This window comes from Mesoplodon mirus (assembly GCF_964341445.2).
Source record: "Mesoplodon mirus genome assembly, chromosome: 3".
In the NCBI taxonomy this organism is placed as follows: Eukaryota; Metazoa; Chordata; class Mammalia; order Artiodactyla; family Ziphiidae; genus Mesoplodon; species Mesoplodon mirus.
The window spans coordinates 134013050-135166482 of record NC_138978.1 but is presented as its reverse complement, the minus strand read 5'-3'; the positions used below and the strand labels follow the sequence as shown (position 1 = coordinate 135166482).

Sequence of the window (1153433 nt, the reverse complement as noted above, 5' to 3'; positions counted from 1 at the left end):
CTAATGTGCGCATTGGGTGTACTTGCTTTTTCTTTCCAAAAAAAAATTTCACTAACTTAAGGACATATACAACATATGGCACCTTAGAATTAAGGAAATATGGGAGAATGATTTTGATTACCTCCTCATGCTACATGAAAATTCATTACTTCAAACTTTCTTGAACAATTTTTTAAAAGATGCCAGTTATCTAACTCATACAAACACCCATATACATATGTACATCTTTCTTGTTGGGGAACAGACTTATATTAGTGTAAATAAGTGGTCATTAAAGTTAATGGGTTCATTTTATATAGTTATAATTTAAGATATAGTAGAAATTGGTTTGAACATGATATATACCTTTTTAAAATATATTAGAGACTTATAGAACCACCTCACAGTGACTGTATTTGTCCATTATGAGGTTTAGAATATACTTTACTACTTAAATGAGTTGAGTATGATATTTTATCATTATACCTTTGCTTTTATCATATATTGTGGATGTAGAGTCTTTGGTCAGAAACACCCTCTATATTATAAAAACATCATTATAGAAAAATGCAGTATTCTTTTAATATATAATTTAACATGAAACTAGGACAGATTTTCAGCAGAAGAAGGGAGCTGCATATATTTGGCTTTTACTGGCAGGCCTGTTTCTGCCCAGTAATTACCCAGTCTTTACATACATGTTACAGTTCAGTGCTTTTAAGGAAATCCAGCTTTCTTTGCTCTCTGATCTTTTCTTCTCACAAAATACTTAGCAAACACATAGCTATTAGCTCCATAGGAAGTGGTTGTATATATCAGGTATTTTTCACAAGCCCACTTAACCAAGGTACCAAGTAATTTGACTAGAATCCAAACCAAATCAGTTGAAGAGCTAAGTGTGCAAAAAATCCTGTAACACACTAGATTCCAATGAGCCACAGTTTTATTAACACTGCATCACTTAGCAAACTCAGATGGGGTCTTTGGGTCTTTATGTTGAGTTTCTTTAATTGGCAAATGCTTAAGAGCACACTTTATTGATTGATTGATTGATTTATTAAAGAATCATCTTTTTTTAAAATTTATTTATTTTGGGCTGTGTTGGGTCTTCATTGCTGCACGTGGACTTTCTCTAGTTGCGGGGAGTGGGGGCTACTGTTCGTTGTGGCGCGCGGGCTTCTCATTGCGGTGCCTTCTCTTGTTGCAGAGCACAGGCTCTAGGCACGTGGGCTTCAGTAGTTGTGGCACACGGGCTCAGTAGTTGTGGTGCATGGGCTTAGTTGCTCCACGGCATGTGGGATCCTCCCGGACCAGGGCTCGAACCTGTGTCCCCCGCATTGACAGGTGGATTCTTTTTTTTTTTTTTTTTTTTTGCTATACGCGGGCCTCTCACTGCTGTGGCCTCTCCCGTTGTGGAGCACAGGCTCCGGACACGCAGGCTCAGCAGCCATGGCTCACAGGCCCAGCCGCTCCCCGGCATGTGGGATCTTCCCGGACCGGGGCACGAACCCGTGTCCCCTGCATCGGCAGGCGGACTCTCAACCACTGTGCCACCAGGGAAGCCCCGACAGGTGGATTCTTAACCACTGCGCCACCAGGGAAGTCCCTAAGAGCCCACTTTAAATGCAGTTACACAATGACATCATGATAAGAAATGCTATAGGAATATAGGCATAGAAAAAATAATTATCATCACTCACATATGCCCTGAGCATTTTCTGCTGAAGAGAGAATCTGAACTCCATAATGAGGGTACTAATACATTACATGCTTCTGATAGTAAGTTCTTATCACTTGAGAAATATCATCAAACATTATATCTCTGCAGCTTAATCCTTCTTAACCTGAAATATACCTTTAGAAATAATATTTTAACAGTTTGAGAAAATTCAGCTATTACATAGCTATTTATCTAAATATTTACGTGAGATAATTATGAAGGCATTCTATTAATAATTTTGTGAAGACATTGTAATAACAATTTAGTCTTAGAATTTTAGAAAAAAAATAAACCAATAAAAAGGTACTTCTTCTGGTTCAAACTGTACAAATGAAAATTCTGAAGCTAAGTAAATTGGGCAAAGTATGTTGCTGTTTCATAAGTTAATGAAAGTAAATTTATTTATTAAATTTTTATTTATTTATAGTTTCATGGGTTTATAACACATAAGGTTCATGTGTATATTATATTTTGACATTTATATAAACTACAGTGTGCTCACCACCAAAAGGTTAGCTGTCAACTGTCATCATATTGTTGACCCCCTTTACCCATCTTGCCCTCCCTCCACCCCCTTCTCCTCTGCTAACCACTACTCTGTTCTCTGTATCTATTTGTTTCAGTTTGGTTTCTTCATTCATTTTGTTTTGCTTGTTTTTATATGCCACATATGAGTTAAATCATATGGTATTGGTCTTTCTCCATCTGGTTTATTTCACTTAACATAATACCCACAAGGTCCATCCATGTTGTCCCAAGTGCCAAGATTTCATCTTTTTATGGCTATTATTCCATTGTAAGTGTGTGTGTATCTTCTTTATCCATTCATCCATCAGTGAACACTTAGGTTGTCTCCACATCTTGTCTATTCTAAATAATGCTGTGATGAACACAGGGGTGCATATATCTTTTCAGATTAGTGTTTTTGTATTCCTTGGATAAACACCCACAAGTGGAATAGCTACATCATATGATAGTTCTAGTCTTAACTTTTTGAGGAATCTCCATGTGATTTACCATAGTGGCTGCACTAATTTACATTCCCACCAAAAGTGCACAAGGGTTCCCTTTTCTTCACTTCCTCTCCAGCACTTATTTCTTGTCTTTTTGATAATAGCCATTCTAATGGGTGTGAAGTGATATCTCCCTGTGGTTTTGATTTACATTTCCCTGATAATTAGTGATGTTGAACATTTTTCACATGCTTGTTGGCCATCTATATACCTTCTTTGGAAAAATATCTATTCAGTTTCTCTGCTCATTTTTTAATTGGATTGTTAGCTTTTTTGTTGTTGAGTTGCTTGAATTCTTTATCTATTTTGGATGTTAGATACATGATTTGCAAATATCTACTCCCATTTGGTAGGTTTTCATTTTGTTGACGTTTCCTTTGTTGTACAGAAGCTTTTTAGTTTGATAATAGTCCCATTTGTTTAGTTACGCTTTTGTCTCCTTGCCTGAGGAGGCATATGCAGAAAGATATTGCTAAAACCAAAGTCAAAGCGAATACTGCCTATGTTTTCTTCTAGGAGTTTTATTGTTTCAGATCTTACATTGGAGTCTCTAATCCATTTTGAGTTGATATCTATGTATGGTATAAGATAGTGGTCTAGTCTCATTCTTTTGCGTGTGGCTATCCAGAAAAACTAAATTTAGATGCTCTCCATCCTTTCATCAAATTGTCAACCCATTCAGATTAATCTGCAAAACTGCATCAAGAGGTTTGAAGGTAGAGAACTTTTTACTGTCTAGCTGATTTTTAAGAGTGATTAGGGCAGAGTTATAAATCAAATTACTGCAAAAAACGTTCTGGCTAGTCCATGTCAGTCACTTTCCTAAATTTCAAGGTTATTGACTGCTCAACTTATCTTATGACTTTAAATTTGAAAGCCTCAAATTAGCAACAAGTTCTCATAGGATTCAAAGCAGTAGGGGTTTTACAGAATGATTCTGTTAAATTAATCTTTTCCTCATTTGAAACATAGATGATTAAGATACATATTAATTTATTCAGAAAAGTCATACATTTTTTCAATGGAAAAAATCTTCCCTTCTGTGCTCCCTAGGGCTATTTGTGTGCAAAATTTAACAAATATTGGTTCAACTCTTTTTTTTTTTTCTGATTCAAAACTTCAGCACGAGTGATGATTAGTTGGATGGCTAACGAGACAGTAATCTCCTCAAACATCTTTTAACCCACTTGTACATTCTACATGAAGCAGCAGCTCAGTAACTGTTGAATGAACGAGTGGACAGATCCCACTTACCCAGAAGACTGAATTCTTCTTTAAGAATCTGAGGTTTAATTTTGTGGTCAAATGTTTAGAAATGGAAATAGAACTCAAAGTTCCACTTGACTTATAACGTGACTTCTGTCCTCAGCAGATGGTTAAAAAGGTTAGTTCTACCAGTGGCTTCAGAAAACATACAGAAGGTGTTAGCAGAACCATGATATTTACGGTATATATTTGATTGTTTCAAGAACTGAGTGAACAGGTATTACTTGTAAGGGCAATCAGGTGCCAGTTTCAATGATCAGGCCTGAAGTGCAGGGGTTCCACACTCAGCCCTGCTGCTTGTTAATTCTGGCTTCACTCATTATGCTTCCTGATGCTGCCGCACAGCTCCTTATTTTGAGGTAACAGGTGATCTGACTATGCTTTTTTGTTTGTTTGTTTTTCTAACGTTACACAGAAAGCTAGAGTCAAAAATTTGTGTGTAGTCTGAGAATGATACTTTGGATATATTGCTATTTATGATAAGCCCAGATTTACATGTTTACCTCGAACTGGAAAAAAATTGCTAACTAGAATTTCCCCCGTAAAAGTAATTACTGACAATGTCTTCCTCCTGAACCACATGGACCTATATCAAGGCTGCTTATCTGTGCAAGATACCAAAGTTGTTACCACAGGACTATGCTATCAGAAGCAGATTTTCTGCCAGTGGGCTGGGCCAGCTTTTGCAAACTACAGGAAACCTGGGTTCCTAAAATAACCTAAGGGACACTCCTGATCTAAACTCAAACAGAATGGGGTTAATACATAAATCCTTGCAGGAAGTTTGGACACTGAAAAGATCTGTCACTGAGGATGGCGATTCAGCTTAACAAATGAGGCAATGAGACTGATGGAATACGCCCTTTCCAAAGAAGTTACAATGATTTCCGTTGATACTATCAGTATTTCCACAGTCCTCTGTTTCCAGGAGGTTATATATAGTATCACAGAAGAACCCTGAGAACAGATAATCAAGCCTTTATAAAGAATCAGAGAAATATATTAAATGCCTCTTAACAAGGAGAATTGAACTTTTTTACTAACAATAACCATTATTATCATTATAGAATTATTATATTGTTCTTAATATTTTATTATTAAATAAATATTATCTGCAGGGAAGGCAGATTGGCATCACATAAGTGTTACGTCACTGAAAACTAATCAATATACACACAAAATAAGGTGCTAAGGCTACACTAGGGAGTCTCACTTCTGATCTCAAGGTTATGCCAGTTTATCCCAATTTCTCAACAAAACTCTTTATCAAACTTATTGTATCTTATCCCGCACTATATCGGAACTGTTTTAAAAGGGATCTTGTTAGTCATTTTCCTTAAAAAAAAAAAAAAGAGAAATCCAAGTCATGCCTTTTCTATGAAATCTTTGGAGGTTGCTATGACAATGTTATTTGTAGCTCAGCCCACAATTCATATTCTTCAGCTTTTACCCAAAGTAACCTGGTTCTGCTTGCTAGGTATCATCTTCTAAGACTCCAAGAGATATTGCCAAAGCTTTCTCCAGAGACTAGGATTGGAAAAATGACGGCATTATTAAATGCTGAACTTTACAAAAATCATTTCTATTTTGAGCACCCTAACATAGTTATCTTCATTTTGCATAATCCTTTTTTTTTAAACAAGGATGTACATTTTTACATGGTTGCAATTACAGCAAACACAGGGTTTTGTGTTATTCCTTCACCATTTCCAATAACGAAAGCATTTTTCATATATTACAATTGGGGGATTATTTTAATGTTAAAGAATACATGATATTTAATGGATACAATCTATATTTAATTTAATCAGATTCCTATTACTAGCTATTTGTCTTCATTTTTTCCTTATTACAGATAGATTCACAAATAATATTATTATGAATATTTTTTTCCTCTACAGAATTGTTTCTTTGAATGAGACAGGGGTTATGGTTTGTTTGGCTTGTATCGACAGTATTTATAAAAGTGTAAATCTGAATGTGTTTAGGTGAGGCAAGTACAGTAACCTGTATTCCCATTGCCTTCCCCCAGGCCAACATTGTACATTTAGATTACCTGCTTGACCCTGAAAGCATTTGAATTTTTGACTCCTGGATTACTGGGTCAAAGGCGTAAGTATCTTTATGACTTTCAATAACAATGATCATTTAACTCTTCTAAACCAGTTTTACATGTATTTCAATGTCACCAACTTTCATTTATTTGAGTACTTTCCAAACGTTAGGTGCCGTATAGGCATTGGGGACACAATGAGCAAGTAAGACAAAGAACAGGGAGTTACAATGCAGTCTGAATTAATAGAACTTAGAATAGGGTACTAAGGGAACCCATAAGAGAAGCAGAAACAAGTCTTCTCCAAATCGGGTCATTACATGGGGAAGTGGTAGCAAGTAGAAGAACGGAGGAAGGAGAGAAGTCCAGGCAAAGAGAGCACCACATGCAATGGCCTGGAAAACATAAAGCAAGCATATTTTAAGTATTATGAGAATGGAGAGGGTGAGGTTAGTGTTGAAAGACATGAATATATATGAAAAAGCATATATATATGATTTTATAATGTAGTCATCATTAGGTATCATTTAATAATTTTTTTGTCAAATTTACTAACTATATAAGCATGTTATACATGTAAAGTAGATTTAGTATGCATCGCATCTAAGAAAATCCAATTCCTGACATAATCAGCAGAATGAAAAGTGACACAGAGATTAGAAAACTCCCCAGCACTTGAGAGAAGAGAGGTTTGTGCAGTTTGATGGCAGCACAGGCCCATGTGTAGGAGAAGGGGAGGTGATGGAGCAGCAGGGATAGGTTAGAACAGTTGGAGTGCCTGGAGGGCCAGGCCAAGGAGTTCACTTTGTATTAACTCAATGGTCAATGAAATTACATAGCCATTTTAGAGGAAACAAAATTATAATTAAAACTGTAGAGGAAACACTCATTCCTTTCACTAAAGCAAAATGCAGAACATCCTGGTGTCAGCACTGGAAAACAATCTCCAGGTAATTGAAGCAGGAAAACCACATCCATTTAGGGGTTCTCTCATTTTCATTATGACTGCTACCACCATAGCAGCCTCTAGGCTTCCATTCTAACACTTTTGTCCAGGTATGGAGCAATCAAAAACATCTTGCTTTGTTTCACTTTAGTACAAATGATATAGAAAAGACATCAAAAGAATTTATTAAGTGATAAGAGAGAATAACTGGGAAACAAAGCATGTGTATGAAATATATAAACAGTCTAGTTTACAAAGAACTACTTTATTCTTTATAGAACATTGTTAGCCCATAGTCCATGTTATTCTACATTGGACACCCAGTATCTGTTAACCCTATGAAATAATATGTAAGACATTATGTGCACTTATATAGTCTTTGTATACAGGATGTGATGGAAGAGGACCTCTACCAATAGATAGAAAAGAAGTTCTTGTAATTGTGTGTTATGCAAGCCCAAAGCGGATGGGGTAATTTGCCAGAAATAATACTATAAGGGATATAAGTAATTTGGTCCAAGTACTCCACTCTCTGGGTTGCATTATTCAAGAGTAAATTTTAGAATGTCTGGAAGCAGAGGTCTTACCCAGTGTTCGAGACATATGAGGTCTCTGAGAATTTCTCTGAAATCACACTGAACATCTTGTGTACATGTATGTGTGTGTGTATATCTCCTGGGAAGTCTTTAAAAGGCTCATAAGCTCTTTTATGGCACTTCTTCAATTCACTTCTGTGCTGGACCTCCCCATTTATGAAAGCAGAAGTTTCAGCCTCTGAGACTTTGGGCACAAGTCAGCAGGTGGTGACAGCTTTCTCTTCCAACACTGCATCTTTTAAGCATTCTTAAGAAAGCAAGCAGCCATCAGTTATGAACATCATTCAGGTGACGTTCTGTATGTATGAACTGTATTTGAGATTAAAAGACGGGGAAGAGATGGGAAGTGAGTAGACATGAGACTATTATAGGGCTCAGGAGAAAAGTGGCAGAATCTAATTACGATGGGATGAGTGGGAATACAGAAATGAGGATGGGCAGAGGATGCACATCTTGGTATTTGGTATATACCGCAGGGTTTTTTTCACCAAGTTGTCATTCTGTGTTTGGAAAACAAAACTGGGGGGAAAATGAAATCAAAGAGTAAGTCAGTGCTTGGCATATAATAGGAATGTAATAAATTTTGGAAAGACTCACACTACCATGGTGAAACTTTTAGTACTAAACATATATTTAGTATTAAACATATATTCATTTGCAGAACAGACAGAAGTTGGACTTTTATATTACTAATGCTTACAATACTTCAACTTCTGGTCATCTTATACAAGTTCATTAGACCACTGATCGTTGTTGCAATGGAGTTCTGAAAGTTTAATTTTGAGATGTGAATGAGAAATGAGGTCATGGCATAGATGAAGACAGGCAATGAAACTATAAAATTGGTAAGCTTGGTCTATGAGAACCTATATGAGCAAAGAATCTGAAAAAGAATAGATATATGGATATGTATAACTGAATCACTTTGCTGTACACCTAAAACTAACACACTGTAAATCAACTATACTTCAATAAAATTAATTTTTTTAAAAATTAATTAGTTAAAATTAAAAAACATTAAGCTTGGTGAAGTGTAGTTGACCTCATTCAGGAAAGTAGAAGTAGGCACTGGTTCTGGAGGATACAGGAGTGGTTTGAATAGAGAGAGGGCCAACTTTACTTCCTAACAGTAAGTTAAAATTAGGGGAATACAGAGATTATAGAATAATAATCAGAAAGTGGCCTAAATGTAAGAAGCAGGCTGGCTCTTCTTATACTAGAGAAAGAGAAAGCTACATTTGTGGTGGAGATGGTAGGGGAATCATTTGAAACAATCCAGATTTCAATTGAAGTGAAGAGGTCAGAAAATATTAAGGATAAATAAAGCTTAGTTTATTCATTAGGAACATGGAAATTAGGAACATGGAAGTTAGAGTTAGTAAAAACCAGTCTCAAAATGATAATTCTCTAATTTGATAATTCTGAACTAATCAGAAAAAAATATGAACTATAGTGCACATTAAGTCAATGTTGAGGAAAATGATGTATTTATTTGAGTACAATTCAGTTGTTATTTTACAATGCTTTAACAAAAGTACACACTAAATACATAGAATTTATATATACTATAGTATAAGTATACTTTTTAGCATAGAAAATTACAAAATTATCTAATCACTTAAAAGAAAATAGCATTATCCTTCTCACAAAGTTCTGAAATTAAAGAAAAAAATTATGAAGATATAAACTATTCACTGAAGTTTCTGAAATAATCAGAAAGCTTGAATCAAAGAGAGATTGCATTTAAGGAGGATGTGTTATTGTTTAATTCAATGGTTAAAGAAACAGAAAAATTAAATGGGAACACTTTTCTGTGAAACTTTCCCCTCGGGCAGCTGTTATAAATAAGGGAGCTAGTATGGACCCTCCATTTCCCTTGAACAGGTGTTAACTTCTTCCTGTTTAGAGGGTTTCACTTCATGGTTAAGAGCATGGCCTCTGGGCTCAAATCTTTTGTGCCTGAATCCTAGACATGTCACTTGTTAAGTGTGCAACTTTTGGCAAGTTTCTTACTTTCTCTAAGCCTCAATATTTAACTGTGTAATGTGGATAATATTTGTGAGGGTTAAATGCCACTGACAAACAGTAACTGGTATACATTTAAGCGCTCAATAAATTTGTCTGTCAGGAGGAGTTTGGACATAGAGGGAGATGGTAGATAGATTCAGAAGGGAAATGTGAGAATTCGTTTAGAGTGAACAGTTTCGAGGAAGATGACAACTGAAAGGGGGGGTCCTCCTTCCCATTCAGCTGCTAGAAAAAGAGGTGTGTTTAACAGAACAGAGAAAACAGGCTGAAAACTGGTGGCCCTGTGGGCATTGGAGGAGGGGAAGCATGTTAGAAGTGTTTCACACACAGACCGAAGAAGCTAAATACTACACATCCAACAGAGCTGCGGATATCTATTTCAGTATGTCTGTGGGTCTATCTGTACAATGTTTCTCTTGAAAAGTCAGCAAGTGCTGTGAAGATAGAGCTCCAATCCTCTCTGACACTTGTTTAGGGGAGGGGCGGCAGCAGAGAAATCTCAGGGTGGAAGACAACCTACAAATACCTGCAGGGACATACATGACTACTTTCCACTTTCCTCCTGGTATCAGAAGGCAAACACGCTAGCACCTCTGTCTTGGACTTCCCAGCCTCCAGAACTGGGAGCAATAATTGCTGTTGTTATAATCTACCCAGTTGGTGGTATTTTGTTATAGCAACATGATTGGAGTAAGATAGCATCTTTCCACCCTAGAGGAATAATTCCGAGACTAATTACCTAGTAAAAGTTGTGCATTACCTCAACATACACCAAGTGATGCTGGATGAGGTAAAATCCAGAAACAAGGTTGCTGAAGAGTTCTGTCATGATCGACTCTCACATACTATCACATACCTCAGAGATACTACATATTTACTTGTGTTAGGAGCTTCACATGGCAGTGGTTTTCTTCATGGCAGTGTGAACACCAGCATCACTGCTACTTGCTACTCCTAAAGGAGCTCGAATGCCTCACTCCTCTTCCTTGGGAGCTATTCCAGTTTTCACTTGGCTGATCTTCAAGCTACTTATCATAAGTGTCCATTCTCTTGATTTTCAGGAACACTCATTACTATTATATCCCTCAGGGCAATTTTAGAAGTTTAAAGCAATGAAGAGTAGCTTCTTACGATAAGAAAAAAGAATAAGGTGGGTTGTTGTTCATTTATTGATCATTTATGAGTAGCTGTCATATGCCAGGCATTGGGGCATCGTGCTTTTGACGTCAGAAGCAGTCCCTGCTTTCAAGTGGTCTCTGGTAAAGCTGGGAGGAGTTTCAACTGGACAGAATCGTATAACATAATGAGTAGATAAGTGCCAGGACAGGGTGCCAGGGTGGGAAGGAGGACACAGAGAAAGAATGAGTTCATCATGAAATATTTTTGAAGAACAGGACACCTGATTTGTGTTTTGAAGGAAATGTAGAAGTGTGAAAGACAACAAAAAAGTTTCAGAAGTGAACATTCTAGGCAGAGGCTACAGCAAGATTTAAAAAGCAAGAGGGCACAAACCACAGAGCTGATCTCCCTGTGCTACGTGGCTGCTTCCCACTAGCTATCTATTTCACATTTGGTAGTGAGTGTATATATGTCCTGTGACCACCTAGAGGCGTGGGATAGGGAGGGTGGGAGGGAGACGCAAGAGGGACGAGATATGGGCATATATGTACATGTATAGCTGATTCACTTTGTTATAAAGCAGAAACTAACACACCATTGTAAAGCAATTATACTCCAATAAAGATGTTAAAAAATAAAATTAAATTTTAAAAAAGACACGAGGGCATACAGAGCAATGGTGGTCCTAAAGAACTGCCAATAGGTACGTATGACTGGAGTGTAAGATCATTTGAGCAAGTAATGCAAAGGATACCAAAATGTGCAGTGGATAATCTAAGGTAAGCATATATCACCTTTCTTTTTTTCGCCCTAGAAATATTTACTGAGTGACTCTTATGTGCCAATGATTGTTGTAGGTTCTGCAGTGAAAAAATCATGACTCTACCTGCACGGAATTTGCATTCTACCTAGGGAAGAGACCGAAAATAAACCAATACCAAAATATTGATATATTGTTTGGCAGACGGGAACAAACATATGGAGAAAACTATATCAGAGATGGAATGGAGCATGTGTAGGTTAATGTGTGCACCTGCATGGGGATGCACAACAGCTGTTTTTTATAGGATGATCAAGGTCTCACTGATGTGGTGACATTTGACCAGAGACTTGAAGGTAGTCATATCCTATCTATTATCATAACCTCTAGTATCATATTCTATTTATATGTGTATGGATTACTTTTCTAGAACATTTCCAGAGGATGAAATCGTAAATGCAAGGGCCTTTGGATGGGAGAACGTTGAGTGTTGAAAGTACAAACTAAGAGGCTGGTGTTCCTGGTGTGGAAAGAGTGAGAAGAGCAGTGGATAAACTGGAGAGCTGGTGGTGGCGAAGGGGGTGCAGAAAAGATAGGGCTTTTTAGAGTCTCTTTAAGTACTTGTTCCCTTGTGGCTCCCCACCTCTTAGACGGAATCAAGGAACTGTCTAGCCCCAGGCAGTGGAGAATAGGCATTTGATAGTTTTTGCTGAAGAGTTAAGCTTAAAAGCCTAAAATCTTTATGGACAGAGAGAAATTGTGCTAAATTTCTTCTTCACTACATCAGAGTAATAGATGGATAAATCCAAAGAATTTTCCACAAAGGGAAAGCACCATCAGGATTTGCGTATTTTTTGTTTTGTCTTGTTTTTTAACAAGAGGGAAGGGAAATTACCGTTACTATCTTTAATCTAGAAAGACTGGGGTAAAGAGAGGTTAAATGGCTCGTTCACTGCAAACCTGGGCTTAAGAGGACAGTCAAGAGTGTTCAACATGATGCCCTCGGGCAATCACTTACTCAGAGGAGGGCCAATTACTTTTTAAATTAAATTAAATTAATTTATTTATTTATACAGCAAGTTCTTATTAGTTATCTATTTTATACATATTAGTGTATACATGTCAATCCCAATCTCCCAATTCATCCCACCACCACCACCCTTGCCCCGCTTTCCCCCCGTGGTGTCCATACGTTTCTTCTCTACATCTACGTCTCTATTTCTGCCTTGCAAACCGGTTCATCTGTACCATTTTTCTAGATTCTACATATGTGTGTTAATATACGATATTTGTTTTTCTCTTTCTGACTTACTTCACTCTGTATGACAGTCTCTAGGTCCATCCACGTCTCTACAAATGACCCAAGTTCATTCCATTTTATGTACGTACTACGTCTTTTTTATCCATTTGTCTGTCAATGGGCATTTAGGTTGCTTCCATGACCTGGCTATTGTAAATAGTGCTGCAATGAACATTGGGGTGCATGTGTCTTTTTGAATTTACCTTGGCCACCTCCCCTGGCTTTCTGACTGCCTGTGGGAAAAGCCTCTCTGGAATCTCTTTTGAGGTTATTGGGGGAATCCTAGGACAAACACACTGCTTGCTTTTGCAGGAGGACTTGCCCCATACCCTACCCAGCTAGGTGTCTCACAACCTAGCTGGACTAAAAAAGCTTCAAGAAAAACGGGACAGACTGACATTTGCATTTCTACTTCCACCTAGTCTTATGCACGTGGAGCAAAATATGTAGGTATAGCCCTCTTTCTCACACCCCAACAGATTCTGCTGTCCTCGAAACCCATCTGGTAGCTGCAGTGACTACAACGAAGGGAGTTATCGGAAACCATGTTGGTACTGGGTTTAAAGGGTTTTTCATGCCATGCATTTTGGGGAAGGACACAGATAATAGTCCAAACATGGTATAAGGCAATGTCCTTTCTGGGTCCTTGAAAAATCAGTCACGGAACAGAGGTGGTGGACAGGAGCTGACAAGAGCTGGCTTGTTAATGAGCACAGCATCCCCGGGGTGGGGGGTGGGGGAATCAATGAAATGATTGACAAGAGAAGATGGTAAATGAAGGGAGAAGTGGGGACAAGTGCTGCTCAACCCAAGCTGAACTCCAGGAGGTAAGTTTCTCCTCTAATTTGAGATTCTTTCTAAAGGTTCAGTATTGAAGTGGGTGTTTGACGTTGAAATGTGCAGACCCATTCTAATAACTGGAAAGGGAGAAGACTGAGGAAGGCAAAAGGAGAGGGAAGATTTCCGATTACTTCTCTAGGCTGCTGACAAGAACCTGCTGCTCGCAAACCAGAAATTAACCAAGCGAAGGTTGAAGGTAGCAACGTAAAAGTGAAACTCAAATTATTTTCCATTCTGAATCCTCTTCAATATCGAAGCGAGTGTGGCACAGCAATGGTTGATTATCTTAAGATTACAGAGGCTGACCGCCTTCTTTGTTTGCCCAGTAACACCGCTCCTCCAATCATCTCAAGCACTTGGCTGATTAATATTTCAATTCCAGTTGCTGCTCCTTTTCCCATTGCAGAAGGCGGCAGGGATATTCCCCTTCTTCCCTCTGTATTACAAACCCCATTACTAACCAAGCAGAAAGCACCGCGCAGTGTGGCCGAGGCTAATAATAGCCGGGCTGCTTACCTTCTCCGGAGGGATCGAATCAGCGCATGTCCCCGCGCCGGCTGCCCCGGGGCCGCAGTGCCGCCGCGCCGGGTCTGTGCTTGGTCAGTTCGGCCGGCCCCCACCCCACCTGCCAGCTGCAGCAGCTGCTCCCGCCGCTCCCGCCGCCGAGCTCCGGCCGCAGGAAGTCATCCCCCGCGCCGGGCCGGATCGCCACATTCCGCGCCAGCCGCGGGGGGAGAGGGGCCTCTCCCTGCTGCGGGGACCGGCTCCTGGAAACTGCGCTCAAAGATCGCTACCCTTCCCGGTTGTAGGGTTATTTTCTAGGAATGCTTTTACAGAAGAAGCGTCGCCGGCTGGTGGACCGAGAGAGAAGAGCCAGAGTGACTTTCTCTGCAGAGCGCCTTACCTCTGAGCGCTCCCCTGTCACTCCCGCGGCATGGACAGCTCCATTCCGCTGTGTGGGTTTTCCACCCTCTTCATCTTCCTTGTCTGTATTGTTCATTTCGCTGAATTTGAGAGTGGGATTAGCTTTGAAGATATCATTCAAACACTCCGAAAATATTTTAAATTGGCGACTAGTTTTTCTAAGCCCCTGTAGCAAGCTCCACTTTCCCTCAACACACACACACACACACACACACACACACAGTTACTCGCACGTACACACCCAGCCAAACCACTCACAATTAGGAAAGCTGGGACCTCTCGCCCTCTTGCCTACGTAATGGAACAGGAAACTCCCAAAGGAGTGGGGAAGTAGGACCGGCTAGCGAAAGCACTCGAGGAAAGAGAGAGGGGTCGCCCCAAGATTTTGTTGCTGTTCAGTAGTGTCCTTAGTGGACAGATGTTCCCCCTCTAACCCCCTGGCCCCGCCCCAAGTGGAATGGCTGGTCTGGTGACCGCTGTAACATTTGGAAACAAAGAAGCTGAAGCCACATTAACAGATGACTGCATCTCTTTCTTTCCCGAAGGATTTATCAGAATTGGCTTTAGGAATAATATTAGCATATACGTATATAATAAACCCTTTCCTTCTCTCTTTAAATTGGCACCAGCTATTAACAGGTTTCTCTCTCTCTCTCATTTTCCTCCCTCCCTCCTTCCCTCCCTCCCTCTCCTAAGCTGACCAGATCATCAGTTTCCGGACTTAAGGGGGAAAAAAGGCCAAGGATGTGCTCTCTTTACAGCTGAACCAGGGCTTATTTTCCCGGTGTTCAGCCATTCCCAAGTAGAGAGGCTTTTTGACACTAGGGTTCTCTGTGAGTGAACTTCTCACATTCAGCTTGCTTTTGGAATTGCCCATCACTAGGTCCAGGCCAGTTTTATCCTTGGATTTGTCCAGCAACCTAAACAGTATAATTGCACAAGGCCAAGGCAGTACTTTTAATCTAGGAAGAGTTCCCAACTCTCTGTTTAGCAGTTCCCAAATTAGGAGGTAGTGTAGCAAACAGTTTCAACAAGGCTCAGTAAGAATTCTTGACCCTAGAATGCGGGCTTTTTAAAAGCTGGAACAACCTAATTCATCTCTCTGAGTTTCACTTTCATAAAATTAGACCTCACCAAAGAGCAGGGGATTCTTAATATGTATCAAAGTGTATGTGGAATCTGGATGGGAATATTACATCTTTAATTTCACTAACCTCTAGCTGCAATTTAGTATTTAGCATGTCCTTTAAATCTAAATGCAGACAACAAACCACAATAATATTAGGAGTACCTGTGACTATATCCCCAGCAGATACCACAGACAATTTCCTAAGGCAGTTTTTATAGTTATCTCAAAGTATCACTAGTCTGCTGTTACAATCAAATCATCATTACCTTTTTTGTTTTATCTAATAGACTATATCTATTTTAGAATGGTTTTAGATATACAGAAAAATTAAGGGGATAATACAGAGTTCTTATATATCTCATTCCCACTTTCCTCGATTATTGACACCGTACACTAGTGTGGTACCTTTTTTACAATTACCGAGCCAATATTAATACAATAATATTAACCAGAGTCTGTACTTTATTCAGATTTCCTTGGCTTTTGCCTAGTGTCCTTAATTCCATTTCAGGTTTCCATCCAGGACACCACATTACATTTAGTTATCAAGCCCCCTTAGGCTCCTCTGGGCTGTGGTAGTTTCTCAGGCTTTTCTTGTTTTTGATAACCTTGACAGTTTCTTTTTTAAATGTATTTATTTAATTTATTTATTTTTGACTGTGTTGGGTGTTCGTTGCTGCGCGTGGGCTTTCTCTAGTTGCGGAAAACGGGGGCTACTCTTGGTTGCGGTGCGCAGGCCTCTCATTTCAGTGGCCTCTCTCGTTGTGGAGCACGGGCTGTAGGCGCGTGGGCCTCCGTAGTTGCAGCACATGGGCTCAGTAGTTGTGGTTCACGGTCTCTAGAGCGCAGGCTCAGTACTTGTGGCGCACGGGTTTAGTTGCTCCCTGGCATGTGGGATCTGCCCAGGCCAGGGCTCGAACCCGTGTCCCCTGCATTGGCAGGCGGACTCTCAACCACTGCGCCACCAGGGAAGCCCCAACCTTGACGGTTGTGAGGAGCAGTGATCAAGTGTTTTGTAGCATACCTCACTAATGTAAACTGTCCAATGCTTTTCTCATGGTAAGACTGGGATTATGGTTTATTGGGAGGACAACCAGATAAAGTGCCTTTTTTATAACATCTTATCAAGGGTACATGCTATCAACGTGATTTGCCTGTTGATGTTGACCTTGATAACCTGGCTGAGGTCGTGTCTCAGATTTCTCCACTGTAAAGTTACTCCTCCACCCCTTCCACACTACACTTGTTGGAAGGAAGTCACTATGTGAAGCACAAACCCAAAGAGTGGAGAGTTATGATCCACCTCCTTGAGGACAGAGTATGTACATAAAGTATTTGGAATTCTTCCACACAGATTTGTCTATTTTCCCCTAAACATTAATTTATTCAATTATTGATATTTATTTATATCAGTATAGACTCATGGATATCTATTTTATCCTTTGGGTTATAATCCAATACTACTTTATTTTGTTGTTTGAATTGTTCCAGCTTTGGCCATTGGGAGCGTTTGCTTCTGGCGCCTGTGCTCCTTTGACATACTCCCTTTGGGGTGTGTGAGTTTGTGTGTGTCTGTGTATCTGTGTTTAGCATGCATGTTTGTGTGTGTGTTTAACACTTCCTGACTTTCTGGTACCACAAGATGCTCCAGGCTCATTTTGTGTATGTCCTGCCCCAGTCCTAGAATCAGTCATTTCTCTGAGGAGCCCTGATTCCTTTTATTGGAGAGTAGTAATAGAAACCAAGATCTGGGCTCTAGATGTGCTGTTGCTAATGGGCTATTATTTGATTAGGCTCTCTTGACTGAGAGAACAAAGAAATATATATGTATACTAACCCATGTATATACACATATCAGTAAATATTTCTATATATAACTATCTATATCTATATTGAGCTGAGTGTATACTGATGTCTGCAACTATAATGCATTAACGCTGAGATTAGTTTAGCCTTCTCCTCTTGTTTATCTGTAAATTCATACTTCAATATTGAGAAATGTGGCTACCACCATCCACCATCTATTTATTTAATTGTTCAATTTCAGTACACATGTATCAGAGTTGTGAACCCATCTCCCCAACATCACTATTTTTAAGTATAGTAGTTAATAGAGTCTCTGTTGTATCTTGTTATTTAATGAGTTTAAATACCCATTCGTTTCTATATCACAAATTTGGTTTTTAAAATATTCTAATGACTGCACTTAAAACATAGTAACTAGTTTCTTTTGAGATTCTATGTATTATATTTTATGAATTTAAAAGTGTTATTTTAAGACTCTTTAAATGGGCCACTCCATATTGTCAAAGGGATCCACAGTAAAAAGAAGGTTAGGACCCCAACCTCACAAAGATTATTGTCAGTTTATAATGAGATGATGTGAAATTGTCTGGTGCAAATGTTGGGAGCTCATGCTTGATAAGTGTTAGCTTTGTCCACTTGGGCAGGCTTCTTTCTCCTTTAAAGTTCTAAATACCTTGGAAGAGAGAACATGCTAAACCTTATGGTTAATAATTTATAATGTAGTGGAAGGATTTGCTAGGTATCAGGGTTGGAGGTAAAGGTCCATATAAGGTTGACGGAGGATGAGTGATTCCACTGCAGAAGTTTGTACTTGATATAAATTAATATAAGTGCAAGCAATGTATTTTAAGTTCATTCTAGAGGAGTAGTTCAGAATAGCTTCACAGAGGAGAAGACCTGAGCTATCTTGGGAGATGTTTAAACAGATGAGGAGTGGAGCCGGAGTTGGGAAGGCAAAGGCAGTGTAGCCTTAGAATGCAAATGTTCACAGACATGATCTTGTGGCTTATTCACCATCCTTACCAACCTAATAAGGACACCTGCTGGTAGCTGCATCATCATCATCATCACCATCAACATCATCACCATCATGTTAATAAAGAATGGATATATTTGCCAGGTAGTCAAACAAGCTCTTTGCACGTAGCACCTAGATGTTTTCTACGATCCACCTTATGAGTTCAATCATTGTAATTATTCTCATTTTTCACATACAAAAATGAAGACTTAGAGAGATTAAGTAATTTGTTCAAATCTTGGTGTGTGCCCTCTCAACTCCATGCTCTTTACCTCTGTGCTTAACAGGCTAGGATGATTTGCCCATATTAAGGGCTCAAATATTGGTTGACAAGTATAATAATCTCATAAAAGGAAAAGTGAAGTAATCTACTTTGATGTTTATGATGCAGTTTGGTGAATGCACTTAAGTGCCAATAGATGAATAATAAAAGTTAGAAACACACAAAAATAGAGAAGAAAAATTCATATGTGTATGTCTGCTGGGAACAAAAAATCCTCCTGAATGTCTAACTTCTTAGTAAATATCAGGATATCACATACACATCATTAGGCAGCATCAATGGAGGATCCTCTGTACCCTGCAAGAGGGCACTGTTATAGATGCACAGAAAGAAAATTCATATTTCCTGTACATTATAAATAAGGACATACTATGATCACTCTTCAAGAATGAAGTAATTTGAGTTTTTAAATTTTCCTTATCAATTGGTGTATATGAATCATGTTAGGTGAAGAATTATTGGTTGATTGGACATTTTATGTTTTAATTCTTTACAGAAAACAGTAAACAAATCCTTTTAGGCTTAAAATATCACATTCAGCAAATGAGTTATTATACTGAAGAAAGTGATGAATTCAGTAAAGTGTCTGGAATCTAAAATAAGAAGTAATTGAAGGAACTGGGAATAGATGACATGAAGCAAGACCAGGAGAGAAGTAGGTGGTCGCTCTAAACGATTTTAGGAGTTGTCCTATGAAAAAGGGTTTAGACTGTCCCACACTGAAGATTTTAGACCAAGTAGACAGGTTTAGGTTGATAAAAGGATGAATATTTTGACAAGTAGAACCTTTCAACTATAAAATGGACCGACTGCATTTTAAACTCAAGAACTCCCTGTTACTGAAGCGCTTTAACAGAGGTTGAAGTTAAGCAGTTGGAAAAGTGAGAGCCTTTACAGTGAGAAAATTCTATGATTCTATGGTTTTCAACTCATAAATTTGTGTAGTTCATCCATTTTACTCATTGTATACACTTAAGTATATTGTTCCTTGAAATGGCCATTCAAAGTTGTTTCCTGTGCCACACACTATGAATGTTAGGGTTGGTCCTGTGTAAATCTTACCCCCATTGAATTAGTATTAACCCTAAACAAGCAGCTTTCTTCCATAAGGAAACAAAAAAAGAGGTTCAGAAATGTCCAAACTAAGTTTTTATAAAACTGTGTTATCAAATCTAATTTATCAAAAAACTTCAAACAGGGGCTTCCCTGGTGGCGCAGTGGTTGCGAGTCCACCTGCTGATGCAGGGGACACGGGTTCGTGCCCCAGTCCGGGAAGATCCCACATGCCGTGGAGCGGCTGGGCCCGTGAGCCACGGCCGCTGAGCCTGCGCCTCCGGAGCCTGTGCTCCACAACGGGAGAGGCCACAATGGTGAGAGGCCCGCGTACCGCAAAAAAATAAAAATAAAAGGAAGATGCAGACCTGTATGCTTCAGGATTTTCTCACCAAAGCCCCACACAATTTCTTTACTATTCCAGCCAAGTATGGCCTAGCCCTACCCTCATCCCTGTTTTTCTTGGTTTAGTAATAAAGAAAGAGATGGGAATAAAGAAGAGATATCAGGTAGAAAGATATAAAATAGTGGGGAAAATAATATAAGTGAAGTCAAGTACCACCATCATTTACTAGAAGTGAACTTTCAGCACCAGCATTAATATTTTTTCCTGTTATATCTGTAAATGATAATAACTAATATGTACATAACAATTTTCAATTTAAACAAATCTCATTTTTATAACTAACTACTTCGCAACAAGTAACATGCTAAGGCAACATCAATAGATGAAAAACGGTAGTCCCTGGCCCCAAGGAATGTTGCCCAGGAGAACACAGATATATGTAAACAACACAATCACAATACAGTGTAGCGAGTGCAACAATCAGGCATGCAGAAGTGCAAGAGTAGCAAAAAGGAGCATGTGATCACAACACTAAAAAGAAGACTGCACAAAAGACATAATATGTAAACTGAGGTTTGAAAAATGAAGTGGGTTTCCCAGGTGCCCCATAGGGAGAAAGGAATTCTTGGAGGAGGGAAAAGCATAAATGAAGACAGTGAATTGTTCATATAATCCAGAAGTGAAGTAGGCAATGGCAGGAGAAATGATTGGACACAGGCGTCATGAATACGTGCATGTCTGCATTTTAGCAAGTCCATTCTAAAGGAAACTTTGAGGATCAACTCGGGGGTGGGGGGCCGCGGGGGGGACAGAACTAGTCATTGCTGCCAGAAACACAGGAACCACTTTCTACCAACCCACCAAAATAACGACTTCAAAGGCAACATGGTATCACAGAAAAGGTTTGTTTGTTTGTTTGTTTGTTTTTAGTTCATTAGGTCTCACTTAAAATTCTGATTCCACAATGCACTTGCTTTGGGATCTTGAACAACACTCATAACCTCTGCAAGTTTCAGTGTAGTAAGTTTATGTGATTACCTTCATCTGTAATATCCCTGTGTTGCAATCTTAATGGAAACTCAAGTTCAGGTCAAAGACAAGTTTCTCTGTGACCTCTCCTCTGAATTGATTCAAAAGCCATCTCGCCCGTCCTCATTTGGCTTCTCTTATGGAATCTCATAAAAACTTCTATGACCTCTTTCGGGTTTTTTTGTTGTTGTTGTTGTCTGTTTGTTTGTTTTTTAATTTAAGTATAGTTGATTTACAATGTTGTGTTACTTTCAGGTGTACAGCACAGTGATTCCTTTTTCACATTCTTTTCCCTTATAAGTTATTACAAAATATTGAGTAGAGTTCCCTGTGCCAATAAGGAGATCCTTGTTGTATCTATTCTATGCCTTATTTGAATGACCGTAGCACTCATTGTCTGTATCATTTTTATGTCTCTGGTTGCTTTGTGACTGAAAATGAAAAATTTCTATTTGTTCATTCCCTGGCCCTTCCTTAAAAATGTGTTCATTTATGTATTTCATATTTATTGACTACATCTTAGACACCGTGTTAACTGCTGGTTCTAGATGTTAGTAAAATATAGACCTTCCTGCTCAAAAGGTCACAGTATTTGTGGGAAAATGAAAAAATGAACAACCTATATCTCAAAGAGCTTTGTACTTCCCAAAGAGAACACACCTAGTAGGTACAATAAATACATGTATCATACATAAATGTATAAATAGTTAATGGGATTAAAAACTAGAGATAACTGCTTTTCGATTCTGAGGAAATGATAATTATATTTCACCAGGAGCTCAATACCACTCTGAGAATGAGGGCTTAACCCCCGTCCTGACTCACTGCATCGCTTTTCTGTATAAAAATACACAAGTCTGTATATGCGCTCTAGAAAAAGGCTTATCTGGCATGAATTTCAGAGAGCAAGAAGAAAACTTCAAGAAGTTCAGAGAAGCATCCAGCAGCTCAGATGATTGGCACTAATACAACTTGCTTGACAGGAAAATTGAGCTGTAAATCTCACAAAATTAGATGATCTTTGAAGAATTTCAAAGCCTCCTGCTATTAATTGGAAATCCTAGAAGAACCGCTTCTTTTAAAGCATACTGATAATATGCTTTACAGCTTAATATTCAGAAGCCTATGTTTTGGCTAAGTGAGCTTCAGGAAAGAAGGAAACTTGTGGTTCAGTTCCATCTACTCTGCAACCTCTGGTCAAGACATCTACTTCTGTGCTCAGCCATCTTATCATCTGTCAAATGGAGGCAACTCTAAGAAAACATAGTTACAGAGATGTGGCACAGTTTCATGTGTCATTGTCTTCATTTGTTTCAGAAAACCAGTAACATCTAAGCTACTACTGCAAAGAGTGCAATGTGGGCCTCCCTGGTGGCGCAGTGGTTGAGAGTCCGCCTGCCGATGCAGGGGATACGGGTTCGTGCCCCGGTCTGGGAGGATCCCATATGCCGCGGAGCGGCTGGGCCCGTGAGCCATGGCCGCTGGGCCTGCGCATCCGGAGCCTGTGCTCCGCAACGGGAGAGGCCACAACAGTGAGAGGCCCGCATACCGCAAAAAAAAGAAAAAAAAAAAAAAAAAAAAAAAAGAGTGCAATGTTACTTGGGGTCACCTACTGCAGCTCTGTCAAAGTAAAGAAAAGGAAAGGGGCCTAGAATAACTATAATTTTCCCAAGAGGACACTATTATTTTATGGTAACTCTGGGACAAGAACCCTGATCTCTTTGATGCCATTCCATTGTTCTTTCGTTGGGTTCTGAACAACCCAGAGAAAGAAAGAGAAATGAAACTCCTATGTGCTGTGTCACTGGTACAGGACGTGGCAAGATTGGAATTGGAGCACTACATATTAACAGGTATTTGGGGAATTCTTCAAACTAATTAAGATATATACTAGGTCCATAAAAAACAGTATGTTTTCTGAAGATGATTCTGTGGCATGAACAGAACTGGTAACTGAAGGTGTCTGTGTGCTGCAGTTCCAAACAGCATGGATGAATGCTTGTTTTCTGGCACCTTGAAGACTCCATCCCAACATACACATTAAAATAAAGTTAACATTTCAACTGGGTCATATTTAATTATGCATGCCCTTGTAAGTCAGCAAAATATTCCATATATCATTTAAGTTGTCACTCACTTTCTTTTTTTTTTTGCAGTACACGGGCCTCTCACTGTTGTGGCCTCTCCCGTTGCGGAGCAGAGGCTCTGGACGCGCAGGCTCAGCGGCCATGGCTCACGGGCCCAGCCACTCCGCGGCATGTGGGATCTTCCCGGTCCGGGGCACGAATCTGTGTCCCCTGCATCGGCAGGCGGACTCTCAACCACTGCGCCACCAGGGAAGCCCCATATCTGATTTTTGTATTAGGACTCTTCTAATTTTTTATATATATTGGAAAATAACTGATGTCTTTCTAAGGTGTATATCTTTGATTATGTTTTCTATTTTCATAAAGCTTCTTGTATTCTCTACTCAAAACAGGAGTAAATAATGGCTGCATATAACTAATCCTAATCAGCCATTTTGTCCAGATTTTTAGATGTGTTGGTATAAAGCTACCATAGTATTCTTTTGTAATTAAAAAAAAATTCTCTCTGTTTTATAGCTAGTCCCATCTCTATCATATTTGCCAAATATGGCTTATTTTATTGGTGTTTGTAAAGAGCAAGCTTTTGGTTTTCTTTGTCACGTTTACTGCTTTTCTTCTCTATTTTTGACTTTTCTCTTGAGTAATTTTGTCCTTCCACTCTTTGGCATTTACCTTGTTCTTTTTCTATGTCTACTGTCCATTTCCTGTAGCTTCAAGAGCCATTTTCCACAACTCAACGAGCTCTGCCGGCTGTGTCATGGCCACTTCATCATATGCCATTAAAACTTAATCTCATACACTGGGTGAAGACTCGGCAGTCTTATTTTGCTTTCAAAATTGTTCTATAGCCTTGGATCCTTCTTCTTCTCCTAAATTAGCACTATCATCAGGGAAAATTCTAGTGGGCTTAGAATTCTAGGCTTCCTTTCCTGCAGTTTCATAATCAAAGAAAAAACATTTCCACCGTTTTTTTGATGTTGATCGAAAATTTAGCAACACTTCTTTGCACTGTATTCAAATCCCCAAATATAAGCAAGCCTTCATGCACACAGGCTCACTGAAATGTCATAACTTTAAACTATGTATGACCTTGAACAATGACCTTTCCAAATACTCCATACTCTTTCTAGGTGTTCAGACTTTTTCATTCCTACAACATCTTTTACATATGGTCGATTTGTGTCATAAGTTCTTCCTCACTCCCACTTCTGAGTATATATCCAAAGGAAATATCATCATAATTTGAAGAGATATCTGTACTCCCATGTTTATTGTAGCATTATGCACAAGAGCCAAGGTATGGAAACCACCTAAGTGTCCATAGTAGATTAATGGAGAAAGGAAATATGGTATATATATAGAATAGAATATTATTCAACCTTAAAAAAGAAGAAAATCCTATCATTTAAGTCAACATGGATAAAACTGGAGGCCACTATGCTAAGTGAAATAAGACAAAGACAAATAGTGCATGATGTCACTTATATGTGGACTCTAAAAAAATAATGAAATAAATCAACTCTTCCCTCCCTGGACATTTTCCTCAGCAGAATCTAGCAGCCTCTACTATGCGTCTTATCTCTTTTCTTTTTATTGTTTGTACCAGATCACAACCCCAGGGAACCTATGTATTTACTGATGTATATCTACATTACAGTTTACCATTGTTCTTTTCCTTTGTAATTCATTCCTTCCACTTCTGGCCTCAGAACCTCATTTTTACTTTGGAGAAGTCCTTGTGATTCAGGTAGGCTGTGTGTCTCCTTCCTAGGCTGTGTGACTTGGGGCTGGCTAGACACAGTGTTTCACATATACTCTATATGTCTTAAGTACTTATTTCTCTGTTTTCCATCATTTTCCCTCCAAATTTTTGTGTAGTTATTTTTTAATTGACATTTGTATTCCTTTCTTTTGTTTGACTAAGGTACTGTTCAACCAATCTTCTGAGTGCTTAATTTCAACTTTTTTAATTCTAGAAGTTTCTTTTGGTGGCATTTCACAGATAATTTTTGCTTAAATTGTACATGTTGCCCTTCTTTTAATACATTAATCATAATTTTAAATAATAGTTTCATTGAGATATAATTTACTTTCCATATTATTTAAAGTGTACAATTTCATGTGTTATGCATCTACCACCACAATCAATTTTAGAACTTTCATCCACCCACCAAAAGAAAAAGAATCTATTATAGGTCACTCACTCCCCCATTTCTCCAAACCCTAGGCAGCCACTAATATACTTTGTCTCTACAGATTTGTCTAGACTGGACATTGCATACAAATGGAATCATACAATTACTTAGCATGTTTTCAAGCTTCATCCGTGTTGTAGCATGCATCAGTACTTGATGTCTTTTTATGGCTGAATAATATTCCATGGTGTGGATATTACTATGTTTCATTTATCCATTCACAGTAAATGGCCATTTGGTTATTTCCACTTTGGGGCTCTTATGAATAATGCTGCTGTGGTTGGATTTACGTGCAAGTTATGTATGCAGGTCTAGATTTGTTTTTTAAATTAACAGACTATTTCGGAGCAGTTTCTGGTTTACAGAAAAATTAAGCAGAAAGGACAGAGTTCTCGTACCTCCTTAGCTCTCTACCCTGTTTCCCCTATTATTAACATCTTACATTAGCGTAAGATGTTTGTTATAGTTAATGAACCCATATTGATACATTATTACTAACTAATGTCCATGGTTTACATTAGACTTCACTCTTTGTTTTGTACATTATATGATTTTTGATAAATGTGCAATAACCTGTATCCACCATTACAGAACCATACACAGGAAGTCTCTTTGCCTTTAAAATTCTGCGCTTCACCCATCCTTTTCTCCCTCCCCGCAACCTCTGGCAACCATTGATCTTTTGACTGTCTCCACACTTTGGCCTTTTCCTAAATTTCATATAGCTGCAATCATATAATATGCATGTAGCCTTTGCAGATTGGCTTTTTTTTCACTTAGCAATATGCATTTAAGCTTCTTCCATGTCTTTTCATGGCTTCATAGCATTTTCTCTTTATTGCTCAATGCTATTCCTTTGTACCGATATACCATAGTTTGTTTATCCATTCACCTATTGAAAAACATCTTGGTTGATGTCAAGTTTTGGCAATTATGAAAGAAACTGTTATAAACATCCATGTGCAGGTTTTTATGAGGACATAACTTTTCAGTTCCTATGGGTAAATACCAAAGAGCATGATTACTAGATCACTGTATGGTAAAAGTATGTTTAGTTTTGTAAGAAACTGCCAAGTACCCTGCTAGCAGCAAATGAGAATTTCAGTTGTTCTGCATCATCAACAACTTTGGTATTTCATTATTTGGATTTTAGCTATTTGAATAGGTGTGTAGTGGTATCTCGTTATTCTAATTTAAAATTCCCTGATGACATGGAATGTGTAGCATCTTTTCATATGCTTATTTGCCATGTGTCTATTTTCTTTGTTTAATCATAGTTGTTTTCTTTTGTTTTTTACCCAATGCCTACTCACTCTTGTCCTCCTGTGTCTATTTATATTGTCTTTTTTCTTTCTTTCTTTCTTTCTTTTTTGAGCTTTTGATCATTTAGTCTTTTTCCTGGTATGTCCAATTATTTTTTCTATTAAAATTGGGCTTAACTTATTTTAGGAAACTATAAAGATACCTCCACATTCTGGATGTTGTTATTGTTCTCTTGAAAAGATTTCCTTTTGCCCATGGCAGACAGTTACTATAGGGACTGGAAACCTTAGTCCATTCTCAGTTTGAGCTCATTCAAAGCCTTTTTTTCCGTCTGTGTGAAGGGTGCTCTATTTCTGTCTTGTCCTTCCTCTACGGGTGTTGCCCTTTGGGATTAACCGTGTGAAAGTTTGGATTCTCCCTATTCCCAACTACCCTTGTATTTGTTAGGCTTTAAATGTAATGGTTCCCGCAGCCCTGTGAGACTAAGGATACGTGTAGCTTGTCATTCCATTAGTTGTTGCCTTTAGCTTGAGCTCTTGCCGTTTGGCTTCTGTGGTTACAGTCTTTTGAACTCCTTGGCTTTTCAGCTCCTAGGCTGTAACATTTGAATCAGCAAATGCCCCAAGGAGAAAAGCTGCACCAAATGTCAAGCTTGCATCTGTGTTTCCCTTCTCTCCAGAACTTGGCCCACATGTCTTGGTGTCTCTCTAACATTCGGATGCTGGCGAACAGATGTTTTCTTACTGTATCCAGGTTTTCTAAAATTTCTTTAGACCTCACCTGATCTTATGTTATTATTGAAGTATCATCTCAATTAGCCCTAGGAAGAAAGTTTACAATTTTATGTTTTTTTAAATTTTCTATATTACCTCAGTTTCTGTAGAGACCTTTTACCTGATAGTTCAGTCTAGTTCCTGTGTTACCAGTAAGATGGAGATAGGTGGAGGCTAAGAATATTGGGGGGAAAATCACTGATGAATGATATGGCTCGTTCTTTTGTTTTTCCTCTCCTTATTTACTCTGGCAGCCTACATTTGCCCTTCTTGATTTGACCCAGTTGCCCAGATAAGCAACCCACTCTGGCAAAGACATGACTTTACTCTCATAAATGTCTGCATGTTAGGATAAGTTAGATGATGAACACCATGCCAAAGTTCTTTCTGTGACCAGTCAGAATGGCCATCATCAAAAAATCTACAAACACTAAATGCTGGAGAGGGTGTGGAGAAAAGGGAACCCTCTTGCACTGTTGGTGGGAATGTACATTGATACAGCCACTATGGAGTACAGTATGGAGGTTCCCTAAAAAACTAAAAATAGAACTACCGTACGACCCAGCAATCCCACTACTGGGCATATACCCTAATAAAACCATAATTCGAAAAGAGACATGTACCACCATGTTCATTGTGGCAGTATTTACAATTGCCAGGACATGGAAACAACCTAAGTGTCCATCGACAGATGAATGATAAAGAAGATGTGGCACATATATACAGTAGAATATTACTCAGCCATAAAAAGAAATGAAATTGAGTTATTTGCAGTGAGGTGGATGGACCTAGAGACTGTCATACAGAGTGAAGTAAGTCAGAAAGAGAAAAACAAATACCGTATGCTAACACAGATATATGGAATCTGAAAAAAAAAATTCTTCTGAAGAACCTAGGGGCAGGACAGGAATAAAGACGCAGACGTAGAGAATGGACTTGAGGACACGGGGAGGGGGAAGGGTAAGGTGGGATGAAGTGACAGAGTGGCTTGGACATATATACACTCCCAAATGTAAAACACAAACTAGTGGGAGGCAGCCACATAGCACAGGGAGATCAGCTCGGTGCTTTGTGACCACCTAGAGGGGTGGGGTAGGGAGGGTGGGAGGGAGACACAAGAGGGAGGAGATATGGGGATATAGGTATATGTATAGCTGATTCACTTTGTTATAAAGCAGAAACTAACACAGCATTGTAAAGCAATTCTACTCCAATAAAGATGTTAAAAAAACAAAAAGTTAGAGAGTAAAAAAATTCAAAAGAATTGGCCACACTCCTCCAATAGATTCTCTAACATTTAGCAGAACAGAATTCACACTGAATCTGGTTTATGAGTAAAAGACAAGTCAACTTTAAAGTGGATCAGAGATGGCAACATTTCTTTTCCATGTGGCTGCTTTGGAGCCATATTTCTGCTGACCACTCAAAACCTTCCTCTTGCGTATTCTGTGATATATTAGAACCAGGAATAAGGGGTGTTAGTGCTGGAAGGGTCAGACAGTGGTCTGCGATTTAATTCACATATCCTTTCTGCACCAGACTCTTTAAGATCATTGAGTTATCCTAAGAATTTTGAAGCTGTAGAATTCACGACAGTACATTACAATATGCCAATATTACTATTCTCCTGCTCTGACATTCTCCACTGATGGACAGATGAAGGAGAAGGAAGGGCAGTCAGCAGTAACTGAGAGTAAATGAAACTGGAATATTATAATTCAGTATCATTTGAGTGACTGAATTGGCTGGCAGAGTGTTCTCCAGTTAAGGGTGAGGGAAGATTAATTCTGCACATGACACCACTACTGTATTTATACAAGTCTACTGGGACAGTTGTTTGCCTTGATTTGTTTTCTTCATTCATTTCAGTCAGACAGTTGTGTTGACTGATTTTCCTTTTTGATGTATGAAATGACTGTTTGACTGAATTTACCATTTACTTTACACTAGTGCACTGGAAAAATGATACATTCGTCAAATTGGATTGGCAGGTATGAAAATGTTTACCCCAGAACTAGACAGAAATATAATATTGCCTTCTACAGAAATGTAAGTCATATGCCCTGGATTTTGGGGAAATGTTCCAACTTTAACTATTTTGCCAAATTTCAAAAATGTAGGGTAACTGATCCCATAGTAAAAATAAGAAGATCTGTGAGGTCCAGGTAAAAATAGTTTGGTGTGACACTGACAATCACATAACACAAAAGAAAAAAGTATTATGAGATAAATTTTAGTGATTTTCATACTTATTAAGAGGTGTTTCTATGTTAAACTTTTGAGTCTTATTCTAGAAGTTCTGTAGGAACAAACACTTCAAATATATTCATAGAAAACCCTCTTTATTTATAATTCCATTCTTCCAATATTTATAGTTACTATGACAAGCCATTTCTCCACATCCCATCCCATGATTCTCTGCTCCTATTGAACATTTGGAAATTGGTGGCATGAGCAGGAAAGTGAAGCAGTTTTTGAGAGTACTGAATAATGCTGATTTTATAAAGACTGCTTTCTTCCATTGTTGACAAACTTATTATGGTACCGATGGTTGGATACTACTCTTAGAGATGAAAAAGGTCTTAAGGAATCTTCCATATTCCATTCACCAATCTGTGTTCTTGTTCAAAGCAAAATTAATTCCTTTCAAAATTAACATATTAGCTTAATAATAATTTTTCATCTTAAAATAATCTATCTGTGAGAATGGGAATTTTTGGTGGGAAAAAGTGACAGAAGATGGGACGAAAAGAGAGTTCATAGAAAGACAAAACAGCATTTTTTAAATGGTGGGTACGAACTTCTGTTTCCAACTATATCAGTTTACCTTAGGAAAACATACTAGAAAGGCCAGATAAATCATAAGCAACATTGGACTGTGAGCGTTAGAAAGCTACTGAGGTAGCCATGACCTAGAAAAGTAAAATAGAGAAAGAAACTCACTGAAGTGAGAACAATATTCTGCACATGCTTTTCTAGCCCAGTCATTTAGAAACTACTGATGAAGAGCAAAAGGCTGAGAAACCAAATGTGGCTCCTAAGAGGTAGAAAAGCCAGTAGATCTTAGGACAATGTCATAGGACTAAGGAAACCAGAATTGGAATTGAGAAATAACAAGGCAGCTAGAATTTTAAGGATCAAAATCACAGAGAGAGTAAAGATTCAGAGAGCGGAGCTGGATTCAGCAACAGTGTTCCCTTGCAGTATTTTCCATGTATAATAGGTAGACAAGGCAAGATGCTAAGAAGTCAAACAAAAGCTAACTGAAGTCAAAGCAAAGACTTAGTTGGTTCATAATGCTGAAGAGACAAAATTGGGGTTCAGAACCTATGAAAGATTTGTGGCCCAATGGTAAACTAATGATATGAATTAGGACATTGAAATCTCTACGTGTGTGTGTGTGTCTGTGTTTGTGTGTGTGTGTGTGTTAGGAAGTTTGAGGCAACGTCTACATTGAACCTTATAAAGAAGGAAAATGAGTATGAAGTTGGTCCAGTGACTGAGGTGATCTTCCCCTCTGCTCCCTACCTAAGAATAGGAAATTCTCTCCTCAAGAAAATACAGTTGACCCTTGAACAATGTAGGGGTTAGAGACACTGACTCCCTGTGCAGTCAAAAATCCACATATAACTTTATGGTCGGCCCTTCTTATCTGTGGTTCTGAATCTGAGGATTCAACCAACCACACATCATGTAGTACTGTATTACTTATTGAAAAAAAATCCATGTATAAGTGCATCTGTGCAGTTCAAACCCAGGTTGTTCAAAGGGCAACTGTAATGTCATTCAGATTCTCTACAACTTGTCATATCCCAAGTCTGGTATTCGCTGAAGAGCCACCAAGACTACCAAGAAAAGGAGAATTAGAATAAAAAACAAAACAGAATCAGAATCATAGATGACCTAAACATTAAAGTTCATACATATTTTGGTAAATATTATCAAGTTCAAGAAAATAGATGACAAGGTGGAGAACTTAACTTGACGACAAGAAACTATAAACTGATTGAAGTTGAACTGATAGAATTAAAAACTATACGAAATTTAAAACTCGGTACTGGATTGGACACAGGTAAAGAGAGGTAAGTGAACTGGAAGATAGAGTAGTAACAATATTAAGACTAAGGCATGGGAAACGAAAAGAATAAAAAGTAGACAAAAGCGCATTTGAGACACATGGGCCACAGTAAATATTTTTTATCATATGTGTAAACTGGAGTCCAAGGAAAAAAGGAGAGAGAGATTGGGATGAAAACAATATTTCAGAAATATTAACAGCTGAGAGTTCTCTAAAACTAAAAGGAATATATGGAGCCATAAATTCAATAAGCATTAAAAAATGCAACAAGAACAAATCCAAAGAAAACCACACCTGAGATCACCACAGTACAACTCATGAATAGCAAAGAAAAACATGACATCTTAAAAGCTGCCCGACGAAAAAGAGAGATTACTTTCAAAGGAACAATAGGATTAAGATTACAGCTTTCTTCTCAACGAAACTGGATACTAGAAAATAATGGAATAACATTTTTAAGTGCTAAAGAAAAGAACTGCCCATTGGGAATTCTAGAGGCAGAGAAAATGTTGTTTGGAAGGAAAGATGAAATAAGGAAATTTTCAGACAAACAAAATTTAGAAAATATGTTCTCATCAGAACTGACTGAATTAAATTATACAGGGAGACCCGCAGGCTGAAGGAAGATTATCATAGACGAAAATAAGGACTTTATAAAGAATTATGTATAACAGAAGGAATAAATAAGTGGATAAACCTAAATAAAATCTAACAGCACAAAAAAGTAATAATAAAATATATCAAAAATTAAAATGCATTAAAACAAATGGAAGAGAAAAAGTAGTAAAAGATATTTAAGATCTCAGCATTGCTTGAGAAGCAGTAAAAGAGCTAATAAGTCATGGTACATGTGTAACTGCTACTTATGTAAAAATAACAAGCTAATACAAGGGAAAATGGAATTTGAAGAAATCTAAAAGGAAGAAAGAAGAGCAAAAGGAACATAACAAGGTGGGACAGATAGTAAACGAGGAGTAAACGGTCTACAAGAAAATACCTTAACTGTAAATACTCAAATTAAAGGACAAGGATTATTAAAACAAAAAACGTAATTCTATGCCACCTACAAGAGACAAGAGTCAGATTGAAAATTAAAGGATTCAAAAATTATGTCCTAACAACAATAAGTAAAATTGAAGAAGATTTTTTAATGTTAACATAAATTTGAAAGCAAAAAGTATCACTGGCGATAAGGCAGGATAATAAAACCCACTGTTACTTTACAAGGAGTATATTATAAATCTAAACTTCAATGCAATAGATGAAGGGAAATTCCAAAAAACTAAGTAGAAATAGAAAAATCTAAATTACCTAGATCAGTAACATAGAACCACAACAACAAATCAGCAGATTAGAGAAGATCTGAATACCAACATTAAAAACTTTGGCCTAAATTTACATAAAACACTGCAACAACAATGATGGAATATATATATTATGCAGAAAATTTTAGGTGCACATGGCACATTTATAAAATTGACTATATTCCAGTTATAAAACAAGACTCCGAATAAGCAAGAAATTTAAAAATATATAACCAATATTTTACCAAATAGTTGGATATTAAAAACATACTTCTGATCATTATGTAGGTCAAAGATAAAATCACAATGGGAATTAGAATTTTATTAATTGAATGATAATGAAAATATGCCATAACCAAACCTGTGGGTTGCAAATAAAGCTGTGGTCACAGAGAAGTTTATGTATTCAAATTATATTTTCTAAATGTAAAAGGGAAAGGAATAAAGCAACTAGAAGATAACCTATCACCCTGAGGTAGGCAGCTCCTGAACTGTACCTGGTGGGGAAGGCAGGGCAGAACTTCAGGAGGCCAGCTGAGAGCACGGTGAACGCCACGTCAGGAGCAGTCTCCAAGAAAGAGCATTTAATGTACAAAGGGATGACTGAAATATTTTTAAGAGCTAGCACCCTGACTCCTCTTAAGGATGACTTAACTTTGCTGGGGAAAAAACAAGAAGTGCTCGATGTAGAAGGTGAATAGCTTTACAATTCCCAGGAGAATCTTGGTACCAGGACCACACAATGAAGAACTTGGAGTCCCCGTGGATAATCCAGCAGAGAGAAAAGGAGAAACAGAGATGCGAGAGAAAATAAAGGGAACTCTTGGTGCAGTTTGGTGCTGCTGCAGGCCCAAGTCCAGGTATGTGCTCTCTAGCTCCCCATCTTAAATAAAAGCCACCATGTTCCTCAGTCTTTCAGGTACTTAGAATTTCTCTTTAGAACCTGAAAATGGGGTCAGGTTCCCTGTCTGCATTGCTACAGTCCAAAATAGAGGCAGGATGGTTGAAATAGTTCTCTATCTGGCAGAGGAGGCCTTGAAGCTGTGAGCCACTCACTGCACACCAGCAGGACATGAAGGATTCTTGAGCAGACCTGAAGCTACTGGGAGGCCTTTCGGGAGTTAAATCCCATAGTAAATACTGTACCTTCACTGGCCCCTTCTCCCTCTCTGTCCAGTCTTCCTCCACTCCCATGGGGGCCCAAAGGGGTTAAATGAGCACTCTTTGACTTGTACTTGGTGGTCCCAGAACTTGACTTGGGCTTGGAGACTTCCATGAAAAGTCTGCCTTCCACCTACTGGCTTGGGTTTCTTGGTCTCTCTGCTCCAGGCTAATCCCTTCAACCTGCTTTTTCCATTTCTGCCAATAAGCCCCCTCCCCAGACCTTCCTAATGCTCTTCTGGGGCGGGAGGAGACTTACTGAGGGCAATGTTTATTTCTAGAGGGAGAGGTGACCACATGACCTCACAGTGGTCATCCCCTTGATTACTCAGTTTCTGTCTAGATTAGTCGTGGGTGTCTGTGCACCCCAGCCGCACCCCCAGGAGGCTTTAGATCACTGTCCTTATCTCAGCCCTGAGCCTCTCTCTATCCTCCTTCCCTCTCTCTCCTTACCCATCTTTACCCACAGACTCGCAGACTTTCTGGACCTCTGAGGATGACAAGCACTTCACAGAACCTCTGCTACAGAGCCAAACATACTGGAATGACTCTTTACAAAGCTATTGAAACAACAGAAAAAGAATACATGAGGATTGTTTCTCCTGAGGGTTCAATTACCTAGGGGGCCTTTAGTAAACTTTGATTGATAAATCTAACCTTTCCTTCCTTGGCAATAGTTGATCACACTGTGAGGAAAACAAGTTAGAGAAAGGAAAAATAATATTTGGATTTCAAGGAAATAATAAAGATGCAGGGACTATCTTTGACTTTTGCAAGCTGAGAAGAGGTTTACATTTTGATTATTTGATGGCAGGAATCCCTTTTAAAACAGGGCCAGTCTGCATGATGCATTGACAAATCAACCTTTTCAAATAGAGCCATAACCCCCACAAGATTTCCTGATTTCTCTGGGGTCAGATAAACCATCACATTTCACAGTGGTGCCCTGTATATGAAAGTGATAAACATAATCTGGAAGCACGGCAGTGGCTAAAAATATGGAGCTGGAAGGCATTCGTTGAAATGATTTTTTGCTTTTAATTCATTGCATAAAATGCTAATGTCCAAATTCAGGCAGGTAGATCTTACTAACCATCAAGAGCTTCAACCCTGCTAACAGCTAAGTGTGCACTTTTAAACCCTACTTTGACTGCTCCAGAAACTTACTGGGTTTCTTTAATGCCTCTGTTACTATTTCCTTTGTGTCATTTTGCTTTTCTTTAAAAACATAGTTGTGTGACCTTGGGGAAGATATATCATTTCCTTGAGACTTGGTTGCCTTCTCTGTGAATATCTGGGTATAATTTTAGTATTGCTCAATAGAATTTTTGGTGATAATGAAAATATTCTATATCTGTACTATGCAAAGCAGTATTCAATAGCTACATGGAGCTAATAAACATCTTTGAAATATGGCAAATGCAACTGAGGAACTGAATTTTTAACCTTATTTTAAAATTTGTTTCCATATAAATAATGCCACGTGGCTAGCATCTGTTGACAGTACAGATCTACATAATATTTTAAGAACACTCTCCACTCAAAAACTCTGCCATTCATTAAGTCAACCTAAATAATTTTGCCCTCTGACAAACAGAAAATAATTTATGCTTCCCTTGAAATTATCTGTCAAGACCTTTATCAGTTAGGGGACATTATATTCTTAAAATTGACTTTGCTTTATGAAACTTTAATAATGTTGGAGTTCTCTGCCCTTGGTACCACCTTTGTGATGATGGGAAATACTGTGGATGATCAAGGACTATTTCAAGAGATCATGGAGAGAAACTGTCTGGATTCAATTTCATTATGAGGATGTCAAAATGTTAAACTACTTAAAATAAAACCCATACTGTTTTTATGCTAAGTTATATTCTACATGTAGCTGGAAAAATGTTAAAAATATTTTTAAAGAACTACACATCTGGGCTTCCCTGGTGGTGCAGTGGTTGAGAGTCTGCCTGCCGATGCAGGGGACACTGGTTCGTGCCCCGATCCGGGAAGATCCCACATGCCGTGGAGTGGCTGGACCCATGAGCCATGGCCCTGGGCCTGCGTGTCCGAGCCTGTGCTCCGCAACGGGAGAGGCCACAACAGTGAGAGGCCTGCGTACCACAAAAAAAAAAAAAAAATTAGAAGTATCTGAAATAAGCCTAAATTCAGAGTTAATCAGATTGGCCTGCTTTCTCAGGGGGACTGGAATTCACTGCTCTTTCCCCTCAACTCCCTGATGTCAGTGGCACTTTCCACAGATGAGGTGGCCTTCTCTGCCTACTGCGGAAGCTCAGTTCCCCCAGGCCCACTCCCTGTCTGAATCCCACCCTCGAGGCCAGGTGCCACCCTTCCCAGAACATTCGTGGTCTCATTTCAGTTTTTGACCTGCTCAGGTTGAGTCCCTGTAGACTCTTTCTCAGCTTGAAACCTGATCTTCAACCCCTTTCCCTGACCTCGATGGTTACCTTCCTACTTTAGGTCTCAGGTGCTTTAGCTATAAAATGATATAGTTGCCCTTAATTCTAAAGTCTTCTTTCTAAAGCTCTACAATGTGGTGGCTCCTTGAAAATGTTTCTCTTTGCTGGTTTTAATTTTGTAGAGAATTAAAACCACAGCTACTCTAAAAGACAGTATGTTACATTGGATAAGGAAAGTGTGTTTTTGTAGTTAGATTAACAGGGATGGAAGACGACTTAGTATGTTTTAAGATACTCATGATCCATTCTCGTGAGAGTCAGGGGAAGAAGAGGAAGGGAGTTAATAAAATACCAAACCATTGTGACAAATTAAGTTAACAAAGATGTAGCTGATTAGTTACTACTTGAATAAGCCACACATATCCAATTCAAGTTTTCCTTTATTTTTCTAAGGAGGGATCCCAGTGAACTGAGTCCCATGTTCAGGAACTCCACGTTCAATGGCTTAGTCTTTAAAAACTGTTATGTTGCTGGAAGAAGAAATATTTCCCATCAAGTCCTAATTGATGTTTAGCTATCATGCACATTTGAAATAAATTTATTACTTTGTCTGATCTCAGTGTAATAGATTCCAAAGGGGCAAAGAGCACACGAAAATTTATGGAGTCTCCATCTTCTACACTAAAGTGTGCAATAAATTACATAATATTGGGCCGTGAAATTCACAAGCCATAGAAACCACACCATTAGCAATGTATACAGTGGTAAACAGCAGGTAATGATAATCATATAAAACAAAATAGACTGTGTGTGTTGGCACTGCTGCCAATAAAGCAATCATTAAATGCATTCATATGCATCTACGCTAGGTAAGCTCTTTGAGGGCAATTGCTATGAATTCTACATACCTGTCAGGATATTATATAGAGCCCAGTTTCTATGGCCTTTATTCAGAGAGGCTGAGAAACGGTTACTGTGGGTAAATTCAGACCTTTTCTCAATATAGAATTTGGTCAACATGCATTCTGAACAGCAAAATTTCACACTGCTTTCAATTTTCCTACAGTACTTGCCACCTCAACAAATGCAGGATTAAGTATAATGGATTATAAGAAGTTAGAAAGGAAAGATGGAAGAAAAGAAGGAAGGTAGAAAAAAGTTGCGTATGGAGTACATCAACATTTACGTAAAGAGTGGACCTAAAACTAACCTGAGGTTACCCTAAACTATTAGCGTATGATATAGAAGCGTAAGTGAAAAAAAAAAAAAAAACCAGCAAGGAAAACTCAAAGATTCTTTGTTTTTTCACTTTACTGCATATACACGTCCATCTTAATCTATATGCTTATATCCAATAAGAGCATTGTTTTGCAAGGCTATTTGGGTTCTATCAGCATGTAAAGGTCGGACAACTCAACTTTAGCAGAGTTAGCCTTCAGGTGAATAATTGCTTCTTTCAGGTTGTGAGCATTTCAATTTTCCAGAAATGTTCCCCAAAAAATGAAAACTAAAAGAGTCCTAGGACAGCGTCCTTTAGAAGTTTTATAGTATCAAGGTTTTTGGAGGAAGAGTATCCTTGTCGATTATCAACACAATGATTCCAAGCAGGTCAATTTATGCTGAGAATATTATATAACAGACCCCACTTCACCTCCATTATACTGACAATGATCTTCCTTACTTCAACCTTGTGCTTCTTAGTAAAGTTGAAAATACTGAGCCAAGAACAGACAGTGACAATGCCAGAGACTCGGATGTACCTATAAGGTGCCTTCAGACAACATCAGCCACCCAGGCTAAAGTCCTGGTTTAAAACATCCCAACATGAATGAATCTCAAAAACCATATGCTGAGCAAGTGAAGCCAGATCAAAAGGGCACCTACTGTATTATTCAACTTACGTGAAATTCTAAACTGGGCAAAATTCATCTCTAAAGATAAAAATCAGATCCGTGGTTGCCTTGGGGTGGGAGATGGGGATACTTTTGCAAAAGCCTAGGAGGAAACTTTCTAGGGTTTTAGAATTGTTATCGATCTCATGGGGGTGGTAGTTATACAAATGTGTACATTAATTAAAAGTCATTGAACCGTTGACTAAAAATGTCTGCATCTTATTGTGTGTAAATGATACCTTAATAAAGTTGATTACAAAATGAACCAAAAACAAAACAAAGAAGAAGAAAAACCTCTCAAGACCTCAAAGGAAATACACTGTTTCTTCCAGGGTACCAGATTGGAAATGAGGCACTGGTCTGTTCTACCCTCAGATTATCCCGAGGATTATCTAGTCTATTTTAAAGCACTAGAGTCCCCTATCAGAAAAACTCACCCCATGTTTAATTACTTTGATTTCTTCTCTGCCTCTTCTCTCACACGGTAAAGTCATTTACGGAAGAAAAACCAGCTTTTTCCAACTTTGCATCATCACATATTCTTTCCAAAGCTACTATTTATGAAACAAAATTTGGCTACACTTTGTAAAAATCTAGTTTTTTGAGCCTGACAAATCTTAACAGTTAACCTATTGCCTCCTTTGGAATTTGGAAAAAAAATTATTTTGAAAATGAATAGCTGAGATTTGACATTTTTGTTTTTTGTGATTTTCTCTTCCCCTAAGAGAGAAGTGAGTAGGAATGAGAAACACATACATAAAGAAAAAACAAGTTATCTTGCTGCCTTTGCATGGTTATAATTTATAGGAGGCCCTTTTCAACAATAATCTATTATCAGAATCAATAAAAATAATCTCCATGAAGGCCAGGCCAGGATATTTGTCTCTTTTTCAGCAGATTGCAATACAAACCACATTCATGGATATGCTTCTTCATGATCTTTGTAATACTGTAACAGCTGACCATTTCCTCATGCCTCTTCACCTTAACTTAAACCTGGTTTTTCATTAATGACCTCACATTTCCTTCTCTATCACTTGGTTGTCGGCCTCTTTTCCAACTCCAACTCCAACTCGCATTTCACTCTGGAACCAAAGGAAGACTCACACCTTCCTGCTTTTTAGTGGTACCTCAAGGTCATTACCATATTGTGATCACCCTGAAGAACAGCCAGACAATTGTTATTGCAGAGCCATCTGACAGTTTGTAGCTCTAAAAATTAACTAATGACCGCATTTGTCAAAAATACCCTAGTTTAAGATTTTGGTAATATAGCAACAATAATTCCGAAGTCATTTATGATGATCAGTGTGGGAAGCACCTTCCTTTGGGAAGATCCTTTGCCATACAATACACTTACCCTGTCAGGTAATAAGGAAGCACGGCCGTGGAAATTAAACTTTTGTGGAAAGAAATACTTGGCTTCGAGAAGGCTTGAAGTTCATACATTTTTCTTGAATTAGATTCCCCATTAATTACATTATCCACAGAGAGGTAATTATCAGAATTATGTAAGCAATTAAGGAGATGCTACTCCACATTCTTTCAGCTTGTTGACCTTTCTCACTTTATTTCATGTGGCTATCTGAAACATCAGTGATTTACATGTCTTTCTTTTTTTAAAACAGATTTCTGTGTGTGTGTGTGTGTGTCCCCATGATGAAAACATCATTAAAATAAAATATCATGAATAGCCTCTTAAGAAGCAGAGTCTACTTAAAGTCCTGGAAAATGTGAAAGCACTAATATTCATGGACAACTCTACACTCTGAACGCTACTCCAAATTTTATTGATCTCTATTTTGTCTAGGAGTTTTTCAAATTTTCTACCATGATCATTTGTTAGTTTTATAATTACATAATAAAGGCATTACATCATACAATCTTTTGTTATCCATTGCAGTTTTAAAACTATTCCTTTCCTTGTCCTCAGCAGATATGTCATAGATTATTAGTACACAAGCAAAGACTTTCAACATAACAGTACTTTATAGTGAGAAGAACTATACTGAGCTATATCTATCCTAAGACAATGCACTAGGAAAGCACTAGGAATTCTTAAGCACTAGGAATACAGAGACAATCAAGGGGCAAGTTCCTTGCCTTCGAGTATACATAATCATTATAGCAAATGCTTAAATAGCACTTAGTATATAACTCACCACAGCAGTCTTATTATACTCCTTTTAAATAGGTGAGCAGAGGAAGCCACAGGGAAGTCATAGGGTAAAGCCAGAATTTGAACCTAGGTAGACTAGTACACTGTCCACGGCTTTAACTACTATGATAAAAAAAAAATATATATATATATATATATATATATATATATATATATATATATAACTCCAAGTATTCTGAAGTTACAAAACACTTATCTACCAAAACTCAAAAAGGAGCACACAAAATTGCATAGAAAATAAACATGTAAAAGGTCATAAATAAACCACAATATAACCTGCTCCACATAATATACTGACTGCAGTGTCCTGGGCCTCTCCCATCCTTAGGTAGCTGGAAATTACAACAAAATAATACTTTTCACTTTTGGAAGCCACACTATCTCTCATACCAACCAACCAATTACTTCCTTAGAGAGAATAGGAAATTAACCTGAATATCAGAAAAAAATATATATATATAGCATTACTGATGTAGAATCTTTATTTAAAGACAATAACTTCAATAGCAGAGGGAACTTTACCATCGCAGGCTTCAGATAACCTCTATATTTCTCAGATTTTATGCTAAATCATAAAATGCCATATTGTGTCTGAAGCTATTTTTTCAATAGTCCATTTTCTTAAATGGACTAGCAAAGCAGTAAATACTGAGGAACATTTTGGCTCCCAAATCCTAAAGCCATTCTGATTATGCCTGGGTCATCATGGGGACATCATTGGAACTACCAGAGGACTGGCAGAAATACCAGTGGTCTGGCCAGCTTATAAATTAGAAATTATACAGAATCCAAGTTTATTTTTTTGTTAAGTAGTTCCTATGAGGTTTTTGGGATGTCAATGTAAAGTCCTTTGATGTGTAATCTTTATCCATTAGATAGGGAACAATGCCAATCCCCATCATAAATACGTTCCCAATCTGACACTGAAAATCCACTGTAGGGCATAGGACCTGCAAATAGGATATGAATCACACACATCCATCCACTCATTCAGACAATCCACAAATATTCATTTTTAAGTCTACTATATGCCAATAATGTACCAGGCTCTAAGATGCTAAACCATGCTAAATGCTGAAACAGACATACTCAGTTCTGGCCCTCCTGGAACTTATGACCTACAGAAGTGCCTTCATTGTAAATGGTCAGGACTCAGCCAATGCTATTATCATCAGCAGGTGACCAAATGATAGAGCTTGCTTTCTAAACAAGCTCCACACTCTTTGCTTTCAACATTTTTGCTTTCCTTCAAGCCACATAATCCAGTGGTCAGTTTCTCCCAGTTAGTGAGGTTTGGGGAAAATGTACCCAGTGAACAATTCCTTGTGGCCTCACTCTTTCCTCACACTCTCCTCTGTGCTCTTGAGCTAAAGAGACCTGGATTCAAGTCACTTGCTCTAACCTTATTATTTTAAAATAGGGCTGCTCCTGCTTTGAGGATTTCCACGGGATCAACACAGTAGCAAAGCAGCACTGAATCAGAAGCAGGTACATTTCAAAATGACAGCTCTAAAAATATCCACTCTCCTTTTGTTCTCCTCCTATCCCTTTGCTCTGAACACCTCTGCTCTGAGGCTTTGCCTTTACCCTTCTCTGATTACTGCTCCAAAAGGGTTTCCAAGAACCGGGAGTATTTATGGTTTCACTTGCTCCCAAGTCCTTGGTGGAAAAGGATGCTTGCTTTCTGATTCTTACTAATTCCACACTCACATTGTTAACACAAAAATCATCACTTAAAAAAATTTCCTCAGCTTCATATTTCGTCTGGGCCAACACTGAAAGAATATTTTCAAAGAAACAATATCCTCTCTCCTTTGCTCTTCTGAGTTTCACGTTTTTACCTCCAGTCTCATTTTCAACCCTTATTATGGGATGCATCACCAAAATAGAAGAAAGTTCTTTCTGCTTTCCCTGTACCAGCCAATTATTCTACTTTGTTCTGTCTCTAACGAACAGAATGCGAAATCAACACAAAGCCTGATTATGCGACCTCTTCCAAGGGAAAGGTCTGAGAGTTGTCTATTTACTAATGAAGCTCAGTGTGTATTAAGGGTTGACTGAAGCAATCATCAGGAATTTTCATCCCTTAAATTAGTGTTTTCCACCAGAGGCACATCGTTCATTTCAGATAATATAACTTTTAAGTTCAGGATACAACTGGACAAAAGAAAAGAAAAAAAAGTAACCAACACAACATTTGCAGTAATAACACAGTAACAGCTATCATCCTTCCCTGAGGAATTCAGCCTACTTTATGGACACAATTTAGTACAAACTCATAAGAAAGCTAACAAAGCCCAAAACCACTTCACAAGAGTGTAGAGAGGTAAAGGTCAAAACTTATTACTGCCAGGCCCCGCAGACAATGGCACCTACCGGAAAGAGCACAGGACGGGAAAACCTGGAAGCCTGTGTTCCAGTTTCGGTTATTCCTGTAAGCATTGGTATGATCGGAGTGAACTCAGCCTGCCCTGCTTTTTCCGTTTATAAAAACCTACATCATCCTCTCATTAGAATGAAATGCCGCATCTGAAAAGTTGCAGATCTCTTTAGGAAAGAAACAAAACTCATGTTTCTAACCAAAATGGAATAATTCAGTCAATGGAGACATAATAAAAATCTGCCATAAAGCAACTGTTTACTTGAAATCTATCTTTTGTGGTGTATTTATATGGGTAAGGAGTGTAAGGATATCATAAGTAGAGTTACCAATTCTTCCAGAAATCAAGGTCATTGAGTTCAGATTCCAACTTTGACCTTGACCCAGGCTTACAGAGATGTAACATGTGCCAATACCTCATATCCACCATACATGGGAGAAACAAGGTATGCAGACAGATCTTCTTCTAAGTACCCCATATGTAGTGGTTTTAATACAGGGTCTCAGATTCGTTGCCATTCTTCACATCCAGACGTGGGCATTTCCCCTTGAATTTGGGCAGGCTTTCCATGGCTTCAAACAGTAGAGCAGGGGTCAGTAAATTATGGCTGGTGGGCCAAATCTAGGCCTCTACCGGCTTTTATAAATGAAGCTTGATTGGAACACAGCCATGTTCCTTAGTATATGTATTGTTTGTGTCTGTTTTCACATCACAGCAGCGGAGCTAAGTAGTTGCAAAAGAGACTGTATGGCGTGTAAAGCCTAAAATATTGACCGTCTGACACTTTATGGAAAAAGGTCTCCAACGCCTGCAATAGTATAAAGTGATGCTATGTAACATCTAAGACTAGGTCATCAAAGGTCATGCAGCTTTTGCATGATTCTCCTGGAATGCTTCAACCCTGAACGCTCATTCTTGGGATACTCTATCTTGAATCCTAACTACCACGTTATGAGAAGTCCAAGCCACATGGGCAGCCATCTATAGGCACTCCAGGCAACAGTCCTTGTTGGGCCCAGTCTTCAAGTCATCCCATCTCAAGGGCCAGACATGTGAATTAAAATTATCTAGATGATTGCAGCCCCAGCCATTTGAATCCTCATGAGCTGAGGTTTCAGACATCAGTCACAGAGTAGAGACAAGCCATCTCCTCTGCGTACTGTTTGAATTGCTGACCCACAGAATCTGGGCACATATTAAAATTTTTGTTTATTTCACCACTAAGTTTGGACTTCTTTATTATGCAGCAATAGATAACTACAGCACTGTGTCTGTACACAGGAGATCTACGTTTCACAGAGCACATACTTTTATTTATTTATTTATTTTTTTGCTTTAAAACAAATTTAATCAGTTATACATATACATATGTTCCCATATCCCCTCCCTTTTGCGTCTCCCTCCCTCCCTCCCTATCCCACCCCTCCAGGCGGTCACAAAGCACCGAGCTGATCTCCCTGGAGCACATACTTTTAGATGTGAATGTTGACTGCTCAATTTCTAAGAAGAACGTATACACACATATAGGTACAAAACATTTATGTATATGTAAATATTAGACCTATATAAACTAATCTATATTATCCATAAAATGAGGGGCGCTTGATAATGGCTAACATTTCTTTTCAGTATTTATTGTGTTCCAAGAACTGATAAATTCTTGCATTGTATGAATTTTCTCTTTTAACCCTCATAGCAACTCGCTGAGAGAAGTAATGTTATCTCTATATTATAGATGAGAAAACTGAGGCAAAAACAGATAACATGCTCAAGAGTACTCAACAAGTAAATTTTAGAGTCAAGATTGGAACCCAAGTTCTCAAGGTTTAGATCCCTTACTCTTAGTCACCAAGCTATATACTGAGTAAGGAGATGAAAGCTGAAGCCATTACCTCATGCTCAAGAAGTTAGACAGAAACTTAGCAGGCATGGTTGAAAGAAAACAGGACTTGGAGTCGTAAGTCCAGAGCCTGAGTTATGAAATGAATTCTCCTCTCATCTAGATATAGGTTTGTTTTTAGAAAATGAAAAAGATCACTGCATATTTTGATGGTTAATTTCTGTACTTAATGATTACAAAAGAATGGAATTTTACCAGGGAGCTATTTTGCAATGACATAACTTATTGATTCAAAATCAAACCTTTATTATAAATTCTCGATTCAAAAGCAAATCTTTATTAAGTCTCCGTTGCATCAGAAGTCTTTCCCATTCTTCATTTCTTTTAAAACCCTTTCCTGTCTACTCTTGGCCAAAGCTTGAAGCCTAATTTAACATTTGGAAATAAAATAATGAAATAGTCATAACACAGCAATGCCAACGCCTACTGAAATGGAAGCTCTAAATAATTTTTCAGATAATTTAGGAAATTAAAAATATTTACATCATAGATGCAAAGAGAGAAGTTACTTGTGTAATAAAATAAATGGTGAGACAAAAAGTTTCTGGTCATGTAGATTTGTTTAAATATGAACACTAATTTGAGCTCTATCCCGGTGCTAAAACCCAGTGACAGGTTGCATACAGTTTCTAAAGGGATAGTTCAGTGCATTGGGTCAAATTCATGCCATAAAATGTGGTATTATTAGTAGTACTAGAAGACAGAGTGTGACTGTCTTCTTTGGGACATAGATAAAGACCCCAAGTTAGACAATATCAAGCACAAGTTATGTAGAATAAGATATTATCCCAGTCCTTGGAACATGTCATCCAGGATTGAACAAGAGGTAGATTTATTATGAAGTACATGAAGCCAGAGACAGTAAGCAATGAGTGGTAGTTGGTTAAAATAGACAGGTTTTAGAAGTAGAGGCAGGGATGTAGAAAACAAACTTAGGGTTACCAGGGGATTGTGGTGGGGAGGCTAAATTGGGAGATTGGGGCTGAAATATACACACTGCTATACATAAAATAGATAACTAATAAGAACCTGCTCTTCTTATTAGCACAGGGAACTCCACTCAATACTCTGTAACGGGCTATTTGGAAGTGACTCTAAAAAAAAATAAAAGTGGATATATGTATATGTATAACGGATTCACTTTGCTGTACACATGAAATTAACACAACACTGTAAATCAACTATATTCCAATAAATTTTTTTTTTAAAATAGGTTTTAAGAACCATAGTCAGGGAGCAGTGTGGATTGGAAAGACCTGGCAAGAAATATTTCTGCATCTTCAGACAATGTTCCCCAAGCTGGCTATTGCAAGGGTGAGCATTTAAGAGATCTTTGACCTAAGGAGGACAGGAGATTAACAATCAACCCCAATGTGCATGAATTATTCTCCTCTGTGTTATCAGAAATCAGATGGCATCCTAGAGCAAGGGTCAGCAGATCTTTTTTGTAAAGGGTCAGATAGTAAATATTTTGGATTTTGTGTACCATAGCTCTCCGTTGCAACTGCCTATCTGCTGCTGTAGCACAGAAACAGCCATGCACCATACGTTAATGAATGGGTGTGGCTGTGTTCAAGCAAAATGTTATGTACAAAACCAGGAGTCAAGCGAGATCTGATCAGTGGGCCAGAGTTTGCGGACCCCAGTTCTGGGTCAGTGTTCACAGCTGAATGAGTCATGAGGCCTTAAGTTCCAGTTCTCATTGTACTACTTTCTACCTGGGTGAACTTGGGTTCATCCTTTTATTTATATGGGCCACTATATTAGTCAAGCTTCTCCAGAAAAACAGAACCAACAGCATGTGTATACAATGTGCCCATATATATTGATAGATGTAGATCTAGATATCAATATTGATACCTAGATCTATATCCATATCTATATAAAGATAGAGAAAGAGAGAGAGAGATTTTAAACAATTGGTTCACACAATAATAGAGGCTTGGTCAATTCAAAATCTGCAGGTTAGGCTGTCTAGAGACTCTAGGAAGAGTTGCAGTTCAATTTCTGTAAGTCTTCTGGCAGAATTCCTTTTTGCGACAGGGAGGTCAGTCTTTGTTTTATTAAGAGCTTCAACTGATTGGATGAGGCGCACCCATACTATGGAGGATAATCTGCTGTACTCAAAGTCCAACACCAATTTAAATATGAATTTCATCCAAAAACACCATCACAGAGACTACCCTGGTGGCGCAGTGGTTAAGAATCCGCCTGCAAATGCAGGGGACACAGGTTTGAGCCCTGGGCTGGGAAGATCCCATGTGCCGTGGAGCAAATAAGCCCGTGCACCACAGCTACTGAGCCCGTGCACCTAGAGCCCATGCTCTGCAACAAGAGAAGCCACCGCAATGAGAAGCCTGCACACCACAACAAAGAGTAGCCCTCGCTTGCTGCAAGTAGAGAAAGCCCACGTGTGACAACGAAGACCCAACGCAGCCAAAAATATCAATCAATCAATCAATCAATAAATACAAATTGTAAAAAACACGAAAACACCATCACAGTAATATCCAGAATAATATCTGACCAAATAACCGGGCATGGTGGCCCAGACAAATTGACATAGAAAATTAACCACCTAAGACATAGTTTTGTGATCTTTTACTGAGAAATTTGACTTATCTGAACTATTTTGATAACTAGAAGATACCTTCTAGAGGTAACACCCTCAGGCTTTTACATGGTAGGCAGTAGAGGGAAAGAGCCCATTTGTCCAGTCAGATGACACCTAAAGGATAAAATTCTGTCTTCTCTTTCCAACCCACAAGGATGAATGCCAAAAATACATCACTTATATCTGCTTTAGCTAACATAGGATAGGCCTGGAACAGACCTATGCTCCCAGTAAGCCTCATGAAATGCTATTTCATTAAGGGGAGACTTTACTTGCTAAGATTAGAAGCAAAAGAGAGTGGTGGATGAAACACTGCCCAAGGATATAAGTTCATGCAAGGAAGCAGGAGAGAGAATGGGTATCCGAAGATGTGCACTCTAAGCCAACACTAATTCTAAAGCATCAGGTTATAATTCAGGGAGCACAACTGCTGGGGTTTTTTTCCCCCTCTTTTTTTCCCCCAAAGAGGGACAAATCAAGCATACTGACAAAGGAAGAGCATTAGTCACCACAGATAAATTCCTTTTTAGAGGTGATCTCGCAAATAATTTGGCTCAGTGTAGACTATGATTTGGTTCCAAAAACCATAAGCTAGAGCATTTCATTCCAGGTCCCTCCTCAAATATCCATGATAGGTAGAAATTTGGCATCAGTAGTTCTTGAAATCTCCCCAGGTGATTATAATATGCAACCAGGGCTGAGAATCTGGAGATGTAGAGAGAATTTAAATTCAACTTTAGTTAAACAGTAAAACAAGCTCTGACTCTACTGGCTGGAGCTAGAAAAGGGATATGCATTTACTGGGATGAGAAGATAAAGAAAACCAGGGAGTAAATCAAATGCTTTACACCTGTGCTTAGCTAATTGTTACTCAGATAATTCAGACAATCTTACAGCACCTGAACCCTGAAATTCCTTAGTTCTGTTTAAAAAAAAAAGGAACTCTTCAAGTAACTGAACTCTGAGAATCATGTAAATCATAAAGAAAAAGAAGAAATCTTATTTTTTGAATTAGTTGATTTCATATATACTGTTTCACTTTCATGATATTAACTAGTTAGCTTTCTTTCCATTTTATGTTTGAGGAAAGTAAGGCTTTAAAAATCTCAGTAATTTTCTCAAGGTCACTTGTTAAGGGTGTGGTAGGCAGCATAATGGCTCCTAAAAATGCCCTCACCCTAATCCCTAGAACCTATTAATATGTTACCTTACATGGTGAAGAGGACTTTGCAGATATGACTGAAGTTATAGACCTTGAGATAGAAAGATTATCCTGGATTACCTCATGGAACAAATCTAATTGCATGAGTCCTTAAAAGTAGAAAACCATTCCCAACTGTAGAAAGAGAAAGAGAGACATGTCCTAATAGAAGCAGAATCAGAGAGATTCAACATTTGGGGTTTTGTAGGTGGAGAAAGGGGACTCTGAGTCAAGGACTACAAGTGACCGCTGGAAGCGGATAAAGTCCAGGGAACAGAAACACCCCTAAGAGCCTCCAGAAAAGAATGTAGCTCTGCCAACACTTTCTTTTTCTTTTTTAACCATCTATATTGGAGTATAACTGATTTACAATGGTGTGTTAGTTTCTGCTTCATAACAAAGTGAATCAGCTATACGTATACATATATCCCCATATCTCCTCCCTCTTGCATCTCCCTACCACCCTCCATTCCCGATCGCACCCCTGTAGGTGGACACAAAGCACAGAGCTGATCTCCCTGTGCTTTGCGGCTGCTTCCCACTAGCTATCTATTTTACATTTGGTAGTGTATATATGTCCATGACACTCTCTCACTTCATCCCAGATTACCCTTCCCCCTCCCTGTGTCCACAAGTCCACTCTCTATGGCTGCGTCTTTATTCCTGCCCTGCCCCCTAGGTTCTTCATAACCATTTTTTCTTTTTTTTAAGATTCCATATATATGTGTTAGCATACGGTATTTGTTTTTCTCTTTCTGACTTACTTCACTCTGTATAACAGTCTCTAGGTCAATCCACCTCACTACAAATAACTCAATTTCATTTCTTTTTATGGCTAAGTAATATTCCATTGTATATATGTGCCACATCTTTACCCATTCATCTGTCGATCCTGCCAACACTTTTACTTTACTCAATTGAGACCAGTGTCAGACTTGTAAGGTAATCAATTGACATTGTTTTGAGTCACTATATTTGTGGTAATTGGTATGAAAGCAATAAAAAACTATTACAGGGGTCCTACAGGAGCCAGGCTATATATTTATACTTAAGTATTTCTGAAATGAATTTAACCTTGTGATTGACAGCAGCAGCAGCTTCCAAGGGATCCCACCACACACCTGAGGCAAATGCAGCCTAATACAAAGCAGTGACAGCAGCAGGTCACTGCCCCACACTTGGGGTAGAGGGGGACTCGATCTACTGTAGCAGCAGCATAGCCTGAATGGGAACCCATCCTCCTGTGGCACTAGTCCCATCAACATTAGTCTAATCTGCTAGCACCTGCTGCGCCAACAGGCCCAACATATACAAACCCTCCAACTCAGCAGCATTAAGTGAGCCAGACTCAGTGTTTCCTGAAACTCATATCCAATGGCACTGGAAAGCCCAGATATCACCTAATGTTATGAAAACATAAAAAAAAAAAACAATAACAGAAGACTGGGAACTTCAGAAAGAAAAGGGGAACAATGGAATGGGTGAAAACAAATGGGGTATATATAAGAGACTATCATTAGCCTCATGAGTTTCTTAAATACTATCTGATGGTCAAAGCAAATATTATGACACCATCTGATGTGGTTCTCAATGTAGAGAAAGGAAATACTACAGAAAATCATACTTTAAAACTGGGGAATAGTAAGAGACTAAATGGAAGTAAAATTTTGAAACTTCACTTGAAGTAATAAAACACTGATTCCAGTAGGCTATGGTAAGTTACATATGCATACTGTGATGCCAAAAGCAACCACTAAGAAAACTATACAAACAGTATACACAAATGATTATAAATAAAGTAAATTAAAATGGACTTATTAAAAAATGTTTAAGTAACCCACCAGGCAAAATAAGAGAAACACAGGATTGAGAAACTAAGGTAAAAGACAAAACAAAAAATAAAATGGTAGACCTAATCTTTAACATAGCAATAATTACATTAACTGTACATGATCTAAATAACCAAGTCAAAGACAGAGATTGGAAGAGTAGATTAAAAATTCACAAGCATGATCCAACTATATACTGTCTATAAGAAGTTTACTTTAAACATCATGATATAGGTAGTTCAAAGTAAAAGGAAGATAATGATATATCATGTGAACGTTAATCAGAAAAAGTAGGAATGGCTATATTAATATCAGATAAAGTAGACTTCAGAGCAAAGGAAATTATTAGGGGCAAAGAGTGTCATTACATAAAGATAACAGGAATAATCCACCTAGATGACCTAATGATACTAAATGTGTGTGCACCAAACAACAGAACTTCAAAATACATGAAGCAAACACTGAAAAAAGTAGTAAAAGGAGAAAATTTTAAATCCACAATTATTATTTGAGACTTCAGCACAGCAATTTATAGAACTACCAGAGAGAAAAATCAGCAAGAATATGGAAGAAATGAAAACATCATCAATCAATAGGATATAACTGACATTTAAAGAACACACTCAGTAACAGCAGAATACATATTCAAGTGTCCATGGAATATTCACTCATATACTATATACTGGGCAATAAAAAGAACCTTAGCAGATTTAAATCGTAATGTGCCTAAGTGTTGGATGCTAAGACTCAGAGGTTTTCTTATTTCTTTCATTTATATATTCATAAAAAAATTAGCAGATTTAAAAGAATTAAAATCATAGAGTATGTTCTCTAGCCATAATGGAATCAGACTAGAAATCAATAACAGAAAGACAACAGGAAAATCTTCAATCACGTGAAAACTAAACATCACAATTCCAAATAACTCATGGGTAAAAAAGACAGCACCAAGGAAATATTTTTTAATGCATAGAATAAAAGAAAATGGAGATATAACAGATCAAAGTTTGCAGAATGAAGTGAAAGCAATGCTGAAAGGGAAGTTTATAGCACTAAATTGGGAAAGAAAGTATTTCAAAGCAATAATCTAATTTTCTATATTACAACAGTAAAAAAGGAAGAGGAAAAAACACTAAACAAGCAGAAAGAAGGAAATAATAAAGATGAAATAGAAATCCATGAAACTGAAAACAGGAAAATAGGGGGGAAAAATCAATGAAACAAAAGACTGGTTCTTGGAAATAAACAATCTAATCAATAAAGATCTAGCAAGACTGATAAAGATAAAAAGATGGATGGCACAAATCACAGATATCAGAAATGCAACCAGGGATACCATGACATATCCTGCAGGTTAATAAGGGACAAGTTATTATGAACAAGTCTACATTATAAATTCAAAAATGTAGATGAAATGGGCCAATGCTTCTACACTCAAAACTACCAAAACTCAGCCAAGATGAAATAGATAATCTCAATTTTCCTGTAACCATTAGAAACACTGATTTTTCATTTAAAAACTCCCAAAAGGAATATTCAGGCTTAGATGTTTCACTTTTACCCAAGACATAAAGAACTAACACCAATTTTACATGATTTGATAAGAAATAGAAGTAGAAGGAACAGTTCCTAATTAAATTTATGAAGCCAGTATTACCTTGATACCAAAACCGGACAGGGATAGGATAGAAAGAAGAAAACTACAGACCAATATTTTTTATGAAATTGGCTGTAAAAATCCTCTGCCAAATATTAGCAAATTAAATCCAGAAATATATAAAAAGAATAATATACCATGACCAAGTGGCATTTATTCTAGTTATGCGAAGTTGGTTAAATATTTGAAAATCAAACAATGTTATCCACCATATCCAATAGATTAAAGGGAAAAGTCATGTGATCCTATTCAATAAGGCAGAGAAAGCACTTGACAAAATCCAATCCCATTCATGATTGTAAAAAAAGAAGAAAAAAGAACTCCAAGCAAACTAGGAATAGAAAAGGAACATACTGAAACTCATAAAGATGATCTACAAACAACCTATACCGAGATTATATTTAACTGTGAAAGACTGAATGCTTTCTCTGTAAGATCAGAAACAAGGCATGGATATCTGCTCTCACCACTTTTATTAAATATATTACTGGAGGTTCTAGTAAGAAAATAAGCAAAAAATAAATAAATACATAAATTTAAATGTTAAAGTTTTAAAAAGTTCATTTAAAAGATAAAAGGACTATTCCTACTATGTTGAATAGGAAGGAATATATCCTACTGAATGTTGAAGAGTAATATATCCTATTATATTGCCTAAGGAAAAGTAAAACTGTCTGTGTCTGAAGAGGAGATGATAATCTAAATGGAGAAAATACCAAGGAATCCACAAAAAGCTTGAGAAATAATATTAGTTTGTAAATGTTTTAGAGTACAAGATCAACACAGTTTTATCACATTATATATTAATAACAAATGTGTAGAAGCTTAAATTAAAATATGTGATGCCATTTACAACTGACCTAAATAAATACTTAAATACAAGCCCAATAAGACATTTATAGGACCTCTATACTGAAAATTACAAAATGCTGATGAAGAAAAATTTTAAAGTCCCAAACAAGTAGGGAGACATACCTTGTTCATGGATTAGAAAACACAACATAATAAAGATGTCAATTCTCCCCAAGTTAAGAGGCTTAACACAATTACTCTTAAAATGCCCTCAAGGTTTTTGCGGATATAGACAAGATTTTTCTAAGATTTGTATGGTAAAAAGAGGCTGAAGAATAGCTAAAACAATTTGTAAAGGAAGATTAAAATGGGAGGAATTAATCCACCCAATTTCAAGACTTTGCAGTAATTTTGGAGGGTAGATACATAGATCAATGGAATGGAATAGAGAACCCAGAAATAGACTGACATAAATACATTTAACCTGTTTTTGACAGCAGTGCAAAAACTATCAAGGAAGAGTAGACATTTCAAAACATGGTACTGAAACAGTTGGACATCCCTCGACAAAAACAAACAAAAAATGAACCTTAACCTAAACCTCCACACCTTACACAAAAATTAAATCAAAGTGGATCATAATCTTAAATGTAAAAGCAGGACATTTTTAGAAAAAGAAATAGGAGAAAATCTTTGGCATCTAGAACTAGGTGAATAATTCTTAGACTTGACACCGAAAGTATGATCAATAAAAGCAAAAACTGATAAATTGGATCTCATCAAAATGAGTTAAAAATGCTTCATAGAAGATCCTTTTAAGTGGATGAAAACTCAAATTACACAGTGGGAAAACATATTGGAAAATCCCATATGAGACAGATGACTTGTATCTATAATATACAAAGAACTCTCCAAACAACTTAAAAAAATCCAACTAGAAAATAGGCAGAAGACAGGAACAGACATTTCATGGAAGAGAATATACACATGGCAAAGAAGCACATGAAAAGATGCTCAACATCATTAGCATTAGGGAAATGCAAATTAAGACCATAATGAGATATCAGAGAATAACTAAAATTATAGTGACAACATCAAATGCTGGCGACTACGTAGAAAAGTTATATCACGTCACTGGTGGAAAACTAAAATGGTTTAGCCACTCTGAGAAACAGCTTGACAGTCTCTTTTAATCCTAAAAGTAGATTCACCCTACAACGCAGTACTTGTACTCTTGAGCATTTATCCAAAAGAAACAAAAACTTAATTAAGTTCCCACAGAAACTTACACATAAATGTTCAGAGCAGTTTTATTTATAATAGCCCAAAACTGGCAACTACCCAAATGTCTTTCAATGGATGAATGTTGAAACAAATTGTGATAAAATCTTATGATAGAATACTACGGAGCAACGAAAAGGAACAAATTATTAATATATGCAAAAATTAAAATGAACTTCAAGGGAATGATGCTGAAGAAAAAAATTTTAAAAGCCAATCTCCGAAGATTAAGTAATTCATGATTATGTTTACATATTATTCTTAAAATAACAAAACTGTGGAGATGGAGAACAGATTAGAAGTTGCCAAGGGTTAGAGATGGGGGTAGAAGGTACAGTGGGGAAACTTTGTGAGGTTTTTGTGGTCCCAGTACAAATAATACAGCACTCTTGGTTTTAATCCCTAAAGATGTTTAAAAACAATTCCTAATAAGAATTGTCCAGATATTTAGCAATGGCAGCAGATTACAGGTATAGCTCCCCAACATGACAACTTCAAAAGAGATTGTACTAATTCAATGCATATGTTAATTTTTAAAAGGCCAGTCACAGTACTTAAATGGTATATATCTTAACGATATTATTCTAAGTATCTAGCTATACCAGATGGACTAGCAGGATTTTCTGTACATTCAATCTTATTTAAGACAGTAAATCTTATAATAAGAGAGTTAAAAAAAGAAAAAGAAAAAACAACAAACCTCAACTACAGTTGGATATTCTCATAGGAAGATGAGGTGAAAATATGTAGCAGTGGTTCAAAAGCTTAAGCAGTGGCACCTAAATTTGGCTGCATATTAGAATCATCTGAAGCACTTTTTAAAAACCCTCACACTGACTGTTGGTCATCCTAGACCAATAAAATAACTTTAAATTTCCTCAGACGATGCCAGTGTCTAGCCAGAACTGAGAACCAGCAGACTAAGCAGAAGGGGATGTTTCTACAAAGATTTCTTAACAATAAGTCCTTTCACCCAATCAGATTTACCTTCCCACAAAGGGGTAAAGAAGGCTAGATGTTGTCCATACTTGCTTCGCTTTAATTAGCACTTGTGACTTGCCCAAATCCTAGATCATGTTTCCCCTAAATTTCATGTTATTCCCTAAGTTTTTCAAATCCAGGGCTAAGGGGTTTGCCAGGATGAGATTTTAAGTGTTCACACAGGGGAAGTCCCTGGCAAACCAGGACAGCGGTCACTCTGCATTGAATTGTAAAGCATCCTAAATAACCCTGCCACTGCTCCCAGATACTAGTCTGTGCCAACCAGTGGAGAAAAGGCATTCTCCATTACTACCACGGCAAATGCTGCTGTACTTGCCTTGGCTACTCCCTATCTTTTCCAGGCGTCACTCCCCTTCACCTGCTGGTGGACGCTTTGTCCAGCTGACAATGCAGATATTTTCAAACTTTAAGGTGAATAAAAATCATATGGAGGGCCTGTTATAACAGAGATCACTGAGCCCCACTAGAGTTGCTGATTCCATAGGGCTGGGATAGGGCCCTAAAACTTGAATATCTGACACATTATCAGGGGACGCTGGTAAAGCTGGTCAGGTTGTTACCGAATGCAGGTTCGTGTGTCTGAAGCACAGTGAGGCCAAACAAACCTAAAGGTTGGAGTCTGGAGAAGAGAAAGGTTTATTGCAGGATCGAGCAAGGAGAGGGATGGTCCGTGTTCCAAAACCCCTGAAATCTCCAAAGGATTTCAGCAAAGCATTTTTAAAGGCCAGGTGAGGGAGGGACATCCCAGGGCATGTGATCAGCTCGTGCACAATCCTCTGACTGGCTGATGTTGAGGCCACAAGGCAGGTAACATTATCCATCCTTAGGTGCCAGAAGGTCTGGGGGCTACATGCTCATGATCATCAAAGAGTTCATTTCTTCCATTGGGTGGTGGTTTTTAGCATCTGAAAACTCAAGAAATATGCCTGAGATACTATTATTTGAGTACTTCAGAGAGAAACTACAATAGAGGATATGGGGGATGGGTCTGTCCTAGGAAGGCCCCATAGGGTACTGCTTGGTTACAAGGTGACCATACTTTGAGAACCACTGCTCTAGTGGCTTGGAATGTTAAGAAAGTAATGGAAGAATCCCTTCCCAGATCTAGATTCTAGTATCACCAGCTATTTTGGTGGGAGGAAGGGTAAGTTTTGTCCTTGCTTGGACTTCTTGTTCATTTATATCAAAGCCTATTTGAGGCAGTACGTTCGGCAGTCCTGCAGATCTGTCTTTTGCTTCAACAGTGTTTGGAATGAACAGACCCAGGGACGTTCCTTGCTCCAGCCCCCGACCACCCTCCAACCTTTCTTCCTTTCGCAACCTTTGGAATCAGACACTCAGCTATCCTCAGCCTCCAGGACAGGCCAACAGCAGTTTTTGAGCTTAGCTCCTTATCACTGATCAACCACGAGTTCCCAGGTTCGTCAGAATTATTCCACCGAGGTGGAAGCCGCCGCCCACCGCCTGTTCAACATGCATCTGTGGACACTTACCTCTCTCTGAGCATCTATTTCGACAGCAACAATGGGACTCTGGACAGTATGGGCCACATTTTTCGCCAACTGGCTGAGGAGAAGTGTGAGGGCGCCCAGCGCCTCTTGAAAATGCAAGACCAGTGCTGCGGCCGCGCCCTCTTCCAGGATGCGCGGAAGCCTTCTCAGGATGAGTGGGGTAAAACCCAGGATGCTGTGGAAGCCGCCATTCTTAGGGAGAAGAATCTGAACCAGGCACTATCGGATCTGTGCGCCCTGGGTCCTGCCCGTGCAGACTCCGAGCTCTGTGACTTCTTGGAGAGCCGCTTCCTGGAGGAGCAGGTGAAACTCATCCAGAAGATGGGCGACCACCTGACCAATCTCCGCAGGCTGGCTGGTCCGCAGGCTGTGCTGGGCGAGTATCTCTTAGAAAGGCTCACCCTCGAGCCAAACAGGAGTCTCTGAAGTCCAGCCGCATCTGAGGAGACCCTCTGGCGTCAGAGCTTCTGCCTGAAGCCCCGCTCTGCAGCCACTAGGCAGCTTTGTAACCGCCCTGGAGCCCTCTCCCAAGCCTTGGACCAAATGGAAACAGTAACGCTTTTTGCAGAAGGAAAAAAAAAGCCTATTTGAAATACAAACAGAATAAAGCGAAAAAAAGAAATATATACATATATTCACGTTCTTTTAACATATGAATTGCCCCACTTTATCTGTGTGAAATAAGTTTGTTCCCATTATTGGGCTGGTTCTCAAGCTTTGCTGCTCGTTTGAATTACCTAAAGAGCTTGGAAGAAAAACATTGGTGTCTGGGTCCCAGCCCCAGAGATTTTGATTCAGTAGGTCTAGGGAGGAGCCTGGGCACGGGGAGGTCTCAGAGTTCCCCAGGTGATTCTAATGTGCAGCAACTTTGTGAACCACCTCTTGGCTTCAATGCAGCTAGTCATCAGATATTAAATCTAAGACACATGGACTACTAGTGTGTGAGCTCTGTCGCTAGGTGTATTCCATTTTCTTCCTCCTGGAAGATTCGTGCCAGGGAAAATGATTGATAGTTGTGTTACTTCTCTGAAATGGATGGAAATTTCCAATTAGCGTGAACAGGGGAGGGTGAATGGGTGAATGCAATAAGGTGTATCATTTACGTATTGCCCTATGTGTATGGCTAGAAGCTTTTGCAACTGAGGTCTGCCCTACTTTTCATGCTGATGGCAATGCTTGTCCTCCTAATGCAGCTGTAAACTTTATAAGCCCATAGGTAGACAGCATCACAAAATATTTACCCCTCCCCACTGGCCCACTCTCAAGCTTCACTCCCCTTCCCCAATACACAAATGTACATCAATGCGCTTGAGACCAATATCAACATACTGACCTTCAATTCTTCTACTTTGCAGCTTCCCTCTTATCAGGAGATGTCAGCATTTAGTGCAAGGACAAATGCTTGCCTCTTGAGGAGTAATGTAGACAAAGCCTCCAAGAGACAAATAGCCCTCAGGGAGGGGGAAAAAGTCTTTCAAAAAGGTTGATGTGGGCCTCCCTGGTGGCGCAGTGGTTGAGAGTCCGCCTGCCGATGCAGGGGATACGGGTTCGTGCCCCGGTCTGGGAGGATCCCATATGCCGCGGAGCGGCTGGGCCCGTGAGCCATGGCCGCTGGGCCTGCGCATCCGGAGCCTGTGCTCCGCAACGGGAGAGGCCACAACAGTGAGAGGCCCGCATACCGCAAAAAAAAAAAAAAAAAAAAGGTTGATGCCCAGAGGAGGCATTTTCAGTCATCTCAGCTTAGAGGTCAAATATCCAAAATTAAAAAGGTTAAAAAAAAGAAGAAGAAAGCAAGGAAGAAAAGAAGGAAACAATTTTCTTATCTCATAGTAATAAGGCAGTTTTCCTTAAAAAAAAAGACTTAAGCCTTAAATTCTCTTTCCTAATCAAAATGTGCTTTTCCATCTTTAGACTATTCCTCTTATATCCTGTATTATTAATGATGTTTAATTCTTGAAATAGCACATGGCTGAAAACAGAAGCTAACCTCTTGTTCACTATGAATTAAATCTTCTTTTCCTAGGACCCGTCTACAATGTACAATTTGGGGTTGGCCAACATAATTATTTTCTCTGAAATACGTTACAGCATTTTGCCTTTTCAATATATACTTATACAATACATTGTTAACACAACATATTTAATATAGTCAATATAGTAAATACAACTATAACACACATGATATGATGCCACTTTGGTGATTTTCTTCATCCATGTAATTCTGAAATTTGACAGTATAGTTTTCATATTCTAATGAGCTGAGTATTACCTTTGCAAGGATAGAAAAATAAAATAAATTCATAATATTCTTGTGTGGTTTGCCCCTGGGGTGGATTACCCTAATGGGGGGATATTTGAGCCTTTCCCCAAGTCATTAAAAATCCTCCAGCGAGCAGCCCCTTGTCCTCTCCAGGGAGTGGGGGGAAAGGATCTTTAATCATAATAATCCTGGGGGGAGAAATCTCGGAAATAAGACATCTGCTTCTGTGCCTTGTTGTTTTGCAGAATAGCAATGATTGCCTTAGCAGCTTCTATTGCCATATGTATACAATAAGTAAATGAACAGAAAATTGAATGAACGCATAAAAGAAGGATAAACCCACCCAGCTTAACAAACCCACTCTCTCACCTGCTGTGCCCCGAAACATGAAAGAAAGAATCACGGGATCATAAGGATTAATAAAATAACAGTCTCTGTTAACAATATTGACAGGAGGTATAAGGATAATTTGTCTGATGTGGGACCAACAGCTTAACTAACTGCTTAATTCTTTTTTTAAGGGCAATTCATTCATTTATTGTTTAAAGATTGCAAGACAACATCTGAATTTTTGTAGCACAATTTAAATGTTTTACTTTTTTGATAAAGCAGAGTATAATAGCAAAAACAATTAGTTTCCAGTAATATCTATATCTCTATTCAGAATTAAGTCTTCCACAGACATGTAACCTGGAAACAAAAGCCTGTTACAATAAGCAAAGCTTCAACGGAGTGGCTACTTTTCGGGCCAGGGAAAGGTTCATCCCTATAGGAGGATGATGTGCTATGTAAAATGGCTGCAAGGTCACAGCCTTGAGGGCGTTGGAAGTCTAGTATCCTATTCCACATTAAGTAGTTCGGGGAACTTCAAACGTCCGTTCATCTGCAACCAAGCTGGCAACCTTTAACTGCTATTTCAAGCAGGTAAGAAATAAATGAAAAGAAATCCCTACATTGATGTTCCTTGATTTACACTGTTAAATGGTTCATTAACATGTAATTCTGGCTAAGAATTACATTTGAGACTCCTTGCCCAGATTTTGGTTAACAGTACAAATCTTTCAGAAATTCATGTTTTTATTAATCAATAATTTGTCAGCTAGGATAGGTTCAGGCATCAGCTGCAACTTCAAAATAGGTGCACTGCCTCAGCGCTTTGGAAAGACATAATCTAAAACATTACTAGCAGACAAAATATCTGTTACTAGACAGCATGTGTGCAGGACAGCAAGACAGAAACATATTCATATGTGCCGCGGACCAGCCTCAGAAAGAGGATTTCACCACCCAGGGTCAGAAGGGACGGGGTAAGGAACTGAAGTAGCACCGACGAATGGGGTCAGAAGGACCAAGACAACTGATGGTTGCAAGGCAAGTTTTATTATGCTACAGTTGCAGATTATATAGACTAGAAAAGGGAAGGTTGCCAGACGGTGGTTTACATTATCTAATGACTGTCTCGGCTCAAGGTTAACTTCCCTGGGAGAAAACCCATAAACCCAGAATCATCCAAAATAACCTGCACGTGCAGGGTGGAGACAGATTGGCTTGTCTCATTTTCCATTCTTTCTGATTTCTGGGCCCTGGTGATTTATCTCCCATGGAATGGAACAAGGAGGGGAACAAGTAGGGACAGTCCCTTCGAGCAGCGGCGGCATGCCTGGCATGTCCGTAGCCTGCTCTCAAGGCTGACTGCTTCCCACAGGTCCCCCTTTTTTATTTTTTAATTTTTGCTGCAAAATAATTCCATGAACCTTAGTGCCGAGAGTAGTATACTGTTGCATGAGGATACGAAACAGACATGAGAAGATTATTATCAATAATAGGCAAATTATGGCCAGGGTAATAAATCCTGACAACCCTCTAGTAATCCACGACTAAGGGTTTAACCACTTTAAATGATCCAGTAAAGTTTGAATTACATCTTCTGGTGAAATATCATCAAGATGTGCATTTTGTATATCCTGAATATCAGCATTTAATTTCTTAAGATCAAGACTAATATTATTATCTGACCAAACACTCAGCAGATGCATTTTTACTTTTTCCCATTCCCAAATACAGTCATTGTACTTGTAAGGAATAACACAAATCCACGTATACTTTGCATGACAAGCTAAACGCATCCTCAATTTTAATGCTGCCATCTGATCTCCAATCCTCAAAATTGCGTTTTTAAATTCATCTAACTTGTTATTAATCTGTAAATCTATGTGACTTTGTAAAGATTAAGCAAGACTGGTATTTTGAGATAATTGATTAGCAAAGTGAGCATGATTAATACTCTGTGAAAGAGCAAGACGGGCAGTAGCCGCGGTAGCAGACAGAGCAGCCAAGGCAAGTAAACTTACTATTAGCCACCGAATAAAGCGTCTCCTTCTCTGCAAGGCTTTGGAGAGTTCCACCCATGCCTGTACTCCCGTATCTTCATACCAAGGTTCTCTCAGATGTACAGGCACCATAACATATATGGGTTGCCTTAGTATAAGCACAGATTGTGTTCCTGCAGAAGGGAACATACAACTGCTAAAAATACAATGAACACAGCTAATATTATATCCTCCTTTGGAAGAATTACCAATGTTAATAGAACCAATCAAAAGTGTATATGGAGGAGCAACACAAGTTATAACAGGTGTATTGGAATAAGTTAGAGCTAGTTTCCATATATCCCAGTTCTTTTGAAATGTGATAAACCTATCTATGATGGGAATAGAAGAGAGAAGAATTGACCCCTTGGTATGATCTGTAGTACACCATATTTGGTTATTATTCCAAGATGCATTGCAACATTCAAAATTGGATCCAGCAAAGTTAATGGTCATAAAAGGAGGAAATTGAGGTTTTGATTTTCTGTTAAGAATAGTAACCTTATGTCCAACTATAAGTATCCCTTGTCCTCCAAGTAAATGCTTCACACAGAAATAATTTCCTGAATCTTCACCTGGAACCTTGGCTATAGTAATAGCGGAATCCCGAAGTGGTGAGGCATATGAGATTCGACCTCTAATATTAATAGCTTGCCCATTTTTATACCAAATGATGGTATCCTTAAGATCCTCTCGTCGGCTGGTAGCCGGGCCTGTAAGAGTCATGTTGGTTCCTGTAAAATGAAGGTTCATGAAAGCAAAACAGTGTAATAAATGAGTGATAACATGTTTAGTAGCTTCTCGGGTCTGTGCTGGAGCACAGAGGAAACCAGAATAAGTATCAATAGTGACATGAACAAATTGTAATTTCCCAAAAGACGGGATATGAGTAACATCCATTTGCCATAAATGACTAGGTGATAATCCACGAGGATTAACACCATAATGTGGAACAGGAAGGTGAGGTAAGCACTGTGGGCATTGCTTAACAATTTGTCGGGCGGCTTCACGAGTAAGGGAAAATTCTTTGCGTAACGTAGCCGCCGACTGATGGTGTAAAGCATGCGATTGCTGTGCTGCTTGTGAAGCAGTTTGATCATAACTTACCATGATATGAGGGTGTCCAGGACATGGACCATGAGTATCAACAGTATGAAGATAATGAATGCAATACCTTAGCCATTCTTGACAGCATGACGAACGGAAAGGAGGAGGACGGTAAATTGGGATATGTCCTGCTTTAGGGAAAAGAGATTGAGGAGGAAGAGGAACTTTAACTTTATTTTTGGGAGGCAAACGCACAGGATAAAGATCACGTGTAGATCGAGTTAAAACATCTGCAGTCGCATTAAGTTTAGACAATGGACCAGTCAAGTTAGAATGAGCACGGATATGCAGAGCTGCAACACGACCATCGTGGGAACGAATAAGCTGTTGAAGCAAACGAAAAGAGGATGATAATTCAGGGTCATTAGTATGTCCTCTGGTCGCAGTCTCCAGAAGAAATAATAAGCTGATAAGATAGTTACTATCAGAAAACAAATTAAAAGATATAGAAGGCAAATGTTTAAAAGCCATAATGACAGCATACAGTTCAACACGTTGAGCTGAAGTCAAGGAAGTTTGTTTAATGAGTTTGGTTCCGTCGTCAATGATTACAGTAGCCACTCCTGAAGAAGAACCGTCTGTAAAAACCAAAGGTACATGAGGAATAGGCTGTTGCCTAATTATAGAAGGAAAGATATAACAGTTAAGTTTGTCGAATTGGATCAATTTATCAGCAGGGTAATGGCATTCCAAGGTACCTGAAAATCCTGCAAGAGCAAGACCCCATTCATTACTATGTTGAAAAAGCCAATTTTGTTGACTAACTGAATAAGGGATAATAATTTGAGAAGGTTCTATACCCAGAAGTTGTAAGCATCTAGTTCTACCTTGCATTATTAGCTTACTACTAAGTTCAAAATAAGGGTTAATAACCTTAGAGGATGTAGTTTTCATATGAATCCATTCAATAATTCCAACAGTTTGCCATAAGATGGCAGTAGGCACATGAGGTGTTGGACAAGCAATTAAATAAATTGGCAGGTGAGTATGCATTCGAGTTAATTGTGCAGAGCTGATAGCTCTATTAACTATTTGTAAAGCTTGAAGTGCTTCTGGAGTCATAGAACGTGAAGTAGAAGGATCTGAGTCACCTTTAAGAATATCAAACAAAGGCTCTAATTGAGCAGTAGTAAGTTTTAAGGAAGGCCTTGGCCAATTAATATCTCCAAGTAATTTTTGAAAATCCTTTAATGTTTTTAAATTATCAACTCGAATTTGCAGTTTTTGAGGCCTAATGGTAGTGTTATCAATATATTTTCCCAAATAGAAAAATGGAGATTGTCTTTGAATTTTTTCTGAGGCAATGACCAAGCCAAATGATTGTAAGGATTGTTGTAAAAATTGAAAAGCAGTTTCTAATAAAGAAATATTATCTGTGGCTAAAAGTATATCATCCATATAATGTATGAGATATAACGTTGGAAACCTTTTTCTCACAGGAGTTAAGGCCTGAGCCACATAGTTTTGGCATAATGTAGGACTATTTGCCATGCCCTGAGGCAATACTTTCCATTGAAATCTCCTCATGGGTTCCTTAAAATTTAAGGAAGGCAAGCTAAAAGCAAAATGTTTTCTATCTTCAGGAAACAAAGGAATAGTGAAAAAAACAATCTTTTAAATCTATAACTAAAAGATGATAATTGTGTGGTATGGCTGTTGGAGAGGGTAGGCCTGCTTGAGGAGCTCCCATTATTAGCATAGTTTTATTAACAGCTCTTAGATCCGGTAATAACCTATATTTTCCAGATTTTTTCTTGGTAATAAAAATAGGAGTATTCCAAGGACTATTGGAAATTTCTAAATGCCCTAATTGTTCCAGTACTAATTGTTCTGCAGCTTCTAATTTCTCCTTTGTGAGGGGCCATTGGTCCACCCATACAGGGTCATCACTCAGCCAAGTAATTGGATCAGCAGTGAGTGGAGGAGAATCCAAGGCCCCTGAGAAAAACACAAACCTTGTCTATCATTTTTTATTTTCACATCAATAGGATAGACAGTTCCTTGTTGATTTGTCCCCAGTCCTTTTGTGGGAAGAAATCCTTGATCCAACATCATATTAGAGACTTGAGAATTTGGACTATAAAGTAATACTCCCATTTCTTTTAATATATCTCGGCCCCAGAGGTTTAAAGGCAGCCTAGGCAAAACATAAGGCTGGAAGTATCCTGAATGGCCCTCACTATCTTGCCATAATAATAACTGACTACTTTGCATAGGAGAAGAACTCTGTCCTATTCCTTGAAGTTCTGTAATAGTAGGACTAACGGGCCAATGTTTATGCCAGTGAATCTGTGTCATAACAGAGACATCAGCTCCAGTGTCTAACAAACCTGAAAAAACCTTTCCATTAATGGTTCATTTCCTTTCTGGACGTTCTTTCCCTACCTTCTGAATCCAGTAGGCAGCATTAGATGATCCAAAAGCCTTTGTGTCTCTCTTTTGATGTTGTAAAATTTGTCCATGAGGTACAAAGGGCAAAAGTAGCAATTGTGCAATTTTATCCCCAGGAGAAATCATTATTATATTTTTAATAGTTTGTGCCATGATTTTTATTTCTCCTTCGAGGTCACAATCTATGACTCCTGGCATAATAGTTAAACCCTTCATGGTGACACTACTTCTTCCCAATAATAGTCCCATCAAACCCTTGGGTAAAGGTCCATAGATGCCCGTAGAGAAGGCCTGAGGACCCATTTCAGGAGTTAATACATATCGGGCGGAGGTACTGTGGTCCAGTCCTGCGCTTCCTGCTGTTTCTCTGGAGAGCAAAGATATTGTGTGTTTTTGTTTTTGGTTAATGTCTGATTGATAGTTTGAGGAGGATACACAGACATTGCCCCTATTATCTGTTGGGGCTGGGGAAGGCCCCGGGAGGAGTTTCCCGACAGTGGTGTTCCATCCTTGTGGGCCACTGAGCGACAATCTCGTGCCCAACGTTTTCCCCTATTGCATTTAGGGCATAAACCAGGGATTTTCTGACCATCTGGAGGGTTTTGAGTAGGGAAGGAAGGACCAGGGTTACAGTGAAAAGATCTACATTCTCCAGCAAAATGACCTGCCTTTCCGCATTTAAAACTAGTCTTTGTTCTCTTTGGATTGTTTTTAAACCCCACTTTAGTTAATGCTGCAGCCATAGCAGCACCCTGTATATAAGCAGGCCCAATGTCTGCACAAAGGCGAATATAATCCTCTAATGTTCCCCGTTTTCTCCAAGGTCGAATCGCAGCCTGACATGCATTATTAGCATTTTCAAAAGCAAGTTGCTTAACTACAATTGTACCAGTGAGTCCATCCACAATGAGCCTCCCCACCGGCTGTAACAATCTATCTACAAAATCAGCATATGGTTCATCAGGTCCCTGTCTAATTTTTGAAAGATCCTCAGTTTTGTGTGTAGAAGATAACTTCCTCCAGGCTTGTAATGCCAAATGATTTATTTGAGGATAAGCAACAAAGGGATAAGTTAATCGATCTTGTAAAGAAATATATGGTCCTTCCCCAATCAGCAGATGATAATCAACTGGAATATCATGGGTAGCATTCTTTTCTGCTTGTTCAGCAGCCCGTTCATAAAAATCAAACTTCCATATTAAATAATCTCCACCATTTAAACAAGCTCGTGCAATAGACTGCCAATCAGCAGGGGGAAGAGCTTCTCCTGTAATAGTGTCAACCATAGCAGTAGTAAAAGGAGCAGTGGGCCCATATTGAGCACAAGCAGATTTTAAATCTTTCAAAACTTTAAAAGGAAGAGCCTGATGCTCCCTAATAGCCTGTTGAGGATTATTAGGATCAGGCCTTTCCGTGACAGGACAACAGAAAATAGGATCTTCTCCTTGTTTTATTGTTGCTTGTACAGCACGTTGCAAGGGACTGAGCATTTTTACAGATGGAGAATTTTGAGGAAGACAGTCCTTACTAATCTGCAGCTTTTCCACTGACTTATCTATTATAGCCATTAGAAAATCATCCTCAGGATATTTCTCTCTTTTATGTTTAAAAGCCTCATCTGTTAAGTCAACATATTCCTCTTCATCTGAAATATTTAAATTAATTAGCTCTTTCGGTTTAGGAAGTGGCGACACAGTAGCTGATAATACAGGCTTTTCTTCTGTCAGAGGCTTATGTTTTTCTGACTTTACATTCAAATCAACACTATCATGAGAAGAACCTAAACATATTTTTATCAGATTCCACAAACTAAATGTAACAACGGCAGTATGAGTAGGCCCTCGAGACTCATAATAAGTTTTTAAATCTTCTCCAACTTTCTGCCAGATTTCTATGTCACAGAGCCACCATCAGGAAACCAGGGAGATACATCATGGATATGCTGCAAAAATTCAGTCAATTGTGAGGTAGAAACTTTATTACCCTGAGCTTGAAACATCAAAAGTAAAACCGGAGCAAATAATTCACGCTCCTTTGAGCCCTTTTGCCCCATCTTATTTTACTTCTGACTGTTGCCTTATGCCTCTATTAGTTTCACTTTTACTCGTGTCCACACATATTTTGCATAAGGGTTCTCTTACCTGCACTTTCTTTTTCTTTTCATTGGCTTCACGCTTCAGGTCCCTGTTCGGGCGCCACTTGCCGCGGACCAGCCTCAGAAAGAGGATTTCACCACCCAGGGTCAGAAGGGACGGGGTAAGGAACTGAAGTAGCACCGACGAATGGGGTCAGAAGGACCAAGACAACTGATGGTTGCAAGGCAAGTTTTATTATGCTACAGTTGCAGATTATATAGACTAGAAAAGGGAAGGTTGCCAGACGGTGGTTTACATTATCTAATGACTGTCTCGGCTCAAGGTTAACTTCCCTGGGAGAAAACCCATAAACCCAGAATCATCCAAAATAACCTGCACGTGCAGGGTGAAGACAGATTTGCTTGTCTCATTTTACATTCTTTCTGATTTCTGGGCCCTGGTGATTTATCTCCCGTGGAATGGAACAAGGAGGGGAACAAGTAGGGACAGTCCCTTCGAGCAGCGGCGGCATGCCTGGCATGTCCGTAGCCTGCTCTCAAGGCTGACTGCTTCCCACACATATGTTGGCTTGTTTAAGCCTCAAGCCCTCGATCCTTTGTTGAAATACAATAATTTCATTCCTATGGTTTTCAATACCAAAAACTCAACCTCCAGGAGGGCTAAAGTCTAATTTGTACTCCAAACCAAGTAGCAGTGCAGTTCGCTACTACTGAGGCTGAATCCATAAAGACTTCAAGACCACGACCAGAAGACAAGTTATTATATATAATACCCTAGAAGGCCTGAAACATAATTATCATATACATAGCTGGTCCTTCAGAGCTTTTCACCTATAACATGTTTTTTGATGAAAGTTATTTAATGTACTGGAGATAACTGTGACTTACTGATCAAATATTTGAATACTTATACTTACCTGGGATTTCATTTCTGCTGAAAGAAAAAGGAAGAACAGGACTCACCTAAAAAAAAACAATCTTTAGAAATGAAAGTAAAAATCTTATCACACACTCTCACTTTTGGAAGCAGCATAGAGGGGCAGTCAACGGTAAAACACTGGTGAAATAGGTCAAAACTCTAGGCCAAAAATCCATTATTATTATCGTCAGTGACAGTACCACAACTCTGCCCTTCATAATTAATAAGCACTCCTAAGAATCTTCATTTGGCACCAGATGATGTGTTGAAGAGAAACACTCTGGGAGGTTGTGAATCACACTTGGTATTTTGTTAGCCAAGTTACAGGAGAATTTTTTAAGTGGGGGGAAGGGAAGAAGGAAACGGACCAGAAAAAGAATTGAAGCCATCATCTACAGACCAACAAAGCACTGAGAGTTCCAAACGTTACGTCAGACACTAAAGTGACTGATAGAGGCTCAAGTGGTTTATAAAACCTATAAAAAGACTACACCAGCAAAGTCCCCATTTATCGGTAGAGTTCAGAAACTAAAACAAGGAATATTTTAGCTTAAAACCTTATCTCAAGAGAATCATATACACTTCACATGAATAAAAATACCTGAAACCAAACATTTTTAAAAGCTCCAATACCCAAAATATAAAGAAAAAAATTAATTCAGAAGACTCAATCAATCCGTGATAATCACAAAACGGCTGGGCAATCTCTATCTCCCTTCCACACTAACCATCCATCCCCTGGAAGACCAAGGGAGATCAGACCTTCCAGACTTACCTTCCAGACCCTCCAGACACCTGGCTGCTGCAAAATTCGATGGAGACTCCTTGTGGAACAGCAGTTTCGCATCTCTTGGGTCTCTCCCTATCGTGATCATGCAGGAAGCAAGTCTGGCTGTGCTATTTCTTATCATTGTCTGTCACCCATCTGCACCATGATATGGAAAAAGTAGTTCCCTTTCCCCCAGAAGGTTGAGGCTCAGCTACAGGGGTAATTCTCCTGGGCACACAGGCATTATTTAGGCCGACTCAGTGACTTCAACAGGCTTAATCATGTGATCAGGTTTGTTGCCAGCTGCATAATGCTCCCACATGTGTAGATAGAGCCGCTCTAGTTCCATTGTGTATTGTTTGGTGTTGAACAGAGGGCTAGATGTTCTCTGCTTCCAGACTTTGCCACGAATTTTCTTCAGGTATTCGAGATCAGTTCCCAGTTTCACAGCTATCTCTTCATATTCTTGCCTATTTTTAGCAATCAGCTCAAGACAGCCTAAACAAGTGAGCTGGGAACCTGCAACTCGGGAAGCAAGAGTCTCTCCTGGCATAGTCACCATGGGGGTCCCTGCCCAAAGGACATCCATCCCTGTGGTGTGGCCATTACAGAGTGGAGTGTCCAAGCAGACATCAGCCAGCTGGCCTCTCCGAACATGTTCCTCTTTAGAAGCAACAGGTGAAAAAATGATACGGTTCAGGGGAAGGCCCACATTTTGTGTGTACTGTTGAATATTAGCTTCTCCTGCTGCTGGAAAACGCAACAGCCACAGTACACTATTGGGAACACGCTTCAGAATATTTGCCCACATCTGCAAAGTAGATGGGTCAATTTTGTATAACTGATTAAAGTTACAGTACACAATGGCATCTTCCGGTAACCCGTACTGAGAACGTGTGGTTGCAATAATGGTACGGGGAACCTCCTCTCCAGTGGCAGCCTTATTGTTGATCAGGGTAGTTGCCAGTCCATTGCTAATACTGAATCCATTCATTGTAATCTGAATTTGTCCTCTGTTAATCATTTCAATAACTGCTTCTGCAACAGTATTCATAGGAATGACAGGCATATTAAGAGCTGTATTACTGCTGTCTGCGTTGTCTTCTCCATCAGGACATTTCATCTTGACTATTTGCACATCTGATAGACTATCAAGAAATGCTTGGAGGTCGATGCCATTCAGCACAATCCGATTGTCATAAAGGTGCCCATTGGACTTAAAATCGATGACGGCTTTTTCCTTCAGGTGAGGGAACATATTAGCATGATCACCAATAAAGAATGTATGGGGCATATAAGCCAGTTTCTCAGAATACTGCTCAGCAACTTCAGCAGGTGACGTTTCCTGATCAGTGATGATATAATCCATGAAAAGCACGCCACTAGTCCCAGGGTACCCCAGCCACATTGCCTGAATAGGAGCTGGCCTGAGAGCAAAGAGTTCATTTCGAGCACCCCTGCTATAACCATTCATATTTACAAGGATGTGTATACCATCTTGATGGATGTGATCAGCTGCTTTCCCATTGCATGGAATCTGAGAAAGATCAGTGAAATGATTGGCTTCTGCCATCACCTTCGCTCGGAAGTTTGTGCCATCATGTGGGCTCAGGGCATAACAGAATATCTCAAATTTATCAGGATTGTGCATGCCTGGAATAGACTGCATAAGGTGAGAAGTAGGATGATTCCCAAAGTCAGAACTCACGTATCCTACACGCAGTCGACCATCACTGAGCTTCAAGTCTTTTGGATGTTCATACGGTGGTTTATGAAGGACACTTATATTAGCCAAGCAGAGGTTCCCATGTCTCTCAGCAATAGCCTTTCTGAAGCCATGAGGAAGAGTATAGAGCATACTATGATGAGGCTGCACAGAAGGCAACCTATTCTTCTCCAACTGGTCAGCCACAATGCTGACCAACTTCTTCATTCGCTCATCATAGTCTGTCCAATCACAGACAACCTGCAGGCAATGAGCCAAATTACAATAAGCGTCAGGAAAATCAGGTTGAAGCTTCAGAACAGTGCGATAAGAAGCAATTGCTTCGGAATATTCCCTGAATCCTGGTGAATGGAAGCCAGATTGCTGTGGGCATCCGCAAATGCAGGGTTGATCTGAACGGCACGAGTATAACACTGCAAGCCTCCCTGAACATCCTGCATCTCCCATAGAGTGTTTCCCATATTACAGTACGCATCAGCAAAGGTAGGACTGATTCGAATAGCCTCCTTATAATGCATCAGAGCTTCGTGCAGTTTTCCCTGCTCCTTCAATACACTTGCTAAATTTGAATGGGCATCAGCAAAGTCTGGGCAGAGCTCTAATGCTTTACGATACAAGCGAACTGCCTCTTCACTGTTTCCCTGTTCTCCTTTGATATTGGCTAGGTTATTCAGAGAGTCTGCATGGGTGGGACACAGCCGGAGAGCTGTATGATAACAATCTTCTGCTTCAGCAACACTGCCCTTCTCTTTGAGAGCGTTGGCTAGGTTGCAGTAAGCATCAGGGAAATGTGGTTGCAATTCAATAGCTCGCCTGTAGGTGTCTATTGCCAGATCCATCAGGCCTTGCTCGTAGTATACACAAGCCAGGTTGCCATGTACCACTGCATGATTTGGACTCAAGCTTAGGGCACGAAGGTAAGCTGCCACAGCTCTGTCAAAAATCCGTGCCTCATTGAAGACATTTCCTAAATTGATATAAGCATCCAGAAAATTGGGGTCAAGGGTGACAGCCTTTTCAAAGTGATGAATTGCAAGCCAAATCTCCCCTTGTGCATTGAAAACACAGCCAAGATTACTCCAAGCTACTGCAAAGTTCAGTTGCATCTCAATTGCTTTCAAATAACATGCCTTGGCTTCTTCTAAGCCACCCAGGGCTTTGAGCAGGTTCCCCCAGGTCACTGCAAACACAGTACAAAGAAGGATTGTACTGAAGAGCAGAGATGTAAGCTTGTACTGCCCCTTCCATGTCGCCTGCTGCTACCAAAGTGGCTGCCAGGTTAATATAACCATCGATGAAATCTGGTTTGAGATGCAATGCATGCCGGTAATGCTTAGTTGCTTCCTGCAACTGCCCTCTTTCCTTGTACACATTCCCCAAATTCGAATAGGCTTCTGCCAGAAGAGGGTTCTGTTTAATTGTCAGAGTACTAAAGTGGGCAGATCTGTCCAGCCTTTGACACTGGAAGTGTATAGATGAAAGTAATAAAAGTACACCAGTATTGCCTGGCTCTTGTCTCCAGAGCTGCATGCAGTGTCTCTCAGATGTCTCAAAATCTCCTGCCTGATATTCTCGATGTGCCAGCTCAGCTAACCCTTGGAAGGAAAGCATACGTTTCGTTGGTTCTGTGCTGTCGGCCACGTTGCCCACAGAAGACGCCATCTGGAGCTTCTGGAGAGAGTGAAAAAAGGGAGTAATGGAGTCCCGCTGCCGCCACTACTGGCAAGAATGTTTCTAGTGGTAGCAAACACGAGCGCAGCAGCCGTACCACTGCTTTGGCACGCTTAAGCAGCGGCAACAGTTACAGGCACCGAACCTTAGGAACTATGGTTGGCCATCTACCTCTCATGCTCTTGAAATCTTAATTCTTAACCCTGCCCTCTTCCACCAGTTTTCTCCTAATCAGGGAATAAAAATTACCTATCCATTTGTCTTAGAAGAAATCAAAAGTCAGTAGGCCAAACACTTTTTAAAATATTGTTTTCTGTCCAGTTGGAAATGAAATACATGATTGACTTTTCTTCATCATTCATATAGTCAACGTGGAAAACATTAGGGTCGTGAATTTCAATACAGTAAGATGAGAAAATTTTAAATTGGCCTTTCCAAACCACTAATAAGTAACCGATGTTGTATAGAATGCTAAAATCTTAGAGACTGAGTTTGATATTTTAAAAGTTCTGCAAACATTAGCTAATTTCTCCTCATCAAATTTCTCATGCCTCAAACCTGAGTATTACTTTTTAAAAGATAAATTTATTTATTTTTATTTATTTATTTTTATCTTGGCTGCGTTGGGTCTTCAGTGCTGCGTGCAGGCTTTCTCTAGTTGCGGCGAGCGGGGGCTACTCTTTGTTGCAGTGCCCGGGCTTCTCATCACAGTAGCTACTATTGTTGTTCCACAACTCTATGGGTTCCTTTTGAGGTCCTACGAAGAACCCTAGAAATTAGTTCATGTAATTATAGGTTTTTGCAAAATTGTCAAAAGTGAGATATTTTAATTTCCATCAGGTAAGTCCAGCGTCTATTTCTTTGTCAATTTTCCTTCTATCATATTCTGCTATGTTGGATCATATTGGATTGGTCACAGGCTTTTTTGAAATCTGGCTAAGGAGATGTTTTTTTTTTTTTTTTTTTTTTTTTCTTTTTGCGGTATGCGGGCCTCTCACTGTTGTGGCCTCTCCCGTTGCGGAGCACAGGCTCCGGATGCGCAGGCCCAGCGGCCATGGCTCACGGGCCCAGCCGCTCCACGGCATATGGGATCCTCCCAGACCGGGGCACGAACCCGTATCCCCTGCATCGGCAGGCGGACTCTCAACCACTGCGCCACCAGGGAGGCCCAGGAGATGTTTTAAGTGAGACTATTATGTGATTTTCAGACACCACCATATGTAATTGACTATATAATATCCCATTCCAGGAATAACTTCCAGTACTCTTACTGACTACTCTACTGACTTAACTAGCACAAGACACAGAAGCATAAGGACAAAAACCACCTTACAATATAGCCATGTCTTGCACTTCACAGCTCTCAAAGCATGTGCGTGTGAAGAAGAAAAAAGAACTGAAAAGTATAAAACCAGAAGTTATTCTGTGGAAAATTATTTCAATCATCAGGCATGTGAAAGATAAGTCAAAGATTCAGTTTTCTTCAATGCTTAGTCAAAACGGAAATTTCCTTCTGTCAAGAATATACTCCAGGGCTTCCCTGGTGGTGCAGTGGTTGAGTCTGCCTGCCGATGCAGGGGACACGGGTTCGTGCCCCAGTCTGGGAAGATCCCAAATGCCACGTAGCGGCTAGGCCCGTGAGCCATGGCCACTGAGCCTGCATGTCCGGAGCCTTTGCCCCACAACGGGGAGAGGCCACAACAGTGAGAGGCCAGCATACCGCAAAAAAAAAAAAAAAAAAACCCAATATACTAGAGGGGCTTCCCTGATGGCACAGTGGTTAGGAAGCCACCTGCCAATGCAGGGGACACGGGTTCGAGCCCTGGTCCGGGAAGATCCCACATGGTGCAGAGCAACTAAGACCGTGTGCCACGACTATGGAGCCTTCGCTCTAGAGCCTGTGAGCCACAACGACTGAGCCTGCGAGCCACAACTACTGAAGCTTGTGTGCCTAGAGCCTGTGCTTTGCAACAAGAGAAGCCACCGCAATAAGAAGCCTGCACACCACCACAAAGAGTATCCCCCGGTCGCTGCAACTAGAGAAAGCCTGTGCACAGCAACGAAGACACAACACACTCAAAAATAAATAAATAAAGAAATAAAAGAATATACCCCATCAATAATGTGTGTAATGGAATGGTGTCAATGAGTATTTTATCAGAATTCCTGTAATGCACAAACCTATAGCAGTACTGAAATCAGTAATGCATTTATAATAGTAAATATTTATGAGGAAGTAATCCATAGAGGTTTTCTCAAAGTTAACAATGAACATTAATGCGACATTATCAATAATAAATTGTGACGCTGAAATAAACTTTTCTAAACTATTAATAACTAAAAGCAAACTCTAATCAACCATGTGAAAAGAAATCTATGTCTATAAACTACAAAGTTTATTTCTTAAAATTTTATTTCTAAAACACATAAACTGTCATATGAGGAGGCAGTTAAAGAATATATAGCTACAAGAGTGGGGAAAAAGTTTTATAGAGACACATCTGGCAGTAGTTAATTTTCAAATGTCATTTTTCTAGATTTTGTGACACCTATAGTATTGATATTTGAAAGCATTTAAAAAATTGTAATTTGAAGATTAGCTACTTCCAGGTAGAGTAAAATATTTTGAAGCAAAACAACATTTCCACTGAGAAAAATTTAAAAAGCCAAATAAAATAGTCAGCATTCAATCAAAAAGTTCTAGACATACCAAGAGATAGAATCATATGACTAAAATTCTAAGAAAAGAACAGATAATACACAAATATTTATATAAGATGTTGTGTATATTTATCAGGAAAAGTCTTTATCAAGAAAAGACTTTAAAATCATCAGAATTAATATTACATTTTATTTATTTGTATATTTTATTTATATATAGATATTTATATATTTATATAAAGAACTTAAAGATAAAGCCCTAGTTAAGGCAGTGACAAAAGCAGTAGCAGTGGCAGTGAAAAGAAATGGTTATATTCAAGGATATTTTGTCAGTAAAAGTCCAAGATCAAATGTCTGACTGCATACATGGGATGGATAGACGGAGTGGGAAAAATCAAAGTTAACTATAGAGGTTCTAGTGAAGATGGGGTTGCCATCACCCAACCCAAGGGGTTGCGATCATCCCCAAGGTCTAGGAGACTGAAAGGGAAGGTCATGGTCGAGGAAAAGTTAATTGCTGGGAAAATAACACTCCCAGTCTCTCCATCTCCTTATACTAGTTTTTTTTTTTAAACATCTTTATTGGAGTATAATTGCTTTACAATGGTGTGTTAGTTTCCACTTTAAAACAAAGTAAATCAGTTATACATATACATATGTCCCCATATCTCTTCCCTCTTGCATCTCCCTCCCTCCCACCCTCCCTATCTCACCCCTCTAGGTGGTCGCAAAGCACAGAGCTGATCTTCCTGGGCTATGTGGCTGCTTCCCACTAGCTATCTATTCCTTATACCAGTTTTGTTTTTCTGCTCATATACGTAGCAGCATTTCATTCAAGGGGAAAGTCATTGATCTGACTGGTCAAATTAAACACCATAGTTCAAGGCACATTTACAGTGGTTAGTTCCTCCACAATTTAGAAAGTAACGTTCACAGTTTCCCTCTTCCTACACTGTGGAACACATTGGCCATTCCTCCAAAGTTTCCACTCCATAGAGTGGACCAGAGATGACGTCAGCCCAGAACTGAGAGCTTGGCATGAGATGGTGTCAACCCCACCTAGAGCTCTGGCATAAGTTATGACCCAACCCAGCTCTACAGAGAGTTCTGCATGGAATCTTGTCTCAGCCATAATAATGTGATTCTGTTTTTCATTTGGTTTTCTTCTTTGCTTAACTTTCCCTGGCCACTCTGACAAACAAAATTTCAGGCAATCCTGGGCCACTCACTAACTTTATTCCATCTAATGTTATCCAGATTCCCAAGAAAATGACTAACTATAAAGGGGGAAATTTGGAACATGGTGAGTTTTAGGTGCCTGAAATATACAGGTAACTGAATCCAGTTAAGTAGCAAATTATTTGGATCTCAAATATGCCAGTAGAAGAGCAGACTAAGCTCAATTTAATGTACTCTTACTGGAGACACATGTAAATTCTGGGTCAGTTTTGAAAATGTTAAAAGCACATAGCTGAGATTAAAAGAAAGAAAGGAACACCTGCATGTTTCAGAAAGTAACAGAGAAATTAAATCCAGAGAAATAAGAGCAGACTGATGTGTATGGGTTCCGTTCCTTAGTATAGGCCTTATGTACATAGGGGCTGGAGCTAGAAATCTAACATTACCTTGAGGCCAGGAATTTAGACTCAGGATGGAACAATATGGAGAAGTTAGTACAGATATCCTACAGAACTTTCATGAGGAACTGCTTAGTCCATTAAGAGGGCCAAGGGAGGTGGTGAGGAAGATTGATATTTCTTGAAATCCTTCAGGTACAGAAAACATCAACACCTCTGAAAAGTAGGCCTGTCCTTCCCAGAGTTGTGATGGCCAGGTTGTCACTAACTTGTAAGGCCCTGTATGAATCAGAAACTGCAAGGAGAGTAATTCAAAGAAAACCAGATGCAGGATGGGTGTGGCAATAAATCCTAGGACCCTATCAGAAACAAAATTAAAACCACTCTAGAGGGAAATTTTAACAAACCAGGGCAGAGAGTATCCTAACCAGAACAAAATAATAATTCTGAGGAAGTTACTTTACTTATTTAAGTAAGATTCAATGCATTTCCATGGCCAGGCCCTTTTGAAGAATTCTAAAACATATACAAACAATTCATTTACATCTTATATATCCCACCACCCAGAGCAAAATTCACTTAAGAACTGTACTGGTGGAAATTGGGCAGCACTATGGAGAAAATAATATGTGTTTACCATCAAAAAACATGAAGGTAAGAAAGATAATGTCTAATTTTTTAATTATCCTGTGGTTTCTTGAAATCTTTTGGAAACCCAAACTAGAGAAACCTAGGAGGAAATGAAGATTTAAATATTTAGAGATTTATCAACTCATCTATAAAAGCTTTATTAATCTCTTCTTTTAATAACATTCCTGAGAGGTATAAATGTGTCCAGTGATAGGGTTGAATAAGCCTGAGAGAATTTCAATTGTTTACTATTCTTGGTCAGCTCTTAAGACCTTTCAGGAGCATTTTGATTTTCATGGCCTCATCCAACAAAAGCAGGATATTTTACAGAAAGTCCTGGTCCACTTTTCGGCTTGCTTTTGTGTTTATGTTTTTGGTTTTTTCACATCGGGCGGTACATTAGGCTACCTATTGCATACTCCCTCATTCATGCATGCATTCATTCAAACAATATTGACTGAGTTGAGACATTTAATTAACACTCAATAAATGATGTTTAGATGAATGAATGCGCTTTCTATCAAAGTAAGTGTAAGTACAGAGAAAAATTACAGAATGTATGATCCCAGCCCCACAAAAGCTTATAACTGTGTTGAGGATATAACATATGCTGATGAAATAACTAATATATCATATTGGACAGTGTCTAAGTTCAAAAATGAGTTTTTATAAATAATCAGAGCCTAAGGAAGACAAAGAAGGGACAGTTCATTATGGGTTGAATCTATCAATAAATGTACATTTCAGATGAGGTTTGAGATTGACCTCAAAGAAGAGGACTTAGATATATGAACAGAGAACAAAAAAGGCATAGTGATAGCATGTGCATAGACAGTGTGGCCAATATTTATGTTCTTCATTAAAGATAGTCAGAGATAACCCAAATGTAACTGTTTCCATGGGTCCATTCTCAGTATCCAAAGAAAACGGCAAATCCTATCTTAGTAAAACTAATGAAAAACACAGTCTTTAACAAAGAGATTGTGAAGGAAAGGGGGAGAGAAAGGCTTGCATCCCACACCACACAACAAAACTTATTGAATTATTTGTTTAATTTTCTCCCTCTGAAAATTTCCTCTCCCTCTCTCTGTACGCGTCTCTTCTCCCACATCTGGCCACACTCTACCAGCCATCTTTCCAGATCTTTCCAGAACTCTCCATCCTAGTTTCATTAGGCCACAATTTAAACATCTCACAGGTCTCCAGGATGCATCCCCATCACTTATTCCACAAAGACAAACAAAGGACACTTCTCAGGATCACGTTTCTTTGAAGGAAGAGGTCATGAGGAGTGATTATAAATAATATAAGGTGGAGAGCAGTGACTTAAAATACCATTTTTCACCTTAGAATGTGAATACAGGGAACTTTGGGAAACTAGAAAATCTAGAAAGGATTCACTGATAATTATTTATGTTCAATGAATAAAATAAAATGTAATAATATGCCTAAACTCTGACAGATTCACTTTTTCAAAAGTTGCTTTCACACACTTTCACTATTGGGATGTTTGATAAACACACCTTTCCTTCTTTACTTTCTTCTTTCTTTGCAGATACTGGCACCAAACTTTCAAACAATAACAACCTTCCCATAAGTCCCTTGCCAGGCAAGATTAAGGTATAACAATCCAAACAAAGTTTTGAAGAAGATAACTGGTTGAAAGCACAGGAAAAGAGCTGGGTTTCTCTTATTCAACAGTCACATAATGAGTAATGTGCGAATTGGTTTCAAAAGTCTCTCTGCATGAGGGGCTAAGGTTAAGATTAGAACTTCTGAGGCCAGAAGAGCAAAATGACTACAACAATCCACATATTTTCAAGAGCTGCCCTTTGGATGTGAGGCATTGGTTTTTCCCACTATTTTTTCAGCAACCCAACTGGTGTCTTTATTAAACGACATAAGGGAATACAGTGTGGCCAAGAAGGCTTAGATTTCCTTAGCCCCAAGTCAGATATTCTCCAGTGACTGTCCACTCAAATGAAAAAGAGAGATTTACAAGAGGAAACTGGATACAACTGAGTGTACTTTAATTTTACCTGAATTATTTGTTTTGTTTTCAATTCTCCGCTGAAGTGCCTACATTAATATATTTTTAAGAACATTTCCTTAAGTTGAAGTATTCATTCAGTATATTCATTTACTATAATTTAGAAAAGCCAAATGATTTAGGCAAATTCATTTCTATATTGCCACAACAGTGTATTGTATTGTATTAATGACACCTAGCAGTTCTTTACGCAGATACTAACTCAATTAGAAGGCAGAACAAGGATACCTACCCATTCAGGGAAGGAAAGGTCACTTAGCCTCTGTAGCTCTCTTAGGTCTCTTATCATCACAGTAACAAACTGAAGACTGAAAACCATATGATCAACTCAATAGGTGAAGAAAAAGCTTTTGAAAAAAATTCAATATCCATTCATGGTAAAAACTCTCCAGAAAGTGGGCATAGAGGGAACATACCTCAACATAATAAAGGCCATATACGACAAGCTCATAGCTAACATACTCAATGGTGAAAAGCTGAAAGCATTTCCCCTGAGATCAGGAACAAGACAAGGATGCCCACTCTCACCACTTTTATTGAAGGTGCTTTTGGAAGTCCTAGCCACAGCAATCAGACAAGAAAAGTCAATAAATAAAAGGACTCCAAAATGGAAAGGAAAAAGTAAAACTGTCACTGTTTGCAGATGGCTTGATACATAGAAAATCTGAAAGACACCATCAAAAAATTATTAGAGCTCAAAAATGAACTTGGTAAATTTGCAGGATGCAAAATTTATATCTAGAAATCTACTGTATTTCTATACACTAACAGTGAACTATCAGAAAGAGAAATTAAGGAAACAATCCCATTTACAATCGCGTAAAAAAGAATAAAATACAGAAGAATAAATCTGCCTAAGGAGGTAAAAGACCTGTACCCAGGGAACTATATGACACTGATACAAGAAATTAAAGATGACACAAACAGCTGGAAAGATATACCATGGTCACGGATTGGAAGAATTAATATTGTTAAAGTGATCATCATACCCAAGGAAATCGACGGATTCAATGCAGTCTGTATCAACATATCAAGGGCATTTTCCACAGACCTAGAACAAATAATTTTAAAGTTTGTATGGAAACACAAAAGATCCTGAATAGTTAAAACAGTCTTGAGAAAGAAGAACACAACTGGAGGAATCATGCTCCCTGGCTTCAGACTGTGCTACAAACCTACAGTAATCAAAACAGTATGGTACTGGCACAAAAACATCGATCACTGGAACAGAATAGAGAGCCCAGAAAGAAACCCATGCACTTATGGTCAATGAATCTATGACAAAGGAGGCCAGAATATGCAGTGGAGAAGTGTCTGGGCTTCCTTAGGGATGGTTTCATCAATTAATTTGTTTTCTTAAATGGACCATACTTTTCCATGTCTTTGTATACCTTGTGATTTTTTTGGTTGAAAATTTGTCTTTCAAATATTATAATGTGGTATCTAGGGAAATCAGATTCTCCCACTTTCCCAGGGTTTCCTGGGCTTTTGATTGTTGGAGGTTGTAGTAGTCTGTTTGTTTAGGGACCTTTCCAAACTATTTTTGCAATGACTGTTTTCCTTATCGTATGTACGCACTGAAGTCTCTGTTCCTTTAGTTCATGTTTAGCTAATGTTTTGACAGAGATTTCCTTGAATTCCTGCACCTAAAACAAACAAAAATAAATACACACAAGCACATCCACATGCACACCCAAAACCACACACCTCTGCCCATTGTGCAGATTGCTGGATCACTCCTTCAACATTTAGCTGACCTGCATTGAGTTCAGGGCTCAGCCCATGGTAAAAGCTTAGAGACTCCTCTGGTGTTTTCAGAACATGCATCTTATCTCGAGTATGCATGTGGCTTTCCTAATTTCTCTGGACACATGTGTACTTTTTGTAGGTTCTAATTTCCCAAAGAATCTCCCCCAACTTTGTCTCCTGCATCTTCTGTGGTCTATTGTATTTCAATGCACAGTCTTCTGCCCCAGCCATCTGTGCTTTGTTAGTTCACCTTGCACTTTTTTTGAGCATTGACCACTGCTTTTCCAGACTGTGTTCCAAGTTAGCTAAGACAGAGATAAGCATCTTGTGTCAGTCCTTCAGGTAGCTCCCAGACAGGTTAGAACAGATACACATAATAATCTGAGAGTACGGTCTCTTCTGCTCCCTCCTGAAGCAGGATTGAGGGTCCCATACTAGGAATGGTCTGCTGTTACATTAAGATTATCACTGCATTAAGACTCCACCACTTTAAGACCATCACTACACTAACAGTGGATGGGGCAAGGGCAAGTAAAAATGCCACAAAGCTTTCCTGCCATTTTCAAATTGCCTCTTCCCTGGTTCACTATGTGTTTGGTTGCTATAAATCTTTGGCTGATTTCAGGACTAAGAGAAACTCAAAGAACCCCACAGCAAAAACCAGTATAATCAAATTCTCAGAAGCCAAACGACACAGAAAGAATCTTTTCTCCCAAAGGAGAAAGAAAAAAGAAATTTGTTACAAAGCAGGGATCCTCAAAAAGATTAGAGCTAATTTCCTATATGAAACCACGGAAGCAAGAGGCCAGACATATTTAAAGTGCTGAAAGAAAAAAAATTGTCCACCAAGAATTCTATATTTGGCCAAACTGGTTTCAAAACGTAGGGAGAAATTAACGCATTCCCAGATGAACAAAGGCTGAGGGCATTTATTTTACAACTTCCTACCACTGCCCTATGAGAAATGCTAAATTGAACCTTCAGGTTGAAATGAAAGGACACTAGACAGCATCTCGAAGCTGTAGAAAGAAATAGAAATCTCCAGTAAAGATAAATACATGGGCAAATACTAAAGCCAGTATTGTGTTATTGGCTTGTAGCTCTACTTTTTATTTCTTACATGATTGAAAAAACAAATGTATAAAATAATCAAAAATCCATGTTATTGGGCTCACAAAGTAAAAAGGTGTAATTTGTGACAATAATAATGTAAAGAGGAGGAACGGAACTGTAGAGGAACAGAGTTTCTGTGTGCTACTGAAGTTGGTTTCAATTGAAATTATATTGTTTTAACTTTAGAATGGTAAATGTCATCTTCTTGATAACCACAAAGAAAATATCAATAGACCATATGCAAAAAGAAATGAAAAGGGAATCAAGAGTTCACCACAAGAAAATCGGATAAGCACAGAAGTCAGTAATGGAGTAAATGAGGGGCAAAAAATGCATAAGACATACAGAAAACAAGCAGGAAATAGACAGAATTAAGTTCTTCCTCATCAGTAATTTTTGAAAAAGTGGATTAAGCTCTCCAATAAAAAGATAAACATTGGCAGAATGGACTTTAAAAACAACCATAATCCAAGTATATGCTGTCCGCAAAAAACTCACTTGATTTCAAAAGACACAAGTTGCTTGAAAGTTAAAGCATAGAATAAAATATCCCATGCAAATAGTAACAAAAAAGAAGGAAAGAGAGACAGAAAAAGAAAGGAAGGAAGGAAGGAAGGAAGATAGATCTGGGATGGCTATGTTACTATCACACAAAATAAACTTTAAATCAAAAACTATCACAAGAGGAAAAGGAGGCCACTATATGTTGATAACAAGTTCAATCTATCAAGAAGATAGAACACCTATAAACATATATGTACCAAACAACCCCCAAATATGTGAAGCAAACATTGACAGAATTGAAGGAAGAAATAGATAGTTCTAAAATAATAGTTGGAGATCAATACCTTGCTTTCAATAGTGGAAAACATATCTAGACAGAAGATCAGTAGAGAGGTAGGGGGACTGAATAACACATTTAACCAACTAAACCTAACAGCCGTATATAGATCACTCCACTCAACAACAGCAGGATACACATTTTTCTCAAGTACACATGGAACACTCTCTGGGAAAGACCATATGTTAGGCCACAATACAAGTACCAATACATTTTTAAGAAATTGAAATCATACAAAGTATCCTCTTTAGCCACAGTGAAATGAAGGTAGAAATCAATAACAGAATCATTGATAGCCATTTCCCATCATGCCTGCCACACATGATATAAAGCAATGAAGGGAAAAACATAATTTCCCACTTAGAAAAGTGGGAAAGAGGATATACCATTGACACAGAGTGTGTGCTGTTTCCCATTGTCAGGGATAGAAAGAAATTAGCATCATTTATTCATTAGTGTGTTAATTTCTTGGTCAATCATTGGGCAGCCAGTGTTTCTGCCTGATGGGAAGATTTCCTATACTCAGTGTTGAGTGGAGCCAACCTTGAAAGGGACATTTTAAAGGATTATACTGTGATGGGCTTCGCAGTACCCTTCCTCCTATGCCAGTATTTAGGCTGGGGTATTTCCATGTAGTGTGTACAGTCGTAGGCCCCAGTTCACCAGAATTTAGTTTGACTCGTTCTGTTAATACATTCCCTCAGTACTTTGTCTTTTGTATCCTTTTGCATTTACTTCATTCTTTATTATCACTGCGAAACAACTTTGTTTCCTGTTCAGATGCCAAAAAGTGGATATCAATACGTCCTGAGGGCCTCCCTGGTGGCGCAAGTGGTTGAGAGTCCGCCTGCCGATGCGGGGGATACGGGTTCGTGCCCCGGTCTGGGAGGATCCCATATGCTGCGGAGCGGCTGGGCCCGTGAGCCATGGCCGCTGGGCCTGCGCATCCGGAGCCTGTGCTCCGCAACGGGGGAGGCCACAACAGTGAGAGGCCCGCATACCGCAAAAAGAAAAAAAAAAAAAAAAAAAAAAAAAAAACGTCCTGAATTTTACACATCACAGATCAGTTTTGGATATCAGGGACAGAGACAACAGCTATTTCCAATGACTTTGAGACATACTTTGAACATGTGATTAACATGTTGAGTGTTGAAGTGTGTGTCGAGCTCATTATACGTGCTCTAAAAGGTTTCAAACTGCAAATAGTTAAAAATCTCTATCTTTGAATAGTTTTCCTGTGCTGTCCCTTTGTGTCAGACTGTTAATGTGCAGTCTGGCACCTTCAAATAATGTGGCTTCGTAACCAATTATTTACATGTTGTTTTATCCACAGAATCTTTTTTAAAAAAAATAAATTTATTTATTATTTATTTTTGGCCGTGTTGGGTCTTTGTTGCTGCACACAGGCTGTCTCTAGTTGGGGCGAGCGGGGGCTACTCTTCGTTGTGGTGTGTGGGCTCTTCATTGCTGTGGCTTCTCTTGTTGCGGAGCACGGGCTCTAGGCGCTGGGGCTTCAGTAGTTATGGCACACGGGCTTCAGTAGTTGTGGCTCATGGGCCCAAGAGCACAGGCTCAGTAGTTGTGGCACACGGGCTTATTTGCTCCGCGGCATGTGGGATCTTCCCGGACCAGGGCTCGAACCCATGTCCCCTGCACTGGCAGGCGGATTCCCAACCACTGTGCCACCAGGGAAGTCCCCACACAGAGAATCTTAAGGTCAAAACATACAACTCGATTAACTACACTTCCTCCTGTTCACATTTCCCTCATCTTTTCTTCATCTTCTGTCTATGTTTGCTTGGCCCTTATATTAAGTGCTTTTGCCATTATATTTGATTGTATGTATTCCAGTGAGTTACCACAATGCTTTATGAGACACGCTAGGATATAAATGCATTTAAGTAATATATATATATATATATATATATATATATATATACACACACACACACACACACACACACACATATATGTAGTTTGCTTGAGTGCAGTGTTTTTTTTGTTTTCTGTACTGAATTCATTAGCATGGGTCGGTATAATATTTAGCATAGGTCGATATGTAATTTGTAAACTAATAAAGTCTTAAAAGTGAGGAAATAAGTCTTTCAAATTTAATTATTTATTTTAAAGAGCAGAATAGCATACATAAACAGGTGCCTAATAAAAACTTGTATTCTAATTTGGAACTCTCATGAACACCTATTTTTTTGTTCTTCTAATGGTATGATCGTAGGCCAGTTGATTATTTTTATTTTTAGGGCTTTAACTTTAGAATAATGAAATATTCATAAATTTTAAAAAGTATTTTTCTTTATTTGATGGGGGTGGGATACTGGAGAAATGAAAGGTCAAACACCTATTGAGGAATCCATACTTGTCTATATGGTGTGTACTTTTATTTCAATAACTGATTTAAAATTCCTAAAAGGATGCTATAATAAGTTATTATGCCATTTTCCAGACTGAACTAAGTGAATTTCAGGGAGGTATGAAACTTGCCTAAGGCTATCCAGCTGCCAAGTGGTAGAAGTGAGAATTAAATCCAGGTATACCTATCGCCAAAGTTTCTGCTCATCTCTTTACATCATCCACTTTGAATAGCCAATGCTTTTCTGCTTACAAATATGACTGAGGTTTCCAGACAGTCAACATTGCTTTTTAATCAGATAGAAAAATTACTGTTGCTTCTCTAAAGACATATTCCTTTTCCATTAAGTGACTTTAGTTGTTCAGATAATACTTCCAGACAGTAGTCATCATACAGTTGGAGACTAAGAACAGAACTCAGGGATGTGTCTAGCACTCAGTAAAGACCAACTGGGCTCACTGATGGTACTTACGGTCATTTCCTCTAGACTAACATAATCTTATTAATAAGACCGTAATAATTCACAGTACTGCCCTTGCCTGATTGTTTGTTCTTCTCCCTCTATCACTCTCTCTTTCCCCATATGATTATTATTTTTGACAATTTTTGGTGAATTAAATTCAGGGATTAGTATTCAGGAGCACTAGTCACAAAAGCAGAGAATCTTAGCTCACACCAAAGGAAGAAAATAGAGAAAAAGTATAAATTATATGAATACACACTTATCACACATGTACCAACTATATGTTGCACTTCTCCAAAATCTATTCAGTATCTGCACATTTATTGTATCTTAGCAGTAAGACAAGAAGTGAGTGTAACGCTCTGTTTACAAGATACAGAAAACAGACCCAAATATGGAAATTACTAGCAATGAGAATGGGGAAGAAAGACTACAACAAGGAATGTAGATGATATTTTTGTTTCTTAGCTATGATGCCAAATATTGAACTTTCAACTTGAGACAAGGAGGCCATAAAAAGTTGTATTAGTTTCCGAGAGCTGCCATGACAAAGTCCCAGAGACTGAGGAGGTTAAACAACAGAAATTTACTCACTCACGGGTGTAGAGGCTAGAAATCTGAGATAAGGTGTCAACAGGATTGATTTCTTCTGAGGTATCTCTTCTTGGTTTGTAGATGCCATGTTTTCCTTTGGTCTTCACATGGTCTTCTCTCTGTGCATGTCTGTGTCCTAATATGTTCTTTTTATAAGGACACCAGTCATATTGAATTAGAGCCCACCCATTTGACCTCATTTGACCTCAGTTACCTATTTAAGGGCCTTATCTCCAAATACAGTCAGATTACGAGGTATTGGGGGTTAAGACTTCCACATATTAACTTGAGCAGGACACAGTTCAGGTGATAATAGAAGATAAGAGTCATTTAAGCAAGTAAGTAACTATTGTTTACAGTGAGTTGCTTAAGGATATGTATTTACTCAAGAAAAACAAGAAGAAATTACATAACACTATGTTATACAAAGATATTAAATTAATCATCATAACATCCTGTGAGATGGGCATTAAATTAGACTAAGCAAGAGTAAGCAACTTATCCAGAATTGTATAGTTGGTACTTTCCAGAATTTAAACCAGGTATTTTCCCAGTTCCATTCTACGTTATATATTCATTTCACTATTTGAAATGAATTTTGAGTCTTCATTTTGCTTAGTTCCTGAAGTTATATGGGGATAGAATGGAGTTGGATATTTTCAGTGACATTCACACATGGGGAAGGAAATTGAGTCCAGAAGCTTCAGCAATGTTTCCATGGAGAACGTTAACAACAGAACCAGAAACACCGTTATCCTTTTGGTTTAGTGATCTTTCCTATAGCACTACAAGAATCAATTTTAAGAAGCCCAATGTTTTCCAAACTTTCACCAATGGGCTCTGTAGGGTCCTTTAACAATATCTAAGAGACTAACTAGTTTCACATTCCAAGCCACTTAAGACAAGGAGTTCTGATTGTTCTCTGTGAGGAAATCAAGTGACAATCATAGCTGGTAATTTAGGATAGTTTCTTCAGGGCCCAGGCAAAACCCAATACACAAGTGATAACCATTGTTAAGTGCATCTTTGACAAGGACTCATCAAGTATCAAAGAGGTCTATAAATTGGGAGAAATTATGATCAAAGACAAACATAGACCACAGATATTTAATTAATGCCCAATTATTTATGAGTTTAACTTTGGTTAACCTCATTTTCCTTCTTCTAGACAATTTCCAATTCATCTCCACAAAGAGACCAGAATACTTACCTTCCAAAACAAGATTTATTGTGTTCCTTTAATTCAAAGCATACAGTGACTTCTACATTCACTCTACCAAGTTTTGCTAGGAGAGAAAAGGAGACATTATATTTTGTCTTGAATTACATATGCCACCATACTTGACTTAGCTCATCCTACTGGAAGCACTTTGACGGCAGATTCTACAGTCTTGTCTGACATCCTCTACGGAATCAAGCCAAGGGAATCACACATAGTTACAGCTGGAAAAACGTTTGTTCTGGGTTGATACTTTTAGCCTTTACCACCAAGACTTTATCACCAAGATCTATCTTGACAGTCTCTAAACAGGAGACCTTCTTGCCTTCCGTTTTCATATTGACAAGGAAGGTAAAGGGAAGAACTGAGAAGTACCCAAAGTCAGCTAGCAGCCAGCACAGATAAATCATCTGTGGAGATATTGTTTCTTTCAAAAGATATAAACATAAGAGGAAGTCCTAGTGTTTGAAACAATTGTGCATAATAAAAAATTCCATGAAAACCTAGAAATCCAGATGCAGATCAGTAACATATTGGCTAAATAAGCTGTTATGTTCATGCAATGGACAAGTGTACAGACATTAAGAAGAACGAGATACTCTTTTCTATGAGATTCTCTTTTCACTGAACTCATCAGTGCTGCAAAAACAATGTTACATAATACTTTTTCTTTAACATTATATCAGGCATCCTCATCTTGTCCTGCATTTATTGCCAGTGTTACTAAAGTTTATCATTTACCTCTTTCTCTTGTAGACAAATAATTTCTTCTTATTTTGGAAGCATTCATCAATCCCTATTTTACTCTTTCTTTTAAATTACAAATGAATATTGAATTTTATAAACTATCTTTTGCGGGATATTTCAAGTGATTGTATAGTATTGCTCTCCTTGGACCTTGTTATATGGTAAATTATATTTTGTTATTTTATATATGCTATTTATTATATATCGTATTATGTTTACTAATTACATTTATTATATTATAATTACATTATAACTAAGGTAGCATTTTGTTTTAGATAGGCAAACAACCAGTGGAATAGGAAGCATCTTAAAATTAGATGCAAGAGCATAAAGGAATTGAGTTTAAAATAAAATTCACATTTTGGATCAGTAGCAAAAATTATTCAACAAAAGTGGGAAAATATGGCTGTCATTACTAAATTCTAGATACAGCAAGTAGTTAAAAGTTAAAAAATAATGAAACTGTAAAAGTATCAGAAACCTGGGAGACATGAAATAAAGTATTCATGAGGAATACCTTTCTCAGATACAAAGAAAAAAGGATACATTTAATTATATAAGAAATAAGGACCCGGAGGAAGATGGCGGAAGAGTAAGACGTGGAGATCACCTTCCTCCCCACAGATACATCAGAAATTCATCTACACGTGGAACAACTCCTACAGAACACCTACTGAACGCTGACAGAAGACCTCAGACCCCCCAAAAGGCAAGAAACTCCCCACATACCTGGGTAGGGCAAAAGAAAAAAAGAATAAACAGAGACAATAGGATAGGGACAGGACCTGCACCAGTGGGAGGGAGCCGTGAAGGAGGAAAGGTTTCCACACACTACAAGCCCCTTCGCGGGCGGAGACTGCAGGTGGCGGAGGGGGAAAGCTTCGGAGTAGCGGAGGAGAGCACAGCAACAGGGTTGTGGAGGGCAAAGCGGAGAGATTCCGGCACAGAGGACCGGTGCCCTCAGGCACACACCAGCCCGAGAGGCTTGTCTGCTCGGCCGCCGTGGCGGGCGGGGCTGGGAGCTGAGGCTCGGGTATCGGCTTTCAGTCGGAGCGCAGGGAGAGGACTGGGGCTGGCGGCAGGGAGAGAGCCTGAAGCGGTTAGTGCACCACCGCTAGCCCGGAGGGAGTCCGGGGAAAGGGTCTGGAGCTGCTGAAGAGGCAAGAGACTTTTTTCCCTTTTGTTTCATGGTGCGCGAGGAGAGGGCATTGAGAGGGCTGCTTGGGGAAGCGCCGGAGACAGGCGCGAGCCGCGGGTAAGGCGCGGACCTCGGAGACGGGCGTGGGCCGCCGCCGCCGCACCCGCCGCCGCCGCCCACCGCCGCCGCCCGCCGCCGCCGCGGGGCCTGTGTGCGAGCGCGGGTCACTGTCCGCCCCGCCTTCCGGGAGGCCTGTGCACCCCGCCACTGCCGGGGTCCCGAGACCCGGGGACGGATTTCCCGGGAAAGCGCACGGAGCACCACGGGCTGCTGCAACGTCACGCCGGCCTCTGCCGCCGCAGGCCCGCCCCACACTGCGCGCCCCTCCCTCCCCTCTGCCTGAGTGAGCCAGAGCCCCCGAATCAGCGGCTCCTTTAAACCCGTCCTGTCTGAGCGAAGAACGGACGCCCTCCGGCGACCTACGCGCAGAGGCGGGGCCAGGTCCAAGGCTGAGACCCGGGAGCTGTGAGAGCAGAGACAGGGAAATCTCTCTGTGCAGCCTCAGAGGCAGCGGATTAAAGCTCCACGGTCCATTTGATGTGCCCTGCGTCTGTGAAGTGCATGAATGGACAGCGAATCATGCCAAATTGAGGAAGTGGACTTTGAGGACAAGATTTAAGACTTTCCCCCCTTTTCCTCTTTTGACAACGAATTATTCCAAATTAAGGAGGTGGACTTAGAGAGCAAGATTTCAGACTTCTCGCCCTTTTCCTCTTTTTACAACGAATTATCCCAAATTGAGGAGGTGGACTTGGAAAACAAGATTTTTGATTTTTCCCCCTGCTCTCTTTTTGTGAATGTGTATGTGTAATCTTCTGTGTAAGATTCTCTCTGTATAGCTTTGCTTCCACCATATGTCCCAGGGTTCTATCGGTCCGTTTTTTTTTTTCAATAATTACTTTCTAATTTTAATAACGCTACTATATTTCATACTTTATTCTATTTTACTTTACCTGCTCTTTCTTTTTTTCCTACCTTCCCTTCCTCCCTCCCTCCCTCCGCTCCTCCTTTCCTTCTTTCTTTTTCTTTCTCCCTCCCTCCCTCCCACGCTTCTTCTTTCCACTTTCTTTTTCTTTCCTTCCTCCCTCCCTCCCTCCTGTCTTTCTTTCTTTCTTTCCTTCCTCCCTCCCTCCCTCCCTTCTTCCATTCACTCTTCCTTTTGCTTTCATTCCTCCCTCCCTCCTTTCTTTCCTTCTTTCTTTCCATCCTTCCTCCCTCCCTCCCTCCTTTCTTTCTTTCTTCCATCCTTCCTTCCTTTCTTCCCTTCTTCCTTTCTTTCCCTCTCTCTTTCTTTCTTCTACTAATTCTTTCTTTCTACTTTTTCTCCCTGTTATTCTGAGCCGGGTGGATGAAGGGCTCTTGGTGCTGCAGCCAGGAGCCAGTGCTGTGCCTCTGAAGTGGGAGAGCCAACTTCAGGACACGGGTCCACAAGAGACCTCCCAGCTCCACATAATATCAAGCAGCGAAAATCTCCCAGAGATCTCCATCCCAACACCAGCACCCAGCTTCAGTCAACGACCAGCAAGCTACAGTGCTGGTCACCCTATGCCAAGCAACTAGCATGGCAGGAACACAACCCCACCCATTAGCAGAGAGGCTACCTAAAAACATAATAAGGCCATAGGCACCCCAAAACACACCACCAGACGTGGACCTGTCCACCAGAAAGACAAGATCGAGCCTCAACCACCAGAACACAGGCATTAGTCCCCCCCACAACCTACTGAAACAACCTTAGCCACTGGGATCAGATACCAAAAACAACGGGAACTACGAATCTGCAGCCTACAAAAAGGAGACCCCAAACACAGTAACATAAGCAAAATGAGAAGACAGAAAAACACACAGCAGGTGAAGGAGAAAGATAAAAACCTACCAGACCTAACAAATGAAGAGGTAATAGGCAGTCTACCTGAAAAAGAATTCAGAATAATGATAGTAAAGCTGATCCAAGATTCTATTTCCAAGATCCATAATCTTGGAAATAGAATAGACAAAATGCAAGAAACAGTTAACAAGGACCTAGAAGAACTAAAGATGAATCAAGCATCGATTAAAAACACAATAAATGAAATGAAAAATACTCTAGATGGGATCAATAGCAGAATAACTGAGGCAGAAGAACGGATAAGTGAGGTGGAAGATAAAATAGTGGAAATAACTGATGCAGAGCAAAATAAAGAAAAAAGAATGAAAAGAACAGAGGACAGTCTCAGAGACCTCTGGGACAACATTAAACGCACCAACATTCGAATTATAGGGGTTCCAGAAGAAGAAGAGAAAAAGAAAGGGACTGAGAAAATATTTGAAGAGATTATAGTTGAAAACTTCCCCAATATGGGAAAGGAAATAGTTAATCAAGTCCAGGAGGCACAGAGAGTCCCATACAGAATAAATCCAAGGAGAAATACACCAAGACACATATTAATCAAACTGTCAAAAATTAAACACAAAGAAATCATATTAAAAGCAGCAAGGCAAAAACAACAAATAACACACAAGGGAATCCCCATCAGGATAACAGCTGATCTCTCAGCAGAAACTCTACAAGCCAGAAGGGAGTGGCAGGACATAATTAAAGTGATGAAGGAGAGAAACCTGCAACCAAGATTACTCTACCCAGCAAGGATCTCATTCAGATTTGATGGAGAAATTAAAACCTTTACAGACAAGCAAAAGCTGAGAGAGTTCAGCACCACCAAACCAGCTCTACAACAAATGCTAAAGGAACTTCTCTAGGCAAGAAGCACAACAGAAGGAATATACCTACAATAACAACCCAAAGCAATTAAGGAAATGGGAATAGGAACATACATATCAATAATTACCTTAAATGTAAATGGACTAAATGCTCCCACCAAAAGACACAGAGTGGCTGAATGGATACAAAAACAAGACCCATATATATGCTGTCTACAAGAGACCCACTTCAGACCTAGAGACACATACAGATTGAAAGTAAGGGGATGGAAAAAGATATTCCATGCAAATGGAAATCAAAAGAAAGCTGGAGTAGCAATTCTCATATCAGACAAAATAGACTTTAAAATAAAGACTATTAGAAGAGACAAAGAAGGACACTACATAACGATAAAGGGATCGATCCAAGAAGAAGATATAACAATTGTAAATATTTATGCACCCAACATAGGAGCACCTCAATACATAAGGCAAATACTAACAGCCATAAAAGGGGAAATCGACAGTAACACACTCATAGTAGGGGACTTTAACACCCCACTTTCACCAATGGACAGATCATCCAAAATGAAAATAAATAAGGAAACACAAGCTTTAAATGATACATTAAACAAGATGGACTTAGTTGATATTTATAGGACATTCCATCCAAAAACAACAGAATACACATTTTTCTCAAGTGCTCATGGAACATTCTCCAGGATAGATCATATCTTGGGTCACAAATCAAGCCTTGGTAAATTTAGGAAAATTGAAATTGTATCAAGTATCTTTTCCGACCACAATGCTATGAGACTAGACATCAATTACAGGAAAAGATCTGTAAAAAATACAAACACATGGAGGCTAAACAATACACTACTCAATAACGAAGTGATCACTGAAGAAATCAAAGAGGAAATTAAAAAATACCTAGAAACAAATGACAATGGAGACACGACGACCCAAAACCTATGGGACGCAGCAAAAGCAGTTCTAAGGGGGAAGTTTATAGCAATACAATCCCACCTTAAGAAACAGGAAACATCTCGAGTAAACAACCTGACCCTGCACCTAAAGCAATTAGAGAAAGAAGAACAAAAAACCCCCAAAGCTAGCAGAAGGAAAGAAATCATAAAGATCAGATCAGAAATAAATGAAAAAGAAATGAAGGAAACGATAGCAAAGATCAACCAAACTAAAAGCTGGTTCTTTGAGAAGATAAACAAAATTGACAAACCATTAGCCAGACTCATCAAGAAAAGAAGGGAGAAGACTCAAATCAATAGAATTAGAAATGAAAAAGGAGAAGTAACAACTGACACTGCAGAAATACAAAAGATCATGAGAGATTACTATAAGCAACTCTATGCCAATAAAATGGACAACCTGGAAGAAATGGACAAATTCTTAGAAATGCACAACCTGCCAAGACTGACTCAGGAAGAAATAGAAAATATGAATAGACCAATCACAAGCACTGAAATTGAAACTGTGATTAAAAATCTTCCATCAAACAAAAGCCCAGGACCAGATGGCTTCACAGGCGAATTCTATCAAACATTTAGAGAAGAGCTAACACCTATCCTTCTCAAACTCTTCCAAACAATATCAGAGGAAGGAACACTCCCAAACTCATTCTACGAGGCCACCATCACCTTGATACCAAAACCAGGCAAGGATGTCATAAAGAAAGAAAACTACAGGCCAATATCACTGATGAACATAGATGCAAAAATCCTCAATAAAATACTAGCAAACAGAATCCAACAGCATATTAAAAGGATCATACACCATGATCAAGTGGGGTTTATTCCAGGAATGCAAGGATTCTTCAATATACGCAAATCAATCAATGTGATACACCATATTAACAAGTTGAAGGAGAAAAACCATATGATCATCTCAATAGATGCAGAGAAAGCTTTCGACAAAATTCAACACCCATTTATGATAAAAACCCTGCAGAAAGTAGGCATAGAGGGATCTTTCCTCAACATAATAAAGGCCATATATGACAAACCCACAGCCAACATTGTCCTCAATGGTGAAAAACTGAAACCATTTCCACTAAGATCAGGAACAAGACAAGGTTGCCCACTCTCACCACTCTTATTCAACATAGTTTTGGAAGTTTTAGCCACAGCAATCAGAGAAGAAAAGGAAATAAAAGGAATCCAAATCGGAAAAGAAGAAGTAAAGCTCTCACTGTTTGCAGATGACATGATACTGTACATAGAGAATCCTAAAGATGCTACCGAAAAACTACTAGAGCTAATCAATGAATTTGGTAAAGTAGCAGGATACAAAATTAATGTACAGAAATCTCTGGCATTCCTGTACACTAATGATGAAAAATCTGAAAATGAAATCAAGAAAACACTCCCATTTACCATTGCAACAAAAAGAATAAAATATCTAGAAATAAACCTACCTAAGGAGACAAAAGACCTGTATGCAGAAAATTATAAGACACTGATGAAAGAAATTAAAGAAGATACAAATAGATGGAGAGATATACCATGCTCCTGGATTGGAAGAATCAATATTGTGAAAATGACTGTACTACCCAAAGCAATCTACAGATTCAATGCAATCCCTATCAAACTACCACTGGCATTTTTCACAGAACTAGAACAAAAAATTTCAAAATTTGTTTGGAAAAACAAAAGACCCCAAATAGCCAAAGCAATCTTGAGAACGAAAAACGGAGCTGGAGGAATCAGGCTCCCTGACTTCAGACTATACTACAAAGCTACAGTAATTAAGACAGTGTGGTACTGGCATAAAAACAGAAAGATAGATCAGTGGATCAGGATAGAAAGCCCAGAGATAAACCCATGCACATATGGCCAACTTATCTTTGATAAAGGAGGCAGGAATGTACAGTGGAGAAAGGACAGCCTCTTCAATAAGTGGTGCTGGGAAAACTGGACAAGGACATGTAAAAGTCTGAGATTAGATCATTCCCTAACACCATACACAAAAATAAGCTCAAAATGGATTAAAGACTTAAATGTAAGGCCAGAAACTATCAAACTCTTAGAGGAAAACATAGGTAGAACACTCTATGACATAAATCACAGCAAGATCCTTTTGGACCCACCTCCTAGAGAAATGGAAATAAAAACAAAGATAAACAAATGGGACCTAATGAAACTTCAAAGCTTTTGCACAGCAAAGGAAACCATAAACAAGACCAAAAGACAACCCTCAGAATGGGAGAAAATATTTGCAAATGAAGCAACTGACAAAGGATTAATCTCCAAAATTTATAAACAGCTCATGCAGCTCAATAGCAAAAAAACAAACAACCCAATCCAAAAATGGGCAGAAGACTTAAATAGGCATTTCTCCAAAGAAGATATACAGACTGCCAACAAACACATGAAAGAATGCTCAACATCATTAATCATCAGAGAAATGCAAATCAAAACTACAATGAGATATCATCTCACACCAGTCAGAATGGCCATCATCAAGAAATCTAGAAACAATAAATGCTGGAGAGGGTGTGGAGAAAAGGGAACCCTCTTGCACTGCTGGTGGGAATGTGAATTGGTACAGCCACTATGGAGAACAGTATGGAGGTTCCTTAAAAAACTAAAAATAGAACTACCATATGACCCAGCAATCCCACTACTAGGCATATACCCTGAGAAAACCATAATTCAAAAAGAGACATGTACCAAAATGTTCATTGCAGCTCTATTCACAATAGCCCGGAGCTGGAAACAACCTAAGTGTCCATCATCGGATGAATGGATAAAGAAGATGTGGCACATATATACAATGGAATATTACTCAGCCATAAAAAGAAACGAAACTGAGCTATTTGTAATGAGGTGGCTAGACCTAGAGTCTGTCATACAGAGTGAAGTAAGTCAGAAAGAGAAAGACAAATACCGTATGCTAACACACATATACGGAATTAAAAAAAAAAATGGCATGAAGAACCTAGGGGTAAAACGGGAATAAAGACACAGACCTACTTGAGAATGGACTTGAGGATATGGGGAGGGGGAAGGGTAAGCTGTGACAAAGCGAAAGAGAGGCATGGACATATATACACTACCAAACGTGGGGTAGATAGATGGTGGGAAGCGGCCGCATGGCACGGGGAGATCAGCTCGGTGCTTTGTGACCGCCTGGAGGGGTGGGATGGGGAGGGTGGGAGGGAGGGAGATGCATGAGGGAAGGGATGTGGGAACAGATGTATGTGAATGACTGATTCACTTTGTTATAAAGCAGAAACTAATAAAAAATTAAAAAAAAAAAAAAAAAAGAAAAGCAGATAAGTCAAGATTGACAAATGTATAGGCTCTTCATCTTACTGTGTGTGTGTGTTTTTTGTTTCCTTTTAGTTACTTGTCAAGGTGTAAAGAACTCTATCACTCTTAAGACAGTAAACTTCACGGGGTATAATCTGACATGGCAGGGAGCAGATTACATGGCCAAGATCTTAAAGGTGATTTTATGTTTAAACTTTCATAAAAACATATGTGATTGAAACACATTCATACATTGACACAGATGGCAGTTAATTTTTGTCTTTTGATATCTGTGAGTGCATCTTTCATTTTGTTGAAAGAATAAGACCAGTTTTCAGTTTGGGATTCTACCATTTAGTAAAGATAGTCCACTTAATTTTAGAAATAAGAGATTTAATATATAATACATAATACTTCTGTGTATTTTTAGTTACTGAAAACATTGATTTTGATGCTGTGAAGAAACTCTGCCATTATAGTCTTCAATATTTAAATGAATCAAGTGTCTATTAGCTACTGTAGTTTGTAAACTAATAAAAATCACTACATCGGCAACTTGTAAATACAGTTTTTAAACTAATGCCTTAACCACTTTACAGTGGTTATAATTACTGTATTTAGGCCTAAATTATTTAATAATTTGACATGAAGCCTTTTTAGTAGTTCGATGGTGCAGACCAGGGATAGATAAACTATGGTTGCTGGGCCAGATCAAGCCCGTTGCCTGATTTTGTAAAGAAAGTTTTTTCGGAACATAGTGGCACCATTGTTTACATGGTAGCTATGGCTACTTTCAGCCTACGCCAGTGGGATTGAGTAGTTGCAACAGAAACTGTATAGCTCACAGAGCTGGAAATGTTTAAATTTAGATTTTGGAAATTGAAAAATTCTTTGAGCCTATACAGGGCAAGTCCATTGACCCCTGGGGTAGAGAACAGTCAAGAACTTTGGTGCCGAAGCCAAATGGCCTAGGTTCAAATTCCCTTTCTCCCTTTTCATAGCTAGTGACCATGGACAAATCACTTAACATCTATGCCTCATTGTGAGGTTTAAATGAACTCATTTGTATAAATAGTGCTTGGCACATACTAAGCACTGTGTAAGTGGTTGCTGTTATTTCTGCTTGGAGCTTTTATAAGCTATTGTTAATGGGAAAATGACACTAATGATTTTCCTTTTAGAGTGTCAAAGGCACTTTGAGTCTTTTATGTTTTCAAAAATGTAACAAGACTTTTTTCATTTAAAGTCAGTGTTCCCTCTTACCAAAATTGATTTTATGAATATAAAGAATTGAATGTCTTTAAGACAAGACTTGTGGTTAAATGTCAAACCGTTATCTTCCCAAGGCACATCAAACTGGCTGTGCATAGTCCAGGCCTCTAAAGTTTGTGTGCATACCCTAGGTAGCATGTGAGATCCATTTTGTAAATATAGTTTTAAAAATAATGCCTGGGACTTCCCTGGCGGTCCAGCAGTTAACACTCTGTGCCCCCAATGCAGGGGGCCTGGGTTCGATCCCTGCTCAAGGAACTAGATCCCACATGCAATAACTAAAAGATCAGGCAGGCCAAAACTAAAGACCCGGCACAGCCAAACAAACAAACAAATAAATAAATAATTTTAAAAAATAAATAAAATAATGCCTTAGAAGTTAGGAAAAGAAAATATTAGAACCTATTTAGCTTTGTATCATTTAAAAATATCTATGTATCTTATAATGTACATAAATTATATGTATAGAACTTTGTGTATATAATTTGTGAAAAAATAAGATGCGTATTAAAAAGTTTTTTTAGCGGTTGCCCAGTCAGGTGTTTGGAGGCCATTGGAGGACAGAAAGATGAAATTTAGAGCCTCAGCAATGATAGAATTTAGAACCAATTCCCTGACTTAGAAGATAAGGAAATAATTCTTAGACTGTAATTGAGTTGTCCAACTTTACATAAGTGTTCATAAACAGGTCATCCAGTGGCTGGAATCTAATCACTGACCGACTAGAATGTGGGTCACTGGACTCGTAAAGCAGAACTGACTATTTAATTTCTCAGCTTGGCTCTCCTGGCATATATGCTTGATATGTGTGTGTGTAAATCTCTGACATAATAAGCCATACTCAGTAGGCACACCCTGTTTCCTTATTGAAACATCCTAATTTCGGCCCGTTAAATCTTTGCAGTATCAGACTATCAGAAGGCATGAAGCAACCTGGGCTGAGAGTCTTCGTTCCAGGAGACCTGATCTTGACTGTATGGCTGGTTTGAGGCGCATCACTCTGAACTGCAACAAGCTCATTGGTGACCTGGGTGCTCGTGCTTTTGCAGAATCTCTTAGTGAGGATTTATGGCTTGGAGGTAAATTCTAAAATGGAAAATATTGAATTTTTAATATAATATATGCTTAGCTTTTGGCATGATACTGTTGTGATAGGATTTTTTAAGGCCTCATTTTTCTGATCGTTTTTATGTTGCTTTTAAACTTTCTCTAAGAGTTACATATATACTTTACAGAAAATACAGAGTAACAAGAGAACAATTACCTATACATTTAATACCCAGACATAATCACTGTTCATTTTGGTGTATATATTCTCAGTCTTTTTATTGTTTTCTATAAATATATTTGTACACTTAGGGATTACAAAAATAGAATTGTAGTATACTTGCTATTTCATATTCCTGCTTTTTTCACTTAATGAGGTATCATGTAGTATTCCATCCTATTGATGTCCCATAGTTTAATCAATTATTTGCAATTAGATTTAGACAGTTTGCTTTTCCCTGTCACAAACAATGTGAATACATTGTATATACATCTCTGTGTCCATCAGGATTACTTCTGTAGAATAAGGTACTACAAGTGGAATGACTAAGTGGAACATATTTTTAAGACTTTTGATACACATTGCCAAATTACCACCCAGAAAGGCTATGCCAATTTGTAGTCCACCCCAAGAGTGGATGTGAAGCCTGCCTCTCACAAACACTGGCTGGTAGCACTTTTAAAAAACTGTAAGACTACAAAAATGAGTACCTCTCCCTTTTTTATGCAAGTGGGATTACTCCAAATTTTATAACTTTTTTCAGTTAATTCAGTATGACCATTTTAGCAAGTCAGTAAATTTGCATCTACTGCATCATTTTTTTTTCTTTTTTTTTGCAGTACACGGGTGTCTCACTGTTGTGGCCTCTCCCGTTGCAGAGCACAGGCTTCAGACGCGCAGGCTCAGCGGCCATGGCTCACGGGCCCAGCCGCTCTGTGGCACGTGGGATCTTCCCGGACCGGGGCACGAACCCGTGTCCCCTGCATCAGCAGGCGGACTCTCAACCATTGTGCCACCAGGGAAGCCTTACTGCATCATTTTTTTGGTGACCCTTCAGTGTTCCATTATATGAATATGCCACAGTACACATAGCTTATCCAATCTTGTATAAAAGGTATGTCCAGTTTTTCAGTTACAAATAGTACTCTGATATATATCCTTACCTATATCTCTGACTATTTCTTTTGGTTAAATTCGTAGAAAGAGAGTTGTTGGATCAAAAGAGTATAGACATTTTAAAGACTTTTCTTACACAATCTTGGCTTAATCTGATAGGAGAATAACCACATTTTGTTTTATTTTGTATTCGTTTGATTTACTGGTGAGGTTTACTGGCTGTTTGTATTAATTTGGCTAGTTGGTTAATTACACCATGTGTCCATTCTTCTGTAGTGAGAGTTTGTAAGGGTTGTATCATATCCTGTCAGACCCATACGTCTGACTTGCTATTTCTGTATGTCATGGGGTGTTGAAAGACTCCAGTTATTTTAATGTGATGGTCCACTCAACACTTCAGTAAATGACTCATGATAGTTTCCTTTCATGTAATATTTTTTAATACCTGTGCTTTTGCGATGACCCCTTTTGTTTAAATGAGTAGGTTGTTCAGCCCCAGAACTACTAGAATTCATGATCATTTGTTCTGGTTTTTGTCTGACCTTTTACTGTGAGAGTTCTTGACCATCATAATTTCATGATAGGTTTTTAGTATGTATTCTCTATTCACACATTGTTTGAATTTGTTATTATTTGTATCCTAGAAAACGGTACTTTTCTAAAGTTGTACTTCCCTTATGGTTTTAGCAGATAATTTTCTAATTAAAGTGATTTATACCTGTAAATTTTTCTTATCTCTACTGTGAATAGAGGTGAACCTAGATACTAAGCCTGCTTCCACCAAGAACATTATTTCCTTCTTGTGCAACCTCTGAATTCTTGAAAGGAGCACTTTATTCATTTGTCAGTTTCACAAGTAATTTTTTTAATACCTTCTGTGTGCCAGATGTGGATGTAGGCACTACGGATAAAGCAGTGAACCAGACAGACAAAAGTCTTGCCCTCATGGAGCTTACATTCTAGTGAAGGAGTTCAGCTAGAAATTAGTAAACAGATAAGTAATATAATTTTAGAGAGTAGGAAGTGCAAAAATACCTTAATGTAAGGAGAGTGAGTGGGGGCAGGTAGGACTCCATTGGACAGATATGTTAAGGGACAGCTTCACTGGAGAAGTGGCATTTGAATGGAGACCTGAATGAAGAGAGCGGCAAGCCATAGAAGAGCTGGTGTAAGCACATTCCAGGACAAGGGGGCAATGAGTATGTGGGCATGTAGATGGGTGACGTATTTAAGGAAAAGCAAGGAGGCCAGTCTGGGCAGAGTACTGAGTGAAGAAGAGTGTGGTATGATATGAGGTCAAGGAGCTAGCCAGGGGTCTGCTCTTGTAAAGTCTTGAAGGCCAGAGTAAAGATGTGGATTATTCTAAATGAGTAGAGGGTTTGAACTGGAAAAAGGCATGATCTAATTCATATCTGAATAAGGTGACCTGGTATAGAGAAGGGACTTGGGAGGATAAAGAAGAGGAATGGGGAGACCAGTTAGGAGACTATCACAGTGCTCCAAATAAGAGATGTTTATGGCCTAGGTTAGGTTGGAAGTTTGCAGCAAGTGAAAAGTGGTTGAATTCAGGTTGTGTTTTGAGGGTGTAGCTATCAAGACCTGCAGATAGATTAGATGTGAGGTATGAAGGAAATAGTAACAAGGAGACAAGTCGTTGATGAGTATGTGTGCAACTGGGTGGTATCACTTAGAAAAAGGGGGCTGATGGGAGGAGCAGCTTTTGAGAGAATATCAGGACTTTGGTTTGTTATCTTAGATGCCCTGGTTTGATATCTTAGATGCCTTTAGGTATCTAAGTGTCTGGACGGTGCTCAGACTGTACTTTGTATCCAAAGGTATCCAAAGCCACTTTAGATGCAAAATGTTTAAAGTTGACCTTTGCTGCTGCCAAAATAGTAGCCACTGGGGGCAGTCTGCAAGATGGCATCTTAGGTTTCTGAGGAAGAAATTAGAATACACAAAGGGGGAAATAAGTGTATAATTACATAATGTAGATTTCATATTTAAATTTATGGGAAAAGCAATAATTAGTTGGCTTTTGGTTTTAAATGGAAATAGCCACTCATTGGAAAATAATTACTCTAATTTCAATTCATTTTATCTTAGATCATTCTGTGATGAAAACAGTTACCAGAAAAGTTCTCCAGATGGAAGGAGTGCCAAGTCAGAGGTATATAACATGTTTCAGTTCTCTCGGAAGAATTTCTCTTTAATGGCTTGTTTTTCTTTCTTTCTTAAAAGAAAATTATCAAGGTACTTTCTGCCATCTTAAAACTAAGTTTTTAGTCAAATCAAATGGCTTTTCTGTTTTTGAAAATGTTGTGTGATGATTTAATTTAGGTTCCCAGATAGGCAGATTGAAAACCTTTTAACTTTTTATTTTCTGGAACATATAATCGTTAGTCACAAATAGTCTTTTTTTATTTTTGGTGATAAGAATGAATAGCAGGAGCACCATTTGTGAAACCAAATCTAATATGAAACTGTTTCTTGTGAGTAAATTTGAATTTTGAAACAGCAAAACAATAAGGTTTAATATAAAGCAAAATAAATTTTTATGTTTATGATCTGCCAATTTCCCAGAAAGAGTTTTGTGGTGAGTTTAGTTATATACCAGATACATTAAAATCACCAATGGACAACAGATCTTTTATTCAGGTGCCCTCTGAAAGTTTTAAAAATTTGTTGATTTCATATCACTGAACGGTCCACTTTAAAATGGTTAAAATGATAAATTTTCTGTTTTGTGTAGTTTACCACAATTTTTAAAAAATGTGTTGTTTGAAGATTTTTGGGTTTTATAAAGGTATTGTATTAGCATAAAAATGAAAAATGTAAAAGACCACCTCTAATCCCATTATCCTATCAAGCAATATTTACATTTTTATTTTCTCTTCCTGCTGTCTATAAACATAATTCCACATAGCTTCAATATAATTTTCAATATCTTTTCGCATTAAATTTAAATTCTATGATTCCTAGTTATACTTTTTAACAGTGTATTCACAAGGTTTCATTGAGTTGGTCAATTTTTTAAATTGGTGAAAAATTGGAAATAACCTAAAATAAACTATTGTAAACATCTTCATAAATACAGCTTTTTTTAACTTAAAGATGTATGTTTTTGATTCTCTATTAATCAACTTGCTTGGACAATAGTGTATTAAATAAGTTGTTAAGAGTGTTTATGAAGTCAAAAAAAGCTTATGATTGTCTGCCAATTGTTATTTCAAGAGAGTGGTATTTTAGTAATCAAATAGTACATACAAAGAAGTTAAGATTTGTGATATCACACTAATTAGATACTATTATTAAAAATTTATATCATATGTAAAGCATTCTTAAAATAGCTAAGTTGACTTTTGCTATGATATTAGAAATGGAAATATATATAAATAAAACATGTATATGTAAAACATATTAGGAATTCTGTAAAATTAGTACAGAATAATAGGGCATCATGGAATGAGAAGAAAACAGTTAAACATTTTTTTTTATTTAGCATGATTAAACAAAATGGAAATTTAACTGAAGTATACAAGCTCATTGAGCTATTTCAAGAGTAATTTTATTTCTTGGGCTTTTTTTGGTATTTGCCTCAGTTATTTGGAGACATAGAGGTAAGCCAAATCAGTATCTGGGTATATACCTAGATCCAGGTGAGTATAGGGGTGAAATAATGGTGTGAATTGTGTCACATTTATATTGTAATTATGTATGCCTAAAAAGAGATGGGAACTTTTATTAGAAATTTTTTTTATCTCCTCACAAGAAAAGTGTAATTTAAAAAAATTTTAATGCAAATGTATTTGCATTAGTTTCTGAAAGTAAAGGAAGGGTATACACATACAAACCACATGCATACAAACATTTTTTTGACGGTAATTAAGTTAGAAAACACAATGAAATAGCACAAAATGAACTGAGCTCCTATATATATATATATATATATATACATATATATATATATATATATATATATTTTTTTTTTTGCGATACATGGGCCTCTCACTGCTGTGGCCTCTCCCGTTGCAGAGCACAGGCTCTGGACACACAGGCTCAGCGGCCATGGTTCAGGGGCCCAGCCACTCCGCGGCACGTGGGATCCTCCCGGACCGGGGCATGAACCCGCGTCCCCTGCATCGGCAGGCGGACTCTCAACCACTGTGCCACCAGAGAAGCCCGAGCTCCTATATTTTTTTAAGAGGCATGTAAATCACACAAGATCGTGTGGTGATTATCAGTAAGCTACACTCTATGAAATATTTGTCCTATATTACCGCATACACCCCATTTTACCCTGCATCCTAATGCTGCTAAAATATAGTAGAAAGCAGCAGCATAGCACACGGAGATCAACTTGGTGCTTTGCGATGACCTAGAGGGGTGGGATAGGGAGGGTGGGAGGGAGGCTCAAGAGGGAGGGGATATGGGGACATGTGTATGCATATGGCTGATTTGCTTTGTTGTGTAACAGAAACTAACACAGAATTGTGAAGCTATTATACTCCAATCAAGATCTATTAAAATAAATAAATAAAATAACATAAAATATAGTAGCTTTGAAAGATAAATATAACCATTTTAACCTATGATGTTTGTTTTCAGTAAATTCAAATTAAATATTTAAATGTGAATTTTAATATATGGCTTGTTCTAAGTAAAATATGAACACGTAGTTCTAGTTTTTCAAACCAAATGTTTCATATAAAGATACTTGCCTCTGTACTACTGAAATATAGGATAAGTCTCCACATTTCACTCTTTTATCCAGTGGGTTTCATTTGCTCTTTGGGTGTTTTCTATATGAAATCAAAGGAGCAGTGAAGGTTGACAGGCTTATAGGAGGGTAACATTGACTCACCTACCCCCCAGCAACTTGCAGCCTTATAACTTGTATTGGTTTTACATAGAAACATTCATCTTAAATTTAAATTTTGTTCTACTTCTGAAGATTCTGTCTGGCAGAAGTCATGGATGTATCTGTGTTTCTGTGTTCTTGAGATTCAGAAATGCCAAAGGTGTTATAAGATTCAGTAAACATGAGTGTTTCTGCATGATACATAAAATGTATCATACATTGGGACTTTAAAAAAATTATTTTTTCGTTTCTGCACATCTCAATACTTTTGTTTTAGTTAAAATAACTTGTTACTGTAGAGAACTTATATTTTTTAAAAATGCTGGCTTATGTAAAACCTTTGTATAAAACGATCCTCTTTTTAATGGCCTTGGCATCATTGTCAAGTGCCTGTTTGATTCCTTTCAATGTGTACACGTGTGACAGTTGCTCTGGAGACCTTTGGTGCATCTTGACTCATTCTTTTCATGTTTTGCCAAACATAGGCTTGGCCGCAAAGCAATCTGTACGTAATGGAAGGAAACACTCTGCTGGTAAAGAATGTTATGGTCCTGAACCTCTACCACCTGGTGTGTCTGGTTTCCAGCCCTGGCGTACTGCAGAACGTGCAACAGGTAATGTGTTGGCATTCCCTGTCTTTTTCAGTCATTTAGAGTTCTTTATTTGGAACTTCTCTTATGTGGGTGGTCTCTGGTGCTTTGTATACAGGAAAAAAGGTAACTCACACATGGCTTCTGCCTAATGAGCCCTCTAAGGAAGAAAAATAAAAAGTAATTGGGAGTTTCAAGTTGTTTCTCAAGTGTCACAGGAGAGGTAACCCCGTGGGAGTCTTGAGGAGACTAAAATTATCACCAGTTGTGCATGTGAGAAAAGTTTCATTAAAGGCAGGTGTAGTTGAGTGAAGCCCTACAGCACAGAAGTAGGAATTTGGATTTGTACGAATGGGAAAAAAGCCATATTAGGCATGGGAAATAGTTTAATGCAGAATGGATGAAAAATATGCATTAGACTTATTCTAAATCAACTGGCTTATTAACTCAGTAAATCAGATTTAGTGAGTCAAACTAGCTTTACCTGATTTCTTATCCAGGGGATGGGTGTTCATAGTAATTTTTGTCACAGAACAGTAAATAAAATGGTTGAACTATAGCTTTAGGCTTGCTAAGTGAAATAGATTGCTCTAGATGATCTTCAGGTGACTTACTTGGTAGTATTCACGAAATTGGGGATTAACAATTGCTTAAGAAAACAAAGAGAATTGATTTTAAATAGTACTTGAAGTAGTTACTGTGTAAAATATCTGTTCAGTTGCTCATGTTAAATGGATGTTTATAATCCCCATTGGACAACTGACTAATTTTTTGCAAATGGTAATGTGAATTGCTGTTGCATGAACTATAGTGTTGAATCCCCAGTCTTTTTTTTTTTTTTTTTGCGGTATGCGGGCCTCTCACTGTTGTGGCCTCTCCCGTTGCGGAGCACAGGCTCCGGATGCGCAGGCCCAGCGGCCATGGCTCACGGGCCCAGCCGCTCCGCGGCATATGGGATCCTCCCAGACCGGGGCACGAACCCGTATCCCCTGCATCGGCAGGCGGACTCTCAACCACTGCGCCACCAGGGAGGCCCGAATCCCCAGTCTTTGCACTTGAGTTTAACAGCTCTGTGGTTTCCTATCTTCTTCTTGAGACACTTAATCGCAGGTCCATCCTAGTCACACAGGGTGGTAAATTAGAGAACGATTAATATCACCATTTAAAGAAGTGAGACTGAAATCTCAACCGCCCTGAACATAGGAACTAAAGGGGCCTCTCAGCAGTTCAGAGAGTTATTACCAAGCCAGTCGGCTGAATTCTGTTCTGTTTTCTCCGTATCAGAGCACTCCAGGTCCTGGTTTTGAGCTTGTTTATTTTTATACACAATTCTGTATGGATACTATCCATAATACTAAATAGTTGTATTAACTGGGTTTAACTGGTGATGTATTTACATGAAGATCTAACTTCGTTTTGTTGATATCTTTTTAGGGGCTTTCCATTCATCAAAGCTCATGATGTAGGTAATCAGTTGCTGGTGTGTAGCTATCATATTTATGATATATAGGGCTTGAATTGGGAAAGGTGGATGGTCATTCTTCTTGCTTTTTAAACGGACAGAGCCTTACAAGAAGCATTTCCCTCTCTGAAATAAGTAAGTCCATGTAAAACATGTTTGGTCGCTCTCCCAATGCAACTGTGTAGTTGTGTGGATTTGGCGCACAACGGGCAGCCTTGTGGTTATGTCTGTAAACAAGGAAGCCTGTTTTTCAGTCCGCAAATCAGCTGTTACCCAGTGAAACGAACTTGACTGCCATTTCTGACCCCTCACATGGAGCTGTCATACTCAAGAATGTTCATATGTTTTCAAGAAACGTTATTTGCGGGCTATATGTACAAATTCCCGATCTGAAAGCCAAAATAAAGCAACATCTCCCAAACTTCTGCTCTCTCACCAAGGTCACATACATTCCCTTGCTTATGGCCTCATGGCAAGCTAATACTGTCAGTATCAGATTCTCCTTCCCAGTGGTTCTGGGAGACTGCATAGTTGCTCTGTGAAAGGCACCACTGCTGAGGTTGAGAGAAGAGCATCTTGGGTGTCAGTCCTGCCCTTGCATCCCCAGAGAGACGGGTGTGCACCTCGTTCTCCTGTTAGCGTTTTCCTATGCTGCAGGGTTTGCTGCTTGTTGTCAAAATGATGTCCTAGTGACTTGTCTTCTGCGTGGTTCTATAATCCCAGCACAGTTCTTTATGATCTGTAGACTTTTATGGGGTTGTGGCCAGGACAGTTTTTAAATGTTTGGAAATGTCCTATTGAAGAACATTGCAGTGGCAGTGAAGCTTGATGGGAGAATTGTATTACTGTTACCCTAGTTTTGGCTTAAGGGTGGTGAGAAGATGAAAGCTTTGATGGGTCAGTTTTAGTTGTGTATGTGTATGTGATTTATTTTTTAAAATTCTAATGTCTATTATTCACAGCTTAGATATGTTGACATTCTGATTATTCATCAGTCCCTTTACTGATGTATTTTCTATGAAAAACTACATTTTCTTCCACACTGTTTTTGTGTGATGGGGAAGAATAGATTTTTCATTTGCAGTATAAAGTTGATCTGAGAAAAAATGTTTACCTTGGATCTTCACTTGGCTTCTGTGAAAGAAACTTAATAAAATAATATGGGCAATTCCCATTACTAATCCTAACCATGTACAACAGAGGTCTGTAGAGTAACATAGCAAAAATAAGTTCCTGTAATTTTACTTAGTCATTGCCTGTTTTAGACTAAGGAGCAGTGAGAGACATTTATAAATAACGATACCTCAGATCACTTTTGTTAAATGTCCTCTAATATTTGGATATTTGGATCTGGCTTGTGTTATCTTTTTTACAATCTTGTCTTCTTGCTTTGCACTTTAGTGTAACAACTCTATGATTTCTTATCTTCTTCCTCAGACACTCAGGTCCATCAGAGTTTCCTGTGACTGTGACAGTAGAGAGTCCTTCCTCGTCAGAAATCGAAGAGGTCGATGATTCCTCAGAAAGTGTTCAGGAAGAGCCAGAGAAAATCCGTTTGAAACAAGAAGCATTCCAGGTACAAAGTTATCACTTTAAAGCTATAGCAAAGATTATTTTTCAAATGGAAGCCTGATTGCAACACTGCACAGCTTGTGTGAGGGTTCTATTTTCTCCTCCCATCTGCATTGTATCCCCTTGAATGGTTCCTTAAGCTTAGACCAAGGTGAATGGTGGACATTTGAAATCTAAGAAATAAAAATCAAAACATGTCATTAGTAATATATTTTCCTTTCCTTAGAACCTTAGTATATTAGATTTAGGGAGAACCTTAGTGGTCATAAGATAAGGAAATTGAGTTCTGAATGAATATAGTCAGCTGATTCAGTGCTCTTGTTTTACGGATGAGAAAATTGACAGTTCTAGTTGAACTCTCTTTTTATAAGAGGAAAATATGGCCTCATTTTAAATAAAAGTAAAGTTGAAAAAAGTTTTGATGTTGATATTCTCCTTTCCTAAAATCAAAAATATCAGGAAGCTACATTATATTACCAAATAAACCTGACCTCTAATGTCACTCCATACTTTTGTTTGTATGGACAGAAAAGAAAAATTGATTTTCATAAGAAATTTTTGCACCTCAAAAATAATATAATTATTTTATTTCAACTTTAATGCACAGCTGAGCATTTCTAGTAAATAAAGGAACACCATTTGGGGGGGACCTTGTCTTTGTGCTACAAAGTCCATGTTTAATTTTTAAAAATTATTTAATATGATTTTCTTTTCATATGAAATATGAAACTTGACAGGTTTCAGAACTAATTATCCCATTATTGTAGGACTATGGGAAGTACTCTTTGATTTTCAAAAGAGAAAGTTAGATTTTTATTTTTTTAATGAAAATTAATGATAATATAGAGAAATTTTAAGAAAAGAACTTAGAAACTTATGAAATGTTAGAGTAGGAGAAATCTATAAGTCATGTAGTGTTACCCCCTTTTGTTTTATAAATGAGCACCTACAATTTGTACCACGTAAGTGGTTTATCAGTAAATGGCAGAGTATGACAAGACCCTAGAGCATCTAACCCGCATTCCTTGTCATTTTAGATGTGGTGTATTCATTTCCTTCACGAGTAGACCAGGAGATTGTATTTCTAAAAGCAATGATAGACACTGGGGAAGACCAAGAAGTTTAAACACTGGGACCACAGAATAGCAGATTCAGAATGCATGAGATCCCTTTTAGCTCTTCTCCATTTTGACAAGACACTACAGTGATGGTATCAAAGTGTTTAAGTATATAAGCCCACAACAATCAAGAGACTTCAACATAGTTTTTTTTTTTTTTCACCTTCCCAACTTTATTAAAGAAAATGCAGTGATGGTAAATATCTCTAGAACATAGTCAATTTTCTGGAATTCTTCCCTTGAAGACATGACATTTCCAAACACATGCCAAAGCGTACATGGTTCCCAACTGTACTAAGTAGGTGAGAAGCTGAAATCCTAAAATGTTCACCTTCCAACTTTCCCCAGTCTGTGGTCTGTCTTTGGATTGGCAATAATCGCCTGAACAGCTACTGTGGCTTCATTAATCTTTGTCTGTAGCTCTCTGAGCTCCTCTATTTGCAGCAGTCGCAGAATTTGAGCAGCTTCATTAAGAACTGCATGTGTTTCATGAGAAACACTCCTGTGTCAAAACCAAGAATATGCTTGTCTAAAGCAACAGGCAAGCCCTCTTTCGTTTGATTTGCTTTAGCAACTGCATCCTGTGTCAGGCGCTCCTGGACCAAAATGCGAATTGCCTTAAGCATTACCAGGTAATCATCATGACGCTGAATCTGAAGAAGGTTAGCCAAAGCCATTACACCACCTTAAAATCAGGATTATTTACATCCAAATTGATCAAGGGCTCTGCATTTTTACCTGCATTGTCAGCGTTTATTATATTATCAGGTACCAAGTCCTTGTAGTTTTCAGCATTATCTCCATATTCAAGTCTAACAGCTAAACCAAGAAGCCAGTCGATTGCTTCTGGTCGATCTTGAATCTTGAAAGGACAGTTAACATCTCTGAGATACTTTTCAAAGAACTTGGGCCAGTCACTGCTGTGGATGTTTCTTAAATTACCTCTGTCTTCAATCTTGTAGTGTCTGATTTTCTGGTCTTCGAGCCAAACAATAAAGTTTCTAAATTCTGTTTCATCTTTACAGTTGAAGCCGGCAGGGTTGTGGTAGTCGAGGGCCGTCAGCTTGCGTCGGAACATGGTGCCCGCTGCTCGCTCCGGTCCACCGGGCTGGGGCCGGGAGAGGAGAGGCGAGCTTCAACATAGTTTTGAAAGACGGAAGACAGGTGGAAGAGTATGAAACTGAAGCAGTAGAAAAGGGGAAAAGCATCACCTAGAATATGCACAGGGACCACCTGCAACTGAGGTGGATTCTGACCCCACCTGCAGAAGTAGCCCCATGCTCAGGTGTGCATGTAGGAGAGAGGGTGGAGTTAGTTAAAAGTGTGACTGAGATTGGGGAGCTCATTGAAGGGTTGTGTTTGGAGGAGTGGACTCCCAGCCCCGCCCTCACACTCCTGAAATGAGATGATTTCATTTTGAAAACAGTGAAACTGGCAAGAACTGGGGCAGCTAGTTTGAGTTTTTACACCCTAGAAAATTGTGTTTTGGGGGGATCCTATTACACTTACTCCCTGCTTTATCCTGCATAAGAAACCAATAAATCGTTGACTTCAGGGAGCTTTCTGCACTCATTCTTAAATAGAAAATAACTCTCATTTTCCTGTTAGTTGAGTAAGGCTTACAACATGAGAGAGGGGGAAAAAGAGTGAAAACATATCCTAGTAGGACCAGGGACAATTTAGGGAACAAAATAATTTAAGAAAAAACCCTAATTAATATCCTGAGAGAGGTTTAAAAAGGGCTAGCAACTATAAAATAAGACTAGGGTGTTAATGAAAAAGAGAATGGTCTGAAAGCAAGAGAGTTCTCCTAGAAATGAAAATATGGTTGCTGAAATAAATTCAGTAGGAATTTAAAAAATTTCTCAGTATATAACAAAGAAAGACACAATGGAAAATGTGATAGAAATATGTTAGAGGGGCTTCACCTGGAAGATCCAACATGTTACGATTAGAAACTCCAGACCCAGAAAAAAAATGGAGGGAAGCTGTCAAAGGGCAACAAAATTCCCCACAGCTGAAAGTAGACATCAGGCCTCAGATTGAAAATAGTTATGCAAGATGAGCAAGAATAGACTCATACCTAGGCACCCTTCATTGTGAAACTTTAAAATACTGAAAAAATAAATTCAAATAGAATATAACACTGAGAGGATACATCCATTCCAGAGAGAAAAATACTGGTCACCTAAAAAAACAAAGTTAAAATCTGACTTTATCATACTTGTCATCAGCACCATGGATCCTGGAAGGCATTAGAAAGATGCCTCCAAAGTTTTTCAGGCACATAATTTTCACCCTAGGGGTTTGTATCCAGCCAAACTATGAGTCATAAGTGGAGGCTGAAGAAGATATTTTGTACACAAAGAAATTTGAAAAATTGACCTCCTGTGCTACACCTTAAGCTATTTATAGAAATAATCCAGCAAAATGAGGCAATAAACCAAGAAGGAAGGTAATAGGGGATTCAGTGTAGATTGCAGCTAGTCTAGAGTGGAGAGGCTTCTATTGATTGTGTGATTGAGAGCTTAGAAACACCTTGAGGCGTATTGTACTTACTAGGTATCAGCCGTGGTTGGAAGGGAGGAGGGAGAGGAAGAGGAGAAGGAACTTGAACTCCAGAGGAGAAAAGGCTATACGGACATAAACCTGAAGCCAACTAAACTATGGTTGATTTTTAACCTACTATTGGTGAGGAAGGGAAGAATCCACTTTAACTTGCCACCACTCAAGATGTCCCCCTTTTCAGTGACACACAGGGGTAATGACCACCTATCTAATTGGTTGTCCAAACCAGAACTTGTGCAAACTCCTTACACTTCAATAGTGTAAGGAGGCGCTCTAATGCTGTAACACCAGGACAACAGGTATGAACTGGAACAGCCCAAGGCGACTTGGGGTATGTGGTCACCCTGCACAAGGGCAGTGACACTGGCCCAGTATGGAACGAGGTGTAGTCTATACACAGAGACACAGTACATCTGCAGTGGGCAATATTAATTTAATTGTAATAATGCAGTACTGTCTTGGGTTGCAGCTTTTATTGTCAACTTGCATGTAATCACAAATAAGTAAACTATACTTGCTATGTATTAGTATTAACTTGATATGTACTGAAATGTATTGTGTACTAGTATGTACTTAGTATATATTAGGCTGTAAATGTTTTTGCATATATTAACTCATTGAATCTTCTGAATAGCCTTAGGAGGTTGGTGCTAATATCATTCCCACTTTTGAGAACAGGAAGCTAAGACAGGGAAGGAGCTTGCCCAGGCTGTACCTAATTTAAGGTTGGATCGAGGCTTTGAGTTTAGGCTCTCTGCCTGTTCTCTTAAACCTTACTCCATACTGACTCTCAAATAACAGAAGACTTAACTGCACATAGAATAGAATATAAATTTCAAATTTGACAACATAAGAGCTAGGTTTGGAAAGTAGACAGGAGGTAGAAAAAAGGGAAGATGGTATGAATGTCCTCATTTTACAAAGCGTGACGTTGAGAGAGTTTCTAGTTGATCAACAATGTGGGTTTTCAAGTATATCACTACAAGTCAAAGAGATCATGAGCAATGGAATAACTCATGATGACATAACTTTACTGAGCAGTGTGGACATAGGAAAGAGTGTAGAGGAACTAAACCCTTACTTGTTAGTAAGTCAGAAAGTGAACAGATAATGCCTCCAATTTAGTGAGAAAATAGTCATGTGAGAGTATTACTTGGAAATGGAGAAGAATTCAAAATGACAATAGTTGGACCTCCCTGGTGGTGCGGTGGTTAAGAAACTGCCTGCCAAGGCAGGGGACATGGGTTCGAGCCCTGGTCTGGGAAGATCCCACATGCCGCAGAGCAGCAAAGCCCGTGCGCCACAACTATGGAGCCTGCACTCTAGAGCCTGCGAACCACAACTACTGAGCCCACGTGCCACAACTACTGAAGCCTGTGCGCCTAGATCCTGTGCTCCATAACAAGAGAAGCCACTGCAATGAAGAGTAGCCCCCACTCGCCGCAACTAGAGAAAGCCTGTACACAGCAACGAAGACCCAACACATCCAAAAATAAATAAATAATAATAATAAAATAATAAAAAGTAACAATAGTTGATGTAAAACTCATAAGAAAGGAAATCCAAACAGCCAGTAAACACAGAAAAGTGTACGACTTCATTAAGTAATAAGAGAAAAGTGAGTCAAAACCAAGGAAACTACATGTTAATCAGATTGACAAATACATAAAGTCTGGTAGTATCAGGTATTGTAGACCTGAAGTACTATGGGAATCCTCTACCCTGTTTATACTGGAGTGTAAATCAACACAACTACTTTGGAAAGCATTTAGCACTCTCCATCAACTGAAGGTATATAAATAGCCTGTGAGCCAGCAGCCCTCACCCCTGCCCTGTGTAAATGCACCAGAATAACGGGTACAGCAGGATTCCTGTCCATGATTTGCATTAGCACAAACTGAAAACAAACCAAATGTCCATTAAGAGTCAAAAATAAGTTATGTGTATTTGTACAGTGGGAAAACTGTCCAGGAATAAAATTGAATGAACTAGAGCTACAGGCAGCAATGTGGATGAATTTTTTAAACCAATGTTGAGAGAAAGAAGATAGAAAAGACTTCATATACTATGATCCTCTACATAAAGTTAGATGTTGACACAACTAAAAACTCTTTTGTTAGGGATGCATGCAGGTTAAAGGAAATGATTGTCAAGAAGTGAGGATGGTGTTTAACCAGGAAAAGGGAAGGAGCTTGTGATGAGAAAAGGATATGGGGGGGCTTTTGCGATGCTGACAAGTATCAATACTTTCAGATTCAAGTAGTGGTTACGTAAGCTCTTTTTATTTGTCACATTGACAGTTCTGTGAACTTCTCAGTACACATATCATATTTTACAATTAAAAACCTGCGTAAAGAATCGGTCGCTTCTTGAGTGCTGGATGTGGGAGTGGGATGAGACCATTTCATTTTAAGCCCTTCACTACTGTTTGCATTCGCATGTTCATTCATTCAGCATTAATTGCACATGTTCTATGTACCAAGCACTCTTCTAATTTTAGCTCATGTAATCCTCACAAGAGCTCTGTGATATGGGATCTTATCTCCATTTTATAGATGAGGAAGTTGAGGCCTAGAGTTATAGAACTTGTCCAAGGTTATATACCTAGTGGGTAGTACCAGGCCCATTTGCCTCAGAGAATCTGAATTTTTACAATATAATCTAAAAGAGAAATTTAATGACTAATTATAAGCAAAAAAAATTGCACATTAAAGAAGATGACAAGTTTTCATCTATCCAGTTAGAGAAAAACACAGAATCTGTCTTTGACACACGTACATCTTGTATTGGCAGGGATTTTCCTTATTAAGCAATTATTTATTGACGGTCTACGTTGTGCTAGGCACAGGTGCTGGGGATAAACACTTAATAAAATACACCCCCTATCTTCCAATAACTTGCACGCTAAGTGAGGAAGGACCAACAGTTATAGTAGAGGTTATATACCAAGTGATACATCGCTGATGGCAGTTTAAAATCTCAGAAATCTTTTGGAAAGAAGTCTGGAGATTGGTACCTCAGAGCCTTAAAAATGTTCATTTGCTTTGATCTCAAACTCATTTTTATGGATTTATTATAAGAACGTTATTCTCAATATGGAAAAAAGCCTTCATGCATAAAAATGGTTATTTTGTCTGATAATGTTGAAAAGTTGGAAAGAATTTAAATGTGTGAAATGGTTAACCAGTAAACCCACTCAGTGGAATATTTTGTAGCCCACACAAAAAAATCAAGGTTATGAATCCCCTGATTATATGAGAAATGATTGATTTCAATGTTAAATGGAGAAAAGTTGAACATAAAATTTGATATCCAATATGATGGGAGCTTTGTCCCAGAAAAATCACCCTAGCCAGTGTACAGAAGGGAGGAAGGAGAGCAGATGACAGGAAGGAAAATTATTCCAAAGCCTTATCATTAGTCTTGTTTAAGTAATAGAATATCAAGCAATTTTACTTTCTAACTTTTTTGGTTCCATATTTCCATGTAAGGGACATGGATTCTGAATACTTTGTAGGAGGAGGGTACACTTTTTCACAAAAATTTAACACTGTGTTCTAATTCCCTCCATTAGAGGGAGAAACTGTTGCATGTAATTGCACTTTGATGTGCTATTTAGAACCAGTCAGCAATTTTAGTCTACTTTCCTCTGACCGTGGTGAGGGTTTTTTGTTTGTTTGCTTATTTGTTTAGAATTTCTTTGAAATCAGTTTTAGAAGATTGATGAAACCATTATAGTAAAAGTAGAGGAATTTTGCAATTTTTTCCCCTTTTTCCCCATTGAAAACTTGACTGGCTTTAGTAATGGAACATTAAAGAATTTGAAGTTCTTAGACTCTCAATTTTTTAAACATGTTCTGAATATAAAAATATATGTTCATTGAGCAAATGTTTGAAAACAATGAACAAGTTCTTGAAGGAAATAAAAGCCACCTCTGCATGTACACACACCTAATCTGCTCTTTTGTCTTAAATATTTATCAGAAATATTTTGCCATGTCACTAAATACTCTTCTACATCAGAGAATTTGATTAAGCTTATGCATCATCTCCCAGGAAAAACGCACAGATATATTTTGAATGTAGAACTCCTGAAGCCCATTCATTAACTCTGGTTGAGACCTCTTGTCATTCTTTTCTTAGTGGCTTCATAGCACATTCCTTCAGACGGTGAGCTGTTTTTATTTAAACCAGTCCCAATTTGGAGGCTCTTAGCTTTCTTCTAGGGTTTGGTTATAAACAATCTTATGACATCATGTTGGTAGATATATCTTTGCCCACATCTTTGATTTTCTTAGGGTAAACTCCTGATGTAGGATTGTTGTTAGGTACCAAGAGCTACTCTCCAGAAAGTGATACCAGTTGCTCTCCCAATGATGGCATATAATAGAGTTCCTCATTCTTTAAGTGATTGTTCAAAGCAGTTAAAAGGTATAAATATACCGTACTGCTTTCATAAGTATAGGAATTCTGATTGTTTATCGCTGCATAAGAAACCACCCCGAAACAGTGGCCTAAAACAATCACAGTCATTTATTTTGTTCACAAACCTGGAGGTTGAGTAGGATATTGATTCTTTTACTACACTCTTACTGACTGAGAACAATACCTATTTGACTAGCTCACAGTTCTGCAGGTCAAAAGTCCAGGCACAGCGTGACTGGGTTCCTGCTCAGATACACACGGGAACATGTGAGTTCCCTCCTGAGAGTGTTAAAGCACATGAAATTTAAGTGTAAGACATTGAGCCCCAAACGTTGGATGTTCACCATAGTTTGTGTGGGTCACAGAGCGGAAATCAAGATGTCAGACTGGCTGTGTTAGCATCCAGAGGGTCTGGGAAAGAATGCCTCCAGGCTTCTTCGGCTTGTTGGCATAATTCAGATTCTGCAGTTACAGGACAGAGGTCCCCACTTCCTTGCTGGCTGTCAGTCGGGGGACAGTCTCACCTCCTAGAGGCCTCTCACTTGCCTTCCCTGGCACAGCATTGGACTTCTTCAGAGCCGGCAATGGAGAGTCTCCCTCTTGTCCCTTTTGTTCTTCAATTCAGGAAGAGTTCAGGTCCTTTTCATGGGGTGCCTGAGTAGGTCCCATCCACCTAGAATAATCTCCCTATCTTAAAAAAAATCAACTGATTTTGAACCTTAATTCCGTCTGCAAAATCCCTTCACTGCAGCACCTAGATTTAGAGTTTGGATAACTGGAAGGTTTGTGTACGTCAGTAAGTAGGAGTCTTAGGGGCTTTGTTAGAATTCTGCCTATTGCAAGCAGTGTCCCCACTTCAAGGACCAAAGTGTCTTAGTTCCTAAAAATCCTAAGAGAGTTTATCAGTGTTCATTTTATTTTATTGGCCTTGGTGGATGGGAAGACTACCACCTCCGTGAGCAGGAATGGCAGCCAGCTTCGTGGTTCTGGTACTTAGTGGTGTGACCTTGGCTGTGCTGCTCTACGTACTCTACTTCTCTGCCTCTGTTTCCCTCATCTGTAAAATAACGTGGAGTTAGTGATTGTTCTTTCCTCGTATGTTTTTTTAAAATAAATTTATTTTATTTATCTATTTTTGGCTGCACTGGGTGTTTGATACAGCTCACGGGCTTTCTCTACTTGCGTCGAGCGGGGGCTACTCTTCGTAGTGGTGTGCGGGCTTCTCATTGCGGTGGTTTCTCTTGTTGCGGAGCACGGGCTCTAGGCGCACAGGCTTCAGTAGTTCTGGCACGCGGGCTCAGTAGTTGTGACTTGGGGGCTCTAGAGCATAGGCTCAGTAGTCGTGGCGCACGGGCTTAGTTGCTCCGAGGCACTTGGGATCTCTCTGGACCAAGGCTCTTAGGTAATGTGCATGAAAGCAGAGCATAATCTAAAAAGGTCTATCTAAATATACTTTATCAGAGGTTGAGCGTAGGGAGGAATTTTTCAAAGTGCATCCACTGGACTGGCGGACACTCATTCAATAAATGGTGAGCACCTGCTTATATAAGGCAAAAGGGGCATCATGAACACAACAGCCTTTCTGAGAAATACTGGAGTTGAGCTTATAGGGGGTTTTAAGTGCATAGGTGATGAGCTGAAGGGAAGAGTGCATGGGAGTGAATATTTTGAAGGAGCCAAAGAAAATATTGGTGATCGTACATTTAATAAATTGGGTTGGTTATGATTTAGGCCTTTTGTATTTCTTTTTTTTTTTTTTTTTTTTTGGTGGTACGCGGGCCTCTCACTTTTGTGGCCTCTCCCGTTGCAGAGCACAGGCTCCAGACGCGCAGATCCCGCGGCCATGGCTCACGGGCCCATCCACTCCGCGGCATGTGGGATCCTCCGGGACCGGGGCGCGGACCCGTGTCCCCCTGCATCGGCAGGTGGACTCTCAAGCACTGCGCTACCAAGGAAGCCTGATTTAGGACTTTTTAACGTAAACATTAGATATTTTGCTCACTAAAGTTAATTGTTAACATTCAGCAGAGTTGTAATATGTTTTGTTCCAATCAGATTCTATAATTCACTTTCTAATTTAAGGGAAACTTAAAGCAGGTAATTTTCTAATGTGGAATGAGGCTCCATTATGAATTGAGCCAGTTAGAAATGTGATCTTTTGTGAAAGATCATTAATAAAATGATAACTTTGGTTTATTTATATACCACCTAAGCGTTATATAGGAAACTTTGTTGGGTGCCTGGGGGTTTTGGTTATTATGTGATATGGTCTCTGTCTTTACTGGTGGAGAGTTAGGTTAATTACAGATTAATTACATTTTGAGTGTTTTAGCTTTGTTCCTTGAAGCTAGACAAGACTACTTTTGACGACAATGAGAAAAAATCATGTCAGACATTTTCAGTCTTCTTTTATAGCTGGAACGTGAAAATGCCCAGTTAAGAAATACAACTTTCTCTTTGTCTGAAGCCCTTCATGCCCACTCATTGACAAGCATGATCCTGGATGATGAAGGGGTTTGGAGCAGCACTGAGAATTCTTTTCAGAAGTTTCATGCTTTCCTGGTTTTCCTTAAAGATGCTGGGTTAGTTCATTTCTCTTCATGGCATTCTTCTCTTTGTGACTCTAATGGTAGTTTGCTGAGGAACTGGAGCAATTTTCACCACTTACGTGGCCATATTTAGCCAAATTTAGTGTAATTATAGGTAATATAGTTGACGTTTTAAAATGAGGAATTAAATTTTTTAAGAAATGCAAATAGGGGAGCCTGCTTTGGTAGAGTGGGGAGCCCATTATAAAAGAGTAACCTGTAGACAGAGTAATTAGTATGTACAGTTTTTTGTAAAGACTAAATTGAAGGCAGTTTTTCATTGAAAATATTCGGGAATGGATAAGAATTTTCCTCTCTTTCACTTATTTTGCTTGTTTGATAAGTTTGAATTAAAGTTATTTTTGTCTTAGACATAAAAATTATTATTAATCTGCAGGGAAGATATAGGTCAGTGGTTCTCAACCACGAGCAATTTTGCTGAAAGAGGGAAGTGGAGATTGATAGTTGATGGAGTGGTGTTTTGTTAGTGAATGAGCTGGTGTTGGGAAGGGAGGAACAAACACATTCTTGGAAACTGGAGGAAAGGTGGTAAAGAAGTGTGGGAATGGAGGTGTGACAGGCAGTGAATGGGGTGCATGGTACATGTTGAAGCTGCTAGTGAGACAGTGGGATGTCTCCTAGAGGATGAATCTGGAAAGGGCTGAGAAGTTGGGGGAGAGAGAGGCTTGTAGTCTGGAGTAGGATGTTGGCTTTTAAGATTTTAGAAGTATTTTATGATTGTAGCTCTGGGGAAATCTTAATTGCTCTTCTGTGATTATAATAACCTTTGTCTTTTCTCCTTTCCTCCTCTGGTCCAGGCTTGGTCAGCTGGCTACAATGGCTGGTATAGATCAGTCAGATTTTCATTTACTAGGTCGTCCCCAGATGAATTCTACTGTTAGTAGTCCACCTAAAGAAGAAAAGAAGGCACTTGAAGAAGAGAAATCAGAATCAAAGCAGAGTGCCCCAGGACCAATGCAAAATCTCCAAGTAAGTGGAGAGGGCAGCACTTAATGATTCTAAGAGTGATTAGCAAAAAGGAAATGACCAAGTCACAGAGAAAATAATAATGGTCAGTCTCTAATAGTTCACATGCTCGTGAGCTAGAAGACTCTGGAGTCCTCTCCAAATCTGAGATTAGTAAATGTGGGCCCATTTCATGATACTGTATTGTTGTACATAAGAAAACTGGAAGTTCTTTAGAAAATGTATGAGTTACAGCAAACTCTCCTTAATGAAGGAAGAAAACATTACAGAAAATATTCCAAATTTTAAATTGTATAAATGTCTGTTCTATTCATATTTTATCTAGGTTTCTATTTGTATGCAGTTAGCTTACAATGAAGGAACACTAATGAAGGTACACGTACTGATACAATTTTTAAAATAAGTAATCTTGACATTGCTGATATATAAGATCTTATACTGACTCACCTGGTCATGGGAATGGGAGGGGAAACCTGTGAGCTTTTCCTCCAGCCTCACTTGGTGCCCCCTTTGCCCAGCTCAGCCAATCTCAGACTGGTCTTGTGAACTGACAGCTTGAGAACACAGTCTGGTCACAAACTATATACTGTTTACTTGTGCCTGGAGGATAGCAAAGAAATTAATTTTCTTACAGAGTAGGGTTTCATTTAAGTGAGGGAAAGGAAATGGGTAATAACTACCCCAATCAGCAAAGTCTGAAAATGTAGCGGACATAGCCTTGGATATAGCTAGGTTAAGCTGAGAATCACTTGGCAAGATATAATTAGGAAAAAACTGGCTCTGAAATCTTCTGAATAATCAATTGACTGTGTTAATAATAAAATCACAGAGTAACATTGAAGTTTTGAACTCTACTTTTTAATGGTTGGCTTTGTTCATCACTGAATTTTTGTCTTGTCTTTTGTCTTTCCCTCCAGTTTCAGAAAATTACAGGTGATGCTGGGATTCCTTTGCCTGTCGACTCCTTCCATGTCCCAGTCTCTACTCAGGAGGCCTTAGAAACTTCCAAAGACAACCTGGGGGTCATAGTCCCAGAGCAGCGGCAGGAGTCTTTTGAAGATTTCAATGCTAGAACGTGTTCTTCTTCAGCAGACAACTGGAAGTCAAAGAAAAGAAGAGGAATTACCTAGAAATAGCAGGTCTTCTTCAGAGAAAATGACCAAAGCATAATATACCAAAAACGACTCTGCTAATAAAGAACCTGGGAAGGACCTGCATTCCTGCTCTGACTCACCTGTAGAGCAGAAAAGCAAAGGAATTGGGCAAAATAATTCTTTGCTTACTGAACCAATTAGAAGTGAGTCTTTGAAAAAACACATTTCTATTAAGAAATTTCTGTACAATAGTGACTGTTTCATCAAAGACAACTAAAAGTAAACTCAGTCTACTAGAACATTGTGAAAGTGAGACTCTTGGATCTGATTGTGAATTTCCAGAAAGCATCCATATTCCATCACGCCTAACATAGGTCTAAATCTTTTAAAATCTTTTAAAATTATGTTTTTGCCTTCAAATTTTAATAAATTACTTATGTTTTTATTATAGCATATGGTGTTTTAAAATACTTGACTGGAAGCCATTAGAGAAAGATTTATCTATACTTTTTTATTATAATGAAAGTTTTGGTGTATTTTTCCTTGTGACAGTTTGCACCATTCATTCAGCTAGTGTTTACTGAGGGCTTCATATGTACAGTACTTTTCTGGGTGCTATTGCTTTCAGCAGTGAACAAAATAAAGCCTTTACTCTCCTGGAACTAACACTCTGTGGTGGGAGAATACGTAAACAACAAAACAGGGTAAGGGGTAAAAAGAGGTGGGAATAATAAATGGAATCGTTTTACCATTTGGTTAACTGTCAAACTATTATAAATCGTATGGCCAGAAGCCATTGACATATTTTAATTCACAATAACCAGAGAGCATCAAACATTTACCAAAACACTTAACCGTGTTTATGGATTACAGCAACACTATGAGGTAGAGAAATGTTACCATCCCAATTTTATAGATGAGGAGTCTGAGGAGACATTATGTGAGTTGCCCAGAATTACACAGCTGTAACCAAGTGGGAAGCTGGGATGTGACCAGAACCCATGCTCTTTTTTTTTTAATGTATGGAGTTTATTATGTTTCATTTGTTTCTGATTTATGTGATTTTTTAAAAGATTTTTTTTGATGTCGACTACTTTTAAAGTCTTTATGGAATTTGTTACAGTATTGCTTCTGTTTTATGTTTTGGATTTTTGGCTGCAAGGCATGTGGGATCTTAGCTCCCCGACCAGGAATCGAACCCTCACCCCCTCCATTGGAAGGCGAAGTCATAACCACTGGACCACCAGGGAAGTCCCCCTTATGTGATGATTTTTATGGCAGTTTTTTTAAATTGTATTTTTTATTGACATATAGTAGAATTACAGTGTTGTGTTAATTACTGCTGCACAGGAAAGTGACACAGTTATACATTTATATACATTCTTTTTCATATTCTTTTCCATTATGGTTTATCACAGGATATTGAATATAGTTCCCTGTTCTATACAGTAGGACCTTTTGATGTTTTTTTTAATACATCCACTTTTTTTTTCATAAATGTATTTATTTATTTTATTTTTGGCTGCGTTGGGTCTTCGTTGCTACACACGGGCCTTCTGTAGTTGCGGTGAGTGGGGGCTACTCTTATTTGTGGTGTGCAGGCTTCTCATTGGTGGCTTCTCGTTGCAGAGCACGGGCTCTAGGTGCATGGACTTCAGTAGTGGTGGCTCACAGGCTTCAGTAGTTGTGACTCACAGGCTGTAGAGCGCAGGCTCAGTAGTTGTGGCACACGGGCTTAGCTGTTCCGCGGCATGTGGGATCTTCCTGGACCAGGGCTCGAACCCGTGTCCCCTGAGTTGGCAGGCATATTCTTATTCACTGCACCACCAGGGAAGTCCCATGTGGGACCTTTTTGTTTATCCATCCTGTATATATACCACTTTGCATCTGCTAATCCTAAACTCCCAATCCTACCCCCTCCCACCCCCTTCCCCTTGGCAACCACCAGTCTATTCTCTATTTCCTTGATTGTGTTTCAGTTTCACAGATAGGCAGAACCCAGGCTCTTAATCACTTTGTTATTCTGTTTCCTTGTTGTTAAGAGAAGAAGGGTTTAAGGAAGGCACCGAGAGAGAAGCCAGTGAGCACTGGAAGTGCAAAACAGTGGGGCTGTCAGCACACCTGTCTCCTTCCCCCATCTGAGCAGAATTTTTAAACAGCAGAGTATGTAAGAGTATGTGCTGACACATCTCTGGATTAAATTATGTCTCCCTGGTAAAATATGCACAGATAAGTCTTTAGTTCAGTCAGACTGAAAGGTGAGATCAGAGAAAAGCTAGAGTGTCAGATTTCTTCTAAAAGGTCCTGCCTGATTGTTACTAAGAGGACTACTAGAGTACTAGTTAGTTCAGTAGTCATGGATTGAGTGTTAAGAGGAGTGAAACAATGAGCAAGATGTAGTGTTGGCCCTTTAGCAGTGGAGTGAGAGGGGAAGACGCACAGCAGATGGCTCATCCTGCACGTGACATGCTATGACGGGCATATTCAGGGCGTTTAGTCATTGTTTGTGGAAGAAGAGAGGGAGCTGTGAGGCAAAGAAAAGTCATCGAAAGAGGCAATCCCTAACTTAAAGGACTCGTGAGAAACTGGTGAGTCAGCCGGTGAAAGGCAAGGATACTCAAGGTAGAGTGGACAGCGGAAGTCCAGAGCCGTGAGTGTGCGAGGGTTGTGTTACGGAGCCACAGGCACAGGCTCTGGAGGATCAGTGCAGTGTCCCCAGGCAGCGGCAAGTGCCCCTAAAGGAGGCAGCGAGGAGGAGGAGAGCGGGTCTTAACCATCCATGTGTGTGGAGCTGGTTTCCTCAGAAAATAGCTAAGAATGGAAAGGAAAAGTTCAGGTGGCATTTTAGACCACTGACATCAGTATGGATGAGGAATCTGAAGAAGCCTGGAGATAATTATGCCCCACTCTTCTGAGGAGCAGTGTTTTTTATTTTCGAGTGGGACTTTCACGCTGCCACCTCCTCTCCTGTCCCTACTGAAAGGTTTATAGGTCGGCAGAAGGGAGAACCTGGCTTAAGTAAAGTTGAGGAGGTTTCTTTACTGTACAGCTTCTCGGGGCTGCTGTAGGCTAATGTTCATTCTGGATCGTCACAGCAGGCATATGGTACACAGCCATCCGCAAATCTATTTGTCTGTAGAGTCCTCTTTTAGTAGAAGTGTCTACCAGCTGGTTCCACCAAACAGCAATTTGGTAACTTCTAGACCAGGTAATAGAAAGGGGTCTGAAATAAGGTATAGATGAAGGGAGGAAATAAGTTCTAATTTTATTTAGGAAATTACAAGCAAGACTTGATCTTGGGAAGTAAGGGAGAAGTAGGAGGCGGAGGCTGAACCCCCATCCGTGTGACTAAGGTTGGGTGGTGGTATCATTGAGTTTGGACGTAGGGGATAAATAACTGAATTGGGGAAAAGACTTTAGTTCTGGACATGTAGAATTTGAAAGCACCTGTAGAATTCAGGAGACAAACAGGTAGGTAACTCGACATGCATGTGAAGACATGGAAAGATAAAAATTTGAATGTCACCAGCACTTCGCAGCCATTACAATCATGAAAATGGATGAAATTTCAGAGAATTGTGAGTACTGACAACGTTTAAGTAATAAGCAGAGAAAGAATTCTGGGAAGGAGAGAGGTGATAGAGTTTCAAGGAGGAGGAAGTAGATGACAGCATCATACTTCAGAGAATGTGAGTGTCCATTGGATTTGGGCAGTTAGGTTCCCCGTGACTTTAAAGCAGTTCAGTGAAGTGGTGGACAAGAAAGCCAGACTGCAATAAATTGAGGGCATAGGGCTGCCTGTGGGGGACAGGCGGGCCTAGTGAAGACAGTGGGAATAGGCTGCTCTGAAGGAGTTTGGATGAAAAGAGAAAATAATTAGCAAAAAAGAATTGTTTAGAATGAGAAGGACTTCTATTTTTTATGTTGAAATGGAGGAACTGATAAAGGAGATCCTGAAGATGTAGACAATAATTTAGAGAATTGGGGAAACGTGGACATATGAATAAGAAAAAAACCTTGCACAGTACATAAAAATCACTTGTATCCTTCAAGTTGGATGGATACTGGTAAGTTTGGGAGGAAATAAAGGTAAGAAGAGATAGAGGTAAATGAGTTTACACTGATAGCCCCAGTTTTCTTTGACCCAGATTTTTCAGACACATACATACACATACATAATTATAGTTTTAAAATTCTTTCGTAGTTACATGTTTTATTAATCACGTCTGAGAAAAGTCATTGATTTTCATTCTCTACAGCATTATCTTGTAAGGACAAGATACAGTGACAACTTCCAAGCTTTTTGCCTATCAGAGCTGAAACAAAGTATCTCCATAATTGAATGTTCACTTCTTATTTGTAATAAGTTTATCCTTAGGAGGATACTTCATAGTGTTTGATCACAGATGAGTTTGGGCATTGCTATCACTCAATAATGCTAAGCATCTGTCAGGTTCTCTCCTACGCTATATATTAATTTTTTCTCCATTAAGCAAATATTTATTGGCGGCCTGTGGGAATAAGATACACCTAGGTCCTCTTTCCTTGGTTTATTCACAAAAGCCTCTGAAACTAAATTTCCAAGTCAGGCCATAGTAAGGCCTGGCATAATACGTCTTCATCGTTAACAGTTTTTTTTGTGTTTGTGGTTTTCTTTTCTTTCTTTCTTTTTTTTTTTGAATCAAGGATAAGATAACTCAGTAGTTGTCCATTGATTAATAAGTCAAAGAAGACATTGATGGAGCATGGTATTTTGAATATCCTTTCCACAGAATAGGTAATGGGCCATCCTGAAACTCTGGTGAGATGCTTATCATTTTCAGATTTTGCAGTGGCGGAGAAAACCCTATTACACCTTGAATTATCACTAGAAACATGAATTCAGCCAAACAAAAACAGTGCCTCTGCCTACTGAGGTTGTCAATTTCCATCTTAACAAAAGTGAACATTTCTCCTTTAGATTAAAGTCAAGAAAATCCCCTCTGTCCAGGATGTGATAATGGGGTGCCAGAAAGAGGAAAACTGAAGGTATTCCCTCTTTACACCTGAACAGTGAATTCATTCTGATATCAAATATTTGTTATGATTCTGCTATGACCAGGTGCTTTATTGTGTTTAGAGATCAAGTTACTGTTCATTCTTGGTAAGTAAGAAAAATCCATGTTTTAGGACTCTGAATAGTAACTATATATTTTATATATATATATATTAAAATAAATATATATATATTATATATTATATATATTCCACCTATTCAACAAAATTGTAATTTTCATCATCTCTTACAAACGATTAACTGTATTTACTCTTTGGAAAGGGCTTATAGGGAATTCAAGTCTCCATATACTTTTTTATATAAGACCATGGAAACCAAATTCTCAACTGGGAGCAAACTTAGGTTTTGCTATGAAGGTTTATGCTTGCCTGGCCTTAGAGTGGTAGGCCAGGAACTCAAGGTGGAGTTTTTTTCCTCTAAGTTACTTTCATTGATGCCACCCTGAAAAAATTTGGAGGGAGTATTTTTTGAAATAGCTTTATCTCAGTAACCCTTTAAAAATGCTTCAGGGTATCGGGAACATAACTGTCAAAATGTTCAAGCAACTCTTGTTGATTTAAGTATAATTGATCAGGAGCAATACAGGAAAGAGCTGGGTACAAAAGACAAAAGGCGCGAGGCTATTTCATGTTTTTGGCTTATTGTACAGGACAGAGAAAGTCTCATACACTCACGCAGCCTAGGTGCCCTACTGTTCTCTCCTTTTAGTAGAAATAAAAGAGAGCTAGTTTCTCAATAGCATCATTCTATCCTTAAGTGGGTACACAGTGATATTCTAATGGTCTCTGGAGCAGAGAATAATTCCATGGCAGCTCTGACCTCCAGTCACCGGGTTCTCTGTAACTTAGTCTTTCATGGCCAAGGACTATAATCATTATTTCGATTTATATCTAGCATCTCAAAATTGAAAGTATTCCATGGACAACAAAACAGGAAGTGATTTCATGAAGTGTTGTAGTATGTATGAAATAATAAAGTATAAAAATACAAATCGTCAGTAAAGCTTTTTCTTTCCAGAGAAGTATATTCAGAAATTAATGTAAGCATCTAAGCTGCGCATGTGTGTTTTTTCACCCATGATCGTGTGTGTGTGTGTGTGTGTGTGTGCATTCCACTGCTACAGGAGACGTGCAAAATAGTATCAGATTTGCTACTATATGAAGTACTGGTTTCTCCCAAGAACTGTGTGCTCGCAGGGTTCGTTCAGGAAGCTGAGTGCCCTACCACCACATCGCAGTCGTATCTCATCACCTTCGGCGGGAATAACTTACACTTTAACCTTACATGCAGGCGTATTAAATTAGTATTACTCATCAGAACTTGCTTATTAATAAAACAAGCTGAATTAGCCACTGCAGAATCATATTTGGAAATTCAATGACAATTTTACATTTTTAATAAAGGCTCAGAAATATTATTGCAGAGCAGGTGGTACAGAAAACTGTGGTCAAATTTGACATTCATTAATCATTGAAGTGTGGAACGTGACAGGTGAAAATTGATATTGATTTCTTTCCTCTAATATTTGGAAGAGTTCTAACAGGTAAATAAAATGAGACAACAAGACATAGCAAGTCTCACTGATTTCTCTGATCACCTCCTCCCCACATATCACTCCTTCGCCTGCCATGTTTTGAATAATTCAATGCCCATAGTCTTTCCACTTCAGTGCATTATAAAACACACTCAAGCTGGGTTTCAATCATATTAGACTGAAAGCTGAACTTTTTATGGAGAATTATTTAAAACAAAATGAGACTTGAGCCCAACAGCCTTTGAAACCAAACAATCCTGGGAGTTCAGTAAGGAAACATCAACACTGTGGAGAACTTTTGGATTCAGAAAATTCAGTAATCCTATTTGATGTATGTTAACCGTATCAAATTAACAACCTTCTGCTTGATTTCAGCACTGACTTGAGAGCTGAATTACTACTGGTCTTGTATTTTAACTAGTTATGAAAGCACTGAGAGAGTTGTTCTTGGGTTGAGCTTGACCTGCCCCTGGGAATGCTCTCTGTACTATGCATCTTGAAAAGTTTATTCAAGTGCATTTCTCTGCCTTCCTTCTTCTCATATGCACCCCTTGGGAAAACGAAAGATGCTCAAATATAGATGTGAACTCTGCAGACGCTCTGTTTGACAATGGTGTCCTTCAGCTTCCCAATAAAAAATTATATTGCTGACCACCCATTTGACTGAAAAGTGACTCATTTTACTGACAGATATCTGGCTTGAGATGCCAAAAGAAATAGGTCATTTCAAATTTCCTTTTTAATTTTGTCATAGCTTTGTGTTGCCACACTACTTGTTCAAAAGTTAGATCATGAAGGTTCCTTCCTATGACCTCCAAATAATTAATCAAAATATTCTTCAATAGGCTATATAAAAAGCAAGCAGAATATTCCAATTATCAATCTTTCTCTTGAGTCATATAGTTCTTGTAATTTCAAGGAAGAGAAACTCAAATGTAAAGAGTTACAATAGTCAAACCTATCAGCACTGTTATCTAACCATTCAGCAATTTTCTCTGCCAAGTCACTCTGAACCTTAGACTACAGAGAATGTGTTTTTAATTAATTTTTAAGGTTCTCCTCTTTTGAGTTAAAAAATGATCACAATTTTTATAAGTAAAATTAAAGAAAAAACACAAAATAGAACATCTGAGATATTTCCATTAGGCATTATATATATATAAACATATATATATATATATATACATAATTTTAATATATATACATATATAAAGGCACTGGAATAAATCTCCATCTTCTGTGTCAGTCGGACATAGGTCCCTTTTCTTAGGAATAGGGAACTCCTTTCACAATGGAAGTTGGGAAATTGGCTCGACCATCCTTCTTAAATATAATTCCATGAAGCCGCTGTTTAAGGTCGTCTGGATCTTGGTTCCTTCTAGCAATCTACTACTCCAACAGTGTGTAGTTCATCAAATTCAGGTCTTTCTGAAGCCAGGCTAGAAATACAAAGTGAGGTGGACGACTAAGGTAACTGACCAAAAAGGAGGAGGAAGAGGAGCAAAACAATTTCCCAATTTCATTTTTTTCCCATATTCTTTGTGCTTGACAAGGGAAAAAATATTCGGGTCTGAGTTCCTCTCATTCTTAGCCATTGTTGTTTCAAAGTCTGAGAGAAAAAAAAAAAGGTAAAAATGAAAATATGGAGTCCAGAATTCCGTTAGCTCTCTTGCATGCAATAACACAACTTAAAAGTCCTTCCAAAATGAAGGGATAAACTTCTAAAAATATAGCCCAATCTTTTCAAACTAAACAATAAAAAGTAAAAATACATTTTAGAAATCCAACAAACACACTAACCACAGTCAAAGCAAAGGAAGGCTTATGGCTTACCAAATGACAGTGGCTGTCTACAAGAGAGAGAAAGAGAATACTCCAAAATTCTATCTGACCTAGCAGAGCTCAGCACAGCTACTATTCTTCTTTCCTAAAATCAAGGCATAAAGAAATTGAATAAAACTTGCCAAAATGTCACCCGGTACCTCCAAAAGCAGATTAAAGAAGGAAGTGTCCAGAAATCAGGATGAAGAAAACTACTTAGAGAAGCCTCTTCTCCTATCAGTGGGCCAACAGGGTTTATTTGGGTAATAAAATGATAATAGACATTTTTGTCATCTTCTTTTCATAATTTATACATTTAAATTCCAGTTAACATTTAAAAAATATCCAATCAGAATGACAGGCATTTCCAGAAGTATCAGTTTTTTTAATCCTCACCCTTTTACAAATGTGAAAACTGAGGCTCAGTATAGCTGTCAAGGAATTTTGCTAAATCATTGAAGCTGTAAATTTGGGACTTAAGTCTAAATCAGTTTCTCATTTTATCTTGGCTACCTTCTTAAAATTCTGTTTAGGGACATAGGGAGGGGGAAGGGTAATCTGGGATGAAGTGAGAGAGTGGCATAGACATATATACACTACCAAGTGTAAAATAGCTAGCTAGTGGGAAGCAGCCAAATGGCACAGGGAGATCAGCTCGGGGCTTTGTGACCACCTAGACGGGTGGGATAGGGAGGGTGCGAGGGAGACACAAAAAGGAGGGGATATGGGGATGTATATATACGTATAGTTGATGCACTGTTATACAGCAGAAACTAACACAACATTGTAAAGCAATTATACTGTAATAAAGATGTTAAAAATATATATAAGAAAGCTATACTATACAATAGATACAGTGATAATATATCTGAGAGGTGGAATTATGGCTGCTTTTAAATCTATTTTTGGATTATTTGATTACATGATTTCTCTATAAAGAACATGAATCCCTTGTATAATAAAACTTACTCAAAACCAAAAAAAAAACAAAAACCAATTCTGTTTAGGAAGAGAGGATAGAATGAAGGTTTGAGCATAGAAATCATCTAGAAATCACTGAAGATACTGGGCCTGTAGTGCAGTTTCATTTGTAGTGGATTTCGCTTACATTCTTATATTTAGTTTTATTTCTATACAACTATCAAAGAAGGAGAAAGAAGTTGGGTAATATTTGCATTTGCAACTAATCAAAGCAGAATTGCTTTTAGCTTTAACAAAAAGATCGTTCTGTGATCTCAGATTAACATCTTTATTCTTAAATGGAGCATAAATAACATTTATTGGCTAAGATTATTTGCAGTAAACAAGACTGTTCACTGTTTACCACCTAGCAGATGACTATTTGTAAGTCTCACTGAGTATGCTAAAACCTTATACTGAGCTCTCATTTTACCAGAGTGAATTTAAATTAACTGCAGCTGCCAGAATTAATGAAACCGGGTAAATGATGCAAAGATATTCCACAGGGTATTCTGTTTTAATTAAGAGATAGAAAATGTGAGTCATTAGAGGTTTTTAAAAATGTTGCATTCTATTACTTTCTCGTATTTTAAATCTAGGAATATAGATGAAAACTAAAACATGTTAGCCACCTTAGTTCAGTTTTTAATGTATATCAGCTCTGAATTTATATTGAGTGAATAGTTAAGAGTCTGAATGAAGAACATAATCTGGAGGCATTCAGGTACAAGTCATAAATTTTATTAGAAATTGAGTATCTGTTAATTAGCAGGCAGCTATATAACTTAACTATAAAGCCACTACAATTCAAACATTGTAGCATTACTACATGAATGAACACGTATACAAATTAAACAGAAAAGAATATCAACAAATATTTCCAAGTATGTCTGGGAAGTTTGATTGTGATAAAGTCAAGTTATAATCTTTAAAATTCATGCCTAGAAAACTACACACCCATTGAAAACTAAAGTCTGTACCTCACACTACATACCACAATAAATTACACCATTTGCACATGTAAAAAGCTTGCAAGTTGCCACTTTACCCTAACAAGATGTGTCTTTTTCAAATGTTTTCTCCCACTCTGTGGCTTGTCTTTTCATTATCTTGATAGTGATTTTCACAGAGCAGACATTTTCTATTTTAATGAAGTCTAGCTTATCAATTCTTTCTTTCATGGATTGTGCCTTTGGTGTTATATTTTAAAAGTCATTGCCATACCCAAGGTCATCTAGGTTTTCTCCTCTGTTATCTTCTGGGAGTTTTACAGTTTTGTGTTTTACATTTAGGTCTGTGGTTCATTTTGAGTTGATTTTTATGAAAGATATAAAGTCTGTGTCTAGATTACTTTTTTTTTTTTACTATGGACATCCAGCTGTTTCAGCACTATTTGATGAAAAGACTATCTTTTCTCCATTGTATTGTCTTTGTTCTCTTGCCAAATATCAGTTGATTTTATTTATGTGGGTCTATTTTGGGGCTCTTTATTCTGTTCCATTGATCTATTTCTTCTTTCACCAATACCACCCTGTCTTGATTACTGCACTTTCGTAATAAGTCTTCAAGCTGGGCAGTGTCATTCCTTCAACTGTGTCCTTCAATGAGGTAATAGCTATTCTGGGTCTCTTGCCTCTTCATATGGACTTTAGAATCAGTTTGCCAATATCCATAAAATAACTTGCTGAGATTTTGATTGGGATCACACTGAATTTCTATAGATTAAGTTGGAAAGAACTGACATTTTGATAATACTGAGTCTTCCTATTCATGAACATGCAATATCTCTCCATTTATTTAGTTATTCTTTGACTTCATTCATCATGGTTTTGTAGTTTTCCTCCTATAGATGTTGTACATATTTTATTAGATTTATACTGAAGTATTACACTTTTGGCAATGCTAATGTAAATAGTGTGTGCTTTTTTTTAACCTATTCCACTTGTTCATTATTGGTATATAGGAAAGCAATTGCCTTTTGTATATTAACCTTGGATCCTGCAACCTTGCTATAATCACTTATTAGTTACAGGAGTTTTGGGTCAACTCTTTAAGATTTTCTACATAGATGATCATGTCATCTGTGAACAAAGACAGCTTTATGTCTCCCTTCTCAATATGTACACCTTTTATTTCCTTTTCTTGCCTTATTGCATTAGCAAGGACTTGCAGCACAATATTGAAAAGTGATAATAAAGGAGGACATTCTTGCCTTCTGCTTAATCTTAGTGGGAAAACACTGAGTTTATCTCAAGTAAGTATGATGTTAGCTATTGTTTTTTTTTTGTAGATCATATTTATCAAGTTAAGAAAGTCCCTCTCTATTCCTAGTTTACTGAGAGTTTTTCTCATGAGCGCACGCTGGATTTTGTCAAATGCTTCTTCCGCATGTATTTATATGTTTTTTTTCCCTTTTTTTGTCTTGGTTGGATTCTATTAATTAATTTTCAAATGTTGAACCAGCCTTACATACCTGACATAAATCCCGTTTGGTCATGGTATATAATTGTTTTTTTACTTTTTTGGCTTCAATTTGCTAACATTTTGTTGAGAATCTCTGACACAATTTTTATCACACTTCTACTATAAAAGGTTTGGGATTCTAACGAATTTAAGCTATTAGTTGGTCTTCTCAAATTGTGCTTTTTATTCAAAGATACACAATAGCAGAACCCTGAGGGAATGGATGGTGAATGGTAAGGCCTGAATTTACACTTCTTTTATTCTTTATACCCCGTCTCTCAACAAATATTTATGGTTGATGTTTATTTTTTTGGAAATTAGACATAACTCACTCCATTCATTCAACAGATTCTACAGCAGAAGGGAGGCTTCTAAGGAGGTAGGGTGTATTAGTGGGGCTGCAGGTTATTACAGGGAATCCAAGCAAGGCCTCATAATGGAGACAGTGATATTTGAGAAAAGACCTAAAAAAGTGAGTGGATGAGTACTGTAGATAATAAAGACAACAGCAATTCAGGTAAAGGGAACAGCAAGTGAAAATGTCTTCCTACTATACTTGTTGAACATCAAGGACTAAAGAGTATAAGGTGTTTGGAAAAGAGTGAGCAAGGAGTAGAGGTGGAGGAGATGAGATTAAATATATAATGTGGAGGGTAATCATGTAGCAACTTTCCAGCATTTAAAGAACTTCAGCTTCAACTATGATGAAGGGTAAGACACTGAAGTCACATAATTCTTCTGATTTAGATTCTCAAATATTCTCCGGCCACTGTGTTAAGGACACCTTTCAGAGGGATAATAATTAAGATGACAGACAACGAAATCTTAATCCTGAGTCGTAATAGTGGGAAAATTGAGAAGCTGTCAAATTCTTGTTCAATCTCAAAGATAGGGCTGACACATTTTGCTTCTGTGTTGGATGTGAAAGGAGAGAGAAAGAAAAACGTCAAAGATGAATCACATTTTGTAACTGAGCACCAGGAAGAATGGAGCTGCGCTTTTCAGTTTTGGAAAGTCTACAGGAAAAGCATGAGTGACTATGTGTGTATTTGATTGCAAGGTATATTAAATTTGGGATGTCTATTAAATGACAAAACAGAGATATTCTGTTAGTAACCAGTCTTGTTAGGTGGACTCAGTCCGTAAAGGACAACCTATCTAATCTGCTTAATTTGAAGACCCATGAAGGATTTTGGGGCATTAGTGTGAAGAGGGCTTCCTTTTGCGTTTGTGTGTATGTGTGTTATTTGCTTTGACACTGTGGTTAGGCTAAATTAGCACTATTCTGTGCTTTCATCTTTGGCAACTTTTTTCTAACCAAGAAGCTTTTTTATTGGGTTGAGGGCAAATGAGTATTTGCATGATTTTTTCTTTCCTGATTCTTTAACTATTTTCCTAGTTTGGACAGCCACACTTTGGTGAGTATTTGTTAATTTCACCCTTCAATGTGGACACACTTGAAGCGAAGTGAACTCCCACTACACTGATGGTAGACTCCACCTGAGCATGCTCAAGAGAGCACAGAAGGTTGTCCATGGGGAGGGTACTATCAGACGCTGATTGACAGTATCTGTGTTGTAGAGCAACTTAAGGGCAAACACATACGGTTCTTACCCTTTGCTGCTGCTGCTAATAGGCAATGGCAGGCTCTGGATCACAATGTTTGAACCCAGCAGGAATAGTTTTGCACTCTATGTGGCATGACTAGGATAAGGGGTATATGTATCTTATCTAGCTTGTATCTTCTTTTCTATGCTACACAAATACAAGGCTGTCACTTTCTGAGACAATAAACTTTCTCTGACTGTGACAGATTCAAAGCAGATGCCAAGTTAGAAACATTTCTGAGTTAGGTGATTTGGGTTCCTTGACCAGGTTTAAAAAAAAAAAAAAACTGTTTTTTTCTTGGTTTCACATTTAAACAATGTATGTTAGTCTAAACTATATGACCAAAAAATAGAACTACTAAAATTACAGGCTCTTATCATTACTATTTTGATATAATAAATAATAGAAGGATATTGTTTTACCAATAATTACCAGCATTTAGTAATGACAAGCCAAACATTAAGCCTTTAGGAAACTTGTGAACTCCTTCATTTCTTACAATAATTCTGTCAGATTGGTACCAGTATTTATCACCATTGATGAAGAAACTCAGTTTCAGAGGAAGACACTGAGGCACAGAGAGGTTAAATGTAAGTTGTCTATAATTGCCCTAGCTGCTATGCTAGTCTGCTTCATCAACCACGATCACCACTATCACATTTCTTTAATTGGACTTTAGATTCAGATAAACATTTTTTCCTGGTTGCAAGGAAATCATTTTACAAGCCCAGATTGCAATGCTTGAAATGCAAGTCTGAGCCCAAATCTGAGAACCTAAACCATGTGATCATTAAAAATACTGAGTATCAATTCTGAGCCTTATGAGTTTGCATTTAAAGTAACAGGTCCTATTATGAATAAGTGTACAAATGGCATTCTAGGAGGGAATATATCCAACAGGTGTTTTCAATTCCTTTAGTGGCAGTGAAAACGTATGAAGGCATTGCCTGCAATACTAAATGAGCTGATTTGCTTTTGGTGGGTGAACACTGAACTTTGTTTACAAAACTTAACCTGAAAGCATTTTCTAAGTATCCCGCTATTACTCTACTCAAACTTAGCCTTGTTATCTTCTTTAACAAACAAGAATGGTAAGACACAGTCTCAATTAGTGTAGTATGGATAAATCATTTTAGGTGTTGGGTAAACTTGTACCTTAACGAGTGTCTTCAGTTTGGGGAAGATATGAATTCAGAATTGCCATTCTCTAAGCACATAATTGCCATATAAACTAATTCCAGCAAGACAAAGCTATAGTTCGGTAGATCCTTTCATAAAATGATGCAGCCACTCAGGAATACTTTATAACCTAAAATGACTGGACAGTCAGTAACCAATGAATCATCCTAATGCTGATTCATCTGAGAGGTCCTTTATTCCAATGATTTTTGCTGCTATCCTTTTTTCCTTTTGGGATTAAGAACTATGCATAAAGTCTTACTTACTCTAAGGTTCACCTTGTACCTCTCCTGTCATACAACTCATCATTTTCCCCATCATATGCCACCAAATGACAAAAAAAAATCTGAGTACTCTGCGGTCATGGCACAGGTATTTCTAAAGAGATGAACACCTGTTCAAAAATCACTAATCCGAGAATAAATATATGGGGAAATGAACTGGGGACGTGTCTGGAATCAACTGAAACTGTGAGAGACCAGCAGGGCAGATATGTGTGTCTGTATGTGCCTTAAAGAATAATGTTCTCTATGAGAAAAAATGCTTTATTGCCCCAAACCTTAATCCAATTAATATCTGGGAATATATTTCAAGACCTCTTGTATATATGTGTATGTACATAATGTTAGCATTGTATATTAGTTGGGTTATGTTCTCCCTTCTTTTCATGGGAATATATTGCCTTTAAAGTTTAACGTTTCTTGTCGATTTTGTACATGGATGAAGGTTCACGCAGTAAGATAAGTTCAAGGGTTTCTTTCTCCAATACCATTGATATGAATTCCTATTACTTAATTTCTTTTTGATAGATTTGCAGATGACAGTCCAAGATAGTTCTGTCAATGGAAATCACAGGACTACCAAATATGGAAAAGACTTTGGAACACTTACAGTGTGTTTTCATGGTCTGCATCAGAATTCTACAGAAGGCTTTTGGCTGAATTGGCAGTGAAATGAGAATGGAAAGTTAGTGTATCAGTTACTTTTCAGTGTGGTATTTTTTTCTTTTCTACTATTCTATTATGCATTAGAAATCACGTAAAAATCAGAAGAGAAATTGTTAAGAAAAAATATAATCTGTCATGTTAAAGATATTCGGCACTTACCTAGACTCACAGGTACCACAAGAGAACATGAAAGCTGGGTTGTGAGAGCTAACCTTGTTCCATTTCCCTCACTGTCTTGATGAAAAGCTTTGAGGCTCAAAGAAGGAAGCGACCCTGCCAGGTGCATACCATGAATCAGTGATGAAAGGGAGACTCCTTGGCTTCTGTAGAGCCATGCCTCTGTGCACAAGGTATTAAAGAAGCATTAATTAAATGCCCCTATACCTAACAACGTGGAGCTTAATCATAGGGTTTGGGCTTCTTGTCTCTTCTTTTCTTTTGCTTTCTCTTTTACGTCCTTGGGGGCCTTAGGTTTTAGTTGCTCTCTTGAACTGGATTTACAAGATATTTATTTTCACTAGCCCTTATATTTTTGGATTGTAGGCTGAATTTTTAAGAAGTTGGGGAAGGATATTGAATTGCCAAAAGTTAACAGATTATTGGCAAAGATATAAAAATAATTATAATGCCAATTTCCCTGGGTATTCCCTGTGTACTTTAGGGGTATAAATAGTATTTGTAAAGTGATTTCAAAATGTGCAAATATTACCTGTGGGACATAACCTACTGGTTAAGAGCACTAACTCTGAAATTAATTTGCCTGGATCTTTTTTTCCCCAGCTTTACCACTTATTAGTGGTGGGACTTCAGGAGTGTTTCTTCTTTGTGTTTCACTTCCTCTTTGAAAAACAAGGGGTTAATAACCTCACCCATTTTACAGAGCTGTGGCATGGAGTTAATACGTGTAGAGTGTTTAGGAATCCATGCCACTCTTAAGTCTTTTAAAGTCAACCTTACTATTGTTGTTATTACTATTATTATTTCGATAGCTGTCCTTGAAAAAGTTTGCCAGCAGTACTCACTTGCTTTTCTTTTTGTTGTATATTCTCTACATCCCACTTAAGCGTTCTACCAAACCCTAATAGTCTCTTTTCATATATTTTACACCTCTTTACTTGTTTGTCACAGCAAAAGTAAAAGGAGTGTGGCTCTCCTTGATCAAACAAACCAGAACTTTGGTTTTCTCCCATTCATACACATTGGTGAACAGATGTGAAAAAGCGACTCCATGGGGCTTTCAGTCTGGAGCCAAACATCCAGGATCTGTATAACTTGACAGTATTATGCACACATATTGGTCCCTTAGGGCCCAAAAGAATCTCAACTAAGCCCATCATTATTTCAGGAATATGAAGAATGCTTTTTGTGAAGTAGTTGAACATAACAGAAAGAAAAGAAAAGGCAGAGGTGTTTCGTATCACAAATTTTTGAGAAATGCTCAGAGCTCTAAGATGTAGCTGACAATTCCCCCATCAGCTAATACTTTCAAAGTTACCATAAATTTCACAATAAATACATTTTTTCAGCAATGGCAATAATGCGATGACTATACTGCTCAATTCCTCACAGTGTCAACATTAAATACATTAAAAGGGTAAGTTAAAATATCTGTCTGATTGCTTCTGACATAACCCTGAGATCTCTTTTATTTCTGTACTCCATCAATTATAATGTGGAACATTAAGACAAATTATTTCTAAACATCAACAAGCAATGTAGCAATAAGTGGCAGACAATCAAGGGGAATTTTGCCATAGCATGGTATTTATTTTGGTACAAGCAGGAATGCAAATCCAAAGGATGTAATTTAGAGGAAACTCTGTCCTGTCTATTCTCTAGGAACTAGAACAAGGAGACGCAGAGAAGATGATTGTGGGTAAATCAAACCGTTTTCTCCCAATTATAGCTGAATAATAGCGAGCAAACTCCCATGGAAGGTTTTGATCTGCTTGAAGAAAGCTATGAGGTTGCCCTGGTTAGGGTCTTACATATACAGTTATTCAAGCTCAGACTTGATCATCTGTCAGGGATGCTACAGTAGGGAGAGTTTTGCTGTAGCTGTGAGACTCAGCAACATCACTTCCAACTCTAAAACCTACAGTTTTAATTTAATCACCAACACCAGCCATCATTAAGCACGACCTCAAAGAACTCCAAATCTGTTCATCTACTCACATATTCTTTACACAGTCAACAGACCTCAAGTGATTACTACATGCCAGACACAGTTCTAAGACACAGAATAAGGGATAAGAAAGGTAACAACCTCTGTCACTGTGGGGCTTGTGTTCTTTGGAAAGAAGTTCATCTAAATACAAAGAGACACCAAAGATAATATTTGTTTTTATTATTATTCTGTGAAAGAAGTAAGGTAATCTGATAAATTGGGACTGAGTTAGGTTCGTAGGACAATCAAGGAAAAAGTATCTTTAAGAGATGAGTGCCAGGGCCTCCCTGGTGGCGCAGTGGTTGAGAGTCCGCCTGCCGATGCAGGGGATACGGGTTCGTGCCCCGGTCTGGGAGGATCCCATATGCCGCGGAGCGGCTGGGCCCGTGAGCCATGGCCGCTGGGCCTGCGCATCCGGAGCCTGTGCTCCGCAACGGGAGAGGCCACAACAGTGAGAGGCCCGCATACCGCAAAAAGAAAAAAAAAAAAAAAAAAAAAAAAAAAAGAGATGAGTGCCAAAGAATAGAAAGGAATCATTTATGGACAATTTTTCTGTAAATAATATTTCCAAGACATGGGAACAGCAAATACAAAGGCCCTGAGGCAAGATAAAGCTTAACTACAATCAAGGAATAAAAAAGAAGCTAAAAGGTTAGGTCAGGAGATAACCACACAAATTTACACCAGCTGGTCCCTAACTTCAAGTCTACGTGGATATATTCTTGAGGTGAGTTAGACATATATATCATCCAAAAAACAAAAACAAGTTGACTCCAAAATTACCCTGGAAATTCTGAGTGAGCGTCTTTACAAAGGCACAACCATATTAAAGATCACAGCCATCATTCTTCAAACTCCACTCTGGCCGTCACTTGCAGGCATTTAACAGAGGTGGTTTAATATCCTCTCTAAAATATTGGGCAGGAAGAACAAACATCCTGGCATGTCTGCACCGTGCACCTCATGTCTCACTATTGAGAAGTAGCTGGAACTCACCCTGCTGATGGCTTTGCTCTTTTTTAACCTTTTATTAAGAGTCCCATCTCTTTTAAGAACTGGGATATATTTTTTGAGGGAAATAAACTATAGGAAAATTCAACTGACAGAGATCATACAGTAGTTGACTTTTCTGTTCTTTGCTACATTTATTTGTTGAGACAAACGTCTGTTCTTAGCCTTTTTTTAATGGCTCTGTTAAATAGAATGGACACACAGTACACTGCACATACTTAAAGACCACAATTTAAGTTCTGAAATATGCATATACCCATGGAACTGCCAACACAAATCAAGAAAAGAAACATATCCATCACTTGCAAGTGTTTTTATGCCTCATTCATAAAGCCCCTTTTTTTTCCCTCACATTCCACCCCTCCACATCCTGAAGTGACGACTGATATGGTGTCTATCGTTATAGATGTGTTTGAGTTTTTCTAGAAATTTATATAAAGGGATTCACACAGTGAGGACTCTTTTATCTGGCTTCTTTCACACAATGTAATTATTTTGAGAGTAATTCATATTTTTGTGGGTATCAATAGTTTATCACTTTGCTTTGCTGAGTAGTGTTTCACTGTATGAGTATACCACAGTATGTTTATTCATTCGCCTGTTGATGGGTGCTCGAGGTTGTTACAATTCTGTCTATTAAAAATAAAGATGCTATGATGATCCATGTACAAGTCTTTGTACGAACATATGCTTTCATTTTTCTTGCATAAATATCTAGGTGCAGAAATACTGGATCATACGGTAGGTGTATGTTCAACTTATAAAGAAACAGCCAAACTGTTGACTGAAGTGACTGTGCAATTTTCCTTCCCACTAGCAGTGTAAAAGACTTCCAGTTCCTACACTGCCTCACCAATACTTGGTGTGGTTGGACTTTTCTAATTTTAGCCATTCAGTAGGTGTGTAGTGGTATCTCCTGGGGCTTTCATGTTCATTTAGCTAATAATTGATTACACTGAGCAACTTCCTGTGCTTATTTGCATCTGTACACCTCCTTGGCAGGATCTCTTTTTAAATATTTTTGCCCATATTGTTAATTTTTAACAATTTTTCTAATTACTGAGTTTTGAGAGTTCTATACGTGTTAGAGACACAAGTCTTTTCAGGTATATAATTTGTAAATACTTTCTTTCAACCTGTGGCTTTTCTTTTATTAATAATGGCTTCCAAAGATGAAACCCAATTTATCACTTTTTTTCTTTTATGGATCTTGTTTGTGGTGTCATCTCTAGGAAATCTTTGCTTAACCCAAGGTCAAAAAGATTTTGTCCAAGTTTTAGAGATTTATGTTTTGAACTACATTTAGTTAATTCTTTATATGGTGTGAAGTAGGGATCAAAGGTCATACTTTTGCATATGTCTATCTATGCACAATATCCGTGTGCTATATGCTTCCAGCACCATTTGTCAAGAAGACTATCCTTTCTCCTCAAAATTGGCTTTGCAGCTCTGTTGTAAAATCAATTGTTCTAATATGTGTGGATATGCTTCTGGGATCTACATTCTATTTGATTGACGTATTATATCTGACTCTTGATTATAATATATTCTTGCACAGATGTCTTTTCACTTGCTCATGTAAATAGTCTCCCAGTAATATAGACTTACCATTTTACTGGACATACCTAGGTATACCTGAAATGCATTTGATAAATCGATGGAACTTGCACTCAAACTAGGGTTACTTTCCAAAAACTCTTAAAATGTTGAGGTGTAATAACTATGTACTCTACAGCCTTCCTGCCTCAACCAAGTGTATGTTAACACATCCCCACAAGCTATTTTGCATGTGTATGGGGCTGTAGAGTCTGGGGGGTATGAGAGTGGTATGTGCTCTCTATCCGAAAAGATCATCATAGGACGCAAAGGAAACATTAAGGAAATAGATAGGAATAGTCAAATGCCAAATGTTAAAATATTTCTCATGCGTTTTTAATATTTACGTTGAGATAAATAAGCAAATTATTATAAAATAAAATACAAAAATTTAGAGAATATTTCAAAATGCTCTTTTTTGCTAGATGCACTCTGGAGGCCGTCGCAGACCCTCAGGTCCCACGTGAGGAGACAGCCCACTAGAAACACAGCAGGCGGCCCTCCTCCCAGATCTCACCCGGGTCAGCCTCCCCGGCACCCAGCCTCCTCTGCACAGCACGGGGCAGGCTCACAGAGGGAGGAGCGGCCCAAACCCAAAGGCCACACCAAACCCCACGGAAGAAGAGTAAAGCAAGGTGATGAGGGGAGAGGGGAGGGTTCCCTCAGGAAGCTGGCCACTCAGGATTTCCAGCCTCTTCCACAGGAAGCCAGCTCACGAAGCACCAAAACCCATCCTGGGTCACACTCAGAGGACTTGACCCCGTGACCCCACAGCCCCCCTTCCCAAGCCTCCTGGATGCTGATGATGCTGACGCGGATCAGCACGGAGGAATGGGGGAGCGCATAGCTGGGGGGCTGCTGGGAAGTCAGGACTGGCCCACCCCGAGGCCCCGCCCCAGCAGGCGCCACACTCACAGGATGGTCTCGATGATTTCGTGAGCAGCATCGTGGGGTTTGTCCTGAAAGACAACGGGACAGGGTTCAGAGCCGTCCCTCCCCGCTCCGGTGATGCAGGCGACCAGAGGAGGCAGGTGCTGCAGCTCCCGGGACTCCCGGCCTCATTTCCCCACCCACGGGTCCTACCAGAGAGCTCCACCCGCAGCGCTGGGGCCATGTCCTGCCACGGGGGACACGCTGGCTCCGGGAGCGCCTGTTCCTGCAGCGCCCTGCCGCCCAGCGGGCTGCGGGGAAGGGACCGGGACGGACTCAAAGCCCCTGACCCTCCTTCCCCAGGACTTCCCCCGGGCACTCGGGCAGCCTGGAAGCCACAGGCCTGCCTCTGAGTCCCTGAACGGCCTCAGGCCTCGGTCCCCATCTGTAAAATGGGGAAACACCACTACTGCAACCCGGAGCGGGAGAGCAGCGGTCCTCCCTCCCGGCCACAGCGGCGCTCTCCTGGCCTCACTGCGCCCGGCGGGCTGGCCTCGCCGCTTTCCCCAAGGAGCAAGTCGGGAGTCGCTCTGGCCTTTCGCCGGGGTCTTGGCGGCCAAGACCCTGCAGAAACCAAATGAGGACGACGCATCGTGTGGACGGTCTGTAACTCTAGACCGCACCTCCGCCCCGCCGGTGAAGGTTCCTACAGCGGTGAGGAGGGGCCTCGAAGAGGATGCACAGCGAGAGGAGGGGCCGCGAAGAGCACGGGCTGAAGCCCGAGGTGAGATGGTCAGGCCCAGAGCTGCCAGCTCTGGCCCGGGACGGCGACTGCCCTTCTCAGCCCAGGCCACCATTTCCACGCTTCACAGTGGAGGACGGCAATGTGGGCAGAGCCCCTACGGGCCAGGGCACCGATGCCCGGAAGGTCCCAGGACAGGGCCCCCCACGGCGCAGCGGTCCTAACAGATCAAACAACTCCGGAAACACCCTTTGTGTCCTAAGCCTCATCTTTGCAACAGCAGCCCTACTGAGCTATAATTCACACAGAATGGGCTCCCGCTTCAAGTATACAGTTCAGTGGGTTTTAATGCATTCAGAGCTGGGCAACCATCCCCTCTATGTAGTTCCAGAACATCCCATCACCCCATTAGCAGACGTGCCCCAATCCCCTCCCCAGCCCCTGACAACACTAATACACTCTCTGTTTCTGTGGATTTACCCGTTCTGGACATTTGTAAATAGAATTACGATAGGTGACCTTTTGCCCAGAATCTTATTTTTTAAGGCAAAGGAAAAAAAAATCTTCTATCGTTAATAATATCCTCCAACTTACCAAGGATGGAGCAGTAAATATCCATTGAACTCATATTACATAGACAAGGCCGGGGGTGGGAGATGGAGCACGTGCAGTCCAGCACAGGACAGCCCTGCAGACCAGTGGTTCCCGACATGGGGGAACCGACCCGCAGCATCAGTGCCACTGCTGACCCAGAAACCCTGGGGAAGAACCACTGATGGGAACAATCGGCCCCAAGGCCTCCTGGAAAACGGCAGAAAACAGTGAGGACAGCTGGGTTTGGAAAACGGTCTGGCAGCTCCTCAAAGTTTAAACAGTTAGCAAATGACCCAGCAATTCCTCTCCTGGGTGTCTGCCCCAGAGAAATGAGAATATTCGTCCACACAAAACCCTGAACATTGGGCTTCCCTGGTGGCGCAGTGGTTAAGAATCCACCTACCAAGGCAGGGGACACAGGTTCGAGCCCTGGTCCGGGAAGATCCTACAGGCCACGGAGCAATGAAGCCCATGCGCCACAACTACAGAGGCCGCGTGCTGCAACTACTGAAGCCCACATGCCTAGACCCTGTGCTCCGCAACAAGAGAAGCCACTGCAATGAGAAGCCCGTGCACTGCAACAAAGACTAGACCCCACTCACCACAACTAGAGAAAACCCGCGCGTAGCAACGAAGACCCAATGCAGCCAAAAAAAAAACCACACCAAAAACCCAAACATTAATGTTCACAGAGGCGTGATTCATAACCGCCAAAAGGTGGAAACCACCCAAATGTCCATCAACAGGTGAACTAATGAACAAATGCGTCCCTCCACACACTGAAATGTTATCCATCCACGAAAAAGAGTGAAGCACTGACTCTCGCTACAACGTGGATAGACCATGAGAACACGGTGCTCAGTGAGAGAAGCCAGACGGAGAAGGACCCACAGGGTGTGATTCCATTGATGGGAAACGTCCAGAACAGGCAAGTGCACAGAGACAGAGAGTGGGTTCCTGGTTGTCAGGGGCTCGGGAGGGGGATGGGAGGGATGCTAATGGGGATGGGGTTTCCTCTCGGGATGATGGAATGTTCTAAAATTGGTAGTAGTGACGACTGCACTCAATGAATACAAAGCATGGAATGGCACACTTTAGGTGGATGTTGTGAAAAGTGTGGGAATTACACCTCAAAACAGCTATCAACAACAACAACAAGACCAAGAGGGACTTCCCTGGTGGCCCAGTGGTCAGGACTCTGCGCTTTCACTGCCGAGGGCCCGGGTTCAATCCCTGGTTGGGGAACTAAGATCCCACGAGCTGCACGGTGCGGCGAAAACAAACAAAAAAACCACAACAAAATCTATAGGAGGAAATGAGAGGTATTGTTAAAAGCACCTCCACCTCAGTAGGAAAACACTGAGCATCTAAGACACTCACGTGGCCGACGGACTCTGTTGCTGGTCCACAACATTCAGTGAGTCCAGACAGACAGTCCTGGCAGCCCTGAATTCCCTGGGCTCCTGTACCCACTGAAAGCAGAGAAGACGCCACGCTGTCCCGCAGGGTCTGCTCAGAGAAAAACGCACACAGCACAGTGTACAAGGTGCTGAGGTAGTCACAGGATGAGGAGGAGGGTCTAGAACTTTCCACCAACGCTCTCCCGCGTCACACTCCTCCTGAGGGGAGCCGGCCCCCGTGCAATGTGGAGCCTCAGCAGGCCTTTGGGCCCCATGTGCAGAGGAGCCACAGGAGGGGTCTCCTGGAAGCCAGGCATCCCGCCCGGTCCGGCCTTCGGATGGGGCAGCCCTGGCTGAAGCCCCTACTGCAGCCTCCTGAGGGACCCTTGGCCGGAATCCCCTGGCCCGCCTGCTCTGAATCCCTGCCCTCAGAAACCATGGGAGGTCATCAGTGTGCGTCTTCTCAAGCTGCTAAATTCACATCTGCGTTTAGGCCCATACGCTACCCTGCGAGCGCGGCCCGTAAGAACAAGTCTTAGAGCCACGGGAGGACGTGACAGTACCCAGGAGAGTCTCATTCCGGTCACCACTGCGGAGTTACAAAACAGCGTGCGCGCTGTGAAAGGACCCCGTGAGCACGCGCGTGTGCCCGTGCCGGCTGGGACTGTGCTCCCTCCCTCGGCCCCCTCAGGAGGCTGGAGGTGCCCCAGAGACGCTCCTCCTGCGTTTTCTGTGTTCTTAATAGGCTCGCATCTGGGGCCTTACTGACTGGGGAAAGACTGCCCCTCCCAGGGCTAGCCAATTCCTAGAGACAGATTGGTGGTTGCCAGAGGAGGGGGGAGATGGAGGTCAAATGGGTGAAGGGAGTCAAAAGGTATAAACTCCCAGGTATAAAATAAATAAGTTATGAAATATACAGCATGGCAACTATAGTTTATCATTATATTGTATTGCATATTTGAAAACTGCTGAGAGAGTAAATTTTTAAAGTTCTTATCACAAATAATTTGTAACTATGTATAGTGATGAATGATAAGTAGACTTGTGGTAATCATTTCACAGTATGTATAAATATCAAATCATTATATTGTATACCTGAAACTAATAAAATGTTTATCAATTATACCTCATTTTTAAAAAAAAGAAAGAAAGAAATTTGCTAAGGTTGGAAGTTAAATAAAACTGCATATGTATAGCTTTACAGACATAATATGCCTAAATGAGCTAACATGAATTCTGTGAGATGAATATTTTTCTTGTCACAAAGGTAGGAAGTCTATAATCGCATAGAAATGGGGTGATTTAACCATGCCCTTATGTTTAAGATTGACATAATATTGCCTACCTCTTCAGTATCACAGCATTGCTAGACAGATCCAGTGATTAAAAGAACATGGAAAATGTTTCCTGTGGTTCATATCAAATTGCATTGTGATTCAGTATCAAATTTTTCTTCAGATTTTATTCATTTATTTACTCATTCATTTACTAATTCTTAAAATACAGCAATACTTACTAAAGGATGACCAGCTTCCAGGCTGAAGTGTTAGATGCTGAAATTTTAGCATTGAACAAGTCATGGCATCTTATAATTGGATTGGAAAGTTCTACACTGAGTGAGTTATTGTAAGAATGGTGTGTATTACTAAGAAAATAGGGCATTAAGGAAGCATAAAGCAGGTGGTCCTAACTTAACTAAGAGGGTTCAGAAACCCTGAACCCTCTTTTTTGGATAAACTTTAAGGTACTCTGTTATGTTAGTAACACAATGTTTAAAATTCTTTTTTACCTCTAATCCTTGTTTTGAACTGGCTTTCATTGGTTTTCATATTCCTACCCAATTATTCTATCCTACTAGCTTTTCTTTCATGAATCCAATTTTCACTGGCTTCATTCCATTTCCCTTAGACATAATTTCTCCTCTCACAGAGCCAGGTTTCTTTGCTGTCTTTCATTATGCCATATACATTTCTCTCCTACCTTTCTTTTGCCATAAATATTTTGTTTTTTTCATGAATTTTCCCAGGATTCTGATTTTTCTCTATTTACTTCTTTCATTATTTTCTGGGTTTTCATGTCTCCCTTTGTATCTCCTTCATACTAACTTGTTTGTTTGCTTTTACATTTTGAGCACATATAAATATTTTCCTATTTTCTACCTCTGCCCTATGCGTTATTTTATATATTCAAATAAACTGAGAGCAGTTCCACAGGAAGAGAAAACACCAAGTCTGCCATCATTTGAGCCTACTTAGAAAGCATTGAGCTTTGGTAACCAGTGATTTCTAAGTCATTTTCACATTGAACAATTTATGTTTCAATATTATATGTATTTATTCATCTATATATGTATGCATAAATAATAAACACTTTCAAACACCTATTATGTAGTAGGAAATTTATAGATTTTCTCTTATCCTTTCTCTCTGTTAATACTCACAACAGGATCTGAGGTACATAATCATTCCCCTCACAAGAATTAGAGCACAGAGGGATTAAAGAAAGTTCCCAAGAACAGCAATCTCTTAAGCGGCAAAGCCTTTATGTCCACGTATCTTTTTACCTCTGTTCCTGTTCCTTATATTGTTATTGGCATCAGGTAATATATGAGGAAAAGCTTTATATAAGTTTTAAAAATGCTAAATAAATATTAGCAATAACTTCCTGAAGGAAAATTAATTCTTATTTGACTTATAATTGATGTTATGAATGTAAAGCATGTGTGTGTGGGAGACGAACAAGCATGCAGAAGGCTGAGGGTCCCCTCTAAGCCTACATATGCCTGTATCTCCTCACTGTTCATCAAAGGGAACATGAAGAAGAAAGACAACAGTAACTTTGAGTGTAACTCATCCTTTTGTTGCTCTTTCTGAACATCTCTGTAGATGGGGGCCTCAGGCATAATGAGGCAGAAGTCATGTGTTTAGTGCACATGCGTTTTGTATCTTTTAGATACTGCACCCTCTAGTTCTGGACTAAGGTCTTTCTTCAATATACTTTTTGGCTCCCTATCCCTTAGAGTGGACATACTATCTTCGCACATGAATTTTATTTGCTGTTCCTCCTCTTCTACTACTTAAATCAACTGTACTTTCCCCCTGGAATATCTTCTAAGACTGACACACCTCCAATTCTTATCTTAGTTTGGTTCCAGGAAGTTGCCATGACAGCAAGAAATGTGGTAGAAAATAGGTGGATATTGAAGATTTTTGAGAGTATTAAGTCATAAATCACATCATCACAATCATAGTTAATTCTTTTGAGGCAGCTAATTTGTATCGGTTACCTATATTATCTTGTATCCTTCCTATACAAATGAAATATGGGTATTATTAAACAGCTGATGAATGAGAAAACTGAGTTTAAATATCACGCCCAAGTCAACCTGGTCCATGGTAGAACTGAGATTCAAACTGCTCAGGATGCAATCCATGAGTAAGATCGGTCCCCTTGTCTCCATCCAAGTGGCTCAGTCCTTCCCCATCACACCCACCAATCCCTTCTCCTTTGTTCCATCAGAAGTCCAAGACTCAGGTCATATATCATTACTTGGACGCCCCACCTGTCCACACACATGTGTAATTTCCCTAATCTGACCATATCTTTCATACTTTCTAGTCTCCCAAAGTTTTCCTTGGTGCCTTATGAAACTCCCCAATATCCTCAAACTCTTCTACAAAATTTCCGTTCACTTTCTTGTACTAACCAAAACTTATTGTCCCCTGAGACAGGGTAAGCAGACTTAGGATTGTCTAGTTTGAATGATAACAGTTGGCTCTAGAGGGTAGAACTGTCCCATGATGTCTGGTACCTGGCCCTACCGTGACTAGAGCCGGGGACTAGTGGCCTGGAGTATAAGAGCCAGAGTGAGGGGTGGGGGAGCAGCCCCACTGGACGTGTTGGTTTGCATAGGAAAGACACATCTCTGGGCAAGTTATTCTCTATCTCTAAGAATTGGCTAGCCCTGGGAGGGGCAGTCTTTCCCCAGTCAGTAAAGCCCCAGATGTTAGCCTATTAAGAACACAGAAAATAAGAAAATATAGTTAATGCAACGCTCCCAAATATTTCAGGGTCTGGAGGTGCACTAGGCTTTCCTTACTTCTCATTACTGTTTCTAAACCATTTCTCCTTCATTCCTCAAAGCCTCCAGATGCTTTGAAACACAGGTGATCAGAAGTTTCCATCCATTACTCCTCTTAGTGTTATCATTTGTCAACCTCTTGGTTACTTGCCCTCAGTATTTGTGAGTTTCAAGATGTGACTATCTTTCTTTCCACTGCTACTATTTCTCTCATAATTCTTGTTGTCTTTAAAGTCTAAAGAGATTTATCTTTTACCCTGGTTTTTCTGTCCATATCCTCCTTTGCTCCAATAATCGTTTCTCTCACTCCACCCTAGCCACCCACTCACATTGTCACACCCTAGATGTGGTTATCATCTTGTAACATGGCCCTGTGACTTTCTACCTACGTGACTTGAACAAGTTAATGTTTTATTCTGCAGTTTCTTCTGCAAAATGGGCATATCTGTGATTCTTAACTCAGAAAACTGTTGTACAGTTTGAATGAGTTCATGACTATAAACCTCCTAGTATTTTGCCTGGCACAGTGTTAGTAAGCAATAACAGTTACTATTATTATTATTGTTACCACTTGTAATATCCCCACTTTAAATATCTCATATGTGAACATCACTTTCCACTCATTCTATAACAAAACTTCACCCACATTGAGTTCTTCAGTTCATTCACTCTACCATTTCCCACTGTTTATCACTCTGCACATGTCCTTCTTCCCCTCCTTACCAAGCTTAGCTTCCATGATCAGTTCAAAAACCACTTCCTCACAGACCTCATTTTTTCTGCTCATCCTCTTTCCCACAGTCACACTTGCATGGAATTTCCTAACTTCTACTTACTCCTGTTTCAGAGCAACTGAAACAGTCTGAGAAAAGTCACACACTCAGGTTAGCTGGATCCATTGCAAATTTAAGACCACAAACATGAAACAAGCACTCAGCAAAGTCATACAATCCTTCCATGCTGCCCTAGTCACTTCTCTTTTCTGTTAACACTAATTTATATTTCCAACAACAGTGCACAAGAGTTCCCTTTCTCCACAACCTTGCTAATACCTGTTATTTCTTTTCTTTTTGGTGCTGACCATTCTGACAGATGTGAGGTGATATCTCATTGTGGTTTTGATTTGCATTTCCCTGATGATTAGTGATGTTGAGCATTTTTTCATGTAGCTATTGGGCATCTGTGTGTCCTCTTTGGAAAAATGTCTATTCAAATCCTCTGCCAATTTTTTAATTGGATTATTTGATTTTTTGCTATAGAGCTGTGGGAGTTCCTTAAATATTTTGGATATTAACCCCTTATCAGATATATGATTTTTTTTCAGATATACGATTTGCAAATATTTTTTTTTCCATTCAGTAGGTTGCTTTTTCATTTGGTTGATGCTTTTCTTTGCTGTGAGGAAGCTTTTTAGTTTGATGTATTCCCACTCTAAGCAAATTTCTTATCAGCTTCTCATAATTGATTTATCACTTTCTAAATTTAGTTTGAGGTCAGGTCTGGTATGTTACCTTCCAAGCAGTGCACTAAATAAGAGAAGGCTGAACTTTCAGAAATCATGAAGAATCCTGAGGAACTTTCACATTGATACAAAGGGCCAAGTTGTAAGAGACTCAAATTTATCAACTGAAGTTTCTTTGAACAAGAATGGAGAAAAAAACATTGAAGGGATCAATAAGAGCTATTGTTACTACCCAAACTAGGCAGCCAATTTTATTGGCTATATATCTTGGCAGATGCTAGAATTTTCAGTCATAAAAATCTGCGTATCTGGTAGAAATTATCTAATGGCTCCCTCACTGCCTGTAATAAAATTCTTAGCACAGTTTACAGATCTTTTCCAGTCTCTCTAGAACCCACATTACCATTCTCATAATCAGCCAATCCCTTCAAAGTATACTGGATGCTGATCATGCCAGATCAACATAACATTCATTTATCCATTCTGGATCTTTGCAAGAGCTCTTCATTCTTCCTAGAAGTTTCTTCTTGTGACACTCTGTTTTTATTAGTTTGCTCAGTCTTCCATACAGAATATCACAGACCAAGTGGCTTTAAAACAGACATTTATTTTCTCACAATTCTGGAGGTTAGAAGCCCAAGATCGAGGTACTGTCAGGGTTGGTTTCTAGTGAGATCTCTCTTCTCAGCTTGCAGAAGGAATCTTCTCTATACCTATACCTCTATGTCTTCACATGGTTTTTCCTCTATGCATGTGCAAAGAGAGGTCTCTAGTATCTCTTCCTCTTACTTTCAAATTAGGTTCCTACCCTTTGATCTCATTTAATCTTAATTACCTCCCTAAAGAGCCTGTTTTTCATACAGTCACACTGAAGGTTAAGGCTTCAGCATGTGAATTGGCTGGTGGTCCGGGGTTGGGTGGAGGCAGGGAACAACACAATTCAGTTCATAATTCTGTATTCTAGAGAAACTCTTACTCATTCTTTAAGATGCACAGTGAATATTTAGGTGCTGAGAAAATAATAATTCTAGGACTATTGGATAGGGGAAATTTTTAATTGGTTTATAAAACATGTGACATATTGTCAAGGAGAAGAGAAGGTATTTTAGAGGAATAATCAATAGAGCAATGAGACAAGAATCAGTAAGTACCATGAAGAAAAAAGAAAAAGTTTATAGCAGAGGAGTAACAACAGAGCGAATGCTCAACTAAAGAGGTATTTTAGCTTAGTCTCCAGACTTCTTAACAAACAGACAAAATGAAAAAGACTAAACCCACCAGGGAAAGACATACCTTAAATATGGATCTTTCTTGGCTCTCTGAACTTTCTTAGTAAATTCTTGAGTAACTCAACAGTACCAAAGCCAGTGGACTTTCAGTGAAAAAGTCTTGCCCTTATTCCCTGGAAAGTTAATTACAACTTTCTAACATGGAGATAATGACTAGTAATACTGAATCACCAAGCACATACATATCTCTGGGTTTAAATTAAAAGATGCTAGATTATTCCTTAGAAATGCATAACAACTTCTGAGAACAGATGAGTGATGCCTTCACACACTCCTTGCTGCTCCCTGGCCAATTGCCATCCCCTTAGTGGATTCAGGAGTCAGTCCTGTGACTGTGTTGAAAGTTTTGGCAAAAGCTTGACTGAGAAAGATTAACATTAGGCATGGACTGCTAGTTGTCATATACTGAGCAACAGATCCCCTATTTATAAGGCTAAAATGAGTTAGGTTCACAAGATTAGAAAATTCTCTGAGTGAACAAGTAAAGCAATGTCCAGAAGAAAGATGGTATCTAGGAGAAAGTGTTTCTTCCTTTTTGGAAGTTTTTCTATCCTTAGGACAAACATACAAGAAAAGCTTCACTTGATGGTGTCTTGAATAAAACAAACAAAACCCAAAAATAACTTTAAAAGGCAAAATTTCCATTCCATTTTTCCATACAGGTTTTTACTAAAAATATTGATCATGGAGGCACCAGCCTTGGTTTTCTAAACTTCAGAATCTAAAATAAACAACTATCTGTCTCCTCTCTGTCTCTCTTTTTATCTTTCTTACTGAAGAAAGTTAAATAGTACATTTTTCCCACTAAACCAGAAGCAATAGAACACAGAAACTTACTGATAAAAAAATGAATTACTGGATACAAAAATAACAATAAGAGTCCTACAGTTTAGCCAACCAATCAAATGTCTTGCATGATTAAAATACAGCCATGACCAAATCCTATACTTAAAAGAAATAATATTTAGATGTTATTAGAATTTCCATTCTGTAAAGAAATTCCAGTGAACTAGCTGTTCCTAAGAAATAGCAACTGAATCTTTTCTCTACAGCTATGATTACATATCTGTGTAGGGTCAGGCTTTCATCATTTCATGCCTAAAATATTGCCTTTTTATTCCATTCTGGAGCCTTGCCTCCAACCATTCTTCACTTTCATTCTTAATCAGATAAATCAACACTGAACAATGGCTACTTACTTTGAATTGCATCAAATCAAATGCACTCCTGTGCATTATACTCACTCCTATGCTATTGGACACCTTCACCCCTCTTGCCAGTCCCTATACCATGTTCTTCCACATATCCAGGACACACCCACATGCACACTCTTGCTCATGCCTTTCCTTGAACCACCAATGCTGTAAGGTGTAGCCCTGCATTGTCTCTTCCCAGAGCCTTTTCTAAGAAACAGATCTGGTTCTGATGGCTCCTTTCCCTTACTTATTTTGCATTTGTTATTTATCATTTTCTCTTATAATTTACTCAATGTCAATACGTTTTTCTGTGTTCTGGTAATTTTCTCTGTTCCGGTCATTTACATGTTTGTCATCCTAGTTGGGTTTTAAGAACCCTGTTGATTTCAAAATAGTTTTTTTTCTCCAGTTCTAAGTATATAATATACACTCTAAATGTCAATTTGTTGATTGAATCTCATTCAGCTGAGATCTATAAAAGCCCTTATTTTTCCACTATTCTCAAATTTCTCTGAGCAATAGCAAATAAAAATAGACTGTGGACAAAACAAGTCACCTGCCATATCAGTAAACAAAGGATGTTGTGACCATCAAGCCATCAACCACTGCAGCCACCCCCAGTGGTGCACCCTGAGTGGATTTGGGATGGAGAAAAACAAAATACTGGTCCTAGATAGTTAAGGTGCATATCAAAGGAGTGATTTCATTAAGCCCAGACTCTTGCATCTTCCTACATATAGAAAAGTGCTAAATGCATTAACCTGAGATGTCTGGTTTTTCTTTAATTAGCAGTAATCTTTTGATGTTCAACTATCTGAGTTAGAGGGTTATTTTTTGCAAAAACTCTTATATGTGCTGGCTCCTCCCTTACCTCTTCAGAACAGTCCCCCAGAGCTATCTTAGAGGCTGTCTCCTGGGCTTAAGTCCACAGTAAGTCCACCAAATAAAACATAATTCTCAACTTTTAGGGTGTACATATTGTTTTCAGTTGATAAGACTAATCTAATTTTTTAACCTCTCTTTCCCTATAATTTTCTAAAACATCTTTAATAAGACAATTCAGCTGGAAAGAGAACATAAAATGCACAATAGAAATATTGAGGAGATGAACTGTATGTTCAGGATAATTCTGGGTTAAATTAATTCATGAATGCAGAGATATAGCAACAGATCTTAGTCTTTAGAACACTTTCCATGTTGTAATCTTTTGAAGTAGAAATCCCACCTCCAACAGCTCTGTGGTAGTTTCCATAATTACACACCCTCACTTCACCTTTTCTCTCTGTTTCATTCCTCCATTTGCTTTCCATCTGCACCCCTCTATTATGATTGCTGATCTGTAGACATCTGCTGCACATGACACTCTTCTGTTGCTTGTTCAGGAACTCCACCTCCAGCATTCTCTAATCTCTCAGGGCTTCTAAGGAATTACAGAAATGCCTCCTCACACAGAGAGGAGGCACAAGGGCATTTGAAGGATTATTCTCACTGTAGGATTGAAAGAAAGTCAACCATGGTGCCAACCACCAGTGTGCTAAGCAACTCTACATAGTCAACTGTGATAATTTGGATAAAGGAGAACTTACTGGATCTAGATTTTCCAATTTATCTCTGGATAACTTGGATGACATCAGAATATTGTGTCAACATCAATTTGACTTTGGCTGGAATCACAGCATTATCTTGTTTACAGAGATATTTTAATCCAATAGCGAATCTCACTGCCTTTCTTCAAATCACATCAATTCTCCTATTAATTTGCAGTCTATACTATTTAATTTATGTACAAATACCATCTTGAAGTCACCATGATTTCCCACCTTCACCACTAGGTTCTTAATTCTTCTGGAAAACTGAAGGAAGAGAGAACATCTTCTCGGAGAACAATCTTCTCTCACATGCTCTCCTTGGTCCTCCAAAAACCTACACTATAGGACCTATGTACAAGCCGCTGTTTAACCAACTTTTATTCCAAGCTTGCTTTAGCACTTCCTTTCATCTTCCAAACAGCTTCTGAATCCAAACCTCTGGGAAATTTTCAGGCTAAATAAAAATATATAATACTTGCTCTCATGTAATTTATTACAGACTGAATGTTTGGGTCCCCCCCCCCCCAGATTCAAATGTTGAAATTCAATCCCCAATATGAAAGTATTTGGAAGTGGGGCCTTTGGGAAGTGATTAAGTCATGAGGGAGGAGCCCTCATTAGTGGAATTGTGCCATATAGAGTCCAGAAAACTCCCTTGCCCCTTCTGCCATGTGAGGACACAGTGAAAAGACAGCTGCCTGTGAACCAAGGAACAAATCCTCACCAGACACTGAATCTGCCAGCACCTTGATCTTTGAACTTCCTGCCTCCAGACCTGTGAGAAATAACTTTCTGGTGTTCACAAGCTACCTAGTCTGTGGTATCCTGCTATAGCAGCCAAAACACAAGACACAATTTCATTCTGTCTCAATATGTTTTAGCCTTTCTTCTTTTTTCTTTCCATAAAATCTTTTGTTTAGATATAATTTAAGTGTAGGATTTTTTATTTTGCTTGGTGATCTGTTCATAGAGATCATAGTGGTCTCATCTGTTTCCATATCAGTGCCTTGTCTTAAGTTACCGTATCTCCATAGCTGGAAGAGATGATATAACATATCTTGGAAAACTAAGTGCCAGGCACTGTGCTAGGTGCTCTTCCATGCATTATTACCTTAGTTTCCACTGAATGGGATTATATTCATTTTTCTTTACACTGTGCCATATCCAGTAAATCATGGATAGATTTGTACTCAATCATCCTGTGGAGTAGAAAGAGGATGATGTGGTTGGGATGATGAAACATTTTATTAAAGCAGAACTACTAACAACAGCGGCCAAAACACAGCAAGAGATGATATATCTTCTTTGGAAATATCATGCCTCCTAGAAAGGAGAAAGCATCTTCCTAGAGGGGGAAAAAATTCTTTTAAGTCACTTAAAGCTGTGAATGTCTTCAAGGCACATCATTCTCTTGTGACACAGAAAGGCTGACAGAAGTGCTGAGCCCTCACATTTTTCTGTACTCCTCACTGCCTTGAGTAAAAGACTGAAAGGAGAATGAAAAGGGCAATTGGCCTCAACTCCACAGGGGTCAGTACCCTCAGGGCCCTCTGTCTCTGTGTTTCAAGGTTAACAGAGAAATAGTTTCCCCCCAAATCCTTCTAAGCAGAGTTATTTACAGCTTTTTCACCTTCAACATGTTTTCTTCCCCTTTGCTTCTGCCTCCTCCCCCGCTACCCTATTCACTCCTCATTCTAAAGTTGGTTTAGGGTTGGAGTCAAAACAACCCCAAACACAGCAGGCAGTCTCCAAGACTGTCTATTTCCAAGGGGAAGCTGTCAGAAGCAAGGCTGCCTCTGTGTAGATACCAGTGCATGCAGGGAAGTGACATATTTCAGAGCTGGAGAGGAAACAGTGCTGGTTCCTCTGTGTTGGATGATGAGATTCCACAGCCCGGTAAACAACAGAGAGCCAGGTGGAGCTGCACTCTGCTGCTTGGAGATGGTACTTTGCACATTTTGGTTGGACTTTTGTTCTTCCCTTCTGTAGTTACCAAAGCCAGGGATTAACGGTGAGATCCAGGAATTAGGAATTTGAAGGTGCTCTGTGGTCTCTAAGGAAACTAGTGCCAATTCAAGTAAGGCCATTATGTGATACTGAGACTATTAGGCACTTGTAACTGAGCTAGCTTTTGGGGGGAGAAAAGACAAAAGAAGCAAGTGATGTGAACTCTAACTTTAAGGGGTGCTGTGCAGATTAGAGATAGTATATTTACATTTCATGCTATATAGCAGGCTCTCAGTAAAAGAGAGCTTTGAGAATCTGAAAAGCATGTGTGTGTGGGTGTGTGTGTGTGAACTAGGCTTATTCACTCTCTAGATATGGGTGGAAATATTACCACATGCCTTAAAAAATATATACATAGAAAAAGGAATAAAAAGATAAAAAAATAAGTTTCCTTTCCAAAGCATGGGCTGTGTGATCATATGTAACCTTTAAAAAAAAAACAAAACCTTATTCCAGATAATCCAGTGGGTAGTGTGAATGAAAAATGTTGCCTGTCATATCAGTAAACAAAGGATGTTGCAGCCATCAAGCCACTACAGCTGCCCCCAGTGGTGAGCCCTGAGGGGACTCAGGATGGAGACAAATGGGCTGTCCCTTGCTAAATCCTCAGCCAATGCAACCACCCCCAAGGGGGAATACTGAGGGTGAAACCAAGCAGGCCCCTGTGGAGCTACTGGCCTTTAAAGCCTTTCTGTGCCCCCCATTTCTTGTTTGTATGAAATAGGCTTCATTCAGCCTCCATGACAGGCCCTGAGTTCCAAAGTGCAGGCTCAAAGTGTTGCTAATCAGGGAAGGGAGGGGATGTGGAGACAAGGGAGGAGCAGTCAAGAAACAATAGTGCAGTTTTAGGGCAAGGTCCTTGGTACCTCCTCAAGGGATATACATAACAATATCCTTGAACTCTTTAGTTCTGCAGAACTAAACCCCCCACCAAATGGAGGATGTTAACTACTTGATGAAGCATTTTTATTTCTAGAGAGAAGGTCACAGTTCCATACCACCTGAAGCCAGATGATCTCTGGATTGAAGGAATTCAGGCCCTGTACACACCCTGATCCTTATTAGCGACCCTGACCCTTGACTATAAGACTCCTCACAAATCCCCCTGGGTTGGGACACACAGTTTTCAGGGATGGGACACAGAGTTTTCATGGCATTAGCCAGCTGTGGCTCCCTTTGCCTGGCAAAGTAATAAGGCTACTCCTTTCTAATTTACCCAAAACTCTGTCTCTGAGATTCAGTTTGGTGCTGGTGCACAGAGGTTGTGTTTCAGCACCAAGGGGACTCAGGATGGGAAAGAACGGGATGCAGGGCCTAGATAGCTAAGGTGCATATCGAAAGAATGATTTCAATGAACCCAACCTCTTGCATATTCCCACACATAGAAAAGCAGTAAATTTATTAACTTGAGATATCTGGTTTTCTTTAATTAACAGTAATCTTTCGATGTTCTGACTACCTGGTCTTTGTTGCAAAAACTCCTATATATCCTGGCTCTGAGAGGCTGCTTCCTGTGCTTGATGTCCTCAGAAAGTCCGCCAAATAAAATATAATTCTCAACTTTTAGGTTTAGCATTTTTTTTCAGTTAACAGTAGATAACAGGCAAGTTGGGGAGGAGACATGATAGAAATGCTTGCAGCCAACTGGAATAGTCAGTATCCTCAGTTTGGGAATTAAACAGAACTGGCTTCTTGACTGTCAAGTGAAAAAAAAAAAAGCACAACCTAAAAGTTGAAATTTAATTAAAGAAAACCAGACATCTCAAGTTAATGAATTTAGCTCTTTTCTATGTACGTGAAGATACAAAATTCTGGGCTCACTGAAATCATTCCTTTGATATGCACCTATGCTATCTAGGGCCAGTATCCTGAGTCTCCTCAGGATGCACCTTTTGGGGTGGCTGCAGTGGCTGACTGCTTGATGGCCGGTATCCTGTTTCCATCCTGAGTTCACTGAGGGCTCACCATGGCCGGCGGGGGTGCGGGGGTGGGGGGGTGGGGGGGCGGGGCGGGGGTTGTAATGGCTGATGGCTTTATGGCAGCAACATCCTTTACTGATATAGCAGGTAGCATTCTTAGTCCACAAGTCCCAACACTTCTTTGAGGCTCAGATTGCTCATCTGTGAAAGAAGAAATAACAGTACCTCAGAGTGCTGTGTTGAGAATTTAAATGAAAGAAAGGCTGCCAGGGTAGTGATGCTGTGATTGCTCTGGCAGTGAAACAGCTCAGGGGTGAAAAAAAGTTGAGAAAAGACCAGTAGAAGACGCAATAAATAGAAAAATGAAGAGATCTGTGTTCAAGAGCTCAATAGGACACCAGCTCATTGGGTGGTTTGTACAATTGACTTCTCTCTGGGGTCAGTTTCCCCTTCTAAAATGATAGAATTAGCCCACATGTTAGTATCCTTTTCAGCTCCAATGTTCTGAGATTCTTCAAGTTGATGTCACATTTCCTGGAATTTTCCTCTCCAGCCAAGTGTAGATGGAGGTACTGGGGAAAATAATTTGAAAGCTTCAAATTTTCACTGAATGAATAAAATTTCACTGAATCTAATGAGAATTTTGCTCTGTTTTCCTGAGGGGAAGAAAAATCTAGAAACTTTCCTAATCTCACATTCTGCTGTGTGGCCAGGCATGTATTATTATTATTACTGTTATTATTATTATTATTATTAGTAGTAGTAGTATTTCCTTTCTCTACGTGTTATTAAATTGATGGCAAGTTCAACTTGGCATTTCAAAAAAAAGTTTTATAAATGCAGACTGCTTTGGAATGTAAAATTTTTATGCAAGTAGAAAACATTAAAATATTTCAAAGCGTAGAGCACTTCAGTCACCAGGAGAGAAAGGAGCTTATTTTTAGATGCTCAATTCGTTGCTTACTTAATAAATATTTAATAGTTATGAGGCAGATTCTTTAACCTCTTACTTTCTGTATAACAGGAGGGAGGTAAGTACCAACTCTGAAACAGTCTTCCTGAGATCCAGGGGGTAAAGGAAGATAGAATTAGCTTTTCCACCACCTACTTGTGAGGTAGTTTCCACTTCATGGCTCCAAGACAAAACTAATTATGGACTGTAGTGGATGAGGCCCCTAAACTCCAACCATGGTAACTACATAAAGTCTTCTTTTCTTCTTTCCCATCAACTCTATGGAATAGCTTATTGATTTATGTTACCAAACTAACCCTCAAAAATGTAGCAATTTGCTTTCCATAGATAAGTAAAGAAAGAGTTTAGAAACCTAAAAAAAAATTTTTCCCCCTTCAGTTGTGTAGGAGGAATACAGCAAAAACTGTTGAGAGAAAACACCCCATCTTTGCCATATTTGGCAGGTTCCCTCTGCTGGGACTGCTGTCCCCTCCTCCCAAATGGCTCCCAAAGAGAGAGGCCAGCCCTCCACACCAGAATGCTGCAGCAATTGCAGCCCAGCCACAATAGGAGGGTGCACACAGCCCACATAGGGAACATTCCTGGATCACCTGGCTTTGGCAACCAGAGTGGACCATGCTACTGGGCCCCACAGGACACCTTCTACATAAAGTCACTCCTTCAAGGCCAGAAGATGTAGTTGATCTACTTAATACACAGAAACAGAGAGTTAGGCAAAATGGGGAGACAAAGGAATACATTCCAAATGAAAGAACAAGACAAAACCTCAGAAAAAGAACTAAATGAAATGGAGACAGGCAAGGTTCCATATGAAGAGTTCAAATTAATGGTCATAAAGATACTCACCAAAGTCAGGAGAAAAATGGAGGAGCACAATAACATTTTCAACAAGGAGATAGAAAATATAAAAGACAATCAATCAGAGCCAAAGAATACAATAACTGAAATGAAAAATACACTAGAGGGAACCAAGAGTAGATTTGATGATGCAGAAGGACTGATCAACAATCTGAAAGAAAGGCTAGTGTAAATCACCCAATCAGAATAACAAAAAAGAAGCAAACAAACAAACAAATTAGGATAGTTTAAGGGACTTCTGAGACAGTATCAGGTATACTAACATTCACATTATAGAGGTCCCAGAAGGAGGAGAAAGAGACAGAAAACCTATTTGAAGATAATGGCTGAAAGCTAACCTGATAAAGGAAACAGACATCCAAGTCAGAAGCACAGAAAGTCCCAAAGAAGATGAACACAAAGAGACATTATAATTAAAATGTCAAAATTTAAAGATAAAGAGAGAATTGTAAAAGCAACAAGAGAAAAGCAACTAGTTACATATAAAGGAGCTCCCATGAGACTGTCAGCTGACCTTTCAGCAGAAATTTTATGGGCCAGAAGAGAGTGGCATGATGTGTTCAAAATGCTAAAAGAAAAAAAATTACAACCAAGAATACTCTAACCAGTAGGTTAGAATTCTTTTAGAATTAAAGGAGAAAGCAAGGTTTTTCATTCAGAATTAAAGGAGAGATAAAGAGTTTTCCAGACAAGAAAAGTAAGGGGTTTATCACCACTAAACCAACCCACCAGAAATGTTAAAGGGACTTCTTCAAAGAAAAGAAAATGCCATAACTAGAAATACAAAAATCCTGAAATTAAATCTCACTGGTAAAGGTAAACATACAGTAAAGGTAGTGGATCATCACCTACAAACCTAGTATGAAGGTTAAAAGAAGTAGTAAAATTGTTTATACCTACAATAATTAAGGAATGCACAAAAAAAGATGCAAAATATCATGTCAAAAACATAAAAATGGAGGCAGTTTGCTTAAGTTTAAGTTTATGATGCAGAAGAACTGATCAACAATCTGAAAGAAAGGCTAGTGTAAATCACCCAATCAGAATTACAAAAGAGAAACAAACAGACAAAAAAACTTAAGTAACCATCAAGTTAAAATAGACATAGTTTGTTATGTAGGAATTTCATGCCCACAAACCAAAAAAAATCTTTAAAAAGGAATACAAACTTAATAATAAAGTCACCAGAAAACAAGGGAAGAGAGCAAGAGAAGGACAAAGGAACACAGAAGAAAACCAGAAAACAATCAATAAAATGGCAATTAAGTACATACCTATCAATAATTACTTTAAATGTAAATGTAAATAACTGCAAGGATGTGGAGAAAAGGGAACCCCTGTGCACTGTTGGTGGAAATATAAATTGGTATAACCATTGTAGAAAATAGAATGGAGGTTCCTCAAATAATTAAAAATAGAACTGCCATATGACCTAGCAATTCCACTACTGGCTATCTATTCAAAGAAAATGAAAACACTAATTCAAAAAGATATAAGAACCACAATGTACATTGCAACATTATCAACAATAACCAAGATATGGAAGCAACCTAAGCGTTCATCAATAGAGGAATGGATAAAGAAAATGTGATACACACACACACAATGGAATATTACTCAGCCATAAAAAAGATTGAAATCTTACTATTTGAAACAGTGTGGTTCAGCCTAGAGTGTATTATGCTAAGTGAAATAGGTCAGAGAGAGAAAGACAAATCCTGTATATTATCACTTATATGTGGGATCTAAAAAACAAAACAGACAAACAAATATAACAAAACAGAAACAGAGAAGAAATGGTCTCCAGAGGGGAGGAGGGTGAGGGGTTGGGCAAAATAGGTGAAGGGCATTAAAAAGTACAAACTTCTAGTTATAAAATAAAAAAGACCCAGGATGTAATTTACAGCATAAGGAATATAGTCAATGATACTGTTACAATTTCATATGGTGATAGATATTTACTAGACTTATTGCGGAGGTCATACTATAATGTATTTAAATGTCAAATCACGGTGTCATATACTTGAAACTAACATAACATTGTAGATCAACTATACTTCAATTTTTAAGAAAGTAATCAAACAGTAAAAGAAAATTGAGGGAAAACAGGAAATTTCTTTTGCTTCTGAGACACTCCCAATACATTACATTGGCATTACTGATGTGTGTGTGTGTGTGTGTGTGTGTGTGTGTGTTTACTTGAAGGGCTCTTGAGAGGAATTTTTCTTAAACTCTGAAAATTGGGTTTGGCTTTCAGTTAAGTTCAGGTATAATGTATCTTGGAGAAACCAGTAATCAGGGACTCATGTTCTCATGTAATGTGAACAGATTATTTTAAAATAGTGTTTATAAATATATTTACTGCTTAAAATAATACATGTTCATTCTAGAGATTTTGGATAAAATATAAAAGAAAAAGACACTGAGTAATCACAACATCTTGAAACACATTGTTTGGATGGACTTCTGCCATAAAATATACATATATTTCAGATTGTAGTTAAATAATAGTTAAATAGAATATGTGTACTTAATATTTCTTTCTTTCCTTTTTTCTTTCTTTCTTTCTCTCTCTTCCTTTTTTCCTTTTTTTCTTCCTTCCTTTCTTCTTCTCTGATAGTTCATCAGTAATTTACACAATTAATTATTGAATAATACATAATTTTTCTGCTGATTAGAAATGTCACCTTGGTCATTTAACACAATATTAAATATACATAGATTTGTTTCTGAACTAACTGTGCCATTCCTTTAATTTCTGCCTATATTTGAATCAAATATTGAATATTGTTTTCATAATTATGGCTTTATTATGTCTTTAAATACATACCAATCTTCCATTTTTTAAGTTGTCTTCATTATCTTCAGGAATTTTATTGTTCTAGGGTTTGGGGAAAATTAACTTTAAAAAGACAGTCAGAATATTATAGTACTAGTTGTATTAATTTATAGATTGATTAGGGAAGAACCAACATATTTCCAATATTAATTCATCCCATCTAGTACATAGCATGTCTCTTAATTTATTAAAGTCATCTTTCAATCCCTTAGTATTGCTTTGTGTTATTTCTAAAAGTTTCATATATTTTTATTAAATTTATTCATAAGAATTTTGTATGTCTTGTTATTATTATGAATTGCCTCACCTTCTCTTATACTTCCTATTTTCTTATTGTAGCAGATTTTTTAAAAGACACTGAGATTTTTGTATACTTTTTGTAATTAGTCAGGTTTCCAAACTCTCTATTATTTGTTATAATGGTATTTCAGCTGATTTTTCTTGTTTACATTTCATTTCCTTCTATATATGAATATTTTCATTTTTTCTCATTGTATTATAGACTGCTTTCAGAAAAATGTTAAAGCATAGTAGCAAAAATTATTATATTCTTCCTTATGTTTTTAGATCACCTCCATTGTTTTTTTACATTTAATAAGAGATTACCTATTATTTGATACAGGTAGGCTTATCTTGTTAAGAAAATATTCTTCTGTTCATGGTTTATGAAGAGATATTGTTAAATTATAAAATGATATTAAATTTTATCGAAGAATGTTTGCCATCCTTCAAAGTGAGCATGAGGTTTGTCTGTTTGACTTATTGATGTAATGAAAATTAGTAATATATTTATATTGAACTATCATTGCATCTTTATTAAATTATACTTGCATTATTCTTTTATTATAGTATTTAATTCAGATGTTTGCATCTATGTTTATAAATAATGTATAATTCTTAAAATTGGAATAAAATTAAAATGTCTTTTTCTTCTACTATATTAGATGCAAGAAAAGCAGGTTGCAAAATTATATATATATATATAGTATGACCTTATTTTCATTTTCAGTACCCTGATACATGCATATATTTACATACATATGGAAAGATGCATATTAAACCACTAGTTTTGCTTATGTGAGTGGTAAGAGAGAAGAATTAGAAAGAAAGGGGAGTCTCTTAGGTGTACTCTATATACTTCTATATTGCTTGATTTGAATATATAATATTTGAACCACATATGTAATAAATAAGTATAATATATTTAAGAAGGATAAAATTATATAAAATACTCATGACAACTTCATTTTTGCCCCCTGATCAGTTATATTCTGCCACTTTTCACCAAGGAAACATTAGAAATAGAACATCTTTTCCATTAATCCAAATATCTGAGATATGTGGTATTATCACCACTTTACAGGTGAAAAAAAATGAATTGTGTACTCTAGTGGTTGTCTCATTTTCATACAGGGTTTTCCCATTCCAAATCCACTTTCTGCCACCCCACATCACCTAGACATTCTTGCTGTGTTTCTCTCCTTCATGCATAAGTAAGATTTTTCCAACTTTCTATGTCCTCCTATTCTATAATATATATCTCTATACAGTTGTCAAGTGGTTTTCAATCAAACAATTATACCAAGCACTACTTTATGGATAGAAGACAGAAAATTAGTCATTTTGCCTTCAGAACACATATAGAGGATATCTACTCAAATAATAATAACTAAATTATAAAGTTTTTTTATTCCTCCTTCTTTACCTATCCCGGTTCTCTGATTCAGGAGGGGTAACTCTCAAATATGAAGGATTTACGTTCTTAACCCTTTACCCCCTGCTCACTCTCTCCCCTGCCCAACAACTCCCAAACCTTTCAGTGTGGCCCTCTTTAATTGTTATAACCTCACAACAGCCCTCATTTTTTCTCCAGAGTATGGCCTTACATCTGTAGGTCACTTTGATTACTTCTACATCTGGAATTAGTCTCGTACTTGTGTTAACCATGACCATGTGCGGAATTACCCAGCCGGATTTAGGGGATACTCAGTCAGAAAAACCATCCCTACTAAGAACAACATCTGGAGAGAATTAAGAGAAGGTATTTTCCATTGAGAATCTTTTGGAAGTATATTTAACGTGTAGAGACAGACAGTAGCACACAGGCATAAGTGGATGCTGCTCTTTTTCTCCTGAGGGCTAAGGAAGGGCCCTACCTCTTCAGAAGACTCCCAAATTAATTATGCACCATAAATGCAAATGCATGGCAACTTCCCCAGATGAACAAGGGATTTTCCCATAATGTCTTTTCTTAGAACCAGGCATTATCTCCAATAGAAATGTCTCCGTTGACCTTTCTGTTACCACGTATATGAACAAACAAAGATTTTATGAAAAGGAGAGGGGAAGTGGGCCACATTTTCCTGAGTTGTATTGTTGAACATCTCCAACTCTTTTTCTAAAGCTTTGGGGTTGGCAAAAGCCAAAATTGACTTTGCCAAGCATTTCCCCCGTAATTTTTAAATCCATGTGCATTAAGGGAAATTTAATCGTAGGTTTCTAATTCATTTACATTTAACTCATCAAAATACTGTTTTGTAGGAGTTATTTGGTTCTTAGTAGGGCTTAGGAGCCCTCTTAGCAGCACACAAATATTCACTCACACAAGCGTGGGATCACAAGAGTACCTACACACATCCTTGGTTCCTTAGAATCGAGTCATTGTCTCTCCCTAAACCCACATCCAAATAAATGGCTTTGTCTTGGTAAATCATGGGCATTTAATTGTGTTTTTGGCTACAGAAAGATTTACTTTAGACTCTGCTGAGTATATATGGAATAAATCATTTTAGGTGTTTATTATGGCTCTGGATGAGTAGCTCCTTTAAGGAGCTGATATTAGGCAATCTTAGGCTTCCCTCTGTTCCTTTAGTACAATATATAATAAAAAGTGCATAATTTTTCAAAAGTGGATTACAATGACTTGGGAGGAGATCAATGATGATGATGAAGATTTAGGGAAATGTGGACATGAGTACCTCTATGGAGACTGGGGTTGAGGAAAGCCAGGTAACATACATGAAGTTACAGAATTTGAGGAAGCTCTGCTAACATTTCTTTTTTTATCTTCCCAATGCTGGAGCAGGAAGAAGTTATTTACTTGAAGCCCCAGATCATGGTAAATACTTCAGAAAAATTCCCGATATTAGAAGCTGGAAACTATTAGAATGTATTCTTAAGAGAAGTTGTGAAATATGTGAGGCCACCTAACAATATGTGTCAAAGCAGTAGGACAAATTCCAGGACATCTGAAGGCATATGAAATCCTCATCTGATACATGTTTTTAATAAGCCTATTCTCCTATGTGGCAGATGGGGATTTGAAGTGGTAGTTAAGGAGGCAAAAGAGGGCTCAGCTGGTTTGCTACAGGGAGAATGATTTCCATTTCTTTTCCCAAGGCAACCATTAGAGATTTGGTGAGCTCAATTGTCATGTTTTGCAAATCTACACTGGAAGAAACAGGCTATTTGATAAAACATGTCTCTGACAAAGTGATCTGTCTTTCCTATTGTTAAAGTGACATCATTTGTTTTCCCTCACTTCTTCACAACTAATGTTTTTCTCTTCTCGGGGAGACATCTATTGTTTAATTGTATTTTCCCAGTTTGACAACAGGTAGTCTTTCTTCCTGAAGCTCCCATTTTGCTATGGACAATTTTGTCAGACTATAATAGATTTTACCTTTTTGAATGTTGAAATTTTCCTAAGTATTTATTTCCAAATGAAATTACGCTGGTTTAATTTTGCTTAATATTAAATACTATTTATAGTTTCATTCCAAAACTTTGAAATAAAGTGTCACATAATGGGTTTTATAAAAAGAATATGTTTAATAGCCAATTCAATTAACTATCAAATCTGTTTCAGGGATAAAAAGAATCTGGTAATGGCTTGATTTCATCAAACCACTTTGTATATTTTTATCTTCTGAAAAAGAAATCCTATTTCCTGAAGTTTAAGCTCTTCAAGGATTTTTTCCTCACTTAATTGAAACCACAATTTTCAAGGGAAATGGAATTGAAGGAAGATGATATTTTCTCACTCAGTAAAAACTTCTGTCATGTGAACGATAAATTCTCCATTGACATAATTCTACCTTTTGTTTTTTTTGAGTGTGAAAATTTTAAACTATAGCACTCCAGAAACTCTACTCTTCTTAAAGCAATTACAGTAAAAAATTTAAAACACTCAAACATTTTTCTGATCTCCCACTTTCACTCTTCTCCAAACCTGGGCAGTATTTTCCCTATTCTTGTATACCTTATCTCTTCAAGCCATGTGGCTAGGCATCCTGAAACTGCAATGCCTTCCTCTCTTTTTCACCTGCAGGTCTCTGCTGAGCCCAGGAAACATGGTTCAAAAGGTCACACAAGGGGTTCTTTTCTCACATTTCAGAACAGTTCACTTGTTCTCTGATCTTTTTTTTTTTAACATCTTTATTGGAGTATAATTGCTTTACAATGGTGTGTTAGTTTCTGCTTTATAACAAAGTGAATCAGTTATACATATACATATGTTCCCATATCTCTTCCCTCTTGCATCTCCCTCCCTCCCACCCTCCCTATCTCACCCCATTAGGTGGTCACAAAGCACCGAGCTGATCTCCCTGTGCTATGCGGCTGCTTCCCACTAGCTATCTATTTTATATTTGGTAGTGTATATATGTCCATGTCACTCTCTCACTTCGTCACAGCTTACACTTCCCCCTCCCCATATCCTCAAGTCCATTCTCTAGTAGGTCTGGGGTAAGATGGGAATAAAGACACAGACCTACTGTTCTCTGTTCTTTTTTTTTTATTATTAGTTTCTGCTTTATAACAAAGTGAATCAGTCATACATATACATCTGTTCCCCCATCCCTTCCCTCTTGCGTCTCCCTCCCTCTCACCCTCCCTATCCCACCCCTCCAGGGTGTCACAAAGCACTGAGCTGATCTCCCTGTGCTATGTGGCTGCTTCCCACTATCTATCTACCTTACGTTTGGTACTGTATATATGTCCATGCCACTCTCTCACTTTGTCACAGCTTACACTTCCCCCTCCCCATATCCTTAAGTCCATTCTCTAGTAGGTCTGGGGTAAGATGGGAATAAAGACACAGACCTACTGTTCTCTGTTCTTAAACCATTATAATATCAGCTACATTTCACTGAGTGCTCAGCATATGCCAGCACCTTATGTCACTGACCAGGTTAATGCTCACTCCCTAATGGGCAAAAACTACATGTTTGTTGAATAAATTAAAAATAGAATAGTTTGTGTCTAGATTTGTTTACCTATAAAATATTAGAGTTAGATATCAATATAAAGGTGATAACAATGAAGTTTAGAGATATTTTTACAAAGTGGGAAAATTCAGTCAAGGCCTTGACAGGTTGATATAACTTCACACATCTACAGTATAAGTTCTATAAACATAGTTGTTTCATTGAAGAATTTATTCATATTTTTTCATGGCTCAGTCATTCATTCAGTAAATATTAGTTGAGTACCTACTAAGTGCCAGGCATGGTTTTAGGTCTGTATCTTAAGGATACAGTAGAGAACTGAGCAGAAAAATTGAGGAGATCATGTAGAAATGAAATGAGAGAGATGAGGTTAAGTCCAAGTTCAGTGTAAGTTTATTCACTAATTTTCATGTTTTCAATGATATATTTACTTTCCTTACCAAAGCATATAAAGCTCTTAGATTAAGATTCAAAGTACCTCAATTCTACATATTTTAAATATTAGATAGCAAAAATAGGAAATTGAAAGAACTTAGAATTTATAAAAGGAATCATGAAGAATGAAACATGAAATAAAAAACAAGTGTTAAGGCCCTTTGTAGAAGAGAGGGAAAACTAGGTAAGAGAGGGAGGAACAGCAGCATATTGGCAGCAAAGATACAGATGATTTCATTTATAGTGTACTATCATAGTAATTTTTAAAAAATTGACTACACCACAGGGGAATATTTTACTTTATCTTAATTTTCTTCAAAGTAAGTCTTTTTAACATCTAGTCAGGGCACAGACCATGGACAGAGGCACATACTTCAAGAATAAAGGTATATTCCTGCTACTTTGAAGGAATGAAAGCCACTTTTAAAAAACACCAAGGAAGACAATACACTTAGAGAAATATATATTTTTTATTTCTACTTCCTCTCTTTAAAAATTGTTATTAGAGTGAAAATCTTCAGGCTTTGGGTTTTAATTCCTGCCACACCAATAATAGGAAGTTAAATGGTAATTAGAATTGAAAGGACCTTCTCAGTTGTAGCTCTTCTGAGTGAGAGCATGAATACATAAAGTTTGCAGAGGTGATATGTCAAAGTAATTTATTTTTAATGGGCACCTAATGGGATTCTAACTATAATCCTACTTCACCTACTTCAGGGATAAAATTAAGCTGCATCTAATTATATATTCAAAATAAATGTATCTAAGCTCCTATCCTGTTATCCTGAGAATGCCTTTCTTCCTCTTAAGAGCCCCACCTTGCCATGATCGTCAGAACAAAAGCCTTATGGATAATTCTCAGTCCAGAAAGATCAGTCCTAGATGTTACCCACTTTATCAGAGCAACGGTGGTGTTTTTTATTGTTGTAGCTGTTGCTGTCACACAGTCTTGCTGTTGAAAACATCTCTGGCAGTCTGGTGGAGTCATTGTCCCCTGGGTGAGCCTATATGTGACCTAACTGCAATGCCATCAAAATTTAGCAACCCAAAGATACAAAGGACTGAATAAGCTGGAAGCAGTGGACCTGGACCTTCACTGTTGGGTCAGCTCTAATTTCTCAGCATGTAAATGATCAAGAAGCCCCTTCCTGTTTTTTTTTTTTATTGAAAAATTAAAAAAAATTTATTGAATGAAAGATTCTTTGTATTCTATTACTGCTTCAGAATTTTGAAAAGCTTCACATAGAGGAGAAGACCTTAAAGATGGCAGAAGAGTAAGACGTGGCGATTCCTTCCTCCCCACACATACATCAGAAATACATCTACATGTGGAACAACTCCTACAGAACACCTACTGACCGCTGGCAGAAGACCTCAGACTTCCCAAAAGAGTGAAGAACAGATGCCCTCAGGCAACTTACTGTCAGAGGTGGGGTCAAATCCAAAGCTGAACCCCAGGAGCTGTGCTAACAAAGAAGAGAAAGGGAAATCTCTCCCAGCAGCATCAGGAGCAGCAGATTAAATCTCCACAATCAACTTGATGTACCCTGCATCTGTGGAATACCTGAATAGACAACGAATCATCCCCAAATTGAAGTGGTGGACTTTGGGAGCAACCATATATATATATTTTTAGTTTTTCTTGATTTGAGAGTATGTATCTGTATACTGCTTTGTGTGATATTGTCTGTACAGCTTTCCTTTTACTATTTGTCTTAGGGTTCTGCCTGTTCTTTTTTTTTTAAGTATATTTTAGTGCTTGTTATCATTGGTGGATTTGTTTTTTGGTTTGGTTCTCTCTTCTTTTATTTAATTACCTTTTTAAAATTACTTTTTAATTTTAATAATTTTTGAATTTTTTATTTTAATAACTTTATTTTATTTTATTTTTTCTTTCTTTCTTTCTTCTTTTCTCCCTTTCCTTCTGAGCCATGTGGTTGACAGGCTCTTGGTGCTCCAGCCGGGTGTCAGGCCTGTGCCTCCGAGGTGGGAGAGGCGAGTTCAGGACATTGGTCCACAAAAGACCTCCTGGCTCCACATAATATCAAATGGTGAAAGCTCTCCCAGAGATCTCTATCTCAATGTTAAGATGCAGCGCAACTCAACGACCATCAAGCTACAGTGCACGACACCCTATGCCAAAGAACTAACAAGACAGGAACACAACCCCACCCATTAGCAGAGAGGTTGCCTAAAATCATAATAAAGTCACAGACACCCCAAAGCACACCACCGGATGTGGTCCTGCCCACCAGAAAGACAAGATCCAGCCTCATCCACAGAACACAAGCACTAGTCCCATCCACCAGGAAGCCTACACAACCCACTGAAACAAACTTAGCCACTAGGGGCAGACAGCAAAAACAATGGAAACTATGAACCTGCAGCCTGCCAAAAGGAGACCCCAAACACAGTAAGTTAAGCAAAATGAGAAGACAGAGAAACACCCAGCAGATAAAGGAGCAAGGTAAAAACCCAACAGACCAAACAAATGAAGAGGAAATAGGCAGTCTACCTGAAAAAGAATTCAGAGTAATGACACTAAAGATGATATAAATCTTGGAAATAGAATGGAGAAAATACAGGAAAAGTTTAACAAGGACCTAGAAGAACTAAAGAACAAGCAAACAATGATGAACACAATAAATGAAATTAAAAATTCTCTAGAAGGAATCAATAGCAGAATAACTGAGGTAGAACAATGGATAAGTGACCTGGAAGGTAAAATAGTGGAAATAATGACTGCAGAGCAGAATAAAGAAAAAAGAATGAAAAGAATTGAGGACAGTCCAGAGACCTCTGGAACAACATTAAATGCACCAACATTGGAATTATAGGGCTCCCAGAAGAAGAAAAGAAAAAGAAAGAGCCTGAGAAAATATTTGAAGAGATTATAGTCAAAAACTTCCCTAATATTGGAAAGGAAATAATTAATCAAGACCAGGAAGCACAGAGAGTCCCATACAGGATAAATCTGAGGAGAAACACACCAAGACACATATTAATCAAACTATCAAAAATTAAACACAAAGAAAAAATATTAAAAGCAGCAAGGGAAAATTAAACACAAAGAAAAAATATTAAAAGCAGCAAGGGAAAAACAACAAAAAACATACAGGGGAATCCCCATAAGGTTAACAGCTGATCTTTCAGTAGAAGCTCTGCAAGCCAGAAGGGAGTGGCAGGACATATTGAAAGTGGTGAAAGGGAAAAACCTGCAACCAAGATTACTATACCCAGCAAGGTTCTCATTCAGATTCGACAGAGAAATTAAAACCTTTAAAGAGAAGCAAAAGTTAAGAGAATTCAGCACCACCAAACCAGCTTTACAACAAATGCTAAAGGAACTTCTCTAGGCAGGAAACACAAGGGAAGGAAAAGATCTACAATAACAAAGCCAAAACAATTAAGAAAATGGTAATAGGAACATACATATTGACAATTACCTTAAATGTAAATGATTAAATTTTCCAATGAAAAGACATAGACTGGCTGAATGGATACAAAAACAAGACCTATATATATGCTGTCTACAAGAGACTCACTTCAGACCTAGGGACACATACAGACTGAAAGTGAGGGGATGGAAAAAAATATTCCATGCAAATGGAAATCAAAAGAAAACTGGAGTAGCAATCCTCATATCAGAAAAAATAGACTTCAAAACAAAGATATTACAAGAGACAAAGAAGGACACTACATAATGATCAAGAGATCAATCCAAGAAGAAGATATAACAATTATAACTATTTATACACCCAACATAGGAGCACCTCAATACATAAGGCAAACGCTAACAGCAATAAAAAGGGAAATCGACAGTAACACGACCATAGTAGGGGACTTTAAGAACCCACTTTCACCATGAACAGATCATCCAAAATGAAAATAAAAAAGGAAACACAAGCTTTAAATGATACATTAAACAACATGGACTTAATTGATATTTATAGGACATTCCATGCAAAAACAACAGAATACAGTTTCTTATCATGTGCTCATGGAACATTCTTCAGGATAGATTATATCTTAGGTCACAAATCAAGCCTTGGTAAATTTAAGAAAATTGAAATCATATCAAGTATCTTTTCTGACCACACCTATATGAGACTAGATAACAAATACAGGAAAAAAATCTGTAAAAAATACAAACACATGGAGGCTAAATAATACACTATTAAATAACCAAGAGATCACTGTAGAAATCAAAGAGGAAATCAAAAAATACCTAGAAACAAATGACAATGAAAGCAGGACAACCAAAAACATATGGGATGCAGCAAAATTAATTCTAAGAGGGAAATTTACAACAATAGAATCCCACCTCAAGAAACAAGAAACATCTCAAATAAACAACCTAACCTTACACCTAAAGCAATTAGAGAAAGAAGAACAAAAAAAAAACCCCCAAAGTTAGCAAAAGGAAAGAAGTCATAAAGATCAGATCAGAAATAAAGGAAAAAGAAATGAAGGAAATGATAGCAAAGATCAATAAAACTAAAGTCTGGTTCTTTGAGAAACTAAACAAAATTGATAAACCATTAGCCAGAATCATCAAGAAAAAAAGGAACACTCGGGCTTCCCTGGTGGCACGGTGGTTGGGGGTCCGCCTGCCGATGCAGGGGACACGGGTTCATGCCCCAGTCTGGGAGGATCCCACGTGCCATGGAGTGGCTGGGCCCGTGAGCCATGGCTGCTGGGCCTGCGCATCTGGAGCCTGTGCTCCACAACGGGAGAAGCCATGGTGGTGAGAGGCCCGCGTATCACAAAAAAAAAAAAAAAAAAAAAGGAACACTCAAATCAATAGAATTAGAAATGAAAAAGGAGAAGTAACAACTGACACTGCAGAAATGCAAAGGATCATGAGAGATTACTACAAGCAACTATATGCCCATAAAATGGACAACCTGGAAGAAATGGACAAATTCCCAGAAAAGCACAACCTTCCATGACTGAACAAGGAAGAAATAGAAAATGCACACAGACCAATCAGAGGCACTGAAATTGAAACTCTGATTAAAAATCTTCCAACAAACAAAAGCCCAGGACCAGATGGCTTCACAGGAAAATTCTATCAAACATTTAGAGAAGAGCTAACACCTATCTTTCTAAACTCTTCCAAAATATAGCAGAGGGAAGAATACACCCAAACTCATTCCACGAGGCCACCATTACCCTGATACCCAAACCAGACAAAGATGTCATAAAAAAAAAGAAAACTACAGGCCAATATCACTGATGAACATGGATGCAATTATTCTCAACAAAATACTAGCAAACAATCCAACAGCACATTAAAAGGTTCATATAACATGATCAAGTGGGGTTTATCCCAGAAATGCAAGGATTCTTCAATATATGCAAATTAACCAATGTGATAAACCATATTAACAAATTAAAGGAGAAAAATCATATGATAATGTCAATAGATGCAGAAGACGCTTTCAACAAAATTCAACACCCATTTATGATAAAAACCCTCCAGAAAATAGGCATAGAGGGAATGTACCTCAACATAATAAAGGCAATTTATGACAAACCCACAGCCAAGCTCGTTCTCGATGGTGAAAAACTGAAATCATTTCCACTAAGATCAGGAACAAGACAAGGTTGCCCCCTCTCACCAGTATTATTCAACATAGTTTTGGAAGTTTTAGCCACAGCAGTCAGAGAAGAAAAAAATAATAAATGGAATTCAAATCAGAAAAGAAGAAGTAAATCTGTCACTGTTTGCAGATGACATGATACTGTACATACAGAATCCTAAAGATGCTACCAGGAAACTACTAGAGCTAATCAATGAATTTAGTAAAGTAACAGGATACAAAATTAATGCACAGAAGTCTCTTGCATTCCTATACACTAATGATGAAAAATCTTAAAGAGAAATTAAGGAAACACTCCCATTTACCATTGTAACAAAAAGAATAAAATACCTAGGGATAAACCTACTTAAGGAGACAAAAGACCTGTATAAAGAAAATTATAAGACACTGATGAAAGAAATTAAAGATGATACAAATAGATGGAATGATATACCATGTTCTTGGGTTGGAAGAATCAACACTGTGAAAACGGCTATACTACCCAAAGCAATCTACAGATTCAATGCAATCCCTATCAAACTACCAATAGCATTTCTCACAGAACTAGAACAAAAAATTTCCCAATTTGTATGGAAACACAAAAGACCCAGAATAGCCAAAGCAATCTTGAGAAAGAAAAACGGAACTGGAGGAATCAGACTCCTGGACTTCAGACTATACTACAAAGCTACAGTAATCAAGACAGTATGGTACTGGCACAAAAACAGAAATATATGTCAATGGAAAAGGATAGAAAGCCCAGAGATAAAGTCATGTACATATAGTCACCTTATTTTTGATAAAGGAGGCAAGAATATACAATGGAGAAAAGACAGCCTCTTCAATAAGTGGTGCTGGGAAAACTGGACAGCTACATGTAAAAGAATGAAATTAGAACACTCCCTAACACCATACACAAAAATAAACTCAAAATGGATTAAAGACCTAAATATAAGGCCAGACACTATAAAAGTCTTAGAGGAAAACATAGGCAGAACACTCTATGACATAAATCACAGCCAGATCCTTTCTGACCCACCTCCTAGAGAAATGGAAATAAAAACATAAATAAACAAATGCTACCTAATGAAACTTAAAAGCTTTTGCACAGCAAAGGAAACCATAAACAAGACGAAAAGAAAACCCTCAGAATAGGAGAAAATATTTGCAAATGAAGCAACTGACCAAGGATTAATCTCCAAAATTTATAAGCAGCTTATGCAGCTCAATATCAAAAAGACAAATAAAGTAATCCAAAAATGGGCAGAAGACCTAAATAGACATTTCTCCAAAGAAGATATACAGATTGCCCACAAACACATGGAAGAATGCTCAACATCACTAATCATTAGAGATATGCAAATCAAAACTACACAGAGGTATCATCTTACACTAGTCAGAATGGCCATCACCAAAAAGTCTACAAACAATAAATGCTGGAGAGGGTGTGGAGAAAAGGGAACACTCTTGTACTGTTGTTGGGAATGTAAATTGATACAGCCACTATGGAGAACAGTAAGGAGGTTCCTTAAAAAACCAAAAATAGAACTACCACATGACCCAGAAGTTCCACTACTGGGCATATACCTTGAGAAAACCATAATTCAAAAAGAGTCATGTACCACAATGTTCATTGCAGCTCTATTTACAATAGCCAGGACATGGAAGCAACCTAAGTATCCATCGACAGATGAATGAATAAAGAAGACGTGGCATATATATACAATGAAATATTACTCAGCCATAAAAATAAATGAAACTGAGTTATTTGTAGTGAGGTGGATGGACCTAGAGTCTGTCCTACAGAGTGAAGTAAGTCAGAAAGAGAAAGACAAATACCGTATGCCAACACATATATATGGAATCTTAAAAAAAACAAAAAAGTTATGAAGAACCTAGGGACAGAGTGGCAGGACAGGAATAAAGATGCAGATGTAGAGAATGGACTTAGGGACAGGGGGAAGGGGAAGGGGAAGTTGGGACAAAGTGAAAGAGTGGCATGGACTTATATATACGACCAAATGTAAAATAGATAGCTAGTGGGAAGCAGCCGCATAGCACAGGGAGATCAGCTCAGTGCTTTGTGACCACCTAGAGTGGTGGAATATGGAGGGTGGGAGGGAGATGCAAGAGAGAGGAGATATGGGGATATATGTCTATGTATAGCTGATTCACTTTGTTATAAAGCAGAAACTAACACACCATTGTAAAGCAATTATACTTCAATAAAGATGTTAAAAGAAAAGTTTCACACAGATAATTTCATATAATCCCATAATAACCCCTTTTCATCCTCTACCCCTATATTCCCCCTCCCCCTTCCCTCTCCCCACTTGTAACCACTATTTTTTTCTCTGTATCTGTGAGTCTGCTTCATTTTTGTTGTATTCACTAGTTTGTTGGCAACAGGCTGGCTTTGACACCCATGGTTTCAGATCACACACCTCTTTGAACATACAGGCTTCACAGTCACCCACAAGGAACCACCCCAAGTCAGGTAGTTGACCAGAGCCCAGAGTCAGCCTCTTTCATGAAGAAACATCCTGGTTTGAGATGAGAGAAAATTTCTCCTTCTCCTGATCCCAGGCCTGCCAGTTTCCTGCCTTGACGTTTCTTTCCACAGCAAGCAGCCCACCATTAAACAACAAATAACTTGTGAGCAGTGGCAGTGCCACAGCTTAATGAGTCTGGGCATCCACCTCCAGCCCCTTTCTGCACATCACCACCTACGCCTCCCTTGTTACACACTTATGAACATGTTCTAAGTTATTTGCTCAGTGTCTTTTTGAATCACGTTGCCCCTAGAAGCCTCACTCTAGCTCATTTAGAGTAGGGTTTTCTGACTCAGACAAGGGCTCTATGCCATGGTTAGGGTTCTTAGATGTCATGGGGATTCAGAGGAGTTCTTCTAGAACTTATGAGCTGCAAACTGAATAATGTCATAAGTCTTTTAGAATGACTAAAAAATCAGCCTGCAAAGCAATTTAAGGCCCAACCATACTTACTGACTGGGCCTTGTAATTTTTTAATTTAAATCTTCGGGGTTCACTGAGCTTCCTGAGTGCTGGGCTTAGGTCAGAAAAATACCTAAAGTACCGTCCTATTTGGCAATCGTATTGCATGGCAAGAAGCCACCCAAGGCTTGTAAAAGGTTGAAGCGTTTGTGATACTCAAAGGCCAAGCAATCATGTCATGTTGAAAGTTGCTCTCTGCTCAGAAAACTGGAGATGTGGAGTGAGTAAGGATTTCTTTGCTTGTCTTTTCTCTTCTAACATAGTCTCCAGCTGCAAATTATGACACCCTAAAGGAAAACACATGTGGTGATTATTTCGCTATATATTTACATCAAAGCATCATGTTGTACAACTAAAACTAATCCACTGTTATACGTCATTCATATCTCACAAAAAATAAAACTGGGGAAAAAGGTTCAAATCTTAAAAATAATTCACACACATATGCTAATTGATTAATAAATAAAATTTAAAACTCTATTAAGGCAGAGGTTTATTTTTTTCTTTTACTTGTCTTCAATTTATGGATAATAATAATAGTTTATTATTATTTATTTTAACAATATTAATTAACAGTATTATTTATATTTAGTAATAGTATGATATTATTACCCCATAATTACCCCTTAATCTTCTCTGACTGTTATGATGTGCTGGGCTATTATAGCCTAGCTGGAAATCCTAGAGATAAATCCTAGACAAAGGATTTATCTCTACTAACTTTTATTATAAGAATTTGGGCAACTCAGTAAGTCACTGAACCTCTCAATTTCATCAGCCATAAGTATCATATTACTTTTCAAGGTTTCTGGGAAGATGGTGATGTTTGCAGCAGTTTGTATAAGACTTGCCATATGGTATCATGTAAAATATTATTTTTATCAATAAACACATACTATCCCATGCACATTTTCCTTTCTCTGTCCCTCTTTTCCTTGTGAAGTGATTGCCTGGACTCATATCTCTGAGTCCATAGTCACTTAAGTTGTCTGATCATAGAAAGGTATAACAAATATCGAGTAACCTTCATAATTTTCCATTCCTTACCTTTTAACTTTATTGCACTGACTCCATCAGTCAGGCTTACAATATCTGTACGACAGTTCCATCACAATTCACTTGAACAGAGCTGGCTCCTTTAGCTAGCTTAGAAATATCAATTGACCACTAGATGTCAGACTTGCTCAGAAACTACATTTATTTCTTCACCTTTTTACGAAGTTTTCAGTGACTTTGACAACCGTTTCATGAAGGTCACATTTCCATCAAGGATCAATTTTATTTGAGTTTGCGAGTTTATGTTTCATGCCAGTATAATTTGTTTTCTTCAAAGATAAAACTTAAGAACAGATTCTTCTATCTTTGCACCCCACGTGATGGAGTGGCTGACACACACTTGTCCATGGACCCAAGTTACACTGAGGAATAAAGACAACTGCAAAGCCCTAAATAAATCAAATGGCGATGAAAGACCAGACTCAGAGAGCGGTCTGATGACAGTGACAGTTAGAAGCTACATCTAAAAGAAAATATCTATTATGATATGAAAGAGAAAGGTCATCAAAAAAAGTCATCAAAAGACATCAAGCCTTTTGGAATAAAATGTCTCTTCTTTTTCTTTAATTGCACTGGGATCATGAACCAGAGCAGTGGGCATGTGAGTTTGCAATCATGGAGGGGCTGTTTAAAGAACTGGCTCACAGGATAGCCTACATAAGTGCTTAGCGACTTTAGTGCTTAGTTCAAAAAGTCATCTAAATATTGTCTGAACATAACAATAGACATAAGCTATAACAAGACTGAGGAAAGAGAAAAAGGAGAATGAACTATAGAGGAGAGACCTCTGTGGCAAGAATAAATGTACCAAGGCACACAGAACATTATTTTTTATAAATTAAGTTCCTAGGGTCTAAAAGAGTGTATAGCAAGAAAAAAAATAAATTTGATGTGAAATTTATTCATGTTACTTCATTTTTTCCCCTACATAGTTTTATAATCTGTGAATTAAAAATATATCTTACTTTTATTTTTGGACAGTCATACCCAAATTAATAGTCCAGAGCTAACCATTATGCTATGAAACCCCTCATAGTACATTTCAAAGCATCTATAACGTTGTCTCTTAAAAGGCAATATTATTCTGATGATTCTATCTTCATATTTGACCCTTGTTCTCAAAACTCCAGAAAGTAATCCTAGGAAACACTTTTCTTGTGTTCTGATGAAAGAATCTTAAAAAGTATCTATTTCAATTACCTACATTTTCAGAAGAAAGAAATACATACTTGTAGGTAATTAACTGCTCAAGATCCTATGTCTAGTCAGGGCAAGATAATTTTGGGGGTCCCTTTATGTCTTATGAACAATTTGATCAGAGAAGACAAGCATTCTTCAATGTTTTGCAAAGCAGGCAGGAGAGGGAGACTTTCCTGGTATGATATAGCACAATATATCTTAATCACAATGGCCAAGGGGACATCCTCAGAATTTGAAAACAGTTGGCAGACTTAATTCCCCAAGACCATGCTCTCACTCAAAGGTTAGTTCCTTCACTGGTGACAAAGGAGGCTCTTAACTTTATACCTTCTCAAAGTCACTCAAGCAAAAGTTTGTAGGTTAGTGGAATAAACACAGGGCTTGGGATAGATGGCTTGGGTTAAAATCCTACCTGGCTTGTCAATTAGCCTTGAGCTAATTCTCTGAGTGTCAGGCAAGTCAATTGTTAAGGTCAAAACTGCCCATTTAACCTCCTATTATAATGGTCAGAATGAAAGGTAGTTTCCTGAGAATCTGGAAGGGAAAAATAGACCTGAACACAACTCATGCAGTATAAAACGTGGCAACACAGATAATTTGGGGAATCACGTTCTGTTTTTTCAAGGACAGTCTAGTCTCACATTCCAGGTAACAAAATGTATTAAATGAGTAACTTTATGTAAAGTATTATTACACCTCTGTAAGATTTCTTTTGTATGTAGATTAATTTTTATTTATACAAACCTCATTTCCTAAGGGATTTGAAATGGCTTATAGGAGCAAGTCACTAGTAAAATAAAATTAACTGTATTAGTCAGCATGTATTTGCATATAAACACATTTATATGCTGGAGAAATTTCTGGATTATGTTTTAATTGTAAAAATATACTCATTATATGTCTAAGAGTAGAAGAACAAAAATGTGCTTTAGTGTTCTGAGGAGGAAATGATTATTTCAGTGAAGGAAATCAAGAAGGGCTCCATGGAGCCAGCAGAGCTGGACCTGCACTAAATGATGTAAATGGGTGAGGATTTCAGGGAGCCTGGAGGCGTCCTCATAAACACCTGTGGGCCACTTCCCACCACCACCCGCCCCCGCCAGATGGCTCCCTATGGAGAAGGTCTGGGAGATGCCCTATGTGGATACCATGGTGATTCTTGCTTGTCCTACTTAGATTCTTCCTTGGGGGAGCAGCAATATTAGTATTCCTACATGGCATCTTCATAATGTCAGTGATATAAATGCAGTTATATAAATCCCTCTGCTCTCCTGCCCTTCCCGCCTTTTCCTCCTCTCCCCTTTCCACTTCTCTTTCCCTCTCCTCCCCTGCTCTTTCCTTTCCTTTTCTCATTTCCTTTTCAGTTTTCAATTTTTTCTTTTCCTTCTTTTCCCCCCATACCTACCTCCCCCACACTTTGAGGTTTGATTTGTTAATGACCAATGAAAACAGCAAATACCAGGGAAAGTATAAATGGATCAAAAGTCCTCAAACTAATTATCCATTACTTGAACTAATTACCCTAATGATATATTGAAACTAAAAGTGGGTTCAACTCAGCCACTCATATCCTCTTCCCCAAATCTCTATAAAAGGCTTGTGGAAGATCTGTTTTGCCCATTGGTGGATAAAAATATCATCTCTGATGAGCTTCAAACTGATGCCAAAATGCAAGTTCTCTCCTTGTTTCTTGTTGGAATAAAGTTACACAGATTTTTATTTTTTTGTGCACTAAGTACTGTTACTGAAAATCCACTAGATTTAGATAATCATATTGGTAGAGTTGAGAGTTTTGTTTATATTTACCTCTTGGCAATCCTACAAACCTCTGCTTCACTATGCACCATTTCCTATGAGATCCTGCAATATTCAGGACAAAGATATGGTTTATCAGTGTCCCAGTCACTTTTGGCTTTTTGTTATTCTTTTATTAATTTCATAATTATTAATTTAGTTAATTTCATCATTACTAATTTAGTTTGGAATATGCTCTTCATTAACCCTATGCATAATAATGCACATTTAGATCTACATGATTTCTGACCCTAATTGTCTAATAAATAAACTTTAAACTGGTATACATTGCAGCTCAAAGAGACACTAACCATGATATACCCAAATACTAGGTTGTTGATACAGCTAGTATTTTTAATTCCATTCCCCTACCCATTTACTTAAACAATGACATTTCAATGCTTATAGGCTTCTTATGAATTTGAGTTATATAAATAAATTTCAATATTCTGTCAAAGTAACTATAGTCAAATTACTGTATGTTTATTTATTGATTTGCCATCTGTGATGGTTAATTTTAGGTGTCAATTTGATTGGACCATGGAGTGCCCAGATATTTGGTTAAACATTATTTGGGGTGTTTCTGAAAGGATGTTTTTGGATGAGATTAACATTTTAATTGGTAGACTAAATAAATCAGATGACCACTCCCTAATGTGGCCTCAACCAATCTATTGAAGGCCTGAATAGAACAAAAAGTCTGACCCTTCCCCAAGTAAGAGAATTCTTTCCTAACTGAATACCAGCCACCAGCACACCATTTTTCCCTGTCTTCAAACTTGAACTGAAACATCAACTGAAACATCTGTTCTTCTTGAGTCTTGAGCCTGCTGGCCTTTACACTGGAACTAAACCATCACCTCTCTGGGTCTCCAGCTTGCTGATGTATGCTGTAGGTCTTGGGATTAGCCACTACCCTCCACCAATTCCTTATAATCTCTCTCTCTCTCTCTTCCCATATATACATATATATATATACATATATATATATACATATATATATATATATATATGTACTTATAAGATGATAGATAGATAGATAGATAGATAGATCTCCTATTGGTTCTATTTCTCTGGAGAACTAATACACCATCCAACATTTAGTTTTCCTTCTTAACAGCATCCCAGTCTCCCTCCTTGGGAATTATTTCCCTCACAATGCATACACATTACATACACAGTGTTTCACAGTGGGACTTTATGTGCCTGCAATTCTATTAACAAGAATAAGCTGGATACCTTATTCACTAGACAATAATAAAGATAAAAATTGACAAGATTATAAAGATAATATTGACAAGATTAATAATCATGCCTACAAAGCCCTTACTCTGTGCCAGATCCTGCTCTGATTGTATTATGCATATAAACTCTTTTAATCACACAGCAACTCTTATTTCCATTTCACAGACAATGAAAGTGAGGTACAGAAAGTGAGATGGGTACTGGTGGAAACTGGATTTGAGCCATAGACATTCTGACTCCAGAGACTATGAAGAGCCAGATAAAAGGTTTGGATTTTTATTCAGAAGGCAACTAAAAGCCAGCAAGAGGTTTTTCTTAGTAAAGTCATATAGTCAGATCAGGTGTTTCTTGAAGTCTCCCACCCACACTTATTCAGCTATGTCAATCAGAGGAGATGACCCAGAAGCAGTATGGGGGGCCCAGCTGGGGAAGAGTTGGGGAAGCCTTGACTGATTGGTACAAGAGCTTCAACTGGGCCACTCACTCCAGGGGATTTAGCGTTTCCAAAAAACGCTAATCCAAGCCTATTACCCCAAAGAAGTATTTCTTCTCAGTAGCCCCCAAATTGTCACCCAGAAATCTTGTGACTTCCACTCAAGCAACTGGAAATTTTCCACCAGGATCATGACTCAGAGGGGCAGAGAATTGGAACATGGTTAGAGTTCTCTCTTTGTTCTGTGGGCCCAAGCTGCATGGCCAAGGTTCCCACTTCCAGGTATCTTCATTTCCAAGCCTGATGCTCCAGCTTCCCACCAGCTTGTGTAAGTCCCAACAGGCCTCCAGAATCTCCTTTTTTAGCTAGTTAACTAAACTGGGTTTCTGTTGCTTGCAAATGAAAAATCTGAACTGATGTTCTAAGTTACTTGAAATTTTAGGACCTTGTTTAAATATAACAATAAATGTAAGTTCATATTATTTCATGCACATTACTAAGTGATTCATATATATATATATATATATATATATATATATATATATATATATATTGCTGTGTTTTCTCTGTTTTAGACAGAAAATTACTCTGAATATCAACCTCGATTTCAGCTAGCATAATGGGGGAGGTGTTCCCTCCCAATACTCCCCAATATTCCAAAATTCCTATCTACTGAAATGAACAGAAATTAAATTTTATTGTCAAAGTATATTTAAATTGTGTTTCCTCCATCATTTTAGAAAGTAAAACTCTCAAAAGTCTGTATCATCTTATGAAGAGATATATCATTAACACGGGTAAGTAATGATAATAATATAACTACCAATTCCTTACAGCATTTTAATAAAATGTGTCCTGATATTCTAACGCTAGTATAGTGTAAAAGGGACAGAAAGAATGTCCATATTCTAACTTTTCAATATTCCATAATGGGCTGTATTTTAACATTCAAGTGGATGAGATTAAGATGTACTTTTTTTTTTTTTTTTTTGCGGTACGCGGGCCTCTCACTGCTGTGGCCTCTCCCGTTGCGGAGCACAGGCTCCAGACGCGCAGGCTCAGCGGCCATGGCTCACAGGCCCAGCGCTCCACGGCACCCAGGACCCTCCTGGACCAGGGCAAGAACCCGCGTCCCCCGCATCGGCAGGCGGACCCCCAACCACTGTGCCACCAGGGAAGCCCCTGAGTTTTTAAAACATTAAATAGTTGTACATATTATTTAAGAGCTTACTTGTTTATTCAACCATATTTTTGAGAGCTATCTATATTGATAAATGCAAATATAATTCATTCTCATAACAACTAAATAATAATCCATGATATTTCATTTCACTTCATTTAATTCCCCTATTGCATCATGTGGATACTTTCTTTTACTTTTCTATAATTAAGTGGGTGCAGTACTTACCTTTGTATCTATCTCCTTGTCCATATATATTTATTTAACCCAGAGACCTGAAAGTAGAATTGTGGAGAAATTGGGTATGTACATTTTCATATTTAATAGATGCATCAAATTGCCTTCCAGAATGGTTGTAATTATTTTTACTCCCATCAGTGATGTGTCTGAGAACTTGTTTTTCATACAGTCATCAATATGCAATACTGTTAGATCCTAAAATTTTGGCCTATCTGATAGATGAAAAATAATGTCATTATTTTAATTTACACTTTCCTAATAATGGGTGATTTTTACCATCTTTTCGTATGTTTGTTGGCTGTTTGGATTCCACAGATTGTCTATTGATGCATTTTGCACACATTTTCTGTTGTCTTCTTAAATTTTGGAGTTCTCTTGGTTACATAGCTTTAAAAATAATTCTTGGTTTTATGTGTTCTTCTACTTACATGTTGTTTGTCTTATCCTTGTAAATGTTATTTCTCATTAAGAAGAAGTTTAAAATTCTGATTATAGCCACATTTGTTAGTGTTTTTCTGTTCTATGTGTGGTATTGGGATAATTTAATTAATATCTTTCTAACCTAAGGTCATAAAGTTAGTCTTCTTTTTGACTCAAATAGTTCAGTTTTAAAAATATTTATGTTTCTGATCCATCTGGACTTTATTTTGTATTTCACAATTTTATTATTTACATAGAGCTATGTAATTGTTTCAGCAAGATGTGTTAAATAGTCCAAATTCTCCCCCACTGATTCATGATGCCTCCCCATCATACAATTATTCTGTGTATGCTTCTAAGGGGGCTCTTTTCTATTGCATTTATCTATAGATTTATTCCTGGGCCAATTTCACTATTCTAAAATTACTATAACTTTATAGAATTCTTGCTAAATTGTAGATTAAGTGGCCTTACCTTGTTCATTTTATTTTTTGCCTCATTTATTCTTGCTCATTTATGCTTCTGTATAAATGTATAATTAATTTAAAAAGTTCCACAAATAGTTCTATTTATATTTGATTGAGACTGCACTGAATTTCTAAATTATTTGAAAAAATCGATATGTGTGTAATATTATTGAAAATTCTCATTCTCCATTTTTTAGATGTTTTATGTTCTTCAACAAAATGTATTATTTTCTTTATGAGGTTCATCCACTTTGTTAAAATTATTCTTAACTGCTTTTTATTTAAAAATTATTTTGAATGGAGTATTTCACCTCATTTTTTCTTATTAGTCATTACTCTTATTTAGAATATGCTGTGTTTCACATGTGGATCCTTCCATCAGCAATGTATCTAACGTACATATGAGAAACTTGCTGAAATCTATTATGATAATTTGTTCATCGACATTTTTGAATGTTCTTATGCTTACGATCTTATGCTAACCCTATATTGTATTTCTACTTTCTTTTTCCTCTGAGGATAATCTACCTTCTTGTGAACTTAGTTATGCATTTAAAATAATTTTTTAAAATGTTGTCCAGTATTTTTAGGTGCTCCATTATAGGAGAGTTTGGTATTATAATACCTACCTGAATGCTCTAAATTATATTCTAGAAATTTATCCACTTCATCCAGATGTTAGAGTAAAGTTACTCAGGGTTTTCCCATATTTTTCTAAAAGTGAAATAAAACATTTATCTCTATTTGAAACAATTATCTTTAAACTTTTTCTTTTTATTTTTGAAGCAACTTCAAACTGTTGCAAATAAGTACAAAAAATTTTCCCCCCACAAGAATAATTTGATAGTAAGGTACTGACATAAGGCCCCATCACCCCCAAATCCTTATTTATTTATTTTTTATTGGAGTTAATAGTTTCTGCTGTACAACGAAGTGAATCAGCTATATGTATACCTATATCCCCTCCCTCTTGGACCTCCCTTCCATGCCCTGCCCCCATCCCATGCATCTAGGTCATCACAGAGCACCAAGCTGAGCTTCCTGTGCTTTATAACCTGTTCCCTCTAGCTATCTGTTTTATGAGTGGTAGTGTATATATGTCAGTCTTAATCTTCCAATTCGTCCGACCCTCCCCTTCCCCCACTGTGTCCACACGTCCATTGTCTACATCTACGTCTCTATTCCTGCCCTGCAAATAGGTTCATCTGTATCATTTTTCTAGATTCCACATATATGCATTAATATACGATATTTGTTTTTCTCTTTCTGGCTTACTTCACTCAGTGTGACAGACTCTAGGTCCACACCCACATCTCTACAAATGACCCAATTTCATTCTTTTTATGACTGAGTAATATTCCATTGTATATATGTACCACATCTTCTTTATCCATTCATCCAATGATGGACACTTAGGTTGTTTCCATGTTCTGGCTATTGTAAAAAGTGCTGCAATGAACATTGGGGGTACATGTGTCCTTTTGAATTATGCTTGTCTCAGGGTATATGCCCAGCAGTGGGATTCCTAAGTCATATGGTAGTTCTATTTTTAGTTTTTCAAGGAACCTCCATACTGTTCTCCACAGTGGCTGTAGCAATTTACATTCCCACCAACAGTGCAAGAGGGTTTCCTTTTCTCCACACCCTCGCCAGCATTTATTGTTTGCAGATTTTTTGATGATGGCCATCAGTGCAAGGTGATAGCTCACTGTAGTTTTGATTTGCATTTCTCTAATAATTAGTGATGTTGAGTGTCTTTTCATGGGCCTCTTGACCATCTGTATGTCTTCTTTGGTGAAATGTCTATTTAGGTCTTCTGCCCATTTTTTAATTGGGTTGTTTGTTTTTTTGATATTGAGCTCCATGAGCTGTTAGCATATTTTGGAGATTAATACTTTGTTGCTTCTTTTGCAAATATTTTCTCCCATTCTGAGGGTTGTATTTTCATCTTGTTTATGGTTTCCTTTGCTGTGTAAAAGCTTTTAAGTTTCATTACATGCCATTTGTTTATTTTTGTTTTTATTCTTATTACTCTAGGAAGTGGGTCAAAAAAGGTCTTGCTGTGATTTATGTTGAAAAGTGTTCTGCCCATGTTTTTCTCTAAAAGCTTTATAGTGTCTGGCCTTACATTTAGGTCTTTAATCCATTTTGACTGTATTTTTATTTATGGTGTCAGGGGGTGTTCTAATTGCATTCTTTTACATGTAGCTGTACAGTTTTCCCAGCACCACATATTGAAGAGGCTGTCTTTGCTCCACTGTGTGTTCTTGCCTCCTTGTCATAAATTAGGTGACCATATGTGCATGGGTTTATCTCTGGGCTTTCTATCCTCTACCATTTATCTATATTGCTGTTTTTGTGCCAGTACCACACTGTTTTGATTACTGTAGCTTTGTAATATAGTTTGAAGTCAGGGAGCCTGATTCCACCAGCTCTATTTTTCTTTCTCACGATTTCTTTGGCTATTCAGGGCCTTTAGTGTTTCCATACAAATTGTAAAATTTTTTGTTCTAATTCTGTGAAGAATGTCACTGGTAATTTGATAGGGATTGCATTGAATCTGTAGATTGCTTTGGGTAGTAGAGTCATTTTCACAATATTGATTCTTCCAGTCCAAGAACATGGGATATCTTTCCATCTGTTTTTGTCATCTTTGATTTCTTTCATCAGTATCTTATAGTTTTCTGGGTTCAGGTCTTCTGCCTCCTTGTGTAGGTTTATTTCTAGGTATTTTATTCTTTTTGATGGGATGATAAGTGGGATTGTTTCCTTAATTTCTCTTTCTGATCTTTTTTTGTTAATGAATAGGAATGCAAGAGATTTCTGTGTGTTATTTTGTATCTTGCAACTTTTCCAAATTAATTGATGAGCTCTAGTAGTTTCTGGTAACATCTTTAGGATTTTCTTTTTATAGCATCATGTCATCTACAAACACTGACAGTTTTATAACTTCTTTTCCAATTTGGATTCCATTTATTTCTTTTCTTCGCTGATTGCCTTGGCTAGGACTTCCAAACCATGTTAAATAAAACTGGTGAGAGTGGACATCCTTGTTTTGTTCCTGATCTTAGAGGAAATGCTTTCAGTTTTTCACCACTGAGAATGATGTTAGCTGTGGGTTTGTCATATATGGCCTTTATTATGTTGAAGTATGTTTCCTCTATGCTCACTTTCTGAAGAATTTTTATCATAAATTGGTGTTGAATTTTGTCAAAAGCTTTTTCTGCATCTATTGGGATGATAATATGGTTTTTATTCCTTAATTCTTTTGTTAATATGGTGTATCACATTGATTGATTTGCGTATATTGAAGAATCCTGGGACTTCCCTAGTGGTGCAGTTGTTAAGTATCCACCTGCTAATGCACAGGACACAGGTTCGAGCCCTGGTTCAGGAAGATCCCACATGCTGTGAAGCAACTACCTCATGTGCCACAACTACTGAGCCTGTACTCTAGAGCCTGTGAGCCACAACTACTGAGCCTGCATGCCACAACTACTGAAGCCTGTGCACCTAGAGCCCATGCTCCACAACAAGAGAAGCCACTACAGTGAGAAGCCTGCGCACTGCAATGAAGAGTAACTCCCTTTTGCCTCAACTAGAGAAAGCCCGTGCACAGCAACAAAGGCCCAACGCAGCCATAAATAAATAAATAAATAAATAAATAAATAAATAAACTTAAAATAAAGAATCCTTGCATAAATCTCACTTCATCATGGTGTGTGATCCTTTTAACGTGTTATTGGATTCTGTTTGCTAGCATTTTGTTGAGGATTTTTGCTTGTATGTTCTTCAGTGATATTGGTCTGTAATTTTCTTTTCTGGTGATATATTTGTCTGGTTTCCATATCAGGGTGATGGTGGCCTTGTAGAACGAATTTGGGAGAGTTCCTCCCTCTGCAATTTTTTGGGAAGAGTTTGAGAAGGATAATTATTAGCTCTTTTCTAAATGTTTGATAGACATTTTGGAGATTAATACTTTGTTGCTTCTTTTGCAAATATTTTCTCCCATTCTGAGGGTTGTATTTTCATCTTGTTTATGGTTTCCTTTGCTGTGTAAAAGCTTTTAAGTTCCATTAGGTGCCATTTGTTTATTTTTGTTTTTATTCTTATTACTCTAGGAAGTGGGTCAAAAAAGGTTTGATAGAATTCACCTGTGAAGCCATCTGGTCCTGGACTTTTGTTTGTTGGAAGATTTTTAATTACAATTTCAATTTCAGTATTTATAATTGGTCTGTTTATTTTTTCTAATTCTTCTTGGTTCAGTCTTGGAAAGTTGTAACTTTCCAAGAATTTGTCCCTTTCTTTCAGGTTGTCCATTTTGTTGGCATATAGTTGTTTGTAGTCGTCACTTATGATCCTATGTATTTCTGTGGAGTCAGTTGTAATTTCTCCATTTTTATTCCTAATTTTAGTGATTTGAATTCTCTGCCTTTTTTTCTTCATGAGTCTCTCTAAAGGTTTATCAGTTTTGTTTATCTTCTCAGAGAACCAGTTTTTAGTTGTATTGATGTTTGCTACTGTTGTTTTCATTTCTATTTCATTTATTTTTGCTCTGATATTTATGATTTCTTTCCTTCTACTAAATTTGGGTTCTGTTTGTTCTTCTCTGTCTAGTTGCTTTACATGTAAGGTTAGATTGTTTATCTGAGATTTTTCTTGTTTCTTGAGGTGAGATTGAATTGCTATAAACTTCCCTCGTGGAACTACTGTTGCTGCATCCCATAGGTTTTGTGTCATTGTGTTTTCATTGTCATTTGTTTCTATGTATTTCTTTTTCCTCTTTGATATCTTCAGTGATCTCTTGTTTATTTAGTAGCACACTGTTTAGATTCCATGTATTTGTGTTTTTTACAGTTTTTTTCCTGTAATTGGTTTCTAATCTCATAACATTGTGGTGAGAAAAGATGCTTGATATGATTTCAATTTTATTTAATTTTCTGAGGCTTGATTTGCGACCCAAGATGTGATCTGTCCTGGAGAATGTTCCGTGTGCACTTGAGAAGGAAGTGTATTCTGCCACTTTCAGGTGGAATGTCCTATAAATATCAATTAAATACATCTGGTCTATTGTGTCATTTAAAGATTGTGTTTCCTTATTTATTTTCTGTTTGGATGATCTGTCCATTGGTGTAAGTGTGGTGTTAAAGTCCCTCACTATTATGGTGTTACTATCAATTTCCCCTTTTATGGTTGTTAGCATTTGTCTTATGTATTGAGGTGCTCCTATGTTAGATGCATAAATATTTATAATTGTTATATCTTCTTCTTGGATTGATCCCTTGATTATTATGTAGTGTCCTTCTTTGTCTCTTGTAACAGTCTTTATTTTAAAGTCTCTTTTATCTGATACAAGTATTGCTACTTCAGCTTTCTTTTGATATTCGCATGGAATATCTTTTTCCATCCCTTCACTTTCAGGTCTGAAGTGGATCTCTTGTAAGTGGGTCTCTTGTAGACAGCACATATATGGGTCTTGTTTTTGTATCCATTCAGCCAGTCTGTGTCATTTGGTTGGAATATTTAATCCATTTACATTCAAGTTAATTATCAATATGTATGTTCCTATTACCATTTTCTTAATTGTTTTGGGTTTGTTTTTGTGTGTCTTTTTCTTCTGTGTGTTTCCTGCCTAGAGAATTCCTTTAGCATTTGTTGTAAAGTTGGTTTGGTGGTACTGAATTCTGTTAGCTTTTGCTTGTCTTTAAAGCTTTTGATTTCTCTGTTGAATATGAATGAGATCCTTGCTGGGTGGAGTAATCTCGGTTGTAGTTTTTTCCCTTTTGTCACTTTAAGTATGTCCTGCCAGAGGAATCAGCTTCCCTTGTATGTTATTTTTTGTTTTTCCCTGCTGCTTTTATTTTTTTTCTCTGAATTTAATTTTTGTTAGTTTGATTAATATGTGTCTTGGTGTGTTTCTCCTAGGGTTTATCCTGTATGGGACTTTCTGTGCTTCCTGGGCTTGGGTGGCTGTTTCCTTTCCCATGTTAGGGAAGTTTTGACTCTAATCTCTTTGAATATTTTCTCATACCCTTTCTTTTTCTCATCTTCTTCTGGGACCCCTATAATTCGAATGTTGGTGCATTTTGTGTTGTCCCAGATGTCTCTGAAATTGTCTACAATTCTTTTCATTCTTCTTTCTTTATTCTGCTCCTTGACAGCTATTTCCACCATTCTGTCTTCTAGCTCACTTATTCATTCTTCTGCCTCAGTTATTCTGTTATTGATTCCTTCTAGTGTATTTTTCATTTCAGTTATTGTGTAGTTCATCTCTGTTTGTTTGTTCTTTACTTCTTCTAGATCTTTGTTAAACATTTCTTGTAATTTTGAAATCCATGTTTCCATTCTATTTCCAAGATTTTGTATCATCTTTACTATCATTACTCTGAGTTCCTTTTTAGGTAGGTTGCCTATTTCCTCTTCATTTATTTGGTCTTGTAGGGCTTTACCCCATATCCCTTCCCTCTTGTGCCTCCCTTCCACACTCTCTATCATACCCCTTTAGGTGGTCACAAAGCACCAAGCTGATTTCCCTGTGCTATGCAGCTGCTTCCCACTAGCTATCTATTTTACATTTAGTAGTGTATATATGTCAGTGTTATTCTCTCACCTCATCCCAGCTTACCCTTTCCCCTCCCTGTATCCTCAAGTCCATTCTCTACGTCTGCGTCTTTATTCTTGTCCTGCCCTTACTTCATCAGAACCATATTTTTTTAGATTCCATATATATGTGTTAGCATACGGTTGTGTTCCTATCTTCCTGTTTGGCCTGAGGCTTCTAGCACTGGCGTTTGTAGGCTATTAGGTAGAGCTGGTTCTTGGTGCCGAGATGAGCACCTCTGGGACACCTCACACTGATGAATATTCCCTGGGGTCTGAGGTTCTCTGTTAGTCCAGTGGTTTGGTCTTGGATCTCCCATCAAAGGAACTCAGGCCTGACCTCTGGTTCATGAACCAAAATCCCACAAGCTGCATGGGGTGGCAAAAAAAAAAAGAAAGAAAGAAAGAAAAAAAAAGGAGCAGGACAATAAGAAAGAGTAAAAAGTAAAATAAGATTAGAAAACTAACAGATATATTAGAAAAAATAAAATATATAAGTGAAACTATGAGTGTAAGGTATAACAGAACCACAATAGCAAAAAATAGGAAAAAAAAAAAGCTGGAAAAGGCCTTGGCTGTGGGAGGCAGGGCTTAGGAAGGGACATGGTTTAGGTGGGGTCCAGGACCTAGGCTTAGGACCCATGAAGCTGGAAAGGGCCCACTGTGGGGGTCGGACAGAGTGGAGCTTAGGCTCAGTGCAGCTGGTGCGGCCCAGGAGTGCCTGTGGCCTTAGAGGGTGGAGGACAAGGCCTGGGACCCCAGAAGGCTCCCCAGGGCCTGAGTTGTCAGGGGAAATATTAAGTGTGTTCCCCCTGAGCCCCTGATCCTGGAGGGTCCTTCCCTGTTCACCTCTCCTCTTCTTCCCCCTCACCAGGACCCTAGGACCCATATGGACAGAGGGGGCCCCAGAAAGCAGGGGACAAGGCCTGGAAGCCCAGCAGGCTTCCTGGGGCTTGAGCAGGTGGGAAACTAGCCACATCTCCCCTGATACACTGATCCCAGAGTCTCCTCCCCCCACTGTCTGTCTCTCCTACTCTTCTCCCCTCCTCCTCCCCTCCTACGCCCTTAGGATCTATGCAGCCAGAGGGGGCCTTGGAGGGCAGAAGACCAGGCCTGGGAGCCCAGCAGGCTCCCTGTGGCCCAGGTGGACAGGGGAAATGGTAGGCACATTCCCCCTGATCCTCCAATCCCAGAGGGCCCCTCACCATCCACTTCTCCTCTTCTCCCCCTCATCCCTCCCTTCTACGGCCCTAGGACCCACACGACCAGAGGAGGCCATGGAAGGTGGAGGACCTGGTCTGGAAGTCCAGCAGGCTTCTCAGGGCTCAAGTGGGTGGGGGAAATGCCAGCTGCACTTTCCCTGATCTTCCAGTCCTGGAAGGTCACCCTGTCCGCCTCTCCTCCTCTTCCTCTCTCCTTCCTATGCCCTTAGGACCCATGCAGCCATAGGGGCCCTCAGAGGGCAGAGGACCAGCCCTGGGAGCCCAGCAGATGCTCCATGGCCGAGTGGGCAGGGGAAACACTAGGCACGTTCCCCCCTGATCCTCTGATCCTGGAGGACCCTTCCCCATCCACCTCTCCTCTTCTCGCCCCCCTTCCCTCCTAAGCCCCTAGGACCAGTCTGGTCAAAGGGGGCCTTGGAAGGCCGAGGATCCAGCCTGGATCCCCAGCAGGCTCCCCAGGGCCGAGTGGGGAGGGGAAATGCTAGGCGTGTTCCCCCTTGATCCTCTAAGCCCCTGAGGGTCCCTCCAGGTGTGGAAACCCCTCCCCTCTCCCAGCCACCCCTTAGGGGCACTGGTCCTGTCTGGCCTCCACTTCTCTTCCCCGCTCACTCCCCCCCATGTCCTACCTGGTTGCTCGGGGATTCCTCCTGTCTCCTTGGGTGTCGAGGTCCCCGAGCAGCATCTGGTAGGTACCCTAGTCATGGGGAGACATGAACTCCGTGTCCTCCCACTCCACCATCTTGACACCCTCCAAATCCTTAGTGTGTATTTCCTACAAACAAGAACATTCTTCTATATATCAACAATCCAACTATCAACATTAGGAAATTATCACTGACTTATTACTGCAGTTTATTTGACAAAGCCAGTTCAAGCCTTGGCAATTGCCCATAAAAATGCTTTATAGCAAAAGGATCCAGTCCAGAGACATGCACTGCATTTAGTTGCTATGTTGCTTTAGTCTTCTTCCATTTGGAATACTTTCTAAGTCCCATCTTGACTTATTGTTTTTTTTTTTTTTTTTTGCTGTACGCGGACCTCTCACTGTTGTGACCTCTCCCGTTGTGGAGCACAGGCTCCGGACGCGCAGGCTCAGCGGCCATGGCTCATGGGCCCATCCGCTCCACGGCATGTGGGATCTTCCCAGACCGGGGCACAAACCCATGTCCCCTGCATCGGCAGGCGGACTCTCAACCACTGTGCCACCAGGGAAGCCCCCACCTTGACTTTTTTTTTGATGTTGACAGTTTTGAACATTATGTCAGTAATTTGCAGAATGTTCCTCAATTTGAGTTTGATGTTTCCACATGATTAAAGTTGTGCATCTTTGGCAGGAATATCACTGAAATGATGCTTATTCTTCTCATTGCATCCTTGAAAGTGGGTGCTTAATTTGGATTTGTCCCATTACTGGGACTTGATTAACGTGGTGCCTTCCAGGCTTCTCCCTTGTAAAGTTACTCATTCCTCTTTTGTAATTGATATGATTTATGGGGAGCTACTCTGAAACTATGTAAATACCCCATCCTAATCAAATATTCAGTTCATTCATTCATTCATTCATTCATTTGTATTAATAATTTAGATTCAGTGATTACTATTTTATTCACTAGATTATTATTTAATCATTAGATAATCTGTTAATTTCATTACTTACTTTGATACTCAAACTGGCCAGTGAGAGCTCCTTCAAGTTGACTTCTATGTCCTTTAGACATTTCCCCATCAGTCTCTGTGTACTTCCTTAGTTTCGGGTGTTTTATCCAGACATTTTATCCTCATATATTGCTATCCCTGCCCCAGTCCTGGAATTTTCTGTTTTCTCCAAGAAGCTACGGTTCCTTTTGCCCAGAAGCATCACTTAGAAGCTGTGATCTGGGAGCTTGGATTGTTTCTAGTCATTGAGATGCAGCTGCTCCTAGGCCCTCTCAGTGGACATAGGGGATTTGTTTGACCTATGTGTATGTATGTACACATTACATCTATTTATTTGACCTATGTGTATGTATGTATGTACACATTATATCTGTATCCATTGCTATATAATGAAAACAAGTTCACAGTGGCATCTCTAATGCTAATCAAACATCTTAGGATTCTTTCTAGTTGTTTCCCTTTTCATATTTCTAAACCCCTTCTCCAACAGTTATAAAGCTGGCTGCCATTATTCCTCTCTTGACTGCCATTGCCTTTTTCCTCCTTACCTCCTCTCCCATACTTGGTACTGTGTAAGAATGCCTTCTTTACCTCTTTTGGGCTCCAACATTGCACCTACCTCTCCCCATTCCAATTGAATGCCCTATTCATCCTCCTTGGGCTGAGTCACTCCCTGCATGGTAGCCCTCTTCTATCCTTTTGGGCTCTGACATGCTGTACCAGTCCACTCACCATGTGGATCATAATATGCTTAAGCCTCTGGATTCTGTGCTGAGCCTTCCTTCTAGATAGACACATTCTCAACTTTTTCTGGCTCTGACATCTTGTGCTGGCCTCCTGTGAACATCCTCCTTACCCTGCTCAGGTTCCAATGCCCTGCTCTTGGCTGCTGCTGCTGCCCTCTCTATGCAAGGATTCCTTCCTCAGCATATGGCAGATCTAACATCCCATGCTGCTGAGCCAACTACCCTCTACCCCACAGGTGGATGCCCTCTGGCGTCCTGTGGACCCCACTCTGGATGTCCCCCTATATAGAGGTCCTCTTCCCTCTTCTTAATCTCCAAAAACCTATACCCTCAGGCCTGGGGATGCCCCCCTCACTTTGCTTGGTTTCTGGTATCCTGGTTTTCCCTGGGCTGTTGCTTTGTGTGCTTTCCTTATGAATGCTCTCTTCACGCTGCCCAGTCTTTCATAGGCCATATTAGGTTGCCTTCCCTGTGAGGACCACCTCATCTCCCTGCTTGGTCTCTGTCTCCTTATGTTGAGCCTCTATGACTCTCCCCAAGCACCCACATTGCATAGCCACTCACCTTGCTAAGCCCCGCCTAATGATGTGTGCTTTGAATAGTTGGAGAAGGAAAGGAAAAAAAAGAGGGAGAAGATGCTAATTTGAATATTATTAATTTTGCTACATCTTTTATTTTCATGGTTAATCTGGAGATCTTATCATTTTATTTGTTTTTTTAGAATAACAGCTTTAGTTTCTTGATCAGATAGATCTATTTTCCAAGTATTATTTAGATTTCCTTTTTAATTCAAGAATATTGTAGTTTGCTTTTCATATTCTACTTGTATTAAAGAAAGTTTACCTGTTTATCAGTTTATTGTTGATTTCTATTTTTATTGTATCAGCAAATAATACAAATAATTTATTGAGCCTATTTCAATAATTTATTGAGCCTATTTTGCACATAATATCTGGTCAGTATTTCTAAATGTTTTGAGAGTGTTGGAAAACAAAGTCAGTACCCTCTCTGTTGTGTGTGTTTGCCTGTGTGTGCAAATGAATGTTTGTTAGTTATATTACTCAAATATTCTATGTCTTTAATAACTGTTACACTTAGTTTTTGCAAGCAGTATTTTAGTTTCCCACTATGATTATGTATTTGTCCAATTTGGCAGTTTTGTTTAAATTTTGAGGCTGTATTATTAGGTGAATGTAGGTTTATGATTGTTTTAAATTCTTTATGGATTATTGATTATTTATCCATATGAATGTACCTCTTGATCTCAGTTAATGCTTTTCACATTGAATTGTTTTTTTGGATAGATACATATTCTCAAAATTTTTATGTTCCATTTTTGGGGTTAGTATTTCTTTCACTGACACATAATTGACTTATAATATATTAGTTTCGGATGTACAACATAGTGATTTGATATTTTTATACATTAGTTATCACCACAAAAAGTCTAGTAATCATACAAAGTTATTAAAATATTATTGACTATATTCCCTATGCTACACATTACATCCCCATGACATATATTTTACAATTGGAAGTTTGCAACTCTTAATGCCCTTCACCTATTTTAACCATCCCTCCTTGGAGGGGACCATACTCCTCCCCTCTGGTGAACACTAGTTTGTTCTCTGTATCTATTGGTCTGTTTCTGTTTTGTTTGTTCATTTGTTTTGTTTTTTAGATTTCACACATATAAGTGAAATCACATGGTATTTGTCTTTCTCTGACTTACTGCACTTAGTATAATATCCTTTAGATCTATCTATGTTGTCACGGATGGCAATATTTAATTCTTTGTATGGCTGAGTAATATTCCATTATAAATATATACCACATCTTCTCTATCCATTCATATATTGATAGATAGGTTGCTTCCATTTCTTGGCTATTTTAAATAATGCTGCAATAAACATTGGGGTGCATATATCTTTTCAAATTAGTGTTTTTATTTTCTTCAGGTAAATACCCAGAGTGGAACTGCTGGATCATATAGTAGTTCTATTATTAATTTTTTGAGGAAACTCCATACTATTTTTCATAGTGGCTGTAACAATTCCCACAGCAGTGCACTGGGGTTCCCTTTTCTCTACATCCTTGTCAACACTTGATATTTGTTATCTTTTTGATATAGCCTGACAGATGTGAGGTGATATCTCACTGTGGTTTTAATTTGCATTTCCCTGGTAATTAGAGATGTTGAGCATCTTTTCATGTGCCTGTTGGCTATCTCTATGTCTTCTTTGGAAAAATGTCTATTCAGGTTCTCTATTTTTAAAAGATCAGGTTTTTTTGTTTTTGTTTTGTTTTTGCTTTTTTCGAGACAGTTGTGTGAGCTGTTTAAATGTTTTGGATATTAACCCATTATTTGTTGTACCATTTGCAAATAGTTTCTGTATATATCTATTAATTCTATCTGATCTAACATGTTGTTTAAGGCCAATATTTCCTTATTGACTTTCTGTCTGGATGATCTGTCCCTTGATGTAAGTGGGTGTTAGTCCCCTCTTATTATTATATTGCTGTCAATTTCTCCCTTTATATCTGTTTATATTTGCTTTATATATTTATGTGCTTCTATTGTTGGGTGCTAAATATTTATGAATGTTATGTCTTCTTCTTGCATTATGTAATGGCCAACTTTTTCTTTTGTTAGAGTTTTTATTTTAAAGTCTATTTTGTCTAATATACACATTGCTATCCCTGCTTTCTCTTTCCATTTGCATATAATATCTTTTTTCCATCCCTTTACTTTCAGTCTGTGTGTCTTTAGATATGTCTTTTTATTGAAGCATTTAGTCCATTTACATTTAGACCAAATATTAATAAGTATGTACTTACTGCAATTTTGTTACTTGTTTTCTGGTTTTTTTTTTTTTGTAGTTCTTTTCTGTTCCTTTCTTCTTTTCTTGATCTCTTCTCTTGTGTTTTGATGATTTTCTTTAGTGCCATGCTTGAGTCCTTTCTTTTTTTTTCCTGTATGTAATGTAGGTTTTTGGTTTGTGATTACCATAAGGTTCATATATATTGTCCTATATGTATAGTGGCTTATTTTAAGCTGATAGTTGCTTAGGTTCCAGCACATTTTAAAAGCACTACATTTTTAATCCCTTACTGACTACATTTTATGTTTTTGATGTCATATTTTACATTTAAAAATTTTGTGTATCCCTTAACTACTTTTTGTAGTTATAGTTATTTTTGCCTTTTAGCCTTCATACTAGCCTTTAAAGTGGCTTATCGACTGCCTTTACCAATGAGACTTTTCTTTTTTATATTTTCTTATCTCTAGTCATGGCCTTTTCTTTTCTCCTTAAAGAAGACACTTTAATGTTTATTATAAGGCTGGTTTAGTGGTGATGAAGTCCTTTAGCTTTTGCTTGTCTGAGAAACTATCTCTCCTTCAATTCTGAGTGATAACCTTACTGAGTAGAGTATTCTTGGGTGTAAGTTTTTTTATTTTTCGTACTTTAAATATATCATGCCACTCTCTTCTGGCTGAAAAGTTTCTGCTGAAAAATTAGCTGATAGTCTTATGGAGGTTTCCTTGTATGTGACTGTTTTTCTCTTGCTTCCTTTAAGATTTTCTCTTTATCTTTCACTTTTTCCATTTTAATTATGACATGTCTTCCTGTGGCTCTCTTTGGGTTCATCTTGTGTGGGGCTCTCTGTGTTTCCTGGACCTAGATATGTTTTCTTTTCCAGATTGGGGAATTTTTCAGCTATTATTTCTTCAAATATTTTTTTCTGCCCCCTTTTATCTCTCTTCTCCTTCTGGGACTGCTATAATGCAAATGTTAGTATGTTTAATGTTGTCCTAAAGATTCCTTAAACTGTTTTCATTTTTTAAATTTGTTTTTCTTTTTGCTGTTCTGATTTCATGATTTCCACTATTCTGTCCTCCAGATCACTGGTTTTCTGCTGTATCATCTAATCCACTGTTTATTCCCTCTAGTATATTTTTCATTTTAGTTCTTGTGTTCTTCAGCTCTGATTGTTCTTTCTCATATTTTCTCTTTGTTGACGTTCTCACTCTCACTGTGATTCTCCATTCTTCTCCTGAGTTCAGTGAGCATCTTCATGACCATTACTTTTCACTCGTTATGTGGTAAATTGCTTATTTTGTTTCATTAGGTTTTTTTCTTTTTTTTTCCCCTGGGGTTTTATCTTGTTCTTTTGTTTGGAACATATTCCTCTGATCTCCTGTGTAGACTTCATGTACTGAGTGGCTTTGGCAGGCCATCTGCAGCTGAAGTGGGCATGGGCCGGGGGGTGGAGGCACTGGGGCATGCCATGCAGGAGCTGCCTTGGCGGACAACTGGAGCAGGCATGGGCCAGGGGGTGTCCTGGGGCATGCTGCACCAAGACCACTTAGGTGGGACAGCTGGAGCTGGAGTGCATACAGTCAGGGGAACCTGAGATGCAGTGCACCAGCACTGCCTTGGGGGGATGGCTTGAGATAGTGTGGACTGGGGTCTGGGGCACACTGAGCTGTCCTTGGCAGGCTGACTTAGAGCCCTGGATCATGTTCCCACTTGTGATATCAAGGTGAAAAGGGAATACAAAAAATCACGCTGTCTTGCACCTCTGACCTTGGAGAGAGTTTCAGCAGTGTCCTTCCCGTTTGGCAGAAGTTCTAGGGTTGGTAAATGAATTTCCTTCACATATAGTCTAGGTGCCCTTTAAACCAGTGTTTTTCCATTGTGCCCCAGGGCAAGCAAGTCTATGCACCTGCCCTTCAGTGATATGCTTCCCTACTGCATGTCACAGTGTTGGGGGTGGGGTTCCTATCAATACCGTGTTAGGAGGTTTGAAATGGAAGTAAACTTGTTCAGGCTTCAGAGGCAACATTAGGCCTCTAACTGATTAGTGACCTTGTCTGGACTACGTGCCTGCTTGTGAGCTGCCGCCAGCAAGTCTGGAGGCACTTAAGATAAAGAAGGGGGACTTCCCTGGTGGCACAGTGGTTGGGAATCTGCCTGCCAATGCAGGAGACACAGGTTCAATCCCTGGTTTGGGAATATCCCACATGCCTCAGAGCAACTGATCCCATGTGCCACAACTACTGAGTGCCACAATTCCTGAAGCCCGCATGCCTAGAGCCCGTGCTCTGCAACAAGAGAAGCGACCACAATGAAAAGCATGCACTCTGCAATGAAGAGTAGCCCCCACTCTCCAAAACTAGAGAAAGCCTGCACAGCAATTAAGACCCAAAGCAGCCAAAAAAAAAAAAAAAAAAAAAGATGGGAGTGGATCATGGAATTTCTTGAGCCTCGGGGACCTGGCAAGTTCCTGGGGGTCTAGAACTTCTTATAATACACAAAATGAGATAAACAGCATTGCTAGAGAAACCCAGAGCTGCACATTTGCACGCAAACTGATGATATCACTTTGCAGCCTGGTATTATAAGCGGGACTCCTCTAAACTGCAATTTGAAGTCTCACCTGCAGAGTGGACACACTGCCTGGGACTTTTCCCAACTGGGACTCCAGATTACTGTTCTTGGGACTTCCCAGCTCTGTTGGAGTCTGGGTGTAGGTGTTGGCCCAATTTGGTGGTGTACATGCTTTTACTTTTCTTTCACTTTTCATTTCTATTTCTTTATTTTTAATGATTTTCTATTAAAATTAAGTTGAAATTGTCATTTATGTGATGAGTGGTGTCTTTTTGTTAACGAATCCTTCGAACCTAAAACGAAAGTAAAACTTTTGGCAAAACATACTGTCTCCATTTCTCTTACCCATCTCTATGGGTACCCTCCTCCTACAAACGTCTTTATCATTTTTGTTGTACAGATGCTGTTCAATTAGCTGTCAGTTCTTCTTCAGGAGGAATTTCTTTACATGCAGATGTTGATATGTTGCAACCATGCGAAAAGGTGAGTTCAGAATCTTCCCACACTGCCACCTTGGATTAGAACTTTGGGTAGTATTGTTTTAGGTGTCTCTTATAAACTAGGTCCAGATACACTTTTAGTCTAATCTGAAAATTTCTAAGAGATGATTTTAAATAATCTCCTGCATTTTAATTACTAATACATTTGAATGTATTTCTTCCACGTTATTTTGTGTTTGCCATTTAATATGCTCTTACTTCCCTTCCCCTTTCATATTTCCAACTATATAGATCTAGTTTTATTTTTCATCATTTGCCTATCATATATTTTAAAAGTGGTATTTTTCATTTCAATGTTCATATTGTATATTGTATAAGTACATAGTTAAAATTTTAAATGTATTTTTTTCTAGCGAAATATAAAGCTATTCTGTACTTCATTTCTCAAAAATAAGACAAAGTTAAAATATTTTGTTTCCTTCTACTCCCTTCTACGTTTCAACTTCCAAGTTTACTTCTTGATAGAGAATGGTCTCTATCAAGAGAAAAAAAGAAGTTTGAAGAATATATGCAAAAAAGAAGAATGGGAAGTAAAGAAATTATTAAAAAATTAGTTAACTAAATGTGTATTTTCTATAAAATAATAATAACAAAACTGAATATTTTAGTTACTAAATACCCACTTCCCTGTGTTATCCCAGGAGACCTCTGGAAATTTAGAGTGTGAGAGAGGGAGAAGTTTTTATTCTTGTACTTTGGGGCCAAAGATTACTTTGAATACCCTGAACTGGGCAAGATAGGTAATTTAATCTCTGCTACATTATAATAACCATCAACCACCTCTAGCTCATACTGGCTAGGTTCCCGCAAAAGTTTCTTTTCTATACACAGGTGAGGTCATTGATGCTCTCTGAAAAGTCCCATTTCTATATTGCAGAGCTATAATTTCCAGAATCCACTTGTTTAAGACATAGTCTCCTTGACATCAATTTCAGTTTTTGGTCACCCATTTGGTCTTAATTCTTCATTGACTTTATCTGGTTGGTTCTCAACCCACCATCACACCTGACTGTTCTCTATACCTTTCCTTTGGTCTCTGGTATCCTGATTCAGCAGTTGGCTTTGGTCTCCTGTCCAGCTAGGAGCAATAGTCACAGGGAATAGTAAAACCATGGAATATTTCAATGTGCTCTTTCAAGTATGTATCTAAGAACACAAAAATCATATGTGAGATGATCAGTGCATGTGGCTGGACTAAATCCATGCTAGTAGCCAAGAGTTGCCTTTCCCCATAGACCAAAATTATTAATAAACCATCGTATATCTACAAAGAGAAGTGAGAACTTTACTCTTAAGTAGCAAGATCAACTCACATACTTGCAATAATGAAGAGGGAAGGTTTCTACCTTCATTTATTTTCCTGGCATCTGACAGGAGACGGCTTAGTTAAGGTTGCTGACTACTTTTCTATTACTCTGATTCAAGTAGAAATTCCTTTGGAGAGCCACCAAAAACATTACTGTAACATACACGGCAAAGGAAAGAAGTCGATGCAATTTAGAGGCTATATTACATAGTTTTGCAGTGTAAGTGTAGGAACTCTGGGTCACTGCTTTGGTGAATAACTTTTTAAATTGCTTTAAGGTAGAAAAAGACTTCTTAGAAACATTTTATTCATTAGAAACTAGAGAGATTTTTATTCTATGCCTTATAGATAAAACTGTCCCTAGGTGGGGTGGGAGACAGTTGTCCCATGTTTATTTGAGTTAGGTGCAAGGAATTCCATAACTTTTCCAAGTACTTTTCCTGAAATACCACTGTTTTGTATCCTGAGTCTTGTCTAAACCATATTAAAATGAGTCACTAGGCCACTTAAAACTTTTATGTACTTGAACCTAGAAATTGACTCACAATTTTACTGGGAGCTCCTGACTTAGGGATACTTGCCTGAGGGTTTCACTCCTTTGCCCTCTATTGTCATTCATACGTCTTTCATTTCTGTATAAATCCAATTCTATGATTTGGAATTAGTAAGAATGGTTTTTGAAAAATAGTCTCCAAAATGATCAATCATATTTGTGCAAGGCTTATTGTTTATGCATCATGTTCTTCTAAAAGGGTTATTGTTTTCTTTCAAACAATGTTTCCTTTAGATAGGGCTTCAATTTAGCTTCAGTGCTCAAAGCTGTCCTGGCTTAAGTGTTTTTAAGGGAGAACATCTATAAACATAGGTTTATTTGCATTTTATGTATGGTTCTTAAAAAGCCATATGGGCATATAATTAAATCTTTCTTAAATTATTCACAGTGTTCAGATTATAGCCTATATATAAGTCTCTTCCATCTTGCAGCAGTTTATAAAGTAGCCAACAAACTCCACTATTGATTTTGCATCAACATTGGTAAACTTTTTTGGAATTTAAATTACTCACAGTAATTAATAGCCATTAATAATGCGATCTCTTTTTCTTTTTTAAATAACCAGATTCTGCAATCCTTTGGTGGATGCAAAAGCAAACAGATTAGGCCTGTCTCTTGGCTGGGTGACCTTCTGTGTCACTGATCCATCCCTTAAAGGCAGTCAGGTTTCTTACCTGGGGTCCTTGGATGAATTTCAGAGGGTATTCTATGAATGTCTTAAAATTCAGTGCAAATATTTCCTATGTGAGAGTGTGTATGGATTTTCACTTAACTTTTACCAAAAGAATTTGTGTGGTATAGTGGATCAGCGTAGTACAGTGGGCTCTAGAGTCCATCTTCTGGATTTGTTTCCCAACCCATCATTAGGCTGTGTGACTCTGAACAAGTTACTTAACCTTTCTCTGCTTCAATATTCTCAAAATTGCAGAAATAATCTTATAGGCCTGCTGTGTGGATTAAATGTGAGGATTTTATGGGCATGTGAAGCTCATAATACAGTGGTAGGTACTTAGTAAGCACTCACTAAATGTTAGTAATTACCATCATGTTCTCAAAGGAATTTGTAACCACCAGAGTTAAGAGCCACCGATCTAGGCATTTTAGAATTATACTTAAAGAAAAGAATCTGTTCCTGAGTTGAAAAGTCACACTAAAACATAATTCTAATAAAATATGCATTTGTAAAACATAGAGATGCATATTCATAATTAGAAAGACCTCATAAATAGCTCTGAAAATGTGGAAGGCCAATTTGTGTTGTTTTCCAGGGGAGTAAAAGCATCTACCTGATCCTGGGTGAACTCCCAGATGAATCACTTTCAGTCTGCTCCTGGCTGCGGCACCATCCAAGCTTGTCTTGAAACCCTGAAATAAACTTCCAGGGTGAGAGCTTACATTGTGACTGCATTTGTTGATGCCTTCACAGCGTTTTCATTTTCAATTAGCACAGAAGTCAAAAGTTACAAAAGCAACGAGATTATGCATCTTTTAATGAAAGATAAAACAACAATATAAACATTCACAAATTTACAGAGAAGGGATCAACTTTAATACATTTGGAGTAAAAGGTGTTTCATTTAAATATGGTATAAAAATAAATGCGAGAAACATTAACCAAGAATATACAGACAACAGACAAAGACATAAGCTTGTTTCTGACTGTGATATATTGGTGAAATGAAATTTTCTGTTCTAATTTATTTAATAAATGTGAAGCTGTATGTATACTTATTGATATATGCTTTTTTTCCTTTTACAATTCTTCCAGTTTGTGACTGAATTTTTAGTGAACTGTGTGTCTAGAAGAAGCTTTAAGATAGAGAGAAGGGGGGGGGAGATTTACTTCACTTGAATCGTTAAAAAAGGAAAAGACACAGATCCAGCTTAGTACAAGGAGGAAGTTAGCAGACATTTTGAAATGGAGGCATCGAGATGGTAGAGTCCCTTGGAGATGGCAGTGCCTTAATGTACACAAAGAAAGAACAATTCAGGTCCTTTGCTCATGCAACATCTTGGTCTAATGTCCTCTGCTGCAGGTAACAACAAAGAACTACAAAGTATATTCAATGACTCCAGTTCACTTTCATGCTACAAGATGATCCTTTTAATAGGACTGAACGAGGCTTGTTAACCTCTTTGACGTGAGAGATTTCCCCTGAGAAAAAAATATAAACAAGAAAAAAAAAACAATATGATCACTGAAAACCTGCTTATGAGTAGCATCTATTTGTTGCAGCTGATTTTGTGCAAGGGTCAAAATGGAACCCTTTCGGTGCATCTTAGTTCAAACTTCATGACTAAGTTCCCTCCCTCCCTCCACCAACACATCAAACAAAATGATCCTCCCTTCTTCCATCCTCCCACCCCTCCCACCCACTTCCTCCCCACTGCAAACAGACTGATGGGTTCACAGCACAAATCAGCAAATCATAAAACATGTCCAAAATGTTCCACTGAGGCTTAGCGATGATGCAACACCTAGGTTTGCAACTGGTTATAAACATGTTACAACAAACCTTAGGAAGCTTCTCTGCAATGTGAATGCATTCTTGTTCCACTGCTGAAATTAGTGTTGCATTTATAAATATCTAGGTATGCAGAGGGTATGATTTAATTAAATAAAATGATTTTTGAGGGGGAGATTGCTCAAGATTGAGTCTATCCCCTATCCTATATTGTAATGGAAAAACAAACAACCAGTGCCAATTATACATCTAAAGTTAAAAGTTTATTTGTTCTGTACTTCAAACGGTAGACACTTTCCTTTTCCACTTGATTTCTTCCAACCCCAATCCCAGAAAAATCCCATATATTCTGATTCTACATTTTATGTTAATACCTAATATACATATTCATTTTTTGAAAACCTTGATAACCAAAACTGTCCCTGTAAATTACAAATACTCTAGAGAGGTAAGAAATTTTAAATTTCTGATCAGAATAGCAGATCATTAATTGGTTATTTCTGTTTTATCCCTCATTGTATGTTCTAGTATAAAAATAGATGGAATTTGTACTTCTCAGAGGATAAAATAATAATGGAAAATCAAAAGATTTTTTAAGAAATATAATACTTAGTAATAACTTAGTCATAGCAATAGTCTTGATTTACCACCTAATGTGGCTCAGAGTTTGATAAATGGGTGGTGTGGTTTGGGGAGAGAAATCATCATTCATGATCATATTTTGGGAAAAGAATGATATATTTAAGAAATTATTAATAATTCCAAAATCAAACTTTCTTTACATACTGTACAGTAACTGACAAGGCCTTTTTGTATACTTGAACAGCAGTGATGAAAGCGAAGCATCATTCTCTTTTAATTGGAGAAAGGGTTCAAAACTTAGTTTTTAGCAACTGATAGTAAAAGATCCAAAGTTTAGCAAAGATCTTTCCCACTTAGCTATGCTCTAATCACTCTATGGGAAGAAAAATATGAAAGAAAACACAGATTTTTAACAGGATACCCTACTTTACATTGGCCTTATAAACAAAATATGCTTTGTTTCTTCTTGCCACCACTTCTGTGCCTGTTTCCTCATTCATACAATGGGGATAATAGTAGTACCTATTTTTAAGGCTTGTTGTGAAGAATAATACAAGTAAATTACTTAAAACTGTTCTCAGAACATTCTGTGTACTCAGTTTTTGTTACCTATTACCTTATTATATTATTACTATTATTATTATTATTATTCTTTCTCATTAGGACACTGAGACCCAAAGTCACAATTCTGACTCTGAGAAGAGCAGAAAATTTCTCATGAATTGGAAGCTGACATTATACTACTTTTAACACTCCATACCTGAGCAATAGGTTAATCAAATAATGTTGGAATAGAAAAACTACTTTTCTATACTTGAAGACTATATTATTTCATATATTTACTACTGTTTTATGTTATTAACATGTGTGCATATATATTCATTCTGAGGCTAACGTATTTTTAAAAAGCGCTTACTGTTTCTAATGCCATTTGTGAGATGGAGAGAACCATATACTGGTTGAAGCATAAGAGTGAATTCTTATACAGTTGAGGAGGAGGATAAAGATGTTAATATAAAACTATTTATTTTAAAACTACAGATTAATGTAATTTGTTTCAAACTATTGGAAAGATGAATAGCATAGTTATATTGAAATAGGAAACCATTTGCAACTCAGAGTCATTTTTCATTTGGATGGGTGGAAACTATGTCATCTTTGTAAATGTAACAAATAGTAACATTGTTCTCTTTCTACTTTTTTCCCCCAAATATCCTTGAAGCTATTAGTATTTGCCCTGGTATAGGCTTCATTAAAAGGGGGGGAGGTAAAAGCTTAGCTTGGTAAGCTGTTGTCCCAGGAGATAATTTAAAAACACTCATTCATGGAATGAGGCCTAAACCTCAGGTTTGTGACAATAGGAAAACAGATGAACAGAAATGGGAGAACACATGTATACATCTTAACATAGCCACACAATGAAACACTTGTGAGATATGGACTCACCAAATATGTAATAAGGGTATTTGTTTTGTGTATTGAGACAATTAAAAGGCAAATTTGGGTGTAACTAATAGTAAAAAGAACTTAAGTGCCCCACTCAGGGGTCGAAGTAAATAGCATGGACACCCAAGTGAGTCATCTAGATTTGAAGACCTAGATTACTTGGATCTATCTGTAAGCCCTGTGCAAATCTTGCCTTTTTCACATACTGGAAAGAAAAATACCTAGGTGCTCTCTAGTGCACAAAGAAATACCAGTTGCTCACTCTACTGGAAAATCTTAAAAAGAACACTAATCCTTTCTTGTGGGTAGGAAAGAATATACTTGCACATCAGATATTTTGTAACAATCCTTTTCAGTGTGTTTCCTTGGAGGCTGTATGAAATCACCTTAAAAGATAATCTTGCTAATTATCTTTTCATAACTTTTCTAAGTTGAAGAATCTGGGAAATTTTCTGGTTTGTTTTTTTTTTTTGGAAATTTTCATAGTTAAGTTCTAAAATCTTAATTCTAGAAACTAAAAGGGCTAAAAATCCCTTACCAATAACAGTTTTTACCAAATTGCTTACAACTGAATTCCATATGAATAATAATTATTTTTAACCAAATGACTACATTTGTGTTATATGATTTATACTCTTTCTTATTAGATTCTAAAGGAAAAGAATTTGAAAAAGAATAGATACATGTAATGTATGACTGAATCACTTTGCTGTACACCTGAGACTAACAGAACATTGTTAATCATCTATACTCCAATATAAAATAAAAATTAAAAAATAAAGGAAATAGATTATATTGTAAATGGAAATCCATAGAGAAAGACAAAGACAGAAACTCAAAACAAAACAGAATAAAAACTCAAGATCCTATGAGATTTTGTAATATCTAGTTAATGGACAGTATGCTACCAAAAGAAGCACATGATCAATTTCAGGACAAAATTAACCTGACTTTAACTGGCACTTAAGTGAAGACAGAGCCTCTGGCTAATCTACAATACAGCTACCACATAAACAAAGGTTTTCTAGTGTCTCAATAAAATTTCATCTCCACCAAACTAATTCCTTCCTATCTTAAATGTTGCATAGAGATTTTGTTATAATTAGGAAAATAAAACTCCCCCAAACAAAACTACCTATTGCTGGTTCTTCGCCTTCTCAAGTTAACTATCAAAAGTTATGAATTTCACCTGATTTTTTAACATCTTTCTTGGTCTTAAAGTGATAACATAAAGTTGACAAAGAGCTGTGAGCCAGTAGAAATGGACATAAAGGTCAGGCTCTTAGCTCCAGTCTGAGAACCTTGAGATAGAGGCAAATTTCCACACTCCTTTCCTTTAGACATTAATCCATAAAGAAAGTAGAGAGAAGCTATATTTGCTTGAGTGACCAACAATTTGTTCTATTACTGTCATAAAAACATACAGCAGTCTTTCTGAGTCTACAGGACACTAAACAAACCAACAATAAATGAAGGGATGGATTTTTAGAAGATAGACATGGAAGAGCTTAAAGAGAAGAATAGGAAATTATCAGCATCTTTTGGATTAAAAAAATGTTAACATCTTAACTCTTATAATTCCTACTTGTGTGTTTCTTATCATTGCCTCCTAGTCTTTCCCATATGTTGCTGTAGACTTAGAAGTATATTCTATAATGCCATGTAGGCTCCAGAGGCCACAGTGAGAGTCTGGGACCAAGAGAGGGAAAATCTTGTCATTGACTTTCTACTGGTGTATATGACCCAGTTGTCTAACCTGTGCTCAGCCCCACAGCTGTGTAATAAAAAGAGCTGACTCTTTGGCGGTAATGAGATGCTGTTGGACTACAGATAGGACATGTATGCTCTTAAAACAGGTTGAACTAAAGGATGTTATCTGTTTACTCTTTTACTCTCATACTGAAAATTGCCCTGGTTTCACTTAAAAAATATAAATGTCTTTGCCTGGGTTTCAAAATCCTTCATAACCTGGTTTCCCTGGCCTTTCAAACTACCTACTGTCACTCCACAGAATGGTTCTTTGGCTGGCTTTTGCACCTGTTACTCTCTCAGCTCAGGTTCTACTCACTCTTCAGTTGAACTTCTTACTCAGGTTTTGGCTGAAGTCTTCTAATTGCCCCTTAAGTTCTTCTGCAGTTTCCCTCTCTGGACTCTTTGCCAGTACTTGTACATTTTTTGTACATGCTATTTTGTACAATTCTCTAAGTTACCTGGCTTGGTGAAGCAATTGATACCTGTTAAACAATATTAATATTATAGAAGTCCCCAAATATGTGCTTGCTTTGCATGAGCTGAGTTCCTTGGCTGGAAATCACATTTTAAGAATAAGCTTCTAGAAACCAGGGTAATGAGATTCAAATGTATTGGGACAAGTAACTTTTATCTTGGGGGAGGAGAGGCAAGGTAGGATGAGAAATGGGAGCACTTGGTCACACCCTATTAAATAATTAACTGATGGAATTTGGGTCTTTTCAACTCTTATTTTGCCCTGGTTGTTCATATCAATGAAACTAACCGGGAATGTGTTTAGAAGGAATTGAACTAGGCTAGGGGTTTAGAAAGACCTTCCCTGCTTTAAATGAAACCAAGCCTCCTAGGTTAATCTGCAGGTGAGTTTACTGAATCACCGTGAATAATTTTAGCAAAACTGAAAAGTGTGAGTTTCTAGACAATTAAAGAAAGCTCAATTATTGAGATTTAAGAAAGAAAGGAAAAAAGAAAGAAAAAGAAAGGAAGGAAAGGAGGAAGAAAGAAAGGAAGGGGATTCTGTAGCTAGTTTGGAGGCTGGTATACTTAATGTTGAATGCTGGAAAAAATTCTGTTATTATGTACTTAAAAGAGATGGTTTATGAATACATTTATATGTAAGCACTTATTACTAGCTCCCTGTGTGGTTTGAGATAGAAAAAGTAAAGCCAAATACTTTCATTTCCTTAGTTAAGAATATTTTCCTGAAATAGAAAGTGTATATCCATTAGAGAAAATGAGGAAAACATAGAAAAATATAAAGAGAAATAAACTTTACCCAAAATACAGTTATTTACATGCTAATATATCATTTTACTTTTTATACAAAAATGTTATTTTATTTTTTTACAAAACTGATATTATACTGTGCATAGTATTATGGCTTATTATGAGCAACATGCTTATTAAAATTATCCTATTTTGATCAATTACCCATGTAACATATATTTCTTCTAAAACAATGTTTTGTTGAAATTCATGACATTAGTGGGAAAGGAAATCAATTTAGAAAGATGCTACCAACATTAAGAAAAAAATTGCATATCATAGAATAAATAAAAATATATCAGGGTGCGTTGCACATAATAAGGGAATGTATTGTTTCTGAAATGTTATTTTAGTCCTACACACATATAAATGGACACAAGTACAGTTTATATATACATACACACACAAACACTCACAAACATATATGTATTACTATGTCATATGTGGGTGGCAAAAAAGATGAAAGTCAATGCTCTGAAATCTAATTTTTAATAGCTGCATCAGGTTGATATACCTTGATGCATTTAAGGAATTCACTATTGTTGTATATACAGATTGTGTCATTTTTGGCAGATACATGATGCAATGAATATTCTTGTTTGTGTGTAAACATCAGAGTTTTGTTAGAATTAAATTATTAGAAGTTGAATTACTGATTGAAAGCGAGAGAAGATTTTTGAAGGGTTTGACATGTTCTGTAAAGTTCTATTCGAGAAAGTGATTAGCAATTCATATTCCTATTAACAATGTATGAAATCACCAATTTTCTTATCCTAGATATGATTATTTTAAAAACTAACTTATTTGAAGGAAAAATTGTTTTTTTGCTTTTTGAATTAAACTTGGTTATTATATAGATTTTCTTTTTGATTTCTTATGTATTTATTGACTATTTGTATTTCCTCTGTTAAAACTGTTCAAGACCTTTGCTCATTTTTCTAATGACGTACTGCTCTTCTGATTATTTTTTTGCTAAGAACTCCCCAGATAAACCATATTAGATCTTTCTCATGTACACGCTCATTTACTCATTTTTAAAAAGAGTTTACCAGACTTGAGGACAGGAAGTTGCTTTAAACAAAGGTTCTTGGACTAAGTAAGGCATTTAGCAGTCTTTCATGGTATCTCTGTGGATGACACAGAAAAAGGTGAGGTTCATAACTAAATAAACAACTACCTTCAAGGTGTGCTAATTTTTGGAGTAGTGGAACTCTGTCTTCCTCTCTGTACTTTATGGCATTTTAATCAATAATTTACATGATTAAACTGATGGAATTCTGCTAAAACGAATGTATGATGTCAATTTGCTAATCTTAGTTAAAAGACAGGGTAACAAAGAGATACTTACATAAAAAATTATGTAAGGCTATAACTTACAAGATAAAACTTAACGGAAAGAAGGATAAAGAACCAAACTTACATGAAAATTAATAAACAAACAATAAACCAATCTAGCAGCAAAGGAGAGGATTGGGGAGACATAATCTGAGCTCACAAGAAAAGAAATTCTAGATTAAAAAAAATATTTAAGCCCTAAATGACCCTACAATTTGATATGGCTGCTGTGACTGGGAGCTGGGATGGGGAAGCTGATACAATGCTCGGACTGGATTGTAAAATTTATATATGTTCTTTCTTTCCTGTTGGGCAGCTGATATTTCCAATCTATGCTGGTTCTGTTACTTCTCAAGTATTGTGTTCAGTTATCAGTTTTGGAGGACTACTGATTAACTGGGGTGGATATAGGAGGTGAGCAATTAAGGTGGTGAAAGAACATGAGATTATTGAATGAGAAAACATTAGAAGCCCACTTTCCCAATGCAAGGCTCACTCAGATTTAATTTGATGGCAATTTTAAGGCAAGTTTATTAAGTCTTGTTAAGTGTTCAGCTTAGTTTTCATAGAAATATCTTTTTCTTTTCACACTCAAATTTCAGCAGCTTATATGACATTTAAATAAATTATGTAATTACTATAAGTTCAATTATGGTAAACAGCTATGGGAACAAACACAATTGACTCATCCATGTAATTCAAATGCTGCTTGCAAAAATGTGTGAGCACAACTGGAGAGTAGCCTCTCAGATGTGACACTAGGTGTTCCCTTGGCACCTATCAGTGGGGAGAGTGGAGGGAATCTGTTAGGCTAGGGCAGTGGTTTTCAAAGTGTGGTCTCCAAACTGGTAGTATCAGTATCATTTGAGAATTATTAAAAAATTAAAATTCTTGGACCTTACCAGAAAACTACTTAATTAGCCTTTCTGAGAGGTGAGGTCTAGCTATCTGTGTTATGAGAAGTTCTCCAAATGATTCTGCTGCAGCTAAAGTGAGGAAGTGAGAACCACTGACCTTTGGTAAGAAGTCCGGCTGCTACCTAGATCATGGTTCTTAAACTGAATTCTGAAGCATTTGTAAACAGTGAGAGAGAGAGAGAGATTCTAACCCAGTTTATCTGGGATAAGGTCAAGGAATCTGCATTTTCCAAGCCCCTAGTTATTTTGAGATATGGGATATGGATAGTTGAACCATACAGAAAAATGGTGAACTAGATTTTAACTAATGGAAATAAAAACAAAACTTGAGAGGAGATATAATTACACCTTCAAGTAATTCAACAGATGTCTAGATCTACTGGAATGTTTGTATTATTCTGCCTAGCTCCAGGAGACAGAACTAGGATCAATACTCCGAAGTTAAAAAAAGGAGATTATTCTGAAAACAAGGAATGAAATTCTAAAAAATGGAATTGACTACCCCTGCGTTCTAAAGGTACCACATCTCTGGAACTTATAGGCCAGCAAATGCTGGATGCATACTTGTCTCTGAGTCTACAGAGGAGATTCATGCATCGCTGGGGATTGGACCTGGGGAAACTGATGCCTCTAAATCCCTTTTCAATTTTGAGACTCCAAAAATTCATCATTTTCAATGTCTCCCAAAACTCCTTTGAAGACATTTAGAATTAGAAAAGATAAAGACTTCCCAATAGTCCTTTCTGGTGTTGGAAGTATGTTCCTCCTAGATATTAATATGTATATTTCAAGTGAACAATTTTGATAATGGGTGCTTGCTATCCCTGTTTACATCAGCCATGTCTATTGAGTAATTTTTCTATTGCTTATGAAATAGAAAGAAAAATCTTTAACACCAAAATAAGTAAATTGGAATGAATTGATGAACCAAAAAAATGACGGCTGATCTTTTATTCTCCAGAAATAATAGCCAGTGCAATTTAGAAATGGTGTTTTAAACTTCCAATAATGACCACAAGCTTATTTTAATAATGGTAACTTCTGGACGTTGGAAAACAACAGTGACAAAAACAGCAATCAAAATGTGATGCACAATGCAGAGGATATGGGATTTTGCCCAATCTGGGCTTGCTTTATGGTACCTGCCAAACACTTAAGAAAACACAGCAGGGTGTTTGTTTATAAACAAAATATATCTGAGTCTATAAACATGTATGCAATTTAGATAAAGATGCCTATTGTCTAGCTATTTTAAATCACCCATTTTAGAGTTATTGCCTCCAAGTACTAGCATAAATTATGGAAAAGTAAAATTCACACCCATGGCTGGTCATAAATATAAAAGTGGCTTTCTTTTCTGAAAAGTGTTTCATAAAGGAATGCTAATGAACACATACAATGGGACATGTGGCTTTAGAATGGATAACAGCAAATGAGATGGCTTGATGATGATATGGGGCTGCTTAGTAAGTGACTTCATATCTAGATATAATTAAACATATGAATGTATTTTTAGTGGAAATTAAATTTAGACATAATCCCAATCTTTATCAATTTAAGTTCCATTTATATTTTTCCTAGCTATGTAAAACACATTTATAAAAAGAATATGCAAACGTATTGTCCTCAGGCTATTGATGAAATTCTATTTAAATGTATGTAATTCTATTAAATTCTATTTAACCCAGGGAGGTCATTGAGATCAATACTGAGACTGATAGTTGACTGTCTTCAAGTACTTGACAAATATTGTTATGTACACAAGCATACACAAATATTCCCCATCATCTTGCTTTACTCAGCTACAATTTTTTGTAATAGTTGAGTAAAACTTCCATTTCATAAACTGTCAAATAAAATAGAAGTGATAATGTAAAATAATTTATTAACTATTATATAACTCTTTCAATTCCTAATTGAGACAGTCTGAAGTTTATTTTTCTACTATCAACTCTTCCAGTAAACTTAGCTCAAAAATACTGTAGCCTATATGTAAATATACTGGTGCTAAAAGTTGTACTCTTCCTCCTTTACTTCTTCTGTCTCATTGCCCAAGTTCTTGGCATTATCATCAAATATGAATTAATATAGTAGCTACTGATCCTATCATATCCTCTTATCTCTAGGTTCTCTTAACTTGCCTTCCAACTTCATCTTCTGCATATATAAAATGGCCCAGGGCTTCCCTGGTGGCACAGTGGTTGAGAGTCCGCCTGCTGATGCAGGGGACATGGGTTCGTGCCCCGGTCCAGGAGGATCCCACATGCCATGGAGCGGCTGGGCCTGTGAGCTATGGCCGCTGAGCCTGTGCGTCTGGAGCCTGTGCTCTGCGGGAGAGGCCACAGCAGTGAGAGGCCCACGTACCGCAAAAATAAAATAAAATAAAATAAAATGGCCCATTGTTTGGATCCAGATTATGAGCTATCTTTTTGATTACCTTATTCTGTACTATATTTCTCTAACTGGAAATCTCCATGGCAGTCTTGCCTGGAACACAACTCAATTTGTTAAGTCCTTAGACCCTCTTTCTGGTTCTACCTTTGTTCTCTCTCTCCTTCAGGGCTGCTTATCCCAACTATTTAGTAAGCAGATCTCTTGCTTAAGCTTATCTCTTCTTCCTGCCTACTCTGTGTTGCTTTAAGGAAAACTTTCATGATTTACATGAAATAAGCTAATGGGAAGCTGGTAGGAAACTAGTTCTATTCATTGAACAGTTACCTTTCATGAGAAGAATGAACCGACTAAGGTATACATTAGTGACTATTATTTCTTATTTTTAACTATTATTATTACTTATATTTGTCATTACTACTATTATTAACTTATTATTATTACCTACTAGCTTCCTATTATTTTTTATTATTTATGTATTCTTAACTAGGGAGAAGGAGCCTGACCCACAATAGGAGCTCAATACGTATTTTTTGTTGTTGTTGGATAAAAGAATCCAATAATGCTTGGACACATGGGTACTACTAGGTTATAAAATTGTTAAATAGAGCCCCCAGGGTGGTCTCCAATTATGCAGGTAGCTGGGGCCTCATGATCACTGACTTCAACCCAAGGCCTTTGGTACATCAGAGCAGTGCTTTGGGAAATACTACTGAAACTTCTGCCTCTGGCATATATAGAAGCGAAGGGGGAAGTTTACTACTGGGGGTTGTCTACTCAGCAGCCTCAAAACATTCCTTAGGAACCTCCAGAGTTGTACTGGATGCTCTTTGACCAGAAAACACTATACAATTTATAGTTTGTAGAACTTGAGTGGCAACTTAAGAACTAATGATGCCACTAGGGGAAAATAAAGATATATTGGCCAAACTAAACAGCCTACATAGTTTGATACATTTCACACCAATCAATGTACATCATGCTGCAGGGAACCTAAAACTGCTTTCTCAGGCAAGTTATCACCACAAAGCAGTTTCAATAAAAGAAGATGGATAGCCATATATGCCAACTACAAAATGATAAATGAGATGAGTTTCAGGTCCACTAGAGAAGAAAGAGGAGAATGTAGTTCATTCTTGACCAGACTCACTTTATGTGTTTAATATCTATGGTAGGGAAACCCAATGCCAAGTTTATAAATTATATTTACTTAGGGTGCTCTAGGAGTTTTCTAACATAGTTTTCTATATGAATATACTTATAACCTCAAGCAATAACTATAGCACTCAATCAGAAAAGAATATGCACAAAGCTCTCCTTTGAGTAAATTCACAGGTGCACAAATATAAAATCAAAACCTTCCCTCTCACAGTTTCTAAAGTGCTTTTATATCATGACGGATGTTTATGTGAAGCAGATGATCTGCTTCATTATGAGGGATGTTTATGTGAATCGAGGATCTCATTAACTCCATGGAGGTCTAACTATAGTGCAACTTCATTAGTATAAATACAATCTAGAGAATGCCCTTTCTGACTTCATTGTGGTAGAAATTGATATCAAGGGAAGTGAAAGTAAGAACAGGATGTCTTTCTAACCACAAAGGAGTAGCACATAACCTGTGTAGGGGAGCAAGATTTGCCACCCCAAAATGTCTCTTTGGCATGTGGATTATTTCAAACTGAAAATAACCAAGGCCCAAAACACTCAGGAAGAAATTTTGACCTTCCCTCTGACTGCCTAAAGAATATAGATAGAGAACCTGTTCCAGGAAGGGAGCAATCACCATAGATAACTATAATATGAACTAGGCAAGGAGATAGGGAGAAACCTGGGAAAGTCTGTTAAAATTCCTCTATGTGTCCCATTGTTTCTGCATGTCCTACCAAACATTTGCTTTCCCATCTCCATGTCAGTTGCCTTCTTCTCCTTGGAGGTGCCAAACCACTACCCCCAACATCCTCTTTTGTCTTTAGCTGAAGATAGTATTTAAGTTAAAAGTTTCAGACATTTTGATGAGTTAGTTTTCCTGGGTCTCTCCCATGTATACATATTATTAAACTTTTGATTTTTCTCTTATTAATCTGTCTCATGTCAATTTAATTCTTAGACCAGCCAGACGAACCTAGAAGTGTAGAAGAAAATTTCTTCTTCCCTGACACCTGTCATATAGTCAAAACTCAATATATGTTGAATGAATGAATAATCTAGGAACTAGTGACATAATATATAAAAACAATGATAAAAATGTAGCATATGAGTGGAACATAGATCACCAGGTCAGTCAATTTTCTATATTGGTATTATTCATGGTGAACAAACCCAGTGACAAGTTTATAAATTTTATTTTTAGGGGCTCTAGGATCCTTTTCCAACACTACACTAATGTGCCCATATAGCAAAGTCTAGAGCACTCAACCAGGAATGCCATGTTTCAATCCTAAGGAGAACCAATGTCCAGCTCAACTGCACAGTTGAGGGGTCTGCATGAGTAGATTTGACATGGCATTGCACTCTTGTAGTATTGCTCCATAGCTGGTGTGAGGCTGTATTTCCAAAACCTGGAATCCGTATTAGTCATGGGGTTATACTGGGTGGAGAGGGCAGTCTCGGTGTACAATCACAGTGATTGCTAGGGAAGTTTCACGCTAGATTTCACATTTAATAAAACCAAGTTAAAAATCATTTGACCAGGGACTAGAAATAATCCATAGTGTTTTTGACAGCATCTTGAAAAAAAGTGTAAGGCTCCCAGAAAACACTATAATTCTTCAGAGATTGAGGACTAATTGATAAGGAAGACCGTTATTAATGTGTAACACAAGTGGTTTTGGAAATCAAGAATATGACCTCTGATTTCTGTCTTCTGTGATAAGTTATTTTTCCCTCTAGTGTATCTTTTGTATTAGGACAAAAGTAAAGATAAGAGAGAGAAAAATAAATAGACATCTCTTCTTTCATAATTTTGCATTCCATTTAACCAAGCAACTCAATTTTTTATGAGTATGAGAAAAAAATCAATATTTAACTTGAAGAATGTTTACCACACTTTGAGCTATAATGACAACGAATAAAGAAAGAAATAAATAAGGAACAACATAAATGTCCACCAATAGAGGAATGGAAAAATGCATTATAGGTATATCCATTCAGAAGAATTTCAAGCAGTCAATAAATATAATCGTGTAGAAGAATATGAAATGAACTGGAAGATATTTCTGATGTAATTTAAGTAAATAAAGCATGTTTCAAAAGCATAATTAAAGTATTTCTTGTTTATTTATTTATTTATTTATTTTGCACAAGTACTGATTAGAGCTATTTCTGGCTAGAGAAATTGTAGATGAAGAAATTAAGGTTCAGCAGTTTAACAGATTTCTAAAAATTCATACAGCAAGAAAAGTGTAAGACTGGGCTTTAAACCTAATATTAACGTCAGGCTTCCAGGTCTGGGCTTTTTTTTAAACCACATTTTGCTGCTTGTATAAAATCTGCATAAGGTGTATTAACTAGGAACTCCATGATGGGCTTAGAAAAAGAATTTACCTAGATTTAAACAAAAAGAACATTCTAAAAGAACTAAGCATATTGTATCTTTCTCACTTTTAACACTCCAAACAAGTTATAGGATTTATATTTACATTTGTTCTTATCAATACGTATACTAATGATTTATAGAGTTAAATACAGATTTGATTGCAAAAAATCAACTGATTTCAGAGCCAACTCAGTCCTTTTGTCAAAATTCTCTCACACAGTTTCCAAAACTTCTGGTAATTTGTTTCAGTCTTGAGAGGGTACCTTACAAGCCCAACGCACTAGCATCAGTGCACTGGAGGAGAGGGGGTGGGAGAGCAAAGTGGTCATTATATCTTGTATGTTGATTCTTTTAAGGCTCTGCAGTAAATTGTCTTCATTGAGATAGGGTAAAGTTTTTCTCCAAAAGAGGTTAGATTAGGTGAGTTCCTGGAAGTTCAACATTAACATTCTCTAGTTCTCATTTCTACTTCTGTAGCCCAAAGGCAAATTAAGGAGAAGAGGTAATAGGTAATACAGTTGGCTTTTGGCACTTGATTTGTGAATTTTGATTGAAGGTGTAGATGATCAATCCTCCTACTTTGTTTCTACCCATATTTCCTATCTGTTCTCCCTTAAGGTTTATATAGCAGACAGATGCCTTGACAATTTAATGGTTGGAAAGAAAACAACCGTTACATGAACTTTGTCAAAAGAGAATGAAATCAACTTAATAAGAATAACATTTAAAGGCATGAGAGGACACAGCAACCCTTGAAAGACCTGAAGAAAATTCTCTGATGGCAAGGAAAATAATAAAAAGGTAAATGATAAGAAATGAGATTTCCTGGACAACAAGCCAAGGTGAAGGTATTATACAAATGTGAGATATTTTTATCCCTCCAGTGTTGGGTATAATGAGAAGAAAATGAGTAGTCTGTAAAGTAATGAATTTAAAGTCAGAAAACATTGCTTCTAGGCCTGGCTCTAACACTCAACAATTGATTAATATTGGTGAAATGACTTCACCTCACTAGTCCTCAGTTTGCTTATCTGTGAAATGATGGTAACACCTACCTGACCACCTCCCAAGATAGTGGTGTTTGTAAAGAACAACAACAAAAATACAAACAAAAAGTAATGAGTGTCCTTGGAACACTGTAAAATGCTATGCAGCTGTTAGCTGTTTACTATAATTATTCTCTAAAGTGCCTGCAAGAATTTATTAACCTCAGTAAACAATGGGATTTCCAATGGTATTAGGAAGAGCTGTCAAGCAAAACGTTTCTGACTCTTGTGTGAAAGAAAACAGTGATGCCATTTTTATAATCCAGGTTATAAAAATAGTTATGCTGAAATGTAAATAAACTTCTACAAATAAACACTAACGGAAATGGACTCAGACTCCAGAGGAGGTTATCATCAAGTGGAAAGATTTATCTGTCTTCTACCGTTGGAAGAGCAAGGTGATCAGTGTAGAAAGAAAGAATTTGGGAACAAAATAAATTTGGGGTTAGCGCTAGCTCCTTAACTAACTGTATGATTCTGGGAATATTAAGTAACTCCTCTGAACTTTCAGCGTTCTCACCTGTAAAATGGGTAAAATAATGAGTATTATATTATCTAACTTGTAGGTTCAGATTAAATTAAATTAGATAATATAAAGTGTCTAGTACAGAGCCTGGCACATGGAAGGCACTCAGTGAATGTGAGTTATTATCATTATCTCACTTTTCCTAGTTCATTTTACAGTCTACACACTTATTTACCTGTAATTCCCCAAATCCATTTCTTCCTTGGATAGTCTATGTTGTAGCCTCCCCGTATTTACCATAGCAACCTGCACATAGAACTCTTTTAAAATGTTTATTTAAACTGTGTCTTTCCTCCATTATGTCTATCTGATAATAAAATCACTCATTCTTTATCTTGTGTTAAAATCATTTTATTGATCCTATAAAGGTATTCCATAAAATGTATTATGTTAAGTACTTAGGATGGCTAACACAACTTCTGACCCTAAAAGTAATCATATTATGGAGGAACACTGAACCAAGGGGAAATAAAAAAATAAATGAAAATAGAAAGTTAAAGGGAACTTTAAATAGAAATTAACCATCATAAGACTTAATGATATACAGTATAATATTCTAAATTTTTGTATATAAATAATTTTCAGGATAGAAATTTATTTCTCATAACTAATTAAATAAATGTTATCATTCATAATCTATTGAGGAAATCAGAGAGTCTTTCTAATTTTCTTACTCCATTTCTTTAGAGTACTACCAAAACAAATATTCAATAAAAATATTACTTTTTATTTTCCTGGATGGAAAAGGATTAACCCTGAATAATTGTGTCTGAGGGTTATCTGAAATTTATCAGTATGTTGTGTCTATATATGTGTTATGGTATGAATGTTACTCAACTTCTCTTTCTTCAGTAATCCCAGCCTTTTTTCCCCCTTCTTCTTAAAAGGATGGTTGCCTTTCATGGCCTAATGAAATCCTATTTATCCAGTTAAATGTAACTTCTTCTGGGAATTCTCACATTACCCATGGATCCTCCCTATCCACCTTAATACAAATTGAAATAGTTTATCTTTCTCTTGTACAACATAACATTTTGTGTATATCATTATGTACCTTAGCAGTTAAGGTCTTTTTCCTAAGACATAGCAATGTCTGCAGTATAGTTGGCACTTGGCGTATAAATTTTGGTTGAAGGTGTAAATGATTAATTCTCTCTTTCTTTATTTCCTACTGATCCTTTCTTAAAGTTTGCAATGAGTTACAATGTGGTACTACTTTAAGAATTGGGGAAGTTGGTGAGATTTGGGGATGGTGTTGGAGGAAAGACAGCCATTTTGCTTCCCCTTTCCATATTCCTTAATTTGCATTATATGTTTTTAATTATATTACAGAAATTTCCAATCCAATCTCAAAAACAATATTCTGTCAGCATTATGTTAGAAAAGAATGAATTTGAAACAATTCTTAAACAATACACAGAACACTGTGCAACATCCTGTGGCGACTTCCTCCAGCAAAATCTTGAGGCATTTCTTTAGCATTGTCTTTATCTTCCCATGGTGACTTATGAGGCATGCTTAAGAAAATTTTATATTAAAGGTTAGAGATTCCAAAAGATCCAGCCAAAATTTTGGGAGGTTTATAGTGTGATTAATTCCTGGAGTCCTTCATTCTCCAGCCCTTTAATTTGTGCAATCACATTGAGTGTTCAAAGTATACACTGCTTTTTAAAATCTTTCAAACACTCTGGACACAGCCACAACTAGGAATTCATAAAAAGCACTGATTAACATTCCCCACCGAAAGGATCCTTGAAGGAAACTAAAAACAAAAAACATATTTTTGCTGAATCCAATTTGCTTACATTTCAACACACATAACTCCACTTAACTGGCCATCACAGCAAAAGCCACAACACACACCCACAGCAGCAGCAGCATGGAGCTGACCACACAACTCAACAGACAATGCAGACAAACTTGAGTATAAACCAAGATTTTTCTACCTCTTTTCATAACAGGTTAGTGCTGGCCCTCAGTGTTGGTGTACAGTTTTTATGGCATGGGAAAATAGGGATGTTTCTGCCCTATAAAAATAAATGTGTTGAAGGCTTTAGTTTGAGCTTACATAATGTTAGAAAGTTCCAAAGGCACTGGCACAATATCAAAAAAAAGAAAAAAAAAAGAATCCCACAAACAAATATATCACTTAAGCACAAGGAAAGATGCTAAGAAAACACTGGTAGGGAAACTACTCGTTTCCTGGATGATTTATGCAATAGTTTTCAATACCTTCCTGAAAAATAAAGAATAAGAAAGGCATGCTAGTGGGTCTTTAGTGGGGCATATATTGTCGCCGACCCCCATTCATACTGAGTCTGGCTTTAAACTGTTCAATAAGTCATTTTCTCCCTGCAAAAGTAGAAAGAACAGAACCCTCATTGTTCTTAATCTTTTAAGCCTTAGGAAGAGCTAAGGGAAAGAGTATAGAAATGCATGCACTATCTTTAATAAAGAAAGAGATACATAGAATAGAAATTAAAATATAAAGAACAGTTTCTTCATTTTATGTATCATAATACACATTTCTTTCCAAGCCTTAGTTTGATACATATAGATTTTCACGTGTGATATCTTATCTACTCCAGAAAGTGCTGGGACAGAAAGATAAGTAGGAAGCAGGAAATTCTGAATTTGAATAAAGGCAATAAATACCTTTGCTGTTACATCAAAGGATGCAAGGTGGAAGATGGGGCTTGAAACTGGGAATGTTTCCCAATTGGACTTAATGATTTGTAATTCCTTAAAAATTAAAACTTACCACATTCTGTGCAAAGTTTTCAAAAGATGTTCTGCGATCCATTGAATATTCCGACTTACATGTGTGGGGTTGGGTGGGGCAAAGGAACAAAGAAAGAGAGAGAAGAAAGAAAGAAAGAAAGAAAGAAAGAAAGAAAGAAAGAAAGAAAGAAAGAAGAAAGGAAGGAAGGAAGGAAGAAAGGAAGGAAGAAAGAAAGGAAGAAAGGAAGGAAGAAAGGAAGGAAGGAAAAGAGAGAGAGAGAAAGGAAGAAAGAAAAGAAAGAATGAAAGAAATAGAGGAAGGAAGGAAGGAAGGAAGAAAAAGGAAGAAAGGAAGGAAGGAAGGAAAAGAGAGAGAGAAAGGAAGAAAGAAAAAAATGAAAGAAATAGAGGAAGGAAGGAAGAAAGAAAGAAAGAAAGAAAAAAGAAAAGAACAAAAGAAAGAAAGAAAGGAAAAGTCAGAAAGAAAAACAGCAGAAAAAGACAGGATGATGAAATGATGCAACACCAAATTCATGTTCTAAATCATAGGGATCAGGAAGACAGGAGAGTTGCCACAGAAGGTCTCTTGTCACAGGACCTGGGCTCTGTTTGTATTAGTGCTTTTACTTTTAACACCAAAACTCTTCTTGTGCAAACAAAATAGTGTGATTTCAAGCAAAATCAAATTACACTAAAATGAAGTAGGTATGTTAAGGTTTTATGCCAACATTTTCAAAGCCTAAATGTTTGAAAATCTAGTGGCTTAACTTCAGAATTTCCTCATAATTTTCTACTGGTATTAAATTTCTGTTGATAACATCATTAATTCTGTAGAGCATTGTTGTCCAGTAGAACTTTCTGAAAGCATGGAAATTTCATTCTATACTAACTAATATTTCAGAAGTCTTTAGCTGTGGCCACTGAGCACTAGAAATTTGAGTAGAATTTTATGTAACCTTAACTAATTTAAATTTAAATTTAAACAGCTCCATGTGGCTAGTGGTTGCTGTACTGGACAGTGCAACTACAGAGTATCTATTTCCCATTGCAAAGTCAGTGGACTTTGAAAAATACCATTAACTTAAATGATGATCATGAATTACACAAAATTATAATTTCATCTCAGAATTTCAAAAAGGTACGGACTATTTTAACATTACAAAATAATGAATGATGTTGACGTTTACATCCAGATTTTCCATTCCCTGTTATACTGGTTATATAAGGTGTTATTTACAGTGAGACTTTGATTATAAACATTAATTGAATAATGTAGCCTATTGCAGCTCTTCGAAAATGTGCTTGGCTATCATCTTAGGTATGAAACCTCATTGTAGGAATACTAAATGACTCAGAATAAATGCCAGATGAAAATATGTGGAAGCAAACATTACTGCATTTTGGCAACTATCATTGAAAACAATGAGTTATGGAACGTATGGCCTGAAACATACATTCTAGCTTACTGGACAAGGAAAACTCTCTTTAAATTTTTGATCTGATGACATTGTTCTTTTCCTTTCTTTATTGTAATTTTTTACTTCCTTAAGCTGGCATACAGAAGACTAACATGAAACATGAAAACGGTGTCTAAACAACTTTGTAAAGCATGAACATCTGCAGAAACAAACAAACAAAGAAGAAAATAAGCAGTCAACAAACAGAAACCCATAAAACTTAAATGGCCCTTAAAAAATGCAAAGGTTTGGGGGAGGGTCTTGGAGTATATTCACTTACCATTTATCCAATACTGTGGGCCCAGCAGAGGTAACTACTCCAAATAACTACAACTGAGAACTAGGTCAAAAAAGTTCACAAATAACCAATACCTTTTTCTTTGCCTGTAGAAGCTCTTGATAGGCACTGGATCTTATAAAACGTGGGTATGAATCACTTTTCATCAGTTTGTAAATGTGCTCCTAAAAAGAAATAATGGTTGAGGTGCTTCCTTATTATTTCTCAGGAAAAATCAAGTACTGTGATAAGAATACAATATTTGGTTCAAAAACAAATCTGGAAGCAGCTAAAAATAATAATGATAATGCTGATGAGAATACCTTATGTGCTTATAGAACATTTAGACTTTCAAATTTATTATTTTATTCAAGGATCAATGTTTAAACCGGTTTGGGAGCTATGGAGGAGGTAAACCATATCCAGTCCTTAAAAAAAAAATGGAATTTAGTTAGCTGATTGTCATGAAGTAATTTCAAATCAAGTTGTTGATTTACATAGATCATTTAAGAATATAAATAAATCTACTGTCTCTTAAGATTACTCCAGGCCAAAAGAGAATGATGTGAAGTCAAGATTCAATAATCATTCTAGAAACGTTTGGCATTTATATGTAGTTGGAGGGTGCAGACTTCCCAAATGAATCATCTCTTTGGTGAAAACTGTCATCTACATCCACTTTAGGCCAGAGCACAAGTCCAAAAATAAATTTTGTGATATTTAATTGCTAAACCTCTCAATTTGTCTGCATGTTTTGACTTACTCAGAGATAGTTTTGGTAAATATTTGATAATCCTAATCAGTCTGCAGTGTTCTGTTTTGATGATGAATATTGGTAGACAAAGAAGAAAAAAATGTATCCATCCAATTCAGTGTTGGCCCAATCTAGGGAGATTCTGCTTTGGCTTATTGCACTCTAGGGGAGCATAAATGCTTCTTGTTCATTCCAGTCTGTTAGACATAGAGTTTTGAACCATTTGAGCATAGCCAGAAAGTCCCAGTCTCTTCTTGTTTGGAGAAAATATATATTTTAAGAAATGACTCAGTTTCCCTTGTCTTAAATACACCAGCGATAATTTGTAGTTACTGTGAATCCACTTAAAGATGTTCTGGATTAAGTCTCAATATCTAGTCTAAGGTTCATCTCCAAAAGTATGGTACATTTGGAACTGTATCAGAATTTGTTGTTGGAAAAGTGAGGCAATGTCTTATTTAGAAGTCAATCATTTTGGGATTCAGATGTTATCTTGCTCAAGATCTACCACTTACAAAATGTAAATTTTGACCACCTTATTCATTTCTCTGAGTCTAAATTTTCTAATCTATAAAATAGAGTTATTGTCAGGATTAAAGGAATGATAAATGTTTAGCAAAGTATAAGGGTATGCATAGTAAGTGCTCAAATATGCTTGAGTATATGCCAGGTACACTTCTAAGTGCTTGTCTATATTAGTTAATTATATCCTCACAAAACCTCAACAAGGTTCGTAACCATTTTTATATCTATTTTAAATATGAAGAAACTGAAGCATGAAAAGTGAATTACTTGCAATAGGTCACAGAGCAAAGCTCAGACTAAAACCCAGGCAATTTGGCTCCATAGTCTGCTTTCTTATTACATTGCACCTCTTCTTAAACAGCAGCAGGAAATTCTATTATTATATTTTTGAATATATGGTTTAAAAGTCTACAAAAAACTGGAATTAAATATCTGAGGTTGATTGAAAAAAGAAGCCTACGGTCAGGTAGTAGTGTTTTCTATAGAAAATCATGCCTTTTCCTTTTATTGAAGACCCAATAAGCAAGAATATTCTTCAATGACACAGATAACAAAGAAATGTTCTTTTTAATATTAAGATTTGGGGAAGGTAATTTCAAATATTTTACACGCTGTTGGCTCCAGAAAAATGCTTGAAAGTTTATCTTGAACTGCAAGAAAGAAAAACCAGCAGAGAAACAAGCAACAGAGCCAGAATTTTCATCCTGCTCTCTCTCATGTGTCTCCATAGAATGTAATTATTTCCACATAGAAGACCATGGCAGAGCCAGGGTGAATGAATGGGTTTTTGGTTGGCTTTTTCAACTTGTGTTAGTTTTCTGCACAGTGGCTCATTTCCTTTTAAACCAAAGCCAAGGATAAATATATTTTCTACCAAGAGTAAAAATAAGAAAGGAAATTTGTGTACCTTATTCTTCATCTTCTATATTTTGTTTTAGTAATGTAGTTATTTTAAAAACAAGATATTTCTAGAGCTAACATTCTTCTCTAAAAGAGGTTTTAAGAAATTATGAAGCATGCATGTTCTGGTTTAAAAGCCAATTTCAACACATCATTAGGAAATAATATCCTCTCATTTCATGTTTATTTTTCCTATTGAGCACAATATATTTTTAGAAAAAGTAGAAATTCAAACTGCTTCTAAGGAGGCAATTACACCCAGTTTGAGAAAAAAAAGAAAAAACACATAAAAATTTGCCTTAGGATGTTAATATTAATATCAATTTACTTTTTTCTTCTTTTTGTAGACTAAAAAATTAACTTGGAAAAATAATAAATGTCTAAATTTACTATTTCATTTTATCATCAGAGACAAAAGTGGTTTGAGTTTTACATAACTTCATGCTAATTTAGTTTAGTTCTGACTATCCATAATAATAAATTATTGAGGAATGTCAGAATCTTAGAATCTCCTCATTGGAAGACAAGTTAAAGAGTTCAAATACATGTTACTGAGGTGACAAAGTAGAAAATAAAGTAAGTTTTCAAATATTTAAAATATTTCCCTTCAAGAAATTTTCATGTAAAAACATTCAAATTTACAAAAATTTCCAGGCTTTAAAAACTCATTTTAAAGCATTTCTGTTCTCTTATAGATCAATTGGTTATTTTACATACAGTTACCTAAATTGAAAATATTAGATATAGCCACCAATTACAATGAAAATAAAACAAAAGTATCCCAACTTTCAACTTCTCAGGAGAACATTTGTGACTCAATGTGAGGCCCATCCATGTACCAACCTGAGCATCTTCGAAGGTGTATCGCCCGGGCTCCTTCACATTCTGTGTGGTTTTGTCATAGCTCTTAGAATCCAAGTTAATAGCACTGGGGGCTCCTGGAGCCAGAAATTCTTGCCATATTTCCTGAACTCGAGAGGGAACTTCTCTAATAGGCCTTTTCTTCAAGTCCTCCACTGCTAGCCAGAATCTATGCAAAATGTGACACCAAGCATTTACTCCAATGCCTCATAATCTGAAAATTCTTAAAATATTGACCTATCATACAATTCACAATGAAGCATAATAATGAACTCATTTTCTCTGAGGTTTTCCAGAAACAGGCCTTTACTGATTTTTTTTTAATTAGTTGTATTCAAAGATATAACATTTGGGGAAGGGAAATCTTGAAAACTATCTCTTTTAGATGTTCTCTGTTAAAAACAGATCTGCCAGGGTCCTGATTCTATACAACCTTAAATTTTACTGAAACAAAGGAGCACTGCTAAAGAACCATTTATTAGAAAGGAACAGGAGTTTGAAGGGCATTAAGGTGAGTGACTCAGATCATCTGATTGTGGGGGGATAAAGTATGCCACATACTCTATCTTTTGGATCTTTTGTCCATTTGAGCAATGAGGGTTAGTATGGAGAGGATTTTCTGCTTTACCAGGTAAGGGAATTACAGTGAAGCTTTACTGGAATTAAAAGAGGCCTGGACACAGATTAGAAAATGCCCTAGCTGGAGAAATCAGGGCAAGTAACTAATTTTAGGTGATTTAATTCAGGGAGTTATGAAATGACAGAAGCATCAAGCTTTCACATGTAATTGTTCAAAAGGCTTAAATTTGCAGAGGCATTATAAAAATTCAGAAGTTCTGGAAAAAATAATACTGACTCACTGCTAAATATAAAAATATATTTTAAATGCTTCTGTATAGAATATAGTATATTCTGAAAGGAAAGAACACCAGAACATGTTTTGCTTGATAAAAGCAAATAACAAAGTCTAATAAGAAGTCACATTTTATTAATGGGTTTCATTTTTTAAAATTTTGCTCTATATTATTTCTTTTTGGTTAGACCTAGAAATGATGACAAAATGAATATGTATATAACACATCATATAGTGTTTTTAAATTTAAAAAAGATACTTGAAAAAGGAAGTACTAGATCTATGTTATCCTCAACAGGGGCCAGATGTGATCATGAAATGGAAAAGATGACCACAGAGGTGAAGGTCACTACAGGCTACAGAGTCTTAAGAAATGTAGAAGGGGATAAGCAGTACCTTCATAACTATTACGTTTTAACTTGTGGATTAATGAAAGTTCAAAAATAAGTAATAAAGTAGTTGAGCTACAATTAGAATATCAAATATTACTCAACCTAGTAATTTTCCAGTTTCTAGATACTATTTTCCTGTAGATAGATAACAGTAGATAATCCAACATGAACAATGCTTTAAACATGAAACTACCATGGGTTGCTTTCAGAAGGGAAAGGTCAAGACCATTTCCTTTTAAAATACAGATTCTGCCATTCTGAGGGTTTTCTTTTCATCTTGTTTATGGTTTCCTTTGCTGTGCAAAACCTTTTAAGTTTCATTAGGTCCCATTTGTTTATTTTTGTTTTTATTTCCATTTCTCTAGGAGGTTGGTCAAAAAGGATCTTGCTGTGATTTATGTCATAGAGTGTTCTGCCTATGTTTTCCTCTAAGAGTTTGATAGTGTCTGGCCTTACATTTAGGTCTTTAATCCATTTTGAGCTTATTTTTGTGTATGGTGTTAGGGAGTGTTCTAACCTCATACTTTTACGTGTACCTGTCCAGTTTTCCCAGCACCACTTATTGAAGAAGCTGTCCTTTCTCCACTGTACTTTCCTGCCTCCTTTATCAAAGATAAGGTGACCATATGTGCGTGGGTTTAACTCTAGGCTTTCTATCCTGTTCCATTGACCTATCTTTCTGTTTTTGTGCCAGTACCATACTGTCTTGATTAATGTAGCTTTGTAGTATAGTCTGAGGTCAGGGAACCTGATTCCTCCAGCTCTATTTTTCGTTCTCAAGATTGTTCTGGCTATTCAGGGTCTTTTGTGTTTCCATACAAATTGTGAAATTTTTTATTCTAGTTCTGTGAAAAATGCCAGTGGTAGTTTGATAAGGATTGCATTGAATCTGTAGATTGCTTTGGGTAGTAGAGTCATTTTCACAATGTTGATTCTTCCAATCCAAGAACATGGAATGAAGCAACTGACAAAGGATTAATCTCCAAAATTTACAAGCAGCTCATGCAGCTCAATAACAAAAAAACAAACAACCCAATCCAAAAATGGGCAGAAGACCTAAATGGACATTTCTCCAAAGAAGATATACAGATTGCTGACAAACACATGAAAGAATGCTCAACATTATTAATCATTAGAGAAATGCAAATCAAAACTACAATGAGATATCATCTCACACCAGTCAGAATGGCCATTATTAAAAAATCTAGAAACAATAAATGCTGGAGAGGCTGTGGAGAAAAGGGAACCCTCTTGCACTGCTGGTGGGAATGTGAATTGGTACAGCCACTATGGAGAACAGTATGGCGATTCCTTAAAAAACTAAAAATAGAAATACCATATGACCCAGTAATCCCACTACTGGGCATATACCCTGAAAAAACCATAATTCAAAAAGAGTCATGTACCAAAATGTTCATTGCAGCTCTATTTACAATAGCCAGGAGATGGAAACAACCTAAGTGTCCATCATTGGATGAATGGATAAAGAAGATGTGGCACATATATACAATGGAATATTACTCAGCCATAAAAAGAAACGAAATTGAGTTGTTTGTAGTGAGGTGGATGGACCTAGAATCTGTCATACAGAGTGAAGTAAGTTGGAAAGAGAAAGACAAATACTGTATGCTAACACATATATATGGAATCTAAGAAAAAAAAAATGTCATGAAGAACCTAAGGGTAAGACAGGAATAAAGACACAGACCTACTAGAGAATGGACTTGAGGATATGGGGAGGGGGAAGGGTAAGCTGTGACAAAGTGAGAGAGTGGCATGGACATATATACACTACCAAATGTAAAATAGATAGCTAGTGGGAAGCAGCCGCAAAGCACAGGGAGATCAGCTCGGTGCTTTGTGACCACCTAGAGGGGTGGGATAGGGAGGATGGGAGGAAGGGAGATGCAAGAGGGAAGAGATATGGGAGCATATGTATATGTATAACTGATTCACTTTGTTATAAAGCAGAAACTAACACACCATTGTAAAGCAATTATTCTCCAATAAAGATGTAAAAAAAATACAGATTCTGAAACTGTGCAATCTAATAGAAATGCTAGGTGTAATCTGAGGGAGCATAAGTGTTATAATTCATGCTCATTCAGGTTCATTTCAGCACTCTTTGAACACATAGATAAAAAGAATGTCTTTGTCCTTGAACTATCAAAGATACACCATTCAAATGCCCACAATACAAGGAAGCACATGAGAGATTTTCAAGAAATAGCACAAACCAGACAGTCTAGAAATGCAGAGCAGGAAGGAGCCCCTCTGCTGGGGCAAGTACTGGGTTGGAAAAGGGAGTTCTAAGAAGGCTGTACAGATGCAGTGACGTCTTAAATAGACTTGAAATTACGGATGAAATATCAAAGTGTTGAGGAGGTATTACTAACAGCATCTACACGGATAAGTAAGTGCAGGCACTATTCTAAGTGATTTAGCTATATTAATTCATGCAATCCCTACAACTTTATAGAGTATGTGTTAATATTTCCCCCACTTTAGAGAAAACTGAAGATATGAAGGATAAGTCACTTATTTAAGTTACCCACTGTGAGTACCACAGCTATGGTTTGCCCCCAGACCTGCAGCAGATGACATGCTCAAAACCACTCTCTTGAATGCCTCCTTAAAAGTATCACTGCCTTTCTTATCCTCAGCATAGTCATTGTAATAATTTAGTAGAATGTAAAGGGCACTGGCTATTTATTATAGCCCCTTATTATATGGTAGCTGGACTATGAGGAATTATCTTAATGTCTTTGAGCCTTGATTTTGTCATCAGTAAAATGGAATGTTAATGCCTATCTCACTGGGTTTCCATTAGATTAAATGAGATAAATTATGTAAAGGGCACTTTTGAAGTGCTTGACATATTTTTGGGCACTCATATAACATTCATATTATTACATTTACTTAGTACTTACTCTGCTTTACCTGAAAAAGGAATGAGCATAAATACACCAAGGGAGAGCAGAAGTTATATTTGAGGAATAAGTACTTATCAATAAGCAGCTTTTCTTGACTATTGTTTCTGTCTCAGTACTAGAAGAAAATGCTCATATGAGTGCCACACTTTCCTAAATAGCAGATGCTAAATAAGATGCATTGAGACTTATTTAGGTGTAATTAGCCCTGCTGGCTAATTTGACTCCTTTGTCTCCCTCGGTCTGTGACACCAGATACCTAGGCAGAAGCAGGGGGTTCAGGTTGGGGGCGCAGTGGACAGTAGCTTGGTTTTGGATTATAGAAAGCCTAGGATGCCAATTATTAGTAATCTGATTCTGAAAGATGCTTAACTTCTTCCAGTCATATTTTGCTTGCCTGTAGAATGGGGCAAGAATATTTACATTTCATTTTTGAAGTTATGATTAGATGAATGGTAATCAGAAATAATAAATACAAAATACAGCATGGCATACTTATAAAAGTAGTGAATATAAAGCATATTTTGGCATATAGAAGGTATTCAAGAATTATATCTATATTTATCAATCCTTAGTATGGAAACATATAACAAGCTTATGGTATATACTCAAGAAATATATATGTGACTCTATATGAAATATATAATATTTCATTTTTAATTTTACTTTGTTTTTATTTCAACATAACATGCAGTAAAAAAACAATTAACAGGATTTATTAGCATTTACAATGCTTACAAAGAAAAAGGCTCTAAAAGCAATTTAGTTCAGATTTAAGAAATTGCTCTAATTAAACACTTATCATAAATCTATTTCCAAATGATCAGTTTAGCCCAAAATTTAAGATAACATTTGGTAGATATTTATGTCTGCTGTCTATTTGCAATATTTTTATATAACCTCTGATTCTTGGGATATCCAGCCCCTCTTTTCCTAACACAGCAGGAAAAGATATATACATGTGACCATTTAAATTAAAGGAAGAAATGGAGTAAGGGAGATCCTAGACTGCAAAAATATATGCAAGCATTTACCTTTTCCAGAACTAAACGTTTCTTCCAAAAAATATTAAATATCCAAGCCCTATAGAACTAGGGCCGGGACTGCTTCAAATTAACTATTCTGTATTTTTAAAATATAGGACAGAAAGCCTTTTGGATGATATTTATACATTTTCACACAATGAAATATGTAATATTTCTTATATGTAATTACTTATCAGGCAATCTAGTATGGCATAGAATTACTGAGATAAGAAATAGTTAAGGCACGGATTAAGAAAACAGCAGTGATTCAATTTCATTCATGAAACAGAGTTTGCACACGCTATTCCTTTTGCCCCAAACTTCTTCCCTCTTCCTTTTTTGCCTGGTTATCTCCTTGTCATCCAAGCCTAGAAGCTGTTTCCCTTAGGATGCCTTTACTGATCTCCACCTCTGGGTTTGCCATTCCTCTGTATTTCTCAGATCTAATACCCATGATTTTGTGTTGTGATCTGTTTTCTGCTCTGTATTCACCACTAAGCTGTACTTTTAATAAGAGCAGGAAGGATGTTTATTTGATTAGGTGATACTGGTGGGGCACTGCTTATTTATTTCATCATGAAACCCATGATGTCAGCATTTTTTCAAAAACTTAGAGAATTAGAGGAAACTCCACCTCCCCATCCACTAAAAGGTTAAAAATAGACTTTATCTCTGCTTTATTTTTATGCATTCTTGTACTCAATAATTCATAATGTGACCTCAGGATAGAAAATGTTAATTATTAGGTCCAATAAAAATCCTTAGCAACTGCAGACCTTGTGAAAGCCAACAAGTGTTCTCATAAACTTGAAAGAGAATAGGAAGCTGCATCCCAACAATCCATGACAGGCATGCACATATAATTAAATTCCTCCAGACTCTGTATGTGGTCAACTTGCTTAATCCATGGGACATCTGTCAAAATATTATGTATTTCTAAATGGTTTGGTATTGGTATCTGTTAAATCTCCTGAAAAGAATGTGACATTTCTGGAGCTGCTTAGTTCCAGTGAAAATAAATGAATGCTGATGTCTTTCTGTAAATGAATTTCACAGGACTGCATAAGTCATGGGAAAGTAAATTAGGGTGTTAAGTTTCAAAAGAATAATGAATGAAAGAGCTTGTAGAAAAACCAATTTATGTAGTGGAAAGTTATCACTCACTTCAGTGATCTTAGAGCCATTAATATCTATTCCAATGTCTCACATTTAAAAATTCAATTTCCAGGTGCCTCAAGTCAGAAAAGTTTCAAAAATATGTAAGGATGCTGTTTACAACAGATGGGAAGGATGCGTACCCCTCCAGCAGGGCTCAGTGAGGTGCTGCTCTCAACTGCCCTGAGGCTGTATTTAAGTGTACAAAGTAAATGTACTCCATAGTTTTGTTTCAAGTTTTATAGAAGCACTCAATCTCTTTTTCTAGATCTTACTTGAGATGCAATATACAAAGAAAACCAATATTGATAAATAGGTGATATTTTAATTAAACTGCATAAATATTATCAATGATCCCACACTTTGCCAAATACTAGTCTAAGTGTTACACTTCTTTATGCAGGCCCTTTCAAATGCATCAGATTTACATAGTTAAAAGATCAGGAGACAGTGTAAAATAAACCTTTATGAGGAAGTGATAATGTTGGACAAAGTGTCTTGCCTTCATTACCTATTCTTCTTCCATTAGGAGGCAGAAAGTCAATGGGCCCATATCATCATCATGATGTTGGTGGGATAGTAACTGGTCTATCAAGTGCAAAATAACCAGACTCATCACAGGTAGGTCTCTCTTGCATATAGTATAAGATTCAAACAACATGGTTTACCTTAAGTTTTCTGAGCTGAATTCTGACTCTAGAAATTTAAGGAACTGTTCTCTCCCAACTGGATCTTTCAGTGCTTCATCCATGCCAAAACCCCATCGTTTTACCCTCTGCTGGCTTGGTTCTTTGCTATAGAAGATAAAACAAATCCAAATATATTTCTTTCATTACAAATTCTATATTCTGCTATTATATTTCCCCTCAAAATCATATATGATTTTAATTTCCCATCTTTAACATATTTTTCAGAAAAAAAATCTCTGATTCATGGATCTGCATGAAATTATCATGAGATGAAAGTTAGGCATTAATAATAAAATCTAACATTTATTAAGCATTAGATGCAAAGAGATGGATTCTCTCTCTTAGCTTTTTTTCAGCAACTTTATGAGACAGATCCTATTATAATTCTTATTTTAGAAATGAAGAAATCGAGGCAGAAAGAGGGTTATAACTTGTCAATGTTGAACAGGTAATATTCCACACATTCTGACCCCAGAGCTCAATTTCTTAACCACTACACAATGAAGTCTCATGGTGGCAAGTTGTATTGGAGGAAAATACATTGAGACTCAAAAGACTTAAATCCTGGTTTATGACTCTGCTGTTGATTAAATGTGTGAGCTAGTCCTGGTTGAGTCACAACATTTTGGGGTTCCAACTTTCACATGTATAAAATCTAGAACTTAACGGATGAAGAGATCTGTACTTGTCAAGCATTTAAGAACCACTGGATGGAAGAGAAGGTCCATAAATGCAATCTAGAGGAGTGCTGCAGAATACTAAATCCTCACTCTGTGAAGGGGTATGCAATGATCTTTTTATGACTCCATCAAGATTGATGATATAATTCTTCCCTTATATAGCTGATGAAAGAAACCAGGGAGTCTTAAACTGTGCTTTGGTTTTCTTAAGAAGTCAGTCTCTTGTCAGTTTCTCTTAGAGTGTTTATGGTAAATTCATTTTGTTTTAAAATTGAATTTATAAAGGCATACTTGTATTGGGCTTAAGTAACTATGGGTGTAGCCTTCATTTTACTTGAATAGATGGGCTTTTGTGGCTATGCAGATTTTCAAGGAAGCTAAAAACAATGAGCTAAATTTTAAGAACTAAAGACCCTAACTCTGACTAGTTTTCCTTGAAACGCTTGCACCTCTAATTTTTTGTGCCATTCTTTCTGGAAATGCAAATCTAATATAAATGCAAATATCTAACATTCAAAAACCATTACCTTGAACAAGAGCTTTATATCATGGCTAATGTAGACACAGAGTAAAATTACTTTTACAATTAGTCAGCCATAAGATTCTTCCTATTTCACTCAAACCCTGAAATAAGTGAAATATTTGGAAGGAAGAGAAAATGTCAATTACCTTGCTTCAAGTTCCCAGAAGGTAGTATCATCAGACAACCATGGGTTAGAAGGGTCAGGTGGCACAAGAAATGGGTCATATTCTACATACTGTTCCGTGTAACTTAGCAGACTCGAGAGAAAGAAACATTTTCATTTTCCTTAGTTTTCTGGCTGAGGTTTTATCTGATCTTTGTAAGGGACACAATATAAAAACATCTGGCCAAGGAATCCTTGCTTGCTTATAGAATGAAATCCAATAGCAGTTTTCATGTTTCAATAACTTTAATGCATCAACTTATTGTGCTTCTTGGAAGACAAATATGGCTAAGGATTCCATCTCTCCCCATGCCTAAGCAATATGAATTAATATCCCAACATTAAAATGAGACAAAATGGAAGAGGTCACTGTATAAAAGGAAGTGCTAACGGTCAGTTCCAATCCTTGGTCAACTAGCCCACCCACAGCACAACAGAGAAGTTTAGCTCAACTTGGAGAAGGGGTTAAACGGAAATTTTTTGTCAAAAGTATTTACAGGAATTAGGTAAAGGGGGAATCACTGACTACAAGTTTTTGGAAAAAAAAAATCTGTATCTAAAAAAAACTAAAGGGAAAAAGGAGAGGAAAAAAGTTGGAGAGGTAAGATTTGGCAATGCCCCAAAGTGAAGAACATGAATGCCTTAAAAACAGATTTAAATGAAAAATAGGAAAATATATAAAATCTGAGTTTAATTCAAATTCTGAAGTCATAAAATAACTGAGTAGTGTGAATGTTAAGATGAATTTACAGAGAGCTTCTAAGTTGCCAAAAGGTAACTTAATAAATTGAAAGTTTCATTTCTCCTAGCAGGAGTGAAAAGATTCAACTCCTTGGAATTATCTTCTGTATTTGATTCTGGTTGCACAAAGACTGGACCTCTAGAGACCTAAGATAATAATGATTATTCTGTCATTTGAAGTACAACAAAAGAGCTCTTTGAAAGTTTTCCATGTTCAAAAAGGAAAAGGAAAATAATATTTCTTACAGGGTTCCAATTATTTATAACAATTCTCCTCCCACCAGTTCTCTTACCATATTGAGCACATTTAATTGTCATATGAAAATTTTTTTATTTATATGGGTGTCTTGCAATACTTACCTATCAGCAACTTTTGACATTTTTAACCGATGTCTATCTAACTGTATTTGCCAATACTTTATCTGAAAAAAGAGATAAAGAAGTAGCTACATTCTCACAATTTTCAACTCTAAATTCTGATAGACTGAGCAATTCTAAACAAGAATATGTTCTCAACCAGTAAAATGTCAAGGTCTGTAGAAAAAATCAAACATGAGGGCTTTAAAAGAGTTAACAAAAAATTAAACTCTGTTTGAATGTAAACATAACCAGTATTGCTTTAGAACAGCAGAAAATTTGAACATTCTGCCTGCTTTAACAAAATGTAACTTTATTTTTAAAATGTTGTAGAAATTTTAGCATTTATCCAAATCAGAATCATTTCTCCCTCAAACATTAAATTCAGAAAATAAATGTCTTTGTTATTCGTTACTATAATTTCAAAATAAACCCTACTTCCTAATACTAACCCAACAAAAGCATCAGTGATATTTGTTTTAAGAATAATTTTATCAACATTTCAGGACAAATTCTCACATGGACATAATAACACGTGGAAAATTTAAAACTCTCTGAATTACTTTTCCTTCATGGTGACTATAAATATAGTAGAAAAAGTATGTATTACACAACTGATAAACCATGTTACAATAAAATATTAGGGGAAAATAAGCAAAAGGAGAAAAAGTCCCATGACTTAACTAACCCAGGGATTTAAGTATGATTTGATATGAGACCCTTGGTGTTCGCTTTTAAATATTACTTGGAGCCAACGCTATTGATCAATGTATGAAACAAGAAACAATACATACCATGACTGTTTGTCAGGGCTAATGAGGGAAAACTTCAAGAGGCTTATAGATATCAGTACTGCAGAAACAAGATTAAGCACTCTTTTGTGAAGATCATGTCACATGACTGGGGGTGGAAAACACATGACCTAATGTCACCAACCTCTTGTCTTCTCATTCTTTAAGACAGAGTTCTAGAGTATAAAATAACTCTTAATAATGGAGACACCTATAAATCATTGTGTGTAATTTTAAAAAATTGGTTAGAGGAAAAAGGATTTGGGGAATTAAAGAGTGAAGAGTTTTGAAAACTATCTCCATATACTGATAAATTTTCAAGTGACTACATATCTTAAAATCACCTTTTCACTACAAATCTATATGAAACAGTCAATCCTAAAAATCAGTTTTTAAAATACCTACTATTAACATCAACATCTGGTCTTCATGCCTGCTACTCTGTAACCCATGTACCCTGTAAACCATTATTATATGTTGACTCACCTGTTGTTGTAACTCATCTTCTGTTGGAGGTTTAGTTTCTGGTGTGGGTGTGTGGGTAGGACTGTGACTTCTAATATCATTTTGAAGACCATAGACAGACTATATCAAAATAAAAACAAAATATGTTAGGACAAAATACCATTTATAGTCACAGACTTTCTAAAAGGTAGTTTTGTGTTATATATCCTGTAAGGTAACTCAAAGCTTTGCTGCATACTGGATTAAGTTTCTTATCAAAATTCAAAAGGCACTGCTATCATAAATGCTATCACAAATATGGATGTAAAATAGAAGCACAGCTTTTTGAAAAAAATACGTAGTTAGATTAACTGACAGAATAATTGATTATATGAAAAAAACTAGCTTAGTGTGATAAAGTGTGGGAGTGGGCTGAGAGTACTAAGTTGGGGAATGACAACATAACACAACATCTAATACATATTGATTTCAGAATAAAGTAGAGGTGGATATAGAATAGAATAAAAATGTAATAAGCCAAAAAAGCGTAAAAATAATCTGAGTTGTTTTACATAGGAAAGGAATGGAGTACTAAGGAGAGAAACTAAGTTAAGAATTCCATTGCTGATTTGGTCTCTGATGGTATGATAAAGACACTCTAGAGTGCTCCTACTTTCCCATCTCAGAACTGGGTTATTTACCCTACAATACTGGCCTTGTCATTTGGTTCCATTGGGTGCCATTTTCAAACATCAATGACTCCTAAGGTTTTGCACATCTTTGAAATCCTTAATGTCCCAGTGCTTCTTTACTATTTTGTCAAAATGTCAAACCTGCTATTTAGGAATGCTCTATTTTGAGAAAGACCCATAGTATATATAAATAAAGATCTGGGGACTTAAAGGGACAAAAATTCATTCCCAACTGAAGGTGAGACATCTCACATGTCAACTCAAGGAAGAGGCCAAATTAATTTTTGTTTAAATTCAAAGTATTATTACTTTAAAATAAAGAACTTAATGTAGCTACTGAGCACTTTTTCTTTGGACATGAGGATGAAGGATGAGGATGAGGACATGATAAAGTTTCATGAGCCCCACAGAATTAAAGTTACCAAACAGTGGAAAGAAACTATTGAAATCAGCAGAGGGTAGATGCTTAACCAAGCCAATTTTCAGGCCCATCACCAACCTTACCAGTAACTCTAAATTCAAATGTGCTTTGTTAACTGACCTGTTTTCACTTGGACTCCACCTCTTCTTAATGTTAACCTTTTGGCTCTATACCTGGGCCCTTTTTCCTTGTGACTCCCTGTTATTTTGCTCTTAGCCCATCTTTAACATATTTGACTTGGTTTTCAGACTATCTTTGGTAGGTCCTTCAATCTTCCCTCTTTTGCCATAGCCCCAGTCTCTTGAAACTCAATTCTTGTTACTGGGCATACATTTCAACCCAAGGAGTAGCACATATGCTGTGAATTAATTATTAACAGGACTGAACTAAATGGATTGGACTGTTTCTTTTTCTTTCCTTTTGGCATTTATTCAACGTTTATTGAACACCTACTATATGTTGGATATAATGCTAAGCATTAGGGATATAGACATAAACAAAAATAGGTATGCTTCCTCTTTCATTGGAACTCACAACCTAAAGGTTACACAAGAATCACACAAATAAACATGATTAAAACTGTGATAAGTATCATGAAAGAAAAGAATGACAAAAGCATAGTGTCTAGAACAAAAGGAGACTTAATTTCCACTGAAGAAACAGAAAAGCCCTGCATGAACTACTACTACTTGCTTTTGAGACTGATTAAATAACATAACCCTCTGAACTCTGAAATAACGGCTGAGGTGGCTATTTAAAAATTAGGCAAGTGGGGCTTCCCTGGTGGCGCAGTGGTTGAGAGTCCACCTGCCGATGCAGGGGACGCGGGTTCGTGCTCCTGTCCGGGAAGATCCCACATGCCTCAGAGCGGATGGGCCCGTGAGCCATGGCTGCTGGGCCTGTGCGTCCAGAGCCTGTGCTCCGCAACGGGAGAGGCCACAGCAGTGAGAGGCCCGCGTACCACAAAAAAACAAACAAACAAAAAAAATTAGGCAAGTGAAAGATCACTAATAATGAAACAATCGTACTTTCCAATGTCTGCTATTTTTTCAGTTGTCTCCCGCTAATTTTTGATAAAGAAAATAAAAAAGATTCTAAGGTGCGAACTTTCCATTCTTGTTTACATTGTTTTAATTACTTAAAGTTCTTTGATAAGAATCTCTAGTTCATGTAAAAAAATGCTTTTAAGACAAGATAGCTGACAGTTCTAACAAAGTTTTTTGGTTAAGATTTAAAATAATTTAAAAGATTTCTAGAAAATTTCTAGAAAATTTTCTAGAAAAAACCCACAATTTATGGTGTCATAGAAGTAAAATGATCCTTAAATTATCTTCTAGTTCTACATTTCTATGATTATTTCAATATGCATGCATTTCATATCATCTTCATGAAGTTCTATATAAGACCCAAGCCATTGGGCAGTGTTGTTTCAAGTAGTCTACCAGCAGCCTGGCCACTGGCTCTGAGGTTACTGGGAAGTTTCCTTTTTAGTATTACATGTACGTAAACATCATGAATTCTCCCTTTCATGATTCAGTGACCCGTGATAGCTGGACCCAGATAGCTTCATTTTCTGGGGACCAGTGATAGCTTTTAACTTTGATTCTTGGCTAGAGTGAAAATAGCCACGAATAATGCAATTTTATGTTCAGGGCTTAATTTATGGGTAAATATTGATCCTATTTTGGCTGACAGGTTATGAGGATCATTTGCAATGTAAAAGGATTTGCATTTTTTAGAAAAATGAAATGTATTAGAAATCTTGGCACAGGGTGGGTAAGGCTAGAGAGAAAGATAAATAAAAATTTCTCAGTGTCTTAATATTTGCAGATGGGGGAAAATCAAATTAACTAATTGGGATCCAGTTTGAATTTTAATAGCAAAGATAATTACTAAACCAAGATGCTTTGACTTGATTAACACAGCTTTTTTTCCCCAGGGTGCCTGGATCAGCACTTTCCATATGTAGTATCATCCAAATGAATCCTGAATACGTTATTCATTAAAGGAAACAGATTTGACTTTCTACTTAAATCTGTTCATATGTGATTTTACTTTACATTTCAGAAGAGATCTAAGAAAATTCTCTCCTACTTTTTTTTTTTTTTTTTGGTCAAGGGGAGGGGACTTTAAAATAAGAATTAAAGAATGCAGGAAGCTTTTATGCCTTTCTATGTGGAGTGGAATTTCTGGGATTTTTCTAACTGGTGATGAGGGAGGGAATATTTCTCTTTCCTTTGGATTCTCAGCTCAACTGGAGAATGATGGTGACCATGTCTGATGTCATGTGGAGGAAGCCAGTGCAGATGGAGGGCAGAGAAAGGAGACTAGAGAAGAATGAGAGAGAGCTCTGCCTGTGTCTGAGTCCCTGTGTCCAGTAATATCCAGGGCTAACTCTGCCCTGGTCTAATCCCAAGGTTTTAGACTATTCCACTCCTTTATCTATTTTGAGCAGAGTTTCTCTTGCCTGCAAGTTTATTGTACTTCTTACTTAAAACACTTTTGTGCTGTTCTAAGATATGAATAATTTATCCCATTTTATAACACATTAAAATTTAAATTTCCACATTTTGCATATGGAAGTAAAGAAATACCAATATTTTCATGTACAAACAGCTATAAACACTGCAAACTAATGCTTCCCAAATTTTCAAAAAGAATGATGCAATGTGTTGCACTGGTAAGATATCATCACTGAGTATAGTGCTAAAGGGAGAGTGTAAACAATTACTTTATTAATCTTTAAGTTCTATCTCATCAATCCATATACTTTTTCTTCTGAATCAGAGCATAGCTGCTCACTTGGTGTCTGTTGGAGGAAACTTGACACAAAGTAATGTACTCTGAACTCTTCAAAATTCAGAAAGTGGAGAGAAGTGGCTTAATATACTTTGGGAGAGCTAATAGATTTTTGAATTTGGTTCCACAAAGCTCGCCCCGGTACACTCAGGCCATGCTGTGAGCAGAGGATGAGAGGAACTGAGTAGGGCTGATCATAAGAGAGAGGGGTCAATAGGCTTGTTTTGGTCTGGCTTTGCCTCTTTTTCTCAGAGATATGCTAGGGGCAAAAGCTTTTGAGCACCTCATCTGAATGGATTTTATGGCACTTTTCCTGTGGCTTCTTTATCCTAACATCAAGATAAACTGTCTTACAAGAAAGGAAAGGTACTTGGACCGTATTGGGGCCTTTGAACATAATGGTATGTTTCTAGGGATGGAAGAAGAAGACATTAAGAAATAAAACTACAAAAAAAATGTTTAGTACCTGCTGCTGGGACACATATCCTGGAAACGGCTGCTTAAGTAAAAAGCTATGGAAGAGAAGGTCTTGAAGTTGTGGGATGCTTTGATCTAGTGGCACTGACCTTCGGAGTGATTGCTATAGGCCAGACATTCTTACGTGCATCAACCATTTTTTATGGAATAAATAAAAATGTCTTCTACATGTATATGTTACTTTAAAAAAATGTAGATACTTCTGCTATGTGTTTTCAAGCAGTTAAGTTAAATGTCATTGAATTCAGAATAGCACTTTGTTTTTGTTATATACTTCCTCACATAAGAGATCCTGAACCTATAACTGCTACTCTATAGTTGTGTCACTATAAATTAAATTCTGATGTTAAAACATGGTCCTCATACGATATCTATAATTAAACATCTTTATGATGATGTCTTTTTTTCTTTATATTTTTCTTTAACAAGGCCCTTCTCTCATGAGTACCACTTTTTCTCAGATAATCTCTACCTACTTTTGCTCATTTCCTGGGCTCTGAAAGAGATACATTTTTCTGTTAATGGCTCTTCTCTCAGCATCCTTTTCCTTTCACAGCCACCCCCCCCCCCACTTTGGGACCTTGGTACACTTTAGAATCAGGATGGAGGCTATTTCCTGGGGACAGAGGAACTGACAGAAGTACAGGGCTTGAACTTCCAGATTTTCTTCCAGTCAAGCAACAAGGAAGAGCAGGGAAGATACTAGAAGTTACTCATGAAATGGAATAAAAATTTTTTTTGTGTGTTTGACATCCTCTAAACAGTCCAACACATTACCAAGATCAGCACAACAAACGTCAATTTTACCTTTCGTGTTTTGTGTGGATTTCTCATTCTGGATGACTTCTTAATGTCCACTTCAGTGGTATTTACGCATCCAGGCTAGAAATGGAAAACAGAAAGACAAAGGAATCTTTGGGTGTAAAGTTTTTGATCAGTGCACTCACTCTCCAGAACCTGAGCAAATGCTGTGATGACACAAGTCCCTGGCCGCCCTTTTCAAGTGGCCACAGCCACTTCTCTCAGCAGTAGCCAGTGATGAAATGCTTTGCACTCTTTTACTCCTCAAGTTTAAAAGGCTTCAGATACCATTCTAGAATAACTCCCAGAGAAACAGGAAAAAGAAATACAAGAGATTTGCATGTGAAAGTGGGTGTTAGTATTATTAGTAGCTGCTAACCCAACAGATTTAAAGCAAGGGTGTCCAGAGACTAAATGGGGTGATACCCCCAGCTGATACCTGCATTCAACTTCACTGAGAGTGTACCCTCTCTGATGATGAAGACACTGATGGTTGCTTGCTTCTCCTAAGTTAGAAATCCAATGGCATTCAGTTGAACCAGCTCATATCCCAGAGTAATTTTTCTACAATGATTCATGAAATCCAGTGACTTGGAATATTTGTTTTCTATAGACAGAATGTGCAATGGAGTTAATGGTTAAAATGAGGAAGATGAAGAAAGCAACTGGGAATCAATATACCATGCTTCTCAGGAATTCCTGACTTTCTTTTTTGTTTCCCACAGGCAGGTGAACCCCTTTAAAACAGAGTGGATTGGAGGAAAAGGGTGGACAGCCTGCTCCTTGTTTTTTTGACAATCACAGAAGTGTCACTTTGCCAGATTTATCATTCTGTTGCAAAGAAACAAAGAGCTGTAAAGCTTCTTCTTTATTTGGAGAAGAAGAGAGGAAGAGGGAGGGAGGAAGAAAAGAGAAAGAGAGAGAAAAAGGAAGAGGGAAGAGGAGAAAGGAAGAGGAATAGAAAGAGAGAGGAGGTAGGGGAGAGAAAATATGAATCAAGAAACGGAAGTAAGGAGACTTAAAAATACTTGGGATCTTAAATCTAGAAAGGTCCTCAGATATCACTTATCCTTTAGAAGTGATTGGAAGTTAGCAGTTACATGGTTGTGTTTCCTTTACTTTCAAGTTTAGATACTGGATGTAGGGATCTCTGGTACTAGTAAAATTTATTACATTGCACATCTCTGCTCAATTTCTCTATTTTTTCCCCCACAGACTGAAAGATCATTAAAACATCAGTTATCCTTGAAAGTGACTCCAGAGAAATATGAACGTGGAAAAAATCCTTTTGAAGAGTTGGGATGGGGTGGAGGGAAAGGCAAAAGGCAGCACTGATGTGATTAGGGAAATAAGTTCTCCACAAGCACTGGTAAGCAATAGGGATTAGCTCTTTGTATAATAAGGACATAGGACATTTTCCTTAAAGAACTCTCCCCTGATAGTACAACTATTGTGACAAAACTCCACCATAATGTGTAAGGGATAAAGAAGTAAATGAAGAAATCATTTTTTTCTTTGTAGGTTATATGTGAAATATATAGACTATAATACACTGCCCTATAAACATTAAATAAACTATAAATTTGGTTTGCATATCTATTTAAAACTAGAAATAGCTGGTTTAGCACCGTGGTCTGCTTGGCAGTGTAGGAGGAAGGAAGAGCACCCTCCTGGGTGAGACTTATTACTAACTGACACTGAGAAATTCACTTAAACTTTATCAGGATGAGGCTGATCAATATATGATATTCTGATTTAATTTTCTGTGGCTGGTCTAGGCATAAGTATGTTTTAGCCTCCCCACCAACTGCTCCCCACCCAGTGATTTTAATATGCAGTCAGGAGTCATAACCACTGATCTAGAAGTAACAAAGATAATGTTTTAAAACATGAACAATGTGTGTTCATTTCCTATGCAATTTCCATTTCCTTGCAGCCTTCCACTCCTAAGCTCATTAGGGAAGTGTGGGCAGTGAAATTCTTTAAGCTCTCATCGATATATCAAGAGCCAAGCATGGCAAGATAGATCATAGAGATTTTCTTCTATACATTAAGGAGTGGGATAAATGAGGATATGATATACAGGAGAAGGAAGGCATGTCCCTCTGTGACCAGGGGAAAAAGAGAAATAAAGGGAAGAGGCAGCACTCAACAGGTGTCCTCATTTTCCTCCTCTAGAGAAGAAACCCCAGGGGGAAAGAAAAGAGTGATAGAAATCGTCAGACAATTATGAGGGAGCTTGTAATGTGTGGGTGGTATAGCTAGTCCCATTTATATACCTAGAAGAATCACCACATATCATCACAGCCAACATGAATCTTTATAATTGGAGTTGGCAAGAGAGATGAGCCTGAAATAGTGTTTCCTGAGGCTTGCATACAGCAGGCAAGAGACCCAGAGTTTGTTGCATGCCTCAGTACTAAAGGAGGCAGATGTTCTGACAAGATTAACAGATGGATGGGAGCCTAAGGTTGAGACCAAGGCTGAGGTGTGCAGGGGTTTTACACTGGGAGCAAATGTCTGGAACACAAACTCCAGCAGTGAGTGCCCAGAGATGAGATGGTACCCCCATGATAGCAGTCCTAGGAATAGACTCCACTGACCTGGCTAAAGCAGATATCAGAAAGAAGCCAGAAGATCATATAAAAATAAAACATTTGTACCCCAAAGTGCTATCAAAAACAACCTCGCATAGCAGCAGGGAGAGGTGGAAAAAAAATTAAAAGTGTGATCACTTATCCAAAAGTTTCCTAGCAGATGATTTAAATGATTGTATCATGCAGAGCACACACGTTGAAAACTATCTTTCAAATGGGTTTCTGAGAAAAATTGGCCAATTATAAAAAATACAGAAAATATATTTTCTTTATGCACATGAGGAGTCTGAACTAATAGAACTTGAAAACTCCTTCTGTTATAAGCTAGAATTCTAAATCAATCATACTTTATACCAAGTCATAACAAATGGGTATTGACAAATGGCCCCAGAAATTGTGTCAACTACTGAAGGCATGAAAAAGAAAGATATTTTTCCCTTGCATAAGAATGTATCTGACTGCAGTCTCAAAAAGAATTAGAATTTTCATTTTCAGAGTTAAAAGAGTACGGCCTTTCAAATTTAGTTAATGATACCAAGCGTAAGGTGGATGGCTGGTAGGGGGTGGCCGCGTGGCACAGGGAGATCAGCTCGGTGCTTTGTGACCACCTGGAGGGGTGGGATGGGGAGGGTGGGAGGGAGGGAGATGCAGGAGGGAAGAGATATGGGAACATGTGTATATGTATAACTGATTCACTTTGTTATGGAGCAGAGGCTAACACACTGTTGTGGAGCAATTATACTCCAGTGGAGATGTAAAAAAAAAAAAAAAATTAGTTAATGAGCCATTAGCAGACATCTAAAATTCTATTTGAACCAATTCTTAACACCATTAATCAGCAAATTAATAAGAAGGCATTGATCCTAAAAGTAAACATTATTAGAAGACTGAACCCTGAGGTAATGTCCCATAACTCTGCTCCCATTCCAGGCTAATGAAATATGCCAGTCCAGGGCTTCCCTGGTGGCGCAGTGGTTGAGAGTCTGCCTGCCGATGCAGGGGACACGGGTTCGTGCCCCGGTCTGGGAAGATCCCACATGCCACGGAGCAGCTGGGCCTGTGGGCCATGGCCACTGAGCCTGCGCGTCCGGAGCCTGTGCTCCGCAACGGGAGAGGCCACAACAGTGAGAGGCCCGTGTACCACAAAAAAAAAAAGAAATATGCCAGTTCAAAATTTTTTGCTACTGGCAAAATGGTTAAAATAATAAACTGGACCTGGGATGCATGTCTCAGTGACCTTCCAGCTTCCTTTCATTTCTAAAGAGCCTCTTAGGACAGCTAATGCTTAGACAGATCTCTGGTACCTAAGTTAAATAGGGGATCCTTGAATATTAAAAAAGCTTAGATGCCCACAGTCGTCTAGTGTATTTCTGAATAATTAAGGTCATGACCTAGTGTTGATACTTGCAAAATAACTGCTTTCAGAAATCAGGCACTGTGGTGAATGAAATACAGCAATACATTTTTGGGGGGAATTTTAAAATAATTTTAAGAAAATTTATTTCTGTATCTAATTGTCAGATCTCGTGAAAAATGGTAAGATATAAAAATGAAGGTATGTGGCTTCCCTGGTGGCGCAGTGGTTGGGAGTCCACCTGCCGATGCAGGGGACACGGGTTTGTGCCCTGGTGCAGGAGGATCCCACATGCCGCGGAGCGGCTGGGTCCGTGAGCCATGGCCGCTGAGCCTGCGCGTCCGGAGCCTGTGCTCTGCAACGGGAGAGGCCACAACAGTGAGAGGCCCGCGTACCGCAATAAATAAATAAATAAATAAATAAATAAATAAATAAATAAATATGAAGGTATGACCATACCTCAGTATTCTGTTAATATAATAAGAATGCCAGACTGATGTATCATTGCAATGTAGGAGCATAAGGACTGGATAGAAGTTGGCAGAGGGCATTACACAACAACAGAACATTTCAGACGTCCATTCTTATGTATATTCTGTTTGTCCTCACCAATATGGCAGATAAATATTTTTTAAAATTTTGCTTTTAAGCAATTTTAATCCCAATAAGACCTTGTTGGCCTTGGTATTTTAAAAAGGCAGTTATCTTTTTGAAGCATACATAATATATACCACTAGCTGCCAGCAGATCCACTTGAAATGTTATGCATAAATTGTTTTTCTGAACTACAAAACATATCTTCCCAATAAGATATAAATAACATTACCATTATCAAGTAGGCACTCAGTAAAAATGTTCAAATATGTACTATTTTACATATATAATATTAAGTACACAGTATTGTTGGATTTAAGGAATAATAAAGTTGTATTTACATTGGCCTAGAAAAGAAGCATACATTATTTCTAGTAATTCAAGGATGAATTTATTTTAAACAGAACTAAGCTGTGCTGTAACATTACTATAATATTATTTATTAAAAGTAGAATTTAATGTCTTGGAATCCAATCCTGAAGGGGCAAAATGATCATAATATTGAGAAATATTACTGCCATAGCATTCATTTAAGTGTCTTAATGAGTTGCAAAACAGAAGCTGGGATTCTTGCTTTCATTATTGATATTTTATTTAAAAGCATCTAAAAATCATTTATTTCCTCTCGACATAATGCATTTTTATTAGTTGTAGTGGAAGGCACACTTGTTTTCAGGATAACTTAGGATATCTTAAGGATCCTTGGTGAAGAGCAGCACTATTAATAGTAATGGAGAACAACTCTCTTTAAATTCAATCAACTGTAGCTGATGTGTAACTGGGCAAAACAACGTCCTAAGTGGAGATTTAAGAATGAGGTGACATATAGAGCTGACAGTAAGGGATACACATATTCCTGGAAATTTAAAAATCAGACATGACTCTGGGAAAATTAAAATTTTGAATATATTTAATTATTGGTTCATATACAATTAAATTATTGAAAATGATTTGTCCTTCTGTAACACTGTACCAGTTTTAAAAATTCAATTTGCAATGTATTGTACCTCAATTAAAATTATCCCTTACTCTCATACAAAATAATTCTAGATTTTTTAAGTGTTCAACCTCAGGATATTTTTTAAAGAGCTAATTCAAGCTTTTTTTTTTTCTGTTTTGGGCACTTGCCAATTGATTTAGCCTCTGATTCTTTCAGCCTTGCTGACCCACCCATTTACTAAATGCTAAACACAAACTGAAAGAAGTTGTTTGTGGCAATTACCCTGGAATTCCTTCCATTCATGTTCCTCTATAATATTTACTCATTTGATTCCTACTCAATCTTATTTGTTGGCTATAGATTCTTAATTAAGTAATCCTAATTCAATGTATTTTATGAATGAATTCCACATGTCAAGAGGCATGGGGGAGTCTGCTGTAGCAGAGGGGAGGGAAATGTACCATGACACTTTGGAGTCGTGGAAAGTGGTTAAGTTAGGTAGAAATTATAGACCATGATAAAATCTTTGGTTTAGTTCTAAACACAAGTGGAAGTCATTGGAGGGTCTTAAACATGAAAGTGCCTTGGTATGCTTTAGATTTTTAAAAGCTTACTCAAGCTTTATGTCTTTCAAAAAAATGGACCTAAATGTAAAATGCTAAACTATAAAACTCCTAGAAGATAACATAGAAGAAAATCTAGGTTATGTTTGGTTTGGTGATGACTTTATAAATATAACAGCAAAGGCACAATCCATGAAATAAATAATAGATCAATTTAACTTCAATAAAATTAAAAATTTCTGGGGGTGCAGTTAAGATGGCAGAGTAGGAGTATGTGGAGTTTGCATCTCCTCACAACTAGGGCACCTACCAGGTACTGGTTGGGGACCTTGGACACCTAAGGGGACAAGAGGAACCCCCAAGTGACCAGGTAGGACATGAGGGAGAGCAAGGGGGAAGGAGAAGTGGAGGTGGAATGGGACTGGTACCCTGAGGGGTGGCTGGGGAAGGGGAGGCGTTCCCACACTCAGAGGGGCCCACTCACCATGAGGGAATCAACAGGGATGGAGAGAAAACCTTGGGGGATCAGAGGATTGGAAGGGAATGTGGCCAGTGTTTCCCCTGCCCAATTGTGCCCCATGGAGCCTGCTTGGGTACTGGGCCTGATCCTCCACACTCTGAGGCCCCCCTGGCTGAGCAAGCCTAAAATCTACCACCCAACACCCCCAGGGCATTTTTGGGGTCCTGAGCCTAGGCCTGCCGCCCCCCAGACTAAGCCCCTCCCTGCCCCAGCCCCACCCCCAGGGTACTTTCCAACTGTGAGTGTCCTGAGCCTAGGCCTCTCTCTTGCCTAAGCCCCACCCCCCACAGCCAAGGCCTTTTCTGGCTTCTTTTTTTCTATTGTGGCTCTGTTTTACCTTGTTGTTGTTTCATTTATATATTTTTTCTAATATATTTTTTACTTTATTAATTTTATTTTTTATTCTTTGTTACTGTTATACTCCTTTTTTTTTTGGCTGTGCCACGTGGCTTGTGGGATCATGGTTCACAAGCTGGGTGTCAAGCCGGAGCTCCTGTGGTGGGAGCACCAAGTCCAAACCACTGGACTAACAAAGAACCTCAGACCCCAGGGAATATTAATCAAAGTGAGGTCACTTGGAAATCATCATCTCAGCACCAAGACCAGTCTCTACCCAACTGCCAGTAAACTCCAGTGCTGGAAGCCTCAGGCCAAACAACCAATAAGACAGGAACACAGCCCCGCCCATCAAAGAAAATGAAATGACAAAAACATATGTTACAGGTGAAAGAGCAAGGTAAAAACCCAAAAGACCAAATAAATGAAGAGGAAATAGACAAGCTACCTGAAAAAGAATTCAGAGTAATGATAGTAAAGATGATCCAAAATCTCGGAAATAGAATGAAGGTACAGATCGAGAAAATATAAGAAATGTTGACAAAGATCTAGAAGAACTAAATAACAAACAAACAGAGATGAACAACACAATAACTGAGATGAAAAGTACACTAGAAGGAATCAATATTAGAATAACTGAGGCAGAAGAACGAATAAGTGAGCCAGAAGATACATTGGTGAAATAACTGCTGAGGAACAGAATAAAGAAAAAAGAAGGAAAAGAATTGAGGACAGTCTCAGAGACATGTGGGACAACATTAAACATCAACATTCAAATTATAGGGGTCCCAGAAGAAGAAGAGAAAGAGAAAGAGCATGAAAAAATATTTGAAGAAGTCATAGTTCAAAAATTCCCTAACTTGGGAAAGGAAATAGCCACCCAAGTCCAAGAAGTGCAGAGAGTCCCATACAGGATAAACCCAAGGAGAACCACACCAAGACACATAGTAATCAAACTAACAAAAATGAAATTCAAAGAAAAAAATATTAAAAGCAGCAAGGGAAAAGCAACAAATAACAAACAAGGGAAATCCCCATAAGGTTATCAGCCGATCTTTCAGCAGAAACTCTGCAGGCCAGAAGGGAGTAGCAGGGTATATTTAAAGTGTTGAAAGGGAAAAACCTACAACAAAAATTACTCTATCCAGCAAGGATCTCATTCATATACAACAGAAAGATCAAAAGCTTCACAGAGAAACAAAAGCTAAGAGAATTCAGCACCAAGAAACCAGCTTTACAGCAAATGCTAAAGGAACTTCTCTAGGCAGGAAACACTAGAGAAGGAAAAGACCTACAATAACAAACCCAAAACAATTAAGAAAATGGTAATAGGAACATACATATTGATAATTACCCTGAATGTAAATGGAGTAAATGCTCCAACCAAAAGACAGAGACTAGCTGAATGGATACAAAAACAAGGCCCATATATATGCTGTCTACAAGAGACCCACTTCAGACCTAGGGACACATAAGAGTGAAAGCAAAGTGATGGAAAAAGATATTTCATGAAAATGGAAATCAAAAGAAAGCTGGAGTAGCAATACTCATATCAGATAAAGTACACTTTAAAATCAAATCTGTTACAAGAGATAAGGAAGGGCACTATGTAATCATCAAGGAATCAATCCCAGAAGAAGTTATAACAGTTGTAAATATTTATGCACCCAAAATAGGAGCACCTCAATACATAAGGCAAATGCTAACAACCATAAAAGGGGAAATCAACAGTAACACAATAATAGTGGGGGACTTTAATACCACAATTACACCAATGGACAGATCATCTAGATGGTAAATAAATAAGGAAACACAAGCTTTAAATGACACAATAGGGACTTCCCTCATGGCACGGTGGTTAAGAATCCACTGGTTTGAGCCCTGGTCTGGGAAAACCCCACATGCCACGGAGCAACTAAGCTTGTGTGCCACAACTACTGAGCCTCTGCTCTAGGGCTCATGAGCCACAACTACTGAGACCATGTGCCACAACTACTGAAGTATGTGTGCCTAGAGCCCGTGCTCTGCAACAAGAGAAGCCACCTAGAGCCTGTGTACCGCAACGAAGAGTAGCCCCAACTTGCCGCAACTAGAGAAAGCCCGCACACCGCAATGAAGCCAAAAAATAAAAAAATAAATAATTAAGTTTATTAAAACAAATAAATGATGCAATAAACCAGACAGATTTAATTGATAGTCATAGGACATATCACCAGAAGGAGGAAGAATACACTTTCTTCTCACATGCATACAGAACATTCTCCAGGACAGATCACATCTTGGGGCACAAATCAAGCCTCAGAAAATTTAAGAAATTTGAAATTATATCAAGCATTTTTTCTGACCACATGCTATGGAATTAGAAATCAATTACAGGAAAAAAATTGTAAAAAACTCAAACACATGGAGGTTAAACAGTGCACTGGTAAATAACCAAGAGATCACTGAAGAAATCAAAGAGGAAATTAAAAAATACATAGAAACAAATGATAATAAAAATATTGTGACCCAAAACCTATGGGATGCAGCAAGAGCAGGTCTAAGAGGGAAGTTAACAGCAATACAATATCACTTCAAGAAACAAGAAAAATCTCAAATAAACAATCTAACCTTACATGTAAAGCAACTAGAGAAAGAAGAAAGAAAACACAAAGTTAGTAAAACGAAAGAAACAATAAAGATCAAAGCAGAAATAAATGAGATAGAAACGAGGAAGACAATAGCAAAGATCAATAAAACTAAAAGTTGGTTCGTTGAGAAGAAAAACAAAATTGATAAACCTTTAGCCAGACTCATCAAGAAAAAAAAGGGAGAGGACTCAAATCAATAAAATTAGAAATGAAAAATGAGAAATTACAACTGACTTCACAGAAATACAAAGGATCAAAAGAGACTACTACAACAACTATATGCCAATAAAATGGACAACCTGGTAGAAATGGACAAATTCTTGGAAAGGTACAACATTCCAAGACTGAACCAGGAGAATTAGAAATATAAACAGATCAATTATAAGTAATGAAATTGAAACTGTAATTAAAAATCTTCCAACAAACAAAAGTCCAGGACCAGATGGCTTCCTAGGTGAATTCTATCAAATATTTAGAGAAGAGCTAATACCTATACTTCTCAAACTCTTCCAAAAACTTGCAGATGGAGGAATACTCCCAAATTCATTCTATGAGGCCACCATCACCCTGATATGAAAACCAAAGATATCACACACAAAAATTACAGACCAATATCCCTGATGGACATAGAAGCAAATATCCTCAACAAAATACTAGCAAACTGAATCCAACAACACATTAAAAGGACTATACAACATGATCAAGTGGGATTTTTGTCCCAGGAATGCAAGGATTCTTCAATATATGCAAATCAATCAATGTGATACACCATATTAACAAACTAAAGAATAAAAACCATATGATCATCTAAATAGATGCAGAAAAAGCTTTTGACAAAATTCAACACCAATTTATGAGAATAACTCTCCAGAAAGTGGGCATAGAGGGAACCTACCTCAACATAATAAAGTCTGTAAAGGACAAACCCACAGCAAAAATCATTCTCAATGGTGAAAAACTGAAAGCACTTCCTCTAAGATCAGGAACAAGACAAGGATGTCCACTCTCACCACTCTTATGCAACGTAGTTTTGGAAGTGCTAGTCATAGCAATCAGAGAAGAAACAGAAATAAAAGGAATCCAAATTGGAAAAGAAGTAAAACTGTCACTATTTGCAGATGACATGATACTATACATAGAAAATACTACAGATGCCACCAGAAAAATACTAGCGCTAATCAATGAATTTGGAAAGTTGCAGGATACAAAATTAATGCAGAGAAATCTCTTGCATTCCCATTCACGAACAACAAAAGATCAGAAACAGAAATTAAGGAAACAGTCCCATTTCCTATTGCAACAATAACAACAAAAAGATGTAGGAATAAACCTACCTAATGGAGAAAAGACAGCCTCTTCAACAAATGGTACTAGAAGAACTGGACAGCTACATGTAAAAGAATGAAATTAGAACACTTCCTAACACCATACACAAAAATAAACTGAAAATGGATTAAAGACATAAATGTAAGGCCAGACATTATAAAACTCTTAGAGGAAAACAGGCAGAATGCTCTTTGCCATAAACCACAGCAAGATCTTTCTTGACCCACTTCCTAGAGTAATGAGAATAAAAACAAAAATAATCAAATGGGACCTAATTAAACTTAAAAGCTTTTTCACAGCAAAAGAAACCATAAACAAGATGAAAAGACAACCCTCAGAATGGGAGAAAATATATGCAAATGAATCAACGGAGAAAGGATTAATCTCCAAAATATACAAACAGCTCATGCAGCTCAATATCAAAAAAACAAACAACTCAATCAAAAAAATGGGCAGAAGACTTAAATAGACATTTCTCCAAAGAAGACATACAGATGGCCCCAAAACACATGAAAAGATGCTCAACATCACTAATTATTAGAGAAATACAAATCAAAACTACAATGAGGTATCACCTTACACAGGTCAGAATGGCCATCATCACAAAATGTGCAAATAATAAATGCTGGAGAGGGTGTGGAGAAAAGGGAACCCTCTTGCACTGTTGGTGGGAACTTAGATTGATACAGCCACTATGGAGAACAGTATGGATGTTCCTTAAAGAACTAAAAGTAGAACTACCATGTGACCCAGAAATCTCACTACCTACAGAAAAGCATAATTCAAAAATACACATGCACCCCAGTGTTCATTGCAGCAATATTTACAATAGCCAGGACACGGAAACAACCTAAATGTCCATCATCAGAGGAATGGATAAAGATGTGGTACATATATACAATGGAATATTAGTCAGCCATAAAAGGGAACGAAATTGGGTTATTTGTAGAGACGTGGATGGACCTAGAGACTGTCATACAGAGTGAAGTAAGTCAGAAAGAGAAAAACAAGTATCATATATTAATGTATATATGTGGAATCTGAAAAAAATTGGTATAGACGACCTTAGTTACAAAGGAGAAATAGAGACACAGATGTAGAGAACAAACATGTGGATACCAAGGAGGGGGGTGGCATGAATTGGGAGATTGGGACTGATATATATACACTATTGATACTATGTATAAAATAGATAACTAATGAGAACCTACTGTATAGCACAGGGAACTCTACTCAGTGCTCTGTGGTGACCTAAATGGGAAGGAAATCCAAAAAATAGGGTATATATGTATATGTATATCTGATTCACTTTGTTGTACAGTAGAAACTAACACAATATTGTAAAGCAACTATACTCCAATAAAAATTTTAAAAACAAGATGTCCTTCAGTAGCTGAATGTGGTACAGGTATGCAATGGAATATTTTTTAGCACTAAAAAGAAATGAGCTATTAAACATAAAAAGACATGAAGAAACTGATATGCATCTTACTTAGTGAAAGAAGCAATCTGAAAAGTCTACATATTGTATGATTCCAACTATGTGACATTCTGGAAAAGGCATAACTAAGGAGAGAGTAAAAAAATCAGTGGTTGCCAGGGGTTGGGGAGAGGGAGGGAAGAATTGGTGGAGCACAGAGGATTTTGGGGAGGAGTGAAACTACTCTGTATCATACTATAATGGTGGATACATGTCATTATACATTTATTCAAACCCATAAAATGTACAATACCAAGAGTGAACCCTAGTGTAAACTATGGATTCTGGGTGACAATGATATTTCAATGTAGGTTCATCAGTTATAACAAATGTACCACTCTGATGATGTTGATAATGGGGGTGGCTGTGTGTGGGAGGAGCAGGGGGGATATGGGAACTATCTATACTTTCGGCTCAATTTTGCTGTGGACCTAGAACTGCTCTAAGAAATAAAGTTTATTTTAAAAAAAACTCACTCAGGAGTCGTGATTACTTTGGGAATGGTTTATTGGGATGAGGTCAGGGCAAAAGTGGAAGCAAGCAGTTACAGGGTTATTGCAATAATTTAGGTAAGAGATCATGGTGATGGCATCTGCACATCTGCATTAAAACTTGCTGATGGGTTGGGTCAGGAATCTAAGGGGAAGAGAATAGTCAGTGATGACTCCTAGATTTTGGCAACTGGGAAGAGAAAGCCTGGGAGAGATGAGGAAGCCTGGGAGAGAAATAAATGTAAGTGAAAACAGGAATCAAGCATGACTCCGGGATTGTATTTACAGACAATTTTAATATTTACTGAATTCTCCAATTGGAATGCAGCTCTTTGTGCAGTCCCAATCAAGATTCATGACTCAGATCATTTCCAGCATAAATGTTTGTACAATAATCTGTCTCTGGTCCACCCTTTTGGGTCTTTGCCTTTTTGCATCATCATTGGCAATATGAGCACATCATTGAATGTGCAAGGTTATTATCTACTGGTCAATTACCAAGAGGGTGGTAGAGCAGCCTCCTATTACTCAGAGCCTCTGCTGTACTTCCCTAAATTATTCTTCACATTCTCCTAATCTGCTTTGGTTGAAATCAGACCACTTCCATTTAACATCTGTGAACTGTCTGTTCATCCTTCAGTGATATTTCTTTTTTATACACTAGCTGTTGTGGTGTAGGCACAGACTGTCACAGTTCTCAATAAGCTACCAAGAGGAGTCTGACAAGTAAGTTTGCTTTTGTGATCACTGGCATGGCTCATGTTTCAGGTTCAGTTTTAAAATACTGAAAATATTCCCAGCTAGAATCATTTAGGAATAAAAAAAAATATCACAGAGTAGAGGCTGAGTTGTTATACTTACCTTGAATAAAATATGAGCTCCTTGAAGAGACAAAGGCCTGAGGCAGATGTGCATGGACCCTTCTGTTCTGTTGCACTTGGCCTGCCATGTACACAAGTGACAGATCTCCAGCACTTTCTATGATTTTTTCCTTACAAAAATCTACTTGCAATTTGGGGACATGCAAAGATCTTCAAATGGGAGACTAAAAAGACCCCTCTTGGATTTAAAACACAAGCTCCAACTTGCCATAAACTGAGGAGTTCTGGATCGGCTTCTAGGGCACTTCTGTAACCATCAGTGAAGTGGCATTTTGGTTCACATTGTGTTGTTGTTTCTCTGGGATCTCATTCAAGAAGGGTGAGCAGCAACACAGAATTTTAGAATCCCTGGTCCTTAGGCTTAATATCATCAAATGAGTTAAAAAGTTTGACTTTAACTCTTAAGGTGCTTATTGAATGTAAGAATGAAGAAATGAAACCTAGGCTAGCTCTCTGATGGCAACAACAAATTTCGACACCATAAAAATTGAGAGCCCAAAAGGAGGGAAATGAATCAACTACTGAATTAGTGAAAACAATTTTTAATTTTGTAAATATTACTATTGCTAGTACTGGTGATGTAATGGTGTTATGTAGGGGGTGAAGAAGAACCAAACAAAATTTTGTTAGTATAAATAACACACAGTAAGTTCAAAAGGCTTACAATAATTGTTACAATAGATAACAATGAGGCAACTAGAAAATGACAAGTTAAGTTCATAGAAATCTTCATATACTGGAATATATGATGAATTACATACATTGAATGTAATAGTGCCTTGAATTACAAAAGTGGCCTTGAATTCAATAGCCTTGAATCCCAAAGGATATGAGAGTCTCCTAAGTCATATGTTCCACATGGAGAGGTGTACCTCCCTTTACAGACAAGGCACACAGAGAAAGGCTGCATGTAACAGAAATCTCAGTTAGCAAGACCTCTGTAGAAAGGAAGATAGATTTCAGAAACACATTTTATTGCATTAAACTTGATTTCCAAAAGTAGAAAAAGATAAGTACTTTATTTGGTTTTGTCAGAAAAGAGGGTTTCAAATAAAGTTATTTTCCAGATTACATACTTATCACTAAATACCAAAACTTTATTTTATTTTCACCTTTAGGACAAATTTTTTAAAAATAATTCCCATACGTCCCCTGAATTCTTACATAATTGCATTCAAAGCAATGCAAAATTTCTTGTTGATTCAAGGTCATTAGTGTGAACAAGACTTATTTTGCTGTCCTTAAGACAACAATGCCTATGAGGTGAGGTGGCCCTAATTCTCAATGTCTTTTGAGATTTTATGTCATTTTATGCCATTTCAGAGTGCCTCTGCCTTCTCCCTGTCAGTCATCACTTTTGTTGCTCTCAGTATCCTTGCCTCCAGCAACACCCCATCACTTAATTTGTTACTTGGGGTCTGACAGGGGTCAGGAAATCCGACAAATACTACTTTAACATAATGCCTCACATTTTAGCAAATGAACCTATCAAAGCACATGAGTTAAAGTGTGGGAGTTTTAACAAGTCTTTAAAAAAGTTAAGACTTTTAGAGTTTAATTTTTGGCTGTGTTTTGGATAGAGTTTGATTTTTGGATATGTGAGGTAGCAAGTATAACAACTGTGGCAAATGAAATGTTGATGAATTCTCATGATACCTTTTGGAAAACTTAGGACATAAATATGATACACACTGATTAAGTGGATTAGAGTAGATGACATCAAACATTTGCTTGGAGTTCTAAGACAGGGGATGACAGGAAGAACAGGAGCTGGAAATTCATTCTGTGCTCTGAGAGGTGGGAAGAAAAACAAACTGAAGTGGGTGACTGGCCAGCATTTTAAGGAAGCAGCTCCGCCAAATCCTGAAAGTGGATAATAAGGCACTCTGTTCTACACCCAGCCTTTTGTGGGAAAAGCTTTCCAGACACAGTATTAACCTTAGTTAAGTTTCCTGAAAAGGGAAAACAATGTCCAAACCAGAACTCTTAATTTCTCTGACCTCCAGCCTACTCTTTTTTAGTTCTCCTTTTAGTAGATGCCACCACCATTGATGCATCAGGATATTCAAGCCATGACCTAGGAGTCATCACTGACTCCTCTCTTTTCCTTACTTCCCACAGGTGATTCATCAAATTGTGAACTTTACCTCCAAACACATCTTGAATCTATCTGCTTCTCTCCATCTTCACTGTTCTCACCCTGGTCCAAGATGCCATTATCTCCCATCTGGACTATTGCAGAAGCCTTCTGATTTGTCTTCATCATTCCCTTCCAACTTTCTTCACTCTGTCCTCAAGCTATTCTCTGTACAGTAGCCAGAGTGACCTTTTGAAACTAATGCCATATCATCACTCTCCTCTTCTAAGCTCTTATCATCATACTTAGGATCCATGGTAAATTCTGTGCCATGTTCCTTGAGGTGCTATATAAACAGCCTCAGTTTACCTTTCCAACCCCACTTGGTACCTCTTTGTCTTTGCTAACTTCACTCCAATCTCACTGCCCTTCTTTCTGTTCTTCATATTTACCAGGTTCTTTCCTCTGTACTAGATGCTCCCTCCCCTTGCCATTTGGGTCTCAGAGAGGCCTTACTTGACTACTTGAATTAAAGTCCCCCCTCCAATCCCTTCCAATCGTGTCACCTTTTAAAATTTTTATCATAATACTTACCTCCACCTGGAACACTCTTGTATATTACATTTGTTTGTTAACTCTGTCTTTCTCCATGGAAAAGTAAGCTCCTCAAATATAGGGACTTTGCCTGTCTTAATATCTGTCATTAGAGACTGAAATTTCCTAATAACTGGTAGGTGTTCAATGAATGGTTAGTGAATGAGTAAATGAATGAAAGAAAGAAATAATAGATTTTATATAATAGTGCCTTCTGAACACTACTCATGTTAAAAGTACAAAATGGGTTTTATTTAATGTTTTTTGGTGCGTGTGAATGAGTGTGTGTGTATGCACTTAAGAACACTGGTATCTAGACTTCGGATCAATATGGCTAGTAGGAGGATATGGAACTCACCTCCCACCACAAACACATCAAAATTATGTCTACATGTGGAACAATTCTTACTGAAAATGAACGTGAAACTGGCAGAAAGACTACTATACAACCAAGGCTGTAAGAAAGATCCACATGCAATTGGGTAGGAAGGGAAGAGAAATTATCAAGTAGGGACCTGTGCCCCAGGAGGGGACTCAGAGGAAAAGGAAGAATACAAGGGTGGATATCCACCCTGGGGAGTGAGCATTTTGAGTCACATATTGGGCATCCCAGTCCTGGGGTCTGACATAAGGAAGATGAGCCCCCTTGGCTGGTTGGAGGGCCACTGGGACTAACAAGAGGGTTGCGGGAAGCCTGGACTCTGCTCGTGAGTAGCACTTGCTTGCTTGCTTACAAGGGTAGATTAAGGACTGCTCCAGCGGCTGCCCAGTTTCCCACCACTACACTGGCCTGTTCTCCAGCCTGAACCGAGCGAACACTCAGCCCAGCTTAATTCACCAAGCAGCTCCACTCTGGAATGAGAGTAACCATGCCCAGGGACAGAGCTCAATCTTGGGATGCAGAGACTACTCGGACCTGGAGTGGTGCCTGAGTGTGGTAGGGGTGGCCATTCATGGTGCTTACTTAGGCAGGTCATCAGGAGCAGCCCCAGTCTCTGATGGCAGCAGGACTGCCACAGCCTGCACCCTGAAACACGTACCCACAAAGGTCCCACATACGCTGTAGTGCAGCACCACAATAGGGCAGGGCTGGAGGAGGCTGGGGTAGTGGCCAGATGTGAAAGACAAAGGAGACTTAGAAATAGCAAAGGCTGCCATCACTGCCAATTGCACAGATGGCATATTAAACCTCTTTCTGTGAGCAACCTACTGAAACCTGTGCCTCATCCTGAGCTGAAAGCCCATAGGGGCCCCTTGTGATCCAGAACTGCTCTACTCTGGGGCAAGGTTGCAGGTGCTGGGAGAAGAGAGAGCACACACTTAAAGGGAATACAGCTAGCTTGGATCTGACACCCAGGACTTCTGCTCCATCAGCTTGGGAACTGACCCTGACCCTGATAGGGCAGTGATGGCCACTGAGAAAAGGAGAAGCTCTGCCTCACACCTAGCTCAGGCCCTACCCCCTTCATCTCCAGGCCCACCTCCTACCAAGGTGATAGCTGCCAGCACGTAGCAGAGAAGAACAAACCTGACTCCATATTAGATCTATTCCTTTAGCTCTAACGTTTGTGCTCTGTTGCTTGTGCTTATTCATGCTGCCTCTTCACCTTTCTCTTGTCATTCAGTAAAAGGATGTTGCATATAGCCTGAAATATACACAAAAGCTCTGCTTCCCAGGCTTGACCATTAAAGCCAGAACACTTTTCATTCATATAGAGATTAAAACTTTGCAAAATAGAAAATAACATTTGTCTTATTGGAGGTTTACAGGGACATTATGACCAGGCCTACGTGGACAGCTGCAAGGACAAAAGATTATCTCATCCCCTTTGGAGTCTGGTTGTCACCAAGAAGTCTGCAACAACCAGCCAAACTCCCTCCTCTTTTAGTATAAAAGAAGCCTGAATTCTAACTCCAGTAAGATGGTTCTTTGGGAGACTAGTCTGCCATCTTTTCAGTCTGCTGGCTTTCCAAATAAAGTCACTATTCCTTGCCCCAACAACTCATCTCTCAATTTATTGGCCTGTCACACAATGAGTGGTATGAGCTTGGACTTGGTAACAAGTACGCCCTGAGAAAGAGGTGACTTCTGTTTATATCAAATCCAGCTCTTGCACCAAAGGCAGTAGGCACATGCAGACTGTAGAGGGATGCTCCCACATAAGGACACCACTTCAAGACCATAATAGGTAATGGTTTCTCCTAAATTTATAGAGACAGAGAAGTTAAACAAAATGAAAAGACAGAGGAACTGATCTCAATTGAAAGAGCAAGGGAAAAGTCCTGAAAAAAATAATGAAACAGAAACAAACAATTTGCCAGATAAAGAATTCAAAGTATTAGTCATAAGAAATCTAACTGAATTAGGGAAAAGCATAGATGGACACAGTGAGGATTTTTAATAAGGAACTATAAAATATAAAAAAACACCCAATCAGAAATGAAGAGTTCAATAACTGAAATGAAAACACGCTAGAAGGAATGAATAGCAGACTGGTTGATACAGAAGAATGCACAAGTGATCTGGAAGACAGAATAATGGAAATCACACAATCAGAACAGCAAAATGAAAAACAAATAAAAAACAATGAGGACAGTTTAAGAAAGCTCTGCGGTAACATCAACAGTACCAACATTTGCATTATAGGGGTCACAGAAGGAGAAAAGAGAGAAAAGGGTCAAAACGTATTTGATGAAATCATGGCTGAAAACTTCCCAGACCTGAAGAAGGAAACAGATATTCAATAACAGGAAGCAAAGAGGGTCCCAAGCAAGATGAACACAAATAGACCCACGCCAAGATATATAATTAAAATGGTAAAAGTTAAACAGAGAATTCTGAAAGAAGCAAGAGAAAAACAAAGAGTCATTTAAAAAGGAACTGAGCTGAGATCCCAATTCTGAAAGCTGAAAGCTGAAAGCCATAAGGCTATCAGCTGATTTTTCAGCAGAAACTTTGTGGGCTAGAAGGGAGTGGCATGATATTCAAAGTGCTGAAAGGGAGAAACCTGTGATCTAGGATACTCTACCCAGCAAGGTTTAGAATCAAAGGAGAGATAAATAACTTCTCAGACAAGTAAAAACTGAAAGAGTTCATCAATACTAAACCTACCTTAAAATAACTTTTAAAAGATCTTCTCTAGGTGAAAAAGAAAAGGCTATACTAAGGACTCAGAAGTTACTACTGTATAAAAAGCAGTATTAATATTCTGTCATGTTTATTATGATATCCTTTGTTTGCATCATATCTTGTATGCTATTCTGTTGCACTTTGTTCTCAACATTGTTTCTGACCCTATTAATATAGTTATGAATTGTTCACTCTTTATTAAAAAAAAAAGAAAAGGCTTTAATAGGGAAGTATATATAGGAAAGGAAAAACCCTACTAGGAATAAATAGTAAGGGCTGAGGTTCAACCAGCTAAATAAGCCATTATGAAGATAAAAAGACAAAAAATTGTCTGGTCAAATATAACTGCAATAAAAAGGGAAGGGATAAACATGAAAATGTAAAATATGATATCAAAAACACAAAGTATGGGGGGTGTAAAAAGGTAGATCTTTTAGAATAAGTTTGAACTTAAATGACTACCAGTTTAAAACAAGTATCGATACATATAGTTATAGGTCAACAAATATGAAACCTGTGTTAACCACAAATCAAATCTACAAAAAAACTAGAAAGAAAGGAACATAACCATACTACTAAGGGGAAAAGGCAGGGCAGGATAAATTGGGAGATTGGGATTGACACATACACATTACTATATATAAAATAGATAACTAATAAGAACCTATTGAATAGCACAGGGAACTGTATTCAATACTCTGTAATGACCTATATGGGAAAATATATATTCCCACTCCTGGGCATATATCTGGAGAAAACCATAGTTTGAAAGGATACATGCATCCCAGTGTTCATTGCAGCATTATTTACAATAGCCACGACATGGAAGCAACCTAAATGTCCATCAAAAGAGGAATGGATAAAGAATATGTGATACATATATACAGTGGAATATTACTCAGCCATAAAAAAGAATGAAATAATGTCATTTGTAGCAACATGGATGGACCTAGGGATTATCATAGTAAGTGAAGTAAGTCAGAGAGAGAAAGACAAATATCATATGATATCACTTACATGTGGAATCTAAAAAAAAAATGATACCAATGAACTTATTTACAAAACAGAAAGAAACTCACAGACATAGAAAACAAACTTATGGTTTCCAAAGGGAAAAGGTGGGGAGGGATAAATTGGCAGTTTGGGATTAACATATACACACTACTATATATAAAATAGCTAATCAACAAGGACCTACTGTATAGCACAGGGAACTCTACTGTAATAACCTATATGGGAAAAGAATCTGAAAAATAATGGATATATATATATACATATATATATATATATATATACACACACACACACACATATATATATATATTCAGTTATATATATATATATAACTGAATCACTTTGCTGTACACCTGAAGCTAACAACATTGTAAATGAACTATACTCCAATATAAAATAAAAATTAAATCAAAAACATAAAGAAAAACATAAAACCCCCAAAATAATTGAAATCAGAAACTCAAAGAGATATTAACAATCTTATGTTCACTGTAGCAATGTTCATAATTGCCAAAGTGTGGAAACAACCTAAGTATCCATTGGCAAAAGAATACATAATAAATACATAAATAAATTGTTGTGTCCATTGACAGAAGAAGAGATAAATAAAGCATGGTATACTCATACAATGGGATATTATTCAGCTTAAAAAAAGAAGGGAATCCTGCAACATGTGACAACACAGATGAACCCTGAGAACACTATGCTATGTGAAGTAAACCTGTCACAGGAAGACAAATACTACATGATTCCACTTTTATGAGGTATCTAAAAATTGTCCAATTCACAGAATCAAAAGGTTGTTTCCAGGAGCTGGGGGGAAGGAGAAATAGGGAGTTGCTAATCAATGAACATAACACTTGAGTTAAGGAAGATGAATAAGCTCTAGAAAGCTGCTGTACAACATTATACCTGTGGTCAACAATAATGTATTGTACACTTAAAATTTTTTATGAGGCTAGATCTCAGGTTAAGGTTTTTTTACTACAATAAAAAATACATAAAATGTGAGTTGTAGACCTAGAGTAAAAGAGCTAAATTTCCAAAAGACTCATTGTGGTATCATTGTTCCCCATTGCTCTTTATTAAGAAATTAAACATTAAGACCCCCAATGAAAAGAATCATTCATTGTAGAATGTAGAAAATCTTTGAATAAGTCACTTATTTAAAGGGTTATGCCACTTTAAAAAATGATACTAATATATAAAAAGAACAAAACAACACAACTACAAAAGAGTTAAGATCATGGGGTATATAGTCTCAAAAGAGTTAAGCAGCCTCTCCAAGTCTTGGAGTCTCCACCTACACAGAGACGGCAATAGTAACAGCACCAAATTCAATGCTGCATGAAATAGTGTGGAATGGGTTCATCATGGCTCCTGACACAGAGCTCAGGAAGCACATTAGCTGTTATTATTATTAGCAGTATATCTTGACATAAAGAAAACAATCATATAGCAAAGAATTGAGTCTTTCTCCCATGCTTTCAGAGAGTTTATTAGGATCTGAGAAAACTGCTAATTAAAAACAAACCAGTTGAACTCTACTGAAAAGCAACAAACAAACTTTAGCAAGTTAAAGGCCAGATATCATATTTAATAAATAGATGAGTAAGTACTATTGGAGGACTTATTATATGGTGGGGATGGAGACAAGGGTGTAGAACTACGTTCAGTTCAAATTTCTTCAGATACATCAAGTCAGGCACCAGATTAATACCTTTGAATTTCATTTCCTTAATGGTAGTTTCAATTTTTCATTTCTCAAGGGCTAACTGCTACATTTGAAAATATGCAATGATAAATGTCTTTATGTTGGAGTTTCTGATAATGAAATTTAATTCGTTTTGAAAATCCAGTTTTTGACTGTGAGGAAACATATACAATTGTAAAAAGGGAAAACAGCAGAGTAGGGGAGAAATTTTCTAGGACTTTCTGGGTGTTAAAGAGGATTTACTCTTTTTCTTATGAATTTAGATTGTTTAAAATTTTAATTTAATTATTTTTCTCAAGAAAAAGTTCATTTGAAACAGATACTTGCTGTCAGTTTAGGAGAACACAGCCTTTCTTTTCTTTTTTTTCAGTACAATTTGTGTATCTGGGGAAAAGTAAATGAAAAGAACAAAACAGAGCCTAAATAATAAGTTCTCTCTCTGACATCAGAACTCATACTGGCCCTGTCAGGATATTGGCAGATTGAGCCCATTTGTTTGCCCAGTCATCCCCTTACAGACTCTGTACATTTGTGTGTGTGTATGTGTGTGTGTCTGTATGCACATTTTAACTTTCATATGATTTTAAACCTACTGAAAGAACTTCAAGAATGGTTCAAAGGACTATATCAACTCTTTTTTTATATTCTTCAGTTGTTAACATTTTGCCTGATTTATTCTCTTTCTCTCTATATACTTACAAGATTACTTATTGACCCTTTCCCACTGGCAAACTGAATTTTATTTCAGCTATAGTAGGAATAGTCCAAGAGGCTGGCTTCCCAGTAGCTCATTGGAGCTAGAGGTTGTCCTTCCCTCCTGACACTTGACAAGGATACATACTATCAGTACTTGAGATCAATACTATACTCTTCCCACCTCTTTGAGAGTTGGCTGTTGGTCCTCAGGGCTTTGCTCTAAGCATCACTCCAACAATTATCCACATTCTCACCATTTCAGAGGACATAGGTCAGAAATCTAGGCACAATATTTTGAAAAGTTGTCAACCCCCTGGCTATAGAAGGACTGACTTAATAATAGGGAAAGCAGTTTTTATTCTACACTTGGCTCATGTAAAAAGCATCAGATATTACATAATGATAGGACACTGTATCTCCAAGTCTATTTAAGGATGGAAAGAGCAAACAGAGGATAAAAGATATAACCAGGGAGCAAAAAAGAATAATTTCATTCATAGAGGCTCATGATAGCCACATTGTCAAAATATTTTTCAATCCAAAGATACAGGTTAGGGTAAGAGAGAGAAACACTATTATTTTTTTCATAGCACAAAGGAAAGAGTTAAATTTGGATTTTCTAAAACAGTTAAAAGAATCAGTAACAAGATCACAGACTACTGATAGAGAAGGCAGCATCAGGAACATGGGCTGATTTGAGGATTAAGGACAGAAAATTGCATCATTCTTAATGACTTTGACATAATTTGCTTCTCATGGACACCACAAAACTGACAATGCCAGAAGTTGCAATAGGATTATCACTGATACCTTTCAAGGGAGATATTAGGAAATATATTAAAGTTCTGCTACTGTTTAAGTATCAAATGAACACATTAAATTATGCATGTAAATTATATGTGGTACAAAATTAAAAGTCATCTCCTTTACAATCTATAGAATACTACACCTGCTGATTCCAGCCCAGAATCAGACCTGGGGGTTTCTAGGTTTTATACCTGTTGTACTTATAAGGCACATTCCATGTTGTGGCTTTTTCCCCAGCAGCCTAGTATGGCTGATAATATTTAGCTTCCTCTCAGAGATGCTGTGACAATGGACATATACTACCCTATGCCTTCCTCAGAGAGCGAGCAGACATGCAAGACACATTAGACCACCAAACAAATGAAAAGCTCAATTAATAATTTCCTTAATATAAAATAAAAACTAGTTAATGTGCACAAAGATGACCCCCATGCAATAAAATATCCTGATATACACTATGAATTGACAAAGAAAGATTACATACTATTTAATAGTGATTACATGGAGTTTTGGAGCAAATGCCCATCTTTTAGTCATAAGTAAAGATTGAGACTTAGCTTTATGATCATCAACAAAACTCCTCAGAGTTTTGCTTCCCTTGTTTGTAAATTAAGGACAATAATTACCCATCCTACAAGGTCCCTGTAAAGTATGAGTGACATAATGAATGCAAAAAGCTTTTGTAACCAGATACTTCCATAAAGGTACTAATCAATATTCTTATCATCATCAACATAAATCCACATGTATTATTATACTCATGTCCATGTGGTACACATTAAACATGTATTTCAGTTGAAAAACGTACATCTGAACAGAGGAACAGCTTGAACAGCTAAGTACCTTTAGTGCATGGCCAATGCCAGAAATCATTGAGGTTTGTGATAGCTGACAAAGTTCTGTTGACTTGGACCTGACCATCGATGCCTTGATTGGCTCAAATAGAGCCCTGTGACAGAAAAAAACCTGTGTGCCTTTTAAACTATGCCAGTGAGTGTCATTCAAAAGATGTGTGCAGGGAAGAGAGAGAGCAGGTATTACTATTATTATTTTTTTTTTTTTTTGCTGTACGCGGGCCTCTCACTGCTGTGGCCTCTCCCGTTGCGGAGCACAGGCTCCGGACACACAGGCTCCGCGGCCATGGCTCGCGGGCCCAGCCGCTCCGCGGCACGTGGGATCTTCCGGGATCGGGGCACGAACCCGTGTCCCCTGCATCGGCAGGCGGACTCTCAACCACTGCGCCACCAGGGAAGCCCGAGAGCAGGTATTATTAATTCACTGGTGAATCCAAAATATATCTATGATACAACATTAGGTTGCTATATGCCTGGCAGTGGCTGAATATAGTTAGGGGCAAGCAGACTATATGTGTTAGGACTCTATCTTCTTGTAGGGGATGATTACCACCTCATGCCTGTCACTCGACTTTCAAAGCTTGCTTTGCTCAATACTGTGAGAGAGATTATAGCTCTGCTTAGAAAATATGGAAATTAAAGTTGAGAACATATACATACCTTGCCTAAAGGTTAATATGGGTAGCAAGAGGCATTCTTTAGTTTAGGAATTACTCTTTCATGTTCTTCCTCTGGCGGTTTGGCAAGGAAATCACTTTGCTCAACTGGGAGAAGTGTGTAGGGTTAGCCCTTCTCCATTGATCCAGGGCTCTGTTGTCTCCACCTCTTGCTAGAGGTTACTGTAAGATAGCTCCATCAGCATCTGCATGGGTCACTCATGTCAAGGACAGGGATGTTGTTCATGTTAGGGTCTGACCTAGTTTTCTATTTTCCTCCCAGTTTTGTTCCTTTCCGTTGCCCAAATTCTACTGTGATACTCACCCTCCAAGATGGTTCCTAATGACCTCCTCCTCCTGGTATCTACACCCTGTATAGTCCCCATGTTGTACCAGAGTTAGTCTGTGTGAACAAATAGACCATTGTGCAAGTGATGGTATGATACTTCTGAGATTAGTTCAGATGAAGTTTCTGACTTTGGGTTCTTTCTATCTTGGGGTGTCATGGGGAAGCCATGTCTTGAGTATCCTTATGTAGAGGTCTATGTTATCAGGAACTGAAGCACCTCCTCCCACCCACCATTTGAGTGAAGCAGATTCTCCAGTCCCTTCAGATGACTGAAGCCCAGGCCAACAACTTGACTGCAATCTCATGAGAGACCTTAAGCCAGAACTACCCAGGAAAACAACTCCCAGATTCCTGACCCTCAGAACAAACAAAAAAACCAAACAATTTGTTTTTTTATGCTGTGAAGTTTGGGGGCAATCTTTTATGTGACAATAGATACTAATACATTTACTCAAGCTTCAAACCTTAATTCCAGCTTTCCTGATCCCCAAAAGTCTTCCCTGATTATACCAGGTCAAAGGTATAATGCCAACTATTCTACACTCATTTACTCCTGCATTTTTTGTCCCCCTTTAAAAGCATGGTTGCTAAAAAAACTTCAACCACCAATTATTAAACAATGACTATGTGCCAGGTACATAAAAGTAATTTACATACATTATTTCAGTGTGTTCTCACTGGACCTATGAGGTAGGTATTATAATCCACATTTAACAAATGAGGAGCCTGAGACTTGAAGACATTTAGTAAAATCACACACTTAGGCAGTAAGCTGGTATTTGAGCTACGTCTTTTTTAGCTGCTGTTACTCTTTTGATGCACTACATCGAACTTTGCGGCTGCATTAGCTTCCCCCTAGTCCTTAGCATTTGAGAGAGGGGAAAATATAAATGAAGAGAAGCCACAGTGTGTAGAGCTTATGCATGGTTGGAGGATTGGAAACAGAAGTGAGCAAAATGTTTCTTTCTGTCAAGCTTTGTGTAATCCATCATTTGGGCTCATGATAAAATGCTGCTTTACCCTACCTTGCATCATAGATATCTACATTAGAGAAATTACATAATTCTGTATTAGGCTTTCCTGAAACATGGAAATATTAATGCCAAAATTAATACCATTGTGATACTTTACAGTAAATATTTCATTACAGAAATAAAAAATAAAACTAATACTAGCCAATTTTACTTTTGAATGTCCATGAAAAAGTCCTAAATAGATAAAACCAAAAAAATTCAGTATCACATTAAGAAAATTCACATGTTATTAATAGATATAAGGAGAAAAAAGAATCTGCCAGCCAATGCAGGGGACACGGGTTTGAGCCCTGGCCTGGGAAGATCCCACATGCCACAGAGCACTTAAGCCCATGCACCACAACTACTGATCCAGCGCCCTAGAGCCCAGAGGCCACAGCTACTGAGCCCATGTGCCACAACTACTGAAGCCCACATGCCTAGAGCCTGTGCTCTGCAGCAAAAGAAGCCACTGCAATGAGAAGCCCACGCACCGCAACAAAGAGTAGACCCCACTCACCACAAATAGAGAAAAGCTGACGCTCAGCAATGAAGACCCAACACAGCCAAAAATTTAAAAAAATAAATAAATTTATAAAAAAACAAAAACAACAACACTACACCAGCAGTCTTCTTTCAAGGGTGTTACAAGGTCAAAATTATTATCATAAAAATACTATGACATTATGTGTCTTTCTCACTGTCATTCTCTCAAGAGTGTACAGTAGAGTGTCCCAGAGATTATATGACATGTGACATAGCAATGGATTGACTGAAGAAGCAGACATGAGAATACAGCTGTCTTCTATTTAGCTAAAGATGAAAATGATTTGCAAAAGTTTAAAATAGTGCCACTCTTCTCACTAATTTTCCTTTGGTATTTAAAATATGCCAATTTTTTTTCATTAAAATTGTGCTAATAATTTATTATGCAATTGGCTTCTTGTTTTTTAAATGAGTCAACAAATACATATTTTAAAAATTCCTCAGTTTAATTTTTAATGTAGTACATACTAATAGATAAAAATCATATAAACAAATCTCTTTGGGATACACAATAGTTTTTAGGAGTGAAAAGGAGTAATAAGACAAAAATGTTTAAAAATCTCACCTATATACGATACCAGTTAATGCACACTTTCTTAATTATATACATAGTTTTTTTTTTTAAAAGAACAATAGAAAAGAAAACCTCATTTATAACAACAACAAAAAGATTTAAAAAAATAAAAAGAACGTTTTGGTGATATCAGCATCATGGTGGCATGAAATGTTCCCTTTGTCTCTCCCCTTAAATCTACCACCAGCAAAACATGCATAGCACAACAAATGTTCCTCTTCCCAACATATCAAGACACCAGAGAGCTCATACATCTGTACATCAAAAGGTGGGTAGACTGGAACACATAGAGGAGGCAGAACATGAGGAACAGCAGAAGAGGTGCTGATGCAGGACCCCTGACCAAAGAGGCTGACCTGCAACTCCAGAGAACCTAATAGTAGCAGGGGAGGTGGTGCACAGCTTCCTGTACAACCTAGCCACAGCTGTACAGGTAATCAAGAAGCAGCAGCAGGAGGGCCTGAGACCCCATCCCTCTAGCAGTGGAGGTGCCTGTGACTCTGACCCCCACCCTCCCTGCAGCAGCAGAGCTGACAACCCAGGCGACACTGGACATGGTGGAGGTGCCTGCCATTCGAGAACCCCAGGAAGCAACGCCAGTGACAGTAGCAACAACAGCAGCAGCAAGGTGCCAGTGACCCTGAAGGCACAAGCAGTGACAACAAGGCCACCAGAGAACATGTCTGGCAGAGACTGTATAGGGTGGAAAGTGCCTACTCCATAACCAGAGGCAGTTCAGGCAACAGAAACTTAAACCTTGTGCTATAGTGCCACCTACTGAAAAACCAAAGAAAGGCCTCCAATTACTGATCTGTTAAGTTAAAATCAAGTTAAAAAAAAAAACTTTACCTAAAGAAGAAAGGTTTCACTAGCTCAAATATGCTAACAGAGGAACAACTCATTGAACACCATGAAGAACCATGGTAACACAATATCATAAAAAGAAAATGACAATTCTCCAGAAACCAAACTTAAAGTAACTGATAGAGAATTCAACTAGCTGTCATGCTCCGTGCTCTCACTGCCGAGAGCCCAGGTTCAGTCCCTGGTCAGGAACTAAGATCCTACAAGCTGCACAGTGTGGCCAAAAAAAATAGCTGTCATGAAGAAACTCAGTGAGCTACAAGAACACTCAGAAAGGCACTGCAATGTGGTCATGAATAAAATTAATGAACTGAAGCAACACTTTACCAAAGAGATTGAAACCCTAAAAAAGAACCAAACAGAAATTCTGTAGCTGAAGAACTCAATAAATGAGATAAAAATGCATTAGAAAGCACTGGAAACAGAACAAACCATATGTAAGAGAGAATTAGTAAGGTCTAAGAAAGAAATCTACAAAAGATACAGGTAGAAAAGAAGAGAGAGCTACGATCTAAAAAAAAAATGAAGAAATTCTATGAGAGCTATCCGATTCCATTAGGAAGGGCAACATAAGGATAATGGGTACCTCAGAAGGAGAAGGGAGGAGTAGGGAATGGAGAGTTTATTTAAAGAAATAATAGCTGAGAACTTCCCAAATGTGGGAAAGGAACTGGATATACTAATCCATAAAGCTAAGAGAATACCTAAGAGAATACCTAACTACCTCACCACAAAAAGACTTTCTCCAATACTAAATTGCCAAGTCAATGACAAAAAAGAATTTTAAAGGCAACCAGGGAAAAAGGACAGTAACCTACAAAGGAACCCTGATTAGGTTATTAGGTTTCTGCAGATTTATCAGCAGAAATTCTACAGGCCAGGAGACAGTGAAATAACATACTCAAAATATTGAAAGATTAGGGCTCCCCTGGTGGCGCAGTGGTTGGGAGTCCACCTGCCGATGCAGGGGACACGGGTTTGTGCCCTGGTCTGGGAAGATCCCACATGCCGTGGAGTGGCTGGGCCCGTAAGCCATGGCCGCTGAGCCTGCACTTCCGGAGCCTGTGCTCCACAACGGGAGAGGTCACAACAGTGAGAGGTCCACATACAGCAAAAAATAAAAAAATAAAAAAATAAATTAAAAAAAAATGAAAGATTAAAAGCTGTCAGCCAAAAATCTGGCAAATTTACCCTTCAGATATGAAGTAAAACTAAAGGCTTTCCCAGATAAACAAAAGCTGAGGGAGTTCACTACCACTAGACCTGGCTTACAAGAAATGCTGAAAACAACTGCAGTCTACCTGAAATGAAAGGTAAAAGTACACAAAACATTGAGTAAGGTGAAAAATAAAATCAGAAAATTGCAACTCTATATAGGAATAGGCTGTTAAACAGTTAATTAAAGCATAAATGTTAAAGGGGAAAAAAGCAGTAAAAATAACTATAGCTACTTCAATTTGGTAATGAACTTACAACATAAAAAGGGATATTTTGAGACAACAAAAACATAAAAGAGGAAGATGAAAAGAATGGAACCCATATAGGCAAAAGAAGGTAAGATGTTATCAGCAGAGAAAGGGCTATTTTATTTATGAGATGCTTTATACAAACATCATGACAACCACAAAACATAAATCCAGAGCAGAAACATGACACATAAAAAAAGAGGAAACTGAGAAAAATATCATAGAAAACTACCAAACCAAAATGACAGATAGAAACACAAGGAAAAAGAAATAATGGAGATATAGAGCAACCATAAAACAAAAGCTAAAATAGCAGTACTAAATCCTCCTATATCAATAATCACCCAAAATGTAAACAGATTGAATTTACCAATCAAAAAATAGAGTGGCTGGAAGGATTAAAAAATAAGACTCAACTATATGCTGCCTCCAGGAGACTCACCTCAGCTCTAAAGGCAAATATAGGCTCAAAGTGAAGGATGGACAATAAGACAAGCAAATGGCAGCCAAAAGAAAGTGGGTGTAGCCATACTCATATCAGACAAAATAGGCTTCAAGTCAGAAAAGGTAACAAGAGACAAAACTGAATGGTATATAATAATAAAGGAGACAATTAATCAAGAAGACATAATAGTTATTAATATATATGAACCTATCAAAAGAGCACCAAAATATATAAAGCAATTATTAACAGACCGCAAGGGGGAAACTGACAGCAACACAATAATATTAGGGGACTTTAAAACCTCACTTACACCAGTGGATAGGTCATCCAGACAGAAAGTCAACAAAGAAACAGCAGCTTTAAATGGAACATTAGATCAAAAGATTTATACAGAGGATTCCATCCAAGTGCAGCAGAATACACATTCTTCTCAAGTGCACATGGATATTCTCAAGGATAGACCATATGTTGGGACATAAAACAAATCTCGATAAATTTAAGAAGACTGAAATCCTATCAAGCCTCTTTTCTGACCACAGTGGTATGAAACTAGAAATCAACCAAAAGAAGAAAGCTGGGAAAGTCACAAATATGTGGAGACAAAACAATATACTACTGAATAACTATTTGGGTCAAAGAAGAAATCAAAAAAGAAAGTAAAAAAATATGTGAAGACAAATGAAAATGAAAATACAACATAGCAATATGTATGTGATGCAGCAAAAGCAATACTAAGAGGGAAGTGTATAGCAATACATGCCAACCTCAAGAAAAAAGAAAAATCTCAAATAAACAATCTTATTTTATATCTAAAGAAGCTATAAAAAGAAGAATAAATGAAGTCCAAATGAAGCCTCAGTAGGATGAAGGAAATAAAAAAAAGAATTGGAGTGGAAATAAATTAAGAAGAGATTAAAAAGACAATAGAAAAAGATAAATGAAACTAAGCTGGTTCTTTGAAAAAATAAACTGACCAACTTTTAGTTAGACTCACTAAAAAATAAAAAAGAGAGAGAGAGAAAGTTCAGATGAATAAAATCAGAAATGAAAGAGGAGGGACTTCCCTGGTGCACAGTGGTTAAGAATCCACCTGCCAATGCAGGGGACATGGGTTTGATCCCTGGTCCGAGAAGATACCATGGATCTACTAATAAGCCTGCATGCCACAGTTGCTGAGCCTGCATTCTAGAGCCATGCACCACAACTACTGAGCCCACATGACACAACTACTGAAGACCACGCACCTGGAGCCTGTGCTCTGCAACAAGAAGCCCGCGTACCACAATGAAGAGTAGCTCCCACTTGCCACAACTTGAGAAAGCCCACACACAGCAATGAAGACCCAACACAGCCCCCCAAAATAAATAAATAAATAAAAGAAATGAAAGAGGAGAATTAATAGATACCAAATAAATACACAGGATTATAAGAAAATATTAGAGTGGCCAAAAAGTTCGTTCAGGTAAGATGTTACGAAAAAACCCAAATGAACTTTTTGGCCAACACAATACTATGGACAGCTATATGCCAATAAATTAGACAACCTAGAAGAAATAGAAACTTTTAGCCTCATACAACCTTCCAAGACTGAATCATGAGGAAAGAGAAAATCTGAGTAAACTGATCACTAGTAAGGAGATTGAATCAGTAATCAAAGATATTCCAAGAAACAAAAGCCCAGGACCAGATGGCTTCACAGGTGAATTCTAGCAAATATTCAAAGATTTAATACTTATCCTTCTAAAATTCTTCCAGAAAAACGGAAGAGGAAGGAATACTTCATAACGTTTTACGAGGCCAACATTACCCTGATACCAAACCCAGGCAAAGGACAACAAAAAGAAAGAAAATTACAGGACAATATGTCTGATGAACACAGTTGCAAAAGTCCTCAATATATTACCAAAGAAACACAACAGTAAATTAAAAGGATCACACACCATGATCAAGTGGGATTCATCCCAGCAATGAAAGAATGAATCAATATCTGCAAATCAATCAATGTTAAATACCACGTTAACAAAATGAAAGATAAAAATCATTTGATCATCTCAATAGATGTAGAAAAAGCATTTGACAACCATTTATGATAAAAAACCCTGAATAAAATGGGGGTAGAAGGAACTTTCCTAAACATAATAAAGACCATATATGATGAACCCATAGCTAACTTTATACTCAGTGGTGAAAAACTGAAACTATCCCTCTAAGATCAGGAACAAGACAAGGATGCCCACTCTTACCACTCTTATTCAACACAGTAATAGAAGTCCTAGCCAGAGCACTTAGGCACAAAAATAAATAAATAAATAGATGATAGATAGATAGATAGATAGATAGATAGATAGCATCCAAATTGGAAAGGAAGAAGTAAACTTTCACTATTTGTGGATGACATGATTTTAGATACAGAAAACCCTAGAGAATCTACCACAAACCTAATAGAAACAATAAACAAGTATTTCTGGGTACAAAATCAATATACAAAGTCTGCTGCACTTCTATACACTAACAACTAACAAGCAGAAAGAGAAACTAAGAAAACAATCTTATTCACAGTAGCAGCAAAAAGAACAAAATACCTAGGAATAAATTTAATCAAGGAGACCTCTACACTGAAAACTAAAAGACCATTGCTGAAAGAAATTTAAGACACAAAGAAATGGAAAAATATTCCATGCTTATGGGTTAGAAGAATTAGCGTTGTTAAAATGCCCATATTACCTAAAGCAATCTACAGATTCAATGTAAATGCTATCAAAATCCCAATGACAATTCTTCACAGAAAAAGAACCAAAAAATTCTTAAAATTTACATGGAATTACAAAAACTTCCCAATAGCCAGAGCAATCCTGAGTAAAGCTATAGGTATCACACACCTTGATTTCAAATTATATTACAAAGCCATAGTAATCAAAACAGCATGGTACTGGCAGAAAAATGGACACACAAATCAATGAGACAGAATCAAGAACACAGAAATAAACCCACATATATATGAACAGTTAATTCATAACAAAGGAGCAAAGAACATACAATGGAGAAAGGCCAGTCTCTTTAATAATGGTGTTGGGAAAACTGGACAGCCACAGGCAAGAGAATGAAAGTAGACTATTCTCTTACACTATGCACAAAAATCAATTGAAAATTGATGAAATACTTGAAAGTAGGACATGAAAGTATAAAACTCCTGGAAGAAAACATTTGACTTAGAAACTTTTCTACATATGTCCCCTCAGGCAAGGTAAACAATAGCAAAAATAAAAAATGAAACTACATCAAATTAAAAAGTTTCTGTACAGCAAAGTAAACCATCAACCAAACAAGAAGACAACCTACCAAGTGGGAGATGATATTTGCAAATTATATATCCAATAAGAAGTTAATATTCAAAATATACAAAGAGCTCATACAATTCAACATCAAAAAACCCCAAAAAACCTAACAACTTGATTAAAAAATGGACAGAGGATTTGAATAGACATTTTTTCCAAAGAAGACATACAGATGGACAACAGGTTCATGAAAGGATATTCAACATCACTCATTATTAGGGAAATGCAAATCAAAACCACAATAGGATATCACCTCACACCCATTAGAATATTTATTATAGAGAAGGCAAAAAATAACAAGTGTTGAAGAGCATGTGGAGAAAATAAAACCCTCATACATTATTGGTGGGAATGTAAATTGGTGCAGCCACTATGGAAACCATCGTGGAGATTCCTCAAAAAATTCAGAATAGAACTGCTATATGGTCTAGCTATTCTACCTCTGTGTATTTATCCAAAGAATATGAAAACAGTAATTCGAAAAGAAATTCGCCCCCCAGTGCTTATTGCAGCATTATTTAAAATAGCTAAGATATGGAAAGAAGCCAAGTACCCATGAATGAATGAATGAAGAAGCCATAGAAAAGATTAAAAATCTTGCCGTTAGAGACAACATGGATTGATCTTGAAAGTATTATGCTAAGTGAAATAAGTCCAACAGAGAAAGACAAATACCATACAACTTCACTCATGTAGCATCTAAAACACAAAACAACAACAACAACAAAAAAACAAAATAAATGAACAAACCAAACCAATTAAAAACAAACATGTAGCTACAGTGAACAGAATAGCAGGTATTAGAGGGGAAGGGGCGGGGGGACGGCAAAATGTTGAAATATAATGTTGTACACATGAAACTTATATAATGTTACATCAATAAAACATTTAAAATTAAAAACAAAATAAAAAGAAAGAAACCTAACAAGAAATGTGTAAAAGGCCGCATGAGGAAAATTAAAGATGTTCCTGAAAGACACAAAAGTAAATATGTCAAATGGATAGGATAACTTAACTTCATAAAGAAGTCAATTCTCCCAAGTTTTACATAAATTTAGCAAATCCAATTAAAACGTCAAGAAGTTTTTTGTTTTTCTGATGTTAGACAATTGGTTCCAAAATTCAAATGGAAAAATAACTAGGAAAAACCTAAAATGAAGAGCACTGAGTGAGAAGCACAATCGGGGTAGGGGAGATGAGACTTACTAGATATTAAAACATACTAAAATCAAAACATCCTGGTGTAGAAGGTGAGATCTCCAACCTGGATGGTGCCTTTGCCCCATTTTTAAAATCTGTGTTATCTCATCATCCATTTCCTTGCTGTGCTGGGACTCTCTAGTATCCAAAGATAATACTCCTTATTTTCTCTCTTCTCCTTCACTCTAGATTTTGTCAGTATAATTGTACTCGGTGGTGTGAGGTTTCTAGACAGGCATGTCTCTTTAAAAGATTTAATCTACTTTGCCTTTAATAAAGATTGTTTCATTGAAAAAGTTATACCTTTCCTTTTCCTTGGTTTATTATAAGCCCTAACTCACCCTAATTGCTTTCCTTCAGGAGCTGTCATGTTAGCCTCAGGGCTTGGCTTTGAGCTCATGTTTTTTTTTTTTTTTTGCGGTATGCGGGCCTCTCACCGTTGTGGTCTCTCCCGTTGCAGAGGACATGGCTCAGAGGCCTAGCTGCTCTGCGGCATGTGGGATCTTCCCGGACCGGGACACGAACCCATGTCCCCCGCATCGGCAGGCAGACTCCCAACCACTGCGCCATCAGGGAAGCCCAGGGCCTGGCTTTGAGAGGCAGCCGAGTTAGGGGAAGAAGCACTGGAATGTAATTCAGAAGACCAAGGTTCATTCCTGGCTCCTCCTAAAGGAGAACATGTCCCAGGGGAAAACAAAAGAAAACTCAGTATCTGAACTTCAGTTGCCTTATCTATGAAATGGGGCTAAAAATTAATGCCAACCTAAAGGAGTGAAGGATAGTAGGACAGGCCACCCCAAAATACGTTGCTTTGGCATATTGATTATTTTGAGCTATAGCATTTAAAGCAGCTTTCTCTCAACTCGCCTTATTTGTCTAAAGACAGATCCTCCAAAAGAAATTCAATTGCCATTAATCCTCTCCCTGGGATTCAACTGAGGAAGATTGATTCTTATGAGAGAAGAGACTAGAAGTCAACACCACACCCAGACAAACTCTGTCATACCTCCCCCATCTGTTCTTCTAAGGGACCAGTCATCTTTCCTAAAAACCATTGATTCTTCTTTCACAGGCCTACATCCCTCTCCTCTTTCCCTATTAAGATGGTATTTAATCCTGAATTCTAAGCCACCTCTATGTAACTCATGGGAGCTGCACATTTTCCCTGGGTATCTTCCATGTATATATGAGGTACACATGTTAATAGATTTCTGATTGTTTTTTTCTTCTTGTTAATCTGTCTTTTAATAGAGGGTTCAGCTACGAACTCAGAGAGTAGAGAGAAAATCATTCTTCCTCCCCTACAAGAGTAATATAAGGATTAAAAAGAAAATTTATAAGCAATCGTATTACATGCCAATACTAGCTTTGTAGAGGGGCCCTTTGTCAGGTGTAGTGATGAAGAGCATGAGCCCTGGAGCAAGATCACCTGTTCAATACTGGCTCCCCACTTACCACTTGTGGGACTTTGTGCAACTTAAGTGTTTTGTGCCTGAGAGTCCTCATTGGCAAAGAGAAAATAACAATGCTTCCTGTGGTTGTTGTGAAGGCTGGGTGAACAAATTTATATCAAGTACTGAGAACAGTGCCTGACACCCAGTGAATGCTCTCTGGGTGCTGTTATTATCTATAGCCATCTTCTTTCCCAACATTGGGAAGACTGAGGTATTGGTTTTCCCAGTGCTGCCTGTGCATGTGTGTGGGTGACGGGGGCACTGCCTAAGTATGCAGGACCTCACTCTCCTTCCTCACAGTCAAAGGAAGCTAAAGAACCAACCAAGACAAAAAAGGGTATCATCAATGTAAACATCACCTTCTCCTGTCTCTAAGGCACACAAAAAATCATTCGGTCTTAGGGATCTCTGGGGGCTTTTGTTGCTTTCAGTGGCACTTTTCAGGAACTTGAGATTTGATGAAGGAAAAAAGACCAATTTTAGGTTACCTAGATTATAAGTAGTTACCCTTGTAAGTGTGGTTAAATATCAAACATTAGTGAAGTTTGCTGAGAGTAACCTCACAATCACATAAATTTTTTTATCATGATTTTAGGTATTTTAAAAAGAAGAGATAAAATGTAAGACATCATATGAATAAATAAGATAATATAACAACTTGTATGTTTTAAGAGGTTCTAGACCAGGATTTCTCAGAAAAATGATACTAAATATATTTTCTCTGGAGAAAATATTGTCTGCCTTGGAGAATTTATCTGTATCCAATTTGCCATCACTTCTCTTAATGTAGCAAATAAAAAATAGTCTCATCAGAAATTACCATGGTGGAATAGAGACATTTTTAGAGGATTGTTTTCCTCAGGATAGCCAAACATGAAATAATTATAACAAAAACTGTATTATTTTATGATGAAAACACTCTCTCAAACACAAGATGCAACTTCTTGGTCCACATTATACTAAAATTATCAACATCCCCACTATCTAAGTTAATGCAGCCAATGATGGGAATTATTTGAAAATTTAACACCACTCCTCACAGCCAGAAAAACAGTATGTTTGCAAAAATCAATTCCATTTTTAAACTGATAGGAAAAGGGAGCAGTCTCTTAATGTACATCAAATTTCAAAGCACTTTATCTATTTTAGAAATGGAAAATATGTGACAATCCATGTTCATTATGGAGCATATTAAAAAATTCAATCATATTCTCTGTGGGAATGCATCTAACCTTCTTTCTGGAGTTACTTCAGAGAAACATCACATCTCTGTCTTTGAGGTTAAACAGAATAGAGACAGTTTAGATGACTGCTTTCACATGGGTGAAAATCACACCCTGGTCTTAACTAAATTCCAAATCATTGGCTAAAAGAATATCAGATACTAATTTCACATGCAAAATAACAGACTTTGGTCATGGGAGAAATGTGCAATCAATGATCAATCACTGTTGATAATACAACAAGAATTTAAACCTCAAGCTCTTTTCCCCTCTCTTGCTCCTTTATTCTTAGTGAGCTTACTATCATATATAATCTGATATATGTCAAATTTAAAATCTGAATTGATGAAAGAACATTATATTCTGTCTCTTTTCATTACGTTTGTTGGAATGTGACGCTTTCCAATTTCAGTCTGAAGTCCTTTCATCAATAACTCTCCCATTGCACCTTCTCCTAATGAGGAGCACTGAATCTTAGGCATGGAGGCCCAAGCAGTGACCCAGGAGGGGTGACCCTTATGCCACAACCCTGGACTATTCAAAAGACAGAGACCTCTCTGCTCTGTGATGTCATCATGGGACAATTAAACAGATGGGAACGTTCTTCATTCCGACAAAATCTTCCTCCTTTATCCAAATCACAGTAAGACAATGCCACACCTTTTTCTGATAACAGCTGCTCAAACACTTGAAAACAGATGAGTAATAGCATCTAGCTTCTCTGTCCTAAGCTAAAGTTCTCAGATCCTCTCACTTATTCTCATACATCTTATCACCGCGCCTTATCCCTTATCCTCATTTTTCTGCTCACCCTGCTCAAAAGATAGCCAGTATTTCTACACATTATGCTTGAGAATGCAGTGTCTGGGATGGAATACCATACTCCAGGTGTGTTTTGGCCATTTCAGAGCATGGCAGAAACATGCCTTCCTTTCACCTGGATGATAAGGGTCAGTTAACAGGGTCTAAGAATATTTTATCTTTTATAATTTTTCAGAGTATAAATGTGACACACTCCCTGTAGAAATTAAAATTACCTAAGATATCAAATATCCCAGAATAACTACAATCAATATTTGGAATATTCTTTCTCTACCTGTTTCTCTAGGTGTCTATTTTTTAACAAAATTGGGATCATATTACATATAATTTTATATACAGAGAATTTCATTTCATATTTCAGCATAGGCTTTTTCCACATCTTTATTGTGAACAGTTATATATCTTACCTTGTGGGCACATCTTATTTAACCATCCCTTCTTGTTAAATATTTATTATAACATAAGTGTAATATTTATAGTTTAGATTTTTATCTATCCTTGTATGTTTAACCACTCCACTTTCTCTGCATGACTTCAGATAACTTGTGCAAAATATTTTAACTTTGTATTCATATTGTTGAATTATTTTCAGAAGGTACCACCAATGCACCCATCTACCACAACTTTAGGAGCACTTATCTCCCTACTACTTTTGCCAGGATTACATATGATTTATTTTAAAATTTTTAAATGAAATGTATTGAAGACAAGTGGCACCTCTTTGTTTTAATTTGCATTTTTATGACTAGAAATGTTAAACTTAAAAAAAAATTTTTAATGGCCAGTTATATATTTTCTATTGTAAATTGTCAGGTTAAGCCTGAATTGTATAGTTATTTTATACATGGCTAATACTGATAGTTTTCAAAGATTGTCTATTTTCCTTTTAATTATATTTTTAAACATAAAAACTAATTTTTAACTGAAATGTATTTGACACTGATCTTCATGATTTCTTCTGCTGTCTTTAGGCATGAAAAACTTCCCCTATCCTAACATTAGCTAAATGTAAACCTCTATTTTTGCTCTTTCTTCTGTTTGTGGTTTTTTTTTTTTTTTTTTGGCTGCGTTGGGTCTTCATTGCTGCACACGGGCTTTCTCCCTAGTTGCGGTGAGCAGGGGCTACTCTTCATTGTGGTGCATGGGCTTCTCATTGCGGTGGCTTCTCTTGTGGTGGAGCATGGGCTCTAGGCATGTGGGCTTCAGTAGTTGCAGCACAAGGGCTTAGTAGTTGTGGCACGTGGGCTCTAGAGCACAGGCTCAGTAGTTGTGGCACACGGGCTTAGGTGCACAGCGGTATGTGGGATCTTCCTGGACCAGGGATCGTACCGGCATCTCCTGCAGTGGCAGGCAGATTCTCAACCACTGTGCCACCAAGGAAGTACCTAAACCTCTATTTTTGAATAGGATATTTCCTTTTTTTCTATAGATTTCTTACTTTTCTTCTTTGCCCTTTCTAAAAAAGAATTGCTTTTAAATCAATTTTCAATGTGTTTTAATGTGGAGAATAGGGCAAGAAATTGTTTTTTCCTCAGAATAACTTCTTTTGAGAGCATTTGTTGACTAATCTATCTCATCCTCACTAATGTGTGATGTTTTCTACCAAAAGCTTTTATTATATACCAAGAACATAAATATATCTCTATTCATTTCAGAGCTATCTATTCTACCACTATCATGAGGTTTTATTTATTGCATACTTAATAAAACTAAATGATTTCCATTGTTTACCACCAGTCTTTTGGATCATGACTTTTACATATTTTACTTATTTATTGGATTTACCTTTCGTCAGCTGGAGGAAGTTCTCAAGTAAGATTCTTTTTTTCCCTAATAAAGTGATTTGGGTAATAGAGTAATAGTTTAATTTATACCTGAGAGTTTCTATATTTCCACTATACATGGAAGACAAGTTGCCTAAGTACAGTCTCTACTCCCTTAAATTATATACATGCTGTTTCATTGTCTTGTGGCATAGACTAAATTTTGATTGCATGTAGCTAAGCTTTTTTTTCCTGCCTGGATAATACACATGATATACGTTTTTGTGTATTTATAGAATATAGCTATAGTTTACTTTTTTTTTTTTTTTTTGTGGTACATGGGCCTATCACTGTTGTGGCCTCTCCCATTGCAGAGCACAGGCTCAGCAGCCATGGCTCACGGGCCTAGCCACTCCGCGGCATGTGGGATCTTCCCAGACCGGGGCATGAACCTGTGTCCCCTGCATCGGCAGGCAGACTCTCAACCACTGCGCCACCAGGGAAGCCCTAGTTTACTTTTTTAATTTGCAGAATTAATGAAAGCAAAATTTTAACTTGATTTAAATAGATAGATATGCTCTCAGTAACTTCCAAATGTAGTAGGATTTTGAAAGCGGAAGTTTCAGCTAAGTCACATTTTATGCAAGTGATAGAAAATTCAAATAGAAGGCCAAGAAGCAGACAATCCTTAACCCTCTCACTGATCTGTGAAAATCCTTCTGCCAGCATCATAGTTGATGGTAGAACAGTAAATAAACCCTTTACTCCTGAGAATAAGAATAAGGCAAGCTTGTCTGTTCTCACCAGTTCTATCAACATTGGACTGGAGGTACTAAGTAGTGCAATAGATGCTTCTTAAATCCCTTGCTGACTCTTGGGTTGAGTGGGCAGAATCAGGAGTCAGAGATGAGGAGGGAACTATAGGAGAGAAGTCTTCTGTAAGCTTTGCTTCCTCTCTGTCCAAGCCAGGAGAGAAGGGCTTTTAATGACGTGTCTCCTTCACTGTGAGGGACACAGTTAATTGGTGATGGCACCATATCAAGACAAGGAATGCAAGTGGCTGATGAATGAGCCTGTAGCAGCAAAATAGAGAGCGAAGTTTGGGAAGTGAATTACTCCTAGGGCTCGCTGGGTCAACGAATATAGGCTTCTAGAGGGCCAGTTGTAATCCAGATGAGAGTTAGCTGGCATGGGCCTTCTCAGGTTCCTTTCCAAGAGGGCTTCCTGGAGGGGTGAAGCGACAGCAAAGAAAAGCAATAGATATTACTGGATCCCTAGGGGATGAGGAAAAATTATGTAACTAGCCAAACCAGAGATCCATTCTCCCTAATCAAAGACAGCTTCAAGGGAGAAATTCCCAGAGATAGGAATGTGGTCAGCCAAGGGCCTACAAAAGCACCCACAAGAGAATGGTGGCTTCGTGCTTCTGCCCAACCCAGGGAGCACCAAAGCTCAATTATCATAGCAGGTAAGAAGACTGCTGGTCCCAACTTCTCCAGCCCCTTCCATTCTCTGGACATATCAGAAACCATGGTTAGTGAGATGGGAACAAGGAATAAATATGCTAGATGGGAAAAGACAGAAGAAACCAACAACTGCTCACTTTTCCATGTGTGGAACCTTGGAAAAAAGAAGCCTCACTCTTAAATTAGGTATGCAGTTTGATTATGCCTTGCAACTGCATATTTAATCAATACTATGTTTGGGGGTATACTGTACTTATAGAGTGCTTCACAAGAGAGTGACCAAAGAAATCATGGGCCTATAGAGGTTTGTGACCAGGTCTGTGGGAAGAACTAGCATCATAGAGTGAATTTAAAGCAGAAAATGGGAGCCTAAAATAAAGTTACTTTATAATCACTGGCATATACCATTTTCATTCAGCATATTTAGGTCACCCCTGCCCCCTATATTTGACAGCCTTTCATATATAAGAAAAAGATTCCTGTTCCCTTAAGTCTTTTTTTCTAGGGATAATCATAACTAATTACTCCAGTTATTCCTGTACTCCAGTACTTTCCAGGCCACTGTATTCATAGCTCTATTATAAATCTCATCATAGTATCTACATGATAATTGTCCATCTAAGTCTCCATTCATTCATCCCCAGGCTAGAGTTCCTCAATCAAAGTGACAGTGTTTTATTCATCTTTGTGTTTTTAGCTTTTAGTGCAGCACACTTCTATAAATGTTAATTAAAAGATATACTAAATTAATGAGTCAATAAAGAAACATATATTTTTTCAATGAAAATCAAAGAAATTTAATGTTTTTATTTTATTACATTTTTTCTTGCTAAACTACTCTCCTATTACTAGTATATTTAGAAAAATGTGTTCCACAGGGGCAATGAAATCTTACGGTGTACTTGTTTGTTTAAGGTGCACACTTAATGTATGGTCATGTCTCAAAATAACATGTGAGGTGTACCTATTACAGTAGTACATCTAATCCTTGAGAAACAGAATTTTGAATTTTTCTCAGTCTCTGAAATAGTATTTTGAATGTATTTATTCCCATCCAGGAGAAACCATTGGCAGAACTTCCCAACACAATAGTATTGGGAGAAAAATATGTCTCATATGCAGCATTAGCTTGGTCCTTCAAAGAGATTTTTAAAAAAATGTCTGCAAGCCATTTTTGGGGACTCTGCTTTTTACCATTCTGTGTCAATAATGTATCTACCACAAAAAGGAAAACAAAAACAAGCACACTGAATAAAACAGAAGACCAATAAGTAGGCTTCATTATATTCTATTTCAAGGTCATGACTATAGAGTGTACAAAGACACACAATGAAAGGACCTGCAAATTTTCTGCAAGGATGGACCTGGTTGATATTATGCAAATAAAATTTATTTTTATCTGCTGATACCATATGACACTGGTGTGTCCTTGTGGTCAGAGATTTTGTTGGGCTCATTACTCTTCCTGTGATATGCTCTCTGTTTCACTTTTTAAAAAATCTAAGCTTTTTTAAAAAATAGACTTCTTTGAGCAGTTTTAAGTTTACAGAAAAATTGGACAGGAAGTACAGAGAATTGTCCCACCTCTAGTTTCCCCTATTAGTAACATCTTACATCAGTGTAGCACAGTTGTTATAATTGATGAGCCAATATTGATACATTATTATTAACTAAAGTACATAGTTAACATTAGGGTTCACTTTTTGTGTTGTAAATTCTATGAGCTTTGACATATGTATAGTGATATGTATCTACCATTACAGTATCCTATAGAATAGTTTCACTGCCCCTAAAATGTCCTATGCTCTACCTTGCCTCTCTCTCAAAATCTAAAAACCACTGATATTTTTCCTGTCTCTATAATTTTGCCTTTTCTAGGATGTCATAGATTGGAATTGTATAGCCTTTTCAGATTGGCTTCTTTAGCTTTGCACTATGAATTTAAAGTTCTTCCATGTCTTTTTGTGGCTTGATAGCTCATTTCTTTTTATTGCTGAAAAATATTTAACTGTATAAATGTAGCACAGTTTCCTATTGAAGAACATCTTGGTTGCTTCTAAGTCTTGACAATTATGAATGAAGCTTCTATAAGCAAAATGTGCAGGTTTGTGTATAGACAATAGTTTTCAACTCATTTGGGTAAATACCATGGTGTATGAATGCTGTATCACATGGTAAGAGTATGTTTAGTTTTGTAGGAAACTGCTAAACTGTCTTCCGAAGTGGCTATACCAGTTTGCATTCCCACCAGCAATGAATGAGAGTTCCTATTTTTTTTTTTTTACGGTACGTGGGCCTCTCACTGTTGTGGCCTTTTCCGTTGTGGAGCACAGGCTCCGGACGTGCAGGCTCAGCGGCCATGGCTCATGGGCCCAGCCGCTCTGCAGCATGTGGGATCTTCCCGGACCGGGGCACGAACCCACGTCCCCTGCATCGGCAGGCGGACTCTCAACCACTGTACCACGAGGGAAGCCCGAGAGTTCCTTTTGCTCCACATTCTCACAAGCATTTGGTATTGTTTGTGTTTTGGATTTTGACTGTTCTAATAGGCGGGCTGTGGTATCTTCATTGTTTTACTTTGAAATGTCCTAATGATATATGATGTTGAACATCTTTTCATATACTTATTTGTCATCTGTATATCTTCTTTGGTGAGATGTCTATTCAGATCTTTTGTCCATTCTTTTTTTTTTTTTTTTTGTGGTACGTGGGCCTCTCACTGTTGTGGCCTCTCCCGTTGCGGAGCACAGGCTCCAGATGCACAGGCTCAGCAGCCATGGCTCACGGGCCTAGCCACTCCGCGGCATGTGGGATCTTCCCGGACTGGGGCACGAACCCGCGTCCCCTGCATTGGCAGGCGGACTCTCAACCACTGTGCCACCAGGGAAGCACCTTTTGTCCATTCTTAATTGGTTGTTTCTCATTGTTGAGCTTTAAGAATTCCTTGTGTATTCTGGATACTAGTCCATTTTCAGTTATGTGTTTGTTTTGATATTATGCTCCCAGTCTGTGATTTGCCTTCTCATTTTCCTAACAGTGTCTTTCACAGAGCCAAAAGTTTTAATTTTAATAAACTGACATCACTTTTTTTCTTTCATGCCTTTGGTGTTGAATCTAAAAACATATCACCAAACCAAAGGTCATCTAGATTTTCTCCTATGTTATTTTCTAAGAATTTTGAGTTTAACATTTTACATTTAGGTGAATGATCCATTTTGAGGTAATATTTTTAAAAGGTGTAAGGTCTGTGTCTAGGTTCATTTTCTTCCCATTTTTTTGAATGTGGATCTTCAGTTGTTCCAGCACTATTTGTTGGGAAGACTATCCTTTCTCCATTGAGTTGTTTTGCTCCTTTGTCAAATATAAGTTGACTATATTTGTGTGGGTCTATTTCTGGGCTCTCTATTCAACTGATGTATTTGCCTATTTTCTTAACAGTACTATACTGTTTTGATTACAGTAGCTTTTATAGTAAGTCTTGAAGTCAGATAGTATTAGTCCTCTTACTTTGTTGTTCTCTTCAGTATTGTGTTATTCTGAGCATTTGTCCTTTCCATAAACTTTAGAATTAGTTTGTCAATATCCATAAAATAATTTGCTGGGATTTTGATTTGGATTGTGTTAAATCTATAGATCTAATATTGAAGAACTAACATCTTGACAATATTAAGTCTTCCTATCTCTATTCACGGAATATCCCTCCATTTATCTTGATTTTTTTAAATTTCTTTCAGCAAATATTGAAATTCTTTCAGTATTTTCCCCCATATAAATCTTGTGCATATTTTGTTAGACTTATATCTATATCTAACAGCATTTAACATTTTGTTAAATGTTAATGAAATGGTATTGTGTTTTTAAATTCAAATTCCAATTGTTCATTGCTAATATATAAGAAATCAGTTGACTTTTGTGTATTAACCTTATATCCTGCAACTTTATTATTATTACTTATTAATTCTAGGAGTTTTGTTGCTGTGGTTGTTGATTCCTTGGGATTTTCTACATAGACCATCATGTCATCTGTGAACAAAGACAGTTTTATTTCTTCCTTCCCAATCTATGTATGTTCAGTTTCCTTTTCTTGTCATTATATTAGCTAGGACCTTCAGTAAGATGTTGAATAGGAGTGGTGAGAGGGAACATCTTGCCTTGCTCCTGAACTCAGAGGGAAATCATCTAGTATTTCACCATTAAGTATGATGTTAGCTGTAGGGTTTTGGTAAATGTGTTTTATCAAGTTGAGGAAGTTCCCCTCTATTCCTAGTTTGCTGAAAATTTTTATCTTTGAATGGGTGTTGGATTTTGTCAAATTGATATGAGCATATGATTTTTAGCCTGTTGCCTATAGAATGTTGAACTAGCCTTGTATACCTGGAATAAATCTCACTTGGTTGTGGCATATACTTCTTTTCATACATTGTTGGATGTGATATACTCATACTTCACTTAAAATTTTTGCACCTATGTTCATGAGAGAAATTGTTTGCCTTTCTTGCAATGACTTTGTTAGGTCTGAGTATTAAGGTAATGCTGAATTCCTAGATTGAGTTAGGAAGTAGCCCCTCTGCTATTTTCAGGAAAAATTGTAAAGAATTGGTATAATTTCTACTGTAAATGTTTGCTAGAGTTCATCAGTGAACTAATCTGGGCTGTTGCTTTCTATTTTGGAAGGTTATTTCTTATAGATTCAATTTCTTTAGTTGAATAGACTTATTTTTAATAATAGATACAGGCTTATTCATTTATACATGTAGGCATATTTATATTAACTGTTTTCTTGGTGAGTTTTAGTAGATTGTGCCTTTCAAAAAGTTTGTCCATTTCATGTATGTTTTCATATTTGTGGGCATAGAGTTGTTTACAATACTCCTTTCTTATTTTAATGTCCATGGGATCAGTAGTAATGGTCCCTCTTTTATTTCTGATATTAGTAATTTGTATCTGCTCTCTGACTAGAGGCTCATCAACTTTACTGATTTTTTCCAACAACCAGCTCTCTATCAGATTGTATTTCTCTATCAGTTTTCTGTTTTCAATTTCATTAATTTCTGCTCCAATTCTTATTTCTTTTCTTCTGCTTAATTGGATTTAATTTGCTGTTGTTTATCTAGTTTTCTAACGTAAAAGTTTAGATGATTGATTTTAGATTTTTCTAACATATGCATCAATGCATATATGTATAAGTTTCCAAGCACAGCTTTCACTGCATCCACAAATTTAGATAACATGTATTTTTATTTAGTTTGAAATATTTTAAAATTATTCTTGAAACTTCTTTTTGACCCATATGTTATTTAGAAGTGTGTTGCTTAACTCTAAGTATTTTGTGGTTTTCCATCTATGTTTCTGTTATTGATATCTAGTTTAATTCCACTGTGGTCTGGGAATACTTCATATAATTTCTATTAAAAACCTTTTAAATTTAGTGTTTTGTGGCCCAGAATGTGGTCTCTCTTAGTGTGTTCCATGGGAATTTGAGGAGAAGGTGTATTCTGCTGTTATTGGATGAAGTATTTTATGATATCAATTAAATCTAGTTGATTGATGGTGCTCTTCAGTTCAATTATGTCCTTACTGATTTTCTGCCTGCTAGATTGGTCAACTGCTGACAGAGGTGTGTTGAAGACTACAACTGTAATGGTGTATTCATCAATGTCTCCTTGCAGTTCTTATCAGTTTTTGTCTCATATTTTGATGTTCTGTTGTGCACACACATTACATCATAATTTGACACATTATGTCTTCACGAATGATTGATCTCTTTATCATTACATAATGTTGCTCCTCATCTCTGATAATTCTCCTCACTCTAGAGCTGGCTTCATCTGAAATTAATATAGCTACTCCACCTATCTTTTGACTAGTGTTAGCATCCCTTTACTTTCTCCATTGCTTTACTTTACTTTTAGTCTGTACTTCTGTCTTTATATTTAAGGTGAGTCTCTTAATATATAATTAGGTCTTTTTTATTCACTCTGACAATCTCTGCCTTTTAACTGGTATATTTAGGCCACTGCTGTTTAAAGTGATAGTTTTTATAGCTGGATTAATATCTACCATATTTTTTATTGTTTTCTATTGATATTTGTCACCATTGCTCAGTTTCTTTTTCTTTTCTTTAATTTTCTGCCCTCTATGTTTTTGATTGAGAATTTTTACAATTCCATTTTTTTCCTCCTCTCTTAACATATCAATTCTACTTCATTTTAAACTTTTCTAAGTAGTTGCCCTTGGGTTTGCAATATACATTTACATCTAATCCAACTACTCTTTCAAATCACACAATACTACTCCATTCAAGTACCTTATAATAGATTATTCCCAATTCCTTCTCCCTTCTGTACCTTATAACGCTGCTGTCATTCATTCCACTTACCCTTAATCTATAATCATAGAATACACTGTTGCTATTATCATTTGAACCATTTTTAATTAAGAATAAAAAATAGTTCTGAGTTTCTGACTTATTTCTTTCTTTCTGAAGACATTCTTTCTGCATTTCTTACAAGATAAGTCTCCTGATGACAAATTCCCTCATTTTTTGTTTGTCTGAGAAAGCCTTCATTTCTCCTGCACTTATAGAGGATAATTTTGCTGGATATAGAATTCTAAGTTTCTTTTTTTTTCTTTCAACACAAAATATTTCACTCTTCTCTCTTGCTTGCATAATTTCTAGAGAAGTCTGATGCAATTGTTAATCTTGCTCCTCTGGCTTCTTTCAAGATTTTCACTTTGTCTTCACTTTCTGCAGTTTGAATGTGATATGCTTAGGTTTAGATTTTTTGATATTTACTCTGGTTGGTACTCTCTGAGCTTCCAGTTCTCAGTTTGGTATTAATTTTTGGAAACTATTGGTCATCACTGCTTCAGATATTTCTTCTCTTCCTTTCTCTTTCTGGTATTCCTATTACATGTATGTTACACCTTTAGTAATTATTTTACAGCTCTTGGATATTCTATCTTTTTCACTGTCTTTTTCCTCCTTGCACTTGAGTTCTGGAAATTTCTATTGACGTTCCTTCAAGCTCACTGATCATCTGCTTGTCCGTGTCCAGTCTATTGATGAGCGCATCAAAGGCATTCTTCATTAATGTTATGGTATTTTTTTATTCTAACATTTCCTTTTGATTCTTAGAGTTTCTGTGCTTATGCTTATAGTGTACCTCTATTCTTTATTCTTTTATGCTTTTCACTTCCTCCATTAGCACATTCATCATACTTACTTGTTTCAAGTTCTTGGTTTGATAATTTCAGCATTTCTGCCATATCTGAGTCTGATTCTGATGTTTAATGTGTCTCTGAGCTGTTTTTATTTTCTTTTACTGTATGTGCAATTTTTTATTGAAATCAAGACATGACCTACTGGGTAAAAGAAACTGAGATAAATAGGTGTTTATTGTGTGGTTTTATGTATATCTGGCTAGGGGTAAGCTGTAATTATTGTTTTCTTTTGCTGTATCAGAGGCTAAACTTTCATCTGGTTTCCTTGTTTTTGTCTTCCCAGTTGTCTTTGGGTTTCCCTGAGGCTTCTTAAATAAGGCCTGAGATGTGCAGTTCTTTCCTTTGCAATTCTCTGTTGTTATTTAGGCTCTGTTAATGTTGTGGTAAGGTGTAGGGGGAGGGGAAGCATCCTATAGTCCTGTGATTAGGTCTCAATCTTTTAGTGAGCCTGTGCCCCAGGGCTATGACCTTTACAAATTCCTCTCAGATTTTTTCCCCCTCATTTTGGTAAGACCAGGATTGAAGTTGGGTATTTCCCTTCCCTCATGTTGTGGCTCTGGTACAACCCTGATCAGTTTCTCTTAAAGGCAGGTCTTGTTAAGAAGAAGAGAATATCCTGAGTGTATTTCAAAATAGTTTCTCTTCCCCTTCCCCTGAGAGATGTACAAAGGGATTTTTCTTCAAACTTCATTGTGAGAATCTGGTAGAGTTCATGGAGGTAAAACTCACAAAAATGTGTGTTGTCCCCTTAAGACTCAGCTCAAGTCTGTCTAGTCTGAACTTCCAGCAATTTGTCGCTTACAGTTTAGGATTTCTTACCCCAGCATTGGTTCCTCAGAGGTTTCTGCTCTTGGGCTTCTGTTCTGGTAAGTTGTATTTGCCTGTCTGTCTCTCCAGTTTTGGGGACTAACAGTATTTTGCCCAGTGACCTCATTCTGAGATGAATCTAAGAAAAATTGTTGATTTTCACTTTATTCAGCTTTTTTTCTTATTGTGAGAACAGGAGTGACAACTTCCAAGTTCTTTATATGCTAGACTGGAAGTCCTGATTCACTTTTTAAAACTATTATTAATTTTTCTTGCTGTATATCTAAACATTCATTAAATTTTAATTTTAAAACAGATTAGCAAAAGAAAATCAACAGAATTTCAACACTCATAAATAACTATTGTTGATATTTGTGTATATATCTTTTCAGTCTTTTTTCTACACATGTCTGCCTGTCCCTCTATCTTTCTATCATCTATCTATCTATCTATCATCTATCTATCTATCTGTCATCTATCTATCTACCCATCTATCATCTATCTATCTATCCAGTTACCTACCTATCTACTTACTTATGTCTCTCTCAACAAACAAAGAATTAAAATGGGCCTTTGGACCTAAGATGGTAAGATTGTATGCAAATATATGGTTATGATATTACCTTTTAAAAATTCTTTGCAAACTTAATAGGTAAAAATATAAATGTTTTCCATTACATTTTTTACTTCTTTGACATTTTCTCATTGATGTATGAGTTCTATATATAACAAAATATTACTCTTTTATTATATATAATACCATATGATACACTATCATTCACCTTGTTTTTCTATTTTATTTTGAGGTCTGCTTTGCTTTTGAACCTAAATTAAAGAGATTGAGTTGATGGTTTTGTGTGATAAACAAAAGTCTGGAGTAACTTAAGTTGAATCATGAACATAACAAGTTAGTGAAAATAATAAATTGAATATCAAAATTATGGATAAAATAATGGAGTAGTAACACTGTGGACGTTAATTTAACATCAGTATATAATGAAATCCTCTACTCTCACATAATAGAATACTAATACAGTAATGAGAATAAACAAACTACAACTACATGCAATAATATGAAAGAATCTCAAAAGAAGAGGTTGAATATAAAAAGAGTGATATTAATAATTCCATTTATATACAGATTAAAAGTAGGCAAATTTATCTATGGTATGAGAAGTTACCATTGACCTAGGGAGTAGTGACTGGAATGGTCACTAGTGATCAAATCCTGGTGATTTGGCTGTGTTCATTTCATGAAAATTCATTGTGCACTTATGCTTTGTGTAGTTTTCTGTATGTATGTTATACTTTAAAAAATTATTGTTGAGCAGGACTTCCCTGGTGGTGCAGTGGTTAAGAATTCACCTGCCAATGCAGGGGACACGGGTGTGATCCCTGGTCCAGGAAGATCCCATATACTGCTGAGTAACTAAGCCCATGTGCCACAACTACTGAAGCCTGTGTGCCACAACTACTGAAGCCCGTGTGCTGCAACTATTGAAGCCCACGTGCCTAGAGTCTGTGCTCCGCAACAACAGAAGCCACTGCAATGAAAAGCCCATGCACTACAATGAAGAGTAGTCCCCGCTCACCACAACTAGAGAGAAAAAGCCCGTGCACAGCAAAAAAGACCCAAAATAAAATCTAAAAATTAAAAAAAAATTATTTTTGAGATATAATTGACATATAACATTATTTTCATTTCAGATGTACAATATAATGATTCAATACTTGTATATATTGTAAAATGATCACCACAATAAGTCTAGATAACATCCATCACGACACAGTTATAAATTTTTTTTCTTGTGATGCATATTTTTTAAATTGACTGTCTTAGCAACTTTCCAATATACACTTCGGTATTATTAACTATAGTCAACATTCTGTACATTACATCCCCAGGACTTACTTCTTTTATAACTGGAAGTCTGTACCTTTTCACCCCCTTCACACTATTTCTCCCACCCTCCCAACCCCCTGGCTCTGGCAACCACAAATCAGTTTGTATGAGTTTGTTTGTTTCTGTATCTATGAGTTTGTTTTTCAGATTCTACATATAAGTGAACTCATATGGTATTTGTCATACTCTGTCTAACTTATTTCACTTAGCATTATGTCCTCAAGTTCCACCTACGTTGTCACAGATGGCAATATTTCATTCGTTTTATAGCTGAATAATATTCCATTATATATGTGTATATGTATGTACAAATATATACACAAACACATACATACATACATACAGGCACACCTCATTTTATCCACTTTTCTTTATTGTGCTTTGCAGATATTGCATCATTTTACAAATTGAAGGGATTTGTGGCAACCCAAGTAAGTCAGTCAGCTCCATTCTTCCAGCAGCATTTGCTCCCTCTGTGTCTCTGAGTCACAGTTTGGTAATTCTCACAATATTTCAAACTTTTTTGTTATTATTATATTTGTTATGGTGATCTGTGATCTTTGATGTTATTACTATGACTTGCTGAAGGTTCTGATGATGGTTAGCATTTTTTAGCAACAAAGTATTTTAAAATTAAGGCATTGTTTTTTAGATGTAATGCTACTGAACACTTAATAGACTACAGTATCATGTAAACACAACTTTTATATATACCACCAAAATTTTGTAGGTGTTCAGGAACTGAACCTACAATATTGCTGAGGTATGCCTGTGTCCCACGTTTTTTTAATTCACTCATCCATCAATGGACACTTAGGTCACATCTATGTCTTGGCTATTGTAAATAATGCTGCATTGAACATGAGGGTGCATATATCTTTTGAAGTTCGTGTTTTTATTTACTTTGGATAAATACCCAGAAGTGGAATTCTATTTTTAATTTTTTGAGAAACCTCCATACTGTTTCCATAGTGGTTGTACCAATTTACATTCCCACCAAGAATTCCCAGTGCACAAGAATTACTTTTGCTTCACATCCTCACCAACAGTTGTTACTTCTTCTCTTTTTAGAACAGCCATTATAACCGGTGTGAGGTGCTATTTCATTGTGATTTTGGTTTGCATTTCTAGTATGTATGTTATACCTCAATAAAAATTTTAAAAAGACCTGTACCTTGACCAAATACCAGGTTCCCTCCAACCCCCAATAAAAATGTGTCAAGGTGGTGCCTGTCATAGTGTATCTGCAAGAATATTTATAATTGTGGTCTTGTGCTTTATAGTTTGTGGTATAAATAATGTACCCCCACAGTACTGTCTCAAAGTACCGTCTCAGTGATCCCACCAGGTCACTGTGGATTTCCAAGGTGAGAGGAAAGGTGATTCATTCTATATTGACTCCACCTTGCAGTGCACACATCTGAATGTGCCCAGAATTAAATTGGCCTAAATTCCCTACACTACATCTCTTTAGATCAACTCTCAGTCAGTGTTAACTCAATGGTGGGAAACCTTTCACAATGAATACGTATAAAAAATCACCATACTGTACAATTTAAATATCTTACAATTTAGTTTGTCAATTACACCTCAATAAAGCTAAAAAAAATGTAACAGACAAACAAAACAAAAACAAAGTCTGTGCAAAGGATATAAACTGGCTCCATAGTAGGGCTGTGTGGAACAAGTTTGGTTGCTTTTCACCCCTCAGACCCAGAGCACCAGCACCATTCTATTTTGAAAGGCCAGTTCACTGGACTTCTTTTTTTTGCTCCATGATCATTGTATTTTAAGAATCTCATTGCTCCTCTCTATTATTGGGCTTCAGAATCACTCTGATATAACTCAGTAGGTTACAAAAACTTTGAATCTTATGGAACTCCTTAAACTTCTTATGCAAATCTATAACCTCTTCTTCAGACACTTTTAAACTCCAAATTTTAATGTATTCTTGTGTGCGTGTGCACACACACACAACACACACACACACACACTTCACCAGACTGCTCCAAACTAATTTATTCAAAGAAAAAAGATTTACAGAAATGTATTTAAAATTTCAGACAAACTCCTGCTCTTCAAAAGACCATGATCTGATATTATTAAAACAAGTACTAGGAAGTTAGTATCAATGAAACCCTTCAGCAGTGTGACAAACAGAATTTTTACTTCAATTTAACTAGTTGCTCAAATTCAATTAATATAGACTAAGAATCCATTAGCCCTTGAAGAGTCTTCATAAAAGTATCAAAACACTAAATACACAAGTTAACCCAAATCCCAAATTATCTTTGACATTTGCTACAATTTGGGGTATTTCCCCTACTATCATCTTGAGTAGTTAGTGTGTGGCAATTCTGTCTTGAGTCCTTGATAACTGAAGAGTCCTTTTCAGTGTTATGACCTTAATTTTTTTTTTCTGGAGTAAACACGGACATGCTTAAAGAAGCTAAATTTATTTCATAAAGGTATTAAATGCAATAAAATGAGTATACTGTGTTAAGTGACGTCATTTAAAAAAACTAAATCACACTGCATATATTTTCTACATCTCTAAGTTCATGTAATATAATATTTTACATTAAATTTAAGTATACTTTAAAGATTCTGAGCTTGTTTTTGAGATTTCCTCTTCCCTACTACACTTCTGGCTAATAGTTTCCAACCTATTTTAACTAAATAAATGGCAGCATCAAGCCACAGATCAAATCAAAGCAAACCAAACAAAATGCAATGTAGCACATCACCTTTACTTGAATTAGTAAAAGCTTTATAAGGATTAATTGCTCTCTGCTACATTTTTTGGAAAGGTTTAACAGTAGGGTTATGCAAGAAGAAATAAAATGAAAAAAAATTCAACAAATAGTACTGATAGGATAACTTCATTTCTGTTTTTTGAAAATAAAGATACTTTATATAGTAATAAAGCTAAAGCAGTCCAGGAAAATATAAATTGTGTTATGAATCTATTAAATCTGAGTAGAGATTTTTATTCTAATGAGAATATTAATTTCTACACTTTAAAAACTTGTAGTAGTGTGTTCACATTTTCGTAATAAGAGTTTTTCAAAACCAAAATAAAAATAAGGACACTTTTTGGAGGTATGGTTATCTTAGAAAGCTCTTCTTATCATTGCTTAGTTAACACTACAGCCAATGAATAGAGATATAGCTTATGCATTTTGCTGGGGAAATAGCCATTAAAAGCTCTTATAGCGTCTTGCTGCTAATGTCCCTGCCAGCATCATCTCTGTATTAACTCTCACTAAGGACCTAGAACTCTAAAAACCAGATACGAGGCAGGACCTGTGTGTCTGACATGGCCTCCAGACAAGTGTCATCACTTCACATGCACCTGGGGCCACTGCAAAAAATTTTTTTTCTTTTTAAATGGGATACAGAGTTGTAATGTAAAAAATAAATAGTTGAAGGTAGGGTTGGATTAGGTGCATTCCATTCTCAGAGGCATACAGATAACCCAAAGCTCTATTTTTTTCCCTCTAGAAAATAAACAATAACCAAGTATTGCATAACATGTTCATTTTAAGTGATATAAAGCCCCTCATAAGCATCCACGAATTGAATAAGGGACATGGAACTAATGGCTTCAGGGTGGTTTCTGCCTCCAGGTGCTCCTTGGGATGACTTTCTAATTGAAAGCTTAATGAGGGGTACAGCAGGGGACCCCTTGGAGAGCACTCATATGTGCTCCTTGCTCTGTGGAGACACAGAGGTCTGGAGCCTGACTTACACTGGTTAGAGCAAAAAACAACTGTGAACATGTTCTGCTTCCAACAGGGCACATAGAAGGCAAGGGACTGGCTGGGTAATTCTGGGGGGATGGAGCAGGGAAGTGTGTTGAGGTGAGATCAATCGACATGCTGGGAGAACATGAGTTTTTGCTGTAGAATGGATGCCCACGTCCATTCTAGGGGAGCCGGCATGGAGTGAGTCCTCTTGGGTTGCCAGGAGGATATAGGCCATCAAAGTTAAACTAGGCTAGAGATGGACCACCAGATGTCCAGGGGCATAAAGTGGAGAAACATGAGAACATAATGTATTAACCAGTTTCTAGAGATGGCTTAAAACAAACAAACAAGCAAGGAAAAATCCTACTTCATATCCTTGCAATACTTATGCATGTGGCCTCACAATGCATAATGTAGATCATAAGCCATGCAAAACTGCTTTGTTGCAGTCTTCTTTCTTTCAAGTGTATGAAAGTATCAAGCACCTCAAAAGCAAAGAATGAGCAAGCAAGTAATGTCATGTTAGAAAAATGTATAGTTTTAAAAAATATTATACTATTGAACTTTAGTCATCTTACACAAAAATTCTTAAATAATTCACCAAGTCTTTGGGACAAGTGATGGAGTTACTGCATTCTGCATTCTTCCTTTACTTTCCAAAGGCTGAGATTATGAAGTTAGACAACGTTGGTGCGCTTGCTTACCACGGGTCTGTGTACGTCCCAGAATGCTCTCTCCTGACTATCAAGGATCTTTCTTTCAATCTTGTCTCTCTTCTTGTCCACTCTGTTAATATCATAACAATGAATAATAAGTAGTGTTAATTGTAGTGCCTCTCTGGACAGAAGGCCACAACTTGGACAAATCTTCCAAAAGACTCACAAGGACTCACTTTGCTTGTGCTTCTGCTTGCATAAAAATGAACTCCCACTTCCGAGCAAATGCCCTCTGCAGCCTGGCCAAGCTCTCCTGAAAAATATACCATGGTGAAGACATTCTGGTGCTCAGCTTTACTACTCCCTTCTATTTTATCTACCATATGTACTTACCAAAAAAACAAATCAGAATTTCTAAAGGAGTAAGTGTACTTGGAATGATAAGTCATGCTCACTGAATGCAGCTAATACTCATATTAACAGTCACAGAGGACACAGGAAAACCTATTACAAATATTAATATTGGAGAACATAACTAAAAATAAAAAATACTAAACTCACCTTATATAAAAAAGTGCTCAAGACTAATCCATTGGATTTTCCTGTGTTCAGTTTACTAAGGATCAGTAAAGCAATACTCTCTACTACTGATTCAATCAGTCTATCCAGTTCCTGAGAAAAGTGTAAACCCTCAGCCCCCTACTACCCACTTGTAGACAGTGCTTCAAATTTAGTAAATCAGAACATAGCAAACATCTGAACAAACTACATGAGATTAATTTAACCTGCTGATGGTGACCAACATAAAGGTTTTGCAAAAACCATTTTCCCAGTGTAAATGCTCTATAATTCTCTAAGTTTGGATATCTTCATTATATACAGCATATATATACATATATATAAGTTTTTACATTTAAGTCAATTTTAGCAAATAAGATATGCTTCCTCCTTCTTCTCTGAGTTTGTGTATTTAGAATTTCACCATGCTCAGTGTGAATGATGAGAGGAAGTAAGCAAGTAAGGGATATGTTAAATCATTATGCTGCCCTTCCCTGGAAATCTGATCCCTAAGATCCATGAATGTAGAAAGTTAAGAGTGCCCAGAAATGACTGTAGGCCTTATTCTTGCTCATTTTATACCTTTCTTTGTCAGGAAGTCCTTGGTACTTACAGCTTCATAGTCGGCTAGCTCCAGCCTTGCTTTGTTTTGCATTGTTCTTTTGCAGAGGTAAACCGCTGTAAGGGAAAAAAAATCAATCATCTCTCACCTGCTTATTTATATTGAGACACTAAAAATAAAAATAGAGCATATAAGCCAAGACATGTTGGTCTTTGTCATTTTTCCCCAAGTTGTAATTTTCTCTTTTTATCTTTTTTTTGGACAAAATAAATAATCTGTAACATCATTACTGAAATTCAAACATAGCGGTAATATAAACAGGTGTTATAAGAAAATAGATATGTTTAGAAACTTGGTAACCATTTCCTTTATTTCATTAAATAGTTGTCACAATTTTAGTTTCCTCAAAATATAAGGGGAAAAAATAAAGCCTTTTCAATAAAAGATCAAATGAATGTTAAAATCTGGATATACAAATAACATGATTTTTTAAAAAAGAATTGCATGAAGAGGGAATCACTATTTGCATATTCAATTATTTCCGTATTCTACTGTCAACTGAAATAATTTATTAATGTAAACTGAAGGCTTCTTAGCATCTTCTTTGCTGCATTCCACAAGGATCAATCATCAATCAGTCATTTTGTCACTAGGAGATAGGAGAGTATAACATCTGACCTAACTATAATCCAATAACCTTTTAATTCAATTTTCCTTGAGGATTCTGTTTTCTCCATTACCAGGCAAAGTCCTTCTGGGAAGAAGATTTACAGGAAAAATGACAGACAGAAAGAGGACGTTGACAGCAGCTTTGCCATCAAACAGTCAAATTTCTTCAGTGATTTCAGGAATATTAGTGACTCTCATGTTAATATCAAGACACTCAGAAGGGAGGAGATAAGATGTCGAAGTAGAAGGACTGGAGCTCTCTCACAAAATACCAAAATCACAACTATCTGCAGAACAACCACTGACAATAAGGACTGTAACCTACAAAAGAAGATATTCTACATCCAAAGACAAACAGGAAGCCATGATGAGAAGGGGCGTTTTCACAATATAATCAAATCTCATACCCACCAGGTGGGCAACCCACAAACTGGAAAACAATTATATCTCAGAAGTTCTCCCACAGTAGTGAGACTTCTGAGCCAGACATCAGGCTCTCCAGTCTGAGGGTCTGGCATCAGGAGGAGGAACCATGAGAGAATTGGGCTTTGAAGGCCAGGGGACTTGAGTGAAGGAGCTCCACAGGACTGGGGGAAACAGACACGCCACTCTTGAAGGGTGCACACAAGGTTTCATGTACCCTGGCATCCAGGACAAAGCAGTGACTCCACAGGAGCCTGGGCCAGATCTACCTGCGAGTCTTAGAGGGTCTCCTGGGGAGGCATGGGTGGGCTGTGGTACATGGTGAGGACAAGGACACTGGTAGCAGAGGGCCAGGGAATATTCATCAGTGTGAGCTCTCAAGGAGGCTGCCATTTTGGCACTGAGACCCAACCCCACCCAACAGCCTGCTGACTCCAGTACTGGGACGCCTCAGGCCAAACAACCAACAAGGTGAGAACACAGCCCCATCCATCAGCAGACAGGCTGCCAAAAGTCGTCCTGAGCTCACAGCCTCCTCTTAACACACCTGTTGACATGGCCCTGCCCACAAGAGGGACAACACCCAGCTCCCCCCACCAGTGGGCAGGCCCCAGTCTCTCCTACCAGGAAGCCTGCACAAGTCCCTGGAAGAACCTAACCACCAGGGGGCAAACACCAGGAGCAAGAGGAAGTATAATCCTGCAGCCTGCAGAAGAGAGACCACAAACAGAAAGTTAGGCAAAATGAGATGGCAGAGAAATATGTTCCAGATGAAGGAACAAGATAAAACCCCAGAAGAACAACTAGGTGAAGTGTAGATAGGCAATCTACCTGAAAAAGAATTTGGAGTAATGATCATAAAGATGACCCAAGATCTCAGAAAAAGAATGAAGGCACAGACCAGGAAGATAAAACAAATGTTTAAAAAAGAGGTAGATAATTCAAAGAACAAAAAACAGAGATGAACAATAAAATAACTGAAATGAAAAATATACTAGAAGGAATAATTAGCAGAATAAATGAGGCATAAGAACAGACATGTGAGCTGGAAGACAGATTGGGGGAAATCACTGCCATGGAACAGAATAAAGAAAAAAGATTGAAAATGAATGAAGACTGTCACAGAGAGCTCTGGGACAACATTAAATGTACCAACATTCGCATTATAGGGGTCTCAGAAGGAGAAGAGAGAGAGTAAAGGACCTGGGGAAATATTTGAACAGATATTAGAAGAAAACTTCCTTAACATGGAAAAGGAAACACTCACTCAAGTCCAGGAAGCACAGAGAGTCCCATACAGGATAAAACCAAGGAGCAATATGCAGAGACACATATTAACCAAACTAACAAAAATTAAAGGCAAAGAGAAAATACTAAAAGCAACAAGGGAAAAGCAATAAATAACATGCAAGGGAATCCCAATAAGGCTATCAGCTGATTTTTCAGCAGAAACTCTGCAGGCCAGAAGGGAGTGACATGATATATTTAAATGATGAAAGGAAAAAAACTATAACTAAGAATACTCTACCCAGCAAGGCTCTCATTCAGACTTGAGGAGAAATGTAAAGTTTTACTGACAAGCAAAAGTTAAGAGAATTCAGCACCACCAAACCAGCTTTACAACAAATGCTAAAGGAATTTCTCTAGGCAGAAAAGAAGAGGCAACAACTAGAAAGAAAGAAACAAACAAAATTACGAATGGGAAAGTTCACCAGTAAAGGCAAACATACAGTAAAGGTTGGAAATCATCCACATGCAAATATGATATTAAAACCAGCAATCATGAGGAGAACACAAATCCAGGATGTTGGATATGCATTTGAAGAGACCAGCAATTTGAAAAAATCATATATATATATATATATACACACATATATACATATATATGTGTATATATATATGAATATATATATATATATATATATATATATATATATATATATATATATATAGCTAAATAAAAACCACATGGGAACCTCACTCAAAAATCTACAATAGATACACACACACAAAAGAAAAAACATAATAAAACACAACACTAAAGATACTCATCAAATCACAAGAGAAGAGAATAAAATAGGAAGGGAAGAAAAAAGACCTACCTAAAGAAATCAAAAACAATTAACAAAATACCAATAAGAACATACATATTGATAATTACCTTAAATGTAAATGGATAAAATACTACTACAAAGAAAGGCATAGACTGGCTGAATGGATACAAAAACAAGACCTGCATATATGCCATGTAAAAGTGACCCATTTCAGATCTAGGGACACATATAGACTGAAAGTGAAGGGGTGGAAAAAGATATTCTATGCAAATGGAATTAAAAAAACAAAGCTGGAGTAGTAATACTCATATCAGACAAAATAGATGTAAAAATAAAGACTGTTACAAGAGGCAAAGAAGGACACTACATAATGATCAAGGGATGAATCCAAGAAGATGACAAAACAATTGCAAATTTATGTTCACCCAACATAGGAGGATCTCAATATATAAGGCAAATGCTAACAGTATTAAAGGAAAAATCAACAGTAAAAGAATAATAGTGGGGGACTTTAACACCTCACTTACATCAATGGAGAGAACACTCAGACAGAAAATCAATAAGGAAACACAATAAGGCCTTAAATGACACATTAGACTAGATGGCCTTAATTGATATTTATAAAACATTCCATCCCAAAGCAGCAGAATACACATTCTTCTCAAGTACACATGGAACATTCTCTAAGATAGAACACATGCTGGACCACAAAGCAAGCCTTTATAAATTTAAGAAAATTGAAATCATATCAAATATCTTTTCTGACCACATTGCTATGACATTAGAAATCAACCACAAGAAAAAAAACACAAACACGTGGAGGTGAAATATTATGTCACTAAACAATCAATGGATCACTGAAGAAATCAAAGAGAAAATTAAAAAATACTTAAAGACAAATGACAAGGAAAACATGACAATCCAAAACCTATGGGGTGCAGCAAAAGCAGTTCTAAAAGGGAAGTTTATAGCAATACAGTCTTACCTCAGGAAACAAGGGAAATCTTAAATAAACAACTTAAACCTACACCTAAATCAACTAGAGAAAGAAGAACAAACAAAACCCAAAGTTAGTAGAAGAAAGAAAACATAAAGATGGGAGCAGAAATAAATTAAATACAGACTAAGAAAACAATAGAAAACATCTATGAAACTAAAAGATGGTTCTTTGAAAAGATAAACAAAACTGATAAACCTTTAGCCAGACTCATCAAGAAAAAAAGGGAGAGGACTGAAATCAATAACATTAGAAATGAAAAAGGCGAAGTTACAACAGACACCACAGAAATACAAAGAACTATAAGACACTACTACAAGCAACTATACACCAATAAAATGGACAGCCTAAAAGAAAAGGACAATTTTGTAGAAGGTACAATCTCCCAAGACTGAATCAGGAAGAAATGGAAAATATGAATAGACCAATCACAAGCACTGAAATTGAAACTGTGAATCACAACAAACAAAAGGCCAGGAACAAATGGCTTCACAGGCAAATTTTATCAAACATTTAGAGAAGGGTTAACATCTATCCTTCTGAAACTATTCCAAAAAATTGCAGAGGAAGGAAAACACCCAAACTCATTCTATGAGGCCACCATCACCCTGATACCAACACCAGACAAAGATATCACAAAAAAAAGAAAACTACAGGCCAATATCACTGATGAACATATACACAAAAATCCTCAACAAAATACTAGCCATCTGAATCCAACAATACCTTATAAGGACCATAAACCATGATCAAATAGGATTTATTTCAGATGTGCAAGGATATTTTAATATCCACAAATCAATCAGTGTGATACAGCACATTAATAATTTGAAGAACAAACATCATATGATCATCTCAATAGATGCAGAAAAAGCTTTTGACAAAATTCAACACCAATTTATGATAAAAACTCTCCAGAAAGTGGGCACAGAGGGAACATACCTCAGCATAATAAAGGCAATATATGACAAACTTACAGGTAACATCATATTCAATGGTGAAAAGCTGAAAGCATTTCCTCTAAGATCAGGAACAAGACAAGGATTTCCTCTCTCACCACTTTTAGTCAACATAGTTTTGGAAGTCCTAGCCATGGCAATCAGAGAAGAAAAAGAAATGAAAGGAATCCAAGTTGGAAAAGAATAAGGAAAATTGTCACTGTTTGCAGGTGACATGATACTATACATAGAAAATTCTAAAGATGCTACCAGAAAACTGCTAGAGATAATCAATGAATTCAGTAAAGTTGCAGGATACAAAATTAATACACAGAAATCTGTTCCACTTTTATACAACAACAACAAAAGATCAGAAAGAGAAATTAAAGAAACAATCGCATTTACCATTTCATGAAAAATAATCAAATACTTAGGAATAAACTTACCTAAGAAGACAAAATACCTGTACTCCCCAAACTATGAGATGCTGATGAAAGAAACTGAAGATGACACAAACAGATGTAAATATATACCATGTTCTTGAATTGGAAGAATCAGTATTGTCAAAATGACTGTACTACACAAGGTAATTTACAGATTCAATCAATCCCTGTCAAATTACCAACGGCATTTTCCACAGAACTAGAACAAAAAAATCATAAAATTTGTATGGCAACACAAAAGACCCTGAATAGCCAAAGCAATCTTGAGAAAGAAAAACGGAGCTGGAGGAATCAAGCTCCTTGACTTCTGACTATACTGCAAAGCTAGAGCAATCAAAACAGTATGGTACTCGCACTAAAACAGAAATATAGATCAATGAAACAGGATAGCAAGCCCAGAAATAAACCCATGCACCTATGGTCAATTAATCTATGACAAAGGAGGAAAGAACATACAATGGAGAAAAGACAGTCTCTTCAATAAGTGGTGCTGGGAAAACTAGACAGCTACATGTAAAAAGAGAAATTAGAAATTTCTTTAACACCATTCAAAAAACAAACTCAAAATGGATTAAAGACCTAAATGTAAGACTGAATACTATAAAACAATTAGAGGAAAACATAGGTAGAACACTCTGACATAAATCACAGAAATATCTTTTTCGAGCCATCTCCTAGAATAATGGCAATAAAACCAAAAATAAACAAATGATCATCTCAATAGATGCAGAAAATTATTTTGACAAAATTCAACACCCATTTATGATAAAAACTCTCAAGAAAGTGGGCATAGAGGGAACGTGCCTCAACAAAATAAAGGCCATATATGACAAACCGACAGGTAACGTCATACTCAATGGTGAAAAACTGAAAGCATTTCCTCTAAGATCAGGAACAAGACAAAGATTTCCACACTTTTATTCAACATAGTTTTGGAAGTCTGAGCCACAGCAATCAGAGAAGAAAAAGAAATAAGAGGAATCCAAGACACCAATCCATTAGAGATCTAAATAGAATACTGAATACTATAAAACTCCTAGAGGAAGTAATAGGTAGGACAATTTTTGACATAAATCGCAGCAATATCTTTTTGGATCCACCTCTTAGAGTAATGAAAATAAAAACAAAAATAAACAAAGGGGACCTAATAATCTTACAAGCTTTTGCACAGCAAAGGAAACCATAAACAAAACAAAAAGACAACCCAGAGGATGGGAAACAATATTTGCAAATGAAGTGATGGACAATGGGTTAATCTCCAAAATATACAAACAGCTTATGCAACTCAATATCAAAAAAACAAAGAACACAATCAAAAAATGGGCAGAAGATCTAAACAGACATTTCTCCAAAGAAGACATATAGATGGCCAAAAAACACATGAAAAAATGCTCAACATCACTAATTATTAGAGAAGTGCAAATCAAAACTATAACAAGGTATCACCTCACACTATTCAGAATAGCCATCATCAAAAAATCTACAAACAGTAAATGCTGGAGATGGTGTAGAGTAAAGGGAGCCCTCTTGCACTGTTGGTGGGAATGTAAATTGATACAGCCACTATGTAGAACAGTGTGGAGGTTCCTTAAAAAAACTAAAAATAGAACTACCATATGATCCAGCAATCCCACTACTGGGCATATACCCTGAGAAAACCATAATTCAAAAAGAGTCATGTACCACATTGTTCATTGCAGCTCTATTTACAATAGCCCGGAGATGGAAACAACCTAAGTGTCCATCATCGGATGAATGGATAAAGAAGATGTGGCACACATATACAATGGAATATTACTCAGCCATAAAAAGAAATGAAATTGAGCTATTTGTAATGAGGTGGATAGACCTAGAATCTGTCATACAGAGTGAAGTAAGTCAGAAAGAGAAAGACAAATACCATATGCTAACACATATATATGGAATTTAAGAAAAAAAATGTCATGAAGAACCTAGGGGTAAAACAGGAATAAAGACACAGACCTACTAAAGAATGGACTTGAGGATATGGGGAGGGGGAAGGGTAAGCTGTGACAAAGCAAGAGAGAGGCATGGACATATATACACTACCAAATGTAAAATCGATAGCTAGTGGGATGCAGCCACATAGCACAGGGAGATCAGTTCGGTGCTTTGTGACCACCTAGAGGGGTGGGATAGGGAGGGTGGGAGGGAGGGAGACGCAAGAGGGAAGAGCTATGGAAACATATGTATATGTATAACTGATTCACTTTGTTACAAAGCAGAAACTAACACACCATTGTAAAGCAATTATACTCCAATAAAGATGTAAAAAAAAAGAGATTATCATACTAAGTGAAATAAGTCATACAGAGGAAGACAAATATCACGATACCACTTATATGTGGAATCAAAAAAAATGATACAAATGAATTATTTACAAAACAAACTCACAGACTTTGAAAACAAACTTATGGTTACCAGGGGGAAAGGTGGTGGGGAGGGATAAATTAGGAGTTTGGGATTAACATATACACACTACTATATATAAAATAGATAATCAACAAGGGCCTACTGTATAGCCAGGGAACTCTATTCAATATTCTGTAATAACTTATATGGGAAAAGAATCTGAAAAAGAATGGATATTTGTATGTGTATAACTGAATCACTTTGCTGTACACCTGAAACTAAGGCAATATTGTAAATCAACTGTACTCCAATATACAATAAAAGTTAAATTAAAATAAACAAAATATGACCAACCAAAAACAAAAAAGTTATTCAGAGCCCTCTGGAAAATCTCATTTCCATAATATTTTTGTAATTTTCCATAACATATGGTATTTGAGCCTCATAAAATTCAAGATAAACTCTATCAATTCTAGATGCCAAATAAATCCATTGGATAAAGAGTGTCAAATATCACTTTTTGTAAGGCTAGCCCTGGGGGATCTCTTATAAATACAACTTTTGCACTAATCTGTGCCACCTTCAGTTTTTGATAATGAAATCCAGCTATATCAGTGAGGAAATAACTTATGCAAAAAATCTGAGGCCACTGAAAACACTGATGCTATTTATTGAATTTCTGGCCTCTAAGATTTCCTGTATGAAAGTCATGGCAAAGGAGAGACCAACCTTGGGATGATGCTAATATTACTACAAACACTAAAAACCTAGGATAGATTTTAGAGCACATCTTTCTATAATCTACTATGGTAATTTTATTTGTCTATTAATATTACTAATTTTCATATGTAGATTTACAAAATTACTGATTTTTAAAATTATTAATTTTCAAAATGTACAAAATTGAAAAACAAAATTGATATGATGTAATTTCCTAATTGGATATAATTTACACTCTCTCCTGAAGAAACTCTTAATGTACAGGCCATTGTGATTTTAACAAAATATCTAAAATGTTTTCAGCAGTTGGTGAAAGAGATTGTAATGTATGTACAACATTCCTGAGGGTATCTCTTCATGAGAGAAAGATTGAATTTTCTTAAATACCTAATTAAATAATTTCAGATTTCCTATGGAATCACTTTGAATCAAATTTCAAGCCCCATCAGTCAGCTCTCCTCTATATATATGCAGAAGGCTGAATCAGCCTCTACTTGTTTTATTGATTGTAGTCATCTAAACTTTGTTCTTTTCAAAATATGACCCCTGTTGGAAAACATATTTTTAACCTCATTAGGTAAACTAACGAATAAAGCAGGAGCAGAGTGATATTTTTAAGATGAATGTTCACTAAGAATTTACACATCCTTTATTATAGGTAAATGCAATTTTCTTTAATTGTCTAGGAAACAAAATGAAGGTATGGACAGGCACTGCCAGTTATAGAGTAGATGTTTCATATGTATTTGTTGAATGAGTGAATGAATGAATAAATGAATGTGCAGGATATTTTCAGAAGGAGCTATTGAGAAGTTGAATTAATTCAAGTAATTTCTACTAGACTCTTTGGTAAAGAGAAAGAAGAGAAAAGATGAAGGCTGTATTAGTAGAGTAGGGAACACTCTGAAATTCTGTTGAAAATAGACCAAATATGGTCGTGACTGGAATGGCCCAAACCACACCAATCTAGTCTAGACACAGTACAGCATGTTGACAGGAACAGATGATACTTTTATTCTTTATCAGCAGAGAGTATCAGCATTGGGCTGATATGGATGAGGAAGGAGGATCAAGCAGATGAAAAAGAGTTTCAAATTAATTCAATTTATCAAAGATTGAAAAAATGGGAGTACTTGGGCATAGTCAAAACTATGGCTCAGTTCAATTCTTTTTGTACTGACCTCTAATTATTTAGGCACTAAAAGTGCCCTATGATGTTATGTAAGGACCTAGGCCCTGGTACAACATATGAATACTTTTTAATATAATGCTTGAATTTTTCTCTGTACTGCCAAATTATTGAAAATACAATGAAAAAACCCATTTCTGCAGTTCTATTTAAGATGTTTCCCATTATCAAGGGTTTAACTTCAATTTAAAATGCAAATATATCTCTTTGCAGTAGTTTTCTGGGAGACTATAATGAGATAATTTTGAGGATTTAAAGGGTCAACAAACAAGTAGTTTAATAGGAAGCTCTGCCACTAAGTGGAAGAAAGTTTGAGAAGTGTTACTCTGGCTAAAATAGTTGTGTAGTAAAGGCATAGAATTTGGCTTAAATACAACTTAGAATTTAGATGGAAAAGTCGAAGTTTCTGGATCACATGTCTAATTGAATAGAAAGTAAAATCTGGCATTAGTTTTTCCATTTAATTTCATAAAGCTCTAAATGTAGAGTAGCCTGTTGAGCAAACACTGATACTCATGACAAAAGGGTACAGAAGTGTATCACAGAGGTCAATGAGAAAATCACTGAGATCCTAATATCTAAATATGGACAGGACATAAATATAATTCATAAAGACTAGAAATACAATTGCCAAGTAAATATTGGAAAAATATCCAACTTTCAACCAAAGTAATAAAAATGTAACACATTGTGTCATAATGCAACTCTTTTTTATCTTTTAAAGTCTACTTTGTGGTATAATAATAAAAATTCAGGCAAGTTTCACAGTCTTGTTTGTCACTCTTGGGTAATTCAAAAAGTCTCAGTTTATTAATAAGAATGTGCATCCAAGTAATAGTCGAAACTCCAAGCTTGGTTTAAGGTCTTGAAGGCTTCCCCTTTCCCCCAGCTTCTGTGAAATAAGTGTGAGTGCCTTCTTTCTCCACCTTGTTATTCTGTGTCTGCCTCAGAGCGGAAAGGAGAGTGCTGACATTCTTACCCTACTGGTACCACTGTGATGATCTAGTGTTGCCATTCTCTGGACTTGGCAGAGGTTTAAAGTTTACTGTATTTCTCAGGTACTTTTGTGGATGCTTTGGAGGACCTCTCCCCTGCGAGATCTCCTGTGGGGATCTCTCACCTGCAGCACACTTTTGCTGGGGCTGGCAAATGCCATAGCCCTTGATTTGTACCTTTAGCTTCTCTTTGCAATGCCGTTTGCCCCTCCAGCCTGCCTTCTAAGACAGGACTACCTCTCACACATGGCTTAGAAACATTCATGCACTCTTTGCCCTGAAAGTAGGCCACAGAACATAGCCACCTCCTTTTCAATGCCCCATCCATAGCTAGATGGCCTGTCTCTTGCCCTTTGTAATTCTGAGGCCTGGAAGTTCATGGTCCAGTGTGTCTCCCGGGGTAGGTGACTGCTGTCAAGCACTCTCAGAAGCCCATTGAACTCTCTGTCACTGGGCCTGAAGTGGAGGCACTCCCCACCCACTCCTCCCACTTGGGCTGGTGGGGGCAATGAATCCCAGCACCTAACAGCCACGAAATGAGCCTCAAGCCAATGTCTTAGCCTTAAATAACCTCAGTGTGAGCTGATGGCAACTACTGTGGTACTCTGTGTGTCAGTGTTGCACGGTGCGTTCACGTCTGTTCTTGATCTACTTCACACTTAAGCTGGATTTCCCTTTTAACATCCTGTTACAAAAATCACTCTACACATCGAAACAAAGACAGATACAGAGTGAGAATAAACTATTCTGGCAACAGAAGAGTGAAATAGCACTGTTGGTCAGCATGTAAACAGGGAAAATCTGCTTGGAAAGGTTTTTTTTTTTGCGGTACGCGGGCCTCTCACTGTTGCGGCCTCTCCCGTTGCGGAGCACAGGCTCCAGACGCGCAGGCTCAGCGGCCATGGTTCACGGGCCTAGCCGCTCCGCGGCATGTGGGATCTTCCCGGAGCGGAGCACAAACCCGTGTCCTCTGCATCGGCAAGCGGACTCTCAACCACTGCGCCACCAGGGAAGCCCTTGGAAAGGGTTTTGACAATGAGTAATAAAGCCTTAAAACATTCATGGCCATTGTTCCAGTACTTGCTCTTCTGAGACTATAACCCAAGGAAATAACACAAGAGGCACAGAGACTTAAGCATCCATGCTGTGGATACAGGAACGACAATGGGGAATAGGCAAAGAAAGCACACATATTTGTTCCATGAGATATTATATTGCCTTTCAAAGTGTGTGCAAATTGTTTTACCTCAAAGTTGAAGTAGTTTAAAATTTAAAATCCTTAATCCCTCATTGTAAAAGTTCAGAAAATGTAGAAAAAATATAAATATTAAAGTAAAAAATCATTGTCAAATATAATCTCACTGCCACTATTTTGGTGTATATTCTGGGTTTTCTTCTACATACATCCACTAATATACACATGAATATGTATATTTATATAAAAATCTATCTGCATATATTTATTTACAATGTACTCAAACTGTACTACAAATGCTGTCTTAGGAACTTTTTTCTTTAATATTATATTGTGGCTAAATTTTCATATCAATAAGTGTTGCTCTTTATATTAAAAAAATTATTTCACAACAGTCCTGTGTTGAGATGTACTATAATTTTTTTTAAAGATTTTTTTGATGTGGACCATTTTTAAAGTCTTTATTGAATTTGTTACAATAATGCTTCTGTTTTATGTTTTGGTTTTTTGGCCTTGAGGCATGTGGGATCTTAGCTCCCCAACCAGGGATCGAACCTGCACCCCCTGCATTGAAAGGCGAAGTCTTAACCACTGGACCACCAGGGAAGTCCCAAGATGTACTGTAATTTATTTAAATGATCCCTTATTGCTGGGCACTTGGGTTATATCCATAGTTTTGCTATTATATACTAATATTTCTGCATGTATGTATACATGCATGTGTTTTGCTTTTTAGAAATTGTTTATTTCCTGAAAGTGTTATTGCTGATTAGGGACTATGCACCTTTCAAGCATTTTGATCCTTAAAAACATATTCTGTAAAGTTTAGACATGAGTGTGACTCATACCCTCTCTAACTCTGGAGAGTCTATTTTCAGCAAAGCAATCAGAATTATTCTGTTAAAATAAATCAGACTGCCACTGTGTTGAAACTCTCCATTTTTCCAACTGCTTCCCATCTCATCTCACTCTAAAAGCCAAAGTCCTTGCTTCTCTATTAAGTTGTCCTCTGACCTCCTTTCCTGCTGCTCTCTAGCTGTGCTTGAGCTGCATAACAGACATTCCGCTTCTGACCTTTGCTCCTTTCCCTATTTCTGGAAAGCTTGGGCTCTGCCCTCAGGGCTGAACTGGTATTCTCTCAGCAACATCTCCCCTCCCCCCCCCTTACTAGCCCCTTTCCCATTGCCTTCCTCCGCTCAACATTTTACCTCCTAATATACAATTTATGTATTCATTTATGTAGTTTGCTTATTAGCTTATTAGCTTAACTTTCCCCCCTACTGCCCTCACTAGAATGTCAGCTCCAAGAGGACAGAGATTTTTGCTTGTTTTGTTTTCCCAAGTATCCCCCTGCCTACAATAGTACTTGGAAAATAGTAGATGTTCAAAACAGATTTGTTGAGCGAAAACATCAATGAATGTTTACTGACTATTTGAGTACTTTTTCTTTTTGTGAGTTAGCTATTCATGACTTTGCTAGTTTTTCTATTGGAGGATTTGAATGTTTATTTATTAGACCTATGACCCATATATATATATATATATATATATATATATATATATATATATATATATATATATATATTCCCCCCTGCCCCAGGCTTTTGGAGAGAAGTTTAATAAAAACTATAATAAAAACTTCAATAAAAACTTCTTTTGGAGAGAAGTTTAATAATGATACAGACATATGGCATCTGTAGTACACGTTCAGAAACCTGCTTTTTTTTTTTTTTAACTCAGCATAACATCATTGAGATCTACTCAGGCTGTTTTCTATAGATATAGCTTGTTTCTCTTGACTGCTGTAGTCTATCCTATGACTGTAGCACATATTATTTAGCCATATCCGTATATTTAAATATTTAGATGTTTTCTAGTTTTTTTCTTTCTTTCTTTTTTCTAAAGCTATTACAGGGGACTTCCCTGGTGGTCCAGTGGTTAAGACTTTGCCTTCCAATGCAGCAGGTGAGGGTTCAATTCCCTGGTTGGGGATCTAAGATCCTACATGCCTCACGGCCAAAAAACCAAAACATAAAACAGAAGCATTATAGTAACAAATTCAACACAGACTTTAAAATTGGTCCACGTCATAAAAAAATCTTAAAAAAAATAAAGCTATTATAAATAATTATCCAGTGAATTATTATAGCATATACTCCTGGAATTGGTAACAGGGGTTTGAGGGACGGGCACATTTTGAATTTTATAAGACACTGCCAAATTTCTACTCATTATATCTTTTCAGCAATATGCTAATATCCTCTCCTAAATGCCAGACTTGAATTTTTGCCATCCTGGCTTGAAAGAGGTATGTTAAGTGCAACACTTTCATCATGTTTCTCTATGTGTTTTCTTATATGTCCAACAGCTTTCATATCATAGATTTTAATATAAAAATTTTTATGGATTGTTTTCTTCACTGATTTGGCTCCATTTAATACTTTGTACCTTAAACTATTTTTCATTTCGTGTATATTGCAACCCCTAATTTCATTTTACACTGTTATTTTCACCATTTATGCTAACTGAAAGTGTCAGTTTGTTTCACTTGTGTTCCTTGTAGAAAGATATTGTTGGATTTTATTCATGACCTAACATAAAGATACTTGTTCTTTTAATAGACAAATATTTATATTCATTTGTGTAAGTTAATGTGTGTTATTCCTTTTCTTATGTCATCATCTCCCTCTCTCTCTCTCTCTGACTGAAATTCTGTTTTCTGCCTTTTGTTACATGGAGTGTTCTCTAACTCCTACTTTAATAATTTAGAAGTAATAAAACTTGTTACTGTTCCTTTAGTGGCACTCATATATTTAAATAAATGCTTAAATACATATTTCTTGAAAGTTAACCTCAGAAATTAAACACTGTCTAATGCTTACCTTCATAAATGATAAATAAATTAACCTATCTTCACTTCCTCCTATATTCCTAATTCTTTTAGTGACCAGAATTTATCATATGCTCTGTTATAGTTTTTTAAAATTACTTACAGTATTCACATTCCATTTGTAAACTATTTTTAATCACAGTTATTGAATCCTGGAGGCCAGGAAGAGAAAGCTGTTGTCTTGGATAATTGAAGAAAGGAAGTTTTGTTTTTGCACAACTTTTTAAAAATCTAAATTTGATGGGATGTGTATTTACCCAGGAAAGGAGAGATATCACCTGTTACGGTGACCCTTCTTATTTCTGGTTTCTTTTGGTGTTTGCTCACTCATTTTGGAGTGAAGCCACTGATGAAGGTGAGCTGGAAAAGATGTTGATAATCCTGGGTTCTCTGTGGTAGCTGTTGGCCAGCAGCAACTACCCTTCAAGGTACTTCATTGTTCTTCTCTCAGTCTCTCCCCTCTACTCTTTAGCTTGCTTCCCAAATGTCTGAGAGAACCTGAGATGCTTTATGAAATCTAGGTCAGGGACAAAACATCAGGCAATGCTGTCTTTTCCAATGCTGTGTTTAAGCCTAAGAAACCTTGATCCAAGATGGAGCAAGTCTTTCTCTGCCATCCAAGACTTACACCCCTAGCTCTCATGTATAGATACTGGAAATCATTAATGGGTTGGTCAGAATTTCATCCAATTTCATTCTGTAAAGCTGCCCTAAGTTCTTGAGAAAAGAAATGATATCACCATCTTCCTGTCTTGACTAAATTCTATTGATTCCAGAAAAGAGATACATCTTTCAAGTGAGTGATGTGTGGCATCATTCTCTAATTTTCACTGTTCTAATGATACATTCTAGTCTAGATTTGCTTCATTCAGGGGTGAGGGGGAGCAATATGGGAAAATTTCTGGGAAGTATGCTGTGTCAGTTAGTTCTTCTTACACCTACCCAAAGTTACAAATATATTTTGTAATTATATCTGTGCTGAATGGACATATATTTAAAACCTCAATAATTTTTGGACCTTTAAAAAACAAACTGAAATTAATCTTAATTTCACTCTGAAAAAAGAGATAATTACCTTCTTTAAAAACATAATTTCCAAAATAATTCCTTGGAAGTACTTTAAATTTGATGTTAATACAGTACTATAAAATCTAAGAATCATTTTACTATTTAGTCATTAGGAATGCACTTAGAGGAATGAAAAGGTAAGAAATAACAGTAATTAAGGTAATTTTATTTTTTTAAATTTATGACTCTACAGCAACTCAAACATTAACAGCAAGATAAATTAAATCTTAAAAGAAAACTAACTAGGAGAATATATTATACAAATTATTTTTAAATTATTTAATTTTCTGACTATGTTAATAATGAAGACTATGTTATTATAAGATAGAAGTATGAATTCATTACTGTATGGGATCAAATGCCTTTATCAGAGAAGATTTATCAAGATAAAAACCCAGAAGAAAAACTAAGCGAAGTGAAGATAGGCAGTCTACTCGAGAAAGAGTTCAGAATAATGATCGTAAACATGATAAAAAAAACTCAGGAAAATAATGTATGCACAGAGCGAGAAGTTAGAAGTTTTTAACAAAGAGTTAGAAAATTTAAAGAACAACCAAACAGAGATGAAGAATACACTAGAAGGAATCAATAGTAGACTAAATGATTCAGAAGAAGGGATCAGTGAGCTGGAAGACAGGGTAATGGAAATCACCGCTGCTACAGAAAAAAGAAAAAATAATTAAAAGAAATGAGGACAGTTTAAGAGATCTCTGGGACAACATCAGTTGCACGAATACTCACATTATAGGGGTCCTAGAAGGAGATGAGAGACAGAAAGGGACCTAGAAAATATTTGAAGAATAATAGCTGAAAACCTCCCTAACTTGGGAAATGAGACAGTCACCCAAGTCCAGGAAGCCCAGAGAGTCCCATGCAGGATTACCCAAAGAGGAACACACCAAAAGACACTGTAATCAAAATGACAAAAATTAAAGATAGAGAATATTAAAAGCAGCAAGGGGAAAGCAGCAAATAACATAAAAAGTAACTCCCATAAGGCTGTCAGGTGATTTTCAGCAGAAACTCTGCAGGCCAGAAGGGAGTGGCATGATATATTTAAAGTGATTAAAGGGAAAAACTTACAACCAAAATACTCTACTCAACATGGTTCTCATTCAGATTTGATGGAAAAATCAAAAGCTTTACAAACAAGCAGAAGCTAAAATAATTCAGCAAAACCAACTTTACAGCAATCTTAAAGGAACTTCTCTAGGCAAAAAATAAAAGGCCAGAACTAGAAACAAACAAAAAAAATATGGCATGAAAAAGCTCACTGGTAAAGGCAAACATAGATTAAAGGAATGAAATCATCCACAAACAAAGCTAGTAGGGAGGTTAAAAGACAAAAGTAATGAAATCATCCACCTCAGCAATAAGCAGTTAAGGGGTACACAAAACAATTAAATATAAAATATGCTATCAAAAACTAATTGTGGGGGGCTTCCCTGGTGGTGCAGTGGTTGAGAGTCCACCTGCCAATGCAGGGGACATGGGTTCATGCCCCAGTCCAGAAGGATCCCACATGCCACGGAGTGGCTAGGCCCGTGAGCCATGGCCACTGAGCCTGCGTGTCCGGAGCCTGTGCTCCACAATGGGAAAGGCCACAACAGTGAGAGGCCCACATACCGCAAAAACAAACAAACAAACAAACAAAAACTAATTGTGGGGGAGAAGCAATCAAGGTGGTGGAAGAGTAGGATGTGAAGTTCACTTCCTCCCACAAATACATCAAAAATGCATCCACAGGTGGAACGATTCTCATATAGTATCTGAACTCTGGTGGAAGAACTCAGACTTCTGAAAAGGCAAGAAAATCTCCATGTAACTGGGTAGGACAAAAGAAAAAAGAAAAAAAAAAGAAAGTGAGAAAGGAATCTGGACAGGACCTGTGCCCCTGGGAGGAAGCAACCTGGGAAGTCCCCTCACTAGCAGGGAAATCAGTCAGGACAGAAGGGGGAGCTTCATAGCCTTGGAGGAGATTGCAGTAACCGGTTTCCAGCAGGTAGAACAGAGAGAAACCTGAACAGATGGTCAGTGCCACTGCCCTGCACTCCACAGACTGAGATGAGTGTCTGCTGGTGTGGGCATGGGCTGGGTGCTGAAGCTGGGCTTTGGAGGTCAAACCCAGGGAGAAGACTGGTATGGGATTAGTGGAAACAGACTGAAGGGGCTGGAGTCTGGTGCAACTGCCACTGAGGGTGTATGCAGGGGAAGCCCAGCCCACCTTAGAGACCAGGTGCCATTGTTTGGGGGGTGCATGAGGGCACTGGGGAGACCCGCCATTGCAGGCTTTTCCCTTGCATGCACTCTCAGGTGGCAGGACACCACCTACACGAGGTACAGGAGTGATCACTAGCCACTGCTGAAACACCCCCTCAGGCTACAGCAGTGGTTGCAAGCCAGCACTGCCACCCTTATGGAATCCAGGAGCAGTTGCGAGCTCCCACCGCCACCCCATCACCCCCCGCCCTGGGCTTAAGGAACAGTCACAAGCCCCACCCCCCACCACACCCCTGGGCTTCAGGATCAGTCAGAAGCCATCACCACTGCCCTTTAGGGCTCCAGGAATGGTAGTGAGCCACCTCTGCTCCCATCGTGTGCTCCAGGGGTGCACATGAGCTGCCACCACTGCTGAGAATCCCAGGACTGGGCTTCAGCCACTCCATTTGCACAACCCCTAACAAGGGGATAATGGCCAGCATACAGTGAGGAAAGAGGTGACAGGCATCCATTCTAAAAACATCCCTTGCACCAAAAATATTAAACCCTCACCAAGCTACACAGGGATGCTCCCACATCTAAATAGCCCTCCAAGACAACAGTAGATAATTGTTTCTCCTAAACTCACAGAATAAGAGAAATATAAGTAAAATGAAGAAGCAGAGGAACCACTCCCAATTAAAAGACCAAGAGAATTATCCTGAAAGGAAAAACAATGAAATAGACCTCTTCAATCTAATAGACACCAATTTCAAAAAGGAGACAATGAAAATACTGAAGGAATTAAGAAAGGCTATTGACAGAAATGCAGAGTAATATAAAACTGAATTAGAAACTATAAAGAGGAACCAAGAAAAATTAGAAAACTCATTTGCTGAGATGAAAGCTGAGCAATGAATAGCAGAATGAATAATGCAGAAGAGTGAATAAGTTATCTGGAAGATAGAATAATGGAAATCACCCAATCAGGACAGCAGACAGAAAGCCAAATGAAAAAATTGAAAGCAATATAAGAGACTATGGGATAATATAAAGCATGCCAATCTATGCATAACAGGGAGTCGAGAAGGGGAAGAAAGAGAAAAGGGGATCAAAAACGTATTTGAAGAAACTATGGCTGAAAATTTCCCAAACCTAAAGAAGTAAAAAGATATCCAGGTACAGGAAGCACAGAGAGTCCCAAACAAGATAAACCCAACAGACCTATACCAAGATGTTTTATAATAAAAATGGCAAAATTTAAAGGTAAAGAGAGGATTCTAAAGGCAGCAAGAGATAAACAAAGAGTAAATAATAAGGGAACCCCCATAAGGCTATCATCTAGTTTCTCTACAGAAATGTTCCAGCCAGAAGGGGTGGTGAGATATATTCAAAGTCCTGAAAGGGAAAAATCTGCAACCTAGGATATTCTACCCAGCAAGATCATCATTTAGAATAGAGGGAGAGGTAAAGAATACCTCAGACAAGCAAAAACTAAAAGAATACAGCAATACTAAACCTATCCTAAAGGAAATATTGAAAGGTCTTCTCTAAATAGAAAAGAGGTAAGAATCTATAGAAAAGAGAAAATCACAATTGGAAAGGAAGTCACCTAAATAAGCCAGTATGCACATTAAATTTTTTTTGTGTGTGATAACCACAATGAAGAGCAAAAGGATGAACATGAAGGTGTAAAAGAGGACATAAAAATCATAAAATGTGGGGAACCAGAGTAAGAAAATGTAGATTTTTTTTTCATTTCCTAGAATGTGTTTGAGCTTATATGACTACCAGTCTAAGGCAAGTAGATATAGGAAGGGGTTAACATACTTGTAAAACAGGGTAACTACAGATCAAAAATATGCAATAGTTTCACCAAAAATAAAAAAAGAGAACATAAGGATAATACAAAAGAAAATCTTCAAACCACAGAAGGAAAAACAGAAAGAAAAAGAAAGGGACAAAGAAGGAATATAAAATCAAGAGGAAAACAAGGTTTAAAATGGCAATAAATACATACCTATCAATAATTACCTTAAATGTCAATGGGCTAAATGCACCAGTCAAAAGACAGAGTGGTAGATTGGATAGAAAAACAAGAGCCTACAATATGCTGCCTACAAGAGACCTACTTTAGGGCAAAGGACACACATAGATTAGAAGTGAGGGGATGGAAAAAGATGTTTCATACAAATGGAAATGATAGGAAAACAGGGGTTGAAATACTCCTATCAGGCAAAACAGACTTTAGAACAAAGGCCATAAAGAAAGATAAAGGACACTATACGATGGTAAAAGTATCAATACAAGAAGAGGGTTTCACACTCATCAACATATAAGCACCCAATATACAACACCCAAATACATAAAACAAATACTAACAGACATAAAGGGAGAAATTGACAGAAAAACAATAATAGTAGGAGACTTTAACACCCCACTCACAACAATGGACAGATCATACAAATAGAAAATCAATAAGGCAACTGATTTTAAATGATACAGTAGACCAGTTGGATTTAATAGATATCTAAAGGACACTCCATCCAAAAACAGCAAAATACACATTATTTTCAAATGAACAAGGAAGACTCTCCAGGATAGATCACATGTTAGGTCACAAAACAAGTCTCAACACATTTAAGAGATAGGCATTATATCAAGCATTTTTATCCAATCACAACAGTATGAAACTAGAAATTAATTACAGGAAAAAAATGGGAAAAGCAGAAAGATGTGGACACTAAACAACATTCTACTAAAAAACCAAATGGGTCAACAATGAAATCAAAGAGGAAATTTAAAAATACCTTAAGACGAATGACAATAAAAACACAACTATACAAAATCTGTGGGATACAGTGAAAGCTGTTCTCAGAGGGAAGTTCATAGCAATACAGATTTCCTCAAAAAAACAAGAAAAACCTTAAATAAACAACCTAACCTATCACCAAAAAGAATTAGGGAAAGAAGAATAAGCAAAACTTAAAGTCAGCAGAAGCAAGGAAATAATAAAGATCAGAGAGGAATTAATAAAAGAGAAATTAAAAAACAATAAAAAAGATCAATAAAACCAAGAGCTTGTTCTTTGAAAGGGTAAAGAAGATTGACAAACCTCTGGTTAGGCTTACCAAAAAGAAAAGAGAGAGAACCCAAATAAATGAAATAAGAAATGAAAAAGGAGTTGTAACAACTGATACCACAGAAATCCAAAAAAAAAAAAACCAAAAAAAAAAAATAAACAAGGGAATACTATGAAAAATTATATGCCAACAAGTTCAACAACCTTGAAGGAATGGACAAGTTTTTAGAAACACACAGCCCACCAAAATGAATCAAGAAGAAATAGATAATTTGAACAAACTGATCACTAAAAGTGAAATAGAATCTGTAATTTAAAAACTCCCTACGAACAAAAGTCTAGGACCACATGGCTTCACAGGCAAAACATATAAAGAAGAACTTATACTGATCCTTCTCAAGCTCTTCCAAAAAATTGAATAGGAGGCAACACTCCCAAATACATTCTATTAAGCCAATGTCACTGATGAACATAGACACAAAAATCTTTAACATAATAACCAAAAATATATTAAAAGGATCATACACCATGATCAAGTGGGATCTGTCCCAGGGATACAAAGATTTTTCAACATCTACAAATCAACCAGTGTGATACACCACATTACCAATCGAAAAATAAAAACCATATGATCATCTTAACAGATGCATAAATCTTTTGAAAAAATTCAACACATATTTATGATAAAACTCTCCAAACTGTGGGCTTAGAGGAAACCTACATCAACATAATAAAGGCTATATATGACAAACCTACAGCTAACATCATACTCAATGGTGAAAAGCTGAAAGCATTTCCTCTAAGATCAGGAAGAAGACAAGGAGGCCCACTCTTGTCACTTTTATTCAACATAGTTTTGGAGGTGTTAGCCACAGCAATCAGACAAGAAAAAGAAATAAAAGGAATCCAAATTGGATAGGAAGAACTAAGACTGTCACTGTTCGCAGATTACATGATACTATACAGAGAAAATCCTAAAGATGTCACCAAAAAATACTAGAGCTCATCAATGCATTTGGCAAAGTTTCAGGGTACAAGATTAATATGCAGAAATCTGTTGCATTTCTATACACTAACATATCAGAAAGAGAAATTAGGGAAACAATCCCATTTACCATTGCATAAAAAAGAATAAAATACCAAGGTTAAACCTACCTAAGGAGGCAAAAGACCTGTACTCAGAAAACTTTAAGATCTGATGAAAGAAATTGAAGATGACATAAACTGATTGAAAGATATACCATGTTCTTGGATTAGAAGAATCAATATTGAAAAAATGACTAAACTACCCAAGGCAAGCTACAGAATCAATGCAATCCCTATTAAATTACCCATGACATTTTTTCACAGAACTAAACAAATAATCCAAAAATTTAAATGGAACCATGAAAGACCCAGAATTGCCAAAGCAATCCTGAGGAAAAAGAACAAAGCTGGAGGCATAACCCTCCCTGCCTTCACACTAAACTAAAAAGCTACAGTCATCAAAACAGTATTGTACTGGCACAAAAACAGAAATATAGATGAATGGAACATGATAGAAAACCTAGAAATAAACCCACGCACCTATGGTCAATTTATCTATGACAAAGGAGGCAAGAATATACAATGGCAAATAGTTTCTTCAATAAGTGCTGCTGGGAAAACTGGAAAGTCCCATGTAAAAGAATGAAATTAGAACATTCTCTAATATCACACACAAAAATAAACTCAAAATGGATCAAAGACCTAAATGGAAGACCGGATACTATAAAAACCCTAGAGGAAAACATAGGCAGGACACTCTTTGACGTAAATTGCAATATCTTTTTGGATCCATCTCCTAGAATAATAGAAATAAAAATGAATGAATGGGACCTAATTAAACTTAAAAACTTTTGCATAGCAAAGGAACCATCAACAAAACTAAAAGAAAACCCACAGAATGGGAGAAAACATTTGCAAACGAAGCGACTGACAAGGGATTAATCTCCAAAGTATACAAACAGCTCATGCAGCTCAATATCAAAAACACAAACAACCCAATTAAAAAATGGGTGGAAGCCCTAAACAGACATTTTTCCAAAGAAGACATACAGATGGCCAAGAGGCACATGAAAAGAAGCTCAACATCACTCATTATTAGAGAAATGCAAATCAAAACTACAATGAGATATCACCTCTCACCAGTCAGAATGGCCATCATCAAAAAGTCCACAAGCAATAAATGCTGGAGAGGGTGTGAGGAAAAGGGAAACCTCCTACACTGTTGGTGGGGATGTAAACTGGTACGGCCACTGTGGAGAACAATATGGAGGTTCCTCAAAAAAACTGAAAATAGAGTTACCATATGATCCTGCAGTCCCACTCCTGGGCTTATATCTGGAGAAAACCATAATTCGAAAGGACACATGCACCCCAATGTTCTTTGTAGCACTATTTACAGTAGCTAGGACATGGAAGCAACCTAAATGTCCATTGTCAGGTGAGTGTATAAAAAAGATGTGGTATATATATATATATATATATATATATATATACACACACACAATGGAATGTTAGCCATTAAAAGAATGAAATAATGTCAATAATATCAATATCAGCATGGATTAGAGATTACCATACTAAGTGAAGTAAGTCAGACAGAGAAAGACAAATATCATATGGTATCACTTATATGTGGAATCTAAAACAATGATGCAAATGAACTTATTTACAGAACAGAAACAGACTCACCGACATAGAAAATAACTTATGGTTACCAAAGGGGAAAGGAGAGGGTAGATAAATTAGGGATTTGAGATTAAAAGATACACACTACCATACGTAAAATAGGTAAACAACAAGGACCTATTGTATAGCACATGTAACTATATTCAATATCTTGTAATAACCTATAATGGAAAAGAATGTGAAAAAGAATATATATCTATATATATTTGAATCACTTTGCCATACACATGAAACACTGTAAATCAACTATACTTCTATTTAAAATAGGGAGATCTGCTATGGTAATTGAACAATTGAACTTTTAAAATCTTCAAATACTTACCTTGAAGGTCTAGTTTTAAGGAGACAGAATTCCTTTAGGACATCTCTGGAATAAAAGCCAAGAACTATAAATATGAAAATAATTAAAGCTGTGGACTTCTGTCTCCTCCTTAAGGAAAAGGAAATGTCATCTAATCATGCTTCCATGGCATTTACATGTATCATCTTATCCAGACCCTTAAATCAACTGTCTCAGAAAGGAGGTACTGATGGTAATAGTGAAACCCAAAGAGCCTAAGTCCACTCCCAGGGCCATAAAAATTATAAGTAGGTGAGTCAGAGTGTTCTTGGGCCATCTGACACTTAGGAACCAGACAATATGCTCTGGTTACTCATATTGTGACACAGATTTCAGTAGGGAAGTCGTCTATGTCTATGTTAACTACAGTGGCCTAAGGCATAGAAATGCTAGATGGAGACCAGGATCTCTAAGCAAATTTCTATAAAGTTCACCCAAGGCTGTGCCAGTCACTTTGGAAAGAGGCTGTGGAACTATTCACTTTGATAACTTCTCATGTAACTGTGCCCTAGACAGGCTGCCAGGTATATCATTAAAAGTCCTTTCAGGGTACTGTACCGCCTTTGGGCAGGATTTAACCTTCAAAAAGCACTCAGCAATTGCTAAGTCATGTCCCAGTGATTCCATTTTGTGAAGTCACTCTTGACACATTTTAACTCCAAGGCATTTCATTTGGTGGTTTGAATTGAATAGTCAGTCAGAAGAATTCTAGTTCCTTCCTATAAATTAAGCGGAGATATTGTTTTTCCCCAGCTGGTAAACTATAGCTAAAACAGAAATATGTTTAAGATGGCTTTGCAGTTCTTGCCCTCTGCCTCTCCCTCCAGGAAATCAGCCTGATGAATAGTACAAGAACTTGACAAATAGCACGGTAATCTGGGAGTACAGCGTGTTATCACTGTTACTTTTATTATAATAGCTGGGAGCTGGCCAACACTTTACAAAGAAACCAGGAAGCAACAGTAGGAGACTGGGCAGCCTTAGGATAATATTTCTAGGCTTGCAGAGAAACTTAACAAGAACCTGACACCTCAAACTTAGCATGAAAGCATAGCCCAGGTCAGTCACAGAAAACTTATCTTGCCAAAATTTGTTCCATAACAATGATAGAAATGCAAAGGCATAGCACATTTGGTATATGTCCTTAATAGCCTGAGAAAAGTAGCAACTATTCAATAAGTTATTGAAAGTCTTTATTGAATGCTCTGTTAAGTAAGAATTCAGCAGTCTTCTACTCATCTAACTTTTAGTGTGTGCTAAACTTGGCCAATAACTTGTGACATTGGCTTGGCAAATCCTGTCACTCTCTGGAACTCAGATGCCTCCTCTTTAGCTGAGATGGTCGAATTGGATGATCTCAGGTTCCCTGCAGCTCTGAAATTCCATTACTGGGGAAAGTCATGGTTTAACCCTGACATTGACATTCTGAGGCAAGGAAGAGTTGTAGCGCATGCAATTGCTATGCCAACAGAAAATTCAGAACCTAGCCAGGTGCTCAAGTTTACTCTCTTGCTTCACTTTCTCCATGGTTCCCATGAGGACCTATTTCTAGTGTGATTTAAAACAACCTAAATCTCCCTTCTATTAAGAGAATGTAGAAACAAAATATTAAGTCCCCCTACCCTCTCCTTGCTCAAGGAAAATATGAAATCAGATATGCAAATTTCCCTTTAAGCAGGTTTTAATTAAAGAAAACAAATTTTGGGGGGGAAATCACTTGGACTTAGAAGTAGTCTTATTTCAGCTTTATGCCACAAAAATTTCTGTTACCTAACTGGAGAGTCATAGGATATAGAATATTTACCATTCAGGGTGTGAAGGTTCTATCTCTAACTTCCTAGGCTGAGAAAATTTCAAGGACCAAAAACTGAGTGAACAGTAGTCTGCATGCCCCCAGCCACTCTATATTAAAACAATGAAAAAATAATGCCTCTTTTGTTGATATGTGTATTCACTAAGACTTCTTTTCAGCTTTAATTGCTAGACTTGAGATAACTGAGTCTTCATGAAATAGTATTGCTAATTTGTAAAATGCATTGCCTATTAGTATTTACTTAAATTATAAATGATCTCACCAATGATCTTTGTTATTTTTAAATTTTCCCTTCCATTCTTTGATCTTCAAAAAAGTCTCCATAAGGAGTGTGAATTTGTTGTTTTTTTTTTTCTCATGGTTACCATGATTAACTATTTTTCTTTAGTAAAACTTTAAATGAAATAATGTGCTTCCTGTAATTATTAAACCTAAGCAAAATGGGAAGTTTTGCTTGTACACTGATACTGTCAAAGCCAGTTACTCCCTTTTTATTCCAACCCCACCAGGTAAAAACTCCACCTAAGCCAGAATATTTCTATCCTGATCCAGGTCCCAAATAACCACAGTTACAATTTTTAATACATGAAATTGTAATTACAAAATTGTAATTACAAAATTGTAATTACAATAACCAAATAACCAGTTAATAACAACAACTACAATTTTCTAAGTACTTCCACTGTATTGTCACTTGAAGAAAGGCACCTGATTAAGTGATTCAATTAATTCACAACAAAGCTAGAAGGCGTACTTGGTATATCCAAGGAACTGGTACTGGGAGAGCTTGTTAATCCAAACAAATCCCCAAATCCATGATTCTCAAAACTAGGCCCACAGCCCACTGCTCTAAGGCTCTTTCTGAAGGGCTGTGAAATGACCCAATGCTGTAAGTGTTTCCTTCAGTCTGCATCAGGATATGACAAGCAAAAAGGTTACACTAAAATTTGAAATTCATAAACTAAAATTAGCCCATTAATAGAATTTACTGTGGTCTCTAATTCAGATTTTCCTGGGAAGTCTTACTGTCACATGACACTTGGCAATGTCACAAAGTTTTGAACACATTATCCATGGATCATTGGGATTCCAGTCATTTTTGAAGAGGATATTATAGCATCTGCAGTGTTGTTCTGAGTTGGTCATGATTTTCAGTGACTTTAAATTGAAAATTAATGTTTATTTTATATTATCACCACTATTTAGATTGTTATAAATTACTTAGTTAATCCCACAGTGTGTCATGATGTATATTTACATCAATGGCATTCCAAGACAATAGGTTTCCAATAATTTCACAAAAACATGCATACATTACAGTTCACATATGAGTTATCCATATTCCTTTGTCTGAAACAAACATATCTATTCCACAGTTTTTCCTATACAGTGTCACTTTATTGTTATTGAGGGTTTTTTTCCTACCTAAAACTTACTTAGGGTAAGATAATGGAGCCATAGAGTCTTTTACCCTACTAAAATGTGCCATAATCAGTTTGAAATTCAGTTCTAAATGATAGCACGGATGGATGGGAAATTATTATTCCAAAGGGTATTGCCTGTTAAGAATCAGCACACTAGAGAGAGGAAGAAGTGCTAGATTCTGGGCTGAATTAGGAATCCTCTGCTCTTTCTTACTGTATCCTGGGCAAACATCTGTAGAAGATGCATTGTTCATCCTACTTTTTCTAATCTCTATCCCTTCATTAAAACATCCCTTTATTTTCCAAATAAATCCAACTTTCTTCCATATTGAATGACATACCACTAACCCTGCATCATCATTTCCATCTACTGAGCAAGCTTGCTTTTTCCGTTTTTTTCTCTCTCATTCATTCATTCATCCATCCACCCATCCATCCTTTTCTATCTTCTCACTTCATTGCCAAATATTTGGGAAAACAGTCGGAGCTTCTCAGCTTATTACTGCCTTTGTTTCCTAACTTCCCATCCCTTCACAAATCTGATCTCCACATCTCTTACTCATTCTCTTTTGCTGGTTCCTCTTCTGGTAATTTGTCTGTAAATGTTGATATAATCTAGGTTTCAACCTGGGTCCTCTATTTGACTCACTGTGCAGGTCCTTCCTGAATTATCTTGTGCATAACAATGTCTTTAACTATCATATCATTGCATAGGCAGCTGCATATTGGCCACATGTAGCTAAACACCCAGCTAGCTATAAGTCTTATAAATGCCACCATGGTATGGCGTAACTGAGAAACACCCACGCCCAGTGGATCATGAAAGAAAGGCAAGTACAGTAGAATGGGAATAGCATAAAACTCAGTCAGAAGTCCTGAGTTCCAATCCTGGCTCTGTCGTTTTTAGCAGTAGGGTAGATTCTTTACCTCTCTAGTTCTTTGTTTTTTCTTGGTTTTGTTTTTTTGTTTGTTTTGTTTTGTTTTTTTCATCTGTAGAGTATGGCTAATAATACTCTGAAGACTTCCTGAGAGGGATTAAAGCAAATAATGTATGTAAAGTTATGATATAAGTTGTTAAGTGTTATTCAAATTTCTGATATACCATTATTTAAAATGTAGTTGAACAACAGTTCCCTCTGGGATAATCACCCATTGGGGTCCTGACTGCTGTGCCATTCAGTGGTGCTGGGAGCTGCTGCCAGGAGGGGAGGGTGTGGGGTATGCACCCAGCATTGTAGCTCCCAGACACAGGCTGGACAGTGCCCTGGGGTCCCTGACAGGTACCAGTGCACTACAATAAATGCAGCTCACGAAAAAAAAAAATGTAGTTGAACAAACAGGAATGATCATTCAAAATGAGAGAAAATGTAGAGACACCAGAAATACAAATATCAAGTTAATCAGACTTGGTAAACTAAATAAATAATGATTGCCCGTTTTTCAAACTATAGTGTACATCTGGAAGAGCTAATTAATAATGCTAATTCTCAGGTTGAAGTCTCAGATTCAATTGGTCATGAAAGAGACCAGGAATCTGCATTTTAAAATCATCACAGCTGATGCAGACAAATCAGGGCCACACTTCAAGAAACAGTGAGGACTTCCCTGGTGGCGCAGTGGTTGAGAGTCCACCTGCCGATGCAGGGGACACGGGTTCATGCCCCGGTCCGGAAAGATACCACATGCCGCGGAGCAGCTAGGCCCGTGAGCCATGGTCGCTGAGCCTGCGCGTCTGGAGCCCGTGCTCCACAACGGGAGAGGCTACAAGAGTGAGAGGACCATGTACCGCAAAAAAAAAAAAAAAAAGAAAAGAAAAGAAAAGAAAAAAGAAACAGTGAAATATAAAGCACTTGAGAGATAGCAGGTCCTAAAAATTCCATTCTCGTGACTTGCAAAGACACAGAATTAGTTCCTTGTTGGGAATTATGTTGCTGATTTTGCTTATTTAAAATTGTAATGTATTTCAATCCTTCCAAAATTGGTCTTTCCATACAAAAAAAATCATCCCTCATCCACCTGCAATACACATACACAAACATGAACACAATATATTTACATATGTATATCATACATAGCAGTTAATGGAAGATTTTCCCTGCTTAATATATGAATAAATAATAATGTAAAGATACAAAATAACAATGCTGACATTAGGCAGTTAAGAATTGAATACATTTTGCTATAAAATATCAAATATGTCAAATATGTTTCTCTTTTTTCATATCATTATTGGTAGCTGACAGGAAGAAAAGACTCATAAGGAAATGTAAGGATGGAGCCAAACCAGAAACCAATAAGTAGCACAACTCATGAGGTATGAATCTTCTCAATAGGCTTGTTTCACCACTTGGAGAGATAAGTGACATGATACTTCCAAGCTGGTGGCTTGGTTAACTGCAGTTATTTTCAGTACAACAGACAGCATTTCTAGAGATTGAGCTTATAAACTAGGCTGGTATTTCAAAAATATTAATATAGCCTTAATTTTATTTTGTAGATTCTATGTTTAGGACTTATTTTAATTTTCCATCTGGATAACTATATGTGTATTTTATGTAGGCATGATGCAAGTATACATTTGTAAACAAAAAGAACAAAGAGTGTCATTCATTATCCCCTTACACAAAGGGTTAAGTGGCAACCCACTGCAGTTGCCCACAGACAGTGTGCCCTGAGGGTAATTCAAGATGGAAAAATAGGATGAAGCATTCTGTGCTTTGAACATACAGGCTCCTAGATGGTTAAGATGCATGTCTAAGGAAGAATTTCAATGACCCCAGATTCTTGCATCTTCCTATACATAGAAAAGCACTAAAATAATTAACTTGAGATATCTGCTTTTTGGGATTAGCAGTAATCATTTTATGCTTGACTACATGCATTTCCCAGCCAGAAATTCATATATATATATTGGCTCCTCCCCTACCTCAGAGTAGTTTCTCAGAGCTATCTGAGAGGCTGTCTCCTGGGCTCTAGTCCTCAGTAAGGTCCATGGATAAAACTGAAACTCATTGCTCTTACATTGTGTGTTTTTTATTTCAGTCGACACACACAATACATTTAAATGTTTGTGCAGGATAGAAAGCCCAGAGATAAACCCATGAACATATGGTCACCTTATATTTGATAAAGGAGGCAAGAATATACAATGGAGAAAAGACAGCCTCTTCAATAAGTGGTGCTGGGAAAACTGGACAGCTATGTGTAAAAGAATGAAATTAGAACACTTCCTAACACCATACACAAAAATAAACTCAAAATGGATTAAAGACCTAAATGTAAGACCAGACACTATAAAACTCTTAGAGGAAAACATAGGCAGAACACTCTGACATAAAACACAGCAAGATCCTTTTTGATCCACCTCCTAGAGATATGGAAATAAAAACAAACAAATGGGACCTAATGAAACTTCAAAGCTTTTGCACAGCAAAGGAAACAATAAACAATACAAAAAAACAACCTTCAGAATGGGAGAAAATATTTGCAAAAGAAGCAACTGATAAAGGATTAATCTCCAAAATATACAAGCAGCTCATGCAGCTCAATATCAAAAAACAAAAAACCCAATCCAAAAATTAGCAGAAGATCTAAATAGACATTTCTCCAAAGAAGATATACAGATTGCCAGCAAACACATGAAAGGATGCTCAACATCACTAATCATTAGAGAAATGTAAGTCAAAACTACAATGAGTTTTGTAGTTTTGAGTTTTACTCAAGTTTTATTCAAGTTTCCTTAATTAAATTTTTAAAAATTTTCTTATATTATCCCTCATACCTGTCAGAATGGCGATCATCAAAAAATCTACAAACAATAAATGCTGGAGAGGGTGTGGAGAAAACAGAACCCTCTTGCACTGTTGGTGGGAGTGTAAATTGATACAGCCACTATGGAGAACAGTAAGGAGGTTCCTTAAAAAACTAAAAATAGAACTACCATACGACCCAAAACCTAAAAAAAAAAAAAAAAATCTTTCTGATGAACCCAGGGGCGGGACAGGAATAAAGATGCAGGCATAGAGAATGGACTTGAGGACACCAGGAGGGGGAAGGGTAAGCTGCGACGAAGTGAGAGAGTAGCATTGACATGTATACACACCCATATGTAAAATAGATAGCTAGTGGGAAGCAGCTGTATCGCATGGGGAGATCAGCTCTGTGCTTTGTGACCACCTAGAGGGGTGGGATAGGGAGAGTGGGAGGGCAACGCAAGAGGGAGGGGATATGGGGATATATGTATATGTATAGCTGATTCACTTTGCTATACAGCAGAAACTAACGCAACATTGTAAAGCAATTATACTCCAATGAAGATGTTAAAAAAAAAGTTCAAATTTAGAGAGGGATGTAACAAGTCATAACTAAATCACTGTAATATTTTATTTTCTAACTCACTAAAATTTGTATCATCCTTAACTAAAAATTCTAAGTTTATGTGTAAAGTCCATGGAATGATGTTAGCAAACTCTCAAACCAAAGGGCATTATTAATATGTATTTACAAATGGCATTTGAAGAAAGGACTGCTTCAATCAATCACACATAACTATGGATACTGGAACTATTTAACTATTAGAGATGATCTATTTATCTTAAATAATTAAATAAATTTGTGTGCAATATTCATATACATATGTAAAAGCATATAATATTTGGGAAAAAGAGTAAATAAGGTGTCTTAATCTTTGCATAAGTCAGGTAAAAACCAAACCATTTAATGGTTTATTCCTTTTGTAAGCAGCTCTTGCAGAAAACTGCCCTCAGGAGGAAGCCTCTTTTCTTGTCACTTTAGGAAAGTTATATTGTAATTAACTTTTATACCAGGCACCCCCATGCTCTACTCATCTCTGGCACAAGCACACCTTTCAAATCTTTTTTTTTTTAAATTGGAATATAGTTGATTAACAGTGTGTTAGTTTCTGCTGTATGGCAAAGTGAGTCAGTTATACATACACATATATCCACTCTTTTTTTAGATTCTATTCCCATATAGGTCATTACAGAGTATTGAACGTAGTTCCCTGTGCTACTCAGTAGGTACTTATTAGTTATCTATTCTATATATAGTAGTGTGTATATATCAACAACAATCTCCCAATTTATCCCTCCCTCCCCTTTCCCCCTGGTAACAACTTTCTTTCCTACATCTGTGACTAAATTTCTATTTTATAAATAGGTTCATTTGTACCATTTCTTTAGATACCACATACAAGTGATACCATATGACATTTGTCTTTTTCTGTCTGACTTACTTCACTTAGTATGATCATCTCTAGGTCCATCCATCCATGTTGCTGTGAATGACATTATTTCCTTCATTTTAATGGCTGAATAATATTCCATTGTATATATGTATCACATATTCTTTATCCATTCCTCTTTTGATGGCCATTTAGGTTGCTTCCTTGTCCTGGCTGTTGGAAATAGTACTGCAATGAACATTGGGGTGCATGTATCCTTTCAAATATGTTTTTCTCCAGATATATGCCCAGAAGTGGGATTGCAGGGTCATATGGCAGCTCTATTTTTAGTTTTTTAAGGAATCTCCATACTGTTCTTCATAGTGGCTTTACCAATTTACATTCCCACCAACAGTATAGGAGAGTTCCCTTTTCTCCATGCCCTCTCCAGCATTTATTGCTTGTAGATTTTTTGATGATGGCCATTCTGAGCAGTGTGAGGTGATTTCTCTAATAATTAGTGATGTTGAGCATCTTTTCATGTGCCTCTTGGTCATCTGTATGTCTTCTTTGGAGAATGTCTATTTAGATTTTCTGCCCATTTTTTGATTGGGTTGTTTGTGTTTTTTTTTTTTTATATTGAGCTGCATGAGCTATGTGTATATTTTGGAGATTAATCCCTTGTTGGTTGCTTTGTTTGCAAATATTTTCTCCCATTCTATGGGTTTTCTTTTCATTTTGTTGCTGGTTTCCTTTGCTGTGCAAAAATTTTTAAGATTAATTAGGTCTCATTTGTTTATTTATTTTTTTTATTTCAGAGGTGGATCAAAAAGGTTCTTGATGTGATCTATGTCAGAGAGCCTATTTTTTCCTCTAAGAGTTTTATAGCATCCGATGTTACATTTAGGTCTTTAATCCATTTTGAGTTTATTTTTGTTTATGGGGTTAGGGAGTGTTCTAATTTCAGTCTTTTACATGTAGCTGTCCAGTTTCCCCAGCACTACTTATTGAAGAGACTGTGTTTTCTCCATTGTACATTCTTGCCTCCTTTGTCATAGATTAGGTGACCATAAGTGTGTGGGTTTATCTCTGCATTTTCTATCTTGTTCCATTGATCTATATGTCTGTTTTGTGCCAGTACCATACTGTTTTGATGACTGTAGCTTTGTGGTATAGATGGAAGTCAGGGATCCTGACTCCTCCAAGTCCTTTTTTCTTTTTCAAGATTGCCTTGGCTATTTGGTGTCTTCTGTGTTTCCATACAAGTTGTAAATTCTTTCGTTCTAATTCTGTGAAAAATGCTATTGGTAATTCAATAGAGATTGCATTGAATCTGTATATTACTTTGGGTAGTATAGTCATTTTGACAATATTGATTCCCCCAAAGAACATGGTATATCTCTCCATCTGTTTATGTCATTTTTGATTTCTTTCATCAGTACGTTATAGTTTTCTGACTATAGGTCTTTTGCTTCCTTAGTTAGGTTTATTCCTAGGTAATTAATTAATTAATTAATTAATTAATTAATTTGATGTGATGGTAAATGGGATTGTTTCTTTAATTTCTCTTTCTGATCTTTTGTTGTTAGTGTATAGAAGTGAAACATATTTCTGTGTATTAATTTTGTATCCTGCAACTTTAATCACAAAATACCTTGCCTAACTTGTCAGTTCCGTAGATCAAAGAAGTCGAAGTGAAGAATACATAATTAACAGATGACCATATCTCTTCCCTGCTTCCCTTTCAGTAATCTCCTGATCTAACTCTGTGACCAAACTGTGTGAAAAGATAACATCTAGAGGAAGATCATGAGGAGTCCACAAGCCTGCACACAGTGAGGGACTGAAATGATTCTGACCCCCATCTCAATAATTACCTGAGATTACTTCTCTGTTTGCCTTTAAGAGTGTTTATGGCTGAGCAGAATTTTTGGAGGTGGTTTTTGGGGAGTGCTGAGTCCAACATCTCCCCAGATTGCTGGCACTCTCATTAAAGGCACCTTTCCTTTCTACTGACATTTGTGAGTATGTAATTGATTTTGTAAGCAGTGAGCAGCAGGACCCAATTCATTCAATAACATTTTTATCAGTACGTTTTGTGTCTTGAAATGACAAAAGCTTGGGACATTTTATAAAGGAGAACAATTTGTGCCAATATTTGTATTTTTAAGATGTCATAAATGCTTTAGCTGTAAAATTAAAAATGAATAGTCTTAGAAAATAAATTAGTTCTGTTTATTGAGTAAATGCATTTTGTTTTTAAGACATAATTTGTTGTTGTTTTTGCTAAAACTAGTTCATGGTGAATATTTAGTTTATAAAATAGATTATATTACCAATACTACCTTTTATAACTACAGTAATAAAATATTAAATATAGATTTTCATTTTTATTAAAAGAGATGTATGGGAGTCCATCATTTCCACAAATTAGATTACTGCAAAGTGGCTGGATCAGTAAAGATTTTCATTTTGTTCATTTTGTGGTTTAAACTTTTAATTATTCCAGATAATCTGTAATTTTGGATCATGATGGGACATTTCTGGTAAGATGTGACTTTTTATTTTTCTTTCTGAATCCACCTCTGATTTTGATCCAGGGCACATCAAATTAGAAATGACCACTGATCATGATAGCTTTTGGGAAAAAATGTTGGAACATAACATGTAAATTTTTTTCTTTACAGGTTTATAGTAGAACATATATAAAACTTAAGAACATGAAAGGCTTACTAGAATTCTGCTTAAACACACTTTTATCTTGTTTCTCTGCCCTTATATCATTTTCCAATCGAGGGTGCCAGGTTTCTCTCCCTTTCCATTCTAGGGCAGCTCCAAAGCTGCCTACAGGGAAATCAAGAGGAAAACAACAACCTCAAAAGACACTAATGGTTGCTTTTCAGATACTCTCCAAAGCCCAGTGGGAAGGGAGAACACATAGAGCAGAAAGAAGCAACTTTATGTTTTCCATTTCTCTTAGGTGTTGGCTCAGAAACCATCCCAGGATTAAATACTGAAGAAAAAAAAATGAAAGAAAAGCAGATACAAAGTAAACAAAAACAACAAGCTTGGTCATGATCTGTTCATTTTTCCCCCTATAAAAATATGCTCTCTGACTGTTGGTCCATCCTATAAGTAGCTTGGAAATTGTTACTGCTGAACAAAATAAAAACCAACAATTCTTCCAGAACTGTGAGAAAAAAAATTTTTTGTTGTTGTTTAAGCCACGTAGTCAGTGGCATTTTGTTATGGTAGCCCCAGGAAACCAATAGACATTAAAACCACAGATCCAGGAAACTCATATAACACCAAGCATGATTAATACCAAAAACACTATACCTATATATATCATATTCTAAATGCAGAAAACCAAAGACAAAGAGAAAACCTTGGACAAAGCTGGGGTGGGAGTAGGAGAGAACACCTTACATATAGAGGAGAAAGGCTAATAATTACATCAAATTTTCATTTAAAACTCTAGAGCAATCTTAAAAATGTAAAAAGAAGTATAATTGATATACTTAGACATGAGAGAAAATTGAATCATAAAATGCTCAATTAAAATCAGGGAAGGCAGAAAAAGGGTGGAAGAAAAAAGATAAAAATAAAGGAAGACAAAGAAAAAGGGAAATGAATAGAAAACAGTTACAAATATGATATATATTAATCCAACAATAATAATAATCACTTCTTGTGGGAATGGTCTAAATATAATAATTAAAAGACAAAGACTGTCAGAGTGTACTAAAAACTGGATCTAATTATGTGCTGTCTATAAGAAACCCACTTTAAATATAAAGACACAGATTATAAATAAAGGGGAGGAAAGACATGTCATGTTAACACTAATAAAGAGAAAACAAGAGTAGCTAAATTAATTTCAGACAAAGTAGACTGCAGAAAAAAATTATTAGGAATAAATAGGGGCATTACATGATAAAGGAGTTAATTCTCATGAAGACATAAAAATCCTTAATGTTTATGCTCTTAACAACAGAACATCAAAATACTGGAGGCAAAAAGTGAGAGACTTAAGGAAAAATAGACAAATAACTATTATAATTGAAGAATTCAACACACATCTATCTGTAATTGACAGATCCACTGGGCAGAAAAATCGGTGAAGACATAGTTGAACAGAATAGCACCATCAATCAACTGGATCTAGTTGACATTTATAAAATACTTCATCCAACAAAAGCTGAATATGCAACCTTCTCAAGTTCCCAGGTAATGCACCAAAGTGGACCACATTCTAGGCCATAAAACACACTTTAACAAATTATTAAAAATAGAAATCATACAAAGCATACTCTCAGACATCAATGGAATTAAGCCAGAAATTATAACAGAAACACAGTTAGAAAGCCCTCAAATGCCTGTTATTAAACAGCACACGTGTAAATAACATATAGTCAAAGAAATCCCAAGAGAAATTGAAAATATTTTTGACTAAATGGCAATAAAAATACAACTTAACCAAAATCTGTGATGCAGTGAAAGCTGTGCTTAGAGGGAAACTTATAGCATTGAATACATATATTAGAAAAGAATAAAGATCTAAAATCAATTACCTAAGCTTCCAGCATAGAAAACAAAAAAAAGAAAAAGAAAATATTAAATCCAAGGTAAGCTGAAGAAAAGAAATACTAAAATTTTAGAGCAGAAATCAATGAACTAAAAAAAAAAAAAAAAAAAGAAGTCATGAACTTGAAAACAGGAAACCAATAAAGTAATTCAACAAAACCAAAAGCTGGTTCTTTGAAGAGATCAATATTAATAAACCTCTAGCCAAACTAAAAGAAACAAGAGAAAACACAAATTACTGACATAAGAAATAAAAGAAGGGCTCTCACTACTGATTCCATTGATTTAAAAAAGATAATAAAGGGATATTATAAACAACTCTAGCTCACAGGTTTGATAAACAGATAAACCTAGATAAAACAGGCCAATTTTTTGAAAGACACAATCTACCAATACTGACACAAGGAGAAAAAGATATGAACAGGCTTACATCAAATAAAGAAATTTAATCAGTAATTGATAACCTACCAAAACAGAAAGCACAAAGCTAATGTGGTTTCACTGGTGAATTCTACCAAACATTAAAATGGAAGAAATAATACCAATTCTCCACAATTGCTCCCAGAAAATAGAAGAAGGAATACTTCCTAACTTACTCTATGCGGCCAGTATTATCCTAATACCAAAACCTAAAAAGGCATTACAAGAATGGAAAACCACATATCAATGTTCTCATGAACATAAATGCAAAGATCTCCAATGGGGGGGGGAGGGATAAATTAGGAATTGAGGATTAACAGGTGCACACTACTATATATAAAACAGGTAAACAACAAGTGTTACTGTATAGTACTGGGAACCACATTCAATATCTTGTAAAAACGTAATATGGAAAAGAATCTGAAAAAGAATATATGTGTATATATATATATATATATATATATACATGTGTATGTAATTGAATCACTTTGCTGTACACATGAAAACACTGTAAATCATCTATACTTCAATTTTAAAAAGATCCCCAATAAAATATTAGCAAATCACATCCAACAATGTATAAAAAGAATTATACACCATAGCCAAGTGAGATTTATTCTTGTTATGAAAGACTGGCTGACTAAAAGTCAATTAAGGTAACCCATCATATCAACAGAATAAAGAAGAAAAACCATATGATCATGTCAATAAATGCAAAGAAAGTATTTGAGGAAATATAGTACTGATTATAAACAAACAAAAACAAATAAGTAAATAAAACTCTCAAAAAACTAGGATTGGAGAGGAAACTCCCTCAACTTGATAAAGAACATCTACAAAAAACCTAGAGCTAACATGATAATAAATGGTTAGAAACTAGATGCATTACTGTTAAGGTGAGGAACAAAGCAAGGATGTCCCCTTGCACCACTCCTATTCAACATCTTACAAGACATTCTAGCTAATGCCATAAGACAAGAAAAAAGGAATTAAAGGTATATAGTTTGGAAAGGAAAATAGAAAATTGTCTTTGCTCACAGATGACAGATATTTGTCTGTATAGAAAATCCAAAGAAACAACTAAAAAACTCTTAGAACTAAAAAGTGATTATAGCATGTTAATGTTATAAAATTTGCTTTTCTATAAATCAGTAATGAGTAATTGGAATTTGAAATTAAAAATATGATGCCATTTACATTAGCACACAACTGTAAAGTGTACTAAATAAAAAGAAAAAGTACTTGGGTATAAATTTAACAAAATGAGTACTAGATCTTTATTAAAAGTCCAAATTCTGATGAAAAATACCAAAGAAGAAATAAATGGAAAGATAATCCATGTACATGGATAGGAAGACTCAATATTGTCAAGATATCAGTTATTTCTAATTTGATCTGCAATCCCAAATTCCAGCAGGTTATTTTTCAGGTATTGAAAAACTGATCCTACAGTTTTTGGAAAGCAAAATACCTAGAATATATAACATAATATTGAAGGAGAAGTACAAATTTAGAGGACTGACATTATCCAATTTCAAGACACAGTATAAATCTATAGTAATCAGGAAAGTGCTGTATTAGAGAAAGGATAGATCAATGGAAATAGATCAATGGAACAGAATAGCAGTAGCCCCACATAAATATAGTCAACCAATATTTGACAAAGGATCAAAGGCAATTCAATGGAGAAAGGATAGTGCTTTCAACAAATGGTGCTGGAACAAATGGACATACAAGATGTTCTTCAACTTTATTCAAAGACTCAGAAGGAACTAAAGTGAATAAAGCTAATCTGAAAAGGCTCCATTCTGTGTGATTCCAACTAATAACATTCTGAAAAAGGGAAAGCTAAGGAGATAGTAAAAATAGCAGTGGTTGACAGGGGTTCAGGAGGAGAGAGGGAGAGATGAACAGGTAGAACGCTGGGAAATTTTAGGGCAATGGTAGATACATGTCATTATACATTTGTCAAAACCCACAGAATGCACAATACAAAGAGTGAACTCTCATGTAAACTATGGACTTTAGTTAATAATAATGTTTCAACATTGGATCATCAATTGTAGCAAATTTAGTACACTAATGTGACATATTAATAATAGGAAAGAGTGTGGGTGGTACTGAGGTGGTTTAGGGGAATTCTCCTACTTTCTGTTCAATTTTTTGTATACTTAAATCTGTTCCAAAAATAGAAATTTAAAAAATTCTTCTCTAAAACATGGTTTTAGGAGCCACTAACACCTACTTCAAAAATAGACATAACAGGGACAGAGTCATCAAAAGTGAACAGCAAAAGTTTTAGGTGTTCTATGTAGGACTATTACATAGAAATGTAGAGGCTCTATTAAAGGTCTTATGAAACAAACAACGTAAAACTTAAGTGCCAAAGAGAATGAAGTAGGAACCATACTACACCACACAATTTTATTAACAGGATGAATATTTTGGAAAGCGTTTCAGTGTCTTAGGTCAAGAAACAAACTAATTTTTAGAAAAGTGAAGTTCTTCTATTTTCCCCCAAATCTTGAATTCTTAGTTTTTCAATATTATATATTATGGAATTATTAATATACAAAGATTTAAGGCATTGGTATTTTGTCAACTAAGATTTAAGACACAGACATGAAGTTATATATGCTATTAACTTGATTTTGCTCATGCAGTTATTTTAAAGTTCATTGATTTATTGTGTATTCAATCTCTCTAATTAATCATAAATTCCTTGTCATCCATCCCCAAAATGCAGTATTTGGTTATAGCAATCTTTATACCAATGTTAACTAACCAACTTAAAATCTGTCCCTGAAGGAAAAAATTACTATTTATCTCAAAGCTGCTGTGATTATTTTATGTCAGCATACAATTGCTATGATTGGCCAACCAGAACTCTAATATTATTTCAGCATGGTTTTCACAGGTGGAACTTAGTGATGTCTAGTTCTTAGGGTCAGTAAGTGGAGTCTCTCTCCCTAGGCCTGAAAGACCTCACAACATCCTGGAGAAAATACAGGCCTTTGGTTGAATGTTTTCTGAGGCACAACCATCATCCTACAAGATAATGCAAGTTCTGGACAATTTGCATTGTTAAAAGGTCCTTATGTTGAGAACACTTCTGACTTTCTGCAATTGTCATATGTTGGTCTCAGTTGGCCCTAGGATGAGATGAGTATGGCACTTGCCTAGGGGGCGAAAGTCAAGGGAGTGCCAAAAAACTCACTAATCAAGAAAAATAATACTTTAATGTAATATATGAAAAAATAAAACCGCAAAAAAATCTACAATTAACAAAATATAAAATTATTCAATAAAGATATGCTCCAACAGGGCTAGGATTTGGGTGAAGTGAGTGACGTGAGTCATACAAGTATAGGGTCAGCTCCTGTCTTTATTGGAAATTTTGATTTCTTGGGGTTCAAGTTCTATATGAACATTGGAGATTTAACCCTCAAAAGGAGCCAGACGAAAGACATTAGTCAATATGTGATCATCTGTAGGAACTTCAATGTGTGTGCTTAGAGATATCAGTGAACTTCCTGTCTCTTGCTTCTGTTTTAGTTTGCTACCACCACTACTGTCTCTACTTCTTATCACAGTTCTCTTAAACTTCCTCATGTCTTGGCCTCCAGCCCTTATTGCAATCCTTTTATACTAGATGATTCTTATGCAAATACACCTGAGAAGTCCATTCCCGACTCCATTTTAATTGGCTTGGATTGGAATATTTTTTTGTACTTGGGTGAAAAAATACCAGAAATCTCACACAACTTTATTTTCAAAGTACTGTGTTTTTTCATAGCCCTTTAGTCCATATTGCCTTGTCTTAGTCATTAAACATGATCAACATATTCTATTTTTCTACAAAACCAAGGTAACCATGGAAAAGTGTTTCTCCACATAAACTGACCTAAGAGGTTTATGTTCTGCAGAGGCTTCCTAGTAAGTTTGAATTGGTGATGGAAATAGACATTAGATACTAACAGAATATAAGAAACCATTCTTTAAACCTGCTTTAAGCAATAAACTCCTGTCTGCCCCAAGCTGTCTCAGAATAAACAGCCTAAGTAATCACTATTATTTCTATTGGGCCTCACATCCAACTACATCACAGTATCAACATCCTCTTTATAAGCAAGTGTTCACACTTTATAAATGTTCTTTATGTAAATGGTGGTAGAAAATTCGAAGTTGGATAATTTGAATTGCTTCTATACTTGTACCTAAAAAGAAAAATCATAGAAAACAAAGCATCATTGCCTGTAGGAGTGGAACAGTGTCTGAGATCATTATCATTTCACTTCCTTTCATTTTTTCTATAACTTTTTATTGAATATATTTATTCTTCACTTGTATATAATCCAAGCAAATGAGACATAAACAGGTATATGTTTATTCAGGGGGGGAAACAAATAGAATAGTAAAGACTATGCTTATTTTTAGTTAAAAATTGCAGGCTCTCCAGGTTTCAGAAGAAAGTTTAGAAGATGATTCCCTTTGAAATGGACACCAATAATAGCTAATGTTAAACTGAATGACATTAATAATTTTGAGATGACTGACTTTGAGGGATGTTCTGTAAATGATTTTCTGTGTAAGCCATGCCATTTTCTTGGCCTTACCACAGAAACATTAATCTACTGTGAAGTGTTGAAATATGAACTGCAACTGGGAACACTAACATATTTATGTAAAACACAAAATATGGACTGAGAGAACATTAAGAATAAGAATTTGCTTTTCTGTAAGGAACAGAGGCAGTTTATCTGTCAGACAATAATGACGACGACCGAAAACAATTTTGATTTATTAAGTATGAGAGGAGCAAGCTAATCTGAAAAGCGAATCCAGTTTTTTTTAGGCATATTAATTTGGGTTATTTCAACAATTTTAGAAAGTCAATATTATTATTTCTCCTTGAAAAGTGAGCAGACTGAGGCTCAGAGATGTTACATGCTTGCCCAAAGTCACACAGTTAGCATGTGGTACATCACTGTGGCAGTATCTGTGGTCAGGTCTGTCTGCCTCCAACACCTGGGTTTTTCTCCATGAGCTCCTTCTCAGGTGTCCAGGTATTTTCTCCACTAGAACTTCATACTCTTTGGTGAAATAATTCCCAGGTATCATCCCAGGTTGGACAAAATACATCACAAAGTTCTCCAACTCAGATCCACAAATCGGCAGGGTTTTTTTTTTTTTTTTTTTTTTTTTTTTTTAATTAACTTCTTTCTCCAAGTGCATCAGTTTTGAAGAATGTGTACCCTGGATGAAAAAAAATCAACATTCCCACTACTGGAAAGGAATCATCTATTCTCTCTATTAATGGTTCAGTATTCTGGTTTTCAGATTGTCTTCCATAAATTATGTTAGTTTGAATCTTTGGTTGGCACCTGACCACCCTTGGATGAACTATGAAATTCAACTTTCTGAAATGACAAAAATGAGGGATGACTCCATGGGCTTTCCTATGGTTTTCTTACAAAACGTCTCTCCAGGAGCTGACAAAAGCCAGATTGCTGTGAAGTTTCTGTCTTTGAACATGCTGGCACTCTGCCTCAAATGCCTTCTCTGCCTTGTTTCCTGAAAAGTCTCCCCTCCTTTAAAATCCAACTAAGATGCCCTCAGTTCTTTTGTGAAATCACTCTGGAAACCCTCAAAGTCACTCTCTTATTCTTTTAAACTTCCATATATTTTACACATACCACTATTATATTCACTCAGCACTTCATAGCAACTCCTTCTGTATAATTCCCTTTTCTCGTCTAGCCTATGAGTTACTCAACAGTGTAGATAAAGTCAGAGTCTCCTTGTTATCCGAGCACCTATTATAACACTTTGCATTGGAACAAATCCTCAATGAATACTTGTAGAAATGACATTTAAAAACCATACATACAATATTATTTTTGAAAACTGTAGCCTTCAGGAAGATGTAAGAAGACGAGCACTTATAAGGGGCCTATTTCCTTGAAGAGCTTAACTAAAATCATGGTTGTTGAACTGAGTTCATTCTAAGTTGACTGAAGTTGATTCACTATGAGTAAATTTCCTATTGTATCTTTTCTTTTGCTTGCATTTGGTCTTTCATGTTTAACAAAACCTTCTGCTTATAGAATCATAGGATGCCTCAAATAATAGTGAGAAAAATGGAGTCTGGGAAAGGCAAGGGATTTACCACAAATCATAGCTAAATAGGAGAGGTGAACTAAAACTCTGGCTCTCTGAGACCCATTGTTAGTCTTTCTAGTAGACTAAGGTGGTACAGAAAAATAGTAATAATAACCATTTTAAGCTTGTTTATAGGTCTTTCATCTATTCAGAAGAAAGTAATTTTTTAATAGTCACAGGGGGCACTATAACATGGAATAAGCTGCCACCACGTTTGGTGACTTTCCAAAGAAGGCCATTCATAAATTCAATGTTAGAAATATTAGTCCCATACTGAAAACTGTGGTTTTCTTTTCTCAGTGACAAATAATAAAATGCAAGCATGGGTTCATCCATACACACTAGTTGTCAATAATAAAATGAGGAGATATTGCACTGACCATAGTCTGTGTTTTCTGGCTCCCAACAATTTGATGGCCAAAAATAGGGTGTCTGTGGAATGAAAAGAAGTGGAACTTAGGTTAGACACATAAAGAATTAGTGGGGTTCCTTGTTTATGAGCTGTGTTTATCTTCAGCAATTAAATAGAATAATTTGCTAACAATGTATGTTTTATTATCCAGAAAAAGTACTCAGAGAGGTATTGTAAGGTTTTTCTTTTACATTTATTTTGCTAAGCAATTGTTCAGCTTCCAAATAGGTGCAGCACCAGCAGATATTTAAAACAGTGTACATTTGCTACAATTGTATGTCATCTGACAAAAAGGTAAAAGGACTGATTGCATTATTCAAATAAAAAGTGTTAATACACAAAGACTGAAAGCAAAGTATTATATTCAGGAAGACTCATGATGAGATATGTTTAAATTTAGCAAATTGTTTTTTATGATTTATGTATTTCATCATTGCCCTCAGTAGATCCAAAAGCTCAACCGTCAAAATCTTTCCTTAAGATTTGGCAATCATTTGCTTGGTTCTATTAATTATAAAATGCAGCTCTCAACATTATCTAGCTAGATTAAAACAACTTTTCCCCCTCACTTTAAAAAATATTTCTTGATAGAGACACTTATTACTCTAAATTTTTAAACTGCACAAGTCAGAGATGATTTTTTTTAAACTAATATCTTAGTTGATTGCTTAACAACATACAGATACATGATTCTGTGAAATTCTGGAAACTGATTGATGAAAGTACAAAGAAAATGTCTGATCAAGAAAACCCAATTATTATCATCAGCATGTTATATTTTCTGATAGGGCTTTTCTAGCCCTGATGGCTGGACATGCTTGGCTCTAGACCCCGAGGATACTCCATCACCACCAGTCTACTCTTTCAAACTGTTTCCTTGGATGATGATGGCTCTGGGATTCAATGGAACAGTGACTACAGACATCAGCCTTGTGGGCTTAATTATATTTATTAGTTAATTATATTAACAATCTGTGTGTAACAAGCATATTTAGGGTAATCTCTGATTACCTGTTTGATAATTCTGCCTTCTAGAGAGGGATTCTCAAGGAGGGGAAAATGGTAATTGGGAGAACTGTTTGAATCTCTGGGAGAGAGCCCTTCCAAACTGTTTAGGACTCCCAGGGGATTTGATTTATCCTCTATGCTTTCTTGGGAATTGCTCCAGTATTATAAAGAAGGCTACTAATATTAATTTTGTATATATATGAACAAAGTGACAGAATACATTTAGAGGGTAAAAAAGTTGAAGCACTAGATAAAGGGGGATATCAAGGCTTTATACAGCACCCCCTCCTTGGCAAATGAATCCACTTAACCTAGTCTGAGAGTAAAACTGGGTCACTACTCTAGGAGAACCATAGAGAAACAAAGTAGTTAAAAATTCCTTTCATGTGGGCTGCTAGCTTTTGAGATTTCTCATAGAATGCATTATTCCCTTTGGGTTGCTTCTTTATTTTGGGAGGGGTGTGTGTGTGTGTGTGTGTGTGTGTGTGTGTGTGTACGTGCACACATGTGTATGCATATCTATTTATCTAACTCTAAAAATATATACTCTAGACAGACTGGTCAGACACATACATTTTTTCTCAAAACCACAAGGAATGTTTTCAATAGCATTCTTATAATTTTTCTTTATTTTTCTATCATTTACTTTAGTGAAAATTTCCTGACTGTAAAAATAAATGAATGAAGCTATTTTATCCTGTGATATTATGTGGAAAATGTACAAAACCAACACTCTTCACTAATATTGCAAGATTTTTTTTCTAGGAAAAATATTTTGACTTATAGTAAAAGAAAATTTAAAACACAAACCCTTATAGTTGGAATTTAAAAATTTACTTCCGGGCCTCCCTGGTGGTGCAGTGGTTGAGAGTCCGCCTGCCGATGCAGGGGATACGCGTTCGTGCCCCGGTCTGGGAGGATCCCATATGCCGCGGAGCGGCTGGGCCCGTGAGCCATGGCCGCTGAGCCTGCGCATCCGGAGCCTGTGCTCCGCAACGGGAGAGGCCACAACAGTGAGAGGCCCGCGTACGGGAAAAAAAAAAAAAAAAAAAAAATTTACTTCCACAGTCAAACTAGGCTTTAGGACATTCTAATGTATGAGTTTCTTTGCTTTTCAGAGTTTGCTTCTTTAGCCGTGATAAAACAGATCCAAAACTGTCTAGCCATCGCTCGGTAATCTTTGGCACCTATACTAATGTGATGAAAGTCATGAAAGTGACCTGGATAATCATGTCAGAACTCAATTTCAGTTAGCTAAGGAGGATAAATTAGACAATTGCAAGTTTACAGTAAATACAAAAATCATATGATTGAAAAATTGAGACACATTTACTGCAGCATACCAGTGAAATTAAAGTAAGAGTTCTGTTTGCCTCAAACTCATGCCCCAAAGCTTCTTCATATTCCTAATGATGGTTAGAATCTCAATCATTCAGTGGAGCAATTGTAAACACAATATTGCAAGTTTCCTATTTTAACCCATGATTTTTAAAATCCTTCCATGGAGTTGAATTTCAATTCAATGTAATAAAGAACTTAATGCTGCTTGGAACCAACACAAAAATGGAAGTAAACACCTTGAACAATAATGTATTTTCTGTTATTAGAGCTGTTAAAATATAAACTAATTAATGCCTTGGTAGACACTGTAGCAGGAATTAAATTATCCCTGAATTTTCTGGGGTTTCTTTTGTTTGTTTTTAAAACCTTGGGTTTTAGATTGTATGGTTATTAGATTTATAAATATGTCATGTTTCTATCCTATTTTGAATGTGGATGTGTCATTAAAATATTTAACATTTAATATTTAACATTAATTCATGTAATTTAAAAGATTATCTATCATCTATCATCCATTTAGGGATATTGAACTTGATAATCTTCTGCCTATACCTAGTAGTGATGTAATTAGTTTATCATTTGCACTCATTCCCTTGCTTTGTTGTAAAGTTCTTTAAAAACAGTCTCTCCTTTTCTGCAGAATGCAGGGTGATCCATTCCCAGCTTTGCTCATCTTTGATTCATGAGCATGACAATAAAACCTTGTCTGCCTACTAACTTCAGTCTGGGAATGACAAAAGCAGAGTTAAAGGTTGTAAATTATACTAATTCAAGACATCACAACTAATTTTAGGCCATGTCTCAGCTAGTTTGTTTTGAGGGAAATGTTTGAATTAGATAATTGTCAACAGATAGACTATATTCAGTGCTTCCCTTATAAATATATTATTTTATACACAGATGATTTTACTTGTAATATTGATAGCGAAGATGGATAAAAGTTGGTATTTTTGTTAAAAAAATACATTTCATTTAGAATTTGTAAGAATTTTTTAGGCCTAACATTTACTTAGAGTCTGCATATGAAAAACTTGTATAAGAAAATAAAATTTTACGGAAAATGTAATACTGCAATAGCAAAGTAACTCCTTTTAAAGAATCAAAAAGTGTTAGTAACACATACATAATTTGTTTGCTAATCACTAATAATTTCTATTTATTAAAATGCTAACTTTAGGACCACAAGTTACTCTAACTTAATAATAAGCTGTTTTAAGCTACCATTACTTTAAATTTAACTCTATAAAGGATAAAGCTTCATTATTTTAAAGCCTTTTAAAATTAAGTGATTCAACTAATTTAAATTGCTTGAATACTTAGGTCAGTATCACAGTTTCAGGAGATTGCTTTATTTACTAGCTATTCAGTGCAGAAAGTCCTATGATTATTTGCCTTCGATAGATGTGCCCTAAGGAAGTGGCAGTGAGAGTTTTCTAGGAGGACAATGATCTTTGAGAACAATTTTTTTAAAACATATTCCCTCTGTTTTCAATTGCAAAGTCCAAGCAAGTCCTTAGGCATCTAAGTCACTTTATTTAGATATAGAACATCTAATCATTCAGAGCTAGTGAGAAGAATGCTCCAATGTCTAAAAGTTGGACGATGGGGAGAATCCTCTGAAAATACCTAGAGCTAGAGTTTGAACTCTGGCATTTTATGTGCCTTAATTTTTTGGGCTGGAATCTTCCAGTCAGTTACTAATGAACCATAATGTCTAATGAAATGTAGCATACACTTCAGGTAAACCACTGTAAACTCAAGTGTCAACTGAATGCTCAATAACTGAAATTAGAGTCCACAATCATTTCCTGAAAGATTATTCTTTATAGGTATCTCATTTGAAAATGACCTAGAATGACTCTTGTCAGTTTATAAGTTATCTAAGGTGGCTTCCTGTCTCAGATGAGTATATGCACGCAAAGCATCATGCATGTCAGTCTTCATAGACTTGTAGGTCTCAGACATGCAGAGGATATGTATTTATTAGCTAAATTCTATCCTGGAGTTTCAAGCGTTCCCATGACTATTTGCTTGGACTGTAGATGGCTCTGGATCACGCAGGGTCCAGAGTGTAACAAAGTTAGTTAATCTCTCAGCTTCCTTCCTAGCAAATAAATGTTACTTACAGATGAACTCTCTCATCTTCCTGAATTCCATTGTCACTCTGAATTTTTCTCAAACATTTTATATAAAATATAATTTAGATCATCACACAATTTAGCTTTCACAAATCATTAGATTCTAACTAGCTTAAGTCAAAGTAAAATAAGTCATAATTTTCAAAATTTTTGTAAAAACAATGAAAATGCAGGCTTGTTTTTACTGTTAAAGAATATTTTTATTAAACTTACTTGGAACCGGTAAAAGGTGCCATCATCCTTGAGTGTGAGGACATGATCCGAGATTGGAAAGAAGTAGCCATGGGCAGCCATTAGTGTTCCCAAATGGAGTGCCTCCACTGTTTCATGAAAATAAACAAACAAAAAAACACATATAAAAGCTCTCTTTAAAACTGTTGACTTATAGCCATGTAGAATTTTATCTTGTTCCATTTGAACACATTCTTGCATTGGAATTCTCAGCATCCTGAAAAACTTGTTTTTGTACTTCTTCTTTCAGCTCTTTCACATAAGGTACTAAGATGGCTCTGCTTCTTGATAGTGACTGTGCAATGACCAACAGTGCATGACGACCAGCCCATGAGAACATAAAGTTATGGAACATTGAAACTGAAGGTTTTTCTGAAATCACAGAATCTGGTTCCTTCATTTTATAGATGGGACATATTTTGCTATATGTTAATAATCTTCAACAAACAATTCTATTTGGCATTTATATAGCACTTTAAACTTTAAAAAGTGTTCTTGCTTGCATCACCCCCTGCCCTGTAATATGAATATCCAATACTATCAGCAATTTTTCTAATGATATGGATCATTACTAGAGGCAATGTTAACAGGCAATGTTAAGGCATCTAGAAAAATTTATGCTGCACTAAGTGAGCCTGCAGTCTGTGGTTGGCCAGACTGTTCTAGCTTTTACTACTCTGTATACAGTATTCTATATATGGACTATGTAGAGGTTTATATGACAATGAAAACATTATATTTTCCCAGTAGTCTGGGAAATAGTTAGAACATAATACTGTAATTTATGCAGTAAATTACTCTCCACACTCCCATGCCTATATTGGCTGATAATAAGATAATTGTTAAATTTTACCTGTGATGGGGTACTACAGTGTCCTTTTAAATTATTATCTAGCATCTTGCAAATATTTTAATTGGTAACTTCTTCTACCTCCGGCCTCCACTCCACTGGTCTTGTCAATAATAAAGAACAACTGCTAATCATCCTCTTTGTCATGTGTCCAGAGACTGTTATTAAGCGTCCCAGTCATCTTGTTCACACTCCCAATCAAGTCTCTCCCTGCATAGAATGTTCTTTTTCTGCAAAGGAGGATTTTTTTTCATCACTTACGCATCCTTTTAGTTCAAAGTCAAGATCTCCTTAAAGTCTAAGCTGCTTATAAGTATATACCCACATATTCTGTGATTCTTATTAAAGCTCAGGAGGTAGTGTGATATTGTGGGAAGAACAAAACCTTTGGAGATACTCACTAGCTTTCGTTACTTAAATTCTCTGTAACTCTCCTATCCATTAATAAAGGTAATAAACCCACCTTGCAGAGCTGGTATGAAAATCAAATAAGAATATATGTAAAGAAGAAGATGGAATAGTACCCTGTGCATAGTAGATACTCAACAGATGGTAGCTATTGTGCTTCTTCATTTACACACTGAATGATTTTTACTTTTCTTTAAAGTATTTTCAGGAGATCCACTTCCATAAATTTGCCTTCAACTAGGCTGAGTGGGGGAGCTGGCAGTCCTAAATAGCATCAGCCAGTTATGTCTTCTTTATGTGGATTATTTATAAAATTAAAATGGCAAGAGGATCTGTGAAGAATGCTGGCCTATAATAATGAGCAGGTGCTTACAGCCTTGGTCATGTTCAGAATCCCTGGGTGTTCCTGTCTGGTAGCACTGGGCAGAGCAATGTATTACATCTGTTTGGGGATTTCAAAGTCAGGTGGCCCACCTAGCTTGTTACAACCATCTTTATTCATTTTATTCCAGAAGTCTGTGGCCTAGGAAAATATTATTAGCACTACTTTCCAGAAAGGTAAATTGAATTATGGCACATGAGGAAATTTTCAGTGTATAGATACAAGAAAGGAGAACAGATGCCCAGAAAGATTAATAGTAAAGAGTTTCTAAACTCTAAGCACAGGGAAGAGTGTGACTAAAATAAAACAAAGAAACATCAAAAAACAGGTGCTAATGTGTTGATGAGGATTAGAAAAACATAGTGTAAGTAAATATAGGGAAGCTGCAGAAAAGAAAATCAGCAGCAAATGAACATAAGCAAGTTCTTACTTTTCTGTATTCAATAGATACTAATTATATGATAAATCATACATTTCTAGAGGGCAAGATGAATGTCTGCAGGTTTTCTTCACATAACACTACCATAATTAGGTCTGCATAAATGCTTGCTGAAGAGAATAATAGTGAATTAGCAAGTAATCTCGACCTCTTTTTTTTTGAGGTACAATACTCCGTTTTTGTTTGCTTTAATGATATATATTTTCATTTTGCAACCCTCCAAGAGATTCTCATGCTCCATAATTTTATTAATAAGGAAAATTGGTTTTGATATGTTTTTTAAATGGCTTGAATTCAATAGATGTACATTTGTGGCGGTATCAATAAGATCAAAATTTAGTTTCTGCATGGCCCACACATAGTTCTATGTAGAGGTCAAATCAAACTATTTAACTTAATATATAAGAGGACTCAACTTCTAACAAACCTTATAAAATGATTTCAAGGTCATTGGTCAAACAGTAACCTAGAGAGATTGAGATTAGACAAGTTACATGCTCTATCACAGGACCTCCAGAGAACATGACCAAGACAGGATGAATGGTTAGATGAAAATCAGGGCATCGGGATGAATTTTCTGTCTCATTTAAGGCTATAAACTTGACATGTAGCATAGCAGTAGCAAAAGTAGCTATTGAATCAGTATTTCCTGAATGAGTGAATAAGTAAATTTATGAATAAATTACATATGGAATATGAAAAACATATACTGCACAAAAAAACTAGTTATCTTGTGTTGTGATGATGAGCAGCTTAAGATCTGCCAAGATAATTTAGATGTTCATAATATCTTTTCAAAATACTTTTAAAGCTTTTGAGGTGGGACTGTTCTAAGTGTTTTATATGGGAAAAGATAATAGTGATATAAATGGCATAAACGCCACTAAGAGATTTTAGGGTGGGCTTGGGATAGTTTTCTCAAGGTTGAATTGTTTATTGTGAGTAATAAGCACGGAGCTACATTTCCCCATGATCCAGCTGCCCCTGAATCTCAGCATAGCCTTAATCTAATAAGAAGCTGGAGGACCACTGGCAGTCTTGGAACCAAGTGTTGAAAGAATCTAATGGGTAGTCTATCAAGATCACCCTCCCAATAATGGCACACCAGATAGCCCCACAACATTATGCTTCTTAGCAAAATAATTACGAATGAATCGTCTTGCACATGTGTTATCCATGTCACCCACACAACTGGATAAAGTTCAACAATAAACTTACCATTAAGATTCCAGTTTATTTTTCATTTGGATGTTCAAGCCATGAACAAACCGAGAAGTAAAAATGCATCTCTAAATAATTGTTACTATGTGAACAGAGTAGTGTAGCTTTGTTAAGCCTGATGTACTGATCACATTACTCCACCTCAAACCCTTAAACAACAGAATTATCAAAATCCTTTAAAAGTAAAAGGAATTCTGCATGGCGTAATTTGCTTTTGAATCACAACTACTTCAGAAAGTTAATAGGATAAAAAGCATACTATAAAAGAGACTTGTGTGTTCAGTTCTATATTTCCATATGTAGAAATATATATTTCTATATTCAGTTCTGTATTTATAACATATTTTCAGAACTCAGTAATATCTTCTTTATCCAGGGATCCCACAGCGGGTAATCTCAGCACCTCCTAAATATACCCTATAATTTCACAGTGATGGAACAATGCCTCTGAGTGAAGAAATAATAATAAAAAATTTCACTAAATCTTATATTTTTATTCCTGTCATGCATTTTTACTTTTATTTTATGTGTATATATTAGCAAGTGTGATTGTTTCATTATCAACACAGCATATGTGATGTAGTAAATATGATTAGTGTTACGGGGAGAAGTATGTTAGAAGGAAATCCACTCAAAATAGAAAAAAAAATGACAGCGGATGATATGATATCAAGGGAAGAAAAACTAAAAAGTAGACAGAGGTAAGTTATTAAATAGTAAAATAACAGACATTTATCATGATGATTCTGAGTCATAAAGGAAAGATTTTGTTAAACTTGTTATTCTCTAAGAAGACAGGGAAGTGGTCATTAGAGAAATATTTCAAAATATTATACTTTTTTTTAGAATAGGCATTTGCAAGGTAAGATTAATCATGTAGAAAAATCACATACACAGAAGATTTCTTTTTTTCCAACAAGGCCAAATAAAAGTGACCTATTACTACAGTTAGGGATTTCTGAGGTAGGTCTATCTTCTCAATAGTAAGAGTTAGTGAAAGAATTAAGTATTGGGGCTTCCCTCCCCTTTTTTTAAAATCATTTCCACATAGAAAAATGAAGTGCCACTTGCCTTTTAGCAATCAAAAATCAGGATTTAGAAGTGTACAATATGGTAAAATAGATTAGATAAGATAAAATAGATTCTATTTGGGAGAAATAAAAACAGAAGCATAATTTATACCAACTTTGAAGCTTACACTAGGTAATTAATGCAAGCAAATAATATTTCCAAACAAAGGAGCACAGTGTGGGGTGAAGCAGCTAGGATGTACAAGCCAGCCACTTGGGTTCAAACTCTGACTCCCTCATGTGCTAGCTGTATGAATGGGGCAGAAGGCTCACATTCTCTGGGCCTCAGTGTCCTCATCTGTAAAACAAAGATAATAAAATGCTGATGTTAAAAGTCTGTTGTGAGGAACAATTGAGATAAATGTGCAGTGCACTTAAAATAAGGCCAGCCACATAGAAGTGCTCCAAAAATGTGAGTTATTATCAGTTAGTTGATATTATGAAAGGACATGTTCAGTAGCACTTAGTCTAGTGCAAAAGCCAGTGGGGAAACTAGTAGCTGGTATTGATCTAGGCTTCCAGATCACGTTAAACACTTCTAACTGAACACTATTTAAAGTCTTCCAGGTGATCAAACTGGGATCTTTAGTGTATAGATGATGAATCTGCTCTGGAATACACTTACACTTATTCCTAGGCAGCAAAGAACACTACCCAAATCCCAAAGATTTGGTATCATAGTTATAGGAAAAGATTTCCAAAGGTAACATATTCTGCAAACCAGGTTTACAATCTGAAAGATGAAAATGCAACAGATCAGTGAGAACTCCCACAATTCAGGAGCTGGGGGCAGGGAGGAATGATATGAGGACACACCAAGAATGGCAATGCTGAAAAACAACAGTGACAGAGGAAGCACAGGAACAACAGTCAGAATGGAGAGGATTTCTTAAGGAAGCATAATATTTTCCCAGGACTCAAAAAAATTAACTCATTAAAAAATTGGTATTGAAAGTAACAGGATCAAACATCAATGGCCCTTATCACTCACATAGGGTAGAAAAGTCTAGTTGCCTAGTATCAGTAAGTATGACACCTTAAGTGATTATTTCAATATGAAGAATAATGTTGAAATTTTTAAAAAGAGAGAGAAAGACCTATGTGATATTGGTGTGGAGAATTGGTTTAAGATCTATGTTATCTGGTAACTATAGGATATCAGCATGTTCATTTCACTGATATAGTATATCCTTCTGTATAACTGGTAGTTCCATCATTGTGTAAAATGAGCTGCACTTCAACAAGATTCTATTTTATTTATATGTGTGATTAGGTGCTAGAATAGTATTCAGATGAGAGAAAACTCACAATGAGTTTATTCAAGAATAGTGTAAGCAATCTACAACAATCACAAGAGCCAAGGCAATAATAAATGACAGTGGAAAGCAACATTCCCTCTAAAATTCAGTATATATTCTGCAAAGTTTCCACCAGTTAGTCTGGCTGAATGAGTTGGAAGGAAAGTAAGACACTGAGCTAACTTTAATAGACAGGGACTACTATATATAAAAAAAATAACCAGAAAGGACCTACTGTATAGCACAGAAAACTATACTCAATACTTTGTGATAACCTATAAGGGAAAAGAATCTGAAAAAGTATATATATAAAATGGAATCACCTTGATGTACACCTGAAACTAATAAAACATTGTAAATCCACTATAGTTCAATTTTTTAAAGACAGGGAGCTTCTGTAGCTTATGTTGCTTCAAATCAAAGACAGCACATGCTACTTAACAAGAATGCATGCATATCATGGAAAAACATGCTCAACTGTAAGTCATGGGATTTGAATTCCAATCATAGTCTAGTTTCTGTGACTGCGTATCTTAAGTTATCTCATTTCTCTGGACCTTAAAGTAGGCATCTGGAAACGCAGGGGTGGATCACTAAACTGTTTCCAACTCTGATTCTATGACATGGTGTGCAATCAACACTCATGCTGGAAGTTGTGGCAGAGATGCTGCCACATTTATTTTGCCTCTTTGTATCAAATGGAAATAGATATATTTCTTTCTCCTTCAGATACTCTTGCCATTGTGCCTGCACCAAAAATACAAACAATAAATTTAAATGTACAATATGAAATACAATAGCAGATTTGAATTTCAGTTGCTAAAAACTCAATCCTATGGTAAATTGAGTGATGTGTGCACAGAGCAAATGTAACACTTATTCCAAATAGATAAAAACTCGATTGATGTAAGTCCTATCTATATATTTTCAAAAGCTAGTTGTAAAAATGCACACAAATACCCAGTAATTCATGCCATGTGACAAAATGTCCTAAATGCATTTGGTTTGAAAATCAAATGTCACTCCTAAAGAATAAGCCACATAGTGGGATTGCTAGGTCGTATGGTAGTTCTATTTTTAGTTTTTTAAGGAACCTCCATACTGTTCTCCATAGTGGCTATATCAATTTACATTCCCACCAACCCTGAGAAAACCATAATTCAAAAAGATTCATGTACCACAATGTTCGTTGCAGCTCTATTTACAATAGCCAGGACACAGAAGCAACCTAAGTGTCCATCAACAGATGAATGGATAAAGAAGATGTGGCACATATATACAATGGAATATTACTCAGCCATAAAAAGAAACGAAATTGAGTTATTTGTAATGCGGTAGATGGACCTCGAGTCTGTCATACAGAGTGAAGTAAGTCAGAAAGAGAAAGACAAATACTGTATGCCAACATATCTATATGGAAACTTAAAAAAAAAAAAGGTCTGAAGAACCTAAGGGCAGGAAAGGAATAAAGATGCAGACGCAGAGAATGGACCTGAGGACATGGGGAGGGGGAAGGGGAAGCTGGGACAAAGTGAGAGAGTGGAATGAACATACATATACTACCAAATGTAAAATCGGTAGCTAGTGGGAAGCAGCTGCACAGCACAGGGAGTTCAGCTTGGTGCTTTGTATCCACCTAAAGGGGTGGGATAGGGAGGGTGGGAGGGAGATGCAAGAGGGAGGAGATATGGGGATATATGTATATGTATAGCCAATTCACTTTGTTATCAAGCAGAAACTAACACACACACACACAAAAAGAATAAGCCACATAGTCTTCTGATATTACCCTCTCATGGTACTACTTTTTTAAAAAATCACTATTCCTTAACGATATTTAAACCATAATGAAGTATAAAGCTAATTTCAAAGCTATACCCTTGGATCATGGAAATAGTCAGTTATTATGAAATTTCTAAGCAAAACAAGATAAAATTTCCTTTTGTCTCTATTTTGCAGAAATCATTGCTTCAACTGGGGGTGTAGTGTGGGATATCAGCACTGATGTCAGCAACTGTTTAAATAATCGTTACAACATTCAAAGCAAAAAAATTCCAGTTTGTGTAAGTACATGTATTTATCAGTTTTCTTTTCTTCTCTCTGTGTTTATATACTGGTTTATGTGTGTGTTGGAAACAAGTTAACCTGCAAACAAGTGACGTCTAGAATTCTAATACACAATATATCCCATGGATCTAATCAATAGAGATACTCTTTTGCAAAGAAAAAGTTTGGAGCCTAGAGGAAGTAAATTTATTAAAATGAGATGTATTAAAATAATTTTTCTTTTTGATGTTTTAAAATCAGCACAAACTTCCATCAACAATTTTCATTTTAAATATTGAAACTATGATTATTGCATAACACTAACAATAAGGCAGGTTCAGAAACATAAAGAAGAAATATGGATGAGCTAGTAAAAGGATTAACACCGCTCCACAAAATTATTTTCTATTTCTGCACAATAAGCCAGAATTTATAAACACCAGATATTTTTAAAGGATTGAAATTAATCAGCCTCTAAAAAGTATATGGTTTCATAAGATTATTCTAATAAAATATATAGAGTAGAAGACTCTATTGACAGAATTCAAGTCAAGAAATTCTAGAAGAGTGGCCAAGATGGTAGGAGTAGGAGGACCCTGAGGCTCATGTCCTCCCATGGACACACCCAAGTTACAACTATTTACAGACAAACTATTGATGAGAAAAAATGGGAAGGCTAGCAGTAAATATCTTCTACAACTAAAGATATAAAGAAGGAACAACAACAGATGGGTAGGAGGGTGAGACCCAGTATAGTCAAGACCCACACCCCTGGGTGGGCTACTCACAAATGGCATGATAATTACAGTTGCAGAGGTTCTCCCCAAGGAGCTAGTGGTCTGAGTCCCACATTGGGCTCCCCAGTGCAGGGGTTCTGCACCGGGAAGACAAGCCCCTAGAGTCTTTGGCTGTGAAGGCCAGTGGGGCTTACTTTTGGGAGAGCCAGAGGACTGTGGGAAATAGGGAATCACTCTTAAAGGGTGCACACAAAATCTCACATGCTCTAGACCCAGGGCAGAAGCAGTAATTTGACAGGAGCCTGGGGCGGACCCACCTGCTGATCTTGGAGAGCCTCCCGGAGAGGAAGGAGGCAACTAGAGCTCACCCTGGGGACACAGACAATGGTGGCAGCCATTGTGGGGAACTTGTTCTATCACATGGACACTGGTGCTGGTAAGCCCCATTTTAGAATCTTCCCTCTAGCTAATTAGTACCAGCCCCAACCCCTCCCACCAGCTTGTCTGCACCAGAACTGGGACAACTCAGTCCAAGCAACTATCTAGGCAGTGACACAGCCCCACCAAACAAGCAGGCTTGCTTCCTTAAGACCTCCTAAGTCCACAACTGCCCAGCAACGTTGACCAGAGGTCCCAGGACCAGGCCCCTCACACCAATGCACTAGCACTAGCCCCAGGACCCCCAGGGCCCTGCAGCCAGAGACCTTGGGACCTGGCTCTGTCCACCAGTGGGCAGACACTAGTCCTAGGACCACCATCACCCACAGTGATCACCCACCAGACCCAGGACCCCTGGGGCTCAGCCCCACCAACTAGTGGGCCAAAAAACTCCAGGACCTCAGCGTCCTACAGTCCAAGACCCCAGGACCCAGCTTCACCCATTAGTGGGCTAGCACTATCCCAAGGACCTGATTTTACCTACCAGTGGGAGGGCATCAGCCTTGAGAATCCTTGGGTCCTGGCTGTGCTCAAAAGCAGGCCAAGACCAGTTCCAAGACATCTTGGAACCCCAGCCATATTGGGATCCAGACCTTCTTACCAATGGGCCAACACCAGCTTTGGGACACACTGAATGCCACAGCCAGCTGTATCAGGAACTGGCCCCACCCTCAAGCAGATCAGCACTAGATCCAGGACCCCCAGCCATGCAACTATCAACTCTAGAACCTGGTTCCACCTACCAGTTGGCCAACACTAGCCCTGGTACAAAACTGGGGCCCCAGAGCCAGCAGCCTTGTGACCTGGCCCCTCCAACCAGTGGCTGGCAGCCTGTGCACAAGGCAGGCCCTGGCAACCAACTAGACCAGTGCCAGCCATGCTCACCAGACAGCCCACAGTAGTCAGCCCATTACAACAGAAGGACCCATGCAGCCCAAATAGGAGGCACCCTTAGAGCATATAGAGCTGGTGATAAGAGAGGAGTGCATTGCTGGGATGCACAGGATGTCTCCTACAAAATGTGACTTCTCTGAGGTTGGGAAATGTAACCAACCTACCAAATACACAAAAACAATAAATTAGGCAAAATGAGGTGACAGAGGAATATGTTCCAAATGAAGGAACAAGATAAAGCCCCAGAAGAACTAAGTGAAGTGGAAATAGGCAATCTACCAGATAAAAAGTTCAAGGTAGTGATTGTAAAGACTTTCAAAGAACTTGAGAAAAGATTAAATGAATAGAGTGAGAAATCGAAATTTTTTAACAGAGTTAGAAAATATGAAGAAGAACCAGAGATGAAGAATACAATAACTGCAATGCAAAATACACTAGAAGGAATCAACAGTAGATAGATAATAGGGAGGAACAGATCAGCAAGCTGGAAGACAGATATTCAAGCTGAACAGAAAAAAGAAAAAAAAGTAGAAATGAGGTCAGTTTAAAAGACCTCTGAGACAACATCCAGCATACTGACATTCTCATTATAGGGCTCTCAAGGGGGAGAAGAGAGAGAGAAAGGAGCAGAGAACAGATTTAAAGTCATAATAGCTGAAAACTTCCCTAACCTGTAAAAGGAAACAGACATCCATGTCCAGAAGCACAGAGACTCCCAAACAGGATCAAACCAAAGAGGACCACACTAAGGCACATTGTAATTAAAATGGCAAAAATTAAAGATAAAGAGAGAATAATTAAGAGTAGCAAGGGAAAAGCAACAAGTTACATACAAGGGAACTCCCACAAGGGGAACTCCTGCAAGGCTATCAGCTGAATTTTTAGCAAAAATTTTGCAGGCCAGAAGGGAATGGCACCCCCAACATCAAAACAATGAACATAATGTCAATAAAAACATACATATCAATAATTACTTTAAATGTAAGTGGACTAAATGCTGCAATCAAAAGACATAGAGTGGCTGAATGAGTACATGTGCATATATATGCTACCTACAAGCAAACTCACTTCAGATCTAAACTCACTTCAGATACACACAGTCAGAAAGTGAAGGGATGGAAAAAGTTACCCCATGCAAATGCATATCAAAAGAAAGCTAGGGTAGCAATACTTATTTCAGACAAAATAGTCTTTAAAACAACGACTGTAACAAGAGACAAAGAAGGATGTTACATAATGATCAAGGGAGTGATCCAAGAAGAAGATGTAACAATTGGAAATATATATGTACCCAACATAGGAGAACCTAAATACATAAAACAAATATTAACAGACACAAAAGGAGAAATTAACAGGAACACAATAAAATTAGGGGACTTTAACACCCCATGCACATCAATGGACAGATAATCCAGACAGAAAATCAATAAGGTCTAAAATGACACATTAGAATAAAAGGACTTAATAGATCTATATAGAACATTCCATCCAAAAGCAGCAGAATACACACTCTTTTCAAGTGCACATGGAACATTCTCCAAGATAGATAACATGCTAGGCCATCAAACAAGTCTCAGTAAATTTAAGAAAATTGAAATCATATCAAGCATCTTTTGCGACCATAACACTATGAGTAGAAGTCAGCTATAAGAGAAAAAACTGCAAAAAACACAAACATGGATGCTAAAAAATATACTATTTAACAACCAATGGATCACTGAAGAAATCAAAGAAGAAATAAGAAAAATACCTGGAGATAAATGAAATAAAAAACACAATGATCCAAAATCTATGGAACACAGCAAAAGCAGTTATAAGAGGGAAGTGTGGGGCTTCCCTGGTGGCGCAGTGGTTGAGAGTCTGCCTGCCGATGCAGGGGACACGGGTTCATGCCCCGGTCCGGGAAGATCCCACATGCCACGGAGTGGCTAGGCCCATGAGCCATGGCCACTGAGACTGTGTGTCCAGAGCCTGTGCTCTGCAACGGGAGAGGCCACAACAGTGAGAGGCTCGTGTACTGCAAAAAAAAAAAAAAAAGAGGGAAGTGTATAGTAATACAAGCCTACCTCATGAAACAAGAAAAATCTCAAACAACCTAACCTTACACCTAAAGAACTAGAAAAAAAACAAACAAAAAACCCCCTACATTAGTAGAAGGAAATAAATCATAAAGATCAGAGAAGAAATAAATGAAATAGAGACCACAACAATAGAAAAGATGAATGATTCTTTGAAAGATAAACAAAATTGATAAACCTTTAGCAGACTCATCAAGAAAAAAAGAGGGCTCGAATCAATAAAGTCAGAAATGGTGAAAAAGAAGTTACACTCAACACCACAAAAATACAAAACATCCTCAAAATGTAAAATCTCCCAAGACTTATCAGGAAGAAACAGAACATATGAACAGACTAATTACCAGTAATGAAATTAATCAGGAAAACAAAACAAAACAAAACGAACAAATAAAAACTTCCCCAAAACAAAAGTTCTGGACCAGACAGCTTTACAGGTGAACTCTACCAAACATGTAAAGAGTTAACCCCTATCCTTTTCAAACTATTTCCAAAAATTTCAGAGGCAGGAATGCTTCAAAACTCATCCTACAAGGCAAGCATAATCCTGATACCAAAACCAGACAAAGACGTCACAATGGAATAAAAGAACAATCTTAACAAAACATAAACAGAGTTACAGATACAGAGAACAAACAGGTGATTGCCAGAGGGCAGAGAAGGAGAGAAATAGGTGAGGGAGATTTTTCCATCTGTGTTCATCAATGATATTGGCCAGTAATTTTCAGTATTTGATACCTGTCTTTCTCCCATTCATCACATCCAGCCTATGAGAACATTCTGATGATTCTACCTGATGAGCTCAGAATCTACCTATTTAATACCCACTTCTGCCATCACCACTTCAGTCCAATCTGGTATCATCTTTTGACTGAGTCACTGAAACAACATTTCAGTGAGTTTCTATTCATGCCCTGCTCTTTTCCACAGTGATTATTTATAAATGTAAATCAGGTCATGACACTCTTCCTAAAATCCTCCAATAATTTTTCATATTTCTCAGGATAGAGTTCAAAGTGCTTGCTTTGGCCTTAAAAAAATCCTGCATGATCTAGCCACTAGTTACTTCTCTGTCTTCCTCCCTTTCACATATCCTGCTCTAGCACACAGAGCTCCTCACTCTTCCTCAAACTTACCACACACATTCATGCCTTGAGGCTTTGCAATTGCTGCTCTCTCTGCCTGAGATGCTCAGCACTCTTCCTCCAGAGAGCTGAACATCCTCCTTTCTTCCCCCAGTTGATGTCTGGTGAAATCCACCACATCAGGGTACTATAACCTGACTACACAGAATAACATAGGATTTACTCACTACACACCATTTTACTTTGATTTAATTATATGCATATCACTCATTACCACTTACAATTTTACATGTTTATCTATTTGTTATTTAGTATTAATCTTTTCCAATAAACATTTAAGTTCTATGTGAGTTGGAACTTTTTTTTTTGGTTTGTTTATTTTTTTGGCCTGCTCTCTTATTAGTGCCTTAACTTTCCAGAATATTACAAACAACTAAAAGGTATACTAGCAAAAACAGATAAATGAATCCTACATTATTTCATAGAACAAATTCTTAGAAATAAGTAATGAAGTCAAAAGTTACACATATTTTTAAAGTGTTTCTGTATACTACAAAATTAATTTCCAGAAATGCATACAATTTAAATTCTCACCAGGAGGTTGTAAATGTGTTGGTATCCCTGCAAACTTGTGAACCACTTGGCATTACTATTTATTTCCTCATTCTTCATTTGATGGAATAAAAGGTGTCTTGCTTTAATTTGCATTAATTTGAGTTGTGCTGCATTATACTGAATTTTAGATAAAATGAATAGTCTTATTATATAGAGCATGAGTGAAAAAAAAAAGACATCCACCAGTTTCCAATGAAAGCTTTGAGAAAGCCTGGTGTAGACTAGGCATTGAAGGATATTAGACTCATGGTGAAGAGAAAGGTCCTTTAATTTATCTCCAATTTGCCTAAATGTGCTCTCCCTTCTAATTCTTTTCACTATTCATTCTGCATTTGTTTCCTAGGCTTATCTTATATAATTAATTAATAAAATTATATCTCCTTCTTATTTCCTTTAAACTTTTTCTCCATTATTGATTCATACCAGGTTTTAGCAATTTATGAGTCTTCATTTCTTTGCCCATCTATACGTCCATATATCCATCCTGTTATCCATACAATTATTCACTGTATGCTTAGTTTCATCCCATGGATACAAAAGTCAATATGATGTTGTCTCTAGGTCCATCCTCAAGAGACTCACAATGCAGTGGAATACGCTGTGCTTAAAAATTCAAACAATGACTTCTAGTTTCAGCTGAGACAAGCAAAGCACTTAGAAGTTGTTACTCTCATCCTTACAACAAGGAAAAGCTGGACAAGCTGAAAATCAACTAATTTTTTTGGACCAATCAAAGAACTGAAGTTGAAGGACAAACCTCCACCCCAAAGTCTGCAGAGACAGACTCATCCAGGGACACAGCCAAGATTTACTTACTTTGAGGAGAGTTGTTAGATCCATTAGCTAGTAAAACACTAAAATAACAATTCTGACAAAGACCTTGGGGCTAAGTATGGACTAGCAGAAGAGTGAGAAACAGCAGGGACTTGTCCTGGGGAGGCACCACACTTTCATGGGCTATAATTCTAGGATCCCACTAGATCCCCATAATGAAGACCCAAGAAAGACCCCTCATGGCTTTCAAAGGAGGAGAGAAAGAATAGTCATTGTGAAATATGCTCAGAGCTTTCTCCACAACACAGAACTATACTGCAGGGGAAAAGACTTTTCCAGATCTATTCTCACTGGAGAAAGGGCATTTCTTCCATGCCAGGCCTCCCTAGACTTCCTATCTCACCTAGGCAAGAGGAAAGAAAACATAGCTGATAGGAAAGTATTTCAAGACAATGGTTTAGGAAAGCTACAGCCAGGGAATAAAGGTAGTTGTAAAGAGATGAAAGATGTATACAACTGGAGAATATTTGTGAAGGTCACAGCTCCAAGACACAGGCATATTAACACACTGGGATTTAGTTGGATATTATAGAATTCCCCCACTCCTCAATACCTAACCGTAATACCTGAAGGATCCAGTATAATATCAGGACATTACACCTCAAAGCTGTAATAAACAGATGTTCTCTGAAGTGGAGCGCTTAGAGAAGCCCAAAGTCAAGCGCAGGGACAAAAATGAAAGCATTAGAGGAATTTGAAGCCTCTGTCATTGATCACTATAGCAAACATTAAACACAGCCCAACTACTTGCCAGATTACTAAAAATCAGAACATTAAAGGCCTTAGTTCCTATTACAAGGAAGAGGATGCCCAGCTTTCAATGAAATTACAAGGCGTGCAAAACACAAGACAAATACAGTGTAAAGAAACAAAACAATCATCAGAACCAAATCAGATATGACATAGAAGTTGAAATTATCAGAGAGGAAATTAAAAATAACTATGATTATTCTGGTAAGGGCTCTTAATGGAAAAAGTGGAAAACATGCAAAAATAGATGGGTAATGTAAACAGAGAGATTCTAAGAAAGAGTCAAAAGGAAATGCTAGAAATCAAAAACATTGTAACAGAAATGAAAAATGTCTTACTGGACTCATTAGTAGACTTCACAAGACTGAGGAAAGAATCAGTGAGCTCGGAGATAGAAATCCACCAAACTGAAATTCAGAGAAAAAATAATAATAAAAAAGAACAAAACAGAGTATTCAAGAATTGTGAGACAATATAAAAAGGTTTAGTATGTGTATATGTATGTTTAGTATGTGTATATGTGTTTAGTATGTCTATATAGAATACCAGGAGAAAAGAATTCAGCAGAAGAAATATTGAAATAATAATGGCAAGGAACTTCGCAAAATTAATGGCAGACACCAGATCTAAACCCAGGAAGCTCAGAGAACACCAAAAAGAATAAATACCAAATAATCTAAACCTCTGTGGGTAAATTAGGCATATTTATTAAATTTAGGAGGCCAGTTGGGAGCTAGAAGGCATTAATAAAACTAAGGGTGCATGTTTGTAAAAAAGTGAGGTGATGGGAATTTGCCTATTGTACAGGGACAAGATGCTCTCCTTCCTTAATAGCTGTTAACTACACACCAGATTGAGTAGAAAGGTCCCAGAAGAGTAAGTAGTTCAGTAGTCGTGTGATCCAACCCGCAATATCATCTTATCTCCTGATACTTGTTGGTATAAATGTGTCATTCCAGAAACGCTGTTCTACTGATTCACTCTCCTGAACTGTATGAAAAGAAATGTCTACAACTGCTACTTTTCTAAGCTGGAAGCAAGTGGAGAGACCTTGAATCATGTTTAAAAAAGAATTCCTGCTGGGTTTCAGGATACTTTCTCATAGCTTTATATTTTTTGAAAAATTCTCAGAAAAATAATCAAAGTATAACCTAAAGCAGCTATTTCACTTAATACAATATTATTTGAGGCCTAAAGATAAACTTCCAAACTATGTTGCCTTTTAATGATTTTTATGAGACTCTCATTATGTCATTGCTATGCCTTTGCTTGGGTTTTCAGAGTGCTGCAATATTTCAACACGTAAATCATGTTTTATTTCTAACAGGAGCTATTATTTGCTCATAAAACTCATTTTCCATGCAATAAAAACAACTTCCTTAGGCTGTTTCAGAAAACTTAGAATACTTTCCTGCAGTTGGATAACATTTATCCTTGCCTTTACTTAGAGAAAAATAGATTATATGAAACCTATGGATTGATAACCCCAGGATGTTTCATTTTCTGTTCTATAACTAAACCCTTTCTGTGTGATGTAGGGTAATGGGAACCTAGGGCTTTTCACTTCGAGATAAACCTCTATCTAGAGCTTGAGCCATAAATATGAAAATGCTCTCTATATAATGTTAAGTGAAATATGAAAGATAAAAAAGTCTATTTTTTATGTTAATATTCTCTCTGTTAAAAATATTCAATTAAATAATATTTAAATGCCCAATAGGTGTGTCAGGCATAGTAAAGATGCTAGATATGAAGCAAAGAACAAAACAAAGTCCTTCTACTTACAAAGTTCCCAGTCAAGTGAATATCTGCCCCAGACTTTGGAAAATGTCCTGAAATCAGACCATCATGTGACAACGGAAGGACAACCCAGGCCTGCGAACAGGGGTGGTGTTATGTCAACAAGCCCTTGGAAGAAGTCAATCCAAAAACATATCCTTAGAAAAGGTCAGTACTCAGATGTCCTCAGAAAAGTCCAATCCTAGAGTCATCTATGAGAATTTAGAAACTGTGGCTAAGAGTAGGATGAAGGCAAATTTCATCTTTTTTCATTGGCTAGGAATTAATTTAGCCCAGATGCTGGGCCTGAATATGCCTGGAAGATTGTCAGTGTTGGGGATGTTGGCCACTGTCACTAGACATGAGGAGGGCAAGAGGGAATCCCCTTCTAAAGGACTCAAAGACAGATCTGGACTGTTAAGGGGTAATAGTTACACTTCCTGATGTATTTTCCTTCTACTCTCCATAAGGCTCAAACAAATATGTGTAGAGTCAGAGTCTGGGAGATGAAAGTAGAAGTCTGGGAAGAAGCACAGGCTTCATAGCTTCCAGGAAGGAATGGTGCCTGTAGCTGGGGTCAAGCGATGGTGGCAGGGGGTCATCGTGCTGGGACACAGCAAACTTATATGGGCAATTGAAGCTGTGGCAAGGATGTGGGCATCACAAACAGATGAGGGCAAAGGGACATGAGATACTGGTTCCTGAGTGACCCAGGAAAACTCCCAGATGTGGGGAGGGAAAGACAGTGAGTGAGACAAATTCCAATAAAAAAGCTCAGGCCTTCAAAGAAGACTAAAAATATGTGCCAGAATTTTAGTGGCTGACTGCTTTTTATGAGAACGTTTTATTCTCCTCTTTATATATTTCCACATTTCCCAAATTACATATGGTGGACTTATATTGCTTTTTTTTTTTTTTTTTTTTTTTTTTTTTTTGCAGTAGGCGGGCCTTTCACTGCTGTGGCCTCTCCCGTCGTGGAGCACAGGCTCTGGACGCGCAGGCTCAGCGGCCACGGCTCACGGACCCAGCCCCTCCGCAGCACGTGGAATCCTCCCGGACCGGGGCACGAACCCGTGTCCCCTGTATCGGCAGGCGGTCTCTCAACCACTGCGCCACCAGGGAAGCCCTATATTGCTTTTTAATAATCCAAAATGTTTTAAGAAAAATGTGCGCATTATAAGGTACTACGTGTGACATCTGACATCTATCCCCCCAAAAGATATGTTGAACCACCTATCAAGCAGGAGGCGCACTTCAGGAAATACCCAAGGAAAACCTGGCAGATCATTAAATGAAGGCCAAGGCTTCACTGGTGAAACAGTCAGAAGAAGATTAAAGAAGTGGTATGTTTATCATTGCTTACACAGCAGCTCCCAATTACCCAAACCACAGATATTTTAATGGATGAAACTCAGCAAAGGAAGAACCAAATGTCAGGTTTGCTGAAACAGACAAGTAACCCTCCAGAGTCTGAAAATCTGACACTCCCTTTTGGCCATTCAAAAGGATCAAAGTGCTAGTGAGACCTGGAAGATCCCCTTCCAAAAATTTAGATTAAATCAAAAGAGCCATTATTTATAGAAAAATGACACAAACCATATTCTGAGTGTGTGTCTCAGGTGAAATGTAGTTAACCAGAATTCTATAGTATGTACTCTAATGGGCCTCTGTGCCCAGGTATTAGGAAGGAGGAATTCTGGATAATTCAAGAGGTCCAATCACTTAAATTTTAATATTAACTGCAAAAATTAAGAAAGCATTTTAGTTTTATTAGACCCACGACTTTCTCATTTACATGGGAATTTTCAAAATTTAAAAATTATATTATATGTTACATTGAATTTCTCAGACTCATTATTTTAAAAAGCATAATCTTTTTACTGTGAAAGCAGTAATCTTTATGTATGGTTTGTGACCAAGTGATAGTGAACAGACCGGTATATTTATGCCATAGTAGGATCGTATTTAGGTTACAAAGCTTCTATCAGCACTCATCATGTTTTCTGTACTACTGTAGCTAGCATTTCCTAGCATTCTTAGTTGTAATAAAAGGAAAATCTTCACAATTATGACATAGGAATAGAGCAAGTAGTATTGCCCTCAACTCAAAATACAGAGGGGGAAAAAAACCTAACTCATTCTTCAGCTAGGAGATAAAAAATATTGTTATATTTAATAAAAGATAAAGGGGCCTGACTTTTTAGATAGCTTTTACACAACTGTCTATGGCTCCTTCTGGATAACAGATATAATCACTTACATTTCCCTTATTTTTCTGAGTAGCCTACCTTGATGAATAGATATATTTTCAACATCTTATGCTCTAGGCCTTATTAGCTTTACCGATCCTTTCTACTTTTCTTTCCTTCTTTCTATTTTTTTTTCTATTTTTCCTTAATTTTTCCTACTTTCCTCCTTTCCTTTTTTTTTTAAAATGGTTGTACATGCCCTATTTCTTCTTCAAAACAAAAATATTCAACTTGGCTTATAAAAGGAACATGTGTACATAAAAAGGTTAATAATAAAGAAAGTGAAGACCTAAAAAGAAGAAGACAGAAAATAGGCCAACCGGCTCCTAGAAGAATTTAGACAACACCACAGGACAATTTGGTCTGTGGCGTAATCTTTCTTTTTGGTTTTTCTAGTGGATAAGATAGAGATATCAAGCTCTGCTGAGGTAGAAAACGTTCCTAAGTGGAATTAATAACCTAGTTAAAAGTACACCGAATGATGCTATCATTATGCCTGTTCAAGTTTTACAAACAAAAAGACTGCAATTCTAATTACATTCCCAGATACTTTTAGTATATTCCTTAATAAATAGTTGGCAACTATAAATAAAATACAGAAAATTATCCACTCAGGTAAACTTGAGAGAGGTTACAAAACTCTAGGACTGACATTTATAGATGCGTGTGCTAGCCAGTACAAATCAAAAGAGGGAACTAGCATAGCCAGAGGGTACCTGCTGAATCTCTAACAAATGCATTGTTTTGACATCATGTCTGACATAGCAGGTGTGAATCCCAGCTCCACATCTCAGGTCTGTTCTGAGTCTTAGGAACCTCATCTGTAAAGTGAAATTGATATTCCTTGTCTGGACCTGAAAGAGTTCATTTTTTGATATCAAATGTATCTGGATTTGAATACTGGTTCTCTCTTAGTAGTTTCACGATCTGAGACTTCGTTTTCTGGTCTACCACCTACTTTATGAAGTTTTTCTCTCTTTATTCTTTAAGATTGAATAACATACAGTTGACCCTTGAACAGTTCCAACCCTCTACACAGTTGAAAATCTGAGTATAATTCTACAGTCAGTCCCTTCCATATCCAGGGTTCTGCATCTTCAGATTCAAAAACTTCAGATTGTGTAGCACTGTAGTATTTACAATTGAAAAATATCTGCAAATAAGTGGACCTGTGCAGTTCAAACCTGTGTTTTTCAATGGTCAACTGTATACCAAGTTTTCAACAGGTGCTTGGCATATAGTTGGTGTTCAATACATGTGAACTTTTTTGTCTCCTTTCTATTTATAATGATTTAAATAGGAAGAAAACATACAGTATGGTACCTGGGGGACACCCAATTCATTAATGCTAATGTATTATAATTTTTTTCTACTGTTATTGCAATATAGTAACCAAGGTGGGAGATGAAGACAGCCAGAAACCCAAACCAGAAAAAGCATCTATCAGCAGGAAAAATGGCCTGCCTGTGGCTAAAACCATGGCAGACAAGCTGGGAGTAATAGCCTCCATTCTGGCAATCAAAACCTTGATTTATGGACTTTATGAAGATTTTTCAGTACATTCTGGGTTTTGAGTTTTAATTACATACGGCAACTGCATTATTATATTAATAAAATGACAATAGCACTCACTTTTTCCATTATGAAATACGGTATTTAAATGCAAATGCAAAACATAAATAAATAAATAGAAAAATGGAAGAGAGGAGGTGAAGGAAGTGTGGCTAGGATATAAGTTAAATGAAAGAGTTGATCCCAATAGGCTAGATATGACTGGGCTTTACTTGTTGGTATGGATTACTTTGATTGGAAGATATCATAGAGTAAACATTTGCAGACTTTTTTACTTTCTGCTTTGCTAGAATATTCCCAAGGGGCAAAGGCCACCAAAAGACAGGCTCCTGATTATATTCCATATAAAGATACCGTGATTTGTATTTTAAAGAACTGGGGTACCAATAGAATATGTGCAAAAAGGAATTACTGCTCTCTTCTCAGGAGAAGCTAATGAGTCACTAAAATTAATACATAAAGGAAACTATGGCTCTTGCTCATCTCACATGAAAATAATTAGAACAACATATAGTATTCCCTATATAAATATGAATAACTATGAAGCTCTGGCTGCAGTAGCAGGGACATGGGTTGGGAGCAGGTACTCAAAGATATGAGGAATTTATTAATGTTTTCTTTAAGCATTATTTAAAACAGAAAATGCACATTTGCAAGATGTATGCTTGGGTAATATCTATCATTCTGAACAAGGTCAAAGTAATCAATCTTGTTAGAGGAGTGTGTGATGGCTCCAATCTATGATTTCTTGCATATTATCATCAGAACTTAAAATTATGCCATAGAAAGAAAGAATATTTTCCTATAATGGTTCATTAGCATTGAAACAATAAATAATAAAGGGGTCACTTTTATCTATTTCACATTGACATGATAACTTGTAGACTGGACAATAAAATATGTATTTTTTTTTTTTTTTTTTTTTTTTGTGGTACGTGGGCCTCTCACTGTTGTGGCCTTTCCCGTTGCAGAGCACAGGCTCTGGACGTGCAGGCTCAGCGGCCATGGCTCATGGGCCCAGCCACTCCGCGGCATGTGGGATCTTCCCGGACCGGGGCACGAACCCGCGTCCCCTGTATCGGCAGGCAGACTCTCAACCACTGCGCCACCAGGGAAGCCCTAAAATATGTATTTTTATAGGTTCAGAGTGTTTTAAATGCTTCTTTCTTCCCACTACCGAAGTAAGACTATTGTTTGAAACAAGAGCATGCAGAAAAAAATCTCTTTTTAGTTTTCCTATAATACATATGAGTTGAAATATATAGGAAATAGCTCTAACAAAGGGTAGGGCCAGGATGCAATAGGTAAGTACAACACCAAATCCGAGAAAATCAATTTCTTTATTCCAACAAACATTATATAATGAAACATCTGGTCAGGTGGATCTAGGCACGTCTCATGGTTGCCAACAATTTAAGGAAAAGTAGAATCTAGGTCTGAAATAATTGTTCAAAAAGGAGCATACACACAGGGTAGAGATTGGGAGACACGTTTCTATGTATTTAAACAGGTTTTTGTCATAATTCCCTCTCAGTTGATTCTCCAATTGCAAAATAACTATGTCTGCATGGCTACTTCTTGATATTTTTGTGGTATTCAAATGAAATGATCTATTTAAAAACTATATGGAAAAAGCATGGAATGCTTTGCAAGTAAACATTATCAAGGATAACAGAGATACTATATACTTTCTCAATTCTGATACATTCTGATTTCACTGGCAAGCTAACCAAATCCATAGAATACTAAGGCCATTTGTAACAGAGTTTTATTATATTTAACATAATTTATATCACTTTCTCTAGAGAACTTGTGGCAGGATTTAGAGGCAGATGACAGACTCTGTATAATGGTGAACATAATAGGTTGATTCAATTAATTCAGTGACAAGATATTCAATCCAGTTTGATAATATGTAAGCAAAACATCTGGTTGAATCTCAATTTTGTCTGAATCTCAATTTTCACAGGTTTTTTTTTTTTACAACAGATGATACTTCTAAAGGAAGAAATTTTGCAACTATTAAAAATTAAGTTTTTATCCTGGATAAATCTATATTTATCCTTAATCTTATTCTTCTGTCTGCTAAACCATTTCTTTTATATTGGGTTTGGTTTAGATGAAGAAAAGTTCATTTGAAATTTCTTCCTCCTCACTTCTCATCTATTTAGGAGATCACAAACTAAATCAGTAGTTACCATAAACTTGATATCACTTCAGTGGATTCCCATTAGTAAAAAAAATTCAAGTGATAATTGGGAACTGATTGATCTTGGCACTTCAGTCAATGACTGGAGGGGTTATATGTTCTCTGCCATTATGTTCTCTAGATTTGAACGAAGCGACAAGACCAACATGTAAAATAAAAAATAAAAGCTAATAAAATTAAGCAACAAATTGAGTGCTCTCAAATGTAAATATGCTCAGAAAATATTCATTGTAAAGGAAAGCCAATGGGAGCTGAATGATGATGAGAAGGAATAGGTTGCATTTGAAGCCTAGTATAAAAATTGCATATGTTTTTAAAGAATTCAATTTAGTTAAATGTGCTTGCAAATGTTCAGAGTTTAAAAGAATCTGGCCTTTTTAAAAATAAAATCAGGATTTTGGCACACTTGCATGTTGACTTATTTGAGCTTCACAAAACATTGTAATAAAAGCATCTTACTGAAGAAAAGAAAAAAAAAGAGAGAAATTAAGTAACTTGCCCAATGCTCCATAGACAGTAAGTACAGATAACAGATTCAAGCTCAAGCATGTCTGCAAAGCCCATTACCCATCTTCATTTCCAGGATGCCTCTCAAGGAATACTGGGATCTCAAGAAGCATGGGCTGACAAAGAGAAGGAGAAAGGTAGAGCAAGCAGGTTGCCACTCAGGGAACACAGAAATATTTAATGTTCTTTGATATCCACAGGTCAGAGTGATATTCATGTCAAATCCTAGCTACTCATTAGTCTGAGGTACTACTCACCTTGGTCACTATCACTTCAAGAGTTTGGTAAGAGTGACCCTTCTAGGGAGAAGCAGCAAGGATCACAAATGAGCAGGGTGATATCAAGAAGTTATTGATGTCTGTCAATCATTTTGTGAAGGACGCAAACTTCACCAAAGCTTTGTCTTTGATAAATTCACTCAAATCACATCTATAATTAGTATGATATGATATTGGACATAAAGCATATTTACTAAGAAAAAATGAACAGGTTCTGGAGGACGAATTTTGCAACTCCAAGTCAAAAGCTAGTAGGACATAACATAGGAGGGCAGACCTGAAAGGCAGAAGAAATACAGATGTGGACAATTTTTGTAGTAATTGCCCCAGTTTGCTTGCACGTTTCTGCATCCATGTTTTTGAATGTACCTTCCTACACTGGCTCTGTTCTTGGCCATGGCACTTGCTTGGCGAATGAAGCAATAGAAAATGTGACAGTAAAAGAAGCCTGTTGTATCTGGAACCCAGAAAACACCATGGTAAAAAGCCAGTGCTAGCAGGTTGAAGGATGAGAGAATGAGATGCACCTGGCTGACAGCCTATCAAGTACCAAATATGCCAAAAATCCTAGATCATCCATCCACCAGGTAGCTACAGTCCATCAGAAAGTCCAGCAGGAATCAACCAAGTAAACTCTGGCCCAGCCAATCCACAGGATCATGAGCTAAATAAAATAGCTGTTTGTTCTAAGTCACTAAATTTTGGGGTAGTTTGATACACAGCAAAAGCTAATTGATATGATAGAATACTATTTCAAACAATGGAGAAAAGAACAACCACAAGGTTAATACCTTTATGCAAGAGCAGAGACCACCTGTTTCTTTTCCTAAATAGAGACCTGGTGACCCAGAAGGATCATACTGCAAGGACTGTATGGTTTGTCCAGGCAGAGAGGACCTCAGACAACTCAAAGAACCCCATACTTCAGAATAGTAAGAGAGCAGCAGAATTATTCTCATGCAGCTGGCAGTAAAACAGAAATATGCCACAGGGCCTTAGGAAGCACAACACACTTTCCCAGTTTGAGGCAGGATCACTCTTTGTGATATCCCGAACTAAGCCTGATAAAGCAAATATTGTCAAAGAAAGGAAGAGACCTTGTCAATGAGAATAAGAAACAACATTCAAGCAACTGAGTGAATCACCAACTGAAGACATTGGTAGTGTACAATATGTTTTCCAATGGATGCCAGAGAGAAAAGATGTTCACCAAGGGCTACATTCTTCCTCTCACACTCCTACCCTATCAATTTCTCTTTCTATGAAATCAAAGTACCATTTCATTTAGTCTATCAGCTAAGCTCTAACTCTAAGGCTAATGCAATTTATTCTGTGCTTTGCATTTGCATATATATTCTATGTTCTAAGAAATAGAGTTGAAAAGTATTAATAAAATCATTAACTTCCAGCACCATGGCAACATAAGCAAAGTTTATAACTATCAACTCAGCAGAAAAAATTACACAAATAGAAACCTGCATTAGCATTAAAAATTAGGGAAGGGTGGCAAAACATACACCCCCAAAGTCTAAGAATATAATATATACTGCATCAGATTGCAACACCTCCTAAGAAAGCACCACAGCACTGAGAAGACTTTGGAAGATCACTAATAAAACCCCAAAATCTGCATGGGAAGGGCAGAACACAGAAGAGAACAGAGCACACTATTTTGGATCCTGTTCATTCAAGTAGATCAACAGCACCCAAAATCAGCCGAAGTGGGGCTATAACAACGGTAAAATTTTTGGACTGCTTTTCTCTACCACAGTAGAGAACAAATACCACAGAAATCTGGAAAGGCCACAGCTTGCAGGCAGCTGGGCAATTGACAAAGCAGAATATAGGGAGAGAATGTAACCCAGTGAAATGGGTTCATCACACTCAGAGACAGTTATAATATCATGATGAAGTCCTGATATAAGGGTTTCCACAGTTCCAGCTGTGGAACTTCACCACATGACTCAGTCTATCAAAAGAAAGCTAATCTATTAAGGCAAATAAATATTACCAGCACTGAAGCTCCAGCTGAAAAAAAGGGAAACTATGGCACTGAGTTTTCTAAGGACAATCCATCCACCCTATCAATAACTGTCAGTCCTATGTAGAATATTTTATATTTGAGGAGAATAAATGGGAAAACAATACAAAAAACAAACCCACAAACATTTCTAAGACATAAAATGACAAGAAGTAAAATTATGACAGTATTTTCTATGTGCAATTATAATGTAAAAAGTGAATGGCACTGATGTAATATAAGAAGAGATAAAAGATAACTAATAAGACAGCACACTGTGATTAGAAGGGAACTTGCAAAAGGGCAGGTAAAAATAAATAAAGAACTGGAGAAAATAAGAAAAATAATAAAAATTTGAAGTACCATAATATATTTATTTTCTATTAGCAGCAATAACAGCTGAATTGCCAGTGAAGAAAATTAAAAGAAATCGTGTAATGTACAAAATAAGTTTATCTAGATGGAGAAGAAAGGTGAAAAGCTAGGAAAATAATGAAAAAAATTGCAGTATGGAATGGAGTGAAATACACCAGTAAATGTTTCAAAAGAATAAACCAGAACAAATAAACAGGAAAATAATTAGATATAACAATAACAATGAATATAAAACTAACTATAATTGTTAACATGTTCTGAGCAACTAGATGCAGTATTAACTGCTTAATTTATTTATATGTGTATATTTCAATTCTCAGAAAAGCACAAAATAGTCACATTTTAAAAATAAAAATATGAAGTTTAATAACAGAAAAGGAAAAAACAATTTTCTTCATCTTTAGAAAACCTAAATCAACTTAAATGATTCAGCACATAATATAAATACACCAAAAAAAAAAAAGTATAAACAACTAGGAACTGTGTACCTATGTTTTGAATTTCAAAGAGAGGTAAGACATTATGGTAAGGATACTGGCAGGGGAAAAACAGCATATTGAATGCATAACAGCAATGAATTAATATCTACAGTGTTTTAAAAATGAAAGTTTATCTCATGTACTCTATATCTAGCCATGTTGTCAGCATACACACAGGCAACAAAAGTTACTGACACATATGCAAGGGCTCAGGTACTCAACCGCAACCACATATAATCCTGAAAAACTGCTGGAAGAAGTATTCTAGTTTTAAAATAAATTACAAATACAAAAATATTAATAAAAGTAAAATTTAGTAATGTAGTGATATATACAATTAGCATATATAAATTAATAATTTTCATATGTACAAACAATAATCAGTTAGTAAATATAATGGAAGAGAGAACCCACATAAAATAGTTACACAAAATAAAATAACTAGGAATATGCCTAATAAGAAACATTCAGAGAAATGTGGGTTCAAGATGGCAGTATTGAAGACACTGAACTCACATCCTCCCATGGACACAACAAAGCTACAACTACATATGAAATAATTCTTTTGGAAAAGGACCTGAAAACTGAATGAACAGCACCTCCTCAACAAAGGGAAAAGGAGAGCTTCAAGACAGGAAGAAAAGGCAGAGATACTGGCTTGTCAAGGAAAAACCCACACCTCAGCCACAGCAATCCACAATTAGGAGGGATCACAAAGGTATAGAATTTCTCCCTGAGGAGAAAGGGATTCAAATTACACATCAGGCACTCTAACCCTTTGATCCTGAACAGAAGAGACACCCCCCCCCAAATGCTTAGCTTTGAAAACCAATGGGGAATATGCCCAGGAAAACTACGTAACTGCAGAGGGCATAAAACCTGTTCTTAAACATCTTATGTACAGACTCATTCAACCCAAAACCAGCACAAAAAGAACAGAACAAAAAGGATACAGGGAGACTGGCCAAGATAGCAGACTAGAAAGACCCTGAGCTCACTCCTCTCATGAGCACAACAAAATCACAACTATCTGCAGAACAACCATCAATGAAGAACACTGGAACTTACCAGAAAAGATCTTCTACAACTAAGACATAAAGAAGGAACCACAGTGATATAGATAGGAGGGATGGACTCATGATATAATTAAATCCCATATTCCCCAGGGAGGGGGGAGACCCACAAACTGTAGAATAATTATATTGCTGAGGCTCTCCCACAGGAGTGAGAGTACTAAACCTCACATGAGACTCCCTAGCCTGGGGTTCCAGAGCCAAGAAGAAGAGACCACACAGTATTTGGCTCTGAAGGCCAGCAGGGCTTAATTACAGAGCCCCACATGACTAGGGGAAATAGAGTCTTCACTCTGAAAAGGGAGCACACAAAATCCTACCCACACTGGGACCAAGGGCAAAAGCAGTAATTTGGTAGGAGCCTGGGCCAGACTTACCTTCTGGACTCGGAGAGTCTCTTGGAGAGGTGGGGAATCTTGGGAACAAAGACACTAGTGGCAGGCATATTGAGAAACATCCAAGTATGTGAACACTGTTGGATCATTAGCACCAAGACCTGGCCCCACCCAAACCCTGTAGGCTCCAATGCTGGGATGCCTCAGGCCAAACAACTAACCTGGTACGGACCCATCAGCAGACAGGCTGCCTAAAGACTTCCTGAGCCCAGAGTCACCTCTAGACATGCGCCTAGACACAGCCCTGCCCACCAGAGGGCCAAGACCCACCTCCACACAACAGTGAGTAGGCACCAGCCCTGCCCTCCAGGAAGCTTGCACTAGCCTCTAGACCAGCCTCACTCACTAGGAGGCAGATGCCAGAACCAGGAAAACCATGATCCCACAGCCTGTGGAATAAGACTGCCAACAGCAAGCCAGACCCTACACTGTGGTCAGCTGGGCCCTGGCCCTGCCCACTATTAGGCCAACACAATTTTCAGGACACCTTGAACCACATAACATAACTGTGTCAGGAACTAGCCTTCCTTCACCAACAATCTAAAATGAGCTCTGGGATCCATGGGCCATGCAGCCAGGCTCCAAGAAACAACTTTGCCTGCCAGTAGTCCTGCACTAACCCCAGGATCTGGCTTCACATGCCAGTGTGTGGGCAATAGCCCCTGCATGACTTAGGCTCCACCCACCAGTGAGCCAGCACTAGCCCTGGGGTGCCTTAGGGTTCTGCAACCAGCTGCTTCATGACAAGACCTCATTAAACAGCAGCCAGCAACATCCACACAAGGCAGGACCTTCCAACCAACTGGACTAGGGGCCAGTAAAGCCTACCAGACCACCCATATAAGTCAGCCCACCACAACAGAAGAACCCATGCAGCACTCTTTGGGGGAAGCCCTAGAGCATACAGCTGGGGTGACAAGAGGGAAGTGCACTGCTGGGACACATAGGACATCTCCTAGAGAAGGCCACTTCTCCAGGGTTGAGAAACAGAAATAACCTAAAATACATAAAAATACAAATAGGGACTTAGACAAAATGAGGCAGCAGAGGAATATGTTCCAGACAAAGGAACAAGATAAAACCCGAGAAGAACTAAGTGAAGTGAAGATAGGCAATCTATCTGAGAAAGAGTTGAGAGTCATGATTGTAAAGATGAGCAAAAAACTAGGGAGGAGAATGGATGCACAGAGCAAGGAGTCAGAATTTTTAACAAAGAGTTATAAAATTTAAAGAATAGCCAAACGGAGATGAAGAATACAATAACTGAAATGAAAAATATGCTAGAAGGAATCAATAGTAGACTAAATGATAAAAAAGCACAGATCAGTAACCTGGAAGACAGAGTAGTTGAAATCACTGCCATTGAACAGAAAAAAAGAAGTAAGAATGAAAACAAGGACAGTTTAAGAGACCTCTGGGACAACATCAAGCACACTTATATTCACCTTATAGGGGTCTCAGAGGGAGAAGTGAGAAAGGGCACTAGAAAACATTTGAAGAGATAATAGCTGAAAACCTGCCCAACATGGGAAAGGAAACAGTCACCCAAGTACAGGAAGTGAAGAGAGTCCTATATAGAATTCATCCAAAAAGGAACACACAGACACATTGTAATCAAAATGACAAAAATTAAAGATAAAGAGAGAATATTAAAGGTAACAAGAGAAAAGCAACAAATAACATAATAGGGAACTCACATAAAGCTATGTGCTGAGTTTTCAACAGAAACTCTGCAGGCCAGGAGGGAGTGGCATGATATATTTAACGTGGTGAAAGGAAAAAACCTATAACCAAGAATACTCTACCAAGCAAGGCTCTCATTCAGATTTGAAAGAGAAATCAAAGCATTACAAACAAGCAGAAGCTAAAAGAATTCAGCACCACCAAACTGACATTACAACAAATGTTAAAGAAACTTCTCTAGGTGAAAAAGAAAAGGCCACAACTAGAAACAATAAAATTATGAAATGAAAGAGCTCACTGACAAAGGCAAACATACAGGAAAAGTAATAAATCATCCACAAACAAAACTAGTAGGGAAGTTAACAGATGAAAGTAGTAAAATCATCTGTAACCACAATAAGCAGTTAAGGGATACAGAAAACAGTTAGAGGTAAAATATGATATCAAAAACAGAAATCGTGAGGGGAAGAGAGTACAAATGCAGGCTTTAAAAAATGCATTTGAAATTAAGAGATCAGCAACTTAAAACAATAATTCATATATATATAATATAATATATGTATATTTATACACATGCACACACACACACACACATATATATATAGATATATATATATATATATATATATAGAGAGAGAGAGAGAGAGAAAGAGAGTGAGAGAGAGAGAGAGAGAGAGAGAGAGAGACTGTTATACAAAAACCTCACAGGAACTGCAAACCAAAAAATCTATAACAGATATATACACAAAAAAGAATGAATCCAAACATAACACTAAGATAATCATCACATCAAAAGAGAAGAAAAAAAAGGGGGCGGGAATACCAATAATTACTATAAACATAAATGAAATAAATGTTCCAACCAAAAGACATAGAGTGGTTGAATGAATAAAAAAAGATGCATATATATGCTGCCTCCAAGAGACTTACTTCAGAACTAGAGATACATACAGACTGAAAGTGAGGATATGGAAAAAGGTATCCCACGCAAATGGAAATGAAAAGAAAACCAGAGTAGCAATACTTATTTTGAATAAAATAGACTTTAAAATAAAGACTGTTACAAGAGACAAAGAAGGACACTATATAATGATCAAGTGATCAGTGCAAGAAGGAGATATAAAAATTGTAAATATATATGCACCCAACATGGAAGCATCTCAATACATAAGGCAAAAACTAACAGACACAAAAGGATAAATCAATGATAAAGCTTATTGTTTTAGGGGACTTTAACACCCCACTTACAGCAATGGACTGGAAATCCAGGTGGAAAATCACTAAGGAAATACAGGCTGTAAATGACACATTAGACCAAATGAACTTAATTGATATATAGAGAGATTTCCACCCAAAAGCAGAGAATACACATTATTTTCAAGTGCACATGGAACATTCTCTAGAGTAGATTAAATGCTAGGCCACAAAACAAGCCTTGGAAAATCTAAGAAAATTGAAATTACATCAATCATACTTTCTGATCAAAATGCTATGAGACTAAAAATCAACCACAAGGAAAAAAGGCAGAAAACACAAAGGTGTGGAGGCTAAACAATGTGCTACTAACCAACCAAGGAATCACTGGAAAAATCAAAGAGGAAATCAAAAAATACCTAGAGACAAATGGAAATGAAAACACGATGATCCAAAACCTATGGGACACAGCAAAGGCAGTTCCAAGAGGGAATTTTAGATCAATACAGTCTTACATCAGGTAACAAGAAAAATCTCAAACAACTTAACCTTATACCTAAAGCAAGCAGAGAAAGGAGAACAAACAAAACCCAAAGTTAGTAGAAGGAAAGAAATAAAGATCAGAGCAGAAATAAATGAAATAGAGATGAAGAAAACAATAGAAAAGATCAATGAAACTAAAAGCTGGTTCTTTAACAAGATAAACAAAATTGATAATCCTTTAGCCAGACTCACAAGAAAAAATAGAACAGGGCACACATCAATAAAATCGGAAATAAAAAAGAAGTTACAAGTGACACCACAGAAATACAAAGGATCATGAGACTACTATGAGCAACTATATGCCAATAAAATGGACAACCAAGAAGAAATGCACAAATTCTTAAAAAGGAACAATCTCTCAAGACTGAACCAGGAAGAAATAGAAAATATTAACTGATGAATTACAAGTACTAAAATTGAATCAGTAATTTAAAAATTGTCAAGAAACAAAAGTCCAGGACCAGATGGCTTCACAGGTGAATTCTACAAAACATTTAAAGAAGAGTTAACACCTATCCTTATGAAAGTATTCCAAAAAATTGCAGAGGAGAGAACACTTCCAAACTCATTCTATGAAGCCACCATAAACTTGATAGCAAGACCAGACAAAGATATTGCAAAAAAAAAGGAAAATTACAGGCCGATATCACTGACGAACATAGATACAAAAATCCTCAACAAAATACTAGCAAACTCAATCCAACAATACATTAAAATGGTCATACAACATGATCAAGTGGGATTTATACCAAAGATGTAAGGATTTTTCAATATCTGCAAATCAGTCAATGAGATATATCACATTAACAAATTGAAGAATAAAAACAGTATGATCATCTCTATAGCTACAGGAAAACCTTCTGACAAAATTCAACAGCATCTATGATAAAAACTCTCCAGAAAGTGGGCATAGAAGGAATGCATCTCAACATAATAAAGGCCGCATATGACAACCCACACCTAACATCATACTCAGTGGTGAAAATCTGAAAGCATTTCTTCTAAGATCAGGTACAAGACAAGGATGCCTGCTTCCACCACTTTTACTCAACATAATTTTGGAAGTCCTAGCCACAGCAAGCAGACAAGAAAAAGAAATAAAAGGAATCCAAATTTGAAAGGAAGAAGTTAAATTGTCACTGTTTGCAGATGACATGATTCTATACATTGAAAAGACTAAAGATGCCACCAAAACTACTAGAGTTCATCAATGAATTCAATAAAGTTGCAGGATACAAAATCAATATACAGAAATCTCCTCCATTTCTATACACCAACAATGAAATATGAGAAAGAGAAATTAGGGAAGCAATCCCATTTATCATCACATCCAAAAGAATAAAATACATAGGAATAAATGAATAAACCTACCTAAGGAGGAAAAAGACTTGTACTCTGAAAACTAGAAGATGCTGATGAAAGAAACTGAAGACAACACAAACAGGTGGAATGATATATGGTGGTATCCTTGGAGTGGGAGAATCGATATTGTTAAAATGACCATACTACCCAAGGCAATCTACAAATTCAAGACAATCCTTATCAAGTTACCAATGGGATTTTTCACAGAACTAGAAAAACAATTTTAAAATTTGTATGGAAACACAAAAGACTCCAGATAGCCAAAAATCTTGAGAAAGCAGAACGGAAATGGAGGAATCACATTCCCTGACTTCAGAATCTACTATAAAGCGATAGTATGGTACTGACACAAAAACAGACACACAGATCAATGGAACAGGATAGAAAGCCCAGAAATAAACACATGCAGCTATGGTCAATTAATCTATGAAAAATGAGGCAAGAACAAACAATGGAAAAAAGTCTCTTGAATAAGTGGTGCTGGGAAAACTGGGAAGCTAGATGTAAAAGAATGAAATTAGAACATTATCTAACACCATATACAAAAATAAACTAAAAATGGATTAAAGACCTAAATGTAAGTTTGGATACTATAAAATTCCTGGAAGAAAACACAGAACACTCTTTGACATAAAGCAGCAATATTTTTTTGATCCATCTCCTCGAGTAATGGAAATAAAAGCAAAAATAAACAAAAGGAATCTAATTAAACTTAAAAGCTTTTGCACAGCAAAGAAACCATACACAAAATGAAAAGACAACCTATGGAATGGGAGAAAATATCTGTAAATGATGCAACTGGCAAGGGATTAATTTCCAAAATATACAAATAGCTCATATAGCTCAATATTAAAAAATAGAACAATCCAATCAAAAAATGGGCAGAAGAACTAAATAGATATTTCTCCAAAGAAGACATACAGATGGCCAGCAGGCACATGTAAAGATGCTCAACATCTCTAGTTATTAGAGAAATGCAAATGAAAACTACAATGATGATCAAACTACAATGATCAAAACTACCTCACATCAGTCACAATGGCCAACATCAAAAATCTACAAACAAATGCTAGAGGGGGGTTGGAGATAAGGGAATCCTCCTACACTCTTTGGGGGAATGTAAACTGGTGCATCTACTATGGAGGACAGTATGGATGTTCCTTAAAATAACTAAAAATAGAGTTACCATATGATCCAGCAATCCAACTACTGGGGATATATCCGGAAAAGATGAAAACTCTAATTTGAAAAGATACAAGCAATGGGAGAGACCACAACAGTGAGAGGCCCGCGTACCACAAAAAAAAAAAAAAAAAAAAAAAGATACAAGCACTCTAATGTTCATAGAAGTACTATTTACAACAGCCAAGACATGGAGCAACCTAAGTGTCCATTGACAGATAAATAAATGGATAAAGAAGAGGTGGTATTTATACAATGGAATATTAGTCATAAAAATGAATAAAATAATGTCATTTGCAGTAACATGGATGGAACTAGAGATTATCCCAATAAGTCAGAAGAGAAAGACAAATATCATAGGATATCACTTATACATGGAATCTAAAAAAATGATACAAATGAACTTATTTACAAAACAGAAAAAGACTCACAGACATAGAAAATAAACTTATGGTTACCAAAGGTGAAAGGCAGGGGAAGGAAGGGATAAATTAGGTGTTTGAGATTAACAGATGCACACTACTATATATAAAATTGATAAACAACAAGGACCTACTGTATAGCACAGGGAACTATATTTGATATCTTGTAATAATGTGTAATGAAAATGAATCTGCAGAAGAATATATGTATATGTATATATATATATAACTGAATCACTTTGCTGTATACCTGAAAATAACTCAACACTGTAAATCAACTATACTTCAATTAAAAAAAAAAGTACATGGATCATAGGTCACATGGATCATACCCACTTCCTAACCTTGAAGCATCTGCCAGAGAGACAGGAACCAGGTGGAATACCCCCCCTGGAAATGAATCACTGATTTGAGCCATTTATGTGATAGCAGGTTACCTTGCTAACACTGGCACTAGAGGGTGCCATTTTGGAATTGTCCATCTGTTAGCATCAGTGGGCATGCCTCACTAAAAGCCCTGCTGGATTAGCAATAGCCCCATCTACTAGTGCCCTTTGGCAGCTGCTCCCAGCAGCTAACCTGGGATCCAGACTCATCCACCAGTGCCACACAGCAGCCAGGATTCCACCACAACAGTAGGGTGCATGCAGCACACATAGGGGAGACCCCTTGAACTCCTGGATCTAGTGGCCAGACAGAATTGTGCTTCTGAGTCCCAGGAAACATCACCTAAATAAGGCCATTTCTTCAAGACTGGGAGAGATAGCTGATATACCTATTAATAGAAACAAACAAGGAGAACTAGGCAAAATAAGGAGATAGAGGAGTATGTCCCAATAGAAAGAGCAAGATAAAACTTCAGAAAAAGAATTAAATGAAATGGAGATAAGCAATCTACCTGATAAAGACCTGAAAATAATGGTCATAAAGATGCTCACTGAACTTGGGAGCAGAATGAATAAACACAGTGAGAAGATCAACAAAGAGACAGAAAATATTAAAAAGTACCAAATAGAAGTTATGACATAACTAAAAATACACTAGATGGTTTCAACAGCAGACTGCATGATGTAGAAGAACGATTTGGTGAGCTGAAAGACAAAACAATGGAACTAACACAGACAAGAGTAGAAAAATGAAAAAAGAATTTTAAAAAGTGAAGAAATCTTAATAGAACTTTGGAACAACATCAAATGAAATGCATTATATATTCCTAGAATGAGAAGAGAGAAAGAGCCAGCAAAATTATTTGAAGAAACAGTAGCTGAAAACTTCCTTAATCTGGGAAAAGTAACAGACATCCAGGTCCAGGAAGCCCAGAGAGTTCCAAATAAGATGAACTCAAAGAGACACACATCAAGACACATTATAATTAAAATTGTAAAATTTAAGGATAAAAAGAGTATCCTAAAAGCAGCAAGAGAATAACAACTTGTTACATATGAAAAGAAACCACATAAGGCTATCACAGATTTTTCAGCAGAAACTACAGGCCAGAAGGGGGTAGATGACATATTCAGAGTGCTTCAGGGAAAATACTTGCAACCAAGAATATCATGCAGAATTGAAAGAGAGATCAAGATTTTCCCAGATAGACTAAAGCAGAAGGAGTTCATCACCACTAAACCATCCCTACAAGAAATATTATAAAGACGTATTTAAGGTGAAAAGAAAAGGCACTAATTAATAATAAGAAACATATGAAAGTAAAAATTTCACCAGTAAAGATAAATATATACTACAGGAAGTTGATCAAACATTATAAAGCAAGCATAGTGATTAAAAGACAAGTAAAAATAACTAAAATTATAATAATTAATTAAAGGATGCATAAAATAAATAATGTAAAATGTGTTATCACGAGTAAAACGTTTGCCCAGAGTAGGGGGGTGGAGGAGTAAAAAGATAAACGTTTGGAATGTGTTCACATTTAAGTTGCTACCAACTTAAAACAGTCTACCATTTAAACAGGCTGTCATGTGTGAACCTCATAATAACCATAAGAAAAAGACTTGTAGTAAATACAAAAGAAAATGAGAAAAAGAATCTCAATATAATACTAAAGAAAATCAACAAAACACAAGGGAAGAGATAAAGAGGAAAAGGGAAGAACTGAGAGTAACTATAAGAACAGCCAGTAAACAATAAACAAAATGGCAAAATACATGATTATCACTACTTACTTTACATGTAAATGGACTAAATTCAATAATCAAAAGACACAGACTAGCTGAATGGATTAAAATGCAAGACCCATCTTGTTGCCTACAAGAGACTCCTTCAGAAGAAAGGACACACATAGACTTACAGTGAAGGGATGGTAAAAGATATTCCATGCATATGGAAATGAAAAGAAAGCAAGAGTAGCTATACTCATATCAGACAAAACAGACTTTAAACAAAGACTATAATAAAAGACAAAGAAGAACATTACATAAGGATAAAGAGGTCAATTCAGCAAGAAGATATAACCTTTATAAACGTATATGAACCCAACAGAGGAGCACCAAGATATATAAAGCAAATATTAATGGACTTAAGTTGAAAAATTGAAAGCAATACAACAATAGTAGGGGACTTTAACACACTACTTAAATCAATGCATAGATCATCTAGACAAAATAAGGAAACAGTGGACGTAAATGACACATTTACATCATATACTTAAGAGATATATACATTTGGATACATATGTTTCATCTCAAAGCAGCAGAATACATATTCTTCTCAAGTGCATATGGAACAATATCCAGGATAGATCACATGTTAGCTTGCAAAGCAAGTCTCAAGTAATGCAAGAAGATTGAAATTATGTCAAGTATTTTCTTTTACCATAATTGTATGAAACTAGAAAACAATCACAAGGAAATAAAGAGAAAAAACTCAAAAAATGGAGATTAAATAAAATCTATAATTAAATAAAATTGATACCAAAGTATCAATGGATAATCAAAGAAATCAAAAGAAGAAAAAAATACCTAAAGATAAATGAGAACATAACTATGACATAGCAAAGTCTATGGGATGCAGAAGGTCAGTTCAAAGAGAGAATTTCATAGCAATACACTCCTACCTCATAACAATAATATCTCAAATAAACAATCTGACTTTACACCTAAAGGAACTATAAAAAGAACAAAGGTAAAATTAGTAGAATACATGAAATAATAAAGATCAGAGTGGAAATAAATGAAGTAGAGATTAAAAAAACATAGAAAATACCAATGAAACAAGGAGATGTTTTCTTTAAAAGATAAAATCAACAAAGTAGCTAGACTAACCAAGAAAGAAAGAGGACTCAAACAAGTAAAATCAGAGATTAAAAAGGAGAATTTAAAACTGATACCACAGAAAAATAAAGAATCATAAGGACTGCTACAAACAAGTATTTGCAAACAAATTGGACAGTCTAGAAGAAATGGATAAATTTTTAGAAATATACAATCTTCTAAGACTGAATCAGGAAGAAATAGAAAATCTTAATAGACTGATTACTAGTAGGGAAATCAAAACAGTAATTTAAAAATCTCCCAACAAACAAAAGCCCACGACCAGTAGATTTTACTGGTGAATTCTACAAAACATTCAAAAATTTAATATTGATCCTTCTTAAATTCTTCCAAAGAACTGAAGAGAAAGGAAACCCTCCAAACACATTTCATAAAGCTGGCATTACCCTGATACCAAAATCAGACAAGGGCATTACAAGAAAGAAAGTTACAATCCAAAATCCTTGGTGAAAATAGAAAATCATATGATTGATCATCCTGATAGTTGCAGAAAAGCATTTGACAAAATTCAACATCAATTTATGCAAAAATGCTCAAGTAAGGGGGTATTCAGGGAATGTACCTCAACATAATAAAGGTCATATATGACAAACCCACAATTAACATCATACTGAACAGAGAAAAGCTGAAAACTTTCCCTCTGAGATCAGGAACAAGACAAGGATGTCTACTCTTGCCACTTTTATTCAACATTGTATTGAAGTCCTAGCCACAGCAGTTAGGCAAGAAAAATAAATAAAAGGCATCCAAATTGGACAGGAAGAAGTAAAACTCTCACTGTTTTCAGTTTACATGATACTATATATAGAAAATCCTAAGACTACACCAAAAAACTATTAGAACTAATAAATGAATTCTGTAAAGTTTCAGGATAAAGAATTAATATACAGAAATCTGTTGTGTTTCTATACACTACTAACAAACTATCAGAAAGATAAATGAAGAAAACAATCCCATTTTCAATTGCATGAAAAAGATTAAAATACATAGGAATACATTTAACCAAGGAAGTGAAATACCTGTACACTGAGAACCATAAGACACTGAGGAAAGAAACTGAAGACACAAATAAATGGAAAGATATTCCATGCTCATGAATTGGAAGAATTAATATTGTTAAAATACCCCTAATAGCAAAAGCAATCTACAGATTCAATGAAATCCCTATCAAAATTCCAAAGACATATTTTGTAGAACTAGAACAAATAATTCTAAAATTTGTATGGAACCACAAATGATCCCAAATAGTAAAAACAAGCTTGAGAACAATGAACAAAACCTGAGGTATCAAGCGTCCTGATTTCAAACTATACTACAAAGCTATATTAATCAAAACAGGGGCTTCCCTGGTGGCACAGTGGTTGAGAGTCCGCCTGCCGATGCAGGGGACACGGGTTCGTGCCCCGGTCTGGGAAGATCCCACATGCCGTGGAGCGGCTGGGCCCGTGAGCCATGGCCGCTGAGCCTGCGCGTCCGGAGCCTGTGCTCCATGGCAGGAGAGGCCACAACAGTGAGAGGCCAGTGTACTGCAAAACAAAAACAAAAACAAAAACAAAAACAGTATGGTATTGACACAAAAACAGACACAGATCAATGGAACAGAATTGACAGTCCATAAATAAACCCACAAATATATGGTCAATTAATTTACTACCAAGGAGCCAAAAACATAAAAGAAAGAAATGACATTATCTTAGTGTCATGAAATGTCATAAATGGTGTTGGAGAAACTAGACAGCCACATGTGAAAGAGCAAAACTAGATCACTATCTTATACCATACATAAAAACTAATTCAAAATGGATTAAAGACTTGAGTGTAAGACCAGAAATCATAAAATTCCTAGAAGAAAACATAGGTGGTGAACTCACTGACATAGATCTCAGTGATGTTTTGGTGGATCTGACCCCAAAGGCAAGGGACACAAAAGCAAAAATAAACAAATGGGACTAGATCAAACTAAAAATCTTTTGCACAGTGAAGGAAACCATCATCAAAATGAAAAGGCAACCTACTAAATGGGAGAAGATATTTGCAAATCATATATCTGGTAAGTGTTAATATTCAAAATATATAAAGAATTCAATTAAAAACTCTGATTAAAAATGGGCAGATGATCTGAATAGTCATTTTTCCAAGAAGACATACAGATGTCCACAACAGGTACTTGAAAAAGATGCTCAACATCACCAATCATCAGGGAAATGTAAATCAAAAACACAATGAGATATCACCTCACACCGGTCAGAATGGCTATTAGCAAAAAGATAATAAACAACAAATGTTGGCAAGGTTGTGGAGAAAAGGAAACCATTGTATACTGTTGGTGTTAACTGATGCAGACACTATGAAAAACATTATGGAAGTTCCTCAAAAAATTAAAAATAGAACTACCATATGATTCAGCAATTCCCCTTGTGGGAATTTATCAAAAGGAAACAAAAACACTAACTCAGAAAGATATTTGCATCCCAATGTTCATTGCAGCATCATTTACAATAGCCAGGATATGGAAGCAACCTAACTGTCCATCGTTGAATGAATGTAAAAGGAAAATTTGGTATGTATATGTAAATATATACTGGTGTTGGATTATGCAACCCCCTTCCCTCAGAAGTCCCTGAAGATCATGCAACCCTCTCCCCATCTCTAAATGGATCACCAGAACCTGCTCCCATACCAAAGCATTAGCCTTTTCTTCCTACTTGCCACAAAATTCTCTTTCAACAAATTATTGATCTAGAACTTCAAATAATCCCTAGAGTTCTTCAAACAACCACTTGACCACCAAATAAGCACAACATAGAAGACTGGCATGGGTTTCTCTTTTATTTTTAAATATTTTCAGATAATTTATGAAGTTAAATTAGACCTAGCTTTATAATAACTACATATCTCTTCATGAGCAGTTCTAAAATGGTATGATTAAATTAATCATGCAACCACCAAAGTAGATGTCAGCTACATTCCTGATCAGATTTAACTAGAATCATCTCCCAGATTGATTCATTTTCTGTGTGCAAAATCTGTTATATCTTCAGAACAATCATCAGTGCTTCTTAAAATCCAGCACAGAATTTTTCACTCCATACCAACCAACCAAAAACTAATTTTTCAGCCTGTCATAAATATGACTAAAAAACATGAATGTTCTTTCCCAGATATAATTGATTTTATCTTTTTATATACCTTCTAATGAAGCTTTACAACTTCCTTAAACTGTTGAACAAGCAAATAAAATCAGTTTTTCATATACATTATAGCTAAAATGATATTTCTTGTATAAATTATAAACAATGAATGTTTCTTACCAGCATATTATACCTGTATATTTTCCCTGCTTCTCAGACTATTACTGAAGTACACTTTCAGTCTTAATTTGCAAAAGAACTACTCTTTTGTATCTACTTCACCTTTTGAGAAATGATATTCTTTGAAAATCAGTAGTTCCCTGGTTTTCTGTGACTGTGCCAGTGTTTTCTTAGCACTGGAGTCTTTTGTCTGGTGCTACAGTTTATAAAGTCAGGAATGGCACTGAGCTGAGGCTGAAAGGTAAAACTGTCAAGACCGTGGCTTCTTTTCCCAAGAATTATCTCCTTTTTTCACCTAGTAATAATTTGATGCTGGCAGTAACTGCTTCATCTTTACTTACTTGTTTTATTCCTGTTTAACTTGATAGAATAAGTATTTTAAAAGATCATATACCAAGTGATCAGGGGATGTACATAGACATTTTGTACAGAATTAGAAGTATATTTTCTGGTGGCACGGCCTTATAAAGTTAGCTCAAAATGAGTAAAAATAAAAACTTTGCATCTCCATGTACTATTATTTCTAAACCATTCTAAGGTGGTAATCACCAGAAGCAGGAGTAAATTTTTTTTTTATCAATTTTTTTAAATTGAAGGAATAGTGTCTCTTAGTGTATTGCCATCTTTCTCTATTATGTCATTCTGTCACTGTAATCCCAATTTTTATGTTATTTACTTTTTTTTTTCAGCATCTTCTCTAAACAAAATAATCTCATTTTTATTTCAGTGATGTGAAATATTTACCACACATGAGGGCTCTTACACGATATTTTTTTTAAGTCATTAATTAAATTCCTCACAATTCAGAGTATGTTCTAGGCAATGAAGAAGTGCACTGGTAGAAACTGTTCTCAAATTGTGGACATTGGTTTTGCATTGCAGAATACACAAAATGTCCACCACAGTAAATGAGTCCATGGCTGCAATAAGGGTATTAAAAACATAACGTAGGCATGATAAAAAATTGGAATTACAAATAACATTGTTTTCAAACCTCACGCAAAAATGGAGTTAAGGAAAAATTATAAATTAATGAGATTTAGTTCTATGTGTTTTCAGAAGAGAAATTTCATTATTTCATAATCACTTGCTATAAATTATATGTATAATTATTTATGGACATGTGTACTGCTCATCCATTCTAGCAGTCACTAATCACCTGAATCAAATGTTATAAAATAGGACATTATATATTGAAAAAATTTTAAAGTAAACTAAATAAAATTTAGTTAAATATACATTGACTACCGTAAAATCTGTATAAATGGGAAAAACATAGTTGAAATGTAATTATAATTTTTCAGGTTTGCTTGCTTGTCATGTTAGCCCTGAGAAAACATATTTCTTAAAACCACAAAGAAAATACTTTTATCGATGGGAAAATTATTTATTTACCTGGATCTTCTATGGTTAAGTTCTTTATTAACCATTGAACAATGTCTGACCCTGAAAAAAGAGAAAAAGAAAAACACACATATATATATATATATATATACGAACATCTATTTATATATGTTAACCTTAAGAACTCAACATTTAGCACTCATAAGAGTAGGAATGTTTCTAATTGTTTTAATAACAGATTAAAGATCAGCCACATATGAAGTATTGAAAACAGAGCGTGAATACATTGTTTTTCTTCAGTGAGCCAAGGTGCAAACTTGTTAATTATTAAATATGAAATGTTTAAACATAATGATTTAATATACTAGTAGTGGATAAAGTGATTCGTTGATTTATTCATTTAATGAATGTTTATTGAGTGCCCACTATGTTTCCAGCACAATTCTTAGCATGGCATAACCAATACTTTATAAGATGATACCTGTCTCATTTCTGGTTTTCCCCATCCAGTCCCTGTAACTACTCTCAAGCCAACCCAAATTGGTTGTCAGTTTTTGGCAACAAATTTGTGTTATTATAGTACTGTGTCTTTATAATACTATTTTCTTTGACTGAAAGGTCTTTCCACTATTTTCAAGACACTCAAGATTCATTTACACAACAGAACTTCCCTTGACCATCACCTTTGGCAATGTGTGTGGTGAGCCATAGGCTGGTCAAAAGAAAAGCAGGGCAGCCAACATTTCTACTGGGTTGTGATCCAAGATTGAAAGGATAAGGCCCTGAACTAGTTCAGTGTACAAGTGAATTAGAACAAAATTAGACTTGTTCTAGGACCTTGTGACTAGGTCTGGGGTTGGCAAGTGGAAAAATAAAGAGGACTCAAAGTTTACAGTCCAGGAGCATTAGGAATGAATGGAATGGTGAAAATATGAGCAGAAATGGGAGATTCAGGAAGAGGAGCTGATTTACCTGAGATGTTCATTTCTGTTTAATTTGGCTTTCAGCGTAATTCATTTCTACATAAAACTGCAAATGTAAATAGTTACATATACTTAGTAAGCTGTATCAGGGCTGCATGAATGAAATTTTGTATGAACTGAGATTCCATTCCTACCTCTCTTGGAGACTGGGTACAGTTGTAGCCTACCCACCTGAGACCTGGCAAACGAGTGATATTAACAATGGCCAAATAATTCTAGTTGCTTAAAGCAGAATAGTTCAAAATTAATTTCAAAATAAACTTGATCATCAAGCTTGACAATAATGTCCTAAAACTTATGAAAAGTTACACCCAACATCAATTTCAATATGCATGCATTTTAAAAATATTAACTTCAAGTATTGAATCTAACTTGTATTCTTTTATAACTGTTCCTTTACAACTGCCGTTGATTTAAATGCATTTGAGAGGATGGATTCACCTAGATCCTAAAGGAAGCTCTGAGGGAAGGAAGGAGGGGACACCATTCATAAGAACACAGATGTTGGAGAATGTTGTGCTTAACTTATTACTTACAGCCTAAGTTATCTTGAGGCATGGTCTTCCCTTTTATAAAAGGGGAAACTCAGTTTTTCAAATGTGTATGTAGTGTTACTTGACCAATGTAGAATTCCAGGTACCTAAATCTTATTAGCTATCTCCAGGCACCCTGCTCGTTTTTCACATTTGAGCATCTATTTGGGGAAAACATATGAGCAGCCACTGGAAAATTTCCACTCTTTTGAAGAGAGGCAAATATTGGTTCCAGGACTATAATTTTTTCTTAATGTGAAAAGTGATTTTAAAATACCTTCAGAAAGTGTTTTTTTTTTAATTTTCTTCTCTCTCCCTCTCTCTTTCTCCCTCTCCCCCCACGCTTTCCCGAACAGAAAGAAATACAAAGCAGTCTAATTTGAAATTACATTTAATTCAGGAAAAAAGAAACTTATTTTCCTGGCCTAGTTTTTGCTATTTCTGTCACAGTTGTGGTCTCAGTTCACTGGAAAAGAGCCAATGTGATTGCCTGTCAGTATCATTATAGTGGTTTTATTTTTGTGTGATCACCCAATATATGTATGGTTTTAACACATTATGAATTATTACTTTATTGTCAAATGTACATCCAGTTCACCATACTCATATATTATGCATCTATGACAGCAAGACCTTAACTCCCAGTTGAGAGAGGCAGAGACAGAGAAAGGGAGAAAAAAAAATTCCAGCATCTCATGGAACCAAAAGATTGAAAGAGAAATGTTATCATAGTCATGTTGAGAATTGATTCAAATGACTTTATGGCCAGGAGGGGTGTAGGAAGGAATTGCCCCTTTCTCCCAATTGCTCAGCTTTATGTTTAATAAATAAGTGGGCAGATCTGCTAAAATTTTCGTGTACAAATGTATATATCCAGAACACTTCAGAGTTCCATTTATCTTTTTTTTAACATCTTTATTGGGGTATAATTGCTTTACAATGGTAGATAGTTTCTGCTTTATAACAAAGTGAAACAGTTATATATATACATATATCCCCATATCTCTTCTCTCTTGCATCTCCCTCCCTCCCACCCTCCCTATCCCACCCCTCTAGGTGGTCACAAAGCACCGAGCTGATCTCCTTGTGCTATGTGGCTGCTTCCCACTAGCTATCTATTTTACATTTGGTAGTATATATATGTTCATGTCACTCTCTCATTTTGTCCCAGCTTACCCTTCCCCCTTTCCATATCCTCAAGTCCATTCTCTAGTAAGTCTGTGTCTTTATTCCCGTCTTGCCCCTAGGTTCTTCATGACCATTATTTTTTCTTAGATTCCATATATATGTGTTAGCATATGGTATTTGTTTTTCTCTTTCTGACTTACTTCACTCTGTATGACAGACTCTAAGTCCATCCACCTCACTACAAATAACTCAATTTCATTTCTTTTTATGGCTGAGTAATATTCCATTGTATATATGCGCCACATCTTCTTTATCCATTCATCTGTTGATGGTCACTTAGGTTGCTTCCATGTCCTGGCTATTGTAAATAGAGCTGCAATGAACAATGTGGTATATGACTCTTTGAATTATGGTTTACTCAGGGTATATGCCCAGTAGTGGGATTGCTGGGTCATGTGGTAGTTCTATTTTTAGTATTTTAAGGAATCTCCATACTGTTCTCCATAGTGGCTGTATCAACTTACATTCCCACCAACAGTGCAAGAGGGTTCCCTTTTCTCCACACCCTCTCCAGCATTTCTTGTTTCTAGATTTTTTGATGATGGCCATTCTGACTGGTGTGATATGATATCTCATTGTAGTTTTGATTTGCATTTCTCTAATGATTATGATGTTGAGAATTCTTTCATGTGTTTGTTGGCAATCTGTATATCTTCTTTGGAGAAATGTCTATTTAGGTCTTCTGCCCATTTTTGGATTGGGTTGTTTTGTTTTTTTGATATTTAGCTGCATGAGCTGCTTGTAAATTTTGGAGATTAATCCTTTGTCAGTTGCTTCATTTGCAAATATTTTTTCCCATTCTGAGGGTTTTCTTTTCATCTTGTTTATGGTTTCCTTTACTGTGCAAAAGCTTTTAAGTTTCATTAGGTCCCATTTGCTTATTTTTGTTTTTATTTCCATTTCTCTAGGAGGTGGGTCAAAAAGGAACTTGCTGTGATTTATGTCATGTAGTTTTCTGCTTATGTTTTCCTCTAAGAGTTTAACAGTGTCTGGCTTTACATTTAAGTCTTTAAGCAATTTTGAGTTTATTTTTGTGTATGGTGTTAGGGTGTGTTCTAATTTCATTTATCTTTATACTGAGGACGTCAGAGTAACAAGCAGGATATTTTGTTTGGCTTTGGTTTTTTCTTTAAAAAAATGTGGAACTAGTTAAGAGATGCAACAGTATCTTATATCCTAAGACAGGGATCCCCAACCCCTGGGCCACAGACCGATACCGGTCCATGGCCTGTTAGGACCAGGGCCACACAGCAGGAAGTGAGCAGCAGGCGAGCAAAGCTTCATCTTTATTTACAGCTGCTTCCCATCACTCGTGTTACTGCTTGAGCTCCGCCTCCTGTCAGATCAGTGGTGGCATTAGATTCTCATAGGAGCGTGAACCCTACTGTGAACTGCATGCCAGGGATCTAGGTTGTGCTCTCCTTATGAGAATCTAATGCCTGATGATCTGAGGTAGACCTGAAGCGGTGGTGCTAGCACTGGAGAGTGGCTGCAAATACAGATTATCATTAGCAGAGAGGTTTGACTGCACAGAGACCATAATAAATCAGTTGCTTGCAGACTCATGTCAAAACCCTATCTGTGGGACTTCCCCGGTGCTGCAGTGGTTAAGAATCTGCCTGCCAATGCAGGGGACACGTGTTTGAACCCTGGTCTGGGAAGATCCCACATGCCACGGAGCAAATAAGCCCATGCACCACAACTACTGACCTGCGCTCTAGAGTCCATGAGCCACAACTACTGAAGCCTGCACGCCTACAGCCCATGCTCCACGACAAGATAAGCCTCCACAATGAGAAGCCCGTGCACCACAATGAAGAGTAGCCCCTGCTCACCGCAACTAGAGAAAGCCTGCGCACAGCAACGAAGACCCAACAAAGCCAAAACAACAACAACAACAACAACAACAAAAACCCTATCAGTGAGTGGCAAGTGACAATTAAGCTGCATCTGGTAGCAGGCATTATAGTGGCAAGTGACTTGTCAATTGTACAGCTGCATATGGTGGCAGGGTATAAGTCAGAATCCGACACTTACTTTAGTCTGTGCGTGGCCCTCCCATTATTTTATTTACCACTTCTCTTTGCCTCTCTTTCCCTCACTGTGCACTTGTCTCAGTCACAGTTTTGGTAAGCCCACAAGCTAACCCTAGCCAAAAAGAGTAAAAAACAAACGTCGTTAGAGAGCTTCTTTGGAAAGGGGAAAGACCCAATGGTGAAAGAGTAGAAGACTCTAAGACTGCCAACAAAAAGAAAGCTGCATTTAAAAGAAAATACCAAGAGTCCTACTTAAATTACAGGTTCACTGCAACAGGTGATTCACATTCTCCAAGCCCACTTTGTTTAATATGTGGCAACTGGCTATCCAACAAAGCCATGAAACCTTGAAAACAGCTTCGCCACATGGAGACCAAGCACCCTGCATTAAAAGACAAGGCTTTGGAATTTTTCAAAAGAAAAAAACGTGAACAGGAAGAACAGAAGTAACTACTGAAGGCCACCACTTCATCTAATGTGTCTGCACTGAGAGCATCATTCTTAGTGGCTAACCGCATTGCTAAAGCTAAGAAGCCCTTTACTATTGGTGAAGAGTTGATCCTGCCTGCTGCTAAGGACATTTGTCATGAACTTTTAGGAGAGGTTGCAGTTCAAAAGGTGGCACATGTTCCTCTTTCAGCTAGCACCATAACTGAATTGATGAAACAGCAGAGAATATTGAGGCACAATTTTTAGAGAGGATTAATGAGTCACCATGGTATGCAATCTAAGTTGACGAGTCTACCAATGTTGACAACAAGGCAACAATGCTTGCTTTTGTGTGATATATTTTCCGGGAGGATGTGCATGAGGATGTTATATGCACTTTTGTTGCCAACTAACACCACAGGTGTAGAACTATTCAAGTCTTTGAATGGTTACATATCAGGAAAACTGAATTGGTCATTTTGTGTCGGTATATGCACACACGGAGCGGCTGCCATGACTGAATGGCTTTTTGGTTTCACTACTCGGGTCAAAGAGGTTGTTTCTGAATGTGAGTCTATGCACTGTGTCATCCATAGAGAAATGCTGGCTAGTCAAAAAATGTCACCTGAATTTACCAACATTTCGCAGGATGTGATTACAATTATCAACCACATTAAGGTACATGCCCTTAACTCACGTCTGTTTGTGCAGCTCTGTGAGGAGATAGATGCAGAGCAACACATCTTCTCTTACACACAGAAGTGAGACGGCTTTTTAAAGGAAGATCACTGGCCAGAGTTTTTGAGTTACAAGAGCTACTCCAGAGATTTCTTTAGAAAAACAGTCACCACTGGCAGCACATTTCAGTGACACAGAATGGGTCACAAAACTCGCTTACTTGTGTGACATATTCAACCTGCTCAACAAACTCAATATGTCACTTCAGGGGAGAACAACAACTGTGTTCAAGTCAACAGATAAAGTGGCTGCATTCAATCCAAACTGGAATTATGGGGGTGACAAGTGAATATTGGGATTTTTGACGTGTTTCAAATATTAGCAAATATTTTGAAAGAGACTGAGCCAGGGCCTTCTTTCTCCCAGCTGGTGCATGATCATCTATCTCAGCTCTCAGAAGAGTTTGAGCATTACTTCCTAACCACAAAAGACCCCCGAACTGGGAAGGAATGGATCCACAACCCATTTGTGAATAAACCAAGTGAATCAACTTTGTCTGTGCTAGAAGAGGATCAACTGCTTGAGATCACAAATGACGGTGGCCTTAAAAGTATCTTTGAGACAACTTCAAATCTCCATATGTTCTGGATTAAAGTCAAGGCAGAATATCCTGAAATTGCCACAAAAGCACTGAAAAGCCTGCTTCCATTCCCAACACCCTATCTCTGTGAAGCAGGGTTTTCTGCAGCGACAGCGACCAAAAAGAGATTGGGGAGTAGACTGAACATAAGCAACACACTTTGGCTGTCACTGTCTCCCATCACCCCCAGGTGGGACTATCTAGTTGCAGGAAAACAAGCTCAGGGCTCCCACTGATTCTGCATTATGGTGAGTTGTATAATTATTTCATTATATGTTACAATGTAATAATAATAGAAATAAAGTGCACAATAAATGTAATGCTCTTGAAATCATCCCGAAACCATCCCCCCGCACTCTGGTCCATGGAAAAATTATCTTCCCTGAAACAGGTCCCTGGTGCCAGAAAGGTTGGGGACCACAGCCCTAAGAGGGAAATTTGTCTCTGTGATTGCATCTTCTGGAAAGTTTAGCCCTGATCAGTGCCCATACCCTTGTCTTGAAATCTTAGAGGCATCTAACACTTTTAGAGTTACAAAATTATGTGTTCTCTCTACTTAGCAGGAGCAGTGGAAGCTTCATTATTGTATAATCCCATAATCTATGATTTGCAATGAAAACAAGCAAGACAAACAAGCAAAAATGTTCCTTACGTACTGCTCATGGTTCTCCACATGCCATATTGCTTCTTATTTCCATGACTCTGCTCACGCTATTCTGTCTCTGCCTCTTTTTCCTTTGGTTAATCTCAACTGACCTCATAAAGTTCAGTTCATATATTAACTACTCCAGGAAGCCTACTCTGCTCATCCTTATCTCACCTTGCCAGGTAAAGTCTTTCTCTGCTAAGACCTATTAATATCCTCATCATTCATTACACTTGTCAATGGTTTTATCATCTTCTGTTAATTTTTGTCTGTCTTTCCCACTGCATCATGAGTTCCTTGGAGGTAAGGGTGTGTGTTATTCATCTTTGGATCTCAAGCACCCAGACCAGTGCCTGGCATATAGAAGGTGATGAGTAAATGTTAAAAGACTAGATGAACAAACAGCAAGATTCCCCTCCTCATATGCTACTCTAAGAGAATTTACAAAACGACGGCATTGGTCATACAAAGAACATTTGACTGGCCTGTAATTTTCAGCTACCGTAATCACCCTTCACAGTGATAATTTTCCCTTTTCAAGGCTATCAATTCACCACTCCATCCATAATTAAAGCAAAGGAATCAAAGACATTTAGACATCAATATTATTTCCTCACCCATGCCATGGACCTGAGTAGTAAAGGGGCTTCCCCAAGTCTGCTCTGATGCCGAGTGACAAGGCTTGGACTATGCTCTGTGCAGAGCCTACTATACTTCCTTGAAGGCCATAGACCCTCTACAAGTTAGAGCACATCCTCACCTACAAGTGACAACTATAGCTATCCACACTCTGAACCTGAAACTGAGGTTCACCAAAAGAAAAATATTGTGAAATTTTTGCAAATATGATATATAAGGACTTCGTAAGCAACCAAAATGTTATGATTTTGATTTGTATCTTTAACAAAAAACCTTTTTGAAATTTCTGTTAGAGCTTTTAATGAAGACCTTTAGCTCTTAATCACAATGGAAGGGTTCCAAATATTTCTGAGGCAAAGACATTGACCTCTGTAATATTTCTCTTTCAGGAAAATGAGTAGTAGGTTCTTTGCACTGCCTAAATACTTTGCTGAACCCTCAGAACCATATAGACATGGTCCTGGCCATATGAATGTATTTTATTTAATGAATACCATAAATAGTCCATGTTTTTTATGGCTTAAGTATTCCCAAGATCTCTCACTAAATATAACATCCTGTATATCTGGAAAATATTTTTCCAACATTATTCTTGGTTCCTTGAAATAGGAACAATAAATGTTTATCATCATAATCATTAAGTAGTATATAATGCACATTTATTGAGTTTCTATGAAAATCTTGCTGTCGACCTATAGTTTTAGGGACAAATAGGAAAGAATGTGGAGTGAAGCAGATTTACTCTTCTATGAGTCCCTTGAGGGAAGAAATGATGTCTTACTAATCACATTTCCCTCATTCTCTTCAAAGTGCACTAACACAGATCACTGTTAAACATTTACTGTAGGTATAGCTTCAATGTTTATAGACATGTACTTTATGCATAAAGGACCCCAAACCCTGAAAAATCAGCCCTAACAGTCATTCCCATCCAATATTTAATGACACCCCTGTGTATCGCTGTCATAATTTTTAAAATTCTTGGTGCAAAAAAAAATTTAATTCAGTTTAATTTTTACTGCAGTATTTCTTTAAGATTTAAAAAAAATAAAGGTTTTTTTTGTAAGCTGACATATTAGCCATTTGTAAAGCTGAAAGAATGAACTGAATCTTTCCTTAATCTTTAGAATAAGTAATTGCTAATATCTAAAAACAACGTTTTGTTTCTGATGATTACTTGTGTTCCTGTTTGCTGACGTATACTGTCCCATCTTAAATGCAACTGCACAACCATCGTCAGGTCTGAGGATCCAATAGGGCATCCAAAGTCTAAATCCTGTAATAGATTATTTCTAACACTTTGTTACTGAGACACCCTTTGGCTTCCCTAGGGTGTGTGTTCTCTCTCGCTTAAGAGTAATAAATTCAGGGGTTTCCCTGGTGGCGCAGTGGTTGGGAGTCCGCCTGCCGATGCAGGGGACACGGGTTTGTGCCCCGGTCTGGGAAGATCCCACATGCCGCGAAGCAGCTGGGCCCATGAACCATGGCCACTGAGCCTGTGCATCCGGAGCCTGTGCTCCGCAATGGAAGAGGCCACAACAGTGAGAGGCCTGCATACTGCCAAAAAAAAAAAAAAAAAGAGTAATACATTCAACTTGTTCAATCATAGGTGTGTTCCTGGTGGTCTTTGGCTGGAGGGCACTGATTCTTTTTTTTAAATTGACATATAACATTATATTAGTTTCAGGTGTACAACATAATGATTCAGTATTTGTATATACCATGAAACGATCACCACAATAAGTCCAATTAACAACCATCACCTCATATAGCTGCAAAGTTGTTGTTTTTTTTTTCCTGTGGCAAGGACCTTTACAATCTACTCTCTTAGCAACATTTAATTATACAATACAGTATTATTAACTATATTCAATATATTGTACAGTACATCCCCTGGACTGAGTTCTTTTATAACTGAAGTCTGTACCTTTCACCGCCTTCACACCATTTCTCCCACCCTCCCAAACCCCGCCTCTGGCAACCACCAATTTTTTCTCTGAATCTATGAGTTCAGGTTTTCGTTGCTGTTGTTTTAGATTCCACTTGTAAGTGACATTATCTGGCGTTTGTCTTTTTCTGTCTGACTTATTTCCCTTAGCAGAATACCCTCAAGGTCCATCCATGTTGTTGCAAATGGGAAGATTTCCTTCATTTTTATGGTTGGATAATATCTCATACCACATTTTCTCTATCCATTCATCCATCTATGGACACTTAGGTTGTTTCCATACCTTGGCTATTTTAAATAATGCTGCAGTGAACTTGAGGGTGCAGATATCTTTTCAAGTAAGTGTTTTTGTTTCCTTCAGATAAATACCCATAAGTGGAATCGCTGGATCATATGGTACTTCTATTCTCAGTTTTTTGAAGAGTCTCCATTGACACTTTCTTGCTAATATCTAAGATTAATATATCAATAACAATAAAATTTGAGTTCTTTCATTAGGACACTTATGATTACAAAGAACAATCTTTGAGGGAAGTATAAAAAATAAACAAATAAATTAAGGAATTTGCTAAAAGGTATCCTGGACCAAAGGGAAAGGATACATTTGGGCCTCAAGGAAAAAATGGAAACAGGACTCTGATGATATGAGAGTTCCTTGTGGTTCCTCTCTGGACGTATTTCTCTCTAAAAAGCAGTCTCTGCTGTTTCTCATCCACAAAGTGGGTCATAAGGGCTCATACTTCCTGGGTTTACATCTCCTTCACTGAAGGCAGCAGGTAGTTTGAGGCTAAAATTTTGTAGTCACAATTCCTAATTTCTGATGGAGGGCCTTAGTTTGGGGAAGGTACTCATTCCTATATCAGTCAACTGTGGCAAGAAGGGTGGGATCATAAACACAGCTGTACTGGTGGGAGGCATAGATGGAAAGAGTTTCCAGAAAGAATGATTACTTGGCAGACAAACCAACAGGTTAAACCACAGCTTCCTCGAGTTCTTTAGCTTTTATATTTCTGTCAGAAAAAAAAGCAGAAAAGAGAGAGGAGGTGGAACTCAAAATCATGTCAAATTGTGAATGAAATGAGCGTGCTATTCTGCTTTGTTATAAATATAAATGTTTTGTTCTATGAAATTATTATATTCCTGAAAGACTGTGAATACATTTTTGTGTGTGTGAATAAAGCCACACTTCATGTGTAGTAAAAGAGCTATGCAAAAGAACCTCATGGTGTATACGCAATTGGGTGTTTTTATATGAGTGTGTATCTTTTTAAGGAAAGAATTTATTTTCTAAAATGAATAACATCCAATTGAGTATTGTTATGCCTGGATTTTTATATATCAGCTTTATTTAGAAAAGGTTATCCAGTTTTCATAAAATTAAAGTTCTGGCCACAGATTGAAACTGGGTCAAAGTTATAATGTAAAAGCATGTCTTACAATCTTCCATAGCTAATAACATCCCTGAAATCCAGAGTGATAATTAAAACAGATATTATTCCTTTTGCTAAACCTGAAACACATTTTAAGTCTTGGTCTACAACACTTTAAAGAAAAGAGGACATTTAAATGCATTTGTAGATGTGATGGCAAAAGCAAATTATGTGGTTGATTACATTTTCTTTCCAGGTTCTTACTCAGAGTGCTATGGTCCTGAACCAAAAGTAGAATCACAGAAAATACTGGCCTTTGTAAACATAACCTGAATCTGCAAATTAAAGAGACAGGAGGGACCTTCAAGATGGCAGAGGAGTAAGACGTGGAAATCACCTTCTTCCCCACAAATACATCAAAAATACACCTACATGTGGAACAACTCCTACAGAACACCTACTGAAAGCTGGTGGAAGACCAAAAAGGCAAGAAACTCCCCACATACCTGGGTAGGACAAAAGAAAAAAAGAAAAAAACAGAAATAAAAGAATAGGACAGGACCTGCACCTCTGGGAGGGAGCTGTGAAGGAGGAAAAGTTTCCACACACTAGGAAGCCCCTTACCTGGTGGAGACTGGGGTTGGGCGCGGGGGAAGCTTCAGAGCCATGGAGGAGAGTGCAGCACCAGGGGTGCAGAGGGCAAAGTGGAGAGATTCCCACACAGAGGATGGCTGCCGACCAGCACTCACCAGCCTGAGAGGCTTGTCTGCTCACCCGCTGGGCTGTGTGGGTGCTGGGAGCTGAGACTTGGGCTTCAGAGGCCAGATTCCAGGGAGAGGACTGGGGTTGGCTGCGTGAACACAGCCTGAAGGGGGCTAATGAGCCACAGCTAGCCAGGAGGGAGTCCGGGAAATGGTCTGGACCTGTCTAAGATGTAAGAGACTATTGTTTTGGGGTGCACGAGGAGAGGGGATTCAGAGCACCACCTAAACGAGCTCCAGAGATGGGTGCAAGCCGTGGCTATCACTGTGGACTCCAGAGATGGGCATGAAATGCTAAGGCTGCTGTTGCAGCCACCAAGAAGCCTGTGTGCAAGCACAGGTCACCATCTATACCTCCCCACCTGGGAGCCTGTGCGGCCCACCACTGTCAGGGTCCTGTGATCCAGGGACAACTTCCACAGGAGAACACACAGCACGCCTCAGCTGCTGCAACATCATGCCAGCCTCTGCCGCTGCAGGCTCGACCTACATTCTGTACCCCTCCCTCCCCCTGGCCTGAGTGAGCCAGAGACCCCTAATCAGCTGATACTTTAACCCTGTCCTGTCTGGGCAGGGAACAGATGGCCTCTGGTGACCTACATGCAGAGGCGGGGACAAATCCAAAGCTGAACCCCAGGAGCTGTGTGAACAAAGAAGAGAAAGGGAAATTTCTCCCAGCAGCCTCAGGAGCAGTGGATTAAAGCTCCACAATCAACTTGATGTACCCTGCATCTGTGGAATACCTGAATAGACAACGAATCATCCTGAAATTGAGGCAGTGGAGGCTGGAACCAACTGTAGACTTGGAGTTTGCTTTCTGCATCTAATTTGTTTCTGGTTTTATTTTTACCTTAGTTTAGTATTTAGAGCTTATGATCATTGGTAGATTTGTTTATTGATTTGGTGGCTCTCTTCCTTTTTTTTTCTTATATATATATATATATATATATACTTTTTCCTTTTTCTCTTTTTGTGAGTGTGTATGTGTATGCTTCTTTGTGTGATTTTCTCTGCATAGATTTGTTTTTACCATTTGTCCTAGGGTTCTGTGTGTCCTTTTTTTTCTTTTTAGTATAGTTTTTAGCCCTTGTTATCATTGGTGGATTTGTTTTATGGTTTGGTTGCTCTCTTCTTTCTTGCTTGCTTTTTGTTTTTATTACTTTCTTATTTTAATAATTTTAAAAAGTTTTTTAGTTTAATAAATTTAGTTAATTAATTAATTTTTCTTTTTTCTTTCTTTTTTTTTCCCTCCCTTTTCTTCTGAGCAGTGTAGCTGACAGGGTCTTGGTGGTACAACCGGGTGTCAGGCCTAAGCTTCTGAGGTAGGAGAGCCAAGTTCAGGACACTGGTCCACCAGAGACCTCCTGGCTCAACATAATATCAAATAGCAAAAGCTCTCTCAGAGATCTCCATCTCAACGCAAACACACAGCTCCACTCAACAACCAGCAAGCTACACTGCTGGACACCCTATGCCAAACAACTGGCAAAACAGGAACACAACCGCACCCATAAGCAGAGAGACTGCCTAAAATCATAGAAAGTTCACAGACACCCCCAAACACACCACCGGACATGGTCCTGCCCACCAAAAAGACAAGATCATCCACCAGAACACAGGCACCACTCCCCTCCACAAGGAAGCCTCCACAACCCACTGAACCAACCTTACCCACTGGGGGCAAACACCAAAAGCAATGGGAACTACAAACCTGCAGCCAGTGAAAAGGAGACCCCAAATACAGTAAGTTAAGCAAAATGGGAAGACAGAGAAATACACAGCAGATGAAGGAGCAAGGTAAAACCCACCAGACCAAAGAAATGAAGAGGAAATAGGCAGTATGCCTGAAAAAGAATTCAGAGTAATGATAGTAAAGATGATACAAAATCATGGAAATAGAATGGGGAAGATACAAGAAACATTTAACAAGGACCTAGAAGAACTAAAGAGCAAACAAACAATGATGAACAACACAGTAAATGAAATTAAAAATTCTCCAGAAGGAATCAATAGCAGAATAACTGAGGCAGAAGAAAGGATGATTGACATGGAAGATAAAATAGTGGAAATAACTACCACAGAGCAGAATAAAGAAAAAATAATGAAAAGAATTGAGGACAGTCTCAGAGACCTCTTGGACAACATTAAACGTACCAACATTTGAATTATATGGGTCCCAGCAGAAGAAGAGAAAAAGAAAGGGGCTGAGAAAATATTTGAAGAGATTATAGTTGAAAACTTCCCTGATATGGGAAAGGAAATAGTTAATCAAGTCCAGGAAGCACAGAGATTCCCATACAGGATAAACCCAAGGAGAAACATGCCAAGACACATATTAATCAAACTATAAAAATTAAATACAAACAAACAATATTAAAAGCAGCAAGGGAAAAGCAACAAATAACATACAAGGGAATCCTCATAAGGTTAACAGCTGAACTTTCAGCAGAAACACTGCAAGCCAGAAGGGAGGGGCAGGACATATTTAAAGTTATGAAAGAGAAAAACCTACAACCAAGATTATACCCAGCAAGGATCTCATTCAGATTCGACCAGAAAAATATGTCACTAAGAAAGAAATCTACAGGCCAATATCACTGATGAACATAATGCAAAAATCCTCAACAACATACTAGCAAAGAGAATCCAACAGCACATTAAAAGGATCATACAACATGATCAAGTGGGGTTTATCCCAGGAATGCAAGGTTTCTTCAATATATGCAAATCAATCAATGTGATAAACCATATTAACAAATGGAAGGAGAAAAACCATATGATCATCTAAATAGATGCAGAAAACGCTTTTGACAAAAGTTAACACCCATTTATGATAAAAACCCTCCAGAAAGAGGCATAAAGGGAGCTTAACATAATAAAGGCTATATATGACAAACCCATAGCCAATATTGTTCTCAAAGGTGAAAACATGAAACCATTTCCACTAAGATCAGGAACAAGACAAGGTTGCTCACTCTCACCACTATTATTCAACTTAGTTTTTGAAGTTTTAGCCACAGCAATCAGAGAGGAAAAAGAAATAAAAGGAATCCAAATCAGAAAGAATAAGTAAAACTGTCACTGTTTGCAGATGACATGATAGTATACATAGAGAATCCTAAGATGCTACCACAAAACTACTAGAGGTAATCAATGAATTTGATACAGTAGTAGGATACAAAATTAATGCCCAGAAATCTCTTGCATTCCTATACACTAATGATGAAAAAATCTGAAAGAGAAATTAAAGAAACACTCCCATTTACTACTACAAAAAAAGAATAAAATACCTAGGAATAAACCTACCTAGGGAGACAAAAGACCTATGTGCAGAAAACTATAAGACACTGATGAAGGGAATTAAAGGTGATACAAACAGGTGGGGAGATACACCATGTTCTTGGATTGGAAGAATCAACATAGTGAAAATGACTATATTACCCAAAGCAATCTACATATTCAAGACAATCCCTATCAAACTACCACTGGCATTTTCCACAGAACTAGAACAAAAAATTTCACAATTTGTATGGAAACGCAAGACACCCCAAATAGCAAAAGCAATCTTGAGAAAGAAAATGGAGCTTGAAGAATCAGGCTCCCTGACTTCAGAGTATACTACAAACTACAGTAAAAAAAGACAGGATGGTACTGGCACAAAAACAGAAATACAGATCAATGGACAGGATAGAAAGCCCAGAGATAAACCCACAAACATATGGTCACATTTTCTTTGATAAAGGAGGCAAGAATATATAATGGAGAAAAGACAGTCTCTTCCACAGTGATGCTGGGAAAACTGGACAGCTACATGTAAAAGAATGAAATTAGAACACTTCCTAACACCATACACAAAAATAAACTCAAACTGGATTAAAGACCTAAATGTAAGGCCAGACACGATAAAACTCTTAAAGGAAAACATAGGCAGAACACTCTATGACATAAATCACAGCAAGATCCTTTTTGACTCACCTCTTAAGAGAAATGGAAGTAAAAACAAAAATAAACAAATGGGACCTAATGAAACTTAAAAGCTTTTGCACAGCAAAGGAAACCATAAACAAGATGAAAAGATAACCCTCAGAATGGGAGAATATATTTGCAAAAGAAGCAACTGATATAGGATTAATCTCCAAAATATACAAGCAACTCATGCAGCTCAATATCAAAAAAACAAACAACCCAATCCAAAAATGGGCAGAAGACCTAAATAGACATTTCTCCAAAGAAGATATACAGATTGCCAACAAACACATGAAAGGATGCTCAACATCACTAATCATTAGAGAACTGCAAATCAAAACTACAATGAGGTATCACCTCCCACTGGTCAGGCTGGCCATCATCAAAAAATCTACAAACAAAAAATGTTGGAGAGGGTGTGGAGATAAGGGAACCCTCTTGCAGTGTTGGTGGGAATATAAATTGATACAGGCACTATGGAGAACAGTATGGAGGTTCTTTAAAAAACTAAAAATAGAACTATCATATGACCCACGAATTCCACTACTGGGCATATACCCTGAGAAAACCATAATGCAGAAAGAGTCGTGTACCACATTGTTCATTGCAGCTCTATTCACAATAGCCAGGATATGGAAGCAACCTAAGTGTCCATCAACAGATTAATGGATAAAGAAGATGTGGTACATATATACAACTGAATATTGCTCGGCCATAAAAAGAAACAAAATTGAGTTATTTGTAGTGAGGTGGATGGACATAGATACTGTCATATAGAGTGAAGTAAGTCAGAAAGAGAAAAACAAATACCATATGCTAACACATATATATGATATCTACCAAAAAAAAAAAAGCTTCTGAAGAACCTAGGGGCAGGACAACAATAAAGATACAGACATGGAGAATGGACTTGAGGACATGGGGAGGCGAAGGGTAAACTAGGATGAAGTGAGAGAGTGGCATGGACGTATATACACTACTAAATGTAAAATTGATAGCTAGTGGGAAGCAGCCACATAGCACAGGGAGGTCAGCTTGGTGCTTTGTGACAACCTAGCGGGGTGGGGTAGGGAGGGTCAGAGGGTGACACAAGAGGGAGGAGATATGGGTATATATGTATATATATAGCTGATTCATTTTGTTATAAAGCAGAAACTAACACATGAGTGTAAATCAATTATACTCCAATAAAGATGTTAAGAAAGAAAGAAAGAAAGAAAGAAAGAAAGAAAGAAAGAAAGAAAGAAAGAAAGAAAGAAAGAAAAGTATCCAACAACTCAAATAAGACTTCAAAGAATGTCAATTTTTCAAGGGGACTATTATAAAAAGTCAATCTATATAAATTCCAATAATATAGAACTTAATAATATGAATGGAAAATTGGTTTTATACCTATAGTAGCTGTTTATAATGTTCACATGGAAAATTAGACATGCAAAATACCCAGAATATTTTTTTTAATTTTAATAATATATTTCAAAAATATTATCATTTAACTTGTAATCAATATAAAACTGAGATTGTACATTCTTTTTTATTGAAGTATAGTTGATTTATGCTATTGTGTTAGGTCCAGGTGTATAGCATAGTGACTCAGTATTTTTGTATATTTTATTCCACTCTAGGTTATTATAAGATAATGGGTATAATTTCCTGTGCTATACAGTATATCCTTGTTGCTTAGGTATTTTATATATAGCAACTTGTATCTGTTAATCCCATAACCCTAATTTGTCCCTTCCAACTCCCTTCTCCCCTTTGGTAACCACAAGTTTTATTTTCTATTATCTGTGGATTCTAAAAAATAATACAAACGATTGTAGATGCATTTTTTGTTGTTGTTTATTGTTTTTCTGGTTTCATTTTCATTGATTTGTGTCTTATCTTTTTTTGTATGTTTATTTTTTATTTTTTACTTTTCTTATTAGTCATCCATTTTATACACATCAGTATATACATGTCAATCACAATCTTCCAATTCATCCCACCACCATAAAACCCACCCCCTGCCACTTCCTCCCCCTTGGTGTCCATACGTTTTTTCTCTACTTCTGTGTCTCAATTCCTGCTCTGAAAACCAGTTCATCTGTACCATTTTCTAGGTTCCACATATATGCGTTAATATACGATATTTCTTTTTCTCTTTCTGACTAACTTCATTCTGTAATATAGTCTCTAGATGCATCCACGTCTCTACAAATGACCCAGTTTCATTCTTTTTTATGGCTGAGTAATATTCCATTGTATATATATGTACCACATCTTCTTTACCCATTTGACTGTCAATGGGCATTTAGGTTGCTTCCATGACCTGGCTATTGTAAATAGTGCTGCAATGAACATTGGGGTGCATATGTCTTCTGAACTATGGATTTCTCTGGGTATATGCCCAGGAGTGGGATTGCTGGGTCATATGGTAATTCTATTTTTAGGTTTTTAAGGAACCTCCATACTGTTCTCAATAGTGGCTGTATCAATTTACATTCCCACCAACAGTGCAAGAGGGTTACCTTTTCTCCTCACCCTCTCCAGCATTTGTGGTTTGTAGATTTTCTGATGATGCCCATTCTAACTGCTGTGAGGTGATACCTCACTGTAGTTTTGATTTGCATTTCCCTAATAATTAGCGATACTGAGCAGCTTTCATGTACTTCTTGGCCATCTGTATGGCTTCTTGGCCATCTGCATATCTTCTTTGGAAAAATGTCTATTTAGGTCTTCTGCCCATTTTTGGATTGGGTTGTTTGTTTCTTTAATATTGAGCTGCATGAGCTGTTTATATATTTTGGATATTAATCCTTTGTCCGTTGATTCGTTTGCAAATATTTTCTCCCATTCTGAGGGTTGTCTTTTCGTATTGTTTATGGTTTCCTTTGTTGTGCAAAAGCTTTTAAGTTTCATTAGGTCCCATTTGTTTATTTTTATTTTTATTTCCATTACTCTAGGAGGTGGATCAAAAAATACCTTGCTGTGATTTATGTCAAAGAGTGTTCTTCCTATGTTTTCCTCTAAGAGTTTTATAGTGTCCGGTCTTACATTTAGGTCTCTAATCCATTTTGAGTTTATTTTTGTGTATGGTGTTAGGGAGTGTTCTAATTTCATTCTTTTACATGTAGCTGTCCAGGTTTCTCACAACCACTTACTGAAGAGACTGCCTTTCATCCATTTTTATCCTTGCCTCCTTTGTCATAGATTAGTTGATCATAGGTGCGTGGGTTTATCTCTGGGCTTTCTATCTTGTTCCATTGGTCTATATTTCTGTTTTTGTGTCAGTACCATATTGTCTTGATTACAGTAGCTTTATACTATATTCTGAAGTTAGGGAGTCTGATTCCTCCAGCTCCCGTTTTTTTTTTCCCTCAAGACTGATTTGGCTATTCGGAGTCTTTTGTGTCTCCATACAAATTTTAAGATATTTTTTTCTAGTTCTGTAAAAAATGCCATTGGTAATTTGATAGGGATTGCATTGAATCTGTAGATTGCTTTGGGTAGTATTGTCATTTTCACAATATTGATTTTTTGAATCGAAGAACATGGTATATCTCTCCATCTGTTGGTATCATCTTTAATCTCTTTCATTGGTGTGTTATAGTTTTCTGCACGCAGGTCTTTGTCTCCCTAGGTAAGTTTATTCTTAGGTATTTTATTCTTTTTGTTGCAATGGTAAATGGGAGTGTTTCCTTAATTTCTGTTTCAGATTTTTGATCATTAGTGTATAGGAAGGCAAGAGATTTCCGTGCATTAATTTTGTACCCTGCAACTTTAGCAAATTCATTGATTAGTTCTAGTAGTTTTCTGGTGGCATCTTTAGGATTCTCTATGTATAATATCATGTCATCTGCAAACAGTGACAGCTTTACTTTTTCTTTTCCAGCTTGGATTCCTTTTATTTCTTTTTCTTCTGTGACTGCCATGGCTGGGACTTCCAAAACTATGTTGAATAATAGTGGTGACAGTAGATATCCTTGTCTTGTTCCTGGTCTTAGAGAAAATGCTTTCAGTTTTACAGCACTGAGAATGATGTTTGCTGTGGGTTTGTCGTATATGGCCTTTATTATGTTGAAGTAGGTTCCCTCTATGCCGACTTTCTGGAGAGTTTTTATCATAAATCGGTGTTGAATTTTGTCAAAAGCTTTTTCTGCATCTATTGAGATGAACATATGGTTTTTATTCTTCAAGTTGTTAATATGGTGTATCACATTGACTGATTTGTGTATATTGAAGGATCATTGCATCTCTGGGATAAATCCCTCTTGATCATGGTGAATGATCCTTTTAATGTGTTGCTGGGTTCTGTTTGCTAGTATTTTGTTGAGGATTTTTGCATCTTTATTCATCAGTGATTTGGTCTGTAATTTTCTTTTTTTTGTAGTATCCTTGTCTGGTTTTGGCATCAGGGTGATTGTGGCCTCATAGAATGAGTTTGGGAGTTTTCCTTCATCTGCAATTTTTTCAAAGAGTTTGAGAAGGACTGGTTTTCTAAATGCTTGATAGAATTCACCTGTGAAGCTATCGGTTCCTGGACTTTTGTTTGTTGGAAGGTTTTTAATCACAGTTTCAATTTCATTACTTGTAATTGGTTTGTTCATATTTTCTGCTTCTTCCTGGTTCAGTCTTAGAAGGTTATGCCTTTCTAAGAATTTGTCCATTTCTTCCAGGTTGTCCATTTTATTGGCATAGAGTTGCTTGTAGTAGTCTCTTAGGATGCTTTGTATTTCTGAGGTGTCTATTGTAACTTCTCTTTTTCATTTCTAATTTTCTTTTCTTTTCTTTTCTTTTCTTTTACGTGGGCCTCTCACTGCTGTGGCCTCTCCCGTTGAGGAGCATAGGCTCTGGATGCACAGGCTCAGCAGCCATGGCTCACGGGCCCAGTCGCTCCACAGCATGTGGGATCCTCCCGGACCGGGACACGAACCTGTGTCCCCTGCATTGGTAGGCGGACTCTCAACCACTGCACCACCAGGGAAGCCCTCTAATTTTCTTGATTTGAGTCCTCTCACTCTTTTTCTTGATGAGTCTGGCTAATGGTTTATCAATTTTTTTAATCTTCTCAAAGAACCAGCTTTTAGTTTTATTGATCTTTGCTATTGTTTTCTTTGTTTCTATTTCATTTATTTCTGCTCTGATCTTTATGGCTTCTTTCCTTCTGCTAACTTTGGGTTTTGTTTGTTCTTCTTTCTCTAGTTCCTTTAGGTGTAAGGTTAGATTGTTTGTTAGAGATTTTTCTTGTTTCTTGAGGTAGGCCTGTATAGCTATAAACTTCCCTCTTGTAACTGCTTTTGCTGAATCCCATAGGTTTTGAATTGTCATGTTTTCATTGTCATTTGTCTCTAGGTAGTTTTTGATTTCCTCTTTGATTTCTTCAGTGATCTCTTGCTTATTTAGTAACGTATTGTTTATCCTCCGTGTGTTTGGGTTTTTTACGTGTTTTTCCCTGTAATTCATTTCTAATCTCATAGCATTGTGGTTAGAAAAGGTGCTTGATATGATTTCAATTTTCTTAAATTTACTCAGGCTTGATTTGTGACCCAAGATGTGATCTATCCTGCAGAATGTTCCGTGCGCACTTGAGAAGAAAGTGTAATCTGCTGTTTTTGGATGGAATATCCTATAAATATCAATTAAATCTATCTGGTGTATTGTGTCATTTAAAGCTTGTGTTTCCTTATTAATTTTCTCTTTGGATAATCTGTGCATTTGTGTAAGTGAGGTGTTAAAGTCCCCCACTATTACTGTGCTGTCAATTTCCTGTTTTAGAGCTGTTAGCTGTTGCCTTATGTATTGAGGCGCTCCTGTGTTGGCTGCATATATATTTATAATTGTTATATTTTCTCCTTGGATTGATCCCTTGATCATTATGTAGTGTCCTTCCTTGTCTCTTGTAACATTCTTTATTTTAAAGTCTATTTTACCTGATATGAGTATTGTTACTCCAGCTTTCTTTTGATTTCCATTTGCATGGAATATCTTTTTCCATCCCCTCACTTTCAGTCTGTATGTGTCCCTCTGTCTGAAGTGGATTTCTTGTAGACAGCATATATATGGGTCTTTTTTTTTTTTTTGTATTCATTCAGCAAGCCTGTGTCTTTTGGTTGGAGCATTTAATACATTCATGTTTAAGGTAATTATCGATATGTATGTTCCTATTACCATTTTCTTAATTGTTTTGGATTTTTTTGGTAAGTCCTTTTCTTCTCTTGTGTTTCCCACTTAAAGAAGGTCCTTTAGCATTTATTGTAGAGCTGGTTTGGTGGTGCTGAAGTCTTAGTTTTTGGTTGTCTAAAGTTTTTGATTTCTCCATGGAATCTGAATGAGATCCTTGCAGGGTAGAGTAATCTTGGTTGTATGTTCTTCCCTTTCATCACTTTAAGTATATCATGCCGCTCCCTTCTGGTTTGTAGAATTTCTGCTGAGAAATCAGCTGTTAACATTATGGGAGTTCCCTTGTATATTATTTGTTGTTTTATCCTTGCTGCTTTCAATAATTTTTCTTTGTCTTTAATTTTTGTTAATTTGATTACTATGTGTCTCGGCCTGCTTCTCCTTGGGTTTATCCTGTATGGGACTCTCTGTGCTTCCTGGACTTGGGTGGCCATTTCCTTGCCAATGTTAGGGAAGTTTTTGACTATATCTCTTCAAATGTTTTCTCTGGTCCTTTCTCTCTCTCTTCTCCTTCTGGGACCCCTATAATGCGAATGTTGTTGCATTTAATGTTGTCCTAGAGGTTTCTTAGGCTGTCTTCATTTCTTTTCATTCTTTTTTCTTTATTCTGTTCCACGGCAGTGAATTCCACCATTCTGTCTTCCAAGTCACTTATCTGTACTTCTGCCTCGGTTATTCTGCTATTATTTCCTTCTAGTGTAGTTTTCATTTCAGTTATGGTCTTGTTTATGTCTGTTTGTTTGTTCTTTAATTCTTCTAGATCTTTGTTAAACATTTCTTGCATCTTCTTGATCTTTGCCTCCATTCCTTTTCTGAGGTCCTGGATCATCTTCACTATGGTTATTCTGAATTCTTTTTCTGGAAGATTGCCTATCTCCACTTCATTTAGTTGTTTTTCTGGGGTTTTATCTTGTTCCTTCATCTGGTACACAGCCCTCTGCTTTTTCGTCTTGTCTATCTTTCTGTGAATGTGGGTTTTGTTCCACAGGCTGCAGGATTGTAGTCATTCTTGCTTCTGCTGTCTGCCCTCTGGTGGATGAGGCTATCTAAGAGGCTTTTGTAAGTTACCTGATGGGAGGGAATGGTGGTGGGTAGAGCTGGCTGGTGCTCTGTTGTGCAGAGCTCTGTAAAACTTTAATCCACTTGTCTGTTGATGGGTGGGGTTGGGCTCCCTCCCTGTTGGTTGTTTGGCCAGAGGCGACCCAACACTGGAGCCACCCCGGGCTCTTTGTTGGGGCTAATGGACTCTGGGATGGCTCATGCCAAGGAGTACTTCCCAGAACTTCTGCTGCCAGTGTCCTTGTCCCTTGGTGAGCCACAGCTGCCCCCGCCTCTGCAGGAGACCCTCCAACACTAGCAGGTAGGTCTAGTTCAGTCTCCTATGGGGTCACTGCTCCTTCCCCTGGGTCCCAATGTGCACACTACTTTGTGTGTGTCCTCCATGAATGAAGTCTCTGTTTCCCCCAGTCCTGCTGAAGTCCTGCAATCAAATCCTGCCAGCTTTCAAAGTTTGATTCTCTAGGAATTCCTCCTCCCATTGCCAGACCCCCAGTTTGGGAAGCCTGACGTGGGGCTCAGAACTTTCACTCCAGTGGGTGGACTTCTGTGGTATAAGTGTTCTCCAGTTTGTGAGTCACCCACCCAGCAGTTATGGTATTTGATTTTATTGTGATAGCACCCCTCCTACTGTCTCATTGCAGCTTCTCCTTTGTTTTTACATGTGGGGTATCTTTTTTGGTGAGTTCCAGTGTCTTCCTGTTGATGATTGTTCAGCATTTTGTTGTGATTCTGGTGTTCTTGAAAGAGGAAGTGAGAGCATGTCCTTCTACTCCACCATCTTGGGCTAATCTCCTGGAAGTACAAGGAGGCAGGCATCTGAAGGCACTGCTTCATCCTACAGGCAAGATGGCCCAACACAGCTGCCAGTGCCCATGGTCATGTGGGGTAGAGCTCAGCAGGCTCTGTGGTTAGACCTGTTTGTCAGCATCTTGAAGTGGACTGAGCTGAATCATGCACCGAGGCCGAAAATCCCAGGATATTTTTGAAAGAGTAGAGAAATGAGAGGTAATACTACCATATATGAAGTGTATTATGACAATATAATCATTCAAAATGTATATTAAAATGTAAAAATAAAGGTGACATCCTACCTCACCTTCTACACTAAAATAAATTACCTAAATGTAAACAAACAAAAAAAAAGAAAAAAGAAAGAGACAAAAGCCCAAATATTCATAGCAATTACTACTAATGTGCACTGAAGATAGAGTAAAAATATTTTTCCATACCTTCTAGTGAAGCACAGTGAAAATAAGTTAGATTTATGGGGTAGAGCTCCCTAGTTGTTTTTTAAGCAGATATTTAATGAAGACCACGGGAATTTTTATGGATTTTTAAAGTTTGCTGTGTAAATTCCATAAACCATAAGAAGATCTCTTTAGACACAAAGCAAGGATTTTGTGTCTTTTCAAAGTCTAAGAATCTTTAAAGATAGGCTGCAAAAACAAGAAGGCAGTAAAAATGACTATAATGAAGGGATAAAAGGAAATTGAGATGACCCTAAGGATTGTTTCTTACCCTCTCCCAGAGCTCAAGATGATTACTGACCAATCAGAGCAGCTTTTTCCAAATCGTGTTCTGAGAAAACCATCATGTCTCTTGTTTGGGATGGTGAGAGCAAGTGTGGGAAATGCTGCTTGATTTATCAGTTAGAAGAGTTTCAAAATCTCCAATCATAATAATGGAGTTATCTATTTCTATTTTCAGTTCTGTCCATTTTTGGTTTGTGCATTTTGATGCTCTCTTTTTAGGTATATATGCATTTAAGTTTGTTATGTCTTCTTAGAGAATTAAACTCTCTATTTACTATCTTTCTTTATTTCTTATGTGTTTCCTTGTAAGGAAGTCTGTTTTGTGTGAAATTTATATACCTACTCCAGCTTTCCATTGATTAAAGTTTGCATAATGTATCTTTTTCTACCCTTTTACTATATACCTGCCTATATCAGTATGTTTCAAGTTAGTTTCTGGTAGAGAGTATGTAGTTGGGTCATGCTTTTTTGTCCACTGTGACAACTTTTGTCTTTTAATTGGTGTGTTATCAAGTTTACATTTAATGTAACTATTGATATGTTAAGGCTTAAGCATGCCATTTATTTTTTGTTTTCTGGTTTTTCTACATGTTTTTCTTTTCTCCATGTTCTTTTTTTCTGCCATGCTATGGATGGTACTAACATTTTTTAATAATTTCATTTTGAGAGATAGAGAGAAAAAGTGGAAGTGAGAGAACTTTTGTGTGTTGGGAAAGAAGGTATAGATTTATTTGTCCTTTCCAAAAATGATTTAATACTCACAGAAACCCATAGATAGGGATTTTCATCCTCATTGAACAAATGAGAAAACTTAAGATCTGAGAAATTGTTAATTGATGGAAATTATACAAATAGAATATAATGGAACTAAGATTGAACCCATTTCTAACAAACTCGAACTTAATTCTTGTAAGTTTAACCAAAGTATTGAATTTCAGAGAAAGTTATGTCAGTGATGAATTCTAAAGAAAGAATTAAGCCTGTTTCATGAAGAGGTGAACATTGGAGAAAGAATATTTTAGACACAAGGTGAGTAATCAAAATAACAGCTATCATTTACAGCATTTATTATGTGTTAGATATTTAATGCAAAAGTATATAACTATTAAATTAACAGAACTTATATGGTTCTCATAACAATCTAATGAAGTAGGTGATATTACATTCATCTTAGAGAAGACAAGATGGAGCTCAGGAAAGTTTTGAGTAACCTACAAAATGTCTGACATGTCAGAGCCTGGTTTGAAACTAAGTCCAAAGCATCACTAAAGTCTCTGTTCTTTCCAAAGTCTTAGAATCACTAGTGCAGCTGGATCTGAGTTGGGGGGGTGGGGAAGGAAAGTGGTGGGATTGAGCCTGGTGAGTTGAACAGACACAGGTCACAAAAAGCTATGTAAGCCAAAAGCTGTGTACCCCTTATTCTTAGTTGACAAGAAGCCTTTGAAAGATATTAAATGAGGGAATGACATGATCATATTGGAGCTTTAAGGTCATTCTGAGTAAGGGGTAAATTGCAGAGACTCACTTAAATTGAAAAGCAGAGAGACCAGTTAGTGAAAAAAAAAATTTCATTTTGAGTTATCTAAGTGTTTTTGAGGGTATCACTTTGTATATCATTTCATAGTTGATGCCAAAATTACAGTGTATATATATGTAACATCACAACTTACTGGTGTTACCATTTTACCAGTTTGAGTAAAGGATAGAAACCTTATTTTCCTTTATGTCCCTTTAATCTCCAGTTTGTTATATTTATTAAGTAATTATTCTATCTACATTTAGAAGCATATCAGACTTTGTTATGTTTTTTCTTCAACAATGAAACAATTTAGGAAATTAAAGAGTAGAAGGAAAACCTATTGCATTTACCTACTTACTTGTTTACCATGTTTTTCTTTCTTTTTTTCTGTTGTTTCAAGTTTCCTTCCTTTATTGTTTCCTTTTAGTTTAGAAAATTTCCTTTAGCCATTCTGTTAGAGTAGGTCAGCTAGTGACAAATTCTCTTAGTTTTCATTCATCTGAGAATGTTTTATTTTCACTTTATTCCTCAAGGAAATGCTTGCTGAGTATAGGATTCTGTGTTGACAATTCTTTTCTTACAGCATTTGAAAAATGTCATGCCATTTTTTTGGTCTTTTTTCTGATGAGAAATCTGTTCTCATTTGAAATATTTTTCTATTATAGTTAAAGTGTCATTTTTTCCTTGACAGCTTTCAAAAATTCTTTTTGCTGTCTGTAGTTTAATTATGATATGTCTTAGTGTGGATTTCATTGATTTTTATGTATCTTATTTTAGACTAAGTTTGTGTCTTGTCCTATGTTTGGGAAATTTTCAGCCTATTTCTTTGAGTGTTTTTTTAATCCTCACCCTTTTTCCTCTTCTTTCAGGACTCTGATGACATAAATGTTAGATCTTTTGTTATAGTCTCACAAGTCCCAGAGGCTGTGTTCGTTTTTGTCAGTCTACTGTCTATCTGCTGTCCAGATTAGGTAATTTCTATTGTTCTACCTTCCATTTTACTGATTCTTTCCTCTGTTTCATCCATTCTTTAGTCAAGCCCATCCACTGAGCTTTTTCATTTGGTTATTGTATTTTTCAGTTTTAAAATTTCTACTTGGTGGTTCTTCATATCTTACACTTCTTTGGTGATAATTTCTATTTGTTTTCTGAGTCTTTCCAGTGTTTTGTTTTAAAAATGTTCAAGATTATTCATTGAAAAATTTTTATCATAGCTGTTTCAAAATCTTTGTAAGATAATCTAACATCTCTGTCATCTCAGTGTTGGCATTACTGATTGTTTTTCATTAAGCTTGAGATATTTCTGGCTCTAGGTATAATAAGTGATTTTTAATTGAAATCTGAACCTTTTTATACTATGTTATGAGACTCTGGGTTTTATTTAAACCTTCTGTTGGCTTTCTCTGACACTGCTTCTTCAAGGGAAGAGGTGTTGTTTCATTACTGCCAGGTGGAGGTAGAAATATGACACTGTAATGGGGGTGGCCTTGTTGCCACTGGGTGATGGTCAAAGTCCTGGCCCTCCACTAGGTTTCTTCTGATACCACTCCAGTGGGGAGATGTAAGATGCCTTGTTACTACCAGGTGGGTGTGGCTAACCAGTGACATCAGGGCTGGAAGAAGGGACCTCTTTACTGGCCAGTGGGGATGAAATTCCTGGTTCCCTGCTTGGTCTTCTCTGATACCACTCCAGTGTCAGTATGAGATTACTTCATTATACATGGATAGAAATCTAGGCTTCCCACCTGGCCTTTGATGGTGTGGTTGGGATGGGGGCTATAGCTTTTTCTGTGGTGTTTGGCTGGAGTGCAGCAATTATTATATAAAAGTTATCTACTTGCTAGGCTGTCTTTTCCTAATCCTTTGGTTTGAGAGCATGAGCTTAATTGGGATTGTTCTCTTTTTTTGTCTACACCCATTAACATTTCTGGGTTGTTGGCCTTTTTTGCTTCAAGTCTGGGATATATGAAGCAAATCTATAACTGCCAGGGAACTCATAACTATGCCATTCTTTGGTTTCTCAGGTCTTGTAGCTTCACTTGTTCTATCTACCTTTCAGAGTCCTACATTTTTTTCATATATAGTGACAAGAGTTTTAAGTTGTATTTACCAGGAAGAATAAGTAGAAATAAATGTAGTCCATCTTCCTGAAAGTAAACACTTCAACATCTATTTTTAATAGATACATGTGTTGAATGGTTACATTATGAATGGAACTTTCCTAAAATGCAGGCACTTTTAATTTTACCATTCTCACCAAAGCATTCTCTTGAGGAAAAAAACCAACTGCCAAACCTTAGCTCACCATAGTTTTACTATATAGCATTCTTTATTATAGTGTTCATCTAAATTTAAGCAATAATATTAAAGCACTTTACCCCATGAAATAGTTATAAAAATAAGAATTTTTCATTATCCTTATTTTTGAACATAATATTTTGTATTTGAATTATAGGAAAATAAGCACTCCTCAACCTATCTCCTGTTTTATTATAGTTCACTTTCTCATTTCACAACTTGTGATGTAGGCTAGTAAGTTGTGATACAGGCTAGATATAAATTTTTTTAAAGACATATAATAATATAACTTAATTTTTTTGCAAGTTCATGTATTTCAATGAAAAATCTGTTCATAGATATATTAATTATACTCATCTTGAAGATCCTTTTTAACTTAGAATTTCTATTATGAGCCCTCAGATGGTCAGAGTGTTATTGGTTTTCTGCTTCATTTTCTTGACATAAAATCATATTATGAAGCAAAACAAAGGAAAGGGAAGTTATACCTAATTGGCAAATGTATCCTTGTCTACTCTTCCTATTTCAGCTTTTCACTGATACTCACTTTACCAACTTTGTCATAACAAATTTTCTACAATTCATTTAATAGATTTACTCATGATTCATTCCTTTAGAAGACTGTCTTTCACCTTTCTAAATAGGTCCATTCATCTCTTCTCTTGCAGTTTAAAATTTGGCTGCATATTATTCAAATACTGCTACTTAATTTATACGTAACATGTCTACAGTCCAATTGCTTATTTCTGTTAAAAAATAATAGTTCTCTCTCAAAGTCTCAGTATGATGTAAAGAGAAAATACATTTTAAGCATCTTGCACAGTCCAGCCATGACGGCCACTCCATAAATGGTAGTTTCTGAAAGACTGTAGTGCCTACAGTGAGCTAGGTCCTGTTCTAGGAATAGGGAAAATAGCAGTGAACAACATTCCTGGCTCTTATACTGTGAAGAGGATAGACAGAAAATAAGCAAATAAACATGTAAATATGTCAGGTGGTGATAACTGCAGTGGAAAAAAATAAGAGTAATGAGGCAAGAAGCCTGGAGTTGGGGGTGGGTGGCATGTTACTATCTTTTATAGAGTGGTCAGTGAAGACATCTCTGGTAAAGTAAGGTTTTAGCATAGATTTGAAGGAACTAATGGGATAAATTATGTAGATATCTGGGGCAAAATATTCCAGGCAGAGAAAACTAATTCCAAGGCCCAAAGGTAGAATCTTGCTTGGCATATAAGAGAAGAAGCAAGGAGGTAAGTAGAGCTGAACAGAGTCAGTAAAGTTAAAAGCAAGAAGATATGAAGACAAAGAGGTCATGGGTTAATTTCTAGAAACATTAAATCTTCTAAGACTGAATGACAGAGAAATAAACAATCTGAACAGACTAATCAGTAGTAGTAAAATTTAATTAGTAATCAAAAAAATCCCAGCAAACAAAAGTCCGGGACTTGGGAATTCTACCAAACATATAAAGAAGTGTTAATACCCATCCTTCTCAAGCTATTCCAGAAAATTGAAGAGGAGGGACTACTCCCAAATGCACTCTACAAGGCCACCATTACCCTGATACCAAAACCAGACAAAGACCCTACACAAAAAGAAAATTTCAGGCCAACATATCTGATGAATATACATGCAAAAATCCTCAACAAAATATTAGCATATCAAATACAACAATATATAAAAAGGATCATACACCATGATCAAGTGGTTTTTTTCCAGGGATGTAAGGATAGTCTAATATCCACTAATCAATCCATGTGATATAACACATTAACAAAATAAGGGTAAAAATCACATAATAATCTCAATAAACATAGAAAGATCATTTGACAAAATTTAACATCCATTCATAATAAAAACTCTCATCAAAATTGGTATAGAGGGAACATATCTCAACATTATAAAGGCCATTTATGACAAACCCACAAGTAATATCATACTCAACAGTGAAAAGCTGAAAGCTTTTCCTCTAAAATCAGGAACAGGACAAGGATGTCCGCTCTCACCACTTCTATTTAACATAGTTTTGGAAGTCTTGGTCACAACACTCAGACAAGAAAAGGAAATAAAAGGCATCCATATTGGAAAGGAAGAAATAAAACTGTCAGTATTTGCAGATGAAATGATACTATACATAGAAAACCCTAGAGTCTCCACCAAAAGACTATTAGAACTAATAAATGAATTCAGTAAAGTTGCAGGATACAAAATTAATATACTGAAATCTTGCTTTTCTGTACACTAATAATGAACTATCAGAAAGAGAAAGCAAGAAAACAGTCCGATTTAAAATCACATCAAAAAGAGTTAAATACCTAGGAATAAACTTAACCAAGGAGGTTAAAGACCAATACACTGAAAACTATAATACATAGATAAAGGAAATTGAAAATGACACAAAGAAATGGAAACATACTCTGTGTTCATGGGTTGGAGAATTAATATTGTTAAAATGTCCATATTACCAAAGCAAAGTACAGATTTAATGCAATACTTATCAAAATACCCATGACATTTTTCACAGAACTAGAACAAATAATCCTAAAATTTATATGAAACTAAATAAGGTCCTGAATAGCTAAAGCAATCTTGAGAAAAATGAACAAAATGGAGATAACATGGCACAGTACTACAAAGCTACAGTAATCGAAACTGGCACAAAAACAGACATGTAGAGCACTGGAACAGAATACAGAGCCCAGAAACAAACCCAGCAACACACTTATAGTCAAACAATCTACAGCAAAGGAGGCAAGAAATTACAATGGGTAAAAAACAGTTTCTTCAATAAACGGTGCTAGAAAAACTGAACATAACAGGTGAAAGAATGAGTTAGAATATTCTTCTCATACCATATACACAAATAAGCTCAAAATGAATTAAATACCTAAATATAAGGGCTGAAACCATAAAACTCCTAGAAGAAAATATAGACAGAACTCTCTTTGACATAAATTGCAGCAATATATTTTTATGGATCTGTCTTCTAAGGCAAAAGAAACAAAAGCAAAAATAAACAAATGGGACCTGTTTGAACTTAAAAGGTTTTTTCACAGCAAAGGAAACCGTCAATAAAACAAAAAGACAACTTATTAAATGGGAGAAAATATTTCCAAATGATATGTCCAATAAGGGGTTAATATCCAAAATACATAGAAAGCTCATAGAACTCAAAAAAGCAAACAACCTGATTTAAAAATTGGCAGAAGACCTGATGAGATTTTTTTCCAAAGAAGATATACAGATGGCCAACAGGCACATGAAAAGATGCAACATCACTAATCATCAGAGAAATGAAAATCAAAACCACAGTGAGATATCCCCTCACACCTGATAGAATGGCTATCATCAAAAAGAGCACAAATAAATGTTGGACAGGATGTGGAGAAAAGGGAGCCCTAGTATGCTGTAGATGGGAATGTATATTGGTGCAGCCACTTTGGAAAACGGTACGGAGGTTCTCTGAAAACTAAAAATAGAACTACAAATATGATCCAGTGATTCCACTCCTTGGTATACATCTGACGAAAACAAAAACCCTAATTCAAAAAGATACATGCACCCCAATGGTCATAGCAGCATTATTTATAATAACCAAGAAAGATATGGAACCAACATAAACGTCCATCAACAGAGGAGTGGACAAAGAAGATATGGTATATACATACATATACAATGGAATACTACTCAGCCATAAAAAGAATAAAGTCTTGCCATTTGCATCAACATGGATGGACCTGGAGGGTATTATGCTTAGTGAAATAAGTCAGACAAAGACAAGTACTCTATGTTTTCACATACTGAATCTAAAAAACTGAAAGAAGTAAATGAACATAACAAAACAGAAACAGACTTACAGATATAGAAAACAAACTAGTGGTTACCAGTGAGGAGGGGCAAGATAGGCATAGAGGATTAAGAGGTACAACTTACTAGGTATAGAATAAATAAGCTGCAAGGATATATTGTACAGTATGGGGAACATAGCCAACATTTTATAATAGTTTTAAATGGAGTATAATCTGTAAAACTATTGAGTCACTATTGTACACCTGAAACTAATATATTATAAATCACTATACTTCAATAAAAAATAAAATAAAATAAAATCTCTAGACATCCCCTCCCCCCCAAAAAAAAGAGTGCATGGGTGCAGATCACCTAGAGGGTTGAAAGCCATTTAAGGACTTTGGAATTTACTCTGAATGAGTTGAGAAGAGGCAGTATTTGCGTACTCAATCTGACTGTGTCAAAGGTAGACTATAGGTGCCACGGGTGGTATAAAATATAAAATAATAATAATATGATGATGAAATAGACTTTTTAGAAAAAAATTGGAATTTCTAGCTCTTTAGATCACTTCTCCCCTGACTCCTCTTTTTTTCCCCAAACTACTCTCCTCTCTGGTTGATCATAAGCTTTCTTATTAAGCCCATTGTGTTTACAGCAGAAAACGAATTGAAAAAAAATGTTAATGATACAAGCTAACCTTTGGTGCGAATTTAGGGTGCTCAAAATCACTAGGAGATGGAGTATAGGAAGTAGAGTTCTAAGGGAAGGAATAAAAGTGTAAATCTCTGTCTTCTGTTGACAGTGGTACTTTTCCTCTTTACATGGCTTTACCTGTGTGAACCATGCCTGAGGTGGGGACCCAGGCCCAGGTCCTCTGTGTGAAGAGCATGATCTCTTTGTCCTTGAGAGAGCAAAGCAGGTGATAGTATGTGGCCTGGGAAATGAAGAGCTTTCAGCTAGAGAATAAAAGGAAGTCAGACCAGTTGACCACCATAACAGATTGTGTAGTGATAGATGCCAAATCCTAGGGAGTAATAAAGTGTTCCCCTTCCTTGCCATAAGTACCCCAAGGAGACCTGCTTCTGCAGCAGATGGTGGTATATGATTCACAGATTTGGAACCTGATATAAAATGCTTCCTTGAAACCAGCACTAGAAGTTGCCATCACATAAATATTGATATTTGATAAGTATTTCTTAAATGAATGATTAACAGAATGCTTCTCCTAAGCAAAGACCTACACAATTAAGAGTATTCTAATTTACTTTTATGTATGGTATATTGATCATTCAAATGTTTGGGTATTGGAGGTTGAGTTATGCAATTATCTGCTACTGGATATGAAGTCCTAGCTCTACCCCTCAAACCCAGTTTCTTCCCTTTCAAAATGAAGAAACTCTACTGAAAGTGTCCTTGCTCTTTTTATTAAGGCTCTCTTTATCTCTCACTTGCATTTTCTTTTTCTATATGTTAATACTTTCAATTAGCAGGTGTGCTTTAAGAAACAGGTTACTGGCTCACTGATTATAATAGTAAAGATAAAATGCAGAATGTGGAATTTTCTCTGTTGAATGGTCTAATCCCAATGATTCTTATCCCTTATTCCTCTTTATAATCACTTTGGGATAATTTTAAACTATGAATGCCTAGGCGCAACCCACAACAAATCTGATTCAATATGTCAGGAGAAGGTCTGTGCATAGGCATTGTGAAAACACTTCCCAAGTGAATTTAATGTGTTATCAAGTTTGAAAATGAATGTTCTAACACAAGCATATTTGCTAACTTTGATTAAATGGCCTCATAGAAGCTTTTATTTTTACTAATAAGGAGACAAAGACAGCCTTACCTCAAAAAACTCATCTAGATATTTCAATAAAAAATGGTAGTGTTTTCCATCAAATAACACAAGTGATCATAATTCAGGCTCCTACTTTGCTCTTTCTCTTTTTGGGAACTATTTCACTAATTATGTCCACATGTTGTTAAAATCACTTTTAGAAAATTTATTTTGTTTTGTAACGGAAAAAAAGAAAAATTATTGAAATTTTAATTTCAATTATATTTTATATTTTAATATGTTAGAAGGCAGACATTTTATTTATAAAATAATTATACTGAATGAAAAAAGAAAATAAGAGTTCATATTGTATGATTCTATTTACATAAAATTATATGAAACGCAAATTACTCTAGATTGACAAAAACCAGAGCAGTGGTGACTGGGTCTGGGGTAGGTAGGGCTGGGGAGATAAGGAGGGTAGATTTCAGAGGGGAACAAGGAAACTTTTGGGGGTGATGGAAATGTTTACTATCTTGATTGTGGTGATGGTTTTAGGAAGGTATTCATATGTCAGATTTCATCAAATTTTATACTCTAAAACTATCCAGGTTACTATAATTATATCTCAACACATATAAAGCTCAATAAAACTGGAAAGAAAGAAAGGAAGAAAGAAAGAAAGAAAAGAAAGAAAGAGAAAGAAAGAAGAGAAAGAAAGGGGCAAGGAAGGAAGGAAGAAAGGAAAGAAGGAAGGAGGGAGGGAAGGAAGGAAGGAAGGAAGGAGAGGGAGGGAGGGAGGAAGAAAAGGAGGGAAGGGAGGGAGAAATTTTAAACGGCCCTACTCATGTCTTTAATGTGATTCAAGTGGTAAGATGAAAATATTTTCTTTTTTTTACCATCAAATGGTCCAGAACTCTGCTGTCCAGTATGTTATCCCCTAGCCACATGTAGCTATTAAAATTAAATTAAATTAAAAATTCAGCAAACAACACATTAAAAGGATCATACACCATGATCAAGTGGGGTTTATCCCTGGAATGCAAGGATTCTTCAATATATGCAAGTCAATCAATGTGATTCACCACATTAATAAACTGAAGAATAAAAACCATATGATTCTCTCAACAGATGCAGAAAAAGCTTCTGACAAAATTCAACACTCATTAATGATAAAAGCTCTCCAGAAAGTGGGCATAAAGAGAACCTACCTCAACATAATAAAGGCTATATACGATTAACCCACAACTAACAATTTTCTCAATGGTGAAAAACACTTCCTCTAAGATCAGGTAAAAGAAAAAGATGTCCAATCTCACCACTTTTATTCAACATAGTTTTGGAAGTCCTAGCCATGGCAATCAGAGAAGAAGAAGAAATAAAGGAAATCCAAGTTGGAAAAGAAGAAGTAAAACTATCATTGTTTGGAGATGACATGATAATATACATAGAAAATCCTAAAGATGCTACCAGAAAACTACTAGAGTTTATCAATGAATTTGGCAAGGTTACAGGATACAAAATTAATACACAGAAACCTCTTGCATCCCTATTCACTAACAATGAAAGGTTAGAAAGAGAAATAAAGGAAACAATAACATTTATGAACATTCAAAAAGAATAAAACACCTAGGCATAAATCTACCTAAGGAGACAAAAGACCTGTACTCAGAAAACTACATAAGGTGCTGATGAAAGAAATCAAAGATGACACAAACAGATGGAGAGATACCCCATGTTCTTGGATTGGAAGAATCAATACTGTCAAAATGACTACACTACCCAAAGCAATCTACAAATTCAATGCAATAACAATCAAATTACCAATGGCGTTTTTCACAGAACTAGAACAAAAATTTTTACAATTTGTATGGAAACACAAAGGACCCTGAATAGCCAAAGCAATCTAGAGAAAGAAATATGGAGCTGGAAAATTCAGCGTCCCCAACTTCATACTAAATGACAAAGCTACAGTAATCAAAACAATTTAGTACTGGCACAAAAACAGAAATATAGATCAATGGAACAGGAGAGAAAGCCCAGAGATAAACCCACACACCTATGTTCACCTAATCTATGACAAAGGAGGCAAAAATATACAGTGGAGAAAACACAGGCCCTTCAATAACTGATGCTGGGAAAACTGGACAGCTTCATGTAAATGAATGAAATAAGAACATTCTTTTAACACCATACACAAAAATAAACTCAAAACTGGATTAAAGACCTAAAGGTAAGACTATAAAACTCTTAGAGGAATACATAGGCTAAATACTCTGACAGAAATCACAGCAAGATCTTATTTGATCCACCTCCTAGAGTAATGAAAATAAAAATAAAAATAAACAAATGGGACCTAATTAAACTTAAAAGCTTTTGCACAGCAAAGGAAACCATATACAAAATGAAAAGACAACCCTCAGAATGGGAGAAAATATTTGTAAAAGATGCGACTGACAAGGGATTAATCTCTAAAATATATAAACAGCTCATGAAATTCAATATCAAAAAGAAACAAACAACCATTCAAAAATGGGCTGAAGATCTAAATAGACTTTTCTCCAAATAAGACATACAGATGGCCAAAAAGCACATGAAAGAGGGAGACCTTCAAGATGCCGGAAGAGTAAGATGTGGAGATCACCTTCCTCCCCACAAATACATCAAAAATACATCTACATGTGGAACAACTCCTACAGAACACATACTAAATGCTAGCAGAAGACCTCAGACTTCCCAAAAGGCAAGAAACTCCCCACGTACCTGGGTAGGACAAAAGAAAAAAGAAAAAACAGAGACAAAAGAATAGGGACAGGACCTGCACCAGGGGGAGGGAGCTGTGAAGGAGGAAAAGTTTCCACACACTAGGAAGCCCCTTCACTGGCAGAGACAGGGGTGGGGTGGGGGAAGCTTTGGAGCCATGGAGGAAAGAGCAGCAACGTGTGCAGAGGACAAAGTGGAGAGATTCCCGCACAGAGGATAGGTGCCAACCAGCACTCACCAGCCCGAGAGGTTTGTCTTCTCACCCTCCGGGGTGGGTCGGGGATGGGAGCTGAGGCTCAGATCCCAGGGAGAGGATGGGGGTTGGCTGAGTGAACGCGGCCTGAAGGGGGCTAGTGTGCCACAGCTAGCCAGGAGGGAGTCCAGGAAAAAGTATGGAACTGCCGAAGAGACAAGAGACTTTTTCTTGCCTCTTTGTTTCGCAGTGCATGAGGAGAGGGGATTAAGAGCACCACCTAAATGAGCTCCAGAGACAGGTGTCAGTTGCAGCTATCTGTGTGGACCCGAGAGATGGGCATGAGACGCTAAGGCTGCTGCCGCCGCCAACAAGAAGCCTGTGTGCAAGCACAGGTCACTCTCCACACCTCTCTTCCCAGGAGCCTGTGCAGCCTGCCACTGCCAGGGTCCCAAGATCCAGGAACAACTTCCCTGGGAGAACACACGGCGCGCCTCAGGGTGTTGCAATGTCATGTTGGCCTCTGCTGCCGCAGGCTTGCCCCATATTCCATACCTCAACCTCCCCCGAGCCTGAGTGAGCCAGAGCCACCTAATCAGCTGCTCCTTTAACCCCGTCCTGTCTGAGTGAAAAATATATGTCCTCAGGCGACATACATGCAAAGGCGGGGCCAAATTCAAAGCTGAACCCCAGGAGCTGTGCGAACAAAGAAGAGAAAGAGAAATCTCTCCCAGCAACATCAGAAGCAGGGGATTAAATCTCCACAATTAACTTGATGTACTCTGCATCTGTGGAATACCTGAATAGAAAACGAATCATCCAAAATTGAGGCAGTGGACTTTGGGTGCAACAGTATATATATATTTTTCCTTTTCCTCTTTTTGTGAGTGTGTATGTGTATGCTTCTGTGAGTATTTTTGCCTGTATAGCTTTGCTTTTACCATTTGCCCTACGGTTCTGTCTCCCCGTTTTTTTGTTTGTTTGTTTGTTTTTATTTTAGTATAGTTTTTAGCACTTATCATTGGTGGATTTGTTTTTTGGTTTGGTTGCTCTCTTCTTTCTTTCTTTGTTTCTTTTTTTAATTACTTTTCAATTTTTTTTTACTTGTAATAATTATTTCTTATTTTTTATTTTAATAACTATTTTATTTTATTATTATTATTTTTCTTTCTTCTTTTTTTTTCTCCCTTTTATTCTGAGCCGTGTGGATAACAGGATCTTGGTGCTTTGGCCGGGTGTCAGGCCTGTGCCTCTGAGGTGGGAGAGCCGAGTTCAGGACATTGGTACACGAGAGACCTCCCAGTTCTGCGTAATATCAAATGGCAAAAATCTCCCAGAGATCTCCAACTCAACACCTGGACCCAGCTCCACTCAACGACCAGCAAAATCCAGTGCTAGACACCCTATGCCAAACAACTAGCAAGACAGGAACACAACCTTACCCACTAGAGGAAAGGCTGCCTAAAATCATAATAAGATCACAGATACCCCAAAAGACACCACTGGATGTGGACCTGCCCACCAGCAAGACAAGATCCAGCCTCATCCACCAGAACACAGGCACTAGTCCCCTCCACTAGGAAACCTAAACAACTCACTGAACAAACATTAGACACTAAGTGCAGACACCAAAAACAATGGGAACTATGAACATGCAGTCTGCAAAAAAGGAGACCCCAAACACAGTAAGTTAAGCAAAACGAGAAGAGAGAGAAATACACAGCAGATGAAGGAGCAAGGTAAAAACCCACCAGATGAAACAAATGAAAAGGAAATAGGCAGTCTACCTGAAAAAAAATTCAGAGTAATGATAGTAAAGATGATATAAAATATTGGAAATAGAATGGAGAACATACAAGAAACATTTAACAAGGACCTAGAAGAACTAAAGAGCAAACAAACAGTGATGAAGAACACAATTAATGAAATTAAAAATTCTCTACAAGGAATCAATAGCAGAATAACTGAGGCAGAAGAATGGATAAGTGACCTGGAAGATAAAGTAGTGGAAATAACTACCACAGAGCAGAATAAAGAAAAAATAATGAAAAGAATTGAGGACAGTCTCAGAGACCACTTGGACAACATTAAACACACCAATATTTGAATTATATGGGTCCCAGAAAAAGAGAAAGAGAAAGGGACTGAGAAAATATTTGAAGAGATTATAGTTGAAAACTTCCCTAATATGGGAAAGGAAATAGTTAATCAAGTCCAGGAAGCACAGAGAGTCCCATACAGGAGAAACCCAAGGAGAAACACATCAAGACACATATTAATCAAACTATCAAAACTTAAATACAAAGAAACAATATTAAAAGGAGCAAGGGAAAAACAACAAATAATATACAAGGGAATCCCCATAAGGTTAGCAGCTGACTTTTCAGCAGAAACTCTGTAAGCCAGAAGGGTGTGGCAGGACATATTTAAAGTTATGAAAGGGAAGAACCTACAACCAAGATTACTCTACCCAGCAAGGATTTCATTCAGATTTGATGGCGAAATTAAAACCTTTACAAAAAAACAAAACCTAAGAGAATTTGACACCACCAAACAAGCTTTACAACAAATGCTAAAGGAACTTCTCTAGGCAGGAAACACAAGAGACGGAAAAGACCTACAAAAATAAACCCCAAACAATTAAGAAAATGGTAATAGGAACATACATATCAATAATTACCTTAAATGTAAATGGATTAAATGCTCCAACCAGAAGACACAGACTGGCTGAATGGATACAAAAACAAGACCCGTACATACGTTGTCTACAAGAGACCCACTTCAGACCTAGGGACACATACAGACTGAAAGTGAGGGGATGGAAAAAAAAATATTCCATGCAAATACAACTAAAAAGAAAGCTGGAGTAGCAATTCTCATAACAGCAAAATAGTTTTTAAAATAAAGACTATTACAAGAGACAAAGAAGGACACCACATAATAATTAAGGGATCAATCCAAGAAGAATATATAAAAATGGTAAATATTTATGCAGACAACAGAGGAGTACCTCAATACATAAGACAAATGCTAACAGCCATAAAAGGGGAAATGGACAGTAAGTAACACAATCATAGTAGGGGACTTTAGCACCCCACTTTCACCAATGGACAGATCATCCATCCAAAATGAAAATAAATAAGGAAAGACAAGCTTTAAATGATACATTAAACAAGATGGACTAAATAGATATTTATAGCACAATCCATTGAAAAACAAAAGAATACACTTTCTTCTCAAGTGCTCATGGAACAGTCTCCACAATAGATAATATCTTGGGTCACAAAACAAGCCTTGGTAAATTTCAGAAAATTGTAATTGTATCAAGTGTCTTTTCTGACAACAATGCTATGAGACTAGATATCAATTACAGGAAAAATGTGTAAAAAATACTAACACATGGAGGCTAAACAATACACTACTTCATAACCAGGCAATCGCTGAAGAAATCAAAAAGGAAATCAAAAAATACCTAGAATCAAATGACAATGAAAACATGATGATAGAAAACCTATAGGATGCAGCAAAACCAGTTCTAAGAGGGAAGTTTATAGCAATACAATCCTACATTAAGAAATAAGAAACAACTCAAATAAACAACCTAACCTTACACCTAAAGCAATTGCATAAAGAAGGACAAAAATACCCCAAAGTTAGCAGAAGGAAAGAAATCATAAAGATTGGATCAGAAATAAATGAAGAAGAAATGAAGGAAACAATACCAAAGATCAATAAATCTAAAAGCTGGTTCTTTGAGAAGATAAAATTGATAAACCATTGGCCAGACTCATCAAGAAAAAGAGAGAGAGGACTCAAATCAATAGAATTAGAAATGAAAAGAGAGAAATAACAACTGACACTGCAGAAATACAAAGGCTCATGAGAGATTACTACAAGAAATTATATGCCAATAAAATGGATAACCTGGAAGAAATGGACAAATTCTTAGAAAAGCACAACCTTCAGCGACTGAACCAGAAAGAAACAGAAAATATAAACAGACCAATCACAAGCACTGAAATTGAAACTGTGATTAAAAATCTTCCAACAAACAAAAGCCCAGGATCAGATGGCTTCACAGGTGAATTGTATCAAAAATTTAGAGAAGAACACCTATCCTTCTCAAACTCTTCCAAAATATACCAGAGGGAGGAACACTCCCAAACTCATTCTACAAGGCCACCATCACCCTGATACCAAAACCAGACAAAGATATCACAAAGAAAGAAAACTACAGGCCACTATCACTGATGAACAAAGATGCAAAAAGCCTCAACAAAATACTAGCAAACAGAATCCAACAGCACATTAAAAGCATCATACAACATGATCAAGTGGGGTTTCTCCCAGGAATACAAGGATTCTTCAATATATGGAAATCAATCACTGTGATAAACCATATTAACAACTGAAGAATAAAAATCATATGACCATCCAATAGATACAGAAAAATCTTTTGACAAAATTCAACACCCATTTATGATAAAAACTCTCCTGAAAGTGGCATAGAGGGAACTTTCCTCAACATAATAAAGGCCATATATGACAAACCCACAGCCAACATTGTTTTCAGTGATGAAAAGCTGAAATCATTTCCACTAAGATCAAGAACAAGACAAGGTTGCTCACTCTCATCACTATTATTCTACATTGTATTCAAAGTTTTAGCCACAGCAATCAGAGAAGAAAGAAAAAAGGAATCCAAATTGGAAAAGAAGAAGTAAAGCTGTCACTGTTTGCAGATGACATGACACTATACATAGAGAATCCTAAAGATGCTACCAGAAAACTACTAGAGCTAATCAATGAATTTGGTAAAGTTGCAGGATACAAAATTAATGCACAGAAATCTCTTGTGTCCGTATACACTTAGGATGAAAAATGTGAAAGAGAAATTAAGGAAACACTCCCATTTATCATTGCAACAAAAGAGAATTAAATACCTGGGAATAAACCTACCTAAGGAGTCAAAAGACCTGTATGCAGAAAATTATAAGACACTGATGAAAGAAATTAAAGATGATACAAACAGATGGAGAGATATAACATGTTCTTGGATTGGAAGAATCAACATTGTGAAAATGACTATATTACCCAAAGCAATCTACAGATTCAATGCAATCCCTATCAAACTACCACTGGCATTTTTCACAGAACTAGAACAAAAAATTTCACAATTTGAATGGAGACACAAAAGACCCTGAAGAGCCAAAGCAATCTTGAGAAAGAAAACGGGGCTGGAGGAATCAGGCTCTCTGACTTCAGACTCTACTACAAAGCTACAGTAATCAAGACAGTATGGTACTGGCACAAAATCAGAAATATAGATCAATGGAACAGGATAGAAAGCCCAGAGATAAACCCATGCACATATGGTCACCTTATTTTTGATAAAGGAGGCAAGACTATATAATGGAGAAAAGACAGCCTCTTCAATATTTAGTGCTGGGAAAACTGGACAGCTACATGCAAAAGAATGAAATTAGAACACTCCCTAACACCATACACAAAAGTAAACTCAAAATGGATTAGAGACCTAAATGTAAGACCGGGCACTGTAAAAACCCTTAGAGTAAAATATAGGAAGAACACTCTTTGACATAAATCACAGCAAGATCCTTTTTGACCCACCTCCTAGACAAATGGGACCTAATGAAGGTTAAAAGCTTTTACACAACAAAGGAAACCATAAACAAGACAACAAGACAACCCTCAGAATGGGAGAAAATATTTGCAAATGAAGCAACTGACAAAGGATTAATCTCCAAAATGTACAAGCAGCTCATGCAGCTCAATATCAAAAAAACAAAAAAACCCAATCTAAAAATGGGCAGAAGACCTAAATAGACATTCCTCCAAAGAAGATATACAGATTGCCAACAGACACATGAAAGGATGCTCAACATCACTAATTATGAGAGAAATGCAAATCAAAACTACAATGAGATACCATCTCACACCACTCGGAATGGCCATCATCAAAAAATCTACAAACAATAAATGCTGGAGAGGGTGTAGAGAAAAGGGAACACTCTTGCACTGTTAGTGGGAACTGAGATTGATACAGCTACTATGGAGAACAGTATGGAGGTTCCTTAAAAAACTAAAAATAGAACTACCATACGACCCAGCCATCCCACTACTGGGCGTACACCCTGAGAAAACCATAATTCAAAAATAGTCATGTACCACAATGTTGACTGCAGCTCTATTTACAATAGCCAGGACCTGGAAACAACCTAAGTTTCCATTAACAGATGAATGGATAAAGAAGATGTGGCACATATATACAATGGAATATTACTCAGCCATAAAAGGAAACAAAATTGAGTTATTTGTAGTGAGGTGGATGGACCCAGAGTCTGTCATACAGAGTGAAGTAAGTCAGAAAGAGAAAAACAAATACTGTATGCTAACACATATATATGGAATCTAAAAAAAATAAAAATGGTTATGAAGAACATAGGGGCATGATGGGAATAAAGACACAGACCTACTACAGAATGGACTTGAGGACATGGGGAGAGGGGAGGGGAGGCTGGGACAAAGTAAGAGAGTGGCATGGACACATATACACTACCAAATATAAAATACATAGCTAGTGGGAAGCAGCCACATAGCAGAGGGAGATCAGCTTGGTGCTTTGTGACCACCTAGAGGGGTGGGATAGGGAGGGTGGGAGGGAGAGAGATGCAAGAGGGAAGATACATGGGGATAGATGTATATGTATAACTGATTCACTTTGTTATAAAGCAGAAACTGACACACCATTGTAAGGCAATTATACTCCAATAAAGATGTTAAAAAAAAAGCACTTGAAAGAGGCTCCACAATGCTAATTATTACAGAAATGCAAATCAAAACTACAGTGAGGTATCACTTCATATCAGTCAGAATGGCCATCATCAAAAAGTTGACAAACAGTAAATCCTGGAGAGGGTGTGGAGAAAAGGGAACCCTCCTACACTGTTGGTGGGAATGTAAATTGGGAGAACACTTATGGAGAACAGTATGGAGGTTCCTTAAAAAAGTAAAAATAGAACTACCATATAATCCAGCAATTCCACTCCTGGGCATATATTTGGACAAAACCATAATTCAAAAAGGTACATGCACTCCAATATTCATTGCAGCAGTACTTGCAATAGCCAAAACATGTAAGCAAGCTAAATGTGCATCAACAGAGGAGTGGATAAAGAAGATGTGGTACATATATACAGTGGAATATTACTCAACCATAAAAAAGAATGAAATAATGCCATTTGCAGCAACTTGGATAGACCTAGAGATTGTAATACTGAGGAAAGTAAGTCAGAGAAAGACAAATATCATGTTATCCCTTATATATGGAATCTAAAAAAAATTGGTACAAATGAGCTTATTTACAAAACAGAAATAGAGTCACAGATGTAGCAAACAAACCAATGATTACCATGGGGAAAAATGGGGGAGAGATAAATTGGGAGATTGGGATTGCCATATACACACTACCATATATGAAATAGATAACTAATACAGACCTATTTGATAACACAGGGAGATCTACTCAATATTCTGTAATGGCCTATATGGGAAAATAATCTAAAAAAAGAGTGGATATGTGTATATGTATAACTGATTCACTTTACTCTATACCTGAAACTAATACAACATTGTAAATCAACTATATTCCAATAAAAATTTAAAAAAAAATTCAGTTCCTCCCAGTCACACTAGCCACACTTCAAGTGATTAATACCCTCATTTGGCTAGTGGCTACTGTATTGGAACTGAAGATACAGAACATTTACATCATTGCAGTAAAGTCTAATGGACAGCACTTGTCCACATACTACAGTATTACAAGAACAATTTTCTGAATATGTATGTGTTTTCACAGGCTAATCTTTACTTTTTCAAAATGAAATTAACATGTGAAAGTAAATAGCACAGGACCTAACACAATATAGACATACAGCAACAACAAAAATGTGTTAGTATCTCTTCCACTCAAGTTGGAAGGAACATTTCCATGAAGTAAGAGTAAGAAGAAAATCAAGGGAATTTAAAAAAAGTGCTCCAAACTGAAAACAAGAGACAGAAGTTCAAATTAGCTTAGAGCAGAAGAAGAAAATTAGATAATTTTAAAGGTAGATGAGTAAGGATAAAAGCTTTCTAAACAAGATACAAAAGAAAGAAGCTAAAAACATTAATAAATGACTGACATGAAGTTTTAAAATTAAAAAATTCTATACAAAAAAAGGAAAGGCATATAAACAAAGTTTAAAAAAGAGAACTGTTGTGAAGTTTTTGTAATGAATTTGGAAAAGGAAGTATTTCTTCTATTTCTTCTCAGCACTCATCATCTTGATGTTACATTTTATATTTATTAACACTAGATTTTATGGGTATTTGTTTTCATCCCCCATGAAGACAAGCATGTGATCTGCCATGTTCATGACTGTATCTTCAATGCCTCAAGTGGTTTGGGTATATGATAAGAATTCAATAAACGGTTGACAACAATTAGAGACCAGTAACCCAACTGCAAAGCAGGCAGATACATGAATAAGACATTCATTAAATATTAAATGGAAATAGGCCATATTAAATAATAAAACAATATATACATAAAATTTATACTCAATACATTGGCAAAATGAAAAAAAAATGTTTCATAATACACCATTTTGAGGAAAGGATAGGGAACCAGAAGTTTTATACACTAGTTAGAGTTCAGTCCCTCTGCAGGATAATTTTGTAAAATTTACTAAATTATAGCTATCACCTTAATAGCTCAGAAAATCTGCTATTTAAAAAATGTGCCCTATTACTATACAAGGGCATAAAGATATAAATACACATAAAGATGTTCACACACAAATATACTCATTTCAGCATTGTTTTCAATTACCCCCACCCCCCCAAATAAAGTGTCTCTACAACCTGATATTCTGGTGTTTTGAGCGAGTCCACTTTCCTGAGTGTCAACCTCACTCTTAAAAAAGAACTTTAGTGACGAGGATAACAGAATCCCATAAAGTGTTTTAACAAGGGATTCTGAGTTTGCATCAAAACATAATCACTACAAAAACCCAATTCTAATTCATGAAGGTGTTCTCCCTCCTAGTCCTGCACCTGTCTCCATCAAAGCATCACAAGAATCCACACACCTGGTCATTAAGCCAAATTCACTTAGCACTCTCTTGGGAACTGAAAGAAAACACAAGGGAAGCATGACTTCTACCTAGAGGAACTTACTGCCTAGTCAGGGAAGGTAGTTGCATAAAGAGGAAAAAGTTGGACCCTTCTGACCCTGTGCCCTTACTCCAATACCAAGACTGAAAATCCTGAAGAATCTGCACAACCCATAGACATCCATTAGGAACTTAGTCTCCTACCTCAGCCTTTCTCACTGGTACTCAGTAATTTATTTCCCACCCATTCACAACACAGTCATGAATACATGTTGTGTAATTATGGGGACATTGGCACACTGGAGAGGAAAGGTAAAAAGAGTACGATGCTCTTTCTCAAAGAACTCACTGAATGGCAGCTGAAGCAAGGAAGCAGATGTGGTAAGTTCTAGGACAGACCTAAGAACAGTCCACTATGGGAGCAAGTACACAGGGTCCCTAACATAGAGTGAGAGAAGGAAGGAGACGGGACATCAGGAACTGGCATTCATAGTTAGCTTCCTCTCCTGTTCTTTACAGTGACTGTTCCAATCTTCCACTACTGGCTCAAATTTTTCAACTGCTATGAGGTTGCTAAAATTAATGTAAAACAGAGAAGCTTAAGTTAACTAAAACTTATGGCCCTACTTTACTGAGGTACAATTTATATACACCAAAACGCACATATTTCAAGTATAAAATTTGCTAAGTCCTGACAGATGTCTGTACTACTTCAATTAAGATACAGAACATTTTCATCATCATAGTAATTGAAATTCCCTCATGATCACTTTTGGACAAGATAACCCCTTCCCCAGAGAAAACTAGGATTCTCATTTCTATCACGATGTTTTAGTTTTGCCTGTCCCAGAACTTTATAAAACAAAATTTTACAATATGTACTTACTTGTGCCTGGCTTCTTTTGCTCAACATACTGTTTTGATAATCATTCATATTATTGCATGTATCAGTGTTCCTTCTAACTGCTGAGTTCTTTTCATTGTATGAATATACTATAGTTTGTTTATAGACCTTTGGGTTGTTTCTAGTTTATGGTCATTATAAATAAAGCTGCTATGAATATTCCTGTCATTTCTTATTATGGACTTATGTTTTCATTTTTTTATGTAAATACTTTCCATCTGCTTTTGACAAACAGAATGTAGTATTTCTGAACCTTAAAAGTTAGAAGGTGGGGATAAAAAAAAGACAGTGGTATCAGTGGGTCAATAAATCTCAACCTAATATTCAAATGAACCCCCTTGCCTCTCACTTCAATTTAAAAATGGAGGTTAACAAAGATTAACTCCATCAACTTACTACATCCACATGTATAAATTTGTTTGTCTTTATATCTCCTCCTTATTTTCCCCAGTTTCTGAAGAAGAGGGTTCTATTTTCCTGTCCAGAGCAAATCCCTTTTAATCTCATTTTATTCCATCTCCTCAAGGGCTTAACTGTACTTTACCCTCAAGTTTTTTTTTAATATTAAGGAAAAAAATGAAGCTTCATAGACAACAGTATGGCACTCAGACTCTAGCAAGTGAGAAAATACTGTACATATAATCCCAAATTAAATATATAACTAGAGTGGCAAATATTGTGACCAAAACTAAAGGGAACAATGAAAGATTAAGACAAACGATCCTGGTTTAGTTTGGAAGCTTGAGAGCTTTCTCTAAACACTTGGATGGAAAAGATTGAACCTATGTATGAGAGAGAATTATAGAAAAGGAAGGTCCTAGAAGAGATAAGATAGAATTAAAATCAAAGTACAGGACAAAGTACATGCAGGATATGAATCAAAACCCTTTTTCTGAGATGGAAAGAAAGATGGGACTAGAAATTGAAAGTACTCTCAAAGTATGGAAACTGGTATGTTTATATCTCAAATTTTCCTATGAATCAGGAGCATGGCAATCTTTTGAGTCATTTGTGGTTATTATTTAAGAATTTGAAGGAAGGAGTGAGGAATTGTAAGTGCTGCTATGAGAAGTGGGAGAGGCTGCTGACAAAGGTTTGACAAGAGGCCCAAAGGGTCCAGGTGAGGTTGGGAAGCATGGTGTTCTGGGCAGAGAGGCTTCCACCAGCAGTGCTCAGCTGTACAGGTACAAGCTCACAGAGGAAGCAGGGGGTTTTCAAGGTGTGTCTAGCACAAAGATAGGCCCTGGAGGACATTCAATGATCTAGGGGGGTTAGAAAAATTATTGAAAGAGTTAGAAAATATTCGAGAGTCTTAAAGTGACAATAAAGTTTAAAAACCTATCTTTTCTCCTGCCCCACATCAAACACAAGGATATGTGGTGCATGTTCAACCACTGCTATTCATGGCTGCAAAGAAAGCAGTGTCTTTCAGGAAAGACCAAGTTTCTATTAAGGTCAGGAGTCTAAAATAATCTCTATAAACAGACCTATAAGGGAGTTTCTATATATAAGTAAGACTTAGTAACTGAAAGAAAACTCTTTAGTTTTTCTCCTCTTGAATGACAGAGATGCCAGAAAGACCAGCATTTCTCAAATATTAATATGCATATGAATCACATTGTTTAAATCTTGTTAAAATGCAGACTGTGATTCAGTAAAACTGGATTGGGGCCTGATAGTCTCCATTTCTAACAAGCTCCCAGGTGATGTTGCTGCTGCCGGCCCTGGGGAGTGTAAATCAATTCTGAGTGACTTAGTGTTGGAGAATATAGGAAAAGAAGTTGCCAGACCTCAGAGAAAGAGCAAAAGAAACACAGAAGGACCCTTGGGTCTCTATGGTGAAGAAGTCTACACTGATCTGAATTCCAAGACTACTCAATAGCTTTGGAGGTTATAGTTCCAATAGGAGGTGCCATTCACATATTTCCCCAGTCACTGAGTTGAGAACTGGCAGCATCATTTGGCATCCTGGGGACAGACTGACATCTAACGGTATATCCAGAGATGGAAGTGAATACCTCTGTCACCTTTATCATTGAATAGCGACGTTGGAAAGCATACTGTAAACCGTTGAAAGGAGAGCCAGCAATGAGGTACAAACTGTAAAGCAGAAGGATTAAGTCAGGTGAAAGTGTAACACTGTAGAGTTAAGTGAATGTTATAGGCTGAGTTGTGTCCCCCAAATTCCTATCTTGAATTCCCAACTCCCAGTATCCTAGAATGTGACTATATTTGGACACAGAGTATTTTAAAATGTAATTAAGGTTAAATAAGGTTAAATTAGACTGGGCCCTAATCCAATATGACAGGTGTACTTATAAGAAGAGAAAACTAGGACATAGATACACAGAGGGAAGACCATATGAAGATATGGAGAAGACGGCTATCTATAAGCTAAGGAGAGAGGCCTCATCTGAAACCAACCTTGCTGTTACCTTGATCTCAGACGCACATCTCCAGAACAGTGAGACAATAAATTTCTATTGTTTAAACCAGCCAGTCTGTGATACTTTGTTATGGCAGCCCTAGCCAAGTAGTAGATTAAATGAGATGGCATTTGGGTAGTGCCTAGAATAAAAAGATAAGAGACTTGGTATGACTATCTGGGTTTGAGTATCTGAAGGGCACTTTTCTCTAAAGTGATTACCCTGTTGGTGCTGTGAATGAATATCTAATGATGTTAATAGCTCAAAGTCTGGGTGCTTGTTGTAAAGCCAAAGAAATTGGATCCCTCTATGGATTAACATTAGAAACAGAATATACATAGATGTAAACACTTAAGGTGAAACATTTGGCAGCATGTGCTTTCCTGTTCCTAACCAAACACATCAGGGGAAAGTCCCAAAAGGATTAAGAATCGTGCTCTGTAATGATCTCTCACTGGCAGGTTCAACACCCGGAAAGGAACAACTGCTGATCATTTGTAATATGCCAAGAATGAAACTGCATTTTTGGATATTTTATTCTGCTTTCCAACCTAGCAGAGAAGGCCAAGAGGAAGAAATTAAATTAAAACTCATAGATCGAAAGCTTAACTTCTCTTCTAGAAATGCATTTACACATTACTTAACATTCATAACTAATTTTGTGGTTCTGTGACTTTCAAGTTAACATCTTTCATGGCCAATGTTCCAATTTCTTGCAGATCCTATCAACGGGTCTCATCTGAGAATATCAGCATCTAGGATGGCATAATGGGGAGAATATGCTGACTGGCTCCTGTGCAAGAGGTGATGAACTCCATCAGATGTTTGATCCTCTCATCAGAAATGCTGCACACAGACTGTTTTGGTATGTAACAAGAACTATATGTATTTTATTTTAACTAAAACTAAATATATAACTCTGGTGATATAAAAGGAAATTTTATTTTGTCTCAAGCAGAGAAAAGCCTATAAAAGAGGTCTGGGGGAGTATGCTCCCTGGGAGTGCTAATCCTTTTGCATTAGTCTAAGAAACATACAAAGATTTTGTTTTTTCATTTATATGTTTTGAGTTCTTTTAATGCAACATTCAGAAGAAAGTACTGGTTGACTGCCAAAGAAGGACAGAACCTATCAGTCTATAATAATCCAGATAGGTTTGGTGATCCAAAGGCAGAATGATACATGTGCCACTTCCTTCCTAGCCCCATGGAGGGGCCAGCCTCATTGAAAGGCTGACAGCCAAGTGGAGAAGACTCAGGAGAGAAACAGTGGAATCTGGCCCTGTTTGCTCAAGAAGGACCTGTGAGAGGTAGAAGAGATCCAAAAATTCCTGAGGCCCTTGAGTGCTGGGCATGGAAGCCAGATGAGAATTAAGAAATATGTTGCCTACTGAGGTTCTCTACAGTGTGGAATGAGGGACCTGTAGATAAGGGTAGCCAGTTATAGACAACAGTGATGATGGTCGTGGTGGGGAAGGGAGTCTCTAACATTGACAAGAACAGACCATGGGCTGCACCAATGCTGGAAAATTGAACATTGGATACAGCCAGGCCAGAGGGCAAGACTCAAAGACATTAGTACAGCAAGACACCTCAGTGAAGGTCAGTGAGAGCCCAAGGAGCAAATAAGGACGAAGCCAGCAAGTGGTTCAAGGCTCCTCTTGCAAAACACGAGGTCATATTAACCTACCCCTCTGCACTGGAATGCTGGCCAAGAAAAGGAACGGAGAAGGTAAGGGGACTTGGGAAGAAACTTTACCTAAATGACAGGAAGTCACTGGGAAGTGACAGGATAAACAGAAAGTGATTCGGTTGTATGTAATAGGAAAAATTAAGCCATATTTCAAGAAATTGGAAATGAATGAATAGAAATAGGGCTCATGAGGAAGTTCAGGTCAGTTACTGAGAAATAAAAAGATGTATATATATGTATGTATATGTATGTGCCTATTGATGTCGTGTTGTGGTGGTTAATTTTAAAAAGCTGAACTAGGGGTTTGAAAGGGAAATTCCTTTCCATTTCATAGCTCAGAAGGCTTGACTATTGCTTTCTCCCTGATGGTGAGACATCCAGCTCAATAAATGTGCATCTTTCCACTCATGCAGAGCAAAAGGAAATGAACCTAGTCAATGGCTTTAAGAACTATACCTTAAAATGGAAAATAGAGATGTTACCTGGTGCTACAGTGCATAATTAAAGTGTCTCTACCATATCATATTAGTGAAAGACATAGCGCAGGAGAGGACAAAGAGAGGTGATGCCACTCTTGAGAGTCAGCATATTAATGGGAACTTTCAGCCTAATAATGTAAATGAACCTTGTTAAATCCTACTCTCAGTAAAATTCCAGGGAATGAGAGCTACAAAGATAACGCCCTTCTCAGGGAACATCACTAGCATTAGGACGGTAACTTGAGAAATGATGGCGATGGTCTATTCTAGATGAAAGACTTAAAAACACTATTTCTAAAAAGGTCTTAGCTGTCAAATATGAGATTCACATCACCAAGCCTACATCTCCTTGCTTCCTTTTTTTGTGAAATGAGATCTCTTTTTTCCCCACAATCTTCCATTTTCTACATTTATTGAGATTTTTGTTTCAAAATGCAAAAACTAGATGGCATGACAGTACCTAACATAGAAAATCAAAATTATTTCACTCTGTGCATACCCTCTATTTACATCCACCCCTCAGTATAAAATTTGAATCTATCCAATAATCAGATAGCATTGTCTAGATAGTATTTATATATATATTTATGATATTAGCCTTTTATGCAATCTTACATAAAGATAAATTTTTAAACATTAATGGGTCACACAGCACTTTAATTTTAAATCCACTGGACAGATGCACTCTATATTACTTGTCTACAGGTATCTTCAGAATTAAACTTTTACAGGCTCTCTCCAGTTGTTTTTGGCTATAGCCCAAAGGATATCATAGGACTGTTAAGATAGCAGAAATTACTGGGCCAACCATGTAACTGTATCATCATTTCCTAAACATGGAGACTGCTCAACTCATTTGTTTATTCATTAATATTCTTTGAGTATTTATCATATTCCAGGAAGCACCATGATACTATGATGCCTAAAATCATATGAAGGAAGCAAAACATTCCCACAAATAACTACAGTATGGAAGTTTCCATATGAGTGATAGAAATAACTGAAAATCTTGGAAATAAATAAGTCATTCCAGGCTCTAGTGAGTAGAAAAGGCATTTCAGCCGGCACGTTGAAGAATACAATGAAGAGCGGGGAAGTCTTCACCAGACTGAAAGATGAGATCCTCACGTGGAGATAAACAAGCTCCACAGCTTATACAAAAAGCAGGAATTTTAATGGAAACAACATTGCAGTCTAGTTCAGATGGGACATAGGTAAATACAGTAAGATATAACTAAAAGAGTCGCCAGATTTCAGAAGACCCCTTCAGTCTTCTGCATGCTTATGAGCACTGAAGCATGAATTGAAAAATTCTCTGATGTTCATAACTCATGATTAAGATACCTCTAAATTTAAAGAACCACAGTTTCAAAAAGCTTTGCATTTTTCATCTCCAGGCTCTCAGAGAAAGTGCAAGATCTTCTAAATCAATCTCTTGGGAACTGAGGAAAAGTCATGACTTTTAATGTTACATTTTCATTTTATCTAAAATTTTAAGTTTCATTATGTTCATCTGCCCCATACTTTCTAGGCTCATTGTTCTGCTACAGCTTAGAAGACAAAATATGATGCAAAAACCATCCAATAAAACTTCTCATTTTCAGAGTTAGGATTTTCACCACTTTTTCTTGGTTGCTAATGAAGTAAACTATATTCGATTAGCTTAATGTTAACTCGAACAATTAAAAAAATCCAATGTACAAGACTTTAACAAATTGACCATTATGGCTTGATTTCATAGAGATATTTCAAACCAAAGCACATGCTTTGAGATGAATGCGCTTCCCAGAAGGTTATTATGGCCTTGTAAGTTATAGATTAATTGATTAATCTTATACTGATTGACAGTACTAAGTAAAGTCAACCTCTATTCTTTTCATGTTAGTGTCTTCAAATTTTTGGTAGATTACCATCACCATCAACTGAATTTATTTCAATTAATTTAATTAAATAAATGGCAATTACATATTTGGGATAATTTCACTTAGATCTTTCATCCTTTTAAAAACAAGCATTTTCTTTCTTTCCAATCTGTTATAAGTATCAAGTCAGATCAGAATAAGACATTGACGTGTCCTGGTTCTCCATGTTTTACTTGTCTCTTCAAGTTAAAAAATAACCGAGTTCTGTGGCTTGTACTATACTAATTTCCATATAAACAAATTCACAAATTTTAAAACCCAGTATGTAATTTTGTCAAGCTGTTTGTTCAGTCCATAACTGGGTCTGAATTTATTCTTTAATTTAGAAGGTCACTAGAAAAATGTTCATCTAAAAATGATTAAACTGGAATTTGGCAGACCTACCTCATAAGACTATAGCAGAAATCACTTACAAGGTACAAGGCAGGACAGGATAACATGGTGCATAGAAAATGATGAAAAGTTGGAGCCTATATCATACCAAAGGTTTAAACTCCTTAGCAAAAATTTTACATGAAAACTCATAACAACATGAAAACAAATACAGATAAGGAAATGAGGTCCAGAAAGTTTAAGTGACTTTGTAATACATATCAATTTAGGGAGAGGATTGGGACTAGAATCTCCTTTTTCCGTCTATGTAGCATTTATCTGAGTCTTTATATTCAAAGTGGGCTTTTTATACACAGCATACTGTTGGGTATTTTTTTTTTAATCCAATCTGACGATCTCTGTCTTTACCTGGTACTTTTATACTATTCACATTTAAAGTGATTATTTATATATTTGGATTAAAATCTACCATCTTTGTACCTGTTTTCTACCCACTGCATGTGTTCTTTTTTCTTTTCACCTCTTTTACTGCTTTCTCTTACTGAGTATTTTATATCATTCTATTTTATCTCCCTTTTTTATGCTTATTTTTAAATTAAAACATTTCTATTTAAATAATCTAAAAACTGTTTAAAAGTTGTCCTGGGATAAACACTATATATCTTAAAATAAATTAAACCCACTTTCAAATAACACTACGCTACTTCATCAGAAGTGCAGGTACCTTATAACAGAGAATTCCTAATTCCTCTCATCCCTGATGACATTGCTATCATTTAGATCATTTATCCATGTGCTCTAATTCCCTAATGTTATTATTATTATTGCTTTAAAAAGTTGTATTTTAGATCAGTTAAGAATAAGAAAATAAAAGATTTTGTTTTACCTTCATTTATTTCTTCTCTGATGCTCCCTCTTTCATTGTCTACATGAAAGTTTCTGACTCATATCATTCTACTTCTGCCTGAAGAATTTCTTGCAGGGAAAGTCTGCTGGTGGTGAGCTCTTTCAGTTTTTATTTGTCTGAGAAAGGCATTATTTCTATGTCACCTTTCAAGAACAAGTTAGTTAACACAGAATTCTAGGAAGGCAGATTTTCTTTCAATATTACAAGGAGTTCACTCCTTTCTCTTCCTGATTGCATAGTTTCCGATGAGAAGTATGCTCTGATCCTTGTGCATTTTCCTACAGATGATTTTTATCCTTGTCTGTCTTCTGTCAAGATTTTCTCTTTGTCTTTAGTTTTCTACAGTTTGAGTATAATATGTTAGGTTTTGTTCATTTTCCTTTAAAAAAATCCTACTTCACCTTCTTTTATATTTTCTATATTTTCCTATTAGGGTCCTTTACATTTTAATTACTGCTATGCTAAATTCTCTGTCTGATGATTCCAGTATCTGTGTTATGTCTTAGTCTGGTTCTGATGATTACTTTGTCTGTCCTGATGATTACTGCATTTTTTTCTTGCCTTTTTGTATGCCTTGTAATTTTTGTTGAAATTTTTTGTTGAAAGCTAGAAATGTATCAGGTAATAGAAACTAAGGTAAATTACGCTTTAATGTGAGAATTTCTATTAATATATCTAGGAGTCCAGCTGTGTTTAATGTTAGTTGCAGCTATAGGATCAGAGGCTTCCAATTCCTCTAGGGTTCATTTTGTTTGTTTGTTTTTGCTTTTGTTTCTGTCTTCTCTCTTGATTTGAGGGTTACTCTTGGTACTAGTTTCAAGAAGATCTGTGCCTTACTGGTCTTCAAACTGTAATACAGTGTTATTATACTGGAGGCTTATTGGTGTGGTGGTAGGGAATAGCAGATAGGAACATTCTATAATTTTCTGATTACTTCTCAGTCATTTAGTGGGGCTGTGGCCTTCATGTGTGTTTCTGTCCCACCCTCAAGGGATATAGATTTGTGGGTTTTTTCCCACTTTCCGTGCTCCCTTCTCTGGGTGTTTCTATTTCCTTGTAGGGCTGCCCCTTGATGACCATGGTTTTTCTTTTTTCCTCAGGGTAGATAGTGCTGGAGTGGGGCAGAATTCCCTTATCCTAGCTATGATAAAGTTCCAGAATTGCCTCTGAAAAATTCCTTTTCCCTGGAGAGAACACCTTTGTTGCAGAAAAGAGACTGGGACAGTTACCCTTCCATTCCCCCTGCCAAGGCTCTAAGGAGATCTTTCTCAGAACCTAACCCTGAGAACCTGGTGTGCTTTCTGAAGGGAAAGCCCACAATGTATGAGGGCCTTACTATGACTACGAGTCTCTCACTCTCATGCTACTCTGCCCTCAGTCTCCAGTAATTCATCATTGTTACTATTTAAGAGTTCCTACTAATTGACAATAGCTAGCATCTTCTGTTCTCCATAAGCAATTCTGCCCACCCCTTCCTGCTCTCATGTGGTATGTCCCTGGATGAATCTATCTCTATAGGTTTCAGAGTGGCAGGTAGACCTATCACCTCAGTTCTCTGATGGGTCTAAGAAAGGTCATTGATTTTCAGTTTGTCCAGGCTTTTCTTATTGTAAGGATGGGAGTGATGAATCGCAAGCTCTTTGTATATTGGAGGTGAAAGTGGAAGTCACATTTCTTATTATCTGTAAGAATCTTACCAAATTACTAAATCTATTTTTGAGGATTTTTTTATCTGGTGCTCTGTCAATGCTGATTCCATCTCTCATATGCCAAGTGACAAGTCTCACTCAATTAAAAGGAATGAATACTTGATTTGTTCACTTGATATAGAGTTATATAAACATGGCATATTTTTATAGTTAGGTGGGTTTTATTTTATAATAGTTCATCTACTAGTTGTCTCACAAGCTGTATCTAAACAAAACAAAATAATCCAGTGAATTGCTCATTCCATGGACGTGGCCTCTCTAGTCAAGAAAATATGCTTGTATACTTTCCTAGAGCTGCCATCGAAATTACCACAATCCTGGTGGCTTAAGTAAACAGGAATTTATTCTTATAGTTCTGGAAGCCATAAGCACAAAACCAGGGTGTTGGTATGGCCATGCTCCCTCTGAAGGGCCTTGGGAAAAATCCTTCTTTGCTTCTTACTGCTTCTGGTGGCTCCAGGCATTCCTTGTAGTGGCATCACTCCAGTCTCTGCCTCCATCTTCACTTGGCCTTCTCCTCTATTTCTTCTCCTTTCTTGTCTCTTATGAGGATACTCATCATTGGATTTATGGCCCACCTAGATAAACCAGGGTGACCTAACCTCAAGATCTTTAACTTCAGCACATCTGCAAAGGCCTTTCTTTTTTCCAAATAAGTTGACATTCACAGGTTCTGGAAGTTAGGGTGTGGACATATTTTTGAGGGGTCACCATTCAACCCACTAAAATGCATTAGCTAAACTGGCCATTGCACTGAAACAATCCATCAGATTGGTCAAAGGATCAATCTTAAATTTTTGTGTAAATTTCTATATTTCCCTAGAAAAACATAGTGGAATATTTTTATTTCCTTGTCCAATATAATAGATTCCACGATACAATCATCGGGGCTAAATACTCAAGGAAACATGATCAACCATATCAAATTATAGTTTTTTCCCCAAAGCGGATCACAATATTTTATGTTCAAAAGCAATTTTGGATCATTCCTTTGAATAGAGAAGAAGCAAATAATATGGTTCTTATATTGTAAATGGGAAATTTAGACAGAAGGGTAATTCAGTTAATGTTTACAGTTTAATTAGAAATGCTGACAGAAAGACTTGCAGTGTTGTTAGACCTCCTTATTAGTACTGTGAAATAGCTGCATTGCCTCATCTTATTTTCTTTCTCAAATTTCAATCTGAGCTCCAGAACCAAAGAAGTTCTATTTTGCATGCATCAGTAGCAATAAACAATTTACACTTATCTATCCTCCTCTGTAACACTACAGCAGCTGCTTGGAAGTCCTCATTCTACTGTGATAAGCAGGTTTGCTATTTTATTTCTCATTGGTTCAGTGCACATGCCAGGGGTGAGGCACAGAGCTGAGTAAATAGGAGAGCAAAGACACAATAACATTCAATTTCTAAATAAACAAAAAAGGTTATTTCAAAATACAGCGTACTATCTTAATTTTCAAGGTCTGCAATTTGTTTTCAAAATGTTTAAATATACTCTTGGATATAATGCTTTAGCCTCACTTCTGAGCATATACATATCATTTGGACAGCAAACATACCTCTGACTGGTGCAGAGCAATGCGAAATTGCACAGCTTACTGGCAGGATGGATTTCAAGACCACTTACCCAATTTCAAAATAAGAACTAGGTATTAGCTGACTCAGTGATGTGTGGACAGTTTTAGATTCTCTGTCTGTAAATTTTAAAATTATACAGAGAAAAAAGGAGATGGAAGGTAGATTATTAACTGGGATTGAATGTCTTTTTCTTTACTGTTAAAAATCTATGTGGAAACATTCCTAATGGATATGATAATATTTCAGTTTTGTGTCTTAGAAAAATCTAATTAGTTTCCATTATCAAATAATCATTAACCGCTTGGTGTCCCACCTCCATCACCCTAGTTTATTTTTCGATACACAAGGATATGCTCTGTTCAACCTGAGAAAAATAGTGGGAAAGGATAAGCAACTGCACACCTGACATTCCTAAGGTAGGGACGGGTCACAGTCAGTGATGATAAATGTGGCCAGTTACCTCTTGGGTTCTCTCTGAACACTGCGTGTTACACTGTGCTGTTTAAGACAGCAGTTTTTGATTCAGAACAGGGACCTAAGAGAACTATATTAGCTATCATTTATTGAGAACTGACTATATGCAAGGCTTGTAATACTCAACCTCATTAATCCTCACAATAGCCCTACTAGATACATGTTTTCAACCACATACAATATATGGTAAAAGTGAGGTTTAAAAGGTTAAGTAACTTGCCCATGCCCTCATTAAGTAGGAATTTATGGGCAGGTCTGTTTGACTCCAAATCCTATTCTCTAAACCATGGATGTTCTACCTATCGTGAATAATAACTAATACTCTTTGAGCATTTATGGCATTGTTTTTACTACTTTACATTTTACTCATATGGTTTTCCTTAGTTAATGATTGTAACAACATAAAAGGATGTAGGTGATGACCAAGATGGCCATAACATTCTCCTCAGCTTGAATAAACTGTAGACAGGCTTTTTCCCGACACTTGGCCCCTGACCTCCCTTTTCTTAAAGCATTTACTTTAGAAAATTTGTAATTGAAATTCCTTTTCTGCTCCTCTGAGGTGCATTTTTAAAACACCTCTTGCCTGTTTTACAACCTAGGACTCTTTTTCAAGGAGCTGGGAGCCATCTCCTTGAAATGAAATCATCATGAAGGATAGCACCCCTAAATCCCAGTATCTATAGGAGGAGAGGAGCCTAACCTCAGTGGGTACCTTGCTACAAGTTGTAAAATTACCTCCTGTCACAAAGATATGGGAAAGATTACTTTCTCTTTGAGTAAGCCCAACTGGAAAACACAGATGGCCTATGATCTCCCCACTCACGTCTCAAAAAAATCTCCCACCCTTTGTTTCAGTGAAGTTGAGTTCAGATTGCTTTCTGGTTTCTCTCCCCTACTGCAATAGACTTGAAAAATGTCTTCCTTGCCTGTTTGAGTTTGTCCAGTGCAATTTTTGCTTTGACAATGCTTTCTATCTCCATTTTAAATATAAGAATACTAATGTACAAACATGAAGTGATTTACCCAAGGCTACACTACTGGTGGACAGGACTAGAACCCTGGGTTTCTCGTTTTAGAGGCCATGTCTGAATCATTATACTACAAAGGGAAATAGAATATTCACAGGGCTATGGGGAAGTTTGTGAACACCGGCACCTGTACATAATAGATGCTCAAAAGCTGAAAGCTGTGCTTATAGAGGGGAAGAAGGAAAATATGGCTCAAGTCAAGCAAATCTGGTTCGGATCCAGGAAGTACCTCTTAGCAACCTTGCAGACTTGGGTGAGCACAGTAATAGTTTCAGAGTTTTGTGCTTATTCTGATGCCTTATGGCTGAATACAACAGTGCTCTCATTGCTTAAACTGGTTTTACTGCCACTCTTGACCATCCAGTGGGAAGCACAAACACCACTGAGGAATGATGGGCTAGGGTGTCTGTGACATTTTTCAGTGATATCTCACTATATTACTACTAAGGTCAAGAAAGAAATGCAAATTGACCATTTTAAAGACAATCTAATCAAATCTCAGTGTCAATCTAATCAAATCTCAATGTCATTTGATAGAATGAACAATGCCACATGGAAGCCTAAATTATGAAGTGCAAGGTCAAATTTGGTCAAGAAACTAACACATGTACACAGAGAGCAAAATAAATTGTGGAGAGAGATGTGTATTTATTATTCTCAAAGAGGGCAGGGAGTAATCAAGATGGTGGAGGAGTAGGACGTGGAGCCCACCTCCTCCCACAAATACATCAAAAATACATCTACAAGTAGAACGATTCATAAAGAACATCTACTAAATGCTGGCAGAAGACCTCAGATTTCTGAAAGGGCAAGAAAACCTCCACGTAGCTGGGTAGGACAAAAGAAAAATGAAAAAAAAAAAAGAGAGAGAGAGAGAGAGGAAAGAATCAGGATGGGACTTGTGCCCCAGGGAGGGAGCTGTGAATGAGGAAATATTCCTGCACCAGCAGGGCAATCAGCCTGGACAGAGGGGGAGCATTGGAGCCTCGGAGGAGAGTGCAGCACCTGGTTTGCAGTAGGCAAGTGGAAGGTGATGTGAACAGACAGTCAGTACTGACGTCATGTGCTCCCTAGCCTGAGACATTTATCCACTGGTGTGGGCAGCAGCTGGATGCCAGCTTTGGAGGTCAGACCAAGGGAAAGGACCAGGGTTGGCTGTGTGGAGACAGCCTGAAGAGGCTGGAGTATAGCAACTGAGGGTATACTTGGAAGAAGCCTGGGCCTGCCAGACGGGCAAGGTGCCATCATTGGTGGGGGCGGGGTGCACGAGGAGAGGAGTGGAGTCGCCATTAAAGGTTTTTTACCTGTGCATGCTCACAGGCAATAGGACACCACCTACATGAGTTCTGGGGGTGGGTGTGAGCCGTTGTCACCATAATGGGCTCCAGAGGTGGACATGGGCCACTGCCACCATTAACAGATCATGAGCAAGTGCCAATAACTGCCCCTGCTATCGTGGGACTGTGCAGGCTGCTGCTGTCAGTACGAGACCCAGGAGCAGGTGCCAATCACTGCCTCCGCTGTCCTGGGGATATGCGAGCCACCATTGCCACTGTGAGATGCACGAGTGGGCACTGATTGCTGCTCTCACTGTCCCGGGAGTGCACACAGACTGCCGCACCTGCACACTCCATATCAAGGAGATAACAGGCAACACACACTAAGAAAAGAGGCTGGAAACATCCAAACTAAAAACATCCCCTCAATTCCAGACAAGATGGCAGAGTAGAAAGACTTGAGCTCTCCTCCTGTCGTGAAAACACCAAAATCACAATTATCTGCAGAACGATCATCAATGAAGAAGACTGGAACCCACCAGAAAAGATATTCTACATCCAAAGACAAAGAAGAAGCCACAACAAGATGGGAGGAGGGGCGTTTTTGCGATATAATGAATTCCAATACATGCAAACTTAAAAATAATTATGTCACAGAGGTTCTCCCACAGGAGTGAGAGTTCTGAGCTCCATGTTAGTCTCCCCATCCTGAGGGTCTGGCATCAAGAAGAGAAGCCAACAGAGCATTTGGCTATGAAGACCAGCTGGGCTAGAGTGCAGGAACTCCAGAGGACTGGGAGAAACAGAGACTTCACTCTTGGAGGGCACAAACAAGGTTTCACATTCACTGGAACCAAACACAAAGCAGTGACTCCATAGGAGCCTGTGCTAGACCTACTGGTGGGTTTGGAGGGTCTCCTAGGGAGATGGGGATCAGCGGTGGCTCACTGTGGGGGCAAGGGCACTGGTGGCAGAGGCTCCAGGAAATATTGACCAGTGTGAGCTCTCCTTGAGGTTGCCCTTGGCATTGAGATGTGGCCAGACCCAACAGCCTGCAGGCTCTAGTGCTGGGACGCCTCAGACCAAACAACAGGCAAGGTGGGAACACAGCTCCACCCATGCACGAACAGGCTGCCTAAAATTGTACTGAGCTCACAGCCACCACTAAACACACCCCTTGACACAGCCCTGTCCACCAGAGGGAAAAGACCTAGCTCCATCCACAAGTGGGCAGGCACCAGTCTCTCCCACAAGGAAGCCTACATAAGTCCCTGTACCAACCTCACCCACCGGGGCAAGACACCAGAAGCAAGAGGAACTATGACCCAGCAGCCTGCAGAAAGTAGACCACAAACAAGACAAATGAGATGGTGAAGAAATATGTTCAGGACGAACAAACAAGATAAAAACCCAGAAAAACAACTAAGTGGAGTGGAGATAGGCAATCTTCCTGAAAAAGAATTCAGAATAATGACAGTAAAGATGATCCAAGATCTTGGGAAAAGGATGGAGGCACAGATCCAGAAGACACAAAAAAAGTTTAACAAGGAGCTAGAAGAACTAAAGAACAGAGATGAACAAAACAATAACTGCAAGGGAAGAAATCAATAGCAGAATGAGGCAGAAGAACGAATAAGTGAGCAGGAAGACAGAGTGATGTAAATCACTGCTGTGAAACAGATAAAGAAAAAAGCATGAAGGAAATAAGGATGGTCTCAGAGACTTCTGGGAGAACATCAAATGCATCAAAATTCTCATTATACGGGTCCCAGAAGGAGAAGGGAGAGAGAAAGGGACTGAGAAAATATTTGAAGAGATTATAGTCAAAAACATCCCTAATGGGAAAGGAAACACTCACTCAAGTCCAGGAAGCAAAGAGAATGCTATATAGGACAAACACAAGGAGGAATACACTGAGACACATATTAATCAAACTGACAAAAATTAAAGGGAAAAAGAGAAAATATTAAAAGCAACAAAGGAAAAGCAACAAATAACATACAAGTGAATCTCTATAAGGATGTCAGCTGATTTTTCAGCACAAACTCTGCAGGCCAGAAGGGAGTGGCATGATATACTTAAAGTGATGAAAGGTGTCTCACAAGATAGCAGAGGAATAGGAGGATGTGGAGTTATATCTCTCTAAAAACACATCAAGAATACCCTTAAAGGGCTTCCCTGGTGGCGCAGTGGTTGAGAGTCTGCCTGCCGATGCAGGGGACACAGGTTCATGCCCCGGTCCAGGAAGATCCCACATGCTGCAGAGTGGCTGGGGGCCCGTGAGCCATGGCTGCTGAGCCTGCACGTCTGGAGCCTGTGCTCCACAACAGGAGTGGCCACAACAGTGAGAGGCCCCCATACCGCAAAAAAAAAAAAGAAAAAAAAAGAATACCCTTAAAAATGGAACAATTCTCACAGAGCACCTGCTGAACTATCAGAGGACCCTGAACACCTAAAAGGACAAAAAGATCCCCACATAACTGGGTAGAATGAAACAAAGAAAGGGAAAAGAAAGAGGAGAGGAAGCAAGATGGGACCCGTGACCCTAGGCGGCGAGCTGAAGGTGAGAAGAAGTTCCTGCATCTGGGGAAACCCCTCACCACAGTGAGATCAGGTGGGACAGAAGGGGAGATTCAGAGGCTCAGAGGAGAGTGCAGCAACCAGTCTGTGGCATGCAGGACAGAGTGAGAACTCCAAATATGGTTTGTGCCATGGCCCTGTAGGCACCATCCTGAGACACAGTGCACACAGGGACTGGGTGCTGGAATATGGAACTTGGAGAGCAGACCCAGGGAGGACACTACTGTTGGCTGAGAGGAGACAGCCTGAGGGGACAGGAGTGAGGAGGTCCACAACCAGGAATGCTTGTGGAGGAAGCCCAGACCACCACAGAAGCAAAGTGCCATTTTGAGTGACAAGCAAATGGCAGGGCTGCCATTGCAGCATCTCTCCTCACCTACCATTCCCTGCCTCCATGGGCACTAGGGAGGGCTTCTGCCAGAGCTGGTTCATGCACCCATGGCAATCGCTTCCTCCACCCCCTCCCTGTCTGGGTGGTATGCTTGCCCTGATCAATTATTTCCTCAGCACCCTCCAGCCTGGGCCACCTGCTTTCCCTGATCGTCACCTTGGCTCCCGCCCACCTCATGGGCTCGTGTGCTCCAGCAGCCTCAGGAGCAGACATGCAGAGGTGGGGCGTTGCATGTGAGAGGAACACATGTAGAGGTGGGGCTGAAACTACAGCTGAGCCCCAGGGGCCATGTGACTAAGGAAGAAGAGCTGAAATCTCTCCTCGTGGCTTCATGAACAGTGGAGTTACACCTCTGTTGGTGGTTTCCTAAGTTCAGCACCTGCAGAACATCCAAACGGACAATAAGTGCTCCTGCAGCTGAGACAGGTCTGGCTTTAGGAGCTGTGGGCTTTCTGGGCACATACATGTGGGGGTTGGGCCAGGTCAGAGTCTGAGCTGCCTCCATAATTCTCACAGCAGGTCCAAGTACACGATTACTGCAGTCCTGGGACCTGAACTCAGTGGATCTGCACCAGTGGCCTGGTGAAAACAATGCCTGAGGGACATCAGGGCTAACTGCCAGCATACCCATGATTAAGGTGGGACTGAGATCAGTGCAACCAACAGTGTAGTTTGTGATCCAGCACAATGGGCGAAAGGGGATACAACAGAACACATTCACAGGTGAACAGCTAGAGGGGAGGAAGAGTGGTTTCTCCCAGTAGAAGTGCTCCAATACTGCCTCCCTCACAACTCAGATCAGAAACACAGCTAAGAAACAGATCTGGGGCCTCTACTCCAACAACTATGGAGCAGATCCCACCTCTGATAGGGAAGTGACAAGCACAGATCAAAGGGGAGGCCCCACTCAATATCTAGGGCAGGCTCTGGTCACCACAACACCAGTCAAACCCACTATCAAGGGGAGAACAGCCAGCATACACTGAAGAAAGAGGTGGCAGTCATTCATAGTATAAACAGTCCTTGCACCAAAAAAAAAAAAAAAAAAAAAATTAAAACCACTCAGGCTACAAAGGGATGTTCTCACATTAAAAAAAAGCCCTCCAAGAAATTCTGAGGGTCTGACGTTGAGAGGAAGAACACCAGAACACTTAGCCTTGAAGGCAAGTGGAGCTTAAGTGCAGGAGCTCCACAAGGCTGGGGGAAACAGAGACTCCACTCTTGGAGGTAGCATACAATGTCTCTCATGCACAAAACAAAAGGGGCAGACACAAGAAGCAATAGAATCTATGATCCTGCAGACTACAGAAAGGAAAACACAAACACAGTAAGGTAGACAAATGAGATGACAAAGAAATATGTTGCAGACAAAGGAGAAAGATAAAAGCCTACAAGATCAAGTAAATGAAGAGGAGATAGGCAATCTACCTGAAAAAGAATTCAGAGCAATCACAGGAAAGATGATCCAAGATCCCAGAAAAAGAATGGAGGCGTGGATCAAGAAGATACAAGAAATGTTTAACAAAGACCTAGAAGAACTAAAGGACAAACAAACAGATGAACAATATAACTAAAATGAAAAATACACTAGAAGGAAGCAATATCAGAATAACTGAGGCAGGAGAATGGATAAGTGAGCTGGAAGACAGAATGGTGGAAATCACTGCCATGGAACAGAATAAACAACAAAGAATTAAAAAAAATGAGGACAATCTTAAAGACCTCTGGGACAACATTAAATGCACGAACATTTGAAGTATAGGGGTCCCAGAAAAAGAAGAGGAAGAGAAAGGGCCTGAGAAAATATTTGAAGAGATCATAATTGAAAACTTCCCTAACATGGGAAAGGAAATAGTCACCCAAGTCCAAGAAGTGAAGAATCTCATACAGGATAAACCCAAGGAGGAAAACACTGAGATACATATTAATCAAACTAAAAAAATTAAATACAAAAAAATAATAAAAGCAACAAGGAAAAAGCAACAAATAACATACAAAGGAATCCCCATAAGGTTATCAGCTGATTTTTTCGGCAGAAACTCTGAAGGCCAGAAGGGAGTGGCATGATATATTTTAAGTGATGAAAGGAAAAAATTACAACCAAGAATACTCTACCTGGCAAGGCTCTCATCAGATTCAATGGAGAAATAAAACGCTTTACAGACAAACAAAAGCTAAGACAATTCAGCACCAACAAACCAGCTTTACAACAAATACTAAAGAAACTTATCTAGGCAGGGGAAAAAAGGAGGTCACCACGAGAAACAAGAAAATCACAAATGGAAAAGCTTGGTGGTAAAGGCAGACAGTACAATCAGGAACTCATCAATACACAAATATGATATCAAAACCAGCAACCATGAGAAGAAAAGAGTACAAATGCAGGAAATGGGAATTGCATTTGAAATTAAGAGACCAGCAACTTAAAAAAAACATTATATATATACACACACACAGACACACACACACACACACTGCTATATCAAAACTTCATGAGAAATACAAACCAAAAAACTACAACAGATGTACACAAAAAAGAAAAAGCTTCCTAGACAGAACACTAAAGATGGTCATCAAACCACAAGAGAAGAGAACAAAAGAGGAAGGAAAGAAAAAAGACCTACAAAAACAAACCCAAAATAATTAAGAAAATGTCAATAGGAACACACATATGGTAATTATATTAAACATAAATGAATTAAATGCTTCAACTAAAAGACTAAGACTGTCTGAATGGATACAAAAATAAGACCCATATATATGCTGCCTACAAGGACCAACTTCAGACCTAGGGACACATACAGACTGAAAGTGAGGGGATGGAAAAAGATACTATATGGAAATGAAAGTCAAAAGAAAGAAGGAGTAGTAATACTCATATCAGACAAAATAGACTTTAAAATAAAGACTGTCACAAAAGACATGGAAGGACACTACATAATGATCAAGGGATCAATCCAAGAAGAAGATATAACATATGTAAATATATATGCACCCAACACAGGAGCACCTCAATATATAAGGCAAATGATATCAGCCATAAAAGGGGAAATCAACAGTAACACAATAATAGTGGGGGACTTTAATACCCTACTTACACCAATGGACAGATCATCCAGACAGAAAATTAATAAGGAAACACAAGCCTTAAATGACACATTAGACCAGATAGACTTTATTGATATTTATAGGACATTCCATCCAAAAGCAGCAGAATACACTTTCTTCTCAAGTGCACACGGAACATTCTCTAGGATAGATCACATCTGGGGTCACAAATCAAGCCTCAGAAAATTTGAGAAAATTGAAATTGTATCAAGCATCTGTTCCAACCACAATGCTATGAAATTAGAAATCAATTACAGGAAAAAGAATGTAAAAACCACAGACATATGGAGGCTAAACAGTGTACTGCTAAATAACCAAGAGATCACTAAAGAAACCAAAGGGGAAATAAAATAATACATAGAAACAAATGACAATGAAAACATGATGACCCAAAATCTGTGAGATGCAGCAATAGCAGTTCCAAGAGGGAAGTTTATAGCAATTTGATCTCACCTCAAGAAACAAGAAAAATCTCAAATAAAAAATCTAACCTTACACCTAAAACAATGAAAAAATAAAGTTAGTAAAAAAGTTAGTAAAAGTTAGTAAAATGAAAATCATAAGGATCAGAGCAGAAATAAATGAAACTGAAATGAAGAAAACAATAGCAACGATCAATAAAACTAAAGTTTGTTCTTTGAGAAGATAAACAAAATTCATAAACCCTTAGCCAGACTCATCAAGAAAAAAAGGGAGAGGACTCAAATCAATAAAATTAGAAATGAAAAAGAAGTTACAATTCAAAACATAGAAATTCAGGGGATCATAAGAGACTACTACAAGCAACTATATGTCAACAAAATGGACAACCTAGAAGAAGTGGACAAATTTTTAGAGAGGTACAACCTTCCAAGACTGAACCAGGAAGAAATAGAAAATATGAACAGACCAATTACAAGTACTGAAATTGAAACTGTGATGAAAAATCTTCCAATAAACAGAAGTCCAGGACTAGATGGCTGCACAGGCGATTTCTATCAAACATTTAGAACAGCTAGCGCATATCCTTCTCAAACTCTCCCAAACAACTGCAGAAGGAGGAACACTCCCAAAAGTGTTCTATGAGGGCACCATCACCCTGATACCAAAACCAGACAAAGATATCACAGAAAAAGAAAATTATAGGCCAATATCACTGATGAACTAGACACAAAAATCCTCAACAAAATACTAGCAAACTGAATCCAACAACACATTAAAAGGATCATACACTATGATCAAGTGGGATTTATCCCAGGGCTGCAGGGATTTTTCAATATCCGCAAATCAATCAGTGTGATACACCACATCAACAAACCAAAGAATGAAAACCATATGATTATCTCAATAGATGCAGAAAAAGCTTTTGACAAAATTCAGCAGCCATTTATGATAAAAACTCTCCAGAAAGTGGGCATAGAGGGAACATACTTCAATATAATAAAGGCCATAGATGACAAACCCACAGCTAACATCATTCTCAAAGGTGAAAAACTGAAAGCATTTCCTCTAAGATCAGGAACAAGACAAGGATGTTTACTCTCACCACTTTTATTGAACAAAGTTTTGGAAGTCCTAGCCATGGCAATCAGAGAAGAAAAAGAAATAAACGGAATCCAAACTGGTAAAGAAGAAATAAAGCTGTCACTGTTTGCAGATGACATGATACTATACATAGAAAATGCTACCAGAAACTACTAGAGCTCATCAATGAATTTGGTAAAGTTGCAGCATACAAAAATAACACCCAGAAATCTCTTGAGTTCCTATTCACTAACAATGGAACATCAGAAAGAACAATTAAGGAAACAATCCCATTTATCATCACATCAAAATGAATAAAATACCTAGTAATAAACCTACCCAAGGAAGCAAAAGACCTGAAGCCAGAAAACTATAAGATACTGATGAAACAAATCAAAGATGACACAAACAGATGGAGAGATATCACATGTTCTTGGGTTGGAAGAGTTAGTATTTTCAAATTGACAATACTACCCAAAGCAATCTACAAATTGAATGCAATTCCTATTAAATTACCAGTGCCATTTTTCACAGAATTAGAACAAAATATTTTACAATTTGTATGGAAACACCAAGGACCCTGAATAGTCAAAGCAATCTTGAGAAAGAAAAACAGAGCTGGAGGAATAAGGCTCCCTGACTTCAGACTATACTACAAAACTACAGTCATCAAAACACTATGGTACTGGCACAAAAACAGAAATATAGATCAATGGAACAGGATAGAAAGTCCAGAGGTAATCCCACACATCTGTGGTCACCTAATCTATGACAAAGGAGGAAAGAATATACAATGGAGAAAACACAGTTTCTTCAGTAAGTGGTGCTCGGAAAACTGGATAGTTACATGTAAAAAAAAATTGAATTAGATCACTCTCTAACACCATACAAAAAAATAAATTCATAATGGATTAAAGACCTAAATGTAAGACTGCACACTATAAAACTCTGAGAGGAAAACATAGGCTGGACACTCTTTTACATAAATCACAGCAAGATCTTTTTTGATCCACCTCCCAGAGTAATGAAAATAAAAACAAAAATAAACAAATGGATCCAATTAAACTTAAAAGCTTTTGCACAGCAAAGGAAACAATAAGCAAAACAAAAAGACAACCCTCAGAATAGGAGAAAATATTTGCAAATGAAACAACCAACAAGGGATTAATCTCCAAAATATACAAATAGCTCATGCGGCTCACTATCAAAAAACAAACAACCCAATCAAAAAATGGGCAGAAGATCTAAATAGACATTTCTCCAATGAAGACATACAGATGGCCAACAGGCACATGAAAAGATGATCAACATCACTATTTATTAGAGAAATTTAAATCAAAACTACAATGAGGTATCACCTCACACCAGTCAGAATGGCCATCATCAAAAAATCTAGAAACAATAAATCCTGGTGCGGGTGTGGAGAAAATGGAACCCTCCCACACTGTTGATGGGAATGTAAATAAGTACAGCCACTATGGAGAACAGTATGGAGGTTCTTTAAAAAAAACTAAGAATAAAGTTACAATATGATCCAGCATTCCCAATCCTTGTCATATATCTGGAGAAAACCATACATCTAAAAGATACGTGCACCCCAACGTTCATTGCAGCAGTATTTACAATAGCCTCAACATGGAAGCAACCTAAATGTCTATCAACAGAGGAATGGATAAAGAAGATGTGGTACATATATGCAATGGAATATTAGCCAGAAAAAAAGAATGAAATAATGCCATTTGCAGCAACATGGATGGACCTAGAGATTGTCACATTGAGTGAAGTAAGTCAGACACCAAAAGACAAATATGACATCACTTATATGTGGAATCTAAAAAACGGTATAAGTAAACTTATTTACAAAACAGAAATAGAGTCACAGATGTAGCAAACAAACTTATGGTTACAGGGGGCAAAGCGGAGGGGGGATAAATTGGGAGATTGGGATTGACATATACACACTACTATATATAAAATAGATAAATAATAAGGACCTATTTTATAGCACATGGAACTCTACTCAATACTCTGTAATTGCCTCTATGGGAAAAAATGAGTGGATATTTGTATATGTATAAATGATTCACTTTATTCTACAGCTGAAACTAACACAACATTATAAATCAACTATATTCCAATAAAAATTTTTTTAAATTAAAAGAAAATAAAGTGATTAAAGGGAAAATCCTACAAAAAAAGAGAATACTTAGTGAGGCTCCCATTTAAATTCTACAGCAAAATCGAAAGATTTACAGAAAAGCAAAAGCTAAGGGAATTCATCACCACCAAATCAGCTTATAACAAATCCTAAAGGAACTTCTCTGGGTGGAAAAGAAAAGGACACAATTAGAAACATGAAAATTATGGATGGGAATGCTCACCAGTAAAGGCAAACATACAGTAAAGGTAGGAAATCATTCACACAGAAATATATCAAAACCAGCAATCATGAGAAGAGAAGTGAACATCACTTATATGTGGAATCTCAAACAGTGATGCGGGGATATATTAGGACTTTGGGATTAACCTATACACACTATTATATATAAAATAGATATTCAACAAGGCCCTACTGTATATCACAGGGAACTCTACTCAGTATTCTGTAATATCCTATATGGGAGAAGAATATGAAAAAGAATGGATATATGTATATGTATGACTGAATCACTTTGTTGTATACCTGCAAGTAATACAAAATTGTAACTCAACTATACTCCAATATAAAATAAAATTGCAATTAAAAAAACCCTTGCAGTTCACTAATTTGAAAAGATTATGTGTTAATTAGGTGGGTAATTTAGGCCAGCTTTCTATTGTGCTCATATTAAAAAAGGAAATGTGATGCTGTCATCCCTATATCAAGAATAGAGTAGGTCAAAGCAACTGCTGATTGCAAATTAAAATGTTACTTTCTACCCATGTTACTTTTTGATAAATTCCTATTGAGAGCTACTGATGAGTTTAGAAAATTTGAAGGGCTGCAATAGCTTTCATTCTATTGAGTGCCCAGGAATCAGCCTCAGGGGGCAACTTGTTTCAGGCTCTATTGTGAGGAAGTCTAAAGTATTCTTGGGAAGAGTGAATGCCATCTCTTGGTATGAGAGAAAAAATATTTCAACCCATGAAATGCAAAGTATTTGAAGGCAAGTGATGTACTCGCAAATGCACACAAATAGTTGAGGATATGGGCTTTCAAGGAAAGTTAAAATACACAATATTTGAAGAAAACAGGTCAGTGGTTAATAGGTAGTAGTGCTACTATGCTTTATTGAACACTTACAAAGTACCTATGACGGATTCAAAGCCCTTCTATGTATTAGGCATTTTAATCCTCAAAACAACCCTTTAGATGCTATCCTTATCCAGGTTCACAGCTAATAAAAGTAAAACAGAGAAGTTCAGATATTTTCCCAAGGTTACACAGCTAGTAAGCTGAGGTTCAAACCCTCAGTCCAATACCAGGTTCATGCTCTTAACCACTTAGAGTGCCCAAGGCTCTTGAGGCTGTGGCAGGGAGATTTTCATATTCTTCATTGCTGAAAATCACTAAAACCAAACTTCTGCGAGGGAGTATTGTCTTTTTCCTTTATCTGTGCCTGGAGAACCAGAGAGATGAAGCATGTATAAAAAAGGGAAATTATAATAAAAAAGCTTTTCTTTGAATGGAGGCTACTACACTTCATAATAAGAACACAACTATCACAGGGATCATTTTCAATGAATTCAGTTACCTGATGGAGCTACTAAAATACAGAACCCAGGGCTTCCCTGGTGGTGCAGTGGTTGGGAGTCCGCCTGCTGATGCAGGGGACACGGGTCCGTGCCCCGGTCTGGGAAGATCCCACATGCCACGGAGTGACTGGGCCCGTGAGCCATGGCCACTGAGCCTGCGCGTCCGGAGCCTGTGCTCCACAGTGGGAGAGGCCACAACAGTGAGAGGCCCGCGTACAGCAAAAAAAAAAAAAAAAAAAAAAAAAAAAAAAATACAGAACCCAAATGCCCAGATGTCTACTAGATAATTAACAAAATCAATACTATAATCAATAGCACACTACCTTCTAGAAGTGAGGGCATGCTAGCATGAAAACTGAATCACAATGGGATGATAAATTCCTCTGGTGAAATACAGTCTAAATTCTTTATGCTCTTTATTCAGTACATAGTATAAATGGCATATGGCGATGTAGGCATATATTCTAAATGTAGCAGTACTGGACAGATACTGTCAAGTTGTCTCTTTAATATATTTTTAAACTTCTTTGTAGTACATAAAAATTGGTAAACATAATTAAATGAGCAATCATTTGGTTAGTATCTGCTTCCACCACCTGGATGTTAAGCTCTGGATGGGCAGTAGCCACCTTCCTAACAGTGAATCAGATAGGCAAGGTCACGGGCTGGCTATACTTACATTGTAGTGAAGGAGACAGACAATTGTAGTATGGCATAAATGAAATTATTTCAGATACAAAGCACTGTGAAGAAAATAAAAAAGATCATGTGAATGAGAGGCACTACTAAATGACAGGGACACGTTAACAATCTTCCCTTTGACCAAGAAAACACCTTATTGAATTGAAAGTGTCTACATTAAGTTGTCTTCTAGGAGGGAGTTTGGAACTCATACTCAGTTTGTAGAAATAAGTACAATTATAGTGTGTGCATATCCAAAGCTTTAATGTTTTAATGTTATACTTGTTATACAGCTACAGATGATGTGCAGTTAGAGAATAGAAAAAGCTAGCATGGTACACAGACCATGCCATTGGACTCACTTCTGTATTAGATTTTTGAGCCAGGAATAGAGACTGAGGATGAGACAGAGGAGAGCCCAGAGAGCATAGCACCACAAAAGCCAACTAAAGGAAGTGTTCCAGCTAAGAGATGCTGCTTAAGAGTCAAGTAAGATGAAAGCAAAGAAGGTGGAGACCAGTGAGAACGTACAGAGGCATTGTTAGTTCTGTTGAGGGTATAGATACATTTGGATAGGTAAAAAGGGAGAGAACAAGTAAAGAGACAGAAATCAGACATGAAGAAGTCAAAAACAATATTCAACAATTTTATCTTTGAGGGGCTTACCATCTGGGTAGTGAGGACAAATTCATAACAAGCTTCGAAGGATACAAGACTTGATCTATATTTTAAAGAAACTAGGAATTAGATGCATGGAGAGAGGGAGAAAGGACGTTCTAGGCACGGGTTTGACCAATGTCAGTAGGTAGGAGAAATCAGTTGCTCTGTTGGGCTGCAACATTATCCTCAGGATAATGGAGGGTAAAATTGAAGAGGTAGAAGTCAAGAGGATAAGAAGAGTTTTGGAGATGGCTAAGTAGGGTTGTAGGGTGAGTTTTTTTTGGGTTTTGTTGTTTTTTGTGTTTTTTTTTGTGTTTTTTTTTTGTGTGTGTGTGGTACACAGGCCTCTCACTGTTGTGGCCTCTCCTGTTGTGGAGCACAGGCTCCGGACACACAGGCTCAGCGGCCGTGGGTCATGGGCCCAGCTGCTCCACAGCATGTGGGGTCTTCCCGGACTGGGGCACAAACCCATGTCCCCTGCATTGGCAGGCGGACTCTCAACAACTGCGCCACCAGGGAAGCCTGTAGGGTGAGGTTTTTGAAGTGAAAAAAAAAGGAAATTAGAGGAAGATGTTCTATCAGGTGGCACAAATCCAACAATTTTTTCCACTGACAAAATTACTAAGAAAAAAAGAGTAACAGTCCAGTAAAATAGACAGCACCCAATATTTTTTTAGCTTCAGGCGCAGACATGAATACTTAAAGTGCTTTTTTATGAAATTAAAAAATGCATGTAATTATGTTCATCCATTCTAAACATAACCCCTCCCCAAATCTACCTTTTTAATAATTTTTTTTTTATAAAAAGGCTGACATGGTGCTTGGAATTGTGGTTTAAAATGATTTGAGTGTCAAGTCAAATATTTTGTAAATGAGCTTCTGCCCATCTGCTATAGAGCCTGTTGTTGCCACTTGACCAGAATATTCCAAGTGTAGTGGCATGTGAAAATTAAGAAATTTAATATTTTAAGCCTTTAAGATGAATGTTACAATATCTGAACAAGAATAAACTTCATGATTATTCAATTACCTTGCATCTGAGGGTCTTATTTGCCATCAGTTTTCCAGCATACTGATCTATTTACTGCTGAATAGAATAATTCCCCCTAAAGGGGATAACATACTCTTACTGACAGCTTGTCTCTAAATTGTTTGATTTCACAGTATTGATAGACAATTGTATTATACAGATATGGTTGCCTGTGTGCATCAATTATGATGTAGACAGCAGCTGCCCAAAATACTGTATTAGCCTAAACGTATTTCATTTCTCTTTGTTGGTGTTCACCTTCTTTTTTTTTTTTTTTTTTTTTTTTTTGCGGTACACGGGCCTCTCACTGTTGTGGCCTCTCCCATTGCAGAGCACAGGCTCCAGACGCGCAGGCTCAGTGGCCATGGCTCACGGGCCCAGCCGCTCCGCAGCATGTGGGATCTCCCCGGACTGGGGCATGAACCCATGTCCCCTGCATCGGCAGGCGGACTCTCAACCACTGCACAACCAGGGAAGTCCTCACCTTCTTAAATATAGTTGGTTGTGGCAATCTGTGAAATGAAGAGGCACAAATATCAGACACCTCCATTCTACTGATGATGGTTCTACAGCTTTCTTCTGATGGCTTCCTTGAATGATGCGCATCACAACATACAGCTTCCATGTTTGTCCAAGAGCCTTTGATTAAGCTCTTACACTGAGCATAAAAATTACTCTTCTTAGATTGCCACTTTCTCACTAATGTTTGGCAATTTATTTAAAGGAATAGCCAGGTGTAGTTTCCCTCCTACTCCATCCAGGCAAAGACAAAACTGGATTGACTGGGAGGCTTAAAGGTGGTTTCCTTTTTTCTTTTACATCAGCCATGATCTGTTGAGACAACAGGTGCATCTGATACTGACTGAAAGATTTGAGTTTATTTTCTCCCCCAGAGCATTGGAATAAATTTAACTTGGTCTGTTTTTACCACAATTTACGTAATTTTCTAAAAAAATATAAACATACACACACACACACACACACCCCTCAGTAGATGGCTCCACCTCCCATCCAGCTGTGCAAATCCAAACCTAGAGTCTCCCTGATCTTTCTTTTCCTCAGCCCCCATCATCAGCAAATCCTATCGGCTCTGTCAGCAAAAGAATTTCAAAACCTGACTCTTTCTCATCTCCACTGTCACTACCCTAGTGTAAGCAACCATCATCTTTTCCCTGGACTATGCCACGGGATTTTTATTGGGTCTCCTAGTTTCCATTCCTCCTCCTAAAGCCAGTTTCCACATAACAGCCAGAGTAATATTCAAAACATGCTCCTCTTTAGAAAATCCTCTCCACATAGTACCAAAGATGGAAGCTGACAGTCCAAGGTTGTGATCAGGGCATGGGGAGGGCTCAGTTGGGCCAGCCCAAGTCACACCTGCACCTTTGACAGGGAACACACTGGGTCCACTCACACCACCCCCAAACAAACCACACTGAGTGAAAACTTCGTTATTGAAAAGTGGAGGTTCTGATATTAAAAAAAGGGGGGGAAGGAATGCTCCACAGACAAAAACAATTAAATTGTATTACATACTTATGGTGAAATTCTCATTGGTTCAAAATGGAATGAGAGAAAAAAATGAAATGAGAAAAATAAAAATGATATATTGAAATTTTTATGAAGCTAAATGTATTTAATTTTTAAAAGTTTACTTTTTACTGCACTTTCTAAATTTTGGGGTGATAAAATACCCTTCCTTTTAATAAATTATAGTGATAACAAATTACATTTTTTCTTTTTATGTCTTTACTTGGCAAAATAAGGCTAGCAACTCTATGACAGCCCCCTAAACCTTTAGGAATGTTTAATTTAGAGCATACATTTCCAAAGTACATTCTAAACTGAAATTGAAGTTGCCTGCAAAAAAAAAAAAAAAAAGATGGAGGAAGTTTACTGTCAAATATGCTCAGAAGTGCTGGGTTAAGAAATATTTTTTAAAAAGTATCCTTATTGGGGCTTCCCTGGTGGCGCAGTGGTTGAGAGTCCGCCTACCAATGCAGGGGACGCGGGTTCATGCCCCGGTCTGGGAGGATCCCACATGCTGCGGAGCAGCTGGGCCCGTGAGCCATGGCCGCTGAGCCTGCGCGTCTGGAGCCTGTGCTCTGTAGCAGGAGAGGTCACAACAGTGAGAGGCCCACGTACCACAAAAAAACAACAAACAAACAAACAAAAAAGTATCCTTATTATATTTCAGAACCTTAAAAATGTTAATGAACATTGCATAGCTCCACAAAGAAGTTATAGTATATAGCACATCTCACAATTATTTGATCAAGTACTTCTCTCATAAAGAATCATCTTGAGAGACTTATCCTGGGAACTGCTAGTCTAGAAACTCATGAAACACTTCACCATATATGTGATGTTGGCTGGTAAATACAAATGCATCATTACACTTTTCACAGAAAGAGGAAACCAAGGGACTGAAGATGTAAATTCAAACATTGTGTCATGTCATTCTTGACTACAATCTCTTTATTTATTTATTTTTAAACTTTATTTATTTATTTATTTATTTTTGCAGTATGCGGGCCTCTCACTGTAGTGGCCTCTCCCGTTGCACAGCACAGGCTCCAGATGCGCAGGCTCAGCAGCCATGGCCCACAGGCCCAGCCACTCCGTGGCATGTGGGATCTTCCTGGACCGGGGCACGAACCCGTGTCCCCTGCATCGGCAGGTGGACTCTCAACCACTGCGCCACCAGGGAAGCCCCAATCTCATTATTTTTAAAATATTATTCTTTTAGCTTGGTCTGCATGTCTATGAAAAATAATCCCCATTCACATACTTATACTTTCCCAAATGACTTTCCCAAATGAAATGTCAAGCCATTGTATGACTTGAAATGCATCTTTAGACCTTTACTAAAGTTGTATTACTGTTGCCAGAATAACTATCAAATACCACCAGGCATGGGATGACAGAAAAATATCTCTTCAGGTATCAAGCACTGAATAAAGCAAGAGGCTTTGAAACATGATGAAACTGGATGTTACAAAGCTATTGCTCATGTACCTGTATATTAGTGCTAACAAGGTCCAACTGGTGACAGAAAGTCATGATAAAGTCACACAGTTCCTCTCCAAAAGGAAACAATAAATACTTTTTAAAATACCAAGTAACATTATGCTTCTTGCTGTAAAATTATGCTGGTTGCATAACAGAAAGCAAGCAGTTTTATAATTAACATTTGTTTATAGATGTCTTATTCTGTGTCATGCAAGGGTTGGTAAAAGAGATTCTTATTTATTCATTCAGATAGAATTTATTGAGGCTATATGGAGAGGGAGCCAATAAACTAATGTTAAATATATTGAACAAGGGGCAAAGAACTAAAACCAGCACAATGATGGATCAGTTAATAGACATTAATACTATCAATAGAAAATATTTTAGAGTATGGTACAATACACTTTTAGGAGGTTAGGGATATCCATCCTATTTCCTTCTTCTAGCCCTCCAGTTCTTCTCATGCTTAATATTAATAGATACTCAGGGTAGAATGGACCCTCTTTTCAGAGGAATTGGGGGATATGCAGTGGACTAAGGACGCTAGAGTTGCTGAAGATCTGAAGATAAAAGGAGGAAAGGCATCATTTCTTTGGGGCATAGTGATTGGTGGCAGGGAGCTAGAACATCAAGACTAGGTCACAGCACACAGTTATCAGGTAATGTGCAGCTCAGTACTTGCTCTCAAATCAAGTGAGGTGATGGAAAGGAAATGTCTAACTTCACCCCTAGAATTTCCAAGCCAGACAGTCCTTTGAAATATTTCTACAGAAATCATATAGAGGATATTTAAAAACAAAACTGTAAGATCATTTCAAAGAAGCATCCAAAGAAATTTAGAGTACATCATTTAGGTACATTTAGTTACCTCATTTCTGGTAGAAATGATTAGGAAAAACTTCAGAACTGGGACACAGTTCAATATACACTCAAAATAATTTTTTAGTCTGCTTTCTCAATGACATGTATCAGTGACTGAAAGTTCTAAGGATTAGTAACATTTTTTTTTTTACCAAAAGCTATAACCAGATTAACTCATACAACCACATATAGCAACATCACCACCACCACCACTATCAGCACCAGCATCAATATAACCATCAGCATTTTCACCATATTACCACCACCATCACCATCATCATCATTATAGCTATATTTATAGACTACTTACTGTGTACTTATCATTATTCTAAACCTTTAACATAAATTAATTCTTTAAATGTAATCTTTCTTCAAAATTCCAGCTGAAATGCCATTTCCCCCTGAGTATGACCCTTTTCTCTTCCTCTGTAAACTCAGTTATTTACTGGAAAAGAATATTATTCTGCATTGTAATATAGATGTAAGAGGTCAATTAATTACCTTCATGCATCTATATCAAACTGTATGTCTCTAAAATTCCCAGAAAATAAAGGACAAGTTACAAAGTTTAATTTAATGGTAATACCAAAGTATGAGCTGATTATTGGCACACTGAATGAAACACAAGTATGGAGAAGTGAGTATAGGTACATAGAACATCGAAAGAAACACAGGATAATTGTGCTATTGGATATTTATATGATATATTCTTGATTTGCAACAATTTTTTATACATAAGTTATGCCATTGAAGGTGTAAAGGGAAGAGAAATGTCATATAGAAGATAGTTTTGCTGTAGTTGTTTGGTGGTTGCTGTGTGGTGGTTGTTGCATTTAGCAACATTTATTACATCGAAAATCTGTCTTACTCTAAAACCCATAGTTACAAAGTTAGTACACTTTCATTCCAAAAGTGCCTTTGCTCAGTGCAATGTGAGCAATCAACAGAGTTTCCCTAAGAAGGTTGTTAAGTTACTTGGTAAGTTATTTACTGCTTCCATTTAAAAAAATATGAATATTTGGGAACAGGATCAAATAATTTGCACCCAAGTACATTGTAGTAGAGACTAGCTAACCAAATCATTCTGGACACATAGCACACATGCCCAGCTTCTCTTGTAGTTCTGGCCATGTGTAAGGTGAGCAGAAATTTCCAGGTCTGGCCCATAAAAACCTTCCATGTATGAATCTCCAGACATTTTCCTGTTTCAAGCCACTGACAGGCATGGTGATCATGAGGAGGTGGGCCTGAAATCTGAGCAGTGTCCCAGTGGCTGTGTGATCCACAGATTTATGCCACCACCAGAAGTTTTGTAAGCTCAGTGCCTGCAGGACATCCGAGCAGATTACTCATGGCTCAGCACCTCCAGCGTTAATGGCTGTAGACTTTGCCAGCGTGCGCACATGGAGGAGTCCCTGTGGTCTGAGCTGCTACTGTAGCTCCTACAGCAGGTCCAGGTGTGCAACTATGGCAGTGCTGGTGCCTGACTTTAGCAGATCTGCACCAAAGGATCTGTGCTGGTGGCTTTCTGAGCACAGTGCCTGAGGGACACCCAGGCCAATTGCCCGCATTTCCACAAGTATGGTGGTGCAGAGGACAATGTCAACAGTATACTTTGTGAGACACACAATGGGTGACAGGCGACACCATAGAGTGCACTTTCCAGTGGACAGCTCCCATGGAGGAATACTCAGTGGCTCCTCTCCCAGTGGAAGCGCTCCACACTCACCTACTTCACACTGCAGCTTGGAAACGGATCTGGGGGTTTCTACTCCAACAACTGGGGAACAAACCCTGCCTCTGACAGGGCTGTGACAACTGCAGAGCAAAGAGGGAGGCCCTGCTCAACATCCAGGGTAGGCTCTGTTAACCACAACACCAATCACACCTCTTATCAAGAGGTTAACAGCCAGCACACACTAAGGAAAGATATGGCAGGCACCCACACACTAAAAACAGCCCTTGCACCAAAAATATCAGAGTCACACAGGCTACACAGGGACACTCCCACATAAAAATAGCCCTTCAAGCACACAGTAGATAACTTTATCCTAAACTCAAAGACTCAGAGAAATATAAGTAAAGTGAAGAAGCAGAGGAACCACTCCCAATTAAAAGATGAAGAGAATTGCCCTGAAAGAATAAACAATGAAACAGACCCCTCCAAACTACTAGACCCTGAGTTCAAAAAGGAGGTAATAAAAATCCTGAAGGAATTAAGAAAGCCTATCAATAAAAATGCAGATTACTATAAAAAAGAACTAGAAACTGTAAAAAGGAGCAAAATAAAATTAGAAAACTTATTTATTGAGACAAAAGCTGAGCTAAAGGTAATAAACAGCAAACTGAATAATGCAGAAGAATGAATAAATAAGTGATCTGGACTGGGAGAAAATATTTGTAATTGAAGTGACAAAAAAGGGCTTAATTTCCAAAATATACAAACAGCTCATACAACTCAATAACACAAAAACATACAACTCAATCAAAAAATGGGCAGAAGACCTAAATAGACATTTCTCCAAAGAAGACATACAGATGGCCATTAGGCACATGAAAATATAATCAACTTTGCTTATTGTTAAGAGAAATGCAAATCAAAACTACAATGAGGTATCACCTCACAACACTAAGAATGGCCATCATTAAACAGTATAAAACTAACAAATGCTGTAGACGGTTTGGAGAAAAGAGGTCCCTCCTACACTTGGTGGGAATGTTAATTGGTTCAGTCACTATGGAAAACAGTAGGGATGTTCCTTAAAAAACTAAAAATAGCCTTACCATATGATCCAGCAATCCCACTCCTGGGCGTATATCAGGAGAAAGCTCTAATTCAAAAAGATACACGCACCCTGATGTTCATAGCAGCACTATTTACAATAGCCAAGACATGGAAGCAACATAAATGTCTATTGACAGATGAATTGGTAAAGAAGATGTGCTGTGTGTGTATACACACAAACACACACACACAATGGAATACCACTCAGCCATAAAAAAGTATGAAATAATACCATTTGCAGCAACATAGATGGACCTAGAGATTATCATACTAAGTGAACTAAGTGAGAAAGAGAATCTAATATGATACGATATCATATCTCTTATGATATGATATCCCATATACGGAATCTAAAATATGATACAAATGAACTTGTTTACAAAACAGACAGACACAGAAAACAAATTCATGGCAAAAGTAAAGAGGGTGGGGAAGGGATAAATTAGGAGTTTGGGATTAGCAGATACAATGAGGTCCTACTGTATAGCACAGGGAATTATATTCAATATCCTGTAATAAACCAAAATGGAAAAGAACATGGAAAAGAATATATATAACTGAATCACTTTGTTGTACAGCAGAAACTAACATAATATTGTAAATCAACTATACCTAAAGAAAGGTTTTAAAAGAGATTTTTGTTGAGATTCAGATTAAGATGGTGGAAGTAGGAAGGTGTGGATATCCCCAAAGAACATATCAAAAACACATCTACATGTATCTATTCTTTTTCAAATTCTTTTCCTCATTTAGGTTATTACAGAATATTGAGCAGAGTTCCCTGTGCTATACAGTAGGTCATTGTTGCTTATCTATTTTAAATATAGCAGTGTGTACATGTCAATCCCAAACTCCCAATCTATCTCCCCCTCCACACTTCCCCCCGGTAACCATAAGTTCATTCTCTAAGTCTGTGAGTCTGTTTCTCTTTCGTAAGTAAGTTCATTTATAGATACATGTATATATATATACTGAATCATTTTGCTGTAATCTGAAACTAACACATTCTTAATCAACTACACTCCAATATAAAATAATTTTTTAAAAAAATAAATAAATAAAAGGGAGAAAAACACATCTATATGTGGTGCAATTACCACTGAAAACTAACTGGAGACTGGCAGAAAGACTCTTGTACAACCAAGGCTTTAAGAAAGATCCACACATACTCAGGTAGGAAGGGAAGTGAGGTGCTCAAATTGGGACCTGTGTCCCTGGGAGAGGACATAAAAAAGAAGGAGAATTACACAGGCAAACAGCCTAACTGTAGAGTGAGTGGTTTGAGCCACATATTGGGCACCACACCCTGGAGTTGGACACTGAGAAGATGACTCCCCTTAGCTAGTTAGAAAACCAGTGGGACTAAAAGAAGGGCTATAAGAAACCCAGACTCCACTCTCTTGAAACAAGGTGGAGAAAGCAGAAAAAAACTGCATGAGACTCTGGCCAGTTTCCTGCCACCACTCTTACATACATCCTAACCTGAGATATGTGCCAGCTGTGGCTGGGTATGCCTCATGCCTGTAGCTCCACAATAGCACCCTATTGCTTCCATGGCCAAAGGGGTTCTCATCTGTGAGGGACAGAGCAAGCCCAGCCCAGAAGGGTATCTGAATGGGGTGGGGATGCCGTTACTGGTGCTTATGGAGCCAATGAATCAGAAGTGGTGTGGGATGCTAACTGGGGCTGGGATCATCACCACAACCTGTACCTAGACTCATGCCGAGTGTCTGCTCCAGTACTGCTCCAACAGGGGGCAAAAGTGCTAGAGTGGACAGAGCATACTTAGACAGAAAGGAGCCAGCTTGCACCCAAATCTCAAGGCTTCTACTTCAGCAATTTGAGTTTGAACCCTAATGCCAATAGGGTAATATTGGCCACTCAGCACGGAAGAAGTCTGGCTCACACCTGGCTCTGGCTCAAGGACTTCCATATCCAGCCTCAACACCCACTAGGTGATAGCTGAAAGCACACCCAGGGGGAAGATGTGACCCATGCTCATGTCAGATCAAGCTCTCCTACAAAAGACACTGGGCACACACAGACTGTATAGGGATGCTCCCACAAAAGGACACCACTTCAAGATTGGAATAGGTAATGGTTTCACCTAATTTCAAAGAGACAGAGAAAGATAATCAAAATGAGAAGACAGGTGAATTTGTTTCAGTTGAAAAAACAAGAGAAACCAACTACTGAAACAGAAATAAATAATCTACCAGATAAAGAGTTCAAAGCATTAGTAATAAGGATGCTAACTGAATTACGGAAAAGAATAGAGGAACACAGTGAGAATTTTCACAAGGAACTAGAAAATATAAAAGAGACCCAGTTGGAAATAAAGAATACAGTAACTGAAATGGAAAACATACTAAAGGGAATGAACAGCAGACTAGGTGGTGCAAAAAAAACAAATAAGTGAAATGGAAGAAAGAATAATGGGAATCACCCAATCAGAACAGCAAACAGGAAAACATATTTTTAAAAAATATGAACAATTTAAGGTCCTCTGGGACAACATAAAGCATATCAACATTCACATTATAGGGGTCTCAGAATTAGAAGAGAGAGACAAAAGGGTCGATAATGGATGTGATGAAATTATGGCCAAAAAATTCCAGAACGTTAAGAAGGAAACATATATCCAGGTACAGGAAGCAGAGAGATGAACTGAAACAGACCAAAACCAAGACACATCATAATTAAAATGGCAAAAATTAAAGATAAAGAGAGAATTCTAAAGGAAGCAAAAAGCAAACAAACAAAGAGTGATATTCAAGGTAACCCCCATAAGGCTATCAACTGATTTTTCTACAGAAAATTTGCAGGCCAGAAGGGAGTGGCATTATATTTTGAAAGTGCTCAAAGGGAAATATGTGCAGCCTAGGATACTCTACCCAGTAAGATTATCATTCCGAATTGAAGGAGAGATAAAGAACTTTTCAGACAAGCAACAACTAAGTGTTCATCAATACTAAACCTACATTAAAAGAACTTTTAAAGGGTCTTCTCTATGCGGAAAAAAAAAAAAGCTACAACAAGAAGTATCTATAGGAAAAGAAAAGTCCCACTAGAAAGACAAACATATAGATAAAGCCTGAGGATCCACCACTTAAATAAGCTAGTATGAAGACTAAAAGACAAGAATTGTAAGGTCAAATATAACTACAATAAACAGTGAAAGGATAAACATGGAGATATAAAATATGACATCAAAAACATAAAATATGGGGAGGGGTGTTAAAATGTAGATATTTTAGAATGCATTTGAATTTAAATGATTACTAGTTGCGAAGAAATAGATATAGTTATAAGTCAACACATATGAGCCCCATGGAAACCACAAATTGAAAACTTACATGAAAACTAGAGAGAAAACAAGATACACAAAAACTAGAGAGAAAGGAAAACAAGCATACCACTACAGAAAACCACAAAGGAAGAAACTAAAAGAAGAAGAAAAGAACAGAGAAGAACTACAAAAATGATACGAAAATAAGTAGCAAAATGAGAGTAAGTACATACCTATCAGTAATCACTTTAAAGGTCAATGGACTAAATGCTCCAATCAAAAGACAAAGTGTGGCTCATTGGTTAAAAAATAAGACCCATCTATATGCTGCTTATGAGAGACTCACTTCAGAGCAAAAGACACACACAGACTGAAAGTGAGGGTAGAGAAAAAGATATTCACTGCAAATGGAAATGAAAAGAAAGCCAGTGTAGCAATAATCATGTCAGACAACACAGTCTTTAAAACAAAGTCTATAACAAAAGACAAAGAAAGGTAAGAAATAATGATAAAATGGTCAATACAAAAAGGGCATATAACACTCATTAAAATATATGCACCTAATGTAGGAGCACATAAATATATAAATCAAATATTAACAGACATAAAATGAGAAATTGACAATGATGCAATTATAGTAAGCAATTTTAATACCCACTTACACCAATGGACAGATCATGCAAACAGAAAATCAATAAGGAAACTGTGGTCTTAAATGAAACATTAGACCTACTGATCTTAATAGATATATACAGGATATTCCATCAAAAAACAGCAGAATAAACATTCTTTCCTAGTGCACTTGAAGTATTCTCCAGGATAGATCACATGCTAGGCTACCAAACAAGTGTCAACAACCTTAATATGATAGAAATTATCTGAAGCATTTTTTCCAACCAGAATGATGTGAAACTAGAACTCAATTATAGGAAGAAAAATGGGAAAATCACAAACACGCAGAGACTAAACAACATGCTACTAAAAAACCAATGGGTCAGTGAAGAAATCCAAGAGGAAATCAGAAAATACCTCAAGGCAAATGAAAATGGAAACACAACTTTCCAAAATCTATGGAATGCAGCAAAATCAGTTCTAAGTGGGAAGTTAGAGGTATACACACCTACCTCGGAAACAAGAAAAATCTCCAATAAGCACCCTAAACTATAATCTAAAGGAATTAGAAACAGAAGAACAAACAAAACCCAAAGTCAGCAGAAGGAAGTTAATAATAAAGAATGGAAAGGGCATCAATAAAATAGACATTCTCCCTCAAAAAATTAATAAAAAACATAAGTGAAACCAAAAACTGTTTTTTGAAAAGATAAACAAAATTGATAAGCCAGGTTCATTAAGAAAAAAAGAGACAGGACCCAAATAAACCAAATAAGAAATGAAACAGGAGAAACCACAACCAATATCATAGATACACACACACAAAAATACTACAAACAGTTATAGGCCATCAAATTGGACAACTTAGAAGGAAAGGACAAAGTTTTAGAAACATATGACCTTCCAAGACTGAATCAAGGAAGAAACAGACCATCTGAACAAACTGATCACTAATAGTGCAATAGAATTTGTAATTTTAAAACTCCCAGCAAACTAAAGGCCAGGACCAGACAGCTTCACAGGGGAAATCTACCAAACATATAAAGAAGAGCTAATACTAATCCTACTGAAACTATTCCAAAAAAATGAAGAGGAAGAAATGCTCCCAAATTCATTCTACAAGGCCACAATTACCCTGATACCAAAATGAGAGAAACACCCTACTAAAAAAAAAAAAAGAAAACAGAAGAAGAAAGACAATTACAGGGCAATATATCTCATGAATATATTGCAGTAGATGCAAAAATCCTCAAGAAAAGATTAGCAAACTGAATTCAACGATATATAAAAAGGGTCATACACCATGATCAAGTTGGATTTACTCCAGGAATCCAAGGAAGTTTCAATATCCACAAATCAATCAATGTGATATACCACATTAAAGGAAGAGTAAAAATCACATGATCATCTCAATAAATGCAGAAAGTGCATTAGACAAAATTCAACATCCATTCATGATAAAAACTCTTTTCAAAGTTTGTATAGAGGGAACATATATCAACATAATAAAGACCACTTATGACAAACCCACAGCTAACATCACATTCAACAGTGAAAAACTCTTCCTCTAAAATTAGGAACAAGAAAAGGTTGGCCATTCTCAGCAGTTCTATTTAACATAGTATTGGAAGGTGTAGCCATGGCACTCAGACAAGAAAAATAAATAAAAGGCATCCACACTGGAAAGGAAGAAGTAAAATTCTCAGTATTTGTAGATGACATGAAACCATATATAGAAAATCCTAAAGTCTCCACCAAAAAATTATGAGGACTAATAAATGAATTCATAAAGTTGTAGGATACAAGATTAATATCTAGAAATCTGCTGCTTTTCTGTACATTCTTAAAGAACTATCAGAAAGAGAAAGCAAGAAAATAGTCCCTTTTAAAATCACATCAAAAAGAATAAAATACCTAGGAATAAACTTAATTGAGAAGGTGAAAGACCTATTTTCTGAAAACTGTAATACATAGATGAAGGAAATTAAAGATGATACAAAGAAATGGAATGGTATCCTGTGTTCATGGATTAGAAGAATTAATTTTGTTAATATGTCTATACTAACAAAAGCAATCTACAGATTTAATGCAATCCCTATCAAAATACCCTTGACATTTTCACAGAACTAGAACAAATAATCCTAAAATTTCTACAGATCTACAAAATTCCAATTGTCAAAGCAATCTTGAGAAAAAAGAATGAAGCTGGAGATATCACACTCCCTGACTTCGGACTACATAACAAAGCTACTGTAATCATAAAGGCATGGTACAGGCACAAAAACAAAAACAAAACCAAAAAAACCAACAAACACACAAAAAAGTGGAACAAAATAGAGAGCCCAGAAATTAACCCATGCACTTATGGTCATTAATTTATGACAAAGGAAGCAAGACTGTACATGGTGAAAAAGTCTCTTCAATAAGTGGTGCTGGAAAAACTGGATAGCTACATGTAAAATAATGAAATTAGAACATTTTCTCACACCATATACAAAAGAAGCTCAAAATGGATTAAAGACCTAAATGTAAGAGCTGAAACTATACTCCCAGAAGAAAACATAGGCAGAACACACTTTGGCATAAACCACAGCAATATTTTTTATGGATCTCTCTCCTAAGACAAAAGAAACAAAAGCAAAAATAAACAAATGGGACCTATTTGAACTTAAAAGCTTTTGCAAGGCAAAGGAAACCATTGACAAAAGAAAAAGACAACCTATTAAATGGAAGAAAATATTTCCAAATGATATTACAGATCAGGAGTTAATATCCAATGTATTTAGACAGCTCATGGAACGCAATATCAAAACAAAAAGACAAAAACCAAACAACCCAATTAAAAAGTAGGCAGAAGACCTGAATAGACATTTTTTCCAAAGAAGGTATATAGATAGCTAACAGGCACATGAAAAGATGTTCACCATCACTAACAATCAGAGAAATGAAAATCAAAACCATAATGAGATATTTCCTCACACCTGTCAAAATGGTTATCATCAAAAAGTCTACAAAAAAAAATGTTGGTGAAAGTGTGGAGAAAAGGGAACCCTAGTACACTGTTGGTAGAAATGTAAATTGGTACAACCACTATGGAAAACTGTATGGAGGTTCTGCAAAATACTAAAAATAGAACTACCATATGGTCCAGCATTTCCACTCCTGGGTATATATCAAAAGAAAATGAAAACACTAATTCATTAAAAAGATACATGCACCTCAATGTTCATTATTTACAATAGCCAATATATGGAAGCAACCTGTGTCCATCAACACATAAATGGATAAAGAAGATGTGATATACATATATATCTCCATACACAAAATGGAATATTACTCAGCCATCAAAAACAAAATTCTGCCATTTGCAACAACATGGATAGACCTAGAGAGAATTATGCTTAGTGAAATAAGTCAGAAAAAGACAAATACTCTATGTTACATTTGGAATCTAAAAAATAAAAACAAAAATGAATGAATACAACAAAACAGAAACAGACTCACAGATATAGAGAACAAACTAGTGCTTACCATTGGTGTGGAGAAAGGGAGGAGGGACTAGATAGGAGTAAGGGATTAAGAGATACAAACTACTATGTATAAAATAAATAAGCAGCAATGATATATTGTACAGCACAGGGAAATATAGCCATTATTTTTTAACAATTTAAATTGAGTATAATCTATAAAAATATGGAATTACTATGATTTACACCTGAAACTAATATAAATCAACTCTACTTCAATTAAAAAATGATAATCTATAAAAATATGGAATTACTATGATGTACACCTGAAACTATTATAAATCAACTCTACTTCAATTAAAAAATGATTTTTTCAGTTCTTATATAATCTTCAGGGATTCCAAAAATTCATGGGTTTGGTATTCATTTGGTATTTGATATTCATTTCTTGCCTCCATATCTATAATCCTCTCTCTAAATAAGTTAATACAAGTAAAGAATTTAGAGCAGTTTCTTTCACAGAGTAAATGCTCAAAATATTAATTATTAATATAATTAATTGTTTTAACCTCTTCTTTTTCTCTAAATTCAGGTAGCTTTATCACTGACTCAGCTTTGAAGTGTTGATTCTTTGAGTTTTAATGAGTTTTTAATTTCTGCAATGGCAATTACTTTCTCTTTAGTTTCTTTCCTTAACGTGGCTAGTTCCCTTTACATCAAATTCTCTTGTGTGTTCATCTCATCTTTGATTTTTTTTATTCAGAACATTAGATGATATGTTTTAAATTTTATTAAATTCCTTCATGTTGTAAAATACTTGTCTAAATTTTCTTCTACTTCCTTGAGTGTGCTTTCTTCTCAAATGTGTTCTTAAATCAATACTTTGCATGGTAGATTCCTTTCTTTTACTTTTTGGCCACATTTTGCATACATTTAGAACAGGTAAGTTATGTTATTCTAGGTAGGTTTGAATAATAAGGGTATTCCATGCAGGCCTGCTTTGCCCAAAACTAGAAATGGATGCCTTCCCCTTGAAACTCATCCTTATTTTCCTGTTTATTGTTCGAAAAATATCTTTGGAACATGACCAAGAAGGCTAGAATCCATGTTTCTACTTTTTAAAAAGTCTTTCAAGAGGGAGATAGTCAAAGAAGAAAAAGGGACCCTTGGGAGTCAAGGGATTCTGTATTTCCTATCTCCTCCAACCATTCATCTGAATACCCAGCAACCTGGGCCAGCTCTACAAAATTGAAAATGTGCTCTGGTGTGTAAAAGTACCTTTGGGATTTTAACTTGTTTCATTACTTGGGGAAGGGCAGGCAAACTTTTTATGAGATCCTTGTGGTTTATGAGTTTAGAATTTTTCAGTTTCCCTCAACATTTCATTTTGTTATTTTGGGCAGAGCCATTTGATCCTTAAATATTTGTCTCTTTCCTTAACTGGCCAAAGGAAGGAATCATCAATTTTGTGGTGTCATTCAAATGAAAACCTTGAAAAACCATGTATCTTTAATGGAGAGAAAGAACATCAAGTAAATTACTTCATGTCTTCCGTGAACTGCCTACACCCATATTCTTGATCTGTCAAAATCTGAGACTACCCGTGACACCATTTTTAGAATTCTTTCCTGAAAGATCTCACTGCAGTGATCTCTCACAATGGAAACTACCTCTCAAATGCTCAGGCCTTCCTTTTAGTTTGATACAAAGTGTTCTATAGCTTAGGATAATGAAAGCATGTGATATGTTATTGAGAACTTTCTTTAGGAGGAATGTGCATTTTAAAAAATGTATTGCATCACTTTTTTCTATCCTTTCTCATGTCATATTAAGAGAGGGACAACATGAGGTCAGGTATAAAATCATAATTTTTTTCTGGAAGCTTTTCTTAGGTTCCTTAATACTCAGAAAGTTTTACAAATGAGAGGGAGACAATTAGGTATATCAGATAAGGATAAGCTTCATTGAAGCCTAAAGTTTTCAAGAGTGGTTCTCCGAGTTGTTGTAAGAAGTTGAACTACTTCTAGCATATTCTATCCCCAACCCCCAGTAAGTCTATTTATGGACTTACTACCCTTCCTCTCCTGAACTGTCTCATCAGACTTCAACTGTTCATGCTGATAGGCCTTTTCGTAAACTTGGTATCATTCTTAAAGCGGGTAGCCTACAAGCCACAGCACTTCCTCTGGCAAATTCTTCCTTCCAGACCCTAAGTTCACCACACCCTGACAAGCACCAATATCCACAGGGTCACAGTTAGAGCCTTATGACTGTGGAATAATGACTAATCAGGGTTCTTAGTGCCACATTTAAGCTACCTTATAACACTTTGTGGACTGGCTTAAAAAATAAAATTTTGTTAATAACACTGTCATTATAGGAAAATGCATTATATCCAAAAGACTGATTTTAAAAATCCTTTTGAAATAAAATATATTCACAATTGGACACTTTTGTGTATTATGCTCGTTTTCTCTATGTTCTTTTATCTCTTACAAATTGCAGGCCTTATGGATGGAGACAACATCTTGTTTTATTATCCACACATACTTTGCAGGAAATTTGCTTCTCTAAAGAGCAGCGGCTATCTTTTAAAGTACTCATCTCACCATTCTCAGTTTATTAATTTAATAATAATTTTACCATCACAGGAAAGGTCAGGTCATGTAAGGGCCATGTAGTGGTTTCCAATCTCCAAAATAGACTTGTAACATATTTTAGTGAATATTTAAAATTCACTGCAGGAAGATGTTTAAGGAGCTTTGGGCTTTAAAAAGGGAAAGATGTACAAATATTTTCCAGAAACAGTAATTACTGAGTAAATAAGAAGAAAGAGGAGGAGAGCGGGAGGAGGAAGAAGAAAAAGTAGTAGTAGTAGTAGCAGCAGCAGCAGCAGCAGCAGTACTAAAATACTGAGTAAAAATATAAAATACTGGGGCTTCCCTGGTGGCGCAGTGGTTGAGAGTCCGCCTGCCGATGCAGGGGACACGGGTTCATGCCCCGGTCTGGGAAGATCCCACATGCCGCGGAGCGGCTAGGCCCGTGAGCCATGGCCGCTGAGCCTGCGCATCCGGAGCCTGTGCTCCTCAATGGGAGAGGCCACAACAGTGAGAGGCCCGCATACCGCAAAAAAAAAAAAAAAAAAAAAAAAAAAAATATATATATATATATATATAATACTAAGCTCCTTGAAGACTTAGCTAAGAGGTCATTTCCTATAAGAAACTTTTCCTGAGCCTTCAGGCACCCATAGCATCCTCAGCATAATTTGTCTCAGCACTCACTAACTATTTGAAATTATCTGAATATATGTCTGTCACTAAACTGTAACTCTTACTCGTGACGGGACCACACTCTACTGATTTTCCAGGTGCTATGTGTGAAGATTAATTCTCCCTTGCTGAGTAACTCGAATGAGCTCTTCCCCAAATCTGTAGACAGAAGGTTTTCATGCTTCTCCTTAGCCACTAGCCTTGTCACTTCCTCTTTATCCTCCTCAATCTAGCAATTACCTATAAAATGGATGAGCAGTAGCCAGCAGTGTGATTGAAACTCACACAAGTTTAAATTTTACTGCCCCCAGATCCCCACACATGCTCAGAAGGAACAGGATGAAAGGAAATGCTAGTGTTCCTCCAATGGCTTGTTCCAGCAGCAGTAATTTTCTGAGCAGCCAATGGGCCCACGTCTGAGGGTCAGTCTCAGATCTGCCAAGTTGCAGAGGACTGAAGGAACTTAAAGCCGTATTTATGGTCTTGATTACCTTTAGGTCAGGGCAAAGAGAAATGTTATAGAGAGAACAAGTCACTTTGAGGTTTGCACCAAGGCCACACCTCTCCCAGGTTGCTACCAATCAATGATTGAGCACAATAAGTTTACTAAAATGGCCCATTCCTGAGGGACACAGGACAGTGCTTGTGATTTTAGCTTGAGAACTTCCAAATGGCATTGCTGAACTTTTCCTAGAACTAGACAGGAGACTAAGACACTTTCAGTCAACCTTCTTTCTCTCGCCCATCCTTTTACTTTCTTTCCCTTCCTTCCTTTCCTTCCTTCCTCCCTCCACCTCTCTCTTCCCTTCTCTTTCTTTCTTCTCTTCCTTCCTCTGGCAAACATATTTTTACAATAGAATTCAAATCGGTCAAATGTTTAAATTATTTCCTTTTAAAAATTAATTAATTTTTGGCTGCGTTGGGTCTTCGTTGCTGTGCGTGGTCTTTCTCTAGTTGCACTGAGTGGAGGCTACTCTTCGTTGCAGTGCACAGGCTTCTCATTGCAGTGGCTTCTCTTGTTGTGGAGCACGGGCTCTAGGCATGCAGGCTTCAGTAGTTGTGGTGCGTGGGCTCAGTAGTTGTGGCTCATGGGCTTAGTTGCTCCTCAGCATGTGGGATCTTCCTGGACCAGGGCTCGAACCCATGTTCCCTGCGTTGGAAGGTGGATTCTTAACCACTGCACCACCAGGGAAGCCCTAAATTATTTCCTTTATTACACTTTTTAATGTACTTCAAACAGGGAACTCTATACTCAAACATCACTATCAGTACTTACCACTTAGAAGACAAGAAACACTTTCAAACGAGCAAATTAACTCATTACACTTGAATATGCAGGCAAATTAGAAATACACACCATTCAAATCTTCTCAGTGAAATAACTGTCCACAATTCTCAATGGCCTGCTAATGGCCTCTGTAAACCATCATGGTATATGTGTGTGCATGTGGGGGAGTCACTACCAAATGTGAGGAGAAAGAGTCTAAGGGCATTCCCTTGTCTCAGGACAAAGTGTTCCCATGGTATTACCATGTCTCTGCTTTAGATCCATCTCTGTTCATAATCCCGGGACAGGGTCAGTAATCTGGAAACCTGGCTTAGCCTCCTTAAAACAAAACATAAAGTTCAGCATCAACAATTATACTCTCATAAAAATTATTAAGCCTTTTAAAAAACTTTTAGAGAATCTTCTTGAGGAACAGATGAATCTGCTTTCCTCATACTCTCCCCTTTACCTCCAGTTGATGCCTGCATAAATCCGAGGAGAGAAGCCCACCAGTAGGGCATGGCCTCCCAGCGTCTCACTCACAGTTCATGGTGTCACTGTGACAGTATTATTATTGATACCACGTGGTACCTTTTTTGATTTAAACTCTCTGGAAGATATTAAATAAATGTGCTGAAATTTTATTTTCTAAATTTGCCAAATAATGATACATTGTGCATAATATCTTGGATTCAGATAGAAAGTTTGCTACTAAATATATGCCTAATTTCATTGGGAAAAAAATCACATCCATGTCAAATAACATTTGTCAAATCTCTGCACCTGTATAACTCCATACTTGTCACTCAGGATTATTTAATAACATCAAGTGGAGAGGCCACCTGTCCAAATGTAAAAGTACACAGCAGTTGTGGGTCAGGACACCTGAATTCCAGCAATCTCTCTGATACATTGAGCTCATCACCTGGATGAGCCACCTACTCTCTTGGGGCTACAGTGTCCTCACAAATCAATCAAGAAGTCTGGGGAAATTATTGCTACTCTCCCTCTGATATAATGTCTTATGCCTGTAAGAGACTTGCATGTACCAAATGCTGTTTCTCTGGTCTTTTCACCCAATTCTTAGGCACTGTGTCTGCTTTATAGGGCTGCCATAACAAAGGACCACAAACCTGGTGGCTTCCAACAAGAGAAATGTATTGTCTCACAGTTCAGAGACTAAAAGTTTGAAATCAAAATGTCAGAAGGGCCAAGCTCCCTCTGAAATGTGTAGGAGAATCCTATTACCCTTTCCATTGACATTGTTCTGACTTTGGGGAGAATTACATGGGATTCTTTCTCCTTGTTGCGTTCACATTGTCTCCTCAACTTCACGGTACTCCTAGTCATTGTTTATATTAGAAAACAGCTGCTGTTAATAGTATTCACGTATCTAGTGTCGCTTTCATAAGTTTTATTAAATTACTTTGGAAAAATGATTGTCACTTCCATTTATCTTAACCACACAATTCACACAAACCAGTTGCACTGCCACAGAGCTCCAACTATTCCCTTTTCACTGACAGTGTTCTGACTCTTGAGAGAAGTCCTGACAGGACCATCCAGAGACACCCCCACCCCACCATGCCTCTCAAGCTGCCATGAGACAAGGACTTCCACAGATGCCTCTGTCCCAGAGCAGCTGCACCCTCTAAGGGCAGTGTGTGCTTTAGATACCTACTTTTTTACTGGAGCCTTTGCTTTGAATTTGAATTGGTTGGGATCACGAAGAAAACAGGCATTTTAAGAAAGACAAAACTTGGTTTTTCTTATCTGTTTGCTTGCATTGAATCCCTTTATTCTCTTTTTCCTATTTTTATTTTGATGATGCTTTTTTTGTACTAGTGACAGATTAAGACTGAGAGATTAAATGTTATAAGATCCAAATTCATCTAGATAGAGTGATGCCCTTTCATGTTGAGGTAATTTAAATACCCCCAGCCAACATTCACTAACATTTGTACAAATGTGACATTAATGGAACATACAAAAAAGAAAGAAAATTTCAAAAAATATTTTTAGAGTCTAGAAAGCACTGTTAGATTTTGAAACATTGGGGAAAATACAGTAAACCTAAGAAATATATTCATATATTGAATCTCCTTTTTTGTCTATTACCAGAAACTTGGAAATGTTTTGCCAGAGAGGTTTTGGAATTAATCTAGCTAACATATTTTCAAATAAAGCTGTTAGTCCTCAAAAACTAGGATTTTAAAATTATTATTATTCATTAGGAAATGTGGTCCCTCTACTAAAAAAAAGGCTGGTATTGACAAATTAGCCACACTTGAGTGGGAGAGAAGAAAAAAATGCAACTACTATGTGTAGAACAGGAAGGAGAGGATACTCTTTTTTAGTTGGAAAGTTTACTTAGCCCCAATTTTCACTGAGTTCTGGTGAACCACCTCATTGTATGACATCAATCTTCATTTTATTCTTGAGAGTATAAGTATTTTTCAAGAGGTATTTTCAGTGTTATTGCTTTATGATAATGAATTTCTCTTCCAAATAAACATGCCTTTAGGAAGAAAGAGTATATGTTTTGGAGACACCTGGAATTTAGTCAAATATATGCAGGTATCTTTCAAGAGATTAGATTTTCACCCTAATTAGTGAGAATCTGGGTGAAAAAATTATCTTGTTCTGGCAGACTAGTGACATGATTAGGCTGCGTTTAAGCTCAGCTGTATAGATGCTTTCTACTTATTTTCAGAAATCAGTGTTCTATCAAAAAAAAGAAATCCACACTATGCACACCCCACAGAACAGGCAGACTCCTGCTCAGTGACCTGCAGGACACTTCCCATCATGGCTTTGTAGATCTCTGCTTAATTTGCTTTACTGAATATTGCCCACACTGACCCTAAAAGTTGGAGACTTTTCCTAGGGTTTCCCCTGGGAAGTAGAAAAGTTATAGTTAATTTTGGGAATTTAAAAACAAAATTTCCATCACTATTTGTCAACAAAGCATACAGCAAATTCCAATGATATTCCAATGTACTCTTTGGTCACCTATTATTTCTAGATTGACTGTGAATACATTTAAATAATTCTGCATTTGGGGATTCTCTCTAACAATGATTCTCGATGCTCACTCACTATTGTCATCATGAGGTTTTTTTGCATGCAAAAAGCATCTACTCTTCTGTGCTCAGAAATGTTCTATGACCTATGGCTGTCATGCTCAATAAATATGCATTGACTTAATGGATTTGACAGACATAAAAGAGGTATAAGAGAGTCCTTGATCTTATTAGACCTATAATAAAGTTAGGAAGAGAACATATAAAACTAAAGATTAATAAATAAATAGTCCAGAACAATATCAAATGCAACTAAGTGCTAAATTGTGATTTGATGATGTAGTCCAGCAACGGGAGACCAGTGCACAGCAGAAGAATCAGTGAGAGCTACACAAAGGAATAAGTTTGTTTAAAATGCACAAAGCTGCCAAACTCCTGGGCAACTCCTTCCTTTAAATACTGGTGTTTCTCTGGGTTTAGTCTTTATCCTTCTTTTCACCTCCATCTGTGTTGTTTCCCTAGATGAAAACATCCAATTCCATGGAGCACATACCAGTGAGTCCCACTCAATATCTCTGACACCAACCTCCCCTTTGAACACCTGATTTGAAGATCCAACCATCTACTTGACAGCTCCACTTCCATGTCTAATAGGCAGTCCAAATGTACAATGTGTTTAAAACAGAACTTTTAAATTACACTTCCTGACCTGCTACTTCCCCAATAGCCCAAAAATTCATTAAGAATCCCAACATCCTGCCAGTTACTTGGACCAAAACCTAGAAATCATCCTTGATTGTTCTCTTTTCTTTACTGCCCATATCCAATTCATCAGCAGATTCATTAGCACCCATATCAAATTCATCCAACACTCTCACCCTCTTCACCATCCCTTCATCCAAGCCATCATCCAATCTTTCATTTAACTGGTCTCCACTTTTGCATGTCTACTGTTCAACAAGTAGAGTTGTTTTTTAATTCCTAATCAGTACTCTACTTAAAACACACCAATGGTTTTCAATTACTAATGAAATTAGTAATTTCATTACAACTTTTCTTACTATGCTTTACAAGATCCCACGCCAGTAAATCATGAACCATTAATCATATGAGTTTGGCAGATTATGACCTACATTAAAAAAAATACAGCGGAATAAATACCATAGTGAATCAGATGTAGTGGGGTCTTTTTTGTTTTTCAGTTTTATCTATATAGGCTGTGTATTTGTTTGCAATGCAAAACATATGTCTTAATACAAGTTATGCTTTTAAAAAATGTTTGCAAACCCCTGTTCTACAGATCGTGTAGGTCACCTCTCCAATCTTTTCTTACACCATACTCTACCTTGTTTACTGTGCTGCAGCCTTACTGACCTTTATTCTAGCTCTCAATCAGGCAAGCCATCCCTGCTTCAGGATCTTTGCACATAGTATTCAATATTACCTCTGCTTGGAATGATTTATCTTTAGATTTTTAAGTGGCTGATTCTTTCTTATTATTGATCTCAATTCAAGTGTCACGTCCTAACAGGCATTGTATGTAAAGCAGTATCTTCCTTCCTGTGTTGCCTCCTATGGCTATCCCATCACCCTATTTAACCTTCCTCTTAACACTGTAGCCATCTCATCTCATTCATTTACTTGTTTGTCTTTATTTTTTTATTTTTATTATTATTATTATTTTTTGCGGTACACGGGCCTCTCACTGTTGTGGCCTCTCCCGTTGCGGAGCACAGGCTCCGGACGCGCAGGTTCAGCAGCCATGGCTCACGGGCCCAGCCGCTCCACGGCATGGGGGATCTTCCTGGACCGGGGCATGAACCCATGTCCCCTGCATCAGCAGGCGGACTCTCAACCACTGCGCCACTAGGGAAGCCCGTTTGTCTTTATTTTCTGCATCTCTTTTTTAGAATGTAAACCTCTATGAGTTCAGGGATCACATCTGTCTGATTTACTACTTTAACAATGCAAAGAATACTGTTTATCACATAATAGTTTTTCAATACATACTTGTTGAACAAATAAAGGAACGCGAAGACAATTATCCTGTGGAGGCATAGCTGGGGAGATCTGTGGTCTCTCTTGGGCTCCTCAGGGCTCCATTTAGAGAAGATGATGCAGTGGGATTAGTATTCAAAACTCCTCCCTTTGGCTTTGTATTCAGTCCAAGAACCATTTAATATTCATTTCAGCATATTACTGTTAATTGTGGGGTCTGGCTTCTCCTTTCTTTATGTGTACAGGATAAATAGTTATTATTAGTCATTTAACAGGTTGAGATTTCTTTCAGGGCAATCATTATTACAATTGTACAAATACATACATAAAGACATTTATTTAAAATTAAGACAGACTGACTTAATAGTTTCCATTTATCTTCTATTCACTATCATGTGTACTGCTTCTTGGAATAAGAAGAGTCCTTTTTTGCTCTTCCTCCCAATTGATTTCCTAGCCCATGCAAACATGCGCACCATTGCTATGATCAAAGTAACTTTAATCTATTTATAGAAATTCACTTTCAAGACAGTGAATTTCGCTGGCATTACTGATTTAGTTAATATTATTTTAGACACTACGTAATTTTTAAATAATTGTGGAGATTTAACCAAATTGATAATCTTGTATAATATGTACTCTGTAAGAATTGTTTTCTCTGAATTTTCATTGCAAGTAGATGGAACAGGGTTTATTAACAACATAGAAACCTAGATGAGACTTCAGTTATTTGGTGTCTTGGTTCCAGCTCTAACCTTAACTAGCTGATATATTTAGATCAGTCATTTAAATTCCTTGAGCCTCAGTATTCTCATTTGTACAATAAGAGGGCTAGTTTAGGTAAAAATCCCCACTATTTATTGGGATTTATTATATTATATTAAAGCCATATTTTAAATTAATCATCAGTTAATCCTCACAAAAACCTTATGAAATAGTTATATTATTTATCCCATTTTTACATATGAGGAGGAGGCAGAGAGAGAGAGAGAAAAAAAAGACAGTTAAATGGTGTAGATGGTTTGAATTTAGTTAGACTGACTTCAAAATTCACACACTTATTCACCTATCTTACTATAGGATCTGTGTTCTTGTCCCTCTCTAAGAATTAAATTTACAAGATTTGAATCCTTGGATCTTATGTTAGCTTATCTGTATACTTAGTCTCATTCTTCTAGCAGATTGTAAACTACTTAGGACAATTAGCTTAGTGTCTTGCATGTAGTAGTTATTCAATATTTACTTTTAAAATGGGTGGGAGTCAAGATGGATTCATGTGACAGTTCTTTGATAAACAAGATGAAATCTAAGGTCCACTCTAGAGTCTATGATTCAGGTATTAAACATTCTTCTTGAAGGACTTGGCTGTGTCTGCATGAATTCACATCTGACTCATTCCTCAACCTACTGCAATCTGGTTTTCACCCCATCATGCCATTGAAACTGCTCTTGCCAAAGTCAGCAGCAAACTTCAAAAGACATCTGAGAACATCTGATACTGTTGCTACTTCCTCACCTCCCTTGAATTGAGTGACAAATCATTATCCTCACTTCTCTCCCAACTCTCAGGGTGCTATCTTTATTTCAGGATCTGCATACTTGGCCTATACCTACAATGTTGGTATCTCACAAAGCTGGCAGAGACCCTTCTCTTATCATTTTACACACTATCCTCTGAATATCACATTTGCTCCCTTGGCTTTGCTCTACCATCTACATGCTGATGATTTTTAAATCCATACCTCTAGCCCCTATCTCTCTCACGAGCTTCAGATCTGGTAAAATGGTCAAAAGTCATAATTCATTTTAAAAATATTTCAATATGAATAGCGTTATGTATGTGTGGAGTAGGTTAGTTAGCATTTGACGCAGCCAAATAAGGAATCCACACTCCAGGGATGGACAGCTAACATTTGGAGCTGATCAGGGATCTACACTCCAGAGGCGGCTTCAAAACTGCTTCATATAATGTTATCACAGTGTCTCCCAGAGGATTTAATTAAATAGTAGTGTTAGAAATAAATTTTTATTTGTGAAATGAGTGATGTATACAAAGAAGGGGTCAAGATCCAGTAAGCCGAGCAGACCATTCCTTTGAAGCATCACTAAGGGAGACTAGCCTTGATGGATCTATACCTTCTCAGTTTACAAAGAACTCTGTTGTCATCTAACTGACTCGACCCTGTAAGCTGACTGTTTCCCACATTCAATCAGTTACCAAGCTCCCTTAACTCTATCACCTAAATAATTTTCAAATCCATCAGTTTCTCTCCATCTCCACTGGCACATCCAAAATCTAGGCTGCCAGCACCCTCCCACCTTTCCTAGGTCACTATGATGACTTTCTCACTGCTTTTCTGTCTCTAGTCTTGACCCTTCTACTTTATTCTCTACCCATCAGCTAAAGTAACTCTTATAAAATGGAAATCTGTATTCTAATTACATTGTAGCTACTTACTGTAAAAAAAGGGTGATATTAAAAATATATAACTGTTAATAGTATATGCAACAACCAGTCAGAGCAAATACCAAGCTATTTACAATGAGAAACTATTATAAACACCATTTTGGACAAGCTAGGTTATTCATGCAGTTATAACCCCTGCTAGTCTGCAAACTCTGTTATGCTGTAGATTAGGTATGTCAGTGTTAACCCTGGTATCCTTAGCACCTAACTTGACATACAGTAGCCTGTTGCTGAACAAATGAAAAAAATATCAATGAAGAGATACTTCAATAAATCAAATAAGGCAATAGTTTCAACATGGTTTCCAGCATCTTGGTTTCTAGAACCAATTCTTAACCTACACTGAGGGTGGGAAGTAGTGTGGATTTAAGAAATAGTAATCTAAGACTTTAAGCGCACTAAAATTAAGTCACTCTTGCTGCTTTTCTAGCCCTGATATTGAATCCCACATTCACATCTTACTCTCTCATTCTCTTGTCTCTTTAGGAAAGGGAGTGATTCCCTTTCCTCCCCTCCCTCTTCACTTCCATCCTCCAGGTTTGGTTCTTAGGGACTGGAGTATGCCCCAAATCTAGAGACTGAGAAGTTTCATTAACGCATGTTGACTGACTTAGTACAACCAAATTCTCTATTGTCTACCAAGGTTCAGTTAAGTCCAGTTCAACAAATATTTATTGACAAACTCTTATAATACAATAATACATGAATAAATGAATCACACTTTCTTTCCCTTTAAGAGCTCACTGTATATTGGTGAAAATAAACACAAAAATGGGTCAATTAAAAAAATTATCCAACAGAAAGATTAACTCATCCTTAGGATACTAGCATAACAGGGAACAAAGGATGTTGAGAAAAAATTTAGAGGAGTTTGATATAGTTGGTATAAAAAAGAAACAGAACAAGCACCAGTGGACAAATTCAGAGTTTTGTGGACTTCATTCACCTTACATTATCATTTAATATTACCTTAATTTTTATTACATTGTTGGGTTACACAATAGTTTGTCTTCTCAGTACAAGGGTCTCTAAAATTCTTAATCCATTCCTAATCAGTGCTAAGATAGAGACATAAACAGGATGTTATGGGAGCATACAGGAAGACAGTTAAATCAGTTAAGAAAGGGGAGGGTAGCAGGCAGGACTTTAGAAGAAGTGATGCTTGAACTAGGTATTGAGAGACAAACTCACCAGGTGAAGGCTTGGGAAGCAAGGTGAAACATACAATCCCTTTGGTGGGATTCTTTCATCACCCTGAGTTACAGCTTTCAATATTTCCTGCGGGCCTAGATCATCTGTTTCTCTCTGTAACCTATTAAATCTGCCACACTGAATCTTCGCTATCTACCACCTAAAAGGTATATCTAGCTTCAAGACCCATGCTTGGCTGCATCCCAACAGTCAAGAATCATAGATCATTTATTCCATCCCAGTAAGGCTAGTTTGCTCAGTTTCTATTTTTGTTTTTCCTTCAGTGATCACCTGCACTTCTTAATCATTAAAAAAATGTCAGTTAGTATAATCACTACCCTTCAAAGCCTTATTAGAAATTATCTTCTATAGGAAGTCTTTCACAGTGAATAGAGAAGTATGCATATAAAGGGCTACCTTCTAATGAAAAGTGACCAATTGTTTAGAATTCAGTATTTATACATATATATCCAAAGTACAGAAATCTGTATGGCTAAGCATAACTAATAACATTTGGCCAAGACTGTAAGTTTTTCAGCTGAATGTATCCAATCTCTCCTTGCTTCACATTGTCCTGTCATCATTTCAAATGCCTAGTGGAACAACACCAACACTGTAGAGTCACAACGGTTCACTGAATCCTCACCTAGATTTTTTTTTCTTTTTTTTTTTAAGCATCTTTATTGGAGAATAATTGCTTTACAATGTTGTGTTAGTTTTTGCTTTCTAACAAAGTGAATCAGCTATATGTATACCTATATCCCAATATCCCCTCCCTCTGGTGTCTCCCTCCCACCCTCCCTATCCCACCCCTCTAGGTGGTCACAAAGCACTGAGCTGATCTCTCTGTGCTATGTGGCTGTTTCCCACTAGCTATCTATTTTACATTTGGTAGTGTATATATGTCCATGCCACTCTCACACTTTGTCCCAGCTTACCCTTCCCCTTACCCGTGTCCTCCAGTCCATTCTATACAATTTCGTCTTTATTCCTGCCCTGCCCCTAGGTTCATCAGAACCATTTTTTTCTAGATTCCATATATATGCATTAGCATACAGTATTTGCTTTTCTCTTTCTGACTTACTTCACTCTGTAGGACAGACTCTAGGTCCATCCACCTCAGTACAAATAATTCAATTTTGTTTCTTTTTATGGCTGATTAATATTCCATTGTATATATGTGCCACATTTTCTTTATCCATTAATCTGTTGATGAATGAACACTTATGTTGCTTCCATGTCCTGGCTATTGTAAATAGTGCAGCAATGAATATTGTGGTACATGTGTCCTTTTGAATTCTGGTTTTCTCAGGGTATATACCCAGTAGTGGGATTATTGGGTCATATGGTAGCTCTATTCGTAGTTTTTTAAGGAACCTCCATACTGTTCTCCATAGTGGCTATATCAATTTACATTCCCAACAACAGTGCAAGAGGGTTCCCTTTTCTCCACACCCTCTCCAGCATTTATTGTTTGTAGATTTTTTGATGATGGCCATTCTAACGGGTGTGAGTTGATACCTCATTGTAGTTTTGATTTGCATTTCTCTAATGATTAGTGATGTTGAGCATCCTTTCATGTGTTTGTTGGAAATCTGTATATCTTCTTTGGAGAAATGTCTATTTAGGTCTTCTGCCCATTTTTGGATTGGGTTGTTTTTTTGATATTGAGCTGTATGACCTGCTTGTATATTTTGGAGATTGATCCTTTGTCAGTTGCTTCATTTGAAAATATTTTCTCCCATTCTGAGGGTTGTTTTTTCATCTTGTTTATGGTTTCATTTGCTGTGCAAAAGCTTTTAAGTTTCATTAGGTCCCATTTGTTTACTTTGGTTTTTATTTCCATTACTCTAGGAGGTGGGTCAAAAAGGATCTTGCTGTGATTTATGTAATAGAGTGTTCTCCCTATGTTTTCCTCTAACAGTTTGATAGTATCTGCCTTACATTTAGGTCTTTAATCCATTTTGAGCTTATTTTTGTATACAGAGTTAGGGAGTGTTCTAATTTCATTCTTTTACATGTAGCTGTCCAGTTTCCCCAGAACCACTTATTGAAGAGGCTGTCTTTTCTCCATTGTATATTCTTGCCTCCTTTATCAAAGATAAGGTGAACATGTGTGCATGGGTTTATCTAGGGGATTTCTATCCTGTTCCACTGATCAATATTTCTGTTTCTGAGCCAGTACCATACTTTCTTGATTACTGTAGCTTTGTAGTATAGTCTGAAGTCAGGGAGCCTGATTCCTCCAGCTCTGTTTTTGTTTCTCAAGATCGCTTTGGCTATTCGGGGTCTTCTATGTTTCCATACAAATTTTGAAATTTTTTGTTCTAGTTCTGTGAAAAATGCCATTGGTAGTTTGATAGGGATTGCAATGAATCTGTAGATTGCTTTGGGTAGTATAGTCATTTTCACGATGTTGATTCTTCCAATCCAAGAACATGGCATATCTCTCCATCTGTCTCTATTGTGTATAATTTCTTTCATTAGTGTCTTATGCTTGTCTACATACAGGTCTTTTGTCTCCTTAGGTAGATTTATTCCTAGGTATTTTATTCTTTTTGTTGCAATGGTAAATGGGAGTGTTTCCTTAATTTCTTTTTCTGATTTTTCATCATTAGTATATAGGAATGCAAGAGATTTCTGTGCATTAATTTTGCATCCTGCTACTTTACCAAATTCATTGATTAGCTCTAGTAGGTTTCTGGTAGCATCTTTGTGATTCTCTATGTATGGTATCATGTTATCTGCAAACAGTGATAGCTTACTTCTTCTTTTCCAATTTGGTTTCCTTTTATTTCAAGATTTCTTCTCTGATTGTTGTGCCTAGGACTTCCAAAACTATGTTGAATAATAGTGGTGAAAGTTGTCAACCTTGTCTTGTTCTTGATATTAGAGGAAAAGGTTTCAGCTTTTCACCATTGAGAACGTTGTTGACTGTGGGTTTGCCATGTATGGCCTTTATTATGTTGAGGTAGGTTCTCTCTATGCCTACTTTCTCGAGAGTTTTCTTCATAAATGGGTGTTGAATTTTGTTGAAAGCTTTTTCTGTATCTATTCAGATTATCAAATGGATTTTATCCCTCAATTTGTTAATATGGTGTTTCACATTGACTCATTTGTGTATATTGTAGAATCCTTGCATTCCTGGGATTAACCCCACTTAATCATGGTGTATGATGCTTTTAATGTGCTGTTGGATTCGGTTTGCTAGTATTTTGCTGAGGATATTTGCCTCTATGTTCATCAGTGATGTTGGCCTGTAGTTTTCTTTTTCTGTGACACCTTTTTCTGGTTTTGGAATCAGGGTGATGATGGCCTCGTAGAATGAGTTTGGGAGTGTTCCTCCCTCTGCTATATTTTGGAAGAGTTTGAGAAGGATAGGTGTTAGCTCTTCTCTAAATGTTTGATAAAATTCGCCTGTGAAGCCATCTGGTCCTGGGCATTTGTTTGTTGGAAGATTTTTTTTTTTTTTTTTTTTTGCGGTACGTGGGCCTCTCACTGTTGTGGCCTCTCCCGTTGCGGAGCACAGGCTCCAGACGGGCAGGCTAAGCGGCCATGGCTCAGGGGCCCAGCCGCTCCATGGCATGTGGGATCTTTCCAGACCAGGGCACGAACCCGTGTCCCCTGCATTGGCAGGCAGACTCTCAACCATTGAACCACCAGGGAAACCCTGTTGGAAGATTTTTCATCGCAGTTTCAATTTCAGTGCTTGTGATTGGTCTATTTACATTTTCTATTTCTTCCTGGTTCAGTCGCAGAAGGTTGTGCTTTTCTAAGAATTTGTCGATTTCTTCCAGGTTGTCCATTTTATTGGCATCTAGTTGCTTGTAGTAATCTATCATGATCCTTTGTATTTCTGCAGTGGAAGTTGTTACTTCTTTTTCTTTTCTTATTCTGTTGATTTGAGTCTTTTCCTGCTTTTTCTGAGGAGTCTGGTTAATGGTTTATCAATTTTGTTTACCTTCTTGAAGAACCAGCTTTTAGTTTTATTGATGTTTGTTATTTCCTTCATTTCTTTTTTATTTATTTCTGATCTGATCCTTATGATTTCTTTCCTTTTGCTACCTTTGGGTTTTTTTTTTTTTTTTGGTCTTCTTTCTCTAATTGCTTTAGGTGTAAGGTTGGTTGTTTATTTGAGATGTTTCTTGTTTCTTGAGGTAGGATTGTATCACTATAAATTTCCCTCTTAGAACTGCTTTTGCTGCATCCCATCGTGTTTTCATTGTCATTTGTTTCTAGGAATTTTTTGATTTCCTCTTTGATTTCTTCAGTGATCTCTTGGTTATTTAGTAGCATACAGTTTAGCCTCTATGTGTTTGTATTGTTTACAGTTTTTTCCTTGTAATTGATATCTAGTCTCATAGCATTGTGGAAAAGATACTTGATACGATTTCAATTTTCTTAAATTTACCAAGGCTTGATTTGTGACCCAACATAAGATCTATCCTGGAGAATGTTCCATGAGCACTAGAGAAGAAAATGTACCCTGTTCTTTTTGGATGAAATGTCCTATAAATATCAATTAAGTCCATCTTGTTTAATGTATCATTTAAAGCTTGTGTTTCCTTATTTATTTTTATTTTAGATGATCTGTCCATTGGTGAATGTGGGGTGTTAAATTCCTCTACTATGATTGTGTTACTGTCAATTTCCCCTTTTATGGCTGTTAGCATTTGACTTATGTATTGAGGTGCTCCTATGTTGGGTGCATAAATACTTACAATTGTTATATCTTCTTCTTGAATTGATCCTTCAATCATTATGTAGTGTCCTTCTTCTCTCTTGTAATAGTCTTTATTTTAAAGTCAATTTTGTCTGATATGAGAATTGCTATGCCAGCTTTCTTTTGAGTTCCATTTGCATGGAATATCTTTTTCCATCCCCTCACTCTCAGTCTGTATGTGTCCTTAGGTCTGAAGTGGGTCTCTTGTATACAGCATATATATGGGTCTTATTTTTTTTTTTTTATCAATTCAGCCAGTCTATGTCTTTTGGTTGGAGCATTTAATCCATTTACATTTAAGGTACTTATCGATATGCATGTCCTTATTACCATTTTCTTAACTGTTTTGGGTTTGTTATTGTAGGTCTTTCCTTCTCTTGTGTTTCCTGCCTAGAGAAGTTCCTTTAGCATTTGTTGTAAAGCTGGTGTGGTGGTGCTGAATTCTCTTAACTTTTGCTTGCCTGTAAAGTTTTTAATTTCTCTGTCAAATCTGAATGAGATCCTTGCTGGGTAGAGTATTCTTGGTTGTAGGTTTTCCCCTTTCATCACTTTAAATATGTCATGCCACTCCCTTCTGGCTTACAGAGTTTCTGCTGAAAGATAAGCTGTTAACCTTATGGGGATTCCCTTGTATGTTATTTGTTGCTTTTCCTTTTCTGCTTTTAATATCTTTTCTTTGTATTTTACTTTTGATAGTTTGATTAATAGGTGTCTTGGCTTGTTTCTCCTTGGATTTACCCTGTTTGGGACTTTGCACTTCCTGGACTTGACTGTCTATTTCTTTTCCCATGTTAAGGAAGTTTTCAACTATAATCTTTTCAAATATTTTCTCAGACCCTTTCTTTTTCTCTTCTTCTTCTGGGACCCGTATAATTCGAATGTTTGTGTATTTAATGTTGTCCCAGAGGTCTCTGAGACTGTCCTCAATTCTTTTTTCTTTTTTCTGCTCTGTGTTAGTTATTTCCACTATTTTATCTTCCAGGTCACTTATCCACTCTTCTGCCTCAGTTATTCTGGTACTGATTCCTTCTAGAGAAATTTTAGTTTCATTTATTGTGTTGCTCATCACTGTTTGTTTGCTTTTTAGTTCTTCTAGGTCCTTGTTAAACGTTTCTTGTATTTTCTTCATTCTATGTCCTAGATTTTGGATATCTTTACTATAATTACTCTGAATTATTTTTCATGTAGATTGCCTATCTCCTCTTCATTTGTTTGGTCTGGTGGGATTTTACCTTGCTACTTCATCTGCTGCATATTTCTCTGTCTTCCCATTTTGTTTAACTTACTGTGTTTGAGTTCTCCTTTTCACAGGCTGCAGGTTTGTAGTTCCCTTTGTTTTTGGTGCCTGCCACCAGTTGCTAAGGTTGGTTTGGTGGCTTGTGTAGGCTTCCTGATAGAGGGGACTGGTGCCTGTGTGCTGGTGGGTGGGGCTGGGTCTTGTCTTTCTGGTGGGCAGGGCCATATCCAGTGGTGTGTTTTGGGGTGTTTGTGAACTTAGTATGATTTTAGGCAGCGTCTCTGCTAATGGGTGAGGGTGTGTTCCTGTCTTGCTAGCTGTTTGGCATGGGGCGTCCTGCACTGGTGGTTGCTGGCCATTGGGTGGAGCTGGGTCTTAGCGTTGAGATAGAGATTTCTGGGAGAACTCTTGCCGATTGATATTACATGGGGCCGGGAGGTCTCTGGTGGTCCAATGTCCTGAACTCGGCTCTCCCACCTCAGAGGCTCAGGCCTGACACTGGGCCAGAGCCCCAAAACCCTGTCAGCCACATGGCTCAGAAGAAAAGGGAGAAAAAAAGGAAGAAAAAAAATTATTAAAATAAAAAAATAATAATAATAAATGAAGAGAGCAACCATACCAATAAACAAATGCACCAATGATAACACGCACTAACAACTATACTAAGATAAGCTTACAAACCAGAAACAAATCAGTTCCAGACAGCAGATGCCAAGTCTAGACCTGCTCCCAAAGTCCACTGCCTGAATTTTGGGATGATTCATTGTCTATTCAGGCATTCCACAGATGCAGGGTTCATCAAGTTGATTGTGAGGATTTAATCTGTTGCTCCTGAGGCTGCACAGAGAAATTTCCCTTTCTCTTCTTTGTTCGCACAGCTCCTGGAGTTCAGCTTTGGTTTTGGCCTCACCTCTGTGTGTAGGTCGCCCTCAGGCATCTGTTCCCACCCAGACAGGAGGGAGGTTAAAGCAGCTGCTGATTAGGGGGCTCTGGTTCACTCATGCCAGAGGGAGGGAGGGGTACGTTAGTTATATTTGGAATGCTGGACAAGCCTGCGGCGGCAGAGGCCAGTGTGACTTGCAATAGCCTGAGGCGCACCATGTGTTCTCCTGGGGAACTTGTCCCTGGACCACAGGACCCTGGCAGTGGCGGGCTGCACAGGCTCCCAGGGGGATGGTGTGTGGATAGTGACCTGTGCTTGCACACAGGATTCTTGGTGGCTGCAGCAGCAGTGTTAGCATTTCATGCCCATCTCTGGGGTCCGAGCTGATAGCTGTGGTTCGCACCCATCTCTGGAGCTTGTTTTGGTGGTCCTCTGCCTTCTGTGGGCAGACAGGGAAGGAATTGCCTCTCCTCGTGCACCCCAAAACAATGGTCTCTTGCCTCTTCTGCAGGTCCAGAATTTTTCCCGTACTCCCTCCTGGCTTGCTGTGGTGCACTAGCCCCCTTCAGGCTGTGTTCACACAGCCAACCCCAGTCCTCTCCCTGAGGTCTGACCTCCGAAGCCTGAGCCTTAGCTCTCAGCCCCCACCTGCCCCGGTGGGTGAGTAGACAAGCCTCTCAGGCTGGTGAGTGCTGGTTGGCAGCGATCCTCTTTGCGGGAATCTCTCCGCTTTGCCCTCTGCACCCCTGTTGCCGTGCTCTCCTCTGTGGCTCCAAAACTTCCCCTCTGCCCACCCCCAAACTCCACCAGTGAAGGGGCTTCCTAGTGTGTGGAAACTTTTCCTCCTTCACAGCCCCCTCCCAGAGATGCAGGTCCCATCCTTATTCTTTTGTCTCTGTTTTTCCTTTTCTCTTTTGCCCTACCCAGGTACGTGGGGAGTTTCTTGCCTTTTGGGAGGTCTGAGGTCTTCTGCCAGCATTCAGTAGGTGTTCTGTAGGAGTTGTTCCACATGTAGATGTATTTTTGATGTATTTGTGGAGAGGAAGGTGATCTCCAAGTCTTACTCCTCTGCCATCTTGAAGGTTTCCCCTACCTCACCTAGTTTTTATTTAGCCTTATTCCTTCACAATTCCTCACTAACATTAGATTATTGGTGAAAATCTGATCAGAGTGAGTGATGTAGGAAAGCTACAGATTACTAAATCTTTTGGTGGACGTTAATAGTTTTGAAGAATTCGAGTATTTCATATGGGGATCACTCCATGTTCTCCTCTTAAAAAAGGCAGTAAGAGTTTTGTTTCTGGCTTGGATTAGGGCCTGATCAACTGCCAAAGAACTGCAGGCTCTCACACAGAGATTCAGAGCAGAATTACAGCTTCTCACCATGGAAATCTCAGAAAGCAAGTAATTTAGGCCCCCAAACAGACATTTTAAACAGAGGACCTGTTCTCTTTAAAAGTATGGGATTTATTTAATTGATAGTCATTTAAAACTTTCTGCTGTCACCTGCCTTTCTTTCTTTAGATGCCATCCTCTATTACCAGAAGATGCTCTGAGGTAACAAATGTATAGAGAATTAATAGGATTCGAATTTAGTGCCTTACTGGGTTTCTGTAAAGCTGGTTAATTTTTCTGTAAATTAATGCAAATTATTCAAAATAGAAAAACAATCACTAAGAAGAAATCATTGGCATAAAAACTCAGATGTTGATCCATGACACCATCATTTTTCATAACAATTATTTTACTCAACTCAATTATCTTTTTGCACTGGACCGATATACTGTGTCTCTTCCTACTTCTCAACTTGGAGCAATTCTTGAAATTACATTATTCATTCATTCATCTATTTATTAATTTGGCAAATATTATTGACAGCCCATTGTGTATCAGGCACTGATCTTTTTTTATTACATTTACAAATGATGGTATTATTATAATAAATGAAATCAGCATTTACTTTTACAATCCAAGTAAATTTACCAAATTTAAGAATCTTAGAGATCTTGTCCAAAAACCTAGGCATGTGATACTTTAGAGAAATCAGATAAAGGGCAGGCTGTGCATTTTGCAGGTCAATGTTTTTCTAAGACATCTGTATTGGAAACACTTCAAGTGCTTATTTAAAATGCAGATTCATAGCCTCAAATCAGGGGCCATGGCCCAGGAATCTGCATTTTTAAACCAGTGCTCCAGGTATTCCTTGTGCACCTAAAGTGCCATAGGAATCTTATGGAAGAGGGAGTAGAAAGGAGCTCTGCACACAGTCCCTTCGACAGGAATGTCTTCACTTTTAAGTTTTTAATTTACTGGGATCCCTGTGTGGTGTATCCAGAAAAAAAAAAATGGATTCCAGTGCTAGAGTTTCTTTAAAAATCACTTCTTTTAAGTGTAGCTTCACTATAAAGTCATATATATGAGACTCTAGCTTGAACCATCATTATATTTTAAACATGGTGTAGTGAAGAAAGCATGGATTTTGGAATTAGAAAGATAAACCTTCACCACTTCTAGTTGCATAAGCTTGACAAGCTAATTAATCTGTGTGAGTCTTGCTTTTTTCTTCTATAAAACTGGGACAATAGCAAGGAATAATGACAAGGTAGTTGTTCAGATTGAAAGTTTCATAGATAAAACACCTGGCAAAAGAGTTGGCTCAGATGGGTGCTCTCCAAGTTTTAAACATCCTCACCACTCCCCAATTTTCTCAGTTTTTATAGAGTAGCCATACAAAAACTCTTTGCTGAAATGCTGTTCCTGAAGACATTAACCTTTCTGTTGTACAAGATGTCAGATGTTAAATTCCCTTTAGAATGTGGCACCAGGATTAAGTTCACTGTTTTTTAGTTAAAATATTATGTTTCTATTTAATATCAGTGGGAATTATACACACCACCATAGTTTAGTTTAAGTTACTGGGAATGTTATTAATGTTCAATAACAGAAAACATTTATTACTCTCTATATACTGCTTATGTTTATTTTTTAAAGTATCTCTTTCTTATTTATTCACCAATTTTTCTTATCCATCCAATTGATTTATTGGGAGCATATACTGTCAAGTGGAAGATCTGACTACCTGGGTATAAATAAACTTTATTTACTAATTAGCTGAGTGATGTTAGATGAACTATTTCTTAGCCTCAAACTTCCCAGGTGTTAAACTAGGCTAGTACTTCTTTCATAGAATTGTTGTGGGAGTTAAATAAGATAAATCGTATGTAGCTCTTAGAACAATATCTGGCATTTGGTATGCACTCTAATGATGCTATTTTGTATTATTTACCACACAGAGAGTAGTTACTGACAATACATGGTAAAAACAGCATGTAAGTGCATATAAAGCATACATTATAAATTAATAATGTAGTAAATGATATTCTCATTTATCTCATGCAAGAAAAAGCAATTACCACCTTTATGAAATGTTGATCTTTATTTCACTCCTAACTCTAACCTATTACCCATAAAGGCATTCCTTATTTACCCTCAAGATTATCTATATGAGTGAATGGATGAGCAATCAGAAATGTACATGCACTGATCCAAGTTCCATTGATCCGTGTTATGAAGAGCAGTGTAACATTGAAGCACCTAGTCCCTTCTAGGATGGTCCACTCAAACAATCATGCTGACAATAAAAGATACTTTCAGCTCTGCTTTGCTCTGCTCTCCTTAAGTATAAACACTGCAATTGAAGAAACTACACTCGCAGGACTCCTGCGAGTTGAACAAAGCACTTCTCATTCCTTCTCTCTACCCATGCACCAAGTTCATTACTATTAAAAATAAAACTGTGAGATCTTGTTTAAATATTTACAGTGGGCAACACTGTGACCTCAACACATAGTTCTTACAGCCTTCTTTCTTTATTTCCTAAGAGTCTCATTTCTTTAGATGAGCCCAATTGTCTACCTCTCACCTCTAGCTCCTCAAATAATAATTACCATCACTTCTAAGACCCACTCAGAGACACTCACTGAAGCTTTTAAATTAAGGTACTTGATTGACTTAGGAACAAGAACAGCGAAACTGAAATCTATCAGAGGCATTATGTGGACCATTATTGTAAGACTTCTTGGTGTTAAGGTGAAACTGAACTGCTTGCCCTTTACCTTGCTGTATGAAGAAATAAGAAAGAATCTTCAGGCAAACTTGATTGTTACGGAGCTTCTGAGATCATTGGCACAAATAATCAACTAATGTGTTGATTTGGTGGAAAGACAAGAAATGTTTCCTTCCTGCACTAAAATACAGTGTGTCCTACTTTACATCGTTTAGCATCAGGAGGTTTGAATTTCCCAAAGGGCTTAACTGCTAATTAGCTGTGTGAAGTTGCCAGATGAATGCTGTTAAGCCTTAATGTACCCATTCTGGTGAAATACCACAACAGTTAAATGAAGCTAAAGTAATGATCTCTATTACCTGTTGTAGCTTGACTTAGCTGTGCCCTCTGTTCTATTATAATATTTACAACATGGTGTTATGAAGATCATTGTGTATCTATCTTCCTCTCCCACTAGGCTGGAAACTCCTTAAGTATAAGGATTGTCCCTGATTTAACTCTGTATTCCATGATACTAGGTGATACTTAGCAGATACTTATCAATGTTAAGTACGCAGGGACTGGGTGAGGACCACTGAGAACTATCTTTCCAGGACTTTGGATACCTATACATACAGTTAGTAAACATTCATGAAAAACCAGAAACCTACTCAGAAATTAGAACTTTTTCTAAGTACAAGATCTGCAAATATATTAATAATTACAGAAATCATTATAATCAGAACAATAAATTATTATGTTTCCTATGGTTGGTTTCTTACCTAATAGTTAAGATGCATAGGTAACTGCTCCCATCTAAATGATCTGGACAGAGAGTAGAGTTGATGGACTGAGTCCAAAATGGAATATAAAGTAAATCCATACATTGAGGTTTTTAAAAAAGCAACAATATAGAATGGAGCAGAATTGACAGCAACTTATGAGATTTGTTGTTGTTGACCATAAGCTTCCCCACCAGCCAACAGTGGGATGAAGCTAATAAAGAAGCTATACAGAATGAATTGCATTAATTCAATGGGTAGGTATTTAGACCAGAGAAAATAAAGTTTACTTTCAGCTTTTGGGCTCTTTACCTTCCTTCCTTCCTCCTCCCCTTCTCTCCCTCCTTCTTTCTTTCATTCTTTCTTTCTTTCTTCCTTTCTCCCTCCCTTCTTTCCTTTCCTTCCTTCCTTCCTTCCTCCCTCCCTCCTTCCTCCCTCCCTTCTTTCCTTCCTTCCTCCCTCCCTCCCTTCATTTCTTTCTTTCTATCCATCTATCTAAAATACTATTGGTAAATCTAATTTTGTAAAGACCCATACTGTAACCAAAGCTAAAGATATATGGACACTCTGGACTTCCTTTAGCTTTTCTTCCTTATTCTGCTCTATGACAGCTAACAACCATAGCTAAAAACTTCCTGAGCATTTACCAGCACCCAACTACTATAGTAATATATTACATATATTAACTCATTTAATTTTCACAACAACCACTATCACTCTTTTTCCACAGATGAAGAAACAGAAGCACAATAGAGTCTAAGGTCACAAAGTTCATGAATGGAAGGGCTGGTTTTAACTGGGGAGTGTGGCTTCCGGGTCATTCATAATCATTTACCTCACAGTGCCTCTCCTCTGAGGATGTTGTAAATGGAAGGTGCAGGAAAGCAGTATAGTCGTGACATCAGGGAGAAAGATGTTTAAAACACAAGAAGCACAATAGGAGTAGATATTTTTTCAACTTTGTTCAATATCACAATCTTTGTATTACCAGATATAGATATTTTAAAATTAGTAGTGTACTTTTGTATAGTTAATACAATGATAACTCTGATTCCTCCATATTCCGTTTCTCCAGAGAAATTTGACTATGCCTAATTTAAAAGCTTCAGCACCTAGTAGTAAAATTCCAATACCTCAGAGCAATAAAGAATAAAAGGTACAAATTTGCTAACACAATTTCTACATAAGTCAGTAAGAGAAAAATTTAAACATTGCGTGAATGACAATCCTAATGAGGAGAAGAAATTATACAATGATATCAGACTGCTTTGGGGAGGAAGGGATAGTATAACACCTTTCGCCTTTATTCAAGTTTTCATATATGGCTTTTTGTACTACTGAAATGGTGAGAGATTCATGAAAATGTAAAAGAAACACAGTTTACTTTATTGCTGACTTATTTCTGACCCATATGAAAATGTACTAATGTAATAATCAAAAGTGCCCTTGATAGCAACATGCTATTGGAAAAAATTACATTGAAACAAAATTAAATGACAGAAGGAAAAAATAAACAGAACCTGTACTAGGAGGAATTCATATATCATAAATGCCTTATATTTACTGGGTGTGTGCATATATGCATGTATAGATATGAGATATATATGCATATAAATTACATTTAATGTTCCAACACTCTTAAGAAAAAGGAAGGCATGGTTTTACCCATTTTACTGAGAAAATGGAGTCTCAAATACACTACACTAAGTACTTTGCCCAGTGGTACATAGAAGTTAGGCAGGTTCAAAGAGGATCAGATGACAAAGCCTCTGTCTCTGATAATACAGGGCCATCCAAAGAAAGGCAGCATTCTTTCTCCTAACAAGAAGACTATATGCACATCTGCTCCCTGACCCAAGGTGAGGGAGCAAGTGAAAAGGTGTGGAAAGGACACATGAAGAGGAACTGTAAATGTAACATCTGGAAAGGTAAGCAGGGGAAGAAAGGAGCAGCTGAACTGGTCACTTTTATGACACATAAGTTGATCAGTTCATTGATAATTTGCCATTCTATTCCATACAGATCAGTAATCCAAATAAACTTGTGGGATTCTCCACAGCTTGGTAGAAAGTAAAGAAGCCTCCAGCCAAGAAGTCATTAGGGTAGGCTAAAGAAAATCAATTTATTTATGATCTGTCACTTTTATAAGCTGGGGAATTAGAGGTTTTCCAGTGTTAGTCAAGCAACTGTTTTCTAGCCTCTTTGTAAAACTATTTTTAAAGTTCACCTTGACTGAAAGATGACCTTATAAAAAGCTTTACCAAGATGAGAAAATGTTTTCCACACAGCCATCTGTGAGTGCCATAAGGAGATGCCTCTTCAGGGCTTGATTAGGGACAAAGCAAGCCTCCATAGGAGGATGGCCACACGGTGAGCAGAGCTGCCCCACTGCGAAGCAGGCACAAGGACAAACCCAGAGGATGTGCAGGCATGCCTGGAATGGGTAATAATTTTCTTAGGCATGGAATTTAGCAAGCCATTACAAGAAAATATTGTGAGAACAAACCAACAGGAGACCATGTTTGTGTAACCAGCTATCGGGTACAATGTGGGATGTTCCCTATTTAGAAGAGAAAATGAGACAAAATTCATTATATTCACATAACTCAGAGGGATGAATGATGGGGATAAAAAAAATGCCCATTTCTCCTCAAAAAGCTGGACAAGAACATTGGGTTTCTATTATGTGCACATTTTGTAAAAACTGAATCAAAAAAGGTTGATTGTCTTCCTTTTTCTGATATTTACTAAACATGTATTCTCTAGTTATCTTGGTGGCATGTGACATTTTCTATAAAAACTTTGTATTTCATGACTACTTTAATTTTTTCCTATTTCTGTAGGTATTTCACTTTAGTTTATAGCTGGAGGAGCATACTCTGCAATTTTAGTTTTCTAACTCACTTTCTAAGTAGGAGATTTTGGACTGGACTGATTAAATCTTAGGTAATAGGGTATTTCCCAGAGCCAGCATGCCTTGCCAGATATTTTAAACATCACCAAATAAAAAGATATCCATTCACCTTTCACAGCACTAGTTTAGTAGACATTCCATGGTTTCTGCTAAGAACTGCTCCTGAACAGAAGGCTGGTTTGGTTTAAGAATGTGGTTTAATTAATGAATTCCTCAGTTTCTATTTTGTCCCTATGCTAGTTTGCTAGGGCTGCCATAACAAAATACTATAGACTGGATGGCTTAAACAACAGAAGTTGCTTTTCTCACAGCTCTGGAGGCTGGAAGGACAAGATCAAGGTGTCAGCAGGTTTGTTTTTTCCTGAGGCCTCTGTCTTTGGCCGCCTTTCTCACTGTGTCCTCATGTGGCTTTTTCTCTGTATACACCCATCCATGGTGTCTCTCTGTGTGCCCTAATCTCCTCTTTTTATAAGGATACCAGTCAGATTAGATTGGGACCCACCCCAAGGGCCTCATTTTAACTTAACTACTGCTTTAAAGGCCCTATACCTCAAAACAGTCACACTCTGAAGTACAAAGGGTTAGGGCTTTAACATATGAATTTGGAGGGGACAAAATTCAGGACATAACAGTGCCTTAGAGAACATGCATGAGATTAAAGACAGTTATAACTATGTAAAAGTATGCCAGGCCTGGGTTCAAATCTTAGTTCCATATTTATTAGCAGTGATTCTGGTCGAGACATTTTTGCTCTCTGATCTTCAGTTACTTTGCTATAAATGGTGAAAAAGCAGTTGTGCTTACCTCACAGGGTACTGAGAGGCTCAAATAAAATGTCCTGTAAAAGCTTTGCTAATCCTTAGATGTTAAATTACTTTTAAGGTAAATTTTTACTAAGAATATTATATATGAAAGTATGCTGTGCTAAAGTTTTATACATTCCTTAATTTAGTTATATGAGTAATCTCACTAGACAAATACAAAGAACAATTAACAATCAAAGGTCCAATCAAGAAATCTGGATGAATGTTCAGGTCTACATCCTGACTTTCACTCACTCTCTAATATTAATTAAATCATATTTCTTATCACCTCCATCCATAGATGAACATGGGACTACACTACCTACCCCAATTAAGGCAAAGATGAAAGAGGGAGGGAAGAATAGAAAGGAGAAAGAAAAGGGGACGAAAAGAGGATCTTCACTTTAAACATGAAGTGCTACGTGACACTTAGTCTTTTCCTTTTACTGAAAGATGTTTTACCACTTTCAAATTACACAAAAAGTGTAGAAGTTGAAATAATTAAAGAAATGGATAGAACTAGATGGGAATATTTCTGACATCTCTCAGAATAGATCCACAATCTAATAATCTAAGTGGTAAAGATATTTTGAAAGACATCTGATAAACATACAGCACATCTGATAAGTTAAGCTGGGTAGACTTTAAAGCTTTCATTAAACTATCACAGTGCTAGAAATACCAGAAGACCTTGAGAAGTGACAAATGTAGGGGACAGTTCTGCCAGAGTGCCCTGTGACCTTGCATATGCCCACATAGACCATGCAGGCAAGGCTCAACTGCAGTCTGACCATGTCTGTGCAGAATGTTCTCTGCCATCCTTCCTGGAGCATGGCACGACAGATGTTCTGTGAGGAGCTGTTGCACAGACTGTCTTGCAGGAGGCTCTCCGTTTTGCAAAAGGCTGCCATGAGGCTGTTTCCCATCCACCTCCCTGGTTCCAGTGAAGCATGGAATTTTCCACTTTGTCCTTCTTTGGGCATAGCTGCAGACCATAATGCCACTTAACTGCAGGGTGGAATTGACTTCTCAGCTACAGAATGACCCACCACTTGTGTCATGTGTCATCTGGTCCCTTTTGGTTTGGTGGTGTCTTGTGTGAACAGGGACATGGCGAACTAACACCATGCTGATGTTGCTTTTGTTCTCTGTGTAAGTGAAAACACTGAATACATTTGGGCACAGCAATGTTTCCTTACCAGCCAAGTCTATGAATAAGTCAACTGTTTTAAAATGTATCTGGGATTTTTCTTAATCAGGTATGGTAAGACATGCAGACACCGAAATGACAGTCATGAAGGAAGAAGTTTTATTCACAGTTCTGTATAGCAGAAGGAATGGCATGACATGTGGGGTCACATGGGGAAGCACCAGGGTCAGTCAGGAGGCAGAGAGAGATGGGGAAAAGCATGGGCAAGAGCCTCACTGTCACTTTCATGGGAAAGGCAATGTAAGACAGGGTAAGCAGAATTAGGATTGCCTAGTTTGAATAATTTCAGAGGGCTCTGAGGAATAGGGGCTGTCCTGAGTTGTCTGGTACCTAGCCATGGAGTGAGTAAGATGGGAGCAGTGGTCCAGAAGCATAAGAATCCTGTGACAGCCAGAGAGAGGAGGTGGTGGGGATGTGGGCTTTGGATTTTTTGGTTTGCATATGAAAGGCACACTTGCATGCCAATGCTTTACTTTCTCTAGAAATTGGCAGGCCCTGGAAGTGGCAGTATCTCATGGGTTAGCAAGGACCCAAGATGTCAAAGTGTCAGAAAATATATAAAATAAAATTATGACTGATACATTGTTCAAGGAGATGACACTGCACTGTTGCTTAAGGACTGCTGTACTACTCAACAATAGACACACAAAAAAGATAACAAGCATTTATTTAGCATCTCTGTGTGTGGGGATATAGAAGCGGGTGAGACAGAGTCCTGACCTCAAGGAACTTACAGACCAAAACTAATGAAATAGAAATGAGGCACCAGACTAAAAAAAAAAAAAAAAACTTAGAAAAGAGGATCATTAATGTAAGAAACTGACCATGATTTCCAAAACTATTAAGAAAAATATAATGCATAAAAAACCTTTTAGAGACAGGAAAAAGTATACAAATCTTAAGTTACCTTTGAATTATGTTAACACAGAACCTTTTCTTTCAATGAAAACTTTAGTGCCTATAAATTAAAAGCCCAGAATAAAAATTTTAAGTTTAAAATTACTGGGAATACACAGGTAAACAGATTTTAAGTTCCATCATTTGCTCTCTAAATTCAGAAAGAGTATACCCCTCTCACTAGCCAGTCTTGGAAACTCTCTTACCTACTGATACCCTTGATTGCACAGGGCCTTGGCTGTTGTCAACTTGAAGAAATATTTGCCGAATTACTGAAGCTGAATCAACGCCTTTCTCCAGGTGTGTGTATGTTTGCACCTGTCTTCCTGTATAATGTCATTACTTTATACTTCAAAAGAAATTTAGGATGGAAACAAATGTCAGTACATGATGGCCATTCTCTGGGGCCAGTGACGTCCTCCAGAGGGGAATTCCCTAAGCTCCCAGCTAAGCAGTATGTTGGTACCCTGCAGGCAGACTGGGGAAAGAAGAACAAAGTCAGTAATTCAGATTTTCACTTATTTACCTTTTCCACCCCAGCTCTCCCTACTGCATTTGGGATTCTCAAATTAGGAGCTACACAATATTTCCAGAAAATAAAACTCTGTGACTTTTCTGGAAGGTTGCATGGAGTGGGGGAGGGTCCTGAGGATCTAGCTGCTCTAGATCTAGTTTCAATAAATCTCTTTCCAGCCTTGTTTCTCAACTAAGTCTTTCACAGAGCTGAGTTCTGTGGGGCAAACTGGCTCATTTCTCACTGGGTTGGAAGTTGGGTTATATAGTTCTGTCCATTCTGCTAAGTGTGAACACTTACTTCTCCTTCATCACTTTCCTTATTAAAAATAAAAAAAAATTGCATCTTTCATCCGTTGCTTCATTCTCTCATTGTCCCTGGGGTTAATACCTTTCAAACAGTCCTTTATTGTCACTTCTGTGGGTTTGGGGAAGAATAGGAGATGATAAACTCTGTTGGTCATTCTTCCATGTTGATGAAAAAACCCCAGTGGAATTGGGTAGACTATGCCTTCCCATTTTTGTATCATCAATGTATTTCACAAAATCTGACTGTAGAAGATACTCAATGAGAAAACATTACTGAAGAGGTGACTATGTAGAATTAATATACACTTGGACTACAAAGGTAGATAAACTAGTTGGTTGAGCAAATATTTTCTGATCATGTATTCCATACCAGGACCATTGACACATGATCTGAGAGTAAATAAAACACAGCTTTTACTTCTTGTGGTCCATATTGTGGTAAAACTCCCTCAGAAAGGGGTGAGTCTGAAAAATTGCAGTGGGAACAAGAGTATGCATTACCAGGCTTCTTTCTAGTGTTAAGCATCTAGGAGGAAGAAGAAGCCACAGAAACTTGATTATAGTAATATAATTAAGAAGTTAATGGGCAATACCTGGTAAAATTAATTCATCCTTTAACATCATTTATAAATGCCATCTTCTTTCTTTGAATCTCTGTAACTATGGCACGTCAAGTCTAGGCCACAGACCTCAGTGATAAAAGCAGACAAAAATTAACTGTCTTTGGTCTTAGACTGCTCTGTCTTTAAGCAGGAAAAATGATGCATTATTTTAGTTTTGCAACTCAAAGCAATAAAAATAGGCAACTTTAAAATTACCCCCCCCCCCAAAAAAAAATCAAAATAACTAAGTTTGGTGTCAGATGCAAAGAATCCCTTGGGGAAAAAATGAGGATTGAAGATAATTAAGAGGAATGTATAATTCAGAACTCATTACCAGAAGACAAGGTTAAGCTAACTTAAGTAAAATGGAAATTTATTGGCTCAGTAGCTGAAAAGCTTCAAGTATAGCTGGATACAGGTGCTCAAAAGTTGTTCTCAAGACCAAATTTCATTCTAATCTATGGCTCTGCTCTCCTCTGTACTAGTTTTACTTTCAGACAAATTTTACCTTAGGTTTACACCTACTAGCTTAACAACATGCAGAAAGAAAGGGTCTCTTTCCTCAACTGTTCCAGCAAAAGTACTGGCCATGATTATCTGATTTGCCAAGGCTGAGTCACATTCCTTCCCCTAGCCTTGATCCAGAGATTGGGTGGCCCCACTCAAACCACTTGGACTGAGAGTGAGATGAGATCGTTACCCAAAGGAAATCCAAGGAGACAGTGCCAGGAAAAGGGAGGATGGCTTTGAAGCCATCAAATACAATAGCTACAAATTGGTGTAATCTAATACTGGCCTTGGAGTTTTGGCTGTATCACCATTTTCCAAAACTACTTAAGTTGTGAAACAAGCCAGACTGCTTGGCACTGAAGGGTGGTTTTGAGTGCAGTTATCTTTTTTTTTTTTTTTTTTTGAGGTACATGGGCCTCTCACTGTCGTGGCCTCTCCCGTTGCGGAGCACAGGCTCAGGACGCGCAGGCTCAGCGGCCATGGCTCACGGGCCCAGCCACTCCGCGGCACATGGGATCTTCCCGGACCGGGGCACGAACCCGTTTCCCCTGCATCGGCAGGCAAACTCTCAGCCACTGCGCCACCAGGGAAGCCCTTGAGTGCAGTTATCTTGAATTATTTACTGATCTTCCACCACATTTGCCCCCAGCAACCATTAAAATCCATCTCTTGGCACCTGACCAGAAAGGTTAAGAGAAATATTCAGTAACCTCTAGAGAAAGGGTAGAATACTTATTTTTAGCTTTCTGGTATTTGATCATAAATGCTTTCAGCCTGGAATGACTTCAGTGAGATTTGTATATGTGAAGGCTGCCAAAAAAGAGAAGGGGGAAAAAGTCAAATATTAAAAGAAACCTCCTTGCTCTCATCCGAAAGAGGAAGATCCTTAAATTTTTAAAGAAAATGTTAGTTCTAGTTTGAACTTCCTTTTTGTGTTCTCTAAGGCTTAGTCTAACAAAGAGGTCAGGTAGCAAAACGCTTTAAAAACCAAAGATTTTATACGTAGAACTCATTAACCCTTTATTAACATGTCTTTGATAAGGGAGAGAAAGAGAGAAAGCAGGTCTTCCCAGGCAATCCAGTCCTCTATATTCTCAGTATCTTCCACAGATGGGCCCTGGAAGATTTCCAACCTGAAATTTGTTCTGAGGAAAAAGATCACTAAAAAGCACATGATCTCATGAAGATGTATGGGTCCCAAAAACTGTCCTTCTGAAGAGAACTACCAAATTAGTTTGTCAACTTAAGATACCACTATTTGTGGGGTGAGAATGACCAAGTGACCAATGATTTTTCACATGAAGTTTACATCAGGCTCTGCTTTCCAAACATTTTAAATCATCAGTGCAACTCCGTTGATTGTATCTTCTAGATTGACTCTTGGAATGATGCATCCATCATCAAACTCTGCTCCAAAATCATTTGAAATTGGCAGTTTTCAGGTATCAACTTGCAATGGCTTAACACTCAAAGCCATCCTAAGGTTACACTGAGCAGCCCACCTGGAGGACCCCACAGAGGGTGATCCATATCTGCCACGATGCGTGGAAAAGATGACGCTATTTGATTCGAGTGCCATGTTTCTCAGACTGAGCCTCGTCTACAGTGTTCTTCATTTGCCTCCATATCCCTCTCCCTTTAACTGATGAGCTTTTCCTGACCAACCCCCAGACCTCCTGATGGCTTCCTTCCACCAGGAACCCCCACAGACATGGAACACTCAGCACACAGCAGTAAAAAAATGGGGGAAATTTTGCTCAGTGAAGAACTCCAATGCTGTAGAAGAAAGGGTGTAGTTTCCAAAATTGTCATTTTGTTCACATGTGAAATTTGACCGTGTGTAAATAATTCCCCAAATCTCCAGCTAATGACAGAAATCACACTATAAATTAATTCCACATCACAGGCTAGAGACAAGCCTAAAAGTCTAATCTCACAACTTTTCTGACTCTCCCTGCTCCAAACAAACCCTCTTAAGTCAACCTTCTCCTTTCTCAATAGAGTCCTTCATATAGCAAAAGGGATAAGTAATTTTGTACATGATTTCCACAAGAAATTGTTTCAAAGAGAAATTTAAGAATAAACAACTACCCAAAATGTCTCTTTGTAACAAAATGTGACAGAGGGGAGTTAGGACAAATATCTTATATTTACACGGAAAGTAAAACCGTTTCCCTGGAAACAGATCTGAGCAGTTATGCAGATGACATGAGTTAGTAGACATCTGACCCAAAGATTAAATGAAAGGGACAAAATGGCTAACTGGGACACAAGTCTGTCTGTGGTCATCAAAAATAAGAACAAATGTGAAAATTATGTAATGTGACAGTCCTGGTATTTGGATAAAAGTGATGGACATAGTGCTGTGGAATTCTGGATGTGCCCCAGTTCTGGGAATATTCATGGTTTGTTCCTGTGTCTGCTGCTCAGTCAGTGGAAAGGAAGGAAGGGAAAAGGGTCCAGTGTGTTTGGTGCAGTGATGAGTCCCCAGGGAAGTTTACATAAGCATGGTCCCTTGTTTAGCCCTCCAGCTATTGTTCTGTTTGTTTTTGTTCTGCTTTGTTCTGTTTCTTTCCACTACACATTCTCAGCATGTTGTTTTCTTCTTCTTCATTGATTGTGTATGTCTCCTAAATAAACATGGCACTTTTTCACTGGATAAGATACCCAAGTACTATGGTGAATGGACTGATGCTTGTAAAGTAATCAAGTCTCAAAAGAAAAGCCCCTTGATTACTACGCATGTCAGCTTACCCTGAGAAGTCTCTTACTTGACTGATTTCTTTGTAAAAGAGAAAAGGACATTTCCAAGCTGAATGCAGAATGAAACAGGAAGGATTCAAATTATTTAATGGGATCAGATTATGATATATATATATATTATAATATTTATCACACTATATGATAATGTATTATAATTTGTTATATGTACACACATGCACACACACACACACACACACTAGATTATCCTAGATTTAAATGTCAGTTCTACAGCTTACCTAACATGTGTCCACTGTGTTCCTATAAATACTTTCCCTGCAAGCAGTTTCACCTACAACTAACTGGCCGTGAGGCCATTTTGCTGTAAAAGATAAAATATATGGTTGACATCACACTAGAAAATGATAACATATCAGTTTTTGCAAATCCTTTGGTGAGCTAACCTAAGCCATATTCTGTTAAAATTTTCAACGTTTTCAAGAAACTTATACTCATCAGGAATCATGTAACCATTTGGGGGCCAGGAGGATAAGAGGAGCTTGATTCTCCTTTTGCCTCCAACTTCTAGTATTATGTCATAAATTTGGAAAACACAGCAAGAGAGAACAAGCCGTTGTAACTAAATTAGCTAAAGAATCGATCATTAACGCCTTCAAAAGCTGTTGGGAATCACTAGCCGCCTCTTATATTTGCTTAACTCGGAAAACTTCTGATTCTGACAGGTGGGAGGGATGACTGTTCACCAAAGGATTTGCAGAAACTGGTATTTTATTATTTTCTACTGTAATCAAAACAAAACTGTCAATCAACCAGTTATTTTTTTCTTTTATAGCAAAATGGCTTTACAACCAGTTAGTTGTGCTGTGAAACTACTTGTGGCAAAGGTGTTTATGATGAAAATACCTAGAACCTTTCTAACAGTCTCTCCTTAGCCAAGTTATTTAACTTTTCTGAACTTTACTTATCTTTGTAAGGACAATAATATATAAAAGAATACACCTAAAATGTAAATATTTACTGAATATCAAGTATATTGTAAGCACTCAATAAATGCCGGTAGTTCCTTTGATAGTGGTTATGACCAAAACATTGATATTCTTATAAGCATTGGAACTGGAGCTGTCACTTAACACATAATGTTCTCCTTTGCAACATGAGATATAGGACTAAAATCCAGGTATCTTTACTACCAGAATATATATACTTTTTGCACTATTCTAGACAGGGTTGAAGAATATTTACATTTAAATATGGGAATGTCTGATGTTGTAAACATTCACTTTAAACCAAATAAAATTTAAATTGAGAGTGTTTTGGACTCTGGAATCCATGCTGGGTTTCCATCCTGAAACCCATCTAAGCTAGTAAATGACAGCAAAGCAGAGATGCCATCTTTCTAGTGCTCCCTGCTGAGATAGAAGTATCATACAGTGCTAGATGCCAACAGAGCAAATAATTACACTGAGTGTTCTTTCCACTGCCAATGAATCGAAAAGTGGAATTTGTTGTGGATGTACCTGAATGCCTGGGACATCAGCTGTCCTATGATAAGTCATTATATTTGCTGAGTATCTACTATCTGCCAGACACTGAATCTACAGAGGATTCAAATTGAAATAAGAAATTATTGTTCTCCAGGTGCTTACAGCCACTAGTAAGAATCAGAGCACATGCTCACTGAGGACAAAATGTCAGGTAAAATAAACTCCATGAAGACGAACATAGTGCTAGAAAAACCCAAAGAAAGGAATGATTAGTAGAGGCTGGCTTGGGGATGCCCATAGGGTAGGATGAGGGTAAGGACAGGACAGTTCTCTATCTTAGAATTTCTAGGAGATGAAAAATGGAAGCCCTTCAAAATATGTTCAGAGAGAGAGGGAAATGAAGAAAAACCCAGATGGTATCATCAGGATAAAAAGGCAGAGCAAAATGGTATACCTCGAACATTGTGCAGATTCATCATTTCACAAAACACATACAGACCAGCAATTCAGTCATCAAGATTTATTCATTCTTGGAGATAATGAAGGCTTTAGTATCATCCCAAATAAACGTCTATCTCTACAGTTAATTTTGATCTCCTCCCAAAAGAAAGCAATGCTAATGCATTAATTTAAAGAAGTAAAGCTCCACTTTGATAGGCTTTTCTTTAGCAACCTATCATTTCTATGATTTTAGAAAAAAACTCACCAATGAACAAAATTAAGCTTTTCAGGTCTGTTGCTTTAAAGAAAAGTCAATATTTGTGAAAATTTTCAGAGTAGGTAACTAAAAAATGAAAAGTTAATATGTCTGCATCATTTAAGTCTCCCAAGACAAATTTGCAAGATTGCCTCTATCACTATTTTATTCATTCACTAAGAGTCCAGATGACACAATTTGCTGGGTATTGACATTATGATAATAAAGAAGTTAGTAAAGAAAGTCAAAATGTGATTTATTTAAGGAAAAAAAACAATATCAATGTGTAATGATCTTAAGTTCCAATGATATTATATGAAAAGAGCAATTAACATGCATTCATCACCCTAGAAGATTTCAATTTCATATGTTTAGTTACTTGTGAGGAATGAAAGATAGGACACATTAAAGAGTGTTAAAATCTATAAGGCACCTTGAGAATGTGGGAAATGATCATCAATTAATGAATGTAATAGGTATTTAACAAATACCTTTTAAGGAGATACTAAAAAAACCTTGTGCCAGATGCTACAGAGCCTCCAGCACAGGTAATTACTCCTGGTCTTGCAACAGATTAACTATATAGGAGGAAAGAGAACGTATAAACCGGGGCCTAATCCAGTCCTCTGAAGGTGGTAATAAAAGTAATAATATTATTGGTATGAACTACAGTAATTTTTCCATTTATTGCTAATTTCCTGTGTGCCACACACAGATATATTGAATTTACCAGTAACATCAACATCAAAAAATAAGAATAAACCCCAAGTATCCCATTTTTTCTTGTTCATCTCTTGTGCATGCATTATCTATATTTATCTAACCCTTTCGAACTGTTTACATTTTTAACACATGACCAGTAACAACTTCTACCTTTCATTACCTAGGCTTCCTTTTCAATCAATCAAATTTTCAATCGAATTTTTTCAAACTGTTAAATCTGCCTTGAAGTTAGATTTAAAAATGGCATGAAATATCTCTAATTCTGAGGAGCTCATATTCATACGGTTCTAAATATGGGTAGGATAGTTTCCTATTTCTGTCCAATTTCCTCCTATGTTATACTCAACACCTTATTCAAGACCTCAGTGGGGTCTTGATCACAGGAGCACAACGGAGCAGCAACTTTAGGGACTAGGCTATTGGTGACCCTCTAGTTCCTTTCATGGGTCTTAAATATTAGTGCTGAACCTGCCCCAGACTTGTCTTTGCATTATTTTTTATAAATGTATTATTTTCTATTTGGCTAATTTTTCTCTCTCTTGATAACTTTCCAGAAAGTTCTTCACATATCCTGGTGTTCTCATCTTTGATTTTTTTTTTTTCTTTTATGGTTTGGGTTTTTACTTTTTGGAACAATTTCGCATCATCTGTAAACCTGAAGAGTCCAGACGCCTAAAGATAATATTTAAATTCTAAGATAAAATTCAACACCAGATGGGATTCCCCAGACTTACAGACAGTTGTTTGTTTATGACTGCACTCTGTTTTCTGCCTTTTATCAATATATTGTTCCTTAACAATGCCATCAACACTGCCATGTACAGTTCTTCTTTGTAAAAATGTAGTAGTGGTTTTTGGAAATTCTAAAAAAAGTACATCAATTGCCCCTTTCCCCCAAGTCCAAAAAATAAGCTACAATATTAGTGAGCCTCAGTATTTCTCTATAGAACCTTGGCTACATGTTTGTGCATTCACCCTGTGTTTATCTATGAACCCTGTCAGATTCCCAGGTAGGAATGAGAGAACTAGAAGTTCATCATAGTTCTTAGAGTCTTTTCCAGAGAGCTCCTTAAGGATAGAAATCTGCTATTCTGTAGGCACAATGATTTTTGTCAAGTAAATTACATATTTTGGCTACTGATAATGATTTACTCTTGAGCTGTGTTCATAATCTTAAGTAAAAAGGTCCATCTCCAGAGATTTATTTACAGCTGTTGTTCATACAACAATAAAATGATTCAGCTGTGTTGGAAAGAGTTTTTGCTCTAGCAAGCACATATAGGGAGAAGCCATGTTCTGAGTAAAAGATAAGGTAAAAGAACTACTCCAGAAAACCAACACAGTTGGTAGTCAGAGAGGACTCTTATCTGTAGAATTTTGACAGACATATTTATGTATTTGAACAGACTTTCCCTCTCTGGAATGAAGTTATTTGGAGGACAAAATCCAATCCAATCCCAATAATATTCACTTAAAATACAAAATAGAAAATTCAGATGTCCAAAAAGCACTCCAGAGAAACAGCACCACCATCTACAGTTACCCTGAAAGAGAAAAATAGTTCCTGGGTCTAATTTGTGTGGCTACAAAGAAAACTAAAGGTGAAATCAAAGCATTAAGGTATTCCTGAATTTTTACCATTTCTTCTAATATTCTGGTGAAAACAAGAGCTTGCTTTTTATCTTGGTCAAATCAAATGGATTCAGCCACATTTTAAAATAAGTCATTTATCTACAAATACAGTGAAAGCCCAATACATAGCTAACCTTATAATTTTCCCAGTAGTATTTAGCTATAGAAAAAGAATTATCTAGAACAAATGTCAGAGAGTCCAAGTAGCTGAGATTAGAATTCTTTACTATTTCTAATCACTTCATGGTGCTATTTTACAATAAGAGTGACAACCAAGATGGGGTGAAGAACCTTTCACAGCAAAGATAATTTGAATACCTGTTTGATTATGTGACAGTTCAGCTTCCCCTCTGTTCCTCAGTTTGGCTGATTGTGTAGTTACCATGTGCCAGTTGTTTTGTGACTTTGTCAGAGAGGTATGTCAAGAAGATGACAAAGAAAGGACTGGCTTTTTGCAAATGTTTATGTTTCTTGCAAATCTAGTTAATATTTTTTGTTTTCTCCAAGAATTTATTTTTTCAGAATTGAACTTTAAGAACTTCCAATATTTTTAGATATTTTTTCTTTCTTATTTATTGCTTATAAATTTCCTCTTTGGATTCTTGAATTACCAATGGGATATTCTAAAAGCAAAATATTACAAGCATGATTCATGCCAAAATATTTTACAATTGTTTTAAAAGCAATCTATTTCTCTGAATTTCTGTAGAACCCATGCTAGCCATTCCAATGACAGATGAAAAATATTTCACAGTAAGATGTCAGTTTCAGAAAAGAGCATCTTAGACTCTTAGAAATATCTTAGAATTTCTTAAAGAGTCTTACAGTCTCCGAGAAAAATATTCCATAATATTTATTTCTATTTTTATTGTCCTTAATTTAACTCCAGATGTAATCAGGTTTAAGTCATAAGGCACCCTGAAAGCTGTTCTCAAAAACTTTTAGATGCAAAATATGTACTTATTAAACTTGCATTCAGCCAGTCCATATCACCAAGCTTTCTCCTTTTCTTTCTTACTGGTGCAGCTACCCACAAGATAAGTTTAAGCCTATACAGATCATTTCTCCATGACACTAATAAACATTCATACAACCTTTGGAAGAATAAAAGATAAGAGGCATGACATATTCAAATTATTTCATTTAAAAGCAACTTAATTTTTAAGCTCATACATACTACTCAGTTTCATATACATGCCTGAAAAGAACAAGGCATCACAGAGAACTGTATACCCTGTTAAAGGACCAAAATAATAATAAAATATGAATAATGATTCCTTATCCAGTAATATGAAATATAATAATTCCTATTTCCATGCAATTGGAGTAGCTCAGCATGTTACTGGTTAGGGCTTCCTTTGTTATTAAACTTGCTGAGAGTAAGAATAGAACACAGAGGGAAAAAATGGCCTGAGTGGATTCTAGAGAATTAAAGGTGCTTTCTTGAGCCTAAGACTTGAGGCTAAAGTCTCAATAGAGTACTATTTAGCCCTAAAAAAGAAGGAAATCCTGCCTTTTGTGACAACATGGGTGAATCTGGAGGACATTATGCCAACTAAAATAGGCCAGACACAGAAGGACAAATACTGCATGACACCACATATATGAGGAATATAAAACAGTCAAAGTCATAAAAGCAGAGAGTAGAATAGTGGTTGCCAAGGGCTGGGAGATGGGGAAGTGGGGATATATTAGTCAAAGGGTACAACTTTCAGTTACACAAGATGTAAAAGTTATAGAGATCTCCTGTACAGCATAGTGCCTATAGTTAACAAACTGTATTGTATACTTTAAAATCTGCTAAAATGGTAGCTCTTATGTTAAATGTTCTTACCCAAAATTAATTAATTAAGGCAGAAGCAAATTTTATGGGATGATGGATATGCTTATGGCATGGATAGTGGTGATGGTTTCACCTGTTCATACTAATCTCCAAACTCGTCAAGTTGAATACATTAAATGTAAATAGGTTTTTATTTTAATCGTACCTCAATAAAGTAGTTAGAAAAAAAGACTTGAGGCTAGCCAAACCCACACATCATAAGGACCCTTAAATAACTCTACTGACTATAAATTTTGCTCTTGCCAATTGGTGGCAAGCCATTTTTATGAGAGCATGTTAAAAGTGATCAATTCAGATGAAGAATGGAAATAAGTTGCAAAAGAACAGTAACAAAAAGATGCAACTCCTTAAGTATCGATGTGCTTGTGATGGAGAATGTCCTCAAGCTATTAAGACAAAAGACAGAAATATATGAAATGCAGGAATGGCTGACTTACAACCCCCAATTTATTTCTGACCATTTTAATGAAAATCTACACCATATATAAAGAACTGAGAAGAGCGTTCAGTTTTATTTCCTGTGGTGGCTTATCTGGAAACACAGCAACTTCCCAGTCAATCCACTGAAGAAAATTAAACTCATACAATGGGTAAAGGCTTATTTCACCATGATCTAGAATAAGTGAAATACTGAATGTCCATAATATGAAAACATTCAAATGCCCACTACTGATTTCATTTCTTGAACTTGAGGAGGTCCAGTCATATAACACCAATGGAACTGCCTAAGCTATCTCACAAGTTGAGAAGGCAATTCTGGGGAAAAACAATGTTGTGATTGGACATTGTCCTACCCAAGGACATCTCCTATCCCATAGTTCAAGAGATCAACATGGAGTGTTCATCCAAAGATTTTTCATCTGATGTTGGGACCATGGAAACCAGGAGGCTGAAATTAACAATTCCAAAACCAAAATAATTAGAGAAGTCTTGGATGTTTAGCTGGAAGAAAGCATTTATCAGGAGGTGGGGAAAAATAAACAAACAAAAAATCTCCAAAGCCCAAACCACTGTTAGTTATATTATCTATGTAATAGCCATGATTCTGGGTTTGGATCTCAGATGTTGTGAGAGGATGGACTTGCATCATCATGTTCTCAATACAGCTGTTTTCCCCTGAGGTAGATGTGAACATTACTTGGCCACCATGACATGTGTATTATATAAGGGTGCTGCCTGGTAGAGCTGAAGAGTTTCCATCCCTCCACGTAACTGTTAACATCCCTCAATCTTAGAGGTTGAAGAGGCTCTTGGCTTGGAGTAAAGGAACTAGAAGGAACTAGATTCTTCTTTATAATCCCTTCTCCCTCCCACAAGTAAAACAAACAAATCAAAACAAAACCAAAACAAGAAAAAAACATTAGACAAACTGGGGTGGGCTTGATTGAGGCCAGATTGCAGAAAAAATAATCAGGGCCTTTGAAGGGAAACAGAAAGCTCTGCACAAACACGTTGGCCACTGCATCCAGTAGAAAATGAGTGCTGGCCTGGAACCCAGTCTGGCCCTGCTGCCCTACTTAAGGCAGTACCTCTTAAACTTTAGAGTTAAAATTGTGATTCAGATTTAGTAGGTCTGGAGTGGGCCCAGATGCTGTATTTCTAATAAATTCCCAGGTGATGCCGATATTATTGGTTCATGGACCATGCTTTGTTCGTCAAGGCTTTAGGGAGCATAAATGCGTAACCTGAATGAGCTAGATCAACAGTATTTGAGACAGTTTTTCCCTTGTGGAATGTTCCATAACAAAATAGACTCCTTTCCCCAACAATCACACTACCTTCCTCTCACATATTACATCACTCATCACAGTTGGTTTCTGATTGAAGTAAGGGCCTAAAGTTAGTAGATCCCTTGTTTCATTATCAGCTCTGAAGTAGAACATGAAAAAGAGAAAGAAGAAGCAGAAAGAGGCAGGAAAGTAAGCAGTGGGTAGCAAGTCAGGCCACAAAAGAACACAGGGATTAATCCCAAATCACCATAAGAAATAGCAGGAGAAGAAAATTACTAAAAAAGACCAAAAACTGCTAGTAAAGTAGATGGAGATTCAGACCATTATAATTTGGGGATATTAATACAAAGAGGTTGGTAAAATACTAGACATAATACTAGACATACAAATTAAATCTACAGCAAAGCATCTAATTGAACCTGTGAGGCAGAGAGCTCCTAAAAGTTTCTAGGAAACACTGAATGATAATTAGAAACTACAGTAATATGAAAATTGTCATTGATATTCTCTTTATTTCACAGCTAACATTGTTGGTTTATGTTAATGAACATTAAAATAACAGGCACTTCATGGTTCAATCTCATTCTTACTTTTTAATTAAGACCTTAATATTGTCAATCAAGAGTTCTTCCAATACAATGCTATATTGGAATTGTATTGGAGGTGTTATTACTTGAAGAACTCAACCAAAATTTTAGATTTACCATTAGAGCAGGTAACTCTAACTTGAAGCTCAGCTTAAACTGATGGGCAATCCTTTTGCATTCAGCCATTAAATTACTGAATTAAAATGCCTCTGGATGGGCTATGCACTATTTAATTGACCACAGCTCCCAGTTCAGATGGGTAACTTAGTGAATTTATTTGCCTGGATTGTGAATGCATTTCAGTTTACAACCCCAGTATTGAAGTATTTTAAAGAGATAAGTTCTCTTTTTCATTGGTTGACAAAATACAAGTAGTTTTCATACTTGTGTTTAGAGGTAAAGTTAACTCTCTGAGTTACTGATGGCAAGGAACTTAATACTTACTCAAGGATATAGGACATATAAAAAAATAACTATAAGGCAAGGTGGGGCATAATAACTACTAACAGGGAGGCAAAACAACAATAACAACAAGTCTTTTGAGAGAACATAGAACAAAACTCAGGATAGTTTTCTCCAAAGAGCTCTCTGAGCTAGCTGCTGACGAATGGACAGAATTTAATGGTCAGAATGACCTCGAAGTCTGGAAGTAGAATAGTGAGGAAGGAAGAGATAAAGTCCCAGATATGGGAAAATATAGGGCATCATCAAGGAAGAACAAGAAACTGGAACAAAGTGGGACTGAAAGGCAATAACAGGAAAAAGAGAATACGTTTTATTAGAGTAAAATGTCATGCTACTGCAGCTCTTATCTGCTCCATTGCTTTCTCTCTTTCATCTGAGAACAATCCAGCTATTAAACATCAATATCTGGGCCTACTTATTTGTGTTCTGGTCCTAATTATTACCATTGTACCAAGGCTGAAGGATTCCTGATCATTGGTCTTCTTTTGATCCTTGTTCACAAGAAAGCATCACACAACTCTTGTTCATGAATTCCATCAAGCACCCTCCCCTCCACATGCTCAGCACCAGCCTCCTTACTCTCCTTACTGGCTGTGAAGGCTTTGGTCTTTCTGATTCTGTCTCTTCTCTAAGCCATGCCATCCAAGGACAGAGCACACCCGAGTCCCCAGAGCTTGGCCATTCACTGTCTCATGGAGCCAGAGCACCTATTTCTAACTTATTATTATCCATTTTCTCTAGGGCTTCTCTAGTTACTTTCAACCAAATCTGTGGGGTTTCCCTATTTCTAATAATAATTCCTATATCTCACAATCACCCAATTAAAAAACAAAAACCATTGGGTCATGTCACCTTATATCCTATATACCTAGTTATTCACCAAATCCTCATGCTTTTTCCTCTTTATTCCTCCACTCCCTGGCTATCAGATCCTTAGCATTCAAACTATTCCTACAAGAGCCTTATACCTATCACAGTGACAAGGACCCTTACTGAATACCAATTCACGCCAAGCACTTTCATAATAACATTCTCTGCAAAAATTGTAGGTGTCTCCATATTTTGTTATATCAGAATTAGATTTTTTGGTTGGCTTTCAAAGACCCTAGACCCTCATTATTTGACCCAACTCTATTCGTTCCTGTCTATCCACCCTGTTCTCAGCAGTTTGGTCACTCCCAGTTTTGCATGCAGAATTGGTTGAGGTAGTGGTCTTGAGGCTGATATAATTCCTCATTTTTCAAACTCTGCTTATCATTGCTCTTCAGGAACCCTTTCTTGCCTCTTCATTGATTTTTGTCACTTTCCTAACTTTTGTATATAATCTACAGCACACTGTTTCATACATCTATATTTTAATATTTTCTTTTTTTTCTGTTATTTCATGTTTGTTCATTATGTCTTTGCAACTACTTTTGGGTAAGGTCATGATTTTTTCTTTTTTTTGCTGTTTTGATTTGTTTTACTATCAAGTCAAGTATCCAACATGATGTTGAACATGACATGAATTTTTATAAGTAATTATTGAATAATGAGTTAGAGAGAGCATCAATAGTAAATGGCTAGAATAGATTTTAAATAGTTATATGAAAAGTGCTGGAGAAAATAGTGTTACACTGAATGCAAACTTACCAGAGAAGACACTAGGTATCTTGGAAAGAAAGCTTTTGACGGTACGAATAGGAATTCCATTTTTTTCATCTTGCATGCGTGCTATGACGTCTTCCATCTAAATAACAATAATAAAATAATTAAAACGTTTTAAAAGTTGAACTTTTTGAGAAAAATCAGTCCTCATAAGAATTTTGTATACCTGTTTTTCATAACTAAGAATAATGCCATATTCTTGTCTTTCTATACTTTGTCACATTAATATTTTCAGTTTGGTTAAAAGACGATTGAGAAAACAGAAAGAAAGGTGGCTATTTCAGAGTTCATTAAGCTTAAGAAGAATTTTGTGCTTGGAATATTGCCTCTCTCCTGGTTTCACATTCTTTGGTTATAAATGATCAGAAAACATTGTGATAACACGATCCACATTTCGTTAATGCTATCTCTACTGAAGTCAGTGCAAAAGAAAATAGAAGACTTAAAAGCATCAGTTTGGATTTCCTCTTCAAACAAGAGAGTTTATATGATTTGGTTTAACATAAACTTCCACAACCTGACAAGAAATACAGGACTGGCTGCCAGCAACTTCTTCTTCTCTTGCTCAGGCATTTACTAAACTGACATATGAAATCTACATGCATGCACACACATGTACAAAAGTAATAAAATGAATGTCACACCATAGCCTTTTGCTAATTTAGTATCTTCCAATGTATGTATCTTTCTTTCAATCTGATTAGTACATTCTCTTTTGTTTTTGAAAATTTTTCAGTTTTAAATGGCTTTGCTTTACCAAGTCTAATGTGGAACTTAGCTTTGAATAATATTCATTCAAATCACAGCTTCAGACTTTTGTTGTGCTTCTAAGCCTGTGGCACATATATACACACAAATATACACAAGTTGTATTGATAGTATGAAACTCAAAGTCTATCATTTACTCATCTCACAAGCAGTTACTTATGACTGATTCTAGACCAGACTTACAGAGGGCACTATGGATGTGAATATGAATATAATACACTTGCTGCCTTCAAAAATTCAGTCAATATTGAAAACAATGGGTGAGTAGTGAAATTTGAGTAAGGTTTGTAGTTTAGTTAATAGTGTAGTACCAATATCAATTTCCCATTTTTGAAAATTATGTTATCATTATATAAGATGATGAAATTAGAGGAAGCTGAATAAAGGGCATACAGACACTTCTCTGTACGATTGTTGTATCTTTTCTGTAAATCTGAAATTATTTCAAAATAAAAAGTTAAAAAAATCACAGTCTAAATGTTGCATAAAGTAATCATCAATCAACACAGCTTCAGAACAGTTTTCAATGAAGAGATCTTATTTGCCTGGATAAGTATTTTCAGATTTATTAACATGAGAAACTAAGATGTGGGAAAATGGGTTTCAGATCTTCTCATTATCATTCATGACACTTTGAGCAAGCTAAGCAACTTCTCTAAGGTTTCGTTTCCTCAAGTGTAAAATGTATATAATAATATTTATAACAACTATTCCACAACCTTTTTAGGGTAGGGTTGGGGTGGGAGGAGTACAGTATTTTATTAAATAATACAGCATATATAAAACACCACACAGAGACAATAAATATTGGGCTTCAGATGTCTACACACACTACACCCCTGATACTTTGAGCTGCATATTCCCCACTCCTCATGTTCCTTTTTCATGTGGAGGGAGCACCATTAGCCTAATTCTCCTGCCTCTCTCTGTTCCCTAACTCACTCCACTCTGGGGAGCTGGGCTGACTTATCAGGTAAAAGAGTTGGGAATGAGAAATTGGCCTACAGAGCCCATCCCTTTCCTGTAGGGAAGCCCATATCCAAATCTGCTGATGTGGAGAGGCCTATCCCCAGTGGGTGAGTAGTCTGTTAAGGACTGGGTTTTAGGATTAAGTCTCCTGTGTTCACAAACACTCTTCAATATAATAGCTTTGTCAGTGATCAAGGTGATACCATGACCTCTAACTGCTTTACTCTTTGGTTGTGATATTCAGTGGGTTCAGAATTCAGCTAGGAAAGGAAGTCTGTTTTTTTTTAATCAGACCCCCCAAAGACCGCAACAATATTCAGTTCTTTACATGTAATAAAATATTTCATCCAATTATAGAAACATGAAAAAATATACACTTTTATGGCTTTATTTTGTTGTTGTTTGTCCTTCATTTACCTGATACAATGCTGAGAAATGAGGAATAAGCTGCTTTGCCTTGCCTAGTATCAGCCTGTAAACCCTTTTATCATCAGCTTAATGGTTTAAACTAGGCCAGCTTAGATGGACATGGAAACCTCCCTGACTCCCACTTTAATCACCTAAGCTCCCTGGATGTGACAATCATCACTTCTGGTTGGGTGCTGAATTAAGGTCCATCTCTAAGTTCGCTGGATCCCAAAGTAGCAAGGTTAGGAATCTGGGAATTAAAAGTGACCTCTGTGGTTGTATTTTAAAATCTTCAATGTTTCTGAGCCATAAGTTCCACAGAAGAAAAAAATTTTAAACTCCATGCAAAAATAGGATTTGTGTTCTAGATTGAAAATGTGATCATCAAAATGTATTCAGCTGTTTTTATCTTAATTCAGATATGATTTACACATGAACCTTATCATGACATAGAATAAGCAAACAAACAAAACAACAAAACAAAACAAAACAAAAACAAAGACCCAATACAATCTAGTTTTTAAAAGCTAAAATCAGTCACAAAGGCCACATATAAAAAACACATTATTCTAAGCTCATTTAAGCATTCACTCAGAGACTATTTTTATAATAAGCAGGTTTTAACATGAGTGATCATCTGCTTTCTGACTATAAGCAATAGAAAATGGATGAGGAGAATGCTAAAAGCAGACAAACTAAAAAGCAAGCTACACAGCAAGATACTAAAAAAGTAACTCTAATAAACATTAAAACTCTTTAGGACGATTTAATTTAAGGCCAAAAGACTCAGATATCACGAGCATCCCAAAAGAAGATTACCTATCTATCTATCTATCTATCTATCTATCTATCTTCATAAGGATGATATTGAGTTATACAGGGTCAGAATGTGTTTTCACACTCATGAGCGTGTTTCTGAAGGTGAGGAGATTTGAGCGTGGGATAACATAACAGTGGACTATGGGCAGTAAAACGGGGCATGTCTTTGGTCACGGAGGTTCTCTCTCAGTCTTATTTAATTAACCCTTAAAATAAAAAGTTAGAAGCAGGTGATTTGTAAGATTTCTTCTAGCTACAAAATTACTTAAGTCTGGAAATAATCATCAGTGTTCGGAACTGGGTAAGTTTTCTTACTTAAGTCAAAGAGTCAAATCTCAATCAAAATCCGATGAGCTGATTAAATTGACCAGACCTTTTACAAATGCATTTGCTTCCAGCTGTCAACACATTTCAGTTTCAATCCAAACAGCAGAGTGATTATGAACATGCACTTAGGACTGTCAGATCTAAGTTTGATCCTGGCTGTGCTACCTGAAAGCTGTATGAACAGGTAAGTTACATTGTTACTCTAAGACTTAGTTTTCTCATTTTTTAATGGAAAAAAAGATAATAGTATACATATTATCAGGGGTGAAGATTAATGAAACAATACTACTTAAACGTTTATCATAATGCTGCCATGAGACACCATGGAGGCTTGCTAATGCTTAAACATCCATTTCTTATTTTTTAGAGATTTACAGTTTGGAGGTCTACAAATCACCATTTCACAAGCCAGCCATGAATACTATAGGATGGCAGGCAATACATAGGAGAACTAGTTACTCAATCAAAAGTCAGTACTGACTGCCTAAAAAGTGTGGCCAAGGTGGAGGAGTAGGAAGACCCTGAGCCCACCTCTTCCAATGGGCACACCAAAATTACAACTATTTACAGAGAAGCTATTGATGAGAACAATCTGAAGACTAGCAGAAAAGATCTTCCACAACTATAGATATAAAGAAGGAATCACAGTGAGAATGGTAGGAGAGGCGGAGATGTAGTATAGTAAAGACCCATACTCTCAGGTAAGCAACAAAAACTCCCAAGGAAGAGAACCTCAAATGAGAGGATACTTAAAATTGCACAGGTTCTCCTCAAGAAGCTAGGGGTCCAAGCCCCACATCAGGCTCCCTGGCCGGGGGTCCTGCACCAGGAAGATGAGATCCCAGAATTCATCTTTGAAGGCCACTGGGGCTTATTTTCAGGAGAGCCAAAGGGCTGTGGGAAATACAGACTCCACTCTTAAAGGTCACACACAAAATCTCACATGCTCTGAGACTCAGAGCAGAAGCAGTAATTTGAAAGTAGCCTGGGTCAGACCAACTTGCTGATCTTAGAGAGCCTCCCAGAGAGGCAGGAGGAAAGTAGGACTCATCCTGGGGAAACAGACACCAGCGGCAGATATTTTGGGGAACTTGTTCTACCACAAGGACACTGGAGCTGGCAAGTGCCATTTTGTGGAGTCCTCCCTCTAGCTTATTAGCACCAGGACCAGACCCTCCAGCCAGCTGGTCGGCACTAGTCCTGGGACTGCCCCAGCCCAGCAGGGGACACAGCATCACCCACCAGAAGGCAGGCAGCAGCCATAGGCCCCCATGAACAACCCCTGCAGACCCAGTAACTGGCCTCACTCCTGAGGAGGCTCAATACTTGGCCCTGCTCACCAGTAGACTGGGCACTAGCCCCAGGAGCTGACCTTACTCACCAGGGAGACAGCACCAGTCTCTAGACACCCTGGGCCCCAGCCCAGCCCCAAGTGAACACCAACTCCAAGACACAATGGGCCATGCAGCCAGCAGTCCAGGGATCTGGCCCCAACCCCAGGGGCCAACAGCAACCTCTGACTCCCAGGACCACAAAGTCAGACACCTCATAACCTGGCCCCACCCAGGAGCAGTTGACAGTCTCTGGGCTATGCAGGGCCTGGCAACCAACTAGCCTGGAGCCAGTCACGCTTACAAGTATGCCCACACTAGTTGGCCCTGCCACAACAGAAGGGCCCATGAAGCCCACATACAAGGCACTTCTAGAGCATACAGTTCTGGTGAACAAAGTAGAGTGTGCTGCTGGACCCCATATGACATCTCAAGCATAAGGCCACATTTCCAAGATTGAGAAATGTAACTGACCTTCCTAATACACAGAAATAAAAACTGGGGGTCAGGCAAAATGAAATGACAGAAGAATATTTTTGAAACAAAAAAACAACATAAAGCCCAGAAAGAGAGTTAAGCAAAGTGGAGATAAGTAATCTACCCAATAAACAGTTCATGATAATAATCATAAAGATGCTCAGAGAACTTGGGAGAAAAATGGGTAAACACAGTGAAAAGTTTAACAAAGATTTAGAAAATATAAAGAAGAACAAAACAAAGCTAAAGAATACAATAACTAAAGTAAAAAATACACTAGAAGGAATCAAAAGTAGACCAGATGACACAGAGGAATGGGTCAGTGAACTGGAAGAGAGTAGTGCAAATCACCTAAGCTGAAAGGAAAAAAAAAAAATAGGACAGCTTAAGAAACCACTGGCAAAAATCAAGCATACTGATATTAGCATTATAGGGATCACAGAAGGAGAAAAGAGAGAAAGCAGCAGAGAACATATTTGAAGACATGATAGCTGAAAATTCACTAACCTGGGAAAGAAAACAGAAATCTATTACCAGGAAACACAGAATCCAAAACAAAATCAACCCAAAGAGGACCATACCAAGACACAAAGTAATTAAAAGAGCAAAAATTTAAAATAAAGAGAGAATATTAAAAACAGCAAGGAAAAAACAACCAGTTACATACAAGGGAACTGCCATAAGACAATCAGCTGACTTTGTAGTGGAAACTCTGCAGGCCAGAAATGATGGCATGATATAATTAAAGTGACGAAAGGAAAAGACCTATAACATAATCATCTACCCAGAAAGGCTATCATTCTGATTTTAAGGTGAAATAAAGAGTTTTACAGACAAGCATAAGCTAAATGAGTTTAGCCCCACTAAACCGACTCTAAAAGAAATGTTAACGGAATACATCTAAGCAGGAAATAAAAGACTATAACTAAAAGCATGAAAATTATGAAAAGAAAAATCTCATTGGTAAAAGCAAATATTCAATAAAGATGGTAGATCAACCATTATAAAGCCAGCAGGAAGGTGAAAAGACAAAAGCAGTAAGATCATCTATGCCCACAATAAGTAGTTAAAGGATACATAAAACAAAAATAATGTAAAATAGGATGTCAAAAATCATTAAATATGTAAAAACTTAAGGTTGGTAAAATGTGTTTGACCTTAAGAGATCATCAACTCAATCACATATATGAACAGATTGCTATATACAAATGATCTGGTAAAGACAAACCAAAAATCTATAATAGATACACATGTACAATAAGAGAAAGGAATCCAAACATAACACTAAACATAGTAATTAAATCAGAAGGAAAGACAGCAAAAGAAGAAAGGGAAAAAAAGACTACAAAAACAACCCAATAATAATTGACAAAATGCCAATAAGTACACACCTAAAAATAATTACTTTAAATGTAAATGAACTAAATACTCCATTCAAAAGAAATAGAGTGGCTGAATGGATACAAAACAAGACCCATATACATAGGTACATATACACTGCCTATAAGAAACTCACATCAGATCTAAAGACATAGACAGAGTGAAAGTGGGAGGATGGAAAAAGGTATTCCACGAAAACTGAAAGGTAAAGAAAGTTGGGGTATCAGTGCTTATATTAGACAAAATAGACTTTAAAGCAAACACTGTAACAAGAGACAAAGAAGGACACTGCTTAATGATAAAGGCATCAATCCAAGAAGATATAACAACTGTAAATGTGTATGTTCCCAACATAGGACCTCCTAAATACATAAAACAAATAGTAACAGACATAAAGGAAAAAATTCACAGTAACACAATAATATTAGGGTACTTTAAACCTCACTTACATCAATGGACAGTTTATCCAGACAGAAAATCAAGAAGGAAACACTGGCCTTAAATGGTACCTTAGACAAAATAGAGTTAATAGATAAATACAGAAAATTCCATCCAGAGGCAGCATAATGCACAATTTTGCAAGTGTATATGAAACATTCTCCAGGACAGATCACATGCTGGGCCACAGAATAAGTCTCAGTAAGTTTAAGAATATTAAAATCATGTCAAGCATTTTTTTTGACTACACCATTATGATACTAGATATCAACTACAAAAAACCAATCAAATAAAAAAGTTAAGACTGCAAAAAAAAAAATGAATACATAGAGGCTAAACAATATGCTACTGAACAACCAATGAGTCACTTAAGAAATCAAAGGGGAAATTTAAAAAATACCTGGAGACAAAAAAAATAAAATAAAAATAAAAACACAATGATCCAAAATCTATGGTTTGGAGAAAGAAGTTCTAAGAGGGAAATTTATGGTAATAAAAGCTTACCTCAGGAAACAAGAAAAATCTGAAATAAACAACATAACCTTATACCTAAAGGAACTGGAAAAAGAAGAAAACAAAACCCAAAGTTAAGAAAAGAAAAGAAATAATAAAATTCAGAGTGGAAATAAATGAAATAGAGACTAAGAAAATAAAAGGTAGAGAAAAGATTGATGAAACTAATCACTGGTCCTTTGAAAAGAGAAACAAAATCAATAAAACTTTAGCCAGACTCATGAGAAAAGAAAAGAGGGCCCAAATAAATAAAATCATAAATGAAAAAGAAGTTATTATAACTGACACCACAGGGAAATAAAATGATCATAAGAGAAAACTATGAAAAATTATATGCCAATAAATGGACAACCTAGAAGGAATGGACAAATTCCTAGAAGTGTGCAATCTCACAAGACCGAGTCTGGAATAAATAGAAAATATAAGCTGACCAAATACTAGTAATGAAATTGAATCAGTAATCTAAAATATCCCAAAAAACAAAAGATTCAGGACAAGACGGCTTCAAAAGTGAATTCTACCAAACATTTAAAGAAGAGTTAACACCTATCCTTCTCCAACTACTCCAAAAAACTGCATAGGAAGAAATGCTTCAAAAATCATTCTCTGAGACCAGCATCGCTCTGATAACAAAACCAGAAAAAGATACCACAAAAAATAAAATTACAGGCCAATATCACTGATAAAACACAGATGCAAAAATCCACAATATATTAAGAAACAGAATTCAATTCAATAATACATTAACAACATCATAAATCATGATCAAGTGAAATATATCCCACGGTATCAAGAATGGTACAAAATCTGCAAATTAATCAATGTGATATACCACATTAACAAATTAAAGAATAAAAATTATATGATTGTCTCAACAGATGCAGAAAAAGCTTTTGACAAAATTCAATATTCCTTTATGATAAAAAAAAAACACTCAACAAAGTGGGTATAGAGGGAACAAACCTCAACATAATAAAAACCATATATGACAAACCCACAGTTAACATCATACTCAAGGGTGAAAACATGAACTTCTTTCCTGTAAGATCACAAAAAAGAAAAGAATGCGAACTCTCACCAATTTTATTCACCGTAGTATTGGAAGTCCTAGCCACAGCAGTCAGACAAGAAAAAAGAGGAATTCTAATTGGAAAAGAAGTAAAACTATTATTGTTTTCAGAGAACAGGATACTATGTATAGAAAATCCTAAGGATGCCACCAAAAAACAATTAGAACTCATCAATGAATTTAGTAAAATTACAGAATTTAAAATAAAATATAGAAATCTATTGTATTTCTATAAATTTACAACAAACTATCAGAGAGAAAAATTAAGAAAACTATCCCATTTACAATTGCAGCAGAATAAAAAAATACCTCGGAATAAATCTAAGAAGGTATAAGACCTGTAATCGTAAAACTGTAAGATGCTGATGACAGAAAATAAAACACAAACAGATGGAAAGATACACCATAATCTTAGATTGGAAGAACTAATATTGCTAAAATGACTATACTATACAAATCAATCTACAGCTTCAATGCAACCCTTATCAAAATACATATTGCATTTTTTCCCCAAGACCTTTGTTCTGATGCTGTCTCTGCCCAGTGGTCTGAATGTTTTCATCTGCTTTTCTTTTTTTTTTTTGCATCGATTTTATACACATCAGTGTATACATGTCAATCCCAAACTCCCAATTCATCCCACACCCACACCCACCCCTGCCACTTTCACCCCTTGGTGTCCATAAGTTTGTTCTCTACATCTGTGAATCAATTTCTGCCCTGAAAACTGGTTAATCTCTACCATTTTTCTAGGTTCCACATATATGCGTTAATACACGATATTTGTTTTTCTCTTTCTGACTTACTTCACTCTGTATGACAGTCTCTCGATCCATCCACTTGTCTCAGCAAAAGACCCAATTTCGTTCCTATTTATGGCTGAGTAATATTCCATTGTATATATGTATCACATATTCTTTATCCATTCCTCTTTTGATGGCCATTTAGGTTGCTTCCTTGTCCTGGCTGTTGGAAATAGTACTGCAATGAACATTGGGGTGCATGTATCCTTTCAAATATGTTTTTCTCCAGATATATGCCCAGAAGTGGGATTGCAGGATCATATGGCAGCTCTATTTTTAGTTTTTTAAGGAATCTCCATACTGTTCTTCATAGTGGCTGTACCAATTTACATTCCCACCAACAGTATAGGAGAGTTCCCTTTTCTCCACACCCTCTCCAGCATTTGATGTTTATAGATTTTCTGATGATGGCCATTCTAATGGGTGTGAGGTGATATCTCATTGTAGTTTTGATTTGCATTTCTCTAATAATTCATGATGTTGAGCAGCTTTTCATATGCTTCTTGGCCATTTGTATGTCTTCTTTGGAGAAACGTCTATTTAGGTCTTCTGCCCATTTTTGGATTGGATTGTTTGTTTTTTTAATATTGAGCAGCATGAGCTGTTTATATACTTTGGAGATTAATCCTTTGTCCATTGACTCGTTTGTAAATATTTTCTCCCATTCTGAGTGATGTCTTTTCATCTTGTTTATGGTTTCCTTTGCTGTGCAAAAGCTTTTAAGTTTCATTAGGCCCCATTTGTTTATTTTTGTTTTTATTTCCATTACTCTAGGAGGTGGATCAAAAAAGATCTTGCTGTAATTTATGTCAAAGAGTGTTCTGCCTATGTTTTCCTCTAATAGTTTTATAGTGTCCGGTCCTACATTTAGGTCTTTAATCCATTTTTAGTTTATTTTTGTGTATGGTGTTAGGGAGTGTTCTAATTTCATTCTTTTACATGTAGCTGTCCAGTTTTCCCAGCACCACTTACTGAAGAGACTGTCTTTTCTCCATTGTATAACCCTGCCTCCTTTGTCATAGATTAGTTGACCATAGGTGTGTGGGTTTATCTCCGGGCTTTCTATCTTGTTCCATTGATCTGTATTTCTGTTTTTGTGCCAGTACCATATTGTCTTGATGACTGTAGCTTTGTAGCATAGTCTGAAGTCACCGAGGCTGATTCCTCCAGCTCCGCTTTTTTCCCTCCAGACTGCTTTGGCTATTTGGGGTCTTTTGTGTCTCCATACAAATTTTAAGACTTTTTTGTTCTAGTTCTGTAAAAAATGCTATTGGTAATTTGATAGGCATTGCATAGAATCTGTAGATTGCTTTGGGTAGTATAGTCATTTTCACAGTATTGATTCGTCCAATCCAAGACCATGGTATATCTCTCCATCTGTTGGTATCATCTTTAATTTCTTTCATCAGTGTCTTATAGTTTTCTGCATACAGATCTTTTGTCTCCCTAGGCAGGTTTATTCCTAGGTATTTTATTCTCTTTTTTGCCATGGTAAATGGGAGTGTTTCCTTAATTTCTCTCTCAGATTTTTCACCATTAGTATATAGGAATGCAAGAGATTTCTCTCCATTAATTTTGTATCCTGCAACTTTACCAAATTCATTGATTACCTCTAGTAGTTTTCTGGTGGCATCTTTAGGATTCTGTAAGTATAGTATCATGTCATCTGCAAACAATGACAGTTTTACTTCTTTTCCAATTTGTATTTCTTTTATTTCTTTTTCTTCTCTGATTGCCATGGCTAGGACTTCCAAAACTATGTTGAATAATAGTGGTGACAGTGGATATCTTTGTCTTGTTCCTGATGTTAGAGGAAATGTTTTCAGGTTTTCACCATTGAGAATGATGTTTGCTGTGGGATTGTCGTATATGGCCTTTATTATGTTGAGGTAGGTTCACTCTATCCCCCCTTTCTGGAGAGTTTTTATCATAAATGGGTGTTGAATTTTTGTCAAAGGCTTTTTCTGCATCTACTGAGATGATCATATGGTTTTTATTCTTCAATTTCTTAATATGGTGTATCACATTTATTGATTTGCATATATTGAAGAATCCTTGCATCCTTGGGATAAATCCCACTTGATCATGGTGTATGATCCATTTAATGTGTTGTTGAATTCTGTTTGCTAGTATTTTGTTGAGGATTTTTGCATCTACATTCATCAGAGAGTAATTTTCTTTTTTTGTAGTATCTTTGTCTGGTTTTGGTATCAGGGTGAAGGTGGCCTCATAGAATGAGTTTGGGAGTGTTCCTTCCTCCACAATTTTTTGGAAGTGTTTGAGAAGGATGGGTGTCAGGTCTTCTCTAAATGTTTGATAGAATTCACCTGTGAAATCATCTGGTCCTGGACTTCTGTTTGTTGGAAGATTTTTAATCACAGTTTCAATTTCATTACCTGTGATTGGTCTGTTCATGTTTTTTATTTCTTCCTGGTTCAGTCTTGGACAGTTATACCTTTCTAAGAATTTGTCTGTTTCTTCCAGGTTGTCCATTTTATTGGCATAGAGTTGCTTGTAGTAGTTTCTTAGGATGCTTTGTATTTCTGCAGTGTCTGTTTAACTTCTCCTTTTTCATTTCTAATTCTATTGATTTGAGTCCTCTCCCCCTTTTTCTTGATGAATCTGGCTAATGGCTTATCAGTTCTGTTTATCTTCTCAAAGAACCAGCTTTTAGTATTATTGATCTTTGCTATTGTTTCATTTCTAGTTCATTTATTGCTGCTCTGATCTTTCTGATTTCTTTCCTTCTGCTAACTTTGGGTTTTGTTTGTTCTTCTTTCTCTAGTTCCTTTAGGTGTAAGGTTAGATTGTTTACTCGGGATTTTTCTTGTTTCTTGAGGCAGGCTTGTATAGATATAAACTTCCCTCTTAGAACTGCTTTTGCTGCATCCCGTAGGTTTTGGATCATCGTGTTTGCATTGTCATTTGTCTCTAGGTATTTTTTGATTTCCTCTTTGATTTCTTCAGTGATCTCTTGGTTATTTAGTAACGTATTGTTTAGCCTCCATGTGTTTTTGTTTTTTACATTTATTTCCCTGTAATTCATTTCTAATCTCACAGCATTGTGGTCAGAAAAGATGCTTGATATGATTTCAATTTTCTTAAATTTACTAAGCTTTGATTTGTGACCCAAGATGTGATCTAACCTGGAGAATGTTCCATGCACACTTGAGAAGAAAGTGTAATCTGCTGTTTTTGGATGGAATGTCCTATAAATATCAATTAAATCTAACTGGTCTATTGTGTCATTTAAAGCTTGTGTTTCCTTATTAATTTTCTGTTTGGATGATCTGTCCATTGGTGTAAGTGAGGTGTTAAAGTCCCCCACTATTATTGTGTTACTGTCGATTTCCTGTTTTAGAGCTGTTAGCAGTTGCCTTATGTATTGAGGTGCTCCTATGTTGGGTGTATATACATTTATAATTGTTATATCTTCTTCTTGGATTGATCCCTTGATCATTATGTAGTGTCCTTCCTCATCTCTTGTAACATTCTTTAAAGTCTATTTTACCTGATATGAGTATTGCTACTCCACCTTTCTTTTGATTTCCATTTGCACAGAATACATTTTTCCATCCCCTCACTTTCAGTCTGTATGTGTCCCTAGGTGTGAAGTGGGTCTCCTTTAAGCAGCATATATATGGGTCTTATTTTTGTATTCATTCAGGAAGTCTGTGTCTTTTGGTTGGAGGATTTAATCCATTCACATTTAAGGTAATTATCAATATGTATATTCCTATTACCATTTTCTTAATTGTTTTGGGTTTGTTTTTGTAGGTCCTTTTCTTCTCTTGTGTTTCCCACTTAGAGAAGTTCCTTTAGCATTTGTTGTACAGCTGGTTTGGTGGTGCTGAATTCTCTTAGCTTTTGCTTGTCTGTAAAGCTTTTGATTTCTCCATGGAATCTGAATGAGATCTTTGCTGGGTTGAGTAATCTTGGTTGTAGCTTCTTCCCTTTCATCGCTTTAAGTATATCATGCCACTCCCTTCTGGCTTGTGGAGTTTCTGCTGAGACATCAGCTGTTAACCTTATGGAGTTCCCTTGTATGTTACTTGTTGTTTTTTCCCTTGCTGCTTTCAATAATTTTTCTCTGTCTTTAATTTTTGCCGATATGATTACTATGTGTCTCGGCATGTTTCTCCTTGGGTTTATCCTGTATGGGACTCTCTGCACTTCCTGGACTTGGGTGGCTATTTCCTTTCCCAAGTTAGGGAAGTTTTCGACTATTATCTCCTCAAATATTTTCTTGAGTCTTTTCTCTCTCTCCTCTCCTTCTGGGGCCCCTATAATGTGAATGTTGTGTTTAATGTTGTCCCAGAGTTCTCTTAGGCTGTCTTCATTTCTTTTCATTCTTTTTTCTTTATTCTGTTCCACAAGAGTGAATTCCACCATTCTATCTTCCAGGTCAATTATCTGTTCTTCTGACTCAGTTATTCTGCTATTGATTCCTTCTAGTGTAATTTTCATTTCAGTTATTGTATTGTTCATCTCTGTTTGTTTGTTCTTTAATTCTACTAGGTCTTTGTTAAACATTTCTTGCATCTTCTCGATCTTTGCCTCCATTCTTTTTCTGAGGTCCTGGATCATCTTCACTATCATTATTCTGAATTCTTTTTCTGGAAGGTTGTGTATCTCCACTTCATTTAGTTGTTTTTCTGGGGTTTTATATTGTTCCTGCATCTGGTACATTGCCCTCTGCCTTTTCATCTTGTGTATCCTTCTGTGAATGTGGTTTCTGTTCCACAGGCTGCAGGACTGTAGTTCTTCTTGCTTCTGCTGTCTGCCCTCTGGTGGACAGATTGCATTTTTCACAGAACTAGAACAAATAATTCTAACATTTGTATGGAAACACAAAAGTCCCCAAAAGCCAAAACAAGCTTTAGAAAGGAGAACAAAGCTGAAGGTAGCACATTTCCTGATTTCAAACTATACTACATAATTATAGGCATCGAAACAGTACAATGCTGGCACAAAACCTGTCACATAGATCACTAGAACAGAATAGAGAGCATAGAAACAAACCCTCACTTATATGGGCAATTAATCTACGGAAAAGAATCCAAGAATATACAGTGGGGAAAAGACAGCCTCTTTAACAAATGGTGTTGGGAAAACCGGACAGTTAAATGCAAAAGAATCAAACTGGATTACTCTCTCACATGAAGCACAAAAATAAATTCAAAATGGATTAAAAATTTAAATGAAACACCTAAAACCATAGTATTTCTAGAGGAAAACACAGGCAATAAGCTCTTTGCCATCAGTCTTAGTTATATTTTTATTAAATATGTCTTATCTGGCAAGGGAAACAAAAGCAAAAATAAACAATTGGGACTACATCAAAGTAAACAGCCTTTGCAGAGCAAAGAAATTATTAACAAAACAAAAAGTCCACCTACTTAATGAGAGAATACATTTGAAGTGATATATCTGATAAGGAGTTAATATAAAAAATATAAAAAGAACTCATATAGTTCAACATCAAAAAAATAAACAACCCACTTTGGACTTCCCTGGCAGCACAGTGGATAAGACTCTGTGCTGCCAAGGCAGGGGTCCTGGATCCCTGGTCAGGGAACTGGGTCCCACATGCATGGTGCAACTAAAAGTTCATGTCCCACAACTAAGGAGCCCAAGTGCCACAACTAAGGAGCTGGCAAGCTGCAACTAAGGGGCCCTGGAGCCGCAACTAAGGAGCCCATATGCTGTAACTAAGGAGCTGGAGAGTCACAACTGAGCCTGTAAACTGCAATTAAAGAGACTGCCTGCTGCAACTAAGACCTCGTGCTAATTAATTAATTAATTAATAAAAATAAAATAAACAATCCATTTAAAAAAATGGGTAGAGAACCTGAATAGACATTTTTCCAAAGCAGACATACAGATGGCATATGAAAAGATGCTCAACATTGTTAATCATCAGAGAAATGCAAATTAAAACCATGATGATAATATCACCTCACACTTTTAGAATGGATATCATCAAAAAGACCACAAATAACAAATGTTGGCCAGGATGTAAAGAAAAGGGAATCCTTGTACACTGTTGGTGGGATTGTAAATGAGGCAGTCACTATGTATAAAAGTCTGGAGGTACTTCAAAACACTAAAAATAGAGCTACCATATGATACAGCATATCCACTCCTGGGTGTATATCCAAAAAACACAAAAACACTAATTTAAAAAGATACATGCACTGCAATATACATAGCAGCCTTATTTATAAAACCAAGAAACTGAAGCAACCTAAGAGTCCATGAAAAAATGAATAATAAAAGAAGATGAGAGATACACACACCAAAAAAAAAAAAATCAACACAATAGAATACTACTCAGGAATAAAAAAGAATGAAATTCCACCATTTGCAACAACATGGATAGACCTGGAAGGTCTTATGCTTAGTGAAATGATTCAGAGAGACAGGGACAAATACTGTTATATTATCACTTACATGTGGAATCTACATATTAAAACAAATGAATGAATATACTAAAACAGAAACAGGCTCACTGGTATAGAAAAAAGACTGTTAGTTACTATTTGGGAGAGGTAGGAGGGAAGAGGCAGGTTGGGGTAGGGGACCAGGAAGTAAAAACTACTATGTTTAAAATGGATAGTGTACAAGGAAATATAACCATTATTTTGTGGTGAATTTAAATAGAGTAAAATCTATAAAAATTCTGAAGTGCCATGTTGTGCACCTGAAACTAATATGATGTAAATGAACTACACTTCCATTACAAAAAGATCTGGATGAATTTATGAATGACAGAGATAAAAATAGCTACAGAGGGAAGATGGAATATAATTCAGGAGACATCAGATTCATTTTGGAGTGCATGTTAAAACATAAATGTTATTTAAGTTATAATTTACTTTCACCACAAATTTACTTACAAACTATAAAATGCACTTAAGTCTATCCATCCACATCTCATAAACAGCTGTGTTTGTGACCAAGAATGTCATTAATATATTGTACTGAAGTTTAACATTCATGCTTAAATAATTAAAAAAGACAATAAAATCCTGAATTTATTTTACTCTTTCCTTTCTTCCTTTCAACCTAATTAAAATTTTCTTATATCATCAAGCATAGATAAGTCATACCTTTGACTAGGGATTAAGGTGGGTAGCAGTACAGAAATCCACCTAATAAAAGTAAACACAGGAAAACTGATGCCATGTTTTATCATTTAATGAAAGATATCATCATGCATTCATTATTTCTACTTTAAGAACTTACAGAGATTCTTAAAGAATGTCCTAAAAGTTCTTAAAAGGTCTCATCATTACAAAATTTCCAAAACAACGTCTGGCATAATGTGGAAACAATGTCACGAATAGTGGAACTGAACAAAGGAGGCAAAAAGTCAGGCAACACTATCACAATTAATTTGAACATATAAAGATCCAGAGTTAGCAAAGTGTCTAGAGGTAAGAGAAGATGCTATTCAGTCTGGATCAAGTGTGAAATAACAAAATGGGGCTAAGTTTAATACTCAGCTAGGTGGCATATTAGGTAAATAATCCTGAGCAAGTCACCTATTTTTAAGCCTTTGTGTCCTTATTCATTAAATGGAGATAATGTTACTTACCTCTCATATTCAATGAGATACATATGTAAAACAATGTTTCTAAAACTGTGAAGTACTATTATGAATATTGCCCTTAAGTCATACTTCCCAGAGTCTTCTTAAGTGAAGTTGAATCCTGATTTCAGAATATTAAGCATTATGTGGTAAAGTAACAAGTAGTTAAGCTAACAAGAGCTGGTCCTTTTGATCAATCTCACACTAACTTTCTTTGTTCTTTCTGTCCCCTTAGCCTGGCTAGAGCTATAAATATAAGGTTAAGTTCTCTGAGTCCCATCACTATCAGGAAGGCTTCAGATACAGAAAACAGTCAAGAGATTTAAGACCAGATGGGAAGGTGCACTGAATAAGAAAATTTAAGAGACAAGTGTCCTTGCAGCATTGATCAAGGTAGAAAAACTTTCTGAGTTAGGGAGACAAGAAAAGATCTGTGTTCACCCTGTGTTGCACTGTTTCCCAACCTGGAAGCACCAGGCAGCTCTTTGCCGATCTGTATGCTTGAAGACCTAGAATTTGAACATTCTTGCCAGGGCCCAGGAGTCAGAGGTGTGAGATCCTTTCCAAGGACTAGAAAAAGAGGTTTGTCCAGTGGTTTCATTGATGTATAGGTTCCCCTAGTTTGGACTATTCTTTCATAAAAATGCAAAGGGCAACGCCAAATGAAGTAATACCCTGCCCAGCCTCCTTTCCCATAAGGGATTCCATAAGAGAATTAGCCCTTCAGAATATGATGTTAGTGATTATCTCTCAATTCTCTCAAAGTTGGTAGTGGACTAGTGGTATTCTGAAGTTAATTTATCACATAAAATGAAACCCTCAGGCAATTAGGGTTTAATATTCTCAGAAAATCCTGGTTGAGAGTGCTGGTCCAGACAGGACCTAATTGTCAGTGCATGGAGGGTTATTTTGGGGGCCACAAGCAATAGCTGTATTCTGCTTCCACTGAGAGGAAACATGAGGGCTTTGGATTAAGTGTGAGCAGAAGGGCTAAAAACACCTATTTTAATGATGTGATATCAATATATATTTCTTAAGTAATTTACTTTATGACAATTTCTTCAGTAAAATGGATGCTCAGAGATATCTCTGGAGTGATTTCAATATTGTTTTAACAAGTGTAATCAAAATAATGACCTGTGGTCATCACCACCGTATATATGATTACTGCTTAGCCTAAGTTAATCCAGCCTGCTTAGTGTAAGAAGTAATACCCTGTCTCTGGCTCCCACTCAAAACAATTTTTTAAAGGATTATAACCTGAAGACAAGGCAAAAGCACTTTAAAAGGACAAAAGTATAATCATGCCAATGATGAAGGTTTACCTACTTCAGATACACACACTAAAAATAAAGATACGACGACTTGGCTATCTGCCTTATGTTTCATGTTTTTCAGAGTTATAAACTGGTTTTTGCTGCTGCTGATCCTGACTTTTTTCTCTATGGGAAATTCCTTGGTTTCCTTATTTCACAGCTTGATTTTTTTTTTTTTTTTTTTTTTTTTTTTTTTTTTGCGGTACACGGGCCTCTCACTGTTGTGGCCTCTTACGTTGCGGAGCACAGGCTCTGGATGTGCAGGCTCAGCGGCCATGGCTCACGGGCCCAGCTGCTCCGTGGCATGTGGGATCTTCCCAGACCGGGGCATGAACCCGTGTCCCCTGCATCAGCAGGCAGACTCCCAACCACTGCGCCACCAGGGAAGCCCCACACCTTGATTTTTAAATTTCAATTTCTTAGAATTCTTTTGAGATCAATGAATAAATTGTAGAAGGCAAAAGGGAAAAAAAAAAAAACTCCTCCTTTAACTCTACCTTTCCTGGTGCTGAAAATTCAAGGCACTACAAAGCTAATATCTATTTTATTTTTTCAGAAGAATTTGAACAGCCATATTGATCTTTCCAACCTACTGAACAGTTAGCTCTAAATAAGGAAAAATTCATCGTGACTTTTCTGATTCACCCTTTACATGTAGAAGGCTGGAGATGGGGATTTGGCAAAAATCAGCTCCCTCTTACTGATCTGTCTACAAAAAAGTTCTCTGCACCAAGTTTAGTGCAACTATTCACTCATTCTACTCTACTCTTAAAAGATAAGTTAGGGGCTTTCCTGGTGGCACAGTGGTTGAGAGTCCACCTGCTGATGCAGGGGACACGGGTTCATGCCCCAGTCTGGGAAGATCCCACATGCCACGGAGCAGCTGGGCCCGTGAGCCATGGCCGCTGAGCCTGCGCGTCCAGAGCCTGTGCTCCGCAACGGGAGAGGCCACAATAGTGAGAGGCCCGCGTACCGCAAAAAAAAAAAAAAAAAAAAAAGATAAATTAGGATGCATAATGATTGAGTTTATACAAAATCCCTAAGCAAAGTATGTCCAAACCTAGACATACAAATGTATAACGTCTCATCCAATAACTGTGCCTTTTATCTCCCCCACAATATTTTTTTCTCATGAAAACAAAATTTTCATGCCAAGGAAATCAGAACCCTTGGCTGCCTTCTTCTTGACAACAATACTCAATAATTTTATGAGAAAAAATAAAGTCAAATAAGGAGTTTGCCTTACTTACTGCTAGAACGCCTATATCTATTATTTTACAGTTAAAACATGGATGTCAGGTATAATTTCACTTATATGTGGAATTTAAAAAACAAAACAAATCAACAAGCATAACAAAACAGAAATAGAATTGTAGATACAGAGAACAAATAGGTGGTTGCTAGAGTGGAGGGAGGTAGAGGGAAAAAAGAAATAGGTGAGGGGATAAAGACTTAAAAACTTCCAGTTGCAAAACAAATGAGTCACAGGTATGAAATGTACAGTGTGGGACATATAGTCAATAACTATATAATATTTTTGCACAGTGACATATCATAACTAGGCTTACCATGGTGATCATTTTGAAATGTATAGTAATATTGAATCATTATGTTGTGTAACAGGAATTAAAAGTGTTCTAGGGCAATTTTATTTCAAAAACAAACAGAAAAACTCATAGAAACAGAGATCAGATTTGTGGTTACCAAAGCAGGGTAGGGAGAGGGGGTACTGAATGGAGGCAGTCAAAAGGCACAAACTTCCTTCCAGTTATAAGAAAAATAAGAGCTACGAATGTGATGTACAACACAATAAATATAATTAAAACTCCTGTAATGAAGTTGTTAAGTGAGTAAATCCTAAGAGCTTTCATCAAGAAGAAAATTTTTTGTCTTTAATTTTATATCTATATGAGATGATAGATGTTTACTAAACTGATTGTGACAATCGTTTCATATGTATATATGTCAAAAAAATGATGTTGTAGGAGATCAACCAAGATGGCCGAGTAAGAGGACATGGAGCTTTCTCCCCAAAAATATATCAAAAATACACCTACATGTGGAAAAATTCTCACTAACCAGAAAAGTAGCAGAAGGACTCCACTACAACCAAGGCTGTAAGAAAGATACATAATCAGGCAGAAAGGGAAGAAAAGTGATCAGGTTGGGACCTGTGCCCCTGGGAGGGGGCTCAGAGAAAAGGGAGAATACACAGACAGACATTCACCTTGGGGAGTGAGCAGTGAGAGCTACAGATTAGACACCCTAGTCCTGGGGTCCTATATGGGGGAGATGAGCCCCACTGGCTGTATGGAGGACTATGGAGGACTGCTGGGACAATGGGGCATTAGGAAGCCTGGACTCTGCTCATAAAGAGCATGCAATATTTTTCAGGGTCTGCTTTAGCAACTGCCAAAGTATCCTGCCACTGCCTCGGTTTGCAGCTCAGCCCCAGTCAATTAAACACTCCTGCCTTACTTACTGTATCTTACAACGTGGCCCTGAATCTGGAGATGAGAAGACTCAACCCCAGGATGCACAAACAACCCAGTCCAGGAGCAGAGACTGGGCAGGGCTGTTGCACCCATTTGGGGTGCTTACTCAAGCAGCACATCAGAAGCAGCCCAGATCTCTGACAGCACTGCTCAACCACAGCTCACATCCCGATGCACGCCAAAAGTCCACACTGACCCCACCAGCTCTGTGGTGTGACCCCACAACAAGCTGGGAGAGGCAGAGGCTGGGGGAGCAGTGATCAGTTGTGAGGGATAAAGGAGAGTTGCACCCAAGGCTGCATCTGAGTGGAGTGAGGGATACAAATATGGATGCCTGCACAGGCAGAGCATTGGAAACAGCTCAAATCTCTGTCTACAGCCAACCACAAGCTGAGAGCCTGCATGGTCCCTCTTGCTTTGGTACTACCCTCTCTGGGGCAAGGGTCCCAGTGCAGGAAGAGGGGAAAATACACTTAAAGGGAACAAAGCCAGCTCAGTCCCAATCCTCAGGACTCCTGCTCCAGCAACTTGGGATCAGACCCCACACTGGATATAGCAGTGACAGCCACTGAGCAGAGGACAATTTCCACCTCACAAATGACTCCAGCTCTATCCCTTCCATCTCCAGCCCCACCTCCTACCAAAGTGATAGTTGCCAGTACACCCTGAGGAAAGACATAACTTGTGTCCACATCAAATCCAGCTTTCCCACAAAGGCAATGGTTACAAACAGTCTATATAGGAATGCTCCCACATAAGAACACCCCTCCAAAACTGCAATAGGCAAGTGTTTTACCTAAATTCATAGAAGCAGAGACAGTTAAGCAAAATGTAAAAGCAGAGAAAGTGCTCTCAACTGCTCTCTTCTCAAGAGAAAGAGAAAACCACTGAAAAAATAATGAAATAGAAATAAGCAATTTACCAGATAAACAATTCAAAGCATTGGTTATAAAAATGTTAACTGAATTAGGTAAAATAATAGATCTACACGGTGATAACATTAACAAGGAAGGAGAAAATATAAAAAAGACCCATCAGAAATGAAGAATTCAATAGCTGAAATAAAACAAACAAATAAACCAAAACACTAGAAGGAATGAACAGCAGACTAAGTGACATAAAAGAACACATAAGTGATCTGGAAGATAGAATTATGGAAATCATCCAAACAGAACAGCAAAGAGAAAAGCAAATTTTAAAAAATCAAAACAGTTTAAGAGATCTCCAAGATAACATTAAGCATACCAACATTCATTTTATAGGGCTCTGAGAAGGAGAAGAGAGAGAGAATGGGATAGAACTTATACTTGAGAAAATTATGGCTGAAAACTTCCCAAATGTGAAGAAGGAACCAGATACCCAACCACAGGAAGTACAAAGGGTACCAACAAGATGAACTCAAACAGACCCACACCAAAACATACCATAATTTAAAAGGCAGAAGTTAAAGACAGAATCTAAAAGGAGCAAGAGAAAAACAAAGAATCACATACAAGGGAATCCTTATAAGGCTATCAGCTGATTTCTCACAAAAACTTCTTGCAGACAAGAAGGGAGTGGCATTATATATATATATATACATATATACCTAAACATGTTCATCAATACTAAGCCTACCCTAAAATAAATGTTAAAAGGTCTTCTCTAAGTAGAAAAGATAGAAGTTATAGGAAAGGGAAAATCCAACTATGAAAGACAAATATATAGCAAGGGCTAAGGACCAACCACTTAAATAAGCCAGTAGGAAGACTAACAGAAAAAAATTGTAAAAGCAACTATAACTACAATAAATAGTTAAGGGATAGATAAACATGAAGATGTAAAATATGACATTAAAAACACAAAATGTTGGGGGGGAAATGTAGATCTTTTAGAATGTGTCTGAACTTAAAAGACTATCAGTTTAAAACTAGTAGATTTAGGTGTAAGTCAACACATATGAACCTCATGGCAATCACAAACCAAAAACCTACAATAGATACACAAAAACTAAAAAGAAAATACACAAAAATACTATTAGAGAAAAATCATCAAATCAAAGGGAAGAAACAAAAAGAAAAAGAACAGAACAGAACTATAAAAACAAACAGAAATAAAGTAAGCAAATGGCAATAAGTACATACTTATCAATAATTACTTACGATGTCAATGAATGAAAGGTTGCAATCAAAAGACAAGGTGGCTGACTGGATAATAAAACAAGATCCACCTATATACTGCATACAGAAGACTCACTTCAGAGCTAGAGACACAAACTGAAAGTAAGGGGATGGAAAAAGGTATTGCATGCAAACATACAAAACAAACAAGCAGAGGTAGCATTCTCATATTAGACTTGACTTTAAAACAAAGGCTATAAACAAAAGACAAAGAGGGGCATTATACATAATGATAAAAGGATCAATACAAAAAGTGGATATTATGCTCATTAACATATAAGCACCCCATACAGGAGTACCCAAATATATTAAAAACAAATATTAACAGACAGTAGTACAATAATATTAGGGGACTTTAACACCCCACTTACATCAATGGACAGAAAATCACAAGTCAACTGTGATCTTAAATGACACAATATAACAGTTGGACTTAACAGCTATCTATACGACCCTGATCCAAAAAACAGCATACTACACATTATTTTAGAGTGCACATGTAAAAATTCTGCAAGATAAATCACATGCTAGGCCACAAAACAGGCATCAACAAATTTAAGAGATTAGAAATTACATCAAGCATTTTTTCCAACCACAATAGTATGAAACTAGAAATCAATCACAGGAAGAAAAATGGGGAAAACACAAACACATGGAGACTAAACAACATGCTACTAAAACCCAATGGGTCAATGGAGAAATCAAAGAGGAAATGAGAAAACACCTTGAGACTAACTAAAATAGAAACACAACACACCAAAATCTATGAGACGCAGCAAAAGCAGTTCTAAGAGGGAAGTCTGTAGCAACACAGGCCTTACTCAAGAAACAAGAAAAATCTCATATAAACAACCTAAACTATCACCTCAAGGAATTAGAATAAGGATAAACAAAGCCCAAAGTCAGCAGAAGAAAGGAAATAACCGAGATAAGACAGGAAATAAATACAATAAAGACGAAAAAAGCACTAGAAAAGATCAGTGGAACCAAGAGTTGGTTTTTTGAATAGATAAATGAAACTTATAAGCCTTTAGCCAGGTTTATCAGGAAAAAAAAAAAAAAAAAAAGGACCCAAATAAACCAAATACGAAATGAAAGAGGAGAAATAACAACGAATATCACAGAGATACAAAAAAAATCACAGGAGAATACTACAAACAATTATATACCAACTGGGACATCCCTGGTGGCACAGTGGTTAAGAATCCACCTGCCAATGCAGGGGACATGGGCCCGAGCCCTGGTCTGGGAAAATCCCACATGCCGCAGAAAAACTAAGCCCGTGTGCCACAACTACTGATCCTGCACTCTAGAGCCTGTGAGCCACAATTCCTGAGCCCATGTGCCACAACTACTGAGGCCCGCACACCTAGAGCCCGTGCTCTGCAACGAGAAGCCACCACAATGAGAAGCCTATACACCGCAATGAAGAGTAGCCCCCGCTCGCCGCAACTAGAGAAAGCCTGCCTACCACAACTAAAGCCCGCATGCAGCAATGAAGAGCCAATGCAGCCAAATATAAATAAATAAATAAATAAATAAAATTTTTAAAAAGTTATATACCAACAAATTGGACACCCTAAAAGAAAGGGAGAGAGTTTTAGAAACATAGAAACTTCCAAGACTGAATCAGAAGGAAACACAATTTGAGCAGACCAATCACTAGTAGTGAAACTGAATCTGTAATTTTTAAAAACTACCAGCAAACAAAAGTCCGGGACTGATGGCTTCACAGGGGAATTCTACCAAACATATAAAGAAGAGATAATACCTATCCTTCTCAAACTATTCCAAAGAATTAAAGAGGATGGAACACTACCAAACTCATTCTTTGAGGCCCCCATTACCCTAATACCAAAACCAGACAAAGACTACAAAAAAAGAAAATTGCAGGCCCATATCTTTGATGAAAATAGATGCAAAAATCCACAACAAAATATTAGCAAAGTGAATCCAACAGTATATTAAAAAGGATCATACACCAGGATCAAGTTGGATTTATTCCAGGATCACAAGAATATTTCAATATTTGCAAATCAATCAATGTGATACACCACATTAACAAAAGGAAAAATAAAAATTACATGATCATCTCAGTAGACATAGAAAAAACCCTTGACAAAATTCAACATCCAGTCATGATAAAAACTCTTATCACAGCTGGTATAGAGAGAACATATCTCAACGTAATAAATGCCATTTATGACAAACCCATAGTTAACATCATACACAACTGTGAAAAACTGAAAGCCTTTCCTCTAAAATCAGGAATAGACAAGGATGTCCATTTTTGCCATTTCTATTTAACACAGTATTAGAAGTATGCCAATTATGTCTCAATAAAACTGGAAGAAAAAAATAAAACCATGGACATGAGAAGGTCATGGGAGACTCAGCACCATAATCAACGTTGGCTTGGGCTAGCCACTGCCCTAGCTAGAAATAGTAATCTGAAATCCTAATTTTGTTCTGCTATTGCACAAAGCTCAGGCACTGCCCTAGAAATAGTGCAAATATAGTAATGTTATAACAATATATTATTATGTTATATTTATGTGTCTGTGTGTGTGCATCTAACATAATTATGAGATGTAATCACTTTTTAATACTGGTTTGAAGGAATAGTCCTTACATCAACTATATTTCCCCTCCAGGTTCTATAAGAGTCATGAGTTTTACAACTATTAGGTCTCAGAGGTCTAACTGGACCTGCCATATGTGCACTTATGTGCAAAAAGGAATCACATTATAATAGTGTCTCAAAAGCAAAAATTGTCTGTATTCTATAATCTATAAAGTGCTTCCTTGAATGTTATGCAAATATGTAATGTAACACTGTGTGATGCAAAAACCTAAATTGTATCCCTAGGGAAACATGATTGATTGAATGTAACATGATTTATTGAATATATAATTTGTAATTAAATCTTTCTTTTTTTCCATTCATGTCTACTAACTTATTCAATTTCTAAATGTACTCCATTTCTTCCAGTGAGTGTGCTAAAGTGTAGATAGAAAATACTGAGGAAACAGACATAAATGCTAAAAGCATCGATTCACCTAAAAGGCTGGGATAGATCTCAGCATCATTTATGCATGTTTAAACCCTTGCCAGGATACATCTTCCATTAAACAGCACTTTTCTCCTGTAGGCTAAATTTCCTTATTACAAAGTATAGTATCACATGCTATATAATACATATGTTATCAAGGCAACAACAGAGATATACACCAAGCGTTAAAAATAGAGATTAACCACAGACAATTATCTAGTATTACAAAGAAGGAAGGTAAAATATAACACAGCATAACTTATCTAACACACAGTGGCTGAATGGAAAAAAGAATCCAGGTGAAGAGAATCATAGTGAAGGTGTCATTAAGCATAGAAAGAGGTAGCTAGGATGAACTGGGAAATACAGTTATGCTGGAGAGAAAGATCTTACTCCACATTTTATATATATAGGAATTTGTAAGAATCCCTCTGCAGGGGGAGGGATTAATGGAATATGCAGTATGTTTGTAAAGCATAAGTGCAAAATAATAGAAAATGTATATATATTGGTCTCTGCTCCTGATTCCTGGTATAGAACTCTTAAAATCCTTGTAATTTCCTAAGTGATAAGGGTACCAGGACCATCTTTCATTCTAATATTTGATCTTTGATACTGGTTCCTGACAGAGTTTCTAAATCCCTTGGAATTTCTTGGGTGATAAGAGTGTCTTTTGTTCTAATGAGGTAACTCTTAATAGGCTCCTTGATGGGGGCTGGTCACCAGAAAAACCAAGCCATGTTTAGAAGCTTGGGATTGTCAGCCCCCCCACCCCGACCCCAATTTACCAGAAAGGGGAGAGGAGCTAGAAATGGAGTTAATTTTCAATCTTTCATAGTTGATGAAGCCTCCATTAAAAAATCTCAATAATATGGGGTTCAGGGAGCTTCTAGATTCGTGAACAGATCAACATGCAGGGAGTCTGACACATCCCAACTTCATGGGGACAGAAGCTCCTGCTCTTAGTACCCTCCCAGGCCTCATCCTATGTATTTCTTCATCCGGATGTCCATCTGTAGCCTTTACCACATAATATAATTTATCATAAAAGTAAGCCAGTAAACATAAGTGTTTCCCTGTTCTAGCAAATAGTCAAATTCTCTTAGTCTGTGAGTATAGGAGAAATAATTATCTATTGTAGACTTGGAGGGCTATTTATAAGTGGGATTGTCCCTGTGTGGCTTGTGTGGGTTTAATATTTTTTTGGCGTGAGAGCAGTTTTTGGTTTGGATGCTTTCCATCTCTTTTCTCAGCGTGTGCTGCCTATTATCCCCTTGATACAGAGTGTGCAGGTGTGCAGGTGCATGGCTTGCACAGGCTCCCAGGATGGCATGGGCAGAGGTTGGCTCCTGGTTGCAGGTCCCTCCACAACAGAGCTGGCAGGTCACGTGCCCCTAGGGAAGCTGGCCCCGGATCGTGGGACCCTAGGTGGCAGTGGGTCATGTACCCCCATGAGGTGGGGGCAGTGGTTGGCACCAGGTCACAGGACCCTCAGCAGAGGCAGACCTCACGTGCTCCCGGGGAAGTTTGCCCCAGATAGCAGGGCCCTTAGCAGTGGCCGTGGTGGGTTGTGCGCACTGGGGGTGGTGGGGGAACTGGTCAGCACCAGATTGCAGAGTCCTCGGCAGTGGTGGCAGGCCACACGTGCCCCCGGGAAGTGGGCCCCAGATCGCAGGACCCTCAGCAGTGGCAGGCCATGCAGGCTCCTGGGAAGGTGGGGGCAATGACCTGCACCCGCTGACAGGACCCGCAGCAGTGGCGGCAGCACTCCACGCCTACCTCTGGAGTCCAAGATGTTAGCCGAGGCTTGCACCTGCCCCTGGAGCTCATGGAGGTGGTGCGTTGTCAACTGCGAGTGCACAGAGAAAGAAGCTCCTATGGCAGGCCCACCTCCTCCCCTCATGCCCCACCAACAGTGGTCCCTTGCCTCTCTGGCAGGCCCAGGCTTCTTCCTGGACTCCCTCCAGGAAGTTGTGGCGCACTACACCCCTCAGGCTGTCTTCACACAGCCAATCCCAGTCGTCTCCTCGGCGTCTGACCTCTGAAGCCTGAGCCTCAGTACCCAGCCCCCACCTCCCCCAGCGAGCGAGTGAGCAAGTGTCTCAGGCTAGGGAGTGCCAGTTGGCACCAACCCTCTGTGCAGGTCTCTCTCTGCTTTGCCCTCTGCACACCTGTTGCTGTGCTCTCCTCTGAGGCTCTGAAGCTCCCCCTCTGTCCCTGCCAGTGAGAGGACTTCCCAGTATGTGGAAGCCTTTCCTCTTTCACAGCTCCCTCACAGAGGTGCAGGTCCCATCCACGTTCCTTCCTCTCTCTCATTTTTTTAATTTTCTTTTTTCTTTTTTCTTTTGCCCTACACAGTTACTTGGAGATTTTCCTGCCCTTCTGGGAGTCTGAGTTCTACTGCCAGTGTTCGGTAGATGTTTTGTGAGAGTCATTCCACAGGTAGATTTATTTTTGATGTATCTGTGGAGAGAAGGTGAGCTCCACGTCCTACTCTTCTGTCTTCTTGATCTGATCTCTAAATTTGCACAGAGAGAGAGGAATGAATGTGGATGGGACCTGCACCTCTGTGAGGGAGCTGTGAAAGAGGAAAGGCTTCCGCACACTGGGAAGTCCTCTTACTGGCAGGGACAGAGGGGGCGGTTCAGAGCCTCAGAGGAGAGCACAGCAACAGGTGTGCAGAGGGCAAATAAGAGAGAGACCTGCACAGAGGGTTGGTGCCAACTGGCACTCCCTAGCCTGAGAAGCTTGTTCACTCGCCTGCTGGGGGAGGTGGGGGCTGGGTACTGAGGCTCGGGCTTCAGAAGTCAGACGCCGGGAAGAGGACTGGGGTTGGCTGTGTGAAGACAGCCTGAGGGGGCTAGGGTGTAGTGCGCCACAACGGAGGGAGTCCAGGAAGAAGCCTGGGCCTGCAGAGGCAATGGACCACTGTTGGGGGGGGGCGTGAGAGGAAGAGGTGGGCCTGCCATAGGAGTTTCTTTCTCTGTGCACTCGCAGGTAACAAGGCACCACCTCCATGAGCTCCAGGGGCAGGTGCAAACCTCGGCTAACATCTTGGACTCCAGAGGTAGGTGTGGAGTGCTGCCGCCACTGCTGCGGGTCCTGTCAGCGGGTGCAGGTCATTGCCCCCACCTTCCCAGGAGCCTGCATGGCCTGCCACTGCTGAGGGTCCTGTGATCTGGGGCCCACTTCCCGGGGGCATGTGTGGCCTGCCACCACTGCCGAGGACCCTGCAACCTGGTGCCGACCAGATTCCCCACCACCCCCAGTGTGCACAACCCACCCCAGCCACTGCTGAGGGCCCCATGATCCGGGGCAAACTTCCCCGGGAGCACGTGAGGCCCACCTCTGCTGAGGGTCCTGTGACCTGGTGCCAACCACTGCCCCCACCTCATGGAGGTACACAACTCACTGCCACCTAGGGTCCCACGATCCGGGGCCAACTTCCCTAGGGACACGTGACCTGCCAGCTCTGTTGCAGAGGGACCTGCAACCAGGAGCCAACCTCTGCCCATGCCATCCTGGGAGCCTGTGCAAGCCATGCACCTGCACACCTGCACACTCTGTATCAAGGGGATAATAGGCAGCACACGCTGAGAAAAGAGATGGAAAGCATCCAAACCAAAAACTGCTCTCACGCCAAAAAAATATTAAACCCACACAAGCCACACAGGGACAATCCCACTTATAAATAGCCCTCCAAGTCTACAGTAGATAATTAGTTCTCCTAAACTCACAGACCAAGAGAAATATAAGTAAAATGGAGAAGCATAGGAACCACTCTCAGTTTAAAAAACCAACAAAATTCCCCTGAAAGAACAATCAATGAAACAGACCTCTTCTGTCTAACAGACACCAAGTGCAAAAAGGAGGTCATGAGAATACTGAGGGAATTAAGAAAGGCTATTGGCAGAAATGCAGATTACTGTTAAAGGAACTAGAAACTATAAGGATGAGCCAAGAAAAATTAGAAAATTCATTTGCTGAGATGAAAGCTGAGCTCAAGGCAATGAATAGCAGAATGAATAATGCAGAAGAAAGAATAAGTGACCTGGAAGATAGACTAATGAAAATTACCCAATCAAAACAGAATAGAGGGCTTCCCTGGTGGCGCAGTGGTTGGGAATCCGCCTGCCAATGCAGGGGACATGGGTTCGAGCCCTGGTCCAGGAGGATCCCACATGCCACGGAGCAACTAAGCCCATGAGCCACAACTACTGAGCCTGCACTCTAGAGCCTGTGAGCCACAACTACTGAAGCCTGTGTGCCTGGAACCCGTGCTCCGCAATGGGAGAGGCCACCACAATGAGAAGCCCACACACCGCAAAGAAGAGTAGCCCATGCTCGCCGCAGCTGGAGAAAGCCCATGCACAGCAACTGACCCAATGCAACCAAAAATAAATAATAAATAAATTTTAAAAAAAAGGAGAAAGCCAAATAAAAAAATAATGAAAGCAATATGAGACCTATGGAATAATATACAGTGAGACAATCTATGCATAATAGTATCCCAGAAGGAGAAGAAAGAGAAAAGGGGAATGAAAATGTATTTTAAGAAATTATGGCTGAAAACTTCCCAAACCTAAAGAAGGAAACAGATATTCAGATACAGAAAGCACAGAGGGTCCCAAACAAGATGAACCCAAACAGACCTACACCAAGACATATTATAATAAAAATGGCAAAAGTCAAAGATAAAGAGAGGATTCTAAAGGCAGCAAGAGAAAACAAAGATTTCTTTACAAGGGAACCCCCATAAGAGTATCAGCTGATTTCTCTACAGAAACACTGCAGGTCAGAAGGGAGTGGTGAAATATACTCAAAGTCTTGAAAGAGAAAAATCTGCAACCTAGAATACTCTACCCAGCAAGATTATCATTTAGAATAAGAGCAGAAATAATTTCTCAGACCAGCAAAAATTAAGAGAATACAGCAATATGAATCCTATCCTAAAAGAAATATTGAAAGGTCATCTGTAAAGAAAAAAAGCAAGACGAAACAGGAAGGAGGAAATCACTATTGGAAAATAAATCACTTAAATTAGCCAGTATACAAATCAAAAAGAAAATAAAAACCTATTTCTGAAAGCAATGATAAACATAAGGAACAGCAAAATGATAAAGATGAAGATGTAAAAAGGGACATCAAAATCATAAAATGTGGGGAAGGTGAGTAAGAAAATGCAGATTCTTTTTCTTTTTTTAAGCATGTGTTTGAGGCTATATGACGATCAGTCTAAAGCAAGAAGATATAGAAAGGGGTTAACGTAACTGAAAAACAGGGCAACAACAAATCAAAAACATACAGTAGATTCACAAAAACCTAAAAGAAGAGAACACAAGGATAAAATAAGAGGAAATCATCAAATCACAAAAAAAAGAAAGAAAAAGAAAGGAACAAAGAACAAAGAACCAACTGGAAAACAAGGTTTGAAATGGCAATAAATACATATGTTTCAATAATTACCTTATATGTCAATGGACTAAATGCTCCAATCAAAAGACACAGAGTGGCAGACTGGATATAAAAAACAAGAGCCTACAATATGCTGCCTACAAGAGACCCACCTTAGGGCAAAGGACACACATAGATTAAAAGTGAGGGGATGGAAAAAGATATTTCATGCAAACAGAAATGACAAGAAAGAGTGGGAGTTGTAGTACTCATAACAAGAAAATAGAATTTAAAGCAAAGTCTATAAAGAAAGATAAAGAAGGACACTATATAATGATAAAAGGATCAATACAAGAAGAGGATTTTACACTCATCAACATATATGCACCTAATACAGGAGCATCCAAATACATAAAACAAATACTAACAGACATAAAGGGAGAAATTGATAGGAATATAATAATAGTAGGAGACTTTAACACCCCACTCACATAAATGGACAGATCTTCCACACAGAGAATCAATAAGGCAACAGAGGTCCTAAATGGTACAGCAGAACAGGTGGACTCAGTTGATATTTTCAGGATACTACGTCCAAAAAACACCAGAATATACATTCTTTTTAAGCTCACACAAAACATTCTCAAGGATTGACCACACCCTAGGGCAAAAAATTAACCTCAACAAATTTAAGAGTATAGAAATTATTTCAAGCATCTTCACTGACCACAATGGCATGAAATTAGAAACCAGCAACAGGAAAAGAAATGAGAAAAAAACGATTACATGGAGACTAAATAACATGCTACTAAGAAACCAATGGGTCAACACAGAAATCAAAAATGAAATTAAAAAACACCTTGAGACAAACAACAATTAAAAACACAACCATACAAAATCTATGGGATGCATCAAATGCAGTTCTTAGAGGGAAGTTCATAGCGATACAGGCTTTCATCAAAAAACAAGAATATCTCAAGTAAACAACCTAACCTATCACCTACAAGAATTAGAAAAAGAAGAAAAAACAAAACCTGAAGTCAGCAGAAGGAAGGAAATAAAAAAAATAGAGACTAAAAACATAGAAAAAAACCAACAAAACCAAGAGCTGGTTCTTTGAAAGGATAAACAAAATTGACAAACCTCTGGCCAGGCTCACCAAGAAGAAAAGAAAACCAAAAAAAAAAAAAAAAAAAAGAGAGAAAGAAATAAAAAAGGGGAAATTTCAACTGACACAGCAGAATTACAAAAAACCATAAGAGAATACTAGAACAATTATATGCCAACAAATTTGACAACCTAGAAGAAATGGACAACTTTCTAGAAACATAGTATTGGAAGTCCTAGCCACAGCAATCAGACAAGAAAAAGAAATACAAGGTATCCAAACTGGAAGGGAAGAGGTGAAACTGTCACTATATGCAGATGACATGATACAAAATATAGAAAACCCTAAGGACTCCACACATAAGCTACTAGATCTAATAAGTGAATTCAGCAAAGTAGCAGGATACAAGATTAACATTCAGAAATCGGTTGGATTCCTTTACACTAGCAATGAAATATCAGAAAGGGAATGTAAAAAGACGATACCTTTTAAAATCATACCAAAAAAACCCAAAAAACAAACAAACGAAAAACACCTAGGAATAAACCCAACCAAGGAGGTGAAAGACTTATACACTGAGAACTACAAAACATTAATAAAGGAAATAAAAGAGGATTAAAAAAATGGAGAGATATTCCATGCTCTTGGATTGGAAGAATTAATACTGCTAAAATGGCAATACTACCCAAAGCTAGATTTAATGCAATCCCTATCAAATTACCCATGACATTTTTCACAGAACTAGAACAAATAATCCAAAACTTTATATGGAACCACAAAAGACCCAGAATTGCCAGAGCAATCTTGAGGAAAAAAAAAACAAAAACAAAAAACAAAGCAGGAGGCATAACTCTCCCAGCCTTCAGATAATACTACAAACCTACAGTAATTAAAACAATGTGGTATTGGAACAAAAACAGACATGGATCAATGGAACAGAATAGAGAGCCCAGAGGTAAACCCACACACCTATGGTCAATTAATCTTCGACAAAGGAGGCAAGAATATAAAATGGGAAAAAGACAGTCTCTTCAGCAAGTGGTGCTGGGAAAGTTGGACAGCTGCATGTAAATCAAGCAAGTTAGCACACACCTTCACACCATGCACAAAAATAAACTCAAAATGGCCTAAAGACTTAAACATAAGACACGTCACCACAAAACTCCTAGAAGAGAGCATAGGCAAAACATTCTCTGAATGTTTTCTTAGGTCAGTCTTCCAAGGCAATAGAAATAAAAACAAAAATAAACAAATGGGACCTAATCAAACTTACAAGCTTTTGCACTGCAAAGGAAACCATAAAAAAAAAAAATGAAAAGACAACCTACGGAATGGGAGAAAACATCTGCAAATGATGCAACAGACAAGGGCTTAATCTCCAAAATATACAAACAGCTCATACAACTCAACAATGACAAAACAAACAAAAAACCCAATCGAAAAATGGGCAGAAGACCTAAATAGACATTTCTCCAAAGAAGACATACAGATAGCCAGGAGGCACTTGAAAAGATGCTCAACATCAATAATTATTAGAGAAATGCAAATCAAAACTACCCTGAGGTATCACCTCACACCAGTCAGAATGGCTATCATTCGAAAGTCTACAAATAACAAATGGAGAGGGTGTGAAGAAAAGGGAACCTCCTACACTGTTGGTGGGAACGTAAGTCGGTACAGCCACTGTGGAAAACATTATGGAGGTTCCTCAGAAAACTAAAAATAGAATTACCATATGATCCAGCAATCCCATTCCTGGGAATATACCCGGACAAAACTATAATTCAAAAAGATACATGCACCCCTATGTTCATAGCAGTGCTGTTCACAGTAGCTGAAATATGGAAACAACGTAAATGTCCATTGACAGATGAATGGATAAAGAAGATATGGTACATATATACAATGAAATACTACTCAGCCATAAAAAAGAACAAAATAATGACATTTGCAGCAACATGGATGTAACTAGAGATTATCATACTAAGTGAAGTAAGTCAAAAAGAGGAAGACAAATACCATATGATATCATTTATATGTGGAATCTAAAATATGGCACAAATGAACCTACAAATAAGAAACAGATTCATAGACACAGAGAACAGACTTGTGGTTGCCAAGGGGGATGGGGGGAAGGGAGGGAAGGATTGGGAGTTTGGGGTTAGTAGATGCAAACTATTACATTTAGAATGGATAAACAACAAGGTCCTAATGTATAGCACAGGGAACTATATTCAATATCCTGTGATAAACCATAATGGAAAAGAATATAAAAAAGAATGTATGTGTATAACTGAGTCACTTTGCTGTACAGCAGAGACTGACACAACATTGTAAATCAACTATACTTCAACAAAAAAATGTGATAAGTAAAAAAAAAATTCAAATTTAGTTCTACATAATTACACTAAAGTGCAGTGATGTTTAATCACTAAAACTATTTCCCCTTTGACAAGTGCAATCCACAGACTCCTAGACAATTTGAAACACCTCCATTGACAGTCATCAATTTCTGCAGGTCTCCACCAGTCAAGAGAAACTTGTGGAGATTTATTTTCTGTAGCTCGAATAATGAAAACAATAGCTTTGTTTTTTATGGTCTTAAAGAAAAAATTAAAATATTAAATATATTTTTATAACTGCATCTGTTCCCTTAACATTTTGATACCCTCATAAGTATGCACTTTTGGGAACTAGAAGTGAGAAGTAAATGACCTTTCTTGTTCAAGAGAACCAGGTGGAAATCTCAGCTCTGTCATTTGCTGAATGATTTTAGGAAAGTAATTTAACATCTCTGAAGCTTAGTCTTTTTCTCTATAAAACGAGAATGCTACTTCTTTGATGGAACATGTGCTTGTCAACATTTGTTCTCCTTCCCAGACCCTGGGATGACAGTATTTCCAAAAGTGCACTACTATGAAGTGAAACTGTCCTATTTTCAGAGTGACTATTATGGCTTTCTTTATTCCCTTCTTAATGACACACTCTGTATTACTATAATCATCTATGTACAATATTTTTTCTGCCCTCTTTTACTGCAAGTTTCTTGAGAATAAATACTGGTTTAATTACACCTGTATGTATATCCTGAACAGTACCCTTTGAGAGGCTGAATACACAAAGAGACAACAGCCAGACCACAAGTGACAAGAGAACTCTGACCCACAAACTCTGCAACCAGCCCAAGAAGCCAAATCACAAGCTCTGCAGCAATGAGCCTAGAACAGTCAGGACCTGGGCAATGAATAGTAGCTTCCCTAATTTTTGCCCCTGCTTCCAACTCAGGACCAACCAGAGAAAGCTAAATATGGTCCCCAAGCCAATAAGATATCCACCTCCAACTTCCCCATGCCAACAACATGCAATCAGGGCCGATCTGAAGCCTTCTCTTTTTCAGTATAAAGCTTTCCCACTCCCTTGCCTGCTTTTGAATATCTGCCAAATGCTAGTGATGGTGGCTGACTCTGTAGCTATTTAAGCTCTGAATATCTTTTGTTCTCACTTGGGTGGTCTATATTTCGACACTTTTAAACATATACAATTATATGTAGTAGAATTCCAGAGAAGAATTTGGAGTAAATCCTTGTCCAAACAATGTATTTTATAGAACCAAAGTCCCTCTCCAGTTCTAACATTCTATGACTAATAGAGAGGTGTTGAGGTCAAATAAAACACTGATTTAGTAGGTAGTTGAGCAACTGATCAGAAATAGATTATTCCTATGTGAAAGAATGATTTGCTCTGAATCTTTGGACAGTTGTTGGTTTAAATGTTTATACATTAAAAGTTCTAAAAGACCAAAGTAAATCCCAACCACTCCAACCCCAGCAATGCTGTACTGCTCAGTTAAGAGCCATGGGTATAAACCTAAATGGTTTCTTCCAGGAGACATTTATTCTTCTATTAAATACTTATCAATTAACTTTTTCAAAATTCTGCTTATGTACCCTTGAGGGTCATGCATACTAAGAATTCTCAAATGGAGAATCATTGGATTCAGGCCCTAGTGGGGAACCATCTTTCCTCAGTGCATTTGTGAAATGTGGCAGGCTGGCTTCTCCTTTCTTCTTGCCAGCCCTCGTCATTTGGATTAGTTTCCTTTTGGGGAGTATAAACGTTCTTTACCCTGCTTTCTAAAGGGCCATGCTGTGTCCTTCCATTGGTGCTAGGTATTGACTGACATGGAAGACAATGAATATATCCAGCCTAGGAAATCTGTGCTCTAGAAAGGGGGAGTGATGTGAAACCAAATCTTACGTGATCTATAATTAGACCTCTCTAAAATTTGCATTATATGTGTAATTTTTAAACTTTTATTGTAGAAAAATTTAAATAGACACAGATAAACAGAATACATTGGGCCCCTATGTACTCATCACTCAGCTATAAAAATCAAGTTATTATGCCAACTTACTTTTTAAAAGGAATATAAATTCCCTCTACAAAAGGTATTATTTTAAGAAAACATATATTAATTTTTCAATTAGTGTGAATTTCTCACATAAAAAGTGACTGGGCTCATCTAGTAGGCTTTGGGTGCTAGCCTCCTGCCACTATGGATACTTTTGGCACTAGATCTGACCTTTTTTAATGAGCAAGATAGTTCATATACTAAAAATTTGCACTGTACTTTTATATACGTTTTTTAATTTGCTCCTAATAACCATGTAATATAGATAATGTTATTACTATTAACATTTTTTTACAGATGACAGAACTAAGGGTCTGAAAATTAAAGTGATAGATTCAAGGTTACACAGTTGGTAAGACGTGAACACTCTAGTGAGTCCACTTGCAGAGCATGGCAATGGAGAATAATATTAAAAAAAAAACATACTGCCATAAAAAAAAGAACATCAAGTTTCCTCTTAAAATACAATATAAATGTCCCTGGAACACAGTCTAGTCTCCTATTAGGGGAAATTTGAGGAAAAGACTTATACCACCTTGAAAATTTTCCATTTGATTGCATACAGTACTAACAATCCTTTGAATTTCAACCAAGACTTTGAAATACTCTCACTTCAAGTTCTGCTTGTCTTCATGCATTCCCTGGGAATAGCTGCTAAGATTTATAGAATTTTTGAAACTATACAGAAACTATGTCATTCAGTCCATATGTCAGTGGTTGAACCAACTGTTTAATAATTCTCTCTAAATGCTTCAGTAAAGTTGCTAGTATTATAGTTACTGTGAAATCTATAATGTAGAAATGTCAAATGCCTACACTGTAGCCTGGGGTTTGTGACAGGAAAGGAGGAGAGGAATGACTTCCCAGAGGAGAGATCTTTTGGGCTGTGCTTTGAACACTGAGTACAAATCAGATAAACTGAGTGGAGGGATGTAAGCAAAACCAAGGAAGTAAGAAAGCTTTGGATTAATCTGACTAGAACAGATAGTTTGTGGAGCAGGTATTTGTAAGAGAAAGTGAAAGAGTTGTTATGCACAGGCCTGAGTAGAAATAGGACAGGGGCAACAAAGAGGAAATAATCGGAGGAAAAAGAAAAGCTGCAATATAATTCAATCCTAAGGTTGTTATGGGGAAGCCAACAAAGACAAAAAGGACCTTGGGTAAGAAATCAAGGAATGGCTTTGGGAACCAGAGCCAGTGCTGCAAAAAATCAAAACAGCATGAGCTCCAAGCTGATCTCCCTCTGCTGTGTGGCTGCTTCCCACCAGCTGGGTGCTTTGTATCCACCTAGAGGGGTGGGATTGGGAGGGTGGGAGGGAGATGCAAGAGGGAGGGGATATGGGGATATATGTATATGTATAGCTGATTCATTTTGTTATACAGCAGAAACTAACACACCATTGTAAAGCAATTATATTCCAATAAAGATGTTAAAAAAAAACAGCATGAGGTCAACCAAAGCAGAGGCTGGGTTAATACAACCACTTGTAAGAGCGTTGTAAGATCTCTCTTGCAAAGTCTTTCAGACTTTTTATATCAATGTACAGTGACATAAACATTTTCCATTATGACCCAGTTCAAACATGCATACTCCTCTATACATATATAGATTTAATTGAAAAAAATAGTTTTATGAAACAATAGTTGCACTTAGTCTGGGTAGTGAAGTCTGGCATTTTCCATTATATTCCCATTATATTATAATAAAAAACACTAGTTACAACCTTCTCAATTGCTTCCATAACCTAATAGAACATAATTAACTAGAGTTTGTAAAATACTACTCTATTGGGTGCATTCCATGAGGAAATAAATGTAAGCAAGTAGTTCCCATACTTAAGATCCACCCAAACAATTAAACAAACAACAAAAAAAACACCTCATTTCATTTAAAGCCAAAGCTCTGGTCTCTAGAAAGAGACATCTAACCCAGCTCCTCAAATTTTTTGATCTCAGAACCCCTTCACATTGTTAAAAGTTATTGGGAATCCTAAAGAGTTTCTGATCAAATGGGTTATACCTATTAATATTTACCATTTTTGAAATCAAAACTAAGCAATATAAATACACATATACACATTTCATTAAAATTATAATAAATCCATTACATGTTAACAATTTTTATCACAAAATAACTCTATTTCCCAAGTCATACTTAGTAAGAAGTGTCATTATTGTACATTTTTGCAAATCTCTTCAATGTTTGGCTTAGGAGAAGACAGCTGGATTCTTATATCTATTGTGCATTCAATCTGCTGCAGTATGTTCTTTGGTTGAAAAGGAAGAGGTATTTTAATAGCTAGTTCAGACAGCTGAGGATATTCCTCTTTGATACTACACTAAAACACTATAGGTTATCAATGGTTAGTTGAGCTGTAGAATCTGACACCTTATCAATGAACTTTTCATCTTCTGTTACATTCAAATCTATTGGTCTCTTTTGCACTTTTTTTTTTTTTTTTTTTTTTTTTTTTTTTGCGGTATGCGGGCCTCTCACTGTTGTGGCCTCTCCCGTTGCGGAGCACAGGCTCCGGACGCGCAGGCTCAGTGGCCATGGCTCACGGGCCCAGCCGCTCCGCGGCATGTGGGATCTTCCCGGACCGGGGCACGAACTCGTGTCCCCTGCATCGGCAGGCGGACTCTCAACCACTGCGCCACCAGGGAAGCCCTATTTTGCACTTTGAATGAATCTTCTACCCAGGGATATTGTGCATTGGTCATCTGAAAACTGAGTCACTGAGTTATGTAGATCTCTCAAATCCTGACACATTTCATTATATAAGAGCAAACATGACATTTGTTAATATCACCACCAATCTAATGATAAACGTCTTTAACTATTAGGAAGCTGCCAGGTCCACTATGACAATTACAAGTTTTCCAAAATTCTAACTTTTACTCCAAAGACAGAACTTTGTTATTGGCAATTAATAGTGTCAGTTTTTTTTTTCCTTGAAGTGACAGGATCATTTTGTTCAAACAAATAAATAAGTCTGCCAAACACCCATGTCTGAAACAACAGTTTAGTCATTCTTTCAACGAACAATGGTGTTCCATGAAAAGGAAGACTAGCTCTGCTTGCAACTCAGAGGATTGCACAGGACTTATCCTGGAGACAACCACTGCACTCTGTATGTAGTCCTTACCTCTAAAGGCTACCCTCCACCCTGTGGTCAGACAGGTGAGTCAATCTAATTATTTTGCTCTCTTGTTGAAGGTACTTTGGTGTTTCTTTGTTTTTTGCAGTACGCGGGCCTCTCACTGTTGTGGCCTCTCCCATTGCGGAGCACAGGCTCCGGACACGCAGGCTCAGCGGCCATGGCTCACGGGCCCAGCCGCTCCGCGGCATGTGGGATCCTCCCGGACCGGGGCACGAACCCACGTCCTCTGCATCGGCAGGCGGACTCTCAACCACTGCGCCACCAGGGGAGCCCTCAATAAATGATTTTTAAGTGAGTGAATAAAGAAAGGAAAGTTCTTGCCTTTGTGTGATCATGGAGGCCTCTGGAACTCAGTGTGAGCTACTCTCAGGAGTGCCCATGAACCTTAGAGGACATAAAATGGTGGCCTCAGTCAAGCCTCTGTTATGACTTACCCCCATGGCCTGTCCTGTTGTATCAGGCCTGCTTAAACTCAGCTCTTACATAGCTCTCCACAAGAATGCTACTCACTTCAATTCAAGGTTTTCTAGAATTCACTCAATATTTGAGGGGATAACAAGGAGAGGGCTACATCCCACTGCAATGTTCAAATTTCTCTAGGTCTCTGTCCTCCCTTCTCCCTCATCCAGATACTGCCGATGTGCACACACATACACTGACTTCAGCCTCCCCTTCCTCTGCAGAAAAGCCACGGGTTCCTCCTCTGCTCTCCTGCACATCAGCTTCCTCACCCACACTCAGCCTTCAGCTTCTATTCCAAGTATGCTTTCCCAACAAAGCCAGTTCTCTATTTAAGAAAAGTTCTCATGCCAGCTGTTAAAAGGATAAAGCAATCTTCCTACTTTTCATAATTAATTTAGACACATAGTAGGTGGGTTTAGAATGTAATAAGTACATACATATTTATTGCTCTGAGTAGGGAGGTCCTTTTCACTGTGACCTGGCATGGAAATAGCCTGAGCTGATGGAGAGTTTTACATTCCCCATCTAATTTATGGCATATATTAACTCCCCTTTACTACATAGATCTTACTCCCTCTTCGGAATGTGCATTTCAGACATTATCTCACAGCTGCCCTCTTACAAAGGAAAAATGCTCTTATTTCCAATGTGCAGAGGGAACAGAGGGAGATGTAAGCGGTTTAAATGACTCTAGAACTGACCCTCAGGCAGCAGAGAGCAGAACCACAGCTGGGACCTGGAGTTTGGAAAGCCCATTCAAGGGTCAGAAGACAACTCCATTCAAGAGGACCCCCACAAAAAAAGTTTTCAAATTTTGCTCCTTCTTCTCTCAAAATTGCTAAAATCTGAGGTTCTTCCCATTTGTACTTATTAAGGTAGTATGTATAGCATGAGGTTCAAACCACAGGCTCTAGAGCAATAATGCTTGGATAAAAATCACAGTTCTGCTATTCTCCATCTTCTGATCTTGGGAAAGTTAGTCAACATTTTAGTGCCTCAATCTCAGCATCTGAAAAATAGAATTGATAAGTAATAGTATCCACCTCACAGAGCTGTTGTGAGGATTAAATGAGTTTACACCCTCCTACCCCCAGCCCCCACACACCTACTGCAGAGCTTAGGAAAGTGTCTGGTAGAGAAAAACACCACGTAAGTGTTGGCTATAATTACGTCTTCTCTTCAAATTGCTCATTCTTTATTTAGCAACCCTGAGTTGATATTTTTTTTTTGTCTTGGTGACAGCATTATCTAAATACAGAAACCAACCTTGCAGAATCCTAAGCATATTATTAAGTTCAACATATTACCATTCTATTGTTCACTTCCCTCCTTTCTTTCTTTCTTTCTTTCCTCCCTTCCTTCCTTTATTTCCTTCCTTCCTTCCTTTCTTCCTTCCCTCCAGAAATATTTCCTGAGTGCCTACTATGTGTACTATGGTACAGTATTAAATTAGGTACAGTAGTAAAGATCAGTTAGAAGTTTCTTTTCACCTAGGATCTTATGGTCTACGGTGGATATGCACATAAATGTACAAATTTCAATGTCAAAGTAATATTATTGGGGGAAACCAGATGAAGGATCTGCCTGAAGCAATCAGAAGAGCCTCCCTGAGGAGGTGACACTATATTGGAATCTTTGAAGGATAATTAGGGATTTATCAAATAAATAATATTTGTAATATTGGGGAAACATATTTTCAAAATACTTAATAGTTTTTTAAACTTACATGTGACAGTTATAAAAAAATGACCATATACTAGATCATAAAGTATGTCTCAACATATTTCAAGGACTGAATCATACAGAGTGCACAATTCTATTAAGCTAGAAAAAAATAATACATTTCCATACTATTTTATCAATTAAAATTAAAATAGAGGTAAATATTTATACAGGGTAGACTACAGACAGTGGTACTAACAAGTATCTAGGTGTATATACTTAGATGTAAAAACATAGTTTTAGAGATTGTTCTCTGCAAAAAGTTTAACATATTTCATAAATATATAAGGATAAACAAATTTTAACTGAAAATAACAAAACTGAACTTTCAAAAATGTAGCTAAATAGAGTTAAAGGGGAAATATAGAGAGATATGTTACATAAAAGTTCAGAAAATATTTCACAATATCAAAAAGTTTAAACTATAGAATACATGTATATATGTAAGTATACGTGAATGATCGACAACTCTACGAAATATTTCAAAATTATTTTGCAGGGCTTCCCTGGTGGTGCAGTGGTTGAGAGTCCGCCTACCGATGCAGGGGACACGGGTCCGTGCCCTGGTCCGGGAAGATCCCACATGCCGTGAAGTGGCTGGGCCTGTGAGCCATGGCCACTGAGCCTGTGCGTCCGGAGCCTGTGCTCCGCAACGGGAGAGGCCACAGAAGTGAGAGGCCCGCGTACCGCAAAAAAAAAAAAAAAAAATTTTGCGAAGGAATTGCTGAGAAACTGGTCACTTAAATGCTATTTGAACATACAGAATAATAAGCAAAAAAAGCAGCTCATGAGAGGAGTAGGTATGGAATCTTATGGAAAGGGGTGAGAACTCTTTTAAGATTTTTCAGCCTTGGATACAGTTCACATTTTCCTCCTCTATGCTATATCCTGTCTTAAGCCCAGAAAGAAGGCAAATTAAATAACAGTTAAACAGCTAAATAATTATAATTGATGTTCCTACCCAGAAATATTGACAGAAGGACAGCTTCTATTTATACACCAATTAGCATTGTAGAGAAGGGGGAAACATAACTTTAAAAAATTTCTCAAAATTATACTTTTCTAACATTTTGAAAAAGGATTTTCAAAGCAGAAGTGATATAAAAAGAGGTGAGTTTTTCACCCTCAGTCTTAACACTCAAATCAACGATAAGATTTATTTGCAAAATGCCATAAATGGCCTGTGTGCTCATGTGTACTTGGCTATTGGCCACCAGAAACAAACAAGCAAATAAAGAAACAAAAAACTGAACTAAAATGCTTTAAGCAGTAATAGGTTTTTTGTTTGTTTTAAAATCTCACAAAATGAGAAGTCCTGAGGTAGAGTGACTTAAGATTTGGTTACATCTTTGTGACATTCATAATCATAAGATGGCTGCAACAGTCCCAGGCAACACATTTCACATACCAATGTTTAAATACAAACATAATGGGTCTACCACTTACTTTTGCTTCCTTCAAATAGCAAAAAAAGTGTTCCTGGCAGCCCCATAGAAGAAATCTCTTTAGGTCAAGTCAGCCAGAATTTGGTTAAGTGTGCTTGATAAGCCAATCACTGGCAAAGAGAATGGGATACATATAATCAACCCCCAAAAAAGCGGTGGTTTTCAAACTTGAGTGTGCACTGGAGTTTTCTGGAGAGCTTATTAAAATACAGATTTCTGGGATCCACATAAAAGTCAGTAGTTCTAAGGTAGGGCCCATGAGTTTGCATTTCCAACAAGCTCCCAGGTGATGCTAGTCCTTCTAAGCATTGGTCTAAAGCATGTGGAAGTATGAATGCCTATATAAAATTGGGGGTGTGGGCTTCCTTGGTGGTGCAGTGGTTGGGAGTCCGCCTGCCGATGCATGGGACATGGGTTCGTGCCCCGATCCGGGAAGATCCCACATGCCGTGGAGCGGCTGGGCCCGTGAGCCATGGCCACTGAGCCTGAGCGTCCGGAGCCTGTGCTCCGCAACGGGAGAGGCCACAACAGTGAGAGGCACGCGTACCGCAAAAAAAAAAAACAAAAAACCCCCCCAAAAAACTGGAGGTATGCCAAGGGTAGGGGGAATGACTTTTACACAATCAACCTAAGTTCATCTCAGATCTCTTATATTATTAAAACTGTTTTTCAAGTAATTACTTTTATATCAAATTAATGATGTAACTGAATTTCTTCCGGGTGTTTTAGAATTGCAAGCTTTTTATTAGTATAATCGCTGATCCATCTCTTTGAATCTAGGGCAAGAATATAAGTCAGAAAGTTGCTGTCACTGCTCAGCAAACAGTCTTCGAATCGTCAGTGTTACTACAGACTATAGATGGAGCTATTACTTCTATTGAGAATGAGCATTGTTTGGCTGACTTTCAAAAGGAGAATAAAAACAGGTTAAGGTTACAATTTTTCTAGCCCAGCAAGCACTCACTTGGTAACCACTGCTTTGTAAAATAATCCAAAATAATGCAATTCACCAGATGTTCCTTTAATTTTCCAGGGATTAATTTGAGAATTAATTGCCCATTTTAAGTGATTAACAACAACAAAGAAAATAAAAAGAACTAAGCTCTGTATTTATGCTTTTAATTGTACTATGGACCATTGTTCATTCTCATTTTTTAAAACTAGAATCATTTTGACACACAAAAATAGTCCTGGAATGAATCTCCTGTTTGCTTGGCAACATTTGAGCAAGTAATTACTTCTATAAATCCTGCAGGAATCTTTCAAGTATTCATGTCTATTAATAAGAAGGGAGACAATAAGAAAAAGGCAAAGATGAAATCAGTAATGACTTCATGCCAAAAAATACATATTTCTTAGTAAGTCTAAAATCTTTTTCCTAACTATGCTGAATTGCTAACAACAAACAGTGATAAACATTCTCTGCTAAAGCAACAGAGATCCTAAATTTGCAAGCCACTTAACTTTCTTGAACACCATTTCCTTTCCTGAACCGTTAAGGGTTTGGATTGAGTGTTTTTGCTTTTTAATATTCCTTTCAGATGTAAGCTAAATGTGACAACTCCTTACTCTGTCCCATTCATCTTTGGAGATAGGTGTTAATAGCAATTAAATGCAAATTAATAGGAAAAAAGATTTAATTACAAAGTGAAAGAAAACAAGAGGCCAGGATAATTCTGCTCTGAAAGGAGAGGTGGTTGTAACATGATATTGATGGCAGCAATTTAGGAAGTAATATTAACTGAATTAATGTCAGTCTGAAGAATGATGTGTTTATGCCGATGACATGATTCACTTTTTAAAAATAGTTGAGCAATATATGTTTTTCTCCTTTAGACTTTACTCTCTGTACCTTAAAAATAAAAACACCTTTCCAGAGTCACGCATGAATCATACTCATTCTTGAATTAAACTAAACACTCAGCACACAGGGAAAGAAACCAAATGCTTATTTGGAAAAGTAAAGGAATTTAGATCTCTGCTCATTCGCAAGAATCTAATCACCAAAATAAAGACATTATTTCACTCTTTCTAGAATAGAAGTTCTCAAACTTGAGCCTGCATCAGAATCAAAGTGAAGGCTTACAGAGATTTCTGGGTCCCACCCCTGGAGTTTATTAGTCAGTAGATCTGCAGTAGGGCCTGAACATTTGCATTTTAAACATTTTTCCTGGATAAGCTGGCTGGTGTTGATGATATCGGGACCACTGTTCGGAATTACTGTTCTAGAAGATGGGTTAAAGTTGGTGAGAGTGAGGAAGAGACTGTCTCTCTAGACGTATGTGTGGGAATTGGGCAAAGAATAGGAATATATTTTAAAAGAAAAGAAGACACCTAAACTGTTAAGGATCTACCAGAATTTCTCTCATAACATCACAGACCTCATTTTTCTGTATCTTACTTATGATTCCAAATCTAAGCAGTACAAATATACAAGCTGGAGCTGATTACACCCAACATCCAATGTTACTTCACTGATGTTTTTTCTTTTAAAGAAACAAAAAACTTTGGCTTCTTTGCTAGCTATCCCATAATAAAGTGTGGAATAAATATTTATTAACCAAGCAGAGAATGAAGGACATTTGTTTTTACTTGTCTGGCTCATTATACCAGCTTGAATCACATAACATACCCTGTTAATAGATGATGCTTTAAAATACAGCAAACTAAATGCAGCAGCATCATCTATCCTAACTGGAAAATATGATGTATTAGGTTTAATAAAAGGAAAGAAAGAAGTGGCAGTCTATTAGTGATGGACCTCTTGAAGTACTGTCAGTCTTCACAAGCTAGGGATTCTGCTCCTTTTTTCACTAATAAGAAACTCCCATGAATACAATGTAAACCTTTTTGAAAGCCTGAAGACAACGGAAAATATTCTACTTGTTATGTGTCATACACAAAAATAATTAAAAAGTAGGATAATTTGGGGGGACTAATATTTTTCAGACAGAAATCCATAAATACTTTGTTTCAATATCACAAGGACTTCGTTGAATGGTTCCCGCATCTCCACATGTAGAGTGAAGACCAGAGACGTGTTCATTATGTATCTGTTCAATAGTCATTTATGGAAAACACAGGGTCAAGCCTGTGCCTTGGGTAGGGAAAAAGATCCCTGTCTTCATTAACTTTGACAGCCTATCAGCTATGAAGAAAAATATAACACCTAGCAAAGAGAAAAGTCTCAAGCAGTGTTATTTTCAATCAAAGTAAAAAATAATCAAGCAACTAAATAATAAGTATAACTGTCATGACTATAGGACTATGGGATCCATTGACACAAATTTATATGAGATACTTGCATTTCTTGAGGGGGGGGTACATTAGCTCAAAATTTTACAGAATACAAGCAATCTCAAAGTTAAAAATCAGATTTATTGTTAAAATTTTTCAATAACTCAACTTATAAGAATGGATCTTTTATTAAAAAAGGGGCTCTGAAAAATGTAAGTGAAACACTGTAAATGCATTGTAATACACTGCAGAAATGTAATAGATTGTAAAAATTGCAATACAAAGGAGGAGTGGTCAAGATGGTGGAGTAGGGAGACCCTGAGCTCACCTCCTCCCACAGGCCCACCAAAATTGCAACTACTTACACAGCAACTATTGATAAGCACACATGAAGATGAACAGAACAGAATTTCCACAACTAAAGGTGCAATGAAGGAACCACAATAGGATAGGTAGGAGAGGTGAAGATGCAGTATAGTCAAGACTCATACACCCTGAATAGGCAACCCACAAACAGGAGGATAATCACAATTGCAGAGGTTCTCCCCAAGGAGTGAGGAGTCCAAGTCCCATGTCAGGCTCTACAGCCTGGGGTCCTGCACCAAGAAGACAAGCCACCAGAATACCCAGCTCTGAAGGCCAGTGGGGCTTGCATACAGGAGAATGGGAGGGTTACAGGAAACAGATTGCTCTAAAAGGATGCACACAAAAATCACAGATATGTTGAATCCCAGCACAGAGGCAGTAAATTAAAAGGAGCCTCTGTCAGACCCATGTGAGGCTCTTAGAGGGCCTCCTTGAGAGGCAGGAGGCAACTGGGAATCCCCCTGAGGATATAGGTGCTGGTAGCAGCCATTTTGGGGAGCTCCTTCTACCACGAGGACACTGGTGCTGGCAAGCACCATTAGGGGTCCTCCCACTAATCTATTAGTGCCAGGGGGGTTACCCGCCCACCAGTGGGCCAGCATAAGCTCCACGATCCCTCAGGCCATGCAGCCAGCTGCCCCAGGACCAGCCTCCTCCACTAGCAGGCCAGCAACAGACCTGGTCCCCAGTCTCTGCATCCAACTGCCCTGGGACCTGCACCTGCCCACCAGCAGGTCAAAAGCAGCCCTGGGCCCCTGCATGCACCACAGCCAGCCAACCCAGGATCCAACCCCACCCACTAGCAGGCTAACAGCCACCACTAGAGGCAGGGGCTGGCAGCCAACCAGCCTGGGGGTAAGCACCACCTACCAGTGTGCACAAAGTAGTTCACCATGCCACAACAGAAGGGCTCACACACTCACATATTGGGCAACCCTAGAGCATATAGCTCTGGTGACCAGAGGACAGTGTGCTGCTGAGCCCTATAGGAGGCTTCCTATGTAAGGCCACTTCTCCAAGTACAGGAAATGTAACCACTCTATATAATATGTAGAAACAATCACAGAGAATTAGGCAAAATGAGGAGACAGGGGAATACATTCCAAATAAAGAAGACAAAACCTCAGAGGAAAAACTAAACAAAGTGGAGATAAGGAATCTACCCAATAAAGAGTTCAAATGATGATCATAAAGATGCTCAACGAACTTCAGAGAAGAATACATGAAAACAGTGAAGTTTAACGAACAGCTAGAAAATACAAAGAAGAAGAAAGGAGCTGAAGAATAAAATAAGTGAAATAAAAAAGCCATTATAAGGAATGAACAGTAGATTAGATGATACAGAGGAATGAATCAGTGAACTGAAAAACAGAGTAGTGGAAATAGCCCGAACTGAAGGGAATAAAAGTAAAAATAATATTAAAAAATTAGGATAGTTTAAGAGGCCTCTGGAACAACATGAAGTGTACTACATTTGCACTATAAGTGTCCCATAAGGAGAAGAAAGAGAGCAAGGGGCAGGGAACTTATTTGAAGAAATAAGAGCTGAAAACGTCCCTAACCTGGGAAAGGAAATAGGCATCCAGATACAGGAAGCACAGGGTCTGGAACAACACAAAGAATTCCACTTCAAGATACATTATAATTAAAATGTAAGAAATAAAGGATAAAGACAGAATTTTAAAAGCAGCAAGAGAAAAGCAACTAGTTACATACACAGGAACTCCCATAAGACCATCAGCTGACTTTTCAGCAGAAACTTTGCAGGCCAAGAAGGGAGTGGCACAATATATTAAAGGGGAAGAAAGAAAAAACCTACAACCATGAATACTTTACTTGGAAGGCTACTATTCAGATTTGAAGGAGAGATAAAGACTTTTACAGGCAAGCAAAAGCTACAAGAGTAAAAGGACTACTAAACTGGTTCTACAAGAAATCTTAAAGGGAGTTTTCTAAGAGGAAAAGAAAAGACAACAACTAGAAATGTGAAAATTATGAAAGGAAAGATCTCATTGGTAAAGGAAAACATTCAGTAAAAGTAGGAGATGTACCATTTATAAAGCTAGTAGAAAGGTTAAAAGACAAAAGTACTAAAATCATCTATATCAACAATAAGTTGCTAAGGGATACATGAAAAAAAGACATGTAAAAGATGATGTCAAAACCACTGAATGGCAGTGGTGTGATGGGGGGAAGTACAGGGTTGTTAGAATGCATTTGAACTTAAGTGATAAGCAATGTAAAAATGTATGTTTTTTAATATACTCCTGTCATAAATGCAAAAAATATGTATAATAGATACAGCCCAAAAAAGAGAAAGAACAGACTTCCCTGGTGGTTCAGTAGTTAAGACCCCACACTTCCACTGCAGGGGCTGTGGGTTAGACCCATGGTTGGGGAAACTAAGACCCCATATGCCGCGTGGCTTGGCTTAAAAAAAAAAAGAAAGATATCAAAACATTACACTAAAGATAAAGTCATCAAATCAAAATGGAAGAGAGCAAAAGAAGAAGAGAAGAATAAAAAAGAACTACAAAAACAATTAAGAAAATGGCAATAAGTGCAAATCTATTGGTAATTATTTAAATGTAAATGGACTAAATGCTCCAATAGAAAAGAGACAGGGTGGCTGACTGGATTAAAAACAAGACCCATAGATATGCTGCCTACATTTCAGATCTAATGACACACACAGACAAAAAGTGAAGGGACAGAAAAAGGTATTCCATGCAAATGGAAAAAAAAAGAAAGCTGGGCTAGTAAAACATATATCAGAGAAAACAAACATTAAAACAAAGACTGTAACAATAGACAAAGAAGGACATTACATAATGATAAAGGGATCAATCCAAGAAGACATAAAATTGTAAATATATATGCACTTACCACAGAAGCACCTAAATACATAAAGCAAATATTAACAGGCAAAAAGGGAGAAATTTACAGTAATAAAATAATAGTAGAGGATCTTAACACCCCCCGCTTACATCAATGGACAGTTTACCCAGACAGAAAAATCAATAAGGATATAATGGCCTTAAATGACACCTTAGATGAGATAGAGTTAATAGAAAAATAAAGAATATTTCATCCAAAAGCAGTAGAATACACATTCTTTTCAAGTACATATGGAACATTCTTCAGGATAGATCACATGTTAGGCCACAAAACAATTCTCAATAAATTTAAGAAGGTTGAGGGCTTCCCTGGTGGCGCAGTGGTCGAGAGTCCTCCTGCCGATGCAGGGAACATGGGTTCGTGCCCCGGTCTGGGAAGATCCCACATGTCACAGAGCGGCTGGGCCTGTGAGCCATGGCTGCTGGGCCTGTGCATCCGGAGCCTGTGCTCCGCAACGGGAGAGGCCACAACAGTGAGAGGCCCACATACCGGAAAAAAAAAAAAAATTTAAGAAGGTTGAAATCATATCAAGCACCTTTTCTGAACACAATGCTGTGAGAGCAAAAATCAACTACAAGATAAAAATGTGAAAAGCAATAATATACTACTAAACAAAACATGGGTCATTGGAGATGTCAAAGAGGAAATCAAAAATACGTGAAGACAGTGAAAATGAAAACATGATGATCCAAAATCTATGGGATGCACCAAAAGCAGTTCTAGGAGTGAAGTTGATACTGATACAAGTCTACCATACGAAATAAGAAAAATCTCAAATAAACCATCTAACTTGTAACTAAAGGAACTAGTAAAAGAACAACCAAAACTCAAAGTCAGTAGAAGAAAAGGAATAGTAATTGTCACAGGAGAAATAAATAAAATAGTCTAAAAAATAATAAAAAAGAACAATGAAAATAAGAATTGCTTCATTGAAAAGATAAACAAAATTGATTAATATTTAGCTAGATTTATCAAAAAAAAGATAGTGTCCAGATAAAACCAGAAGTGAAAGAGGACACAACAACTGACATCACACAAATACACTGAATCATAAATGATTACTATGAACAATGACATGTACATAAAATGGACAAACTAGAAAAAAATGAATTATTTCCTAGAAATGTACAATCTCCCAACATTGAACCAGGAAGAAACAGAATATTTGAACAGATCTACAACAAATAATGAAAGTTAATCAGTCATTTAAAAAAATCCCAAAAAACAAACGTCCTGGACCATATGGCTTCATAGGTAAATTCAACTAAATATTTAAAGAAAGGTTAACACTTTTCCTTCTCAAGGAATTCCAAAAAATTGCAGAGGAGGGAACACTTCCAAACTCATTTCATGAGGCTAGCCATTGTCCTGATAACAACACCAGACAAAGATATCACAAACAACAAAATTATAGGTCAATATCACTAATGAACATAGCTGCAAAATCCTCACCAAAATTTTAATAAACTGAATTCAACAATACATTAAAAGGATTATGTGTCATGATCAAGTGGATTTAACCTGGGGATACAAGCATGGTTAAATACCCTTCAATCAATTACTGTGACACACCATATTAACAAATTGAATAATAAAACTCATATGATCATCTCAATACAGAAAAAGTTTTTGACAAAATTCCACATCCATTTATGATAAAGAAAAATCTATCACTGTCACTGTTTGCAGATGACATGATACTATACATAGAGAATCCTAAAAATGCCACCAGAAAACTACAAGACCTAATCAATGAATTTGGTACAGTTGCAGGAAACAAAATTAATGCACAGAAATCTCTTGCATTCCTATATGCTAATGATGAAAAATCTGAAAGAGAAATTAAGGAAACACTCCCACTTACCATAGCAACAAAAAGAATAAAATACCTAGGAATAAACCTACCTAGGGAAACAAAGCCCTGTATGCAGAAAACTATAAGACACTGATGAAAGAAATTCAAGATGATACCAACAGATGGAGAGATATACCATGTTCTTGGATTGGACGAATCAATATTGTGAAAATGACTATACTACCCAAAGCAATCTACAGATTCAATGCAATCCCTATCAAATTACCAATGACATTTTTTACGGAACTAGAACAAACAATCTTAAAATTTGTATGGAGATAAAAAAGACCCCGAAGAGCCAAAGCAGTCTTGAGGTAAAAAAGTGGAGCTGGAGGAATCAGACTCCCTGACTTCAGACTATACTACAAAGCTACAGTCATCAAGGCAATATGGTACTGGCACAAAAACAGAACCACAGATCAATGGAACAAGATAGAAAGCCCAGAGATAAACCCACACACCTATGGTCAACTAATCTATGACAAAGGAGGCAAGGATATACAATGGAGAAAAGACAGTCTCTTCAATAAGTGGTGCTGAAAAAACTGGACAGCTACATGTAAAAGAATGAAATTAGAACACTCTCTAACACCATACACAAAAACAAACTCAAAATGGATTCAAGACCTAAATGCAAGACCGGACGCTATAAAACTCTTAGAGGAAAACATAGGAAGAACACTCTTTGACATAAATCACAGCAAGGTCTTTTTTGATCCACGTCCTAGAGTAATGGAAATAAAAACAAAAATAAACAAATGTGACCTAATGAAACTTAAAAGCTTTTGCACAGCAAAGGAAACCCTAAACAAGATTAAAAAGCAATCCTTAGAATGGGAGAAAATATTTGGAAACAAATCAACAGACAAAGGATTAATCTCCAAAATATATAAACAGTTCATGCAGCTCAATATTAAAGAAACAAACAACCCAATCCAAAAATGGGCAGAAGACCTAAATAGACATTTTTCCAAAGAAGACATACAGATGGCCAGGAAGCACACGAAAAGCTGCTCAACATCACTAATTATTAGAGAAATGCAAATCAAAACTACAATGCGGTATCCGCTCACACCAGTTAGAATGGGCATCATCAGAAAATCTACAGACAACAAATGCTGGAGAGGGTGTGGAGAAAAGGGAACCCTCTTGTACTGTTGGTGGGAATATAAATTGATACAGACACTATGGAGAACAGTATGGAGGTTCCTTTAAAAACTAAATATAGAATTACCATATGATCCAGCAATCCTACTATTGGGCATATACCCAGAGAAAACCATAATTCAAAAAGACACATGCACCCCAATGTGCATTGCAGCACTATTTACAATAGCCAGGTCATGGAAGCAACCTAAATGCCCATGGACAGACAAATGGATAAAGAAGATATGGTACATATATACAATGGAATATTACTCAGTCATAAAAAGGAATGAAATTGAGTCATTTGTTGAGACGTGGATGGATCTAGAGACTGTCATATGGAGTGAAGTAAGTCAGAAAGAGAAAAACAAATATAGTATAATAACGCTTGTATGTGGAACCTAGAAAAATGGTACAGATGAACCAGTTTTCAGGGCAGATGTTGAGACACAGATGTAGAGAACAAACGTATGGACACCAAAGGGGGAAAGCCGTGGTTGGGGGGATGGTGGTGTGCTGAATTGGGTGATTGGGATTGACACATATAAACTGATGTGTATTAAATTGATAACTAATAAGAACCTGCTGTATAAAAAAATAAATAAAATAAAATTCAAAAATTCAAAAAAAAATAGCTATCAAAACAAAGTGGTTACAGAGGGAACTTACCTTAACATATGAAAACCATATATGACAAACCTACAGCTAGCATCATATTCAACAGGGAAACTATGAAAGCACTTGTTCTAAGATCAAGGACAAGGAAAGGATGCCCATTCTCGACAATTTTTACTCATCATAGTACTAGACATCCTATCCTCAGCAATCAGACAAGAAAAAAAAATACATGGAAGCCAAATGGGAAAGGAACAACTGAAACTGTCACTGTTTGCAGGTGACCTGATACCATATATAGAAAGGCCTAAAGAAGCCACAAAACAAAAACTATTAGAAACAATAAATGAATTCAATAAGTTACAGGATACAAAATTAATATACAGAAATCTGTATGTTTCTATATACTAAAAGTAAGCTAAAAGTTTAGTAAACTAAAAGTCAGAAAGAGAAATTAAAAAAACAATCTAATTGCAGCAAAAATAATAGAAATAAATTTAATCAAGGAGATAAAAGTCCTGTACTTGGAAAACTATAAGACATTTATGAAAGAAACAGAAGATGTCACAAGAAAATGGAAAAATATGCCTTGCTAATGGATTATAAGAATTAATATTGCACAATGACTATATTCCACAAGGCAATCTATAGAATCAATGCAATCCCTATCAAAATACCAGTCATATTTTTCACAGGACTAGAACAATTAAGTCTAAAATTTGTTTGGACACAAAAGAGGCCCCACACATCCAAAACAATCTTTAGGAAGAAAAACAGTGCTTTAGGCATCATGCTCCCTGACTCCAAACTATACTACAAAGCTACAGTAATCAAAACCATATATTACTCACAAAAACAGACACAAAGATCAATGGAACAGAATAGAAAACCCAGAAATAAACCAATGATTATATGGGCAATTAATCTATGATAAAGGAGACAAGAATATAAAATGGGGGAAAAAAAGCCTCTTCAATAATTTGTGCTAGGAAAACTGGACACCTACATGCAAAAGAATCAAACTGAACTACACTTTCTCACACCATATCCAAAAGTAAACTCAGAATGGATTGCAGCCTTAAATGTAAGACCTGAAACCATAAAATTTCTAGAGGAAAACACAGGCAGTATGCTCTTTGGCCTCAGTCTTAGCAATGATTATTTGAATATGTCTCCTCAAGCAAAGGCAAACCAAAGCAAGAATAAACAAATGGGATTTCATAAACTAAAAAGGGTTTGTACAGTAAAGGAAACTATCAGCTAAACTAAAGACAGCTTATGGAATAAGATATTTGCAAATGACATACTCAAAAAGGGGTTAATATCTAAAATTTACAAAGAACTCATACTACTCAATTTTTTTTTTGTAAATCTGATTAAAAAATGGGCAGAAGACTTGAAAAGACATTTTTCCAGAGAAGACAGATGGCCAACAGGAACATGAAAAGACACTAAACATCACTAATTATCAGGGAAATGCAAATCAAAACAACAATGAGATTTCACCTCATAACTGTGAGAATGTCTGTTAATCAAAAGATAACAAACAAAAAGTGTTGGCAAGTATGTGGAGAAAAAGGAACACTTGGGCACTATTGGTAGGATTGTAAATTAGTCCTGCCACTATGGAAAACAGTATGGAGTTTCCCCCCAAAATTAAGAATAGAACTACCATATGATCCAAGATTCCACTTCTGGGTATTTTTTTGAAGAAAACAAAAACACTCATTCAAAAAGATATACACACCCACATGTTCATTGCAGTGTTATTTGTAACAGCAAAAATATGGAAGCAACCTAAGTGTCCATCAATGGATGGATAGAGAAGATGTAGTGTGTGTGTGTGTGTCTCTCTCTCTCTCTCTCTCTCTCTCTCTCTATATATATATATATATATATATATATATATATACTCAGCCATGAAAAGAATGAAATCTTGCCTTTGTGACAAAATGGGTGGACCTAGAGGGTATTATGTTAAGTGAAATAAGTCTGACAAAGAAAGACAAATACTGTATGATTTCACCTATATGGGGAATCTAAAAAAAAAAGAACAAATATTGATATAACAAAAAGGAAACAGACTTATAGAAACACATAACAAAATAATGGTTGTCATAAGGGAGGTAAGTCAGGGAATGAGTGACATGGGTAAGGGAGATTAAGAGGCATAAACTTTCAGTTATAAAATATATAAGTCACAGGATGTAATATACAGCATATGGAATATAGTCAATAATATTATAATAACAGCATGGTGGCAGATGGTAACTACACTTACCATGGTCATCATTTTGTAATGTATAAAATTATCAAATTACTATGCTGTACACCTGAAACTAATATAATATTGTAAGTCAGTTATACTTCAATAAAACAATGGTAATACAAATGGAAATACTGTTTATTTACATTGGTAAAGTGAAGAAATACAGTTATGAAAGTAATTATAAAAGAAAAAAAAGAAAACCCCTTTTTATATAAAACTAAATAGAAAGATAAATAATAAGATTAAGTATATTTCAAATTGATAACCACACAGAATAAAATTATTTCAGATAACTTTTGTAATTGGCTGTCCAGTTTTAGTGATATATGAGTTTAAGAGCAAAAAAAAAAAGTCTGAAAACATATCCTATATTTTACTATATTTACTGTTTGTAGTAGTGTTGGTATTCTAGTTTTGAGACTGTTTGGTGCATTTTATTGTACAATAAAGAAAATAGTAGATGTATTGATGATATTAGGAACCATGATGTTTACTTTAAGGGAGAAGAGATACAAATATAAAAGAAAAGTAGAAGTAGAACATCTTTTCATGTGCCTATTGGCCATCTTTTCTTCACCAAGAAGAAAAGAGAGAGGATCCAAATAAACAAAACAAGAAATGAAAGGAAAAATAACAACCAGTACCACAGAAATACAAAAAAAAACCATAAAAGAAAACCATGAACAATTCTATGCTAACAAATTCGACAACCTACAAGAAATGGACAAGTTTCTCAAAACATACAGCCTGTCAAAACTGAATCAAGAAGAAACAGATAATTTGGACAGACTTACCACTAGAAGTGAAATGGAATCTGTAATTTAAAAACTCCCTACAAACAAAAGTCCAGGACCAGATGGCTTCACAGGCGAATTATACCTAACATATAAAGAATTATACTGATCCTTCTCAAGCTCTTCCAAAAAACTGAAGAGGAGGGAACACTCCCAAGACATTCTATGAAGCCTTCATCAACCTGATACCAAAACCAGACAAAGACACCACCAGAAAAGAAAATTACAGGCCAATATCTTTGATGAATATGGATGCAAAATGTCTCAACAAAATATTAGCAAACCAAATCCAACAACACATAAAAAAGACCATACACCATGACCAAGTGGGGTTCATCCCAAGTTCACAAGGATGGTTCAACATACACAAATCAATCAATGTGATACAGCACATCAACAAAAGAAAAGACAAAAAACACATGATCATCTCAATAGATGCAGAAAAAGCATTTAATGAAATTCAATATCCATTCATGATAAAAACTCTTACCAAAGTGGGTATAAAGGGAAAACATCTCTACATAATAAAAGCTATTTATTACAAACCTACAGCCAACATAATACTCAATGATAAAAATCTGAAAGCCTTCCTGCTAAAGTATGGAATAAGACAAGGATGCCCACTCTCACCACTTCTATTCAACATAGTATTGGAAGTGCTAGCCACAGCAGTCAGACAGGAAAAAGAAATAAAAGGTATCCAAATTGGAAGAGAAGAGGTAAAACTGTCATTATATGAAGATGACATGATATTATACAGAAAATTGTAAAGACTCTACACAAAAATTACTAGAACTGATAAAAGAATTCAGCAAGGTAGCAGGATCCAAGATTAACATAGAGAAAATAGTTTCATTTCTTTACAGTAGCAATAAAATCTCAGAAAGGGAAAGTAAAAAATAAAATCCCATTTAAAATCACATCATAAAGAATAAAACACTTAAGAATAAACCTGACCAAGGAAGTGAAAGATATACACGTTGAGAACTATAAAACACTGATAAAGGAAACTAAAGATGATTTAAAGATATGAAAATATATCCCATGCTCTTAGATAGGAAGAATTAATATTGTTAAAATGGCCATACTACCCAAAGCAATCTACAGATTTAATGTGATCCCCATCAAATTACCCATGACATTTTTCACAGAAACAGGACAAATAATCCTAAAATGTACATGGAACAATAAATGACCCAGAATTGCCACAGAAATCCTGAGAGAAAAGGACAAAGCTGGAATCATAACTCTCCCACACTTCAGACAATACTACAAAGCTACAGTAACCAAAACAGCATGGTATTGGCAGAAACACAGATATATGGATCAATGGAACAGAATAGAGAGCCCCAAAACAAAGCCACACACATATGTTCAATTAATCGATGACAAAGAAGGTAAGAATATACAATGGAGAAAAGACAGTATCTTTGGCAAGTGGTGTTGGGAAAGCTGGACAGTTGCATGTAAATCAATAAAGTTAGAACACTCCCTCACACCATATCCAAAACTACTGTAAACTCAAAATGGGTTAAAGACTTAAATATAAAATGGACACCATAAAACTTCTAGAAGAGGACATTCTCTGACATAAATCATAGCAATGTTTTTTTAGGTCAGTCTCCAAAGGCAAAAGAAATAAAAGCAAAAATAAACAAATGGGACCTAATCAAACTTAAAAGCTTTTGTATGGTAAAGGAAACCATAAAAAAAATGGAAAGACAATGAACAGAATGGGAGGAAATATTTGCAAATGATGCAACCAACAGGGCTTAATTTCCAAAATACACAAACAGCTCATACAACTCAATAATACAAAACACAAACAAGCCAATCAAAAAATGAACAGAAGCCCTAAATAGACATTTCTCCAAAGAACATACAGATGAACAATAGGAACATGAAAAGCTGCGCAACATCACCAACTATTAGAGAAATGTAAATCAAAACTACAGTGAGGTACCACCGCACACTGGTCAGAAAGGCCATCATAAAAAGTGTACAAATAGTTAATGTTTGAGGGGGTGTGGAGAAAAGGGAACACTCCTACACTATTGGTGGGAATGTAAGTTACTGCAGCCACTATGGAAAACAGTATGGACATTCTGCAAAAAACTAAAAGTAGAGTTGCCATATGATCCAGCAATCGCACTCCTGGGTATATATCCAGAGAAACCCATAGTTCAAAAAGATACATGCACCTTAATATTCATTGCAGCACTATTTACAATAACTAAGACATGAAATCAACCACTATGTCCATCGTCAGATGAATGCATAAAAAATATGTGGTATATATATATATATATATATATATATATATATATATATATACAATGGAACGCTAATTAGCCATAAAGAGAATGAAAGAATGCCATTTGCAGCAGTGTGGATGGACCTAGAGATTATCATACTAAGTGAAGTACATCAGAGGGAGAAAGACAAACATCATATGATATCACTTACATATGGAATCTAAAATATGATACAAATGAACTTATTTACAAAACAGAAACAAACTCACAGACACAGCAAACAAACTTATCGTTACCAAAGGGGAAAAGGGTGGGGAGGGATAAATTAGGAGTTAGGGATTAGCGGATACAAGCTACTATATAGAAAATAGATAAACAGGACAAACTTTCAAGATGGTGGAGGAGTAAGACGTGGAGATCACCTTCCTCCCCACAAATACATCAGAAATACATCTACATGTGGAACAACTCCTACAGAACATCTACTGAATGCTAGCAGAAGACCTCAGGCTTCCCAAACGGCAAGAAATTCCCCACGTACCTGGGTAGGGCAAAAGAAAAAAGAAAAAACAGAGACAAAAGAATAGGGACAGGACCTGCACCTCTGGGAGGAAGCTGTGAAGGAAACCCCTCCACTGGAGGAGATGGGTGTGGTGGGGGGGAAGCTTCAGAGCCACAGAGGAGAGTGCAGTAATAGGGGTGGCAGAGGGCAAAGAGGAGAGATTTCCACACAGAGGATCAGTGCTGACCAGCACTCACCAGCCTGAGAGGCTTGTCTGCTCACCCGCTGGGGTGGGTGGGGGCTGGGAGCTGAGGCTCTGGCTTTGGAGGTCAGATCCCAGAGAGACGACTAGGGTTAGCTGAATGAACACAGCCTGAAGGGGGCTAGTGCACCACAGCTAGCTGGGAGGGAGTCCGGGAAAAAGTCTGGAACTGCTGAAGAGGCAAGAGACCACTGTTTCAGGGTGCACGAGGAGAAGGGATTCAGAACACCACCTAAACGAGCTCCAGAGATGGGTGTGAGCTGCGGCTATCAGTGCAGACACCAGAGATGGGCATAAAATGCTAAGGCTGCTGCTGCAGCCACCAAGAAGCCTGTGTGCAAGTACAGGTCACTATCCATTACCTCCATTCCCAGGGAGCCTGTGCAGCCCACCACTGCCAGGGTCCCGTGATCCAGGGACAACTTCCCCAGGAGAACACACGGCGCGCCTCAGGCTGTTGCAACATCACATTGGCCTCTGCTGCCCCAGGATTGTCAGGCATTCTGTACCCCTCCCATCACCCAGCCTCAATGAGCCAGAGCACCCTAAGCAGCCGCCCCTTTAACCCCCTCCTGTCTGACCAAAGAACAGATGTGCTCAGGTGACCTATACACAGAGGCTGGGCCAAATCTAAAGCTGACCCCCAGGAGCTGTGTGAACAAAGAAGAGAAAGGGAAATTTCTCCCAGAAGCCTCAGGAGCAGTGGATTAAATCGCCACAACCAACTTGATGCACCCTGCATCTCTGGAATACCTGAATAGACAACAAATCATCCCAAAATTGAGGCGGTGGACATTGGGAGCAACGATAGACTTGGGGATTGCTTTCTGCTTCTAATTTGCTTTTGATTTTAGGTTTATTTAGTTTAGTATTTAGAGTTTATTATCATAGGTAGATTTGTTTATTAATTTTCTTGCTCACCTCCTTTTCTAATATATATATAGATATAGATATATAGAAATATAGATATTTTTCTCTTTTTGTGAGTGTCTATGTGTCTGCTTCTCTGTGCGATTTTGTCTGTATAGCTTTGCTTTTACCATATATCCTAGGGTTCTGTCTGTCCGTTTTTCTTTTCTTTCTTTTTTTTTAGTATAGTTTTTAGCACTGGTTATCATTGGTGGGTTAGTCTGTTCATTTGGTTGCTCTCTTCTTTCTTTCCTTTTTCTTTTTTTAATTACTTTTTAATTTTTTTCATTTTAATAACTTTATTTTCTTTTATTTCTTAATTTCTTTCTTTCTTTTTTTCTCCCTTTCCTTCTGAGCCATGTGGCTGACAGGGTCTTGGTACTCCAGCTGGGTGTGAGGCCTGTGCCTGTGAGGTGGGAGAGCCAAGTTCAGAAGATTGGTCCACCAGAGACCTCCTGGGTTCATGTAATATCAAACAGCAAAAGCTCTCCCAGAGACCTTCATCTCAATGCTAAGACCCACCTCCACTAAACGACCAGCAAGCTACAGTGCTTGACACCCTATGCCAAACAACTAGCAAGACAGGAAGACAACCTCATCCATTAGCACAGAGGCTGCCTAAAATCATAAGGTCACAGAGACCCCAAAACACACCACCAGACGTGGTCCTGCCCACCAGAAACACAAGATCCAGCCTCAGTCACCAGAAAACAGACACCAGTCCCTTCCACCAGGAAGCCTACAAAACCCACTGGACCAACTATAGTCACTGGGGTCACACACCAAAAACAAGGGAACTATGAACTTGCAGCCTGCGAAAAGGAGATGCCAAACACACTAAGTTAAGCAAAATGAGAAGATAAAGAAACACAAAGAAGAAGAAGGAGCAAGGTAAAAACCAACCAGACTAAACAAATGAAGAGGAAATTGGCAGTCTACCTGAAAAAAAATTCAGAGTAATGATAACAAAGATGATCCAAATTCTTCAAAATGGAATGGAAAAAATACAAGAAACGTTTAACGAGTACCTAGAAGAACTAAACAGCAAACAAACAATGATGAACAACACAATAAATTAAATTAAAAATTCTCTAGAAGGAATCAATAGCAGAATAACTGAGGCAGAAGAATGGATAAGTGACTTGGAAAATAAAACAGTAGAAATAACTACTGCAGAGCAGAATAAAGAAAAAAGAATGAAAAGAATTGAGGACAGTCTCAGAGACCTCTGGAAAACATTAAATACACCAACATTCAAATTATAGGGGTCCCAGAAGAAGAGAAAAAGAAAGAGACTAAGAAAATATTTGAAGAGATTATAGTTGAAAACTTCCTTAATATGGGAAAGGAAATAGTAAATCCAGTCCAGGAAGAGTAGAGTCCCATACAGGATAAATCAAAGGAGAATCACGCCAAGACACATATTAATCAAACAATCAAAAATTAAATAAACAGAAAAGATATTAAAAGCAGCAAGGGAAAAACAACAAATAACATACAAGGGAATCCCCATAAGGTTAACAGCTGATCTTTCAGCAGAAACTCTGCAAGCCAGAAGGGTGTACCAGGACATACTGAAAGTGATGCAAGGGAAAAATGTACAATCAAGATTGCTCTACCCAGGAAGGATTTCATTCAGATTTGATGGAGAAATTAAAACCTTTATAGACAAGCAAAAGCAAAGAAAATTCAGCACCACCAAACCAGCTTTACAACAAATGCTAAAGGAAATTCTCTAGGCAGGAAACACAAGAGAAGGAAAAGACCTACAATAACAAACCCAAAACAATTAAGAAAAGGGTAATAGGAATATAAATATTGATAACTACCTTAAATGTAAATGGATTCAATGCTCCAACCAAAAGACAGAGACTGGATGAATGGATACAAAACAAGACCCATATATATGCTGTCTACAAGACACCCACTTCAGACCTAGGGACATGTACACACTGCAAGTGAGGGGACAGAAAAAGGTATTCCATGCAAATGGAAAACAAAAGAAAGCTGGAGTAGCAATTTTCATATCAGACAATATAGACTCTAAAATAAAGACTATTACAAGAGACAAAGAAAGACACTTCATAATGATCAAGGGATCAATCCAAGAAGAAGATATAACAATTGTAAATCTTTATGCACCCAACATAGGAGCACTTCAATACATAAGGCAAATACTAACAGCCATAAAAGGGGAGATCAACAGGAACATAATCATAGTAGGGGACTTTAACACCTCACTTTCACCAAAGAACAGATCACCCAAAATGAAAATAAATAAGGAAACACAAGCTTTAAATGATACATTAAACAAGATGGAATTAATTGATATTTATGGGACATTCCATCCAAAAACAACAGAATACACTTTCTTCTCAAGTGCTCATGGATCATTCGACAGGATAGAGCATATCTTGGGTCAAAAATCAAGCCTTGGTAAATTTAGGAAATTGAAATCGTATCAAGTATCTTTTCCGACCACAACACTATGAGACTAGATATCAATTACAGGAAAAAACCTGTAAAAAATACCAACACATTGAGGCTAAGCAATACACGACTAAATAACCAAGAGATGACTGAGGAAATCAAAGAGGAAATCAAAAAATATGTAGAAACAAATTACAATGTAAACAAGATGACCCAAAACCTATGGGATGCAGCAAAAGCAGTTCTAAGAGGGACGTTTATAGCAATACAATCATAACTCAAGAAACATGAAACATCTCAAGTAAACAACTTAACCTTACACCTAAAGCAATTAGAGAAGGAAAAACAAAAAAACCCCAAGTTAGCAGAAGGAAAGAAATCATAAAGATCAGATCAGAAATAAATGAAAAAGAAATGAAGGAAACAATAGCAAAGATCAATAAAAGTAAAAGCTGGTTCTTTGAGAAGATAAACAAAATTGATAAACCATTAGCCAGACTCATCAAGATAAAAAGGGAGAAGACGCAAATCAATAATATTAGAAAAGAAAAAGAAGTAACAACCGACACTGCAGAAATACAAAGGATCATGAGAGATTACTACAAGCAACTATATGCCAATAAAATGGACAACCTGGAAGAAATGAACAAATTCTTAGAGAAGCACAACCTTCCGAGACTGAACCAGGAAGAAATAGGAAATATAAAAAGACCACTCACAAGCACTAAAATTGAAACTGTGATTAAAAATCTTCCAACAAACAAAAGCCCAGGACCAGATGGCTTCACAGGTGAATTCTATCAGACATTTAGAGAAGAACACCTATCTTTCTCAAACTCTTCCAAAATATAGCAGGGGAAGGAACACTCCCAAACTCATTCTATGAGGCCATCATCACCATGATAACAAAACCAGACAAAGATCTCACAAAGAAAGAAAACTACAAGCCAATATCACTGATGAACATACATGCAAAAATCCTCAACCAAATACTAGCAAACATAATCCAACAACACATTAAAAGGATCATACACCATGATCAAGTGGGGGTTATCCCAGGAGTGCAAAGATTCTTCAATACATGCAAATCATTCAATGTGATAAACCATATTGACAAACTGGAGAAAAACCATATGATCATCTCAATAGATGCAGAAAAAGCTTTCAACAAAATTCAACACCAATTATAATAAAAACCCTCTAGAACGTAGGCATTGAGGGAACTTACCTCAACATAATAAAGGCCATATATGACAAACCCACAGCCAACATCGTTCACAATGGTGAAAAACTGAAACCATTTCCTCTAAGATTAGGAACAAGAGAAGGTTGTCCACTCTCACCACTATTATTCAACATACTTTTGGAAGTTTTAGCCACAGTAATCAGAGAAGAAAAAGAAATAAAAGGAATCCTAATCGGAAAAGAAGAAGTAAAGCTGTCACTGTTTGTAGGTGACATGATACTATACATAGAGAATCTTAAAGATGCTACTAGAAAACTATTAGAACTAATCAATTAATTTGGTAAAGTAGCAGGATGCAAAATCAATGCACAGAAATCTCTTGCATTCCTATACACTGATGATGAAAAATATGAAAATTAAGGAAACACTACCATTTACCATTGCAACAAAAGAATAAAATAACTAGGAATAAACCTACCTATGGTGACAAAGTCCTGTATGCAGAAAAATATAAGACATGATGAAAGAAGTTAAAGATGATACAAACATATGGAGAGATATTTCATGTTCTTGGATTGGAAGAATCAACACTGTGAAAATGACTATATTACCAAAAGCTAACTACAGGCTCAATGCAATCCCTATCAAACTACCAGTGGCATTTTTCACAGAACTAGAACAAAAAAATTCACCATTTGTATGGAAACACGAAAGAACCCGAATAGCCAAAGCAATCTAGAGAAAGAAAAATGGAACTGGAAGAATCAGGCTCCCTGACTTCAGAGTATACTACAAAGCTACAGTAATCAAGACAGTAAGGTACTGGCACAAAAACAGACATACAGATCAATGGAACAGGATAGAAGGCCCAGAGATAAACCCACAAACATATGGTCACGTTATCTTTGATAAAGGAGGCAAGAATATACAATGGAGGAAAGACAGCCTCTTCAACAGTGGTGCCAGGAAAACTGGACAGCTACATGTAAAAGAATGAAATTAGAGCACTCCCTAACACCATACAGAAAAATAAACTCAAAATGGATTAAAGACCTAAATGTAAGGCCAGACACTATAAAATTCTCAGAGGAAAACATAGGCAGAACTCTCTATGACATAAATCACAACAAGATCCTTTTTGACCCACCTCCTAGACTAATGGAAATAAAAACAAAAATAAGCAAATGGGACCTAATGAAACTTATAGCTTTTGCACAGCAAAGGAAACCATAAAAAAGACGAAAAGACAGCCCTCAGAATGGGAGAAAATATTTGTAAATGAAGCAACTGACAAACGATTAATCTGCAAAATTGACAAGCAGCTCATATGGCTCAATATCAAAAAACAAAGAACCCAATCCAAAAATGGGCAGAAGATCTAAATAGACATTTCTGTAAAGAAGATATACAGATTGCCAACAAACACATGAAAGGATGTTCAACACCACTAATCATTAGAGAAATGCAAATCAAAACTACAATGAGGTTATTACCTCACACCAGTCAGAATGGCCATCATCAAAAAATCTACAAAGAATAAATGCTGGAGAGGCTGTGGCGAAAAGTGAACCCTCTTGCACTATTGGTGGGAATGTAAACTGATACAGCCACTATGGAGAACAGTATGGAGGTTCTTTAAAAAACTAAAAAGAGAACTACCATACGACCCAGCAATCCCACTGCTGGGCATATACACTGAGAAAACCATCATTCAAAAAAGGTCATGTACCACAATGTTCATTGCAGCTCTATTTACTATAGCTAGGATATGGAAGCAACCTAAGTGTCCATTGATAGATGAATGAATAAAGATGATTTCGCACATATATATAATGGTATATTACTCAGCCATAAAACGAAATGAAATTGAGTTATTTGTAATGAGGTGGATGGACCTAGAATCTGTCATACAGAGTGAAGTCAGAAAGAGAAAAACAAATACCATATGCTAACACATATATATGGAATCTAAAAAAAAAAAGAAAGAAAAATGGTTCTGAAAATCCTAGGGCCAGGACAAGAATAAAGACACAGACGTAGAGAATGGACTTGTGGACACGGGGATGGGGAAGGGTAAGCTGCGACGAACTGAGAGTGGCATGGACATATATAGAATATCAAATGTAAAATAGATAGCTAGTGGGAAGCAGCCACATAGCACAGGGAGATCAGCCCGGTGCTTGGTGACCACCTAGAGGGGTGGGATAGAGGGTGGGAGGGAGGGAGACGCAAGAGGGAAGAGATATGGGGATATATGTATATATATAGCTGACTCACTTTGTTGTAAAGCAGAAACTAACGCACCATTGTAAAGCAATTATACTCCAATAAAGATGTTAACAAAGAAAAGAAATCAGAAAAAAAATAGATAGACAAGGTACTACTGTATAGCACAGGAAACTATATTGAGTATCTTGTAATAATGTATAATGGAAAAGAATATGGAAAATAATACACACATGTATATACGTGTATATATATATACATATATATGTATATGTGTGTGTGTGTGTGTGTGTGTGTGTGTATATATATATATATATATATATATATATATATATATATAAGTGAATCACTTTGCTCTACATGGGAAACTAACAAAACATTGTAAATCAACTATATTTCAATAAAAAAAAAGAATAAGTAGAAAAATTCAAAAAAAAAAAAGTAAACACAAGTTTCCACTGTCTCCACAGGTAGTCATGATGGAGATTTTTCTTGGATAGCACCTTGTGAAACCTTTCCTAGTGGTTTAGAGGTGAGTGGAGACATCCACAGTATAAAGGTGTGTGTCACCCCCGAGTTCTCTCCTGCTCACACAGCTGCCATGAAATCACACAGTGAGTGGCCATGCGGAGCATTGGGCATCTGGTAAGGAGCTCCAGGCACAAAGCCCCTAGGCAGCAACTGGGAAAGTTGGGGTGAAGAAGCAACAAAACTACCTGACTCTCTGAAAATGTTTATACTCTTTATTTTTAAAGAGCACCCAAAAATAGCTAATTTGTTCTACCTTGTTTTCATTTTCAGTTGGTTTGGGGACTGCTCATGGTCTCAGCTCAAGTGCATTTGTAAATTCATCAGTTTAAAAATTACAAATGGGAATTATACTATTCTTATTTTGTTTTCACAATGATTTGTCATCTATTTTCTCTTCCTTTGTATTAAAACTGTGTAATTTTCATATATTAGAGTTAGGAGGGGCCCAAAGAAGCCATGAAGATGTGCCTTCTGTTAATCTGTTAGTTGCCTAGATCATCTTGATGTACATTTAAGCAAATGTAAAATTATATTATAAACTTCATTATTAAAACAATGTTTATCATATTTAATTGCTTGCCAGTATAGTTGAGGAAGATAGTTTCTCAGGGGTATATTGTCCCTGAGGGCTCTGTTCAGACATCATTCCTTTAGGAAGTTTTTCCTAATCCTAGACACTCCTCCCTTCAAGTCTGGTATAGATGTTCCTTGACTTCCACCAGCAAAAACTATATTTTATATGCATCTCTTTTTACTTTTCCCCCTTTCCTACTGTGAACTCCTTGAGGGGAGTAGTTATGTTCCTTTGGTCTTCACGTATCTGGGGCTTAAGTCAGAGAGTGGCACAGAGTCTATGTCAAATAAGTAACTTTAATGAATTATATCTGAATTAAAAACACTGAGCCTTTTTAATATATGTATGTTATTGGTATCTGTTTTTACTGTTTTTTTCTTTCTTGTCGTTTTAGGGATTATGAATATACAAAGGCTTACAAAGGGGTCTTTTATGACTTTGAGCTCCCAAATTTAATATTCATTATAAGATCCTAAAAATTCAACTTCCATTGTGAGCCAATTGAGACTGTCCAAGCAGGCTGCTGGACATCATTAGTCTCTACACTAGTTGCAGTGTGGGCTGGAATTTTCACACACCTGTTTGCAGGACCCAGTGGTTAAATTTTCAGGAATTGTGTGAGAGATTGTTAAAAAATAGCTAGCTTGAAATTGGCCATGGCAAGAATGTTTAAACCACAGAATTTAGCAAATGTTACAAATCAGGGCCTTTTTTTTCCCAGACAGCTGGTTTACCAGTATATCACTATTTTTACGGAATAACAAAGTGTATTTATATGCTAACCTAAGAGGAACTTGAATGCTATCATTTGAGAAGATGATATGAATCAATACAAAGCTATTAGAGAATAACAAAATAAAATATATAAACAATTCCTAAGTTTAATTTAATCAAGAGCCAAAATTTGTAACACTAGTAACAAATGCTATGGGCAACCAAAAAGGGAGGTATCATAGTGAACCAAAATTAAGAGAGAGGCATTAGAGAACAAGTGGAGAGAGAGGAGGAGAGAGTAGAAAGAGGAGAGATTTAAGGATACTGAACAGGCTGAGCACAATTGTGCAACTGGAGCTAAATACCCCACATGTGAATAGGCCAACAAGAAGCACAGCATGCCGCTGTGAGGGACGGCCCCCATCAGGCACACCTGGCTTCTGCAGAATTTGGTTGTTAAAAGTACCTCATCTGGGCTTCCCTGGTGGCACGTAGGGGACACAGGTTCATGCCCCGATCCGGGAAGATCCCACATGCCGCGGAGCAGCTGGGCCCGTGAGCCATGGCCGCTGAGCCTGCGCGTCCAGAGCCTGTGCTCCGCAATGGGAGAGGCCACAACAGTGAGAGGCCCGCGCACCACACACACAAAAAAAGTATCTCATCTATTGTCTTGATCCAGTGATAGTCATAGATGCTTAGAATTTGATAATTAATATAATTTCATACCCTCTGCCTCCTCTTTATTTCACTTACTTCACTTATCCATATCCAACATTTTAAAAGATCATGTCCAGAAAAACTCATCTCCATCCTTTCCACTTACTACTTGAAGTTCTCTGCATAAATATTTCTTTTATATTTCTTCAAAAGCTTTGAGGATTATTTCCATTTCTCTTAAACATCTTAGTTGAGGTTCTCCCCCCATAATATGCTTTTAAAAAAATAACATATCTTCATAATCCAGATTAGGGCTGAATGAATGCACCTGACATTAAGCTAAGTACCAACTCTAGGCCTTTTTGTAATATTTTATACAAAATCATCAATCAATAACACTCAGCTCCAGGAATGAAGAGAAGTAAAATATCAGCAAAGATTAAAAATGCTCCAAAACTCTTGTCTCCACAGATTCATCTTTGCTGGATACTTCATATAAATGGAATCATACAAAATATGTCTGACTTATTTAGCAAAATGTTTTTTTGTTTGTTTGTTATCGCGGTACGCGGGCCTCTCACTGTTGTTGCCTCTCCCGTTGCGGAGCACAGGCTCCGGACGTGCAGGCTCAGCAGCCATGGCTCACGGGCCCAGCCGCCCCGCGGCATGTAGGATCGTCCCAGACTGGGGCACGAACCCGTGTGCCCTGCATCGGCAGGCAGACTCTCAACCACTGCGCCACCAGGGAAGTCCAGCAAAATATTTTTTTAGGCTCATCCATGATGCTTCATTTATTAGTAGATAGTGTCCTTCCTTCTTTCCTTCTTACCTTCCTTTCTTCCTTTTTTTTTTTTTCCAGATAGCATTCCACTGTATGAGTGTACTACATTTTGTTTATCCATTCACCAGTTGTGATGACCGTTTGGGTTGCTTCCACTTTGGGTCTATTATGAATAATGCTGAAATTAACATTAATGTACTATCTTTGGATGAAAATACATTTTTCTTTCCCTTGGGTAGGTAATGGACACTTAGGAGGGGAATTGCTGGGTTAGATGATAAGCTTATGTTTAAGCTTTTTAAGGGAATGTCAAACTGTTTCCCAAAGTGGCTGCACCATTTTGCATTCCCACCAACAAGTCTGAAGGCTCCCATTTCTCCACATCGTAACCAGCATATTATTGTCTGTCTTTTTTGATGACAGCCACTGTACTGGGTGTGTAGTTGTACCTCACAGTGCTCTTAATTTACATTTCCCTAATGACTATTCATGTTCAGCATCTTTTCATGTGCTTGTGCCATGCTTTCTTATAAAGTGTTCATTTCAAAATACTTTCATTTGACTATTCTCAACTAATTTTTTTCTTGTCATTATAATTCCCCAATTTAGAAGTAACTCTCCTTAAAAGCTTTGCCTCAACTAATATTTACAGTCATAATCTTGATTCTACACCAAGATTACAACTGTAATTTACTTCTAGCCCACGTAGATTCTTTTAGTGAACCATACCCAATAACCATCCTGTGTCTGAGTACTGCTCCTTACATGAACTACCCTGCAGAGAGAGACCCTGTTGGATATTCTTGTTGGTTCTCCACATCTGCCCTGCTCTTTTCCCTCCTCTACTCTCTGCCCTGCAGGCTGTCCTCCACACCAAGCTGTTTGTGTCTGGCTTATGACTGGGACACAGGCAGGAGGAGAGCAGGATTGGAGAACATTCTTCCCCTGCCCTCTCCCTGCGGGCTGCAGTTTGGCAGTGGATAATGCCTTTCCTTTCCTATTGAATAGTCCTGCCAGGCAGGCCCTTTTCTGTGGCTGGATACTCTTGACAACTCCCACCAAGACCCCCCCTCCCCTTGTACCATCAGCCCAGAGGTGTGAAGGGCTCCTGGCCATGACTGGTCCCTTATTTTTCTCCATTCTCTGATGGTTTCCTTAACCTTGCCCACCCTCTAGAAAGAGTATCTTTCATTCTCTTCAAATAGCTCCTTTCAAGTGTTTATCCTCCTTCCCATTGGCTCACTGACTGACACAGAGAATAAGCAAAACTCCTCATTTAAAATCAAGACCAATATTTATATGCATAAAACAAAAGTATAATACTAATAGTTATCTTGAAGTCATTGATTCAGACATATTTTGACACAATTTACCCATTAGTGTCCATTCCCCTCTGATTTCACAGCATTTGGGTTTCTTGTGAGCACTGTCACCTCCTTATCTTGCTTTGTAGCCACTCACAGTAGAAGACATTCCCACCACCTCCACCCTACTCAGCATAAAAATAGGAAAGGCATACTTCTTCAGTTTCCCTAAAGTTACCAGAGCAGCTTTCTCCAACCCAAAGGTAGGTAATTACTCTAAGAGCCAGTGTGCTTTTATAATAGATGTTCTCTACCCAAATTGGAGATATGGATTGCTGACTATTGAACTTCTCTACTGATGGGGAGTGAGGGCAAGAGAAGAGCAAAGCCCCAGCCAAAGCCCCCAGCAGGAGCAGCCCAGGAAGGAGCAGCTATGAGGCCTGGTCAAGGGGCTGAGAATCCCCAGTGCCTCAAATGCCAGTCCCTGGCCTCCCAGATACACTGAGCCGGACTCTCTGTGGGCAGGACTGGAAATCTGCATTCTTGACAGCCCTCAGGGAGATGGCTATTCCCTCTAGAGGTAAGAACCACTGCTATACGCAGGCAGTTCTGAATGGAATATTTAAGGCAAGCAAGGGAGGGATGTATTTTCCAAAGAATTAAACCACTTACTTAGCTGAAATAATAATGTACAGATTTGACTGACTTTCCAAATTTGTTCCAGTAATACATAGAAAAATAAAAGCATGTTTCAGATGGACTGCTTCAGGAAGATAGACCAAATTCTCATTCAAACTGATACCCATGTGCCGGGGCATATGCTATTTATTTCACTGGTCTTTATACCAAACATTTCTTGTAAATGCATCTACCACACGCACTTGCGCACATGTGCACACAGATACACACACAGTAAATATGGCCCAATACCCTCTGTGGGTCTCACAGGATGTTTGGCAAAAGGTCTTATCAGTAAGAACTTCTAGACACTATTATCATTGACTGAGGCACAGAGGATTAATCACAGAAGCAGCTTTGTAAACCTTCAAAATACCTCACCTTCCTTGGGAAGCCATAAATGTAATCTTTCACTGATCTGCACTGAGGCAGAATATTAACCCGCCAGGCAAGTGCTTTCAAAGTACTGGCACTCCTCAGCAGAAACCTAATCATCTCTGTCATTGTGTTGTCCTGGGCCTGCCTAGATAAGTGCTGTGTATCTGGCTGCATTTGCAAGACAGAAGCGGAGGGATGCTAAACCTGGTATTTGGAATCTTCCATCCCCCATAGCAGCAACAAGCCTGCAGCACAGGGTTGACATCCAGCCAGTCAACCCCAGAGCTGCCAGTGGGGCAGGAAACCCTTGAACTAGCCAATGTTGCAGGAGAGCATGAGAAGCACTATCATTTTTCCTCTTCTGTTAGCTCACCTGCCTCCTCTTCTTCCTTAAAATCTCACCCTCCCAAGAAGGGCCAGCTTAGTGAGTCGGGAGGAGTTGGCCCTTTCTTCCTTTCTGCTCCTGCTTCCCCACCTCAGGCTTTGGTCTCATTTATAAAATGTTTTAGATGCCTGCTTGCTCCAGGCAGAATCACACCAATTAGAGCTCTATAAAAAGGGAGTATGTTGTCCTGAGAGAAAGCATCCCTACTACCACTGGAAGTATTAAAGCAGGATTTTTGACAAGAGATTTGTACTTTGGATTCAAGGTTGAATTAGACTTCAAGGTCCTCTGCTATTTTTAAATTCTATATTCCACGGTCTTATCCCCAGTTTAATTAGCAGTTCTAGTGATGATAATTAGAGTGAAATTTGCATTTTCTTTGAGTGTTTTTCAACCTTGCAAATTTCCTGATATTTCTCACTGTTTTGCGGAAGATGCAAGTTATACGATTTTTATCACTTAAGTTTACCTTTAAAGGGAAAAGTCACAGTTTGGAAAGGGTAAGGTGTTTTTGTCTGTTGGCTGAGGACAAAGAGGTAACCACAGCTGTGCTCTGTTGTGGGTGGGGTTGGCAGATAAAGAAGGTTGAGGAAGGGAAGACAAGTATGCTCTGGGCTGAAGCACTTCCAGAAGCCACTGATGCAGCAAAAGAGTCACACAGTTGCTGCCTTATCCTTACTCAGTAAAATGTCAGCATCAGAAGAAACAACTGGAAAACCTGATCTTATCACAATAGCTGAGCTCTGAACATAAATAATTTAGCGACAAGATTCCCAACCTAAACTATATACCAAAGCAAGAAAATAAGATATTCTCTTCTTTCTCCCCAGAGGTCACTCATTGCCTTTCCCAAGAAGGTTGGTTTTCTGGTTTGTTTGTTTGTTTTGCTTCATTGATAGCTAAGTTTTGTGACTCTACTTGCACATCTATTTCATACTTGAAGCAGCCCTTGGGTTGACAATCACCACCTCTATCCAGTCTGCCTCATGGAACTAATAACACATGCACACAAGATTCCATTTTCCAGCAAAGTCAACCTCCAGAAAGAAATTACTCTCTGGCTAGTCAGAGAAAGGTGCAGAGATTATTATAAAAAATAGGGAGACACACTGACTAATGCAAAGAAATTCAATGTCCCGGGTTCTTTTCCTTCCCCACTCATTTGCACCCAATATGATCATTCCCTATATGCCAAAAGTGCAAAATCTAAGTTAATTTCAGTCTGTTGTAAGGTTACACCACCATTACTGTTTGCTCTGGTTAGCAAACCTTAACCTAGAGCCTTAACCTAGAAGTAGGATTCTTTCCTCAGTTTTGGATGAATTTACTTGCTATATGACCTTGGGTAAGCCACATTACCTGTCTTGGTCTTCTACTGTCTGTAAAATATAAAATATAATGAATTTTACTTCTCCATATTTTATGATTAAGGAAAAAAAAAGATTCAGTAATGACAGGCATAAATGACTCAGACAATAATTCCAATACTACCAGTAAATCACAGTTTTAACATGTAATTTCTATGCAGAGTACCAGTAAAATGCATCTTTAAAGCATTTCGAGAATCAGTCCACAAAGTAATTAAATTTTTATTTTTAAAATTTTTTTGGCAGGTTAAATATTCCATCTAGATTAAGTATTACATATGTAAGGAATCAACACAATACCATAAAGGGACTCAAAAAATATGCTGTTTTCTTATTTCTTTACTTTCTTCTCATTCATTCGTTTGTTCAACAAATATTCATTGAATGACTACTATTTTCCAGGAAGTAAGTTAAGCCTCAGAGGCTGGAACTGCATCTATATGCCCAGTGACAAGACAACTTTACTGGCACTACGTGGTAGCTTCAAATGTTCTATTCACTTCACTTCATTTAGTCAGATGGTAATGAATAGGGTCTGCTGGTAATATTGGTCAGTATAAGTTAGAAACCCTTTTGTTTTCTATGTATGTCTTAACTTCTCATGGACTATGTCTCAATACTTTATTCCCAGCACTTAGCCCAGTACAACTATGAGTGTCAGTTGAAATATAATAATCATAATACTAAATGACAACACTCCTTCCACTATGTGTGGCCTAAAGCAGGTCACTTCAACTGATGTTTTCCTCACCCATAAAATAATACAGATAGATACAGATAGGTGGTTCCCAACTAGTTGGGTCAAGTCGGGAGTTACTATAACGATCTGAAAACCCACATATAGTCTAAGGCTACATAAAGACTGAATACACATGCATACACACACAATAACAAAATAACAGTTTCACATATATGTGGTTTTTGTGCCTAAGAAAACCAGTATCATTCAAAAGCATTACTGAAATTATAGTAGCTTTGGTCTGTAATTTTTTTTTTTTTTTTTGCGGTACGCAGGCCTCTCACTGTTGTGGCCTCTCCCGTTGAGGAGCACAGGTTCCGGACGTGCAGGCTCACCAGCCATAGCTCACAGGCCTAGCCTATCCGCGGCATGTGGGACCTTCCCAGACTGGGGCACGAACCCGTGTCCCCTGCATCAGCAGACGGACTCTCAACCACTGCGCCACCAGGGAAGCCCCGTAAATATTAAAAAAAAAAAAAAAGACTTTTAATTTTATCTTTATACCTTTCTTAAGGTTGTCCTAGTTTAAAAAAATTTTTTCAAATGATTCTTTTTGTGTGATAGGAATACAACCTTAGCAACTTCTTAAGTATACAATAAAGTTTTGTCAATTATGGGCTCTACACTGTTCAACAGATTTCTCTAGGACTTACGCATCTTGTAAAACTAAAACTTTGTGCCCTCTGGAAAGGAATCTAAAAAAAAAGAAAAAAGAAAAAGAGTGGATATATGTATAACTGATTCACTTTGCTGTAACCTGAAACTAACACAACACTGCAAATCAACTATTTACATTGTAAATCAACTCCAATAAAAATTTTTTAAAAATAAATAAAATTCAAGTATGACGTATAAAAATAAATAAATAAATAAAATAATAAAATAAAACGTTGTGCCCTCTGACTAATACCTTCCCATTTCCCCCTTCCCACAGTCCCTCACAACCATCATTCTACTCTCCGCTTATGTGAGCTTGACTATTTTAGATTCCTCGTGTAAGTGGTACCATGTAGTCTTTGACCATGGCCAGGTACCATGATCTTCTGTGTCTGGCTTATTTCGTTTAGCATAATATCCTTCCAGCTTCATCCTTGTTGTCACAAATGGCAGAAATTCCTTCTTTTTTAGGCTGATTAATATTTCTTTGTATACATATATGTGTGTATGTATATATATGTGTGTGTGTATACATATATATATACACATATATATATATACACACGCACACTACATTTTCTTTATCTATTCATCTGTTGATGGACATTTAGATTGTTTCCATGTCTTGGCTATTGTGAATAATGATGCAGTGAACATGGGAGTTCAGATATCTCTGCAAGATCTTGATTTCAATTTTTCGGATATATACTCAAAAGTGGGATTGCTGGATCATATGGTATCTCTATTTTTAGGTTTTTTGAGAAACCCCCATACTGTTTCCCACAGTGACAGTACCATTTACATTCCCATCTAGATTGCACTAGGGTGCTCTTTTCTCCACATCTTCACCAACATTGATCTTATTTGTTGTTAAATAGCCATCCCTTGGAGCCATTCTTTGGAGAAATGTTTATTCAGCTTCTTTGCCCATTTTTAAATCAGTTTATTTGGTTTTTGTTATTTATTTGTAGGAGTTCCTTATATATTTTAGATATTAACTCTTTATCAGATATATGGTTTGCAAATATTTTCTCCCATTCTGTAGGTTACTTTTTCAATCTGTTGACTGTTTCCCTTGCTGTACAGTAGCTTTTTAGTTTGATGTAATCCTAATTGTTTATTTTTTATTTTGTTGCACATACAAAAAATACAGTAGCAACTATGTTGACATTTTAAAAGGTCTTCATGCTTCAACAGGGCATCACTGGATTGATGAACTTTAGTGTACAGTCTAGCACAAATATCTGTGGTTCTAACTGAACAAAAAGCAGAAAATATTCCTCAGGTGCTTACTTTGGCTATATGCACAGCAAACAAATAGCAAACAACCAAGTGAAAAGTGGAAAATGTAACCAATTAACTTCATAAGTAGCTAATGTGAGCATTTTCTTTTTTACAAAACTACTGACATGACTTGTGTCATCCTACTGGTACTATACTCACATGGCCCTGTTCTCCAGAATAAGTTCTATAGACAAACAGACTGGCTAGGCCTTATCTTATTAACCAGCAGTAGTTGTTAACTCTCCGTTAACCATACCCATACCTATATCCATACCATAGTATAATAGCAATAAATGTGTTGGGGGATGAACAAAGAGACCAGTGTGGACATCTGCTGCATGTCCAATAGAGATTGACAGTAGAGGAGAGAATGATGGACATTTCTTCTAAACCACTCTACTTGTCTTCCCTGCACATGGGGAATGTACAGACCAAGGGTACAATGCTCATGTGTTAAAGGGAGGCTGCCATCCCTTGTCACTGAATTACATATATATCAGTATGGATGAGCAAAAAAATAATAATGTGGATCATAAAATGAAGACAGGTGGTAACATGATTGCAACTTGTTTGAGAATATGAGCAACTGTAGTAACCAATAAAATTACACTTAGTGCAATATGTAACCCATTTATAGAGATGCATGTTTTCACTCTATGTTCACTTGTAGACAGATTTGAGAATAAATGTCAGCACAGTAAAGATATCAAAATGTAATTATTTCAGTCTCAGTTTTGCCTGAGGCCTTAATTCCTTACCTTCCAGGATAAGAAAACAAGACCATGGGGAAAAATGATGACTTGGTCCCTCAGTCATACTGAAGATATAAAATTGATTCCCATACTGAGGTTCAAAATGGTAGGTTTGGAGATTAACAAAGGGGTTTTTGGATAAACTGTGCCATATGCCCCACTCCATAGGGAATGCTGAAGAGTTTGCCCCTCACCTCCATCCTAGAAAAAGGATTTAGAAGCTTGATCTATATCCCCTGGAGCTTGGCCCTTGATGTCATGCCTGAAAATCTGTAGGAAGAGAGATGGTGCTGGCAAGCATTTGTGCCTGTGCCCTGAAGAGCAGGTACTACAACTTGTGCCCCCAGAGTGTCAGAGCAAAGAAAGCCTGAGCTCCTTAGACCACGTCCATGAAGGCAGCCCAGACATGTGTAGAGACTCCAGCAGAAGGAAACTGAAGCATTCACTTGGCATGTGGGATTGAGGAAGGGATTGTAAACAATGACCAGAGGAGAAACACCCAGTTCTGTCACAGGCAGTACAGATGGGAGCTATCAAGTGAATAGAGGGAATAGTGGACTAGGAACTCTTTTAGGTCTGGACTCCAGGCTGAAAAAACACTTGGGTTACATCTAATAAGATGACTCCATTTCCATTGGCTTGCTATTATGGTAAGAAAATGCACTATAACATAATATGTTTGTTAGAAGAACCAGAAAAATATCAAGTAGAATTTCTCTTAAAATATATTAAAGAACTTTATCTCAGAGGGAGAGACACATTTTCATGTTAGCATCTTTAGGTATTGTGAATGTGATACCAACTCTTGTTGCCATGTGGTTGTGTATAAAAACATTTACTCTACCTTGGGCTGTGAAGTGATCCATCTTTGCAAACTATGCTCATGGTACATTCACTTTATCAACAAAGCTAGTCTAGAATATTCCACTTACTTCTTATTTGCCTTCATAACCTAACGTTTGTCCCTGTAAGTAGCATTCTTATTGATTCAAATGAGAAATTTAATGAGTGACTTAATGGAAAATGAGGAAGAAAGATGACTCTGTCTCACTGAGATTAAAGAAAATGGAATTTTAGGACACGCTTAAGTCCTAAGGAGTCCTAAGGAGAATGGAAAATGTAGAGCTGGATATCAGTGCCGTATATGTTTTGATAGCTTTCTTGACAATTTAACTCTAACTCTGGAACAAAAAACCTCCCAGTTTAAAAATATCAATAGGGCTTCCCTGGTGGTGCAGTGGTTGAGAGTCCGCCTGCCAATGCAGGGGACGCGGGTTCATGCCCCGGTCCGGGAAGATCCCACATGCCGTGGAGTGGCTGGGCCCATGAGCCATGGCCGCTGAGTCTGCGCGTCCGGAGCCTGTGCTCCGCAATGGGAGAGGCCACAGAAGTGAGAGGCCCGCGTACCGAAAAAAAAAAAAATATATATATATATATATATATATAATATGCCCTAATTGCAGAATGTATGTTACTTAAAAATAGGTAAATACAGGTCCCAGGTAGTGTTTTTTTGCTTCATTATTGAAAATATTATTATTCATTGAAGATAGAGCAGTGGTTCCCTAGTAAAAGCTCTTTTAAGTTATTCAGACATATTGAGAACTTTACCCAATAGCAATTGCTATTTTTTTTTGTCATTGAATGAAACTCTTTCATTAAGCTTGGTGAACGCTCCAGACGCTTTTAGCCACAATATAGTCTGCTTTAATCTCTGACTCAATGTAGCCATATGCTTCACATGCTACATATGCTACAATGCTGATGTAGTCCCTAATGCCCTTTACCAAGTATTTCTGGCTGTCCACTACCTGGGGACATGTTAGGAGGATGCGAGTTGGACCCCTGTGTTGAGTAGAGCTATGTGGCTACCTCTGGCACTGTGCTGTGAGTGGGAGATATGACAAGCATTTTGCACGTTTGCTGCTAGGAGATCACTTTCTTCCTCCTATCACAGGAGCCAGCAGTGTTTCAGTGGGTGAGGACAAAAGTGAGAAAGAAAACTTTGTTTTAAGCCACTGAGATTTGGAGGTTATTAGTTTCCATACCCTAACTGATTCTGACTGAAACAAATGTCTTATTGCCTATCTCTTTACTGATATTTGCTAATCAGATCACTTACTAAATATGCCTGGACTGCAAATCAGTGCATATTTTTATTTATAAACACCTATGAGTTGTATAATTGGAACTCAGAGTAATTTAGATAATACATTCCCCATTTGTCTCACTCAGAATAAATATCAACTGATAATAAGTAGTCATTGTGGATTTACACATAAACCCACAAACGGATTCTGTTCATTTTGTAAGACAAAAATGAGATACATTTGTCGGGCTGATAACAGAGTGGTAGTATTGTAAAGAATAGTATCAGAACTGCTGACAACTTCAATGACAGCATAGCATTCCAGCAGGTACCATGAGACCCAACCATTGCCTTCAAGCTGTATGCAATTCAGCTCAATCCACTTTAAAAGTAAAAATATGGGCTTATATGGAAAAATATGTTAAGGGAAATATTCTCCACTGTGCCGCCAAGGTAAGCTGTTCACAACAGAGGAGGGGTCTGGCCCAATCAAGTGCTGCCTATGGCCACGCAGGTGAGTGTGTCTACTTTGAGTGCTCCGCACTGGGTAGCACATTTGCCTGCAGAGCTAAACCCCATCTTCCAGCATAGCCTTCACCAGTAATAATGGTGGTAATGTGGTCTCAGCAGTCTGACTGCTATGTTTTGTGTCTCTACCTGCCCAGAATATGGGCAGGGAAGCAGGCACTATTTATTGGGCTCCTCAAATACAGCAACAGAAAGGTTTAATGGAGAACAGCCTAGCCTTAGGCTGAGCTTGGAAGGAAGGAAGATACATGGCTTGGAAGTGAGGAGGGTGAGAAGTATTCCAGGGTACAGTACTACTGCACAAAATCAAGGACTAATATTCTTATTTGGGTATACTTTAAATGCTCTAAAGTGCTTTGACATACATGATTAAAATGTTTAACTTTATGCAAATCAAAACTACAGTGGGGTAACACCTCACACTGGTCAGAATGGCCAATATTAAAAAGTCTGCAAATAACAAATGCTGGAGAGGGTGTGGAGAAAAGGGAACCCTCTTACACTGTTGGTGGGAATGTAAATTGCTGCAGCCACTATGAAAAATAGTACGGGCTTCCTAAAAAACTGAAAACAGAGTTGCCATATGATCCGGCAATCCCACTCCTGGGCATATACCCAGAGAAAACTATAATTTTAAAAGATACATGCACCCCAATGTTCATAGCAACACTATTTACACAATAGCCAAACATGGAAGCAACCCAAATGTCCATCATCACAGGAATGGGTAAAGAAGATGTGGTACATATATACAATGGAATATTATTCAGCCATAAAAAAGAATGAAATAATGCCATTTGCAGCAACCTGGATGGACCTAGACATTATCACACTAAGTGAAGTAAGTCACAGAGAGAAAGACAAATACCGTATGATATCACTTATATGTGGAATCTAAAGTATGACACAAATGAACTTATTTACAAAACAGAACAGACTCACAGACATAGAAAACAAACATGATTACCAAAGGGGAAGGAGCTGGGGGAGGGATAAGTTAGGGGTCTGTGATTAGCAGATACAATCTTACTATACATAAAAAGACAACAAGGTCCTACTGTATAGCACAAGGAACTATATTCAATATCTTGTAATAAACCATAAGGCAAAAGAATATGAAAAAGAATATATATATATATAAAACCAAATCATTTTGCTGTACACCAGAAACTAACACTGTAAGTCAAATATACTTCAATAAAAAAGATTTTTTAATGTATAATTTTATCAAAATGTATAATTTCCTAGATGGTCAGTGTAAGGATCTTTGTCCCTTTGATCTTTGACCTTTGTCAGTGCAAGGACACAGGATAAACAGCGAAGGAGATAGACAAAGGTCCTGTTTTTGTGGGTGACACTGTAATGGGGGAAGATGAAAAAAAAAAAGTGATAAGTATATAAAATATTTTTAGATATTAATAAGTACCATGGAGAAAAATAAGGAAGGGTAAGAGGATAGAGAAGAATGGGTCTGGGCTTCCCAGGTGGCGCAGTGGTTGAGAATCTGCCTGCCAATGCAGGGGGCATGGGTTCGAGCCCTCGTCTGGGTAGATCCCACATGGCACGGAGCAACTAAGCCCGTGCCCCACAACTACTGAGCCTGCGTGTCTGGAGCCTGTGCTCTGCAACAAGAGAGGCCACGACAGAGAGAGGCCCGCACACCACGATGAAGAGTGGCCCCCGCTCACCGCAACTAGAGAGAGCCCTCGCACAGAAACGAAGACCCAACACAGCCAAAAATAAATAAAATAAATAAATTTAAAAAAAAAAAGAATGGGTCTGGCTTCTCTGGTCTGTGAAAATGGAATTTTATCAGAGTCCTAAGTGCAGGGAGGGAAAGAGCCCCGCGGAGATACAGGGAGAGCAGAATCTCAAACTGAGGGAACAGCAACTGTACAGAACTCAAGGGAAAACCAGTGTGTCTTCCTAGGAGGCCAGTGTGGCTCTAGCTGAAGAGAAGGGGTGAGCCCAGGACATAAGAATAACAGGCAGCAGTGACAGGAGGGGGACCTTAAAAAAAGGCCAGTGAGAGCCACGGCAGCATCCAGAGAAAGTAAAGCTATTAGAACCTCTTGAAAATAAATCTGTTGTTGGATGTAAGCTGTCTCCACAAATGCCAAGAAAACAAGCCAGAGGCCATTAAAATATTTTAAGTGTAAGATAAGTAGAAGCTAGCCTTAGGCAGATATTGCAGATGCCAAAATCTGAAAACCCATACTAAGGTGAAGTTGGCAGAGCCTGGAGACATATTGGATGACAAGGGCAAAGAGGAGAGAGAAATAATAGACAATTTAGGGTCAGCTACCTGATTTCATTGTCAGTGATAGCAGAGATGGGACATGAGGGCATCTAATAAATTATCACTCCAAGCGAAGATGTAGTCAACAATGACAGTAACTTGTAAACAAACAAAAAAAATTGTCAAAACAGCCATGTTCTTTTCAGAAAAAGAGTGCAGTCCAGATATGAAAAAGAAAATCAATAAAGGCAATGAAAAAGAACTTTATCACAAACTCACTAATCTCAAGATAAACTGTCAAAAGATAAATTTCATGCTAAGTAATAAAAACAAAATAAATACTTATAACCAGCTATGATGCCTCGCCAGACATTAATTATAGTTAATTCTTCCAGCAAATTATTTCAAGAGCTAGGCACTATGCTAGGATCTATAATTTTAGAATTCCTAAATTTACAAACATCTGTACACACACACACGCACACAGTAGACTGACTGATACATAGATAAATGAATGGATGGATTGATGGACAGATGGACAGAGAGTTAAGGGATAGAGAAACAGAATTCTTCATTAAAGGACTTGTAGCCTAGTCTGTGAGTGCAGTCAGTAGAGAGCCTTCAGCTGTCAGCCAACTGCAGAGAATGGCCTCACATAAGGTCATACCCCTTCCTGGGTGGCTCTCAATCTAATGACATAATTAGTGTGAGAGCATAAAGACGTGCCAATCCTGGCCCAACCTGGGACAACTCTGATGGACAATTCTAATTACAGAGCTCCCCACAGGGTCTTTGTCTTTGGGCCTGAACAGCAGCTCAACTTCTCCCTCTACTCCCTATTGCTTCTTTTTCCTCCCTTCCAGATACTGGTTCCAAGGATACTGCTTAATTATCATTTTATATCCCAGACTCCAACTACAGCCTGCCTCCTGTACATGAGTACATGTATACATACTTATGTGTGAATGTACATGTATATTTTTAAAATCTCTACCAAAGGTAAGCATGCTGTTGGTCACTCAGCTGCTAGGACTGGCATTTCCATCAGTGCAACTTGCATTCCTAGCTTACTGGCAGTTCTTGGGAAAAAAAGGAAAACATCTATTCCAAGATATAACCTGGAAACAAGGGTCACCCTGTTCCTGCTAAATGTTACTTTCCATTGCTTCTACCTACTTCCAGGAGCCCTGGCTGGCATCAGCTCCTGAAAAGTCTGATGCTCTAACATGAGTTAGTGAAGAGGGAAGGGAAGGATTTGAGGCTAGGAAGGCTTTGAAAATAAGGAATGGGATTTCCCACACCACCTTCCCTCCGTGATTCACAATGCATTCCTTGGTTTGCACCACATGGAAAACCACCTGCTGTAAAAGGTAATTAGTAGTTGGTGTGAGAATCATTCTCATCAATACTTAAGTAAAAACTGGTTTCCAAGGAAGGGATGCTTCTCATCCAGGCAACTTGGAAGCAGATCCATCAGGCAGATCCAGAAAATGATTCTAGATGCAAAAATGATCATCATTGTCTGGAATCAGCAAACACTGGCTCATGGGCCAAATCTGGCTTGCCACCTGTTTTTGTATGGCTCATGAGCTGATAATGTTTTTTAGGTCTTTTATTAATGGTTGAAAAGAATAAAAAGCATAATATTTCATGATATGTGAAAATCATACAAAGTTCAAATTTCAGTATCCATAAATAAAGCTTTATTAGAACACAGCCATGCTTATTCATTTACATGTTGTACATGGCTGCTTACCCTGGAATGACAGAAGTGAGAAGTTGTAACAGGTATCGTATAGTCCACAAAGCCCAATATGTACACCATCTGGCCCTTTTTAGAAAAACTGCCAACTCTTGAGCTATATGATTTATGGTTCGACGGGCAAAATATCATACATTTGATTATTGATGAATACCCCAATTTGGGTATTCACATAGATAGACTTGCTACATATACAACTGTCTATAATTATCTCGCCTCTCACAAAACACTAAACACCTTACACAGAAATGCATAATGACTTATAGACCCCAATTCAGACTCAATCCCTTCTTCACATAATTTTAGGTCAAAATATCTGCATTAAATATGGAGCTGGAAAAATAGTATTTGTCAAATAAATGGGAGCCATTTTAATGTTGCCTAGATAAATGAATGGATACATCTTCAAACATGTAAGCAATAGGGAAATGTACTAGCAATGATGATACCTGTTTAAGTGTAAAGAACATTTATGATCTGCCTCCCAAACTAAGGTAGAAAATGGTTTCTCTGGACTATTCCTAAAAGTTCCAGAATTTTAATTTATCCCTGGGAGTCAGTGGCTTTGATACAATAGCACTTAGTCTCCAGATGCCTGAAACTTTATTGTCAAATATATCAGAAGATTAGAAATAAAAATTTTAATCCCAAAGGGCACATTAATGGCCAATTAAATACTAACATGTCTGGGGTTCCCATATGCACATGCAAATCGTAACAATTTTGTTACAAATCTACCCATGAGCCTTCTATCTTTCTCTCCATCCATCAATTTATACATGCAATATTTCTCAAAAGAGTACCCAAGAGCTTATGTCTATTCTTACTTTTCAAAGTATACTGAGCTTTATGGAGCCAGAGTTCACAAAGAAATGATACATGTGTTTATCTTTTCTATTGTTTGTAAACACATAGTCCATTTCAATTACATCTGTTGCTTGCCTAAGAAGTAACAATGCTTTCTTTTCTGCTTACACCAGCTTCAAAAGCCTTTCATAATTTAATCTCACCTGACCTGTCCAACACTGTTCTGTTACCCACCTGATTCCACTTTATCTCATCCACTTGTCTCACTATACAGCAAAACATTAACTCCTCCCTCTATTCGCCAAGTGTTTTCATTTCTTGTCCTTGTCATGCACAGTTCTTTCTACCTAGAATCCCCTTTTTTGTTCCTTTATTGACAAACACCTACCCATCCTTCTAGACAATCCAAATGTAGGAACTTTCCAACTGCCCCAGGCAAAAATAAACATTTCTTCCATTCATCCCTTCATTTATTCCTTATTAAACAAACATATAGGGTGTCTACTATACGCTAAAAAAATGGACAAGAAAATGAGTTATTTCTACTTAGTTAATAAGAGCATTGAGGTATGAGCAGAATGCTATGGTATCAAAGAAGAATACAGAAGAACAACACCTAAGTCAGAGTGGAAGGAGGCCAGTGTAGACAGCATCTTTAAGAGGAGGTGATGTTGAGTTAAGTCCATGCAGGACAAGCAGCATGAAGCCAGGCGGATGAAGGGTGGGAAGGGCAGGTTCTGGGCCAAAGGCAAAGCAGGTGATGAGAAACTGGAGCACCGCTGGAAAAGGTTAAGTCAATATGGCAGGAAGAAAACCTTTTCCTAGGGCCATTTTGTCATATTTTTGATAGAACACTTAGAACTTCTTATTATCATTAAGTAATATGGACCTGAGATTCCTATGTTAGCTCTTCCTTTTACAACATGTCAGATGTATGATTTCAATGAGGAAAAATTGGGGGCTAGTCATTATCATGGAAGGGAATTTGAAAAAGCAATGTTCCATCATCCTGGACTTCTTATCTTATGATACAGACAATGACTCAGCCCTCAAGATCAAGAGAGGGTATTCCTTTCTTCTGTACAGTGCAAAGAGTTCTGGGTAAGATCTCATCCTCTTTATAAAATTCAAGACAGATGTTAAAATGAAAGATATTACTTTGTTCCTCTTCCAAGTAAGAAAGACTGAGTGACTCATCACCTGAATGATATGTGGAGAGGTGAGATAAGTAGCAATGAAGAACTGGGATGTGGAATGTATATTTGAATTTAAAATAGAGCATTGTTATAGCTTTCATGCTCACAAAATTCAATGTGAGTTTTATGTATTGGCTCTTTATTTGTATTATCAATTATACCTGCAAAATAAGAGCTGTTTCATAATAATAACAAATCAACTCAGAATTAAAATGGTGATGAGTCAATTTGATATTCAAACTGTCCTGGAATTATGGAGGAGTTGCATATTTTGTTGCACCATTCCAGCTTATTAAATATTTTAATTGAAATTTGATTTCTCTTTTCCTGATCATCAAACCACCCAGGCCATGTTATCTATAGCAGGGCTTTTCAAAGTGTATTCATTTTGTCTACCACATTTTGCTGGTTTGAAATCAGAAGGAATATGGTAGCCAATGCATTGTGAATTTGGTTAGATATCCAAATAATCTGTAGAAATGACTAAGAAATCTTCATAAAACAACCTCTTTGAGAAGTTCCAAAATAGAAACTACATCATTCCCAGGTTGTATCTGCATATGCAGAGGTACTGGAATAACTGAAATATAATTTTTGATGGGATTTAGTCATGAGAAGTGACTATAGCTTTCAGTGTATCCAAAAGTAGCAGTTAGAAGGATCTTGGAAGTTTTGCCATTGACACAGAGAACTCATTGCACCAAGAGAATCAAAATCTCCATTCAAACCTGATCAGCCCACTTCACCTGACTGGTGGTTTTAAGGCATGATTAAAAAGAGCATGTATTATAATACTATAAATAGTAATAACTAACATTCAACTTAATGCTTACTTCAATAAATGCCTGGAAATTTGCTTAACCTTATGTATATATCATGTTGTTTAATCCTAACTATTCTATGAAGCAGGCAATATTATTATTCCCATCTTACAGATGGGAAAACTGAGACTTAAAGTTGTAAGTTTCTTTGCCAAGTCTACATAGCCAGTAAATAGCAGAGCGCTTATTAGAATTAAGGCAGTCTGCAACTGTTTTTAAACCATAGTTTCCAGTCCTTTGAAAATCGTTGCCTTCATTAAGCCTGTTATACCTTTAGAATGTAGACCTAGGTATTTCCCTGGTGATCCATGGTAAAGAATCCACCTTCCAATGCAGGGGACATGGGTTCAAGCCCTGGTCAGTGGAACTAAGGTCCCACATGCCATGGGCAAGTAAGCCGCATGCCACAACTACTGAGCTTGCGCGCCTCAACTAGAGAGCCCACGTGTCACAACTACAGAGCCCAAGTGCTCTGAAAGCCCGCATGCCACAACCATAGAGGAGTCCATGCGCCCGCAACGAGCTCCACAATGAAGACCCCACATGCCACAAGGAAGACCCAACACAGCCAAATAAATAATTTTTTTTTAAGTGTAGAATGTAGACCTATAGTTAGTATATTGGAAATGACAGCATTATGTTCCAAGAAATTGGAACATAAAAGATGTAAGTTAAGTTGCCCTGGCTTTGAAAACTATATGATAGGAATAGTTATATACAACATCTCCTTAAAGAAAGACTAGCTCCATGGGTAGGAAAGCATGATCACTTCTGGTTGAACTCAGCCAATGGGATGAATAGGGGCTTAATCAGAATCCAGGAAAAGAAGGTGCCTGAAGCAAGCAACTGTAGTGACCTTCCAATCCTTTCAGTGAAAACAGGGTGATTTAGCTCAACTCGTTCAGTACTAGGGCTAAATGTGGCTTTGCGGAGATAACGGTGTAACACTCCTCTTTTCAAATAAATGTTCACAACTAGCTTTCCATTTTTAATTTGGCTTCTTAGGTATTTTGACTGTAGAGAGCATTTGGGTTGACTAGAGGACACAAGATTTCAGCACTCTTGCCAATTTTACTGGAAATTAATAAATTCTGCTCTGCTTTATGTCCAACTATATGAACGGGGATGATATGTAACTGCATGCTGAGGGACAGGTTGACTTCAATTGTGTTAACCAGTCAGATCTCTGAGTCTGTAGGTCCAAGCCAACCTCTGGATCACAGTGGGTTGACCTTATCAAAACCATGCTCAGGGACTTCTTGGGAACAGGACAAAGGAAGGCCTGGGCAACACCAAAGGCTTCCCTCTTGCCTCCTATTCACAACTCCTAAAGCCAAATCAAATCAAATTGTAACCTTTATTCCAACACACTAGAATAGTTACCTTGAGGGTCAATGATTTTCACTAACTACTTTCTATTATCTTTCTAGAGTTTGCCTGAGGCTTTCCACTCTCTAAATAAAATGTCAGTTTGGTCAGGAACAAGTAACACAAGGACTGGCCAGCAGAAAATCAGAGAAAACTGGCTCAGTTGGAAATTTAAACATGGTGGTCAATTCTAGTCATAACAATGTGCTGACCCTCAAGAAAGGACCAAGGAAAGGTAAAAAAATGAAAAGCACAGCATGGTTTTTAACAACACACTCAGTAAGATATCCTAATCAGACTGACACAACTCCAAGTTCTCAGTGCAGCCAGACACACCAGATGACACTAACTTTAAAAGAAATCTTTCACACCATATGAATTCACACTGTTCTAAACATGTTAAGCACAAAACAATGTTCAGTACTCTTCATGTTTCAGGAGCTAGACTCTCAAGAAATACTTGCCATACTTCAGTGAAACTTTAAGGATGATTTTTATTTGGTTGCAACAACCTGATAACAATATATATTTAATTCTTTCCTAGATTTTATCAGGTTAATTCTTATTACATTTTAACATAAGAGACAAAAATATTTATTTTTATATTAAAAAGAAGAGACATAAAGCAAAGATAACAACATCCTTGGCCAAGACAATACACTGGAAGAAAGTAGAAGTACTAAGTAGGACTGTAGGGAAAGAGAGAGAGAGTAGAAGAGAGGCATTAGTATAGGGGGGATGGAACACATGTAATAAAAAAATAAGACTCATAGAAAGTCAAATGATTTGCACTGACTGTCACATTAAGAACACTTTGAAATTCTTAATGGATCTAGTATTACACTTAATATCTCACTTTCATTTTGGCAAAAATTCTTTGTTGGTAGACCTTATTATATTGTTCAAGATAATCTCATGTACAAAAATCTTTAGACTTTAAGCCTGAGAACCTCTTTTCTCTAGGTGATCCTGGTGCTTCATTCCTTTTCCACCAGTAATTAACACCAGTAATTAACACAGATAATCAGGTGCATATTCCTGGGAGTAATAAAAATTCTTTTAGGCAGAGGTCACGAGCAGAAACAAGCATGATGCCATTACAAATTATAAGGAGGAATTTCTCCAAGTGTTCCTATGCTAAATCCTACATGAAATCATATTGGGTTGGCCAAAAAGTTCATTCGGGTTTTTCTGCAACATTGTACAGAAAAACTGGAACAAATTTTTTGTCCAACCCTATACTTCTGTCATAATTACCCAGGCAATTATCATGCTTCATACATCCAGGTTAAAAATGATGATTCTGATGAAAAGTAAAACAAGTCATTGATGAAAAGTGTCTTATACGCCAGAGTTAGCTAAAACCAAAACACTATTGGCCAAATACAAAATATATTGGTGGCGGTGGTTGGTAGTACTTTGTTTACTTAATTATTTTTATTATCATTTGTTTCTGGTGACACTGAAAACGCAGTAATCTGAAATGAAATATTTTATCATGTGCATGACAGCATGAAGAAAGAAAAAGACAAAATCAATAAACTTGTTACCATATCGCTATCTTCAGTGGCAAAGATAAGAGGAGCACAAACTAAATGTTTTCAATAAACAAAATAGTTACATATAAAAAGGGAAAAAAGCAAAGGATAAGCCCAGTAGAAATCATGCACTTTGCCAAGAATCATTCTGCATTTAAAAAAAATCTTCCCCACATCTATGGCATTTCATCTGAGAAAGAACAAAAAACTTTTGGATCTTTTTTTTCCTTTCTCTCGCTTCTTTGCAATAATTAGTAGTAATTCCTCTAATACTTTATGCAAACCTCCATTCTAGATACCACTTTAACCATTATAATTATTTGCTTCAGTGCCTATCTCTCCCAATAGACCATGTGTGCTTGGAGGCCGAGGGCTGTCTTAATCATCTCTTCACATCCAATTTCAGTTCCTGATACACAGCACATGTTCACTAATGTTTGTTATATAACACGACAGGTTGAAAACTCATGTGTCTACAGGAAGGCCAAGGAAGTAACGGAATGAAAGTCAGGTGTAAGATAAGCAGTGGAGTACTGTCTCTCTGAGGAGCCCCTGACCCATCTAAACGTGGTTGCTTCTAATTAGATCTGGCAGACTGTTGCTTTAAGGGCTTTTATCAAGAAGGTAGATATCTAAATATGTATGTGAAGTTTCCCACATTTAAAAAATACTGTGCAAACCAAACAAAACACATCAACTAGGCAGATTTTGCCCATGGACCACCAGTTTGCAACCGACATATGCTAATATGTACTTGGGATCAATAAATCCCAATATTGAAGAAACGTTTTTCCTCAGTAGTCTGAATGCAAGGAACTATTCTCAGAGTTGCCAATAAGGTTTTATATAATCTGAACATCACTGGAAAAAATTTAACTCAAATGTCTATAACCATAACCACAGTACTGAACAGTAATATTCACATGAAATCATATAGGTCAAATTTCCATTCCATTGTATTCAAATCCTCAGCTGCCTCTGTGTAAAGGGTTCACTCCTTCTGTATATGAAGTCTCACTATTTGATGGACTTATTTTGGTGAACAGCCAGGATACTTAGCTATTAACACCACAGAAGGAGGTAGGTATTAAGTTTGTATACAACTTTATTTTTGGGCACAGCAGTTTATATTTGTAACCAGCATTCATGCTAGGACTAGAATATGTTGAATGAGTAACCTATACAAATATGAGTTTCTTAACCTACCAACTTAATAATTCACTTAACAAATATGTAATGATCGCACACCATGTGTCAGACTCCATGCCAGGGCTCTAGTGTACAATGTTGAAAATGGCAAATCTGGTCCCAAACCTCAGAAGTTTATGCCTGAGAGCAGTGGTCCTCAAGGTTTGACCTCACAGTCCAGAAGCATCATCATGAGCTGAAAAACTGTTAGGAATGTAAATTCTTAGGCCTCATCTTAGAACCTCAGACCTACTGAATCTGAAATGTTGGGGCTGGAGCCCAGCAAATCTGTTTTAAGAATCCTTCATGGTGACTCTGATGTAGATTCATATCTGAGAAGCAGCATTCTACAGAACAGTCAGGAAAAAATCAAATAGAAATAAAAGTATATTAGTTTCCTAGGGTTGTCATAACAAATTATCACAAACTGCATAGCATAAAACAAAACAAAAAAAATTATTCTCTCTCATTTCCAGAGTCCAGAAGTCTGAAATCAAGGTATTAACAGGGCCATGCTCCCTCCAAAGGCTCAAGAGGACAATTCTTTGCCTATTCCACTCCTGGTGGCCTCTCACATTCCTTGGCTTGTGACAGTATCACTCCCATTTCTGTCTCCTTCTTCACATGGCATTCTTTCCCATGTGTCTTTCTGTGTCCTCTCCTCTTCTTGCAAAGACACCAGTCATTGGGTCTGGGGCCCACCCTAAATCCAGGATAATTCTATCTCAAGATCCTTAACTGATATATCTGCAAAGATTCAATTTCCAAACAAGGTCATATTATGAGATTCTAGGTGGACATTAATTGGGGGGGGGGGCGGGTAACACTACTCAACCCATTACAGAAAGCAAATTTTAAAATCATCCATTGGGTAAACATCATGAAGGAAACATGAAACCAAAATACAGAATAAAAATGGGGGAATTTATGTACATATAGAAAAGTCTCTCTTAATAGGTGACATTTGAACTCGGGAACTGGGCATGCGATGGAGTTAGTCACTGAAGGATAGGAGGAAGAACAAGAGGCTATGAGGGGAAAAACATTTCAAGGAGAAGCAGCAATGGCAATGGCCCTGAGCAGGAAAAAAAGTTCAGCTATCTGAAGAACTGAAAGAAGACACTGTAGTTGGAGCCTAACGAATGGGAAGACATAGAATATAAAATGAGATTAAATCAGCTAGTCTAGAATAGCTCCAAGGTGCAGCCACAACAGGAATGAAATGATAATCCTGTCTTACAAAAGCCCTGAAACTGAGGACAGGGAAAAGCTTAAGCTTTTTAGAAGATCGCAAGGAAGTCACCCTGTAGTTGACATAGGCTGCGATGAGTAGAGCCAGAGATTTTGTATTGAAAAATTTCCTAGACAGTGCCTTTGGCTATAGTTATTTGCAGATGAGACTATTATGAATAAATAGGTCAGAAGCCTTTTAAGTTTTTGAAAGACTATTGCCAAATAATCCACACTCCCAGCCTGAAAAAGCCCATCAATGTTCAGACTCCATGAGAACCCTGGCCCCAAAACTAACACCAACTGAGCAACCTCAAGCATGGCATGCTCCCCAATACCCTCCCATAGAAAGGTCATGTATGATAATGCACTAAGAACAATCTTTTGGAAGGCTGAGCCAGAGGGCACAAAGACAGTGAACAATGGAGGGCAGAACCAGGGCCTGCAGGACAAGATCAGTAAGAAGAATGCTCTACTACCAGGGAAGGAAATCTTTGCTATTCCTAACCAGTCAGATTGGTAATTATTGGGTTGGCCAAAAAGTTCGTTCAGCTTTTTTCCATAAGATGGCTCTAGTATGGCTTAGTTGGCTTCAACTTCATTTGAAACAATTCTGTTAGATTGTATTGTGACAGCTGCCATATCAGCATGCATTAAAAAAAAAAACTTAACAAAATAGGTGAATTTTTCTGTAGCCATTTTAATATTGAAGATGGAAGAAAAGCAGCAACATTTTCAGCATATTATGCTTTATTATTTCAAGAAAGGTAAAAATGTAACTGAAAAGCAAAAAGATTTGTGCAGTGTATGCAGAAGGTGCCGTAAGTGATCAAACGTCAAGAGTGGTTTGTGAAGGTTCGTGCTGGAGATTTCTCACTGGAGTATGCTCCGTGGTCGGGTAGACCAGTTGAGGTTGATAGTGATCAAGTCAAGACATTAACTGAGAAAAGCAACATTATACCATGCGAGAGATAGCTGACATACTCAAAATATCCAAATCAAACATTGAAAATCATTTGCACCAGCTTGGGTATGTGAATCACTTTGATGTTTGGGTTCTACATAAGTTAAGTGAAAAAAAAACTTCTTGATCATATTTCCGCATGTGATTCTCTACTTAACATAATGAAAACGTTCCATTTTTAAAACAAATTGTGATGGGAAATGAAAAGTGGATACTGTACAATAATGTGGAATGGAAGAGATCGTGGGGCAAGCAAAATGAACCACCACCAACCACACCAAAGGCCGGTCTTCATCCAAAGAAGGTGATGTTGTGTATATGGTGGGACTGGAAGGGAGTCCTCTATTATGAGCTCCTCCAGAAAACCAAATGATTAATTCGAACAAAGCACTGCTCCCAATTAGACCAACAGAAAGCAGCACTCAACGAAAAGTGTCCAGAATTAGTCAATAGAAAATGCATAATCTTCCATCAGGATAATGCAAAACCGCATGGTTTTTGATGACCAGGCAAAAACTGTTACGGCTTGGCTGGGAAGCTCTGATTCATCCGCTGTATTCACCAGACATTGCACCCTTGGATTTCCATTTATTTCGGTCTTTACAAAATTCTCTTAATGGAAAAAATTTCATTTCCCTAGAAGACTGTAAAATGCACCTGGAACAGTTCTTTGCTCAAAAAGATTTAAAGTTTTGGGAATATGGAATTATGAAGTTGCCTGGAAAATGGCAGAAGGTAGTGGAACAAAACGATGATTATGTTGTTGTGTTGTTATATTGTTCAATAAAGTTCTTGATGAAAATGAAAAATGTTTCTTTTTACTGAAAAACCAAAGGAACTTTTTGGCCAACCCAATGCTATGGAACAGTGCCTGTCCCCCATTCTCCTCTTGTCTGAGTGAGAGTTTCTATTAGTGTTTCTTATGTCATTGGTCCACTGAAATGGGATAAGCTGGGAGGGGCAAATAACATGTCATTTAGTTTATAGGTCACCAAAATAAGAAAAATACTACCCATACATGGGAGAAAGCAGGAGACTGAAGCAGATATCTTGGACTTTGGTTCAGATACAGTAAGTGGTTAGAACATTGGGCTTGCCTCCTTTGGGAAGGAGGAACTGTGTCAGAGTTGTGGAGTAAAGAACACACACAAATAGTTGGGTGGCTAGAGGCACACTAAAGCAAAGATGGTAAGATTTCCTCCAGTATCTGTTCTCCCTGTCTTTCAATGTAATAAAGACACCAACCTTGGTAATAAGACCATATAACTGGATTCTATCCAATATGACATAAATGAAAATGCTGTGTGACAGCAGCAAATGCTCTCTCTCCACTTCTCCATTGTTAACTTGGAAGAAGAAAACCACCATGAATTCTACAGCCAAAAGGAAATGAATTGTGCAAATAACCTGAGGAAACACAGAAGTGGATTCCTCCCTAGTTGAACCCTCGGATAAGAATGTAGCCTCGTTGACATCTTGATTTCAGTCTTTTGAGCCCCTGAATAGAGGACCCAGTTAGGCTGTCTCCAGACTCCTGGCCTTTGATCCACAGAAACTCTGCATTCATAAATGGGTGCTGTTTTAAGTCACTAGGAAGTTTATGGTATTTTTTCTGCAGCTATAAGAAACTATAAATATATACACACATATATATGCTCTGTATGGTCATATATAAATAGATATAGAAAAGCATATATATAGATATATATGTATATATATGAATATGCTCAAGTTTATGGTCCTTAAGAAAATCAAGGGCTTCCCTGGTGGCGCAGTGGTTGGGAGTCTGCCTGCCGATGCAGGGGACACAGGTTCGTGCCCCGGTCCGGGAGGATCCCACATGCCATGGAGCGGCTGGGCCCGTGAGCCATGGCTGCTGGGCCTGCGCGTCCGGAGCCTGTGCTCCGCGACGGGTGAGGCCACAGCAGTGAGAGGCCCACGTAGTGCAAAAAAAAAAAAAAAAAAAAAAAAGAAAATCAAGAGTCGTCTTCATCCGAATGTGTGTGTGACTGTGACAATGTGTGTATGCATATATGTATGTGAGCTTCTTTAGCCATTAGTTGAAAACAACATATTGTTAACTTGAGTCCAGTATATACACTTTACTGATGGCTAATGCAAGATGACTTGATCACTTTTTAGTTAGTAAATGAGGAATTTACATGTTAAACAGAAGCAAATTTGAGTGAAATTCTTATATGTAGTTTATAAGAAATTGGTTTGGTTTTTTTCTTATATATGTTCATATGCATGTGTGTTAGTGTGTTTACAATTGATATCCTCAATGGTTAGGACGGTTCTCAACCAGCCTATTTCCCACATTAACTCAGCTGAGAATAGGTAGTTGCAACAATAAAGAACATATCCAAATCTCAACTGATCTCCTAGTGACATCCCTAATGGAATCCTAAAATGCCTCTGTTAGACAGTTACCATGTGGCTCTCCTTTCAGTTACTATCAGCATGGTGGGTAACCACTATGGCAGCTGAGTCATGCAGATAATAGTAGTATTCTCATATACAAGTGTGCTGGAATTTCCTTGACATGCCAATTGTTTATCACAAAGTGTGTTGGGGCACCATTTAGATTTTCTACGCAAGGCATTCCAGTAACCATACAGGTTTTTGCTTTCAATTAATCTCCAAAGATTTGAAATAATGAATAAACATAATTTTCATTTATATTCTTTCCTTCACACCTCCCTCACTTTTATTTATCAAGTGGATAATATCTTTTTAATTTTTATTTATTTATTTATTTATTTATTTATTTTTTGCGGTACGCGGGCCTCTCGCTGCTGTGGCCTCTCCCACTGCGGAGCACAGGCTCTGGATGCGCAGGCTCGGTGGCCACTGCTCACAGACCCAGCTGCTCTGCAGCATGTGGGATCCTCCCGGACCGGGGCACGAACCTGTGTCCCCTGCATTGGCAGGCGGACTCTCAACCACTGCGCCACCAGGGAAGCCTGATAATATGTTTTTTAAAATGTCATTTAAAAAATTTTTAAATGCCATAGACATAAATCACTGCAATCAGCTAGGTAAACCCCACATCTATGGAATATCTGAATGGACAACAAGTGTTCCCACAAATGAAACTGCTCTAGCTCTAGAAGTTGTGGACATTAGGGACTAGTACACACAGGAGTTTGGCCAAGTCAGAGTCTAACCTGCCGCCACAGTGCCCACAGGGGGACCAAAGACCTACCTAGAGGTTTTGGAGGGCCTCCTGGGGAGGCAGAGGTTGGCTGTGACTCACGGTGGGGGCAAGGACACTGAGAGATGAGACCCCAGGAAAATACAATTTTTACTATTTTTTTAAGTTTTGTTTTTTCTGTTGTTGTCTTCTTACTTGCTTTATTTTTATTATACTTTAGCTTTTTATACATATTTTTATTGTTTTATATTCCTATTTCTACATTACTTTTTTGTTCTGTTTTTTTCTTGTTTTTCTTTTTTCTTTCCTTTGTTCTATTTTGTTTACATATTTTTTTCTTTGTTCTTTGTTATCTTTTTTATCTTTTTAAAATCATTTTTGTGTGTTTGTTTTGTTCTATTTGCTTTTTCATTCAGTTTGCATTCTGCTTTTATTTTGTTTTTTATTTTTTGTTTTTGTCAATTTTGTTTTAATTGTTTGATAACGTTTTGGGGTTCTTTTCTTTCTCTGGTTGTTCTCTTGTTTTTTATTTTCCCCGTTTTTCTTTTTCTCCTCTTTTTGTACGTGTGTATGTTCTTAGTTTTTTGTTTTGTTTTGTTTTGTTTTTGTTTGGTTCTGCTTTAACCACCCACCAAGTGTTTTGTCTGTCTGTTCATTTGTTTGTTTGTTTGTTCTTAATTGTTGTTGTTGCTGTTTGCTTGTTTTTGTCTTTGTTATCTGTCTTGGGTCTTTTTGCCTCTTTGTTTTCATATGTTTTCTACCTGCTCTTTTTTTTTTCTTTCTTTCCTTTTTCCTTTTATTGCCAAGCTGTGTGGCTTGCAGGGTCTTGGTTCCCAAGCTGGGGGGTCGGGCCTGAGCCTCTGGAGTGAGAGTGCCAAGCCCAGGATGCTGGAACGCCAGAGAATTCCCGGTCCCTGGAAATATTAAACAGCAAGAGCTCTCACGGAGGTCTCCATCTCAATTCAAAGACCTGGCTGTACCCAACTGACCACATGCTCCAGTGCTGAATGTCCCACACCAAACTGCAAGCAAGACAGGAACACAAACCCACACATCAGCAGACAGGCTGCCTAAAATCATACTAAGCCCACAGACACCCCAAAACACACCACCTGATGCAGCACAACCCATCAGAGGGACTAAATCCAGCTCCAAACCCCAGAATGCAGGCACCAGTCCCTCCCATCAGGAAGCATACATAAGCCACTGGACCAACCTCGCCCACAGGGGGCAGACACCAGAAACAAGAGAAACTACAACCCTTCAGCCAGCCTGCAGGAAGGAGACCTCAAACACAGAAAGTTAGACAAAATGAGAAGACCAAGAAATATGTTGCAGACAAAGGAGAAAGATAAAAATCCATAAAACCAAGTAAATAAAGAGGAAATAGGCAATCTACCTGAAAAAGAATTCAGAGTAATGATAGTAAAGACATCCAAAATCTCGGAAATACAATGGACAAAATACAAGAAACGTTTAACAAGGACGTAGAAGAACTGAAGACTAAACAAACAATGATGAACAACACAATAACTGAAATTAAAAATACAGTAGAAAGAATCAATAGCAGAATAACTGAGGCAGAAGAATAAATAAGTGAGCTGGAAGACAGAATGGTGGAAATAACTGCCGTGGACCAGAATAAAGAAAAAAGAATGAAAAGAATTGAGGACGTTCTCAGAGACCTCTGGGACAACATTAAACACTCCAACATTTGAATTATAGGGGTACCAGGAGAAGAAGAGAAAGAGAAAGGGTCTGAAAAAATATTTGAAAAGAATATAGGTGTAAACTTCCCTAACATGGGAAAGGAAATAGTCAATCAAGTCCAGGAAGTGCTGAGATTCCCATAAAGGATAAACACACCAAGACATGTATTAATCATACTAACAAAAATTAAATACAAAGAAAATATATTAAAAGCAGCAAGGGAAAAGTAACAAATAATATACAAGGGAATCCCCATAAGGTTATCAGCCAATCTTTCAGCAGAAAATCTGCAGGCCAGAAGGGAGTGGCATAATATATTTAAAGTGATGAAAGGGAAGAACCTATAACCAAGAATACTCTACCCAGCAAGGATCTCATTCAGATTCAACAGAGAAGTCAAAAGCTTTACAGACAAGCAAAAGTTAAGAGAATTCAGCACCACCAGACCAGATTTACAACAAATTCTAAAAGACCTTCTCTAGGCAGGAAGCACAAGAGAAGAAAAAGACCTATAAAAACAAACCCAACACAATTAAAAAAATGGGGGCTTCCCTGGTGGCGCAGTGGTTGAGAGTCCGCCTGCCGATGCAGGGGACACGGGTTCGTGCCCCGATCCCGGAGGATCCCACATGCCGCGGAGCGGCTGGGCCCGCGAGCCATGGCCGCGGAGCCTGTGTGTCCGGAGCCTGTGCTCCGCAACGGGAGAGGCCACAACAGTGAGAGGCCCGCGTACAGCAAAAAAAAAAAAAAAAAAAAAATGGTAATAGAAATATACATATTGATAATTACCTTAAATGTAAATGGATTAAACACTCCAACCAAAAGACAGAGACTGGCTGAATGGATACAAAAATAAGACCAATATATATGTTGTCTACAAGAGACCCACTTCAGACCCAGGGACATATAAGGACTAAAAGTGAGGGGAAGGAAAAAGATATCCCATGCAAATGGAAATCAAAAGAAAGAGGGAGTAGCAATACTCATAACAGACAAAATAGACTTTAACATAAGACTGTCACAAGAGACAAGGAAGGACACTACATAATGATCAAGGGATCAATCCAAGAAGAAGCTATAACAACTGTAAACATTTATGCACCCAACATAAGAGCACTTCAATACATAAGGCAAATGCTAACAGCCATAAAAGGGGAAATCAACAGTAACACAGTAAGAGTGGTGGACTTTAACATTCCACTTACACCAATGGATAGATCATCCAGACAGAAAATTAATAAGGAAACAGAAGCCTTAAATGACACATTAGACTAGATAAACTTAATTGATATTTATAGGACATTCCATCCAAAAGTAGCAGAATATACCATGGAGCAAAGATAACCTCTTCAAAAGTGGTGCTTGGAAAATTGGACAGCTACATGTAAAAGAATGAAATTAGAACACTCCCTAACACCATACACAAAAATAAACTCAGAATGGATTAAAGACCTAAATGTAAGGCCAGACACTATAAAACTCTTAGAGGAAAATATAGGCAGAACACTCTATGACATAAATCACAGAAAGATCCTTTTTGACCCACCTCCTAGACAAATGGAAATAAAAATAAACAAATGGGACCTAATGAAACCTAAAAGCTTTTGCATGGCAAAGGAAACCATAAACAAGACCAAAAGACAACCCTCAGAATGGGACAAAATATTTGCAAATGAAGCAACTGACAAATGATTAATCTCCAAAATTTACAAGCAGTTCATGCAGCTCAGTATCAAAAAAACAAAAAACCCAATCCAAAAATGGGCAGAAGACCTAAATAGACATTTCTCCAAAGAAGATATACAGATTGCCAACAAACACATGAAAGGATGCTCAACATAACTAATCATTAGAGAAATGCAAATCAAAACTACAATGAGGTATCACCTCACACTGGTCAGAATGGCCATCATCAAAAAATCTACAAACAAAAAATGTTTGGAGAGGGTGTGGAGAAAGGGGAACCCACATGCATTGTTGGTGGGAATGTAAACTGATACTGCCACTATGGAGAACAGTATGGATATTCCTTAAAAAACTAAAAATAGAACTACCGTATGACCCAGCAATCCCACTACTGGGAATATACCCAGAGAAAACCATAATTCAAAAAAAACACATGTACCCCAATGTTCACTGCAGCACTATTTACAATAGCCAGGACATGGAAGCAACCTAAATGTCCATCAACAGATGAATGGATAAAGAAGATGTTTGTACATATATACAATGGAATATTACTCAGCCATAAAAGGGAACAAAATTGGGTCATTTGTAGAGACATGGATGGACCTAGAGACTGTCATACAGATGAAGTAAGTCTGAAGATGAAGAAAGAGAAAAACAAATATTGTATATTAACGTATATATGTGGAATCTGAAAAAAATTGGTATAGACGATCTTATTTACAAAGCAGAAATAGAGACACAAACATAGAGAACAAACGTAAGGATACCAAGGGAGAAGGGGGTGGTGGTGGGATGAATTAGGAGATTGGGATTGCCATATATACACTATTGATTCTATGTATAAAATAGATAACTAATGAGAACCTACTGTATAGCACAGGGACCTGTACTCAATGCTCTGTGGTGACCTAAATGAAAAGGAAATCCAAAAAAGAGGGGATATATATATAAGTATAGCTCATTCACTTTGCTATACAGTATAAACTAACAGAATATTGTAAAGCAACTATACTCCAATAAAAAAAATTAAAATTAAAAAAATTTTAAAAAGAAGTGAAAACAATGAATTATCCCTGGATATTATAATCAGAAACAATTATCCTTTAATATGTTTTGATTATTTTGATTCTTTGCAAGCAGCCTGAAAAGACACACAACAGCACTATTTGGAGAGCCAGAGAGCCAGAGAGCTGGTAAATCTCTTATGCGTTTATTTCTACAAATATTTATTATAAACTTACTATGTATGTCAGGTATAATGATAGGAGGTATACAATTGATGATTTCTGCCCAAGTTTACCATGCTGTCAAGGAAGCGGCAGGCTGGCAGAGCAATTTGCAATTACAAATATGGGTCAATGTGCAAAGGGTAGATGGAAATCAGAGCAGAGAGCAGAAAGTGACTTTGCCTGTGCAACAGGGAAGATTTCACTCTGCTACTGTAGCACAGAAAGAGAATCCAGTTCCAGGGTGAAAATTACTTGCTTTGCATTAGATCCCCATTTTCTCCTGTCAATCCTACCTTATCCAGGCCTACAGAGAACTAAAGACTAGAAGCAATAAAGTCATCTTCTTAGGATAGTCAGAAGTGACAGGTGATAGGATTAAGCTTAGACAAGCAAAGCAGTCAGGGGCCATTTGATGTAGGAGCCATCAGTCCTACAAACTTAATAATCAAGAAAAAATTATTACTTTGCAGCCCACTTTGTAACGATGAGTATGAGTCATTAGAGCAAGGTTAAATTATGTTCATTATGTTCTGTTTAATAAAGGAAAGAAATATATACCATATTTTGGAAAATTTCTGTCAAACTGGTTATTTTAATACTACCTAAATTGGTGAATGCCTAGAAATTTCATTCATCAAACATGTCATTTTCTCATAATGTTGGAAAAATTAAATGTTACCATACTAAATAAAGCATCATATTACATTTAAATAGTTATTAGTGGTTTCCAAAGTTTTCTTTTTTTCATTTCTCACTATAATCCCATAAATCAGACAGCAGTCCCATTGTGCTGATGATTCAGCTGAGACATAGACACACAATCTTAGTCAACAACTCAGTTCTTTTAACTCCTATAAATGTTCTTTCACTTATCCATTTATTCATTCATTTAGCACATACTTATAGATCATTTATATGACCCACAGTTCCATGAAATAAAATGTCAGAAATTTAAACATAAATTTAACTCTACTCTTACATAGTATTGTATTATACAAAAATCTTCTGAAGTTCAACTTTATAATCATAAGTGAGTTCTAGAGGTTTTTAAATCACTTTATAGTACCTGTCATTGAGTTAACACATGGGAATATCTTAGGTATTTTGAGAAACGGATTATTTCTGTACCTAATCCATGAGTAACATAGGTACATTAAATGGAAAGGATTCCAGCTTTCTCTACATTCATCAGATAATTTGTTAATTTAAACAACTTTGTAATGTTTTTTTAATCATTCAGTTCAGTAGATTGAAAAAAAATCAAAGTTAATGCATCTGTAACAAATGGATTGACTAGATGGTTTTTTTTTTCAGTTGATTTCTTTTGATATTGTGTAAATTTAGTGTTTGTGCTACTCTTGAAATATCCCATTTATCAAACCAGAAAAAACTGCATTATCTTCACAATTTAACAAGTGGAAAATTGTGAGATAGAAAGTTTAACTGAACTCATTATGCTCAGATCAACCTTTAGCAAACTAGGATTTCTCTACCGGGACTCAGCGTGTTCTAAAAACTGCTTTTCCACTGATCCTATTGTTTATACAATCACTCTGTGCTGCCAAGATACTTGTTGGTTATGTCTTCTGCTTTCTGATTCCGCTAAGTTATTTTTTAAGAAGCACAGCTTACGTGGCAATCTGGATACCAAGGTCTTTCCTGGCATCACTGGCTATGATTTTGGGTGAATGAGCACACTGACTTTGATAAGGAAACTGCAAAATGTAAAGTTAAAATGGTAAAATAAAACAGGTATTACATCCAGGATTTGAAATAATTACATTCACTCACAGGAAAAAAAAAAAAAAAAAAGCAGGGCTTCCCTGATGGTGCAGTGGTTAAGAATCCACCTGCCAATGCATGAGGCATGGGTTCGAGCCCTGGCCCAGGAAGGTCCCACATGCTGCGGAGCAACTAAGCCCATGTGCCACAACTACTGAAGCCTGAGCACCCTAGAGCCCGTGCTCTGCAACAAGAGAAGCCACTGCAATGAGAAGCCTGTGCACTGCAATGAAGAGTAGCCCCCACTCACCACAACTAGAGAAAGCCCGCGCACAGCAACGAAGACCCAATGCAGCCAAAAATAAATAAACTAAATAAATTAATTTAAAAAAAGCAGTATCTTAAAATCCAATACTTAATCAGAAGAATAGGGCAAAGAATAGGACATGGTTGCTGGACTTTGTACGTTTATAAATCACTGACTAAAATTAAGGTACTATCCATAGTTTAATGCTTTGTGGTCAGCAAGTTGGACTCACATTAGACAGAATTCACCAGAATTTGAACTGACAAACCAAGGACAAAATAAATCTGGTTTTGGGCTTCCCTGGTGGCGCAGTGGTTGAGAGTCTGCCTGCTAATGCAGGGGACACGGGTTCGAGCCCTGGTCTGGGAGGATCCCACATGTCCCGGAGCGATTGGGCCTGTGAGCCACAACTACTGAGTCTGCGCGTCTGGAGCCTGTGCTCCACAGCGGGGGAGGCCGCGATAGTGAGAGGCCCACGCACCACGATGAAGAGTGGCCCCCGCTTGCCACAACTAGAGAAAGCCTTCGCACAGAAACAAAGACCCAACACAGCAAAAATAAATTAATTAATTAATAAAATCCTACCCACAACATCTTAAAAAAAAAAAAATCTGGTTTTGTGTCTAAACTCAGCCTGAAGTCAGTTAATTTGCTGGTGACTTTGAAAACTTTACACCGTTGCCATCTTCAAACCTTGAGAAATGAGTCATCTGTTTCTGTCAAGTGGAAATGAACAAAATGAGCAGGAAAGGAAATTTTATTTTCAAAGTTCAGAAAGAATGCAATAAACAGTGAAGATTATTTACCCGTAACTGCATTACTTTTTTTTCAAGAATTCGCAATGTTCTTTTAAAGAGCAAAAGGCAAGCAACTTTAAGTATACATGTCGATCGGGCCTTCTTTCTGTCAAATTTTTGCAGTAAAAAGGAGCCAAGGAATTTTCTTGGCATAACTTTTTGGTCCTAGAAAGAGAAGCATAAATAGGCCATTGCAAAAATTTTCCTTAGAGATTATTAGACCATCTTCATATCTTACATACAGCTTCAAAATTATGTCCTGTGTAATAAATCCTACATAATAACTATTACAATCTTCATTTTTCAGATTCATAAGCTGAGGCTCAGAGGTTTTAAATCCCTTGGCAAAGTCACCATTATATGGGGCAGGTCTAGGATTTGAACCACAGCCTCTGGCCTCCACAATTGGGCCTCTATTCTAGCTTACTTCTTCCAGTGGATTTTTATACTTTGATTGCCTGACTCTTCTTTTCCTTTTTTGTATAGATAAATAAAGATGCCTGAGTTACCTAGGTCACAGGGTTGTTATGAATATCAAATATCATAATGTATATAAACATATTTTAGGAATTTAGCCAGAAGTTTTTATTTCAAAGCATAGAGAAAGTATGGTTGATTAGTCTGAGAGAAAAGTGGTTATCTGGCTTTAGGTTAGCTACTTTATGGTAATCTGATAATTACCAGTTTTTGCCTCCCAACCCCGCATCCACCCAACCACCATCACTGCTCTCCTACTGGTCAAGCCAGATGATACCGCAGTTTTACAGTAAGCCATGCAGCTTGAGGCAGTAATGAGAAACAGGGGTCCACAGTCCCATCCTTCCAGGTTACTCAGAACACACTTATTCATACTTACCCTGGAGGAAGGACAAGTGAGGAAATATTGTTCATGTTTCTGAATCAGTTTACCCTAATACCACGGTACACAGAGAGTTTAACCATTTAAAGATACAAATTATTTCCAAGTGCACTGACTTCATATGTTCACTTGCTACCCACACTGAGGTCTGTTGAAGGGAAAGCAAAAAAAAAAAATTGGAGCTCACAACCCTTTTTCATTAATCCTGAGGATTTTAGGATCCGAACAATTTTAGTGATCCTAAGAAATTAATACGACATGACCCAATTTTTAAATAAAATGGTTAACTTGGGTCATTGCTTGAAGTACCATGTTGAGAAAATTGAAAATCTGACATGGAAGCATTCCACCACTTTAATTATAGTCCACAAAAGCAGTTTCTATGTGTTAAAACCAGAGTCAGAAAGGACGAAGCAACTTTAGAAATCTAAATCTTTACTTTGCCCGACAAATTTGTAAGAGGTTAATTCTTCTGTTCCCAATACCAGATAAGAAATGTATTTGTTCAGATCCACAGAATTAGAGTGAGCCATTAATGCTAATGAAAATTCAATGTATTGCATGGCACACCCAAGGGAAACTTTTATTTTTAAGATCCCAATCATCCTCTTCACCAGGCACTGGGTTGAGAGCTTTATATGAAGTATTTTAATTAATCCTTAAAACTCTATTGGGTGAGGCTCTTTTTTTTTTATACATATATCCCCATATCTCCTCCCTCTTTTTTTTTCTTCACACACACACACTGTATTTTATTTTTACAAGAGATAAATAGACTGACACCAAGCATTGTAAATGGATGACCACAACAAAAGCAACAATGATGGCAATTACCAAACATGAAACACACTCATACTGTGTCATAATATTGACATTCAGTCCAGTAATGGGTGAGGCTATTACTAATTCCCATTTTACACATCAGGAAACAGCTAGTTAGTGGTGGACCCAAAGCCAGAACACATTACAATCTTGAGCTATTTTCAAAAATTAAGTGAAAAAGTGGTTATACTGGGACAACTCCCTCCTTCTCCTCCATACTTTGTGGTTAGTAGGAAGAGCAGTCCTGTCTGTGGTAGTTCTGTGAACACTGAAAAGCAAATAATGGAGTTCTTTTTTAGTGTATTAGAAAGGGAAAATGTCTCCCATGTGTTTCTAGACTCCAATTCACAGAAAATATCAGAAGATACATGAGAAAAAGAAGGCATCCTTGTCTCCTGTTACACATGAGGGGCATGTAAGATTCTTTTATACCATCACTACAAGCAGGAGAGAGAAGAGAGGAGTGGGAGATTAGTTGTCACAGCAGTCACTTCAGTCATCACCAGTTTGGTGGGGACTCCTCTAGCTCTCTGAGTGTCACTTTCTCACTCACTGCTCCATGAATAACCCCCAGGATGCCACATGTGTGGAAGAAGTCTTCTCCAGAGGGAAGACCAGGCTTTGGTCCAAGGTTTACAAGTTTTCACAGACCTGCAAGACTGCAAGGTGCCTGTAGACTAGGAAAGGACGTGGATGTCTGCATCAATGCCAGAACGCTAGCCAGAATGTGGTACGTATAATACCGCAAGAGGGCAGTTGAGAAATATGAAAATTCAAAGAGAGAAGTGGGTCAGGCTGTATGGTGGGAGGAATCCATGACAGAGGAGGAAAAGAGGATTGAGCTGTCAATAAATTTAAACAAGGAAAGATCAGAGGCCTAATCACTAGAAAGTAACAGGAGCTGAGGCAAAGCAGAAACCCAGGCAGCCTTACCCCAGCTCCCCTTTGTTATTCTGCCATCCTTTGAAGTAAAGACATGAGAGATAACATTGTGAAGGGGAGTCATAGGCTGAAATCAGGAGCCCTTGAGCATTATCCTAAAATAGGATATGTAAGCAATAGAAAGCTTTGAAAGATTTTTATCAGGGTTAGTTCAGAGTTGAGCTTTGGAAAGACCAAAGCTGCCCGGGATACTGTTTTAAAATCTGGGTTATTAGTTTGTTTACTTGTTTGCACACTCATCCAAAGGACAGAGGAAAAAGTGCTTAGCTATCCCTGAGTCGGTATCTTTCAAGTGCTCATTTTACCCTCTACCACCTCCAGGAGAACATCAGTTACCTAGAAGTCAGATGAACTTTTCTAATTGGCTAAACCCAGGAGTAGTAAATGAGGGTCTGAGATTTATACTCAACCAATGGGACAGAAAACAAGGGACTGGGGCTTATATTTTAGATAAAGGCACAAAGCAGCTGCATTTTGGGTAATCAAGAGTCTAACACTCTGCAGTCTCCCTATTATAGGGCATTGTGAGCTTTGGATATGACTAACAATAATATTAACCTTATGAGGAAAAACAGACTTTACTCTGAAGACTTAGTACTTGAGGGAAACCCAAGAGAGTGAAGTCCCATGGCAGGATCCTCTGGTAGTCTAGTGTGCTAATTCCCTCCTCTGAGAAATGCTGAATTAGGTATGAGGCACTCTCCAGCAATAGGACTATGCAACTCGGCCTTTCAAGTTCTAAAATGGCGATGTGTAAAGTTGACACGGTACCGTCTCACCAAACTGAAAAGGATTTCGAGGCTATGCACAGAGGTAAGTGATTTATGCAAGCAGTATTTCCTGAGTGCCTGATAGTACCCTGTTTGGCTGACTAGGAGAGAACAATGAACAATATGGAAAAGCACATGCCTTCAAGGAGCTTACATTCTTGTGTAGGGATAAAGATGCCTGTAACAGTCAATAAAGAGATAATGAAAAAGGCTGTGAAAGAAATAAAATCAGATCATGTCACAAAGTGAGTGAAAAGCTACTTCATAGAGCTGGCCAAGGAAGACCTGTCTGAAGAAGCAGACACCAGAGTGGTAAGAAGTCAGGGGCCAGACAAGGGCATCCAACGCAGAGGGAATAGCAGATATGATGGTCTTCAGACAGGAACACATTTGGCATGTTCAAAACAAAGAATGCCAGTAATCCTACAGCACAGAAAGGGATGGGGAACACACTGGAAAATGGGGTCAGAGAGGTTCATACTGGCCATATTTATGAATTTGAGTTTGACTGTAAATACAGGAAGCCACTGAAAAGGTTTAAACAGGAGAATGTCTTTATAGGACTAATAATATTAAAGTTATTCAAGTAACTTTATGCACTCTGAATGCTGAGTGTAGAATGGACTGCAGGAAAGCAAACTTTGAGACAGAATAGTTAAGAGGTTACTGCAGAAGTTCAGGTGAAAATTAATAATAGCTTGGACAGAGGGTGGCAGTGGGGAGGTAGAGGAATGAACAGAGTTAAGATATATTTTGGAGATAGAGGCAACAGGACTTCCTGTGGGAATGGGGTAGGAATGGAGAGAAAAAGAGAGTAATCAAAGCCAATTCCTAGGTCTTATTCTTAAGAGCCTAAGCAACTGACTGGATGGATGTGTCATTTACTGAGACTGGGAAAACTGGGGAGGAAGGGAAGGGTGGGGGAAACCCAGAGGTTCAATTTAGTTGCAGTATGCTTGAGATACCTACTGGTAATAAGATGGAGATGTGAAAAAGGTAGTTGTATATGTAAGTCAGGAGTCTAGGATATTGAGAGTAAGAGATATAAATTTGGGAATCATCAGCATTTGGATGGATTTAAAGCCATAGGAGTAGCTGTGATCACTTAGAGAGAGACTAAGCATAGAGACAAGAAGAGTGCCCAAGATCAAACCCTGGGAGTTGACCATTTGGAGGTTGGTAGAAGGTGAATAGCCATCAAGGGCCACTTCAATAGGAGGAAAACCAAGAGAGAGAAAAACCAAAAGAAGCCAACAGAGGAGAGTGTTCCAAGGAGGATGTGGTCAACAGTATATAATGAGGTTGATATGTTGTGTAAGATTCAAACCCCTCTAAACATATTATTTTCCTTGTGGATATAGTTTCTAAGTACTACATCCTAGGTTTTACTGATATGATACCAGAATCCAGTTAAAATTTAATCCATTTATTCATATCAGATGTTTGGAATAAAGAAATAAACTTTTTATTCATTATCATTTCCATTTATCTCTTGTGCAGCAGTTTTAGATTCTACTGTAAGATTTATATATATCAATCTGTGCTATATACCAAGATATATACCAAACTGTGCTATATATCTTTAGTGCTCACTGTGTAGAATTCTAAAGATGCCTACGACGTTGTAGCTCAGCCTAAAGACACATGATAATTACCTTCCATCATGGTACATCACTGGCTACATTTCTACTGAACCGTAAGCTCTGTTGAGGGTGGGAACAGGCCTGATATGTTGACAGCTGAAGTCCTAGAATTTAGCAAGTGTCTAATATTTGGTAGGTTCTCAAAAACTCTGGTTGATGGGGTATGTTAATCATCAATCAATTATCATTCTGAGTCACTGCAGCACCAAATCAGAGCAACTAAAAGACAGTTAGCACTCCCATTTGACATACTGGAACGAGGAAGCCACAACTAAGCAAAGTCCTGTAGGCAGGTAAATCCCAATCTAGCTCTAAAGGCCTTTCATTATTCATAATATTGGTGCATAATAAATCTCCACAAGCACGATTCATTGCCACACAGATTCAGATGGACAACATGTGACCCACAGTTTCCCTCAACACAATAATTACAGAAAGAAAGTCTAATGATTTACAGTTGATCTAAAAAGCATGTTAGTCCAATTCTGCACCAAATTCCAGAAGAATATAACATCACAGTCTGTGGACACCCAAGAAAAAAATCACCAAGAGTTTCTGTTAATATGGTGTGATTACCAGAGTTTGGTTTTAGTGACAGGTTAATTGGCAAATCAATATTGAATCATACTTATATGAGGCACTCTGATAGGCACTATGAGGGACACAAAGGAATACAGAATATACTTCCTGCCCTTTAGGGGTCCTAAAATCTAGTTGGGTAGATGCCTTTCCCTTTATGAAATGTTAAATTAAAATCTAATATTGCAATAATAGAAAAAAATTTTAAATGTTGTGATGTCCTATATAATTAACAGTCATCCATCCATCGGTGTGATTCAGATATAAGGTAGACAAGAATCTTTAGTGGAATTTTTGGTAAACAGAGGGACACAGTAATATAAGGGGTGTGTGTGTGTGTGTGTGTTGTTCTCCCTTAAGATAAAAATTATCAGTCTAGAGCATCATATATAAGAAACACACCTTGACACATATTTCTTGTTGCATGGCAACCAACAACCATAAGGAAGTGTAATGCTGAGAAACAGATCTCTAGGACATGGCTTACATGTGGGACAATGTTTCCAAGCAGAGAATAAGATTTCCATCCTTATAATTACTCTTCTATTATAGCAGCACCTTATTTGAGAAGCAAAATGGCATTGTAGAAAGAGCAACAGATCAGGAGTCAAGGGGCTTGAAGGTTCCTGACTCTGCTACCAACAAAGGTCAGCGGGACGAGCGGAGTCTGGAGCTCTCTTCAGCTCTGAAGTCAGACACATCTGCCACTCACTCTTTCTTTTTTTTCTTTTCTTTTCTTTTTTTTTTTTTTTTGCGGTACGTGGGCCTCTCACTGTTGTGGCCCCTCCCGTTGCGGAGCACAGGCTCCAGACGTGCAGGCCCAGCGGCCATGGCTCATGGACCCAGCCACTCCGCGACACGTGGGATCCTCCCGGACCGGGGCACGAACCCGTGTCCCCTGCATCGGCAGGCGGACTCCCAACCACTGCGCCACCAGGGAAGCCCTATACCTATTTATTTTTAAATAACCCCTAATGACCTAACCATATGTCAGGTTGCTATGACAAGCACTGGATAAACAGATGGCTAAGTTATTCTTGGAAGGCAGCTAATAGATATATCAAATATAATGGAATTTCAACTGCCATGATACAGACATAATTGAAGAGATATGGAAGCTCAAATTAATCTACTAAGGAAAAAAGTAGTTCACAGAATTTAGCTGAGACAGTAACCTTTGATTTGAACATTCTCAAGTAGAATAAAGGAGAAAAAATATTGTGGAGGTGCATTTTTATAGGAAGTTGTGCTCTAAAGTAAGTATATTAGGAAAAATCAGATAAAGTTAAATTTATCCCTGTACATTCCTGAAATTATCCATGAAGTACACATGGATTTTGGTCTACAATCATGTAGGATTTTTAACTTTAAAGTCTGAGAACCACTAAGTAGTCTAAGGGACAGAACAAAAGAAACTGTGCCTACATGGTCTATGCATGAAGATGATTCTCCTTTTAAATTAACTTCTTAAAGAGAAATACAGAATTCTATTGTTTCTACTTGTCTATCCTATTTTAATATGAAATCCCTATGATCACTTAAAAACAGACCTTCACAACATCACTAATCATTAGAGAAATGCAAATCAAAACTACAATGAGGTATCACCTCACACCGGTCAGAATGGCCATAGTCAAAAAATCTACAACCAATAAATGCTGGAAAGGGTGTGGAGAAAGTGAACCTTCTTGTACTGTTAGTGGAAATGTAAATTGATACAGCCACTATGGGGAACAGTATGGAGATTCTTTGAAAAACTACAAACAGAACTATCATACGACCCAGCAATCCCACTACTGGGCATATACCCTGAGAAAACCATAATTCAAAAAGAGTCATGTACTACAATGTTCATTGCAGCTCTGTTTACAATAGCCAGGACATGGAAGCAACCTAAGTGTCCATCGACAGATGAATGGATAAAGAAGATGTGGCATATAGATACAATGGAATATTACTCAGCCATAAAAAGAAACGAAATTGAGTTATTTGTAGTGAGGTGGATGGACCTAAAGACTGTCGTACAGAGTGAAGTAAGTCAGAAAGAGAAAAACATACTGTAACTAACACATATATATTGAATCTAAAAAAATAAATGGTTCTGGAGAATTTAGGGGCAGGACAGGGATAAAGACGCAGATGTAGAGAATGGATTTGAGGACACAGGGAGGGGGAGGGGTAAGCTGGGACAAAGTGAGAGAGCGGCATGGACATATATACACTATCAAATGTAAGATAGATAGCTAGTGGGAAGCAGCCACATAGCACAAGGAGATCAGCTGCGTGCTTTTTGTCCTCCTCTAGGTGGGGTAGGGAGGGCGGGAGGGAAATGCAAGAGGGAGGAGATATGGGGATATATGTATACATATACCTGATTCACTTTGTTATACACCAGAAACTAACACACCATTGTAAAGCAATTATACTCCAATAAAGATGTTAAAAAAATAAAATACAATAAAATATGGATTAATCACACAAAAAATAAATAAATAAAATAAAAACAGAGCTTCAAAATCCATGAAGCAAAAACTGATAGAACTGAACGAAGAAAAATTCACAATTATAGCTGAATATTTCAGTACTTTTCTCTTTGTAATCAATAGAACAAATAGAAAATAGGTAAAGATACAGAAGACCTGAGAATGGTACCAACCAACTTTACCAACTGACATTTATAGGCTATTCCACCCAACAGCAGAATACACATTCTTTTAAAGTGCATTTGGGACATCCACCAAGATGAACCATAATCTGAGCCATAAAATAAACCTTAAGAAATCAAAAAAATTAAAATCATATAAATTCTCTGATCATAAAAGAATTAACCTAGAGATTAACAACAAACAAAAAGATAACTGGAAAATCCCTAAATGTTTTGAAATTTAAAAACATGCCTCTAAATAACCATGAACCAAAAAAAGAAGTCACAAGGAAAATTAGAAAATATTTTGAATTGAATGAAAATGAAAACACAACATATCAAACATGGTGGGATGCATTCAAGACTGCTTAGAGGAAAATTCATAGCATTAAACACTAAAATTTAAACAGAATAACTAAGTTTCCATCTTAAAAAATTAGGGAAAGAAGAGCAAACTAAACCCAAAATAAACAGAGGAAGAAAACAGCAGTTATGAAAAGAAATCAATGGAATTGAAAACAGAAAAACATAGACAAAATCAAAGGCTGTTCATGAAAAAAAATCTAAAAAATTGATAAACCTTAGCCAGTTTGATTAAGAGAAAAAGAGAGAAGATTACCAGTATCAGGGATAAAAAAGCAACATCATTATTAACCTTACAAATATTGAAAAGATAATAAAAACTGTTACAAACCAGATATTAAACCACTCCTACCTACCCTCCAAATTTTTACGCTCACCCAAAAACCTGTTCATGAAGTTCATAGAGGATTTATTAATAATTTCAACCCAAATACCCTTCATCTGGTGAATAGATAAACAATGATGCATCCATGAAATAGAATATGACTTGGCAATAAAAATGGACAGAATACTGATACCTGGCAACACCACAGCTGAATTTCAAATGTTATATTAAGTGTAATAAGCCAGATTCAAAAGGCTTCCTACTATATTATTCTATGTATAAAACATTATGGAAAAGGTAAAAATATAGGGACAGAAAACAGTAAAAGGTCTCCAGGGATTGGAAGCAGGGAAAAGTATTGACTATAACATGATAGCATGAGGGAATCTGGGGGAGGGAAGGGTAGTGATGGAACAGTTCTTGATTGGTGGTTATATGACTGTAAATGTTAGACAAAACTCATAGGATTGTAATGCAAAAAAAAGTGAATATTACTGTTTATTTTTAAAAAGAATAAAACAATTTCTATGACCTTAATGTATGTTTTATGATTTGTCTCTGCTTTGAGATTAAATAAAATGATGGAGTTGCATCGTAGCAAAGGTCAGGTTCCAAAGTCAGTCATAAGTTCAATGCAGGTGTTAGGCAATTCTACGATGTAAGGGAAAGGGAAGATGATCAACAGAAATAATTGCATGCATTTCAGACAGACATTAAAAACTGTTAAATTTTAAAAAGTTGGCAGCATATTTTAAAACATTTTAGTGTTGAAATGTAATTTAAAATTCATCTCATAAAAATGTACAATTCAATTATTTTAAGAAAATATATAGTGTGTTAGTAACCGTCACCACAATCTACTTTTAGAGCATTTCCATCACCCCAAAAGATTGCCTTGTGCTTATTTGCAATCAATCACTGCTCCTCACACATTCCCTGGCCACTGCTGATGTGCCTTCTGTGTCTATAAAATTTGCCTTTTATAGATGTTTCATACAAATGAAATCATACATTATATGATCTGCTATGTCTGATTTCTTCCATTTTGCATAACTTTTCTGAGGTTTACCCATGTTGTAACAAATATCAGTAGACTGTTTTCTTTTTCTTTTCTTTTTTTTTTTCAAATAGCATGCTTTTGCATCAATATACCACATTTTGTTTATCCATTACCAACTGATGGACATTCAAATGGTTTCCAAATTTTGACTCTCTCATGAATAATGCTGCTGTGAATATTCACATATAATCTTTGTGTAGGTATAGTTTCTTCATTTCTCTTCTATTGAGTAAATACTTAGGAGGAGAATTACTGCACCACATGGCTAGTTATTGTGAACTTTTAAAGTGCCAAACTGTTCTCCACAGTGTCTATATATTTTACATTTCCACCCAGCAAAGAATGAAAGTTACAGCTTCTCCGCATTCTCATCAACATTTACTATTGTCATTTTTCGTTATAGCCAAAAATATGCAAAAATTCTAGTGCGTGTACAGTGGTATCTCACTATACTTTTAATTCAATCTCTCTAATGACCAATCCCTTTAAACATCCTTTCAGGAGCTTATTTGCCATTTGTATATCTTCCCTGTGAAAATGTCTACTCAAAGCTTTTGTACATTTTATGGGGCTGTTTTTCTTTCATTTATTAAGTTGTAAGAATTTTTAAAATATTCTAGATACAAGTCATTTATCAGATATATATGTTTTGTATGCATTTTCTCCCAATCTTCAGCTTGACTTTTAATTTTCTTAACAATTTCTTTTGAAATGGAAAAGGTTTCAACTTTGATTATGTCTAATTTATCAACTGATGCAAAAGATCACAAGATCCCTCATTTAAGATGGTTTTCCCTAGCATTTTTATCTGACTCTTACAGCTCTTCTCAAACCTCTTTTCCCTGAAATTCCATTTCCTGATCATGCTTCTTATCTAACATTAGCATATCTCTATGACAAGGAACTCCACACTGAATGAAAAAGAAATGTAGACAGGTGAAGAACCCTGTAGTCTTTTGTGTCAACTCATTTGCCAAGAATGATACAGGCATATTATCCTCATATAAACTTAAGTTCCTTTAATACTGAACCCCACAGACTTCTCCAGCATGCTGAAGGAGAAGAGACTGCCTATTGTAGATGAGAAAAGTGTGACAAACTTGTTTTTCAAGTATGGAAAGGTTATAGCAGTGGGGAAAGGACCCAATACAAACCTCTGTGATTATTTTTTAATAAAGAAAAAAAGAAAAGGTAGATGTGAAGGAGTGATGGAAAAATAAAGAATAAACAGGGGAGTTTATAGTATTACATAAGATCTCAATTTAGGTTCAGCATCTACTAAGATCCTACTGGACAGCAGTCACAGTACTGTCACCTCATTTCATCCTCCTGACAATCCTGTGAGGTAGATAACAGTTCCCTATGCATAGATGAAGAGAACTAAGTTTGGAGTGATAAATGAATTGTCCAAGGCTATACTGTTAGTAAGTGAAGTAGCTAAGATTTGAACTCAAATTCGAGATTTATTTCAACTGTCACTTTCAGGAGGAAAAAATCATTAAATACCAGTATGAAATTATTATTTCAGGGAGAAAAGATTTTTAGAGAAGGTAATTCTATCGTTTGGAATACTAACTGAAGGCTCTTTTCATCATCAGTTCTCTATGTCATACAGCTCAATAAAACTGGAATGCCAAAGATCAAATTTTTAGGCTCATAGGTTTGCCCCACTTCAAGGACTGAGAATCTTTTTATAAAGAAATTAACATTAACCTACTGCATACTGCCATTTATCTTACTTCATTTCTAAAAAAAGCAAACTATAAGTTATTCCCTATAGCCATCTTCACCTTTAAGTATCTGTTTGTTTCTCTTCATCTAGCAAGGGGATTGCTTATTTCAATTCCATTATTCAATTTGGTGTTCGATCAAATGATATGAACTAACAAACATCCACTACACTGACTGCATTGCAACATTATCTAAAGGTAAAAGAGGAATTAGACTCTTCTCTAGCTTCCATTATAGTCCTTTCATTCCACTCTCCCAAAAGCACAGGCAGGCCTTGAGCAATCATGCAGAAAGTTTTTCACAAGTGAATATGTTAATTACTTATATAACCAATCTACTTTTTAAATAGTTGAGTAGGTCTTCAGAAAAAAAAGAACTGGGCTTCCCTGGTGGTGCAGTGGTTGAGAATCTGCCTGCCAATGCAGGGGACATGGGTTCGAGCCCTGGTCTGGGAAGATCCCACGTGCCGCGGAGCAGCTAGCCCCGTGAGCCACAATTACTGAGCCTGCGCGTCTGGAGCCTGTGCTCCGCAACGGGAGAGGCCGCGATAGTGGGAGGCCCGCGCACCGTGATGAGGAGTGGCCCCCACTTGCCGCAACTAGAGGAAGCCCTCGCACAGAAATGAAGACCCAACACAGCCATAAATAAATAAACAAATTTAAAAAAAAAAAAAAAAGAAAAAAAAGAACTTTATAATAAATACAAAATACGTATAAGAATCAAAAGAGAACCTCAATTATAAGATATTTTTCTTTATAGCAAACTGTTATAATGTGGTAACAAAAAATATGGTCTTCATCTTTCAATCCATGGAAACTTTATTTGAGGAATTTTATGATTATAGGCTCTTAATCCTCCTCACAAGTTTTACAAAGAAACCATACTTAAAATTACAAATCAGTAACAGAAATAGTAAGAATCACCTTGGAAAACCAAGGAAAAGCCTTAGGACTAATATTGACTGCCTTCTATGTTTCTGTGACATTATTTTGTGATCTCGGGTAGTGAATTAACCCCTCCATAAATTTGCTTACTTATTTAGAAAGAGAAGTACTAAGAAACCCTTCCTATCACTACCTCAAAGAAATGTTTTAAAAGTATATGAGGAAATACAAAAATACTTCTAATGTTTAGCAATTCATCAGAAATTCAAACTATCAAACAAAAAATACAAAATGTACCTGCTATACAAATCTTATGCTTATCTATTTCATATGTCTTCTTGAGGGTAAAGAAACAAAACAAAAATACCATATTTTTCTTCATTTTACATTTCCAACTCAATGAGAAGTAACAGGGTTCTGTGATAACACCATTTATCTCCGTTATTTACCCAACTGCCAAACACATTAAGTGAGGTTCACTTCCACATGCTCAGTATTGGTGCAGGAATTGTGGAGCATGTGGAAAAAGGGCATATGAAAGACATCTCTCTGTGCCCAAGTGGCCCACAGTCTACCTGAGGAGGCTAAAACAACACACGTAAAGAAAAAGAAATGGTCTGTGATAATGAAACAGGAATCAGATAAAATCAAGGAATTAGGTCAGCAAGTGGTAGTCTCAGTCAAGGTATTCGTGGGTTTAATTTTTTTCCTCCTATGATTATTACATTTTAATAAGAATTTTTACCAAAGATATACAGATGGCAAATAAGCACATGAAAATATGTATGTTATTATCCATTAGGTTAAAACCACAATTAAACACATCTATCAGAATGGTAAAATAAAAAATAGTGCCAACACTAATTGCTGGTGAGAATGTGGAGGAACTGAAATGTTCGTATATTGCTTGTGGTTATTTAAAATGATTTAGCCATTTCAGAAAGCAGTTTGGCAGTTTCTTAAAAACTAAACATGCAACTACCATACTACACAGTACTTGCACTCCTGGGCATTTATCGCAGAGAAATGATAACTTATGTTCACATAAAAACCTATATACAAATATTTAGAAGCTTTATTCGTAATAGCCCCAAATGGGAACAGTTCAGATGTTCTTCAATGGGTGACTGGTTAAGCAAACGTAAGTAATATTACATGGTATGGTATATCCATACCATGGGACACTACTCAGCAGTAAAATGAAACAAATGATTGATACATGCAACAACATGTATGACTCTCCAGAAAATTATGTGAAGAAAGCCAATTCCAAAGGTTATATACTATATGACTGCATTTACATAACATTCTTAAAATGACAAAATTATACAGTTGGAGAACAAATCAATGGTTGCCAGAAGTTAAGGAGGGCATGTGGTGGAAGGGGAAGTAAGTTTGGCTGTAAAAGGACAGCATGTGGGATCCTTGTGGTGATGAAGATGTCAATGTCAATATTCTGGTTATGAGATATCAATGTCAATATTCTGGTTATGAATATCAATATCAATATATGGTTATGAGATATCAATGTCAATATTCTGGTTATGAGATTATAGTATAGTTTTGCAAGATGTTACCATTGGGGGAAACTGAGTAAAGGGCACATGGGATCTTTCTGTATCATTTCTTACAGCTGCATATGATTCTATAATTATTTCAAAATAAAAATTCTTATGAAAATTTAATAATCATAGGAGGAAAAAAATTAAACCCACGAATACCTTGATTGAGACTACCACTTGCTGACCTATCTTTGCCCATGTTCTAATTGTATTGTTTGCTTGTTTCACTGTTGAATTTTGAAAATTCCTTCTAGATACTAGGCCTTTGTCAGATATAGGATTTGCAATTATTTTCGCCCAGTCTATAGCTTGTCTTTTTATCCTCTTAACAAGGTCTTTCACAGAACAAAAGTTTTTAACTTTGATAAAGTCGAATTTATCAATTTTTTGTTTTATAAATCATGCTTTTGGTATCAAGTCTTAGAGCTATTTGCCCTGGCATAGATACTGCAAAGTTTCTTCTCTTATCTCTTAACATTTATCTCTTTTACATTTTATATTTAAGTCTGTGATCCATTCTGTGTTAATATATGTGGTAGTTTTGTATAAGCTGTGAGACTGATTGAGGTTCAGTTTTTTGCCCTCTGGACATCCTACTGTATCAACACCATTTATTGAAAAGGCTAAAGTCTATCTATTCTCCACTGACTTGCTTTTGAAGCTTTATCAAAACGCAATTGGTGATATTTGTGCAGGTATATTTCCAATTTTCTATTCTGTTCCATTGATCTATGCATTTATTCCACTGTTAATTCCACAGTCTTGATAGCAAAATCAGGTAGACTGATTCTTCCCACTTTATTCTTCTTTTTCAAATTGTTTTAGCTCCTCTAGTTCCTCTGAATTCCATGTGAATTTTAGAATAATCTTCTCTATATCTACAAAAATCTTGCTGGAATTTTGCTAGAAATTGTGTTGAATCAGTAAGTCGGTTTTGAAGGGAATTGACATCTTTACTACATTGAGTCTTCCAATCCACAAAAAATATAATTTAAAATAAGGCATATTGCTATAGGGTGAATTGTGTCCCTCAAAAAATATATATTGAGGCCCAACCCTGGGACCTGTGAATGTGACTTATTTGGAAATAGGGTCTTTGCAGATATAAATAATCAAGTTAAAATGAGGTCATAGTGGATTAGGAAGAGTGGGTCCTAACCCAGTGATTGGTCTGGTGTCTTTACAAAATAAAGAAAATTTGGATACAGGAATGCCATGTGAAGATAGAGAAACACAAGTAGAATGCCATGTGACAACAGAAGCATAGACTGGAGTACTAAGTCTACAAGCCAAACATTCCAAGGATTGCCGGTAAGGATCAGAAGCTAGGAAGAGGAAAAGGAATAGATTCTCCCTCAGAACCAACAAAAAGGAATCAACAGTGTTGACATGTTGATCTCAGATTCAAGCCCCTGAAACAGCGTGAGAATAAAGTTCTATTGCTTTGAGTAATAAAAAAGATATTTCTCTCCATTTCTTTAGATTTTCTTTGATCAGCATTGTGTAGTTTTTAGCATAAGAAGTCCTGTACATCTTGTCCTGTACTTACTTTTTATTTTGAATGATTATAAATGGTAATATTTTTTAGTTTTGATATCCATGTGTTCACTACTCTGATAGAGAAATACAATAGGTTTTTGTATGTTTATCTTAGATCTTGTGGCTTTGCTGAACTCACTAATTAGTTCTAGGAATTTTTTTGTAGATGCGTTACGATTTTCTATGTAGACAGTCATTCCATCTGACAATAGTGCCAGTTTTATTTCTTTCTTCTTTGTCTGTATATTTTTTATATCCTTTTTCTTGACATACTGCATCTGTAAGGACTTCAAGCATGATGTTAAATGAAGGTATTGAGAGCAGCCATCCTTGCCTTGTTTTTAATTGTAGAGACACAAATGTTTGTATTGGGAACCACAAGTTTTTCTTTTTCTATGTATTTTGCATTCCTTATAGCCAAATCTATCACTTACAAAATCAGACTTAAGTCAGTTGTTAAGCCAATTCTGACTGAGGCTGGAAGTATACCAAATGAGAAATAATTCATCCATTTTAAGCCCCAAATCAGATAGCTAATCCAATAATGCTAGCCACTTCCCTCAGAACCTCCTTCATCCCTTGCTGCCCCAGAGGATGGTCCTGGGTAGCCCTGTGGATCTGAGTCTCAGACACTCTCTACCACCCTCCTATACTGGAAGAAGGGCTTGGCTCCTGCCGTCTTTAGTCAGGTCTCCTACGATGATAACTCCTAACATCCTGGACCCTGAAAATTAACTAATGTGATTTCTAACCATCATGTCTCTCTAGCTGGTGAGTTTCAGAAAATGGGTAGTCTAATAAAACTTCAAAGACAAGGTTTTTGTTCTTCAAAAATGAAGTGGACTTCTGCTCTGGCAATGGAAGTCATTTTGTTTCTCACCAATTTCCTGCAGAAAATAATATAAAAGCTGAAAAAATTTTATAAAACCTTTATGTTTGAACTCATCAGACAGTCATGAAGATAAAGAGGATTTTCAAAGCCAAGATTCTGAGATAAGGGAAGCCACAAGACAGTATACCTCCAAAGCAGGTGCTGAAAGGCTTAGAGACTGAATGAAGTATTTAAAAGTTCCACAAGGAAGGGCAAAAAAAAAAAATTGACTTCACAACCGTTAAGGGATGAATAGCCTTGGGTGAAGATATAAGATGCCATTAGGGACCACAGAGGGCTTCAGACTGAAATTAAGTGTAAAGAGAAAACAGATCAGCCCTCATAAAAACTTAAGAAAATTTTCAGTTCAGCTCAACCCCTTAAAGGGTTAAGGGGATTGCCATTTCACCAAGCTGCTTTCAAGAAATAAATCTAAAAAAAGAAAGAAAGAAATCTAACTCCTACCTGGAAAAAGAACATTCATTCAAGCTTCAAAATATCTTACAAGTTTTCATCTACAACATATGAGATTCAATTAAAAATAACCATATTAAAAGATGTGGCTAGAGCTTCCCTGGTGTCGCAGTGGTTAAGAATCCACCTGCCAATGCAAGGGACACGGGTTCAAGCCCTGGTCAGGGAAGTTCCCACACACCGCGGAGCAATGAAGCCCATGCACCACAACTACTTAGTCTGCGCTCTAGAGCCCAAAAGCCACAACTACTGAGTCCTCGTGCCCCAACTACTGAAGCCCGCGCGCCTAGAGCCCATGCTCCACAAGAGAAACCACCACAATGAGAAGCCCACACACCGCAACGAAGAGTAGCCCCTGCTCACCACAACTGGAGAAAGCACGCACACAGCAAGGAAGACTCAATGCAGCCAAAAATAAATAAATTAAATAAATTAAAAGAAAAAAGATGTGGCCAAATAGCAAGGGAAAAAAAAAAAAACAGTACTCAAAGACCCATGAGAAATCCAGTTATTTTATTCATCTGATAGGAACTTCAAAATAACTGTGATTAGGGCTTCCCTGGTGGCGCAGTGGTTGAGAGTCCGCCTGCCGATGCAGGGGACACGGGTTCGTGCCCCGATCCCGGAAGATCCCACATGCCGCGGAGCGGCTGGGCCCGCGAGCCATGGCCGCGGAGCCTGTGTGTCCGGAGCCTGTGCTCCGCAACGGGAGAGGCCACAGCAGTGAGAGGCCCGTGTACAGAAAAAAAAAAAAAAAAAAAAAAATAACTGTGATTAAAGAATAAAATAAGGTGAAAAAACTTAGCAAAGAGCCAAAAACTCTGAAAACAAAGAAAATTTAAATTCTAGAACTGAAATTTAAAACTTTGTGGATAGATGGAACAGTAGGCTATAGAGAACCAAAGAAAAGAAATCAGTGAATTGGAAGATGAGCCAGAAGAAAAAATTAAGGCCAGAAGAATAAGAAAATAATGAAAGAAAATTAAGAAAAGACCATGAAGAGAGCAGCCAAGATGGTGAAGTAGAATGAGCCTGAACTCACCTCCTCTCACTAGCACACCAAACTCACAACTATCTGCAGAACAACCATCAATGAAGAAGACTAGAACCTACCAGGAAAGACCTTCTACAAATAAAGGCATAAAGAAGGAACCATGAGACTGATAGTAGGGGCAGACTCTTGATACAATCAAACCCTGTACTCCCCTGGGTAGGTGACCCACTAAATGGAGAATATTTATATTGCAGAGGTTTTCCCACAGAAGTGAGAGTTCTGAGCCCCACATCAGGCACTCCAACCTGGGGGTCCAGTACCAGGAAGACAAGCCCCTAGACAGTTGGCTTTGAAGGCCAGTGGGACATACTTACAAGTGCCCCATAGGACTGCAGAAGGGCCAAGAACCAGCTCCACCCACCAGTGAGTGGTCACCAGCTCTTCCCAACAGGAAGCCTCTAGACTAGCCTAACCCTCCAGGGGCAGCCATCAGAAGGAGGGAAACTATGATCCCTAGCCAGCAGACCAAATTCATGAACAGGATGCCAGAACATACCCTAGGAACAACTGGGCCCTAGTCCTGTCCACTTGCAGGCCAACACAACCTTCAGGACACCCTGGACCCCATATTCAACTGTGTCAGGAACAAGTACCCCCTCCATGATCTGAAACAACCTCTGGGAACCCCAGGTCCTGCAGCCAGACTCTAGGAAACAGCTGTGCCTTTCAGTAGTCTGGAACTAACCCCAGGATCTGGCTTCACATGCCAGTGGTGGGCAACAGCCCCAGAGTTTTGGGACCCTGACTCCACCCACTAGTGAGCCAGCACTACTCCTGGGGCCCCCTAGGGTTCTGCAACTAGGCCTTGTGACCAGGCCCTGCTAAACAGCAGCTAGCAGCATCCATACAAGGCAGGGCCTGGCAACCAACAGGACTAGGGGCCAATCAAGCCTACCAGACCACCCACATAATCAGGCTTCTACAACAGAAGGACCCATACAGCCATCTTAAGGGGAAACCCTAAAGCATAAAGCTTGGGTGATGAGAAGGGAGTGCACTACTCGAACACATAGGATGTCTTCTATAGAAGGCCACTTCTCCATGCTCAAGAAACACGACTAACTTACCACATACATAAAAATACAAATAGCAACTTAGACAAACTGAGGAGGCAGAGGAATATGTTCCAGACGAAGGAAAAAAGATAAAACCCTACAAGTAGAACTAACTGAAGTGGAGATTGGCAAGCTACCTGAGAAAGTGTTCAGAGTAATGATCCTAAAGATGTTCAAAGAACTCAGGAGGAGAATGGATGCACAGAGTGAGAAGTTAGAAGTTTTTAACACAGTTAGAAAATTTAAAGAACAACCAAACAGAAATAAAGAACACAACAACTGAAATGAAAAATATACTAGAAGGAATCAATAGTAGACTCAGTGATACAGAAGAGCGAATCACTAAGCTGGAAGACAGAGTAGTGGAAATCACTGCCACTAGACAGAAAAAAGAATGAAAAAGAAATGAGGATAATCTAAGAGACCTCTGAAACAACATCATGCACACTAATATTCACATTACAGTGGTCCCAAAAAGAGAAGAGAGAGAGAAAGAAAGGGCCTGAGAAAAAATTTGAAGATATAATAGCAGAAAACTTCCCTAAACTGGGAAAGAAAACCGTCACCCAGGTCCAGGAAGCATAGAGAGTCCAACACAGGATTAACCCAAAGAGGAACACATCAATACAGATTGTAATCAAAATCACAAAAATTAAATATAAAGATAAAATATTAAAAGCAGCAAGGGAAAAGCAACAAATAAAATAAAAGGGAACTCCCATAAGGATATCAGCTGATTTTTCAGCAGAAACTCTGCAGGCCAGAAGGGAGTGACATGATATAAAGTGACGAATGGGAAAAACCTACAACCTAGAATACTCTACCCATCAAGGCTGTCATTCAGATTTGATGGAGAAAGCAAAAGCTTTACAGACAAGCAGAATCTAAAAGAATTCAGTATCACCAAACCAGTTTTACAACAAATGTAAAAGGAACTTAGAAAAAGAAACACAACACAAAAAGGCGGTAACTAGAAACAAGAAATTACAAAGTAAAAACTCACTGCTAAAGGCAAACAAAGAGTAAATGTAGGCTATCATTCCCACACAAATGTAGTAGAGAAATTAAAAGATAACAGTAGTAAAATCATGAATCTGCCTCGGGGAGAGGGATCTGGAATCTACATGGTTGTGGGGGCCCCCCTTGATTTTGGATATTCTTTTGACCCTACACCAATCAAAAGATAAAGTGAGCTGAACCATTTGCAGCATGCAACAGCTATTAGAGGTTACTATTGATAGATTCTTCACACGGGTTTGTGTGAGTGTGAATGTGTGCCTGCTTTTGCGAGAAAGAGAAAGTGCGTGTCCACAAGTGTGTTTCTTTGTATGACAACCAAAGCGGGTATATAGTACTGTAGATTTCAACAGCATGAAAATATTCTCTGGCTACTTGGGCTCCCAGTCCAAAGACTCCCAGCTTTCACCGTCCCCTTCCTTCTCCACTCCTCACTTCTTCGTTTTACCTTTGATGAGTTTTTGGCTTACTTTGTGGCAGAATCACTTGGACACATTTTTGCTGGTGCAGGGAGATCAGATCAATGGAACTTTGAAAACTGATTATTTTTCTCCTGTGTGACTTTAAAAATAGAAGAAGAGAAAATAGAGTAGTGTAAGATAAGCTAGAGGATTTTTAAATTTTTTGATGAACTTTGAGGATCCATAAAGAAGAAACCAAATGCAGTGTTTACTGTCATTATCCCTGTTTGATGAAGAGAATACTGAGGCTCACAGAGAATTAATAACTTGTCCAAGATCATCTAATGTCAAGTAATTAAGAGTGAATGACCTGAAAGCACACACACCAACTGGGATCAGCCATTGATTGAGGGGAAAACTTACAGAGACAGAGCAGTAGCAGGCCTGGGGACAGGCTCTGTCCCTGAAGGAGAGAAAATCTTAAACAAACTTATGAGAAGAAGACAAGGGCCATGTCCTTTTTAATAATCTCTTCATCAGTACTGCAAGAAAAAGCTTCTCAGCCTCCATGTTAAGTCAGCCAACTACTTGGCTGTAGTTTCGAGTTGCTGGCGGTAATGCAAACTAGCAGCTGTGTGGTTAATGAGGGGCCTTTCCATTTGTACCAACCATTTGCTGAGTGTCCTCCTGGCTGTCACCCTCAGCCCCAGAAGCTACTGTTTGGTAAAGTTCACATAAATCTCTGGAGGAAAAAAAGATGGCAGAATAGAAGCACCATGGGCTCACCTCGTCCCACGAATACACCAAAAACACAACCAACTGCTGAACAGCCATTAATAAAAGAAGACTGGAACCTGCAAAAAAAGATATTCTATATCCAAGAATATAAAGAAGAAACCACGGCAAGACAGTAGGAGGGGTGCACTAGCAATATAATCAAATACCACACCCCACGGGTGGGCCATCTATAAACTGGAGAATAATTATACTGCAGAAGTTCTCCCACAGGCATGACAGTTCTGAGCCCCACATCAGGCTCCCCAGCCTGAGTATCTGGCACCAGGGGGAGGAGCTCCCAAAGCATTTAGTTTTGAAAGTCAGCAGGGCTTGATTGCAGGAGCTCACAGGACTGGGAGAAACAGAGACTTCACTCTTTGAGGAGACACACAAGGTCTCACACGTACCAGAGCCCAGGTCAAAGGCAGTGTCTTCACAGGAGCCTAGGCCAAAACTACCCACTGGTCTTGGAGGGGTTCGTGGGGAGGTGAGGTATGGCTGTGGTTCTCCCTGGAAACGTAGACACTGGTGGTGGAAATTTCGGGTACTGTTCAGACACATGAACCCTTGAGGAGGCAGACATCTTGCTTGGGTCATCAGCACCAAAATAGGGCCCCACCCAACAGCCTGTAGGCTTTAGTACTGAGACGCCTCAGGCCAAAGAACAAACAGGGCATAAGCACAACCCCACTGATCAACAGACAGGCAGCCTGAAGGGCTCCTGAGCCCACAACTACCTCCACACACAACTCTTGACATGGCACTGCCCACCAGAGGGCCAAGACCAAGCTCCACTCAGCAGTGGGCAGGAACCGACCCCTCGCATCAAGAAGACTGCACAAGCCTCTAGACCAGCTTCACCTACTAGGGGGCAGACAACAGAAGCAAGAAAACTATGTATGATCCAGCAGCCTGTGGAACCAACTGGGAAAACACAGAAATTTAAATAAAATAAGACATCAGAGGAATATGTTCCAGACTAAGAAAAAAGATAAAACCCCAAAAGAACAACTATGTGAAGTGGAGATTGGCAATCTAACAGAGAAAGACTTCAGAGTAATGATCATAAAGATGATCCAAGATTTCAGAAAGAGAATGAATGCACAGTGCAAGAAGTTAAAACAAAATTTTAACAAAGAATTAGAAAATATAAAGAACAACCAGAGTTGAAGAATACAATAACTGAAATGAAAAACATACTAGAAGAAATCAATGGCAGAATACATGAGGTGTAAGAACAGATAAGTGAGAAGGAAGACAGAATAGGGGAAATCACTTCTGTGGATTAGAATAAAGAAAAAAGAATGTAAACAAATGAGGACAGTTTAAGAGACCTATGGGACAATATTAAATGCACCAGCATTCACATTTATATGTGTATATGATACACATATAAATTGAATTGAAAAAAATTGAAGACATACAGAAAATATTAAAAGCAACAAGGGAAAAGCAACAAATAACATAAAACAGAATGCCCCTGAGATTACCGGGTGATTTTTCAGCCGAAACTCTGCAGGCCAGAAGGGAGTGGCATGATATATTTAAAGTGATGAAAGGTTAAAACCTACAACCAAGAATACTCCACCCAGCAAGGCTCTCATTCAAATTTGACAGAGAAATAAAAAGCTTTACAGACAAGCAAAGGCTAAGAGAATTCAGCACCACCAAACCAGCTTTACAACAAAAGCTAAAGGAACTTCTCTAGGCATAAAAGAAAAAGCCACCACCAGAAACAAAAAAATTACAAAACGGGAAAGCTCACCAGTAAAGGCAAACATACAGTAAAGGTAGGAACTCATGCACACACAAATATAATATCAAAACCGGTAATCTTGAGAGGAAGAGAGTACAAATGCAAGATATTTGACATGAATTTTAAATTATGAGAACAGCAACTTAAAACAATCTTGTACATATATAGACTGCTATATCAAAATCTAATGGGAAAATCTACAATACACATACACACAAAAAAGGAAAAGGAATCCAAACACAGCACTAAAGACAGTCATCACATAGCAAGCGAAGAGAACAAAACAGGAAGAGAAGAGAAAACACCTACAAAAATAAATCCAAAACAATTAACAAAATGGCAATAAGAACATACATACAGACAATTACCTTAAATGTAAATGGATTAAATGCTCCAACCAAAAGGCATAGAGTGGCTGAATGGATACAAAAACAAGACTCATATATATGCTGTCTACAAGAGACCCACTTTGGATCTAGGGACACATACAAAATGAAAGTGAAGGGATGGAAAGAAGTATTCCATGCAAATGAAATCAAAAGAACACTGGATTACCAATACTCATATCAGACAAAATAGACTTTAAAATGAAGACTGTTACAAGAGACAAAGAAGGATACTACATAATGATCAAGGGATCAATCCAAGAAGAAGACATAACAATTGTAAATATATATGCACGCAACAGAGGAGCACCTCTATATATATGGCAAATGCTAACAGCCATAAAAGGGGAAATCAACAGTAACAAAATAATACTGGGGGACTTTAACACCCCACTTACATCAATGGACAGATCATCCAGAAAGAAAATCAACACAGAAACACAGGCCTTAAATAAAACATTAGAACAAAGGGACTTAATTGATAGTTACAGAACATTCCATCCAAAAGCAGTAAAATATACAGTTTCTTCAAGTGCACGTGGGACATTCTCCAGGATAGATCACATGCTGGGCCACAAAGCAAGCCTTGGTAAATTAAAGAAAATTGAAATCATATCAAGCATCTTCTCCGAGCACAATGTTATGAGATTAGAAATCAACTACAAGTAAAAAAAACTGTGAAAAGCACAGACACGTGTAGGTTAAGCAATATGCTGCTAAATAACCAATGGCTCACTGATGAAATCAAAGAAAAAATCCAAAAATACCTAGAGACAAATGACAATGGAAACACGACGATCCGAAGCCTATGGGATGCAGCAAAAGCAGTTCTAAGAAGGAAGTTTATAGCAACACAAGCTTACCTCAGGAAACACCACAAAACCATCTCAAATAAACAACCTAAACTTACACCTGAAGGAAATAGAGAAAGAAGAAAAACAAAACCAAATTTAGTAGAAGGAAAGAAGTCATAAAGATCAGAGCAGACATAAATGAGATAGAGACAAAGAAAACAATAGAAAAGATCTATGAAACTAAAAGCTGGTTCTATAAACAAAATTGATAAACCTTTAGCCAGACTCATCAAGAAAAAAAGGGAGAGGGTTGAAATCAATTAAATTAGAAATTAAAAAGGAGAAGTTACAACTGACATTACAGTAATACAAGGGATCATAAGAGACTACTACAAGAAACCATATGCCAATAAAATGGATAACCTAGAAGGAATGGACAAATTCTTAGAAGGTACAATCTCCCAAGACTGAACCAGGAAGAGATGAAAAATATGAACAGACCAATCACATGTACTGAAATTGAAACTGTGGGTAAAAAACTCCCAACAAACAAAAGTCCAGGAACAAATGGCTTCACAGGCAAATTCTATCAAACATTTAGAGAAGAGTTGACACCTATCTTTCTAAAACTATTCCAAAAAATTGCAGAGGAAGAAATACTCCCAAAATTATTCTATGAGGCCACCATCACCCTAATACCAAAACCAGACAAGTTACTACAAAAAAGAAAACTACAGGCCAACATCACTGCAAAAGTCCTCAACAAATGCTAGCAAACTGAATTTCAAAATACATTACAAAGATAATAAACCATGATCAAATGGGAATTATCCCAGGGATGCAACGATTTTTCAACATCTGCAGATCAATCAGTGTGATATTCCACATTAACAAACTGAAGAAGAAAAAACATATGATCATTTCAATAGATGCAGAAAAGCTTTTGACAAAATTCAACATCCATTTATTATAAAAACTCTCCAGAAATTGTGTAATGAGGGAACATACGTCAACATAATAAAGGCCATCTATGACAAACCCACATCTAACACCATATTCAATGGTGAAAAGCTGAGAGCATTTCCTCTAAGATCAGGATCAAAACAAGGATGTCCCCTATAGCCACTTTTATTCAACGTACTGTTGAAGTCCTAACCACAGCAATCAGACAAGAAAAAGAAAAGGAATCCAAACTGGAAAAGAAGAAGTAAAACTGTCACTGTTTGCAGATGACATGATACTATACATAGAAATTCCTAAAGATACTCCCAGAAAACTACTAGAGCTCATCAATGAATTTGGTAAAGTTGCAGTATACAAAATTGATACATAGAAGTCTCTTCCATTCATAAATAGTAATAATGAAAGATCAGAAAGAGAAATTAAGGACACAATCCCATTTATCATCACATCAAAAAGAATGAAATATATAGGAATAAACCTACCACAGGAGCCAAAAGATCTGTACTCCAAAGACTATAAGAAGCTGATGAAAGAAACAGAAGATGACACAAAAAGATGGGAAGATACGCCATGTTCCTGGATTGGAAGAATCAATATTGTCAAAATGACTATACTACCCAAGGCAATCTACAGATTCAATGCAATCCCTATCAAATTACCAATGGCATTTTTTACAGATCTAGAACAACAACAAAAAAAATCTTAAAATTTGTATGGAAACACAAAAGACTGAATAGCTAAAGCAATCTTGAGCAAGAAAAATGTAGCTGGAGGAATCAGGTTCCCTGACTTCAGACTATACTACAAAGCTACAGTAATCAAAACAATATGGTACTGGCACAAATACAGACTTATAAATCAATGGAACATGATAGAAAGCCCAGAAATAAATCCATGCACCTATGGTCAATCTACGACAAAGGAAGCAAAAATATATAATGGAGAAAAGATAGTCTCTTCAATATGTGGTGCTGGGGAAACTGGACAGCTACATGTAAAAGAATGAAATTAGAACATTCTCTGACATCATACACAAAAATAAACTCAAAATGGATTAAAGATCTAAATGTAAGACCGGATACTATAAATCTTAGAGGAAAACATAGGCAGAAAACTCTATGACATAAATCGCAGCAAGATCTTTTCTGATCCACCTCTGAGAGTAATGAAAATAAAAACAAAAGTAAACAAATGGGACATAATTAAAATTAAAAGCTTTTGCACAGCAAAGGAAACCATCAACAAAACTAAAAGAAAACCCACAGAATGGGAGAAAATATTTGCAAATGAAGCGACCGACAAGGGCTTAATTTCCAAAATATATAAACAGCTCATGCTGCTCAATATCAAAAAACAAACAATCCAATCAAAAGATGGGTGGAAGATCTAAATAGATATTTCTCCAAAGAAGACATACAGATGGCCAAGAGGCAAATGAAAAGATGCTCAACATCACTAATTATTAGAGAAAATCAAATCAAAACTACAATGAGGTATCACTTCACACCAGTTAGAATGGCCATCATCAACCAAATCTACAAACAATAAATGCTGGAGAGGGTGTGGAGAAAAGGGAAACCTTCTACACTGTTGATGGGAATGTAAATTGATACAGCCACTATGGAGAACAGTATGGAGGTTCCTGTTGTATAGGCACTATGGAGAACAGTATGGAGATTCCTTAAAAAAACTAAAAATTGAGCTACCATATGATGCAGCAATCCTACTGCTGGGTGTATATCTGGAGAAAACCATAATTCAAAAGGATACATGCACCCCAATGTACATTGCAGCATTATTTACAATAGCCAGGACCGGAAGCAACCTAAATGTCCATCAATGGAGGAAAAGATAAAGAAGATGTGGTACATATATACAATGGAACAATACTCAGCCATAAAAAAAGAATGAAATAATGCCATCTGCAGCAACATGGATGGACCTAGAGACTGTCATACTGAGTGCAGTAAGTCAGACAGAAAGACAAATATCATATGATACTGCTTATATGTGGAATCTAAAGAAATGGTACAAATGAACTTATTTACAAAACAGAAGTTGAGTCACAGATGTAGAAAACAAAGTTGTAGTTACCAGGGGGTAATGGGGAGGGGGGGGTTAAACTGGAAGATGAGGATTGACACATACACACTACTATATATAGAATAGGTAATAAGAACCTACTGAATAGCACAGGGAACTCTATTCAACACTCTGTAATGACCTATGTGGGACTAGAATCTAAAAAAGAGTGGATAAAAATTTTAAATTAAAAAAATAAAAATTAAAAAAAATAAAACAGATTAAGAGGAGGCTACTTTGAACAACTGTGTGCCAATGCATTTAAAAATTTAGATAAAATGCACAAATTCCTAAAAAACAAAAAGCTAACCAAACTAACATAAAGAAACATTTAAAAAACATTAAAATTTTAGGTAATCCCATAATTATAACTTTCATAGTAGCTCTCTCTCTCCCCTTTTTCTGTTTCTATGTCTTTACACGGTTCTCTTCCACCATTATGGACACTCATCCTATAGGTGAGGGCAGGAGAAGTCTGGCCATGGCTATAGAGATTTTCGGATTACATCATCCCAGCTAGTGAGGCTCCCAAAATGACAGAACTTGTCTCTTTTGGCATCAGAATAGGAAACCCCAAAGGGATAGGTGTTAAAACCGCAAAATTCACATCCTACATTATCAAGATTCATTCATAAATATCTACTCAGTTCTTATGATAGATATTCATGTTATCTGTTTCCCCATGCCTGTGGAACTTACAAACATAGTAAACAACAATAAAATATCATCAGCTGGCATAGTTTATTAGTCTAGAAGTAGCTCACCTATGAGGCAAACATACTTTTAATATTTTCCTTTTCCTGTAATAAGAAAATAGGCCTCTTTATAAGAATAATAAGGACAATTAATTTGGGCCACAGCACCAAAACTGGAAGGAATCTAGCAAAGAGAGGGATACATCCTGAAGCTTTGTCCTCAACACTTAGCATGTAATCTTGTTGCTAGGCAGATCCTGGGCAGATTCTGTACCTTTCAGCTGTGACTTTTCTCATTCAAACCCAGGCCATGTATCCATTCTGCTTTACTTTCCTGTCTTTAGAAGGCATCTGCATTTCTGGCTGCCATGGCCACCTAGAGGTATCTTGGTCCCTGCTCCTTTTCAAGCAGGGTCCTCCAGTTTCTCATTGACTCTGTGAGCACTGAATACCCCAAACAATATCCTTTCACCAAATTTCTTTCTGCTTAAACCAGTCAAAGGAAGGTTCTATGACTTGAAAGCAACAATCCGGCCTGATATAATCCCAATCTCTTGATTGACACATAGAGGGCAATCACAAAACAAGTACACTAACCCCTCCAATGCTATTTTTTTCTGTTAAAATATAATAAATTCCCTTTGTTTTTATTTTTCATTCATTCATGGCAGGTACATTTCTAAACAATTAAGGTACAGTAGTGGCAGGGTAAAAATAGTACTAACCTTCATGAAATTTACAATTCCTTTGATATTTTTGCTGTTGGCAACCAGAAGATATGACACATGCAGTCCAGATGATGACATTATTTGAAAACAGAATTTATCTTCCTGAAGCCATCATCTGAGGGTCAAACCTAATAGGAACTCTACTGCCCTTTCAAATGGCCAACAATCTAGATACATAGACTAAATGTCAAATATTACCAAATTTGTAGTTTTTGGGAAAAAAATGCCTCTTTGCCACTAAGCTACTAGCTCTTTACTTACTGGTGCTTGCTATGATTTATTTTATTTTTTTAATAAGTGGGGGAGTGGGAATAATGGGTGAAGGGAGTATAAATTTACCAAAAGTAAATTAAGGGGGAAAGTTCAGTTGACCAAAGTTCAAGAAAAACTTTAGAAAGAATGAGCCTAAAATGATGAAAAGAACTTAGATATGTGTGAAGGGGGAGGGACAGAACCATATGTGGTGAAATACTCTTAGAAACCACACAAAAAAAGGAGCTCAAGAATCAGTCAACACACAACAAAGAGGATAATTGGTTGAAATGAAAAGGATCCCAGAGGAACAGAAAGTGGAAGAACAAAAGGTCAAGCATTGTGACTGCCTGCCAAGCTCCAGAGTTGTTCTCTATCCTGTAGGACACGGGGAGGGGTCGGGATGGGTGAGGTGTGATGTGCAAGGTCTTAAAACACATAGCACACATAATAAATTTGAGGTGGGTGCTGTACAATTTTCTTAGTGAATAAAGTAGAAATTCATTTGGCAAAAAAAATAAAATTAAGGTAGTTATAGCACTCTTTTTCTTTCTCTGTAAAAAGCTAATAATCGTGGTGTCTTCCAATTTAGCATAGAAATATTTAAAAATGAAAGAATCCAATTTAGAGCACTCACTTTAAAAGTCAGCTAGATTGGGCTTCCCTGGTGGCGCAGTGGTTGAGAGTCCACCTGCCGAGGCAGGGGACACAGGTTCATGCCCCAGTTCGGGAAGATCCCACATGCCACGGAGCGGCTGGGCCCATGAGCCATGGCCGCTGAGCCTGCATGTCTGGAGCCTGTGCTCTACAACGGGAGAGGCCACAACAGTGAGAGGCCCGCGTACCGCAAAAAAAAAAAAAAAAAAAAAAAAAAAGTCAGCTAGATTTATCAACAAAAGAGAAAAGACTATTGTCTCAACTACCTTTTTGTTTTGTTTTTGTTCTTCTTCCTACCCCTACAAAAAACAAACAAAAAAAGAATGAGTATATTAAAAGAAATGTTAATGGTGGAAAACTCTGGAGTTTTCATTAATGTTTTAAACTGGCTTTTCACAGAGTGACAATACATAAGCTATAATATAGATAATACAGTTAAATTGTATCAATAATGAAATACTCCATTTGAGGGCTTTTAAGTGCCTTATACTAAAAATTCATATTTGAACATCTTGCTCTCAGAACTGTTGAGTATAAAATAATATTCACATACATATATATGTAAACAGTATGTATACATATAGATACACAAAAGTAAAATTATTTATTAATAGATTTATCTCTTTTTATCCATGGTCATGAAATTCAAGAATCAATAACAGAATCCACAGATAGGCCACTAAATTTATGTTAATCACTGTTTTTGAACTTTTTTGCTAATTCATGAAATAATTAACTAATGGAGAAAAAAATCAATTAGTATTCATAGAATCTCCTATCTTGAATATTTCCTGACCCTAACTTAGAAGAAACTCCTTAAAAAAGCATTATAAGGTACCAGTAATGATTGCAAGAGGTAATGGGTCTTGGTAATTCATAGCCTGGATGAATAGAACTGCAAAGGAATTTATCAAGACACCTGACTTTTCTCACAGCTTTGAAGCTCTTTGCTCAAGCCAAAAATCTACACAGTAACGTCCCTTTTTTGCATTTAAGCCCCATGTCTATCTATTAGCAAATTCAGTTGACTCACCCTTCAAAAGGCATCTGTTATACATCTATTTCTCCCCATCCTCATTACAACCACCTTGGTCCCACACATCATTATTAGTTATGAACTAATACAATAGCTTCTAAACTGGTCTCCTGATGCCACTCTTACCGAGTTACAATCCATTTGCCTCATGACCAAAAGAGTGAACTTTAAAATACCTAATCAGATTGTTTCACTCCTCTTCTAAAAATTTCTCATTGGCTTCCCATACTCTCAGCATAAATTTAGAACTTCTTAACCATGACTTACAAATCTTTGTTTTATGGAGCTCCCATCAATTTGACTAACCTTATTCCTCGTCACCATCTTGTCACCTACCATGCTCACCCCACTGGTATTCAGTTCTTCAAACACCGTGAGCCATTTCTTCCTCGGAACCATTGGACTACCTACCACTCTGCTTGGAATTCTCTTCTTGCTCACCTTTACATATCAATCTTAAATAAATGTCACCTCTTTAAAGAGGCCATGTGACCACCCAATTTAACATAATTCTCCAGTCACATTACATGGCTCAGTCTTATTTTTCTCCATAGCACTTAATGCTTTCTCAAATTACCTCTTTCCTTCCTTCCTTCATATTCTCTCTCCCCTTCCTTTCTTTCTTTCCTTCCTTCCTTCCTTTGTGAGCTGAACGTGTCCCCCACCCCCAATTTATATGTTGCAGCCCAAACCCCTAATATGATGGTACTTGGAAATAAGACTTTTGAGAGGTAATTAAGGTTATATAAGGTCAAAAGGGTTCGGTCCCTATGATGGGATTAGTGTGTTTATAAGAAAAGGAAGAGTGAGAGAGACAGACAGAGATCTCCATGTACACACTGCAAGAAAAGGCAATGTAAGAACTCGGAGAAGGAAGCCATTTGCAAGCCAGGAAGAAAGATCTCACCAGGAAACAAATTGGCTGGCATCTTGATCTTGCACTTCCAAGCCTCCAGAACTGTCACAGTCATTCCTTTCTTCCTTCCTTCCCTCCTTCTTCCTTCTTATTTTCTTTTTCCGGTACGCTGGCCTCTCACTGTCGTGGCCTCTCCCGTTGCGGAGCACAGGCTCCGGACGCGCAGGCTCAGCGGCCATGGCTCACGGGCCCAGCCGCTCCGCGGCATGTGGGATCTTCCCGGACTGGGGCACGAACCCGTGTCCCCTGCATCGGCAGACGGACTCTCAACCACTGCGCCACCAGGGAAGCCCTTCCTTCTTATTTTCTTTCTTTTTTTCCCTCTCCTTTCCCTTTTTTTCCTTCATCCTTCCTCCCTCCCTCCGTCTTTCCATCTTTCCATCTCTCTCTCTTCCTTCCTTCGTTCCCTTTCCTTCCTGCCTTTTCTGCTTTTTTCTAAAAATTGAGAATCACATAGGACTATTTTGTTTACCACTATGCCAGGAATAGAGAATGCACTTAAAAAATGTGTTTGCATAGTTTACATGTTGATGTAATAGAGATGGCTAGAAAATCTGATTGTTCATTCAGTGAATATTTATTAAGCAACTACCTATTCCAGGCATTGGAATATGAGACAGACAATACCATTGTCTTCATGCAACCCACATTTAGCTGGAGGAGACAGAGAACAAACAAGCAAGAAAATTTCAGGGTGTGATAACTGCTGGGGATGAAATAAAAGGTACTAGCAAAGAGAATTACAATGGGCTTGTTCAAAAGGGTTCATTAACCAAACCCACCAAAAAAATCAAGTGAAGTGTTCAAGTAAAAATGTTTTGCAAATTTTTTATATTTCTTTCCCCTAGATCAATTAACAGAAGCAGTTAATTTTCCAAAAAAACTACACTCAAATGGAAGGTTCACTGAATTGCTGCCACTGGAGAAGAAAATAATGGCTCAATACTCAAGATTAAAGAGTAGACTGATTCTTTCTGCTTTACTTGTTGTGGGATTTTGAGTAGAAACACTGATATCTTTGCCATCTGTTTTTTCTCCAAAATAAAAATAGTAGTAATTCTTACATTTGTTTAGGACACAATTCTTCTCACTTGGTCTTTGTCCCACACTATGCATCTCATACTCATGTCTGAGCCAATCACTGATCACAGGAATGGGGTTAATGTGACAGGCTTAGTGATGTCCACAGACCAGGAGGCATTTCCAGAACCACACCAGCATTCTCTTTTTGGAAGATGGAGGAAAGGCAGTGATAATGAGGACCTCAATGAACTGATCTAATTTCAATCCTTAGCCCTTCCCAGTTAGCCCTGCCCCTATGCAATTTCCTCTGCCATAGCAAAGAGGAACATCCCAGGCGAAAAGTATGCTATAGTTTCCCTATTTCACCCATCTGTCCCACCGCAGCCCTACACCACAATGAGAAACAAGATCCCAAACATGCTCACAACACTGCAGAAGCTGTGTGTTCAAGCAGTAGTTTTGTTCTTTCCAACCTGCCTATGTGGTCTGGGAAACAGGGGAAGAAACCCTGAGAGATTTAAAAACACAATTAACAGAGAAATATTCAGGTGAGGTAAGAGGATCTTTGTTGTTCTAACTACATTATCAGGTACTGAAAGAACTTGCCAAAGAGCTCACAGAGCCACAGTTGAAAATCTGTGAGCACTCAGGCAGAAGCAGAGCTCCTCTGAAGGCAGGGGCTCTGCCTTCATCAACACCATGTCCCTGGATGAAGGATCTATTGTGCATGGAATACAGGCTGAATAGTATAAATTCCAGTCAGCTTTTTACTGATTGGGCATCTATCTGCAAAGAAAACTAATTATTAAATCAATGTCGACCTGGAGCAATGTCTCTAGTGGTCCACTGCAGGGACCAATCTGACACTTTTAACAATGATTTAACAGCCTGGGACACACAGATGATGCACTTATCACATGTGAAATAATGCACAGCCTAGAAGAACACAGCATGAATTGGATAAGAGTATCCTGATTTAGATAACATGGCATAACGGATTTTTAACAAGATTATATTTAGTAAATCCAAATCTTTCCCTTAAAGATAAAAACAAAAACCCCATTAGAATGGATGAGAAGAATGTGATTGAACATCAATATGATTAAGACTTAGGAATTTTAACTGACCATTAATAAGAATAATAATAAAAATCATAAAATAATAGCAGCTAACATATATGAAGGGTTTATCATGTACTGGGCACTGCTCTAATCATTTAAAGTGTCTAATCATTTAAAAGCATTAACTCATTCACTCTGGACAAAACCCCTAAAGTAAATTTATTGGCATTCCTATTCTACAGGTGAAGAAACTGAAGCACAAAGATATACAGTAACAAAATAAATCAATAACGTAATGTGTTTGTCAAAAATATTAATGTGATCTTAGGTGCTGTTAAAGAATAGTGCCCAGAATGAGAGAATTAATAATGCTTCTATAGTTTGTCCATATCAGACTGCACTGAAAATACTGTATTCTGTTCTAGGAAAAATGGGGCCTTGAAGAGAGAGGCTATGCAACCACCTTAAAAAAAGAAGAATGGAAAAGATTGGTGAATTTACACCTAAATAACAGAAAGAGGAGAAGAACATGACAGCTTGCAGGGGTCCTCAAGCCTCTCTGTCCGCCTGCTGTCTGCACTGCTGCAGAGGGTAGTCATGGAAATCATAGCAGGCACATTCCACAGTGTTTAAGTTTCCCAAATCACAAACAACAAGGATTAGATGTGAAGGAGAGTAAGCATGGACTCAATAAATAGATTTCTAGTGGGAATCAAACCTTGCGGAGGATGAACAAGCTTTGGACATGAGATGACACAGAACCAAGTGATTGCCAAGGATCTTTACCCTGTGATTCTAAAAGTAATAAATTATAGACACTATTTTGGTAACATAGCAACATAAGTAAATTCAAGGCTAACAGTATATTATGGTCACCAAACCAAAAGTCCTCTGAGAAGGCCTCTACCTGTACCTCTACATGTTTCAATTAAATTCAATAAATATTTATTGACTTTTATATGCCTGATTACCCAGAGGCAGGGATCATACCTTATTCATAAGCTTATAGCTTACTTTCTCCTGAACTAAACAACTATTTTAAGAGAATTGTCATCTACTCTTTTGCAACATGCTACAAATAGATATTTTAAGAGTGCACTGACATAAAGCAAAACTGTAACCATATAAATTTGAACTTGGCTACAAATTACCTTAACCTTAATTGTTTTCAACAGTTCCTAAACCCATTTTACATTAGTTTTAATCTGCCTTTCAGTATAATGCATATTCTGTGTAAATAAAGTAATTGAATTAAAGGTTGTATTTTTTATTTTCTTATATAATCTGATTTGGCTAATTTTACTTTTCTGAAGCTTAGTTCAGATATTTTTTGTTTTGACTGAGCTTTTTGTTTTTGTGTGCTTGTTGTTTCTTGTTAGTTCCCTTACTATTAACATTTTCCCCTAAATTCTGTTTTTGTCATTTTCATTCCATTTTTGCCATCTCACTATATCCCCATTTTCCATACTGTTCCTGGAGTGTGTCACCAAGTTGCTAATAAAATCACTCATAAAACACTGTTCTATCAACTCTTCATTTTACTTCCTAAAATAATAAATTGTTATTATCTAATTTTTATGGACCAAACTATGTGGTTTATGTTTCTTTTACTCACACAATAATCCTTTTTTGTTGGTACAAATATTTTCCAGTATTTTAGTGACACAGGATGATTACGTAAGTTGCCAAAGATCACACAGTTAGTAAGTAGGGAGCTAGAATTTGAACTCCCAACCCCGTGTATTAATTCATCAGTCTATCCTCCTCTACCTACCCCAACCCCCAACATAAAATGAGAGACAGGCAGAGTATAGTATCAAGCAGATAACAGTTTCAATATTATTTGGGAACAATGCATCTTATTCTTGAAACAGCAACTTTATTGTAAGGTTTAGAAACCCCTGTCTTTCATAACTAAAGACCCCATTACTCTAGTTCAATAGCAAGAAATGCAAAGTGTGGGGATAAAAGCCATTCGCAGCAGAGGTAAGTGTCCTCTGTACTCAACAAAAGAAAAAAAAAATCACAAAAGACCTTGCAGCCAAGGCTATTCTAGCATGTGGTTGGTATTCATAAAGGTTCTTTTGAATGGTGTCTGCTGTACCAGTTCTATTTATACAAAACAGCCAAATCAATCTTCCATAAGGAATTGCACCTAGAGCAGTTTGAACTTTCTAAATAAAAGTGTCTTTGTGTTCCATCAAGTTTTATTTCAGGGAGGTGATGTAGTGGGGTATCATGGTCTCAAAGAAAGAAAACTGGACCAAGAGTAAAAAGAGATGGCTCTGAATCATTGTTCTGTCTCAGCGTGCCTCATTTTCTTAACCTGGAAAATAACTGTATTTTTCATTGGATTCTAAGAATCCAATAAAATTGTGTTAGGTGAGAAGCACTGTGTGTATGGTGGCAAGTTACACAGGTTAAAAAAAAGCCAGTATCACTATAAAACTCCGAGAAGAAAAAACAGGAGAAAATCTAGGTGACCTTCAGTCTGTCAATGACACTTTTTAGACACAAGACCAAAGGCACAATCCATGAACAAAAGAATTGATAAGCTGAACTTCATTAAAATTAAAATTTTCTGCTCTGCAAGAAACAACTCAAGAGAATTAGAAGACAAGCCACAGACTGGGAGAAAATATTTGGAAAACAAAAATCTCATAAAGGATTGTTACCCAAAATATACAAATAACTCTTAAAACTCAACAATAAGAAAATAACCTGATTTTTTAAATGGGCCAAAGAGTTGAACAAACACCTCATCAAAGAATATAGGCAAATAGCAAATAAGCATTTGAAAAGATGTTCCATATGATGATACTTAACCAGGAAAATGAAAATTAAAACAATGAAGTACCACTACACCCCTTTTAAAATGACCGAAGTTCAGAAAACTGACAGCTCCTAATGTTGGTGAGGATGTGGAGCAGGAACTCTCATTCATTGCTAGTGAGAATAAAAAATGGTACAGCCACTTTGGAAGACAGTTTGGCAGTTTCTTACAAAGTTAAACATACTCTTACTATACAAGCCAGCAACTGTACACCTGGGAATTTATACAAAAGAATTTAAAACTATGTTCATACAAAACTTACACACTGATGTATACAGCAGCTTTATTCATAATTGCCAAAACTTGGAAGCAACCATGATGCCCTTCAGTAGGTGAATGGGTAAATAAACTGGTGCATCCAGACAATGGAGTATTATTCAGCACTAAAAAGAAATGAGCTATCAAGTCATAAAAAGACCTGGAGAAAATTAAATGCATATTACTAAATGAAAGAAGCCAATCTGAAAAGGTTGCATATTGTATGATTCTAACTTACATTCTGGAAAAGGCAAAACTATGAGACAATAGAAAGATCAGTAGTTGCCAGGGGTTAAGGGGAAGGGAATGACAAATACGTGGAAGCACAAAGAATTTTTAGGTCAATGAAACTACTCTATATGATACATGTCATTAAATTTGTCTAAACCCATAAAATATACGACACCAAGAGTGAACCCTAATGTACACTGTGGACTTTGGGTGACAATGATATGTTAATGTAGGCTCATCAGTTGTAACAAATGTACCACTCTGGTAAGTGATGTTGATAATAGAGGAGGCTATGCATGTGTGTGGTGGTGGGTGAGTGGTATATAGGATACATATAATACATATACCATATATATATATATATATATATATATATATATATATATGTACTTTCCACTCAGTTTCACTACGAATCTAAAACAGCTCTAAAAAATAAGGTCTATTAGAAAATCAATATCATTACTAGTAATTAAATTAACTCAGTAAAATTATGGTTAACCATTATCACCATTTCTCTACCATGTCAGATATCAAATTTGTACTATGAGGAGGCAGGTTTATACAATTACGGTTTATAAATATTCCACCATCAATATGTAATATTTGCATATTTTTCATTTGGGATAATGTGTCACTACTAAGTTTCCATATTCAAAGTCCAGGGAGCAGAGGTGGCTTCACAGACATGTGACCGGGGCAGTCACACAGGGTACCACATTTAGAAGGCCCTGTGCTTCTAAGACATGCTCTGCTCTCTCCATCCTGAATTCTAATTAGTATCTGAACAAGGTGCCTTGCATTTTCATTTTGCACTAGACCTCACAAATTATGTAGCTGGTCCTTCCAGTGAGGATAAAAGATGAATCTGAAGGTACCAGGGTTGGGGGAGTAGGAGAAGGAGGGCTTAGTGGAGGATGCTCTTGGTTGTGCAGGAAGGGGCCTCAGTTGTATCTGACTGCAGCACTGAATCAGAATCTTAGGGACCTGAGATATCATTTAGTCCCACCCTCTCATTTCAGTTGAAAAAATTGAGGCCTCCAGAATTTTGGTGACTTTCCCAAGGTCCCCAGTTCATCAGTGGTATGCTCTCTGCATTCTGTCTAATGAATGACTTGCCCAGGAACATAAGCAGATGTTGGAGGACCAGCTTTGTGTCCCAGGTCACAGATGTCACTTCCATAATCAACACCTCTCCTACTGCTCCTTGGTCAGAGCTCCATTTATTTGGTAACTCTCTCACATTTTCCCAAAGCCCCTGAAATCAGTTCCTGAGAAAATGGGCCAATCCTTATATTAATCCAACTGTTTTTTTTTTTTCTTTTTCCTATTTACCCTCAACTGTTGTCAGCCTCCTGGTGAAATATACCTGAGGATGACCTTCAGCCACATACTGTGGGCTCTGCTTTGATGCTGCTGACTTGGAACGCTTTCGGGATTCTGGGTTATATGCCTTTTAATTAAACTGCTTCTGAAGGATGAGGACTCATTGATAGATAATGTCTTCTTTGTAAGCATGTCCTTGGGTATCAGACACTGCACTTTCATTACCGACCATAAATCTCACTTGCAGTGGCAAAGCACTGAAATATCTCTGCTCCAATCATTACTTTATGTTCATCGCATACAAATCAGAATGAATCCTGAATGCAAATCAAGTTATCTGACTGAGGCTGTCACAACTCATGTGAAAATGGACCATATATGACAGGAGGTGAAAGTTAGCCATAGTAATGGAAACAGGAAAACTTACTTTAAGTCTGTATAAAGACTAGTCAAGGGCTTCCCTGGTGGCACAGTGGTTGAGAATCTGCCTGCTAATGCAGGGGACACGGGTTCGAGCCCTCATCTGGGAAGATCCCACGTGCCGCGGAGCAACTAGGCCCGTGAGCCACAACTACTGAGCCTGCACTTCTGGAGCCTGTGCTCCGCAAAATGAGAGGCTGCGATAGTGAGAGGCCCATGCACCGCAATGAAGAGTGGCCCCCGCTTGCCGCAACTGGAGAAAGCCCTCACACAGAAAGGAAGACCCAACACAGCCATAAATAAATAAATAAGTAAATATCACATTACAGAAGAGTATTAAAAAAAAAAAAAGACTAGTCAACATCCACCTCCCTCCTCATGGTCACACTCAACATCATTACTGAATTTTTCGGTACTCCTCTTTGTAGTAGTCTTTTAGTTGCTACCATCATGATTAGGACATGTATTCTGAACTTAGCACAGTTTACCTTGAATATTAATAATATTAATATAGTATTAATATTATACCACTTGATACATAATATAAGTATAAATCCATTACAGACCTCCCAATCCTTTTGCTGTTGTTTAAAGTACCCTTACCCATGTTATAAACTCAATAAATGCACCATCATTAGTTTAGGTATAAACATTCAGTTGACTTTAAATAACTTTAGAAAGAAACTAAAATATTCATTATATTTATCTACATATCAATAATGTCCTTTGCTTTTTTTTCCTGTATTTCTAAGTTTCCATCTTGGATCATTTTCCTTCAGCCTGAAGAACTCTATTTTAGCATATCTAGGACTGCAGACCTGCCAGCAACAATTTCTCTCAGGTGTTATTTACCTGAAAATGTCTTTATTGTGCCTTCATTTAAAAATATATGATTTTCTTTTAATACAGAATTCTAGGTTAACAAGTTTTTTTCCCAGAACTTAAAAGATATCATTCCATTTTTGTCTGGCCTCAATTATTTCCAATGACGTGTCAGCTATCTTTAAAAATTCTTAGCATTTTTATCCAATATATAATGTTTCTTTTTTCTCTGGTTGACCTTAAGATTTTTTTTTTTTTTAATCTTAAGACCTCAGCAGATGTGCCTAGGTACAGTTTTCTTTATATTCATTGACTGAGATGCTTGGATCTGTGAATTACTGTTTTAGACCAAATTTAGAAATTTTTTTAGCCAAAGTCTCTTCAACTATTTTTCCTTCTTCATTTTCTCTCTTCTCTCTGCCAAGGACTACAATTAAAAGCGTATTGTACCATTTGATACTGTCCCTCAGATCATTGTGAGTTTGTTCATTTTTAAAATCTTTTCATTTTGTGCCTCCTTTTAGATGACTTCTATTGATTTATCACCAAATATATTGCTTCTTCTGTTGTGTCTAGTCTGCTATTAATCTCATCTCATTTCAACTTTCATATTTTTCAGTTCTTGCATTTCTATTCAGTTTGTTTTGGTTTACATTTTTCTTATTTTTCCTCAAATTCCTCATGCCTTTTTAAATATACCTATTTTTCCTGTAGACTATATATTTATGATAAAGTACTTGTCTGCTAATTCTATATAAGTATTCTTCGTGGGTCTATTTCTATAACATTATTTTTTCCAGTGGGTCTAGTGATTTTTTTATTGTATAGTGATATTGTGGATATTTCATTGTAAAATTTTAGAATCTGTTGTCTTCCTTTGAAGAGTATTGACATTTGTAGTAGCAGGCAGTTAAATCACTGGTGAATCGCCTTGACCAAGTTGAGATTTAATGTCATGTTTCATGAGGTTATGCCCTATATTGGCTATGCTTTTAGTCTCCGAGCAGATATCTCAGTCTGGATACATAGTATTTATTCCTAAACAGTGACCCTTCTAGGTTTTCAATGAAAAGTCCAACAACATGTTTACCAGCCATCTCTTAACTTGACCGGACTCAAATTTCAAACTCTATCTCTTAGTAATAGGTAGTGGCTGACATCCCTGCTAAGCTCTTTCAAGCCTCCAGCTGCTATTTTTCTCCTTAGATCCTTTGGAGATTTTCCAAGCACATGTGTAACACATGTGCAGTTCATGGGTCAAGCAAGGATTTGAGGAGAGTTTACATTATATTTTGCAGCTCCTTCTATCCCTCTCTCTTTTCTGGTATTACTTCCCTCAATTTCCAGCTACTCTGGCTATTCCAAACTCTTTCTTTTTATGACTCCTCAGGCTGATAGGACTTCAACTTTCTGCCTCAGTTCTAGCTCCCCATAAGATGTGATTTAGGAGGTGTTCTTGGGGGAAAAGACTTACAAATGTGAATCTTAACCAGTGTAGTTTTCTTGTTGGAGGGCTGGATGCCCTCTAACTTCTGTCTGCTTTTGATTGCTTTCCAATGACTTGAGAATTTTAAAATCTTTTTCCCCAAAATTTATCATTCTTATAAGCAGAAGGGTTAGTTTTACACAACTTATTCTGATACTACCAAGACCAGAGTGTCTCCCTCAGTTGAATTTCCAACTATGTGTTATAGTATGTTCAACAACATTATTTTTAAATAAACAGATAAAAACAGGCCATGTACCTGTACTTACTCTCTACCCAGTTTCTTTTATAAATGTTTAACATATATTAACTTTTTAAATTCTCCTAACAGCCCTGTGAGATAGAGTCTATTACATTTAGTTTACAAATGGGAAAACTAAGGCCCAGAAATTTTAGGTAACTTGTGTAAGTTCACAGAGCTAATAATTAATGGAATTACTTCAGGCTTCATGATTTCAGCACTAGCCTCCCCTTTTCTTCCAGAAAATTTAGATGGCTTTGCATTTCTGTGAGTGGACTGTCTCCCAGATTGGACTGTAAACTCCTTCATGGGGATACCTTACTTATGTCTTTTATTCACCAGCATACATAGTACAGTCATAACCACAGTTAAGCCTTTCATATCAGCTGGCAAACATCCAATGCCTAAGCCTTTTATAACTCATATGAGTGAGGAAGATAATGTCTTTAAAATCCCCAACAGAAAAAAGTACATTCCAAAAATTGGCATTATTAAATACCTCATCTTTCAGCTCATCTACCTGCAAGGATAAATCACTATATAATTTATAAATTAAGTGAAGATAATACAAGGAAAATAAAATTCATAAAATAATTGAACTTCACTTCTATCTAAAATTACTCGATAGGAAAAACACTGCTGTTTATACATCATATACACATAGAAATTTTGAATAGAATATTAGAAAATTATACTAATTAAAAGTAGCAGTGACCCATGTCATTTGAAGAGCAGGAACTTCACTGAGCTTTTAAAAAGGAGAAAGAAAGGACTTCCCTGGCGTCCAGTGGTTAAGACTTCACCTTCCACTGCAGGGGGTGTGGGTTCAATCCCTGGTGAGGGAGCTAAGATCACACATGCCTTGGAGCCAAAAAACCAAAATATAAAAAAAACAAGCAATACTGTAACAAATTCAATAAAGACTTTAAAAATGGTCCACATCAAAAAAAAGAAGAAAGAAAAAAAGCATGGCCAGCTTAATTCTATATATTTAAAATATACCTGGTTAGATTATGACTTTTTACACTTAAACCTTCAAATGGTGTTCATGAAGTCACTCTAAATCCAGCTCACTCTTAGAAAAAATATATACCAACTAAGAGAGGATCCTATCAATATCAGCCAAATTTGTAGGAAGATAAATGTAGTTTTCTGAAGGAAGGTCCACTCTGCTTAGGAAGTATGGTGCCTATGTTACTTCTGCCTGCCAAGAATGGGTTCTCCTTTCATCAACAGCATTTATAGCTTCCTTTGTGTAACTTCTCCTCCTTTATTCCTGATCCATATTTTTGGACATGTCTGCCCCAATCCTTGATCTGGACACATAACCCAGGTCTGACCAATTGGCCTCCTGATCAATGTAATTGATTTAGGAATGAATTTGTGGCTCAAATAAACTAAAAGAGGTACAATCATAGCAATCTGAACAAAACAGTTGGTAAAGTGAAACTTTCTTTCACTGAGTTAGATGACAGAATATAAACTTGGAATTTGGTAGTGGTCATCTTGCCTTCTCTTGGAGAGAGTCTGGCCAAGAATAAAAATCAATGCTAAGAAATATAGAAGAACAGAGTCCCAACAACTTCATTTAAGCCTGTATCCAGCAACTTTGAGAGATAATCTGAACTTTCAGTTATATGAACATTTGAATTGCCCTTAAGACATTTTCAGTTAAGTTGGTGTTATAGACTGAATGCTTGTGTCATTCCAAAACTTATATGTTGAAGGCTTAATCCCCCAGTGTGACTGTATTTGGAAATGGAGCCTCTAAGGAAGTAATCTAGGCTAAATGAGGTCATAAGGGTGGAACCCTGATCCAACAGGATTAGTATCCTTATAAGAAGAAACATCAGAAGGCTCTTTCTCTTTCTCCTACTCATCCAATCCCATGAGCACACTGGGGAGAAGCCATGTGAGGACACAGTGAGAAGATGGCTGTCTACCAGCCAGGAAGGGAGTTCCTCACCAGAAACCAAATCTGCTGGAACCTTAATAATGGACTACCAGCCTCCAGAACTGTGAGAAAATAAATGTCTGTTGTTTAAGCCACCCAGTGTGTGGTATTTTGTCATGGTAGCCTGAGTAGACTAATACAGTTGGAGTCACTTAAAACCATGAGTACTGTGTAATACAGCAAGTAAGGGTTCCATAGGCGATTTGTGTTACAACCTATCATGCCCATTTACTCCACTGATGAAACTTCCCTTCAGGTAAAACCCATACTGCAATCAACAAGAGACCCCCCACTAAAACTAAAAATCCACTCTACCAACAAAAGCCTTTTAAATACACTTTAAAATTTTTTCTTTTACCTTCCCAAGTGGTTCACTGGCAAAGATCAATGTTCCACTTAAACTAAAAGAGCTTTCCAATAACAAGATTGCCACCAATTATTCACTTAACTATGTATGTGTTAAGCCTAGACTAATTACATTTTCCTCAAACCAGAGCCATTTCACATAAGCCATTCAGGATTATCTCAACTTGACACAAGAGGATAATACTAAAAATGGTAATAAAGAAGTCTCTACTACAGCATACGCTTTCAGATGGTTTTTAATCAATTTTGAAAGTTCCAAAACTCAAAAGAACAAAGCTAACCATTTAACTGGTATATTCCTTTCCATCTTTTGAGGCATTAATAAAAAGAAAGATTTAAAAGAGAATTAAATAGTTGGTGAAAAAAGAAAAAAATTTTAAAATGAAGAAGGAGGAAGGAAAGGGAAGGGAAGGAAAAGGGGAAGGAAGGAGGGAAGAGGAGGGGAGGGGAGGGAAGGGAAGGGAAGGGAAGGGAAGGGAAGGGATGGGAAGGGAAGAAAAACAGGGAGGGAAATTTGTGTGTCTGTGTGTACATGTGTGTGGGTGTGTGTATGTGTCCTTGAATGACATGTTTCTTTGCCCTCAAATTCTGTTAACTCTAATGAGGAAGGGCACAAACGTGTTTCTTGCAAAAGACTCAAATATCCTTTCACCTTCCCTCCCTATCCCTTGTTCAGGTGAGAACTTTTGCTTTAGGGGAAATGGAATTTAATAGGTGAAATTGACTCTTGGTGAGTTTCACCACAAATAGGAATTTTATCTTATGTTATGATCCACAAAATATATGTCAAACTATCCTCATTAAATGCTAAAACCAATTCTAGCCCATTGGGGAAACACGTGCATTTCCCTGACACTTTTTTTTTTTTTTTTTTTTTTGCGGTACGTGGGCCTCTCACTGCTGTGGCCTCTCCCGTTGTGGAGCACAGGCTCCGGATGCGCAGGCTCAGCGGCCACGACTCACGGGCCCAGCCTCTCCACGGCCTGCGGGATCCTCCCAGACCGGGGCACGAACCCGTGTCCCCTGCATCGGCAGGCGGACTCTCAAGCACTGTGCCACCAGGGAAGCCCTCCCTGACACATTTTTGAACATAGTTAATGCACAATGCACACCAGAGAAGATCATTGTCATAGGTTCAATTAAACACTCAGACACACAAGACTACCATAGGCCACACTTGGCATCAAGATCACTCAGAGCAATGGTTCTCAATCTTGAGTATGTGTCAGAATCACCTCAAGGGACTGTTAAGACAGAATGCTGCTCCCCAACCCTCCCCTTCCACCTGGGTTTCTGATTCAGTGGTCCTGAGATGAGGCCCCAGAATCTGAACTTTCAAGAAGCTTCCTGGAGATAATGATGATGCTGGACTGAAGAACCACCCTTTGAGAACCACTAATAAGATGCTATAGGACAGTAGATACAGCATGCCAGCAGGAAAGCACCAAGTGTTCCTCTTTCTGGAGGAGTCCTTGTAGTAGCTTACCCAGTTGTCAGGAGCTACCAGATTCACATCTGGCAGGTATGAGGGGTATCTTGGTTTAGAAAACACATGTCTCACATCTTTTTTGAATAACTCCATAGACATACCTTTCAGGAACCCCAAAAGGGACATGTTGATTATTCAAGTCACAGTCTGGGACCAAAATTATGGCTTCCTATCAGGCATTTATAGGTCTCCCAGTCCAGGTACAGTACCAATCAAGGGTCAATTTCACAATGCAGCCTCGTAACGAAGTTGACCCAAGCCATCTTTATATGGTTACAGGAAAACAGAACTAGGAAGGTAAGTGAAAGCCAAAGAGGAAAGGATTATTTTGTTCACTCTTTGCACACTACATACATATCTTAATTCATATTATACTCCTATGTTAAAAGGTGAATAAAAATAAAAACTAAATTATGTCCAAAATTTCCTCATTTTTTCATCCTTGGTTTAACTGAATCTCAAAACCTAGAGTTGGAATGATCATGCCAACAGAAGAAGAGGTGGTTTGCTTTGGGCTTCCTCATAAAAATCATCTGGATTCTAAATTGCCATTCATATGACAATGCACATTTTTTTAATCTGTTGTATGTGATATCACAAAACTTCCACATAAAGGCAGTCTTTAAATTCCATACCAAGAATACTTGCTAATCTCTAATCTGATTTATAAATAAGAAGTAAATTTCTACTTTTGGCTCTTCTGTCATATATTTGATGTCATATATATTTAATATGATTGCTATTATGGTCTGCTTCATTCTGTTATATTGCCTGCTTGAAAAAGTTTTATTCATAAAACTGTATACATGCATATATACACACACATACATACATATATATATATATATAACTTTATATTATTTAGTATTTAAATAAATATCTAATTTTGCAATTCTAGATTTTAACACTGCCAATAAAAGTAATTTTGGAAGTAATTCTTACCCCTGGTCATATTCACCAAGGAATCTCCTTAGAAATATCAATGCCTGTGCCATACTGCAGACCAATTAATTTAAAATGTCTGGAGACAGGGTCCAACACAGAATATACTTGAAACTCTCCAGGTATTTCTAATGTGTAGCCAGGGTTAAGAACCTTTGAAAATAGAGTCTATTCCTGAGAGAAAATTATTTTTCTTTCCTCTCATACTCCCTTCTCCTCCCCCCCTTTTTTTAAAAGTAGGAAAGGGGGCAAATTCCTCTCAAATAAGGGAGAGAAAGTACTAGGAGACAGGTGTTCAAATTATGTGGGGTGGTTATAGTTTTTCATGAACCCTATTGGGTCCTCACAAAGATCATTCTAATCTTAGGGCAGGAAGACTCTTCCTGTAGTGACAGTGTAAGTGTTAATATTATTAATATTGTTAATACTCTACAAGTATATTAAGGATTTAGATTCTACTGAAATAAAAAGAAGGAATGAAGCAAAGCTTAAAAATAGGTTCTTCACTTCGGTTAAATAAGAAGAAACAAGAACAAAACCCTCTATTAGTTGATAAGAGCTAATATTTATTTATCTGCTTTTTAAATGCATATGTGGCATATACTGGCTAGATGTTCACCCATTTCCTCTCTTCTTGAGTGCACATCTAAACTATATTTTCCAGCTTCTCTTGTCCTTGGTTGTAGTGATGTGACTGAGTTCTAACCAGTGAAACATGAACAGATGTAATAAATGCCACATCCAGACCTGGTTAATGAAAACTTAACTGTGATGGCTAATTTTATGTGTTAACTTGGCTGGACCATGGGGTGCCCAGATAGATGGTCAAACATTATTCTGGACGTTTCTATGAGGATGTTTTGGGAATAAATTCACATTTAGTGCACTCTGCATAAAGCAGATTGCCCTCCATAATGTGGTGGGTCTCATCCAATCAGTTGAAAGTCTGACTAGAACAAAGGGTGATGTCGCCTGAGCAGGAGAGAATTCTGCAGTAGAAGGCCTTCGGATTTGCACTACTGCATCAGATCCTCTCAGGGTCAGCCTACTAACCCAACCTGCAGATTTTAGACTTGACACCCTTCATTATTGTGTAAGAAAATTCCTTAAAACAAATTTTTAAAGAAATATAGATATAGTTATATTCATGTATATACATGAATATGTACATATATATGTGTATGTGTGTATGCGTGTGTGTGTACATATCCTATTGGTTCTGTTTCTCTGGAGAGCCCTGATCAAGACAATGACTTTTTAGGAAAAACTCTAAGAATTAGAGGAGATCAGAGACAAAATGGAAGGAGTTCAGGTTTCTGCATCAGAAGTCCATATGGATGACTAGGATCATCCATATTGGACATAGTGTAAGTGAGAAATGAACTTTCATGGTGCTCAGCTACCAAGATTTGTGGATTTATTATACCTGTTAGCACTACTTAATCTGAATAACATGGTAAATGTTGAATTAGATAGTATTTAAGCTATCTTTATTCTCAGCATTCTACAGCAGGGGTTCTCAAAGTTAGCTGCGTATGCAAAATTGTAAGACCTTAAAAAATACTGTTTACTCTTTACTCCCAGAAAGTATTATTTAATTGGTTTCTGAAGTACAGCCTGGGCACTGGAATTTCTAAATGCTCTCCAGGTGATAAGTTGGAGAACCACAGGTCTACAGGATGACAGAAACCAGATTTTAAAAGTAATGTGTAAGAGAAACCAAGAGTCTGTTGGTGAAAAGCTTAATATAGATGAACAGGGTGATGCACTTGCCTCACATCCAAGTTTTGAGCTATATTATTATTGTTATTAATAGTAACAAGAAGATTACACACATATCTTACAACAAAACTGCTTTGTAAATATTACGCTTTGCATGTTTTAGCTGAGGAAACCAAAGCTCAAACTGAGAGGCTAGGTAAACTGTTCAAGGTCTTACAGCCACAGGCAGACAGCCACAATTTAACCCGTGGTCTTGCTGACTCCAAGTCCACACTCTGAACTCTACACTATGACACCTCCCATTCACCTGAAGGAAATGCCTTGATCAAGATAAGTAAGAATCTCACTGTGCCACACACAGTCAGGTATCTACATTCTATCCCCAGCACCCCAGTTTAAAGATGATAGTAAATTTGTGTCCAGAGAGGGGTGACCAGTTTGTTGGAGAGTCTGCAAGCAATTTCCACAAGGAATAGGTTAAAATAATATGGAAGAGTTTGACCCAAAAAAAGGCAAAATTAAGCTGATGAGTGGAGAGAAAAGATGATTGGAAAAAGAGAACATTGGTAGTACCTTCAAATATTGTTAAAGTTGTCATTTAAAAGAGGTTATTATGTTCACCCAGATAAAATAAGCATGTTCTACTTAACTCTAGAAAGTTAAATCAGGATCATAAGTTAGATTTTGCAAAAAAGAAAGTTCTGGTTGATATAAAGAAGACTTTCCAAAAATTAGTGCTGTTCTAAAAATAACAAGCAAGGTTGCTAGGAGAATTTAATAAGAAAATAAGTTTTGTAAAAGCATATAAAACACTGGATATTTTTGTTTCTATTATCACATTGTGAGGTCCCATCCATTGAAATGTTCAAGTTGATACTAAAATTGTCACTCTGCACTAGAAGGGAACAAGACAGGGCCCATGACAGTCCTAAGACTCTACCTTTACATATCGTGGGTTTCCAAGAAAAGATGTTTTGTGAAATGCCTTGTCTAATGACCGGTAAACAAAATACACACTCTATGTTTATATAGTATATCGATTGCAAATTCATTTATTAGAATACGCAGTCTCTTTCTTCCCATCACTAAAATGAGACAAAAATTCATGACAATAATTTGGTCAGACGTAGCTTGATGAAGACTTAATAGGAGGCTAACTGTGAAATGTTCACTGTATTTAAATATAAACACTGCCAAATACATCAGTGGATAAAATACTTCCTGAGAAAGAATGGAGGCCCAGGTTTCTCCTCTTTAGCAACAACCATGGGCAATCATTCCATTTAGTTTCTTGAGCCTGTGCCTTGTCTCATCTTCTCCACAGCAAGCTTTTCTAAACAGGCCCACTACAATTTTGGTTCCCCAACAGTGTATAGTATAACAGAGTGATTGCAGCATAGAATGTTTTCAACAAAAGTTTGATTTGGAAATGACCTAGACCAAAAAAAAAACAAAAAAACAAAAAAACGTTGTTTGTGGTGCTGCACTCAGAGCACAGTGGAGAACTGAGGAAAATGTGCTATTTAGGAAATATGCATTTTAGACAGGTCCCTATAATTCAAGGAAAAGTAAAAGAATTGGGCTTAAATTACCTAAATAATTCATGCAATTCTCCAAGAAAGACATATATAGTAAATATACTGTCTTAAGGTATAATATACCTGACTTCATTGCTGATACCATAAGAACTGCAATAAATCTTCAAATTCTATGCTCAGCTTCCTCTCTTATAAAATGGGGTAGGACACCTGAAGGCAGGAAGGATTCTTCTCACATTCACTGCTGTATCCCCAGCACCTGGCACATAGTGTCTGCTCCACAAATATTGGCTGAATGAATGAACGAGCAGGCTTTGGATGTGAAATGTTTAATGTGCCTTTTAGAGAGATATTACAAGGCCTCTGAGTGACTGTGATATTTCCACCAAGCTTCTCTTTGAGCATATGACTTATTTAGCATCTTAAAGTTCATGTTGACGGAGAGGGTGAAAGTATGAATACTTTCTTGAGCTCAGTTATTTCTGACTTGTTAGGTACAGAAATCAACAGTGATAACAGTCCAGCCTGAGCGAGACATAAACAGGAGCTGTATGCCAACTTCCCAATTGCAGTTTTCATGTTAAGTCGCCTTTCTTTTTGCGGCCACTGAGAAAAGAATGCCATTTAGCAGTGGTAGGAGTGAGGAAAAATTGATTTATTGGACTAAATATTTGAAACCTCTTCAAGGGTGCTGACGTTTGCAACACCACTCGAACCTTGGGCTAGAAGCCAGGAGAAATTCATGTGACCAAGAGGGTACTGTTTCATCCACAAGGGCAGTTCAGCAGCTACATCTCAAACCAAGAGTGTCGGAGGTGAGAGCATCCCAAGTCCCTTAAAATTCCCTAACACACTCATCCGTTAAAGAAGACAATGGCATTAGCCAAATAAAGACACTCCCTGAGTAAAGAAGAGAGAACGAGAAAATCTATTTTACCCTCTAGGTGAGGAAAAAAAATGTTTTATTAAATATTAAATGCTCCTACAAAATGTAAGGAACAACAAGCTGGTTACCATCACAGTATGCAAGTACCCTTGAGAGGGGGCTGGAGGAAGGCTAGCATCCTTTTCTGTGACCACTTGCTCCAGTCATGTTCAGGATAAGGCAAGTCGCACAGAGTCTGCTGGTTAAGATGATTAGATGATCTCTTTCAATATACAGGATTGAGAGTATATCCTATTCTTCTTTCCTGCATACAGTGAAACTCTGCTGAGCACCTATTAATGACCAAGTAGTGGGGGAAATAATGAGTTAGGCCACCATGGAGCTTATACAAAAGTGGAGGCAAAAAATAACAGATTCTAAATGTAAACACAGTCTAAAGAACTGACACAAATCAACTTATTTACAAAACAGAAACAGAATCACAGACTTTGAAAACAAAGGGGAAAGGTAAGGGGAGGAATAAATTGGGAGTTTGGGATTAACATATACACACTGCTATGTATAAAGTACATAACCAACAAGGACCTACTGTACAGCACAGGGAACTCTACTCAATAGTCTGTAATAACCTATATAGGAAAAGAATCTGAAAAACAATAGATATATGTATATGTATAACTGAATCACTTTGCTGTACACCTGAAACTAACACAACATTGTAAATCAACTATACTCCAATATAAAATATAAAAAAAGAATAAAGACAATGGGAAAAAACAATATATTATTCATTGCATAATAATTATTCAATTACATAACACTTGTGACAAGTGTTATGAAGGAGATAAATAAGATATTAGGCATTTATATAATAGGGAAAATTGACCGATTACTTCCAGATGACATTTCAGCTGAACACTGAAGGATAAGCAGGAATTGATCAGAGAAAGCCACCATCACACTTGATAAGAATAGCAAATAATTATTTTTCAAAACTCAATATATTAACAATTTATTCTGCATTTAGTTTTTGTTTTGTTTTGCTTTTTTAAATTCTGAAATTTCAAAAGTTTGTATACAGTGTATACACTGTAATACAAAATAGGTTTTACTTTCCCAGATGACTTCATGAAAAATGGTCATGATCTTCTTAGGTAAAACATTCAAATGTATAAGAACGTGTGTCACTTTTGCTTTCAGAAGGCAAGCTGGGATCTGATGCAGTAAAGACTGTGAACTGCCAGTACAAAGGTCAGCCATGGTGAGGAATTCCAAGGTCGTTAAAATTCACTTATGTCAGCTAGGGAAAAGTTTTCTAAGGTGGGATCTACTTTAGCAAAATAAAACCCATGTATAAGGCTATATCCATGTGCACACATGCAATGAGAGAATATGAAAGCTGTAGGGGAACGTAGGAACCATATATCCTGAACTCCTCACACTTCAAATTAGGGGCTCATAGAGATGAAAGAAACTGCTCAGGTTGCCCAGCCAGCAAGTGACAATGGCTGAGGATGCATTTGACTGTGATGAAATCCAACTGAGGGCAAAATAAACTCTGTGGCAAAAATTGTTCATAGAGGGAAAAGGTAAGGTGTATCAGGTAGCAGGTAACTGGTATGGAGCCTGAAAGCTCAGGACAGAGTTTTATTTGGTTTCAGTATGCAAAAGGCCGGATTTCAGGGTCAATAAAAGACATTTGTCAAATTAAAGATACTCAGAGCTTTAACAAGCAATAGTGATTTGATTAACTAGGCACCCTGAGGGTACTTCTACTTAGCATAGAACTCTTTATTATCATTACTTTATTTAATGCAGTGGCATACTGTGTTTTCCAAAGATGTTCCCCACAATATCTCTCAGCCCACGTGTTCTTCTCCAATATGACCTTGTCATTTCTCTATTAAGGGGTGATATCTAGAATAAATGCTGGAGAGGGTGTGGAGAAAAGGGAACCCTCTTGCACTGTTGGTGGGAATGTAAATTGATACAGTCACTATGGAGAACAGTCTGGAGGTTCCTTAAAAAACTAAAAATAGAATTACCATATGACCCAGCAATCCCACTACTGGGCATACACTCAGAGAAAAATGCCATTCTTGGTAATTAGAAAGTATTCAATTTCCGTTTGCTACCCCCATCACAACTTGCTAATAAAGCAAGAACAGATGGTCTACTGACTCGCAGTTCAGGCCTTGCTTTCCGAGGCAGTATCCTAATATACTGTAGCTATACTCAAGCACATTGCAGCCAAAGTATTTTTGAGAAAATTAACTTAGGAAGTAGATGATAGGAAACTTCCCACAGTAGTGAAATCTTTAAACCTCTTCTCTGGTCTTTGAATTCTTGGCAGCCACACACTCTGTTCTAGCCAAGAGTCCTCATGCCTGCAGCTTCCACTTCTACTTGCCCTCATTTACAGGTGAGACATCCTCCGCACTAGTCATTTGAAGCCATCTGTCTGTGGCCAAGAGCTAGCTGAAAGCTCTCTGAAACTGCCTTCCAAAGCTAACTGAGCTGCTCTAAATATATGAAGAGACAGAAATGCGGTTGCACCAAAGAAGGCTGAGTAAAATATTTAAAGAGCTTTTTACAAATGGTGTAGTAGGCCACTTCCTTCTTTCCTCCTCCTCAAGAAAACATTCACTTTATCAGTTTACATTCAGAATTGAACTTGACTGGCCTGGGAACCCTGCCAAATGATAAAGGGGAGAGTGAAAGATACATTTGGAGGAAATGATCAGAATCATTTAAAAATAATTTTGCCAACACTGATCTTCAAATCCTGGGAACATTCATAAAATTTATCAATGAACATAAAGATACCAAACAGAATAGCAATGGGCTTGGCCTCCTATCTCAAAACCAAAGGAATTGATTGTTCTAAAACATATGGTTGTAGATCTATAACAGAAAACAGATAACCTCTATAGTTCAGCTAAAGGGCTACTGCCCAACATTCAGAATTTTGGCTACAGGATGATAAATCTTCACCAGTTCCTAAAACCAATAACCTCCATCATCCATATTCAAGGTTCTTTTTACTGTACTATACTGTCTCTCTAACATCAGGCTGACTTTCTACCTGAAGTCCTTGCCTTATCATTCTTGGAAATTCCCACTCAATGTGTGTCAATGGAGTAAGAAAACACATTTAATTTGGGGGCACACAGACTCATTTTTCTAAGAAGAATTGCAGAGCATGTCACAGAGACAAACTATGGGCCATCTTTGATTCTTACAGTCTGGTACTCACTTAGTGAGCAATAATATTGACCCCAAAGCCTGTACAATGCCTGAGAGCATTTTCTGAATCATTAAATAAAGTTAAATTATGCTTAATAAAGCCATAGGGTCAAATATGGTTTGTTTCATTATTATGCACTGTTCTCCAACCAGACTAGATAAAGTAAAGTAGCTCTATACAAACATTATCTATTCCTGCTCATTTTCACTTCTTTATATTCAGGGAGAAATTACTTCTCTTTCTTCCTTTTTCAATTACTTCACTATTTATGAAATTAGATCACATCTTATTATCTCCATAAGATGTCAAATAACTCCTAGAAGCCATAGTTCTTGATCTGTACTACAAACAGTCACTTGATCAGGCTGCTTTGTTCTCATCCCCAACTCTCTCCCAGAGTTAGTATGAAGCAAAATGTGATTCTACCACTGGAGTGCTAGGAAATCATTAAGAGGAAGACATTTCATAGCTATATGATATTATGGTAACAAAGGAATTTTTATTAGAATTAAAGAGAGTACTATTAATTTTCATCAAATAGCCTGTTATGTTTTACATCTTCAAAAGGGATAAATAAATAGATGCTCTTTGGCTTTGTAAAATGCAAAAATATTGGCAGGATCTTCCCTGTCTGGCCTCAAAGGGCATTTATGTCACCCTCCTGCCCATACATTTATTTTATGAACAAAGCAATAAAACAGAAGCCATTTCAGACCTAGTTTCATCAAAGCCAACATGAGAAAGTTTTGACCTAAGGATAAAGACAACAGTGTAGCGAACTTAAGGAGCAGAGACTCCTAGAAGGTTTACTGAGGGAAACAGGAGAGGGTACTAAGAGCTAGTAAAAGTATTAATGCTCAGAGGTAAAATTTGATAAAATGAGGAAACAAGAATGTATTGGGCACTATGTTGCTTCTCCAGGTCCACAACTATGGCCCTCTCAGCCGACAAACTTGCTTTCTTCTTCCAAGAGCACAGCGAGGTGTCAGCCCCAATGTAGGGAGAACTAAAGTGCCTGTTTCCAAGCTCAGCTCCCCATCTCCTCCCCACTTGCAAGTGCCCCTACCTTCACATCCATACTTGTGTTCCCCCTGTCACAGAGGGTGAGGTCTACCCAGTCCCAACCCCTGCTTGCCCACTTCTCTCCTGTGTTGTCTTGATTCCTTGTCCTGTTGAATTTTCCTTCTCTTATAGAGTCCGTATTACCATGTTCACCTGATCATCCAAATCTACATTCCTGATTCTTCGACATGTCCCAAGCTGCTGCTAGTGATAATAATCATAATAGTAATTGCAAATATTCATATAATGCTCTGTGCCAGGAGCTGTTCTAAGCACATTACACATATAAACTCATTTAATCCTCACAACAACTCTATGAAGTAAGGTCTAATAAAATGAGTCTATTATCCCCATTTTATAGATAAGGAAACAGGTGTTTTAGCTTACCTCAATTTGGGTCCTTATCATTTTTTCCCTGAACAAGTACAATAAGCTCCTAACATATCTCTGCCTTACAGTCAAATTATCTTCAAACCCACCCTCCTCTAAACTGTCATTGTTCTATATCTAATGGATAAATGTAACCCTAGGCCTCTCCTGATTAGAAGCCTTTGAGTGTCTCCCTCTTACAGTATCATCTAAAGGTACACATCAAAACCACCTGGGATCATTTCCATAAAATAAATGCCTAAGCCCACTCCAAACCTAGAGGATCAGAACAGCCTTGGGGCGGGAGGGTGGGTGGGACTCTGAATATGTATATACTTATAAGTCTTCTCAGGATTTCTGCCATATGTCTCTAATTCAGAACACAGACCACTCTAATTCAGATCATTGTTTTGTTTTGAGAGTGTTATCGAGGTATAACTTACATACTACAAAATTCACCCATTTTTAAGTGTATAATTCAATGATTTTTAGTAAATTTACTAAGTTTGGCAACCCTAACCACAAGTCAGTTTTTGAACATTTCTATAACCCCTAAAAGATTTTTTGTCCATGTGCAGCAAAGCCTGCTTCCAACCCAGCCCCAAGGAAACCACTATCTGCTTTTTGTATCTATAGATTTGCCTGTACTGCCCATTTCACATAAATGTAATCTGTTAAGTCTGGGTTCTTTCACTTGGCATAATGTTTTGGAGGTTCCTACATGTTACATCTTGTATCAATAGTTCATTCCTTTTAATTGCTATAAATATTCTACTATATGCATATACTCAATTTTTTAGTCATTCACCATTTGATGTATATTTGGATTGTGTGCATCTTTGGCTACTATGACTAGTTCTGCTATGAACATGTGGGTACATATTATTGTGTGGACATATATTTTCAATTCCCTTGGGTAAATAGCAAAGTGTAAAATTGTTGAGTTGTATTGTAAGTTCATATTTAACTTTTCAAAAAAATGCCGAACTGTTTTCCAAGTGGTTGAATTACTTGACATTCCCACTAGTAATGCATGAGAGTTTCATTTTCTCCACATCCTCACCAACACTGGTAATTGCCTTTTAGATAATAGACATTTTCTACTGGGTGAGAAGTGGTACTTCATTGTGGTTTTAATTTGTAATTCCTTAATGACAAAAGCTGTTGAGCATCTTTTCATGTGCTTAAGGGCTATTAATATGATATATCTTCTTTGACGAAATAGCTATTCAGCTTTTTTCCCATTTTTAAATGAATTGTCTTATTACTGATTTGTAAGATTTCTCTATATATTCTATAGCACATATCTTTATCAAAGAAATTACTTGCAAATATTTTCTCTCAGGCTAAGGCTTGTCTTTTCAGTTTCTTAATGGTGTTTTTTGAAGAACAAAAGGTTTTAATTTTGACAAAATCCAATTTATTAATTTTTCTTTCATGATTGTACTGTTGGTGTCATATCTAAAAACATGTTGACTAACCCATGATCACAAAGATTTTCTACTATGTTTTTTCTTTTAGAAGTTTTATAATTTTAGCTCATATTTAGGTCTATGATATATCTTAGGTTGATTTTGTGTGTGATAGAAGGTAAGGATCTAAATTCACCACTTTACCTGTGGATATCTAACTGTCCCACTACTACTGTACAAAAAAACTGTCCTTATCCCCTTTTAATCATCTTGACACCTTTGTTGAAAATTAGTTGACCATAAATACAGGATTTATTTTTGGATCTCATAATTCTGTTCCACTGATCTATATGTGTATTCTTAAACCAATACCACACTGTCTAACTTACGTAAGCTCATAATAAGTTTTGAATTGAGTGGTCTAATTAGTGGTCTAATTTTTTCTTTCAATTGCTTTGGATATTCTGAGTCTTTTACATTTCCATTTAAATTTTAGAACTATCTCATCAGTTTCTAGATAAAACAAAAGCCTATGGGGACTTAGCGATTGTGTTGAATATACAGATCAACTAGAGAATTACCATCTAGACTATATTAAGTCTTCCAATCCATGAACATGTAATTTCTCTCACCCACGTTTTGTAATTTTCAACGTCCATGCCTTGCACTTCTTTTGTTACATGTAATCCTAAGTGCTTTGGCCTTTTTGATGCTATTATGAATGAAATTGTGCTTTTATTTTCATTGTTAAATTGGTCACTGCCAGTATACATAAAATTAGTTTTGTAGACCACTGGTTTTTATAAAATAAAATCTTATAATCTTTTGACAGAATTCATATGATGGTATGAGAAGATTGCCATGACACAGTCTCTGCCTGCTACTTAACATCATTTCCCATCATCCACAACTCAGAGTGTTTGTTTCCTTAGCACTGAACTTTTGGTAGCACCCTGCAATACTATGATGTTTCTTGCTTAAATTTTAATTTATATCTCATGTCTAGTTTATACATTACCCTATCCTAGGAACCTCTCTTGATTTCTCTCCACCTGCCTTATCTTCCACTGTGACATGCACGTACACAGTGCACACACACACATACACACATACACATGGAGCTCCTCTTACGTGCTTCCAAATTGCTAAAATTGGAGGTCTATCATTGTTTTTTCTATATTGCATTTTAACTAAATACTTATATACTTATCTCGAAAAACTGAATCACCATGTATAAGAAAGTCTGCTAGTTGTTCATCAATATTCATCTTCTCCCTCCAAAGTAATAGAGCCCCTAAGTTTTCAGTAAGCACAGCAAAAAATTAAAGACTATATCTCCCAGCCTCCCACCAGTTAGATGTAGCAGCATGAGTATGTTGTGGTCAGTGAGCAGGAGTTCATGAGGCAGCTTCCAGAAATCTTCCCCCCAAAACAGCCAGTGTATATCTTTTCCTTCTTTATATTTATATATATTTATATTCAGTCTTTAAATATAATTTTTTCTCCTTCTCGATAGCTAGAATCTGACCTGACCAGCAGGTCAGGAGCAGCCATCCTGACCATGAGGTGATCTTAGGAATGGGGGATCACACATAGCAAAGCAACAGTATGAGAAGAGCCTGCATCTCCATATACCACTCTGGTCACCTACTTCTGGGCTTTCCATGAGAAAGAAATACAGTGCTCCCTGATTTAAGCTGTTGTGTCTCTAGGTCTCTGTTCCCTATTTTCAAACTTAATCCAAACATATACACCACATTTTACTGCATCCTCAGTAACTGGAGTACTGTCAACACATTGTAGGTGCTTAGTTGATATTAGCTAGTTTCCTGCAAAGGAGTAGCAAAAGTAGAAAAAAAAAAAAACTTCATGGAATATCAACTTTGAATTCCATGATATTTCCAGGGTACTAAATTCCTAATATTTTAGGTATACAATTTGGCCTTCAGAAGCCTCTCAGATTTTTAAATCTAATTTTTATTTTAATGTATTCATCATGATACTAATAAGCTCTTTGTTTTTTTGATGTAGCAGAAAAAAAGCAAATTTATTCAACCATTCTGGGAATATTCAAGAGAGAGAAGGCCTGTAATTGAATATAATAATAGATCTTACAAAATCATAGATGTTAGTGACAATAACATGCAAAGCCATTAAACAATTCGATTCCATAGATGAGAAGCTGAAGTTCAGAGAGGTAGCATGATTAATTTAAGAAGGTCACACAAACATTGAATGGCGGAGCTGATGTCAGAACCCAGATTAATCTGGCTTCTAACTTAGTCTCTGAAAGTTAGGGTTCCTTTGGTAAAGAGCAAACTGGCAACATAAGCAAAAAGGGAAATATTTTTAAAATCTGGGGATGTATAAGATCAAAACTTGGAACAAACAGAAATCAGGCAGCTCTATAAGATTTCCATCGCAATATTAGCTCCATGGCTCATGCTGATGTGGCCAATGGAATGAATTTATAAACTCCAGCAATACTTACTGTTTGGTTTTTCATCCTGATTGTGGGAGTTTTTTTGTTTGTTTTGTTTTTGTGCCCATTCCTCCCTTCCTTTCTTCCCTGCGGACTGAAACCTGCTTCCCAGGTATCCATTTTCCCTGTTTCCCTTAACTAGGCATAGGGAAATGAAACATAAGAGGAAGTCTCTTGAAGGTGACCTGGGAAGTGTTTGTTTTCTGAGAGAAAGAGAGTGTGTGTGTTTTCTGGCTTCCTGACTACCCCTCAGGTCTGTTTTCATTTGCTCCTGTGTGCCTGTGTGAATATATAACATCTGTAGTTTGGGACCATGATATGACAGACGTGAGACTGAAAAACCAGCCCTCTGAGGAAAGGGAAGCTGTTGAGTCTTCTATGCTGTTTCTGAGCTGATGAACTCTTGTGCTACCAAATGTTTCCCTCCAGATCTCTTGCTATATGAGATCATACATTTATTGCTTAAGCCACTGTAATCTGGCTCATCTCATGCTTTCAGCCACAAAGCATTCCAACTCATCTGTCACTCGGGATTTTAAGTATATGGACAAAGGGTCTGACTTGTCAACTTTGGATTCTGTGTCTGCCTCTGAGTGGAAATGCAGCAGTGAGAGGACAACCCAGTGGAAGGAACCTCTGGGACCCTCCAGTTTTATTGGTATGAAGCCAAGCACCTTGATTTGCTTCCCACCGAGATACTGTCGGAAAGAGGAAGAGGAGGCAGAACACCCAAGGTGACAAATGTCCCTAATATATATATTCTATATCGCTAGCATTTTAAAAACATAACTGAATGCATGACTAGCGCAAAGCAAACTGTCTAGTGCATGAATGTACATATTTAAACACTTAGAAAGGAACCACTCACCTGTTTTTTTAATCTGGAAACTAATAAAAAGTGAAATGTATTCAGGATATTATATTGTGTAACATGCAATTTTGGAGTTCAAGGTTTTTATTTTTCCTCAGTGTATACAGTTAGTCATGAAGCAAATTTACAGACACCAAATGACCCAGTTACACCTCCCACAGATGCTAATTTCTCTTGTTAACACCTTGTCATTTGACCCAAAATAAGGACTTCTGAACATCCATCACATAGAAAATGGTGTTAATTTTTTGATATTATGCTTCTAGTTAACACATTATTTACAGATAAGGAAGACCTATGTTATTAAACTGTGCACATTATCTGCCACTAAGCCACAACCTCAGTCAGACTTAGGCTGAGCTTGTTTAGATTTGAGAGAATATGAACAATATAGGACAAAGAAAATTCAAGTGGAAGGTCCCAGCATTATTATCATGCCCACATTACATTCACTAAAGAAGCAATATGATTTTGGTCTGAATTTGAAGTTGACATAGGTTAAAAATTGAACACAGAGCTGAGCAAAAAACCTACAGGAACAAAATTTTCCATAGATCAAGGGCTCAACGTAACTCATAAAATCCATCTTATCTTCAATGTACATAAATTTCAGGGGCAAAACCTATGCTCTATTAAATGCTACAAAGAATAAATCTTTTCTGCCTTCCCAAAACCTCTGCTTTGCCCACTTTAGTTCATTATGCAGCATTTCCCATGGAGACCAAGCCAAGGTAAATGCACATCAAGCACTTGTTTTTGGTCTTTTGAGAAAGCGATTTAAGTACACAGAAAAGGGCTGGGTCAAATCTGATTGTATAAACCAGAAGGAAAGAAAAAAATGGAAAAAAAGCAATAAGCAATAACCCAACTATAAGTACAACAATAAGCAATAACCCAACTATAAATACAACAAAACTGAGTACAACAGATTTTTGCCACATTCCTAAAATATTCAAGAATTAGCATTACTAACAAAAAAAACATTTAAAAAATGGGCAGAATATCTAAACAGATATTTCTCCAAAGAAGACATATAGTTGGCCAGCAAGCACATGAAAAGATGCTCAACATCGCTAATTATTAGAGAAGTACAAATCAAAACTACAATGAGGTATTACTTCACATCAGTCAGAATGTCCATCATCAAAAAGTCCACAAATAATAAATGTTGGAGAGGGTGTGGAGAAAAAGGAACCCCCCTACACTGTTGGTGGCAATGTGAATTGGTGCAGCCACTATGGAAAACAGTATGGATGTTCCTTAAAAAAACTAAATAGGCTTACCACGTGATCCAGTAATCCCACTCCTCAGCATACATCCAGAAAAGAAAAAAAACCCTAATTTGAAAACACACATGCACACCAATGTTCATTGCAGCATTGTTTACAAAGTCCAAGACATGCAAGCAAACTAAATGTCCAGCGACAGAGGAATGGATAAAGAAGATGTGGTACACATAAACAATGGAATACTACTCAGCCATAAAAAAGAATGAAATAATGCCATTTGAAGCAACATGGATGGACCTAGAGATTATTATACTAAGTGAAGTAAGACAGAGAAAGATAAATATCATATGATATCACTTATATGTGGAATCTAAATAAAATGATACAAATGAACCTTTTTATAAAACACAAACAGACTCACAGACATAGCAAACAAACTCATGGTTACCAAAGGGGAAAGGATGGGAGGGATAAATTAGGAGTTGGGATTAAAATATACACACTATTATACATAAAATAAGCAACAAGGACCTACTGCATAGCACAGGGAATTCTACTCAATATTTTGTAATAACCTATGATGGAGAAGAATGTTAATATAGATATATATATATAGATATATATATATATAGAAAAACTTTACTGTATAACTGAAGCTAACAAACATCTTAATCAACTATACTTCAACAAAATTTTTTTAAAAAGAATTAGCATTACTTCTGTACCATAGAATTCTTAATCTCACGTCAGAATATTTAATTTAAAACTAATTTATATTCAGAGAATATAATTTAGAAAAAAAATAAAGTTTAGGGTCTCAACTCACCCCCACCCTTGTCCAGATTATAATGAAATTATACTGAAAGTTACACTAATCAGACAAACACTACACAATTTTGCCTGTTTGAGGGGCTTGTGCACATGACCATGTATCAGTACATTTCAAACTCCACCCACAGAGATTGTGTTTCCTTAGGAAGCGCCACCAGAATCTCTATTTCAGAATATCTATCATCAGAAGCATATTTTATATACTTATAAACCACAGAATGAGATTCCACCAAGCCTTCTTTTCAGGACTGAATATACAGAATATAAATTAAGAAAGCTTTATTCACAGACTTAAAATATTTTTCTTTAATGTTAAGAAATGCTCTCTTCCACAATGGATGGAGGTTCCATCAGGAAAGGCAAGGGGAGCATGACCACCTAATCAGAGCAGCTCCACTTATGTCTGCTTTACATATTGTTTCTAAATATTTTGTCTCACGAAAGGATAGTACAAAACAAAGCCCCCAAATATCAGTGCTCAAGTATAATTTAGACCACAAAAGATGGCAGTTCAGGTTTCTACTCTGTTCTAGAACGTAGGAAAGAAAGGTTTTCTGGGCTCGTCTGAGAATTCTGACCAGCTTGGAGAAGATCAGATGTAACAAGGGCTTTGCAGATACCTTAAAAAAAAACAAAAAACAAAAAACAGCCTCTCTGACTGAGCCTAAACTCCCATCCACCAACTTAGTCACTGAGACTAAGCCTGGTAAAAGCTGAGGGATAAATCACTAATTCTGCTCCTCTCTCATAACATCTCATTCCCTCAAGGTTCTCCCATGTGCAAGGAGGAAACAAAAGTGGAGTATAGAAAGTGCTGAGAGGAGGACCTTCAAGATGGCGGAAGAGTGAGACACGGAGATCACCTTCCTCCTAACAAATACATCAGAAATACATCTACATGTGGAACAACTCCTACAAAACACTTACTGAACGCTGGCAGAAGACCTCAGACCTCCCAAAAGGCAAGAAACTCCACACGTACCTGGGTAGGGCAAAAGAAAAAAGAAAAAACAGAGACAAAAGAATAGGGATGGGACCTGGACCAGTGGGCGGAAGCTGTGAAGGAGGAAAGGTTTCCACAGAGTAGGAAGCCCCTTCGGGGGTGGAGAGTGCGGGTGGCCGGGTGGGGGGAAGCTTCGGAGCCACAGAGGAGAGCGAAGCAACAGGGGTGCAGAGAGCAAAGTGGAGGGATTCCCAAACAGAGGATCGGTGCTGACCAGCACTCACCAGCCCAAGAGGCTTCTCTACTCAACCACCGGGGCAGGTGGGGGCTGGGAGCTGAGGCTCGGGTTTCACAGGTCAGTTTCCAGGGAGAGGACTGGGGTTGGCTGTATGAACGCAGCCAGAAGGGGGTTAGTGTGCCACAGCTAGCCAGGAGCGTGTCCAGGAAAAAGTCTGGAACTGCCAAAGAGACAAGAGATTTTTTCTTGCCACTTTGTTTCATGGTGCGCAAAAGAGGGGATTCAGAGCACCGCCTAAACGAGCTCCAGAGATGGGTGTGAGCCACAGCTATCAATGCGGACCCCAGAGACTGGCATGAGATGCTAAGGCTGCTGCTGCAGCCACCAAGAAGCCTGTATGCAAGTACAGGTCACTATCCACACCTCCCCTCCCGGGATCCTGTGCAGCCCGCCACTGCCGGGGTCCCGTGATCCAGGGACAACTTTCCCGGGAGAACGCACGGCGCGCCTCAGGCTGGTGCAACGTCACGCCAGCCTCTGCCGCCCCAGCCTCGCCCCACATTCTGTACGCCTCCCTATGCCAGGCCTGAGTGAGCCAGAGCCCTCTAATCAGCTGCTCCTTTAACCCCGTCTTGTCTGAGCGAAGACCAGACACCCTCAGGTGACCTATATGCAAAAGCGGGGCCAGTCCAAAGCTAAATGCCAGGAGCTGTGCGAACAAAGAAGAGAAAGGGAAATCTCTCCCAGCAGACTCAGGAGCAGCAGATTAAATCTCCACAATCAAGTTGATGTACCCTCCATCTGTGGAATACCTGGATAGACAACGAATCATCCCAAATTAAGGCAGTGGACTTTGGGAACAACAATATATACAACTTTTTCCTTTTTCTCTTTTTGTGAGTGTGTATGTGCATGCTTCTGTATGTGATTTTGTCTGTATAGCTTTGCTTTTACCATTTGCCCTACGGTTCTGACTGTCGGGGTGTTTATTTTTTTTTAATATACTTTTTAGTGCTTGTTATCAGGGGATTTGTTTTTTAATTTGATTGCTCTCTTCATTCCTTAATTACTTTTTAATTTTTTGATTTTTAATAGTTATATTTAAATTTTTATTTTAATAACTCTTTTTTACTTATTTATTTTTCCCTTTCTTTCTTTTTTTTCTCCCTTTTATTTAGAGCCATGTGGATGACAAGGTCTTGGTGCACCAGTGGGGTGTCACGCCTGTGCCTCTGAGGTGGGAGAGCCGACTTCAGAACATTGGTTCACCAGAGACCAACCGGCTCCACGTAATATCAAATGGCGAAAACCTCCAAGAGACCTCCATCTCAACGCCAAGACCCAGCTCCACTCAATGACCAGCAAGCTACGGTGCTGGACACCCTATGCCAAACAACTAGCAAGACAGGAACACAACCCCACCGGCTAGCAGAAAGGCTGCCTAAAATCATAATAAGGTCACAGACACCCGAAAACACACCACCAGATGTGGACTTACTCACCACAAAGACAAGATCCAGGCTCATCCACCAGAACACAGGCACTAGTCTCCTCCACCAGGAAGCCTAAACAACCCACTGAACCAACCTTAGCCAGTGGGGGCAGACACCAAAAACAATGGAAACTACGAACTTGCAGCCTGCAAAAAGGAGACCCCAAACACAGTGAGTTAAGCAAAATGAGAACACAGAGAAACACACAACACATGGAGGATCAAGGTAAAAACCCACCAGACCAAACAAATGAAGAGGAAATAGGCAGTTTACCTGAAAAAGAATTGAGAGTAATGATAGCAAAGATGATCGAAAATATTGGAAACAGAATGAAGAACATACAAGAAACGTTTAACAAGGACTTAGAAGAACTAAATAGCAAACAACGATGAATAACACAATAAATGAACTTCCAAATTCTCTAGAAGGAATCAATAGCAGGACAACTGAAGCAGAAGTGCAAATAAGTGACCTGGAATATAAAATAGTGGAAATAACTACTGCAGAGAAGAAAAAAGGAATGAAAAGAATTGAGGAGAGCCTCAGAGACTTCTGGGACATTAAACAAACCAACATTCGAATTATAGGGGTCCCAGAAGAAGAAGAGAAAAAGAAAGGGACAGAGAATATATTTGAAGAGATTATGGTTGAAAACCTCCTTAATATGGGAAAGGAAATAGTTTGTTAAGTACAGGAAGCACAGAGAGCCCACTACAGGATAAATCCAAGGAGAAACATGCCAAGACACATATCAAACTATATAAAATTAAATACAAAGAAAAAATATTAAAAGCAACATGGGAAAAACAATAAATAACATACAAGGGAATCCCCATAAAGTTAACAGCTCATCTTTCAGCAGAAACTCTGTAAGCCAGAAGGGAGTGGCAGGACAGGTTTTTGTTTTTGTTTTTGGGTTGTTTTTTATTTTGTGCTAGGTGGGCCTCTCCCTGCTGTGGCCTCTCCCATTGCGGAGCACAGGCTCCGGAGGCACAGGCCCAGCGGCCATGACTCACGGGCCCAGCCACTCCACGGCACACGGGAACCTCCCGGACCGGGGCACGAACCCGCATCCCCTGCATCGGCAGGCAGATTCCCAACCACTGCGCCACCAGAGAAGCCCCAGCAGGACATATTTAAAGCCAAGAAAGGGAAAAACCTACAACTGAGATTACTCTGCACAGCAACGATCTCATTCAGAATCGACAAAGAAATTAAAACCTTTACAGACAAGCAAAAGCTAACAGAATTCAGCAACCACAAAGCCAGCCTTACAACAAATGCTAAAGGAACTTCTCTAGGCAGGAAACACAAGAGAAGGAAAAGACCTACAATAACAAACACAAAACAATTAAGAATATGGTAATAGGAACTTACATATTGATAATCACCTTAAATGTAAGTGGATTAAAAGCTCCAACCAAAAGACATACACTGGCTGAATGGATACAAAAACAAGCCCTGTATATACGCAGTCTACAAGAGACCCACTTCAGACCTACAGACACAGACAGACTGAAAGTGAGGGGATGGAAAAAGATACTCCATGCAAATGGAAATCAAAAGAAAGCTGGAGTAGCAATTCTCATATGAGACAAAATACACTTTAAAATGAAGACTATAACAAAAGACAAGGACACTGCATAATGATCAAGGGGTCAATCCAAGAAGATATAACAACTGTAAATATTTATGCACCCAACATAGGAGCACCTCAATACATAAGGCAAATCCTAACAGCCATAAAAGGGGAAATCAAGAGTAACACAATAATAGCAGGGGACGTTAACACCCTACTTTCACCAATGGACAGATCATCCACAATGGAAATAAATAAGGAAACATAAGCTTTAAATAATACATTAAACAAGATGGACTTAATTGATATTTATAGAACATTCTATCCAAAAACAACAGAATACACTTTCTTCTCAAGTGCTCATGGAACATCCTCCAGGATAGATCATATCTTTGGTCACAATTCAAGCCTTAGTAAACTTAAGAAAACTTAAATTGTATCAAGTATCTTTTCCAAGCACAAGGCTGTGAAACTAGATATCAATTACAGGAAAAAATCTGTAAACAATACAAACACATGGAGGCTAAAAAATACACTACTTAATAACCAAGACATCACTGAAGAAATCAAAGAGGAAATCAAAAAATACCTAGAAAAAAATGACAATGAAAACACGACGACCCAAAACCTATGGGATGCAGCAAAAGCAGTTCTAAGAGGGAAGTTTATAGCAATACAATCCTACTTTAAGAAACAAGAAATATCTCAAATAAACAACCTAACCTTACACCTAAAGCAATTACAGAAAGAAGAACAAAAAATCCCCAAAGTTAGCAGAAGGAAAGAAATCATACAGATCAGATGAGAAATAAATGAAAAAGAAATGAAGGAAATAATAGCAAACATCAATAAAACTAAAAGCTGTTTCTTTGAGAAGATAATCGAAATTGATAAACCATTAGCCAGACTCATCAAGAAAAAAAGGGAGAAGATTCAAATCAACAGAATTATAAATGAAAAAGAAGTAACAACTGACACTACAGAAATACAAAGGATCATGAGAGATTACTACAAGCAACTATATACCAATAAAATGGACAACCTGGAAGAAATGGACACATTCTTAGAAAAGCACAACCTTCCGAGACTGAACCAGGAAGAAACAGAAAATATAAACAGACCAATCACAAGCACTGAAATTGAGTCTGTGATTAAAAATCTTCCAACAAACAAAAGCCCAGGACCAGATGGCTTCACAGGCGAATTCTATGAAACATTACAGAAGAGCTAACACCTATCCTTCTCAAAGTCTTCCAAAACATAGCAGAGAGAGGAACACTCCCAAACTCATTCTACAAGGCCACCATCGCCATCATACCAAAACCTGACAAAGATGTCACAAAGAAAGAAAACTACAGGCCAATATCACTGATGAACATATATGCAAAACTTCTCAACAAAATACTAGCAAACAGAATCCAACAGCACATTAAAAGGATCATACACCATGATCAAGTGGGGTTTATCCCAGGAAAGCAAGGATTCTTCAGTATACACAAATCAATCAATGTGATCTACCATACTAACAAATTGAAGAATAAAAACCATATGATCATCTCAATACATGCAGGAAAAGCTTTTGACAAAATTCAACACCCATTTATGATAAAAACCCTGCAGAAAGTAGGCATAGAGTTAACTTTCCTTAACATAATAAAGGCCATATATGTCAAACCCACAACCAATATCATCCTCAATGGTAAAAAGCTGAAACCATTTCCACTAAGATCAGGAACAAGACAAGGATGTCCACTCTCACCACTATTATTCAACATAGTTTTGGAAGTTTTAGCCACAGCAATCAGAGAAGAAAAAGAAATAAAAGGAATACAAATCAGAAAAGAAGAAGTAAATCTGTCACTGTTTGCAGATGACATGATATTATACATAGAGAATCCTAAAGATGCCACCAGAAAACTACTAGAGCTAATCAATGAATTTGGTAAAGTTGCAGGATACAAAATTAATGCACAGAAATCTCTTGCATTCCTAAACACTAATGATGAAAAATCTGAAAGAGAAATTAAGGAAGCACTCGCATTTACCACTGCAACAAAAAGAATTAAATATCTAGGAATAAACCTACCTTGAGAGACAAAAGACCTGTATGCAGAAAACTATAAGACACTGATGAAAGAAATTAAAGATGATACAAACAAATGGAGAAATATACCATGTTCTTGGACTGAAAGAATCAACATTGTGAAAATCACTATACTACCCAAAGCAATCTATAGATTCAACGCAATCCCTATCAAACTATCACTGCCATTTTTCACAGAACTAGAACAAAAAATTTCACAATTTGCATGGAAACACAAAAGACCCCGAATAGCCAAAGAAATATTGAGAAAGAAAAACGGAGCTGGAGGAATCAGGCTCCCTGATTTCAGACTCTACTACAAAGCTACAGTAATCAAGACAGTATGGTACTGGCACAAAAACAGAAATATAGATCAACGGAACAGGATAGAAAGACCAGAGATAAACCCACGAACATATGGTCAGCTTATTTCTGATAAAGGAGGAAAGAATATACAATGGAGAAAAGACAGGCATTTCAATAAGTGGTGCTGGGAAAACTGGACAGCTACATGTAAAAGAATGAAATTAGAACATTCCCTAACACCATACACAAAAATAAACTCAGAATGAATTAAAGACCTAAACGTAAGGCCAGAAACTATAAATCTCTTAGAGGAAAACATAGGCAGAACACTCTAAGACATAAATCACAGCAAGATCCTTTTGACCCACCTTCTAGACAAATGGAAATAAAAACAAAAATAAACAACTGGGACCTAATGAAACTCATAAGCTTTTTCACAGCAAGGGAAACCATAAAAAAGACGAAAAGACAGCCCTCAGAATGGGAGAAAATATTTGCAAATGAAGCAACTGACAAAGGATTAATCTCCAAAATTTACAAGCAGCTCATGCAGCTCAATATCAGAAACACAAACAACCCAATCCAAAAATGGGCAGAAGACCTAAATAGACATTTCTCCAAAGAAGATACACAGATTGCCAACAAACACATAAAACAATGCTCAACATCATTAATCATTAGAGAAATTCAAATCAAAACTACAATGAGGGGCTTCCCTGATGGGGCAGTGGTTGAGAGTCTGCCTGCCGACGCAGGGGACATGGGTTCATGCCACGGTCCGGAAAGACCCCACATGCCGCAGAGCGGCTAAGCCCGTGAGCCATGGCCACTGAGCCTGCACATCCGGAGCCTGTGCTCTGCAATGGGAGAAGCCACAACAGTGAGAGGCCCACGTACCGAAAAAAAAAAATGACAATGAGGTATCACCTCATACCAGTCAGAATGGCCATCATCAAAAAATCTACAAACAGGGCCTCCCTGGTGGCGCAGTGGTTGAGAGTCCGCCTGCCGATGCAGGGGATACGGGTTCGTGCCCCGGTCTGGGAGGATCCCATATGCCGCAGAGCGGCTGGGCCCGTGAGCCACGGCCGCTGGGCCTGCGCATCCGGAGCCTGTGCTCCGCAACGGGAGAGGCCACAACAGTGAGAGGCCCGCATACCGCAAAAAGAAAAAAAAAAAAATCTACAAACAATAAATGCTGGAGTGGATGTGCAGAAAAGCGAACCCTCTTGCCCTGCTGGTAGGAATGTAAATTGATACAGCCACTATGGAGAACAGTATGGAGGTTCTTTGAAAAACTAAAAATAGAACTACCATACGACCCACCAATCCCTCTGCTGGGCATATACCCTGAGAAAACCATCATTCAAAAATAGTCATGTACCACAATGTTCATTGCAGCTCTATTTACAATAGCCAGGACATGGAAGCAACCTAAGTGTCCATCGACAGATGAATGGATAAAGAATATGTGGCACATATATATAATGGAATATTACTCAGCCATAAAAAGAAACAAAATTGAGCTATTTGTAGTGAGGTGGATGGACCTAGAGTCTGTCATACAGAGTGAAGCAAGTGAGAAAGAGAAGAACAAATACCGTATGCTAACACATATATATGGAATCTAAGAAAAAAAAAACGAATGGTGATGAGGAACCTAGGGGCAGGATGGGAATAAAGATGCAGACCTACTAGAGAATGGACTTGAGGATACAGGGAGGGGGAAGGGTAAGCTGGGACAAAGTGAGAGTGACATGGACATATATACACTACCAAATGTAAAATCAATAGCTAGTGGGAAGCAGCCGCATAGCACAGGGAGATCAGCTCCGTGCTTTGTGACCACCTAGAGGGGTGGGATAGGGAGGGTGGGAGGGAGGGAGACGCAAGAGGGGAGAGATATGGGGATATATGTATATGTATAGCTGACTCGCTTTGTTATAAAGCAGAAACTAGCACACCATTGTAAAGCAATTATACTCCAATAAAGATGTTAAAAAAAAAAAAGTGCTGGGACAGAAATGTGGTGCAGGGTGCCATGGAAGCCAGGAGAGGGAGCAACCAGGGGCTGGCCCACCTGGATGGTTTATACTGTGTGTGTGTTGTGTGCCCACATGTGTGCACGCATTTAGATGTCTGGAGAGGGCAGGAAGAAAAGTAAGGAATAGTGGCTACAACTTCTGCCTGAAGATACTACAATGTTGTACAGGTAGGTTTTTGTGGATACCACATGGCTTTGCCTACAACACACCATTTAGGATTCGCTGCATTGGGGCCCGTGACTTTGTACCATCAAAACAGATTTCACCAGCTTTATTACACATACAGTTGCCCTAAGAACTTTAATAAACACTATTTTCCCTTATGGAACTTTACTAACCCTCACTATAACCCATTCCACTAAATCTATTGAACATTCCAGGCAGAAACAATATGAGAAAAGAAAATTGCAATTTTTATTAAGTGAATATATGTATAATGTCTACATATATTAAAAGTGGTAGAAGGTGGTATCTTCTCACCTTTCAGCATAAAGTCCAAATGTTTTAGTCTATTTTTAAGGCCCTCCATAACACTGTTGACTCTTCTTGTTACTTGCTCATCTATGACTTATGCTCCAGACAAATAAACTATCTTCAATACCCCAAACATACTGTGATCTTGTGTCACTCTATCCCCTTTTACTGGCCACTCCTCTTGCCAAGGATGAACTGCCCCTGTTCCTAGTCTAGATCATTGATTCTCAAGGGTTATCAGCAGTATCAACAAGGGGAACTTGTAAGAAATGCAAAATATCAGGCTTCATACAGACTTTCTGAATCAGAATATAGGAATGTAAATTGGTACAAGCACTATGGAGAACAGTATGGAGAATAGCCAGGACATGGAAGCAACCTAAGTGTCCATCGACAGATGAATGGATAAAGAAGATGTGGCACATATATACAATGGAATATTACTCAGCCATAAGAAACAAAATTGAGTTATTTGTAGTGAGGTGGATGGACCTAAAGACTGTCATACAGAGTGAAGTAAGTCAGAAAGAGAAAAATAAATACCGTATGCTGACACATATATATAGAATCTAAAAAAAGAAAAAATGGTTCTGAAGAACCGAGGGGCAGGACAGGAATAAAGACGCAGACGTAGAGAATGGACTTGAGGACACGGCATGGGGGAAGGATAAGCTGGGACGAAGTGAGAGAGTGCCATGGACTTATATATACAACCAAATGTAAAATAGCTAGCTAGTGGAAAGCAGCTGCATAGCACAGGGAGATCAGCTTGGTGCTTTGTGACCACCTAGAGGGGTGGGATAGGGAGGATGGGAGGGAGACGCAAGAGGGAGGAGATATGGGGATATATCTATTTGTATAGCTGATTCACTTTGTTATAAAGCAGAAATTAACACACCATTGTAAAGCAATTAGACTCCAATAAAGATGTTAAAAAAATTTTTTTAATTAAAAACTAAAAGTAGAGCTGCCATATGATCCAGCAATCCCACTCCTGGGCATATATCCAGAGAAAACCATAATCCTAAAGGATACATGCACCCCAATATTCATTGCAGCACTATTTACAGTAGCCAAGTCATCACAGAGCAAAACAGTCAAGACATGCAAGCAATCTTAATGTCCATCAACAGAGGAATGAATAAAGAAGATGTGGTACATATCGATATATACAATTGAATATTAGCCATAAAAAAGAATAAAATAATGCCATTTACAGCAACATGGATGGACCTAGAGATTATGATACTAAGTGAATTAAATCAGACAAAGAAACACAAATATATGATATCACTCATATGTGGAATTTAATTAAAAATGGAAACAAATGAACTTATTTACAAAACAGAAAGAGACTCACAGATATCGAAAACAAACTTATGGTTACCAAAGGGGAAATGTGTGGGGAGGGATGAAGCTTGGAATGAACACACACACATCACTATATATGAGATAGAGAATCAACAAAGACCTACTGTATACTACAGGGAACTCCACTCAATATTCTGTGATAACCTATATAAGAGAAGAATCTAAAAAAGAATAAATATATGTATATATATAACTGATCACTTTGCTGTACACCTGAAATTAACACAACATTGTAAATCAACTATACTCCAATAAAATTTAAAAAATAAAATTAAAAATTTATAATAAATTTACAAAAGAAAACAACTGGTTAGATGGTAGATTTTAATTCAACCATGTCAATAATCACATTAAATGTAAGCCACACTAATTCAAATATAGACTGTTAGATTAGATAAAAAGCAAGACCCCACTATATACTGCCTATAAGAATACCACTTTAAATATAAAGGGATAAATGGATTAAAAGTAAAAGATTGAAAAAAAGATATTCCATTCAGATACTACTCAAAAGAAAGCTAAAGTAGTTTTATTAATCTCAAAGTAGGCTTCAGACAAGAAATATTACTAGTGATAGGCTTTTTACATTATGAAAAGGGATTCAATTCTCCAAGAAGACAAAAACATTAACAATTTTATGCCTATAACTTCAACAGCTTAGAGCAAGTGGAAGAATTCCTTGAAAAGCACATCTTACCAAAATTAGCACAAGAAGAAACAGAAAAATTCAAAGAGCTTTATATCCATTTTCAAAATTGAATTCATAATTTAAAACTTTTTAACAAAGAAAACCCAAGACCCATATATCTTTGCTCATAAATTCTATCAAAGGTTTAAGGACAAAACGAATACCAGTGTTATACAAACTCTTTGAGAAAATAGAAGGAAATACTTTTCAAGTAGTTTAATGAGGCCAGCATAACCCTGTTACCAAAACCTCACAAAGACATTATAAAAAAAGAAAATTATAGACCAATATCCTACATGAATACACAAAGTCCTCAATAAAATATTAACAAATCAAATTCAGCACTATACAAAAAGGATAAATTTCATTAATACATGGAGCTTATGCCAGAATTAAAGGTTGGTTTTACATTATGAAATCAATGGTGGTAATTCATCACATTAACAGAATCAAAGAGAAATAAAAATTTCAATTGATTCAAAAACATTTTTGACAAATGTCACACCCGTTCATGAAAAAAAAAAAAAAAACCTCTCAAAACACTAGGAAAAGAAAGGAATTTCATCAACCTGATAGTGGGCATATATGAAGAAACAAACAGTTAATGTCATACTTAATGGTGAATATTGAACGCTTCTTAGTTCAGGAACATGATTTCCACTGTCTCCACACCTATTCAAAAATATACTGGAAGTTCTATGTAATACAACAATGTAAGAAAAAAATAAAGGCATAAAAATTAAAAAGAAAGAAGCAAAACAGTCTTTTTTGAGGTTGACATGATTGTACATACAAAACATTCTAAGGAATCTACCCCCCCAAAACTACTGGAACTGAAAAGTGAATTTAGCAAAGTCACAGGAATTAAGATCAATATGCAAAATTTAATTATATTTCAATATTTTATCAGTGAACTATTAGATAATGAAACTAAAAAGCAATTCATTTTAGGAAAAACATAAAGTACTCAAAAATGAATTTAAGATAGGTAAGACTTGTATTCTGAAAACTATTACATATTGTAGAAAGTTATTAAATAAAAAGTTAAACCATATAACATGCTTAGGAATGGGAAACATTAATATTGCTAAAGTGTCAGTTCTCCCCCAATTGATCTATAAATTTAGTGCAACCCAATCAAAATTCCATGAGGCTTGTAGTAGAAATTAACAAGCTGATTGTATATGTGTATGAAAATGCAAAAGATGAATAATAGTAAAAATAACCTTAAAAAGAGGAACAATTTTGGAAGACTTATACTACCTGCTTTTAAGACTTACCATAAAACCACAATCATTAAGACACTTGCATAAAGGTAGACAAACAAGTCAGTGAAACAGAATAGAGTCCTGAAATACACACACACACACACACACACACAGAACCAATAGGGAAAGGAAAGTTTTTGCAACAAATGATGCTAGATCAATTGTATATCCATATTGAAAAAAAAAGAACCTCGACCCCTACCTCACACAATACACAAGAATTAGATTTAGATAGGAAGCCTTCATGCAAAATCTGAAATTAGAAAGCTTCAACACAGGAGAATGATATTGTGGTTGGCAAAGAGTTCTTTGACAGGATACAAAAAGCACTAGGCATAAAAAAAATCATAAAATGAACATAATCAAAATTTTAAATTTCTGCTCATCAAATGACACCATTAAGAAGATGAAAAGATAAAACACAGACTGGGAGAGATATCTGCAAAACCAACTTCTGGCAAAGAACTTTTTATCTAGAATATATAAAACTTCTATGAATCAATAATAAATAGACAACCCAATAATCCCAAAATGGAAACAACTGAGCATCAACGAGTAAATATATAAACAGTAATATCTTCATATAGTGGAACACTACTTGGTACTTGAAAGGAATAAATTTCTTCATGAATCTCAAAGACATTTTAAGCAAGTCAGGAACAAAAACAGTACCTACTGCATGATGCCATATAGAAAGTTCTAGAGCAGGTAGATATGACCTATGATGAAAGAAGTAAGAAAAGAGATTGTTTCATGGAAAGGGACTGATTGCAAAGGTGTACAAGTGAACTTTCCAGGGTGATGGAAATGTTTGACAGTTTGGTGCACAGTTACATGGGTATATTCATTTGTTAAAATTTATTGAACTGTACATTGAAAATCTGTGCATTTGTTGTATATAAATTATACCTTGGTTTTAAAAAAGAGTAATTAAAGGAAAATCCACTTTCATGGTAAGTGGGGAAAAAAAAAAGAAATTCTGGGAATGGGGCCAGAAATCTGTAAATAAGTACAGTATATCTTACACCTGCATCTGTTGTGCTTTTATCAGAGAAGACAGAAAATACACAAGCAACCAGCATGTCATCAATTATTACACTGTCTGCAATTTAGCACACATATGGCAGGAGTGAAGCCCACCAAGGCCGCTTATTGAAGCTAAAACAGAAGTGGCTCAAGTAAAGTAAATGAATAATGATCCAGGGCCCCACGGCTTGAGGAGTCAGATAAACATTATAGAAACAGAGACTTTCTATACTTCAGACTTTCAGACTTTCCTCCTGCAACACTTTCAACACTGAAGTGAAAGTGTTGCAGGGGGAAAAGGCTGCATGGCAAAACAGTTGAGTCATCTAATTGCCACTGACACAGGCAAATGCCTGAGTGAACACCCCGGCAGAACGAGAAGAGTGACATGTGCTACTCTTAATGATTCAGTGCACTGATTCTGCAGTTTAGACACCTGCCACCACAGAAGCGATGCCCCATCAGGCTTACATGATTCTGACTAATATCAAACTCAAGGAATAAGCCTGATGGAGCTAGAGAATTTGCTCTTTAAACATGGTCACAAATACTACACACGTGTGTGTGTAAACATTGCTTGTAAGAAAACAAAACATATTAAATTCAAACTGGGTTGCCACTTTTAAGGTAGTAACCATACAAAAGAGTAGATCTCATTGAAACATGGGTCTGCTAAACGTGTGTTTATATAAATAAATACATATAAATAATAAGTATAAATATATAATATACATATATGAGAAATATATAAATATAACCATAAATAAGTCTGTAACTATATATTTTAGATATAGTTAAGTTATATATATAGTTTTATATATAGCTTCACATACACATTATATTCCTATTATATATAGTTAAGAATTTTATATATTAATGGTTAGGAATTATATATATATATAATTAGGAATATAATTATTCAAAATATGAAATTATGATGTTAATTATAACATTAAAAGATTAAATTATAATGCTTTAATAACATAATTTTAAATTATAACATGAAAAACACAGATAAATACTATATTATTGGGGGACATAGATTAAGGTAAACAAATCACTGCCCTGCTCCCTGAGCCACTTCTGTTCATATTAAGCACTCTTCTGACAACTCATGCTGGCCTACTGGGCTTCAGGAAAACATGCCATCCAAATGCCTTTAAGTTCCTTCCATCAGATGCCATCACTTCTTCATCTTCATCACATGTAATCCATCTGCCCTCCTGAGGAGGTCAGCAATAATTAGAAGGATAACCTCAGCTCACCTTCCAGCATTCCTAATCAGCTGCAACAGTCTGTTTGCTTCCCTCTTGGTCCTCTCCAGGAAGAGCCCTCTGCTTCTCTCCAGTGAGAGAGAAAGTAGGAGACTTGGGACCTCAGGACAGCCTTATTGGCCTCACAGAGGAAACGCCTTCCACTTGACAATTCAAGTAAAGGAAACAGTCCTCTGACACCTTGCCCCACATCTGCTTCTGAGTCATTTTACTTTTCTATAAAACCGATTAGCAATGCCTTAGCAAATAAATTTGGCTCAATATTTCTTGAGGCATAAATTTTCCAGAGCTGTTTTCTATTTTCATCTCAATATTCCATGGGCTTAAAGGCCACAGAGAAGGGGGAGCACATGTCTGTGGAACTGCTTGCTTCTAAAGGGGGCTACTTTGACCTTCACCCCTCTGCCTCTTAGAAGTGATTGGCAACTTCATGGAAAAGCAGCCAAAATAATGCAACACTTAGAAAAAGACCTTTGAGAGCCTGGTGAGCTTAAAGAACCCTCTTCACCTTTCAGGGTGCATGAGATACGTAAGACCCCTACAGCCCCTACTCTGCTAACAGTGACTCAGATACCAGAGCAAACGCAAACACGTCTGTGAACCTAAACAGACCCCTACTGTCCATGTTTCTCAGAAGCCTATTCTTTCACGTTTATCACCTGAGAAGCAGCAACCTAGAGTGAAGCTATTTTCCTTTTTCACAGGTAACAAACAACATGTTTGCTTTTTGAAATTTATTTTTTAAACATTTGTAATATCTTTTGTAACTTTCATTCTCCTTTGTGTCTTCTGTGTCTCCCATTCCCATTCTCCAACCCAATCCTGTTTTCTCTCTTTATCCTAGAGAAGGTGATTTAATCAGAAACCTATGCCAAGCATTTGCACTGAAGAAGCAAAGCTGATATCACTCCCACTGCCTTCATAGCCAATAAGCCACCAAGAATCAAGGATTCTTACTTCATCACATAGGATTTCATAAGTCATGGAAAGAAATCTGAATATTATTTTAAGTGCAGTAGGAAAATAGTTGAGTCTTTTAGCAGGAAAGTAGCATTTGGTTTTCACTTTATTTTTTTTGAGGTTGCAAAATTATATTCTTTATTTTTTTAATTGAAGTATAGTTGATTTACAGTATTATATTAGTTTCAGGTATATAGCATAGTGATTCAATATTTTTATAGGTTATACTCCATTTAAAGTTATTACAAAATAATGGCTATATTCTGTGTTGTAAAAAAAATCCTTGTTTCTTATGTATTTTATAAAGAGTAATTTGTATCTCTTAATCCTTTACCCCATCTTGTCCCTTCCCCCTTCCCTCTCCCCGCTGGTAACCACTAGTTTGTTTCCTATATCTGTGAGCCTGTTTCTGTTTTGCTACATACATTCATTCACTTTATTTTTCAGATTCCACATATAAGTGATAACATGGAGTATTTGTCTTTGTCTCATTTATTTCACTAAGCATAATACCTTCTAGGTCCATCCACGTTGTTTCAAATAATAGAGTTTCATTCTGTTTTTATGGCTGAGTAATATTCCACTGTATATATACCACAACTTTTTTTTTAACATCTTTATTGGAGTATAATTGCTTTACAATGGTATGTTAGTTCCTGCTGTATAACAAAGTGAATCAGCTATACATAAACAAATATCCCCATTATCTCCTCCCTCTTGCATCTCCCTCCCACCCTCCATATCCCACCCTTCTAGGTGGACACAAAGCACCAAGCTGATCTCCCTGTGCTATGTGGCTGCTTTCCACTAGCTATCCATTTTACATTTGGTAGTGTATATATGTCCATGTCACTCTTTCACTTCTTCCCAGCTTACACTTCCCCTTTCCCATTTCCTCAAGCCCATTCTCTACATCTGCATTTTTATTCCTGTCCTGCCCCTAGGTTCTTCAGAACTCTTTTTTTTTTTAGACTCCATATATATGTGTTAGCATACGGTATTTATTTTTCTCTTTCTAACTTACTTCACTCTATATGACAGTCTCTAGGTCCATCCACCTCACTACCAAAAAACTCAATTTCATTTCTTTTTATGGCTGAGTAATATTCCGTTGTATATATGTGCCACATCTTCTTTATCCATTCATCTGTCGATGGACACTTAGGTTGCTTCCATGTCCTGGCTATTGTAAATAGAGCTGCAATGAACATTGTGGTACATGACTCTTTTTAAATTATGGTTTTCTCAGGGCATATGCCCAGTAGTGGGATTACTGGGTCATATGGTAGTTATTTAGTTTTTTAAGTAACCTCCATACTGTTCTCCATAGTGGCTGTATCAATTTACATTCCCACCAGCAGTGCAAGAGGGTTCCCTTTTCTCCACACCCTCTCCAGCATTTATTGTTTTATACCATATCTTCTTTATCCATTCATCTGTTGATGGACATTTAGGTTACTTCCATATCTTGGTTCCTGCAACTAATGCTGCTATGAATATGGAGGTGCTTGTATCTTTTCAAATTAGTGTTTTCATTTCTTTTCAGATATATACCCAGGAATGGAGTGGTCAAATCCTATGGTAGTTCTATTCTTAGTATGTGAGGAATTTCCATACTGTTTCTCATAATGTCTGCACCAATTTACTTTCCCACAAACTGTGTACAAGGGTTCCCTTTTCTCCACATCCTTGCCAACATTTGCTATTTGTGTTCTTTTTGATGATAGCCATTCTGACAGACGCAAGGTGGTATCTCATTGAGGTTTTAATTTGCATTTTGCTAGTAATTAGCGATGTTGAGCATCTTTTCATGTGTCTATCAGCAATTTCTATGTCTTCTTTGGAAAAATGTCTATTCAGGTCTTTTGCCAATTTTTTGACTGGGTTGTTTGATTTTTTGATATTTGTATGAGCTATTTATATATCTTAGAAATTAATCTCATCAGTCATATCATTTGCAAATATTTTCTCTCCCACTAGGTTTTCACTTCAAGGAAATCACTAGCTCCTAGAATATATAAGAATAGAAGAAGGAAGACCAGTTGTTACTACAATAATCACAGGGTCACTTGACTAGAGGGGAGAGAAATAGGTGAATTTGGAATATATTTTATGCGGTGCCAACAAGACTATAGTTAACAGCTTGGAAGAAAGACAGAATGGGGAAGATGAGGAAAAGGGATGAATCCAAAAAAAAATGTAGGTTTTTACTTCAGCAACCAAATTGCTGGAGTTGGCCTTTATGAAATGGGGTACAGAGGGATAGGAGAAATTTGGGGGCGGAAGAAATCAAGAGTTCTGTTTTCACTACATCATGTTCCAGGTGCCTATTAAACATGCAAAGAGAAATGAAGAAAGTCACCTGTTTCATTGGAAAGGCAAAAACCTGAAAACACCATGCTATTGGAGCATCCAGCAAAGACATTTTCTATGACAAGAGGTAAACAGTTGACTTTGTTTTGGAGGCAGTGATCTCATCATTCAGAGAACATTTTTTTTCAGAAGGACCATGAGATATACAAATGTACAGCAGAGATTTTTCTGGATACAGAGTGTTAGAAGCCAAAAATAATACAGCATAATGATGTAAAAGTGCCCCTTTGTGGTAGGCAGAGTTGAATGTCTCCAGATTATTTCCTTTAGAGCAAATTCCTTTCCCAAGTATGGATTAAGACTGACCTATGCAATTGTACATTATTATTTTCTTTAAAAATGTTTGAATGTCTTTGGTGATTGGGTATGGATTAAGACTTGGGTGGCTATCTCAGAGATCAGAAATGAATACCCCCAAAATTAGCAGGAATGATATGCAGGCCACAGGGTCTGCTTGAAAGTGAGACATGACTATAAAAAGGAATGGAACCTGGCTCACTTAAATTTGACTATATTTTTCAACTTGTATATTTCTAGACAATAATTCAAACTTAGGGAAATATACTGATTCTTCACTATTGTGGTCTATCATGACAGTGTGCTTTTAACTCTAGGAACAGACTATGTCCCTACAGAAGTAGAAGGTGAAACTTCTTTTGAAGGAAGTAGATATTTTCACTGTCCATGTTCTAATGCAGAGATTAATTCCAGTACCAATACAAGGTTTAGGAAGGCATGTCTTAAACTGAAAGGAATGGATATGAGGAGAACAAATCTCCCTCTTGCTCAGACTTGAAGGATGCATGGCTCTGGGTTTTGAGCAGTCCTTTACGGGTAGGTAAATTGGCTTCTGCAACATCGTACTAGGCTAGAATCTGAGGGGTCTGGGCCTGTGAACTTTAAAATGGCCTTTCTAGTAGCCATTCTTAATTGTTCTCTTTGTTGTTATTTTCTTCTGTTATTCCTGAACATATTGTAAATCTCATAAAATTAAGCACCCATGCTTGGATGAAGCAATACAAAGGAGAGCAGCAGTGGCCCAAATGGAGCCATTTCCAGGAAGTAGGGGCACAGAAGGAAACCAGCAGTGGCCCTAGGGCAGAACTGACATGACTGGCTGACTGGTGAAAACACAGCAACAACCAGAATTCATTTATTAGTAACCATCCCCTTGGGACTCCCAGAAATACATGAAAAGAGACATGGCAAAAGACTAGAATTACTGCACTAAAGCAGGAGGGAGGCTGAAGTAATCATACATCTGGTCTTTAAAAGAGAATATATCCTCATTTCGTCTACAAAATGAGACACACTTGGAACACTTCACTGTATCCTTTTCTAAGTTGTAAGCTCTCTCAAAACAAGGCCCATCTTGTAAGAAAGATTCAATAATTATTTCTGAATGAAAGAATAAAGCTATACTTGAATTAAATCTTTTAATTCAAATAGTTCAGTTTATTTTAAAGTACCACCAAGTCGTATTTCTTGAATTTAGTTATCATGAATTCCATTGTTATTAATATTACAAGGTAAGTACTTTTGCATGAACCTGAAATTGCAATATAGGAAGAAAGAGAATCTATGTGCATAAATCATTTAGTTGAAAGAAAAATCCACATGCTATAGCTCTTTACCAATAGTGCCAGGGACAGCCAGCCTAGGAGGCCCAGAGGGCAAGGCTTTGTGATAGCTTTCTTAAATAATACAATCATGTAATTGGTTTGTGTGGCCACCAAGAGCAAGAATGGATTTAATTAGAGTAAGCTGGGAGTAAATGAGCTTCCTTTTCCCAACTGAAAAAAATAGGGATCGTGATGTTAGATTAATAAAATAATTTTAGAATATTTGTCTTTTGGAAGAAATAGAGACAGAATTAATGTCTTGTATCAATACATTTGTTTTATGACCCAAAATACAATTTCTTCATAAATATTACATGTACACTTGTAATGAATGTGTAGCCTACATTAACTGGATTATTATGGTGTAACTTTCAATATGGTCAAGTTGATGGATAGTGTTGATCAAATCTTCTGTATCCTCACTGATTTTCCAACTCCTTTTTCTGTCAATTAAAGAGAGAGGAATGTTAAAATGTCTAAATATATTTCTCTCTTTATTTCTGACAGTTTTTGCTTTATATTTATTGAAGTTATATTTTTAGGTACATGAACATTTAGAATTGGTATGAATGTTTTATGAATTGACCTTTTAATCCTTATTTTACCTTATCTATGGTATTATTCCTTACCTTGAAATTTACTTTGATAGTAATAAAACCAACCAAGTCTTATAATATGTTTGCAATGGTATATGTTTTTCTATCCATCTACTTTCAATTGATGTGTGTCTTTCTATTTAAAGTATATACAGGTAGACATCATATATTTAGGTCCTGGTTTTTTTTCAATATTCAAAAAATCTGTCTTTTAGATAAAGAGTTTATCCCATCTAAATTTAATGTAAATAATGACATGGTTGTGTTTCAGTCTCCCAACTTACTGGGTTTGTTGCTTTGTCCCTCATTTCCTGCACATTCCATGTATTCTTTTGGGGTAAGTGCTATTTTTTGAAATGTGTTCCTAGAGCTGGAGACAACGTGGTGGCTTAGGAGGACTTGAGCTCACCTCCTCTCATGAAAACACCAAAATCATGACTAACTGCTGAACAACCATTGACAAAAAAAACCCAGAAGCTACTAAAAAAGATATTCTACATCTGATGACAAAGAAGAAACAATGAGATGGTAGGAGAGGCACATTCGTGATAAAATCAAACCCTATACCCACTGGGTGGGTAACCCACAAAAAGGAAAATTGTATCACAGACGTTCCCCCACAGGAGTGAGAGTTCTGAGCCCCACGTCAGGCTCCTCAGTCCACGGATCTTACATCAGGAGGAGGAGCCCCAGAGCATTTGGCCAGGGCTTGATTGCAGGAACTCCACACGACTGGGAGAACCAGAAACTCCACTCTTGGAGGTTGCACACAAGTTCTCCTGCACACCAGGAACCAGGAAAAAAGCAGTGAGTTCACAGGAGCCTGGGCCAGACATATCTGCTAGTTTGAGAGGTCTTCTGGGGATGCAGGGGAAATGTGCCTCACGGCAGGGACAAGAACACTGGTGGTGGAGGTACCAGACAGTAATCACTGGCTTAAGCTCTCCTGGAGACTGCCCTTTAGACACTAAGACCTGGCCCCACCCAACAGCATGTAGGCTCCAGTGCTGTAATGTCTCAGACCAAACAACCAACAGGGCAGGAACACAGCACCAACCATTAGGAAATAGGCTGCCTAAAGTCTTCCTGAGCCCAGAGCCACCTCTAAACACACCCCTTGACATGGTCCTGCCCACCAGAGGGAAAAGGTTCAGATCCACCCAACAGTGAGCAGGCACCAGTCCCTCCCACCAGAAAGCCTACACAAGTATCTAGACCAGTGTCACCTACCAGGGGGCAGATATCAGTAGCAAAACAAACTGTAATCCTGCAGCCTACAGAATGGAAACCACAACACAGAAAGTTAGGCAAAATGAGACAGCAGAGGAATATGTTCCAGAGGAAGGAACAAGATAAAACCCCAGAAGAACAACTACATGAAGTAGAGATTAAGCAATGTACTTGAAAAAGAATTCAGAGGAACAACAGCATAGATGATACAAGATATAGGAAAAGGAATGGAGGCACAGACTGAGAAGTTACAAAAAAGGTTTAACAAAAAGCTAGAAGATATAAAGAACAAACAGAGATGAGAAATACAGATGAAAAATACATTGGAAGGAATCAAGAACAGAATAAATCAGGCAGAAGAACAAATAAGTGAGCAGGAAGAGAGAATGGTGGAAATCACTGCTGCAGAACAGAATAAAGATAAAAGAATGAAAAGAAATGAGGACAGTCTAAGAGACCTATAGGACAATATTAAATGCACCACCATTCACATTATAGGGGTCCAAGAAGGAGAAGAGAGAGAGAAAGGGCCTGAGAAAATACATGAAGAGATAATAGCTGAAAACTTTCTTAACATTAGAAAGGAACAAGTCACCCAAGTCCACAAAGGGCAGAGTCCCACACAGGATAAACCCAAGGATAAACACACCAAGACACATGTTAATCAAATTGACAAAAATTAAAGACAAAGGGGAAATACTGAAAGTAACAAGAGAAAAGCAACAAATAACATACAAGGGAATCCCCATAAGATTATCAGCTGATTTTTCAGCAGAAACTTTGCAGGCCAAAAGGGAGTGGCATGATATATTTAAAGTGATGAAAGGGAAAAACCTACAACCAAGAATACAGTAAGTCCCCGAAGTATGAACAAGTTCCATCCCAAGAGTGGGTGTGTAAGTCCAATTTGTCTGTATGTCCAACAAAGTTGGATACCTAGTCTAGGTATCCAACGAACAAAATAGGCTATATAGTACTGTACTGTAATAGGTTTATAATACTTTTCACACAAATAATACATAAAAAACAAACACACAAAAATTAAAAAAAACATTTTAAATCTTACAATACAGTACCTTGAAAAGTACAGCAGTACAGTACAACAGCTGTCATACAGGGGCTAGCATCGAGTGAACAGGCAAGAATAGTTACTGACTGGAGAAGGAAGAGGAGGTGGGAGATGATAAAGCTGAAGGATCCTCAGCAACAGAAGACAAAGGGAAAGCTGCAATTTCACTCACGCCTGACGTTGACAGAACAAACGTTCGCATCTATGAATGTTCACAACTTGAAGGTTCGTATGTAGGGGACTTACTGTTCTCTACCCATCAAGGCTCTCATCCAGATTTGACGGAGAAATCTAAAGTTTTACAGACAAGCAGAAGTTAAGAGAGTTCAATACCACCAAACCAGCTTTACAAGATAAGCTTAAGAAAATTTTCTAGGCAGAAAAGAAAAGGCCTCCACCAGAAACAAGAAAATTATAAAATGTGAAAGTTCACTGGTAAAGGCAAACATACAGTAAAGGTAGAAACACATACAAACACAAATATAATATCAAAACCAGTAACCTTGAGAGGAGGACAGTACGAATGCAGGATATTTGAAATGAATTTTAAATTAAGAAACCAGCAACTTAAAACAATCTTGTATATATATAAACTGCTCGATCAAAACCTTACAGGAACCACAAACTGAAAATCAACAATAGATACACACAAAGAAAAGAAATCCAAACACAACACTAAAGTTAGTTATCAAATAACAAGAGAAGAAAACAAAAGAGGAAGGAAAGAAAAAACCCTACAAAAACTAATCCAAAACAATAAACAAAATGGCAATAAAAACATACCCATCAAAAATTACATTAAATGTAAACAGATTAAATAGTCCAATCAAAAGGCACAGACTGGCTGAATGGATACAAAAACAAGACCTGTATATATGCTGTCTACAAGAGACCCACTTCAGATCTAGGGACACATACAGACTGAAAGTGAGGGTACAGAAAAAAGTATTCCATGCTAATGGAAATGAAAAGAAAGCTGGAGTAGCAGTACTCCTATCAGACAAAATAGACTTTAAAATAAAGACTGTTATAACAGATAAATTAGGACTCTACATTATGATCAAGGGATCTATTCAAGAAGAAGATATAACATTGTAAATATATATTCACCGAAAATAGGTGCACTGGAATATATAAGGCAAATATTAACAGCCATAAAAGGAGATATTGACAGTAACACCATGATAGTGGGAGACAATAACACCCCACTTACATTAAAGGACAGATCATCCACACAGAAAATCAATAAGGAAACACAGGCCTTAAATGACACATTTCAAGAGCACATGGAACATTCTTCAGGATAGATCACACCTTGGGTCACAAATCAAGCCTCAGTAAATTTAAGAAAACTGAAATCATATCAAGTATCTTTGCTGACCAAAATGCTATGAGATTATAAATCAACAACAACAAAAAAAAACTGTAAAAAACACAAATACGAGGAGGCTAAACGATATGCTACTACACAACCAATGGACCACTGAAGAAATCAAAAAATATCTAGAGAAAAATAAAATGAAACATAAAAATCCAAAGCCTATGGGATGCAGCAAAAGAAGTTCTAAGAGGGAAGTTTATAGCAATACAAGCTTCCCTCAAAAAATGTGAAACATCTCAAATAAACAACCTAACCTTACACCTAAAGGAACTAGAGAAACAAGAACAAACAAAACCCAAAGTTAGTAAAAGGAGACAAATCATAAAGATTGGAGGAGAAATAACTGATATAGGGACGAAGAAAACAATAGAAAAGATCAATGAAACTGAAAGCTGAATCTTTGAAAACATAAACAAAATTGATAAACCTTTTGCCAGACTCATCAAGAAAAAAAGGGACAGGGTTCAAATCAATTAAATTAGAAATGAAAAAGAAGTTACAGTTGATACCACAGAACTACAAATAATCATAAGAGATTACTACAAGCAACTATATGCCAATAAAGAGGACAACCTAGAAAAAATGAACAAATTCACAGAAAGGTACAATCTCCCAAGACTGAACCAGGAAGAAATAAAAAAAATATGAAAAGATCACTCACAAATACTGAAATTGAAACTGTGATTAAAGAAAAGCTCCCAACAAAGTTCAGAACCAGGTGGCTTCACAGGCGAATTCTATCAACCACTTAGAGAAGAGTCGACACCTACCCTTCTCAAACTATTCCAAAAAATTGCAGAGGAAGGAACACTCCCAAACTCATTCTATAAGGCCACAATCACTCTGATACCAAAACCAGAGAACATACCACAAAAAAAGAAGACTACAGCCCAATATCACTGATGAACACAGACACAAAAATACAAGCAAACCAAATCCAACAAAACATTAAAAGGATCAAACACCATGATGAAGTGGGACTTATCCCAGGAATGCAAGGATTTTTCAATATCTGCAAATTAATCAGTGTGATATACCACATTAACAAATTGAAGAATAAAAACCATATGATTATCTCAATGGATGCAGAGAGAGCTTTTGACAAAATTCAACACCCATTTATGATAAAAACTCTCCAGAAAGTAGGCATAGAGGAAACATACCTCAACATACTAAAGTCCATATGTGACAAACCCACAGTTAACATCACACTCAACGGTGAAAAGCTGAAAGCATTTCCTCTAAGAACAGGAATAAGACAAGAATGTCCACTCCTGCCACTTTTATTCAACATAGTTTTGGAAGACCTAGCCATAGAAATCAGAGAAGAAAAAGTAATAAAAGGAATCCAAATTGGAAAAGAAGTAAAATTGTCATTGTTTGCAGATGGCATGATACTATACATAGAAAATCCTAAAGATGCCACCAGAAAACTACTAGAGCTCATCAATGAATTCGGTAAAGCTGCAGAATACAAAATTAACACACAGAAATCTGTTGTGTTTCTATACACTAACAATGGAAGATCAAAAAGAGAAATTAAGGAAACAATCCCATTTACCATCACATCAAAAAAATAAAATACCTAGGAATAAACCTACCTAAGGAGGTGAAAGAACTGTATTCCAAAAACTGTCAGATGCTGTTGAAAGAAATCAAAATTGACACAAACAGATGGGAAGATATACCATGTTCTTGGATTGGCAGAAACAATATTGTCAAAATGACTATACTACCCAAGGCAATCTACAGATTCAATGCAATCCCTATCAAATTACCAATGCATTTTTCACAGAACTCAAACAAAAAAATTTTCAATTTGTATGGAAACACAAAAGACCCTGAATAGCCAAAGGAATCTTGAGAAAGAATAACGGCACTGGTGGAATAAGGCTCCACAACTTCAGACTATACTACAAAGCAACAGTAATCAAAACAGTATGGTTTTGGCACAAAAACAGAAATATAGACCAATGGAACAGGATAGAAAGCCAGAAATAAACCCATGCATCTACAGTCAATTAATCTATGAAAAAGGAAGCAAGAATATACAATGCAGAAAACAGTCTCTACAATAAGTGGGGCTGGGAAAACTGGATAGCTACATGTAAAAGAATGTAATTATAACATTTTCTAGCACCATACACAAAAATAAACCTAAACGTAATATCGGATACTATAAAACTCTTAGAGGAAAACACAGGGAGAACATTCTTCGACATAAACTGCAGCAATGTCTTTTTGGAGACACCTCTGAGAGTAATGAAACTAAACACAAAAATTAACAAATGGAACCTAATTAAACTTAAATCCTTTGCACAGCAAAGGAAACTATAAACAAAATGAAAGTACAACCAACAGAATGGGAGAAAATATTTACAAATGATGCAACCAACGAGAGATTAATCTCCAAAATATACAAACATCACATGCAGCTCAATTTGAAAAAAATAAACATGCCAATCAAAAAATGGGCAGAAGATCTAAACAGACATTTCTCCAAAGAAGACACACAGACAGCCAAAAAGCACATGAAAACATGCTCAACATTGCTAATTATTTAAGAAATAAAAATCAAAACTATAATGAGGTATCACTTCTCACCAGTCAGAATGGCCATCATCAAAAAGTCTACAAACAATAAATGCTGGAGAGAGTGTGGAGACAAGGGAACCCTTCCACACTGTTGGTGGGAATCTAAATTGGTATGGCTACTGTGGAGAACAGTTTGGAGGTTCCTTAAAAACCTAAAAATAGAGCTACCGTATAATCCAGTAATCCCACTCCTGGGCATACATCCGCAGATGTACCATAATTCAAAAAGATACATGCACCCCAAGTTTCGCTACAGAACTATTTACAATAGCCAAGACATGCAAGCAACCTAAATGTCCATTAAAAGAGGAATGGATAAAGATGTGGTACATATATACAAGGGAATATTACTCAGCCATAAAAAGAATGAAATAATGCCATTTGCAGCAACATGGATGTACCTAAGATTATCATACTAAGTGAAGAAAGTCAGACAGAGAAATATCATATGATATCACTTATATGTGGAATCTAAAAAAATGATACAAATGAACTTAATTACAAAACAGAAACAGACTCGCAGACTTAGAAAACAAACTTAGGATTACCAAAGGGGAAATGTGAGGGGGGGAGGGATAAATGAGGTGTTTAGGATTAACATATACACACGACTATATGTAAAACAGATAATTGGACTTCCCTGGTGGCACAATGGTTAAGAATCCACCTACCACTGCAGGGGACATGGATTCAATCCCTGGTCTGGGAAGATCCTACACACTGCATAGTAACTAAGCCCATGCGCCACAACTACTGAGCCTGCGTTCTAGAGCCCGCAAGCCACAACTACTGAGCCCACGCACCACAACTATTGAAGCCCGCATGCTCTAGGGCCCACATGCTGCAACTACTGAAACCCACATGCCTACAACCCATGCTCCACAACAAGAGAAGCCACTGCAATGAGAAGCCTATGCACCACAACAGAGTAATCCCTGCCTGCCACAACTAGAGAAAGCCTGCACACAGCAATGAAGACCCAACGTGGCCAAAAAGTAAATTAAAAAAAAAATTTTTTTAAATAGATAATCAACAAGGTCCTACTGTATAGCACAGGGGACTCTTCAATATTCTGTAGTAACCTAAATGGGAAAAGAATCTGAAAAAGACTAGATGTATGTATACATGTAACTTAATCACTTTGCTGTACACCTGAAATTAACACAACATTGTAAATCAACTATACCCCATATAAATTTAAAAATTTTTAATGTATTTCTATCTCCTGTATTACCTTTTCCAGCTTTATTAAGATAAAATTAACTAACCCTATTGTGATAATCATTTTGCAATTATATATGTGTATCAAATCACCAGACTGTACTACTTAAACTTACACAATATTTCTTATAGAAACAAGTGTATTTTACAAAGGTAACAACTTAATTTGGTAGCACACAAAAACTCTACCCTTTTACTCTCCCTCTTTTATGGTTCTGATGTCAGTTTACCACTTTTTATATTGTGTATTCATTACCAAATTATTGTAGCTATAGTTATTTTTAATATTTTTTCCTTTAACCTTTAGAGTTAAGTTTATATGCCACTATACTACAGTATTAGAGTATTATTAACTTAACTACACACTTATCTTTACCAGTGTATTGTATACTTTCATGTTTCTGGGTTACTAATTAGTGTCCTTTCATTTCAGCATGAAGAACTCCTTTCAGAATTTCTTGTAAGGCAAGTCTAGTGGTGATGAACAACCTCAGGTTTGTTTGTGAAAGTTTTTTATCCACTTCATTTCTGAAGGAAAGTTTTATTGGATAAAGTATTCAGTTTTTCTCATATAGCACTATGAATATATCATCCCACGCTCTCCTGGCCTGTAAGGTTTCTGCTGAAAAATCTACTGATAACCTTATGGGGATTCCCTTGCAAGTACAAACGTTTTTTCTCTTGTTTCTTTTTAGATTCTCTCTGTTTTAGATTTTTGACAGTTTTATTATAATGTGTCTTGCAGAAGATCTCTTTTGATTAAATTTGTTTCAGGAACTATATGCTTCATGAATTTGGATGTCCAAATTTCTCCCCAGATTAGGGAAGTTTTAGTTATTATTTCTTTAAATAAGCTTTCTGTCCCCTTCTCCCTCTCTTCTTCTGGAATCCAATAATTTGAAGATTGTTTCTCTTCATGATATCCCATAGTTAACACAGGCTCTCTTCACTCTTTATTTTCATTCTTCTCTGACTGGACAATTACAAAAGTCCTGTCTTCTACTTCACAAATTCTTTCTTTTGCTTGATCTGTTCTACTATTTTTTTTTTTATAGGGAAAGGGGTGGTGGGATAGGGATCGATGGGGAAGTTTCTAGGAATTTTGGAATCTGAGATTTGATTAGGGACCTGAGATTCCTTCTCTGTTTCTCTGCCACACCTGGGTCTCTATACATCTTTTTTAATCCTTGTAGTCCTTGGACACCTTTTTTTTTTTTTTTTTGCGGTACGCGGGCCTCTCACTGTTCGGGCCTCTCCCGTTGCAGAGCACAGGCTCCGGTCGCGCAGGCTCAGTGGCCATGGCTCACGGGCCCAGCCGCTCTGCGGCATGTGGGATCTTCCCGGACCGGGGCACGAACCCGTGTCCCCTGCATCGGCAGGTGGACTCTCAACCACTGCGCCACCAGGGAAGCCCGATCTGTTCTACTATTGATGCTCTTTATTGCATTTTTCATTTCATTAACTCTATTCTTTAACTCTAGAATTTCTGTTTGGTTCTTTGTAATGATTTTACCTCTTTGTTAACTTTTCATTTTACTCATGTGTGGTTTTCCTAGTTTCATTCAATTGTCTTTCTGTGTTTTCTTGTAGCTCATTAGGCTTCCTTGAAGCAACTATTTTGAAGTTTTAACAGGTAAATTGTAGACCTCCATGTATTAGGGATCTGTTACTGAAAAAAATATTTTATTTCTTCGTTGATGTTATGTTTCCTTGATTTTTCATGTTCCTTCATGTCTTGCACTGCTGTCTTCACATCTGAAGTAGTAGTCACCTGCACTATCTTTTAGTGACTGATTTCAGGAGAGAAATGCCTTCTGTTAGCCCTACTAGGGATCCTAAGGCTCACTCAGACTTTCTACGGATTTGCCTGCTCCACATTTCTTGCTCTCTCATGGCAGAATTCTTAAGCCTGTATGCCTTCTCTCCATCCTGCCAAGCCAGGCTGGATGCTGACAGCTTCCCTTTTGCTTTCACAAGGACAGTGCTAAATGCTCAAGTTTGTGGTCTCTCCCAGGCCTGCAGATCCTGGTTGGCTTTCTGCATGTACTCACTCACCATCTACAATAGCTTGCTCTCGCTGCCATCAGGAGCATACCGATAAACCAGGCATGGAGTGGGGGATATGTGAGTGAGGCCCATGGAGCACTACGGGTGCCCATGGGCCAACTGGAGTTATCTGCAGGCAAGGCATCCCCAGCAGCTCATGGGCAGGCCTCCCAGTAGAGTCCATGACATGGTTAGTAGAATCCATGTTCTGATACATTCCATTCTGAGCTCTGGCTGCTCTTCTCCAAGCCACTCACTGCCACCACCACCACCCCCGCCAAATCATGCCTCTCACAATCAGTACTCTAGATGGTGAAAGAGAGAAATGGGCCTCTTTGACAGTGTCCAGCATAGCTAGGGAAGTGCTCACTAACATAGTTTCACTTTCTTCCACAGCAGAAATTATGGCCCAAGATGTGTCCTCTTGGCACTGAGCTGAGGGAAGGGTGACAGGGGAAAAAGTCAAAATATTCTTCTTACCCTCTCCAGTGTATCCAACAGTGTGCTAAAATTTCTTTGCTGGACATTTGGACTTCCACAAAGGCTTCGCTGAATATAGAATTCTAGGTTGACAGGGTTTTTTCCTTTAGCACTAAAAAAATGCTGTTCCTTTTTTTTTTTTTTTGTCTATGGTTGTTATTAGGGAATAGTTAGCTGCCATTCTTATCAACATTCCCATTTACTTAATGAGTCTCTTTTTGGTCTCTGTGTTTAGATTTCTGTTTTTCTTTACTTTTGTTTTCCAGAAGTTTTATAATGATGTTCATAGGTGTGCTTTTCTTTTCTTCATTATTAATCTGGCTTGGGATTTTCTCAGATTCCTGAATCTTTGGCTTGTTTTTAATCATAAATACACTCACTTTCACAGCCAAAATGATGGACCTGGGCTGCTAGTAAAAAGTCAACTTAGCTAAGACACTCTGATTGGCTTAGATCACAGAGTAATTAATTGGCCTGGAAGAAACAAAGTTTCTGATTGGCCAAAAATGCCTGTAATAGGCCAAATAGTACATGCAAAAATGGTAGAAGAAAAAAAATAAAATATAAAGAAAAAATAACAAGAAAAAAATACTTCTGAAGCTCTGAGGGGAAGAGATATGTGGGGGCTAAACCTGAACTTCAGTATTGCAGTGTCTGAAGAAAATAAAGTAGAAAAAAATTGCTATATATATTTGTTGTGAGATAGGTAACAATTTCTGCAGGAAACTCTGGCCAAAAGCTACCAGCAATCCAGTAGTACTTTGCGCCTCAGTGTTTGATGCTACAAGGGTTACAACCTCTAAAGTCCATCACAGGATGTGGGTAGGGTGGGGTATGTGGGATATGTGCATCTGTTGTGTAGAGTAGTAAACATTTTTATGTACCACAGCTGCATTTATATTTACAGCTGTATTTTGGCATAGGAAATGCAAGAATATCCACAATGACTTCCTTAAATTATGTGTATATAATATACATAGAAAATAAAAACCTAGATGATAATCCAGTGTATTCTATTTATATTAAGAATCTGATACATTAGTCATCTATACTCATAGGCCACTCTAATGCATAAAATTTTTTCATATATTATTTCATGTGACTCTCATACTAATCTTATTAAATACAGCAAGTCCTACTCTTACATCCATTTAATAAATGAAAACCTCAAGGCCCAGGGTGTGTGTGGATTACCTAGTTGCTCCAATATTATAGGGTAATGCTGAAGTGCAAATCTAACCAGGTGTCATACACCATATCTTATTCAATTTTTAATCTGAAACAATTGGAGTGCTAGCATCTAATCCATCCCTACCTACTTTAAATCCCCAGCAATTAATGACTACTAATTCCCTGTGAGTTCAGGATAAGTAAATCTTATTCTAATGCTGTCTACAATTTTAGAATACTTACCAAAGAAGTCAATAAGGTCAGTTTTATTTATATTTTACAGATGACCAAATGGAAATAGGAAAATTTAAATGACTGGTTTAAGAATACATGGTGAGTTTTAGAAAATTAAAAGTTGAGCTCTAGAAAACATACCTCATCTTAGGAGTATTATATTCTGATGAGTTTAAGACTGTAGCATCAGAGAAACCTATTCTGATTTATTTTGTGTTAGATAACAAATACTTACAAAGACTTTTCACAATAACTAATCACAGTATTACAAAAACTTAAGTCAACTTAATGGGAAGATTATGTTCCCCGAAACAGAGGCCCACACAGTCATAGCCTAAGCTCTCTGAGGCCAGGAAGTTGATCTTATTCTTCTTTGACTTTCCTCTACTTATAACAAGGAGCCCCCTTACTGGATATCAGACCAGGAGAATAATTTATTAAGGCAGTGTTTTCAAACTATACTATATCTGAGATATAATTATATATATAATATATTGGGTTGGCCAAAAAGTGCCTTCAGTTTTTAAGTAGAAATGAAAGACACATTTTTCATTTTCACCAAGAACTTTATTGAACAATGTATTCACCCTTTTGTTCCACTACCTTCTGCCATTTTTCAGGCAACTTCATAATTCCACCGTCCTAAAATTTTTCATCTTTTTGAGTAAAGAACTGTTCCAGGTGCTTTTTGCAGTCTTCCAGGAAATTGAAACTTTTTCCATTAAGAGAATTTTGTAAAGACCAAAATCAATGGAAATGGAAGGTGCAATGTCTGGTGAATACAGTGGATGAATCAGAACTTCCCAGCCAAGCCATAACAGTTTTTGCCTAGTCATCAAAGAAACATGAGGTCTAACGTTATCCTGATGGAAGATTATGTGTTTTCTGTTGACTAATTCCAGACACTTTTCACCGAGGGCTGCTTTCAGTTGGTCTAACTGGGAGCAGCACTTGGAATTTATCATTTGGTCTTCCGGAAGGAGCTCATAATACAGGGCTCCCTTCCAATCCCACCATATACACATCACCTTCTTTGGATGAAGACCGGCCTTCGGTGTGGTTGGTGGTGGTTCATTTTGCTTGCCCCACGACCTCTTCTGTTCCATGTTGTTGTACATTATCCACTTTTCATTGTCCATCACAATTTGTTTTAAAAATGGAACGTTTTCGTTACGTTTAAGTAGAGAATCACATGCGGAAATACGGTCAAGAAGGTTTTTTTCACTTAACTTATATGGAACCCAAACATCAAAGCGATTCACATAACCAAGCTGGTGCAAACGATTTTCAATGCTTGATTTGGATATTTTGAGTATGTTGGCTATCTCCCACGTGGTATAACATTGATTGTTCTCAAATAATGTCTCAATTTGATCACTATCAACTTCAACTGGTCTACCCGACCGTGGAGCGTTGTCCAGTGAGAAATCTCCAGCATGAAACTTCACAAATTACTTTTGAAACATTTAATCAGTCACAGCACCTTCTTCATACACTGCACAAATCTTTTTTTTTTTTTGCATTTCAGTTGCGTTACCTTTCTTGAAATAATCAAGAATATGCCGAAAATGTTGCTTTTTTCTTCTATCTTCAATATTAAAATACACAAAAATTCAGCCTTTTTTTTTAAGTTAACCATTTTATTTATTTATTTTTGCCACATTGGGTCTTTGTTGTGCGTGGGCTTCTCATTGCAGTGGCTTCTCTTGTGGAGCATGGGCTCTAGACATACGGGCTTCAGTAGTTGTGGCTCATGGGCTCAGTAGTTGTGCTTCACGGGCTTAGTTGCTCCGCGACGTGGTATTTTCCTGGACCAGGGATCGAACCCATGTCCCCTGCATTGGCAGGCGGATTCTTTTTTTTTTTTTTTTTTTTTTTTTTTTTTTTTTTTTTTTCTTTTTGCGGTATGCGGGCCTCTCACTGTTGTGGCCTCTCCCGTTGCGGAGCACAGGCTCCGGACGCGCAGGCCCAGTGGCCATGGCTCACGGGCCCAGCCGCTCCGCGGCATATGGGATCCTCCCAGACCGGGGCACGAACCCGTATCCCCTGCATCGGCAGGCGGACTCTCAACCACTGCGCCACCAGGGAGGCCCGGCAGGCGGATTCTTAACCACTGAACCCCCAGGAAAGTCCCCAAAATTCACCAATTTTGATAAGTATTTTTTTTAATGCATGCTGATATGACAGCTGTCACATACAACCTATTAAAATTGTTTAGAATGAAGCTAAAGACAACTAAGTTTACTAGAGCCATCTTATGGAAAAAAATGAATGAATCTTTTGGCCAGCCCAATATATACATATGTATATATTATGAGAAGTACTTTAAATTGTTTGCCAGAGTGTGCGTTATTATATGGACTCTACTACAAAAGTTATTTCAAGATAATTTTTAAGTAGATTAAAAACTACTGTTTGGCCATATCTGCTCTAATCTCCGAGCTCATAAGAGGAATTTTTATAAAACACACACCACCTTCAGAAATCCTGGTAACTCTGCTGAACTTACTTATGACAGTCTCTTAGAGAGGTGAAAATTAAATAGAAAAGGCATAAGAACAAAAGAGGGACTCTTGAAAATATACAGGTTATCTTCAAAATTATAACATTCCTAAGTCATAGAAAGAAGAATTTTCTTTACAGAGTTCAATGTTTTAATTTTTACAGGAAGTTTGTACAGGAATATCTGTAGGTAGATGAAAGCATTTTCAAAGTTCAAAAACTAATTAAACATATTTAAAATCAGTCAGCTTCATTTCCCTAATGAAATGATCACATGCAAAATTTAATGGCCTTTTATTAAAATAATCTTTTGGATTTTGTAAAAATAATACTTGGTTGTTTGGGAAAAGATCAAACAACATAAAAAAGTTAAAAGAAGAAAGTTATAGTCAGTAGAAATCTCACTACCCAAAGATGAGCACCATAAGCTTCTAAGTGACTGTATTCAAGACATCTCTTCTTATAAGCATACACTGATGTACAATAATAGGTGTGTTTTGCTTCAGCAGTTAGGGAATTAAATGATATTACATTTCTTTTAATATTCAAGTTAGGTATTAACTCTGAATCTGAATCTCATCCTGCACAAAAAGCTTTCTTCTCTCCCTAAGTTCTTTCCCTGGGGATAATAACATCATTGGAGGGAGGCTCATTCAGTCCATGGGGCAAATGTAGACATTACCACAAGGAGTATAGTCTTCTTGAGCCATGCAAAATATTCTATCATGATTTAGAGCCAGCATCTCATTATTTTCACTTGTCCATATGTATTTTCTCAGCTTTTCCTAGACCCATCCCTGTCTCCTAAACCCCCTACCACCTCAAGCAGGGGAAGCACTTTTATCTCTGACTGAAAAACTCTCGTTTTCTGCCTCAGAACATGGAACATTTAATTTAGGAGTAACTTCACCTAGTTACATACACACATATGCACACACACACACACACGAAGAGATAAATATGTGGATGGATAAAAGGATGGATGGAAATGGGAAAAGCTGGCCAATCATCACTTTTTATAACTACATATTGCATACTATGCATATATTATAATTTATGTAACTACTCCTCTGCTAATAAGCATTTAGGTTGTTTCTATAATTTTACTAATATAAATAGTGCTACAGTAAATATATATTTAAAGATATACAATTATTTTCTAAGTGTGCGATTGCCCAGTCCACAAGAATGAAGTTGGGATACTCAGACACATTTAGCACAATGCCCTCCACCAAATTTCTGTGAATATACACCATCAGAAGTACTTGAAATTGCCTGTTTTGCTTTACACCTGATTTGCTTAGATTTTTTTAAATTTCTGAAATCTTGGTAAATGAAAAATATTGAGTTACTTTTATTTGCATATTTAATTATTAATGGGGTTAAATTAGTATTTTTTGTTGTTTTGTTTACTGTCTATTCATATACCATCCACATTTTTCTATCACGGTATACTTTTTCTTATTGAAAAGCATTTTCTTATTATAAGCACTCCTTCTTTTAGGGATATTAACATTGGATATATTAACATTTCTCCCTGTTTTTAGTTGGACTATACTGAGTTGTAAGAGTTCTTAATATAGCCTAGGTACAAGTGCTTTACTGAACATGTGCTTTGTCTGTAGCTTGTCTATTCATCCCTGTTTTTAACTTTCATTAAGTCTAACTTACTGACTTTCCTTTTATAGTTCTGTATCGCACATAAGAAAACTCTGTCAAATTTAAGGACACTAAGATTTTCTTCTAGAAGTTTTAGATTTTTATATTTTAGTATATGATTCATTTCGAGTCAACTTTTGCACACGGTACAAGGTAAAAGTCAAGGTTCATTTTTTTTCTCATATGACTACATAATTGTTATTGCACAGTTTGTTGCAGAGATTATTTTACCCATAGAATTGTCCTAGCATTTTTATCAAAACTCTTCGACCATATGCGTGTGGTCTATTTCTAGACTACTATTCTGTTCTGTTGTTCTAATTGTCTATCTTTACACAAATAAGATGATTATTTTGCTTACTTTCCTATAGTAAGTCCTGAAATCAGTAGTGTAAAATTTTCAGTTTTGACCTCCTTTTCCCAATTGTTTTGGCAGTTCTAGGCTTTTGGCATTTCCATATAAATTTGGAATCAACTTGTCAGTTTCTACCTAAAACGCTTGCTGGGATTTTGACTGACATTGCATTAAATCTATAAATTTTTTGTGAGAGAACTGACATACTAATAACATTGTGTCTTCTGAACATATGCAGACCTTATGACCCAGCAATCTCTTCCTAGGTATACATCTTAGAAACTCTTAGACAATTTGCCAGGAGACATATGCAAGGATGCCTCTAGTACCACTGCTTGTAACACAGAAAGAGACTGAAAATTTCCTTCAGCAGTTTAAAGGATAAATAAATGGTAGTGTATTTGTACATAAATAAATTATGCGATATTATATGGCAGTTAACAATGAATTGACTCATAATGGTTAAATTTTTAAAGAATATATACAATATGATTCTATTAATATTACATTAAGAATATGAAAAGCCAAAGATGTTGTTTCAGAATGCAAACATATACGGGAAAACTGTAAAGAATTAGAGAATGATAAATAGAAGAATCAGGATAAGGGTAATTTTTTCATGGAAGGAAAATGATGAGTACATTACACACTTAAGTGTTATTCTCTATGGCATACATTATATTTTACACTACCTTTTTATATTTCATATTTAATAAAAATTCATTTTTTAAAAGAAAGAGCAAACAATTTTGTTGGAGGAAGGAATAAGGGTAAATTAAATCTTAAGTTAGTGAAACAGGTCAAAAGCACCATCTTAGTTTGTTCAGGCTGCTATAACAGATTACCATACACTGGTGGACTTATAAACAATGGAAACTTATTGCTCATAGTTCTGGAAGATGGGAGTCCAAGATCAAGGCACTGGGATATTCATATGAGCCCACTTCCTAGTACACTGATGTCACACTGCATCCTCACATGACAAAAGGGGAGAGGGAACTCTCTGGGATCTCTTTTACAAGGGTACTAATACCATTCATGAGAGCTCTAGCTTTATGACCTAATCACCTCCCAAAGTTCTAGCCTCCAAATACTATCACATTGAGGGTTAGGATTTCAACATATAAATTTGGTGGGTACACAAACATTCAGTCCATAACAAGCACTTATGGTTATTTTTCTTTTAAAATTGTGTAATTGATTATCCCTACCTTTCTACTTTTGACCTATGAACTACAAAATGATGCTCTAAATAATATCTGGAGTCACCATTGTAAACATTTTAGTGCTGTGGTTTTTGACATTCACCTCCTACAAAGTAACTTAAAGCACTTTAAAATGCGAGAATTAATGTTTGGATAAAAACACCAAACACCACAGAAGATAAAGCAGGCAATGCCTTTCTCTCTGTCTCTCTGTTGTCTTTCAGATCCCTCTAGTGCACAAACCGTCTGTACTTAGGGGTAAGCACTGTGCCTTTAAAGCACTAGTCACTTTGATAAATGGCTGTTACAGGAGTGTTTGGACGTTTGTCAGATGATGTCTGTCATTTGTCAAGTAACAAATATAAAACTCTATAATTCAAGAGGAAATAATAACTCATTCAAACCAAGAAATATTGGTAGCATCAGGAAGTTCAATAAACAAGGAGGCTGAGCCCAGTGGATTTCTGAAAGGCCCTTTGAATAATGAGTTGTTCTGCTGTATTTGTTATTTCCATGTCTGCCTCCTCTGCTCAGCTCAAAAGCAGGGCTCAGCCTTGCTCATCTTTGAATCCCTTATACTTAGTATTGGCTTTCAATAAGTGTCCTTGATTGATACTCTAACATTTGCTTATTGATCACTCTTTAAAATAATAACATGCTAAAGCCTCTTTCATTGTATATTTTCAAATCTTGGTTTCTGCACCAAATACTGAATCCTCTGAAAATTTAAACACACTTTTACAACATTTTGGAGACATTATTCAAGTAACTATTTGATACTGAGAAGATACTACCAGTGACACAGATTTAAAATTAATCCCTGGCTGCTTTTAATTAATTTTTGTGTTTGGTGCTAATAAAAAAGTACCTGAAGCCTTCAACAACCACCTTGGGCTTCAAAGACACTAATTATTACTCAGATATCTTACCTTTATCATTGTAGCTTAGCAAGACAAGAACCTCTGCTGAAATGTTTTACTATTATTCTCTCACTGTAGAGAGTATATGACTGTGAGGAAGAAAGAAAAGAAAGTAAATAGTCTAAGGAATAAAGCACATGAAGTTTGACTGGAGTGAAGGTCTTTCCAGTCAAAAGGCTCTCCAATTCACAGGAGGCCCTGAATTTTTCAAGAATGTATGTTCAGGTTCCAAATACTAAGCTAAACATTTAAATCATAGTAAGGCAATCCTTTTGCCACCTGAAGAAGCAAATTATTTGGGAGCTCTGTTAAGAGCAAAAGAACCCTCACCAGCCACACCCAGATTTACATGACAAGGCTGCAGAGAATGGCACTGCAGGCGTGATGTAGTCCTTCATAAGCATAGGTCAAGAAAAGGTTAGCTCTTGTCCTTCTTTCTTGATGACTCTGAAAGCAAATGGAACTGAAAGGTGAGCTTATTACCAGGAGGTGAAGACCAAGTTCTCATCATGTCCCCAAGCAGACACCCACCCTGAACAATGCACTGTGGTTTTCTTTCTTTGGGAAACATCACAAAGTCAAGTCTCAATACTTGAGGAACATGTTACACACAGTTCAATGTTTTCTCAGTTCATTTAGTAGCTATTTCCCAAGAGATCTTATAGAGAAATTCTGTAATATGATGCCCCTTTTCCGTGAGGATCAAAGAATTTAGAGGGACAGGAGGCCTTGAGACCATACTTGGTCGTCTCTCACCTGAGTTCTGCTAAGCCTCACAACTCCCCCCACCCACACACATCCACTTAGTTCTACAAATTATTAGTTCTACAAATAAATTTTAAATCCTTCAAGGGTAGATGTTAACAGCATTTTCACCTTCTCTAGCAGATGTTTGACATTGTGCATTCCTTTTTTCTTTTTTTTTTAGCATCTTAGAACAACATATATTTAATACCTCACAGTTTCCATAGGTCATGAATCTGGGCACAACTTACATCAGCCCTCTGTTCAGGGTCTAACAAGGCTGCAGTCAAGGCGCTGGCTAAATCTGCATCCTGTTTGAGGCTCAGGGTCTTCTTCCGACCTCACCGTTTGTTGACAAAATTTATTTCTTGTGGTTGTAGGAGCAAGGCCCTCGGCCTCTAGAGTGTGCCTATCATTTCCTGCACATAGCTATCTCCACAACACGGTCTCCAGACTAACAAGAGCCCATCTGCCGCTACTTCTTTTCTCCTACCTCTACACCAACATGGTGCATTCTCAAGGAAGATAAAGGTTATTCTGCATGGGCCTTGAGGCAGAACATCAAGTCCACTATGCCTTGCCCTAAGCACACTGTCTTTTGTTCCTCAGGATTCACTGTCTTTGTGAGAAATAAGCAGTATTCATTCTCTGAAATTCCAGAGTTTCACAGAAACTTGAGGAAAACCTATGTCATGTGTAGTAACCTAAGTCAGAAATAAGCCTTCACACAGAATTCTAAAGTGGTTACTTATTTTCTTCCTAATCTGAGTTGGTTTTTGACCTATTCTCACCTCTATGGTAACTCAAGTTAACTCCCAAATTTATGAAGACAAACAATATTGTTGATAAAAACTCTGGATGAGAACTATTATCATTTGCTAGGTATATCTACATGTAACACACTATTAGTAAGAAATAAACAGTAGATTCTGGTGTTATTCTCTTCAAATTTCTTCTCACTAGGAGACAAGTTAAGAAATGCAAGCGTGAAAGTTAGAAGAGTGGTTTTGGTCTGGCTTGGATCTCCATGTTCTGAGGTTTTATTCTGTATAGTTTAATGTGACATGTTCACTTCTTCATTCTTGAGGGCTTCCTGGTGGCTGCAGATTTCTATGACATGAACATCCGTTGGGCATTCTTGTGATAGGAGGGAGGCTTTAAACCCCATTTGACAAGAAGAATCACCTTCTGCTTGGAATAGAAATGAAAGCGGATCCCTAATTGTGCAAGAGGCAAAGATGAAATACCACTCCCTGTGATGCTCCAGCAATAGCGCCTGGCAATAGAATTACTACTTGATTGCTTTATGCCAACTCTTGTTTGGGCTGTAAAAAAAGGGCTAAAGTACACTTCTCTCTCCCTCTACAATTCTGACTCAAAGATGCATGAGGTTAAGAACAATGTGGGGCATGTGGATGTTGAAAAGTTCCCCAGGGTCTCTGATTCTGTGGTCCTCCTTCTTCCCCATTAAAAAAAAAAAAAAAAAAAAAAAAGCTAATAAATTAAGAGACTAGAAGTAGAGGAGGGAAGAGACAGAAAAGAAGCAATCAGAGATAGACCTAAGAATCACAATTTCAGCATCAAGGATGACAACGTACCATGTGGTTAAGAAGCGAACTAAGCAGAGGCCATGAGGCCATGAATGGTTAGTGGATACTGTTAAGAAATGAATGCTAAAGTTGTGCTGTAAAGGGGTAAGAAGGACACGGGAGTCATTCAAGGAGGTAATAAAATCATGTTTGTAGGAAATGAAATCCAAAGAGTGGGAGCTTTGATTTTTTTTTTTTTTGAGATGTGTCTTAGTCTGTTCAAGCTGCTATTAACAGAATTCCATAGCGTAGGTAGTTTAAACAACAAAAATTTATTTCTCACAGTTCTGAAGGCTGGGAAGGCTGAAATCAGGGTGCCAGCATGACTGGGTTCTGGTGAGGGCCCTCTTCTTCTTCCTGGTTTACAGAGAGCCTTTTTACTGTGCCCTCACATGGTAGAGAGAGAATAACTCCAGCCTGTTCATCCTCTCATAAGGGTACCAATTCCATCTTGAACCCTCCACCGTCAACCAAACCCAATTACTTCCCCAAATCTTCACCTCCAGATACCATCACATTACAAATTAAGGACTTCAACATAGGTATCTGGGGAACACAAACATTTAGTCCATAGGATGCTGGGTTTTGAGGATTTAGTTGTATATAAATTTTGTTTATAAATTAGTTGTAAGATGCTGACTATTCTCAAAATAATATTGACTAATCTCAGAATGTTCTCAGAAAAATAACTGAATAAATTGCAAAGCAATAATTATATACTAAGAATTATATTGCCTGGCACTTTAACACCTGGAGAGTACTAGCAACCAACATTTCTGATATTCCCCCCAAAATGTTCAGTTTATTCCTGAGACTGATCCTGATTCACCAACTCAAGTGCTGAAGTACCCACAACATAGCATCACAGAATTTCACAGCTGGTAGATCATCTTGTCTAATTACTCTGTCTTCATTCCTTTTGAAGATGAAGAAACTAGGCCACACAGAGGACTGAAGGTGACTGTTGAGATCTTTTCTAACCCTGAGGATATATAATCTTAGGAACTAGTTTGCTAAAGTTCTCACAATTCTTCTAAATAAGTGAACAATACCTTACACTGATCCTGTTTATATAATTATTAGTTAGCAACTACTGATTTTCAATTTATTTGGGTGATAAACATGAAACATAGCAAGCAGAGATCACTAGTTCTGAATCAGTCATGTCCAATTTTATGAGGCATAAATAAAGGTATTCTAAGCTTCTACTGGGAATGAGAAATAACTCTATTATTTTACTCCTGAAGCCAGGTTTTGTAGAGAGACTGGCATTAATCACCACCTAAAAACCTTCTTTCCACCATGTCATTGACAGATGCAGTTAGTAATGCCCATAACTTGAACAGAGTGTCATTCAACCTGAATCAAAGAAATTCCAGGAACTAACTGCCTATGACAGGAAACACTAACACAAAAAGCACTCTAAGAACAGACAGAAAAATGAGCAGACACTGAATCTGAGGGAACAACAACAAAAATATTCCCTGTGTTTAAACTGGATGAGGGAGGTGAAGAGTAACTGCCAACAGCATTTAGGGGGCCTACTGTCCAAATGTAAGTAGACAGGGCTCGATTCCTGGAGGATTTGCAAGGTGCTTCTTTCTTCAGATAGATATGGAGCAGAAAGGGCTCTGAATTTGGGTTTGACTGGAAGGAAGGCATTCCCTAGCTTTATGCCCTTCACTAAAACTCTCAAGTGGGTGCTTAATGACATAAACACTCACTGAAAAATAGAATGTGGGAAATTCCATTAATGAGAGAAAACAGAAGTTATGGCTGGAATTCAAAAATATTTTTATGAAAATAATCTACTTTATATTTCTTGAAATTTTGAGATACCAGAGGTGGAAAAAGAAATAGACTGAGAAGTCCCTGAACAACAACAGAAACTAAAAGAGGAGAAGCTGGAAACAACATTATTGAATACAAGTAGATATGGATCAGGTAAAGTTTTTTTTTTTTAATTTATTTTTGGCTGCATTGGGTCTTCGTTGCTGCACGCGGGCTTTTTCTAGTTGTGTCGAGCGGGGGCTACTCTTTGTTGCGGTGCATGGGCTTCTCATTGTAGTGGCTTCTCTTGTTGTGGAGCACAGGCTCTAGGCACACGGGCTTCAGCAGTTGTGGCACATAGGCTCAGTAGTTGTGGCTCGCAGGCTCTAGAGTGCAGGCTCAGTAGTTGTGGCACACGGGTTTAGTTGCTCTGCGGCATGTGGGATCTTCCTGGACTAGGGATCAAACCCGTGTCCCCTGCATTGGTAGGTGGGTTCTAAACCACTGCACCACCAGAGAAGTCCCAGGTAAAGTTTAAAGATCTTTAAAGATCTTCACCAGTTGGTAACCCCTGTTCTGTAATCCTATAGCCCACCCCCAAAAAATTTACTGCTGCAAGCCTGAACCATCACTCCATGTGGTTTGTGTAAGATGATTTAGGAAATTAGGGTGTTAAGATCTTAAAAGTTATACATCTCTAGAATGGCTCTAGGTGTTTGGAAAAATTTAGATTCATTCTCCAGAGACAGAAATTATTAAAAATGACTTTATGCTCTAAACAAAATGTCTGTCCAACACCTGACATAATTTCAAAAAGTCTTCTGGCACAGAGAAGTATCAAACAACTGGTATCTGCTGAAACACATAATGGTCAACAGTTGAGGATGAGGATCCATTGTAATTGTGAGGTAGTCTTGCTGTCACTTATTTACATTTTGCACTATTTCCTCAAAGGACTATCTTAGCTCAGGCTGCTATAACAAAAATACCATAGACTGGGTGGCTTATACAACAGAAATTTACTTTTCACAGTTACAGAGGCTGGAAGTCCAAGATCAAGGTTCTGGCATATTCAGTGTCTGATGAAAGCCTGCTTCTTGGTTTGTAGATGAACATCTTCTTGTTGTATCTTCATATGGCAGAGAGCAGAAAGTGGTAGAGCAAGCTCTCTCGTCTCTCCTTACAATCTCAATCATGAACTATAAACTGATGACCTAATATAAGACCTCCCAAAGCCCCACCATCAAATACCATCACTTTGGGGGTTAAGATTTCAACATGTGACTTTGGGGAATAGAAGCATTCAGTCCACAGCAAGGACTTTCTCAAACTTCTCCCACAGGCCAAGATGCTGATTATTTTTAAACTGCCATTAGAATAATATATGTATACATTACTGTACTGAAAACTTTGGAAGGCTTTGCAAAAAAAAAAAAAGTTAAAACAACCAAGATTGTGCCTAAAGGCAAAAACCTATGAAATAAAAATCTGCAATATTTGGGTCTGCCTTGTACAATCTAAATTTATATGGAGAAGGCACAAGTTCCTGTCTCCAAAATGCTTATATTCTAATTTAAGAGAAAACAATACATTTCCCTCTGGGAATTAAAATTCTGTCTAAAGTGTGAGGAAAACATCATTTTTAATTCAGTAGGACAACAGTAACGAGACTTTCCCCACTTGCTTTCTCCCCACCTCTCATTCTCTAACTCCCCTTGCAGGCACACACAAAGGAAAGAAAAGAAAAACTATGTGCCTTGCCTCACAGATAAGGAACCAGAGATGCAGAGAATTGAAATGGCTTGCCAAATTTCACGCAGAAAGTGTTTGCTAGAATTAGAATCAGCTTTTACTCTATTAGACCAATCATTAAATAAGTAGAGAGAAAATTAATTAAATTATTTTCATCATTGAAAATTAACAATCTATACGCAGGTAAGAGGACTTAAACAGTGAATTAAAAACATATATCATGGTCTCTTAAAAACTTAGATCTGGACTCGTTGGATACAATTAATCTAATGAGATCTCATATACTGAGTTGGCAAGAGGTTTAATCCTTTTTTTCATTTCATCCTATTCATTTTGATTTATGGAAGGCAGAAAGACTTCCCCTTTCTTCCAGAAAAGGAATTAACTGTAGCACTTCAATAATCACAGTGAACCCCATTTCCCCTGCAAAAAGGAGAAAAGCCTGAACTCAAAGTAGAGAAAACAAATTGACAGGGAATGTGGGTGGGAAAGAAATGAGAAAACTATTCTAGACTAAAAGTCTTATATGTTTCAGACACAAGAAGTAATAGAAGAATTTGAGTGGCAGAATTTAGTTTCATTGAATAACATATTTTATAACATCTAAAGATTTTGATGACCTTTTCCAAGGCAATTAATTTACTTAAATATTTAGTGAGAGCTACAGCAGCCTTTCAGCACTCATTCATGCATGCCATGTCTTTTAAGGAACAGAATTAAGTAGACGAAATGAGGAAATCATAAAACGCCATGTTTTTATTTTCCCCAGCAACCACAGGTTCTTCTCAGTCCATGCCTACATTAGGAAAGGTCAAGGTCATGCAAGTCAAACAACTTATAGTCTTAACAAGGAACAGCCAACCCTAGGGAGGCTCTAAATTGAACTGATTTAGGCTAGAAAATCTGTGAACATCACCAAAGTCTGAATTTTAACAAGCAAAAATTCAGAGGGGAAGTAAGGAGAGGATTACTCAAATGATCTATGAGAGGCAAGATACACAGAAAATTTTCTACACCAATTAACTTTGCCTAGCAACATGATAATTCACATTTCCATACTACTATCCTACAGTACCTCAAAGAAAACAATTAGTCTAAATCTAAACCATCATTCTTTTATTTCTACATCTAACTAGAAATGATAATTCTCCAATAATATAGGCAATGTCAATTGCATCAGGGGACCAGGCTCCACAGCAGGAAATTATACAAAGATAGAGATATTAGCCCCAATTCCATTTTTTTTGGCCCACATAACCAAGGCTGTTTCTCCCTTCTTTTTGCACTCTCCCTCATCTCAGTTTCTAGCACAATTCTAAGGACCAATGAAACTTCTCTCATGTTACAGAAAGTTGAAAAGCACTTTAAATGTTCTATTTAACTCTATCTGGCAAGTATTTAGCAGCAAATATGTGGCATACATTGTACTAGGCAAGTATTAATTAGGCATGCTGTGCTCTAGAACCTGCGAGCCACAACTACTGAGCCCACACGCCCTAGAGCCCACATGCTGCAACTACTAAGCCCACGTGCAGCAACTACTGAAGCCTGCACACTCTAGGATCCGTGTGCCGCAACTACTAGGCCCATGTGCTGCAACTACTGAAGCCTGCGCACCTAGAGCCTGTGCTCCACAAGAGAAGCCACCACAATGAGAAGGCTGCACACCACAACGAAGAGTAGCCCCCACTCGCCACAACTAGAGAAAGCCCATGCACAGCAACGAAGACCCAACGCAGCCAGAAAAAAAAAAAAAAAAAAAAATTAGGTATGGCCGTTTTCAAGGAGCTTATCACAATATACTCACTGGGATGACATATAAAGGTATTATAAGTATAAAGACTAAAAAGAAACCACAAAGAATGAAGTCAGGAACAAATTATATACCACTAAAATACTAATCTAATAGCAACAACAATTGTTTATGAGGCCCAAGAATGAAAGGGTCTAGGACAAAGCAGGCAGGACACTTTTGCCATCCCCACTTGTAGGCATCATTGGGCCTCATGACATAGTACTCAAACCTCAACTAATACCACTCTATTTAATGTGCACCATTTAAAATTATAAAATATTAGCACTAGAAGGGACCTTAGAGATCATGTAGTCTTATTCCCTCATTTTAAGACTTAGTCTAGAGATTAAAATCATAATCATAATCCCATAATCAATTTGTTGAATAGCAAAGACCAAAATGAATGCAAAGTCATCTGACTCCCTATGTTTGCTCAGCTGCACCATACTGCCTCCTATTCATATAAGATTTGTCCTATATCCGCCCAAATTCTCACTGCTTGTCCACTAAAAGCTCCACCTTCACTGTGGAGCTCCTCTAACCACCGTGGCTCTACCAGCCTCAGTCTTCTTTGAGCACCTACAACTCTAGCAGGCTAAGTCACACAGCTGTCCTAACAGACATTCAACAGTTTCTTCTAGGAAACTCTTACAAGCAAAGCACGCTACAGATGACTGGAGGGTAGGCACTGGTTACTTGGTACTGCTCTTCTGTTCCTGTCTTCTACTGAGCACAGATAAAGCGGCTCTAAATACCTGTTCAGAGGTTGATCATCATTAAATGTAACCTAATTGTTTCTGTCCACCTATGTTGAGTATATCAATTACCTATATTGCCTGAAAAAGCCAGACTTCAAAGTAACACCTGATTTTTCACAGGGTAACCAATCCAAGCATTCATGCTTCTGAAGTCAAAAGACATTCAACTTGGGTTTAGATAACGCAAAAGAATAAAGTGTTATATCATTTATTTTGGGAGGATTTGTTTTTGTTCCATAGGTAGACCTAAAACACTTAACGTCTCTGAATCTTGGGCTCCTCATCTCTAATATGGGGATAATATTATCTACCTTATATGTAGACAATACTGTCATGAAATTCAGTAACAAAGCATTGGAATGCCCTTTCCCTCCATATCCCACTGTTCCCTGTCCCCTAACTCCAGATCAATGCTGTGTCTCACTCTGCTAATTCCTTGTAGTGTTCCAGCAAATATCCAAAGGTTTGGCTAACATGGGCTTAACGTGGGACTCTTCCCTGAGACATCTGGTTTCAACAGAGGACTTCTAATGTAAAACTTCTTCAAGCCTCAATGGCTCCAGTGTCCTCTTGGATGACAGACAGTAGAGCAGGTGTTTAGCAAGGGAGCCCTGCTGGCACTCCTCAAGCCATGCCACACAAGCAGCAGCCTCAAACTGTCTGGTTTCTCATGCACAATACTCCAGTTCCAGCTCTACCTGGGTTTCAAGTTACTCATCTCACAAATGAGGGCAACAGCAGGTGTCCACTCCTCTGGTGAGACGGGGCTAGGAGACGCTCTCCTCAGCTCCTTGCCTGGGTGGGCAAGTCAGGCACTAGGGGCGGCAGAAATCCTCATTTGAGGGTCCCACCAAGTTCCCCGGTAAGAGTGTTGCAGCTGAGCAGAGCGGCTGCTTGGGACTACGGCTCAGGTGCTGGAGAAAGTGTTCTTGGAATCTGACATGTTATCACTTTGGGACCATTGGCCAGCTGCTCCTGACTTGGCCACATGAAGGCTCAGACTGTTCCAGTCTCTGAACAAAAGAGAACCAACACTATTAGCATATCTCTCACTACCATGAATGAAAGGTATTTCAATGAAGAGTATTAGGAGGACATCTAAAAATCTTAAACTGCCATGTGCAAGTTCTGAGGAATGGTGGAATAACCTAATGTGTCTGGGTGACCTTTGGAGACAGCTGAGACAGAGCTACAACAGGGCAGTAGCTGACACACAACTCATAGCCGATCTTCTCCAGCCGTGGGGCTGACAGGGTCTTGGTGCTCCGGCCGGCTCTCAGTCCTGAGCTTCTGAGGTGGAAGGGCCAAATTAAGGACTTTGGTACACCAGAGACCTCTCGGCCCCACATAATAGCAATCAGTGAGAGCTCTCCCAGAGATAGCCATCTCAATGCAAAGACCCAGCTCCACTCAACGACCAGCAAGATCCAGGGATGAACACCCCATGCCAAACAACTAGCAAGACAGGAACACAACCCCACCCATTAGCAGAGAGGCTGCCTAAAATCATACTAAGGTCACAGACAGCCCAAAACACACCACCGGACACAGTCTTGCCCACAAGAAAGACAAGATCCAGCCTCATCAACTAGAACAAAGGCACTAGTTCCCTCTACCAGGAAGCCTACACAACCCACTAAACCAACCTTACCCACTGGGGGAAGACACCAAAAACAGTGGGAACTACGAACCTGCAGCCTGAGACAAGGAGACCGCAAACACAGTAAGTTAAGCAAAATGAGAAGACAGAGAAATACACAGCAGATGAAGGAGCAAGGTAAAAACCAACCAGACGAAACAAAGGAAGAGGAAATAGGTAGTCTACCTGAAAATGAATTCAGAGTAATGATAGTAAAGATGATCCAAAACCTTGGAAACAGAATGGAGAAAATATAAGAAACGTTTAACAAGGACCTACAAGAACAAGAGCAAACAAACAATGATGAACAACACAATAAACTATATTAAAATTTCTCTAGAAGGAATCAATAGTGGAATAACACAAGAACGGGTAAGTGACCTGGAAGATAAAACAGTGGAAGTAACTACCGCAGACCAGAATATAGAAAAAAGAATTGAGGACAGACTCAGAGACATCTGGGACAAAATTAAACGCAGCAACATTCAAATTATAGGGGTCTCAGAAGAAGAAGAGAAAAAGAAACGGACTGAGAAAATATTTCAAGAGATTATAGTTGAAAACTTCCCTAATATGGGAAAGGAAATGGTCAATCAAGTTGAGGAGGCACAGAGAGTCCCATACAGGATAAATCCAAGGAGAAACATGCCAAGACACATATTAATCAAACTATCAAAAATTAAATACAAAGAAAAAATATTAAAAGCAGCAAGGGAAAAACAACAAATAACATACAAGGGAATCCCCATAAGGTTAACAGCTGATCTTTCAGCAGAAACTCTACAAGCCAGAAGGGTGTGGCAGGACATATTTAAAGTGATGAAAGGGAAAAACCTACAACAAAGATTATTTTACCCAGCAAGGAGCTCATTCAGATTCAACAGAGAAATTAAAACCTTTACAGACAAGCAAAAGTTAAGAGAATTCAGCACCACAAAACCAGCTTTACAACAAATGCTAAAGAAACTTCTCTAGGCAGGAAACACAAGAGAAGGAAAAGACCTACAAAACCAAACCCAAAACAATTAAGAAAATGGTAATAGGAACATACATATCGATAATTACCTTACAGGCAAATGGATTAAATACTACAACCAAAAGACGTAGACTGACTGAATGGATACGAAAACAAGACCCGTACATATGCTGCCTACAAAAGACCCACTTCAGACCTAGGGACACATACAGACTGAAAGTGAGGGGATAGAAAAAGATATTCCCTGCAAATGGATATCAAAAGAAAGCTGGAATAGCAATTTTCATATCAGACAATATAGACTTTAAAATAAAGACTATTACAAGAGACAAAGAAGGACACTACCTGATGATCAAGGGATCAATCCAAGAAGAAGATATAACAATTGTAAATATTTATGCACCCAACATAGGAGCACCTCAAAATATAAGGCAAATGCTAACAGCCATAAAAGGGGAAATCAAAAGTAACACAATCATAGTAGGGGAATTTAACACCCCACTTTCACCAATGGACAGATCATCCAAAATGAAAATAAATAAGGAAACACAAGCTTTAAATGACACATTAAACAAGATGGACTTGACTGATGTTTATAGGACATTCCATCCAAAAACAACAAAATACACTTCCTTCTTAAGTGCTCATGGAATATTCTCCCAGAGAGATCATATCTTGGGTCACAAATCAAGCCTTGGTAAATTTAAGAAAATTGTAACCGTATCAAGGATCTTTTCCAAAAACAACGCTATAAGACTAGATATCAATTACAGGGAAAAAACTGTAAAGAATACAAACACACAGAGGCTAAACAATATGTTACTAAATGATGAAGAGATCACTAAAGAAATCAAAGAGGAAATCAAAAAATACCTAGAAACAAATGACAATGAAAACACAACTACCCAAAACCTATGGGATGCAGCAAAAGCAATTCTAGGAGGGAAGTTTAGAGCAAAACAATCCTACCTCAAGAAACAGGAAAAATCTCAAATAAACAACCTAACCTTAAACCTAAAGCAATTAGAGAAAGACGAACAAAGGAAACCCAAAGTTAGCATAAGGAAAGAAATTATGAAGATCAGAGCAGAAATAAATGAAAAAGAAATGAAGGAAACAAGAGCAAAGATCAATAAAACTAAAAGCTAGTTCTTTGAGAAGATAAACAAATTTGATAAATGATTAGCCAGACTCACCAAGAAAAACAGGGAGAAGACTCAAATCAATAGAATTGGAAATAAAAAAGAAAAGTAACAACTGACACTACAAAAATACCAAGGATCATTAGAGATTACTACAAGCAACTATATGCCAATAAAATGGACTACCTGGAAGAAATGGACAAATTCTTAGAAAAGCACAATCTCCCGAGAATGAAGCAGGAAGAAACTGAAAACATAAACAGACCAATCACAAGTACTGACATTGAGACTGTGATTAAAAATCTTCAAAAAACAAAAGCAGGGGACCAGATGACTTCACAGACGAATTCTATCTAACATTTAGAGAAGAGCTAACACCTATCCTTCTCAAACTCTTCCAAAATATAGCAGAGGGAGGAAGACTCCCAAGCTCATTCTATGAGGCCACCATCACCCTGATACCAAAACCAGACAAAGATGTAACAAAAAATTAAAACTACAGGCCAATATCAATGATGAACATAGAAGCAAAAACCCTCAACAAAATGCTAGCAAACAGAATCCAAGAGTAGGTTAAAAGGATCATACACGCTGATCAAGTGGGGTTTATCCTAGGAATGCAAGGATTCTTCAATATATGCAAATCAATGTGATAAGCCATATTAACAAACTGAAGGAGAAAAACAATATGATCATCTCAATAGACTCAGAAAAAACTTTCGAAAAAATTCAACACCCATTTATGATAAAAACCCTCCAGAAAGTAGGCATAGAGGGAACTTCCCTCAACATGATAAAGGCCATATATGACAAACCCACAGCCAACATTGTTCTCAATGGTGAAAAACTGAAACCATTTCCACTAAGATCAGGAATAAGACAATGTGGCCCACTCCCACCACTATTATTCAACATAGTTTTGGAAGTTTTAGCCATAGCAATCAGAAAAGAAAAATAAATAAAAGGAATCCAAATTGGAAAAGAAGAAGTAAAACTGTCACTGTTTGCAGATGACATGATACTATACATAGAGATTCCTAAATACGCTACCAGAAAACTACTAGAGCTAAGCAATGAATGTGGTAAAGTAGCAGGATACAAAATTAGTGCACAGAAATCTCTTGCATTCTTATACACTAATGATGAAAAATCTGAAAGAGAAATTAAGGAAACACTCCCATTTACCACTGCAACAAAAAAATTGAATACCTAGGAATAAATCTATCTAAGGAGACAGAAGACCTGTATGCAGAAAACTATAAGACACTGATGAAAGAAACTAAAGATGATACAAACAGATGGAGAGATATACCATGTTCTTGGACTGAAAGAATCAACAGAATCAACATTGTGAAAATCACTATACTACCCAAGGTAATCTATAGATTCAATGCAACCCCTATCAAGCTACCAATGGCTTCTTTCACAGAACTAGAACAAAAAATTTCACAATTTGTATGGAAACACAAAATACCCCGAATAGCCAAAGCAATCTTGAGAAAGAAAAATGGAGCTGGAGGAATCAAGCTCCTGGACTTCATACTATACTACAAAGCTACAGTCATCAAGACAGTATGGTCCTGGGACAAAAACAGAAATATAGATCAACAGAACAGGATAGAAAGCCCAGAGGTAAACCCATGCACTATTGGTCACCTTATCTTTGATAAAGGAGGCAAGAATATACAATGGAGAAAAGACAGCCTCTTCAATAAGTGGTGGTGGGAAAACTAGACAGCTACATCTAAAAGAATGAAATTAGACCACTTCCTAACACCATACACAAAAATAAACTCAAAATGGATTAAAGACCTAAATGTAAGATCAGATACTATAAAACTCTTAGAGGAAAACATAGGCAGAACACTCTGACATAAATCACAGCAAGATCCTTTTTGAACCACCTCCTAGAGAAATGGAAATAAAAACAAAAATAAACAAATGGGACCTAATGAAACTTAAAAGCCTTTGCACAGCAAAGGAAACCGTAAACAAGACGAAGAGACAACTCTCAGAATGGGAGAAAATATTTGCAAACAAAGCAACTGACAAAGGATTAATCTCCAAAATATACAAGCAGTTCATGCAACTCAATATCAAAAAAACAAACAACCCAATCCAAAAATGGGCAGAAGACCTAAATAGACATTTCTCCATAGAAGATATACAGATTGCCAACAAACATATGAAAGGATGCTCAACACCACTAATCATTAGAGAAATGCAAATTAAAACTACAATGAGGTATCACCTCACACTGGTCAGCATGGCCTCATCAAAAAATCTACAAACAGTAAATGCTGGAGAGGGTGTGGAGAAAAGGGAACACTTCTACACTGTTGGTGGGACTGTAAATTGATACAGCCACTATGGAGAACAGTATGGAGGTTCCTTAAAAAGCTAAAAAGAGAACTACCATATGACTCAGCAATCCCACTACCGGGCATATACCCTGAAAAAACCATAATTCAAAAAAAGTCAGGTACCACAATGTTCACTGCAGTTCTATTTACAATAGCGAGGACATGGAAGCAACCTAAGTGTCCATCAACAGATGAATGGATAAAAAAGATTTGGCACATATATACAATGGAATATTACTCAGCCATAAAAAGAAACAAAGTTGAGTTATTTGGAGTGAGGTGGATGGACCTAGAGTCTGTCATACAGAGTGAAGTCAGAAAGATAAAAATAAATACCATATGCTAACACATATATATGGAATCTAAAAAAAAAAAAAGGGTTCTGAAGAACCTAGGGGCAGGACAGGAATAAAGATGCAGACGTGGAGAGTGGACTTGAGGATACGGGGAGGGGAAGGGGTGGGCTGGGACGAGGTGAGAGAGTGGCATGGACATATATACACTACCAAATATAGAATGGCTGGCTAGTGGGAAGCAGCTGCATAGCACAGGGAGATCAGCTCGGTGTTTTGTGACCACCTAGAGAGGTTGGATAGGGAGGGTGGAAGGGAGCCGCAAGAGGGAGGGGATATGGGGATATGTGTATACATATGGCTGATTCACTTTGTTATATACCAGAAGCTAACACACCATTGTAGAGCAATTATACTCCAGTAAAGATGTTGGGAAAAAAAATAAGAAAATAAGGGCAACAATTGAGGTGGTCACAAAAATCCTTTCCAGCTCTAGAATTCTATTCTACCCTTTATACTGGGAAGACAGCTGCTAAATAAGGACCAGCAGTCATGATGTTAATTGTAACCAAGGAGAGAAAAATAACCATTTAGTAATACTAGACCTATAGAAAAGTATGATGGTTAAGAAAGCAGGAAACAAAAAATGCTATTTTCCCTGATTTTTACAGTGTGTTTGCACACTAAAAAAGAAAAAAATGTTTAAAAAATGAAGGTAATTTTCAGATTGAAATAAAAATAATACATATTGCATATATACTATGTGGATGGGCCAGGGAAAATAACAGTTATTTTCAAAAGACAAGTGGAAAAAGGAATTTTCAAGTGAGATAGAATTATTTAGCAACACTAGGGCACATTTATATATCCTCAAAGTCTGAATTTCAGCCCTTCATATACAGGGTTACAGCCCACTTCCCTACTCCATTCATCATTCCCCCTTGCAATGCCTTGGTCATTCACACTATGCTAGGGAAGAAAAAGAGAAGGAAGCCTCCCTGGATGGATCCCAAGTACTGTAGAGGCCACAGGAGAGATGTGTGTGTCTGTGGCTAATGACCCATTGCTATAATTCTTAAAATATTTAAGGTCCCTGTTCAGCTGATGAGGACCCAGGCATTCTATGGCTCCTGGATGGAAACTCCAAAGTATCTCACTGTCAATCAAATAAACGAATATTTTATCTTAATAACTTCATGGCCTGGCAGCAATACTAACTGTGGGATTATGATCAAGGCATGCCATAGCCTCCATTCCCTCAGCTAAGAAATGAAGTTATCCAGGCAGACAATCTTGAGGTTTCCACCAAGCTATTTTATCTCATAATACTAAGTAGATCAATGCAGTGGGTGTGGAATGACTTTCTCCCATGATGTCGCAGGAGATGGAAAGGTAAATGCAGTGTTTGGGGCAGGAAAGGATTAAGTAGACATAAACACACAAATAGGGCAGGAGATAAAGGAAAGACCCTAAGGTTATCAAGGCCTAATATTATACGTGTCTTGACAGTCTGCAGCAAACCAGGAGGGGCCTGGAATGGCCCAACTGCAAGTTCCCACAGGTAACGTCCCCTTGCTAAACAAACAGCCCTCCTTATCAAGGAGAGCAGACACAGTACCTGCTTATCCATGAATAGTGTGCTTCAGTTCCTTGCCAGCCCCTGGAATTATTCAAACAAGCCAATCACATCCTCCCATAGGAACCAGAGATCACCTCAACCTCTTATTACTACAAAGGCTACCAACCACATTGCCTTCTTGTTCACTCTGTTCCAAAGTGCAGCTTTCACATGTTCTGTGTGGTAGTCTGTTCTCCTCTGCCAGGCTGTGAGTGTATATGCTTAATAAACTGCTTTTGATCTCATCTGTCCAGTTTCAGGTGCCATGTGTTCGGCCATCCCATAATCTTAGGATGGTAATCCCTCCCTCACCAATAGGTGAAGAGAAGATAATCAAAACAGACCCATGGGCAAAGTTAAAGCATACAGTTGATTCTGAGTACCCAGAAGGTGGTTTTCTAGAGGGTATCCAGGAAGCCAGCAGAGGCCAAGAAGATGCAGAGAAATTTTCCATAGGCAAGTGGAGAACAGCCATGGGTGGTGTTCCCAGAGGCAGTCCTACAAGGTCCATATCTATCCTCAGGATGCAGAGTCAGGGCAAGAGGGTGGGGTAGGGGGCAGGGCTCCAAGATGAGCCTGAATGGGTTGGACAAGCGAAAGAAAGGAAGGATTTGGATGAGTTACAAGGACCGAAGCATAGGGTAACAAATATAAAAGAGTCAAGAGCACACATGAGATGGACATTTAGTCTCAGGAAAAAAAAACAGAACTGTGACTACTCAGATTGAATCATGGGGTAAAATGATTCAACATTCAATTAATGTGTGACATTAGCATCCAGGTCATACAAATCCTGAGTCATCTGAGTACTAGACAAGAGCAATTTATATTCACCTCCCTCTTGATCCTCCCTGCCTTTCAATGTACAAGACAGCCTGGTTTCCAGGGGCTGGAATAGAGGTTATCTGTAGAGGGTGTCTGTGGAGAGCTCAAGGTTTTGTGAACCACAAAATTCAGAATTCTCTACCTAGGATTCCAGAGCCTCGGAGCCGCTTGCCATTCTTCTGCCTTTATCTCATTTAAATCATTGTTGTTCTGAGGATTAACACCAAATTTTTAAGACTGTTGTTCTGAGGATTAACACCAAATTTTTAAAACTGTTATTCACCTATTTTAGAAACTATTATGCAGCTTCTATGCAAAGACCTGGTTTCATGCAACGTCTTCAAGATTTCAGAACAATTGGAAGTGCCTCATTAAATTTGTTAGCTAAACCCCAAGGACTGGGGAATTGCATGTTGTCAAGATCACACACCGACTCCATTATCTGATTTTTGAGAGTGGTTTTTATTGGGATTATCTTGGCTCCATAATTGGTGAAATCTCTCCATTCCTTTTCCTTTATTTAAAAACTCTCTCCAGTTCTTAGTCACTGATGAATACCCCATTTCTCGAGCCTTCTCATTTGGAGTCAGGCTTCTTTCACCTGAATGTTACCTTCCCTCAAGACAGAATTGAGAACTTCTGTGCAGTCTTCTGTACTCTTCCACAATTTGTGGAACCAAGGTCCATATCTGAAACATTCATTCAACTAATATTTATTTGTGGAACACCTAATATTTTTTAAACATTGGATAGAAACTTCAGGGACATAGTGAAAAATAGAGTTTTATTTTAAGGAGTGTAAGCAAGCCTTTTGGATATATTGGGTTGGCTAAAAAGTTTATTCGGGTTTTTGGTACCACCTTATAGAAAAACCCGAGCGAACTTTTTGGCCAATCCAATAAAATGTGACAACAAAATCAGACAAATTCTTTCTTCCTTTTCCTCAAACCTCCTCAGATCTCAGATACAGCATTGTATTTATGAGAACAGCACAATAATTCAGACCTCTGCTCTCTGTATGTGCCATGATTAAGTCAAGTCTGTGCTCCACTAATCCAACAAAACAGGAAATCATTGTTTCATTTTTCTTTACCTGGAGACTGCCCAAGAGCTTCTGCCTGTCTCCAGGCTAGACTGGGTACTCACCAGACCACCTGCACAGCTGTTCTGCACCTGTCTTCAGACACTCTCTGAGGTTGGGACCTTGCTTCCAGAATCCCAGGTTCACCCCTTGTACCTTGCCCCCGTTTCCAGTATCTTCCTCAAAAAAGGATGCATAAAAGGTAGATTTGGGGCCTCTTGCCTGTCTGAAAATGCCTTTATTCCTTCCTCACCTTTCACGGAGGGTGTGACTGGGTTTAGAATTCTAGTTAGATGACTGTGACCAGGTCACACCGTTGTTCTTCATAACTCTGAAGGGATCATTCCATTAACTTCTAGCAGATCAGGTTGCTGCTAAGAAGACTGATCCAATTCCTATTCCCAGTCCTTTGTTTGGACCTATTTTTTCTCTTTGGTGTTCTACAAATTCACAATGATTTGCCTTGATTTTTCTCTTTCAATTTCTGGTGCTGGCTGCTTGGCAGTTCTTCCCCTCTGGGGACTCATATTCCTTGGTTTGGGGAATTATTCTCACATTTCTTTGCCTATTATTCTCTATATAGAACTTCCAGTAGACACATGTCAAAGCCTCATCTTTCATATCTTTTCTCTCCAATTGTCAATTTGCTTCTTATTTTACTTCCTAGCAAAGTTCAACTTTCATTTAACTCTTCTATTTTTTTAGCCCCACATATTTTTAATTTCAAAAAGCTCTTTCCTGCTCTCTGATTTCTCTTTTTAGTATAGAATACATTGTAACTTCTATTATCTCTCTGAGGATATTATGAGATTTTTTTGCAGTGTTCTTTTTCTACACTTTTTTTTTTTTTTGGTTTTCTCTGTTTACACTTTTTACAATTTTAATTTCAGTTTAAGTGTGTGCTTTTTTTTCTGAGTCTGAAATATTTCTAAGATTATTTCCTGTCATTCATATTTAAAGATAAAATGTTAACACGTTGATTGTGTATTGGTGGTCTTGTCAGTTGGTGGTTGGACAATCTGGCAGTGAGAGGCATTTTTATTGGCACCTCCCTTCCCCAAAAGTCACTGCCTGGTGGCCTTTTCTTCTCTCTTGCAGAAGAGACTCATCAGAGTTCCTGCCTTCCATTTGGCATTCCAAGACCAGAGTAAGGAAAGGAGCTGGGGTTCCCAATGTTCAATGTGCAGACTCTGGCTTAATTCCCATCAAGCCCTGTGCCTCTCCTTACCCCAGAGCAGGGTTTCTCAACCTCAGCACTGAGGACATCTGAGGCTAGACAATCCTTTGCTATGGGGGGCCGTGCTGTGCATTGCTAGACTGTTTAGCCTCTAACCACTAGATGCCAGAAGCCTCCCCAAGTTGTGACAACTAAAAATGTCTCTTGATATTGACAAACATCCCCCAGAGGGTGGGGAGCAAAACAGTCCCTGCTTCAGAACACAGGCCTGCAATGTGCCTGAGCTCCCTGAGGTAACAGTTTCTCCAGTCTGTTTTTCCAGCTGTAGACTTCTAGACTCCTATAGAAGCAAGGGTAGGGGTGGTTGCCTGGCACTATGGGGTATGGGAGGGAAAGTGGAGATTTAAATGCTATGTGTGGATTGATTTTCCTATAGTCTTGCCTTGTACTTTATCCTTGCTGTCTGTGGTACCTGAAGTCTCCAATCATGTTGCCTTTCTGGGAATCTGTGGTGTTGCTTGATGACATCTACAGGCATAAGTTACAGTTTTATCTCACTGCTAAATCAGTCTCCACTCCTCCAACTTCTTTACATATTCCAAAAATGTGTGGACACCTCTAGCCCACTCCTGATTTCTCTCCTTCCTCTTCACTGTTGAACTTGATTTTTATGCCTTACACTAGCATTTAAGTGGACTTTTAAAAGGGAGCTGAGGTAAAACATGGGGAGGGTGGGAGGGAGGGAGATGCATGAGGGAAGGGATGTGGGAACAGATGTATATGTATGACTGATTCACTTTGTTATAAAGCAGAAACTAATAAAAAAAAATTGTAAAAATGAAAAAAAAATAAATAAATAAATAAAAGGGAGCTGAGGTAAAACAGGTGTTCAAAGTTCCATGCTCAACTAGAAACCTGTACTATTATTTTAAAACTTTAATTCTTTGTTTAGATAAATATATAATAAATTTCTTCAGTAGTTATTCTAGAGATTATATAGACTAATTATATAGAGTGATACTTATCATTTCTGCCATTTTTTTTTTCCTAACTCAAATCAACTATCTCATGTTTCCAGGAGATTAGCTTTAATACTTTAAGGAAAATGGAAGAGTTGACAGAATCTCGGGCCTTTTTTAAAAAAATTCTCTTTTGTAACCAGCCTAAAAGCCTCAGCTGAACATGGTAGGAGAATTATGGAGGTGACACTCTAGTCCAGTGATGCTTTTTGTGGAAACATGGGTAGACACCTCCTAGTGGACAAACACAATGACTGAGGATGCCAGCAAGTAAAAATAAACCTGAAAGAAGACTGGGTTCAACCACACATTTCATTCCCAGGGGTCCTCAAGCAAGGGCTCCGGCCAATTCATGTATTTTTATCTTGATAGATTCTACTAGGTGGGAATGGTTATACAACAGTCACATAATTTTCCAAAGTTTTTTCCAAGAATAATTGCCAGAAATATGTATTCAGCTTGTCTGTTTATATGCCTCTGGTCAGATTTAGAAAGCAAGGAAAAGGGAAAAGAAAAGACTGAGTGAGAGTAATTGAAAAAGAAAGAAAAATATAAGGGAAAGAAATTTAAAAAGAACGAAAAGTGATTCTGACAACAAAGGGGAGACCTACTATTCTTTGAACCATAAGTACATTTCCTCTATCTAAATGCATCATAGGTATCCCAAATGAGACCTGTCACGTTTTCAACACTTAATCTATGGATTTTCCAGTAGAAATTTACACTACTGTCTGAACAATACAAGAACAAATCCTGCATTGTACATCATTCTAGCCATTTAGGGCTATGGATTCGAAAGTAGTTGGCAAACTTAGGTCGTTATGAAGCTGGATTAAAAACAGCTCACTCTTTCTGAACACCGTTACTTTCAGCAGTGCATTTATCAGCAAGCGAAATGACTTGGATAGCACATAGGAATAGATTTTTTTTTTAATAAACTTGAAGACTTTGAATATTAAGAAATCTTAGTTAATTCATCTCAATTCCTTCAGAACTAGTTTAAGCCTCACCCTCTCTGGGAGGCCTACTGTGCCAGCCCTGCCTGACTCCACTGATGAATGCCTGCCTCTGTCTCCTTGAGTACTCTCAAGGGTCCTAGCTTTAAAATGGCAGTCCCTCTCCCACAGAGCCAATTCCCATTGAAATTCTCCATTTCGGTGGGCAAAGTAGAATAAGGCTAAGGACGCTCCTATGACACAAGCAAATCCGTGCCCTTGGCCTAACTAGCACCATATTTAAAACTGGACACATGGAACAACAGAAGTGCATTCCTTCCATCTATCTCAGGGTACAGAAATATTCCTCTTTTAATGATCTTGGGGTCATTTGTTTTTTGTATTGCAAGTCTTACAAGGATAAAACTTAATCCTAAATCTACTTAAACTTCTTTATTTTAACAGACAAAATTTAAGCTATATTCCCATGACTTACATGAAAACTAAAGCAATTTTTTCCAATCTGGTGGCCTTGGAAAGTGTACTGATAGCTCGAAGATCAAGTACCTGTCTGAGTAAAGAAAATTTTCAAGATTTAACGTAGTTTAAAGAAACTTTAACGTAGTTTAAAGAAAACTCCAATTGAAGCTCTAGTGAATCTGCTTTTCACTCGTCAGGTAGGTTACTATCCTAGGTCATGAGAAGTACAGAAGACCTGACATTCAGGATGACTATGAAGTAACATTCATAGAAATAAAACTCCCTGTTCAGATGTTTAATGTCCCTTGTGAATTCTGCATGGCTCCTATTTTAAATATCACCACAGTGGCTGAAACATTCATCATTTCACTTCTGACCTATGTGGAAAATTAACCTGTATCTTTTCTGCTGGTGGAAACTAACCTGGCTAAAACGTTTCTTTTAAAATGTAAATTTAAAAGTCCAAAATTGTAAACAGATTTTATAACCTTTAAAATTATTTTGATCCTTACCCAAAGATGACCTCAGAGCTTCCTGATGAGCTTGATTAAAGAGACAAGTAAAGAATCTTCCCTGAATTAACATTTTTGTATCTCAAAATGTTAAAAAAAGAAAAAAAGGAAATCAGATGTGGAAATCTGTTCGGGTATTCCCATAGTCCAAACACTTCCCATCAAATGCATTAAGACTTGCCAATATCTTCCCATAGCAGAATTGGCCCATCACCTCTTGCAATGGCCTACTCAAGGTCATGTGATCTCAATCCTGCTGACCTCTACACATTATTTCCCACAGCTTTCCCCTCACTGGCTTCCTGCCACCCTCAAACACACGAGGATTACTACCAATTTAGGGCTTTTGTTTGTTTTTTCACCCTAGAATGCTCTCAACTATATTTTACCATGGCTAACGATTTCTGCTCAAATTATGCTAATCTCATATAAGCATTCCTTGAATACCCAATCTGAAAAGAAGTTCCTAACCCCATCCATATAACCAGTCTTTCTCCAGATCTTTCGTCAAGGTTGAGGCCTTTAATCAATTTTGAAAAATTCTCAGCTACTCTCTCTTCAGATATTTCTTTTCTCTCTGCTCTTCTCCTCTTTTTCCATAGGTTCTAATTACCTATGATTAGACCACTTTGAAAATTTCCCCATGTTCCAAGTAGCTTGTTTCATTTTTTTCCTCTTTTTTTTTCTCTGTATTTTACAGTTTGGATCATTTGTTCACTTTTCACGTGTTCACGTTTACTGATCCTTTCCTCTATTAAGTTCATCAAGTTTTTTTTTATTTTTTATTTTTGTAGTTTTCATTTCTAGCATATTCTTTGACTTTTTTTTTATAGTTTCTATCTCTCTGCTGAAATTTCCTGTATGTTTACACATTTTGTCCACTTTTCCACTGATCCTTTAACATACATATCATGGGCTTTTTAAATTCTGCCTGATAATTCCATCATCCAGTCCAACCCTTAGTCCACTTTTATTGACTATATCCTCTCTTGACTTCGAGCCATATTCCTTACATCTTTGCTTACTTCATGTATTTTTATTGTAGTTGAGACATTGTAAGTAAAGTAATATTAGAGACTAAAGTAAATAATAGTACTTCCTAAGAAAGGATACACTCCTTCTTCTGTCAGTGCTTAGTTAGGATAATCTGTAGTTGAGATGTGTCTGGGCTAAAGTTTTGCTTTAGTCAGATTTAGTTATGCACCGGCTTCAAAAGTTCTAAGACATGATGAGGACTTTCCCTTCAGCAAGACTGGGCCATTGGCAAGTCTCAAGAAATACTGTTCTGCTTTGGCACTCAGCCACCAAATTTTCAAGCTCTGAGAAATCTCTACCTACTTTTCAGTACATCTTCCATTTTTTTTTTTTTTTTGTCTCTAGGGAGTTATCTTTCTTCTCCAGTCCCACTTATAGCTTTCTGTACCTCAAGACATCCCTCTTAGCACTAATACCTGACCCCTAGCTTTCATAAGGCTTTTACAGTACATTCTGTGAAGTCCCTCATTACTCTAGTGAGATGATCTCAGCTTTCCTGCCCCACTCCCAGCCTTTAGGGAGCTACTATAGTATACTTGACAATGGTCTAAAATGCCTGAGAGAAATTTGTCTTATCTCCTGCCCTATCCCTAGCCTTCAATAGTCTTCCACCTTGTATTTAAGAAAGACCTCTCATATCTCAGGGATGAATCAGTTCAGCAAACTTGTTCTGATGCCACTATTTGGCACTGTACCTCTGCACATTTGGTGAAGGTCCCTGGAAAAGAGTTGGCAGATGGCAGCAGATATGCTGTGTCTGGAGCTCTTTGGAATTCTAATCCTTCATGCCAACTCACATGCAACTGTCAAAAGTTAAGCTGGCTTCTCTTTATCCTTGTGTCTATGGTAGATTTTTCCTCTCCTACTAATCAACCAAGAATGAAAGCAACTATGGGTCTCCCCTCTCACAGAAACAGCTTGTCACTTTCTGAAATTTAGTTAATTTGGCTTTCTCTTCATACTCAGCTCTGATGAATTTGGAAGGCTATAATACTATAGAGTATGAACTTTGACTTGATGTCAAAGTTAGTGTGGGAGTGATAATGTCAAAGTTAGTGTGGAAGTGATAGTCTCTTGTAACTTCCTACATGCATCCAGAAATCTCCTTCATCTTTATATTTTCAGCATCTGGACTGGTGCTGATACTTGGTAGCCGCTCAAACTTTTATTGAATGTGTAAAATGAGGAGAGTGGTATTAGACACCAAACTGGTTGTATTAACCAGACACCTAACTGGACAAAGATTAATTAAACTAAACTTCCCCTGAATTTTTTGAAGAGGCAAAGACTACACAAATAACAGAACTATTTAAATAATTTTTAGTAATGATGCCATTCTAAGGCAACTTTGTACCCAGAACTAATATTATTTATTATGATTTTGTAACATGGATATCTGAAGAAATTTTACAGATGAAGAAATATCAGTGTAATCTATGCAGATATGATTATGACATTAACTGAGACGGCTCAAGAAACTCTAATGTATTTAAGTGGAAAATATAGAAATTAAGTTAGAAAATTTTTAATGGATGGTTTGAACTTATTACTCATTGACTTTTCCAGCTTTAAAATGAATACAATTATATTACTAATAAAACCTCATTACTGCCCAAGGAAATGCCCTGTGGTTACATTCAGTATTTCCTCCCAATCTCATGACTGACAATGGAAAATTGCAAGCCTAGGTTTCCCCTGGTTTATATTAAGCTGAGAAATTATACTAAATTATCTGTATCATTGACCTTCTAAATATGTTCTTTCAGACCATATCACAACCAGAGCACTGAGAAGACCTTACCTTATACAGGATGGATTGATTATTCAAGTTAACTCTGGCAAAGTAGATGTGCTCCTATTTTATCTGGATAGCCACTTCATTTTACTGACAGAAGTGAGAAGTAAGGGTAAGAACAGTGTACTATGAGTGTACTTATGGTACATGATTACAATAGGCAAGGCAGGGCTGGCTCAGCAAAACAGTTTTATAGACCTCCCTCACCATAAAGACTGAGTATAGCTGAAAATTCAGCTCTGGTTGAAGAAACAGAATGGATTATTAGAAAGACACTTCAGAAGTGGCCACAGTCATAAATTAAAGCCACAGCCCTGGACTGTGCTTTGACCCAGGACAGACAAAATTTTGCTCAGTACCTACTAATTCATATGATAACCCAAGGAAGTTGTCTATTTTTTCAATTTGAGGAAAGGTGATATTCAGTAGGAAGAGTTTATGCAATTAGTTATTTGCTTCCTTAAAAACACGTTATAACAAACCCCTAACAGGATACTTGTTTATACATTCTTAGGCTTGGTCACCTTGCAAGTATGCTAGCTTCCTATTTGCAACTTAATTTTTTGAGGATAATTTTTTTAATTTTTATTTTACATTGGAGTATAGTTGATTAACAATGTTGTGTTAGTCTCAGGTGGACAGCAAAGTGATTCAGTTATACATTACATGTATCTATTCTTTTTCAAATTCTTTTCCCAATGTAGGCTATTACAGAATATTGAGCAGAGTTCCCTGTGCTATACAATAGGCCCTTGTTGGTTTTCTATTTTAAATACAGCAGTGTGCACATGTCAATCCCAAATACCCAATCTATCCCTCCCTGCCACCCTTACACCCTGGTAACCAGAAGTTCATTCTCTAGGTCTGTGAGTCTGTTTCTGTTTTGTATATAAGTTCATTTATATCATTTTTTTAGATTCTGCATATAGGCGATATCATATATTTGCCTTTCTCTGTCTGACTTACTTCACTTAGTATGCTAATATCCAGGTACATCCATGTTGCTGCAAATGGTATTACTTCATTCTTTTAAAGGCTAAGTAATATTCCATTGTATGTGTACCACATCTTCTTTACCCATTCATCTGTCAATGAACATTTAGGTTGCTTCCACGTCTCAACTATCATAAACAGTGCTTCAATAAACCCTGGGGTGAAAGTATACTTTCAAAGCAAGTTTTTCTCTGGATATATGCCTAGGACTGGGACTGCTGTATCATATGGTAGCTCTATTTTTAGTTTTTTAAGGAACCTCCATTACCATTCTCCACAGTGGCTGTTACCAACTTGCATTGCCACCAACCGTGTAGGAGAGTTCCCTTTCTCCACATCCTCTCCAGCATTTGTTTATAGATTTTTTGACCATGGTCATCCTGCCTGGTGTGAGGTGATATCTCATTGTAGTTTTGCTTTGCATTTCTCTAATAATTAGCAATGTTGAACATCTTTTCATGTGCCTCTTGCCCATCTGTATGTCTTCTTTGGAGAAATGTCAGTTTAGTTCTTCTGCCCATTTTTTGATTGGGTTGTTTGTTTTTAAGGTATTGAGTCACATGAGCTGTTTGTAAATTTTGGAGACTACTCCTTTGTCAGTCACATCATTTGCAAATGTTTTCTCCTATTCTCTGGGTTGTCTTTTCATTTTGTTTATGGTTTCCTTTACTGTGCAAAAGCTTTTGAGTTTAATTAGGTCTCATTTGTTTACTTTTGTTTTTATTTCCATTACTCTGATTCATCAAAAAAGATATTGCTGTGATTTATGTCAGTGTTCTGCCTATGTTTTCCTCTAAGACTTTTATAGTATCTGATCTTACATTTAGGTCTTTAGTCCATTTTGAGTTTATTTTTGTCTGTGGTATTGAAGAGTGTTCTAATTTCACTTTTTGACATGTAGCTGTCCAGTTTTCCCAGAACCATTTATTGAAGAGACTGTCTTTTCTCCATTGTATAGTCTTACCTCCTTTGTTGTAGATAAATTGACCATAGGTGAGTGGGTTCATTTCTGGGCTTTCTATCCTGTTTCACTGATCTATATTACTGTTTTTGTGCCAGTACTGTATTGTTTTGATTACTGTTGCTTTGAAGTATATTCTGAAGTCAGGGAGCCTGATTCCTCCAGCTCCAATTTTCTTTCTCAAGATTGCCTTGGGACTTCCCTGGCAATACAGTGGTTAAGACTTCAACTTCCAATGCAGGGGGTGTGGGTTTGATCCCTGGTCAGGGAGTTAATATCCCACATGCCTCATGGCCCAAAACCAAAACACAAAACAGAAGCAATACTGTAAGAAATTCAATATAGACTTTTAAAATGGTCCATATCAAAAAATCTAAAAAAAAATTTTTAAAAAGGTTCCTTTGGCTACTCGGGGTCTTTTGTGTCTCCATACAAATTATAAGATTTTTTGGTTCTAGTTCTATGAAAAATGCCATTGGTGATTTGATAAGGATCGCATTGAATCTGTAGATTGTCTTGGGTAGTACAGTCAATTTGACAATACTGATTCTGCCAACCCAAGAACATGGTATATCTTTCCATCTTTTTGTGTCGTCTGTGATTTCTTTCATCAGCATCTTATAGTATTCAGAGTACAGGTCTTTTGTATTCTTAGGTAGGTTTATTCCTAGGTATTTTATTCTTTTTGATGCAGCAGTAAATGAGTTTGTTTCTTTAATTTCTCTTTCTAATCTTTTGTTGTTGGTGTATAGGAATGCCAGAGATTTCTGTGCATTAATTTTATATCCTGCAACCTTACCAAATTCATTGATTAGTTCTAGTAGTTTTCTGGTGGCATCCTTAGGATTTTCTGTGTATAGTATCATGTCATTGGCAAACAGTGACAGTTTTAATTCTTTTCCAATTTATATTATTTTATTTCTTTTTCTTCTCTGATTGCCATGGCTAGGACTTCTAAAACTATGTTGAATAAAAGTGGTGAGAGTAGACATCCTTGTCTTGTTCCTGACCTTAGAGGAAATGCTTTCCGCTTTTCACTGTTAAGAATGATGTTAGCTGTAGGTTTGTCATATATGGCCTTTATTATGTTGAGGTAGCTTCCCTCTATGCCCACTTTCTGGAGAGTTTTTATCATAAATGGTGTTGAATTTTGTCAAAAGCTTTTTCTGCATCTATTGAGATGATCATATGGTTTTTATTCTTCAGTTTGTTGATGGGGTGTATCACAGTGATTGATTTGCGGATACTGAAAAATCTTTGCATCCCTGGGATAAAGCCCCCTTGATCACTGTGTAAGATCCTTTCAATGTATTGTTGGGTATGGTTTGCTAGTATTTTGTTGAGAATTTTTACATCTATGTTCATCAGTGATATTGGCCCGTAATTTTCTTTTTTGTGGTATCTTTGTCTGGTTTTGGTATCAGGGTAATGGTGGCCTCATAGAATGAGTTTGGGAGTATTCCTGTGCAATTTTTTGGAATAGTTTCAGAAGGATAGGTGTTAACCCTTCTCTAAATGTTTGATAGAATTTGCCTGTGAAGCCACCTGGTCCTGGACTTTTGTTTGTTGGAAGTTTTTCAAACACACTTTCAATTTCAGTACTTGTGATTGGTCTGTTCATATTTTCCATTTCTTCCTGGTTGAGTCTTGGGAGATTGTACCTTTGTAAGAATTTGTCCATTTCTTCTAGGTTGTCCATTTTATTGGCATATAGTTCATTGCAGTAGTCTCTTATGATTCTTTGTATTTCTGTGGTGTCCACTGTAACTTCTTTTTCATTTCTAATTTTACTAATTTGAGCCCTCTCCCTTTTTTTCTTGATGAGTCTGGTTAAAGGTTTGTGAATTTTGTTTATTTTTTCAAAGAACCAGCTTTTAGTTTCCTTGATCTTTTCTATTGTTTTCTTTGTTTCTATTTCATTTATTTCTGCTCTGATCTTTATGATTCCTTTCTTTCTGCTAATTTTGGGTTTTGTTTGTTATTCTTTCTCTAGTTGCTTTAGGCGTAAAGTTAGCTCATTTATTTGTGATTTTTTGTTTGTTTGTTTCCTGAGGTAAGATTGTATTGCTATAAAAGTCCTTCTTAGAACTGCTTTTGCTGCATCCCATAAGTTTTGGATCGTTGTGCTCTCATTTTCATTTGTCTCTAGGTATTTCTTGATGTCCTCTTTCAATTCTTCAGTGATCCATTGGTTATTTAGTAGCATATTGTTTAGCCTCCACATGTTTGTGGTTTTTTACAGTTTTTTTCCCTGTAATTTATTTCTAATCTCACAGCATCGTGGTCCAAAAAGATGCTTGATATGATTTTAATTTTCTTAAATTTACTGAGGCTTGATTTGTGGCCCAGCATGAATCCTGGAGAATGTTCCATGTGCACTTGAGGAGAATGTGTATTCTGATGCTTTTGGATGGAATGCTCTATAAATATCAGTTAAGTCCATCTGGTCTAATGTGACATTTAAGGCCTAAGTTTCCTTATTGATTTTCTGTCTGGATGATCTGCCCATTGATGCAAGTGGGGTGTTAAAGTCCCCCACTATGTCGGTTTCTCCCTTTATGACTGTTAGTATTTGCCTTATATATTGAGGTGCTCCTATTTTGGGTCCATATATATTTACAATGTTATATCTCCTTCTTTGATTGACCCCTTGGTTATTACGTAGTGTCCTTCTTTGTGTCTTGTAAGTCTTTATTTTAAAGTATATCTTGCCTGATTTGAGTATTGCTACTCCAGCTTTCTTCTGATTTCCATTTGCATGGAATACCTTTTTCCATCCCCTCACTTTCAGTCTACATGTGTCCCTAGGTCTGAAGTTGGGTCTCTTGTAGACAGTGTATATTCAGGTTTTGTTTTTGTATCCATTGAGCCAGTCTGTGTCTTTTGGTTGGATCATTTAATCCATTTACGTTTAAGGTAATTATCGATATAGTATGTTCTTATTACCATTTTGTTAATTGTTTTGGATTTGTTTTTGTAGGTCTTTTTTCTTCCCTTTGTCTTTTGTTCTCTTCTCTTATGATTTGATGACTAACTTTAGTGTTGTGTTTTGATTCCTTTTTCTTTTTTGTGTGTGTACCCATTGTAGATTTTCAGTTTGCAGTTACCATGAGGTTTTGATATAGCAGTCTATATACAAACAAGATTGTTTTAAGTTGCCGGTGTTTTAATTAAAAATGCATTTCCAATATCCTGCCTTGTGTTCTCCCCTTCTCACAATTGCTGGTTTTGATATCCTATTTGTGTGTGGATGATTTCGTACCTTTACTGTGTGTTTACCTTTACCGGTGATCTTGTTTCTAGCTGTGGCCTTTTCTTTTCCACTTAGAGAAGTTCCTTTAGCATTTGCTCAAAGATGGTCTGGTAGTGCCGAATTCTCTTAGCTTTTGCTTGCTTGTAAAGCTTTTGATTTCTGTGTCAAATCTGAATTAGAGCCTTGCTGGGTAGAGTATTTTTGGATGTAGATTCTTCCCTTTCATCACTTTAAATATACTGTGCCACTCCCTTCAGGCCTGCAGAGTTTCTGCTGAGAAATCAGCTGATAACCTTATGGGGGTTCTCTTATATGCTATTGTTGCTTTTCCCTTCTTTTTAATATTATTTCTTTGTTTTTAATTTTTGTCAATTTGATTACTATGTGTCTCAGCATTTTCTTCCTTGGGTTTATCCTGCCTGGAACTCTCTGTGCTTCCTGGGCTTGGGTGACTGGTTCCTTTCTAATGTTAGGGAAGTTTTCAGCTATTATCTCTTCATGTATTTTCTCAGGACCTTTCTCTCTCTTTTCTCCTTCTGGGACCCTTATAATACAAATGTTGGTGCATTTAATGTTGTCCCAGAGGTCTCTTAGACTGTCTTCATTTCTCTTCATTCTTTTTTCTTTATTCTGTTCTGTCGCAGTGATTACCATCATTCTGTCTTCCATATAACTTATCCATTCTTCTGCCTCAGTTATTCTACTATTGATTCCTTCTAGTGTATTTTTCACTTTAGATATTGTACTGTTCATCTTTGTTTGTTTATTCTTTAGTTCTTCTAGGTCTTTTTTAAACATTTCTTGCACCTTCTTGATCATTATTACCTCCATTCTTTTTCCAACATCCTGGATCATCTTCACTATCATTATTCTGAATTCTTTTTCCAGATGGGTTGCCTATCTCCACTTCAACACTTTAAGTTGTTCTGGGCTTTTATCTTGTTCCTTCTTCTGGGACATATTCTGCCATTTCATTTTGCCCAACTTTCTGTGATTGTGGTTTCCATTCCACAGGCTGCAGGATTGTAGTTCCTCTTGCTTTTGCTGTCTTCCCTCTGGTGGATGAAGGCTATCTAAGAGGCTTATGCTGGCTTCCTGATGGGTGGGATTGGTGGTGGGTGGAGCTGGGTCTTGTTCCTCTGGTGGGCAGGGCGATGTTCAGGAAGGTTGTGCTTTTCTGCTGACCAGTGGGGCTGTGTTCCCACCCTGTTGGTTGTTTGGCCTGAGGCTTCCCAGCACTGGAGCCTGTAGGCTGTTGGGTGGGGCTAATGGCAGCCTCCAGGAGGGCTCACGCTAATGAGTATTCCCAGAATTCTGCTGTCAGTGTCTTTGTCCCTGCATGAGTCACAGCCACCCCCACCTCTGCAGGAGACCCTTCAATACCAGCAGGTAGGTTTGGACCAGTCTCTTACAGGGTCACTGCTTTTTTCCCCTGGGTCTTGGTGCACATGGGTCCTTGTGTGTGGCCTCCAAGGGTGGAGTTGCTGTTTCCCCCAGTCCTGTGTAATTCCTGTGATCAAACCCCACTGGCATTCAAAGCCAGATTCTTTGGTGGCTCCTCCTCCCATTGCCAGACCCCCAGGTTGGGAAGCCTGACATGGGTCTCAAAACTTTCATTCCAGTGGGAGAACTTCTGTGGTATAATTGTTTTCCAGTTTATAGGTTGCCTACCTGGTAGGTATGGGATTTGATTTTATCATGATTGCGCCCCTCCTGCCGTCTTGTTGTGGCTTCTTCTTTGTCTTTGGATGCAGGGTATCTTTTTTGGTAGGTTCCAGTGTTTTCTTTGTCAGTGGTTGCTCAGCAGTTAGTTGTGATTTTGTTGTTCTCGTAAGATGGAGTGCACTTCCTATTCCACCATCTTGAGTTTTGTGTTTCCCTATTTGCATCTTATGGTAGCTTAAGGCATTGTCTTGATTCTTTAAAACCCTCTGTGGTAGGAAATGTTAGCCACCATTGAAAGCATCTTTCTCTTCCTTGTAGCAGTTAAGATCAGCTGGTATATTTTTATTAATGGCCCAGATGGAAAAACAGAGTTAAGAGTAGGCAGGGTAGGGCTTCCCTGGTGGCGCAGTGGTTGAGAGTCCGCCTGCCGATGCAGCGCACACGGGTTCGTGCCCCGGTCCAGGAAGATCCCACATGCCGCGGAGCAGCTGCGCCCGTGAGCCATGGCCACTGAGCCTGTGCGTCCGGAGCCTGTGCTCCGCAACGGGAGAGGCCACAACAGTGAGAGGCCCACGTACCAAAAAAAAAAAAAAAAAAAAAAAGAGTAGGCAGGGTATTCATCTATAAAAGCTTTCCAGGGACTTCCTTCTCCCAGGGATCTCATAGAGCCCTACTTGAGGACAAAAGGGAAAGAATCAAGCTTGTATGCTTTAAACCAGCCAGGGCCCAAGCACTGCCATTCCAGATAGCATTTCAGCTACTTTTCACTCAGTTACTTTTCACTCAGCTCTTTTCACTCAGTTCTGTCAGTTGAATATACATTTCGCAAAAAGTTACAGTAGGAAACAAAATCAAATCAGTAAAAGAAAAACCTATTTGTTTAGTAGGGGTAGCAACAACTCAAATGGAGACTTAATCATTTGAAGCTTTTAATGAATCTAGATAGGTGCCTTATACAGGCTTGTGTGGGTTAAATCATGATCAAAATGAGCCATGCTAATGGCTGAGAAATATTGATGTGGTTGTATGTGAGATACAGAGATAATCCAATTATTTTATCACCTTCCCCCATTTAAAGCCTTTGTCTGTCATAACTCTTGTGTCAGTAGTGGGAACCACAGGGGTTACAGTGAGGTTTGTCCTACAGAACTTGGAAATGAAGTAGGTGACTTTAAGATCAGCTCAGAATGGATCAGAGCACAGAATACTCTAGGGACTTCAAAAATATTCTATAAACAGTTTAGACTAAACACAATTAACTTGGGGCAACTCTTGCCGTTAGTACATTTAGCTCTTGATAAAGCCTGAAAGGTAATATGATTCTACTGACAGGTCAAAAAGGAAAAATACAGTTCTTAAAGCAGAGTAAAAAATTGCTTCAAAGTGTTAATTTTATTTCTAATTCTCAATTCCATGTTTCATTTGGCTAAATGAGTTTAAGGAGCAATGCTGACAATCTGGTAATACTTTCATACTCAAGCAACAATATGAATCATCTTAAGGATCCTATTTTCTTGCTTCATTTTAGCTTAGTGAATGTCCAGACGATCAGTGTTTGTTGAGCATCTTCTCTGATAAAAGTGTTCGGAAGAAAAACAAAGGAATTGTAATGGTCCATTTCTCCCAAGGGAATCACAATGTGCTATCTGACCTATGAATATCTGCAACTTAAAATGGAAATCAATGAATAAAACTGAAAGGTGACTCTAATGGTGAATTTTCAGGCTCTAGTAGAGAAGATATTTTGAATAAACAAGTCCATTTCTTTTTGTTTCAGTTCTTTATCTTAATAGCATGTGCACAGAGGAAGAAAAAAGGGACAGAGAAAGGTATTCTCTTACCTCTGCTCAATGACAATCTCTATCATCAGTTTTTAAAAATATATCTTAAAATAATATTGAGTAGCATGTCACTGGGTTTTCTGCTTAAAATATACCTTGGAAATCATTCCAAATATTATTGTTAGAGATGCTATATTCTTTTAATAGCTATATAATCTTCCATTGCATGCATATACTATAATTTAATATTATAATTCATTTAAATAGTTCTCTAATGATTGATATTTACAGATTGCTTTGATTCTTTTGCTGTTAAAAACACTGCTTCAATTTGTGGGGGGTGTACAGAACAGTGCAGGGCATTGCTCCAATTTCCTCTATTTCTGCTCTAGATAATTTTGTGGAAAGGTCTAAAGCTGGGCTCAGTTTTTTCAACTTATTATACCCAAATTATTTTTACAATTCTGAGGTCTAGTAAAGTTACTAGGATATATATCTATTTTGAATATTATGTGTCAAAATTTCTTGGCCCTTGAATCCTGGCCTCCAGGCTTCTTTGGTTATGAAAAGTTTTCTTAAATTGCATCTCTAGGTTCTTTTTCCATTTCATTAATTGATTCTTTTCTTCAGGAATAGTAAATATATGTTGATTCACTTTCTCTTCCATATTTATCATTTTTTAAAAACATTTTACCCTTTGCTCATGTAATCATTTTGCTTGCTTTCCTCAATGCTGTCACACTCATATTTGTAACCATAGTTTTCAAATGACATTATTGATGTATGATTGACATACAAAAGTTGTACACATTTAAGTATTCAACTCATGAGTTTGGAGATAAGTATACACTCATGGAACCATCACCACAATCTATGCCATAAACCATCACCACAATCTATGCCATTCATCACCTCCAAAAGTCTTTTACTGCCCTTTCTAGTTATTATTTTTTATGATAAAAACTTAAAATCTACCCTCTTAATAAAATTTGAAGTATACAATAGAGTATTGTTAACTATAGATACTATGCTGTACAGTGGATCTCCAGGACTTATTCATCTTGTATAATGAGAATTTGCATCCTTTGCCTAATACCTCCCCATTTCGCCTGCCTTATTTTCAATAATCTCTAATTTTCTTTGTGTTGCTTCCAAGCAGGACTTCATATTTGATGATTTTTTTTTCTTTCATGTTATTTCTTGAGCTCAAGCAGCTCATGTTTCACATTCTTCTATTGCCTCACCACATCTTCCATGACCTCATATGCATGGTTGAAATGTTTATTCTATGGAACTTATTGCTTTCTTTAATTTTTTAAAAACACAAATATCATTCTGTTCAGAGAACATTGTTGGAGTGCACATTCTCCATCTGCCATTTGTATTTGTTTTTTCTAATCTTTTCTACATTACTTTTGTACAAAACTTGTTCTTGGCTCTTCTCCTTACCCACCCCCCTTATAATTTATCACTTGTTTTTGAACAATGTGAGCTCTTCCTGGAGCAGGTATGTACAGGTTGTTGGAGAGGTTCTCTCTGACACAGGGTGGGTGAAGGTTCTTCAGTAGCTGTAGGCTGCCCAGTGAAGACCCTCCATTGCTGCCCGCAGCTCACAACTATAGCACACCAGTGTCATTTCTCATTCACCCACAACTACTCATCCTTCCCTTACCAGCCCATGCACCTCGTTATCACTGTTCCCAACAGTGGATGGTTGTCTTGCCCCTCAGGTTGTTCCACCCACTTTGAAGACCTGTATTCTGTTGGCTTTGTCTATAAACTGTCATTTTGAGCATGCTGACTCAATGTCTCTGCACACTTCTCCTTGACCTTTAGTGTATTTGTCCACCCTTCCTCATACATTGTGGTTTAGGGTAGCAGATGCCTTCTAAATCCATTGAAAATGGATTGTATATTTCCTGTTTCCATTCTCCATTCTCATTTTCTAAGAGAAAGTGGGAGAAGCACTCTCTTCATTCCACCACAAAAGGAACACATATGAACAGCTATTCACATGGGGGCCTCCATCAACATACACATCTTCCCCATAGTGGGACACAATCAGTACATGTTCTGGTTGGTTTCTTCCCCAATGAAGACCACAAGAAATCATGGGCAATGTGGAAGGCAGCAATATCTCAGAACTTCTTTATAATATAGCTGAACAAAGAAATACACTGGAGTACATGGAAGATAATTAGGACAAAGATGTTACTTCCTTCAGGACTCAGTACCCAAGAAAGCTCAGAGAGCTCCATTTAGGACTCAAGAGGAAGGACAGAGTCCAGTTACTGTGAAGAACGGGTGTTGGTACCTACTGATTTTCTTATTATTTCTACATTTGTTCTTTGAGGGAAGGTAAAAGCCAAATGTATTATGTGTAGACACACTCAGTGCCGAAGTTATATGAAGAAAATGGTCTTTTATCAAAGATAATAATAACAGCATTTAGTGCTAATTTATTCATTTACTGAGTCAAATGCTCATTTACTGAACAATTAGCTATGTACCACACACTTACATCTTAGCTATTTTTGGTATTACAAATTCATTTTGAGATAACTGCAGATTGACATGCAGTTGCAGGAAATAATACAGAGAGACCACTTGAAACCTTTAGTCAATATCTGCCAATGGTAACATCTTGCAAAAATATAGTACAGTATCATAACCAGGATATTGATATCAGTACAAAACACAGACCCTGTCCATTACCACAGGAATCTTTCATACTGCCTGTCACACCCACATCCCTCTACTCCACCCCCTCCATTACTCTTGGCAACCACTAATCAGTTATTTATTTCTATACTTTGTCATTTCAGGAATATTATATAAATGGAATTATACCACATGTAAACTTTGGGGATTGGCTTTCTTCACTCATTATAATTTTCTAGAGATTCATCCAGGTTATTGCATGTATCAATAGTTTGTCCCTCTTTTATTGCTGGGTAGTATTCTACAGTATATGTTACAGTTGACCCATTCACCTGTTGAAAGATTTCTAGGTTGTTTCCAGTTTGGGGCTTGTGGATTCATATGTTGAGGCCCTAACCCCCAGTATCTCAGAATATGATCTTATTTGGAAACAGCGTTCTTGCAGATAAATAATAAGATGATGTCATACTGGAGTAGGGTGGGCCCCTAATCCATGTGACTTATGTCAGCATTAAAAGAGGAAATTTATACCCAGGCATAAACACAGGGAGAACTCTGTGTGAACATGAAGGCAGAGATCAGACCAAGGAACACCAGTGACTGCCAGAAAACCACCAGAAGATAGGAGAGAGGCTTAGAACAGATTCTCCCGCAGAGCCCTTAGAAAGACCCAACCCTGACTATACCTTGATCTCAGATGTCTAGTCTCCAGAAATGTGAGACAACAATTATCTGTTGCTTAAGCCACCAAAGTTTCAGTGCTTTGTTATGACAGCCCTAGCAAATGAAGTCAGGGCTACTATCAATGAAACTGCTGCAATCATTCATATACAGGTTTTTGTGTGAATATAAATCTTCAATTATCTGGGATAAAAATGTCCAGGATTGCAAACTCTGGGAAAATAGAATAGTAGTTGCAGGTTTACTTTTTTAAGAACTGACAAATTATTTTCCAGAGTGCCTATTGCACTTTACATTCCTACCAGCAATGCATGAGTGATCCAGTTTCTTTGCATTTTCCCCAGTTTTTGCTGTGGTCACTATTTTCTTATTTTAGCCATTCTGATACCTGTGTAGTTATTTCTTATTGTTGGTTTTAAATTTCATTTCCCTTATGGGTAATGATGTTGAAACATATTTTTACATACTTGTCATCTGTCCTCTTTTGTGAAATGTCTCTTCATTTCTTTTGCCACTTTTTAATTGGATTTTTGGTTTTTTACAGATGGGTCATGAGAGCTCTTTATACACTCTCAATACTAGCCCTTTGTCAAATACATGGTTTTCAAATATTCTTTCCCAGTCTATAGCTTGTCTTTTCATTCTCTTAACAGGGTATTTCAGAGAGCAAAAGTTTTTAATTTTGATGATGTCCATTTTATTGATTTTTTTCCTTTTATGGATTATGCTTTTAATATCATATATTCAAACTCTTTCCCTAACTCTTCATTTCAAAGGTTTTCTCCTATGTTTTTCATCAAAGCTTTATCAGTTTGACTTTATATTTAAGTCCATAATCTAGTTTCAGTTAATTTTAGTATAAAATGTGAAACATAGGAGGTTGAGGTTCATTTTTCCCCATGAGTGTCCAATTACCCCATTACCTTTTGTTGAAAATGCTACCTTTCCTCCTTCAAACTGTGCAACTTTGACAAAAATCAATTGGTCATATTTGTGTGGATCTGTTTCTGGTTACTCTATTCTGTTCCTTTAATCTATGTATATGTCCCTCTTACCAATACCACACAGTCTTGATTACTGTAGCTACATAATAAGTCTTGAAAATTGAGAAGACTGATTCTTCCAACTTTATTCTTCTTTTCCGAGATTGTTTTACCTAATCTAGTTCTTCTGCTTTTCATTATAAATTTTAGAGTATTCTTGCCTATATTTACAAAAAAATCTTGCTGGAATTTTGATAGGAATTGTGTTAGACCTATATATCAATTTGGGGAGAATTGACATCATTAATATTTTGATTTTTCTAATCCATGAACATGGTATGTCTCTCCATTTATTTAAATCTTTTGATTTATTAGATCAGCATTGCACAGTTTTCAGCATATGTCTTGTTTCATAAGGTTTACACATAATATTTCAATTTTATCTTTAGCAATTGTAAATGGTATTATATTTTTAATTTTGGTGCCAAAATTTTCATTGCTATGATATAGAAATACAATTGATTTTAAGATGTGTACCATGTATCCTATGATCTTACTGAACTCACTTAATAGTTCTAGGAGTTTTTTCATAGATTCCTTGGAATTTTCTACATAGTCAGTCATGTCATCTGCAAAGAGAGACCTCTTCCTTTCTCATCTGAATGTCCTTTTCTTTTCATGAGTTACTGTACTGGCTAAAACTTTAAGCACTGTGTTGAATGAGAGTGACGAGGGTAAATATCCCCGCATTATTCACAGTTTTAGGGAGAAAGCACTCAGTTTTTCACAATTAAGAATAACACTGGCTGTAGGTTTTTTGTAGATGTTCTTTATTAAGGTGAAGAAGTTCTCTTCTATTCCTAGGTTCCCAAGAGTTTTTACCATAAAAGGGTGTTTTGTCAAATGGTTTTTCTGTAGATTGATATGATCATGAGAATTTTCTTCTTTAGCCTTCTAATATGGTGATTTATGATTGATTTTCAACTACTATATCAGCCTTGGATCACTGAAATCAACTCCAGGTAGGCATAGTGTATAATTCTTTTTATCCTACTAAATTCTACTTGTGATTGTTTTGTTAAGAATTTTTACACTATATTAATGAGATACTGATGTGAGCTTTTCTCTTTTTGTACAGTCTTTGGTTATGGTATAAGGGTAATATGAGGCTCCAAAAATGATTGGGAAAGTGTTGTCTCCTACTCTATTTTCTGGAAGGAATTGTGTAGAATTGGTGTCAACTCTTTAAACGTTTGTTATAGGGCTATTCAAATTATCAACTTTATATTGAGTAGATTGTAGTAATTTGTGTTTTTTGAGAAAGTGGTCCTTTCATCTAAGTTATCGAATTTATGTGTGTAGAATATTTCCTTATTATCCTTATTATCTGCAGTCTATAGTGATAGCTCCTGCTACATTGTTGAGATTGGTAATATATGTCTTCTTTCTTTGTTTGTTGGTCTTGACAGAGGTTTGCTACTTTATTTGATCTTTTCAAAGAACCAGCCTGTTGCTTCATTGCTTTCTCTATTTTTTTATTTTCAATTTCATTTCTATATGTTCTTATCTTTATTATTTCCTTATTTCTTCCTGCTTTGCTCCTCTTATTGATTTGATGCTTTTCTTATTTTCTAATATATGTTTTTAATCTTCTAAATTTCTCAGTTCTACTTAATTAGACTCCACAAATTTTGATATATTCTATTTTAATTTTCATTCAGTTCAATATTTTTAAACTATTTCCTGCTTGTCTTCCCCTTTGACTCACGATTTATTTGGAAATGTGTTGTTTAGTGGCCAAGTGTTTGGAGATTTTCCTGTTACCTTTCTGTTATTAATTTCTAATTTGTTTCCACTGTGGTCAAAAAACATATTTATGGGTTCGATTCTTTTAAGTTTACTGAGGTGAGTTTTATGCCCCAGGATGTGGTCTATCTGGCATGTGTTCCATAACCATTTGGGGGGATATATATATATATATATATATATGTATATATATATATATATATATATATATATATATATATAACTTCTAGAGTGTTCTTTAAATATTGATTAGATCCTGGTGGTTGAAGATGTTGCTGAGTTCTTCTATATCCTTGCTGTCTTTCTGTCCAGTTGTTCTAATCCATTTTTGAGAGAGGAGTGCTGAAGTCTCCAGCTAAACTGTCGATTTGTCTACTTCTTTCAATTCCATGAGCTGTGCTTCAAATATTTTACAACTATTTTTTGATGTATACACATTTCAGACTTCTATGTCTTTTTGCTGGATTGACATTTTTAGCATTATATAATGTCCCTCTTTGTTTCTAGTAATTTTTTTGACCTTGAAGCCTAATATATGTGGTATTAATATAGTCACTCATTGTTTCCTTTAACTAATATTTGTATAAATTTATTTTTCTATCTTTCACTTTCTGTTAATTATTATGTTTGAAGTCAGTTCCTTATAGACAGCATACATGTTTTTAAATCCACTCTGCCAAGCTCTCTAATTTTATTGGTGTACTATGCCATTTATTTTTAATGTAATGATTGATATGTTAGGTCTTAAGTCTGCCTTTGTAATTTTTTCTATTCCCTCTGTTTTTCATATGTTTTCTTTTTCCTGCCTTCCTGTGGATTATTTGAACATTTTATAGAATTTCATTTTGATATCTTTTTAAGTGAATTTCCATGTATAACTTTTTTATTTGTTGCTTTAAGGTTTTACGTTATAGATACATAAATTATCAAAACCTGCTTGGGTGGTTGTTGACACTTGGGTGTCATTATTTTACCAACTGAGTGATATATAGAAAACTTAACTCCCTTTATGTACCTTTACCCTCTTTTCTTTATAATTGCCTTAAATACTTCATTCACATACATTTAAAGTCACATCAGTGTTGTAGTTTTCACTTCAACTGTCAAACATAACATAGAAAGCTCAAAAGGAGAAGAAAAAACTACATATTTACCCATACTTTCATTTACCATGTTCTTTGGTCCTTCCTGATGTTCCAAGGTTCCTTCTTTTATAATTTATTTTCTGTTTAGAGATCTTCCTTTAGCAATTCTTTTAGGGTAGGTCTGCTGGCAATAAATTCTATCTGTTTTCCTTCATCTGAGAATGACTTGACTTCCCCTTCATTCCTGAAGGATATTTTTGCTGGATAGAGGGTTCTGGGTTGACAATTATTTTCTTTCAGCACTTGAAAAAAATAATATGTCACTTCCTTCTAGCTTCCAATGTTTCTGATGAAAATTTTAATTTTTTTTTTTTTGCCCTATAGATTAAAATGACATTTTTACTGGCAGCTTTTAAGATTTTTTTCTTTTAGTTTAATTTTCAGAAGTTTAATTATGGTGTGTCCCTGCATGAATTTCTTTGGGTTTATTCTGGGTGGAATACATTCAGTTTCTTGAATCTATAGGTGTATATCTTTTGCCAAATTTGGGAAGTTTTCATCTAGTATTTCTTTGATCACCTTTTCAGCCCACCCTCGTTCTCCTCTCCTTTCAGGACTTTGATGACCCAAATATTAAATCTTTTGTTATAATCCTACAGGTCCGGAGTCTGTTCATTTTGTTTTAGTCTATTTTCTGTTTTTCAGATTGTGTCATTTCTGTTGTTCTATCTTCCAGTTCATTGACTCTTTCATCTGTCACCTGCATTCTGCTGTTGAGCCCATTCACTGAGCTTTCTATGTTAGTTATTACATTTTTCAATTCTAAATTTTTCAGTTAGTTTTTTTCTTTAATATCTTCTATTTCTCACTGAGGCTTTTCATTTTTTCTTTTGTTTCAAGTGTGCTCATATTGCTCACAGAAGTATTCTTATCATTCTTATGTCTACTTTAAAATCTTTGTCAGATAATTCTAACATTTCTGTCATCTTGATGATGGTAGCTATTGATTTTTTTTTTTTTCATTTAATTTGGGATCTTCCTGGTCCTCAGTATGATTCGTGATTTTCAACTGAAACACAGACATTTGTGTCACGTTAGGAGACTCTGGATCTTATGTTTTCTGACACTGCTCTGGCAGGATACTGGGGAGGGTGCTACCTCATTATTGCCAGATGAAGTTCAGTTTTTCCACTTGGATTCCACTGACAACTGGGAGTGGACGGCGCTCCCTGTCACTCTTCGTCATGGGTGGTATTTCCAGCTCTGACACCACAATGGGAATATTCTCATTACCCCTGGGCAATGGTGAATGTCCTGACTCTCCATTAAGCCTTCTCTGACACCACCTCAGAGGAAAAGAAAGGGTTTACCTCATCACTGTCCAGGCTACCCATATTGTTTCCACTGACCATGGTGTGGGATGGGGGAGAGAGTCTTGATACTAACAACAAGGAATGAAAGTCCCGACCCCTACTTGGTCTTCTCTGGCACCACCGTGATGAAGGTGTTGGGTACCTCATTACAGCTTTGTGAGAGAAAATGTCTAGTCTCCCCACAGAGCCTTTGCTGGTATGGGTGGTGGTGGGGTCACAGTTTTTTCCATGATGTTTGGCTAGAGTGGAGCTGTTATTATCTAAAAGTATCAGTCTTTCTGAGTTGCCCTTTTCCTGGTCCCTCAACTAGAGAGATCAGGTTTTTGTGGCATTTTATTCTGGTCTGTGCCCATTGGAATTTCTGGGTTGCTGCCTTCCTCTACCCCAAGTCTGGGATATGAAGCAAAAAGATTACCCAGAGAACTCATTAGCGGTATCATTCCTCATGTTCCAAAGTCCCTAGCTAGTCTAACTTCTTATCTCCTCCTTTCATAGTCTTCTTACATTTGTTTGTATATAGTGTCCAGGGCTTTTCATTGTACTTAGAGGATCCAGTAGGGAAAAGTATGTCTACTTCACCTTCTTGGAGACAGAAGTCTGTCCTAGATATTTTACATCTAATCTTCTTAATACCCTCTAAAGTAATTATCATCTCCATTTTACACACAAAGAAACTGATTCAAAAAGATATTAAGTAGCCTGTCTAAGGTCACACAGCTAAAAGTGGCAGAGCCTGGTTTCAAACCCAAGAAGTGTGTCTCCAGAGTCAGTGCTTTCAAACAGTGTACTAAAACTCCTTTCAGGTAATAAATGTTCTTACCAATAAGGAAGCTCCTTATTGGTCTTGGTTGACCTCTTCCTGCGGGGCTGGACTCCTGACTATTTCACAGTAGCTAGGAGTGCCCTCTGTGGAATGCGGTCCTCAAGGTTACATGCCCCAACCTTTCCCCAGCTCTCACCCACAAACATACACCAAATCTAAAAGGTTCAAGCCTCTTAGAATATAAGATTATCAATCATATTCCTTATTTTTGAAACTCTATCATAAGAGTTAATAATAACCTGAAAATGATAATTGTAAATGTAATCATAATCCTTTTGTTCATTGATCATATCCTTTTGAATTCAAAACTTTGTGTTTCTACCAACTTTTTGCTGCATTATCTTCAAGGAAATCATTCTTTCCAAGTCCCTTTTTGAGGTCACTTCCATTCTCTCTACCTTCAACTCCAGTCATACCCATTCCATCCCAGAAAACTTCAACAATTCTATTACCTTCTCCCATACCTAAGGTCATGGCAGTGCTGAGACAGAAAGAGCCTTAGGGGTCTTTTCATAGGTGATAAGGCAATGAAGTGGCTTGGACAATTTTATGCTACTTCTTAGTGGTAAAACTAAGATCAGAATATAGATTCTCCATTCAGTCCAGTTTGTTTTACACTGACTCCCTTCATCAGCTCTAATAAAGGAGAATGAAATTGTTTCTTATTATTTTATATATGAGATGCTTCCCTTCCTTCCATCCAAACCTAATTCTGAAACACCATCAGGAAGAATTCCCACTGTAATTTTAAAGGGGGGGATGAACAGATGATGGTATTATCCTATTAGCAAGCCTGAATATACAGACTATCTGCTGGTTCAATTGCATAGAGAGTATATCAGTCTGATTCAACCTCTGAGTTTCTTCTCCTTCTCTCCATCTAGTCCAAACAGAGATCCTTCTATCAGGTCTTTTCAGCTTCCTGAATAAAAGCCAGCCCCCTGTGGCTTGCTGCTACCAGACTGACTAATGCTATCTTCCAGAAGTCTCTAGTTATGCCACATTGTTCAAGGAAGAGTAATATCATTAAAGTGACTTCACAGTCCCATAAACATGCCACTTGCAGCCCTCTTCTTCTGTTTGGTAACCTATACACCACCCACAATTGACAAATGACATCTAGATTTCAGTGCTTAATTCCCGCAAAGACTCCAATCATTGGAGAGCCTTCAAAATATAGATTCCTGTATGTCATGATAAAATAACCTGACCTTAAAGCTCAAAATACATCTGACTACAGTATTTTTTAAAAGCCACTGGACGGTGACACATGTAGACATCACTAAGTTATTCTAAACAAAATTATTCTGATCAATGCTAAGAGAAGTCATGATGTGTCCAGGGTCTTTGCACAAAAGGAGTGGTTTCTGCCCATTAACATAAAGATTACAGTGAAGATAGAACACTTTCTCTCTGGGTACAAAGGATACATGGCAATGAGGTCACTAGTACAGTGTATGACCTGTAAGTCGCTGGCTCTAGTTTTTCCAGTTCTATTTTTCTGTTATACAGAAATGTTCTGCATCATATAATGATCTTAGGCAAAGGAAGATCCTTCTGGTTCTCCTCATTTCTATAGATACCTATAAATATCTACTATACATATGACAGATGAACTTCTCCCGTATAAACATCACATGCACTGCCAGAAATCAGGTTTCTGCCCTGTTCTAAAGGAAGTAACAGTCAGGCTTGGACATCTGTGGTGGCCAGATTTTCTGATTGAAAAAAAAAATCAAGATACATGACATAGGACAAGTCATTTGAAAGTCAAACTCTTCTAGAAAACTAGGGGCATCTCATTGCAGATCAATTAACATTTTACTTGATGTAGAAACTTATGAGAAATAATGAAAATTTCCACAGCACAGAAATTGTGAAGTTTTGGCAATGAGAAAAAATGAACATCAACAAATCATATAGTTTATGTGACCAAGCACCTGATATTTTATTATCCGTGAAGTTTTCACACATGTGAAAACCGAGCTAAGAGAGGTAAAGCAACATGCTTGAGATCACATGGCTAGAGATGAGAAGATTCAGGATTTGAGTCCAGGTTTGTTCTTCTCCAAAGCTCCTGTTCTTTTTCATGTATCTAGTTCAGGCTTCATCTCTGAGCAGGTAAGGAGACCAGCATGCCAGTTACTTGTCCTCTGAGAAGGCTTCTCAGGAAGCCTTATGAAGTGTACAGTGGATCCTCCTTCCAACTCCATCTGAATCTGTTATGAATGTGCTGAAGTGCCTGTGGGGCAGAAATGTAAAGGAAGGGAACCTTCTCTCTGATCTGTAGACTCCTCAGATGGGAAACTGCATTGCTGCAGACATCAAGGTTATCTGCCATCAAGAGGAGTAAGATAAGTAAAAAGGCCTACTTCCATTTTCAAACTGAGGGCTCCTAACAACTGCAACAACCTGTAAAGGAATAAATCCATTTCTGGAAAGTCCTGAAAATTCTCCTCATGGCACCCTGCCCAAAGCCTCTCGCAAGAAATTGAGGACCTACAGGATAGGAGTCCTCCCCAACCTCTGGAACTCAGGTTCCACGTCTGATTGGTGGTTCTGGCCCCTGTAGCCTCTCCATCCTAACCTCTAGCTACTCAGCAGGAAATACACCGTTCTGGAGCACAATTACCACTACCACGAGGATGCCTTCCAGTGACTGCATTGTTCTGACATTAGATGCCAGCCAAAACCAAAGCAACCTGCCTGCTTAGTAACTGTATAAATCCACTCAACTTCTGCAAATGCCCAGACCATTCTTTGTTGTTGTTCTTGTTGTATAAGGCTTAATATGCAAGGCAAGTAATGACACCAATTCTTCCTTCAGTAAGGGGTGCTGGTCTCAGAGCAGCCCCATACCCAAGACAATGCAAGTCAAACTTTCCATGAGATACTAAGCACATAAGCCCTTCATGGTCTGGCTCCTGCCCCTCTATCAGCCTCAGCATCTAAGTCTCCTTCTCCAGTCAATTCAAACTAATTGCAGGTCCCTAAATACATCATCCTTTCCTTAACTCTGCACTTTTCTTTGCATAATTTTTTTCCTCTTTCTGCCCTGTGGATCTTCTCCATCTAGTAAATGCCCACTCATACTTCAAAATTTAGTCCCATTGTCCAGTTGTCAGGAAATACTCCCTGATTTACAAGCTTGATTTATTTGTCCTCTATATTCCCTTAATAGCCTTTCCAGGCTTCCATCATAATACTCACCATGTTGTATAGTAACATCTAGTAACCCTCCTCAAAAATTAGATTCTATGCAACAACTCATTCAATTTTTCTCATTCAATTTTATAGTTCCAGATTCCATGATACAGTAGTTGTTAAGTGCCTAGTAAAAGGTGCACTTATCTCACTCATTGACTGAACAAATATTTATGGAGTAACCACAAAGCATATTTAGAAAGCACCTGGGTTCCTGAGCACTTATTCTAAATTAAGGAAGCTTTCATCACACTTCACTGTCTCGGGTGCATCAGAGATCAAACAGACTCTCAAACAATCTGCCTGGGGGGAGATGGGGAATGGTGCGGGGGAGGAGGACGGAGTTGGGTCATGACTGTGCCTGCTGCTACTGAAGTGAGAAGAGGAGCAATGGAGGCAAGGTAAAGCACAGGGGCGCTCTCCACGGCTCTGCCCAGTGCACTCACATTGAAAGTAGGTGGTGCTATCACTTATTCAAACTCAGCAGGAATCCTTTGTTGAGAAATTTCTTATCTCACCAAGGGAGATATCATTAGAATATATGCAAAAGTTAAAGCAGCCCTGCATTTTCCATCTCAGTATTTTTATGCTCTAGTTAGTTGCATACACATGTGAAAATCTCCCTTTAAAATCAAATGCCACAGTAGAAAGTAGGGTTCACATGTACAAGTGTTTGTAAATGAGAAGTATGTATTTTAGGGAGTGCGTATGTAATAATGTCTCACCCAGAGATGCTATAGGCAAGACGATCATCAAAAGGAAAATAGCACTAGCTGATGCCAAATGTGCAATTTACATGATTTGAAAATAAAGTGGCATTCCAAAGAACGTGTGCAAATTTCCCTCAGACACAATCCACTAGCCAACAGATTAAATTTTTAAGATACATGAATAACTTCTCTAACAAAAGCTTACTAAAAGGTAACACTGACTTAGAAAATTAGCATGGTTATGTGAACTCCAAATATCCAAATATCTCTCTAACCATCCACTATCTCAGGGTGCAAAATAAAAACCCTTTGTTTCATTTTTTTATTTATGCAAAGTAGAAAGGAAATTTTGGCCTATTCTCATTTCAAGTTAGGTTAATTGATTGATAAAAAAAAAAGAGAGAATGAACTCTGTACTCAATTGCACATTAACTAAACACCTCAGCATACGTTTATAAAAAGTAGGGGGTGTGGAAGGGTGACAACGAGGCTTTACAATTGATTTGATCTGGATTTGGATACCAGTTTTGTCGCTTTATAGTTGTGTGAGTCTGGATAAATTATATAAATTCTCCAAAGCTCGGTTTTCTCAACTGTCAGTGGAGAATGAGTGTAGACATTTCATGGATTGACTAGATGGATTATAAACTTATTTACAAACACATGTATATGTGAACACTACTTTCTAATGTGACATTGGCACTTAAAGGATATCGGCATGTATGCATGCAATTAATCAGTATAATGGAAGTATAAAATGGCACAGGTAAAGTATCATGCACCTGACTTGTGTGCCACAAGCACTCATGTTTTGTTTCCACTCACCCCACCTCCTTCCCAGATTTCTATTGAGAACATGGCAAAGTAAATAAAGCGCCTCTCTGTCCTTAACGAATTTAGACTGGTAAAGGGGATAAAATGTACAGATTATGCCAAGTGAGATATACACTTTGAGAGCAGAATAATCCAAGTATTATGAGAACACAAGAGAGGAAGACGGTGTTCCCCTGGACATCAGGATCAGTTCATGTAAAGGCCATTTTAGATGGGCCTCGTAGAATTGTGGGTGCTTTTGATGTGTGGCTTATAGTTCGTAAATCTAGCAACTGAAATAACATGTTAACACAGAAAAAGAAGCTAAAGCAGATGGCTGTCTGATAAAGAACCCTGAGGAATTTCCACTGGTCACTAACTTGTAGAGCTGACCTGAGGATTGCTACTGGCCAGAAAACGGTTTACCACCTAAAATGGGACAGTGCTACCAGCCTAAGGGGAGAACAGACATTCCTTATTCTTCTAATTCCAGCCCAGAGAATACTCAGTGTCCCAACCAAAGCACTAGGTGCACTCCTTCTATAGTGCAATCAGTGAGAGAAATTATGTCTTGGCCTCTACTTTAATCCATACTATTTTTTCCACAGCTTTCTATACAAACTAATTCCTTAAAACAAGAAGAGAGGGTGTGAAAGGGATCATTTAAGAAATAAAGCACTCCCTGGAAACGGGTATGACCCCAAAAAGTAAAATGCTACAGGATGGTGAAGTGCTACTTCACCATCCTGGTAAAATGTTACCTGTATAGTGAAGTTTGAAGAGCCCTAGTAGCAAAGGGACATCAGGGCTGTGGATTTTCACGTACTTTGTCCATTTATTAGTCCATCAGAGAGACAAATACTGAAGATAGAAGAGGATCCCATTAATCCAATGGAACAGTACAGGACTTAGAAACTGCTCATAGCACAACCAGTCCAGGTTATGGGTCTGAGAAGACACTATAAGCACTCAAGCCAAGAGTGGGTGGATTATGTACAAGCCATCGCCCCTGCTTTCAGACAAATGCTTAATCTACACTGAACACTGCTCACCCCAGGAAAAATAAAGGGCAACAGAGAGAAGAAAGGGAGGGCAGAAGGAAATAAACCATGTGTCCTAAAGAAACAGTATAGGGATAATCATCTTAAAAATTCAACAGAAAACTATACCTCTTTAAAATTATTTACTACACAAACCAGTAGATTTTGAATGTTACAGTACATCCATATGATAAAATATTTTGCAGACATTACACGTTCTCAAATAACATTTAATGCACCAGAAAATGCTTACAATGTAATTCGAAGTAAAAAGAGCTGATGTAAAACCTGTACATACAGTGTTTATCAATATCACTAAACTAAATGTGTGGTAAATATGTATCAATGAAAATAAAGTTAACTAATATAATAGTTCTTACATCTGAGTGATGTGACTATGCAAGAATTTTAATTCCTTTCTAATATTTTCCTATTGTTTTCCAAAATTTCTGTGAGGTTACTTTCATGATTTAAAATTTGTTATATAATAAGAAAAATGGTTACATTTACAAATGTAAAGGTAACAAACGTTGAGGGAAAGAGTCTTCAAAGCGAAGGGGAAATGTCAGCAAGGACAAGTCAGTAAGAAAACATAACCCATTTCCTACGCGGCCAGAGCAGTGGTGTGTGGGTGCAAACAGCCGTGTCGAGGCAGAAAACAGGGAATAGGGTCAGACCACCACACTTACGAATAGAGATTTTCTTCTGTCCACAGGGCATATTTTGAATATCAGGAAAGGCTAACTTGGAGCTGTGTTTGTGGAGCTCCAGCAAGTAACATCCTGAATCAATCAGAGGTGAAAAACCATGCTAGGAGTCCAAGTGTCAGGCAGTGACAGCTGTGGCCTCAGTGACAAAGGTGAGGATGAGGTAGATCCAAGTGTCGGGTTATAAGACTACTCAACCAATGCTTGGATACAAATGGCCTGGGAGAGGGGAGGATTGAAGATAGCCTCAAAGACTCAATTCTGGGTGGTTAGAGATCCATATTATTCACAAAAATTGAGGTAAGAGTATGAGTTTATTTTGAACAAGTTGAGTTTAAAGTGTCCACAGAGTATCTTGAGAAGATTCTAACTGGGAGTTAGAAATGTGAATTTGCAACTGGAGACAGAATCCTGGGCTGGTAATGAGGGTTCAGGAATCATCTGTATAGACATGAGAGGTGGCCAGATAATAGAGGAGGAAACAGGGAGATGAAGAGCAGGAGGAGAGAGAGGAGAAGGGAGAAGGGACACAGAAAGAGTCAGACAGAGGAGATAGGCAACAACGTCGGAGGATCACACTTCGGAAACTAAGAGGAAAAGGAGGCACTGACAGAGCCAGGAAAAACAAACAGAAAGGTGATCCCTTATTTCAGTACCACGGAAAAGGAGCTGAGAATGCTGAGTCACCCTCAATGGTAAGCGCTGTACAAAGTTCCATCAGACTGAGCTCTGAGAAATGGCTGCTGGAAATGGTGATTAGGGGGTCAAGTGACATAAAAATGTTTTCAAGTGAAAAATTAAAGTCAACTTGTCTCAGAATAGACATTTCTCCACAGTAACTGTCATGTTAAAAACACACCTGGAGTGCCATACCCTAAGCATCACGTCATTTCTGCCTCATCCAAATGAGCTGGAGACGTTCATCTCTGAAGTGCTACCAGCTTGAGGCCATCACCACAGCAACCAACAGAATAACGGTTGTTTTTTAACTCTGCCCATCACTAACTACATACCAGCTTTTGAAATGCATAGAAATGAAGTTGTTCTTTCAGACACTGTTGCATGGGACTTAGCCTGGTTGCAGGTGTCTGTGAACAGTGCCTGACTTAGGATATTTTCTTTAATAACTGTAATGATAAAATCTGCCATGCAGTTTGGTAGCAGCCAGGAGAGAGAAATTAACTCCTAGATTTGTAGACTAAAATATATATATATTTATCAATTCAAATTGGATTTATTTTAATTAGTTGTTTTTTAAGATACAGTTTTAGCAGTTCCTTAATCAAACTGACACTTTTCCTTAATATCAAAGAGGAAATTTTTTACACCTAATACATCCCTGCAAAAGCAAACCAAAAGCTGGGGCTTGCTTATGTCTCTCCTTGCCCTCAAGGGCCAGCTTGGGAAAAGGACAAGAATCAGCTGTTCAGTCTATTCTCTTTTTCACATAAATTGATTCTTCTTTTATTCATTTCTATGAGCCAAAGTAGATAATATTTAAAATTATTTGAATCTATGTTACCTATCTAATTATTGTTAATAATAGTACTAAAATAACAAAAAAAAAAAACATGCTTGAGAAGCAGCCCAGGGTAACTGAGAGTTGAAGATCCATGTACTGTATTTCTTACAATTATTAGACGGAATCAGAAGAAAAGTACCATTAATGCAGTGGAGAATTTCCATAAATCCCAATTGTCTGAATATGACCTAAGGCATGCAAAATCTCCAGTCTTCAACATACACAATGATAGGCTGAATGACCACTGAGCAGAGCTATGGAAGAATATTTCCAAGTATCAACTGGTTGTTTAGATTAGACCTGTGTTTCCCAAGCTTATATTTACATCCCAACCTTCACAATTTTTGCTACAACTATGACCCTCTTGTACTATTACTTAAGTTTTCCTTAAATCAACACTTTTTAGGTGACCCTCTTTCAAAGTAATAACACAATTGGCCTTATAGTATAAACATGTAAACACTACCAGATAAAATAGTTTACCAAAAAACTGACATGCTAATACCTCTGAGAATTCTGAATCTCAAAGATTTATTCCATTTTCAGTTTTAAAATTTTGTAGCACATTATTTCTTTGCTATCATTCAAATAGCTTATGTACCCATATCTCAATGAACCCCTTCCCAGTGAAGCCCAATCTCAATGTGAAACACTTATGTAAAGGAAAACCAATTACAAATAATAGGATGATCTGTTATAACCAGAGAGCTTTTTACGGCACAAGTCACATCATAGAGCTGAACGCCATTCATTCAACAAATTCAGCTGTGAAGAAACAAATATGGGCCCTACCCAACAGGCTGGGAGTAAGACCTAAAACCAGGCAGGAGGGGCTCAGGAGGTGAAGGATGGCATGAGGGAATCAAAAAATGTGAATCCCAGAGGAATGGCTTCTAGCTTGAGGTCTCAACTCTGACATGAAAGAGGAAAATACATACCAGCATATCAGAACAGCTACAACCAAAGTTCTTTATTTCACTCCTTGTGAGATTATGTTACTTTAAAATGAAACATGAATTCTAGTATAATTTGTATTTTTCTTCAAGTCCCTGGCCCTCCAGGACTCCATCCAAAATTCAGATGTTAAAAAGGCAACTCTGTCTCTACACATATCCTCTCCCCTCCCTCAGCCCCTTTGTTCAGCACTAAATGAGACTCTAGCTCCCAAGAACCTGTCAACCACCTTCAGTGGGGAATGAGTGAGTGTGTATGTGTCAGGACTGAGGAAGGCCTGAGAATAGCCATGGGTCTTGAGAAAGGGAGGAACGAGGAGGCCTTGTCTCAAACTTCCCATCTTCTACCAAACCTACGCTCCTCCAGTCTTCCCCATCTTTTTTTTTTTTTTTTTTTTTTTTTGCGGTACGCGGGCCTCTCACTGTTGTGGCCTCTCCCGTTGCGGAGCACAGGCTCCAAACGCGCAGGCTCAGCGGCCATGGCTCACAGGCCCAGCCACTCCGCGGCATGTGGGATCTTCCCGGACCGGGGCACAAACCCGTGGGCAGGCGGACTCTCAACCACTGCGCCACCAGGGAAGCCCCCTCATCTCTCTTAATAGCAAATACACACCTCCAGTTGCTTGAGCCAAAAAACTCTGAGTCATCCTTGACTTGTTGCTTTCCTTCACATGCCCATCTATCAACAAACTCTCTTAGATCTACCTTACAAATATAGCCAGAATCCTTCTCCTTCTCACCACCTCCACAGCCACCACTATGATCCAAACCACCTTTACCTCCTGCATGGATTATTGCAACAACCTCCTAACTGGTCTCCCTGCTTCCAACTGTATCCCTTTCAGCCTATTACACAACAGCCAGAGTAAATTTGCTTATGTGTAAATCAGATCATGTCATTCCTCTCCTCAAAACTCCAGGGGCTTTCCATCTCCCTCACAGTAGCTAAGCCACAATGTCCTTGAGGTAGCCCACACAGCCCCACATGGCCTGATCCCTGCCACATATTTGACCTTATCTTCTTTCCTCTCCCTATTGGTCCTACCCCTCTGGTCTACACATCGTTCCCTGACCATTCCAGGCATCTTTTCTCTCTAGAATCTTCCCTCTTGCTGCTCTTCCTGTTTGGACATTCTTTCCCCAATAGAGCCATCTCATTTCCTTTACATCTGTTCTCAAAGGTTAGCTTCTCAGCTAGGTTTTCCCCTGGCCACCTGATTTAAATTTTCAATTTGCCCACCAACACTCTATCTCTCTCCCTTATTTCTTCTACAGCACTCATCACCAACTAAAATGCTATATTTTACTTATTTCTCTTACTCATATAGTCTCATGCCTTTAGAATGTGAACTCCATTAAGAATGTGATTTTTGTGTCTTTAATTGACTGCAGTAGCCCCAGATCCTAGAAAACTGTCTGGCCCATAGATTGTGTTCAATGAATATTTATGGAATGAATTTGTAAAGGGAAGGATTGAAAGGACAGATAAATTATGAGAATCAATCCTTAGAAGGATAGCAGCACCATTTTAGAACCAGATTAAGATGAGTGGATTAAATTCAGAAAGAATACAACAAGAATGCCTTACCAATATAAAGAGAAGATGTGAATTTTTGTAATGAGGTATAGGAATAGATAGTCAGCTTTCTTCATGTCTGGTTTGAATGTGGCTTTGATTATTCAGCTCTACTAGGAGAAAAGTCAGTAACAAACTCTGTGATCCTAAAAACCTCATTTCAGAAATTTAGGAATTCATTAGCAAGTAAGAATGATCCTGTCACCAGGGGCATCACCACCAGGTGAAAATTCAACAGTATAATTGGCCAATACTAGGAAGAACTACATGGTAAAGCTTGAGCTGCTGTGAAGTCTATAAAAGGCATGGCTGAATTCTTGACATGTAAATAATTACAGGACTAAGCCACAGACAGCTTTTGACCTCATAAATCCTTAAATCCGCCATTAATCTGGACTTCAATAATGGGTTGATTTAAGGAGTTGCAGATTTTCAGTGTCCTAATCCTGAGATATAAGTGCACAAGGTAATGAGAATCCTTTTCTTTTTTTATAATTATATATATATATATATACATATTTTATTTATTTATTTATTTATTTATTTATTTATTTATTTATTTATTGGCTGCATCGGGTCTTAGTTGCGGCACGCAGGATGTTCGTTGCAGCGTGTGGGATCTTTTCATTGTGGCACGTGGGCTTCTCTCCAGTTGTGGCGCAGGATCCAGGGCTCATGGGCTCTATAGTTGTTGCACGCAGGCTCCAGAGCACTCTCTGTAGTTTGTGGCATGCAGGCTCTCCAGTTGAGGTGCGCGGGCTCTGTTGTCTGTGGCACGTGGGATCTCTAGTTGAGGCACGCAAGCTCAGTAGTTATGGCGTGCAGGCTTAGTTGCCCTGCGGCACGTGGGATCTTAGTTCCCTGACCAGAGATCTAACCCACATTCCCTGCATTGGAAGGTGGATTCTTTACCACTGGACCACAAGGGAAGTCCCCAAGAATCCTCTTCTAATGAACAGTATCAGAGAAAGTAAAATCAAAGTGATTCAAAGTAGCATCTACTTCAGTCTGAAGGTGTCCAATGAAATGGTGAAGGAACAACTGTAATATGTTGCAAAGTTTAAGTACTACAAGACCTATATCAAACACTGAAACACAAGTGTGCTATTACTATAAATGGTAAAGCAATATATTAAAGATAGTCAACCAGAAAACCACCAAAATTATTTTATTAAAGGGAACTTGGGCAGCACAGAAAAATATTCAAGCCAAATCTCATTCATTTGCCATTGGATCTGCTACCAGTACATTAACTCACTCCCTTCAAAGGAGATGTTGGGTGGATAGTGACTAATGGGACAAAGAAGAGGAATCACAAGGTAATTCAATATTACTCAAATCCAGATGATAAAGAAAGAAATATAACTCCTGACTGTGGATTACTAGGGAAGACTAATATTAAATGGATAATTAGAAAAATAATCACAAACCAGGAGAGGACCAGCATTTCAAGCCAATGTTAAGTAGCCTGTGTGAATACCCTGATCAGGGAGCTTGCATTATGTCTGAAAAGTTGAAATAAGGTCAGTTAATCCAAGTAGAGTTGTTTGCCTTACTGACACCAACTCGTTCTTTTGGTCCCAGCTTAAATGTTACCACTTCAGGAAGATCTTGGCTCATCTCACCCCTCCGACTATATCAGGTTTTTCCATATTCCCTAATGGCACCTTCTATTGTTTCTTCATAGCACTCAGCACAGTCATCTACACCCTTGTGTATTATTATGCTTAGGCTAAGTGGAAACCAAGACCCAACTTTAGGGAAAATTCTGGTAGACCAGAAGAAGTATCTCACAAATAGTTTTCCCCAAATAAGGCTTGTTCTCTTCTATGTATGTTAAACACTAAGCAAATACTTGGTAGCACCAGTCAACAGGGAAACCATGTTAATTGGTAGTAGCAATACTGGTAAAGGTCAGTTCTCTCAAAGTCTCCAGGACTCCCATCATCTAATCTTCCTAGGAGATCCCATAGCCATGGAGAAAGAATTTAGTGTCCATTGTTTTGATTCCGTTCACAACATTCTGGTGACCTTACGATAACTTTCTAGAAAAGATAAACAAATGTAATAAGGTCAATTGAGTTGTGCCTAAGGCTGGGGCATGTTTACCATCACATAAATCAGCAGATAAAGAACAAGAGGCTACAAAATTGCATCTCCAGGGGAGTCCAGAGCTGGTTCAGTGATCTCTGCAGACATGACAAGTACTTCTCACCCTTTAATTTTAATTCTAGTGTGTACAACCTTTTTTTTTTTTTTTTTTGGCTGCATTGGGTCTTCGTTGCTGTGTGCGCGCTTTCTCTAGTTGTGGCGAGCGGGGGCTCCTCTTCGTTGTGGTGTGCGGGCTTCTCATTGCAGTGGCTACTCCTGTTGCGGAGCCCAGGCTCTAGGAGCCCAGGCTTCAGTAGTTGTAGCACAGGGGCTCAGTAATGTGGCTCGCGGGCTCTAGAGCGCAGGCTCAGTAGCTGTGGCACACGGGCTTAGCTGCTCCACGGCATGTGGGATCTTCCCAGACCAGGGCTCGAACCGGTGTCCCCTGCATTGGCAGGCGGATTCTTAACCACTGCACCACCAGGGAAGTCCCTAGTGTGTACAACCTTAAATCTAGGATTAGTCCTCAAGAAATGATAATATGTTTAAAGAGAAAGAAGGGCTAACTAACCTGAGCTAATACAGTTCTGAAGGCTCTTGGAGCTTCCATTTCTAACCTCTGACACTCCTAGTCTTGTTAATAGTCTCCATATTTTCCAGGAAAGTCAGTGTTTCAATTATCCTGTCTAGTTACTACACTGACCATTTCATGTATGTCACTTATTAGATGATAGGTACATGTTTTTAGCTCAAAAAAAATACTATCTTAAGTTGCTAGAATAAATGCTGAAAACTTATAAGCAAAGAAATGTTTTGAAGATGAGATATGAAAAAGCCAACTATCTTGAGCAACTCCAAAGACTTTTTTGGCAAATCTCTTTTCTGAGGGTTTTTTATATAAATTCCATCATCAGGTCTGGCTGCTATGGCAACTGGAATATTTAGGAAATGATCTGAAACCAGCATCACTACACATACAGCATCTTTTGCAGGAAACAGAAAAGACTATGAGATCTAATCCACTCTAATTTCGAAACACAGCTTTGATTTTCATTCCTAAAATATATTTATGCTCATATTTGCAAATCAATAAATAACAACCTAGTTCATTATGGAGCAGCCTTTCATTTTATTCCTTACCTAGTCACATTAAGGCATCACTTATGTACTCTCCTCTCAGTTTTATTAGGCCTGCCTTTTTTTTAAACAGACCTTATTTTTTACAGAAAAACTGAGCTGCAAATATAGACTTCTCATATCCTGCTGCCCCCGCAACACACACAGAGCCTCCCCTATTATCAATCCCCCACCAGAGTGGTACATTTGTTACAATCCAATAACCTACACGGACACATCATAATCACCCAAAGTCCACAGTTTACATTAGGGGTACACTTTTGGTATTGTATATTCTATGAGTCCTGACAAATGTATAGTGACATGTAAATACCATTATAGGATCATATAGAGTAATTTCACTGCCCTAAGTATCCACTGTGCTCCACCTATTTATCCCTTCCTCCCTGCTAATCCCTGCCAACTACTTGTCTTTTTACTGTTTCCATAGTTTTGCTTTTCCCAGAATGTCATATAGTTGAAATCATACAGTACGTAGCCTTTGCAGATTCACTTCCTTCACTTAATAACATGCTTTTAAGGTTCTTCCATGTCTTTTGATGGTTTGACATCTCATTTCTTTTTAGTGCTGAATAATACTGCACTGTCTGGTTATACCACAGTTTATTTATCTATTCGCCTACTGGAGGACACTGTGGTTGCCTCCAACTTTTGACAATTTTGAATAAAGTTGCTATAAATATCCATGCATAAGTTTTTGTGTGGACACAGTTCCAATGTGTTTGGATTAATAACAAAGAAAGTGATTGCTGGATTGTAGGAAAGAGTATGTTTAATTTCTTGAGAAACTGCCAAACTGTCTTCCAAAGTGACCACACCATTTTGCATTCCCACCAGCAATGAATGAGAGTTCCTATTACTCCACATCCCCACCACCATTTGGTGTTGTCAGTGTTCTGGATTTCAATCATTCTGATAGGCGTGTAGTAGTATCTCATTGTGGTTTTAATTTGCATTTCCCCATCTTTTCATATGCTTATTTTCTAAGCCTTTCTCCTTTTACTCAAGACCTGAGTGTCCCACTGAATGCTGTGCAACAGAATGAAAACCAAGCCCTTTAGTCATTAGTTGGCTGTGATTTAAGCAAAAAACCAACCAGGGTTCTTACATTCTATACTGGAGTGTTCCTATTCCTGGGTCACTGAAATAGCTACTTTTGTTTGCTAGAGCAAAGAAATCGGTACAGAAGTGAAGAGTAATAAAAGGACTACACAATTCAATGCAGCATTTAGGTCCATGTACCCTAACTATATGTACGAAAAAAACATCAGACAAGTTTTTGAGCTCTCTGTTTGGGCCATGGCATTAGGAAGTTCATCTAGAATTAACAGTGTTTGCTTGAAAGTCCAAAAAGTGGGGAGATTTGTTCTTCCTTGAAGTTCTTACAAGATGTTCCCCTGAATATTTGGGGATGATGGTTAAGGAATGTCAAAGTTAATCTACCTAGATGAACAAGTACTGAAAAAAGCATATATCTCAGTATATGCTGTAAGATAATGGGGGAATAGTGGAGGTGGGGGAATTCTGATTCAAGCAAATATTCTAGAATCTAAAAGATTCTAACTAAAAATTGTTTCAGCTCCTAACTAAAAATTGTAAACTCCCTAAAACAATGGCCAAGACATTTTGGAAGTAAACTAATCAAACTGTCATTCTTTTTCCTCTGGAAGCTTACTGATTCTGTTTTTAAGATACTTATTATAGTCTCTTAAAAGGTTTCTACCTCTGCATTTCTGGTGTAGAAACAAATTTATATTGACCTTTTGAAGAGAATCTAAGATAATTTGTACTATTTTTATCAATATTAAAAAGTGTTTCCAGCAGCACCATCTTCCAAAAATATAACTTAAATGTTGTAGTCAGTGCAGGTAATATAATCAGAAGTGTCAAACAAGAGAAGAAAAATTCTGTGACATTCACAGATGTCACCTGCATCCACTCGTTTTGTTCAATAAAAAATTATTTTGAGTAACCACTACATTCCAGGCATTATTCTAACTACTTAAATAAGTAGTTTATATTGATTTAAATATGTAAATAATATTATGTGTTAGAAGATGATAAGTACTAGGCGTCTCAAGTACTAGGCTGGGGCTGTGGGCAGAATGGAGCATTCAATGGGCCCCTTATTAGGAAGATGGCATCTAAGCAAAGGCTTGAAGAAAGTGAAGGTGTGAGTTCTGTGGTCATCTGCGGGAAAGTTTTCTGGGCAGAGACAGCAGCCAGTACAAAGGCCCAAAGGAGAAAGCAGGCTTAGCATACTGAAAGGCCAGCAGGGAGGCCAACACCAGTGGAGCAGAGTGAAAGGAGAAGGTCAAGTGTAGGCCTCTCAAGTTATAGTCAGGACTTTGGCATCTACTCAGAAAGGTAGTCCCTGGAGGATTTTCAGTAGAAGATATGACTTACTTTTTAAAATCTTTCTATTTTAGAAAATGTAAGTCATATGTAAAGTAGAGAAAATGTATAAGAAATCTCAGTATATTTATGACTAAAGTACTTTTTCATTTATACTCCCTACTCACCCCCCACCCCAGATCATTTTGAGGAAAACCTCAAACATCATGTCATTTCAACTATACGTATTTTAGTAGGCACCTCCAAAATATAGGCACCTTTTTTTTTTTTTTTAATAACACCACTGCAATATAATTATCACCCCCAGTGTGGGCTGGAGCAGTTCATATTGGCTTAGCCTGAAAGCACCCGTGTGTGCATCTCTTCTCATTCAGGGATCTCTGACCTCAAGTAGGTAACTTGCAATTGGCCACAGGGGGAGTATATACTTCACGGAAATCAACAAACATGAAAATCAGGGCTTTTTTATTTCTGGAGATCCAATTGTTAAATATTTACCATCACACCTCTGATTCAAACTTGAAAAATTAACAATGCTTTATTAATATCATCAGATGTCCAGTGAGTGGTCATAGTTCCTTGGTAAACTTACAATTTTTTTCAGTTTGTGTGTTTGAATAAGAATCAAAATAAGATCCACACTTTGTAATTGTTGCTATCTCTTGTCTCTTTTAATCTATAGGGTCTCCAACATCTCTTTCTTTTCTTGCATTTATTTTTGCTGTTATTGAAAAACCTGGGTTGTTTATTCTGCAGAATTTGCCACAGGCTGGATTTTGTTGATTTCAGGCCTATGGCTTCATGTAACATGTTCCTCTGTCTCCTATAAATTGGCAGTAAGATCAAGTGGCTTGTTCAGACTCAGGTTCTATTTTTTGTACAAAACTCCTTCATAGGTGAAGGAAGAATACTTTTATCAGGAGGAACAGTAATGCAGGTTAAATTTTATTTTGTGGTGCTAACAGCCTATTGATAATCCTTTCAAAACAGTTTGCATTCTGTCACTTATCCTTCATTTACTATTTGAATATATCTATAAGAGAAATTTCGATTTGTCAACCATTTGGTGAATTTACATTGTAACAAGGTCACTCTGATTGCTGTGCAGAGAAAAGACCATAGAGGCAAGTGTGGAAGCAGAGATATGAGTTAGGTGTTTCACCCATCCAGAAGAGCCACAGTCATGGTTAAGGCCAGGGTGTAACCCTGGAAGTGATGAAAAGCATCAGATCCTAGATCTGTCTTGAAGTACATCCAACAAAAGTTCTCAATGGATTGGAGCTGTTGTTTTTGCTATTTGCAAGTGGCCCAGGAGGTGCCTGATGATTAAAAGTTTGTAATGTGGCTGAGGCAGGAATTTGAGTTCTAGGTGCTACAAGCTGGATAGAAAAGCAAATGACTCAGCAAGGGGCTGACAGGGGATTGGGAGAAGTGCACATGGAGAAGAGAACAGGCCATTCAGTTTTCCTATATTAACAAAGTTTGGGTTGTATACATACTGCTAAATAAGCAGTTTTAAAAATATAGTTATTTACTTTTGAAAGATGGTAGGGGACAATCAAAGATAGTTACGGTGCTGGCTTGAAAATAAAGTAAGAAATCATGTATCTGCCATGTGTGAGGTTTGAGAAGGTCCTGGGAATGTAGTGTCAAAGATTTATTTAACTTCACACTGTTATTGGTATCTTTTATTATTACCTGTATTTAGCTATGTCATGAATTAAAACACAGTGACTAATTGCAGTAATTGTAATTGTAGTTGTAACCCTCTTGATCTGTCAAAAAAAAGTTGTCCCAATATCTAACAACCAAACTTTAAAATAAACCTGATCTACTATATTATTTAAAGGTTTAAATTTTTCAGATCTTCTGTTTATGAGTGGTACAACTGCCTAATTTCTCTAAAGGTATTCTGTGTTTTCTCCGGTAGATTCTTTTTAGGAATTTTAAACTATTTTCGCTGGCTCATATCCTTTTCCAAGTTTTAATGAAGTAATTTACAAACATTTTTTTTTCCCAGCATTTCTACCCCAGTGGCTAGCTTTCTCTTATTCAAAAATAAATACATAAATAAATAAATAACTAGAGAAACAGGCATTAATATGAAGCTGATGCTCAATCCCACATCATTTTCAATCTCAGTTTTTCTAGATCGAGTTCCACCAAAGTGATTGCCATGCTCTTACAGGCTCAGATAACGGTCATTCTTGCTAATGAGTGTGTCAGGATATTAGAGGATGTGTTCAAAGAACCCAGAGTGGTCACTGTCCTCAGAGACATTTATTAAAAGAATAGAATAGGGCTTCCCTGGTGGCGCAGTGGTTGAGAGTCCGCCTGCCGATGCAGGGGACGTGGGTTCGTGCCCCAGTCCGGGAAGATCCCACATGCCGCAGAGCGGCTGGGCCCGTGAGCCATGGCCACTGAGCCTGCGCGTCCGGAGCCTGTGCTCCGCAACGGGAGAGGCCACAACAGTGAGAGGCCCACGTACAGCAAAAATAAATAACTAAATAAATAAAAAAGAACAGAATAATCTTATAACTGGATGGACTTCAAAGGCCTTCTCAAAAACTTCAGTCTCCCCACTCTCTTCTTTATAGAAGGAAAAAGATGTAAAGAGGTGAAGTAACTTCCTCCAAGGTCTAACTAACCTATAACTAACCAGTAGAAATGAAGTTGGAATAGTTTATGGTCTTGGAGCATGGAATTCAGATCAGAATAAAGAAAAGATATATTAATATATTTTCTAAGTAACTACAAGAAGACCTCCTACTCATTCTCTCTCTCTCTCTCTCTCTCTCTCTCTCTCTCTCTCTCACACACACACACACACACACACACACCTACCTCTAGAAGCCTACTTTGGAACAGAAGAGGCTAACTGGAAAAATAGTGTCATATGACTGATTATCCAGTGTTTCCTTTCATAGCACACTAACAACAAGGTAAGAAGGTAATGAGATGGCTTGTAAGGGAGAAAGGCTTTAAAAATGAAATCAAAGCCCTTGGCAGGCAAATCAGTATTTGGTCACCTGTTGAGTGTTTTTTGCTAAAACAGATTTTTATTGAAAGATTCTACTGTGTTTCTTGTGGTTTAGGTATTATTTTTTCATCTTTACTATAAATGTGACCATAAAAAAATGCTCTTCTTCCTGTCCAATCTCTATATGCAATCTATTGGATGAGTGACTTATAGGAACATTTTGAGAACATCCCAAACACTATGAGTGGACCCTGGAAGTGCATACTCTCCACTCCATCCTAATGAATTTAAAAGTGGTTAAAAGAAAACTTACTAAATTCACTGACCTGCTAATAAGGCCACACTGAGAAAGATTCTAATGGAAACTGGCGTAACCAACTGCCAAAAGAGATAAATAACAAACGCACATTATATAAAAATAAACAACAGACTTTTGAGTGCATCAATTATCTTGGTACTTCCCACTGAGCAAAGGCAGTGATCAGGGCTTTCAAATACATTTCTATTAACTCACCAATAGATCTCAACAAACTGCTAAGAGATTTAGTTATTCATTCAAACCAAATGAAAGAAATAGGTTTCCTTTAGAAAAGTAAAATTCAGGTAAGGAGAAGATAAGAAGAGGATGCTGGTCACTGATTACTCATAATATAGCAGGCCTTTTTCCAGGACCTTTTCATAAATCATATCAAGACATGAATGAATGTACACTGGAATAGAAATTCCCTAAGAGCAGGAGTCTTACTTGTTTTGTGTTTCTGTTGTGTCTCCCAGCATCTGCAGTGTCTGACACACACAGATGCTCAGTTAATATTCTTGAATGAATGACTGAATGCGATGTCTTACCAAAGAAGTTGCTGACCCAAAGCTCCAGAGCATTCAGCGGGTGTCCTTGATGAAACTCTTTATCTTCCCTTGACCTCAGGGTACAGATACAGATGGCAATAAGAATATGTGTTCAATGAGAATTCCAGCTGTATGTTGATACTCAGCTTTTCACCTCAATCCAGTAATTTTCACTTTTGTGATTTTACGCTTAAAATGTGCAGATGGATGCACACACATCCTTACCTCTGCGAAATTAGGAATAACTTTGGACACAATGATCTTTATTCTTTTTCAAGGTCTGTTTCAGGCACTGATGCTATTGCAGTTGCTAGGGAGATGAGAATAATGAGGTGGGGAGGCACTGAGTGCTTTCTTTAGCCTGCAGCCCAGGGCACACTGACCAGAATAGAAAAACAATTCCAGTCCAGCCTCCCAATCAAATCCCTTACAGTCTATTGAATATAGAAGGAGCTGTGATCCCATTTTGGTATTTAATACAGGACCATCAAAATAACAGCTTAAAACGTAGCTATATTCTAATATCCCAGTTCTGTTTAACCAAAAACACATCAACTTTATATTTTTACACTGATGTGGATCAAGCAACTGGATAAAGTATCACACTTTAAACATTTGCCCTGTAAGATGACAGCAACAAGCCTGTTAGGCGGTCAGAGCAAATTATTTTTATCAGCTGGTCTATTTCCTGAGAGACCTAGAAAGGATTGTGATCATCTGTGTAAGTACTTCTAAGGGCTTGGGCTAGACAGTTGCTAAGTATTTTTAAAGTTTCTAACATATCCTGGATATAAGTATCCGTAATCTAGTAGATTTGACCATGACTCTTGGCTGCTTTTTACAGCATGCTCTCCAGACTTATACATTGGTTCACACCACAGATACTTACAATGAGCACACTGTGTGGGTGTCCTCCGAGCTTAATGCACAAGGATATAGTCAGCAAAAGAAAGAAAGCAGGATTTATTAAAAGAAAGCTAGCTAATGCAGATTTTTAAACTAAAAACGTTTGGAATTACTTATGTACTGGTTCTTATAACATCAGGTCTCCTTTGTTTTACTCTCCATCATCCTCTCTAAGCTGAGGACAGCCATCATCTATGTCAGAGTGGCATCAATGAGTGAGTACATGGACAAACAATGGGCTCAAAACTGTTCATTTTATTTCACTTGCTTATCTTTCAATAATCTCTCCTATAAAATTCAAGGCATGCAAGCACCGAAATGAAAATGACAAGAATAAACAACCCAAGGAGTCCATAAGGAACAGGAACCACCCAATCATCTTGGTCATATTGCAGGCTGTTGTAAACAAAGTTTATTATTGGGCTTCCCTGGTGGCGCAGTGGTTGAGAGTCCACCTGCCGATGCAGGGGACACGGGTTCGTGAGCCATGGCCGCTGAGCCTGCGCGTCCGGAGCCTGTGCTCCGCAACAGGAGAGGCCACAACTGTGAGAAGCCCGCGTACCGCAAAAAAAAAAAAAAAAAAAAAGTTCATTATCAAAAGAAATTATTCAAAAGTCACGGCATCTGGCATTAAAATTATAGACATCTGACATTTGCAACTGGGAACAGAAGATTTCAGCAATAAACTCATACTTAGAAGCATTACTAGAATGCGAAAGTGACAAGGTCAGTATAATACCAAAGATCTGAGGAACACTGTGTTACAATGTTATACATTACAGTGTCTTTTCCTATAGAAGATTCCTGATTCACTGAAAACTTAGGAAAACAATACAGATTGTGACATTTGATTCTCTGGCATAGGAGGCAAGGCAAAATGCAAATGTTAGAATCAATCTCAAATTACAATATTGTGCTTAATGTGATAACTAAAATAGCACATGATTCATGAGTCTCCATGATTCCATCAGTCTGACACCTCACCATACAGTGCTCAGATTCTTATTAATTAATTTATTTATTTTTTATTTTAAACATCTTTATTGGAGTATAATTGCTTTACAGTGGTGTGTTAGTTTCTGCTTTATAACAAAGTGAATCAGTTATACATATACATATGTTCCCATATCTCTTCCCTCTTGCGTCTCCCTCCCTCCCACCCTCCCTATCCCACCCCTCTAGGTGGTCACAAACCACTGAGCTGATCTCCCTGTGCAATGCGGCTGCTTCCCACTAGCTATCTATTTTACGTTTGGTAGTGTATAAAATAATCCATTAGTCACACTGGCACAAGTATCCTTGAGAACCCTAGTGAGAGGGGTTTTAATGCCACAGTCTCTTCTACTCACAAAAATATGCTAGCATTCCAGAGCAAGATAAGAGATGCATCAGCCCAAAAATGCCATTAATGCTGTCTTGTAATTCCATTACAAGTTAATAAGTCATATTTCCAAGGCACACAACATGTTTGCTTCTTCCTGAAGGTGGATTTTTTCAAAGAACTTTCATCTTAAGGGAACAAGAAACCAATACTTGCAGTCATTCTTTTATGAAAAAAAGTCAAGAACTTGAGAAATTGACTTGTGGCAGCAAATACATCTTCTAATTTAGTCAAGTCAACCATTTTCCATTAAGTATATCTATCTTAAGAAACAGTGTAAATTAAGACCTGGATGAAGAAGCCGTGTGTGTGTGTGTATGTGTGTGTCTGTTGAAAGACAAAGAGACAGTCAACACAGGAAGACAGGAATATGTTCTTTTTACCGATATACCATCCCCTACAGTCAAGAAAACCCAGGACAAAATCATGGCATCATAAAATTCCCAGGGAGCTAATGACTATCCATGAAAAGGAGCTTATAGGAGCAAATGATGGGTGAATCATCCTCCCTTAGCCTTTAAATGCCTCCCTCACTCGAATCATCCTCCCTTAGCCTTTAAATGCCTCCCTCACTCAATTCAGAATTGCTCTCTTTCCTATTCTGCTGTTATGTGAAATTTTAAAATTCTTAACTTAATATTCTTGTATTGCTTTTTAAAATTCACTGCTCAATCAAAGGTATTCATTTGACTATCAGAAATATTTTTCCCACAGAGGGATATGGAATACGTATCTCCAAGACAGTGATCAAAGAAATGAGCCAGTATCCTCTCATTTTGGTCCTTGTAGTTGCTGAGGCAGAGAACTGCACTTATAGACAGAGGCTTGGATTTGACTAGAGTTTTGACATTGATTTTTGACCCCTGACAATGTTTTCAACCCTCTCTCATGTTTTGATTCTTCATTTATAAAGCATCTTACTCAAAGAATCATTATTAAAATAAAAAAAATGGATAACAAAAATGGAACCTATAGATTGCAAAGTGTAACACAATTGTAAGGTATTATTATTACTAGACATTTTGCTAGTCCCTTTTGAAAACACAGCTAGTTCAGCTATAACACAACATAGGTGTTCCTAAAAATTATGCACTACAAAAACTTGGGCAATAGGGACTTCCCTGGTGGTGCAGTGGTTAAGAATCCACCTGCCAATGCAGGGGATACGGGTTCAAGCCCTGGTCTGGGAAGATCCCACATGCCATGGACCAACTAAGCCCATGTGCCACAACTACTGAGCCTGCGCTCTAGAGCCCACGAGCTGCAACTACTGAAGCCCACATGCCTACAGCCCATGCTCCGCAACAAGAGAAGCCCGAGCACCGCAGCGAAGAGTAGCCCCCACTCACTGCAACTAAAGAAAGCCCACGCACAGCAACGAAGACCCAACGCAGCCAAAAATAAAATTAATTTAAAAATTAAATTAAAATAAATAAATAAATAATAAATCACAGAGCTTATGAGGGGAAAATGTAGTAAGAGGCACAACACTCAAAACTTCATCTGTGGGAATGTAAATTGATATAGCCACTATGGAGAAAAGTATGGAGGTTCTGTAAAAAACTAAAAAGAGAACTACCATATGACCCAGCAATCCCACTACTGGGCATATACCCAGAGAAAACCATAATTCAAAAAGATACATGCCTCCCAATGTTCACTGCAGCACTATTTACAATAGCCAGGACATGGAAACAACCTAAATGTCCATCAGCAGAAGAACGGATAAAGAAGATGTGGTACATATATACAATGGAATAATGCTCAGCCATAAAAAGGAATGAAATTGTGCAATTTTCAGAGACGTGGATGGACCAAGAGTCTGTCATACAGAGTGAAGTCAGAAAGAGTAAAACAAATATAGTATAGTATCACTTATATGTGGAATCTAGAAAAATGATACAAATGAACTTATCTGCAAAGCAGAAACAGAGACACAGATGAAGAGAATGGATTTATAGATACCGGGGGTGAAGGGGGGTGGGATGAACTGGGAGACTGGGATTGACATATATACACTACTATGTATAAAATAGATATCTAACTAATGAGAACCTACTGTATAGCACAGGGAACTCTACTCAGTGCTCTGTGATGACCTAAATGGGAAGGAAATCCAAAAAAGAGGGGATATATTTATACATATAGCTGATTTACTTTGCTGTACAGCAGAAACTAACACAACATTGTAAAGCAACTATACGCCAATAAAAATTAATTTTTAAAAAAAACTTCATCTCTGACACATGAAAAAAAGACGCAAACCTATTAAAAAGGGCAGCAGTTTTTCACATGTTAATTGGTTAATAAATACACAACTTCTACAGTATTTAAGTATTTTCAAGATAATACATAATCTCCATCTTGAAAAGACCTGATGCTGGCTAACAGGTGTGGGCATGGCAAGGGTTACAATTTGTGTTACTGTGAAGTGATAGAAAAAGGGTTGTCTGAAATTGCAAAGTGGTAACACCATATGAAGGTGGGTGTGGCTCATAGCAGAGGTCTGAACTGTGAGGTAGTTGGTAGATGTTTGAGAAATGTGCGTTTTGTGTATTTCTATTGTATATGGCTCAATTCAGCTGGGTGCAGTTTTCTTCATTCACTCACAAGTGAATTTGCATTATATGCAAATTGCTCCCTAATATATCAATTGTGTTGGAACAAATTTGTGATTTCAAATGAGTGTTATAGCAGAACTGACTGTGTCGTGGAATGTGTTCCCCAAATGGAAAATAAAGCCCCAAAATAATTTAAGCTGATTCTCTCTGCCCCTGATACTTAAGAGACGAGTACATACACAGCAAGAGCAACAGGGCATTGCTCTGAGCCTCTTTTTTCATCAGCAAATAGATGAACATTTGATACTTTGAAAAATTAAAGCTTTCAAAAGTGAACTTCACCACAACTGGGATTTTCTTAGCATATTACTAACTTTGAGCCTCCCAAAGGACATTTGATTAGGGAATTAATATCACTAGGTTACAAACCATAGGGAGCTTTTCCTTACTTTTTCCAATCACTCAACAAATTTTTCATTCCTCATCTTTATTCATTCAGTTACTATCTATTGAGCACCTACTATTCTAGGCACTGGGGATGCACCAGTGAACAAAACCTACAAAGGTACCTACTCTCATGGAGCCTACATTCTAGTGAGGGAAATATACTAGGAACAATAGCATAATATTACATACAATGTTAGAAAGTGATAAATGCAATGTATAAGTATAGCAGAGGGTAAAGGGAATTAGGAATATCAGGGAAACAGACTGAGCATTATTAAATTATGTGGTCAAGGAAGTCCTCATTGAAAAGCAGACAATAAACACTAAAAATCATATGTAATATAATATCATGTAATGATTAATGTTAAGAAGAATAAAGCAGGGTGAAAACAAAGAGAGTAATGCAGGGAGCTCAAGAAAGTTGATGTATGAGCTAAGAGAAATCATGACTCGTGAGTATCTGAGGAAGGAGAATTTCAGACAGAAGAAGAGCAGCTGTAAACTGCTTGAGGTAGGATGAGCTTGGTGCCTTCAGAACCCATCCAGAGACCAAAGCAGTTGTAGCAAAGGGCCAGAGACAGACCCTTGCAGGAGATTTGGTGAGAGAAGCAGTCAGAGCAATGGCCAGGCCCAAGCCCCATAGGGATTTGTAGACTAAGGCAAGGATCTACAGTGCACTGAGTTTTGAGTATGCTGTGGCATAAGCTAATTGAAATGTTTAATAGACCATTTTGTCTGTACTGCGGAGAAAACAATAGCAGTAGTCTATGTAAGAGATGATAGTGGTAACTATGAAATGATTTAAGGTGGATGAAGTCATGATGTGTTTTAAAGGTAGAGCCAAGGAAACTTGTTGATGGATAGAATACAACGTGAGAAAAAGGACAGAATCAAGAATAGCTTCTAAATTTCTTTACTTAAATAATGGAATGAATGGTAGTACCATTTTTTGAGGTGCAGATGATGGCAGAAATAAGTTTGGTCCCGGGGAGTGGAGGAGTGCCAGAAATGAAGATCTACTTAACAGTAGCGAGTTCAACCTAAGAAAAAGAGAAGCCTCATACAGAATTATTTAAAATTGAATAGTGATCAATCTCACAATCAACCACTTCAGTTTGTTTACCAGGGGTATTTTAATGTTTTGACTTCATATTTTTTTAATAATTAACTTAAGGGCTTCCCTGGTGGCGCAGTGGTTGAGAGTCCGCCTGCCGATGCAAGGGACGTGGGTTCGTGCCCCGGTCTGGGAAGATCCCACATGCCGCGGAGTGGCTGGGCCCGTGAGCCATGGACGCTGGGCCTGCGCATCCAGAGCCTGTGCTCCGCAACGGGGGAGGCCACGGCAGTGGGAGGCCCATGTACCGCAAAAAAAAAATTACAAAACTAATAATAAATAATTAACTTAAAGTGTTTCTCCTGAGTCCTGTATTTCCTCCAGCATAGTTATCCTGTTAACTCTCTATTCTGAAAATTGCTATGCCTTATTGCCTTAAAATTTCAGACTAAGAGAAAATAAATTTCAGGAATTTAATGGCTTAAAAATGTATCAATAACTGAGTCACTTTCTGGTTGTAACAAAGATTTGAATGCATTCTCTAATATGATTTCTTTTTGATAATTTCGTCTAAATTAAGTTTTGAACAATACCAACAATTCTCCCTTATTAACTTTCCTGCCCGAGCTGTGGAATGTCACATAGCACCAGCTGACCAGAAAAGACCCTGATAAAAGAAGCAAACTATTTAAACCCCACAACGGATGTTAAACTCTCCTGTGACCAATATTCATAAATAATTCTAATTCTAAATTCCTTGCTGCCACTAAACAAAATAACAAAGTGTGTAAAATTCCTCTTTGATTTCTGACTCTCCATTCTGAGCTTTTTCACTTCCACAATATCCCTGGCTCTCTAATCAATGAATCAATATAACAATTTCAAGCATATTATAATGCAAATGATTAATAAAGAATAATGTGCCACTTCTCCCAAGAATGTTAACATTTTAAACAAACAGGAAGCCTTGAGTCTATGAAATAAATTTCTACTCATCAAAGGAAGGAGAAAGGGCTTTTCCACAGCCTCATAATCATAGCCCTATAAACAGGCCCAAACTTTTAAGGTTAAGGGGTAGGTGGTATTGCTGTCAGCTTCTAGTTTGGCAGCACTATGCTAATGAATGACAGCACCTGGCCCTCCAAAAATGTAAGTATAAACATAAGTTTATTATAAATTATACTGATAGAATGAGTACCACACAGTTTACCAAGAATATACATACTTCTTATTGTAAATTCTACACAGCCAATTGATTCTCACAGGATGCTTTCATTGGTTTCTACCCAACTGTTGTATCCATAGCCAACTGTGGTTGCAATTCAACCATGATTTGACAAATGGAGTTGCATCTCAATCCATAACTCCTTTCCAAATAGTTTTTGTTATAATTTTATATGTGGCATGAATGCTGGTTGATATTTTTAACGAGTAAAACAGTGAAGATGAATGTCAAAACTTTTCCTGTTTATCGATGATGTGAGCAACTTTGTTGATTCAGATAACAGTTTTCAAATATCAGGAGAACATTTCCTCTTTTTTTTTTTTCTTGGCTGTTCACAATGTAACAGCTCTAAACACAATGTATTTTAAGTTTATATCTGCATTGTCAATGTTTTTGCCATCACTTTCTCAGATCTAGAATTCAATAAAACAATCAAGTAAGCAATTCATTTGTACTGCTAGCTGATTTCTGTGGTGTAACTATCCCAGTGTGGCTGATTTCAAGCTTCCAATGTATGATATGGAACCTAGAGTTGGGAAGATATAAGCAGTTTATTTACAAGATGTAAACAGTTTTAAAAACACAGAAAATAATAAAATTTGGAAAAAATAATTAGGAAGTGATGAGTTTTGAGTATTTATTACCTCCTTTTAATATAATTTACTGAATTGTAAGTTTATGTTACTTAATACTAAATAATGGCTGTGTTTAAAAACCAACACAGAGACTTGCTAGAATTTAACAATTGACTCCTTTTTATAACTTATTTTATTGAAGTATAGTTGATTTACAATATTGTGTTAATTTCTGCTGTACAGCAAAGTGATTCAGTTATACATACACAAATTATTTTTCATATTCTTTTCCATTACGGTTTATTACAGGATATTGAATACCATTCCCTGTGCTATACAGTAGAACCTTGTTCTTTATCCATTCTATATATAATAGTTTACATCTGCTAATCCCAAACTCCCAATCCATCCCTCCCCCACCCCCTCCCCCTTGGCAACCACAAGTCTGTTCTCTATGTCTGTGAGTCTGTTTCTATTTTGTAGATAAGTTCATTTGTGTCATATTTTAGATTCCACATATATGTGATATCATATGGCATTTGTCTTTGTCTTCTGACTTACTTCACTTAGTATGGTAATCTCTAGGTCCATCCATGTTACTACAAAAGGCATTATTTCATCCTTTTTTATGGCTGAGTAATATTCCACTGGGAATATATAACATATCTTCTTTATCCATTCATCTGTCAATGGACATTTAGGTTGCTTCCATGTCTTGGTTATTGTAAATAGTGCTGCTATCAACATAGGGGTGCATGTATCTTTTCAACTTAAGAGTTTTGTCTGGATATATGCTCAGGAGTGAGACTGCTGGATGGCAATTCTATTTTTAGTTTTGTGAAGAGCCTCCATACTGTTCTCCATAGTGGTTGCACCAATTTACATTCGCACCAACAGTGTAGGCAGGTTCCCTTTTCTCCATACCCTCTCCATCCAGCATTTGTTAGTTGTAGACTTTTTGATGACGGCCATTCTGATCTGTGTGAGGTGGTACCTCACTGTAGTTTTGATTTTCGTTTCTCTAATAATTAGCGATGTTCAGCATCTTTTCATGTGCCTATTGGTCATCTGTATGTTTATTTTGTGAAACAACACAAGTCAGCTCTAGAACTTCAGCTTGGTCTCCAGTAAGCAAGCTGTTAAGATGACCTGGAGCCAAATATGGGGAAAAGACCTTTGTCTTGCTTTCTGCATTTATCTTTTCATGGGTCTCTCAATGTGCCTGAGAGAAGCTGCTATCAACCCTTCAGCTGAATCAAACCCTGAACCTCGAGCCAGGCTTTTTTAGACCTCACCCAAGAACCCACTATACTAAGGACCACACGCCCAGCCACCCAGGATTCTGATGACGAGTTTTGAGAGGAGAGACCAATGTGGTCCCCACATACCAAAGTATGTGCCCTTTACAAAACATCATGGAATAAACATCTCAATTGTTTTCATTATAGATGTATCTCTTTGGATTATCGAGATTTCATACATCTGCTTCGAAGACACTCCTCAGCTGCTGTTGTTGGATATATTTTGGGTTCTGAATATATCTTCCAAGGACAATAATATCATCATCTCCTTTGCCAAAGCAGAAGATAACACTGGGCAGTAAACAGTGATTCATATGCCATACAAGTTATTCTGAGATTCCTTTTCAAGGCCTTGGCTTCCTTACATAAACTAAATCCTTTCTTGTGTATTCCATATGAAAGCCATCTCCTGCCATATTGATGCTCCTGACCCACTTCACCTTCTCAATGGAGAGTTTGAGCATAATATTTATCCCTTGTTTAATACATTTGTCTATGTATTACAGACATATCCCCTGCTACTCAGGAGTTTATAACCAAAGAGTAAACATTCTGATAGAAAAGGGAAAATAATAAATACATATATATGGACAGTAATTTAAAGTTATTAAGTCAATATGGGAATCCAAACATCAAACACTAATGGAAGTATCTCAGTTTTAATAATAAAATAACAGTAAAATTGTACACATCTACAATATTTCACATTAACTATAAAGTAAGACTTGGCTGAAATGCAGCAAGTAGGTGGTCTCAAAGAGCTCACCACTTTTAAAAGTCAGTTCTTATATGTGATAGTATTTTAAAGTATTCTTAGGTACATGTATGCAATTGCCAGCATTTAAGTGCTTCTACTGTGAGGACTTTCAACATAGGAGTGTTGTTTTACAAGTAAAAATAGTCAACATTCATGCTATTTTTAATCATTATAAAGCAATAAAAAATTATTCAATTTTTATTATTGAATAAAATAATTCAATTCTCTGCTTCATTTAGAAAAGGCTGCATAGACTTAACCCTTTAAATATGCATGGCATTTAACTTTTTTTAAAAAACAGAGGGTAGAAAGAGATGATCAAATGAAGGGCACTGATCCATAAATTACTCCTCAAGTAAGACATTTGGGTTACCTGTGATTTTTCAAGTGATACATCAGACTGTTTAAATGATTAAGTGAACAACCAGAACTGTAGCAGGAAATCCATGTAGACATGGTAGCATCCCATAGGCACGTCTTATCTTCTAGAGATTATAGAGTCTGAATTCCTCTGGCAACGTTAACTTGGTTGACTGATAATATTTAATATGAAAAACCTAACATTTTGCCTATAAATGTTAACTTTCTTCTCCCTTTCTAAAATAAAGGCCATTTAATGATCTATTGCTTGACTTTCATTTTTCCCATGTTCTACATCTATGGAATCAGATATGGAATACTGATATAAAAGAAAAAACCTACAAAAACACATCAATTATTACTGTTAATGGTATCTGTTCAATGTTGATATTTTAAAAATCAGTAAGAAAATACACCAAAATATTAATGGCAGTAGTATCTCTGAATGGAGGGATTAAAGGAGGAGTTTTATTTTATTCTACCTTTTCCATGTAGTCCAATTTACCATATAATCATGTATTACTATTGGGTTGAAGAAAGTTTTATTTATTTATTTTATTTATTTTTTTTTTTTTTTGCGGTACGCGGGCCTCTCACTGCTGTGGCCTCTCCCATTGCGGAGCACAGGCTCCGGACGCGCAGGCTCAGCGGCCATGGCTCACGGGCCCAGCCGCTCCGCGGCATGTGGGATCTTCCCGGACCGGGGCACGAACCCGTGTCCCCTGCATCGGCAGGCGGACTCTCAACCACTGCGCCACCAGGGAAGCCCCGAAAGTTTTACTTTTAATAAGGATAAATGAAAAGAAAGAGAACATTATCATCTCATTCCACTTATTAAATATCTTTAAGAAAATATTTTATAATTTCTGTTTTAAAGTTTTAAAATGTCCAAAAGAAGCTAACTACTCTCCCAGGCTTTTTCCCAGCCATGCTGAAGTACTTGTAGTTCACTGAAGCATCATGCTGACTCCAAGTCTGCGCCCTTATAGATGCTCTTCCTGATATCATAAGTACCGTTCCCTGTGTTCTTAAAGTAATTAACTCCTGGTTTTCCTTCAAAACTCAGCATCACCTTCTCCAGGAAGCCTTTTCAGGCTCTCTAGTGCAATATAAATGTTTATCCTTTGGACAGAACCCTCCATGCATTCATCAACAGTAAGCACTTATCACACTGAAATAACTGCAGAAAGTGTGTTATTCCCAAATGACATAGCACAGCACCTACTGAATAAAGAGATGAGTGAATTGATAACTTTGACATTTCCATAAGTTAAACAAATGGTTGACCTTTGTTCTTTCTCTCACTTAAGCGATTGGCCCTTTGACTGGAGTAGTTAAACCAAACTAGGTGATTTGATGCCTTAGAAAAAGTTACAATTATTTATATAAACAATCCATTAATTTAATTAATTAGCATTTATTGACTAAACATTAATTTATGGCACTGTGTTAGGCACTGGAACATAGAAAGGAGAGACACTGCCTCTTCTCTCAACACACAGAGACTAGTGGAGACACAAGGTAAATCTACAGTTACGGTAGAGGGTGCTGAGTGTTGTAGTGAGGCAAGCACTTTCTGTAGCAGTAGCAAAAAAGGGGTGGTTGGGATGTGGGCACAAGCCTTCTCTGTTCCAATAACATATAAAATTAAAATGCAGCTGCGTCTACAATACAAAGCAAAATAGAAATTGGACTGGACAATTACCTAATATATCAGTGTAAACACTCAATGTTATATATATATAACTTGAATGGACAGAGGAAACAGCAAAACCCACTGTTATAAGCACTGGCCCACAGTGAATGACTGCAAGACATGCAGACTGCCACTCAGTACAGGAAGTCTAGATCTGAAAAAGGAAGTTTCATAAAGATTTTATAAATATTTAAACCTGGTGTCAATTTATTCTTTCCCAAATCCAATTCCTAGGTCCAAACTTGGACAGCGTGGTGGGGAGGAGATAATAAATTTCTCCTTAAACTGTACCACCACAGGGAGAAATTCTTTCAGATCAAATTGTTGCAGAATAACAGAGTCACTTTTGGCCATCTCATCTTTGAGCATTATTGCCCTATCTCCCAAAGAAATGAAGCAGTTTCTATATTAAAAACGTAGTAAGCATGAGTAGTCTTTTTCTCTCCAAAGCTTTCTGCTTCTAAGCAATTCAGAGTCTCCAGCTGGATGTGAACCCTATCTCCCCTTCAGCTCAGCCAACATGCTTCCATGACATTCCAAATATGAAGCTGGGTGGACACATCAGATTCACTTTCCAAAAGCACAGTGAAAAATATTCCACTTGATTCAGAATCACAAGTCAGATTTTTAACTACTTCAATGTCAGACTCTTCCAAACTTCTTCCTAAAATTATTACTTCAAACCAAAGAATATTGTCATTTATACCTAACAACATGAAGATAAGACGTGTGGTTGCTTCAGTTCTATCAGAATTACCACATATATCAGATATTTACTGCCCAACTTAAAGAATAAAATATACCTAGAACTAATAACCATAATCCTAAATAATCTTCTCTAGTATATCCCACACATAGTAGACAGATTAGACTTCTTAAAACACAGCTCAAAAATGTGTATATGTGTATGTGTATGTGTCCTGATTTAAACTGTATAATTCTTCCTTGTTATTTGTAGAATAAAGTACAAACCTCTGGTCTGGAATTCAAGCTCTTCACACGCTGGCTCCAACCTGCCTCCTTCACTGGTAAGCCACATATCCTTTGTAAAATCTATACGTCATCTCCAAAAGACCTTGTGCTATTCTCCTAGCATTCAGAGAACTCTCCCCCGCTCCATGTGTGCTCTCTCCTCTCTTTTTCAACTGGACTAACATACCTCCCATTCCACGTATTCAAACCCAACTCATCCAAACCCCTCCTCTATTAATCTACCCAAATTATGCCATATGAGGGTAACATCTCTGTCCTCGACACTCTCAGTCTTCTGGTTTACATCTCTCTTGCCACCTCTAACACATCTTATTCATTTTCATAGCCTCCCACAGCAGTGAGGACATAGTAGGTATACAACTGCAGAACTATAAGTGAATGACTGGATCTTTTAAAATAATTATTCAGAAGACATTCCAGGATTATTTTATTTCTCCACATAATCCACACATATCTGCTACCATTATTTAATAGGATCAGGTGTTGTAAGATATTAATGACTCTATGTTCACCCTATAACTGACATCAGAAGTTGTTTTAACAAAAATATATATAGCAGCTTATCTGTCACTTGTTTATTTCTCATATAAAGAAAGTTAATGAAAAAAATCTGATGGTTGAATAACCTACATGTAAAAAATTCAAGTTAAAAAACGGTTTACCCTGAATTGAATTATCAGCTGCATGAATTGCCCTTTAAGGGTGAACTAAGCCTTGATGCTAGGCAGCCCCTCAGGTGTTCTTTAAGTTCCAACCTCAGAAAACCCGAAGGCCTTTATGGCATTAAATAATAAATACCAACATGATTACTACTGAAGGTGCTAGTTTCAGAAATGCTATTAGGCTGTAGAGTAGCAAGTATCAGTTCCATACAGTCACAGTGTCAATGGCCCTACCTTTTCCTAGCAAATAGTCTATGAGATGTAAGATAAAGATATCATAATTCATGAATTCCCACATGAGGAACAAATGAAAACAGAATCACACAAATATTGCCCAGATCTTGAATTTTATGCTGCAGTCTTAGAATACTCCAAAGGACAGAAATCAATTTGATAGAGCTGGGAAATAAAATGATTTCTAAATTCTTCTGACAGTAAGAAACAAACATGTAAATTTTATCAGAGTAGAAAACAAAAACCAAGGGATTCTGATTATCTGATTTAATCATTTAAATATCATAGTTATTCTCATACACTACAAACTACTATGATATTTTTATTTGGAAATTAAAAAAAATAAAAAGTGAAGTGTTTGATTCTGTGATAATATAAAATTTCCTGATAATATGTTTCTGTGACTATATTAAGTGCCAATGAACACACCAAGTTCTGGCTGATACGCAGTGTTTACCAATACCAATTGATGTGACAATTTATTTTACTTCAATAGCGATGCATTTGTAACATATACCATCTACTTCTTCTAAACCAAAGAGGTACCTGTTGGAGCCTGTGTCACCCACCACTCTCGCTGAAGGGGCAGGCCTAGGGGAGTACAGTCTTCTCCTTCCCCCAAATCCAGTTTTAAGAAGAGAAACTGGGTTCTCATTGAAGGACAGCCAATGCACACACTAGGCAGTGGCAAACCTATGCCCAAGTATCAGAAGATAAACCAGGCAATCAGATTCTAATCTCAAAATTTTGTAATTAGAAATCAGAAGAGTGAGCCAACATAATTTAATGTTATGAGGGAGGACAAAAGGTGAAGTATAGGATGAAGGCTAACTAGTAGAAAAAAGGACAAATGAAAATGCCAGACAGAAGCAGTTCCCATTAGAGAACAAGCCTGAGAGCTGTCTGAGGTCCTGACACCCTGAGAATCTGATTCCAGTCAACCCGCTGGGTTACAGCTATTCTGAAATATACCCCAAACCCCAATATGACAGATTTGTAATATACCCAAATAAATAGGATAAATTCTGGAAGTTCAAAGTAAAATAATTTAATATTTTCTTGATATACTGCTGTAGCAAAGCGGCACAGGCAAACAGTGTCATTTTTTAAAGCCCAGGCTGCCTGATCCCAAAGCCCAGCTCTGCCATTTACTACCTATGTGGCCCTAGGCAAGCTATTTAATCTCTCTAAGCCTCACCTATCTCATGTGTAAAATGGGTATAGTAAGAGGGCCTCAAGGGGCTATTATGAGCAGTAAGTGAGATTAGGAACAATAGCAGTTAGCACAGATAGCCTTCAATGTTGTTAGATGATGGTCCTGATCATGATGATAATAATGATGATGATTTTCTTTTCTACTCAATAGAGGAAGGAATAAATGAGCTTTAAATTTAAACTAACTCTCTAGCTACTTATCACTAGCTTGTTCACTTAAAACAGACTATTATAGTGAATATTTTAAACATAGGATGCATTGCCCTGGAGACAATTTGTAATGGAAAAGAATAGATATGGAAGCAGAAACCCAGAACATTTTTTGCCTTATGACACAGATGATGGTTGCTTTTCTGTTTCCACCTAGTGATGCTAGTCTCACATATAACCAATGCCCTTTTTTCCATTTTCTCTGCAAATAGTATAACTTACACCCTCACTACCTCCTGGGGATTTTATGAGGGCCTTATCATTGAGCCTTCTGCCTTCTCACATGTGCAATCTTTGTATTGTTTCAGAAGACCTCCTAATTCATAGTCATCCCCAATTAAATACTCTTCTATAGAGCACCACTGTCTGCTGAATAAAGGCTAAATTCTTTTATCATGATCATCACAACCTTTCAGAATCTGATCTCACTTCTTGGCATCATTCCCTACTGTTGCCCACCAACTTTCTATGGCTTATTCTCGTATCTATTAATTTTCTCTGGCTATTTTTCCCCAGCTAGACGCCTCTTCTAACTTATATGTTTAAGTCAAAATGTGACCTATTTCATAAGGCTCAGCTCATTGCTCTTTCTTTAATATATATATTTAATACTTACATTCAGAATTAAAAATTTTCTGTGGTCAGAGTAATCTATAACACTTCACATTCTACTATAAGGTTATGACTTTATAGTCATAGCTACATTTTAAATGAAGAGGAATGAAAAAAGTGAATGTAAAGTTCATAAACAAGGTAATCTTGATATGAGAAAAATATTGGCAAACACATCTGAAACTAGTCAACGTCATATATATTTCAATGTCCACTCATCCCCATCAACAACCTGACTCTAAGGAGATTTAAAGGATTCTAGTAACTAAGAAAAAACAATTATTTACACAACAAAGATTTTCTCTATTTCAATGTGACAAACTTTTTACTGACTACAATGGCAGGCCTTCCTGGTGCTGTTAAGCACAACAATGTGAAACTAGATGCAAGGGACCTATGCAGCCCTTTTCAATCAATTCTTAGTGAGTGATCACTGTGATCCAAACTAGCAGGGGATCCTTGTACCTACTAGTTACACAGAAGCCATACAATACTGAATGGATCTTTTTCCAAAGAAGATATTCAGGTGTCCAGCAAGTGTATGGAATCATTAAGAAGGTCAGAGCAGGGCTATGGTGAGGTGTCACCTCACAACTGTTGGAATGGCTGTTATCAGGGGGATGGGGGATGGCTAGTGCTGGCAGGGATGAGGGTGGGCCCCATTCACTGTTGGTAAGAGTATGGACTGATGCAGCCACTGAGGAGAACAGAACAGAGGTTCCTCAAAAAACTAGGAATGGATCTGCCATATGGTCAAGCGGTTCCACTTCTGGATGTGTCTGAAGGAAACAGCATCATTATCCCCAGAGGATGTCAGCACCTCCACGTTCATTGTGGTGTGTGTTGTCTATGGTGCCAAGGACATAGAGGCAGCCTGGGTATCCATCAGCAGATGGATGGATGGAGAGGATGTGGTGTGTGTATGTGGTGGAATACTGTTTAGTCATAAAGGGAGGAAGGGGCTTCCCTGGTGGCACAGTGGTTGAGAGTCCGCCTGCCAATGCAGGGGACACGGGTTCATGCCCCGGTCTGGGAAGATCCCACATGCCGCGGAGTGGCTGGGCCCGTGAGCCATGGCCGCTGAGCCTGCGCGTCCGGAGCCTGTGCTCCGCAACGGGAGAGGCCACAGCAGTGAGAGGCCCACGTACCGCAAAAAAACAAACAAAAAAAACAAACAAATAAAGGGAGGAAGGTCCTGCCATTTGCAATGACGTTGGTGGACCATGAGGGCATTGTGCTAGGTGAAGCGGGTCAGACAGAGAAAGACAAATACTGTATGATCTCACTTATATGTGGAATCTAAAAGAAAAAAACTCATAGAAACAGAAATCACATTTACAGTTTCCAGGGGCTACAGAGGGGGATGGAGTAGGTGAAGGTGTTCAAAACGTACAAACTTCTAGTTATAAGATAAGTAAGTTCTGGGTATATAATATACAGCATGATAATTAAAGTTAACAATATTGGATATTTGAGAGTTGCCAAAAAGTACATCTTAAAACTTCTCATCAAAAGGAAAAAAATGTGTAACTATGTGATGTTATGCATGTTAACTCGACTTACTGCGGTGATCATCTCACAATATATAGAAATACCAAATCACTATGTTGTATACTTGAAACAATATAATATGTCAATCATAGCTCAATAAAACTGGAAAAAATAAAAGGGGAAAAAGTCATACAATAAGTACTACCATTCTTGTCACTCTCCAGTTACTCACACAAAGCTGTAAACACAAAATTGCAAAATGACCACACAACAGTAAAACGGGTATTTATGTTGTTAACATGAGTGTTGGAAGTAGGAGAAAATTAAAGGATCTGAACAGCTTCAAGGCATGTTTCATGTATGCATAATCCACTGTCAGACACAGGTGCACATACTTACTTGCCTCCCAAATAAATCTTTTTTGACATTCACTTCATTACTATAGGAAAGTAACAGGATATGCCTATTGACAAGAGAAATGGTGATCCATTTGGGTCACTCCAACCTTTATGTAGAGACCATTTTTCAAACTCCAAGGCATCAAGCACAGATTTTAGATCTGATATCTGCTGTGCACGTGTCTGTTGTGTGTAGGATAACATTATGCTCAGAAGTTATTAACATTTTTTTCTTAAATCCAAATCAAGTATTGAGACACAGAGAGGGAGAGGGAGGGAAAGAAAGAGGGAGAAAGGTGGGGGGACAGAGAGAGAGAGAAAGAGAGACTATCTGTAAGCTGATTAAAGGAAAATGTAATTTTTCTCACTTTTCCAGGTAAACAGGATGACTTCGAACAACCATTAGTTTTTTATTCTTTTTTTTTACTATGTCACAAGTAGCCTCTACTCTAGAGACTACACTGTTAAATAAACTTAAGTACATGGTAACAGGATCTACCTATGAAACAGTGTAATCCCTTTGCCAAATCCCCCAGCAAAGGTCAGCTTCCCCAGGGCTACTAGCTTCCTTAGGAAAGTCATAAGCTGTTCAAGCACCACCGGTAACTTCGGTTTTCCTCCCTAGGATTCCTATGCAGACAGAGGTACCTCCAGGAGCTTCATCTCCAGTCACCTCTAATGGGAAAAGACTGAGGGAAAGAAGCAATCCCTCAACATCCAACTTATGGGACCCCAGCCGTGTTATTACATCAACTCCTGAGTGAGGGGCAAAAAAGCACCACTCTTAGTCTGTCTTTCTCTCAGGACACTCCAGGAAGTAAGGCTTATCTCCATAGACTGTCTGCTGGGCATATCTGGCCTCCTCACTTGCACCTTTGCTTATTAAACGTAGAGAATCCTTCTGCTATCACCTCCCCTTCTTCACTTCCCTATGAGAGTATTTCGCTACGTATATGTTGGAAGAGGGCATGGAAAGGATGTGACCGCAGGTTAACACTTGAGCTGCACCTGGGCAGTCAGAGGCTCCTCACCCCTCTCCAGTCCCTGGAATACACATTTCAGGCAAGGTTCTCCCAGCAGAAGCCGTTCTGAAGAACGCAGACTTCCGAGAGCAACGTGGTGTTGAGATCGTCTGAACTGAATATGTGACTGAACCCGGTTAAAGGCCGCTAGATAAACTTTTTTTTTTCCAGGGTTTCTCAACCTTAGCACTATTACTATTTTTCATTGACGTATAGTTGATGTAACTGGATAACCTTTTAAGTTTCTGGCGGGCAGATGTGGAGACCTATTTTAGCTGTCCAAGGCAAGTCTCATACATGAGTTTCCTGCTTATTCCACCTGCCACCTACCAATCTGGAGTGTCTGCCTCTTCCATCTCCCCTTGCCTTCCATGTATGGAGCAGGTTTCAGGTTTCACCCAGGAAGCACCTGAGGTTTCGAACCCACAGTATCAATAGGCCTGCCCACAACAGCTCTTACCAAATTTTGCATATGTTTATTGTTTGTACTTCATCTTCTTCTTTAAAAAATGTATTTGAAGTTTATCTATATTATTATTTATGTCATACCTATTTTTAAAATATATTTAAGGTCAATTATAAAGATACATTAAATTTCAATGATTAGAAATTAGAATTGAAAATGATGTTTTCAAATTATATTTTACAGAAAATACTGGTTAATAAGTCAATGAAAATTTGGTGGCAAGTTTTTAACTAAAGTGAGACCTCATGGCTCTCTCTCCTGATGCGATCAGCTTTAAGTGGCCCATATCACACATCTGAGAGTGAAATGGATTAGAACGTATAATCTGTCCGACAAAAAAAACCAACATGATGAAAAACTGAATGAAATTTAATAAAATGTAATTAGAAAGATTTCAACATAAAGCCAGTGTTTAGGTTTAAATAATCAATCACGAAAGTATCAACAGAACTTGAAGAGGGCCTTGCTATACAGTAGCTTCTCTGAAAAATACTTCCTTTGATTGCAAGCTCAATGTGATCTGAAGTGTAAGAGGGGTGATAAAACAAAAAGCTATTGAGGGCTTCCCTGAGGGTGCAGTGGTTGAGAGTCCGCCTGCCGATGCAGGGAACACGGGTTCGTGCCCCGGTCTGGGAAGATCCTACATGCCGTGGAGCGGCTGGGCCCGTGAGCCATGGCCGCTGAGCCTGCGCGTCTGGAGCCTGTGCTCCACAACGGGAGAGGCCACAACAGTGAGAGGCCCGCGTACCGCAAAAAAAGAAAAAAAAAAGCTATTGAAACCATTTATGCAAAAACAGAATTATAATGTCCAGAAAATAGGTGGTAGAAGTTTCACTATACTAACCAAGACACTCTGTGGTTGAATTTTCTTATGGAAACTATTTATACACCCTAGAATCTAAAGGCATAATCTTCCACACTACAAAGCAAAATAAAACCCTGTTTCTATTTGGATGCAACAAATGTTTTCATCAGTCATCATTTCATCTCTATTTAGTACAGCTTTTTCATAATTCCTATATTAAATGCATTATTCTTCAGTGGATTTTTCCTTCTATTTTTTTAAACTGTTTGCTCTAGCAGATGTCAAAAACCAACTAAAGAGACATTTAAAATATACATACTATTGTACTGCCAACTCCTAATCCTGTCTATCAAAAATGAGAGAAACAGTCTAATTTTAGAAAGAGGGTATTATCACTTACCCATTGTGCTGTTGTTTATTGAACTGAAAGTCACCACTAAGATTGCAAAACCTCTTAGCTTCACTTTGAGGGTGAAAAACTGTTAATGAAACCCGATTGAGAATCTATTGCATTATAAATATAATGGTGGAGAGAACAAGCTTTAAAAAAAAATCTGGGTTTGAATCCTGGCTCTGTCAATGCAGCTTAGCCTTGGCATCTTCCTTAAGTTCTCCAAATCTGTAACTAGTTTAAGGATTAAATTATATAGCATATGTAAAGTGCTTAGCACAATGCCTCACATACAGTAAAGAAATAATATATTTTAACTATTATACTGTTGTTTTTGATATTCTTATTAGAGTCACTATTATTACTATTACTTATTCACTTTTACATACTATGAGACTGTTTTAGACCTGGAATGTAGCAATCATTTTTGCTATTTTATTTCTGCACTTACTTACTAGTTTCACTCAATCCATTGACTCTCTAAAACAGCAGAGATTTAAATCTACTCATGGGTAGAACTCTGGGCAATTTTACTAGCCAGCTAGTAGTTTGCCCAGGAATATTTTATAGAAATACGAAATGAGAAATACAGCTTATATTCAGATATTCCCAGTTAGAGGGTCACAAGGTAATTATTCATTCATACACACACAATACAAAGACATATGGTAAGGCAGAGATGAAAAGTGATTCATATCATAAAAGAAACATCAATCAAATGTTGGGAGAGTTCGACAGAGGAGGAATTTTGTTGGTCCAGGAAGTTTAAAATTGTAATAGACTGAGAGCACAGTCTAGTTTCCAAAATTGTTCTTGGGATACTTTCACATTGAATCTCCCTCTCACCCACTGTACCCTCAGCCTCCACTCCAGTCCTTTCATTTAAACATTTATTCCAAAGAGTACCATTCAATTTTATTTTTATTTTTTTTATTTTTTTTTTTTTTTTGCGGTACGCGGGCCTCTCACTGTTGTGGCCTCTCCCGTTGCAGAGCACAGGCTCCGGATGCGCAGGCTCAGCGGCCATGGCTCACGGGCCCAGCCATTCCCCGGCATGTGGGATCTTCCCAGACCGGGGCACGAACCCATGTCCCCTGCATCGGCAGGTGGACTCTCAACCATTGCGCCACCAGGGAAGCCCTACCATTCAGTTTTAAAAAGTAATTTTTTACTTCATACACTGCCAATGAAATATCAAAAACAACGAAACACTTCCCTTTTAGATAAAGCCTAATTAATTGTGCAAACTGTTTTGAAAACTTGACCGTGGTGTATCTCCTAGTTACATACCTGTAAACAAATGAGAAACAGAAACTTATTGGCAGCTTGACCTTCCCTGGAGAATTTAGTTGGAATACTGATAAAATAAAGCCTCTGAATCCTCCCCACAAATTGACACGAACAGGAGGAAGAAAAAAATTAAAATTTCAACTTCTGAACCATATAATGCGGGTTCTGACATTATAGGAATGCAATAGACAGTCCTATTTCCCCACCAGCCTTTGGTTTCACTGTCTCCTGCAAGGGATGGAGAGTTTTTTTCCAAAATGGTGAATAGTCATAACTGAGTTGGTCTCAATTCACTGTCTCCTGGGGGGGAGAAGGATAACAAATACAAGGTTTTATTTTGTTTTGAAGAGTCTGTCACAGAGAGGAAATTCAGTAGGTGGAGTTTAGAAAAAATCTCCAAACAGACCAACAGAGAGGCAGACCTAGGCACTCCTTAAAGGCATCAACCACTACAATATTGTCATTTGCCTCGCCTAGCTTTCTCCACCACTTACTTCTCAAGGTGTGCTGGACTACTGATATTGACAGAAAAACACTCAGTTGGTGAGATGAGGTTACTGAGGTGACAGCAACTTCACAAAGTTTGTTTAGTCACATGTGAGAATTTGCCATGAGTAATCTAGTAGTGACTGGATATATCTCAACTGGATCATTCCAGTCTTTACTTTGAGGCCATTATAACAGATGTATTCAAAATGGTACCTAGACGACTAAGGAAAGACTTAGGTTGGAAGAATGAGAACTACTTTGTGAGTTAGAAAACCTGGGTTCGTGTCCTCAGATCTATAATCTTAGCTAAGTCTACGACTGAGGTTTCTCATCTGCCATACTCAATAAGGATAATAACTCCCACAGGATAATTATGAGGGCTAAAAAGGAATAGCATCTCTAAAAGCACTCTGTAAAGGTCAAAATACTGCTTAAATGTTAGGCTATGGCAGTCTTTTACTGAGCCTGACAGTCATGATTTGACCCCATAAATCTCAATAATTTAACAATGATTTAAAGGAATACCCTGTATTTTCTTATTTTTTATAAGAATATCAAAACTATTTGTATAGGCATTATGATCTATTAGCAAGATCAAAAGGCCATTTTGAGTTTTATTAGCTCTCTTTATTAATACAAAAATGTTCTATTTATTTTGCATCTTAGTTTTCTCATCTTTTTCGTAGAAAAAATAGTCCTTTGTATTTCTCTGTTTTAATAAGTTTCTGTGAAAGTTCTACATAAATAGCAAGTATAATAATATAGTTTCATGAACACTGTTTGGTTCTATAATGTTTAAGTAAAACAAAACCATAACCACAAAGGAACTTGCTCAGAAATCTATTAGTAGAATAAGTCAATGTAATATACATCAAAAAGTGTTTTATTCCCTTCTAAAAAAAAAAGGTAAACCAGAAATAAAATCATCTAGAATAAGCAGATGATGGATGAGAAAAGTAAAAGCTTTTCAGAATTCTCAGCTTCTAGACTGACATTATGAAGATGGTGGTTAATTGGTGGTTTAAAGTCTTTTTCCCTTTAAAGAATAATTAAGGTTTCCACTAAAAACAAGGGCAATGGTTGAAATAGCAGAATCCGTTCTCAGTCAGAGGTTGTATGGGTCATATAGATCATTAAGATCATTCTAGGCCATGGAATGCTTTAATAAGCTCAATGACACTCAGTCTCACTGAACTGATGCACCTCTTAAAAAAGAAACTTCCTATCCTGAAGGGATTCATTCTACAGTTGAATGGCTGCTAGAAAGTTCTTTTGTATATCATAGGGCAATACAGTGAGGAGGGGCAAACAGAGCATTCCTCCCAAACAGCAATAGCCACTCAACTGATAAAAGTTTCCTTCTCTAATGTAGTTTTTAAAAAGTAGCATTAAGAAAGTCCATGGATTTTTCAGTTTCCTTTGAATACTATGACCATTTTGTATTTTTATAAAAAGAGGCAACTGCAATGAAAAAGGCCACGTCTTGGCAAAAATCCGTATCAGTAGTTCTAGCTATAAAATCACTTCTAGAATCATCAGTTGATTTATGCAAAGGCTCTAATATATGCAAATACAAAAGAAAGCAAACATTTATTTCCACAAGCATTATTAAATTACGACATATTAGGAGTCATTAACAATTAGCAGGAAGGGGTACTGGGTTTTGCCAGTCAAATGTTCCAAACAATCAAAAATAATATCCATGAGACAATTTATTTCCTGCACATTGATTATTCCAATCTGCACACTAATAAGAAGGGTTAAACCAAATAAAATGAAACAGCACAGCAAGAAACTAAAGGCTGAGCCCACTTGTAATGGGGTGGTCTATAACCTTGAGAGATGGATTATATCTCTCAGATTACTGGGAGAGTATGGGAAGTTATTCCAGCACCTTGAATCATACCTTGAAACCTTAGCACTGCTTGGAAAGCATCTTTACATCAGCTATGCCCTTCCCACATGCACAAACACACACACGTTTCACAAAGCAAAGAATTAAGACCCAGACAGATTGTCCAAACCAACCAGCTAGTAATGATAAGCAAAGTCGGAACCGGGGGCTTCGGATTAGTCCAATGTACTTTTTACTCTGTAAGGGCTTAAGTGGCTATTTAAACACTCGAGATTGCAGCAAATGCCACTGCTATTAACAACTTACAAAGCAAACTGAGAAAGTGCCATTTTTGTCTTAGTTTGTGGAACTACTTTTTTATAAAATAGTAGAAACAAATATTTTGAATCTGTTGTAAAAATTTTAACCACAATTCTCTTTCTTCCTTCACACAGTCCTAAATCTGTCAGACAGTTATTAAATATCCACTAAATCTGCCAGGTGATACATTAGTTTCTCTAGGGACACAAGGGAAACCAGAACCAGATCCTCTTCTTAAAGAGCCAAAGATAAAAAAAAAAATAAGCACACATGCAAGCAGTATCTGCAGCTGGAATCAATGGTTCCCTCCTTCAGTTTACTTAACATATAGAAGCGTTTTGCTTTGGAACCAAACTTCCCAGGGACTTTCCTCCTTCTGCTTTTTAACTTGTGACTATATAAACTACTAAGCCTGTAATCTTAAAAAAACATTTATAAACATTTGTAATGTAAAGAGCTGGAAGTTTCGTGGAGAGAAAATAAGATGCTTTATTGCTTGCATAATGTTTACACATTTGCAAAACACTTCTACGTGTGTAATCATATATAATTGTCACAATAATCCTCCGCAGTGGCTATTCCTAGCACCTCCATATGTGAGGAAAAAGATTCCCTAAGTTCACAAAGCCACAGAAGTGTGACCCACTGCCTTCAAGACACAGGCTACAGGGCCCATATTCCAACCCAGTAGGGAAGTCACCTGCTATAGTTTGTAAAACACAGGATTTGGGGTTACACAGACTTGATTTCAAATCCTGACACCACCATTTTCTATCTGTGCGATCTTGGGCCAAGTCTTTACCCTCTCTGGGGCTCATTCCCCTAATATGCAGAACGAGGGAACAGTATCCCCTCATAAGACTGTTACGAAAATCAAATAAAATCACACATGGGAAACAGTGTGTTCTCAAAGTATTCACCTTCCCTTGTCTGCCTTTATCTACCCATTGTTCACCTCCTCTGCCTCCTTTCCTTGCACCACCCTTAGTTCAAACACACTTGCTTTTTTTCTTGCCTGGACTGGGCAGGTCTCCCTTGCTCAACAGTGAGGAGTTTAACAATCATTTGATGTAGTGTGTTTCACACAGAGTGTATTTCCATAGCAAGAATTAGCCCATTGGTAAACCAGGGAATTATGTCAGACCAACATAGAAGCCCCATAAGTTCATGCACAATATTTCTTAGCACACTACGTTTTGTGCCACCACAATACAACAGCCAAACACAAAGTATACACATAGTGGGTGCAGCAAGCACTGGAGGAATGTAGCACTGCTCACGTGACCCATTCTTCCTCTTGGCTCAGTCTGGCTAAATTCTAGGTTTCAAAAGGGTTTATTGCACATTTCTCTCATATATTTGTACAAAACAAACAAGCAAACACTAGAAAAGGAGCCAGAACCATTTCATGGTAAGCCTGTCACTGATCCTCTACCTGCATATTCTGCTGCTAATGTCCCTCTGTCCTTGTTTTCATAATTCAGAAAGCAATACTTCCTTATATACTCGTCCACCAAGCCACCCTCTCCTGCATTTTCTAAAGGTAAAGGCTTGTATTACTGTGTTATTTCTTTACTTATAGGGAAGTTAGCATGTTTTTATAGACATGCTAGAACTTTTAATAAGATTGTTTTGGTTATTGCTTAATTATAACATTAAATGTTTTGGTGGTTAAAACATTTTGAGTGATCTATTCTATTTCCTTCAAAATGCCAGTTATTTTTAGTGTGTGATTTTGCAGAGTGTGGGGCTTTTTTAGTGGAACTTATTATGCCACAGCAGAAATGTCTATATTTTGCTTTGTTGTGTGGGTATTTCTGATATACTCGGGCACCACAGATTGATGGAATAGATGGTGTAAATAAATTGTTTTCATTGCACTTACTTGACTCTCTTTGTTAAAATTCAACTCAGCACCTCATCTGCATGGTTAAGAATGCACAATTTCCCACGAAGACGCTACCAAGAAGGGTAATTCTTTTTCATAAATATGCTCAACAAAATGCTTATAAAATGTTTTATAAGCATAAAATAAGGCTCATATATAGTGTTCAAATAAATTTAGGCAGTACTGGCCTAGCTCCACAAACTTTAAGTAGCTTGTGCTTTAGCATGTAAAATGATTCCATTTTCAAATCAGCTAAAAAGACATTGCAAGAAGAGCATCTTCAGCTATAAAATCTGTCATATGAGTAATTTCTAAGGTAAAGAAATAAATTCAAAATTTTTAAGTGTTTCCTCTTATACCTAGCATATTTAATTGGCAATAAAATGAAACATGGTTTTTGTTTTTGTTTTTTTATTTTATTTATTTATTTTTGGCTGTGTTGGGTCTTCGTTGCTGCGCGTGGGCTTTCTCTAGTTGCTGCGAGCGGGGACTGCTCTTCATTGCGGTGCAGGGGCTTCTCACTGTGGTGGCTTCTCTTGTTGCGGAGCACAGGTTCTAGGCGCTCAGGCTTCAGTAGTTGCGGCTCGCGGGCTTGTTGTTCCGCAGCATGTGGGATCTTCCCGGACCAGGGATCGAACCCATGTCCCCTGCATTGGCAGGCAAATTCTTAACCACTGTACCACCAGGGGAGCCCAAACATATGGTTTTAATGTGCATTTATTTTTTGACATGGGAAAATAACCTTTCCAGGCCTTGGTTTCCTCATAGGAAAATAAGAATTTTTTTAAAAAAATTGAGTAAGGGACCTCCTTGGTGATCCAGTGGTAAAGAATCCACCTTACAATGCAGGGGATGCAGGTTCGATCCCTGGTCAGGGAACTAAGATCCCACATGCCACAGGGCAACTAAGCCTGCACACCACAACTACTGAGCTAGAGAGCCTGAGTGCTGCAAGCTACAGAGCCCACACGCTCTGGAACCTGCACGCCACAACTACAGAGCCCATGTGCCCTGGAGCCTGCATGCCACAACTAGAGAGGAGAAAACCCACACGCCACAACTAGAGAAGAGAAAAACCTGCACACCACAACTAAGGAGAAGCTCGTCCACCACAACAAAAGATTCTGCATGCCTCAATGAAGATCCCGTGTGCCCCAACTAAGATCCAACGCGACCCAAAATAAATTAAATAAATAAATAAATAATAAACAAATCTTTAAAAATAATAAATAAATAATAAATAATTTAATAAGTGCACCATCAATTATATGAGGTTTTACACATACACATATATATACAAGAAATTAACTGTAAAACTGTTGATCCTCCAATCTTGGGATTGTAAAGAGCTCTGATAAAGAATATATGATTGTCATCACTGATTCTTTACCCCCTTGACACTTCTAGCAAAATTACCTAGCACAAAACAATTGTTCAATAAATATTTACTAAATTAAATTGAACTATTTACATAATTAATGCGGCAGAATTTCTCAATTATATTATTTAAAAGAAACTAGATTTATTCCTAGAAAGCAAATAGGCTGCTTTTAAAATAAAACAAGAAACGTATATTTCAACAACAAAAAACAACTTTTTCTCTATTACTGTCTTACAGATTAAAAATAAAAGGTTTTGGATGTAGTTGTTGAGTTGGTTAGAATTTGATTTGGTCGCAAGTAACAGAAAATCCAAATCATGGTATCTTAAAGAAGACATAAAGATGGCAATAAAGCTACTCTGTATGATATTATAATGATGGATACATGTCATTATATATTTGTTCAAACCACAGAAGGTACAACGTCAATAGTGAACCCTAAGGTAACCTATGAACTTTGGGTGATTATGATGCATCAGTATAGGTTGGTAAAAATCTACCACGCTGCTGAGTAATGCTGATAATAAGGTTGGTTAAGTAGGGTAGGGATTATATGGGAAATCTCTGTACCTTCCTCTCAATTTTGTTGTAAACCTAAAACCTAAAACTGCTCTAAAAAAATATTTTAAAGACATAGAAGAAGAATTCTTAATTTTTAATTTTTCTCTAACATAGAATTATGTAGGCAGGTCAGGTTTGTATGCTGACTCTATAATCATCAGGGACCCAGGTTCATTCCCTTTTGTTGTTCTGCCATCCATAACTCTCAGCTTCTACCTCCTGGCCAAGATGACTGCATTCTAGCCAGGAAGAGTAAGAAAAGGAAAAAAGAAAGGTATACACCCTTTCTTTAAGGGCACTTCCCAGATACTATATACACCTCTTCTGTTTACATCTCATTGGCCAGAATATATCAAATGGTCATGCCTAGCTGCCTGGGAGCCTGAGAAATGCAATCTTTATTCTAGTGGCCATGTGGCCATGTGCTATTACTACAGAAGAAGAGGAAAGAAATATCAAGGACAGAGGGGTTTACCACAGTTTTATAAAGTGATAATGAGCTTTGAGTCAAACAAATCAGTAGGGTACAAGTCAAACAAATCATAGTGTACAAGTAAATTATTAGTTTCTAGTAAACTTTCAGAGTAAGACAGCAATGGGGAATGCTAGAACACATTTCCAACAGATAAAGTCCTTTTGATTGAAGCCACCGAAAGTCTCATCCCAAATGACCTATACTAAGACATCTTCAAATCACTTAATCAGTTCAAATCAGTTAAATGTTATGAAAAGAATATACAACTGCATAAAAACAAGATTTAAGATGAAAAGAGAAAATCATTTGAAATTATCTTTCTATACTAATCTAAATGAATAGTAACTTTTCTGGTTAAAATCAATTATATCTCTATTCTTACCTTAAGAATAGAGTGAGTGCTCTATATTCACTAACATTTTCCAAACATAAATGTACTAAAAATAAAAGGATGGAAAGACTAAATAAAAGTCAAAGAAAGACAATAAATATTCTAATTTGAGAGAGTCTGGAATATTCTTTAAAACATTTACACGATTCTGTAAGAGATGTGGACTGCCTGTCCCATCCCAATAGCCCCAAAAGCAGTTACTTCATAGATTCAAAACAAATAAAACTGAATTCATTTTTAAATGTGCTATTATTTTTAAATTTTTTATTCATTAAGCTTCATCACTACCATCACCCAAAAGAGTCAATTATGGAGGTTTCGCTTTAACTGTAAACTTGGAAGCTAAGGATAGAAAGGACTTTAAAGACCTCCCCATTATTAAAAAGGTAGCTCAGAAATACAAACAAAAATAAAAGAATTTTGGTTAGACATAAACCTAAGTGGTCATGTAGTTCATAGGTCAAACCATTCCTAACTGCAGACAATCAAATCTCTTTAAAAGTTCACAAACCCTCCAAAGATATGAAAATAGCCAATAAGCAAAAGATGCTCAATCATTTGGGAAATCAAATCAAAACCACAAAGAGATGGCACTTCATACCCATTAGTATAACTACTATCAAAAATAACAAGTGTTGGTGAGAATGTGAAGAAGCTGTAACCTTTGTGCACTGCTGGTACGAATGTAAAATAATAGTGTAGCCACTATGAAAAACAATATGGTGGTTCCTCAAAAAATTAGAAATACGATAACCATATGATCCAGCAACTCCGATTCTGGGAATTAAAAGCATGGACTCGAACAGCTATTTATACACCAATGTTCATTGCAGCATTAGCACAATAGTCAAAGGTGGAAGTAACACAAATGCCCATCCATGTATGAAAGGATAAACAAAATGTGGTATATACATACAATGGAATATTTTTCAGCCTTAAAAAGGAAGAAAATTCTGACACATGCTATAACATGGATGCACCTTGAGGAAATTATACTACGTGAAATAAGCCAGTCACAAAAGAACAAATACTGTATAATTCCACTTACATGAGGTACAAAGAGTAGTGAAATTCATAGAGACAGAGAGTAGAAGGGTGATTGTCAGGGGTTGAGGGAAAGGAGAATGGGGAACTGCTGTTTAATGGGTTCAGAGTTTCAGCTTGGGAAGATGAAAAAAGTTCTGGAGATGGATGGTGGTGATAGTTGCAGAACATTGTGAATGTACTTTATGCCACTGAACTATACATGTAAAAATATTTAAAATGGTAAATTTTATGTTAGATGTATTTTACCACAAAGAAAAAAGAAAAAGAAAGAATGATAGACCCATTTAAGCAATATGAAAAAAATGATAAAGCTCATGGAGTAAAATATGCCATTATTTTAAGGATCTAGGACAAATTATCATTTTATTTACCTTTATTTACCTTTATCTTCCTTAAAAGTACTTATACACACTAAAGAATTTATATCTTAAATGATATATTTTCTGAGATTTGCTTCAAAATAACCAACTGGGAGAAATCCAAAGTGAGGAAGCATAAATGAAACAAGATCTACCAGCAGTTAAGAATCGTTGACACGATGTGATGGGTACATGAAGATTCTTTATATTATTTTTCTCTACTTTTGTATTTGTTTGAATTGTGTATGATGAAAAATTTTTAATATTTATTGTACATTTACCATATGAAACAGCTTTAAACAAAATCACCAAGAGCCAATGAAGAGCAGCAAATTCTAAATTCTAAAATATGTATAAGAAAGACAAATTTTAAAGGGAAATCCTCCTTATATGTCATCACTTCCACTTATAGAGAAATCCTTTTGGGGCAGCATTTATAAGTAAGAGTTAACATATATTAAATGTTTCCTACTTATCCAAGCTTTACATGCACTATTTATAATAACTTATCATTATTATTTTTACTATCTCCGTTTTTCAGAGGAGGAAACTGGGACTCAAAGAGGCAAAGTAATTTCATTCAAGTTCACAAGTATTAAGTAAATTTTAAGTCTATGGAAGGAGACATTTGGTTTTCTAAGAGATAAGATCAACACTCTTGCCTCCTCTGTCTCCATAAATCTCTGAAGACTTTCAACATTAGCTTAGCTCAGTTTAGTTCATTTATTGAGCACTTACTAAGTTTCAGAAGCTGGGCACTTTGGGCACTGTGCTAAGCACTCAGAACTGCAAACAGAAGATACATATCAACATAATATTTATTTCAGAAACCAGATGACCCAATATAAATAAATTTTCCTAACACCCAGTTCTTCCCTTTTCACAGCAGTAATCACTCTATGATAAGTTGTCTGACATCTGTCCTCACCACTGTAAAAGAAGCTCAGTGAGGGCTCAAACCCTATCTATCTAGACCACAACTCTATCCCCAATGCCCACACAAGGCTCAATCAGAGCTGAGGCTCAATGTATGTATGGTGTACAGAACTGAATTTTGAGTGCGCTGTCCATTCACTAACTTAAATGGAAGCAACACAGTGAAGAGGCAAGAATATGGTCTTTGGATCAAGCATTCATTCAGTTATTCACTCACTGATTCATGTGCTTAGGCACTCAATATTCAGAAACAACTATTATGTGCCATTTTTCTAGGTGCTGGGAACACAACACTTAAAAATAGGAGTCTCCACCCTCGTGGAGCTCACCAGCTCCGTTACTTATTCCTGAGCAATCTTGGGCAGTCACTTAGTCTGCATAAGTCAGTTTCAGCTTTCTTTTTTTTTTGGCTGTACGTGGGCCTCTCACCGCTGCAGCCTCTCCCACTGTGGAGCACAGGATCCGGACGTGCAGGCTCAGCGGCCATGGCTCACGGGCCCAGCCACTCCGCGGCATGTGGGATCTTCCCAGACCGGGGCACGAACCCGTGTCCCCTGCATCGGCAGGCGGACTCTCAACCACTGTGCCACCAGGGAAGCCCCAGCTTTCTTATTAGAAAAACAGGATGCTAATAATCAACGTGCAACATATTTTAAGGAAATCAGGTAATACAGATAAAAGCCTTGACATTCAATAAATAACAACTATTCTAATTAACAATAAACCAAAAGTTAACCCAAAATACTAAATATAAAACAGAGCAAGTGACAAATGGCATTAATTTCCAGAGGAAATGCAACTAAAAAAAGTTCAGCAAGAGAAATATTATTAATAATATGTTCTATGTGTACTTAATTTTCTTCAAAATGCTTTGGTATACATCATTTTAAATATTAAAGGTGAAAAATTTCCCTAGATTTCTGTACTAGAGAAAAACTTTCTACTGAACCAGTTTGCCTAACGTTCAAAAGCTTCTGTGTGGCCAAAGATTGTTATGTAGATTTATATTGGTCTTGACATCCTCCAGCAATGATCAAATGGGGGAAAGCATGTTAGCTGGACTTCTAAATGACCTACAGACAGGAGGACACTCAGCAAGCAGGGAAGACTTGTCAAGGAGAGTTTTGCAAAGTTTTTTCTTGCAAGGAACCTCAGTAACTTCCACAATTCCCAAAAAGAGTCTGTATTACCTGTCAATCACTCTCAGTCACACATTCTCACTTATACTTCATCTTTTCAATGATTCTGTAAAGTAGTCTCTAGAAGAAGTTAACACACTTGCCCAAACTTACACAGCCAGTCGGGGGCAGAGCAGGAATTCACATCTAGCCCTTCTGACTTGGAGACTCTGTCACTCCGTCATGAATTACTACTTTCCCTAGACTACTGCCTTCCTTTCAACATTCTGAGACATATGAAAGAGAAGTGAGCTTAAAAACAATGGATTTCTTTATAACCCAATTTTAAATTCTGAACAAGGATTCCAAACATTTTAAATCCCTTTTACCCAGGGCTTCTGGTTTTCCCTCAGTCTTATTAGGAATTGGAATGGCTATGATGCATGTCTGAGACACCATAATATAGAAATTAATTGGAATACTTTCAACATCAGCAAATCATCTGAGATGCTGCGAGTGCACTTCCTGGAATATTCATGGCATATGCAGACTTTAGTCTTACTGAAAGACAGCCCCTATCATCTGACCTCTGGAGGGCCAGCCTCTGCAGACAACTTAAAGTCTCCACAGGATGAAAAATAACAAAACATCAACGCTTGGTGTCATTTATTATAATATCTCCTAATATCTCCTTAGCAGACCATGGTCCTCCTTTAAAACCTTACATCTGTATTATTATTTTAAAAAATTGTTTGTTGGGCCCTACTTTGTTGCAAGCACTGCATGCCAAGTCTCAAGCTAAGTATAGCATTTTCTTTTATCTCTTCTCTTGCGTTTGATGCTGTTTTTCCAAAGGTCTTTATTCCATAATCACTATGCTATCAAATATAATAGCCACTAGCCACAGGGGGCTATTTAAATTTAAATTATAATTAATTAAAATTAAATATAATTTATAATTCAAGTCCTTGGTCACATTAGCCACATTTCAAGCGTTCAACTACCCTCTGTGGCTAGTAGCTACTATACTGGACAGTACACAGAATACTTCCATCATGATAGAAAGCTCTATTGGACAGTGTTGCCACAGAGCATCAATTCTGGGTTTTCATCAGCCTAGAACTTCCAGTCAGGATCAAATCAAGAACAGAACTACTACCAGCGTAGGTCAGTCAGTCTAGTTCCCAATCTTATCATTCCTGGGGCTCCAAATGCTAAACTATAGTTGAAGGGAAAAGGGAATCTAGTAATCTATTTATAACGGGTGATTAAATACACTGAAATAATCCATAGATGCCACAGAGTAACCAAGATGCTGATTTCTTACTGAAACTGAACTACAAACACAAGACTTACTGCATTTATTTTAAGAGAGAGACACACACACACCACAGAAAGACAAAGACCTGAATTCAACCTGTGTGACCTTAGACAAATCATGTTACTGCTCTGATCTTAAATTTCATAATCTGCAAAATTAAAAAGTAGATAAATTCTTAGTTTCCTTTTACCTCTGAAATTCCAGAATGCAAAGGCTTTATTGAGTGTACATAATATCTAAGTAAACTATTGAGTTTACATAATATCTAAGTAACTTCAAAGATATATTAGATAATAATTCAAAGGGCTTATTAAAAATAGAAGAAGCTAGCTATAGTGAACTAATAACATAAGACAGGACACTCATTGTGTCATAAAAATGGTATTACCAAAGCATCTTACAGAATCTGCCTTTTTAACTACCAGAAAGACATGAATGGAAGTGGTTAAAATGTTCACAGTTTCACCTTTATCAAAAAGTATGGCAACATATTGGACCCCATGGAACATACAAGGTGTTTCATTAAATAAATAGTAATAAAAAAAGAATAGTTATTAGAATTACAATATATAATGTAACTATTATATATTATAAATTATGTCATAATTATATTTGTATAATTATATTATTATTATAGCATTTTTGAGACATTCATTGAGGGTCTAACGTAGGCTACCTCATTTTATCATCAAACAGCTCTATAAAGGAAATATTTCCTTATTTTTTGTCATTTTATACATAAGGAAACTGAAATCAAAGGAGTTAGGTTGCTAAACCGCAACTGCAGAGCTAAACAATGGCAGAGCCATGATTTAAAACCAAAACCGCCCAACTGCAATGCACATGCTTCCACTTCAGCACACTGACTCCTTAAGAAAATTTTACTTGCTAATCACCAGAAAGGACCTAACATAAGAAGCCTTCTAGACTATTCTTAAGAACCCAGCTAGAACAAAGCTGCCATTTTCCTACATATTTTTCCGGAAGACAGAACAACTTATCTCCGTGGATAGGCCCCTCAGTCAAAATTTTTTCTAGCCTAGGCCAGGTGGCAATTTTAATGGAGCTGAAATAACCTTCATGATTGTCTATTAGAGTTCCAATGTCCTGAGACCTTTGTTAATTGAATTAGACACAAGACAAAGGGAATTAAATAGAGGGAAAGTTAAATTTTCATATTGCCTTGGGCAAATGGCAGAGAAGTGGTTTTTTTTTTCCGTAAGGAACCGCATACCCACACTCACATTTACAATTATTTTATAATTAGATTGATATTTTGTAAGATAGAAGCCTCTGTAACTCTGACATTCAAATGCCTCCTTTTCACAGCTATGAAAGGGAGAGCAAGGGCCAATTACCTGTGTTGCTTGTTTTCCACAATATCATTTTCAAGGAGACTTAATATTTATTAAGTCTCTAAACTATCCAAATCTAAAATATTTTCATATTCTCTGCAGTGATCACATTCCATCAACCATACTACAGAAATATACCCTGCTTTCCATCACTCAACAGAGCCACAAAGGCTATTATAAGGCAATAAAATCCCTTCATAGCTTCTCCTTTCTACATCTGCACTTTCCTCTGATGGATTAGATTTGGGGAGGTTGGAGGTGAGAAACGGAAATAAAATTCAGGCCACAAATTCTTATCTTAATCCCACAAATAGTACTGATAAGCAACAACTGGTGAGGAAAAAGCTCCACCATGAAAGGCTTTCTTGCTCCGAACTCAAATTAATTATTACCCAAAATTCAACATTAAATTATTACTCATAAAATGTCTCTATCTACTTCTCAGAAGTATCATAGATGGTGGTCCTATCCTATCTCAGGACGCATTTGTGTCACTGAGGGAAAAACAGGTCTGCATTTGATTCAAACAGATTAAATTCATATTTATAGTAGACAACATCCTTTAGTCTAGGAAGGTGCTTTCAAATAATGCATATAGAAGACACTCCATTTTGGAATTTTTTAGAAATGGAATCTTTCTGATGCCCGCCTCCCATCTGAGCCCCTAATTTAGAAATCTGAGGGGCCTAAATGCCTTTTGTGATTATCCATTTGCAAACATTCCTTCCTTTTCTAAGAGGCCTTTCTCTGGTTATCACTTAGAAATATTCTTTACTGTACTAACATGTAGCTGCACCCTATACCCAGACAGATCAAGATAACTAAGGTTCAAAAATGTCAAAGGCTATTTTTCATAATGGAGTTTGAGGAGGGAGGAATGTAACACCTTCAAGGTTGACCAGACTGGACAATCCTGAAGTGACAAATGCACTGAGTTAGTGTCAAAAATGTCAGCTAACTCACCCCTAAGGAACTAGTGATGTCTGTGACTAAATCTTTTCCAAAAAAGAAAACTAGTCACTCCCCTCTCTTGCAGATATATCTGTTTTCACGGAACAGACTGACTTCAGAAAAAGCTTTCAAAGGCAATGTCTAGGTCAAGCCAATCAGCAGAGGTCATCTTCCTACTGGGTTGATAGCTCCCATTACACCTTTATGTAAGAAAGGCCAGTGGTCCCATCTTACTCTGCAAAAAATAGAGCAGTCTTAATCTTTCAAGACTAACCTTTTGCCACTACCACAATATAATACCGAGTTTAAAAGCACCTGAATGTCTGTGTATAACAGGTACTCAAACAAGCTGGTACCTGCTCTCATCTCCAAAAGACATCATTTTCTCTTTCACAACTAAAATGAGCAGCATCTCAGGGAGAATTACATCTTCACCCTAGGTCTTTTTTTTAAATATTTATTTATTTATTTGGTTGCATGGGGTCTCAGTTGCGGCACACGGGATCATTAGTTGGGGCATGCAGTACCTAGTTCTCTGACCAGGGATCAAACCTGGGCCCTCTGCATTGGGAGTGCAGAGTCTTAACCGCTGGGCCACCAGGGAAGTCCCAGCTTAAGTCGTTTTTGAAAAGTGAAAAGGAAGAAGCAAACGGAATGAGAGTGACTAGATGGAAAATGAAGAGAGAGGAGGGGAAGAGAGAATGGTTAAGGGAAAAGGTGGGGGGAGGGGAGAGGCATAGTGAACTTTATAGGTTTGCTATTTCCAAAATATGTGTTCATTCCACTAAAACAGTGAATGAGGAAAATATTTTCATTTTCTTTTCTGACAACCGGAGGATAAACTGTTGCTGTAATAATAACAGAAATTATTGGTAATTTTGAGCATTCTTGCTAGTAAGAAGCCAGCATTCCAGCCAATATGAAATATTGGCCCCAAGGTGCCCTAGAAATTTTGTTTTTCAAATGCAGGAATGTCAGCTTCTGGACAAAAAGTGATGTATACTGTCTAGTGGGCAGCATGCTGGCCAGACACCAAATTTAGAATGTGTCTCCTTGTAACCCTGGGTTCTAGCTCAGCGATCCTTTACAGCCAGTACCACCCCCAGGAATGAGAGTTTTACCCAAAGCAGATCAAGAATGAGAGTAGTGTTTGAGTTCTGAGTTTTCACCTCTACATACATTTCAAGAAGCTAGTCTGAACCCAAGGTGAGTTGGAGCTAGGTGGGTCTCTTCTTAAAGAAGTTGATTATTTCTATTCCATTCTAGTTAAGGTCTATCTGAAGGGAGCATAGGAAGCCCCAGAAATAAAAGTGGTTAAGCTTCACATTTTATAAACTTTTGAATGTTTTCAAATACATAAAATGACATAACCACTCTAACTTAATCACTTGCTTATAAAAAAAAGCAGCATTATAAATTGTAAAATTGGTAAGGAAAATATTTTGTCCATATGGATTTTTTTAATGTACCTCTGATATCAAATGAAGCCTACAGAGAGCCCTCACATTAAGCCAAAAAGGTACTGGCAAATATTCGAGACTGATTTGCAGGTACCAACCCTGATTGTGAGGCAGTGGTGAGACAGGCTGGGACCTGGGACCCTTTGCTGCAGTGCTTGCACCTGGATGAACGTCTCCTGGAGCAACAGAATACAAAGAAACTATAAGGGACTAAAAATAACTGTGTGCATGTGCAGCTGGGGCAAATTATGAACAAGATACAAAAAGACCAAAAACCCAACTGCCACTTATGAGGCATTCAGAGCAAAAGCAGGGTGCTGTGCATGATCCCTGCACCCAGCACCACCAAGGGAGTGGGCAGACCACCCAAGCCATACCTCCAGTCCAGCCCCATGGACCCGCCCCTACCCTCACCCCATTTAAGGGACCAGCTCACCCTCTACTCAGGCAGCAAGCAAGGGGAACTGTTCCTTGTTTTCACCCCCCTGTGCTGCAGTGGGCATCCCAATAAACCCCTGCCTGAATTTCTCATCTGGCCTCTTATCGATTTCTATTGATTAAGGAGTCCAAGAACCCTGGTCGGTAACAGTGTTACTAATGCCTGTAGCCCTCACTATGGCAGCACTCACTCTGCCTGGAGGATCATAGTTCTACCCACTGAAAATACATTTTTCCTGAACATCGCTAAGGAATTCTCCATGGAAAAAAGATCCCTGGAACTTTCCCATTATTTGGAGGAATTCCAATAATCCATATGAGGATAATCATAATGGAGAGACATGAGACGAACACAAGAAATTCACAAATCCCAGCTCTTTTCTGTGCATTACACTTTGACAACCATTCACTGTTTTCTATCCCGCACAAGAATATTCCTAAACCTCATTCATAACCTACCGAGAAAAAATGGAAACAGCACATGCATATCTTTAGTAGGTATAAACCATCAGAATCCTGGGCAGTAAACAAGAGGTGGCTTGCAGGGAAGGGAAGTGGTGAGAACACAGAACCCACTTTAAGAACTGTGTTTCAACAGTGACCTAGAAGTGGAAAATTGGCATGAATCGATAAAACAGCAATTTCTCTAACTATTCTCTTCACTGCTACTAAGCAATGCACCATGAGGCTCAAGCTCTTTCCTAACCTTTGACTGACTTCATGATTAATAAGCATTTGTAACAAGTCGCTTATTCTTTCATGCAGGTTGAGCAGTTGACATATGGAGTCAACCTACTCCTTTCCTTTTTACCCCTCTCCAACTATTCTGCTGTTCTTCACATTAAAATCTGGCCTCTAGTGAGAAGATATTAAATGTCAAAGCCCACATAAGATACAAAAAACAGAGGTAAAATGGTCACATGACATCATGTTGTATGTCTGCCTACAGACATGGACCATTTGACTTGGTAACCAGCAAATGCTAACCAAGAACAACTGTGTTTCTTTATACAAATTATCTGGTATTTCTTTATATATTATTATTTATATCACAAACAAAAAGATATATGTTCAGAGAATAAAAGGATAGACAGGCAATGCATAAGTAAGCATTATGAGTAAAATTTACTGGTGTTAACTTTTTCCCAACAATGATTTATCAGGGAAATCTTTTCCAGAAATAAATTGTATGTGTCATTACCCTAAACAAAAAGCTAGGAAAAGGAGGGCAAAGAAGTAGCACAAGCAGTTCCAACCTTACCCAACAGAATAACAATGCTTACAAGAAATGAGGCATTACATTCTCTCCCTGAAGTTATCATAACCTGTTAATTTATAAGTAGCCCTAACGGCAATTTGATGCTAAACAACAATTTATAGAGTGTTTCAAAATTAGCAATATGAAGCTTCGGTACACTAAATAATCCAATAACTATCTATAAAACTCCTAGCCTCATTTTTCACATATTCTCATGATAACTGACTAAATGAGACACAGACTGATGTCATATTAAGTTTTATTTCTAATCAAGATTAACTGTTAGGTATCCAATCAATTCAGCCCCTGATCTTTTAATAGGGACACAGAGAATATAGTGTTTGACCTAACAAAAATACTGATAATTTTACAGAAGTCCAACTCTCAACATTGCACAAACCTATAAGATAGAATTTACAATTCTCACATCTTGCATATTACAATATTCAGTCATACAAAACAATAAAGAATACTATAACTTCTTTAAAAAACACATAACTGCCCCCACATAGTTCTTCTCAGAATCAAATCTATACAGAATGGGCAAATATCCAGTAAGTTAAATCAATGTAGGAAAATAATAGTAATAACTTAGGCTCAAGTGGATTATTTTCTTGATTTATCCAGTTGGGATGCTTTAAGACTAAAAGAGGCAATTTTTTTCCCCTGTGGGAAAAAAGTTTTACTGTGCTATCCCAGACCCACAAAAGTGCATTCACAGGTACACAATACACTATGGTCTACAAGGCTAGCATTGACAGGATGCCCATGCATATTCACATCAAAGCAATAACAAGATTTCCTCAAACACATATCATCACCACCCCTTAATCATCCTGGCCCACATAGAAGGAGAGTTTTCATTTAGTATAGGTCAAGGTGGAAAGCTTTTCATCTTTATTCATAACCAGTTCTGATCCTCTAGCAAACTCATCCTAGACTCTTCAATGGGCTCACACTAATCAAAATCTTTAACAATTTCCTTCATTTCGAGGTCTGATTTCCTTTTTACCATTGCTAGTGTTAACTAAAGAAATCTTGCCCCATAAGCACTACAGATAATATGCTAAAGAAAAATAATCCCAGCATAAAAAGCAATAGAAACAAATGGTTAAGAAGTTAAATAAAAAATACCGCTTCCTTAATTTTAGGAAGATTGTTGACTATAACCAGAATGAACTTACCTAAGCAACCACTCTGAAGCACATACAATATTCAAATACACCTTTATTATGGTGGCTTTAAAGCTAAGATTTAACCAAAAAAAAAAAACTGGAATTGTTTAGTTAAAAAGTAAAATTATTAAACCACCCATACATTCACAGCCACATTCACTCTTGCCCCAGAATTGTAAAGTAGTCTATTTTCATTTCTAAAATGTTATACATTTATATAATCATTATAACCTAAATGCTTAGAAGGAGTATAAGAAAAAGCTTCTAAAATCTATTACAGATGCTATAAAATCATGTATGTAACAAACAAAATATGTGGGATGTCCAAACTTGCTGCTATTGCTGACTGCAGATTAAGATCACCAGGGAAAGTGTGAGAACACAGTATGAGTAGCTTCATTTACTTCACTGTGTCTCTACACATCTGCATTACTTGAGAATGTCAGATCATCCTCAAGTATAATGTGCAGTCACTGGGGATTTGGAGAATCCATAAGGCCACAAAATTGATATATACTCTGATCTGAAGGAAAAAAAATTCAAGGAAGCCAGAAGTTTCCCTTTTTCCACGAAAGTGAAGAAATCCTTACCTTTCTGTACACCAGCATGTTGGGTGATTCATCTGCCACCCCATTGCTGGTCTGCCCATAATTATTCCCCTGGGCCATGTCACCACACACGTGGTCCACTCTTAGATACAAGAATTATCAGTCCTCCCTGCAAGAGTCAGAGAGACATCAGTGAGATCCTAATGGTAGTACTTAAGAAGGTTGACTTTTTTTTTTTTTTTTTTTTTTTTGCGATACGTTGCGGAGCACAAGACTCCGGACGCGCAGGCTCAGCGGCCATGGCTCACGGACCCAGCCGCTCCGCGGCATCTGGGATCTTCCCGGACCGGAGCACGAACCCGTGTCCCCTGTATCGGCAGGCGGACTCTCAAACACTGCGCCACCAGGGAAGCCCTTAAGAAGGTTGACTCTTGATTCATCTTCCCCATCCACAGCACCCATCCCACAATGGAGCATGCTTAAATGCTGGGGCTGGCTTGCAAGAAATAGCACAGAAATAGATTTAAAAAAAAAAAAAAAAAAACGAATTTACACCTACAGTACTCCCAGGGAATTATAAGTAAGAAATGACAATCTTTTAGTTAAAATAGTCATTTGACTATGGTTTTAATTGACTTGATTTTCTGGGTACTCATTTTTTAAAGTGTTTAAGGCTCACTGAAAAAAAAAACAAAAAACAAAAAACCACGGTTACCATTTCCATCCTATGAGTTCTCTTCTCTCCCAATACTGCATCTCCACAGTATCTTCGGTGTTTTCCCCGAATGGGCAGAAAAGCAACACCCTGTGGCAGCACACTTTCTCCCAGGTGTCTGTCTAGTTTCCCGCATGCAGGCGCATCAGAGAGGCCCATTCCCCGAGCCATTCTCCAGTCATGTGTTTCGTCTTCATTCCCCTAGGTCTCCCGCACAGAGTCAGGGCAGCTTCTCCGACTTTCACCTGCCTGCACTGCCGGCCACTGGTTCCTCTCCCCTCGGCCCACTCGGCTTCGGAAGTCACGGCGTAACCCTGCCCAACCTTTGCAAGAAGGCATCAGAAGGTGTCCCGGAAACAAGACCAGGCGGGAGGTCGGCCCTTTAGGCAATTACCTGGGTCACCGTGAGCAGCACCTAACTGCGGAAGCCTCAGAGTGACCAGGCACTGAGGGGAAAACAAGCAAGCCCAGCTCGCCTGCTTGGCTCTCACGGCGGCAGCAAATGGCAGGCGAGCCCGAGCCGCGCGCGGGAGCCGGGCCAGCGGCAGTGTCAGCCCCGAAGACCGGGTCGTGGGGCTCCGGGGCGCCGCCTCCCCCCAACCCCCACCCCCAGCCACGTACCTTCTCCTGAAGGTCGTGGCCCGAGGCGCCTTCTTCCCGGCGGCTGGGTGCGGCGGTGTCAGCGCGCGGCCAGCTTCATCACCTCCGCGCGGGCACAGGGCTCTGACGGCCCGCGCTCCGCCGCTCCCTCCCTCGCTTCGCTTTGCTCCCGGGCTCTCGGACCACGAGCGCGCGCGGGACCGAGACGCCCGGCCCGTGCGCGCGACTGGGGAGGGAGGAGGGGATTGTCACGTGGGACCCGGCGTCCGTAGGTGCTGGCTAGGGGGCGGGGCTCGGCTCCGCGCGGCCTCGCGGCCCCTCCGGCCCCGCCGCCCCACAGTCGCCGCCGTGGGAAGCTGCCGCCCTGCCCCCAGCGCGCGCAGCCCGGGCCCTTGCACACCCGGCCCGGCGGTGTGCGCGCCGCTGAAGGCCTGGCGATGGGAGTGTAAGCCGGAGAACAGGAAGGGCGATGGGTAGGTGGGTGGATGGATGGAGGCATGCAGGAATGGATGGAGCCCCTTGCAGCCGGCAGTTTCGTCACGTGCCTGATGACTTCGCTGACTGTGCGAGCGAAGCAGATGATTGTTCATCGTTATGCTTAAATAACGAGAGTAGAGAGATATTGAGACATCCTAGGAGTGAAGGAAATGTCCAGGATCAAATGAGTCATTCAGCCCGTTTGCCTGCGACTTTCACAGCTTCCTCCTAAGTTAGAGAAACGGGAAATGATCTGGAGGCTGCCAACTCTAGGTGAACATCTTGCCACCTGTTAAAATGAAGGCACATCCCCAATATCTGGTTTCTCTCTCTGACAGATGGTGCTCAGAGGAACTTTCACCCACTTACTCTCAACCTCCAGCAGTTTTCAAAGAAGGTGTAGGGTGCTGATCCTGCATAATTATTCTTCAAGTTGCTGTCACTAATTCTTCTGTAAGGATTAGAGCCACATTAAGAAGAAAAATCACTTGTGTCCCAGTTATAGTAAAGAAACTTGTGTGTCTGACTTTCAGGGGCAGGGTTGTGAAGTTATAAATATCTGAAGTTTTCCTTCCACAGCTGGGCCAGGTGTGGTGGAGAGACAGAAAATAATCAAGCCAGCCCCTCCTAACATCCTAGGTAAGAATAGAACTTACCCCTGGTCAGGACAACTGTTCAAAGCAAACCCAGGGGCCATGTGCACCAGTGCATTTCCCCAGTCCCACCCAGGTCCTGTCAGGTTTCACTCAGGGAACTAATATTTATTCAACCTATCCTCTGTTCTAAATACTACAGGGCAAAGATTACTAGCCCAAAGTACATTTACACACACCCTAGTCTGACCCATCTCCCACTCTTCCCCAATTCCCAAACTCCTTCCATGGTGTGCTCTGGAAATTGTGATCTTTTAAAGCAAAATTGCCATTTTTTCAAATTCTCTATATATGTGTTAACCTTCTTACCATAGCCAAAAACTACCTCTTCCCCTTCGGCCCCTTTCTCTTCCCCTTCACTCAGTCAACTCCGGGAAGTTGTCATGAACTGGATTAATAAGTTTGGAAAGAATAACTGGGCATATTCACTCAGTATGAACATTTTTCTCTTAAGGAGGAACTGCCTGAAACAAGCAGTCTTTCCCCTTCACATCTCAAGGTAGAGGTTCTGTCCCTGTAGGGGGGTCTCACCCAAGCTCAGCACTGATGGAACATTCCCATCAATCAACAAACTAACAGAATAGAGCTAGCATTTCATATTTTATGAATGAGGTGTAAAACATAGCCCAACCATCTATCCACCCATCATATAGATATGATATCTATATCTATGTGTAGATTATCTTAGGTAAGATATGTACGTAACATATCTATATGTAGGTACAGTTATAGATACGTGTAAAATCTCCCTTGACACACTTCCCACTTACTCCTGTCCTATTTTTCTGCTTCCTTTTACGCCAAAAACTTCCTCACCCTAATTCTGTCTTGAACCCATTCTATTCTGACAATGACCTCCTTGTTACTAAATCAATGGTCAGTTCTCAATTATCATGTGAATCAACTTTTCAGCAGAAGTTAAAGTTGATCCCTCCCAAAAACTTTCTACATTTGGTTATCAGGACACTGCTGTTATTTCTTTTTTTTTCTTCTAGTTTTATTGAGACATAATTGACATACAGCACTATATAAGTTAAGGGTGTACACCATAATGATTTGACTTACATACATCATAAAATGATTACCACAGTAAATTTAGTGAATGAAGATCCACCATCTCATATAGATACAAAAGAAAAGAAAAACATGTGTTTTTTCCTTGTGATGAGAACTCTTAGGATTTCCTCTTAACAACTTTCATATGTAACATGCCACAGTGTTAATTATATTTAATTATACTTATCATGTTGTACAGTACATTCCCTAGTACTTATTTATCTTATTTATCTTGTGACTGGAAGTTTGTACCTTTTGGCTACCTTCATCCAATTCTACCTCCCCCCCCCCACCCCTACTTCTGGTAACCGCAAATCTGATCAGTTTTTCTTTGAGTTTCTTTGTTTGCTTGTTTTTGAGGTTTAATTGACCTATGAGGCTATGTTAGTTCCTGTTGCGCAGCATAGTGATTCAATATTTCTATACATTTCAAAATGATCACCACAGTCAGTCTAGTTACTATCTGTCACTATACGAAGATAGTACATAATTATTGACTATATGCCCCACACTGTACATTTCATACCTGTGACTCATATATTTTGTATCTGTAAGTATGTACCTCTTAATCTCCCTCACCTATTTCTCTCATCCCCTCACCTCTTTTATTTCTTTTCTACATTTCTGGCTGCTGTTTCTCAGCCTCATTGCTTGTTCCTCTTTATCTTTTTCACTTCTAAATTTTGGTATGCGTCATATCTCAGTCATTGGGCTTCTACCTCTCTCAATTTACGAGCACTCCCTAGGTGAGCTAAGTCAGACTCAGACCTTCAAATGCTTCCTAAATACTAATAACTCCCAAATATATACCTTTAATGTAGACCCATGCTCTGAAATCCAGTCTTTCATCTGCTTGCTTAACACCTCTATTTGAATATCTAATTGGTGTTTGATCAGCTTCATGATAACAGGGATAATGTCTGTTTATCTCACTGCTATATAACATCTCAGGCATAGTACAGTTTCTGGCACACAGTAGATGCACATTAGCTAAATGAATAGATGTATCTAATAATAATAATATGATAAGTAATTTTTATATTTAGTAATACATTCTTTACATTATTATCTCATTTAATCCTCACTAAAACCCTGCAGAGGTAGTTATAATTGTCATGTCTTTTACACTGATACACCAGTGGGAAAGGGGAAGATTAGAAAGCTTACATAAACTTTCCAGATACAGCCCACATAACCAATAAGTGGCTGTGCTGGTTGTTACTGTGTCAACTTGGTTAGCCAAAACTACATTTCCCAAGATCCCCTTCCCTGTGCGCATGTGAGCAGAGTTTGCCAAAGGAGGAATTTGTGCAAAATAAGGAAAACAAAGTGAGATAGCACCTATTCCTCTCTGAAGGATTTTGTAGTTTGACACCGTGACACACACAGAGTCCCAGAGCATTCTAGCGTGTCCTTGCTCTCCCTCACTTCACATTCAGACATTCCTAATTCCCAACCCTTATGAGCAACAGTCGCCCCACACAGATACCAAGAGTCTGAATGTGGACCTAAAGGAGCAGTAGCCATGCAAAGACCGTAGCTTTCCATTGACTTTCTACCAGCTTCCTGTAATGGTCCCCTCCAGCACCTGGCTATGTCTGGCTTCCGAGATATCCCTGTAAGCTTCAACTTGCCCACTGACACAAAGGCCTCAGAGTGTCTGGTAGTGACTTTTCTCAGATATTTCAATTGTGTAAACTCTTGTTCCTAAAATACACCTCTTATTCCATTATACTCATAGTGGTTCTACTTCCCTGACTGAGTGGCTGGCAGAGTTCATACCCAAGTCTTCCTGGTGCTTTTCACTATACTACAAGAAATCCAAGTTAGGGAGCTAAAACCTTGAAACCAATAACTACATGAAAATGCAAAACTGAATGATAGAAAGTATGTGAACTGACTGAAGGGAAGGGGTTGACATTCAAACTGGACTCTTCAAGGACTGATAGGATATCTCCATGTAGAGATGATGACCAAAAGGGTTTTCAGTAAGATACAAAGGCAAGAAATTCTGAAACGCATTAGGAAATTAATAAGACCACCATTTACAGGATTCCTACCATATATATATTTATATATAGACATAATTTATATCTATATTCGTCCTATACATTTTTTTTTAATTCTCACAATTTCTGACAAAATTTACCCCAAAAACTATGTAAAGTAACTGAGGTTCAAGTTAGGAAACTTGACCATGGTCATATACCTTCTAACTGTCAGAGCCTGGATTCAAACATGCCTCTGTGTGTCTCCAAAGCCCTATGAAAAAAAATGTGCAAAAGTGCCTCTAGCAACAGCATGAATTTAAAAAAATCCAGGGGTCTCCCACCAAGATGCCTCTCATTCTATTGTCTGTCTCACCTCTCATCCCACTGTCATCCCTCCACATACCTAACTTACACCTTTCTCTCTGTGCATTTACGACTCAAGAATGCTTCTGACTACTTACCCTTGCAAGGCAAATATCAAGGAGGAAGATTCAAGGAATAGCACATTTCACCATTTCTTCTATTGTCATTATTAAGCCTCATTAAACAATTCATAATTTGTGTTACAGTATATTGGAAACAAAATTATGTCCATCACGTTAACATTTCTAGGACTCACATTTTTCATATATAAACTGTGGAAATTAGACTAGATCACCTCTCAAAGCCTGTCTGGATCTTAGAGCATAAAGCTTTAATATGTTCTTTTTTGTATTTTTGGCCTATGTAATGACTTTTCATGTTGCAAACAGCAAAACAACATGGATATTCTGGGATGTTTTTCTGTTTCTTTCCAAAACCATGTAAATATGTGATTCTCAGATATCATCGCTCAAAATCACGTATCATTTTCCTCATGGACCCTATATTTTGAGATATTTTTGTCAAACAAATTAAATTGTAGAATGTAATAATGCATCCATTTTTTCATGCTATATAGAACTCCTGACCATCAGGTAAAAGTCCTGTTACTTCACCCAATAAATGTAATTCCACCTCAAACAATGACATTTAAGGTTTTTGTTGTTGTTGTCTTTGTCTTTAGCTTCAGTCTTACCTTGGAAAAAAATAGAATTTGATTAATATTTTTGAAATATTGGAAATAGTTTATTAGTTTGCTAACTGTTGTAACAAAGCATCACAAACTGAGTGGCTTAAACACAGAAATGTATTCTTTCACAACTCTGGAGGTTCTATGTCCAAAATCAGGGTGTCGGCCAGGGTTGGTTTCTTCTGAAAGGCTCTGAAGGAAGGATCTGCTGAGGCCTCTCTCCTTGGCTTGTAGATGGCTTTCTGTGTCTCTTCACATCATATTCTGTGTTTTTCTCTGTGTCCAAATTTCCCCCTTTGTATAAGGACACCAGTCATACTGGATTTGGGCCCACCCTAGTGACCTCATTCTGACACCATTCGAGCTGACACCATGTTACCTCTTCTGGCCTCAATTTGTGCTACTCCCCTTATTCACTCTGTTCCAACCACACTGCCCTCCTTGATTCCTGGAACATTCCAGGAGTGCTGCCACCACAGGACGTTTGTAGCAGCTGATCCCCCTGCCCTGACAGCTCTTCCCTCAGATATTGCTGAGGCACCCTCTCAGTGAAGCCTACTCTAAATAACTTATTTAAAGTTATGCCCCCTCCTGTCACTCCCCTTCCTTTTTACACTGATTTGTTTTCTTTTTCAGAGCATTTATCACCTTCAAACATACAATACACTTTACTTATTGACTATGTTTGTTGTCTGTCTCCCTCTGAAAGAATTTAAGTTCTGCGAGGTCAAGCATTTTTCCTCTCCTCTTCACTGCTATATCCCCAGGGTCTAGAACAGGACCTGACATATAGAGAGCACCCAGTAATTATTTGCTGATTTATTGAGTGAATAAATCCATGAACATGATTCTGTTTGAAAAGAACATGGTCTATGACTTTGAACAAAACTGAATTAACATCACATTCCACAATAGATGGAAATGATATGCTCTTCAAACCTGTTTCCTATGTGTCATAAAGGGAAAGAATAATTCCTTTTCCTACTACATGCCCACTCCACAGAGAAATGCTTTGAGAATTAATTAAACATTAACATGGAGAAAGAATTTTGAATTTCTAGAAGAAAGCACTTTACTAATTTGAGGCTTTTATTGTGTGAAAGAACTGCAAGTGACACAGGGGCAAGTACAAAGATGAGGACATGTTAAATGGATAATGTTGGTCACAATATTACATTGGCATTTTATGGGATAATTGATTTGAGATTGATATAGGCAGTGTGAAAAAAGCAAAGTGGTTTAAGAAATCTTATCCCAAATGACAGACTTTTAAGAAATACTTCCTTCTTTGTAGTCAACTCTCAATTATTTATGGCACAATACTCACATTAATGAATTATTCTCCACTTTTACCATACTTTTGTCTATTTTCTGGCCATTTTCTTGCTAATTAGAATTCCCATACCAATGTCAGGGGGCTGGCAAAAAGGAAACAAATAAAAATAAAAACTAAACTTTGTCCTTATCAGGAGTTTATTCCTCTCTCCTTGTTTGTCAGGACCCAGCGGTGAGGCCAGGTTAAAAATCACAGAATTAGAGAGACCTTCAAGATGGCAGAGGAGTAAGACATACAGATCACCTTCCCCCCCAACAAATACATCAGAAACACACCCACATGTGGAACAACTCCTACAGAACACCTGCTGAACACTGGCAGAAGACCTCAGATATCCCAAAAGGCAAGAAACTCCCCACGTACCTGGGTAGGGCAAAAGAAAAAAGAATAGGGACAGGACCTACCTGCATCTCTGGGAGGGAGCTGTGAAGGAGGAAGTTTCCACACACTAGGAAGTCCCTTCACTGGCAGAGATGGGTGTGGTGGGGGAGAAGCTTCAGAGCCACAGAGGAGAGCACAGCAACAGGGGTGCGGAGGGCAAAGCGGAGAGGTTCCCGCACAGAAGATCAGTGCCGACCAGCACTCACCAGCCTGAGAGGCTTGTCTGCTCACCCGCCGGGATGGGTGGGGGCTGGGAACTGAGGCTCGGGCTTCAGAGGTCAGATCCCAGGGAAGGGACTGGGGTTGGCTGTGTGAACACAGCCTGAAAGGGGCTAGTGTGCCACAGCTAGCCGGGAGGGAGTCCAGGAAAACGTCTGGAACTACCTAAAAGGCAAGAGACCATTATTTCTGGGTGCGCAAGGAAAGGGGATTCAGAGCACCACCTAAACAAGCTCCAGAGACAGGTGTGAGCCGCAGCTACCAGTGCGGACACCAGAGATGGGCATGAAACACTAAGGCTGCTGCTGCAGCCACCAAAAAGCCTGTGTGCAAGCACAGGTCATTATCCACACCTCCCCTCCCTGGAGCCTGTGCAGCCCGCCACTGCCAGGGTCCTGTGATCAAGGGACAACTTCCTCAGTAGAACACACAGCATGCCTCAGGCTGTTGCAATGTCATGCCGGCCTCTGCCGCTGCAGTCTCGCCCTGTATTCCGTACCCTTCCCTCCCCCAAGTCTGAGTGAGCCAGAGCCCCCTAATCAGCTGCTACTTTAACCCCGTCCTGTCTGAGGGAAGAACAGACACCTTCAGGTGACCTACATGCAGAGGAGGGGCCAAATCCAAAGCTGAACCCCGGGAGCTGTGCGAACAAAGAGGAAGGGAAATTTCTCCCAGCAGCCTCAGGAGCAGCGGATTAAATCCCCACAATCAACGTGATGTACCCTGCATCTCTGGAATACCTGAATAGACAACATATCATCCCAAAATTGAGGCAGTGGACTTTGGGAGCAACTGTAGACTTGGGGTTTGCTTTCTGCATCTAATTTGTTTTTGGTTTTATGTTCATCATAGTTTAGAATTTAGAGTTTATTATCATTGGTAAATTTGTTTATTGATTTGGATGCACTCTTTCTTTTATTTTATATAGAGATATACATTTTTTTCTTTTTCTCTTTTTGTGAGTGTGTATGTGTATGCTTTGTGTGATTTTGTCTGCATAGCTTTGCTTTTACCATTTGTCCTAGCATTCTGGCTGTCTGGTTTTTTGTTTTGTTTTAGTATAATTTTTAGTGCTGGTTATCACTAGTGGATTTGCTGTTTTGCTAGGTTGCTCTCTTCTTTCTTTCTTTCTTTTTTATTACTTTTTAATTTTTTTATTTTTAATAATTTTTATTATTTTTATTTTAATAACTTTATTTTATTTAGTTTTTCATTCTTTCTTTTTTTCTCCTTTTTCTCTGAGCTGTGTGGCTGAGAGGGTCTTCATGCTCCAGCCAGGTATCAGGCCTGTGCCTCTGAGATGGGAGAACTGAGTTCAGGACGTTGGTCCACCAGAGACCTCCCAGCTCCAAGTAATATCAAATGGCAAAAGGTCTCCCAGAGATCTCCATCTCAATGCTAAGACACAGCTCCACTAAACGACCAGCAAGCTACAGTGCTGGACACCCTGTGCCAAACAACTAGCAAGACAGAAACACAGCCCCACGCATTAACAGAGAGGCTGCCTAAAATCATAATAAGGTCAGAGACACCCCAAAACACACCAACGGATACAGTCCTTCCCATCAGAAAGATAAGATCCAGCCTCATCAACCAGAACACAGACACCAGTCCGCTCATACAGGAAGCCTACAAAATCCATTGAACGAACCTTAGCCACTGGGGACAGACACTGAAAACAATGGGAATTATGAACCTGCAGCCTGCAAAAAGGAGATCCCAAACACAGTGAGTTAAGTAAAATGAGAAGACAGAGAAACACACAGCAGATGAAGGAGCAAGGTAAAAACCCAACAGACCAAACAAATGAAAAGGAAATACACATGAAGAGGAAATATCATTACTCTGAATTCTTTTCTCCCTGAAAAAAAATTCAGAGTAATGATAGTAAAGATGGTCCAAAATCTTGGATATAGAATGGAGAAAATACAAGAAACGTTTAAAAAGGACGAAGAAGAACTAAAGAGCAAACAATGATGAACAATGCAATAGATGAAATTAAAAATTATTTAGAGGGAATCAATAGCAGATTAACTGAGGGAGAAGAGTGGATAAGTGATGTGGAAGATAAAATAGTGGAAAAAACTACCACACTGCAGAATAAAGAAAAAAGAAAGAAAGAATTGAGGACAGTCTCAAAGACCTCTGGGACAACACTAAACAAACCAACATTCGAATTATAGGGGTCCCAGAAGAGGAGAAAAAGAAAGGGACTGAGAAAATATTTCAAGAGATTATAGTTGAAAACTACACTAATATGGGAAAGGAAATACGCAATCAAGTCCAGCAAGTGCAGAGACTCCCATACAGGACAAATCCAAGGAGAAACATGCAAAGACACATATTAATCACACTATATAAAATTGAATACAAAGAAAAAAATTAAAAGCAGGAAGTGAAAAACAACAAAGAACATACAAGGGAATCCCCATAAGGTAAACAGCTGATCTCTCAGTAGAAACTCTGAAAGCCAGAAGGGTGTGGTAGGACATAGTTAAAGTGATGAAAGGGAAAAACCTAAAACCAAGATTACTCTACCAAGCAAGGATCTCATTCAGATTCGACGGAGAAATTAAAACCTTTACACACAAGCAAAACCTAAGAGAATTTAGCACCACCAAAATAGCTTTACAACAAATGCTAAAGGAACTTCTCTAGGCAGGAAACACAAGGGAAGGAAAAGACATACAATAACATACCCAAAACAATTAAGAAAATGGTCATAGGAACACACATATCGATAACTACCTTAAATGTAAATGGATTAAATATTCCAACCAAAAGATACAGACTGGCTGAATGGATACAAAAACAAGACCTGTATATATATCCTGTCCACAAGAGACCCACTTCAGACCTAGGGACACATACAGACTGAAAGTAAGGGGACAGAAAAAGATATTCCATGCAAACGGAAATCAAAAGAAAGCCAGAGTAGCAATTCTCATATCAAACAAAATAGACTTTAAAATAAAGACTATTACAAGAGACAAAGAAGGACACTATATAATTATCAAGGGATAAATCCAAGAAGAAGATATAACAATTGTAAATCTTTATGCACCCTACATAAGAGCACCTCAATACATAAGGCAAATACTAACAGCCATAAAAGGGGAAATCGACAGGAACAAGATCGTAATAGGGGACTTTAACCCCCCACTTTCACCAATGGACATATCAGCCAAAATGAAAATACATGAGGAAACAGAAGCCTTAAATGATACATTAAACAAGATGGACTTAATTGATATTTATATGACATTCCATCTAAAAACAACAGAATACACTTTCTTCTCAAGTGTTCATGGAACATTCTCCCAGATAGATCATATCTTGGGTCACAAATCAAGACTTCATAAATTTAAGAAAATTGAAATTGTATCAAGTATCTTTTCTGACCACAATACTATAAGACTAGATATCAATTACAGGAAAAAATCTATAAAAAATACAAACACATTGAGGTTAAGCAATAAAATGTTAAATAACCAACAGATCACTGAAGAAATCAAAGGGGAAATCAAAAAATACCTAGAAACAAATGACAATGAAAACACGACTACCCAAAACCTATGGGACGCAGCAAGAGCAGTTCTAAGAGGGAAGTTTATAGAAGTACAATCCTACCTCAAGAAACAAGAAACATCTCGTAAACAACCTAACCTTACACCTAAATCAATAAGAGAAAGAAGAACAGAAAAATGCCAAAGTTAGCAGAAGGAAACAAATCATAAAGATCAGATTAGAAATAAGTGAAAAAGAAATGAAGGAAACAATAGTGAAGATGAATAAAACTGAAAACTGGTTCCTTGAGAAGATAAACAAAACTGATAAACCATTAGCCACACTCATCAGGAAAAAAAGGGAGAAGACAAATCAATAGAATTAGAAATGAAAACGGAGAAGGAACAACTGACACTGCAGAAATACAAAGGATTATGAGAGATTACTACAAGCAACTATATGCCAATAAAATGGACAACCTGGAAGAAATGGACACATTCTTAGAAAAGCACAAACTTCCGAGACTGAACCAGGAAGAAATGGAAAATATAAACAGACCAATCACAAGCACTGAAATTGAAATTGTGATTAAAAGTCTTCCAACAAAAAAAGCCCAGGACCAGATGGCTTCACAGACGAAATCTGTCAAACATTTAGAGAAGAGCTAACACCTATCCTTCTCAAACTCTTCCAAAATATAGAAGAGGGAGGAACATTCCCAAATGCATTCTACGAGGCCACCATCACCCTGATACCAAAACTAGACAAAGATGTCACAAAAAAAGAAAACTACAGGCCAATATCACTGATGAACATAGATGCAAAAATCCTCAACAAAATACTAGCAAACAGACTCAAACAGCACATTAAATGGACCATACAGCATGATCAAGTAAGGTTTATCCCAGGAATGCAAGGATTCTTCAGTGTATACAAATCAATCGATGTGATAAACCATATTAACAAACTGAAGGAGAAAAACCGTGTGGTCATCTCAATATGTGCAGAAAAAGCTTTTGATAAAATTCAACACCCATTTATGATAAAAAACCCTCCAGAATGTAGGCATAGAAGGAACTTACCGCAACATAAAAAAGACCATGTATAACAAACCCACAGCCAAGGTCATGCTCCATGGTGAAAAACTGAAACCATTTCCTGTAAGATCAGGAACAAGACAAGGTTGTCCACTCTCACCACTATTATTCAACAGAGTTTTGGAAGTTTTAGCCACCTCGATCAGAGAAGAAAAAGAAACAAATGGAATCAAATCAGAAAAGAAGAAGTAAAGCTGTCACTGTTTGCAAATGACATGATAGTATACCTAGATAATCCTAAAGATGCTACCAGAAAACTACTAGAGCTAATCAATGAATTTGGTCAAGTAGCTGGATACAAAATTAATGCACAGAAATCTCTTGTATTCCTGTACACTAATCATGAAAAATCTGAAAGAGAAATTAAGGAAACACTCTCATTTGCCATTGGAACAAAAAGAATAAAATACCTAGGAATAAACCTACCTAAGGAGACAAAAGACCTGTATGTAGAAAACTAAAAGACACTGATGAAAGAAATTAAAGATGATACAAAGAGATGGATAGATATGCCATGTTCTTGGATTGGAAGAATCAACACTGTGCAAATGACTCTACTACCCAAAGCAATCTACAGATTCAATGCAATCCCTGTCAAACTACCAAGGGCATTTTTCACAGAACTAGAACAAAAAATTTCACAATTTGTATGGAAACACAAAAGACCCCGAATAGCCAAAGCAATCTTGAGAAAGAAAAATGGAGTGGGAGTAATCAGGCTCCCAGACTTCAGACTATACTACAAAGCTACAGTAATCAAGATAGTGTGGTACTGGCACAAAAACAGAAATATAGATCAATGGAACAGGATAGAAAGCAAGAGATAAGCCCACACACCTATGGTCACCTTATCTTTGATAAAGGAGGCAAGAATATACAATGGAGAAAAGACAGACTCTTCAATAAGTGGTGCTGGGAAAACTGGACAGCTACATGTAAAAGAATGAAATTAGAACACTCCCTAACACCTAATATACAAAAATAAACTCAAAATTGATTAAAGACCTAAATGTAAGGCCAGACACTATAAAACTCTCAGAGGAAAACCTAAGCAGAACACTCTATGACATAAATCACAGCAAGATCCTTTTTGACCCACCTCCTAGAGAAATGGAAATAAAAACAAAAATAAACAAATGGGACCTAATGCAACTCAAAAGCTTTTGCACAGCAAAGGAAACCATAAACAAGACGAAAAGACAACCCTCAGAATGGGAGAAAATATTTGCAAATGAAGCAACTGACAAAGGATTAATCTCCAAAATTTACAAGCAGCTCATGCAGTTCAATATCAAAACAACAAAAACCCAATCCAAAAATGGGTGGAAAACCTAAATAGACATTTCTCCATAGAGGATATACAGATGGCCAAGAAAACACATAAAAGAATGCTCAACATCACTAATCAAATGCAAATCAAAACTACAATGAGGTATCACTTCACACCTGTCAGAATGGCCATCATGAAAAAATCTGCAAACAATAAATGCTGGAGAGGCTGTGGAGAAAAGGGAACCCTCTTGCACTCTTGTTGGGAATGTAAGTTGATACAGCCAGTATGGAGGTTCCTTAAAAAACTAAAAATATAACTACCATACAACCCAGCAATCCCACTACTGGGCATATACCTTGAGAAAACCATAATTCAAAAAGAGTCATTTCCACAATGTTCATTGCAGCTCTATTTACAATAACTAGGACATGGAAGCAACCTAAGTGTCCATCGACAGATGAATGGATAAAGAATATGTGGCACATATATACAATGGAATATTACTCAGCCATAAAAAGAAATGAAATTGAGTTATTTGTAGTGAGGTGGATGGACATAGAGACTGTCATACAGCATGAAGTAAGTCAGAAAGAGAAAAACAAATACTATACGCTAATGCAAATATATGGAATCTAAAACAAACAAACAAAAAAGGTTCTGAAAAACCTAGGCACAGGACAGGAATAATGATGCAGACGTAGAGAATGGACTTGAGGACATGAGGAAGGGGAAGGGTAACCTGGGACGAAGTGAGAGAGTGTCATGGACATATATACACTACCAAGTGTAAAATAGATAGCTAGTGAGAAGCAGCTACATAGCACAGGGAGATATGCTCCATGCTTTGTGACCACCTGGAGGGGAGGGATGGGGAGGGCAGGAGGGAGATGCAAAAGGGAGCAGATATGGGTATATATGTATATGTATAGCTGATTTACTTTGTTATAAAGCAGAAACTAACACAACATAGTAAAGAAATTATAGTCCAATAAAGTTTTAAAAAAAGAAAAGAATCACAGAATTATAGACTTATAAAATGCAGCCAATTCAATTCACAAATCACTAGGTACATTGCACACAATTAGCACACAACATGAATTAGTCAAAGTGGGGAAATAACAAGGGGGTAACAAGACGCTCCAAGGAAAAGCATGGGAAGGAGGCATCTCAGGTCCAGCAACAGGGCTCATGACAAGCGACAAGTATGTGTGGGAAGACATCTGTTGTTCTGAGGGAGCCCCCAGCAGTTTCCTGGAATAGCTCTCAGCAGCTCAGAGTTGGCTCCTCCAGCAAAGATCCTTCCAGTCATGCAGCTCAGTGGTCTCATTTTAAGAAGTCTGTCTGTCAGTAGGAGCAACAGTTATACCCCAGGGGATCTTGTCTCTATCAGTTACTCCTTCAGTTCCAGTCACATAAATCCTAACTTGCCTAATAAATCCCTAATCGAAATTACCACTCTTAGTTTTTTACTCAAAGACACTTGCAATCCTACAGCAGACGTTTCAAAACAACTAATATGAAAGTTCACATTGACCACTGTGACCCCATTTGAACTACTTAGCATAGATTAACATAACATAAATCCTATAACTTTCACACTAGATGACTAGATATCATAACACAAAAGAAGTCACATCATAACACTCCTTCCTGTTAAAATGTTTAACTTCTGATATAGATTACTTCCAAAATGACACAATTTTTAAATATTATATACACTTTTCAATTAGTTGGCAAATTAGTTGAACACATATTATGAGTGAGATGCTGTATAATGTTTGGGAAGGAATACAGAAAGTGTTGCCACCTTGTTCCTGCCCTTTTGGCATGTTGGAGTAGGACTAGAGAGGGCATCAGAACATCTGAGTTTTAGCTGACTTCACTGCTTAAAATCTAGGTCACAGTGGGCAAGTGACTTGACCATTCTAAGCTTCAGTGTCCTTAACAATAAAACAAAACTCATATTACCTGCTTTGTTCTGTGTGAAAATCTTTTTATTGCAAGGCAAGTAAAGTATTTAGAAAGGTAGTCTGATAGCAGTCATATTGATTAGATCAGAAGCAGTGGCCTAGAAATAGACCATCATTTCTGTTGGTCAGACACCAGGGGCAACTGTAGCTACAGTAATTGAAAACAGTCCATCCAACAGGCAGTGTATGGTGTCTAAAATGTAGTGAAAACCAGGTGACAGCATCAGAATGGTATAATGAGAGCTAGAAGGTAGAGCCCCTGCAGTAGGGCTAAGCATGGCAAGAACAGGCCATGTTTGGAGTTTTCAGCGGGGCTCGTATTGGGATGCATGGGTGCAGAGTCCAGAAGCTGGACAGGGGTAAGTGGGGTCATGACCCCAGAAGATAGGAAAACACAGAAGAACTCATTTCCTATTTAGTTTCCAAATTCTTACCCAAGAACAGTCTTCAAATTAGAAATGATAGAAGACATGATTAGAATATTAAAATAATAAAAATGGAAGCAATAACCTTCAAATAACAAATAAAGAAACTGGGCTTCAATAAAGTGAACTTACTTTCTCAAGGTCACACAAGTTGGCAGAATTAGAGTCAGGACTTAAACCCCAGTCTTAAGATTCCAAATCTAATGATTCTTACATTATGTGATAACACCTCTAAGAGGCAACTGAGGCTCAGGATAAGAGAACAAAAAAAAAGGGGCACTCAGGGACTTCCCTGGCAGTCCAGTGGTTAAGACGCCGTGCTTCCAATGCAGGGGGGTTGTGGGTTCGATCCCTGGTCAGGGAACTAAGATCCTGCATGCCGCATGGCACAGCCAAAAAAAAAAAAAAAAAAAAATGCACTGAATCGTCTTAATGAATTTATCTCCAAAGTCAGAGAACTTCCAGTCATTGACAATGAGAGAATTTGGAAATGAAATTCTCAGGAACTTTTAAAGCATGGTAGAGAAAAGGTGATAGGAAAATTCAGCCAGTTTGCCGGAAATAAGGGAGAAGATGCACATACTGGATTGGTACCTAGAGCCTGCCCATAGGAAAGTTCTACAATAGAATTCAACACAGGTCTATTAAGTCCTTTACAACATACCAGACATTATGCTAGTCTCTGATGATGAATAGACCTTTCCCAAGACAGAGTTCAGTAGAAAGATGGGTAAATCACTATGGTGTGATGTATTCAGTGCATGTGTGGACAAAGTGTTAGGAAAGCACAGAAATGAAAGTCAAGGACATTTTATCAGACTCTAAAATTGATAGGAATCTTCCAGATGGACAAAGGGGAAGAAGAGCACAGCAGCATCTCAGGTGGGTGGAATAACATATGCTGAATTACAGAAACATAAATAAGAGACAAATATTTAATGAACAGCAAGAAGTTTGATGTGGATGGTTTCAAAGAGAAGGAATGACTTTGATGAAGATGAAGATAGTATATAAATCGGGGCCAGATTGCAAAGAACCTACAGCCCATGCTGGGAAGTCTGGGATTTAAGCAACCAGAAAGTGGATGGGCTTTGAACATTTGAAGAGAAGAATGGGGATCATAATGAGCCAAATGAGGATGCACCTACCACAACATTGTGCAGACCAGCCGCATTTCCTCTGTAGGTATGGTCTCTAGACTGGCAAATGAGGACTATATGAAGGCAATATGTACTATTCAACAAGGCATTTGATATTTTCTTTTGTGAGAGCTTTGTAAACATGAAGATAAAGTGAGGGCTTGAAGAACGGTTCATTGGATTCATAGCAGACTGAATAAATTCAGAAAAAAGAGCTGCTTAATTGACCAGGACACACCAGAAAAGAGGACTTCATGGGGAGGATTCAGAGTTCTGACCTTAGAATTTCCCTGTTCTAACTGGGCTTGTGCAACAGCTCAAGTAAGGGTGTAAGTAGTCCACTTATCAAATTTATGAATGCCACAAAGCTATGAAGAATAGCTAATGCACCGGTTAATGGTGGCAGAAACCAGGGAGATCAAGGCAGGCTGGAAAGATGAACTTGTAACCAAATAAGATGAAATTTAGGAAGGATTAATATTAAACTTATACCTAGATGGGAGAGAGTTAGATTAACACTAAGTACAGGATGGACAAAATATGACTGAACATCAGTTCAAATGAAAAAAATACTTGGGTTTTGTTTGTTTTGTTTGCAATTGAAAGCAAACTCAATATTGTTCAAAAAGAGTGCACGTCTGCCCCCCCCCCAAAATAATGTAATCTCAGACTGCATTGCTAGAAATACAGTGATGGAGAAGTATAGACCAAATGAATGGAGTTATTAGAAACTGGGCCTGGCACAACACTGCTCTGTGCAGACACATCTAGAATGTTCTGGATTCCACATACCAAAGACATAGACTTCCACATTCAATCGTTTGTTAAAACTCTGCCTCTACCTCTGCTATTAAAGATCCATGAGCACAGAGATTTTGTTCTGTTTTCACTACTTATTGCACCCTATTGTACACCCAGTGCCTACAACAGTGCCAGGAACAAGCAGGGCACAACAGGTTGAAGGAGTGATGAAATGAATCTGGAGGAAAGCAATAAGGATGTGAAGGTGCTCAAAGTCACTCTGATGATAGGAAGAAATAGAGATACTTTGTCAGTAAAAGAAAAGGCTTGGGTGATTTGTGATGATTATCTTAAAACATTAAAGGATTCTCTTGAGGAAAAAGAATCAAACATAATCTTTCAAGCCCCAGAGGACAAATTTAAGTTTAAAAGGTAGAAGTTTCAGGCAGATGGATTTCAGTTCAATGCAAGGAAGTAATTTCTAACAATTAGGGCTGTTCAGAATGGCCTTACTGAGGAGGTGAGTTGCATGACCCTGGAGGTGTCCGAGGGCATGATGAATGGTCATTAGGGATTATTGTTACATTGAGGATGCTGGACTAGGTGACTACAAAGGTTACTTCTAATCCATATTGTCTAACTACAAAATGAGATGGCATAGGAGGAAATGATTTGAAACTGGACACTGAAAACTGAATACCATTTTCCTATGAAGACTTAAAATAATTTTCATCTAAATTGAGACAAGATTGACCTGAAATATTAAAAATGACAGATGAAGGATACCAATAATAAAATATCTGTTTGATTTCATTTAGGGCTTTCTTGGTGTCAGGGAAGACCTCATGCAGGAGAGGGGACTTAGTTTTAAACATTGCATACAGAAGGGGTGGGCTGGTTGCTGCTGAAGTGTGACTGTGAGAGAAGCTGCACACCTAGAAACATTTGCTATCTGATATCATGAAGTTGGTCTTCACCACACGGTTGTCTTATATGTGTCTTCCTGCCACCAGCTTGTATTTTCTCAGAAGTTGCTAATTTTATCATGTTCAGGGCAAAGGGTAACTGCTCATCCCAAGTCAGAACCTCACTTGTAATTCTTATTATCCTTTTCTTTGATTCTCCATTATCTCTACTTATAAATATTTCCTAGTTCTTCCATCTAGCCAAGCATTAGCACTACTGAATTTCTACAAACCTAACTTGTTTTTAAGAAGAAACAGCAAAAGGAAACCAAAAAAGAGTGAACTGAAGACTTACTTAAATTACTTAATACACTTCTGTAATTTATAGAAAAACATTTAGAAAGTAGACCCTAAATTAGTTTATGTTTACCAGCTTCAAATACTATACAAAGAATAATGCTGTAATTGAAAGATGGCAAAGCAGTCTACAGCAAAGAGCTTAGCACCAGGATTAAGATTCTCCCTATGCTGTGTAACTTTTTCTCTTATGGTACTTAAACCATCGAATCTGCAGCTTTCAATCTACTTGACACAGGGTGGTATTTTCTAATTCTCCTTAAATATTAGACCCCTAGAAAGAATTACTATTCTTTCTTACCATTGGTTACTCCAGGAATAATTTTTCAAGGTACGAAAATCAATGTTATTTGCCCTTGACTAATAGAGCCCATATTTGGAAAACAAGGTTTTTCCAAGTTTCCCGGTGTAGCGTATGGCCACCTGGGAGAGAAACTCTCCCTGAACAGCAGATTAAGGCCCTGAAGCCATCTCTTTTGGTCCTCTTGAGCTACTAAACACATGTTCTTGGGCTCTCCAAATACTATAGCTCTTAAATCGAGCATCTGTCTATTTCTGGACTGGCAATGAAGCTTTTGCTTTCATTTTTGTTTAGATGCCTTGAGCTCTGCATGTTGAGAAAGAGGTCATCATTCGTGGGATCAGGAGAAAGAATGCCATGACTGATTAAAAATCCTGCCTTGGGCCAAGGGTGTGACATTCCAGGCCTTCAGGAGTGATCCTGGTTTAAAGCTCTCCCTCCCTTCTGAGACCCATTGGTGAAATGTGCCAGATTCAATTCAACTCTCTGGTTGACACAATTCTATGCTGACTGAAAGCAGAACATTTATGCTAGAAGATCTTTGAGGGAGAACCTGAAGTTCTCTATCAAGACACTACAGGTGGAGGGAGGCCCGGGAAGCCACTGCAAGAACTCCTGTGGATTCCCAAGCATCTCGCCCACAAATAACTATCTTTTCTGAATCATTAAATCTTTATTCATTAAGCACCTACACAGTGGCTGACAAGTTTCTAAATGAATATCGCAGCCCAAGTAGATGGAGAATCATCCAGACCCAAATTAGAAATACAAGAGAGCTACTAAAGTACCCTGGAGGATGTCTCTTCCTGGCCCACCTTCTTTGCCTTCCCCCAGATACTCTCTTCTGGTGACCTCAACCAGCTCAGTGGCTTTAAATGCCATCATTATGCTGATGATATCCTAATTTACATCCCCTATTCTGATTTCTACCCCATCACCCAGAACTCCAAACTCACATTTCCAACTGTTTACATCTTCACTGGGATACATAATAGGCTTTTCTATTTAAAGAGATCCAAGACAGAAATTATATTTTCCCAACCTACATCCCAAGTTATTCCTTTCCCAGAATTCCCCATGTGAGTATGTAGAACACTCTTTTCCCAATTACACAAACAAGAATCTAAGAATCATTCAAAGAAGCCATAATCCTTCCCTTTTCCTCATTCCTTTATACAATCCATTAATGTCTTGTCAATATATATCAAAATAAATATCACATCAAGATAATTCTCCCACTTCATCTGCATCCTCCTAGACTAAGCCATCGTTATGTCTTACACAGACTACTTAAGTAGCCTCCTACTACTTTCTGCTTCCATGCTTAGCCACATTAATATATTCTCCAAATAAAGCCAGAGTAATATATTTAAAATACGTGATAGATCATGATGATATTTGAGAGCTTAAATCCTTCAATAGCTTCCCAATTCCCTTAGAATAAAATTCAAGCTTCTTACAAAGATTTTGTGGCCTACAAAATCTTAAATCATCTGACCCCTTATCACCTCTCCAAGTTCATCTGATGCTACATTCCCTCTTGCTCAAAACTCAAGAGATGATCATCTTTATCTTACACAAGCTATTTCAGGGAATAGAAAAAGAGGAAAAGTCAGCCAATGTATGAATCTAGTGAAACCTAATGTCAAAACTGGACAAGGATAGGGTAAGAACACATGATAGACCCATCTCACTTGTGATCCTAGAGCCAAGAAATAAATAAAATAATTTTATTAAATGTAGTATATATCAAATAGGCCATGTCAACATACTATATCATAATCTAGGAATTACCTCAAGAATTCAAGGATAAGTCAACATCAAAAAATCTTTTAATGTAACATTTCAATAAATATATTAAGGGGGAAAAAAGTATGATCAACTCAATACAGGAATATATTATTCAGGACAGGCAGGCTATGCTGTGGTAACAGACAAGCCCCAAAATCTCTATGGCTTAAAATAAGAGGGGGTTATTTCTTTCTCAAGAAAAGTCCAGCTTAGTAAATTAAATGTACTCTATATAAAACATAAATATCAGATTAACTATAGAAAAATTATAAGCCATGTATTATTTCACGGCTTTCAAGTAATTGTGGTGTCATGGGATGGGTATTGGACTAGATGTTGAGACTGGAAAAGTTTAACATTGGGCAAGTCATTTAATATCCATGTGGCTCAATATTTTTTTAAACATATTTATTGGATTATAATTACTTTACAATGGTGTGTTAGTTTCTGCTGTATAACAAAGTGAACCAGCTATATGTGTACATATATCCCCATATCCCCTCCCTCTTGTGTCTCCCTCCCACCCTCCCTATCCCACCCCTCTAGGTGGTCACAAAGCACCGAGCTGATCTCCCTGTGCTATGTGGCTGCTTCCCAATATATACTTTACATTTGGTAGTATATATATGTCCATGTTTCTCTCTCACTTGCTCCCAGCTTACCCTTCCCACTCCCTGTATCCTCAAGTTCATTCTCTATGTCTGTGCCTTTATTCTTCTCTTGTCCATAGGTTCTTTAGAACCTTTTTTTTTTTTTAGATTCCATATATATGTGTTAGCATACGGTATTTGTTTTTCTCTTTCTGACTTACTTCACCCTGTATGACAGACTCTAGGTTCACCCACCTCACTAAAAATAACTCAATTTCATTTCTTTTTATGGCTGAGTAATATTCCATTGTATATATGTACCACATCTTCTTTATCCATTCATCTGTCAATGGACACTTAGGTTGCTTCCATGTCCTGCCTATTGTAAATAGAGCTGCAATGAATATTATGGTAAATGACTCTTTTTGAATTATGGTTTTCTCAGGGTATATGCCCAGTAGTGGGATTGCTGAGTCATATGGTAATTCTATTTTTAGTTTTTTAAGGAACCTCCACACTGTTCTCCATAGTGGCTCTATCAATTTACATTCCCACCAACAGTACAAGAGGCTTCCCTTTTTGCCACACTCTCTACAGCATTTATTGTTTGTAGATTTTTCGATGATGGCCATTCAGACTGGTGTGAGGTGATACTTCATTGGAGTTTTGATTTGCATTTCTCTAATGATTAATGATGTTGAGCATTCATTCATGTGTTTGTTGACAATCTGTATATCTTCTTTGGAGAAATGTCTATTTAAGTTTTCTGCCCATTTTTGCATTGCGTTGTTTGTTTTTTTGATACTGACCTGCATGAGCTGCTTGTAAATTTTGGAGATTAATCCTTTGTCAGTTGCTTCATTTGCAAATATTTCCTCCCATTCTGAGGGTTGTCTTTTCGTCTTGTTTATGGTTTCCTTTGCTGTGCAAAAGCTTTTAAGTTTCATTAGGTCCCATTTGTTTTTTTTTGTTTTTTTTCCATTTCTCTAGGAGGTGGGTCAAAAAGGATCTTGCTGTGATTTATGTCAGAGTGTTCTGCCTATATTTTCCTCTAAGAGATTTATTGTATCTGATCTTACATTTAGGTCTTTAATCCATTTTGAGTTTATTTTTGTGTATGGTGTTAAGGAGTGTTCTAATTTCATTCTTTTACATGTAGCTGTCCAGTTTTCCCAGCACCACTTATTGAAGAGTCTGTCTTTTCTCCATTGTATATTCTTGCCTCCTTTACCAAAACTAAAGTGACCCTATGTGCATTGGTTTATCTCTGTGCTTTCTATCCTGTTCCATTGATCTATATTTCTGTTTCTGTGACAGCACCATATTGTCTTGATTACTGTAGCTTTGTAGTATATTATGAAGTCTGGTAGCCTGATTACTCCCACTCCGTTTTTCTACCTCAAGATTGCTTTGGCTATTTGGGGTCTTTTGTGTTTCCATACAAATTGTGAAATTTTTTGTTCTAGTTCTGTGAAAAATGCCAGTGGTAGTTTGATAGGGATTGCATTGAGTCTGTAGATTGCTTTAGGTAGTATAGTCATTTGCACAGTGTTGATTCTTCCAATCCAAGAACATGGTATATCTCTCCATCTCTTTGTATCATCTTTAATTTCTTTCATCAGTGTCTTTTAGTTTTCTACATACAGGTCTTTTGACTCCTTAGGTAAGTTTATTCCTAGGTATTTTATTCTTTTTGTTCCAATGGCAAATGGGAGTGTTTCCTTAATTTCTCTTTCAGAATTTTCATCATTAGTGTATAGGAATGCAAGAGATTTCTGTGCATTAATTTTGTATCCTACTACCATATCAAATTCATTGATTAGCTCTGGTAGTTTTCTGGTAGCATCTTTAGGATTATCTAGGTATACTATCATGTCATTTGCAAACAGTGACAGCTTTACTTCTTTTCCAATTTGGATTCCTTTTATTTGTTTTTCTTCTCTGATTGCTGTGGCTAAAACTTCCAAAACTATGTTGAATAACAGTGGTGAGAGTGGACAACTTTGTCGTGTTCCTGATCTTACAGGAAATGGTTTCAGTTTTTCACTATGGAGAATGATGTTGGCTGTGGGTTTGTCATATATGGCCGTTATTATGTTGAGGTAAGTACCCTCTATGCCTACTTTCTGGAGGGTATTTTTTAATCATAAATGGCTGTTGAATTTTGTCAAAAGCTTTCTCTGCATGTATTGAGATGACCGTATGGTTTTTCTCCTTCAACTTGTTAATATGGTTTATCACATTGAGTGATTTGCGAATATTGAAGAATCTTTGGATTCCTGGGATAAACCCCACTTGATCATGGTGTATGATGCTTTTGATGTGCTGTTGGATTCTGTTTGCTAGTATTTTGTTCAGGATTTTTACATCTATGTTCATCAGTGATATTGGCCTGTAGTTTTCTTTTTCTGTGACACCTTTGTCTGGTTTTGGTATCAGGGTGATGGTGGCCTCGTAGAATGAATTTGGGAGTGTTCCTCACTCTGCTATGTTTTGTAAGAGTTTGAGAAGGTTAGGTGTTAGTGCTTCCCTAAATGTTTGATAGTATTTGCCTGTGAAGCCATCTGGACCTGGGCATTATTTTGTTGGAAGATTTTTAATCACAGTTTCAATGTCAGTGCTTGTGATTGGTCTGTTTTTATTTTCCATTTCTTCCTGGTTCAGTCTCAGAAGGTTGTGCTTTTCTAAGAATGTGTCCATTTCTTCCAGGTTGTCCATTTTATTGGCATATAGTTGCTTGTTGTAATCTCTCATGATCCTTTGTATTTCTGCAGTGTCAGTTGTTCCTTCTCCGTTTTCATTTCTAATTCTATCTATTTGAGTCTTTTCCTTTTTTTTCTTGATGAGTCTGGCTAATGCTTTATCAATTATGTTTATCTTCTCAAAGAACCAGCTTTTAGTTTTACTGATCTTTGCTATATTTTCCTTCATTTCTTTTTCATTTATCTCTGATCTGATCCTTCTGATTTCTTTCCTTCTGCTAACTTTGGTTTTTTTTTTTTTCTCTTCTTTCTCTAATTGCTTTAGGTGTAAGGTTAGGTTGTTTATTTGAGATGTTTCTTGTTTCTTGGGGTAGGGTTTTATTTCTATAAACTTCCCTGTTAAAACTGCTTTTGTTGCATCACATAGTTTTGGGTAGTCATGTTTTCATTGTCATTTCTTTCTAAGTATTTTTTGATATCCTCTTTGATTCCTTCAGTGATCTCTTGGTTATTTAGTAGTGTATTGTTTAGCTTTCATGTATTTGCATTTGTTACAGTTTTTTTTCCAGTAATTGATATTATAGCATTGTGGTCGGAAAAGATACTTGATATGATTTCAATTTTCTGGGCAATTTAGCAAGGCTTGATTTGTGACCCAAGATGTGATCTATCCTGGAGAATGTTCCATGAGCAGTTGGGAAGAAAGTGTATTCTGTTTTCTTGGATGGAATATCATATAAATGTCAATTAAATCCAACTTCTTTAATGTGCTTAACGTGTGTCATTTAAAGCTGGTGTTTCCTTATTTATTTTCATTTTGCATGATATGTCCATCGTTGAAAGTGGGGTGTTAAAGTCCCCTACTATGATTGTGTTACTGTCAATTTCCCCTATTATGGCTGTTAGCATTTGCCTTATGTATTGAGATGCTCCTATGTTGGGTGCATAAATATTTACAATTGTTATATCTTCTTCTTGGATTGACCCCTGAGCATTATGTAGTGTCCTTCTTTGTCTCTTGTAATAGTCTTTATTTTAAAGTCTATTTTGTCTGATATGAGAGTTGCTGCTCCAGCTTTCTTTTGATTTCCGTTTGCATGGAATATCTTTTTCCAACCCCTCACTTTCAGTCTGTATGTGTCCCTAGGTCTGAAGTGGGTCTCTTGTAGGCAGCATATATACAGGTCTTGTTTTTGTATCCATTCATCCAGTCCATATCTTTTGGTTGGAGCATTAATCCATTTACATTTAAGGTAACTGTCGATATGTATGTTCCTATTACCATCTTCTTAATTGTTTTGGGTTTGTTATTGTAGATCTTTTCCTTCTGTTGTGATTCCTGCCTAGAGAAGTTCCTTTAGCATTTGTTGTAAAGCTATTTTGGTGATGCTAAATTCTCTTAGGTTTTGCTTATCTGTAAAGGTTTTAATTTCTCCATCGAATCTGAATGAGATCCTTGCTTTGTAGAGTAATCTTGGTTTTAGGTTTTTCCCTTTCATCACTTTAACTATGTCCTGCCACACCCTTCTGGCTTTCAGAGTTTCTGCTGAGAGATCAACTGTTAACCTTATGGGGATTCCCTTGTATGTTATTTGTTGTTTTTCCCTTGTTGCTTTTAATATTTTTTCTTTGTATTTAATTTTTGATAGTTTGATTAATAGATATCTTGGCATGTTTCTCCTTGGATTTATCCTGTATGGGACTCTCTGTGCTTCCTGGACTTGAATGACTCTTTCCTTTCCCATATTAGGGAGGTTTTCTACTATAATCTCTTGAAATATTTTCTCAGTCCCTTTCTTTTTCTCTTCTTCTTCTGGGACCCCTATTATTCACATGTTGGTGCATTTAATGTTGTCCCAGTGGTCTCTGAGACTGTCCTCATTTCTTTTCATTCTTCTCTTCTTTATTCTGCTCTGTGGTAGTTATTTCCAGTATTTTATCTTCCAGGTCACTTATCCGTTCTTCTGCCTCAGTTATTCCACTATTGATTCCTTCTGGAGAATTTTTAATTTCATGATTGTGTTGCTCATCATTTTTTGTTTGCTCTTTCATTCATCTAGGCCCTTGTTAAACGTTTCTTGTATTTTCTCCATCTATTTCCACAATTTTGGATCATCTTTGCTATCGTTACTCTGAATTCTTTTTCCAGTAAACTCCTTATTTCTTCCTCATTTGTCTGTTCTGGTGGGTTTTTACTTTGCTCCTTCATCTGCTGTGCATTTCTCTGTCTTCTAATTTTGCTTAACTTACTGTGTTTGGGGTTTCCTTTTCACAGGCTGCAGGTTCGTAGTTCTGTTGTTTTTGGTGTGTGCCCCCACTGGGTAAGGTTGCTTCAGTGGGCTGTGTAGGCTTCCCAGTGGAGGGGACTGGTACCTGTCTTCTGCAGGCTGCATCTTGTTTTCTGGTGGGCAGAACCATGTACGGTGGTGTATTTTGAGGTGTCTGTGACCTTATGATTATAGGTAGCCTCTCTGCTTATGGGTGGGGTTGTGTTCCTGTCTTGTTAGTTGTTTGGCATGGGGTGTCCAGCTCTGGTCGTTGAGTGGAGCTGGGTCTTAGCATTGAAATGGAGATCTCTGGGCGAGCTCTCACCAACTGATATTATGAGGGGCCAGGCGGTCTGTGGTGGACCAATGTCCTGAACTTGGCTGTATCACCCTAGAGGCTCAGGCCTGACACCCAGCCAGAGCACCAAGACCAGACATATAGCATCTTGATGCTGCAATGCTAAGTTTAGTTCCAGGGGAAGGAGCTTGGTGGTGGTACTCTTGCTGCTCTGGTTGACCACTGCCTCTGCAGGAGCTCCACTAATCCTGAGGGTCTACAAGCTGCAGGAAGATGAGGCCACCCAGGGCAGCCTGCAAGCCATGATTCTTGTCATGAACCTGCTGCTGCAGTTGTGGAATCCATCTTCCCCTGCCACTGCCACATGTGTCTCAGTGTTTTCATCTGAAAAAAATGGGCCAATTAGACTTTATGATCTTTGAGCTTTCTTACAGCTCTGACACCTCTGAGAGATCAGCCTTAGCACCAACAGTGGAGCTGACATGATATGGCCATGTATTTCCAGGCACACAGTTTATTTATTTTTTCTATTTTGATCTAATCTACTTCCATATTCCTTTTCTTCCCATTTTCTGTCCACACGTACATAGCAGCAGAAAGCACAGCTTCTCCACAAGTGAACCTTCTTCTTTTTTTTTAATTGAAGTATAGTTGATTTACAATATTATATTAGTTTCAGGTGTATAACATAGTCATTCAATATTTTTATAGGTTATACTACATTTAAAGTTATTACAAAATAATGGTTATATTTCTGTGTACTATACAGTACATACTTGTTGCTTCCATAAATGAGCATTCTGATTTTGAATTCATTTGTAAAGAGTGACGTGACCCAAAAATGTCATTCATAAATGATCCTTGATAAAACTGACTTGCAATAAGCTTCTGTCATGCTTAGCTTCTTCTGACAAAAGTCCCATTTTCAGTGAACTTGGCTGGAAGCATGAGTTATACACCTTATCCTAGAAAAAAATCAAGGAATTGAAAACATTTTCTAAAACTGTATAGGAAAAAACATACACTTTGGAATTTAACGGAAATGTAATTGTAGGCCAGGGAAACCCAAGTCTACTTCTTTTGCATCCTGAGCACAGGACTCTCATGCAATCTCCTTGGGGTGGGATAGTGAATATGGAAGAGGAAGTTCAGGCTTTGGAGTTAGGCTAGGATTCAGAGCTCTCTTCTGCAGTGTGAGAACCCTCAGTTTCCTTATCTGAAATAGGTGGAGATAATAAAAGCTACCTCATAAGCCTGCCGTAGGATCAAATGTGATAACACCTTTGGTCTTTGGCCTCTGGCACATGAAGACCTACATAGAAGTTAGTTCCTTTCTTTCAACAATTTCTTGATAAAATAGCTTTAGCCATACCTGAAGAAAATCTTGTCCTCTGAAACAACTAAAGTGAAAAAACCTAGAGAACATGGTTAACTGAAACTGGCAAATATCAGTGTTTTCTGTTAATACTAGTGCCATGAAAAATCCTGTGAATTTGGCACCACTTGCAAGTAATGCAAAGATGATTCACAGTCACATTTATAAAGTTCTTTGACCTCCTTAGGAGAAAGATGTTAAATAAATACAAGCAAAATTCTGTTCATATCATTCTTCAGTGGAAATGCCACACTTAACCACATTCAAACTCCATAACATATTCTTTTTCTTTCTATGCTATGTACCCAAGTCAATATTTCAAAAATCTGTGTCTGTCACCAAGAAGAATGATGAAATAGCATACAGGACAATTTAAAATAAAGAAGTGAGAGAGACTGGACAGATAGAGAACATTAGCTGCTCCCAGAAAGAAATTTGAAAAGATACAGCACTGAGCCCTTAGAGAAAACTTGCTTAAAATGCATGGTCATCTTACTTTGCTCATGATTTGAAATTAAATATGTTATAATTTCACTACCTTATTCGTTTCTCTAATTTGTTATCAAGAACAGGCAGAACCATTTAGGTATTCACACAGCCCTTCAGTGATCTAGAATTGATTAATACCCATTGGCACTGACAGTCTGTTTGGAGTGAATGAAAATGCACACTTTCAGTACTCCAGGGGAATAGAATAAGAAGCTTTCATATTTGAAACAAAAGCTGTCAAACACCTGTACTTATAAGTTAATTCTTAGCATAGTGGAGAGAACAGCAAAACTACCCATCACAGACCCTTGATCAGTATGGAGGTTGATGCTCCCTATTCCTCTGTCATTGTGCACCTCATGGTGACACTGGTTATCTGGCCTTGACACATCTGGGAGTTATTTTTCTCACTGACCAAGACGTAGCTGTATACCTAAGCCTTTTTCTTCCAAGGAGCATGGCTGGGCTAAATTTAAGACCTATAAATTGTAGTTAGAAAACTGAAAAATACAAGAGAAGCATAAATAATTGTTAGTCCATACCAGGTAAGGGAAGGATAAGAGAGAAGTAACATAACTAAGGGGAAATTCCTTCAAAACAGAAAGAGGGCAGGAATTCTATAAATTCTCCCCATGGAGAACAAAGAAAAAAAATGTGAAGAAAAAGAAACTGATTTAATAAATTAATAATAAATTGATGTGTATTGTGAAACAACTTTCTTCCAAGTATGAGTTGTCTGGCTATTTTGATGAAAGTCATTTTGGAATTTTCAATCCATGGACGTAATAATAAATATACTTTGTCTTCTGAGGAAAGAGGAAAAAAGAACAGGTTTTTCCCTTGTTGAATTTAAATGTGGGTCTGGTTATTTTAATCAGAAATATCCTGTACCACAATACAAGTGGAGCATGAAGAGTATATATGAGTCTATATTCTAGTGTAACTATGAAACATGTCCATCCTTCTAGTCTTGTTCTCAAACATAATTTGAGTGTTATAAGAATAGAACTGGAACGGATACCCAAACAAGAAAAGAGTCAAAGATATGATTTCTTACTTCAGAAAAAGAAACGCAAACAGGCTTTAAAATACGAAAAATATGTTCTTCTGATTCATAAGATAAATGTAATTTTAAACTATACTGACAGTGCATTCAATGCAAACCCTATTGAAACATCTGCCTTTTTTTGAGAAATGTATAAGCTGATCTTAAAAATCATATAAAAATTCAAGATATCCAGAATATCCAAAACAATCTTGAAAAAGGAGAATAAAATTGGAGAATCACACTTCCCTGCTTCCAAACTTACTACAAAGCTATGGAAATCAAGACAGTTTGGCACTGGCACAAAGATAGACACATAGATCAAAGAAATATAATTATGAGTCCAAAATAAAATCCATATATCTATGGCCAATTGATCTTTGTTAAGGGTGCCAAGGTCATTCAACGGGGAAAGTATAACTTCTCCACAAATGTGCTGGGACAACTAGCACCCACACACAAAAGAATGAAAGTGGATCTCTACTCACACCACTTACCCAAAATAACTCAAAATGGATCATAGACCTAAATGTCAGAACTCTAAAACTTTAAGAAAAACTTATGAGTATATCTTCATGTCCTCAGCTTAGGGAACAATTTCAGGTATGACAGCAAAAGTACAAAAAACAAAAGGAAAAAATGATATAATAGACTTCATTAAAGTTAAAAACCTTTGTGCTTCAAAGGAAACCATCAAGAAAGTGAAAAGATAACCTATAGAAGGGAAGAAAGTATTTTGATATCATATATCTGATAAGGAGCTTGTATCCAGAATTTATAAACAACCCTTAAAATTCAATAATAAAAAGACAAAAACCCAGTTTAAAAGTGGACAAAAGATTTTTGCCAGAGAAGATATATCTATGACTGACAAGCACATGAAAAATGCTCAACATCATTAGTCATCAGGGAAATGTAACTTGAAACCACAATGGTAGCTACTTTGTTACTGAAGGCAATTATCAATTCCAGTTCCAAGGCAAGAGGCTGATAATTTGGGCTTTTCCCAGGCAGGGGGCCGTAGCTGGAGGACAGAAACCAGAAGAGACTATGTAAACATCACAAGGCTAGAGAGACAACATTGGAAGTGAGGAGGCAACATTCCAGTGAGTAGAGAAGAGTGAAACTGAATCTGGTGGGGAACGATTTTGCCCTCTAGGAATTTGCCTATTTCTATAGCTGAATGTCTTTGGAAGATATAAACCTGAGCCGAAATCTCTTGAAGTTCAGAGCAGTGCTTTTTGCAGTCTCACTGTGATATTGACATAAAAATTAGAGTTCAGGATTTGCTAGGGGAAGGGCTCCCAGTGAACATATCAGGCTATCAGAAATGTGAAAAATTAATAGAGCTCGGAGACCAGAAAGGGGAGCTCCCATGTCCTGGGACAAAGGCAGAGCTCAACAGGAAAATATTCTTCTTCTTCCCTGGCAAGGACTAAGCCAATGAAAAGCCATGTACTCTTTGCTTACTGTAGCCCTTCCAACTTCTTTATTGTCTCCATAAAAGTATTCTCATTCCCTTGCCACGTGGGGACTTGCACATGGTTTGCCATTGTTGCAGATCCCAAATTGCAATTCTTTGCTGATCCTGAATAAACCCACCTTGGCTGGAGAAATATCTAGCAGTCTATTGTTTCAGATCAATATTTTGGTGGTATGTATGGGGACCAGAGAAGACTCCCGCAGCTCTGTGGCTGGTGAGCAAATAGTGTGACATACATAGTGGAGGCCATTGTCACTCACTGCTTTTCTGCCTGACCTTGGCATTTGAAGGTACATCTTTCTCCTGGATCCAGGTTCACACCCTCTTTGCATTTGAAGCTCTCTAGTTTTTACCTGGGATCTACATAAAGGTTTCATCCTCGTGGTTAAGGCCATGTTCTGTATGAAGTACTTGTTTGGCACTTTGATCTGATCTTGCGATCAGACTGTTTCAACTGAAGCTGGCTAAGAATGCCTTCAGCCCAGTTCTATTGGGGAGAGGCTGCTTTAAATGAAACTGTAAGGTTTTTATCATAAATGGGTGTTGAAATTTGTCAAAAGCTTTTTCTGTATCTATTGAGATGATCATATGGTTTCATCCTTAAATTTGTTAATATGGTGTATCACATTGATTGATTTGCATATATTGAAGAATCCTTGCATTTCTGGGGTAAACCGCACTTTATCATGGTATATGATCCTTTTAATGTGTTGTTGGATTCTGGTTGCTAGTATTTTGTTGAGGATTTTTGCATCTATATTCATCAGTGATATGGCCCTGTAATTTTCTATTTTTGTGACATCTTTTTCTGGTTTTGGTATCAGGGTGATGGTGGTCTTGTAGAATGAGTTTGGGAGTGTTCCTCCCTCTGCTATATTTTGGAAGAGTTTGAGAAGGATATGTGTTAGCTCTTCTCTAAATGTTTGATAGAATTCGTCTGTGAGACCAACTGGTCCTGGGCTTTTGTTTGTTGGAAGATTTTTAATCACAGTTTCAATTTCAGTCCTTGTGATTGGTCTGCTTATATTTTCTATTTCTTCCTGGTTCACTCTCGGAAGGTTGTTCTTATCTAAGAGTGTGTCTATTTCTTCCAGGTTGTCCATTTTATTGGCATATAGTTGCTTGTAGTAATCTCTCATGATCCTTTGTATTTCTGCAGTGTCAGGAGTTACTTCTCCTTTTTCATTTCTAATTCTATTGATTTGAGTCTTCTCCCTTTATTTGTTGATGAGTTTGGTTAGTGCTTTATCAATTATGTTTATCTTCTCAAAGAACCAGCTTTTAATTTTACTGATCTTTGCTATATTTCCCTTCATTTCTTTTTCATTTATTTCTGATCTGATCTTAGTGATTTCTTTCCTTCCGCTAACTTTGGGGGTTTTTTGTTCTTCTTTCTCTAATTGCTTTAGATGTAATACTGAGTTGTTGATTTGAGACTTTTCTTGTTTCTTGATAGAGGATTGTATTGCTACAAACTTCCCTCTTAATGGAGGCATAGAGGGAACTTACCTCAACATAATAAAGGCCATATATGACAAACCCACAACCAACATTCTTCTCAGTGGTGAAAAACTGAAACCATTTCCACTAAGATCAGGAACAAGACAAGGTTGCCCACTCTCACCATTACTATTCAACATAGTTTTGGAAGTTTTAGCCACAGCAATCAGGGAAGAAAATGAAATAAAAGGTATCCAAATTGGAAAAGAAGAATTAAGGTGTCACTGTTTGCAGATGATATGATACTAGACATAGAGAATCCTAAATATGCTACCAGAAAACTACTAGAACTAATCAATGAAGTTGGTAAAGCAGCAGGATACAAGATTAATGCACAGAAATCTCTTACATTCCTATACACTAATGATGAAAAATCTGAAAGAGAAATTAAGGAAACACTCTCATTTACCATTGCAACAAAAACAAATAAAATACCTAGGAATAAACCTACCTAAGGAGAAAAAAGACCTGTATGCAGAAAACTATAAGGCACTGATGAAAGAAATTAAAGATGATACAAAGAGGTGGATAGATATACCATGTTCTTGGATTGGAAGAATCAACACTGTGCAAATGACTCTACTACCCAAAGCAATCTACAGATTCAATGCAATCCTTATCAAACTACCACTGGCATTTTTCACAGAACTAGAACAAAAAATTTCACAATTTGTATGGAAACACAAAAGACCCCGAATAGCCAAAGAAATATTGAGAAAGAAAACCAGAGCTGGAGGAATCAGGCTCCCTGATTTCAGACTCTACTACAAAGCTACAGTAATCAAGAAAGTATGGTACTGGCACAAAAACAGAAATATAGATCAACGGAACAGGATAGAAAGACCAGAGATAAACCCACGAACATATGGTCAGCTTATTTCTGATAAAGGAGGAAAGAATATACAATGGAGAAAAGACAGGCATTTCAATAAGTGGTGCTGGGAAAACTGGACAGCTACATGTAAAAGAATGAAATTAGAACACTCCCTAACCCCATATACAAAATAAGCTCAAAATGGATTAAAGACCTAAATGTAAGGCTAGACAGTATAAAATTCTTAGAGGAAAACATAGGCAGAACACTCTATGACATAAATCACAGCAAGGTCCTTTTTGATGCACCTCCTAGAGAAATGGAAATAAAAACAAAAATAAACAAATGGGACCTAATGAGACTTAAAAGCTTTTACACAGCAAAGGAAAACATAAATAAGACGAAAAGACAACCCTCAGAATGGGGGGAACTATTTGCAAATGAAGCAACTGACCAAGGATTAATCTCCAAAATTTACCAGCAGCTCATGTAGTTCAATATCAAGAAAACAAACAACCCAATCCAAAAATGGTCAGAACACATAAATAGACATTTCTCCAAAGCAGATATACAGATTGCCAAGAAAAAACGTGAAAGAATGCTCATCACTAATCATTAGAGAAATGCAAATCAAAACTACAATGAGGTATCACCTTACACCAGTCAGAATGTCCATCATCAAAAAATCTACAAACAGTAAATGCTGGAGAGGGTGTGGAAAAAAGGAAACCCTCTTGCACTGTTGGTAGGAATGTAAATTGATACAGCTACTATGGAGAACAGTATGGAGCTTCCTTAAAAAACTAAAAATATAACTACTGTACAACCCAGCAATCCCACTACTGGACATAAAGAAGACATGGCACATATATACAATGGAATATTACTCAGCAATAAAAAGAAATGAAATTGAGTTATTTGTTGTGAGGTGGATGGATGTGGAGACTGTCATACAGAGTGAAGTAAGTCAGAGAGAGAAAAACAAATACCGTATGCTAACACATATATATGGAATCAAAAAAAAAAAGATTCTGAAAAACCTAGGGGCAGGACAGGAATAAAGACGCAGATGTAAAGAATAGACTTGCGGACACGGGGAGGGGGAAGGGTAAGCTGGGATGAAGTGAGAGAGTGGCATGTACATATATACACTACCAAATGTAAAACCGATAGCTAGTGGGAAGCAAAAGCATAGCACAGGGAAGTCAGCTCCGTGCTTTGTGACCACCTAGAAAGGATAGGTAGAGTGGGAGGGATATGCAAGAGGGAGAACATATGGTTATTTATGTATATGTATAGCTGATTCACTTTGTTATACAGCAGAAACGAACACACCATTTTAAAGCAATTATACTCCAGTAAAGATGATTAAGAAAAAATAAATGAAACTGTGCTGGTTTTTCAGCCCGTAGCCCATTCCTTTAGAAGAGCTGTCTTCTGGAGACCTGGCTCCTCCCAGACAAAGTTATCTTTTTAGTATTGGCTGGGATTAGCTTGCAAGCTGTTCGAATTGAGCCATTTGTTCTGTAAGCTGCTTAAGTTGTTTGAAAATTGTTCTTTATCCTAGAGGATAAAAAACCTGTAGGAAATGGGATCCCAGTTATCTAAGTATTTTGAGGGTGCCCCCCTTACAGGAACTCCAGCTGATTTTATGTTTAAAAATCATAACCTGGGAATTCCTTGGCAGTCCAGTGATTAAGATGTGGTGCTTACACTGCCGTGGCCCAGGTTCAATCCTTGGTGCAGGAAATAAGATCCCGCAAGCTGGGCAGCACAGCAAAAAACACAGTCCTTCCTCCTGTGAGTTTCTAATTAAAGAGACTGACCTGACCAAAGGCAATTTAGAAGACCAATGGCCTTTATGGGGAATTTTGGAATCCCCAAACTTAATTCCCTTAAAACAGAATTGGACTACAATAGCTCAGAATTTTTCAGAACTGTGTGGAATGCTTATTCCTATTGGTATTTTGAAGCTTCCCAATGCTGTTAGGAATCTAAAATTGCCTCACTAAAGCATAAGATTTTAAGATTAACTGAGGCAAACAAATTACCAAAGGGAGATAAAATGGCTCCCGGCACCTCAGGCTCTTCTTTCTTGGCTTCTCTGTCTCTGGCTCTGCCTCCAGCAGAGCCTTGTCTTTTCTCCCTCAACTCCTTGTGGTCAGACTTTTCCTCCTTGCCTTCTGTGCTGCCTATGCCTCCACTACAGCCTCAGTTCCCACAAGCCTCTCGCCAAACTTCTCCCTTTCTCTGAAAATCTTTTCACTCTCTTTTCCTCTGAACTCACCAGAACCTGTCCCTTTAAAATTAAGCCATCTGAGGATCCAGAGGTTAAACCCTTGATTTCTTATACTACCTGGACTAAAGCTGAACTGCAAGGCATAGTCAAAAAGTTTCCCAAAGTAACTGAATTCCTCAGATTTGCTAAGGAATTTAATAAAGTCGTTCAGACTTATCAACCTAAGAGTTCCTAGGACTTTTCTGAAGACTGTTGATTGAAACAAAATTCGGTCTTGCGCACAAAACTCTGAACAACCTGTTCATTATTATTACAACCGACTTCAGATTGTTTTTAAAGAAAATTCTAGTCTTCAGATATTGATTCCACCTGGGTAGCTTTTAATTCTATGTTTATTAATTTGCTGAACTGGGACCTTTTCCTTCTAGTAAGAAAGACCAGGATGGAATGGAAACTATGTCCACTCCTGATTTTGTTAATCTGGCAATCAGCTCTTAGTCTTCAACTCCATCAAATGAAGGTTCCTAAACAAAAACAAAACCTTCCTGATTTCTGCTGTTATTGCAAAGAGCCAGGACATTGGAAAAGAGATCATTATAAATTGAAGTGCTTTAGGTGCCTACAGCCCTCTAACCAGCCTTTCCAACTTTCTCCCAATTCTCAATGATGGGGCTCCAAGGAACTGCAGGGGCTCTTCCCACTCTTCCCTTTCAATTGGCTTTCAGAAACATTTCTCCAGGCTGGGGATGACTTGCTTCCAATCTTAATTGACACCAGAGCCACACTCTTGGTGCTCAACCCCATTACTGTAAAGCAGCCCCTACCTTGGAGTACTAAAACAGTTCAAATAGTGGACATCTCTAATAAACCTCAAGAGGTTCCTCTCTCTAAACTTACTCTCTTTTGTTTAGGCTCTTTGAGAGATACTGACACTTTTCTCCTTAGTTCCTCCACCCCTGTCTATTTATTAGGTTGAGATTTCTTCTTAGAGAAGTATCATGCCAGTATGTCTTTCTTCCCAAAGACAGAAATGATTCTAAAAATTAACAGTAGTAATCAAAGGAACCCACCAAGTGAATTAAATGACCCTTGACACCTTTTATTTGTTCCATCTCTGATGGTACTAGAGATGATTCTGGAAACACTAATACTTCATCCCTATTGAATCAGCTACCACTTTCCTTATGGGCAAAATCTCCAACTGATGTTGGCAAAATTCACAGCACAACTCGTATCAAGAAGCAACTAGACCTCTCAAAACGTCTTCTCAGAATTAATCAATACCCTATAAAAGCCCTCCAAAGATAAAGCCCATAATAGAAGATTACAACACTCAAGGTGTCATTATTCCTTGTACTAACCCCTGTAACACTCCCATTTTATTGGTGAGAAAACCTAAAGGCTAAGGGTGGAGGTATGTCCTGGACCTCTGAGCAATAAACAGCATTGTTATCCTTCAACGCCTGTTGTTTCTAACTCCCATACACTACTAACATTCATTCCCATTGGAAGTAAATTCTTTGCTGTAATTGATTTATGCAGTGCATTTTTTAGTATTCCATTTAATGAAGCTTTTTGCCTTAACCTTTTTGCCTTCACTTGGGAAGAATAATTCACCTGGACAGCAATGTCTCAGGGTAATAGTAAGAGTCCTTCTTATTTCTCTCAAATCCTAAAGGCTGGTCTGGATGTCATAAAGTTCCCTAGAGGTTCTACTTTGTTGGAATATGTGGATCATTTGCTTCTTTTCTCTACTTCTGAAACCTCCTCATGGGAAGACAGCATCTAAAAACTTTTAGCCTTAAAGGGACACAAGGTCGTCAAAGAAAAATTACTGTTTTCCCAAATCCAGATTCGGTATTTAGAGCTTCTGATATTAGAACAAGGGTTACATCTAGATCCAGATAGACTTCATGGTGTCCTATGTTTTCCAAAACCCAAAACTAAGCACCAACTGTGAGGTTTTCTTGGGCTACTTGGTTATTGCTGAAATTGAATTTCAAATTTCTCTTATGCCCAAACCACTATAGGTTTTACTCAACATTAACAACCCCAGTCCAATTTTATGGGACAATGTAGCCTTAAAAGACTTAAAGGAGAATTTGATGAATTCATCTCCCCTTGGGCTCCCTAATTATCATATCCCCCCCCCTTATATATATGAAAAGAGAATGCCCTTGGAATACTCACCCAAAAACACAGGGACTACCATGGACCTATGGGGAATTATAGTCAGCAACTGGACCCTGTGGCATGGGGATACCACTCTGGTCTTAGTGCCATTATGGCCACTGCCCTTTTGGCTAAGGCCAAAGAGAAAATTATTGTGGAATCCCCTTTAACTACTTTTGTACTTCATGCAGTAGAAGCTCTCCTGAATTGTCATCACACTCAGTATTTCTCAGCCAGCTGCCTCACCTCCTATGAAGTCCTTTTGTTAACTGCCATGCACATAACTCTTTATATTGCAATAAACTTAACCCAGCTACTCTTCTTCCCTCCATCACTGACACAGCCCCTCATGCCTGCTTAACACTGATGGACCACCTCTTGACTACTCATGATGATCTACAGAAAATCCCATCGGATAATATTTACTTCTCATGGTTCACTGATGGTTCTTATTTTAAAGGTGACAATGGCAAATATTGTGCTGAATATGCATTATAACTACTTTTGATGTCGAGGCAGCATTTTTACCCATGGCTACTTTGGCCCAACAGACTGAATTATATGCTGTTACACAGGCTTGAACTTTAGCCAAGGACAAAACTGCCAATATTTATACTGATAGTAGATATGCTTTTGGTAGTTCATGATCTTGGAATGTTGTGGAAGGAATGTTGGTTTCCTTACTTCCAGTGGAAATAAAAATTTAAATGGTCGTTATATTTAAGAATTATTTGATGCAATATTTTTACCTGTCACTTTAGCTATTATTAAGATTCCAGGGCTTTTTAAACTTGACTCTCTGGAAGTTAGGGGAAATCACCTTGCTGATTATCCTTCAAAGAATGGTGCCTTTAAGGGGAACAACATCAACTAAACCTTTGTCATGGTCCAAAGAGATGTTTTCCCAAATGATAATTTTTAAAAACTAGCAAATGGATTTCATACAACTTCCTTTGTCTAATGAACATAAATATGTTTAGTCATGATCTGTACATTTTCAGACTGGACTGAAGCCTTCCCTTGCAGACAGTCTACTACCTGTTTTGTGGCTAAAGTCCTTTTGGGAAAGATTATTCAAACTTCATAGTGACCAAGGAACCTGTTTTTTTGGCCAGGTGTTTTAACAAGTCTGTGCTGTGTGTCTGGTTTTACAACACTTTCACTGTGCTCAATCTTCTAATGCACTAACAGCATTATTAACACTCAATTGACAAAATTTGTAGAGGCCCTCCAAATACCTTGGTCAAAAGCATTGCTGTTGGTCCTTCTAAATCTCAGACCCACCCCCCGTGGAGCTCATAAACTTTCACCCTTTGAAATGGTCACAGGACATTCAATACAATTGGCACCTTCTTCTTTTGATCCACAACTGATAGAAGGAGAGATACTCTAATATTGCAAAGGCCTAATTGCTTCTATTAAAATAACCATGTTTTGGTAGAGCCACCTTTTCACAGTGTACTCTCTAGAGATGAAGACCTTAAGCATCACATTTTGCAACCTGGAAATTTTATCTATTGGAAAAGACACCACCACAAGAACTCTCTTCAACCTTGCTGGAAAAGCCCCTATCAAGTACTGCTAACAAACCCTTGTGCACCAAACTCTAAGGAATAGACTTTTGGATTCATGTTATACACCTAAAGAAAACACTGAACCCTGACTGAACATACACTTCATCTGGTGACTTGAAAGTAAAGATTTCCCAGAATTGAAGCAGATGACATCTGATGAGATAGCTTTCCTAAGATATCTGGACCAGGTCTATTGGAAGTTTATTGCCAAACCTTTGATGATGTAAAGTTTCACATGATCTCCAATGTCTATGAACTTGATAACATACGGACTTTAGATAAAAAGTGCCTGACAGTTCTCCCTCCTACCCTTAACTTGTTACTTCACTGTGACTTTAATAGGTTTTCAATCTGTGAACTTTCCCATTGATAAGACACATGACACCCAGGAAAGGTCCTTCCTAATGTTGAGGGACAAAAAGCTGCTGAAACTAGAAAACCTGATACTTGATCAGAGATGCTTTCAGAGAATGGTCTTGATCAAAAGGGGGAAATGTAAAAAAATTAATTAACAGAAACCTCAATTAAATAGAGTGGGAGACCAGAATGGGGAGTTCTCACACCCTGTAATGATAACAGTCCAACAGGAAAAAGGAAGACTCCTTTTCTTTTCTGGCAAGGACTCAACAAATGAAAAGCCATGGACTCTCTAATGTAACCCTCCCTACTTCCTTTTCCTCTCCTTCCCTTGCCACATGGGAAGTTGTCTGGGACTCACCATGGTTGCAGACCCCAAATTTCAATTCTCAGCAGGTCCTGAATAAACCCATCTTTGCTGGAGGAATATTTGGCAGTCTACTTGTTTAGGTCAACACAAAAAGGCACTGAAAATTTACAACCTAGGATTTAAATTAACCAGAACTAGACAAAGCCTTTCCAAAAACAAAATATAGTCTTGACTCAACACAGTCTCTGACTGAAATAAAGTTATAAGCCTTTCTCTATATGCCCAGCAGAGGAAAAGGTAAAATCTCTATGGAGAAATTTAAACTGGAGGCTCTATAATTTTTTTACTATTCAATATCTACCTTTCAATTAAAAATTACTAATCATGCCAAGACACAGGAACATATGATTGTAAGCCAAGAGGGAAGAAGACAAGAAACAAACTCAAAGGTAATCAAGATAAATAGTTGAAAATTAAGAATTTCAAAGTAACTATGATTGGCATGTTCAAGAACATAGAGGCCAAGATGGAGAAAATAGATGAAAAGATAAAGACCTTCACCAAAGTGTTGTAATTCATTTAATATTTAAATTCTATAACATAAAAATATAGTAACCAAAATTAAGAATCAAACAGGTCTTTGGCAGCAGTTTTGACACAGCCGAAGACAGGATTAGTGAACTGGAAGAAATGTTAACAGAAAATAATCAAACAGCAGCACTGAGATTAAAAAACAGAACCATTGAGAATAGGATATACAGAAAAAAAGTGGAAGATATTGTGGGGTAAAATGAAGAGTTGTAATGTACAGATGAAAGAAAGAAAAGAGTAAAAACAATATTTGGAGAAAAACTATATGAGAAATTTTCAAAACTAATCAAAGCCATCAACCCACAGATCAACCACCAACCTAGAATTCTGATCCACCAAAATTATCCTACAAAACTGAAGGAGAAATATATTTTGAGATAAATGATAATTGGGGAAATTTCTCACCAATAGACCTGACTTGCAAGAAATGTTGAAATAAATTCTTTAGAGAGAAGCAAAATGATATAGAAGAAGCACTGCAAACCACAAGCTAAATAAGTCAAGTAAGATGTAAGCAAATAATAGTAAAGCCTTTCATCACCAATATAATGAAAAACTTTAAAATGAATAAAAGAGAAAAATGACACATGACTTTAAAATGACAACTGAATTCTCAACAAAAATGATGGAGGCCAAGAGATAACAGAATGATATTTTTAAGGTGTTAAAAGAAAATAACTGCCAACTTAGAATTCTTTAACCAGTGAAAATATCCATACCAAAAAAAAAAAAATCACAGAAGTCATTTCCAGAAAGAAAGAAAAAAAAAAAACTAAGAAATTTGTTGCCAGGAAAGATAGAAATGAATGAAGAAATAAAGTGCACTAGAAAGGGCAAATATGTGTGTAAAAATAAATAAATATTGACTTTAATAAAAACACAATATAAGTAAAATTCATGGCAAGAGTAACAAATATTGAAAGGGAACTAAAATATCCCTAACTTCTAACATTATTGGGAAGTAATAAAAATAATAGTTATTATTGAACTATAATAAGTCAAGGGTACATATTGTAATCTCTGGGGTAACCATTAAAAGAATAGTAAAAGAATAAATATATGTCAAATAAATAGAGAGCGTAATGGAACAAGAAAAATATTTCACTAAGCTATTAATGGTATTAATTTATTTATAATTAATAAAAGACACCAGAAAGGGATAAAAACAAAGAGAAGTGCTGAATAGGAAAAATATAATATAAAGATATAAATAAGTCTATATACATCAGTAATAACAAAAACATAGATGTGCTAAATACTAAGACTATGGATGAGTTAAAAAGAAAATATAACTACATGTTATTTATTAGAGACACACTTTAAATATAAACACACAAAGGTTGAAAATAAAGGGGAAGAAAAGTATATCCCAGTAACCCTCCCCCCCCCAAAAAAGGTGGAATATCTATATTAACTCCAAAAATGTACACTTTAAGCAAAAGGCAGTTCTAGAGATAAAGATGTACATTTCATAATAAATATTAATAATATAAAAATTAACTAAATAAAATAATTATGTTAGACTTCTTTTAGAAGCCATGCAAGGAAAAAGAGAATGGAGTGAAATATTTAAAGTGTTGAAAGAACAAAAACAAACAAACCAATCAATGTAGAATTCCGTACCCAGCAAAATTATTCTTCAAATGTGAAAGAGAAACAAAGACTTTCTCAGGTAAACAACAATGAAGGAATTGCTCACCAATAAATCTGGCTATCAAGAAATGCTAGAAGGAAGTGCTTCAGAGAGAAGGAAAATGATATAGGTCAGAAAATCAGATTTATATGAATAAAGGAATATTAGAGAAAGAACAAATGAACTTAAAATAACATCTTTTACTTTTCTTCTTTTTAACTGATCTAACAAATAGCGATTTGTTAAAAAAATAGTAACAATGATGAGTATAGCTTACAGATAAGTGAAATATATGACAGTAATGTTATAAAGTAGGGGAGGGAGAAATTGGTAATACTCTGTTATGTTACCTGCACTACCCATAAAGCAGTATAGTATTATTTGAAAGTGGACTGAGATAGTGGAAAAATCTAGGTCTGCCACTTAAACATATTTTTAAAGAATTATAATTGATATGCTAAGAGAGAAGAGGAAATGGAATCCTATAAAATGTTCATTTAAAAACAAAAGGCAGAAAAAGATGTGGAAGACAAATAAAAGGGAAAAAGACAAGGGCAATGAATAGGACCCAGTTACAGAGGTGGTGGATACTAATCCAGCAATATAAACAATTGCTTTAAATTAGAATGGTCTAAATACAACAATTAAAAGACTATCAGAATGGGTTGAAAAAAACCACCACCAACAACAAGACCCAACATTATGTTTTCTATAGGAAACCCATTTTAAATATAAAAACACAAATAGATTACAAGTAAAGGAATACTGCATGTTAAGATGGTGGCAGGGGAGGACACAGAGTTCATGTCTTCCCACCACGAGGGTGCCTGCTGGATGCTGGTGGGGAACTTTGATGCCCAAGGAGACAGGAGGAACCCCCGAGCAACCAGGTAGGATGAGGGGGGAGTGAGGGGGGAAGAGTAGTGGAGGCCGGACAGGACCAGCACCCCTAGGGGGTATCTGGGAAGGGGGAGGGTTTCCCATGCCAGGAGGGACCCTCGGGGGCTTGGAGGATCGGGAGGAGTGTGCTTAGCATCTCCCCTGCCCAGTTGGGGCCAAGGAGGCCTGCAGGGCACCTGGGCCGGGTCCTCTGCCCTCCGAGGTCCCTTCCAGGCTGCTTTAGTCCTAGGGGCATAGGAGGGAGATGGGGAGAGAAGAGGAGAGGTGGGAAAGAGGGGCCCTCCAGGACCGGAGGATGAGGGGAGGCTCAGCAGGCGTTTCCCCCACCCATTCAGGCCCTGGGAAGCCTGCTGGACTCCTGGTCCTGGTCCTCTGCCCTCTGAGGCTCCTCTGGCTGCAGGGGTTCTAGGGAAGTAGGAGGGAGGGAGGAGGTGGGAAGAGGAGGAGAGGCAGATGGGAGGAATATCCAGGGCTGGGGGATCAGAGGAGGCACTGCAAGTGTTTCCCACTTGCTCTAGGCCCTGGGGAGCCTGTTGGGTTTCTGGGTCTTGTCCCTTGCCTTCCAGGGTCCCCGCTGGCTGCATGGGTCTGAGGGTCATAGGAGGGAGGGGGCAGAAGAAAAAGAGAGACCATGGGGAGGGGCTCTCTGGGATTGGAAGATCAGGGGGGAACATGCCTAACATTTCCCCTGCCCATTTGGACCCAGTGAGCCTGTTGGGGTCCTGGACCTGGTCCTCCACCCTCCAAGGCCAGAGGCATGCCTGGGCCCCTCCTGCTGCGTTGAGCCTAAGCCGCCCCCCCAGCCCCCTGAGGGCCTTTACTGGCCCTCTGGGGCCTAAACATAGACCCTGCCCACCACCTAAACCCCACCGCAGCCTAAGTGCCGTCCCCCACAACCAAGAACTTTTCCAGCTTTTTTTGTTTTCCTTTTCTTCTCTTTTTTACTATTGTGGTTCTGTTTTACCTTCTGGCTGTTGTTTCATCTATATTTTTATTTTTTTTATTCTTTCTAACATATCTTTTAGTTTTCTAGTCTAATTTTATTTTTTACCGTTCTTATTGTTCTGCTCCTTTTTTTTGTTTTATGCTGTTTTTTTTTTTTTTTTTGGCTCCGTTGGGTCTTTGTTGCTGTGTGTGGACTTTCTCTAGTTGCAGCAAGTGGACGCTACTCTTTGTTGCACTGCGTGGGCTTCTCATTGCAATGGTTTCTCTTGTTGCAGAACACGGGCTCTAAGCATGCGGGCTTCAGTAGTTGTAGCACACAGGCTCAGCAGTTGTGGCTTCGCAGGCTCTAGAGAGCAAGGTCAGTCATTGTGGTGCATGGGCTTAGTTGCTCTGTGGCATGTGGGATCTTCCTGGACCATGGCTCGAACCCATGTCCCTGGCATTGGCAGGCTGATTCTTAACCACTGTGCCAACGGGGAAGTCCCTCTTTTTTTTCTTTTCTTCTTTTTGCCACCCCATACTGCTTACAGGATCTTGGTTCATGAGCTGGGAGTTGGGCCAGAGCTCCTGCGATGGGACCTCTGACTCTGAACCACTGGACAAACAGAGAACCTCAGACCCCAGGGAATATTCATTGGAGTGAGGTCTCCCAGAGGTTGTCATCTCAGCAGAAAGACCCAGCTCTACCCAACAGTCTACAAACTCCAGTGCTGGAATCCTCAGGCCAAACAACCAGTAAGACAGGAACACAATCCCACACACCAAAAAAAAAAAAAAAAAAAAAAAAAGAAAGAAAGAAAAAAAGAGACAACAAAAAAATATGTCACAGATGAAAGAGCAAAGTAAAAACCTACAAGACCAAATAAATAGAGAGTAAATAGGCATTTTACCTGAAAAAGTATTAAGGGTAATGATAGTAAAGATGATCCAGAATCTCAGAAATAGAATGGAGGCATGGATTGAGAAAATACAAATGTTTGACAAAGATCTAGAAGAACTGAAGAACAAACAGAGGTGAACAACACAATAACTGAAATGAAAAATACACTAGAAGGAATCAATAACAGAATAACTGAAGCAGAAGAACGAATAAATGAGGTGAAAGACAGAATGGTGGAAATAACTGCTGAGGAGCAGAATAAAGAAAAAAGAATGAAAAGAATTGAAGACAATCTCAGAGACCTCTGGGACAACACTAAGTGTACCAACATTTGAATTACAGGGGTCCCAGAAGAAGAAGAGAAAAAGAAAGTTTCTGAAAAAATATCCAAAGAGATTATAGTGGAAAACTTCCCAAACATGGGAAAGGAGAGTCATGCAAGTCCAAGAAGAACTGAGAGTCACATACAGGATAAACCCTAGGAGAAACACACCAAGACACATATTAATTGAACTAACAAAACTTTAATTCAAAGAAAAAATATTAAAAGCAGCAAGGGAAAAGCAAAAAATAACATACAAAGGAATCCCCATAAGGTTATCAGCTGATTTTTCAGCAGAAACTCTGCAGGACAGAAGGAAGTGGCAGGATATACATAAAGTGATAAAAGAGAAAAACCTACAACCAAGACTGCTCTACCCAGCAAGGATCTCATTCAGATTCAATAGAGAAATCAAAAGCTTTACAGACAAGCAAAAGCTAAGAGAATTCAGTACCACCAAACCAGTTTTACCTTTATGCTAAAGGAACTTCTCTACATGGGAAACACAAAAGAAGAAAAAGACCCACAAAAACAAACCCAAAACAACTAAGAAAATGGTAATAGGAACATACATATCGATAATAACCTTGAATTTAAATGGATTAAATGCTCCAACCAAAAGATACAGACTGGCTGAATGGATACAAAAAAAAAGACCCATATATATGTTCTCTACAAGAGACCCACTTCAGACCTAGGGACACATAAGACTGAAAGTAAAGGGATGGAAAAAGATACTCCATGCAAATGGAAATCAAAGGAAGTCTGGAGTAACAATACTCATATCAGACAAAATAGACTTTAAAATAAAGACTTTTACAAGAGATAAGGAAGGAGACTATGTAATGATCAAGGGATCCCTCCAAGAAGAAGATATAACAGGGATAAATATTTATGAACCCAACATAGGAGTACCTCAATACATCAGGCAAATGCCAATAGCCATAAAAGGGGAAATTGACAGCAATACAATAATAGCAGGGGACTTCAACACCCTACTTACATCAATGGACAGATCATCCAAACAGAAAATAAATAAGGAAACACAAACTTTAAATGACATAATAGACCAGATAGATTTAATTGATAATTATAGGGCATTCCATCTGAAAGTGGCAGAATACACTTTCTTCTCAAGTGCACGTGGAACATTCTCCAGGATAGATCACATCTTTGGTCACAAATCAAGCCTTGGTAAATTTAAGAAAATTGAAATTGAATCAAGTATCTTTTCCGACAACAACGCTGTGAGACTACATATCAATTACAGGAAAAAAACTGTAAAAAATACAAAAACAAGGAGGCTAAACAATACACTACTAAGTAACCAAGATATCACTGAAGAAATCAAAGAGCAAATCACAAAATACCTAGAAATAAATGACAATGAAAACACGATGACCCAAAGCCTACAGGATGCTGCAAAAACAGTTCCAAGAGGGCAGCTTATAGCAATAAAATCCTACCTCAGGAACAAGAAACATCTCAAATAAACAACCTAAACTTACACCTAAAGCAATTAGAGAAAGGAGAACAAAACCCACCAAAGTTAGCAGAAGGAAAGAAATCCAAAAGATCAGATCAGAAATAAATGAAAAAGAAATGAAGGAAATAATAGCAAAGGTCAATAAAACTAAAAGGTGGTTCTTTGAGAAGATAAACAAAATTGATAAACCATTAACCAGACTCATCAAGAAAAAAAGGGAGAAGACTCAAATCAACAGAATTAGAAATGAAAAAGAAGTAACAACTGACACTGCAGAAATACAAAGCAACATAAGAGACTACTAGAAGCAACTCTATGCCAATAAAATGGACAACCTGGAAGAAATGCACAAAGTGTTAGAAAAGTACAACCTTCTAAGACTGAACCAGGAAAAAATAGAAAATAGGAACAGACCAAATACAAGCACTGAAATCGAAACTGTGATTAAAAATCTTCCAACAAACAAAAGCCCAGGACCAGATGGTCTCACAGACGAATTCTATCAAACATTTAGAGAAGAGCTAACACATATCCTTCTCAAACTCTTCCAAAATATAGCAGAGGGAGGAACACTCCCAAACTCATTCTACAAGACCACCATCACCCTGATACCAACACCAGAAAAGGATGTCACAAAAAAAGAAAACTACAGGCCAATATCACTGATGAAAATAGATGCAAAAACCCTCAACAAAATACTAGTAAGCAGAATCCAACAGCACATGAAAAGGATCATACACCATGATCAAGTGGGGTTTCTCCCAGGAATGCAAGGATTCTTCAATATATGCAAATCAATCAATGTGATAAACCATATTAAGAAACTGAAGGATGAAAACCATATGATCATCTCAGTAGATGCAGAAAAAGCTTTTGACAAAATTCAACACCCATTTATGATAAAAATTCTCCAGAAAGTGGGCAAAGAGTGATCCTACCTCATCCTAATAAAGGCCATATATGACAAATCCACAGCCAACATCATTCTCAATGGTGAAAAACTGAAACCATTTCCTCTAAGATCAGGAGCAAGACAAGGTTGCCCACTCTCACCACTATTATTCAACATAGTTTTGGAAGATTTAGCACTGGCAATCAGAGAAGAAAAACAAATAAAAGGAATCCAAATTGGAAAAGAAGAAGTAAAACTGTCACTATTTACAGATAACATGCTATTATACATAAAGAATCCTAAAGATGCTACCAGAAAACTACTAGAGTTAATCAATGAATTTGGCAAAGTAACAGGATACAAAATTAATGCACAGAAACCTCTTGCATTCCTATACACTAATGATGAAAATTCTGAAAGAGAAATTAAGGAAACACTCCTATTTACCATTGCAACAAGAAGAATAAAATACCTAGGAATAAACCTACCTAAGGAGACAAAGGTCATGTATGCAGAAAGCTATAAGACACTGATCAAAGAAATCAAAGATGATACAAACAGATGGAGAGATACACCATGTTCTTTGATTGGAAGAATAAACACTGTGAAGATGACTGTACTACACAAAGCAATCTACAGGTTCAGTGCAATCCCTATCAAACTACCAATGGCATTTTTCACAGAACTAGAACAAAATATTTTATAATTTGTGTGGAAACACACAAGACTCCCAAGAGCCAAAGCAATTTTGAAAAAGTAAAATGGAGCCGGAGGAATAAGGTTACCTGACTTCAAACTATACTGTAAAGCTATAATATTCAAGACAGTATGGTATTGGCAGAAAAACAGAAATATAGATCAATGGTAAAGGATAGAAAAGCAGAGATAGGGCTTCCCTGGTGGCGCAGTGGTTGAGAATCTGCCTGCCAATTCAGGGGACACAGGTTCGAGCCCTGGTCTGGGAAGATCCCACATGCCGCAGAGCAACTAGGCCCGTGAGCCATAACTACTGAGCCTGCGTGTCTGGAGCCTGTGTTCCACAACAAAAGAGGCCGCAATAGTGAGAGGCCTGCGCACTGCAATGAAGAGTGGCCCCCGCTTGCCACAACTAGAGAAAGCCCTCGCACAGAAACAAAGACCCAACACAGCCAAAAGTAAATAAATAAATAAATATTTTCAAAAAAAAGCAGAGATAAACCCATTCACATATGGTCACCAGTTTATGACAAGGGAGGCAAGAACATACAATGGAGAAAAGATAATCTCTTCCATAAATGGTCCTAGGAAAACTGGACAGATACATGTAAAAGAAAGAAGTTAGAACACTGCCTAACACCATACACAAAAATAAACTCAAAATGGATTGAAGACCTAAATGTAAGACCAGACACTATAAAACTCTTAGAGGAAAACACTCTTTGACATAAACCACAGCAAGAGCCTTTTTGACCCACCTCCTAGAGTAATGAAAATAAAAACAAAAATAAATGGTACCTAATGAAACTTCAAAGGTTTTGCACAGCAAAGGAAACCATAAACAAGACAAAAACAGAACCCTCAGAATGGGAGAAATTATTTTCAAATGAAGCAACTGACAAAGGGTTAATCTCCAAAATATACAAACAGCACATGGAGCTCAATGTCAAAAAAACAAACAAACCAATTTAAAAATGGTTGGAACACCTAAATAAACATTTCACCAAAGAAGACTTACAGGTGGCCAAGAGGCACATGAAAGATGCTCAACAACAGTAATTATTAGAGAAATGCAAATCAAAAGGACAATGAGGTATCACCTCACACTGATCAGAATGGCCACCATCAAAAAATCTACAAACAGGGGCTTCCCTGGTGGCACAGTGGTTGAGAATCTGCCTGCCAATGCAGGGGACACGGGTTCGAGCCCTGGTCTGGGAAGATCCCACATGCCGCGGAGCAACTAGCCCCATGAGCCACAATTACTGAGCCTGCGCGTCTGGAGCCTGTGCTCCGCAACAAGAAAGGCCGTGATAGTCAGAGGCCTGCGCACTGCGATGAGGAGTGGTCCCCGCTTGCCGCAAGTAGAGAAAGCCCTCGCACAGAAACAAAGAGCCAACACAGCCATAAATAAATAAATAAAATTAAAAAAAAAAAAAAGAAATTAGCAGTAAGTATAAAAAAAAATCTACAAACAATAAATGCTGGAGAGAGTGTGGAGAAAAGGGGGCCCTCTTGCACTGTTGGTGGGAATGTAAATTGATACAGCCACTGTGGAGAACAGTATGAAGGTTCCTGAAAAAAGGAAAAATAGAACTACCATAAGACCCAGCAATCCCACTACTGGGCATATACCCTGAGAAAACCATCATTCAAAAGGACACATGCACTCCAATGTTCATTTTAGCACTATTTACAATAGCCAGGATATGGAAACACCCTAAATGTCCATCAACAGAGGCATGGATTAAGAAGATGTGGTACATATATACAATGGAATATTACTCTGCCATAAAAAGGAACAAAATTGGGTCATTTGTAGAGATGTGGATTGACACAGAGTCTGTCATACAGAGTGAAGTAAGCCAGAATGAGAAAAACAAATATTGTATATTATCGCATATATGTGGACTCTAGAAAAATGGTACAGGTTAACCTATTTGTAGGGCAGGAATAGACATGTAGACGTAGAGAATGGACATGTGGACCCCAGGGTGTGGGGGATGGGGAGGGTGGGATGAACTGGGAGATTAGGTTTGACATAAATACACTACCATGTGTAAAATAGATAGGTAGTGGGAACATGCTATAGAACACAGGGAGCTCAGCTCTGTGCTGTGTGATGACCTAGATGGGTTGGATGGGGGGTGGAGGTGGGAGGGAGCTCCAGGAGGAAGGGGATATAAGTATACGTATAACTGATTCACTTCATTGTACAGCAGAAACTAACACAACTTTGTAAAGCAATTTTACTCCAATAAAATAAATAAAAGAAAAGAAAGGGATGGTGAAAGATATACTACACCAACACACGCAAAAAGAAAAGAGAATGGCTGTATTAATTGCAGACCAGTAGAATCGAGAGCAAGGAAAATTATCTGTGATTAAGAGGATATTGTGTAATATTAAAGAGGTCATGTCTCCAAGAAGTTATAACAATTCTTAACATGCATAAACCTAGCAAGACATCATCAAGACACATGAAAGAAAATTTGGCAGAATTGCAAGGAGAAATAGAAAATTCCCCTATTATAGTTGGAGACCTCAGCACCCCTCTATCAGTACTTAATAGGTCCAGCAGGCAAAAAGAATCAATAAGGATATAGTTGAATCAAACAACACCATCAATCAACTGGATCTGACTGACATTTATGGAATATTTCATCCAACAATAATAAAATACACATACTTCTCATGCCCATGTGGAACATTTACCAAGATAGACTGCATCCTGGGGCAGAAAACACACCTCAGCAAATTTTTATAAGTAGAAATCATACAACTATGCTTTCAGACTACAATAGAATCAAATTGGAAATCAATGACAGAAAGAGAGCTAGAAAATACAAAAATATTTGAAGACTAAACAACACAATTCTAAATAACATGTGGTCAAATAATAAGTCTCAAGAGAAGCTAAAAATATTTTGGACTAAATGAAAATGAAAATACAACTTATCAAAATATGTAGAATGCAGTAAAAAACATGCTATAAGTATTAATTTATAATATTAAATGCATACATTAGAAAAGAAGATCTAAAATAAATTATCTAAACTTCCATTCTAAGAAACAAGAAAACAAAGGAGAAAATTAAATCCAAAGTAAAGAAGAGGAGATGAAGATGGTGGACTAGAAGGACATAGAGCTCACCTCCTCCCACAAATACATCAAAAATACATCTACAGGTGGAAAAATTCTTACAGAATACCTACAGAACACTGGCAAAATACCTCATATAACCAAAGTTGCAAGAAAGATCACTAGATAACCAGGTAGGACAAAAGAAAAAAAAACAAAAAAAAGAGGAATCTGGTTGGGATTGGTGCCCATGGGATGGAGCTGTGAAAGAGGAATGGGACTCTCAGCCTGGGAAAGCTTTTTACTGATGGGAGATCAATCAGGACACAAAGGGAGCTTCAGAGGCTCAGAGGAGCATGCAGCAGCTGGATTCTGTCAGGCAGAACAGAAAGAAACCAGTACAGACAGTCCTGGCCACCTCCCTGCACTTCCCAGACCAAGACACACAACTGTTGGTGCTTACAAGGGCTGAGAGCAGAAACTCGGGCTTCAGTAGACAGACCTGGCGAGGGGACTGGGGTTGGCTGCAGGGAGACAGTCTGAAGGGGCTGGAGTGTGGTCTGAGGTGCAACTGGGTGTGTGCAGAGGATGGAGCCCATGTCCGCCATAGAAGGCCCATTGTAAACAAAGGGAGGGGCAAGATGCAGCCATAGCAGCTTCATTCTTGGTATGCTCACAGCAGGTCCAGCTCCACCTCTATGAACTCTGGGAGTATGCAAGCATGAGCAGGTTGCCCACACAAAGAGGCTGGGCTGAAATCTGCACTGATCCCTAGGGTGCCATGTGACTTCATAACAAGGGCTGAAATCTGAGCAGTGTTACAGGGCTGTTGACCCATGGATTTACTCCATGAGCAGCACCAGCTGGACATATGAGTAGATTACTGGTGCTCTCACTGCTGGGGCGGGTCCAGTGTTAGTGGCTGTGGGTTTTGCTGGTGAACACACCTGGAGGCAGGCCAGGTTCTGTGCTGATTCCAAACCTCCCTTGGTGGACCCAGGTGCATGGCTACTGTGGTCCCAGTGCCAGACTTCAGCAGATCTGCACCAAGAGACCTGTGCTGATGGCTTTGTGAGCACAGAGCCTGGGACACCCAGGCCAATTGCCTGAATCCCCACACTTGAGATGGGGCCAAGGGCATGCCATCAACAGTGTACTTTGGGATCCTGCACAATAGGTGAAAAGCAACACCACAGAGCACAATTCCCAATGGACACCTCCTATGGAGGAATACTCAGTGGCTCCTCTCCCAGAAGAAGCGCTCCAGTCCCACCCACCTCACACCACAGCTCAGAAATGGATCTGGGGGCTTCTACTACAACAACTGGGGAAGACTCCTGACCTGACGGGACTGTGACAATGATAGAGCATACTCATTTGCCAAGACAAAAGGTGAGCTAAAGGCAATAAATAGCAAACTGAATATTGCAGAAGGATGAATAAGTGATCTGCAAGATAGGATAATGGAAATCACCCAATCCGAATAGCAGACAGAAAAACAAAAGCAAAAAAATGAAAGCAATATATGAGACCTATGGGATAATATACATCATCCATATCTACACATAATAGGGATCCCAGAAGGAGAAGAAAGAGAAAAGGGCATTGAAAATGCATTTGAATAAATTATGGCTGAAAATTTCCCAAACTTAGAGAAGGAACAAGACATCCAGGTACACGAAGCACAGAGAATCCCAAAGAAGATGAACCCAAACTGACATACACCAAGACATATTATAAATAAAATGACAAAAGTTAAAGGTAAAGAGAGGATTCTAAAGGTAGCAAGAGAAAAACAAAAAGTTAATTACAAGGGACCCCCCCCCCACAGCTACCAGCTTACTTCTCTACAGAAAGGTTGCAGGCCACAGGGGAGTAACAAGATATATTCAAAGTCCTGCAAGGGAAAAAACTGCAAACTAGAATTCTCTATGCAGCAAGATTATCATTTAGAATAGAAGGAGAGATAAAGAATTTCACAGAAAAGCAAAAACTCAAAGAATACAGCAATGCTAAACATATCCTCAAAGAAATATTGAAAGGTCTTCTCCAAATTGAAATGAAGCAAGAAACTATAGGAAAGAGAACACCACAATTGGGAAGTAAATCACTTACTCCAGTACACAGATTAAAAACAACAACAAAAGCAAAAAAAAAAAATCTTGTGAAAGCAATGATACCTAGAATGAACAGCAAAAGGATAAGCATGAAGATGTAAAAGAGGACATCAAAATCATAAAATGTGGGGGAGCGGAGTAAGAAAATGTAGGGTTTTTTTTTTTTTTAGAATGTGTTTGCACTTATATGACTACCAGTCTAAAGCAAGTAGGTATAGTAATGGGATAAAATACGTGAAAAGCAGGGTAACCACAAATGAAAAACATACAGTAGATTTACAAACACCAAAAAGAAGAGAACACAAGAATAATACAAAGAAAACCATCAAATCGCAAAAGGAAAACAAAAGGAAAAAGAAAGGAAAATGAAAAAATACAAAATCAAATAGAAAACAAGATTTAAAATGGCTATAAATACATATCAATAATTACCTTAAATTGTCACTGGACTAAATGTGCCAATCAAAAGACATAGAGCGGCGTATTGGATAACAAAGAACCTACAATACACTGCCTACAAGAGACCCAATTTAGGATGAATGACACACAACGATTAAAATGGAGGGGATGGAAAAAGATATTTCATGTGAAAGTAAATGACAAGAAAGAGGAGGTAGCAATACTCATATCAGAAAAAGTATACTTTAAAACAAAGGCCACAAAGAAAGATAAAGAACAACACTTTAATTCAATATCCCATGATAAACCATAAGGGAAATGCATATGAAAAAGAATATATATATATGTATATGAATCACTTTGCTGTACAGCAGAAATTAACACAACAGTGTAAGTCAACTATACTTTGATAAATAAATTTTAAAAAAACTACCCATAAAAAGGACAATATATAATGATAAAAGGATCAATACAAGAAGAGTTTATTTCACCTGTTAACATGTGTAAATCCAATATAGGAGCACCTAAATACATAAAACAAATCCTAACAGACAGAAAAAGAGAAATTGATGGAAATACAATAATAATAGGAGACATTAACACCTCACTGATAACAATGGACAGATCTTTCTGGGAAAAAATCAGTAAGGCAACAGAAATCCTAAATGATAAAACAGAGCAGTTAGACTTTTGATATTTTCAGGACGCTATATCCAAAAAAACAGAATACACATGCTTTTCAAAGCGCACATTCTCTAGGATAGACCACATATTAGGGCATAAAATAAGCCTCGACAAATTTAAGAGGATAGAAATTATTTCAAGCACCATTTCTGACCACAACAAGAAACTAGAAATCAACCACAGAAAGAGAAATGAGGAAAAAAAAGAAATAAAAAACAATTACATGGAGACTAAACAACATGTTACTAAAAAAACAATGGTTCAATGATAAAATCAAAGAGGAAATTTAAAAATACCTTGAGACAAGTGACAATGAAAACACAACCATACAAAATCTATTGGATGTACCAAAAGAAGTCCTTAGAGGGAAGATTATAGTGATACAGGCTTTCTTCAAAAAACAAGAAAAATCTCAAATAAACAACCCAACCTACCACCTAAATGAATTATAAAGAGAAGAAACAAAAACCTAAATTCAGCAGAAGGAAGGAAATAATAAAAATCAGAGAGGACATAAATAAAATAGAGATAAAAATCAATAGAAAAAAAACAATAAATCCAAGAGCTGGTTCCTTGAAAGGGTTAATGAAGTAGACAACCTCTGGCCAGGCTCAACAAGAAGAAAAGAGATGACCCAACTAAACAAAATAAGAAATGAAAGAGGAGAAATAACAACTGATACCACAGAAATCCAAAAAAAAAAAAAAAGTGAATACTATGAACAATTATATGCCAACAAATTTTACAACCTAGAAGAAATGGACAAGTTTCTAGAAACATACAGCCCACCAAAACTGAATCAAGAGGAAACAGATAATTTGAACAGACTGATCACTACAAGTGAAATAGAATATGTAATTTAAAAAACTCCCTGCAAACAAAAGTCCAGGACCATACAGTTTCACTGGAGAATTCTACCAAACATACAAAGAAGAACTTAAACCAATTCTTCTCAAACTCTTCCCAAAGACTGAAGAGGAGGAAACACTCCCAAAGTCATTCTATGAAGTCATCATCACCCTGGTACTAAAACCAGACAAGACACTACCAAAAAAGAAAATTACAGGCCAATAACTTTGATGAATATAGGTACAAAAGTCCTCAACAAAATATTAGCAAACTGAATCCAACAGCACATGAAAAAGATCATACACCATGATCAAGTTGGGTTCATCCTAGGGTCACAAGGATGAATATGCAAATCAATCAACATGATATACCACATCAACAAAAGAAAAGACAAAAAGCACATGATGTCTTAATAGATGCAGGAAAAGCATTTAATAAAATTCAACATCCATTAATGATTAAAAACTCTTGCCAAAGTGGGATTAGAGGGAAAATATCTCAACATAATAAAATCTATTTATGACAAACCCACAGCCAACAAATACTCAACAGGGAAAAGTTGAAAGCCTTCCCACCAAAATCTGGAACAAGACAAGAATGCTCACTCTCACCACTTCTACTCAACATTGTTTTGGAAGTCTTAGACACAGCAATCAGACAAGAAAAAGAAAGAAAGTGTATTCAAATTGGAAGGGAAGAGGTAAAACTGTCATTATATGCAGATGACATGATACTATATATAGAAAATCTTAAAGACTCCACATAAAAACTACTAGAACTGACAAAATTATTAAGTAAGGTAGCAAGGTACAAAATTAACATACAGATATCCATTGCATTTCTTTATACTAACAATGAAACATCAGAAAGAGAAGGTAAAAAAAGAAAACCTTTTAAAATCACATCAAGGGAGACTTCCCTGGTGGTGCAGTGGTTAAGAATCCACCTGCCAATGCAGGGGACATGGGTTTGATCCCTGCTCCAGGAAGATCCGACATGCCATGAAGTGACTAAGCCCAAGTGCCACAAATACTGAACCTGTGCTCTAGAGCCCATAAGCCACAACTACTGAGCCTGCGCACCACTTGTAAAGTACTGAAGCCCACACACTCTAGGGCCCACGTGCCGCAACAAGAGAAGCCACCATAATGAGAAGCCTGTGTACTGCAATGAAGAGTAGCCCCAGCTCACCACAGCTAGAGAAAGCCCACATGCAGCAACGAAGACCCAACGTAGCCAAAAAAAGAATTAAGGAAATTCCCTGGTGGTCCAGTGCTTAGGACACAACAATTTCACTCCCAGGGCCTGGATTAAATCTCTGGTCAGGGAACTAAGATCCCACAAGCCATGCAGAATGGCTAAAAATAAATACATAAATAAATAAAGATTTAAAAATCACATAAAAAATACTTAGGAGTAACCTGATCAAGGAGTTGAAAGACTTATATACTGATAACTATAAAACATTGATAAAGAAAACTGAAGATGATTCAAAGTAATTTAAATATATCCCATGGTCTTGGATTGCAAGAACTAATATTGTTAAAATGGTCATACTATCCAAAGCAATCTACAGGTTTAATGGACCCCAATCAAATTACCCATGACATTTTTCACAGAACTAGAACAAATAATCCTAAATTTTATATGGAACCATAAAAGGCTCAGAATTGCCAAAGAAATCCTGAAGAAAAAGAACAAAGCTGGAAGAATAACCCTCTGAGACTTCAGACAATACTACAAAGCTACAGTAAACAAAACAGCATCGTAGTGGCACAAAAACAGACATATAGGCCAATGCAACAGAATAGAGAGCCCCCAAATAAACCCACACATCTACAGTCAATTAATCTATGACAGAGGAGGCAAGAATATACAATGGAGAAAAGACCATGACTTTAACAAGTGGTACTGGGAAACCTGGGGAGCTGCATGTAAATCAATGAAGTTAGAACACTACCTCACACCATACCCATAAAACTCCTAGAAGAGAATATAGGCAAAACATTCTCTGACACACATTGTAGCAATTTTTTTTTTTGGTTGCTGTCCTAAGGCAACAGAAATAAAAGCAAAAATAAACAAACAGGACCAAATCAAACTTAAAAGACTGCACAGCAAGGGAAATCATCAACAAAATGAAAAGACAACCTATGGAATATGAGAAAAGTATTTTCAAATGATGCAACTGACAAGGGCTTAAAATCCAAAATACGCAAACAGCTCATACAACTCAATAACAACAAAAACAACAACAACAAAACAATCCAATCAAAAAATGGACAGAAGACTTAAATAGACATTTATCCAAAGAAAACATACATATGGCCAATAGGCACATGAAAAATGCTGAACATTGCTAACTTTCGGAGAAATGCAAATCAAACCTACAATGAGATATCACCTCACACTGCTCAGAATGGCCATCATTAAAACGTCTATAAATAATAAATGCTGGAGAGGGTGTAGAGTAAAGGGGACCTGCCTATAGTATTAATGGGATTGTAAATTGGTGCAACCACTATGGAGAACAGTATGGTTGGTTGTTTCCCAAAGGGGAAAGGGTGTGGGAGAAAGGATAAATTAGTGATTTGAGATTAACAGATACACACTAATATGTATAAATTAGATACATATAACAAGATTCTACTGTATAGCACAGGGAACTATATTCAATATTCTGTAATAAACCATAATGGAAAAAATATCCATAAGAAAAAAATATATATATATAAACTGAATCACTATGCTGTAAATCGGAAACTAACACAACATTGTAAATCAACCATACTTCAATATAAATAAATAAATAAATTCAAAGTAGAAAGAAGAAAATAAATTGTGAAAATCAGAGCAGAAATAAATGCAATCAAAACGAAGATATTAATAGAGAAAATCAACAAATCCAAAAGCTAATTCTTTGAAAAGATCAATAAAATTGTTATATCTCTAGCCACTATAATCAAGATAACAAAGGAGACACAAAGGACTGTGAAAATTAATAAATGAAACCTCAATTAGAGTTGGTCAGGAAAGTCTGTTGAAGGAGTTCTCATGTTCTACCTCTTTTGTTTGGTGTTAATTTCCTCAAACAGGAAGAGATGCACCTTGCACCTCTAACATGAAGGTGCTTCTACTTTACTTCTCTAGGAAGAGGAAGGAAGATTTTCATCTTGCCCAGCAACAAGTTCAGCCAATGAAAAATGACACAGCTCAGCTAATGGGAAGCCATTGCCACCCTGAATTCTTACATTCCTCTAATGAACTTTCATTTTGAACAGCCCTTCCCATCTCCTTCTTTTCCCTATAAAAGCAAGCTCCCCTCCTTTTTTCTCTGTATTTGCCCATGGCTTGCCATCGCTAGTGCTTCACAAACTGCAATTTCTCTGGCTGTTCCTGAAAAAACTAACTTTGCTGGTGAGATAACTGGATGTTTTATTTTAAAGTAGACAATATTAATATTTGAAATGAAAGGGGTCATCACTACTGATGCCATAGACATTGAAATGGAAAAGAATAATAAACAAATATTATGAACGTCTTCAAATATATGAAATCTTATATCCACAAATTTAATAACTTAAAAGAAGAACCAATTCCTTGAAAGATACAATCTACCAAACTCACACAAGAAGAAATAGATAATTTGAATTGGCTGATGTTTATTAACAAAATTGAATCTACAATTAATAATCTTCCAAAATAGAAAGTAACAGGCACAGATGGTTCCACTAGTGAATTCTACCTAACATTTAAGGAAGACATTATACCAATTTTATACAATCTCTTCCAAAAATAAAAACAGAGGGAACACTTCATAACTCATTCTATGAGACTAGCATTACCCTAATACCAAAACCAGACAAAGAGATTATGAGAAAGGAAGAATAAAATAAATACATAGATCTTAACCGATTTGGGGGATTTTAACACATATCTTACAAAATGTGCTAGAACAAAGAGATAGCATAATAGTAACAATATATAAAATGTAAACATTACATACTTTGCCTAAAAGTAACACTATGGTCAAGAATTACAGAATGCATAAGAGCATTTGCCAAAACTCTTCATATGTTGCATTAGAAAGCAAGCCTCAATACATATCCAAGAATTAAAATAACTGAGAGTGCATTCTTAAATTGTAGTGCAATTAAGCTTAAATTCATCAACAAAAATACAACCAGAAAATTTACAAACATTAGGAATATTAATCAGTAAGCTTTTAAATAACAAATAATTCAAAAGAGGAATTGAAATAAATATTTGAAAGTATTTTTAATTTAATTTCAATGAAAATATATCAGGCCAAAATATGGCATAAAGCAGAAACAGTGTTTAGAAATGAAGAATTTATAGATGTAAATACATATATTAGTGAAGAAAAAAGGCAGAAAATAAATGAGCCAACATTTCATCAAAATAAATAGAAAGATAATATCAAATCAAAGAAAAATAAATAATAAATATACATCAAAATCAATTAAGTGAAATAAAATGTTCAACAGAAAAAATCCAAAATCAGGGTCTACAAAATGAATAATGCAATTAAACAGACTTGAACAAGACTGATCAAGAAAAAAAAGAGAATGCATAAACTACCAATTTCAGGAATAAAAAGGAGAAATCACTACAGTCCCCACAGACAATAGAAAATAATAATATATTATCAAGAACTTAATGCTAAAACATTTCACTATGAATTGGAAATATCCAATGAAAAAGACCTAGCCACAGTCATAAAACAATGATCAAAACTGAACCCACTATTAGAGTTTTTGTCATGAAGAAATATCCAGATCTAGATGGTCTCATTGATGAATTGTTCCAAATATTTAAAGAGGAAGTAATACCAATGTCACACAAACTTTTTCAGAGATTAGAAAGGGAAAGAGTTTGCTTCTTTTTGGTGGGTTTTTTTTTTTTTTGCCATTGATTATTTTTTAAATTGAAGTATAGTTGATTCAGGCATACAACACAATGTTTCAGCTGTACAGCAAAGTGATTCAGTTACACATATACATATATATAGAGAGAGAATATATGTAAAAGAATATATATTCTTATGCATATTTTTCCATTATGGTTTATTACAGGATATTGTATATAGTTCTCTGTGCTATACAGTGAACCTTGTTGTTTATCTATTTTATATATAGTAGTGTATATCTGTTAATCTCAAATCCCTAATTTATCCCTCCCCCTTTTCCCCTTTGGAAACCTTAAGTTTGTTTTCTATGTCTGTGAGTCTTTTCTGTTTTATAAATAAGTTCATTTGCGTCATTATTTTAGACTCCACATGTAATATATTATATTACTTATATGTAATATATTACTTATATTATAAGTAATAAATTACTTATATTACATATAAGTAATATATGTGGAGTCTAAAATAATGTCTTTCTCTGTCTGACTCACTTCACTTAGTATGATAATCTCTAGGTCCATCCATGTTGCTGCAAAATGCATTATTTCATTCTTTCTATGGCTGAGAAATAGTTCATTGCATATATATACCACATCTTCTTTATCCATTCATCTGTCGATGAACATTTAGTTTTCTTCCATGTCTTGGCTACTGTAAATAGTGCTGCTGTGAACATTGGGGTGCCTGTATCTTTTCAAATTAGAGTTTTTTTCTTTTCCAGATATATGCCCTAGAGTGGGATTGCTGAATCATATGGCAACTCTATTTTTAGTTTATTAAGGAACCTTCACACTGTTCTCCATAGTGGCTGCACCAATTTACAATCCCATTAATAGCATAGGCAGGTTCCTTTTTCTCTACACCCTCTCCAGCATTTATTATTTATAGACGTTTTAATGATGGCCATTCTGAGCAGTGTGAGGTGATACCTCATTGTAGGTTTGATTTGCATTTCTCTGAAAGTTAGCAATGTTGAGCATCTTTTCATGTGTCTATTGGCCATGTGTGTGTTTTCTTTGGATAAATGTCTATTTAGGTCTTCTGTCCATTTTCTGATTCAATTGTTTTTTTTTTTATTGAGCTGTATAAGCTGTTCATATATTTTGGAAATCAATCTCTTGGTTGTATCATTTGCAGATATTTTCTCCCATTCCATAGGTTGTCTTTTCATTTTGTTGATGGTTTCCTTTGCTGTGCAAAACTTTTAAGTTTAATTAGGTCTCCTTTTTTTGCTTTTGCTTCCATCACTCTAGGAGATGGATTAAAAAAAAAAGTTGCTGTGATTTTTTTCAAAGAGTGTTCTGCCTATATTTTCCTCTGGAATTTTTCTAGTACCTTGTCTTACATTTAGGTCTTTAATCTATTTTGAGTTTATTTTTGTATATGGTGTTAGAGAATGTTCTAATTTCATTATTTTACAGGTAGCTGTCCAGTTTTCCCAGCACCACTTTTTCCCTCACCACTTTTTGAAGAGTCTGTGTTTTCTCCATTGTATATTTTTGCTTCTTTTGTTGACTGTAAGAATGTAGTTTTATTTCTGGGCCTTCTATCCTATTCCATTAATCTACATGTCTGTTTTTGTGCCAGAACCATACTGGTTTGATGGCTGTAGCTTTGTAGTATAGTCTGGAGTCAAGGAGCACGATTCCTCCAGCTCCATTCTTCTTTCTGAAGACTGTTTTGGCTACTTGGGGTCTTTTGTGTTTCTATACAAATTAAAATTTTTTTTGTTCCAGTTCTGTGAAAAATGCCATTGGTAATTTGATAGGGATTGCATTGAATCTGTAGATTGCCTTGGGTAGTATGGTCATTTTAACAATATTGATTCTTCCACCCAATTTGTTTAGAGGCCAGTATTAACACAATACCAAACTGTGACAAAGACAGTACTAGAAAGGAAAGTTAAGGTCAGTGTTTCTCATGGAAAGATGTCAAATCTTAAACTAAAAAAGCAAATAAAACCCAGAGATACAAAACAGAAATACATCACAAAAATACTGATTTTAACCCAAGAATGTAAAGATATTTTAACATTTAAGAACAATGAAGGTAATTCACCACATTAACAGAAGGTGAAAAATCATTTTGATAAATTCAGAAAAAAGATTTAAAATTTAACATTGATTAATAATAATGTTAATAATAAGAAGAAAAATTCTCAGCAAACTTGGGAGACAAGGGAACTTTCTTAACCTAGACATAGATATCTACAAAAAATCAACAGCAAACATCACATTTAATTGTGAAACATTGAAATATTTTCCCCTATGCTCAAGGATGAGATAAAGGTGTTAGCATTGTAAGAAAGGTAAAGTTTCAAGCCTAAGCAATAGGGCAACAAAAGGAAATAAAAGATAATGAGGACTGGAAAGGAAGTAATATGACTCTCATTTTATACAGAAAAGATTATTTTATATATAGAATGTGAAGATAAACTGTTAGAATTAATAAATGCACTTAGCAATATATAAATAACACATATGTCTACTTGCCTTCTGAGATTTAATATTACTTCTGGCCTCTGACTTTCCAGAAACCCATCATACTCATTGTTAAAAGGAAGTCCAGTTCCATGGCAGAATTGCCCTTTTGTCAACCCTCACTAAGAGAAGAGAATGCTACCAAGTCTTTTAAAGATTCTGGTCCTTCCTTCATTTTTAAAAAATATTAATTAATTAATTAATTAATTAATTTAGTTAGTTAGTTGTTATTTGGCTATGCTGGGTCTTAGTTGCAGCATGTGGGGTCTTCATTGCAGCATGTGGGATCTTTTTTAGTTGTGGCATCCTGGATCTTTTAGTTGCAGCCTGCACCCTCTTTGTTGTGGTATGCAGGATCTAGTTCCCTGACCAGGGATCGAACCCAGGCCCCCTGTATTGGGAGTGTGGAGTCTTAACCACTGGACCACCAGGGAAGTCCTATGATTCTGGTCCTTCTTGATTGCCTTGGTGAAGTAACCATTTTCTGACTACTCCTGTGGCAACACTGTCAAGTGATGGATTTGGAGTTTTACATGCAAACCCATACTCATACTCTATACCCCTGAGTGTTCTGACTCCTTCCTCAATCTTGGTCCAAGGAGATTCTGTCATCTCTATTTCATCTATTGAAGGTCATTGTCATGCCTAGCTTCAAGGAGTCATCCCAACAAAATATAAGAACCAGCTTTAAGCAAATGTCTTTGCTTGAAAACTTCACCAATATGTCAGCCCCATGAAATTGGCACACTTGGCACACATATGTCTTTCCAGGAAAGAATATTAAATCCCAAGTCATGAGAGAATTCTCCCCATGTCAATAAATTCTTTTCTATTCATCCTGCTCCAGCTTTCTCCATACCACAATATAATACCCTAAATATCTCCTTTCAGAAATATTCTCCCCTTTCCTACTGGTGCATAGTAGTCATGCCACTTGATTATTTTTGACATGTTTTGGCTATCTTTCCTGAAACAGAGGCTATGTTCCCCTGCTCAGGCTGTGCTGACATATGGCCCTGTTTATTGGCCTGAAGCCAAAGAGGAGTGGAGAGGTGAAACTTGGAAGCTAATATTATATTACAGGTAACCTCATTCAGATGGTGTTTTCTACAGTTTCCAGACAAGTAAAATTTATTTTTCTCTGGCAAGGAAAGGAAGGCTGTATTCCTTGCTAGAAGGATCTTGGGGAATTTACAAGTATAAGATGCTCAGATTAGTCCAACCCAAATGTCTTCATCCCAGGTCTCAAGGTCTACTGTTTCCCTGTGAGGGCCTTGACTTTGACATAGAAAACCTGTCAATCTATGCATTAAGCCTTGTTTGTAACACAGTCAAACTTATAATTTGATCCTAGACTTGATATTTCAGCAGAGCATGCCCTGAGGCTTCAGTTGACAGGAATCCCCTTTAAAATTGCCACAAATGTACCCTAACATTCACAGTATTCCTTAAGATGGCAATTAACTACTCTGGACTTATTGTTTATATTTTTTGCAAGATCTTCAGTGCTCTCAGAAGTACTTACTTCAAAATCAGAAAGAGAAAAACAAGTACTGTATGCTAACACATAAATATGGAATTAAAAAAAAAGGTTCTGAGAAACCTAGGGACAGGACAGGAATAAAGATGCAGACATAGAGAATGGACTTGAGGACACGGAGAGGGGGAAGGGTAAGCTGGGATGAAGTGAGAGAGTGGCATGGACTTATATATACTACCAAATGTAAAATAGATAGCTAGTGGGAAGAAGCCACATAGCACAGGGAGATCAGCTAGGTGCTTTGTGACCACCTAGAGGGATGGGATAGGGAGGGTGGGAGGGAGATGCGAGAGGGAGGAGATATGGGGATATATGTATATGTATAGCTGATTCACTTTGTTATACAGCAGAAACTAACACACCATTATAAAGCAATTATACTCCAATTAAGATGTTAAAATAAAATTCAAAAAAAATACATAAAATAAAGCTCTGGAAGTTAGGGGGAAAAAAAGTACTTACTTCACAGCACAACTTGTAATTATTCTTGCCCTTATACCAACCTAGCGTTGCATGTACTTGATCTCTTTTCTCCTTCCCTTCCACCTGCATCTTGTCCCAATTAAATACATGTGAAAGCTTTAGTATTTGTTATGTTCTACATGCCAGAGGAGTTCTGCCATCACACTTACTCCAGCAGTAACTTCTTACTGACTTTATAGAGGTGGGAAGAACATTGTCAAAATCTCATGCTAAGTGTCTGCTTTCCAGAGCCACTTCTTGTACCAATTGTTATAACCAAAGCTCCCTGGAAAACAGAGGCAGAGACAAAGCTTACAAGCTAATACTTTATTCAGGGAGGAGGTACAATCCAGGAAATCAAGAATGAGGGGAAAAGAAAAAAAGGGAAAACAAATACAATTTGTAACATTGCCAGGTTGGTACAGCCTCCAAAAAAAGCATTGTTCTTTTGCTTGTTCTCCAGGGGATGTCTCCAGATAAGATGTTGGAACCATTGTGCCATGAAACAGTTGTCATGGGAAAGCAGGAAGAATAAGGTACCTGCCAGCTCTCTCCATTTTTTGTCTTTTATTAGTCAAATTTCACCACCTGGACCATTTACTCCCTATACTTCCAGGTTATGGGAAGCTGTTGCAGAAGCCAATCTCTCAGGGTAGTACTTCATCTAAGTCCAGAGTGGTAGAGAAACCAACACCTCCAGATGCACTCAGGCCAGGTTTGGAGGCCAGAGCTGCAGTGGCTCCCACTGTTCTGGGGACAATGGAGACTGCCAGAGCCTGGCCTTCCCTAACAGTGACTGGAACTGCCAGCAGTGTTGAGAGACAAGGTGGCAAGAGTTCAGGTTCTCCATTGAGCAAGTGGCCAAGTGCTTGGGAAGCAGGAGAAGCCAAGAAAATCTAGAGACATGTAAAAATTGGGAGTAAGGTATATACCATTTAGACATCTACTGAACATCTCCACAGGAATGGGGATACAACTGGTGTGTCCAAAACTGAACACATTATCTGTACTCAAGCTTATCTCTTCTCCTCTTGTGCTCCCTACCTAAGTGAATAACACCACCATTTATTCACTTACCAAGAGGCAAACCAGGATGTCATACATCTCAACCCTCTCTCTCCTGCAAATCAGTCTATCTAACTTCTACCTCCTTAATGTTGCAATCTACTCCCTCTACAGTATTACTTCTATTTTAATTCAAGTGTGTATCACTTCTTGCCTGGAAAATTACATCAGTCTCTTAACTGGTCTCATTTTCTTCATTATTGATTCCATCAAATCCATTCTCCAAATCATAGATGGGGATGTTGTGGAAGTACAGTAGGGATTAAGAGCACACACTCTGGAGTCAGACTGTCTTAACTTTGAATCTGGTTCCTTTACTTATTGACTGGGTGACCTTAGACAAGTTAATTAACTTTTCTTCAGCTCCCTGTTGCTTTTAGCATTCAGCCAGTGGCATGTAAACAGGATCTCTAAAGTGAAGGAGTATGATCCATATCTAGATTTAGCTGTGAGGCCACTGAGAAACAAAGTGTTTTAGGGGTAGAAATCTACTTTTGCATTGTTTTAGTTTTGCTGCCCCCGTAATGAGGAGGTATTGGTCACAGTCTTATCTTGCAGAAGTTTAAGTAAGGAAGAACATTTACATGGGTGGGCATTATCTGTACTGTGAAAAGTCCTGCATTTCACAGCCTTCAGCCTTTTGTAGGTTATTGGTGTGATTATCTACTTCTGAGAGTCAATTTCTCTCTAGAATCTAAGCAATACTGACATAGCCCATTGAAAAGCCACAAACTCAGACAAATTCAAATGCTTGCATTAAGTTTTGATGCTGTCATCTGTTCTATAAGTGCCTGTATTAGGAAGTGAAGAGACGGCAAGAACAAATGAAGAGTATTTTCAAAACTGAAGTCATTTTAGATTACATTTTACTTAAGAGATTTGTAGAAGAAACGCCATTTTAAAAGGTGTATTGAAGGATCTGAGTAACTGTGATATTAAATGGCTGGTGCAAAGATTATTTTGGGGAAGGGCATGATTTAGGATCATAAACTGACAAAGATGAGGGGGATTTCACAGGTCATTTAAACCAAACTCCTCATTTTACAGAAGAACAAGAATGGTTTCAAGTTTAGGTCTGTTTCTATTATACCACGTATCAGTTTCCTAGGGCTGGCATAACAAATTACATAAATTTGCTGGTTGAAGAGCACAGTAATTTATTCTTGCACAGTTCTGGAGCACAGACATCTGAAATCAAAGTATCAGCAGAGCCATGTTTTCTCTGGAGACTTTAGGGAAGAATCCTTCCTTGCCTCTTCTGGTTTCTGGTGGCCCCGAGCATTCCTTGGCTTGTGATCACATCAATCCAATCTCTGCCTCTGTTTTCACATGGACTTTCCTTCTGTGTGTCTCTCTGTGTCCTCTGCTCATCTTCTAATGACACTAGTCATTGGATTTGGGACCCACCTTAAATCCAGGATTATTTTATCTTAGATCCTTAGCTAATTTTAACCCTGTTTCCAAATAAGATTACATTCTGAAGTTTTGGCTAGACTTGAATTTTGGTGGGGACACTATTCAACCCACTGTATACCATGTGTTCCTCCTTGACACAAAGAGATCATTCCTGGATCTAAGGGCGCAGGTACTGGACTCTGCATCTCTCCTATTGTTTTAGGCCATAATTCCCACATACATGTTAAGAGTCAGACTACCTAGATTCAAATCTCATTGACCCTAGAAAAGTAAATTCATTCTAAGCCTCAATTTCCTCAGGTACAAAATGGAGAAACTAGTACTCCCCTCCTCACAGGAACCCCACCCAGTTACAGTGAGGAGAAAATGAGATAACCCACATGACCCATGGGAAGGGCTTGATAAATATTAGCTGTCACTAATCAGACCAGCACTGATACTTTGGAAGGGTTCACATAATATACAAAATAAGACTCATTCAGCCCTGGGGCCATGTGAGAAGTGTGCCATCTGTCAGCTAGCTAGCTGTTCCCAACCAGGTCACTTATTCTTCTGACTCTATTATGGGAAATGGCCTGACCTCCGTGCAAATATATTCAGTGGGGCTTGTTTTGTTGATTTTTACCTGATTTTCTGGCTAGTGTCTGGCTATTGGCAGTTTTTTTGTGCTGTCTGACTTATGCCGGGTTCATGTTTGGAAATTGAACTCTAGTATCTGAAGTATAGAAGAGATGAGCAGAAATGTGCAAAGACTCTCAAGATAAACAGCTCCAGGATGTAGGCTTTAAAAGGTGGTAGCTCTAAGGAACTTCTCAAAGATAGTCTCTGAATTGAGTGACTGGGTCTTGCCTGAAAGTCATGCTGTCACCTCAGAAAAGGAAGCTGGGAATGGGGCCAGGAAGACAGACCATCCCTAGGGTAGACGCCAATGGTGGCAGCTCAAATTTCAATTATAGTGTCTTAAGGAAAAACACAGTGAGACTCTGAGAAGGAGAGTTAGGGTGAAGAGGCATCTACTGAGTCATGGGATTGGGGCTTTACCTACTCTAGTGGATACTGTGGGCCACTACTTAGGCCCCCCTTCACAACGGAAGCACTCATTCTGCTATCCCTTGAGAGTGTCAGCTCTTGGGTAATCTGCTTAAGCTAAAGAGAGCCGCCTAGCCCAAGGTCAGAAACTCCCCACTGGACACAACCCACATCCAGTCGTCTGGTCCACAGGGAGAGGTGGGGTATAAAAACCTGGCCCTTTGCCTCAGGCAGGACAACTCTTAAGGATCATCTCAGCTCTAGAGCTCCTACAGGATCAGCTGAGGTTTCTGTTGCAAATGCCCAGGCCATCAGCTTCTTGCTCAGCCCAAACTTGCTTCCCTTGTTCCCCCACAGGTGGGGGAACACCTGAAAACTGCCCAATAAAACTCTCGCATGCAAATTATCATTTCGTTATGTTTGCCAAAGAAACAATTCCAGACACCTACCTCCGCAAAATCCCAGAAAGGCCAAGCTTTTATTAGTTTCATTTTTCAGATGAGAAAATTGAGCCATAGAGACATCAAGCAGCTTCCTCAAAGACATACAGCTGGAAGTGGCCAAGTCCTGGTATTAAACCCAAGTATGTGCAGTCCCAAAGTCTTTGGTCCTTTCACTCCAACCTCTGTCTTCAGTGAGCCAACAGTAGTAAAATAGAGATTAAACATTTGCAGGATAGACAAATGGGAAACTAACCATGTTGCTATACGAATAAGATTACCTTTATGCTCTCCCTGGCTTGCCCAAAGCCCTGTGATTATGGCTGCAGTTCTTTTTCTTGTTATCTCATTCAACACTGGTTAGTAAATGTTTGTTTTCTTTATTAGCCCACTGTATGCTTAGAAAAGGCTCCAGTCTCCTAGTTGTGTTTGCGTAGCTCCTTGTAATCTTGAGCCATCTGTTCCTCCTGAGGTGAATGACATTTTCCCCCAGAGATTTCCCTACTTTTTCTTTTATAAGGGATATCAGACTAAGTGATTCATTGTCATCATCCTCATCTTTATCCTCCTTTTTCTCCTCATTAACATATGAAAATAATGAGAAGAAGCCTTAGGGAACACACTGAAAATTATGTTATGTGATATCAGCAGCAAATTTATCATGTTTGGATTTAGAACTACAATCAAAGTAAAGCAGCAGAACATTGTAATTAATCAAACAGGATTTTTTTTCAAAAGCTTTATTTTTAAAAAATATTTACTTATTTGTTTATTTGGGTACATCGGGTCCCAGACACAGCATGCAAAATTTTTTGTTGCAGCCCACAGGCCTCTCTCCAGTTGTAGCACTCGGGCTGCCTCGTGGCATGTGGGATCCTAGTTCCCCGACCAGGGATCGAAACTACATCCCCTGCATTGGAAGGTGGGCTGTCAACCACTGGACTACCAGAGAAGTCCCTCAAACAGGATTTTTGAAAAAAAGATCTGAGTTTGGTTTCCTGTTTCAGTTCATACTAGCTACACAACCTTGAGTAAGTTACTAAACTGCTACGTACAAAGTTCTTATCTGTAAAATAGAGCTAATAACAGTAATTATTTTGTGTGTGTGTGAGAATTTGCTGATATACATATAAAGGGCTGAGCACAGTGCTGTAAATATAGCAAATGCACTTTCAAACATATCTATTGCTGTGTGGAATTTAAGGGTGAATAAATTTGAACTGTTCATTAAAAAAATACTATGTGATATTTAAAGAAATTCAACAAAGTGATAAATTGTCTGAGGGGAGGCAGCTCTTAAAAAAGTCTTGGAAGAATGCTTTTGATATTGGAGTTTAAGGGTAAATTATTGACTTGGCCTCTGATGCAGACAACTGGTGTCTCAATTCCATGGGACTGACTAAGACTATATACATCATGCTTTCAGGACGTTTGTCCAAGTAAGATAAAAAGTGAACACATTAACCCATCAACTCTTCCCCTGCTGGTCAAATTTTTACCCTAAAAGGTGGTATAACTCCCTGTACATCCAGGATGCTTATGTATGGACTCATTGTGGTACTGAGAGAGATGTCCTGGGTCTGGATGCAAATACAAAATGTATAGAGAACTCCTACAAATGAATGAGTAAACATCAAACAACCCAGAAACATCAAACTAGCCCAGAAAATTGGAGGAGATGCCTGAGCATGTACTTCACAAAAGAGGATAGTTAAGGGCTGGTAAGAATATGAAAACACATTTATAATCTTTAGTCATCATGAAAATGGAAATCAAAAACACAAAGATATATGACTACAGAACCACCAGAATGGCCAAAATTAAAAAGACTGAAAAAAACATGTTCATGTGGATGTAAAGCAACTGGAGCTCTCCTACACTGGTGATGGGAATATAAATTGGTAAATCCCTTTGGATAAATTGTAACTAAAATAAATTATAAATCCCTTCAGAGAACTGGTCATACATTCTAAAACTGAACATGTGCCTACCCTATTAGCCAAGATTTCATTTTCCAAGTGTTTACCCAAGAGAAATGCAATGTAAATTTACCAAAAACCCCACACAATAGAGTTCATTGTTGTGCTACTGTGATAATCCTATGAGCTCTCTGGGCTCTCTTTCATATGAAGGTACTAATCCCATTCATGAGGGCTCCACTGTCATGACCTAATTACCTCCCAAAGGTCCCACATCCTAGGACCATCCCTTCAGGCATTAGGTTTCAGGGGGACACAGACATCCAGTCTATAACTTATTGATTTTTTCTTTTTTTTCAAGTGGTTCAATACTTGGGCAGGGGGAAAAATAGATGTGTACAACATCTATTGGATTGGGCCAGAAATCTGAGAACCAGACCAAAATAAGACATGGTGAGTCTTTAGCTGAGGCCAAGGCATGGGAATTTAGGTGTGGGCTTCAGTAAGTACACAACTTGGACCCTGACAACCTAGAGAGGCCATTCAGAGCCAAGTGGCTGTGTCTTAACAACTGCGCCTTTATTTAGTTTTTAACTGTCATCACCAAGGTACACAGCTTTGGGTGTGAGGCTCACCCATGTTGGATTTTTCACCTTAGTGGTTCACATGAGTTTATGGCAACTTTGCCACAGTAAACTGCTGTTTCTATGGAGACAAAGCTGTAGGTACCAGCGTTCTGGAAAACAGTGCAAAGTATCAGCATGCAGTATCTCCACAGCCTGACCTTGGACTAGAAGGCATAATTTCTCTAAGTACTTGTAGCTGAGGTAAGGATTCAACTTTAAGACAAAGAGAATTTCTCCATATACAGGCCTTTTAGACATTGTTGAGCAGAAATTTTTGCTTTTAAATTTCAAGGCAACGAACAACATTCCAGGTATTGGAATATTGACACTAGGGAGAATTTACCTTTAAATTATTAATTTAAAGCTTAGGTGGGAAGTGCTAGAGTCACTGCCCAAATTCCATTCTCTTCTCAAGGTGAAGGAGCAAACTGTGAATGGATAGCCTTGAATAGAGATAGCTTATCCAAAGGCTGAATTTTGGCATGTGGGACCTTCCTGGACCGGGGCACGAACCCGTGTCCCCTGCATCTGCAGGTGGACTCTCAACCACTGCGCCACCAGGGAAGCCCAGGCTGAGTGTTTTTAAACACTTGAAGAGTAGCTGAATGAACTTCAGGGACATGTAGGTATCTCAGCCTGTGCCTGGGGGGTCCTGCAGTTTTAGAGAAATAAAGGAATGAATAAAATCAGCAAATTAAACACAACTTAGAAGTTCTAAAAAGAAAAGTGTAATGGCAGAGCTGTATCCCACACCTGCAGAAAAGGTGAAGCAGAAGGAATTGTGCTTAAAGTCTAAAAGATTGAGGCAACATGAGAAAAATTCAGTCTTCACTGGGCTCCAAAGCTTCAAAAACATCCATAGAGGCTGCTGAGTGACTCTCAGCTGAGACAAAAGTGGGGAAGAGAAAAAGCTGTTCCACAGGAGGTGGGTTTCACAGGCTTAAATAGTTCCATAGAAAGAGGAGTGGCAGTAGCCATGTGACATGATGAAAAGACACCCCAAAGTGACAAAGGAGGCCACTGGGCAGAGCCCACCCTCAGGTTAGCATTCTGTCCAGAACCAAGGACTTCCAAGATTAAATTAAAATGAAGACATATGGAGTATGCTGAATAGTTAAAAGCAACTCAGATAAGACCTGTCACTTGGCAGTCACCCTGACAAACTGCTCAACTTTGCATAAATGTAGCAATGCCCTCAAATGCTACTCTCTCTGAGAGAAAAACATGGCATTCATGAGGGACTTCTTGCCACAATCCCACCAGAGTATATGCATTGTGCCCAAATTAACCACTTGGTAGGTAATTTGTCTAATAAATTGATATGTATAAAAAAGCCTGCCAGCTAAAAATTGTTGCTTGCCATTTGGTTATGGAAGAAAGAAGTCACTAGCCACTGCAGTCGCTGACCTTCAACACACCCTGAAAGTAGTTCAAGGCTGAGATCAGGAATGAGACACTCTGTGCTCTGGGAAAACCAGCTGAATAGGCCTTCAGATAGGTATTTTCAGAAGACAATTTTATGACCCCAGTTTCTTACATCTCCTCATATCTAGAAAAGCACTAAAATCATTAATGGTGACGTCTGCTCCTCATGACTAGCAGCAACCATCTGCCAAAATGGGTGCTTGATTACACTTAACCCCCTTCACCAAAATCACGTATATACTGACCTCCCTGCTACCTTTTTTTTTTTTTGCGGTACGCGGGCCTCTCACTGTTGTGGCCTCTCCTGTTATGGAGCACAGGTTCCGGGCGCGCAGGCTCAGTGGCCATGGCTCACGGGCCCAGCCGCTCCACGGCATGTGGGATCTTCCTGGACCGGGACACGAACCCATGTCCCCTGCATCGGCAGGTGGACTCTCAACCACTGTGCCACCAGGGAAGCCCCCCTGCTACCTTTTCAGAGCAGTTTCCTCAGAGCCATCTGAGAGGCTATCTCCCAGACTATAGTCCTCATTAGGCCCCAAATAAACTTAACTCACAACTCTCACATTGTGCATGTTTTTCAGTCGACGAGGCTAAATCCAAAATTACTTCTTCCGTATATCCTCCTTCCCCTAAAAACCATTGAGTTTTTTCCCCTGGTCTTTGACACAACTGAGAATGAAGTTCTCAGAAAATATCTACCCGGATTAACCATTCTCAAAGGTGAAAATATGTTTCTTTCCAAATTTGATAGATGTAAGACAGAATAGTGAACTTTTGGACAACTTGGCATGTGGCCACCAGCAGGAACCATTCCTTCTTCTGTGTGTTCCACCAGAAAGTGAAAGGGAACGCTCTGGCAGTTCACCACTGCCTATGATTAAATGAGGAATTGCATTGGGGTTCCAGCCATGACACTACATTACAAGCAGGCCCTTGGGGGCTGGAGAGGGTAGAAAAGAGGGGACAAGAAAGGCATGTGCCAGCTACCTCCTAAGGAACATTCCTAAAACCCCACAACTTCCCTGTTGTCTTATTTTTAATTTTTTTTTGCGGTACGCGGGCCTCTCACTGTTGCGGCCTCTCCCGCTGCGGAGCACAGGCTCTGGACGCGCAGGCTCAGTGGCCATGGCTCACGGGCCCAGCCGCTCAGCGGCATGTGGGATCTTCCTGGACTGGGGCACGAACCCGTGTCCCCTGCATCGGCAGGCGGACTCTCAACCACTGCACCACCAGGGAAGCCCCCCTGTTGTCTTATTGACTAGCCCTAGCTGCAAGGAAAGCTGGGACATATAGTCTTTTAGCTGAGCACAGTGACACCCAAAATAAAATTGGGTTCTGTTATTGAGGACTATGGGAGGACAAATGTTGGATAAGCAGCTAGCATTCTCTGCCAGGGAGCAGAAGTCCCTGAGGGAGATTTTGCTTTTCTGACAAAATAGAAAAGTCACAGCCTGCATAACCTCCTGCCCTTCCTTTCTTTCCTAGCCTTCAACGTGTGTTGAAATGTGATATATGCTTTGAGGATTTCATTTTATTTTCCTAAAATAATATAAACCAAAATTTAATGCATAGAGATTTAGTTAAATGGTGGTAAATACTTTCATTTTAATAACTGTGAAGAAAGTTTGAGAATTAAACATTTTCAATAACTGAAAAGACCTAGGCCATTGTAAAACAGAGGTTAGCTAATTATCTAGACCAGAGGTTTAAAATGCACATGTCTATAAAGGTCAGGAAAATAACATGAAAGAATAAAGTATGCCTGTTATCAAACAATAAGTGGGTGGAGACTGTGGCAAACTGGAGATAAAATAGCCAATTAGTGTCATCTGGAAATAAAAGCCCAGCATTGTCCAATATTTCCATTTTTTTCCCCAAAGAGACAAATTCAGATTAGGTGAAAATCTCTTGATTTTTAAAATGTTGATAATGAGAAAGTAAACAAATGGCCCTATTGACAACCAGACCACAATGTTACCCCCAAATTATAATACTCAAAGCAAGACAAATAAGGTCACTCCATGACCATGTTCAGAACAAGACATAGATGAGGTCACCCCATAACACAAAAATGGCTAAAACTCCTCTTCTGGCTAACATCTCTTATTTCTGAGTGGATACTGCTTCTTTAACGATCGTATATCTAGACTCATATAATGCTCCCACCTTGTAGGTACAAATTATTAAGATACTCAGTGTCTGAATTTTCCTAGTTTCTTGGTAGTCTGAAATCCAGAACTGGTATCTGCTTCCCAATTCCTCCTCAAAATTGAACACAAGCCCAACCTCTAAAAGAAGACCCTTTCAACAACCCTTTACCAGAAACTTCCCCAGAGTGAGATCACCCTTGTAGCAACAATATAAAGAAACCTAATGTCCTTAACTACAGATGTGTTCTTAATAGTCTCTGATCCATTGGCTTAACAACAAGTACTTAGAAAATCTCTTAAAACACTGGGCCAAACATAGCTGGCCTATGAGCCAGGTCTGGCGGGCAAACCACTATGACCTTATAATCTCTGTTAAAACTAATAATGGAAGCAAAAGCAGGGATGGACAGATTTCCTCATTGTTTCATTCCATTTCTTGTTTTCTTTATCAGTATGTTAAAAGGAGAGGCATAATCACGACATCTATGTAGTACATGCTACTTGAAGATTATGATTGTTTTTATTCATGCCAGGAGGGAGGACTTTATTCTGCTTGATTTGAGCAAATCCATTACCAGTGCTTTCAATTTCAGGCCTTCCAAGTTGAGGTCTGCTTGAAGCTTGGAAGACTGCCGTATCTTAGAGGGCCTTTTCCTTTGTATTTTCTTAAAATACAGGAAGAGAAGTCAGGAAAGATCAGAGAGACCAATGAAATTATTCAGATGTTTATTATACAGGTAACTAAGATGTAATTACTTTTCTTGTCTAGAATTCTGTTATATATTCATTAGACAAGGAGACTCTATGCTTAATATCACATCTCATGGAATTAGTAGGTAAAAAATATGTTAAAGGCAAATAAATGTCTTTCCAGGCTATTACGAGTCAAACAGGATTAACTGAGGGTGATTTGAAGGCCTAAATGATAGCTCGCCTTGCCTATCTAGCCCCAGCTTCCCTCAGACATATCAGATGCTAGAAAGTGGCATACCCAGACAACTCCCCAGAACATCCAGCACAAAACCTAAACCCAGCCTTTTTAGTCCCCTGAATGACTGTCCTCATTCAGAAGAAAATGACAGAAGAGCAGAAGACCCATGTTACAACCCAAACGTGACTCTTCATAGAATGTCCAGAAGATGGGGAGATCATTCTGCTGATTCTTCCACCTCTGTGTCCCAACATGTACTAGCGAGGCTTGCTACTATGTACCTGGGCCCAGGCAGGGTAACTCTGTTTGACACAGGCCTTCATCTGTCCCAAGGTCTTTTACCTAAGAGAGTACTGCTGCCTCCTCTTGGCCTCACCTCTCCTTTTGGCCTCTGGCACAGTCACACTCTTCTGCCTCTTCAACTTCCTTAGGTACCATCACCCTCACTATATAAACCTCACAGTTGCCTCCTTCACAACCCCATTGCCATTTACATCATTTCAGGTATTGCTTCTATGAACTTCCCAAAACTAAGAATGTTTGACCTTCCTCTCTTTTCCATGACCTCTTATTTCTCTTGGCAACCAAGCCACAGTTTATTAAAATGTGGCCGTATACATGTATTTACACAAAAACTCAACTGCCGGGATTTAAACAAGTAAGGGACTTTTTAACATAAGAAGGAATCTAGAAATTGACAGTCAATCCATAGCTGGTGCAACTGCTCAAGGAAGTCACCAGGAGCTAGCTTTCGGTTAGCTACCTGCTCCACCATTCTCAGCATGCAACTTCTGTCTTAATGGTCTCAAGGTGACTCCTCCACCTTCAGGCTCTGAGTCTTAATTCCAGCCAAAAGTAAAAGAAGAGAGGAAGATGAGGGGCAAATAGTAAATGCTAAACAGCTTTATTCTTTTTTAATCAGGAAAATAAAAGCTCTGGAGGCCTAGCCAATAGATTTCTGCTTGTATCTCATTACTCCAAGTGGGTCAGATGACTATTCAAGGAAGTCTGGGGAGGTTATAGGTAAGTGGAAGGTGATTGGTAAGTGGGTGATTGGTAAGTGGGATTGTTTGTTTGCCACTTCAAATAAAATTAGAGTTTCTTTAGTAAGTAAGGGGAGAATGGCTATTGAGACAATTAGCTATATCTGTCATAGTCACCTCCTTCGACTACCCAACATTCACACACACCCTTCCTTCCAAGGCAGAATATGTTAGCATTGCTCGTCAAAGGCATCAGCCTCAAAGCCTAATTTATTTGCTTCATTTAGCTCTTCAAAGTCTCTGGGTGCAACCTTTCCATCACATCTATATGGGACTTCACATAGTCTAATGACTGGTAAACTGAAAGACAAGCTATGTTTCCCCAGAACACTCAATATTTAATGGTTTAAAAAAGGAACAGGTTAAGGGCAATATTAACTCCTATTTGGGAAAGAGAACCATGGAAAGCACACAGCAGAGATATTACCAGAGTAAATACCAAACATTGCCAGGCAGGAAAGCTCAGAACTTCTGTGCTCTATCACTAGGATACCTTCCTGGGTTTACTCAATCCAACAGCCTCACATTCTACTCCCTGGGAGAGCATCTCTTGACCATTGTCATCCAAGACTACATATGAAGCAGGCTTTGTAGAGGATAACTTCCCTTAGGGGGCCACAGATTTTGGGGGCCCACTTCTTTTGGTTTGAATTTGGGATACAGGAATGGACTTAGAGGTTTAGTAATTATGGCTTTTGGCAATATAGTTCCATCAAAAATTTAGATTTCCAATCTTTTTGCTCTTGGTCAGTTAATTCCATGTGTGAATAACCACAGACAAATATTTCATCTAGACATGATATTTAGCTTGAAGGTTCAGCCCAGCTGATCTCTGTGCCCTTCCAAGTCCTCTATTCCATAGCTTAATGGCCATGTTTTGAGGTGGTTTAAAATATAATAGGCATTAGTGGGGAGATATCAAGCATAATATGATCTTGGTTAATTGGTATTTGTCTAAAGAACATTTAGGAGACTGTGTATAAGAAAAGTCCTCAGGTACTGAGTTTGGTAAGAATACATTTATTTTTAAAATTCTGCATGTATGCAAAATATAGGCTTCGCAGTGAATTTAGAATGCAGGCCACAGGTAAAGAATACCTCTCCCATCCCTGCTTACAGATTAGCAAACTCTAGGCTGAGTACAGAGCTCTCCTTCAGAAAAAAAAAAAAAAATCTATAACCTCATGCCAGGGTTCTGGATTTTTCCTACTACTTATGCTAATAGCAAAGCTGCCATGGCACATGGTCTGTATTCCAAAGAACAGCAGGTGGCAATCTGACCAAATGTTTTTCCATCACATAATAAGGGTCACCAGATTTGTAGCCTGAAATATCTGAGTCCTAACTGTCCAAAGTCCCACCTTTTTCACTCAGCTAATTCCAGATTTTAGAATCTTACTTGCAGCATCCCCTTCCAGATAGAAAATTCTATTTCAGGTGGACTGAATTCAGCTGCAGCTACTGAATAAATCAGCAGGAAAATGGCCGCCTACCACCCAGTTCACAGAAGCAGCTTTGGAGACAGATTTGCCGATAGTAATAAATAGTGTTTCTTACACTCTAGTCATGCCAATTTCCTTGAAGAGCAGCTTAAATACATCATCTAATTTATTCCTCAAAGTAAGGCAGTGAGTGGTATGCTAATATCCCCATTTCACTGATGAGTAAATTGAGCCTCAGAGCCTAGATGACTTACTCAGTTTCACCCATTTGCTAACTAGTGGAAAGAGGATTTGAATCCAGATTTGAGTGACGAAAAATCTGGTGCTTCTTATCATTTGATCATTTTAATCACTGAATCTGTGTTTATGGTAAAAATGCATCACAGAAGAAGAGGAGAACTACAGTGCAAGTCAGTGTGCCTGTAGCCGCATGAGGCTGTAGCTCAGCAGGTACTTTGTGAAAGCTCAGAACAGTGCCTGCACTCTTGTGCTGAGCTGTAGTCACACACGGACATCACCGCTCAATGGACAGTATTTTTAATCTGAGGACACTGATCAGGATGTAAACATTATCAGAAAATAATGAGTCATGCTCTGCCAAGCATACGCTTCATTCCTGAGCCAAGTGTATGTAATCACTGCCAAAACTCCTTCAGGCCACTAAATCACCAAGATAAGACCCCAGCTTCAGAGTACAGTACTCAGGCACATGAATCACACGCTTGCCTGAGGCAGTCTCCAGGAGTAGACCCTGTGTGTTTGTTCACTTTCCCCACCACCTTTGGGGGCCATCCGGCAATGCTTTCTGTGGGGACCTGAAAGAAAGAGTCCTCTCAAGCTGTGACTCTTTCTTCCTTGGGAAATGGGATCTATTTCCTTGGTTTGAATTGTTGTTACTGCTTCTCTCCTACAGCTCCCTTTGATCAAAGGGTAGTGTATGGCAGCCCCTTCCTTCCCGGCCTCCAGGAGCAGTTGTGAGCCGCACTCAAGGGCTACAGGGGAGCTCAAAACCTGCCATTGCTGCCAAGAACCAGCAGCTGCATCTACATAGCCCCTACCAAGGGGATAATGGCCAGTGAATGCTGAGGAAAGAGGCAGCAGGCATCCATACTAAAAACAGCCCTTGCACCAAAAATATTAAACCCACACAAGCTACACTGGGACAGTCCCACCTCTAAATAGCCCCCTAAGACCACAGTCAATAATAATTTCTCCTAAACTCACAGAGTAAGAGAAATATAAATAAAATGAAGAAGCAGAGGAACCACGCCCAGTTAAAAGACCAAGAGAATTCCCCTTAAAGAACAAACAATGAAACAAACCTCTCCAGTCTATTAGATCCCGAGTTCAAAAAGGAGGTAATAAAAATACTGAAGGAATTAAGAAAGGCTATTGAACGAAATGCAAAGCTATTGTAAAAAGGATCTAGAAACTATAAAGAAGAGCCAAGAAAAATTAGAAAACACATTTGCAGAGAGAAAGCTGAGCTAAAGGCAATGAATTGCAGAATGAATAATGCAGAACAATGCATAAGCAATCTGGAAGATAGAATAACAGAAATCACCCAATCAGGACATCAACAAAAAGTCAAATGAAAAAAAAATAAAAGCAATATAGGAGACCTATGGGATAATATAAAACATGCCAATCTATGCATAATAGCGATCCCAGAAGGGGAAGAAAGAGAAAAGGGGATCAAAAATGTATCTGAAGAAATTATGGCTGAAAACTTCCCAAACCTAAAGAAAGAAACCAAAATCCAGGTACAGGAAGCACATATGCAATGGAATACTACTCAGCCATAAAAAATAATGAAATAATGACATTTGTAACAACATAGATGCAACTAGAGATTATAGTACTAAGTGAAGTAAGTCAGAAAGAGTAAGACAAACACTGTATCACTTATACGTGAAATCTAAAATATGACACAAATGAACCTATCTATGATGCAGAAACAGACTCACAGACATAGAGAACAGACTTGTGGTTGCCAAGGGGGAGGGAGGGTGGGAGAGAGATGGATTGAGAGTTTGGGGTTAGTAGATGCAAACTATTATACATAAGATGGATAAAAAACAAGGTCCTACTGTACAGCACAGGGAATTATATTCAATATCCTGTGATAAACCATAATGGAAAAGAATATTTTAAAGAAGTGTATATATATGTTTAACTGAATCACTTTGCTGTACAGCAGAAATTAACAGAACATTGTAAATCAACTGTACTTCAATTTTTTTAAAAAGGTAGTGTATAGCACACATTGGATAAATTCCATTGACATACTGTGAGCATTTCATGGCCTCCCACAACCTGGCAATGGGAAGGACATTTGGTCATGAGCTATACTGGTTACCAGTGGCCTGGAGCCAAGTGTGCTAAAGAGCCAGACTGTGAAGGGCACAAGTCCCCTGTAAACTGGGTCTGCCCACAGCTCTTTCAAAAGAGAACTAGGCAGGGCTGTTTTCTGCAAAATGAAGTAAAAACATGAAAAAGAGTGAGGAATGTTCACATCTTGACTCTACTGAATAAATGATTTTGGGGGGTGCTCCTCAGCTTGCATGTAAGGGATGCAGAATCTTCTAGGCACAAACTCCCCTGCCTGCCCTGGGTGCTCTGTTGCTGGTAGCAGAAGCTGATTTTCAGTGGTTGGATCACATTTTGGGTTTCTGTCTCTTTAGTAGTTGGTAAACTCTAAGAAGACAGGGGTATGTGTGTGCATGTGTGTGGTTATTCTCCATAGCTTCTAAGGTAGCAATGACTACTTTGTCATTTGATTTGTTGAATGCCCTGAAATGTGATATATTAAAGAGAGGAAAAGTCTCACAATAATCTTTCCCTCTTGAAACTATTTTTTATCACTCTAGATTCCAGAGTGGGCTAGAATTAGAAATGGAAAGATTTTCTTGTAAAATGTAGTTATCTTGAACAGAGATTTTTATGCTGGATGAGTAGAAGGATAGATGGCTATATAAATAGGTGATAGATAGGTAGGTAGATGATAGAGATAGATAGATGATAGATAGATCTGGTAAATGTGATAGATAGAATATAGTAGTACAATATATATTACATAGTGATATTTACCAAAACTATGAGTTTTTAAAATATACATACACAACATGAACACAAACAGAAAATATAAAAGCCATTTAAAAAATAAAATATCATCTAAAAGCTTTCCCTTTTTTAGTAGGGAACCGGAAAAGTACATCTCCTTTTTCTTCTACTTGGTCTGTCCTTGAGGAAATAACAAATGAATTCCTCCCTCCCTCCTTCCTTCCCTTTCTCCCTTTGGTGTAAGTAACTGCCTTAAGTTTCTGTGATACAGATTTTTGTCTTCAGGGAATCTCCAGTTCCCATACTGTTATCTTTTCACTTCACAGAATTAATAGGAGTTATTACTGCTGCCAAGGTACAACTATACCTCTCTCTATATTTAATACTTGTACCCCTAAAGAGTAATATGTCAACTGTGAATATTTAATGGATTTTATCAAAGTTTTAAATACATAAGAGGAGCTTGCCTCTTAAAGGAATTAGTTATGAATCTTTTGGTAAAATGAATAATCAGTAATTGACCTATTGTTTAAATCTAGATCTGTGCATACTGGATTTATTTACAAATCTTTCAAATATATAAGGTACTCCTGCAACTTTGAATCCCAATAGTGATTTTACAAGACCAGAATGAGCAGAGAAAGTCACCAAGAGTGTAAGTTGACTGGGCTATAATGTGGCTAGCAAGAATTTCTAACATCTCATGTGACCCATTCCTTAATAATAGTGCAGGCAGGAGTGTTGTTCTTGGCCTCAGTCACAATCATTTAATTCTGCATAGCCATGCAGAAATATTAGATGATGCTTTTAATAATGGTCCCATAACAAAGTTCCCACTGGAATGAAAGCCACTAGCTTTTGAGCTCCTTCAGCTCAGAGTGTTTGCCTGTCCATGTTCATATTTCAATTTCCAGCCTGATACTTTGAATTTTTCTTCTTTTTTGTATACCTTTCCATTATGGTTTACCCCAGGACATTGAATATAGTTCCCTGTGCTATAGAGTAGGACCTTGTTGTCCATCCATTCTATATGTAATAGTTTGCATCTATTAACTCCAAACTCTCAATCCATCTCTCCCCGACCCTCCCTCCCCCTTGGCAACCACAAGTCTGTTCTCTATGTCTGTGAGTCTGTTTCTGCATCATAGATAGGTTCATTTGTGTCATATTTTAGATTCCATATATAAGTGATGTCATATGGTATTTGTCTTTTTCTCTTTCTGACTTACTTCACTTAGTATAATCTCTAGTTGCCTCCATGTTGCTGCAAATGTCATTATTTCATTCTTTTTTATGGCTGAGTAGTATTCCATTATATATATGCACCACATCTTCTTTATCCATCTCTCTGTTAATGGACAGTTAGGTTGCTTCCATGTCTTGGCTATTGTGAATAGTGCTGCTATGAACATAGGTGTGCATGTATCTTTTTGAATTATAGTTTTGTCTGGATATATGCCCAGGAGTGAATTGCTGGATCATATCATAATTTGATTTTTAGTTTTCTAAGGAACCTCCATACTGTTTTCCATACTGGCTGCACCAATTTACATTCCCATCAACAGCGTAGGAGGGTTCCGTTTCTCCACACCTTCTCCAGCATTTGTTACTTGTAGACTTTTTAATGATGGCCATTCTGACTGGTATGAAGTGGTACCTCATTGTAGTTTTGATTTGTATTTCTCTAATAATTAGTGATGTTGACCATCTTTTCATGTGCCTATTTTCCATCTGTATGTTTTCTTTGGAGAAATGTCTATTTAGGCCTTCTGACCATGTTTTGATTGGGTTGTTTGTTTTTTGTTGTTGAGTTGTATGAGCTGTTTGTATATTTTGGAAATTAAGCCCTTGTTGGCTGCATCATTGGCAAATATTTTCTCTCATTCTGTAGGTTGTCTTTTCATTTTGCTTAAGGTTTCCTTTGCTGTGTAAAAGGCTGTAAGTTTGATTAGGTCCCATTTATTTTTAAATTTTATTTCTATTGCCTTTGGAGACTGACCTAAGAAAACACTGGTACCATTTATGTCTGAGAATGTTTTGCCTATGTTATCTTCTAGGAATTTTATGTTGTCATGTCTTATATTTAAGTCTTTAAGCCATTTTGAGTTTATTTTTGTCTATAGTGTGAGGGTGTGTTCCAACTTCATTGATTTATATGCAGCTGTCCAACTTTCCCAGTACCACTTGCTGAAGAGACTGTCTTTCTCCCATTGTATATTCTTGCCTCCTTTGTCGAAGAATAATTGACCATAGTTGCATGAGTTTATTTCTAGAATCTCTAGTCTTTGCTTGATCCATATGTTTGTTTTTGTGCCAGAACCATGCTGTCTTGATTACTATAGCTTTGTAGTATTTTCTGAAGTCTTGGAGGTTTACTGGTGCTTTGAAATTAAATGGTGCTTGGTAAATGTTTTTTAACTTATATTTAATACATATAAATATGATTCATGTTTCAGACGAGAGGGAAAAGAGTATCAAAGAAATACAAATTGCCATTTGAGAGTAGAAACATTTGTTTCACATTCTAAATTCTAAGTTGGGGAAGAAAGAACTCATAAAAACAAAAGAGGACGAGAGAGAAGATTCTCACATTTATTTGGAAAGCTCTTCTATTCATCTTGTCTTGGATTCTTTTTTAATTAATTAATTAATTAATTAATTAATTTTTGGCTGTGTTGGGTCTTCATTGCTGCGTGCAGGTTTTTCTGTAGGTGAGGCAAGCGGGGGCTATTCTTCAGTGTGGTGCGAAGGATTCTCATTGTGGTGGCTTCTCTTGTTGAAGAGCACAGGCTCTAGGCATGCGGGCTTCAGTAGTTGTGGCACGCAGGCTCAGTAGTTGTGGCTCGTGGGCTCTAGAGCAGGCTCAGTAGTTGTGGCACACGGGCTTAGTTTCTCTGCGGCATGTGGGATATTCCCACACCAGGGCTCAAACCCGTGTCCCCTGCATTGGCAGGCGTATTCTTAATCCCTGTGCCACCAAGGAAGTCCCTTGTCTTGGATTCTTTATGGGAACTATGTAGGTAAAAAAGGAGGAAAAACAGAGAATATAAAAGAATCAATTAACAGGTATTAAAAGAATTTTATGTAGCTACTGGCATATGCTCAAAAAATACAAGAAAAAAAAAGAATTATGCCCAAAGTCTTGTGTTTTCTTTGTCACATACATTGAAATTTAAAGTTTTATGTATAACTGAAAATAGGATCTTTCAGGGAAAATTCAATTTATGAAACTGAAATCTTTTCACAAAATGGAGGAAAGAAAGATGAACATCAAAGAGATCCAACCTGGAAGTAAGCCTGGGGTTATAAATCGAGATTCTTAAATCAGAGACCACACTTTCCTTTTCTGGTTATTACTTGCCCCCATGTTTCCTATACTCCATTGCAGTTAACATTCTAGGCTTGACTACAGCCACGTCTTCTCAGCTGCTTATGTTAGTCTAATGAAATGAACATTTGCCATGATTTTGATCTTGTTAAGGTCCAGTCTTAACCTACACGAGACATAGTAAATGCACCATGATAAATTAGACATTTAAGCTGTCTCAGTCTATTCTCAACACAGCACTCTTTTAAACTTAATCACTTTTTTACTCAAGCACCCTTAATGGGTCCCTATTTCAAAAAAGTTAAAAGAAAAGACCTTCCAAAATCCTTTGTGTGCAAGAGTCTCTGTATTCCTCTCCTTCCTTCCCCTCTCCCTGACTCCCAATACTGCTCACTCTGCTTCAGTCACATCAGAGCCTTTGGAAAGTCTTCTACCACCCAGTTGCTCTCTTGACTCCTTCAAGTCTTAGCTCAAATGTCATCTTCTCAATCACCACTCCATTTCAAAATGTAAACCTCCCTCTAAACCACATACTGTGTGATTCCCCTTATCTTGTTCTATTTCTTTTCTCCTGTTTATTTACACTTTTGAATATACTACATAATTTACTTATTTATTATTGTGCTTATTGCTTATTTTCTATCCCTGACCCTCTAGAATGTGAATTGTACAAGAAGCAAGAATTTTTGTCATTTTATTTCATTGATGTATCCCAAATGCTTAAAACAGTGCCTGATATGGAACTTATTCAATAAATGTTGTTTGAATAAATGGAGGCATATGTTCAATATTCCTCCATTTATTAAGTGATATTGGAAAAATGATGTGAAACTCAAATTTCATTATATCTGATTCTTTAGAAATTGGGCTATATGTCCATAAATAGATGTTCAAGTGAGGCACTGATATGGAGAGGAAAGAAAAAGGCATGGGGACCAAATCATAATTCTGCCCTTTACCAGCTATGGAAAAGTTAAGTAAATTTCTGTGAACTTTAGTTATCCCCTTTGTGAAATGGCAGTGATGCACATATTAAGTGAACAACTAGCACAGTTCCTGGTGCAGGAGGCACATGGTAAATGTGAGTTTCTCCATTTTTCTCCCTCTAACTTCAGAGGAGAACCCACATGGTAGGGGGCAAAAAGAAAAATCTAAGGCACTTGCAGAGATACAGTGTGTCCCCAAACCTCCCATCATAAGCAATTGTGCAGGAGATTGGGAGAATGGTGAAAAGTCAGCTTTCAGATCTTTTCTAGTCCTTCTTTAATGGAGGGCCTGGACAATGGGGATACTGAGAATGAAGATAGACAAGATCACATCTTACCCGTGACTGTGGTGGAAGGAACTGGAGACCAAATGTGGACAAAATTGTAGTTGAAAGTGCTGGCCATGCAGAGCCAAAAAACCTGTCACAGCAAAACAAAACAGTCACAGACCATGTGCTAAGCCAAGGGATGAGAGAGGTAAAGAGGTCAAGAATACGAAAGTTGAATAGACGTTTCTCCAAAAAAGACATACAGATAGCCAATAGGCCCATGAAAAGATTCTCATCATTGCTAATTGTTAGGGAAATGCAAATCAAAACTACAATGAGGTATCACCTCACACCAGTCATCATTAAAATGTTTACAAATAACAAATGCTGGAGATGGTGTGGAGAAAACGGAACCCTCCTACACTGTTGATGGGAATGTAAGTTGGTGCAGCCAGTATGGAAAACATTATGGAGGTTCCTCAAAAAAGTAAAAATAGAGTTGTCATAGGATCCAGCAATCGCACTCCTAGGCATATACCCAGACAAAACTATAATTCAGAAAAACTATAATTCAAAAAATTCAAAACTATAATTCAAGTATATTTCAAAAACTATAATTCAAAACTGCTATACAGCACTATTCACAATAGCCAAGACATGGAAGCAATCTAAATGTCCATCGACAGATGAATGGATAGAGAAGATGTGGTACATGTATACATCGGAATACTACTCAACCATTAAAAAGAATAAGATAATGCTGTTTGCAGCAACATGGATAAGCTTAGAGATTATCATACTAAGTGAAGTAAGTCAGAAAGAGAAAGACAAATACAATATGATATCACATATATGTGGAATCTAAAATATGACACAAATAAACATATCTAGAGACAAAAACAGACTTACAGAGATAGAGAACAGACTTGTGGTTGCCAAGGGTGGGGGGTGGGTGAGGGAAGGAGTGCAAATTTGGGATTAGCAGATGCAAACTATTATATATGTTAACAGGATGGATAAACAACAAGGTCCTACTGTATAGCACAGGGAACTATAGTCATTGTCCTGTGATAGACCATAATGGAGAAGAATATGAAAAATAGTATATATATGTGTAACTGAGTCACTTTGCTGTACAGCAGAAATTAAACACAACATGTCAAATCAACTATACTTCAATTAAAAAAATAAATAAGAAGGTTGAAAATGTCTATAGGGAATATGGACTCAGTGAAGTCATTGCAAATGGCCATGTCCTGCAGCTAGATTGAGAGACCTGGATGTATAAGGATGTGTGATGCCACAAATTCTTTAGAAAGTCCTGCACAGAATGGACAGCAATGTTTTTTGACAGTCTGGGGATCTGTCTTCACTGATACTCATCTGACATTTCTAAAGAAGGCTTTCACCTTCAGGAAATTGGAGAAAGAGGCAGTACTGGGGAATACCATTCCGCTTCCTCAGGTCAGAGGGAGTAGTACTTCATACTCTGAAGTCAGAAGGAAAATTAAAGTGAAAATATGTTTAAAAAAATAGAATACATTTTAACCAATGCTCATCGACTCAATGAACAATAAATGGCAAGTCAATAAATGAGGATGTCCAGTTGTTCTAGCAGATTGAGCACTTTTCTAGGAGTTCCATTCTGAGGGAGACAATTGGGGAAATGCTCACCTAATCTCATGTTATATTGTATAAGTGAAGAAACTGAAACCCAGAAAAGTAAATTGATTTTCTGAAGGTCACACAATTAATACTAGCTACATTAAGACTAAACACTGATTTACAAAACAAAATTCCAGTTTCCACTGGAAGCTATTTTTTCAAGGGCCAAGATACTTGTATTTGCTGCCTGATGCCTTTCAAGTTGGAAAGTGTTTCCAGACAGAGTAAATAATCAGATGGCTGAAACAGTAAAAACATTTCCTTTAGATTGTGGTGTAATCTGAACATTTTTTCCTATTTTATTTTGTAGTCACCTTTTGTAGTGACAGAAATTCTTGTATCTCTCAGAGATGGTGTCTTTTTTTCTTAGTCACAATATATACACGTTAAAAAAATTAAAATTAAAAGAGTATATATATATGTGTTCATACTTTATATATGATTATATATATAATGTTATAGAGTATACATATATCTTTAATTTTCTTTGTCCTTGAGTATATATACCACAATACATATATATTGTTACCACTTGAGGCATAACATCATTAATAGTTTTACAATTTATCTTACATTAGTCATTGTCAATGCTGATAAATAACATTCAGTTCAGTTCTTTTTTACTGAGCTCCTGCTTTTTACAGGCCCAATAACAGGTGTGGAGATTTCAGAAAACCTGAGATTTTTTTGATAAATGTTTTAGACATTCTTCCATGTCTTTGATGAGCTTTTGAAACCTTCCATAATCTTATCTCTTATGTTTGCTACACAAAGTTACCTCTATGCAGAGTTAGTCTGTTTAATTTGTGTTGACTTTCCTGACATTGTACCCAAATTCTAGAAGTTAAGACAGTTCAGGGCCTGATCATACCTAGGGACATCAATCTTCCTTTGGCTCTAACAATTGCCCCCAAATAAATATTTTAATAAGGTTTGTGAATGCAATATCTCAAATGTCCCATTATAGGTGATTCTGTTTTAAGGGGAAGCAGGGAATGAAAAACATTCTAAAACTGTTCTTCATTCTCTTTCTTCCTTCCAATATTTTTCAATAAATATATATACCTATTTTTCAAATAGGTAAAGGTAGAATTATGGACTGGCTACTTCAGTTGAGTACATTACCCTTTGATGGGAGGAATTCACCTATTTCATCTCTATATGAAGTAGATCAGTTTTACAAAGTGAGACCTTGTTGCCACTCGGAGCATGGCATTGAATTACTGTCTCTGCTGGACGTCATCTGAGGGGGTAAATTACTTTTTCCAAACCTAATTATCTTACCACATTACAAAGTGTTTTGCTTCAACGATTACATGTTTTGAATTATGAGGGTAAAAACTCCATTATCTATAAGAAACCTCTATTATCTATAGATAAAATATGGGAAAGGAAGGCGATCTAGGGAGAGATATAGAACAGAATGTTTCTAAGTTCATACTCTTGACAATAATAAAAATTCAGTGAAAAGGAACAGAAAATACCAAATTTAAAAACAATGACATGACTATCTGCTTCAATCAATCAGGAACTGGCGGGGAGAAAAAAAAATAATGCCGTAAGCATCAACACGAAATCCTGCATATAACTGATGTACAATCAAAATTTGTTAAATTGAATTGGCTTAAGTTAATTTGTGGTTTAATTCTCTGGTGAGACACTTGAAGATTGACACTGTTCTTTATATATATATATATATATATATTTATTTGGCTGCATTGGGTCTTAGTTGCAGCATATGGGATCTTTCATTGTGGTGCCGGCTCTTCATTGTGGTGCATGGGTTTCTCTCTAGTTGTGCATGCGGATTTTCTCTCTCTAGTTGTGGCGCATGGACTCCAGAGTGCATGGGCTCTGTAGTTGCAACACACTGGCTCTCTCCTTGAGGCATGCTAGCTCAGTAGTTGTGGCACATGGGCTTAGTTGCTCTGTGGCATGTGGGATCTTAGTTCCCTGACCAGGGATCAAACCTGTGTCCCCTGCATTGGAAGGTGGATTCTTTACCACTGGACCACCAGGGAAGTCCCGGATTGATACTGTTTAAAAGAGACAGATATACTTTAGGCAACAGAGGAGTGGGAAACCAAGTGTTTGTTTTGTTAATTTTGATTTAATATTAACTTTCAAAATACTTTTTATTTAAAAATATACAGGCATATATAAAAGTAGAAGAAATAGTATAATGAGCCCCCATTATGAATCAACTAACTTCATCAATTGTAAACACATTGCCAATCTTCTTTCATCTCTACTTGTCCAACAATTACTCCTTGCTGCTTATGATTTTTCACAGCTTCATTGAGATATAATTTACATAGCATAAATTCACCCATCATACTGCACACTACAATGATTTTTAGTAAAGTTATAAAGTTGTGCACTGTTACACAAAACTAGTTTGAGAACATTTCTCTCACCTCCCAAAAGTTCCCTTGTGTTCATTTGGAGTCAATCTCCCTTCCAACTCAGACCTAAGCAAACACTGATCTGGTTTCTTCTTTGTAGATTTGCCTTTTCTAGACATTTTATATTGATGGAATCATATAATATGTAGTATGTGACATCTGGCTTTTCTCACTTAGCATAATATTTTTGAGGTTCATCTATTATGTATATTTGATTTGTTTCCAGTTTGGAACTATTATGAATAGTGGCTGTATAAAAATTCATGTATAAGTCTTTTTATGGGCATATGCTTTTATTTCTCTTCTAAACACCTAGAGTGAATTGCTTGGTCATATGGTAAGATTACATTTAACTTTTTAAGAAATGACCAAACTGTTTTCCAAAGTAGTTGTACCATTTTATGGCCACTCATGGCCATAAATGTTTACATTCAGTTTAAATATTTCATAACTACCCTTGTGAATTTTTCTTCAACCAATGGGTTATTTAAAAGTGTGTTTTTTTTAATTTCCAAATATTTGAGGATTTCCCAAATTTCATCCTACTGTTAATTTCTAATTTACATACTTTACATGATCCTAATCCTTTAAAATCTATTGAAGTTTGTTTTATGACCTGGCATATGATCTATTCTGAATAATGTTGCATGTGCTTCTGAAAAACCTGTATATTCTGCTATCATTTGAAGTATTCTATAAATATTGATTAGTACAAGTTGGTTGACAGTTTTGTTCAAGTTTAGTGACTCTTTGCTGTTTTTCTGCACTCTTTCAATTATTGAGAGTGGAATATTCAAGTCTCCAACTATTATTGTTAAATTGTATACTTCTCCTTTTAATCTTTAAAATTTTTGCTTCATGGATTTTTGAATTCTATTGTTATTTGCATATATGTTTTTGAAGCTTACACTTGTACATATATCCAGACAGGGCCAGCTCACTACTTGCATGTACTTGGGTACTTGTTAACTTCCTCTTACAAATATATAACAATAAATGCTTTGACTGTTCTCTTGTAATTTCTGTGCCTCAGTTTTCACATCTTTCAATGAGAGTTGGGAGCTAATAAATATGAAACATCACAGAGTTTTTGCAAGGATTAAATGAAATAAAAGTTTTTGTTGCATTTAAAAGAAAGGAGCTGCCATGAAAATATCTATTTTTTTATGATTTGACATGGGTTAAAATGAAATACAATGCTTCAACAAATTCCCAAAATGTTAAGAGGATATTTTTTTCCGGGATCAATCAAGATATGTCTGCCACATAGAAAACTAATCATCAATTGTCATTCATACATTAGAAGTTGCTGATGAAGTTCTTGGCTCCAAAATGAGAGAAGCCATAGGAAGTGCTCACTATCACATTCTCCTCCAAGTGTCAAAATACGACTCAGCACTAACCCAAACTTAAAATACATCAAAGATTCTTCCCATGTTAGCATTTGTTTCTATAGTCCCTCAACTCTCACCTTTACAGCAGAGGAAATGTACAGTTGTAGAATTGGTATTTGGGATTAAACATTTTCTTTTAAAGGGCTTGTATCTTCTGTTTATTCTATTTTATCAAGAGCCTGATCTATGATCAACCAAATTCATATTCTCACTGAAGTCAGATATCTGGTAGCCCAAAACTAGTCACCTCAGTGACTAAAAGTTAGTGAAATTCATCATTTAGATTATTATATACCAAAGTCTACTTTTCTTATTTTTTAGAAAATCAGTTGTATTGGTCTCCTGTAGGGATTTAGAAATTAACTTTAAGATCCTTCAACTTAGTGAATGACAGTGATTTGCCCTCATAACTTTAAAGATAGTAGAACCAAGGATCTGTATTCCCTGACACTATGAGTCTATGAAAATTCTTGTCCGAGCTTTTAATAAAGAGGCAGGATATTTTCTTCAAATCACTTATTCTGTCTAGTATTATTTTCAAAATAACTTTATTGAGGAATGATTGTCAAATATAATTGTATATATTTAAAGTGCACAACTTGTAATATACATATACATTGTAGAATGTATACAAAATAATTAGCACATCTATCACCTCACATACTTAAGTCTTTTTCTTCTTGTGCTAAGATTGTTCAAGATCTGTTCTCAACAACTTTGTTATACAACACCATATTATTAACTATAGTTATCGTGTTGTACATTAGATCCTCACTACTTATTCTCATAACTAGAAATTTGTGCCTTTGGCTTACATCACCATTATGGAAAACTGTATAGGGGTTCCTCAAAAATTTAAAAATTGAACTACCTTATGATCCAGCAATCCTACTTCTGGGTATATATCCAAAGAAATTGAAATCAGTATCTCAAAGAGATATCTGCATACACATGTTCATTACAACATTTTTCATAATAACCAAGATATGGAAAAAACCTAAATGTCCTTCCATGGATGGATAGATTTTAAACAATGGAATATTTATATAAACAATGGAATATTATATAAATAAACAATAGAATATTGTTCAGCCATAAAAAACCAAAGGAAGTTCTGCCATCTACAATAACATGGATAAATCTAGAGAGCATTATTCTAAGTGAAAGTAGTCAGATAAAGAAAGGCAAATACTTACATGTGGAATCTAAAAAACCCCTACGTCTAGTAGTAGTATTAATTTAAGTTTAGCCCAGACCCATTTCACACAGTATGCAGTTGTTCACTAATCTAAAAGCTCTAAGGTAGTTTTCCTCCATCTCAATTCACCTCCCGAGCTAAAAATAATAGGAACAAAAAGGTCTTCTGGTTCATTTTATCTGGCTTTAGGTATTTTTTAAAATGCAAAGCAGAAAGTACTTACCCATAAGCAACAATATGTGAGGCCTACTTGTTGGATTATTTTAATAATTGTTTATAACTTTTATAACTCAAGTGGCATTTTCAAAAATTTTTATCATAAAAAAACTTTGATGTCAGATGATAAAACATTATTATCTTCACTTTAAACATCAGCAACTGAATGAAGTTCAAAATGGTTAAGAGAGATGTCCGATGTCAGATAGCTAGTAAGTGGCAGAATGGTAATTCAGATTCAGGCCTCTGAATCATCACATAACTTTGAAATGAAGTGTTATTTTAATAAATGAATGATTCTGGATGTTTGCCATTACTTATACTTGTCCTTAAAATATAGCTTTACTTTCCAATCCTAATGAAATATATACTTTATAGACTATTCATTAAGGACCTTTCAGGGCCACCTCAACAGAATCCTGGATTTGATTATGACCTAAAAACAAGTTCAAGGAAGAATGATCTAAGAGTAACGTAAAGCCAAAGATTAAAGATATTAATAGATCTTATTGCTTTTGCCTAATAGGTCTGCAGAAGGCAGGTTGGCTTTCTTGACAGAGCAATTGCTGTTTTCCCATGATCTCCAGACTGACCATTTTAGGTTCTTAGGTATCAGTTTTCAGGGAACTAGATCCATTTCTGTCTACACAGGGTACTGGTTTTCTTCCTTGTAAATATTAAAGGAAATAAATTTCATTTAGATGACTTTTCATGATTGACACCAATAATTTGGCTCATGTAGTTAATAAAACAAAATCATAAAAATAGAAGTCAAACAACCAGTTGGAAGAGTAAGAAAGGGCTGGAGTTGGTGAGGTCATCAGCTGGAAATTAGAAAATCTGGTAAAATGCACACAATGTAGATGTTGGTGATAGGACCAGAACTGAGAATGTTCCATATTCTTCTTGACATTTTTTTTGAAATTGAAAACATAAACAACCATTTAGCTGATATCCCAACAAGACACAGTATTTTATGTCCTTATTGCCTCATTACTGAAATTTTCTTCATGAAGAAGAAATGTGGTGAGGATCTTTGATTCTTCCTCTAATGACATTAACTTGGCATTAAGCCTGCTGCCCTTGGGAATTATCAGTGGGCCATGTAACATTTGTAACAGAGTATGAATCCCTGGGGCTACAAAGTCATCATATTCCTCAAGCTACTGAGGAACCTCATGATCCATTTAATATAAGGTGTTTGAGAACTTGGAGCTTGACTTGATGTACTGGCTGATAAATGTCTCACTGGGAAGCAGTGTTTTTTAAAGCTAATTCTCCTGATTGCATAAAAAAATCACTAACTTCTGCTGGTTAGGGTGTCCTCCAAACTCAGCTGCATCTGTGGGAATAGCTATTTATATGCATTTTAGTTAACTTACTTCTTAAAGAGGGTAAAAACTGTCCTTCTGACATGTGTAATTCTAATCCTTGGGCCTGGCAACCAGAAGATTCTTCATGGGAAGAATCACTTTCAGGCACATATGTATGACAAGAACGTTCTCTTGGGAGACATCAGATGTTTAACATGAAAATTATGGCTTTGACAGTAGAAGGTTTTCACCCAGTCATCTTTTCTCCACTTTCCTCTCACTAGAACTAGGAAGTGGGAGATGGCATCTGAATGTTAGGTGTACCGGAGTCTCCAGATAGGGAAAAGGTAAAGCTGATATCCTAGAACCATCTAGATGATAGGAGGTATTCTAGAACCAGCCCCTCCCTGGCCTCAGAGAACAGGGAAGGGAGCAGTTCTATAAGTGGTTCTAATGTGGTGCTTGTCACTATTTTCCTTGTATTCTTGTTCTTGGTGATGTGTCTGGGCTTCTTTTGCAAAGCAAAAGTATGTCTAATAAATTTCTGTATTCCCCCAAGCATATGGGACAGCAGCACTGTGGAATATGCTCATGCCTGTGGAAATGGAAGAAAGGGAGAGAAGGAGGGAAGAAGGAAAAAAATCTCCAGCTAAGAGAGAGTCTGACTAGAGAGATATGGTACCTCTTTGATGCCCAACAAACAAATATTTCCTAGAATTTTGCCAACTTGTCACAGCACTTAGGTTCATTACTAAGAAGTCCACATACTCTGATGTCTTAGGTTTTTCACTACATTTTGACTATGTTTAATTTAGGGAAAACAGGAGGATGGGAAACTGCATTTTATTTCTACAAATATACATGAAATGGCACTGTGTGCTGGATGCTATAAAGAAAGATTCATTCAATCACAAAAAAATCCAAGAATTATTGTTGTGCCCTTAATATGTGTTAGGGACTGCTCCCAGTGCAGGGAACACAGCAGTTAACAAAACAAAGTACTGGTCCTTTTGGCTGGGCCATGTGACTAGTCCATGAATGTAGACCAATGTAGTATTTATAGAACTGAAGTATATTGAAGTGGATAAGATGCAGAAGTGCCTTCTACACTCTGTCTTTTCTCTCTTCTGGATGCCAATGAGATATCAGAGGTTGTGTGTTGAAAATGTCAGAGCCTCTCAACCTCGATCCCTGAATGACTTTAGGGACTGAGCCCCATCCACATCCACACCCACCCCCACCCCCAACAGGAACATCTGCATTAGACCTAAACATGAATAAGAAACTAACCTTTATTGTATTAGGCTACTGAAATTTGGGGGTTTATTCATTCCAGCAGTTACTATCCCCTTAACTAATAATGTGCCTACCCACTCCCACTCCTAGCCATGTGGACTCCTCTGAGACTTAGATAAAGAAATTCACCTTTAAGAAATTCACCCTGACCACTCCACCTCTCCAGCCCCCAGACTCACTTATGTGTGCAATGTAGCACTCCTGCATTTCATTTACTAGATTGTTTTGTAATTATGTGTGTATTTTTTGCCTTCACTAGAATTTGAGCTTCTTGAGAGAATGGATTATGTTTTACTCTTTCTTGCCTCTCCAGAGCCTAGGGCAAAGACTGACACATAAAAGTGCATAATAAACATTTGTATTGAATATAAAATATATATTATGCCTGAGGAGATGTTTTAGATGACAGATGACTGGAAGGGTTTATTTTTAAGTTTAGAGGTGTATCTCCTACTCTGAAAATTGGGAAATTCTGTTCTAAACTGAAACATGGAAATAACAATTGCTTGAAAATTTCTTGCAAATCTGAGCTATATATAAGCCACGGAGGCCAACATTGAAAGGGTGGTAAATAGGGTCCACAGATTCATCCAGTTATACCTACACTGTTATGAAAGATACATATTGCAATGAGAAGCCCTGCATTTCCAATTCCAAATAAACACTTAAAGAAAATTCCCAGGCTTGCAGGAGGTACCTGATTATAGCATCTTTTTTTTTTTTTTTGGCTGAACCACATGGCTTGCGAGATCTTAGCTGCCTGGCCAGGGATCAAATCTGGGCCCTCGGCAGAGAAAGTGTGAAGTCCTAACCACTGGACCCTCAGGGAATTCCCTGATTATAACATCTTTGAAGTCAGGAAAACTAATCTTCAAATCCATCTGCTAACCAACTCACCATGGGCAAGTTACTTTCCCTCTCTGAGCATTAGGGGTTTTTTTCTCTTGTAAAAATAAATACAGTGCATTAACCATGTAATTGTGAGGATTAATGAGATATAAAATATGAAAGCTCCCAACACATGGAAGGCACTCAATAAATGTTAAGAATCTTTTCCTTCATAATACTGTATAAATTCCCTACCCAAAATGTAAATTACTGATAACTACAACATTTACCTGTCTAAATTTCAAGAAAGTCATTAATTTAAAAAGATATTTTTGCAACATATATATTTGTGTCTTTATATTTTTATATGCATATATCATGCCATATGCATTTGTAGGGCTGCGATTTGAGCCTAAAACAGCAAAAATGTATAAATAAATATGAGCCATCATAGTTTATGACACTGTATCAGTTAGTATTTGCTATAAAATAAACAAACTTTAGTGGTTTAAAATAATAAACATTTATTTAGTTTATGATTCTGTGGGTCAGCAATTTGGGTTGTGTCGTTCTACTGCTGATCTCAGCTGGGCTCACTCATGTATCTAAGGTACAATTCTGGTTAGGTAGGCAGCTTTGCTTCTGGGAAAATGTGGGTAACTGAGACACAGGCATTTCATCACCAAGCAGGTTAGTCTGGGCTCACTCACATAGTAGTCCAGGGATCCAAGGACAGCAAACTAACAAGCCCAATGTGCATATACTTTTCTAGTCTTTGCATCAGGTTTGCTAATATCCTGTTAACCAAAACAAACCACATGGCCAAACAGATTCAAGGATTAGGCAAAGAGATTTCACTGCTTGAAGTGAGAGGGGAAAGTGGTGGTCATTTTTGTAATCTATCACATATAGCCATTAAGATGATGATGAAACCACAGCTACACAGAGGCTTGGATGTTGTGATATCACTGACCAGCCATGAACTGCCCAGCAGACCACTCCATCACCCTACTTACACCATGGCAAATGTCTTATTTGGGTCTCCCAGAAGTCTCAGAAGGTGAGTCTTGCACAGTGATTTTTTGTGGGAGTGCTCTCAAAAGGAGCCTGTAAAAAAAAAGAAAGAAAGAAAGAAAGAGCTTGTTAAAAAAAAAAATGAAGGGGGGGGGAATCTTCAAGATAGCAGAGGAGTAAGACATGGAGATCACCTTCCTCCCCACAAATACATCAAAAATACATCTACATGTGGAACAACTCCTACAGAACACCTACTGAATGCTGGCAGAAGACGTCAGACTGCCCAAAAGGCAAGAAAATCCCCACGTTCCTGAGTAGGGCAAAACAAAAAAGAAAAAACAGAGACAAAAGAACAGGGACGGGCTTCCCTGGTGGCGCAGTGGTTGAGAGTCCGCCTGCCGATGCAGGGGACACGGGTTTGTGCCCCGATCCCGGAAGATCCCACATGCCGCGGAGCGGCTGGGCCCGCGAGCCATGGCCGCGGAGCCTGTGTGTCCGGAGCCTGTGCTCCGCAACGGGAGAGGCCACAGCAGTGAGAGGCCCGCGTACAGCAAAAAAAAAAAAAAAAAAAAAAAAAAGAACAGGGACAAGACCTGCACTTCTGGGAGGGAGCTGTGAAGGAGGAAAAGTTTCCACACACTAGGAAGCCCCTTAAGTGGCAGAGATGGGGGTGGGTGGGGGGAAATCTTCAGAGCCACACAGGACAGCGCAGCAACAGGGGTGCAGAGGGCAAAGTGGAGAGTTTCCCGCACAGACGATCAGTGCCCACTGGCACTCACCAGCCTGAGAGGCTTGTCTGCTCACCTGCCAGGGCGGGTGGGGCCTGGGAGTTGAGGTTTGGGCTTTGGAGGTCAGACCACAGGGAGAGGACTGGGGTTGGCAGTGTGAAGACAAGCTGAGGGGGCTAGTGCACCACAGCTAGCCAGGAAGGAGTCCAGGAAAAAGTCTGAACCTGCAGGAGAGGCAAGGGACCATTGTTTTGGGGTGTGCAAGGAGAGGGGATTTCTTCCCCATGTGCCCACAGAAGGCAGAACACTGCCTAAGCAAGCTCCAGAGATGGGCATGAGCTGTGGCTATCAGCTCAGACCCCAGAGATGGGCATGAAATTCTAACACTGCTGCTGCCACCAAGAATCCTGTGTGCAAGCACAGATCACTATCCAACCCCCCCCACCCCGGGAGCCTGTTCATCCCACCACTACAATGGTCCTGTGATCCAGGGACAACTTCCCTGGGAGAAGACACGGCACTCCTAAGGCTGTTGCAATGTCACAGCGGCCTCTGCCACTGCAAGCTTCCCTCACATTCCAATTATGACAATGGTACCCCTCCCTCCCCCCTGCCTGAGTGAGCCAAAGCACCCTAATCAGCCGCTGCTTTAACCCTCTCCTGTCTGAGCAGGAACAGATGCCTGAGGGCGACCTACACACAGAGGCGGGACCAAAACCAAAGCTGAACCCAGGAGGTGTGTGAACTAAGAAGAGAAAGGGAAATTTCTCTGTGCGGCCACAGGAGCAGTGGATTAAATCCCCACAACCAAAGTGAGGTAACCTGCACCTGTGGAATACCTGAATAGACAATGAAGCATCCGAAAATTGAGGCAGTGGACTTTGGGAGCAATGGTAGACTTGGGGTTTGTTTGTCTGTGACCGATTTGTTTCTGATTTTTATATTTGTCTAGTTGAGTTTTTAGCGTTAGTTACCATTAGTGGATTTGTTTATTGGTTTGGTTGCTCTCTTATTTTATTTATTTTTATATTTTAATAATGATTTTTAAAAATTAATTAATTAACTTTTTCTTTCCTTTTTCTCTTTTCTTCAGAGCCATGAGACTGACAGGGTCTTGGTGCTTTGGCCTGGTGTCAGGCCTGACCTCCAAAGTGGGAGAGCCGAGTTCAGGACATTGAACTACCAGAGACCTCCCAGCCCCATGTAATATCAGTCAGCGAGAGCTCTCTCAGAGATCTCTGTCTTAATGCTAAGACCCAGCTCCACTCAACGTCCAGCAAGCTCCAGTGCTGGACACCCCATCCCAAACAACTAGCAAGACAGGAACACAACCCCACCCATTAGCAGAGAGGCTGCCTAAAATCATAATAAGGTCACAGACACCTCAAAACCATCAATGGACATGGTCCTTCCACCAGAAAGACAAGATCCAGCCTCATCCTCCAGAACACAGGCACCAGTCCCCTCCACAAGGAAGCCTACAAAACCCACTGAACCAAGCTTACCCATTTGGGGCAGACACCAAAAACAATGGGAAATACGAACCTGCAGCCTGGGAAAAGGAGACCCCAAACACAGTAATTTAACAAAATAAGACAGAAAAATATGCAGCAGATGAAGGAGCAATGTAAAAACCCACTAAACCAAACAAATGAAGAGGAAATAGGCAGTCTACCTGAAAAAGAATTCAGAGTAATGAGAGTAAAGATGATCCAAAATCTTGGAAATAGAATAGAGAAAATAAAAGAAACATTTAACGAGGAACTAGAAGAACTAAAGAGCAAACAAACAACAATGAACAACACAATAAATGAAATTAAAAATTCTCTAGAAGCAATCAATAGCAGAAAAACTGAGGCAGAAGAATGCATAAGTGACCTGGACGATAAAACAGTGGAAAAACTACTGCAGAACAGAATAAAGGAAAAAGAATGAAAAGAATTGGGGACAGTCTCAGAGGTTTCTGGGACAACATTAAATGCACCAATATTTGAATTATAGAGGTCTCAGAAGAAGAGAAAAAGACAGGGACTGAGAAAATACTTGAAGAAATTATAGTTGAAAATTTCCTTAATATAGGAAAGGAAATAGTCAATCAAATCCAGGAAGTGCAGAGAGTTCCATAATGGATAAATCCAAGGAGAAACATGACAAGATACATATTAATCAAACTATCAAAAAATAAATACAAAGAAAAAATATTAAAAGCAGCAAGGGAAAAGCAACGAATAACATACAAAGGAATCCCCATAAGATTAACCGCTGATCTTTCAGCAGAAACTCTGCAAGCCAGAAGTGGGTGGCAGAATGTATTTAAAGTCATGAAAGGGAAAAACCTACAGCCAAGATTACTCTATTCAGCAAGGATCTCATTCAGATTCTATGGAGAAATTAAAACCTCTACAGACAAGCAAAAGTTAAGAGAATTCACCACCAAATTAGCTTTACAACAAATGCTAAAGGACTTCTCTAGGCAGGAAACACAAGAGAAGGAAAAGACCTACAAAAACAAACCCAAAACAATTAAGAAGATGGTAATAGGAACATACATATCGATAATTACCTTAAATGCAAATGCTCCAACCAAAAGACAAAGACTGGCTGAATGGATACAAAAAGAAGACATATATACATGTTGTCTACAAGACACCCAGTTCAGACTCAGTGACACATACAGACTGAAAGTAAAGGAATGGAAGAAGATATTCCATGTAAATGGAAATCAAAAGAAAGCTGGAGTAGCAATACTCACATCAGAAAAATAGACTTTAAAATAAAGACTATTATAAGAGACAAAGAAGGACAATACCTAATGATCAAGGGATTAATCCAGAAGATATTACAATTGTAAATATATATGCATCCAACATAGGAGCAACTCAATACATAAGGCAAATGCTAACAGCCATAAAAGGGGAAATCGACAGTAATACAATAATAGTAGGGGATTTTAACACCTCATTTTCACCAATGGACAGTTCATCCAGAATGAAAATAAATAAGGAAAAACAAGCTTTAAATGATATATTAGATAAGATGGACTTAATTGATATTTATAGGACATTCCATCCAAAAACAACAAAATACACTTGTTTCTCAAGTGCTCATGAGAAATTCTCCTGGATAGACCATATCTTGGGTCAGAAATCAAGCCTTGGTAAATTTAAGAAAATTCAAGTCATATCAAGTATCTTATCAGACTACAACGTTATGAGACTAGATATCAATTACCGGAAAAAATTGTAAAAAACACAAACATATGGAGGCTAAAAAATACGTTACTAAATAAACAAGATAACACTGAAGAAATCAGAGGAAATAAAAAAATACCTAAAAACAAATGACAGTGAAAACATGATGACCCAAAACCTATGGAATGAAGCAAAAGGAGTTCTAAGAGGGAAGTTTATAGCAATACAATCCTAACTCAAGAAACAAGAAACATCTCAAATAAACAAACTAACCTTACACCTAAAACAATTACAGAAAGAAGAACAAAAAAATCCCTTAAGTTAACAGAAGGAAAGAAATCATGAAGATCAGATCAGAAATAATGAAAAAGAAATGAAGGAAACAATAGCAAAGATCAATAAAACTAAAAGCTGTTTCTTTGAGAAGATAAACAAAATTGATAAACCATTAGCCAGACTCATCAAGAAAAAAAGGGAGAAGACTCAAATCAATAGAATTAGAAATGAAACAGGAGAAGTAACAACTGACACTGCAGAAATACAAAGGATCATGAGAGATAACTACACACAACTATATGCCAGTAAAATGGACAACCACGAAGAAATGGACAAATTCTTAGAAAAGCACAACCTTCCAAGACTGAACCAGGAAGAAATAGAAAATATAAACAGACCAATCACAAGCACTGAAATTGAGACTGTGATTAAAAATCTTCAAACAAACAAAAGCCCAAGAGCAATTGGACTGGCAGGAGAATTCTATCAAACATTTAGAGAAGAGGTAACACTTATTCTTCTCAAACTCTTCCAAAATATAGCAGAGGGAGGAACACTCCCAAATTCATTCTACAAGACCACCATCACCCTAATACCAAAACCAGAGAAAGATTTCAGGGAAAATAAAAACCAAAAAACCAACTACAGACCAGTATCACTGATGAACATGGATTCAAAAATGCTCAACAAAATACTAGCAAACAGAATACAACGGCACATTAAAAGGATTGTACACCATGATCAAATCAGGTTCATCCCAGGAATGCAAGGATTCTTCAATATATGCAAACTAATCAATGTGATACACCATATTAACAAATTGAGGAGAAAAACCATATGATAATCTCAATAGATGCAGAAAATAACTTTCGACAAAATTCATATATTCATTTATGATAAAAACTCTCCAGAAAGTAGACATAGAGGGAACCTACCTCAACCTAATAAGGGTCATATATGACAAACCCACAGTGAACATCATTCTCAATGGTGAAATATTGAAACCATTTCCTCTAAGATCAGGAACAAGACAAGGTTGCCGAATCTCACCACTATTATTCAACATAGTTTTGGAAGTTTTAGCCAGAGCAATCAGAGAAGAAAAAGAAATAAAAGGAATCCAAACTGGAAAAGAAGAACAAAAACTGTCGCTGTTTGCAGGTGACAAGATACTATGCACAGAGAATGCTAAAGGTGCTACCAGAAAACTACTAGAGCTAATTAATGAATTTGGTAAACTAGCAGGATACAAAATTAATACACCAAAATCTCTTGCATTCCTATACACTACTGATGAAAAATCTGAAAGAGAAATTAAGGAAACACTCCCATTTACCATTGTAACAAAAAGAATAAAACACCTAGGAATAAACCTACCTAAGGAGACAAAAGACCTGTATGCAGAAAATTATAAGATGGTGATGAAAAAATTAAAGGTGATACAAACAGATGTTGAGATATACTATGATCTTGGATTGGAAGAATCAACATTGTGAAAATGACTATACTATGCAAAGCAATCTACAGATTCAATGCAATCCCTATCAAACTACCAATGGCATTTTTCACAGAACTAGAACAAAAATTTCACAATTTGTATGGAAACACAAAAGACCCTGAATAGCCAAAGCAATCTTGAGAAAGAAAAACAGAGCTGGAGGACTAAGGCTCCCTGACTTCAGACTATACTACAAAGCTACAGTCATCAAGACAGTATGGTACTGGCACAAAAACAGAATATAGGTCAATGGAACAGGATAGAAAGCACAGAGATAAACCCACGCACATACGTTCACCTTATTTTTGATAAAGAAGGCAAGAATATACAATGGAGAAAAGACAGACTCTTCAATAAGTGGTGCTGGGAAAACTGGACAGCTCCATGTAAAAGAATGAAATTAGAACATTCCCTAACACCATACACAAAAATAAACTCAAAATGCATTAAAGACCTAAATGTAAGGCCAGACACTATAAAACTCTCAGAGGAAAACATAGACAGAACACTCTATGACATAAATCACAGCAAGATCCTTTTTGACCCACCTCCTAGAGAAATGGAAATAAAAAAGAAAGAAACAAATGAGACCTAATTAAACTTAAGACCTTTTGTGCAGCAAAGGAAACCATAAACAAGATGAAAAGACAACTCAGAATGGGAGAAAATATTTTCAAACGAAGCAACTTACAAAGGATTAATCTTCAAAATATACAAGCAGCTCATGCAGCTCAATATCAAAACAACAAACAACCTACCCAAAAATGGGTGGATGACCTAAAAAGACATTTCTCCAAAGAAGTTATATAGATTGCCAACAAACACATGAAAGGATGCTCAACATCACTAATCATTAGAGAAATGAAAATCAAAACTGCAATGAGGTATCACCTCACACCAGTCAGAATGGCCATCACTAAAACATCTATAAACAATAAATGCTGGAGAGGGTGTGGAGAAAACAGAAGCCTCCTACACTGTTGTTGGGAATGTAAACTGATACAACCACTATGGAGAACAATATGGAGGTTCCTTAAAAAACTAAAAATAGAACTACCATATGACCCAGCAATCCCACTACTGGGCATATACCCTGAGAAAACCATAATTCAAATAGAGTCATGTACCACAATGTTCATGGCAGCACTATTTACAATAACCAGGACTTGGAAGCAACCTAAGTGTCCATCAACAGATGAATTGATAAAGAAGATGTGGCACATATACACAATGGAATATTATTCAGCCATTAAAAGAAATGAAATTGAGTTATTTTTAGTGATGTGGATGGATATAGAGTCTGTCATACAGAGTGAAGTAATTGAGAAAGAAAAAACAAATACTGTATGCTAACACATATATATGGAATCTAAAAAAAAAAAAGAGAGAGAGAGAAATGGTTCTTAAAAACCTAGGGTCAGGACAGGAATAAAGACACAGACGTAGAGCATGGACTTGAGGACACCAGGAGGGGGAAGGGTAAATTGCAACGAAGTGAAGGAGTAGCATTGACATATATACACTACCTAATGTAAAATAGATAACTAGTGGGAAGCAGCTGCATAGCACAGGGAGATAAGCTCAGTGCTTTGTGACCATCTAGAGGGGTAGGATAGGGAGGGTTGGAGGGAGACGCAAGTGGGCAGGGATATTGGGATATACGTATACATATAGCTGACTCACTTTGTTATACACCAGAAAATAACACAACATTGTAAAGCAAGTATACTCCAATAAGGATGTTTAAAAATAAGTTAGAGACACTGGAGTGGGCAGAGGAAGAAGCTAAGCAAAGACACAGCTTCATCTGGTCCCTCAGGGAGCTCAGGAGCATGAATGGCAGCAGTGGTGTCCTGACTTGAAGCAGCAGTGCCAATCTTCTATTCCCCAACATCTCTGTCTCAGTCAGTGACTGCAGGCTTTCCCTAGGTGGGGGTGGGGCATAAGCTTTTAGGTATCTCCAGGTAAGGCTGCCATCTCCAGGCTTGGCACCTCTCCCATGTTGAAGAAAATGCTCTGGAGAAATAACAAATGTGACACTTTTGCATCTCAGTCTTTGTTATGGACTAAATGTTTGTGTCCCTCCAAAACTCATCTGTGAAACCCTACCTCCAACGTGATGGTATGAGGAGGTGGGGCCTTTGGAAAGTGATTAGGATTAGACGAAGTAATGGGGACTCCACTCTAATCAATGCTATTAGTGCCCTTACAATTATCTCCAAAGAGCTTGCTTCTCCTCTCTGCTGTCCTCCCTGTGAGGTCACAGAGAGAAGCTGGCAGTCTGCAGCCTGGAAGAGTGCTCTCTCCAGAACCAGACCATGTTATCACCCTGATCTCAGACTTCCAGCCTCCAGAGCTGTAAGAAGTAAATTTCTGTTGTTTATAAGCCACCCAGTCTGTGGTACTTTGTTAGAGGAGCCCCAGCTGACTAAGACAGTCTTGGAAGTTAAAAAGGTATGCATGCCTTAGCCTTAGGTTTAGGCTTCTCCTCACTTGGATAGTTTCATCCCAAGACCCAGTCCTAGAAATCTTCAGCTCTGATCCTTCACTGAGAAATGGTCCCTTTATAGAACTGCATTTGTCACTCAGAAGAGCTTTGATTTTTCCAAGAATTTTTCTAAAGTAAACAATAGACTTTTCCAGACTTTTATACTGGTTTGGATTTTTTTCATAACTGCCTATTTTCTCCTTTTAAATTTAATTATGATTAATTACCAAAAAAGTTTACATAAATATTATAAATACAAAATAGAAAATACACTTGATTGGATAAGCTAAGACAGGCTAGAGGTCTTCTTTTGTAGACCAATACATCATTTGGGGAACTTGAAGTAGAGGAGAGGAAAAATTGTGTGGAGTTTATGGTCTATAGTGACTCAGTGGGAAGTTAATAGTAAGACAAGGGAGTGATCAAAAGAGAGAGATGTGGCCACTGCCATATGGAGAGCAACTTTAGGTAAAGCCAGAAGTGAAATATTTTGTTCAGTATCCTTCTTCATGTTCCTCCATCAAACTTCAATAAAGCATGTCCAATACCTTGACCACATTGAGAATTAGGGAGTGGGCTTGAGAGGTGGGCAGTCAATATGGGACAACTGTTAAAACTTCATGTAAGTCAGGTACTGGAAAGGACAAGGGCAAGTATAAATGCAAGGAGAGCCGGGCATATTCGGGTTATATACACACAGGAGGAATCCTCAAATCACCATTTCTCATAGACTCAGAGCTCTACACCCCCATTCTGATTTATATGCTTCCCAATATCTTTCACTTTAAACAGGAAATAAGAAGTGGTAGCACAAAGGATCCCGATAAGGGAGTAACATACATTCTCACAAAAGGAGTGCCATCCCTCTTTTCTCCCCATTAGTGTTGCCAGCACCTACAGAACCCCAAAACCAGATTCCCTGGGCTGACATCTGTAAAGCTCTTCGTTCTAACTTAATAGGTAGGACAGTCTGGCAAAGCCATAGGTAAGTTGGTTAGGAAAGCCACAAATCAAGTCATCCTCACAGAAAGGTACAAAGCAAACTACTCCAAAAGAAAATGAGGTTTGGGGGTTTTTAGGGGACAGGCGTTGTTTCTGTTTGGTTTTCTAGACCACCAAGTCAGTTAACAGGAGGTGCTTAAACAGGGCTCTCATCCAGAGTACTCAGACCCTCATGAAGAGATGCATAAACTACCACACATGCTTCCACATGATTCTGAGCCACCATGTCCAGAGCATATTTTTCATTTCCAGTCACTTCTTAGTAGCCATCTTCTCAGGGAAACCTCCAGAGCAAATCAGATTGGTCCTTGCGTTTAGACTTTAAAATTGACAGGTACCAACCACATGACAGGCACAATGTTGGGCATCTGACAAACATTCTTCTTTAATTCTCACAGCACCTTAAATCCCCTAAATTTATACTCACCCCTTATACAGATGAGTTTGCCCAAAGGCACTGGGGAGTAAGTGACCAGGGAGGACCCAATGGCAGATCTGTCTGAGCCCTAAGGCCACACTTTCACTACACATCCTGAGCTAAGGAGAAGATTGTCTTGCCAGCGCCCCTGGCCTGCCTTTTCATCTCCACTGTCCAGCCTTACCCAAATACCTTAGGCCCAGGTGTTCATTTTTTAGCTTTTGAATTAAGTTTCCACACAATAGTGTCTTTCCTTGGTCTGCCCTTTCATCAGACACTTACTTGTGGAACATGGTCCCATGATATCAGTTTCTCTGGGTCCTTGTAGGTCTCTTCAGGTCATTGAGATGAGCCACAGTAACCTAATTCATACCAAGGTGTGGAAGGTTAGCATGGCTGGACATGAAATGTCTCCTAGACAGTCCCTTTGTATTTTGAGAGGAGCCACTAACAATCCAAGGAATGGGTTTTGGAAGCATAGCATTGTCCAGAATTAATACAATTACAAACAAGGGATGTACTACCAATGCAGACTTTTCTACTTTCTGTAATTTTTCTCATCCAAATCTGGAGGCTCTGTCCCAACTGATGACACATAATGAGAAAAACCTGGAACTTGCCAGGACAGGATAACTATTATTTTATGGTAAAAACTATTTCTTGCCTAACAACTATTTCAATTTCTTATCCATGATGCCTCTTTCCTCCAAAACATCTTGCTTTCCCAGTCTTTTCCCACAGGCATAAGCGCACATAGGATTTTATGGAAAACCCTCAGCTCTGTCAAAATGGCCCCATTCCTTTTTTCTGGCTCCTACCATCATCAGTTTGGGGTATAATTCCTGAGGACTGGAGGTTCTGGGTTACTGAGGGATTGTAACCCTTGAATCATTTCCTCTGAATCCCCTTTTCTCCTGCCCTATAACCCAGGAAGAGCTTCTACTTTTTCCTGTCTGGGAAGAACACCCCAGTCACTACCTTCCTCTTTCCTACATTATGGACTTGGGCTATATGTGTTGCCTTTCACTAGGGCAATAAATCTCACTAATTTGCTTTAGTAATAGAAAAGGCTACAGAGGGGAGAAGAAAGAAAGAAAGATAGAAAGAAAGAAAGAAGAAAGAAAGAAAGAAAGAAAAAGAAAGAAAGAAAGGAAAAAGAAAGGAGAAAATAGAAAGAGAGGGAGGGAGGGAGGAAGGAAGGAAGAAAGAAAGGGAAGAAAAAGAAGAAGAGAAAAAAGAAGGAAGGAAGGAAAGAAGAAAGGAAGAGGAGATGGAGGAAAGAAAGAAAAGAAAGAAGGAAAGAAAGAAAGAAAAAAGAAAGAGGAGGGAGGGAAAAAATAAAGAAGGAAGGAAAATTGAGAGACGAAACACATCCAGGGGAATTTAAAAAAGTAGTGTCTCCAATAGAGGAGCAAAATTAGAGCTGAGGGTCTTGTACTAGGTAAGGGGAAGAGCTTTGTAAGATTTGTATCAGTCCGTGTACATGGCAAAGGGGTGGTTCAATTGCATTAATCTCCCGAATTTAGCATCATTTCAGCCTTGTTTTTAGCCCAGGCCTAATCGGAGCTAATGAGTACTAAGTAGCTATACTACAAAGAGCAAACATTTGGAGTCAGAGCTGGACTAAAATCCATGTCCCAGCACTTCATGTACAGTAGTCCTTGGGCAAATTACTCAGTCTCTTTGAGAGTCACGTAACCTTTCTGAAACGTTATCTATATCATAAGAGTGTTACTGGTACACAACGAAGTCATATCATATGATGCACCTCACATAGAGCAAGGAACATAGTCTCAATATGTGTTTTCTTCCTCCACCATTTTTCTTCATAAGGATGAAGTAAGAAATGCTATGCCCTGGGAAACTGCAGTCTGCAAAGCCTGGAGTTGTTTCACTTTCTGGATATACTGCCTTACTCCTGGCAAACCTGTACTGATTAAAAGTTCCACAGAGGAGGAAAAAATCTAATTTGGAAGGGGTAATCAAGATTTTCCATACTCCAAAAGGGATACTTTCCCAACTGTGTGGAGAACCACTAAATCTCCATCCTGAAGACAAAAGTAATTTTATGAAACTGCATGATGTTTTCCAGAGGGAAAGGGAGATTTCACAGAGCCCAGTGGTCATAGCTGTGCAATGGAGACAAACAACCCTGAATTTGTGTCATCAAAGGAAAGAATAGCAGGATTTTCTGCTAAAGAAACATGATCCTATTTAAAGTCTTATCGGCATCCATAGTACTTAAAATCACTGCAGGTGATCTGACTTTGGCAAAAGCTCCTTCCTCCCACTGCACTGTGGAAAGTGTAGGAACCTCTCTTCTGCTCTTGCTCCATTTCTCATCTGAGCTCAGGTCTTCATGTTTTGTCTCCATATTGTACGTGGTGTCTCCTCCCACTTTCTATTCTTTTCTCTACCTTAATCCACTTCTTTTCTTTCCTTGTGAATATTATACTCAACGTTCCTCTTTCCTGTGGAAATTGTTACTTTCACCACCAGAACAATATGCTTGCTGAATAACTTTTCCAAATAGGCTTATATTCAGCCCCCCATTCCCCACAGTCTCTTTCTGCCTCCAGTGCCTTAAGTTACAAGATGACTTCCCAAGGTTATGAGTAGACTCTGGTGTTCTAGAGCTGAATTGGACTTTTTTCTGTGTGAGAACCTGGGTAACTGTCTGAGGTTTAACTTCCAATTGCCAGTTTGAAAGTTTCAGGTGATAAGACAGTAAGCAGTGTACATGTCAAAAATATTTGCTGGCACATAGCCACTAAGAGAAGATACCCCCAAGCACAACCTCTACCATGGAGCAGATCTCAGCACATACATAGGACAGAGGATTCAGCTTCACCCCTGGCCTTACAGATTGGACTAGGGGTAGGCACTTTACTCATTGGCAGCCAGTTCATAGGTTGACCACCGTGCTCCAAAAGGAGACCTGACAAATAGTAGTCATTCTTCAAAGAATTTGAGTAAGGAAAAGGAAAATCAGTGAAGTAGCCATAGGAGATAAAAGCAAAAGTTGTTGGGGAAATATAAGTAAAAACAGAATCTTCTCCCAACCCAGAAAGCTTCACAAAGTGGTAGCAAAAGAAAACACTTTTGTTTCTTAAACAAAGAAACTCTTTATTCCTTGGCTTTAAAATGTTTGTTTAAATTAGATAACTAATAAGCACCTACCGTATAGCCCAGGGAACTCTACTCAATACTCTGTAATGGCCTATATGGGAAAAGAATCTCAAAAAGAGTGGATATATGTATATGAATAACTGATTCACTTTGCTGTATACCTGAAACTAACACAACATTGTAAATCAACTATACCCCAATAAAAATTTTTAAAAAAACATGATGGAGAGACATTTTCCTGAGGGACTGTTAGGGAAACGTGGGACTCTAGGGTGCAGAACACCCTATCATCTGGATAAAATTCACTCCCCTTAGGAAGCCTTGACATCTGAAACATGTGAAGGTCATTCTATGAATTCGATCAGACAACTCTAGCAAAGGGTCCACATGGCTTTGTGGATATGCAAATTAACATCCTCAAGTGAATGGAGGATCACAAATACAGGAGCTCTGGTTTGTGAAAGGCAATCTTTGGTTTCCTTAAATATAACAGCTCTTCCTTGGTAAGAATCTAATAGAATTAGCCTCTGCACAAGATATTTACAGAGCAATATATACACCTGTTTGTTCATTCTTCTGTTTATTCATTAAATCAACTAACAGTTAATGGTCCAAGAAGGGTTCTGTGAACTGGGGACACAATAGCAGATGAGCCAGACCAGGGCACTGTGTCAAGGCTGTTGCATTCCAGTTGGGGACCACAGAGCACAGAAGCATAAGAAGATATAATATCAGGGGCACAGTTGAAGGACAAATAAAGCACAGAGGATGGGTACTAGTTTAGATAGGTGGTTGGGGGGACATTTTTTTATCACTCTGATATTTCTGTTACATCTGCCTTGTGCTATAATTTGGTGAGAGTGGACTGTCTTTAAAAAACAAATGGCTAGAGCTGGGAAGTTCTTAAGTGACTCTTAGAGGTAAAGGATTGGAGTCCTTGGAATGAGAAGCTTGATAAAGCAATTGCACTCCTCAGTGGCTTTCCAGAGTCCGGACCTTCAGAATTCACAGTCCTGCTCCTGTGTTTGCGCAGTGGTCCCTGGAGACTCTTGTCCAGGATACTTGTTGACAAGGCATAGCTTATTTAGGCTCATATGCCCTCTGGGAAAGAAATGACCCCAGGCTTTTCACTCCATCTCATCCCACATCCAGGGACTGATCCACTCTGGCCATCTGGCACTGAGGGCTCTGACAAAACAAATCTTGTGTACTGAGGACCCCTGCAAAGTTAGCACAGTTACATTGTTTTGGATGTGTAAATGTCTAGAGCAACAGTGTGTATTGTTCATATTAAAATGAACTCACAGAATCATTGGAAGTTAGCAAAAAGCACTCAAGTAAAGTGATGAATACTAAACTGGGGAGTGGTCAGCCTCCAAATAAGAGTACAGTCAGTCAAATACAAGCGCTACTCCCCATCACCTGCCCCCCCAAATAAATCTCTGTTGAAGCATGCTAAACAGGTAGCCCTCCATGGCATCTAAGTAGTGGGGAGAGGTTAGCAATTATTCAGTGAAAGCAGATGTTCTCCATCAAGAGAAGCTGGGCTTGAAGTGGACTTGGGCCTGATTCATTCAAGCAACTACAATAGTTAGAGTATTAATGTCTCTCATTCTTCGTAGAGTCTAAGCAGGATGTCCCTCTCAGACAGGTAGGTCTTTGTGTCTGTGGGGGTGGGGGGCAACCGTAGGCTTCCACCTGAGCACACAGCACAGAATACCATGGTCAGAGGCAGACGAAGAGGCAGTGGATGGCTGGGAGAGGATGTGGAGTTTGAAGATCGGAGTTGAGACTCTAATAAATCTTTTACTGATTGTGTGATGGGCAACTTACCAAGACACAATGGGCCTTAGTTACCTCATCCACACAGTCCATATAGAGTAATTATCTAGAAGAGTGGACTAATCAAGATTTGGCTCATGAGGTGTACAAGATATTCTATGAGGGTGTGAGGAGAAACTATTAGAACTTCTATTTGCATGTATTTTTATCACAGTCTCTCTCTCTCTTTTTTTTTTTTTTTTGATACGCGGGCCTCTCACTGTTGTGGCCTCTCGTGTTGCGGAGCACAGGCTCCGGACGCGCAGGCTCAGTGGCCATGGCACAGGGGCCCAGCCACTCCACGGCATGTGGGATCTTCTCGGACCGGGGCACGAACCCATGTCTCCTGCATCAGCAGGCGGACTCTCAACCACTGCGCCACCAGGGAAGCCCCACAGTCTCTTTTTTTTTTTTTTTTTTTTTGCGGTACGTGGGCCTCTCACTGTTGTGGCCTCTCCCGTTGCGGAGCACAGGCTCCGGATGCGCAGGCTCAGCGGCCATGTCTCAAGGGCCCAGCCGCTCCATGGCATGTGGGATCTTCCTGGACCGGGGCACGAACCCGTGTCCCCTGCATTGGCAGGTGGACTCTCAACCACTGTGCCACCAGGGAAGCCCCCCACAGTCTCTTTTTAAATGGCTATTTTGGGTGTGTTTTTAATGCACATTGTAGTACATTAGTACCTACTTTTAAAGTTATGTGGCCAAAATAGCATGAAGGCCACTGGTTTAGAGTACAGTGAGCCAGGAAAACATGGGAGTTCAAAAGGGGAGTTTTCAAATATGGAGTTTCAAAAAGGGAAAATCTCCATTCTGCCACTTATTAGTTGCCTGACCGTAGCCAAGTTCCTTAATTTTTCTGAGCCTAACTTTCAATCTGTGTATTATGAGGATAATAATAGCACTCATGTCATAAGATTGTTGTGAGGATTAAATGAGCACTTAGCATGGTGCCTGGCAAGAAATGAATGTGAAATAGATAATAGCTCTTATTACTCATCAACAAAATGGAGATAATTTCTTTCTTGCCAAATTGTTGTGAAATTTAATGGTATGGTATATTTAAAAGCACTTTGTAAAGTATAAATTCCAGACAAGTGTAAGGTACTATTTTTTACTGCTTGTTGAAAAACAGTTCTTTTCAAGTGCTGGAGTCTGAGACCATATCAATTTAATCGTTCTTTTATGGGACATCTGACTTTTCTTCATATCTTGGAATCATCACAGGGAAGCCTGGGAGAAGTTGCTCATAGGACTCGTACCGTGAGATTTTTCTCTATGAACAGAGAATTTGGGCATTAATTAGGTGACAGGGTGTGGCCTCTCTAAAGCCATTCTGCTATGTCCATCCTTCAAGTGTTAGCATTTTCCAGCTAAGACCAATAAGGCCCTAGTATTCCTCAAAGTTCTTATCCTTTAAAAATTAGGGTAAGAACTTGAGGTGCTTTGTTCATATAAAACAGTGCTTTAGAAAACACAAATTTGTGTATTTAATAAGATCTACAGAATCCTGGGAGTCAGTGCCAAAATAGGTTTAGGAAACAGGGCTGGCTCCATGAGCAAGCTGTTTAAAAGGAAGGAAACATAAGCAACTTAATTCCAACTTTTTTGGGGGGATAGTTAACAGTTTATAACTGAAATCATTGCTGTTTTAGCTCTAGTAATACCATATCACGTTGGTTGGCAGAGCAATGAATAAAATAAGATATATATTCTGACTTTCCCCATTGAATCACCTTTTAATTTCTTTCAATTACCCAAAGGAAAGGTGGCAAAGTGAGATTCAAGAGTCAGTGAGCTGGATGGCAGATGGAGACCAATCACCTCTCTAAGTCCTGCACCACATTGTGGTAGAAGAGGGGTGGCTGAGTGATGGCACCACAGCTGCCATTCTACAGTCATGAAGTTAGTGCACCAAACTCCTATGGGTTAACGATATGGAACTTTACCTGAGCTCAGTGCTCCTGGAAAACAGTGACGTGCAAGAAATCCTCCACCTTTTGTGTTTCAGGAGATGGTTGGCTGTGGAGGGCCCCCTGTCCCCATTGACTCAGACGAGGCAGACAAAAGTCCTCCATGTTCTGATTCTCTGTCTCATGAATGCTTAGCTGAATGGTTGGTCCCCACTGACCAATCTGGAAAATTGTTCACTAACTTAACTCATTTAAACTTTATCAGGTTTCTTTCCTTCCCCCACGTGGCTGAACCTTGGCTCCCCCATAAGCTTAAGTAAGCTTAAGCAAGCACTAAAATGCAGACTATCTTCCCCTTAAAGGCCCTTTCCTGCTCAAAGTGTCTGTTCACATCACCTACTTATCCCATTCCTGCATACCCAATTCTCTCTAAACTTCATTACTCCTCCCTATAAGAGAAAAAACCTTTTCTTCCTGACCTTTGAGACACTTGTAGATGTTATGTTTTCTCCCTAATGCAACAGACATCCTCCCACTGTTGTCCCCCAGCTCCATTGCAATTGTCTCTCTACCCCTATTGCAATGATCCTTATAAATAGTTTTTCCAGATCTATTTTTTTATTTGACAGGAGAAAGCTACACTTTCTGTTCTACCCCTAGTCTTTTCTTTTAAATATGTCTTTTCTTGTATTCATCTAGTAAACAAATATATATATATATATATATATATATATATATATATACATTTACATATATAGCTCATTCTGGTGTTACAGATAAAATAAAGGCAACAAACTTCTCTTGTGTCATAAAGCTGTTGGGGGAGTGGTTGAGAGACAGATAAGAAAAAACAAACATCAACTGATATGCAGTGTTTTGGAGATAAAGCTAGGTAAGTGAGAGGATGTCCTGGCTTGGGGATGACTTGAAATTGTACCTATGGTAGTCAGATAAAATTTCATAGTTACAAATAGACCTAAGAGAAATGACAAAAAGGGCTAACAAGCAAAGACCCTGAGATGATTTCACTAATATTTTAAAAGAACTACTCTGGATTCTAAGTGGAGAATAGGCTGGAGAGAGGGCAATGATAGAAGCATAGAGGGCATCTAGAAATCTATTGCAAATATATCTGCATTAGAAGATGGTGGATTGAACCAGGGTGGTGATGACTACGGTTTGAGAAGGCAAGATAAGAGGGACTGGAATCGGGACTTGAGTTTGGAGCATGCTGTGTTTTAATGCTTATTACACGTAAAATGGATAGTCCTAGTTGAAAATTTTATATGTTGATACAAATTGTGAGTTCAAGAGAGAGATCTTTACAGATCTTGGATGTTGATATCTATGAAAGGAATATTATTAATTTAAATAATTAAGACAGGGCTTCCCTGGTGGCGCAGTGGTTGAGAGTCCACCTGACGATGCAGGGGACACGGGTTCGTGCTCTGGTCCGGGAAGATCCCACATGCCGCGGAGCGGCTGGGCCCTTGAGCCATGGCCGCTGAGCATGCACATCCGGAGCCTGTGCTCCGCAGCGGGAGAGGCCACAACAGTGAGAGGCCCGTGTAACGCAAAAATAATAATAATAATAATAATAATAATTAAGACAACCATTTAAGTCAAATAATTATTTAACTATTTAGTGTATTTATGCTAAATATACTTATTTAGCTGTGTCTACTCAATCTGTCTACTTGGCCTAATGTGCTAATTATCTTTTTGCCTCGGGCCTTTGTCCTTTGTTCCCTCTGTCTAGCAGGGTTACTCAAAGTGCAAGAAGATAAAAAGCTAGAGATAATGAGCCAGAGTGCAAATTGACAAACTGCTTTCTTCATCAAGAATGTCTTGCAATATGAAAGAAAAATAGCAGGACTGAACAGTGTTCCATGATGTAGTTGGTTTACATTCTGGGGTATTCTCCTTATCTTACTGTCAACCGGAAACAAACATTTCATGGACCATGCTGTTCTAGATCACTGAAGTATCCCCAAATAACTACTACATGGCTCTTCTTCATTTCATTCAGGTCCTGGAACAAATGCCATTTCCTCAGAGAAGCCTTCCCTTCTAAAATGCTGCTTCCCTCACTGTCTCCTTTTACCTTGCTTTAGTTCCTGTAAGCATTTACCATTATTTGACTTTATATTATGTAATTATTTGTTTAGTTTTTGTCCCCCCTACAAAGCAAGCTCAAGTATGACATGAACTTTGTTTTACTCAGTTATATGCTCAGTGCCTAGGAAATTGCCTAGCTGGCACATACAAGGTACGTAAAAAGGAAAATGAGTGAATAAGAATATAATGAATTGAACACATGCTTATTAATATCAATGCACTTGCTTTCCTATATTTTGTGTTTATCTAATAAATCTTTGCACCTCTTTATTTTTAACAGTTCATTTTCCTTATTTTAGGTATATTCCTTGTAAACTATACTGTTGGGGAGGGGGAAGTTTCCCCCTCTACCCGTCTTGAGTTCTTGTGGCTGGACTAACCATACAATTGACACAAGACAGATTAACAGGAGAAAAAGAAATATATTTTTTTATTTTATTTTTTAAATTAATTTTTATTGGAGTATAGTTGCTTTACAATGTTGCATTAGTTTCTTGCTGTACAGCAGAGTGAGTCAGTCATACATATACATATATCCACTCTTTGTTAGATTTCCTTCCCATTTAGTCACCACAGAGCATGGAGTAGAGTTCTCTGTGCTATACAGTAGGTTCTCATTAGTTATCTATTTTATACATAGTAGTATATATATGTCAGTCCCAATCTCCCCATTTCCCTTTTCCCCCCTTGGTAACCATAAGTTTGTTCTCTACATCTGTGACTCTATTTCTGCTTTGCAAATAAGTTCACCTCTACCATTTTTCTGGATTCCACACATAAACGATATACAACATTTGTTTTTCTCTTTCTGACTTACTTCACTCTGTATGACAATCTCTAGGTCCAACCACATCTCTGCAAATGGCAATATTTCCTTCCTCTTTATGGCTGAGTAATAATCCACTGTATATATGTACCACATCTTCTTTATCCATTCCTCTGTTGATGGACATTTAGGATGCTTCCATGTCCTGGTTATTGTAAATAGTGCTGCAGTGAACATCGGGGTGCATAGATCCTTTTGAATTATGGTTTTCTCCAGATATATGCCTCGGAGTGGGATTGCTGGGTCATATGGTAGCTCTATTTTTAGTTTTTTAAGGAACCTCCATACTGTTCTCCATAATGGCTGTACCAATTTACATTCCCACCAAGAGCAAAAAAGGGTTCCCTTTTCTCCACACCCTCTCTAGCATTTATTGTTTGTAGATTTTTTGATGATGGCCATTCTGACTGGTGTGAAGTGATACCTCATTGTAGTTTTGATTTGCATTTCTCTAATAATTAGTGATGTTGAACATCTTTTCATGTGTTTGTTGGTCATCTGTATGTCTTCTTTGGAGAAATGCCTATTTAGGTCTTCCCATTTTTTGATGAGGTTGTTTGTTATTTTGATATTGAGCTGCATGAGCTGTTTGTATATTTTGGAGATTAATCCTTTGTCAGTTGCTTCATTTGCAAATATTTTCTCCCATTCCGAGGGTTGTCTTTTTGTTTTGTTTATGGTTTCCTTTGCTGTGCAAAGGCTTTTAAGTTTAATTAGGTCCCATTTGTTTATTTTTGTTTTTATTTTCATTAATGTAGGTGGTGGGCTGAAAAAGATTTTGCTGTGATTTATGTCAATGTGTTCGGCCTGTGTTTTCCTGTAAGAGTTTTATAGTATCCAGCCTTACATTTAGGCTTTTAATCCATTTTGAGCTTATTTTTATATATGGTGTTAAGGAGTGTTCTGATTTCATTCTTTTACATGTAGCTGTCCAGTTTTCTCTCCATTGTATATTCTTGCCTCCTTTGTCATAGATTAGGTGACCATATGTGCAAGGGTTTCTCTCTGAACTTCCTATCTTGTTCCATTGATCTATATTCTTGTTTTTCTGCCAGTAACATCCTGTTTTCATTGCTGTAGCTTTGTAGTATAGTCTGAAGTCAGGGAGTCTGATTCCTCCTGCTCTGTTCTTCTTTCTCAAGATTGCTTTAATTATCCAGGGTCTTTTTTGTTTCCATATGAATTGTAAAATTTTTTTGTTCTAGTTCTGTGAAAATGCTCTTGGTAATTTGATAGGGATTGCATTGAATCTGTAGATTGCTTTGAGTAGTATAGTTATTTTCACAATATTGATTCTTCCAATCCAAGAACATGGTATATCTCTCTATCTGTTTGTGTCATTTTTGATTTCTTTCATCAGTATCTTATAGTTTTCTGAGTACAGGTCTTTTGCCTCCTTAGGTAAGTTTATTCCTAGGTATTTTATTCTTTTTGATGTGATGGTAAATGGGATTGTTTCCTTAATCTCTCTTTCCAGTCTTTCATTGTTAGTGTATAGGCATGCAAGGGATTTCTGTGTATTAATTTTGTCTCCTGCAACTTTACCAAATTGACTGATGAGTTCTACTAGTCTTCCGGTAGCATGTTTAGGATTTTTTAGGTATAGTATCATGTCATTTGCAAACAGTGACAGTTTTAATTCTTCTTTTCCAATTTGTATTCCTTTTATTTCTTTTTCTTCTCTGACTGCCATGGCTAGGACTTCCAAAACTATATTTAATAAAAGTGGAGAGAGTGGACATCCTTGTTTTGTCCTGATCTTAGAGGAAATCCTTTCAGGTTTTCACCATTGTGTATGGTGTTAGTTGTAGGTTTGTCATATATGGCCTTTATTATGTTGAGGTAGGTATGCTCTAAGCCTACTTTCTAGAGAGTTTTTATCATAAATGGGTGTTGAACTTTGTCAAAAGCTTTTTCTGCATCTATTGAGATGATCAGACGGTTTTTATTCTTCAGTTTGTTAATGTGGTGTATCACATTGATTGATTTGCACATATTGAAGAATCCTTGCATCCCTGGGATAAATCCCACTTGGTCAAGGTGTATGATCCTTTTAATGTGTTGTTGATTTGGTTTGTGAGTATTTTGTTAAGGATTTTTCTGTCTATGTCCATCAGTGATATTGGCCTGTAATTTTCTTTTTTTGTGATATCTTTGTCTGGTTTTGGTATCAGGGTGATGGAGGCCTCATAGAATGAGCTTGGGAGTGTTCCTTCCTCTGAAATTTTTGGAAGAGTTTGAGAAGGATAGGTATTAACTCTTCTCTAAATTTTTGATAGAATTCACCTGTGAAGCCATCTGGTCCTGGACTTTTGTTTGTTGGAAGATTTTTAATCACAGTTTTAATTTCAGTACTTGTGATTGGTCAGTTCATATTTTCTATTTCTTCCTAGTTCAGTCTCGGAAGGTTTTGTCTTTATAAGAATTTGTCCATTTCTTCTAGGTCATCCAATTTATTGGCTTATAGTTGCTTATAGTAATCTCTTATAGTCCTTTGTATTTCTCCTTTTTCATTTCTAATTTTATTGATTTGAGTCCTCTCCCTTTTTTACTTGATGAATCTGGCTAAATGTTTAACAATTTTGTTTTTCTCAGAGAATCAGGATTTAGTTTCATTGATCTTTGCTATTTTTTTTGTCTCTATTTCATTTATTTCTGCTCTGGTGTTTATGATTTCTTTCCTTCCACTAACTTTGGGTTTTGTTTGTTTTTCTTTCCCTAGTTGCTTTAGGTATAAGAATAGGTTGTTTATTTGAGATTTTTCTTGTTTCTTGATTTTAGGATTTTATTGCTATAAACTTCCCTCTCAGAACTGCTTTTGCTGTGTCCCATACATTTTGGACTGTTGTGTTTTCATTGTCATTTATCTCTAGGAATTTTCTGATTTCCTCTTTGATTTCTTCAGTGATCCTTGATAATTTAGTAATGCATTGTTTAGCCTCCATGTGTTTGTGTTTTTACAGGTTTTTTCCCCTGTAATTGTTTTCTAATCTCATAGCATTGTGGTTGGAAAAGATGCTTGTTATGATATCAATTTTCTTAAATTTACCAAGGCTGGATTTTTGACCCAAGATGTGATCTGTCCTGGAGAATGTTCTGTCTGCACTTGAGAAGAAAATGTATTCTGCTGCCTTTGGGTTGTATTTCCAATAAATATCAATTAAGTCTATTGGTCTAATGTGCTATTTAAGGCTTGTGTTTCCTTATTAATTTTCTGTCTGGATGATCTCTCCATTGGTATAAGTGGGGTGTTAAAATCCCCCACTACTCTTGTGTTATTGTCAATTTCCCATTTTATGGCTGTTAGCATTTTCCTTATATTTGAGGTGATCTTATGTTGGATGCATATATATTTACAATTGTTATGTTTTCTTCTTGGACTGATCCCTTGATCATTATGTAGTGTCCTTCCTTGTCTCTTGTAACAGTCTTTATTTTAGAGTCCATTTGTCTGATATGAGAATTGCTACTCCAGTTTTCTTTTGATTTCCATTTTCATAGAATATCTTTTCCCATCCTCTCACTTTCCATTTGTTTGTGTCCCTAGGTCTGAAGTGTGTCTCTTGTAGACAGTGTATATATGGCTTTTGTTTTTGTATCCATTCATCCAGTCTGTGTCTTTTGGTTGGAGCATTTAATCCATTTACATTTAAGGTAATTATCAATATGTATATTCCTATTGCCATTTTCTTAATTGTTTTGGGTTTGTTTTTGTAAGTCTTTTTCTTCTCTTGTGTTTCCCACCTAGAGAAATTCCTTTAGCATTTGTTGTAAAGCTGGTTTGGTGGTGCTGAATTCTCTTAACTTTTGCTTCTCTGTAAAGGTTTTAATTTCTCCATCAAATCTGAATGAGATCCTTGCTGGGTAGAGTAATGTTTGTTGTAGGTTTTTCCCTTTCATAACTTTAAATATATCCTGCCACTACCTTCTGGTCTGCAGAGTTTCTGTTGAAAAACCAGCTGATAACCTTATGGGGATTCCCCTGTATGTTATTTGTTGTTTTTCTCTTGCTGCTTTTACTATTTTTCTTTGTCTTTAATTTTTGTTAGTTGGATTAATATGTGTTTCAGCATATTTCTCCTTGTGTTTATCCAGTATGGGACTCTCTGTGCTTCCTGGGCTTGGGTAACTATTTCCTTTCCCATGTTATGGAAATTTTCAACTATAGTCTCTGCAAATATTTTCTCAGTCCCTTTCTCTGTCTCTTCTTCTTCTGAGACCCCTATAATTCGAATGTTGGTGCATTTAACATTGTCCCAGAAGTCTCTGAAACTGTCCTCATTCTTTCCATTCTCTTTTCTTTATTTGTCTCCACAGCAGTTATTTCCACCATTCTATCTTCTGGCCCACTTATTCGTTCTTCTGCCTCAGTTATTCTGCTATTGATTCCTTCTAGTGTATTTTTCATTTCAGTTATTGTGTTGTTCATCACTGTTTATTTGTTCTTTAGTTCTTCTAGGTCCTTGTTAAATATTTCTTGTATCTTCTCAATCGGTGCCTCCATTCTATTTCTGAGATCTTGGATCATATCTGAATTCTTTTTCAGGTAGATTGCCTATTTCCTCTTCATGTATTTGGTCTTGTGAGTTTTTATCTTCCTCTTTCATCTGCAACATATATCTCTGTCATCTCATTTTGTCTAACTTACTGTGTTTATGGTCTCCTTTCCAGAGGGTGTAGGGTCGTAGTTCCTCTTGCTTCTGGTGTCTTCCCCTATTGGGTGATGTTGGTCCAAGCACTTGTGTAGGCTTCCTGTTTGGAGGGACTGGTGCTTGTGCTCTGGTGGGTGGAGCTGAGTCTTGTCCCTCTGATGGGCAGGGCTGTGTCAGGTGGTGTGTTTTGGGGTGTTTGTGAGCTTAGTACAACTTTAAGCAGCCTTTCTTTTGATGGTTGGGGATGTGTTCCTGTCTTGCTGGTTGTTTGGCCTGAGGCATCCAGCACAGAAACTTGCAGGCAGTTGGGTGGAGCTGGGTCTTGGTGCTGAGATGGGAACCTCCAGGTGAGATCACACTGATTAATATTCCTTCAAGCCAGGAATTCTCTGGTGGTCCAGCATACTGAATTCAGTGCTTCCTCCCACTGTGGGCACAGGCCTGACCCCTGGCCGGTGGACCAAGACCCTGCAAGCCACGTGGTGCAGCCAAAAAAAAAAAAAAAAAAGACAAGAAAACAGTGAAAAAAAACCGAAGAAAAATAACAAAAATAAAAACAACAAAACAAAAGAAAATGAAAAGAAACAGTCAAACAAAACCCAAGACAAGTAATAAAAACAAAACCAAACAGAAACAAAAGGAAAAGAAAATAAACAGTCAAACAAAATCCAAGACAAATAACAAAAAGAAAAGCTAACAAGAAACAACAAAAAAGAAAAGAAAACAAACAAAACCCAAGACAAGTAATAAAAACAAAACCAAACAAAAACAAAAACAAGCAAAAAACCAACTAAAGAAACAAACACTATGAGAAGAAACAAGAAACCAACCAAACAAAAGAACCCAAAAACCAAAACAAAGAAGAAAAAGACAACAAATAAAAAAACAAAGCAAAAACAGAAAGCAAAGTAAAAAAAGCAAACAAAAAACAAATACACAAAAATGACCAAAAAAAGATAAAATCAGAAAAAAATTTAAAAAACAAAATCAAAAAACCAAAAAGAAACAAAAACAAACAAAATAAATGGACAATCAAAAAAGTAAAATAAAAGTAGAAAAATAAAAAATATATTTAAAAATTTTAAAAAAAATTAAAAGTTTTAAAAATTTGAAAAATAAAAAAATAAAATGACCACAAAACAAAACAAAACAAAATTTTCCTGGGGTCTCTACTATCAGTGTGCTTGCAGCTACTGTGAGCCACAGCCAACCCCCACTTCCCCAGGAGGCCCTCCAAGACCTCTGGGTAGGTCTCTTGTACCCACTCTGGGCACTGCGGGGGCAGCTCAGACTCTGACCTGGCCCAGTTCCCACATGTTCTTGCCCCCAAATTCCACAGCTGGTAAAGCTAGACTGGTCTCAGTTGTGGGAGCGCTTTTTGTCCATTCAGATATTCCACAGATGCAGGGTTTACCAAGCCTGTCATAGGGGTTTGATCTGTGGCTTGTGCAGCTCCACAGAGAGATTTCAGTTCCTCTTCCTTAGTCCCACAGTCCCGGGGGCTCAACTTTGGTTTTGGCTCCACCTCTGTGTGTGGGCCACCCTCAGTCATCTGTTCCTCACTGAGGCAAGAGGGGGAGATGGCAAGATTTCTTACTCAGGCAGGAGAGGGATAAGGTGGCCATGACTGGGGCTCACATGCTCGCTCTGATGGGATCCCCCTCTAGAGCCTGCGGAGGTAGGGGCTGGCAGGAAACTGTGATGGATTAGGGCATGCTCACTCTGGTGGGAGTTCCTCCCACTGCCTGCAGAGACAGGGACTGGAATGTGTGGAGAGAGTCCATTGTGGTGGCCCTGCCCTTTGCATGCCATTCAACTATGGTGCCTCATTTCCAAGGCAGAACCTGCTTAGTCCAGGAGCATTCCTGGTCGCGGAGCTCCTCACTCCCATCCATTCAGGTCATCTCTGCACAGCCAACAGCAGTCCTCTCCCCAAGTCTGCTCTCCTAACCCCATACTTTAACACACAGCCCCCACCAGCATTGGTGGACACCCGTCTTAGGCTGGGGTGCCCAGAGCTGACTCCCAAGGAGGCTTTGGCAGGTGTGGTGTGTGGGTCCCCGGAGCCTGTGCTGGTCGGGGAGTCCTTGGCTTGAGGGGTGGGTGAGCCTGCTCAGATGGGCACTCCTCCCAGTGCCCGCAGAGGCAGGGGACAGCAGGTAGAGAAGAGGGGTGCAATGGCGGCCCCACCCCTTGCACACTACTCAACAATGGTGCCTTGCTTCTATGGTGGCCCAGGCTTCTTCAACAGACTTTCCTGGTCATGGAATTCCTTACTCCCGACCCTTCAGGCTGTCTCTTCACAGCCAACAGCTGCCCACTCCCTGGGTCCAGTCTCCAAACCCCACTTTCCAGCACCCAGATCCCCTCCACACCAGGAGACACACAACTCAGGCTGGGGTGTGCACGGCTGCAGCATGGACCATGCACACAGATCTTACTCTGTCCTGCCTTCCACTGACCAGTTGCTGCATTGCTCTTTGATACCTTGAAGTTCCCTCTCTGTCCTAGCTGAGTCCCCTGCTGTGAGGGGGCTTCTCTGAGTGTGGGAAACTCTCCTCTCTTTCAGCTCCCTGCCAGGGGTGCTGGTCCCTTCCCATTTCCTCTTTTCTTTTTTTCTTTCTTTAGTCTTACCCAGTTGCATGGAGATTTTTCTTGTACTTTTAGGTGTTTAAGGTCCTCCGCTAATGTTCTGTAGGTGCTCTGTGAGATTTGTTCCATTTATAGATGTATTCTTGATCTACTTGTGAGGAGAAGTGAACTCCACGTCCTCCTATTCTGCCATCTTGACTCCAGAAATAAATTTTAATACATGTACCTGGAGGTCCCATAGAAATAGGACCTCAGAAGTGGCCAAAGCAGGCAGCTTTTATACTTTTTAGATAAAGAAACAATAAATTTGTGAGGAATTGATAGGACAAAGAAACTTAGGTTTTGGGTGCTCAGTTAGTGAAGAATCTAAGCAGAGTTTGGACTTGGGGTAGTAACTTAACGAAGTAACAAGTTTTGTTTATACAGTCTTCTGAGTGTGAACTTCATATCTTTAGTGATAAGCATGCCCTTCTACCTCCAGATGCAAGGAGTGCATCTTTCACTTGGGAAATTTATTTCATGCTTTACAGGGAAACAGAAAGGAGACTCAGAGTGTCCCCATTGCATTGGCCACTTCTTAAGTAAGTTTAATTCAGAATACTCAATATGACATTGAGTCACATTTTGGTGTGGCCTACTCTGGGCCCCAACAATATATTATGGGATTTGGTGTTGTTTTGTTTTTGTTTTAAACCAATCTGAAAGTTTTTCACTTTAATAAGGGAATTTAATCCATTTACATTGTCAGACATATTGATATGTTTAACTCACGTCAAATTTCTTTCTTTCTTTTTTTCTTTCTTTCTTTCTTTCTTTCCTTCTTTCTATATCCATTCTCTTCTTGCTTTTTCCTATTCTGCTGTACAGACTGTGTTTGGAAAATTACCTTCCTCTCAAATGTTCTATAGTTTTCTCTAATTCTTACATCAGGGAGTAAAAGACTAACTTTTGATTTCTCTCAACCATCCTTTCATTTATAATTATTAATTAGTAACTTTTACTTTCCCTATGTCCTCACCTAACCATCTTTTTGTTTTCAAAAAATATATTTTTCATCTCTATATAATCTTTCTGTCCTAAAATTGTCTTCACTTCACAAATACCTATTATAAAATCATATGTATACAATGGACTAATGATTTTTCTAGAAGTTAGAATTTCCTTCTCAATCAGGCAGAAAATCCATTTCTGAAGAAGGCAATAGAAGTAATTGTTTTTGAGTGATCCATTTTATGTGTACTGCAGTATATTTTCATACATCCTACAATATTTCAGTTAACTCATCTCATAGTGAACTTTTTTTTTTTTAACAGAGATTTCTCCTTTCTTTCTTTCTTTCTTTCTTTCTTTCTTTCTTTCTTTTGGCTGTGTTGGGTCTTTGTTGCTGTGTGGGGCTTTCTCTAGTTGCAGTGAGTGAGGGCTACTCTTCATTGGGGTGTGCTGGCTTCTCATTCTGGTGGCCTCTCTTGTTGCAGAGCATGGGCTCTAGGCATGTGGGCTTCAGTAGTTGCAGCATGCAGGCTCAGTAGTTGTGGCACATGGGCTCTAGGGCATGCAGGTTTCAGTAACTGTGGTACGCAGGCTCAGTAGTTGTGGCTCGCAGGCTCTAGATTGCAGGTTCAGTAGTTGTGGTGCATGGGCTTAGTTGCTCTGTGGCATGTGGGATCTTCCCAGACCAGTGATCAAACCCATGTTCCCTGCATTGGCAGGTGGATTCTTAACCACTTGTTACCAGGGAAGTCCTCTCATGGTGAACTTTTGAGGCAAGCAAGAAATAGGTTGAATAACTTTGATCTCAGTCCACACATTTTAAAGAAAAGTTTACTGTTATAAACCACTGTCATGATCTATAAGTCTGGAACATGGAGATAGAACATAAATCATAGATTTTTATTTGATGTATATTCATCTATGCCACCAATACTGTCAGTTCACTAGAGAGAAGTCTCCAGCCACTTTTCTCCTCAGTCTCACAAGAGTAAAGAGCAAACCTTAGCTGAACTCTAGTTCTCTATTTTCTAGACTGAAACAAGAATGAACACAGGGACCTATGAGTTTACTAGTGGAATACAAATCCTATTGGTGGGAAAGGCAGGTGGGAGTTATAGCTCCAGGGCCTATTTTTGCTTCAGTTCTTGAAATTTATAGCTTGTCAGAAGAGCTCTTCTAGGGTTTTGTATTCACTTCCTCTAATGTATGGATAATATTCATGTCTAGTTTTTAGTTATTTAAAAATATATTTGTATATTGTACTGTTCATTTAAATAGGAATTTGGGAGCAAGAATAAAAATGCCTTTTTCTCATGCCACCATCTTGCTCAAAAGCATTTTCTTTGTACTTTACTTAGTAACAAGCATGCTAGGAAAAGCCTGAGAAACAGTTCTTGTAGCCAGCTTACTAGATGGTCAGCTTATTTATTTATTTATTTATTCATATATTTTTTTAAATAAAATTTTATTGGAGTACAATTGCTTCACAACACTGTGTTAGTTTCTGTTGCACAACAAAGTGAATCAGCCATATGCATACACATGTCCCTATGTCCCCTACCTCTTGAGCTTCCCTCCCATGACCCTATAGGTCATCACAAAGAACCGAGCTGATCTCCCTGTGCTATGCTGCTGCTTCCCACCAGTGAACTATTTTACATTCAGTAGTGTATATATGTCAGTGCTACTCTCACTTTGTCCAGCTTTGCCCTCCCACCCCATGTCCTCAAGTCCATTTTCTATGTCTACCTATTTATTCCTGCCCTGCAACTAGGTTCATCAGTACCATTTATTTTTTTAGATTCCATATATATGCATTAGTATATGGTATTTGTTTTTCTCTTTCTGACTTACTTCACTCTGTATGACAGACTCTAGGTCCATCCACTTCACTACAAATAACTCAATTTCGTTCCTTTTCATGGCTGAGTAATATTCCATTGTATATATGTGTCACATCTTCTTTATCCATTCACCTGTCAGTGGACCTTTAGGTTGGTTCCATGTCCTGGTTATTGTAAATAGTGCTGCAATGAACATTGTACAAGTCTCTTTTTGAATTATGCTTTTCTCAGGGTATATGCCCAGTAGTGGGATAGCTGGGTCATATGGTAGTTCTATTTTTAGTTTTTTAAGGAACCTCCATACAGTTTTCCATAGTGGTTTTATCAATTTACATTCCCATCAAAAGTGCAAGAGGGTTCCCTTTTCACCACACCCTTTCCAGCATTTATTGTTTCTATATTTTTTGATAAAGGCCATTCTGACTGGCCTGAGGTGATATCTCATTGTAGTATTGATTTTCATTTCTCTAATAATTAGTGATGTTGAGCATCTTTTCATGTGCCTCTTGGCCATCTGTATGTCTTCTTGGTGAAACATCTATTTAGTTCTTCTACCCACTTTTTAACTGGATTGTTTGTTTTTTGATATTAAGCTCCATGAGCTGTTTGTATTATTTTGGAGATTAATCCTTTGCCTGTTGTTTCATTTGCAAATATTTTCTCCCATTCTGAGGGTTGTCTTTTTGTCTTATGGTTTCCTTAGGTGTGCAAAAGCTTTTAAGTTTAATTAAGTCTCATTTGTTTATTTTTGTTTTTATTTCCATTACTTTAGGGGGTGGGTCAAAAAAGATCTTGCTGTGGTTTATGTCAAAGAGTGTTTTTCCTAAGTTTTTCTCTAAGAGTTTTATAGCGTCTGGTCTTACACTCAAGTCTTTAATTCATTTTGAGTTTATTTTTGTGTATGGTGTTAGGTAGTGTTCTAATTTCATTCTTTTACATGTGGCTGTCCAGTCTTGCCAGCACCACTTATTGAAGAGGTTGTTTTTTCTCCATGTGTATGTTCTTGCCTCTTTTGTCATAAATTAAGTGCCCAGATGTGCGTGGGTTTACCTCTGGGCATTCTATCCTGTACCACTGATCTATATTTCTGTTTTTGTGCCAGTAACATACTGTCTTGATTACTGGAACTTTGTTGTATAGTTTGAAGTCTGGGAGCCTTATTTCTCCAACTCCATTTTGCTTTCTCAAAATTGCATTGGTTATTTAGGGTATTTTGTGTTTCCATATGAATTGTAAATTTTTTTGTTCTATTTCTGTGAAGAATGCCATTGGTAGTTTGATAGGGATTGCACTGAATCTGCAGATTGCTTTGGGTAGTATAGTCATTTTCACAATATTGATTCTTCTTATCCAAGAACATGGTATATTTCATCTGTTTATGTCATCTTTGATTTCTTTCATCAGTATTTTATAGTTTTCTGAGTACATGTCTTTTGCCTCCTTAGGCAGGTTTATTCCTAGGTATTTTATCCTTTTTGTTGCAGTGGTAAATAGGAGTGTTTCCTTAATTTCTCTTTCTGATTTTTTGTTGTTGGTGTATAGGAATGCCAGAGATTTCTGTGCATTAATTTTATATCCTGCAACCTTACCAAATTCATTGATTAGTTTTCTGGTGGCATCCTTAGGATTTTCTGTGTATAGTATCATGTCATTGGCAAACAGTGACAGTTTTAATTCTTTTCCAATTTGTATTATTTTATTTCTTTTTCTTCTCTGATTGCCATGGCTAGGGCTTCCAAAACTATGTTGAATAAGAGTGGTGAGAGTGGACATCTTTGTCTTGTTCCTTATCTTAGAGTAAATGCTTTCATTTCTTTCACCATTGAGTATGATGCTTGCTGTGGGTTTGTCATATATGGCCTTTATTATGTTGAGGTGGGTTCTCTCTATGCCCACTTTCTGGAGAGTTTTTATCATAAATGGTGTTGAATTTTGTCAAAAGCTTTTTCTGCATCTACTGAGATGATCATATGGTTTTTATTCCTTAAATTGTTCATGTGGTGTATCATATTGATTGATTTGCATATATTGAAGAATCCTTGCATCCCTGGGATAAATCCCACTTGATCATGCTGTATGATCCTCTTAATGCGCTGTTGGATTCTGTTTACTAGTATTTTGTTCAGGATTTTTGCATCTATGTTCATCTGTGATATTGGTCTATAATTTTCTTTTCTTGTGATATGTTTTTCTGGTTTTGGTAACAGGATGATGGTGGCTTCATAGAATGAATTTGGGAGTGTTTCTCCCTCTGCGATTTTTTGGAAGACTTTGAGAAGGATGGGTGTTAGCTCTTCTCTAAATGTCTGATAGAATTCACCTGTGAAGCCATCTGGTCCTGGACTTTTGTTTATTGGAAGATTTTTAATTACCGTTTCAATTTCATTACCTGTGATAGGCCTGTTTATATTTTCTAATACTTCCTAGTTCAGTTTTGGAAAATTGTACCTTTCCAAGAATTTGTCCATTTCTTCGTGGTTGTCCATTTTATTGGCATATCATTATTTGTAGGAGTCTCTTATAATCCTTTGTATTTCTGCACTGTCTGTTGTGATTTCTTCTTTTTCATTTCGAATTTTATTGATTTGAGTCTTCTCCCTTTTTTTCTTGTTGAGTCTGGCTAAGAGTTTATCAGTTTTGTCTATCTTCTCAAAGAACCAGCTTTTAGCTTTATTGATCTTTGCTGTTGTTTTCTTTGTTTCTATTTCATTTATTTCTTCTCTGATCTTTATGATTTCTTTCCTTCTACTGAATTTGGGTTTTCTTTGTCCTTCTTTCTCTACTTGTTTTAAGTGTAGGGTTAGATTGTTTATTTGAGATTTTTCTTGTTTCTTGAGGTGAGATTGTATTGCTATAAACTTCCCTCTTAGAACTGTTTTTGCTGCATTCCATAGGTTTTGGGTCATTGTGTTTTCATTGTCATTTGTTTCTATGTATTCTTTAAATTTCTTCTTTGATTTCTTCAATGATCTCTTGGTTATTTAGCAGTGCACTGTTTAGCCTCCATGTATTTGTGTATTTTACAGTTTTTTTTCCTGTAATTGATTTCCAATCTCATAGCATCATGTTCAGAAAAGATGCTTGATATGATTTCAATTTTCTTAAATTTTCTGAGGCATGATTTGTGACCCAAAATGTAATCTATCCTGGAGAATGTTCCATGTGCACTTGAGAAGGAAGTGTATTCTGCCACTTTTGGGTGGAATGTTCTATAAATATCAATTAGATCTATCTGGTCTATTGTGTCATTTAAGGCTTGTGTTTCCTTATTTATTTTCTGTTTGGATGATCTGTCTATTGGTGTAAGTGGGGTGTTAAAGTCCCCTAGTATTATTGTGTTACTGTCGATTTTTCCTTTCATGGTTACCATTTGTTACCATTTGACTTATGTATTGAGGTGTTCCTATGTTGGGTGCATATGCATTTATAATTGTTATATCTTCTTCTTGGATTGATCCTTTGATCATTATGTAGTCTCCCTCCTTTTATCATGTAACAGTCTTTATTTTAAAGTCTATTTTATCTGATACGAGTACTGCTACTCTAGCTTTCTTTTGATTTCCATTTGCATGGAATATCTTTTTCCATCCCCTCACTTTCAGTCTGTATGTGTCCCTAGGTCTGAAATGGGTCTCTTGTAGACAACATATATATGGGTCTTCTTTTTGCATCCATTCAGCTTGCCTGTGTCTTTTGGTTGGGGCATTTAATCCATTTACATTCAAGGTATTATCAATATGTATGTTCCTATTACCATTTTCTTAATTGTTTTGGGTTTGTTTTTGTGAGTCTTTTTGTTCTCTTGTGTTTCCCACCTAAAGAAGTTTCTTAACATTTGTTGTAAAGGTGGTTTGGTGGTGGTGAATTCTCTTAGCTTTTGCTTGTCTGAAAAACTTTTGACTTTTCCATCGAATCTGAATGAGATCCTTGTTGGGTAGAGTAGTCTTGGTTATAGGTTTTTCTCTTTCATCAATTTAAGTATATCCTGCCACTCCGTTCTGGCCTGCAGAGTTTCCACTGAAAATCAGCTAATAACCTTATGAGGATGCTTTTGTATGTTATTTTTTGTTTTTCTGTTGCTGCTTTTAATATTTTTCTTAGAATTTAATTTTTGTTAGCTGGTTTAATATGTGTCTTGGTTTGTTTTTCATGGGGTGTATACTGTATGGGACTCTCTGCATTTCCTGGATTTGAGTATTCTTCTTCTCCTTCCTCCTATCTCTTCAAATGTTTTCTCAGACCCTTTCTTTTTCTCTTCCTCTGGGACCCCTATAATTCGAATGTTGGTGTGTTTAGTCTTGTCCCAGGGATCTCTGAGATTGTCTTCAATTCTTTTCATTCTTTTTTCTTTATTCTGCTCCTCAGCGGTTATTTCCACCATTTTGTCTTCCAGCTCACTTATTCGTTCTTCTGCTTCCATTATTCTGTTATTGATAGCTTCTAGTGTATTTTTCATTTCAGTTATTTTGTTTTTCATTTCTGTTTGTTTGTTCTTTTGTTCTTCTAGATCTTTGTTAAACATTTCTTGTATTTTCCCAATCAGTGCCTCCATTCTATTTCTGAGATTCTGGATCATCTTTAATATCATTACTCTGAATTCTTTTTCAGGTAGACTGCCTATTTCCTCTTCATTTATTTGGTCTTGTAGGTTTTTACCTTGTTCCTTCATCTGTGACTTTTTTTTGCCATCACTCTTTTTTTTTTTTATGATTGGGATTGTGTTCCTGTCTCACTGGTTTTTGGCCTCAGGCTTCCAACACTGGGCTTTGTAGGCTATTGGGTGGAGCTGGGTCTTGGTGCTGAGATGAGGAATTCCGTGAGACCTCACTCTGATGAATATTCCCTAGGGTCTGAGGTTCTCTGTTATTCCAGTGGTTTGAACTCAGAGCTCTCACCGCAGGAGCTTCAGGCTGACCCTGGGCTCATGAACCAAGATCCCACAAGCCACCAATTCACTTTGGGGTTCCTTCCATCTCCTTGGGTGTCAGAGTTCCCCATCAGTGGCTGGCAGGTGCCCTAGTTGTGAGGAGATGCTAACTCCATGTCTTCCCACACTGCCATGTTGACTCCCTCTACTGGTCAGCTTCTTTATTGAATGCTGTTATCAAATCAATTTTGATTGTGTGAACTCACAAATATCACAATCTTTATAATTATCCAAATCTAGGAAGTAATTATTGATATAAACTAGGCGATGAAGAAGAAAGAAGGAAAATTAGGGAGAAGTGAGAGATCATTTTTTTATTCCACTTAAACTGTGAAGGGAGGTTGGGAAATGTGAAAAGAGAAATAATGGCTTTTCTCAATATTTATTATCCTCCAAAAACCAAGATACCAATAAGTATGAGATGTATGAAAATAATAAATATCAATAAGCTGAAGAAGAAGACAAATTTGTATATCTAATCTCAAGTTCTGATTAAAAAGCAAATAGTAGGATTTCATGTCTCCTGTATTTAAAATCATGTATTAATTTTTCTATCACATTTTATGTGGGCAATTCAGCAAAACGGAAATGATTTAATGTTAATTGCCTTAAACTTTCCCTTCTGATGTCTATTCATTACATTACTCATCTTACTTTCTTACCAGAACTGTCAGGAGACAGATTCTCAAGGAAGTGATCAGCAGTTCTGTGTCACATAAACAGCTGTCAGGTTTCAGTGGTGAGTGAAGTGGTAGATTTACACAGATACCTCTGACCATTTAATTAATAGATTTATGCAAGACTAAAGGCTAAACTAATGCCACTGTGGGGTTAATTTGAAAGAACAATAGTTCATTACCATAATAAAACATTATCATTAACATATAATTATGTTATTAACACCATGTTCATGCAGGCAAGTAGCAGATATTAGCAGCTTTTATGGGTTTGTTAATTTGCTCACAAATCACAACTATAATATACATAAAATCCACAGTTTCATAATCAACCTAAAAGAGGCTCCCTAGCTTTTGATATTAGCTAAGATATTTGGAGTATTATTCACAGACTTGCTGGGAAATGTTTGGAAGGATAGAGTCCACAATCTAGAGTGGCCCTATGTAGTGAAGGTACATTGCAGAGTATAGGCTTATATGCAGAAAGTAAAGCCTTGGGAGATGCCTGGAGAAGTGGTCATGGGAACAATACTCGGTGGCACTGGTGGTGGGCTAGGAGTACAGAAAGATGTTGGGAATGCATGGGGTGAGCAGACAGATGGAGAGTTGGAGGGTGTCTTATAGATTTAGCTAATTTCCCCTTACTTCTAAGTATAATTCAGAGGCAAATCAAATCTTAAACATTTTATTTTCAAAAACTAAAATCTTCTTCATTTTTATTCATATGAAAGTCCAAGGTGGTGCCAAATATATAAAATGTGTGATCACATACTCCAAGTCCTGTGATTCTGCTGCTATTTCCTCACTAAGCTTGGCTAAGATATTTCTTGCTCACAACTATTACTAAGCTGCATTTTCTATTTGGAAACAACCCAGGTGCTTCACAGGGAGAGAAGAACAATTCAATTTCATTTGTATTACCTTGCAATTTGACTGTCCTCTTCTACTGGTTTTGGAATGACAGCAGTGAGCAGCCACTGGAAGCAAGACTGGGATTAAACCCTGGTTGCAGCAGTGAGAGTGCCAAATCCTAGCCACTAGACCACGAGAGTCAGTGGCTAAAGTCTGGGCCTCAGTTCTTGTCTGCCTTGAAAAAAAATTTTCTTGACAAGGAGATAGAAGGTAGAAAGTCTAAGGTATTTATTTCAAAAGCAGAGTACATGCTGACAGACACACGGTGAACTCAGACAAAAGTCATGCCTCTGGGAAGTTTAAGTCATTTATAAGGGGGTAGTCTTCTGAATCTTTCTTTTCCTCTCATCAATTGTCTTGCTTTGTTCTTTGACTCAGGACGCTTCCTTTTTAACCTCTGAGGAGTCTTTCTGTGCATGTGCAGTCAAGGTCTCCCTGACCCCAAGGATTGAAATATGTGACCTCTTGATCTTTTACCCAAGCAGGGTTTAGTCCCTTTCTGCCCCTGCCATTACCGTTACCTTAGCATGTCCACTGGAGACAAAGGCCAGCTATTTACTTTGTTCCTGTTGTTATTTTTATCTGGAAGTGTAAAGAGAGGCCTGGCTGTAAATGTCTAAGCTGGAGTCCCTCTATTTCCTGCCTCAAGAAATATAAACAGGAAGCAGTTGTAAATGTCTAGACTGGAGCCCATGTATCTCCTGCCTTACTACAAAGTGACCTAGATTCAAATGTTGAGCTAGCAGGAAACTTAAGGATCTTTTAACTTCTACCATTTTATAGATGATGAAACCAGGGATCAGAAAAATTAATGGACATACTAGAACCTGCTCTCTTAGAACTTTGAATTAGCTTTCTTTAAATTTAGAGAGAAAGTAAGTTAAGAGACTACAAAGGAGCAGCTACCATATTTTATTGAATTCCAAGATCTCATAAATTTTACGTATCACTAAGAAAAAAAAGTTAACCAATTATAAAATGCCAACAATTGTAAAATGCATCCAGTTTTAGAGATACATCTCTAAAACTTTTTTTAAGCATCTTAGAATTATTAAAATATGGTAATATATATCCCTGGTGTTTCCTCCAAACTGGAAGCTCATCAAGGTAGTATATTCTACTCTTACTTCTCAGATGAAAACCAAGCATAGTGCCACACTCAATAGCTTCGACTAGTTTAGTTAGTTGCTTAGTCTATTGTAAGTCCTCTATGGTAAGCTTATTCTATAGTTGGTGATTCTATAGTATTTGTTTTGTAAAAATCCATTTATATTCTGTACACTTTTGCATATTTTTAATTAATTGAGCAGAAAGTATACTTGTTACAATTGATAAACCAATATTGATGCATTATTGTAAACTGAAATCCATATTTTGCATTAGGGTTTATTAGTTGTGTTGTATAGTTCTGCAGGTTTTGACAAATGCATAATGTCATGTATATATCATTACAGTTTCACACAGAATAGTTTCACTGCTCTAAAAATGCTTGTTACTGCTTGTAACCACTAATTTTTTTTACTTCCTCCATAGTTTTATCTTTTCCAGAATGTCATATAGTTGAATTCATAAGGTATGCAGTCTTTTTAGACTAGCTTCTTTCACTTTCATTTATCACCTTTCACTAAAGATGGATTTAAGTTTCTTCCATGTCTTGTCATGGCTTGATATGTCACTTCTTTTTATCACCGAATAGTATTCCACTGTATGGATATACCAGAGTTTGTTCATTCACTCATTGAGAGAAATTTTGTTTCTAATTTTTGGAAACTATGAGTAAAGTAGTGCATGTTTTTGTGTGGACATAAGTTTTCAACTCATTTGTATAAACATCAAACAGAGCAATTGCTGGTTTTATGGTAAGTGTATGTTTAGATTTGTAAGAAACTGTCAAATTGCCTTCCAAAGTGGCTGTACCATTTTGCATTCCCACCAGCAATGAATGAGAGTTCCTGGTACTCCACATCCTCAATTGTATTTGGTGTTGTCAGCGTTTGGGATTTTCACCATTCTAATAGGTGGTAATGGTATGTCATCATTGTTGTAATTGCAATTACCTAATGACAATGATGTATGATGTTAAGCATCTTTTCATATACTCATTTTCCATTTGTATATCCTCTTTGTTAAGGTGTCTGCTCAGATCCTTTGCCCACTTTTTAATTGGGTTGTTTTGTTTATTGTTAAATTTTAAGAGTTCTTTGTATATTTTACTCTTAAAATTTTTCAAAATGAAACATTTTACATAATTCTCAAGTAAAAGAATTTAAATAATTTACAAATAAAAAAAGTGTAAGTAATTTTCATCAGAATCAGAAATTCCCATTAGCAATAAAAATAAAAATAGCCTCTAAGTAAGACAATACATTTCAGTTCTATCCACATAAAATATGTTGGTTTTGATAAGATTTTTTTAAGCACCAAAAAACTTCTTATAATGTTAAGTCGCTAAAGTCAGATAAATAATTTTCCTCCTTCCAACTTTGATGAATAGTGAAAGTTTGACTATTGGTTAATAGTCAGAACCAAGTAAAATAATTTTCACTCATTCAACAATCAATTTACACAAAGGAAGGAATTACAGAAGTACATACAGATAAGCAGTTAGAAAGTCTCATTTTATATATCATCATTGTATTTACAAAAGGCCAAAACAATTTGCAGGTTTGGTCAATTTCTTGAAAAACAATTAAACATTAGTTTTGATTGTCAGAACAAATTGTTTAACTGGATCAAAGGGTCCATTCTTTCTAGATACCCGTGTTTGGGCATCTTTTTCAATCTCTTTGTATGCAATTTATGTAAAATAAGATTAACAGTATTTTTAATGGAGCTTCTATGGGAACTTATTTTGTTTCTAAAACTCTTTAGCTATTTAAAGTGTTAGTTAATTATGATGAAATAGAAAAACCAAAGTAAATCAATTCCTGAAGAACAGAGACCATACTTCTTAATCCACTTCCTAAAATGTTACAACAAAATAGTACCCAAAATAAGATTATTTCAGAGTTAATGTTTCCCCAGAGATCTGACATAACCAATCTGGAGATATGAAGTTGGGAAGGTCAACCTTCTATTTTATGGAGAAAACTGAACCCGTATAGAACATATATCTTCTCCCTCCTGCTGTCATACCTGTAGATGTGGATGGAGGTCAGGGATGAGGTAAAGTTTAGTTTTATACATATTTCTTGGTTATAAAATGAAACTAAAGGCATTCATTTCCCCCTCAAAACCTGAAAGGCTCAATAGTGTGCTGTATTTTGATGTGTTATAACTAGGGAAGCTGTCAGTTTTAATTCTTACAGAACTATTTGATCTATCTATCATGTTTGAAAACAGCTCTTCTGTTTAGATTTTTCAACAGTATGCCATGTTTTGCTAATCAACCAACATTTGGTGTTCATCTCCTCTGTATGAAAGTTTATCAGAGCTTTGTTACTATGAGTTTCATACTTAATAAGGAACTGAAGCAGATAATCTGTAGGTGTGTTCCAGCTTTATGCTTAGGTGATATAACAGCACACATCATGGCTTACATTCTATTTAGTAATTGAATGTAGTCTTTCTGTAGGATTATCTGCCCAAACCCCATTCATCATGCTGGTGAAAAGAAAATTGAATTATGAACTATAGCATCCAAACGGTATACCTCTGAAACCCAAGACTTCATGCAGCTGGTGATAGTATGATAATAGGGCAGCTAGCTGAGCAATTGTAGGCTTGGAAATCTACTTTAAAATAAATGTGCTTTTAAAATGTGGGTAATAACTCCAACTTTAAGATTAAAACAGATTCTTCTCATTGTGTAGATTTCTTCCCATATCCTACCACCCCGCCTCCACAATGGTAATAGATTTATGACTAAGACTGGTGTCACCATAATGTTCTTGGGACAGAATGATAGTCCAATGACTCATCAGGCACTAGAAAGGGAAAATATTCAAGAAATCTAACATCATTGGCATTTGAAATATTTCAATGCTGTGAATATCTTCCTAAAAATAAGGACAACAAAACAACTTTATACACTGATAAAAGCCACAAATCAAAACAACTGTGACAAAGTACAGAATAAATTATAATTACTTTAAAAATCATCATGATTACTCATAAAAACCTTAACATTTGCCAACCAATTTTTCTGGTCAAAACACATTGTTTCTTCTGGGGTTTATACCCTCAACTTGCCCAATTACTCTCCATAAATGTTCTTTTTGGTGGCTGAGATACACAATAGTACTCAGAGTCTAAAGACTTCTTTCTGTAGGAACAAAATTTGAGAAGCAGATGAATACCTTTCAAAAGCAATTGTAGTTGAGATTGTGGGTGAGAATGATAGAAAAAAGAAAAAAGTTATCTGAGGGCTCTGGCCTATGCCAAGAAATGGTTGAGTAGAGCAGGAACTCTGAAACACAGCTCAGGTAACTAATGGCAGGCAGCTCTCAGACTGTTAGCATCTCATTTTTTCCTTTCTAGCCCTTATTTTTCCCTGCTTCTTCCTTCCTTCACTCAATCCATACTCCTGTCACTTCTCTTCTCCTACTCCCTCTCCTCTGTCCTCATTTTCCTGTGGTTCTCTCTGTGCATATTGGCCTTATGAGATCTATACTTCAGAGATAACTGGGTTGTGGGACCTGCAAAAATGGGTGTCTATCCCTTTCTGATTTCTTCTAGGAAATACTAACCATATTCAAGATATGATTAATTCCATAATGTCTTATCCCCAGTAAGATAGAGACTCAAACTCATTTAAATTTGTATAGGCTCAGAACTTATTCCCAGGAAGTTTTTCACAATTGCTTTAAGTGTCTATTTTTGGAAACCTTTTCTTAATTTTGAGTGTTCCTCTTTCAATGCATTTAACTTCCTCTAGCTCCCTACTGCTCAGCAACCACCTGCCCCAACACCATAGTTTTACCTTCCTTACTCAATAATATCCCACGGTCTAGACCTCATTTATCAAAACTATGTTCCATTCCCCAAGGATATTACTACATGGCTGAAGTTAATTTGATTGATTAAGCCAATGTTAATGATTTAATAATGTTTGGTTTATCAGGAATTTTTGCCTAGAGTCAAGGTTTTCTCAAAGAAGGAGTTTGAATAATGTCTTTATTTGATCAACAAATATTTATGAAGTACTTACTATGTGTCAAGTACTGTGTAAGATGTTGGATATTCAGAGGTAGACAAAATACACATGGTCACTATATTCATGGAGCCCTATAATGTAGTGGGTCTTCAAGCCAGCATTGAGAGGGACTGTTTCCAGACCATTTGAATAATGTCTGGTATGGCAACCACGTACTCTGTCACCACAGGCCAGACAACGTTTAGAAGGTCATCCTTGATAGTAGTTACATTCTGGGACTTATGGCAGCAAAAACAACAACATGTGAGTTAGAAAGTTCTACTCCTGTTTTGCAAATAAAGTTGGTTTTACAAAGCTAAGTTCTCTACTTAGGGTATCAGGACAAGCAAGTAACAATGTCAAGATCTGGAGAGGACTTTGGCATCTAAGTCCAGAATTGTCCACTCTACCACAGAAGTCACTTCAAATTCTTCCCAAGGGCCCCTTGGATATGTGGTAAGTAGATAATCAGGAATCGCAAGCCATCTTCAGCTTCTCATTGAATGCATACCATTTTCTCCCACCAGAGAGACAGAGCTATAATGCAGGTTTTAAACTATTGCTATTGCTATTTCAACAGTCCCATGCTAATAACGTTCTTGCTGCATAAAGTATGCTGACAAGAGTCATCCAGCTAGCACCCTCTTTGTCCTTTACTTCATTAATTTTTATATGTATGAACTCACTTTATTCCTATGTCTTCCCCCAAAGTGTTAGTATGGCATTAGAGGTTGAGTCCAATTGGTCTTTTTCTGTCTGGTATTGAATATTTTATCTCTAGGCACAAACTGTTATCCATTGCTCACCCTCCTCTTCTGTCAGCTGATTGACAATGGCTTAGCCCTCCAGCTCACCCTCAATAATCATTCATTATATTGATGGCACTGAGAGTTGATGCGGCATGAGAAAAGTGTGGTACAACTTTATGTTTATTTTATAAATGAGCCAAAGATGTCTTCTTTGTAATGGACCCTAGCTTATTTATTTCTTCACTGCTTCAAAGACCTCTTAGCTCAAAAGCCTACCAGAGACAAACAAATTTTTACACATCCAGCTATTTTAAACATGGTCCAAAAAAGCAGATTTTTAATCATTAGAGCTTGCCTGTTTTGTGTACCTCATGAAAAACTGCACCCAACATATGCTAACTATAGATAAGTTAAGATCCAGGCCATAAAGACCCCAAGCTGCTGCTTCCTTTTGGCACTCTCTCACTGAAAGTCTCCCACCATGCTGCTGGGTGACTTCACTCTTGTGTCCACATAAATCCCATCTCTGATGCCCCTCTACCCTAAGAGTTCCCTTGCCTTCCTACCCTTCTGAGTGATGACACCCTAATCTTTAGACTTGAGGAGGTCAAATACTATGAGAGATTTTGCCCTCATTCACATCTATCAAAGTGTCACCCAATAAAGCTTGGGTGTACTACTTCCATCTTATGGTCATACTTTACCTTGACCAACCCCCAAATCCGTTGAAACCCCTACAATAATCTGAAGTATACTTAGGTTCATTTGGAGGTATGCACATCAACAAACAATTTTTTAAGTTAGATGTGATTTCAGTTTATTATTTTTCATTTATGTGTGGTATTTGGTAATACTCGTCTACCCACATTATGTGACATTGGTATCACTGAGGTGCAGGCAATTCTCAATTTTACAATTATGTTGGTTATAACATAAAAATGAAATAATTAATGGAGAAGATAATTACTAGTCACATTAACTCATCAGTTTTCTACTTCAAAGTGAACACTTTGCACATGTAAGATCATCATAGAAATGTTTGGAGATCATGTAGTTACAAATGATGAAAATCTTTTATTACCAGGAAAGTTAAAATGCACTTGAAATAAGAGGGCTTGTCAAAAGAACATAAGGGGCAGCCTAACCTGAATAGCCAAATTTAGAGCAAATTGAGTCACAAAATTAATAATGTTTGTATTGGTTTTAACATAGAGGATAAAAATAATTTTCCATAGTTTCATACTGATATAAATAAATAATAAAATAAGTAATAAATGATGAAAAGAACAGCTCTTCTTTAAGGAAAGAAAAGAAAAAAGAGAATCACCACTATTAAGCAAATACCACAGTAATAATTGATGCAGGAAAGATCTACCCACGGATGCAAAAATTCGTGAGAGAAACAGGACTTGCATACTTTCAACATACTTCCTTGAGATATTTATTAACTACAAAGGGAGAGATAGTAACTTTACATTAGAGAAACATGGAAGGCAAAAGCTTAACCAAGACATCAAGGTAAACAACATTGGTAATAAGGTAAACACAGAGACCTTCAAGATGGTAGAGGAGTAAGACGTGGAGACCACCTTCCTCCCGACAAATACTTCAGAAATACATGTACATGTGGAACAACTCCTACAGAACACCTACTGAACGCTGGCAGAAGACCTCAGACTTCCCAAAAGGCAAGAAACTCCTCATGTATGTGGGTAGGGCAGAAGAAAAAGGAAAAAACAGAGACAAAAGAATAGGGACAGGACCTGAAACGCAGGGAGGGAGCTGTGAGGGAGGAAAAGTTGCCACACATTAGGAAGTCCCTTCACTGGCAAAGACGGCGGGTGGCGGTTGGAGGAGAAGCTTCAGAGCCATGGAGGAGAGCGCAGCAATAGGGGTGCAAAGGGCAAAGCAGAGAGATTCCTGCACAGAAGATTGGTGCAGACCAGCAGTCACCAGCCCAAGAGGCTTGTCTGATCACCCACCGGGGAAGTCAGGAACTGGAGCTGAAGTTCCTGCTTTAGAGGTCAGATCCCAGGGAGAGGACTGGGGTTGGATGCTTGAACACAGCCTGAAGGGGACTAGTGCACCACAGCTAGCCGGGAGGGAGTCCGGGAAAAAGTCTAGAACTGCCTAAGAGGCAAGAGACCATTGTTTCAGGATTCCCGAGGAGAGGGGATTCAGAGCACTGCCTAACCGAGCTCCAGAGACCGGCGCAAGCTGCGGCTATCAACGCAGACACCAGAGTCAGGCATGAAATGCTAAGGCTGCTGCTGCAGCCACCAAGAAGCCTGTGTGCAAGCACAGGTCATTATCCACACCTCACCTCCCAGGACCCTGTGCAACCCACCACTGCCAGGATACCGTGTTCCAGGGACAACTTCTCTGGGAGAACACACAGCATACCTCAGGCTGTTGCAACATCACAGCGGCCTCTGCCGCCTCAGGCTCCCCGTGCATTCCGTACCACTCCCTCCCCCAGGCCTGAGTGAACCAGAGACCCCTAATCAGCTGCTACTTTAACCCTGTCCTGTCTGAGTGAAGAACAGATGCCCTCCCACAACATACACACAGAGGCAGGGCCAAATCCAAAGCTGAACCCCAGGAGCTGTGTGGACCAAGAAGAGAAAGGGAAATTTCTCCCAGCAGCCTCAGGAGCAGTGGATTAAATCTCTACAATCAACTTGATGTACCAAGCATCTCTGGAATACCTGAATAGACAATGAATCATCCCAAAATTGAGGCAGTGGACTTTAGGAGCAACTGTAGACTTGGGGTTTGCTTTCTGCATCTAATTTGTTTTTGGTTTTATGTTTATCTTAGTTTAGTAGTTAGAGTTTATTACCAGTAGTAGATTTGTTTATTGATTTGGTTGCTATCTTTCTTTATTATATATATATATATATATATATATATATATATATATATATATATATAGTTTTTCTCTTTTTGTGAGTGTGTATGTGTATGCTTCTTTGTCATTTTGTCTGTATAGATTTGCTTTTACAATTAGTGCTAGTGTTCTGGCTGCCTGATTTTTTTTTTAATTATAGTTTTTAGTACTGGTTGTTTTGGTGGGTTTGCTTTTTGTTAAGTTGCTCTCTTCTTTCTTTCTTTTTTGTTACTTTTCAATTTTTTTACTTTTAATAATTTTTTTATTTTAATAACTTTATTTTCTTTTTTTCTTTCTTTCTTTCTGTTTTTCTCCTTTTTCTTCTGAGCTGTGTGGCTGACAGGGTGTTGGTGCTCTGGTCGGGTGTCAGGTCTCTGAGGTGGGAGAGCCAAGTTTAGGACATTGATTCACCAAAGACCTCCTGGCTCCACATAATACCAAATGGCAAAAGCTGTCCCAGAGATCTCCATCTCAATGCTAAGGCCTAGCTACACTCAAAGACCAGCAAGCTACAGTGCTGGACACCCTATGTCACACAACTAGCAAGACGGGAACACAACCCCACCTATTAGCAGGGAGGCTGCCTAAAATCATAATAAGGTCACAGACACCCCAAAGCACACCAACAGATGTAGTCCTGCCCACCAGAAGGACAAGATCGAGCCTTATCAAGCAGATATTAAGCACCAGTCCCCTCCACCAGGAAGCCCACACAACTCACTGAACCAACGTTAGCCACGGGAGACAGACACCAAAAACAATGGGAACTACGAACATGCAGCCTGCAAAAAGGAGACCACAAACACAGTAAGTTAAGCAAAATAAGCAGACAGAGAAATACACAGCAGATAACGGAACAAGATAAAAAAAAACCACCAGAAGAAACACATGAAGAGGAAATAAGCAGTAAACCTGGAAAAGAATTCAGAGTAATGATAGTAAAGATGTTCCAAAATCTAGGAAGTAGAATGGAGAAAATACAAGAAACGTGTAACAAGGACCTAGAAGAACTAAAGAGTAAAGAAACAATGATGAACAACAAAATAAATGAAATTTAAAATTCTTTAAAAATAATCAATAGCAGAATAACTGAGGCAGAAGAATGGATAAGTGACCTGGAAGATAAAATAGTGGTAATAACTACAGCAGTGCAGAATAAAGAAAAAAGAATGAAAATAATTGAGGAGAGTCTCAGAGACCTCTGGGACAATATTAAATGTGCCAACATTCAAATTTTAGGGGTCCCAGAGGAAGAAGAGAAAAAGAAAGGGACTGAGAAAATATTTGAAGAGACTATAATTGAAAAATTCCCTGATATGGGAAAGGAAATAGTCAATCAAGTCCAGGAAGTGTAGAGAGTCCCATACAGGATAAATCCAAGGAGAAACATGCCAAGACACATATGAATAAAACTATCAAAAATTAAACACACACACAAAATATTAAAAGCAGCAAGGAAAAAGCAACAAATAACATACAAGGGAATCCCCATAAGGTTAACAGCTGATCTTTCAGCAGAAATTCTGCAAGCCAGAAAGGAGTGGCACGACATATTTAAAGCTATGAAAGGGAAAAACATACAGCCAAGATTACTCTACCCAGCAAGGATCTCATTCAGATTCAATGGAGAAATTAAAACATTTACAGACAAGCAAAAGCTAAGAATAAGCAAAAGCTAAGAGAATTCAGCACCACCAAAGCAGCTTCACAACAAAAGCTAAAGGAACTTCTCTAGGCAGGAAACACAAGAGAAGGAAAAGACCTACAATAAAAACTCAAAACAATTAAGAAAATGGTAATAGGAACATACATATTAATAATTACCTTAAGTGTAAATGGATTAAAGGCTCTCAACAAAATACATAGGCTGGCTGAATGGATACAAAAACAAGACCCATATATATGCTGTCTACAAAAAACCCACTTCAGACCTAGGGAAACATACAGAATGAAAGTGAGGGGAAGGAAAAAGATACTCCATGCAAACAGAAATCAAAAAAAGGCTGGGGTAGCAATTCTCATATCAGACAAAATAGACTTTAAAATAAAGACTATTGCAAGAGGCAAAGAAGGACACTAAATATGATCAAGAAATCAATTCAAGAAGAAGATATAACAATTGTAAATATTTATGCACCCAACATAGGGGCATCTCAATGCATAAGGCAAATGCTAACAGCCATAAAAGGGGAAATCGACAGTAACACAATCATAGTAAAGGAGTTTAACACCACACTTTACTAATGGACAGATCATCCAAAATGAAAATAAAAAGGAAACACAAGCTTTAAATGATACATTAAACAAGATGGACTTCATTGATATTTATAGGACATTCCATCCCAAAACAACAAAATACCCTTTCTTCTCAAGTGCTCATGGAACATTCTCCAAGATACATCATATTGTGGGCCACCAATCAAGCCTTGGTAAATTTAAGAAAATTGAAATTGCATCAGGTATCTTTTCTGACCACAATGCTATAAGACTAGATATCACTTACAGGAAACAATCTGTAAAAATTACAAACACACGAAGGCTAAACAATACACTACTAAATAACCAAGAGATCACTGAAGAAATCAAAGTGGAAATCAAAAAATACCTAGAAACATATGACAATGAAAACATGATGACCCAAAACCTATGGGATGGAGCAAAAACAGTTCTAAGAGGGAAGTTTATAGCAATACAATCCTACCTCAAGAAACAAGAAACATCTCAAATAAACAACTAAATCTTACACCTAAAGCAATTAGAGAAAGAACAAAAACCCCCCAAAGTTAGGAGAAAGAAAGAAATCATAAAGATCAGATCAGAAATAAATGAAAAGGAGATGAAGGAAACAATAACAAATATGAATAAAACTAAAAACTGGTTCTTGGGCTTCCCTGGTGGTGCAGTGGTTGAGAATCTGCCGGCCAATGCAGGGGATACAGGTTTGATCCTTGGTCTGGGAAGATCCCACATGCCATGTAGCAACTAGGTCCATGAGCCACAACTACTGAGCCTGCGTGTCTGGAGCTTGTGCTCCACAACAAGAGAGGCTGTGATAGTGAGAGACCCGCACACCGCGATGAAGAGTGGCCCCCACTCGCCGCAACTAGAGAAAGCCCTCACACAGAAACAAAGACTCAACACAGCCAAAAATAAATAAATTAAAAAAATTTTAAACCCCAAAAAACAAACAAACAAAAAAACTGTTTCTTTGAGAAGATAAACAAAATTGATAAACCATTAGCCAGACTAATCAAGAAAAAAAGGGAGGAGACTCAAATGAATAGAATTAGAAATGAAAAAGGAGAAGTAACAATTGACACTGCAGAAATACAAAGGATCATGAGAGATTACAACAAACAAATATATGCCAATAGAATGGACAACATGGAAGACATGGACAAATTCTAACAAAAGCACAACCTTCCGGGACTGAACCAGGAAGAAATAGAAAATATAAACACACTAATCACAAGCACTTAAATTGAGACTGTGATTAAAAAGCTTCCAACAAACAAAAGTGCAGGACCACATGGCTTCACAGGTGAATTCTCTCAAACATTTAGAGAAGAGTTAACACTTATTCTTCTCAAACTCTTCCAAAATATAGCAGAGGGAGGAAAACTCCCAAATTCATTCTATGAGTCCACCATCACCCTGGTACCAAAACCAGACAAAGATGACACAAGAAAAAAAACCACAGGCCTATAGCACTGATGAACATAGATGCAAAAATCCTCTACAAAATACTAGCAAACAGAATCCAAAAGTACATTAAAAAGATCATACACCTTGATCAAGTGGGGTTTACTCCAGGAATGTAAGGATCCTTCAATATAGGCAAGTCAATCAATGTGATACACCATATTAACAAATTGAAGGAGAAAAACCATATGATCATCTCAATAGACGCAGAGAAAGTTTTTGACAAAATTCAACACCCATTTATGATAAAAACCCTCCAGAAAGTAGGCATAGAGGAAACTTACCTCAACCTAATAAAGGCCATATATAACAAACCCACAGCCAACATTGTCCTCGATGGTGAAAAACTGAAATGATTTCCACTAAGATCAGGAACAAGACAAGGTAGCCCACTCTCACCATTATTATCCAACATAGTTTTGGAAGTTTTAGCCACAGCAATCAGAGAAGAAAAAGAAATAAAAGGAATCCAAATCGGAAAAAAAGTAAATCTGTCACTGTTTGCAGATGACGTGATACTATACATAGAGAATCCTAAAGATGCCAACAGAAAACTACTAGAGCTAATCAATGAATTTGGTAATGTAGCAGGATACAAAATTAATGCATGGAAATCTCTTGCATTCCTATACATTAATGATGAAAAATCTGAAAGTGAAATTAAGAAAACACTCCCATTTACCATTGCAACAAAAAGAATAATATATCTAGGAATAAACCTACCTAAGGAGAAAAAAGACCTGTATGCAGAAAATTATAAGACACCGATGAAAGAAATTAAAGGCAATACAAACAGATGGAGAGATATACCATGTTCTTGGATTGGAAGAATCAACATTGTGAAAATGACTCTACTACCCAAAGCAATCTACAGATTCAGTGCAATCCCTATCAAACTACCAATGGCATTTTTTACAGAACTAGAACAAAAAATCTTAAAAATTTGTATGGAGACACAAAAGACCCCGAATAGCCAAAGCAGTCTTGAGGGAATAAAAAGGAGCTGGAGGAATCAGACTCCCTGACTTCAGACTATACTACAATGCTACAGTCATCAAGACAGTATGATACTGGCACAAAAGCAGAAATATAGATGAATGGAACAAGATAGAAAGCCCAGAGATAAACCCACACCCATATGGTCACCTTATTTTTGATAAAGAGGCAAGGATATACGGTGGAGGAAAGACAGCCTCTTCAATAAGTGGTGCTTGGAAAACTGGACAGCTCCATGTAAAAGAATGAAATTAGAACACTCCCTAACACCATACACAAAAATAAACTCAAAATGGATTAGAGACCTAAATGTAAGACTAGACACTATAAAATTCTTAGGGGAAAACATAGGCAGAGCACTCTATGACATAAATCACAGCAAGACCATTTTAGACCCACCTCCTAGAGATATGGAAATAAGAACAAAAATAAACAAATGGGACCTAGTGAAACTTAAAAGCTTTTGCACAGTGAAGGAAACCATAAACAAGATGAATAGACAACCCTCAGAGTGATGAAAATATTTGCAAATGAAGCAACTGACAAAGGATTAATCTCCAAAATTTACAAACAACTTATGCAGCTCAATATCATAAAAACAAACAACTCAATCCAAAAATAGGAAGAAGACCTAAATAGACATTTCTCCAAAGAAGATATACAGAGTGCCAGCAAACACATGAAAAGATGCTCAACATTACTAATCATTAGAGAAATGCAAATCAAAACCACGATGAGGTATCACCTCACACCAGTCAGAATGACCATCATCAAAAAATCTGCAAACAATAAATGCTGGAGAGGGTGTGGAGAAAAGGGTACCTTGTGGCACTGTTGGTGGGAATGTATATTGATACAGCCACTGTGGAGAACAGTATGGACGTTCTTTAAAAAGTAAAAATAGAATTACCATACGACCCAGCAATCCACTACTGGGCATATACCCTGCGAGAACCATCATTCAAAAAGAGTCATGTACCACAATGTTCATTGCAGCTCTATTTACAATAAATAGCCAGGACCTGGAAGCAATCTAAGTGTCCATTGACAAATGAATAGATAAAGAAGAATTGACACATATATAGAATGTAATATTACTCAGCCATAAACAGAAACGAAATTGAGTTATTTGTAGTGAGGCGGATAGACATAGGGTCTGTCATATAGAGTGAAGTAAGTCAGAAAGAGAAAAACAAATACCATATGCTAACACATATATATGGCATCTAAAAAAAAAAAAACCTTCTGGGGAACCTAGGAGCAGGACAGGAATAAAGACGCAGACATAGAGAATGGACTTGAGGACATGGGGAGGGGAAAGGTAAGCTGGGATGAAGTAAAGGTAGGCTGGCATTGGCATATATATGCTACGAAATATAAAATAGGTAGCTAGTGGGAAGCATCTGCATAGTACAGGGAGATCAGCTCAGTGCTTTGTGACCACCTAGATGGGTGGGATAGGGAGGGTGGGAGGGAGATGCAAGAGGGAGGAGATATGAGGGTATATGTATATATATAGTTAATTCACTTTGTTATAAAGCAGAAACAAACACATCATTGTAAAGTAATTATACTCCAATAAAGATGTTAAAAAAATAAGTAAGGACACCATGAAACTCTTGATATGATGTTACTGAGAAGAACACCATATCATTCTTTATTACTCTTGTTAAAATTGTATAATTTCATCCCCCAAATCAGAAAATATCAGAGGAATACAAATAGAGGAATATTCTATTATTTAACTAGTCAATACACTTTACAAGCGTCAAGGTCATAAAAGATAAGGAAAGACTGAGAAACTGTTAAAGACTGGAAACAACTAAAGGGAAGTAACAACTAAGTGTAGTTTGGGACATCAGATAGAATCCTGGAACAGAGAAGGGATAATAGTGGAAAAATTGCTGAAATTTGAGAGAAAAGTTATAGTTTAGTTAATAATACTGTATGAATGCTTATTTCCTCTTCTTGATCATTGTACTACTATGTAAGATGATAATATTAGGGGAAGGAGGATGAGAGCTATAAAGGAACTTTTTGTATTATTTTTTCAACTTTTCTGTAAGTCTAAAATAGTTCTAAATGAATAGCTCAATAAAATAAGGTAAAATAAAAATAGTGGGTAGTCAGTGAGGAAGACACTAGGATGCCATTCAAACAGCTGGAAAAATTAGATGATGTGAAGATTTTGATCCAATTTTTTCAGTTTAAATAATTGAGAAATAGAGAAATTCCATGACTTAAGCACCTCAAACTAGACACAAATACCTTGGTCTTCAGCTCAGGTTTGACTATTACTATCCTATGACAAGTAGAGTTATATAGAAGGAGAAAATGTTATGTGATATACTTATTGTATTCATAAAGTTAGGATGATTTTTTGGAATACATGTTCATTTATGATTGGGGAGTATTGAAATGGGCAGTGAGGAATCTCAATAAAATTACATCTAACAATTATGAAAATATAAAGTCACATATTGCTTATATTAAAATAAGAATAGCAGTAGACAATATGTGCTACGTGTGTGGGGGGGGCGGTGGGCAGGGGGAATTTTTATTTTGGGAAAGTATCACAATATTCCAAGAAACTGTGACTTTACTATTCTCTCCAAAATGCTGTTAGTAATACAGAAAAATTACTTTTGAAAAATGTTTGATTATTAAAATAAAATGGCAATGAAAAATTTCTCCCATATAATTAAGGCCCTTTAAGACTTCAAGGAAATAAAGGAGAAATAACTAGAGAATTTAAAATAACATAAGTAATTGATAATATGAAATCCTACCCGGATGATTTAAACACCGTCATAACAGGAACTGCACAATGTACATTCATTAGACAAACTAAAAATGACTATATTTTATCTGGGATGTAGTGAATTGATTATTTATATATGGAAAAATATACCATTGTGTTATATAGGTTGGTGGTTATCAATCCTGGCTAGACATAAAAAATCACCTGGGAAGCTTTCTATACAAATGGCAATGCCTGGGACCCTCCCTCAGAAACTGATTTAATTCATGAGGATGGAGTAAGACATTGATTTATTTTTTAAACTTCCCCAAAGATTCTAATGTGCCACCCCCCTACCTCCCACTACCAACTGGGGTGAGAATCACTTACAGTTGCTTTTTGCTCAAATACGTCTGTAATTTGATATACAAGATAAATACTATAGTCAAAAATTACATTTTTGCAAATATACCATAATTTATTCCTAGAAACAGTGTAATAGAAAATGAGGCAGAAATATGCTAAATAAATTGAATCTAAATAAATATAAGTATAAACATGACCAAAAGATAATTAAAATCAGAGTTTAGTTTATTATCATCTCATCCCAGTAGAATGGAAATTCATCCTATTTCATTTAAGATTATTTTGGTATAAAAAATGTGGTTAGTTTAATGATACTCTATATAGAGACCCCTAAAATCTCCACAAAGAAACTATTAAAACTAATAAATGAATTCAGCAATGTAGCAGAATACAAGATTAACATACAGAAATCCATTTCTTTACACTAATAATGAAATATCAGAAAGAGAATGTAAAAAAAAAAATCCTGTTTAAAATTGAGTCAAAAAATAAAATACCTAGAAATAAACTTAACCAATGAAGTGAAAAACCTATATGCTGAGAACTATAAAACTTTGATAAAGGAAACTGAAGATAGTTCAAAGAAATGGAAAGATAACCCATGCTTTTGGATTGTAATGGCCATACTACCAACAGCAATTTATAGATTTAATGCAATCCCTATCAAAATACCCATGACATTTTTCACAGAACTAGAACAAATAATTCTAAAATTTATATGGAAACAGAAAAGACCCAGAATTGCCAAAGCAATCCTGAGGAAAAAGAACAAAGCTGGAGACATAATCCTCCCAGACTTCAGACAATACTACAAAGATACAGTAATCGAAAGAGTGTGGTATTGGCACAAAAACAGACATATAGATCAATGGAACAGAATAGAGAGCTCAGAAATAAACCCACACTTATATGGGCAATCAATCTGTGACAAAGGAGGCAAGAATATACAATGGAGAAAAGACCGTCTCTTTAACAAGTGGTGTTGGGAAAGCTGGACAGCTGCATGTAAATCAATGAAGCTAGAACACTCCCTCACATCATATTCACAAATAAACTCAAAATGGCTTAAAGACCTAGATATAAGACATGACACCATAAAACTCCTAGAAGTGAACATAAGTATAACATTCTCTGATGTAAATCACAGCAATATTTTCTTAGATCAGTCTCCCAAGGCAAAAGAAGTAAATGCAAAAATAAACAAATGGGACTTAAAACCTTTTGCACAGCAAAGGAAACCATCAACAAAAACAAAAACAAAATCTACTGAATGGGATAAAATATTTGCAAAAGTGTGACTGACAAGGAATTAGTATCCAAAATATACAAACGACACATACAATTCAATATCGAAAAAACAAATAACCCAATCAAAAAATGGGCAGACCTAAATAGACACTTCTCCAAAGAAGACATAACCGATTGTCAATAGGCACATGAAAAGATATTCAACATCACTAATTAGAGAAATGCAAATCAAAACCACAATGAAGTATCACCTCACATGGGTCAGAGAGGCTATCAGCAAAATGTCTATAAATAATAAATGTTAGAGAGGGTGTGGAGAAAAGGGAACTCTCCTACACTGTTGGTGGGAAAGTAAATTGGTGCAGTCACTGTGGAAAACAGTAGGTATGTTGCTTAAAAAAACTAAAAATAAAACTACCATATGACCCAGCAATCCCACTCCTGCGTATATGTCCAGAAAAGATGAAAATTCTAATTTGAAAAGACACATGCACCCCAATGTTCACAGCAGCACTATTTACAATAGCCAAGACATGGAAACAACCCAAATGCCCATCAACAGATGACTGGCTTAAGAAGACGTGGCATATATATATATAATATGGCATATAAATATATATAATGGAATATTAGCCATAAAGAATGAAATATTGCCATTGTAGCAACAGAGATGGACCTAAAGAATATTATACTAAGTGAAGTAAGACAGAGAAAGACAAATATTATATGATGTCATTTATATGTGGAATCTAAAAATAATACAAAACAGAAACAGACCCCCAGACATAGAAAACAAACTTATGGTTAACAAAGGGGAAAGGGAGAGGAGCAGATAAATTAGGAGTATGGGATTAACAGATATAAACTATTACACATAAAAATAGATAAGCAACAAGGATTTGCTGTATAGCAAAGGGAACTATATTCAATATCTTATCATAACCTATAATGCAAAATAATCTGAAAAATATATATATAAATGAATCACCTTTCTTACACCTGAAACTAACACAATATAGTAAATCAAATATATTTCAATTAAAAAAAAAGTGGTCAGTTTAAAGTCCATCCCCCCCCAAAAAATAACTACAGAGTATAAATCTAAATCCGTAGTTTTGTTTTGTGTGTTTATTCATACATCAAATAGAACCATATATAGGTACATAATCCAAAATCAAAATTCATAAGTTATACTGATAATTTTCATGATTAATGATTTAAAAAAAAAGACAAAGTGCAAAGCACTTCTCACCTTGTAAAACCTGTGAAATACATTAGGAATAGCTTAAATTAAAATGAAAATTAACACATCTTTTGCTACTGTTGTGAGGAAGTGACTATTTTCATCATCTTTTCTGGTTGGTTTGACAATTGCAAGGACATACACGTTTTATTTAAACTAGCCTTTGCCATCCTCCTTGCACACTGTACAGGACCTGGTTGATGTGATATATCAATCTGGCTTGATCCACAGAATTCTGGGTGATGGTTTTCTCAGCAATTCAGTCTTCAGTACAGTAGTAAAGTCCTATAAGTGAAGTTTTTTGACTGGAAAGGCAGTTATCCATCTGCTATTGAGCAGTCTTTTCCTTTCCTTCTTGGTTTCTAAAGAAAATTTTAGGGGATAATGATTGAGACTTTTCATCTCAATGAGCTAAGGATGCACCCATCTATTGTATTGCTTCAATCAATAAAATACTCTTTCAAATATTTACTTGGCAGGCATGGCATTCAAAGAAACAAAAGACTCATTGTAGTACAGAAAAAATGTGTTATACCTCAATAAAGCTGCAATCTTTTTATAAATGTGGTTTAGGAGAGAGTCCTTGATTATAACCCGGCTACACATTAAACCTTCAACCCCTGAAGGATTTGTTGAGCACCCACCAACCATGTGCCAGGCCCTCTGAAGAATAGAGACTCCAGAAAAGAATAAAATCCCTTTCCTTGGGTCTCCTTAATTGATTCTCACTTCCATATCCCCAGTTTAAAATATAAACTCTGTCCTATTCCTTGCCAAATCTAAGCTATCCATGACATTCATTTTTGTTTCTTCTGGGACTTTACTCCATCCAACACTTTTTCTCTTGTATCTTTGGTGTCTTTTCAAATCTAATTCTATGTCCAAAAAAAGTTTAAGTTTCAGCATTTAAAAAAAAAGAAAGAAAGGAAGGAGGGAAGGAAGGAAGAAAGGAAGGAATGGAGGGAGAGAGGGAGGGAGAAAAGGAGGGAGGGAGGGCAAGAGAGAAGGAGAGAAAGAAGAAGAGAAAGACACTGGAATAAAACTTCCCTGGATTCTCCTTGTCCCTCAAATTATACCCCTGTCTCTTTCTTTTGCTTCCAAATATCTTGAAATAGCCAAAGGGAAAAGTTGACAGATTTGAGTGTTCCTTAAAAATGCAAAATCCCTGCATGTCAAAATATACTACAAATTCAGCTATAAGGCAAACAGAAAAACTGGAAAAAATATTTATATCATTATATCAAGGCTTGATAAACTAGATACATACAAATCTCATTCAAATTGATACAAAAACACTAAAACCCATTAGAAAAATTAACAAAGTTCAGGAACAAAAACCAAATTAATAAATGGGTTAAAAAATTGACTACAGTAGTAACAGAAGAAATTTAAACTAAACTATGAGGTATCTTCAAAAAAAGAAACTGTTAGTTGAGCAATTTTTTGAAATGAAAACCCTCATTGTTTGCTGAAAGAGTATCCCCATACAATTATTACTAGTTGTAAAAGTTTGTACAACTTTTCTAGAAAAGTGTTTTGTAATACAGTCAATCTTAATTATTTACAGATTCCATAATTGCTAGTTCACCTACTCACTAAAATTTATTTGTAACCCCAAATTAATACTGATAGTGCTTTTGTGGTCCATTTGTGAACATATGCAGAGTGGTGAAAAATTTGGGTAGTTTGACACACTTGGTCCTAGTTGAGTTCAAACAAGGTAAGCTTGGCCTTCTAGTTTTAGCTCTCATTCTGTAAACAAGTGTCCTTTTGTTGGTCTAGTTAGTGCTATGTTCTTCTCATTTTTGTGCTTTTTGTTGGTCACTTTGCTGTTTAAAATGGCCCCCAAATGCAGTGCTGTCCAGTATTCCCAAGCACAAGAAGGCTGTGAGTTAGCTTCCTGAGAAAGCATGTACATGAGATAAGCTTGGTTCAGGCATGAGTTACAGTGCTGTTGGCATGAGTTCAATGTTAATGAATCAACCATAGATACACATATATATTCATATGTATATATACATATATTCATATATATATGAATCAAACTTATATACATTAAATAAGAGATTTTAAAACAGAAACACACATAAAACAAGGTTATATATTGATTAGTTGATGAAAATATGTTGCCCAGAGGCTTGTGAGATCCAAACTTTCTATTTCTCATGGGAGCAGTGCTTTACTATTCACTAAATCAGTCTTTGCTGTGACTTTTGTAGAACATAAATGCCACAAATAATAAAAATCAACTGTATATATCTAAAAGTTCATGCCCTTTTGCCTCCAAATTCTCCCCCACTGCTTTATCTAAGAAAAAAAGTAAAAGAGTGGCCAAAATTTAGAGTATGCAGTAGTTCACGACAGTGTTGTAATAATAATTTAAAATACTCAGTGGTGGAGGGAAGGTGTGTTTGGTGTAGTCATTCCTGCCAGAATGAGTAGTAGAAAATGTGAGGACAGAAGCAAGACATGGAGCATTGGGAGGAAGAGCCAGTGAGCCAAGAAATGCAAGGCAGCCTCTGAAGCTGGAAAAGGCAAGGCAACAGGTGCTTCCTTAGGGCCCCCCAGAAGGAACCAGTCCTGCAGAAATGTGAGACTGATTTTGGACTTCTGAGATTCAAAATTATAGAGGAATAAATTTGTGTGGTTTTAAGCCACTAAGTTTGTGGTAATTTGTTACAGCAGCAGTAGGAAACTAATATGGTCTATTTGAAACATGTATAGAAAATAGGGGTTGAGAGTTTCTTGTCACAATGGTTTTGATATTTATTGTACAGCACAAACCTACAATTATTTATTTGTTTTATTATTTGGTAATACTTTTGATTGTTAGTAAGCCTCTTCAGAAGTAATAAACTCAAAAAGTGCATTTTAATAAAAAAATTTAAGTACTGACTTTCATTTACCAAGGAAAATTAAGGATGAAAATGAAACTTGTCCCAAATTTTTGTCCACATTTAACATCCACGTTTCATCCATGTGAAAACCAGAAGGTGCAAATCTGCTGAAGAGACTTTAGCATCTATTTCAAAACTTAATAGTTACTTTAAGAGACAGTGCTCAAAGGTGACAATTTAAAATATGTAGCTGCTGGGCTTCCCTGGTGGTGCAGTGGTTGAGAGTCCACCTGCTGATGCAGGGGACACGGGTTCGTGCCCCGGTCTGGGAAGATCTCATATGCCGTGGAGCCGCTGGGCCCATGAGACATGGCCACTGAACCTATGCGTCCAGAGCCTGTGCTCCACAGTGGGAGAGGCCACAACAGTGAGAGGCCCACGTACCGCAAAAAAAAAAAAAAAAAAAAGGCAGCTGCAGAATATGCATTTACATATCACTCTGTGAAGCATGCCTTTTTCATTTAGGTCCAATGACTATTCTACTAAATGAATTTCATTTGTTTCTGCTTGTAAGTTTTCTTGAGTACATACAAAATGTGAAGGCACAATATCTGTCACTATGCATTTGCCCAAACCCATAGAATGTATAGCACCAAGACTATGATGTAAACCAGGAGCTTTGACTGTGTAATGTGTCAGTATAGATTCATCAATAGTAACAAACACAGCATCTGGTAGGGGATGTTGATAGTGAGGGAGGCTGTGCATGTATGAAGGTAGACAGTTCATGGAGAATCTCTGTACCTTCCTCTCAATTTTGCTGTGAACCTAAAACTGTTCTACAAAAAAAATAAAAAAATAGTGAATCCACAATGTTGGGTTCATTAATGTAAATGATACCATCTTTATATCAGTTATCAGTTGTTTCAAACAGAAAGTTAGTTCTTTCCAATAATGACTGGAAGTTCTTTTTGCTGCGGTGTTGGAGGTGAAATAGTACCATGAATATTATTGTAAACGCTACTAAAAATTTCAACATTGAAGAAAGTTATTTGATTTTGCAGTAATATGGATACTTATTTTGGTTGAGCACAGTGTTGTGGTAAAAACAATGTTTTTGTTCAGAAGTGTGAGGAGCAAAAGTATACTTGGAACTGGTTGTGGTCCAAACCCAATTCAAGCAAGCTGTGATATTTTCCCAATTGAAATAGAAGATGTCCTTGTCAAAAATTATAAATATTTTATATACAGCTTCAGAGTAACTGAGTCAAAAAATTTTGTGATGAAGCTGACATTAAAAACAAAATAATTTTAGTTGGTGGTACACACTTTTCCTCCAGCTTTTAAAGAATTAGTTCATAAATCACCCTGTGTGTCCTACAGTAGAACTGAGTATTTTGTGAATGCATCTTATAATTCTGATGGCATTCTGTTCAGTATTATTTGGTAGAATAGGCTAAATTATGACTGCCAATGATATCTAGGTTCTAATACCTAGAACTTGTGAATGTTACTTTATATGGCAAAAAAGGACTTTATGATTAAGTTGAGGATCTTGAGATGGTCAGCTTGCCCTGGATTATCCAGGGGGACCCTATATACAGTCATATGTACTTTTTTTCTTATAAGAGAGACAGAGGGAAATTTGACACAGACAGCAGAGGAGGAGGCAATGTGACCGTGGGATTGGAGAGTGGAATGATGAAGCCATAGGCCAAGGACTACTGGCAGCCACCAGAAGCTGAAAGAGGCAAGGGAGGTTCTCCCCTAGAGTCTCTAGAGGGGACATAGTCCTGCTGGCACTTTGATTTTGGCCCAGTGAAACAGATTTCAGACTTTTGGTTTCCAGAACTGTGAGAATAAATTTGTGTTTTAGGCCACCAAATGTGCAGTAATTTTTTATAGTGGTCACAGGAAACTAATAGAGTTGGAAACCTTGGATCAATGTATTTAATGGAGACAACAATTTCAGGTTTTTAGTTATTAAATTTGAAATACAAAGCTTGAAAACAAAACTTGCAAACAGAAACACACTGAAATTTATCCCAACAAAAACAAGAGAACTAAACAAATTAAATAATGAAGTTCAAATCATGCATGATTTAACTTGGAATATCTCAACTTTTGATGAAATTCCTCTTTTTAATTATGCAAATTTATATTCTATATTGGAATAGAATGAATGAGAAATCCTTTAATTTTATGGCATCTAAATATGGCAAACAAATCATAAACGAAAACAACTTATCTGACAAGTTTTGTTTTTAAAAAATATTTGTGAAATGAAGTTAGTCTGAGTAAAGGCAAAAAGACAACACTGGGTTAAAATATTCACACATGTCAACACACACACACACACACACACACACAATAGTACTGAAAGGCTTTGAGACTAGGGTGGCGCAGAAGGAGCTTCAAGATGGGGGAAGAGTAAGACGTGGAGATCACCTTCCTCCCCACAAATATATCAGAAATACATGTACATGTGGAACAACTCCTACAGAACACATACTGAATGCAGGCAGAAGACCTCAGACCCCCCAAAAGGCAAGAAACTCCCCCACGTACCTGGGTAGGGCAAAAGAAAAAAGAATAAACAGAGACAAAAGAATAGGGACGGGACCTGCACCAGTGGGAGGGAGCTGTGAAGGAGGAAAGGTTTCCACACACTAGGAAGGCCCTTTGCAGGCGGAGACTGTAGGTGGTGGAGGGGGGAAGCTTCAGAGCCACGGAGAAGAGCGCAGCAACAGGGGTGCGGAGGGCAAAGCGGAGAGATTCCTGCATGGAGGATCGCTGCCAACCAGCACTCACCAGCCCGAGAGGATTGTCTGCTCACCCACCGGGGCGGGCAGGGTCTGGGAGCTGAGGCTCGGGTTTCAGACGTCGGATCCCAGGGAGAGGAGTGGGGTTGGTGGCGTGAACACAGCCTGAAGGGGGCTAGTGCACCACAGCTAGCCGGGAGGGAGTCCGGGAAAAGGTCTGGAGCTGCCAAAGAGGCAAGAGACTTTTTCTTACCTCTTTGTTTCCTGGTGCGCTAGGAGAGGGGATTAAGAGCACAGCTTAAAGGAGCTCCAGAGACGGGCGTGAGCTGTGGTTATCAGCGTGGATCCCAGAGACGGGCATGAGACACTAAAGCTGCTGCTGCACAAGAAGCCTGTGTGCAAGCACAGGTCACTGTCCACACCTTCCCTCCTGGGAGACTGTGCAGCCCACCACTGCCAGGATCCCCTGATCCAGGGACAACTTCCACAGGAGAACGCACAGTGCGCCTCAGGCTGGTGCAACGTCACGCCAGCCTCTGCAGCTGCAGGCTCACCCCGCATCTGCACCCCTCTGCCCCCCGGCCTGAGTGAGCCAGAGCCCCCGAATCAGCTGCTCCTTTAACCCCATCCTGTCTGAGCGAAGAACAGATGCCCTCAGGAGACCTACATGCAGAGGCGGGGCCAATCCAAAGCTGAACCCCGGGAGCTGTGCTAACAAAGAAGACAAAGGGAAATCTCTCCCAGAAGCATCAGGGGCAGTGGATTAAATCTCCACAATCAACTTGATGTAACCTGCATCTGTGGAATACTTGAACAGACAACGAATCATCCCAAATTAAGGAGGTGGACATTGGGAGCAACGATATATATATATATATATATTTTTTTTTTCCCCCCTTTTTCTCTTTTTGTGAGTGTGTGTGTGTATGCTTCTGTGTGTGCTTTTGTCTGTATAGCTTTGCTTTTACCATTTGTTCTAGGGTCCTGTCTCCGTTTTCTTTTTTGTTTTTTTTTTTTTTTTAGTATAGTTTTTAACACTTGTTATCATTGGTGGATTTGTTTTTTTGGTTTGGTTGCTCTCTTCTTTCTTTCTTTTTTTTATTACTTAAAATATTTTAAAAATAATTATTCTTTATTTTTATAACTTTCTTTTCTTTTCTTTCTTTCTTTCTTTCTTTCTCTTTCTTTTCTCCCTTTTATTCTGAGCCATGTGGATGAAAGGCTCTTGCTGCTGCAGCCAAGAGTCAGTGCTGTGCCTCTGAGGTGGGAGAGCCAACTTCAGGACACTGGTGCACAAGAAAACTCCCAGCTCCACGTAATATCAAATGGCAAAAATCTCCCAGAGATCTCCATCTCAATGTCAAGACCCAGTTCCACTCAATGAGCAGCAAGCTATAGTGCTGGACACCCTATGCCAAACAACTAGCAAGACAGGAACAAGACCCCATCCATTAGCACAGAGGTTGCCTAAAATCATAATAAGTCCACAGACACCCCAAAACACACCACCAGATGTGGACCTGCTAAGAGAAAGACAAGATCCAGCCTCATCCATCAGAACACAGGCACTAGTCCCCTCCACCAGGAAGCCTACACAATCCACTGAACCAACCTTAGCCACTGGGGGCAGACATCAAAAACAATGGGAACTACAAACCTGCAGCCTGCAAAAAGGAGACCACAAACACAGTAAGTTAAGCAAAATGAGAAGAGCGAGAAACACACAGCAGATGAAGGAGCAATGTAAAAACCCACCAGACCAAACCAATGAAGAGGAAATAGGCAGTCTACCTGAAAAATAATTCAGAATAATGAGAGTAAACATGATCCACAATGTTGGAAATAGAATGGAGAAAATACAAGAAACATTTAACAAGGGCCTAGAAAAACTAAAGAGCAAATAAAGTGATGAACAACACCATAAATGAAATTAAAAATTCTCTAGAATGGATCAATAGCAGAATAACTGAGGCAGAAGGACGCATAAGTGACCTGGAAGATAAAATAGTGGAAATAACTACCTCAGAGCAGAATAAAGAAAAAAGAATTGAGGACAGTCTCAGAGACCTCTGGGACAACATTAAACACACCAACATTTGAATTATAGGAGTCCCAGAAGAAAAAGAGAAAAAGAAAGGGACTGAGAAAATATTTAAAGAGATTATAGCTGAAAACTTCCTTAATATGGGAAAGGAAATAGTTAATCAAGTCCAGGAAGCACAGAGAGTCCCATACAGGATAAATTCAAGGAGAAACATGCAAAGACACATATTAATCAAACTATCAAAAATTAAATACAAAGAAAAAGTAATAAAAGGAGCAAGGGAAAAACAAGAAATAACATACAAGGTAATCCCCATAAGACTAACAGGTGATCTTTTAGCAGAAACCTGTGAAAGCCAGAAGGGAGTGGCAGGACATATTTAAAGTGATGAAGGGGGAAAATCTACAACCAAGATTACTCTACCCAGCAAGGATCTCATTCAGATTTGATGGAGAAATCAAAAACTTTACAGACAAGAAAAAGCTAAGAGACTTCAGCACCACCAAACCAGCTTTACAACAAATGCTAAAGGAACTTCTCTAGGCAGGAAACACAAGAGAAGGAAAAGATCTATAATAAGAAACACAAAAAAATTAAGAAAATGGTAATAGGAATATACATATTGATAATTACCTTAAATGTAAATGAATTAAATGCTCCAACAAAAAGACATCAGCTGGCTGAATGGATGCAAAAACAAGACCTGTATATATGCTGTCTACAAGAGACCCACTTCAGACCTAGGGACACATACAGACTGAAAGTGAGAGGATGGAAAAAGATATTCCATGCAAAAGGAAATCAAAAGAAAGCTGGAGTAGCAATTCTCATATCAGACAAAATAGACTTTAAAACAAAGACTATTACAAGAGATAAAGAAGGACACTACCTAATGATCAAGGGATCAATCCAAGAAGAAGATATAACAATTGTAAATATTTATGCACCCAACATAGGAGTACCTCAAAACATAAGGCAAATACTAACAGCCATAAAAGGGGAAATCAACAGTAATACAATCATGGTAGAGGACTTTAACACCCCACTTTCACCAATGGACAGATATCCAAAATGAAAATAAATAAGGAAATACAAGCTGTAAATGATACATTAAACAAGGTGGACTTAATTGATATTTATATGACATTCCATCTAAAAACAGCAGAATACACTTTCTTCTCAAGTGCTCATGGAACATTCTCCAGGATAGATCATATCTTGGGTCACAAATCAAGCCTTGGTAAATTTAAGAAAGTTGAAATCATATCAAGTATCTTTTCCAACCACAACACTATGAGACTAGATATCAATTACAGGAAAAAAATCTTTAAAAAATACTAGCACATGGATGCTAAACAACACACTACTTAATAACCAAGAGAGCACTGAAGAAATCAAAGAGGAAATCAAAAAATTCCTAGAAACAAATGACAATGAAATCACGACGACCCAAAACCTATGGGATGCAGCAAAAGCAGTTCTAAGGGGGAAGTTTATAGCAATCCAATCCTACCTTTAGAAACAAGAAACATCTCAAATAAACAACCTAACCTTACACCTGAAGCAATTAGAGAAAGAAGAAAAAAACCCCAAAGGTAGCAGAAGGAAAGATATCATAAGGATCAGATTAGATATAAATGAAAAAGAAATGAAGGAAATGATAGCAAAGATCAATAAAACTAAAAGCTGGTACTTTGAGAAGATAAACAACCCAATCCAAAAATGGGCAGAAGACCTAAATAGGCATTTCTCCAAAGAAGATATACAGATTGCCAACAAACACATGAAAGAATGTTCAACATCATTAATCATTAAAGAAATGCAAATCCAAACTACAATGAGATATCATCTCACACCGCTCAGAATGGTCATCATCAAAAAATCTACAAACAATAAATGCTGGAGAGAGTGTGGAGAAAAGGGAACCCTCTTGCACTGTTGCTGGGAATGTATACTGATACAGCCACTATGGAGAAGAGCAGGGAGGTTCCTTAAAAAAACTAAAAATAGAACTACCACACGACCCAGCAATCTCACTACTGGGCATATACCCTGAGAAAACCATAATTCAAAAAGAGTCATGTACCACAATGTTCATTGCAGCTCTATTTACAATAGCCAGGACTAGGAAACAACCTAAGTGTCCCTCAACAGATGAATGGATAAAGAAGATGTGGCACATATATACAATGGAATATTACTCAGCTATAAAAGAAATGAAATTGAGTTATTTGTATTGAGGTGGATGGACCTAGAGTCTGTCATACAGAGTGAAGTAAGTCAGAAAGAGAAAAACAAATACCGTATGTTAACACATATATATGGAATCTAAAAAACAAAAAAGAAATGGTCATGAAGAACCTAGGGGCAAGATGGGAATAAAGACACAGACTTACTAGAGAATGGACTTGAGGATACGGGGAGGGGGAAGGGTAAGCTGGGACAAAGTGAGACAGTGGCATGGACATATAGACACTACCAAACGTAAAATAGATTGCTAGTGGGAAGCAGCTGCATAGCACAGGGAGATCAGCTTGGTGCTTTGTGACCACCTAGATGGGTGGGATAGGGAGGGTGGGAGTGAGGGAGACGCAAGAGGGAAGAGATATGGGCATATACGTATATGCGTAACTGATTCACTTTGTTATAAAGCAGAAACTAACACACCATTGTAAAACAATTATACTCCATTAAAGATGTTAAAAAAAAGAAAAACAAAACAAACAAAAAATAGTACTTAAAGTATCTTTCATTTAGAATTTGCTCTGAGCTTATCAGGTACATCAGCAGCTGTAGAGCGACTACTTGCTCAATTAAAAATATTGTAGTCTAGAAAGAGTCAGTTGAAAATGTAAAAGCTTTATAATCATTCACCACAAATGGAGCTTTAAAGATTATAGCCAGGCTTCCCTGGTGGCGCAGTGGTTGAGAGTCCGTCTGCCGATGCAGGGGACACAGGTTCGTGCCCCAGTCCAGGAAGATCCCACATGCCGCGGAGCGGCTGGGCCCGTGAGCCATGGCCACTGAGCCTGCGCGTCCGGAGCCTGTGCTCTGCAATGGGAGAGGCCACAACAGTGAGAGGCCCGCGTACCGCAAAAAAAAAAAAAAAAGATTATAGCCAATTTTGTGAAATAATTCAAAATAATAAGACCCTATTGGAAAAACATACATTCCTTAGAAAACACAAGTGATGCTTTATTAGAGACATAATAATACACTGATCAAATTACTTTAATATGTACCACCAATAATAGTTCTGCTTCTGTTATTTTAAAAATTTGTTATTGAAGTAACATTGGTTTATAATATTATATGTTTCATGTATGCAACTTTATAATTCTACTTCTGTATACTGTACAGCATGTTCACCAAAAATTTAGTCTCCATCCATCACCATTTCACCCTTCCCCTGACCCTTCCTCTCTGGCTACCTCTAATGTGTTCTCTGTATCTACATGTTTGTTTTAGTTTGGTTTGGTTTGCTCATTTATTTTATTTATTATTATTTTTTAATATTCAACATATGATGGAAATCACACAGTATTTGTCTTTCTCTCTCTGACTTATTTCACTTAGCATTAGTGAAGCATTCACTGAGTATTAACCTTCAAGGTCCAACCATGTTGATGTAAATGGCAAGATTTCATCTTTGTTTATGCTGAGTAATATTTAATTGTATATTTATGTATTACTCCTTTTATATCCATTCATTTGTTGATGGACACATAGGTTGTTTCCATAGCTTAGCTATTGTAAATAATGCTGCAATTTATTTCTAATCTCATAGCTTTGTGCTTGGAAAAGATGCTTGATATGATTTCAATTTTCTTAAGTTTACAGAGGCTTGATTTGTGGGCCATGATGTGATCTATCCTGGAGAATATTCTGTGTGCACTTGAGAAGAAAGTGTATTCTGCTGCTTTTGGATGGAATGTCCTATAGATATCAGTTTAGTCTATCTGGTCTAATGTGTCATTTAAGGATTTGTTTCCTTATTAACTTTCTGTCTGGATGATCTGTCCATTGGTGTAAGTGGTGTATTAAAGTCCCCCACTATTATTGTGTTACTGTCAATTTCCCCTTTTATGGCTGTTAGCATTTGCCTCATATATTGAGCTGCTCCTATGCTGGGTGCATATATATTTTCAATTATTATATCTTCTTCTTGGATTGATCCCTTGATCATTATGTAGTGTCCTTCCTTGTCTCTTGTAACAGTCTTTATTTTAAAGTCTATTTTGTCTGATATGAGAATTGTTACTCTAGCTTTCTTTTGATTTTCATTTGCATAGAATATATTTTTCCATCCTCTCACTTTCAGTCTGTATGTGTCCCTAGGTCTGAAGTGGGTCTCTTGTAGACAGCATATATACGGGTCTTGTTTTTGTATCCATTCAGCCAGTCCGTGTCTTTTGGTTGGAGCAAACCATTTACATTTAAGGTAATTATCAATATGCGTGTTCTTACTGCCATTTCCTTAATTGTTTTGTGTTTGTTTTTGTAGGTCTTTTTTCTTCCCTTCCTCTTTTGTTCTCTTCTCTTGTGGTTTAATGACCATCTTGAGTTGTGTGTTTGGGTTGCTTTTTCTTTCTTTGTGTGTATCTATTGTAGTTTTTGGGTTTGCATTTCCCATGAGGTTTTGATTTAGCAGTCTATATATGTACAATGTTGTTTTACATTGCTGGTCTCTTTCCCACCTAGAGAAGTTCTTTTAACATTTGTTGTAAATCTGGTTTGGTGGTGTCGCATTCTTTTAGCTTTTGCTTCTCTGTAAATCTTTCAGTTTCTCCTTCGAATCTGAATGAGAGACTTGCTGGGTAGAGTATTCTTGGTTGTACATTTTTCCATTTCATCACTTGAAATATATTGTGCCACTCCCTTCTGTCCTGCTGAAAAATCAGCTGATAACCTTATGGGGATTCCCTTGCATGCTATTTGTTGCTTTTCCCTTGTTGCTTTTACTATTTTGTCCTTTGTTTTTAATTTTTGTCAGTTTGATTAATATGAGTCTCGGTGTGTTCCTCCTTGGGTTCATCCTGCATTGGATTCTCTGCACTTCCTGGACTTGAGTGAATGTTTCTTTTCTCATGTTGGGAAAGGTTTTGGCTATAATATCTTCAAATATTTTCTCAGGCCCTTTCTCTTTCTCTTCTCCTTTGGGGACCCCTATAATGCAAATGTTGGTGCATTTAATATTGTCCCAAATTCTCTGAGACTCTCCTCATTTCTCTTCATTTCCTTTTCTTTATTCTGTTGTGGCAGTGATTTGCACCACTCTGTCTTCCAGCTTACTTATTCCTTTTTCTGCCTCAGTTATTCTGCTATTGATCCCTTCTAGTGTAGGGATTTCAGTTATTGTGTTGTTCATCTCTATTTGTTTGTTCTTTAAATCTTCTAGGTCCTTGTTAAACATTTGTTGTATCTTCTCCATCTGTGCCTCCACTCTTTTTCTGAGATTTTGGATCATCTTTACTATCATTACTCTGAATTCTTTTTCAGGTAGATTGTCTATCTCTTCTTCATTTAGTTGTTCTTGTGGGTTTTTATCTTGTTTCTTCATTTACAACATATTTCTCTGTCATCTCATTTTGTCTAACTTTCTGTGTTGTGGTCTCCTTTCCACAGGTTGCAGGATCATAATTCCTCTTGCTTCTGGTGTCTGTCCCCTGGTAGGTGAGGTTGGTCCAGGGCTTGTGCAGGCTCCCGGTGGGAGGGACTGGTGCCTGCCCTCTCTTGGGTGGAGCTGGGTCTTGTCCCTCTGTTGGGCAGGGCCATGTCAAAGGGTGTGTTTTGAGGTGGCTGTGAGCTCAGTTATCACTTTAGGCAGCCTGTCGTCTGATGGGTGGGCCTGTGTTCCTATCTTCGTGGTTGTCTGGACTGAGGCATTCCAGCTCTGGAGCCTGCAGTTTGTTGGGTGGGGCCAGGTCTTGGTGGAGAAGTGTGGACCTCTGGGAGATCTTACTCTGATCAGTATTCCTTGGGACTTCTGCTACCAATGTCCTTGCGCTCACAGTGAGCAATAGTCGACCTTTGCATTCCCAGGAGACACTTTAAGACCCCTAGGTAAGTGTAGCCCAGGTTCCTATGGCACTATTGCTTTGTGCCAGATCCCAGTGCACGTGAGACCTTGTGTGTGCCCTCCAAGAGTGGAGTCTCTGTTTCTCCTGCCCTGTGGAGCTCATGTACTCAAGCCCTGATGGCCTTCAAGGCTAAATGCTCTGGGGGCTCTTCTGCCCAATGGCAGACCCTCAGACTGTCTTGGAGGGCTATTTTATGTGGAAACTTCCCTGTGTAGCCTGTTTGGGTTTAATCGTTTTTGGTGTGAGGGTTGTTTTTACCATAGTCGTCTGCCACCTCTTTCCTCAGTGTATGCTGGCCATTATCTCCTTTATAGGAGGTGTGACTGATGTGGTGACCAGAGCCTGCACTGGATATTGAGCAGGGCCTCCCCTTTGCTCTGTGGTTGTTACTGCCCTGTCAGAGGTAGGATCTGTTCCTTCTGTTCCTTATTTGTTGGAGTAGATGCCCCCAGATCTGTTTCTTAGCTGTGTATCTGATCTGCAGTGTGAGGTAGGTGGGATTGGAGCACCCCCACTGGGAGGGAAGCCACTGAGTATTCCTTCTCTGGACCTGTTCACCTGTGGCTGTGCTCTGTTGCGTCACCTTTCACCCGTTGTGTGAGCTCTCAGATTACACTGTTGTTGGCGCTGCTCTAGGCCTCACCTTAACTGTGGGTATGCCAGCAATTGACCCTGGTGTCTCTCACATGTTGTTTTCACCAGTCCACCAGCATAGATCCACCTAAGTCAGGTCCCAGGATTGCAGTAATCATGGATCTGGACCTGCTGTGCATGCTATGGGGAAGCTTCCACTCTAGCCTGGCCCAGCTTCCATGTGTATGTGCTCACAAAGTCTATAGCTGCTAAAGCTAAGCCTGTCTTGGCTGCAAGAGCACTTGTTGTCTGTTTAGGTGTTCTGTAGGTGCTGAGTTTACAAGGCCGGTGGAACAGGTGCTAATTTGCAGTTTGTGCAGCTGTGAGGAGAGATTTCAAACTTTCTTCCTTAGTTGCATGGTCCCTGGGGCTCAGCTGTATTTTCAGTCCCACCTCCACGTGTGGGTCACCCACAGGGGTTTGCTCCTGAGGCTGCCCTGGAGCACAGGAGTCCACCCCGGTGAGGAGGGGGTGCAGAGGCACCATGGCGGCTGGGGTCGCTGGAGCCCTGGTGGTGACAGGTGTGTGGTGGAGCCAGTGGCCACTGGCATGAGAGAGTTGTCCTCAGCAGGAGCCCTTCCTAGCACCCAGTTGTGGGTGTGAGAGAGAGGCCCCAGCAGGGGCCCTTCCTAGTGCCAGGTCACAGGCGCGAGAGAGCCGCCCTCGTGGGGGCCCCTTCTAGTGGCCAAGGAGGCAGGGGCCAGTGCATGGGGAGAAAGGCTGTAATGGCAACTCTGCCCCTTGCGTGTCACTTAACGATGGCGCTTTACTTCCATGGCAGTCGGGTTTCTTCCACACTATCCGGTTGCGGATTTCCTCACTCCTATCCCCTCAGGCTGTCTCCTCGCAACCAAGAGCAGTCCTCTCCCTGGGCTTGCTCCCCAAACCCCTCGTTCCAGCACCCAGCCCCCGTCTGCACTGGGGACACACATCTCAGGCTGGGGCACGGACTGTCTGTGTAGGTTTCATTCTGTCCGGCCACAGACCTGGTGGTGCACTGTCTTGCAAGAGCCCCCCAAAGCTCCCCTTCTGTCCCATCTGATCTCCCCGCCGGTGAGGGGTCTCCCCGGATGCAGGAACCCCTCCTTTCCTTTTGCTGCCCCCCAAAGGGCTGCGGTTCCCGTCCCACTTCCTCTCCTCTTTCTCCCTCTTTCTCTCATCCTACCCAGTTATGCGGGGATATTTCTTGTCCTTTTAGGTGTCTGAGGTCCTCTGCTAGTGTTCATCCAGTGCTGTGTGAGAACTGTTCCACTTCTTTTTTTTTTTTTTTTTTTTTTTTGCGGTACGCGGGCCTCTCACTGTTGTGGTCTCTCCCGTTGCGGAGCACAGGCTCCGGACGTGCAGGCTCAGCGGCCATGGCTCACGGGCCCAGCCGCTCCGCGGCATGTGGGATCTTCCCGGACCGGGGCACGAACCCGTGTCCCCTGCATCGGCAGGCGGACTCTCAACCACTGCGCCACCAGGGAAGCCCTGTAGATGTATTCTTGATGCATCTGTGGGGAGAGATGAGCTCCATGTCCTCCTACTCCTCCGCCATCTTGGCCCCCCTCCCCGCCCCGCTCTGGCACATTTGAAGTAGGGAACACCCTCTTCACACAAAGCTTTTTTAAACTTGAGTCTAAGGATTCAACAGGTTAGAAATTAGAGGCCTTTCTTTTGTTGTCCAGAAGGTGGTGCTATAGCACAAGTTTTTGGTTTCTCTTGCTTGAGCTACTTCTAGTTATATTTGAGAACCAGCAGTTTCCACGCACTGCCTTTGCCAGAGTTGATGCTCAGTGCCCTCATTGTCCTTGCTTGTGCTCCAGGGTCACTTGTGCCTTGCTGCTGCTGTTGTCTCTGGCATCTCTGCCTGGGGTACCAGGATGGTGGGCACTTAGGTCGCATCTGGGATTTCCTGAGTCACAGGCTCCACCACCACAGGGAGGAGTCGAAGGTTAGGGGGTGCCTGGGTTGTGGGCACTTCTGCCATGTCCAGTGTTGTCAGGTTCATGGGCTGCACTGGTGTGGTCAGGGAGCGGGGTACCAGATTCTCGGGTGCCTCTCGGTTGGAGGGATGGGAGCACAGGTTTTGCTTCCACTGCTGCCAAGTTATCTGTGACTGTGGGCACTGCTGTGGCTGGGAGGCCACAGTTGTGTGTACAGCCTCCCCTGCTGCTACCAGGTTTTCTGGGGCTGTAAGCTCAGCTGCTGCAATCAGAGGGCCCCAATTGCAGGCACCACCTCTGCTATTCCTCCAGTTCCACCTCCTCTATGTGTTCCAGTTTAGCCACCTTTAGATGTACAGATATGTGGAATTCTCCTGTGTCCCATTGTGTTGGGCAGAGGAACCTTTGTTGAGCTGTTAATGTTTTACTGGTTGTAGATTGAAGGGGAGAGATAAAGAGAGTGTCTCACCCAGTCATGATGTTGATGTCACTCTGCTGCTCTAATTTTTTTTTTTTTTTTTTTTTTCTTTTTGCGGTATGCGGGCCTCTCATTGCCGTGGCCTCTCCCGTTGCGGAGCACAGGCTCCGGACGCGCAGGCTCAGCGGCCATGGCTCACGGGCCCAGCCGCTCCGCGGCATGTGGGATCTTCCCAGACTGGGGCACGAACCTGTGTCCCCTGAATCGGCAGACGGACTCCCAACCACTGCGCCACCAGGGAAGCCCTGCTTCTCTAATTTTTAATGTTCAGATAATCGTTTAAAATTTTTGCCTTTTAATGTACACACATACTCATACATGTGTTTTTAGTATTTTGGAGAAAAATGTTTTTAAAATTAACTTTTGAGTAGCACTATTTATAGGTCCACCAATATGATAAAAACAATTTTTTGGTCAATAAATTTTTAAAAAATTATACAATTTAAATTAGTTTAGCATCTCCTTTTGTTCTGGAACACAAAGTGTTCCAGTTTGGATGATAAATTATATGGCTGAACAGTCTTCTTGAAGGAAAAAATGGCTGATCCAATTTTACCTTTTAAAATCTGTTTAACATTTAGGAATTTTGTCCATTCTCTTCAGGGTAGGAAACCGAGAAAGCTAATTGAGGCAGGGACTGCGCTTGGTACTTTGTAAGTATGAAATATGTTATCAATAACTCCATTTTAGGGACAAGGAAATGGGTTTATAGACATAAAGCGGTGGCCAGGAACATGACTAGTAAGCAGCTGAGGTGAAATTGAACTCCACTGGATTTACCAGCTTCCCCCTTCTCCTGCCTTAGCATCTAGACTGAACCACTCCAATTTAACCTCCATGACCACATCTATCTCGTTCAGTGGTTGCCTCTCATTTTCCTTTTGCCTTTTCCTTGGCCATTCTCTTTTACAGCTTCAAATTTCACCTTTGTTTAAATGTCTTGATATGACAATTAGCCCCAAGTTACTGATGACAACGTGTAGCTTTCATCAAAAACTCTTCATTCTAAACCCCTTTCTCACCTGATTGAGGTAAAATTATGCACACTTGACCACAAGTTTTGTTTTTTAAAGATTTTTTAAAATGTGGACCATTTTTAAAGTCTTTATTGAATTTGTTACAATATTGCTTCTGTTTTGCTTTTTGGCTGCGAGCCCTGTGGAATCTTTGCTCCCTGACCAGGTATCAAACTCGCACCCCCTGCATTGGAAGGTGAAGTCTTAACCATTGGACTGCCAGGGAAGTCCCAGACCACAAGTTCCTAGAGAGGAGTATTGTCTATTAGAGTATGGTGTTTTATATAGGAAACATATTTCATTATCTCCCACCCCTTAATCCTAGGGACAGAGGTCTTCTCAATCCCAGATTCCATAGGCTTATGAATGAATATGTTTGATGCTAATACAGCCAATAGATTTTAATGAGCTCCTTTGGTACTCAGCATCCTGGCCTGTGGCTGGGTAGCCATAGTTACGTCTTTTGTGGAAAGCCCTGAAGAGCAGGGTAAAGTGTCAGCAGGTATCTCCAGGGTAATCTGAAGATACCATGACAATGTCCTCATCTGCCTGGCTTCACACAGTTGTTCTGTGATCTTGATGCTCTGCTTCTTGACATCACAGATGGCAGACAATGATCAGCAGCTTCTTTCATCTCACTCAGCTTGCAGATGGAAGCAGCTCTAGGTTAGTTGCTCAAAAGCCAGTTGCTAAATGGCCAATTTAGTGAATTTGCTTAAAAAAAAACTAATTCATTTTAGCTTACCAGTTTTAATCTTGTCTTTTAAATATCTTTTTTAAAAAACATTAAATTTGTCTCTCCAAGATTTCTTGCTGCTGTAGTTATAGACCAATAGGACAGTTGAAGAGATATAACAGCCATGTTCAAGCATATGATCTTTAAAATATACTTGAGTATGAAATATTCTCATAAATTTTTGTGAATATATACTTTTTCTGTCAACCAGATGAAACAGTTAAATGAGTAAATTTAGCCCGTGGCTTTCTATGAACTTCCCTGCTGCGTCTGTGTGTCAAGTTTGGTGTAGTTCCAGACTGATCTGTTCATAAGTCCCATGACTTTCCTCCTCTGAAATGTGTTTGCTCAAGCCCGCCCCTTGGCATTCTACATGTTTGCTAATAAGAATCAATGGATTGTTTTTGTCTCCATCTTAAAACATATTTTTCTTGGCGTTTTTGCAAGTACTTGACCGCCCCTCACCCCCATTATGTTTATCCAGCACAAATCCTTGGATACCCTGCTGGGAGTAGGTCATTCCAAGGCATGAGCACTGGGATCACTTAATATTTCATTAACACTTTTCTGTTCATGCTCACATCTAAGATACCTCATGGTTTCAATTAATAAAGTCTCTGCAATGCCAGGATATAAATACACACAAGCAAGCAGTGAAGCCTAACTAAACAGTGAGCATTTCCAGAGATAATAGCTTTGGGGTTTAAGTTTCTGTCTCACCACTATTGATATGTGGGGATGGACAATCCTTTGTTGTTGGGGGTTGTCCTGTGCATTACAGGATGTTCAGTAACATCTCTTTCACCCACTAGATGCCAGTAGCACTCCTTCCTCAGTGCTACCAAAACTGTCTCTGGACATTGCCAAATGTCCCATGAGACAACAGTGTCCTCAGTGTACAAAAACTGAAGTTGATTTTCAGTACAACCCTCTCACAGGGAATCCTAAAACCCTTATGTAGGATTTCACCATAAAGCCCAGTGTTTTACTTCACGAACATCACACAAAGATGATTGTCAGCTCAAAGGATTCAATGATGGCTCATAATATGCTAGGATATAGCAGAGAGCTGTGCAAAGACTGTTTGAGGCTACAAACCTGATCTGCTATTATCTTTATTACGTAAGTGGTTATGTTTCTAGTTGAGCCCTCCAATGACAGCTTGTTTAGATTAAGGATGCCTGCTAAGGCAAAAACATCATTCAATTCCACAACTATAGAACAGTTGCCAGTTTGGTTGTTGAGTTCCAGGCACAATCTGATTTTGTTTTATGACTTTTTCCAATAAAAAAATTTTTTTTAAACAAAATGGGCTACAGTAAATCAAACTGCACAAGCATTACATCATCACCATGTGAAAAACACTGCCAAAAACAATACTGCATGGGCTAAAAGTAGATCCTATGGGCTCCATTAAAAGGTTTGAAATCCCTTGTACAATAAAAAAAGAATACCCACTCAGGCTTAAGAGATTAGTTGTAAGAATATAATTTCATTTTTCATCACAATACTTCTACAACTTTTAAAAATTGAGGTACAATTGACATAGAACATTATATTAGAATTTTAATTATTTTTTTAAATGTTATATATGCTATTTTCTAAATACCACAGCAGAGTTGGTGTTAATGAGCCTAATTTTCCAAGAATAAATATCAGGAGTAAGTATTCTTTTTTTTTTTTTTTAACATACTTGATAGAGCACTACTTACAGATGAGATGCTTTAGCTAGTGGGAATCACTCTCTTCATAATCCTGTTATTTATTATACATGTGGGAGGGGAAAAAAGAACAAACCAAATTGTTCCAACTCCCTACATAATTGAGGTTGGGTCTATTTTAAACAAAGCCTTCAGTTCCAGGTTTAAATCAACTTAACCTGGATCTCCCTAGAACTGCTAATTCCCTGAGGTTGTTTCAAATGAACTCCTGCTGAAAAATCCTGGCACTGGTGCACAGAGAGATGATGGGCAAGACTCACTCCCATGACACCCTCTCTTCCTTTCCAAGCTTCCGGCTTGCCCCCCTTATCCTTTTTAATCCATGTCCTATAATTCTTAACTCAGTCTTTCCAGTCTTCCTAGGATAATTTAAATAAGGTCAGGAAGTGTGTGTGTCTCTGTAATCAGCACATAGGATATATATGTCTTAATTTTGTTAATCTATCCTATTTCCTTATATATGTGTACATATATATATTCCATATATATGCATGCATGTGTGCATGACACGTACACACATACAAACACTCACAACCCCACTTAGGAGGGCAAATGCTTGGTCAGCTTATGCTCCCAAATCACAGGAAAATAAAAGATGTCTGAAGACCTAACTTGGGAATGAGCTAACAAGTACTTTTTTACTATAGGGGGATTTTTTAAAAACAAAAACCACCCCCCAAAATTACAACTCTTTAAAAGCTGATATGGCTCTTATAAAACATTTGAAATGGTAAACACCCATACACAAAAATCACAGATTCAACTATATAATACAAGTCAATTAACATAAAAGAAAAATAAGTCTGTTTTCCTTTTGATTTTATACAATTTAATTATTTTATTTTACACTTTTAAAATTCATTTTGGACCTAGCATGTCCTGGCGTTTTATTTTTTATTTTTTATTTTTTTCTTTTTGCGGTATGCGGGCCTCTCACTGCTGTGGCCTCCCCCGTTGCGGAGCACAGGCTCCGGATGCGCAGGCCCAGCGGCCATGGCTCACGGGCCCAGCCGCTCCGCGGCATATGGGATCCTCCCAGACAGGGGCACGAACCCGTATCCCCTGCATCGGCAGGCGGACTCTCAACCACTGCGCCACCAGGGAGGCCCTGTCCTGGCGTTTTATACACTGACCAAACTGTTCTGCTAGAGACAGTCAAGTTCAATAGCAGTTTCCTTTCACATTTATCCATTTTTGTTTAAGAAATATAAGGAGTCTGTTTCACTTTTTATTTTATATGACAATCATTTTTATTATGAATTTATTTAAATCACTTTGGACCCAGCATGTCCTTAGGTTTTACCCACTCATCAAACTGCTCTGCTGTGAGATAGCCAAGTTCAATAGCAGTTGCCTTTAAGGTCGATCCATTTTTGTGTGCGGTCTTAGCAATCTTGGCTGCTTTGTCATATCCTAAAGAAAAAATTAAAAGGCGATGTAGGAGTTAATAGTGAAACTTGGTTTTCTAAAGCAAAAGGTAATCGTTATTATTTACTTAATGCTACTGATTTCTTAAGTAAACATTTTTTAATCTTAAAAATATTTAGCAGTGGATTACCTTGATAGTTGTCATTTCTTATATGGACTAAAACCTTTACTTTTCTGAAGTAATACATACTTCCCTTTCTACAAGATTTGTCCCTAAATTAAAACTGCCCACTAACCCAGATATTTTCATAAGGGGGAAAATATATACACATAGACGCATCTCTCTCTCTTGATATATATGTATACACATACACAAACATGCACACACAACCACACACACACACACATACATGGCACCAAGAGATAAAAGTATACATCTGACTAGTAAAAATGTGCTGTTTCAATAGCATGCTTAACCAGAAAAATTATCTTTCTAACAAAGCATTAACAAGCTCAATGCTGCAGCACTACAGAAAATACAGGACTGCACAACCAGGAACTATGGTAAAGGGCTCTAAGAGGGAAAAGAGAGGAGAGTCCTCTCACAATGAGGGAAGAGCTGGCAGGGCTCTGAGACATGAGCCTTCAGGGCTGCTTCTAACATCTCTCTCTGGTTCAGCACTCCATGCCCTGGCCTCTTTCCAGACATTACAAGGGTACAAGTTGGGAAGTGTTAGTATAAATATATACTTGTGCAAGAGATCACAGGTCTACTGTTTACTTCAAAGTTACTTGCTTTTAAAATTAATAAAGATAGGGGCAGGGTAATTCTGCAAGTTATCTCGATTTAATGTAACAACAACAAAAAAAGAAGGCAAAAACCAGAAAGAAGGGAAAAAACAAAAATGAAACCAGTGAAAGAGAAAAAAACAAAAAAACAAAAACAACCCAGGATTAGAGGACTATGACCAGAGAGAAGAAAGAAGCCTGCTGAGGCAATATGATTATTGACCAAGCAACATGTTATGTGTCATGTGCAATTATCAACCACCTACAAGATGTTATGTGTAGTATGCAATTAATCTACCTATAAACATATTATGGACATAGTTAATAATGAAATTAATTTGTGAATGTTAAGCATGTTGAAAAGGGCATTTACTGGTCAGACTAACTTTGAGAGAAAGAATTCTCATGTCAAACCTTTGGGGTTAATATTAGATATTCTGTACTTTTATGTTAATAATGACATTAAAGTCTATGCGTTATGCTAACCCTTTCAGTTCTCTTCTTCAAGCCCCACAAAACATGATTACCAATCAGCCTGTTACACGTGAGCACAAACAGAACCCATGATGTGGAGCTGTAAGGCTCATGCTCTGTCAACCAGTAAGGTGTGGTTTGCCCACTTATCCTTGTACGGCCTTTACCTCACATTAAATTGACTCTAAGAAAGACATCAATCATTCTGCTTTAGGAGTATCTCTAAATGTTTTTGTAACAAATTCTGAAGTATATATGTGATGAAACATTTCTCACATGAGCCTTTGGGTTCCTCTGTATATCTCTCCAGTTGAATGCTGATGTACAATTATTTCAAAAGAACCCAGTATTACTGTCAATCTTAATACTATTTCAAAGAGCAGAGAGCATATTGGGCTCAAGCTACCTGAAGCAGTTATATGAGATCTAACTTTATAAGACTGAAATTACAGCTTGACATGAAGCCAAGAATATAAAATCAGCCTTGAAAGTTCAGGATTATTGAAGTAAGACTGTCTTAAAACAGTAATCATATCACACCAAATGACTGCATCATAACTTGTTCTAATGTAGAAAATCAAAGAATATGTTAATAACCTCAGCTCAGCAGTAAGGAGAAGGTGGGAAAAGGCTTTTAACACATTATAACAATGCAATGAACGCCTCAAAATCCATGACTTAAAACAGTGTATTTAATGGGGATCACTAGTCAATCTATAATCCAAGCTAACATTTTTGAATCTACATAATGAAATATTTATAAATCTGGAAAAGGCTTGCAACACAAAAGCCATGGTTTTAGACAAAATATTTGTATTTCCCCCCTTTCCCTATAAGCAATGCATACGTAACCCTTTCTCTTTTAATTTAATCCATTTCTGAGTTGAATAAAACAACAAAAACAAAGTATAGTATAGCATCTAGAGAAGGTAGAAAAATGAATTCATTCAGTGTTGTTAATCAGCCAGTGCCACCTAGTGACATTAAAAACTGAGAGGACACTTAGTATCTGAATTTAGTGTCCCACAGTATCTGAATTCCATTAAGATTAAAATAAGTTTAAAGTTCTACTTCTGAACTTAGCACATTTCAAATAAAATGAAGCATAATCAATCAAGATTTTGAAAGAAATATGATACCATAAAGGTTATAAATATATATAGCATCTTTCAACACAATTTGAAATGTCTTAAGAGATTGTCCAAAAGACATCTGTTGTTCACAAACATTGATCCAGTAGTCTCTTAAAAATTTTTCAGCTTTTAACTGTATTCAAAATGACACTATTATTCTTTAAACACATACCTATATGAGGATTAAGAGCTGTCACCAACATTAGAGACTCATTCATTAGCTTGTTGATCCTTTCTGTGTTGGCCTGGATTCCCACCACACAGTGTTCTGTGAAGGAAACTGATGCATCCCCCAACAGTCTGGCTGAGTGTAATACATTTTTAATCTAGGAGAGAGAGACAAACTTATTAAGCCTAACTTATTTCTTTGTCCAATAACACATTATTTGCAATTCATAAATGAGTATGTAATATAATTAACATATAGCACTCCTACAACCTGTAAGGCATCATACCCAAGAAAACAAATATGAAAGAAATTATAAACATCTGAGGGAACCGAAGTGCCCTTTTAAGAGGTAAAAAGGCATAAATACAAATAAATAAAACACAAGATAGTCTGTGGTGTTATAAAATACAGGTATGAAATGTTAAAGAGCATAGAGAGAGAAATAAATTCCAGTTGTAGGAGTTGATAAAGTTTTATTTGATGGAAAGCACTTAAATAGCCGGAGATGGAAAAATAATCTTCTATGCAGAAAGAAGAGTAACAAAGATGCAGAGGTTAGAAAGTTCAGCGTGAGGAGATTGGTTCAAGATGGTGGAGTAGAAGGACGTGCTCTCACTCCCTCTTGCAAGAGCACCAGAATCACAACTAACTGCTGAATAGTCATCGACAGGAAGACACTGGAACTCACCAAAAAAGATACCCCACATCCAAAGACAAAGGAGAAGCCACAGTGAGACAGGAGGAGGGGTGCAATCACAATAAAATCAAATCCCATAACTGCTGAGTGGGTGACTCGCAAACCAGAGAACACTTATACCACAGAAGTCCACCCACTGAAGTGAAGGTTCTGAGCCCCATATCAGGCTTCCCAATCTTGGGGTCTAGCAACAGGAGAAGGAATTCCTAGAGAATCAGACTTTGAAGGCTAGTGGGATTTGATTGCAGGACTTCGACAGGACTGGCGGAAACAGAGACTCTACTCTTGGAGAGCACACACAAAGTAGTGTGCTCATCGGGACCCAGGGGAAGGAGCAGTGACCCCATAGGAGACTGAACCAGACCTACCTGCTAGTGCTGGAGGGACCCCTTCAGAGGCGGGGGGGTGGCTGTGCGTCACCGTGAGGACAAAGACACTGGCAGCAGAAAGTCTGGGAAGTACTCCTTGGAGTGAGCCCTCCCAAAGTCTAACATTAATTAGCCTCAACAAAGAGCCTGGGTAGGCTCAAGTGTTGGGTCACCTCAGGCCAAACAACCAACAAGGAGGGAACCCAGCCCCACCCATCAGCAGGCAAGTGGAATAAAGTTTTACTGAGCTCTCCCCACCAAAGCAACAGCCAGATCTATCCACCACCAGTCCCTCTCATCAGGAAACGTGCACAAGCCTCTTAGTTACCCTCATCCAACAGAGGGCAAACAGCATAAGCAAGAAGAACTACAATCCTGCAGCCTGTGGAACAAATACCACATTCACAGAAAGATAGACAAGATGAAAAGGCAGAGGGCTATGTACCAGATGAAGGAACAAGATAAAACCCCAGAAAAACAACTAAATGAAGTGGAGATACGCAACTTTCCAGAAAAAGAATTCAGAATAATGATAGTGAAGATGATCCAGGAACTTGGAAAAAGAATGGAGGCAAAGATCAAGAAGATGAAAGAAATGTTTAACAAGGATCTAGAAAAGTTAAAGAACAAACAAACAGAGCTGAACAACACAATAACTGAAATGAAAAGTATACTAGAAGGAATCAATAGCAGAATAACTGAGGGAGAAGAATGGATAAGTGACCTGGAAGACAGAATGGTGGAAGTCATTACTGCAGAACAGAATAAAGAAAAAAGAATGAAAAGAAATGAAGACAGACTAAGAGACCACTGGGAAAACATTAAACGCAACAATATTCGCATTATAGAAGTCCCAGAAGGAGAAGAGAGAAAGGACCAGAGAAAATATTTGAAGAGATTATAGTCGAAAGCTTCCCTAACATGGGAAAGGAAATAGCCACCCAAGTCCAGGAAGTGCAGAGAGTCCCATACGGGATAAACCCAAGGAGAAACACGCTGAGACCCACAGTAATCAAACTGGCAAAAATTAAAGACCAAGAAAAATTATTGAGAGCAACAAGGGAAAAATGACAAGTAACATAAAAGGGAACTCCCATAAAGTTAACAGCTGATTTCTCAGCAAAAACTCTACAAGCCAGAAGGGAGTTTCATGATATACTTAAAGTGATGAAAGGGAAAAACCTACAACCAAAATTACTCTACCCAGCAAGGATCTCATTCAGATTCAATAGAGAAATCAAAAGCTTTACAGATAAGCAAAAGCTAAGAGAATTCAGCACCACCAAACCAGCTCTACAACAAATGCTAAAGGAACTTCTCTAAGTGGGAAACATAAGAGGAGAAAAGGACCTACAAAACAAACCCAAAACAATTAAGAAAATGGTCATAGGAACATACATATCGATAATTACCTTAAACATGAATGGATTAAATGCTCCAACCAAAAGACACAGGCTTGCTGAATGGATACAAAAACAAGACCCATATATATGCTGTCTACAAGAAACCCACTTCAGACCTAGGGACACATTCAGACTGAAAGTGAGGGGATGGAAAAAGATATTCCATACAAATGGAAATCAAAAGAAAGCTGGAGTAGCAATACTCATATCAGATAAAATAGACTTTAAAATAAAGAATGTTACAAGAGACAAGGAAGGACCCTACATAATAATAAAGGGATCAATCCAAGAAAATATAACAATTATAAATATGTATGCACCCAACGTAGGAGCACCTCAATACATAAGGCAAATGCTAACAGCTATAAAAGAGGAAATCAACAGTAACACAATAATAGTGGAGGACTTTAACACCTACCTCACTTACACCAACGGACAGATCATCCAAACAGAAAATTAAAAAGGAAACAGAACCTTTAAATGACACAATAGACCAGATAGATTTAATTCAAATTTATAGGACATTCCATCCAAAAACAGCAGATTACAATTTCTTCTCAAGTGTGCACAGAACATTCTCCAGGATAGATCACATCTTGGGTCACAAATCCAGCCTCAGTAAAGTTAAGAAAATTGAAATCATATCAAGCATCTTTTCTGGCCCCAATGCTATGAGATTAGAAATCAATTACAGGGAAAAAAACATAAAAAGCACAAACACATGGAGGCTAAACAATACGTTACTAAATAACCAAGAGATCACTGAAGAAATGAAAGAGGAAATAAAAAAATACCTAGAGACAAATGACAATGAAAACATGACGATCCAAAATGTATGGGATGCAGCAAAAGCAGTTCTAAGAGGGAAGTTTATAGCTATACAAGCCTACCTCAAGAAACAAGAAAAATCTCAAACAATCTAACGTTACACTTAAAGGAACTAGAGAAAGAACAATCAAACCCAAAATTAGCAGAAGAAAGAAATCAGAAAGATCAGATCAGAAATAAATGAAATAGAAACAAAGAAAATAATAGCAAGGATCAATAAAACTAAAAGCTGCTTCTTTGAGAAGATAAACGAAATAGATAAACCATTAGCAAGACTCATCAAGAGGGAGAGGACTCAAATCAATAAAATCAGAAATGAAAAAGGAGAAATCACAACTGATACTGCAGAATTACAAAGGATTATAAGAGATTACTACAAACAACTATATGCCAATATAATGGACAACCTGGAAGAAATGGACAAACCGTTAGAAAGGTATAACCTTCCAAGACTGAACCAGGAAGAAATAGAAAATATGAACAGACCAATCACAAGTAATGAAATTGAAACTGTGATTAAAAATCTTCCAACAAACAAAAGTCCAGGACCACATGGCTTCACAGGTGAATTCTATCAAACATTCAGAGAAGAGCTAACACCCATCCTTCTCAAACTCTTCCAAAAAATTGTAGAGGAAGGAAAACTCCCAAACTCATTCTACGAGGCCACCATCACCCTGATACCAGAACCAGACAAAGATACTACAAAATAAGAAAATTACAGACCAATATCACTGATGAATATAGATGCAAAAATCCTCAACAAAATACAAGCAAACAGAATCCAACAACACATTAAAAGGATCATACACCATGATCAAGTGGGATTTATCCCAGGGATGCAAGGATTCTTCAATATATGCTAATCAATGTGATACACCATATTAACAAATTGAAGGAGAAAAACCATATGATCATCTCAATAGATGCAGAAAAAGCTTTTGACAAAATTCAACACCTATTTATGATAAAAACTCTACAGAATGTGGGCATAGAGGGAACCTACCTTAACATAATAAAGGCCATATACAACAAACCCACAGCAAACATCATTCTCAATGGTGAAAAACTGAAAGCATTTCCTCTAAGATCAGGAGCAAGACAAGGATGTCCACTCTCGCCACTATTATTCAACATAGTTTTGGAAGTCCTAGCCACAGCAATCAGAGAAGAAAAAGAAATAAAAGTAATACAAATTGGAAAAGAAGAAGTAAAACTGTCACTGTTTGAAGTTCACATGATACTACACATAGAGAATCCTAAAGATGCCACCAGAAAACTACTAGAGCTAATCAATGAATTTGGTAAAGTTGCAGGATACAAAATTAATGCACGGAAATCTCTTGCATTCCTATACACTAATGATGAAAAATCTGAAACAGAAATGAAGGAAACACTCCCATTTACCACTGCAACAAAAAGAGTAAAATACGTAGGAATAAACCGACCTAGGGACACAAAAGACCTGTATGCAGAAAACTGTAAGACACTGTTGAAAGAAATTAAAGATGATACCAACAGATGGAGAGATATACCATGTTCTTGGATTGGAAGAATCAATATTGTGAAAATGAGTATACTACCCAAAGCAATCTACAGATTCAATGCAATCCCTATGAAATTACCAATGGCATTTTTTACAGAACTAGAACAAAAAATCTTAAAATTTGTATGGAGACACAAAAGACCCCGAATAGCCAAAGCAGTCTTGAGGGAATAAAAAGGAGCTGGAGGAATCAGACTCCCTGATTTCAGGCTATACTACAAAGCTACAGTAATCAAGACAATATGGTAGTGGCACAAAAACAGAAATATAGATCAATGGAACAGGATAGAAAGCACAGAGATAAACCCACGCACCTATGGTCAACTAATCTATGAAAAAGGAGGCAAGGATATACAATGGAGAAAAGACAGTCTCTTCAATAAGTGGTGCTGGGAAAACTGGACAGCTACATGTAAAAGAATGAAATTAGAACACTCCCTAACACCATACACAAAAATAAACTCAAAATGGATTAGAGACCTAAATGTAAGACCGGACACTATAAAACTCTTAGAGGAAAACATAGGAAGAACACTCTTTGACATAAATCACAGCAAGATCTTTTTTGATCCACCTCCTAGAGTAATGGAAATAAAAACAAAAATAAACAAATGGGACCTGATGAAACTTCAAAGCTTTTGCACAGCAAAGGAAACCATAAACAAGACGAAAAGACAACCCTCAGAATGGGAAAAAATATTTGCAAACAAATCAACAGACAAAGGATTAATCTCCAAAATATATAAACAACTCATGCAGCTCAATATTAAAAAAACAACCCAATCAAAAAATGGGCAGAAGACCTAAATAGACATTTCTCCAAAGAATACATACAGATGGCCAAGAAGCACATGAAAAGCTGCTCAACATCACTAATTATTAGAGAAATGCAAGTCAAACTACAATGAGGTATCACCTCACACCAGTCAGAATGGCCATCATCAGAAAATCTACAAACAGCAAATGCTGTAGAGGGTGTGGAGAAAAGGGAACCCTCTTGCACTGTTGGTGGGAATGTAAATTGATACAGCCACTATGGAGAACAGTATGGAGGGTCCTTAAAAAACTAAAAATAGAATTACCATATGACCCAGTAATCCCACTACTGGGCATATACCCTGAGAAAACCATAATTCAAAAAGACACATGCACCACAATATTTATTGCAGCACTATTTACAATAGCCAGGTCATGGAAGCAACCTAAATGCCCATCGACAGACAAATGGATAAAGAAGAGGTGGTATATATATACAATGGAATATTACTCAGCCATAAAAAGGACCGAAATTGGGTCATTTGTAGAGATGTGGATGAATCTAGAGATGTCTTACAGAGTGAAGTAAGTCAGAAAGGGAAAAACAAATATCATGTATTAACACATATATGAGGAATCTAGAAAAATGGTACAGATGAACCGGTTTGCAGAGCAGAAATAGAGACACAGATGTAGAGACCAAACGTATGGACATCAAGGGGGCAAAGCAGCAGGGGCTGGTGGTGGTGTGATGAATTGGGAGATTGGGATTGACATGTATACACTGATGTGTATAAAATGGATGACTAACAAGAACCTGCTGTAGAAAAAAATAAATAAAATTAAATTAAAAAAAAAAGTTCAGCGTGAGCTTGAGGCAATCAGTGAAATCAGGGCTTCTCAGTTCTTAATGATCATCACGTTTTTTATGCTTAACAAAACAAATATTCCATAATCCCTTGAAAATAACCTTTCACACAGTATTTTAAAACAGTATAAAGTCAATTAGTTTGTTTTAGCAGTTTTTTTCTTTTTGGTAACATTTCCAATATATATTAAAATATATATCCACATCCTAATCTCTCTGGTCTAAAATCCCAGGGTCTGAAAACCAGACTCCCAACAATGGACTCTAGTAGAAGACACAGAACTTCAAGGTTTAATTTGATACTAATCACTTTATTATATGGCAAATGTTGATTATCTTGACTTATTTTCTATTAAAAACAAAACAGACCCTTGTTTAAAAAAAAATTGGCAAGACACTTATTGTTATGCACATATATTTGCCAGGCAGCTGGTATTAACTGTTTGGAATTTGACCTGAAAGCAAAAGCTTATCGGTCTGGGGCTTCCCTGGTGGCGTAGTGGTTAAGAATCCGCCTGCCAATGCAGGGAACATGGGTTCAAGCCCTGGCCCGGGAAGATCCCACATGCCGTGGAGCAATTAAGCCCGTGCACCACAACTACTGAGCCTGCAAGCCACAACTACTAAGCCCACGTGCCACAATTACTGAAGCCCGCACACCTAGAGCCTGCACTCCACAATGAAGAGCAGCCCCCGCTCGCCACAATTAGCGAAAGCCCATGCACAGCAACGAAGACCCAATGCAGCCAAAAATAAATAAATTAATTAATTAAAAAAAAAAAAGCTTATTGGTCTGAGTTGTGCTTTGCTCTGTCTTCTTTCTATTTTCAACCACAATGTACATTCCATAAGGGCAAAAAAAAAAATCTGTCTTGTTCATTGTTCTATCACTAGCAACGAGTACAGTGCCTGACACAGACTAGTACTCAATAAATATTTGATGAATACACTGAAACAATACACTTAATATTTGTTATTTGCATATTCTTATTAAATTAAAATCAGACTTTACACCAGACACAAACTGGAAATAAGCCTCTAATATATACTTACATATAACACTTCACACAAATAAAGGATTGTAAATGATAATAGCTCCATTATCTGAAGTTGGGGAAACTGGATAAAAGATGATGCCATTTTGTTCTGTCTTCATAAAGATGAAGGAAAAAGAATAGATTGAGTGGACACAATGTTTTCAAGGTATGTGGAAGAGTAAAACCAATGGAAGAAAGTCTTGAGAAAGGGAAGAGAACTGGAGAGAAAGTGCTGAAGAAACCAAGGACAAAGAGTGTTTCAAAGAGCAACAAGTCAAGGTCAGATGTTAGTTAAGAGCCGTGGCATGTCTGTTGGACTCAAGAGGTCACAAGTGTTACAAGAACAATTCAAACATAAGTGCAGGGGTGGAAGCCAGACTGCAGTGCAAATGAGAGTGAGAGTGGGTATTTCTTTAAAAAGGCTGAATTCAGAGAGAGGAAGAAAGCAGCAGCATGAGAAGGAGACAGGCTGGAAGGAGAGTTTCTTTCTTTTTTTTTTTTTAACTGAGGAGACTGGAACTTATTTCTAGCAATTGGCATCCCCAGTGGCGAGGGAAAAGAAAGAAACCTATACCCTACTTCCAGAATTTTTCTTCCTATTATAAAAAGCAAACCACCAATTACTTAAGCTAAAAGTTACCTAATTAAATATACAGGATTAGTCCTCTAACATTAACATATGTTTAACTTCCAACTGCTAGGTATATTATCCAAGTACGTAAAGAACTGTAAGAAACCTTAATGAAAGACAGAAACCAAGAAAACTAGCTTTTGGTTAAAGACATTAAAAATCAAATTTAAAGCTTACCATCAATGGCTTGAAAACATTCAACTCAAAATGTCCATTGCTGCCTCCAATGGTAATGGCGACATGATTGCCCATGACCTGGGCTGCAACCATGGTCACTGCCTCACACTGGGTGGGGTTCACCTTGCCTTCAAGAAAACCACCAAAGAGAGATATCACATCAAACACACTTGTGGCTTCAAATATGAATTTAAGATTAGGTTTTATATCAAATAACCAAGAGAAGAAGGAAAACTAACTTCATTAAATAAAGACATATAATAAAGCAATGTCCCAACCATCAGTGCTGTTTAATGAAACAAACCATGTAGCCAGAAACTCTGAATCATGCAATGGCTAATAAATAGAGTACCTACAACTACACAGTAAATATAGCTCTTTTCACCTTCATGGCTTACATGCACTCTAGAAATACTTATGGAGCCAGGCACTGAATATACAACAGTGAGGAAGAAGGATGCAGCCCCTGCCCTCATAGAACTCAGAGGCGAGGGAGAGAGAACTGGCAGTTATAATAGATAAGGGGTCAATACAGAGAAATGCAAACTACTATGGGAATACTTATAAAAGAAGCACCTCACCAACATCTGGGAGGCTTCCCAGAGGAAACTGATGTTAAGCTGGAATTTTCCTATTTGAGTTTCCAGAACCCTACCACCCTGTAACACTCCTCTGACAAGCTCAAATTTGAACCAAACATCCCTGATTCCTCTGACAAGTAAAAAGCAGCGCAGTGGGAAGATTAGTTCCTTATCTGTGACTCTGCATTTCTCTTTTTTAGGTAATCACCTTGAATTTGCAATCAACTGAACTCATGTCATTTTTCAACATGACATACTTTAAAATCAGATCTTTTCTCATTCTACACATGCCTAGATCTAAAAGAATCTATAGTCAGGTCTTTCTTTTTCACTCTTGTCAGTTTTAATCCAACTACAGAGTCCTTTATGAATCTAGACTCTGTCATTTGATGTACTGCTATTTCAACTTTATCTGCTAATATGATCAACACATATTCTCTACCTTCACCCTCAGTCACCAGTAAAGTGGTGAAAGGGCACAGCCCTTCAGCTTGCTGCCAAGATATCCCTCCAGTCTGAAGTCAACTCATTAGGCACTCCTTAAATGTCACTGTTCACCCAGCTACATTCATCTAACAGTACTGCCCACACTTCTCCACTGGATTCCATGAGTATCAAGTGAGTCCACCAAATGACTTACTGGAATCCAGACATCAAGAAAAGAAGGAAATCTAACTTCATTAAATAAAGTAAGACATAATAATAAAGCAAGGCCCCAACCATATCTGTGGAGCCTCCCTTACCTAACTGGCCAAAACCTAAAGCAAAAAATGAAATAAGAGGCATTTGATATAATTCATCTTTATTCATCCCATGCAGATCACTTTAACAGCCTGTTCTAGAGTTCTACTTGCTTTGGATTGTGAAAGATAGAACTATTACATATTTTCTAAGGTGGAAATCAAAATACATGCTGCTAACTAAAATTCTTTTCTCCTATATTGTTGGGGGATGTCCCCAGAAGTCCTGATCAAAAGTAGCCCACAAAGACATTGTGAAACAAGTGCACCACACATGTCCCTATCCACTTTGAGATCACGTTAAACAAAAGCAGATATGCTTTGTAGATGAGAATGCCTGGGTTCTAGTCAAGTTCCAGTTCTAACATTTACCAGCTATGTGATTACCTGGCATGATACTGCTTCCTGGTTCATTTTCAGGCAAAATCAGTTCTCCCAGACCTGAGCGAGGACCAGAACCCAGAAAACGAATATCATTTGCAATCTTCATCAGACTGCAAGCAGCAGTGTTCATGGCTCCACTGAGTTCAACCAAAGCATCATGAGCAGCCAAAGCTTCAAATTTATTTGGAGCTGTGACAAAAGGCAAGCCTGAAGAAAAAATAATAACCTGTATGAGTTAACAGGTAAAATTATACATTTTTCTAATATGAGCAAGTTAAACAGAAAATGCCAGTATATGAAAACCAAAAAAAGAACAGAATAAAAATTTTACTTCAGAAAAAAATGCTTAAGACTCAAGCTTTGTCTACATTTCTTCAAGAAGTCCTAAAGGGGTAGAAAATCTGATGATACTAGCACACTTAAAAGATAAAAAGAACAAGTACAATAAATGTTGAAAGAAATATAAAATATTGAAATAAAAAACATTATCCTACTGCAAACACCTGTGTATGATGCCTGACTACGCTAGAGTAAAGAGGAAAAGTAGGTAATATTCATTCTGCTTTATTCCACACTCCTTTCCTAGTACAATTTTTCCCCCATTTTAGGTGTTCTATTCTCTTCTCTAGCCAGGACCCACAAGGTCCTCTGAGAGATTAGGGAGCCAGAATGAGTTAGACATTCTCAATCTCTCCCATGTTCAAAATTTTAAAAATCTACATATTCTAAACACCATAATACAGTTCTTCTTGATTAAAATTTGATTAAAAAAAATCTCTGCTAGTAAGCAATAATGAGCATTGTATAATTATCTGTACCCTAACTCTCTGGTAATATCTGCATCTTAATAAGAGTTTTCTGGAGATAATAGCTCTAATAACAGTTATCATTATCAAGAGCAGAGTACTCTACTAAAGGAAAGAGAATTCAAAAAGGTCATTAATTCAAAGAAATGTCACATCATGCCATAGGAAAAAAAGAAATTAAGCCTGTCAATCTCTAACATATTTGTCATTCAAATGAATTTCTCAACCATCAGTTGATTCCTCCTGCTTTGAAAATGAGTATTCAAAACAGCTTTAAATGGAAAATAATTGAATACTACCAGATAGTAAGCAAATTAGCACTGACAGATTTTAATAATTACATGCTATATGAACTTACAGATGGAAAACTTTAAAAAAGCAAAAGGTTAACATTACAACTTCTAAAATAGATACAAAGTACATGTTTGATGGGAAAATATTATTTCTAACTTTAAATTTGTAAGAATTCAAAGCAGAAACACCCAGAAAAATACAGACTAGTATAATGGAAATGAGTAATAAACCGTGTTATCACCTACCTGTGAGTGCAGCCACTTTTGCGGCAACCTTTTCTGCAAAGCCAATTCTAGTATTTAAACCAGTACCGACAGCAGTGCCCCCAGCTGCGAGCTCGTAGATTCTTGGCATGGCACCTTTTATTCTTGTTGTTGCATATTTCACTTGTTGAACATAACCACTAAATTCCTGAAAAGCAAAAGAAATTAAGGTGAGAATATATAATTTTCTAATGGCATACAAGTTACTCTAACTACATTAAATTCAAGTTTTTAAAAAACACATTTCAGGTACAAAATTAGAAGCTACTCAAGTGGTAACTGTATTATTTAATTCATATGATAAACAAAGTATAGGAGAGAAAGAGAATTTATAAACCTATCAGGTAGACAATGCCACTGATAACATGTGGCCTATTTATAAACTAGTCTTTCCATAGAAAGCAAAGAAAAACAACACAGGAAATTAAAAAAAAAACTTTACTAGATTAAATTACTGGTTTATTTGTAAATTATTTATTTTTTGGTGTATTTCAAACAACTCTGAGAAAGCAAAAAACTGAATCCCCTCATGAAAAATGCAAACATAGAAATATCCTCCATACAATTTCAGTTAAAAAGCCTGACATGGAATTTGAAGATGTTTTACAGGGACTTAAGAAGCTATGTGACTCACTGAACAGCACAAGAAGGTAACAGGTTAGAGTTAAGACTATAACTTCAAGATGCATTTTAATTCTGCTATTAATGCCACACTGGTTCCCAAAGTATAACATCCTTTAAGTAAAGTAACCACAGAATTCATCATGTTTAGAACATAGCAAGGGCATTATCAAGAATTATGCAGAGACAGAAGGTATAAGCTGGAACTCAACTGAGCAAGCCGGGATATAGGGTTACCCTAAATCTTTTTTTTCCCTGCCTAAAAACACTGAAAAATCATGAATACTTTTGATTAGTACTAGGATTTCACACTGCTCTAAAGAAAATGTTTTAGAAGATACAACTCCTTTCAGGTAGACCTGATCCATCTGATCTAACACCACTTACATATACACCAGCTGGATTCACTTCAGGAATATATTTTTATTGAGGAAAAAAACTGCACTTTGTCAAAAACCTCAAAAGACAATAACAATAAAAGCAAGTATAAATGCTTCTGATGAGATAAAATCAAAGAGAAAAATAAAACTTTCTGTCATAATACGAAGAATGATGATTTCACATAGGAGGTTGAGTAAATGGCCCAACCAGACTTCAGCGTATAATGGTTTTCCTACATGTAACACACACAAAAAAGGAGTATCCAGAGGGATACTCAAAAGTTTCAAAAACATATACTGTAACTCCTTAGAAATTATGCATGGTACTAAGAGTCAATGATGTAAAGAGAAATAAGATACAGCCTAAGAAACAACTTAATTTAGCAAGCTCAATTTAGTCATATCATCTGTATGTCAATTAATCACTTCCAGTTTTCCTCATTCCTTCCATGATAAAGTTAAGGTAAATGATCAAGTTTTTTTTTCAGTGTTTGCTGTCATCTGAACAAAACTACAAATGAAATCTTTCCAAATAACCAGCAGCCAAACTCTCTCCCTCATCTGAATTTCTACAAAAATACTGTTATTGGATACCTATCCTTTGATACTTGATATAGAATTTGCATATGTCCTACCTCCCAAACTGGAGTGAACTTACTGAGACAAAAACTGTTCCTTGTTTTTCCTTTGCAATGTATACTATTAGGCATTCTTTAAAGTATCAATAAAGAAACATAAAAATACTTTCTGGATTTTTGGAAAAGAGAGAAATACCTCTTTTACATGTGGCCAAAACAATTGTAAAGAGTAAGATATGCCCCATTTAATCATTTTAAAATTAAATTTTAAAGAACTTACTAATTTTGAGTAAGAGAGACAAAGGAAGAAATTACGATAATGATACTGATGAAGATGATAATGACAGCTAACACCAACATGTGCTTATAATGTGTCAGGGACGGTTCTAAGCACTCTACATGAATCAGCTTATTTGAAACTCATAACTATCCTATGAAAGAGATATCTTCCTCATTCTACAGCTCAGAAAACTGATGCACAGAAAGGCTAAATAATTTTCCTAAGGTCCAATAGTTGGCACATAGCAAAGCTAAGATTTGAACTCAAGTAGACTGATGTGGAGTCTGGCTCATAGCCAGTATGCTCTGCTCTTCTGAGTGGATACCAATAAAAACTACTGACTGGTTAATGCAGAATCATCTGTCACTGAACTGAATTGTTATAAATTTGGCCTTTTAAACCAGTGTGATTTAGAGGGTAATATGCTGGCCATTTGTACCAAGCCCGCAATTGAACCAAATCTAATCGCACGCAATATACCTGCCCAAGAGTAAGTGGAACAGCATCCTGTGTATGAGTACGCCCAATTTTGATGATCTGGGCAAATTCTTTGGATTTTGCATCAAGGGCATCATGTAGCTTCTGTAGTCCTGGTAGCAGTACTTCATGAACTTCTATTGCAGCAGCAATATGCATTGCTGTGGGAAAAGTATCATTTGAGCTCTGTTGGAAAATTTTCAAAAGAAATGTAAAATGTTAAATCAGAGGCAAAAATAAACCAAACTTGAATGCCTCAATTAAAAATCTCACTAAATGACTACACAAAACTTGGCATATTTAGTACTCAATTACATTTACCTGTGGCAAGTCACTTAGGATCAAATAAGAAGCAAGCTGATTTCCTTTGTGGAAGGTATTAAGGACTGTATTACATATACCACCTACAATGAATGTATTATATGTTACTATAGCTGCCTGCTAAGAAATGACAGCAAGACACAGAGAAGTACAACTAGCAAATGTATGTAAGGATAGCAATAATAAAATATCTTACAGTTAAATAGCACATACAGTCTTTCAAAAACACTTCTTCCTTTACTAAACTTGAGGAAAATTCTGTGAGGTAGGTCACCACTTAAAAAATATAAAAGCTGAACTTTCAAAGAAATTATGTGACTTGCCAAAATATTTACGGTTGGCAGAACTGGGACCTGACCAGGTAGTCTAAACTCCATGCTCTTTTCTCAACTGTAAACCCATACTTTTAAATTACGATGCTATTTTTTTTTCTTTTTTTTTTTTTGTGGTACGCAGGCCTCTCACTGTTGTGGTCTCTCCCGTTGCGGAGCACAGGCTCCAGACGCGCAGGCTCAGCAGCCATGGCTCACGGGCCCAGCCGCTCCGCGGCATGTGGGATCTTCCCAGACTGGGGCACGAACCCTTGTCCCCTGCATTGGCAGGTGGACGCTCAACCACTGCACCACCAGGGAAGCCCTACGATGCTATTTTAAAAAATATATTCATTACTCATTTGTTAAACTTTGTATTATGGACATTATCAAACTACTTACAAAAGTAGGATGAATGGTATAATGAACACTCATGTATCTACCACCTGAATTCAAACAATTAGCATATAGCCAATCTTGTTTCATCTATAACTCCATCTCACTCCTCCATCTGACCATACACACTAGATTATTCTAAAGTAGATTTCAGACTTCAGTATATGTAAAAGATATGTCAACTCATATTTAAAGGCAAGCCTTGGTTTTGCAAAATCCTTCATACAATGGATTTATGTGAAAAAACTTCCTCACTACTTAAAAATATATTAAATTATACTCAGAACCCAGATCATGGTTTCTAAATATCACTTCCCAATAAGTGATAAGATCCTCCAAGAGCTCTTTGGAAAAATGAGCGCTTATGAGGGCTGGGGCAGGAAAAATACAAGATGAGAAGCCTGGAGCATCTTATAGTGCAAAAAATTAATCAGTGCCTTAAAAAAAAAAAGGATGGTGGCATGTCCTAAGGACACAGGAGCCAACAAGCTATGGCTCTGTGGCAACAATATGAGTAGCAATATAAATATCAAAAATATTGGATTATAACCTTAAGAAAAAAATATTAATGAATTCATACTGATATACATAAATGATTAAATAAATAAATGTCAGGGGAGAGAGAAGACAGTATTCCTTACAGAAAAATTTCAATTAATAAATGTGGAAAGAATGAGGGAAACAGAAAATCACTACTGAAACACTAATGTAGTTGTTATTGGCAAGATCCACTGATGAATGTTAAAATTAATAGACAAAAGTTTAAGGAGAAAGCATAGCCTCAAAGTTCTCTATTAATTCTGTGGTGATCTTAACACATGTCCCAAAATTTCTTGATACTCATCCCTTTAGGAAGTGGAGCTTAAGTGTAGTAGCTGGAGTATAGGCTGGACACAGTGGCTTACTTCTACCAAATAGAGAATAGAAGATGGAGAAACCAGGGAGACACCATCTTAACCAAGTGATTCAAGTTAACATCACCAGTACCAAGTCATGTTGCTATCATGTACCCCTGATACGATGCAAGAAGAGCCCTTCATTTCTATAACAGTCTTTCCAAAAATCCAGTCTCAGTCTAATCATGAGAAAACAACAGACAAACCCATATTGAGGGACATTCTATAAAATACCTGGCCACTGCTTTCAAAAGTCACAAAGACAAAAGACAAGCTCTCACAGATTAGAGGAGACTAAGGGGATATGATGACTAAATACAATGTGGAGCGTGGACTGGATCCTGGTTAAGAGAAAAAGAAGATGAATAGAAAACTAGGGAAATCCTAATAAAGCCTGTTTAATTAAGAGTATTGTACCAATGTTAATTTCTTAGTGTGATAAATGTACCAGGGTTATGTAAAATATTTAATATTAAGGGTAGGTGGGTGAAGGGTATACAGGAACTCTGAAATATTTTTGCAATTCTTATAAATAATTTTATATTTCAAAAGAAAGAGTTTTTAAAATATAAATCAAACAGCGAAAATACACATATATACTAAATTCAGGTGTCCTAAAAGTGATTTTTTTCCCTAAAGGTGCTTTTTATGAAAATTTAAGACATAGACTCAAGATTCCTAAAAGAAATAAGGAGAACATAAAAGAAGTCCTTTCCATTAAAGAATATAAGCAGAATGAACATTCCCTGTCAAAAGTTAATGCCTGGGGCTTCCCTGGTGGTGCAGCGGTTAAGAATCCTCCAGCCAATGCAGGGGACACAGGTTCGAGTCCTGGTCTGGGAAGATCCCACATGCCGCAGAGCAACTAAGCCCGTGCGCCACAACTACTGAGACTGCGCTCTAGAGCCCGCAAGCCACAACTACTGAAGCCTTCATGCCCTAGAGCCGTGCTCTGCAACAAGAGAAGCCACTGCAATGAGAAGCCCAAGCACAGTAACGAAGACCCAATGCAGCCAAAAATAAATAAATAAATAAATTTAAAAAGAAAAAAGAAACTCATTAAAAAAAAAAAGTTAATGCCTGTTTTACAAGGAAAATCTCAGGATTCTTTTCAATTTATAACAAAGAAAAGAAGAGATCGTATACCGACCTGGCTTTTATTAACATGATCGTTGGGATGCACGGGTTTCTTGCTGCCAAGTTCACCTCCTAGCATTTCAATTGCTCTATTGCTAATGACTTCATTTACATTCATATTTGTCTGGGTTCCTGATCCAGTCTGCCATACCACGAGAGGAAAATGATCATTTAATTTACCTTCAGCTACCTGCAGAGCAAAATGTTACAAAATGAATTTTTAAAAATAAGAAATATTCATTTATCTATTTAAATCAAATATGATTAAGTTGGTACTATTTATAGTATTATTTTAAAGGTATTCACTTTTTTCATATGCTATTGATGGTGCCAAATAGTTCGTGGTTGTCCAGCAAATTGAAGCTCCTGCAGTCTAACCACTGTTACTTTAAAAGGTGAAAGATTATCTATTGTGAATGGTATAACAATTTCACTGATTCCAAATGAAAACTGAATCAAAGATATCTTTCTCCTATTTCTCAACTGCCCTCTAATAATATACAGACAGACCCACCCACCCATTAAGGCTGGCAAATGTGTTAAGCCTCTAGATAAATTTACTGTTGGTACTCAGCAGGAATATCCAATGTTACAGCCAGGGTCAGCATGATAATGAACGAGTGACTTAACAGTGTGAGTTCACTAATAGCTACTGTATCCCACACATGTCCTATGAGTAGCAACCTCCAAGCAGAGACATAAAAATGGTCCAGATTTGTCCTTATTTTTGTCATATTTTTGTACTTTTAGTTAATTTGTTAGTTTTGGGATTATAAGCTTTCTAAGAGAGTGGGTGCTTAACTTCACCTTCTGGAATGATTTTAGCTTAAAAAAAATCAGCATGCACTTTAGAAATCTATTACCTTGAACAACTGATTCACTTTAAAGTAAAACTTTTTTCCTAGTTGTATAAAAATAACAGGTGATCAGTGTAAAAAATTCTGAGAACTAAGAAAAGTATAATAGTCATCATAGTTCTACCTTCAGAAATAAAGATGATTAGCATTTTGGCATCTCTTCGTCTCTACTTCCAGCAATGGGAGTATATATGTAGATGTAGAAAAACATGTTTTTCTGTTCATTTTTTCAAAACAAAATTAGGATCATAAAATACATGCATTTTGCAATCTTTCCTCCCCAATTCTTATATGGTAGGCTTTGTTCTATGACATTCTTTAAAAAACTAAATTTCTATGGCTTCACAATATAACTTACATAAGCAGCTGTTATAATAAATAGTACTGCAATGAACAACATTATATTCAGAGCTTTTATTTTTTTTTATTTTTATTTTTTTTATTTTTATTTTTTGCGTTACATGGGCCTCTCACTGTTGTGGACTCTCCCGTTGCGGAGCACAGGCTCCGGACGCGCAGGCTCAACGGCCATGGCTCACGGGCCCAGCCGCTCCGCGGCATGTGGGATCTTCCCGGACCGGGGCACGAACCCGTGTCCCCTGCATCGGCAGGCGGACTCTCAACCACTGCGCCACCAGGGAAGCCCTCAGAGCTTTTAAACTGTTATCTCTGACTGCTTATCTTTAATTGCATAAGCAATTAATTATGTTATTAGTGAAATTACATTCTCCACACATATTATCAAATAACCAACTAGCTTTAAAAGGAATCATCTATACATAAAACAAGAAATCAAATATGTAAGTTCAAAGAGTATCTCTTCAAAAAGTTTTCTTTAAACTATATACATTAAAAGGAAAAGTAAATTAAAAATAAAAGGTATAAAATCATCCAGAAAATTTGCCACAATATTTTAAGCACCATATTAATATCCTCACCAAATAATAATGCTACCACCCTATGTTGAAACTCATTAACTCAAGAATTCACAGTGCCCCTTTCCTCATGCCAGCACTTATCATTATCTAGCAGTTAATATGGGTCTGATGCCATTAAGTAAACACACTTATCACCTCTTACCTCATCTGCTGCCTTCATTATTGCATTAGCAATCTTTGGATCAAGACCATAATCCTGGTTTACTTCAGCAGCTGCTCGCTTCAAGATGCCAAATGCTTTAATAACTGGGATCTAGAGTTAATCAGAAAAATATCTCAAATTTGCAATTGTAGTTAAGCACGAAAGTTTAAGATTACTATGTTATACAGGTACAAAAATTTAAGATTACTATCTTATGCAGGTACAAAAAAAATGCAGGTACAAAAAAAAAAAGCATAAAAGTTTAAGATTACTATCTTATGCAGGTACATAAAACAATAACTTAAGTAACATTATGACCCTAAAATGTTTAGGATATAGAGAAAGATTAAAAATAGATATATAAAAACCAAGAATCATCATTTATCTATTTGTTTAGGGAACCAAACAAAAGCAAATACAATGACTTTTCATAGATATAACGTATGCCTCACACACACATATACACACATTCACACATATATAATATACCATTCGTCCTATTTATTATAAGACATTATAATGTATATGTTTTTATTTCATATATTTAAAAACAAATGATAATCATTTCACCAGCTTACACCATTATTTCCCCTCACTGGATCCCGTGCTACATTATAATTTTTCCTTCTCTTTAGGAAAAAGTAAAAGTAGCAAATAAAATAAAGGTAGCAAAATGGTGCTGGGAAAACTGGCCACATGCAAAAGAATGAAACTGGACCACTAACTTACACCATACATAAAAATGAACTCAAAATGGATTAAAGACTTGAACATTAAGATCTGAAACCATAAAACTCCTAGAAGAAAACATAGGCAGTAAGCTCCTTGACATCAGTCTTGGCAATGATTTTCTGGAGGACTCCAAAAGAAAAAGCAACAAAAGCAAAAATAATCAAATGGGACTACATCAAACTAGAAAGCCTCTTCACAGCAAAGCAAACTTCAAAAAAATGAAAATGCAGAAGCTGGAGGGTGCAGGACCTGAGTGCTGGATGCCAGGGCCCCCTCACTGACAGCAGCCCTGCATGAAGGCCAGAGGCTGCCAATACCTCCAAGGAACAGGATGCTGAGGGGCCCAGGGTCCAAGCACCTAGCTCCCCAAGGGCCACAGAAGCTCCTTGCTGCCCTGAAGCACCGAGCACGAAAGGATCAGGCCAAACGGGGCTTCAGGAGCCTACCTCCTCCACTGCTGAGGGAGCCTGCACCAGGGGCATGCTGGGAAGGGAGTGAGCCGCCCAGCCAGGCCTGGCCTGTGAAAGGCTCTCACCACTGAGGCCCAGCGTGCTCTGACCTGGCTGGCGTCTGATTCTGCAGTTTTGGATTTTGTGGGTCAATTTTACGTACATATGGCATATGGGCAAGGCCTCATACACTTATATCTGTAAGTGTAAAATGGGCTTGCCTTGGAGGTGGGGGTGTGTACACATGAAGTCAGTGGCTCTTCTGTGAGCTGAAGAGTCTTAAAGTGGAGCTGTCAACTGTGGCTGCTGTCACAGTATGCTGGCAGGACAAGCGACTTGAGCGTTTTGCTGCCTGATTTGAGGCTCAGTCCCTCACTCCCTGCCCTTCAGGGCTCACGACAGGTGACACACCCAGGCCTTGACTGTGTTTCTCCTGTTAGCAGGACTTGGGCAGCTCTGGCTCTCCTAGCTCCCCTGGAAGCTCCTTTGCTTCTCGACCTAGAAAAGGGGTTGCCAGGCAGTGCTGATTGGGCGTTCAAAGACAGCGATGAAACTGCTTCCCTGCCTAGGACAAGGGACCTGCAGAATGTTCTGTGTGGGATGATGTGCTATTAGGGAGCCCCTCAGGCACCACTTCCTCTGCCCTCTGGCAGTGCCAGGACTATGCCAATGACGTTTCACAGCAGCCCTATCGTTCACAGCTGCCTCTCTAGCCTGCACAAATGATTGACAAGAGATCACCCACAGGATTCTTTCTAAAGGTTTTTGGGTTTTGTTTTGTTTCCTTTGTTTTTGTTTTGCACGTGACAGTATTTGTCTTGAGGACCTTCTGAGAAAGAAGGGGTGTTTTAGGGGTGGTGCCTGGGTTCCTGGCCTCTAGTGCTCCACCCCCTTCAGCACCCCACCTGGTACCTTTGCCATGTTGGTGCTGAGGCTTCCTGCTTGATGAAATCAGATTGTTTGGAGTAAGAAAAAGGAAAGGGCTTCTGATGGCTTTGCCACAAGCTTACCTGTGGTTTCAATCTTGGGAGGCCACTGCTGATGCCATCACCACTATCTCCATGCAGCAGTTGCTGGGCCCTGGGCCCAACTGTCCCCTTGGCTTTATGAGTCTGTTTCTGCTTCCTACACCCATACCTGCAGTGTACAATCTTTTGAGATTTGCTCTGATCCTGTTGCCCAAGTAATAAGAGCTATGTCCTACTTGACATCTTACTTCTTCTTATGTGGGAGCCCCCAGCTCTTGTCTGACAGCTTATGGATAAGAATGAGACTCAGCCACTGACTAAGCCCCAGAAATCCACAAAAATGGCTGCAGACAGTTATGTCTATTCCTTCTCTACCCCCACTCCCACCCCTTATACATGATACCCTATACTGTGAAAGTCCTGCTAACTGCAAACTTGCCAGAGTATTAGCCAATCTTTGTACAGAACAATGTTCTGGAACAGCAGAATGAGTCTTGGGTCAGGAAGCAGGGCTACACTGGGCTTGGGGTACTGTAACTCCATCTCCATCTGGGGCTCAGCTTCAGTGTAGCTGAGGGAGCCACAGACCAAGATGAATCAGATGCTTGAGTTTTTCCTTCTTCCTGTATTTCCTTGAAGTCAATTCATTGTCTTACACAAATAGCCTACTCTTTCAGCCCTTAACTTAAATCCTTCAGATAATTAAGTTCATGAAGAGTACTCCTGAATTATGTTAGGACTTAGACCAGAGATGGCAAATGAATGGCACATCACTTCCCCTCTTCCCCCATGGTAGGTACCACTAATCTGCTTCAGAGTATTTCCTGCTAAATCCCTGGTATATATTCTCATTTCTCAAGATTTCCCCAGCAGCCTGTATAAGTGTTGAGACCCATTTGCCATCCCTGGCTGAGGGAATACTACTCTACTCTGCTGAGGAACATAAGAGCTGCCAATCCCATACAGGGTTTGCTGGGCTAACGAAGCACGGGGAAGAGGCATAAGTTTCTGCCTGTCCCCAGCAGGAAGGCTTGCAGTAGCCAACATGATTGCCTGCCCCACTTCAGTTATCTCTTAAAGTCCTAACGTTGGCAGGGAGGGGACTGTTGGAGTCCAGTGTGGTGTGGGAAATCACAGCCGCACAGGACAGCAATGCTCAGAAACCAAGTCTAGCTGCTGTGGAGCTACAGTGAGCAAGGTGGCCCCAGCTGTGCAGGGTACAACCTCTGCTCTCACCTCCAGCCGTCTGTCTCTAGGCATCCAGGCCAGGCTATGGATGGGGATCCCCTTCTTCTTCCTCTCCACTGACCAAATCTTATTAACCACTACAGCTGCTCTGCTTTCCAAATTCAGCCCAGGTTCCTGGGTGCTGCCCACACCAGCCAGGGTCCTGGGCCAGATGAGAGGTGGCCTATCCATGAGTGAAGGTCAGTTCCTTCCTCACTGGAGCAGGTCTTATACCCCAGTTTTAGGACCAAGAGTTGTGTATTGGTTTCTTAGATTGCTAGCTTTTCCTGCAGGAGACCACAGCAGGTGAGGCTCTGCTGACAGTAATTTGCGTTCAGGGTCTTGTCCAGCTGAGAGCTTTGTGTACACCAGATTCTACGAGGTGTCAGCAGTACTTTTAAAAATTTGTTTTCGGTGAGGTTTTTGGACCATGCGCTGAGCTCAGGCACTTTCTGCAAGAGAATGTTATGTCTGTAAAGATGGTTATTTCCCCTCCTCCACCCCCATCATGGTGGGTGTAGAAGCCTGTAGAAGGCTGACCAGAAGGCCAGTGGAGCTGCCCTAGTGTCTATGGGGGAGGGTGAGGCCTGCTGAGTTGGTGCTCTAGCCCTCTCACCTTGCACAGCACAGAGGAGGTCACCCCAGGGACAGCCAGGCACCTGCCTGAGAGAGGGGTGCTGTCCCTGTAACTCCTTCCCTTATGGCCCAAACTGGCCACCCAGATTTGTTTGAAGGTGTGCTGACAACTTTTTGGTCTCGTTTTGGTATACAGAACAGCCAGGGACTTGATTTTGATGTATTTCAAAACCACATCAAATAAAGAGTCTGCTGCCTTAAAAAAAAAAAAAAAGAAAAGAAAATGCAACCTACTAAACGAAAATATTTGCAAATCATATATCTGATAAGGGGTTAACATTCAAAATATATAAAGAACTCATACTACCCAGTAGCAAAAAACAAACTGATTAAAAAATGGGCAGATGATGAGAACAGACATTTTTCCAAAGAAGATATACAGATGGCCGACAGATACATGAAATGATGCTCAACATCACTAATCACCAGAAAAATGCAAATCAAAACCACGAGATACCACCTTACACCTGTTAGAATGGCTATTATCAAAAAGACAACAGGGGCTTCCCTGGTGGCGCAGTCGTTGGGAGTCCGCCTGCCGATGCAGGGGACACGGGTTCGAGCCCTGGTCTGGGAGGATCCCACATGCCGTGGAGCAACTAGGCCCGTGAGCCACAACTACCGAGCCTGCGAGTCTGGAGCCTGTACTCCGCAACACGAGAGGCCGCAATAGTGAGAGGCCTGCGCACCGCGATGAAGAGCGGCCCCTGCTTGCCACAACTAGAGAAAGCCCTCACACAGAAACGAAGACCCAACACAGCAAAAATAAATAAATTAATTAATAAACTCCTATCCCCAAAATTAAAAAAAAAAAAAGAAGACAACAAATAAGTGTTTGCGAGGATGTGGAGAAAAGGGAAATCTTGTACGTTGTTGGGAGGAATGTAAATTGGTGCAGCCACTTTGGAAAACAGCATGGAGGTTCCTCAAAAAATGGAAGTACGTCTACTGTCTGATCCAGCAATTCCACTACTGGGTATTTACTTGAAAATGAAAACACTAATTCGAAAAGATATATGCATCCCCATGTTCATAGCAGCATTATTTACAATAGCCATGATATGGAAATAACCTGTATCCATCAATGAATGAATGGATAAAGAAGATGCGGTAAAAAATACAATGGAATATTAATTGGCCATAAAAAAGAATGAAATCTTGTCATTTGTGACAACATGGATGGACCTTGAGGGCATTACGCCAAGTGAAATAAGCCAAACAGGTAAACACAAATACCACATGATCCCACTTATATGTAGAATTTAAAAAACAAAACAAACAACAATCAGAAAACCAAGCTCACAGACAGAACAAACTGGTGGTTGCCAGGGGCAGGGGGTGGACAAAATGTATAAAGGAGGTCAAGAGGTACAAATTTCCAGTTATAAAATAAATAAATCATGGGGATGTAATGTATTGCATGGTAACTATAGTTAATAATACTGTATTGCAATTTGAAAGTTGCAAAGAGATTTTAAAAGTCCTCATCACAAGAAAAAACATTTTCTTGTAACTACGTATAGTGATGGATGTTACTAGACATGTAACTAGTAACTAGACTTACTGTGGTGATCATTCTGCAATGTATTCAAATATCAAATCATTATGCTGTATACCTGAAACTAATTTTATATGTAAATTATACCTCAACTAAATAAACAAATAAATAATAAAAAGAAATAATATATTTAACTGCTAATTAGTATGAAATACCCAGTTACTGAATGGGTATCATTTCATCCCAAAGCCAAAAAACATGATATTTTAGCTAGTCAGTGAAGCCTTGACACTCAATAAGTCACTGGACATTTCTCGCAGAATAATTTTTTTAAAAACCCAGAGTTTGGGCTTCCCTGGTGGCACAATGGTTGAGAATCCGCCTGCCGATGCAGGGGACACAGGTTCATGCCCCGGTCTGGGAATATCCCACATGCTGCAGAGCGGCTGGGCCTGTGAGCCATGGCCGCTGAGCCTGCGCGTCTGGAGCCTGTGCTCCGCAACAGGAGAGGCCACAACAGTGGGAGGCCCGCGTACCGCAAAAAAAACAAAAAACAAAAACACCCAGAGTTCTATAGACTTAAAGGTGATAGCTTCTGATATATATAACCACATATCAAACCCTTTTAGTTTGCAGATCTTTTCACTTTCTACTCCAAAGCACTTAATAAAATTTAAAAGGATAAATTGAGTAAATTCTGATGAGGTTTTAATGAAATACCTGGTTTCCACAAGATAAATAAATTATGTGTTCTTGTCAAAGTTAGTAATATAGACTGTGATTTAGATACCATACCAGGTTTGAATAAGAAAGAAGGAAGAAAGGAAGGGTGAGGAAGAGAGTGATAAATTTGTAAAAGAGAAGCTATAGTCCTTAGAGGAAAATAAAAGTGGAAAAACAACAAAAAGTAATGAGTAAGACACACTGAACCTGGGTCACACAGAGGATAAAATGAAGGGCAAACAAAAGGAAATAAAAACAAAACATTTTTACTTTGAATTTTAAGAAATTAAAATTAAAACATTACAAATGTTTTACCCAAATGAAATGGAGATATACAGCACAAAAGATTAGAAGCTTTAAAACTTTACACATGAAAACAAATGGGAATTTAATTTTCTACAGGAACACTGCAGTGGGTTAAACCACTGCCAAAGTCACAACCAAGCCAAAGTCACAACCAAATGCCAATCAACTCAGACTACTAGAATGGAGTGACTGACCCCATAGTGCTTGTGGACTCATGAAAATGAACAAAGGTCACAGCAGAGAGTTTCACTGGACCCTATTAAAACAAAATAGTAAATGTATCATTGTAGATGAAAGAAGGGTCTCATTATCCTTCATTTACTCACATAGCAGTTCATAATCTTTTTTTGGTTTTATTTTCCTATGGACCTGAGGTACAAAGGGTTGGGTTTAATCATACTACTTAGTTCAAGGCACATAGTCTGCTTTATATTTAACATAGTTCAGGAAATTAATCCAGATGAAGCCAAATGTGAAAAAAATCGATAACCCACGTATCCATGTTTCACAGACATCTGTCCAAATCCAAACAACTTCTCTATCTTTGGGACAGCAGCAGCGGCAGCAATCACACACTCCCAGAACCACACACCTTGCTGGTTGAAGCAGGAAATTCAAAACATGAGCCATGCTTATTCCAGTCAATACTGGTTAAGACTGATCTCTTTAATCCCAGGAGTTGAACTATATGAGAATACTTTAGGATCTGCTACCCTCTGTCTCCCAGCCATGTAGTCTGACCCTATGTTTACCTCACCATTAAACTGGATGTGGGTGGCAATAACAGAGAGATTCTTCTAAGAAGATTCAGCTGCCTCTTGGGAAATTGTATGAACCTGTCAAGATTCAGTCTTGAAGCCTTAGTAATTAGCTAAAATCCAGAAGTTAAAATTATTGTAAGATAAAAAGTATATTTAGAAGATAAATGTTAAACAGTATCTCACCAGATGAAGCCTGGCTACTGCTAGGCTTACTAGCCTATCCTGAATTCCTACACTGACTATTTTTCTTACCCTAGTTGGGCTCCAGTAGGATATGTAATATATTCCATCAATTCTTTTCACACTTTAACATCCCTGAAATCAAGATGCATCTTACAATCAATGACATGTCACAACTTTAATTGGCAGACTTTTTCTTTCTTAGTAGTACACATCAGTTCTAACTAAGGATCAGTTCTAATCTAAGGATTTAAAAAAATATGGTAAAAGTTTTCTAATCATTAAATCATTCATGTAGCAATGAACAAATACTTATATATTACCTATTATATGCCAGACATCATGACAAATAGTATTTTTATGAATTTGTGTATACTTTTCTACAAACTGAAGCCAAGATAGATAAAGTATAATATTAAAGAAAAATTGGTTTTCTTTTAAATCATTTTAAAAAATCAGCTAAAAAATTAAGTATCAAAATTAAAAATGCTTACAAACTGCAAAATTCTAGTAAAAATACGAACAATCCAAACAAGAATGAAAAACAAATCACTTAGTTCTATCAAAAATCCAAAATACTCAGTCATAGGTCAAGATAGTAGTATACTAAACTTCAAAAAGTTCTTTGACACTTTACTGAGAGAGAAACATTTTATTATTTACAAAGCCAGTTCTCTAATTTAACTCTGTAAAATACTTATTTATAAGGTAAGGTTACTCACTGAATAATGCCTAGTTCATCCAAAATAAGCCAACATTTCCACAAAAGCCACTTACTGGCATGCGTTCTGTCACCCCTCCAATCTTAAAGTTCATTGTTGATCTCACAGTCTGGGCGCCATAATACTTATCATTTGGGACCTTGAGTTCACCAAAGGTATCATATTCTATCCGAAAAGAATTTTGGCTTGCCTAAAGATAAAGACAAGACACTGTTATAGCTTGAAAAGAAACCAAGTATCAAGAACAATAACATCATATAAACGATACATCATGTACAGGTAAAGAAACCTTAATAAGTACCAAAAAGACAAAAAAATTCCATTTTGATTCTCATTCTACTCCCCCCACTTCCAGCTTTTTTCTTGAGAAATTTTTGTCACACAAATTTATTAATATACGTGTTAAAGACAGATTGTAGAATTCATACACTGTGCCAATGATAAATAAAAAAAATATCTTTTCCAATTCTGGAGTATGCCTATTATTGGTCAAGCTTTGATGTACTTAGGTTAATGCTTACTTTACTGGGAACTTTTGAAAATAACCTAAGAATGATACTTTAAAACTTGAAAGTATTATACATTATATATATATATATATATATTATAATTATATATCTAAACAAAGCTTAACTGTGGTCTACAAATATTATGCATGAGAGATAGCTTAGTGCCATACAAAACAGTCCAGGCTTTGCAATGAGACAGCCCACCATCTGGTAGCTGTGTCATCTTCAGCAAGTCAGCTTTTCTCATCTATAAGTTACAGTAAATGTACAGACAAAGGGACATGGGCTAGATCGGTTCTTAACCTTTTCAGGGTGTTGGAACCTTTTGAGAATATGAGGAAAACTATGGATCTTCTCTCTAGAAGAATGAACATAAATACATATATGTAAAATCTTACATATGATTTTAAGGAGTTTATATCTTGAAACCAATCCACTCCCCAGGATAAGAACCCATGACCCCAAATCTCTTTTATGGAGAACCTAGGACTCTACTAAGTACATCAACTTACACTAATTAAAAAAGAAATACACATCTGGAGTTTACATATGATACTTTACATTAAAGAGATTAAGAGTATCAGAGAGATACTCAGAACTTTAATTAATGTTCATCTTGCATTAATTATAAAATAAACATGGTCAGATGATTCAAAAGATTTAAAAACACCCAGCCAAGTAACCTTACTTTAGTAAACAGTCCTCTGAATAAGAAAAAATTAATTTTGTAGTTATCCCCTGGGACTAGAAAGATTTTTAAAAAACCCTTTATATATTACAAAGCCTTTTAGATTGCATGAAAAGAAAAATATCCTTGTACCTAGTTAGAAATATAGGCGTATAACCAATGAGGTACATTTTTTTTCTATGCCTAAAAGTCTGCAGAGGAGGGGAGTGGCCAAGATGGCAGAGTAGGAAGACTCTGAGCTCATCTCCTCTCATGGGCACATCAACACTACAATCATTTACAGAGCAATGATTGATGAGTAAGGCTGGAAAATTAGCAGAAAAGACCTTCTACAACTAAAGATATAAAGGAACCATGGCAAAATAGGTAGGAGGGAGGAAGACACAATAAAGTCAAAACCTATTACCACCGCCCCCCACCCCCGAGGAGTGGTGACCCACAAACTGGAGGATTATTACAATTGCTGAGGTTCTCCCCAAGAAGCGAGGGGTCCAGGCCCCATGTCAGGCTCCCCAGCATGGCGAAGAAGAGCCCCTTGAAAGTTTGGCTTTGGAGGCTAGCAGGGCTCATTTTTGGCCAGAGGGCTGTGGGAAATAGAAACTCCACTCTTAAAGGGTGCACACAAAATTTCACACACTCTGGGACCCAGGGAAGAAGCAGTAATTTGAAAGGAACCTGGGTCAGAATACCTGCTGATCTTGGAGAGCCTCCCGGAGAGGTAGGAGGCAACTGGAGCTCACACTGGGAACCTACACACTGGGGGCAGCCACTAATGGGAGCTTGTTCTACCACAAGGACATTAGTTCTTGAAAGCACCAGTTTGGAATACAGCTTATTAGCTCAGGGACACAGCTCCACCCACCAGCAGGCCAGCTGCCTTAAGACCTCCTGAGCCAACAACCAAAGAGAGCTAAAGAATACAACAACTGAAATAAAAGTATACTAGAAGGAATCAACAGTAGATTAGATGATAGAGAGGAACAGTTCAGTGGGCTGAAAGAATAGTGGAAATTACTGAAATTGAACAGAAAAAAGAAAAAAGGATGAAAAGAAACATGGACAGTTTAAGAGACCTCAGAGACAACATCAAGTGTACTGGCATTCACATTATAGGAGCCATAGAAGGAGAAGACAGAGAGAAAGGGGCAGAGAACATATCTGACGACATAATAGCTGAAAATGTCCCTAACCTGGGAAAGGGAACAGACATCCAGGTCTGGGAAGCACAGAGAGTTCCAAACACGATCAACCCAAAGAGGACCACACCAAGACACACTTCAATTAATGGCAAAAATTAAAGATAAAGAGAGAATACTAAAAGCAGCAAGGGAAAAGCAACAAGTTAAGTACAAGGTAATTGTACTTAACATAAGGATTTCAGCTGAGTTTTCAGCAGAAACTCTGCAGGCCTGAAAGGAGTGCATGATATATTTAAAGTGGTGAAAGGGAGAAACCTAAATCAGAAGACTCCAACAGCCAAGGCTTTCACTACAATTTAAATTGACTGATCAAAAGTTTTACAGACAAGAAAAAGCTAAGAGTTCAGCACTACCAAACCACCTTTAAATGGGTTTCTCTAAGAGAGAAAGGCCACAACTAGATGTATGAAAATTATGAAAAAAACGTCTCATTGGTAAGGCTAAATATAGTAAAGGTAGTAAATCAGTCATGTACAAAGCTAGTAGGAAGGCTGAAACACAAAACCAGTAAAGTTGTCTATATCCACAATAAGAAGTTAAGGGGCACACAAGACAAAAAGATGTAAAATACAATGTCAGAAACAGAAGAACTGTGGGGGGGGAATAAAAATGCAGGGTTCTTAAAGTGCTTTTGCACTTAAAAGATCAGGAGCTGAAAATAATTATACATACATACACATACACACACACACACACACACACACACACACATTGCAATATAAAAGCCACATGGTAACCACAAACCAAAATCAATAATCGATACACAAAAAAGAGAAAGGAATCCAAATGTAATATTAAAGACAGTCATCAAATAACAAGAGAAGAGAGCAAAGTAAGAAAAAAGGAACAAAAAAGAACTATAAAAACAACCCCCAAACAAAGGACAAAATGGCAATAAGTGCATATCTATCAAGAATTACTTTAAATGTAAATGGCCTAAATGCCCCAATCAAAAGATATAGAGTGGCTGAATGGTTATGAAAACAAGACTCATATATATACTGCCTACAAGAGACTCAGTTCAGACCCTGAGACACACACAGACTAAAAGTGACAGGATGAAAAAAGGTATTCTATGCAAATGGAAATGAAAAGAAAGCCATGGTAGTAATACTTACATTAGACAAAATAGATTTTATAATGAAGACTGTAACAACAAAGAAGCCTATTACATAATGATCATGGGATAAACCTAAGCAGATATAACAATTGTAAATATGTATGTACCCAACACAGAATCACCTACAAATATAAAGCAAATATTAACAAACACAAAGGGAGAAAATGACAGTAACACAATAATAGTAGGGGATTTTAACACTCTACTTACATCAAGGGACAGATCATCCAGACAAAAAATTAACAGGGAAACATTGGCCTTAAATGACACATTAGACCAAATGGACTTAATAGCTCTATATAGAACATTCCATCCAAAAGCAGCAGAATACACATTCTTTACAAGTGCACATGGAACATTCTCCAGGGCAGATCACAAGCTAGGCCACAAAACAAGTCTTAGTAAATATAAGAAAACTGGTATCATATCAAGCATCTTTTCTGACCACAATGCCATGAGTCTAGAAATCAATGACAAGAAGAAAAATTGCAAAAAACACAAACACATGAAGGATAAACAATATGCAGTTGAATAACCAATGGATCATTAATGAAATAAAAGAATACCTAGAGACAAATGGAAATGCAAACACAATGATGCAAAATTTATGGGACAGAGGAAAAGCAGTTCTAAGAGGGAAGTTTATAGCAATACACACCTACCTCAGGAAACAAGAAAAATAAAAAATCAACCTAACCTTACACCTAAAGGAACCTGAAAAAGAACAAAACCCAAAAGTCAATAGATGGAAAGATATCATAAAGATCAGAGCAGAAGTAAATAAAATAGAGACAAAAAATTATGAAAGATAAATGAAACTAAGAACTGGTGCTTTGAAAAGATAAACAAAATTGATAAACCTTTAGCCAGACTCAAAGGAAAAAGAGAGAGGGCTCAAATCAATAAAATCAGAAATGAAAAGGAAGTTACAACTCACACCACAGAAATACAAAGAAACATGAGAGATTACTACCAACAATTATATACCAATAAAATGGCCATTAAGAAATGGACAAATTCCTTAAAATGTACTATCTCCCAAGACTGAACCAGGAAAAAATAGAAAATATGAACAGACCAATTACCTGTAATGAAATTAAATCAATAATTAACAACAACAACAACAAATGAAAATCCAGCCTTCACAGGAAAAATTCTACCAAACATTTAGAGAAGAGTAGCAACTATCCTTCTCAAACCTTTACAAAAAAACTGCAGAGGAAGGAACGCTTTTGAACTCGTTCTACAAGGCCAGCATCACCCAGACACCAAAACCAGACAAAGCACAAAAAAAGAAAATTACAGGCCAATCTCTCTCATGAACACAGATGCAAAAATCCTTGACAAAATCGTAGCAAACCAAATTCAATAACACATTAAAAGGACCATACACCATGATCAAGTAGGATTTATTGCAGGGATACAAGGATGGTTCAATATCCACAAATCAGTCAATGTGATATACCACATTAACAAACTGAAAAACAGAAATCATAGAGTCATCTCGACAGATACAGAAAAAGCTTCTGACAAAATTCAATACCCATTTATGATAAAAATTCTCAACAAAGTGGGTATAGAGTGAACATACCTCAACACAATAAAGGCCGTATATCACAAACCCACAGCTAACATTATACTCAACAGTGAAAAGCTGAAAGCATTCCCTCTAAGATCAGGAACAAGACAAGGATGCCCACTGTCATCACATTTAATCAAGATAGTATTGGAAGTCCTAGCCACAGCAATCAGACAAGAAAAACAAAAGGAATCCAAGTGGGAAAGGAAGAAGTAAAACTGTCACTGTTTGCAGAGGACATGATACTATACATAAAAAATCTAAGGACACCACCAAAATACTATTAGAGCTCATCAATGAATTCGGTAAAGTTGCAGGGTACAAAATTAATATACAGAAATCTGTTGCATTTCTATACACTAACAATGAACTACTAGAAAGAGAAAAAGGAAACAATCCCATGTACAATCTCATAAAGAAAGAATAAAATACCTAGGAATAAATCTAACTAAGGAGGTAAAAGATCTGTACTCACAAAACTATAAGACGCTGATGAAAGAAACTGAAGATGACACAGACATGGATTGGAAGAATTAATAATTTTAAAATGCCGATACTACCCAAGGCAATCTACAGATTCAATGCAATCCCCATCAAAATACCAATGGCATTTTCTACAGAACTAGAAAAATAATTTTAAAATTCATATGGAAACATAATAGACCCTGAACAGCTGAAACAATCTTGAGAAAGAAGATCAAAGCTGGGGGTATAATGCTCCCTGATTTCAGACTATACTACAAAGCTATAGTAATCAAAACAGTATGGTACTGGCACAAAAACAGACATATAGGTCAATGAAACAGAATAGAGATCAGAAATGAACCCACACTTATATGGGCAATTAATCCATGACAAAGGAGGCAAAATATACAATGGGGAAAAGACAGCCTCTTCAATAAATGGTGCTGGAAAAACTGGACAGCTACATGCAAAAAATCCAACTGGACTACTCTCTCACACCATGCACAAAAATAAATTAAAAAATGGATTAAAGACTTAAATGTAATACCCAAAACTTACGTAAAACTTCCAGAAGAAAACATAGGCAATAAGTTCTTTGACATGGGTCTTGGTAAAATTTTTTAGTATATGACTCCTTGGGCAAGGGAAACAAAAGACACAAAAGCAAATATAAACGGGACTACATCTACATCAAAGTAAAAAGCTTTTGCACAGTGAAGGAAACTATCAACAAAACAAAAAGATCATCTACTGAATGGAAGAATATATTTGCAAACAATATATCTGATAAGGGGTTAATATCCAAAATATAGAAAGAACTCATATAACTCAACATCAAAAGAACAAACAACCCAATTAAAAAAATGGGTAGAGGACCCAGATAGACATTTTTCCAGGGAGACATACAGATGGCCAATAGGCACATGAAAAGATCTCAACATCACTAATCAACAGAGAAATGCAAATCCAAACCACAAAGAGTTATCATCTCACACCTGTGAGAATGGCTACTATCAAAAAGACAACAAATAACAAGTTTTGGTAAAGATGAGGAGAAAAGGGAACCCTCATGTACTGTTGGTGGGAATGTAAATTGGTGCAGCCACTGTAGAAAAGAGGTTTCTCAAATAACTAAAAATAGAACTACCATATTACCCAGCAATACCACTCCTGGGTATAAACCTGAAAAAAACAAAAACACTAATTCAAAAAGATACATGCACACCAATGTTCATAGCAGTATTATTTACAATTGCCAAGATACAGAAGCAACCTTAGTGTCCATCAACAGATGAATGGATAAAGATATGGTTATATACACAATGGAAAACTATTCAGCTGTAAAAAAGAATGAAATTTTGCCATTTACAATACCATGGATGGACTTGGAGGGTATTATGCTAAATGAAATAAATCAGACAGAGAAAGACAAATATCACTTATATGTGGAATCTAAAAAATACAACAAATGAGTAAATATAAAAAAAAGAAAAGAAAGAGACTCACAGATATAGAGAACAAACTAGTAGTTAGCAGTGGGGAGAGGGAAGGGGCAATACAGGGGTAGGGAATTAAGAGGTACAAACGATTATGTGTAAAATAAGGTACAAGGCTATATTTTACAAAACAGGGAACATAGCCAATATTTTATAATAACTATAGATAGAGCATAACTTTAAAAAATTGTGAGTCACTATACTGTACACCTGTAATTTACATAATATTGTACACCAACTATACTTCAATAAATAAATAACTTTTAAAAATCACTATGTTGTTTAACAGGAATTAACATAGTGTTGTAGGTCAATTATACTTCAAAAACAAACAAGCAAGCAAACAAACTCATAGAAAAAGAGATCAGATTTGTGGTTACCAGAAGCAGAGGGTGGGGGTAGGCGGAATTGGATGAAGGCAGTCAAGAGTTACAAACTCCCAGCTACAAGATAAATAAGATCTAGGGATGTAATGTACAACATTATAAATATAATTAACACTGCTGTATGTTATATATGAAAGTTGTTAAAAGAGTAAATCCTAGTTCTCATCACAAAGAAAAAATTTTTTCTATTTCTTTAATTCTCTATATGACATCATGCATGTTTACTAAACTTATTGTGTCAATCACTTCATGATGTACGTGAGTCAAGTCATTATGCTGTACACCTTAAGCTTATACAGTGCTGTATGTCAATTACATTTCAATAAAAATGGGAAAAAAAAGTCTGCAAAGGACTGGTCTAAGCCAATAAGGAGAAGCCAATAAAAATAATCATTTACTGTGCTATGTAGCAAACACTTTTAGGTATCACCTTATTTGAATTTCACAACCACCCTAGGAGATTTTACTATCATCATCCCCATGTTAAAGAAGGAGACGCTGAGGCTACACAAGATTAAATAATCTCAGCGGATCACCCAGATAGCAAGAGGGAGGGCCTGAGACACTCAAACCCTGGACTTTCGTATTCTAAAAGCTGTTTGGATTCCTTTTATCACTTCCATAAACCAAGAAATGGAGGAAGTAACTCCAGACTGGCCCACAACAACCACTACCCTGTAGGATCTGAAGATGTACAGTTAGATTTTTCTCTAATAGAGTGTGCTTACACTGACACCACTGTATGCCAACTTGCAGCTGGGGTTTTATATCTCAAATGCACACAAAAAATTTTTGCATAATGATCTTTGTTTTAAATATCCGAAGTAAATATCCTTGTATGTTAAAATATACTTTGGTGCAATAACATTAGCAATGACAACGGTGGCACTGGACACATGAGCTAGGTTCTTCTTCCTCTCCATCACCTTGTTATAAGACAGCAAATAGTTACTGGCTCCAAAGAAAGGAGACTGGCTTCCATCAGTCATTTGTGAAATCAAGTTCGATTCCTTAAATTTACAGCATCATTTTTTGTGTTCAAAATTATTAAATTTTCATCATAAAACAGGAATAATGTTGTCACCTAAATAACAGGTTGCTATGATAAAACTCATATCCAAAGTATTTTGGAAAGATTTAAATGAATAAATTTTACCTATGTTCTTCAGATTAAACTTTAGAAAAATTTAAATTCTAACTCAAGAAACAACAGCCTACATCAAATTCTAGATCTTGACACTGACCATTAAAAAATGGCAGATGTCAATTGTGGCTGAAATCACAATCTCAGTAAACACTTCAAAAGATATACTTCTTGTCCTTACAGTAATAAAAATAAACATCCCAAATTTCCAACAACAAACATTGTAGCAGCTTAGCTAGCTAATAAAGTATTCCAAAAAACCAGAAAGTTCTCCCTTTATTTAACCCAGGAAATATATAGGTTGCACAGATCTGCAGATCAGAAACTGAAGCAATGCTGTAAAATACTCTGAAAGGCTCCAGGCTCTGTCAGTGGAGGCAATGCCTATGGTTGGGTGTCTGTTAGACAAGCATATATACACAGATAGAGGCACAATGAAACAGGTAACTGCCAAATCTCTTCAAACGTTCTTCCCAATGACCTACAGAAGAAAAAACCTTTATATTGTACATAAACACACATGTATATGCACACAAACCTGAAACAAAAATTCCGTGAAAAAATCTGTCCTGTACTCCTATTTTCTATTCTATGCTATTCTGTCAAGAAACCAAAAACCAAAAAAATCAATGCTGTTAACTTCCCACTACACTGATTTCTCCACCCACTAATGAGTCCACCTGAAGTCTTAAAAACATATGTATGATTTTCAAAACCTTCCCACATTATAATGTATGTCACCTCTTCCCAGTGGCTTGGGCAAGAAGAGGAGGGCTGCTCACCTAAATTAATGAGAAAATTATCAGTGCTTTTGATGAAAAATGAGGTCATGATGGTATCTATTAAATATGTTTTTAATTCATATAATATAATCCATTGTTATAAAAAACTAGTTTTTTTTGAAAACCATGTCTTTATAACCCGTAATTCAGAGAGCAGAATTTCTGGGAGAAGTTTAAAGAGTTTAACCAGCTAGGCATGGGGCAGGCACAAATGTGCAATTTCCTGATGTCCTGGGAGATGCATGTTTATTCACAATCACTTCCCCTCCAGGAGAAGCATGAACGAATAATGTGTCCAGTGTTCACTGCAGTATGATTGCTATTTAGCCCTAGAAATACCAAGTGCTATTACCAACCACTAACTCTCGTAACCTCAAGAATTGATGAGGTGGTCTCCAAATTTGCATGCCAGTCTAAACCAGAAAGGCCAGCCAAAAAAATATAGGCCTCAGGCCTATAGTAGATCCCCACGCATGTGTAAGATAACCATTAACTAAACCATGGTATCTCCTAAAGAAAATACAAAATGCCTTTCAGATTCTTATCCTAAGGTGGTTTAAAAGAATATTTCAGTGTTCAAGAAAATCCAAATCATTTCCTAAGCAAAAAGACTATCTCAAGAGATAAAAATCCAAAATTTGACTTCATTGTGTTTGGGCTTTCAGTTTCTTTAAATAGACTTTATAAAAAGTCTTTCTGGGGCTTCCCTGGTGGCGCAGTGGTTGGGCATCCGCCTGCCGGTGCAGGGGACGCGGGTTCGTGCCCCGGTTCGGGGGGATCCCACGTGCCGCGGAGCGGCTGGGCCCGTGAACCGTGGCCGCTAGACCTGGGCGTCCGGAGCCTGTGCTCCACGGTGGAAGAGGTCACAACAGTGAGAGGCCCGCGTACCGCAAAAAAAAAAAAAGTCTTTCTGTTCTTAAAATACAGGGTGACCACCAAGTCTTGAAATATTGACAAATATGTAATAAATGGTTTACTGATATTGCATTGTAACACAGAATATTATCTATGTTTCCAGACTTTATAGCCATCCTGAAGATCATAAAATAACTTTAAAAAATGTAGGACTTCCTTGTCCACCATGCTACCAAGGCAGTATCACAGCAGGTCTCCATTATATATTCTCACTCTCACTGTACTTTTTCTCCTCGGCATCACAGTGTTATTAACTGTGCATGACTTCTTTGCTTATTTAATATGCCTCAGTAGCCTCTAAACTCTGTGCCCATAGTGACTGTTTTACACACAGGGAGCATTCAATGTAATCTTCCTGTTGGATGAACTTCTTTGTGTTCTTAATTGAGATAAAAGGTAACTTCGGGCATTTACGGTTATGTGAATTTCTTTGTTTTGTTAAAAAAATTTTATTGAAGTATAGTTGATTTATAATATTGTGTTAACTTCTTCTATACAGCAAAGTGACTCAGTTATACATATATATTCTTTTTCATATTCTTCTACATTATGGTTTGTCACAGGCTATTGAATATAGTTTATTTCTTAACACTAGCAACAAGAAAAACTTTTAATAAAATCAACTGAGAGATTTTGGAGCTGAGAAGATTAGAGGGCAAAAGATTTAGGATTATATAAAAAAAGCTATCCTCATCTGATGTTAGCTAACATTACAACATTAAAAGCAACGCAAGGCTATTTTTTTGACATTGACAGCGGGACAGAGTCAGTTCTCCAGCCTTCTATTCCCTTTTACAAAACACTAATTAAGTGAAAAACAATTTTTAAAAGGCTCTAAAGTGCACTAAAATTATTCAAGCAGGGAGTTGCAGAAATATAAAGCACCCCTGATTTCGCAGTTTCAAGTACAGTGATGTCATCAAATTATCTTACAGTTTATAGCCCAGAAAAATGTCTTGGGCCTTTGAAATACCTTAGATGGAAACATTCATTTAATAAGCACTCACCATATCCCAAACTCAAAGTACTTTCACAGGGGCAATCTTGCTGAGTATCTGTAATTATTTTCGTTTTACCGGCAGACGCTGAGGACAAATATTACCTGCTCCAGATCCCAACTCTGAGTAGCAGACTAGGGTCTGAAATCACATCTCGCTGAATGAAAGCTCATATTACACAGCAGTGAACAGTGCAGAATGTAAGTCTTCCTAAACTAGCATTTATTTCTCAAACTTTTCCTGATAATACACATGTGAGCATACGTATTTAATGCCTGTTGAAGCCCAAATTACCGAAGGTGACACTCTAAAGAGCAAAAGGGCTCATGTAAGTCAGGGTATCATAACCTGAAATTGGACCTTTAAGTTCCTTGCAGGTCTTTCTCAATAAAAAGTGCTGATTCAGCTGTAGTTATGTTATGGTCCATGCAATTTCCTCCAACGTACTTCAGGACACTCTGCCCGTTTCACATTTCAGGGTTTATACAAAAGTTAAGCGGGGGAAAACCAGCCTAACAAACTAAACGGCCAATTTCATGAAAAGTAAAATCTCTTAGGTTCACAAGAACTTTCAACCCCGCCTGGAGGCCTAAGAACAGTTCCCTGCAGAGCTGTGACCCCAGAACCTAGCTCACAGGGGCTGGATCCAGCTGGGCCCACCAAAGGCAGGGGCGGAGCAGCCCCCTCCGGACACCGTCCCATCCCGGCGCCGCCCCCTCTTCACACCGTCCACCCCAGCACCGTTCCGAGGGCAGCCGCCGCGGGCAGGGGCGAAGCAGTGAGCGCGGCTGGGGCGGGGTCGGGGAGGTTCTCGCCAACAGCTGCCGCCCCTCCCGGGCGCTCCCCCGGCGGAGGAGGCGCCCCCGGCCGGCAGCGAAGTTCCAACACGCAGCCCAGTATCGGGACCTTAGGGCCGACAGGCGGGAGGCCTGAAGGTCACCGCGGGGCGGCCACAGCGGTTGGGCGGCACGACCTCACCATTCGAACGACGTTCGGGGGCCGAAGCAGTAGGACTACCGTGCCAGCCGGGCCGGGGCCAGGGCGGGGGTCGGAAGCTGGAGCGCGCGAGAGGAAACGCGAACGCGCGAGAAGCCGTAGCGCGCGATCCATAGCGCGGCGGCCCAGGTAGAACTTCCGGGGGCTATGGCCACGCCTCCGCACCGGCTGTCAGAGCCCGTCCCCTCCACGGTCCTCACTCATATCCAATCAACGGCTTCAAAGCCGAGCTTGTGGGGCGGGACCAGTGGCCAATGGCCAGTGAAGTGTGAGGGGCGGGCTTAACTTCCTCACTGTAGAACCCTGGGATTCCTGGGAAACGAATGACGGGAAAGGGGGTTCGTGGTGTCCTTGAACCAGTGTTTATTTGGTTTGGTTTGGTTTTACTGTGTTACTGTGCCTAACAGAGAGGTATTAGCTAACGAGTCAGTATTTGGTTGGTGGCGTAGCCTAGAGAGGAGAATTTACTTATTCATTTATCTACCATGTAAACATTACAAGTTCTATTTGCTCTTTTTTCATCTGTTCCAGATTACCTCTTACGTACAGAAATTTTAGAAAACAAAGTATAGAGAATGAAATCATAATTATCCATAAAAAGCCAACACTAATTACTCAGTTCGTTTAACTTGTTGTTTTGAGATCTGTACAGTTTCCTTTCTCAGTAGGTACTCTAAGAACTCTATTTTTAAAGGTGATGGGGAAGATGTCCATAATCATAGGTGATTTCGGAATTTTAATTTTTTGCATACAGGTTCTCCAAGTCTTTTGCATTGATAACATATGTTTTCAGATTAAAGGCATGTTGTTTTTATAGATGATGATAGGAAAGCAGGAACAGATATAAAATTGCATAGAAACCACAATTTTTTCTCTCGTTTCTTCTTTGAACTGCTTGAAACCAGATGACAGTTAATCAAGAAAGAGAACCATTGGATGATGTCCAGAAGTCAAAAGTCCAGAACCTGCACAGCCAAGCTTCTTAGAGTTAGTCTCTGTAAAACGTCTTGGTAACACTGTTTGTTATTTTGTGGCTTATGAACTTGACTCGTATATATTTAAAATTTGAAAATTTAAATGAAGAAGCATAATAGTTGAACTACCATCTAAACATTCCAGAACCACCCCCCTCACCTCTTTGTATCTCAGTATCTCCTCCCTCTGTCAAACAAACCAAGATTTATTTAGAAGTTAGAAGGTCAGAATAAAAGAAATTGAGAGTAAAAGACAGTGGAATGGTTTTAGAAAACAATGAACCGTCCATCCCATATGGTTATGCTTTCCACCATTAAAAGACAGACAACACTAAATAAGAAGACAGCACACCAAAGTTTAGTGTGAAGGTAGTATTGTTAGCGTTGTCATCAGTTTGACAGAAAACTACAGAAACAAGCACTTACTAATAATTACTCTCATTTCCTAGGAAAAGCTAGCATTTTGATATATTTGCTTCATACCCGTTGTAAAATAAAATAAATTACTAATAATGGAGTGGCATTTTCTTCCCCATCTTCCCAGAAACTGTCATTATTTTAATATAATATTCAGTGTATTTTTTGGTCTGCATATTGGTATGCAAACAACGGTTTTTAAAAATTTACAGTTTTACTGTTCTATAACTGGATTCTGTTTTTAACATCTAGCCATGATTTTTTTACTTAATAGTATTCCATCACATGAATTTAGCACATTTTATTTATGACATTTTCTTAATAATCTTTTAACTTAACAGTATTTCATTGAATGAATGTAAAACTTTTTATTTATACAGTTTTTAATGAAGAGTAATTTTTTGCTATTATATACAATGCTCCAATGATTTTTTTATAGGTAGTCTCTCTTCGTTGGGAACATCACTCTTTATTTCTGTTACTTGTTATTTTAAATTCTTTTAAATATTGTTTTCTATGCCAGTTTTATAGTGGCTATTATTTGCCTGATGTATGTTTCTCATTTTATTTTAGATAATTCTGTTTCATTTTATTTTGAATGTATCTTCTGTTTCCACCATACATTTTAACTTAAAATGTTAACTGACAGATGTTTTATAAATGGGCTGTTTTAATCCCTTTTAATTATCACCTATTGATATGTGTTATGATCTAGAAAATTTTCTAGCACTTATATGTATTAATTCTTTTAACACTGAGAACAACCCTATAGGTAGGTCCTATTATTATTCCTATTTATAGAAGAGAAAATTGATGCCCAGTATCATCCAACTAACCCACAATCTTAACTATTTTGCAGCCACATAGTGGGATTTGTTTTTTGTATCATTATTAATATTTCTCAGGAAATGGAGCTTGGCACTGCAGAATGATTAAAAATAATTTAAAAAAATAAATAACTGGGTGTGGCAAAATTTATTTTCCAACAGCAATATCTCTCATCCCATCTGCTTTTCTACAGTGTGACTTTTTCACAGGTGAGTCTAAATAGTATCTTCCCCTTTAATTTAGGCTGGTCTTATGACTCACTGATAACAAATAGAATCTGAGTGCTGCTGAAAATAGGTCAGAAAAGGCTGTGCTACTTCCCCGCGAGTCTTTTGAGACATTTACCCTGTGCTAAGTCAGCCACCATGTAAAAAGTTTGACTTCCCTAAGATAGTTGTGCTGGAGAGGCCACAGGCAGGCATTCTAGTCAACAGCTTAGCTGAGCTCACAGCTGGCACCCAGCATCAATTCTCAGCCATGTGAGTGAGCCGTCTTGCATATCCAGCCCAGATGGACTCACATAACTAAAACTGTTACCCAACTGGACTTGGGTCTGCTTGCCTGTGCACAGTAAAGCCAATCTACTGACAACGGGTTGTGGTGAAGGGAAGTGCAGCATTTATTGCAGGCACCAAGCAAGCAAGGAATATGGGCAGCTAATGCTCAAAACCCCCGAACTCCCTGATGGGTTTCAGGGAAGGCGTTTTAAAGGGGAGATGAGGGAGAGGAGTCACAGAGAATTGTCCATGATCAGCTCATGCACAATTCCCTGATTGATTGATGGTGAGGTAACAGGGTGGTGTCACAGGGATTAACATTATCAATCCTCAGGCTCCAGCATGTCTGGGAGCTACATGCTCATGATCATCATGCCATTAGCTTCTTCCATCTGGTGGTGGTTTTAGTATCTGTAAAACAACTCAGGAATGTGCATCAGATACTGCTATCTATATCCTTCAGAGAAGAACTAAAGATTCTGCTATATGCCTGAGTTATTGTTCAAATTGTTACCAGTTCTCCTGGCTCAACTGCTATTTTTTGTTACTACATGTTCACATTCTTTCAATCATTAATTCTTGAGCCAGACTTTTGCAACTCAGGGGAGCCTGGGACACTAAAGCTTTTCTAAAACAAGAGGCAGGTGGAGGACATTGGTAGCGCTTCTGTCCCAGAAAGGTCACATAGGGTCCTGCTTGGTTACAAATCCACAGATAGAACAATTTCCAGACTAGATGATCTCACTGTTGTAGTTTTATCTCTCTTATGTTATCTTCATTCTGCCCTTTTCTTTGTGTAGGCTTCATCTTCAGATTTTGACAAGATGGCTACAGCAATTCCAAACCTTGAATCTGCATGTAATAACTTTCAGTGAAAGAGGGTCTCTCCAGAAACAATCCCCCAAAAATGAGAAAGAACTTTCCCAGAAGACTTTAGCAACCTTCTCTTCCCATATATTTTAGCTCTTGTTCTTTTCTTCAGTATTCTTTCTTAGCTTTCTGCAACAGAAATATTAAATGGTATAAAACAGATTATAAATTAAATCTCTTATTCAACATTCATAGCATTATGCCCCATTTTCAGAATTTCAGCTGACTTTGACTGCCACTCTCAAGGGATTTGCTTATGTTTAAATTCAGACTAGACTTAAGGTTGCTAATGTGGTTATAGTTGTACTGTGTTACTAAGAGAGGAGTACTTTACATTTATTCTTCATTTTCATTTCCATTCAAAGTCTCTGCCTACTTCAGGAAGAGCAAGACCAATTTACATTTATTATTTACATAAGGAGTCATATGTGTAGCTCCCTGCTCACTGGAACCCTGTTTACAATTTATCCCAGGGGTATTTGGTTGCCTTTTACTGGGTTGGCACACTGTGTCGCTAAGCCCAATGAACCAGCTCTACCTTGTTTGCTGTTCCTCTTAATTTCTGGGGATATTGCACACTGGCTTTATAGAACTTATAAAATTAATTTTTAAAAGTTGCAACTAGTTGCTCTAGCCCTCTTGGACCCATCTTTCTCACCTTATTAATTTCCTGTGACTTCTGGTGAGCCTACTTCTCAAAGTAGAGAATGGGTAGCCATTTCAAGGAGTTTGTCAGGGAAGGGGCCCACTTCATTTCCCATTTCCCATGACAATTTATGTTTTCTAGAGATCAAATAATGGCTCAATATATATCAACTCCTTTTTTTCCCTGTTATTTTGAAAGTGCTTTTTTGATTATTAATTTCTTCCTATTTTCTTTTGGTTTATTTTGTATTTCCTTTTTTTTTGCCACAACTTCCTGACTTAAGTCTAGTTCAGAGTTTCTGCAAGGGTGTGATATAAACCAATATTGCTACCTGTACATGGCCCAGGAATGCAACATTAAGTAACATTGGCCATTATCCCATTTTCGATCTCTATTTAGTAAGAAAGAGTCTTTTAGGTGTATGAGCAAATGTTTATTTTACACTTCTCCAACACTTGCTAATGTATCTTGTAAAAAGGGAGCGAAAGCCTTTGGCTAAAGTTCATCCAAAGGTGAAGAATTCAGCTACAATTTAGAATTTATTTGTATGTTTCCCTTCTATTTATCAATGAACCTGATTTCCCCTCTCCAGCAGCAGTATAATGTTACATTTTTATATAAATAAAATGTACATAAGTTGAAACAAAACTTTAAGTATATTGTTAAGGTGCTATACAAATGACTGAAATTTGGGAAACATTGACTTAGTTAATTTATTTTTGTTACTTAATAATGAAAATGTAATGTAAGTGCCTTTAAATTAATAGTTGACACTATACATCTTCATTTTAGGATGCAAGCTTTTATCTATGCAAAATATGTTTTAATTTTGCTTAGAGATTTGTGTGCATGGTTTTTTAATTCTTTTTTTCTTTTTTTACCTTGAACTTTGTCTGATGACAATATTGACCTGCTTTATTCTTGTTGATATTTTCATGGTTTGTTTGTGTTTCTCTTTGACTTTGCTTTCTGTTCAAGTTATGGAACTTGATGTCCTGCCATGAAGGCCAAATGAACAATGCAGTGGTTTTCTCTTTCCTTTGTTCTAAATCTAAACACCTTGTTGACAAAATTTATAGTAAGTTTCTATGCTTATCAGTTAAAATATTCTCATTATCCTATAATAATAATAGAGGACTATATGTAATAATGTATAATAAATAAAAACTCTCAAGATTCTAATTTAAGATACCTCCCAACCTGGGAGATTACTAGGGTATTTCTTAGAAAAAATTTAGTAGAAAGGTTGGAATATATGGCTGTAAAAGTCTACAGAAATTAGAGCAAATATTCAAAGAGAAGGAAAATGTGAGAGAGAAGTTAATTAGAGGAACAGTTCAGTATGTCCAACATCTGAATAATGTTGGAAAACGAAGGGGAAGAAACTATTAAACAAATTCAAGAAAATATTTTAGAACTAGCAGAAATGAGTTTTCAGAGTAAAGCTGTTAAAAGAGAAGTGGAGGCAGGTTAAAAATTTTGTTTATTTGAGAAAAACTCGATTGTAACAGGGCAGCATCAAACCAGAAGTTGTTAGAAGCAATCTGCCGGTAGAAGCCAGGACAAAGACTTACATAGAGAAAGTGCAGAAGCAAAGGAAATTACCTGATTAGCTATAGCTTAAAGCCAGTTGGCTGTTTGTGATTGGTTATTCTTAGGTTTTACTTTCTTAGGCTTAGGTTTTGGTTTGCTTATATAGGCCACAAAAACATTAGAGCAACTTAGGTCCAATGGTCGCCTTGTTTAATTAGTTTAACAAAGTCCACTAGTGCCAGAACAATGGGGAACACAGGCCAGAATCCGTCATGTCATCAATAAATGTAACAATACTGGGAGCAGAGAGAAGAGCTTCTGGAGAGAAAAATAAGTCACAATTGAAGGATTAGGAATCTTCATGACTTCTCAACAGCAACATTGGAAATTAGAGAATAGCTGACTGATGTCTTCAAATTGTTGAAGGAAAATCATTTCTAACTTAATATTCTATACCTAGCCAAATCAAATGTGAGGATGGAATAAAAATATTTTCACATAGACAAGGTCTCAAAAAACTTACTTACCATTTACTCTTTTTCAGAAAATCCTTGCAGAAAGGGCTTCACCAAAAGTAGGGAGTAAACCAAGAAGGGGGAAGGCATGGGCTTCAAGAAGTAGAGTCTCCAACACATCTGATAGATATTTAAAATCCCTAGATGAGGATATGACAGCTTGCACTTAACACAGAGAACAACCATCCCAGATTGAAGCAAATTAGAGCATCCAGGAGCTATTTCTTCAAGAATATAAACTATCTAAAACCCTTGAATGTATTCATAAGAGATTTAGATAACTGGGGAAGATTTTGGAGATTAAATTTATGATGTCCTTGAAAATTCAGCAAAGAAAGAAAATACCATTTTTAAATTGCGAAATAAAAATAGTTGTATTTTCAGGAAAGTAAACATAATCATTATTAAATTTGACAAGCCATAGTTATAATAAATTAAATGTTAAATATCAGTCTAACCAAACTTTTGATGTAACAATACTGATAGAGAAATAGAGAAATGGAAAGAGTATAGGTGCTGGGAGAAAAGAAAAGTTGGTGAAAAACATTAATCCTCACCTTCAATGATAGGAAGTCATGATCTAATACCTAAAACCAGAAACTAAAACAACCAAGAAGTCATAATATTGCATGTTATTTAGAGATATGGATATATATACCCTGGAGTTGGGAGTGATGGTTCTGTGCAGGGACAAATGGCAGAGAGATAAAGGGGATGATGACCGTTTATGTTGGCTATCTTGTAGAATTTTTTGATTTTTAAAACTATGTGGATGTACAGTAACTTTGAAAAACACTAAAATTAACAACCAAAAATAAATAAATAAATAAATAAGCAACTCTCTCTCCATTCCCTAAGAAAAATAAAGAATAAAAAAAATCTACTAATGTGCTGGATTCCACACGCCATCAAGGACGTTGCACCTTTAATTTTCCACTCTTCTTCCTACATCATCAGTTTATTTATCTTTATTGGACCACTGCCATAAACTAATACTGTAAACTTGCTGTATTATCTCCTATGTTTAAAAGCAAAACCAAACAAAACTGCCTCAACTTGCATCCCACTTCAACTACCTCTCCATTTCTAGGGCATATTTGCTCACCATCTACACTTCACCTCTCATTCTCTCTTCAGTTTACTAGAGACTGCCTTCAGTTCACATCACTCCACTGATACTGCTTTTGTCAAGTTCACCAATGACCGTCAAGTTGCAAATCCAATGGACAGTGTCCGATATTTTCAGCAGCAGTGAGGCAATTGACACTCCTTCCATTTGGGAATATCTCTTTCCTGATCTTTGCAGTATTGAATGTCTCCCTCTTCCCTTAACTAATTAGCTAGTCCTTCATGCTATTCTTTTCTAGCTCCGCACTTGAAGATGAGGAAGTGCCTCAGGGCTCAGTCTTAGATGATCTTTCCTTTTTCTTCTGTTAAAAAAATTTTTTTTAGTTGACCTCAAGTAGAGAGGGTTAAGTTAACCACACTCCTAACTTTATGGCACATTATAGAGTATAAGGTCCATTCTTAATTTATTTTAATATTTATTTCCTTTCCTATTTATCCACTACACATTTTTTCTTTTCAGACCTAAACACGCAGAGCCAGCCCTGCAAAGACAGAAGACACAGAGCTGTAAGTGCCAAAGACCTGGTGAAATGAATAAATAATTATTGAGCAAGCTGAGTTCATCTCAACTTCAACAGTATAACAATGATGAAAACAACAGAACAAATATTGTATTAATTAATCTCTTCTAAATTTTAATTTTTTATAAACTTTTATTGTTCCCAACAATGCAGATTTTTTAAACATAAATATATGTAGAGAAAAGTGGAAACATTCAGTGTCTTCTGTAAAGTAAAGCATACTGTAAAGTATGCTCCACTTGGAGTCATTCTGTTGGAGAAGGACCTGATTTAGGGATTAACAAATAATCAAATCCCAATGAGGATGAAATGCTGCTGCTCCTGACACAACAGTTACCTCATAAATCCCTAACTTGTCCCACAGCCTCACATTCTTCAGGCTCAGAGGAGGAGGAAAACAAATTCATTAATTCCTTCTTTCCCTCAAGAAAACCTTCCATAGAAAAAGGGTGTGGTCATCTTTAAGTTTCCTGAAGCCCCTCTGAGGCAACTCTTTCTACCTGACATTTAGGAAGAATAGAAAGACAAGTAGCTGTGGTCAAAATTGTAGCTTTGTAATAGTTAAACTTTGTTCAAGCTTTTGATGCTCTTTCTCTTATCAGACACCCAAGGCCCTCATGCCATCCTTCAATTTATAAAGTTATTGACTATGTTACTCTACTCAGATCTGTTTTCTCCTGCCCAACCTCAAGCAAAAAGTTATCTCTTTCGTCCTCCTCCAACCCAAAGAACATCAAATCCACATTATTCAGGTGTTATGAAATGTAGCTACTTTATAATTCAAATTTCATTTAGTTTTGTACTGTCAAAAAGAGAAAAAAAGGAAAAGCTAAGATGAGACTTGAAAATTGTCACCTGACTGGAGAAACAGTCAAGTAATACTGACTCTCCCTGTTACAGGGACTGGGGAAATTCCTGGGAGACAATAATACAAAGTAATTTTACTTGTTCTACTGAGAGTGAACTGAGACAAGAGCTGGGACTTGCTACCAAAGTTATAATGATCATTGCCTAGCAGTGCAGTAGCATGTTGTTTATAGGCTGCATAGAACCACATGATTCATTATTAATCTCTTCTCTACTTGCTTGATGCGTGTTTCTTTGGCTCAGACCTGGAAAGTTGTTTGATCCACCTCATTAATTATCTAGAAACATCATGGAATAACAGTTATCAGCATCCTCATAGTTAATCTCAATGTTATAAAACATTGTTTTAACTAGATCATTTGTGAAGTGGGTCAACAATATGTCATACATAAGAGTTAGGTTTTGAAATTTTTTAAAATAATTAAAGCAGAATGTTACTCAGGTAATAATGTACTATCAGATGTGCTTTTTGAGTAGAAGATAAATTTTACAGTTACAAGCAGAGAATTATATGTAAACTTCAGGCTATCTTATTTGTGACTGATCTGCCAATGAGTACTTCCATAAGAATTTGTCTTTCAGATGAATAACGTTCAAAATGGGCACATCATGTGTTGTGGAAAAAAACTCCTAGGCTGAAAGAGAGCAAATAGTTGAAGATAACTAGTTTAGTCTCGTAAGGGACATAGAGACATCAAAGGAACAACTATTTCAGAAACAGACAGACCTTGCTAATTCTACACACCGAATGAGTGGGAAATCACCCACGGGCACTAGGCAGAAGCAGAAATACTCTCTAAGGCAATATACTGATATCTGAAGCTTCGAACTACTGCAGCTCTTTTTCTTTTTTTAAGTCATCATTTCTTTTTTTATTGAAGTATAATTCATTTACAACGTAGTGTTAATTTCTGTTGTACAACAAAGTGATTCAGTTATACATATATATTATTTTTCATATTCTTTTCCTTTACTGTTTATTACAGGATATTGAATATAGTTCCCTGTGCTATACAGTAGGAACTTGTTGTATAGTAGTTCGTATCTGCTAATCCCAAACTCCTAATTTATCCCTCCCCCACCTCCTTTCCCCTTTGGTAACCATAAGTTTGTTTTCTATGTCTCTGAGTCTGTTTCTGTTTTATAAGTAAGTTCATTTGTATCATATTTTAGATCTCACATATAAGTGATATCATATGGTATTTGTCTTTCTCTTTCTGACTTACTTCACTTAGTATGATAATCTCAGGTCCATTCATGTTGCTGCAAATGGCATTGTTCATTTTTTTTATGGCTGAATACTATATATATATATATATATATATATCCATTCATCTGTTGATGGACATTTAGGTTGCTTCCATGTCTTGGATATTGTAAATAGTGCTGCTATAAACATCAGGGTGCATGTATCTTTTTGAACTATGGTTTTCTCTGGATATATACCCAGGAGTGGGATTGCTGGATCATATGACAACTGTAGTTTTTTGAGGAACCTCCATACTGTCTTCCATAGTGGCTGCAGCAATTTACATTCCCACCAACAGTGTAGGAGAGTTCCGTTTTCTCCATACCATCTCCAGAATTTATTATTTGTAGATTTTTAATGATAGCCATTCTTTTTTTTTTACATCTTTATTGGAGTATAATTTTTTACAATGGTGTGTTAGTTTCTGCTTTATAACAAAGTGAATCAGTTATACATATACATATGTTCCCACATCTTTTCCCTCTTTCGTCTCCCTCCCACCCCTCTAGGTGGTCACAAAGCACCGAGCTGATCTCCCTGTGCTATGCGGCAGCTTCCCACTAGCTATCTATTTTACGTTTGGTAGTATATACATGCCCATGCCTCTCTCTCACTTTCTCACAGCTTATTCTTCCCCCTCCCCATATCCTCAAGTCCATTCTCTAGTAGGTCTGTGTCTTTATTCCTGTCTTACCCCTAGGTTCTTCATGATATTTTTTCCCTTAAATTCCATATATATGTGTTAGCATATGGTATTTGTCTTTCTCTTTCTGACTTACTTCACTCTGTATGACAGACTCTAGGTCTATCCACCTCATTACAAATAGCTCAATTTCGTTTCTTTTTATGGCTGAGTAATATTCCATGATATATATGTGCCACATCTTCTTTATCCATTCATCCGATGGTGGACACTTAGGTTGTTTCCATCTCCTGGCTATTGTAAATAGAGCTGCAATGAACATTTTGGTACATGACTCTTTTTGAATTATGGTTTTCTCAGGGTATATGCCCAGTAGTGGGATTGCTGGGTCATATGGTAGTTCAATTTGTACTTTTTTAAGGAACCTCCATACTGTTCTCCATAGTGGCTGTACCAATTCACATTCCCACCAACAGTGCAAAAGTGCTCCCTTTTCTCCACACCCTCTCCAGCATTTATTGTTTCTAGATTTTTTGATGATGGCCATTGTGACTGGTGTGCGATGATATCTCATTGTAGTTTTGATTTGCATTTCTCTAATGATTAATAATGTTGAGCATTCTTTCATGTGTTTGTTGGCAGTCTGTATATCTTCTTTGGAGAAATGTCTATTTAGGTCTTCTGCCCATTTTTGGATTGGGTTGTTTGTTTTTTTGTTATTGAGCTGCATGAGCTGCTTATAAACTTTGGAGATTAATCCTTTGTCAGTTGCTTCATTTGCAAATATTTTCTCCCATTCTGAGGGATGTCTTTTGGTCTTGTTTATGGTTTCCTTTGCTGTGCAAAAGCTTTGAAGTTTCATTAGGTCCCATGTGTTTATTTTTGTCTTTATTTCCATTTCTCTAGGAGGTGGCTCAAAAAGGATCTTGCTGTGATTTATAGAGTGTTCTGCTTATGTTTTCCTCTAAGAGTTTGATAGTTTCTGGCCTTACATTTAGGTCTTTAATCCATTTTGAGATTATTTTTGTGTATGGTGTTAGGGAGTGATCTAATCTCATACTTTTACATGTCCCTATCCAGTTTTCCCAGCACCACTTATTGAAGAGGCTGTCCTTTCTCCACTGTACATTCCTGCCTCCTTTATCAAAGGTAAGGTGACCATATGTGCATGGGTTTATCTCTGGGCTTTCTATCCTGTTCCATTGATCTATCTTTCTGTTTTTGTGCCCGTACCATACTGTCTTGATTACTGTAGCTTTGCAGTATAGTCTGAAGTCAGGGAGCCTGATTCCTCCAGCTCCATTTTTCGTTCTCAAGATTGCTGTGGCTATTCGGGGTCTTTTGTGTTTCCATACATATTGTGAAATTTTTAGTTCTAGTTCTGTGAAAAATGCCAGTGGTAGTTTGATAGGGATTGCATTGAATTTATAGATTGCTTTGGGTAGTAGAGTCATTTTCACAATGTTGATTCATCCAATCCAAGAACATGGTATATCTCTCCATCTATTTGTATCATTTTTAATTTCTTTCATCAGTGTCTTATAATTTTCTGCATACAGGTCTTTTGTCTCCTTAGGTAGGTTTATTCTTAGATATTTTATTCTTTTTGTTGCAATGGTAAATGGGAGTGTTTTCTTAATTTCACTTTCAGATTTTTCATCATTAGTGTATAGGAATGTCAGAGATTTCTGTGCATTAATATTGTATCCTGCTACTTTACCAAATTCATTGATTATCTCTAGTAGTTTTCTGGTAGCATCTTTAGGATTCTCTATGTATAGTATCATGTCATCTGCAAACAGTGACAGGTTTACTTCTTCTTTTCCGATTTGGATTCCTTTTATCTCCTTTTCTTCTCTGATTGCTGTGGCTAAAACCTCCAAAACTATGTTGAATAAGAGTGATGAGAGTGGGCAACCTTGTCTTGTTCCTGATCTTAGTGGAAATGCTTTCAGTTTTTCACCATTGAGGATGATGTTGGCTGTGGGTTTGTCATATATGGCCTTTATTATGTTGAGGAGAGTTCCCCCTATGCCTACTTTGTGGAGGGTTTTTATCATAAATGGGTGTTGAATTTTGTCGAATGCTTTCTCTGCATCTATTGAGATGATCATATGGTTTTTCTCCTTCAATTTGTTAATATGGTGTATCACGTTGATTGATTTGCATATATTGAAGAATCCTTGCATTCCTGGAATAAACCCCACTTGATCATGGTGTATGATCCTTTTAATGTGCTGTTGGAATCTGTTTGCTAGTATTTTGGTGAGGATTTTTGCACCTATGTTCATCAGTGAGATTGGCCTGTAGTTTTCTTTGTTTGTGACAGCCTTGTCTGCTTTTGGTATCAAGGTGATGGTGGCCTTGTAGAATGAGTGTGGGAGTGTTCCTCCCTCTGCTATATTTTGGAAGAGTTTGAGAAGGATAGGTGTTAGCTCTTCTCTAAATATTTGGTAGAATTCACCTGTGAAGCCATCTGGTCCTGGGCTTTTGTTTGTTGGAAGATTTTTAATCACAGTTTCAATTTCAGTGCTTGTGATTGGTCTGTTCATATTTTCTATTTCCTCCTGATTCAGTCTTAGCAGGTTGTGCATTTCTAAGAATTTGTCCATTTCTTCCAGGTTGTCCATTTTATTGGCATAGAGTTGCTTGTAGTAATCTCTCATGATCTTTTGTATTTCTGCAGTGTCAGTTGTTACTTCTCCTTTTTCATTTCTAATTCTATTGATTTGAGTCTCCTCCCTTTTTTTCTTGATGATTCTGGCTAATGGTTTATCAATTTTGTTTATCTTCTCAAAGAACCACCTTTTAGTTTTATTGATCTTTGCTATCATTTCCTTCATTTCTTTTTCATTTATTTCTGATCTGATCTTTATGATTTCTTTCCTTCTGCTAACTTTGGGGTTTTTTTGTTCTTCTTTCTCTAATTGCTTTATGTGCAAGGTTAGGTTGTTTATTCGAGATGTTTCCTGTTTCTTAGGTTAGGATTGTATTGCTATAAACTTCACTCTTAGAACTGCTTTGTTGCATACCATAGGTTTTGGGTTGTCGTGTCTCCATTGTCATTTGTTTCTAGGTATTTTTTGATTTCCTCTTTGATTTCTTCAGTGACCACTTCGTTATTGAGTAGTGTATTGTTTAGCCTCCATGTGTTTGTATTTTTCACAGATCTTTTCCTGTAATTGATATATAGTCTCATAGCATTGTGTTCAGAAAAGATACTTGATACAATTTCAATTTTCTTAAATTTACCAAGGCTTGATTTGTGACCCAAGATATGATCTATCCTGGAGAATGTTCCATGAGTACTTGAGAATAATGTGTATTCTGTTGTTTTTGGATGGACTGTCCTATAAATATCAATTAAGTCCATCTTGTTTAATGTATCATTTAAAGCTTGTGTTTCCTTATTTATTTTCATTTCGGTGATCTGTCCATTGGTGAAAGTGGGGTGTTAAAGTCCCCTACTATGAATGTGCTACTGTCTATTTCCCCTTTTATGGCTGTTAGTATTTGCCTTATGTACTGAGGTGCTCCCATTTTGGGTGCATAGATATTTACAATTGTTATATCTTCTTCTTGGATTTATCCCTTGATCATTATGTAGGGTCCTTCCTTTGTCTTGTAACATTCTTTATTTTAAAGTCTATCTTACCTGATATGAGTATTGTTACTCCAGCTTTCTTTTGACTTGCATTTGCATGGAATATCTTTTTCCATCCCCTCAGTTTCAGTCTGAATGTGTCTGTAGATCTGAAGTGGGTCTATTGTAGGCAGCATATATATGGGTGTTGTTTTTGTATCCATTCAGCCAGCCTGTGTCTTTTGGTTGGAGCATTTAATCCATTCATGTTTAAGGTAATTATTGATATGTATGTTCATATTACCTTTTCCTTAATTGTTTTGAGTTTGTTTTTGTAGGTCATTTTCTACTCTTGTGTTTCCCACTTAGAGAAGTTCCTTTAGCATTTGTTGTAAAGCTGGTTTGATGGTGCTGAATTCTCTTAGCTTTTGCTTGTCTGTAAAGATTTTGATTTCTCTATCGAATCTGAATGAGATCCTTGTTGGGTGCAGTAATCTTGGTTGTAGATTCTTCCTTTTCATCATTTTAAATATATCATGCCACTCCCTTCTGGTTTGTAGAGTTTCTGCTGAGAAATCAGCTGTTAACCTTATGTGAGTTCCCTTGTATGTTATTTGTTGTTTTTCCCTTGTTGCTTTTAATAATTTTTCTTTGTCTTTAATGTTTGTCAATTTGATTGCTATGTGTCTCGGCATGTTTCTCCTTGGGTTTTTCCTGCCTGGAACTCTCTGCACTTTCTGGACTTTGGTGGATATTTCCTTTCCCATGTTAGGGACATTTTCAACTATAATCTCTTCCAATATTTTCTTGGGTCCTTTTTGTCTGTCTTCTCCTTTTGGGACCCCTATGATGTGAATGTTACTGCATTTAATGTTATATCAGAGGTTTCTTAGGCTGTCTTTATTTCTTTTCATTCTTTTTTCTTTATTCTGTTCCATGGCATTGATTTCCCTCCATTCTCTTTTCCAGGTCACTTATCCATTCTTCTGCCTCAGTTGTTCTGCTATTGATTCCTTCTAGTGTATTTTTCATTTCAGTTATTGTGTTGTTCATTTCTGTTTATTTGTTGTTTAATTCTTCTAAGTATTTGTTAAACATTTGTTGCATCTTCTCAATATTTGCCTCCATTCTTTTTCCAAGTTACTGGATCATCTTCATTATCATTATTCTGAATTCTTTTTCTGGAAAGTTGGCTATCTCCACTTTATTTAGCTGTTTTTCTGGGGTTTTATCTTATTGCTTCATCTGGTACATAGTCCTCTGCCTTTTCATTTTGTCTATCTTTCTGTGAATGTGATTTTCATTCCACAGGCTGCAGAATTATAGTTCTTCTTGCTTCTGCTGTTTGCCCTCTGGTGGATGAGGCTATCTAAGAGGCTTGTGCAAGCCTCCTGATGGGAGGGCCTGGTGGTGGGTATAGCTGGCTGTTGCTCTGGTGGGCAGAGCTCAGTAAATCTTTAATTCACTTGTCTGCTGATGGGTGGGGCTAGGTTCCCTCCCTGTTGGTTGTTTGGCCTGAGTTGACCCAGCACTGGAGGCTACAGGCTCTTTGGTGTGGCTAATAGTGGACTCCAGAAGGGTTCATGCCAAGGAGTATTTCCCAGAATTTCTGCTGCCACTGTCCTTGTCCTTTCAGTGAGCCACAGCCAACCCCCACCTCTGCAGGAGACCCTCCAACACTAGCAGGTAGGTGTCATTCAGTCTCCTATGGGGTCACTGCTCCTTTCCCTTGGGGCCTCATGCACACACTGCCTTGTGTGTGCCCTCCAAGCATGGAGTCTCTGTTTTCCCCAGTCCTGTCGAAGTCCTGCAATCAAATCCCGCTAGCCTTCAAAGTCCAATTTTCTGGGAATTCCTCCTCCTGTTGCCGGACCCCCAGGTTGGGAAGCCTGATGTGGGGCTCAGAACCTTCACTCCAGTGGGTGGACTTCTGTGGTACAATTGTTCTCCAGTTTGTGAGTCACCCACCCAGTGGTTATGGGATTTGATTTTATTGTGGTTGTACCCCTCCTACTGTCTCATTGCAGCTTCTCTTTTGTCTTTGGATGTGGGTGTCTTTTTTGGTAAGTTCCAGTATCTTCCTGTTGATGATTGTTCAGCAGTTAATTGTGATTTTGGTGCTCTCACAAAATGGAGTCTCTGGGCTCTTTTGCATGTAATGTCCTGAAAATATCAAGTCTAACTGTTCTATTGTGTCATTTAGGATCTCTGTTGCCTTACTGATTTTGTCATGAAGATCTGTCCACTGATGTTAGTGGGGTGTAAAATCTCCTAATATGATAATATTCCATTCAATTTCTCCCTTTATGTCTCTTAGTATTTGTTTTACATACTTAGGTCTTCCTATGTTGGCTGCATATATGTTAATGAGTGTAATAGCCTCTTATTGATCCCTTTATCATTATGTAGTGTCATTCTTTATCTTTCTTTATGTCCTTTGTTTTAAAGTCTATTTTGTCTGACATGACTTGCTACCCTCACTTTCTTGTCATTTCCATTTCATGAAATATCTTTTTCCATCCCCTCACTTTCAATCTGTGTGTCATTCGCCATAAGGACAGCAAGTTTTAGGCTGTTGTTTTATTATCCAATCTGCCATTCTGTTTTTTGATTGGAGCATTTAATCCTTTAACATTTAAGGTAAATTTGATTAGATATGTATTTCTTCCCTTTTTAAACCTTATTTTCCAGTTGATTTTGTATTTTTTATTTCTTCCTTTATTTTTCTTTTTCCTTTTGTGGTTTGATGGTTTTCTTTTGCATTATGACTGTGTTCTCTGCTTTTCAGTTTCTGTAAATCTATTGTATGTTTTTGATTTGTAGTTATCCTGTTTTTCAAGTATGGTAACCCATTACTGTATCTACTTGCTTTAGACTGGTAGTCATATAGCCTCAAACACATTCTAAAAAATAAATCTGGGCTTTGCTTGTGATGAAGTGGTTGAGAGTCCACCTGCTGATGCAGGTGATGTGGGTTTGTGCCCCAGTCTGGGAAGATCCCACATGCTGCGGAGAGGCTAGGCCCATGAGCCATGGCTGCTGAGCCTGTGCATCCAGAGCCTGTGCTCCGCAGTGGGAGAGGCCACAACAGTGAGTGGCCCGCGTATCGCAAAAAATTAAAAAAAAAAAAATCTACATTTTCTTAGCCCCCCCATCCCCCATATTTGATGATTTTGATGTCCCCTTTCACATCTTCATGTTTATCCTTTTGCTGTTCATTCTAGTTATCCACTCTTTCATAAGAATTTTTTTGCTTTTTTTTTTTTTTTTTTAATCTGTGTACTGGCTTATTTGAGTGATTTACATTCCAATTGTGATTTTCTCTTTCCTGTAGTTTCTTGCTTCTTTTCTATTTAGAGAAGAACTTTCAATATTTCTTTTAGGATAGGTTTAGTATTGCTGTATTCTTTTAGTTTTTGCTTATTTGAGAAATTTTTATCTCTTCTATTCTAAATGATAATCTTGCTGGTTAGAGTATCCTATGTTGCAAGTGTTTCCCTTTCAGTGTTTTGAATATATCTTGCTACTCCTTTCTGGCCTGCAAACTTTCTGTAGAGAAATCAGCTGATAGCCTTATGAGGCTTCTCTTGTAACTAACTCTTTGTTTTTCTCTTGCTGCCTTTAGAATCCTCTCTTTATCTTTGACTTTTGCCATTTTAATTACAATGTATCTTGGTGTAGGTCTGTTTGGGTTCATCTTGTTTGGGACCCTGTGTGCTTTCTGTATCTGGATATCTGTTTCCTTCTTTAAGTTTGGGAAGTTTTCAGCCATAAGTTATTCAAATGCAGTTTTAATCCCTTCTCTTTCTTCTCCTTCTGGGATCCCTATTATGTGTAGATTGGGACACTTTATAGTATCCCATGGGTCTCGTATAGTGCTTTCATTTTTTTATATGTTTTTGTGTCTTCTGTTCTTATTGCATATTTTCTATTTTTTTATCTTGCAGATCATTTATTCATTCTTCTGCATTATTTAGTTTTGTATTTATTGCCTTTAATGCAGCTTTCATTTTGGCAAATGAATTGTCTAATTTTAATTGTCTTCTCTTTATAGTTTCTAGTTCTTTTTTACAGTGATCTGCATTTCTATTGATAGCCTTTCTTAATTCCTTCAGTATTTCTATTACCTCTTTTTTGAACTCAGGATCTAATAGACTGGAGAGTTCTGTTTCATTGTTTGTTCTTTCAGGGGAATTCTCTTGATTGTTTAACTGATAGTGGTTCCTCTACTTCTTCATTTTACTTATGTTTCTCTATGAATTTAGGAGAAACAGTTATCTACTGTGTTCTTGAAAGGCTGTTTTTATGTGGGAGCATCCCTGTGTAGCAAGCATGAGTCTAATATTTTTGGTGTGAGAGTTATTTTTAGTATGAATTCCTGCCATATCTTTCCTCAGTGTGTGCTGCTCTTTATCCCTTTGATAGGTTGTGTGATTGGTGTTGTGGTGAACAGAGACTGCACTGGATGTTGAGTGGGGCCTCCTCTTTGTCTGTGGTTGTCACAGCCTTGTTGGGGGTAGGGTCTGCTCCCCAGTTGTTGGAGCAGACGATCCCATATCTGTTTCTCAGCTGCAGTGTGAGGTAGGTGGTGCTGGAGCACTTTTGCCTGGAGAGACGCCACTGAGTATTCCTCCTTAGGAGCCGTCCGCTAGGAAGTGCACTCTGTGCACTCTGTGGTGTCTGTCACCCATTGTGCGGGCTCACAAAGTACATGGTTTTTGACACTGCCCTCAGCCCCACATCAACCATGGCAATGCATGTGATTGGCCTGGATGTTCTTCAGGCACTGTACTCACAAAGCCACCAGTGCAGATTCATCAGTGCAGATTTGCAGAAGTTAGGCATCGGGACCACCACAGTTGTGCACTTATACCTGCCATGGAAGCTATAGAATCAGTCCAGTCCCCAGCTCTGCCTCTGCATGTGCCCACCCACAAAGACTGCAACTGCTATCCCTGGACCCACCCCAGTTATGGGAGCACCAGTAATCCACTTGGATGTACAGCAGGCACTGAGTTCACAAAGCTGCCACTGGTGGCATAAATCTGTGGATCACACAGCTGCTGACACATGGCTCAGATTTCAGCCCTTCTTTCTAAGTCATGCAGCCCCTGGAGATTGGCTCAGATTTCAGCTCTGCCTCTGCATGTGGACAACCCACTGTTGCTTGCACACTCCTAGAATTTGTAGAGGTGGAGCCATGCCCACTGTGAGCATGCTGAGAATGAGGCTGCTATGGCAGGGCAGTGTCCCTCCCTTCATGCTTGTGTTAACAATGGGGCTTCTATGGTGGACCAGGACCAGTCCTGTGTACACCTGTGGTTGCTGCTCAGACCACACTCCAGCCCCCTCAGGCTGTCTTCATGGAGCCAACCCCAATCCCCTCCCCAAGTCTGTCTGCTGAAGCCCAAATTTCAGTAGCCAGCTCACACACACCAGCAGACATGCATTTTGTTCTGGGGAGTGCCAGGAGGTGGCCAGGACTCTCTGTGCTGCTCTTGCTCTGTTCTGCCTGCCACAATCCTGCTGTTGCACTCTCCTCTGAGCCTCTGAAGCTCCCTATGTATCCTGGCTGTTATCTCAGCTGTTGAAGGGTGTTCCTGGGATATTTTCCTCTTTCACAGCTCCCTCCCAGGGATGCGGGTCCCCTACCAATTCCTTTTTTTTCCCCCTTTCATCCTACTTGATTACATGGTAATCTGTCTTGAAGCTTTGATTGTATGAGATCTTCTGTCAACATTCAGTAGGTATTCTGTGAGAATTGTTCCACATATAGATGTATTTCTGATGTATTTGTAGGAGGAGGTGAGTTTCACGTCCTTCTATCTATCTCCCTCCTGCGGTTTTTTTTTTTTTTTTAATTTTCAAAAAGAATTTTGAGCACTCAGTTTAAAATGCTTGTATGGAAATTAGATAACATGAGTACCTACTCCCCCCAAATAAATAACCATCAAAACAAACCCATAGGGGCTTCCCTGGTGGCACAGTGGTTGAGAGTCCACCTGCCGATGCAGGGGACACGGGTCCGTGCCCCGGTCCGGGAAGATCCCTCATGCAGCGGAGTGGCTGGGCCTGTGAGCCATGGCCGCTGAGGCTGCGCGTCCGGAGACTGTGCTCCACAACGGGAGAGGCCACAACAGTGAGAGGCCCACGTACCGCAGGAAAAGAAAAAAAAAAAAAACCCATAAGGGAAAAGGTTGATAACATTTGATATGTTAAAATTCAGAATATCTTTTCATCAAAACACATCATTAAGAAAGCAAAACGGCAAGCCACAGAGTAGAAGAAGTTATTTGCAATATATAAAAAGAATAAAACTCATATCCAGTGTGAGTTAAAAAAAAAATGCTACACAAAAGAAAAAATGAACACTATACAGAGGAAGAAAAGCAAATGTGAATGAACAGGAGAAAAGGTGCCCAACTTCATTAATAATCAAAGAATGCAAATTAAAATGACAGTGAGATACAGTACACACCCACCAGACCAGCAAAAACTAGATGTACTAGCGAAGTACATGATAATGAGGATGTAGCAGAAGAGAAACTTCTATACACTGTGTCAAGTAAAAGTTAATATAATACTTTGGAACATAACTGTGGTTTATTTTGGAAAGTTAAAAATATGCATAACAAGTATGTAATTCCTATACATACTCATATGTATGTGCACTACATCGTATATACAAGGATGGTCAAGCAGCAGTATTATTCAAAATATTAAAAAATTGGAAACACCCAAATATCCATCAGCAGTAGAATGGATAAGTGAAAATGAGTGAACTAGAACTCCGTGGAATAACACAGATGGATCTTAAGAAGCATAATATTGAGAAAAAAAGCAAATTTCAAAGAAAAAAACCCAACATAAATTCATTTACAGTAAAGTTTAAAAAGAGGCAAAAGGGCAAAACTAAAGTATTTTAAGGATGCTTGTATAAATGGTGGTTACCTCTGTGAAGGGGGTGGTGATCGGCAGGGAACACATGTAGACTTTTGGGGTTCTGGCAATGATTTTTTGTAGCCTGAGTGGTGAATACATGGGTGCTTGCTTTACAGTTAGTTATTGTACTGTACACTTGTGTTTTATGTACTTCAGTTTTTTTGTGTTACAGTCCACAATTTTAAAAAGCAAATGAAACTGTTCTCTGTATATTGAAATTCTTGAGTTTATGTTGTAAATGAAAAAATAGAGCATGGAAAAGTATGTAAAATTGGCTACTATTTATGAAAAGGAAGGGAGGACGAGGGAGGGAGGGAGAGAGAGAGAGAAAGAGAGAGAGAGAGAGAGAGAGGGAGAGAGAGAGAGAGGGAGAGAGTGCTGTTTACTGAAGAGTAGGGAAACCCAGACACCAAAAGAGTGGCTGTCTCTGGGCAGGAGAAATAGTTGGCCAAGGGACAGGGTTAGAAGAAAAATGACTATTCACTGTATACCCTTTTGTGCCTCTTGTATTTCATACCATGTGAATGTAATATTACCTATTCTAAATAAAAAAATAAATAAAAATTCCTAACAACAACTTCTTCTAGCAACACTAACCATACTTATCCACAAGGGTCACTATTGAATGATGTCTAACTCTAGTTCCTCACCAGGGAAAAACCGTTCTGAAGTCTGTCTGCTCTCACCAGGGAGAAAGCATCTTCATTTACATTCTTACTTTATTTTACACATCATGTTCCATTTTTAAGAAACCCTCAATTCAAAAATATGCACAAAAAATTTAAAATATGCTTTTAAAATGGGGTGAAAGAAGACAAAGAAGTGGAAAGATAATATGAAGCCATGAATAAATTTACAAAAAGCATATATTAACCACCTCCCCTAGTGTTAATGCACAAATTAGATTCTAACGTTTCTAGCATTTGATGCAAAAAAAAAAAGGACAATCCATGAGGACCATTTAGCTGAAATTCCTGACCAGTCTTAATAACAAGAATAATCCACAGATCAATTATGAAACCATTCCATCTTCCTAAGAAAAGTGTAAGATGCTCTGGGACATGAGACCAGGGAAGTTTCATTCATGGTTAGTCATGGATGAAAATGAAAGTAAGAATACACGGTTTAGAAAAGGAAGAAGAAAAGCTGTAAAACCGTGCTTTAAAAATTCTGTTTTACACATAAGATAGTGAGTGGCTTCACTTGTCTGGATTTTTCAAAATTTGATTATTGCAATGAATTCCCTTTTTTTCTAAAGTTGAGCTGATTGTCCTCTGGGCAACTAACAGGTTAAATGCTACCTTCTAAGTTCAAGGAAAATTAGCCTTGCTCAAATAATGCTGCTGGCTCACATTTGTGAGGGCTTTGGGCAGAGTAAAGACCGGAGGAAATCAGTGTGTAGGAGACAGTTTTCTCCGTGACAAGACCAGCAAAAATTATGGAAACCACTGTGGCAGTGATGGATTCTTCTGATATTCAAAGGAAAAATATAGCTGTCATTGGTGGTGGCTTGGTAAGAATCTCTTTGGATATATTATTCCTGTTAGCAGTATTATATTAATTATCATTACTCTTTTTTATTTGTTTATCAGAGATTAACTTCTTTAATTTTTTTCTTCCAGTTTTATTGAGGTATAATTGACATACAGCACTGTATAAGTTTAAAGTGTACAGCATAATGATTTGACTTACATACAAAATGAGATGATTGCTGCAATAAGTTTAGTGAACATTATCCCTCTTCTCATACAGATACAAAATAAAAGAAAAAGATCTCCTTGTGATGAGAACTCTTAGGATTTACTTTCTTAACTTTCATAAATAACATATAGCAGTATTAATTACATGTTGTACATTACACCCTTAGTGCTTATTTACATTATAACTGTAAGTTTGTACTTTTTGACCACATGTTTGTTGTCATACAGAGATACTATATAATTATTGACTATATTCCTCATGATGTACAGTTCATTTATCTTGTAAGTGGAAGTTTGTACCTCTAATCTTCCTTACCTATTTCACGTATTTTAATGATTATTACTAATCACTTGTAAGGATTGTTCACTTTCTTTTGAAACTTTTCTGATATTTAGATACACCTTTTTAAAATGTGGTATTAGTTTAATTTGCTCTTTTCTAGAAAAGCGGTTTTATTTCCATTAAATACAGAAGTGTCTGTTTTCCCTTGCTTTTTGAGTACAGCATTTTAAAAAATAGAAAACAAAGCAAATCGAATTTGATTAATCCCCACATTGGCTACTCTTTAAAAACAGATTATTAGTGTAAATAGTCATTTTAATCAAAACATTTGCCCCACTTTGGTTAATAACTCACTTTATACTGTCTAATAAGAATAAAAGGATCAAGAAACATGAAGTTAATGCAAAACTATCATGTTGAATGTTCACTAGTTATCTGAGTACTTGGGAGTAAAACCTGTTTAGTCACCTTATTTGGCTGCCGCAGTGGAGCTGGTCCTAGGGTGGTGAAGTTAGGCCTCCTCTCTCACAGAGCCAGTGAGATGAAGGGGCTGAGATGGCCCACATTTAGCAAGATGTAGGAGGGGACTCTCCTCTGCTCTGGCGTTATTATATGAAAGCTCACTCTGCTTAACGTGGGGCTGCCTCAGCTAAACTGTATTTCCCCTCCCTTAGCAGAACTCCTATTTTGGAGTAAAAATATCCCCATTAGTTAAAGTTTAATCATTTTGGTTTTGCTTTTGGTCTAATGATTTGCAGGCCTTAAGCTCATTCACTCATTTACTCAACAAAAATTTGTTAAGGGCCTAATATGTGCCAGACACTGTTCTGGGTTGTATATAGATCAGTATATTTTATATCGCACATAGAGTTATACAGTTTGTACTAATTCCGACTTTTGTTTTGCCTTCTGTCTTGTGTTTTCCCAAAAGTACGATGACAGTTCTAACTTTTCTGGTTCTAAATTTCAAAATGCTAAGGTAGGCTACCACATGCCGTGTTGGCCAATGCATGTGACATGTGTCGTCATTTGTTCATACTTCATACCAGGCTTCAGTCCAGTTTCTTCCTTTCTAAATTTTGCATAAAATGAGAATTCATGTATTCAACAAAATCTTATTGGGTGCCAGCTATGTGCCAACATTTCTTTAGGTACTAGGGATACAGTGGTGAGCATTCAGGGAGAAGAAAGACAATGGAGAAGAAAACGAATAAATAAATTCGGTGAGATCTAAGCACTATGAAAGAAATGCAAGCAGGGTAATGCTGTAGTGTCTTAACGGGTGTCCATTTAGAGTGTGCTCAGGGACAGCCTTTCTGAGGAGGAGGCATATGACCTGAATAATGAGAAGGAAGCAACCATGCGAAGGGCTACATAAAGAGCATTTTGGGTAGATGAACGACTGTCTGAAGAGAAACACTGAGGTGATAGATAATGGGCTGGGCACTTTCTTGGAACAGACAGAAAGGCAGAAAGAATGAGAGTGGAGAAGAGTAGCTGCTGAGGCTGGGGAGAATGAAATAGCCAGAGATCCTAGGATCTTAGAGGGCAAGGCAGACAGATTTTATCCTAGACACAACTGAAAACCATTGGAAGATTTTGGGTAGGAAAGCAAGCTGCAATTTTAAGATTCCTTAGGCTGTTATGTAGAGAAGAGTTGGGAAAATTGTAAGAAGACCAGATACACCAGTTAAGAGGCTGTTGTGTTTGTCCAAGACTTGGACCAGGGTGACAGGAGTGATATATCTTAAAATGTCTCTTAGAAGTCCAAGGGGAGATAACAAATATGTGATTGGATATATGATTTTGGAAGGCATAAAAATGTGGGTATCATCCACAGATTTCTCCCTGAATAACACTTGAACTCTTCATCATGTAAACACATCATTATCTGTGCATGCATACATACATGTGCTAGAAAATAGAAGACATGAATTAATACACGTGTATTAACAAGCAACTAAAATTCCTCTGCAAAGGAATTCTATTTACCTAATTGCTTAGGTCCATGCCTAGGAATCATGTTTGATTCTTCTTCTCATTTTATGCAAACCCCATTCCTCTTTGACTCTACCAGTAAGCCTTGGTGGCTCTATTTCCAAGATATATTTCAATTCTGGCCATTGCTAACATCCTAGTCCAGGCCATCATCATCCTTCAACCATAGTCCTGATTTCCTCCTAAGTGGTCTCCCAGCTTCTACTCTTATCCACAGGCAGTCACACAGCATCCACTTTTAAATCATTAGTGTGATAATTATCACTGTTTGCTTAAAACCTTCCAGTGGTTTCCCATTACAAAAACATAAAATCCAAACTCCTTAACAAAGGCCCTATAGGAACTGAGCCTGTCTACCTGCCTGGCCTCATCTTTTCCCTATTTTTTGTTTTTTTTGTATTATTTATCAGTATCTGAACTTATACACTTTATTTGTTTTTGGTAAATAAAGGTAAACTCTTTATTAAATATCTACTCCAACTAGGATATAGACTCTTATGGCTGAAACCATGCCTAACATTGCTTAATGTCATTATTTAGTTGGTATTTGATGGATGAATGAATGAGAGGGATGAAAAACTCTTCTTAATGATATGAAGGTAAAAGAAATTTCATATTGGATGGAAGTCTGAATACTGAGGAAATTAAGAACAAAAAACATTGATTAAATAGAGCAATTCAAGAAGGTTAAATTCAATACATAAAGGACAAAATTATTTTCTTGCCTATCTACTTCCTTGCATTTTTTTTTTTTTTTGCGGTACGTGGGCCTCTCACTGTTGTGGCCTCTCCCGTTACGGAGCACAGGCTCCGGACGTGCAGGCTCAGCGGCCATGGCTCACGGGCCCAGCCGCTCCGCCACATGTGGGATCTTCCTGTACCAGGGCACGAACCCGTGTCCCCTGCATCGGCAGGCGGACTGTCAACCACTGTGCCACCAGGGAAGCCCCCTTGCATTTTTTTCCCCACCTTTCCCATACTCTTCCTCCCCATGGACTGATCCTAGTCCTTCATACTGTCTACTACATTAAAGACTCTCTCTGGGCCCCAGGGGAAAAAATGCAATGGAGCTGAGAACCTTTACTCAGAAGTCCAAAGAATATAGTGAACTTATTTTTTTCCCCAATGGTGCCTTGCCTAGTGAAAGATTACCCTTAGAATTTGCCTTTGCTCTAGTATAGTGATCATCTGATTCTGTGATTAACCAGTTGATTTCTGTTCTTTGAAGACATGTCAAGTCCAAAAGGTCAGAAGGAGCCAATAGATCAGTGAAAGAATCTTACTCAGAAACTAAAGGTGAAAGAAACTGTAAACCATGGTCATAAATTGGTGAAAGTTGAGCTATTGAAGAGTGGAAAAAGATGTTAAAACAGTTTTTCAAGAACATTAATCCGGATATTTAGCAAAATGACTGTATTGACTTAGTTATCTTCCTTCTTGTGTGAAACACTGCTCCCAACCCCTTCCCCTGCAATAGTGATTACCTCCCCTTCCCCTGCAATGCGCATAGAGCTTTGCTTGCCTTTCTCACAGACTGCATTCTGTGAAAGTTATAGATATGCATAGTGTATTCCCCATAGAAGGTTTTTAACTTCATGAGTCTAAAGATTTTCTTATCTTTGGGTCCTGCTCCCTTTCCTTTTATGAAGGTTATCCCAGTGCCTTATACTGTCAAACACACTAAAATATTTTGTGTGCATGAGTTTGCTTTCAGAACAAAATGGGGGATCATGCTCTTAGAAGTTATGGGCAATTAAAAGAAAGACAATATTTTCATCAGAATGGAATCATAAGGAATGCAGTCCTTTGAGGGACTAGTTTGAAAAACAATCTCTACTTTTCAGGCTGGAAGGAGTTTTACAGTTTTCCAATTCTAACAAGTTGACCTAGGGGAAAAAACTGCCACACAAGCTGCCTTACTTTGTGTTACAGTGAGATGTGTTTTCTCCACAAAGTGACAAGCCAGAGAAGTCAAAAGAAAGGCCATCTATTCTTCACATGCATCCGTAAGATATGTAGGTATTCAGGTCCTTGGTATTCAGAAATGCTGCTTCTGAGGTGACTATTTTCAGTGTTTACAGGTATGATAAAAATGACCAGAGATTTCAGTGACAACTACAGTTACTGAGCCCTCACTTTTTGGCTGAAGTTTAAAAGAGTTTTAGCTGAAAGGACTATTAAGCATTCCAGCCTTAGCTGCAGCCTTCTGTTGAAGTATGTGTGCATTGTTCTGGCACACACTTTGAAGATGTATTTTAGGGCAATATTGAAGCAATTCTTTTGTCTCCCCTGCTGAGAAGCAACACCACTCCATTCTCCCTATGTTTGACCCAGCAAAATTCTCCATTGAGAGCTATTTAGAGGGTAAAGTCATTCAAAACATCAGGGTAAGGAGACTTGTGCATTTTATGACTTACTGTGGTTAATTGTGCCCTCTCCCTTAGTATTCACGTCATTGTCTTTGAAACTGCTTGACCTTGATTCTATGAGAGGTTGTGTCTCACTTCTATAGATGATAATTCTGTCACAGATTTATAGGCTCAAAATAGTCTTGATGCCAAATTGGCCCTAGATGGTGTTTTCTGCCCTTTCTCCCTAGGATCTTTCCCCTCAGAGCTCACTCTTCACTCAGCTCAGTTGGACAGAAAGAGCAGAAGTCAGTGAAGAGGAGGAGGAGAGGCTGCAACCAGCTGGAAGCCCAGGAAATCTTACCCTCTCTGCATCTCATTTTCTTCATCATGGGCTAAAACTAGGTCCCTAGGTCTTTTTTTTTTTTTTTTTCCCCTAGTTGTTTTATTTTTATTATTTATTTATTTATTAACATCTTTATTGGAGTATAATTGCTTTACAATGGTGTGTTAGTTTCTGCTGTATAACAAAGTAAATCAGTTATACATATACATATATCCCAGTATCCCCTCCCTCTTGCGTCTCCCTCCCACTCTCCTTATCCCACCCCTCTAGGTGGTCAGAAAGCACTGAGCTGATCTCCCTGTGCTATGCAGTTGCTTCCCACTAGCTATCTATTTTACATTTGGTGATATATATAAGTCCATGCCTCTCTCTCACTTCTTCCCAGCTTATACTACCCGCTCCCCGTGTCCTCAAGTCCATTTTCTACGTCTGCGTCTTTATTCCTGTCCTGCCCCTAGGTTCTTCAGGACCATCTTTTTTTTTTTTTTTTTTTTTTTTTTTAGATTCCATATATATGTATTAGCATACGGTATTTGTTTTTCTCTTTCTGACTTACTTCACTCTGTATGACAGTCTCTAGGTCCATCCACCTCACTACAAATAACTCAGTTTTGTTTCTTTCATGGCTGAGAAATATTCCATTGTACATATGTGCCGGTCCATAGGTCTTTTAATTCTACAATTATGCTGCTTCTTTTTCATACTTCCTCACTCACAGATCGTTAGCTTTGTTCTCAATGTAGTCTTCGTAAAAACAGAAATCAAATGTCACCCAGAATTTTTACTTTCTACAAAATAAATATTCTAGACACATATAAACCATCAAATGTTTCATAATCTTTGGTCAAGGTCTATATATAGTTCCATATATAGGTCTATATATAGTTGGTTCAAGTATTTACTTTTTATTTTATGCACATATTGATGAGACAAACCATGTAAATAACTTAATTACCTTTATTATTATCATTGTTTTATTAATATTAAAATAAACAAAACTCTGTTCACTCCACTCTTGTTTTCTGCTCTTCAGGCACTAAAACCTGTGTATGAAAAACCTTTATTACTGCCCTGATATCTAGCAACTTCTACAAACAGAAGTAGAGTGGATTTTTTTTGTGACCACAGATGTCATCCTGAATTTACTCAATAGCTAGGGATAAGTTTTCATTTCACTCTACCAGCTTTCCTCAATCTCTTTTGTAATTTTGCTTGTGTTTCATTTCCTCCCACCGAACAAGTTTTCTTTCAGCTATCTCGCTGAAGTATCTGTATTTCTCTAACACACCAGACTAACATTGTGAATTTTTTTTTTTTTTTTTTTGCTATCCTGATAATGGACTTCTAAGGTGTCTCATAAATCCTGTTCTCACTACATAAAACAGAATTCCTTGCTCAGAGTTTATTTCATTTGCTACCTGATGAGCAGTACCTGGAATGGAACCAATAACTCTAGACAGATCAAAGTATTATTAACTGCCTGCAAGGAACGTGTTTTGCTTTCCTTTTCATTGGTTCCAAAATACTCTGTTTGTCCATCTGTCCATAAACATCTATCCATCCACCTATTCATCTAACTGTCCACTCAAAGAGAAAAGAGCACTCCTCCACTGTTGATGATAATCTAAATTGGTACTTTTTTCTGGAATACAATTTGAAAAAATACATGCTGATTGTCTTAAAAATAGGGGGGAATTGCGGAAAGCAGCATCAGCTCTCTCTCTCAAAGTCAGCCTCAACAAGACACTGCATTTAGAGGGACGATCGTCCTTCAACCTGAGGGGAATTAAAAGCATTAGAATCTTTAACGTGGTCTCCCAAACACACCAAATCTGGAGTATGTTCAAAACCTGTAACAAAACCTAAAAATCTCACTCACTCTCAATCTCTTTCATGTACTTTGCAGCTATTCCAAAAACAAAACCAAAGAAGATAGAGCAAACTCCTCCCACACTCCAGGCAATCAAAATCATCTCCTCCACTTATCTCAGATTTTCTTCTCCCTCCTTTCTCGTTACCCTGTTATATTTATTCCATTCCTCCCTGGTACTAAGGCCTAAGAACCAATGGGGCAGACAGAAAGAGGGTGTAGATCTCAGAAGTTTCTGAGAGTTTGGTCCCTGCCACTAAGACTTGTGCTTTGATGGACCATTTCCTTACTGTGATTTTATCAAAAGAACTCAGTGGGCACCATGCAATCATTTATAATCCTAAAAAATTAAAATAACTCAAATGTACAAACATAAGGGCATTGCATACAATGAAATGTATTGCAATTATCAATTATTATGATTTAAAATATTTTATGACTTGGAAATATATTCACAGTATACTATTCATTTTTTAAAGGAAATTATGAAATAAAATATATATCCTGCTACCATTTTTAAAAGAAATATTGTTTGCTTTACATACACAGAAAATCTTAACACTGGTTCTCCCTGATGGTAAGATTGTGGGAGATTACATTTTTCTTCATGTTTATCTGTATTTTCTAATTTTTTATTAAAAAATGTTAAGTTTTTTACTAAGTATCAGGTCTGTACCAGAAATAGAAAGATTGATAAAGTACAAGCCATACACCACATATCATTATTCCCTGGGCACTCACAGCCTGGTGGGAAAGTCAGACAGGAATGTAAATAAATAATTTAGTTAATTATGAGAGATGTTAAAACACATATATACATATGTATATACACACACACACACACACACACACACACACACATATACATCCATGGAGTTAAAGAAGAAAAGACAAGTCTTTTGGAGTAGGATAAATACTGAGAGAAATTGCACAGAGGACATGAGTCTTGAATGAAGGCTAAAGCAGAAAAAAATAGTCCAGGCAAAAGGAACATTAGATTCAAAGGCTCATACGTATAAAAGTGCATGGCATATTCAGGAAATATACAGTGACCTTGGTATACCTCTTACAGATAGTACAAGGGAATAGCAAAAAATGAGCTGGAGAGAGAGGCTGGGTTCCCATGTAAAAGTCTTTTATGCCATGTTGAAAATTTGGGACTTTTTGCTAAGGACTTATGAGGAGCCATTAAAGGATTTTAAGAAAATGCATCATTTGATTTCTGTTTTAGAAGATAACTAGCTCTGGTGGAAGTATGGCTTAAATAGGTAGAGACTGGGGGGGGGGAGGGAGAGCTATTAGAAAACTTGTAGTAGTCCCGGTGAAGGGTAATGAGGGCCCCATAAAAGGAAGGTGGAAGGTATGGGTAGGAGATCAATTTTGAGAGAGATTCAAGAGGTGCAATAAATAGGACTTGTCACCTAATTAAATGTATATTGGTAGGTAGGGAGGGGCATTAACTATTCTCCGAGGTATCCTGGTTGGGTGAAATAGTGGGCAGAGTTGCCATTCACTAAGAACTACAGAGGAGGAGAAGGGTTTGAAGGTTGAGGAGTGGGAATAAGCTGAATATGAGGTATGTTGAGATGAAGATTCCTGTAAGACACCCAGGAAGAGAGGTTCAGTAGTCAGTGATAGTATTCTGGAGAAGGATCTAGGCCAGAGAAAAAGTCATGAACAAGCTTTCCTAAGAGCCCCTACTTGAAAGTGTGTGGGGCATTCATCTTATCATCATCAAAGGAGGGAAAATCAAGACTATTGTTCTGCCTTAGAGACCAAACTCAGATGATACAGGTCAGAGAGTTCAGAGTAAGTCTTAAATAATAAAACAACATTTGGCATAACATACACAATTCTAGCAGATGGAATAGTTACAAAGTATGAAGACCTTTTTTAAAAAAATATTTATTCATTATTTATTTATTTAGGCTGTGCTGGGTCTTAGCTGTGGCATGAGGGATCTTTGTTGAGACACATGGGATTTTTTTTTTTTTTTTTTTTGCGGTACGCAGGCCTCTCACTCTTGTGGCCTCTCCCGTTGCGGAGCACAGGCTCCGGACGCGCAGGCTCAGCGGCCATGGCTCACGGGCCTAGCCGCTCCGCGGCATGTGGGATCCTCCCGGACCGGGGCACGAACCCGTGTCCCCTGCATCGGCAGGCGGACTCTCAACCACTGCGCCACAAAGGAAGCCCACATGCGATGTTTTGTTGCGGCATGTGGGATCTTTAGTTGCGGCAAGTGGGATCTTTTTTAGTTGCAGCATGTGGACTTCTTATTTGCGGCATGCAAACTCTTAGTTGTGGCATGCATGTGGGATCTAGTTCCCCAACCAGGGATTGAACACAGGCCCCCTGCTTTGGGAGCTCAGAGTCTTACCCACTGGACCACAAAGGAAGTCCCTGAAGACACTTTTATTTGCTTATTTCAGAGTAAGTACAGTTAACAGTCTTGTTCTACTCATTATATTGCTATGTTCAAAGATCAAGTTCTTCAGAGATCAAGCTATAGTTTCATGAGTAGGAGGTAGTGAAGGGCTTTACAAAAGTCTGTTTGGTGACAGACTCATAAACAAACAAACTCTGTGACTCTTAGGGAGAGTTTTATATGCTTCATTATGTTGACACTATGTGTCGACATAGTTGACACATGTTTAACATTACATTATCAGATTAATTTCAAACACATTATATTAAAAGGCATAAAAGGTATGACATGTTTATAATCATGTCACCTCTTCCTGTTAAAGTCAGCATTTATAAATTAAAAGGTACAGTTTTCTCATGATCATTGGACACTTGAACAATCATTGCTGAAGAGGTCACATGGGAATCAGCAGAAAGTTAATGAATCCTATTACAAAAAGCCACACCTGCTGAATGCCTGAGAAGCTTATCTCACTCACATTTATATAAAAGAAATTTTCAAATTATCTTTTAAATTGTAAGTTAGGCATCAATATAATGGGTCAGGGTGGGGTCAAAGCATATGACCTTTAAAGAAGGAAGTAAGACAAGAGGAAGTAGAGAAATGGAAGAACAATACATTGGGTAAATCCATAATTACGTAACCCAGGAATCTCATCAGAGCTCTGTTTAAGCAAACAGGCTAGACCAGTTGTTAATAAAACATTTAATTTACAAATTATTTTATGATCAAAACTGTTTACTATTGTGGACTATTGGTGTTTCAAAAGAAATATAGAGATTTTTCATAATTGTCCATGTCATTAATAGAACTGTCTTAGCTCTGTCCAGGCTTAACTCTAAGAACTGGCATGAAAACTGCTGACTGTTCCCAGGAGTCTAACCCTGCCTAGTTTCTTCTCTCCTTTCACCACCCTCCTCCCCTACTGATGCACAGGAACCAGCTGTGCCTTAACCGAGAGTTTGTGGTGTGCTCAGAATGATGTACACACATTTTCCTTTGCATTTATATCTTTATGTCTTGGTAGCTTTTTTGCCTGTGTAACAACTAAAGAAGGCACTTCATTCCTGATTAAGTGCATTTTACACAAAGTAAGAAGTAGAAATAAAGTTAGAGTCTGAAAAGTACTTTATTAGCCATGTTACTAATCCTTCTAGTTGAATTTATGTAACATCTACCAATATTTTTTCTTTTAATTTTATTCAAACCTTAGTTATACAGAATTGGACACCTTATTATGACTGGTCTCGGAGAAGGCATTTTTGTTTATTCTTTTGTGTGTTTATTAATAATAATAAGCAGCAGTACTTTTGAACTCACCACTCAACCTGGAATTGATACATTGAATGACTTATAACAGCCTCTGTGCTTCTCTCCCACCCATTACATTGGCCTGAATCTTGTGTTTATCATTCTCTTGATTTTATATATATAAAAGTTTTATGTATATATGATATATGCTGATCATATATATATACACACATAAATAATATGCTTCTAAAAATGTATACTTCTGGGGCTTCCCTGGTGGCGCAGTGGTTGAGAGTCTGCCTGCCAATGTGGGGGGCACGGGTTCGTGCCCCAGTCCGGGAGGATCCCACGTGCCGTGGAGCGGATGGGCCCATGGGCTGTGGCCGCTGGGCCTGTGCGTCCGGAGCCTGTGCTCCACAACGGGAGAGGCCACAACAGTGAGAGGCCCGCGTACCTCAAAAAAAAAAAAAAATTCTATAAAATATATACTTCTAAAAATTGTTATATACATGTATCTGTGGTTTAGTTGTAGTTGTCTTTATTAAATGAGTATCATGCAGTATGAAGTCATCTGGGACATGTTCTTTTTACTTGTAGTGTTACTAATATATTCATATTGTAGTATTTTATTGTGTAAATATACCATAATTTATTTGTCCATACCTCTGTGATGGCTATTTAGGCTGCTTCCAGTATTTTGTTTATTTTTAGTTATGAAAACTGTGGCTCTGGATATCCTGGCATGTGTCTCCTGGAGTTTCTCTTGGGTATATGCCTTGAAGAGGAATTGCTGATTTGTCAGTTATGTGAATACTCAACTTGAGATCATTTCAAGCAATGCATAAGAGATCCTATTTGCCCTCATCCTCTCTAACCCTTGATATTTTCATGAACCAAGATTATATTTAACCCTGTTGTGTCCATATCACCTGAGGTTCCTTCTTTTCCTTCTGCCTCATGAGGAACCATTTATACACGCTCAGTTGGTAAACACAGAAGTGTTAGAGAGGTAGGGATCAACACTTCCAACCTTAGAAAGGATTGAAGGAGAATCTCCACTTGAGTCAGCTTCATCTCCCAAGATCCTGGAATCAAATTTTGGTCAAAGAAAAGTAACATAACAAACACATGAAAGTAGACCATTGGCCCACCATTGGCTTGGAACTGAGCCTCTTCTGAACCCAGTCACTGAGACTCTTATTTGTACATCATTTGTCACAGCTCATTTACTCTATAATTCAAGTTGAATTCCCAGGAAACAGATGAATGGATTTCTTCCTTCTGAATCTCAGTTTCTCCACTTTTCTGTCATTGTCACCAAAGGCAAGTTTGTCTGCCTGACACACAGTGAGGCCAAACAAACCAAAATTTTGGAGTTTGGAGCAGAGGAAGATTTATTGCAGGGCCATTCCAGGAGACGGTGGCTCGTGCCCAGAAAACACTGAACTCCCTGAAAGGTTTCAGCAAAGCATTGTTACAGGCCAGGTGAGGGGTGGGTATCACAGGGTATGTGATCAGCTCATGCACAATTCTCTGGTTTGTTGATAGTGAGGTAACAGAGCAGTGTCACAGGGGTCAACATTATCAATCCTTAGGCTTCAGGAGGTGTGGGGACTATGTGCTCATGGTCATCAAGTAGTTAACATCTTCCATTTGGTGGGGGGGAGGGGTTCACATCTGTAAAACAACTCAGGAAATGTGCATCAGATACTATTATCTAGGTACTTCAGAGAGCAGCGAAAGCAGAGGACATGGCGGAAGGGCATGCCCTGGGAAGGCCCTAAAGGGTCCTGCTCCGTTACACCATTTCCCTATATTAGGTTCACTGACCTTTCGTTGTTTAGATCGTAGCTTGTGTATCCTACTGTCTTTCTCCCTGGCCTGTTTTCCCAGTAAGAAAAACTCATTTCTAAATTACTTCCTCTAGCCTCATTCCAACTTTCCTGACCCAGTTAGTCTCCTGATCAATATCCTTCCCCTGTCCTGCTTTCCACAAACATAAAAAAAGCAGTTATGATTATAATACTGTGAAAGAAAGAGGAGTTTCACAAACCTTTCTCTTTTCCTTCCGTGAGACTTATTCTATCTAGCCTTTAATCCTTTCTATTTTTTTTCCCTAATGCTATAGAGCAATTTAGCCTTTGGAAGAAATTTATTTTATTGTATGAACTTTAGTTAGCTTACAGTTTTTCTTTTCCTTGATACAACTTACTACTATTGCCCTTACTAGATATTCTTTAACACACACGTGAAAGGAAGATAGGCAGGCAACTTTTAATAAGCTGGAAGAAATCAGGGGAGGAAAAAAGGGAATTAAGAAGATCAAAGGAGGGGCCTCCCTGGTGGCGCAGTGGTTGAGAGTCCGCCTGCCGATGCAGGGGATACGGGTTCGTGCCCCGGTCTGGGAGGATCCCATATGCCGCGGAGCGGCTGGGCCCGTGAGCCATGGCCGCTGGGCCTGCGCATCCGGAGCCTGTGCTCCGCAACGGGGGAGGCCACAACAGTGAGAGGCCCGCGTACCGCAAAAAAAAAAAAAAAAAAAAAGAAGATCAAAGGAGCTGTGATTAGTGAAACACAAGAGTCCAGGGCTTTGCTGGAAAGGTGTGAAGAAAGGCATGAAAAAGATATTAAGACAGTTTTTTATGCCAAGCACCAAGTCATACTGTCAGCTGAGATAGCTTGATCACTGATGAGAAAATGATGACAACAATACAAGGTGAAGTCACTTCAGACTGAGGGATTAAGAGGGAAGCAATTTGTAATGATCTCTTCAGACACACCAAATGTTAACAAGTAATGTGTTCTCAATTTAAGTAGTGGCTACACAGGAAAAAAATGGCTTGCTTATTTATTTATTTACTTACTTTTTTTTCTTTTTGGCTGCACTGGCTCTTCGTTGCTGCGCACGGGCTATCTCTAGTTGCGGCGAGTGAGGGCGACTCTTTGTTGCGGTTCTCGGGCTTCTCATTGTGGTGGCTTCTCTTGTTGCGGAGCACGGGCTCTAAAGCGCGCAGGCTTCAGTAGTTGTGGTGGGCTGGCTTAGTTGCCCTGCGGCATGTGGGATCTTCCTGGACCAGGGATCGAACCTGTGTTCCCTGCATTGGCAGGCAGATTCTTCACCACTGGACCACCAGGGAAGTCCTTACTTACTTATTATGACTATATATTTTAGAACAGTTTAAGGTTCACAGCAAAATTAAGGGGAATACAGAGATTTCCCATATACCTCTGGCCCCATTATCAATCTCCTGATACATCATTATCACTCAAATTTCATAGTTTAACTTGTGGTTCACTCTTGGTGTTGTACATTCTGTGGGTTTGGATAAATGTATAAAATTAGGGTATCATACAGATTATTTTCAATGTCCTAAAAATCCTCTATGTTCTGCCTACTTACCACCCCTTACCTCTAGTATATTTATTTAACAAAATAATTCAACATGAATTTCTTGGTTGGCCTTTCAGGATATTAAATATGTGAATTACTTTGCAAAATTAAATTTTTAAACTTTCCACACACTTAATGGTTTAAACAGGGACTGACTACAAAATAACCATCACAGTCTACAGAAAATGAATAACATGAAGAAAGTTAGGTGGCTGCAGTATCCATGGTGAGAGGAGACACAAGCCCTGAACCATCAGATTATTAAGAAAAAGAATATCTAAGTGCTTAGATGCTAAGTTGCCTTGGAGCAGAGGGAAAAAAAACTCATGTGGAGTAAATAGTAGAAGAGGACTCAGATCCTCCTGTGCCTACAATTGTACTAATAGGTCCCCTAAACACTGCTCAGGTGCAAGGCCCTCTCCTTAATCCCCACATCCACTGGGGGCTGCTGAGAATGCACCAGCCTCACATCTCAGAGCTCCTCTAGTTAAGTATGCCCTCGCAGGTGTACTCTCATCCATCTCTGTGATTCCTGTCTCCCTGCTGAACTTCTCTTTTCTCCCTTCCCTTCCAAAATCTTCCACAGAGCCCACTGGATCTGTTTTTTGATAGGCAAAATTTCCAGTGTTTTCACTTTACTTATTGCATTTCCCCTCAGACTCCTGGCCTTAGCTTAAAGCTGAGGACAACAGCTCTCTTGCAGCCTTCTCCCACAGCTCAAGTATCTCAAGATTGGGAGTTGCCATGGTACCCTTACTCTACACTGAAACCTCCAGCCTTGTCTCCATTTTTATGTGCAAATCATTTGAGGTTACTTATACTACTTATATCACCTCTGTCCCCTCACTGTTGTCATCAGTCAACCTCTAGGCCACTTCTACCCAATACTGAAGACTTCAAAATCTTTTTTCTATACCCCAGCCCTGACATCACACTGAGTGACTATCAAAGTTTACATTGCTGACCTAACCAATTCCCTAGCCTGTTAGTTCCTAGAATTCTGTGCTTTCAATCCCTTCCACCTCCACCGTACTTCAGTCTCCAAGTCCCATGACCACATCCTGGACCTCGACCTTGTCATTCCACAGAAATGTCTCATCTACGATAATAGTGTTGGATTTAGGACTCTCTGTTCAAAGCCTCCTAACTTACTAGCTCTCTCATTCAGTTGTTTCTCCTACATCTATTCTTCACAGGGAACTCCGACTCCCCCCATTCATCAGTCCTCTCTGTTTTCCTTCCATCCCATCCAACTTAATTGTTACTGTTTATCAGTCTAAATAATACTTCAACTCCTTGCTTTCTATTCCATCCAAATGGATGGATCCCACTCTGCTTGATTCTAGTGGTTTTCTTCCTCTCCATAGAATCCAAGCTGTTCAGTGCTACAATGAAAAAATATAACAAAACCTCAAATCTTGGGGCCACTCTTAATTCATGGTCTCAATCTTCAACTGTATGCTATTCACCCATACTTCTACTTTATTGATTAAGAGCCTGTGTTCTGGAGACAGATGGGATCCATTTGAATCTTGATACCAACTCCAGCACTAACTAGCTGTGTTACCTTAGGTGAGCCACTTAACTTCTCTGTGTCTCAATTTCCATATCTGTAAAACAAGATAATAAAGTATCTACTTCATATGGCTGCAGAGAAGATTAAATGAGTTAGAGCAATGAATGAATGATACATAACAACTTCTTGTTGGGTTTGTACATTATTATTATTGTTTCTTTAATTGGATTTCTGTTTTATTCTTTCTAGTAGTTATTTTTAACCTTTATCATGTGTTCCTTCTACTTAGAACCCTCTTCCTCCTGACCCACCCACACTTATTTGGCTGACTCCCACTCATTCTTTCAGTCTCAGCTTAGATTTCATTTTTTTCTGAGAAGTCATACCCTATCTTACTCTGTAACCCTACATTTGGGTTAAGGGTCCTTTCTCCATACTCTCATAGATGTACTTCCCCCACCATACTCTTTATCACTCTGTGTTATAATCGACTGTAATCCCCTTGAGAGATCTAGATATATCTTGCTCTTGGTTGTATCCTTAGCATCTAGCACAGAGCTGGCACATAGGAAAAAATCAATATATATGTGCTAAATAAATATGTGAATAATATTTGAAAAAATGAAGATCCAGCCAAGACTGTGAACTCCCTTGGGGCAGCCATTATGTATTATCTTTGGATCACTTTTAATGCCTAACAAAGATTCTTGTAATACTTAGGAATCAATAAATATTTTTCAAATAATCATTTTTCTATGTCTCTTGAAAGTTGTTTTTAAAATTCCGAAGGATTCATACTCTTTATCAATTTGCTTCTTCTCTACATGTCAAAATAGTCTCATTCTGCAACTCAACTAAAAAATAATCTTCTCCAGGAAGCTTTTACCAATCCCTTTGTTCTGTCTATCTATTGCTGTGTAACAAACTACCCCAAAACTTAGTGGCCTAAAACAACAATCTATTATTACGCCTCACAGTTCTGTGGGTGTTCTGCTATGTGCCTGGGGCTGCAGTCGTCTGAAGGCTTGACTAAGCTGGATGTCCAAGATGGCGCACTCCCATGGCTGGCAGTTTGTGCTGGTTGTTGATGAGTGAAATGCTCAGCTGAGGCTCTTAACTAGAGCAACTGCATGGGTACTGTCCATGTGGCTTGGGTTTCTCACACATAACAGCCTCCAGATAGGTACTCTTCTTATATGATCACTGGCTTCCAAAAGTCAGGAACCAGAAGCTTCCAGACCAGCTAAGGACTATGCCTGGAAATGGCTCAGGTGTCGCTTCTACTGCATTTTATTGATCAAGGCTATCACAGGCCCTCCTAGATTCAAGAAAGTGAAGAAATAAACTCCATTTCTTGCTGAAGGAGTGTTGAGATCAAATAACAGAAGAGGTATTGTTATGACCATCTTTGAAAAATACAATCTGCTAGATCCCTTAAGGCAAAATTAATCCCTTTCCTGTATGTTCTGTAAGACTTCCTTTATTCCTTTTTTTTTTCTTTCTTTCTTTTAACATTGATTTCCACCTCTGGGCCGAGAATTATTTTGCAGGGAAAGGTATCTCAATCTATGTGCACAAAACATTGGGTAAATGGAATAAAATTATATGACTAAAACATATAATTATTTTAAAAGTATATATAAAGTTTTATGGTTAAATTTATTATATATTTTTTTAACCAACCCATATATGAAATCCAGATACTGTGGGGGATCTGTAAAATTTTAATATAAAATTTACTAAACATTGATTAGTTTATATGTTTGTCTCTTCTTGAACTAGATTAAACTAGATTGAACTAGATTGACACCTGAACTAAATTAGGTGTCAGTGGGCCTGAGTACTTCGCTTGACAATCTTCAGATCCCTAAAATCTAGCAGATTAAGTCATGCATAACAGATGCTCAATATAATTTGTCTTGGTTTGGTTACAAATATTATTTAAAATGTAATCTCTACCATTCATTTATACATTCAACAAATATTGATCAGGTACTTATTATGTTGCAAACACAATGGTTTTGGCCAGGGATAAAATGGTGAGCAAAAACAGTTTGCAGCTTAGTGGGGTAGACAGATATTGATTACAGAATCACCCTAAGGATGTAAACTTTCAATTGTGATAAGCACTTTGTATTAGTTTCCTAGGGCTGCCGTAACAGAGTACCACAAACAAGTGGTTTAAAAAATAAATATTTATTGTTTCACAGTTCTGGAGGCTAGAAGTCTAAAATCAAGGTGTCAAGAGGGTTGGCTCCTTCTGAGGGATGTGAGAGAAAGATCTGTTCTGGGTCTCTCTCCTTGGCCTGTAGATGGACGTCTTCTCCCTGTGTCTCTTCACATCATCTTCCCTCTATGAGTGTTTCAGTATCCAATCCCCCTTTTTATAAGGACTCCCATCATATTGTATTGGATTTGGGGGCACCCTAGTGACCCCATTTTAACTTAATTACTTCTGTAAATACCTTGTCTCCAAATAAGGTCACACTGAGTTACTGGGGTTAGGACTTCATCATATGAATTTGGGGGTGGGGGCACAATTCAACCCTTAACATTTCTCAAAGGAAAACTCTGTAGCACTATGAGAACTCATAAGAAGGGGTTTGAGGTAGTTAGAGTGTTTGAGGAAGGCTTCCTTAAGGAAGTAAACCTGAGTGGAGACCTGAGGATGAATGGGCATTTACTAGAAAAAGAGGAAAGAGAAGAAGATTTTTAGCCACAGAAATCTTTTGGTGAGGGAGAGCATGATGAGTACAAGCAGCTGAAAGAAGGCTAGCAAAGCTGAGGCAGAACAGTGATGTGATCTCCATAACGTAAAAATATTATGGAGAAAATCTTAGGCCTACAATGATGTCATTTTTCTCTGAGAAGATTATGTTTGCTTCTGTCAGGTGGCTGTGGTTACCAGCAATCCCAGATGAACATAATCCAATCAGGGCTAGAGATGATTCCTAAGCCTACTTTGGTCCTTTTGATCATTGATTTATTTCCAGTTTACCATACTTCTAAGATATACCTGTTTAGGGTCCTAACCCAAAGCCTGGGCATTTATTAAACACTCCTGAACAGGAGGTTGGGGTACATGTCCTAAACTCCAGATTTTGTCCTTCTAACTTCATGAATCTATCAAAAATTCTGTTGAAATTCTTTGTCTCCCCTGTAATCAGTAGATAACCCTAGATGTTGTTCCAAGTGCCAAGTTCACCTGCCTGGGCTTCCTTTTTCTCTTAGCAGAAGATTTCATTCAAATGACCTGTTTCACTATTACACCAAATGGTTGCTTGTGGAGAATCAATGGTCAAGAAGTCAGATGAATGCTGGTAGAATAAAAAGGAAACTTGACATTAATCAAGCACAATGATTATGATAACTAGCAGCAGAATGGTGAAAATGAAAAGAGATGGATAGATGGAGAAACATTACGGGGTAGAATTGGCAGAACTTGGAATGGATTGGATGTGGAGAATGAGAGAGAGAGGTGTCACAGATGACTCTTAGATTTCTAGCTTGAGCAACTGGATGGATGTGATGTCATTCATTGAGACACCCCATCCATCCCATGTGAAGAGAACTGACACAATTTGGAACAAGGATCACAAGTTTCAATTTGTATCTGTTGATTCTGAGGTGCTTTGAGACATTTAAAAAGGTACATCAATTAAACATCTATATGCATGAGCTCAAAAAAGAGATCTGAGTGGGAGATGTAAGTTTGTGCATCACCATGGATGTGGAAGATAGACCAGGATGGAGGCTTAAGAAGCCCCAACATTTGATTGTCCTTCTTTGCAAGGGTGAAAGACAGAAAGAGGCAATGGCCAGAGATGTATGGAAAAAAAAACAGAAAATGAAGGAAATTTAGTGTTTCAAGAAGAAAGATTAGTTAACAGTATTGAATGCTGCTGAAAATTCGAGTGTGATAATTAAATATAGATGGTGTTCTCAAATTTAAGTTGCTAGTGGTGAGGCATTAATCACTGCAACCTATATAAAGCTATTTAGGAGGGCAACACTATAAAGCTTTGAGAAGACAAACAAAAAGTTGTTATAATCTCAAAGTAGGGAAAGATTTCTTAAGCAGGATACCAAATACATTAATGATAATGTAAAAGATTCTTAAATGTGACTACATTAAAATAGATTCTCATCATTAAAGATGCTATATAGTTTAAAAAGCAAGCCACAGAATGGAAGAAGATATTTGCAACATTTAAAAATGACAGACCCTGTACTCAGATCTCTGAATAGCTCAAATGATCGATAGAAGAAAAAACAGACAGCTCAACCGAAAATGGGCAAGACAGACACTTTGCAAAAGAGGAGATGCAAATAGGTAATCAATATATGAAAAAGTGTTCAATCTCTTTATTAGTAACTATTTATTTATGTAAATTAAACCTATACTCCTCCTCACCTTACCCAACCACTATTATGTTTAAAAGTTTGAGAACACCAAATGCTGGCAAAGATGAACTCTCAGAAGCTGCAGGTAGGAAAACACATTAGTATAAAATTTTGAAACAGTTTGGCATAATAAAGGTGAAGATACATAAACCTTTGACCAGGGATTCCACTTCTGTGCATAAAACCCTAGAGAAAAATCATGCACATGTGTACCAGGATACATGTACAGAAATGTTCTTTACAGCATTGTTAATTAACCCAGGCCATTAATTCACAGTATACACATATATCAAACCATTACCCTGTATACCTTAAATTTATACAATTTAATCTCAATAAAAGTGGAAAAAATAATATTCTCAGGACAGAAACAACTCAAATGTCCTTCAACAGTAAAATGGTTAAATAGTCTGTGAGATTTCACATAATGAAGAATCATACAGTAATGAAAATGAATTTTATGCGAGATCATATGGATGGATCTCATCAGCATATTATTGAGTTAAAGAAGCATCTGCAAAAAAAATACACAAGTGTGATTCTAATTATCTGATTCAAAAGCAGACAAAATTAAATTATATTGCCTAGGGAGGTATACCTAAGTGGTAAAACTATAAAGAAGCAAAGATTGGTTATCACAAAAGTCAGAATGTTTACCTCTAGGTGAAAGTTTGGGGATTGTAACTGGGGAGGAGTTCGGGGGAGCTATAGGAGATTGGCAATGTTCTACTTTTTGATCAGAGTGGCTATACGGGTGTTCACTTTCTAATTATTCTGTAAACTGTACACATGGTTTATGATTGTTCTGTATGAAAGTTATATCTCATCATACAAAAGTAAAAAAAAAAAGAAAAACCAAAACTTCCTTGAAAATTATACCACTTAATCTTGAGTTAATCCCATTATTTTTGCAAATGGTGTTTTCCAGTAGTGATTGAGTAAATCAGTGTGATGACTGAGGCTATGACCACACATGATGTTGCATTTAGCCAGCAAAAATTCCCTGTATTTGTGGAATCAGATAAAAATATGAGAAAAATTTATTTGATTCCTAGGTTGGATCATTAAATGCATGCTTCCTTGCCAAGAGGAATTTCCAAGTTAATGTATATGAAGCTAGAGAAGGTAAGACAATACTGAATAATGTGAGATGTTGTTCTGATTCTTTGACTTCTTCCTCCTTAGATTTTTTTTCTTTTTTTTTAACATCGTTATTGGAGTATAATTGCTTTACAATGGTGTGTTAGTTTCTGCTGTATAACAAAGTGAATCAGCTTTACATATACATATATCCGCATATCCCCTCCCTCTTGCATCTCCCTCCCACCCTCCCTATCCCACCGCTCTCGGTGGGCACAAAGCACCGAGCTGATCTCCCTGTGCTATATGGCTGCTTACCACTAGCTACTTATTTTACATTTGGTAGTGTATATATGTCCATGCCACTCTCTCACTTCATTCCAGCTTACCCTTCCCCCTCCCCGTGTCCTCAAGTCCATTCTCTACATCTGCATCTTTATTGCTGTCCTCCCCCTAGATTCTTCAGAACCTTTTTTTTTTAGATTCCATATATATGTGTTAGCATACAGTATTTGTTTTTCTTTCTGACTTACTTCACTCTGTATGACAGTCTCTAGGTCCATCCACCTCACTGTAAATAACTCAGTTTCATTTCTTTTTATGGCTGAGTAATATTCCATTGCAGATATGTACCACATCTTTTTTATCCATTCATCTGTCAATGGACACTTAAGTTACTTCCATGTCCCTGCTATTGTAAATAGAGCTGCAGTAAATATTGTGGTACATGTCTCTCTCTCTCTCTCTTTTTTAAAATTAATTATTTATTTATTTTATGGCTGTGTTGGGTCTTCGTTTCTGTGCGAGGGCCTTCTCTAGTTGTGGCAAGCGGGGGCCACTCTTCATCGTGGTGCGTGGGCCTCTCACTATCGTGGCCTCTCTTGTTGTGGAGCACAGGCTCCAGACGCGCAGGCTCAGTAGTTGTGGCTCACGGGCCCAGTTGCTCTGCGGCATGTGGGATCTTCCCAGACCAGGGCTCGAACCCGTGTCCCCTGCATTGACAGGCGGACTCCCAACCACTGCGCCACCAGGGAAGCCCCTACATGTCTCTTTTTGAATTATGGTTTCTCAGTGTATATGCCCAGTAGTGGGATTGCTGGGTCGTATGGTAGTTCTATTTTTAGTTTTTTTAAAGAACCTGCATACTGTTTTCCATAGTGGCTATATCAACTTACATTCCCACCAACGGTGCAAGAGGGTTCCCTTTTCTCCACACTCTCTCCAGCATTTACTGTTTGTAGATTTTTTGATGATGGCCATTCTGACCAGTGTGAGGTGATACCTCATTGTAGTTTTGATCTGCATTTCTCTAATGATTAGTGATGTTGAGCATCCTTTCATTTGTTTGTTGGCAACTCCTTAGATTTTAAAAAGAAAAAAAATTAAAAAGATGCACTGTTAGATTTCATTAAAAACCTCAACTATCTAAATTTAATTTAATGCAAATATATTACTATCCATGTTTTCTTTAAAAGAGTTAACAAGGTCTTTTAATTTGGCCCAGATGGCACCAGTTTTTCAGGAGCTCTATGCTCATCCTGTATTAGGATATAAGAAAGTGTGTGTAACATGGGGTTTACTTCCAATATCTTAGATATCCGAGTGACTAAATTTGCACGTGGAAGAAGCATTAATTTGGCCCTTTCTTATAGAGGACGACAAGCCTTGAAATCCATTGGACTGGAAGATCAGGTACCTTGTTAATGCATTTTCCTTCTAGAAAATAACACCTGCTGTTTTTCAACAACTGCACGGTCTTGATTTCTCCTAGGTCAAAGCACCACTTAATGCCAAAAAAACCTCTGCATGAGAGCTCATTTTACAAAGGTTTTCAAACTTCTAAATTTCACAACAGGGTGAACATTTCACACTTGAGGCACCTGGGGGGACCAGAGCAGGTTGTGGGGCAGGCAGATACTGTATCAGGTGGGAACTTGATCATCACTTCTGACACTGGGCTCTCAACAGTATCGTGAACCTCTGCCTACAGAAGTGTGATCTGAGATGGCATCCAGGGTGAGAGGAGGCAGGCGAACTCCATTCTTTTGACTACTTAGGCTCATAATCTCTTATCCACAACTCTGTACTCCAGAAGTTCTGGGACTAGAAAGCTTTTTCATCACCCACTCAGCAGAAAACTTGACCTGATGTGAGGCTTTTTACAGCCTTTTTAAAAAAATCTCATTTCGTGTGAATGTGTTTTACTAAAGAAATATTGTGTTATGGGGCAGTGCCCTAGACTCCTCTGTGTGTCATATAATAACCACATATGCACTACATTGCCTATCTAAAATTTGAAAACTTCTGAATTCGGAAACCAATGAGCTCTCAGTGTTTGGATTGTGTGCCTGTTGCAGATTTTCCTTATATGGATTCAATGTTGCCAAACTTATCACTATCATGTATCCTGGAAATGTGAAGAGAAATAATATATTTTTATTGATAGTATTTTTGCAACAGTGTGTCTTTGAAATGATATATAAGTCAATATAACTTCCATTTGCATTTCCACATTTTTCTTAAGCATGTGTAGGAAAACACTTTGCACTGGATTTCAGGAATCCTGGGATTTACTCCTCATGCATTACTCTCTTTTGTGATCATGAGAAAAATAACTTAATCTCTCTGACAATGAACCATTTCTTCGCTTGTAATATTTGATTTAGACCAAATAAACTTGACGTCTATTCTAAAATCTAAAGGTTAAAAAAAACCTAAAAAGTAAAATTTGCAGGAACATAGTTTTTATTAATTTTCTACCATACTGTGTTCTCATGGACCTTTACATTTTTTGATTTTTGGAAAATACTTGAATAATCACATTTTAAAATTGGTATCTATCTTATTTGCATGATGCCACATTATGGAAATTGAAATTGATATTTCTGATTTTATTTCAGATTGTATCCCAAGGTATCCCCATGAGAGCAAGAATGATTCACTCTCTTTCAGGAAAAAAGTCTGCAATTCCCTATGGGACAAAGTCACAGGTAGGTTTACCTGGAGATACTTTTTTTGTAGAATGGTAATAACTGAGTCTAATGTCTGGAACCTGCTACTTGCTTCTTGGCCCTGCCTTTCTTTTCTAACCCTATCTTTGACATGGCTTGCCTGTTTAGAATGCAAGAACATATACTAGTTAATTCATATGAGATGCTTAGAAAGGGCCCAGTCCCTAATAACCATTCAGTAATGGTTATTATTGTTATTGCTATTAGGCTGTTTTATGCCTCTATGCTTCACTCATACTGGCCTGGGATGCACTTTCCCTCCCATCTCCTTTCAACTAGATAGAGATTACCATGTATTTTTTTTTTTTTCTTTTTGCGGTATGCGGGCCTCTCACTGTTGTGGCCTCTCCCGTTGCGGAGCACAGGCTCCGGATGCGCAGGCCCAGCGGCCATGGCTCACGGGTCCAGCTGCTCCGCGGCATATGGGATCCTCCCAGACCGGGGCACGAACCCGTATCCCCTGCATCGGCAGGCGGACTCTCAACCACTGCGCCACCAGGGAGGCCCGATTACCATGTATTTATTGTTAAGCATACTATGCAAGAACAACGCTACGCAAACTTAAGTTTTATGATGCTATTGCCTCCCCCTGACTCTCTTGCCTCAAATTATTATTATTCTAGTTATAACAGAATTTATAGAATGAACTGGAAATGTTTCAGCATTGTATAATTTCTCAAACAGAGGCCAGATGATGATGTAGTGTTTAAGAAAGAAAATCCATTATCCTGCTTTGTGTTTTTCTTCTTATCTTTGAAATAGTAATGTACAGAGTTGGGCAAAGTATTATTTTTATCTGATTACACTTTCTTTCTATGTTTATTTCTTTGAGAGAGAGAATGAATGTACCATAAATCTATCAACCATAGAAAAACCCCAGCTTGCTTTATCCAGCAATGCCTCATTTTGCAGAGCCCAAGTGAGGTTCATATTCTTCTGAGTCTCTGATACTCTGCAGAGTGTCCATTGTAGGTAGATCAGCACTTCTCAGACTCACCTGGGATCTTGTTAAAATACAGAGTCTGATTCTATAGGGCTGGGGTGGAGGCTGAGGTTCTACAAACCAAATTCACCCAGGTGGTATCCATGCTGCAGGTCCACGGACCACACTTTGGGTAGCAAGAAATAAAGCACATATGCTCATGGGAGTAAGGTCTTTGTGGATCTTGTGCTGATTAAAGAAGCTGAAGCACCTCATACTCATTAGGATGGCTACTATCAAAAAATAAGTGTTGGTGAGGATGTGGAGAAATAGGAACTTTGTACCCTGTGGGTGAGAATGTAAATTGGTGCATCTACTGTGGAAAACAGTGTGGTGGTTCCTCAAAACATTAAAAATAGAACTACCATATGATTCAGCAATTCCACTTCTAGGTATATATTCAAAAGAACTGAAAGCAGGGTCTAGCAGAGATATTTAAACACCCATGGTCATAGCAGCATTATTCTCAGTAGTCAACAAGTAAAAGCAACCAAAATGTCCATTGATGGATGGATAGATAAACAAAATGTGGTATATACTTCTGTGAGATAATAGAAAAAATACATACAGGTCTCTGTGCTGGTTCCTGACATAGGGCTCCTAAAACCCTTGTAATCTGCTAAGTGATAAAAACACTAGGAGCATCTTTTGTTATAATATTTGGTCTTTGGTTCCTTACACAGAGTTTCTAAATCCCTTGGAATTTCCTGGGTGACAGCAGTGTCTTTCCAGGTAACTCTGGATGGACTCCTGGATGGGGGCTGGTCACCAGAAAGACCAACTCATGATTAGAAGCTTGGAACTTTCAGACCCAACCCCCATTCTCCAGAGAGGGGAGAGGGGCTGGAAATGGCGTTAATTATCCATCATGCCTACATGATAAAGCCTCCATAAAAATCCCAAAAGTATGGGGTCCAGAGAGCTTCCAGGTTCATGAACACATGGAGGTACTGGGAGAGTGGCACACCCAGAGATGGCAAATACATACTTTATCCTATGCATCTCTTCCACCTAGATGTTCATCTGTATCCTTTATCATATTCTTTTATAATAAACTGGTAAATGTAAGTAAACTGTTTCCCTGAATTATGTGAGCCACTCTAGCAAATTGATTGAACTTGAAGAAGGGATCATGGGAACTTCTGATTTATAGCTGATTAGTCAGAAGCACAGGTGACAAACTGAATTTGCAATTGGCATATGAAGGAGGGGAATGGTCTTGTAGGGCTGAGCTTTTAACCTGTGGAATCTGACACCATCTCCAAGTTAGTAGTGTCAGAATAAACTGCAGGACACCCCCCTGGAGTTGCAGAGAATTGCTTGGTTTGAGGAAAACTCCCACATGTATGGTGTCAGAAGTGTGGTGAGTGTGGTAATGGTATGAGAGTAAAGGAGAGAGACACAGCAGAGGTGTAGGTTTTCTATACAACACAAAAAGGAATACCATTCAGCCTTGAAAAAGAAAGAAGTTCTGATATTCTACAACATAGATAAACCTTGAGTACTTTATACTAAGTTAAATAAGCCAGTCACAAAATGTTAAGTACTATATAATTCTGCTTATGTAAGGTATCTAGAGTAGTTATATTCATAGAAAGAGAAAGAATGGTGGTTGACAGGGCCTGGAGGAAGGGAGGAATGGGGAGCTATTATTTAATGGGGACAGAGTTTCAGGTTTACAAGATGAAGAGTTCTGTGGATGGATGGTTCTGATAGTAGTGCAACAATGTAAATGTATTTAATGCCATCGAACTGTATATTTAAAAATGGTTAAGATGGCAAATTTTGTGTGCGTTTAAAAAGTAATTGAAAAGTAGAACATTCCAACGACTAAGTGGGAATGAGGGGGTAGTGGGGAAGGACTAAAATTTTCTATTTAATGACTTTTTAGAAATAATAACCTGCTTATTTTGGCATTATGAAAACTTAGGTACAGAGTCTTAATACATGAGCCTGGCAGGGGAAGGAAGGGAAAGAAAGTCCACTGACCATCTATAGTCAGATAAATGTCTTCAGATAATTAATATGTCCTGTTTAATTGTCCCCAAATTGAGCTTGGTGCTATAAGAAAGAAAAGAATTGCCTCTTCTTGATAGGCAAGTAAGATTTACACATGCAAGTCAAGTATAAACTTTATTACTAACTAAATGTATATTTTCTGTAAGCAATAATTGTCCTCCTGTGCTATGCTAACCATGCCCTGTGCTAGTTGCTGAGGAGCAGGAGAGGAGCTTGCAACCTGGGGAGGACACATAACAATAAAGTTCTTGTGAAAAGAACTCACCCGAGCGATGGCAGGAGCACTCAGCTATATGGTTCAGAGAGGGAGGAGAGCTTTCATTTTCAGAGAAGAGAAGGTGAGGCTTGAAACAGACATTTTGTTTAAATCTTAAATTGGCAGCAAAATAGCACTGTCCCAATCAAATGACAGTCTATCTATGGAGGGACGTTGGGTGAGACGAAATTTCTAAAAAATGTAAATTTTTAAGTGTCACGTGTGTCCAATGATGAGAAAACTTGCAACTACACTTTCGAACAACAGAATCTCACAGTGATCAGCAGCTTTAGATGCATTGACTCCAACCACCTTGGGGAAAGAAACAGGCTGCATGATCATGTGAGGTCAGCAGCAAGGGAGAAACAAGACAGGTTTCCTTACAGACAACAGCCAGTGGGCATGGTGTAGGAGGCACTCAGAGGAGTGCTGGTAGTACTGCTTTGTTGCACTATTTCTTTTTGCTAAAATGAGAGCCACTCATAATAGTCATCCCACCTTTCTCTTGGATTAACATTGTGCTGAGGAGGTCCAATTCAGCATATCCATCCCTTCCCCAGAGATTGAAGCAATAAAGTATGAATAGATCAAGGAGTAAGATATGGTTCAAAAATAACAGGGAAGCTAGATGAAAAGAGTGACTTGGACCTGAGGCTAAAATTGACTTCCTTACCCTCACAGAGAGACAGAGAGAGAGAGAGAGAGAGAGAGAGAGAGGAGCATTTTCATCACCAATGACTCCCCAGGAAGTTGAAAGTGTTGGTGGGAGTTCTCATTTTGGGGCCTTCAATATGGAAGGAGGAAATGATCCTTCCCCATCAATCTTGCCATTTCTCAATTCTTAACAATTGAGTTAATGCTAAATTTATAGCTTTGCATCACTGTCTTTATACTGGAGTCGAACATGGGGTCTCCTTATCTTTTAAGAACTATATAAAATTGCTTTGAATTGGTTGATTCCACAGACTGTAGAAGTGCAAAGCCATCCCCATGACCCCAGGATTTCTTCGAATGCTCAGGGAGCCTACCTACTGTCCTGTGGACTTCTTGGTGTCCACTCCCTCTCCTCTAGTATTGGCTGTGTACCATGATGGCCACACATGAAACTCACCATTTTCACCATTTTCCACACAAAAAGCACTCACTCAAAATACACATGAATATGCTGAAGACTTGGGGGTCATGGAAGGTCCACCTTGCACAGGGCCCAGCAAACAATTTATAAATCTCTAGTGTGTACAGTTTGACCTCTGAAATCCTTTCTATACCCCCTTCTCTGAGCCTCCCTCCCCCAGCTGTTATTTCTCTGCCCTTTCTCCCTTGTGGTGACTGTCTTACTGGTTCCTCCCATTTCCCTCCCCAGTTGCCAAAATCAAAATACTCTCCAATATACAGAGCAGGTCAGAGTTCCACCAATTCTTCTTGATAAACTCCTATACCCAAAATACAGAAACGGTGCCCCCTTACTAGAAAACATTCTCATTTGAAGGCTTTCAGGACTAGAATGTAAACATTTTTTCCTAGCATATTTGAAAAAGTCAGCCCTGCAACTATCGTTTTACAAATCTCCAAAGGAGATTATCTTACTTCTTTTAGGTTTGGTTACAAGGGCCACTTTATAGCTCTTGACTTGTTTGTTCTTATTCTTACTTATATTACTTACTTATATTATTCTTACTTATTCTTCACAAGATAAGCCTTTTAGAATATGTATTGGAGAAGTGAAGCTTGATGTGAGTGACTCTAACTTTTGGTTATAACAGGATACTGCCCAAAGATATGGAGTAGATTAGACCGGGACTCTCCCTGGCCTTCCTGCAGGACCGACAAGCCTGATAGGAATCAACTGAAAGGGAAAGAATATTTTCCTCACATTAATAAGCCTTCATAATTTGAATGTTTCCTAATATACTTTGAATAACAAGTGTGGTTTCTATGGAAATGCAATGATTAATAATGTAGAAGCCTAGAAAACAGCCATGAGGCAGAGAATGAAGACATCCCTGTTAATTTTAATTTATAGCAAAGACACAGGAAGCTCCTCCTCAGCAGTGCTACAGTCACTGCTTCTGTAGCATGACCAAGTTATTTTTACACCATGTATAGATTTAGCTGTTAATTTAAAAAGCCTATATTTGAATGAGGTGAAGACTAATAAATTACCATATTTGTGTTAAATGTTGTAATGTCCCATAATTTGGAAAATTATATGCTTTAAAATTTTAAAGCAATAGACTTGTCCTGAATTACAAGACTGCATTATGACTTTCATGAGCTCTAGATAGGCACTTTTGCCTTTGTGAGACCCTTTCTCTATAAAACAATGAATATTGAAAATTAGATTGTATGAGTGCATTGATATAAAGATTATATTAATCTTTAATATAATCCAGACTGGATTCATTCTTATATATACTCATTGTATTTATTTTTTCTCCTGATTTTAAAATAAACTAAAATTAAAATATTTTCATGAATCCCTGAAAATATCGTGGGCCCTCTGTACTGTCTGACCATGCCTCATGGAACAGTCGGCCCTATGAAGTCAGAAACAACCAACACATGTTCCAGCTGGGGTCCACCTACTCCTAGCAACCCTCACCCCACCACAACCACACTACACACACACACACACAGCCTTTCACACTGAAATGAAAGCTTTCAAAGTAGTTTCTTTGGGAAATAGTACATTTATTCTAGTAATGCTGTCATTTCTGAAGTTTTTTACACAGCTCAATTTGGAGACCTAAGATGAATATATGAGATTTATGTTTGATTGTTAAAACAAAACTATCTTAGTGAAAATAATGTTTTTGCTACCAGAAAAAGGTTTGATTTCTGTAGTATCGAACCTAAGTTTAAATGTGAACATTGTATAACATGTATTTGATTAAAGCATTTATAGAGAAAAGGTTACTTAGTTAAATGGTTATAAAACTGAGCTTGCAATCTTCTGCTAAATGATTAATATTTTCTGTTGCTGAGTAAATAAAATAGAAGCATATTTGTCCATTCTTCAGAAACAAACAGTATCTACTATATTTTTCTTGCAGTATATTCTTTCTATAAGCAGAGAAAATCTAAACAAGGATCTATTGACTGGTAAGTCCAGTGCTTTATTCACCAGTTGTCATTTTCTGTAAAGCACATGAGACTAATGATTGTCACATGATTTACTGAGATTTGTTTAATATTCCTTTTTTTGGGTTATTAAGAGCGAGACTATGTACAATACAAAGTGCTTATTTAAAAGTAGTGGTGATGCATCTTCCAGCTTCTCTTTTTCACTTTATCAGTGGTCTAAATAAAAATCATTTGTTCAGCGTGTATTGAATTTCTATTGTTTTCTAGGCACTGGATTGAATGAAAGTGCTCACTCCTCAGTGAAGAACTCATGGTCCAGTGGAACAACAGATATACAGATGTAACAATTTTCAAAGAGACAATTAGATTTTTTTATCAGAAAGATGAAACGCAATAGTGTGAAGGCTGATAGAGGGCTACAGTTTTTAGAGTATTATGATAATCCCTGTGTGCAAAAACAAGGCCCTGGACTAAAGCTATAGCCAAGTGGTTGGGCGGAAGTGTAGATTCAAGATATTTGTAGGAGACAAAACAGATTCAGGGTTAGGAGGCTCAGAAAGAGAAAGGTGTATATAAGCCTGAAGATTCTCATGTAACTAAAAAGACCTACCTATTAACTGAAAAGCCCCTGGATTGCAAATTAAATTTGTAGCTTGGATAATCAATCCAATCACATTCCATGTAGCTCTTTATCATAGTTTTTTCTTTTCTTCAGCATTTGTACTAAACAGATTCATTCCATGCAAAGCATGCCATTAGTATTTCTACTTTTTTTTAAATCAATCAATCCCTCAATGCATTCCAGCAGCCTTGGAGTTTTGGAGAGCAGAGGTTCCAACTATTTATCTGTGTTTCTCCTCAGTTCCCTACACAGGGTGAGTTTGCAACATATCTGTTGAATTGAATTCAACTGGGAGGAGGAGTGATAGGGAAGGTCACTCTAGTTGATTCACCAGGTACTTAAGAAATAGGGCTTAGTATTCTTCTTATTTCCATTTCTTTACTTGCAGTTGTAAGACTGACTTTTGGATGAGTAGATAGGTGGGGGTGGGCTAGGTTGCTTGGTATATTCATGTTGATCTTAAGAAATGAAACTACAAAACAGCTTTTTGAAAAAGTAGCATAGTGGACCTAAGATAATCTTTTAAGGGTATCCTATGAATTTATTGATAAAAATAATAGAAAATATTCACTGATGCACCAGGCACTATGTTAACTGCTTTATATTGCATCAATTTGTAAAACCCTCCAAACAACTCTGTGAAGTGGGAATTATTTTTACCTCAGTTTTATAGATGGTAAAGGAGGCTTGGAGAGCTCCACAGAACAGCAGATTACACTGTTAATAAGTAGTAGAATCTGGATTTGAACTTGAGTCTATCTATTCCAAAGTCTATGCTTTTAACTATTACAGTCACTGCCTCCAGTATTATATATAATATATGAAACACCTGCTAATAATAAGGAGCTCCAATCTTGCATGCTCCCCTGGTTTTCATTAGGGATGCACTGCACAGCATGCAATTTCATAAATGACATAAATATGTTGATAAAAAGAATGCTGAATCTCTTGACTCCTAAAGTTTGTTTGACATATAAAGTTCTTTTACACAGATCTTATTCCTTTACATGGCATCAGATGTGTGAGCCACCCATTCCACAGATAAACGCTCATTCCTTCTAATAGAAGAGCCTCACCTCTGAAAGTACTGTAACTAAATCATTTCCCTGAATCAGCTTTTCATGTAGGATTGTTTCATAGTTTACTATTTGGCGGGCTGTTAATAATTGTTAAGTAAAACAAACAGAAAAAGTAAATGTGGTCAAGTAAATTTGATAAACCCTGCATCAACTTAGTTTTAAAAGTCTTTTCTTACAGTACTTCTCAGGGCCTTTATTCTACTAGTCTGAAGTGTGGATTTTCTAGAGCAATGCTGTCTAAGATATGACCACAAATGCCAGCCACGTGTATAATTTAAAACTTTATATTAACCACATTAGAAAACCTAAAAAGAAATAGGTGAAATTAATTTTAATAGTATATTTAACCTAATATATCCAAAATATTATCATTTCAATGTACAATCAATGTAAGAAAGCTACTCATGAGACAGTTTGTTCTTTTTATTTTTTGGTACTAAGTAGTCAAAACCCAGTGGGTGCATCACATCTCCATTCAGACCAGCCGCATTTCAAGCACTCTAGAGCCACATATATCTGGGGGCCAGGACAGCACAGCCAGGAGGGTCAGAGTATGAGCATTTCTCTAATGACTGACCACAGAACAATTATTTTGGGGAGCATATCACAGGACTAGTGCTCCATGGAAAATTCTTTGGGATATATTACTATACATCTAATTTGAAAATAAAATAAAATTTAATTTACAAAACGGTTGATTCCACAAACACATTTTGTGTTTGTATTGATAAAAGACACCCATAGTGGTTCAGGTAAACTCTGACTTCTCCAAGTTATTTGTCAAAAGGTTTCTTAAACATAGATCAGTCTTTGGCTTATCTCAGATTTCAATATTCTAAAGCTTCTAATCCCATGTCCAAGAATCTTAAAGTCTTCAGACCCCAAATCAAACTCAAGCAAAGCAGAACAACAAAAAAAAAAGACAAAACCTGAGATGAAAAGGAGAGATAAGTACAGTTAGGAATATTGAATTGAAAGTCAGGTCTCTGGATTACTTTTCCTAATTTTTTTACTTTGTATGATCTCAGGCATCTCGTCTTTCCCTCTAGGATCTTGGTTATTCCATATATAAGATGAAGAGTTTTGAAATAAATCATCTCTGAGGTCCATTCCAGCTCTAACACCTGCATTTTAATTTGTATCTTTAAGAACAATAAATAACCACTAATTATATACCTCCTGCCCATGAGAATTAATAGGAACAAAAATAAGTTTACTATTATGATAAGAACATAATTAATAATTCAGAAAATGAGATATACTATAGATTGTTAGCAGGCAAAGAAAACACAAATAATTTGTCTACTTATTACTCATTTTCCCCTAACTGTTGCAGTGTTTGATTACAAAAAGAATTAGTATCAATAATCTATATTTATGACAAATTGAGTCAGAAGTCTAGAGGACTTGCTAAAAAGAAACATAAAGTCAGACATAGTATGAAAAAGGAAGTTTGACTGAATATTTCCAATTACAAATTAAACCTTAAATTGGGGAAAACTTTAAAAATATATGATGACAGCTTCTTTCCTAGGGTGCCAACAATTACAGTGATATAAGAATTTGCATAATGGAATTAGATTTTTTTTTTTTGAGATGAGGATAGTTGATTTTTATTTATCTATTTTGCTACCAAATTATCCTGGAACATTTGCCAAATTGTTGTCAAATTACCTTTTAACTAAATCATTTTTACATTGGTAAGAATAAGTATATCTATCACACTGTTCTCAGAAATTGATTAATATTTCAATTTGATTAAGTGAAATAAGAATTGGAATTTCATTTCTATTAGTTGTCTTTCTTTGTCTCCTCAGCTATTGAGAAATATCCGAATGCAAAGGTCCACTTTGGCCACAGACTGTTGAAATGTAATCCTGAGGAAGGAACAATCACAGTTCTTGGGTAATCACCAGTTAGCCTTTTGACTTCAGAGGTGAAGGGTTGACATGGAGAATTGTACCTGTAAACTTTGTTCTCTGGCTCCTTTGAAAGAATTAAATGATTAACAGGGTAATTCAAATAGTTTCTAGAATCAAGTAATTTTATATTGAAAATAGGTCTTAGATGCCTTCTGAATACTAGCACCAGCGATTCTTCCTGATTCTCCTGCTCACTCATCTTCTTATAGTATTTGACACTAGTAACCATACTCTGCTTCAAACACTCTCCTCCCTTGAAACAGATGACCCTCCGCTGCCCTGTTTCTCCTCCCCTCTTTCTGAATACTATTTGTCTGCCTCCCCTTGGCCGACTCAATTTCCTCCAGAGTTCTAAGCCTCACATCCCACTCGTGGGATATGTCATGGATTCACAGTTCATTCAACAACTACTTGTAAATTCACATTTCTATGATTAACATCTCCAGGCCAGGCCTTTATCTTCATTCTCAATCTTTATTTCAATCTTAATCAATATTAATTTCTCATTAAACACCTTCACAACTATTTGCCATAATCTCAAACACATCTAAAACCTTGATCATCTATTTGTCACCAAGCATCTCCCATTCCTGACTTCCCTAGTACTATTACCCAAATAATTAAAATCATCCTTGATGTAGCCCTTTCCTTATTTTCTCCCACTAGGCCTATAAACATTCACCAATCATTCATACTTTCTGTTTGCCTCAGAGCCTATGTCTTCCTTCTTCCTGAGCACCACAATCCTTGGGCTCTCATCCCCACACATGCAGGCTACTACAGTCACCTTGTCCCTATTTCTTTCCCATCTGCACTCTGGCTCCACTGCAATGTTTCCACTCCTAAGTAAGTTATCTTAAATTACCACTCTTTATACACCATCTCCCCAATGGAAAAAAATTGTTTTCTCCCATTTGCCAGAATAATGTATTTAAACCTTTTGTCTTAACATTCAAAATTCTCTTCTCTTCCCTTCCCAACTGTATTCTTTTCTTAAATTCATCTTCTGATCCCCTCTGTTCAAGACAAATGTGTTGCTCCTAGAAGATTCTGGTCACATCCCTGTGGCTGTTCATACATTCCCTCCGTTTGAAACACTTTGCTTTCTTTTCAAGGTTCTCTTCCTTCATGCAGGGAACTCAACTCTTAGTCATGCTTCTGTGGCTTAGCATGTCTTTATTAATCAGTATGGTTGTGTGTTATCCTCATTCTCATAAGCAAACCCATGACTGGGACAATTGTTATCTTCATTTTATAGCTATCCACTCAAAGCTCTAAATCAGATAAGTAAAAGTGAGTAGTGGTCCCATTAAGTCACTACTTTTTATACCCAGTAGAGGTACTTCATCATTTCCACCACTAGACTTTTTTTTTTTGATGATTTATTTTATTTTTCAGACATGATAAAGTTCCCAAAGATGTCAACTGTGACCTCATTGTAGGATGTGATGGAGCCTATTCCACTGTCAGAACTCACCTCATGAAGAAACCCCGCTTTGATTACAGTCAACAATACATTCCTCATGGGTTCATGGAATTGACTATTCCACCTAAGAATGGGGATGTAAGTCCTTTCCCTTTCTTTTCTTCTTTCTACAGCTCTCCTCCTCCCCCTGCCCCGTATTAGTATAGAAGCATATTCTAGTGCAGTTGTTCTCATAGCATATCTTGATCCATGCCACAAGTATTCTGTAATTAATAATAAATTGGATGTACATGTATCTCTTTAATAATATCACTCTCACTCCCTTACCTTTTGATATGTTTTCTTGAATGGGGAAGAAAGGAGAGGAATTACAACTACTTTATTGGAAACACGCAGGGGATTTGTCTTACACAATAATATCATTTTTCTATTATCTCTTGGGAGAAAAAAATTGGGTTGGGAATCAACTATGTATACTGACAATCCAGAGTTCTCATACTCATGATTAAATGAAAAAGTTATTAAATAAAGCGAACAGCAAGTTGTTGCAAAGAGATTTGTATTGCATGTTTCTCATTCCCTGCTTCCCATGTTAAACCATATGTGGCCGGAGGGAAATATGTAGTATGTATATTGTGTATTGTCATAAGCAAATAAATGTAGGAATTTAATAAGGAAAATTAAAACACCAACAGAAGCAATGAGGATCTTGGCTTATCAGTAATGAAAAGTAAACAGCATTAGTTAAATTCTTGATTTGCATATAAAACATACATTTTTAAGGTACTGATTTAGTCTATACTATTTGAAATTCAGACATCTATGAAATAGTTTGTCAGTTTGGGATAGTGGTATTATATACCACTTATATACTAAACTATCAGCCAGTCAAATCCATATTTTAACATTTTGTTGTCTTTCTACTTCTTCCTCCTGGTTAAAAATGGATTTACTAATTCTTCAATGATATTTTATGGTCTTCAGGTGGGTCATATTCTAATGGCCCAGGATCTGATAATTCTGGATTATAGGATTCTGTTGAAAAATTGTCCCAAGTTTGAGTGGGATCATGCCTACTAATGTAGATTTAAGATAGCCATTTATTTACAAGGTGTTCCTATTTAATAGTAATGATTGGTGGTTTATAGAAAGTTTTTACTGTTTTAAGAAATGCTGTTTTGACATAGTAATGTGACCAGACATGGGAATATTTTGACATGGCCCAAAAACAATTCTATGAAACTTTCTCTCCACTTCTTTCTTTCTTCCTTCCTTTTCTTTTTCCTTTTCTTCCTTCCTTTTTTCTTTTTCTAATGTAGCAGACATTTTCACTCCATCTCTGACAGGTGGAGTAGGAGGGAGAGATTGGATGAGTGACAGAGTTGGGTGAATATTAGGGGAGTGCTTTTGGGAATTATGTGGGAGCTCATCTTAAAGCTGATTTTGCACAACAAGCAAACTGTCTTGCTTAGACTTTATGTGTGGAGGGACTTGTAGTAAGAAGACCCATGGGAATTATGATGAACCTGACCTTGGGACCGCTGTTGCATAAGGATATCTATTGAGAGCGTGACTTGGAATAAAGAACCTGAAAATTTAAAGAGTTGTTTTCTAGGGTTATGAAATATGTATGAATATCAAAATATTTTTGGTATCATATTTACTTTATCAACACCATGTAGAAGAGGTCAAAAGATAGCAAGAGGGAAGCAAGGAGGCTCACCTCATCCAGGCTGGTGTCCTATTACCATTAAGCTGCCTTGCTCATTTGTGCCTCCTCCACGCTGCTCAGCGTGCTCACCCTCACCAGCAGCCACTGTCCTTCACTGCTATCTAATCTACCAATCCCTTGTTTCAGCCATCCTAGCCCCACAATCCTCTTACTTGAACAGCTTTTATTTCCTAAACTTCTACCTAGGCACTAAATCATTTTGTCTCTCTACCACTTGAGTTGATGTTAAAGAGAAGTTTTTGGGAGCTTTTCACATGTATATATCTTGCCTATTCAACTGCTTTGTGAGATCTTTGGTGTCAAAGTGTTATTCACTTATTCATCTCTTTGTCTATGTATTGGGCTTTCTTTGGGGCTCTGGGGACAAAAAAGCTGGGAAGAAACAGTTTCATCTCCTAAGACACAAATAACTGTTAAAAAAGTGTGAAAATGTTAGCTAGGAGACTAAGATGTACTTTCTGTCATCTTTTTACTACCATAAGACATATACATGGTAGGTGCTCTCTAAACATTTATAGAAAATAATACAAACTTAAAATAGTTGGGAAACATTGTATATTCTTATGTATGTAATACCCCTAGGAACCTCAGTGGTTTGGGTCACTTGGGTCTTTGGGTCAATTCATGTGCCCAAGCCATACATACCTACTCAGGCGTCTATTGCTCTGTAGTGGCTTTGCTAAAGAGGGAGCATTTCTCCCTATTATTTATGTTGTAGTAAACAAATGATAAGAGGCTTGTTCGTAAAATTTTGTTTTGTCCATGAAATTTAAACTTAGGACCTTTCTGTTTATACAAATAAGTACCCAAATAAGGTAAAAAATAAAGTAGAAAAATATTACACATATATACACACATCCACACATCCACAGCTTATGTGTGTATATAATATATATTTTATATATGTATGTGTACATATTTGTGTATGTGTATATATGTGCGTGTGTCCATGGAAATAGAGGAGAGAGAGAAAATGAATATCTTATGGCATGTTCTCAAATCTTGAATTATACATGGTATCAAAAACTCACCTAAGCCTGAGTTTATAAAGACAGAACACAAAGTCTTTTCTAAGAAAACTTCTGCTTTACGTAGCAATGGATGTGCACATCACCATGCATATGACACTGATTTAAATTGCTGTGGAAACAATTATAACATAAACAGAATCATCGTGTTTAATTTGTTAATGCAGATGTGTTACATTAATACACTAATTATATATACCTTTTTTTCCCTGCAGTATGCCATGGAACCTAATTATCTACATATTTGGCCTAGAGATACCTTTATGATGATTGCACTTCCTAACATGGTAGTGTAAAATTTCTTATCAACTGTCATTTTGCATATATAATTAATGTTTTCATTACTTACTTTTATATTCTGTATGCATGAATGTAATCAACTTCATCATTGTTTAATCTATTTAGTGATTATATCTGAAACTCTGGGGATACTGAGGAAAAACCTGAAGGAATCCAAATTATTTACTTTGGAGAGGATATTTAACATATATGAATGACTAATGGGGGTTTATGTGTGGTGGTACCTGACTGCCACCTCCCCCAAGACAGCATAGGGAGAAATAGTCCCCAAATAAAGCCAAAAAGATTTAGGTTATATATTAGGAAGTATTTTTCATCCTTTAATATCTGTAGGAAAACCTTGGAATATACATTATCTCAAAAGAGCATGGCTGTTCTTTCATTACAAAGAAACTTTTTTGCTATATTAATATATAATATATACATATATATAGTTAGTATTATCTATATAGATAATATAGACAGATATACCTATTGATATTTCTCTGGTTGGTCTTTTACTTTATTTTTTTTTCTTCACTTATTAACAGTCCTAGGGCCCAATGCCTTAATATCTTAACATCTTAAATGGAACAACAATAAAGCAAATAAAAAGAGGAGAAATCAAATCCAACCAACCTATTAATAATCTAAGAAGTGTAATGTTTGCTTGGTGAAAATATCTGGGGTTTACAGTATAAAATTCTCCTGATAACCAAGGAGCTGGGGAGCACCTTGGGACTTGACGGAGCTTTTCCTTGGGAGTGAGGGAAGAAAGAGAGTGTGCCTTTCCTGTCTGCTTGGACATTCTTCCCAGAGGCCCCTGAGCCACAGCAAGCGGTCTGTGATTTAGGGATCTGCCTTAGTGCCAGCATTGCCTGGCCCCCTGATCTCTCTCACACTGTTCCTCTTCTTCTCACAGAACAAATCTTTCACGTGTACTTTGTTCATGCCCTTTGAAGAGTTTGAAAAACTGCTAACTAGTAGTGATGTGCTGAATTTCTTCCAGAAGTACTTTCCGGATTCTATCCCTCTAATTGGAAAGTAAGTCTCAAGATGTACAATTGTGCCTTTTGCCCCACTGGTTTGAATTATTCAAAGTTCAAATAAAGGCTAATGTACTTATTTCCATTTTTGTGAAACATAACCAATCATGCAGTGACCTGGACAGGAAGCCTAGATTACAGCAAAAGTCCAAGAGGATCTTGTGCTGTGAACAGGAATTCTGAAAAAATCCAGGCCAGGCCAGTTTCCCTGGGAAAGACAAGTCACCAATGTCCCTGGACCTTCTATGTACTCTGAGCAGGCGCTCAGGCCCCTTAGGTCTTGGCTGTGATTCCTTCTGCTGTTGGGAACACAAATCTATGTCAAGGCAGAAATAGCTAGCAACCTCAAGTCTCAAGTCCACCAGCTGCTAGCTGTACAGGCTTTCCTATGTCTCACGCCCCTCACAGTAAAATGGTGATAATAGTAGTACCTGTGCCAAAGGGTTGTTGTGAGGAGTAAAGGGGATCATGCTTATAAATCATTCAGCACAGGGCCAGGCACATATAAAGTTCCCCCAAATTGATAGCTAATTGTATTAGCTGTCTGGCTTATCAGCCTCAGCTCCTCTGGCCCATATCAACTTCGCCTCCATATGGACCTTGTCATTTGGTCTCACTCAGTGCCTCTCTCCCACTGTCACTCCGTCCTGGAATCCAGTTCACTTTCTATCTCCAGCGATGTCTTCATGGAGGCAGCACAATACTGCAGAAAGAGCAAGATTTTAATATTGCTCTTGTCCCTGACTTACCTGAGTCTCAGATTTTTCATCATTAAAATAGACATCAGGATACCTAACTTTTAGGGCAATTTTGAAAATTGAATGAGCTAATTATGTAAAAGGGATAGTTCACTGCCCACCCATAGCAGATCTTTTAAAAATTGTCAGTTCTCATCCTTTCCTGCAGAACAATTCAATTGCCTGTGTTGGTTTCTCCTTCTCTGACTTTGAAGGGAAATCTCTGCACACCAAAATTTAGCCCTTAGCTACTTCAGAATTTGTTCTGTGGCTCTTTCTTGCCTCTCGCACTAGATTTAAGATCCTCTAGTGTATGTACTACTTCTCTACCTATAGCTTCCACAAAACCTCTGTAGATGTTTGAACAGATACTAGCTTGATTACAGTTGTTCATTTCCAAATACACATGGATTCACATTAACTTAATTTTGGTTTGTTGTGTGTTAATCAAATACACAACTACATCTCAAGTTTTTCCAAGGAAACCTAAAACATTCCAACGTAGTTGAAAATTGTGTGATCTGTGTGCTTGATAATAAAATTTTCATGACATATAACACAGACATATTTCAAGTTATTCAAATGCAGCTAAACTTGTTCTTTTTGGATGTGATTAAAACTGTTGCAAATTAAGAATATAAATAGAACAGTGGAATTTGGGAACTAGAAGAACCTTCAGTTCTCCCTCTCCTGTTTTCTTCCTGGCATTCTCACGTACTTTTCAATGAAATATTATGTTAACAAAGCCAGTAAATCTGAAAGAATTACACAATATTTAATACCCAGCTTAACATTTTTACATTTTTATTGTTTTCCTCTAAAGGCAAACCCTGGCACAAGATTTCTTTCTGTTGCCCGCCCAGCCCATGATATCCGTTAAGTGCTCTTCTTTTCACTTTAAATCACACTGTGTGTTGATGGGAGATGCAGCTCATGCCATAGTGCCCTTTTTTGGGCAGGGAATGAATGCGGTAAGTTCTTTTTCCGTAGGTGAGTCCCTTAAATTTCTCTGGGTCAGTCTCGACTAAAAAGTCTTAAATAAAATCATGCTTAAAACTATCCCCACATAATCTCTGAGAAAACAGTCAACTCAACAACCATACCAGCTATTTAACTAGATTGATCTCTAAATATAGTCAATTCTTGGATTACTTGATGCAGTAATTTAGTGTATAAAAAAGCATAAGATAGTTTTCTGTTCGGTTAGAAAATATATTGATGACTTGAAATTTGGAAACTTGAGTGTCAGCAATTCAAGACTTAATTTTAAAGTATATTTTTTCTAGAGATTATAATGTTAGTATCAAAAAAGAAAAATATCCCAAATTATCTTTTTTTCCCTCTGCTTTTTCATTCCAAAGGAAAAGAAAACACAATTGATAGAGTTAAATAAAATGATGAAACAGACTAGATGTTGAATACTACTGCTTTCATGGAAATTTTACCATTCTGGCTAAAAAGTATTTCAGAAAATGAATAGTGTTCAAATATTGAACATTAATTTTAAGGAATTCTGTAATAATTGTCTAGACAAACAATTATTTTATGTGCATGTGTGTTTGATTACTAATAGTTTTATAACCATAGTCTTATATTGTTTTGGTGAATGGGACATAGTCCAAGAATAAAGAGCTTATGAATCTAATCAATTATATTTTGAGCAAAGTAGTCGTAAACATTTTGTTTTACAAAAACATAAAAAGAGAGATGGGATCAAGTTGGCAGAGTAGGAGGACCCTGAGTTCACCTCCTCTCATGAACACATCAAAACTATAGCTACACATAGAGAAACTCACTGTGAACAGCCTGAAGACTAGCAGAGTAGCTCTTCTACAACCAAGGCTATAAAGAAAGAATCACATGGAGTCTGGTAGGAGGGGAGGAGAATTGATCTAGTCAATTAGTGTGTGACCCAGAAGAGGAGGGGGATATCACAGATTTGGAGATCCTCCCTGGGGAGCAAGGAGTTTGAGCCACATATTAGACACCCCAGGTCTGAGGTTCAAGGCCAGGAAAATGAGACTCCTTAGCTGTTTTGAAAACCAGTGTGGCTTACTAGGGGGCAGTAAGAAACTGATACTCTGCTCCTGAAGAGCATGTACACAGACTTGCTTGCTTCCAATCCCAGCATGGAAGCAGCAGACTGACAACTTCTGGTTGCTCTGGATGGCCTGCCAGGGCTGCCCTAGTGTGCCCCCAAGCCTGCACTGGGCTCCTGCTCCAGCACCTCCTACTCTGGCGCTGTTCCCCACTAAGGTGGAAGCTGCTATTGCCAATGAGCATGCATATACCAGGGAAGGAATGCAACCAGCTCAGCAGTGTGGCTCCAACCCCTCCAGTCCCCACCCTGCCTCTAACCAAGGTGTGTACACCTGGGAAAAAAGCAGAACCAGTTTAGAAGTGCAGCTCCAAGCCCTCAGGAACCTGGCCATGCCCCCAACCAAGGCAGAGGTTGCCATCACACTCAACAGAAACCCACCACCCTCAGGGCTTCTACTCCAGTCCCTTGAGCCTCAAATCCTACCCCATAGGGCAGTGACTGCCACTGAGCCTAGGAGAAGCCCTGGCTGCACCTGGATCTGGCTCTAGTCCCTCTGAATACAATCCTATTTCCCACCAAAGTGGTGGCTGCCAGCATACCCTAGGGAAAAGTGTGGACCATGCTCACTTCAGATGCAGCTCTCCCACCAAAGCCAGTGGACACATGCAGACTGAATAGGCCATCATAGGACATGCTTTCAAGACCAGGACAGGTAACTTTCACGTAATTTCATAGAGACAAACATAGAAAGTTAAACAAAATGAGAAAATGGAGGAATATGTTTCAAACAAAAGAACAAAGTAAAACCCTTGAAAAATACCCTAATGAAATAGAGATAAATAATTAACCTAATAAAGTGTTCGAAGCGATGGTCATAAAGATGCTCACCAAACTTGGGAGTAGAATGAAAGCACTCATTGAAAACTTTAACAGAGATTTAGAAAATATAAGAAAAAACCAATCAGAGCTAAAGAATATAATAACTAAAATGAAAAATACACTAGGGGTATTCAACAGCAGATTAGGTGATAGAGAAGAATGCATATGTGATCTGAAAGAAGGAATAGTGGAAATCACAAAATCAGAACAGCAAAAAAAACCCCACAAATTCTTAAAAATGAGACCTCTGAGGCAATATCAAACATACTAACATTGATATTATAGGGGTCTCAGAATAAGAAGAGAGAGGAAGAGGTAGAAAATGTATTTGATGAAATTGTGGCTGAAAACTTCCTTAACTTGAAGAAGGAAACAGATATCCAGGTACAGGAAACAAAGAGAGTTCCAAACAAGATGAACCCCAAAAGACCCACACCAAGACAATGAAAATGGCAAAATTAAAGAAAGAATTTTAAAGGCAGCAAGGACAAAACAAAGAGTCACAAAAAAGGGAACTCCCATAAGGCAATCATATTAGTTGATTTTTCAGCAGCAACTTTGCAGGCCAGAAGGGAATGGAATGATATGTTTAAAGTGCTGAAAGGAAAAAACCTACAACTAAGAATGCTTTACCCAGCAAGGTTATTGTTCAGAATTGAAGGAGAGATAGTTTCCCAGACAAGCAAAAAGTAAAAGAGGTCATCACTACTAAATTGACCTTACAAGAAATGTTAAAGTGTCTTCTTTAAGTAAAAAAGAAAAGGCTGTAACAAGAAATAAGAAAAATAAGAAGGGAAAAATCCCACTGGTAAAGGCAAATATATGGTAAAAGCAGTGGATCAACCACTTAAATAAGCTAGAACAAAGGTTAAAAGACAAAAACTGTAAAATCAAGTATAATTACAATAAACAGTTAAAGGATAAGCCTGAAAATGTAAAATATGACATAAAAAACACAAACCATGGGGGAGGAATAAAAAAAGTAGATCTTTTAGAATGTTTTTGAACTTAAATGTCTATCAGTTTAAAACAAATAGGTATAGTTTAGGTCAACATATATGAACTCCATGGTAACCACAAATCAAAAACCTACAATAGATACACAAAAATTAGAGAGATAGAAACACAAACATAACACTAAAGAAAATCATCAAACCACAAAGAAAGAGACTAAAAGAAGAAGAAAAGAACAAAGAAGAACTACCAGAAAACAAATAATAAAATGGCAATAAGTACATACCTATTAATAACCATATTAAATGTCATTGGACTAAATGCTTCAGTCAAAAGACATAGGGTGGCTGATTGGATTAAAAAATAATATCCATCTCTCGGCTGCCTACAGGAGACTCACTTCAGAGCTAAAGACACACACACAGGTTGAAAGTGAGGGGATGGAAAAAGATATTCCATGCAAATAAAAACCAAAGGAAAGCTGGGTAACAATACTCATATCAGACAAAGTAAATTTTAAAACAAACTCTATAATAAAAGAAAAAGAAGGGCATTATATAATGATAAAGGGGTCAATACAGGAAGAGGATATAAAAATTGTAAACATATATGCACCGAATATAGGAGTACTTAAATATATAAAGTGAATATTGACAGACATAAAGGGAGAAATTGACAGTTATACAATAATAGTAGAGGACTTTAACACTCCACTTGCCTTAATGGATAGATCATCCAGACAGAAAATCTAAAAGGAAACAGTGGCCTTAAATGACACATTAGACCAGGTGGACTTAATAGTTACTTACAGGATGGCAAGAGCAGTTTTAAAAGGGAAGTTTATAGCATTTCAGGCCTACCTCAAGAAAATAGAAAAGTCTCAAGTAAACAACCTATCTTATCTGAAGAAATTAGAAAACGAAGAAAAAACAAAGCCCAAAGTCAGCAGAAGGAAGGAAATAATAAAGACCAGAGTGAAAATAAATAAAATAGAGAACCCTCTCAAAAAATAAAAATAAAAAATAGAAAAAATCAAAGAAACCAAGGGCTGGTTTTTTAAAAAGATAAACAAAAAACAGATAAATATTTACCCAGGCTCACTAAGAAAAAAAGAGAGAGGATCCAAATAAACAAAATAATAAATGAAAGAGAAGATATAACCATTATCACAGAAACACAAACAATCATAGGAGAATACTATGAATATGCCAACAAACTGGACAACCTGAGAGAAACAGATAGATTTCTAGAAACATACAACCTTCCAAGACTGAAACAGGAGGAAATAGATAATCTGAACTGACTGATTATTAGTATTGAAACTAAGTCAATAATCAAAAACACTCAACAAACAAAACCAGGACTAATAACTTCACGGATGAATTCTACCAAACATTTTCCAGAAAATTGAAGAGGAGGGAACACTCCCAAATTCATTCTGAGTCCATCATTGCCCTGATACCAAAATATACAAAGACACTACAAAAAAATAAAAGAATATTAGAGACCAATTTTTCTGATGAGTATAGATGTAAAAATTCTCAACAAAATATTAACAAATAAATTTAACAATAAATTAAAAGAATCATAAACTATGATAAACTGGGATTAATCCCTGCAGTACAAGTATGGTTCAATATCTGCAAATCAACCAGTGTGATAAATCACATTATCAAAACAAAAGATAAAAATCACATGACCATCTCAATAGATGTAGGAAAGGCATTTGACAAAATTCAACATCCATTCTGATAAAAACTCTGAACAAAATTTGTACAGAGGGGACATATCTCAACATAATAAAGGTCATTTATGACAAACACACAGATAACATCATACTCAGCAGTGAAAAGCTGAAAGCTTTTTCTCTAAGATCAGGAACAAGATAAGGATGTCCACTCTCACCATTTCTATTTAATATAGTACTGGAGGTCCTAGCTATAGCAATCAGACAAGTAAAAGAGGTAAATGGCATCCAAATTGGAAAGGAAGAAGTAAAACTGTCACTATTTGCTGATGACATATTATATATAGAAAACCCTAAAGTCTTCACCAAAAAAATATTGGAACTAATAAATGAATTCAGTAAAGTAGCAGGATACAAGATTAATATACAGAAACATGTTGCTTTTCTATGCACTAATAGTGAACTATTAGAAAGTGAAAGCAAGAAAACAATACCATTAGAATTGCACCAAAAATAATAAAACACATAGAAATAAATTTAACCAAGGAGGTGAAAGACTTATACTCTGAAAACTATAAGACATTGATAAAGATAATTAAAGATGATAAAAATAAATGGAAAGATATCCTGTATTCATAGATTGGAAGAATTAATATTGTTAAAATGTCCATACTACCCAAAGCAATCTACAAACAATGCAATTCTTATCAATATCTTCACTATAGTTTTCACTGAGCTAGAAAAAAATCCTAAAATTTGTAAGGAACTACAAAAGACCCTCAGTAGACAAAGCAATCTTGAGAAAAGAGAACAAAGCTGGAGGTATCATGGACCCTAAATTCAGACTATGCTACAAAGCTATAATCATCAAAACACTATGGTAATGACACAAAAACAGACACATAGGTCAATGGAACAGAGAGCCCGGAAATAAACCCATGCAGATATGGTCAGTTAATCTAGCAACCTACTGAATGGGAGATCTTTGCAAATGTAATGTCTGATAAGGGGTTAATATCAAAAATATATAAAAACTCATGAAACTCAATGTCAAGAAAACAAACAACCCAATTTAAAAAATGGGCAGAAGACCTGCATAGGAATTTTTCCAAAGAAGACATACAGATGTCCAACAGGCATATGAAAAGATGCTCAACATCACTAATCATCAAGGAAGTACAAATCAAAACCATCGTGATATATCATATCATAGTTGTCATAATGGCTATCGTCAAAAAGACAACAAAGAACAAGTGTTGTCAAGGATGTGGAGAAAAGGGAATTCTAGTAGTGTTGGTGGGAATGTAAATTGGTGCAGCCGCTAAGGAAAACAGTATGGAGGTTCCTCAAAAAATTAAAAATAGAACTACCATACGGTCCAGAAATTCCACTCATGGTATGTATCCAAAGAAAATTAAAATGCTAATTCAAAAAGATATATGCACCCCATGTTCATATCAGCATTATTTACAATAGTCAAGATATGGAAGCAACCTAACTGTCCATTAACAATGGATGGATAAAGAAGTGCTATGTATATACAACAGAATATTACTCAACCATAAAAAAGAACGAAATTTTGCCGTTTGCAACAATGTGGATGGACCTGGATGGTATTATGGTTAGCGAAATAAGTCAGACAAAGAAAGACAAATACTGTACGTTTTCACTTATATGTGGAATCTAAAAAATAAAGCAAATGAATGAATATAACAAAGCAGAAACAAACTCACGGATATAGAGAACAAACTAGTGGTTACCAGTGGGTAGAAGGGTAGGGGGAGGGGCAAGATAGAGGAAGAGGATTAAGAGGTACAAACTATGAGGCATAAAATAAATAAGATGCAAGGATGTAATATACAGCACAGGGTATATAGCCTATATTTTATAATACCTTTATATGGAGTATAATCTATAAAAATATCAAATCACTATGTTGTATACCTGAAATAAATATAATATTGTAAGTCAACTGTACTTAAATTTTTAAAAAAGTAAGGAGACATCAATTTTAGCATGGTGGATAATTAGAACTCCCTGGTTCAAAGCCTGGTTTCATGATTTATTAGAATATGTTCTCATGCAACTAACTTATCTCTATCTCCTTATCTGTAAAATTCAGATTTTAATATACCTATCTCATAAGAATTCTCCAGGAATAAATGAATTAATTAAACAAAGAATTTAAGAGTGTTATCTCATCCTTATATGGTATCTCTCATTTCTAAATTCCTATAGCATTAACAGCCTATATAATTGACAAATTTATTTGCTTCAGGTATGATATGTATAATTGATATAGAAATATTTTATTTCTTAATGTTTACATATTTTTATATTGTCTTAAAACCATAGTTTGAATTCTTAGGATGCAGGAAACATAGCTTTTTATTTTCTTCTCCCTACTGCATTTAGCATAGTACCTTACTAATTTTGTGGATTTGTTGATTGGAAATTTGCTTTAATCTTGGTTTATAGAAAGTAAGTTAATATGAAAGTTCTGTCCTGTTAAATTGCTCTAAATGTGAATCTTAAAGCCCTGAATAGTTTAAATATTATTCTAATGCTCATGGTAGAACAACATAATTATGTTTGCTTCTTGAAGAAGCAATGGAATTGTCAAAATTACAAGTAATTTAAAATTTTGATCATACTCTAAATTATATATATATATATATATATATATATACATGTATATATATGAATAAATCGGGCAAAGACAAAACCATCAAACATGCAGTCAATTGTCTTTTTAATCAGAATTCAATGCTAAGCATGACTATTTGGCTGTTATGTGCTGATTGAGAGTAAACATCCTGAGAATTATACTCACCAATGAAAAGTCTATTCAAAATTGCTAAGATTTATTATTTACAGTTTATTTTTTCTTGTTTTAGGGATTTGAAGACTGCTTGGTATTTGATGAATTAATGGATAAATTCAATAATGACCTTAGTAAGTAAAATTTCTCAATTGGACACGGACTAGCCTTGCTGATTAATTGTACACCTATTTCTGATACTGGAAGATTACAAACCATGATGCATATTTCCTGTTCAGGATTATAAATTTTTCTATTAACAGTCTATGCCACTGTTTTTGCTCATATCAGACAAGGAACACCCAGAGAGGAAAAGATAGTTTCTTTTAAGTTTTACATGGAGGTCTATGCATTGATCAGTACAAAGATAAAAGTTCCGAGCACCAAAGTTTGGCAAAGATATACTCCTTTCCCTCCCTCTCAGCCTAGTTAACCCCCATGCCTATAATCCCTACAGCATGCCCTCAGAAACACTTTTAGAAGCTCCAGCATTTTCTTGCTTTTTGCCTTATCAAAGGTTGAATCTGATACTTCCATTTGCCTTTTTTTTTTTTTTTTTGCTCTATGCGGGCCTCTCACTGTTGTGGCCTCTCCCGTTGCGGAGCACAGGCTCTGGACGCGCAGGCTCAGCGGCCAGGCCATGGCTCACGGGCCCAGCCGCTCCGCGGCATGTGGGATCTTCCAGGACCGTGGCACGAACCCGCGTCCCCTGCATCGGCAGACGGACTCTCAACCGCTGCACCACCAGAGAAGCCCCCATTTGCCTTTTGATTAAAATTAATTCCAGAAATATATTAATTTTACAAGTATTGAAGTTTTAAACTTTATGTATAATTCTGAAAGTAAGTTAAATTAAATGTACATAATTTTCATCTGTAAAAGAAATTGCAAATAGTAGCCTGAGAACTGGATAACTTTTACTACTTCTCAGCATTACATGTTCTCAAAGGTCACCTCTGAATTTAAACCTGTTTCAGGTAAGGGGTAGACTTAGAGAACCAGGTTTAAATCTACACCCAGATTCCAGTCTTGACTTGTGGACTTATTAGCCCTTTGACCTTGAACAAGTCACTTTATCTTTTTAAAGTCTCAAGATTTTTTTTCCATCAATAAAGTGGGGATAATACCACTTCAGAGAGTTGTGAAGGCTAAATCAAATGATTTGTGGAAAGCTATATTAAAAAAAAGCCTAACCCACAGATTACAAACTAGTGGTTGCCAGTGGGTAAAAGTGTAGGAGGAGGGGCAAGATAGGGGAAGGGGATTAAGAGTTAGAAACTATGAGGTATAAAATAAATAAGCTACAAGGATATATTGTACAACACAGGGAATATAGCCAATATTTTATAATAACTATAAATGGAGTATAACCTTTAAAAATTGTGAATCACTATGTTGTACACCTGTAACTCATATAATATTGTACATCAACTATACATGAAGAAAAATAAAAGAAGGCTGGAACAAAGTAAGTTCACAGTAAAATTTTTTTTTATAGTGTTATAGGGAGTCAGTGAACACTGTGCTGTCTGAATCTGAAGAGATTATAGATTCCAGGGTAAATTTCTTCTGGTTTTCTTCCTTTCTTTCCCAGTTATCTCACTCAGATGCTAAGGATCCAGAAGTATTTTGTTTCCTCCCTTCTTAGCCCTTGTGTGATTGGTTAGCATGTAATGACAATGGTGGAGACAGAGGGAGGGCTCATATAACAGAACATACTGTCAATACTGGTTTTAGTTACAAGAGAATGAAGATTGAACAATAATTATCACAATAACTAACATCACTGAACATGTAATGTGTGTTGGGTATCTTGCTGTTTTTTATCACATTATCTCATGAAAAACATGGGGCATAGGTACTATTCTTGTCCCTATTTTACAACTGAGGAAATTTAAGCTTAGAGATGGTTAAGTAACTTGCCCAAAGTCAAGTAGCTAGAAGTGGTGAAGCTGGGACTAGCACCCATGTTCTCTGACTTTAGAAATGGCTTCCTCAAAACTAGAGTTGCTAGGCCCTGTGAAGTTATGTTAGTTATTAATTTATCAAATATTTATTCAGTGTTTACCTTATACCAGGTTAAGTTTTCAAACATGAATATAACATGAGTCCTGCCTCTGGGAGATAACAGAATAACAGGGTATGTTTAAGCTAATAAGGTGGCTTAGGTACCAATGAAACAAATGTATACGGGGTAGCAAAGAAGAACAAAAAGGAGAGTAGCAAATTCTAAGGATTTGGCGTCATTTACAGTCATTTATATGAACTGCTTTCCATTTGTGAAACAAAAATAATGATTTACTAATCTAGTATATATTATAACAACTTTATCTAAGTTTTATTAAATCATAGGCAATGGGAAATGCCCATGTGTTATTGCTCAGTATTCATAGATTGTTGGTCATACAGTCTTGTTGTCCAGAGTTTTAAAAGGTTAGTAGAGACCATTGATAGAGAATACACCATTTCATTTGAACTGTGTAGAGTCAAGCACGTTGTTTACAGATTGTTTTGGGAAAAAAACATATTATTTAACTTGGTTTCTAGGTATGTGCCTTCCTGAATTCTCAAGATTAAGAATTCCAGATGACCATGCAATTTCAGACCTATCCATGTACAATTACATAGAGGCAAGTGAGAAAGTTTGGTTCTATTCAATGAGATAATGCACTGATACTCTAATAAACATTCTTTGCTTTTGTTTCTTTGACCCCCGTCTTATGCATGCTGCATAAGAATAGGTGCCAAGAGAAAACACACACACACACACACACACACACACACACACACAGAGCATTCCTTACACATAGTTGAACTTTGACTATAAAGACAGTGATAATGACCCACACACATCATCTCTATCTACATTTCAGGGACATTTAGGAGGTAACAAAAATGACAAAATGTCTGGTTTCAATATCTGATAATTCATAGGCTCAATACTTAGACATTTAGTAGAGGTAGTAATATGCTATTTTAATGAAAACATCTTTTTGATATGAGTTAACATATTTGGAAAATTTGAGATATTAAATAACTTTTCCATTCTTAACATTATAAGCTGCAAACTTAAATTAGCACTGAATATCCTTCGGGGTTTTTTGCACTGAAAGAAATATGTAATACCAAAGAAATTCATAGTCAATAGATTACTACTCAGAAGAAAAACACAATTCCATTTTAAGCCAGTCACATGAAAAGCTCACAGTAAATGGTTGTGGTTATAGTTTTTAAATAATCAAATGAAAAAATTTACAAAATAAAAATTTTAAAAAGAGTATAGTTGTTTTCCATCTCTCCTGAAGACAGAGAGAAATAAAGTAGACTTCAACTCGAGCAGAATTGTTTCATATGTGGTGAAGGAAGTTCTATAAGATACTGGAAGTCTCACTGATGTATTTTGCCTTGTCTTTGAAAACAAGACAACTACAACATAATATTTATCCTGAATATGGAGTATATCAAGACAGGCCTAGTTTTAAACAGATCTCTTCTTGCCATAAATTAACGTTCCAAACTGACCAGGAAGTAACAGAAATTAGTCAAATCTTTGGGCTCACAGACTACTCACAGATCCATACAAACAAAAACTCTTACTGAAATAGAGTTGGCCCCCGAGGAAAATAGAGTTCTCTAACAGGTTTTGCATAATTGCTCTACTTTTTCAAGTTATTGTTCTCTGACATTGACTGAAAAGGATTAGAAATGACTGAGAAGAATTGGAAATAAGAATTTATTTGACTACCTTGTCTGGCTTTGTGGTGAATGGGAATGAAGGGTGATAAATTTGCAGTAAACAATTAAAGGTCCTTTGTTCAAGGTATTCTTTGAGACTCCTTACATTATTGCAGATGCGAGCACATGTCAACTCAAGGTGGTTCCTCTTCCAAAAGAACATAGAGAGATTTCTTCATGCTATTATGCCATCTACTTTTATCCCTCTTTACACCATGGTAAGGTCTGGATTTAAGAATTTTCCTCATTTTAATCTTCTGTTTAGCCATTAAAGAATACACAAGAATACTTTTAAAATTTTCTTACAGGTCACCTTTTCCAGAATAAGATACCATGAGGCAGTGCTGCGTTGGCATTGGCAAAAAAAGGTTGGAACAGATTACACTTAATTTTAATCTGATGTGTTGAAGTTCACAGTGTTATGGTTATGTTTACCTCAGGCAAATATGGAAATAATGTGACATACACTAGATGTTTGCCTTCCAAATTCAAAAATGTCTTAGAAACACAGGTGGCAGAATGCCTAATGAACAAAATTACAAAGAAGAGGCAATCCCTGAGGAGAAGAAATTCAAAAAAGAAATTGATGCTAATATTTCTAAACTTTCTACTTTATTTTAGCAATGTGACCTTTTACTTTTATTTAGCAATTGACTTTTGCTTCATGCAATACTCCTATGGGTTTAATTTACAAAATTGGACAGAATCAAATCACTTATAAAACACAGTCTAATTCTAGTGTAATGCTATTCCACATTAATTTTAGGCAGTTGACTCACAGATGCCATTAAATGGAGATTCAGATTCCTGATCTTCCACTGTGGAAACTTTACAACTTCACTCACTAAACAAATAGTATGTAAACATTGAGCTGGGCATGGTGATGAACATAAAGCAGCCCCTACCCTTTGCATAGCTCAGAGACTAGTGGGGGAAATGGACACCTGCAGTGAAGAGGCACTGCCCTAGTGGAGAATGGGCATGGGCATAGGGAGGGGGGCGTGGAGGTTGAAGAAACCTCCCACACATTCAGAATGGGAATGCCAAGTATTTCAGTGGACCTGGAAGAAACACATATGTGTGAAAATGGCTAGAGGTGGAGCTGGAATAGTAAGTAGGACCTGAAACATCTTGAATATTATTTTGAGGGAAACAGGAAGACAAAGGCAGCTCATAGTCTCAGGTGTGGATTTTAGAAAGATTTAGAGGCTAGATTGGAATGAATCAAGATTTATTCATACAGAGGTGAATAAAATAAGGTCCCTGCCCTCAAGGAACTAAAAGTCCAAAGGGGAAAGATACAGTGACAGGCAGTTAGAATGAAGGACAATAAGTGCAGTGAAAGAGACCAGGATGATACGAGAGTGCACACACCCAGACTAGACTGAGCCTCAGCTCGTGTGATTGATAGACTGTAGGTGGTGAAGGTGCACGTTTAAGTCTTTGAATGTGTGTCTTCCAAGTCACAGAGGCCACTGAACCCATCACTCTTCTCAGGGACACTTTGTGCAGGGTCTGAGCAATGACTGAATCATTTGTGGCTTCTTTCAAGACAGAGTTAACAGTTCTTTGTTTTTTCAACTGTGAATTTTTTTATGGCTGGACAGAGGCTAACTGTTAAGAATTCTTTATACAGAACACATAGATTCAGGAGTTTCTGGGAAGAGAGGGAGGAGGGAGAGAGGGAGGCAGGAAGCTCCAAATTCTTGAGCTTGCCAGGTATTGCAGGACTTCACCTAGTGGTCATGCAATTACATCACTGTTTCAATTTAAAGAACAAAGAGGAAATTGTATAAAACGTCATTTAAAAATGAAGTCTACTTGCAATATTTTAATCACTGTACAAATAAAGTGAAAGGTCTTGCTCTTTTTTACAGGTGATACACAAAGGACTCTTTTTCTTTGGAACACTGATAGTTGTCAGTGGTACTTACCTACTTATGCGCTGCAAGTCACTGAGACCCCTGGACTACTTGAGAAGACCATGGGATTGGGTCACTTACTTCCAGAATACAGGGCATGTCTCCCTGTAAACTCCCTGGAGTCACTAGAACAAATTCCCAATGTCATTAGCAAGTGATAAAACAATCCTGAAGTAGCAAATATTAGATTTCTCTGTAAACAAAACAGGATTAAAATCATGTTTCCATCATCATATTTAATTCACTAATAGAAGATATTTATCAGCTTATAGTTAAATTCAATGTAGAATTTCTCTGTGAGCTCATTGAAATTATTGAAAAAATAACCCACCACCTTAAGTAAAACTCAGCTTCCCCACAGCACTATGCTTAGGTCAGATCATTCTAAATATAAAAGTGCAGTGGCTAAGATCTCTTTCACTTCTCAAAAAGTAAGGCCCTAGAGACCTCAAGGAAGTCACTGATAACCCTTTTCTTTAAAGGACATAATAGAAGTCATGATAGGATTGACTTAACACCTGGGACTAAAAGTCACAATTTGCCTAATATATTAACTGCATTTTTCATTACCTGGATGGAACTTACCTAAGCACAGGGCTCAGATTTCCTTGCTAAAACTAGAAGTATAAATGAGGGGTTGGGGGGCTTTTGAGAGAGTTCAAAATGAATTGATTTTATTTCCCAGTCTTCAAAAGGCAACATTACCTTCTGAGGATTTTTTTTTAAAGGCTATTAAAGCCACACTAAGTGAAGGATAGGAAGAGCTTTATTTATAAACTAAATATCTATATACATAAAAGAGTGGAAAGGAAACAAGGGGAGACAATTTTCATAGAAATATGAAGCTGTATTTTATTCCATTTCAGAAGCAATTTACTAACATTCTTGAACTATATGCTGCAAAACTAGCAACAAACTTGATGTTTAAATGTTCATTTAGTGAAACTTTTTTCTTACTTCTTCCTTCTTCAATAGGCCAACTGAATCATTTAGAAGCCTTTCAAATGTGATTAATTATGAAGATGCAACACTAGTAGAACAGTCATGTAAGAAATAAAAATTAGGAAATAAAATGTTTCACTTTCTTTCCTATATTGTCAAGGAAATTCTTGAGTCCTAATAATCCATGTTTAGACTAAATAATGATTCATGGAAAAATGGTCTCTTCACTAACACTGACCACTATTTATCCAGTGTATTGATTGAAGAGCAATAAAGATCATATATTTTTATTTAATATTCACATTTTGTGAATACAGTTTTACACTTATTTTCATCTCTCTTCAAATGTAGGTTTGTTTGGATTTTGCTGGAACTCCTTTTCTAAATCTATCAATAGAATTCTTGGCAAAATTGTGGGAAATTACTAGGAGGAGAGGCTAATCCTGCCATGTTCATATTTGAAATGAAATAGATGCAGACACCTATCTGCCATTAACATCAGCTTCACCATGTACATCCTCTGCTAATATATGATTACCAATAAACCTTGACCACCTTGACATTCTATTTTCTTTCCTGTGTTTCTTTCTAATGGTATCTTCTAGAGCCTGCTCAGCAGCACATTGGTCTGAAGCTCCTCTTTATCATATTATACATAGAGCAATAGTCTCTTTTTGCACACAAAGTTAAGGAATTGATTTTCTTTTTCATCCTGGAATTGTCTCTTTGATAAATTTGATTGAGCAAACATTTGACATGACACTGAATAGGACCCAACACTACAGAAAATTCAAGATTTTCTAGCTATTTCACACAAGTGCATGAGACAAAGTTATTTTAAGAGCTAAGTATTTTTGAGAAATATGTTATGTGCCTTGGAAAATACAGTTTTTTAGAAATATACATTTGAAGTGAAAACTTCCAATATGTTAGAAGTTGATGGTGCCTGATGCCCACCTTGTGCCACAAGTGGTTTTTCATTATACAAAGCACCCACTGAATTAAAAGAATTTGTCTTGCTCATTTACTCCCGAGGTCAGAGAGCAATTCAGATTTCCTGTTGGACCACAAAAGTTCTGTTGATATTACATAGAATGGGGATTCCAAAACAGTCCTTATAATGGTAGTCTAAAAGTGGTATCTGATTTAAAGCCCCATCTTTCATTATAATTATTCTTTCCTATAAAGGACAAACTTGGATTACATTGACCTATGACGGTTCTGTCACTGTCAACTGATAGTAATTCATCATTAGTGATGATAAAAATGGTGGAAGAACAGTTAAAAGTGACTTTTTTCTTTGGTCTGTCCCTATCTTTTTTTTTTTTTTTTTGCAGTACGTGGGCCCCTCACTGCCGTGGCCTCTCCCGTTGCAGAGCACAGGCTCCGGACGCACAGGCTCAGCGGCCATGGCTCATGGGCCCAGCCGCTTCGCGGCATGTGGGATCCTCCGGGACCGGGCACGAACCCGCGTCCCCTGCATCGGCAGGCAGACCCCCAACCACTGCTCCACCAGGGAAGCCAGATCTGTCCCTATCTTTCTGTGACATCACAACGAGTTGAATTTGCATTTCACTACCAACTGCTGGTAGGTCTTTAGCTGGTCACTGGCATCTCAGCAGTCAGAAACATAGGCGCTGCAAAAGGGCTCTTCGAAACTGGGCAGGGAGAAAATAAAGTTGAATATTAAATAAAAGTTTGGATTGACATTCAAGAAAATTAGGTAAATTTAATTTGGGTTGTTCTTTTTTATTTGTTAACTGATGTGGAGTTAGGTGGTAATGCTCAGATCTACTTAAGCCTGGAGTTTAATGTCTTTTATTTATTATAATTCTTATTAACTTTACCACATAGGTCTCTTTCAATACCTTATAATAGCCATAGATTCAAGTTGCATGAATCTTCCATGCAGGCAGCTAGATGTGTTTCCTTAAGGGATTTTGAACATTAATTCATTCCATAAATATTCAATGAGCCCCTATGAGGTGAGGAAATTTGTGCTACAATCTCGGAATATTGTGGGCAGCAGAGACAGACAAGGCCCTTCCTGGTAGAGTTTACAGCTTGGTGTACTCACTAATGTTCCTTTAATTAGGTTAAGATTTTTTTTTTTTTTGGATCAAGATTACAAATCAGTTGGTGAAAATATACAACAGCAAACCAGGTTCAAATCCAGGCACCAACACGTCCTGAAGCAAACAAGTCCTTTAACTTCTCTGAACCTATCTCATAATCCATAAATAAGATACTATTAGTGCCTATTTCATGGAGTTTTGTAAAGATAATTGATACAATCTGCATAGTGCAGTAAGAATTTTAAATAAATTATTAACTTTGATTGTAGTTATTATTACTAAACATAAAAGGTTTTCTGATGTGTTAAATACTGATTTTAATAGAATTTTACCTAACAAGTGCAAACCTCCATTGGTAGGTCTTAGAATTGTTATTATTTTCTCCAGGAATATTCTACATTTCTTCTTGAACCCTCTACTTTCCTGTTAAATGCTTGATTTAGGTTTTTATCATTGAAGCTGCTATGAATAATCTCTATAAAAGTATTATATTTTCCAACAATCCCACCAACATGGTGAAAACGATCAGTTAATTACAAAGCTTACCTTTCTGATCATGAAGATATAAATAACTGGATTATACACAGTGTTTGATTTAGCAAAGAGATATCAAACAGTAGATATTATTGTAGGAGTGAATAGGTGTCCATAACCATTAAACACCAAGAAACAAATCACAATATAAGGCATCCAAAAGATCAGAAAGGAAAATATCATGAAAAAGCACATTTTGGCCAGTTTCTTTCATATCTTAAAATCTTGAACATTTGAATTGTCTGAAGATCTTCAACAAAACAGAGCTGCAGAAAGGAGAAGGAAAATAAAGGGGTGAAAATGAAAAAATCATTTTTGTTCATTGTTTTCATAATAGATATTCAGGCACAATTCTTGGCCCCACCTTAATGGAAAGAGAACTGAATAGGACCTTGGAAGGCTGGCATCTGATCCAGGACCTGCAGCTGGGCCCAGCCCTTAAAGTCTCTGGGCCTCAGTCTCCTCACCTTAACATAATATATTGAACTAAATAGTCTCTTAGGTCCTTCAATGGTTTTTAATGTTTTCTAATTTGCTTAAAGAAGAAGAAAATGAACTATTTTGCCTAGATCTTCAAGTCGCTAAAAGACAGCCTGAAAGAGCCATGATAGGGACTTCCTTGGTGGTCCAGTGGTTAAGAATCCACCTTCCAATGCAGGAGATGTGGGTTTGATCTTTGGTTGGGGAACTAAGATCCCTCATGCCACTGGCAACTAAGCCCTCACACTGTAACTACTGAGTTTGTGTGCTCTAGAGCCCAAGCCCAAGAGAGAGGCTGCATGCCACAATGAAAGCTTCTGCATGCTGCAATGGAGATCCCATGTGCTGTAACTAAGACCCAACACAGCCAAATAAATAAATAAATATTTTAAAAGTCATGATAAATTGGAAAAAAAATTCTCCATAATTCTGGAATATCTTTTATCTAGAGTATAATCCCCAAATTCTCAAACCAGGCAGCAAATGTAATGTCAGTAGTTCTACATGTTAAAGCCTACAGCTGGTCTTGATGGAAACTTAAGTCCTAAATAAATTCTTCCTGGAAACTACTGTAACTTCCACTTTACAGCTAATGACTATAAAGTGGGGTTTTGATGAGCAATTTGCTTGGGTTTGTTTCATCAGTGACTCAGCTGCAGAGGATAGAGCTCGGTAAAACCCAGATAGCCCACTTCCTCTAAAATCAGCGTTTTAGAGAACTTTTTACTCCTAGTTTTACTCCTAGTTTGTGCCCACTAAAAGTATTTAGGCATAATGGCCTATAGTCTGAAAGTTCTTTGACTTTCTCAGATAAAAACTCTTTAGAAGTATAACGGGGAATAACAATCTGACTCCATATTAGATCTGTTTCTTTTCCTTTAACCTTTGTATTCTACTGCTTTTGCTACAAGTTAATCACTAAAGGGATGCTGCCAATAGCTGAAAGTATACATAATGGTCCATATCCAGAACACTGCCCCCATGCCTGAATGTTAAATCAAAATACCTTTGTTCAGCTCACAAGATCCTGATGCAGCACACCTGTCAAATGGCTGCAGGAAAGAAGAAATTAACATATCCCTTCCCAAAGTCTGGCTGAAATCAGGAAGTATTTGCAACAACTTATGGCCTTTTTACTTTACCTCCTCACCTCGCCCCTCTTGTTCTATAAAATAAACTAGCATCCAGACCCCAACAACAAGATGGTTCTCTAGGACATTAGTCTGCCATCTTCTCAGACTCCTGGCTTTCCAAATAAAGCCATTAATTCCTTGCCCCAAAGACTTGTCTCCCAATTTATTGGCCCGTCATGTGGCTGGCAGAACAATCTTGGACTTGGTAACAGAAGTTCCTCCTATTATTGTGATAAACGTGTTATTAAGGATAGGGGGAGAATATTCCTGTACATCAAAAGTATATTCATAACTAAAATGGATATTTCTGACATCTTAAGAAGCTAATTTTGCTACAAAAATACAAATGCTTTATATATTGATATAAGAAAAGGTATCTCGCATACCACTGATACTTAATATATAATTTTAACCTGGGAAATTTATTGCATTTCAACAAACTGTAAGTGCTCCTTTTATTTTTAGCATTATCATAAAAGTTAAGGAAAAATTTTCTGAAGAAATCTGTTAAAATATGTGCTTATAGTATTTAAAAATATATTTGAATTGATATATCTAAATCACTGATGTCATCTAAACTTTATTTAAGAAACTATATTCTTACTAAATTATGTATTCATATTGACAGAGAATAGAAGAAAACATAGATAATTAAATGGTTGATTTTTTTTCTAGAGTAGAGGAAATGTGTGTATGGTAGTGAGTGTTAAATTTCTGGTACTATTATTATCTGTGTGTGCTATTCTATTTTAAAAGAAACTATTTTATTTAAAGTGATAGGATATTATTCTATTTTCAGAACAGGATTTTGGTGGGGGGAGGATTTTTCCCTAGAGATTTTAAGAAGGTTGTGGAGTTCTAGTAAAAACTTTAGATTTGGAATTAAAAGATCTGGGTTCATATTCCAGATTCATCACTTTTGCTCCTTGTGTGATGTTGAGCAAGTCAATGACCTTCTCTAAGAGTAAAGATTAAAGGAGGTTAAAATGTGTAACTTATTAAACAGAAGTTGAGTCCCAGTTCCACACATATGACTTTATGGGATTGTTTTTGAGATTATTTATTTATATTTGAATTATATTTGAAACAACCATACTTATTCATATGCACTTTTATGATAATATAGGATATTAGGAATCATGATTTTTGACTCCTTAGAGTTTCAATTAACTAGTAATACACCACATGTCAATGATCTGTGCCCCAAGTCCCCACTATCTAGGGCCCAACAATTTTATCTGTACCACTTTCTGGACAATGTCAGTCCCCATCATTTCTCACCACATATCAAAGCAGAGAAATCATTCTGGAATTACATGCATACTGGAGAAATTAGTTGAAGAAAATATTGGTTTATGCTTCCCCAGTTCCTCTGGTATAAGGAAAAGATCTGACTAATGTTTCAGATTATTTGGGTTTGTATATGTGACATTTTCATGTTTATTTTTCATTTATCTCTTTTTGGCTTCTTTGTTTCATCATTCTCTATTCCTTTACTCTGCTCATTCAACATTTTCCAAATAAAGAGCTCTACTTTATGTCTTGCCCCCTTTATCCAATCATTTGAGGATAGTTTTCAAAATTGCTATGGATGAAACAAAAGTATTGATACATGCACAAATTTGTCTTAAAGGAGGGACAACTTAAGACAAACTCCCCAGAATTACCTCTAATGGTGTAATGGCAACGCCTAGTGCTTGGTGATTCAGACACCTGTAGGTTTTTCAAAGACTTTACTGTGAGTCCTTATTCTCAAAGGAGTAACTATGTCCTATTGCTATTACAAATAACCTCTCTGGATAAGGAAATAGAAGCAATTCCTTGCAACAAGCTTTGTGTTGAGTTTATAACACAGTCAGTAGTCAAATCTCTTTGTACTTTCACCACTCCCCTTTCCTATGCCCTCCGTAAATTTTTTCCAAAAATAGTCATTGGTCCCTATTGCATGTAGGTACTGTTCCAGCTATAGGTGAAAAAATAAATAAGAGTGGGTCTCTTCTCTTGAGGAATTCACTCTTTGGTGAGGGTGACAGGCACATAAATATACTGCTTCCATAGGTGATAACATGCCATGAGGGAGGTGACCAGAGAGGGCTATGGGAATACGCAGGGGGGGGGTAACAAATTCAGAAGTAGATAGGAGCAAACAGATCCTGATCTCAGCCAAGGTGAGGAGGAGTTTAGACAAGGAGGAGAGACAGAATGTTAAGGCAAGGAGGCAAGAATGTTAAGGCAAGTGTTAAGGCAAAGAGGTAAAAGAACATGTCAATTTCTGGGGACAAGAAATACTGTAGTTGACTGAAGCTTGAGGTGGCAAGAGGGAGGGAATGTAAAAAAATGAGACTGGACAGGTAGATGAGAGATGGCCACACAGGACCTGATAGTCAGTTCAGGGGCCTTATTTTTAATCATGAGAGCAATGGAAACCTTAAAGTATTTTAGGCTGGGTAGTGACATAAAAAAATTTTCATTTGAGAACAATTAATCTGGTGGCAGTATAAATAGAATGAATTAGAGGAAGGCAAGAATAAAGAAAGGAAAACTAAGATCCTTTTGAATTGAGTCTGGCAGGCAAAAAAAATTGAGAGGACAAAATAGATATATGGAAAAATATTTGAGGTTCAATAGATAAAAATTGATAATTGTTTGGGTGTGAGGGAGACATGGATGAAGAATAATCAAAGATTACTCCTTAGTTTCTGGCTTAGGTAGATAGGGGTGATGACCATTCACTAAGAGAGGGAATGGAAGAGTAGAGACTTGGGGGGAAAGATGACCAATTCATCTTCACACATGTTGAATTTGACAAGTCTGTGGACTATCCACATGGAGGTATTCAATAGGCAATTGACTATGAGTATCTGATAGAGGTCAGAAGAGCAACCTGGATCAGAAGTAGAGATTTCAAAGTCACCATGCTATTGTTAGAAGGAAAATACTGCCAATATATGAGATTGCCCATGTCTATTGTGTAGTATTGAGACAGGCTGGGACCCAGGACCCAGGACCCTTTGCTGCAGTGCTTGCACCTGGACACACATCTCCTCAAGCAGCAAAATACAAAGAAACTATAAGGGACTAAAATTGACTGTGTGCATGTGCAGTTGGGGCAAATTATGGACAATGAGATACAAAAAGACCAAAAATCCAACTGCTACTTCTGAACAGCTGGGAGCAAAAGCAGGGTGTCAAGAGCAAAAGCACGCCCTCTGCACACAACACCACCAAAGGGGTGGGCAAACCACCTAAACCACACCTTTGACCCATCCCTGGGCCCACTCCTACCCTCACCCCATATAAATAAACAGATGGTCCCACCTCAGGGAGCGAGCCAGGGAACTTATTACTTGTTTTTGCTCCTCCCTGCTGCAGCAGGGACCCCAATAAAGCCTTGCCTGAATTTCTTATCTGGCCTCTGATCAATTTCTATTGATTAAGGAAGGCCAAGAACCCTGGTCAGTAACAGTATGAGATGAGAGCTAAGCATAGAATGCTGGGGAGGCCCAAGGAAAAGAAGCCTTTGAAGGAGACATGAGACAATGGGGCCCAGAGAGTCAGCAACAAAGATAAAAGAGAATGGGGTCCTAGAAACACTGAGAGCAGAAACTCACAATTAAGTAGAAGCTGTCAACAATGCCACAAGTCTAAATGCCACAGATGCCAGAAAAAAAAAAGAAACTGAAATGTGTCCATTGGCTCTAACATTTGGGAGATCATCAATGACCTTAATGAGGTTGTTTCTGTGAGAGTGTGGTAGAAGAAGGAATCACCAGTTTGCAATGGGTTGAGGAATAAATATGTGAATTTACTAAACTACAGACTCTCTGAGGCAGTGGCTATATCTTATTTACTGTGTATCCTTAGAGATTAGTAATTGCCTTTGCTTGGACTTCCATAACAAAATACTGAGTGGTTTAAGCAATAGAAACTTATTTCTCACAGACATGGAGACTGGGACGTCTAAGATCAAGATGCCAGTAAGGTAGGTTTCATTGTGAGGCCTCTTTTCTTGGCTTGTAGATAGCCAAATTCCCTCTATGTTCTCCTATCAGTGGAGAGAGAGTGAGAGCTCTGCTCTCTCTTCCTCTTCTTATAAGGGCACTAATCCCATCATGAGGGCCCCACCCTCGTGATCCCATTCTCATATATCCCTAAGTACCTACCAAAGGCCCCATCTTCTATACCATCACATTGAATGTTGGGGAGACAACAAATATTCAGCCCATAACAGTAAATAATTGGTACATTTTAGATGCTCAATAAATATTGGTCAAATGAATGCTTATTGAGTGATGATGTAGCACCAAAAGGCACCAATGGTTCTTTGAGTTAACAGTGATGTGGAGAGAAATAAAGTGATAGCTAGAGGGAGTTGAGAGTATATTTTGCTTTTGAATTAAATTAGTATAGTTATATGCTACAGATAAAGAGCCAGTACTGAGGGAGAGATTGAATATATGAGTAAAGAGAAAATTATTACTTGAGAGAGGTCCCTGAGGCAGAGAATGAGGTAGGGAAGAAAACAAGAATCTAGGATCTGTTTGGTCCTGAGAGACCTGTCCCATTCCCTTGCACCTGAAGAGAGGGATATAAGAATGAGTGGGGGCATTTGGCACCACTGGGGCTCCTGTGATCCAAGCAGACATACCACGTCTGTGCCTGGTCCTCACAGGGGCAGACCCAAGGGCTCCAAGGCAGCCTCAGGACCAGACTCCTGTGGGTGGACCACACACAGAGGTGGGGATAAAACTAAAGCTGGACGTGGTGACTAAGGAAGAAGATCAAAAATCTTTCCATCAGCTGTACAAGCTGCAGATTAAATCCCCATGATCAGCTAGGTAGACCCACCGTCTATGGAATATCTGAGTAGACAATGAGTGTTCCCACAAATGAAAACGGTCTAGCCCTCGCAGCTGTGGACTTTTGGGGTAAGCACACACAAGATTTGGGCTAGATCAGAGGCTGAATGGTCCCCACAGGGCCCACAGCAGGTCCAGAGACCAGCCCAGAGGCATGGGAGAGCCTGTTTGGGAGGTGGAGGTGGGCTGTGGCTCATGTAATGTGCAAGGACACTTACAGTGGAGACCCCAGGGAAACATAATTATTACTATTAATTTTATTATGTTTTGATTCGTTCTGTTGCTGGTTCTAGCTTTTGTTTGTTTGTTTGTTTTTGTTTGTTTGTTTGGTGGTGGTGTTTTAGGGTTTTTTCTCTTTTTTTAATTTAGTCTCTTGGGATCTCTGTGTTTCATAACATACTTAAAAATTTTTTTTATACATTTCTATTTTTACTTTGCTTTTCTGTGGTTCTGTGTTCTTTTCCCTTATTTTTTCTTCTTCTTTTTCTTCAATATATATATATGTATATATATATTTTAAATATTTCCATTTCTAGTTTGCTTTTCTGTTGTCCTGTGATGTTTCCCTTTTTATTTCATTTTATTATTATATTTTAAAATCATTTTTATTGGTTTGTTCTGTTTCCTTGCTTCATTCTTCAGTTGGCACACTGCTTTGGTTTTGTTTTTAGGTTATGTGTTTCTGTTAGCTTTAATCTTAATTGTTTGATTTCGTTTTTGAGCTCTTCTATTTGTCTGATTGTTCTCTTGCTTTCTGTTTTATTTGGCTCTGTGTTTGTTTCTTTTATGTGTGTGCATTTCCTTGTCTCTGTTTTTGTTTGTTTGATTCTGTTTTTACCATTTCTCGGGGGGTTTTTTGTCCTTTTTTTTTCTTTAATTTTGCATTTTATTTTATTTTTTTTTATATTTCTGTTTCTACATTGCTTTTCTGTTGATCTGTCTTCTTTCCCCTTTCTCTTTTTCCTTTCTTTTTTTTTTTTAATCATTTTTGTTTGGGCTTCCCTGGTGGCGCAGTGGTTGAGAGTCTGCCTGCTGATGCAGGGGATGCAGGTTCGTGCCCCAGTCTGAGAGGATCCTGCATGCTGCAGAGCAGCTGGGCCCATGAGCCATGGCCACTGAGCCTGCACGTCCGGAGCCTGTGCTCCGCAACAGGAGAGGACACAACAGTAAGAGGCCCGCATACCGCAAACAAAAAAAAAAAAAGAAAAAATCTTTTTTGTTGTTTTGTTTTGTTTCTTTGCTTCATTCTTCAGTTGGCACTCTGCTTTGCTTTTGTTTTTTGGTTTTGTGTTTTTGTCAGCTTTCTTCTTAATTGCTCCATTTTGTGCCTGTGTTCTTTTGTTTGTCTGCTTGTTCTCTTGCTTTTTGATTTATTTGGTTCTGTTTTTGTTTCTTTTGTGTGTGTGCATGTTTCCTTGTTTCTGTTTCTGTTTGTTTTATTTTACTTTTCACCAGTTGTCTGGGGTTTTGTTAGTCTTTTGTTTTTTTAATTACCTTTATTGTCGGGATGAGTGACTTGTGGAGTCTTGGTCCCTTGACCAGAATTCGGGCCTGAGGCTCTAGGGTGGGAGCACCGAGTCCAGGATGCTGGATCACTAGAGAATTCCTGGTCCCAGGGAAGGTTAATTACTGAGAGCTCTCACAGAAGCCTCTATCTGAATCCAAGACCCAGCTCCAACCAACAGCCAGCAGCTCCCAGCAATGGACGTCTCACACCAAACAACAAGCAAGACAGGAACACAAGCCCACCCATCTTCACACAGGCTACCTAAAGTCATACTAAGCTCATAGACACACCAAAACACATCACCTGACATGGCCCTGCTCATCAGAGGGAAAAGACTCAACTCCACCCATCAGAACATAGGCACTTCCCTCCCATCAGGAAGCCCACAAGACAACAGACCAACCCCACTACCAAGGGCAGAGAACTGAAGCAAGAGGAGCTATTTACAACCCTGCAGCCTAGGGAAAGGAGACCTCAAATACTGTAAGTTAAAATGAGAAGACAGTGAAATATCTTACAGGTAAAGGAGCACGATAAAAACCCACAAGACCAAATAAATGAAGAGGAAATAGGCAAACTACCTGAAAAAGAATTCAGAGTAATGATAGTAAAGATGATCCAAAATCTCAGAAATATAATAGAGAAAATACAAGAAACGTTTAAAAAGGAACTAGAAGAAACTAAAGAACAAACAAACAGTAATGAACAACACAATAACCATAATTTAAAATACTCTAGAATGAATCAATGGCAGAATAACTGAGGCAGAAGAACAGATAAGTGAGATGGAAGATAAAATGGTGGAAATAACTGCCACATAGCAGATTAAAGAAAAAAGAATGAAAAGAATGGAGGACAGTCAGAGATCTCTGGGACAACATTAAGTGTGCCAATATTATAGGTGTTCCAGAAGAAGAAGAAAAAAAGAAAAGGTCTGAGAAAATACTCAAAGAGATTAGAGTTGGAAACTTCCCCAACATGGGAAGGGAAATAGTTAATCAAGTCCAGGAAGCACAGAGAGCCCCATACAAGATAAATCCAAGGAGTAACATGCTGAGACACATATTAATCAAACTAACAAATATTAAACACAAAGAAAAAATATTAAAAGCAGCAAGGGAAAAGCAACAATAACATATAAAGGTATCCCCATAAGGTTAACAGCTGATCTTTCAGAAGAAGTTCAACTGGCCAGAAGGGAGTGGCAAGATATATTTAAAGTGATGAAAGGGAAAAACCTACAACCAAGATTACTTTACCCAGCAAGAATCTCATTCAAATTACTCAGCCATAAAAAGGAATGAAATTGAGTCATTTGTAGAGATGTGGATGGATCTAGCGACTGTAATACAGAACGATGTAAGTCAGAAAGAGAAAAACAAATATTGTATATTAATGCATATATGTGGAACCTAGGAAAATGTTACAGATGAACCAGTGTGCAGGGCAGAAATAGACACAGATTTAGAGAACAAATGTATGGACACCAGGCGGGAAAAGTGGTGGGGGTGGGGGTGGTGGTAGGATGAACTGGGAGATTGGGATTGACATTTATACACTAATATGTATAAAATAGATAACAAATAAGAACCTGATGTATAATAAATAAATTAAGTTAAATTAAAAATTTAAAAAAAGAATCTCAGATTCTACAGAGAAATCAAAAGCTTTAAGGAAAAGCAAAAGTTCAGAGAATTCAGCACCACGAAACCAGCTGTACCACAAATGCTAAAGGAACTTCTCTAGGCAGGAAACACAAGAGAAGGAAAAGACTTACAAAAACAAACCCCAAACAATTAAGAAAATGGTAATCAGAACATACATATCAATAATTACCGTAAGGGCCTCCCTGGTGGCGCAGTGGTTGAGAGTCCGCCTGCCGATGCAGGGGATACGGGTTCGTGCCCCGGTCTGGGAGGATCCCATATGCCGCGGAGCGGCTGGGCCCGTGAGCCATGGCCGCTGGGCCTGCGCATCCGGAGCCTGTGCTCCGCAACGGGGGAGGCCACAGCAGTGAGAGGCCCGCATACCGCAAAAAGAAAAAAAAAAAAAAAAAAATAATTACCGTAAATGTAAATGGATTAAACGCCCCAACCAAAAGACACAGACTGGCTGAACGGATACAAAAACAAGACTTGTATATAGGCTGTCTACAAGAAACCCACTTCAGACCTAGGGACACATACAGTCTGAAAGTGAGGGATGGAAAAAGACATTCCATGCAAATGCAAATCAAAAGAAAGCTGAAGTATCAATACTTGTATCAGACAAAATAGACTTTAAAATAAAGATTATTACAAGAGACAAGGAAAGACACTATATAATGATCAAGGGATCAATCCATGAAGAAGATATAACAGTTGTAAATATCTATGCATCCAACATAGGAGCACCTCAATACATAAGGCAAATGCTAACAGCCATAAAAGGGAAAATCAACAGTAACACAATAATACTAGGCAGCTTTAACATCCCACCTACACCAATGGACATATCATCCAAACACAAAATAAATAAGGAAACACAAGCTTTGAATGACACAGTAGACCAGATGGACTTGATTGATATTTATAGGACATTCCATCCAAAAATAACAGAATACAGTCTCTTCTCAACTGCACATGGAACATTCTCCAGGAGACATCATATCTTGGGTCACAAATGAAGCCTCAGGAAATTTAAGAAAATTGAAATCATATCAAGCATCTTTTCCAACCACCATGCTGTGAGACTAGATATCAATTACAGGAAAAAAAACTGTAAAAAATCCAAGCACATGGAGGCTAAACAATATGCTACTAAACAACAAAGAGATGACTGAGGAAATCAAAAGATACCTAGAAAAAATGACAATGAAAACATGATGACCTAAAACCTATAGGATGCAGCAAAAGCAGTTCTAAGAGGGAAGTTTATAGCAATACAATGCTACCTCAAGAAACAAGAAAAATCTGAAATAAAAAACCTTACCTGGGCTTCCCTGGTGGCGCAGTGGTTTAGAGTCTGCCTGCCGATGCAGGGGACACGGGTTCGTGCCCCGGTCCGGGAAGATCCCACATGCCGCGGAGCGGCTGGGCTCGTGAGCCATGGCCACTGAGCCTGCGCGTCCGGAGCCTGGGCTCTGCAACGGGAGAGGCCACAACAGTGAGAGGCCCGCCTACCGCAAAAAAAAAAAAAAAAAAAAAAAAAAAAAAAAACCTTACCTTACACCTAAAGGAATTAGAGAAAGAAGAACAGAACAAAACAATAAACCCCTCAAAATTAACAGAAGGAATCATAAAGATCAGATCAGAAATAAATGAAAAAGAAATGAAGGAAACAATAGTAAAGCTAGTTCTTTGAGAAGATAAACAAAATTGATAAACCATTAGCCAGACTCAACAGGAAAAAAAGGGAGAAGACTCAAATCAACAGAATTAGAAATGAAAAAGGAGAAGTAACAACTGACACCACAGAAATACAAAGGATCATGAGAGACTACTACAAGCAACTCTATGCCAATAAAATGAACAACCTGGAAGAAATGGATAAATTCTTAGAAATGTACAACCTCCCAAGACTGAACCAGGAAGAAATAGAAAATATGTATATACCAATCACAAGTACTGAAATTGAAACTGTGATTAAAAATCTTCTATCAAACAAAAGCCCAGGACCAGATGGCTTCACAGGTGAATTCTATCAAACATTTAGAGAGCAGCTAACACCTATCCTTCTCAAACTCTTCCAAAATATAGCAGAGAGAGGAACACTCCCAAATTCATTTTATGAGGCCACCATCACCCTGATACCAAAACCAGACAAAGATGTCACAAAAAAAAGAAAATTACAGGCTAATAACACTGATGAACATAATTGCAAAAATCCTCAATAAAATACTAGCAAACAGAATCCAACAGCACATTAAAGGGATCATACACCATGATCAAATGGGGTTTATCCCAGGAATGCAAGGATTCTTCAATATATGCAAAGCAATCAATGTGATACACTATATTAACAAACTGAAGGATTAAAAACTTATGATAATCTCAATAGATGCAGAAAAAGCTTTTGACAAAATTCACCACCGATTTATGATAAAAACTCTCCAGAAAGTGGTCATAGAGGGAACCTACCTCAACATAATAAAAGCCATATATGACAAACCAACAGCCAACATCATTCTCAGTGGTGAAAAACTGAAAGCATTTCCTCTAAGATCAGGAATAAGACATGGGTGCCCACTCTAACCACTGTTATTCAACACAGTTTTCGAAGTTTTAGCCATGGCAATCAGAGAGGAAAAAGAAATAAAAGGAATACAAATTGGAAAAGAAGTAAAACTGTCACTGTTTGCAGATGACATGATACTATACATAGAGAATCCTAAAGATGCCACCAGATAATTGCTAGAGCTAATCAATGAATTTGGTAAAGTTGCAGGATACAAAATTAATGCACACAAATCTCTTGCATTCCTATACACTAATAATGAAAGAACAGAAAGACAAATTAAGGGAGCACTCCCATTTACCACTGCAACAAAAAGAATAAAATACCTAGAAATAAACCTACCTAAGGAGGTAAAAGACCTGCACTCCGAAAACTATAAGACACTGATGAAAGAAACCAAAGGTGACACAAACAGATGGAGAGATATACCATGTTCTTGGATTGGACGAATCAATATTGTGAAAATAACTATACTACCCAAAGCAATCTACAGATTCAATGCAATCCCTATCAAATTACCAATGCCATTTTTAACAGAACTAGAACAAAAAATCTTAAAATTTGCATGGAGACACAAAAGACTCCTAGGAGCCAAAGCAATATTGAGGGGGAAAAAAAATGGAGCTGGAGGAATCAGAGTACCTGACTTCAGACTATATGACAAAGCTACAGTAATCAAGACAATATGGTACTGGCACAAAAACAGAAATATAGATCAACGGAACAGATAGAAAGTGCAGAAATAAATCCATGCATGTATGGTCATCTTATCTTTGACAAAGGAGGCAAGGATATACAATGGAGAAAAGACAGGCTCTTCAATAAGTGGGGCTGGGAAAACTGGACAGCTACATGTAAAAGAAAGAAATTAGAACACTTCTTAATACCATACAAAAATAAACTCAAAGTGGATTAAAGACCTAAATGTAAGACCAGACACTATAAAACTCTTAGAGGAAAACATAGATACAATACTTTATGACATAAATCATAGCAAGATCTTTTTTGACCTACCTCCTAGAGTAATGGAAATAAAATCAAAAATAAACAAATGGGACCTAATGAAACTTAAAAGCTTTTGTACAGCAAAGGAAACTATAAACGATGAAAAGACAACCCTCAGAATGGGAGAAAATATTCGCAAATGAAGCAACCGACAAGGGATTAATCTCCAAAATCCACAAGCACCTCATTCAGCTCAATATCAAAAAAATAAACAACCCAATATAAAAATGGGTGGAAAACCTAAATAGACATTTCTCCAAAGAAGACATACAGATTGCCAACACATGAAAAGATGCTCAACATCACTAATTATTAGAGAAATTCAAATCAAAACCACAATGAGGCATCACCTCACACTGGTCAGAATAACCATCATCAAAAAATCTACAAACAATAAATGCTGGAGAGGGTGTGGAGAAAAGGGAACCCTCCTGTACTGTTGGTGGGAATGTAAGTTGGTGCAGCCACTATGGAGGACAGCATGGTAGTTCCTTAAAAAAGTAAAAATAGGGCTTCCCTGGTGGTGCAGTGGTTGAGAGTCCGCCTGCCGATGCAGGGGATACGGGTTCGTGCCCTGGTCCGGGAAGATCCCACATGCTGCAGAGCGGCTGGGCCCGTGAGCCTTGGCCGCTGAGCCTGCGCGTCCGGAGCCTGTGCTCCACAATGGGAGAGGCCACAGCAGTGAGAGGCCCACGTACCGCAAAAAAATAAAATAAAATAAAATAAAATAATAAAATAAAATTTTAAAAAAGTAAAAATAGAACTACCATATGACTCAGCAATCCCACTACTGGGCATATACTCAGAGAAAACCATAATTCAAAAAGATACATGTACCACAATGTTCATTGCAGCTCTATTTACAATAGCCAGGACATGGAAGCAACCTAAATGTCCATTGACAGATGATTGGATAAAGAAGATATGGCACATATAGAAAATGGAATATTACTCAGCCATAAAAAGGAACAAAACTGAATTATTTGTAATGAGGTGGATGGACCTAGAGTCTGTCATACAGAGTGAAGTATGTCAGAAAGAGAAAAACAAACACTGTATGCTAATGCACATACATGGAATCTAAAAAAACGGTGCTGATGAACCTAGTGGCAGGGCTGGAATAAAGATGCAGTTGTAGAGAATGGACTTGAGGACACAGCAGGGAAGGGGAAGCTGGGACGAAATGAGAGAGTAGCGTTGACATATATACACTACCAAATGTACAATGGATGGCTAGTGGGAAGCTGTTGCATAGCACAGGGAGATCAGCTCAGTGCTTTGTGATCACCTAGAGGGGTAGGATAGGGAGGGGAGGAGGGAGGTGCAAGAGGGTGGGGATATGGGGATATATGTATATGTATAGCTGACTCACCTTGTTTGTTGTACAGTGGAAACTAACACAACATTGTAAAGCAATTATACTCCAATAAATATATTTAAAAAAATAAAGAATGAGTAGGAACCTGGAAGTCTGTATAAAGGGAGGCAGAGGAATTTCTTGGTAATTGCTTTATTTTGCTAAACAAACAATAAGCATGACTTTTTGATAAGAATAAGGCGGGGAGGATAGAAGTCAAGAGAGTAAAATGAGAATTGAAGATTTGTAATAGCAATTGCATAGAGAGTGGACCATCTAGGGATCCGAAGATTGCTAGACACTGCTAAGAGGATATCTCACTGCTCGCTGAATATGGGTGCTGGGAATCCAATGTTTTTCTTCAATTTATTGTAGTTTGGCTACAGGCATGCAGAAAACAAAGAGTTAGGTTGAACCAGGAATTTGATTTTTTTCAAAATGAATGTGCATAAAAAAGGTCGGAACGTGAAAGTTGAGGATAATGGGGCATGATTTAAAATAATGCATGTGGCTAAGTGATTTAAAAGAGGTGAAAGCTAGAGGGGCTTGGAAGAGTGAGCAAGAGACTGGAGAATTTTGATGAGAGAAAAGAGTAGGAAGAAGCAGTGAGTAAGGAAAACGTACATGGTTGAAGTTAGAAACTGGAATATGAAGTGTGCCCCAGTCTGTTACTTCAGATGTCTTCTTGCTAGCACCTAACAGGAAACCTGCTGTGGTCAGTTCTTGTCCTTTATGACTCAAAACTGATTTCCAGACAAAATATCTGTACCATTCTCTAGTAGGTTTATGTGACTGTTGAATGAATAAAATTATGGGAAGTGTGGAGTTCCCTTTATTAGAGTTCTTAAATTCTAAGAATACTTGAGGATGTAGGGTTTTTTTGGGTTGTTATTGATTTTGTCTGCCCAGAACCCCTTTCCTTCCTTTTTCTAGTTTAAAGAGTTATGAAGGGAGAGTAAATGCCACTCCTCATTCATCTTTTCAGAGAGTGACTCACAGTGCAAAATTTTATGAAGTGGGACGTCCCTTAGAGCTGTACCAGCTGTGGGGGAGAGTATGATTTTCTTTCACAGAAAATTTTCTACCCTGCACAGTTTGGAGGAGGGGCATTCATAGTCTTCAACTCACCTTTCAAATGGAATACAAAATATGGCCATAGCAATGAGCAATGACACCCACAGGTACCACCATGCAGCCAAGAAATAAGAAAAGCACAAAGGAGGAGTTGCAGGCATCCTTGGATTTCCAAGCCACAGCACAGCCTAGTGCATGCACGTCCAGGATGTACCTGTGCCAGCCCAGGAGAGGTGCTCCTGACCACACCAGTGAGTATAGCCAAATGTAGGTAATGGCCCTCCAGGCCCAGGAAAAACTCATCACTCTGTTATGGATCATGCCAATATAATGTTCACAGGCCAGCATAGTTAGGGTGATAATGGAAACAATACCTGCAAGAAGAGAAAGTGGGACAGCATAGCATGGCACTGTGGGGTTGTGGGAGAAGACAGGCAGAACAGAGCAATACATCCTCTGCTGGCAATACCTTACAGAGTATCTGGAACCAACAAGGTGCTCTAAAAGCCAAAATATCTTAATAGAGATAATGCCTCATAGTCCCCAGGAAACTCAGTTGGAAACATATTTACTGATACAAGAAATTGTGGAATGGAAAATGGCTTGTGAGTTATAGCAGGACAAAAATAAAAGCTCTAAAATCAGCTCTAGCCCAATGGTACAGCTTCTGTGTTAAATTTTCTGCCAAAGAGAAACTCTAGAGCAGTTCAGAAAGAGTCACTAAAAAAAAGTCTCTTTTGGTTTTGACTTCTCTCAGGTATCTGACTCAGCTACAGAGATAAAGTCAAAGTGGGTTCCACACATGTGAACTGACCAAAGTGATGGTAAAATTACACAAGAGCTGTCCTAACCTACCTACTAGCAGTGTCAGCCTATGAACTTTCACATGCAAGACTGCTGACAGAGATGGAAGTCTTCTGTGCTCCTGTGTCTTCATCCATACTTTTATTTTGCAACAAATATGCTTTAACAAGATTATTCATTTAGTTCTCTGCCTCTCCCAAGAGAGCAATTTATTCACTTAATAAGCTCCTATTGAGCACCTGCTGTGTGCTGGGCACTTTGCCGACACTGGAGGTTCAATGATGATGGAGACTCAGAACTCCAGATGTCTGCAAGGGAGGCAGATGGGTTAAACACCTGTAAAACCATACAGGATATAAAGGTTACAATTCTGACATAATATATTGTGGGGGTCCTAGAAAAAGGCACTGTGAACAAGGCAAGAGAAGCACATTCCAGAAGAATGAAGAATTATGCACTGAAATATGGAGGCATTAAAGGACACAAAATGGTCTAAGGATTCAAAGACACTGGGGCTCAGAGGATATAAAAGAAAGGTAAGGGCAGAAAGAGCAGATGAGGCCATAGTAAGAAAGACTTCTAATTTCTTGCTAAAGTTTTTTGTTTGTTCCAATTTTTCTTTTCCTTTTTAACCTTTTCCTGTTCAAAATAGTAAATTATAAATCCATTACACTGTCATGTTTTTTAAGCATAGAAGTGACAATGGTTAAGTTCTCCTTTTCCTCCTCCTTTCTTTTTCTCTGAAAGGACAGTCACTGGAAACACAGTCCAGTGCATGGAGACCATCTTGCAGGCTATTGCAATAGTCCAGGCAAGATATGATGGAGCCTGAATTAGGATACCTTTATAGATATGAAAAGTGAAGTCTGTATTCCAGAGACATTTAGCAATTAATATCAACAGAATCCTTCAGCTTCTTGAATGTGAAGAGGGAGGAGGAGAAAGGAGTCAGGAATTACTTGGAGATTTCTAACCTGTCTGATGAGTAATGAGTAGTTAATGGAGATAAAAACTACTACAAATTGTATGAGTAGATATGGGGAGAAAATGAAATTGTGAGATCCCTAGAATACACTGGCATAAAAATTTGTCAAATGAGTGAATCAAGAGTGGTTCTAGGAAAAGTGACTCTGTTGGAGAATGAAAGTAAAACTCGTGTCATGAGAATGGGTAGGAGTGTGGGGGATAGGTTTTCAAGGGGTCTGGGAGTGAGTCCCAGCCCCCAACTAAGTAGCTTTCTAACTTTGGGCAATTCATAACATCTCTTTAGACCTCAGTTTTATTATTGTTTTTATAAAGTTGAAAATCCCTTCACATTACAAAGTTTTGTAACTCTACAATTATAAAAGTGTGAAGTGAAGAGTTCCTAGACTTAGAAATCAATTGGCAGAAAGGAGTTAATATTCATTTATATCATGACAAATTTTTTGCTACAGGGACAATATTATTCCCAGTGTCTGATACATGTGCTAAATAAATGCTCATTGAATAAATGAGTGAGTATTTAGTAAATACGTAAGTGACTGGAAGATTAAGTTTTGGCATATGGTAGAAGGAAATACTTCAGAAAATAGTGATATAATAGCAAATAATGGATTTAAATTTAAATATAATAAGAAATTCTGGAGACAAGCAAAATATCAAGTTAGATATGTTGTCTTCAGAGCTAGCAAGCTATTTTCACCCTACTACATTTATTACTGAAAGACTGATATTATCTTTACTTTAACTAAGTATATTCATAGAAGAAAAACTAAAAATCTAGAGAGTGACATAATAAATTGACACTAATAAAATACTGTTGGTTTTATTTAATTTATGAACTTTCTTACTAAATATAATGACATTTAATTATATACTTGCCTTTAAATATTAAAACTTAGTTTGACCTTCAATTTCAGTTAATTTACCTTGAGTATGATTTAATTCTTTACAGTCAAGGAAACTTGTTGCAAATAATTATGTTGTAGGTTAGCAAATCTCAGTATACCTTACAGATCAATAAATGTGCTTTTATGGTTAAAACAATAAACTGGTATAATTGTAACTTTCATATATTCATTCGTTTATTCATTAACTGCATGTGTCAATCACGGCGCTAGAAAATTGAAGTGAAGTGGTGAGTGAAACAAATGTTTTTTGGAACTTATTACAGTCCAGTGGGTAAAAGAGAAGAGATAATAACAAACCAAAAAGCAAAACAAGTAAATTAGTGAAGTGCTATGAAGGGACGAGACGGTGCAGAGATAGAGAATAATGTGAGGTGAGGCAGGAGAGGGCATAAAGGGAAAGGTGGACAGTGTGTCAGGAAAAGCCTCATTGTGCTCAGAGCTGAAATAGGGAGCCAACATTGTGATGTCAGAACACAGGAGTTTACTGAATTTTCCCTTCTTATTATTTAGTTCAAAGCAATAAGAAATTTAAAAAATATAATATATTTTTTGACCATAACTGTGTCTTAGCAAGCACAATGGGCTTCAAGTCCTGAATTCAGTTGCTATTATTCAGTACCATGACCAGTTAGTACAGACCTAGAAAGAGCAAGCCTTGCATTCCTCAGGCCCTCCCAACAGCACGGGTATATATAAGTAGCAGGCCTAGTCACACTGACTTAGTCTTGGACGGTGACCCATTTGAACTGACCTAAACTACATCCCTTTGTTGTAAAATATATGTCAGCCTCTTTTTTTTTTTACTAGCGAATTTCAATCCTGAGTCCAAATTACTTTCTATATTCTAATTGATTCCCAGATCACACCCCAGGAGGATGAAAATGCATGGATAGTCTTACAACTATGTTACATGTACTTTTAAACTGATGTTAAGCTTAATTCTCTATTCCAGATGACACTATGGGCAGGAAAGGGGAAGATGACTGTTGCAAACTGGGTATCAGTTATGTGTCAAGCCCCATGGTAATCACTCTATGTATGGTATTCCTTTGTTTTGGAAAAAGAGGTCCGTGGCTCCAAAGGGTAAGTGATGGTGGAGACAGTTTTGAGAACCCGGGGCTGACTTCAAAACTCGATTTTGTTGTTACACAACCTATTGTACTACAGGGCAACTTCTATTACCCCACAACTTCTATAGGGCTAGTGTGATGTCCCTGCTCCCCCTATAAAGCTGTGAATTGATCATGTATGCATTAAGTGCCTCTTACTCTTCTGAGTAGGTCTTGTAGGAGAAATCAGAGACATGTGGTCCCTACCTTCAAGGGGACTACAATATGCTTATAAAGCCAAGACTAACTCATATGCAACATTTAAGGACAATGTAAGATGGGCAATATAAGATGATACGTAATCATATGTTAAGTTTATTGTGCAACAAAAAACCAGAAAAATGAAATCCCACTGGATTGTTTTTTGGGGATGGCTTCATGAAGAGGTAAAAGTTAAGTTGGGTCTGAAAAGATGGACTAGGTGTTAAGAAACAAAAAGTATCAGGGAGGGCATTTCTGACTGGAAGGAGAACTTCTACAAAGGTAAAGCAATCCTCTTT

General features: G+C 37.7%; 4 protein-coding genes and 5 pseudogenes across 11 annotated transcripts in view; 4 read left to right on the top strand and 5 right to left on the bottom strand.

Moving 5' to 3' along the window:
- LOC309799856 (ferritin light chain-like) overlaps positions 1-14224 on the bottom strand; it is a 99141-nt gene extending 84917 nt beyond the window's left edge. Inside the window, exon 1 of one of the 2 annotated variants that reach the window (XM_082613470.1) lies at positions 14137-14224. The gene's annotated coding sequence lies outside the window, so the exon portion shown is untranslated. The remainder of the gene's footprint in view (positions 1-14136) is intronic. The other variant, XM_082613471.1, reaches the window with a different exon arrangement.
- LOC309800867 (centrosomal protein of 78 kDa-like) overlaps positions 1-98548 on the top strand; it is a 720575-nt pseudogene extending 622027 nt beyond the window's left edge. The window contains exons 3-4 of the transcript in view: positions 96280-96383; positions 98363-98548. The product of the transcript in view is annotated as a centrosomal protein of 78 kDa-like (transcript). The remainder of the gene's footprint in view (positions 1-96279; positions 96384-98362) is intronic.
- LOC309799247 (centrosomal protein of 78 kDa-like) overlaps positions 1-121261 on the top strand; it is a 780309-nt pseudogene extending 659048 nt beyond the window's left edge. Inside the window, exons 9-15 of the transcript in view lie at positions 104969-105097; positions 106508-106535; positions 107973-108105; positions 118634-118800; positions 119625-119796; positions 120119-120166; positions 120711-121261. The product of the transcript in view is annotated as a centrosomal protein of 78 kDa-like (transcript). The remainder of the gene's footprint in view (positions 1-104968; positions 105098-106507; positions 106536-107972; positions 108106-118633; positions 118801-119624; positions 119797-120118; positions 120167-120710) is intronic.
- LOC309800869 (ferritin light chain-like) lies at positions 14163-57145 on the top strand (annotated as a pseudogene). The gene is made up of 3 exons: positions 14163-14346; positions 42905-42995; positions 56621-57145. The product of its transcript is annotated as a ferritin light chain-like (transcript).
- On the bottom strand, positions 109372-110352 carry LOC309801093 (RNA transcription, translation and transport factor protein-like; annotated as a pseudogene). The gene has a single exon. The product of its transcript is annotated as an RNA transcription, translation and transport factor protein-like (transcript).
- Positions 121262-205125: 83864 nt separating the features above from the next.
- On the bottom strand, positions 205126-837401 carry RGS7 (regulator of G protein signaling 7; the record flags this gene model as incomplete). Of its 2 annotated transcripts, XM_082612717.1 has the most annotated exons (18): positions 205126-205477; positions 225134-225223; positions 228061-228247; positions 235102-235227; positions 236472-236582; positions 237590-237651; positions 238864-238962; positions 244018-244092; positions 300173-300254; positions 300361-300437; positions 301296-301360; positions 345500-345551; positions 350232-350338; positions 392710-392760; positions 527358-527454; positions 832562-832639; positions 835925-836051; positions 837219-837401. In XM_082612717.1, the coding sequence occupies 17 exons, from the start codon at positions 836000-836002 to the stop codon at positions 205427-205429; spliced, it is 1488 nt and encodes a 495-aa protein (XP_082468843.1). In that variant the 3' UTR covers positions 205126-205426. The 2 variants fall into 2 exon arrangements, with proteins under 2 accessions (XP_082468843.1, XP_082468844.1); XM_082612718.1 differs by lacking the exons at positions 300173-300254; positions 300361-300437; positions 301296-301360; ... (3 more) ...; positions 835925-836051; positions 837219-837401 and having other exon boundaries at positions 350232-350275.
- A 173559-nt stretch (positions 837402-1010960) lies between these two features.
- FH (fumarate hydratase) lies at positions 1010961-1053010 on the bottom strand. The gene is made up of 10 exons (XM_082614666.1): positions 1052843-1053010; positions 1040639-1040773; positions 1032382-1032492; positions 1030458-1030634; positions 1027387-1027569; positions 1025030-1025195; positions 1023688-1023891; positions 1021980-1022107; positions 1013672-1013825; positions 1010961-1011148 (listed from the first exon to the last, which is right to left on the bottom strand). The coding sequence occupies exons 1-10, from the start codon at positions 1052972-1052974 to the stop codon at positions 1011006-1011008; spliced, it is 1533 nt and encodes a 510-aa protein (XP_082470792.1). The 5' UTR covers positions 1052975-1053010; the 3' UTR covers positions 1010961-1011005.
- A 22451-nt stretch (positions 1053011-1075461) lies between these two features.
- Positions 1075462-1131516, top strand: KMO (kynurenine 3-monooxygenase). Its single transcript, XM_082615007.1, has 15 exons — positions 1075462-1075586; positions 1096661-1096730; positions 1098280-1098377; positions 1099586-1099675; positions 1106007-1106055; positions 1109556-1109643; positions 1111059-1111224; positions 1114062-1114133; positions 1115048-1115169; positions 1116732-1116879; positions 1124367-1124424; positions 1126838-1126920; positions 1128142-1128243; positions 1128334-1128393; positions 1129903-1131516. The coding sequence occupies exons 1-15, from the start codon at positions 1075512-1075514 to the stop codon at positions 1130056-1130058; spliced, it is 1437 nt and encodes a 478-aa protein (XP_082471133.1). The 5' UTR covers positions 1075462-1075511; the 3' UTR covers positions 1130059-1131516.
- Positions 1131517-1131982: 466 nt separating this feature from the next.
- The window catches only part of LOC309799246 (opsin-3-like), a 34573-nt pseudogene continuing 13122 nt past the window's right edge, over positions 1131983-1153433 (bottom strand). The window contains exons 2-5 of the transcript in view: positions 1149183-1149502; positions 1133511-1133764; positions 1132417-1132547; positions 1131983-1132194 (exon numbers count right to left, since the gene is read on the bottom strand). The product of the transcript in view is annotated as an opsin-3-like (transcript). The remainder of the gene's footprint in view (positions 1132195-1132416; positions 1132548-1133510; positions 1133765-1149182; positions 1149503-1153433) is intronic.

Excerpts from the sequence above, each read along its gene's own strand:
- KMO (XM_082615007.1), top strand. The coding sequence starts at position 1,075,512 with ATGGAAACCACTGTGGCAGTGATGGATTCTTCTGATATTCAAAGGAAA. Across the intron at positions 1,115,170-1,116,731 it reads TCTATCCCTCTAATTGGAAA|GCAAACCCTGGCACAAGATT; the intron begins GTAAGTCTCAAG and ends TTTCCTCTAAAG. Across the intron at positions 1,128,394-1,129,902 it reads GTTGGCATTGGCAAAAAAAG|GTGATACACAAAGGACTCTT; the intron begins GTTGGAACAGAT and ends TCTTTTTTACAG.
- FH (XM_082614666.1), bottom strand. The coding sequence starts at position 1,052,974 with ATGGATCGCGCGCTACGGCTTCTCGCGCGTTCGCGTTTCCTCTCGCGC. Across the intron at positions 1,040,774-1,052,842 it reads CCCCGAACGTCGTTCGAATG|GCAAGCCAAAATTCTTTTCG; the intron begins GTGAGGTCGTGC and ends CTTTATCTTTAG. Across the intron at positions 1,023,892-1,025,029 it reads AAAAGTGGCTGCACTCACAG|GCTTGCCTTTTGTCACAGCT; the intron begins GTAGGTGATAAC and ends TTTTTTCTTCAG.